This window comes from Scyliorhinus torazame, chromosome 5 (genome assembly GCF_047496885.1).
Source record: "Scyliorhinus torazame isolate Kashiwa2021f chromosome 5, sScyTor2.1, whole genome shotgun sequence".
Classification (NCBI taxonomy): domain Eukaryota; kingdom Metazoa; phylum Chordata; class Chondrichthyes; order Carcharhiniformes; family Scyliorhinidae; genus Scyliorhinus; species Scyliorhinus torazame.
The window spans coordinates 253,166,408-254,319,840 of NC_092711.1; the positions used below are offsets into that span (position 1 = coordinate 253,166,408).

At 48.9% G+C, this 1,153,433-nt stretch overlaps 6 protein-coding genes across 16 annotated transcripts; 3 read left to right on the plus strand and 3 right to left on the minus strand.

Moving 5' to 3' along the window:
* Positions 1–12,916: 12,916 nt before the first annotated feature.
* On the minus strand, positions 12,917–21,253 carry LOC140421046 (glutamine amidotransferase-like class 1 domain-containing protein 3, mitochondrial). Its single transcript, XM_072505357.1, has 4 exons — positions 21,075–21,253; positions 20,612–20,783; positions 16,007–16,208; positions 12,917–13,293 (listed from the first exon to the last, which is right to left on the minus strand). Exons 1-4 carry the CDS (start codon positions 21,183–21,185, stop codon positions 13,101–13,103), a joined length of 678 nt encoding a protein of 225 aa, XP_072361458.1. The 5' UTR covers positions 21,186–21,253; the 3' UTR covers positions 12,917–13,100.
* Positions 21,254–31,126: 9,873 nt separating this feature from the next.
* On the plus strand, positions 31,127–56,987 carry LOC140421047 (uncharacterized). The gene is made up of 9 exons (XM_072505358.1): positions 31,127–31,292; positions 31,393–31,497; positions 38,373–40,046; positions 41,504–41,603; positions 42,260–42,408; positions 42,745–42,857; positions 49,056–49,145; positions 49,247–49,369; positions 56,331–56,987. Exons 1-9 carry the CDS (start codon positions 31,235–31,237, stop codon positions 56,493–56,495), a joined length of 2,577 nt encoding a protein of 858 aa, XP_072361459.1. The 5' UTR covers positions 31,127–31,234; the 3' UTR covers positions 56,496–56,987.
* Positions 56,988–58,553: 1,566 nt separating this feature from the next.
* srpx2 (sushi-repeat containing protein X-linked 2) lies at positions 58,554–181,199 on the minus strand. 2 transcript variants are annotated; one of them, XM_072505359.1, is made up of 11 exons: positions 181,081–181,199; positions 180,707–180,833; positions 146,894–146,977; positions 120,452–120,643; positions 97,601–97,777; positions 96,000–96,126; positions 85,135–85,256; positions 82,008–82,187; positions 79,108–79,241; positions 61,974–62,095; positions 58,554–61,483 (listed from the first exon to the last, which is right to left on the minus strand). In XM_072505359.1, exons 2-11 carry the CDS (start codon positions 180,774–180,776, stop codon positions 61,303–61,305), a joined length of 1,389 nt encoding a protein of 462 aa, XP_072361460.1. In that variant the 5' UTR covers positions 180,777–180,833; positions 181,081–181,199; the 3' UTR covers positions 58,554–61,302. The 2 variants fall into 2 exon arrangements, with proteins under 2 accessions (XP_072361460.1, XP_072361461.1); XM_072505360.1 differs by lacking the exon at positions 120,452–120,643.
* Positions 181,200–266,923: 85,724 nt separating this feature from the next.
* On the plus strand, positions 266,924–298,228 carry LOC140421049 (tetraspanin-7-like). Of its 2 annotated transcripts, none has more exons than XM_072505361.1 (8): positions 266,924–267,094; positions 286,604–286,792; positions 289,641–289,715; positions 291,379–291,465; positions 292,962–293,117; positions 294,611–294,694; positions 295,586–295,667; positions 297,231–298,228. In XM_072505361.1, exons 1-7 carry the CDS (start codon positions 267,005–267,007, stop codon positions 295,652–295,654), a joined length of 750 nt encoding a protein of 249 aa, XP_072361462.1. In that variant the 5' UTR covers positions 266,924–267,004; the 3' UTR covers positions 295,655–295,667; positions 297,231–298,228. The 2 variants fall into 2 exon arrangements, with proteins under 2 accessions (XP_072361462.1, XP_072361463.1); XM_072505362.1 differs by lacking the exon at positions 266,924–267,094 and adding an exon at positions 278,796–278,908.
* A 19,212-nt stretch (positions 298,229–317,440) lies between these two features.
* LOC140421050 (mid1-interacting protein 1-like) lies at positions 317,441–319,733 on the plus strand. 2 transcript variants are annotated; one of them, XM_072505364.1, is made up of 2 exons: positions 317,441–317,596; positions 317,851–319,733. In XM_072505364.1, the coding sequence occupies exon 2, from the start codon at positions 317,906–317,908 to the stop codon at positions 318,332–318,334; it is 429 nt and encodes a 142-aa protein (XP_072361465.1). In that variant the 5' UTR covers positions 317,441–317,596; positions 317,851–317,905; the 3' UTR covers positions 318,335–319,733. The 2 variants fall into 2 exon arrangements, with proteins under 2 accessions (XP_072361465.1, XP_072361464.1); XM_072505363.1 differs by having other exon boundaries at positions 317,447–317,680.
* A 111,803-nt stretch (positions 319,734–431,536) lies between these two features.
* On the minus strand, positions 431,537–947,712 carry LOC140421052 (BCL-6 corepressor-like protein 1). 8 transcript variants are annotated; one of them, XM_072505368.1, is made up of 16 exons: positions 783,178–783,367; positions 781,692–781,749; positions 774,646–774,732; positions 649,932–650,065; positions 607,260–607,347; positions 577,400–580,054; positions 539,959–540,109; positions 522,956–523,036; positions 508,381–508,797; positions 495,249–495,529; positions 493,321–493,596; positions 485,323–485,489; positions 483,487–483,632; positions 466,139–466,216; positions 441,542–441,686; positions 431,537–439,574 (listed from the first exon to the last, which is right to left on the minus strand). In XM_072505368.1, the coding sequence occupies exons 4-16, from the start codon at positions 650,015–650,017 to the stop codon at positions 439,280–439,282; spliced, it is 4,866 nt and encodes a 1,621-aa protein (XP_072361469.1). In that variant the 5' UTR covers positions 650,018–650,065; positions 774,646–774,732; positions 781,692–781,749; positions 783,178–783,367; the 3' UTR covers positions 431,537–439,279. The 8 variants fall into 8 exon arrangements, with proteins under 8 accessions (XP_072361469.1, XP_072361468.1, XP_072361472.1 ...); XM_072505367.1 differs by lacking the exons at positions 774,646–774,732; positions 781,692–781,749; positions 783,178–783,367 and adding exons at positions 855,315–855,459; positions 947,447–947,712; XM_072505371.1 differs by lacking the exon at positions 781,692–781,749.
* Between the last annotated feature and the right edge of the window lie 205,721 nt (positions 947,713–1,153,433).

Sequence of the window (1,153,433 nt, forward strand, 5' to 3'; positions counted from 1 at the left end):
TTTTCATAGAATTTACAGTGCAGAAGGAGGCCATTTGGCCCATCGAGTCTGCACCGGCTCTTGGAAAGAGCACCCGACCCAAGGTCAACACCTCCACCCTATTCCCATAACCCAGTAACCCCACCCAACACTAAGGACAATTTTGGACACTAAGGGCAATTTATCATGGCCAATCCACCTAACCTGCACATCTTTGGACTGTGGGAGGAAACCGGAGCACCCGGAGGAAACCCACGCACACACGGGGAGGATGTGCAGACTCCGCACAGACAGTGACCCAAGCCGGAATCGAACCTGGTACCCTGGAGCTGTGAAGCTATCCACAATGCTACCGTGCTGCCCCTAATGTCTTTGGGACAATTAAAACCCTTAAGTGGCCAATGAATCTATACATTTGAAGACAAGTACCCTGTTTGAATATACATTGCCTGTTGAAGACTGCAAAGCTGGAGATGATGCTGTATAATATGGTTGTGAGGAGAATGGCACTTTTCCTTCACCTCAATGTCAATGTTCCAGCATGCCTGGAGAACCAGGTAAAATGGAGTTAATAGCAGCCATATCAACAGCCACCTAAGAGACTCTGTCCCAGCGGTGCTGGTATTTTACCAGCAGCAGGGGGAATGAGGTGATAGGCCATGTGGCCAGGCCACCAGATAAATTGGCAGCCTGGCAGCAGCTTTGAGAGGTGTGCCCTATACTTGGGGCCTGCCACATGGTAATTGCCACTCTACTTGGTCCCCTTCCTCCAGCAACGCCAGCCTTCTGGTCGCAAGTTTCAGCACCCTCACTGTGACCTGCCTGCCTGACTGGCCCTACGTAGCTCAGGATCTGCCCCCCATTGCTGTTCGTAGCTACCAGCCATCTGATTGTCTGGCAGCTTCAGGAGGAGCCCCCCACAAAGGGGCGGAAACCACGACTTCAAGTCGTGAACAGCATGACAACCATAAAATCTGGTTCCGCCTCCCCAGCTGAGCAAAGGTCAAAAGTGGGTTCAACCTGACTTTTCAGCTGACGTTTGGAACCTCTGCCTCCATGAGAACTTCCAGCCAACGTCAGCAAATGTTAAACCTTCTGTCACCTGGTATTCAGAAGAATTACCATTTTGTGTCTGGTCACTATTTGGATTTACACAAAATTGACTTTTGATTTGCATCAGTGTGAGCAATAAAAATGAACACACCTATTGCTATACTTTTACTTCACATGAATGATACCCAAAAACAAGATTTTTCCCAATCGATAAAAGTCTCGAAGAGTGTCACTGACACAACCACAACATGCAGGTTAATTTCATTTGTATACTGTATGGTGGGCCAGAGATGCAAACATAATGGGCAAGATTATCCGTCAGCCGATGGCGGAATCGGGAAACACGTTCAATGGAGAATCGCACATCAGCCGAAGATTGTGGCCTGCACCGCAGCAGACGGAATGCCATGCTCTGCCCCTCGACAGTGGCATGAATGCGTTCTATGCCACACATCAGTGTGGCCATGCAAATTGTGCAATAAATGCCATTGGCATATCATTAAGGGGCCCACCCCGGCATTCACCGGGCCTCCACCTGCAAGGAGGAATTACCGATGGTGAGATTCACTTTTGGTGCATAAATCAGGAGGCAAGCGGTGTGGCTGCTGAGGGAGAAGGAGGAGGTAGGCTATGTTCCCAAAGGCACAACTGTGGACTACCTGGCAAGCGCCAGGGCCTTGGGGAATAGCGGGTGGTGACCAGAGGATAGGCCATGACTTTGGGGTGACCCCCCCGGGATCAGTGTTTCCAGGCCGCGGCCTGCAATCTTGCTGCGCACACTGGCTGCCCACCGTGGCCAGTGGTTGCGCAGAGTGACACCAGTCACACAGATGCCTCACCATCCCCCCTCTTTCCCCCCCAGCAAGCACACCCGAGTGCCAGCCTCCTGGCAGGTCATCATGCTGCCCACCCAAGGAGGATGCCCACAACAGCTCCGACAGGAGGGCGGCGGACAGGGGCCGCAGAGTGTACAGCTGACATGTGTAGGACAAGCAACGATACCCCTGCCAGCAGGGACAGGTGCCAGGACAGAGGATCCCTCCCCCCCAGTGCTGGGCAACAATGTGGTCAGGGGTGCGGTGCGGAGGGCAGAGTGCCAGGGGGAATGGTTGGAGTGGGTGTTGGGATGGGACGGGAGGGGAGGTTGGGAGGTAGATTGCAATGCATGCCAGGGCCATTGTGTAGCCTGACGGGCCTGATCAGGCACGGGCTACCCAACATGCTAACATGTCCGCACTTTATCACGGAATACTGTATCCAACCAGGCATGATTGCTCTCATCCTCACCGCCACAGCCCTGGCGGGCACACTGAGGCTGCGAGGAGGGCCCTGCTGAACCGGAGCGTGCCCCAGAGGAACAGGGGCCAGTCAGTGAGGGTGGAGAGCTGACCGCCTAACAGGCCAAGGAGGAGGTGGGAAGGAGGCACTGCATTGTGTATACCGGCCATGCCTGTCTTTTGAGGACCTGCAGGACTGAGCATGTCGCCAAAGGCTCCAGCTGAGCAGGGGCACCATGCAACATCTCTGCCAGATCATGGCACATCTGGCACAGTGGAGGTATGGGGGAGGACGGTCACCCTGAATGTTTATGCCAGGGGGTCCTTCCATGCGCCGAATGGGGACCTGTCTGGGATCTCGCAGACCTCGGTGTACAGATGCATCAGGGCCGTGACGGAGGCTATGTCTGCCCTGTTGGCACAATATGTTACCTTCGGCATGGACCGAGCCCACCAGGTTACCTGGGCTGCAGCATTCGTGCCAACGTCAGGATGCCCCATGTCCAGGGGGTAATCGTCAGAACGCATGTCACCCTACGAGCTCCAGCCCATGGCAGGCCGGTCTTGACAAACCGTAAGGGGTTCCACTCGATGAACATGCAGCTGATGTGTGACCATGAGCTGCGTGTGCATCATGTACGTCTGCACCGGATACCCGAACCTTCCTGGCACGCGCGATGGTTAGCGACACCTTTGGGGCCCAGCCCTGGGTGAGGGGTTGGCTCCTGGGAAACAGGGGTTATCCACTCTGGTCGTGGCTGTTGCCGCCTTTCCGGAGGCCACAGGCCAACCTGGAGGATAGCTACAAAGAAGCTCATGCAGTGACCGGGGCGTGATCGAACAGTGCATCGGCTGCTCAAGTGGTGTTCAGGTCTCTGGATCGCTCTGGAGGGACCCTCCAGTATAGCGCTAGGAGAGTCTCCTACATCATGGTGGGTCCTCCACAATATCGTACAGCAGAGCGATGACATGCTGGAAGAGGAGGACGAATGCCAGGCCTTGTCCGATGAGGAGGATGCAGACAAGGGCCAAGATGGACAGGGCCCGGGCAGCCACAGAAGGCTGCACAAAGTGTGCACCTGGGTTGCCGCGCATGGGACAATCTAATCACCTCCAGATTCACCAATTAGGAAGCCTGGCCACCCGCAGTCCTAACGTCCCATCCTGTCCCACCTCTCCCCACTGCCCTATTCCCCCTCACCCCACATCCACAACCATCCAAACACCCCTCCCCTGTCCACCTGTTGTGGATTTAGGTTATTCTGGATCTGATAATACTCTATTACTAACCTATGCCCTAGATTAACCTATTAAAAGAGGGAAACCTGTTTTCCTGCCAAGACTCAGAATAGATCTCACGAAGGGAGAATGCTTTTCCGGGGTCTTAGACAGTTAAACAGGATTTCAGTTACTTTCTATAGGGAGAGTTCAGATTCGTCACTCATAACTAAATCGATACCTCTTGAGGTCGTGGGTCCTATCGCCTACTTAGGCTTCCGAAATGAGTGTCTAGGAGATCAACCTCGAGATTAATTTTCACACAGTATGATTTTAATTAAAGTATCTTTATTGTGAAAATACTACCAATAGATACATACTGAATTGCAGGGTTAAAGTATAAGTGGACTAAACAGTCTTTCTAGTTATCTACTAACATACTAACTTCTCTCAATCGAATGAGATATCTAAACATGGAAAAATCCTTAAAGCATCTCTATCAGTTTCTTAGTACATTTCTAAGAAGTTATTGCAAAACCATACTTACAACAGGTTTTTTCCGACGAGACAAGCTTCCCAAGAACAGAACTGACTCTCGCCCTAAGAGGGAGATCAGGATCAGAGAGATACTTCTGCTAAAATGCCTTCTCTTTATATACATTAAACTTGCTTATCGGTTCAGGAAGGCATTTGTTACCTTGGCATTTATTGTTGGTTAATTACCTATAGCCAAATGGCTAATTGGATGTACTACAACTGATAGATCTTTTAATGGTTGTAGCGTCAGTGTAATTGTCCAGGGTTCTAACATATATTGGCAAGGGAGGCACTGGTTGGTGCCAGCCTCTTGTCAGGGTGGCATCCTCTCCAGATATCAAAACAGACACTTTGTGAAGGTGTTATTGTAAGTGTCCTAAGGTATAGTTTGAGAAAGATTTGTGTATCTATTTATCTGGAGAATTCCCTGTCCTTATATTTTGAATACTTCTCGGGAGGGGAGTTTGTCTCAAAGGATTTATGGTCTATCAAAGAAGAGCCTTTAATCGTTTGATACTAATGAGTCCTTGGAACCAACTTGGAGTCTCCCCCATCAGGTTGTAACCTCTATCTGACCTTTAGCTGGAGTGGTTTTATTCCATCTTGAATTAGAATGCTGTTTGTATTACTGCCTTATTTTTAATCCAAATTCTGCGGTGAACGTGATATCCATCACACACCCTCCCTGCAGCCAGCAACCCCCCCCCCCCCCCCCCCGCGCCCCATGCATACCTGCCTCACTACATGGTGCTGGCCCTGAGTTAGCAGTATCAGGGGGTCTGGTGCATGAGATGGAGGATGTAGACGACCCGCTCCTTGATGAGCTCTGGCGCTCCACATCGTTGGAAGGAGTCTGACTCTTGCCCTTGGTAGCACATTCCACCATCCACCCGGGTGATTCTGTGCACTGGCCATTTCACCGCATGGTCCCATTGAGCCCTTGGGCTGGCAGAGATTGGAAGGGGCTCCGGGGTGCGCTGGGGGTAGGGACAGGAGTGGTGTGCGGTGGATCCCTGAGGGCCCTGACCTGAACCCACCTTCGACTCTGGCGCTGCCCACCAGCAGGCTAGTCTCTGGGGTCGGGACCACCCTCCAACCGTTTGCCCCCTCGGGGCTTCCCACCTCCACCTGATGTACCGCAGCATCTGTATGTTGCGAATGTGTATGGAGCCTCTTCACTAACGTCCCCAACCGAGGTGAGTGTCTCTGGGATGGTGGAAGGTATTGATGACAGCAGTGCCGTGGAGTCAGTGTTGCTGCCGGACATGTCCTCTGGGGTGTCATAGGGCTGCAGCTGGAGGCTTGTGACACTAGCACATCCCGCCTCGTCACTGGATGAATCTTGGGGTTGGGGCCAGGGGCGGAGGACGACGGATGAGCCCGCCTTGTCGCCAGGTGATCCTGCAAGATATAAGACAAGACGCATGGTTAGATCGGGGGTGGGGGGTGGGACAACTGCTCAGGATTGGTTACTCACACTGGCTGCCCTGAAGAGGTCATGCAGCTTTTTGCGGGACTGCTGGCCGGTCCTGGCAGTGGGGCCCATGTCACTCACGGCCTCTGCCACTTGCACCCAGGCCCGGTTGATGTCTGCGGGTGGCAGCCGCCATCCCACCCCCGGGAACAAGATGCCCCGCCTCTCCTCCACGCAGCGTCTCATGCTCAGCATTGGTGAAATGGGGTGCCGCTCTTTAGGGTGTCATCTTCTTGGCTGGAATGAGTGTGTGTGGGGGGAGTGGGGTGATTATGTGCGGCTGCAGCTTACGAGGCTCTCGAGCCAATCCCGACGCCGGAGAATCAGACGCCGCCTTGCATTGCATTGTACTAGTTCCACGTGGCGCCGGTGCTAGCCCATTAGCAGGTCCTGAATCGCTCCGGGACTGGCGCTGCTTTTGACAATGTAAAACACTCGTGATTCTGTCCCGGCGTCAGCCCCTGTTCCCTCAAACGGAGAATTTCACCCTATGTACTCCCAGTGTTGAGCTGGCTGCCTCAGAGTGCCAGCACGGTCTCCTCGGACTCCTCCATTCGGAATTCAATCCAAGAAATGTAGCGAACATGCTTCCTGATGTTCCTGACTTTGCTTTTGGAGCTCCAGCAACTGAGACATGACAGCATCGAGAGGCACGTCATCTGACTGGGGCTCAGCAGATTCCTGGCCTCCAGCTGTCCTCCAACTGCCAAATCTCTTGGGCATACTGCTGTGGATCAGACCAGGTGAGGTTTTCACTGGTTTGTGACTCCGAGGCCTCTCAACTACGAAGTCCCACTGAGAACTCTGTCTCTGCCGTGGTGCAGGTGAAAGTTGTGGCGCCTCTCCAGTCCAAGGCCGGAATTAAACCTGGGTCCCTGGCACTAATTTGATTTGATTTTGATTTGATTTATTACTGTCACATGCATTATTATAGTGAAAACTTTTGTTTCTTGCATGCTATACAGGCAACGCATACCGTACATAGGGAAGGAAGGAGAGACTGCAGAATGTAATGTTACAGTCATAACTAGGATGTAGAGAAAAGATCAATTTTATATGAGGTACATCCATTCAAAAGTCTGATGGCAGTAGTGAAGAAGCTATTCTTGAGTCGGTTGGTACGTGACCTCAAACTTTTGTATCTTTTTTCTGACGGAAGAAGGTGGAAGAGAGTATGTCCGGGGTGCGTGGGGTCTTTAATTATGCTGGTTGCCTTTCTGAGGCAGCAGGAATTGTAGACAGAGTCAATGGATGGGAGGCTGCTTTGCGTGATGGACTGGGCTACATTCACAACCTTTTGTAGTTTCCTGCGGTCTTGGGCAGAGCAGGAACCATACCAAGCTGTGATACAACCAGAAAGAATGCTTTCTATGGTGCATCTGTAAAGGTTGGTGAGAGCCATAGCGAACATGCCAATTTCCTTAGTCTTCTGAGGAAGTAGTCGTTGGTGGGTTTTCTTAACTATAGTGTCGGCATGGGGGGACCAGGACAGGTTGTTGGTGATCTGGACACCTAAAAACTTGAAGCTCTCGACCCTTTCTACTTCACTCCCATTGATGTAGATGGGAGCATGTTCTCCGCTACGCTTCCTGAAGTCAATGACAATCTCCTTCATTTTGTTGACATTGAGGGAGAGATTATTGTTGTCGCACCAGTTCACCAGATTCTCTATCTCATTCCTGTACTTTGCCTCATCATTGTTTGAGATCCAACCCACTACTGTGGTGTCATCAGCAAATTTGAAAATCGAGTTGGAGGGGAATTTGGTCACACAGTCATAGGTGTATAAGGAATATAGTAGGGGGCTGAGAACACAGCCTTGTGGGGCACCAGTGTTGAGGATGATCGTCAAGGAGGTGTTGTTGCCTATCCTTACTGATTGTGGGTTAGGAAGTTCGGGATCCAGTCGCAAAGGGAGGAGCCGAGGCCCAGACTACGGAGTTTGGAGATGGGTTTCGTAGGAATAATAGTGTTGAAGGCTGAGCTGTAGTCAATAAATAGGAGTCTGACATAGGTGCCTTTGTTATCTATGTGTTCCAGAGTTGAGTGCAGGGCCAGGGAGATGGCGTCTGCTGTGGACCTTTTGCAGCGGTAGGCGAACTGTAGTGGATCAAGGCAATCCGGGAGGCTGGAGTGGATTCGGGCCATGACTAACCTTTCGAAGCACTTCATAATGATGGATGTCAGAGCCATTAGACGATGGTCATTAAGTCACGCTGCTTGGCTTTTCATTGGTACAGGTCTTCTTGAAGCAGATAGAGACCTCTGATTGTTGTAAAGAGAAGTTGAAGATGTTTGTGAATACCCCCGCCAGCTGATCCGCGCAAGACCCGAGTGCTCGTCCAGGTACCCCATCCGGGTCAGTGGCTTTCCAGGGGTTGACCTTCGAGAAGGCTGCTCTGACATCTGCAATGGTGATCTCAGATACGAGTTCATCCAGGGTGGAGGGCGTGCTCTCACTTTCCTTTTGCTCATGTTCAAAGCGGGCATAGAATGCGCTGAGCCGGTGATTTTACATGCCTTCGCCTTGTAGCCCGTTATGTCTTGCAGACCTTGCCATAGTCGGCAGGGGTCCGAGTGGCTATCCTGGGACTCGAGCTTGGTCCGGTACTGTCTTTTGGTATCTTTGATGGATTTCCTTAGATCATATCTGGCTTTCTTGTATAGGTCAGGGTCGCCTGACTTAAATGCCTCAGACCTAGACTTCAGCAAGCAGTGGATATCCCTGTTCATCCAGGGTTTCCAGTTGAGGAACACACGGATTTGCTTCCCTGCCTTCTACACACTTACTAATGAAGCCAGTTACTGTAGTGGCATACTCGTTCAGGCTGGTCGCAGAGTTTTTAAATACTGACCAGTCCACTGACGCTAAGCAGACCCGTAGGAGATCGTCCGATTCCTCAGACCAACATTGCACGACTTTCTTTGACGGATTCCCTCCTTCAGTTTTTGCTTATAAGCCGGGAGCAGGAGCACAGCCTTGTGGTCAGATTTGCCAAAGTGTGGGCAGGCGATAGAGTGGGAGGCATGTTTGATATTTGTGTAGCAGTGGTCCAGGATGTTTGGGCCTCTAGTGGAACAGGTGACGTGTTGTTGGTAACTTGGTAGTACGACCTTGAGCTTGACCTGATTGAAGTCACGATGAACAAGGCCTTGGGATGTTTCGTTTCAAGGCTATTTGTAGTAGTATATATTTCGTTCAGCGCGATTTTCACGTTCGCATGGGATGGGATGTAAACTGCCGTCAGGATAACGGCACTGTGAGCTACCATAGAATCCATACAGTGCTGAAGGAGACCATTTGGCCCATCGAGCCTGCACCGACCCTCTGAAAGAGCACCTTACCTAGGCCCACTCCTCTGCAAACCCATAACCCCACTTAACCTTTGGACACTAAGGGACAGTTTAACATGGCCAATCCACCTAACCTGCACATCTTTGGACTGTGGGAGGAAATGTGAATATTCAGAGGAAACCCACACAGTCAAGGGGAGAAAGTGCAAACTCCATAAAACATTCACCAAAGATCAGAATCGAACCCAGGTCCCTGGCGTTGTGTGACATCAGTGCTAACCACAGTGTCACCGTGCCACCATTCAGTGTAGTTAACTGTATTGCTGTTGTGCATTATATTCCTTATTGTTATGTCTTTTCTTTCAAGTTAATAAATATTCTTTATTAACTGCTCAAAAAACAGCAGGTCTGTTCCTCCTTTGTTTGCAACACGGTAGCACAGTAGGTCCAGTGTCCCAGGTTCGATTCCCGGCTTGGGTCACTGTGTGGAATCTGCATGTTCTTCCCGTGTCTGAGTGGGTTTCCTCCAGGTGCTCCGATTTCCTCCCACATGTCCCGAAAGACGTGGGGCTGGATTCTCCAATCTCCGACGCCGAAATCGCATCCGGAGACGGGCGAAGAACCCCCAATGATGTCAGAATTGGGGGCGGCGCTGCTTTCGCGATGCTGATGCTCTGAACCCTGAAAAGCGGCATACTTCAGGAGTACGGCGCACGCTGTATCCACGGCTTCACGATGCTCTGTCCCCAACCGGCCGAATTACCGACGGTGTTGGACATGTGTGGACTCACCCGTTGGGAATTCAGCATGGCGTCTGCGGACTTAGTCCATCACAGCCACAGTCAGGGGAGGGCTGATCAGCGGCAGGGGGTGCTTTAATCGGAGCTGGGGGCACTGTATCATAGAATTTACAGTGCAGAAGGAGGCCATTCGGCCCATCGAGTCTGCACCGGCTCTTGGAAAGAGCACCCTACCCAAGGTCAACACCGCCACCCTATCCCCATAACCCAGTAACCCCACCCAACACTAAGGGCAATTTTGGACACGAAGGGCAATTTATCATGGCCAATCCACCTAACCTGCACATCTTTGGACTGTGGGAGGAAACCGGAGCACCCGGAGGAAACCCACGCACACACGGGGAGGATGTGCAGACTCCGCACAGACAGTGACCCAAGCTGGAATAGAACCTGGGACCCTGGAGCTGTGAAGCTTGTGGGGAGGGGGCGGTCCGTGGCACGCGAGCCAGCCGAAGGGGGGACTATTTTTGTGGTCCGGGTCCACGTTCTGCGTCCGCCATGAAGCACAGCGCGGCTGTAAAGCATCACCATTTTCACGCCGGCTTGTGACTTAGTCTCCCAAACCGAGAATCTAGCCCGTGCTGTTCGGTGAATTGGACATTCTGAGTTCTCCCTCCGGGTACCCGAGCAGGTGCCAGAGTGTGGCGACTCATGGCTTTTCACAGTAACTTCATTGCATTGTTAATGTAAGCCTACTTGTGTCAATAAAGAACCTCCCCGGCCAGCTGAAGGGCTCTCTTCTCGAACTGAGAGAGGATTTTAATCTTGGGCATCCCTCCGCCTGTGTGGGATCTCTCCCATTTATTGTGAGCCAATTTGCCCTGCAATAAAACAGCTGGGGAGAGTATAAGCAGGTCACGTGCCAGGGCAGATGGCGAGGAAGCCTGGCCTGTATGGTTGGTGATGAGGTGACGAGTTGCAGGGAGGATGAGGAAATGTCCCTTGAGATGGCAGTGTGTGCAGTTCCTGTGGATGTGTGATAGGTGTGTGTGCGGCAGATGAGTCATTTACACTGGCATAAAGGGGATCATTCATCACTTGTGGCACTGGGTGCCCGTCCTCTGCAGCGATCTGGAGCTTACCAGCCCTGCCACCACCTCAAATACAGCATTGGTGACCTTACTCGATAGCTTCCTCCACATCTGAGGTTACAACAATAATTCTGGTGAGGGAGCCCTCCGAGAATATTGGAGCAGACTGTTTTGCAGCCATTCTGTGAGTCTAGCTTGGAAGAAGTGCTGGAGATTTCTGTGGCGGCCTTTAAATAGAGCACCCTGCTGATTGATGTGCTCAGCTGATGGTGGAGCAGGCGAATCAGAGGCCTCCCGTCACAGAGATGGTGTGAAACCTATGCAAATGGTTTTTTTAAAGTGCCTAAAAATACGTGCCCCACCCCACCACGTATGTCAGTGGCCAGCTCACCACTGCTTGGCCAGCCATTTAACAACCATCACCTAACAGATTGTATTTATTTAGCTCTCTTTGTGTTATCAGTTCATCTGTTTAGTTTTGAATGCTGCGTGCATTCAGATACAGAGCCTTTAGTTTAGTTACTTTTGTAACCATTAGCCTTGACTGCTGTTTTACACTTAGGTTTTTACTCTCTATCTCTTCCTGTCACATACAATTAATTATTTCCTATGTTAATATCTTGGTGAGTTTCTGAAGGATGCAAAAGCACGTGACAAATTAAGATGTGCTATCTGAAGGATACTTCAGAGTTCTTCCAGAGTGGTTCAGGCAATGGAAGTGTTGCTTAAGCACCCCAATAGCCTGCTCACCGACATTTGATGTGGCAGCATGAATGCTGCTCTTCAGTGTGTGGATTGCGCACCAGGATCACGAGCCAGGTAGCCAGTGGATAGCCCTTGTCACCCTGTAGTGGCTCTCTGGAATCTCATGGTGGCTCAGATGCTGATGGAACAGCAGACTGTCACAGAATGATTGATGCTAGGGTACAGAGCATTGATCTATATGATGTGCTGACTATGACTGAAAACCTAGATTCATAGAATTTACAGTGCAGAAGGAGGCCATTCGGCCCATCGAGTCTGCACCAGCTCTTGGAAAGAGCACCCTACCCAAGGTCAACACCTCCACCCTATCCCCATAACCCAGTAACCCCACCCAACACTAAGGGCAATTTTGGACACTAAGGGCAATTTATCATGGCTAATCCACCTAACCTGCACATCTTTGGACTGTGGGAGGAAACCGGAGCACCCGGAGGAAACCCACGCAGACAGGGGGAGGATGTGTAGACTCCGCACAGACAGTGACCCAAGCCGGAATCGAACCTGGGACCCTGAAGCTGTGAAGCAATTGTGCTATCCACAATGCTACTGTGCTGCCCTGTCGAACATTGAGGCAGCGGAAACCTATGCTGTATATTGCTGAAGTTAAATGCAATTGCCACAAACAAGGTGTGTGTCATCAATGGCGTCCTGTACTGCGTGGAAGCCCACTATCCTGGCAAAGCCATGTTCACATTCCAACTGCTTCTCTCTGGAAAGAGAGAAGGCAATGTATCTCCCTCTCTTTGAATACAGTGATCACTCTTTTATAGCAGTGTCTCTTCGGGGTGCATTTCTCCCACCTTAACCTAAGCTAATAACAGTGTGCAGAAGGTGATGCTCGCTGAAATCTGCCACCTCTTGTAGGCAGACCTGTAGCCTCAGAGCAGGGAAAGGATAGTAATGCTAGTGACTTTGAAGGTGACCATGGCAAAGAATTTCTTGATGTCAGACTCATTCAAGTCTCGAGCAAGGGACATCCCCAACATTTCACAGTATGCCATCTATTGCTGTATAAGAGGGGTCACCAACATAAAGTTTGAATCAGTAAGGGAATCAAAGGTTATGGGGACACGATGGGAAAGTGGAGTGAACGATTATATCAGATCAGCCATGATCTCATTGAATTGCAGAGCAGAGTCGATGGGCCGAAAGGCCTACGTCTTATGGCCTTATGTGAAAATAGGGAAATTAATTGCCTTCTGTCACCGCATTCAAATTTTGCAGCACATCACTATCCAGGTTTTAATTAGCTTTCCGAGCAGAAAATATCTGAGAAGGGGGAGGCTGAATGAAAGATATCAGGCAAATATGGAATTTGATCCCGTCCCTCATTGAATAAATTGGAGAACTGAAAATTCGCCAATCATGATTTTTCAACTTGTACTTAAGAAATATTATGTGGCAAAACTTTAATAATTTATTCTGCCTTCAGGCAATAAAATTTTGTAGTTTGTCGTTAGACAATAAAAAATAAAATAAAAGTCAACCTTATTCCAAAAATTCCTTTAATCTGTTAAATTAGAGCCTTTTTTCCACAACAGTGGCACAAGAATTTAAATATTCCCTCAAAACATAAAAGTGCCAAAGAATACACACTCTAGTAAATTGAACAGTTTCTGATCCTCAAAAATTCCATGAGATGCACTTTTAATAACATCAATTTACTGAAGATTTATGCCAGCTTTAAGACTTCTTTCACCATTTCCCCAATTCCATCAAAAACCTCATGGATGGGAGCATTGCACATGAAGGCACTGGTTGTCACCAATTTATTTTGCTTATCGACATGTATTTCATTGACATGCTTGTTGATATGTTTGCAACCTAGATCTGCCATTGCCTGGGCTGTTTTTGCATAGGGCCACCTAGAGGAACAAGTGCAAAATATCAGAATGGCAAACTGAACAAATGTAAAAGTGAGGAATCACAATATCAGGAAAAATATCTAATAATTTGATAAGAAGACAGAGTAAAAGTCACAAATCCTTCAAACGGAGCATAACGCTGAGGCAAGGCTACAACAGTGCAGCACTAAATTTCCAATCCACATTCCCTTGTAAGTGTTGCTCCCTCTGAAGGTGTATGGTTGATTAATTTAACTACATGATTTGGAATGATTTCATTACATGAGTTCGATATTGGTACTGGAAATGCAATGGCTACCATATTTTATTTAACCTATGCACCTATTATAATTAAACATTAGTTGAACACAGGATGTATATTTCAGGAAAATATACTCTTTTCAGCACCAAATGCACAGAGGTCATGCTGTTATCTTTGAACCTGCCACATTCTTGTTCTGGTGGAATGTAGCAAATATTTCATACAGAATTCCAGAACTGAAATTCCTGATGTCTTGGTGAGTACATGGAACAGTATGGGAAAGAGCCACATGGAATTTGAGTAAAATATGATTGCTGTCATTAGTATTGGATATTGCAGGACAAGCAAGGTTGATTTCAACAAGTGTAATATAATGCAGGACGTCAGTGTGAAATTTAAAGATAAGATGCCAAGATCCGTTTTTGTCATTTCACCAGATCTGAAAACAATAAATGTTTAAACATTTAATTAAATAATTCACTCATTAAAGAGTGGCGGTTTAAAATTTTTAGAATAGGTTTACCCCTTTGTAGAAAAGCCATGAGTAGAACAGGACGAGATCATAATGTAACACTGATCGCAAAAAACAAGTGAATCAGATTTCAACAAAAGGAGTCATCTAAAAGGCCTGGGGACTGCAATAAACAATAGGAATCTTTGAGAGGAATCTTTGAGCGGTGACTGGAGTATCAAATGTTTAAATAAACAAAGTGTTGGAGAATGATGGCACTAGATCAAATGCTACCTGTTGATGTACCTCAAGTGGTTTAAGTAAGGAAAGGATGGGAAGGATGAATGTAAATGCATTTTGGCTAGCATGAAAAATTTGGGACAAGCCCATATGTGCCGTGAAGCCTTATCCTATCTCTAGATCACATACAATATAATTTTCCCCACAAAAACCCCACCCAGACCATTCCATCTCCCAAGAAAAGCAATGAACTATCAGTAATCTTAAAAGAAATTAAACGGATGGGTTTTCTCCCTAACTAACTCACAAAATATAATCAGGCGAATGCCCAACTTCTCAAAGATTGAACTTTAAGTCTATACTTTACAGACCAGAAGAGAAATTTTTATCTTTCGTCATAGCAATGCTATTCTTACGACTTTTTCAATAATGATAACCCAAATTAAACCATCCACTTACTATCCTTTTGCCCAATATGAAACCTCTATCTTGACCCTCCGTCTTTTCTCCAAAAGTTTCATAATTCACCTCTTCATGACGTTCAACCCAAAGTAAATGATGTAATCGAATTTCCACCCCAGCCACTCAACTCATGTATTTTTAAGAAAAGGTGCTGCAAAGTATATGGAATGTTCATTATTCATGAGCTTTATATGTTTTTGTATGGGATTGAGATTTACGCCCCCCCCCCCCCCCCACACCCCCCGCCCCCATCTCCCAGACAGCAGTTGAACATATTGGGTAAATAGAAAAGTATTTCAGTGCAGTAGACTTGATCATTCTGGGAGGTATTCTGTGCTGTTTAGCGTAATACAGTATCTGTAGCATTCAAGTTAAAGAGGTAAGAGATTAAGTTTAATTCAGAGATCCCACATTCTTCACTGTGCTTAAATGGGGCAGGCAGCAAGCAGGTAACCTGGTCCCAAGCCTTAGGAAAGTGCCAGATTGTCTTGTCCTCCGAGTCTCCATTCCCCTAAGGGGAAATGACTCATTGTTGCATGCTGTCTCTCTCCCCCTCTCATTTTTGTTGACACTCCCCCAAAAGCCCTGTGAGCGAGCAGTAGTGTAAGGTATCATGTGGGGAATCAGATAAACAAGCTTCCCGCCATTAATTCCATCACACATCAGCAAATTGTTTTTTTTCCACAGTAACTTTATTTCAGTGTTAATGTAAGCCCAATTGTGACACTAATAACGATTATTATTATTGTAAACAAGAACAACTGCCAACAAATTTAAGTCTTTAGTGGACCAGCTGCAATTAGGCCAGAGCATGGAGTAGATTAGATTACAATCTGATGGCTCAAATATCACCCTTGATCAAAGAGGTCACTGTGTTTTTCAGAGCAGCTGTCTCATTTAACTTTTTTATTGTTCCGTGCTGCAATATATCTGCAGGTTGTTTTATCCAATGCTAGTTGTAATAGTTATGTCACTAGACAGCCATCAGTGATGATTAGTGTCACAAGCAGGCTTACATTAACACTGCAATGAAATTACTGTGAAAATCCCCTCGTCGTCACACTCCAGCGCCTGTTCGGGTACACAGAGGGAAAATTCAGAATGTCCAATTCACCCAACAAGCACATCTTTGTGGGAGGAAACCGGAGCGCCCGGAGGAAACCGACACAGACACAGGGAGAACATGTAGCCTCCTTACAATGGCCCAAGCCAAGAATCAACCCGGGTCCCTGGGGCTGTGAAGCAACAGTGCTAACCATTGTGCTACCAAATGCATATCTTAATTCTCAGAAAATTTAGGTTAAAATTATAATACTTACTTTTCACATTCTGTATCATAGCCCACAGTTAATTCACACCCAGGAATAAGTTTAGCCGCCAGCACTGGAGAGATGCAGCACAGTCCAATGGGTTTCTTTGTAGCATGAAATTTCTTTACAGTGGATTCCACTGATGCCTCCACAGTGAAGTCCTTCCCTTTCACTGCCCAGTTGCTCAGATTCTTAGCAACCCCAAAACCACCTGAATAAAGAAGATAGATGGAAATTTGATTGAGGTTTTGTTGCTATAAAATTAATTGCCGTCGGCTTCATCAATGGATATGTAGTGATCTTGTGTTTTACTTTGGAGAGTCTGTAAGAAAAAGATATTCTGGACACATTGGTAAGGACAGCAAGTTGCATGTGGGATACATTTAAAGAATTAATCTTGGAGAATCAGCCACTGTGAATAAAGGCTTGTGCGAGAATGATCCTTGCTTAATTATGACATTCAAGCTAGGAGAGACCTTAAGAAGCCAAGATATCAAAAAAATATAAATCTTATAATCAATCAATTAAACTTGGATCAGTGGAAGGAAATATACTACTTATAATTATAAATCTGTTCGTGTTTAATTAAAACCAAGCAAATTTAGCTTCTAAAATGTGTCAGTTAAGATGAATGGCGCTTTGGAAAGGATCCATGTGATAGAACTGATTATGTTGGCCACTGCTGGTTATGTCCCTTATCGCATACTTTTCTCTCCACTCCATCATCTCCAACTTTTTCATTATTCCCCATCCCTCTGTTATCTCATCTGCAATAACTGCCAAAGGGAATGCAATACAATCCTCCAGGAATGCCATTTTTCAAGGATATCCATGATTCTTCCACTGAAGTTGCAGTTGAGGTAAGGGAATGAATGGAAATCAAACCCATGTCCCCCTGATTTGAAGCACAGAGCTTCCAATGAAAGAAAGGAAAAGGACTTTCATTTAGGTTGCTCCTTTCACAGCCTCTGGATATCCCAGAATGTTTATACAACCAATTACATAATGAGTCAAAAACATGGCCAACTTCCTGCAACCTTTCCCAAGTGAAGTTGGCAATCTGAGGAAGGTGGAACTGCCCACATTTAAAGCAACCACTCAATTGAAAGGTAGTGATCATACATTTTAATACGCATATCACCTTAGTTATAGAAACTTATCAGGAATATTGTGATACATTTATATTGTTATGGTGCCTATGATGAACTTGACTCCCTTGGTTACTAATGTATATCCATGACTTTATAGAATCCTCAATATTTATCTTTATGCTGATTTATGTTATCATAGATATTGTTAAACAAAATGGTGTTAATGTATTTCCAATGTTGACAGAATTGGCGAATAGGCGTTGACAGCATCATACTGTAGGACTGCAGCCCTGTTGTCCATGGTTTATTTAACCATTCATATAATATGAAATGGTGCAAATGATTAAGGCAAAAGGCAAGCTAATTCAGGCATCTGATAACCCTTACACACATCTAGCCATGATAGGAAGGGGGACAAAATTTGTTGTACACTTGACTAGTATTATTTATTGGCATTTGAGGTATAATATTTTACCTGTTTTGAGAGACTTTTAACAGGTTTAGCATGCACTTTCTGGCAAAGCATGTCCAGTAATGGCAACCTTTAAATCAGCAGCACAGCAAGAAAATAAATGAAATGGTGCTAGCGCCACCAGAAGAGGTGGTCCAGATCCACAGCCCTGATAGCAGCATCATTTTGCAAAGCAGCCAAAATACTTGCCGTTCGGAGTGGCCGAGTGTATTCTCACGGGTTACATGGTCAGGAACCACCTCTGAGAAGGTAATGGCGATCTGCAAAGTGCTACCAATTAGGACTTTAAAACAAGTCTACATGTGTAACTAGCAAAATGCTACTGTAGTCTGTGGAAATGGCCACTCCAAAATAAATGGGATTATTCCAAAAACAAGTAGCTGTATCGGAAACTTGTATAGATTATCATAGGGTGGAATCTTGTGCCTTCTTCTGTGGCAGGTGTGGTGGTGGTGGGGCATTTAATCAGGTGAGAGAGTGGTGGGTGCAGACCCATTAAGCCCAAGGAAAGAAGGCCCATGGAAATCCTTCCTACTGCTGCCAGTTGATGCCCTTAAGTAGGCAATTAATGTCCACTTAAGGTCTCTTCTCAACACCATGATTTTAACCCAGTCATTACCATAGAATTTACAGTGCAGAAGGAGGCCATTCGGCCCATCGAGTCTGCACCGGCTCTTGGAAAAAGCACCCTACCCAAGGTCAACACCTCCACCCTATCCCCGTAACCCCACCCAACACAAAGGGCAATTTTGGACACTAAGGGCAATTTATCATGGCTAATCCACCTAACCTGCACATCTTTGGACTGTGGGAGGAAACCGGTGCACCCGGAGGAAACCCACGCACACACGGGGAGGATGTGCAGACTCCGCACAGACAGTGACCCAAGCCAGAATCGAACCTGGGGCCCTGGAGCTGTGAAGCAATTGTGCTATCCACAATTGATGGGCAAGGGGTACTCCATGTAGGGAGAATGACAAGAAAATCCTGGCATGTTTCCTTGCGGTTACTCGCCACTCGGGTGTGGGGTGATTCAAAAGGTGCTCGGTGTCTAATTGAAGGGCTCGGCATTAGGAACGGGGGCCCGCTGACAATTACCCTCTGCCCTTGTTGCTGACCACCCTCCCTGCCCCTCCTCCTGCGACACATTTCTGCCATCGCCCACTTGTGTCTGGTTTTCTCCTTGATCCGAGGGCTTGACTGGTATATCGGCAGCAGCCACCACCTCACTGGTGGTGCAGCCAAGTACAGAAGAATTAATGGGCTCAAAATGGCTGACAGCTTTTGGTGGGCAGGATCTCAATCTCCAGGTTCCTTGGCCCCCATCACCTCCACAATATTCCACCCAGAGGGCAGAATTTTATGGATGGCAAGTGATCAGCCATCCCAAGGGTCAGTGCCAGATATGCAACCGGCAACTTTCAAAAAAATGCCACTGTCATTTTATACTCTCTTGAGCATTGATTGGCAGTGGGTGGGACCTCTGTCCGCCCTTAGAAGGAAGTCGTGCCCATGAGAACTCTTCAACTCAGCCAGGCACAGCACTGTAGTGTTCTGCTCAAATCTTTTAGACCTGGGGCCATTTGAAAGGCACATCCTGGGGGTTCCAGGGTAGGGGACTCCTGGGGGGGGTTCAGGAGAGGGGTGGCAATTGCAGTGTGGGAGGGGAAAGGAGGAGGTCCAGTGGCTCCAGAGCTCCAATGTCCCGGGGGAAGGCACCCAAAATCAGAGTGAGGCACACCGCACCTCCCCTCTTACTGGATGCGAAAAAAGTGTAAATCATAGAATTTACAAGGCACAAGACCATTCTGCCCATCGTGTCTGCACCATCCCTTGGAAAGAGCACCCTACTCAAGCCTACAACTCCCCCTCTTCCCATAACCCAACCTAACCTTTTGAAAATCGCTTATTGTCACAAGTAGTCTTCAAATGAAGTTACTGTGAAAAGCCCCTAGTCGCCACATTCCTGCGCCTGTTCGGGGAGGCTGTTACGGGAACACTAAGGGTAATTTAGCATGGCCAATCTACCTAACCTGCACTTCTTTGGACAGTGGGAGGAAAATGGAGCACCCGGAGGAAACCCAGGCAGACTCGGGGAGAAAGTATAAATTCCACACAGACAGTAACCAGAGGCAGGAATTAAACCTAGGACCCTGGAGGCAACAGTGTTAACCACATGCCACCGTAAATGTCACTTTCCCACCCTACCCACTCCCAGCAGCCCAGAAATTGAGGCTGAGCGGGATAAGACCATTAAGTGGCTGTTTAAGGGTTTCAATACATTTGGGTCCGTTTTCTGTCAGAGGCCCTGCTCGCCCAAATGTAAAACTGAATCTGGGTTTGGGCGGGCAGGTTCCAGGGGGAATCCGATCCATTCAATTTTATGGTCCCACCCCTCGGAACCTGCCTTGGGGAGGGCATAACATTTTGCCCAGAATAGAGTCATACATGACACTGAACAAGGACATTTCGCCCACAAATCCATGCCAGATCCCCAGGTAGCAATCCAATCTAGTCCTGCAGATCCGCACATTTCTCAGACAATGCTTGCAAGTCTCTGCTAACCTGTTGTGATAAGAGCTTTTGCACATTCACATTCCAGGACTATTTTCTGAAATTGCTATACAAGTGCAGCAACACATAACCTGCACAGTGACTCTTTTGAAGTGGCCCAAACTAACATTTAACAGAAAAAAAAATTGTCATTTAAATCGATGTTGTTGCCGGAAATTAAACTGGGAAACAACTCATGATTTGAAAGAAGCTTTCAGCAGCCACATTGAGTAGGCTGGGAATGAGCTGTTAGCCAAGCACAGCTCTCTCTGCCTGGTAATCTGATACTACAGGGATGAGCTCCAGTTGCAAATTACAGTACACTCCAATTACTTTCCATTACGACACATGCAGATGTATTGCAAGAGCAGTATTAAATAATACGTTGATATATTCGACACAGCAAAATGTTGTGCAAATATATTGCTGCGGTTTTCCATAACTGCCCATGTTGATCGGGTGGGGGGGGGGGGGGGAGACACAGAACGGGACATTTACCTGGAATGACCAATGCGTCCGTGTCATTAATGCTGAGCTCGTCAAGGTCCTTGATGTTACCCCTGGCGATCCGGCTGCTCTCTACCAGCACATTGCGAACCTCCTCGGTTGGTTGGCCGGTCATATGGTTTACAACATGCATCTGGTTCACATTAGGGGCATAGAGCTGAACCTGGAAAGAAGTGAAACAAGTATTGAGAGAGGCAGCAGCGAGTGGTGACTGTACAACAGGAAGACACTTACCGGCGGAAAGGGGGGGGGGGGGGGGGGGTGATGAAAACTGCGAACTGTAACAAGGAAGTCGGCGGGAAATGTTCAACGACACGATATTAGCACAGAAATGGAAAGCGAGCCGCGTGGAGATGGAGGAACAGAGTGAGAGGGGTACTTGAAAAACAAGTTTGGGATTTTCAGAGGAGAGGTGGCTGCAGCGCTTAGCGATGAGCCGAAAGGCGACTTGTACCTCGGCCCCCGCTCGGCTGAGATGAACCATCGCTGCCGAGGACTCGTGCAGCTCGCTGCCATCATAGACACCGCAGCCGGACAGGATCATGGCCACTCGCTTCTTCCCCATGGTCAGAGCACGCACTGCACTAGTCCGTCACCTCTGTTTGAACTGAGCCTGAGCTGGCACAGTCTGCCCCTGTCTCTGTTTTATATCGTCAGGAAGGGGGCGGCACCCAACTGCGGGAGAATCTGAGCAACAGGAGGATCTGAGCAACAGTGCCCCTGGCATTGTTAACTACTGATTTATCCCAAACTTCCTGGTGGGGACAATCCAGAAATTTTCCAGAAACGTCACGTACATTTGGTTTCCTTCAAAATTTCAGAGAGACAAAATAAAATCGATATTAATTGACCTTGAAGGGCATTTTATACAATAGTATCTATATAATGACCATAATAACTCGAGCTTGTTCAAGCAAAAGTGCTTTGTCACGCTGATACTAAAGCCTGCAGCAGCCTGGTGGTAGGTTTCAATTCAACAATGCATCCAACTGAGGGAAAACAGGAGCTGGAGGTAACAGTTTCTCTCCTGAGATAATGAATGAAATGAAATGAAAATCGCTTATTGTCACAAGTAGGCTTCAAATGAAGTTACTGTGAAAAGCCCCAAGTCGCCACATTCCGGCGCCTGTTCGGGGAGGCTGTTACCGGAATCAGCTCAGCTGGTTTATTGGTATCCCGCCGGATATGGTATATGGTATCAAGGGATCCGAGTAAAGTTGTAGTTAATGGGTGTCGGAGAGCAAAGCCCTGCACTGACTGGAGTCATAACTAGCATAAAGGAAGATAGTTGTGGTAAATCAATCGTCTCTGTGCAGGACATCACTGCAGGAGTATCCTCACCCCAACCATCTTCAACTCCTTCATCAATCATGAGGTGAAAAGTGGGGGTGTTTGCTGATGAGTGCACTGCGTTCAGTCCGAGACATAATGCCTCAGATAATGAGGTGGAGATGTCGGTGTTGGACAGGGATGAGCACAGTAAGAAGTCTTACAACACCAGGTTAAAGTCCAACAGGTTTGTTTCAAATCACTAGCTTTCAGAGCACTGCTCCTTCCTCAGGTGAATGAAGAGGTATGTTCAAGAAACACATATATAAACAAAGTCAAAGATGCAAGACAATGCGAGCATTTGCAGGTAATTAAGTCTTTACAGATCCAGAGATAGGGGTAAGCCCAGGTTAAAGAGACGTGAATTGTCTCAAGCCAGGACAGTTGGGGTGTGGGGATGACCTTGGCAAGATATTCATCTTCATCGATGACATGTTGAAGGCTGCAAAGAAGATGTCGTAGTTTCTCCGCTCCGGGGAAGTACTGCACGACGAAGGGTACTCTGTCGGTTGCATCCCGTGTTTGTCTTCTGAGGAGGTTGGTGTGTTTTTTTGCTGTGGCAAATTGAACTGTCGATCGATGAGTCGAGCACCATATCCCATTAGTACGGGGGCACCTTTCAGCGTCTGTAGATGTCTGTTATGCTCCTCCTCGTCTGAGCAGATCCTGTGTATACGGAGGGCTTGTCCATAGGGGATGGCTTCCTTCATGTGTTTGGGGTGGAAGCTGGAGAAGTGGAGCATTGTAAGGTTATCCGTGGGCTTGCGGTAAAGCAAAGTGCTGAGGTGACCGTCCTTGATGGAGAAGAGTGTGTCCAAGAATGCAACCTATTTTGGAGAGTAGTCCATGGTGAGTCTGATGGTGTACCACAGAACCACAGTAGAAAACAATACAGGGAAATCTATTGTCAACTTGTCGGACTACACCTTTCAACCAGACAAAATCGAAGTCCTCAGCAGAGGGCTCAATTTCTGCACTATCACCCCATCAGTCTCGCGGCAGACACTGAGGAATTCATCAGGTGAATGAGGCTCCGGGAGATCTTCCACAGGCCACAAAAATCTGACAACAAACCCAATGAGTCAACCAATGAACTGGAACAGCAGACCGAGAGATCTGCAGTGCTGCAACCGAAGAGGAAAGAGTCGAATTGGACTCCTCCGGAAGGCCGCTGCCCTAGACTCGACATGTATGCTCAAGCCATCAGGACTCGCATCAATGCCAGATTCATCAGTCGCATTCACAAGACAGCCCCGAACGTCACCCAAGCACACGCAACGCCATCAGTGCTCTTAAGACCAACTGCAACATCATCATCAGAGGGACACAGATAAGCTGCAACACTGGGCTGAGAGGTGGCAAATGGAGTTTAATGCAGAAAAGTGTGAGGTGATTCATTTTGGAAGGAATAACAGGAAGACAGAGTACTGGGCTAATGGTAAAATTCTTGGCAGTGTGGATGAGCAGAGAGAGGGATCTCGGTATCCATGTACATAGATCCCTGAAAGTTGCCACCCAGGTTGAGAGGGTTGTTAAGAAGGCGTACAGTGTGTTAGCTTTTATTGGTAGAGGGATTGAGTTTCGGAGCCATGAGGTCATGTTGCAGCTGTACAAAACTCTGGTGCGGCCGCATTTAGAGTATTGCGTGCAATTCTGGTCACCGCATTATAGGAAGGATGTGGAAGCATTGGAAAGAGTGCAGAGGAGATTTACCAGAATGTTGCCTGGTATGGAGGGAAGATCTTATGAGGAAAGGCTGAGGGACTTGAGGCTGTTTTCGTTAGAGAGAAGAAGGTTAAGAGGTGACTTCATTGAGGCATACAAGATGATCAGAGGATTGGATAGGGTGGACAGTGAGAGCCTTTTTCCCCGGATGGAGATGTCTAGCACGAGGGGACATATCTTTAAATTGAGAGGAGATAGATATAAGACAGACGTCAGAGGTATGTTCTTTACTCAGAGAGTAGTAAGGGTGTGGAATGCCCTGCCTGCAACAGTAGTGGACTTGCCAACACTAAGGGCATTCAAATGGTCATTGGATAGACATATGGACGATAAGGGAATAGTGTAAATGGGCTTTAGAGTGGTTTCACAGGTCTGCCAACATCGAGGGCTGAAGGGCCTGTACTGCGCTGTAATGTTCTATGTTCTATCCTACCAACTGTCCTGGCTTGAGACAATTCACACCTCTTTAACCTGGGGTTACCCCTATTTCTCTGGATCTGTAAAGACTTAATTACCTGCAAATGCTCGCATTCAAAGCATTGTCTTGCATCTTTGACTTTGTCTATATATATGTTTCTTGTACATACCTCTTCATTCACCTGAGGAAGAAGCAATGCTCCGAAAGCTAGTGATTTGAAACAAACCTTTTGGAATTTAACCTGGTGTTGTAAGACTTCTTACTGTGCTCAGATAATGAGGCCGGTGTTCCCACATGCAGAAAGACATTGACAACATACAGGCATGGGCTAATAAGTGGCAAGTAATGTTTACACCACACACATAGCAGGCAATGACCATAGACAACAAAGGAGAGTCTAACCATATCCCATTCACATTCAATGGCTTTGCTATTGCTGAAATCCCCACCACCAACATCCTGGGAATTACCATTGGCCAGAAACACAACTGGATCATCTAGCTACAAGAGTAGATCAAAGGCTGGGAAATCTGCAGCAAGCAACTGACTTCCCAAATTATACCCACCATTTACAATGACAAGTCAGTACTGTGATGGAGCACTCCCCCATAACCGCCCCCCCCCCCCATCCTGCCCCAGACAAGTAGACACAACCGGTGCGTCACACAAAGGATCCACAGCACGCCGCAGCTACTGTCCCAACAGGTACCCATACCCCTGGTAGAGCCCCATCCCTGGTCCCTGCCTGCATGCATAGCACCAAGCATGGTCAACGGCACATTGCACCCACTCTCCTCCCCCCCCCCCCCCCCCCACAAACTGGTGCCACCCTGATGGGGTATCGCATTACAGGCAGTTCAGAGGAGGTTCACTAGGTTGATTCCAGAGGTAAGGGGTTTGTCAGATGAAGTTTCGAAGAATGAGAGGAGATCTAATTGAAGTATATCAGATGATAAAAGATATTGACAAAGTAGACGTAGAGCAGATACTTCCTCTTGTGGAGCAATCCAGAATGAGAGGTCATAATTTTAGAATAAGGGGTAGCAGATTTAAAACAAAGGTGAGGAGAAATTACTTCTCTCAAAAGGTTGTGAATCTGTAGAATTCACTATCCCAGAGTGCAGTGGATGCCGGGACTTTGAATAAATTTAAGGAGGAGATAGACAGATTTTTAATCAGTAATGGGTAGAAGGGTTATGGAGAACAGGCAGGAAAGTGGATTTTGCCTAGAATTTACAATGCAGAAGGAGGCCATTTGGCCCATCGAGTCTGCACCGGCTCTTGGAAAGAGCACCCTACCCAAGGTCAACACCTCCACCCTATCCCCATAACCCAGTAACCCCACCCAACACTAAGGGCAATTTTGGACACTCAGGGCAATTTAGCATGGTCAATCCACCTAACCTGCACATCTTTGGACTGTGGGAGGAAACCGGAGCACCCAGAGGAAACCCACACACACAGGGAGAAAGTGCAGGCTCCGCACAGACAGTGAACCAAGCCGGGAATCGAACCTGTGAAGCAATTATGCCAACCACTATGCTACCGTGCTGCCCATTTGAGGCCAGGAGGAGATCAGCCATGATCGTATTGAATGGCGGAGGGGGCTCGAGGGGCTGAATTGCCTCCTCCTGCTCCCAGTTCTTATGCGAAATCAGAGCCTGAATACTTTTTAGTGTTTCAGGAGCATGCTGTTCTGGCCGACTAATGACTGTTGTAGTCTTGACCCTTTCCACTGGCTGAAGAAGGTCAACGGCTATGAAAGCAATTCTGCCCAGAAGAGAGAAATGCCAATCGTAGACAACATACATCAGCTCAAAGATTTGTTTGTCTCCATACCACAGTGTTTCAAGGACTCTCTCTATTCCATACTTTGGGCGGCATGGTGGCACAGTGGCTAGCACTGCTGCCTCATAGCGCCAGAGACCCGGGTTCAATTCAGGTCTTGGGTGACTGTCTATCTGGAGTGTATATTTTTGCCCCATGTCTGTCTGGGTTTCCTCTGGTTTCCTCTCACATTCAAAGATGTGCCGATTAGATGGATTGGCTATTATAAAATTGCCCCTTAGTGTCCAGGAATGTGCAGGTTAGGTGGGGTACGCCGATAAAGAGGGGGAATAGGCCTAGCTGGGGTGTTCTTTCAGATGGTTCATGCAAATGCAATGGGCTGAATGGCGTCCTTCTGCACTGTAGAGATTCCATGGTTCCAGAGATTCTATAAAGTGCAGTATCTGTCATTCGAATCTAAATATTTTGAGCCAAGGTTCTTTGTCTGACGTGACTGTGATGCTGGCACCTGAATCTAATGTAACATTTGTTAGATGACCACTTACCAGGATGTCAGCATTCCAAAAGGAAGAACCACAATCGCTGATGATCCCCAAGAATAATGGTTGTGCAACTTCTGACTCTTCAAACTCTACCTCACAGATGACCTTTTGGGATATTTGTGCAATGCTGGGGCTTTGACTTTCCCAGTTCTACTACGTGAGGCAAGTTAGGAGTTTCACAATATTGAGCACTTGGGAAATGTGAGACAGAAAGTGCAATGTGCCTTCCTTTCAACGCTGTAATGATGCAAGTAAGAAAAAAAGCTAAAGGGACACATACGCAGAAGGAAGCAGAATGGAATGTTCCAAAGAACTCCGATTATGATGTCATATAACACAAGACAATAATTTGTCAAATAGAACAGAGCAAACATCACACAGAAATAATTTACTGTGAAATAAATTGTCTGTTAGGTGTCAAGTGTTTTGTGTACTTGGCTCATCAATGCCACAGAGACCTTTGGATAGCTGCCCAGATTTTAGAGCAGTATCGATGTCTCGGATATACTTACCATCATGAGCAATTGTTATATTTATTATTGTTTCAATGACTCATTGTCTGAAATTAAAACTAGTTAGATCAAAATTTGATGATGGAAAAGTGAGATTAAAGTGTTCAAAGGAGCCAGGGATGGAGAATATTTGAGAACTGTGCGACGTAGCTACTCTGATGGCTCAGAGGATAAATGCACCATATGCTGTGTTAGTGGGTCATGTAGGCCAGCAAGGTCCTAATGTGTGTTCGCTTAGGCCTCAGATTTAAGATTTGCATCTTGTTTTCAAATCCTTCCATGGCCTCGCTTTTTCCCATCTCTAAACTCTCCTCCAACCCTACAAACCCCAAAGATATCTGCAATACTCTAATTCTGGCCCCCAATTTGAATCACTCCACCGGCGGTGACTGCTTTCAGCTGCCCAGTCCCTAACTCCAAAATTCCTTCCTTCAATGTTTTTCCCATTGCTACCCTTGTTTCCTCCTTTAAGACAATACTTAAAACTTACCTTTTGAACAAATTTTTAATGATCTACCCCAATATCTCCTTATGTGACTTGGTGTCAAATATTGTTCGATAATGCATCTGTTAAGTGCTTTGGGTGTATGCAGACATTAAATGCGCTATATAAATATAAGTTGCTGTTGTTGTTGACTGTCGTTTTGCTTTCAGGAAATAATGTATTTAAATGCCCTTAGTGCTGGGTGGGGTTACTGGGTTATGGGGATAGGATGGTGTGGACTTGGGTAGGGTGCTCTTTCCAAGAGCCGGTGCAGACTCGATGGGCCAAATGGCCTCCTTCTGCACTGTAAATTCTATGTAATTCTATGTAATTATCTTTATTCATTCTCACATTGCAATGTCCTTTGCTGAGTCTATTCAAATTCCTTGTTTTCCTCACAAAATGTATTACTCTGCACTTCAACAATAGTAAATTGCTTCTTTCACATCTGCCTATTCTGCTACAGTGCCTATATTTTTCAGGAGTCTGTTCACTCCACATTTACTACAGCTCCCGATTGTGTGTTGTCAACAAGTTTCATGATTTCATTCCCTCAATGAAAGTCCAACTCACCTGAGAACTAAAGAGGACCCAGCACTTACCTTTGGGTACGCCACTCCCAACTGTTCTCTATTCTGAGCAACACTAGGGGCTTTTCACAGTAACTTCATTGCATTAAGGTAAGCCTACTTGTGAGAATAAAGAATATTATTATTATTACCTATCCAGGTTTTTATTTACTACTTACCAACCCAAATTTCAATCCATGCTGCTCTTATGCCATATGCCTGAATTTCCTCTTATGCCATATGCCTGGATATTTCTAACACGTTTCTTCTGGTACAATGCATCAAATATCTTTTAAAAATTCATATGTGGGCCTATTGCATTCCCTTTACCTCTCTCATTAGTCACTTCTTTAACAAAACTATTATATTTGCCAAACATGACTTGCCTTTAACAAATCCATGTTGACGGAATATGATTAATCCAGTTAAGCATTAGTCTTTCACCCTTGAGAATAAGGATCAAATCTGAACCCATAGTAATGAAGTGACATTTTCTCTCTATTGAGAGTAGGGATCAAATTAATGAGGTGACATTATCTCCTCTATCTCCTGGCTGTATGGCAAATGTATGAAATAGATTGAGGAGTTTTGTTCCACAACTGTCCTAATTTGGTCCAACTCTTTCTCTCTCAATCAAGAGGACCACAAATAGATGCTGTAAGAAATTGAAAAATATCACACCAAGGTGCTGCTCTAAGGTTCATGCCGAGCTGGCATTTCATTGGACGGCGTAGAGGGACTTTTTGCTCTTCGCCTGTTCTATTTGGTTGGAGCGCCCCCTGTTGGGAGAGATGAGTGTGGTGACAGGGACCGCAGTCATGTGGTCACAATTTGTGTGGGCTGAGCTGGGCGGAACACGCGTGAAATATATTCTCAGAAGTAACAACTCGTTTGTGAATAGCAACTCAATTCTTTGTAGGGCGATACGCTTCCCAAAGGAGAAGCAAGTTTTACAACTAAATACTTCGCCAACGCAATAGGTAGAATATCCGAGCCCTCGAATAAAGCAGCCCTCGAGGCACAGCCTTGAACAATAGCGCGTTCACCTCTGGTAAAACAGCCACTAAAAGTTAAAAAGGCTGAATGCATAATGGTCAGCTGGTTCTGTGTACCCGGAAAGTTGAGCTAGGTGTCAAGTTATATAGACCCTCTCTCACAAGGAGTATTTATTCGATCTAAATTGCATTTCTATAATAGTTTTTCAACTGGGCGTACAATTTAAGCTTGGTTAGGAGCATTGTGGCCACGTTTGTACCCTATTATGTTACACTGCCACTTGAGTGTTGCAGTTTGCAACGCAAACGTGTTTTTTATCTAGAGTGCCTAATTACTTTTTTCCACTTAAGGGGCAATTCAGCATGGCCAATCTACCTACCTTCCATGCCCAGTGGGCACAACAGGGGTTGGGATGCTTTATTGACCCCTTTAATTACACTCTTATTTGGTGTTTTTAAGTTTCTGTTGATCTAGGGGCTTTTCACAATAACTTAATTGAAGCCTACTTGTGACAATAAGTGATTATTATTATTATCTTTGTTATATTCGGCCAGTACCCCTAACAGGAGCAACCCTTTTTCCCTAAATTTGTTTCCTTTCTTCTATTTTGATGGTGGACCTCAAAAGAGTTGCCAGTCTACCTATCCTGCACATCTTTGGGTCGTGTGGGGGGGGGGGGGATGAAACCCACCCAGACATGGGGAGAATGTGCAAACTCCACACAGACAGTGACCCGGGGCCGGGATCGAAACCCTGTCCTCAGCGCCCTAGGCAGCAGTGCTAACCACTGCGCCACCGTGCCGCCCCCTGGCAATGCAAACGTGGCACTAACTCGGAAGAGCAGCAAATAAAACGACTATCCAGAGCACAGTGTAGTATAATATCTGCCTAATAGGATTGAAAATTGCATTGTTCCTGAATACACAGCTATCAGCAACACATACAACCGAATTATTTCCGTTTAAATCGACCTTAAATCTACAATCATAGGATTAGCGCAAGTATGTTTTACCATTAGCTTGCTCAAGGGCAAGATTAATCTTGTTTATGCAAATAAGGAGAAATTATCCTGGGCGTAAATCTAACCGTTTCTTTCTCATTGTTGATCAAATATGTGGTTTTCCCCATCCTTGTTGAATAGTCCTGAAAGGACAAGCGTGATATCAAATTGTTAATTATCTAAGGCCATGGTGAGAGCAAAAAGATGGGGTGAATTTCCCAACACGGGAAGGAACATCTATTTGATCTGATTCCCAACGCCGATCCGCTTCTCTTTATCAAACTGTATTACCCTGTGTCCGTGGAGAGGTTAAAACCAAGCCATTGATGAGATGCAATGCCTTTCCTTGTCAGCTTGGATCTTGTTTGTCTCTCTTGCAGAGACCATGAATTAGATTCAATTTGAATAGTTTTTTGGAGCAGTCAAGGGGCGGATTGAGGATGTGCCTTGTCCACTCTGCGCACAGGCTTTGTAATTGTAAGAACGGAATCTTTTTTTTTTAAGTGGACTTTTCGCCCTGGTCATCCTTTCTCCAAAACCCGACCTTGTTCAGTAACACGGGCCATTGCAAATACTGCTAATTTAACATTGCCCTTGATCTCTACAAATACTGGGATTGAAGGGGAAATGTTATGATTCCACAGCCTATTTCAGATTTCCGAATAAGGCGGAAATGCTGATAATGGTAAATAAAACAAAACTCAGCCCTTGGGCCAGAATCTGCTGGGGTTGTGGGGGGTTGGGGTTAATATTTCTGTTCCTCCCTATTCATCTTTAAAGCTCCCTCTGAAAAAAAAGCGAAAAAACTAACCGACCCATTCATTTCTCATTAACATTTTCCTCAGTAGATATCTCGCACCTCAGATCTGACAGATTTCCAACTCTGGTTAATTATAAAACAGACGCCAACATTTTGTATTATTAAAACGAACATTTCATTTTACTGGTGGGTTGAGAAGGTGTGCAAACAAATGGGCGTGTGTGCCTAAAAATTATTCTGTTTGGAAACTAACAGCGTGTTGTAAGCATCCTGCTAGATTTACATATCCAATCGGCGTGCGGTACAATTAGTGACTCATGGGGATGTGGAAGAGTTGATATAAAGATGAGTGGATTGGCTAAAGCGGGAACTGTAAACAGCGCTGTAATACATTACAGATTAAACAGACACCCTTCAAAACACCGAAGCGCGTTGTCACATTTCACAGGGTTCTACTCAGGCAACAGGTTTTATCACATCCAAACCTTCAGATGGCGCAAAGCACCGAGGACCCGCACTACTCCGTGGGGATCCTAGCCACAAGTGCAGGTAAATACTGGAAATAAATGGCTCTCGTTAATTAATGAAAGCGTTTTCTTCCAACATTTAAAAAAAAATCTCCTTCTTTATTTTCCTTTTTGTGTGCCAGGTGCTCTGTTGCTGGCGGTGAATCACTACAGCACAGTCTCACTGATTCCCAGCTCGGCTCTCGGAGTTTTGCTGCTTCTGATCGCGGCTCTTCTCTGCTATGCTGGTAAGTAGCAGTGTACTGCCGTCATCCAAGACAGGGTGTGTTACAGTTACTGGCACTCCAGTCTGTTGGGTTACAATGTAACTCCTCGCAGCTTTGTAGCTGGGCACAATCATGACAATGTGAGAGAATTTCACCGAGAGGAGTCCCCACCCAGACAGTTACTTTGATCTTCTATTTCTTACCTCAAACGTTCCCTCCACATCGTAAAGTGGCAATTTCTGGTGGGACGTGGTTCCCAACTGGGAAGTTCAACACCTGGGGGGGGAGGGGGGGGGGGGCAATTGTTTCTAATCAATAATCGCCAACCTTTCAGGATCCGGGATCCGCTCTTTCCAACTGTTCCCAAAATTATGGGTTGGCAGCTGTTCCAGTTAAACTGTTCCCCCACCTCCCTTTAACCCTCACTTACCCTGCCTTCTCCATGTGCAAGCCTAAACAATAGAGGTGGACTATTAACCAAATAGGCACCAGGGTCAAAGTTAACCACAAATCTCACCCGAAATCTACACATTGCGCTTTTATGTGGAGGCCACTGAATATAGAGCAGGAGCTATAGGGACTCGGGTTCGATTCCCACCTCAGGTGACTGTGTGGAGTTTGTACGTTCTCCTCCTTTCTGCGTGGGTTTCCTCCGACAGTCCAAAGTTATACTGGTTAGGTGGATTGGCCAAGATAAATTGTCACTGACTGTCCAAAGGTTAGGTGGGGTTATGAGGATAGGGCAGGGGATTGGGTATAGGTAGGGTGCTCTTTCGATGGTCAATGCGGATTCGATGGGCCGAATGGCCCCCTGCACTGTACGGATTCTACGATTACCTTGTCTCTATTTTTTCTCTCCTTGTCCAGTTTCTTCCTATACACATTTGTGATTCCTTGGATGCCCTACATCATTTCAACAATATCCAGTTTTCTGGCTCTGACCACCTCCTCTTCCCCAAGGATATCCAATCCCTCCACACCTCCATCCCCATCAGGACAGTCTGCTTCTCCCTTGAACTGAGGCCGAACAATCCCCGTCCACCACCTCCACCCTCCATATCGCTGCACATGTACTCTCATTGAACTATTTCTCCTTTACCTTGCTCACTTCCTCTGGGTAAAAGGTGTGGGGCACCCTGTTTCAATTCCCTTTCACCCCCAACACCTCATTCCTGGGACACCCTGTTCCACTTCCCTATCGCCCCCAACACCTCATTCCTGGGACACTGCTCCACTTCCCTATCGCCCCAACACCTCATTCCTGGGACACCCTGCTCCACTTCCCTATCGCCCCCAACACCTCATTCCTGGGACACCCTGCTCCACTTCCCAATCGCCCCCAACACCTCATTCCAGGGACACCCTGTTCCACTTCCCTATAACCAGCAACACCTCATTCCTGGGACACAATGTTCCACTTCCCTATAACCAGCAATAACTCATTCCTGGGACACAATGTTCCACTTCCCTATAACCAGCAATAACTAATTCCTGGGACACAATGTTCCACTTCCCTATCACCCCCAACACCTCATCTTAGTAGGGGTAAGCTGTGCCCCTTTGCCTCCTCCCTCCTCACTGTCCAAGGCCCCAAACACTAATTCCAGGTAACGCAGTGATTTACTTTCAGTTCTTTCAATTTAGTCTACTGTATTCTCTGCTCCCAATGTGGTGGTCTCTATACTGGGGCGACCACACAGATTGGGTGACCGTCTTTGCCGAACCCCTTCGTGTAGTCCACAAGCATGACCCCAACCTTCCAGAGTCATATTGGACTCGAAATGTTAACTCAGTTTCTCTCTCCACCGAAGCTGAGTTTCCCAGCTTTTTTTCTATTTTTAGCCCTAGATTAGAGCCGATTACCTTCCTGATCATGTGATTGACTGTAACTACATAAATTGCTGCATTTCACTCTTCTGCCACCAGGCGGCTACAACTAATACATTCAGATAACCATCAACATGAGTTGACAATTCAAATAAGCATTTGTGAAAGCTAGGATAATGCGACTGAAAACTCACTGCCTCTCATATTGAAGGGAGATGAGAATGGCACCTCTTGAGCCATTTAATTCACTTCATTTTAAAACACATTCTCGGGTGAGATGTTCAACTGAGGCCGCCATAGGTGGATATTAGTTTGAAGAAGGGCAGGTAGATTCTCCCCAGTGCCCTGACCTGTATTTATCCTTCAGGCATCACTGCTCAAACAGATTCTATGGTCATTGCCACATTGCTGTTCTTGGGAGCTTGCTCTACAAATTGGCTCTACATTCCCTACATTACAACAATGACTACATTTCAAAAACTTTTCTCAATCTCTCCTCATTTAAGAATACCCTCATTCCCGTCAAGCGAACCCTCAATGCCCTCTCACTAAGTCAAGTTTGTCCTTCCTCACATAAGGAGTCTAAAGCTGCACATAGTATGCCAGATGTAACCTGGTATAGATTGAAGGAAGACAAACACCAAAAGAATCAGAATTAAATGAAAATTTTGTAAAATACAAAACCTGTATTTACCCCTAAAAGACAACTCCCACCGTTAAGAAATTAAGGTAACAGATGAGGTAAGAGACAGTATCCAACTCAAAGAATGGGATAAATGTATGAAATCTTTCTGTCTGAGAGAAATATAAAATGCCACTGCAATGCAAAAAAGATGCAAATGGGAATATGAAAAAAAACTTTAAAATGACATGAAAGCTAACAAAACTATGTTCAGAAATATATTAAGAAGCCGTGGTAAAGTGGAATGGGAGCCCATTAAATACTTGTGTGTGTTAACTATAAAAGAGAAAATGGAGAGATGGGGATATGGTTAGCTCCATAGGCAAAGGGTGGGATGTATAATTCCACAGGGAATTGTTTGTCACTGCAACCACTGTTCACAATTTGCATTAAAGACCACACTTATCTGTGCACAGTAATATGGACTCCAAATAATAAAAGGGTATAGGGGCATTAGAGAAACTGCAAAAAAAGATTAATCTGGATGATTCCAGCACTGAGAGGATAGTCATTCAAACAGGTTGGAGCTCGTTGCTCTGGGAAATAGACGGCTGAGAGGTAACCTGATAGAAATCATAAAAATAATGAAAGAGATTGACACGGTAGATGTAGAGAGGATAATGGGATATTCCGCAACACCCCACCACCCCGCATGACATATTTTGTGGCGGGATCCTCCAGCCCTGCCGTTGTTAATGGATTTTCCCATTGTTCGCATGCTCTGGCGTCGGTGGGGGAGGGGTTACCATCGGCAGGGCCGGATGATCCCTCTGGCGGGAACGGCCAGAAAATCCTGCCCGATGTTTCCATTTGTCAAGCAATCCAAAACTAGCAGTCATCAATAAAAGATTGTCACTAATGCATCCAACAGGGAATTCAAGAGTATTTGAGGCAAGTATCATTGATGCATTTTGCGGGCGGATTCGCAGGACTGGATGTGGGGCTGCTGGTGGACGAAGAGGTTAGAGGGCGGATTAGCAGGAACATCCAGGATTACCTGGAAACAAATGATACGGGCGAGGTAGCAGCGGCAATGGTCTGGGAGGCTCTGAAGGCAGTTGTCAGAGGGGAGCTCATCTCAATTCGATCCCATAGGGAAAAGAGAGAAAGAGCGGAGAGGGAGAGACTGGTGGAGGAGATACTCCGAGTGGACAGGAGATACGCGGAGGCCCCCGAGGCGAGGCTACTGAGGGAGCGGCAGAGTCTGCAGGCGGAGTTTGAACTGCTGACCACAGGGAAAGCGGTAGCACAGCTGAGGAAGGCAAGGGGGGAAGTCTATGGGTACGGGGAGAAAGCGAGTAGAATGCTGGCACACCAACTGCGAAAGGGGGAGGCGGCCAGGGAAATCGGGGGAGTAAAGAATAAGGAGGGTAACATGGTCTTGGATCCAGGGGGGTGAATGGAGTCTTTAAGAAGTTCTATAGTAAACTATACCACTCGGACCCCCCGACAGGAGCGGAAGGGATGAGACAATTTTTGGACCAGTTAAAGTTTCCAAAGGTGGAAGAGGACCTGGTGGAGGGGCTGGGGCCCCCGATTGAATTGGAGGAGATTGTCAAGGGTATAGAGGGCATGCAATCGGGCAAAGCCCCGGGGCCGGACGGTTACCAGGTAGAATTCTATAAGAAATTTTCGGAAATATTGAGCCCACTCCTGACGAGGACCTTCAATGAGGCGCGAGAGAAAGGAACCCTCCCCCCAACAATGTCACAGGCCTTGATCTCACTCATTCTTAAACGAGGTAAGGACCCGGAACATTGCGGGTCATACAGGCCGATTTCGCTTTTAAACGTGGATGCCAAATTGCTAGCTAAGATTCTGGCCACAAGAATTGAGGATTGCGTCCCAGGGCTGATAGAGGAAGACCAGACTGGGTTTGTTAAAGGCAGACAACTCAATACCAAGGTCCGGAGACTTTTGAATATTATTATGATGCCCTCAGAGGGAGGGGAGGCGGAGGTGGTAACAGCAATGTACGCAGAGAAAGCCTTTGACCGGGTGGAGTGGGAGTACCTGTGGGAAACGCTGGGGAGGTTTGGGTTTGGTGAGGGCTTTATTGGCTGGGTGAAATTGCTGTACCAGGTGCCTGTAGCAAGTGTACGTACAAACCGGCTGAGGTCGGGGTACTTCGAATTTCACCGGGAACGAGGCAAGGGTGTCCCCTGTCACCGTTACTATTTGCCCTAGCTATAGAACCGCTAGCTATGGCGCTGAGAGCCTCGAGGAACTGGCGGGGACTGGTTCGGCGGGGGGGGGGGGGGTTGGAACATTGGGTCTCGCTATACGTGGATGATTTGCTCCTGTACATTTCAGACCCTGTGGAGGGGATGTGGGAGGATTTGCGGATCCTGAGGGATTTTGGTGGTTTTTCAGGGTACAAACTGAACATGGGAAAGAGCGAGTTGTTTGTGATCCAGGCCAAGGGGCAGGAGGAGAGACTGAAAGAGCTGCTGCTCAGGATGGTAGAGAAAAGTTTTCGTTACCTGGGTATACAGGTGGCCAGGAAATGGGATGCCCTGCACAGGCTCAACCTGACCCGGTTGGTGGAGCAAATGGAAGAGGATTTTAAAAGGTGGGAAATGCTCCCGCTGTCACTGGCAGGGAGGGTGCAGACTGTGAAAATGACTGTCCTCCCCAGATTTTTTTTTGTCTTTCAGTGCCTCCCCATCTTCATCCCTAAGGCCTTTGTTAAGCGGATGAGTAGGATCATTTTGGGCTTTGTGTGGGCGAATAAGACCTCGCGAGTAAGGAGATCGCTGTAGGAGCGCAGTCGGAGGGGGGTGGGGGGGGGGGGGGGGGGTTGGCCCTGCCGAACCTTTGCAACTACTACTGGGCGGCCAATACAGCTATGATTAGGAAGTGGGCGAATGGGGGGGGTTGGGTGCGGCGTGGGAGCAGTCGGAGGCGGCGTCATGTAAAGGTACTAGTCTGGGAGCTTTGATAACGGCTCCTTTGCCGGTCTCGCTGACCCGTTACTCCACAGGGCCGGTGGTGGTGGCGACACTGCCGATCTGGGGACAGTGGAGGAGGTACAAGAAGGTGGAGGGAGCGTCGGTTTGGACCCCGATATGTAACAATTACTGGTTTGTCCTGGGTAGGATGGATGGTGGGTTCCAGAGCTGGCAGAGGGCAGGCATCAGAAGGATGGGAGATCTGTTCATAGACGGAAGCTTTCCCAGTTTGAAGGCGCTAGAGGACAAATTTAATCTGCCGCCAGGAAACGCCTTTAAATATCTGCAAGTAGGATCCTTCCTGAAAAAACAGGTAGTGGCCTTTCCGATGCTGCCGCCACTGAGGATACAGGACAGGGTGGTCTCCGGCACCCTCCGGAGGGGAAGGTGTCGGATATCTACCAGGAACTACAGGAAGTGGAGGAAACCCCGGTGGAGGAGCTCAAGGGCAAGTGGGAGGAGGAGCTAGGTGAGGAGTTGGAAGCGGGTCTGTGGGCAGAGGTCCTGGGCAGGGTTAATTCCTCCTCATCATGTGCCAGGCTCAGTCTAATTCAATTTAAGGTGGTCCACCGGGCACACATGACGACAGCGAGAATGAGCAAGTTTCTTTGGGTAGAAGACAGTTGTATGAGGTGCAAGGGCAGCCCTGCAAACCATGCCCACATGTTTTGGGCATGCTCGGAGCTTAGAGAGTTCTGGCAAGGGTTCGCGAGGGCAATGTCCAAGGAGCTTAATACACGGGTGCCGAGTCCAGAGATAGCGATCTTTGGAGTGTCAGAAGACCCGGGAGTTCAGGGGGCGAAAGAGGCCGACGTCTTGGCCTTTGCCTCCCTCGTAGTCCGAAGATGGATTTTATTACTGTGGAGGGACTCAAAGCCCCCGAGTGTAGAGACTTGGGTTAACGACATGGCCGGGTTTCTCAGCCTCGAGAAAATAAAGTTTGCCTTAAGAGGGTCTACGCTAGGGTCCTCTCGTTCGGCAGCCGTTCGGCGACTTTCAGCAATCCGTAGGGGGCGGGGGGGGGGGGGGGGGGAAGAGTGCTTCATTGGGATGGTGTGGGAAGACTGAGTCGTGTGGGGTAATGTCTATTTAATTGTTATTGTAGATTCTCTTTTTGCACTATGTTAATGTTCACTCTAGTTTGTTTTGTTATTATTGTTACTACAGTTTTATTATGAAAAGTTCTGCAAAACCTCAATAGAAATACTTTTAAAAAATCATTGATGCATTTAAGGAAAAGCTAGATAAGCGCATGAGGAGCATGGAATAGAAATATAGATAGGCTTAGATGAATTAGGGTAGAAGTAAGCTTGTGTAGGGCATTAATGCCGGCATATTTTGGCAAATAACCCGTTTTGGTGCAGTGTAACTCAATGATTGTGTACCTATATGTGTGTGATGCCTCTTCAGTCTTTTTTTCTGTTTTTTGCCTGCAGGTATAAAGAAGTGTTCAAGTAATGCTGTGCTATTTGTGAACCTGTGCCTAACAGTATCAGCTCTCTGGTGTGGATCTGGCCTTATTCATATCTTGATCGGGGAGAAAGTAGTTCAAGGCGATGGGATCAGGAATGCTCTTGTTCCTGGCTACTCAGCTTTCACCTTGGGGCTCTTCATCATTGGGCTGGTGGGGTTAGCCCAAAAGGAAGTGATCCTTTCTATGATTGCCTTTGCCATCTCGCTTGCTACTGCCCATGAAATTGCCGCATTATATGATCAATCCTTTGGGTGTTCTGCAGTAGCTTCAAATTATTTGATTGTATCCTCTCTAGGGCTTTACTTTGGGTTGGGTCATGTTTCTGTATTCTTAACGAAAGGAAAAATCATTTTCCCAGGAACTCGTCTGCCTAAAAATAATTCCTCTCTGAAATCAGAAAGCATCACAAATGACACAGTGGTCCTGGGGTACATGACAAATATGCTATCTGCCAGTGTATTAGGATGCCAGGTTTTAGGTGTAACTTCCGATTTGTTTGTTGGTCAAGTCCCCTGGCTTTGGACAGCAGCCGTCTATCAGATTGCTGTTTGCGTTTTGTCTTACAGAGCCACTGACAGCCTGACTGCCACATTCTTTGGTTTTACCTCCATATTAAAATTTGCGGAAGGCTATGCTTTTCTTTACAAGCTCTGGCAAGACAACCAACCCTCCTTCCCAGTTCCAGTCCCTATTGTTCTTGCTGTCCTTTTCTTCATTCTGGCTCTGTTTATGACAAGTAAAAGTCTTGTTGATGGAATTTATTTGCTTTTTTTTGTTTCCTATTGTATTGCTGTGGCAGCTCACCCAATTGGCTTTTTTCATGGTGGTGCACAAGGTGTCAGTGTGGCCATATTTGTGGCATCTTCTTGCTTAATGTTGATTTCCCTTTTCAATAGTGCTGGATCCTTTACTATTCCCACTGGAAAGGGGATCATAAAGGGTTTAATCATTAGGATGAATGTATTAACTCTGAAGTCAGACAAAGACACCCAAAGTCCTTATTTGGGACACTCCAGATATTCAGATGCTGAGATCCTAGCCCATGCCTGCAATGTTGTGGCTGCCTTTGGCATCACTGTATCAGTCAATGCTTCCGCACCATTAGCCACTGTGGTTCTGCCCTGGATAGTCATTCCTGGGGGAGTTTTGCAGCTTCTTTGCGGTTCAATCTCTTTTTCTCGGGGTAAAACCCTGGAAAGTTGTGCTTTCATTCTATATGGTCTAATATGGATAATCTGGGGTTTGATCAGATACGGTGGTCTCTATGGCTCTACTCGAGGGTTTGGTATTTCAGTCGGAATTATTTGCTTCCTGCTTTTTAATTGCTTTGTGGTGATAGGGACTTTCTTTCTTAATGCAGCGTGGTTTGCCTTTTCTCTCAGCTTTCAGCTGATTCTGATCAGCTTTCTATTGGATGCTGTTAATTCGAATCCTTTTGGGTATGATATTGGGGTCACCATCATTTTTGGGTTGGTTAGCTTTTACTGCTTTCTGGCCACCCTCTTTAACCAGAGCTTTGAGAGTCCCCAGTTGCCCTTGGGGCGTGCCTGGGCAAACCTATGTGGTTTTGGGCAAGGCAGTGCCGTTTGCCCTCATTTGTCTTCACGAAAAACCAGCTCAGTCCGAAAAATTGCAGGTAAGATTCAGACAAACACTTAAGAAAATGTGAACTATACCAATTCACTATTGTGTTCATATATTTAAGGATGAACAGAGAAAAATGTTACTAAATTATTTTGTACACTGACATGCCTTAAATTGAATCTCCAATGCAGGTGGTTATTCCCTGCAAGTATTAATTACTTAATTACTAGGCTGTTAGCTTTAAACCTGCTTTATATTTGGTGTGTTTCCTGATGCATTTGAAATTGGTTTGTGGAGTAATAATATAGGAATGCAGAAATGATCAGGAACACTAAAAGCACTTTCCATAAAGGTACCCAGTTATCTCTTGAACCTCCTTATACAGTCTATATAAATTATTTCGACAAAGACAGAAGGGAAATGAAATTTTGAGTTTGCTCATTATGACAAATTAAGGTCTTGGCAAACAGTAGGAAAGTTGACAGAAAAATGGAACCAGGTTAGGAAGATATGTGGTACACATTATTGAGTACACAGAAATAGTACATTTTGGGAAAAGAACAGTCAATGGAAAATACCCAGAATGGTCAGATTCTGAAAAGTGAAGGAGCAAAGGGTGTGTGCAGATATGGAAATCTGTAAAGGTGAGAGGAAGGTCAGAAGAGGCTATAAAAGGGCAAACTAAGGGCTGGATTTTATATATTAGACATAAAAGGAAGAATGTGATGTTACATTTCTACAAGACGATGGTTAGCCCACCTCAGCTAAAGTGATCCATGCAGTTATATGCACTCATCATAGGAAGTATATTAATAATTGAAAGAATACAAAGAAGATTTATGAGAATTATTAGGTTATTGGATGTAGAAACTCTTGAAAATCAAGAATTTCGCCACTGCAAAAATGGATTAGGAGGCAATTGTAACAGAGGTATTCAAAATTATGAATGGTTTTGAGATAGGAAAGGTTGTTTTTATTTGTTCATTGGTAACCAAGAAATATTGGTTCGGGATTATCATGGGAAGAATGAAAGGGGAATGTTAGAATTTTCATTTCTACGCAGGCTTGTTGGAATGTGAAATGCACTAGCACACTGTGCCCATACATTTAAAAGATCATAAATATCTGAAATACCTAAATATCTAAAAAGTAAGAATATTTTTAAAATGAGGAAAGTGTGGAGACATAAGATTATACTAATAGCTCCAGTTTAACAATATGCATTGGCCCAGGTGTGATGGGTCATGCCTCCTCATGTATTATAATGTCTGATTCTTTCCGTCAGCATTTTGTCTGATTTCCATTCATTCGTAGCTTCTGATTGTTTTACTAGTGCTTCCTGGTACTTGGCACCTTTCACCTGGTGATCACTGAATCAGGATTGACCGTGCCAATTCCCCGCATAACCTTACAATTTCCTAAATCTTTGGCAGGAGTGTTTTTGGTGCTTAATTATTTTTTTCCAGATTTATGAAATGAAGAAAACCCATCACAATTTGTCTTCTGCAGAGATTATGAAAAATGGAGGCACATGTGGTATTCCAACAGACACTGTGTACGTACTGGTGGCAGCTTGCAATCGTCCCGATGCGGTGGAAAAGGCTTACAAGTACGATTTTCTTTTCTGTTCTGTTTTCTTTCAAGGAATGTTAGAGATCTTCTGTTCTTGAGGGAAGGGTCATCACAGTTATAAATCTGGCAAGATGCACTTACTATATTCGGACATAGGAAACAACAGGTTGTTGGATGATTTGCTTCCGTTACAAAAAAACGAGATTAGAAGCATGAAAATTCAACTGGAGAAAATGAAAATATAGTATAACTTTGTCCGATTTACCGACATGATATTGCAGTAAATCTCATTTCATTGCTCATTAGGTCCCGCTTTCACCTATCTGAAATTTGGAATACTGAATACCAAGTCTTTGTATGAGTAAATCACACCATATTTATGAAGCTTCAATTCATTTGTCATAGGGTGTAGCAAGTAAAGTAACAACATCCCTCAGATTTAAAAACAAAACTTTAGCAAATCCAGTACTCCACTTACTTGTTTATTTCCTATTAAATGTATACTGTGATATAACTGAGGATTCAAAGATGATTGAGTTAATTTCCTCTTTCATCTCCACCCCTTATGTATTTAATGGCATACGCCATGCCCCCCCCCAACATGAGTAGGTGCAGCATGTTGGTGTTTTGAGATTTATAAGAATGGGATAGGCCAACACAAATATGGTGAGTGATTTCTTTTTATTTTCACAGTACAAAGAAACAGGCCAAAGAGAGGCCAATGTCTCTCTGGATCTCTAATATCGCACAACTAGAACCAGCAAAACATATGTTAAACCCTCTACTCTGGGACTTCATGCAGGAAGTTTGGCCTTCGTCTATCAGTCTTGTCATCCCCAGAGGTAAGACCCCTTTTCTACAATCCATATTCTCCCATCGAGGCTCAAGTGACATTTGGGCAATCTGTGCTCTCCCAGTGTTGCACTGCAGCCAGCTTTCTGGAGGTCTGAAAATGCAGCCTGGGAGGACCCAACCGGCTGCTTTTACTTTCTCAGTTTACTGAAGTGTCTCACCTCTGTTGAATATATGCTGTACAAGTGTCGCAGACTCAAACATTTTTATTAGAATTCATGTCCTAGAATGTCAATACTCCTTGTTGCAATACAACACATTGTATCCAAATCTCAGTTAACTAAATGTGAGAAATTAACTTGAACAAATGTTATTATCGTTGAAAGGTGAGTGGTTGAACCTATTTGGACTGGAGCATGCAAGTAGATACATTGGAACTCCTCAGAGCATTGCCATTAGAATTCCAGACTGCTCTGTTACAACACATCTCATTGATATGGTAAGATATTTAACTCTCCAAATACCTCCCATGCTATTGAGTGTACAAGCTATTACTGGTGATTTGTAAAAAATTGCTGTGTCTTAATTCAGGGTCGCTTTTACAGAACCTGTTTGTTTTATTGGGAAAGGCCCATTGAAATAATAATTAGTTCTGGTCACATTATTCTTTAGTTTTATGGCCATTTTCTAAATAGCTTCAATTTTCACCAAAATGTTAATGAAATGAAATTGAAATGAAAATCGCTTATTGTCACGAGTAGGCTTCAAATGAAGTTACTGTGTAAAGCCCCTGGTCGCCACATTCCGGCGCCTGTTCGGGGAGGCTGGTACAGGAATTGAACCATGCTGCTGGCCTGCCTTGGTCTGCTTTAAAAGCAAGCTATTTAGCCCTGTGCTAAACCAGCCCCGGAATGAGCTTTCTGGTTTGAAATGTGTTAACACGAGGTAAACCTACTATCATTGTGTCCTGTATCAGAGTCTATCACATAGAAAAAGAAAATACTAGGCACCTCTCAGTGAATTATATGAAAATAATGGACATTAAATAGTTGGAAAGACAACAAGCGGGATTCTCCATTTCAGGGACTATAGAACATAGAACATAGAACATTACAGCGCAGTACAGGTCCTTCGGCCCTCCATGTTGCTCATCACTCTAAACCACTCTAAAGCCCATCTACACTATTCCCTTATCGTCCATATGTCTATCCAATGACCATTTGAATGCCCTTAGTGTTGGCGAGTCCACTACTGTTGCAGGCAGGGCATTCCACACCCTTACTACTCTCTGAGTAAAGAACCTACCTCTGACATCTGTCCTATCTCTATCTCCCCTCAATTTAAAGCTATGTCCCCTCGTGCTAGACATCACCATCCGAGGAAAAAGGCTCTCACTGTCCACCCTATCCAATCCTCAGATCATCTTGTATGCCTCAATTAAGTCACCTCTTAACCTTCTTCTCTCTCACGAAAACAGCCTCAAGTCCCTCAGCCTTTCCTCATAAGATCTTCCCTCCATACCAGGCAACATTTTGGTAAATCTCCTCTGCACCCTTTCCAATACTTCCACATCCTTCCTATAACGTGGCGACCAGAATTGCACGCAATACTCCAAATGCGGCCGCACCAGAGTTTTGTACAGCTGCAACATGACCTCATGGCTCCGAAACTCAATCCCTCTACCAATAAAAGCTAACACACCGTACGCCTTCTTAACAATCCTCTCAACCTGGTGGCAACTTTCAGGGATCTATATACATGGACACCGAGATCTCTCTGCTCATCCACACTGCCAAGAATCTTACCATTAGCCAGTACTCTGTCTTCCTGTTATTCCTTCCAAAATGAATCACCTCACACTTTTCTGCATTAAACTCCATTTGCCACCTCTCAGCCCAGCGCTGCAGCTTATCTATGTCCCTCTGTAACTTGTGACATCCTTCCGCACTGTCCACCACTCCACCAACTTTAGTGTCATCTGCAAATGTACTCACCCATCCTTCTACGCCCTCCTCCAGGTCATTTATAAAAATGACAAACAGCAGTGGCCCCAAAACAGATCCTTGTGGTACACCACTAGTAACTGGACTCCAGTCTGAATATTTCCCATCAACCACCACCCTTTGTCTTCTTCCAGCTAGCCAATTTCTGATCCAAACTGCTAAACCACCCTGAATCCCATGCCTCCGTATTTTCTGCAGTAGCCTACCGTGGGGAACCTTATCAAACGCTTTACTGAAATCCATATACACCACATCAACTGCTTTACCCTCACCCACCTGTTTGGTCACCTTCTCAAAGAACTCAATAAGGTTTGTGAGGCACAACCTACCCTTCACAAAACCGTGTTGACTATCTCTAATCAAATTATTCCTTTCCAGATGATTATACATCCTATCTCTTATAAACCTTTCCAAGACTTTGCCCACAACAGAAGTAAGGCTCACTGCTCTATAGTTACCGGGGTTGTCTCTACTCCCCTTCTTGAACAAGGGGACAACATTTGCTATCCTCCAGTCTTCTGGCACTATTCCTGTAGACAAAGATGACTTAAAGATCAAAGGCTCAGCAATCTCCTCCCTAGTTTCCCAGAGAATCCTAGGATAAATCCCATCCTATGGACGTGATCTTCCCAAAAGGGAACAAATCCCCCTAGCGAGCGCGTTTAGACGCATGTTTCCCGATGCTCACAGTGCCAAGAAACGCATGACTACTCAACGCGAGTCCTCAACTCGTGTTGAATAAGGGATCTGAATGGGGAATGAGCGGCCCAGGCCGCACAGTGGAACTTCCCATTGTAGCGAGAGATCTGACTTTCCGACCTCTGAGGCCCCCGAAAGAATCCCCGCACCCCTGCCCAACATCCATGCCCAATCGTGCATGTGCAAAAAATGCCAGCGTAGCACCCTGGCAGTGCCCAAGCCAGATGGCACCAGCAGTGTCAGGGCACCACCCTGCCCAAACGACATGCAGCTGGGGACCTCCAATCCCCTTGGAGACTTCTACGGCAGCAAAATCAGCGACACTCCCATCAACCATTAATGGGATAGCACCGGCGCCAAGTGGAACACAAACGAATGTGAAACGGTGTCGGATACGCTGGAGTAGGGATTGGCACTCGGGAGGCTGACAAGCTGCAGCCCATATTAGCACTCCACTCCCCACAGACACCCATCCCAGCCAGCAAGATGGCACTGGTTGTGCTGGAGTCCACCCATCCCATTGATGGGTCGGCCGGGGCCAGAGAATACCTGGGGGGTTAGCCTGGGGGGACACCCATACAACCCGTGGCACTAAGTTCACAGTGGGCAGTCAGTGGCATGCGCAGGTGCATGGCTGTCTTGCAGGCTGCAGCAATAGAGTTCCATGCCCATCTACCCCAACCCCACAGCCCATCTCCTGGCCAGCCGCCGCTGTTCCCCATGGTCCTGGAAGAAGCACCCCGGCCAGCGGAACAACTGTCAGCACACTGTAGCAATGTTGGACGCTTTTCCTCCCCCTCGCCCTGAGCAGTCATGGCGCCTGTTGACCGATTTTCTAAACCACAAGTGAAACTCGCCATCGGTAATTCATCCCGGCGGAGCATCATGGAGGCCCTGGAAAGTACTAGGTCAGGCCCGTTAATGATATGTGGACGGCGTTTACTGCACGTGCTGAGTAGAATTCATTCACGCCGCTGTCGAGGCACGTGAGTATGGCATTCTGTCGGGCACCAGTCGCCAGCCACGACTTTGGCCTCACGGCCAATTCCCCGTCCAATTGCCTTTCCCGATTTCGGCATTGGCCGGCGGAGAAACCTGCCCAATGATTCTTCCAGTACCCTACTTACCGCGGTATGAACTTTATGTTAAACTTTTAAATCCAAATGCTAAATGAGGAGGATTTCCACCTCATCACTGTTCTGATTTTTAGCCTGAATGGGATAGTAAAGGAGACAAAATTGAGAAACAAAAGTAAATTTCCAACCTTTGTGATTGTGGAGCAGACCATCATTTTGGCCGGCTGCACTCTTACTGATATCAGCAGGGATTCCCTGCACACACCTAAATAAGCATATGGGACATAATTAGGACCTAGATGACATTTTGAGCTTCCATTTGGCAGAACATGCACTGTATAAACCTCACGTGAAAATGACCATAGAGTGGCCCTTAGAGACTGGGGGCGAAATTCTCCTACCCGCCCCGCCACATTTCTGCCCCGACCGGCCGGCGGGATGCTCCGTTACACCAGCCGGTCAATGGGGTTTCCCATTGTGGGGCAGCCCCACGCCGTCGGGAAACCCCCCGGCGCCGGCAAAACGGAGACTCCCGCCGGCGGAGAATGACGCCCTGGATTACTTTGAAAACAAGGGGCGAGATTCTCCGACCCCCCCCCAGCCGGGTCGGAGAATCGCCGGGGGCTGGTGTGAATCCCGCCCCCGCCGGTTGCCGAATTCTCCACCACCGGATATTCGGCGGGGGCGGGAATTGCGCCGCGCCGGTTGGCGGGCCCCCCCCCCCCGCCCCCGCGATTCTCCGGTCCGGATGGGCCGAAGTCCCGCCACTAAAATGCCTGTCCCGCCGGCGTAGATTAAACCACCTACCTTATCGGCGGGACAAGGCGGCGCGGGCGGGCTCCGGGGTCCTGGGGGGGGCGCGGGGCGATCTGGCCCCGGGGGGTGCCCCCACGGTGGCCTGGCCCGCGATAGGGGCCCACCGATCCGCGGGCGGGCCTGTGCCGTGGGGGCACTCTTTTCCTTCCGCCTTCGCCACGGTCTCCACCATGGCGGAGGCGGAGGAGACTCCCTCCACTGCGCATGTGCGGGAATGCCGTCAGCGGCCGCTAACGCTCCCGCGCATGCGCCGCCTGGCAAAGTCATTTACGCGCCAGCTGGCGGGGCACCAAAGGCCTTTTACGCCAGCTGGCGGGGCGGAAATTCATCCGGCGCGGGCCTAGCCCCTTAAGGTTGGGGCTTGGCCCCCAAAGATGCGGAGCATTCCGCACCTTTGGGGTGGCGCGATGCCCGACTGATTTGCGCCGTTTTGGGCGCCAGTCGGCGGACATCGCGCCGTTTCCGGAGAATTTCGCCCATGATGTTGATTTTCTAAACAAAGTATGTGGGGCTTGGAAGAGCATTAATTTTGTCTGAATTTTAATTCAGGTCTTATCTAACCATCACACTTTTATCAGAAGCCATTACACACTGATTAGTAGGCAGCACGGTAGCATTGTGGATAGCACAATTGCTTCACAGCTCCAGGGTCCCAGATTCGATTCCGGCTTGGGTCACTGTCTGTGCGGAGTCTGCACATCCCCCCCGTGTGTGCGTGGGTTTCCTCTGGGTGCTCCGGTTTCCTCCCACAGTCCAAAGATGTGCAGGTTAGGTGGATTGGCCATGATAAATTGCCCTTAGTGTCCAAAATTGCCCTTAGTGTTGGGTGGGGTTACTGGGTTATGGGGATAGGGTGGAGGTGTGGACCTTGGGTAGGGTGCTCTTTCCAAGAGCCGGTGCAGACTCGATGGGTCAAATGGCCTCCTTCAACACTGTAAATTCTATGAAATCTATGAGATGCTAAACCAATTCCTGATTTTCCTCTCACTTGTCAGAGTGCCGAGGCTCATTATTGAACCCTTACTGACTCTTTGAGCTAGATTATACACTGTTGTGGGTGAGTCCTCCTGTTAGCTGGCTCACCCCACTTTAATTTTTCTTTTAATTAGTATGAGGCACGGTAGCATAATGGTTAGCACTGTTGCTTCACAGTTCCAGGTTCCCAGGTTCGATTCAAGGCCGAGGTCACTGTCTGTGCAGAGTCTGCATGTTCTCCCTATGTCTGCGTGGGTTTCCTTCGGTTGCTTCGATTTCCTCTCATAAGTCCCGAAAGACGTGCTTGTTCGGTGAATTGGACATTCTGAATTCTCCCTCCGTATAACCGAACAGGTGCTGGAATGTGGAGACTAGGGGCTTTTCACAGTAACTTCATTGCAGCATTAATGTAAACCTGCTTGTGACAATAAAGAGATTTAAAGGCATGACTTTTGACAGTCTGCAGGATGCTGTCCAGCCTCATAGAGTTGCTGACCAATCAGACGTCAACAGCTCTGCAGGCCCCAAGTCTCAGCAGGAGTGGTGGCCGCTACTGGTTATGCAGCTAGGCCAAGGAGATGGTATTCAGCCTGCATGATTGTGCCAGACTGCACATTGAATACTAGCCTCTCCTGCTGCCCATTAAATCAGAGTGGCAGCAGAATGAGCCCCTTAACTGAATGTTAATTGTCCACTTAATTACCTCAATTTGGCCATCAGTGGGCCACCCACCCAATGCCACCCCGCTACTTGTAAATTAATGGTGGGGGCAGGCGGGTAACCAGCAGGCACACCAATCCCACGGTGCCCTAATTAACAGGTCCACCCACCTGTTTTACCAACTGTGGGTGGTCCATAAAATTGAGCCCTTTGGCTGAAATCTGCACAGAACAGGAATTGAGCCTGAGGCTGCCTTTGTCTGGTGTACTAACATATCTCTGCCGTTGTCTGGTGCACTAACGAATCTCTGCCGTTGTCTGGTGCACTAACAAATCTCTGCCGTTGTCTGGTGTACTAACGAATCTCTGCCGTTGTCTGGTGTACTAACAAATCTCTGCCGTTGTCTGGTGTACTAACGAATCTCTGCCGTTGTCTGGTACTAACTAATCTCTCCCTGTACAAATGCAGGTGGGACCTATTGCAGTGACGTCAGCAAACCCAACAGGAGAAGCAGACACCACTCACCACAATCAAGTCTATGCCAAACTTGGTGACAAGGTGTTATTTGTTTACAACTTATTCTTTGATGTCTGAAAATAATTTCTTATGTGTGAAGTTATAGCTGCTCACTCATAGAGAATTGTTTATCTCTGGTACAGGTTGATGGTGTATTGTGTGATGGGCCTTCACCAGAGAACATTGCCTCTACAGTTGTCGACTGCACCAAGATAGAGTCAGGGGCACTGGCTTTCTTTAGAGTTGGTCTTGTGCCCAAATCACAGGTATGATTCATGAATAATGTCCTGTTACTTTGACATTGCGCATTTGGTGTGAAATCTACTTTTTTTTTTAATTAAATATTTTATTGAAAATTTTTGGTCAACCAACACAGTACATTGTGCATCCTTTACACAATATTATAACAACACAAATAACAATGACCTATTTTATAAACAAAAAATGAATAAATAATAAATAACAAAAATGAAAACTAGCCCTAATTGGCAACTGCCTTGTCACAAGTAACACTCTCCAAAAATATAATTTAACAGTCCAATATATAATTATCTGTCGCAACGACCTATACATACTATACAGTATATATTAACAACCCTGAGAGTCCTTCTGGTTCCTCCTCCCCCCCCCCCCCCCCACTCCCCCCCCCCCCCCCCCCCCCCCGATCCTGGGCTGCTGCTGCTGCCTTCTTTTTCCCATTCCGTCTGTCTTTCTGCGAGGTATTCGACGAACGGTTGCCACCGCCTGGTGAACCCTTGAGCCGACCCCCTTAGGACGAACTTAATCCGCTCTAGCTTCATAAACCCCGCCATGTCATTTATCCAGGTCTCCACCCCCGGGGGCTTGGCTTCTTTCCACATTAGCAATATCCTGCGCCGGGCTACTAGGGACGCAAAGGCCAAAACATCGGCCTCTCTCGCCTCCTGCACTCCCGGCTCTTGTGCAACCCCAAATATAGCCAACCCCCAGATTGGTTCGACCCGGACTCCTACTACTTTTGAAAGCACCTTTGTCACCCCCATCCAAAACCCCTGTAGTGCCGGGCATGACCAAAACATATGGGTATGATTCGCTGGGCTTCTCGAGCACCTCGCACACCTATCCTCCACCCCAAAAAATTTACTGAGCAGTGCTCCAGTCATATGTGCCCTGTGTAATACCTTAAACTGAATCAGGCTTAGCCCAGCACACGAGGACGACGAGTTTACCCTGCTTAGGGCATCTGCCCACAGCCCCTCCTCGATCTCCTCCCCCAGCTCTTCTTCCCATTTCCCTTTTAGTTCATCTACCATAGTCTCCCCTTCGTCCCTCATTTCCCTATATATATCTGACACCTTACCATCCCCCACCCATGTCTTTGAGATCACTCTGTCCTGCACCTCTTGTGTCGGGAGCTGCGGGAATTCCCTCACCTGTTGCCTCGCAAAAGCCCTCAGTTGCATATACCTGAATGCATTCCCTTGGGGCAACCCATATTTCTCGGTCAGCGCTCCCAGACTCGCGAACTTCCCATCCACAAACAGATCTTTCAGTTGCGTTATTCCTGCTCTTTGCCACATTCCATATCCCCCATCCATTCCCCCCGGGGCAAACCTATGGTTGTTTCTTATCGGGGACCCCCCCAAGGCTCCAGTCTTTCCCCTATGCCGTCTCCACTGTCCCCAAATCTTCAGTGTAGCCACCACCACCGGGCTTGTGGTGTAGTTCCTCGGTGAGATCGGCAATGGGGCTGTCACCATAGCCTGTAGGCTAGTCCCCCTACAGGACGCCCTCTCTAATCTCTTCCACGCCGCTCCCTCCTCCTCTCCCATCCACTTACTCACCATTGAAATATTAGCGGCCCAATAATACTCACTTAGGCTCGGTAGTGCCAGCCCCCCCCTATCCCTGCTACGCTGTAAGAATCCCTTCCTCACTTTCGGGGTCTTCCCGGCCCACACAAAACCCATGATGCTCTTTTCAATCCTTTTAAAAAAAGCCTTTGTAATCACCACCGGGAGGCACTGAAACACAAAGAGGAATCTCGGGAGGATCACCATCTTAACCGCCTGCACCCTCCCTGCCATTGACAGGGATACCATATCCCATCTCTTGAAATCCTCCTCCATCTGTTCCACCAACCGCGTTAAATTTAACCTATGCAATGTGCCCCAATTCTTAACTATCTGGATCCCCAGGTAACGAAAGTCCCTTGTTACCTTCCTCAACGGTAGGTCCTCTATTTCTCTACTCTGCTCCCCTGGATGCACCACAAACAACTCACTTTTCCCCATGTTCAATTTATACCCTGAAAAATCCCCAAACTCCCCAAGTATCCGCATTATTTCTGGCATCCCCTCCGCCAGGTCCGCCACGTATAGTAGCAAATCGTCCGCATACAAAGATACCCGGTGCTCTTCTCCTCCCCTAAGTACTCCCCTCCACTTCTTGGAACCCCTCAACGCTATCGCCAGGGGCTCAATCGCCAGTGCAAACAATAATGGGGACAGAGGGCATCCCTGCCTTGTCCCTCTATGGAGCCGAAAATATGCAGATCCCCGTCCATTCGTGACCACGCTCGCCACTGGGGCCCTATACAACAGCTGCACCCATCTAACATACCCCTCTCCAAAACCAAATCTCCTCAACACCTCCCACAAATAATCCCACTCCACTCTATCAAATGCTTTCTCGGCATCCATCGCCACTACTATCTCCGTTTCTCCCTCTGGTGGGGCCATCATCATTACCCCTAACAACCTCCGTATATTCGTGTTCAGCTGTCTCCCCTTCACAAACCCAGTTCGGTCCTCGCGGACCACCCCCGGGACACATTCCTCTATTCTCCATGCCATTACCTTGGCCAGGACCTTGGCATCTACATTTAGGAGGGAAATAGGTCTATAGGACCCGCATTGTAGCGGGTCCTTTTCCTTCTTTAAGAGAAGCGATATCGTTGCTTCAGACATAGTCGGGGGCAGTTGTCCCCTTTCCTTTGCCTCATTAAAGGTCCTCGTCAGTACCGGGGCGAGCAAGTCCACATATTTTCTATAGAATTCGACTGGGAATCCATCCGGTCCCGGGGCCTTTCCCGTCTGCATGCTCCTAATTCCTTTCACCACTTCTTCTACCTCGATCTGTGCTCCCAGTCCCACCCTTTCCTGCTCTTCCACCTTGGGAAATTCCAGCCGATCCAAGAAGCCCATCATTCTCTCCCTCCCATCCGGGGGTTGAGCTTCATATAATTTTTTATAAAATGTCTTGAACACTCCATTCACTCTCTCCGCTCCCCGCTCCATCTCTCCTTCCTCATCCCTCACTCCCCCTATTTCCCTCGCTGCTCCCCTTTTCCTCAATTGGTGTGCCAGCAACCTGCTCGCCTTCTCCCCATATTCGTACTGTACACCCTGTGCCTTCCTCCATTGTGCCTCTGCAGTGCCTGTAGTCAGCAAGTCAAATTCTACATGTAGCCTTTGCCTTTCCCTGTACAGTCCCTCCTCCGGTGCTTCCGCATATTGTCTGTCCACCCTCAAAAGTTCTTGCAGCAACCGCTCCCGTTCCTTACTCTCCTGCTTCCCTTTAGGTGCCCTTATTGATATCAGCTCCCCTCTAACCACCGCCTTCAACGCCTCCCAGACCACTCCCACCTGGACCTCCCCATTATCATTGAGTTCCAAGTACTTTTCAATGCACCCCCTCACCCTTAGACACACCCCCTCATCTGCCATTAGTCCCATGTCCATTCTCCAGGATGGGCGCCCTCCTGTTTCCTCCCCTATCTCCAAGTCCACCCAGTGTGGAGCGCGATCCGAAATGGCTATGGCCGTATACTCCGTTCCCCTCACCTTCGGGATCAATGCCCTACCCAGCACAAAAAAGTCGATTCGCGAGTAGACTTTATGGACATAGGAGAAAAACGAGAACTCCTTACTCCTAGGTCTGCTAAATCTCCACGGGTCTACACCTCCCATCTGCTCCATAAAATCTTTAAGTACCTTGGCTGCTGCCGGCCTCCTTCCAGTCCTGGACTTCGACCTATCCAGCCCTGGTTCCAACACCGTATTAAAATCTCCCCCCATTATCAGCTTTCCCATCTCTAGGTCCGGAATGCGTCCTAGCATCCGCCTCATAAAATTGGCATCATCCCAGTTCGGGGCATATACGTTTACCAAAACCACCGTCTCCCCCTGTAGTTTGCCACTCACCATCACGTATCTGCCCCCGTTATCCGCCACTATAGTCTTTGCCTCGAACATTACCCGCTTCCCCACTAATATAGCCACCCCGCTGTTTTTCGCATCTAGCCCCGAATGGAACACCTGCCCCACCTATCCTTTGCGTAGCCTAACCTGGTCTATCAGTTTCAGGTGCGTTTCCTGTAACATAACCACATCTGCCTTAAGTTTCTTAAGGTGTGCGAGTACCCGTGCCCTCTTTATCGGCCCGTTCAGCCCTCTCACGTTCCACGTGATCAGCCGAGTTGGGGGGCTTCCTACCCCCCCCGCTTGTCGATTAGCCATCACCTTTTTCCAGCTCCTCACCCGGTTCCCACGCAGCTGTATCTCCCCCAGGCGGTGCCCCCCCGCCCATCCTCTCCCATACCAGCTCCCCCCTCTCCCCAGCAGCAGCAACCCAGTAATTCCCCCCTCCCACCCCCCCGCTAGATCCCCCGCTAGCGTAATTACTCCCCCCATGTTGCTCCCAGAAGTCAGCAAACTCTGGCTGACCTCGGCTTCCCCCCGTGACCTCGGCTCGCACCGTGCGACGCCCCCTCCTTCCTGCTTCTCTATTCCCGCCATGATTATCATAGCGCGGGAACCAAGCCCGCGCTTCTCCCTTGGCCCCGCCCCCAATGGCCAACGCCCCATCTCCTCCACCTCCCCTCCTCCCCCCATCACCACCTGTGGGAGAGAGAAAAGTTACCACATCGCAGGATTAGTACATAAAACCCCTCTTTGCCCCCCACATTCGCCCCACCACTTTGTTCGAACGTTCTTTTTAATAACCCGCTCATTCCAGTTTTTCTTCCACAATAAAAGTCCACGCTTCATCCGCCGTCTCAAAGTAGTGGCGCCTCTCTCGATATGTGACCCACAGTCTTGCCGGTTGCAGCATTCCAAATTTTATCTTCTTTTTATGAAGCACCGCCTTGGCCCGATTAAAGCTCGCCCTCCTTCTCGCCACCTCCGCACTCCAGTCTTGATAAACGCGGATCACCGCGTTCTCCCATTTACTGCTCCGAGTTTTCTTCGCCCATCTAAGGACCATTTCTCTATCCTTAAAACGGAGGAATCTCACCACTATGGCTCTGGGAATTTCTCCTGCTCTCGGTCCTCGCGCCATCACTCGGTATGCTCCCTCCACCTCCAACGGACCCGCCGGGGCCTCCGCTCCCATTAACGAGTGCAGCATCGTGCTCACATATGCCCCGACGTCCGCTCCCTCCATACCTTCAGGAAGACCAAGAATCCTCAGGTTGTTCCTCCTTGCGTTGTTTTCCAGTGCCTCCAACCTTTCCACACATCGTTTCTGATGTGCCTCCTGCGTCTCCGTCTTCACCACCAGGCCCTGTATATCGTCCTCATTCTCGGCTGCCTTTGCCTTCACGACCCGAAGCTCCCGCTCCTGGGTCTTTTGTTCCTCCTTTAGCCCTTCGATCGCCTGTAGTATCGGGGCCAACAGCTCTTTCTTCATTTCCTTTTTGATCTCTTCCACACAGCATTTCAAGAACTCTTGTTGTTCAGGGCCCCATGTTAAACTGCCACCTTCCAACGCCATCTTGGTTTTTGCTTGCCTTCCTTGCCGCTGTTCTAAACGATCCACTGCAATCTGGCCACTTCCCTCTCCTTTTTCCATCCGTATCCAGGGGGGATTCCCTTCTGGTTTACCGCACAGTGTTTTTAGCCGTCAAAATTGCCGTTGGGGCTCCTATCAAGAGCCCAAAAGTCCGTTTCACAGGGAGCTGCCGAAACGTGCGACTCAGCTGGTCATCGCCGCACCCGGAAGTCTCCGTGAAATCTACTTTTAAGCAGTTGACTTAAAATTGGAAAGCATTCTAATACTGAAAGCCAAAAGATTCACAAATGAATTACAGATGGGGAAGACATTTGACTCCACTTAGTTTATAGATCCAGAAAGTCTCTAAAATGACCCCACCCCCCTGCATCCAACCCCATTTTACCATCAGATTGATTCTTAAATGCTACCGGGATTTTCATTCTCTCACTACATGATTGAATCAGTGTCCCATTCTCAGAATTTAGTTTAATGCAATTCTACAAGTTTACTTGTTCCATACATTTACCGTCTTAAGATCACTTCCCAGGTGTCTCCTCTTGAGGTTGAAAAGAATATTCTCCAGTGATTCCTCATTGCTAATTTCCTTAACATGAGAATCAGTCTTGTGCTTCTTTGTAGTGTGCCTATTGATAGAATGCCTTTCTTGAGTCTGTGTTCCCGAGCTGAGCATAAGGTGTGACTTAACCAGAGGTTTCTTTCACCTTCACCGTCAACTATTTCAGTAACATTTATGGTGTGTGTGTTGCCCATTTGTTATCCCGTGTGCATTACTTTATTCTTGGCTGTATTACGTTTCACCTACCATCGTTCTACCCTGTTACATAATTTATCCAATGCCCAATTTCAAGGCCATGGTTGATTTATTGAACTAAATCTTTGCAACTATTTTGGTGGAAAGTATCCAAATGAGAGGAGACTGCCACTGAACATGATCACAAGCTCAGCAGGAACCACTTGTTCCTGCAGCCTAACTCAATATGAAAGGATCAAGTTCCAATTAATTGCTTCCGACTGTTAAATGTGGATCGTTTGCAATACGGCAGTGCCGGCAGGCGTGGACAATGTCCTCACAAGGTATCTATTCTTCAAAGTATAATTGTCACTTCTCCCTCTTCTCTGTTGAAACTCCTTTCTGTTGGTGTGTCATTTCTGAGCTAGCAGGCTGCAAAGATGACTGACACATCCAAACTTAATCCTACTCGCATCTGCACTAAATAGCAATCAGGTGTGAGAGGTTTTGCTACATATACTTCTTCCTTTTCCAGGCCAGAAGCATTGAGGTCCAAACAGGCCCAAAGGTGTGTAGGGCGTGATATCATACTTACTCATTGAACCATCACATGAATATATTAGAATATTTATTCTGGGAATAAATGTCATTTTAGCCCTATAAGTCCAAACATTGTGTTTAGTGTCTGTTTATTAATCTTACTTACATTTTCACTGAAGGTCTTGCAGCTGTTTGAAGAAGTGCAGAAGAAACATCTAAATGGTCATATTAATGGTGGATTTAACCAGGATCATTCAGAACCTAGCACATTTCAACATCCACCGGTGACAGATGCATATGAAAACCATTCCTTCATAAAAGAGGAAGAGGAGGACAAGATGTAACATAAGGTATTACTGAAGACATGAAAATAGTCTAATTTGTGTTTGACTTGAAAACACTTTTATGAACTTCAGCATCTGTGGAACAGCACCTCACAGGTCCCTTGAACTCTTCTCTCCTTTTCTGAAGACATTAAGAGCCCCCGCCACATTCAAGTACTTTACCCAAGTGACCATTCTTAAATAGTCTAGACAACAAGTATGAGCATGCTGTTGAAGGAAGGGAACGGAGAACGTTTCACAGTGACCTCTTTGGTGTAACCTGACCCTGTCCTTATCATACATCATCATACAGGAACATATTTCCTGTATTGCCTTTGTCAGTATGAAGCAGTTAAACTGTATGAAAAAACAATTACCCTGGAGTCAGCGGAAGTAGCCACTGGATGATTTTGTACCTGTGATATCAAAAAAATACAGAATTTGGGAAAATGAAAATATGTAATATTTATTGTACTTTGTGAGCATTTTGTAATAAATATGGATTTTTCTTAATTTATAACTGAATTATTATATACTTTAACAGTAATGTAGCTGATGGTCATTGTGTTACTGGATGAACAAATGGTTTTGTTCCCAGGCTGTAGTATTTATTGTTGAATCTTTACATTTTGATTTCCTCCAAGCTCTGCGATCGAGTGGACAGCTGTTGCTCAGTGCCCTATGGCTTCTTTTTTTAAAATGAATTTAGAATAACCAATTCATTTTTTCCAATTAAGGGGCAATTTAGCATGGCCAATCCACCTAACTTACACATCTTTGGGTTGTGGGGGCGAAACGCACGCAAACACGGGGAGAATGTGCAAACTGCAGACAGACAGTGACCCAGAGCCGGGATCGAACCTGGGACCTCGGCGCCGTGAGGCAGCAATGCTAAACACTGCGCCACCGTGCCGCCCCTCTATTGGCTTCTTGGACATCATCAGTAAGTCCCTGAATTCTTAAGAAAACAGCCAGACATTTTCTGTTTTGTTACAGGAGTTCTTCAGGGCAGAATCCTAGGCACAACCATCTTAAGGCACTTTATCAATGATCGTGCCTCCATCCTAATAAGAAGTGGGGATGTTCACTTGTAGTTGTGCAATGTTCTATTCCATTTGCAATTCCTCAGATAATGAAGTCTATGCCTGCATGCAGCAAGACCTGGATAACATTCAGGCTTAGGCTAATAAATTGTCAAACAACATTAAATCTAATCATCTCCCATTTTCATTCAATGGCATTACCAATGACGAATCCCCCAACATCAATATCTTCGGATTAGCATTGGCCAGTAACTTAAATGAACCAACTACATAAGTACTGAGATACAAAAGCAGGTTAGATGCTGGGAATTCTGCAATGACTAACTCACCATCTGACTCCCCAAAGCCTGTTTACCATCTACAAGGCACAAGCCAGGACTGTGATGGAATACTGTCTACTTATCTTGGTGAATGCAGTTCCAACAACACCGAAGAAGCTTGACGCTATTTAGGTGAAATCAGCACACTTGATTGGCACCCCGTCCACCACCTTAGGCATTCACTCCCGTTACTGCCAATGCAGTATCAGCAGTGTGTACCATCTACAAGATGCACTGCAGGAACTCACCAAGGTTCTGTCGGCTCATGGCCTTTACTACCTAGAAGAACAAGGGCAACAGATGCTTGGGGAGACGACCAGCTGCAAGTTCCCCACCCTGAGTTGGAACTATATCATGGTTCCTTCATGGTCATGGAGTCAAAACCTGGAGCCCATTCCCTAACAGCACCTTGGCTGTAGACTCATTTTATGGACTTCAGTGGTTCAAAATGTGGCTCACCATCACCTTCTCATTGGCAGTAAGAAATGGACAATAAATGTTGGCCTTGTCAGCGATGTTCACCTCCCATGAACATTTAACAAAAATTAGACCACGTCTTTTTGAACTGCAGCAATATCAAGGTAAATTAAAATGTGACATAGAGTTAATCCCTTCCATTGTACTCTGTTTACAAGAATGTATTGTGTGCAGGAAATGTTTGATTCTCCACATATTTGTTACATGGATTGGAAACTCAATCAGACTGAGACTTTGGCTAAAAAAACAGGAGACAGTTTATTTAACACATAGATAAATGAACAGTATTCAGCACAAACACTGCCTTGACAGTCATTATGTGCTTGCTATCCTCAGAAAAATCAAGCTGTTTTCCACAAGCTTAACTCTTAACTTTGAAATAAACCTTGAGAGTAGCTCTTGCGTGGAAAAATCCTACCTCATTTCGAATTGCTCAAAACCTCTGCAAACCTAACAAGTTGTAGAGTTAAATGCTGTCATTCTGAGGTAACCTTACCCCAGCGAAAGAATTACTATGATTCATTGCGCCTTCCCCTTCTCACAGGTCAGACCCAAGACAGCTGGTAACTCAACATCACAACCTCCAGGTTATCAAACAACTTAGGATTTTTGATTTGAATATGATGGTGCATTCACTGATTCGTGCCAGAAACCACTGTCCAGCAGCTATCAAAAACACCATTCGTCTGCCGAACAACAATGACTGAGTTCAATTAAATTTGTATTTTAAAATTATTTTGATCAAAAGAAATTTAGGATTTCAAGCCCACATTGATGCCTTTGGCCTTCCAGTCTGTAAAGCATATTCCTGTACTTAGGCTACATTTACATTGGAAGTAAATCAAACTTTAGAAAGAGATTGCACGGTAGCACAGTGGTTAGCACTGTTGCTTCACAGCCAGGGTCCCGGGTTCGATTCCCACTTGGGTCACTTTCTGTGCGGAGTCTGCACAGTCTCCCCGTGTCTGTGTGGGTTTCCTCCGGGTGCTTCAGTTTCCTCACACAAGTTCCAAAAGACATGCTTGTTAGGTCAATTGGACATTCTAAATTCTACTTCAGTGTTCCTGGCGAGTGTGGCGAGTAGGAGATTTTCACAGTAACTTCATTGCAGTGTTAATGTAAGCCTACTTTTGCCACTAATAAAGATTATTGTTACAGTATGAAGCTGGCTGCATGGGATTGAGATCTATCAAAAGAGATTAACTTGTTAGTTTTAATAACATTATCCCTCTGAAAATGTGTTCTGGTTGGACAGAGTAGATAGGGAGAAACTGTTACTACTTGCAAAAGGATCAAGAATGAGAGGGCACAGATTTAAGAGGATTTTCAAAAGACGCAAATGTGATGTGAAACAAAAAATGTTCACACGAGTGATTCTGGTCTGAAATGCATCGCCTGGAAGTGTGGTGGAGGAAGGTGCCACTGAGGCATTCAAGAGGTCATTATAAGATTACTTGAATAGGAACAAATTCAGGGGAAAAGGCACTAAGTCATGATGCTCGTTTAGAGAGCTGGTGCAGACATGATAGGTCAAATGGCCTCCTCCTGCGCCGTAACAATTCTGTGGTCCTGTGAGAAATCCCAGCATTTCACTTTCAAAATGACACATGAATGAAAAGCAGATGGAAATGAACTCCCTCCAGAAATAGTTATTTTTTAAAAAAACAATTGCTGAACCTGAATCAGCAAATGAAAAGCAGTCATAAGGATAGGGGACATGGTAGCACAATGCTTTTGTTCCTGGCCTAGTAATCCGAAGGCCTAGATTAATGATTTGAAGACAGGAGCTCAAATCCCACCAGCTGGGGAACATAAATGCAGTTATTAAAAAAGATCTGGAATTACAAGCTAGTATCAGCAATGGTGAACATATACAGGATTGCTGTGACAACCCATCTGGTTCACTAATGTCCTTTTGGGAAGAAACCCTTACCTCACCTGGCCTATATGTGTCTTCACAGTTACAGGAATATGGTTGACTTCAACAGCCCTCTGAAATGGCCCAGTAAGCCATTCAATTAAAGGCAATTAGAATGGGCAGTAAATGTTGATCTTGCGAGCGATGCCCAAATTCTGTGAATGAATTAAAAAAGAATGGTGCCAGCATTGATGGTCAAAAACTTTGGTCAATCTTTTCATAAAGCGGGCAATGTTGGATAACGTAGATTCAAATTGATATCCCAGAGGTTATCTTTGAGAGATGATAGTAATAGTTTCTCAGAAAGTTTACAGTTTTCTCTAGAATTTTCCTTGGGATTCTTCACGTCTTTCAGATCAGTAAATAAATTAGGAAACATTTATGATTCTATGAATTGCCAAGTGACGAATCATTCATCAGGTGGAGTGGGCTTGATGAGCCAAATAGTCATCTCATATTTCATGTTTTCTCAAATTCCTATTTAGAAAATGTTTTGGGATTGTATACATTTACATAACTGCAATTACAGATATTAAAAATCAATCGTTATTACAGAAAATCAGTTTGGGTACGTTTTACAAACCGGGGGTGGGGGTGGGGGGGGGGGGGGGAGGCTAATGATGGAAATGGCCCTATTCGGAGTTGAGGAAAGGATATGAACGTGTATCGATCGACTTGCAGACTGAGACAGAGGTTTCACAATTTGTTGAGAAAGACGAGTCAGTCCCACGGGCCTCCGAGATATCTGTGCTCCTCCAATTCTGCCCTCTTGGGCATCCCCAATATTTATCATTCCATCGCTATCACCCCAGCTGCCAAAGCTTTAAGCTCTGGAATTCTCTCACTAAACATCTCTGCTTCTCTTCCCTCCTTTAAGACGCTCCTTCAAACTTTGCCCTTTGACCAAGATTCTGGTCATCCACACTAATATCTCCTGATGTTACATGGTGTCAAATTTAGTTGATAACATTCCTGTAAGGCGGCTTAGGATATTTTACTATGCTACAGGCATGATATAAAGACAAGTTGATGTGAGTGTAAATGTAGGGAAAGCTGATGAAGTTTGAGTTTTAATTACAGAAATTTTCCTTTAGCTGTAGGATGGCTCTTTCCTCCGTCTGGAGTAGATAATTATCTATGAATGGAAACAGCTCACTGGATGTGACTGGTTGAATATAACGTTCCCTGTCTGTGCCATATTTGTCAATCAAGACAACATTAAAGTGCATTCTGGATAGGTAATAGATCTGTCTGCAAAAGAAACCAAAAATAAGCAGAGGTTAATAAAGTTGGCACACAACGTTTGCAATTCATAAGCAGAGTGTGAGTATTGTTCGTGCAAAGGTTGTAACGAAGGTAACAAGTAACATTTGGCTCCAGTTGCCCACTGGAGGAGGCTAGTGCATTTCTTCAACAAAATCGAATATAAAATATTTGCTACCAAACTGCCTCCTATTATTTATTGTAAATCATGGAGGATGGTGACAAGGAATGACCACAAGAGACCAGTATTTGTTTCTTAGTGTTTAGGATTAGGTTAAAATTCAATAATCATTCTTACCATCAATCAACCCTTACCATTGGATTTTCCATGATTTTCTTGAATCAATTGATCGCATTTAGAAAGAGAATTGAATTTAGGCTAGCAGTGAGGTTATTTTACAACGTTCAGCTCGGCTATCTAAACCAACTTTGTTCACAGATCAATCAAAAATTTATTCCACGTTTAAAAGCCTTTTACCTGAGTTGGTCAACAATTTCTGAAGAAAGCTGCTGTTCCTTTATACGTCCTATTACTCTGGGTGGATTTCCAACCAATTCTACTATTGTTACTTGTCTCAGTTCCAGACCACAGGCAGCTTCCTGAACAAGAGCAGAAACAATATGCTTCAGCCAGAGATTTTTTTTTAAAACTCCCAACTTTGGCATTCAAAGCTTAATGATCATTCTCTATATAGGCAATTTGCTAGCCACAGTTCTATCCTTTGAATTACCCAGTATAGTAAATATTTTCTTCTAATGATTGTATCAAATGGAAGATTAGAATTTTAAAAAAATCATGGTTAGAGATTTCCATTGTATTCATTAATCTGAGATATGAGCATTTACAGTCTCTAAAATGATCTCAAGATAAAACACCCAAAATGCTCATTTTCAATACCACTCCCCACCCAATCAGATGGATTTGACTATTGCCCAGATCTACAATCCTCACTGCCCCTCCCTGACTGAGAACGCTTCCCTATTCATTCATCAGCCCATTCCGTGAGAAAATCCCTCCTCAGTAACCTTTGATTCACGGCAAGGCAGTTCCAACTTTACCAACTGGAATCAGTCACTTGCCAATTGTTTGGGAAGTTAGGAATTCCTGTTGTTGAGATACTTGCCTGATGAGTGAACATGGCCTGAGCTGAATCCTCCAAATCCTCCAGGAGCCAGTGATGATGCCCGGTGGGGATTCATCCCTAACATCTCAACCCATTCCCTCCTGCTACTTCCTTTCCTACACTTCTTACCCTGGGCTCTGCCTTCTATTCCACCTCCCCCTCCACAACCCTACCTCCCACCTCCGATATCTGCCTCTGATCTCTAATGCCTGCTTCAATCATGTCACTCTGTATCTGAAGGGAATTAAATATGGACACTGACAACTGGGTGGATCCAACACAATTGGTACAGGAACTGATTAATTATCTCATCCTCCCAATCCCATCCATTTGTGAAAATAAAATCTCCGGGGTCTCCTGCGTCAGATTTCTAGGACAGGGATCATTGAATTTATTCCATTATGAATTTCAGTTCCTCTGCCAGTTTTCATACAGTGGACAGGTCACATTATATGTTCTCCCTCCACTCAGCAGTCTGTGGAAAACTTTTATTTTTAGTGACTTTAAAATGATGCTGTAGCTCAGATGGTATTAATTGGAAAGAGAGACATGCTGGCAAAGTTTTCCGTCTTGAACACATGGACAAATGCAAGAATACCAAAAATTAACTCCCTGGTGCATTCGCCATGGTAATGCCTTGACCAATCAGAGCTCTCCAGCCTCACAATCAACATCCTTTTCTCATGTAGTATAAATTGTTGCTTCCTTTGAAATCTGGCTTTCTTGCCTCTGTCATGATGAGTGCAATTTGAAAAGCTTCAACAGCATGTTCTTTTTTAAACAATACTCAAACTCTGTTCTATCAAGCAGCTAATTGGAAAGCTTATTAGTGAAATCTCTATTTCAACAATGTTGTGTGCTGAATATCAGTATAATGATTATCGTGTTTAACTGTACTGCACTTTATTGCAAATAATGTCTTACTAAAAGTTTATTTGAAAAGCTCAGCTCAGAGAGTTCATTTATTCAATGTTATCAGTCTATTTTCACATAAATTGGAGGATAGGACAGAAAGAGGCCGAATAAGTTTTTCTAAATGACCATTGACTTCCCTTCTGCTGTAACAAGATTTAAACGTTTATTATTAATTTATGATATGGAGCGTCGCTGGTTAGGCCAGCATTTATTGCCCATCCCTAGTCATTTTCTGAAGGGATGTCTCCATTAAACATTGTTCAACAAGTTGCTAATTTAAGAAGAGTCTGAATTCCTCAATATGATCAAAATGATAAATTACAGAATCACAGAATTATTACAGTGCAGATGGAAACCATTTGGCCCAATATTTTTTTTTTTAATATATTTTATTCAAGATTTTTTGGCCAAACATAACAGTACATAGTGTTTCCTTTATACATCAATAAAACAATATAAATAACAATGGCCAGTTTTAAACAAATAAATAAATAATATATGAACAAAATCAAAAACAAAACTAAATGGCAACTGCCTTGTCCAAGATAAATACTCTCCAAAAATACAATCCAACAATCCAATATACAATTACATATACCAAATACCTATGCATATACAATAACATCCCTGAGAGTCCTTCTGATTCCCCCCCCCCCCCACCCCCCGCCCTCCTGGGTTGCTGCTGCTGTCTTCTTCTTTTCCATTCCCTCTATCTTTCTGTGAGGTATTCGACGAACGGTTGCCACCGCCTGGTGAACCCTTGAGCCGACCCCCTTAGAACGAACTTAATCCGTTCCAACTTTATAAACCCTGCCATGTCATTTATCCAGGTCTCCACACCAGGGGGCTTGGCTTCCTTCCACATTAACAATATCCTGCGCCGGGCTACTAGGGACGCAAAGGCCAAAACATCAGCCTCTTTCGCCTCCTGCACTCCCGGCTCTTCTGCAACCCCGAATATAGCCAACCCCCAGCTTGGTTCGACCTGGACGCCCACCACCTTCAAAAGCACCTTTGCCACCCCCACCCAAAACCCCTGTAGTGCCGGGCATGACCAGAACATGTGGGTGTGATTCGCTGGGCTTCTCGAGCATCTCGCACACCTATCCTCTACTCCAAAAAATTTACTGAGCCGTGCTCCAGTCATATGCGCCCTGTGTAACACCTTAAATTGTATCAGGCTTAGCCTGGCACATGAGGATGATGAGTTTACCCTACTTAGGGCATCAGCCCACAGCCCCTGCTCAATCTCCTCCCCCAGCTCTTCTTCCCATTTCCCTGTCAGCTCATCTACCATGATCTCCCCCTCGTCCCTCATTTCCCTATATATGTCTGACACCTTACCGTCCCCCACCCATGTCTCTGAGATCACTCTGTCCTGCACCTCCTGCGTCGGGAGCTGCGGGAATTCCCTCACCTGTTGCCTCGCAAAAGCCCTCAGTTGCATATACCGAAATGCATTCCCTTGGGGCAACCCATATTTTTCCGTCAGCGCTCCCAGACTCGCAAACGTCCCATCTACGAACAGATCTCTCAATTGTGTTACCCCTGCTCTTTGCCATGCTCCAAACCCCCATCCATTCTCCCTGGAACAAACCTATGGTTATTTCTTATCGGGGACCGCACCGAGGCTCCCGTCTTTCCCCTATGCCGTCTCCACTGCCCCCAAATTTTCAGTGTAGCCACCACCACCGGGCTTGTGGTGTACTTCTTCGGTGAGAACGGCAGCGGCACCGTCACCATAGCTTGTAGGCTAGTCCCCCTGCAGGACGCCCTCTCCAATCTCTTCCACGCCGCTCCCTCCTCTTCTCCCATCCACTTACACACCATTGAGATATTGGCGGCCCAGTAGCACTCACTTAGGCTCGGTAGTGCCAGCCCCCCCCTATCCCTACTACGCTGCAAAAATCCCCTCCTCACTCTCGGGGTCTTCCCGGCCCACACAAAACTCATAATACTCTTCTCAATTCTTTTGAAAAAAGCCTTCGTGACCACCACCGGGAGGCACTGAAACACAAAAAGGAATCTCGGGAGGACCACCATTTTAACCGCCTGCACCCTCCCTGCCAGTGACAGGGACACCATGTCCCATCTCTTAAAGTCCTCCTCCATCTGCTCCACCAACCGCGTTAAATTTAGCCTATGCAATGTACCCCAATTCTTGGCTATCTGGATCCCCAATTACCGAAAGTCCCTTGTTACCTTCCTCAACGGTAAATCCTCTATTTCTCTGCTCTGCTCCCGGATGCAAACAACTCACTTTTCCCCATGTTCAATTTATACCCTGAAAAATCCCCAAACTCCCCAAGTATCCGCATTATCTCTGGCATCCCCTCCGCCGGGTCCGCCACATATAACAAATCGTCCGCATACAGAGATACCCGGTGTTCTTCTCCTCCCCTGAGTACTCCCCTCCACTTCCTGGAACCCCTCAATGCTATGGCCAGGGGCTCAATCGCCAGTGCAAACAATAATGGGGACAGAGGACATCCCTGCCTCGTCCCTCTATGGAGCCGAAAATATTCAGACCCCCGTCCATTCGTGACCATGCTCGCCATCGGGGCCCTATACAGCAGCTGTACCCATCTAATATACCCATCTCCAAAGCCAAATCTCCTCAGCACCTCCCACAAATAATCTCACTCCACTCTATCAAATGCTTTCTCGGCATCCATCACCACCACTATCTCCACTTCCCCCTCTGGTGGGGGCATCATCATTACCCCTAGCAGCCTCCGTATATTCGTATTCAGCTGTCTCCCCTTCACAAACCCAGTTTGGTCCTCATGGACCACCCCCGGGACACAATCCTCTATCCTCGTTGCCATTACTTTGGCCAGAATCTTAGCGTCCACGTTCAGGAGGGAAATGGGCCTATAGGACCCGCATTGCAGCGGGTCTTTTTCCTTCTTTAGGAGGAGCGATATCGTTGCCTCTGACATAGTCGGGGGCAGCTGCCCCCTTTCCCTCACCTCATTAAAGGTTCTCATCAGTAGCGGGGCCAGCAAGTCCACATATTTCCTATAAAATTCAACTGGGAATCCGTCTGGTCCCGGGGCCTTCCCCGCCTGCATGCTCCGAATTCCTTTCACTACTTCCTCCGTTTCAATCTGTGCTCCCAGTCCCACCCTCTCCTGCTCCTCCACCTTAGGAAATTCCAGCTGGTCCAGAAAACACATCACTCTCTCCTTCCCATCCGGGGGCTGAGCTTCATATAATCTTTCATAGAATGCCTTGAACACTCCATTAACTCTCTCCGCTCCCCGCTCCATCTCTCCCTCCTCATCTCTCACTCCCCCTATCTCCCTCGCTGCTCCCCTTTTCCTCAGTTGGTGGGCCAGCAACCTGCTCGCCTTCTCCCCATATTCGTACTGTACACCCTGTGCCTTCCTCCACTGTGCCTCTGCATTACCTGTAGTCAGCAAATCAAATTCTACATGTAGCCTTTGCCTTTCCCTGTACAGTCCCTCCTCCGGTGCCTCCGCATATTGCCTGTCCACCCTCAGAAGTTCTTTCAGCAACCGCTCCCGTTCCCTACCCTCCTGCTTTCCTTTATGTGCCCTAATTGATATCAGTTCCCCTCTAACCACTGCCTTCAGCGCCTCCCAGACCACTCCCACCTGGACCTCCCCATTATCATTGAGTTCCAAGTACCTTTCAATACACCCCCTCACCCTTAAGCACACCCCCTCGTCCGCCAATAGTCCCATGTCCATTCTCCAGGGTGGACGCTGTTCTTTTTCCTCCCCTATCTCCAAGTCCACCCAATGTGGAGCGTGATCCGAAATAGCTATAGCCGTATACTCCGTCCCCGTCACCTTCGGGATCAGCGCCCTTCCCAAAACAAAAAAGTCTATCCGTGAATAAACTTTGTGGACATAGGAGAAAAACGAAAACTCCTTACTCCTAGGTCTACTAAATCTCCAGGGGTCTACTCCTCCCATCTGCTCCATAAAGTCCTTAAGCACCCTAGCTGCTGCCGGCCTCCTTCCGGTCCTGGACCTCGATCTGTCCAGCCCTGGTTCCAGAACCATGTTAAAATCTCCACCCATTACCAGCTTCCCCGCCTCTAGATCCGGGATACGTCCTAGCATGCGCCTCATAAAGTTGGCATCATCCCAGTTCGGGGCATATACGTTCACTAAGACCACCGCCTCCCCCTGTAATTTGCCACTCACTATCACGTATCTGCCCCCACTATCCGCCACTATGGTCTTTGCCTCAAACATTACCCGCTTCCCCACTAGTATAGCCACCCCCCTGTTTTTCGCATCTAGCCCCAAATGAAACACCTGCCCCACCCATCCTTTGCGTAGTCTGACCTGGTCTATCAGTTTCAAATGCGTCCCCTGTAGCATAACCACATCTGCCTTAAGTTTCTTTAGGTGTGCGAGTACCCGTGCCCTCTTTATCGGTCCGTTCAGCCCTCTCACATTCCACGTGATCAGCCGGGTTGGGGGGCTCTTTACCCCCCCCCCCTTGTCGACTAGCCATCCCCTTTTTTTATCCAGCTCCTCACCCGGTTCCCACGTAGCTGTGTCCCCCCCCAGGCGGCGCCCCCCCCACCCCGCCCACCCCACCCCATACCAGCTCCCCCTTCTCCCCAGCAGCAGCAACCCAGCTAACCCTCCCCACCCCCCTTCCCCCCCGCTAGATCCCCCACTAGCGTAATTGCACCCCCCATGTTGCTCCCAGAAGTCAGCAAACTCTGGCCGACCTCGGCTTCCACCCGTGACTTCGGCTCGCACTGTGCGACGCCCCCTCCTTCCTGCTTCCCTGTTCCCGCCATAATTATCATAGCGCGGGAACAAAGCCCGCGCTTCCCTTTTGGCCCCGCCCCCAATGGCCGACGCCCCCAGCTCCTCCACCTCCCTCCCTCCCTCCCCCACAACATGGGGAAGAGAGAAAAGTTACCGGGTCGCAGGATTAACAACTTAAAAATCATCTCTCCCCCTTTTTTCCCCCCTCTTCGCCCCCCATATTCGCCCCACCACTTTGTCTCAAACGTTCTTTTTTATAACCCACTTATTCCAATTTCTCTTCGACAATAAATGTCCATGCCTCATCCGCCGTTTCAAAGTAGTGGTGTTTCCCTTGATGTGTGACCCACAGTCTTGCCGGCTGCAGCATTCCAAATTTTACCTTCCTTTTATGAAGCACCGCCTTGGCCCGATTAAAGCTCGCCCTCCTTCTCGCCACCTCCGCACTCCAATCTTGATATACGCGGATCACCGCGTTCTCCCACCTACTGCTCCGAGTTTTCTTTGCCCATCTGAGGACCATCTCTCTGTCCTTATATCGGAGAAATCTCACCACTATGGCTCGGGGAATTTCTCCAGCCCTCGGTCTTCGCGCCATAACTCGATAGGCTCCCTCCACCTCCAACGGACCCGTCGGGCCTCCGATCCCATTAACGAGTGCAACATCGTGCTCACATATGCCCCGACGTCCGCCCCCTCTGCACCCTCGGGAAGACCAAGAATCCTTAAATTCTTCCTCCTCGCACTATTCTCCAGCACCTCCAGCCTTTCCACACACCTTTTATGGTGTGCCTCGTGCATCTCCGTCTTCACCACCAGGCCCTGTATATCGTCCTCGTTCTCGGCAGCCTTTGCCTTCACGACCCGAAGCTCCTGCTCCTGGGTCTTTTGCTCATCCTTTAGCCCTTCAATCGCCTGTAATATCGGGGCCAACAGCTCCTTCTTCATCTCCTTTTTAAGTTCTTCCACGCAGCGCTTCAAGAACTCGTGTTGTTCAGGGCCCCATATTAAACTGCCACCTTCCGACGCCATCTTGGTTTGTGCTTGCCTTCCTTGCCGCTGCTCTAAAGGATCCACCGCAATCCGGCCCTTTCCTCTCCTTTTTCCATCCGTGTCCAGGGGGGATTCCCTTCTGGTTTACCGCACAGTGCTTTTAGCCGTTAAAATTGCCGTTGGGGCTCTTATTAAGAGCCCAAAAGTCCGTTCCACCGGGAGCTGCCGAAACGTGCGACTTAGCTGGCCATCGCCGCACCCGGAAGTCCTCCATTTGGCCCAATATGTCTGCACCAGATCTCCAAATGAGCATTCTAACTTCTCCTGCCTTTTCCCTGTAACCCTGTACATTATTTAAATAGAAATAGTCACCTACTGCCCTCTTGAATGCCTTAATTCAACCTGCCTCTACCACACTTCCAGGCAGTGCATTCCAGATCCAAACCACTGTGTGAAAATGAGTGCGATTTAACCACCGCACTGCGTCTGGCGTGGATCTGGGTGCACCGGTTAACTAGCGGGAAAGGTCAAAATTGAGATTTGTGTCAGGTTCGAATCAGTTTGCTATCTAACCGGCCCGTTCAAAATGGCGAGTTCGGAATCACGCCCAAATATGGCGACCATATCATTGACCCCGACTTGCATTAATTGCCACCTGATTAGTGAGATTGAAGGCAAATGTAACGGCCTCCCAGGAATTAACCGGCTCCCCAGCAAGAAATCACACAGGCCCCAATTCGCGCTCTTTTTTAAAAACGTGAAGATGGCGCATTAGCTACTGAAGGGAACTGAGGAGGTGAGTAGCCATTTCCATATTCAGCCATGCAGCTCAAGGGCACTGGACTGCTGCCCAGTGCTCGGGGGATGCGGGACCCCTCGGGTGGGTGGGGGTTTGGTCGCGGGGATTTAAGGGGTGCAGGGGCCGCCCCTGGGCCAGGGCTGGTGGGGTAGGGGGGGGAGGGGGCGGGGGGGTTGAGGGGCCTTTTGTCTGTGAGGTCTTCAAGCCATCTTTAAATATTGTGGATAACAGGGGCAACTATAGCTACTGCCTGTCTGTCTTACCAAACACTTCCAGAGTCCTGTTCTTGGTTATATGCTGAACGTCATTTTAGCTCCCTTTGAATGTGAGCAGCCTCTAGCTTCACGGCTGAAGGCTAGTGCCAATAAGGAATTGGTCTTGTTAGTTGTGAGAGCACTTCACAGCTAAAGGTTGTATTTGTTGCTTGCTCCTGCTGGTGGCTGCAGATGCCTGGAGGCTGCTGTTGCTGTTTCCTTCCTTCTCTGTAGCCGGAAATAAGGACAGATTTTTCTAAGATATCTGTGTCCTGGAGCACCAGGCTCAGGGTGACGTATACAAGTCCAGAAGGCAATCCAGTTTGAAGCAGGAAGGCGCTGTGGGACCTGGTGCGCGACATTGTTCCAAATGGACCACCAGATGACGCCATTGAAGAAATGCTTTTGCAGATTGCTGATGCTTTTGTTAGTGTGCTGAATGTTGCATGTAACTGGCATATCACTGTGGGTTAAACATGCTGGAAGTCAAGGATGGTCAACTGCACCTTGAGCGCCAGTGGAATACTTGGATGTCAGAATTTGGTTCCAGCGAGATTTCACTGTGTGATAGAATCATAGAATTTACAGTGCAGAAGGAGGCCATTCGGCCCATCGGGTCTGCACCGGCTCTTGGAAAGAGCACCCTACCCAAGGTCAACACCTCCACCTTATCCCCATAACCCAGTAACCCCACCCAACATGAAGGGCAATTTTGGACACTAAGGGCAATTTATCATGGCCAATCCACCTAACCTGCACATCTTTGGACTGTGGGAGGAAACCGGAGCACCCGGAGGAAACCCACGCACACACGGGGTGGATGTGCAGACTCCGCACAGACAGTGACCCAAGCCGGAAATCGAACTTGGGACCCTGGAGCTGTGAAGCAATTGTGCTAACCACATTGCTAACGTGCTGCCCATAGGGTCTGCACAGCTGTGGCTCCTGGATGGAGAATAGCACTGATACGTGGAACAAGTCACACATTGATGGACATATAGGGCGGGATTCTCCGAGCCTCCGCCCCGAAATCGCGCTCAGCACGGGGGCGGAGAATGGATGTCAGACCAGTGATCGGGTCCGACGCTGCTCCCGCGATTCTGTGGTCCCCACAGAATCGCCGCCAATTGGGCGTGCGCAGGTCACGCGGCGCGGTCGGGGGCCATTGAAAAAGGCCCCCTTGGCGATTCTCCCAGTGCAGCTGGCCGAGTTCCCGCCGGTGTGGTTCTCTCATGGCGGGCACTCGGCGTGGCGGCTGCGGACTCAGTCTACAGCCGCCCTGGTGGGGTGCGGGGGGATCATTCACCGGGGGGGGGAGGGGGGGCCTCCAGGACGGCCAGGCTATTGATTGGGGGCCACCGATCCGTGGGCACGCGTGATCTGGGGGGGGGGGCCTACCTTCTTGCTGTCGCTCTGCGGCGTGGGCCGGCCATGTCGCGCAGGGTGGCTGACACAGCCCGCCCCCGTGCGCGTGCGCGGACACCTGACCAGAAGTGCAGGACCCCATATCGGCAGCCAGAGCTGCGAGGAGTATGCCGGGGCCCTGCTAGCCCTCTGCAAATTGCAGAATCACCCTGACCTTACTAAGTCCAGAGTGATTCATGCGTCTTTTATGGCAGGCATGGGGACATAACCCTATTACTGGAGAATCCCACCCAAAATTAAGTGACAAAGTTCCAGACATGTTAATACATTCGCAGGCTTATCATCCATTTCTGTTGAGGAACCTGTGAGGGGTGAGACCGTGTGTTTGTTTTTATTGTGAGCTGGTATAGCTTTAAATTGGTACCAATATGGAACGGTGACGTTTCCTTGTTGTTTAATGGTTTGTGTGATTTGTGGAATGTTATGTAGTTGATTTTCAAATCTTTGTTACCTTTGACTGTTTAATAAATAAAATATTCTCTAGTGGAGTCTCATGGGTACACATGCCATGTCTCAGACATGATTATTGCATCGCATTTCAATCAAACTTTGGAGCCTGAACAGTTAACCTGAACTCTCGAAGTGCCAGCACCATAGAGGCAGCAGCCAACAACCAAACACTCAAGAGCTGGGCTTCAGCACTGGGGATATCCTCGTGACCAAAGGATGAGTGTGTGGATCAGGGAAGGGCACCTGAGCACGGTCTCCGTAATGTTCCCAGCAGGGGTCTGTGGTCTGGGCTCAGGGGCCCCTGCTGTAGCCACAGTGTGTGTGCAGAGTGAGATTTTCCAACACAGCAGGCTCGGTGGATGGCACTCAGAGAAGGTGGGACACGTAAGGGTGGGGGAGTCTTGGGGGATTTGAGGGTCCCGGGGTGGAAGCCATAACTGATTGTTGGTCTCTCTCCTTCTCCAATTCCTTATGGATGGTGGCATTGATCCCGAAGAGAATGCTCTTGCGGTGCTGATGGCAGACCAAGCGGCCAGATGCCGGAGAAGGTAGCAGTGTCGCTGCAAGCTGGAGGTGGCACCCAATGTACTCCCTGAAGACCCTGCCGTCCGGCAAGTCGAGGAGGAGCTAGAGGGGGACACCAGCGACGGCCCAAGGTGTATAAGAGTCATTGGTCTGTCAAGGAGATGACGAACAGCATGTGCCGCAGGAGATTCCGTCTCAACAAAGAGACAGTGCGCCAACTGTGCCACATCCACGTGGACTTGTCACCCATGGAGGAGGAGGACACCCACGCCCAGTGGCCGCAAACGTCACCACAGTCCTGAACATCTATGCCATCGTTCATTCCAGGGCTTGAGCAGGGACTTGTGCTGCATTATACAAGTTACAGTCCACAATTGCATTTGTTAGGTTACAAATGCCCTGTATGCCCCGGCAGCTGACTACATTAACTTTGCAGCCCACTGATGTGCCATCAATGAACACAAGCTAAACAGAAAGCTTCCTGGCCTCCCTGATCCCGAACTGGGGCAGAGGCGGAGACCAGCCACCTTTATACCGAGCCCGAGGGAAGGCGGAGCCATCAAGCAGTGGTTTACCACATTACATGTAATACGGTGTAGGGTGGTGGGTGGTGGTGATGGTCGCTGAGGAACCTGCATGTGCCAAATCCCGGAGGAAGACTGTGTCCTGTTGCCCGTCATGATGTGCCACGTAGGCATATCGACGAGGGGATTTGATTTACGACTCCTTGCATGCTTCTGGAGGAGGACGGGCCCTGGAACTGTCAGCCAGGATGGGAGCGAGACCTCGGAGGTAGACTTCCTGGGGAAGGCAAACATACGTTCGTTGGTGGCAGTGCACAGGAGCGACCGGATGGAGTGGAGTGCATCGGAGAGGACCTCCTGCCAGCAGGAGACTGGGAGACTCCTAGACCGTAGGGGCAGGAGGACGGCCTTCCAGACCGTTGCATTCTCCCTCTCCACCTGTCCATTGCCCTGGAGGTTGTAGCTGGTCGTCCTGCTGGAGGCGATGCCCTTGCTAAGCAGGAACTGACGCAACTCGTCTCTCATGAAGGAGGAACCCCGATCGCTATGGATGTAGGTGGGGAACCCGAACAAGGTGAAAAGACTGCGCAGGGCCTTGATGATGGTGGCAGAGGTCATGTCAGGGCATGGGATGGCAAAGGGGAATCTTGAGTATTCGTCAACGATGTTGAGAAAGTACACGTTACAGTCAGTGGAGGGAAGGAGCCCTTTGAAGTTGATGCTGAGGTGCTCAAAGAGGCGGGAGGCCTTTACCAGGTGCGCTCTGTCGCGCCGATAGAAGTGCGGTTTGCACTCCGCGCATACCTGGCAGTCCCTGGTCACGGTCCTGACCTCCTCGATGGAGTAAGGCAGGTTGCGAGCCTTGATAAAGTGAAAAAAACGGGTGACCCCCGGGTGACAGAGGTCATTGTGGAGGGCCCGAAGTCGGTCTACTTGTGCGCTGGCACAGGTACGGCGGGATAGGGTATTTGGGGGCTCATTGAGCTTCCCCGGTCGGTACAAGATCTCGTAGTTGTAGGTGGAGAGTTCGATCCTCCACCTCAGAATCTTGCCATTCTTGATTTTGCCCCGCTGTGTGTTATTAAACATGAAGGCAACCGACCGTTGGTCAGTGAGGAGAGTGAATTGCCTGCCGGCCAGGTAATGCCTCCAATGTCGCACAGCCTCAACAATGGCTTGGGCTTCCATTTCAACGGAGGAGTGTCGAATTTCGGAGGCATGGAGGATACGGGAGAAGAAAGCCATGGGCCTGCCCGCCTGGTTGAGGGTAGCGGCCAGAGCAAAGTCCGACGCATCTCCACCTGGAACGGAATGGACTCGTCCACAGCGTGCATCGCGGCTTTGGCAATATCTGCCTTGATGTGGTTGAAGGCCAGGCGGGCCTCAGCCCCCTGGGGAAAAATGGTGGATTTAATAAGTGGACGGGCATTGTCCGCATAATTGGGGACCCACTGGGCATAGTAAGAGAAGAACCCCAGGCATCTCTTCAGGGTCTTGGGGCAGTGGGGGAGGGGGTGTTCCAGGAGGGGGCACATGCGATCGGGGTCGGGCTCTAGGACTCCGTTTTCCACAACGTAGCCAAGGATGGCTAGGCGGGTTGTGCGGAAAACGCATTTCTCCTTATTGTAAGTGAGGTTCAGGAGTTTAGCGGTGTGGAGGAAGTGCCAGAGGTTTTCGTCATGGTCCTGCTGGTCATGGCCGCAGATGGTGACATTATCGAAGTACGGGAACATGGCCCGCAGCCCGTACTGGTCAACCATTCAATTAATTTCTCGTTGGAAGACCGAGACCCCATTGGTGACGCCGAAGGGAGCCCTGAGGAAGTGGTAGAGGCGGCCATGTGCCTCGAAGGCAGTGTATTGGCGGTCCTCCGGGCGGATAAGGAGCTGGTGGTACGCAGACTTCAAGTCAACTGTGGAGAAGACTCGATGCTGAGCAATCTGGTTGACCATGTCAGATCTGCAGGGGAGGGGATATGCATCGAGCTGCATGTACCGGTTGATGGTCTGACTGTAGTCGATGACCATCCGGTGCTTCTCCCCAGTCTTGACGACCACCACTTGGGCTCTCTAGGGACTGGTACTAGCCGCAATGATCCCCTCTTGTAGGAGTTGCTGGATCTCCGACCTGATAAAGGCTCTGTATCGTCTGCTTCTAATAGTGACGGGCTTACGGTCCGGGGTGAGGTTAGCGAAGAGCGAGGGTGGGGCGACCATAAGGGTCGCTAGGCTACAGACAGTGAGAGGGGGCAGGGGTCCACCGAACTTTAAAGTAAGGCTTTGGAGGTGGCACCGGAAGTCGAGCCCCAGTAATAGGGCAGTGCAGAGATGGGGAAGGACGTAGAGTTTAAAGTTAGTGTACTCTATGCCTTGTACCGTAAGGGTCCCGACACAGTAACCCCGGATTTCTACTGAATGTGACCCGGAAGCCAGGGAGATTTTCTGGGTCGCGGGTAAAATTGGGAGGGAGCAGCGCCTTACCGTATCTGGGTGTATGAAGCTGCCTGTGCTGCCGGAGTCAAAAAGGGAGGCCGTCTCGTGCCCATTGATCCGGACAGTCATCGTAGACTCTGTGAGGTGATGAGGCCGGGACTGGTCGAGCGAGGTTCGGAAGGTGATGGGTAGGGCGGTCGGAGGTAGCGGCGGTAGTCCCAAAATGGCGGCCCCCATGGGCCGCGCGTGGCGGGTGGCATCGGAGATGGCGTCAAAGATGGCGGCCCCCATGGGTCGCGCGTGGCGGGTGGAGTATAAGATGGTGTCAAAGATGGCAGCCCCCATGGGTCACGCGTGGCGGGCAAAATTGAAGATGGCGGCGAAGATGGCAGTGCACACGAGTCGCACATGGTGGATGGCGCGGCAGTTGGGGGCGGCCCTGACAGGCAGCAGGCAGCACTGCTGGGCATAGGAGTTTTAAGGAGAGATCGGGCCTGGCAGGCTTTCGCAAACTGGCCCTTCCTCCCACACCCGTTGCAAGTCGCTTTCCGTGCAGGGCGGCATTGTCTGGGATGCTTACCCTGGCCACAAACGTAGCACTTCAGGCTTCCGGCGTTGGCGGGCTGCTGCGCGACACAGGCTTGCGCCGTACTCGAGTCAGATGATGGCAGCGCCCACGAGGTCCACGAGGATGCCGCGTGGTCAGATGTGTAGGCCTCCATATTCTGGAAGGCCATCTCCAGCAGGTTTGAGAGCTGCACTGTCTCTGGGAGGCCGAGTATACCCCCTTCCAGCAATCGTTGCGGATATAGTTCGATTTAATGCCTGCGACATAGGCGTCCCTGATCAACAGCTCCGTGTGTTGGGGAGCCGATACCACCTGGCAAGCACAGTTCCGGCCGAATACCCGCAAGGCATGTGGGAATTCGGCTTGTGATTCTCCAGGGCGTTGTCACCTTGTGGCAAGAAGGTGCCTGGCGTACACCTCATTTACAGACTTTACATATTGTCCCTTCAGCAGCATTATCGCCTCCGTATACGAGGGGGCATCCCTGATGAGAAGGAAAACTTGCGGGCTCACCCGTGCGTTGAGTATCTGCTGCTTTTGGAGGTCGGTGAAGTCTTCGGTGGATGATCTGAGGTACACTTCGAAACAGCTTAGCCAGTGCTCGAATGTTGCAGTGGGGTCGGCTGCTTGTGGGTCCAGCTCCAGGCGTTCAGGATTGTGCGATGAATTCATCTTAGAAATTTAGCTTATTAAATTGATGTGCCATCAATGAACACAAGGCGAGTAGTGAACGTAACTGAGGCTTTAATAAGCTAACCAGAAAGCCCCCTGGCCTCTGATCCCGAACTGGGGCAGAGGCGGAGACCAGCCACCTTTATACCGAGCCCGAGGGGAGGCGGAGCCATCAGGCAGTGTAATACAGTAGCAGTTTACCACAATACACATATTATATACTCCAGTGGTTTACCACACCCACCAAAATGCTCGGGCTGCAGAATTCTCCACCATGGCTGGGTGCCCTCGGTCTCGGGAGTAATTGATGGTACGCATGTCACCCTGCACGCACCGGGGCATCAGGGAATTCATTAACAGGAAGGGTTTGCACTCCGTGAATGTTCAACTCGTGTGCGACCACATCCCAGGATTATGCACATGTGTGCACGCTTCCCAGAGAGTTTGCATGACAGCTACATCCGTGGGCACTTGGAGATTCCCGGCATCTTCAAGGACCACCCCAGGATGATGGGTTGGCTCTCGGGAGATAAGGTATACCCGCTGAGGTCCTGGCTGATGACACCAGTGCGGAGGCCGCAGACCGAGGCCTGATATAACGAGGCTTATGTTGCCACCCGTAACGTCAATTTCCATTCCCCGTAGCTACAGATTATGACACCACCCTCCCACCTCATCCAGTGCCCACTCAGTGATCCTTAATCTTCTTGATCTTACTGCAGCGTCTAGGTGTGTCCCCAGGATGCACATCAGTGGAGGCAGCCTGCTGCTTTCCACACCCTGTGGCCTTTGGTGCCCTTGACAGACGTCCTGTGAAGGGCTTGGAGGCGTAGGACGCCAGCCAATTTACCGATGTCACTGGCATCGCTATGCCACCCTGTTCTGACTGCTGCCTTTGAGATGCGCTGGTGTCAAGAAGGGTCGGGGGAGGGGGGTGAAGAGATTCGGAAGAACTGAAGACTGCAGTCGTCTCCTTGGTGGCAAACCCTGGGTTGGCTTCCAGTGCTTCCTCCTCCCTGGCAGTGACCGTAGGGTCCTGTGGTCTCCATGGGGCAGAGGAGCAGCTGGAATGAACTCCAGAGGTCTCTGCTTCATCTGGCTCCGCCGGTCCTGGCGCCTCCCCGTTGTCTGCACCATGATGTCAATGCCATCAATGATGCTCCTCAATGGCTTAGCCACTCTCTGCAGTGCCCCGACAATGTCCACCTGTGCATGGGACAGGTCCAGCCCCCTCATGATTTTGAACACCTCTATAAAATCCCCTTTTAGCCTTTTCCTCTCCAAGGAGAACAATCTCAACTTTTCCAAACTTTCTTCATAACTGACGTTTCTCATCTCTGGAAATACTCTTGTAAATCTCTTCTGCACTTTCACCAATATGTTCACATCCTTCCTAAAGCTTGGCGCCCAGAACTGTACACACGATTCCAGCTTAGGTCTAACCAGTTTTGTATAAATTCAGCATAACATCCTTGTTCTTGTACTCTATGTCACTATTAATAACTTAGGATACTGTACAACTGTCCTCTCCATGTGACCTACCACCTCTAATGACTTATGCACATGTACACCCAGGTCCCTCTGCTTCCGCACGCTCTTTACAGCTGTACCCCTTATGTTATATTGTCTTTCCATGTTCTTCCTACCAAAATGAATCACCTCATACTCCTCTGCTTTGAACTTAACCTTCCACCTATCTGCCCGTTCCACCAACTTGCTTGTGTCACTCTCACGTTCTACACTGTCCTCCTCACAGTTTGCAATGCTTCCAAGTTTTAAAACTTCCGCAGACTTTGAGATTCTCCTCCGCACACCACTAAGATCTAAATCATTAGTATAGATCAGGAGGAGCAAGGGTCCCAATATCAACCCCAGGGGAACCCTGCTACAAACCTCTCTCCAGCCCAAGGAACATCCATTCACCATTATTCTCTGCTTCCTATTACTCAGCCAATTTTGTATCCACATTGCTACTGTCCCTTTTATTCCACGGGTTAATGTAGCAGTCCATTTTAAATCCTAGTGAGAAACAAATTCATATATGTGCAACATAAAATGATTATTGTTACTGTTGCAAGATGCAACTACACCTGTAAGGAATAGATAGAAATATAGTTAGAAGGTTTTTACCCCTGCTCATCTGTATTGACTATCAGGTCCCATTTACTGACCTGCAGCGTGTTGATTTGCAGACTGTAGTATCTATCAGATGCACTTGGAGAGGATATGATGAGGAGTCGCTGCATTTCATAAAACTGGTCCAAGAGAGCGGCCACTGAATTCACATCAACATTAATCTCAATTACTGCAATGATATGAAAGGAAGAAAATATTACCTCCCAGTTCGCACACATTACATGTTTTGTCTGTTTTGCAGCCTGTATGTAAAGAGACAGCCAAGGGAGGTGAGTGCAGAGGAGACCAAAGTCCTTCCTATCTGATGCTCAGCTACTGATAGGATTGAATTTATGCTGAATTTATCAAGTAAATCTGGTAATATACAGTAAAAAATGTCACCACAGTCCCAGAGCCTGCCCTCCCCTTAGAGAGCTGACTGGTGGCGATTTAACATGAAGGTCACCACACCAGACGAGGGGCAAGATTGAGAAGGCAATACCTTCAGCTTGGTGGGAGGATGGAATTGGTGTTATTGATATGGGGATTGACATTACATTCATTACTGATTATTGTTTATTGTTGGGTGTAAATTTGGGAGAAAATCTGAAAAAGGAGAATTAAAAAAATATTTTTAAAAATAAGTAAATAACTTCAGGCGGGACGGGAATTGAAGCCACACTTCTGGCCTCGCTCTGCATCACGAACCAGCTGCCTAGTACACTGAGGTGACCAACCCTCGGAAAGATTTAGTCATGAAGGAACAGTTGTACACATACAAGGACTCTTCATGTGCTGATTCCCAAAGATAATTGATACTACCCATTCATAGATAGTACATTTGTACTGTATGCTAACCCAAGCCTCCCAAGACGACAATTCAAATGCAGTTGGTGAAGCCCCGAGAGGCTAAAGAGATAAGAGGGACATGAAAATTGCAATTAAAAAGTGAAGAACAGCTCCACACAGGCCCCAACTGCCGACTGACAGGTTCTAGCTGCAAGGTACCTTTAAAAACATGCAGAGAGGGGAAGCAGAGTCCAATGTCATCCTTTTGAACAACCTCCCTTCTGTTTTGGACAAGAGGTGCTGGTAACTTATTTAAAAGCTGCCTGAAATGTGAAGCATGTGGCACATGTTCCAACTGATATTCCCCAGTGGGTCATGCATTTCTAAGGCAACAAACAGATGGAAAGCGGTTGAAAATCCCCCACATTGTCTCTTTCTTTTGACTGTAGTACTTCTTCCCAGAACAAAAAACTCCTTCCACAGCCACATGATTAAAAAGGTTAGGATATATCCCACCATTGATTCTCCCTGGCATCATTTGAAGTGATCGCTGAGGCCGAGAGAGCAATTAGCGAGCCGATCTAAAATGGCTGACTGTGCGTATCTGTGCGACCACTTACCAACTCTGCCTAAACCGAGGGTTGTGACTGCCTCCTGGAACTAAGTATCCAGGTACCCCGCTCCTCCCTGATGCCCTACAAGGCCCCTGCTTAGCGGCTCTAAGTCAAAGCTTCCTCAGCTGCAGACACTGCTGATATGGTTGTCAGCGATTGCAGTGCATTCCGTGGATCCCCGCATTTTGGCTTGCGGGACACCACCAGCCCTGCCTTTTCTAGCCAATCTTCTTTATTCAATTAGTCAATTTGTTAATAATTTTCACCTATTCAGTAATAGAACATAGAACACGCAGTGCAGAAGGAGGCCATTCGGCCCATCGTGTCTGCACCGACCCACTTAAGCCCTCACTTCCACCCTATCCCCGTAACCCAATAACCCCGCCTAACTTTTTTGGACACTAAGGGCAATTTATCATGGCCAATCCACCTAACCTGCATGTCTTTGGACTGTGGGAGGAAACCGGAGCACCCGGAGGAAACCCAAGCAGACACGGGGAGAACGTGCAGACTCCGCATAGACAGTGGCCCAGTGGGGAATCGAACCTGGGACCCTGGCGCTGTGAAGCCACAATGCTAGCCACTTGTGCTACCGTGCTGCCCACACAAATAGAAAGTGGCACTCACTGAGCTTGGAGACAAAGGAAGAAAACTCACCAACTAGTGGAGGCTAAAGTATAAAAAGCTGTTGCCCTTTCCCCATCTGCTCTGAGTTTCTCACCTGAACCAAATTCCTAACTGCACACTTTTTCATCTACGTTTCACTCGGGCAGAGTCTCCTCACCATCACCAAGAAATCATTCAGGGGGTGTTTTTGTTGGAAACATAACAGTGCAAATGCAAGTTTGTAGTAACTATGGCTGCTCACTTCTAAAATCTACATTTGAGAGTATCCCAGGTGAAAAGGATGAAAGTTTCTTCTTTCCCTCTGCCAGATTTGAGTATCTTAAGTAACATAATTCTGTGTAGTGGCAATCCAGTTCCGAATCATGGTGCGCATTCCGGGCCCACTGTGATGGTCAGTGTGGTTCTGCTCCTAGAGTCCTTGTACCAGATTGTTTCTTCATTAAGCCTACTGAAAAACTTCCTGGTGATGCCTTAAAAGAGCATCAATAAACTCCTATGCAGCTCCCAGAATGGAGAAAGGAGCTCCAAGACCTTGCTACATTCCATCCATTCATTAATCTCTTCCATGCCTACAGAGAGACATGTGAGGCAGACGTGAGGCACATACTCATGTCCTCATGTCTGTTCCAATAGTTTGTATTTCCTGGGACAGGTTGCTGACCTGTCACCACCTTAGCCATTAAATCCTGGGGTAGGACTTGGACACAGAGCTACCAGATCAGAGGCACCTCTTGCTGTATCAGGACTAAAATAATTTTAATATTGTTTTAAATTCAAATTCTGCACTGTAAATTCTATGTTTCTAAATTGGCTGCTGGTTGCTGTGCTGCAAACAGCAAACAGACCTCAGACTGAGTACACCTGAATGCTTATCCCCTGTGGATGGATTCAGTGTCACATTGGCAACATCCAAGAAATCTACTTACATACACAAGATGGTGTCGTTCCAGACCAGCTTCGATTAAACAGACACACTCTTTTGTAGGTTCCCTGACGCTCATATCCTCCCTCACATGTGTAAGTGCAGGTCGCCCCATAGTTATTCCCAGCAGACGTACAGGTTATATAACCATGGACTGGTGGCTTCAGAAGAGGGCATCTTCTAACTGGCAATCAAGAAATAGATGAATATTCAAATGTTACAGTGAGAAACAATGCAGATGCACAACAGGTGATTGATAAAGAGATCACTGCTGTCTATGTGACCTATGTTGAAAAAATAGTCAATCCACACTCTCCCATGTCTCTAGTACACTATTCACCTCCACCACCTTCCCTGGCAGTTGTCTGATATGTTTACCACTCACAGTTGAACAGTCAACTTGCCTATGTATCTGAGCCTGAGATCTATAGGCGTTGTAATCATCTCATATGCATCACTGGGGTGCAATTATCTTGGATACTTCAGTTAGAGCCCCAACGAGCCTTCTTTTCTCCACACTGAACAATCCAGAAGGTTATTTATCATAAGGGCGGTTATGCATTCTTAGCTTTATGACATTCCTCTGTCTAACATTTTTGCAAGCGTATTAATCAAGTCATTTTAAACAAGCAACAGAGGATTGTCAGGTTAAGACTTCATCCATTAAAATCAGCAATAATTTGCAGCTTCATGTTAATTACACGAACAGTAAGGCTCTCTAATAGCTCAGTGGATAAAATACTCTGCCTGGTGTTACAAATGAGTGATACAGAACAAGTAAATCCCATGTTCGATCATTAATCTGTCCTGAGCCAGCTCATGCTTTCCAAGACAGTGCGGGCACGACAATTGGCCTAAGTACTCAGTACTGGAAGTGCTAGAAATGTGCAGGACTTCTACTCCAGATTGTTCATTGCTGGGAAGGGTGAATATATGGGAATCAGCTGAGTGCAGACTGAGGACATACTTATTGATCAAACTGGCCTGCTGGACCTCATTCTTACTCTCTCCAGAGCCTCGCACATGAAGAATATTTACTTGGGTGGGACCCCGAATAGCTACCAGAGCTTATGCAGCCTGTTGTGACCGAAAGCAAGGGCCCCACATGTAGCCAGATAGACGGGATACAATAAGGTTTATTCTACTATTCCACAATACAATAACTCTCTCACTCTCCACTCCTCCTCAGAGTCCTGTTCCCCCACCTGTTCCCAGGCCGGGGTTTATATCCCATGGGGGATCCTCCAATTGGGAGGAAGCTCTGCCCCTAATCACTTAGGGAGTTCGTATTCCAAGGTGGAGGAGGGGAATATGATACAATGTAGATTCTAGCTACTTTGGGGGTTGTAACACAGCCCTAATCCAGCAAGTGTCAGCAATCAGGAAAGTAAAGGGATAAAGTACAAACAAAATTAGAGGCATAAAATAGGCTTTTTACCATTTATGACAGTAAAGTTCTTAATTACCAAATTGCCTGCTTTGAATTAACATCAAACTGAAATGCACCAGCCTGCGACCCCAATCTCACCTGCTTGCTTTCTAACTTCATCTACCGTAGAGCAGTTCCTCACTGAGAAAGAGTGCCACCATCTTATAAGTATAAATCTTAGTAGAGGAAGCAGTGAATGAGTCTCCCATCTTTGTGTGCGTCGGTAAATTTTCCGCCTCTCTTTGGAAATCTGCCCGTTATACCAATCAATAGTGTCAACGGAATCAAGAGAAGCTAAGAACTGACATAGTTGTGCACTAGGCTGTCCAGGCCTTTGAAATTGGGCCTCTTTGAGAGGTTCAATTACCATTGAAATTTCAGCAAATTACTCCCTTTGGAGTAGAGTATTCAAGCGCATGGCTGCTCCAGGACCACCAGCGGATCGGACAGCTCAATTAAGGGCCCTTATGGTCTCTGATAGCCATGTAAATCATGTTATCAGGATTTGGGATCCATAGCTTCCACTTTGAACTATGAGGAGATCTGCTGCGCTGCATTTGTGCCAGTGGAGTGGGCACACTGGAATTTCAGCTTTGGCTTTCTCTGCTCCATTTCCCAATATTATTTCTATTATCTCATTTCCTCTTGTCTACTGTTTCTGCTTCCATCTATCTGCTTTTCACGGCTCACCCAAACTCTCAGTCGCTCGTTCTTTTTTCCTTCATCATTCGTTGAACTGACTATACATTTCTTACTATCACCAGTGTTTGTTTCCCTGATGGTTTATTTGAACGGAACAACTCCTACGAATGTCATTTTTACTGTTCTGTGGAGGTGCCGGCGTTGGACTGGGGTGAGCACAGGAATAAGTCTGACAACACCAGGTTAAAGTCAAGCAGGTTTGTTTTGAACCACTAGCTTTCAGAGCACTGCTCCTTCCTCAGGTGAATGAAGAGGGGGGTTCCAGAAACATACATATAGACAAAATCAAAGATGCAAGACAATACTTTGAATGTGAGTCTTTGCAGGTGAATGTAATGTGACATGAATCCCAGGTCCCGGTTGAGGCCGCACTCATGTGTGCGGAACTTGGCTATAAGTTTCTGTTCGGCGATTCTGCGTTGTCGCGCGTCCTGAAGGCCGCCTTGGAGAACGCTTACCCGAAGATCAGAGGCTGAATGCCCTTGATTGCTGAAGTGTTCCCCGACTGGAAGGGAACATTCCTGCCTGGTGATTGTCGCGCGATGTCCGTTCATCCGTTGTCGCAGCGTCTGCATGGTTTCGCCAATGTACCACGCTTCAAGACATCCTTTCCTGCAGCATATGAGGTAGACAACATTGGCCGAGTCGCACGAGTATGTACCACGTACCTGGTGGAGAAACGTATAGCCAAGTTCCGCACACATGAGTACGGCCTCAACCAGGACCTTGGATTCATGTCACATTACATTCACCCCCCCACCATCTGGCCTGCGAAATCCTACCAACTGCCCTGGCTTGAGACAATTCACACCTCTTTAACCTGGGATTATCCCTCTCTCCAGTTGCTCTATCTGAACCTGTAGACTTAATTACCTGCAAAGACTCGCATTCAAAGTATCGTATTGCATCTTTGAGTTTGATTTTTACTGTTGGCCATCCTATCACACATTCCAGAAAGTGTTAAAAAGAAGGGCAGTGAAGTATTTGGTCGGTAACCTACCATAAACCGTGACAGTGAATTTGCAGGAGGATTTGTTCCTCTCTCTGTCATATGCCACATAGCGAATAATATGTTCACCCTTTCCAAACTCAGAGCCTGGGGGTGGTCCTTTCAGAACAAACCTGTGGGAAAAAACCAGTCAGGGAAGAGAAGAGGTTTTTATCTGTCAGTCAGATCCCAGTAATTGATACACTGCTGTTGAGTCATTTCAAACTCTGATGCTCCAACCTGAGGTTTGAAGCCTGATCAAAGCCTGATCAAAACCTGAGATTTTTTCTTGCCCTCTCACTGGCTTGCTGCCTGAAATCAATGGTTTTTACAGGGCACCACAGTCCTTGTCCTCTTCCAGCTACAAAGGCGAGGGAGAGCCTGCTTACAATCCCAGCGGCTGCCCCACAATAATTTAATGCTGAGAGCAGCATTACGACAAGACTTCCACCCCTCACTCGGGAGGAAGTCCCCATCTAGCCAATCAGATCTGTAGCCACAGCAGCGCTAACAAAGAGTGGTGGCAATTGCTGGAACTACAGGCAGTCCCACCGCACTGAAGGGCCCTGCAGGTAAACCCAGGCTCTGGATTTCAACAAGGGCAGTGAGGGTGGAGGGGATCTGGGTTCATAATATTAAAGAGGGAGTAGCCTTTGGTGGGGGCAATGTCTCTGATGGGTCCGGGCTTCCTCAAAGGTAGACCCAATCCCGTTCCTAACACCATCCCACACTGCCAAAGCTGTTGAGCTTCCCATGTTGTGTGAACCCACCCTCTCACTGCCCTACCCCCTGCCACAGGTAAAATACTGGCAACATGGGATGAAGCCCTTAAGTCACCTTCCCCACACTCTGTAAACTTTCACACAGGTCGGGTGGGGAAGAGGAAGCCACCCCCTGGGCTTTACGTGCTCCCCTGCCACAAGTGGTAAAGTGTAAAAGCCATCCTGTTTAATGGACCATGCTAAACGGGATCTAACATGAAAATACTTTGAATACTGCAGCTCCCAGGACAGCTGTGCTACCCTTGAGATTACCAAGAGATATAAACCCTGAAGATCCAATGATTAATCTGTAGCCTGAACTGAATTAATCTGTACAGGGGGGTAGTGGAGTACAATTGGCCTCAAAACCTGAGCTATAAAATAGTAAATTCTGCCAGAAGCCCCATTGTAATCTTCGTTGGAAAGTTTAAGATATGAGTTGAAAACCAGAGAGAGCCAAATTGTGACCGTGCCCATGGTCTAATCATCTCTCAACGATTGGCTGCCGAGGCGCACATATGAAGAATCATTACTTGAGAGACACTGGGAAATCTCTATTTGGGAGACAAAGTGTTGATGCCAGGACTGAATCGCGTGCGGTCTGCGTTCCCGTTTGGGGCGTTATTTGTGGAGCTAATGTGCCTGCACTCTGCTGGCGCGAAATCCGAGCAATTCTCGGCCCAGTGGGTGTTCTAACCGCGGGGCCAGAGTTAGTACTAGAGAGTTTTTTGCTCCGCTTACCAGACACCACAGCGGCCACCAAGATGGCTCAGAGAAGACTTACACCCCCCGAGGCCCGGAGTCCGAGGTGGACCCATAGCTCCATGCCAGTGAGGAGCGGAAGGACACCCTCTTCCCCAGCATGGGCTGCAGGCTCAAGCCTCCCCTCCTGAACATTGCCTGGGTGGTGCTGGCAGAGGCTGAGAGTGCTGCCATTCTCACCAGGAGGAGACAGCTGGTGATCCGGAGTGGTGGGCTCACTGCTGAGGCCTCTGCCCTGAGAGGGGCAGAGAACCAGAGAGGATTCCAAAGACTGCGGTGCAGGTGTCCTCTGGTTGGCGTGAGCTCTGCTGATCCTCTGCTTCTTCTGCAGTGGGGCAGCACTTCTGAGGAGTGCCAACACCTGGTGGGCTCCTGATTGAACTTGGACACGCCAATCCCCTTGAGGATACAGCTGTGGTTATGAGGGTGTCTGGAGGGACGGCTTGGGTGGGCTTCCAGGTGACCTAGAGGCCTCTTGAGCGTTTAAAGGGCACAGGCCGCACTCAGCAGTGTGAGCAGGCGGGGCCTGTAAGTAACACCAAAGGAGTGTATTTAAAAGATAGATTGCAGCAATGGTGGTCTGAGCCAGGCCACCCCGATCCTGAAGGGGGGGCACCAAATCACTACCCACTACTACCAGGGCAGCCATCCCCCCGACAGTTTTCAACAGTTTTTCAGTGTTTTTTAGCCTCCCACTCCCCCACTGCAAACATGGTGCCCAGTCCACATTTGTAAATATTGTAATAATTCACACCCATGAAACTTCCGCCTGAGAGGAGCACAGCATCACGGAAGGGCGGAGCATTCTGTGTCCGGAGACATTCTGAGAAATGTACAGAACTGTAAGGGTCAATGTTATGTCCGAATCAACCATTAGAGGGAGCTGGATGCTGAACTATATAAAACATCGATCCTAAGCCTTCTGGGAGAGTGTTGAGGAGAAGGCTAGGAGAAAGACTGTGGGGAAGCTAGTGTGAGTGAGAGCAGATTATGGTGATTGTATTAGTGTAGAGATTAGTGGTAGATGAGTGTGGATTGTATATTTATGGTTTATATATTGCTGTTATGAGGGGGAGAGGGGGGGAGAAATGTTCTGCTGACAGGGAAGGGACTTTTGCTGTGGGACAGAAAGGAGGTCAGGGGCGGAGGCTGTCTGGGGGCGGGCCGGCGGATGCGTGGGGCGTGGGCTGGAGACTGGCCCAAGAAAGGTGATGGCTGATCAGCGAAAGGAGGGGGGGTGAAGAGCACCCCAACTAGGCTGATCACATGGAATGTGAGAGGGCTAAATGGGCCGGTTAAGAGGGCAGGCGTGTTCGCGCATTTGAGAGGACTGAAGGCGGACGTGGTAATGCTACAGAAGACACACCTTAGGGTAACTGATCAGATCAGATTAAGGAAGGGATGGGTTGGAGAGGTTTTTCACTCGTGGCTGGACTCAAAGACTAGAGGGGTCGCAATCCTGATTAATAAGCGAGTGGTATTTGAGGCGGGAAGAATATTTGCGGATGTGGGAGGCCGGTACATTATGGTCAGTGGGAAACTGGAAGGGTTGCAGGTGGTATTAGTGAATGTATACGCCCCAAGTTGGGATGATGTGGAATTTATAAAGAGGATGCTGGAGAAGATACCGGACCTGGATTCGCATAAGTTGGACATGGGAGGGGACTTCAACACAGTCATTGACCCTGGGTTAGACCGGTCATGCTCAAGGACAGGCAGGGTACCAGCAATGGTGAAGGAGCTAAAGGGATTTATGGAGCAGATGGGGAGGGTGGGGAGGAGGTGGATCCATGCAGATTTGGGCAGCCGAGAGTGAAGGAGTTCTCCTTCTACTCACATGTGCATAAAATGTACACCCGGATTGATTTTTTTATTTTGAATAGGGCTTTACTGACGGGATAGTGGACACGGGTATTCGACGATCACAATCTCAGATCATGCCCCGCACTGGGTTGACCTACAGGTTAGCAGGGAGAGTAGCCAGCGCCCGCAGTGGAGGCTGGACGTGGGACTTTTAGCTGATGTAGAGGTGTGCAGGCGGCTGAGGAAATGTATTCAAAACTACCTGGAAGTCAACGACACAGGTGAAGTTTCGGCGGCGGTGGTCTGGGAGGCATTGAAGGCGGTGGTTAGAGGGGAGCTGATCTCGATACGTGCCCATAGGGAGAAGGCAGACAGAGCAGAGACGGACCGACTGATAAAGGAGATATTACAGGTCAGCAGGAGGTATGCGGAGAACCGAGAGGCAGGGCTTTTAAGGGAACGGTGGAGGCTACAGGTGGAGTTTGGCTTGTTAACTACAGGGAGGGCGGTAGAGCAGCTGACGAAGGCGAGGGGGGGCGATCTATGAGCATGGGGAGAAGGCCAGCAGAATGCTTGCACAGCAGCTTCGAAAGAGGGAGGCAGCTAGGGAGATAGGGAAAGTAAAGGACAGGGACGGGAACCTGGTCGGAGATTCAGCAGGGGTGAATAAGGCGTTCAAGGAGTTTTACAGTAGGCTGTATGGGTCGGAACCCCTAGCAGGGCCGTAGGGGATGAGGCACGTTTTAGGGGGGTTGAATTTCCCGAAGGTGGACGGGAGCTGGTAGAAGGGCTGGGGACCACGATCGGGTTGGAAGAGATAGTGGAGGGTCTGAAGGCCATGCAATCAGGTAAAGCCTCGGGGCCGGACGGGTACCCAGTGGAGTTTTATAAAAGGTTCTCTGGGATATTGGGGCCGCTGTTGATGAGGACATTCAATGAGGCAAGGGAGCGTGGGGTGCTTCCCCCAACGATGTCACAGGCCACAATCTCACTGATCCTGAAGCGGGACCAGGACCCGGAGCTATGTGGATCCTATAGGCTGATATCCCTATTGAATGTGGATGCCAAACTGCTGGCTAAAATCTTGTCCTCTAGGATTGAAGACTGTGTTCCGGATGTGATTGGGGAGGACCAGACGGGGTTCGTTAAGGGTAGGCAGTTGGTGGCCAATGTAAGAAGGTTGTTAAATGTGGTCTTGATGCCCCCCGAATGTAGGAATGTGGAGGTAGTGATTGCAATGGACGCAGAGAAGGCTTTTGATCGGGTGGAATGGGAATATCTGTGGGAGGTATGGGGCGATTTGGATTTGGGCGGGGCTTTACTGACTGGGTCAGGTTGTTGTATCAGGCTCCTGTCGCGAGCGTACAGACAAATAGGACAACATCGGACTATTTCAGGCTGCATCGGGGGACGAGACAGGGATGCCCCCTCTCCCCACTCTTGTTCACGTTAGCCATAGAGCCGCTGGCAATTGCGCTGAGAGCCTCAAGGGGCTGGAAGGGGCTGGTCCGGGGGGAAGTGGAACACAGAGTCTCGCTTTATGCAGACGACCTGCTCCTGTATGTAGCGGACCCACTGGAGGGGATGGAAGACATTATGAGGATTCGGGGGGAATTTGGCCGGTTTTCAGGGTATAAACTAAATATGGGGATAAGTGAGATGTTCGCGGTCCAGGCAAGGGGGCAGGAGAGACGATTGGGGGAACTGCCGTTTAGGGTGGTAGGGGGAAGCTTTCGGTACCTAGGTATCCAGGTGGCACGGGAATGGGAACGGCTACATAAGTTAAATTTGGCCTGATTGGTAGACCAAATGAAGGACGATTTTCGAAGGTGGGACGCACTCCCGTTGTCACTAGCTGGGAGGGTGCAGACAGTGAAAATGACGGTCCTCCCGAGAATCCGGTTTATGTTTCAGTGTTTCCCCATATTTATCCCACGGTCCTTCTTTAAACGGGTCAATAAGGTGATCACTGGCTTTGTATGGGCGGGTAAGACCCCGCGAGTAAAAAAAGGGATGCTTGAGCGGAGCCGCGGGGAGGACGGGCTAGCGCTGCCGAACTTTAGCAAATATTATTGTTCGGCAAATATGGCCATGATCAGGAAGTGGGTGGTGGGGGGAGGGTCGGTGTTGGTGCATGTTGAGGCGGCTTCATGCAAGGGCACCAGTTTTGGGGGCGTTGTTAACACCGGCACGGTGTTTCACCAGCCCCATGGTGGTGGCGGCCCTGAGGGTCTGGGGGTAATGGAGGAGGTATGTGGGGGCGGAGGGAGCATCGATGTGGTCTCCAATCTGTAATAATTACCGGTTTGTCCCCGGAAGGATGGATGGAGGGTTCCGGAGATGGCAGCGAGCAGGGATTGAGAGGATGGGGGATACGTTTATAGAGAGGAGCTTTTCTGGCCTGAGGGAGCTGGAGGAGAAATTTGGAGGGGAAATGAATTTAGGTACCTGCAGGAACGGGACTTCCTACGCAGGCAGGACTCAACCTTCCCGCTCCTACCACCAAGGGGGATACAGGACAGGGTAGTTTCCAGAATGTGGGTGGGAGAACGGAGGGTTTCTGACATTTACAAGGAACTCATGGGGTCAGAGGAGATGCAGACCGAGGAGTTGAAACGCAATGGGAAGAGGAGTTAGGAGGAGAGATAGAGGATGGTCTCTGGGCAGACGGGTTGAGTAGAGTCAACGCGTCCACAACATGTGCCAGGCTTAGACTGATACAATTTAAGGTTGTGCACCGGGCCCACATGACAGTGGTCCGGATGAGCAGGTTCTTTGGGGTAGAAGATAGGTGTGCAAGGTGTGCGGGGAGGGCCAGCGAACCATGTCCATATGTTCTGGGCATGCCCAAAGCTCAGGGGATTCTGGCAGGGGTTTGTGGAGGTCATGTCCAAGGTGTTAAAAACAAGAGTGGCACCGAGTCCAGAGGTGGCGATTTTCAGTGTGTTGGAAGATCCGGGAATCCAGGAGGAGAAAGAGGCAGACATTCTGGCCTTTGCTTCACTGGTAGCCCGGAGACGGATTCTATTAGCTTGGAGGGACCCAAAGCCTCCGACGACGGAGGCCTGACTAACTGACATGGCTAGCTTTCTCTGTCTGGAGAAAATCAAGGTCGCCTTGAAAGGGTCAATGTTTGGATTCACCTGGAGGTGGCAGCCTTTTGTCGACTTCTTTGCGGAAAACTTACCGTCAGCAGAGAAGGGGGGGGGGGGGGGGGGGTGGTGCTGGGGTTAGATTAGTTTAGAGTAGGGGTTAGTAAAGGTGGGACCTGTAAGGGAGGAAGACGGCTTTTGCACTATGTTTATGAATTCATGTACATTGTTTATTTTGTTGTTGGTATAAAACCATAAATACCTCAATAAAATGATTATTAAAAAAAGGAGTGTTAACTAAAACAACCACTGATAGCAGAATGAGAATTAAGATGGAAAGATAATCATGTCCGTATGTAATTACAAGTTCTGACCACTAAGTGTCACCGTAGAACAGGCTCATTTGCAGCCTCTATTGTATCAGCTCACAGATAAGTGAGAAGGGAGATAGTTTCGAAATACTATTTTCTGATGTTAAAAAAAACTTGTGGGCTCACCAAATATTCTCCTAAACAAATCCTGTTGGCATATTTTCCTTCTTGGTTCAACTTTGCAAATAGTCCCCCAATGCACCATGCTCCCAGGCTTTTCTCTTGAGTTGCTGGGAGTACTGTCCGGAATATTAATCTTTAATTTGCTCCACAACCATCCTGGAGGGTTAATAACCGTATGACATACAATCAGGGCAGCACGGTAGCACAGTGGTTAGCACTGTTGCTTCACAGCTCCAGGGTCCCAGGTTCGATTCCCGGCTTGGGTCACTGTCTGTGCGGAGTCTGCACGTTCTCCCCATGTCTGCGTGGGTTTCCTCTGGGTGCTCCGGTTTCCACCCACAAGTCCCGAAAGACATGCTGTTAATCTGGACATTCTGAATTCTCCCTCCGTGTACCCAAACAGGTGCCAGAATGGGGCGACTAGGGGCTTTTCACAGTAACTTCAATACAGTGATAATTTAAGCCCACTTGTGACAATAAAGATTATCATTTAAAAAATCAGCAGCAACATGCTCACCCAGGCTATATCAGTCTGTTTGGTCTGCAATCCTTGAACACCTGCCACTTCCAAAGAATTGAGGCGGGATTCTCTGTCCAGGTTGGGCGGAGAATCGCGCGTGAGCCAAAAATCGTGGCTGGCGCCAGGGGCTATCCGCTGGGATCATGGTTGACGGCGCCTATCCGGAGGCCACAGGCCAACGCTGAGACCTGCTACAACGACGCCCATGCTGCGACCAGGGACATGAATCAGCTGTGTCTTAAAGATGCGGTTTAAGTGCCTGGACTGCTCTGTGGGGGGCTCCATTATAGCGCTAGGAGAGTGTCCCACATCGTGATGGCCTGCTGCATCCTCCACATCGTATGGCAGAGGGCCGACATGCTGGAGGAGAGGATGGATGGCAGGCACGTCCGATGAGGAGGATGCCTGGGAGGGCCAGGATGGGGAGGGTACAGGCAACATGTGTGCCAGGGCCGGTGCGGTGTGCATGTGATGCTCTAATTGCCTCCAGGTTCGCCGATCACGGGGGCTGTCCAGTGGCATGAACATCCCACCCCCCCCCATCACCTCCTATGTCCACCTTCCCTGCATCAACCCACACCAGCATCCCCGCCACACCCAGAACCCCTCCGTGATCCCTACCTGCCTCACTACAGGGTGTGGGCCCTGGATTGGCAGTGACAGTGGATCAGGTCCATGGGATGGGGGATGATGAGCTCTGGTGCTCCGCATCATTTGACACTGTCTAACTCCTGCCCAGAATAGCACTTTGCACCGTATACCTGGGTGATCGCAGCATGCGAGCTGGCCATTCCATCACATGGTCCCATGAGGGTGACGGAGATCAGGACGGGGTGTAAAGAAATGGGGGTGGGGCCTGGTACCGGAGCAGTGAGAAGTAGCTGAACTGGAGGCCCTGGCCTGTAACCACCTCCAACGGCCGCCCAATCCCGCTGCCCCACCTCCCCAGCACTCCCTCCCCAGCCCAGCCCAGCCAAGCCCAGACCAGCTCATCCCTGACATCCTCCTGACAGAACACTGGGCAATGCCGCTGACACCCACAGCCATGACCCGTCGTGGCTGGGCCAAACTCTGAAGCGCCGCTGCAATTGCCAGCTGGCCCTGGACATACTGCCTGACTGCCTGTGCCAGGCTATCCCTGTCCTGTGCTTTGGCCACTGCCCGCACAGAGTGCCCTAGGCCTTGGACATCCTGACCCATCACCCCCAAGGCCTCCACCGCGGACGCCACCAGTGCGGTGTTGGCCTGGGTGGCACGCATGGTCAGCATCACCTCCTGCCCCTGTAGGCAGTTGGACTCTTCCAACTGCACCTGCAGGCTCTGGATGGTTGCTGACAACCCCTCATGCAGTCCCCGGCTCTGGGTCTGCACCTCCAGTATCAATGGGACCACCCTTTCCAGAAGCCTGAGACCCATCTGGATGGCAGCTAGTCCCTGGGTTTGGGCCGCCCTCCGACCATCCGCCCCCTCGGGCGTACCTACCTCCACCTGATGTACTGCTGCACATGTGTGGTGCGTACTAGATAGTGCCCCATGAGCCTCTTCACTAAAGTGCCCAACCGAGGTGAGTGACTCTGCCGAGGTGGAGGGTGTTGGAGGCAGCTATGACGGAAAGTTGGCGTCTTCCCCAGACTGGTGCTGTCATCTGGGGGCTCAAATCACTGTCCGTTGCCGTCTCACCGCTATATTGTCTTGGAGCTCAGGTCGGGGGCAGGGGACTCCTGAAGGGCCCACCTCGTCGCCAGGTGATCCTGTCAGGTGACACGACGCATGGTAGGATCGCGGGTTGGGTAGTGTGGGGGTAGTATGGTGGGGGTTGTGCCATGTGTGCCCTAGGAACATCGCAACTCAGCGGGGGCTCGCTTGCCCAATGCCAAACTTTGCCTCAGCGACTGCCCTTTCTCCGGAACAACCAACCAGCTCCAGTGCCCAGCGCTCTATGCCGGTGAGGGGGCCGCAGGTCCAGCGGTCCCCCTCCTGTCTTCTCTCTCCCTCTGAGGTTGTGTGCTGCCCTCTCCTAGTGGGAGCTGGGGGGATGGGGGGTGGGGTGCGGGTAGGAAGGGGGGTGGGGAGTGCGGGTGGAGACAGAAAGTGCCACGTCTTAGGCACTCAATGCGTGCGACACAGGGCTTGTGGCCTTTGTGGCCAGGGCAGCCAGTCATGGTGAGAGGTATGGGTGTTGGCAGGTGGTGCAGGGTGGGGTCCGAGCAGACTGTCAACGGGCGGCGTTCGGTCACCCTCCAGGTTGGGGGGTGGGGGGGGGGGGGGGGGGGGGGGTGCGTGAGTTACAGGTGTGTGGGACGGGGGTTGCTGCCAGGGACACAATGCTGGATATTGCTCCGGCCGTCCTGAGGAGGTCATGCAGTTTCTTCCGGCACTGCTGGCTGGTCCTGGCGGTGTGGCCCATGGTGCTCATGTCCTCTGCCACCTGTGGCCAGGCCCGGTGTACGGCAGTGTGTGGTGGCCTTCTTCCCACCCTGGAGTACAGGGTGGCCCGCCTCTCCTCCACGGCGTCCAGCAGGGCCTCCAGCCCCACATCCGCGAATCAGGATGTCACTCTCTGTGCTGCCATCTTGTTGGCTGGGATGAGTGTGTGTGGGGAGTGCAGTGCTGGCATGTGGCTGAGATGAGTGTGTGTGTGGGGAGTGCAGTGCTAGCATGTGGCTGCAGCTTGTCAGCCTCTCGAGTGGCAATCCTGACCCCAGTGAATTGGACACTGCTTTTCATTGGAATCGCTGGGGTTCCACGTGGTGCCAGTGCTAGCCCAATAATGGATCATGAATTGCTCCGGGACCGGCGCCACTTTAATGGTCTTAGAAGTCCACCGATTCAGTCCTGGCATCAACACTTGGTCTCTGCAGCGGAGGATCCGGCCCCTGATGCCATGCACTGATCACCTGCTCCTCCTCACCCAAAGATTATTTCAGCTCTTTGTTACCCGGAGTGGAATCCTGTTGCCACCCCCCCTACAACTTGCATTTCTGCATTGCCACTGCCTTCCCCACATTGTCAGCTTTTTAGGCCTTTCTAACACCCCTGTGAGAAACACGTCATCAAAGCCTGCACCCCACTTTGTTACCATGCATGACAATGACGAAACCTCCCAAGGCTCTCCGCTGAGCAGTGTTGCTGACCCATTATAACTTCCTCCTCCACAGAGCTTCAAACTGGACCCAGGAAACCACTGCTCTTCTCTCAGAAACCACCAATCCGCATCCTCCTCTTCTCCCTCTCTTCTTTCTCTCGCTCTCCCCCAATTCACCTTCCCTCATCCTCCTTCTCTTCCCATCTTCCTCTCCTATCCCTCCTCCCATTCCCCCCCCCCCCCCCCCCCGCCTAACACTCTCCTCTCTTGATTTCATCGCCATACAGATCCAATGACTCCATCTTTCCTACATTTGAGTTTGACTCCTCGAGATAAACCAGTTAATGAAATAGGACAAACTTGGCGCTGTGTTTATCAGCCACATCTTTTACACGTGGTGAATCCCAATATACTCGCGTAGTCAGCCGCCCTGGTTCAGCCACCTTCTCCCTGGGCCCGGGACACTTTATCCTCGGAGGTTCATAATCTATTAAAATCGAGAAATTGTTAATTAGTATTCTTTTGCATTCTAATTGTTTCCCCACGTCCCACCCACCCTGAAGGCAGTGAGCAATGCTTTGATGCTGTTTTACAGGTACCAGCAGTTTGAGAGCCATATGTCCATGCTGTGAGTTGTGCGTGAATGGAGGGGAGCATCACACCAGCACTAGTCCTATTCTGTTCTAACAGGACAGATTCCCCGCAAGGGTAATCTGTAGTGTGAAACTCAGCTGACTTTGTGCTCCACCAACCCAGAAACACTAATAACTCCATTCCTATATGGCTGTGGTGGAGAGCAGCTAACTTGGCACAGGCCATGGATCAGGCCAGGAATCGTACAGCTGCGTGTGGATCGGTGACATACATTTTAGAAATATTGTACAGTGTATTTGTACTGCACTGTATGGATCAAATCAATTTTGTTTCCAATAGGCCAATTTATGAAATCAGGTTGGCTTTGTGATGAAACTACCTTGGGGTAATTAATAAATAAAAGGTCTATTTTTGGAGAGCGCTGGCTCAGATTTCTCTGATCTTGACAGATTCTGGTTCAGCCCAGCTGAGGTAATCAGCATTTCCACTTTTTGATTCAATGGTAAATTACTTTGGCCAACTTCAACCTTGGTCCGAGTGGAGACCAGATCACCAAAATAAAACTGTTCACTCGAAGAGGGTACAAAATGGTAAGGATTAAATAAAGGAAACTTTGAACCAGTATATTAAGGCACGCTGACAGGGCAGAATGAGAAGACTTACTCAGCACCTGGACATTTAATATTTGATTTGGGGTTATTTGATGCTGGCCCCAATTCATAAAAAGATCTATAACCAAAATCCTCACCTTAACAGGCAGAGGTTTGAAAGTGGTTCAAACAACTAAAATTTCACAGAATTGTCACAGAGCAAGAGGAGGATATTTGGCCCATTATGCCTGCACCAGCTCTCCTTTGAGCTGACTTTGTTAGAAATTACTCTCAGCTGAATTACTGAATGAATTAATCATTCTTATATTTCAATTTTAAAGAGAAATGTTAACTCAGAATTTGAAATCTGTTAACACCTGTCATAATGTAGCAGGCAAAAGACTATCGTGGAAATAAATTCAGCATTCATCTGCCAGCATCACCAACAGCAATTTCTAACCAACAATTATCACCAAAATAACGCCAGTGAGAAACTTCGAATGCAAGGAGGAACTACTAAAACAACACGATGTGGCTACAGAGACTTCTTTGGTGAGCTCTCGGAAACGCAGAATTTGGATTTTTTTTGACAACAACATTTTGATAGCGTGTTTCTCATTAAAGTGTGTGTGAACAGTAAAAGCACAGTAGAATTTTGAGGAGCTGTGTTTGAAGCATAGGATAAGAAAGTCAGGAAGTAAAACCCATTCTTTTCTCCTCTTATAAGCTGCAAGAATTTAATAATTACAAAACCAAGTGGGTTCCAGTCCAATTTACCTACACATAAAGGTTCACTCCCACTCCACTGGCCATTCTCCAGGCACATTCTCGTTCTGTCTCCTTCCAGTTGGTATCCTTGCTCACATATGTACTCACACTGGGAATCCATACGTATCCCCTTGGAGCACACATACGATCCATATGGAAACGCCGGAAGTGTATGACAACGCACCTCTGGGAAGGAAATAGTCATTAGCAATGCAATTGGACTATCAACATTCTGATGTTGAAAGGTGACAATTTATCCCAGTTACACTGTACATAAAATTAGCTTAAACTCCCGGTTGTTTTGTGAATTTGAGGAGTTTCTGACCCAGTTGGTTCAACTTACAGTATCGACACAGCAGAGAACTAGTTTATAAAAATGCATAATATTTACGTAACTCCCATAGTTTTCAATTATGATTACATGAAATAATGCCAAAAATCAGATCATTATTTATCCATAATCCATTTATCGGTAATCCTGTCAAATAGGCTAAGCTGGATCTTGAGGTAAAGCTACTGGCATCTCAAATAAGCTTATTAATTTGTTGATCATGCCCACCGTGCGACACAAACCTTGCTCCTGAGTAATGGAAAGGAACCAGCAGAGTTGATGAGGGGAAGCCACCAGTGGATGTGGTTTATTTGGACTTTCAGAAAGCTTTCAACAAAGTCCCACATAAGAGATTAGGGTGTACAATTAAAGTGCTCAGGAATGAGAGTAGTGTATTGAGATGGATAGAAAATGGATTGGCAGACAGGAAACAAAGGGTAGGAATAAACTAGAACCCCAGCAATCCACAATTAATGATTTAGATGAGGGAACTAAATGTAATATCTCCAAATTTGCAGAAGACACAAAGCTGGTGACAATGAGCTGTGAGGAGGATGCAGAAATGCTTCAGTGTGATTTGGACAAGTTGAGTGAGTGGGCAAATGCATGGCAGATGCAGTAAAATGTGGATAAATGTGAGGTTATCTGCTTTGGTAGCAAAAGCAAGACGGCAGATTATTAAATGAATGACTATAGAGCGAGAGAGAGGAATGTGCAACAAGACCTGGGTGTTCTTGGCAGTAAGCTGGAAGTAAGCATTCAGGAGCAGCAGACGATAAAGAAGGCAAGTGGTCTTCATTGCGAGAGGATTCGAGTACAGGATTAGGGATGTTTTGCTGCAGTTATACAAGATCACACCTGGAATATTGTGTGCAGTTTTATTCTCCTCATCTGAGGAAGAATGTTCTTGCTATGGAGGAAGTGCAGAGAAGGTTCATCAGACTGATTCCTGGGATGGCAGGACCGACGTGTGAGGAGAGATTAACATAGTTAGGATTATATTTGCGGATGCAGAAGGGATGTTCCTGGCAGGGAAGTCCAGAACCAAGCGTCACAGTCTGAGGATTCTGGGTAGACCATTTAGAACTGAGATGAGGAGAAATTTCTTCACCCAGAGAGTGTCGAGCCTGTGGAACTCGCTATCACAGAAAGCAGTTGAGGCCAAAAGTATGTTTTCAAGAAGTTAGATACAGCTCTTGGGGCTAAAGTGATCAAAGGATATTGGAGGGGGGAAAGCAGGAACAGATTACTGAGTTGGATGATCAGACATGACCATAATGAAAGGCGAGCAGGATCAAAAGAGCCAAATAGCCTCCTCCTGCTCCAATTTTCTATGCTTCTATGAGGGTAATACATTTCAAAATGACTCAGTTGGACTGGTCAGGTAACACTCAGAATGCGTACTGGACACTTTGGCCACCTTTAAAACACAGAACATTACCCCACCTGTGTCAGGTACGCAGACTAACCTGCACAAGCACTGGAATGTTTTCAGTTTTAAAGGAACTCAGAAGACTCACTGTTTATAGTCAGTATAACATAGCGGACAGGCATTATATTTTTGAACTCGCTGCCTAGTAACTAGAGGATTTGGCGCCTGACAGTATGTAGGTGTAACTGATGGAAAAGAAAAAGACACTTCAAATGCTATAAATTATGAAACAAAAGCAGAAAATGGAAGGAGTGCACAGTACATTATTCAGAATTTGTTAAGACACAGGACAGATTAACATTTTGAGTACAAGACTGAAGGAGGCGAAATATGGAGAGGTCAGAGTTGGAACAGGAAGAGTAAAAGTGACATTTTTGACTTTACATTTATCTGTGGTTCAGGAAAGAACAATGATATTTAGGGAATAGTTGTTTTTGTGAGGGCCAGGAAGAATCCAGCACGGTTTGTAGAGTCAAACAGAAAGTAACTTTGTTTACAATGATATGTACACAGGGCCAGTAGTTCACTGCTGGTTCCCTCTCTAGCCGGTAGCCCACTGACCAGCTCTATTTTATTTCAACATTTTCTTTCCAATTAAGAGACAATTTAGCGTGGCCAATCCACCTATCCCACACATCTTTGGGTTGTGGGGGTGAGACCCATGCAGTCACAGGGGAATGTGCAATGTCCTCACAGACAGTGACCCAGAGCCAGGATCGAACCCGGGTCCTCAGTGCGGTGAGGCAGCAGTGCTAACCACTGTGCCACCATGCCGCCCGACCAGCTCTATTTATACAACTGCACTGCGAATGATTGCCCCACCCCTCTTTGGGGGAGCTCAGATTCCCCAAGGAACATTGGGTAACCAATTGTCTCCAGCCAATAAGATCCAGACAGGTTATAACATCTGCCTAAACTGCTTTTCATCTCTTTCGCACAGAGGTGATGATACTCGGGGCATAAACATAGTACAATAAATTGGAAGAAGGTCCATAAATTATTGGCTTAGATTTTGCTGTGCTTAATAACGGCAAAGCAGTCAATGCTTGGGTAATTCCGGCATCAACGTCTGGCAGCTGCACATGTGCAGTTAAAAGCAGAAATCAGCTTTTTTTCTCCTTTTCTCTTTTCTGCTGTTGTTGGTACCTTTCGTCGTGTTCTCTGGGTGTGCTGCAGCCTTCATTGTAACATAAAGGTGGCCGGTCAGCAATGGGGATTAAAGGTGTTGGTTGGGGTTTTTTATGTCTATGGTTTTTATGTTTGTTTCGGGTGGGTGATATGCAGGTACTGTGTTACTGTGTTGCTATTTTATTAATGCTCAGAAAGGGATGTGGGTTAACACTTATCTGTGTACACAGCTGGAACTGCCCCCCAACCAGGCTGATCGCCGGGAATGTCAGAGGACTAAATGGGCCTGTCAAAAGGGCACGTGTGTTCGCACACTTGCGGGCTCTAAAGGCGGATGTAATTATGTTGCAGGAGACACATTTGGAAGTGTCTGACCAGACTAGGCTAAGGAAGGGCTGGATCAGCCAGGTCTTCCACTCGGGCTTGGATTATAAATCCAGGGGGGTAGCAATTATGATCAATAAGCGGGTTCAATTTGAGGCGGAGGGCGTAGTCGCAGACGACGGGGGCAGATTCCTTATGGTAAGGGGCAAGCTGGAGGGGAGGAGAGTGGTGCTGGTGAACATATATGCTCCGAACTGGGATGGCGCTGACTTTATTAAAAGAGTGCTGGGGAAGATCCCAGACCGAGACTCAAATTGATGAGGGGGGGGGGAATTTAATACGGTCTTCGTCCCGGGGCTAGACCGGTCATGTTCCAGAACAGGTAGGCTCCCAGCAATCGCAAGGGATCTGAAAGGGTTCACGGAGCAAATGGGGGCAGTGGACCCATGGAGAGCTGGACAGCCGACGGGAAGGGGCTACTCGTTCTACTCGCTTGTTCGTAAAGTATACTCTAGGATTGATTTCTTTATCTTGAGCAGGGACTGTGTAGGGGGGTAAAGAATACGGATTACTCGGCAATCACTATTTCGGACCATGCCCCACATTGGGTGGACCTGCAGGTCGGTGGAGCGAATTACCAACGCCCGCAATGGAGGTTAGACGTAGGATTGTTGTTGGAGGAGGGGACATGTGGGAGACTGCGGAAGTGTATGCAAAATTACTTGCAGGTGAACGATACGGGGGAGGTTTCAGCAGCGACCCTGTGGGAGGCGCTGAAGGCAGTCGTGAGGGGGAGCTGATCTCAATTAGGGCTCACAGGGATAGGGCGGACAGAGCAGAAATGGATAGATTGGTTAAGGAGATTCACCGGATAGACGAGGAGCATGCGGGGTCCCCGGGGGAGGACCTACTCAGTGAGAGACGGAGACTGCAGGCGGAACTGGGAGTGCTATCCACGAGTAGAGCCGTGGAACAGCTTAGGAAGGCAAGGGGTGTGGTGTATGAGCATGGGGAGAAGGCCAGCAGATTGCTAGCGCAGCAACTCAGGAAGAGGGAGGCGGCCAGGGAAATAAGTAGAGTGGTTGCTGGGGAGGGGAGCAGAGTGGGCGACCCGTCAGGACTGAATAACGTATTTCGGGACTTTTATAGTAAGCTTTACACTTCAGGACCCCCGGAGGAGCCGGAGGGGATGAAACGGTTCCTGGACGGACTAACCTTCCCAAATGTAGGCGGGGGACTAGTGAATGGTCTGAAGGCCCCGATTAGAGCAGAGGAGGTACTGGGGGGCCTAAAGGCCATGCAGTTGGGGAAAGCCCCGGGACCGGATGGATACCCAGTTGAGTTTTACAAAAGGTTCGCGGAGATAGTGGGACCGGTCCTGACTAGGGTTTTTAATGAGGCGAGGGACAGAGGGACCCTGCCTCCGACGATGTCGCAAGCCACCATCTCGCTGATATTAAAGCGGGACAAGGACCCGGAATCCTGTGGGTCATACAGGCCAATCTCCCTGATCAATGTGGACGCCAAGCTCCTGGCCAAGGTCCTGGTGATTAGAATTGAGGACTGCGTACCGGAGGTGATTGGGGACGACCAAACAGGGTTTGTGAAAGGCAGGCAGCTGACAACTAACTTGAGAAGATTGCTTAATGTGATCATGATGCCCCCGACGGGCAAGGAGGTGGAGATAGTGGTGGCAATGGACGCTGAGAAGGCCTTCGACCGGGTGGAGTGGGACTATTTGTGGGAGGTACTCGGACGGTTCGGGTTCGGGGAGGGACTGGTTAATTGGGTCAGACTATTGTACCAGGCCCCAAAAGCTAGCGTAAGGACGAACAGGATACTGTCAGATTACTTCAGATTACATCGCGGGACCAGACAGGGATGCCCACTCTCCCCGTTGCTGTTCGCGCTGGCCATAGAACCGTTGGCGATTGCACTGAGAGCTGCAAAGGGATGGAAGGGAATGACTGGGGGGGGGGGGGGGGTATAAATTAAATATGGCCAAGAGTGAGATGTTTGTGGTGCAGGCAAGGGGCCAGGAGAATAGACTGAAGGAGCTGCCATTTAGGCTGGTTGAGGAAAGTTTTCGGTACTTGGGGATACAGGTGGCACGAGACTGGGGCAGGTTACATAAGTTAAATTTGTCTAGAGTGGTGGAACAAATGAAGAGGGAGTTTTCGGAGATGGGATTCACTCCCGCTGTCACTTGCGGGGAGGGTGCAGACGTAAAGATGACAATCCTCCCTAGATTCCTGTTCATCTTCCAGTGCTTCCCGATCTTTATCCCACGGTCCTTCTTCAAAAGGACCGGCAAAATCATCATGAGCTTTGTCTGGCCGGGAAAATCCCCGCGGGGGAGGAAGGCGATGCTTGAAAGGAGCCGCAGCGAGGGGGGACTGGCATTGTCGAATCTGATCAACTACTACTGGGCGGCTAACATAGCCATGATAAGGAAGTGGATGGTGGGTACGGGGTCTATCTGGCAGCGGGTGGAAGCGGCTTCGTGCAGGGGCACCAGTTTGGCAGCCGTGGTCACGGCTCCCCTACCGCTTGCACCGGCCAGGTACTCCACCAGCCCGGTAGTGGGGGTGGCCCTGCGGATTTGGGGCAAGTGGAGAAAGCATGCAGGGGAGATGGGGGCATCGGTCTGGGCTGCAATTTGTGATAACCATCGATTCACCCCCGGGAACATGGATGGAGGGTTTCGAGCATGGCGGTGGGCGGGGGTGAGGAGGGTGGGTGATATGTTCCTGGGGGGGAACTTTGCGAGTTTGAGGGAGTTGGAGGAGAAAGCTGAGCTGGAAAGGGGAAATGACTTTAGGTACAGACAGGTCCCATCCTTCCTACGCCTCCCGCCAATAGGCATCCAGGACAAAATAGTCTCTAGAGGAGAAGGAGGAGAGGCTAGAGTCTCGGATATTTACAAGGTGCTCATGAAGGGGGAAGGGTCCCAGACGGAGGAACTGAAACTCAAATGGAGGAGGAGCTCGGCGGGGTGATGGAGGACGGGGTGTGGGCGGAAGCCCTGAGTAGGGTAAACTCAACCGCAACATGTGCCAGGCTCGGCCTGATTCAGTTTAAGGTCGTTCACCGGGCCCACATGACGGTAGCTCAGATGAGCAAAATCTTTGGGGTAGAGGACAAGTGCGCTCGATGCGCGGGAGGACCAGCGAACCATGTTCACATGTTTTGGGCATGCCCTAAGCTTAGGGGGTACTGGGAGGGGTTCGCGGGGGTCATGTCCTGGATTCTGAAAACAAGGGTGGTGATGAGTCCAGAGGTGGAAATTTTCGGGCTTTCGGAGGACCCGGGAGTCCAGAGGGAGAAAGAGGCAGATGTTCTGGCCTTTGCTTCCCTAATAACCCGGCGGCGAATACTGCTGGCACGGAGGGACTTAAAACCCCCAAAGACCGGACTATGGCTTTCGGACATGTCAAGTTTTCTGGGTATGGAAAAAAATCAAGTTCGCCTTGAGGGGATCTGTGCTGGGGTTCGCCTGAAGGTGGCAACCATTCATCGACTTCTTCGCAGGAGAGTGAACATCAGCGGGGGGGGGGGGGGGGGGGGGGGGAGATTAGAGTAGAGTAGGAGGGATAAATAGGCGGGGAATGTCTATGGGAGATGAGCGGGTATGTGCATTATGGTTTGGTTGAAGTGTTGGTTTTTCATTGATGTTTGCATATTTCTGTAATCTGTAACTGTTTACAATGCCAAAAAATACCTCAATAAAATTGTTTGTTAAAAAAAAAGAAGCAGAAATCAGGAAGTTGCTGTCAATGATACCCTGGGCTGTTGTTGTATTCACTGATGGAACATGCGTAGAGGTGATTACAATGTTGTCATCCCAGGGTAATTACTTACTCGTGTCATGCTAAAACCAGATTAAGAGGTTACGTTTTATGTAATCAGGAGTAAACAAGTTTTTAAATGGCATCAGTGATAATTACTGAACAACCTTTCTAGCCATGAACAATGAATTCTACAAGTGTGGAGTCACATTCCCCCAAAAAATAAACGCTGTAGTTTAAAACAAAATCATTTTTATTTTTCTGATTCAAGTCGCTCCCTTAACCCCATGTGCATAACCCAATCTATATTTAGTTTTTTGTACAATGATTTAAATGCGGTTTATATTTAGTGTTTGTTTGCTTCCTGTTTTGCCTCAGTGAGGATTCTTCACCATGATTGCTTTAAGAGCCTCCCTGCAGCTTGCCCTGCTGAGATACCCCTGCGAGATGATGTTGCAATGGGCTAGATAACTAGAAGTCACCCCTGACTATCTCTGGACAAACGTATGCAAGGTGGACAGTGAACGCAGTTCCTTTAGCATTCACAACAAAATCCAGGGCATTGTCTCACATGGGAAGAGTGCTTAGAAGTCCAGGAAACGTCATGAAAGGAAGTGAATACACACATGTTGTATCTTCCATGGTCCAACCAGAACATGTGAGAGGAAGACCACAAATTCTTTGCAATTTGGAGCAAGGAAAAAGGGCAAGGGAACAGGATGATTAATTGCCCACCACTGAACAAATCCTAACATATATCAGAGATTTTAATGAATGACAAACAGTTGCACGACCTGTGACAAAGGTGATCGTTTTGTTGTTGTCTCAGTTATGTAGTTTTAAATCCCTTAATTTATTTTCCATTTCAATCGGCACATTCATGTTGGTTGTTGTCCACTGATCAGCACATTGAGATTATAAGGTCAACGCTCCATTCTGACTTCAATCTTGGCTCCCGCTGCTGATTTTAAATCTGTGTCTTTATTTCGATCCTGGTGTATTTTCCTCAGGTTAGATGGAGGTTGGGGAGGAGATTTGTTGTATATATTTCATGGCACTGGAATAGCAGAGCTGAGCAACAGCTGTTTAAAACGTCCTGATACAGTGCTACCTCTGGGTTTACTGCCTTTGAAGAAACTGTTTCACTAGAATGGAATTTTGAGACAGCTTGAGATGATTTTTCCATTCCCTTCCCCAGACACCTCCACACCGCCTGTAAAGGGGATAAGGCAGATATCTTGGGTGGGATTCTCCATCCCGCCAGCCCAGTTTTCCAACATGGTGCGCCCACACTGGCAGCGGGATTCTCCGACCCCGCAACTGACCAATGGGGTTTCCCATTGTGGCCACCCCCACGCCATCGGGAAACCCACGGGTGTGGGTGCGCTGCCAGAAAAGTGGCAGATCCTACCGACAAAGAATCCCGCAGTTTGTCTTATATAAAGATGAAATACAACATGCACTTCATCATTTATTTTTATTTATTTCAACTCATTTTCCAATTCCCACTTTTTTCATTGTTAAATAAAGCTGCCATTTGTAACAGCTGTTTTTTTTATTGTAGTATCTTTAGTGTATGTATTTAGGTCATCAAGTTCCTAAAGTGTCAAATACTAACAGAATTCATGTGAATATTCTTGTGGGGACATTTATATTGTATTTCAGTACCATGAGGATTTGCAATATTCGATCAGCCAACAGCCTTCCTGTCTCATATCAAGACAAGTTAAGGCCTGTGTTTTTGTAAAGACGGAGAGGTTGTCTGGCTTAGCTAAAATGGTCCGTTCTGGAACACAGTACGTTTTCACCAGAGGTGGAACAGGACGGGTTGTAGTTTTTACAGACTTGGTTCACAGAGACAGCTGTACATTAAAAAGTGCAGCTGCCTTCAAACAAGTTTAACTTTCGCAAGTGGGAAAATTGTCGACTTTACATTTTTCAGCAGAAGATCTAAAGCTGCCAAAGCTATTTGGAGAGGTAGAGTATGTTTTTGAAGAGGCCAAGGGATACCTTTGAGAGAAGTAAGGTGCCCTTTGGGAGAGGTCAAGTGCCTTTTGGGTTTGTTAAAAGTAGACATGAATGTGCATAAACCAATTGCAAAAAGAAGCCCTCCAACCCTCACCCCTCATACCCCTTGCCCCCCCCCCCCCACACACACACTCCTCATGCACCATCCATGTCAACCCACACCAACTCATGCTGCTAGCTACTCCTCAAGTCACTCATACCCTCCTATGCCCCTCTACCCACCCCCACCCATGCTTTCCCATCTCCTCCAGGTCAACCTATGCCCCTCTACCCACCTCCATTACCATTTACAGCTCTTATGCCTAGAATTGGATACATTCATTGAAACTGTCCAACTGTGAAGACATTTCACTTTCATTGGAATTGTCAAACACATTAGAACTTTTAAGATGTGAAGGCATTTAAATTTGCTGGCCTTTAAATGTTAAAAACGATTCTGCTGTTTACAAACTCTGTGCTTGCTATTGCACTCTGTCGGTTAGCTTAACAGGATTAGTGCTGCATGACTGATTTTACAACCTATCATTATCACCATTGGTGGGGCTTGTCAGTTCCATTTGATTGGCAGTTCCAAGCAGTTATAAAGTATTTGATGTGGGGCTATGAATTAAATTATTTGCTTTAATTAGGAATAATGCAGCTGAAGAAATGTAATGTGGTGAATGGGTTATGAATAAGAGCGTTTTATAAATAATAAAGTCTGCAATAGATACTTCAACCTTTTAATTATTCTAACATGGGTCCTGAGGTCTGCCCATGGTGGATATGCATATGCATGGTGGATATGGTGAGTTGGCATAGAGTATGATCAGAGAGTAGGGAGCATGGGTTGGCAAACATTGACACTAAGTAGGCATAAGAGCTGTAAATGGTAATGGAGGTGGGTAGAGGGACTTAGTTGGCCTGGAGGAGATGAGAAAGCATGGGTGATGGTGGGTAGAGGGGCATAGGAGGGTATGAGGGACTGAGGAGTAGGTAGCAGCATGAGTTGGTGTGAGTTGACATGGATGGTGCATGAGGAGTATGTGGGGGGGGGGGGGCAAGGGGGTATGAGGGGTGAGGGTTGGAGGGCTTCTTTTTGCAATTGGTCAAAGTCCTGGATCACCAACGTGAGCCTTTCAGATAGTCCTCTTCCACATCCAGCAATCCCTGTGGCTGCCTCCAAGCTTTCTGCTCTCCCCCCTCCTCTTCCCCCAACAACCACCAGTGCACTTCCTTTCTCTCCATGCCCTACTCCATCAACAGATAGCTGATAGATGATCTGGTGTCGATTGTCCCTCCAGTAAATGCAAGTTTCCCTGCAGGCAGTTTTCACTTTGAAGCAATCATGTCGTACACTTATTGAGATATGGTGATGATCTCCTTGACCCAACCATGGACACAAGTTGAGTGTACATGGAACGAGACTTGGTCTGCTACCAAAATCAGCGCACTATATCAAACAGGTCTCTACCCATTGTTTCAGAAGCCTCGAAAGATTTGTGTGCCTTACTGTAAAACACTATGAGGTTCTTCAAAATAGGACTTATTTTGGCCAAGTTAGCCACACATTTCTCTTCAAATTTGACATCACCGTGGACATTTGTACCTATCTTTGGATACTGGACACTGTATTAGTACCTTTGGGGAACCTTGCCCATGCATTAAGCATAGTTTTCATTTTGGGAGGGAAGCTTTGCATTCCAAATAGGACAGCTCACCTACGGAATACCTTTTGCAGGCAACACTAAAGGATCTGACTCCCCTGGAGCTGCCGTGACTGAGCTGCTCGGCCAAGTTCTTCACTGACATCACCTACAAGGAACTACTCCTGGGCTCAGTGCTACTTTAAGACGTTGTTGCAGCCCTTTAAATATTTGCAGCAATACTCTCAAATTCCAGTGTGCAGGAGGAAGCGGCAAAAAAAAAAATTTGTGTTCACATTGCTCATATCCCACCATATTCCGCTTGCATGTCAATATTGCAGAAATTGGATTTTTTTTACCCTTAAGAGAGCACTGTATAAATCCTGAGCCGCACTCGGTGACACCAGGCTTGACCTTTGAAAGTCTTGATTAAAGGACGCAAGGGAGATTGGAGCATGTAGGGAATTATATAATTCACCCAGTGCCACATAAACCAACAGAGGAAACCAATGTACCAAGTCGTTCTCCACATGATTTTCAACTGGGAACAGAAAAAGCATTTTGACCATTGATGAAGGGATATGGGCTGCAGAAGCCACAAATCAGATGAGACACAATCTATCTTTCATGTGAAGGAGCAACAAGTTTGATGATTCTCCATTGATACCCTATTACTATTCAAAACATGTTTCCTTCTGCCCTCCATTTCCTCTGGGGTTTTTTTTTTGCTTCTTTCATCCATCTTCCACCACTCAGTGAAAATCACACAGATGAAATGAAACTTGCCAAACTCCAGACTATTGGGCTGGACAAAAGGAAGCACCAGTGGTATATCACAGAGCCAGGGGCATGATCAGCACAAGATGTATAGAAGAAGCTTCTTCATGCTCCTAGTGCCTGTAAACCTCAGGCATCCATTGTATTTGAAGTCTGGTCAAGACAAGAAATAAATCTGGAAAGGTTTTATTCCAGACTTCCTGTCCTCTCCTGCTCTCCATACTCAGCAGCTCATGCATAATCTTATAGCGAGCAAAGTGCCTCAGGCAACAATTTTGATTCAGCTTTGTGTTTCTAATCAGCCATGCATTTGCGTTTGATGTAATACTTTTGTGAAGAAAAACACAGTTCTAAAAAATTATATATAATTTTTCCTGGGGACTACAGCTCAAATCCTGAATCAGTATCCAGTGATAAAACAAATTTCTCAATTTTCATCCCGCTCTTCAGGCAGCATTGACTATTATTCTTGGAATGGGAGGCTGCAGGAAGAGGCTTCGTACCTTGGAACCATGGCCTGGATTTTATGGTCACAAATTGAGTGGGCTGCCCAGTCCCACCCATGACATTTGGGCATTGGGTTGGCAATCATAGAATTTACAGTGCAGAAGGAGGCCATTCGGCCCATCGAGTCTGCACCGGCTCTTTGAAAGAGCACCCTACCCAAGCCCACACCTCCACCCTATCCCCATAACCCAGTAACCCCACCCAACACCAAGGGCAATTTAGACACTAAGAGCAATTTAGCATGTCCAATCCACCTAACCTGCACATCTTTGGACTGTGGGAGGAAACCGGAGCACCCGGAGGAAACCCACGCACACACGGGGAGAACGTGCAGACTCCGCACAGACAGTGACCCAAGCCGGGAATCGAACCTGGGACCCTGGAGCTGTGAAGCAATTGTGCTAACCACCATGCTACCGTGCTGCCCGGCAATACGGTGACATTCCACCAGTCTCCCAAATTACAAAGGCAAACAGGCACAGAAATTAGCAACTCACCCACCATTTTGAAATCACTAATTAAAAAGCTATTAAGTTTGTTAACAACCCACCATCTGCAAATATTAGGCATCAGATGTAATAAAACTTCGGACCCTTTAATTAAGTGGCACAAGAGTGGAAGGAAAGGCTTGCCACTCGAACAATGATAGAATATATCAGCAGATTCCGCTGGGGAAGGTGGCAACATCTGCATGCGTGTTTTGTGACATTTTCTTTTATGGGTTTTGGGTTTATAAAAAATAAACTGATTCGGCGAGCAGAGAGCCTGTATAATTCTAAACATGACCAACGTCCTGTTCATGGTATTACTCACTGTCACATGATATTCCAGCCTACCTGGAGCCTCCTTTTGTTGTTCTAATTGGTCTCCTTCCCAACTGATGGCTATTAATTGACCATCTGATGTTTGCACGAGATAGTGGGGCGGGAACCCAGACAACCTAATTGTGGTAGTCTGTATTAGGGGTATTACGGTACCTAGGTTGAGGCTGTAAGATCATTGGTGTGGGAGGTACCTGAGACAGGAAGATCACTGGTGAAGCCTGCCTGCTGGTTCCGCCCAGTAAGGCGGAGTATAAGAGTCTGTGTCTCCCTAGCAGCTGCATTCTGTACCTGCGCTGCTGGGGGAAACATCTAGTCCAATAACGCCTTCAATTGTCATCCAATCTCGCTTCTGGAGTTATTGATCGAACATCAATTTATTGGACTAGATTTAAAAGAATGGAGCTCCGAATCAAGCCGGAGTGTCTGCAACTCAGCCCCCACGCGGCAAACTCAGCGGCAACCTTCAAACACTGGCTGGTGTGCTTCAAAGGGTACCTCAGGATGGCCACGACTGCACCCATGGAGGACCAGAAACTGCAAGTTCTCCACTCGAGAGTGAGCCCAGAGATCTACACCCTCATCGAGGATGCGGACGATTTCGAGGCCGCGATGGCCCTGTTGAAAGGACACTACATTTGCCCAGTAAACCAGGTTTACGCCCGACATCTGCTAGCGACAAGGCGACAAATCCCAGGGGAATCGCTGGATGAATTCTACCGCGCGCTCCTGGTACTGGGTAGGAATTGTGACTGCCCGCAAGTTTCAGCCAGCGACCACACAGAACCTTTAATCCGGGACGCATTTGTTGCAGGTATGCTGTCCTCCCAAATCCGTCAGCGACTGCTGGAGAAAGAGACACTAGGCCTCAAGGAGGCACAGGCTAGCTCCTTGGATGTGACCTCCCGAAATGCCTGTGCGTACGTCCCCAACCGCGCGGCAGCCCCTTGGGCAGCATGGAACCCACCCGCGGCCGACCCCGATGCATCCCCCATCCACCCACAAGCTTGTGCGGCGCGGCTACCAGGCAACCCTGGAGGGCCCCGCTGTTATTTTTGCGGGCAAGCCAAGCACCCCCGGCAGCGCTGACTGGCCTGCTCCTCCACCTGCAAAGGTTGTGTCAAAAAGGACCATTTCGTGGTGGTATGCCAGGCCCGGGCGGTCGCCGCTGTCTCCAGGGGCCAACCGGGGTCTCCACCACAACTCTCTCCACGGGCCATGTGCGGGCCACGGGCGCCGCCATCTTCATTTTCCCCAGCCATGTGCGGACCCCGGGTGCCGCCATCTTATTCCCCAGGGACCACGTGCGATGCGTGGGTGCTGCCATCTTGCCCACCCCCAGCCATGTGCGACCCGGGGGCGCCGCCATCTTGGCTGGAGTCTCAGGACCCCGATTCGGATGACCACACACCGCCCAAGGAAAATCTTCAACTTTTACCATGACTCGCCTCGGTGACCCTGGACCAGTCTCGGCCCCGAACGCTCTCGACCGCGACGACGACCCTGCTCATCAACGGGCGCAAAACATCCTGCGTGATCGACTCTGGTAAGGCGCTGTTCTCTTCCCATACACCCAGTTAACCAAAAAAATCTCCCTGGCCTCCGGGTCTCACTCTGTAGAGATCAAGGGGTTCTGCCTAGCGAGCCTCACGGTCCAGGGAAGAGAATTTAAAAATTTCCGACTCTACGTCCTCCCTCACCTCTGCGCTGTCACGCTCCTGGGATTGGACTTCCAATGCAACCTCTAGAGCTTAACTTTCAAATTCAACAAATCCCAGGGGAATCGCTGGATGAATTCTACCGCGCGCTCCTGGTACTGGGTAGGAATTGTGACTGCCCGCAAGTTTCAGCCTGGGATTTGTCGCCTTGTCGCTAGCAGATGTCGGGCGTAAACCTGGTTTACTGGGCGAATGTAGTGTCCTTTCAACAGGGCCTATACCCCCCTCACTGTCTGCAGCCTTGCGACCCTCAAGGTCGACCCGCCTTCCCTTTTTGCGAACCTCACCCCGGATGCAAACCCATCGCCACCAGGAGCAGACGGTACAGTGCCCAGGACCGGACCTTCATTAGGACGGAGGTCCAGCGGCTACTGAAGGGAGGTGTTATCGAGGCTAGCAACAGCCCCTGGAGAGCTCAAGTAGTGGTTGTAAAGACCGGGGAGAAGCACAGGATGGTCATCGATTATAGTCAGACCATCAACAGGTATACGCAGCTCGACGCGTAGCCTCTCCCCCGCATATCTGATTTGGTCAATCAGATTGCACAGTACAAGGTCTTTTCCACGGTGGACCTCAAATCCGTCTACCACCAGCTCCACATCCACCCGGACGACCGCAAGTACACTGCATTTGAAGCAGATGGGCGGCTCTACCACTTCCTAAGGGTTCCCTTCGGTGTCACAAATGGAGTCTCGGCCTTCCAACAGGAGATGGACCGAATGGTTGACCGGTACGGTTTGCGGCCATGTTTCCGTACCTCGACAACGTCACCATCTGCGGCCACGACCAGCAGGACTACGACACGCACCTCCGCAAATTCCTCCAGACCGCAAAAACCCTAAACTTGACCTACAACAAGGACAAATGCGTGTTCAGCACTGACAGTCTAGCCATCAAAGAATAAAGAACAAAGAAATGTACAGCACAGGAACAGGCCCTTTGGCCCTCCAAGCCCGTGCCGACCATGCTGCCCGACTAAACTACAATCTTCTACACTTCCTGGGTCCGTATCCCTCTATTCCCATCCTATTCATGTATTTGTCAAGATGCCCTTAAATGTCACTATCGTCCCTGCTTCCACCACCTCCTCCGGTAGCGAGTTCCAGGCACCCACTACCCTCTGCGTAAAAAACTTGCCTCGTACATCTACTCTAAACCTTGCCCCTCTCACCTTAAACCTATGCCCCCTAGTAATTGACCCCTCTACCCCGGGGAAAAGCCTCTGACTATCCACTCTGTCTATGCCCCTCTATCAGGTCGCCCCTCAACCTCAATCCTTGGCTACATAGTGCATGATGGAGTCATAGGCCCGGGGCCACCCAGGGGGTCACTTGATTCTTCCATTTTATCAAGACCCGCAACCTGCCCTACTCCCTCGAGGAGATCAGGACCGTCACCAGGAACTGCCAAATCTGCGCGGAGTGCAAGCCGCACTTCTACACGCCAGAGAAAGCGCACCTGATAAAGGCTTCCCGTCCCTTTGAACGCCTCAGTATGGACTTCAAATGGCCCCTCCCCTCCACCTACCGCAACACGTACATCCTGAACATGATTGACGAGTACTCCCGGCTCCCATTCGCCATCCCCTGCCCCAACATGACCGCAACCACCGTCATAAAGCCCTCCACAGTATCTTTACCCTGTTCGGTTTCCCCGCCTACATACACAGCAATAGGGGGCCCTCCTTCATGAGTGACGAACTGCGTCAATTCCTGCTCAGCAACGGCATCGCCTCGAGCAGGACGACCAGTTATAACCCCCGGGGAAACGGACAGATAGAGAGGGAGAACGGAACGGTCTGAAAGATCGTCCTACTGGCCCTACAGTCCAGGAATCTCCCAATCTCCCGCTGGCAGGAGGTCCTTCCCGATGCACTCCACTCCATCTGATCACTGCTGTGTACCACAACAAACTAAACACCTCATGAACGTCTCCTTGCCTTCCCTAGGAAGTCCTCCTCCAGGACCTCACTCCCAACCTGGCTGGCAGCTCCTGGACCCATTCTGCTCCGCAAACACGTGCGGGCGCACAAGTCGGACCCATTAGTAGAGAGGGTCCACATCCTTCACGCTAACCCTCAGAACGCCTACGTGGCATACCCCGATGGCCGGCAGGATACAGTCTCCCTACGGGACCTGGCACCCGCTGGATCCCCACCCACCCCACCCCCCCCCACCAACCCCACCCGCCCTCCCACCGGCACACCCCACGGCTGCCCCCTTTCCAGGTGGATCGGTTCTTCCACTGGTCTCACCCAGGGGTGATGAAGCTACCGAAGAAGCCAAAGTCATGCTCCCGGAGTCACGGATGCCCGAGCAGGCGCCTGCATCACCGCTGAAACTGCGACAATCACAGAGGACGACCAGGGCCCCCGATCGACTAATTGCTTCATTCTGATATGTACATGTAAAAGGAATACTGTAAATAGTTGTGAAGTGTAATATGGCAAAACACTGTACCACCAACGGGTATCACCATAACCTCTACCACTGCATGACGCGAGACCACCACCCCCGCCGGACTTTTTTTTTAACAGGGGGTGAATGTGGTAGTCTGTATTAGGGGTATTACGGTACCTAGGTTGAGGCTGTAAGATCATTGGCGTGTGAGGTACCCGAGACAGGAAGATCACTGGTGAAGCCTGCCTGCTGGTTCCGCCCAGTAAGGCGGAGTATAAGAGTCTGTGTCTCCCTAGCAGCTGCATTCTGTACCTGCGCTGCTGGGGGAAACATCTAGTGTAATAAAACCTTCAATTGTCATCCAATCTCGCTTCTGGAGTTATTGATCGAGCATCACTAATTGAAATTGCTGCACCCCATAGAAGACATTGCTTGATTGACAGCCCAGTTTCCATGATTCTACTGTCAATTCCACAATGCATATTTACATAATATTAAGTGGTTTTAAAGATTTGTGATTTTGTTATTGATGCTTTGAAAGGACTGGACGATAGACATTTCTATTGCCCTCTAAGCAAAATTAATCTTTTTAAAGGGTAACAGAAAAGTATGAATTAATTAATGTTTTTAAAGCATTTTTTACACATCTTACTGTGCCTATGGGATTTATTGGTTCTGCCCAGTGCATCGTGGGTTCTTGGGCATGAAGTGCTGTAGCTTGGCAGAGTTTGTCAGAAGGAGCGTGAGGGGACTTCGGAGGTGGGTGGGCAGCATTGGGTGGCATAGAACAGACATTGGAGAGTTTGGGTGGTGATGGGGTGTGAGGGATGAGGGCTGGATTTTGTAATTTTGAGGGATGTTTGCTGGTGATTGCACAATGTTCAGTATATTCATGACTTCTCAGATGCTGAAGTAGTTTGTGTCTTTATGCAGCAAAACATGAATTACTTCGGGCTTTGGCTAATAGTGGCAAGTAACATTCATGCCACACAAGTGCCAGGCAATGACCATCACCAACATGAGAGAATCTAGCCATCACTGTTTGGTATTCAACAGCATTGCTATCACAGAATCCCCATTATCGGCATCCTAGACGTTACCATTTATCAGAAACTTAACTGGACCTGCCATTGAATTAAATGTGACAACTGGTTGAAGTCATACTTGGCACAAACGAAGATTACTGTGGTTGTTGGAGGTCAGTCATCTCAATCCCGAGACATCGGGTGGGATTCTCTGGTATCCAGCGGACGGGCCGTACCGGCGCCAAAGAGTGGCATGAACCACTCCGGCATCGGGTTGCCCAGAAGGTGCAGAATCCTCCGCACCTTCGGGGGCTAGGCCGGCGTTGGACCGGTTGGCGCCACTTCAACCGGCGTGAGTTGCCGCATGCGCAGGAGCACCAGCGTGTTCCCAGAACCGCTGGCGTGATCCCTGTGCATGCGCAGGGGTTTTCTTCTCTGCGCCAGCCATGGCGGAGCTTTACAGCAGCTGGCGTGGAGGCAAAGAGTGCCCCCACGGCACAGGCCCGCCCGCAGATCGGTGGGCCCCGATCGCGGGCCAGGCCACCGTGTGGGCCCCCCTCCCGGGGCCAGATGCCGCCGCACGCCCCCCCCCCCCCCGAGGATTCCGCAGGCCGTCCACAGCGCCAGGTCCCGCTGGTAAGAACCTCGTGTAATTTACACCGGCGGGACTAGCCGAAAACGGGCGGCCGCTCGGCCCATCGCAGAGCGGAGAAGCGCCGGGGGGGGGGGGGGGGGGCCGCTGCCAACGAATCCCGACTGGCGTGGTGCGATTCCTGCCCCCGCCAAAACACCAGCGCCGGAGAATCCAGCAGCCGGCGTCGGGGCAGTGGGGCGGGATTTCCGCCACTCCCCGGCGATTCTCCGGCCCAGCGGGGGGTCGGAGAATCCCGACCATCATTTGAGGAGTTCCTCAGAGTAGTGCCCTCGGCCAAACCATCTTCAGCTGCTTCATCAATGACCTTCCTTCCAACATAAAGTCAGATGTGGGGATGTTTGCTGATGATTGCAGAATGTTCAGTGCCATTCGCAACCGCTCAGACACTGAAACATCCATGTGCAGATGCAGCAAGACCTGAACAATATCCAGGCTGGCGCTGACAAGTGGCAAGCAACATTCATGCCACACAAGTGGCAGGCAATGACCATCTCCAATAACGATAATCAAACCACTGCCCCATGACATTTAATGGCATTACCATCACGGAATCCCCCACTATCAGCATCCTGGGGTACCATTAACCAGAAACTGAGCTGTACTAGCCAAAAAAATACCATAGCTACAAGAGCAGGTCAGAGGCTATAGTGTGTAACTCACTTCCTGACTCCCCAAAGCCTGTCCACCATCTACAAGGCACAGTCAGGAGTGTAATGGAATACTCCCTACTTGCCTGGATGAATACAGCTCCAACAACACTCAAGAAGCTCGACATTTCCCAGGACAAAGCAGCCCGCTTGATTGGTGCACAACAGCAGCAGTGTATACCACCTAAATGATGTAGTGCAGGAACTCACCAAGGCTCCATAGGCAGCACCTTCCAAACCCACGACCATTATCATCTAGAAGTACAAAGCAGATATCTGGGAACACTGCTACCGGAATATTCCCCTCAAGTTAGTCACCATCCTGACTTGGAAATATATCACCGTTCCTTCACTGTCATTGGGTCAAAATCATGGAACTCCCTACCTAACAGCACTGTGGGTGTACCTACACCACACAGACTGCCACAGTTCAAGAAGACAGCTCACCACCACCGTCTCAAGGGCAATTAGGGATGGGCAACAAATGTTGACCTTGTCAGCGAAGCCTACATCCAGTAAAAATTTATTTTAAAAAGAAGACCAGCTCAGAGATAGGAATTTGGTGGTCTGTAACTTACCTCCTGACTCCTCAAAGCTTATCCACCACCTACAAGGCACAAGTCAAGTGTACAAAAGAAATATTGTTCATTTGCCTGGTTGAGTGCAGCTCCAACAGCGTTCAAGAAGCCTGACATAATCCAGGACAAAGCAACTTGCTTGATTGACACACTATCTACCACCTTAAACAGCCACTCCTTTTACCACTGGTGCACAGTGGTAGCAGTATGTACCATACAAGACACACTCAGCAACTCGCCAAGGAACTTTCAACAGCATTTCCAATCCCGTGACCTCTACCACCCAGAAGGACAGAGCAGGAGGTGTGTGGAAACACCACCACCACCCAGTTCCACTCCAAGGCACACACCATCCTGTCCTGGAACTAAATCACCATTCCTTCAAAGTCCTGGAACTTCCAGACCAGAACTCAGTATCAGATGGACGGCAGTGGTTCAAGAAGGCAGTTCACCATCATCTTCTCAAAGGCAGTAACATGGACGACAAATACTGGCCCTGCCAGCAACACTCAATTAAAAAGGAACTGGGAGAAGAAACTGAACATAAGAGAATGAAATTATTAGCATGCAATTAGTCTCCTGCTCATTTTTATATTACAGAAATGCAACAATCTTTCAAACCAAACCCTAGTGTTACCAGCAAGTATTTCTTGATTCACTTCATCTTTTCTTTTCAACTTTGTTGGCATTCTCCACACTGAGATGCCTTAGCATCTCAACAATAAATAAAAAATGAACATTGTATTGTACTTTTGAAGCTATCAATATTGATGCTGTACTCATTTTGATCATCAAGAATTTCTGATATCCACTCCAAATGCTTATCTCAATAGTGCAGCAGAATTATGTTTTTGTTCTTTTTTTGGTAAATTTAGAGTACCCAATAAATTTTTTCCAATTGAGGGACAATTTAGCATGGCTAATCGGCCTACCTACGCTGCACATCTTTGGGTTGTGGGAGTGAGACCCGCGCAGGCACGTTGAGAATGTGCAAACTCCACACGGACAGTGACCCAGGGCCGGGATCAAACCCGGGTCCTCGGTGCCGTGAGGCAGCAGTGCTAACCACTGTGCCACCGTGCCACCCGCAACAGTATGATGTTGTTCAGAGACCAACATAGTTACCATGACGATTCCTCAGGAGTTGTAAAAAGCTTTCCAGATTGCAGTTGAAGAATTTGGAATTGTTCCCTGGTTCTTTCAATTTGTATGACGGGCATTGAGATTGGGATAGGAATTTCAATTCTGAATAATGTGTTTTCAGTTAAATATTACATTGCTCTTTTAAAAAGTGAAATAAAATGGACTTTCTGTTTTTATAGCAGATGTGATTTCCAGTATTTGAAATTATTCTTTTTATCTCATAGTATAGTAGAACTGTTACATTCTCTTCATTCACAGGAGAGTACAGATTGTGGTAAGTTTCCATTTATGCAGCTGTATAAAAATTAGATTTATTATTTAATACAACTAAAGCAGCAGAAGAAATCCTCCCCAATGTTGTACATCCAGTTCTGCGTAGTTTACATTCTCCATTTTCTCCTTAAACCATAGAATTGAGTCCTGGAACATATTCAATATCTGACTGCAATGAATGGTCTCTATTGTTCTGCTACACTGGAGTTGATGGGGTTTTAAATTGCAGTTCTTTTGGAATAATCCAAAGATTTTGCCAGGTTGCGCAAATAAAATTATACAGTTCTGTCTCACTTTGTAAGACAATGAACAAAGGAAACAATGGCCAGAATCTTCCTGCCCCACAAAGGTGCACCCTCACCGTGGGTTCCCCGACTGCGGAGGGTGAATAGAACGGGAAACCCTGTTGAAAGCGACGGGATCAGAAGATCCCACCACCGGCCAATGGCGGGCCAACTGCACCACCACAAAACACACCACCCCTTCGCCGGCAGTGGAATCCTCCGTTCCCGCCACCGACCAATGGGATTTCCCATTGTGGACACACCACACCGCCGGGAAACCCGCGGGCGTGGCTGCGCTGCCGGCAATGGAGAATCCTGCCCTATATCACTAAAGATATTGCTCCTGACTAATAAAAGGCAGAGAAGGTGGAAAGGGTGAAAGGCAGGAGATTTCAACTGTAACAGAACGATGCAAGTAAGAGCAAGGAGAAACTTCATTAAAACTACCATTGATCTCATTGCATCCATACTGCTTCTTTACCAGAGTTACCCAAAACTATTCCCACTATGTCACATTCTTTCCAAGCCCTGTATCTTGTTCTGCTTCAACAAATGATCCAGTCGCTCTTGAAAGATACAATACTTTTATTCACTATTACTTTGCGTTGAAAATCATTCCATGCTCTAACAACCTTTGATGTACTGTGTCTGAAATCTTTCCTCACAGGTATACTTTCCATCTTTGGCATTATACTGAGGAATTTACTCTGCGATTTCCCCGTGATTTATGGTGTTCTATAATGGGGCATCAAAAGTTGCATGCAGTACTCTAATTGTAACCCAACCAATTTGTAATATAATTTCATCATTAGTGTTTTCTCCTGTACTTAATGCTTTTATCGATAAAATCCAAAATGCCATTGGCTTTTTCATGGCTTTAGAGGCACTGGATAAGCAGCCAGCAAGCAAAAATCAATCAGCAATAAATATTTGGTCCTCTCCATTTTTCCCCTGTTTCTGGAGGTGCTCAGTTGTACTGGGCAATGTTCCACGGCAGCTGACCACAGTCCACTACCTCACCCAAATAGCAACTTTCAACTGCAGTACTCATATGGGATTGTCAGCAGGTTCTTCAGCCAGTGGATAACTGAGCCTGACTGATCTTGTTCTCACCAAACATTCATAAACATGCATTTCGGTGAAAAAAAGTCACTCTATAATGATCTTGAACAATACCATTTTAAAAATTCCCTTCTAAACCCAGTAACGCTGAAGTTTATGGTAGCATGATCTGCCAGCCCAAGCTACTCAGCATAGACTCAAAATTAAATCTAGAACCTTCCAGGTTTGCATGACTCAGTTACATGCAGATTTACTAATTGAGCTATTGGGTAGAATAGCGTGAGATTTAAGGAAACAACTTTTCCACAGACTCACCTTTGCACCTACTGATTCCCGACCAGCACCTGGTCAACGTGCATTCAACCTGCCTTCGGCCTATCAGCCGATATCCTCTGTCACAAAATATTCGACACCGTGTTCCAAACATGCTTCTGTAATTTGGACCCCTCGGTGAATGGCATTTGACATTACCATTGTCTATCCTCAATGGGTAACACCATCTTGGCTCTAAAAAAAAAGTAAGTTCAGGTTGAAGAGAGTTAGATATTTAGATTTTCTTTTCCTCTTGTTCTTGGAGGTATCAATTCAAGTTGGGGAATGGTTCCATAGACAATGGTGCTCTCTGGTACCTCATCAAATGGCCATCCAAGGCTGAACCTGTTCTCACCCGACTTCCACAAAGCTTGTGAGGCAGTAGTCAGGATGGAATGCTGCCTGAGCTTGTTTTTTCCCCTTTACTCCCATTGAACAACAGCTCCCACAGAGCCTTGCACACTTACTTTGTGTTTTCTTTTCTCCTCCAATTTGCTACCTTCCTCTCCTGAAGGTGCGCACTTGCTGAGGTAGAGTTCATAAGGGCTAGTTGCCCTCCTGCACCTGTCCCATTCGGCTGGTCATCCTGTGAGCCCATGCACTGGGTGCCAGCAAAGTGACTACCAGAAGGCAGAAGGATTAGTCCCAATCCAGTTTGCACACACTTGCATTTTCTAGTGGGGGCTGTGGATGATGGGAAGTGATTCTTTTCTTGCCTCTTTTTGTAGCCCAGAAGACAATCCCAGTGCTCCTACTGTAGCTGAAATCTGCCCGCTCGGCAAACACAGAGAATTGAACCATATGGCCCAAGAAGATCCCAGAATAGCTTCTGATGATTTGTTTTACCAAGAACCTTGGGAAAGCTAACATTTATTTTTATATATTTGGGGAGATGTTCCAAATGAAACATTGTGGTTCAATGATATTGGTGATCACAAGGCTATTAAATAATTAGTAATGATGGAAATTTCACCTACATTAGTTAATCCACACAAACCTCCCCCATTGAAATATTTAAATGTTTCACAAACTCATTTGGGTTGTTGCTTCCATCATTCTGCCCAAAAGCTCACTCCTAAGGCCAGAATTTTCATCAAGCTGGAGAGAATCTCTGGCTTAGCCGAAATGTGGGCATCAGCCTTCAAACAGATCAAGTTTTTGTAACTGGAATATCCAAAGCACATCCCATGGGCTTTTGACCTTTCAGGGGAAGACCAAAAGCTGCTAGTGTTCTTTAGAGAGGTACTTTTGGAATGCTCCAGAGACTCATTTGGAAGAGGTCAGGTGCTCGTTGGGATTATTAAAAGGAAACATAAATATGTGCAAAATGTGGACAAACTCATTGAAACTGCCAAGCTAATTGGAACTGCCAAGGTGTCAAGGGAATTATCAAGCTATCTTTAAATCTCATCTATAATTCTTTTTATAACTGCAGTTTAAAGAAAAACAGTACTTGCTATTTCACTCTGTCTGTTGACAGAAGCCTGAGGACTAGCATTATGGAATTTCTGTTAAGTGACTGATTTCACAAACTATCATTATCACAGTAGGGTTCCTGCCAATTCAAAGCTTAATTTCCAGCTTCAAGTAGTTCTAAAATCTTTGATGTGGGGCTATGAATACAAATGCTTGTTTTTTATGGGACTAAATATTTGCATGATATTTTTTTTAAAAGTGGGATTATGTCGTTGAAGCTAAATGTAGTGAATGGACTTTTATGAATTAGAGTGAATTCTTACAAAAGTAAAGTCTGCAATAGACATTTAGGACTTTATTTTATTTTATATTATTTTATTATGATGTTGTTGCCATTACAGAGACCTGGTTGAGGGAAGGGCAGGATTGGCAGCTAAACGTTCCAGGATTTAGATGTTTCAGGCGGGATAGAGGGGGATGTAAAAGGGGAGGCGGAGTTGCGCTACTTGTTCAGGAGAGTATCACAGCTATACAGCGAGAGGACACCTCAGAGGGCAGTGAGGCTATATGGGTAGAGATCAGGAATAAGAAGGGTGCAGTCACAATGTTGGGGGTATACTACAGGCCTCCCAACAGCCAGCGGGAGATAGAGGAGCAGATAGGTAGACAGATTTTGGAAAAGAGTAAAAACAACAGGGTTGTGGTGATGGGAGACTTCAACTTCCCCAATATTGACTGGGACTCACTTAGTGCCAGGGGCTTAGACGGGGCGGAGTTTGTAAGGAGCATCCAGGAGGGCTTCTTAAAACAATATGTAAACAGTCCAACTAGGGAAGGGGCGGTACTGGACCTAGTATTGGGGAATGAGCCCGGCCAGGTGGTAGATGTTTCAGTAGGGGAGCATTTCGGTAACAGTGACCACAATTCAGTAAGTTTTAAAGTACTGGTGGACAAGGATAAGAGTGGTCCGAGGATGAATGTGCTAAATTGGGGGAAGGCTAATTATAACAATATTAGGCGGGAACTGAAGAACATAGATTGGGGGCGGATGTTTGAGGGCAAATCAACATCTGACATGTGGGAGGCTTTCAAGTGTCAGTTGAAAGGAATACAGGACAGGCATGTTCCTGTGAGGAAGAAAGATAAATACGGCAATTTTCGGGAACCTTGGATGACGAGTGATATTGTAGGCCTCGTCAAAAAGAAAAAGGAGGCATTTGTCAGGGCTAAAAGGCTGGGAACAGACGAAGCCTGTGTGGCATATAAGGAAAGTAGGAAGGAACTTAAGCAAGGAGTCAGGAGGGCTAGAAGGGGTCATGAAAAGTCATTGGCAAATAGGGTTAAGGAAAATCCCAAGGCTTTTTACACTTACATAAAAAGCAAGAGGGTAGCCAGGGAAAGGGTTGGCCCACTGAAGGATAGGCAAGGGAATCTATGTGTGGAGCCAGAGGAAATGGGCGAGGTACTAAATGAATACTTTGCATCAGTATTCACCAAAGAGAAGGAATTGGTAGATGTTGAGTCTGGAGAAGGGGGTGTAGATAGCCTGGGTCACATTGTGATCCAAAAAGACGAGGTGTTGGGTGTCTTAAAAAATATTAAGGTAGATAAGTCCCCAGGGCCGGATGGGATCTACCCCAGAATACTGAAGGAGGCTGGAGAGGAAATTGCTGAGGCCTTGACAGAAATCTTTGGATCCTCGCTGTCTTCAGGGGATGTCCCGGAGGACTGGAGAATAGCCAATGTTGTTCCTCTGTTTAAGAAGGGTGGCAGGGATAATCCCGGGAACTACAGGCCGGTGAGCCTTACTTCAGTGGTAGGGAAATTACTGGAGAGAATTCTTCGAGACAGGATCTACTCCCATTTGGAAGCAAATGGGCGTATTAGTGAGAGGCAGCACGGTTTTGTGAAGGGGAGGTCGTGTCTCACTAACTTGATAGAGTTTTTCGAGGAGGTCACTAAGATGATTGATGCAGGTAGGGCAGTAGATGTTGTCTATATGGACTTCAGTAAGGCCTTTGACAAGGTCCCTCATGGTAGACTAGTACAAAAGGTGAAGTCACACGGGATCAGGGGTGAACTGGCAAGGTGGATACAGAACTGGCTAGGCCATAGAAGGCAGAGGGTAGCAATGGAGGGATGCTTTTCTAATTGGAGGGCTGTGACCAGTGGTGTTCCACAGGGATCAGTGCTGGGACCTTTGCTCTTTGTAGTATATATAAATGATTTGGAGGAAAATGTAACTGGTCTGATTAGTAAGTTTGCAGACGACACAAAGGTTGGTGGAATTGCGGATAGCGATGAGGACTGTCTGAGGATACAGCAGGATTTAGATTGTCTGGAGACTTGGGCGGAGAGATGGCAGATGGAGTTTAACCTGGACAAATGTGAGGTAATGCATTTTGGAAGGGCTAATGCAGGTAGGGAATATACAGTGAATGGTAGAACCCTCAAGAGTATTGAAAGTCAAAGAGATCTAGGAGTACAGGTCCACAGATCACTGAAAGGGGCTACACAGGTGGAGAAGGTAGTCAAGAAGGCATACGGCATGCTTGCCTTCATTGGCCGGGGCATTGAGTATAAGAATTGGCAAGTCATGTTGCAGCTGTATAGAACCTTAGTTAGGCCACACTTGGAGTATAGTGTTCAATTCTGGTCGCCACACTACCAGAAGGATGTGGAGGCTTTAGAGAGGGTGCAGAAGAGATTTACCAGAATGTTGCCTGGTATGGAGGGCATAAGCTATGAGGAGCGATTGAATAAACTCGGTTTGTTCTCACTGGAACGAAGGAGGTTGAGGGGCGACCTGATAGAGGTATACAAAATTATGAGGGGCATAGACAGAGTGGATAGTCAGAGGCTTTTCCCCAGGGTAGAGGGGTCAATTACTAGGGGGCACAGGTTTAAGGTGAGAGGGGCAAAGTTTAGAGTAGATGTACGAGGCAAGTTTTTTACGCAGAGGGTAGTGGGTGCCTGGAACTCACTACCGGAGGAGGTAGTGGAGGCAGGGACGATAGGGACATTTAAGGGGCATCTTGACAAATATATGAATAGGATGGGAATAGAAGGATACGGACCCAGGAAGTGTAGAAGATTGTAGTTTAGTCGGGCAGTATGGTCGGCACGGGCTTGGAGGGCCGAAGGGCCTGTTCCTGTGCTGTACATTTCTTTGTTCTTTGTTCTTTGTTTGTTCTTTGTTCAACTCGGTATGTGTCCTGAGGTCTGTCCATGACACTGGATGAGTTGGTGTGAAGGGGGTGAGAGTAAGGGACAGTGGATGGGGGACAATGAGTTGGCAAAATGGCCATAAAGTGATATGGGGGTGGGTAGGGGGACATAGGTTGGCATGAAGGGTATTAGGAGCCTTGGCAGTGGTTGAGGGGAATGAGGTGGTATGGGTTGGCACAGTTGGGGCATGGTAATATGAGTGGTAATGGCTGGAGGGCTGTTTTTTGTCCTATTGTTTTTGTTTGGCGGGGGTGGGGGGGGGTGTTAAGCTGGGAGAAAGTCCTGGATCACTGAGGTGGGCCTTTCGCACAACCCGCCTTGGCTCCCAGTAGCCTATGTAGCTGCCTCCAAGCTGCTTTCAGGGACAGTGGGCCAACCCCCCTTTTGAAACAAAATTTGAAAACCTGGATTAGTTACTCCCCGGGCAGGTTTGTGGAGCCGGGAATTTTCCTAACTCTGCACTCCCGACTCAGGAGTGAAAATTCAGGCACAAGTGTTCACTCGCTGTATAAACTACCGATCCAAAAATTGCCTTTACTTGTTTGGACTTTGTCCTATTCCCATAATTTAATGCAAAGTAAAATTCCAGAAATGTTTTATTCGTATAATTTACTATTTTATGTAGCTCCATAAGATCAACTCTCTGACATCTCCTTTCCAGGCAGAAAAGCTTCAGCATATTAATCCTTCCCCGTACTTCAGACCCTTAACACTTGTAGCTCTTCTCTGCCTGTGTCTCCCTGTCGTCTCTGCAAGACAGAAAGGTTACAATAGGGAAAGAGGTCGTTCAGCCCGTGCTGGTGTTTACCCTCCACACAATCATATAGCTCCAATCAGATTTTCTCATCATATTCCCTGATCCCATCAAGCCCTTTTTCGCAATCCATCTATCCAACAGCGACTTAAACATTGGCATTGTTTCTACGTTAGCCACTACCCCTAGAATTCAATTTTAATAGCCATGCAACTCTCTTTTGCAAGACGTTTCTCTTGCCCTCAATTCTAAATGTCATCAGCAAGATTCTCCGTTTCTGAGGCTAAGTGTTGAAGCCAACGCAGAATCCGTGGACCTTCACGACAGCAAAACTACCGCCGCACCTGGACCGATTCCATTACTGTTAAGGGGCTAGCACTGGCGCCACATGGAACACAATCGATTCTAATGTGAAACGGTGCTGGATTCGCCAGTTCAGCGATTGACACTCAGGAGGCTGACAAGTTGCAGCCGCATATATGCACTGCACTCCCCACACATACACAGTCGCAGCCAACAAGATGGCAGTAGCACCCCTTTTCACTCACGCCGAGCTGGAGACCCTCCTGGATGTGGTGACCCTGTGCCCCAGCCCGGGAAGGAGGCTGCTCCCCGCCGTTCATTATGCCTGGGCACAGGTGGCAGAGGCGGTCAGCGCCATGGGCAACACCTTCCAGACCGGCCAGCAATGCCATAAAAAACTGCATGACGTCCTCATGGTGGCCAGGGTGAGTAGACAGCACAGTGTTCCTGGCATTAACCTCCGTCCCACACACCCTCCCCCACTCTGCACCCATGACGGTACCCATACCAGCCACCATGGCTGGGTGCCCTGGTCACTAAGGCCACCACCTGCCTACCCCCTGGTGGCATGAGTCAGACTGTCTGACACTTGTGTGTTCTGTGTGTTCCCCCCCCCCCAACCCTCCCCCCAGGAGAAGGCTGCGCACAACCACCAGGAGTAGAAGATAGGAGGGGTTCGCCGGACCTACGGACCCTCACCATGGCTAAGCAGAGGGTTCTAGACGTGGCCTGCGGCCCAGAGGAAAGGGAGGTCGCCGAGGTGGAGCTCGGCCACGGGCGAGGAAGTGAAACCGGACTTAGTTGCGATTCCCCATGACACAACCCGCTCACCGCCACATCACCCTCACGCCAACACCATCCTCACTCCCACATCACCCTCACCCCCACATCACCCACAACCCAACATTACGCTCAACCCAACATCAGGCTAACCCTAGCATCACCCCTCCCTTACATCACCCCCAACCCCCCCCCCCAGATTACACCACACCCACGCCGCCGCCCCCCCCCCCCCCCCCCCCCCCCCCCCCCCACACCCCCGGCCCATGGTCTAATTGTGCACCTTGTCCTGTGTCTTACAGTTCCTGCTGGAGATGGGGAGCATCTATCAGGCTTCCCCCGCCCCACCCTGTGCCACAGCCGGAGACCCCTGCTGCCCCTGCTCACCCCCCCACCCCCGCCACCAGTCCCCCCCACCCCTCCCCCGCCGCCCACCATCACCCCGCGTGAGCCGGCACCAGCGCTGAAACCAGTTCGGACACCATCCCTTCACCCGAGACTCAGCAGATCCCAGAGCCCGGGTCGGAGGATGACAGTGATTTTCCATCACAGCTGTCTCCAACACCCTCCACCATCCCAAAGACACTTACCTCGGTTGGGCATGTTATTGAAGAGGCTCCTGGGGCACTATTTGGTGCTCACCATATAGCTGACCTGGTACCGCAGGTGGTGGTAGGTATACCTGAGGGGGCAGATGGTCAGAAGGCAGGCCGAATCCAGGGACTAACTGCCGTCCAGACGGATCTCGAGCTTCTGAAACAGAAAGTCCCATCCATAGTGAGATACAGGGGTTGGGGTTGTCGGTGAGCATCCAGTACCTGCAGGAGGAGTCCAACCGCGTCCAGGAGCAGGAGATGATGCCGACCATGTGTGCCACCCAAGTCAACACTGCATGGATGGTGTTCACGGTGGAGGCCTTGGGGGCGACGGTTCGGCTATAGATCAGCATGTCCAAGGTCTGGGGCATTCTGTGCAGGCACTGGCCAGGGGTCTGGACAGGGTTGCTGCCTCACAGTCGACAATGTCCCAGAGCCACCTGGACACCGCAGCAGATCTCCTGCGCACGGCCCAGTCACAGCAGGCCATGGCTGGGAACATCGCCGGCATTGCCCAGGCGCTGGCTAACGTGGCCCAGTCCCAGAGGGAGATGGTGCAGTCACTGGCTGATGTGACACAGACCCAGAAGGTGATGGCACAGTCAATGGGAGATGTGGCACAGACCCAGATGGTGATGGTCCACTCCCTGTGCTCCATGGCCGTGAGCATGCAGACCCTGGTCAAGTCCAGAGTGGGCTTCCAGGACACAGCAGCCCGCCACGAGGTAGGCGATTCTCCCAGCGTCATACTGGAGGGCCCCTCCATGGCGGTCCAGGCACCTGAACTGCATCTTCAGGAGGCCAAAATAGCGCTCAATCATGCTCTTGGTCACTGCATGTGCGTCATTGTAGCGGGCCTCTATGTGACCTTGACGGCAACCGGGAGCGGGTGTCCTCCCCATATCCTCGCGGTGCCAGTTGTGCCATAATCTCAGTCTGTGGCTTCCGGATTGGTGTCATCAGCCACAACCACAGTGGATAACCCCTTGATGCACAATCAATGACCACTAAAGCGAGGTTGTAGTCCAACTGAAGGCTTTAATAAGCTAGATGTTTCCCCCAGCAGCTCAGGTACAGAAAGAAGGCAGCTGGGGCGGCACGGGCTCTTATACCCTGCCTTGTAGGGCGGAGCTACCATACAGCTTGACCAATAGGAAACATACAATATCTATCAATGGTGTTCCAGCATTATTAGGTACCGGAATACCTCTACACAGACTACCACATTCACCCCCTGTTAAAAGATAGTCCAGCTGGGGTGGTGGCTTCATATTACAAAATGGTAACGTGGTAGAAATTATAGTTATGGAGGTACTGTAATACCTCCGTACAGCGTTTTGTCTTATTGTCGTAACTATTTACAGATTCACAATTAACTATATACACTTCAAAATGAAGCAATCAGTCGATCGGGGGCCCTGGTCGTCCTCTGTGATCGTCGAAGCTCTGGTGGTGACATCGGTGGAGGCTCGAGCATCTGTGACTCCGGGAGCGTGGCCTCGATCTCTGTGGCAGCTTTGACACCACTAGACGGCGCTGGTGGGGAAAACGGTTGACCTGGGAAGGGAGCGTGTGCGGGGTGCGTCGGTGGGTGGGGGGATCTAGACGGGGCCGGCGGAAGGACCGATCCCCCTGTAAGGTGCACCAGTGAGAGGGAGGGTGGGGCTGGTGGCTGGGGTGTGCGTGGGGATCCGGCAGGCGGCAGGTCTCGTAGGGAGATCGTATCTTGTCGGCCGTCGGGGTACGCCACGTAGGCGTACTGAGGGTTAGCGTGGAGAAGATGGACCCTCTCGACCAACGGGTCCGACTTGTGCGCTCGCACGTATTTTCGGAGCAGGATGGGTCCGGGAGCTGCCAGCCAGGTCGGGAGCGAGGTCCCAGAGGAGGACTTCCTGGGTGTAGCACAATCAATCACTCACGAGGCGAGATGAGAAGGAGTCGAACGATGGCTTTATTACGCAGACTTGTTCCCCAGCAGCACAGTTGCAGAATGCGGCTGCTGGGAGAACCCGGGCTCTTATACTCCGCCTTACTGGGTGGAGCCAGCAGGCGGCTGATCCAATCGGGATCGAGTGTCTATCTACCAATAGCCTCTCGGCATCCCAGGGTATGTTAATACCCCTAATACATACCACCACATTCACCCCTTGTTAAAAACAAACCCGGCTGGGTAGTGGGCCGTATGGTGGTAGGGGTTTCCAGAGTTGGTACCTAGGATGCCGCTAACACGGCTGCTATGCTCCGATACTAACTACTTACAATGCCGCTTTTACTGGGCAACCAAACCAAAACAATTATTTACAGAGGCATTTTGTGCTTCATTATACAGATTTGATGTGTCGGATGGGTGCCCTGGTCGTCCTCGCCGATCGTCTTAGCCCCGGTGGTGATGCCGGCGCAGGTTCCGGCCTCGTCGTCTCTGGGAGCATCGCGATGCCTTGTCCCGCTCCAATATCCCTATTCGGGGCCGGGGGAAGGACTGATCCACCCTGGAAGGGCGCGGCTGTGGGGTGCGCTGGCGGGAGGGAGAGGGTGATTGGTGTTGGGGGGGTGTGCGTGGCTCCAGAGGGGGTCACTGGTGTTGGAGGGGTGTGCGGGGCTCCAGAGGGTGCCAGGTCCCGCAGGGAGACCATGTCCTGTCGGCCGTCAGGGTATGCCGCGTAGGCCTATTGAGGGTTCGCGTGGAGCAGATGGACCCTCTCGACCAACGGGTCCGATTTGTGCATCCGCACATGCTTTCGGAGCAAGTTGTGTCCCGGGGCTGCCAGCCAGGTCGGAAGTGACGTTCCGGAGGAGGACTTCCTAGGGAAGACAAGGAGGGGTTCGTGAGGTGTTTGATTCGTTGTTGTACACAGCAGCGACCGGATGGAGTGGAGGGTGTCTGGGAGGACTTCCTGCCAGCGGGAGACTGGGAGGTTCCTGGACCGCAGGGCCAGTAGGACGGTCTTCCAGACCGTTCCGTTCTCCCTCTCTACCTGACCGTTCCCCCGGGGTTTGTAACTGGTCGTCCTGCTCGAGGCGATGCCCTTGCTGAGCAGGAATTGACGCAGTTTGTCGCTCATAAAGGAGGACCCCCTATCACTATGTATGTAAGCGGGGAACCCGAACAGTGTAAAAATGCTATGGAGGGCCTTGATGACAGTGATTGTGGTTATGTCGGGGGAGGGGATGGCGAATGGGAACCGGGAGTACTCGTCAATCACGTTCAGGAAGTACGTGTTGCGGTCGGTGGAGGGGAGGGGCCCCTTGAAGTCCATACTGAGGCGTTCAAAGGGATGGGAAGCCTTTATCAGGTGCGCATTCTCTGGCCTGTGGAAGTGCAGTTTACAAGCCGCGCAGATTTGGCAATTCCTGGTGGCTGTCCTGACCTCCTCGATGGAGTAGGGCAGGTTGCGGGTCTTAATGAAGTGGAAGAAGCGAGTGACCCCCAGGTGGCAGAGGTCCTCGTGGAGGGCTCGGTGGCGGTCCACTTGTGCGGTGGCACAGGGGACAGGGCACCAGGAGGCTCGTTTAGCTTCCCGGGACAATACAAGATCTTGTAGTTATAGGTGGAGAGTTTGATCCTCCACCGCAAGATCTTATTGTTTTTTATCTTGCCCCGCTGTGCATTATCGAACATGAAAGCAATCGACCGTTGGTCAGTGAGGAGAGTGAATCTCCTGCTGGCCAGGTAATGCCTCCAATGTCGCACAGCTTCTACTATGGCCTGGGCCTCCTTTTCGACTGAGGAGTGGTGGATTTCGGAAGCATGGAGGGTACGTGAGAAGAAGGCCACGGGCCTGCCCGCTTGGTTGAGGGTGGCCGCCAGAGCTACGTCAGATGCGTCGCTCTCGACCTGGAAGGGGAGGGACTCGTCGATGGCGTGCATCGTGGCCTTTGCAATGTCTGCTTTGATGCAGCTGAAGGCCTGGCGGGCCTCTATCGACAGGGGAAAAACTGTGGTTTGGATCAGGGGACAGGCCTTGTCCGCATAGTTGGGGACTCACTGGGCATAGTAAGAGAAAAACGCTAGGCAGCGCTTCAGGTCCTTGGAGCAGTGAGGGAGGGGGATCTCCATAAGGGGGCGCATGTGTTCAGGGTCGGGGCCGATAACTCCATTTTGCCCTACGTAGCCGAGGATGGCTAGGCGGTCGGTGCTAAACACGCATTTATCCTTGTTATACGCAAGGTTAAGGATCTTTGCGGTCTGGAGGAATTTTCGGAGGTTGGTGTCGTGGTCCTGCTGGTCGTGGCCGCAGATGGTGACATTATCGAGATACGGGAATGTTGCCCGTAAACCGTACCGGTCAACCATTCGGTCCATCTCGCGCTGGAAGAGCGAGACACCGTTAGTGACACCGAAGGGAACCCTTAAGAAGTGGTAGAGCCGCCCATCTGCCTCGAAGGCAGTGTATTTGCGGTCACTTGTGCGGATGGGGAACTGGTGGTAGGTGGACTTAAGATCCACCGTGGAGAAGACCTTGTAATGCGCGATCCTGTTTACCAGGTCGGATATTCGGGGGAGAGGGTACGCGTCCAGCTGCGTAAACCTGTTGATGGTCTGACTGTAGTCGATCACCATCCTATGCTTCGCCCCAGTCTTTACCACCACTACTTGAGCTCTCCAGGGACTGTTGCTAGCTTCAATGACTCCTTCCCTCAGTAGCCTTTGGACCTCTGACCTAATAAAGATCCGATCCTGGGCACTGTACCGTCTGCTCCTGGTGGCGATGGGTTTGCAATCCGGGGTGAGGTTCGCAAACAGGGAAGGCGGATAGTCATTGAGGGTCGCGAGGCTGCAGACAGTGAGAGGGGGTATAGGGCCGCCGAATTTGAAAGTTAGACTTTGGAGATTGCACTGGAATTCTAACCCTAGGAGTGTGGCCGCGCAGAGGTGGGGAAGGACGTAGAGCCGGTAATTTATAAACTCCCTTCCCTGGACCGTGAGGTTTGCTACACAAAACCCCTTTATCTCTACTGAGTGGGAACCGGAGGCCAGGGAGATTTTTTGATTAACGGGATGGATGGGGAGAGAACAGCGTCTTACCGTGTCGGGGTGTATGAAGCTCTCCGTGCTCCCAGAGTCGATTAAGCAGGAGTCTCGTGCCCGTTGATTAGTACTGTTGTTGTAGCAGTTGAGAGTGTTTGATGCCGGGACTGATCCAGGGTCACCGAGGCTAATCGTGGCAGCAGTTGAGTGTTCTCTTCGGGCGGTGTGCGGTCAGCCGAGCTGGGGTCCTGGGAGTCCATCCAAGATGGCGGCTCCCATTGGTCGCACATGGCTGGGGTGCACAAAATAGCGGCGCCCATCCAACGCATGTGGCATCCGCGGGACAAGATGGCAGCGCCCGTGGTCCCAGAGGAGGAAGATGGTGGCGCCCGCTGGCCGCACGGGGACCGTGGAGAGGGTTGTGGTGGCGGTCCGCATTCGCCACCGGAGACCGCGCCGACCGCACGGGCCTGGCATACCACCACGAAGTGGCCCTTTTTACCGCATCCCTTGCAGGTGGATGACCTACCTCCTCTCTCTCCTTCATCAGCCAGTTTCAGGATTTTTGAAAGCACAAGTGAACTTGTCCACCAGAGGAGGAGAATCGTGGAGGACCCAGAGAATAACGGGCTGGGTCCGCTAATGATATGCAAATGGTGTTCACTGTACGTGCATTTTGGTACGCTTTGACGTCGCTGTCGAGGTGACAGAGAATCGTGATTTGGCATTAAGTCAGCGCCCGCAACGATTTTGGCGGTGGAACCTATTCTCCGACCAGTCGCCTTTCTCGATTCTGACGTCAACAAACAGAGAACCCTGCCCCATATATTTAACCTTTATCTGTGGCACCTCATTCTCAACTATTGGAACAGTGGGACAGCACAGTAGCATAGTGGTTAGCACAGTTGCTTAACAGCTCCAGGGTCCCAGGTTCAATTCCCGGCTTGGGTCACTGTCTGTGCGGAGTCTGCACGTTCTCCCCGTGTCTACGTGGGTTTCCTCCGGGTGCTCCGGTTTCGTCCCACAGTCTAAAGATGTGCAGGTTAGGTGGATTGACCATGCTAAATTGCCCTTAGTGTCCAAAAAGGTTAGGTGGGGTTGCTGGGTTGCGGGGATAGGGTGGAGGCGTGGGCTTAAGTAGACTGCTCTTTCCAAGGGCCGATGCAGACTCAAGTGGCCTCCTTCTGCACTGTAAATTGTACGATTCTATGAGTGCGCTTATATATACCTGGTTCCAATCTTTCATAATTTTAAACACATCTTTGACCCTGCAATATTTGTTGTTCAAATTTTCAAAAATCCAATTTTTCTCGTCTTTCTTCACATTTGCATCAGGCAGCATTCCATTGAATATGAGCTGCACTCTCCCACTAGTATAGAGCCTTATATCATGTAACCCAACTGGGGTACTATTTGTGGTTCATATCGAGCCAGCAGTAATTTATGGATTTTATATTCTATACTTCTTATGATAAAAGCTAGAAGTGGCACTTTATTTATGTTGTGGTCTAACCTGAGCACCCCACAGCTTGATCCTGACTTTCTTCATCTTACATCTGCCATTTTAACGATGTGGCTCAATAGTCTAGTGGTGGTGTTGGTGCTGCTCGGCATCAGGTGGCCATGTCTATTATAGAGCCCACTGAAAATCCGAGGCATATCATCCTTTCCACTGGAACGAGAGTCAGGTAACTGTATTTGGCTGAATCACATTCGCAGTATTAAAGCCACTGCAGTGTATTGTTCAGTTTCTTAAAATAACAATTTTTGTGGTCAGAGATTGTAGCTTTACAAACTAAAGGCCCCTTTGGAAACCTAATCCAACAATATAATAGATATGTAATATACAGAACTGAAGAGTTTATACTGATATAAAACATATGCCTTAGCTTGGCTCCAGTATGAAGACTCCTGATCGCTGCATGAAAATACGTTGGGATTTAAAAAAACATTTTCTGCTTCTAGCAAACCTTAAAAACTTTTTTTAAGAATATGGGTGTGATCTCACAGAAATGTCTCTAAGGGCGGGATTCTCTGGCCACACCAGTCCAGCAACCGGAATTCCCTCCCGAGGTCAATGGACCTTTACATGGTCCGCGTTCCGTCCGTGGCAATCTTGCGGCGGGTGGGGCGGTAGAATCCAGCCCCAAGCGTCATTTGTGGCAAGGTTTGCTGGTAGTTTCACCCTGGTTCTGTCAGCGTGTTCCCCATTGCTATCTAACCAGTCACCTTTCTGGGCCCCGGGGAGTTTCTCCCCAGTCAAGCCTACTAAAATGTCATCACTGGGAAGCTGAACTCGCTGGCCACACCAGCTCCTCAGAGATGGGGGCCATCATTTCGAAAAGGGTACCCCGATTTCTAAGTAGGCTTTTGGGTTCCCCCCTACCCATTGGTAATGGCACCCCCACACACATGGGTATTACCACGTACCCCCTCGAAGTGGTGACATTCCACTATCGGGTCATTGAGGACCACGCCCTTTTCAGGTCTTCCCACGCCACTCGATCCCCTCCCCCTTTTCAGGACCCCCAACTTCACCCCCCAACCTTCTGGAGGCCTCTTCATACCTGCCCTGTACCCACCCCCAGTTCACACCTTCTCTCCACCCTCCTTTCATGGACATGGCCCTCCTTGAGGCTATGGCACTTGGCAATGTAACCCTGACCCTAGAACTGCCACCCGACACCTTGGCAGGGTGTTTAAGAGGGAGGGCCAGTTGGCCACCCTGCCCTGCCCTTGACCTCCTAGAAGCCTCAGATGGCTTGGGAGACCCTCTGGTGCAGTTCCACCTGGTCCATGTTTGTGTGGGCAAGTACTGAACGGCACCCAGATGGGGACTCCCTGCGGAGGCCGGTAGATACCGGAAGCCTGATAGCTCCTGGGTCAGCATGCCCAAGCGGGTTTCAAACCTACTTAGGCATGCAAGGCTTGGTCCTGCCCACTGTGGGTGGAATCCTGATCGCGACGCCTTTCAGGCCTCTCCCCAGCACCTACTAGCCCTATCATACTCCTGTTCTGGCGCATCGCAGCCGGTAGATTGCACCCGATGTTTAGGATTTTATTTGAAATAGTGTAAGAGAGGTTAGAAGAGAGAGTTTCCCAGATTGTCTGTTTCCAGCATGTATCAATTAATGGGATAGTGGTTTGGTGATAATGTTACAGTAATCATGATTCAGAGGCCCCGGCTAATGCTCTGGGAAACTAGTTCCAATCCTTCTATGGGTGAGGTGGAATCTAAATTCAATTGATTTATAAATCTGGAATTGAAAGCTAGTCTCAGTAATGATGACCAGGGAACAATTGGCTTGCTGTAAAAAACAACTAATGTTAAAACTATAAAGAAAAGTATGATAGGTTATGAGAGTAAACTAGCTCAGAATATAAAAACAGATAGCAAAAGTTTCTACAAATATATAAAACGTAAAAGAGTGGCTAAGGTCAACATTGGTCCTTTAGAGGTTGGGAAGGGGGATTTAATAATGGGAAAGGGTCTGTCAGGTGGAATACAAAGGTGGTAAATGTGAGGTCATCCATTTTGGTAGAAATAACTGCAAAATGGACTATTATTTAAATGGTAAAAAAAATTACAGCATGCTGCTGTGCAGAGGGAACTGTGCATGAATTGCAAAAAGTTGGTTTGCAGGTGCAGCAGGTAATTAAGAAGGCAAATTAATGAATTTTAAATTCTGTCCCTCATTGCCAGATGGATGGAATTAAAAAAACAGGGAGGATACGTTGCAGCTGTATAGGGTGTTGGTGAGGCCACCCCTGCAGTATTGTGTACAGTTTTGGTCTTCTTACTTGAGAAAGGATGTACTGGCACTGGAGGGGATGCAAAGGAGATTCACGAGGTTGATTTCAGAGTTGAGCAAATTGACTTATGAGGAGAGACTGAGTAGACTGAGACAATACTCATTGCAATTTAGAAGAATGAGGGGGTAGAGGGTCTTATCAAAACATATAAAATTATGAAGGGAATAGTAGTTAAGATAGAAGCTGGGAGGTTGTTTCCACTGGCAGGTGAAACTAGAACTAGGAGGCTAGCCTCAATACAAGGGGGAGCAGGTTTAGGACTGAGTTGTGGAGGAACTTCTTCACCAAAGGGTTGTGAATCTGTGGAATTCCCTGCTGAGGCGAAGCAGCTGAAGCTACCTCATTGAATGTTTTTAAGGCAAAGATAGATAGATTTTTGAACAGTAAGGGAATTAAGAGTTATGGTGAACAGGCAGGTAACTGGAGCTGAGTCACAAAAAGATCAGCCATGATATTATTTTTTTTTTTTGAAACAAACATTTTTATTGAGGTATTTTTTGGCATTGTAAACAGTTACAGATTACAGAAATATGCAAACATCAACGAAAAACCAACACTTCAACCAAACCATAATGCATATACCCGCTCCTCTCCCATGGACACTACCTGCCTATTTATCCCTCCTACTCTACTCTAATCTCCTCCCCAAAGAATTTGCTCATCCGAACCACCGTCATGTGGGCCCGGTGAACGACCTTAAATTGAATCAGGCCGAGCCTGGCACATGTTGCGATTGAATTTACCCTACTCAGAGTTTCCGCCCACAGCCCGTCCTCCATCTCCCCGCCGAGCTCCTCCTCCCATTTGAGTTTCAGTTCCTCCATCTGGGACTCTTCCCCCTTCATTAGCACCTTGTAAATATCCGAGACTCTGCCCTCTCCTCCTTCTCCTCCAGAGACTATTCTGACCTGGATCCCTATTGGCGGGAGGCATAGGAAGGATGGGACCTGTCTGCGTACAAAGTCCCGCACCTGTAAGTACCTAAAGTCATTTCCCCTTTCCAGCCCAGCTTTCTCCTCCAACTCACTCAAACTCGCAAAGTTCCCCTCCAGGAACATATCGCCCACCCTCCTCCCCCCCGCCCGCCGCCATGCTCGAAACCCTCCATCCATGTTCCCGGGGGTGAATCGATGTTTATCACAAATTGGAGCCCAGACCGACACCCCCACCTCCCCTGCATGCTTTCTCCACTGGCCCCAAATCCGCAGGGCCGCCCCCACTACCGGCTGGTGGAGTACCTGGCCGGCGCAAGCGATAGGGGAGCCGTGACCAGGGCTGTCAAACTGGTGCCCCTGCACGAAGCCGTCTCCACCCGCTCCCTGATAGACCCCGTACCCACCATCCACTTCCTTATCATGGCTATGTTAGCCGCCCAGTAGTAGTTGATCAGATTCGACAATGCCAGTCCCCTCTCGCTGTGGATCCTTTCAAGCATCGCCTTCCTCACCCGCGGGGATTTTCCCGCCCAGACAAAGCTCATGATGATTTTGCCGGTCCTTTTGAAGAAAAACCGTGGGATAAAGATCAGGAGGCACTGGAAGATGAACAGGAATCTAGGGAGGATTGTCACCTTTACCGTCTGCACCCTCCCCGCAAGTGACAGCGAGAGTGCATCCCATCTCCGAAACTCCCTCTTCATTTGTTCCACCATTCTAGTCAAATTTTACTTATGTAACCTGCCCCAGTCTCGTGCCACCTGTATCCCCAAGTACCGAAAACTTTCCCCAACCAGCCTAAATGGCAGCTCCTTCAGTCTATTCTCCTGCCCCCTTGCCTGCACCACAAACATCTCACTCTTGGCCATATTTAATTTGTACCCTGAGAACCGGCCAAGCTTCCTCAATGTTTCCAGTATATTTTCCATCCCGGCCAGTGGGTACGACACGTATAGGAGCAGGTCATCCGCATAGAGAGAGACCCTGTGCTCCACCCCCCACCCTCCTCCCCCCCGCCCGCCGCCATGCTCGAAACCCTCCATCCATGTTCCCGGGGGTGAATCGATGTTTATCACAAATTGGAGCCCAGACCGACACCCCCACCTCCCCTGCATGCTTTCTCCACTGGCCCCAAATCCGCAGGGCCGCCCCCACTACCGGCTGGTGGAGTACCTGGCCGGCGCAAGCGATAGGGGAGCCGTGACCAGGGCTGTCAAACTGGTGCCCCTGCACGAAGCCGTCTCCACCCGCTCCCTGATAGACCCCGTACCCACCATCCACTTCCTTATCATGGCTATGTTAGCCGCCCAGTAGTAGTTGATCAGATTCGACAATGCCAGTCCCCTCTCGCTGTGGATCCTTTCAAGCATCGCCTTCCTCACCCGCGGGGATTTTCCCGCCCAGACAAAGCTCATGATGATTTTGCCGGTCCTTTTGAAGAAAAACCGTGGGATAAAGATCAGGAGGCACTGGAAGATGAACAGGAATCTAGGGAGGATTGTCATCTTTACCGTCTGCACCCTCCCCGCAAGTGACAGCGAGAGTGCATCCCATCTCCGAAACTCCCTCTTCATTTGTTCCACCATTCTAGTCAAATTTTACTTATGTAACCTGCCCCAGTCTCGTGCCACCTGTATCCCCAAGTACCGAAAACTTTCCCCAACCAGCCTAAATGGCAGCTCCTTCAGTCTATTCTCCTGGCCCCTTGCCTGCACCACAAACATCTCACTCTTGGCCATATTTAATTTGTACCCTGAGAACCAGCCAAGCTTCCTCAATGTTTCCAGTATATTTTCCATCCCGGCCAGTGGGTACGACACGTATAGGAGCAGGTCATCCGCATAGAGAGAGACCCTGTGCTCCACCCCCCACCCCCCCCCCCCCCCCAACCCCTAGTCATTCCCTTCCACCCCTTCGCAGCTCTCAGCACAATCGCTAACGGTTCTATGGCCAGCGTGAACAGCAACAGGGAGAGTGGGCATACCTGTCTGGTAATGCGATGTAGTCTGAAGTAATCTGACATTATCCTGTTAATCTTTACGCTAGCTTTTGGGGCCTGGTACAATAGTCTGACCCAATTAACCAGTCCCTCCCTGAACCCAAACCGTCCGAGTACCTCCCACAAATAGTCCCATTCCACCCGGTCAAAGGCCTTCTCAGCGTCCATTGCCACCAATACCTCCACCTCCTTGCCTGTCGGGGGCATCATAATCACATTAAGCAATCTTCTCAAGTTGGCTGTCAGCTGCCTGCCTTTCACAAACCCTGTTTGGTCGTCCCCAATCACCTCCGGTACGCAGTCCTCAATTCTAATCGCCAGGACCTTGGCCAAGAGCTTGGCGTCCACATTGATCAGGGAGATTGGCCTGTATGACCCGCAGGAGCCCGGGTCCTTGTCCCGCTTTAATATCAGCGAGATGGTGGCTTGCGACATCGTCGGAGGCAGGGTCCCTCTGTCCCTCGCCTCATTAAAAACCCTAGTCAGGACCGGTCCCACTATCTCCGAGAACTTTTTGTAAAACTCGACTGGGTATCCATCCGGTCCCGGGGCTTTCCCCGACTGCATGGCCTTTAGGCCCCCCAGTACCTCCTCCACTCTAATCGGGGCCCCCAGCCTGTCCACTAGTCCCCTGCCTACTTTTGGGAAGGTTAGTCCATCCAGGAACCGTTTCATCCCCTCCGGCTCCTCCGGGGGTTCTGAAGTGTAAAGCTTACTATAAAAGTCCCGAAATACGTTATTCAGTCCTGACGGGTCGCCCACTCTGCTCCACTTCCTGTCCACCACTCTACTGATTTCCCTGGCCGCCTCCCTCTTCCTGAGTTGCTGCGCTAGCAATCTGCTGGCCTTCTCCCCATGCTCATACACCACTCCCCTTGCCTTCCTAAGTTGTTCCACGGCCCTACTCATGGATAGCACCCGCAGTTCCGCCTGCAGTCTCCATCTTTCCCTGAGTAGGGTCTCCCCAGGGACCCCGCATGCTCCTCGTCTATCCGGTGAATCTCCTTAACCAAACTATCCATTTCTGCTCTGTCCGCCCTATCCCTGTGAGCCCGAATTGAGATCAGCTCCCCCCTCACTACTGCCTTCAGCGCCTCCCACAGGGTCGCTGCTGAAACCTCCCCCGTATCGTTCACCTGCAAGTAATTTTGCATACACTTCCGCAGTCTCTCACATATCCCCTCCTCCGACAACAATCCTACGTCTAACCTCCATTGCGGGCGTTGGTAATTCACCCCCCTGACTTGCAGGTCCACCCATTGTGGGGCATGGTCCGAAATAGTGATTGCCGAGTATTCCGTATTCTTTACCTCCCCCACACAGTCCCTGCTCAAGATAAAGAAATCAATCCTAGAGTATACTTTATGAACGTGCGAGTAGAACGAGTAGCCCCTTCCCGTCGGCTGTCCGGCTCTCCATGGGTCCGCAGCCCCCATTTGCTCCATGAACCCCTTCAGCTCCCTTGCCATTGCTGGGAGTCTGCCCTTTCTGGGACATGACCGGTCTAGCCCCGGTTCGAGGACCGTATTTAAAGTCCCCCCCGCCCCCCCATCATCAACTTGCGTGAGTCTAGGTCTGGGATCTTCCCCAGCACTCTTTTAATAAAGTCAGCGTCGTCCCAGTTCGGAGCATATATGTTCACCAGCACCACTCTTCTCCCCTCCAGCTTGCCCCTTACCATAAGGAATCTGCCCCCGCCATCTGCGACTATGCCCTCCGCCTCAAATTGAACCCGCTTATTGATCATAATTGCTACCCCCCTGGATTTATAATCCAAGCCCGAGTGGAAGACCTGGCTGATCCAGCCCTCCCTTAGCCTAGTCTGGTCAGACACTTTCAAATGTCTCCTGCAACATAATTATGTCCGCCTTTAGGGCCCACAAGTGTGCGAACACACGTGCCCTTTTAACTGGCCCATTTAGTCCTCTGACATTCCGGTGATCAGCCTGGTTGGGGAGCACCCCCCCCCCCCACCCCTCCCCCCACCCCCCACCCCTCCCCCCACCCCCCCCCCCCCCCCCCACTCCGGTCAGCCATAACCTTTCTAGGGCCCGCCCCCGGCCCATGCGCCGCGCCGCTCTTGGCTCGCCTCTTGGCTGCCTCCACCCCCGACCTCCTCTCCATTACCTACTTCAGACCCCTCCCACGTCAGCAGAATAACTTCCCCCCCCTCCCCCCTTCACCCCCTTGCAACATCTCCCGATAACCCCGCCCCTGCCATCTACTGGCTGTATTCACATCCCCCCACCTGACTCCCTTGACTAGCCAATCTGCTAGCCCGTTGACTCATTCCTCCGGCGCCCACTTGTCTCACTCCCATTGTTTCCCCGACCTCATCTCCCCACTCATCAACACACCATCCCCCACTCGGACCCACTGGAGCAGTCTCACTAAAATGGGAAAGATCAAACTAGCTGGAAACATCAAACAGCACCGCGAGGCTGCTCCAGGTATAATACAGTTCCAGCTGTGTACACAGATAAGTGTTAACCCACATCCCTTTCTGAGCATTAATAAAATAGCAACACAGTAACACAGTACCCGCATATCACCCACCCGAAACAAACATAAAAACCCGAGACATAAAAAAAACCCCAACCAACATCTTTAATCCCCATTGCTGACCGGCCACCTTTATGTTACAATGAAGGCTCCAGCACCCCCAGAGAACACGACGAAAGGTACCAACAACAGCAGAAAAAAGAGAAAAGGAAAAAAAGAGCATACGAGAGGGGGGTCCCCCCCCCCCACCACACCCGCCGTAGGCAAAAGCTGCCCAAAAATACAACACAAGGCACCTTTAATGCAGTAAACAGTCGACCGTCAGTCCAGGCACAGTCGGCATCCCCCCAAACGATAACTCTCAGACCCTAGCTTGTGTCCGTGGGTCCTTTTTTCGGGACCAGCCCCTGATCCCTCGCGAAGTCCATCGCTTCTTCAGGCTCGGAGAAGTAGTGGTGTTGGCCCTGATGTGTGACCCAAAGACGAGCCGGGAAGAGCTGACCAAACTTCACGTGTTTTTTAAATAACATCCCCTTAACTTGTTTAAAAGCTGCTTGACGTCTGGCCACCTCTTGGCTTAGGTCCTGATAAATGCGAAGAACACAGTTATTCCACATGCTGCTCTTAGCACTCTTTGCCCACTGCAGCACCCGCTCCTTCTCCACAAACCTGTGGAACCTGATCACCATCGGACGGGGGGACCCCTCGGACGTATCTGCCTCGCCTGTACTCTGTGTGCCCACTCCAGCTCTGGCGGTCGCGGAAAGGCTTCAGCCCCCAACAGCTGCATCAACAGGTCAGCCACAAACGCTGTGGCATCTGCTCCCTCAGCCCCCTCCGGGAGGCCGATGATCCTCAGTTTTGTCTGCGGGCTCTATTTTCCAGCTCCTCCACTCTGTCCAGCAGTCTTCTCTGTCTCTCCTTCAGCCCATCGACTTCTAGCGCAGCCATCGTCTGCGCGTCCGCCTGCTCCTCCATCGCCACCCCAGCTCCTTAACTTTTTCGTCCTGGGCATCCAATCTCTGGTTCAATTGATCCACTGCCTTCTGAAATGGGTCCAAGTTATCCCGCTTCAACGACTCAAAACTGCTTTTTATCACCTGCAGCATGTTTTCCAGCACTTGCTGGATCGCCGGGTCCGAGGTCCGTAGGTCCGCCATCTTTGCTCCCGGGTCAGCTTCCCCTGTACCTTGCCTTTGTCCTTTCCTCTCCCGTTTTCGCTGCTTTCTGCTCTCCCGCAGTTCCATGCAGCTCTCCCCGTTCCTCAGCACCTCCTTGGCCGTCTTTCCAGCGCTCCACAGTCCCGCAAAACCGGGGAACCAGGTCCTCAAATCCCGCCGGAGATGTGCTGCTCACTCACTCATCACCGCCACCGGAAGTCCCCAGCCATGATATTATTGAATGGCAGAGAAGGTTTGATGGGCCAGATGGCCTACTCCTGTTCCCAGTTCTTATGGTCTTATGTTCTAACCTGCTTCACTAATGTCTTTTAGGAAAGGATATCTGTCATTCTTGCCTGGTCTCACCTACATAAATTCCAGGCCATGTAATGTGGTTGTCTCTTAACTTCCCTCTAAAATATCCTAGAAATATCCAGTGAGTTCTTCCAAACTACTACTGAAAAGTCAAAAAGGAATGAAGACTAGACAACAAACATGACAAAGGCACACCCAGCCCTGTGGACCCTACAGCGTCCTCCTGATGAACATCTGGGGCTGGGTACCTACATTGGGAGAACTGATCCACAAATTAGTACAACTTGACATATTCATGCTCACAGAATCATTCCTTCCAGTCAAAGTCCCAGGCATCACCTTTACCATCCTGGGTATGTCCTGTCCCAGGACAGACGCACCTCAGGTGACAGCACAATGGTATACAGTCGGGAGGGAAATGCCCAGGGAGTCTTCAACATTGACTCCAGACTCCATGAAGTCTCAGGTCAAATATGGACAAGAGAACATCTTGCAGATTACTGCCTAGTGCCCTCCCTCAGCTGATTAATCAGCATTCCTCCATGTTGAACAGTGCTTGGAAGAAGCACATTAAGGTGGCAAAAGCACAGAATATACTGTGGGTGGGAGCCTTAAATGCTCATCCCAAACAGCCGCAGTCGCACCACTACTGAAAAGCTGGTAAAGTCCTGAACAGCACACCTGCCACACTGAACCTGTGGCAGCTGGTGAGGGAACCATCAAGAGGTAAAAACCTCTGTAACCTCGTCCTCACCAATTTACCCATCACAAATGACAGCATTGCTTCTGTTTCAGTTGTGTTGGCACCACAAACTAACATCCATAACCATCAACATTTTTATTATGAATATGGTTAACAATGTGATAATGATCAGATAATCTGTTTTGGTGATGTTGATAGAGGGATGGATATTGAGAGCTAAATATTGGTAAGAATGATTAACGTACAATCCCCGTTGAGACAAGATCCCGTCTTCACACTGAAAGTACCACTGCACCATGCTGAATGTGATAGATTCAGAACAGATCTAGCAACTCAAAACTGGGCACTGTTAGCTAGGAACAGCAACAGAATTGTATTCAACAACAATCTATTACTACATGGCACAGCATATCCCCACTCTACCATTCGCATCAAGCCAAGGCATCAACGATTCAATGAGACATGCAGGAGAGCATGCCAGGAGCAACATCAGGCATACTTAAAATGAGATGCCAACCCGATGAAGCTGCAAAACAGGACTACTTACATGCCAAACAGCAGAAGCAGCATGCAATCGAAAGAGCTAAGCAATCCCTCACCTAACGGATCAGATCAAAATTCTGTGGTCCTGTCACACCCAGTTGTGGTGGTGGACAATTGAACAACTAAGCAGAGGAGGAAGCTCCACAAACTTCCTCATCCTCAATGATCAGGGAGCTTCAGGGGTCATCCATTTAAGACAGAGATGAGGAGGAATTTCTTCTCTCAGAGTGTAGTGAATCTTTACTGCAGAGGGCTGCAGAGGCTGGTTCATTAAATATGCTCAAGGCTGAGGTAGGAAGATTTTTAATCAGTGAGGAAATCAAGGGTCACGGGGATAAGGTGGGAAAGTGAAGTTGAGAATTATCATATTACAGCAGCCATGATCCCATTGAATGACGGAATGGACTCGATGGGCCAAATGGTTTACTTCTGCTCCTATGTCCTATGGCATTATCAGTACAAAAGACAAAGCTGAAGAATTTGTAACTATCTTCAGTCAGAAGTGCAAGTGGATTACCCATCTTGGCTTCTTCCTGATGTCCCAAGCATCACAGATTCCAGTCTTCAAATCATTTCACTCCACGTGATATTAAGAAACGACAGAAGGTTTTTAGCAAAGCCAAGAACATTGACCAGATCCTGCCAGTTTTACCATATACTTGAGCTCCTCTAGAACTAACATATAACAACTAGTCATTTGGTAGTCCGGAACGTGAGTATTGCTGAAAAAGGGAGATATTTTGTTAAAGCTTTTAGTTTTGCATTCATCAGGTCAATTCACAAGAATATCAGTGCCAGAGAAAACAAGAAATTTATACCATGTAATAAGAGAGCGCCGATAGTGGACTCTGATTAGTGAAGGTGTTGCCATGAAGAATGCACTAGTTAATGGTGACAGCCAATTAATTGCCAAGAATTGGTTGAAATTTAATTTAGGCACCTTGACTCGGATTTTTCAAGGCATTGCCCTGGGTAATATTTTGTTTAGCTAAAACAGGTGAAATGTGTGTACATGTTCTTCCTGTCTGCAAAGAAGAAGGTCCTGTGTATTACTACATGTGGCTTCCTGTATATGCTATTGCACCATACTGCGTGCCCAACTGAAAATCTTAAATTAGTTATCAGCATAATTCTTAGCACACTGAAGATTATTTAGCAAATGTTATGCAGTCAGGGAATCACATTTAATGTTGGGGCACTGTTTTGAGTTTTGCAAACATGGCAATGCGGAATATGAATTGCAGAGCCAGTGCGATGCTGCGTATGTAGGCCGTATGACCCAAAGAATAGCAGATCATATCAAACAGATCATACCCATCCAGCCCCCTGCTTGCAAAACTTGACAAAATATCTAAAATATCAGAAATGTGACAACTATAAGAAAATTCTCCACTAATCTATTTAGGCTAGTGTTACACGAGTCAATGCCTTACCTCAAAATTGTATTTAAAAATAGCTTTTGGCATCTGGCTTCCATCATTACACTGACATGAAGCCAGCATAAAAGCTCACTGTTCTAGAATCGCTACTAGTGAACTGCAAATTAGAAAATGGATCAACATAGACACAAGTGTAAATTTCTCAACTTAAGTGAAATGTGACTTGTAATGTTTTATATTTTATCTACATATGAGCATAACACAGGAGTTTTATTTTTTATAATATAAATTTAGGGTATCCAATTCTTATTTTTCCAATTAAGGGGCAATTTTAGCATGGCTAATTCACCTCCCCTGCACATCTTTTTGCGTTGTGGAGGTGAGACACATGGTGAATGTGCAAACTCCAGACCGGGGGCCGGGATCGAACCTGTGTCCTCGCACTGCGCCATCGTGCTGCCCTACAGAGGAATTTTATTTATTAACTGTTCCATTAGGCAGTACTTTAAATAACATGCTTATAAGTATACCATATTTGTTCCAGATACAATGCTAATCTGAATACATCACTAGTAAGCTTAATGTCCCATTCATTTCATTATCTGGTTCCTCCAAATATCAGACTATTTATTATCTTGAATTGGACTAATAGACAACAAGCTGCACTCTACCAGACAACATTCGTTCATCAACAAGTGAAGAATAACCATCTGAGAGAGAGGCAGAAGGATTATTCATGCCAACAGAACCTCAAAACAAATCAACACCTTTAATAGGGAATTAGAGGGAAAATTAAGAAATAATAGGATATGTTTTAAAGATTAGAAAGCCTGCATGCTAATAAAAATAGAATAGTTATAAGTACATATTTGTGGCTAACCTTTCATTGTATGTTACCAAGACTCTTATAAAATAAACGCAACAGTAACAATTTTGATTTCACTTATGTAACTAGCATTATGATTAGTATTAAAATAATTTGACTTGATTATGCAATCGAAAAAGTCAGCGATGATATTACAGATGTATGTCTATAAATTAGTTGCTTACCTTTATAATCGATGTAGTAACTCCTTCCTGTATATTGAACACTGTGATCAACATCATAACTTCCAGCATAAGAATACCCTGACCCTAGGAAACAAACAACTACATGATAACACACTTATATGTTTCATTCAGCTCTTGTTTCCATAATGTTTAACTCTCAGCAATATTCTATTGTATTAAGACTTGTATTGTATTAAGAACAGTACTTACTATTGATTTGAACAGGGTAATGGCCAGTCAGGGCAGTGGAGCACGAACCAACCAGGAAAGCAAAATAATGTCTCATTGATAGCCAGTGTATTTTGGGGAAAATGAATTCCCCAGGCGCCAGCTCTGGATGCCAGTGAGAAGAATTTCTGTACATACGGGAACATTCCAGCACAGTAAGCGCGTGAGCAGCATTCTGGCTCACAGGTCAACAGCAAATGGAGCATGAAGTAAAGGGGAGGAGCGAGGAAGAGAAGAGACTCTGATGCTGCGTGATAAGTTACAGAGTTGACGAAAATCTCTGATATGGTTCACATTGTTATGGGCCAGGGTTTAGAAGTGTATTATGAAGCTCACCTGATCTATAACTTTTATATTGAATTTGGCTAGGATGAGCACAAGAGCCTTCACTTCAGGTATGAATGGGCAGCACGGTAGCTCAAGTGATTAGCACTGTGGCTTCACAGTGCCAGGGTCCCAGGTTCGATTCCCTTCTGGGTCACTGTCTGTGTGGAGTCTGCACGTTCTCCCCGTGTTTGCATGGGTTTCCTCCGGCTGCTCAGGTTTCCTCCCACAGTCCAAAGATGTGCAGGTTAGGGGGATTGGCCATGCTAAATTGCCTGTAGTGACCAAAAAAGGTTAGGAGGAGTTATTGGGTTACGGGGAAGGTGGAAGCGAGGGCTTAAGTGGGTTGGTGCAGACTCGATGGGCCGAATGGCTTCCTTCAGCACTGTATGTTCTATGACTATTCTATGATTCATCAGACTTCCGAGGTGTTTTTTATCAAAACACAGTTTATCATAAGAATGTAGTTAACATATATAAAACAGTTAGCAAGAAGTTGTTCTCAATTACAAACATGAATAAACACACAACAGCTACAATAATCTATGTATATAACTCTTAATGAATCCCTCTTAGTAGCTGTTCCAATTCAATACAAAATCCAATCAAACGAAAACCCCTTTCAAGAGCGTGGTCCAACACACTGTAATCTCACTTGAATGGGACTGGTCCTTTTCCTGAGACTCTGATCCAGCCTCCAACCAGCAGATTCAAAACTCCTTCCAGAAAGCAACTCTACCTTTAAAGTTACCAGTTTGCCACACCCAATGTGCTTTTTGTTCACTGGAACAGCTTTAAAATAAAAACAGAGAAAACAGGGAAACACTGCCTCTTTCCTGCAGTCCAAACCAACAAACCAAAGCGGAAACCCAAACACTAAAACCCCTCTCACCTGACAATCACTTCCCAGCTCCATCCAAAAATGACATCACTGAAGTTGTGCTACAAGCCATGTGGTCAAACAAAACCTTTCTTAAAGGGACACTCACATGACAACAGAGAGGGAAAAGCTACGGCAGTGAATTTTACTGGAGTGGTAGTCGACATCGCCACCGGGAGTAGCGGCTTGGTTAGGTGACCTGTACAATTCCTGTGGTTGGAGAATATAAAGTGTGTTAAGGGGCTCTGCAGATGGGTTTGAGAAAAGGTGGGAGATGTTTGTGACCGTGTTTGAGGAGCTGTTTGTCGTGGGGAGGGTGGGGGGGAGGGGTGAAAAAGGGGGAAAGTTGTATAGACTGTATAGTTGATTGTTGGGAAGTATGCTTCCCGGTGTGTTTATTTGCTGTAACCTGTTCTGATACATGTTTGTAATAAAATACATTTTTAAAAATAGAGGGAAAATCTGCAAACTGGGACATTAGAGCCATTTAGAGAAAATTATTGGGACACTGGGACATTTAATGAAAAACTAGGACTGTCCTGGCAAAACCAGGGCATCTGGTCACCATAGAAATGTGGCAGCCAATTTACAAACAGCAAGCTTCTACAAGAAGTGTGATAATGACCAGATAATCTGTTCTGTGATGTTGATTGAAAAATAAATATAGACCACATCACAGGGAATAACACCCATGCTCCTTTTTGAAATAATGCCATGAGATCGTTCACAGCCCCCTAAGTTGGAGCCCCAGTTTAACATCTCTTCTGAATATTGGCACCACTGCAAATACAGCACTTCCTCAGTATTGCACTGGAGTGTTGCCCCCACAGCTGCTTTTTCTAGGAAGCACTTGAGAATAAAGAGACAGCCTCTGAAAACAATCTGTGGTTAGAAAACCAACTACCACCCCCCCCCCCCCCCCGAGTTAATGGATCCCTGCAGAGTTATGGAAATAAACAAACTTAATTTCACCCCCTCCCCCCCATGCCCGTTGAAACTGCCTGGACCTGTCAATCAATACGTTTTTAAGAGGCAAACAATGCATTTCAAAGCTTTTGGCCTTCTCAGCATACAAACGGCTTCAACACTTTAAAGGGCAATGGAATTTACTGTGAGAAACCACTTCAAAAGATTATATCACATTAAAGGGGATATTTACACTTTCATCTCATAGATCTTTGAACTTGGCATACTGACAGACTGTTTAAAGTGTTTAGGACTCCAGAGGGGAACACTTTCACTTTATTATGAGAGAACTTTAATTTTTAGACACTGACTGACTATTTAAAGGGTTAAGGCCGCAGATGGGAAGAGTAGCCAAATGCGCCCCATCCCAGGGAATAGCCCCTGACCTGAGCTCCTCCAGCCCAGCACAAGCCCCCCCTGACCTCCACTTCCCATGAAGGACCCCCTCAGCACCCTGGAGACAATTATAAGGAGGATACTCAACCCCCCTTCCCACCCGTTGGACTGCAAAGTGCCATGTTGACACTGTCAAGGGGAGGAGCCTGAAGGGTAGGAAATGGGAGGGGGCCTAAGGGGGGGGAGTATTGAGGAGGGGTGAGGGGGGAATAAGGGGAGTTGAAACCAGGCACTGAAAACCTGACTGAGGATAAAGTTTTTTCTAAATTCAATTGAATGGCACTTCAGGGTTGCTCCTAGTGCCAGGGGGAATCACTCTGATTGTCCCACTGGCAGGAGCGCTTAGTCGCCGATTGGGAGAATCATGGCCCGTTTCTCACTATCTACCCAATCTGTTCCACTTAGTGCCTTGAAAATTTTAATCAAGCACCTCATAACCTTCTAAATCCAGGGACTCCAACCCTAGTTTGTGAAATATCTCCTTGTAATTTAACCCTTGGGGTCCAGGTATAATTCTGGTAAAACTACACTGCACTCTCTCAAGAGCAATGTATTTTCCCTAAGTGTGGAGCTTGGCACAGCTCAGAGTACTCCAATATTGACCGAACAAAAGCTTTGCCTAGCTAAAGCACGATTCCCACTTCCGTGATTTCTCGTCCTCTTTATGTCCTCTTTATGTCCTCTTTATGTCCTCTAGATATAAAGGCCAGCAATCCATTGAAGTTTTAAGTTATTTTTCTTATCTCTTCATTACATTTTAGTGACGCATGTACCTGGATCCCCTGGTCTCTTTACACCTGTTTCTAGCTTTTCACCATTTAGGATGAACCCTGTTCCATCCTTTTTAAATCCAAAGTGAATGACATCACATTTGCCTACATTGAAATTCACACTAGGCGGAATTTTATTGCCCTGTCGCAGTGGGGGTAGGGCTGTCAAACACAGCAAACCATTCCAAGTTCCATTGAATTTGACGGGATCAGACCATCCTGCCGACATGAGCATCCGTAAAACACTGCCCAACTTCTTTTCTGGACTTTTATTTTTCCATCTTCTCTGCTTATGATGTCACCTATCTTTGTTATCATCAGCAAATTTGAATATCTAAATTTCTATCCCATTATCTAAGTCATTGATAATTATAATCAATAGTTGAGTTCCAAGCACAGACCTTTGCAGGATATCAATTTTCACACTGCAGCAATTAGAGTACCCACCCATTATGCCTATTCGGCCTTCTCCTGGAAATCTGAAAAACAGGAAATCCTAAAGATACACTTCAGAAAAAGAATAATGGGCGGAATTCTCCGTCAGCCGACACCGGAATCGGGAAACATGATTGGGCGGACAATTCAGCAACAGCTGAAAATGGGGGTTGATGCCGGGTACCAAACAGAATGCCATGCTCTGGTCCCTCGATGGTGGCATGAATGCATTCTACACAACACGCTGGGGTGGGCATGCAAATTGTATGGTAAAGGCCGTTTGTATATCATTAACGCCCCCCCCCCCCCCCCCCCCACCCCCCCACCCCCCAACCCGGCATTCTCTGGGCCTTCACCAGGAGGAATTACCGAATTACCGACGGCGAGGTTCACTTGTGGTATTTCAAATCAGGAAACAGGCACAGTGGCTGCTGAGGGTGCGGGAGGGAGTACAAATAGTGTCCAACATCGCTATATTGTGCTGACAATGTTTCTGAGGTGACCCACAACCAAATGGGACTCAATTTGTTTATTTTGTGTTGCAATAAGTGAATAAAATTGTGCGTTCTCTAGTTTTGGCCAGCTTCTTTAAATGCAGAGCTGCAGTCCCTGATTTTTATTGCTTTGTTGGGTCCACTTCAACCACTGCAGGTGATGGAATGTTTCAGATGTGCTGGGTCTTGCCCTCTCAGAGTGAAATACATCATTATATTCAATAATGAAAGAGGGATGTCAGAGTTCTTATTTAATGAGCCTGTTTTTAACAGTTCTTTGCTGAGTATTTTTACAATAACACAGCCAGCTATCCTTCTCTCTCGGGCAAAATATTCAGGAAACTTTGCCTCAAGTAATTTTCCAGCTGTAATGAATGAAACAATGTTGTGGAAAGTACCTATTCATGGAAAACTATATAGCAACATTTTGATTGATGTGCTCACCATAAACGTTTGATTCTGGTTTTTAGAATTAGCCAACAAAAGTTGATCCAGCAGGATAAAAGTCAAATACTCCATTCAGAAGTGGAAGCAAATTTCCATTCCAGAGTTGCCACTCCGCACTGCAGTTCTCCAATCTTCCACCTTCCATGATGTTCTGCTCGTAAATTATCCCAAATTATCCTGGAGTCTATACTCCATGGCCAGAATTTTACATTGCTCCGGCCCGACCCAGAAGCGCATGAAATTGTGCGAGAAGGCGTTGGTAGCTCATCTCAATGCCATCGTGCACGCGTGCAATATTTCAGTTAGCTGCTACTTAAGAGTCAGAAACTCAACTGCTAATAATAAAGCAGGCAATTTCGCCCTTTAAGCGGCAGTACAATTTTACATGTATTTACGAATGGCCTTTACATTTTAGCTGCAACCTTGATCCAGGGCAGGATGAACCACCAGGGCTGAAATAAACTGAACTGAAGTCTGTTTATGATTGTGCTGCCTAGACACTCGTGGCATAGTTTTTCCATCACAATTTAGTTTTTTACGGGTCAGCAGCTCCCTGAGACAGCTCCACAGTGGTTGTCCCCCTGAAGGAGCACGTTATTAATGCCAGCCTGCATTCTCCCCATTGTTGATGTTTGTCCTTTTTCTGCCCTCCCTGGCAGTGCTCAGCCTCTCACAAAGTGTGTTTCACACTGGATCTCCCTTAATTGGACAGTCAGTGTGAAACTGTGCTCCAGAGCCGACCATGGTCAGGATACATTTCACATCTGCTTCCAGGCCCACCAAGTTGAAGAATTCAGGCCCATATGTGTTGCTCTCATGCTCTCCTTGTTTCAATGATAATTTTCCCTCAGTATATAAAGTATTTATTTACAGAAAACAGAATAGGATAACATTTATCAGGGATCATTAAAGAAGAAAGATCAATTGGTTGAGGAGGCAGGCAGGATTGTATCTGGAGAGAAAGAGTAGGAATGTGATCAGATAGGGATAGATGTACAGGTAGGAATTCCCAGAGTAGTGTAATGGATTAATAGAACACTTATGGTAATGAGTGATATAGACGACGACGTATCTGTAACACCAGTAGTCATGTGCCAGATAACCGGGAGAGAGGATTAAACAGCTTGTACTGTTATGAGACATACCTACTCTGTATTCAATCTTTTTTGTGTTGTAAACCAGTTAGAAGAAACTACCAAAGACTACAGTCTCTCTCTAGATAACCAGCAGCTTTACCACTAGTATATGAAGGCAGAAGAAGGCAAACTGGAGAACCAGTAGTGGTGCCAGCATCAGTCAAGCAATCACTGTCCTTTCTACAGCCATTCAAAAACGTCAAACAGTCACCTGAGAGACTTATTTTCTGGTGCAAAGATACCAAGATTTCTCAACGGGTGGTCCAGAGTGTTTCCAGTGCGGGAGGACCATAAGGTCATAAGATATGGGAGCAGAATTAGGCCATTCAGCCCATCAGACCTGCTCTGCCATTCGATCATGGGTTCCTCACACCCATTCTCCTGCCTTCTCCCCATAACCCCTGATCCCCTTATTAATCAAGAAATCCCCTTATTAATCAAGAATACTGGACACAATTCCAACAACTGCAATAAAGGAAGAAGCCAAGAGAATATTTATGAAATGCACACCATCCAAGGAGTTAAAAATAATGACAAAGGCAACGTTACAGAATTTGCTACAAAATTTCTAGGGGAAGTAAATGGTCTTAAGATGGACTATTGGTCAATTACAGTGCAAGTTAAAGGCTTTGAGACCAACTTTAAAATTAATGCCAGAGCTGGTGTTACAATATAAGCTTATCATCTGGACTGCTTCAGTCAACACTCTTGCATCTATCAGATATTAAATTGCAAGGTCCAGGTGGCACAAACCTGCCAATAACAAGATGGGCAATTACTATCCTTCGTCTGGAGGAGCGACAGACATTGACTCCCCCTTATGTTGTTCACAATAAACACTACTCCTAATTGAGTGGATATCTTGGTATATTCCTGGGTATTTTGGAAAACCAGATGATGACCTGCAGAGGGACAACTGGATGTCTTTCATGGAAGGATTTCGAAAGTCAGGTGAAGAACCAATTGATTTTCATCCTACAGCTGCAAATTCATTGAGCAGCAATTCACTGTCCATCACAGAACATCACCCATTATACCCCAGGTGGATATTGAAGTTGTGGTGTTCTTTTCAAAGCTAGGCCAGATAATGCAGATGCAGAAGGCACTGCCGTAGACAGTGGCCTTCTGGAAGATATTTGGACTTTGGTTTGATCTATCCAGAAGAAGGTAATGATAAAGAAGCCGTTGTAGCACCAGTGATCCATTGGAGGATGAGGTCCTAGAGGTTGGGATGCTATTCAAATCTACTGCTGAACCATATGAAGTCTCTGTTATTTTCTAGATATCGGCTAACTTTATTGTGGCAGAGCAGCGTTCAGATCTTTGTCTCACTTAATCCACCAATGCAATGCCTTGTATATCACTGGTTAACTTAACGAAGAGTTGTCTGAGGAAAAGAACATACTTGATTCCATGCTGAAGTCCATATGGGCCACACTGCCAGCAAGTTGGTAGAATCTATACAGGGTGAAAGTAAATTGACGCTCACACTTCAGTCTCATCTGAAAATATTCTACCCAGTAGAGCTGTCCTTCAGCACAGATGCCGAGGCATAATCTTCAGAGCTTCTATAGCTTCAGCATCCTGTGCAGGATATTCATTTTCGTATCGTCTTAGAAATTCTTCCCATTGTCTATGGTGGAGCTGTCTCACATAGAGGAAAGTGTCCACAGTCCACAGAAAGTGAACATCTTTTCTGAAATGTCATCAGGAAATCATCTCTTCTTCATTTCGTACAATGCTTACAGGAATTTTGCCATTCTCTTCTAGATTCTTTTGAATCTCAGCTTCAAAGCCTTTTTCATCCTCAATGCAGCAGTGTGTGATACAGCTGTGAAAGTCTTCATTGGAATTGAATATTCTTCACCTTCTCAAGTCTTTGGTCAGTGTGTGCCGAGGAGACATAGGATTCCTGAGTGAGTCCTAAATTCTTCTCTTCTAGATGAAAAGAGTTCAAGTGTTGATGTCCTTGAGTCATCCCTCTTGTATTACTCTTTCTTTGAAAAGAACCCACAGCCCTTTCTATTCAGTAGTCCTGAAGTTTAGACTTCAATTATCAACAGTCTTGAAAAGTTACTGTCCCATTTCTCTGTCGATGATATCCTCCAAGGAAAACAGGAATCCCAAGACATCCAAGATATCTTGCTAGAGAGCCAAGAAACACTGTGGGAGATTGAATCCCCATAACAATGACTTGAAGGGGGTACAGGGGGGTGATAATGTGTAGGAGTAGGAGTTGGGTAAAATCTGCAGCAGTAAAAGGGAGTTACAGAAACATAAAGCAAATTGTTTGAAATATAGTTTAACGTCGTTGCTAAGAAATTGCTAGAATACTTGAATACTTGTAGGGTGGTATAGTATAATGGGTTAATAGATATTGTGATGAGCAATGTGGACCATTATGTTGCAGTGACATTAGTAATCATGTGATAGACACTTAGGAGAGAGGCTGGGACAGTCTGTACTCGTGATAGACATACAAACTTTGTAACTGACCTTATATGTAGTGGTAATAAAACAGTTGGAAGAAACTACAGATTACAGTCTCTCTAGATAAGATAGGCCACGTGACCAGCAATCGGGCCGCCAGTATAGGAAACAAGTGGGACCACCCACAGCCACAAGGTCAACTTCTATATTTAGGCTGATACTGGTCATGCCTAAGTCTTAAGCTCAAATTCCTTTCCGAGACCCCTTATCTGCTTTTAAAATCTCTCTTTTTTACCATGCTCTGGGACATCTGTTTTAATATCTCCTTATGTGAGTCTTTGTCAAAGTTTGTTTGATAACATTCCTCACAAAGTACTTTGGAATTTTTTGCTGCTTTAGAAGGTGCTTTATAAATGCACTTTGCTGTTCTCCAATGTTTCCCTCGACCTCTAAATTATCACTATTCTGGCAGACTGCCTAAATTACATTAAGTCAAGGATGAATCACAGTTTTGTTTATCTAAACATCAGGAAGAGAAAAATCACTTTCCGGGCACACTAAGTGCTGATCCCTTACCATGAACTCTATTCTCCTCTCCAGGCACATGCACAGGGCAGTTCAAACTGTAAAACCTTAGTGCCTGCCTTGTTTGACTTGAAGGTGCCTTTGAGTTGGAAGTTGGGTTATGGGAGAAGGCGCTAAGGAAAGTTAATAAACCCTCGTTGTGTGCCAGGCTTAGCCTGATCCAGTTCAAGGTGGTCCACAGGGCTCATATGACTGTGGCCCGGATGAGTAGGTCTGTTGAGGAGGTGGGCAGGTGTGAGCGCTGTGAGGGAGATCCTGCGAATCATGTACACATGATTTGGGTGTGTCCGAGGGGAGGGGATTTTGGCAGGGATTTTCAGATATTATGTCAGAGGTCCTGGAATGGAGGGTGACTCCGAGTCCAGAGATGGCAATATTTGGAGTGTCGGAAGATCCGGGAGCCCGGGGTGGGGGGGGCGGGGAGGCGGACATGTTGGCCTTTGCCTCCCTAGTGGCCCAGAGACAGATTCTGCTGGGGTGGATACACTCGGAGCCTCCAAAGTCAGGGGTTTTGGTCAGTGACATGGCAGGGTGTCTTAGGCTAGAGAAAATTAAGTTTGCCTTAAGGGGTTCATTACAGGGATTCACTCGGAGGTGGCAGCCGTTCATTGACTTCTACAAGGAAAATTGACCGTCAGCAGGGGGCGGGGAAGAGGGAGCCATGGAAGTGACGAATAAGGGCAGGGAATCTAATGTGTGGGTAGTTAGGGTTTAGGGATGGGGGGAGTTGGGAGTGCTATTGTGGGGTCTTTGCGTGTGTTGGATCTCTCTGTTTAGAATGTTAAATATATTAAAACTATAAATGCCTCAATAAAATATTTCCCCCCCCAAAAAAGGTGTCTTTCCAAACCCACATTCCGTTCACCATCAAGACTGCTTATCTGCACCAACCTGATCCCAATTACCACTCAAACCAATTACCAATATGCACTTTTATCATCGGGAGATTTGATTTTTCCTACTTCATGCTTGCTATCTTCCCATCTTCCACATTGTCCAAAAATCAGTGATCTATATTTTCTCTACATGAAGCCCCACTTGTACATCACTCCCATTCTCACTGATCTGTACTGGCTTCCTGGTCCACATCTCATTGGACACATTTTGGCTGTAACTTCCTGGCTCCCCTGTGTCGGATTTGGGGGATATCCTAAAGGTGAGCTACGGAATCCCTTTCGGAAGTTCCCAGGTAAGGGTTTACGTGGCAATTGCCTAGAAACCCCTGGACAATTGTGCTGCGCTAGGAACCATCTGACAAAGCGAGTTAACTTGGTAACTTTGGATGGTTCTGCCAGTTTTACACCAATAGTTACTCTGAAAACGTTATAAGAAATAAAACCACTACGAACTTCAGCATAACTGTTTTAAATACCCAGATAGATCCCCACATACTCCCAGACCCCACAGGGGGTGACCCCACCCCTTGATTAATTAGCCCTTAAGGTATTCCCTGAACCTCCCCATGGGATTCTTCCCACAGCTGACTCCCCCAGTCGTATGGGACTCCTCCCCCACCCCACAGGTCTGACCTCATACACGATCAGACCCCCTCCCCCACCTGACAGCTAAATCCCTCCTGGTGTCTGATACCCCTCCCACCAACCCCCCCTGATGTTGACCCCCCCCACCCCAACAAACCCTCCCGACCACGCATATCCCAACATCTTACCTTGGATACTTGCCTTCTCCCTGGCCTGTCAGTTTCACTGGGCCCTTTAAACGTACCTGCTTTGTGGCAGGTACTGCAGTACAAAAGTGGGCTTGGCCTCCTTGAGTTTGATGCTGCTAGGCTGCACTAGGGCCTGTGGGCACTCTTCGCTGCAGGCCTCAAGCATCTCTGGCTATCAGAGGTTTCACTGAAGTTTTCAAGAGCAGATTACTGCACTCTAAACTCTTGTAATTCCAGCGAGTCTTCACTTTCTGATGCTATTTTGAAGAAATGGCCCAGACACCCATCTTTGGGGATGGCAGGGTTTAATAACTCAGAGGAAGGTGACGGTAAATGAACATAAGTTTACTTAACTATTTACAAAGTTCTGCTCAAGACAACATATTGCTCTCAGTACAGTCCTTGCTGGGAGAACGAACGCTCCATCACCAAAATTACGAACGTAGGTTGTATCTCTGGCATGAATGTCGACCCTGGTGCCCTCAAATCGTGGTGCCTCTTCTGCGTCACCTGCTGCATCACTACTTTCCTGCGGAGACTTGGAAATGTCAGACTCAGCCGAGTCCTGAGCCTGAGACCCATCAACAGCTGCACGCACCCTTCTCAATGTCCCCATCGATGCCAAGCCACCAGACATAGCTACGGGCCAACATTTTCATTTTAGACCTCCCCGGATGGCCACTGTGCAGATCCTGTAGCAGGGCGTCCTGACCCTGCGGGGGATGACCTCACGAGCCCCCATAATATGATGCAGTCTTCCAAACTGAGTTCAGACAACTTCTAGGCGAAGAACCGGAGGGTTACTGAAAGGGCCTCCTTTTTCCCGCTGCCACAGCATGAGGTGAAGCTTCGCCAACCCCGGGTCGCGCTGTGTCCATACACGCACTTGACCAGCCATCACCGGTAAGTTGTCAGGGAGTCATACAGCACAGAAAAGGCCAATCGAGTCTGTGCCGGTCAAAAACAACCTAACTATTCTAATCCCAGTTTCACAGCACGTGGCCCATAGTCTTATATGCACGGGGATCGCAAGTGCACCTAAATACTTCTTAAATGTTATGAGCGTCTCTGACTCCGCCACCCTTCAGACAGAGATTTCCAAAACTCTCACAACCCTCTGGGCAAAAAGATATTTCCTCACATCCCCTCTAACACTCCTGCCACTTACCTTAAATCTATGCCCCCTGGTCATTGACCCCCTCCCCCGAGGGGAAACGTTTCTTCCTGCCTACTCTATGCCCATCATAATTTTATAGATCTCAATCACGTCCTCCCGTCAGTCGCCCCTGCTCCAAGGAAAACAATCCATGAAGTTAGGTGTCGCAATCACCTCATCTGCCACTGGCAGTCAGCTGAGGGCATCTGCATGGGCATTCCTAGAAGCGAATGCAATGGGGTACTCCATACAATCATACCACGCATGGGCCAGCACTGCCCCAATAAGGAGAAGCATCACATGTCAAAGTTGGCAGCCTAGCCGGATAGTAATACGGTAGAAGTTGCGTGAAGCACAGATGCTTTTAAACAGCAACAAACGCTTTGTCCTGTGGCGCACCCCAGCACCATTCCTGGTCCTTCTTTAACAGCACAAGACCATAAGACTATAAGACATAGGAGCAGAATTGTGCCCTCGGCCCATCGAGTCTGCTCCACCATTCAATCATGGCTGATATTTTTCTTAGCCCCATTCTCCTGCCTTCTCCCCATAACCCCTGGTCTCCTTATTAATCAAGAACCTATCTATCTCTGTCTTAAAGACACGCAGTGATTTTCCTCCACAGCCTTCCGCAGCAAAGAGTTCCACAGATTCACCACCCTCTGGCTGAAGAAATTCCTCTTCATCTCAGTTTTAAAGGATCGTCCCTTCAGTCTGAAATTGTGCCTTCTAGTTCTGGTTTTTCCTACAAGTAGAAACATCCTCTCCACGCCCACTCTATCCAGGCTTTGCAATATCCTGTAAGTTTCAATACGATCCCCTCTCATCCTTCTAAACACCAATGAGTACAGACCCAGAGTCCTCAACTGCTCCTCATGTGAAAAGCTCTTCATTCCAGGGATCATTCTTGTGAACCTCCTCTGGACCCTTTCCAAGGCCAGCACATCCTTCCTTAGATACGGGACCCAAAACTGCTCACAATACTCCAAATGGGGTCTGACCAGAGCCTTATACAGCCTCAGAAGTACATCCCTGCTCTTGTATTCTAGCCCTCTCGACATGAATGCTAACATTGCATTTGCCTTTCTAACTACCGATTGAACCTGCACGTTAACCTTAGGAGAATCTTGAACAAGGACTCCTGAGTCCCTTTGCGCTTCTGATTTCCTAAGCATTTCCTCATTCTTCCTTCCAAAGTGCATAACCTCACACTTTTCCACATTGTATTCCATTATACCACTCTCCGAGCCTGTCCAGATTCTCCTGCAGCCCCCCTGCTTCTTCAATACTACCTGTCCCTCTGCATATCTTTGTAACATCTGCAAACTTAGCAACAGTGCCCTCAGTTCTTCTTCCAGATCATTGTGAATGTACATTGTGAAAAGTTGTGGTCCCAGCACCAACCCCTGAGGCACACCTCTAGTCACCGGCTGCCATCCCCACTCTCTGCCTTCTGCCAGTCAACTAATCTTCTATTTATGCCAGTATCTTACCCTTAGCATCATGGGCTCTTCACTTATTTAACAGCCTCCTATGTGGCACCTTGTCAAAGGCCTTCTGGAAATCTAAATATATCACATCCACTGGTTGTCTTTGTCTAGCTTCCTTGTTACCTCCTCAAAGAACTTGAACAGATTTGTCAGACATGACCTCCCCTTGATGAAGCCGTGCTGACTCAGTCCTATTTTATCGTGCACATTCAAGTACTCTGCAATCTCATCTTTCATAATGGACTCTAAAATCTTACCAATGACCAAAGTCAGGCTAACCGGCCTGTAATTTCCCATCTCTTCCTTCCTCCCTTCTTAACAGTGGTGTGACATTAGCCACTTTTCAGTCCTCTGGGACCCTTCCTGCCTCCAGTGATTCCTGAAAGATCATCACCAAGGCCTCCACAATTTCTTCAGCTGTCCCCCTTAGAACCCTGGGGTGTAGTCCCTCCGGTCCGGGTAATTTATGCACCTTCAGGCCTTTATTTTCCCCAGAACCCTCTCTTTTGTGATGGCCACTACACTCACCTCTGCCCCCTGATTCTCCTGGAGCTCTGGCATCCCACTGGTGTCTTCCACCGTGAAGACTGATGCAAAGTAACTATTCAGTTCATCTGCCATTTCTTTGTTTCCTATTACTACTTCTCCAGCCTTATTTTCCAGTGGTCCAATGTCTATTCTTGCCTCTTTGTAGCCTTTTATATACTGACAAAAATCTTCCTATCTTCTTTTATATTCTTGCTAGCTTACACTCATATTTCATCTTCTCTCCACTTTTTGCTTTTTTAGTTGTCCTCCGCTCACTTTTAAAGGCTTCCCAACCCTTTGGCTTTCCACTAATCCTCTCCACTTTGTATGCTTTTTCTTTTTCTTTTTATGTTGTGCTTGACTTCCCTCGTCAGCCATTGATGCTTCGTCCGCCCTTTAGCATACTGCGTGCTTGTAGGTTCAAGACCCTCAGTACTGCATTGACCATCTCCCTTCTCATATTTGCCACATTTTTTAAGACCATAAGACCTCCTTGGGATAAATTTCTGTTGTGCCTCCCAAATAACCCCCAAAAACTCCTGCCATTGCTGTTCCACTGCCTTCCCTGTTAGGCGCCCTTCCAATCATCTCTGGCCAGCTCCATCCTCATGTCTTTCTAGTTACCTTTATTTAAATGTAATATGTTACATTTGATTCCAGTTTCTTCCTCTCAAACTGCAGGGTAATTTCTATCATATTGTGGTCACTGCCCCCTCAGGGTTCCTTCACCTTTAGCTCCCTAATCAAGTCTGCCTCATTACACATCACCAAATCCATAATTGCCTGTTCTCTAATAGGCTCCGTCACAAGCTGCTCCAAAAAAAACCATTTCTTAGATATCCCACAAATTCCTTTTCTTGGGATCCACTACCAACCTGATTTTCCCATCCACCTGCATATTGAAGTCCTATTACTATTGTAATATTGCCTTTATTATATGCCTTTACTATCTCCTGATTGATTTTCTGCCCCATGTCCTGTCTATTGCTAGGGGGCCTGTACATAACTCCCATCAGGGTCTTTTTACCTTTGCGATTTCTCAATTCTACCCACAGAGATTCTGTGCCTTCTGATCCTATATCACATCTTGCTATCGTTTTAACTTCATTCCTTACTAACAATAAAACCCTGCCCCCTTTCCCAGCTGCTTGTTCTTTTGATAGGACATATATCCTTGGATATCTAGATCCCAGCCCTGATCCCCTTGCAGCCACGTCTCTGTGATGCCCACAACATCGTACCGGCCAATTTCAATGTGCGCAACAAGCTCATTTACCTTGTTCTGTATACTGCGTGCATTTAGGTTCAAGACCCTCAGTACTGCATTGACCACCTCCCTTCTCATATTTGTCACCTTTTTTTGAGACCATAAGACGTAGGAGCAGAATTAGGCCACTCAGCCCATCGAGTCTGCTCCGCCATTCAATCATGGCTGATATTTTCTCATCCCCATTTTCCTGCCTTCTCCCCATAATCCCTGATCCCCTTTTGCTCTGCCTGAAGTTAGATCCCTGCCACCTTCTATACTCTCTGTTCTATTACGTGGTCTTGAAACTTTACTCACCTCTCCTGAGCCCTCAGCTCCTTTAACTAGTTTAAAGTCCTCATCATTAACCTGCACTTCTACCTTCTCCTTTAACTTTGATTTTCTAATTCTCCATACAACTGAACCCTCCCCGCATTATTTAGTTTCAAGCCCTATCTACAGCCCTAGTTGAACAATTCGCCAGGACTGTGATCCCAGCATGATTCAGATGAAGACCATCCCATCAGAACAGGTCCCATCTTCCCCAGTACTTGTGCCAATGTCCCATGAATTCAAACCCATTCCTCCCACACTAAGATTTGAGCCGTGCATTTACCTCCTTAATCTTATTGACCCTGTGCCAATTAGCTCATGGCTCAGGAAGTAATGCAGAGATTAATACCTTTTTGGTTCTGCTTTTTAATTTAGCTCCTAGTTGGTCATACTCCCTTAGCAGAACCTCTGCCCATTTTCTACCTATGTCGTTGTATCTACGTGGACCACGACAACTGCATTTTTACCCTCCCACTCCAAGTTCCTTTGCAGCCCAGATGAGATATCCCAAACCTGAGCATCAGGCAGGCAACACAACCTTCAGGATTCTGGATCCTGGTCACAGAGAACAGTGTCAATGCCCCTAACTAAACCATCCCCAGTTACGACTACATTTCTTTTCTCTCCATCCACTTGAACAGCTCCCTGGACCACAGTGCTACGGTCAGTTTGCTCATCCTCCCTACGGTCCCCATTTCCATCCATACAGGGAGCAAGAATCTCAAATCTGTTGGACAAGCTCAAGGGCAAAGGCTCCTGCAACCCTACCTCCTGGATCCCTCTACCTGCCTCACTTGCAGCCACACCCTCTTGTCCCAGAGCACTGGCCGAATTCAAGGTATTTAATCCAAGGGGTGTGACTGTCTCCTGGAAACACAGTGTCCAGGTACCTCTCCCGCTGCCGGATGTGTCACAGCATCCGAAGTTCAGACTTCAGCTCATCAACTCTGAGCCGGAGTTCCTCAAGCAACCAAGACTTACTTCAACCGTAGTCACTGGGAACCACAACGGGGTCCACCAACTCACGCATCATGCAGGAACAACACATCACCTGACCCTCCATCTCTATATTATTTAATTAGTTTCTAATTTGTTTATGTTTTTAAATTTTATTTAAACTTTTTTCATATTTCTCCTTATTATCTCAGTCTGAAAGCAATTTATAACTTGTAACATTCACGCCCCACAAGTTCCAGGCAATGACCATCTCCTACAAGAGTGGATCTAACCACCATTCCTTGACATTGCCAATGAATACACCACAATAAACATCCTGGGAGTTACCATTGATCAGAAACTGAACTGAACTAGCCATGTTAATACTGTGGCTACCAGGGCAGGTCAAAAGCTAGGAATCCTACGGCGGGTAACTCACCTCCTGACCCCCCAAAGCCTGTCAACCGTCTACAAAGCACAAGTCAAAAGTGTAATGGAAAACTCTCCACTGGATGAGTGCAGCTTCAACAACACTCAAGAAGCTCGACATCATCCAGGACAAAGCAGCCCAGTTGTGTGCCCCCCCCCCCCCCCGTTCCGCAAACATTCAAACCATCCTCCACCGATGAACAGTGACAGCCGTGTGTACCATCTACAAGATGCACTGCAGTAACTCACCAAGGTTCCTTAGACAACACATTCCAAACCCATGACCACGACCATTTTGAAGGACAAGAGCAGCAGATACCTGAGAGACCCTCCACCTGGAGGTTCCCCTCCAAGTCACTCAACACCCTGACTTGGAAATATGTCGCCGTTCCTTCACTTTTGCTGGGGCAATATCCTGGAACTTCCTCCCTAACAGCACAGTGGGTGTACCTACACCTCAAGGATTGCAGCGGTTCAAGAAGGCAACTCACCAATACCTTCTGAAGGGCCACCAGGGAATGGCAATAAATGCTGACCTAACCAGTGATGCCCATATCCCGTAAATGAATTTTACATTTTTTTAATGGCTTTTATTTTATGGATTTTCAAATTTAGCACAGCTTCCCTATTAGCCAATCAAATCACAGCCCTCCTGTGATGTCACTTTTCAGTTTTTTCCACAGTCACCTTCCCAGACTGCACTCTGAATTTCTCCTGCTCACAGCCCCCAAAGTGAAGCACATAGGGCAGAGCTAACAGAGTGGCCAGGTTGGCAATAAACCTCCCATAGTAGTTGACAATCCCAAAAATAACTAAGTTCAGTGGCGTTCTTCAGGGTTGGGGCCTCTTTTATAGCACAAACCTTACCCTCCACTGGGTCCAGATCATCCCAGTCCACGTTATAACCGAGATACGTCAGCACTCTAGCACGGAACACACACTTGCTCCTTTTCAGCCAGGCGCCTACATGGGAAAACCACCACAGAACTTCCTGTATGTTTGCCATATGTTCCTTCTTTGTGGATTCAATGATGACCACATCATCCAGGTAGACGGCCATCTTGGGAAGACCCTGCAAGATATTCTCCATTAAAATCGCTGGAGCCGACTGTGGTATTAGCAGGTATTGCAGTACCCAAGAGGCTGTAGACCATTGGGTAAACCTAGGAGTTTACCATTGGCTGTTTGGTATGTAGCTCCGCCCTGACAGGCGGGGTATAAGAACCGGTGCCGTCCCAGCAGCCCTCATTCTGTACCAAAGCTGCTGGGGAACAGATCTAGTCTATTAAAGCCTTCAGTTATGTTACAACCTCGTCTTTGAGTTTAATTGATCGTGCATCACCGACGCAACTACAAATCGGAGGCGGGTGTACTCAAACAACTGATGAGTGTTGATGGTTGTGAACTTTCTAGACTCCGGGTTGAGCTCCAGCTGCAAATAAGCATGGCTTCCAGCTTCATGAACGAGCATTCTCCAGCTAATCTGGCGTACAAATCATCTACCCGAGCCATTGGGTAATGGTCCAGACGTGAAGGCCTATTCACGTGAGCTTGAAATCTCTGCAGAGGCGGACGGTCTTATCAGGCTTCATTACTGGCACCGGAGGCGTGACCCATTCTGCAAACCTGACCAACGCCCAGATCCTGCAGGCTCCAAAGTTCCGCATCTACCTTCGCAAGCAGCGCGTACGAACAGGCCTCGCCCTGAAAAATTGGGGTTGAGCAGCAGTATCAAATTGATCTGGCTTTGGCCCCCTTTATCCTGTCCTGGCATTTCAGGAACACCTCAGAGTATTTACCCAACACATAATATAGGTCGCCGGTGCCCATTCGAAAGATCTGTTGCCAGTGGAAATGGTGAGCTCTTCTCTCGACCCAACAAATTTGGCCCCGGTCCCTGCACTGCAACAAGGAAGTCGGACTGACTGCCGTCCATACATTATCAGCATCAAGGTGATCCCCACAATCTTTAAGGGTTCCCCAGTGTAGGTCTTCAATCATGTTGTTTAATTGCGCAATGTCAGAGGCATGATCTCTGCAGTTGCCGAAATGTGCGGTGGTCCACAATAGAGGCGGCAGCACATGTGCCAATTTTCATGATCACTGGATGACCATGTACCTGCAGTGTGATCCATATCGGTGCAACTTTCAGAGTTGTGACACCATTAACAGTCCTCCTTCTCGGGGCATCTATGTGCAAGACCCTGGTTCATGGCGACCTTGGCAGCGGGCGCAAGTGGCATTCTCTGCGCCGATATTGGAGGCCCTGAGCATAACTGGCCTGCCGACCAGACAGTCCGAAATGCAGCCCGTTCTCCCCTCATCCTCAGGAGAGGTATCCCACCGGCCAGCGGTAGGGCGCAAGATTCGAACTCTGCCGCGGACTTTGTGGTAGTCACCACTAGTGGTATATTGTATGTATTATGGCACTGCCCGTATATTAGAGGTACAATGGTAAGTCCCTGCCTGCTGGCACCACCCAGCAGGCGGCGAAGAATGTGTGTGCTCTTCTGTGCTGCAGCCATTCTGGTTCCAGCTCCAGGAGGCACAGCATCTTGTTCAATAAAGCCTTGATTGTTCCACCATTCTCGTCTTGTGGTAATTGACGGTGCATCAGACTTCTCATTAGGACTGTCCTTTTGGAGGAAGTCTGGCCAGAGTGGCACCATCTCGTGATGCCGACGGAGTTCAATAAGGAGGGTGTGCCAAACTATGTATGCCGTAATCCATGGACCCCTGCAGCTCCAGCCTGCCTTTCTCTGCATGCTCTTGAGATAGGGAAAGTTCAATGAGCTGGCCCCCTATCTGGGACACTTGTACTCCACGAGTCCCACGGGGAGATCAATGATTGTTTCCCCTTGGTCCTCACGGGGATGACGATACAGGATTTTCAGGTGCCTTGATCCTACCCTCTGGAACTCCTTCCCTCAACTATTCCAGCTCTGTAATTCTTTAATATTCTCCATAATATCCATCCTACTGGCCTAAATTTCAGTGAGCTTTCCCAACACTTACACTGTGGTTCGAAACCCACTCCTTTTTTATTCCCCTGTGAGTGCTGAGACCTTTTGTGACAGTAAAGATATTGTTGATAACTAAAGGCTGCTGCTAAGAACAGTTGTTAGAACTCATGCTGAAATGTCCTAACAAGTTTCAACTACTAACTTTAACACAGTTGAAGGATATCACATAATAATCCAGGTTAAAATACTTGAAATCAATGAATAAAGTAATTGATGTTAAAAAAAAATCTGATTCACCTACAATATGATGGGTCACTGCTGAGAAATAGTTTGTAAATCTGACGTCTTCTACTTAAATGCAGTCAGCAAACTCAAAGCAACAGCTTCTAAACCATTCGGCAAATTTGGTTTGTTGATTAAAGGTTTTCAGATTTCCTGATCACATCTGATGTAGGAACCTTCAGGATTTCTTCATAGTGTTCGCAAAATAAAAGTTTTTCAATGCATTGATTATGAGGTTCCCTTGGTGACTCATTAAATAATCGTATGCCAAATATGGTAAAGGGTGATATAGACCAAATCATTCCAAATTTACTCCCCAGTCTGTGCTGGGTTAGCCAGTCTGAGCCAGGTGATGACTCAGATACTACATCAGCCTGAGCTAAGGTAGAAGGATAGAAAATGCCCGGTCTTCAACTCTGCACAATTCACCAGGAGCACTTACTGGAAAGTGGACAAATATATACCCGCGTGAAGACAGAATGAGGCTCATCTTTAATGTGCTTATGCTAAATTAGCATGGAAATAACCAACAGTGCTTATACACAGTTAAACCAATCTTGTTGGCAGCGCATGCAGAATGTAACTATGAAGAATATGTGACGGTAGAAAAAAATTTGTTCTCTCGGTAGGAAATGGTAATCCTGAGGGGAATCGCGTCTGTGTGGGTGTGTTTTGAATTAATTCTACAATGAAAATTTCCAGAGAAAATGTAAGCATTTGCTCGTTTGGCTTTGCATTTAAGCTTTTGCTCTGAGTCATTGAAAAAGAATGCAATTGAAATTAATCAGCATTTACATCCCAACATGAGACGAGACAGGAATTCTTGACTCATTCCACAAAACAGTAAATACACTGATTTCCATTCCAGATGCAGAGCCTGTCACAAACAAGTACTTCAGTCTTTGCCATTTTATTCAGGTGGTCAGCTGAAGGGTTCTCTTCCTGAAATAATCAGATTCCTAAATGTACAGAAGAATGTAAAGGGACAGCTCCAGTTGTACTGTTTATTTGCTGCATGCATCAGCAGGAGGCCCAAAGTTAGAACTTGCCAGTACCATTTCAAGCTAACCAGCACCTATTTAGGAACTGAATCTGATCTGGCAAACAGTACCCCCTACTCACCTCTCTATCAGACTAGTACCTGGCATTTATATGTTCCCCACACCTTCTCACTTAGCACTGCTGTGTGCCTCACATTCACACGGCACAACTTATAAACAGCCACATCCCAACACATTGCACCATACTCACTGGCACACTCTCTCTCTCTTGCACGATAAGGTGGAGCTGCGGCAGGGAATAGGCAAGACCAACTTTCTGCCATGCAAGCTCAGAATGCTGCCGTCAGGAAGGGTGAGGATCACAGTGTGCGAAGGGCTGGCACGGTACCACAGTGACCTAGCAATCTACCCTCCAATAGATCATTGGAATTGCTGAGGTACAACACCAGATAATGGCAATGGCTCCACATTGCTGTCTTCTCCCAGGAAGATGGCTTGCAAATCCCGACTCTTGCCAGTATTCTTGTTGCTGTCTGTTTGCCCGCCAACCAGCCAAGAATGCTGTCACCTTACAAAGGTCATCTTACAAAGCATTCTCTTCCAGTCAGGGACTGCATAGGAGCATCAGGACAGGCAAAAACACAAGTGAACCTCGCCGTCGGGAAATCAGCCCATTGGAGGCAGAGAATCGCGGAGGCCCCGGAGAATGCCGGCTCAGGCCCGCTAATGATATGCAAATGGTGTTTACTGTACTGGAATGCATTGATGCTGCTGTTGAGGCGATGGAGAATTGCAATTTGGCGTGAAATCGGCACCAGTCACGACTTTTGCGTTGGAACCGAAAAATAGGCACAAGGGAAATGCACAATCATGGACCCGGCAAATCCCGCACCCTTTTTCATTGGAATCGATTGTGTTCCATGTAGTGCCAGTGCTAGCCCCTCCACAGTCGCTGAATTGGTCCAGATTTGGCACCAGTTTTGCTGTTGTGAAAGTCCACAAATCCTGCCCGGCATTAGTCTCAGGAACGGAGAATCCAGCCCAACATTTCCTCCCCCCTTTAAATCAAAGGCCCCTGACATAATGAACAGGATAACATTAGCAATCAATTAGCGATATGAACACTCAATCATCAACAATCGTCAATATGTCAGACATTCCGGAGATCGCCGTTCTCTGTGTGGTTGTCAGCAAACCTCAGGCGCCTGCTTTTTTAAAAAAAATGTATTTTGTTACAAACATGTATTAAAATAGGTTACAGCAAATAAACACCCTGGGAAACATACTTCCCAGCATTCAACTATACAGTCTGTACAGATTTCCCCCCATTTTCACCCTCTCCTACCCCCCCCTCCCCACGATGAACAGCTCCTCAAACAGGGTCACAAACAGCCCCCACCTTTTCTCAAACCCCCCTGCAGAGCCCCTTAACTCATACTTTATCTTCTCTAACCGCAGGAAGTCGTACACGTCACCCAACCAAGCCGCTACCCCCGGTGGCGATGTCGACTGACACTCCAGTAAAATTTGCCGACCTGCAATCAGAAAGTCGAAAGCCACTACATCGGCCTTCCTCCTCTCCTTGAGCTCCGGCTTCTCTGAAACTCCAAATATCGTCACCAAAGGGTTCAGGTCCACTTTCTCCTCCACTATCCTGGATAAGACCTCGAACACTCACGGCCAAAATCGTCCCAATTTTTCGCAACCCCAAAACATGTGCGTGTGATTCGCTGGCCCCTGCCCACACCTCTCACACTCATCCGCTATCCCCTAAAAGAACCCACTCATTCTCCCCCGAGTCATATGTGCCCTGTGCACCACCTTAATCTGTATCAGGCTCATCCTTGCTCAAGAGGAGGTCCCGTTTATCCTATGCAGTGCCTCATTTCATACTCTCCAATTGATCTCCCATCGCAACTCCGCTTCCCATTTCTCCTTGATCTTCACCACCCGCTCACCTCCCTGCTCCCTCAAACACTTGTATATATCCCCAATTCTTTCCTCCCCTTCCACATCTGGAAGCAGTAGTCGCTCCAGCAGGGTGTGTCCCGGCAACCTAGGGAACCCCCTCCAGACTTTTAGCGCAAAGTCCCTAACCTGCAGATACCTGAACTCACTCCCCCTCGGCAGCTCTACCCTCTCCCTTAGCTCCTCCAGACTGGCGAACCCTTCCTCCAAATACAGATAGGCTTTTTAGTGCTTGCTTCAACTTCTGGTGTGATCGGGTTGGTGTGAGTGTTGTCAGTGGTTATCTTAACCACAGACGACGTAATGGTCTGAAGTTGACTCAGTATTTGATTCCCAATTGAGGTGCTGTTTTCTCCGATTCGAATTGATTAGTGTCAGGTTCTTGGGAAGGTCTAGGCCGTCTCTTGACACAGTTGGATTTGGACTCGCTGTTAGTTCTGCCTCTGATGGATTGGTACTCGTTGCCCAAAGTTGATCCACATGACTTCTGCATATTACATCGTCTTGGGCTTGTATGGTGTAGAAGACCTGTCCTATCTGTGCTAACATGGCAGCAGAAATTCACTTTTCACTTGCCAGAGCCTCTTGACCCTGGCAAAAAACACGTTTTGCCTCGTTCTCCCACCGTGTAACCTAATCCTGCTGCTTTTTTCCGACTATTTATTTTGTCTTGGGTGGCTTTAGCAAATCAAATGCTCTGAATAATTGATCTTTAACCAGAAACAACGCTGAAGAAACTTATGTTGTTGACTGCACAGTATTCCTGTACGTGAGCAGGAATTGACTCAAACATTTGGACAATGAACCTTGTGCTCTAGTTACCTTTTAGTGAATGTGTTATAACCCTGTGCGGGACTCATCCAGCTGGGGATGATTGTTCCATGCAGGGTTATAACAGAATGCTTCATCGCCTGTGCAAAGTGTTCTGCCCCAATTTGTGGCAGGGTGGTAAGGAGTGAATTGGATGTGTTGAATTCCACTCCATGATGGCAATTTCAGGTCATTTCAAGTGAGCACCAATTAGAAAGAGAAACATTCACCCTTCAAAAGGTGTGGCGTAATCAACATGTACCCAATGCCAGGCCCCTTTTGTCCACTTCCATGGATGCATTGGGGCTAATGACGGCAGGTTCCACACTTTTGCACAAGACAAACATATTGCCACCTTCTTCTTGGTTTCGGCATCTAGCCCAAGTCACCAAAAATATCTCCTTGTTATTATCATAGAATTTACAGTGCAGAAGGAGGCCATTCAGCCCATTGAGTCTGCACCAGCTCTTGGAAAGAGCACCCTACCCAAGGTCAACACCTCCACCCTATCCCCATAACCCCACCCAACACTAAGGACAATTTTGGACACTAAGGGCAATTTATCATGGCCAATCCACCTAACCTGCACATCTTTGGACTGTGGGAGGAAACCGGAGCACCCGGAGAAAACCCACGCAGACACGGGGAGGATGTGCAGACTCCGCACAGACAGTGACCCAAGCCGGAATCGAACCTGGGACACTGGTGCTGTGAAGCAATTATGCTATCCACAATGCTACCATGCTGCCCTTGACTATTTATTTTGTCAAGGTTATCCTGGTTATGTCATTCATCCTTACAATACCTAATTGGTCTTTGTGTAATTGGTTTAATACATGGTTTTCTTAATAATGGTGGAATAGTGACTCTCATTCCCCCAGAGGAGACAACCTGCCTGTACAGATAACTCAGGTCTTCGGGTGGAATATGTCTTTAACTCAGGGTTTGCGCTTGAAGTCTTGACTGGAAGCACCATGTTCATAACCTCAGGCATTCGCTTTCCGGAGCACCTCACACCAGAACCCCTCCTCCATACCCTCTCCCAACTCGTCCTCCCACTTTGCTTTGATCCCTTCCAGTGGTGCCTTCTCCTCTTCCAAAATAGCTCCGTAAACCACCTACGGTGTAGGTTTTTAACACTATCTTCGAGGGTTGCAGGGCAATATGCTGGAACCTTTCTTGATAAACAGTCTCTGGCGAGATGGTTGCTCCAGTATCCACCTCCATCTTCACCCGCTGACCATCCAGTAATGGAGTGACCCATTATCGGTCTGTTAATAGCTAGTACATTAAATGGCAGTTCATCTTCGGACTGTGACTCAAGTTCCTTCTCACTTCCCTTTTGTACCACGTGGACACTTTTTCCTTGTTTCAGCTTGCCATTTGTTTTATTTGGCTCTTGCTTCCTCTCCTTTGCTTCTTTCTCAAAAAAAAGCCTGTGCAATGTGGCCTTTTCTGCCACAATTCTTGCACATGATGCCTTTGCACCAACAATCTGCTGCTGAGTGCCTGGTTTTTGCACTCCTAAGGCAAGTGTGAGTCTGTGTGTGCGTTTGAGTTTCGGCCGACATCTTGTGAATTCTTGTGCTTGAACTCAACAGCTGAGCTTCTTTGTCTGCTAATTCCATGGATACTCCCAAAGTATCATATATCCCAGTTAGAAAACTTCCAGAAATACAATATACCCAGTCAAAGTGTTTCTGAATCAACCCAGGTTTTATTCTCAAGTAAAAATGTGGATCTATGACACAGATGAGGCACAGTTGGGGATTTTTGGTCTTCCTGGGATATATGTGAAACATGTATATACGTTGTCTCAGCAGCATTCCTGCCATTTCCACATTTACCTTACAAAAGAATTGGCAATGATTTTCCTTAATGTAGTCGTGTCTCAAATTCTGCTATCCAAAGACCGGAATGGTCCAAAAAACAAACATTTTTAGAAAATGCCATGTATCAATTTTAATTGAGTAAAATAAAAAATAATTTACCTGGTCAATTTGGGAAGGTGCCTCTTTGGCGCAGTGTGGCTTGTGTACCAGTCTATTCCTGTGCTCTAAGCAACCCTTGGCTCCTCCCGATCCATCTTGACTCAAACCATCCATGGTCTGAACCACCCAACCCAAAATCCAGCAAGGTCTGAAACTCAGCAGGACCTCAGTTCCCAGGTTGCTGATTTTGAGGCACTGAATCTGAATTGGCTCACAACAGAAAAATGGATATCTGCAGCGCACACCCACGGCACTATTACTCATTGGCCCAGACCTTTGCAGATGGCAGTGAAGTGATTGCTGTTGACCTTGACAAAAACTGCAAACAGAAATCTAGCAATCGCTGTAGTGGCAGTTTTCCCTTTCTCCAACAGCAGTTTAGCACAGGGCTAAATCGCTGGCTTTGAAAGCAGACCAAGGCAGGCCAGCAGCACGGTTCAATTCCCATACCAGCCTCCCCGAACAGGCGCTGGAATGTGGCGACTAGGGGCTTTTCACAGTAACTTCATTGAAGCCTACTTGTGACAATAAGCGATTTTCATTTCATTTCATCTGCCACCAAGTGAAGGGGATCTCCCGACATCCAACAGCAGTATTATCAATGAACAAGATAATCAACCAATCACAGTTAAGCATTCTCACAGGCAGAAAACCAGACAGCAGAATGCTCTGAATGTTTCACTTTTATTAAAATTTTGCAGAGTGAAGTAAATGATTGGGACGTATATATGAGATTAAGGGAAAGCTGAACTATCATAAACTTTAAAAATTAAAAAAGGATTTTTTTTATTGCAGTGGAGAAATTTGACATTCCACAAATATTTTCTCCATGCGCAACTGGGGTGGGCCCTACTGCTGCCTAAATTAATAGCCATTGGTCCCCTTGCAGCAACAGGGCTCTTGCATGCAAGGCCAACATGTGCGAGGGCATTTAATGTGGTCTCCTTAATCCATCTTTGTAAGATGCAATGGCCCATTGATGCTCTTCCTCAGATCCCCTGAGTATCCAAACAAGGAAACTAAATAAGGAAAAAATCTTCAGTTCCTAAGAGTACATGCGATATGATTTTTAAAAGGCAAGATTGGAATTAATTTCTAGTGCCTTCACAAAGTCCAGGATCCTCGTCAGGGCCTCCATGAAACTCTCACATTTCTTAATTGGTCCATGTTCCATTACGGTTTACTCAATAAGAATTATGGGCCCAGATATTTGTTCAATATGTGACGTTATTCATTTTGAACCTGTTGTCTGCTTCTTCACTTAATGGTTAAGATAGTTGACATTATTTCAGGTCCCTCAGGATTTTTATTGGCACATTTTTCTTATCCCTCTGTTCCAGAAGTTTGAGCTAAGATTCATAGCTGCAGAATAGAAGGAGCTTTAACCCATGCCTGACAATACTGAGATTGATTGCCAAACCATAAGAGTATTCCAGTTCCTTGTAATACCTCCCTCACTTTGATGAATACAAAAATAATCAATTCAAAAAAATGTATCAATTAATAAGATTGCAATTGTTTTGCTCTGAATACATAGGACATACAGGCATCTCTGTCACAGTCTTCCTCTCCCCTAAGTACCCCCCTCCCACACCCACAACTCCCAGGTTTTTCAGGAATCCCAGCAGCTGATCTTGTCACTTACGAGGTAAGGGTCCCATGCTCAGAGTGACAAGACATGGACAATGGCAGATAGAGTGAGTGTTCAGTGGTTATGGCAAAAGAACTGGGACCATGAATGAAACAACTGTTTACAGGTGAAGGACCCTTCAGGAAGAGGATTTATGTTTCCTTTAAACACACACGAGGAAGGCAATTGGAAATCACCTCTTGTATTTTTTACCGCCGCCATATTGTTCATTGAAATTGAAAATGGGAAGTTCCTCTGAGCAACTGAAGAAGAAAGCATGAGACTGCGAGTCATGAAGAAATTAGCAGAGAAGCTGTCCTTGCGGGCATATCACCACTACACGCATGACATGTCCATTGTTCAAAGGAGCGTACCATTCGGGTACATAGATTGAAGAAATTCAGCAACACTGGCTTAGGAGCTCATTAAAAACAAGAAGACACAACAAAATAATAGACAAGTGAGCAAGCCAAATTTCAACCACATGCATAGGTCCACATGCATGGGTAAACAAAACAGTGATACGTTTACTCCATTTATAATTTGTAATCCTGTGGCCTCAATTTTAACTTCAGGTCAGTTTAAAATGGGTGTGCCCTAGTATGAGTTAGAAACTTACCCACTGCTCTGGAAATGATGCCTAGGATATTTTTTACTCCAAAGCCTCGTTTAAATCCCAATAATTAACTGCATTCAAGTTGATGCAGCAGAAAATTACCGTTCCTCCTACACCTTCAAGGGAAGTAGAAAAAAACATAAACTTCTATCTTTGGACATCTACTACTTTTCTGCTGGATTGCCTTGGCAAGATAAAAAATCTCAAAACCCATTGGCTTTGGAAAATTTGTCCTGCTTCCTGCTAAGGTTAACAAGTGAACATCCAAATCTGACAGCTTTAGGGCAGGTAAGTAGCTTGGGCTGTTCCAGCAAAACAGTCCCTCAGTTTCTGCCAGACTGGTTGGGTTAAAATCATGTGAGTTAAATGGTAGGAACGTGGGACTAGGAGTAGACCATTCGGCCCCTTAAGATTGTTCCATCATTCAATTATATGATGGCTGAACCTTTCCAGTTTCAGCTACAAATTCCTCAATACCCTTAACTAATTAAAATCTATCAATCTCCTTAAGTTCAAATTCTACCAGCATCTACAACGTTTTGGAAAGAGTCTTCCTGATTTCTATTATTGTAATCTGTGTCAATTTAAATTTGGAATTTTTGGAAATTGATTTTGCATACCAATCATTCCACAATGGCATCCCTGTCTAGGTACACCCTCACTAAAACTTAAGCATTCTTGCTGTCGATTTTTGTGGAGCATGTCAGAAGTTACAAAATGGAAGGCAAATACCTGACGTTAGTTAACGGAGTTCTGTTTTCCTCAAGAACGATGTGGCAAATTCATTATTGGCTTCCAAAGACAGAAAAGCCACCATCTGTCATTTTCATCATGACAATATCAAATTAACTTGTCGATGAAGGATTTAATATAGTTCAGTACAATATAAATTATTCAAACTGTGCTCCTCAAGACTATAGTCTGTACTTTAGAAAATTATATATATCTATTTGGGAATGTCATGCTTCTACTCATAGGAACTGTTATTTTTTAGTATTCATATCAACTCCAAAGATGATCCAGGAGCATATTCTGAGTTGACACAACAGATGTTAGCAACAACTCCCCCTAATACTCTGCACATGAAGCATTCTGCTGCAGTGGCAATTTCTTTTCATAGCTTTGCAAATAAGTGAAAATACCATTCACAGATGCATAACTTTGAGTTACGGACTCATCCTGAATTCAAACAAGTGCATATATGGCGAGGGACAATAGACTTCCAATTCGCATGACATTGGACATTTTCTAACAACTCAGATAAATAAATTGTAACTTGTACAACAAATCTTTGACAGCACAAATTTAGAAATCTCACAGAGGAAATAATAGGCAGCAATATTTCTGAATGAAAAAAATAAGACCATGCCAAAGCTTGAAAATATCACTGTGTCAAGCCTGGGAAGAGAATGCACAGGGGATTAAAGATTAGATGAGCACAACAAATCTTTACCACAATTTATTGACGGTCTCACAAACTTCAGCATTGTGATGATTCTTCCCGTGCAGCAGTCAGTTAAGTGATTGTGAAAGTTGTTGTTACTTATACTACATAAAAGTGCCTTCCCCCCTCCCCAACTGCAACGCCCCCATTCACCCCCACTCCTGAAACTTATTTTATCGGTTAAGTATTAAATATTGGGTTGAATTATCTTGCTTCCTTTTGGAAGAGATCATTTTGCTTCCTATTGGAAAGGATCAGATTAGCTGTTGGATGGAACGTTTTCCAGTTTCCCAAATCACCTTTACTCCGTGAAACTCCAGAATTGGTATAATAGAACATAGAACATAGAAAATACAGCACAGAACAGGCCCTTCGGCCCACGATGTTGTGCCGAACCTTTGTCCTAGATTAATCATAGATTATCATTGAATTTACAGTGCAGAAGGAGGCCATTCGGCCCTTTGAGTCTGCACCGGCTCTTGGAAAGAGCACCCTACCCAAACTCAACACCTCCACCCAACACCAAGGGCAATTTTGGACATTAAGGGCAATTTATCATTGGCCAATTCACCTAACCTGCACATCTTTGGACTGTGGGAGGAAACCGGAGCACCCGGAGGAAACCCACGCAGACACGGGGAGGACGTGCAGACTCCGCACAGACAGTGACCCAAGCCGGAATCGAACCTGGGACCCTGGAGCTGTGAAGCAATTGTGCTATCCACAATGCTACCGTGCTGCCCTTAAGAACAACTAAATCTACACTATATCATTTTACCGTAATCCATATACCTATCCAATAGCTGCTTGAAGGTCCCTAATGTTTCCGACTCAACTACTTCCACAGGCAGTGCATTCCATGCCCCCACTAATCTCTGGGTAAAGAACCTACCTCTGATATCCCTCCTATATCTTCCACCTTTCACCTTAAATTTATGTCCCCTTGTAATGGTTTGTTCCACCCGGGGAAAATGTCTCTGACTGTCTACTCTATCTATTCCCCTGATCATCTTATAAACCTCTATCAAGTCGCCCCTCATCCTTCTCCGTTCTAATGAGAAAAGGCCTAGCACCCTCAACCTTTCCTCGTAAGACCTACTCTCCATTCCAGAATAATTGCTGCTGGGCGTTTGAGCTCGAACGCTCTTACCGTTCTCATTTTCCGATATTCCTAAACCTCCTGGTGGCACTTGATGCTCATTTTAATTCATTAAAACCGTCGCAGCTTTATAACCTCAATAAATCTCAGCTGTGTTCAATCAACAATATTTTACAGCTAACTTTTTAGCTAATCACCCTTTGGCAATTCACCAAACTGGAGTTGAATGGAAAAGCAGTAAATCCTAAAGTACTGTACAAGAAAGCAGAAAGCCAGCAATTTTCTCAATTAACACCCTTAACCATTGTTTTTTTAAATATATTTCTACTTGTAAATATGTGATTTTCTCCAGCATTAATTGTGAATCATTGGCACATAAATGAGAGGGAAAGCACTCCCCATTACAAGACACTAAGGCTACGATTTAATATAGAAATCTTTATTCTTCTCTAAGTAGAATTAAATAGTTCAGCTGAGTTCCATCTCAGGGGGAGCCCCTACAGAACTAATTCTCCAGGCGTCACAATGAAAGTCCAGGCCTAAGCTGACCTGCCTTCCCTCCCCCTTCCTTCGCCTCCCTCTCTCCCCCTCCCATCTCCCCATTCACCTCTCACCCCATCCCCATCTCCCCCCTCCCCCATTCCCAACCCATCCATAAGAAATAGGAACAGGAATAGACCATTTGGCCCCTCGAGTCTGCTCCACCATTCGACAGGATGATGGCTGACCCGACTTTTCTCACATCCACTTTCTTGCCCTTTCTCCATAACCCTTGATTCCCTTATTGATCAAGAATCTATCTTAGCCTTAAAGATACATACGGACTCTGTCGACATAGCTTTCTGTAGCAAGGAGCTCCAAAGACTCACAGCCCTCTGAGAAAAGAAAGTCTTCCTCATCTCAGTCTTAAATTAGCTCCTCTTTATTCTGAGACTATGCCCTCTGGTCTTAGACTCTCCCCTGGGGATTAACATCCTCTCAGCATTTATCCTGTCAAGCCCCTTAAGAATCCTACATGTTTCGATGAGATCATCCCTCATTCTTCTAAATTCCAATGAGTAGAATCCCAACCTATTTAGCCTTTGCACATAAAACAATCTCTCCATACCGGGGATTATCCTCGTGAACTTCCTCTGAACTTCCTCCAATGAAATAATGCGGTGAATTCTCCACCCTCAGTTGCATGTTTCTTGGCAGCATGCCATCGTTGGCAGCAGGATTCTCCATTCCCACCGCTGCCCAACGGGATTTCACATTGTTGACACCCCCACGCCACCAGGGGCGGGGGGTTGTGCTGCTGTTGGAACAGAGAATCCTGCCAGTGGAGTATTCACCCCAATATCTTTTCATAGATGTGACCACACTGCTCACAGTAGTCCAGATGCGACCTCACCAATACCTTGTACAGTTGCAGTATCACTTCCCTACGTTTATACTCCAACCCCTTTGAAATAAGGGCCAACATTCCACGAGCCTTCCTGATTACCTGCCTCATCTGTGTGCTAGCTTTCTGTGTTCCGTGCATAAGTACCCCCAAGTTGCTTTGTGTTGCAGCTTTCTGCAGATTTTTCTTCATTTAAATAATAGTCTGTTATTTTGTTCTCCCTTCCAAAAGGAACTTCCCATATTCCCACATTATGCTTCGTTTGACAACTTTTTGCCCATTTATTAAGCCATCAATATCTCTTTACAAACTGTTTGTAGACCTTTTTGTGTCGACTGTACATTTGGCTAAGTTTGTTTGCTTCCTTCCTCCAAGTCATTAATATACATTGTAAACAGTTGTGGTCCCAGCACTGATCCCCATGGAACCCCACTAATTACAGGTCGCCAATCTGGAAAAGAACCTCTCTCCCAATCCCCATCGACCCTCTGCCTATCCCCACCTTGACCCTCTCCATCTCCACCATCCCCACCACCCCATCTCCCTTCTCCAACCCCCCTCTCCCCATCCCCATCCCCCTTATCCCCATTCCCTTTCATTCCATCCCCCCTTCCCCATCCACATTATCCTCATCCCCATCCTCCTATCCCCATCTCCGCCCTCCCCACCAGTGCCAGAACCTTGCTACACGCCATTGTTACACCATTTGTATCTCCCCAATCTGACGCTTGCAAGTGTACTAGGAATGCCTGATTTTTGTCCTTCCCCAGTGGCCAACAGCCGCTTTCTCCCAGAAACAAGCAGCTGCCCGTCGCGATACGGGCTAGGCCCAATGGTTAACATGTGCTTAGCCTGTGCCTCACACATCTACACTGCTTTGCCATGTGCTGGTGCCCAGCCTCAAGCCAGGAGTTATAATTAGCTCCTTTTTCCTCGCTCTCTACCTCAATTAGGTCAGAATCAGCCACTCTGGGCAAAAGCAACAAATTCTTCTTATCAATTCCACTCAGTCAGCCTCATTAAAATAAATAGAAGCATTTCCTCAACAAACTAGCAGGCACACATCAAATAAACTGCTTTATAATGTACTTCCTCCCATTGAAACCACCTTCCATATAACAGAACTTATTGCACAAAAAAAGAGATACACTTTCTTTCAGTGGTCTACTGCATAAAGACATTGCTCGTTTTAGTATTAAGGGCAGCACAGTAGCACAGTGGTTAGCACAGTTTCTTCACAGCTCCAGGGTCACAGGTTCAATTCCCAGCTTGGATCACTGTCTGTGCGGAGTCTGCACGTTCTCCCCGTGTCTGCGTGGGTTTCCTCCGGGTGCTCCGGTTTCCTCCCACAGTCCAAAGATGTGCAGGTTACGTGGATTGGCCATGATAAAAAAAATTGCCCTTAGTGTCCAAAAAGGTTAGGTGGGGTTACTGGGTTATGGGGATAGGGGTGGAGGTGTGGGCGATCCAAGGGCTGGTGCAGACTCGATGGGCTGAATGGCCTCCTTCTGCAATGTAAATTCTTAGTGTTCAGTACTCCAGATTCTCTGTCTATCCTGAATTCCGCAGAGTCCCAGTTGGACCCCAGGGAGGTACTTCAGGTCTCCTGGCTCACTGAACAGTGCAGAGAAATCAATGGTTTCAGGGGAGGGTGAAAAAGTACAGGAAATAAATTGGAATTGAATGAAAATTCCCCAGCTCTTATATTGTCCTCAAATCACAAGAAAACGGAACAAAACCTACTCACCTTCATATCCATATCTGTATCCAACAGCTACCCCCACAGAGAGTGTCAGCAAAACTATTAGTCTTCTCATGTCCCGCTGCTGAACTGATGCTTTGGTTCAAATGTGTTTGAAACTTCGCAAGTCTATCTATGAATGAGATTGAAGAAAATCATTCAACTGTGCCATAAAGTTATTATTTCCATGGCAAAAGACATGTACAGTGCCCAAACAGGATAATAATGCATGAATCATACACGGATCTGAAGGACGGTCACGGACTTCGTTTAACTCCGCTGAAGGAAGGCGGACTTTCAGCCTTGCACCTTCCCCAAACAGTCAAGTGTTTTTGAGTGAACAGCAACTGACGAAAAGGGGAAAAGATAATGAATGTTACCTTTAGATTGTATTCCTCGTCTACCGTACAGGAGGATTTCCAACCCTGAACTTTGGTCGTTGATGGAGAGCAAGGAAACTGGCAAGGGGAGCGAATGACATCATTCTGTTACATCCAGTGAGGGGCTCCTTAAAGCTGCACTGTCCCTGCATCAGGCATTACCAGTAACTTCAATCAACCGCACCGAAAAGTTGCTTTAATTGACCACGGCGGGTTAAAAAAAAACTTTTTGTGCTGGATGGGAATCAATATTTTCCTCGTCGTATTATTTTCTGAATGTAAATAAGAAGCAGCTTCGCAGTGAAGATGGGAGAGTTTAACGTGTACTCTTGTTTTGAGGAAAATATGAATGAGTACTCACTTGCAAGCAACTGCCACATCAACCGCATTGGATAAAATTGCTTTGAAAATGGTTAAGCTTTTTTTTTCTGAACAGCAAGCATCCCCAGAAATGTGACATATGCAGTAGGTGGAGCGCTCTCCGTGGTGATAGAGGATGAGCACGATGCCACAGTTGACATGGTCACACACTGTCAGTCACCGCAAAAGCAGATAGCCAAAATATGGTTTTGAGGGCTGCAACATCAGCTCTGCTTTTTCATCCACTGACAATGACTGATGAGTTTTCCCAGAATTTTATGTTTTTATTCTGAAATTGCGAAGAGAATTGAACAAGATTTGAACAAATAAATATAAACTTTACTATGCATGGTCAGAATGAAAGAGTAATTTACTATATATCTTATATGCTAACATTCATGGTAAGTTGGAAGTCTATGTGAATTCAGGCAAACTCTGGTCGGACATGCCACACTACCCAATAAATGACAGTTTTGACCAAAATTCCATGGCTTTCTCAACAACCCATCCAGACATTAGTCACAATGTGAGTCAACCGACCTCACAAACTCCGTCACACTCATGAGAGTTTCCCAGATTCACCTTTGAAAATCTCATCTTGCAATTTTCTCCAAATGTCGCTTCAACTCAGGTGGATTTAACAATGGCCAAGTTACAGAGTTTCAATCTCACCTCAGATTCATTTCCCCTGGGTTCCGAGTCACTCAAACATCAACTTACAAGCACAATTTCATCTCTTCGGCTGTGCCAAGCAGAATACCACTGCTCCAAAGAGGTAACTTCACCCCAACGGACCGCAGTAAGGAATCACAACCTTTGGCTGTCTTCTTGGACCCTCAGGACTTCTTCTGAGCCTTCATCCCATATCAGGGTTTCTCTGGAGCCTATTTAACTTAAAGTCTGCTCCCTGAAGTCCTTTTCTCTAATTGGAACCTGTTTCTCTGCTCCTTCGTTTAAACTGAACCTAATTGGGACCTGTTACTGTCTCTTGTTTTTGCATTTTACCTGGGACTCCTCTTTCTCTTGGGATCTCTCTGTGTCCCCTCTATCTTGTCCCTTACCTGGGACATTTCTTGAGGCCTATCCCCTCTCCCTATCATGCTTCCTAGGTATGGTACTCTGCACCCAGTTAACTAACCCATATTTTTCATGCACTTCTTTTTTTCTTTATGTGCAAATATGTAGGTCCTGTCCTGGGCATGAAGGATGTAAAAATGTAGAACATCTATGTGTGGCACAGTGACACAGTGGTTAGCACTGCTGCCTCACTCCACCAGGGTCTATGTGGAGTGTGCACGTTCTCCCCGTGTGTGTGTGGGTTTCCTCCAGGAGGTCCGGTTTCCTCCCACAGTCCAAAGATGTGCCAACTGGAAGATTTTCAAACAGCGCTTCCAGCTCTTCCTCGAAGCCACGGACAGGGAGGGCACCTCGGATACCAGGAAGATTGCTCTTCCCCTCTCCACGGCCGGGGACCATGTCATCCACATTTTCAACTCACTCACCTTTGCAGATGACAAAGACAAGACGAAGTTCAAGACGGTTCTCCTCAAATTTGACACTCACTGCAGCGCAGAGGTGAATGAGAAGTTTTGAGTGCTGCATGTTCCAGCAGCGTTTGCAGGGTAAGGACGAACCTTTCCAATCCTTTATAATGCACCTCCGCATCCTTGCACAATCTTGCAGCTACGGGCCCACCTCCGACTCCATGATATGCGACCGCCATCGAGACCTGTGTCCTACATGAAAATGCCACCATTCGGTACTCCCATATACAAGCGGCTGAAACGGCACGGCAAGGTCCCCACGAGGCAGAACGGGTCCAAGTGATTGAGCACCTCCAGGGACTCAGCCTAGATGAGGGTGGCCATTTCGCGAGCTTTTCGCGGACTCCCGCGCTTGTGCGCACCAAACGAGGGGACGGCGACGTGGAGGAACGTAACACGCAGGCGCGCACCATGCATGACTGCACCGCGCATGCGCGGTCAAGCAGCGAACGTGCTGACATCACAACGTGCGGCAACTGTGGCTCCGCCCATTTAAAGCGGCAATGCCCTGCAAAATCTTGACAATGCCTACGATGTGGAAGACCTGCCCACTATGCTGCCTGCTGTCGAGCAGCTCAGCCTTCCAATTCATATCGCTTCAGCCAGCCTCGCAGGAATGTTCGGGCAATTCAACCCACGGTCACCGAGTCCGATTCTGACCTCCCACACAGCAGTGACACCGAGGACCCAAAGGCGCCTTTTTGAGTCGGTGTCGTAACGAAAAATAGGCTGTTCCCGAAGCAAAGACACCAGCCGCTGTCGGTATACAGCATCGATCCAGACGATGAGTGGTGTGCCACCCTGAGGGTAAACCGGTCCAAAATATGATTCCGTCTGGACACTGGTGCCTCTGCCAATCTCATGGCGTGGTCTGCTTTCCAAAGCCTTCGTGTCAAACCAACCATTCTTCCATCGGCCTGCCAGCTATTGGACTACAATGGTAACATCATTCCTGCTACCGTCTCATGCCAACTCCAAGTGACGAAAAGCCATCCTTCCTTTTGAGATTGTGGGCTCCTCGAAGGACTCTCTGCTTGGCGCACAGATGTGCAAGTTGCTAAACCTCGTTCAAAGAGTTCACACTCGCTCTCCTGAAGATGCGTCTGCCTTCCAGGATGCTGACTTCAGGGCGCAACTCAACACCCATCATCGACCAGCACTGCAACGTCTTCGAAGGCATGGGCATGCTCCCATATACTTACAAGATCCTACTCAAACAGAACGCCATCCCTGTGGTGCATGCACCTCGCAGAGTATCAGCACCCCTCAAGGACCGCCTCAAGCAGCAGCTGCAGGACCTCCAAGACCAAGGAGTGATCTCCAGAGTTACGGAACCAACCGACTGGGTCAGTTCCATGGTGTGCGTAAAAAAGCCTTCTGGCGAGCTCAGAATCTGCATTGACCCAAAGGATCTGAATCGCAACGTAATGAGGGAGCATTACCCAATCACCAAGTGCGAAGAGATCACATGCGAGATGGCTCGCGCCAAGCTCTTCACCAAACTTGACGCCTCGAAAGGATTCTGGCAAATTGAACTTGACAGCACCAGCAGGAAACTGTGTACCTTTAACGCCCCTTTTGGCAGATATTGTTACAACAGGATGCAGTTTGGGATCATATCAGCGTCATAAGTGTTCCACAGGTTCATGGAACAAATGATGGAAGGCATTGAAGGTGTTCGCGTCTATGTCGACGACATAATCATTTGGTCCACCACCCCGCAGGAGCATATCAGTCGCCTCCAGCGCGTGTTCAAACGCATACGGGAGCAGGGACTACGCCTCAACAGAGCCAAATGCTCCTTCGGCCAGACGGAACTCAAGTTCCTAGGGGACCACATCTCCCAGTTGGGTGGGCGGCTGGATGTGGACAAGGTGGCTGCCATCGCAGCCATGAAAAAGCCAGAGGATAAGAAGGCGGTCCTCCGATTTGTGGGCATGGTCAACTTCCTAGGGAAGTTCATCCCTAACCTTGCCTCTCATACCACGGCTCTCAGGAACCTGGTCAGGAAGACAATAGACTTCCAATGGCTTCCTGCCCACGAGCGCGAATGGAGAGAACTTAAAACCAAACTTACCACGGCCCCAGTATTGGCCTTTTTTGATCCAGCGAAAGAGTCAAAAATTTTGACCGATGCCAGCCAATCTGGCATTGGGGCACTGCTCCTGCAACGCGATGAGGCCTCATCATGGGCCCCGTTGCATAGTCCAGGTCAGGGACAACAGGAGGGCGTGGCACTGGCGGAGGATCACATAGCAAGCGTGGAACAAGACAAAGGGCACGTTGATTAAGGCGCAGAATGGAACCATCCGGTAGACGAACCAGGAACGAGCGGGGAGCCACCTGCCGAAGAACCAGGGTGGCACGGTAGCACAGTGGTTAGCACTGTTGCTTCACAGCTCCAGGTTTGATTCCGGGCTTGGGTCACTGTCTGTGCGGAGTCTGCACATTCTCCCCGTGTCTGCTTGTGTTTCCTCCGAGTGCTCCGGTTTCCTACCACAGTCCAAAGATGCGCAGGTGAGGTGGATTGGCCATGCTAAATTGCCCTTAGTGTCCAAAAAGGTTACGTGGGGTTACTGGGTTACGGGGATAGGGTGGAGGTGTGGGTTTAAGTAGGGTGCTCTTTCCAAGAGCCAGTGCAGACCCGTTGTGCCGAATGGCCTCCTTCTGCACAGTAAATTCTATGATGCTATGGGACTTGAGCGGAGAAATGGCAGATGGAGTTTAATCTGGACAAATGTGAGGTAATGCATTTGGGATTGTCTAATACAGGTGGGAATTATACAGTAAATGGCAGAACCCTTAGGGATATTGACAGGAGAAACATCTGGGTGCATAGGTCCACAGATCACTGAAAGTGGCAATGCAGGTGGATAAGGTATTCAAGAAGTCCTATGCCTTCATAGATTGGGGCACTGAGTACAAAGATTGCCAAGTCATGCTGCAGCTGTACAGAACCTTTCATAGGTCACATTTGGAATATTGTGTAGAATTCTGGTCATCACACTACCAGAAGGCCGTGTGTGTTTTGGAGAGGGTAGAGGCTTACCAGGATGTTGCCTGGTCTGGAGGGTATCAGCTATGATGAGAGGTTGGATAAACTCAGATTGGGTTTTTTTGGAATGATGGAGGTTGAGAGTCGACCTGATAGAGGTATTCAAAATTATGAGTGGCATGGACAGAGTGGAAAATCAGATGCTTTTTCCCAGGGTGGAAACGTCAATTACTTTAAGGTGCAAGGGGGAAAGTTTAGAGATGCGCAAGGCAAGTTTTTTACACAGAGGGTGGTGAGTGCCTGGAACGTGCTGTCGGGGGAGTTGGTGAAAGCAGATATGATAGCCGCATTTAAGAGGTATCTTGACGAATACATGAATAGGATGGGAATAGAGGGATACGGATGCCGGAAGTGCAGAAGGTTTTAGTTTAGACAGCATCATGATCAGCACAGGCATGGTGGGCCGAAGGGCCTGTTCCTGTGCTATACTGTTCTCTGTACCATGCCCCATCAGGCTGAAAGTCGAAGAGGAATGAGAAAGGCTAGTCCAAACAGGAGTCATTGAACCAGTTTCTATGAGTGATTGGGCAACACCAATAGTTCTGAAACAAGTTGGCTCAGTGAGAACATGTGGAGATTTTAAAACAACTATTAACCCGGTATTGTGCTAGATCACTATCCACTGTCGCTGAGTGTTTGCTGGACAGCCTGGAGGACATAAATTCAGTCAAATTGATTTATCACAGGCATATTTACAAATCTATAAAATCACAGCCGCTACTCACTATCGTGACACACGAAGGTCTGTTTGATTACAGAAGACTTCCTTTTGGAATAACATCTGTCGTGCTCTTTTTCAGAGGTCCATGGATCAAATTCTGGGTGGGTTAAATGGGGTTTAATGGTATCTAGATGACATTCAATGGGGTTCAATGGTATCTAGATGACATTCTCATCACCGGCTCGAGTGAACAGGAATACTTGAAGAACTTGGAAGCTACACTGAAACGTCTGCAAAACCATAATCTCCAAGAAAAAAAGGAAAAAAGTGTAACTTTTTAAAAACAGCCATAAATCATCTGGGCCACATCATCGATAAAGATGGCAAGTACATAGAGCCGAAGGAGATGACAGCCATCTTAGAAGCACGGCGGCCTAAGAATATGACACAATTAAGGTCATTTTTAGGATTGATCAATAGTTTTGCCGAATTAGTGCTGAACTTAGCAACAGGATTGAAGCCTTCACACACCTGGTTATGTGCTAAACAGATATGGCACCGGTCAGAAGAAAGCAAAAGTTCATGCAAAGAGGTAAAAGATGCCTTAGAAAAGTCAGAGCCTGTTGATTCACGACAATCCCAAGCTGAAGTTACAACTTGCTTGCGATGCGTCACCCTATGGAGTTTGTGCGGTTGCCTCACACATAATGCCGTCAGGAGAGGAATGACCGATTGTATTTGCTTCACGTTCTCTTACTAGCACTGAAACAAATTACATCCCACGAGAAAAAGAGGCTTTGAGCATCATTTTCGGGGTAAGACTATTCCATCACTACCATTATGGATGTCACTTTACTCTTCTGATGGATTATCACCCCTTGGCAACAGTCTTTGGGCCGTATAAAGTTATCCCTTCATTAGCGGCTGGTAGGTTACAAAGTTGGTCTTTGATATTGTCGGCAGACACGTATGACATCCAATATCGTAAGTCCGAGCAACATGCAAAGGCTGATGCTTTGTCAAGATTGCCGTTACAAGTCCCTGAAGAAAACTTTGTCAACATCCTGTATTTCTCACTGGTGGATAATGTACCTATGACTTCACCTCATGTACAGAGGAACACAAGAACCGATCCAGTGGTGGGGAAGGTGATGAAATGGCCCAAAAATGAACAATGTCAGGTGTTTATCATAAAAATTCAGACCTCAAGCCTTACGTAGACTTGATTTGACAGTTCGGAATGGAATTTTAATACGGGGAATCTGAGTGATTATCCTACGTGCTTGCATAGTAAAGTCCTTGACCAACTACATGAGTGGAATCCTGGTGTGGTGAGGCCGAAGGAACTGGCACGCAGTTATTTTTGGTGGCCAGGATTAGATGCTCAGATTGAAGAGGAAGTGGGGCCATGTCAGTCTTGTGCAAAATGAAGAAACACTCCATCACGGCAATCATTACATCCATGGAAATGGCCGACACAGCCATTGCAGAAAATACACATAGACTGTGCTGATCTAGTGGAGGGTCTCATGTTCCTAGTTATTGAGGATGCACGCTCTAAGTTGCCAGAAGTGGTGATCATGAAATCCACGACGACAGAACAAACCATTGAGAAGCTAAACAAAATATTTATAAGATTTGGTACACAAGTGACAAAAGTACTCCATTCACTTCAAAGGAGTCCAAGGACTACGTAAGAGGGCAAGGTACGCAGCACATAAAGTCAGCTCCATACCATCCTGCAACAAATGGGTAGGACGTTGGGTTTCGTTCCATCAAGGGTTTGGGTTGAAACATCCCATCAACGCATTCAAGGACCAAGGTACATCGACAATAAGTGTAAGCAAATTATTAATGACTTACCGGAACTCGCACATGCAACAACACAGTTCGTCAGCAATGATGTGTTGGGTGTTCTGGATCACATACAGGTCACCAACACTTGAAATAGTGCAACACTATTTTATTGAATTATTAACTGTTTAAACTTACTTAGACTGTGGGTTAATACGATACTAGATTTAACTAAAGACCTTTGCCTTATCCTAACCAGTCAATGCACTGAGCACATGGTGAATGTCTGTGTTACAGGCTGTGAGCTCTATCCTCCTAGCTAGCTGCAACTCGAATGAGCGGGAACTCTGATGCCCCTGTCTTCATAGTGCGTGTGCTCTCACTGGTGATTGGCTGCGGTTTTGTGTGTGTTGCTTGGTCCCACTGTGTGTCCATCAGTGTGTGTCTGCACCATGATCTACTGGTGTATATTATGGCATCCCCTTCTATAAAAAATGTACCTGCGTGACAATAAATAGTGTATGGTGAATGTTCCTGACTACGTGTGTGCGAAATATTTACAGGACTATGTACATAAAAACTAAGCTATTTACATGGGAAGGTGCCTGGTGCAGAAAAACAGTGTGTCACAAGAATAACGAGATGAACACTATATACAAACCACTTGAACGATTAAACGGAACAACAGAACAGACCAGAGAGTCCATTAGTCCACAAAGTTCACAAATTAAGTCTCTGAGGTGGGCGACGAATTCTGGTTGACCGCCTCCAGGGTGGGTCGGGAGCCGCCGGCTGAGGAGCGGGCTGGGCTGCGTCAGAGTGAGCAGGATGCAGAGTGACCTGAATCTCTGCATAGTCCAGGTCAGGGCGTGGCAATGGTGGAGGATCACGTAGCGAGCACGGAACGAGACGAAGGGCACGTCGATTGCGGCGCAGAATGGAGCCGTCCGGTAGACGAACCAGGAACGAGCGGGGAGCCAACTGCCGAAGAACCACAGCGGTTGCAGACCAGCCACCATCCGGAAGATGGATGCGGACGTTGTCATCTGGAGCCAGAGCAGGGAGATCAGCTGCACAGCGTCATGAGCCGCCTTGTGCTGTGCACGAGACAGTTGCATTCGTTGAAGGACCGGAACGTGGTCGATGTCTGGGACATGAATGGACGGCACCGTCATCCTCCGGGTGCGACCCATGAGCAGCTGGGCTGGCGACAGACCAGTGGACAGTGGGGCCCAGCGATAGGCCAGCAAGGCGAGGTAGAAATCGGACCCAGCATCGGCAGCCTTGCAGAGGAGCCGTTTGACTATGTGGACGCCCTTCTCCCCTTTGCCGTTGGATTGGGGGTACAGGGGGCTGGATGTCACATGCACAAAGTTGTACCTCCTGGCAAAGTTGGACCACTCCTGGCTTGCGAAGCAGGGGCCATTGTCCGACATCACAGTGAGTGGGATGCCGTGTCGAGCAAAGGTGTCCTTACAGGCACGGATGACTGCAGACGATGTGATGTTGTGTAAACGTACCACCTCCGGGTAGTTTGAAAAATAGTCTACAGTCAGGACATAGTCCCTGCCCAGCACGTGGAACAGGTCGATGCCGACCTTGGACCAAGGGGACGTGAACAACTCATGGGGCTGTAGGGTTTCACGTGGTTGGGCCGTCTGGAAGCGCTGACAAGTGGGGCAGTTGAGCACTGTGTTGGTGATGTCGTCATTGATGCCGGGCCAGTACACTGCCTCTCGGGCCCGTCGGCAGCACTTTTCCACGCCAAGATGGCCCTCGTGTAGCTGTTCCAAGACGAGCTGGCGCATGCTGTGCGGGATGACAATGCGGTCCAGTTTCAGGAGAACACCATCGACTACCGCCAGATCATCTCTGATGTTGTAGAACTTCGGGCATTGGCCCTTGAGCCACCCGTCTGTTAGGTGGCGCATGACACGCTGTAGCAGGGGGTCAGCCGCAGTCTCGCGGCGAATGTGGACGAGGCGTTCATCCGTGGCAGGTAGATTGGAGGCCACGAAGGCCACATGGGCGTCAACCTGGCAGACGAATCCCGCTGGGTCACACGGAGTGTTGACTGCCCTGGAGAGAGCGTCGGCGATGATTAGGTCTTTGCTGGGGTGTATACCAGCTGGAAGTCGTATCGCCGGAGCTTGAGCAGAATACGCTGTAGGCGAGGCGTCATGTCGTTCAAGTCTTTCTGTATTATATTGACCAGCGGGCGATGGGTCGGTCTCGACGGTGAATTGGGGAAGGCCGTACACACAATCATGAACCTTGACGACACCGGTCAAAAGGCCCAGGCACTCCTTTTCTATCTGCGTGTAGCGCTGTTCCGTGCGGGTCATGGCGCGTGACGCATATGCAACGAGGGCCCATGATGAGGACTCATCGCGTTGCAGGTGCACTGCCCCAATGCCAGATTGGCTGGCATCGGTCGAAATTTTTGTCTCTTTCGCTGGATCAAAGAAAGCTAAGACCGGGGACGTGGTGAGTTTGGTTTTGAGTTCTCTCCATTCGCGCTCGTGGGCAGGAAGCCATTGGAAGTCTGTCGTCTTCCTGACCAGGTTCCTGAGAGCCGTGGTATGAGAGGCGAGGTTAGGGATGAACTTCCTTAGGAAGTTGACCATGCCCAGAAATCGGAGGACCGCCTTCTTGTCCTCTGGCGTTTTCATGGCTGTGATAGCAGCCACCTTGTCCGCATCCGGCCGCACACCCAACTGGGAGATGTTGTCCCCTAGGAACTTGAGTTCCGTCTGACCAAAGGAGCATTTGGCTCTGTTGAGGCATAGGACCTGCTCCCGTATGCGTTTGAACACGCGCTGGAGGCGACTCACATGCTCCTGCAGGGTGGTGGACCAAATGATTATGTCGTCGACATAAACGCGAACACCTTCAATGCCTTCCATCATTTGTTCCATGATCCTGTGGAACACTTCTGAAGCCGATATGATCCCAAATGGCATCCTGTTGTAACAATATCTGCCAAAAGGGGCGTTAAAGGTACACAGCTTCTGCTGGATTTGTCGGGATGTATTTGCCAGAATCCTTTCGAAGCGTCAAGTTTGGAGACGAGCTTGGCGCGAGCCATCTCGCATGTGATCTCTTCGCGCTTGGGAATTGGGTAATGCTCCCTCATGATATTGCGATTCAGATCCTTGGGATCAATGCAAATTCTCAGCTCGCCGGAATGCTTTTTTAAGCACACCATGGAACTGACCCAGTCGGTTGGTTCCGTCACTCTGGAGATCACTCCTTGGTCTTGGAGGTCCTGCAGCTGCTGCTTGAGGTGGTCCTTGAGGGGTGCTGGGATTCTGCGAGGTGCATGCACCACAGGCATGGCGTTCTGTTTGAGTAGGATCTTGTAAGTATATGGGAGCATGCCCATGCCTTCGAAGAGGTCGCGGTGCTGGTTGATGATGGCGTCGAGTTGCGCCATGAAGTCAGCGTCCTGGAAGGCAGGCGTATCATCAGGAGAGAGAGTGTGAACTCTTTGAACGAGGTTCAACAGCTTGCACGCCTGTGCGCCAAGCAGGGAGTCCTTCGAGGAGCCCACGATCTCGAAAGGAAGGATGGCTTTCCGTGACTTGTGCATCACTTCAAGTTGGCACGTGCCGGTAGCAGGAATGATGTTGCCATTGTAGTCCAATAGCTGACAGGTCGATGGAAGGATGGCTGGTTTGACACGAAGGCTTTGGAAAGCAGACCACGCCATGAGATTGGCGGAGGCACCAGTGTCCAGGCGGAATCGTATTTGGGACCGGTTGACCGTCAGGGTGGCACACCACTCATCGTCTGGATCGATGCTGCATACCGACAGAGGCTGGTGTCTTTGCTTCGGGGACAGCCTGTTTTTCATTACGACGCCGACTCGAAAAGGCTCCTTCGGGTCCTCGGTGTCACTGCTGTGTGGGAGGTCCGCATCGGACTCGGTGACCGTGGGTTGAATTGCCCGAATATTCCTGCGAGGCTGGCTGAAGCGATATGAATTGGCAGGCTGAGCTGCTCAACAGCAGGCAGCATAGTGGCCAAGTCTTCCACATCGTAGACATTGCCAAGATTTTGCGGGGCATTGCCGCTTTAAATGGGCGGAGCCACAGTTGCCGCACATCGTGACATCAGCATGTTAGCTGCCCCACCGCGCATGCGCGGTGGGGTCATGCGTGGTGCGCGCCTGTGCATTACGTTCCTCCACGTCGCCGTCCCCTCGTTTGGTGCGTACAAGCGCAGGAGTCCGCGAAAAGCGTGCAAAATGGCCACCCTCATCCAGGCTGAGGCCCTGGAGGTCCTCAATCACTTGGACCCGTTCCACCTCGTGGGGACCTTGCCGCGCCGTTTCAGCCGCTTGTATATGGGAATACCGACTCGTGGCGTTTTCATGTAAGACACAGGTCTCGATGGCGGTCGCTAGGGTGAGTTGCTTTACTTTAAGGAGCTGCTGACGTAGGGGGACTGAACACCGAAAACTATCTGGTCGCGTATCATGGAGTCGAAGGTGGGCCCGTAGCTGCAAGATTGCGCAAGGATGCGGATGCATAAGAAAGGATTGGAAAGGTTCATCTTTACCCTGCAAACGCTGCTGGAACACGTAGCGTTCAAAACTTTCATTCACCTCTACGCTGCAGTGAGTGTCACACTTGAGGAGGGCCGTCTTGAACTTCGTCTTGTCTTCATCATCTGCAAAGGTGAGAGAGTTGAAAATGTGGATGGCATGGTCACCGGCCGTGGAGAGGAGAAGAGCAATCTTTCTGGTGTCCGAGGTGCCCTCCCTGTCCTTGACTTCGAGGAAGAGCCGGAAGCGCTGTTTGAAAATCTTCCAGTTGGCCCCGAGGTTGCCGGCGATGCGGAGCGGCGGCGGGCTGATGTTGTCCATGTCGCTGGATGACGGAATGCTGGCGGAAGGCAGGTCACTTGCAGGTAAGTCTAAGAAGTGCTAGTATCCCACCACTCCTGGTATCATGATGTGTTGGGTGTTCTGGATCACATACAGGTCACCAACACTTGAAATAGTGCAACACTATTTTATTGAATCATTAACTGTTTAAACTTGTGGGTTAATACGATACTAGCTTTAACTAAAGACCTTTGCCTCATCCTAACCAGTTGATGCATTCAGCACATGGTGAATGTCTGTGTTGCAGGCTGTGAGCTCTGTCCTCCTAGCAACTCGAATGAGCGGGAACTCTGATGCCCCCTGTCTTTATAGTGCATGTGCTCTCACTGGTGATTGGCTGTGGTGTTGTGTGTGTTGATTGGTCCCACTGTGTGTCCATCAGTGTGTGTCTGCACCATGATATACTGGTGTATATTATGACAAGCAATGCTGCTGTTCAGGGGGACACTGCAAACACAGTTTTGTTTGTTACGACCATCAGGTACTTCAGAGATTATCAAACAACAACAAGAAGCACAGATTGCTAGGAGAGAACAGAAATCTAAAAAGCAAGTATTCAGCCAAGGAGGGCGAGTGCTAGCCAGAAGCTCCATCACCAACAGGAAATTGGTAGCTACTGTGATCCTACCAAAGACAGGTCCATGATCATACACCATACAGATGGATGATGAAAGGGTTTGGCGACATCATGTTGAACAGTTACCAACTTCACAAAGTGCAATTGAGGAAACTTCTCAAGATAAAGTGCCTTTGGACAATGTAGACAGCGATACCTTGGAATAGAGGGCAGACGCAGGGACAAGTTCAGATTTTGTTTCTGAGGACTTCCCGATACCTATAGAAATGGAGAATGGAGTAACTTCCCATAAAGTACCAACTACTGAAGATAAAGAAGACTTTTCCCAGGTCTCTGGGAGCCAGGTTCCAGAACATCAAATACAACGTAAAAGGAATAGACATCCGCCTGAAATACTGTCTTATTGAGTTGCATATATGTGTATAGAGGAAAGTGTGACATTATTCACTTTGGTCTACCGAGGTACAGTTAAAAGTATTGTTCTGCGTACAGTCCAGTCAGATTGTTCCATACTTACAAATATAGGACATACATAGATACACAATGTAAATACACAGACAGAGACACCGGGTGAAGCATACGGAAGCATACTACTCAGTGGAGAAGATGTGTGGAGAGATCAGTTCAGTCCATAAGAGGGTCATTCAGGAGTCTGGTAAGGTTAGAGATGGTGTTTGCATTAGAATTAAATTTTAAAAGGTTAGTACGGTGAGAAGAGATGTAGGAAGTGAATCTGTGGGAGAGACCTCGCAGAGCACACTTCGGCGCCATCTTGAGTCTCGTTGAAAGCACATCTGGGATATTGTGTGGTTTTGTTCTCCAGATTTAAGGAACGATATACTTGCTTTGGAGGTAGTACATCAAAAATGAACTAAATTGGTCCCTGGGATGAGGAGGTTGTCCAATGATGAGAGTATAAGTGAAAGAATGAAAAGATTTAGAGATGGTCTCATTGAAACGTAGAAGGTTCTTAAGGCATTTGATAAGGTACATGCTGAGAGATTGTTTCCTCTGGCCAGGGAATCTAAAACATGGAGTAAAGTCTCAGAATAAGGTGTCAATCATTTAGGACTCAGATTAGGAGAAATTAGTTTACTCAAGGGGTTGTGAATCTTTGGAATTCTCTACCCAAGGGGGTGTCATAATATCCACTCATGTATACAATAAGATGCAGACAGGCAGTGATTGACACACAGGATAACCAATGAACACACACGACACATAACCAATCACCAGACAGGACACCACCACTATAAAGCCCACAGGGCATTAAGACTCTCCCTCTTCCCACAGGATACAGCTACAGAGATAGTTAGACTGCACAAGGCCGTGAGCACCGTTTCCATGTGACAGAGAGCTAGTCTGGTCAAGCCAGTCAGAGGTTATCAGTTTAGATTAATAGGTGTCAACCCACAGCAGATTATGTACAGCAACCAGCAGGTTCAATAAAACAGTGTAGGACCACCTCCTGTGTCGGAAGCCTGTTTCTAGTCTCACTGCATCCAGTTGCAGTCAATGTTAAACCAACTCAGATAACACATCAGGGGGTTTGTGGATAGTTGGTCCCTCAGGGAATCATGGGATGTGCGGAATGAATGGGAAATTGGAGCTAAAGCCCAAATCAGCAATGATTGTTTTAAATAGGAGAACAGGCTTGCTGGACTGTGTGGCCTACTTCTGCTCTCATTCTTTTATCTTGCTGCTTTCTGTTCTCATAGTCCATGTGGGTGGCAGAGAGCTCATAGCACTATTTAAAGAGGAGCAGATGGTCACTCAAGTCTTTTGATAAACATTGGGTGCGATTTAACTAAAATAAAACAGAGTCTTTTCTGGGTGGGGTTCGTGCGGTCGCTCCCAGCGCATGTAGTGCCAAGAACTACCCCACTTTTGGGTTTTTTCCATCCCCAGCGGGACGTGCTCTGCCAAGGCCGCACTGAGTCACATATCCTGTGCTGAGCAGGACCGGCGAGCGGAGCTCTTCAGTGCAGAAAGAGATTGGGGCGACATTTTTAAATGCCGCACCATCTCCTGGCCTCTCAACGTGAACCCAGACCCCCCCCCCCAACTCAAAAGAACCTCGGGGGCCCCTGCACCCTACCTTATACAGGCAGGATATCCCCTGGCCTGAACGCTGGCATGGGCAAAATAGCAGCTTGGAACACTGGCAGTGGCACCCTGGCAGTGCCCATTCCAGGCTGGTAGTGCCACCTGGGCACCCTGGCAATGCCAGAGTGGCTCCCGGGTGGCAGTGCCAGTGTGTCGGGCTGACAGTGCCAAGGTGCCGGGGTGGCGCCAGGGTGCCAGCCTGACCACCAGAGGCCGACCGGCCTCCGATTGCCAGGGAGACCGCCCATCACCCCCAAGTGCCGTTCCGCCTGGGCCTTTACAATAACTGTCCAGAAAATAAAATATGTTTTAATTCTTCATTTTCTGAGGAACTATTGGTGTACCCCCATCAGAATCATCCAAAGTTAATGATTTCAATCACATTTTTGGATGATTCCTATTGCAGGACAATTGCCCAGAAGTGCAAACTTTCTCTGGAAATCTGCTGGGCAAATGCTTACCTGTGAAGTTCTGAAAGGGATTCCCCAGCACATCTTTGGTGTACCCCCAAAATCCGAGACTGGAGAGCTCAGAATTGTATGGACCATTGCTACATAAATGCAAATTCTTTGTTCTTTCCTCTCCACTGTAATATTACACAGAGATACAGCTTTAAAAAAAAACAAGCACGATCAATTGAATAGACTAGAGTTGGATACAACTGCGGCTTTATTGCTCTAAGATGTGTGGCCTCCCACAGCAGCTGGTGAAATGGCTGCTGAATGGAGGACATGCATATTTATACTCCACCTACTGGGCGGAGCCAGCAGGCAGGGACTACCGGCGAACCTATAGTACAGGTCCTACCTTACATCACCTAATAAAGGTATAACAGTGGTTTACCACATTCACCCCCTGTTAAACTTGAGTCCAGCGGGGGGGGGGGGGGGGGGGGGGGGGGGAAGAACTATATACAGAAATGAATCTATATTTACAGTATTTGAGCAGAAAAAAAAAGTATTTTGAAGTCCGGTGGACCAGTTAGAGGTTTAACCGGTCCGGTGCCTTGATGTTTCGCTGGGAGCGACGTAGTGGTGGTGGCGATGTCGATGCTGGCCCGATGTTCGGTGACTCCGGGAGCGTGCCAAAATCCTCTTCATCATCGGGCGTGGGCAGGGGAAGGACGGATGGTCCTGATGGGGTTAATGCTGGGAGCGCCGGGGGAGGGGAGGGTGGCGCCGGGCCGGAGGGGTGTGTGTGTGGGGAACCTGCTGGTGCCAGGTCCCTGAGGGAGACAGTACCCTGGCGGCCGTCGGGGTACGCCACGTAGGCATACTGGGGGTTTGCATGGAACAAATGCACCCTCTCCGCCAACGAGTCCGCCTTGTGGAGTCGGACATGCCTACGGAGTAGGACGGGTCCTGAAGCTGCGAGCCAAGTCGGGAACGACACCACAGATGTGGACTTCCTGGGGAAGGCAAAAAGATGTTCATGGTGTGTGTTGTTAGTGGCAGTGCACAGCAGAGACCGAATAGAGTGAAGTGCATCAGGGAGGACCTCCTGCCAGCGAGAGGCTGGGAGGTTCCTGGACCGTAGGGCCTCCATACCACCCTCCATACCGTCCCGTTCTCCCTCTCAACCTGCCCGTTTCCCCGGGGGTTATAGCTGGTCATCCTGCTGGAGGCGATACCCCTGATGAGCAGGAACTGACGAAACTCATCACTCATGAATGAGGATCCCCTGTCACTGTGGATGTAGGCGGGGAAACCGAACAGAGCGAAGATAGTGTTTAGGGCTTTGATGACGGTGGCAGACGTCATATCAGGGCATGGGATGGCGAAGGGGAATCTGGAGTACTCATCGACCACACTGAGAAAATACGTGTTTCGGTCGGTGGAGGGGAGAGGCCCTTTGAAATGAGTCGTTCAAATGGGCGGGAGGCCTTCACCAGGCGCGCACGGTCCGGCCGGTAAAGGTGCGGCTTGCACTCCGCACAGACCTGGCAGTCCCTGGTGATTGTCCGTACTTCCTCGACGGAGTAGGGCAGATTGCGAGCCTTGACAAAATGGTACTACCGTGTGACTCCCGGGTGACAAAGGCTGTCATGCAGGGCCCGGAGGCGGTCTACTTGTGCGCTGGCACATGTACCTCGGGATAGGGCATCTGGGGGCTCGTTGAGTTTGCCGGGGCGATACAAAATCTCGTAATTATAGATGGAGAGCTCGATCCTCCACCTCAAGATTTTATCGTTTTTGATCTTGCCCCGCTGTGTGTTATTGAACATGAAGGCTACCGACCGTTGGTCAGTGAGGAGGGTGAATCTCCTGCCGGCCAGGTAACGCCTCCAATGCTGCACAGCCTCAACAATAGCTTGGGCCTCTTTTTCGACGGATGAGTGCCAAATTTCTGAGGCATGAAGTGTGCGGGAGAAGAATGCCACGGGTCCTGATTGAGGGTGGCGGCTAGGGCGACCGCCGTTGCGTCGCTCTCTGCTTGAAAGGGCAGTGTCTCATCTACTGCATGCATCCCGGCCTTGGCGCTATCGGCTCTGATACGAGCGAAGGCCTGTTATGCCTCGGCCGCCAGGGGAAAGTGTGTGGACTGTATGAGTGGGCGGGCCTTGTCCGCATAGTTTGGGACCCACTGGGCGTAGTATGAGAAGAACCCCAGGCAACGTTTGAGGGCCTTGGGGCAGTGGGGAAGGGGGAGCTCCATGAGGGGGCGCATGCGGTCGGGATCGGACCCCAGAACTCCGTTCTGGACCACATAGCCAAGTATGGCTAAGCGGGTCATGCTAAACACACACCTCTCCTTGTTGTAGGCGAAGTTGAGGAGAGTGGCAGTGTGGAGAAATTTGGCAAGGTTGGCATTGTGGTCCTGCTGGTCATGGCCGCGGATGGTGACGTTGTCTAGGTATGGGAAGGTGGCAGGCAAACCGTAACGGTCGACCATTCTGTCCATCTCCCTTTGGAAGACCGACACCCCGTTAGTGACGCCGAAGGGAACCCTGAGGAAGTGATAGAGACGACCGTCCGCCTCAAAAGCAGTGTATGGACGGTCCGATTTACGAATGGGGAGCTGGTGGTAGCAGATTTGAGATCTACCATTGAGAAGACCCGGTACTGTGCAATCTGATTGACCATATCAGATATGCATGGGAGGGGGTACGCGTTGAGCTGCGTGTACCGATTGATTGTCTGGCTGTAGTCCACGACTATTCTGTGTTTCACCCCATTTTTAACGACTACCACTTGGGCTCTCCAGGGGCTGTTGCTGGCCTTGATGATGCCTTCCCGAAGCAGCCGCTGGACCTCGGACCTGATGAAGGTCCTGTCCTGGGTGCTGTACCGTCTGCTCCTGGTGGCAACGGGTTTGCAATCCGGGGTTAGATTTGCGAAGAGAGAAGGCGGATCGACCGTTAGTGTCGCGAGGCCGCACACAGTGAGGGGTGGTAGGGGCCCGCCGAATTTGAGGGTTAGGCTCTGGAGATTGCACTGGAAGTCCAGACCTAGTAGTAGAACAGTGCTGAGGTTAGGGAGGACGTAGAGGCGGAAGCTGCTGAATTTTATGCCCTGGACCGTGAGTGTGACCGTAGAGTACCCCCCCGGATGGCGACGGAATGGGATCCGAAGGCCAGGGAGATTCTTTGGATGGCGGGGCGTACCGTGAGGGAGCAGCGCCTTACCATATGTGGGTGGGTGAAGCTTTCGGTGCTCCCGGAGTCCAGCAGGCAAGAGGTCACGTGGCCGTTGATTTTCACGCTAGTCGATGCAGTGGCCAGGTTGTGCGGACGAGACTGGTCGATCGTCGCTGAGGCGAGTCGTGGTCGGTTGACACTGGCGTCGGATGATGGGGAGCCTGTGGGGCCCAGGTCCTGGAATGCTGTCGGTGTCCATGCCCCATGGGGAGACAAGATGGCGGCGCCCGAAGATCCTGCGGGGGACAAAATGGCGGCGCCCATGGGCCGCACGTTGCGGGGGTTGGACAAGATGGCGGCGCCCATGGACCGCACGTGGACTGAGGAAGAGAAGATGCTGGCACCCACAGGCCACGCGTGGCCGAGGAGGTGAAGATGGCGGCGCCCACTGGCCGCGCGTGGTCCGGGGAGATGAAGATGGCGGCGCCCATTGTGTGTAGACTAGGGGGGTGGGGGTGATAGCGGCGACTGCGCGGGCCTGGCACACCGCGTAGAAGTGCCCCTTTTTGCCGCAAACCTTGCAAAGGGCCGCACAGGCCAGACAGCGTTGGTGAGGGTGTTTCTGCTGGCTGCAGAAGTAACATCGGGGACCCCAGGGTGCACGGGCTGGCACGTGGCGCAAGTGTACTGGCTGGGTAAGGGCCCCGCTGGGGCGGCTGTCTGTGGGGTCCACGATCCGTAGGAGGGGTAGGCCGCGCGACTGGGGGGGTAGGCCTGAATGTTGCGCGAGGCAACCATCATAGAGAGCGCTAGCTACTTTGTCTCAGCTAGATCGAGCGGGCCCCTTCTAACAGTCTTTGGCGTATGAAGTCCGACCCAATCCCCGTAACGAATGCGTCCCGCATAAGGAGGTTCGAATGTTCAGTGGTTGTAACGGCCTGACAGTCGCAGTCCCGGATGAGTGGGATTAGGGCCCGCCAGAAGTTTTCTATGGACTCACCAGGGAGTTGAGAGCGAGTGGCGAGTACGTGCCTGGCGAAGAGCGTGTTCGTCTTCCGTGCGTAGTTTTCTTTGAGAAGCGCCATGGCGTTGGCGTAGTTCGAGGCATCCTGGATCAGCGGAAACACGTTGGAGCTCAACCTTGAGTACAGGATCTGTATCTTCTGAGCCTCCGGAACAGGGGTGGTCGCTGAGTTGATGTACGCCTCGAAGCAAGCTAGCCAGTGATTAAATTCCTTTTTGGCGTCGCTTGATTGCGGATTTAGCTGCAGGCGATCTGGCTTGATACGGAGGTCCATCTTTTAGAAAATTTACTGAGGCTTTATTGCTCTAAGATGTGTGGCCTCCCACAGCAGCTGGCTAAATGGCTGCTGAATGGAGGACACGCATATTTATACTCCGCATACTGGGCGGAGCCAGCAGGCAGGGACTACCGGCGAACCTGTAGTACAGGTCCTACCTTACATCACCAAATATAGGTGCAACAGTGGTTTACCACACCAAGCAACAGTAAAATGAGTCAATTTAACTTTCTTCATCAATGAACTGTAGGTTTGTGATCCTGCCAGTTGTACGTCTTCGCTGAAAACGTTCAACAGTAAGTAGTTGGTAGTTTTCACACTTACCTGTGCTATAAGATCCACTTGTGAAAATGTTAAATGTTATCTAGCTTTATTTTTCATGTTACCGCAATAGCCCTGTCTTCAGTTTCTTGCATTATTCAAAGTTCTTCTGCACAGTACAAATGTTTTCATTTACAGCAGACCACTACAAGCAAACCACAGGCTCAACATCTTTATCAATCTTGAAGTAATGTGCTTTAACTTTTAACATCCTGATAATCAATGCACCTGACTCATTTAACATGTCGCTGCCTGTAATTATTTTGCTAGAATTAATTAGTCACATGCTTTCAGTCCCATAACAGATTGCCTGCTGTGCATTGGACAATAAACAAACATTTCATTGACCTGAAGCAATTCCTGCTCAAAGTAGTTAGTTGCTTCTTTCAAGTTGAAAATATTTCTTGATTTTTGAGCTCATTAAGTTCAATGTCATAATATCCCCTTAAATCCCAATATCTGGCTTAACTATTTTTCATGGTCTGCTAAAGTTAGGCTTTACTTCCAATTCCTTGCCTGCAGTGCAAAAAATGGATGGTTCCAACAATGTTATTGTGCTCCTTATTGACAACAATCTTATTAATCTTCATTTACAAGATGATTTTGATTACAGCACTTGTGCCTGTTTTGCTACAGGGTGTATATTAGTAAGCTGTAATAGCTAACCTTGTTACAGACATTTCCAACTACAGAAAATTACCAAATGTTGACAGTGCAATCATTGAGAAACGCAGTTCATAATAAAAAACAGATCCCTGTCAAGGTTAAAAATAAGTCACTGTTTGAATATATATCAAGAAATATTAATATAAGTAACTATTTGGTAGTACAGAACTTGAGTATTGCTGAAAAAAAAGATATATTTTGTCAAAGCTTTTCGCTCTTCACTCATCAGGACAATTTACAATAATATCAAATGTAAAGGAAACAACAATTTACTTCATGAGAAGGGAGTGATGATTGGCTGGCAAGTGGAATCTGATAGGTAGCGGTGTTGCCATGGAGAATGCCAAAGTTAACTGATGACTGTCAGTTAACTGCCAAGTTTTGTTTGAATTTAAACCAGGTAGGTCGACTCTGATTGGTCAAGGCATTGCCCTGGGGAATGAATCAGAAAATAGCCATCTCCTCTTTTGTTTAGTTGAAACAGGTGCAATGTGTGTACATGCCCTTTCTGTCTGCAAAGAATAGGGCCTTGTGTCTTCATAGATGTAGCACTTACGTATACTAGAAGAATTGTGCCTGGCAGTCATTGTTGGCTTTACTAACAAAAGTAATTTAGCATTGCCAGTGGAAAAGTAACAGAAATACCATTAAAAATATTGTAATTAGTGCCAATAGTTTTTCAGGTGTTTATTGATTTTGTAGAATTACAGCACTTTCTATTTTTACATTAAAGCTACTTTACTGACTGAAGTATAATTAAAAGGTCTGAATCTTTTCACTTCACATCATAATATGGGAGGGTTCAGTTTTTAATTGTGGGGCTCAGAAAATCATTCTTACACTCTCATTCCAGAAGAAGAGTAAGAAAGTGGGCTTCTTAGGTCCTGGTCTACATCCCCTCACTAGGTCAGCCTGGCAAGAAACTCAATGCTGCTTCAATCCTGCTGAGTTTGCCTTGTAGAAATTTCAGTTGAATCCCAATGCTATTCTAGGGACCTGACTTGCCTCTGTTAAAATTGACCTCTCCCCAGAAGAAGAGATAAAAATTACACTAGATCAGCTCTCAGCAACTCCAACGTGAGTAAGTGACCTGGGAAATTTTAAATGTCCACTCACCCGGTTTTTGTCAGGTCTCTGGTTTTCCATGTTTTGTTTGTTTACGATTGTGTTGAATCATAATGGTAACTATAGCATTCAATTTATTTCCTCCGCTTCCCATCTAAGTTACCATGTATGATGTCACATAGAGTGGAAACTTAGAAAAGAGTCACATTTATATGATGCCTGAGAAGAGCTCAGGACATCCTAAAGTGTTGTACAGTCGATTATTTGTCTTCAAATTATCATCACAGTATTTTGTAACAGCAGCAAGATGAAGTTTAAAGAAGTGTTTTAACCTTTCCAGTGCTGAGACTTTCAAGAACAGACACAAGACAGGAAAGGCTACCGCCCCTGACAATATTCCAACAATAGTACTGAAGACTTCTGCTCCAGAACTTACCGCACCTCTAGCCAAGCTATTCTAGTACCAGCTACAACACTAGCATCTACCCGGCAATGTGGAAAATTGCCGAGATTTGTCCTGTACGCAAGAAACAAAAAGTCCAACTTGGCCAATTACCATCAGTTTACTCTCAATCATCAGTAAAGTGATGGAAGGGATCATCAACAGTGTTATCAAGCAGCATTTACTCAGCAATAATCAGCTCACAGAAGCCCAGTTTGTGTTACGTCAGGGTCACTCTGTTCATGACCAGGTTCAAAAATGGACAAAAGAGCTGAATTCCAGAGGTGAGGTGAGAGCAATTGCCCTTGATATCAAGGCAGCATTTGACTAAGTATGGCATCAAGGAGCCTGAGGAAAAACTGGAGTCAATGAGAATCTCCTAGTTGGAATCATACCTGGCACAAAGGAAGATGGTTGTGGTTGTTGGAGGTTAATCATCTCAGCTCCAGGACATCACTGCAGGAGTTCCGCAGGTTAGTATTCTAGGCCCAACAATCTTCAGCTGTTTCATCAATGGCCTTCATTGCGGAGTCATCAGTGAACATCCCCGTTTCTGACCTTTCGATGCAATGTTCAGCACCACTCAAGACTCCTCAGATACTGAAGCAGTTCATCTCCAAACGCAGCAACACCTTTTTTCTTAAATATAATCCCTACAGTGCAGAATGAGGCCATTCAGCCCATTGAGTGTTTACCAACCCACTGAAAGGGCACCCTACCTAGGCTCATTCCCCGCCCTATCCCCACAATCCCATCTAACCTGCATGTCTTTGTACACTAAGGGGCAATTTTAGCATGACTGATCCACCTAACCTGCATACCTTTGGAAAATATCCAGGCTTAGGCTGACAAGTGGCAAGTAACATTGATGCCGCACAAGTGCCAGGCAATGACCATCTTCGACAAGACTGGATCTAACCATCGCCTCTTTATATTCAATGGCATTACCATCACTGACTGCTCCACGATAATCATCCTGGGGTTACCTTTGAACAGAAATTGAACTGGTTTAGCCATATAAATACTGTGGCTACCAGAGCAGGTCAAAGGCTAGGAATCCTGTGGAGAGTAACTCTCCTTCTGTCCCTCCCAGGCCTGTCCACCATCTAAAAGGCACAAATCTTTGGTGACTCCCTACTTGACTGGATGAGTGCAGCTCCAAAAACACTCCAGAAGCTCAACATCGCCCAGGACAAAACAGTCCACTCGATTGCTTCTGCTACCACAAACTTTCAATCCCTCCACCACCGATGAACAGTGGCAGCAGCAGCAGTGTGTATTGTCATGTTACTCAAACATACATCATAACACATACATAATGATAGACAGACCAACGGACCAATTAGCACACATAACACGACAGCCAATCACAGACAAGAGCAGACACAGTATAAGACAAGAAACACGACACTTCCTGGGCAGTCCACCTGGAGATAGCACAGGGCCAGGACCTCATAGCAAGACACTCACACCGTCACAACGTGCTGAGTACCAAGTCTGATGTATAAATAGTTAAATGGTATGAAACTGAGTTGTACCAATCGCAACCGTGTTGGTTCGTCTGTACCTCAGAGCACCCAACACTTCATGATACCAGGAGTGAATCGATACCTACCGGCAAATCTGCCATCCTGAGCCATGGACACCCGCAAAAACTGCAGCCGTTGCAAGTCGCTGGGAACCTGGACACAGATTGGAAGCTCTTCAAGCAGCGCTTCGAACTCTTCATGCAAGCCAATGAAAAACAGGGCGCCTTGGACGAAACAAAGATTGCCATGCTCCTCACTACCGCAGGTCAGCACGCCATCGATGTATACAACTCCTTGGTGTTCACGGAAGGCGAGAACAAAGCTAAGTATGACACGGTCCTCCTCAAGCTCGACAAGCACTTCAACGTTGAGGTCAACGAAAGCTTTGAGAGGTATGTCTTTCAGCAGTGCCTGCAAGGTAAGGATGAGCTCTTTCAGTCCTTCCTGACACACCTCCGCATACTCGCGCAGTCCTGCGGTTACGACACCACCTCAGAGTCCATGATCCGGGACCAGATCGTTTTTGGCGTTGCCTCCAGTGGCCTACGCCAGCAGCTTCTAAAAATTAAAGGCCTGACCTTAGCATCTGCAGTTGAAGCCTGTGTCCTGCATGAGAATGCGACCAGCCGCTATGCCCAATTTCAGGCGACCGAATCAGCACGGAGGGGGTCGCACGCGACCGAATCGGCAAGCCAGGCCGCCCACGAGGCCGAACGCGTCCAGGCAATCGAGTTTCTCCCGGCCCGGGCCCGGACGAGGGCGGCCATTTTGCGCGCTTTTTAAGGCCTCCCGCGTTTGTGCGCTCCAAAACCTACGGCAACACTGAGGGACATGCTGCGCAGGCGCGCCCGACGCAATACCGAACTGCGCATGCGCAGTGGCGTAACGAACGCCATGACGTCATGATGTGCGGCAACTGTGGAGCTGCACATTTAAAAGGGCAATGTCCTGCAAAAACCCGACAATGCCTACGCTGTGGCAAAATGGGCCACTACGCTGCCTACTGTCGAGCGGCTCAACCTGTTGATCTTCCACATCTCCGACAACCTTGCAGGAACGTGCGGACCATTCAGCCTCCACATCACGACATCCAAACCGGCGACACAGATGACCAAGACGCCTTCCGGGTTGCGGTCATTGATGCGAACCGGGTCAACACCATCAATCCGGGCGATGAATGGAGTGCCACCCTAACGGTCAACCCGGATTCGTCGCCCACCTACTAGACTGGACTTATGAGACTGTTCACACGTCAAACTTTTGCAACCACTGTTTTATAACATGTCACTGTTTTATCGTTACAGGCCTCGTTTGATCGTTCCAAATTTCAACGTTGTTCTTCTTTTGTTATGGTACAACCTCGTTAGCATGTCACACCTGACATCGCCCCTTGTATATAGTTAAGCCCCATGTACATTATGTAAATATTACGCACACACACACACCTTTAGCTGCACTCAGGACACATTTATATTTATAACCACTAAGGCACATAATCTTGTAAAAAAGGGGGATGTCATGATATTCAAACATACATCATAACACATACATAATGATAGACAGACCAACGGACCAATTAGCACACATATCACAACAGCCAATCACAGACAAGAGCAGACACAGTATAAGACAAGAAACACGACACTTCCTGGGCAGTCCATCTGGAGACAGCACAGGGCCAGGACCTCATAGCAAGACACTCACACCGTCACAACGTGCTGAGTACCAAGTCTGATGTATAAATAGTTAAATGGAATAAAACTGCGTTGTACCAATCGCAACTGTGTTGGTTCGTCTGTACCTCAGAGCACCCAACACTTCATGTATCATCTACTGCAGGAATTTACTAAGATTCCTTAGACAGCTCCTTCCAAACCCACAATCATCTGGAAGGACAAGAGCAGCAGACAAATGGGAGCACCACCATTCCCCTGGACATTCCCCTCCCAGTTAATCACCACCCTGACTTGGAAGTACATCACTGTCCCTGCACTACTGTTGGATCAAAATCCTGGAATTCTCTCCCTAACAGCACTGTGGGGGCACCTACATCTGAGGGACATCAGTGGTTCAAGGAGGCAGCTCACCACCTCCTTCTGAAGGGCAACTAGGGATGGACAATAAATGCTGGCCTCGCCTGCGACACCCACATCCCATAAAATGAAGTTTAAAAAATCAAGAGCAATAGTGACTTCTTGTTTTTCCGGGAAAAAAAACCCCAGTGCATGCGACCATTTTTGTAATCAGTCTTTACAGAATTTTGTCATTGTATTTTAAACACTGTTAAACATTTTGGGAGTCAGAGGCAGATATTTAGGTAATAATCTGCTCTCTCTTTGTTAGGTATGCAAATTTATTCCCAATTATCCAAGTTACATAAATGGTCAGGATATTCGATATTAACTGTGGCCAAGTTTGTGCCTCTTGCCAGATTGACTTATCATTTGGCACAGAAAGAAATTGGCTGATTCTATTCAGCTGTCTGGATTAAGTAATGTCTGTAAAATAACTCTTGAGAAGCGAAGTCAGAGCACAGTAGCTGCGCTGCTGAGAAAATGCTGTAAGGGGAAGTGAGTTACAGCAACAGGACAAATTGAGGTCAATCATTACTTGGATAACTGAAAATTGTGCAGAAGGTTTTCACTGAATGCACAGACAGCTTGGGCATCCACAGTTACCAATCTGGGAGGGAGGCAGCCAGTGGGTAATAGGAGCCAGAGTTAAAATTGCAAGGTTTATTTTATTATCCACTTTTATTTGACTACAATGTCCCTAGATTACTGAAAAAGCTGAAATAACATTAATGGGTATAACATTTTTCGCCAAAGACACAACTCAGAATGAGTTGTCATAGCAATATATGAATGAAGAGCAGGAGTAGGCAATTAGTGCCTCTGGAGCTTGTTCCATCATTCAATATAATCATGGCTGACTAAAACAGGGAACGGGCCATGGGGGTGGGGCGACCACTCACAGGACCGGGGTGTCCAGACATGGACCGCCATTGCCGCAGCCTACAAGGCAACTATCTTGCTGTGCACCTCACTGACCACCCACCTTGGCCTGTGGTTCTGCAGAGTGACACCAGCCGTATCGGTATCTCCCAACCCACAACCCCGCCCCCGCTAGCCGCCCCCCAACCAGCTGCCACCCGCCAGCAGGGCATCATGCAGGCCACCCAAGGACAAAGTCCACAGTAGCCCCCATAGGAGGGGCCAGAGGGGGGGCTGTGGAGCATACAGCTGGCATGGGCAGCGCTAGCCAAAAGTACACCTGGCAGCGGGGGAAGGCGCCTGGGCTAGAGGCCCCAACTGTGTCCTCCTAGTGGGCGCCAACAGGGCCAGGTGCGGAGGGAGGGTGCGGGGGGGACGACAGGACAAGCAAGGTCTGCAGTTCCAACTGGGCCACCAATCACCCATTGGGCCTGGTTGGGCCTGGTTGGGCATGGGGAGTACGCCAAATGGTAACATGTTGGCCTTTCACCCTCTGCAACCAATGGATATTGGAATTCAACATCCAATAGTGGCCTTCCTCCTGGTCACATCTGCCCTGGGAGATGCACTGAGGCTGTACGAGCTGGGACTTCTCGAAGAAAGGGACCATGCAGCGGTGGAGCCTGCCCCAGAGGAACTGGAGGCAGATGCTGGGGATGGAGCGCTGGCCGTCCCAACAGGTCAATGAAGAGGAGGAGGTGCCGTATGAGACCTCATGTGAAGTGGCAGCACCTGTCATCCGAGGATCGTCCGGGAATGCCGTTGAAGACTTTGGCTGAGCAGGGAACTGTGCGACATTTTGCCAGATCATGATCCACCTGGTACCGTGGGGGAATGGGGGAGGACACCCACTCCCAGTGGATGTTAAGGTGACGGTTGCCTTGAACGTCTATGCCATGGGGTCCTTCCAGGTGCCAAGTGGGGACCTGTCAGGGACCGCACAGACCTCGGTGCACAGGTGTATCCGTGCCGTCATAAAGGCCCTAGATGCCCAGTCGACACAATACATCCATTTCAATGTGGACCGAGCCCGCCAGGATGCTTGGGCAGGGCGGGGGTTCGCCACCATCGCTGGGTCCAGGGATGATCGACATGATGCATGTTGCCCTATGAGCACCTGCAGGTGGTAGGCCGGTCTTCATCAACCGAAAGGGGTTCCACTCGATGAACGTGCAGCTGATGTGTGACCATGAGCTGCGCATCATGCACGTCTGCGCCCAATACACGGGCAGTGTGCACGACGCCTTCATCCTGGCACACTAAATAGCTGGGGAGGTTGGCTCCTTGGCAACAGGGATTATCCACTGTTGCCATGGCTAATGACGCCTATCCGGAGGCCACTGTCTGATGCGGAGATCCACTATAACGATGCTTATGCAGCGATCAGGGGCCCGATCGAACGGTGCTTCGGTATGTGGTTTAGGTGCCTGGGCCGCTCTGGAGGGTACCTTCAATATAGTGCTGGGAGGGTCTCCCACATCGTGGTGGCCTGTTGCGTCCTCCATAACATCGCGCAGCAGAGGGTAATGTGCTGGAGGAGGATGATGTACGTCAGTCCTCGTCCGACGAGGCTGCGAGGGAGGGTGAGGATGGGCAGTACATGGGGCCCGGGCAGGCATGGGAGGCCGCACAACATGTGCGCCTGGGCTGACGTGCATGGTACGCTCTGATCGCCTCCAGGTTCACGGACTAGGAGGACTAGCCAGGTGCAAGGACTTTGCATGCCACGCCATCCAATATACCCCCTCCCTCCACCATCCTACCCTTGCAACCTCCTCCGTTATTCCTACCTGCCTCACAACGAGGTAGGGGCCCTGGGTTGGCAGGAACTGCAGGTCTGGCCCATGGATGGAGGATAGTGAAAGGCTGCTCCAGGATGAGCTCTGGTACTCCAAATTGTTTGTCAACGTCTGACTCCTTCTCACGGTAGCACTTTCCCCCAGCCCGTGGGTGATCCCTGCATGCGAGCTAGCCATTCCATCACACGGTCCTTTCAAGTCCCTGGGATGGCAGAGGTGCGAGTTGTGGGAGGGGATGGGGGTGGGATGCCGGAGCGGTGAGAGTTGGCGGAACTGCGGTCCCTGGGCCAAGCCCACCCACAATGTCTTCCCTTCCCCTATCCCCCCCCCTCACCCCGCAGGTTTGTGCCCTAGCCCCTGACGCTATACTGTGCCCGGCACCTGTGCCAACCTAACTGGTGTCCACCTGTCTGGCCTTACGGGCCCTAATGCTACGACTAGGTGGATCCCCAGGCAGTGCATCAGAAGTGGAGGCGGCCTGCTGTGATGCCTGCACTGTGACCTGGGTCCCCTTTGGGTGATGTCTTCTGGGGCGACAGGACCCATCTGCTCGGGAATGCCAGGTGGCATGGTACCACCCTGTTCTGCCCGCTGCCCATGTGATGCGCCAGGAACAGGAGGGGGAATTCCGAGGCGCTGCAGGGTACTGGCACATCCTGTGCGGTGGTCACCGGCACAGGACCCATCACCCCTTCCTCCCTCACAGTGCCCAATGGCCCCCGGGCTACTCCATGGGATGGGGATGCGAGTTGAACAAACCCTTGAGGCTCACCCGCCACCTGCTGCTGCCAGTCCTGGAGATCCGCTCTGGTCTCGACCAGTGTCTGCATGCTCGGGGCCATGAGTGGACCCTCTCCGCCTGGGACTGCGCCACATCACCCATTGACTGTGCCACCACCTTCTGGGTCTGCGTCACATCAGCCAGTGACTGCGGCATCTCCCTCTGGGACTGGGCCACCTCCCTCTGCATCTGTGCCACGTCGGCAAGTGCCTGGGCAATGCTGCCAACGCTCTCAGCCATGGCCCGCTGTGACTGGGCCACGCTCAGGAGCAACGCTCTAATGTCCAGGCGGCTCTTGTACATGGCTGCCTGTGCTAGGGCAGCCCGAGTGTGATACGATGAGAGTTGGCACACTGTCCTGTGCCTCGGCCACCACCAGCGCAGATTGCCCCAGGCCTTGACCATCTTGACCCATGGCCGAAACCATCACCCCAAGGCCTCCATCACTGCCGCCACCACCCATGCGGTGTTGGCCTGGATGGCACGCCTGCTCGGCACCACTTCCTGCTCCTACACACGATTGGACTCCTACAACTGCGCCTGCAGGTGCTTGATGCTCGCTGACAACCCGTCATGCAGTCCCTGGCCCTGTGACTGTATCTCCACAATCGAAGGGATTGTCCGTTCCAGAAACCCATCTGGACGGAAGCTAGTTGCTGGGGTCCGCCTGTCCTCCGACCATCTGCCCCGTCGGGAGTTTCCTCAAGATTCGCTGTTGGCCTGGGTAGGACGCTTGGTCGGCACCGCTTCCTGCTCCTGCAGGCGGCTGGACTCATCCAACTGCTCCTGCAGGCACTGGATGGTAGCTGACAACACCTTATAGAGACCCCGGCTCTCTTGCGTCTCCAGCATCGATGGGGCCGCCCTTTCCAGTTCACCAGCCGGGAGTGGGGGGGGGTTTACAAAAGCCGCTGGCTAGCCTGCAGGTGGCTTAATGACCTCTCCTCCACAGTGGTAGACTTGGCAAAAGCATCAACCTTCCTGAATAATGCATTGGTCACAACATTCATGCAGCGGTGAGCAGCAGATTGTGACACTCGGTAGAGATCCCCTGTTGGCCCCTGGACTAACCTGGAAGTGTAGAAGTTAAGGGTGACAGCCACTTTCAAAGTGATTGGCCTCGGGTGTCAGTTTGAGGAGGAGGCTATCACTCTGGAAGGGTGATGTCTTCTACATTGCGCCTCACTCACCAGGTCGTTGGAACATTCTCTGTAAATTCTGCCAGCAGGTTAGTGACACATCCATTGGCCACTTGTCCGAGCCAATCCCTCCTGGCATTCAGCCCTTCAGCATTTGCTGCTCTTTCACGTCGACAAACATGTTGTTGCTGCCTCCCCCCGCCCCCCCTCCCCCCGGACAGCTGTCCTCCACTTCCTCCTTTACGTAGCCTTCTCTGCAGATGAGGAGCTTCCACCAGAGGGCACAATCCCCATTGGCCTAAATGAGGATTTCAGAAATGCCGCCAGACTGCTTTTGTGAACATTCTGGCTCCCTGAATCTATATACAGGCTTCTGAAAATGTACAGATGGTGGCAATGGAACATACTATTCTTGAATTCAATAAGCAAATAACAAGATTAATCGGACCTCCAACCTTTTTTGGTTTGATTTGATTTATTGATAACCTGAAATGTAGATTCCTACCTCCATTTTTCAAAGTTGATGCAAGCTTTTAGCCTGCCCCAGATCTAACTGACAAGGTTGCTTTTCATACATAGAACCCATGAGCTGACTGGAAAATTGCACGGGCTGCATAGAACACGAGTCAATGGCTTGTCAAGAATATTAATTGGGCTTTGTTTGAGGGTGGGTGGACTCCTGACTTTCGGGCATGCTCATCTCCCACTCTATGATGACCTGGCATGACATCAGGAACCTCTCGCGACATCATAGAATTCAAGAACAGGGATGTACTGTTGAGGCTGTATAAGACTCTCGTCAGACCCCGTTTAGAATATTGCGAGCAGGTTTGGGCCTCGTATCTAAGGAAGGGCGCGCTGGCCTTGGAGATGGTCCAGAGGAGGTTCACAAGAATGATCCCTGTAATGAAGGACTTGTCATTTGAGGAGTAGTTGTGGACTCTGGGTCTATACTCAATCAAGTTTAGAAGGATGAAGGGGATCTAATTGAAACTTACAGAATACTGAGAGACCTGGATAGAATGATCGTGGAGAGCATGTTTCCACCAGTAGGAGAAACTAGAACCCGAGGGCACAGCCTCAGACTGAAGGGACGATCATTTCAAACCAAAATGAGGAGGAATTTCTTCAGCCAGAGGGTTTAAGATGGACGGTTTAACCTACATATCTTTGGACACTAAGGGGCAATTCATCATGGCCAATCTACCCAAACTGCACACCTTTGGGCCATGGGAGGAAACTCGAGTACTCAAAGGAAACCCGCACAGGCACGAGGAGAACATGCAAACTTGACACAGACAATCATCCAAGGCTGGAATTGAACCTGGGTCTCTGGCGCTGTGAGGCTGTAGTGCTAATCACTGTGCCACAAGGGTGGGAAAATAGTGGTCAATCTCACAAGCAGACTGAACAAGTGTGGTGTCATTAGCCCCCAATTAGAAGTTCAAGTAAAGGAGCTAGAAAGGTGGCAAAATGGTCCACTGCCTTCCCGTCAGTTTGGGTATCTCGTTCTAACGACTTCAGCTGGCATCATGGACCATGAAGAGGCCAAGCGAAAACATACGAGAGGAAAATCCGAGGATTCTTTTCTAAAACGTGAAACCAGTCGATAATAAAACATTTGGAAACCAAAAAAAATAATTGTGAAACAGGCACCATGGCTGATGAGGGAGAGAGAGGAGGTAGGTCGGAGAGGCGCGACCGTGGGCTGCTGGTCGTGACACTGGCGGGGCTGGCTGGGGGTGGGGCGGTGGTAACAGTTAACCGGCCGTGGGGCTGGGTTAACCCCCCATGGGTCTGGGACAGTGTCCAGGCACGGATCACCATTGCCGTAGCCTGCAACGCAGCCACCTTGCTGCGCACCCCACAGACCACTGTAGCCACCTGGGTTGGCCAACTCCTGACGTAAAATGGAGAACAGCAAAGGCTGCAGGGAAATTCAGCCAACAGAGGCAGAAACTAGCAGGTGCAAGTTTACTGTGTATTAACCTCTGCAAAAGCCCAGACTGCATCGATACAAGCAGCCATCTGCATAATAATGTAGCAGCAATCTACATACTAATGAGCGATCCCCAGGTACAATCAAAACATTTGGGAGAAACAAAGCCAAGCCAGACTCCTCGGCGCCAGCAGTAGCCAACACAAAAGAGGTTAACGGACACTTCAAGATCGCCCATCGATTAGGGAACCGCTCCAGTATTGGAGAAATCGAACCAAGCGATTGGAACAAAGTCCAATCACCTAGAACCAGGTACAGGGTCCGCCCAGAAAGGCGGGAAGCCCCTGGGGACTATAAAGTTAAGCCCCCAAGTTCAAATCGTTCTTCTTGACCGGGTCACTCAGCAACGCGAACCAACCCTTGACAGTGACCGGTTCAGCTGCTGCCGAGATCCAATAAGTCTTAAGTCAACGCTCGCTACGAGATAGGCGCTCCCAGCTACTAGTCCGTACCAACTTCGAATCCCGCAGACTCAGAATCCGAACGAAAGGCCATTTGTTCCCCTGGCCTGGTGGGCCAGTCCGAAGCTAAGTATAGGCCTGTTAGTTGTAGAAGTAGCTTAGAAGTAGAATTTATGCATGAGTAGTGATTACTGTGTATAATAAATGTGCTTTGATTTGAATCTTACTAATTGGTGTATTGAGTTATTGATCATTACTTGAACTTGAACCTCGTGGCGGTAGCATAAAGATTTCTGGCGACTCGAGAGCAAAGGTTATAAAACAGAGCCAATTGAACCAACCTAAAGTTAGAAACACCACCCACCTTGGTCCCTGGTTCTGCAGAATGACAGTGGCCATATGGGTGCCCCGACCCACAACCCTCACACGCCAACCCCCACTCTCCACCCAAAGTCCAAACAAAGTCCAATCACTTGGAACCAGGTACAGGGTCGAAAAGCGCGCGGAATGGCCGCCCTCGTCCGGGCCACGGGCCGGGAGGAACTCGATCGCCTGGACCCGTTTTTAAGAGCTGCTGGCATAGGGTGCCCGAGGTGATCCCAAAAACGATCTGGTCCCGAATCATAGAATCGGAGGTGGTGTCGTAACCGCAGGACTGCCCGAGGATACGGAGATGGGTAAGGAAAGATTGAAAGGGCTCACCCTTACCCTGCAGGCGCTGCTGGAAGAGATACCTCTCAAAACTCTCGTTAACCTCGACGTTGAAGTGTTGGTCGAGTTTGAGAAGGACCGTCTTGTACTTGGTCTTGTCCTCACCTTCTGCGAACACCTGGGAGTTGTAGACATGGATGGCATGTTGACCTGCCGTGGAGAGGAGGATGGTGATCTTTCTGGTGTCCGAAGCGCTCTCCTTTTTGTTGGCTTCCAGGAAGAGCTGGAAGCGCTGTTTGAACAGCTTCCAATTAACGCCGAGGTTTCCAGCGACTTGTAGCGGCTGCGGTGTGCTGACGGTGTCCATGGCGCAGGATGGCAGATTCCGGAGGATCCGTAGGTAGGTCCCACAGTTACTCCTGGTATGATGTGTTGGGTACTCTGCTACACAGACAAACCAACACGGTTGCAAATGGTACAACTCAGTTTTATTACTAACATTTATTTACAGTGGTAAACTGATGACTGAGGTTCGATCATAACCCTAGAATCTGTGGACCTGTTCCTAATACTATCTTGTAGTGGTACTCAGCACATGGTGGATGTCTGAGTGGCTTGCTATGAGCTCTGTGTCCTGAGCTGTCTCCTGCTGGAATGCTCAGGAAGTGTCGTGTTCCCTGTTTTGTACTGTGTATGCTCTTGCCTGTGATTGGCTGTGGTGTGTGTGTGTTGATTGGTCCGTTGATCTGTCCATCAGTATGTATGTGCTATGATGTTTACTTGAATATCATGACAACCCCCACCCACCTTTTACTGGACGGACGACTCAAGGACGGTACAGTTAGTCAGATAAGAGCAGCCAGATGGACCCTTCCTTTGCAGGGACGGGACATCACTGTTAAAAGGACAAAGACCCACACCTTTTTAGCCAACAACCTACAGTACCCTGGAACCCCCCATGAATGTGAAATTATCTCTCCACACCACAACACTAACCCCTTTATTGCAAAAACACCCCCCAGAAAGATAGATAGTTCAACCCAGAGCCCCAAGCACACAGACACGTGCGAACCCATACGGATATATGTGGATGGATCTTCCACAGTATTAGAAGGGAAGCGCATAACTGGATGCGGCATTTACGTCGAGGACGCACAGGGACGCGCCCGAGAAGAAATAGCAATAAAACTTCCAGGACGCTTAGGCGCGCAGGCGGCAGAACTTGCAGCCATCGCATACATAGTGGAACACCCAGATTCCTTCCCCAGCCCAGCAGACATATATTCGGACAGCCTCTATGTCTGCAACAGCCTTACGGAATTCCTACCCCTGTGGAAAGCAAGAGGATTTGTTTCCGCAGACGGAAAACCCCTCCCCTCAGCCCCATTGCTCCGTTACATTTTAAAGCGAGCACAGAACAGGACTTTTGGAATAGTCAAAGTTCAAAGTCACCATCGTTCCTCCCCCCTGGAAATGTAAAAGCCGGTGCACTGGCTAAAGCAGGTTCCAGGCACGGATATTTTTGGACACCCCCCGAAAGCGCACCAGTGAATGCAGTTCAGGTCTCGTAGACAAATATCGAGGATTTAGTGCAGGCCCAGAAGCAGGATAGCAATCTCAGGGAGATTTTGAAAGGATGATTCCCAGCCCCCTATGATAGGTTTAGAAATGCTCTGACCACACATGACAGTGTGGTGTTAAAAGACACCCTTTATGTGGTTCCTGAACAGGACAGGAATCAACTGATTTGTTTATTCCATGACAGTCATGGACATCAGGGAATCGATCCCACTACAGCCCACCTCAGGCAGCTCTGTTGGTGGCCGAGTATGACAGAAGATGTAACTCACTACGTTGAGAATTGCCTTATCTGTGCCCAGAACAACCCGGACAGATACGCCAAAAAGGCTCAGCTCAGTCACACCCGACCCATTAATGGCCCCTGGACTAACCTCCAGATTGATTTTATAGGACCATTGCCCCCTTGCAGGAATGGTTATAAATATGTACTCGTGGGGATAGACACGTTTACAAAATGGGTGGAAGCATTCCCATCCAGAACTAACACGGCAAAGACCACAGCCAAGATCCTAACCCACCACATCTTTACGAGATAGGGACTCCCCCGCAGCATTGAATCCGACCAAGGTTCCCATTTTACGGGACGTGTCATGAAGAACGTCCTCATGATATTTGGCAATACCCAAAAATTCCACATTGCATACCACCCCCAGTCAAGTGGTATCGTGGAGCGCATGAATCGGACCCTAAAATCCACCCTCAGAAAAATGGTCCAGCAAAACAACACCACTTGGGACTCAGTCCTCCCCTTTGCGCTGATGTTTTTGCGAAATACGGTTTCAACTTCCACAGGTTACACCCCACACTCTCTCATGACCGGACGCAGAATTTTTATTAGGATTAGATTTGACCAGCCCCGAAGTGACGGCCCTCACACACGAGAAAGCAGTAGAACAATTAGTGGCGAATGTTAAAACTGCTCAGCTAGCAGCCGCAGTGAAATTGGGCACAAGAAGGAAACAGATCAAGACCTGTTTCGATAAGACAGTGCATGCGACGAGTTCAGTGTAGGACAGCAAGTCATGCTCTCCGTATACAACCCCAGCACATTCCTGTCACCAAAGTATTCGGGTCTGTACTCCATTGCGGACAAAGTAAGCCCTTCCGTCTACAAAATAAAGTACCTCAATGGAAAGACTGCGTGGTTCCATATCAACCAGATGAAGGCATATGGAACACAGTCTAACCACGCACATCACGTCATGCTCGACGCAGCAGCCCACGCCCCGCCCACAGCCAACGTAACCCTACCCTCCCTCAACAAGTCCAGCCCAGCCGCGGACACAACCTCAACTCCACCCCCGAAATATACACTCCACCCCGGAACGCCCACAGACTGCAGCAGCAGTGACAGTGACTGTGACTCGGACAATAGCCACAGCACGCCTCCCTACTATCCCCATGCAACAGGACCCAACCAAGCGAATCTGACCACGATTCGAGTGATCCCTTCATGATCACTTTCCTAAACAAACCCCACCACCGACTACCGACCTACAATGACGACCCCGATTCCGTCCCCACAGAACTAGACACCACCTTTTGGCACCGAGATAATTCGTACAGACTCGTCTGGAATGACGAGAGCGATCCCAGGTCACACCATGCAGCCCTATCAGCCCTTATACACTCGAGAGTTTGGCATCCGGGAGAAGATGACGACTTTGAGTCTGACTCCCAAAACGAGAACCCCTTTGCGACCCTGTTCGCAACCGATAACTGAGGTGTCCACATGATGTTTTAAAAGGAACCGCTTGGGAGAAAACGGTGTCCTTTCTGATGGAACCTGCAGCATGTTTGATGTTGTTTGTACTTGTACTGTTTAATGTTGTATGTTAGACTGGAAAAAAAATTCCCACAGCCCCGCGCCTTATTTTTCGACTGAAACCTCAGAACTTGGCCGCAGAGACTTGTTAATGTCCCAGACGCCAGTTCAGAGGAACTCGTCTGTCGACGGAAACAGAGGCCCCCGTTCATAACTGCCCTTGTGGTTCGAAGGAAGAACCAATACGGCAGCCCCCCATGATGACTACATTTCTTGCCCGTTCTTGTCGGTTGCTCAGGCAGTGGAGAAACGGCATTGGGACCCGCTCTGCCTGGGAACCCCCCCTCTGGTCAGCTACGCTCGGGTAGAGCACACACGGCATTGGTCGCCGTCCTACCCGGGGATTCCATCCAAATTTTACCCGTCGCGGCCCATACGCACCTCATTTCGGCAGGTTTTGTTCAAAAAGTTTTGTTTTGTTTTCAGGTAACCCTTAGGTTGCCAACCCTCTGCTATTTACATCCTCAAACATTTGGATGGTAAATCGCACAGTCTGCGATTCGGCTCGCACTGGTTCATTATTCGTAAATGTGTCTTGTCCTGAAATTCGGTTTTTGGAGAAAATAAAATGAGGGAGTCACACATAGTGACCAATTATAAAGGGAGTAATTGGCACTAAAGGACAGACAGGCTATCATACGAGATATTAAACAAAGATAGTAACAGACACGATGCGTGATCCCACAGAACTCCAGAAGCTCCAGGACCAGAGAAGAGAAGAGAGGAGAAGTGAAAGAAGAAGAACCATGAGGACATCCTCCGTGTTGCTCATCACCATAATGGACATTTGGTTGCGCGCGAACGTGAACCCCCTGACCTGAACCCCCCCCAGCCGTTAATGATTCACTTCCCCACAGTACCCAGAGCCCAGTCACAAGCGACACCACACCATCTTGGTGTGACAGGTTTATAACCTGGTACTCCCTGTCCTACTTAATAGAGTCCCTACTAGTATTGCCGATACTCTGCTGCATCGTGCAGACTATTCGCATGAGGAAATGGAGAAGGAGAGCCTACCGCGCTCGCACCCCGGTATATAGGATAAGATCCCCTATTTTCAGATATGACCAGACCCCCGCGATCTATAATCAAGAGCATTCACTTGCGTTTTTTTGTTGTAAATAAAGAAATGTTCATGAGCAATTGTACAATACTGAACTTGACTGCCAAGCCAGAAAAATGTGTATAATGCTGCTATGATTTTGTTTGTATGGTTTAGGAAGTTAGTGTGATGAAATGTTTGAGTGAGTGTAGTTTATTAAGGATAGTTAGAGGTTCCGATTTTCTTGTTTTGTAATGCATGTCCCTGTTTGACAAAGCGCCCCTCAGAATTGTCAGTTAAAATCTTTTTGCATAGTTATGGTCAGTGTAGAGGCCATAGAAGAGTGCTCGCTGGGTCAGGGAATGAAAAACAACACAGTTAGGATCACAAGGAGGGTGTGTAGCCACCTGGGTTGGCCAACTCCCGACGTAAAATGGAGAACAGCAAAGGCTGCAGGGAAATTCAGCCAACAGAGGCAGAAACTAGCAGGTGCAAGTTTACTGTGTATTAAACTCTGCAAAAGCCCAGACAGCATCGATACAAGCAGCCATCTGCATAATAATGTAGCAGCCATCTACATACTAATGAGCGATCCCCAGGTACAATCGAAACATTTGGGATAAACAAAGCCAAGCCAGACTCCTCGGCGCCAGCAGGAGCCAACACAAAAGAGGTTAACGGACACCTCAAGACTGCCCATCGATCAGGGAACCGCTCCAGTATTGGAGAAATCGAACCAAGCGATTGGAACGAAGTCCAATCACTTAGAACCAGGTACAGGGTCCGCCCCGAAAGGCAGGAAGCCCCTGGGGACTATAAAGTTAAGCCCCCAAGTTCAAATCATTCTTCTTGACCGGGTCACTCAGCAACGCGAACCAACCCTTGACAGTGACCGGTTCAGCTGCTGCCGAGATCCAGTAAGTCTTAAGTCAACGCTCGCTACGAGATAGGCGCTCCCAGCTACTAGTCCGTACCAACTTCGAATCCCGCAGACTCAGAATCCGAACGAAAGGCCATTTGTTCCCCTGACCTGGTGGGCCAGTCCGAAGCTAAGTATAGGCCTGTTAGTTATAGAAGTAGCTTAGAAGTAGAATTTATGCATGAGTAGCGATTACTGTGTATAATAAATGTGCTTTGATTTGAATCTTACTAATTGGTGTATTGAGTTATTGATCATTACTTGAACTTGAACCTCGTGGCGGTATCATAAAGATTCCTGGCGACTCGAGAGCAAAGGTTATAAAACAGAGCCAATTGAACCAACCTAAAGTTAGAAACACCACCCACCTTGGTCCCTGATTCTGCAGAATGCCAGTGGCCATATGGGTGCACCGACCCACAACCCTCACACGCCAACCCCCACTCTCCACCCCCCACCGCACCCTCCAACATACCACCCCACCCAACATGCCTCCACCCACCAGCGGGATTTCATGCCACCCGCCCATGTTAATGATAATGGCCATGTGGTTAGTGGGAGGGAAGGGTCATTCTGTATGGCATTAACAACTCACGTGTGACAGGTCATCTCAGTGGCGGCCGGTGGATCCTCACCTCTGCGCGTACGCCAACCTCTATGTCGGTGACTGATTTGTCCTTGGCCAGCTCCATGACCTCCAGGGCCTGTTCCTCGTAGGGGCTGATGACTCTCACCATGCCACCTATCTGGGGCTTTTCCCTCCTGTTGTGGGCCAACTTCTCCTCAGGGGACACAGGGAAGGCATCATGAGCCACACCCATTGTTTCATTGCGCTGGGGGTGATGGGGAGGCATGCGTGGATATGGGTGGGCCAGGGTACAGAATGGTGCTGGGCGGGGACGGTGCCAGGGGGCCGGTGCCAACCCACCCATGCGACCTGGTGGAGGTTGTTGATGTTCTTCCGGCACTGGGTGCCGGTCCTCGTGGTAATACTCCCCGAGCTGACAGCTGCTGCCACCCCCTCCCAGACGACACTGGCTGCCCTGTGGCTGACCCTCCCAGCCCCTTGGGGGAACAGGGCATCCTGCCTGCACTTGACTGTGCCCAACATGAAATGAAATGAAAATCGCTTATTGTCACAAATAAGTTTCAATGAAGTTACTATGAAAAGCCCCTAGTCACCACATTCCGGCACGGCCAGGTCGCCATCCCCAAATCGTGGGGCTGGTATGCTCGGTGGCATGCCTGCGAGCTGTGTGGTGTCTGCTCTACGGGATCGGTCTTCAGTTTAAGTGCAGCTCCCCCTTGTTGGCGGGGAGCTGGCGGGTGCGGTCCTGGTGAATCAGCCAGCAGGACCATCATTTGCTGCGTGAAGCCCATGAGGCCTCGTTAAGTGGGCAAAGTGGCTTTATACCAGTGACGGTCTGCCGGGTCGAGCATCGGGAAACTCGCGGCAGTTCCCACTCGCTACCACACTTAGAAATCTTCCCATTAAAAAGCGCCTTAGTCTCCCTTACGGAGAATTTTGTTCAAGTTCCAGCATATTTATGTGCAACTTACAAACTATTTCCGATTGCAACTATCAATGTTAGTTGGTACGGAACATTTGTTAAATGCGTTTCGGAAAGCCTTGTTTACCCAACCAGTTCACAAAATTTAGTTTAATCACAACATCCAGATTGTGTTATTGCTTTTACTAAAACTGCATTTCGAGAAAGTAACCCAAACAACTTTCAGGGCATTTTCCCTGTAGTGGAGAAGTATTTTGTTTCAGTGAATCGACTGATTTGATATATTACTTAAACTCTTTCAACCGCAGTAGTTGTCAATAGTAAATGGAACTCTGCGGCAAATATTTGTTGAGTGATGTAACTGTTGGTAAACATGGTGTCATTGCTGATTTAACTGACGACCTGCTTCAAGGGAAGCTTAAGTAATAAATCTCGCAAAATCTCAACAAAGTATAAATGACTGTCAGAATTACTAGCTGGGAGCAACCAATTTCATAGTAAACATGATTTAAAAAACATTGATCACATTATAATCGTAACATTGCATTATTTTACGAACAATGTTAACATGTTTCCCTCCCACAAATGGTCCCTTTTTTCACCTCATCAAGGCACTGATTTTTGCTGAAGCCTTTTGCTGAGGCCGCAGGCCCACAGAGTCACCATTCTTCCTGTGTGAGCCTGAGATGTCAGCGGGCTATTTGGCCATTGAGTCATAATTGTTAAACCAAGTTCTGCCCTCATTCAACTTTCCAAATCCATGGAGACCAATAATGTTTTTTTTTAAATCCCCAATAGAAGAGACTGATGGACAAGATTTTTCAAACTTTTACTGTAACGAGATGTACTGCAGCAACTCACCAAGACAGCACCTTCCAAACATACAACCTCTGTCATGATATCCACATCAGCATATCATGGTGCAATCACACACACACTGATGGACAGGTAGATGGACCAACCAACACACACACATAACATCGCAGCCAATCACTAGTGAGAGCACATGCACTATAAAACAGGAAACACCACAGTTCCCGCTCATTCTACCAGGAGATAGCTCAGAGCACAGTGCTCACAACGTGCCACTCAGACATAGACCATGTGCTGAGTGCCTCACCACGATAGTGATAGGGCTGGGTCCACAGGTTAGCTGGTGAAGCACAAACCTCAGCCAGCAGTTAGTAGTTGTTATTGTTTAAGACAATAAAACAGAGTTGTACCATCTACAGCCGTGTTGGATCATTTGTGCATCGGAACACCCAACACGACATGATACCAGTAGTGGAAGCTACCCAGCGACTGTGAGACCTACCTGCACCCTTTCAGAAATCCGCCATCCTGCTCCATGGACAACATCAGCCCGCCGCAGCCGCTCCGAATCGCTGGAAACCTTGGCGTCAACTGGAAGCTGTTTAAACAGCGCTTCCAGCTCTTCCTAGAAGCCACAGACAGGGAGAATGCATCGGACACCAGGAAGATCGCCCTCCTCATCTCCACGGCGGGGCAACACGTCATCCACATCTACAACTCCCTGGCATTCGCGGAAGGCGAGGACAAGACAAAATACAAGACGGTGCTTCTACAATTCGAGGAACACTTCAGCGTGGAAGTCAATGAGAGCTTTGAGAGGTACCTCTTCCAGCAGCGCCTGCAGGGTAAGATGAGCCTTTTCAATCTTATTTGACACACCTCCGTATCCTCGCGCAGTCCTGCGGCTATGAGGCCACCTCCGACTCCATGATACGGGATCAGATAGTTTTTGGGGTCATCTCGGACACCCTGCACTAGCAGCTCCTCAAAATTAAGCGCCTCACCCTAGCGACTGCCATCGAGACCTGCGTCCTCCGCGAGAACGCGACCAGCCCCTACTCCCAAATCCAGGCGGCCGAAACGGCACAGTTGGGTTCCTACGAGGCGGAGCGGGTCCAGTCGATCGAGTTCCTCCCGGCCCGCGGCCCGGACGAGGGCGGCCATTTTGCGCGCTTTCCGAGGCCTCCCGCACTTGTACGCGCCAGAAGAGGGGATGTTGACGCAGAGGGACACGATGCACAGGCGCGCTCTACGCAAGACCGCACCGCGCATGCACGGTGGCGCAACGAACGCCATGATGTCACGACATGCGGCAACTGTGGCTCCGCCCACTTAAAGCGGCAATGTCCGGCCAAAGCGCGGCAATGCCTCCGCTGTGGCAGGATGGGCCACTACGCTGCCTGCTGTTGAGCAGCTCAACCTGCCAACTCTCAATAATTCCGCCAGCCTCGCAGGGACGTGCGGTCGATTCAGCCTCCATACACTGAGTCATATCCTGACAACATGCAGGCCAGTGATACCGAAGACACGGAACCCTTCCGCGTTGCGGTAATCCACAAGAACCGGATGTCCCCAAGTCGGAACCACCAGCCGCTGCCAGTGCACAGCATTGATCCGGGCGATGAGTGGTGTGCCACCCTCATGGTCAACCGATCACAGATCATATTTCGCCTGGACACTGGTGCCTCCGCCAATCTACTTGCATGGTCAGCCTTCCAGACCTTGAAGGTTAAACCACCGATTCTGCCATCCCACAGTCAGCTGGTTGACGACAATGGAAACGTCATCCCGGCCACAGGGCCCTGCCAGCTCGAGGTTACACACAACTCACATAAAGCCACATTGTCTTTTGAAATAGTTGGATCCTCAAAAGACTCTCTGTTAGGCGCATAGGCGTGCAAGGTCCCCCACCTCGTTCAGCGGGTACACACTCTGTCTCCAGAAGGCACGTCCGTCTTCCCGGATTCAGACTTTAGGGCGCAGCTCCACTCGCTCCTCGCCCACAACCAGCAGGTTTTCGAGGGCATGGGCACACTGCCCTACACGTACAGAATACGGCTCAAACCGGACACCACCCCGGTCATTCACGCACCTCGTAGGGTCCCAGCACCACTCAAGGACCGCCTCAAGCAGCAGCTGCAGGACCTGCAGGATCAAGGAGTGCTTTCCCGGGTCACGGAGCCACGCCATGGGTCAGCTCCATGGTGTGCGTCAAGAAGTCCTCTGTATCAACCCAAAAGATTTGAATAATAACATTAAGAGGGAACACGACCCCATACCCAAACGAGAAGAAATCACGAGCGAAATGGCTCGGGCAAAAATATTCACCAAGCTTGATGCCTCAAAGGGTTTTTGGCAGATTCAACTGGATCAGTCTAGCAGGAAGCTGTGCACTTTCAACACTCCATTTGGCAGATATTGCTACAATAGGATGCTGTTCGGCATCATCTCGGCCTCCGAGGTGTTCCATCGCATCATGGAACAGATGATGGAGGGCATCGAAGGGGTATGCGTCTATGTAGACGACGTTATCATCTGGTCCACCACACCACAGGAGCACATCAGTCGTCTCCAGCGTGTCTTTGCACGGATACGAGATCAGGGCCTGCGCCTCAACCAAGCCAAGTGCTCTTTTGGCCAGACTGAGCTAAAGTTTTTGGGGGACCACATCTCCCAGGCAGGGGTGTGGCCGGATGCCGACAAAGTGGCAGCCATCGCAGCCATGCAGCAGCCGGCAGACAAGAAGGCAGTGCTGCGCTTTCTCGGGATGGTCAACTTCCTGGGGAAATTCATTCCTAACCTTGCTTCGCACACGACGGCTCTTCGCCACCTGGTCAAAAAGACAACAGAATTCCAGTGGCTGCCCACACACCAGAGTGAATGGGAGGAGCTCAAGGTCAAGATCACCACTGCCCCGGTACTGCCGTTTTTCAATACCACACGGGAAACAAAGATCTCAACTGACGCCAGCCAGTCCGGCATTGGGGCGGTACTCCTGCAACGGGACGACACCGCATCATGGGCCCCGGTCGCCTATGCGTCGCGGGCCATGACCCCCACAGAACAGCGCTATGCGCAGATTGAGAAGGAGTGCCTAGGCCTGTTGACCGGCATCGACAAATTCCACGACTATGTGTCTGGTCTTCCACAGTTCACCGTGGAGACCGACCATCGCCCCCTGGTCGGCATCATTCAGAAGGACCTCAACGATATGACCCCCTCGCCTCCAGCACATTCTGCTCAAGCTCCGGAGGTACGACTTCCAACTTGTCTGCACCCCGGGGAAGGACCTCATCGTCGTGGATGCCCTGTCCAGAGCAGTGAACACACCGCCCGAATCGGAGGGGTTCGTTTGTCAGGTCGACGCACAAGTAGCCTTCACATCGGCCAATCTGCCGGCCACTGACGCACGTCTGGTCCACATTCGCCGTGAGACTGTGGCCAACCCCCTTCTACAGCGTGTAATGTGCCACATGACGGAAGGGTGGCTCAAGGGGCAGTGCCCAAAATTCTACAATGTCCGGGATGACTTGGCCGTCGTTGATGGTGTCCTCTTGAAGTTGGACCGGATCGTGATCCCACACAGCATGCACCGGCTTGTCCTTGAACAACTGCACGAAGGCCATCTCGGAGTTGAAAAGTGCAGGCGGAGGGCCCGAGAGGCGGTGTACTGGCCGGGCATCAGCTACGACATCGCCAACATGGTGATCAACTGCCCCACCTGCCAAAGGTTTCAGCCGGCGCAACCCCCTGAGACACTTCAGCTCCATGAGTTGGTCACGTCCCCCTGGGCGAAGGTGGGCCTGGACCTCTTTCATGCGCTCGGCAGGGACTACATTATTCTGATTGACTACTTCTCAAGTTATCCGGAGGTCATACCCCTGCACAACATGACATCATCAGCTGTCATCCGGACCACTGTGCCATCCACTCATGTTCCTGACCCCGACCATGCTCCAGTACTGCGAAGGATGCAACAACAGCGTGCTCAGCAGAAGGTGACACATGACACTCGGGCAACTGACCTTCCTGCCCTGGCGCCTGGAGACAACGTCCGCATACACCTACCGGAGGGTGGCTGGTCAGCAACCGCCGAGGTTCTCCGCCGCGTGGCTCCCCGCTCGTTCCTGGTTCGCATGCCTGATGGCTCCATTCGCCGCCGTAATCGGCGGGCCCTTCGTCTGCTTCCGCGCTCGCTACGTGATCATGCACCGGTGCCACGCCCTCCTGTTGTCCCTGATGTCGACTTTGTGGAGCTTCCTGCCACTCTGCCTATTCCTCTATCGCCCGTGGCCAGGCCCATTCCTCAGCCGGTGGATCCTGACCCACCCTTGAGGCGGTCAACCCAAATTCGTCACCCACCTGATAAGACTTGACTTATGAGCCTGTTAGCACATTGGACTCACTGAATTGTTTTACAGTACTGTTAATGTGTTTCTTTCTCATCGTTTGCTGATTGCATTTGTTTTGTTATTGGTACAACTTCGTTGCTCTGTTGCACCTGACACCTTCCTCTGTATATAGCTTAGCCTCATATATCATGTACATGTTGTAAATATTGCACACACATACTCAGATGCACTCAGTCCACACTTCTATTTATTAGCATGTCGGCACATATCCTTGTGAAAAGGGGGGATGTCATGATATCCCCCCTTTTCACAAGGATTTTCACCTAGATACAGTGAAGGAACGGCAATATTGGCAATATTAAATGTTGGCCTAGCCAGCGATGCGACAACCCATGGAAGGATTAAGAAAAAATCCAAGATCAACATAACTTAAACATGAATTATCAGTCAAATTGTATTCAAGAGAACCATACACTAAATTGTATTCAATAGAACCATACACTCCAAACGGTTGACAAGCAAAGATAGATCTCACAGATGTGTTCAGTAGTCCCTTCAGCATATATTACTCTGTTCTTTCCTGCAAGAGTTTCATTTCCTCTATTCATGCATGAGATAGGTCCGAAGTTCCATCCGATAGCAGCTTTACGACAGCTGAATTCCACCCAAAGACATGCCCATTTCAGCTTTTTCACTTCTCTCCAGCTGTGCCATTAGCTATCTCAAACACACACAGCTATTTACCGCCTAGCTAAACTGTTCTCCTTCTCCTCATGGAAACCTGGACAGCAAGAGTCTTGTGACTGTTCTGACTACTGGTGAAAACTAAATTCCCAGCGGTGTGTCTGATCTGACCACTGGCTGAAATTTGACTTCCCAGCTTTCTGTTTCTGCTTCCCAAAACAGCTTCCAATTCCCGAGTAATTTAAGCCACTGATGCCACAGCCAGGAATTTCAATTTACAATCCCCTTCCCAGAAACCTGTAAATTTGTTGTCTGTTGCAGTTCAGGACTGTCTCAAAAGACATAGGGCGGAATTCTCCGTTTGAGAGACTGAGGGCCGAGGCCGGGACTGAATTGTGAGTGTTCTTCGGCCCCAAAAGTGGCTCCAGTCACGGAGCGATGGGCTAGCACCAGCACCATGTGGAACTAGTGCAATTCCAATGCATGCAGGCGTGTGACACAACAGAGTAGGGATCCACACTGGAGAGCCTGACAAGCAGGAGCTGTATATAAGCACTCCACTCCCCACACACCCTCATCCAGGCCAAGATGACGGCTTTGGTTGCGCTGGAGCACATCCATCCCGTTGATTGGTCGGCTGGGCAGAGGGTACCGGGGGACGTCCTGAATGACACCCACATGACCCCGTGGCGTTAAGTTCACAGTGGGCAGTCACATGTACACGCAGCCACTTGGCTGCATTGCAGGCTGCAGCAATGTATTCTATGCCCGGCCACCACGACCCCCACGGCCATCTCCTGGCCTCCTCCAGCTACTCCCCCACCCCTGGCAGACGTCACCCGGCCAGGACATAATTGTCAGCACACTATAGCGATATTGGACACTTTTCATACCCCCTCTGTCTCCCTCAGAAACCATGGTGCTCTGTTTCCGATTTTCAATACCACAAGTGAACCTCGCTGTCGGTAATTCCACCTGGCAGAGACGGAGCATCGCAAGAGGCCAGGAAAATACCGGGTCAGGCCCGTTCATGATATGCCAACGGCCTTTACTGTACAATTTGCATGCACACGCCGGCAGGTGGCGTGGAACACGTTCACGGCGCTGTCGGGGCACCGGAGCACGGCACCCGAACAGGCGCCAGCGTGTGGCGACGAGGGGATTTTCACAGTACTTCATTGCAGTGTTAATGTACGCCTACTTGTGACACTCATAAAGATTACTCCATTGGCCGCCCGACGCCGGCCTTGATTTTCAGCCGACGCACGATTCTCCACCCGAGCATGTTTCGCGATTCTGGCATCGCTGGACAGAGAATCCCACCCATAGAGTTTGAAACCAATCAGCATAGATAACAGCTTGTAAACTGTGAATTTCATCACAATTTGCTTTGCAACAGTGATTTCTGGCAATTGGTAATATTTTTTCCTTCCCATAGCCAGGGGCACTGAGTCTAATTGTAGTGTCCAAACTTATGTCCTTGCTTAAATCAGCCAGTTTACCACATGCTGAGATTAAATCGTAGGGCCTTTTGATTGCATGTTTCAGTTCCATCTTTAACCATGAAATCATCATGGAACTATAAACCTATTCCTGTTTAATTTTATATTTATGCCTATCCTGGTTAAATGGAAAATGAATTGCAACATTGTTGCCTGTGCCTCATGAACTGATATCGCTATCTATTTTAATTGTATGATTTGGGCAGCACGATATGACAATGGTTAGCGCTATTGCTTCACAGCGCCAGGGTCCCAGGTTCGATTCCCACCTGGGTCACTGTCTGTGTGGAGTCTGCATGTTCTCCCCTTTTCCGCGTGGATTTCCTCCGGGTGCTCTGGTATCCCCCTGCAAGTCCTGAAAGACGTGCTTCTTCGGTGAATTGGACATTCTGAATTCTAGAACTCTACATGTTACATTCCCATATTTTAATTGAAACTTTGGGTGGAATCTTCCAGTCCTGCCAGCAGCTGGAAGCTTGAGAGGAAAAGGAATTTAATTTGGCTCAAGGCCACACACCAGTTTCCTCATGACAGGATGGACTTTAACAATTATATTCTTAGGATGTTAAAGGCAAGTCGAGCTTTCTGATGAACAATTTTGGGAAGCCCATTTGCGTGATTAGCAAATCATGCAAGGTCATTAAAAGGCTACCTTCCTGGAATTAAGTTCCCCTGACAAATTAAGGTCGCTGCCAGCATAAAACTGGGGAGGGCAATTCGCTCCCCCCATATTGTGCCCGACACACCTAAACGGGGCTCGTGCTGGACACCGAATGGAATGTGATGCTCCCAGTCCATGGCACCGGACGCAATCTGATTCGCGCCCTCGCTAGAATGAACCAGACTCACATATTTAAGTGTGCATTTAAACTAATTTAAATGTGCTTTTCTGGGTTGCAGTCAGAGATTTTCCGACCGCATTGCGCCCAACACAGATCCCGATCTGCCAGGTGGATAACAAAAGGGACCTGGTGCCATGGACACCGAGGGGACGCAAGGAGGTGAGTATTCGTCTCCATTTATCAGCAGGCAGCTCAAGGGCATCGTAACTGAGGAGGAATGGGGAGCCCTTCAAGGGGACTGGGCTTGTTCAGGGGTCAGGTTGGGGGTCGTCCCTGGGTCAGGGGCAGGATTTGCCTATGTGAGGCATTCAAGCCATCTTTAAATATTGTGGAGAGCCATAACGGGGCAACCACAGCTGCAGCCTGTCTGACCTACCAAACTATCACCGGACAGAGCCATACCGCAGCTTGTCTTGTGAAAGTCCATTTTGTCCCCTTGAGGTTCCAAGAGGATCTATGGTTTCGATGTTGCAGTCTGCCTTCTTTTCTATCTTTATATTTGGGTGTTGTATCACAGCCCTTTGACTGACACTGGGCTCTAGCTTGACAGCTGAAGGCCATCTCAAAGGAGGGATTAGTCTTTTTTTTTTAATATATTTTATTGAAATTTTTTTCCCTGAGCAACATTTTTCCCGCTTACAAAACAAGCGAAACGATAACAGTAACAAAACAGAAATTTTTAAACTTTTTAACAATAATAATAATAATAATAATATACAAGTAACAAAACCTCGTACTCTATTGACCTATACTCAACTGAGCCTCCTCCCCCCCTCCCCCCCCCCCCCCCCCCCCCCCCCTGGGTTGCTGCTGCTGGTCATCCGTCTTCCCTCTAACGTTCCCCTAGGTAGTCGAGAAATGGCTGCCACCGCCTGGTGAACCCTTGAGCCGATCCTCTCAGGACAAACTTTATCTGCTCCAGTTTAATAAACCCCGCCATATCGTTTACCCAGGCCTCCAGTCCGGGGGGTTTCGCCTCCTTCCACATGAGTAGGATCCTGCGCCGGGCTATGAGGGACGCAAAGGCCACGACATCGGCCTCTTTCGCCTCCTGCACTCCCGGCTCTTCCGCAACTCCAAATAGAGCTAACCCCCAGCCTGGTTTGACCCGGGCCTTCACCACCTGCAAAATCACTCCCGTCACTCCCTTCCAATACCCTTCCAGTGCCGGGCACACCCAAAACATATGTGCGTGGTTTGCCGGGCTCCCGCCACACCTCCCACATTTGTCCTCCACTCCAAAGAACCTGCTCAATCTTGCCCCCGTTATGTGTGCTCTGTGTAGCACTTTAAATTGAATCAGGCTAAGCCTGGCGCATGAGGAAGAGGTATTTACCCTGCTTAGGGCATCAGCCCACATACCCTCCTCTATCTCCTCCCCTAATTCTTCTTCCCACTTTCTTTTTAGTTCGCCCACCGACTCCTCCCCCTCTTCCCTCATCTCACTATAAATCTCTGACACCTTGCCCTCTCCGATCCACACCCCTGAAAGCACCCTGTCCTGTATCCCCTGTGTCGGGAGCCGTGGAAATTCCCTCACCTGTTGTCTAGTAAACGCCCTCACCTGCATATATCTCAAGAAATTCCCCCGGGGTAACTTATACTTTTCCTCCAGTGCTCCCAAGCTCGCAAAAGTCCCATCTATGAATAAATCTCCCACCTTCCTAATTCCCAACTGGTACCAGCTTTGAAATCCTCCATCCATTCTTCCTGGGGCGAACCTATGGTTGTTCCTGATAGGGGACCCCACCAGGGCTCCCCGCACCCCTCTCTGTCGCCTCCACTGTCCCCATATGTTCAGTGTTGCCGCCACCACCGGGTTTGTGGTGTACTTTTTCGGTGAGAACGGTAGCGGCGCCGTCACCAGCGCCTCTAGACTCGTCCCTTTACAGGACCTTCTCTCCAGCCTTTTCCACGCCGCTCCCTCACCCTCCATCATCCATCTACGTATGATTGCCACATTGGCGGCCCAATAATAATCTCCCAAGTTCGGTAGTGCCAGTCCTCTTCTGTCCCTACTGCGCTGAAGGAACCCCCTCCTTACTCTCGGAACTTTCCCTGCCCACACAAAGCTCGTAATGCTCCTATCTATTTTATTAAAAAAGGTCCTGGTGATTAAAATAGGGAGACATTGAAATACAAATAAGAACCTCGGGAGGACCATCATCTTAATTGCCTGCACCCTGCCCGCCAGCGATAAAGGCTGCATGTCCCACCTCTTAAAGTCCTCCTCCATTTGTTCTACCAGCCGTGTCAGATTAAGTCTGTGCAAGGTTCCCCAGCTCCTAGCGATCTGAATCCCCAAGTATCGGAAGTTTCTTTCCACTTTCCTTAGCGGTAAACCTTCTATCTCTCTACTCTGGTCCCCTGGATGTATCACATATAATTCACTCTTCCCCATGTTTAACCTATACCCCGAAAATTCCCCGAACCTCCTCAAGATTCGCATAACCTCTATCATCCCCCCCGCTGGGTCCGACACGTATAGCAATAGGTCATCCGCGTATAACGAGACTCGGTGTTCTTCTCCCCCTCTAGTCACCCCTCTCCATTTCCTGGAGTCTCTCAGCGCCATGGCCAGAGGTTCAATTGCCAGCGCAAACAACAATGGAGACAGCGGGCATCCCTGTCTTGTTCCCCTATATAATCGGAAATACTCCAATCTATGTCGACCTTTAATTACGCTTGCCGTCGGTGCCCCATAAAGTAGTCTAACCCAGCGAATAAATCCGTTCCCAAACCCAAACCTCCTTAACACTTCCCATAAATACTCCCACTCCACCCTATCAAATGCCTTCTCTGCGTCCATTGCCGCCACTATCTCTGCCTCCCCCTCCACTGAGGGCATCATTATTACCCCTAATAGACGTCGCACGTTAACATTCAATTGTCTCCCTTTTACGAACCCTGTCTGGTCTTCGTGCACCACCCCTGGGACACAGTCCTCTATCCTCGATGCCAGCACCTTTTCTAGCAGTTTGGCGTCCACGTTCAATAGTGAAATAGGTCTATAGGACCCACACTGCATCGGATCTTTGTCCCTCTTCAAAATTAGCGATATTGTCGCCTCCGACATTGTCGGGGGTAGTGTCCCCCCTTCCCTGGCCTCATTGAACGTCCTCGCCAACAACGGGGCCAACAAGTCCACATATTTTCTGTAGAATTCCACCGGGAACCCGTCCGGCCCCGGGGCCTTCCCTGCTTGCATGCTTCCCAGTCCCTTAATAACCTCGTCCACCTCAATCGGCGCCCCCAGGCCTGCCACCGCCTGCTCCTCCACTTTCGGGAACCTCAACTGGTCCAGGAACTGCCGCATCCCCTTATCTTCCTCTGGGGGCTGAGACCTATACTGTTCTTCATAAAAGGTCTTAAACACCTCATTTATCTTTCCTGCCCTTCGCACAGTGTCTCCCCTTTCATCCCTAATTCCTCCTATCTCCCTCGCTGCTGCCCTCTTTCGCAGTTGGTGCGCCAACAGGCGACTAGCCTTTTCCTCATATTCATACCTCCTCCCCTGTGCCTTCCTCCACAGTAACTCTGCCTTTCTGGTGGTCAGAAGGTCAAACTCGGTCTGGAGTCGTCTCCTCTCCCTGTACAGCTCCTCCTCCGGGGTCTCTGCAAATTCCCTGTCCACCCTTAAAATCTCCCCCAGTAATCTATCCCTTTCCTTGGCCTCTGTTTTCCTTTTGTGGGCCCCAATAGAAATCAGCTCTCCTCTGACCACCGCTTTTAGTGCTTCCCAGACCACTCCCACAGGGACCTCGCCGTCGTCATTGACCTCCAGGTATCTCTCGATACACCCCCTCACTCTTGCACACACTCTCTCATCCGCCATCAGTCCCACATCTAATCGCCAGAGTGTTCTCTGCTCCCTGTCCTCTCCTACTTCCAGGTCCACCCAATGTGGGGCATGATCCGAAACCGCTATGGCTGAGTATTCAGCTTCTTCCACCCTAGAGATCAACGACCTTCCTAAAACAAAAAAATCTATCCGGGAGTACACTTTATGGACGTGGGAGAAGAAGGAATACTCCCTAGCCCTGGGTCTAAGAAATCGCCATGCATCCACTCCCCCCATTTGGTCCATAAACCCCTTAAGTACCTTGGCCGCTGCCGGCCTTCTTCCAGTTCTTGAGCTGGATCTATCTAGCCCCGGGTCCAGCACCGTATTGAAGTCCCCTCCTAAAATCAAATTTCCTGCCTCCAGGTCCGGAATACGCCCCAGCATCCGTCTCATGAACCCCGCATCGTCCCAATTTGGGGCATACACATTAACCAACACGACCTCCATTCCCTCCAGCCTACCACTCACCATTACATATCTACCTCCACTATCTGCTACGATGTTCTTTGCTTCAAATGCTACCCGTTTCCCCACCAAAATGGCCACCCCTCTGTTCTTTGCGTCCAGTTCTGAGTGGAACACCTGTCCCACCCATCCTTTCCTTAGCCTAACTTGGTCCGCCACCTTTAGGTGCGTCTCTTGGAGCATAACCACGTCTGCCCTTAGTCCTTTCAAATGCGCGAGCGCTCGGGCCCTTTTTATCGGTCCATACAGGCCTCTCACGTTCCACGTGATCAGCCTCACTGGGGGGCTACCTGCCCCCCTCCCGTGTCGACTAGCCATTACCTTCTCTAGGCCAGTCCCATATCCCGCCTCCGCGCTCCCGCTCGCTCCCCCAGCGTCGCATTCCGCCCCCGACCACCCTCTCTTTAGCCATTAGCCATTTCCTTTTGGATTTCCGCAGCAGCAACCCAGTTGTCCCCTCCCCCCCCCCCTCCCCCCCCCCCCCCCCCCCCCCCCCCGGCTAGATCCCTATCTAGCTTGATTGCTCCCCCCATATCACTTCCGCAAGTCAGCTGACTTCAACTGACCCCGGCTACTCCTGCTCGCTCCTCGGCCCCCCCGGTGTGAGGGAACTCCCATCCGCCTTGCGCCTGTTTTCCCGCCTTAATCTTTCTGGCGCGGGAACATCCCTTTACCTGACCCGCCTCTTATGGCGCAGCTCCCTTTCCCCTCCCCCTCTCCTTCCCCATTCTCTGACTATGACCCACCTCTCCCCCCTCACCGGCGCCCACATTTCCCCAGTGTCCCCCCCCTTCCCTGTTTACTTCTCGATTAACTTTCACCATCCCATTAACAAAAACAATAATAACAACAATAACAGTTCCCTGCAGCATCAGTCCCTCAGTTCCGGTCCAGTTTCTCTTCATTGATGAAGGACCATGCTTCCTCCACCGTCTCGAAATAATAGTGTCTCTCCTGATGCGTGACCCATAGTCTTGCCGGCTGCAGCATCCCAAACTTCACCTTCCTTTTGTGCAAAACCTCTTTGGCTCGGTTGAAGCTCGCCCTCCTTCTCGCCACCTCCGCACTCCAATCCTGGTAGATCCTTACCACCGCATTCTCCCATCTGCTACTCCGCACCTTTTTAGCCCATCTCAGGACCTCTTCTCTGTCCTTAAGGCGGTAGAATCGCACGATTATCACCCTCGGTGGTTCTCCCGCTTTTGGTCTTCTCGCCGGGATCCGATTTGCCCACTCCACCTCCATGGGGCCCGCAGGGGCCTCAGCACCCATCAGTGAGCTCAGCATCTTACTTACGTACGTTCCACAGTCCACTCCTTCCACACCCTCCGGGAGACCTAGTATCCTAAGGTTCTTCCTTCGCGCTCCATTTCCAAGGGCCTCAATCCTATCAGCACACTTTTTATGAAGTGCCTCGTGCGTCTGAGTCTTGACCGCCAGGCCCAGGACCTCGTCCTCAATACCTGATACCTTCTGCTCCACCACGCGAAGTTCAGTCTCCTGGGTCTTTAAAGTCTCCTTAAGCCCCTCAATTGCCTGTAACAACGGGGTCATTACCTCCTTCTTCAGCAGGTCCACGCACCGTCTCACCACCTCGTCCTGCTCAGGCCCCCATGTCACCTGTGGTTTCTCCGCCACCATTTTGTTCCACTCCCTCTGACCTTCTGGCTGCAGATTCTTCGGGCTGCAGCCGCCGCCGCCGGTTTTTCCCTCCGTCGTTCGGGGGGGGACTCCCTTCCCTCGCGCCTCGCACCGGGTTTTACGGCCGTCCAAGTCCCCGTTGGGGCTCTTAAAAGAGCCCGAAGTTCCGTCGGAGCTGGTGCCGGCGAAACGTGCGGCTAGCTCATCCCTGCCGCAACCGGAAGTCCAAAGGAGGGATTAGTCTTGTTAGTTATGATAGCACTTCATGGTTCCTGAACTCTCAAGTGCCTCCTCAAAAGATCAGGGTGTCCTGTCTTAAAAGGATGATTTGTGGACTGGATGTTCTGCACTTTTGATCCCTGAACAGCGTGCTTGTAGTCCAGGTGCGGCAGCACCGTACAGGCAGCTGCCAACAATCAAACCATAAAGAGCAGGAGTTCACCACTGAGGACACTCTCATGGCCAAAGGATAACTATCTGGATGAGCAGCTGAGCATGATTTCCCTATTGTTTCTGGCGGAGGTTTGGGGTCTAGGTTCCTGATCTGGGCGGGAACGAGTATGCAGGACAAAGTTTGCCAGCGCAGCTGACTCACTGGATGGCACTCTGAGAGAAGGCGGGCCATTCATGGTAAGGACCTGGGAGGCTTAAAGGATTTGTGGGTCCCGGGATGGAAGACCTAACTGATTGTCGGTCTCTCTCCTTCTCCAAATCCTTCCAGATACAAGATGAACGTTGGAATTGATCCGCTGATGTTGCCACTGTACTGATTATCACAGCCAAGGCGGGCAGACATCGCAGGAGGCATCAAGGCCAATGCAGGCTGGAGACTGTTCCACATCTGCAGGGAGCCACTGCACACTCTCAAGGCAATGGTGCCCATCAGGCTGAGGAGGGGGCCAGAAGGTGAGACCAATGACATGCTAGAGTACACAGGATTCGATGGTCCTACAATGAACTGATGGACAACATATGCCGTAGAAGACTGCGTCTCAGCACGAAAACAGTGCAGCACCTGTGCCATGTCCTGGTGGACATGGCACCCCGTGGAGGGGGAGGTCATCCACTCCCAGTAGCCATGACGGGCACGGCTGCCCTTAATTTCTACACCATTGGGTAGGTGGTAGGTGAGCCTTTAAAAGCAAGGTTTTGTGGACCTTATCAGATTGAAAGGAAATTAAGTGAGGCGAATTATGTGGTAAAAACACCAGATAGAAGGAAGACTCACCGAGTGTGTCATGTGAATATGCTTAAAAGGTACTTTGAAATAGAAGGGGAGAAAAAGGAGGAGGTTTTAATGATTCTAACTCAAAGTGACGAACCAAATCCAGATGACTGTGAATTTGACATACCTCAAATTAAATTGGAAAAAGGGGATGTTCTTAAAAATTGGGATAAATTGTTGAGTTACCTTCCAGAGGGAAAACGGACTGACCTGAAAGAGTTATTGATATCACATGGGCAAGTTTGTAGCGATAAATTGGGAAATACTAAAATGGCTATACATGATGTAGATGTGGGAAATGCTGTTCCGATCAAACAACATCCATACAGACTTAACCCTTTAAAATTGGCACAGGTTAACAAAGAGATTGAGAGAATGCTTAAAAATGGCATAATTGAAGTGGGTTTCAGCCAATGGCACCCATAGTGATGGTACCAAAACCAGACGGTACCCAACGGTTGTGTGTGGACTATAGAAAGGTTAATGCAGTTACACGAATGGACCCTTATCCTATCCCACGTTTGGAGGATTGCATTGAGAAAATGGGACAATCAGCTTTCATTTCCAAATTGGATTTACTTAAAGGTTACTGATAGGTCCTATATAATCTATCTGGAGATTTGTCCAGGGTCCATTAACGGGGCGGGTATGGCTAAGTTGAGCCTTTTTCGCATATCTGTCCGGATTGTTCTGGGCACAGATTAAACAATTCTCTATGTAGTGTGTGACATCGATTTTTAAATCAGGCCACCAGCAAAGCGGTCTGAGGTGGGCTAGGGTGGGTTCAATTCCTTGGTGTCCATGATTGTCATGGAACTGACAAATGATCTGGTTCCTGTCCTGGCTGGGAACTATATAAATGCCATCTTTTAAAATCACACAGTGTGTGGTGATTGCATTTTTAAACTTGTCGTACGGGTCTGGGAAGGTTCCCTTTAAAACTTCCCTGAGTTTCTCGTCCTCTTTCTGGGCCTTCACTAAATCCTGAATGTTGGTCTGTGAGACCTGAACCGTGTGTACTGGGGTGCTTTCGGGGGGGTTCCAAAAATAACCATGCCTGGAGCCTGCCTTCGCTAGGGCGTCTGCTTTAACGTTACCAGGGGGGGAAGAACAGTGATGACTGGGAACCTTCATTATACCGTATTTCCTATCCTTCGCGGTCTCTAAGATATGGCGGAGTATGGGGCTGAGGGTAGGATTCACCGTCCGCGGAAACAAATCCTCTTGTTTCCCAGAGTGATAGGAATTCTGTCAAACTATTACAGACATACAAGCTGTCTGAGCAGATGTCTGCTGGGGTTGGGAACGAGTCTGGATGGTCTACAATACAATCAATCGCTGCCAGCTCTGCTGCCTGCGAGCCTAGGTGTCCTGGCAACATCAAGGAAATTTCATATAGGGTGCATCCCTGCGCGTCCTCTACATATATACCGCAACCGGTGATTCTCTCTCTGTTTGACACTGTGGAGGAGCCATCCACATATATCTTCAGGGGTGCGCACGTGTCTGTGGGCTGGGGTCTCTGGGGTGTACTACCTGTTTTCCTGGGGGGGGTTTTGGGAATAAATGGGCCTGTGTTCTGTTTCGTGGTGATGATCTCAAGAGGGGTGCCTGCATACTGCAAATTATCGGCAAGGAAGGTGTTGGTTTTGGTTCTCTTTACCATGATGTCCCGTCCCTGTAAAAGAAGGGTCCAATGGGCTGCGCGGATTTGGCTGACTGTGCCATCTTTAAGTCGGCCGTCTAACAATAGATGTGTTGGGGTGTGTTCTGTGAGGATGGTGATGGGGTTGAGTTCTGTAATGTAGGCAAAGTATTGTGCTGCCCAAAAAACTGCGAGCAGGTGCCTTTCACAGGCAGAAAATCCTTGCTCTAAGGAGTCTAACATGATGAGGCGTAGGCAACGGGGCGTAACTGGTCGTGGCGTTCCTGAAGGAGCACGGCCGAAAGGGTTCGGTCGGTGCTTGCTACCTCGATAGCGTACGGGGAATGTGGATCTGGGACCTGTAGTGCGGGGGCTGTGCTGAGTGCTCTTTTTAAAGCATCCATGGCATCTGTATGCTGTGGAAGCCATTCCCAAGGTGCCTGCTTCTTGAGAAGTTCGGAAAGGGGCGCTGCTTTAGTGGCGAAACCGTCAATATGGTTTTCAGCAGTAGCCAACCAGTCCTAAAAATGACCGGAGGGCTGAGACATTGTGGGGAAGGGGCAATTTGACGATTGTGTCAATTCTCTTGTGCTCGATCTCGCGTTTACCATGAATGATCACTGTTCCCAAGTAAATAACTTTTTCTCTCAGAATCTGGGCCTTCTTGGGGTTGACTTTACAACCAATTTCTTTTAGGAGTGCTCAGAGTTCGGCGAGAAGCAAAATGTGCTCTCCCTTTGTGTCTGTCTGTAGTAACAAGTCGTCTACATACTGGACCAGACAATCGGGGCGGGAACATTTTGCTAAACCATTTGCCAGCTGTCGGTGGAAAATGGAGGGGGAGTTGTGGAAGCCTTGTGGAAGGCACGTCCACGCGTATTGTTGCCCTTGGAATGTAAAAGCAAATTTGTACTGGCTTGCTTTAGACAATGGAATGGACCAAAAGCCGTTACTAATGTCCAAAACCGAATTTTCTTTTGACTGGAGTCCCTGTTTGAGCATGGTCTCGGGACTCGTGGCTACGGTGGGGGCTTCTGCTGGGGTTACTTTGTTCAGTTCCCGGTAATCAATGGTCAGTCACCATGATCCATCCGGTTTCCTGACGGGCCAAATTGGTGTGTTGTTTGTGGAGGCTACTGATCTGAGTACGCCTTGATCCAACAAACTCTCTAATACTTTGGAGATTTCTCCCTCTGCTTCCTGGGGAAATCCGTACTGCTTCTGAGGTTTAGGGTCGGGACCTGTAATGTTCACAAAGCCAGTCAAACTGCCACAGTCGTGCTTGTGCTGTGCAAATGCTGCTTTATGTTCCTGCAGGACTGCCCTAGCCTATTTGTCTGCACTAATGGCTTGAGGGTCGAACCAGAAGTCTCTTACTGAGCTAATCCTATTTACGTATTCTCCTACTATGAGAGTGGCGGGGGCTCGTGCTGCCTTTGCCATTTTCCATGCACATTTGTTCACTGGGTCGAAAGAAAGGTTATGGGAGCTCATGAAATCGATCCCAAGGATATGTTCTGCTGTCTGGGGCAAATCAACTAAAACTACGGGGTGCTTGATTGCGATGTTCCCTATCTGTATTGCTATAGGGGCCATGATGTGTCCCTGTTGTAAATGGCCTGTAAAGCTGCTGAGTGTGATGGTGTCTGTTGTGGGCCACGTGTCTCTCTGAAACATCGTGGAGGAATTGAGTGTGGTGCGGGACCCTCCTGTGTCCCAAAGAAATTCTACGGGTTGTCCCCGAACGTTGCCTGCTACTACCGGTCTACCGGACTTGTCCCAAAGGGTGTCGCAGACCCAAGTTGGGGAGCCCGAACACCGTCAGTCGGTGCTGTTCATGTATGCATTCTCTGAACGGGCGCTAACACTATGGATCGGCTTTGCCCTATTCCTGTTTAAGGTGCCTGTCTGTTGGTTTCTCTGCTGCTTCTGGAGCGTGTTGCACTCTCTTGCAAAGTGTCCTAACTGTCCACAATTATAACATTCCTGAGCTTTGGGCTGGGGTTGGCTGTTCCTGCCCTCATTTACCCATGCGGAGTTCTGGTGTGCCTTAACTGGGTTCATTTCTGCCTGCTCTTCATCGGGTGTTATAAATGGGGTTTTGCCTGCAATTGATTGCTCCCAAGTGCGGGGCAATCCCTTCAAAACCCATTTTTCATTGTGGGCCTCATCTGAGGGGTCATAATTTGCACAAGCTTTTCGTCCTGCTTCTGTGGCGTGGGAGACTAGAATTCGGGTCCATTTGGCCATATTATCTGGGGACAAATGGGCGCGGGCTAACTCCAAAAACTGCGGTAAAGTGAATCCACAAACGTCCAGCAAATGCTGTGGGGTGCTCTGTCTTCTTTTGCCTACACTTATTTAGGCCTTCTACGGGGTCTCCTCTGTTAAAGCCGATCGCATCAAGGATCGCTGTGTGCATCTCTTGGAGTGTGCCTCCTCCTACATTCTGTAGGTCGGGAAGGGCTGCTACGACTGAAGGGTCGAGGCTCAAAACTGTGAGCTTCACTTGCTCCTTTTCGTCCAGGCCGTACATGGTAGCCTGTTATTTGACTCTAGCGAAAAATTGTTGGGGGTCTGAAGTGGGAAGGAACGGTGTAATTTTTCCACACGCGTCCCATAATTGGGTCACGGTTAACGGGGTTGTGTAAAGGATGTCTGCTTCTCCTTCTCCTGCGGCCCTGCGGTGTGTGGTCACAGGATTCATGGGGGTGTGTTCTGCCTGTTCGGTTGGGGGTTGGGGCGCTTTCCTTTTCTGGGGTTTTTCTTGTGTACATGTCCCATGTACGTATCTGTGGGCAATCTTGTTCAATTCCTGCCAGTCAGGGCCGTTTTCTTGATCTAATTGGGGTCTGAATGCACTCTGAAATCCAGTGATTAGAGCGGAGTTTATTTCAATTAGGGCACATAAGGTGAGGGCGGAGCGGGCAGAGAGGCTGAGGCTGGTGGAGGCCATTCTGGTGGTGGAGCAGAGATACTTGGCGGTGGCTGAGGAGATGCTGCTGAAGGAGAAGCAGAAGCTCCAAATGGAATTTGGGCTAGTGAGGATGGGGAGGTGGTGTCACAGCTGCACAGGGCCAGAGGGGCAGTGTACGAGCATGGAGAGTGGGTGAGCAGGATGCTGGCGCATCAGTTGAGGAGGCAGGTGGTGGCGAGGGAGATTGGGTGGATGAGAGATGGAGGGGCATGCTGGCATTGGGGTTGGAGGAGATAAATGGAGTGTTTGAGGCATTTTATCGGCGGTTGTACAGTTCGGAGCCCCCAGCAGGGTGTGAGGTCATGAGGCAGTTTTTGGATGGGCTGGAGTTCCTGAGGGTGGATGAGGCGAAGGTGCAGGGGCAGGGGGCCCCGATTGGTCTGGGGGAGGTGATGGAGTGTGTGGGGGCGATGCAGTCGTGGAAGGTCCCAGGCCCAGGCACGTTCCCTGTGGAGTTTTATAAGAGGTTTGGGTTGGAGCTGGGTCCTGTTTGTGAAGATGTTGGTGGGGAGGGGGTCATTTTGCCCCCATGCTCTGTCAGGCATCTATCTCGCTCATCTTCAAGAATGACAAAGCCCGGAGCAGTGTGGGTCGTACCACCCAATATTGTTGTTAAATGTGGATCCGAAGCTATTGGCGAAGGTGGTGGTGGTGCGGAAAGAGGATTGTGTGCCCGGCTGATAGGGGAGGACTAGATGTGATTCGTGAAGGGGAAGCAGCTATCAGCCAATGTTCGGAGCTTATTAATTGTGATAATGATGCCCTCGATGGGCCGGGAGGTGGAGGTGATTGTGTCTATGGATGTGGAAAAGGCATGTGGAGTGGTCAGACTTTTTCAAGGTGCTTGGGCGGTTCTGGTTTGGGTGCATCGGGGGATGAGGCAGGGGTGTCCGCTCTCCCCTTTGCGCTTTACCCTAGCGATTGAACCATTGGCAATGACACTTAAGGCTTCCAGGGAGTGGTAGGGCATTGAGAAGTGTGGGGGAACAGTGGAGCACCACATCTCTTCACATCTCAAGATGACCTCTTGTTATATGTTGTGAACTCAGTTGAAAGTTTTCACAGGATTATCTTGGAGGAATTCAGTCTTTTTCAGGGTATATGCTCAATATGGGGAAAAGTGAGGTGGGGGGAGTTTAAGGAGGTTGCCGTTTCAGTTGGTAGTGGCGGGATTTCGGTATCCTTAGATACATGTGGCACAGAGCTAGGCCGAGCTGCACAAGTTGAATCTGGCAAAGCTGGTGGAGGGAATGAAGGAGGACTTTGGGAGGTGGGATGTGTTGCCTTTGTCATTGGCTGGAAGGGGCTAGATGGTAACGGTGACAGTGTTGCCAAAGTTTTTGTTCTTGTTTCAGAATCTCCCAATTTTCGTAACCAGGACTTTTTTTAATAGGGTGAATAAGATGATACTGGGGTTCGTGTGGCTGGGTAAGGTTCCCTGGACCAGGGGGTGTTTCTAGAAAGAGATAAGCAGGCAGGGGAGTGCTGGCACTGTTGAATCTACAGAATTACTACTGGGCGGTAAACATGGCTATGGTACGGACGTGGGCGGCAGAGGGGAGGCCGGTGTGGAGAAGGATGGTGGAGGCCTCGTGTAAAGGGACCAGTCTGAGGGCACTATTGATGACATCTCTTCTATTCTCGATGGCCAGGTACACCACGGGCCCGGTGGTGGTATCAGCACTGAGGGTGTGGAACCAACATCGACAGCACTGTAGGATGGAAGGCATGTCCCTGTGGGCGCTGATTTGTGGTCACCACAAGTTTGTTCCAGTGGGGCTGGATTCGAGATTTTGGGGTGGGGCGGTTGGAGATAGAGAATTTTCGTGACCTGTTTGTTGGGGGTGAGTTTGCGGAATTGGAGGAGCTTGTGGAGGTGTACTTGCTACCGAAGGAGAATGGGTTCAGGTACCTGCAGGTGAGGGATTTCTTGAAGAAGATGTTGGGTTTATTCCCACGGCTGCCGCCTCAGTGCTACAGGGCAAGCTCCTCTCCGAGGAGGAGCTCGGCCAGAGGAAGGTGTCAGATATATATGGGAAGCTCATGGGAAGGGCACTCCGGTGGAGGAGGCCCGTGCAAGTAGGAGGAGGAGTTGGGAGGGGCAATGCAAGCTGGGGTGTGGAGTGAGGCACTGCAAAGGACAAACTCGACTTGCGCAAGACTGAGGCTCATACAGTTTAAGGTGGTGCATAGGACTCATGTGACCGTGTCTAGGATGAGTCGTTTTTTTCCAAGGGTGGAAGATAGGTGTGGGCGATGTGCAGGGAGTCTGGCCAACTGTGTCCATATGTTTTGGACATGTCCGAAGTTGGAGGGGTTCCGGAAAGAGTTTGCGAACATAATGTCAAAAACCTTGGAGTGGGGGTGGTGCCGAACCCATGGGCAGCGATATTTGGGGTGTCGGAGGATCTGGGAGTGCAGGTGGGGAGAGAGATTGCCATGGTAGCCTTTGCCTCCCTGATAGCCCGGAGGCAGATCTGTTGTGCTGGTGGGACTCAGAGCCGCCAAAAGTGGAGGCATGGGGTGAGCGACTTGGCACAGTCCCTCTACCTGGAAACAAATCAAGTTCGCCAGAAGAGAGGCAGAGGAGGGGTTCTCCACAAGGTGGAGGCTACTAATTAACTTCTATAAGGGACAGTAACACATCAATGGGACGGAGGGAGGGGGGGTTCTTTGTGTTCTCTTTGGGGTTGTAGGGGGACTGGGTGTAAAAGGACGGGGTGGTATGGGGGAATAGTGGCAATTGTGCATGGTTAACTGTTGTTTGCTTATTTCTGTTCTGTATATATTTGAAAATATCTCCAATGAATTTTTTTTTTTTAAAAGCATGCACGTTACCCTGCGAGCACCGGGGCATCAGGGGCTGCCCTATATTAACAGGAAGGGGTTCCATTCCCTGAATGTACAGATCCTATGCGAGCATCGCCTCCGGAACATGCACGTGTGTGCACGCTATCCTGGAAACATGCATGATAGCTACATCTTGGGTCACCTGGAAATCCTTGGCGTTGTTGAAGACCACCCCAGGATGGCGGGTTGGGTCATTTGGGACAAAGGATACCTGCTGGTCATGGCTGATGATGCTGGTGTGGAGGCCTGAGGCTGAGACCCATTACAATGAGGCTCACGCTGCCACCCGAACTGTACTTGAGTGGTGCATCGGGCTGCTAATAATGAGGTTCCGCTGCCTGGACCGCTCTGGTAGTAAATTGCAATACAGCCACAGTGGGTCACCTGCTTTGTGGTAGTCTGATGTTCGCACCACAACCTGGCACAGCAGCAGGGTGACCTGCTGGACAAGGAAGAGGAGGAGGAACACGCGGCCTCGTCTGAAAAGGAGGAGGAGGGCCAGGAGGGGCTGAGGACACAGGACAGCCAGTGGCAAGAGTCCAACTAGTGAGGCCCTCATAGTTTCCAGATTCACATCAGACGAGGCTGCTTGTGTGTAAGCTCTATACCATCCTGCTCTCACCCCCATCAAACCACCCTTTCCCATCTCCCTGTTCACCCTTCCCATCTCCCTGTTCACCCTTCCCATTTCCTCCTGTCCCCCTCTGTCAGCGGGTCACTATTCAAGGCAGGAGAGCAGTGATAACTCACTAAGGTGGAAAGTTCTGGTCCTCCTCAGGCTCTGATTAAGTCTGGCTCTTTCTGCTGACTCCCATCCTCATGACAGTCTGCATTGGGGGCTATTTATTTTGGACCATTGTGGGGGGTTTCTGCCATCCCCTCAGATCACAGTAGCCCCACACCCATTTTAGGCTCTGGGGAGGGTTAGTTGGCTGGAGACAGGATTTGGGCCCTGATGCGACCATCAATTCACTCGAAGACACGTAGAGAAGTAAACCGTGGTTTTAATCAGCTTAGAACTGAGCCTGCCTGTGACCGGTACAACACTGAAGGCGGCCCCACAGGTCAGCAGCTCTTACACTTCCTGTAAAGGGGGTGGAGCCATGGGCGGAGCCCGTACATGCCCCAACATATCCCCTGTGGGTGAAGCCACACAATGGCCCATAGGTAGAGCCCACAGGGCTAATAACATAGCACAGTGCACTGGTGAATTATCAGTAATTATACATTCACCACATTCACCCCCTGTTTAAAAATGAAGTCCGGCGGGGGTGACGTGCTCATAAATTCAGTCGGTCCGGTGCCCGGATCGTACGTTGCGACCGCCGAAGCACTGGTGTTGCAGCCGCTTCGGGTGGCTGTGGAAGTGGGTCCGGAGCAGGCACTGGCATGGACTCCGGGAGCGGCTCTTCCGGAGCTTCATTCCTATGGACCGGTGCGGCGGGTGGGAGGGAGCGCGGGAACCATATAGGGGTGGGGGCGCTGAACATGGGAGGTTGGACGGGACATAGTGTGGGGGATGCAGTAGTGGGTGTTGGAGCCTGCGGGCGCCAAGTCCCGGAGGGAGACGGTATCTTGCCGGCCATCGGGGTGTTCGACGTACGCATAGTGTGGGTTGGAGTGCAGGAGCTGGACCTTCTCTACCAGGGGGTCGGTCTTATGGATCCGAACATGTTTTCAGAGGAGGACTGGACCCGGTGTCATCAGCCAGGGCGAAAGCGAGGCCCCTGAGGTAGCTCCTCTAGGGAAAACAAACAAACGGTCATGAGGAGTCTGGTTTGTGGCCGTGCAAAGGAGGGACCTAATAGAGTGGAGCGCATCGGGGAGGACCTCCTGCCAGTGAGAAACTGGGAGATTCCTGGACCGCAGGGTCAGTGGGACGGTCTTCCAGACCGTCGCATTCTCCCTCTCCACCTGCCCGTTTCCCCTGGGGTTGTAACTGGTAGTCCTGCTCGAGGCGATGCCCTTACTGAGCAGGTACTGACGCAGTTCGTCGCTCATGAACGACGAGCCCCTGTCGCTGTGGACATAACTGGGGAAACCAAACAGGGTGAAGACACTATGCAGGGCTTAAATGACAGTGGGAGTGGTCATATCGGGGAAGGGGATTGCAAATGGAAAGCGGGAGAACTCATCTATGATGTTCAGGAAGTACGTGTTGCAGTTATTGGAGGGGAGGGGCCCTTTGAAATCGATACTGAGGCGTTCAAAGGGCCGGGATGCCTTTACCAGGTGGGCCTTATCCGGTCGATAGAAGTGCGGTTTACACTCCGCACAGATTTGGCAGTTTCTGGTTATAGCTCTGACCTCCTCGGTGGAGTAGGGCAGGATGTGGACCTTGATGTAATGGGCGAGCCATGTGACCCCCGGGTGGCAGAGGTCATCGTGGATAGCCCGTTGTCGGTCATCTTGCGCGCTGGCGCATGTGCCACGGGACAGGGCATCTGGGGGCTCGTTGAGCTTCCCAGGACGATATACTATATCGTAGTTATATCGATTCTCCACCTCAAGATCTTATCATTCTTGATCTTGCCCCGCTGCGTATTGTCAAACATGAAGGCAACTGATCATTGGTCGGTGATGAGGGTAAACCTCCTACCAGCGAGGTATGGCCTCCAGTGCCGCACGGCTTCCACGATGGCTTGGGCTTCTTTTTCGACCGAGGAGTATCGATTTTCGGAGGCGGTGAGGGTGCGTGAAAAAAACGCTACCGGTCCGCTTGCTTGGTTGAGGGTAGCGGCGAGAGCGACCTCTGAGGCGTCGCTCTCCACCTGGAAGGGGACGGACTCGTCCACCGCACGCATCGCAGCTTTGGCGATGTCCGCCTTGATGCAGTTGAAGGCCTGGCGAGCCTCGGCTGCCAGTGGAAAGAGGGTGGCCTTAAATAGTGGGCGGGCTTTGTCCGCATACTGGGGGACCCACTGGGCGTAATAAGAGAAAAATCCAAGGCACCTCTTCAGGGCCTTGGGACTGTGAGGGGGAGGGAGTTGTAGGAGGGGGTGCATACGGTCAGGGTCGGGCCCTAGGATCCCGTTTTCCACGCGTAGCCGAGGATGGCTAGCCTGGTTGTGCGAAAAACGCATTTCTCCTTGTTGTAGGTGAGGTTGAGTTTTTGGGCGGTTTGGAGAAATCGGTGGAGGTTGGTGTCGTGGTCCTGCTGATCATGGCCGCAGATGGTGACATTGTCCAAGTACGGAAACGTGGCCCGCAGCCCGTACTGGTCCACCATTCGGTCCATCGCTCGTTGGAACACCAAAACCCCGTTCGTGACGCCAAAGAGGACCCGGAGGAAATGGAAAAGGCGGCCGCCTGCCTCAAACGCCGTGTAGTGGCGGTCCTCCGGGCGGATTGGGCGCTGGTGGTATGCAGACCTCAGATCCACCATGGAGAACACGCGGTAGTGCGCGATCTGATTTACCATGTCTGCAATCCGGGGAAGGGGGTACGCATCGAGTTGCGTAAACCGGTTAATGGTCTGGCTGTAATCAACCACCATCCGAAACTTTTCCCTGATCTTGACGACCACCACCTGAGCTCTCCAGGGGCTATTGCTGGCCTCTATGACCCCCTCCCGCAAGGGACGCTGGACTTCAAACCTAATGAACGTCCTGTCCTGCATGCTATACCGCCTGCTTCTGGTGGCTACTGGCTTGCAATTGGCGGTGAGGTTTGCGAAGAGGGGGGCAGGGTCGATTTTTAGGGTCGCAAGGCTGCATATGGTGAACGGGGGCAGGGGCCCCCCGAACTTAAGAGTTAGACTCCTGAGTTTGCAGCGCAGAGGTCTGGGAGCACATATAGTTGGAAATTAGCATACTCAGCACCCTGTATCGCTAGGGTTGCAGTAGTGCCCCCTTGGATTTGCACCGAGTGCGACCCAGAGGCGAGGGATATGGTTTGTTGTGCCAGGAAAATTGGGAGCGAGCAGCGTCTTACCATGTCCGGGTGAAGAGTTGGGGAAGGACGTAGAGCCTGTAGTTTTTAAACTCCCTCCCTTGCACCGTTAGGGTCACTATGCAGAACCCCTTGTTAAAAATGAACACGGCAGGGTGGTGCTTCGCATGGTGATAGGGGTTTACAAGGCTGGTCCTGGGAGGAAAAAACTTTTTGCATGTCATTACAGTGCCCTACACTTTGCCCTACACTGGGCTATGTACAGGGTTTGTGAACTATTTACAATATTCGTAAGAGGAACAGAACCTTCTCGTTATAGTCCCACAACATTCTTGTGTTACACTGATGCCACGAGTCGAGCGGGCGGTCTGGTCTTCCTTGTCGATCGCCTCAGCCCCGGTGGTGGTGCAGGTGCTTGTTCCAGCGTTGTCGTCTCCGGGAGCTTTACGGTGTCTGCTTCTGCTTCACTCCTGGTCGGACATGGGAGGAGGACCGATCCTCCCGGGAAGGGGGCGGTCCCGGGGTGCGCCGGTGGCAGGGAGGGGGTGATCGGGGTCGGGGGGGTGTGCGTGTTGCCGGCGGGCACCAGGTCTCGCAGGGAGACCATGTCCTGTCGGCCGTCGGGGTACGCCAGGCGTACTGCGGGTTCGCGTGGAGGAGGTGAACCCTCTCGACCAACGGGTCCGACTTGTGCGCCCGCACATGTTTCCGGAGCAAGATGGGTCCTGGGGCCGCCAGCCAGGTCGACAGTGACGTTCCGGAGGAGGACTTCCTGGGGAAGACAAGGAGGCGCTCATGGGGCGTTTGATTAGTGGTGGTACACAGCAGCGACCGGATGGAGTGGAAAGCGTCCGGGAGGACCTCCTGCCACCGTGAAACTGGGAGATCCCTGGACCGTAGGGCCAGTAGGACAGTCTTCCAGATCGTGCCGTTCTCCCTCTCTACTTGCCCGTTCCCCCAGGGGTTGTAGCTGGTCGTCCTGCTCGAGGCTATACCCTTGCTGAGCAGGAACTGGCGCAGCTCGTCACTCATGAAGGAGGACCCCCTGTCGCTATGGATATATGCGGGGCAACCGAACAGTGTGAATATGGTGCTAAGGGCTTTAATAACTGTGGCTGCTGTCATGTCGGGGCAGGGGATGGCGAAAGGGAAACGAGAGTACTCGTCCACCACGTTCAGGAAGTATGTGTTGCGGTCGGTGGAGGGGAGGGGCCCTTTGAAATCCAGACTGAAGCGTTCAAAGGGACGGGAAGCCTTGATCAGGTGCGCTCTATCCGGCCTGAAAAAGTGCGGTTTGCACTCTGCGCAGATGTGGCAGTTCCTGGTGACTGTACGGACCTCCTCCACGGAGTAGGGGAGGTTGCGGGACTTTATAAAATGGTAGACCCTCAGCGGTGGCAGAGGTCCTCGTGGAGGGTTTGGAGACGGTCTATTTGTGTGTTGGCACATGTGCCGCGGGATAGGGCATCGGACGGCTCGTTCAGCTTTCCGGGATGGTACAAGATCTCGTAGTTGAAGGCGGAGAGCTCGATCCTCCACCTTAAGATCTTGTCATTTTTAATTTTGCCCCGCTGTGCATTATCGAACACGAAGGCTACCGACCGTTGGTCAGTGAGGAGAGTGAATCTCCTGCCGGCCAGGTAATGCCTCCAATGTCGCACAGCTTCCCTATGGCTTGGGCTTCCTTTTCCACTGAGGAGTGGCGGATTTCTGAGGCGTGGAGGGTTCGGGAGAAGAAGGCCACGGGTCTGCCCGCTTGGTTAAGGTTGGCCGCCAGAGCTACGTCGGAGGCGTCGCTCTCGACTTGGAAGGGGAGGGACTCGTCGATGGCGCGCATCGTGGCCTTTGCGATATCCGCTTTGATGCGGCTGAAGGCCTGGCGAGCCTCTGTCGACAGGGGGAAGGTAGTGGTCTGTATTAGGGGGCGGGCCTTGTCTGCGTACTGGGGGACCCACTGGGCGTAATATGAAAAGAACCCCAGGCAGCGTTTCAGGGCTTTGGAGCAGTGGGGGAGGGGAAATTCCATGAGGGGGCGCATGCGTTCGGGGTCGGGGCCTATTATCCCATTGCGCACTACATATCCCAAGATGGCGAGCCGGTTTGTGCTAAACACGCACTTGTCCTCGTTGTATGTGAGGTTCAAGGCGTTTGCGGTCTGGAGGAATTTTTGGAGGTTGGCGTCGTGGTCCTGCTGATCGTGGCCGCAGATGGTTATGTTGTCGAGATACGGGAATGTGGCCTGCAACCCGTGTTGATCAACCATTCGGTCCATCTCCCGTTGGAAGACCGAGACTCCGTTTGTGACGCCAAATGGGACCCTTAGGAAGTGGTATAGTCGCCCGTCTGCCTCGAAGGCTGTGTACTTGCGGTCACTTGGGCGGATGGGGACCTGATGGTAGGCGGACTTGAGGTCCACGGTGGAGAAGACCTTATATTGGGCAATCCGATTGACCATGTCGGATATGCGGGGGAGAGGGTACGCATCTAGCTGTGTGTACCTGTTGATGGTCTGGCTATAGTCTATGACCATCCTTTGCTTCTCCCCTGTCTTTACTACTACCACCTGTGCTCTCCAGGGACTATTGCTGGCCTGGATTATGCCTTCCTTCAGCAGCCGCTGGACTTCGGACCGAATAAATGTCCGGTCCTGGGCGCTGTACCGTCTGCTCCTAGTGGCGACGGGTTTGCAATCCGGGGTGAGGTTTGTAAACAAGGATGGGGGTTCAACTTTGAGGGTTGCGAGGCCGCAGATAGTGAGTGGGGGTATTGGGCCGCCGAATTGGAATATTAGGCTCTGCAGGTTGCTCTGGAAGTCTAATCCCAGTAATGTGGGCGCGCAGAGTTGGGGAAGGACGTAGAGCCTGTAGTTTTTAAACTCCCTCCCTTGCACCGTTAGGGTCACTATGCAGAACCCCTTGTTAAAAATGAACACGGCAGGGTGGTGCTTCGCATGGTGATAGGGGTTTACAAGGCTGGTCCTGGGAGGAAAAAACTTTTTGCATGTCATTACAGTGCCCTACACTTTGCCCTACACTGGGCTATGTACAGGGTTTGTGAACTATTTACAATATTCGTAAGAGGAACAGAACCTTCTCGTTATAGTCCCACAACATTCTTGTGTTACACTGATGCCACGAGTCGAGCGGGCGGTCTGGTCTTCCTTGTCGATCGCCTCAGCCCCGGTGGTGGTGCAGGTGCTTGTTCCAGCGTTGTCGTCTCCGGGAGCTTTACGGTGTCTGCTTCTGCTTCACTCCTGGTCGGACATGGGAGGAGGACCGATCCTCCCGGGAAGGGGGCGGTCCCGGGGTGCGCCGGTGGCAGGGAGGGGGTGATCGGGGTCGGGGGGGTGTGCGTGTTGCCGGCGGGCACCAGGTCTCGCAGGGAGACCATGTCCTGTCGGCCGTCGGGGTACGCCAGGCGTACTGCGGGTTCGCGTGGAGGAGGTGAACCCTCTCGACCAACGGGTCCGACTTGTGCGCCCGCACATGTTTCCGGAGCAAGATGGGTCCTGGGGCCGCCAGCCAGGTCGACAGTGACGTTCCGGAGGAGGACTTCCTGGGGAAGACAAGGAGGCGCTCATGGGGCGTTTGATTAGTGGTGGTACACAGCAGCGACCGGATGGAGTGGAAAGCGTCCGGGAGGACCTCCTGCCACCGTGAAACTGGGAGATCCCTGGACCGTAGGGCCAGTAGGACAGTCTTCCAGATCGTGCCGTTCTCCCTCTCTACTTGCCCGTTCCCCCAGGGGTTGTAGCTGGTCGTCCTGCTCGAGGCTATACCCTTGCTGAGCAGGAACTGGCGCAGCTCGTCACTCATGAAGGAGGACCCCCTGTCGCTATGGATATATGCGGGGCAACCGAACAGTGTGAATATGGTGCTAAGGGCTTTAATAACTGTGGCTGCTGTCATGTCGGGGCAGGGGATGGCGAAAGGGAAACGAGAGTACTCGTCCACCACGTTCAGGAAGTATGTGTTGCGGTCGGTGGAGGGGAGGGGCCCTTTGAAATCCAGACTGAAGCGTTCAAAGGGACGGGAAGCCTTGATCAGGTGCGCTCTATCCGGCCTGAAAAAGTGCGGTTTGCACTCTGCGCAGATGTGGCAGTTCCTGGTGACTGTACGGACCTCCTCCACGGAGTAGGGGAGGTTGCGGGACTTTATAAAATGGTAGACCCTCAGCGGTGGCAGAGGTCCTCGTGGAGGGTTTGGAGACGGTCTATTTGTGTGTTGGCACATGTGCCGCGGGATAGGGCATCGGACGGCTCGTTCAGCTTTCCGGGATGGTACAAGATCTCGTAGTTGAAGGCGGAGAGCTCGATCCTCCACCTTAAGATCTTGTCATTTTTAATTTTGCCCCGCTGTGCATTATCGAACACGAAGGCTACCGACCGTTGGTCAGTGAGGAGAGTGAATCTCCTGCCGGCCAGGTAATGCCTCCAATGTCGCACAGCTTCCCTATGGCTTGGGCTTCCTTTTCCACTGAGGAGTGGCGGATTTCTGAGGCGTGGAGGGTTCGGGAGAAGAAGGCCACGGGTCTGCCCGCTTGGTTAAGGTTGGCCGCCAGAGCTACGTCGGAGGCGTCGCTCTCGACTTGGAAGGGGAGGGACTCGTCGATGGCGCGCATCGTGGCCTTTGCGATATCCGCTTTGATGCGGCTGAAGGCCTGGCGAGCCTCTGTCGACAGGGGGAAGGTAGTGGTCTGTATTAGGGGGCGGGCCTTGTCTGCGTACTGGGGGACCCACTGGGCGTAATATGAAAAGAACCCCAGGCAGCGTTTCAGGGCTTTGGAGCAGTGGGGGAGGGGAAATTCCATGAGGGGGCGCATGCGTTCGGGGTCGGGGCCTATTATCCCATTGCGCACTACATATCCCAAGATGGCGAGCCGGTTTGTGCTAAACACGCACTTGTCCTCGTTGTATGTGAGGTTCAAGGCGTTTGCGGTCTGGAGGAATTTTTGGAGGTTGGCGTCGTGGTCCTGCTGATCGTGGCCGCAGATGGTTATGTTGTCGAGATACGGGAATGTGGCCTGCAACCCGTGTTGATCAACCATTCGGTCCATCTCCCGTTGGAAGACCGAGACTCCGTTTGTGACGCCAAATGGGACCCTTAGGAAGTGGTATAGTCGCCCGTCTGCCTCGAAGGCTGTGTACTTGCGGTCACTTGGGCGGATGGGGACCTGATGGTAGGCGGACTTGAGGTCCACGGTGGAGAAGACCTTATATTGGGCAATCCGATTGACCATGTCGGATATGCGGGGGAGAGGGTACGCATCTAGCTGTGTGTACCTGTTGATGGTCTGGCTATAGTCTATGACCATCCTTTGCTTCTCCCCTGTCTTTACTACTACCACCTGTGCTCTCCAGGGACTATTGCTGGCCTGGATTATGCCTTCCTTCAGCAGCCGCTGGACTTCGGACCGAATAAATGTCCGGTCCTGGGCGCTGTACCGTCTGCTCCTAGTGGCGACGGGTTTGCAATCCGGGGTGAGGTTTGTAAACAAGGATGGGGGTTCAACTTTGAGGGTTGCGAGGCCGCAGATAGTGAGTGGGGGTATTGGGCCGCCGAATTGGAATATTAGGCTCTGCAGGTTGCTCTGGAAGTCTAATCCCAGTAATGTGGGCGCGCAGAGTTGGGGAAGGACGTAGAGCCTGTAGTTTTTAAACTCCCTCCCTTGCACCGTTAGGGTCACTATGCAGAACCCTTTGATCTGTACAGAGTGGGATCCTGCAGCTCGGGAAATCTTTTGCGTACTGGGACGGATGGTCAAAGAGCAGCGTCTTACCGTGTCGGGGTGGACAAAGCTTTCTGTGCTCCCGGAGTCAATCAGGCATGGTGTCTCGTGTCCGTAGATCAGCACCGTTGTTGTCATCGTCTGGAGCGTCCGGGGCCGTGCTTGGTCCAGCGTCACCGAGGCCAGACGTAGTCGCAGTGTCTCAGCGTCTTCTTCGAACCCCGTGGAGCCGTCGATGCTGGGGTCCATTGTTGTCGTCCAAGATGGCGGCGGGGGTGAACAAAATGGCCGCCCTCATGCATCGCACATGGCTGGGGGGTCCCAAGATGGCGGCGGGGGTGGAAAGAATGGCCGCCCCCATGCGGCGCCCATCCTCCCCTCGTGGTGGCCGGGACCCAAAATGGCGGCGCCTGCGGGTCGCACATGGGGCGCTGGGGGGGTTGGGGAGCGTTTGGGATGCGCTGGACTCTTTCTTCTCCGGGGACAGCGGCGACCCCCCGGGACCGGCACACAGCCGCGAAATGGCCCTTTTTGCCGCAGCTCTTGCAAATCGCTGCGCGGGCCGGGCAGTGCTGCCGGGGGTGTTTCGCCTGGCCGCAGAAATAGCAGCGGGCCCCCCCGGGATGACTTGGCGTCTGAACCGCGCAAGCCTGTGAGGGGGGGGGGTTGTCGCGACAGGGGTCCACGGAGCCCAAGGGGCTGCCGCGCGGTCGGGGCCGTGCGCGTGGGCGTTTTGCGCGGCCACATCTAGGGAATCTGCAAGGGCCCGTGCCTCTGAGAGTCCTAGCGACTCTTTTTCTAACAGTCTTTGGCGGATTTGGGGAGAGTTCATACCTGCCACAAACGCATCGCGAATTAACATGTCCGTGTGTTCAGCCGTGTTTACCGGCGGGCAGCTGCAGGCCCGTCCCAAAATTAGCAGCGCAGCGTAGAATTCGTCTAGCGATTCTCCGGGCCTTTGCCGTCTCGTTGCGAGTTGGTAGCGTGCGTAGACCTGGTTCACTGGGCGAACGTAGATGCTCTTTAGTCCTGCAAACGCCGTCTGGAAATCCTCTGCGTCTTCTATGAGAGGGTAAATTTCCGGCTTACCCTCGAATGCAGGACCTGCAGTTTCTGGTCTTCTGTGACCCGGCCGGGGGCCGTTCGGAGGTAGCCTTTGAAACAAGTCTGCCAGTGTTTAAAAATTGCTGCTGAGTTCACTGCGTGGGGGCTGATCCTCAGGCATTCCGGGACGATCCTGAGCTCCATAGTCCTTTAAGCACGCTTAATAAATTGTAGCGCACAATGACTTATGAGAGACGAATAGAGATGAAGTCGATGAGGCTTTATTAAGCGTGACTTGTTCCCCGCAGTTCAGCAACAGACTGGAGCTGCGGGGAGAACTCCTGGTTCTTATACTCAGCCTTCAGGGCGGAGCTAGAGATCAACAGCCAACCAGGACCCGGGATCTATCAGCCAATGGCATCACGGCTTCACAGTCCCACATGACCCCTAATGCATACTACCACAAGGCCCAAGGAGGGTAGAGAGTGGGTGGGGAATGGAGAGGCTGGGGGGCAGAAAGAGCACCCAAGGTGGTGAGCTTGGGGGTGGGGGGGGGATGTAGGGAGACCTTTAGTGTGGGGTACCGGATGTGGCAAGTGGGCCATTGAGAAAGCACCCACAACACATTTCTGTCCATGGCCTGAGCAGGATAACCTGTTAGGCCTCCCCTACGTCCCTGCACACCAACTCCAGCCTCAGCCTCCAGCCCTGCCCAGACGTGTTTACCAGCGGCGGAGCCAGCTCGTCATTGGCCTTGTTCAATATGTCTCTGATGCAGTACTCAAATCTGACCAATTATAGGCTGACAGGCCTCTACAAGTACTTAGAATCATTACAGAGTTTAAAATGCACTCCCTAGGTTTGTGTTCAATTATTGTTGGTTAGGGTGAGTTTGTTTGATGACTAGACAGGAAATTACAGCGTTTCATGCAATGAATGTTGCTTCACTCAGTTGTTTGAGGTTACTGCTCAGATTGGATGTGCCCTTGAGTAAACAATTGACTAGAGAACAGGTAATTAAACTATTTTTGTTCGATTTACCAGTCAACATATTGCAGTGTTGCACTTGCTAGTCCCATTATTTGTGGAACTTTTTAGAGATCAGATAAGTTGCAGAACATTTAAACCTATCTTCTGAAAGTATCGTGCTGCACTTGGGTGATTTAAACATTTAGAAAGCTACATTTTAAATTTCCATGTGAATTGTAAGACTTGAAACACTTATGTAAATATATAGCTTTATGAGTAAATGGAAAAACATGGAGCGGGATTCTCCGTTTCTGAGACTAAGTGTTGACGCCAACGCAGAATTCGTGGACTTTCATCACAGAAACACTGGCACCCACCTGGACCAATTCCGCTACTATTAAGGGGCTAGCACCGATGCCGCGTGGAATACAATCGATTCCAATGAAAAATGGTGCGGGATTCGCCGGGTCTGTGATTGACACTCGGGAGGCTGACAAACTGCAGCCACACATACATATTACACTTATTACACACACACTTATCCCAGCCAACAAGATGGCACTGGTTGCACTGGAGCGTGCCCATACAGCTGATGGGTCAGCTGAGGCCAGAAGACACCCAGTGGGGTGCCCTGGGGGGACACCAATACGACCCTTGGCACTAAATTCAAAGTGGGCAGTTAGCGGTGCGCGCAGCTGCATGCCTGCCTTTCCGGCTGCGGCAATGATGTTCCATGCCCACTCACCCCGACCCCACAGCCCACATCCTGGCAACCCCCCACTACTCTCCCGGCCCTGGCAGAAGCCCCCTGGCCAGCTACACAACTGTCAGCACACTATGGCGATGTTGGATACTTTCTGTACCCCCTCTCTCTCCTCAGCAGCTGCCATGACAGTTTCACGATTTTTAAAAGCACAAGTGAACAGCGCCTTTGGGAACTCGGCCCATCGGAGGCGGAGAATCGCGGAGGCCCCAGACAATACCGGGTCGGGCCTGCTAATGATATGCAAATGGTGTCTACTGTACTTGCATTCCGGACAGCATTGACGCCACTGTCAAGGCGCTGGAGCAGAAATTTGGTGTCAAATTGGTGCCAGCCGCAATTTTGGCTTCAGAACCGATTCTCCGCCAATTGCCTTTCCCGATTCAACGTTGGCTAATGGAGAATCCCCCCCATGGTGGCTGCACTGAGGATAGTTTTGCATGGGGATTTTGGCAGGTATGAGAAATTTGGTTATTTTGAACTTTGGAAAAGGCCTGGGAGCATAGTTACAGACATTGGCCGTTATCTCCCTTTCCCCCCACAGCCATCTGCCCACTGGCATCCTGATCAGGTACAGGTTACCTGAATTGCTCTGCCCTGAATCTGCCAGCATTTGTAGGTTCTGTTTATTATGGCTTTAATGTGCCTAAGAATGGCTTGTCCCCATTTATGAGATGCTTGAGAAAAATGTAATACTTTGAAATATTTGGGAACCAGGCCTGGATCCTCAATGTTGCCCTGACAACTACCAATGCTATGCTGATACATCTTACATTCATTCAGTGTACCGACCTGCTGATACCCGGCCAGGTCAGGAAATGGAAGTCTCTTCCATTGGCCCTGCTCCATCGTACATTCTGAAATTTGCTTGAGGTAGATGAAGGCTCCTCCCCTAACAAGGGTGGCACACGACACAATTCTCAGGCCTCGGCGCGGCCTCGCTCGAGCAAAACGAGGAAATTGGCAATCGTGGTTAAGTGAGCACTTCACACAACCCATGGGGATTCCCGTGGGTCTTGGGGACGGTCGTCTCAGCATCATGTCTGCGGGCTGAGTGGAGCTGGCTGTGCAACTGCTGTTTAAATGCTGCTCAACCTTGTGAGCAGGGAGGCTGGTGGTCCTGGTGAATTGTCTGGCGAGCCTTAATTTGCAGCGAGAAGCCTGAGGGCCCTCGTTAAGTGGACCGAGCCTGGCCGAGTGCCGGGACGCGTGCGGCAGTTCTCGCTCACTACCACATTTAGAAATCCTTCTGCGCCCACAGTGGTTAGCACTGCTGCCTCACAGCATCAGGGACCTGGGTTCAATTCTGGCCTTGGGTGACTGTCGATGTAGAATTTGCACATTCTCCCCATGTCTGCATGGATTTCTTCCGGGTGCTCCAGTTTCCTCCCAAAGTCCAAAGATGTGCAGATCAGGTAGATTGGCCATGTTAAAATTGACCAATAGGTTAGGTGGGGTTACTGGGATAGGACAGGTGAGTTGTCCCAGGTAGGGTTGGTGCAGACTCGATGGGTGAAATGGTCTCCTTCTGCATGCAAAGATTCTATGAATACCCCACAGTGCAAGCTTCTGCCTAACGTATAGCTCTTCCACCAACTCTTATTGGACCAACAGCAGAAATACTCCAAGAGAACCACAGATTTACCAATTTTTACAGATGCACCACAGTAAGCATCCTATCCGGCTGCCTCACAGCCTGGTATGGCAACTGCTCGGTCCAGGACCGCAAGAAACTAGAGAGAGTCATGAACACAGCCCAGTCCATCACGCAAACTCGCCTCCCATCCATTGACTCTGTCTACACCTCCCGCTACCTTGAACACACAACCTGCTGACTGAGAGGAGAGAGTGCTAACACTATGCTGCAGTCGGTCTCTAAAGGCATCTGAAGCCAGTCTCCAACCCCTCCCCACACAGGCGGGCTCCCAGCTGAGGCCAAGAAGCCTGTGAAATTTATGCAATTGATCACAACACTTAAACTCAGCCACTCTGAAGATTTTCCCAAATTAAATATAGGTGCAAAATTTAGGCAAATTACAGACTTATATCAGTCTCTTCTCACTCATCAACATAATGATTCAAAGTCTTTGCCCATGCTATTATGCGGCAATTACAAGCCATTAACTTGTTCACCAATATTTGTGTTCCACCAGAATTCTTTGGCTCACAACCTCATTAAAGCCTCGGTCCAAAAATGTGCAAAAGAGCTGAGTTCTCGAGGTGAGGGGAGAGTAACTGCCCTTGATATCACGGCAGCAATTGACCAAGTATGGCACCAAGGAACATTATTAACATTGAAGTCAGTGGGCGCCCGAGGGCTGACCTGAGGAGGTGTGGGACGCAAACTGGAGGCTGGCCTAAGAAGGGTGATGGGCCGGTCAAGAGGGCTCCGGTATTCGCGCATTTGAGGAGGTTGAAGGTGGACGTGGCAATGCTACAAGAGACACACCTGAGGATACTGGATTAGAGTAGGCTGACGGAGGGGTGGATCGGGCAGGTATTTCATTCGGGGCTAGACTCTAAAATTAGGGGGGTTGCGATCTTGATTAATAAGCGGGTGTCATTTGAGGTAGGGAATATAGTGGCGGACTCAGGGGTAGGTATATTATGGTGTGTGGGAAGTTGAAGGGGATGCCGATGACACTAGTGAATATTTACGCTGTGTCCTTCCCAATGTCGCAGGCTTCGATCTCATTGAATCTGAAGTGGGAAAATTACCCAGAGCAATGTGGGTCATACAGACCAATCTCCCTACTGAATGTCGATGCCAAATTGCTGGCCAAAAGTTTGGACTCAAGGATAGAAGACTGTGTTCCGTGGGTGAAGGGGAACACCAGACGGGGTTTATAAAGGCAGGCAACTGACGGCCAATATTAGAAGGCCCCTAAATGTGATCATGATGCCCTCTGAGGGGAGGGTGGCAGAGGTAGTGGTCTCTGGTTTTGTGTGGGTGGGTAAAACTCCGTGAGTAAAGAAAGTGCTGTTAGAGCAGAGCCGAGCGGGGCAGGTGGGCTGGCACTGCCGATATTTTGGAACTATTACTGGGCGGCAAATATAGCCATGATTAGGAAGTGGGTAGTGGGGGAGGGGTCGGTGTGGGAGCGGGTAGAGGCAGCCTCATGTAAGGACACAAGTTTGGGAGCATTGGTAATGGCTCCTCTGCTGTTTGTGCCGGCCCGGTACTCCGCAAGCCCAGTGGTATAGGTGGCTCTGAGAGTTTGGAGGCAGTGGCGGAAGCATATTGGAGTGGAGGGAGCATCGGTGTGGGCTCCAATTTGTGGCAACCACCGGTTTGTCCCAGGGAGGCTGGATGGGGAGTTTTGGAGATGGCAGAGAACAGGGATTGAGAGGCTGGGGCATCTATTTATTGGTGGGAGTTTTCCATGTTTAGAGGATTTGGAGGAGAAGTTTGAATTGCCAGGAGGGAATGGGTTTCGATATCTGCAGATAAGGGATATTGTGTGAAGGCAGGTTTCGACCGTTCCGCTTCTACCGCCACAGGATATTCAGGACAAGGTAGTTTCGAAAACGGGGGTGGGGGAGGGGAAGTTTTCGGAAATCTATAAAGAACTTATGGAGTTGGAGGAAACCCAGATAGGTGAGCTTAAGCGTAAATGGGAAGATGAGCTGGGAGGGGAGGTAGAGGTGGGTCTGTGGGAGGATGCTCTGAGCAGAGTCAACACGTCCTCAACTTGTGCCAGGCTCAGCCTGATGCAATTCAAGATGGTTCACCGGGCACACATGACGGTGGCCCGGATGAGCGAGTTCTTTGGGGTGGAGGACAGGTGTGTGAGGTGCGCGGGAGTGCCCGCAAATCATGCCCACATATTTTGGGTATGCCCGAAGCTTAGGGGATACTGGCAGGGATTTGCGGATTTCATGTCCACGGTGCTAAAAACGAGGGTGGCACCGAGTCCAGAGGTGGCGATTGTTAGAGTGTCAGAAGATCCAGAAGTTCAGGGGCAAGAGAGGCTGATGTTTTGGCCTTTGCCTCATTGGTAGCCCGCAGACAGATATTGCTAGCATGGAAGGGCTTGAAACTCCCAAAATCAGGGGTTTGGGTTAGTGACATGGCTGGGTTTCTTAGGCTTGAAAAAATTAAGTTCTCCCTGAAAGGATCAATGTTAGGGTTCGCTCGGTGGCTGATATGCCATCAATGAACACACGACGAGTGGTGAACGTAACTGAGGCTTTAATAAACTAAACAGAGAGCCTCCTGGTCTCAGATCCCGAACTGGGGCAGCGGCGGAGCCTAGCTACCTTTATACCGAGCCCGGGGAGGCGGAGCCAGCAGGCAGTAGTTTACCACATTACATATAATACAGTGGCAGTTTACCACAATACACAGATCATATACTACCGTGGTTCAGACCCAGCAGGGACAAGCACAGGCATGTAACAGTACAACAGTACAATACAATACAGTGGTTTACCACAGAGGTGGCAGCCATTTATCGACTTCTTCAGAGAAAACAAAACTGTCAGCAGATTCAATAGGGGGGGGGGGGGGGTAAGGAGGGTAGGGGGGGGAGTTAGACTATTTTGTGTTTAGAGTAGGCGGGAACAGTGGGAGATGGAAGGTTGGATTACGCATTGAACTATATTTACATTTGTATTTGTATCGTTTATTGTTATAAAACCATAAATGCCTTTTAAAATGTGTTTTAAAAAGACATTGAAGTCAATGGGAATCAGGGGTAAACTCTCTTGAACATCAGAAGTTACACTATTCTAATTCAATGCACAAGGCTGAATGTTTGAATGCTTGTTTTTCTTAGCTCAAAGGACTTTGAATTTAGCGAACAGAACTGATCATTTTAATTGCTGGGGAGGTGGATAGAACATATCAATAATTGTTCAACCTTGACATCTCGCATCACTGCCTTAAGGCCATATGTACTTTTTCCCTTGTCAATTTTCAGTATGGCGAAGTATTTTGGCGAAGACCAAGCCATCGTTGAGCTTGTGTCCCAAAATTCAATATAAAATCATATTGAGTTGACAATAAACTAAACTAGAATTAATCATTTAATGTTGATTTCCTAATCCTGAGGCTGAGATTGTCTGGGCATTTGATGCCCATAAAAGAACTCTGCTGCTGTGTGCCAAATATCTTCTCACATTTCCTCCTGCAAGTGTGGGACTAGACTCCCATGTATCTGACCCCACCTCACTAAGCGTGACAGTCCATGTTCTCTGGCTCACTAGACATATTGTAATTTACAAACCAGCTACTAATCCAGCAGTCCAATCAAATAAAAAAATCAGGCATATTGATTAAGGCATTAATATATTTTGATTGCTTGATCTTTTATCTTAGATTACATCATTTTTTAAAGCAACTGGCTAAATGACATTGCATTTATCACATCCCAGAATTGTCCCAAATTCAAATAACAGTACTATTGGGCTGACAGATTTCCAGTAATGTTTATTTCATCTCTTCTTCAAGAATAATTTTGTTCTTATATCCATAGAACCACCTAAACCGTATCTATGTTTTTTTATTGTCTTTCTTAAAATCCCTTTAAATAACCACTCTTTTATTATAATCTAATAAGAACATGGTCAGGGATCCATTTTTATTTAACAATCTCTCCTTTATACCTTCTTTTTACATCCAATCTCAAATAGTTTCTTTTTTCATTGTGTCAGTTGTGTCAGGAATAACTCTTTGAACCTGACAAGACATTTTTAATTGAAGATCAATCCAACACATAATTGCCCATAATCATTTCAAATATCCCAAATTTTAATTAACCTATCAAATTAAAACTATCTCATTTTCACATGCGTGAAAAACACAAGATCCTCCATTCTCCTACATTACAATTTAACCTTTATTTCTTAAGCCAATTTTGATTGCTCGAGTTTATTGGCATTACCTATTCTTTGTTGATTCAAAATCTCAAACACATTCTCACCCAGATTCAAAATCTCAAACACATTCTGACCCAAATACATTACCACTTTCAATCATAATTATGAGAACGTTACTGCAACTTAATTTGTAAGAAGTTACATCCCAAAACACAAAAGCTGTGTAGCATTTTAAAACAATTCAACTGTCTGCTGAAGGGGTTAACCTTTCAGCAGAATCTGAAGGGGAGAAGCTAAACATTCTTGGCGTTATGCAGTTGCGCAGCTCCATGTAACTTTCTTTCAACAAGTTCTGAACACCATATTGAACTCCACTTTCTCAGATATTACACTTTTCTCACCTATTTTAATTTCTACAAACTTTTCCTGGCGAACTAAACACAATACTTCCAATATTTTTCTTAGGGTTGAATCACTCCTGTAATAACTTTTGTCTCTCTGCAGTAGTAAAGGACACTGTAATGATGTTCCTTATATGGGTCCCATGTGCTTTCACTGCCATTTGATAAGGGGCCAGCTGTAAGTAAAAGCTCAAGATAAGCACAGTGGCTTTCTCAGTTTTTATCACAAGTTTGAACCTTCCAGCACTTTTACTACGTAATAGGGTGCCTGTTGGAAATCACACCTGGTTTTTTTCTATTTATCCAATTAGTTTGCAATGTTGCTGGGTGAGGAAAAGGGACATTGTTCCTTCCCCTCCCCATTTGTCAATGAACTCAAGTTACGCCTTTTGCCTTCTCAGCTTTCGACCTGGCATATTTATTTCGCATTCTGTCCCTTCGACCAATTCATTTTGCAGTTTCTAAAGCACCCATGTAAATCCCATCCTCACTGCCAACCTGTTAGGGCTGTCAAGGGGCAGACAACAGCACCTCAGCTATCCCTGACCCTCGTCCCTACCAAGTGACCAGGCGGAGATTTTCAGAGGTTTAAAATGGCTGTTATTTCAAGCTACAGCAAAGGAGCTAGACATCCACCATGATGCTTGCCAGCTCCCTAAACAAAGAGACGCAGTGGCAATTATACCTTCAGGCCCAACTACAAGCAATTAACATATACCAATCAAAGGTGTATACTTGTTTAGAAATGATTTATATCTATTCACAATTAATCATTAAGATTACATAATGTGTACAGTTATCTAATTACAATTTGTGCATGTCTACTTAATTATATCATGAAGCACGTATTTACTCCACTTATCTATTAACTTCCAGGCATGAGTAAGATCGAAAAATGTCTCAAATTCCCTTGCCGAATGTTCCTTGTTTGAACGGCCATACACGAGTTGCAGCTGCGTAATGATTTCTCTGATGTTTGTGTGAGAACTGTGTGACTAAAGCTTCCCTTATAATTAAACACATTAATGGTCCTTGGGTGTTATCTACTGGCATCCTGGGACTAAGACAACTGGTGTCGCATCAGAGATTCGCAGTCTTGGCATTTCACAGCTTGAGTGATTTTTTTTTAACCTTGTCACACATTATACTCCATCTGCCAATTTTTTTCCCATTCACTTAACCTATTTCCATCCCTTTGCAGACTCTTTGGACAGAATTCTCCCAACCTGCCCATGACAGGCTTAGTTGCGGAGAATCTGGCAAGAGCTAAAAAGTCAGAAACCCGCGGGCATAAAATAATGTTGCAATTCTCCCAATGTCATGTTTACAAATGTCAATTTAGAGTACCCAATTCATTTTTTCCAATTGACGGGCAATTAAGCATGTTCAATCCACCTACCTTGCACATCTTTTGGGTTGTGGGGGCGAAACCCATGCAAACACGGGGAGAATGTGCAAACTCCACACGGACAGTGACCCAGAGCCAGGATCGACCCTGAGACCTCGGCGCTGTGAGATTGCAGTGCTACCACTGCGCCACCGTGCTGCCCTCTCCCAATATCATCTTCATGGCAGGTCGATCATCCAACTGGCAGGTGGCGTGAATACCATTTACATTAATTTGCATCTCATGAATGTTCACTAAAATAGCTGTCCATCGGTGTCCTGTCAGGACTTCCAAACTTGTGTCATGCCAGTGGGAAACCACATCGGCATCAAACCCGAAAGAGTGGTCCAGACTTTTTCAAACTTAGGGTCGCAACCTGCGGGTGGGTGCGGCATTCCCGATAGCGGGTGACGCGCCCAACAGCCGCAACCGGCTTTTACGAATAACAGCTGTAACTGGCTTTTGAGAATGTTGGCCGCAACCAGCTTTTAAGTTGAGAATGCCGGCCACAACTGGCCTTTAAATACAACGTATGGAGTCTTCCCGCCAGAAGTGGCAGCAGAGAGCAGATCATGCACCCAGCACGTAGACTTATGTCCGTGCTTTGGGCAGGAAATCACGGAAGAGAGATTCCTCCATTTTGTAGCTGCCAACAAGCAAGTAACAGGACTGTGTGACTGTGTCATTTTGTAATAAGGAAGAGAGGGCCAGAGTCACAAACAGGTCGGGATCTCACAACTGAATCTGCTGGAGAGAGCTTCACAGGGGAGTCCACGGCAGGACAAAGCAGTGCTGGTGTGAGTTGTAAGCAGAGCTCCAGGGCCTCTGATGAACAACTCTTTAAGAAGAAACTGTAGTCAGAAACAAAGCAGCATAAAGATAATTTATTGAGACATGGCTTAGTTGTGCCAATGCAAATCAGGATGCAAAGCCCATGTGTGTTATACGAAGGGAAGAACTGGCAAATGAAAATTTTAAACTCTCAGTACTTCAAAGGCATGTTAAGACTAAGTATGGTGAGTTTGAGGACAAACCTCATGATTTATTTCAAAGGATGCATCGGGAATTTAAATCTTCAGCTGATTCCTTAGCAGAAATGTAACATTGAATAACAATGCAAATGAGATTGTGAGGACCAAACAGGTTCACCTGCCACATTAAAGGCAAGCAATAATGGTGTGTCGCGAAGGCCGGCCAGCGTGGATCGTGAAGGTCGGCCGGCAGATGACTGACAACTGGAATGATTGACAGCTAGGATGGCTGAGAGCTGGGTTAACTAACAACTGGGATGAGTGGCAGCTGGGGTGGCTGAGAACTGTAATGATTGACAGCTGGAATGATTCATAGCTAGGATAATAGACATCTGGGATGACTGACAGCTAGGATAACTGACAAATAGGATGACTGATAACTGGGGTGACCGGCAACTGAGACAATTGACAGTTGGATGCTAACAGCTAGAATGATTGAGAGCAGGGATGACTGACAGCTGTAATGATTGACAACTGGGGGGACTGACAGCTAGAATGCTTGACAACTGGGCTGGCTGTTAGCTGGGATCATTGACAGCTCGGATGACTGATAATTGGGATTTCTGACAACTGGGGTGATTGACCACTGGGATGACTGACTGCTGGAATGATTGACAGCTGTGATGGTTGACAGCTGGGATCACTGGCTGCTGGGATGAGAGACAACTGGAATGATTGACAGCTGTGATGACTGACAACTGGGATGACTGACAGCTGGATTGGCTGACAACTGGGATGACTGACAACTGAGATGTCAGACTAATGGGATGGTTGACAGCAGGGGTGGCTGACAGCTGGAATGAATGACAGCTGGGATGGCTGACAGCTGGGATGACTGACAACTGGGTGACTCACATCTGGGATGACTGACAACTGGGATGACTGACAGCTAGGTTGGCTGACAGCTGGAATGGTGGCAACTGGAGTGACTTTCAGTTGCGCTGACTGACAACATGGATGACTGACAGCTAGGATGACTGACAAATGGGATGACTGATAACTGGGATGACCGATAACTGAGATGATTGATAGTTGGGATATTGACAGCTGGAATGATTGACAGTGGATGACTGACAGTTGGAATGATTGGCAACTGAGATGACTGACAGCTGGGCTGACTGACTTCTGGGTTGGCTGGCAACTGCAAACATTGGCAGCTGGATGGCTCAAAGCTGGAATGACTGACAACTGAGGTGGATGACAGCTGGGATGATTGATGATTGGGTTGACTGACAACTGTGATGATTGACAGTTGGGATGACTGACTGCTGGGCTGAGTGACAACAAGGATGACTGACATCTGGGATGAATGACATGAGATGATTGACACCTGGGATGATTGACAGTTAAGATGATTGACAGCTGGGATGACTGCCATTTTGGATGATTGACAGCTGGGATGACTGACACCTGTGCTGAGCCATGAGCGAACCGGAAGCGGCATCCCGCGTGACGTCACTTCCCTGGCAGCCGGCCGGGTTAAAACCCGGCTGCTCCGCACTGGCTCTGTCGGCTGCAACCATGGCAGCGTCTTCGTCGCGACGTCTGCAGACCAAGCCCGTCATCACCTGCCTCAAAACTTTCCTCATCGTCTTCAGTTTCGTGTTTTGGGTGAGTGGGGGGTTGTCCGCCGGGGCGGGGGGGGAGTTTACGGCCCTGGAGAGAGGGGGGGGGGGGGGGGGGGGGGGGCCGTCCTGTGCGTCCGCTGCGTCCGCTGCATGAAGAGCCGAGGTGATGCTGAGAATCCGTGCTGGGAACCGGAGCAGAGATTGTGCTTATTGGCGTCCTCTGGGTGGGTGGACGTGAACTGCTGCTGTCCAAACTTTCACTTGTAACCCAAAGTGGTTGCTGGCGCCCAGCCTCTTCCACAGTGTTCAGTTAGTTTTATTAAAATAACTTGGCCCGGGTAAGTCCAGGAGTAGGGGGGGTGGGAGAGAAGGAGCGGTTACAGAGCCGAGCCCTCTGGGTCGATGTCGGCGTTCGAGGGTTTGAAAAGTTCTTTTTTTTTAAAAAACTTTTTTCAAGCGAGACCCGCACTTGAGAAAAATCTGTTCGGAAATATTTAAACTTCTTAAAATATCTCTAACTCCCTGGATTGTTCTTTCTCTCCCGACTCTGGCGAGCTCAAAATGGGAACTCTGGAAGCTCCTTTTGTTCCGAGTCCGCTTGTTCGGGACTCCGGAGCTCTTGCTTTTGTTTGTGACTCTCCCTCTCCACCTTCAAGATAATTCTTGTTCAAACTTTCATGCCTATCCCAGGCTACCATACACTTAAACAGGAATTGTTTCCTTTACTATTTAGTTCTGTGTACCTGATTTTTATGCATAATTTTTAAAACTTGGCACAAAGGGTAATGTACAAAACGCCACATTAAGATTAAACCCTTTAATTTGGGCATGGAAGTTTATTTTTGTGTATGTATTTATTTTATGAATCAGTCAGCAAATCAAACTGGAGTAGTACAGCACTAAGACTAAGAAAGCCAGGTGGATGGCAATGCAGTTGGTTCAGCTTGATCATCAAACTTGGTGCCCTAGATAATTTTTTGGGGTGGTGGGGGGGGGGGGAGAGAACTGGATAAAGCCATGAAACTGGTAAAATGGTGTGCACCTTCATGTGTAGTGATTTATCATATTGCACTCAAAGAAAATGTAGGATAAAATTTGTGCCCTGTTTGGGCATGCTGAAAAGCAGACCTTTCTCCAAGTCTACATATGCCAGTGACACTTATAACTTTTTTTTGTCTGATATGAGACTAGCTTGTACCTCTGCAGGAGTGTTAACTATTCTTTAACTCCAAAAGAAAAAATACACTGTTCTAAGGGGATTTAAAAACTAGCAAATATTCATATGATTGGTTCAGATTGTGAAATGTAATCATTTTGGTCTGTATCACCCTTCACATGGACCATGAAAGGATTGCAAAAAGGAAGGTGATCCTGGATGCCAGGATAAAGACATGGGCCTGTGGTGCAGCCCTCTAAGGCAAGAAGTTGTACAGTACAAGATCTCACATGGTGTTTGCAATAAAACATTGCAAGTTGGCCTCTAGCAATGAAAGGGGATGCTGCCATTGGTACAAGACATGGCTAGGCAGTGCACACACAGGAGCCAGTAAACCAAGGATACTTAAAACCATGCCAGAACTCTACAAATCAGTGTTCACTCTGTCCAGCCAAATCTGAAGTACTGCTCAGGCCCTTGACACCAGAAAACTGAAACCCCACTGATGAGGAGAAAAAATTGTCAAGATTTCTCTGGCTGGATTATGACACCCCCCCACACACACACACACACACACACACACACATGAGGGAACACTCGAGGGTAAAAATCAGACTCCATATTAGCTTCCCTCTTACCTGGATAAAGAAGGGAAACCCAGAAAGGGAGGAAAATAAGGATTAGATGTCTGGCAAGGTCTAGCAATATGTCAAAATGGGTACCAGGGACAGAACAAGAACCTCATAAGAAACAGGACACTGCCTCTCCTGCGGACCCCAAGCCTCCAGAAAGTGGACCGCCTGAAAGTCTCTATACAAGATTGGAGGGTGCACCCCTGCTCCTTCATCCAGCTGAAGAAAGACTCTTAACAATGCAGCACTCAAAATTTCATTTGGGCTCTGCAACCAACAAGATGCCATCTCTCCAGGGGAACCAAATCTTGAGCAGTCCCGAAGCCCCCAAAAGGAGACCTCTCTGGGGAGGGTGACCTACTCAGCAAGGATTCCATGATACTAAAATATTAATGATTTGATTTATTATTGTCACCTATATTAGTATACAATGAAAAGTGTTTCTTGCATGCTATACAGACAAAGCATACTGTACATGGGGAAGGAAGGAGAGACTACAGAATGTAATGTTACAGTCATGGGCTTTAGAAGCCTAAAACGAGAGCTATGCTGGGTGCAGCTTGCAAGAGGTTGCCTCGCTCTGGTGCCATCTTGGATTTTTTTTTTACAAAAGAACCACAACATGGTTCGAACAGGTTTTCCTCACTCACCATGACGACTTGTATGGCCATACATTACCTTTTTTACCATCTACCTGCCACTGCTCAGCTTGTCCATTCAATGTAAAGGATTACAGTGCAAAAAGCTGGGTAAATATTGCAAAACCTCATTGTCATACAACCAACTCAGCATTTCAAATGCCTGTGCTCGTATATCATATACCCCCTTGTCAGGATACCAGGGCAATAACACAATTGGGTACAATCACTCACGAGGGAACACGTTCCAGATTGGTAATGAACTACAGATGATACAACTATCCATGGAGCTTGTAAAGGCCCAAGCCATAACCAGATCATCCAGCGCCTCCATTTCATTGTCATGCACCCCCAGTAAAGAGAAACCTAAGCCCCAGTGGGTGGTGTATATCGTTGCATTCTGCTGCCTCCAACCCTTGATGAACATCCAAGACGTAGACCACCAGTTGGGGTCTTTGTCCAACCCTAGCCTTTGAAGGCCAGAGTTCAACACGCTGCCAGCCTTCAAATCCAGATTGTGAAAACATGGCAGCCAGTTCTCCATTCCACTGGGAATTCATCCTTGGGAAACCAGATGCATGGATGGTACCCCCTCCAGCCCCATTTTCCCTGAATCAACCAGAATGTTTGACATACCATGCAGCAGGATTTCCAAGGACTGGAATGAGCCCCCATTGAGGCGACTGCACTTTTCTCCTCTTCTCTGCCATTCTCCTTGGGATATCTTGCAGTTAGAAACATGGAATCCAAATTCCTATAGTGCAGAAGGAAGCCATTCAGCTCGTGGAGTCTGCACCAATCCTACATAGGCCTGCTCTCCCGCACCAATAACCTGTGCCAAAAAACAGACGGTCATCCATTACTTTAATCACTGGCAACCATTTCTATGCTGTTGCCACAGCATAGGCCCTCTCTTCAGTGAGTAGGGTTCTCTTTCCCCCCCCCCCCCCCCCCCCCCTCCCCCCGGCTGCTTCCATCTGCCTCAATCACCAGGATTCTCTTGACCTTGTCTGCTCTCCATCGCCAAAGTTTAGCCTGTGTCTTTGAAGATCACAAATATGTACACTGGAATCAAATTATGGGTTGTGTACCAGGATTAAAAGATGAGTAGTGCCAGAGCTCCCTTACTGGCATAATGTGACCACCACGCAATCCACTTTTGAAATGGGGTTTACAGAAGTTCTAAGCTGAGCCAAATATTTTGCTATTTCTCCTGTCTATATTTTCAGATTTAGCGTTGGTCACTGGTCATTCCTAGGAAGGGGAGAATGATTATCATAGAATTTACAGAAGGAGGCCATTCGGCCCATCGAGTCTGCACCGGCTCTTGGAAAGACCACACTACCCAAGCCCCCACCCAATCCCGATAAACCAGTAACCCCATCCAACACTCAGGGCAATTTATCATGGCCAATCCACCTAACCCGCACATCTTTGGACTGTGGGAGGAAACCGGAGCACCCGGAGGAAACCCACGCACACACTGGGAGGATGTGCAGACTCCGCACAGACAGTGACCCAAGCCAGAATCGAACCTGGGGCCCTGGAGCTGTGAAGCAATTGTGCTATCCACAAGGCTACCATGCTGCCCCAATGGTCTCTGCATTGTAGCGTGGATGCCTTGTTCTAAATACTGACATTCTACCCTCCACTCTGTGACCTGTGTCCTTGCATGTGCACCCCCAAGTCCTATTGTTATGGGCCAGGGTTTAGAGCCCCAAAGTGTTATCATGGAGTTCCATCTGACCCACAACATTGTGGTTGCTTTTCAGGTGTGGTACAGCAGAAATGTGAACCTCAGAGCCATTTTCCACAACACACCCCCCACTTAAAGTAGAATACCGCATCTGAAAAGCAACCACACTATGCTCACCCCTCACTGCCTTTAAGTTCACTAAGCCAATCCAATAGATAGACTTTTATCCTGGACAAGCCCCCAACTTGTTATGGGCCAGGGTTTGGAGAACCCCCAAAGTGTACGAGTTCACCTGACTCACAACTTTTTTTTTCTCTTAACTGATGAACAATCTCATTTTTAATGTCATAAAATGCATCATGTATATCTCACTTTATGACATTAAATATCAGTTTCTCACCCTGATTATATTCACAGTTGGGTAGAATTTGCATCAGAGTATTTGCATTACCCACTCTTTGCTTCTCTTACTGGAAATTGAGTTGCTGCTGAGGATTTACTTCGTGTGACTAGACATTTATATACTTTAACATTTCTTCTCCTTTTCACTTTTCTCCCAAATTTACACCCACCAACAATGTACCAAATATGTCAATCCCCATATCAATAACTGAATCCATCCTCTTGCCAAACCCCAAACATTCGCCCGCATGTTCACAAACGACAAAATGGAATCGGGAATCGCCTATTAACCCCCCCCAACCAACTAGTATTCAATGTTATCCGGTTCTTGAAAGTGCCCATGAATTGTAGAACCCCTCTGATCCGACACCCCGAATATGGCCTCCCGGAGGCCCGGGTCCAGTTTCATGTGCACCACTTTAGAAATTATCCTAAAAACCTCCTTCCAGTAATCCTCTAGCTTTGGACAGGACCAAAACATATGAATGTGATTAATGCCCCCCCCGCCCCCGCAACGTTCACACATCTTCTACTCCTTCAAAGAATCAGCTCATCCTCTCCCTCGTGAGGTGCTCTCTGCATAATACCTTCAGCTGTATCAGCCCCAACCTCGTGCACGAGGTGGAGGCATTCACTCTCCGGAGCATCTCACACCAGAAACCCCCCCTCCATATCCTCTGACACACAAATTTTAATAAATTGTGGTATGGGGAGCACACAGCCCACTCTACAGGTGTGGTACAGCAGAAATGGGAAAGTGTTAACAATGTTTATTCTGTGAACTCAAGTTAACCTTTTTAAAACATTCAGTGAACATCTTGGCAACCATAAATTAAAATACAATGCCCAAAGACTACAACACTAAGTAATCCTTTAAAGCTTTCTTTTTAAAATCCATACGACTTAAAAACAGAAGCACATCCGGTTAAAGTCACTACTGAAAACATTTATAATTCTGAATTCACCAAATGATCAATAGTCTTTTGAAGGCTCAACAGCAGCACACCTGTTTGGTCTGGCTTCAGCTCCAACACTGAAAACTAAACTAAAACACATCCTGCAGCAAACAGCCCAAAACAAAAGTAAAAAGCTGACTTGACAGCCCAGCTCCACACACACTCTGACATCACTACAGTAGTAAACATCCATTTCTTAAAGGTACACTCACTAACATATTTATATACACCCATTTATAAACACCCCATTTCTTAAGGTACACTCATGACACTATTCTCCCCTCGCTTGCTGACCTATACTGGCTCCTGGTTGAAAAATCTTGATTTTAAAATTCTCATTGTTTTCAAATCCCTTCATGGCCTAACCAATCATTATATCTCTAATTTATAATCTCTCTAGCCCTGACTCCTCCACTTGGGTGTGCCTTCAGCTGCCTCAGGCCAAACCTGGAATTTTTCCCTTCTCCTCTTACCTCCTTTTTTAAATTGTTCCTTAATCATAGCCCTTTGATCAAGCTTTTGGCCTTTTACTTGTATTGACTTCTTGTGACATGGTGACAGATTTTGAAACCGCTTGGGACAGAGTCATGAGGTTGCCATGTCAACCTTGCTGCCATTTGGAATGTAAACTAATTGAGGCTTGGTTTCAAACCGTAAACTAGGTCCTCTTATTCTGAGTGGCATTGGGACCAACCAATGCAGCAGTACCTCTGCAGCTGTAAGTTGCTTCTTCCTTGGGTAAGCTGTCTGCAACATTTTCTCTCCACTGTAGATGACATTGTCCCTCATCTGTATACTCTCTGCTCTACAAATAGTTGTAAATGGACCAAGACCGATTTGTGTAATTCATCTTGGGTTTTTTTTCCTCCAGGGAAACTAAAACTGAGGAATTTAAAGTCTGTCTACTATCTCCTTTCTTTTGCCCTTCTGAGTTGACATGATTGCCCATGTTTTTGTGAACTGTAAACTTGTCTTTCTGCAGATATACACTAGCATTGACTCTATGCCTTAAATTTATTGAATGTAGCTGTGGGAGCATCGCTGTGGCTCTGGTTGTCATACCAGTTTGAAGTTTCATTCTAGGTCTTTTAGCGCGCGCCCAAATTGACATTGAGCACCACCAATCTACGTTGAGCACAATCGTTCTGATCCCATCTTTTGGATGAGCCATTAGCAGGTCCCATCTGGCTGCTCGGGTGGGTGTAAAGATCACATTGGCACTATTTGAGCAGGGGTGTAATCCCTGGTGCTCTGGCCACTGTTTATCACTACAACAGCAAGAACATAGATATCTGTCATCAATAATTTCAACACATCCTGACTTGTCTCCCATTCACCATGGCCATCTGTTCCGCAGAAGAGTCCTATTGGACTTTAAATATTTACTGTTCTCTTTATAGATTCTGTAAAACCTACTGTCCTTTCCAGTACTTTGTTTTTAATTCCGATTTCCCACTTCTGTAGTTTTTTTTATTATCGGATCATATTGCTGTTTCTTCCTACAACCAGTGATCTAAATGGCCAAAGGAGTCAAGTATTTAAAGTCTGGCAATTTATTCTATTCTCATTTCATTTGGTGCCCATTTCCAGTTTTCAGGGTCTCTTATCACTTGCTTTAAACTGAACAAAGTGGGCTTGGGTAATTTACAAGTGTAGTGTATCCTGTTTTTGGAGAAATTATGGCATGGGGATGATAGGGCTGGGATTAATCAGCAGTAGCCATCATTTGCATAATCTTGATTCTTGGTGCCTTCGCCATCACAATGAAGGAAGCAAATGGGTCTATCCTTGAAGCAATGAGTATTTGAGACACTTATGAATCTGACTGTGCAAAGAGGCCTTTCTTGCTTATGCATGCTACCAATTTGAGATCATACAGAAGTATTTTAAATAACGCACTCTCAACATGCCTGCTGCTTAAGGGAAGTGATCCCTCAGGAGGGGAAAAAAGTGGTCATGTTGATGAGGCATAGATATTGAATGAAATGAATGTTGATGCATGGGGTTGGTGGGGACTTTAGACCAGTGTCAGGAGTGTAAAAGGTGTGCAAAGACATCAGGAAGTGATGTGGCTATGAAGGGATTTGAAGATGATGGGTATCACAGTGGCAAAAGTGGTTAGCACTACCTCACCACACCAGGGACCTGGGTTCAATTCTGACTGTGGGTGATTATTGTTCTCTTCCCCGGGTCGGTGTGGTTTCTGCTGGGTGCTCGGGTTTCCTCCCACAGTCCAAAGATGTGCAGGCTAGGTGGATTGACCTGGTCAATTTACAGGGATAGGATGGGGAAGTGGGCCTTGATAAAAGTGCTCTTTCAGTGTCCGTGCCGACTCATTGGGCCGCCTGCACTGTAGGGATTCTTTGATTCTATGATCTTGCTCTCAGTTTTAGATGTTGACTTGTTTTGTTTTTTTAACATGTACGGCCCTGTACACCGTGGAGGGTCCAGGTGGAGATTCTGCAAAAAGAACGTTGCTGAAGGTTATAAAAAGGATAAATTAGAATTTCAGCATCAAAAGAAGTAGGAAGAATGGTCTTGCTATCTTCGAGTTAACCTACACCTAATAACAATGTTGTAACGTGTCTTCCTGCTCTTACAGAGACATGTACAATCAAATCCTATAGTTGTGCTTAGGGCTACATTAGCATGTCTGTTGCTTGCAACTGGGTCTCCTTGTAATTTTAACAGCATTTATTTTAGCTGAGGTAATTTGAGAGCAGCTGGAGGAAGGATGTCATGGGAGTGAACATCTCCACACTACCAGGAGAAGTGAGACCAGACAAGGGAGTTGCAATGATGAGGAACCAAATTCAGCCCAGATAACCATAGAATTGGAACAAAGTGTCTTAAGTCTAAATTTCCAAAGATATTCAGAAGAATTCAAGGCTTAAATCCAAAGATGTGCAGATTAGATGGATTGGCCATGCTAAATTACCCCTTAGTGTGCAGGCTTGGGTGAGGGAATGGGCCTAGGTATGGTGCTGTTTCAGAGTTTTAAGTGCAGACTTGATGGGCTGAATGGCTTCCTTCTGCACTGTAGGGATTACAATTGAAGTAACAGTAACTGTGGGATTTGAGAGGTAGATGAAACATGTAATGTAATTTTAATACTGTCTGGAACTAACAATGCACAGCGATCAAGGCAAAAATCCTGGACAGAAGCTTTGTTTTGAGTGTCATTTGTAAAACCTGGAATGGATTTCAGAATGCAAACTGTCAAGGAAACGCATGATTGAGAACTTGAAGCATTTTTTTGGGAGTGAGTGTGCTTAAAAGGGACTTTGTGTTAATGAAACCACTGTCGCTTAAGAGTATAAAAGCAGGAAAGTGTGACCGCACCTGGAGTACTGTGTACACTTGGAGGCAATTCTGAGGCGGTTCGCTGATTTGATTCCAGAAGAGATTTGAGCACTTTAGGCCTATACACTCGAGTTTAAATCTAATTGAGGTATAAAAGATGATGAAGTATTGACAAAAGTCAACATGGAGCGGATGCTTCTCATGAGGCAATCTAGAATGTGATCATAGTTTTAGGATAAGTAATAGTGGGCAGAAGTCTCCGTCCGTTCATGAGGCGAAGCTCCAACGGAGGATCTGCGGTGTTTCACGATGGGAAGCAAATGGGCGTATTAGTGAGGGGCAACATGGTTTTGTGAAGGGGGGGTCGTGTCTCACTAACTTGAGAGTTTTTCAAAGAGGTCAGAAAGATGATTGATGCAGATAGGGCAGTGGATGTTGGCTATACGGACTTCAGTAAGGCCTTTGACAAGGTCCCTCATGGTAGACTGGTACAAAAGGTGAAGTCACACTGGATCAGGGGTAAGCTGGCAAGGTGGATACAGAACTGGCTAGGTCATAGAAGGCAGAGAGTAGCAATGGAAGGGTGCTTTTCTAATTGGAGGGCTGTGACTAGTGGTGTTCCGCAGGGATCAGTGCTAGGACTTTTGCTGAATCGTTTGGAGAGTGGGCGGAGCGATGGCAGATGGAGTTTAATCCAGACCAATGTGAGGTAATGCATTTTGGAAGGTCTAATGCAGGTAGGGAATATACAGTGAATGGTAGAACGCTCGAGTATTGACAGTCCGAGAGATCTAGGTGTACAGGTCACTGAAAGGGGCAACACAGGTGGAGAAGGTAGTCAAGAAGGCTTGCACTCCTGGGGAGGAATCACTCCTTCAGCGTAGCTCTTTGCTTAATCTGGATCTGCCTGTGAAGGAAGTGCTTGCAACCAGTGAGGTAGTAGGTCTGGTATGTGACGTCTGGTCATTTGGAATGTTATGAGATGATGCAAGGTCTTCTGTAGGTACTTCTAGCATAATTAATGCAAATACCCTTTGTATAGTTGAAGAGGAAACTTAAACTTTGAATAACAGCTAACTGTTTGCTTGGATATACCTTCAGTTCTGTGCTTGCTATGTTTGACTTGGAGAAGCAAGCAGCTGATGTCTGCCCCTTGTAGGCATAAGGCATGGTCTGGCATACTGTGGTCAGCATGATGAATGATGGCACTGAATTTCAGATGAGTTGGCTACTTCTCCCACATCCAACCAATGTTACCCAGATTGCAGTCACGTGCATGACATTGATACAGGAGTTAAGTATGAATTTCTTTACTTCATTTGTCAATGCAAGAATGCACCCCAGTATTGTGCAGCTGTGTGTAGCACATCTTGTGGCACATGCTTCAGTTTTGTGTTCTCGGGTTTCCGTTTACTGCAAAGTAGCCTTTTGTGCAACTTTTATTGCAAAGTCACAGTGTAGATTTGGGTCTGAATTTCTGATTACATAAGATCCAGTAACAGTTCGAAAATTTTTTGCAGATTGTCATGAATAAAATAGTAAATTGTAAACCATTTCCAGAAGGCAGTTGACAAGGTGCCATATAAAAAGGTACTATGCAAATAAGGTGTAGAGGGTAACTCTATTAGCCAACTAATCCTCTATCCATGCTAGCAGGAAGCAGAGTAGGGATAATTTCGTCTTCAGGTTGGCAAGGTGTGACATCAGGGATTTGTGATTTAGCGTATGAATGTAGATGCAGCAATTGATCAGGAGAGCAAATGGAATGTTGGCATTTATTGCAAGGGTAATGAATGTTTTGCTACAGTTATACAGGACACAACATGAGGCCACATTTTGGAGTTCTTTGTGTTCATCTATGGGCATTGCTGACTATTATTGCTCTTAAGATGTCAGAGAGCAACCGCCTTGAACTGCTGCAGTCCATGTGGTGTTGAGGAGGGAGTTCCAGGATTTGGACGAGGGAGTACCATGACTGACTGGTATGGGTGTGTGGTGTGGTGGTATTGGGCCTGTATCCAGGTTTGACATTTGAGAGGTAAGCTTATTGAATCAAAGATCCTGGGGGAGGAGGACTTACCTGGTGCTTGCTGAAAGGATATTTCACTACTTGTATGAGAGACTAGAATTAGGCGACAGCGAGTCTCCCATTTTAAGTCCGAGCTGAGAAGGAATGTTTTTGAGAGATCATTATTCTTTGGAACTCATTTTCCCCTGTGAGCAGTAGAAATAGGGTCACCGGTACATTTACTTTTTTTTTCTCTAACGAGTCAGGTTATTTGCGGTCGGTAGAATCTGGAGTTGAGGCCACAATTGGATTACCCATGATCCAATTGTCAAATGGCTGAGTAGGCTTGAGTAGCCTAATGGCTTACTACTAATTCGTATGTATGTTCCCCCCCCGCCCCCATTAACAAAAACTTTTAGACTCCTCGGCTTTACAAATCCTTTTGCTACTCTTACTCATTGCAATTAAGTAGGCCCCTCAAACCTACTGTGCAAGTTTGTTAGATGTCCCCCCCCCCCCCCCCCTCAATATCATTTGTTTTCTTCACTCCTTGAGACTCTTGCCTAATAACACTCCCATGACCTAGCTTCTGCAGTGGGTGGGGCGGGGGGGGGGAGGAGAAAGGGGAACCTACTGAGATCAGATCACCTTCGGTCTTCTATAGTTGATCCAATACATCCTGTTCTTATTCCCGAGTTTGCTTTTTTGATCCATTATTTTACTTTCTTGTCTTTCCTACAGTTGTGCTTTTTTTTTTTTTTTTTTTTTTTTTTTTGTCTTCACCCCTCTCCTTCTGCACTTCTTTGCACTTGTAAATTGTTAATAGGACTGAGTTGCTGTATTCTCAAACCACCTTGTAAAACGGCAGGAAGTTATGAACTGGCTCTCACCACTGGACAAGTAGAACCCTGGCTCAGTAGATCATAAACTTTTTTTTGTTTGTTTGTTTACAGACATGATGAACAGAGTTGCAGGACATCCAATTAACTTTATCTATCTCAGCACTCTCTCTCCCATTACACCTTTTACAGTTATATACGGATGTCTTTAAATTCTGATGTTCTTGGTAAGTATACAGTTCATGTAAACCAATCTGTGACATCTCAGCTGAAACCGGTGACAGAAGCCACCCCATATGACTTCTGTGGACTTCTCGTCGGATCCCCCTCCAGATGCTTGCTGCACTGAGCCCCTCGTCTCACTGGATCTCACTTCCACACATGTGTTTCCAAACAAGTGCTGTTGGTTGGTTGGGGGTGGGGTGGGGGGGAATGTCCACTCCAATTCCCATGTCTCCTTTCGCTATTCCTCTGCTGTCGGTTGCCACCATGAATTCCAGATTTCACACAGCTGGTACCTGACCACTACTGCTTCACAGGTGTATTAAGATGTCACCAGACTTTTGAATGACCTCTGATAGGAACGTGCGAATTAGGAGCAGAAGTGGGCAATTCAGCCACTATACCCTGCTCTGCCATTCAATCCGATAATTGGGTCTCAAAATCCACATCCCTATCTTTTCCCCAAATCCCTTTAACCGTTTATTTTATTTTATCAGTCTCCTTCTTGAAACCAAAGCCATTTAAATGATTCAGATGCCACTGCGCTAGGAGCAGTGAGTTCCACAAATTCACCTCAACTCTGCGAGAAGTAGTTCCTCCTCATCTCCATTCTCAATCTACTACCACTCAAACCTATATCAGTGACCTCTCGTATTCTAATTGCCCCACCAGGGGGAACATTTGGTCTACGTTTCCTTATCTACCTCCCATCAGATTTCCTCCTTTTCCTCCCCACCCCCCCCCCCCCATTCTAAACTGGCTTCTCTTTTTTTTTTAAATCTGGTTTTTGCAGCTGTCTCTACCTCGTTTTTTTTTGTTTTGTTTTAGGTTGTTCAACTTGTTCTTTGTTCCTTTAACTTGAATGTATTCCTGTGACATTCTGTGTTAGGAGCATTACAGTACCTAGTAATGCCGGAATACCATTGGTGGAGAATGTACTTGTTCCCATTGGATAAGCTTTCATGTTAACTCTGCCCTGCAAGGCGGGGTATAAGAGCCCGTGCCGTCCCAGCAGCTTTCTTCTGTATCTGTGCTGCTGGGGGAAACATCTAGCGTATTAAAGCCAACAGTTGTCTCCAATCTCGTTTCTGATGGGGTTTTTTCTCCTTTTTAAAAAAATATTTACCTTTATATATTTTTTAAAAACTGCTTGCCAAATGTGGCAGGATGTTTAATTCATCGGGAAAGTGAAGGTGGATGTCACTATTGTTCGCTCAAAATGGAGGGGCAGAGGGAGGGTTCGCCCAGTCACTCGCTCGGTGCAATGCTGTCGCTTCACCTCAGCGGCTGTCAGCCCACGGCCTGGGAAAGGCCGGGGCCAGGAAAGGCCAGGCAGCAGCCGGTTCATTTGTTTGGGTGGGGCGCAATGTCGTTTAAAAGCTGCCCCTGCCTGCAACTCAGCCCCCACACGGCAAACCCTGCGGCAACCTTCAAGCACTGGCTGGCGTGTTTCAACGGATATCTCTGAACGGCCGGAAACACACCCACGGGAGAAAAGAAACTGCAAGTCCTGCACCCGGAGGGTGAGCCCAGAAATCTACACCCTCATCAAGGACGCGGACGATTTCGATGCAGCAATGGAGCTGCTGAAAGGACATATTCGCTATGTAAACCAGGTCTACGCCCGACATCTGCTAGCGACAAGGTGGCAAATCCCTAGGGAATCACTGGAAGAATTCTACCGTGCGCACCTGGTGTTGGGGAGAAACTGCAGCTGCCTGCAAGTTTCGGCGAGCGACCACCACTTTTTTGATCCGGACGCTCCCAAATCCGCCAGCGATTGCTGGAGAAAGACACATTAGGCCACAAGGAGGCACGCGCCCTTGACAGCCCCCTGGACAGCATGGAACACCCACCCCCCCCACCCCACGCGGCTGACCCCGAGGCATCTCCCATTACCCCCCCCCCCCCCCGGCAGCGCTGTCTGACCCATGCACCCACTTGCAAGGGATGGGGTAAAAAGGGCCACTTCGTGGTGGTATGCCAGGCCAGGGCGGTCTGGTGGCGAATGCGGACCGCCACCACAATTCTCTCCTCTGGCCACGTGTGGCATCGGGTGCTGCCATCTCGTTCATGTGCGACCAATGGGCGCCGCCACCATGGATGGACTCCCAGGACCCCAGCTCGGCTGACCACACACCGCCCGAAGAACATTCAACTGCTGCCACTAGTAGCCTTGGTGACCCTGGACCAGTTTCGGCCCCGAACACTATCGACTGCTACGACGATGGTGCTTATCAATGGGCATGAAACGTCCTGCCTAATTGACTCTGGGAGCATGGAGAGCTTCATACACCCCGACACGGTAAGACGCTGGTCTCTCCCCGTTAATCAAAAAATCTCCCTGGCGTCCGGATCTCACTCCGTAGAGATCAAGGTAGTTAACCGCACAGTCCAAGGAAGGGAGTTCAAAAACTACCGACTCTACGTCCTTCCCCACCTCTGCGCGGCCACACTCCTAGGGTTGGATTTTCAGTGCAGCCTCAAGTCTAACTTACAAATTCATCGGCCCTATTGGCCCCCCCCTCGCTGGCTGCAGCCTCGCGACCCTCCAGGTCGATCCGCCTTCCCTGTTTGCAAACCTCACCCCGAATTGCAATCCCGTCGCCACCAGGAGCAGATGGTCTAGTGCCCAGGACCGGATCTTTATTAGATCAGGGGTCCAACGGTTACTGAAGGAAGGTGTCATTGAAGCTAGCAACAGCCCCTGGAGAGCTAGTGTAGTGGTTGTAAAGACCGGGGAGAAGCTTAGGATGGTCATCGACTACAGTCAGACCATCAACAGGTTTACGCAGCTCGACGCGTACCCTTTCCCCGCATATCCGACCTGGTCAACAGGATCGCGCATTACAAGGTCTTCTCCACGGTGGATCTTGAGTCTGCCTACCACCAGCTCCCCATCTGCACTAGTGACTGCAAATACACTGCCTTCGAAGCAGATGGGCGGCTCTACCACTTAAGGGTTCCCTTCGGTGTTACTAATGGGGTCTCGGTCTTCCGACGAGAGATGGACCAATGGTTGATCTGTATGGTTTACGGGCCACATTCCTGTACCTCTGTCACCCATCTGCAGCCACGACCAGCAGGACCACGACACCAACCTCTGAAAATTCCTCCAAACCGCAAAAATCCTTAACCTAACATATATAACGAGGATAAATGAGTGTTTAGCACCGACCGCCTAGCCATCCTCTGCTGCGTAATGGAGTGATGGGCCCCCAACCCTGAACTCATGCGCCCCCTATGGAGTTCCCCCTCCCGCACTGCTCCAAGACCCTGAAGCGCTGCCTAGGTTTTTTTCCTACTATGCCCAGTGGGTCCCCAATTATGCGGACAAGGCCCGTCCACTGATCCAATCCAGTTTTTCCCCTGCCAGGCCTTCAGCCGCATCAAAGCAGACATTGCAAAGGCCACGATGCACGCCATCGAGTCCCTCCGCTTCCAGGTCGAGAGCGACGCGTCCGACGTAGCTCTGGTGGCCACCCTCAACCAAGCGGGCAGACCCGTGGCCGCCTTCTCACGCACCCGCCATGCCTCTGAAATCCGCCATTCCTCAGTCGAAAAGGAGGCCCAGGCCATAGTAGAAGCTGTGTGACACTGGAGGCATTACCTGTCTGGCAGGAGATTCACGTTGCTTTCATGTTCGATAATGCACAGCGGGGCAAGATTAAAAAACGATAAGATCTTGCAGTGGAGGATTGAACTCCACCTACAACTACGAGATCTTGTATCGTCCCGGGAAGCTAAATGAGCCTTCTGATGCCCTATCCCGCCCTACATGTGCCAACGCAAGTGGATTGCCTCTGAGCCCTCCACTAGGACCTCTGCCACCCAGGGGTCACTCGCTTTTTCCACTTCATCAAGACCTGCAACCTGCCCTACTCCATCAAGGAGGTCAGGGCAGCCACCAGGAATTGCCAAATCTGCGTGGAGTGCAAGCCGCACTTCTACAGGCCTGAGAAAGCGCACCTGATCAAGGCTTCCCCTCCCTTTGAACACCTCCGTATGGATTTCAAAGGCCCCCTCCACCGACCGCAATATTTACTTCCCGAACGTGATTGACGAGTACTCCCGGTTCCCATTCGCTGTCCCCTGCCCTGACATGACCTCAACCACCGTCATAAACTCCCTCCATAGTGTCTTTACGCTGATCGGTTTCCCCGCCTACATACAGTGATGGGGGGTCCTCCTTTTATGAGCAACGAACTGTTAATTCCTGCTCAGCAAGGTCATTGCCTCGCGCAGGATGACCAGTTACAACCCCCGGGGAAACGGACCGGTAGAGTGAGAACGGAATGGTCTGGAAGACTGTCCTACTGGCCCAGCGGTCCAGGAATCTCCTGCTGGCAGCAAGTCTTCCCGGATGCCCTCCACTCCATCCGGTCACAAACGTCTCCTTGTCTTCCCCAGGAAGTCCTCCTCTGGGACCTTGCTCCTGGACCCATCCTGCTATGAAAACACGTGCGGGCGCACAAATCTGACCCATTGTTTGAGAGGGTCCATCTCCTCCATGCTAACCCTCAGTACGCCTACGTGGCGTAGCCCGACGGCGACAGGATACGGTCTTCCTACGGGACCTGGTGCCCGCTGGATCCCTGCCACCGGCGCACCCCACAGCCGCCCCCTTCCCAGGTGGATCGGTTCAACCACCCCACCGGTGCACCCCACAGCTGCCCCCTTCCCAGGTCAGTCGGCCCTTCCACCAGCCACGTCTAGGTGATGAAGCTGCCACAGAAGCCAAAACCACGCTCCCGGAGTCACCGACACCCAAACCTCCATCAACATCTCCACCAAAGCTACGACTATCGCAGAGGACGACCAGGGCCCACGATCGACTAATTGTTTCCTTTTGAAATGTACATTACTGTTGTAAATAGTTAAAGTTGTAATGAGGCAAAACGCTCTACGGAGGCATTACGGTACCTTCATAACTATTAACTTCTACCACTTCTACCACGTTGTAATACAAAGCCACCACTCCCGCTGAACTCTTTTATAACTGGGTGAATGTGGGAGTCTGTTATGAGGATTACGGCACCTAGTAATGCCGGAATACCATTGGTGCAGAATGTACTTTATCCCATTGGATAAGCTTGCATGTTAGCTCTGCCCTGCAAGGCTGGGTATCAAGAGCCTGTGCCGCCCCAGCAGCTTTCTTCTGTACTTGCGCTGCTGGGGGGAACATCTAGTGTATTAAATCTTTCAATTATCTCCAATCTCGTTTCTGAGGTTGTTGATTGTGCATCACATTCTTTGTCTGCTCCCTTGTTTCTTTACTTAATTGTGTTCCTTTGGGAAGTCTGCTCCTTGCAACTCCCTTGTCCTGTCCTGGGTCCATGGAACCATAGAATTCCTACAGTGTGGAAGGAGGCCATTTGGCCCATTTTTAGTCTGCAGTGACCCTCCGAAATGGCACCCGACCAAGCCTGCACATCTTTGGACACGAGGGGAAACTTTTAGCATGGGAAATCCACCTAACCTGCACATCTTTCATCCAGCTTAAAACAAAACTCTCAATTCTTCCTAACCAATGGTGACCCCTAGTTGCAAAGCAACCTAGCTTTCCTTAGCCCTGTTTATTTTCATGTTTTAAACCATGTAATTACAATGCAGGCACAGTGACTAAAACCCACTGATATGAAAGCACTTTTTGTTTACCATGAGACTACAAATTTTAACCCTTTCTTGTAAAGACTGTACCTTTCTAATTTCCACAAATATAGGTTATTTAAAAGTACCTCATTAATGACATTAAGCTAATTCAGTCCAGTGGTGGCACAGGTGCTGCACTGCCCACTGCTCCCAGAAAGCTATAAACTAGTTGAAAACTTGTTCCAAGATTAAACATCCAAGTACTAGGACTCCAGCAGATGGGAGTAGCCTCCGCCCAGTGACTTTTATCACCAGCTGGCTGTTGCTACATATTTTAACTTGATTCCCATAAAATTGTTCTGGAAGATACAGAGCTAACTAATTTGTAACACCAGATGTATTGGGGGAACAGATGCAAAAATTGTGTTTTTGAGAAGAACAAGATGGTGCAAATTTATTTCTTGCTACAATGGAGCTCTCTACAATGAAATTCCTTCTGATATTTCTTATTGCTTTAGCTACTTTGCATGCAATAAGGTTGTGACCGTTGTTTGGACACCTAACCTTTGCTGTTGCACCATGTTTTGCCATGAAGTAGACAAACTATTTCCCCATAACCGTATTCTGCTCTGCCCTAACTCTGAGGCTGTAGAATGTGGATGGATTCTGTCTGGTGTAGCTGAGTGAAAGACCGTCGGGAATTGCCTCTACACAATTTGGAAACCTGAGGTTGGAATGCAGCAATGGAACCAATACCCATGTATATGTAAAATGTCTGCACTACAACCTGGATGATTGATTGTCTGTGATTCTGTAATCTTGGGGAACCTGTGAAGTGGGGAAGGGGAGTGGCATTCTAAAGCAAAGTACCTGACTCTCTCTCTTGCTATCAATGAAGTATTGTACTGCTGAGGTGCTATGGTATATGGGTGCAATTTCAGAGTTGCTGGTGGAATCAAAGTTCTCCCAACTATGGCTTCCCCTCTGTCCTTCCTAGTTTCCCCATATTTTGGTGTATGAAGCCACAAGCAAAAATATTGAACGGTTAGAAGGTAAGTAGAATAGATATTACATGGTCAAAACTCCAGAGAAGCAACCAACTGTGTTGAGAACCCAATCTTTTTAACATCCACAAATTTGAGTTGCATACAAACAATACGTTTTCATTGTTGATAGTTGCAGTGAGCATTTAAATGTTAAAAATTATGCAGTGAGTATAGTAAATATGAAGTATAGTAGCACAATCCTCCTTGTTACTGCAGACTGGTATGGATGTTTGTCTGAAGCAGCATTGTTTGGCGAGAAAGGGAACCATTCCAAACTCTGGAGACACCAAGATTCACATTGAAATGTAGTGCCCTTTGTGTAAGGATTCAGCTGATCAGCCACTGGAGGTGTTAAAGAACAGCTGTGGAACCAGTTGGACCACTTTATGTAGACCCAACTTTTAATCCACTATTGCAGTTTGCTTCCTCCCAAATCTATAAAATGTTTGACTTTTTTGCTTTGGCTGTAGATATTTATTTCCCTTGTTTGAGTCATTCCAAAGTTTCAAAACTTTGATCACTGCCGACCTGCCTTTTTGACTGAACTTTCACCTACCATACTGCAGAAAGTCAAAGATTGAAATACATGAAAATGTTTCTCTTGGTGTTGCTTTGGAACCAAAGCCAGTATTAAAGCAGTGAAGAAGCTGATTTTTGTTTTGTTGGCAACATGAATTGTAGGATTGACTAAAATCTTAGTAAGCCATTCCATACAAACATTACATGTGAATTATAAAAAGACCCAAGATGTTCTACGCCAAGCTTCCTGACTTGGAACTCTGGTCATGACTTGGAGCACTCTCAACAGCATTGTAGGTGTACCTTTTTATAATCACATAGACGGCACCAGCTCAACACTGCCTTCTTGGGCATTTGGGGATCGCTAGCACATGATGTCTGCCAGCATTATTTCGGTTTTCATGCTCTGCAAGTAATGTAATTTCCTCTTTTAAATAGAGGTTTTAAATCCAATTGTATCTCCAATTCTATAAACATATACTTAGCAAATCAAAATGCATCCCTGTTGCAGTTTGTCACTACAGTTGAACTGTTTGTTCTTAGTTTGCAGGTAGTGTACTTTTGGCAGTGGGTGTTTGGGGCAAGGTGAGTCTGAAAGAATACCTGTCTCTCGTGGCTGAAAAAGGTACAAATGCTCCCTATGTGCTCATTGGAACTGGTGCTGCTATCATCATATTTGGCTTCTTTGGATGCTTTGCAACATGCCGAGGAAGCACATGGATGTTAAAACTAGTAAGTCTGTTTAAATTAGCATGTCTTATTTTTTACATGGGATAGCACAGTGATTAGCACTGTTACTTCACAGCGCCAGGGACCCGGGTTCGATTCCTGGCTTGGGTCATGTCTGTGGAATCTGCACGTTCTCCCTGTGACTGCGTGGGTTTTCTCAAGACCCAAAAGATGTGCTCGTTAGGTGAAGATTGCTTATTGTCGCAAGTAGGCTTCCATGAAGTTACTGTGAAAAGCCCCTAGTCGCCACATTCCGGTGCCTGTTCGGGGAGGCTGGTATGGGAATTGAACCCGCGCTGCAGGCCTTGTTCTGCTGTAAAAGCCAGCCGTTTAGCCCACTGCTAAACCAGTGCAGTGAATTGGGCATTCTGAATTCTCCCTCTTATGAACGAACAGGTGCCATAGTGTGGCAACTATGGGATTTTCACAGTAACTTCATTGCTGTGTTAATGTAAGCCTACTTGTGACACCTACTTGTGACACTTTATTATTATTGCCTATTAATGATTTAATTGCACACTATGTAACCCATCAATCACATAGAATATACAGCACAGAAAAAGGCCTCCACACTAGGGTGTGATTTTTCAGAAAGATTTTTGTTGTAGCGAGTGGGAATTGCCCCAGAGTTTAACGCTTCAGCCCAGTGAGGCCGGCAGTGTTATTCAACGTTAATTGATCCACTTAAGACCTCACGGGCTTCTCTCCGCAAGAAAGCTCACCGGCTGATTCGCCAGCACCATGCTCACCAGTCCCCCACTAACCAGGTCGCGCAGCACTTGTCCAGCCAACCCAGTCCAGCTCGCAACAAAGGCGCCGAGGAAACCAGCCCCAAGATTCCGTGACGCTGACCTGGAGAGGCTGCTAGACCATGTGGAGGCCAGGTGGGATGTACTGTTCCCCTGAGGGTTCAGGAGAGTCTGCCATAGGGCAGCCAGTGCCGCCTGGGACGTGTTGGCAGTAAGCTTGGAACATGACCAGGAGGACTGGCCAGTGCAGGAAGGTCCATGACCTACACTGGAGCACGAGTGAGTAGACAAACACCCCCTCCGTGACCTTTCTGCCACAGGAGCATCTACCCTCCCCCCCCCCCCCCCCCCCCCCAACTCTCCATGCCACCCTCCACACCCCGCTCCCACCAATGAACCCCGCATGTGGCTAATGATGCCCTCTGTGCTCAGGAAAAACTCTCCTACAACTGCTGGGAGAGGGCCCAGACTGGTGGAGAGGTGACAGAATCCTCACCACCTTAAAGGCGCGTGCCCTGGAGGCGACCAGTGTGGCCAAAGAGGGTGGTCTCTCCTAATCCTTGTCCTCCTCCCGCCATGGACATCACTGTCTTCGGGCAGCTAAGCAATGACTCCCACATGCTGCATGGCCACCCACCCACTGGAATCCACTTGGGTTGTGTGACGTGCTCACTCTACCACGATTGCCAATATTAGCGATTGGCGATGCGGCTGTCAGCAGTCTGGGTGGTTGGTTGGGCAAGGGTTGCCTCAGAATGGATCCAAGGATTGGCATAGGGTGGGTGCGGTTGCCCCACCCCCTGCCAAGCCCTGGGTGGCAAACCCAGTGCCCACAGGCTCTTTGCCTGTGACCAAAGATGGCTACTTGGCTCCCACAGAAGTCCTTCCACCAGGTTCACTTTGAGCACTAATCGGCACCAGGGTGACCACTTGTTGGGGAGGCTATTGGATAAGGGGTGGTAATTGGTAATTGGTTACTTGCCACTCTTGTGTAGAGATCCTGATTTCTGCCTCCGGGAGTGGGCTGGTTGCATCTCAACTGTTGGCACCTGGCATGGTTCTCGTTTAGCCCATCCTGCTATTTACCGACTTCTTTTCGCTTGAGCAAGAGCATAATGAGGCTAGAGAGTCACACCCCTAGTCTCGCCACATTGTCATTCCAGTTTGCTGTTCAATGCATTTGGTTCACCACTTGGTGGTAGTGAGTTTCAGATTTAATCAACTTGTGTAAAGCCATTTCAAATCCAATAGCGAATTAATTAGTAACTACCTAGCTTTCCTGATAGCTAATCTTTGTGCTGATGTGTTTTTTTTTCTCAAATCTTTGGCACCTTCTCCAATGCTTAATCACCTTGCCATAATTTGGAGACAACAGTGTACAGTACTCCAATGTAGTCTGACCAGGGCCCTTTGCACATTTAGTACACTTCACTTCTGAATTCTGTACCCTTGGAAAGAAATCATCATAGAATTTACAGTGCAGAAGGAGGCCATTCGGCCCATCGAGTCTGCACTGGCTCTTAGAAAGAGCACCCTACCCAAGGTCCACACCTCCACCCTATCCCCATAACCCAGTAACCTCACCCAACACTAAGGGCAATTTTGGACACTAAGGGCAATTTATCATGGCCAATCCACCTAACCTGCACATCTTTGGACTGTGGGAGGAAACCGGAGCACCCGGAGGAAACCCACGCACGCACTGGGAGGATGTGCAGACTCCGCACAGACAGTGACCCAAGCCGGAATCGAACCTGGGACCCTGGAGCTCTGAAGCAATTGTGCTATCCACAATGCTACCGTGCTGCCAAGTCCTAGTGCATGTTATCTTTAATTGCTTTACTGACCTGTAGTGCTGTTTAGAACTTTTTTCCACCTAGATCCCTTCCACCCCATTCAACATATTTACAGTTAACTGATAAGTCCAGTGTTGTTCTCTTAGAAAAATGAGTCCTGTTTAAAGACTTGAGCTTGGCAGCTATGTTGTATTTTTTTGATTTGGTAAAATTTAAATCTGATTTAAAACTGAACACTTGGACTACTGAACTCCGGCGCAGAATAGTTGCTAGGTCTTGATTGACTTTGTTCCTTCCCACCCCCAGTATGCCATGATCCTGTCCCTACTCTTCTTGGCACAACTTGTAGCTGGAATTTCTGGATTTGTCTTTCGACATGAGGTAGGGAGCAAGTATCAAGTGCTTTACATTGTATTAAGTGTTTCCATTCTGATGTATTGCTGTGCATTAACTGACTAGACTGCCAACATGGATTTTTTTTTTGCAAAGGGGTTTCCAAATTTGGAAAATCTGGAAGGATATACCTGTGAAATAGTTCATTGTCCTATGGAACAGATTAGAGGTTAATATCTAACCGATATTTTACACTTTTAAAAAAACTATTAATTTCCTGGCTGCTTTTTCTGCACTGATTTCACACTGGCTGCAATTATTATTGTCACAAGTAGGCTTGCATTAACACTGCAATGAAGTTACTGTGATGCCAGTATATGAGGCAATTTTTCCCTCCTTGAGGGTTGAACACCTGAATAAAATGGCAAATGCCAGTGGTGTGAAGAAGTTAATTTGCGTTAGCATTTGGCTGGTAATACCTGACTTGGGAAAGCCTACTTCTAGATGTTCACGGTGGAATTTCACTTTGCAATAAGCCTTCGAATTAGCAACAATAAGTAAATTTGATTACAGAACCACGTCCATTAAGTTCTAATTTAAGTTTGATCCATATCCTGCAATACAAGAGGCTGCATGGTATGAGTGCCAAGTTGCAATCTGCTCTTTAAAGAGCAGTCTTTCTCACTAAAATCTGTTAAATGTTTGACTCTGGGGTGGATACAAAATATCAGTGTAGCCATGACTACCAAGTTATCCGCCTTCTCATTGTATTGATTGCAGTTTTTTTTTATTAAAGAGAGGCTTTATTTTCTTAAAGTTTCAAATTAAGAATGGATTCTTTCATAATTCATTTGTACATGGGTCCACTTGCATAATAGCAGGCTGGATCAAATGGGTTGCTGGCTTGTGGAAAAATATTTGATCTTTCCTCTTCCCATAACTCACTGGGCCAGCAACATCTTGAACTGCCATTAGACTAGTCAGATGGCTGTTAAATGCATAACCAGTTCTGTTCAGCATTGCAAGTGCATGGGCATAATGTGCCCCTAATCCATACCAAAGTATCTTGTAGATGTTTCTTCCCAGATTCCATTTTTATTTTTACATTCCAATTGGAATGAAACCAACTGCAATTAACTAGAAATCTGAAACTGGTTCTCAATGTAGTTGGCCATTAACTGTGGGAATCTGGTTTTGAATCTTGGCAATTTGCCATCTGATGTAGGTGTCTCCGTCGTCCCTCAGGAAGCCCAAATGAAATGGTGACCCCCAGTGTGATATTTTACAAATGACTGTTTAGAATTCACTTGATGCATTTTTTTCCTTTTTTTTTTTTTTTGGTCAAATCATGAAATGTGTGCAAAGTTGGTCCGGTCCTTGCTACAGAACAATCAAAACAAAAGTACAAGTCTTTGACTCCTAGGACCCCAAATTCAAAACTGATGTTGGATTCTGTGATCTAAGCAGCTGTGAGATTTTAGCTTCTTGCTAAGCAGCTGTTGAATTCTAAGAGTAACTATTTAAGCATTTCCTCTGCTATTGCATTACTATCTGTTCTCTTACCAGTTGAGCAGATAAATTGCACTCGACGATCTTTTTAAAATTGATCATGAGTAAGCCTTGGATCATATGCTTGAGCTGTGCTTTTCTGCAAACGAAAGGTTTGGTGCTTTATTTGCAAATTAGTTGATGTCTGTATTTGTGTTTTTAGATTAATGCCCTTTTCAAGGACACTTTCCGAGAAGCTGTAAAGCAATACAATGCAACAGGGTCCCCTGTGGATTACATTCAGCGAAACGTAAGTAAGATGAGGCCAAGTGACCTTTGTAATCAAATAACTGGCAAGTTCACCAACAAACTAAAAACACTCACTCCTTGGTCACGCTGGGAGTAGGATACAGACCCTTTTTAAAAATTAAAAATAAAGTTTCTACCCATGTCCTTCCTAACCTCACTTCCAGTGACGAACACTTTTTTTTTTTTTTGGGGGGGGGGGTCAACAGTTAACCCTTCATGCTTTATGACTATAGTCTTCTTGAAAACCAAGTGCACCTAATCTAATGCAGGTAAATTTAAATAAGTTGCTCATTTGTATTGCATAAACAACAAGCTACAATATTCTGTGTTCACCTGTCTGGAATTTGACTAATGTGAAATCTTGGACAGACAGTCTGTTTGAACAGCAGCAACTTTCATTTACATAGCACCTCGTCCCAAGACTCTTCTCAGGAGTATTATCAAACCCATTCGACCATTTCTATGCGTCAGTTCTGTGTCCAGCTTGGTTCATATCAACACGCTGATATCATAGCAACTGTAGTGTTTATTCGTCTTTCCTCTGAGTTCATGTGTATGCATTTACTTGACATTCACAGTACATGTTCAGCTTCCCTTCCCAGTCCCATATATTAGTTGTCATAGAAAATTGGTTCCTTGGGCTCCGATGCTGTCTCCTTTGAGCACAACTGCACACCAAAAAAGCACCATTGCAATCTCCGGCCTGCCCTACCTCCAGTCCTTTGAACAGGATTAATTAAGTTTGAAGGGTTTTCGAATTAGGGGGACAAATGCATGATTTCTGTGGCTGCAAATGTCAATCCAAGATGATGCCTCCCTGATGCTAGGATTCCATTGATGACCAAGACATTGGCCCATCGAGACTCTACAGCCCACTAATTCCACAGATTCTACCCTGCCAAGCGCCAAGAATCCTATGTCTCAAGGTCACTGCTCATTCTTCTAAACTCCAGCGTACCGGCTCAACCTCTGTTCCATAGGCGAATCCCTCCATACCAGGGATTAACCTAGTGGCCTTCTCTGAACTGCTTCCCATGCCAATATATCTGGGATAAGGGAACCAAAACTGTTCACAGAATTTCAGGTGTGGTCTATAGGTTTAAAATTTATTTTTATGCCAATATTCCATTTGCCTTCCCTATGACCTGCTGAAGTTGCATACTAGCTTTGTGATTTATGCACAAGCACCCTTAAATTCCTGTGCTGCAGCCTTCTGTCATCTTTCTCCATTTAAAATATTCAGCTCCTTTTATTCTTCCTGCCAAAGACTACTGTATTTGTATCATTGTATTTTAACCATGTCCAGTGCATTTTCTTAGTATAAGCTGTCTCCTTAAGCAGGAGAACATTTTTTTCAAACTACAATTAGTGTTTTCCCTACTAACTGCAAATTAATTTATACAAGTTGTCCTCTAGTTAATAATAAGCAACCATACAACAATAATACAGAACCTTTTAATAGTTCTTGCATAACTTGCACTTATTTTTGTTTTCTAGTTGCATTGCTGTGGTGTTCAAAACTACACCGATTGGGACGAAACTACCTACTTCAAAATGAATGGAATCCCAGTTAGCTGCTGTAAAAATAATACTGACTGTAAACCTGGAGACCTGAAAAACATGACTACTGCCAAAGACAAAGTATTTAAAAAGGTTTGACAATCGATGGTCCAACTGAGATCCAATTTATCATTGAGTCTGATCCAGTCATTAATTAAAGCATATAGTCTCTAGTGTATATAGGACCCTGTCTGGATGCTGTACTCCAGACCTCCTTCAAATTTGATATATAGTTGTTTATTTGGCCATTGTTTGATGGTCACATTTACTTTCACATTGTCTTGACTCTCCATTGCCAGCATTTTATGTTCAATGCCCTGCCTAAGTTCTGAAGATCACCCAAATTTATGCATGAGCTGAGAATGTTTAAATTGTCTGGTTTGATCCTGTCCGTGTAGTCATTGAGCCGGATCCTTGATTCCTTTTCTGCCTAGCCCATTTTTGGCCATGCCGTTGTTCTACTAATAAAATATCTAAATTATGAATCCAATTGCATCTGTCCGATGATGAACTACATGCGGGAGATATGTCACTCTGGCTGTAAAGGCTGTTTGGGAGTGGCATCCCCTTTCACAGCTGAAACAAATTAATTGACCTGAAGTGAATTTTTTTTCTTTCCTTCAGCGGGCTCTCCTCTGACATCTGGTTATTTCTTTTGTCCTCTGCTCTTATCCATGCCCTTCCTGACTGCTTGTCTCCAGGCACTCTGCTCTTGTCGGGCAAAGAGGAATGACCACTCCAAACATTGTAATTCAGCACTATCTTGCCCGATATTCATCTGAGGCAGCAGAAATGGAAACTGTTCAGAATTTTTCATGGCTAGCATAAATTGTCCATGCTTCAATCCTAGCACAGGAGGGTGCCGCGAACACCAGACTAATGCAGCACTTTTTTTTGTATTTTGGGTTAGTTTCCTGTTGGTCCCCACAATTCTCCGGTCCACACCATTCTCAACTTTGACAGGTGGCTGCTACCCTATTAATCCTTTACTTTGGCATCAAGGGATGGTAATTGTTGATCTAAGGTATGTGAAGCTGTTGATTATCTTCAGTGAGGTTTTCAACATTGAAATAAATTTGGTCCCACTGTCGGTGCAAACACCTTGCAGGCCCGAAGAACTAATCTACAAGCTGTTGCAACTAAACTTCAGTATTGGATGCAAACATGGTGTCGTCAGAAATCCGCAACTCTCAAAACAGGACATTATGCACTTGACAGTCTTTCCAAGTTGAACAGCTTGCTGCCTGCTCTCATACAGATTAGACCCCCTTGGTGAACCACTAAAAGTGGCAGCATGACCAAAGAGTTGGTGCCAGGACACAACCCTACTTTACCCACTGCTGATTGAAGGAACTGCATCGTCTAGTGCAAATGTTCAGGCAGGCAACCTATTTTCCATAGCAATTTCAAGAGATTGTCTCTTCAAAATTCAGCATTTAATTTAGTTGAAACTGGCATTCCAATCCCATAACCATCTTGGCTTAGACAAAGGGCACAGGTTTTGCAAATACTTTTCCAGTCTATAATTGAAGATGAAAATTGTATCTAATCTTTATCACCAACACTTATGATTTTATTTATTCCAGGGTTGCATTTTGTTGATCATTAACTTCATGGAGACGAATATTGGAATCATTGCTGGAATTGCTTTTGGAATTGCCTTTTTCCAGGTGTGTCCTTAACAGTTGGATGTGTTTGGTATTGTCAATTTGGCGTGTCAAAGACTTGATATGTATCTAATTTTAATGTTTCATGGCTTAACTAGCCCATGTATAGATTAACAACTCTAGTTTGAGCAGATTCTGCTAATCTTTTTTGTGGTTTTTGGATAAGCGATAAGCATAGATGTTAAATTCTAGTGGCTTTCTTGAAAGGTGGTTTCAGAAGATCAGTCAGCTGTGGTCCTTTTCTGTTGAATACTTGAAACTCTTTGACTGTTTCAATTTCATGCCATTTTGAGCTAAATCACAGCATGGCTGTATTCCAGTTAGGATGCACTTTTTTTTTCCCCTCTAGCAAAATCCATTTACTTCCATGCGCCTATATTTGAAATTAATCTAGGAAGGTTTCATTCAGTCATTTAACTGAAATAGACTAGACATTCAGTCCAGTCTTGCAGAAGTTTCAGTCCAGTCTTGCAGAAGTGTATCAGCTTTCAGTTGCTCTGTTACTGTGGCATAGCTGTGGAAGTAGGCTGTAGTCATGATGACCCTAAATGAGTTCAGTCTGTGGACTTTGATCCTGGGCTCCTTACGAAAATAGAAAATGCTCCGATAAAGAATGTGATAACTGGATATTTGATGGTTGATTGGGCTGAGTTTACATGGATTTATGAAAGGGAAATCATGTTTGACCTAAAGGCAATGAGCAGAATAGGTGAGGGGGAAACCAGTGATGTGGTGTATTTTGGAAGGCTTTTGATTAAAGGCTTTATTATTTCCACATTATTTAACTAGCATTCAGATTTCCATTGTCTTGCTTTCCATTGTCTAACTGTATTTAAAATTAGTTTTTCATTTTAATGGTAATTTTACTTCCTCCTTCTCCTCCCTGCTCCACAGTTGATTGGGATCTTGCTGGCCTGTTGTCTGTCTAGGTATATCACAAACAACCAATATGAAATGGTTTAACAGATTGAGCCAGGTAATGTATAAATTTAAATCCACCGCTGATTAATTTCCAGCAATTAGTTCTTGTTTTGCATATTAAATTGCACGATCCCATTTCTGTGATCATGTACTCGCTATGAGTTTTTGCATTCTGTAATTCTTTTACTTAAAGTGTGCAGTTTGTCTCTGGCATGCTATTGAGATTCCAGTCCTAAAGGTTGAAGAGGTGATAAACCCAACATTGCTCTTTTTCTCAAGAACACCTCCGTTTGGGTTCCGTCAGTGTCATTCAGTTCTTGACCTCATTACAACCTTGGTTGAAACATAGACAAAGAGCTGAACACCAGAGGTGAAGTGGGAGTGACAACCCTCCACATCCAAGGCAGCATTTGACCAAGTATGGCATCAGGGAGCCCCATGGGAATTGGGGGCAGGGGAAGGAACTCTGCTGATTGAAGTCCTATCTAATTTAAAGGAGGATGGCTACGGTAGTTGGTCAGTCATCTCCATACTGCAGGAGTTCCTCAGGGTAATGTCCTGGCCCCAACCATTGTCGTAGTGGGGATGTTTGTTGCTGTATGCCTTATACAAGTCCATGTTCACAAGCAGCAAGACCTGGACAATGACTATATCCAGGCCTGTGTCACACAGGCTGGGCTTTGACAGTCTCCAACAAGAGAGAATCTAACCATTATCCCTTGACATCCAATGTCATCATCCTGAGAGTTACGAGTTCCAATTAACCAGGAACTGGACTGGCCATCTAGATACTGTGGCTACAAAAGCTGGTCCGAGGCTAGGAATCCTGAGGTGCAGAACTCACTGACTCCCTAAAGGCTGTCCACCATCTATGAGGTGTAAATGCCTGGATGAGTTTAGCTCCAATCATACTCTAGAAGCTTGACACCATCCAGGACAAATCCTCCCTCCTGCTTGATTGGCACACCACCCATAACCCACTGGACAGTGGCAGCAGTGTGTATAACCTAAAAGACTCACTGTAGGAACTCGAGGCTCCTTGGGCAGCATCTTCCAAACCCACTACCATCTAGAAGAGCAGCAGATACATGGGAACACCACCTGTTAAGTTACCCTCCAAGCCGTTCACTAGCTAACTGGAAATATGTCACCCTTCCTTCATTGTCACCTGGGACAAAATCCTGAACTCTCTCGCTAACAGTACTGTGGGTGTACCTGCACCATTGGGACTGCAACAATTCAAGAAGGCAGCTCCTCTTGAAGGCTTGGAAATGAGCAATAAAATCCCGGCCTTGCCATTGACTCCAACATCTGATTGTTTTTTTTTTTTTAAATCCATGTACCGCATTTGTATAGTGAGATCCAGACTCTAGGATTTGACGCAATACATCCTTCCTCTTGACTAATCATTAAACTTGGAAATAAATTTGCAGTGCAATTGAAACTTGTGCAATAGCCTGTCCACTTTTTTGGTCCAATAGCCTGTCCACTTTTAATCAAGAGCGAATTCTGCAGCAGACATCCTGAGAGCAACAGCTGCAAGCATCCACAGTATTTTGCTTTATTAATCACTTTGTCTTTGGTTCACTCCTCAAAAGTTTGCTTTTTTTTTTTTTAGGACCCCTGTATCAGCATCAGAACCTCACAGTTAAAGGAACAAAACCAGCAGAGTTAATACCCAAGCAAAACTGAAATGTTTTGCATGCTTATGGTGTAAAGTATTACAAAATAGTTTTTTAAACGCTCTACATTTATCTTTGACGTTTAGGTATGTACGGCTGAACTGGTTATTATTAAGAAATGTAGACCTCCGTTTAATCAGCAAAGTCTAGTATTGTAGTTTCACTCGGAATTTGCTACAGACTTTGGTTTTTTTTTTTAAACCTTGCATTACAGACTTTCTCTGCTTTGGATTCATGATCATTGTCGTCTATTTTCAAAAATTAAATCTGAGAACTTGTCAAACATAAGATTTTACTTTTTTTAAATTGAAATTTGTCCTATTGAAAGTAATAAGAGCACTATATTTAAAAAAAAAAAAAAGTATTTTTTCTACAATGTGTGGGTATGAACTATTTTGCACACTACTGCATTTTCTAAAGGCAAATGAATACTTCCTGTGTATAACAGTTTTTGATAATAGTCCTAGTTAATTTTTGAATTTCACTAATCACCAGCTTAAATTGGGATGATTTCAAAGCCTATCTAGGAAGCACTGGTATATGCTACAAATTCCACAACTTTTTTAGTGTTGTACTATTTTAATGCTAAAATCCACCTTTAAGATTGCAATTTTGAACCAAAGTGGGTTATTTGTACTGTAATGACATAGGAAATATCTGAGCCACACTGCCAAGTCGTCAACCTTTCTCCAGGCAACTCCTGCACCCTTTTGCTTTAAACGGGCTGAAAGAGATTAACATCGACCTATAGAAATGGAGGGCTAGTTGTCTCTGCATTGGGTCGGGTCAGTGTGTAGATATATATTTATGTATCCTTGTTCTCTCAATTCTTATCACTGGACAGTAGAGATGTAGTGAAACATGTAATATCTTTCAGTGATTTCTTTGGTAAATATGTAAGCTACCTGATTTAAAAATAAACTTGATTATAGGAGCCAATTGTGATTTTGTGATCTTATTCAAGTGGCAAGAGTGTGGTTTATACTCAATGATGCATTTCATTCCCCAGACTGGTACCTTGGGAGTTTAAAAAGTTCTGCTTGAACCTAGGTTCCAAACAATTGGGTAGGGCAAAAGTACAATGTGGTTGTTTGAGGGGTGAGGTGTATTGCTAGAACATAGAACATAAAACATTACAGCGCAGTACAGGCCCATCGGCCCTCTATGTTGTGCTGACTGTGAAACCACTCTAAAGCCCATCTACACTATTCCCTTATCCATATGTCTATCCAATGACCATTCGAATGCCCTTAGTGTTGGCGAGTCCACTACTGTTGCAGGCAGGGCGTTCCACGCCCTTACTACTCTCTGAGTAAAGAACCTACCTCTGACATCTGTCCTATATCGATCTCCCCTCAATTTAAAGCTATGTCCCCTCATGCTAGACATCACCATCCGAGGAAAAAGGCTCTCACTGTCCACCCTATCCAATCCTCTGATCAGCTTGTATGCCTCAATTAAGTCACCTCTTAACCTTCTTCTCTCTAACGAAAACAGCCTCAAGTCCCTCAGCCTTCCCTCCATACCAAGCAACATTCTGGTAAATCTCCTCTGTACCCTTTCTAATGCTTCCACATCCTTCCTATAATGCGGCGACCAGAATTGCACGCAATACTCCAAATGCGGCCGCACCAGAGTTTTGTACTGCTGCAGTATGACCTCATGGCTCCGAAACTCAATCCCTCTACCAATAAAAGCTAACACACCATATGCTGCCTTAACAACCCTCTCAACCTGGGTGGCAACTTTCAGGGATCTATGTACATGGGACAGCGAGACCTCTCTGCTCATCCACACTGCCAAGAATCTTACCATTAGCCCAGTACTCTGTCTTCCTGTTATTCCTTCCAAAATGAATCACCTCACACTTTTCTGCATTAAACTCCATTTGCCACCTCAGCCCAGCGCTGCAGTTATCTATGTCCCTCTGTAACTTGTAACATCCTTCCACACTGTCCACAACTCCACCGACTTTAGTGTCATCTGCAAATTTACTCACCCATCCTTCTACGCCTTCCTCCAGGTCATTTATAAAAATGACACAGCAGTGGCCCCAAAACAGATCCTTGTGCTACACCACTAGTAACTGGACTCCAGTCTGAACACTTCCCATCAACCACCACCCTTTGTCTTCTTCCAGCTAGCCAATTTCTGATCCAAACTGCTAAATCACCCTGAATCCCATGCCTCCGTATTTTCTGCAGTAGCCTACCGTGGGGAACCTTATCAAACGCTTTACTGAAAGCCATATACACCACATCAACTGCTTTACCCTCATCCACCTGTTTGGTCACCTTCTCAAAGAACTCAATAAGGTTTGTGAGGCACGACCTACCCTTCACAACATTGTCTCTTTTTCCTGTGTGAATACTGACGCAAAATATTCATTTAGCACCTCCCGTATCTCCTCCGACTCCACGCACAACTTCCCGCTACTGTCCTTGACTGGCCCTACTCTTGCCCTAGTCATTCTTTTATTCCTGACGTATCTATAGAAAGCTTTAGGGTTATCCTTGATTCTACCTGCCAAAGGCGTCTCATGTCCCCTCCTGGCTCTTCTTAGCTCTCTCTTTAGGTCCTTCCTAGCTAACTTGTAACTCTCCAGTGCCCTAACTGAACCTTCATGTCTCATCTTTACATAAGCCTCCTCCTTCCTCTTGACATGTGTTCCGACTGCTTTAGGAAACCACTGTTCCCTTGCTCGACCACTTCCTCCCTGCCTGACTGGTACATACTTATCAAGGACACGGAGTAGCTGTTCCTTGAACAAGCTCCACAGACATTGACAGCATAATGAAATGGAAATGTTCTGTCCCTGTACAAAGCCTTCATCAAGCTTCATCTCGAATGCCTTGCCCAGTTTTGGTCTTGACTGTTTGCTGTTTACCCAGAAGCAGATTTTTCTTCCCTAAAGGACAATAGTGAACCAGATGGATTTTTTTCCTGAGCACATTGCTAAGAGTCTGGAGTCACATGGGCTAGACCAGGTACCAGCACCAGAAGCCGATTTTTCTTCCCTAAAGCACCATAGTGAACCAGATGGGCTTTCTTCCCTGAAGGACAATAGTGAACCAGATGGGTTTTTTTTTTTTACAATCAACAAATGGTTTTAATTCCGAAATTCAAATGTCACTGTTTTTCTGTGGTGGGATCATTGCTCCCCAGAGCAATACGCTGGGTCTCTGTACTATTAATCCAGTGACTGCCATTGCCGCACCTACTCCGATCTTCCTGTCAGTTTCATATTTGTGCAGTAATAATCTGGACACTTCAGGGTCGGATGTATAATTGAAGTCTAAAACTTTCTTAATGGCATTGACTCACTTGCATTGAATGGCATAAAGTTGCTGTACTTGGGATCTGAACCTCCTATTCTATTAAGTACCTGTTTAACTGTCAATTGTATTAAACATTACAATTGTGCATTTTAATTCCTTGGAAGCTGTAATTGGTCATTTTAATTTCTCTTCCTGTATCTGATTTGGCATTGGATTTCCCACCAATTCTAACTGGCACAGTCTTTCAATCTGGTTTACACTTCCTTGCCCTTTGCATATATAGGTCCCAGGCCCCCTGCAGAGGGCACTACATGCTTGATCTTTTTGTTCCAGTGCCAAGTCGCTAGCAATTGGGTGAGTATAACGAATGCTCCTACTGCAAAATTCTTGCTGACATTTGGTAGATTATTTGCACTCTAGGTTAGGGAGAACCTGAGATCTAGTAAGCAGAGAAGTAGGTTGGATGTTTAGTACCATTTTTGAAGCCAAGTTGCTGTTCCATGCAATAAATTTGCCCCCATAGTATTCAAGAAGGAACTGAGTGCTTGGTTTACCAACCTGTTTATGGGGTAGGAGAGTGGAGAGAAAATGTCAGTGGTCTGAAGCTGATTGCCTTTTAAGGGTCAGAAAGGAGTTTTGCAGAATTTAAAGCAAATGGGCTGAATTTTGATGGAGCAGGACATGTAACACATTTCCCTGTGCCATTTCAGTTCAATATGTTCACATTGCAACTGGTAGTCCAAGGTAGGTAAAAAATAACAGCCAGGGTATCGGCATGTCAACCAGCTGAATTTCCTTCATGGGAATTGCAGGATGGGAAAATCGGTCAAATTGGGTGCACAGAAAGAATTCTGAAGTAAAACTTGCATAATTTTCCTAGTGTCTATAACCAAACATCCCATGGTGCTTCACATTCTAGAACTATATACTACTGTAAAACACTGGAGGAGATTAGTGGTTCAAAAAGGAAAAAAACAAGGCTGGGTTTTAGGGAGGAGAGACTTGAATTTATACAGTGCTTTTAACGACCATTGGACAGGTTTTTATAAAACTACAATTAAATACTTTTGAATTTAGTTACTTTAAGGAAATGCAGCAGCAAGTACAGACTCCTGACTCTCTCCACACATGCGATAGCTCTCATTGTGCTGTTTGTGTGTGTACATATTATCTCTCTCTCTCTATCGCACATGTCACCCAATGCAATACACTCCCAATAATACTGTGGGTTTTGGCCTTCCTTTATGCTCCAAACTCAATCTCTTGATCAGAATAACTAGCCTTATGGCTCAAGAGGTAAGTGTCCCTGAACAACCGCATCCTATCATGCCTTGTGTTGTGTTACGAGGCAGATTTCTACCTGTTGCCTTGTTACATTTGTTTTACCGCCATGACTCGGCAGATCCATGACGGTCTTCGTAATAAGCAAGCCTTTTGGGTTTGTCTCCAAACCCTGTGGGAGGTCCGGTCCCTACTCCCATCTATTCTTTTTACCTTGAATTAAAAGGAGACAGTTTAAAACCTGAATTAAAAGGAGACAGTTTAAAACCTGACCATCTTGTGATGGTCATAACATGTGGTGTGAAAAGGGTAAAATGTAACATTAACAATAAAGAAGTGGATACATTATGAAAGGTTGTGTTCTCATTGCTAATTGCAGCAGAAGACGATTTTAGTTATCAGCCTAAGGCTCAATGGCAGTACTTCCATCCATAAATCTCGAGTATATTGGTTCAAGCCCCACTTCACAGACTGGAGCACATAACTTGGTTTGACACAATAAAACATTAAACTGAAGCCTTGTGCATGTAAAGGATCACGTGGCATTGTTTGCAAAAACATTAGGGGCATTCTCATGAACAAACAGCAGAGCCCCTTGAGCCTGCTCTGCCATTTAATAAGATCGTGGCTAATCTGATTGTAACCTCAAATCTGCCTTCCCCTGCTAACCTACCACCCCCTTGCTTACCAAGATTCTGTCCACCTCTGTCTTCAAAATATTCAAAGACTACTCGAGTTCCAAAGGGTTGCAACCCTCAAAGCAAAACTTTTACCTTATCTCCATTTTAAATGGACCAGTGACCCTCAAGTTGGTGTACAACTATCGGCTGCATGCCTACAACGGATACCGCGGCAGTGTGCACAACGCTTTCATACTGCCGCACTTGACAGTGCCTGACACATTCGAGGCGCTACCCCCGGGTGAGGGGCTGGCTCCTGGGCGACCGAGCCTTTCCGGAGTCCAAAGGCCCACATGGAGAACCGCTACAACAACGCCCATGCGTCCAGCAAGAGCATGATCAAGCGGTGCATCGGCATGTAGTTCTGGTGCCAGGCCAGCTCTGCAGGGGCCATCCAAAACAACCTCCATGGTTTTCCATGTTGTGGTGGCCTGCTGCATCCTCCACAACATTGCGCAGCAGAGCGGCGACATGCTGGAGGAGGAGGATGGCCCTGGGATGGCAGTATCAGTGGCTCTGGTCCATGGGATGGAGGCTGATGACCACCCGCTCCTTGATGAGCTCTGGTGCTCCGCATCATTGGACGGAGTCCGACTCCTGCCCTCAGTAGCACTTCCCACCATCTGCCCGGGTAATCCATGCATGCGTGCTGGACATTCTATCTCATGGTCCGATCAAACCCTTGGGGTGGTGGGGACGGGGTCTGGGGCGAAGGAATCATGGGTGGGGTGGGGGGGCTATGCGGGTTGGGTGCTGGGGCGGTGGTGGGTAACTTAGCAGGTAGACCCTACCACATGGCTGCCATGTGGCGCCCTCACATATCTGGCCCTGACCCCTGCTGCCTCTGAGGGCGATCCCAGGAGGTGGCCTCTGACTGCCCTGGGGCTCTGGACTGTGTCCATCTCCAACACCCATGTCCCACCCTAACCGGCAAGCCCTCTGCTCCCCGCGCAGCCCATCCCTCACACCCTTCAAACAGCGGATCAAGGCAGTTCAGAGCATCGGTAAACAGGTGTTTATTGTGAGATATCCAAGTATTGTGCCCTAGCCCCTAACGCTAACCTGTGTGCTTCACACGTGCTAACGTAACTGGTAGAATCATAGAATCCCTACGGTGCAGAAGGAGGCCACTCGACCTTTTGAAAGAATACCACCTAGGCCCAATCCCCTGTTCTATTCCAGCATCCCACCTGAGGGGCAATTTAGCATGGTAAGTCCATCTAACCTGCACGGTAGCACAGTGGGTAGCGCTGTTACTTCACAGCACCAGGGTCTCCGGTTCGATTCCTGGCTTGAATCACAGTGGAGTCTGCACGTTCTCCCCGTGTCTGCGTGTGTTTCCTCCGGGTGCTGTGTTTCCTCCCACAAGTTCTGAAAGACGTGCTTGTTAGGTGAATTGGACATCCTGAATTCTCCCTCAGTGTACCCGGACAGGAGCCGGAGTGTGATAACTCGGGGATTTTCACAGTAACTTCATTGCAATGTAATGTAAACCTACTTGTGACAATAATAAAATTAAAAAGGTTCTTTGGATTGTGGTGTTGTGCTTTCTTTCTTACTTGGTTTTCTGTGGCTCTGTTCCAATTTGGGCAAATCAGTGAATTTGCCCTTCTTTCTATGCTATCTATGTCCGAATGCTTCGAGTCGCCAGGTATCAAATTATACCACCACAAGTTTCAACCGGCTATCGATCAAAGAGCCAAACACCAGTTAGTTAGTTCAAGGCCAAGGGTACTTTATTTACACACAATTAGTCATGCAACATAAACACTACTAGTTAACTACACCTATCAACTAAGACAACCTGTACTTAACTTCGGGCACCCGGCTTAGGTCAGAAAACAGTGGCCGCTGTTCAATTTTGGATCTCTCAGGTTCGAAGAAGTAACTGCTGCTCAGCTGGGCTCATCCGTCTGGTAGCGAGCATTGAACTTGGACTGGCTTCTGGTGTTGCTACGATTGGCGATGACCGTGACCGGAGTACCAAGGCCAAAAGAGAGCAAACATATGGCAAACTCTTCTTCTTATACTCAGGGGGTTTTCGCGCTCTTTTGGGCGGTCCTTAGATTTGGGCCTTACTAATTGGGTGATCCCTGATCAGTCCGTTCGATTCCTTAACCAATATGTGTGTGGGTATCTGGATGGATGGCCGTGTCCCAAGCGGTCACTGACCCCGTTGTTTGCGTTTCCCTTGAACAGGGAGTGGTGCCAAAATGTCTGGGACTGTCCCAGTTGCTTGAGTACCAGTCATTTGTTTGGGTGGAGATGGGCCATCAAAATGCTAATCGGCCTGATTAACATGCTAATGGGACGGAGTTTCGATACCGTCTGGACTTTTGCTGACAAATATGCATTTCAGGCTCAGCCTGCCTGATTCTTGGCTTGTCCATTTTACCCGCCAGTCTTTGCGAGTTCCTCTGCACCTAGTTGGAAGTGGCCATCCCAGATGGCTACACTCCGTCCTCTTGAACCTCAACGTGAAGCGTGAAGGATCACAATACTGGGTCTTCTGTGTTCTCTTGGGAGGCCGGGTACCCTTATCCAAGGACAGGTTCTACTCTACTCTGTCCTATGGGTCCAAAAACATTTACCTAATTTCCCTAAACACATGTCTAAAAATTTCTAGGGGCCATTTAACATCCCGAAAAAGGGCAACCTCTAACTGTCTCTAACTAGACTACACTCAGGCTGCTATTTAACAATCAAAAAACTTATCTTACAATACAAAAAATATCTGATAGCTGCATCACATTTCTTCCTATCACTGACATTCATACACAGAAAATAAACTTTATTAACAAAACAACAACCACGGAATTTATTAAAGAGAGCGATTCAAAAAGAGTGTGGGGTTTGCTGGAGTCCGAGGAAGGGGGCTCTAATTGTGTATACTGGAGGGCGGGGGGGCTCTCCTCCACTTCCGCAATCTAATTGTCTGAATGACACTGTACAATATGGTTATCACTAGTAAGGCTTCCACTGTGTAGGACAGTGAATACCACTTGACGAGTTTCTCACACCATGTGGGGGTATCGGTGGCTGGGTGTGTGTGCGGTGTAGTGTCCGGGCTGGGGGGTGTTGTGTTGGGTGGTCGTGTTCGGGGCCTGTGTGGTGAGGGGGGCAGAGGTAGGTAATGCGCGCAGCTGGGCTGTTCCAGCGACGATCATAATGCCAATCATCAGGGCCGTTTTCATCTTATTCGGCTTTCCTTCGCCGTCGAGTATCTTCGTATCTTCCTGGGGCACAAGCATAGTATCTGTTATAAACGTGTTGTTTAACATCTTGTATGTCCGTCTGTGTCTCCTTAACGTCAATTTTCCCATTATAATCGTCACCATATGTGACTCCCTCTTTTTTTTTCTTTTAAACAACCATTTGCGGAGACAAGAAATCGCTAAAATTCTGTGTCACAGCGCGAGCACTCTCGCAGACTGTGGTCGATGAGCTGAGTGAGCGGACAATTGCTCCATCCTCTGCAAACTTGTTTTTCCAACTGAGTGTTTCTTACATGTAAATAGTATGTGGGGGAATAGCAACCGAAGGGTTGCCAGGAAGGGCAAAAGTAGTGGCATAGAGCATTCTTTAAACCACAGGACTAGAAAACAACAGAAAAGGAGTTTCGAAAACAAGCATCCGAATGGGGTGGTGCGTATGATCCACGGCAGGGCAAGAATGGGTGAGATCCCCGGGTAGGGCGGTGATCAGTGCCATTGCTCCACGACCCGAGCTTGGCTGACCAGATGTATAGGGGGTCCCCAGGCAGGGCGGGGATAAGTGCTGTTACTCCAATGCCTGAGTGACCTTCCAAGAGCGGTAAGAATTTGTAACTATATGGGCTCCAGACAAACTTGTTTCGCTAACTGCCATGTGGCGTCGGAAGAGTAATTATGAGTGCATCAAGAAATTTGGTGTGAGACCAAAAGAATAAACTATCAAAAATTTTAGTGAGATCGACACAAATAGTCGCACGAAGAACAAACATTCAACATTTACAAACAACAAATTAAAGAAAGAAAAAGCAGGCAGGCTCCATCAGGGTACAGGACACCATAAATCTCCATCGGTTCCTGACTCTCATCTGGACACCTCAAGATTCCATTTCAAAAAGATTTGCAAAGGGGTTACCATGGTGGGAGTCAGACTCGGAGTTGTCATCATCTCCCGGGTGCCAAACTCTTTCCTGGAGTTTGCGTGCTCATGCAAAGTGTGCCGACGTGGGGTCCATTTCGTAATTTCTCATCAAGCGACAGGAATTGTCGCGGTGCCAGTGCTTCATGGTCCGGAGGGAAGTTGAAAGGGGGGTGTCGCTATCGTCGGGTGGCAGGTCAGGATCCGGTGTGGGCAAATAAATTGTTGCAAAGAGGCTGAACATATTGTGGTCAGGGTCTCTGGGCCTGTAGTGACGGGCCTGTTTCGTGAGATCTCTGTCCGGGTCTCTCAGGAGCTTCAGTTGTGCTGTCGCTGTCGCTAGCAGCCGAATCAAGCGTTAGGGTGAAATTTGATCCTGGGGGCGGGGTCAAGGTTGTGTCTGTGGACGTGCTGCTGTTGCTGGGGGAGGGGGAGCTCGGGTTGTCAGTGGGCTGGTCCTCATTGTCTGCCATTGCCAATGAGAGGTGGTGCGAGTGGCTGCACTGCGTTCCATAAACCTTAAGCTGATTTACATGGAACCATCCTGACTTTCCATTTGGAAACGTGATTTTATAAACCGAGGGGCATACTTTCTCTGTAATTGAATAAGGTCCTGCAAATTTAGGGGAGAGGAATGAGCTAGGGTTGTACAAGGTGATCATTACTTGCTGTCTGACTGTATACTCTATCGGGTGTACTGTTTTATCAAAGCAGGCCTATTCTGCTTTCATTTAGCACCTAGTCGAACAGCTGCAGCGAGCTGTGCTGCTTTAATATTCTCTACCATGTTCTGGACTGCTTTCTCATGGGTCAGGGCGGTGACTGCGGGGCTGGCCAAATCAAGTCCGACTAAGTATTCAGTACCCTTCATGGATCATCCGGTCATGAGGGTATGGGGAGTGTCATGTGAGGGTACCTTTAAGACATAGATGTTTAAGCAATGTATCTTTAAGAAAAGAGTGATGTCATAGAGTGGGTGGAGCTCAGCTCAGGTCAGCCATTGTGCAGGTTTTTAGTTTCAGTTTTGAAAAAGAGCTGGTGTGTGTCTGTGTGTTTCCAGGGAGCTGCAGTTAGTTTGAAAAGGGCTTGTGTGTGTCTGTGTTTGCAGTGAGCTGTGATGTCTGCCGTAAAAGACCATCTCTGGATCATTTGGGTGATTTAAACTCATAATTGTAAAGCCTTTAACCTGATGTGATTTTGTTTAAAGGTGTTAAGTCTCTTGGAAATTTGAAGGAACATTTTAAGGAGTTATTTACTGTTGCAATATTTTCTGAGTTATCTTTAAAATAAGGGGTGTTAAGAGATCCAATGTTTATTTAAGATGTTAAGTTGAGTTCATGGAATAAACAGTGTTTTGTGTTTAAAAATCCACGTGTCCATAATTGTAATCCCACACCTAGGGAAAAGCCGTGTGCTAGGAAAAGCAACATGATACATTTTGGGATTCTGAAAACGCCTCACCCATAACAGGGGTATATCCTATTAAGGTCGACACTGTGTTCCTAATAAACATGAGGGCGCATGGGAGCACTGTGTCCCATGTTGTATTGTGCTGCTGCACTATTTTCCTAAGGGAGGCCTTTAGCGTCCGATTCATGCACTCCACAATGCCGCTGGACTGCGGGTGATAGGCAATGTGGAACTTTTGTTTAATTCCAAATATCGTCATTACATTTTTCATGACCCCGTAAAGTGGGAACCATGGTCCGACTCAATACTACGGGGGAGTCCGCATCTTGTAAAAATCTGTTCTGTTATGATCTTTGCGGTGGCCTTGGCTGTGTTTGTTCTCAATGGGAGCGCTTCAACCCATTTCGTAAATGTGTCTATCACCACTAACACATACTTGCATCCATTTCTGCAGGGGGGGAGGTGACCAATATAATCCAATTGAAGGTTTGTCCACGGGCCATTTACAGGGCGGGTGTGTCGTAGTTGGGCTTTTTTTGCATACCTATCGGGGTTGTTTTGAGCGCAAATTAAACAGTTTCCGACGTAATGGGACACGTCGGTTTTCAAATCAGGCCACCAGCAAAGGGTCTGAGGTGGGCAAGGGTGGATTCAATCTCTTGGTGTCCATGTCCGTCATGGAACTTGCAAATTATTTCATTCCTGTCCTGGGTGGGGACTACTTAAATTCCATCTTTTAAAACGATTCCCTCATGGACCGTCAAAGAATTTCTAAATTTTTCATAGGGAGCTGGGAAGTTTCCTTTAAAAATGTCTCTTACGCTTCGTCTTCTTTCTGTGCCTGGGCTAGGTCTTGGATGTTGGCCTGTGAGACCTGAACTGCATGTACTAGGGCACTCTCGGAGGGTTGCCAAAAGTGGCCATGTCGTGAGCCTGCCTTCGCTAGGGTGTCAGCTTTCACATTACTAGGCGGGGAGGAACGATGGTGGCTTCTTACCTTGATGATGCCGTATTTTCTGCCTTTAGCTATCTGAAGGATATGTTTGAGCAGTGGGGCTGAGGGTAGAGGTTTTCCGTCCGCGGAAATGAATCCTCGCGATTCCCACAGGGGTAGGAATTCCGTTAGGCTGTTGCAGATGTACAAACTGTCCGAATATATGTCTGCAGGGGTCGGGAATGAATCAGGGTGCTGGACAATGTAAGCAATGGCCACTAACTCGGCTGCCTGCGAACCTAAGTGTCCAGGCAACTTTAAAGCTATCTCTTCTAAAGCGCGTCCCTGCGCGTCCTCTACATAAATGCCACAGCCTGTTATCCTTTTTCCCTCTAGGACTGTGGAGGAGCCATCTACATAAATTCTCAGTGCTTCGTCTGTGGGCTGGGGTCCGATACCTGTCTTTCTTGGAACCGACTTGGGGACAAAGGGTCCTGTGGTGTGCTTCCGGGCTATGATCACACACTCATGTGGGGTTCCTGCATAGTGCAAATTATCAGCCAGAAACGTGTGCGTTTTTGTCCATTTTACAGTGATGTCGCGTCCCTGTAGGAGTAGGGTCCATCGCGCTGCTTGAATCTGGCTTACTGTGCCGTCTTTTAGTCTGCCGTCCAATAAAAGCTTCGTGGGGGGTGCTCGGTCAAAATGGTTACTGGGTTGAGTCCGGTTATGTACGAGAAGTACTGTACCGCCCAGAAAACTGCTAACAGGTGCCTCTCGCTGGCTGAAAATCCTTGTTCGACCGCATCTAAGATTCGTGAGGCATACTGGTCCTAGGCGATCGTGCCTTTCCTGCAGGAGAACGGCCGAAAAGGTGCGATCTGTGGTCGCTACCTCTATCGCGTATGGGGAGTGGGGATCTGGAGCTTGCAAAGCGGGATCTGTGCTTAGGGCGCGTTTCAAGGCATCCACGGCATCCGTGTGCTGTGGAAGCCATTTCCATGGGGCCTGTTTCTTTAGTAGCTCGGAAAGTGGGGCTGCTTTTGTGGCGAATCCGTCGATATGATTCCGACAGTATCCGACCAGTCCTAAAAATGACCGGAGGGCTGTAACGTTTTGGGGCAAGGGCAAATTTACGATGGAATCAATCCGTCTGAGTTCTATTTCAAACTTCCCATGCGTGATGACCGTACCTAGATATGTGACCATTTCCTGAAGGATTTGGGCTTTCTTGGGGTTAATTTTGCATCCAATCGTTGTAAGGAGGTCTAATAATTCAGAAAGAAGCGAGATGTGCTCTTCCTTGGTGTCAGTCTGTCGGAGCAAGTCGTCCACATACTGAACAAGGCATTCAGGGCGGGAAAATTTAAATAATCCGTTTGCCAATTGTCTGTGAAAAATGGAGGGGGAGTTGTGGAAGGCACGTCCACATGTACTGCTGTCCCTGGAAGGTAAACGCAAATTTATACTGGCATGCTTTGTCCAGTCGTATGGACCAAAAACCATTACTGATGTCTAATACCGAAAAAAATTTCGACTGGAGTCTCTGTCTCAACATGGCCTCGGGACTTGTGGCAATGGTGGGGGCTGCTAGGGGAGTTACTTTGTTCAATTCTCTGCAGTCGATGGTCAGTCGCCATGATCCGTCGGGTTTTCTTACTGGCCAAATTGGGGCATTATTCGTCGATGCGACGGGTCGAATAACGCCTTGATTCAATAAACTTTGAATTACCTTGGCTATCTCTCCCTCAGCTTGCTGGGGAAAGCCATACTGTTTCTGGGGCTTGGGATCGGGACCTGTATTATTTACTACACCTGGGATTTTGCCGCAGTCGTGCTTGCGCTGGGCAAATGCTGCCTTATGTTTTTTCACGACCTCTCTAACCACTTTGTCTGTGGTAATGGTTTGTGGATCAAACCAGAACTCTCCTACTGAGCTGATTCCAAGGGCATAACCTCCTACTGTGAGGTGGCGGGGGTTCGCGCTGCTCTAGCCATTTTCCATATGCATTGGTTGACTGGGTCGAATGAAAGGCTGTGTGCGCTCAAGAAATCGATGCCTAGGATGTGTTCTGCTGCCTGGGGCAAGTCTACTAAAACAACCGCATGTTTTGTCCTAATATTACCGAGTTGTACGTCCACAGGGGCTGTGATGTGTCCCTGCTGGAGGTGACCTGTAAAGCCTCTAAGGGTAATGGTATCCGTAGTGGGCCATATCTCTTTCTGGAACATGATGAAGGAGTTTAACGTGGTTCGGGACCCTCCTGTGTCCCAAAGGAACTCTATGGGGTGTCCCCGGACTGTGCCTGCAACTACCGGTCTTCCGGACTTATCCCAAGTAGGGGAGCCCGAACACCGTCAATCGGTGCCACTCGTGGCCAAATTATCTGGTCGGGCGCTAACGCTGTGAATGGATCGGCTATTGTTTCTGGGGGGGGGGCGCGTTTGGGTGCTGATTCCTTTGCTGCTTCGGGTGGGCATTGCATCCTCGGGCATAATGGCCTTCGTGTCCGCAATTATAGCATTCCTGTGTCTTGGGGTGTTGCGCTGTACCTCTGCCTTCATTTACCCATGCGGGGTGTTGGTGTGCACCTACTGGATTCATTGTGGCGTCTACTCTCTCATGCTCTGTCTTTTTCTGAACGGACTGTTCACAAGCTCTGGACAATCGTTTCAGAACCCACACTCCATTGTGTGCTGGGTCTGAGGGGTCATAACTGGCGCAAGCCTTCTGTCCTGCCTCTGTGGCATGGGTACTAACGTACGGGTCCATTTGGCCGTATTGTCTGCTGATAAATGGGCGCGGACTAACTCACCAAATACAGCAGTGAAATGGATCCAAAGGCGTCCAGCAAACGCTGTTGGATGCTCTCCCTTTTTCTGCCTGCCCCGGTTGAGTCCGTCTACCGGATCTCCTCTGTTATATCCTATTGTGTCTAAAATGGCCGTTTTCATTTCGTGGAGGCTACCTCCTCCTACATTTTGTGGGTCGGGAAGTGCTGAACTAACTGAGGAGTCCAAGCACATAACTATGAGCTTGACCTGTTCCGGCTCGTCTAAACCATACATGAGGGTTTGTTGTTTCACTAACTCGAAAAAGTGATGTGGGTCCGATGTGGGGTGGAAAGTATCTATCTTCTCACGGGCATCTTGTAACTGGGTGATCGTTAATGGTGTGGTGTACACAAAATCGGGTTGGCCTTCCGTGGTAACCCTGCGCTGTGTGGTAATGGGGTTCATTGGGTTGGGTGCTGCCTGTGCAGTTGGTGGTGCGGGTGCTTTTCTTTTCGGGGCCTGGGGGGCTCTATTTGGATTCTCGGTCTCGCTTACGTACCATTGGGCCGTTTCCCTGAGTTCCTGCCAGTCGGGGCCGTCTTCCTGGTCTAGCTGAGGGCCAAAGGTGTCTCTAAACCCATTTTGAACTGATAGCAGGGATTGCAACCTTGCAATTTGCTGCCTGCATTTGGCGTGGTCCACCGAACTCTGCCTCTGTTCCGTGGTGGAACTGTTGAGTGCTCAGAGGGCTGCTTTTAAATCACCGCATTGTTTCTTTAACGCTGTACCTGATTCTCTGTCTCTTCTCTTACCAGTACAGCACTTTGTGTTTCCTGGTAGGCCTTATCACATTGGATTTGGAAGCTGCTAAGGTGGGTGAGACAGGATTGATGTGCCCTCTTGACATCATCCATTTCCTTGTCCTTCGCTGCCTCGCAATTGTGCCAGACAGGACACCATTGCCATCGGCTTACGAACCTTAGTCACACTTTTCTTATGGATCTCTGTCAGGCTGTCCCACCAAGTCTGTCCAATGCTGCCAGGACCTGTCTCTTCATTCGTGGAAAACTCAGACCAGAGGGGCCATCCTTTCCCCTTTAGGTACTTCCTGATCTCTTCTTCCCATACGGGACACTGTTCTGATCTATTGGTCGCTGCGACCTCGGGCTCTTGTGGATGTATAAGGCGTTCCATTGCCTTCACGGCCATCCCACAAATACTTCCGGAAATTTGGAACAAGGGGGAATAAAGCGGTGGTGCAAACACGGGTACGGCTCAAGCTATTTTCCGGTTCACGCAACTCCCGAAGGTTTCACGCAACAGAATCTATCGAGTTTACCTTATATCCCTTTGTTAGTACGAATGCAAATTACACACTTCCGAATTCTGGAGGTTTGATCAATACTGATTTCGCTTGTGGTTTCTTTTACTTTGCCAATTTGGATTCTAATTCAAATGCCTTTGTGGGTTCTCTCGGAGTGACACAGTCACTTCTGGGTCGGGTCCCGTCAGATGTCGCCAATAACTGTTGTCGATTCTTTTCAAGCGATCAAAGAGCCAAACACCAGTTAGTTAGTTCAAGGTCAGGGGTACTTTATTTACACACAATTAGTCATGCAACATAAACACTACTAGTTAACTACACCTATCGACTAAGACAACCTGTACTTAACTTCGGGCACCCGGCTTTGGTCAGAAAACAGTGGCCGCTGTTCAATTCTGGATCTCTCGGGTTCGAAGGAGTAACTGCTGCTCAGCTGGGCTCCTCTGTCTGGTAGCGAGTGTTGAACTTGGACTTGCTTCTGGTGTTGCTGCAATTGGCGATGGCCGTGACCGGGGTACCAGGTCCAAGAGAGAGCGAACATATGGCAAACTCTTCTTCTTATACTCAGGGGGTTTTCGCGCTCTTTTGGGCGGTCCTTAGATTTGGGCCTTACTAATTGGGTGATCCCTGATCAGTCCGTTCAATTCCTTAACCAATAAGTGGGCGGGGATCTGGATGGCTGGGCGTGTCCCAAGCGGTCACTGACCCCGTTGTTTGCGTTTCCCTTGAACAGGGAGTGGCGCCAAAATGTCTGGGACTGTCCCGGTTGCTCGAGTACCAGTCCTTTGTTTTGGTGGAGATGGGCCATCAAAATGCTAATCGGCCTGATTAACATGCTAATGGAACGGAGTTTCGATACCGTCTGGACTTTTGCTGACAAATGTGCATTTCAGGCTCAGAGCCTGCCTGATTCTTGGCTTGTCCATTTTACCCACCAGTCTTTGCGAGTTCCTCTGCACATAGTTGGAAGTGACCATCCCAGATGGCTACAGTGGGAGGAAACCCGAAGACCCGAGCGAAACACGGGGAGAACGTGCAGATTCCGTACAGTCACCCAAGGCCAAAATCGAACCCGGGTCCCTGGCGCTGTGAGGCAGCAGTGCTAACCACTGGGCCCGAATGGACCCAGCAGTCACAGATACATTGTTGTCATCCTGTTATGCCCGCTGCCCATTGGATGCACCAGGAACCGGCAGGGGTCACCAGCACAGGCCCATCATCTGCTCCTCCCTTGGGGTGCCCAATGGCCCCAGGGTACTCCTTGGGATGGGGGTGCAGCTGGAGCTAACTCCGGGGGCTTGCCGTCACTTGGCACTGCCAGTCCTGGAGGTCCACTCTTGTTTTGGCCAGGGACTCAGTGTTCACAGCTATGGAGCTCAGGGAATGTGCCACGCCCCTCTGGGGCTGAGCCACGTCCCTCTGGGGCTCGGTCACGTCCCTCTCAGACTGGTTTAGGCCAGCCAGTGCCAAGCCAATGCCCTTGACGCCAATAGCCATGGCCTGTTATGATTGGATGAAGCACTGGAGCGCCCCTGCAATGTCTATGTTGCTCTGGCACAGTATGCTCCAGGCTTTGGACATCCTGACCCACGGCCGCTACTTTTGTGACCAAGGCCTCCACCGCAGACGCCACTTGTGCAGCCTGGGCCCAGGCGGCATGCATGATTGGCACTGGCTCCTGCCCCTGCAGGCAGTTGGCAGTTGGCAGGCAGTTGGAGTCCTGCAGGCGCTGGATGTTTGCTGACACCTCATGTAGTCCCCAGCTCTGCGCCTGCATCTCCAAAATTGATAGGACAGCCCTTTCCAGAAGCCTGAGACCCATCTGGACAGCAGTTGCTCCCTGGGGCCGCCCTCCGACCATCTGCCTCCTCGGGGGTTCCTACCTCCACCTGATATAACACATGCATGTGTATGGTGCACACCAGATAGTGCCCCAGGAGCCTCCTCACTAAAATGCCCAGCTGAGGTGAGTGTCTCTGGGATGGTGGAGGGTGCGGTGACAGCTGTGACGAGAAGTCAGTGTCATCCCGGGACATGTGCTCTGGGGTGATGGAGGGGTCGGACCCGCCTCGTCGCCAGGTGATCCTGAAAGACATAATACAAGACGTATTGTTAGATTGCTGGTAGGTGTGGGTGAAGAGGGGGAGGGGTTGGGGGGCGTCGGGTCGCGGGGGTGCTCGGGGGGGGAGGGGGGGCCTGGTGCCATAGGGACATTGCATTTCATTGCGGGCTCACTTGCGTCTCCGATGCTGACCTCCGGCTCAGCGACTGCCCACTCTCCAAGCCCGCTGACCAGGAACAAGCCCTCTGCTCTGCTATGGCGAGGGGCCGCAGGTCCGGCGGGCACCCTCCAGTCTTCTCCCACTCCCTGCTGTTGTGGGCCACCTTCTCCTGAGGAGACTGATAAAGCACCGTGTGAGACACTCGGATGAGGGCAACAAAGGGTGTCCGTGACCAGTGGCCTGTGTGTGTGAGGCACCTGGCCATGGCCAGCATTTTGGGTGTTGGTATCTGGTGCAGGGTGGGGGGGGGCGAGCAGCCTGCCGGCGGGTGGGGTTCGAACGCCCGCTAGATGGGGAAGGGCTATGAGTATGTGGGACGGGGGTTGGTTCTAGGGGCATGGTGGTGATGCCTCACCCTGGCTGGCCTGAAGGGTTTCCTATCCTCACCCAGCACTGCCTACTGGTCCACCTGGTGGGGCCGCATTGGTCAAGGGCGGGTGGTGGGTGTGGGGGCGAGGGGCGGGGATTGGTGCCAGGGGCATGGTGGTGGTGGTGACTCCTGACTGCTCTTGGGAGGTGGCGCAGCTTCTTCCTGCACCGCTGCCCGGTCCAGGCAGTGGGGTCCACGTTGCTCACAGCGTCTGCCACCTGCGCCCAGGACCGCTTGACATCAGCGAGTGACAGCCTTATTTCCACTTCAGGGAACAGTGGGTGAGATTCTACGTTAGGCCGCAGCAGTTTTCTGCTACAGCTTGTTCCCGCCGGCAGCGGGCTTCTCCTTCCCGCCAGCCGGCCAATGCGGTTTCCCATTGTGGGAATCGTCAGGAAATCCTCGGGCGTGGGTGCAGTGCCGGCACAACAAAGGACCCCACCAGCGGATAATCCAGCCCAGGGTGTCCCACCTCTCCTCCATGGCATCCAGCAGTGTCTCCAGCTCTGCATCGGCAACTCTCAGGGCCACTTTCTCGGAACAAGAGTGTGTGGGGAGTGGAGTGCTTTAATGCTCAGGCTCTCCAGTGCCAATCCTGACCACAGCGAATCCGACACTGGCGTCAGTTGGAATTGCACTAGTTCCAGCACCGGTGCTGGTCCATTAGCATGTCCAGAATTGCTCATAGACTGGCGCCGCTATCGGGCCATAGAACATCCGCAATTCAGTCCCAGCACCAGCCATTAGTCTCTGAAACGGAGGACCCCGCCCAGTATTTTTATTTAGATCCAGACTCCTTGGCCAGGATTCTCCAAAATCCAGGCTAAGTGTTGACGCCAGCGTAAACACCGGAGTGTTTCAGGGCGGCGTCACCGGGCCTCTTGGCCCAGAAATTCAGTGGCCCACAGGGGGCCAGAACAGTTCCGGAGTGCTGCACGCAGCTCCGGCGCCGATACGCGGCCCTGCACTGCCGGCACGGGTCCGAACATGCGCGTGGTGGCCGTTTCCATGCCGACGCCATGCAACATGGCGTAGTGACACAGCGGGCCTGCGCGGAAGAATGTAGGCCCTCCGCAGATCGCGTGCGCCCGCCGATCGGTAGCCCCAGTCATGGAGGCCCCCTCCTGGAGTCTGATTTCCCCCGCACCCCCACCCTCAGGACGGCCACCGCGGCCGTGGGTCCGAGCTCCCGCTGGGTGGTACCATATGTGAACCATGCCAGCAGAACTCAGCGGGAAGTCGGCCGGTCGACCGCGGAGAATCGGCACGGGGGTCGCTTTCACCGGCCTCCGATCAGCGCCGCGTCGACCGCGCATGCGCGACTGCCGCCGATTCTCCGGTCGCCGGAGATTTACGTCCCGGCATCGGAGCGGCGTGGCAGGAATTTTGGGCGTCAACGCCGATTCTCTGACCCGGCGCAAGCTCGGAGAATCCAGGCCCATTTCTCTTAAGTATATGTATGAGTTTCATCCTGTCTCATTAGAATTACACTTTCTGATTGGTATTACAGTGGTATTCTATCGCAGCCAGATTACATTCAGTGCTAATTGGCATGCAATTGCAAATGGTTTAAATTATTCAATAACCTCCTACTCCTCCCACCTGGTACTGATAGGCTGACAGAAATATACTTTCTGTATTATGATTCCTGTTGGACTATAGGTTAACTAGTGAAGGTGCCACATTCATCTTTGAGACCATTAAGCACAGTATACTCATCAAGGAAACACCAAGGACACAGTGTGCTGAACCTGTTGCACTGGAAAAGTACTGCACAGTGGAGCAAAGCCTGCAGAGGGGTGGAGCTCTCTGAAGCTGAAATTAAATAACTTTATTCCAGGTAAAAGCATTTTCCTTGTGGTTTTGCTGTCGTGAGTTTCTGCGACGTGTGCTGTGGTAGCTTTACTGCATTAGAGGAGATTAGGTTTGTGCATTTTCTATTTAAAATTCTTATGACCGCAGAATGATTTGATTGCTTATAATTAAAATTCTGCTCTTTTGATCCTGACATCAGTGTTTGATTTGTTTTTCTTGCAATTCTTTTTATTTTTGTCCACTTTTTGACACTTGCATTTATTTCTCTTACTTTTGCAGTGACTTCTGGTTTTCTAAGTCCCCATTTTACCTTCATTATTGCAAGTTGTGTAAAATGATGCAGATTACAGACTTCAAGAACAACCGACATTCCCTGTTTAACGCTGTAAACAGGTTTATCACATCTGTCACCGTCATGGGCGAAACTATCATGTTGCCGAGTTTATTGCGGGACCTCCCAGTGAAAGAAGACGACCCTCACAGAAAAAGCAACGTCTCCAAACAGAGGGACATGTACGATAACTACTTGCTCCTCAAGTCCATCAGAAATGACATTGAGTGGGGCATTCCCAATGAACAAATAAAATCTGATCTAGAGTTCAGAAAAGCCAAAGAGGAAGATGTTGATTCTGGAGACCTCCAAAGACTACTCCACCATCACTTAGATGGACTTTACAATGTCCTCTCCAAGCTTACACTGCAAGCTAATCATGTAACCAACCGGTATACAAGAGAACTTGGAATTAATAACTTGAAGAGTTGAAAACCTAGACGTCACTGGATTTAGATAAGATGATATCAAACTAGAAATTTCTGTCCTGGTTGTCTCTAACATGGATCGGTTTATATTTTCATATATAATTCTTCCTCATTATTGTAGCTAAATGAACTCTCGCAAGAGTTTATAGATTAGAAACCTCGTTTTGACGAAGGTGACACAAGGTTTTTTTTAAATGGCAGGTGATTGACCATCCTCTTTCAATGGCAGCTTTCAGTTTTGGCCTTCAGATCTCATGTTTTTTAATGAATTGCACTTCTTCTGTAGAAATTAATTAATTCTAAACTGCATGTTTTGGCGGGAGAACAAATGCGAAATAAAACCTCCCTGGGGTTCACAGTGACAGGTTAATTCACCTACCACATATTTCTAGAGCAGCATCAACTGAGAGAGTTTTGAAAAACTTATTTAGCGTATTTTATGATTCTGCGTTCATGCTCTGTTTTCCCTGTCCACCTTTCCTGTAAAAGGTTTTCACACCAATTTGGTGAGCCCAGATTTGAGGACACAACTTGTGCAATTATTTGTGTTTCTTTTGACAGAGCAGGATTTTAGTAAGAGATAAAAGAGTTTGCCAAATATCCCCTCTAAAGATAGTGTTCATTGCAATAGGGCAACTTCTGTGTATTACCAACACATGATGCAATCATACCTTGCAATCCAATACATCACTATCTTCCAGTTTCTTTCCCCATTGCCATTTCTATTTGCAATGGGAACTGTCCAGGTAATTTTCCATTGATTGGCTGAAGCAGGGTTAAATAGGGTCATGTGTTGAAATTCTGACCCTTCTCTGTGGCGATGATTTATCACCCACCATCTCTGTTAAGTTTTGCTCGAATTTGTGAACTGCAAAACCTTATTCAGCAGAGATCTCAAAAAGTGGCCTGCAATAAACTGGGATAAGAGTTTTCATTGGGATATAAAACTGGGCACGTGTTTTCACTTTTTTCATGCCCCAATTCCAGTATGATTGGTTGAAGCAGACCAATGATTGGGGCATCTGAAAACTCAATGAGTTATGCCTAAAACCACTTTGTTCATCTTTTCCATGATTTATTATGCTGCCTCAATCATATGCCAAATCAGGACCCTTCCACTGATGCCGTTGGTTTTTCATATCAGAACATATTTAATTTACTCCCAAACCGATACATTTACTTCAAAGTAACTGTATTCAATGGTTCGGTATAGTTTTTCGAAGTAATTTTCAGTGAGTTGGAATCGGGTTTTTCACAATGGGAGACTGAATGCATAGATCTAAAAAATGTAAGCCCATCTTCAGTTTGTATTAATAAAACCGCTGTAGGTTCCTGCTCTCCAAACCATCAAGGAATATTTCTTAACGAAGAAAAAAAATAAAGAAATATATTTCATTACTCTGCCCAGTTGTGCTGGTTCATTTAATATTTTATTTTTATAACTGTGGAAATTAATTTTAGCAGAAACCTGAACCATACCCTAGCCGGCACCAGCACAATTTTGAGCGCATGTTAATACACTACTCTATGATCTTCTGGCCATTAACAGCAATCACAGAATACCTACAGTGCAGAAGGAGGCCATTCAGTCCATTGAGTCTGCACCACCTCTCTGAAAGGGTACCCACAAAGGCCCACTCCCCTACCCTATCCCCGTAACCCCACCTAACCTCTGGACACTAAGGGCAATTTAGCACAGCCAATCCACATAACCTGCACATCTTTTGATGTGGTAGAAAACCAGAGCATCTGGAGGAAACCCACCTGACAAGGGGAGAATGTGCAGACTCCACACTGATACTCACCTATGGTTAGATTCATGCCTGGATCCCTGACACTGTGATGCAACAATGCTAACCACTGTGCCACCGTGCCGCCCCAAAGTAACAGGGTATCAAGATTATATGTGAATCCGTAAGTGTACAAAGACATGTCAGTGTACACTTATCAGTCAGCTGTTTTTGAAATGAAGCTATGTGTTTTGGCACCAGCTCAAGGAAATACATTCAATGCAGTTTGTTCCTTGTTCCAATCCAAAGATCAATGGTTGCGTCAGCCCTGCTGGCTTATTGGGTTTTATCTTGTTCTGATTGTTAGCTGGCTGGCCACTCAACCTTCCAGTACCCAGCAGTGTGATCTGGGTGAGTTTCCGCAAACTTTTAAAAAAATTAATTCAGAGTACTCAATTATTTTTTTCTAATTAAGGGGCAATTTAGCGTGGCCAATCCACCTAACTTGCACAACTTTTGGCTGTGGGGTGAAACCTACGCTGACATGGGGAGAATGTGCTAACTTCACACAGACAGTGACCCAGGGCCAGGATCGAACCCGGGTCCTCAGCGCCGCAGTCCCAGTGCTAACCACTGCGCCACATGCCGCCCTGAGTTTCCTCACACTTCACAATGGATTTTATAGCAAATATAAATCTCAAAGTCACGCAAAGCAAGTTCAGTTCTGGTGAGCCGGCCATATTGTGTGTAACTGGAGCACAGAATTAGCACAAAGAGGACGGAGTTCCACTTTAAGAAGATAAGAAATAGGAACAGAAGTAGACCTTATGGTTCCTCAAGCTTGGTCCCGCAATCAATACCATCAGGTCTGATCTTGGGCTTAACCTTCACTTTCTTGCCCACTCACAAACTTCTGAGAGACCCAAAATCTGCGTATCTCAACCTTAAATATATTCAATAATGGAGCATCCACAACCTTCCTGGGTAGAGAATTGCAGAGATTCACAACCTTTTTAGTGAAGTAATTTCTCCTCATCCTAGTTCTAAATGATCGGCCTCTTATCCTGAGACTGTGCCCCCGTGTTCCAGATTCCCCAGTCAGCAGGAACCAGTCTACCCTGTGAAACCCCTTCAGAACAGTAATTTATTTTGCATCTCATCTTTGGACACCCTCTCATTCCAGAGACAAATTCAGAGAAACGTTGCTGTAATGTCTTCAGAGCAATTGTATTCTTCATTAAATAAGAAGACTGAAACTGCACACCGTGCTCCCGGTGTGGTCTCACCAAAACCCTGTACAATTGTACCAAGAAACATACAAACATGCAAAATAAGAGCAGAGTGCATTTTGTTTTGTACTTCAATCCCCTTACAAGAGAGGCCAAGATGTCACTTGTCTTCCGAATTCCTTGTTGTACCTGCATGCTCGCTTTTGGAGTTCCTTTTATAAGTACACTGAAGTTCCTCTGAATATCAATATTTACAAGTTTCATGCCTGTTTAAAATGTATTTGTTTCTATTCTTACAACTAAAGTGACTAACCTCACACTTCTCCACATTATATTCTATCAGCTACCTGATTGCTCATCATTTAGCCTGTCTATATCTCCTGCAGCCTCCTCACTGCTTGCATGCCCACCTAGCTTTATATCATCCGTAAATTTAGATATATTATTCTGCCTCTTTGCCTAAGTCATTACTATAGGTTGTAAATAGCTGAGGCCCACTGATCCTTTGCTACTCGCAACCTGCCAACTTGAAAATGCCCAACTGGTTCCTATTCTTTGCTTCCTGTGCATTAACCAATCCTCTATCCATACTAATATATTACCCCTAACTCCTTGGGCCCTTACCTTGCATAGTAACCTTTTGCGTTGAATACCATTTGAAAACGCAAGTATACCACATCTACTGGAGTCCCTTTATCTACCCGACTGGATACATCCACAAAAAACTGTTAAAACATTATATTCTGATCAGACAAAGCCAACATGATTTTATGAAAGGGAAATTGTATTTGAAAAAAATGTATTAAGTGCATTGTTAAATCTTCATTAATAATAGATTCCAAAGCTTTCCTGTTGACTGATGTCAGGTTAACCAGTCTGTAGTTCACTGTTTTCTCTCTCCCTCATTTTTGGATAGCAGAAATACCTTTGCTAATCTCCACTCAGAAGGAGCCCTTCTAGAATCTAAGGAATTTTGGATATCACAGCCAGGGCATCCACTAACCCAGCAGCTATCTAATTTAGAGCCTTGGATGTAGACCATTGAGTCCTCGTGATTTGTCGGATTTCTCCCGTATCTGCCTCTGAGGGACAAACATTTGCTTTAGTTACTCCCCTTTTTACATAGCAGTAAAAGCTCTTAGAAACTGTTATATTCCACGCTAGTTTATTCTCATATTCTATTTTTTCCCTTTTAAATCAACTTTTTTAAAAAAGGATAATTTATTGAAGGTCTATCCAGAAAATACAACAACAGCAAGTCAATAGAACAGCAGATGTGATCTTCCAGCCTCGTTACGCTCTCGCTCAAGTGTAACGAGCCCGGTGAATAGCGGGAGAGGCCAAAAACGGGAACCCGTCCAAGCCCCAAACAGTTTACAATGCAACCGGCTTACTCCTGTAGATGAATTCGGAATCTCACTGTAAAGTGGCGAGAAACCAATTATCGCCATTAAAGCCCCATTTCCATACAATTAAAGAGAGCCTCCCATCATCCAACGGCCTTCCGTCATTCAGCGGCCTGCCCAGCGAGTGCTCACGCTGGCGCCGATTAGTACTCCTTTTTAAAAACGTGAACCTGGCGGAAGGGCTTCTGTGGGGAGCTGAGGAGGTGAGTAGCCATCTTTGCTCAAAGGCAAAGGGCCCGGGGGTGCTGGGCTTGCTGCCCCTGCGCTCACTGGGGTATGCGGGACCCTTGGCCAGGGGTAGGGGGACCCTCCGCAGGGGTAGGCTACCATGGGAGAGTAGGGGGCACTGGGGTGGGGGGCAACTGGGTAGCAACTGCTCGCTGCACCATCATGCCAATCCCTGGATCGTGTGTACCCGTTCCGGGGGTACCCTTTGTCCCTGTCTGTCTGCCCCCGGACTGCCCATAACCCCCACCGACTGCCGAGACCTCTAGCTGTGCGGCTGAAGGCTATCGCTAATAGGGAATTGGCAGTCGTGGTTAACTGAGCACTTCACACAACTCTAGTGTATTCCCGTGGGTGGGCGGGGCATGTAGCAAGTGGGAGTCATTGCCTGGCATCCCAAACAGACGGTGTTGCCTGGATGGTATAACTAAACACTGCGGGAGGCAACACCACACACGCAGCAGCCAACATCCGAACACCCAGGGGGTGGGGCACAGCTCCAGCGACATGTCCACGGCCGGAGGGAGGGTGAGCGCCATGGGGAGGGGGCCAGCACCCGGTCCGATTGATGTGAGCGGATGCCCGGGTTACAGGGTCTGGGGCTCAATGAGGGGGACCCTCTGCGGCCTGGGGGAGGGCATTTCGAGTAGGGGGGTGAGGGGGCAATCAATGGGGGAACGGAGGGTCCCGGGGTGGGAGCCACTGCTTTTTCGGTCCAACATCCTCTCCCAATGCCTTACAGATATTGAACGCTATGGCAGACATGTTAGATGCAGAGTTGCCCTAGTGGTGCTGGTACTCCGCCATGCGGCCAGACGCCGGAGAAGGCGGCAGCAGCGTCTGCACATGCTCAAGGCAGCGGCCCATGTGATGGACCCTGCCCCACACCCTGAGGACCCGGCCACCAATCAGGCCAGGGAGGGACACAGACGGGGAGTCCCGCGACAGCCCAGGGTGTACAGATGATGGGTGGCGTGTGCTGCAGGAGGCTCCGCCACAACAAGGGGATGGTGCAACACCTGTGCCATATCCTCATGGACCTGGCACCGTGTGGAGGAGGAGGACACCCGCAGCCCTTAACTTTTATGCCACGGGATCTTTCCAGGGCTCGAGCAGTGATGTGTGTGGTATCTCAAAGGCCACATCCCTCAGGTCCGTCCGGCGGGTCACACATGCCCTGTATGCCTGGGCGGAAGACTACATCAATTTTGACATGGACCAGGTCCAAATGGAAGCCCGGGCATCAGGTTTCTCCGACGTCGCCAGGTTGGCCCAGGTTCAGGGAGTCATAGATGTCACGCATGTTGCGCTGCGCTCACCAGGCCATCTGGGGGTGCCGTACATTAACCAAAAGGGGTTCCACTCACTGAACATGCAGCTCGTGTGTGACCACGAGATGCAGATAATGCACATGTGAGCCTGCTTCCCAGGGAGTGTGCACGACAGCTACATCCTGGGGCAGTCAGTCTCCCCGGCCCTCTTCGAAGACCACCCCAGGATGGACGGCTAGCTCTTGGGGGATAAGGCATATCCACTGAGGACCTGGTTAATGATGCCAGTACGGAGGCCGGTGATGGAAGTGGAGACCCGGTACAACAAAGCCCATGTGGCCACCCGGGCTGTCATTGAGCGGTGCATCGGACTCCTCAAGATGCGGTTCCGATGCCTTGACCACTCCGGATGTGCCCTCCAGTACACCGCCCGGAGCGTCGCCCGCTTTGTTGTGGTCAGATGTGTCCTCCACAACCTCGCACAGCAGCGGGGCGATGAGCTGGAGATTGGTGACAAGGAACATGTGGCCACCTTGGAGGAGGAGGAGAGAGAGGAGGAGGTGGAGGAAGAGGGGGACAGGGACGAGGATGATGAGGAGATTCCGGACTATCAGGGGCTGGAGGACGAGTTCGGGAAGGAACTTAAAGCCCAGCTGGAGGCGACGGTGAGGGCACAGCAAGCCTGGAGGGACAGGGAGGCCCTCATACTGGGCCGATTCACATAGGGCATGGCCTGGTCCATTGTCGCATTCTTACCCAACCACCACCCCAATTTCCCACCCACCAAGCATTTGTGTCACATCACTCCAGGGTCTGGGACTGTGCTGGCACTGGTGGTGATATTAACCCGCAGAAAGATGGATGCTGGTGTTCCGCAATCTATGCCATAGTCTGACCCCTGCCTGTCTGCTGAGTGCTTGCTCACACCCAACACCTGCACTCGGCAATGCATTGCAGAAGAAAGTGACAGAGGCTTAATACTGGTTGTGCACAAGGATGCTTATTGTTCAATATATGCCCCCACTGTCCCGTAGGTGCATCCCCCCCTCTCTCCGGTGCCCTCAGTGATCCTCAATGTGCTTTGCCCTCCTAGCTCTACCATTATGTCTATTGTACCATTACGTTGTGTCCCCAGGATGCACATAAGAGGTGGAGGCAGCCAGCTGGCTACCTCATCCCAGGCAACACTGGCCGCCTTGTGGCTCACCCTCCCCGGCCCTTGGGGGAACAGAACATCCCTCCTGTCCTCCACCGTGTCCAGGAGCCTCCCCAGGCCAGCATCTCCGAATCTTGGAGCGAGTCTCCTGGGCGCCATTCTTGCGAGCTGGCTGGGGTTGGCTGAGCAAGTGCAGCTTAAGTGCTGCTCCATCTTGTTAGCAGGGGGCTGGCGACCCCATGACCTGATACTTGGTGGACTCCAGCCACTTAGCAAAATCCTCCTTCGGGCTAGTAGGCAGGCGAGAGCCACAACATCAGCCACCCACCAAAACACCCCTCAGAAACTTGACCATTCCCACCACTTGATACAATACATCCATGACTCTCTCCCAGAACCCCACCGATTTTGGACAAGACCAGAACATGTGGGCATGATTCATAGGAGACTTGGCACATCCTGCTCACTGATCGATCACTTCTGGGAAGAATCAGCTCAGCCTTGCCGGCTTCATATGTGCTCTGTGTGCAACTTTAAGTTAAATAAGACTAAGTCTGACACACGATGAGGATGCATTAATCCTATGCAGCACTTCTTCCTAAATCCAACCTCTCACCGTGCCTCCCAATTCCTCCTCCCATTTGTGCTGCATTGCCACCATCGAAACTTCCTCCTACCTTGCCAACTTGGCGTGCACATTGGCAATCTTACCCTCCCCAATATCATTCTCTGAGAGGAGCCTGTCCTGTAGACCCAAGGGAGGCAAAATTGAGAGCGAATCCACCTCTTTACTCAAAAAGGCCTTTATCTGGAGGTATCTAAACTCATTACAACTGGGCAATTGGTAAACCTCTGTCAACTCAGTTAGGTCCACAAACTTCCCACCCCAAAACAGGTCCTCAAAGCATTTGATCCCCACTCCTTAAACCTGGCTTTCAATCTTGCAGGGACAAATCTATGGTTACCACAGATTGGGGCCTTTCTGTACATGCCCTCCAGGCCAAAATGTAGCCGGCACTGATTCCACACCCTCAAAGTGGAAACTACCACTGGATTTGATGAGTACCGACTCGGTGGGAATGGTAGAGGAATTGAAGCCAATGCCTTTAAGGAGGTCTCCCTACACGAGGTCTCCTCCACCCTACACCACACCGACCCTTGATCTAACACCCATTTCCGGATCATGGCAATATTGGCAGCCCAGTAGTAACTCTGAAAATTAGGGCGAGCCAGGCCAGCACCCCGTCTACCCTCTCCAGGTAAACTCTTCTAATACGGGAAATCCTCCCTGCCCACACAAAGCCCAGGATAAGGCTATTGACCTTTCTGAAAAAAGATTTTGGCAGAAAGCTTGGGAGATTCTGGAATACAAAAAGGAACCTTGGCATGATCACCATCTTTATTGTCGGGACTCTCCTGGACAGAGACAGCAGCAATCTGTCCTGTCTTTTAAACTCCTCTTGCATCCCCTCACTAAACTTGCCAGATTTAACTTGTGAAGCTGAGCCCAGTCCCATGCCGCGTGAAACTCCAGATAGCGAAAGCACTCCTTTGCCAAGCGAAATGGGAGCCCATTCAAACGCCCCTCCTGCCCTCCAAAGACAATCAGAAATATATCGCTCTTTGCCGTGTTGAGCTTGGTCCGGAGAAGGAGCCAAACTCGCTCAGAATCCCCAGAATCTTGTCAAATGACTCCATGGGATTAGAAATGTATAACAGGAAGTCATCCGCAGACAGAGAGCCGTCTCATTCCACTCAGTCAAACGCCTGCTCGGCATCCACTGACACCACAACCTCCATCTCGCTTCCTCCTGCGGGCATCATGATTAGGCCTAATAGCCTCCGTATATTCGCCGCTAACAATCTGCCTTTTACGAACCTGGTTTAGAACATAGAACATAGAACAATACAGCGCAGTACAGGCCCTTCGGCCCACGATGTTGCACCGAAACAAAAGCCATCTAACCTACACTATGCCATTATCATCCATATGTTTATCCAATAAACTTTTAAATGCCCTCAATGTTGGCGAGTTCACTACTGTAGCAGGTAGGGCATTCCACGGCCTCACTACTCTTTGCGTAATGAACCTACCTCTGACCTCTGTCCTATATCTATTACCCCTCAGTTTAAAGTTATGTCCCCTCGTGCCAGCCATATCCATCCGCGGGAGAAGGCTCTCACTGTCCACCCTATCCAACCCCCTGGTTTGGTCCTCGTCAACCATATCTGACACACACATAAGACCATAAGACATAGGAGCGGAAGGCCATTCGGCCCATCGAGTCCACTCCGCCATTCAATCATGGCTGATTTCAACTCCATTTACCCGCTCTCTCTCCATAGCCCTTAATTCCTTGCGAAATCAAGAATTTATCAACTTCTGTCTTAAAGACACTCAACGTCCCGGCCTCCACCGCCCTCTGTGGCAATGAATGCCACAGACCCACCACTCTCTGGCTGAAGAAATTTCTCCTCATCTCTGTTCTAAAGTGACTCCCTTTTATTCTAAGGCTGTGCCCCCGGGTCCTAGTCTCCCCTGCTAATGGAAACAACTTCCCTACGTCCACCCTATCTAAGACATTCATTATCTTGTAAGTTTCTATTAGATCTCCCCTCAACCTCCTAAACTCCAATGAATATAATCCCAGGATCCTCAGACGTTCATCGTATGTTAAGTCTACCATTCCTGGGATCATCCGTGTGAATCTCCGCTGGACCCGCTCCAGTGCCAGTCTGTCCTTCCTGAGGTGTGGGGCCCAAAATTGCTCACAGTATTCTAAATGGGGCCTAACTAATGCTTTACAAAGCTTCAGAAGTACACCCTGCTTTTATATTCCAAGCCTCTTGAGATAAATGACAACATTGCATTTGCTTTCTTAATTACGGACTCAACCTGCAAGTTTACTTTAGAGAATCCTGGACTAGGACTCCCAAGTCCCTTTGCACTTCAGCAGTATGAATTTTGTCACCGTTTAGAAAATAGTCCATGCCTCTATTCTTTTTTCCAAAGTGCAAGACCTCGCACTTGCCCACGTTGAATTTCATCAGCCATTTCTTGGACCACTCTCCTAAACTGTCTGAATCTTTCTGCAGCCTCCCCACCTCCTCCATACTACCTGCCCCTCCACCTATCTTTGTATCATCGGCAAACTTAGCCAGAATGCCCCCAGTCCCGTCATCTAGATCGTTAATATATAAAGAGAACAGCTGTGGCCCCAACACTGAACCCTGCGGGACACCACCCGTCACCCGTTGCCATTCCAAAAAAGAACCTTTTATCCCAACTCTCTGCCTTCTGCCTGACAGCCAATTGTCAATCCATGTTAGTACCTTGCCTCGAATACCATGAGCCCTTATTTTACTCAGCAGTCTCCCATGAGGCGCCTTGTCAAAGGCCTTTTGGAAGTCAAGATAGATAACATCCATTGGCTCTCCTTGGTCTAACCTATTTGTTATCTCTTCAAAGACCTCTAACAGGTTTGTCAGGCACGACCTCCCCTTACTAAATCCATGCTGACTTGTCCTAATCCCTCAATACGGGTAGCCAAGACCTTAGCCAGGAGCGTCACATCTACATTTAAGAGTGAAATCGGACGATAAGATCCGCATTGTACAGGAACTTTGGGTTTTTTTTGAATGAGGGAAATGGAAGCCTGCGACAGCGGGGGGGGGGGGGGGGGGGGGGGGGGGGGGGAGCACACCCTTCTCCAGCGCTTCATTGCACATCCGCACCATGCGTTTGTAACATTCAGCTGGGAATCCGTCCGGACCCAGGGCCTTTCCTGACTGCATCAAACTCACACACCCCAACGCCTCCCGCAGGCCCACTGGGGCCCCCAGCCCCTGTGCTCTCGCCCAATCCACCCTCGGAAACTCCTATCTATCCAAGAACCTTCGTCTCAGTTCATCCCCTGGCGGCGGTTCCGATTGACATAGTATCTGATAGAAGTACTCAAAAAATTTTATTGATCCCTGCCGGGTCCATTGCCACCTCGCCTCCCTCGTCCTGAGCTTACCGATTTCCCTAGCAGCCGTCTGTTTCCTCAGCTGGTGGGTGAGCATCCAGCCAGGAAGGTGACTGATAGAGAGACGAACATAGCAAAGGTACAGAAATGTACAGCAATCAAACTACCAACAATATCATTAACGGCACAGAACAACCACATTTTAATGTACTTACAGATTCCCAATCCCCTTGTCCCAAAGAAACCTGTCCGCCTCCTACACAGTGTCTAAAAGGTACCCCTGTTTACAAAAGGTGATCCACAAATGGGCCGGATACGACATTCCAAATCTCACACCTTCCTTATGCAGGACCGCCTTGACTTTGTTGAATCTGGTGCGGCGTTTAGCCAGTTCTGTACCCCAATTGAGGCATATTCTGATTACATTTCCCTCCCATGAGCTCTTCTGCGCCTGCCTGGCCCATTTTTTCCTTTGGGAAACGGTGTAGTCGCGCCGCCATCGCCCTTGGTTGTTCACCTGCGCTCTGTGTGCAGGATCAATCTCGGGGGGGTGATTGAAAACCTTCCCACCTACCAGCTTCTGCAGCATCTCTGTGACATACTCTGAGGGTTGCGAGCCCTCTGACCTCTCCGTCAGACCCACTATTCGGATGTAAAGTGGACGAGTTGGAGATTCGAGAGCTCTCAATTCCACGTGGTCACTCCATTTTCGGGAGCGACAACGCTGAGCCTCTAAATGCTGCTCAACTCTCTTCACTGTCGCCTTAATAGGATCAATGGCCCTTACCAGATTTTCAGAGGTTTCCAACCTCTGCTTCTGGAACTGAGCAGTTAAAAAGTCTACCAACTGAGCAGTAGACCATGGGGTCGGAAGTGCCGACTCTGGACCCGCCGTCATCGTGCTTTCCAGTGACTTGTGGTCTCCTTGCAGCCACTTTTTTCCCGTTGCTCTTTGTCGCATGCATTCCGGACGCTGCACAAAATATTCCCGACACCTTTACCTGTGAGAATTGGGACCTCGGGATCGCATTCAATGGCCCAACTGGGGTTTATGGGAGAAAACATATTTTCCCACGCACGAGGCACACGGCCGTTTAACGCATGGCTGCTTTTTGATGACCCGTTATTAGTTTCTTAAATGCTCTAAATCCTCAGGTTTACTATTCCATGCAGAATTATAATCCTCCTTTTTTAATCTCATTTTTAAAAAAATCATTTATGGCATGTGGGCATCACGGGCAAGGCCAGTATTTACTGCCCATAATACAGTCCTTGAGGCATAGGTACACTCACAGTGCTGTTATGGAAGGAGTTTCAGGGTTTTGACCCAACGACAGTGAAGAAAAAACAATATATTTCCAACTCAGGATGGTGAGTGACTTGGAGGTGAACTTTGAAGGGTAGTATTCCCAGGTATCTGCAAGGGGGGTGAAAGATTATCGGGGATAAAAGAGAAGCTTGTAGACCACAAAGGTACAAAACAAACAAGAGTTTTATTGGGACAGTGTTGTCACACAGGCTGCTAGTATAGACTGACTGTTAGCCTGCCCAAACTGCCAATGGCGACATCAATACATCACGTGATCAAACTCTTAAAGTCACTCCAACCAGGAACAAACATGAATACACAATTCCTTCCCCTTTCCATCAGAGGCCCCTACAATGAAACACAATATAACATTAACCATCAAAATTTACAATACGAACAATTAACAAACACAACAGTCAATAAGTCAGATGTTTCGGAGGACGTCGATGCCTGTGTGGTCGTGGGTAACCTCAGCGTCTGCTTTTTCGTGTTGAATGTAACCTCTGGTATTTTTGGTTGAAGTTGTACGCTGTTGCCTCAAACGGAGTCGATGTCATGTTCGGAGGTTGACTCCGTGTTGAAGCGTCCTCAACTGGAGAACTGTCTAACCAGGAATATCTTGGTCTTCATTGGGCACAGTTTGTTGTGGACTCTGGATTGACTCTAGCTCTGGCAAACTGGTTCTAGTTGCTATAAGTTGATCAGCATGTCTTCGCCACACAGCATCATCCTGAGTTTGAATGGTGTAGGAGACCGGTCCTGTCTGTGCTAAGACAATGACAGGTGTCCGCTGGTGGTATAGCTCCTTGCCAAAACTTCTTGACCTTTATGAAAAACATGGCGTTTAGCCCTTTTCACCCATTATGCAACTTGATTTTGCTGTTTCCTCTTAACAATTTCTCTTGTCTTAGGCGGCTTCAGCGAATCAAATGCTGAACGTAACTTCCATTTTACCATGAGTAATACCGGAGAACTTTGGGTTGTCGAATGTGTTGTTTTCCTCAATGCCATGAGGAATTTTGTCAGCGAACCTTGCTCATGCGTCATTTTCAATGAATGCGTCATTATTTTAACAAACCTTTCAGCCAGCCTATTTGTGGCAGGATGATAAGGAGCAGATCAGATGTGCTGGATTCCATTCCCCTTTAGATAATCTGAATTCCTGTGAAATGAACTGTGGCTCGTCGTCGCTAACAAGTTATTCAGGGTGCCCGAATCTTGCAGAAATCTGAGTCAGTCTTTCTATCATTCTCTGTGAGGATATAGTCTTCATTTTTGGATGGCTACAGTGTGGATCAATGATTTTCCTTACTCCCGCAGATTTCTGCAATTCTGTGTGCGACCTCCTCATCGCCAATTTTCTTTGTGGTATTTTAAAAGAGAAGCTTGCAGGCCACAAAGGTATAAAACAAACCAGGGCTTTATTGGGACAGTGATGTCACACAAGCTGCTAGTATAGGCTGACTGTTAGCCCGCCATAACTACTCTTAGGAGCAAACATGAAGACATGACTGGCAGGATATAGGGGGTTAAGTTGCAAAGCGGATCAGGCATGAATGGCAGAGCAGGCTCGAGGGGCCTACCCCTGCCCCTAATTCATATGTTCACATGCCTTTGTCCTTCTAGATGGTAACCAGGTAAGCCATGGATGGATTTTCTTGTTGAGCTTTGTTTTTTTTAATGGGATGTATTTTCATTAAAGGTTTTGAATTGTTTATTTTCCCATTGTTTATTTACTGCCATACCATATAGTCTTTTACCCACTCAACCTTAGCCAGCTCACTTCTCATACCAAAATAAGGGGCGTCATTCTCCGACCCCCCGCCGGGTCGGAGAATGGCGGTTGGCCGCCGTGAATCCCGCCCCCGCTCCCGCCAAAGTCTCCACTCCCGGAGATTGGGCGGGGGCGGGAATCCGGCCGCGCCGGTTGGCGGGATCCCCCGCTGGATTCTCCGGCCCGGATGGGCCGAAGTCCCGCCCAGGAATTGCCTGTCCCGCCGACGTAAATCAAACCTGGTATTTACCGGCGGGACCAGGCGGCGTGGACGGGCTCCGGGGTCCTGGGAGGGGGGGCGCGGGGCGATCTGACCCCGGGGGGTGCCCCCACGGTGGCCTGGCCCGCGATCGGGGCCCACCGATCCGCGGGCGGGCCTGTGCCGTGGGGGCACTCTTTCCCTTCCGCCTCCGCTACGGCCTCCACCATGGCGGAGGCGGAAGAGACTCTCCCCACTGCGCATGCGCGGGAAACTGACAGCGGCCGCTGACACTCCCACGCATGCGCTGGGAAACTGACAGCGGCCGCTGACGCTCCCGTGCATGCGCCGCATTTCCGCGCCAGCGTCGGCCTAGCCCCTCAATGTTGGGGCTAGGCCACCAAAGATGCGGAGCCTTCCACACCTTTGGGCCGGCGCGATGCCCGTCTGATTGGCGCCGGCTTTGGCGCCAGTCGGCGGACAACCCGCCGTTGGGGGAGAATTTCGCCCAAGATTCTTGTTTGTAATTTGGGTATGTCGCTTACAAATTTGATATGGAATTCAATTGAATTATGATCATTATTCCAAGTTGATCTTTAACTGTGAGATTACTAATTAAACCTGCCTCAATGCACAATACAAGAGATTTTTAAAAACTTTATCTCTAGTTGGTTCCACACTGCATTGTTTCATGAAACTTTCATGAAAGCATTCTACAAATATATCTTCCAGCCCAGTCACTTTCAAACCCAGGGTTGCGACCTACTGAGTGGTGGGCAGGTGTCGGGAGGGTTGCAGGGCAATGCATTGTGGCGTTCCCGTTCACGGGAAGTCATGCCCAATGGCAGCAGCGACTTTTAAAAATGGCAGCTGCAATTTGCATTCAGAAGGCCGACTGCAAACGGCTTTCAGAATGTCGGTGGTCCCGCGCATGCGTGCCCCCTCACGTGCCTCCTCATCAGTGCGCAGGCCCGGAGCCCAACGGGGAAGACTGCCTCCTCAGCATGCTGTCTCAGGAGCAGATTGTTCTTTAAATCGGTGCAGTCTTCCTGCCTGGAGCGATGGCAAAGAGCAGGTCACGAGCCCCGTAAACTGATGTCACGGGCTGAAGAGAGAAGAGAGACTCCTCCATTTTGTTAGCAGCAAGCGAACAATGGGACTGAAGAATATAACATGGATCGTTTCGTAATACGGAAGAGACGGCCAGAGACACAAACAGGCCAGGATCTCACAGAGTGTGGCTCAGGAGAATCCACAGCAGGACAAAGCAGTGGTGGTGTGAGCTGTTCAGAGAGTTCACAACAGGACAAAGCAGTGCTGGTGTGAGCTCCAGGGCCTCTGGTGAACAGCCTATTATCAAGAAACTGAAATCAGAAACAAAGCAGTATAAAGATGATTTTTTTAAGGTATGGCTTTATTAAATGTGCCAATGCAAATCAGAATGCAAAGCACATGTGTGTTATATGCAAGGAAGTACTGGCCAATGAAAATTTAAGACCCTCAAAAATTCAAAGGCATTTGAAGACTAAGCATGGCGAGTTCGAGGACAAACCTCTTGATTTTATTTCAACGGATTCAGTGACAACTTGAATCATCAGCTGAAATCCTGAGCAGAAATATCGAATTGAATGACAGAGCAAGTGAGGTCATGAGGACCAAGCAGGCTCACCTGTTGCATTAAAAGAAAGCAAAAATAGTGGGTCGCGAAGTTCAGGCAGTGTGGATCGCGAAGGTTGGCCACATGGGCTGCGATGGTCAGGTGGTTGGTAAAAATGGATCCCGGGCAAAAATGTTTGAAAAACACTGTTCCAGCCTACCTTTGATTGGTCTAGTCTATATGAAAATTAAAGTCCCCCATAATTATTGCATTGCCTTTTTTAAAAGCTACATTAATTTTTTGCTTAATGCTCCATCCAACTACTATTGGCCACCTTGTAACTGTACCTCTGTGAAGGTACAGTAAGAAGTCTTACAACACCAGGTTAAAGTCCAACAGGTTTGTTTCAAACACTAGTTTTCGGAGCACTGCTCCTTCCTTAGGTGAATGAAGAGGTATGTTCCAGAAACATATATATAGACAAAGTCAAAGAGGCAAGACAATGTGAGCATTTGCAGGTAATTAAGTCTTTACAGATCCAGAGATAGGGGTACCCCCAGGTATATGGGGTTACCCCTATCTCTGGATCTTTCAACACTTAATTGCCAGCAAATGCTCGCATTCAAAACATTGTCTTGCATCTTTGACTTTGTCTATATATATGTTTCTGGAACATACCTCTTCATTCACCTGAGGAAGGAGCAGTGCTCCAAAAGCTAGTGTTTGAAACAAACCTGTTGGACTTTAACCTGGTGTTGTAAGACTTCTTACTGTGCCCACCCAGTCCAACGCCGGCAGCTCCACATCTGTGAAGGCAAATAGACCTAAACCATTTATTTATATTTATGGCACTACTCCATTTATCTTATGACGGATGTTTCATGCATTCAAAACCTTTAACTTTATTTTCTTACTATAATACTTTGCATGTACCATATTCACTGATTCCCTTACTATCTTACTCTGATTGTCTTCACCCACATTGCTGCACTGTTCAAGTGTCTTGACTTTTAGCTTTGAATTTCTAAATCTGCCTTCACCTGAATCCTATCCACACCCCACTCCTCCCTTATTTTAAAGCTCTTTCCACAGCCTTAGTTATACAGTTCACCTGGTCACTAATTCCAGCCCGGTTTAAGTGGAGGCCATCCCAGTGGAATAGCTCCCTATTTTCTGAGGACAACTACGAGAGCCGTATGAATCGAAACAACTCTGGGAGACATGCATTTAATTCCTCAATCCACAAGTGGCATGTGACTCAGGTAAGCCCAGAGGTATACATTTGAGCTCCGCATTTTAATTTGGACACTTCAAAGTCTGTCAGAAGACCATCATTCCTAATTCCACAAGAATGAATCCTCCCTACATCCACTCCAAGTCTGACTCCAGCTGTGAGATGTCTTTCACCCTGGCACCTGGCAGACAACGCAAACTTTGGTGCTCCAAGTCATGCCTGTAGAGAACAATATTTATCCCCCTGGCTATGCTGTCCTGCATCGGTACCACGTTCCTTTACACTTGCCCCACTTAAATGGCATCCTGCAGCATGATGCCTTGCTCAGTTTGCTCATTCACAACACAGTCATAGAGTCACAGAGTCACAGAGTCATAGACGTTTACAGCATGGAAACAGGTCCTTTGGCCCAGCTTGTCCATGCCGCCCAGTTTCTATCACTTGCCCCCATTTGGCCCATATCCCTCTATACCCACACTGCCCATGCAACTGTCTAACTGTTTTTTAAAGGTTAAAATTGTACCCACCTCTACCACTGCCTCCGGCAGCTCGTTCCAGATGCTCACCATCCTGTGTGTGAAGAAATTTCCCCTCTGGTCTCTTTTGTATCTCTCCCACTCACCTTAAACCTATGCCCTCTAGTTCTAGATTCCTCTACCTTTGGGAAAAGATGTTGACTACCTACCTTATCTATGCCCCTCATTATCTAATAGACCTCTATAAGATCACCACTAAGCCTCCTACGCTCCAGGGAAAATAAAGTCCCAGCCTGTCCAGCCTCTCCTTATAGCTCAGACCATCAAGTCCTGGTAGCATCCTCGTAAATCTCGTCTGCACTCTTTCTAGTTTAACAATAGCCTTCCCATAATAGGGTGACCAGAACTGAACACAGTATATTCCATGTGTGCTCTTACTAATGTCTTAGAACAAAGAACAAAGAACAAAGAAATGTACAGCCCAGGAACAGGCCCTTCGGCCCTCCAAGCCCGTGCCGACCATGCTGCCCGACTAAACGACAATCTTCTACACTTCCTGGGTCCGTATCCCTCTATTCCCATCCTATTCATGTATTTGTCAAGATGCCCCTTAAATGTCACTATCGTCCCTGCTTCCACCACCTCCTCCGGCAGCAAGTTCCAGGCACCCACTACCCTCTGCGTAAAAAACTTGCCTCGTACATCTACTCTAAACCTTGCCCCTCTCACCTTAAACCTATGCCCCCTAGTAATTGACCCCTCAACCCCGGGGAAAAGCTTCTGACTATCCACTCTGTCTATGCCCCTCATAATTTTGTAGACCTCTATCAGGTCGCCCCTCAACCTCCTTGTACAACTTCAACAAGATGTCCCAACTCCTGTATTCAATATTCTGACCAATAAAACCTAGCACGCTGAATGCCTTCTTCACCGCCCTGTCCACCTGCGACTCCACCTTCAAGGAGCTATGAGTCTGTAACCCTAGATCTCTTTGTTCTGTAACTCTCCCCAACTCTCTACCATTAACTGTGTAGGTCCTGCCCTGATTTGTTCTACCAAAATGCATCACCTCACATTTATCCAAATTAAACTCCATCTGCCATTCATCGGCGCACTGGCCAATTGGTCAAGATCCTGCTGCAATCTTATATAAACGTATTCACTATCCACTATGCCTCCAACCTTGGTGTCATCTGCAAACTTACTAACCATGCCTCCTACATTCTCATCCAAATCATTATTATATATAACAAATAACAGTGGACTCAGCACCGATCCCTGAGGCACATCACTGATCACAAGCCTCCAGTTTGAAAAACAACCACACTTTGGCTTCGGTCTCCAAGCCAATTTTGTATCCAATTGGCTACCTCACCCTGGATTCCGTGAGATTTAGCCTTTCATAACAATGGTATCTTGTCAAAGGCCTTGCTAAAGTCCACGTAGACAACGTTGGCTGCACTGCCCTCATCTATCTTCTTGGTTACCCCTTCAAAAAACTCAATCAAATTGGTGTGACATGACTTTCCCCTTACAAAGCCATGCTGACTTTCCCTAATTAGCCCTTGCCTGTCTAAATGCCTGTAGATCCTGTCCCTCAGAATACCCTCTAACAAATTACCCACTACAGAAGTAAGGCTAAACAGTCTGTAGTTCCCAGGCTTATCCCCACAGCCCTTCTTAAAAAAGGAAACAACATTTGCTATTCTCCAATCTTCAGGCACCTCTCCTGTGGCTGTCGATGATTCAAATATCTCAGCTAGGGGTCTGGCAATTTCCTCCCTCGCCTCCCACAACACCCTTGAATACATTTCATCAGGTCCCGGGATTTATCTATCTTGATATGCTTTAATATCTCCAGCGCCTCCTTCTCTGTAATATGTACACTCCTCAAGGCATCACTTTTTATTTCCACAATTTCCTTAACATTCGTGCCTTTCTCAACAGTAAATACTGACTAGAAATATTCATTGAGGACCTCTCCCATCCCTTGTGGATCTGCACATAGATGACCTTGTTTATCCTTAAGTGGCCCTACCCTCTCGCTAATCTCCCTTTTACCCTTTATGTATCTGTAAAAGCTCTTTGGATTTTCCTTTGCCTTATCTGCCAAGACAATCTCATGTTCCCTTTTTGCCCTCCTGATTTCTCTGGTAACTCTACTCCGAAAAGTCCTATAGTCATCAGGGGATCCATTTGTTCCCAGCTGCCTATGCATGTCATATGCCTTTTGACCATGGCCTCAATATCCCGAGTCATCCGGGGTTCCCTCCTTTTATGAACCATACCCTTCACTCTAAGATGAATATGCTCACCTTGTACCCTCGTTAACACCTTTTTGAAAGATTCCCACTTACCACCTGTCCCTTTGCCTGCAAATTGGCACCCCAATCAACTTTTGAAAGTTCCCGCCCAATACCCTCGAAATTGGCCTTGCCCCAATTTAAAATTTTAACTTTTGGGCCAGAACTATCATTCATCATAGCTATCTTAAAACTACTGGAATTATAGTCATTGGTCCCAAAGTGATCCCTCACTAACACTTCCGTCACCTGCTATTCCTTATTCCCCAAGAGGAGGTCAGGTTTTGCCCCCTCTCTGGTCGGGCCATCCACATATCGAATGAGAAATTCTTCCTGAATACACTCGACAAATTTCTCTCCATCCAAACCCCTCGTGCTATGGCTGCCCCAGTTGTCATGTGAGAGTACCTTTAAGAAATGGGTGTTTATTACTGCAGTCATGTCAGAGAGTGGGTGGAGCTGGGCTATCTGTCAGCTTTTTACTTTAGTTTTTGAGCAGGCTGCATGGTGCATTTTAGTTTTGTTGTCAGTGTTGGAGCTGAAGCCAGACAGAGCAGGTGTACTGTTGATCTCTCTGCCATGAAAAGTCTGTCTCTTGATCATTTGGTGAATTCAGAATTATAACTGTTCTGAGTAGTGACTTTAACCTAACGTGCTTCTGTTAAAGGTTATGGTTTTTGTAAGTCTTCTGGATGTTAAAAGGACAACGTACGCATTACTTAGTGTTGTATTCTTTGGGGGTTGTATTTGAATTGATGGTTGCTAAGATGTTCACTGTATGTTTTAAAAAGGTAAACTTGAGTTCATAGAATAAACATTGTTTTGCTTTAAAAAATACTTTTCGATTTCTGCTATACCACATCTGCAGAGTGGGCAGTGTGCTCCCCATACCATAATCTAACAAAGTCGTTTCAGGATTACCCAATTGTGTGGTATCCATCGACGATCTGGTAATTTTCAGCCAGACATGGAAAGAACATTTAAAACATCTGATGGAGTTATTCGATCGACTTCAGGAGGCGGGTTTGGTGATAAACCTAGCTAAAAGTGAATTTGGAAAGGCCCAAGTCACTTTCCTTGCCCATACAATTGGACAGGGTCGAATGGTCCCACGGGATGTGAAAACAAAAGTTATTGGGGAGTTTCCGATACCCTCGACACGACGGGAAATAATGCGATTTCTTGGTTTGAGTGGATTTTACCGGAAATTTGTACTGAATTTTAGCAGTGTGGTTGCTCCACTGACGGACTTGCTCAAGAAGAGTAACAAATTCCAGTGGACAGCGGAGTGTCAATAGGCATTTGACGGCCTGAAGGCTGTGGTAACCATTGCTCCTGTGTTAGCCATCCCAAATTATATGAAACCATTCAAAGTGGCGGTTGATGCGAGTACTGTGGGTGTAGGTGCGGGGCTTCTACAAGCCGACGACGAAGGGCTAGAGCAGCCTCTTGGTTATTTTTCAAAGAAATTGAATTCTCACCAGAAAAAGTATTCCACGATTGAGAAGGAGACTTTGAGTTTGGTGCTGGCTTTGCAACATTTTCACATTGATGTGACCAGCAGTCCGCCTGACACCGTTATTTATACTGATCATAATCCGTTGACATTTTTGGAGCGATTCCGGAATAACAATGCAAGGCTGTTTCGCTGGAGCTTATTGTAACAGCCTTTTCATTTAAAAATAGTACATGAGGCAGGACAAGAAAAGGTGATAGCCGATGCTTTGTCACAAATGTGATGAACGGAAGCAGTTTCAGGAAGAAGAAAAAAAAATGGACTATATTATTGTACCTGTTTGCGTGTGTTGTTGTTTTTTTAAACAAAAAGTATATTTACTGTGTGCATTTCTTAAAGGATAGTGAAAAGGTGAAAAATGAAACCATCGTGAAGTTGATGGTTTATTTTTTTTCTTGGGGGGAGGTGTCATGTGAGAGTACCTTTAAGAAATGTGTTTATTACTGCAGTGATGTCAGAGAGTGGGTGGAGCTAGGCTGTCTGTCTGCGTTTTACTTTTGTGTTTGAGCAGGCTGCAGGGTGTGTTTTAGTTTCGTTTTCAGTGTTGGAGCAGAAGCCAGGTGTACTGTTGATCTCTCTGCCATGAAAAGACCGTCTCTTGATCATTTGGTGAATTCAGAATTATAAATGTTATGAGTCGTGACTTTAACCTAATGTGCTTCTGTTAAAGTTTATGTTTTTTGTTAAAAGGACAGCATACGCATTACTTAGTGTTGTATTCTTTGGGGGTTGTATTTGAATTGATGGTTGCTAAGATGTTCACTGTATGTTTTAAAAAGGTTAATTTGAGTTCATAGAATAAACATTGTTTTGTTTAAAAAATACTTTTCCATTTCTGCTGTACCACACCTATAGAGTGGGCCGTGTGCTCCCCATACCACAATCTATTAAAAGTTGTGGGTCAGGTGAACTCCATGATACACTTTAGGGTTCTCTAAACCCTGGCCCATAACACAGTTAATGCTGGGAAAGTTAAAGTCCCCAACTATTAGCACCCTGTTTTTCCGGCAGCTATCTGTAATCTCTTTACATATTTGCTCCTTAATATCCCGCTGATATTTGGGGGCCTATGGTACAGTCCTAGCAAATTGATCTCACCCTTCTTATTTTTCAGTTCTAGCCATATAGACTCAGTGGGTGAACACTCGGATATAACCTCTCTCTGTACTGCCGTGATACTGTCCCTAATCAAAAACGCAACTCCTCCTCCTCTCTTACCTCCTGTTTTATCATTCCTATAACATCTGTACCCCGGAACAGTGAGCTGACAGTCCTGCCCCTCCTTTAGCCAAGTTTCAATAATAGCTATTATATCCCAGTCCCATGCACCTATTCATGCCCTAAGTTCATCAACTTGCCCTTTAGGCCTTTTGCATTGAAATAAACACAGTTCAATCTATTTCTCTGCCTTCCACTTTTCTCCTGACTGACTTTTGTTTCTATCCTCTTTTTATTATCCTCTGACCTCCTGCATTGGTTCCCACCCCCCTGCCACATTAGTTTAAACCCTCTCCAACAGCGCTGGCAAACAACCCCCCTAGGATATTGGTTCCAGTCTTCCCAGATGCAAACCGTTCAATTTGTAATGGTCCCACCTCCCCCAGAACCGGTTCCAATGTCCTAAAAATCTGAATCCTTCCCTCCTGCACCATCTCTCAAGCCACACAAGTATCCTCTCTATCCTGTCATTCCTACTCTGACTAGCACGTGGCACTGGTAGCAATCCCGAGATTAGTGCCTTTGAGATCCTACTTTTTAGTTAATCTCCTAACTCCCTAAATTCAGCATGTAGGACCTCATCCCATTTTTTACCTATATCGTTGGTGCCTATATGCACAATGACAGCTGGCTGTTCACCCTCCCCCTTTAGAATGTCCTGCAGTCCTTGTTCTCACCTACACAAGTAACATGAACATCATGCTTCTTTATCAAAGTCAACGGCTAAGCTTCCTCCACCACTACATAATGTATCCCCATATGTGTCGCACTCACAATAACATCCTCCTGTACCTGACCATTAACCAACTGTAAAGTTCTACTTCAACTAAGGGGTGCGATTGCCTCCTGCAGCAAATTAACTCTTCCCTTCCCTGGTGCCCACAATGTCTGCGACTGGGACTTCAGCTTAGCAGCTCTGAGCAAGCATTGTTCATGCTGTAGTCACATACCACAGTTAGGATTATCCAGGACTCTAAGGTGCTCCATAAATTCCCATATGTTGCAATCATGGCCCTTGTTTATTTGGTGAGTTGATTAGTCACTAAGTTAGTTAGCTAAAGTAATAGCAATTAAAATCCCCTAGCTTGCAGACATAAGAAGAACACTCACCAGCTACTGGACGTAAAACTAAAAGAATAAAAGCTGCACTTCCTTCCCCTCTGAACCAAATTCCCAACTTATACTTGGCTCATGAAGCACTCTATTCACACATCACTCTGTGCTTCCCCGCTCTGAGTTGCAGAACACTATCTACTTTTATACAGAGCATATGGCTCACACCCAAGTTAGTTTCCAGCTAAAGTAATTAAAACCTATTCAGCCACCTTGCCAAAGGTCAGGTCAACTTGGGGTAGGGGGACACCAAGGCAATCTGGTGTTGGGGGAGGGGGGTGCTGCTGTGCAGTGGTGGTAGGGTGGGGGGTGGGTGGGCCGGGGCCAACTTGCAGCGTGAGTGGTGACCGGCCACAGGACCTTACTATTGGGCCACCCGCTCAAGATGGCGGGCCGATAGCGGGATCCAATGCGAATCACTCATATTCCATGTCATGTATAAATTTGCATAGTAATTAGTCTTACAACACCAGGTTAAAGTCATCACTCACCTGATGTAGGAGCTACGCTCCAAAAGCTCGTGATTTCAAATAAACCTGTTGGACTTCAACCTGGTGTTGTAAGACTTCTTACTGTGCTCACCCCAGTCCAGCGCCGGCATCTCCACATCATAAATTTGCATCAATTCAAATTGATCTCACCCTTCTTATTTTTCAATTTTACCCATTTAGACTCAGTGGGTGAACCCTCGATATATCCTCTCTCTGTACTGCCGTGATACTGTTTCTAATCAAAAACCCAACTCCCCTCTCCTCTCTTACCTCCTGTTCTATCTTTCCTTTAGCATCTGTACCCTGCAACATTGAGCTACCAGTCCTGCCCCTCCCTTAGCCATGTTTCAGTAATAGCTATAATATCCCAGTCTCATGTACCTATTCATGCCCTGAGTTCATCGGCCTTGCCCTTTAGGCCTCTTGCATTGAAATAAACACAGTTCAATCTGTTTCTCTGCCTTCCACTTTTCTCCTTACTGACTTTTGTTTTTGAACACTGAATTGCATTCCACTTTATGACCGCAAGGGGATTGTAAAACTGGTTCAATTCAGCTCCAGCGGGAGAACATAGGGGCGGGATTCTCCAATCGCCCACGCCAAAATCGCGTTCGGAAATCGGACAGAGAATCCATTTTTACACTGGAATTAGGGGCGGTGCCAATTTTCCGATGCTCACGCCGTCGGGATGGCCTCAGGACCTGAGACCCTCCCCCGATGGGCCGAGTCCCCGACGGTGTGGGGTGCATATCCTCTCATCTTTCGGGGACCTTGCATGGCGGCTGCAGACTGTGTCCAGCGCCACCAGTCGGGGGGGGGGAGCCGTCTGCTAGCAAGGGGGTCTTTGGTTGGGGCTGAGGGGACTGGTGGTATGAGGACCGGGGTGGCGAGGGGGGATCCATGGGGGAAGGTTTTGGCAAGCGGGTCTGTGCGCGGCCGGCTCCATGTTCTACGGGGCGGTCGCCACAGGCCACCGCTGTGTGCATGTGTGGCCACGGACCTGCCCATTCTGCATCGTATCTGCAGGTAATGCCAGGGGCTTTATGTGGCATGGCTGCTAGCCCCCCACTGGGTGGAGCATCGGTGCGGGGCGGTGCCGACTTTTTGGTCGTAAGACCAGACGGATCCTGCAGCCATAGCCACAGAATCGGAGAATCCGGCCCGTAGTCTCCCAAACAGAGAATCCCACCCCGTTGTGAGGCTGTCAGGGCTGGGTTGCCAACACTCCAGGATTGGCTTGAAGTCTCCAGGAATTAAAGATCCATCTCCAGGACACTGCCGCGTGCAACCCTGGAGAAAAATCATTGAGACACTAAACAATATTGGCTTTTTCTGCAATTTTCTTTTGAGTATTTCTCTTCACCAGGTATAAAAATGAAGATGGGAAAAAGCTGTGTGGATGATAGTCAAGCATCACCAAGTTGATAATGAGTCTCTTTGTTTTCCAATTGACATAGGAAGGCGGTATGTCACAAGGATGGATGTATTGGTTGGTGAATGACTGAAGTATGGGGAATGAAACTTCTGCAAATACATTTATTCACATTTAGCAACCGTAGGTAATACCACATTCAAGAGATACACCCTGTCACTGCTGGGCAAAAGAACGAACAAGCCTGCAAGCTGCAGAAGATTCTCACTCTGCCTCGAAGACGTCGTGCTACTAGTTGATAATGGCGTCGAGCTGCGCCCTGAAGCCAGTGTCCTGAAAGGCAGACGCGTCAGCAGGAGAGAGAGAGTGAACTCTCTGAACTAGGTTCAACAGCTTGCATGCCTGCGCGCCAATCAGGGAGGCTTTCGAGGAGCCCACGATTTTGAAGGGAAGGATGGCTTTGCGTGACCTGTGCGTCACTTCAAGTTGGCATGAGCCGCTGGCAGCAATGGCATTGCCATTATAATCTAATAGCTGGCAGGCTGATGGCAGGATGGCTGGTTTGACACGAAGGCTTTGGAGGTCAGAGATTGGTGGGGGCACCAATGTCCAGGCGGAATCGTATTTGGGACCGGTTGACCTTAAGGGTGGCACACCACTCATCGTCTGGATCAATGCTGTTTACCGATAGAGGCTGGATTCTTTGCTTTGGGACACCTTGTTTTTTGCAATGAAACCGACTCAAAAAGGCGCCTTCGGGTCCTCGTGTCAATGTTGGGTAGCAGGTCCGAATCGGGCTCGGTGACCGTGGGTTGAATGGCCCGGCTATTCCTGCTAGGCAGGCTGGAGCGATATGAGTTGGCAGGCTGAGCTGACTGCATGAAGCAGCATAGTGGCCAAGTTTGCCACATCGCAGGCATCGTCGGGATTTGGCAGGACGTTGCCGCTTTAAGTGGGCGGGGCCACAGTTGCCGCACGTTGTAGCGTCAGTACGTTCGCTGCGCCACCGCGCATGCGCGGTGCGGTCGTACGTGGTGTGCACCTGCGCAGTACGTTCGTCGACTTCGCCGTCCCCTCGTTCAGTGCACACAAGCGCGGGAGTCCGTGAAAATCGCGCGAAATGGCCGCCCTAATCCAGGCTGAGGCCCTGGAGTTGCTCGATTGCTTGGACCCGTTCTTTCTCGTGGGGACCTTTCAGCCGCTTGGATGTGGGAATACCGACTAGTGGCGTGTTCATGTAGCACGCAGGTCTCGATGGCAATCGCTAGTGTGAGCTGCTTTACCCCGAGGAGCTCCTGGCGTAGGGAGTCCAACTGAACACCGAAAACGATCTGGTCGTGTATCATGGAGTCGGAGGTGGGCCCGTAATTACAGGACTGCGCAAGGATGCGGAGGTGGGTGAGAAAGGACTGGAAAGGTTTATCGTTACCCTGCAAACGCTGTTGGAATACATAGTGCTCGAAACTTTCATTCACCTCGATGTCGCAGTGACTGCCAAACTTAAGGAGGACGGTCTTGAATTTTGATTTAGCTTCACCATCAGCAAAGGTGAGAGATTTGAAAATGTGGATGGCATGTTCCCCGGCCGTGGATAGGAAGAGAGCGATCTTCCTGGTGTCTGAGGCAGCTTCCCGGTCTGTGGCTTCAAGATAGAGCTGGAAGCGTTGTTTGAATATCTTCCAGTTGGCCCCTAGGTTACCGGTGATGCGGAGCGGCGGGCGGACGCTGTCCATTTTGCAGGATGGCTGTATGCTGGTGGAAGGCAGATCACTTGCAGGTAGGTCTAAGAAGTTCTAACATCCCTCAACTCCTGGTATCATGATGTGTTGGGTGCTCTGGATCCGTGGAACACATACAGGCCACCAACACTTAAAATAGTACAACACTATTTTATTAAGTTAGAAACTGTTGAACATACTTTCACTGTGGGTTAACATGATGTTAGATTAAACTAAAGACCTATGCCTGTCTTAACCAGTCTATGCACTCAGCACATGGTGAAGATCTGTGCTGTCAGCTGTAAGCTCTGTCTGTCTGAGCGGCTGCATCCCGAATGAGCGGGAACTCTGATGCCCCCTGTCTTTATAGTGAGTGTGCTCTAACTGGTGATTGGCTGCGGTGTTGTGTGTGTTGATTGGTCCCGCTGTGTGTCCATCAGTGTGTGTGTCTGCACCATGATATACTGGTGTATATTATGACAAGGCAGAAGTTCAGGATCAGGTCCAGAATCTTAATGGGCCCAACTCCACAAATTTCTGCTTTTGTTCTCTGAAATTCCACAGAATACTTTTGGTTGCTCTTTTCCTCGTGGCCCTGCTCATGCGCTACATCTGCTCGTTAACCTTTATTGTTTTGTTCTCAAGGTTAAACAAATATCGATCCCTGAGAGTGAATTCTAATCCAGGGCTGTTTGCACTGAAGTGATTGAGTTTCACATTGTGAGATGCTTTTAAAATCAGTGAGTACATAAAAACAAACAAAGCTACAATTTTCCTAAAATAGTCCAAGTTTATGTAATTTGAGTGACAATCATAAGGCAGATTTACACGCAAGGTGAAACAGAGAAAGGGGAAAAAAGACTTTCATTTTAAAAGAGCAAAGATTTTATGTTTGCGGCAAATCCATCAAAACAAATCTAAAGAATTTCTTCATGGTTTTGCGATGAAATTGTAGTGTTCAAATCACCAAAGTATGAATTTCTAGACTAAAGACTCAGGTTGGCCGTAACAAAACTAGACAGGTGGCAATTGTTATTGTACAACCTGGTGTTTTATATTGGCTTCTGGCCCTGACTTTGCACACGGCCTTTGTATTGCAAGCAAATAAATTACGTCACAGGAACAGGCCTCAAACATCAGTCTGTAAGTGAACTTTGAGCAACTAACTCATAATTTTTTAATAATCACTCCGTGTCAAAGGGAATAAATTCTCACGTGCATTATGGTTGACAGAACAATGCAGAACTGTAAGTTAACGGCACAAGTGGTTAGCACAGTTGCCTCACGGCGCCGAGGTCCCAGGTTCGATCCCTGCTCAGAGTCACTGTCCGTGTGGCGTTTGCACATTCTCCCCCTGTTTGTGTGGGTTTCGCCCCCACAACCCAAAGATGTGCAAGGTAGGTGGATTGGCCACGCTAAATTGCCCCTTAATTGGAAAAAATTAATTGGATACACTAAATTTAAAAAAAAAGAACTGTAGATTAACTCTGATGCACGATCAATGACCACTAAAGCGAGGTTGTAGTCCAACTGAAGGCTTTAATAAGCTAGATGTTTCCCCCAGCAGCTCAGGTACAGAATGAAGGTTGCTGGGGCGGCACAAGCTCTTATACCCCACCTAGCAGGGCGGAGCTACCATACATCCTAACCAATAGAAAGCATACAGTTTCCACCAATGGTGCTCCAGCCTATCAGGTACCGTAATACCTCTAATACCACATTCACCCCCTGTTAAAAAAGAGTCCGGCGGGGGTGGTGGCCTGATACTACAAATATTGCAACGTGGTATAATTAGTTATGGAGGTACCGTAATACCTCCGTACAGCGTTTTGTAACTATTTACAATTCTGATAGCTATTTACAATTGATGATTTAAATTTACAGTTTACAGTTTACAATTTAAAATGAAGCAATCAGTCGATCGGGGGCCCTGGTTGTCCTCTGTGATCGTCGGAGCTTCGGTGGTGACTCCGGTAGAGACTCGGGCGTCTGCGACTCCGGGAGCGTGGCTTCAATCTCCATGGCAGCTTCGGCACCGCTAGACGGCGTTGGTGGGGAAAATGGTTGACCTGGGAAGGGAGCGCCTGCGGGGTGCATCGGTGGGTGGGGGGCCTAGACGGGACCGGCGGAAGGACCGATCCTCCTGTAAGGTGCCCCGGTGGAGGGGAGGATGGGACTGGTGGCTGGGGTGTGCGTGGGGCTCCGGCGGGCGCCAGGTCTCGTAGGGAGACCGTATCTTGTCGGCCGTCGGGGTACGCCACGTAGGCGTACTGGGGGTTAGCGTGGAGAAGATGGACCCTCTCGACCAACGGGTCCGACTTGTGCGCCCGCACGTGTTTTCGGAGAAGGATGGGTCCGAGTGCTGCCAGCCAGGTCGGGAGCAAGGTCCCAGAGGAGGACTTGCTGGGGAAGACAAGGACACGTTTGTGAGGTGTTTGGTTGGTCGTGGTACAAAGCAGTGACTGGATGGTGTGGAGGGCATCCGGGAGGACTTCCTGCCAGCGGTAGACTGGGATGTTCCTGGACCGTAGGGCCAGTAGGACGGTCTTCCAGACCGTTCCCTTCTCCCTCTCTACCTGTCCGTTACCCCGGGGGTTGTAACTGGTCGTCCTGCTCGAGGCGATGCCCTTGCTGAGCAGGAATTGACACAGTTTGTCGCTCCTAAAGGTGGACCCCCTATCACTGTGTATGTAAGCGGGGAACCCGGACAGTGCAAAGATGCTATGGAGGGCCTTGAAGACGGTGGTTGCGGTCATGTCGGGGCAGGGGATGGCGAATGGGAACCGGGAATACTCACAATCACGTTCAGGAAGTACGTATTGCAGTCGGTGGAGGGGAGGGGGCCTTTGAACTCCATGCTGAGGCGTTCAAAGGGACGGGAAGCCTTTATCAGGTGCGCTTTCTCTGGCCTGTAGAAGTGCGGTTTGCACTCCGCGCAGATTTTGCAGTCCCTGGTGGCTGTCCTGACCTCGTCGATGGAGGAGGGCAGGTTGCGGGTCTTGACAAAATGGAAAACGCGAGTGACCCCCGGGTGGCAGAGGTCCTCGTGGAGGGTTCGGAGGCGGTCCACTTGTGCGGTGGCACATGTGCCGTGGGACAGGGCGTCAGGAGGCTAATTTAGCTCCCCGGGATGGTACAAGATCTCGTATTTGTATGTGGAGAGTTCGATCCTCCACCGCAAGACCTTGTCGTTTTTTATCTTGCCTCGCTGTGCATTATCAAACATGAAAGCAACCGACCGTTGGTCAGTGAGGAGAGTGAATCTCCTGCCAGCCAGGTAATGCCTCCAATGTTGCACAGCTTCCACTATGGCTTGTGTGGTGAACCACTGTAATAGGAGATGTAAGGCAGGACCTGCGCTACAGGTTCGCTGGTAGCCCCTGCCGGCTGGTTCCGTCCACTAGGAACTGTATAAATATGCATGACCTCCAGTACCCTGCCATTTCGCCAGCTGCAGCAGGAGGCCACGCATCTGACTGTAATAAAGCCACAGTTGTACCCAACTTTAGTCTTTGTGCAATTGATCGTGCATCAATTTATTACAGTCAGATTTTCCACAGAATGGATATCCTAATTAAGCCCGATCGCCTGCAGCTGGATCCGCACTCGCCCGACGCCAGAAAAGACTTTACTCACTGGCTAGCATGTCTCGAGGCTTACATCAACGCGGCGGACCCCGTGCGAACGGAGGCTCAGAAGATAAACGTCCTGTACTCCAGACTGAGCTCCAGCGTGTTCCCGTTGATCCAAGACGCCGCAAATTACACAAAAGCAATGGAACTCCTCAAAGAACACTACGCGCAGAAGACGAACACGCTCTTCGCCAGGCATGTACTTGCCACCCGCTCACAACTACCATGGAAGACTTCTGGTGGGCCCGAATCCCACTCGTCCGGGACTGTGAATGTCAGGCCGTCACGGCCGCCGAACACTCGAATCTCCTCATGCGCGATGCCTTCGTGACGAGGATTGCGTCAGACCGCATCCGAGAACGATTGCTGGAAGGGGCCACACTCGAACTGGCAGAGATGAAAACCTTGGCGCTCTCCATGACGTTCGCATCCCGTAACGTACAATCGGACCTCTCCCGCCGCGCTACCCACCCTTCTACTCCTTCCTACCCCACCTGGACCCCGCCGACGACCTCCTCAGCCGGGGCCCTGCCTTCGCAATACGCCTGCGCCACACGCCGATCCGCGCACCCCGGGGGTCCCTGCTGCTACTTCTGCGGTCAGTAGAAGCACCCCCGCCAACACTGTCCGGCCCGCACTGCCGTTTGTAAAGACTGCAGTACAAAGGGGCACTTCGCGGCTGTGTGCCAGGCCTGCGGCGTCGCTGCGATCGCGCCCGCTATCACCCCCTCCCCCACGCCAGACGCACAATGGGAGCTGCCATCTTCTCCCCCGGGTCCGTGTGCAACCAATGGGCGCCGCCATCTTGTCCCGACCCTGCAATGTGCGCACCATGGGCACCGCCATCTTGCCCGACCCTGCAATGTGCGCACCATGGGCGTCGCCATCTTGTCCCGACACCACAATGTGCGCACCATGGGCGCCGCCATCTTGTCCCCCACAGGGTCTCCGGACATCCCGACATCGGAACCGCACACGCTCGCCACCCGAAGCATTCGCTCGCTACCCGCAGCTCGCTTTGACGACGCTGGACCAATCTCGCCCGCACAACCTGGCCACCGCGTCGACGACGGTTCAAATCAACAGCCACACGACCTCGTGCCTGCTGGACTCCGGGAGCACCGAAAGCTTCGCTTACCCAGATACGGTAAGGCGCTGCTCCCTCGCGGTCCACCCTGCCAATCAAAGGATCTCCCCAGCCTCCAGATCCCACTCCGTCCCGATCCGAGGCTTCTGTACAGCCACCCTCACGGTCCAGGGCGTAGAATTTAGTACCTTCCGCCTCTATGTCCTTCCTAATCTCTGCGCTGCACTCCTGTTGGGCCTGGACTTCCAGTGCAACCTCCAGAGCCTCACCCTCAAATTCGGCGGGCCCATACCCCCCCTTTCAGTTTGCGGCCTCGTGACCCTCAGGGTCGATTCCCCCTCCCTTTTTGCCAATCTAACTGTGGATTGCAGGCCCGTTGCCACTAGGAACAGACGGTACAGCACCCAGGACAAGACCTTCATCAGGTCCGAAGTCCAGCGGCTGCTTAAGGAGGGTATTATCGAGGCCAGCAACAGCCCCTGGAGAGCCCAAGTGGTAGTGGTTAATACTGGGGAGAAACACAGGATGGCCGTGGATTACAGCCAGACCATCAATCGGTACACGCAGCACGACGCGTACCCCCTCCCACGCATATCTGATATGGTCAATCAGATTGCGCAGTACCGGGTCTTCTCAACAATTGACCTGAAATCCGCCTACCACCAGCTCCCCATCTGGAAGTCGGGCCGGCCATACACCACCTTCAAGGCGGACGGTCGCCTCTACTACTTCCTTCGGGTCCCTTTTGGAGTCACAAATCGGGTCTCGGTCTTACAAAGAGAGATGGACCGAATGGTCGACCAGTACAGTTTGCGGGCCACCTTTCTGTACTTCGATAATGTCACCATCTGTGGCCATGACCAGCAGGACCACGATGCCAACCTCGATAAATTCCTCCGCACTGCCACTCTTCTCAACCTGACCTACAACAAAGAGACGTGTGAGTTCAGCACAACCTGGTTAGCCATTCTCGGCTATGTAGTCCAAAATTGACTTCTCGGGCCCGACCCCAGGCGCATGCGCCCCGTCATGGAACTTCCCCTCCCCCACTGCCCCAAGGCCCTCAAACGCTGCCTGGGTTCTTTTCCTACTACGCTCAAACTATGCGGACAAGGCCAGCCCACTCATTCAGTCCACCCAATTCCCCCTTGCGGCCGAGGCACAACATGCTTTCGCCCGCATCAGAGCAGACATCGCCAAGGCCGGGATGCGCGCAGTGGACGAGTCACTGCCTTTCCAAGTAGAAAGCGACGCTTCAGACGTCGCCCTTGCCGCCACTCTAAACCAGGCAGGCAGACCCGTGGCATTCTTTTCCCGCACCCTTCATGCCTCTGAAATTCGACACTCATCCGTCGAGAAGGAGGCCCAAGCTATCATTGAAGCGGTGCAGCATTGGAGGCATTAGCTGGCCGGTAAAAGATTCATTCTCCTTACAGACCAACAGTCAGTAGCCTTCATGTTCAATAACACACAGCGGGGCAAGATCAAAAATGATAAAATCTTGCGGTGGAGAATCCAGCTCTCCACCTATAATTACGACATCTAGTATCGCCCCAGTAAACTCAACCAGCCCCGGATGCCCTCTCCCGAGGTACATGTGCCAGCGCACAAGTAGACCAACTCCGGGCCCTACACGACAACCTTTGTCACCCGGGGGTCACTCGATTGTACCATCTGGTCAAAGCTCGCAATCTGCCCTACTCCGTCGAGGAATTAAGGACAGTCACCAGGGACTGCCAGGTCTGTGCGGAGTGAAAGCCGCACTTCTATCGGCTGGACGGTGCATGCCTGGTGAAGGCTTCCCGCGCCTTTGAACGCCTCAGCGTGGATTTCAAAGGGCCCCTCTCCTCCACCGACCGTAACACGTACATTCTCAGTGTGGTCGATGAGTACTCCAGATTCCCCTTCGCCATCCCATGCCCCGATATGACGTCTGCCACCGTCATCAAGGCCATCAGCACCATCTTCGCTCTGTTCGGTTTCCCCGCCTACATCCACAGTGACAGGGGATCCTCATTCATGAGCGATGAGCTGCATCAGTTCCTGCTCAGCAGGGGTATAGCCTCCAGCAGGACGACCCAGCTACAACCCCGGGGAAACGGGCAAGTAGAACGGGAGAATGGGACGGTTTGGAGGGCCGTCCAGCTGGCCCTACGGTCCAGGAACCTCCCAGCCTCTCACTGGCAGGAGGTCCTCCCTGACGCTCTGCATTCCATCCGATCACTATTGTGCACCGCCACTAATAACACACCCCATGAACGTGTTTTTACCTTCCCCAGGAAGTCCACATCCGGGGTATCGTTCCCGACTTGGCTCGCTGCTCCAGGACCGGTCCTTCTCCGTAGGCAAGTCCGACACCACAAGGCGGACCCCTTGGTGGACCTGCTCCACGCCAACCCTCAATATGCCTACTTTGAGTTCCCCGATGGCCGCCAAGATACTGTCTCACTCAGGGATCTGGCACCGTCAGGTTCCACCCCAACACCCCCCCCCACCTCCCACCGCGCCGCCAATATTGACCCCACCAGACCCATCCCCCCCTCCTCTTTTCCACACAAGAGGACGAAGAGGACTTCGGCATGCTCCCGGAATTCCCCGATGACTGGCCAGCATCAACACTGCCACCACCGCCATCGGTGCCACCTCCACCACCGCCAGCACCGACTTCGCCGCCACCATTACGCCGCTCCCAACGAAGCACCAAAGCACCGGACCGGCTGAACCTTTGACGGACTCCGGACCGTCAACTTGGACTTTTCTTTTCCCCACCACTGTACATAATCGCACTAATTGTATATAGTTTCACGTCACCCCTGCCGGACTCATTTTTAACAGGGGGTGAATGTGGTGAACCACTGTAATAGGAGATGTAAGGTAGGACCTGCACTACAGGTTCACCGGTAGCTCCTGCCGGCTGGCTCCGCCCACGGAGAACTGTGTAAATATGTATGACCTCCAGTGCACTGCCATTTCGCCAGCTGCAGCAGGAGGCCACGCATCCGACTGTAATAAAGCCACAGTTGTACCTAACTTTAGTCTTTGTGCAATTGATCGTGCATCAGCCTGGGCCTCCTTCTCGACTGAGGAGTGGCGGATTTCAGAAGCATGGAGGGTACGTGAGAAGAAGGCCACTGGTCTGCCCGCTTGGTTGACAGTGGCCGCCAGAGCTACACAGACGCATCGCTCTCGACCTGGAAGGGGAGGGACTCATCAATGGCGTGCATCGTGGCCTTTGCAATGTCTGCTTTGATGCGGCAGAAGGCCTGGCAGGCCTCTATCGACAGGGAAAAAGCTGGAGATTGGATCAGGGGATGTGCCTTGTCCGCATAGTTGGGGACCCACTGGGCGTAGTAACTGAAAAACCCTAGGCAGCACTTCAGGGCCTTGGAGTAGTGAGGGAGGGGGAACTCCATAAGGGGGCGCATGCGTTCAGGGTCGGGGCCTATAACTCCATTTCGCACTACGTAGCCGAGGATGGCTAGGCGGTCGGTGCTAGACACGCATTTATCCTTGTTGTATGTAAGGTTAAGGATTTTTGCGGTCTGGAGGAATTTTCGGTGGTTGGTGTCATGTTCCTGCTGGTCATGGCCGCAGATGGTGACATTATCGAGATATGGGAATGTTGCCGTAAACCGTACCGGTCATCCATTCGGTCCATCTCGCGCTGGAAGACCGAGACCCCGTTGGTGACACCGAAGGTCACTAGTGCGGATGGGGAGCTGGTGGTAGGCAGACTTAAGGTCCACCGTGGAGAAGACCTTGTAATGCGCGATCCAGTTTACCAGTTCGGATATGCGGGGGAGAGGGTACGCGTCAAGCTGCGGAAACCTGTTGATGGTCTGAATGTAGTCGATGACCATCCTATGCTTCTCCCCGGTATTTACCACCATTACTTGAGCTCTCCAGGGGTTGTTACTGGCTTCAATGACCACTTCCCTCAGTAGCCTTTGGACCTCTGGCCTAATGAAGATCCGGTCCTGGGCACTGTACCGTCTGCTGTTGGCGATGGGTTTGCAATCCGGGGCGAGGTTCGCAAACAGGGAAGGCGGGTCGACCTTAAGGGTCGCGAGGCCGCAGGCAGTAAGGGGGGGTATAGGGCCACCAAATTTGAAGGTTAGACTTTAGAGGTTACACTGGAAGTCTAAACCCAGGAGTGTAGCCGCGCAGAGGTGGGGAAGGATGTAGAGACGGAAATTTTTGAACTCCCTTCCCTGGACTGTGAGGTTTGCTACACAAAACCCCTTTATCTCTACTGAGTGGGAACCGGAGGCCAGGGAGAATTTTTGATTAACGGTGGATGAGGAGAGAACAGCGCCTTACCGTGTCGGGGTGTATGAAGCTCTCCGTGCTCCCAGAGTCGATTAGGCAGGATGTCTCGTGCCCGTTGATGAATACGGTCGTTGTAGCAGTTGAGAGTGTTCGAGGCCGGGACTGATCCAGGGTCACCGAGGCTAATCGCAGCAGTTGAGAGTTCTCTTCGGGCAGTGCGTGGTCAGCCGAGCTGGGCTGGGGGTGCACAAAATGGCGGCGCCCATCCCTCTAACGTGGCGTCCGCGGGACAAGATGGCGGCGCCAGGGGTCCGCACGTGGCCCTGGAATAGGAAGATGGCAGCGACCGCTGGCCGCATGGGGACCGCGGAGAAGTTTGTGGTGGTGGTCCGCATTCACCGCCGGAGACCGCGGCAACCACACGGGCCTGACATATCTCCTCGAGATGGCCCTTTTTGCCGCATCCCTTGCAGGTGGATGCGCGGGCCGGGGAGCGCTGGCAGGGGTGCTTGGCCTGCCCGCAAAAGTAGCAGCGGGGCCCCCCCCCGGGGTTCCCTTGCAGCGCAGGCTTGTGGGGGGATAGGGGATGTCTCGGGGTCGGGTGCGGAGGGGTTCCACGCTGCCCAGGGGGCTGCCGCGCGGTCGGGAACATAAGCGCGGGTGTTCCTGGAGGCCACGTCCAGGAAGCCTGCAAGGGCCCGTGCCTCCTTGAGACCCAGAGTGTCTTTTTCTAGCAGTCGCTGGTGGATTTGTGAGGATAGCATACCTGCCACGAAAGCGTCCCGGACCAAGAGTTCAGTGTGTTCGCTCGCGGAAATGTGCGGGCAGCTGCAGTTTCTACCCTACACCAGGAATGCACGGTAGAATTCTTCTAGCGATTCCTCAGGGGTTTGTCGCCTTGTTGCAAGCAGGTGCCAGGCATAGACCTGGTTACCGGGTGAATATAATGTCCTTTTAGCAGCTCTATTGCTGCATCAAAGTCTTCCGCTTCCTCGATGAGGGTGTAAATCTCCGGGCTCACCCTTGAATGCAGGACTTGCATTTTCTGCTCTCCCGTGGGAGTGTTTTCGGCCGTCCCGAGATACCCTTTAATGCACGCCAGCCAGTGCTTGAAGATTGCCGCTGAGTTCGCCGCGTGGGGGTTGAGTTGCAGACACTCTGACTTGATTGGGAGCTCCATCTTTTCTTTTTTTTTTTTAAAACTAGCTTATTAAATTGATGCACGATCAATGACCACTAAAGCGAGGTTGTAGTCGAACTGAAGACTTTCATAAGCTAGATGCTTCCCCCAGTAGCTCAGGTACAGAATGAAGGCTGCTGGGGCGGCACGGGCTCTTATACCCCACCTAGCAGGGCGGAGCGACCATACATCCTAACCAATAGAAAGCATACAGTTTCCACCAATGGTGCTCCAGCCTATCAGGTACCGTAATACCTCTAATACCACAAACTCCCAAAGTTTTGACTTTAAAGCGAAAGGATATGTTTGATTTTACACCCAAATATTCCGTACCCACAAATGATATTTCGGTGAAATTATTTGTTTGTACATACTGCACATATGTAAACATATGTATATATAAATATTCACACAGGTAAATCAAGTACACAGGAGAGTATATTAATTTACTGAAAACAAACTGCTGTTTAGGTCAAATTAATTGTGAATCCATTTTCTGTTATCCGTGTAGACAAACAATTGTTCTTCCAATTTTCTTTCTTGCTCCACTGAAAGTAATGATTTTGACAGGATGCAGCTATATGGACGCGATTCTCTGGCCGCATTGCGCTCGAGCGAGAGCACAACGCAGCTGGAGAATGCTGGGTGAAGCCTCCAGGCAGCCTCTGTGCCTCATGGGATACAGCCAAGTCCCGCGAGGCATCAGATTCGGAACTCTGACAAAAAGGGGTGGGACTAAACAGCGGTCGCTAAAGTAGGTTGTAAACCTACATAAGGCCTACATCTACCAGTCTCTCTCGATTCACCGGCCTCCCCAGGGAGGCTGCAGCTGGGCGCCGATCAGTGCTGGTCCACGAGAACGTGGGCCAGATGGAATGGCACGGGGGGTCTCCTGGGGCATCAGAGACCCCTGGGTGGCCAGATCCAGTGTAGGGTGGCTCCCTGGCTCTGGCCCTTCCGCGCGGTTGCCCCCTCCAGTGGCCCCCCTCCCTCGGTGATCCACCCATGCTGAGGGTGTCACCCCCCCCCTCCAGCCTTGGTACCCCATCCCCCCACACCCCCACCGAGCACTTGGGTGGCAAGCCCAGCATCCCCGGGTTCTTTGCTTGTGAACAAAGATGGCTACGCACCTCCTCGGTTACCCGCAGAAGCCCACCCGTCAGGTTCACATTTTTAAAAAGGAGTCTGATGCACTATCAATCACGACGAGACGAGAGTAGAGAGTAATCAAGGCTTTATTACCCAGAGATGTGTGGCCACCTACAGCTGCTGCCGAAATGGCTGCAGTTCGGAGAGCACACATATTTATACTCCGCCTCCTGGGCGGAGCCAGCAGGCAGGGATTTACCCCCGTACCTGTAGTACAGGGGCCTTACCATAATACCCATATATACAATATAATACAACAGTGGTGACTACCACAGAGTCCTAGTGGGGTGGTCCGGTTGGATCACAAACAATTTGGCACCTGGCGCGGTTCACATTTTCAGCCTCTCCCGTTATTCACTGGCCTCATTTCACTTGAGCAAGAGCACGACGAGGCCGGAGAATGGCGACCTCTAAGTATGGGCTAAACTGTGAGAAACTCTCCAGGGCCCAAAAAAGTGACTAGTGACACAATTCTCCAGAAAGGTTTCTAAGTGTGGTAGCGAGTGGGAACTGCCGCTAGCTTCCAGGCGGTCAGCCCAGCGAGGCCAGCAGAACATTCAATGTTAATTGGTCCACTTAATGTGGCCCCATGGGCTTCTTGCCATAAATGAAGGCTCACCAGCCGATTCGCCAGCACCGGGAGAGGGGGGGAAGCATGAGGGGGGGGGGGGGTAGATAGGGGGTGAGGGGGGTGGGGAGGGAGGTGGGAGGGTGGGTGGGGGTGACACCATCGGAAGAGTGGGGAATTGTATTACACATTAAACACTCTTGCGCAAAACCATTATGTCGCCTCGGTCACTTTCTTCTGCCGAGCGAACTGATCTACAAACCCTTGGCCCATCTCTCGAGGCATCACCTCCTCCCCAAGGCACCCACCCACCCCCCAGCCATGGACGTGTCCCCCGGAGCTGTGTCCCATCCCCTGGGTTTTCGGATGTCGGCTGCTGTGTGATGGTGTTGCCTCCCGCAGTGTTCAGGCACGGTGTCCATGCATCAAGGTGTGATTGGGATGCTAGGCAATGACTCCCGCATGCTAAATGGTCCGCCCACCCATGGGAATCCACTTGGGTTGTGTCAAGTGCTCACTTACCATGATTGAAATTCTCTCTTCGCAATAGCCTTCAGCCTGGGGCTTCGGCAGTCGACGGACGTTATGGGTGGTTGGTGGGGCAGATGGGTAGGACAAAGGTTGCTCCTGGAATGGGTACACACGATCCAGGGATTGGCATGGTGGTACCACGAGCAGTTGCCCCCTGGTTGCCCCCCAGAACCTCGCCCACCCTCCGCCGGCGGCCCATACCTGCGCAGGGTCCCCCACCCCCAGCCAAGCACAGGGCCAGCAAGCCCAGCACCCTCGGGCTCTTTGCCTGTGAGCAGAGATGGCTACTCAGCTCCTCGGCTCCCCACAGAAGCCCTGCCGCCAGGGTCACGTTTTTCAAAAGGAGTATTAATCGGCGCCAGTGTGACCGCTTGCTGAATGACAGGAGGCCGTTGGATATAAGGTGGTTCCCATTAATTGTATGGAAATGGGGCTTAAGTAGTGATTGTAAACTGATGTCCCGATCTCCCAAGACCCCGAACCGAATTCCCGACTCCTCCCACCCCCCCAGCATGAGCGCAAAATGGGTGGATCCCCTAGCATCACCCCCGCACTCCCAACACCCACACTGGGAACCCTCGGCCCGATCGCGCACGTGCAAATAATGCCAGCTTGGCACCATGGCAGTGCCACCTCGGTACCTCGGTAGTGCCAGGATGGCACCCAGGTTGCACCACCAGGGTGCCAGGTTGGCAGTGCCAGGGTACCCAGGTGGCACCAGCAGTACCAGGGCACCACCCTGCCAAAAGGACATGCAGTTGGGGGCCTCCAATTCCCTTGGAGACCCCCACGAGTGTCATTCCATTTGGTCCCCGTTTGTGGGGATCAGTACCAAACGGCGCTCACCCAAGGCTCTCAAGGTGAAGGGATTGAATTCCAAAGCCTCAGGTACCCCAGTACCTGTACATTGTTGAAAGAGGGTGGATTCCCCTTGCAACGTCTCGTGAGATTGTGTTGAATCTCGCAAGGCACTGCAAGCTGTGTAGATCCCGGGAGTAGGGTATCCCAGCTTTCAACGACCACGCTTTGCTGCGGCGAGCTGCTTTTCCTGTGCAGCATGGCCAGAGGATCGCGCCCATGGGCACTACTACTCCACACCCCACAAGTGATGACACCCCAATAAGGGGTCACTGGGGCCCTCTCTCTTCAGGCTCCCAAACCCCCTTCAACACCTCCTACCTCCCCGGATCCCTACCCGTCGCAACCCTCGTAGAGACCCCTACATTCCTGCCCTCCACACCCTTCAAACCTCCCATCCACTCTCCTTTCATGGGCAGAGCCCCCTCAGGCCCTGACCCTTGGCAGTGCCACCCTGGCATCTTGGGCACCTCAGGGTGCCTACGTTCCAGGGGAGGGCCAGCAGGCCACCCTACACTCACTCTGACCGCCCTGGGTGCTGTTCCACCTGTTCCTCATTCTTGTGGACCAGTGCTGACCAGCACCCGGCTGCAGCCACCCTGGGGAGGCCGGAGATCGAGGGAGGCTGGTAGATTCCGGGTGATGGAATTTAACCCTGTAAAGTGTGAGGTGATACCCTTTGGAAGGAGTAATTTAACAAGGAAGTATACTATGAAAGGTCAGACACTGAAAGTTCCAAAGAACAGCAGTGTGTTTGTCCACAGATCTCTGAAGGCAGAAGAGCAGGCTAATAGAGTGGTGAAAAGGCACACTGGGCACTCGCTTTTAGCAAATAGATAGGGGCAGAGATTACAAAAGCAGGAAGGTCATGTTGGAGTTGTATAGAACTTTGGTGAGGCCACAGCTGGAGTGCTGTGTGCAGCCACATTATAGGAAGGATGCAATTGCACTGGAGGGGGTGCAGAGAAGATTCACTAGAATGTTGCCTGGGATGGAGCATTTAAGATATAAAGAGAGGTTGGATAGGCTTGGGTTGTTTTCGCTGGAGCAGAGAAGACTGAGGGAATGACCTGATTGAGGTGTACAAGATTACGAGGGGCATGGACAGGGGGATAGGGAGCAGCTGTTCCTCTTAGTTGAAGGGTCAGTTACGAGGGACACAATTTCAAAGTGAGGGGTGGGAGATTTAGGGGGGATTTGAGGAAAAATGTTTTTACCAAGAGAGAGGTGACGTTCTGAAATGCACTGCCTGGGTGCGTGGTAGAGGCAGCATGACTCACATCCTTTAAAAAGTCTCAGGGTGAGTACTTGGCACACCATAACATTCCAGGCTATGGGCCAAGTGCTGGAAGTGGGATTAGGTGGGCAGGTTAGGGCCTTTCATGCGTCGGTGCAGATTCGATGGGCCGTAGGGCCTCTTCTGCACTGTAGTTTTCTGTGATTCCATGAGTATGTTTAAGACGGACTTCTGGGAGCGTTGTTTGGTCCCGCCCATCCTGGGCGACGTTCCGAATCCTATGCAAGGCGCAGAGGCTGTCGGGCAGCCCCTGAAAGGGCTCTCCCAGGATTCACCGGCCGCGTTGTACTCTCGCTGAACTCCAAGCCATGAGAATTGCCCGCCTGATACCCATTGAGTCTAATTTTGCTAGGGCTCTTTGATGCTATACTCAGTCAAATGTTGCCTTGATGTCAAGGGCAGTCGCTCTCACCTCACCTCTGACATTCAGCTCTTTTGTCCATATCTGAATCAAGACTGTAATGAGGACAGGGGCTGAGTGAGCCTGGCAGAACCCAATCTGAGCATCCATGAGCAGGTTATTGATGAGTAAGTGTTACTTGATGCACTGTTGATGACCCCTTACGTCACTTTACTGATGATCAAGAATAGACTGATGTGGCGGTAATTGGCCAAGTTGGATTTGTCCTGCTTCTTGTGTGGGGGACATACATGGGCAATTTTCCACACTGTCGGGTAGATGCCAGTGTTGTAGCTGTACTGGAACAGCTTGGCCAGGGGCGCAGCAAGTTCTGGAGCACGGCTCTTCAGTACTATTGCCGGAATATTGTCAAGGCCCACAGCCTTTGCAGTATCCAGTGCCCTCAGCATTTCTTGATATCAAGTGGAGTGAATCGTATTGGCTGAAGACGGACAATGTAATGCAGAGGAGGCTGAGATGGATCATCCACTTGACACTTCTGGCTGAAGACTGTTGCGAATGCTTCAGCCTCATCTTTTGCACTGATGTGCAGGTTCCTCCATCATTGAGAATGGGAATATTTGTGGAGTATCCTCCTCCAGTGTGTTGATTATTGGTCATCACCATTCATGGCTGGATGGGGCAGGACTTACATCTGATCCATTGTTTGCAGAATTGCTCAGCCCTGTCAATTACTTGCTTCTGTTGCTGTTCAGTATGCAAATAGTCCTGTGCTGCAGTTTCACCAAGTCGACACCTCATTTTTTGATCTGCCTGGTATTGCTCCTGGCATGCCCTCTTGCACTCTTCATTGAACCAGGGTTGATCTCCTGGCTTGGTGGTAATGGTAGAGCGTTGGAAATGCCAGGCTATGAGGTTACAGATTGTGGTTGAATACAATTTTGCTACTGTTGGTTGCCCACAACCCTGGACCATTAAATTCAAAGGTGGCATAGTAGCACAGTGTTTAGCACAGTTGCTTAACAGTTCCAGGGTCCCAGTTTTGATTCCCGGCTTGGGTCACTGTCTGTGCGGAGTCTGCATGTTCTCCCCATGTCGGCGTGGGTTTCCTCCGGGTGCTCCAGTTTCCTCCCACAAGTCCAAAGATGTGCAGCTTTGGTGGATTGGAAATGCTAAATTGTCCTTAGCGTCCAAAAAGGTTAGGTGGGGTTACTGGGTTACTGGGATAGGGTGGAGGCGTGGCCTTAAGTAGGGTGCTCTTTCCAAGGGCCAGTGCAGACTCGATGGGCCAAATGGCCTCCTTCTGCACTAAATTCTATGTTTATGTCTAAATATTTCCCAGAGAGGAATGAGCTGGTATATGCAAATGAGGTGTTGATTTGTTTGTGTTTATTACTTTCTCATACAAGTTCCCATTTTGCAAGCTAGGTAGTATTATCCTCAAAATTTGCAAAAAGATTGAAGGTTGTATATTCATCAGGGCTCCAATCTTTATTCTTGGCTTGATTTCACAAAGGTATGCTGGATTCTTTTGCCTCCTAAGGGAATAAACACGGAACCTGGCACTGACACTCGGATTACGTGACAAATCTTTATCTTTAGCCTTCCTCATATATCAGGGAGTTGGTTTTATTGTTCTTGCAAAAATCCAGGGACTTCCTTATTAGATTAATGAGATGCCCTCATTTGATTTCAGCTGCACTTGGTTATGGATGGCTCAAAATGTTTCATAATTGTAATCTAATTCAACCAGCACAATTTGAGGGAAGCATGAAATTGGACAGTGTATACACCAGGCTCCTGACCCAATCTGCCCCACCTTCTATGGGCAGGTTAAAACCAGGGCTCACGTTTCATAGATTATCATAGAATTTACAGTGCAGAAGGAGGCCATTCGGCCCATCGGGTCTGCACCGGCTCTTGGAAAGAGCACCCTACCCAAGGTCAACACCTCCACCCTATCCCCATAACCCAGTAACCCACCCAACACTAAGGGCAATTTTGGACACTAAGGACAATTTATCATGGCCAATCCACCTAACCTGCACATCTTTGGTCTGTGGGAGGAAACCGGAGCACCCGGAGGAAACCCACGCACACACGGGGAGAACGTGCAGACTCCGCACAAACAGCGACCCAAGCCGGAATCGAACCTGGGACCCTGGAGCTGTGAAGCAATTGTGCTATCCGCAATGCTACCATGCTGCCCCTTTTTTTTTCTAAAAAATAGATGACTTTCAATAGATCGCAGCGAGATAGCTGCTCTGCTACGTACGAAACCCTGAGCCCTAATGACGTTCTAATGCCCAAACTGAATAACTTCCTGAAAAATGTGTAATGTCTGAAGCTCTGTGACCTGTGCAAAACTCATCACCGTCATCCCCTTTGGGGAGACATGCAGCTCCTGTATCTCGTCATCTGGCAAGTTCTCTCACCTTTGCAGTACCATGTTGTGCAGCATGCAGCAAAATACAATGATCTGTTGGATCTCCTGGGGACAGTACTGGAATGCTCCACCAGATCTGTCCATGCATCAGAATCCCACCTTTAGGTTACATATGGTGTGCTCCACCAGTTTTTAGCCTTCTCGCAATATTTTTCATTCTCTCCCAACATGACATCTCCCACGACTGAGAGTGGAAAATCATAGAATCATGGAATCCCTGTAGTGCAGAAGGAGGCCAGTTGGACCATTGAGTCTGCACCAACCCTCCGAAAGAGCACTCTAACCTAGGCACAATCCCTCCACCCTATCCTTGTAATCCCACCCAAGGACAATTTAGAATATCCAATCCACCTAACCTGCACATCTTTGGACTGTGGAAGGAAACCAGAGCACCCGGAGGAAACCGACGCACACACGGGGAGAATGTGCAAACTCCACACTGTCGCCCTAGGCCAAAATTGAACGTGTGTCCCTGGCTCTGTGAGGCAGCAGTGATAACCACTGTGCCACTGTGCCGCCCCTGGTCTATAATTCAGTAAGGGCCAAAGTCTTGTAAAGTGTCTCAGGACATTTTATTATGGTAAAGGTGCTCCATAAATATAAGTTGTTGTGAGGAACTGTATATCCAGCTTCACCAATGACACAAAGCTCAGTGATTTAGCAAGTTGTGTAGACAGCAGCGTAAATGTTCAAAGAGAAATTGGCAAGTTAAGTGAGTGGGCAAAGTTTTAGCCGGTAGATGAGTATTGCTATGTTTGATTTTTAAATGCTGAAACGATAGGACAGTGGAACTTGAAAATAAAATGAAAATGAAAATCGCTTATTGTCACAAGTAGGCTTCAAATGAAGTTACTGTGAAAAACCCTTAGTCGCCACATTCCGGCGCTTGTTCGGGGAGGCTGGTACGGGAATTGAACCGTGCTGCTGGCCTGCCTTGGTCTGCTTTAAAAGCCAGCTATTTAGCCCTGTGCTACAACAAAAATGAAAAAAGCTGATGGAATATTAGCCTTTAAAGCTGGAGAGCGAGCTAGAATATAAAGGGAAGTTTTACTACAGCTATACAAAGCCCTAGTTAGACCACATCTGGAGTTCTGGACACTGCATCTCAGAAAGGACATATCGGCATATCGAAGGAGAGCAACTCAGATTCGCCAGAATGTTACCAAGCCTCCAAGGGTGAGATTATGAGGCGAGATTACATAAATTAAATTTGTATTTGCTAGAATAAGGAAGGTGAAGTGGTTTTTAGGATTTAATTTGAGGCTTTTAGGATTTTGAATGGAATTGTTGGGGTAGAGAGAGAGAAACTTTTTCTGCTGATGGAGGAGGCAGGAATAGAGGACATGAGTTCAAGATCATAACCAGGCCATCCAGGAGAGAAGTTCGGAAACATTCATCTTGCAAGGCATGGTAGAATTGGGGAACACTCGACCACACAAATGTAGTAGGTATTAGCTCAATTAATAATGTGAAATCTGAGATTCATAGGATATGAAGCCAAGATAAGTGATTCAAATGAAAACACCAGCCACAATCTCTTTGAACGGAGGTCCAGGACTGAGGTATTGAATGGCCTGCTAATGTTCCTTCCCTTTCACAAGCAAACAGGGCTTCTTAGTAGAAATCCCACAGGTGTTTAGAGAACTATGAGGCACAATTGAAAAATCCCCCAAAAATGTATAAAGGTGAATGTAAATCTATAACCAGCAGCAGAAAAAAGTTATTTTTGAAGTCCTGAACTAAAGGTTTTGTTGAAGTTTCAAAATGACCTGCTGTTGGCCTTTGAAAACAGAAATGCTTCTCAATAGTGCTGCTAGCAATCATAGAATTTACAGTGCAGAAGGAGGCCATTCGGCCCATCGAGTCTGCACCGGCTCTTGGAAAGAGCCCCCTACCCAAGGTCAACACCGCCACCCTATCCCCATAACCCCATAACCCAGTAACCCCACCCATCACTAAGGGCAATTTTGGACACTAAGGGCAATTTATCATGGCCAATCCACCTAACCTGCACATCTTTGGACTGTGGGAGGAAACCGGAGCACCCGGAGGAAACCCACGCACGCACGGGGAGGATGTGCAGACTCCGCACAGAGAGTGACCCAAGCTGGAATCGAACCTGGGACCCTGGAGCTGTGAAGCAATTGTGCTATCCACAAGGCTACCGTGCTGCCCCTAATGCCCCATGCAGCAATGCTGCATGCCTGTTGTAAACCAGGGGCTGGTTTAGCACAGGGCTAAATCGCTGGCTTTGAAAGCAGACCAAGGCAGGCTAGCAGCACGACTCAATTCCCGTACCAGCCTCCCTGAACAGGCGGCGGAATGTGGCGACTAAGGGTTTTTCACAGTAACTTCATTTGAAGCCCACTTGTGGCAATAAGCGACTTCATTCATTCACTTCATAAAAGGTTGTTATTTGCATGCTTTAGAACTGAGGAAAGCCAAAAAACGGGATGTATCACATGCACCGTATCATTACTGTCTTATTAAAATATGTGTCCATCATTGGTTTGGTGCTTCCTGTGCAATTTCTACCAGAAAGTATTGATTTTAGACCCCTGGGCCTGGGTTCTCCCTTGCATTCGATTGATGATTTCCTTGGAGATTGAACTGTTGGGTTCAGGCGGATTTAAAATTTGAAGCTGACCCCGTGATGGTTCTGTGGTTAATTCTGTGTTAGCCACTGTAGCCATCTGGGATGGCCACTTCCTGATTACTTTGCAAAGAATTCAGGGAAAATGGACAATGCTGAGAAAACAAGCAGGTTCAGAGCTTGTCTGTTTATTGGAGCCGCAGCTCCCAGACAAGACCAGAACTGTAGGCCAATTAGCATACTAATGGCCCATCTCCGGGAACAAAAGAGTAACATTTGAGTAACCGATACTAAGGCAGACACCCCGGCGCCAGAGGAGACCACAACAAAGCAGGCCAACGGCCACCTAGGACACGCCCAGCCATCAGGGCACCCACCCCTTTATTGGACGAGATCAATATGAATGATCAAGAAACGGCCCAATTGATTGGGGCCAAGTTCAAGGCCCGCCCAAAAGAGCGCAAAGCCCCTTTGGGTATAAGAAGGAGCCCCCAAGAGAGAATCGCTCTCTTGGACCCGGCTCACACAGCGGAGAGACCTGTCCACCAGCGGCACCAGAAGCAAGTAAGTCCAAGGTCAACGCTCGCTACCAGACGGACAACCTTAGCTGTTCCCCTTCACCTCTTCGACGCCAGCAGCCTCAGATCCGAACAACGGCCATTGTTCCTCTGACTGAGTGGGCGCCCGAAGCTAAGTATAGGCTTTAGCAGTAGTGATAGTTTAGTCTGTAGTATTTGTGCATGAGTAGATATTACTGTGTGTGTAATTAAATAAGCATTGACTTTTAACTAATTAACTGGTGTACCGAGTCTTTCATCAGTATTCGGGTTTGAATCTTGTGGCAGTACCGAAAGATACCTGGCGACTCTAGAGCAAACATAATTAGGATTAAGAAAAGCGACCATATTGACGACCATATTGACAACCATATTCAGAGCCAACCAAGGAGAGCAACACCACACTTGTGCTCCCTTTGTGTCTTTCATAAGTGTGGTTCACCTTGAAGGGTATTGCCTTCCCCCAGTTCCCTGTTACTTTGAGGCTGGGTTTGTTCCCATCCTGCCCCATGGTGGCACAGTGGTTAGCACTGCTGCCTCACAGCAACAGGGACCTGGGTTGGAGTGGAGTTTGTATGGAGTTTGTGTGTTCTCCCAGTGTCGGCGTGGGTTTCCGCTGGGTGCTCCGGTTTCCTCTCACAGTCCACAAACATGTACAGGTTAGGTGAATTGGCCATGCTAAATTTGTCCCTCAGTGTTCAAAGGCGTGCAGGTTAGGTGAATTGGCAATGCTAAATTTGTCCCTTGGTGTTCAAAGGTGTACAGGTTAGGTGAATTGGCCATGCTAAATTTGTCCCTGAGTGTTCAAAGGTGTACAGGTTAGGTGAATTGGCCATGCTAAATTTGTCCCTAAGTGTTCAAAGGTGTACAGGTTAGGTGAATTGGCCATGCTAAATTTGTCCCTCAGTGTTCAAAGGTGTACAGGTTAGGTAAATTGGCCATGCTAAATTTGTCCCTGAGTGTTCAAAGGTGTACAGGTTAGGTGAATTGGCCATGCTAAATTTGTCCCTCAGTGTTCAAAGGTGTACAGGTTAGGTGAATTGGCCATGCTAAATTTGTCCCTCAGTGTTCAAAGACATGCAGGGTAGGTGGGGCTGTGGGGCTGGCAAGGTAGGGTGATCTTTCAGAGGGCCAATGCAGACTTGATGGGCCGATTGGCCTCCTTCTGCACTGTCAGGATTCTATGAATATGGATGTTCTGGGTAGCATTTTGATCACCTCAATTTTAAAAGGCTCCCTCCTGACCTCCGGAAGTGGTTTTTCTTCTGTGTCTCTAACTAACTGGTGTACCGAGTCTTTGATCAGTATTCGGGTTTGAAACCTGTGGCGGTATCAAAAGATACCTGGCAACTCTAGAGCAAACGTAATTAGGATTAAGAAAGGCGACCATATTGACCGCCATATTCAGAGCCAACCAAAGAGAGCAACATTTACTGGCGACTCTGGTGGGACTCGACCTAGAAGTGGCCTAGTCACTCCAAGAGAACCCAAATTTGAATTGGAATCCAATTGGAAACAGAACAAGCACAAGTGTGAGAACAATACTGAACAAACCTCCGCGATTCGGAAGTGTGTTAATGCATGCGTACTAACAGGGATATAAGGTAAACCTGAGAGATTTTGTTGTGTAAAACTGTCGGGAGTTTTGTAGGCCGGAAAATAGCGTAAGCCGTACCCGTGTTTACATCACCACTTTATCACCCCCTGTTCCAAATTCAGTAGAGAACCCAGAGATAGAGAGGAAAATGGCAATGAAGGCAATGGAACGCCTTATGAACCCCCACGTATTTGAGGTCGCAGCGACCAGTAGAGTAGGACAGTGTCCCGTACGGGAAGAAGAGATCAGGAAATATCTCAAAGGGAAAGGATGGCCCCTTTGGAGTGAATTCTGCGCCAATGACGAAACAGGTCCCGGGAGTATAGAACATACTTGGTGGGAGAACCTGTCAGAGATTCATAAGAAGAGCTTGGGGAAAACTCGCAAGCCAATGGCAATCTTGTCCTGCTTGGCACAATTGCGCGGCACAGAGGAGGTCGTTAGGACGCTCTGTAGAGAGATTGAGGAGAGAGACAGAAATAGTGAGGGAGATGTGAGCGAATTTGAGAAGGAGAATAAAGATTTGAGAGAACAGTTAGCAGCGAGGGACAGAGAGGTGCATGATGCTAAGAGGGCACACCAGTCTTGTCACGCCCATTTGAGTAGTTTTCAGACCCAGTATGGTAAGGCCTACCAGGACACACAACGTGCGGTTTTGGTAAGACAAGAAACCGAGCAACAGGTAGAGCAATTGCAGAAACAGTGCAATGATTTAAAAGCAGCCCTACGAGCACTCCACACTTCCACGACGGAACAAAGGCAGAGCTCCGTAGATCACGCAAAATGCCGGAAGCAAATTGCAGAATTGCAATCTCTGCTTTCTGTCCAGAATGGGTTTCAAAATGCGTTTGGACCCCAGTTAGACCAGGGAAACGGCCCGGATTGGCAGGAGTTAAATGAAACTGCCCACAGATACATACATGGGACATGTACGCAAGAAAAACCCCAGAAAAGGAAAGCACCCCAACCCCCGACTGAACAGGCAGAACACACCCCCATGAACCCTGTAACCACACACCGCAGGGCCGCAGCAGAAGGAAACGCAAATTTCCTATACACACCCCGTTAACCGTAACCCAATTACGGGACATGTGTGGAAAGATTACACCGTTCCTTCCCACATCGGACCCCCACCAGTTCTTCGCGAGAGTTAAACAGCAGGCTACCATTTATGGCCTGGACGAAAAGGAGCAATAGAAGCTCACAGTTTTAAGCCTTGACCCTTCAGTCGTGGCAGCCCTTCCCTACCCACAGAATTGTGGCAAACCACTGTGTTCCTATATTAAGGGTTGTACGGTAGAACCTGCACTACAGGTTCACCTGGGCCCCTGCATGCTAGCTCCGCCCAGGAGCCGGGTTATAAATATGCGTGGCCTTCAGCTAGCAGCCATTTTGTCAGCTGCTGTAGGAGGCCACACATCAGATACTAATAAAGCCTCAGTTTGAATTCAACTTCGTCTCCAGCCAAATTGATCGTGCCCCAATTTATTAGTATCTGATTCAGAAGATGGACCTCCGGATTAAACCAGATCGACTGCAGCTGGATCCACACGCATGCGACGCCAGAAAGGACTTTCAGCACTGGCTAGCTTGTTTTGAAGCGTATATCAACGCGGCGCCGACCCCTGTTCCAGAGGCTCAGAAAATTCAAATCTTGTACTCCAGACTCAACTGTAAAATCTTCCCACTGATCCAGGATGTGCCCAATTACGCTGACGCTATGACACGACTCAAAGAGAGTTATGAGCAGAAGACGAACACGCTCTTCGCCAGGCACGCGCTCGCAACGCGTACTCAACTACCTGGTGAGTCAATCGAGGACTTCTGGAGGGCCCTGATCCCACTAGTTCGGGACTGTGACTGCCAGGACGTTACAGCAAAGGAGCTCTCAGATCTCTTTATGAGGGATGCTTTTGTAACTGGGATTGGGTCCGATGTTATCAGGCAGCGGCTCCTAGAAGGGGCCACGCGCGACCTCGCAGAGACTAAAACACTAGCGTTTTCTATGACTGTCGCCCTGCGCAATGTACAGTCCTACGCCCCCTACCGCGCAGCCCACTCCTCCTACGCTTCATGGGCCCCACAGGCAGCCGCCCCAGCGGGGGCGCTACCCACCCAGTACACCTGCGCTACGCGCCAGCCGGTGATCTCCGGGGGGCCCCGATGCTATTTCTGCTGCCAACAAAGACACCCCGCCAACACTGCCCGGCCCGTGCTGCCCTTTGTAAGGCCTGCGGGAAGAAGGGCCACTACGCAGCAGTGTGCCAGGCCCGCTCAGCGGCAGAGGTCACCCCCCCCCCACCCGGTCATGGACAATGGGCGCCACTATCCTCCCCTCCTCCCAGGCCATGTGCGAGCAATGGGCGCCGCCATCTTCTCCCCCGCACAACACGTGCGTTTCATGGGCGCCGCCACTTTGCTCCATCTCCGCAACGTGCGTTCCATGGGCGCCGCCATTTTGTGACCCCCAGGACCTCCGGGTGCCGCCCGCACACGGAGACCAACGGCGTTTCAGGACCCCGACGCAGCGGCTGCCTCAGTACCTGACGATCAACCACGACTCGCATCCACCAGCGTGAAAGTCAATGGCCACGTGACCTCCTGCCTACTGGACTCCGGGAGCACCGAGAGCTTTGTACATCCAAAGGCTCTGCTCCCTTAAGGTACACCCAACCAATCAAAGTATCTCCCTGGCCTCCGGATCCCATCGGGTAGCGATCCAGGGGTACTGCACGGTCACGCTCACAGTCCAAGGCGTAGAGTTCCACGGTTTTCGCGTCTACGTCCCCCCTAACCTCTGCGCTGCACTTATCCTTGGCCTGGATTTTCAGTGCAACCTCCAGAGCCTGACCCTTAAATTCAGCGGACCCTTACCACCCCTCACTGTGTGCGGCCTCGCGACCCTAAAGGTCAATCCTCCTTCCCTCTTTGCCAATCTAACTCCAGATTGCAAACCCGTCGCCACCAGGAGCAGATGGTACAGCACCCAGGATAAGGCCTTCATCAGGTCCAAGGTCCAGCGGTTGCTTCAGGAGGGAGTCATCGAGGCCAGCAACAGCCCCTGGAGAGCTCAAGTGGTAGTGGTTAAGTCTGGGGAGAAAAATCGAATGGTCGTGGACGACAGCCAGACCATCAACAGGTACACGCAGCTTGACGCGTACCCCCTCCCACGCAGATCTGACATGGTTAACCAGATTGCACAGTACCGGGTCTTCTCAACGGTGGACCTGAAATCCGCTTACCACCAGCTCCCCATCCACAAATCGGACCGGCCATACACCGCCTTCGAGGCAGACGGCCGGCTATATCACTTCCTTAGGGTCCCCTTCGGCGTCACCAATGGAGTTTCGGTCTTCCAAAGGGAGATGGACCGAATGGTCGACCGGTACGGCTTGAGGGCCACGTTTCCGTACCTAGACAATGTGACCATCTGCGGCCATGATCAGCAGGACCACGACGCTAACCTCGCTAAATATCTCCGCACCGCCACTCTCCTCAACCTCACGTACAACAAGGAAAAGTGTGTGTTCCGTACAAACCGCTTAGCCATCCTCGGCTATGTGGTCCAGAACGGAGTTCTGGGGCCCGATCCCGACCGCATGCGCCCCCTCATGGAGCTTCCCCTCCCCCACTGCCCCAAGGCCCTCAAACGCTGCCTGGGGTTCTTTTCGTATTACGCTCAGTGGGTCCCAAACTATGCGGACAAGGCCCGCCCACTCATACAGTCCACTCATTTCCCCCCTGACGGCCGAGGCCCAACAGGCCTTTGCCTGGATCAGAGCTGATATTGCCAAGGCCACAATGCACGCTGTAGACAAAACACTTCCTTTCCAAATAGAAAGCGATGCATCGGATGTCGCCCTTGCCGCCACCCTCAACCAGGCAGGCAGGCCCGTGGCATTCTTTTCCCGCACCCTCCATGCGTCTGAAATTCGGCACTCATCCGGCGAAAAGGAGGCCCAGGCTATCGTTGAGGCTATGCGACATTGGAGGCATTACCTGGCTGGCAGGAGATTCACTCTCCTCACTGACCAACATGTAGCCTTCATGTTCAACAACACACAGCGGGGCAAGATCAGAAATGACAAAATCTTGCGGTGGAGAATCGAGCTCTCCACCTAAAACTACGAGATTAAGTATCGCCCTGGCAAACTCAACGAGCCCCCAGACGCCCTATCCCGAGGTACATGTGCCAGCGCACAGGTAGACCGACTCCGGACCCTGCACGACAGCCTTTGTCACCCAGGGGTCACTCAGTTGTACCACTTCATTAAGGCACGAAATTTGCCCTACTCCGTCGAGGAAGTAAGGACGATCACCAAGGACTGCCAGGTCTGTGCGGAGTGCAAACCGCACTTCTACCGGCCGGACCGCGCGCACCTGGTGAAGGTCTCCCGCCCCTTTGAACGCCTCAGCTTGGATTTCAAAGGCCCCCTCCCCGCCTCCGACCGACACACGTATTTCCTCAGTGTGATCGATGAATACTCCCAGTTTCCCTTCACCATCCCATGCCCCGACATGACGTCTGCCACCGTCATTAAAGCCCTTAATTCTATCTTCACTCTGTTCGGCTTCCCCGCCTACATCCACAGTGACAGGGGATTCTCATTCATGAGTGATGAGCTGCGTCAGTTCCTGCTCAGCAGGGGTATCGCCTCCAGCAGAACGACGAGCTACAACCCCCGGGGAAACGGACAGGTAGAAAGGGAGAATGGGACGGTATGGAGGGCCGTCCAGCTGGCCCTACGGTCCAAAGGTCTCCCGGCCCCCCGCTGGCAAGAGGTCCTCCCTGATGCACTACATTCCATTCGCTCATTACTTTGCCCTGCTACTAACAGTACACCGCATGAACGCCATTTATCCCTCCCCAGGAAGTCCACATCCGGGGTATCACTCCCAACGTGGCTCACAGCTCTGGGAGCCGTGCTTCTCCGTAAACATGTGCGTCTCCACAAGGCGGACCCGTTGGTGGAAAGGGTGCACCTGCTCCACGCAAACCCACAGTACACCTACGTGGTGTTCCCCGACGGCCGCCAGGATACCGTCTCCCTCGGGGACTTGGCACCAGCAGGTTCCGCCCCCACACCACCCCCGTCGCTCCCGGCGCCACCCTCCCTTCCCCCGCCGCCCCCATCACCCCCCCTAGGACCGTCCGTCCTCCCCCTGCCCACCCCCGTTGATGAAGAGGATTTTGGCATGCTCCCGGAGTCAACTTCGACCACAGCAGCACCAACATCGCCGGCTCCACTTCGTCGATCCCAGAGGACGATCAAGGTGCCGGACCGGCTGTACCTCTGACCAGCCCACCGGATGACCAGAGACATTTTTTTTTCACTGTTCTGTAAATATTAAAGATTGCGAATTGTATATAGTTATCTACCACCCCCGCCGGACTCAATTTTAACAGGGGGTGAATGTGTAAACCACTGTGTTCCTATATTAAGGGTTGCACTACAGGTTCACCTGGGCCCCTGCATGCTAGCTCCGCCCAGGAGCTGGGTTATAAATGTGCGTGGCCTTCAGCTAGCAGCCATTTTGTCAGCTGCTGTAGGAGGCCACACTTCAGATACTAATAAAGCCTCAGTTTGAATTCAACTTCATCTCCAGCCAAATTGATCGTGCCTCAAGAATGTAGGAGGAGGCACACTCCAAGAAATGCACATAGCGATCCTGGATGCGATGATCGGCTATAACAGAGGGGACCCCGTAGAAGGCCTAAACAAGTGTAGGCAAAAGAAAACAGAGCACCCCACAGCGTTTGCTGGACGCTTGTGGATACATTTCACGGCAGTATTTGGAGAGTTAGCCCGCACCCATTTGTCCGTGGATAATATGGCCAAATGGACTTGAATCCTAGTATCTCATGCGACAGAGGCAGGACAGAGAGCTTACGCAAATTACAACCCCTCAGACGAGACCAACAACGCGAAATGGGTTTTGAAAAGATTGTCCCGCCCTTGGGAACAATCCGTCCAAGGCAAAACCGCATTTGCAAAACCAGAGGAAGAGCAGGCAGACATGCCTCCAGTTAGGACGCACCAGAACCCCGCATGGGTAAATGAGGGCAGGAACAGCCCACCGCAACCTAAATTCCAGGAGTGCTACAATTGTGGACAATTAGGACACTATGCACGAGAGTGCACCGCGCCCCAAAAGCAGCAGAGAAACCAACAGACAGGCACACTAAATAAGAATAGGGCAAAGCCAATTCATAATGTTAGTGCCCATTCAGAGAACGCAGCCGTGAATGGCACCGACTGACGGTGTTCGGGCTCCCCAACCTGGGTCTGCGACACCCTTTGGGACAAGTCCAGTAGACTGGTAGTAGCAGGCAAAGTCCGGGGACACCCCATAGAATTTCTTTGGACACAGGAGGGTCTCGCACCACGCTCAATTCCTCCACGATGTTTCAACGAGACATGTGGCCCACAACAGACACCATCACACTCAGTGGATTTACAGGTCATTTACAACAGGGACACATCACAGCCCCTGTAGCGATACAAATAGGGAACATTACGACTAAACACCCCGTAGGTTTGGTCGATCTACCCCAGACAGCTGAACACATCCTAGGAATCGACTTTATGAGCTCCCATAACCTCTCATTTGATCCGGTAAATAAATGTGTATGGAGAATGGCAAAGGCAGCACGAGCCCCCGCCACGCTCACAGTTGGAGTGTATGCAAACAAAGTCAGCGCAGTAGGAGACTTCTGGTTCGATCCCCGAGCGATTACTCATGACAAACAGGTTAGGGAAGTCCTGCAGCAACACAAAGCAGCATTTGCACAGCACAAGCACGACCGTGGCAAGATAGCTGGCTTAGTGAATATTACAGGTCCCAACCCCAGACCCCAAAAGCAGTACGGTTTTCCCCAAGAAGCAGAAGGAGAAATCTCAAAAGTAATAGAGAGTCTGCTTGATCAAGGCATACTCCGATCAGTAGCCTCCACAAATAACGCACCAATTTGGCCCGTCAGGAAACCCGATGGATCATGGCGACTGACCATTGATTACCGGGAACTGAACAAAGTAACCCCAGTAGCAGTCCCCACCGGAGCCACGAGTCCCGAGACCATGCTCAAACAGGGACTCCAGTCAAAATGTTTTCCGGTTTTGGACATTAGCAACGGCTTTTGGTCCATTCCATTGGATAAAGCGTGCCAGTACAAATTCGCCTTTACATTCCAGGGACAACAATACATGTGGACATGCCTTCCACAAGGCTTCCACAACTCCCCCTCCATTTTCCACCGACAACTGGCAAATGGACTAGCAAAGTTTTCCTGACCCGATTGTCTGGTCCAGTATGTAGATGACTTGCTACTACAGACAGACACAAAGGGAGAGCACATTTCGCTTCTCGCCGAACTCCTAGGACTCCTAAAACAGATTGGACGTAAAGTCAACCCCAAGAAGGCCCAGATTTTGCAGGAGAAAGTGATTTACTTGGGTACAGTAATCACTCATGGTAAACGTGAGATCGAGCAAAAGAGAATTGACTCGATCGTCAAATTGCCCCTTCCCCATAATGTCTCAGCCCTCCGGTCATTTCTAGGACTGGTTGGCTACTGCAGAAACCATATCGACGGTTTCGCCACAAAAGCAGCCCCATCCGACCTTCTCAAGAAGCAGGCACCTTGGGAATGGGTTCCACAGCATACAGATGCCGTGGATGCTTTAAAAAGAGCACTCAGCACAGCCCCCGCATTACAGGTCCTAGATCCACTTTCCCCATACGCAATCGAAGTTTCAAGCACCGACCGAACCCTTTCGGCCATGCTCCTCCAGGAACGCCATGACCAGTTAGGCCCCGTAGCATACGCCTCACGCGTGTTAGATCCTGTCGAGTAAAGATTTTCTGTCTGCAAAAGGCACCTGCTCGCAGTATTTTGGGCAGTACAATACTTCGCCTACATTACAGGACTCAACCCCATCACCATTCTCACTGAACACACCCCAACACAACTATTATTAGACGGTCGACTTAAAGATGGCAAAGTCAGCTAAATCCGCGCAGCCCGTTGGACCCTTCTTTTACAGGGATGGGACATTATAGTTAAAAGAACCAAGACCCACACTTTCCTAGCCGACAATTTGCAATATGCAGGTACCCCACATGAGTGTGAGATCATCACCACAAACCATAATTCAGGCCCATTTATACCTAAGTCAGCTCCGAGGAAAGCAGGTAATACACCCCAGAGACCCCAGCCCACAGACACATCCGCACCCCTGAAAATTTATGTGGATGGCTCCTCCACAGTTTTGAATGGAAAGAGAATCACCGGTTGCGGCATTTATGTAGAGGACGCGCAGGGACACGCCCTTGAAGAGATTGCCAGGATATCTTGGCTCACAGGCAGCAGAACTGGCAGCCATAGCTTACATTGTTGATCACCCTGACTCGTTTCCGACCCCAGCAGACATATATTCGGACAGTGTATATGTCTGCAATAGTTTAACGGAATTCCTACCCCTGTGGGGAACTAGAGGATTCGTTTCCACAGACTGAAAGCCCCTACCCTCAGCCCCATTACTCCGGCATATCCTAGAGACAGCTAAAGATAGGAAATATGGTATCATTAAGGTTCGCAGTCATCACCGTTCTTCCCCCCCTGGTAACGTTAAAGCAGACGCCCTAGCGAAGGCAGGTTCCAGACATGGTCACTTTTGGCACCCCCCCGAGAGCACCCCAGTACACGCGGTTCAGGTCTCACCGACCAACATTCAGGATCTAGCGAAAGCCCAAAAGGAAGATAAAAAGCTCAGGGAAGTTTTAAAAGGAACCTTCCCAGCCCCGTGCAATAAGTTTAAGAACGCAATAACCACACGTGACGGTGTGATTTTGAAAGACGGCATTTATGTAGTTCCCAGCCAGGACAGGAACCAGATTATTTGTCAGTTCCATGACAATCATGGACACCAAGGCATTGAACCCACCCTAACCCACTTCAGACCTCTCTGCTGGTGGCCTGATTTAAAAGCCGATGTTACCCACTACATAGAGAATTGCTTGATCTGTGCCCAGAACAATCCGGCCAGATATGCAAGAAAGGCTCAGCTTAGTCACACCCGCCCCATTAATGGCCCCTGGACGAATTTGCAGATAGATTACATAGGACCCCTACCCCCCTGCAGAAATGGTTTTAAGTATGTGTTGGGGGTCATCGACTCCTTCACAAAATGGGTGCAAAATGGTTTCCATCCAGAACGAATACGGCCAAAGCAACAGCTAAAATCCGAACACAGCACATCTTTACAAGATGGGGCCTCCCACGCAGTATGGAGTCTGATCAAGGCTCCCATTTTACAGGACGAGTAATGAAAAACGTCCTCACAATTCTCGGAATTAGGCAGAAGTTTCACACAGCATACTACTCCCAGTCAAGCGGCATTGTAGAGAGGATGAACAGAACTTTAAAAGCCACCCTCAGGAAAATGGTGCAACAGAACAACAGCACCTGGGATTCAGTTCTCCCATTTGCTTTAATGTTCCTACGAAACACATTATCCACGTCCACAGGATACACCCCCCACACCCTCATGACCGGACGCCCCATGAAAGGGACAGAGTATTTATTAGGACTGGATTTGGCCAGCCCCGCAGTCACCACCCTCACGCATGAAAATGCTGTACACCAGCTTATTGAGAATATAAAGTCAGCCCAGCTCGCAGCAGCTGTGAGACTTGGGACCAGGGGGAAACAATGCAAAGCTTGTTTCGATAAAACGGTACACGCCACCGAGTTTGTAGTAGGGCAGCAAGTGATGCTTTCCCTATACAACCCCAGATCATTCTTTTCCCCAAATTTTCCGTCTGTACTCCATTTCAGACAAAGTCAGCCCCTTGGTATACAAGATCACATGTCCCAATGGCAAGTCTGCGTGGTTTCACATAAACCAGCTTAAGGCTTAAGGCTCGCAGAACAACCATGCACACCACATCTCGCTCAGAGCAGCAGATGAGCACGCCCCGCCCACAGATGACGTATTCCTACCCTCCCCCAGCCAGTCCAGCCCATCCTCAGACACATCTTCAACTCCACCCCCAGAGGCACGACTCCGTCTCTCCCTTCCTTCAACCAGCAGCGACAGTGATAGCGATAGCAATGACGACAGCCACAGCACACCACGTTACCCCTGCACCAGGCCCCATTCCCAGCGAATCCGAGCATGATTCGAGTGACCCCTTCGACCCAGACCCACCGCCCGACGATTACGGATTAAAACCTAGTAGCTCCAACCTCGACACACGATTCTGGCACCGAGACAATTCGTTCAGGTTCATCCGGAATGATGAGATGGACCCCAGTTCGCCCCATACAGCTTTGGCAAACCTACTCCAGTCAAGAGTATGGCAGCCTGGAGAAGATGATGACATAGAGTCTGACTCTCACCAAACAAATCCCTTTGTGATTCTGTTCGCTACTGAGCAATGAGGCGTGCAGATGGTGGTACAAAGGAACCGATGGAGAGATACGATGTTCTTTCTGATGGAACCTGCACCATGTTTGTCGTATGTTTGTTCGTTTAATGTACATGTTAAATGTTGTTTGTGAATTTAAAAGTTTTCATGGCCCCACGCCACCACTCTTTAAACGGCCATTGGCAGTTAATGGAACAATTGTCGACAGACAACCATTCAGAGGAACTAGTTTGTCGGCAGTCACCAATCATAGCTACTCTCCTGATTTGAAGGTAATCACGAGAGGCAGCCCCCACGACGACCACATATTTGTTCTGTTCTTGCCAGTCGCTCAGGCAGTGGAGAAACGGCACTGGTCCCCGCCTTGCCTGATGACCCCCCCTCTGGTCAGCTATGCTCGGGTAGAGCACAAACGGCACTGATCACCGTCCTACCCGGGGATTCCATCCAATCTTACCCGCCGCGGCCCTTACGCAACACATTTTGGCACTTTTAGTTCGAAACGTTTTTGTTTGTTTCTGGCGACCCTTAGGTTGCTTCCGTATGCTATTTACATCCTCAAACACTAGGATGGTAGATCGCACAGGCTGCGAGATGGCTCGCACTGTGTCAGTATTTTTCTCGGATGTCTTGTCCAAATATTCGGTTTAAAAAATTAAATGAGGGAGTCACAGATGGTGACCAATTATAATGGGTAATTGGCAACAAAGGACAGACAGACAGACATACGAGATCTTAAGCAAGATAATAACAGATATTATGCTTGTGTCCACAGAACTCCGGAACCTCAGGAATCCCAGAAGAAGAAAAAGACCGACAAAAGGAAAGATGAAGACAACCTTCATGCTTTCCACCTGGTTCTTAGCGGGATCCCTTCAATTGCACGTGGACACTACCCCCTGACCCCTACCACACAGGCCGTGAATGATTCCCACCCCTGCCATACACTGTACCCCGAGATAGTTAGCTCCGAGACAGTTACCGACACCCCGACCTGGTGTGACAAGTTTATCACCTGGTATTCACTATCTTACATCGTAGAAGCACTCTTAGTACTGGCAATACTCTGCAGTGTCGTGCAGACACTTAAACTCAGAAAATGGCGGAGGAGAGCCTCCCGCAACCGCACTCCGGTATACACATTTAGATCCCCTATCTTCGGACTCCAACAAATCCCCCAACCCCTTTAAGTGAATTAAAGTGCATCCTTTTTTTGTGTGTGTTTCATTCATTTAATAAAGAAATGTAAACCTCTGTGCTTGACTGCCAAGCCAGAGAGACCTGTGTTGCTGCTATTTGTACAGTTTTAAATGTTGCAGATTATTTTTGATTGTTTGAGTGAGGATAGTTTAGTTAAGGATAGCTAGAGGCTCCAGTTTTTTTATTTTGTAATGCATGCCTCAATGTCATAGCGCCCTGTAGAGTTTTATAATGATGTATGTATATAAAATAATTTTAGGTAAAGTTGCAATTCATAGGACAGAGCAGTGAAGAGCCTGTGAAGTGCTTATGGGTGCCCAGCTTGGAGAACAAAGACGACGCGGTAATGTGATCCTTCACGCTTCGCGTTGAGGATCACAAGGAGGGCATGTAGCCATCTGGGATGGCCACTTCCCTATTACAAAATGGACACTTTGCAAAGATTGCAGGGAAAATGGACAATGCTGAGAAAACAAGCAGGTTCAGAGCTTGCCTGTTTATTGGAGCCGCAGCTCCCAGACAAGACCAGAACTGTAGGCCCATTAGCATACTAATGGCCCATCTCCGGGAACAAAAGAGTAACATTTGAGTAACCGATACTAAGGCAGACACCCCGGCGCCAGAGGAGGCCAAAACAAAGCAGGCCAACGGCCACCTAGGACACACCCAGCCATCAGGGCACCCACCCCTTTATTGGACGAGATCAATATGAATGATCAAGAAATGGCCCAATTAATTGGGGCCAAGTTCAAGGCCCGCCCAAAAGAGCGCAAAGCCCCTTTGGGTATAAGAAGAAGCCCCAAAAGAGTATTGTTCTCTTGGACCCGGCTCTCACCGAGGAGAGACCTGTCCACCAGCTGCACCAGAAGCAAGTAAGTCCAAGGTCAACGCACGCTACCAGACAGACGACCTTAGCTGTTCTCATTCACCACTTCGACCCCAGCAGCCTCAGATCCGAACAACGGCCATTGTTCCTCTGACTGAGTGGGCGCCCGAAGCTAAGTATAGGCTTTAGCAGTAGTGATAGTTTAGTCTGTAGTATTTGTGCATGAGTAGATATTACTGTGTGTGTAATTAAATAAGCATTGACTTTTAACTAATTAACTGGTGTATCGAATCTTTCATCAGTATTCGGGTTTGAACCTTGTGGCGGTATCGAAAGATACCTGGCGACTCTAGAGCAAACATAATTAGGATTAAGAAAAGCGACCATATTGACGGCCATATTGACAACCATATTCAGAGCCAACCAAGGAGAGCAACACCACACTTGTGCTCCCTTTGTGTCTTTCATAAGTGTGGTTCACCTTGAAGGGTGAATTCCCCCAGTTCCCTGTTACGTTGAGGCTGGGTTTGTTCCCATCCTGCCCCATGGTGGCACAGTGGTTAGCACTGCTGCCTCACAGCAACAGGGACCTGGGTTGGAGTGGAGTTTGTATGGAGTTTGTGTTCTCCCAGTGTCGGCGTGGGTTTCCGCTGCGTGCTCCGGTTTCCTCCCACAGTCCACAAACATGTACAGGTTAGGTGAATTGGCCATGCTAAATTTGTCCCTCAGTGTTCAAAGGTGTACAGGTTAGGTAAATTGGCCATGCTAAATTTGTCCCTGAGTGTTCAAAGGTGTACAGGTTAGGTGAATTGGCCATGCTAAATTTGTCCCTGAGTGTTCAAAGGTGTACAGGTTAGGTGAATTGGCCATGCTAAATTTGTCCCTGAGTGTTCAAAGGTGTACAGGTTAGGTGAATTGGCCATGCTAAATTTGTCCCTGAGTGTTCAAAGGTGTACAGGTTAGGTAAATTGGCCATGCTAAATTTGTCCCTGAGTGTTCAAAGGTGTACAGGTTAGGTGAATTGGCCATGCTAAATGTGTCCCTTAGTGTTCAAAGACATACAGGGTAGGTGGGGCAGTGGGGCTGGCAAGGTAGGGTGCTCTTTCAGAGGGTCGATGCAGACTTGATGGGCCGATTGGCCTCCTTCTGCACTGTCAGGAATCCATGAATATGGATGTTCTGGGTAGCATTTTGATCACCTCAATTTTAAAAGGCTCCCTCCTGACCTCCGGAAGTGGTTTTTCTTCTGTGTCTCTAATCCTTATTGCCTCGATCGGTCCCTGGACGCTAGTAGGGTCTTCTTGAGTTGCGTGCAGCTGAATAGGATTTATCTGGTCCCCCTTTGTTTCCTCAGTCTCCGGGGGCCATCTGCGCACAGTACCTGGTACCCAATCAAGTCATTTCCTGACAATAGGTCTATTCCCTCTATAGATAAGCTTGACGCAATTCTGACGATCACTACACTGGTAACCCACTTACTCCGTAGCTGAGTTTTTACCAGGGGAATCTTTAAACATGTGCCAGGAAACCCTTTTAGGAGCGCTGTGGTGTTTGTCCGATAGGCAGCTAGTCAGCAATCTCCGCTACAAGCCAGGTTTGAAAACACCCTGTGTATCACCAAATCGTTATTTATTTTCTGCGTACTTGTGCTTAAAAAGGAGTCTTTTTTTTGCAATACCTTGGACCGACTCCTGCGCCATTTGAATCTGGGATTGGTACCGTCAAGGCTATGGGGCACGTTTCTGACAGCAGCTCCCTCTGTTGGTTTCATGGTGAACCAACAGTTTTTTTTCATGTGCCCCAGCGAACGGGCTAAAAATTGTCCCTTGTTGCTGCAATCTGTCTTGGTTTCTGATCTCCCTGTGCCTGTAATATTCTCCCAAGCTTTTCAAGGTGGAATGCCCACTTGTCATTTCTCGCTTCGAATTCCCTTGCTTCCCTTTGTGGTTTCTCTCTGTTCCCTCCTTCTTTGCCTGAAGCTTTAATTCTAGCCTTCCTCTTCCAGGCTCATTTCCAGGCTCATTTTGGCTAAAGTAATCTGGTCTGTTTCAAGTTCTGTTTCCACCACGTGTTAAGTATCTGGAGTGCTCGACAGCAGCTTTAGTACCCACATTACAGTGCTTTATTTCGCATGTTAAGTTCTACTTGCTTAGCTACCGATTTTAACTATTCAATGTTTAGGGATGCTAATTTTTATCAAGTGAAGCCTTCTTGCGGAAATGCTTTCACACTTGTTTTGATGCTTTCACATCAAAAATAGCCATCTTATTTTCTATTGTTACTATTCACAAAGTGTGTTGCTGTAATCCCTTTGTTTCTTGTTTCAACAATTTTGGCTTTACGTTGCTTCCCCTTCTTCAATTTCCTTTAACGGCAGATTTGATTGTTTGCAATGGATACAATTTCAGGCTACAGCACCCAAGTTATCACAAACAAGATTTATATTTTCTTACTGTCCAATTTGTTTTGAATGTGAGGTGTGTGTATTTTCTTACCTTAAGAGTGATTGTACCAATTTAAATACTTCCAACAGAGAGCTTTTTGGTGGATTTTAAAATAAAGATCAATTATTATCCTTGTCCCAGAAGTTTGAAAAAGTGACACTTCACCCACTTGCCTCACACAGACAATTACTTCCAAGATTGGATACAGATGAAGAAAAAAACAAAACTATTACATAGTATAATATCCTCAGTTTTTGTAATAGGCCTGTGGTTTCTTAAATGAGTTGATGCTTTTAGTTGAAGTGAAGGTCTGGTAAATATACAATTATCAGTAAATTGTGAGTCTCATTATGGTTCAATTTCTAGGAGTTTGGTTCTCAGGTACACTTAAAGTTGGAACAGGTTGGGGATGGCTCTTCTTCCACTTTCAACGTACGGTTGTTTATTATCTTGGCTGCGTATTTACCTTGCAGTTGCTTCGGTGGCTGCCTGATGGGTTTCTGTGCTGAACAGCTTCTTGCTGTTTAAGAAGCAAAAATATGGCAGATTTACCATGTGACATTTTTACAAGTCCAAAGTCCTTTTCCAAATAAGGTTGACGACCAGGTTGATTATACATTCTCTGTGGCTTTCACACCTTGAGAGTTTGAGACAGCTAGTGCCTTTGTGTCTGAATGACCCAGTCAATTTGAAGTTACTCTTTTGAATTAATTACAGGGAAAAGGCATTGAGTCAACAAGAGTCTGGTGTAATGATCCAGCAGGTGGTAATTTCCAGGCAAACCAAATGTCAAAGGGAAACTTGAAAAGCTTATCACAACACTTTTCTTTTTGCATTTTGCATGAGAAAATATGTGTATCGATCTCAGAAGCTACAAATCGAACTCAGAAGCTACAAATTCCTGTAACACTTTTGGGGATATACATACTAAATTATAACATTTATTAACAAAGGAAAAAAACCACACAAGATTACATTTACACAGTTAAAATTAGCCGAACAGAACATCCCCCCAAAATAAACTTCCTACTTGGTTAGACTCGCAAAACAAATACCCCTTATGTTAGCTTTAGAAATTCCAGTAATATTACCACAAAGCAAACCCACTGTTGCTCTTGAGAAGACTGCTGTGACAATTCAATAAACTTTAAAACAAAACCATGCTTTCCGAAAACCCCCCCACACTTTCTGGGTTGACTGAAGGTTCCTTCACTTTGTCTCTTTACAACACTCTTCCCAAATCAGAGCAGCACTCCAGGGAGTCTTGCATGGCCACTCCTACAGAACTCTCAAATCTCACCTTAAGTAGATTCCCCCCTTTCATCTTTATTCCATTATCTATATCCTTATTTGAAACTCGCCTTTCCCACAATATAAAAATCTTTTATGTTGTAGCCATCTGGGATGGCCACTTACAAAGTCAACATGGATACTTGCAAAGACTCAAGGGAAATATGTCCAATACAGGATTCATAGATTATCATAGAATTTACAGTGCAGAAGGAGGCCATTCGGCCCGTTAAGTCTGCACCGGCTCTTGGAAAGAGCACCCTACCCAAGGTCAACACATCCACCCTATCCCCATAACCCAGCAACCCCACCCAACACTAAGGGCAATTTTGGACACTAAGGGCAATTTATCATGGCCAATCCACCTAACCTGCACATCTTTGGACTGTGGGAGGAAACCGGAGCACCTGGAGGAAACCCACCCACACACGGGGAGGATGTGCAGACTCTGCACAGTCAGTGACCCAAGCCAGAATCGAACCTGGAGCTGTGATGCAATTGTGCTATCCACAATGCTACCGTGCTACCGATTCAGGCAAACCCAGAGCCTAAATGTATATTTGCTAACAGAGAACCAGACAGTATCGAAACCCCTAGCTGATTTGCATTCTAATGGCCCATTTCCCCAGAACAAAGGACTGGTACTCAGGTATCAGATACAATTCCAGACACATTGGCGCCACTCCTTTCACCCAGGAAGCCCAAACAGCCAAGGTCAATGACCGCTCAGGACACGCCCAGCCATCAAGGCACCCGCCCCTTTATTGGCTCAAATCGAAGGCAGCGGTCGAAGCCTGCCGAATTATTGGGTCCAAAGCGAAGGATCGCCCAAAAGAGTGCAAAACCCCACAGGATAAAGAGAGACACTGCCATGTGTTCGATCTCTTTTGGCCCTGGCACACCGGCACTCTTCGGCCCGGCCTATACCTGAAGCCAACTGCAGCACCACGACCAGAAGCAAGTTCAAGATCAACGATCGCTTCCAGACGGATGAGCCCAGCAGAACCGAAGTTACTTCTCCAGACCCAGCCACTCCAGAACCAAACAAAGGCCTTGTTCCTCTGCAAAAGCCGGGTGCCTGAACGTTATGTACAGGTTGTTGTAGTGTTAGGTGTAGTTTAGCTTGTAGTATTTTTATGTTGCATGTATGAGTTAATCTTGTGTGTAAATAAACCATTATTGAACTTGAACTAACTGACTGGTTGTTGGATCTTTGATCAATATCCGGTTGAACCTTGTGGTGGTATCATCTGATACCTGGTGACTCTGAAAAGCAATATTACTTGATATTAAGAAGGGCAACATTATTGGCGTCTCCGGTGCAGGTTTGGCAACAGTTATTAGTGACACTAGTGGGATAGTATTCCACTCATCAAAATCGGCAACAGTAATTGGCGACTCTGATGGGATTCGACCTAGAAGTGATTTTGTCACTCCGAGAGAACGCACAAAACGTTGAATTAGAAACCCAATTGGAAAAGTGAAAGAAACCACAAGTGTAAGACCCGTATTGATCAAACCTCCAAGATTTGGAAGTGTGTAGTAATTTGCATGCGTACTAACAGGGATACAAGGTAAACTCGTTAGATTTTGTTGCGTAAAACTATCGGGAGTTTTATGAACCGGAAAATAGCTCAGGCCATACCCGCTGTTTGCATCGCCGCCCTATTTCCCCCATCCCACATTTAGGATACAGAAAAGAGATACCAATAGAAATGGCAGCAAAGGCAATGGAACACCTTATGAATCCACAGGAACCTGAGGTCGCAGCGACCAACAGAGCAGAGCAGTGTCCCATATGGGAAGAAGAGTTGAGGAAATACTTAAAGGGGAAAGGATGGCCCCTTTGTTCTGAGTTTTGTGCGAATGAAGAGTCAGGTCCTGGTAATATAGGACAAACTTGGTGGGACAACCTAACCGAGATACACAAGAAGAATTTAGGGAAAGTTCGTAAGCCAATGGCAATCGTGTCCTGTCTGGCACAATTGCGAGGCACAGAGGAGGTCGTGAGGATGCTCTGCAGACAGCTTGTAGAGAAAGAGGAGAAGAGTGAGGGAAACGTTAGCAAGTGTGAAAAGGTTAATGAGCATCTCCGAGAGCAGCTAGCAGCAAAAGACAAGGAGATGGCTGATGTCAAACGGGCACACCAATCTTGTCTAGTTCACCAAAGCAGCTTTCAGACACAATACGATAAGGCCTACCAAGATACACAACGCGCAGTCTTGGTAAGAGAAGAGACGGAACAACAGGTAGAACAGTTAAAGAAGCATTGCGCAGACTTAAAGGCAGTTTTACGGGCACTCCACATTTCCACAACGGAACAAAGGCAGAGTTCAGTAGACCACGCCAAATGCAGGCAGCAAATTTCACGGTTACAGTCACTGCTCTCAGGGCAAAATGGTTTCAGAGACACATTTCGACCAAATTTAGACCAGGAAGATGGCCCCGATTGGCAGGAACTCAATGAAACTGCCTACAGATATGTAGAAGATACCAAAAATCAGAATAGTGCCCCCCAGGCCCCGAAAAGGAAAGCACCCGCACCACCGACTGCACAGGCAGCACACAACCCCATGAATCCAGTCACCACGCAGTGCACGTCACAGGATCGTGAGGAGCCCGACTTCATGTACACCACCCCATTATCCATCACACAATTGAGAGTTGCCTGCGCCAAAATTGAACCATTCCAACCCACAGCAGACCCACACCATTTCTTTGAGCGAGTAAGACAACAGACAGTCGTGTACGATCTGGACGAACCGGAGGAAGTGAAACTTATAGTGATGAGCCTTGACCCATCCGTTAGTTCAGCATTACTCGATCCACAGAATGTAGGAGAAGGAAGCCTCCAGGACATGAAGGCAGCTATTTTAGATGCAATTGGTTATAATAGAGGAGATCCCGTAGAAGGTCTAAATCTCTGCAGACAAAAGAAGGGAGAGCATCCGACTGCATATGCAGGTCGCCTTTGGATCCATTTCAAAGCAGTATTTGGAGATTTAGTCCGCGCACACTTAAATGTCAAAAACACAACCAAGTGGACCCGTATTTTTGTCTCCCACGCCACAGAAGCAGGCCAAAAAACCTGCGCGAATTATGACCCCTCAGACGCCACACATAATGAAGTGTGGGTTCTGAAGAGACTTTCTCAAGCTTGGGAACAATTCCTACATAAAAAGGCAGAGCAGGAGAAGGCAGAAGCAAACATGAATCCAGTAAGGACACATCAGGACCCCGCATGGGTCAACGAGGGTAGACATGACAGACAGCACCACAGAGCACAGGGATGCAATAATTGCGGACAAAAGGGACATTATGCCCGTGAATGCAATGCCCCCCCGAACCAGCAACAAAATCAGCAAGCGAATGCCTCACATAGGAACAATGCCAGGCCTATACACAGTACTAGCACCCGCCCAGACAATTCTGCCATAAATAGCACAGATTGACAGTGTTCGGACTCCCCAACGTGGGTTTGCGACACACTCTGGGAAAGTCAGGTAGACCAGTCATCACAGGCACAGTACGGGGACACCCCGTAGAGTTCCTTTGGGACACAGGAGGGTCCCGCACCACTTTAAACTCCTCCGCAATGTTTCACAGAGCCAAATGGCCCACTGCAGACACTACCACGCTTAGCAGATTTACAGGACATATCCAGCAGGGATATATTACGGCCCCCGTAGATATTCAAATCGGTAACGTTAATGCCAAGTACCCCGTTGTTTTAGTAGATTTGCCCCGAACAGCAGAACACATTTTAGGGATCGACTTCATGAGTTCACACAATCTTTCCTATGACCCCGTGAATAAGTGTGTTTGGAAAATGGCTAGAACAGCGAGAGCCCCCACCACGCTCACAGTAGGAGACTACGAACACTGAATCTGCTCAGTAGGCGATTATTGGTTTGATCCGCAAGCCATTAGTACAGGTAGGACAATTAGGGAGGTCCTCAGGAAACACAAAGCATCCTTCTCCCAGCACAAGCACGATTGTGGAAAACTTCCGGGAACAGTCGCCATTACAGGTCCCGATCCCAAGCCCCAGAAACAAAACGGCTTCCCACAGCAAGCCGAGGGAGAAATTGCAAAGGTAATTCAAAAGGTTTGCTAGACCAAGCTGTAATTCGGCCCGTAGCCTCAACAAATAATGCTCTAATTTGGCCCATAAGGAAACCAGACGGTTCATGGAGACTGACCATCGATTACAGAGAACTCAATAAAGTAACTCCATTAGCAGCCCCCACCGTTGCCACGAGTCACGAGACAATGCTAAAGCAAGGTATTTTACGGTACTGGACATTAGCAATGGCTTCTGGTCCATTCCATTAGAAAAGAATTGTCAATATAAATTCGCCTTCACGTTCCAAGGACAGCAATATACGTGGACATGCCTTCCGCAAGGTTTCCACAACACCCCTCCGTTTTCCACCAACAATTGGCAAATGGATTATCCAAATTTTCCCACCCCGAATGCCTCATTCAGTATGTGGATGACTTGCTCCTACAAACTGATGCCAAGGAAGAGCACATTTTGCTTCTTTCCGAACTATTAGGTCTCCTGCACTCAATTGGATGTAAAGTCAACCCGAAAAAGGCCCAAATCCTAAAAGAAAAGATCTTTTATTTAAGCACAGTCATCACGCACGGAAAAAGAGAGATAGAGCAAAAACGGATTGATTCGATTGTTAAATTGCCCTTTCCCCATAATGTCACACCACGTCATTTTTAGGACTGGTTGGTTACAGCAGGAACCATCTAGACGATTTCGCCACCAAGGCAGCCCCACTTTCCGAGCTCCTAAAAAAGAACACCCCTTGGGAATGGCTTCCACAGCATATGGATGCCATTGATACATTAAAACGTGCCCTAGGTACAGCCCCCGCTTTGCAGGTACCAGACCCACGCTCCCCATACGCCATAGAAGTAGCGGCCACCGACCGAACCCTATTGGCCGCACTACTCCAAGAAAGGCACGATCGTTTAGGACCTGTAGCCTATGCCTCACGAGTTTTGGACCCAGTGGAGCAAGGGTTTTCAGCCTGCGAAAGGCACTTGCTCGCAGTTTTTTGGGCTGTTCAGTACTTCGCATACATCACTGGCCTCAACCCCGTAACGATTTTAACCGAGCACACCCCAACACAACTACTGTTAGGTTAAAGGACGGTTCAGTTAGCCAGATTAGAGCAGCGCGCTGGACCCTACTCTTACAAGGGACATCACAGTAAAAATGACAAAGACACACACATTTTTAGCAGATAATTTGCAGTATGCAGGAACCCCACATGAGTGTGAAATCATCGCAGCCAGGCACAACACAGGACCCTTTATTCCTAAATCGCTACCCACAAAAGCAGGCATCAGACCGCAGAGAACCCAGCCCACGGATAAATCTTTAAAAATTTAAGTAGAAGGCTCCTCCACCGTTCATAATGGAAAAAGGACTGCAGGATGTGGTATATATGTGGAAGACGCGCAGGGACGCGCATTAGAGGAGATATCACTGAAATTACCAGGACATTTAGGATCACAGGCAGCCAAGTTAGCAGCCATCGCATACATAGTGCAGCACCCAGAGCCTTCCCTGACCCCCGCAGATATATATTCGGACAGTTTATATGTCTGCAACAGTTTGATGAAATTCCTGCCCCTGTGGGAATCTAGAGGATTCATATCCGCCGATGGTAAACCTCTACCCTTAGCGCCATTACTGAAGCACATTTTGGAAACAGCTAAAGACCGCAAATATGGCATAATAAAGGTTAGAAGCCATCATCGTTCGTCCCCACCCGGAAACGTAAAAGCAGACGCCCTAGCAAAGGCAGGATCACGACATGGTCACTTTTGGCAACCCCCCGAGAGTGCCCCAGTACACGCAGTCTAGGTCTCACAGACGAATATCCAAGATTTAGCACAGGTCCGAAAGGCAGACGACACTCTTCAACAAATTTTAAAGGTAACTTCCCAGCCCCCTATGACAAATTCAAGGACACACTGACGGTACAGGGCGGAGCTGTATTAAAGAATGGAATTTATGTGGTCCCTACCCAGGACAGGAACCAGATTATTTGTCAATTTCATGACGGACACGGACATCAGGGGATAGAAACCACCATTGCCCACTTAAGACCTTTGTGCTGGTGGCCCGATTTAAAAGCAGATGTCACCCATTACATTGAAAACTGTTTAATTTGCGCTCAGAACAACCCAGACAGATACGCCAGGAAAGGTCAGTTAAGACACACCCGCCCTGTCAATTGCCCATGGACAAATTTACAGCTAGATTATATTGGTCCCCCCCCCCCCCCCCTGCAGAAATGGTTTTAAATATGTGTTGGTGGTGATCGACACCTTCATGAAATGGGTGGAAGCATTTTCTTCCAGGACAAACACGGCTAAGGCACCAGCCAAGATTTTAACACAGCAAATATTTACACGCTCGGGACTCCCCCGCAGCATTGAATCGGACCAAGGTTCGCATTTTACAGAAAGAGTGATGCAGAATGTTTTGACGATTTTTGGAATAAAACAAAAATTCCATATTGCCTACCACCCACAATCCAGCAGCATTGTGGAACGTACGAACAGAACCCTAAAAGCGACTATCAGGAAAATGGTGCAACAGCACAACACCACATGGGACACAGTTCTCCCATTTGCACTTATGTTTATTAGGAACACGATATCACGTTTCACAGGTTTCACCCCCCATACCCTCATGACCGGACACCCCATGAAAGGAACGGAATACTTATTAGGACTTGATTTGGTCAGCCCCACAGTCACCGCCCTCACCCACGAAAAAGCAGTCCAACAGGTAATGGAAAATGTTAAGGCAGCCCAGCTCGCTGCAGCTGTCCGACTAGGCGCTAGGAAAAAGCGGAGTAAGGCCTGCTTTGATACAACAGTACACCCAGTAGAGTATACAGTCGGTCAGCAGGTGATGATTTCCCTATTTAACCCCAGTTCATTTCTCTCCCCTAAATTTGCGGGACCCTACTTGATTTCAGACAAAGTAAGCCCCTCGGTATATAATATAACGTATACTAATGGAAAGTCAGGATGATTTCATAGCAACCAACTTAAGGTTTATGGAACCCAGTGCAGCCACTCACACCATGTCTCCCTGACAATAGAAGACGACTACGCCGCTCCCACTGACAACCTAGTCCGACCCTCCCCCAGCCAGGACAGCACGTCCACAGACCTGACCTTGTCCCCACCCCCAGGAAAGACTTTCCACCTTAAACTTGACCTGGATGATAGCAACAGCGCTCCAGACCTGTTTGAAATCAATGACCAATGGCACAACTGTCCAGGCCCCAATTGCTCCAGCCCCAGGAACCCTAACCAAGATATGTTTGGCCCCTCATACCCTTTTCATTGCCACAACCAGAGCCACTGCCACCGCCAGACGATAGAAATTTGCCCTTTGCAGCTACTGCCCCACAGGACAAGAAACAATGGCACCACGATAACTCTTGCCGGTTGACAAGGCATGATGATTTGGAACCCACGACGGCCCACGCGGCCACGGCACGAAAACGGCAGACACAAGTTTGGCAACCGGGAGATGGTGATGACTCAGGGTCTGACTCCCGTTATGGTAACCCCTTTATGATGCTTTTTGAAATGGAACCCTGAGGTGTCCAGATGATGAGAAAAAGGCACCGATTGAGATTTACGGTGTCCATTTTCTGATGGAGCCTGCCCGCCTTTATTTCTTGAATTTCTTGAAACAGTTTCTTCTTCCGGCCTCAGATGTTTTACTTAATGTCGCCCTTCCGTTAAATTTCTTAATGCAGTCATGATTACTCGTCTTACATTCTTGGAGTCCATATGTTACAAACTCTTTCTGCTCGTGTAAGGTCACCCAGGCAGTGGAGTAACGGCACTGATCACCGCCTTACCCGGGGATTCCACCCATTCTTGCCCTGCCGCGGCTCATACGCACCCCATGTTCCCATCACTGATTTGGAAACGTTTTTAAAACTCTTTACAGTCTCTGGCAGGTCTTTGTTTCCCCTGGTATGTTCTTTTTTGCGTGTGGTTTAAAGAATGCTCTTTGCCACAGTCTCTGCACTCAACTTCGATTTCCGGCGACCCTTCGGTCGCTAACCCCAACTGCTATTTACATGTTCAACACACTTGGTTGAAACAAAATTTGCTGTTATTACACAACGCATCAACCACAAGCTGCACTTTAACAGAATGTTTTTTTTCGGATGTCTTGTCTCCAAAACGGTTGGTTTTTAAAAAAAATGAGGGAGTCACATATGGTGACAATTCTAATGGGAAATTGATATTAAGGAGAAACAGACAGACAAATGAGATATTAAACAAAGGTAATAACAGATATTATGCTTGCACCCCCAGGAATATACGAGGATACAAGGAACAAAAGACAAGATGAAGACAGAACTGATGACCTCCATCATGATCATCGTCGGATCACTACAGTAGAACATAGAATATAGAACATAGAACATTACAGTGCAGTACAGGCCCTTCGGCCCTCGATGTTGCGCGGACCCGTGAAACCAATTTAAAGCCCATCTACACTATTCTCTTATCATCCATATGTTTATCCAATGACCATTTAAATGCCCTTAATCTGGCGAGTCCGCTATTGTTGCAGGCAGGGCATTCCATGCCCTTCCTATTCTCTGAGTCCTATATCTATCTCCCCTCAATTTAAAGCTATGTCCCCTTGTGCTAGCCATCACCATCCGAGGAAAAAGGCTCTCACTGTCCACCCTATCCAATCCTCTGATTATCTTATATGCCTCAATTAAGTCACCTCTTAACCTTCTTCTCTATAACGAAAACAGCCTTAAGTCCCTCAGCCTTTCCTCATAAGATCTTCCCTCCATACCAGATAACATCCTGGTAAAGCTCCTCTGCACCCTTTCCAATGCTTCCACATCCTTCCTAGAATGCGGCGACCAGAACTACACGCAATACTCCAAATGCGGCCGCACCAGAGTTTTGTACAGCTGCAACATGACCGCATGGCTCCGAAACTCAATCCCTCTACCAATAAAAGCTAACACACCGTATGCCTTCTTAACAACCCTATCAACCTGGGTGGCAACTTTCAGGGATCTATGTACATAAACACTGAGATCTCTCTGCTCATCCACACTACTAAGAGAATCTGACCATTAGCCCAGTACTCTGTATTTTTCACACTTTTCTGCATTAAACTCCACTTGCCACCTCTCAGCCCAGCTCTGCAGCTTATCTATGTCCCTCTGTAACCTGCAACATCCTTCCGCACTGTCCACAACTCCACCGACTTTAGTGTCATCTGCAAATTTACTCACCCATCCTTCAAAGCCAAAGGCTCAGCAATCTTCTCCCTAGCTTCCCAGAGAATCCTAGGATAAATCCCATCTGGCCCAGGAGATTTATCTATTTTCACACTTTCCAGAATTGCTAACACCTCCTCCTTATGAACCTCAAGACATTCTAGTCTAGTAGCCTGTATCTCAGTATTCTCCTCGACAACACTGTCTTTTTCCTGTGTGAATATTGACGAAAAATATTCATTTAGCACCTCTCCTATCTCCTCGGACTCCAAGCACAACTTCCCACTACTGTCCTTGACTGGCCCTACTCTTACCCTAGTCATTCTTTTATTCCTGACATACCTATAGAAAGCTTTAGGGTTATCCTTGATCCTACCTGCCAAAGACTTCTCATGTCCCCTCCTGGCTCTTCTTAGCTCTCTCTTTAGTTCCTTCCTAGCTAACTTGTAACTCTCGAGTGCCCTAACTGAACCTTCATGTCTCATCTTTACATAAGCCTCCTTCTTCCTCTTGACAAGTGATTCAACTACTTTAGTAAACCACGGTTCCCTCGCTCGACCACTTCTTCCCTGTCTGACAGGTACATACTTATCAAGGACACGCAGTAGCTGTTCCTTGAACAAGCTCCAACTGAACAGTTGCGCGCGTCGATGGCCCCTGTAACCCACACCACATTGGCTCCAAACACAACCATACCACACGATACACCTAGCCCAGACACCACACCTCCCATGAAAATAAACACTGATACCCCCACATGGTGCGATAACATCAGAAAATGGTATTCCCTCTCATACACGGTAGAAGCCCTATTAGTTATTGCAATACTCTGCAGTGTCATTCAGACACTTAGGCTTCAAAAATGGCGAAGGACAGCCTCCTGCTCCCCGATATATATACTCCGAGCCCCCTTTGTTGGACTTCACCAGACCCCACACTCTTTTTGAACCCTTTTCTGACAAATAAAGTTTGCGTTTTCAGTAAATGTAATAAGTAGGAATGTGATACTGCTATCGTTTAAAATCTCTGTACTGTAATATAGGTTCTTTTTGGTTATTAGCTAGCAGCATAAGTGTAGTTTAGGTAAGGACAGTTAGAGGTTCCCTTTGTGTAAATAAGTTAAATGTGTAATGATTAAATGTTTTATAGTGCCCCTTTAGAATTTATGAATGTGTAATGTATTAAAAACTTAGGTAAATGCTCCAATACATAGGACAGAGTAGTATAGAACCTGTCCTTGACCAAGGGTACCCGGCACCCCAAAGAACAGATGAAGGATCAGTATTGTGATCCATCACGCTTCACGTTTAGGATCAAGAGGAAGGTCTGTAGCCATCTGGGATGGCCACTTACAAATTAAACATGGATACTTGCAAAGACTCAAGGGAAATATGACCAATACAGGATTCAGGCAAACCCAGAGCCTAAATGTATATTTGCTAACAGAGAACGAGACAGTATCGAAACCCCTAGCCAATTTGCATTCTAATGACCCATTTCCCCAGGACAAAGATACTCAGGTATCAGATACAATTCCAGTCACATCGGGACACTCCCTTCATCCAGGAAGCCCAAACAGCCAAGGTCAATGACCGCTCAGGACACGCCCAGCCATCAAGGCACCCGCCCCTTTATTGGCTCAAATCGAAGGCAGTGGTCGAAGCCTGCTGAATTATTGGGTCCAAAGCGAAGGACCGCCCAAAAGAGCACGAAACCCCAAAGGATAAAGAGAGACACTGCCATGTGTTCGATCTCTTTTGGCCCTGGCACACCGGCACTCTTCGGCCCGGCCTATACCTGAAGCCAACTGCAGCACCACGACCAGAAGCAAGTTCAAGATCAACGATCGCTTCCAGACGGATGAGCCCAGCAGAACCGAAGTTACTTCTCCAGACCCAGCCACTCCAGATCCAAACAAAGGCCTTGTTCCTCTGCCAAAGCCGGGTGCCTGAACGTTATGTACAGGTTGTTGTAATGTTAGGTGTAGTTTAGCTTGTAGTATTTTTATGTTGCATGTATGAGTTAATCTTGTGTGTAAATAAACCATTATTGAACTTGAACTAACTGACTGGTTGTTGGGTGTTTGATCAATATCCGGTTGAACCTTGTGGTGGTATCATCTGATACCTGGCGACTCCGAAAAGCAATATTGCTCAATATTAAGAAGGGCAACATTATTGGCGTCTCCGGTGCAGAATTGGCAACAGTTATTAGTGACGCTAGTGGGATAGTATTCCACTCACCAAAATCGGCAACAATGTCCGCCCTAATGCCCCCAATTTAAGTCAAATAAAATTTAAGAAGTATGTTCACCCTAATGCACCCAATTACAAGTCAAATAACATTTAATAAGTTTGTCTTATTTATTTGTACCTTTACCAAGTTGTAAACTCCTTTTGCTTCCCTTTGAAATTTAACAACGGAACATAAACATTTTTAATCTCCTTATGCATGTTTCTGCCATACCTATAGAAAATACATTTGGCCATACTTACTTCAAGTGCCTCCGTTTCACAGCTAGGCTTCTTTAATGTCTTCAAACTAAATCCTCAGCTTAATTAAATTATGTTCATACACACAAACACACACACACAGAGCCACCAGCCTGCGTCAGAGAATAACATAATAAAGCACGGTAGCATAGTGGTTAGCACAGTTGATTCACAGCTCCAGGGTCCCAGGTTTGATTCCCGGCTTGTGTCACTGTCTGTGCGGAGTCTACATGTTCTCCCCGTGTCTGCGTGGGTTTCCTCCGGGTGCTCCGGTTTCCTCCCACAGTCCAAAGATGTGCAAGTTAGGTGGATTGGCTAAATTGCTCTTAAGTGCCCAAAACAAAGGTTAAGTGGGGGTTACGGGGATAGGGTCGAGACCTGGGCTTGAGTAAGGTGCTCTTTGTAAGAGCCGGTGCAGACTCGATGGGCCGAATGGCCTCCTTCTGCACTGTAAATTCTAAGAATTCTAAGAACCCAAAAATATGAAAAAATAATACCCATTCTTTACACTTTAATTTTTTTCCCTTCTGAGACAGGGGAGTGTTTCAATCCACAAATGTGCCTCTCCGCTGTGAATCACAAAACACAGCCATGGCGATGGCAACACCTTGGCACCATTAGCTGCTCATAATATTCTGCATTGGCGCTGGTCACTAAAATGGCGCAGGTGATGTCTTATACAGATCACTATTGTCACTATTCTTTATACACCTACCCACCACTTGCCACCCTTCTGTCTATGTGTTAACCACTGACAAGGTCCCTCACAGCTACACACTGTAACGGCTCAACAGTATAACTCAGGAGTAATCCAGTAGGATAGTTAGTGTTTGGGATCACAGCATGTCATCTAGAAGTGACCGCAACAAAATCCAGGCTACCATGGATACGCACAGACGCAGTGCTCCTCCAACAGTGGTCATCGATAAGATAGAGAACATGGTTAGTGTCTGTAAGCATACAAATGTGTGTGATACCATTCAAAGTTGTGGGCCTTAAGAGACTTTTTTCAATTACATTTTCCATGCCCGAATATCTATCTTCGGAGAGTGAAGAAGGACTGGGAGTTGCTGCGCCCCACTTCAGCAACCAAAAACTCCACATATTGGGATAAGAGGTACAGAGATGACAAGAAATATCAAGAAACTTGATTGGATGCCTTAACCCACCTACAACCACAAAAAGGGCATAGCAAGATAGAGCAGCTGCTGTGAGCAAGGCAGGGGACCATAAAAGAACATGGATACAGTGTAGCAAGGGGTTCCATGACTTGCTGCGGTCCAGCAAGATGAATTGTTAGGCACTAATATTCAGAGGTCCAAATGACGGTTTATAGAACATAGAACATAGAACGATACAGCGCAGTACAGGCCCTTCGGCCCACGATGTTGCACCGACATGGGAAGTCAAAAAACAAAAGCCATCTAACCTACACTATGCCATTATCATCCATATGTTTATCCAATAAACTTTTAAATGCCCTCAATGTTGGCGAGTTCACTACTGTTGCAGGTAGGGCATTCCACGGCCTCACCACTCTTTGTGTAAAGAACCTACCTCTGACCTCTGTCCTACATCTATTACCCCTCAGTTTAAGCCCTCGTGCTAGCCATTTCCATCCGCGGGAGAAGGCTCTCACTGTCCACTCTATCTAACCCCCTGATCATTTTGTATGCCTCTATTAAGTCTCCTCTTAACCTTCTTCTCTCTAACGAAAACAACCTCAAGTCCATCAGCCTTTCCTCATAAGATTTTCCCTCCATACCAGGCAACATCCTGGTAAATCTCCTCTGCACCCGCTCCAAAGCTTCCACGTCCTTCCTATAATGAGGTGACCAGAACTGTACGCAATACTCCAAATGCAGCCGTACCAGAGTTTTGTACAGCTGCAACATGACCTCATGACTCCGGAACTCAATCCCTCTACCAATAAAGGCCAACACTCCATAGGCCTTCTTCACAACCCTATCAACCTGGGTGGCAACTTTCAGGGATCTATGTACATGGACACCGAGATCCCTCTGCTCATCCACACTTCCAAGAACTTTACTATTAGCCAAATATTCCGCATTCCTGTTATTCCTTCCAAAGTGAATCACCTCACACTTCTCTACATTAAACTCCATTTGCCACCTCTCAGCCCAGCTCTGCAGCATATCTATGTCCCTCTGTAACCTGCACCATCCTTCCGCACTGTCGACAACACCACCGACTTTAGTGTCGTCTGCAAATTTACTCACCCACCCTTCTGCGCCCTCCTCTAGGTCATTTATAAAAATGACAAACAGCAACGGCCCCAGAACAGATCCTTGTGGTACGCCACTTGTAACTGAACTCCATTCTGAACATTTCCCATCAACCAATGTCTTCTTTCAGCTAGCCAATTTCTGATCCACATCTCTAAATCACCCTCAATCCCCAGCCTCTGTATTTTCTGCAATAGCCTACCGTGGGGAACCTTATCAAACGCTTTACTGAAATCCATATACACCACATCAACTGCTCTACCCTCATCTACCTGTTCAGTCACCTTCTCAAAGAACTCGATAAGGTTTGTGAGGCATGACCTACCCTTCACAAAGCCATGCTGACTATCCCTAATCATATTATTCCTATCTAGATGATTATAAATCTTGTCTCTTATAATCCCCTCCAAGACTTTACCCACAACAGATGTGAGGCTCACCGGTCTATAGTTGCCGGGGTTGTCTCTACTCCCCTTCTTGAACAAGGGATTTGCTATCCTCCAGTCCTCTGGCACTATTCCTGTAGCCAATGATGACATAAAAAATCAAAGCCAAAGGCTCAGCAATCTCTTCCCTGGCTTCCCAGAGAATCCTAGGATAAATCTCATCAGGCCCCGGGGTCTTATCTATTTTCAGCCTGTCCAGAATTGCCAACACCTCTTCCCTTCATACCTCAATGCCATCTATTCTAATAGCCTGGGTCTCAGCATTCTCCTCCACAACATTCTCTTTTTCCTGAGTGAATACTGACGAAAAATATTCATTTAGTATCTCGCCTATCTCTTCAGACTCCACACACAACTTCCCATCCCTGTCCTTGACTGGCCCTACTCTTACCCTAGTCATTCTTTTATTCCTGACATACCGAGGAAAGCTTTTGGGTTTTCCTTGATCCTACCTGCCAAATACTTCTCATGTCCCCTCCTTGCTCGTCTTAGTTCTCTCTTTAGATCCTTCCTCGCTACCTTGTAACTATCAAGCGTCCCAACTGAAACTTCACACCTCATCTTCACATAGGCCTCCTTCTTCCCCTTAACAAGCGATTCCACTTCTTTGGTAAACCACGGTTCCCTCGTTCGACGCCTTCCTCCCTGCCTGACCGGTACGTACTTATCAAGAACACGCAGTAGCGACTTCCGGGTGCGGCGATGACCAGCTGAGTCGCACGTTTCGGTAGCTCCCGGTGAAACGGACTTTTGGGCTCTTGATAGGAGCCCCAACGGCAATTTTGATGGCTAAAAACACTGTGCGGTAAACCAGAAGGGAATCCCCCCTGGATACGGATGAAAAAAGGAGGAGAAAGTGTCCCGGATTGCAGTGGATCCTTTAGAACAGCGGCAAGGAAGACAAGCAAAAACCAAGATGGCGTCGGAAGGTGGCAGTTTAACATGGGGCCCTGAACAACAAGAGTTCTTGAAATGCTGTGTGGAAGAGCTCAAAAAGGAAATGAAGAAAGAGCTGTTGGCCCCGATACTACAGGCGATCGAAGGGCTAAAGGAGGAACAAAAGACCCAGGAGCGGGAGCTTCAGGTCGTGAAGGCAAAGGCAGCCGAGAATGAGGACGACATACAGGGCCTGGTGGTGAAGACAGAGACGCATGAGGCACATCAGAAACGATGTGTGGAAAGGTTGGAGGCACTGGAGAACAACGCAAGGAGGAACAACCTGAGGATTCTTGGTCTTCCTGAAGGTGCGGAGGGAGCGGACGTCGGGGCATATGTGAGCACGATGCTGCACTCGTTAATGGGAGCGGAGGCCCCGGCGGGTCCGTTGGTGGTGGAGGGAGCATACCGAGTGATGGCGCGAGGACCGAGAGCAGGAGAAATTCCCAGAGCCATAGTGGTGAGATTCCTCCGTTTTAAGGATAGAGAAATGGTCCTTAGATGGGCAAAGAAAACTCGGAGCAGTAAATGGGAGAACGCGGTGATCCGCGTTTATCAAGACTGGAGTGCGGAGGTGGCGAGAAGGAGGGCGAGCTTTAATCGGGCCAAGGCGGTGCTTCATAAAAAGAAGATAAAATTTGGAATGCTGCAACCGGCAAGACTGTGGGTCACATATCGAGGGAGGCACCACTACTTTGAGACGGCGGATGAAGTGTGGACTTTTATTGTGGAAGAAAAACTGGAATGAGCGGGTTATTAAAAAGAACGTTTGAACAAAGTGGTGGGGCGAATGTGGGGGGCGAAGAGGGGGGTTAAAAAGGGGGGAAAGAGGAGTTTTATGTACTAATCCTGCGATGTGGTAACTTTTCTCTCTTCCACAGGTGGTGATGGGGAGAGGAGGGGAGGTGGAGGAGATGGGGCGTTGGCCATTGGGGGCGGGGCCAAGAGAGAAGCGCGGGCTTGGTTCCCGCGCTATGATAATCATGGCGGGAATAGAGAAGCAGGAAGGAGGGGGCGTCGCACGGTGCAAACCGAGGTCACGGGGGGAAGCCGAGGTCGGCCAGAGTTTGCTGACTTCTGGGAGCAACATGGGGGGAGTAATTACGCTAGCGGGGGATCTAGCGGGGGGGGTGGGAGGGGGGAATTACTGGGTTGCTGCTGCTGGGGAGAGGGGGGAGCTGGTATGGGAGGGGATGGGCGGGGGGGGCACCGCCTGGGGGAGATACAGCTGCGTGGGAACCGGGTGAGGAGCTGGAAAAAGGGGATGGCTAATCGACAAGGGGGGTGGTAGGAAGCCCCCCAACCCAGCTGATCACGTGGAACGTGAGAGGGCTGAACGGGCCGATAAAGAGGGCACGGGTACTCGCACACCTTAAGAAACTTAAGGCAGATGTGGTTATGTTACAGGAAACGCACCTGAAACTGATAGACCAGGTTAGGCTACGCAAAGGATGGGTGGGGCAGGTGTTCCATTCGGGGCTAGATGCGAAAAACAGGGGGGTGGCTATATTAGTGGGGAAGCGGGTAATGTTCGAGGCAAAGACTATAGTGGCGGATAACGGGGGCAGATACGTGATGGTGAGTGGCAAACTACAGGGGGAGACGGTGGTTTTGGTAAACGTATATGCCCCGAACTGGGATGATGCCAATTTTATGAGGCGGATGCTAGGACGCATTCCGGACCTAGAGATGGGAAAGCTGATAATGGGGGGAGATTTTAATACGATGTTGGAACCAGGGCTGGATAGGTCGAAGTCCAGGACTGGAAGGAGGCCGGCAGCAGCCAAGGTACTTAAAGATTTTATGGAGCAGATGGGAGGTGTAGACCCGTGGAGATTTAGCAGACCTAGGAGTAAGGAGTTCTCGTTTTTCTCCTATGTCCATAAAGTCTACTCGCGAATAGACTTTTTTGTGCTGGGAAGGGCGTTGATCCCGAAGGTGAGGGGAACGGAGTATACGGCTATAGCCATTTCGGATCACGCTCCACACTGGGTGGACTTGGAGATAGGGGAGGAAACAGGAGGGCGCCCACCCTGGAGAATGGACATGGGACTAATGCCAGATGAGGGGGTGTGTCTAAGGGTGAGGGGGTGCATTGAAAAGTACTTGGAACTCAATGATAATGGGGAGGTCCAGGTGGGAGTGGTCTGGGAGGCGCTGAAGGCGGTGGTTAGAGGGGAGCTGATATCAATAAGGGCACATAAAGGGAAGCAGGAGAGTAAGGAATGGGAGCGGTTGCTGCAAGAACTTTTGAGGGTGGACAGACAATATGCGGAAGCACCGGAGGAGGGACTGTACAGGAAAGGCAAAGGCTACATGTAGAATTTGACTTGCTGACTACAGGCACTGCAGAGGCACAATGGAGGAAGGCACAGGGTGTACAGTACGAATATGGGTAGAAAGCGAGCAGGTTGCTGGCACACCAATTGAGGAAAAGGGGAGCAGCGAGGGAAATAGGGGGAGTGAGGGATGAGGAAGGAGAGATGGAGCGGGGAGCGGAGAGAGTGAATGGAGTGTTCAAGACATTTTATAAAAAATTATATGAAGCTCAACCCCCGGATGGGAAGGAGAGAATGATGGGCTTCTTGGATCGGCTGGAATTTCCCAAGGTGGAAGAGCAGGAAAGGGTGGGACTGGGAGCACAGATCGAGGTAGAAGAAGTGGTGAAAGGAATTAGGAGCATGCAGGCGGGAAAGGCCCCGGGGCCGGATGGATTCCCAGTCGAATTCTATAGAAAATATGTGGACTTGCTCGCCCCGGTATTGACGAGGACCTTTAATGAGGCAAAGGAAAGGGGACAACTGCCCCCGACTATGTCTGAAGCAACGATATCGCTTCTCTTAAAGAAGGAAAAGGACCCGCTACAATGCGGGTCCTTTAGACCTATTTCCTTCCTAAATGTAGATGCCAAGATCCTGGCCAAGGTAATGGCAATGAGAATAGAGGAATGTGTCCCGGGGGTGGTCCACGAGGACCAAACTGGGTTTGTGAAGGGGAGACAGCTGAACACGAATATACGGAGGCTGTTAGGGGTAATGATGATGGCCCCACCAGAGGGGGAAACGGAGATAGTAGTGGCGATGGATGCCGAGAAAGCATTTGATAGAGTGGAGTGGGATTATTTGTGGGAGGTGTTGAGGAGATTTGGTTTTGGAGAGGGGTATGTTAGATGGGTGCAGCTGTTGTATAGGGCCCCGATGGCGAGCGTGGTCACGAATGGACGGGTATCTGCATATTTTCGGCTCCATAGAGGGACAAGGCAGGGATGCCCTCTGTCCCCATTATTGTTTGCACTGGCGATTGAGCCCCTGGCGATAGCGTTGAGGGGTTCCAAGAAGTGGAGGGGAGTACTTAGAGGAGGAGAAGAACACCGGGTATCTTTGTATGCGGGCGATTTGCTACTATACGTGGCAGACCCGGCGGAGGGGATGCCAGAAATAATGCGGATACTTGGGGAGTTTGGGGATTTTTCAGGGTATAAATTGAACATGGGGAAAAGTGAGTTGTTTGTGGTGCATCCAGGGGAGCAGAGTAGAGAAATAGAGGACCTACCGTTGAGAAAGGTAACAAGGGACTTTCGTTACCTGGGGATCCAGATAGCCAAGAATTGGGGCACATTGCATAGGTTAAATTTAACGCGGTTGGTGGAACAAATGGAGGAGGATTTCAAGAGATGGGATATGGTATCCCTGTCACTGGCAGGGAGGGTGCAGGCGGTTAAGATGGTGGTCCTCCCGAGATTCCTCTTTGTGTTTCAGTGCCTCCCGGTGGTGATCACGAAGGCTTTTTTTAAAAGGATTGAAAAGAGCATCATGGGTTTTGTGTGGGCCGGGAAGACCCCGAGAGTGAGGAAGGGATTCTTACAGCAAAGCAGGGATAGGGGGGGGCTGGCACTACCGAGCCTAAGTGAGTATTATTGGGCCGCTAATATTTCAATGGTGAGTAAGTGGATGGGAGAGGAGGAGGGAGCGGCGTGGAAGAGATTAGAGAGGGCGTCCTGTAGGGGGACTAGCCTACAGGCTATGGTGACAGCCCCATTGCCGTTCTCACCGAGGAACTACACCACAAGCCCGGTGGTGGTAGCTACACTGAAGATTTGGGGACAGTGGAGACGGCATAGGGGAAAGACTGGAGCCTTGGGGGAGGGTCCCCAATAAGAAACAACCATAGGTTTGCCCCGGGGGGAATGGATGGGGGATATGGAATGTGGCAAAGAGCAGGAATAACGCAACTGAAAGATCTGTTTGTGGATGGGAAGTTCGCGAGTCTGGAAGCGCTGACCGAGAAATATGGGTTGCCCCAAGGGAATGCATTCAGGTATATGCAACTGAGGGCTTTTGCGAGGCAACAGGTGAGGGAATTCCCGCAGCTCCCGACACAAGAGGTGCAGGACAGAGTGATCTCAAAGACATGGGTGGGGGATGGTAAGGTGTCAGATATATATAGGGAAATGAGGGACGAGGGGGAGACTATGGTAGATGAACTAAAAGGGAAATGGGAAGAAGAGCTGGGGGAGGAGATTGAGGAGGGGCTGTGGGCAGATGCCCTAAGCAGGGTAAATTCGTCGTCCTCGTGTGCCAGTCTAAGCCTGATTCAGTTTAAGGTATTACACAGGGTGCATATGACTGGAGCACGGCTCAGTAAATTTTTTGGGGTGGAGGATAGGTGTGCGAGGTGCTCGAGAAGCCCAGCGAATCATACCCATATGTTTTGGTCATGCCCGGCACTACAGGGGTTTTGGATGGGGGTGACAAAGGTGCTTTCAAAAGTAGTGGGGGTCCGGGTCGAACCAAGCTGGGGGTTGGCTATATTTGGGGTTGCACAAGAGCCGGGAGTGCAGGAGGCGAGAGAGGCCGATGTTTTGGCCTTTGCGTCCCTAGTAGCCCGGCGCAGGATATTGCTAATGTGGAAAGAAGCCAAGCCCCCGGGGGTGGAGACCTGGATAAATGACATGGCAGGGTTTATAAAGCTAGAGCGGATTAAGTTCGTTCTAAGGGGGTCGGCTCAAGGGTTCACCAGGCGGTGGCAACCGTTCGTCGAATACCTCGCAGAAAGATAGATGGAATGGAAAAAAGAAGGCAGCAGCAGCAGCCCAGGATCAGGGGGGGGGGGGGGGGGAGGGGGGGAGGGGGGGGGAGGGGGGGGGAGGAGGAACCAGAAGAAGGACTCTCAGGGTTGTTAATATATACTGTATAATATGTATAGGTCGTTGCAACAGATAATTATATATTGGACTGTTAAATTATATTTTTGGAGAGTGTTACTTGTGATAAGGCAGTTGCCAATTAGGGTTAGTTTTCATTTTTGTTATTTATTATTTATTAATTTTTTGTTTATAAAATAGGTCATTGTTATTTGTGTTGTTATAATATTGTGTAAAGGATGCACAATGTACTGTGTTGGTTGACCAAAAATTTTCAATAAAATATTTATATTAAAAAAAAGAACACGCAGTAGCTGTTCCTTGAACAAGCTCCACATATCCAGTGTACCCAACACTTGCAGCCTACTTCTCCAACCTATCCCCCCCAAGTCATGTCTAATGGCATCATAATTGCCCTTCCCCCAGCTATAACTCTTGCCCTGCGGGGTATACTTATCCCTTTCCATCACCAACGTAAACGTCACCGAATTGTGGTCACTGTCCCCAAAGTGCTCACCTACCTCCAAATCTAACACCTGGCCTGGTTCATTACCCAAAACCAAATCCAATGTGGCCTCTCCTCTTGTTGGCCTGTCAACATATTGTGTCAGGAAACCCTCCTGCACACATTGTACAAAAAACAACCCATCTAATGTACTCGAACTATATCTTTTCCAGTCAATATTTGGAAAGTTAAAGTCTCCCATAATAACTACCCTGTTACTTTCGCTCTTATCCAGAATCATCTTCGCCATCCTTTCCTCTACATCCCTAGAACTATTTGGAGGCCTATAGAAAACTCCCAACAGGGTGACCTCTCCTTTCCTGTTTCTAACCTCAGCCCATACTACCTCGGAAGAAGAGTCCCCATCTAGCATCCTCTCCGCCACCGTAATACTGTTTTTTACAGCAGCGCCACACCTCCCTCTCTTTTGCCTCCTTCTCTGCGCTTACTAAAACACCTAAACCCCGGAACCTGCAACAACCATTCCTCTCCCTGCTCTATCCATGTCTCCGAAATGGCCACAACATCGAAGTCCCAGGTACCAACCCATGCTGCCAGTTCCCCTACCATATTTCGTATACTCCTGGCATTGAAGTAGACACACTTCAAACCACCTACCTGAACACTGGCCCCCTCCTGTGAAGTCAAATCTGTGCTCCTGACCTCTATACTCTCAATCTCTCGTACCCTAAAACTACAATCCAGGTTCCCATGCCCCTGCTGCATTAGTTTAAACCCCCCCAAAGAGCACTAACAAATCTCCCCCACAGAATATGTGTGCCCCTCAGGTTCAGATGTAGACCATCCTGTCTGTAGAGGTCCCACCTTCCCCAGAAAGAGCCCCAGTTATCCAGAAATCTGAATCCCTCCCGCCTGCACCATCCCTGTAGCCATATAGTTTCTGTAGTTTATCCCTGTAGTTTATATTTGTAAACCCCACCTAAGGTGGGAATCCTAGCACATACATGGAGGAATATATGTCCAAGTTGTTCCTATAGGTGCACACTGTAGAGATGGACTGAACACTGCATAGCACTGACACATTCAGAGATTGCTCCCTGGCACCACTATATATGGTTGACATTTTAATGTTATATTGGAAAGTAAAAAAGGCCCAGATGCCAGGGAGTTGGGCCTGAATGTGGTGGGACTGTGAAGCTGCGGGTGACTGGGAATGTGGAGGAGAGAGCAATGGAGGTAGCCAGAGTGCCTACCCGACTGGCTGTTAGGGTTGGGGAATTGCCCGCAGTGCGTGTTAAAATGTCGTTAAAGGTAATTATCAAAATAGCAGTAATGGGGGACGTGAAGTTGTAAGGAAACATTGGGATGAGAGGAGTGGAAGGATGGGGCTGCATGTTAATAGAGCTCACACACTAAGTGGAGGGGTCCATCGCAATAGGCTCCACATTGTGTTAGGGGCTCAGCAGGGCGTATAAGTTCCATCCGTGATAGAATGGGCACTGTCATGGTTAATGGCATCAGAGCAAGCTTTCACAATAAGAAGGGCTTTAACGAAGTAACTCCTTTTGTGTTTCACATAGGTTCCAGCACCCCTTGCTCAACATCATCACCCTTCCACCCCTGGTCCACTTCATTCCTCAGGCATCAGGAGGATGTGGGTGGAGAAGGACAGGTTGTTGGTGATAACAAAGAAAAGAAAGAACAAAGAAAAGTACAGCACAGGAACAGGCCCTTCGGCCCTCCAAGCTTGTGCCGACCATGCTGCCCTTCTAAACTAAATCTTCTACACTTCCTGGTATGGTATCCCTCTATTCCCATCCTATTCATGTATTTGTCAAGATGCCCCTTAAATGTCACCATCGTCCCTGCTTCCACCACCTCCTCCGGCAGCGAGTTCCAGGCACCCACTACCCTATGTGTAAAAAACTTGCCTCGTACATCTCCTCTAAACCTTGCCCCTCGCACCTTAAACCTATGCCCCCTAGTAATTGACCCCTCTACCCTGGGAAAAAGCCTCTGACTATCCACTCTGTCTGTACCCCTCATAATTTTGTAGACCTCTATCAGGTCGCCCCTCAACCTCCGTCGCTCCAACAAACCGAGTTTATTCAACCGCTCCTCATAGCTAATGCCCTCCATACAAGGCAACATCCTGGTAAATCTCTTCTGCACCCTCTCTAAAGCCTCCACATCCTTCTGGTACTGTGCTGACCAGAATTGAACACTATACTCCAAGTGTGGCCTAACTAAGGTTCTATACAGCTGCAACATGACTTGCCAATTCTTATACTCAATGCCCCGACCAATGAAGGCAAGTATGCCATATGCCTTCTTGACTACCTTCTCCACCTGTGTTGCCCCTTTCAGTGACCTGTGGACCTGTACACCTAGATCTCTCTGACTGTCAATACTCTTGAGGGTTCTAGCATTCACTGTATATTCCCTACCTGCATTAGATCTTCCAAAATGCATTACCTCACATTTGTCCAGATTAAACTCCATCTGCCATCTCTCCGCCTAAGTCACCAAACAATCTAAATCCTGCTGTATCCTCTCACAGTCCTCATCACTATCCGCAATTCCACCAACCTTTGTGTCGTCTGCAAACTTACTAATCAGACCAGTTACATTTTCCTCCAAATCATTTATATACTACGAACAGCAAAGGTCCCAGCACTGATCCCTGCGGAACACCACTAGTCACAGCCCTCCAATTAGAAAAGCATCCTTCCATTGCTACTCTCTGCCTTCTATGACCTAGCCAGTTCTGTATCCACCTTGCCAGCTCAACCCTGATCCTGTGTGACTTCACCTTTTGTACCAGTCTGCCATGAGGGACCTTGTCAAAGGCCTTACTGAAGTCCATATAGACAATATCCACTGCCCTACCTGCATCAATCATCTTTGTGACCTCTTCGAGGAGGAAGAGATGTCCAAAAAGGTTCCAGCACATCTTACTAAGCCCCATTCTGCCATCACAGATATCATCACATTGGAGGGATGTAGTATGCATGTGGAGCTGATGGCAAAGGGGAAAGGCACTAAACCGGAATGTATAAGGGGGTGTCAGAGTCAGAGACATCGTTGCACAGTTCCCCCAGGAGGAGGGAGGGAAGTCACAATGATATTCCAATGAGCAGGAACACGCAGCAGCAGGAGTCACTTTTTTAGGCACAGTATTTGTGGCACAGTGGTTAGCATTGCTGCCTAACAGCTCCAGCAACCTGGGTTCAATTCCGGCCTCGGGTGCCTGTCTGTGTGGAGTTTGCATTTTCTCCCTGTGTCTGCGTAGGTTTCCTCTGGGTGCTCTGGTTTCCTCGCACAGTCCAAAGATGTACAGGTTAGGTGGATTGGCCATGCTAAATTGCCCCTTAGTGTCCAAAAGGTTGGGTGGGGTTGCTGGGTTACGGGGCTAGGTTGCAGACTCAATGAGCCTCCTTCTGCATGGTAAATTCTAACTGTTAGTATTTAGATAATCTGCAGATGTGTGGACATCTGGAGGAGTTCCCTGAGGTAATGCGAGCTCACGCACTGTGAGTGGAGGAGTCCATCGCACTATTAGGGGCTCAGACACACAAGCTCCAACCATGATAGAATGGCCACTATCATGGAGAGATACATGCAGCTTCACTTGGAGCAGATGCAAGAGCAGCGTCTCTGCCTGCAAAGGTTCAAGACTCACCTCGTAGCTTGGATAAGTCAGGATCAACTTTAATTTAAACACAGAATTAACCACATTTACATCAAAGAAAGAGAAGGTCAAGTTCACCATCAGGGAGTCAGTGGAGAGGTTCTATCTAAGATGGCAAGCATTTATTTCCTTTTTTAAGGAGTTCGTCGCCGTCAGTTGTTGATGGATTTAAGTTAGGGCGGCATGGTAGCACAGTGGTTAGCACTGTTGCTTCACAGCGCCAGGGTCCCAGGTTTGATTCTCGGCTTGAGTCACTGTCTGTGCGGAGTTCTCCCCGTGTCTGCGTGGGTTTCCTCCGGGCGCTCCGGTTTCCTCCCACAAGTCCTGAAAGGCATGCTGTTCGGAGAATTGGACATTCTGAATTCTCCCTCTGTGTACCCGAACAGACGCCGGAGTGTGGCAACTAGGAGATTTTCACAGAAACTTCATTGCAGTGTTAATGTAAGCCTACTTGTGACAATGATAATCCTAAAGATTATTTTTGTATTTAAGTTAATTAGGTGCGTGTTGTTTTCCCTTTTTCCTTTGATTGTGGTGCTTTGCCTTTTTTCTTGTTTGATTGTTTTGCATTGTATTAACTATTGTGGAAAAATTCTTAAGAAACATTTTTTTTTAAATCAAAGAAGTAGTTTAATAATTAAACAGTTCTGACTTCCGGGTGCGGCTATGCAGAGCTAGGTCGCATATTCGGTAGCTCCCGCTTGGAACGGACTTTTGGGCTCTTTTACAGGACCCCCACGGCATCTGTTTGACATTTCCCGGTGTGGCAGGAAGACGGCAACATTCCCCTGACAGTGTCGCCCAGGAATTTTATGTCTTTTGGCTACCAGACCCGGCAGAAACAGTAAAGGATTTGGCTGTAACTGCAGGATTAACAGAGCCTCTTCCAGCATGCAGGCAGGGGAAGGACAAGCTTAAAGCTGCAAACTGACCTGAGGGCCTTTATCAAAGTTGAATTCTAACAGCAGAGAGAACAACTGTGAAAAGATCTCACCAAGGCCACTGAAGAAGCGGGGACGAGGCTTCCGGTGGCGGCCATGGAGGAGTAGGTCGCGCATTTGGCAGCTCCCGTCTGGAACGGACACTTCGACCTTTTTCAGGAGTTTCCACAGACATTGTGGGGTAGATTGGTGAAGCGAACACTGCCAAAAGGATTCCCTCTCGAGACTTCCGGTTGCGGCTATGCGGAGCTAAGTCGCACATTCGGCGGCTCCCGCAAAAACGGACTTTTGGACTCTTTTCTGGCCCCCAAGGGCACTTTTTCGATGTTTCCCGGTGTGGGAAGGAGTTGATAATAGTTCCCCGTCTGTATATGGCTTTAACTAGGAGCAGGGTGACAACAAACGTGGTGGTGGACCAGAAGAAGGGATGGAAGAAGGACAAAATGGCGGCGGGCGGAGACCAGGCAGCGTGGAGGCAGTGGGCAGAGGAGCAACAGGAGGGTATCCAGCGCTGCCTCAGAGAGATTAAAACGGACCTGCTAGAGCCGATGAAGGCTTTTATTGATAAGCTGATGGAGACACAGATGGCCCAGGGGGTGGCGATCCGAGAGGCTCGACAAAAGATCTCTCCCAATGAGGACGAGATCTTAGTCCTGGCGGTAAAGGTAGGAGGCACGAGGCACTCCACAAGAAATGGCAGGAGCGGTTCGAGGAGATGGAGAATCGGTCGAGGCAGAAGAATCTGCGGATTCTGGGCCTCCCGGAGGGGCTGGAGTAGCCGGACGTGGGGGCCTATGTGGTCACCACGTTAAACTCGCTGATGGGAGCGGGGTCCTTCCAGGGGCCCCTGGAGCTGGAAGGGGCCCATAGAGTTTTGGCGAGGAGGCCCAAGGGTAACGAGCCTCCGCGGGTGGTGCTGGTGCGGTTCCATCGGTTCGTCGATCGGGAGTGTGTGCACAGGTGGGCCAAGAAGGAGAGGAGCAGCAGGTGGGAGAACGCGGAGGTTCGGATATATCAGGACTGGAGTGCGGAGGTGGCGAAGAGGAGGGCCGGGTACAATCGAGCGAAGGCGGTGCTGCACAGGAAGGGGGTGAAGTTTGGCATGTTGCAGCCGGCGCGACTGTGGGTTACCTACAAGGACCGGCACCATTATTTTGAGTCTCCGGAGGAGGCGTGGGCCTTTGTTCAGGCCGAGAAGCTGAACACAGACTGAGGGTCGGGATGGGCGATTGGGGACTGTGGTGGATATGTTATGTCTATTTTTGGTTCTGGGGGGGGGCCTCTGCATTGTTTTGGGTTTCTTTTTCTCTGTGTTTTTCTCTTTCGGGTTGGGGAGGGTGGATGGGGCGGGTTGGGCACTGTTTTGGTTGGTGGCGGGGCCTGGTAGGTGGAGAGCGCGGGATTTTTTTCCTGCGCCGAAGACTGGGGGGGGGGGGGGGGGGGGTGGGACCGGGGCGGGGAAGCGAGTATTGTTTCCCGCGCTTAGAACGGAGGGGGAGAGCCTGTGAATGGGGAGCGGGAGAGGAGGGTGTGCCACACAATGGGAGGAGTCGAAGGGGAGGCGGGAGTGGCTGGGGTCAGCAGGAGTCAGCTGACTTGCGGAAGTGCAATGGGAGGAGTAAACCAGCTAGGATGGGTCCTAGCCGGGGGTGGGTGAGGTGGGGTGGGGGGGGGGGGGGGGGGGGGGGCGGTGGCTGGCCGAGGAGGGGTCATGGCTAGTCGGCGGGGGAGGGGGGCGGGTAGCCCCCTGATTCGGCTGATAACCTGGAATGTAAGGGGACTGAATGGGCCGGTTAAGCGGGCCCGCGCGTTCGCGCACCTGATGGGGCTCAAGGCGGATGTGGTTATGCTCCAGGAGACACACCTGAAGGTGGCAGACCAGGTAAGACTGAGGAAAGGGTGAGTAGGTCAGGTGTTTCACTCGGGGCTAGATGCCAAAAATCGAGGGGTGGCGATCTTGGTGGGAAAGAAGGTGTTATTCGAGGCGTCGAGCATTGTGGCAGATAATGGCGGTAGGTACATAATGGTAAGTGGTAATTTGCAGGGAGAGAGGGTGGTACTGGTCAATGTGTATGCTCCGAACTGGGACGATGCGGGTTTTATGTGGCGAATGTTGGGTCGGAAGTGGGGGGCCTAATAATGGGGGCAGACTTTAACACGGTGTTGGATCCTGCACTGGATCGCTCCAGGTCTAGGACGGGTAGGAAGCTGGCGGCGGCTAGAGTGTTGAGGGGATTCATGGACCAAATGGGAGGGGTGGACCCTTGGAGATTTGCAAGGCCGGGGGCTAGGGAATTTTCATTCTTCTCACATGTCCATAAGGCTTATTCTCGAATCGACTTTTTCATTTTGAGTAGGGCGCTGATAGCGAGAGGAGGTCCGAGTGGGGATGGTATGGGAGGCACTGAAGGCGGTGGTGAGGGGAGAGCTGATCTCCATCAGGGCCCACAAAGAGCGGAGGGAGCGGGGGGAGAGGGAGAGGCTGGTGGGGGAGATGGTGAGGGTAGACAGGAGGTATGCGGAAGAACCTGAGGAAGGATTGTTGAGGAAGAGGCGCAGCCTCCAGGCCGAATTCGTGCTGGTGACCACCAGGAAGGCGGAGGTGCAGTGGAGGAAGGTCCAGGGGGCGGTCTACGAGTATGGGGAAAAGGCAAGCCGGATGCTGGCGCATCAGCTTCGGAAGCGGGACGCAGCTAGGGAGATCGGGGGAGTTAAGGACAGGGGAGGGAGCGTGGTGCGGAGTGGGGTTGGCATCAATGGGGTCTTCAGGGACTTCTACGAGGAATTGTACCGATCTGAGCCCCCACGGGAGGAGGGAGGGATGGGCTGTTTCCTGGACCAATTGAGGTTTCCAAAGGTGGAAGAGGGACTGGTGGCGGGACTGGGGGCCCCGATTGGGCTGGAGGAGCTGATCAAAGGGATAGGAAGCATGCAGGCGGGGAAGGCACCGGGGCCAGACAGTTTCCCGGTCGAGTTCTATAAAAAAATATATGGACCTGTTGGGCTCGCTGTTAGTTAGGACCTTCAATGAGGCAAGGGAGGGGGGGGGCTTTACCCCCGACGATGTCCCGGGCACTGATCTCCTTGATCCTGAAGTGGGACAAGGATCCCCTGCAATGTGGGTCTTACAGACCGATTTCCTTGCTAAATGTAGATGCCAAGGTGCTGGCGAAGATCTTAGCCACGAGGATTGAGGATTGTGTGCCGCAGATCATCCATGAAGACCATACGGGGTTTGTGAAGGGGAGACAGTTGAACGCGAATGTGCGGAGGCTTTTGAACGTTATCATGATGCTGGCAAAGGAGGGGGAGGCGGAGATAGTGGTGGCGATGGACGCTGAGAAAGCCTTCGATAGGGTAGAGTGGGGGTACCTGTGGGAGGTGCTGAAGAGGTTCAGGTTTGGGGAGGGTTTGTCAGGTGGGTTAGGCTGTTGTATGAGGTCCCGATGGCGAGTGTGGCCACAAATAGGAGGAGGTCCGAGTACTTTGAGTTGCACCGAGGGATGAGACAGGGGTGTCCCCTGACCCCCCTGCTCTTCGCACTGGCGATTGAACCCCTGGCCATGGTACTGAGAGAGTCGTGGAACTGGAGGGCGTTGGTGCGGGGTGGGGAGGAGCATAGGGTGTCGCTTTATGTGGACGACCTGCTGCTGTATGTGGCGGACCCGGTGGGAGGAATGCCAGAGGTAATGAGGACCCTTAGGGAATTCGGGGACTTTTCGGGGTACAAGCTCAATATGGGGAAGAGCGAGCTGTTCGTAGTTCAGCTTGGGGACCAGGAGAGGGGGATTGGCGAGCTCCCACTAAAAAGGGCGGAGAAGAGTTTCAAATATTTGGGGGTCCAGGTGGCCAGGAGCTGGGGGGCCCTGCATAGGCTTAACTTTACAAGGCTGGTGGAGCAAATGGAGGAGTTCAAGAGGTGGGACGCGTTGCCACTGTCCCTGGCGGGTAGGGTGCAGTCAATCAAAATGACTGTGCTCCCAAGGTTTTTGTTCCTGTTCCAGTGCCTCCCCGTGTTTATCCCGAAGGCTTTTTTCAGGCGGGTTAACAGGAGTTTGTGTGGGGGCGAGGGACTCCGAGGGTGAGAAGGGTGTTCCCGGAGCTGAGTAGAGATAGGGGGGGGCTGGCGCTGCCCAACCTCTGTGGGTACTACTGGGCCGCCGATGCGACAATGGTGCGCAAGTGGGTGATGGATGGGGAGGGGGCTGCATGGAAGAGGCTGGAGACGGCATCCTGTGTGGGTACGAGTCTGGGGGCGCTGGCAACGGCGCCGCTGCCACTCCCTCCAAGGAGGTATACCATGAGCCCGGTGGTAGTGGCGGCCCTCAAAATTTGGGGGCAGTGGAGGCGGCATAGGGGGGAAGTTAGGGCCTAGGCGTGGACCCCATTACGGGGGAACCACCGGTTCGCCCCAGGAAGAACAGGTGGAGGGTTTTCGGGGTGGCACAGGGCAGGGATACGAAAGTTGGGGGACCTGTTTGTGGACGGGAAGTTCGCGAGCTTGGGTGAGCTGGAGGAGAAGTATGGGCTCCCCCCCGGGGAACACCTTCAGGTACTTCCAGGTAAGGGCGTTTGCCAGACGGCAGGTGGTGGAATTCCCACGGCTATTGCCACACACAGTACAGGACAGGGTGCGCTCGGGGGGGTGGGTGGGAGTGGGGAAGATCTCGGAAACTTACCAGGTGATGCAGGAGGAGGAGGAGGCCTCAGTGGTGGAGTTGAAAGGTAAGTGGGAGGAGGAGTTGGGAGAGGAGATCGAAGAGGGGACGTGGGCAGATGCCCTAGGGAGGGTGAACTCTTCCTCTTCGTGCGCGAGGCTCAGCCTCATACAGTTTAAGGTGCTGCACAGGGCACACATGACCGGGACAAGGATGAGCAGGTTCTTTGGGGGTGAGGACAGGTGTGTTAGGTGCTCAGGGAGCCCAGCAAATCACACCCATATGTTCTGAGCATGCCCAGCGCTGGAGGAATTTTGGAAGGGCGTAGCGAGGACGGTGTCGAGGGTGGTAGGATCCAGGGACAAACCGGGCTGGGGGCTCGCAATATTTGGTGTGGCAGAAGAGCCGGGAGTGCAGGAGGCGAAAGAGGCCGGAATTCTGGCCTTTGCGTCCCTGGTAGCCCGGCGAAGGATTCTCCTTCAGTGGAAAGATATGAGGCCCCCAAGCATGGAATCCTGGATCAGCGATATGGCAGTGTTCATTAAATTGGAGAGGGTGAAATTCGCCTTGAGAGGGTCGGTACAAGGGTTCTTTAGGCGGTGGCAACCGTTCTTAGACTTCCTGGCAGAACGATAGACATTGGTCAATGGCAGCAGCAACTCGTGGGGTGGGGGGGGGGGGGGTGTTTACTTTATTTTTCTTTATGTTATTTACACTGGAAGGGTCTGAGGGGGTGTATACACCTGTTGTCTTAAGTCGGGGTGTTAATGTTAATTTATTATTTAGGTACAGGGGGGGAGGGGTTTGGGGGGGTTGCTTTTTTGGATTGTGTTTTGTACTTAACCCTGTTGGGTTCTTTTTTCTTTCTCATTTTGTTATTGACATTTTGTGAAAACCTTTAATAAAAATTATTTTAAAAAAAATTATAATAATTAAACAGTTCTTAAACACAAGGAAAAACTTAAAAAACTTACTGGGCGGGATTCTCCGTAAGCCGACACCGAAATCGCCAAACTGCAATGCTCCAGCACCTCGACAGCGCCATCAATGCATTCCGGAACGCACGTACAGTAGACACTGTTTGCACATCATTATCGGGACCGATGTGGTATTCTCCGCGGCCTCTGCGATTCTCCGCCTCCGATGGGCCGAGTTCCCGACGGTGTGATTCACTTTTTAAAATCGTGAAACCGGCATGGTGGCTGCTTACGGAGCGAGAGGGGGCGTGGGAGGTGTCCAATATCGCCATGTTTGGTGCTGCTGGCTGGGGGGCTTCTGCCAGGTCTGGAGGGAGTAGTGGGGGGGTGGCCAGGAGGTAGGCTGTGGGGTTGGGGTGGACAGGCATTGGGAACACCATTATTGCAGCTGGCAAAGCAGCCATGCAGCTCCGCACACCGCTAAAAGCCCACTTTGAACCTAGTGCCACGGGTCATATAGGTGCACCCCCAGGCCAACCCCTGGGTGCCCTCTGGCCCCAGCCGACTCATCAGCTGTATGGGCGCGCTCCAGCACAACCAGTGCCATCTTTTTGGCTGGGATAAATGTGTGTGGGGAGTGTAATATGTATGTGCGGCTGTAGCTTGTCAGCCTCCCGAGTATCCATCACGGACCCGGCGAATCCTGCACCGTGCTTCACACGGCACCGATGCTGTCCCTCAACGGTAGCGGAATCGGTCCAGGTGCGGTGCTGGGGCGGTTCCTGGGCACTGACCGCCATTACGGTGGCCATCTTGTTGCGCACCCACTGACCACCCACCTTTATCCCTGGTTTTACACAGCAACGCCGGGTGTATGGGTGCACCCACCCGCGCCATGCGTGGGCGGGGCCCACAGTGCCAACCGGGGTCAGCGTCTAGCCCATGGAACCTGGGAGTATGCGCCATGCTGACATGTTGGCCTTTCACCCTCTGCAGACAATGGCGTTTGCCGTTCAACCAGCAATGCTGGCCGCCGTGGCAATGGTTGAAGCTCTGCGAGATGCCCTGTGGCTGAGTGAGCGGGAACCGCTCGGGGAGGAGGAGGAAACTGCAGCAGTGGAGCGGGCAGCAGAGGAACAGCCAGCAGAGGACTGGGCTGCAGGGGACCAGGCTGCAGAGGAACGGGCTGCAGAGGGGCAGGTGGCAGCCTCACAGGCTGGAGGACCGGCCCCCCCAACAGGCCAAGGAGGAGGAGGTGCCACTGAGGCACTACCTGTAATTTGAGGACCTAACGGACCGGGCGTGACGTCGGAGACGCCGGCTGAGCAGAGACATTGCGACATATCTGCCAGATGATGGCACACCTGGAACGGCGGAGGTATGGGGAGGACATCCATTCCCGGTGACCGTCAAGGTGATGCTTGCCCTGATCTTCTATGTGATGCAGTCCGTCGTCACGGAGTGAGGAAATGTCCGGGATCTCACAGATCTCGGCGCACAGATGCATCCGCGCCGTCATGGAGGCCCCATATGCTCAGGCACCTCAATACGTCCAGTTCCACGTGGATCTGGATATGTATCCATAAGGAGACATTTCTTCACACAAAGAGTGGTGAGCCTATGGAATTCATTACCACAGGAAGTGGTTGATGCTAAACCTTTGAATATATTCAAGAGGCGGCTGGATCTAGCACTTGGGGAGAATGGGAGAAAGCAGGATTAGGCTATTGAGTTGGATGATCAGCCATGATCGGCATGAATGGCGGAGCAGGCTCGAAGGGCCAAAAGGTCTCCTGCTGCTTCTACCTTCTATGTATCTATGACTACGCCCACCAGGATGCCCGGGCAGCGTGGTTCGCTGCCATTGCCAGGATGCCCCGGGTCCAGGGGGCGAAAGTCGGGAGGTATGTCGCCCTACTGCCGCCTGCGGATAACAGGCCGCTCTACGCCAAATGAAGGGGGTGCCACTTGATGAACATCCAGCTGGTCTGCAACCATCAGCTGCACATCGTGCACCTCTGCGCCTGATACCCGGGCAGTGTGCATGACTCCTTTATCCTGGCACAGTCGGTGACTCCTGACATGTTCGAGGAGCACGGAGCACCACCTCCCCTACCCCCCACCCTGGCTGAGGGGTTGGCTCCTGGGCGACAGGAGTTACCTACTGCAGCCGTGGCTGATGACACCTATCCGGAGGCCACAGACTGAAGAGGAAACCCGCGACAACGACGTCCACATAGCAACCAGGAGTGTGATCGAGCTGTTCTTCAGCATCCTGAAGATGCGCTTCAGATGCCTGGACCACTCTGGAGGGAACCTCCAGTATGATGCTGTGGAGGTCGCCCGCCTCGTGGTGGCTTGTTGCAACCTCCACATCACGCAGCAGAGGGGCGATGTGCTGGAGGAGGTGGAAGGGTAGACCTCGTCTGACGAGGAGGATGCGGGGGAGGGGGACGATGAGCAAAACATGGGGCCAGGGCCAGCACACACGGGATGCTCTGATCGCATCCAGGATCACTGACTAGTTGGGAGGAGGTGGTGGGGGGTGGTGTTGCTGTCCAGGGGCATGGAGACTACATCCCAGACCCACACCTCAAAAACGTCCGCTTTCACACCCCTCCGTTATATATATATCCAGCACTGAAAGGTTTTCTTTTTCCATTCCTTAAGATTACGTAATAGAACGCCAAGGCTTGTGGATTGAGATGATCCTTTCATTATTTATTTTCTATCAACGGTTAACTTAAATAGAGGGTCAAGATTAGATTCAATGTTCATCAGCTGCACTTTATGAATGAATGCTGGGTCCAAGGCAGTCATCTGCACGCGGGTATGCAGTTACCCAAGTGGCTGCTCCATAGTTAGGGGCGCCATGTATGCTCTAGTGATGAATACTTGTGTGCTCTCCCCACTACATTGGAAGCCTTTGTCTCCCGGTGGTAAAGGCTGTGGTTTGTAACGGAGGATAATGGCAGAATTGCAGGTTGCATGTGTCCCAAGCTGTGCCCTGGAACTGCTTGTAGAATACTGAAGTTGATCCAAGGAGCTGATCCACCACAGTTGTGGTTGCAACCTACTGCATTGGCTGTAGTACTTTTCACATATATAATCATATAGGAACATAGAAGCAGTAGGCCATTCAGCCCATCGAGTCTGGACCACCATTCAATATGATCATGGCTGATCATCCACGACTTCCGGTTGCGGCTACGAATCGGCAGCTCCCGCGAAGACGGTCTTTCGGGCTCGATAGAAGAGCCCCAACGGGATTTTTTAGACAGCCAACCCGTGGGGAAGAGAGGAGAGAGGTCCCCACTAACCTGTATGGACCGGACCCGCAGTGAAACGGCCAAAAAAACGGCACTGGAGCAGCGGGAGAAGAAGGGCAAAATAAACAAAATGGCGGCGGCCGGGGACAAAGAAGAGATGCAAGAATTCATTACGTGAGGGGCCTGAACGGACCGGTGAAGAGGGCACTTGAAGGGACTGAAGGTAGACGTGGCTATGCTCCAAGAGACACACCTGAAGGTGGCGGACCAGGTTAGGTTAAGAAGGGGATGTGTAGGACAGGTATTTCACTCGGGACTGGACGCGAAAAACAGAGGGGTGGCAATTCTGGTGGTAAAACATGTGTCACTTGAGGCCAAGACTATCGTAGCGGACAATGGAGGGAGATATGTGATGGTGAGTGGCAGGTTGCAAGGGACGTGGGTGGTGTTGGTAAATGTATACGCCCCGAACTGGGATAATGCTGGATTTATGAAGCGCATGTTGGGGCGCATCCCGGACCTGGAGGTAGGAGGACTGATAATGGGAGGGGACTTCAACACAGTGCTGGACCCAGCACTAGATCGCTCCAGATCAAGGACGGGAAAGAGGCCGGCGGCAGCCAGGGTGCTCAGGGGGCTTATGGACCAGATGGGGGGAGTGGACCCATGGAGGTTCGCAAGGCCGCAGGCCAGGGAATTTTCTTTCTTCTCCCACGTGCACAAGGCATACTCCCGGATAAACTTGTTTGTGCTGGGCAGGGCGCTCATCCCGAGGGTGGAGGGGACGGAGTATTCGGCCATAGCCGTGTCGGACCATGCCCCGCACTGGGTGGAAGTGGGGCTGGGAGAGGAGAGGGACCAACGCCCGCTGTGGTGGTTGGATGTGGGACTGTTGGCAGATGAGGTGGTGTGTGGTAAGGTAAGGGGGTGTATTGAAAGGTACTTGGAGGCCAACGACAATGGGGAGGTGCGAGTGGGGGTGGTATGGGAGGCGTTGAAGGCAGTGATCAGGGGAGAGCTAATCTCCATCAGGGCTCATAGGGAGAAGACCGAGGGTAGGGAAAGGGAGAGGTTAGTGGGGGAGATTTTGCGAGTGGACGGGAGATACGCAGAGGCCCCGGAGGAAAGATTACTTGGGGAAAGGCGACGGCTCCAGATGGAGTTTGATCTGTTGACCATGGCGAAGGTGGAGGCACAGTGGAGGAAGGCGCAGGGGGCGACCTAAGAGTACGGGGGAAAGGCCAGTCGGATGCTGGCACACCAGCTCCGTAAGAGGGCGGCAGCGAGGGAAATAGGGGGAGTCAAAGATGGTGGAGGAGCTATGGTCCAGAGTGCAACGGAAATAAATAAGGTATTCAAGGCCTTCTACGAAGAGCTGTACAGATCCCAGCCCCCAGGGGGAGAAGAGGGGATGGGAAGATTCCTGGACCAACTGCGGTTCCCGAGGGTGGAGGAGCAAGAGGTGGCTGGTTTGGGGGTGCCAATCGGGTTGGAGGAGCTGAGTAAGGGTTTGGGGAGCATGCAGGCGGGGAAGGCCCCGGGGCCGGACGGGTTCCCGGTGGCGTTCTATAGAACCTGTTGGCCCCGCTACTAGTGAGGACCTTTAACGAGGCAAGAGAGGAGGGGTCCCTGCCCCTGACAATGTCGGAGGTGACAATTTCCTTGATCCTGAAGCGAGACAAGGACCCACTGCAATGTGATTCGTACATGCCGATTTTGCTCCTAAATGTGGACGCTAAGCTATTGGCAAATGTGCTGGCCACAAGGATTGAGGACTGTGTCCTGGGGGTGATTCATGAGGACCAGACGGGATTTGTAAAGGGCAGGCAATTAAATACGAATGTGCGGCGGCTCTTAAATGTGATAATGATGCCATCGGAGGAGGGAGAGGCAGAGATAGTGGCAGCCATGGACGCGGAAAAGGCCTTTGACCGAGTTGAGTGGGAGTGCCTCTGGGAGGTGTTGCGTAGGTTTGGGTTCGGGGGAGGGTTTATTGGCTGGGTTAAGCTCCTTTACAGCGCCCCGGTGGAGAGTGTGGCGACGAACCGGCGGAGGTCGGAGTACTTTCGGCTGCACCGAGAAACGAGGCAGGGGTGCCCTTTGTCCCCCCTGTTGTTTGCATTGGCGATCGAACCCTTGGCCATATCACTGAGGGAGTCTAATAAATGGAGGGGGGTGGTCCGCGGGGGGTAAGAGCATCGGGTGTCGCTATACGCGGACGACCTGCTGCTGTATGTGGCGGATCCAATGGAGGGGATGGTGGAGGTCATGCAGATTTTGAGGGAGTTTGGGGAGTTCTCAGGCTATAAGCTCAATGTACGGAAGAGCGAGCTTTTTGTACTACAGGCAGGGGACCAAGAAAAAGGGATAGGGGACCTATCGCTGAGGAGGGCGGAGGGGAGTTTTCGGTATCTAGGGATCCAGATAGCCAGGAGCTGGGGGGCCCTACACAAACTGAATCTGACGAGGTTGGTGGACCAAATAGAGGTGGACTTCAAAAGATGGGACATGTTGCCGCTCTCGTTGGCGGGTAGAGTGGTTGGTAAAAATGGTGGTCCTTCCGAGGTTTTTGTTTGTGTTCCAGTGCCTCCCCATCGTGATCACCAAAGGCTTTTTCGAGAGTAGGTAGGAGTATTATGGAGTTTGTGTGGGTGAACAAAACCCCAAGGGTAAGGAGAGGGTACCTGGAACGCAGTAGGGACCGAGGAGGGCTGGCGCTGCCAAACCTAGGGAGCTACTACTGGGCAGCTAACGTGGCGATGATCCGTAAGTGGGTTATGGAGGGAGAGGGGGCGGCATGGAAGAGGATGGAGATGGCGTCCTGCAAAGGAACGAGCTTGGGGGCGCTGGTGACGGCGCCGTTGCCACTCTCGCCATCAAAGTACACCACGAGCCCGGTGGTGGCAGCAACGTTAAGGATCTGGGGCCAGTGGAGGCGGCATAGGGGTGCAGTGTGAGCCTCGGTGTGGTCCCCAATCAGGGGTAACCACCGGTTTGTCCCGGGGAAGATGGACGGGGGGTTCCAGGGCTGGCACCGGGCGGGGATTAGAAGAATGGGGGACCTGTTCATTGACGGGACATTTGTGAGCCTAGCGGCACTGGAGGAGAAGTTTGAGCTACCCCCGGGAAATGCATTCAGATATATGCAGGTGAAGGCTTTTGTGAGGCGACAGGTGAGGAAATTCCCGCTGCTCCCGACACAGGAAATTCAAGACAGGGTGATCTCGGGTGTATGGGTCGGGGAGGGCAAGGTATCGGCAATACACCAAGAGATGAAAGAAGAGGGGGAGCGCTAGCAAAAGAGTTGAAGGGTAAATGGGAGGAGGAGTTGGGGGAGGAGATCGAGGAAGGTTTGTGGGCTGATGCCCTGGGTAGGGTCAATTCCTCCTCCTCATGTGCCAGGCTCAGCCTGATACAATTTAAGGTGGTTCACAGAGCGCACTTGACGGGGGCGAGGTTGAGTAGGTTCTTTGGGGTAGAGGACAGATGTGGAAGGTGTTCAGGGAGTCCGACGGAACATGTCCATTTGTTTTGGTCATGCCCGGCACTGGAGGGGTTCTGGAGAGGAGTGGCGGGGGCAATATCTCAGGTGGTGAAAGTCCGGGTCAAGCCAAGCTGGGGGCTAGCAATATTTGGAGTAGTGGACGAGCCGGGAGTGCAGGAGGTGAAAGAGGCCGGCATTCTGGCCTTTGCGTTCCTAGTAGCCCGGCGAAGGATCTTGCTAATGTGGAAGGAGGCGAAGCCCCCTAGCGTGCAGGCCTGGACAAACGACATGGCTGGGTTCATAAAGTTGGAAAGGATTAAGTTTGCCTTAAGGGGGTCTGCGCAGGGGTTCTACAGGCAGTGGCAACCGTTCCTAGACTACCTCGCGGAGCGTTAGAGGAAGGTCGGTCAGCAGCAGCAGCAACCCTGGGGGGGGGGGGGGGGGGAAACGAGAGATTGTGTGAGGGGACGGACGAGCGGGGGATAACATGGAGGGTGGGCGAAACTGGCACGAACGGGCAAGAGCCAGTGTATAAAGCTCTGTAAATATATCATCTTACCATGTATATAAATCAGGGCGATTTTGCGTTATTTTGTTATGGGGGGGGGGGGGGGGGGGGAGCGTTGTTTGTTTGTAAGGGGGAAAAAATTGTTTTGTTTTGTTAAAAAACTTTAATAAATATATATATATTTTTTTAAATGGCTGATCATCCACTTCAATGCCTTTTTCCACACACTGTCCCCCCATCCCTTTGTTATTGGTATTTAGAAATATCATAGAATCTACAGTGCAGATGGAGGCCATTCAGCCCATTGAGTCTGCACCGGCCCTTGGAAATTGCACCCTACTTGAGCCCCACGCCTCCACCCTATCCCCTTTATCCCCGTAACCCAACCTAACCTTTTTAGACACCAAGGGCAATTAAGAATGGCCAATCCACCTAACTTGCACATCTTTGGACAGTGGGAGTAAACCAGAGCACCCGGAGGAAACCCACGCACACACGGGGAGAACATGCAGACTCCACACAGTGACCCAAGCAGGAAATCGAACATGGGGCCCTGGAGCTGTGAAGCAATTGTGCTAACCACTATGCTACCATGCTCTTTTAAACATACTTGAGACTGAGTTTCCACAGCCCTCTGGGGTAGACAATTCGATAAATTCACAACCATTTGAGTAAAAAGATTTCTCCTCATCTCCCCTCTTATTTTGAAATTGCATTTCCTGGTTCTAGACTTCCCAACCAGGGCAAGCATCTTGCGTGCATCTACCCTGTCTATCCCGTTCAGGATTTTCTAGATTCCAATGAGATCATCTCTCATTCTTGAAAACTCTAGAGAATACAGGCCCAGTTTCCCCGGTCTATCTTCATAGGACAGTCGTGCCATCCCAGGAATAAGTCTGGTGAACCTTTGTTGCACTCCCTCTATGACAATAATATCCTTCCTAAGGCAAGGGGACCAAAACAGCGCAGGTGTGGACTAGACAACATTTTATACAATTGAAGCAAGACTTCACTACTCCTGTACTCAAATTCCTTTGTGATAACGGCTAACTTTGGTAACTCAGAGGAAGCTGGCGGTAAATGAACATAGTTTTATTTAACTATTTAAAAGTTCTGCTCAAGGCAGCATGTCACTCCCAGTACCACCCTTGCTGGGAGAACTAACCACCCCAGGCCCTGCTGAGGGCCAGCTTTCAGCTTAGTACATAAGAAGCCCCTGGTGGGTGACATCCCAGCCCCCGATCTCGGAGGCTCGTACTCCACGAGTCCCGTGGAGAGATCAATGATGGTTTCTTCTTGGTCCTCGTGCCTTGGAACTAATCTACCTTCTTAATTGCTACACCTGCATGCTAGATTTCAGTGACTTATTGACAAGGCCATCAAGCTCCCTTTGTACATCTACACTTTCTAATCTCTCAACATTTAAAAAATATTCTGCACATCTATTTCTCCCACCATAGTTGATAACCTCACATATTTTCACATTATATTCCATCTGACATGTTCTTGCTCATTCACTAAGTTTGTCCAAATCCCCTTGATGCCACTTTGCATTTTCCTCACAACACATATTCCCACTATGCAAATTGAAAGTATGATATTTGGTCCCTATATCCAAATCATTGATGTATATTGTGAACAGCTTGCCCCACTAGTCACAGCCTGCCAATGTGAGAATGACCCATTTATTCCTACTCTTTCATTTCTGCCCGTTACCAATCCTTCATCCTCATCAGTAATTTACCTCCTATCCCATGTGTTTCATTTTGCTAACCAACCTCCTATGAGGGATTTTATTGAAAGCCTTCTGAAAATCCATGTGCACTACCTCCACTGACTTTCCTTCAATTCTTTTTTTTTTTATATTTAGAATATCCAATTCATTTTTTCCAATTAAGGGCACTTTAGCGCGGCCACTCCACCTACCCTGCACATCTTTGGGTTGTGGGGACGAAACTCAAACACGTGGAGAATGTGCAGACTCCACACGGTCAGTGACCCAGAGCTGGGATCGAACCTGGGACCTCAGCGCCATGAGACAGCAGTGCTATCCACTGCACCACCGTGCTGCCCGATCCCTTCATCAATTCTATTGGTAACAGCCCCACTCTGGTCTGGAGTGTACTGCTGGAAATGTGGTGGAGGCAGGTTCAATTGAAGCATTCATGAGGGCATTAGATGATTACTTGAATAATAACTATGAGCAGGGGCACAGGAAAAAGGTAGGGGAATGGCACTAAGCCATGATGTTGGTTTTGAGAGGCGGTGCAGACACGATGGGCTGAATGGCCACCTTTAGTGTCATAATGATTCTGCGTTTTTATTTGAACTTCTGTGGCAGCTGCTGCAATTTTTAATGTTATTCAAAAGGGAACTTGGGCTCTCCTAAAGGTTTCCCTACCTGCCTGAAGAACTTTGGTAAGTTTAGATCTTCTCCTTCAAAGTGCAATATCCACAAATTGCATTTCATACTCTTCACTGATGAAAAGCACATCTGACTGAAGGTGCAGCCTCCGTGAACCATGGGGAGAGAAACTCCCCAACGCCCGAAAAAGTGACTAGGGCGCGATTTAACTAAATGGGAACAAAATCCCATAGTGGGCGCATTTAGCCATGTGTTTCCCGGCACTCAGTTATGTAACGCACCTCCAGTTAGATAGGGGCCTCAGCGGGGAATACGCATCGCACATACCTGCATTTTCTGCACTGAGGAGCTCTGCTCGCCGATCTCTGGAGCCCCCGACGCAACATCTGAACACCATCCCGATGAGGGTGTCCCTGAGCCCCCCACACCCCTCCAACTGCTGTGCAAGGCACCCCCGGCCCAATCGCCACCATGCGTAAAAGGACAGCTCGGGATCATCAGTCTGGTACCCTGGCAGTGCCCCTGCCAGCTGGCTGTGCCACCTGGCACTCAGCATTGCATCTGGCCAGATATACGGCAGTTCTCAGTCAGAGCCTGACATTATGGCAAAGTATTGGAACTTTCTGCCCAACGGGTCACCCATTTAAAATGGAGATGAGGCGAGATTGTTTCACTGAGACTTTGGAACGCTCTTCCTGGAAAGGAAAGCAGAATCTTTGAATACTTTGAAGGCAGAGGTAGATAGATTCTTGGTAAGCATTTGGGGGGGGGGGGGGGGTGATAGGTTATCAGGAGTAGGCAGAGTGCAGATTTGAGGTTACAATCAGATCAGCCATGATCTTACGAAATGGTTATCAAGCTAGAGGGGCTGAATGGCCTACTCCTGCTCCTTATTCACATGCACTCAAGAGTTCCCAATCAGACTTCCGGGTGCGGCGATGACCAGCTGAGTCGCACGTTTCGGCAGCTCCCTGTGAAACGGACTTTTGGGCTCTTGATAGGAGCCCCAACGGCAATTTTAACGGCTGAAAACACCGTGCGGTAAACCAGAAGGGTGTTCCCCCTGGACACGGATGGAAAAAGGAGAGGAAAGTGGCCGGATTGCAGCGGATCCTTTGGAACAACGGCAAGGAAGGCAAGCAGAAACCAAGATGGCGTCGGAAGGTGGCAGTTTCATATGGGGCCCTGAACAACAAGAGTTTTTGAAACGCTGCGTGGAGGAGATAAAAAAGGAAATTAAGAAAGAGTTGTTGGCCCCGATATTACAGGCGATTGAAGGGCTGAAAGAGGAACAAAAGACCCAGGAGCAGGAGCTTCGGGTCGTGAAGGCGAAAGCAGCAGAGAATGAAAACGACATACAGGGCCTGGTGGTGAAGTCGGAGATACAGGAGGCACACCAGAAACGATCTGTGGAGAGGTTGGAGGCACTGGAAAATAACGCAAGGAGGAACAACTTGAGGATTCTTGGCCTTCCTGAAGGTGTGGAGGGGGCGGACGTCGGGGCATATGTGAGCACGATGCTGCACTCGTTAATGGGAGTGGAGGCCCCGACGGGTCCGTTGGAGGTGGAGGGAGCATACCGAGTTATGGTGCGAGGACCGAGAGCAGGAGAAGCTCCCAGAGCCATAGTGGTGAGATTTCTCCGTTTTAAGGATAGAGAAATGGTCCTTAGATGGGCGAAGAAAACTCGGTGTAGTAAATGGGAGAACGCGGTGATCCGCGTCTATCAAGATTGGAGTGCGGAGGTGACGAGAAGGAGGGCGAGCTTTAATCGGGCCAAAGCGGTACTTCACAAAAAAAAGATAAAGTTTGGAATGCTGCAACCGGCAAGACTGTGGGTCACATATCAAGGGAGGCACCACTACTTTGAGACGGCGGATGAAGCGTGGACTTTTATTGTAGAAGAAAAATTGGAATGATTGGACTACGAAAATGAACGTTTGGACAAAGTGGTGGGACGAGTGGGGCGGGGGGGGGGCGAAGAGGGATTGTATGATTAATCCTGCGGTATGGTAACTTTTCTTTCTCCCACAGGTGGTGATGGGGGGAGGGAGAGGAGATGGGGCGTTGGCCATGGGAGGCGGGGCCGAGGGAGAGGCGCGGGCTTGGTTCCCGCGCTATGATAATTATGGCGGGAATAGAGAAGCAGGAAGGAGGGGGCGCCGCACGGGGCGAGCCGTGATCACGGGGGGAAGCCGAGGTCAGCCAGAGTTTGCTGACTTCTGGGAGCAACATGGGGGGAGTAATTACGCTCGCGGGGGGTCTAGCGGGGGGGGGGGGGGGGGGGGAGGGGGGAATTACTGGGTTGTTGCTGCTGGGGAAAGGGGGGAGTGGGTGCGGGAAAGGATGGGCGGGGGGGCACCGTCTGGGAGAAATACAGCCGCGTGGGAACTGGGCGAGAAGCTGGAAAAAGATGATGGCTAACCGGCAAGGGGGGGGGGGGGGTGGGAAGCCCCCCAACTCGGCTGATCACGTGGAACGTGAGGGGGCTTAACGGGCCGATAAAGAGGGCACGAGTACTCGCACACCTTAAGAAACTTAAAGCAGATGTGGTCATGTTACAGGAAACGCACCTGAAACTGATAGATCAGGTTAGGTTGCGCAAAGGATGGGTAGGGCAGGTGTTCCATTCGGGGCTGGATGCGAAAAACAGGGGGGTGGCTATATTAGTGGGGAAGCGGGTAATGTTCGAGGCAAAGACTATAGTGGCGGATAACGGGGGCAGATACGTGATGGTGAGTGGCAAATTACAGGGAGAGATGGTGGTGTTGGTAAACGTGTATGCCCCGAATTGGGACGATGCCAATTTTATGAGGCGAATGCTAGGACGCATCCCAGACCTAGAGACCGGAAAGCTGATAATGGGGGGAGACTTTAACACGGTGTTGGAACCAAGGCTGGATAGGTCGAAGTCCAGGACTGGTAGGAGGCCGGCAGCAGCCAAGGTGCTTAAGGATTTTATGGAGCAGATGGGAGGGGTGGACCCGTGGAGATTCAGTAGACCTAGGAGTAAGGAGTTCTCGTTTTTCTCCTATGTCCATGAAGTCTATTCACGCATAGACTTTTTTGTGTTGGGTAGGGCATTGATCCCGAGGGTGAGGGTAACGGAATATACGGCTATAGCCATTTCGGATCATGCCCCACACTGGGTAGACTTGGAGATAGGGGAGGAAACAAGAGGGCGTCCACCCTGGAGAATGGATATGGGACTAATGGCGGATGAGGGGGTGTGCTTAAGGGTGAGGGGATGCATTGAAAAGTACTTGGAACTCAATGACAATGGGGAGGTTCAGGTGGGAGTGGTCTGGGAGGCGTTGAAGGTGGTGGTTAGGGGGGTGCTGATATCAATAAGGACACATAAAGGGAAGGAGAGTAAGGAACGGGAGCGGTTGTTGCAAGAACTTTTGAGGGTGGACAGACAGTATGCGGAAGCACCGGAGGAGGGACTGTATAGGGAAAGGCAAAGGCTGCATGTGGAATTTGACTTGCTGACCACAGGCACTGCAGAGGCACAATGGAGGAAGGCGCAGGGTGTACAGTATGAATATGGAGAGAAGGCGAGCAGATTGCTGGCACACCAATTGAGGAAAAGGGGAGCAGCGAGGGAAATAGGGGGGGTGAGAGACGAAGATGGAGAGACGGAGCGGGGAGCGGAGAGAGTGAATGAAGTGTTTAAGACATTTTATAAAAAATTGTATGAAGCTCAACCCCCGGATGGGAGGGAGAGAATGATGGAGTTTTTGGATCGGCTGGAAATTCCCAAGGTGGAAGAGCAGGAAAGGATGGGATTGGGAGCACAGATCACGGTAGAAGAAGTGGTGAAAGGAATTAGGAACATGCAGACGGGAAAGGCCCCGGGACCGGACGGATTCCCAGTTGAATTTTACAGAAAATATTTGGACTTGCTCGCCCCGCTACTGACGAGGACTTTCAACGAGGCAAAGGAAAGGGGACAACTGCCCCCGACTATGTCAGAAGCAACGATATCGCTTCTTTTAAAGAAGGACCCGCTACAATGCGGGTCCTACAGACCAATCTCCCTCCTCAATGTAGATGCCAAGGTCTTGGCCAAGGTAATGGCAATGAGAATAGAGGAATGTGTCCCGGGGGTGGTTCATGAGGACCAAACTGGGTTTGTGAAGGGGAGACAGCTGAACACGAACATACGGAGGTTGTTAGGGGTAATGATGATGGCCCCACCAGAGGGTGAAACGGAGATAGTAGTGGCGATGGATGCCGAGAAAGCATTTGATAGAGTGGAGTGGGATTATCTGTGGGAGGTGTTGAGGAGATTTGGGTTCGGAGAGGGGTATGTTAGATGGGTGCAGCTGTTGTATAGGGCCCCAGTGGCGTGTGTGGTCACGAATGGACGGGGATCGGCATATTTTCGGCTCCATCGAGGGACAAGGCAGGGATGTCCTCTGTCCCCATTACTGTTTGCACTGGCGATTGAGCCCCTGGCGATAGCGCTGAGAGGTTCCAAGGGATGGAGGGGAATACTTAGGGGAGGAGAAGAACACCGGGTATCTTTATATGCGGATGATCTGCTACTATATGTGGCGGATCCAGCGGAGGGGATGCCAGAAATAATGCGGATACTTGGGGAGTTTGGGGATTTTTCAGGGTATAAATTGAACATGGGAAAGAGTGAGCTGTTTGTGGTGCATCCAGGGGAGCAGAGTAGAGAAATAGAAGACCTACCGTTGAGGAAGGTAACAAGAGACTTTCGTTACCTGGGGATCCAGATAGCTAAGAATTGGGGCACATTGCACAGGCTAAATTTGACGCGGTTGGTGGAACAGATGGAGGAAGATTTCAAGAGATGGGATATGGTAGCATTGTCAATGGCAGGGAGGGTGCAGGCGGTTAAGATGGTGGTCCTCCCGAGATTCCTTTTTGTGTTTCAGTGTCTCCCGGTGGTGATCACGAAGGCTTTTTTCAAAAGGATAGAAAAGAGTATCATGGGTTTTGTTTGGGCCGGGAAGACTCCGAGAGTGAGGAAGGGATTCTTACAGCGTAGTAGGGATAGGGGGGGGGCTGGCACTACCGAGCCTAAGTGAGTATTATTGGGCCGCTAATATTTCAATGGTGAGTAAGTGGATGGGAGAGGAGGAAGGAGCGGCGTGGAAGAGATTAGAGAGGGCGTCCTGTAGGGGGACCAGCCTGCAGGCTATGGTGACAGCCCCATTGCCGTTCTCACCAAGGAACTATACCACGAGTCCGGTGGTGGTAGCTACACTGAAGATTTGGGGACAGTGGAGACGACATAGGGGAAAGACCGGAGCACTGGGGGGGTCCCCGATAAGAAACAACCATAGGTTTGCCCCGGGGGGAATGGATGGGGGATATGGAATGTGGCAAAGAGCAGGTATAACGCAATTGAAAGATCTATTTGTGGATGGGAAGTTTGCGAGTCTGGGAGCGCTGACCGAGAAATATGGGTTGCCCCAAGGGAATGCATTCAGGTACATGCAATTGAGGGCTTTTGCGAGGCAGCAGGTGAGGGAATTCCCGCAGCTCCCGACACAAGAGGTGCAGGACAGAGTCATCTCAAAGAAATGGGTGGGGGACGGTAAGGTGTCGGATATATATAGGGAAATGAGAGACGAAGGGGAGACTATGATGGACGAACTAAAAGGGAAATGGGAAGAAGAGCTAGGGGAGGAGATTGAGGAGGGGATGTGGGCAGATGCCCTAAACAGGGTAAACTCGTCGTCCTCGTGCGCCAGGCTAAGTCTGATTCAGTTTAAGGTATTACACAGGGCACATATGACTGGAACACGGCTCAGTAAATTTTTTGGGGTGGAGGATAGGTGTGCGAGGTGCTCGAGAAGCCCAGCGAATCATACCCATATGTTTTGGTCATGCCCGGCACTACAGGGGTTTTGGATGGGGGTGACAAAGGTGCTTTCGAAAGTAGTAGGAGTCCGGGTCGAACCAAGCTGGGGGTTGGCTATATTTGGGGTTGCACAAGAGCCGGGAGTGCAGGAGGCGAAAGAGGCCGATGTTTTGGCCTTTGCGTCCCTAGTAGCCCGGCGCAGAATATTGCTAATGTGGAAAGAAGCCAAGCCCCCGGGGGTGGAGACCTGGATAAATGATATGGCGGGGTTCATAAAGTTAGAGCGGATTAAGTTCGTCCTAAGGGGGTCGGCTCAAGGGTTTACTAGGCGGTGGCAACCGTTCGTCGAATATCTTGCGGAAAGATAGATAGGGGAGAACAAAGAAGGCAGCAGCAGCGGCCCAGGACTTGGGGGGGGGGGGGGGGGGGGGAGGGATGGGGGGGGATGGGGGGGGGGGGGGGTGGCCTGAGACAAGGCAGTTGCCAATTAGGGCTAGTTTTTATTTTTTGTTATTTAATATTTATTTATTTGTTGTTCTTTTTGTTTAAATTTAAAAAAGGTCATTATTATCTGTATTGTTACAATGTTGTGTAAAGGATGCACAATGTACTGTGTTGGTTGACCAAAAATTTTCAATAAAATATTATTTTTAAAAAAAAGAGTTCCCAATCAATACCACCAGATATGCTTGCAATTCTATGTTTATGTACGACTGCATGGAAGTAAATCTATGGTCTACGAACATCTTCAACCGTAACATTTCAAGAAACTTACTGATTATGAAAAATACATAGAGCATGTGATTATGAACAAATGTATCCTTACACAGAAGAGTGTATTTGCAATAAATGCAACTCTGAACCAAAAGGTAAGAATCCAAATAAGTTTAATATGGGTTGATTCAGATAACTGTATAAATGGGTTGTTTGATTCATTCTAGAATCCAACTCAGTTCTTGTAAACAAAACAGCAAGGCCTTCTCTCTATGTGCTCCTTAGAAATAAATCTGAAAAGTCCAATCTACAGACTTTCACCTAAATTCCTCATTGCTTATATTACCAACACAATACATTTGTTAAATCTTCAAAATGAAATATGCTGGCAACTAAATAATTTACTTTTTCAACAAAAAAAACTCTGGTGTATATAAACAACAAATGTATAAACATGAAGAATTCAAAAACCCATCAATTACCGGTTTAGTTTCCAGCAAAACAATGCAGATGTCTTTGTATAAACTAAGAGTTAACCAACAGGGTTCCAACTCCTTTTAGCAATATCAAACACTGTACAAAATATACATAGAACAGTCTTATAAACTTCCAAGAAAGATTTTTATATGAAGGTGTAGCCGTATCTAGTTTATTAGAAGTTTATTGTAGGTAACTGCAGCAGTTTTCAACAGGTAAATACTTTTATCTATACATTGCAACAGATTCTTTGCAGAGTTGCAGCACCGAAATTTAGCTACCTCACAGGAGATTTTGCAATAAAATCATGCCCAGTTAACTAGCAGAATTTGTTCTCCACATGGTTGAGTTACGTGTTTTGCTGAACAGAAACGCCATTTTTTTTAAGGAATGCTGGGATATAAACTGAGATTACAGCAGACCTTGAGCACCTAGATGGCAACGAACACTTGGTCAAATTACAACGAAACTGAATAAATGTAGAAGTTTAGAATTAACCTATATCAGCACTGGTAGCAGAGAATTCAAAATGATCAATTGCTTGCCTACAGTAGAAATAAAAAGTTGAACAAACACAGAAAATGCTGGAATTCTGCAACAACTTGATCAAAAGCAGAGAAAGGATCTGTTTAAAAGGTTAAAGATTTAGATGTGATTCTTCATCGTGAAACATTAACCTAGCATTTTCTCTTTCAGTTGCTGATTGGCAGTCAGACTAAGCCTTTAGAACATTTTTATTTATCAACTGTGATCAACAGTTTATAATAGACTGTAGAAAGGCCATCGTAGCTGTTTTATTAGGTTGATTAATGTAATTGTTTTCCAATTTAGTTGAGTTTATTAATTATTTTATTTTTTAAAAAGAAATTTAGAGTACCCAATTCATTTTTCCAATTAAGGGGCAATTGAGCGTGGCCAATCCACCTACCCTGCACATCTTTCGGCTATGGGGGCGAAACCCACGCAGACACGGGGAGAATGTGCAAACTCCACACAGACAGTGACCCAGGGCCGGGATCGAACCTGGGACCCCGGTGCTGTGAGGCAGCAGTGCTAACCACTGCGCTGCCCCTATTATTTTATTTATTTAATAATTTAGATAGGCCTGTTGATTTTGGTTAACTTATTCAATTCTGATAATCATCCTTGATCAATGAATTTCAATTTTAGAGCCAAACCCAGTAAAGTCTGGTAATGTTAATTTTGGCACATGGCACTCCTGGTGTGCCACGTACATCCCTTTTCTTGTTTGCTGTAATAATACAGGGTGGGTGCATTTTCCGTTTTCTGCATCACAAAGATATGGTTATTAAATTCCACTGACAGGAGAGAAGGATTGGAGAAAACATGCTAAGAAAGGAGCTAATGGCATATCTCAATTCCTTTACTTTGTAAAGGCATTTGTATTTATTACTTACTGACAATATTGTATGTTTCTTCTCAAGTTTCTCTGCTGATTAAACCAACATTTTCTGATATGGAAATTTTACTTAAACTTTAATCTTAAAAAGCAGAGAGTTGTTTGCAGCTGATTTCACTCCAATTCTTGACCAGTATTCAGGTAAAAAAGCTGAACATAAAAGAGTAATATTGGCCAGGGCACCTACTATGCCACATAGTGGCATGGTATCTCCTATATCCACCTCAAAAGGCAGATGGAGCCTCAGTTTAATAAATCACATGAAAGACAGCACCTGCAACAATGTAACACCTCCTTGGTGGTGCATTCTATGTCAGTTTAGATGATGTGGTCACATAGTAGAGTGGTATTTGTCACACATCTTCCAATTAATTAATTAATTTTAAAATTTAGAGTAACCAATTCTTTGTTTCCAATTAAGGGGCAATTTAGTGTGGCCAATACACCGACCCTGCACATCTTTGGGTTGTGGGGGTGAGACCTACGCATACATGGGGAGAATGTGCAAACTCCACCCGGACAGTGACCTGGGGCCGGGATCGAACTTGGGTCCACAGCGTGAGGCAGCAGTGCTAACTACTGCGCCACCATGTAGCCACTGCATCTTCCAACTTAAAAGTGACAGTGCTACCAGTAAGCCAAGCTGATGTTTAAATAATTTTTACTGTTGAAATCTAACAAGCTGGGCAATATTAAAAAAGGACAGTGCAATTGCTGAGTGTTGGGGCTTCCAAGGACCATTTTCACAGCTGCTGAAACTGAGGGCTGGACAGAAAGTGGCTTTAATATTAATAATAATAGCTTATTGTCACAAGTAGGCTTCAATTAAGTTACTGTGAAAAGCCCCTAGTCGCCACATTCCGACGCCTGGTCGGGGAGGCCGGTACAGGAATTGAACCCACGCTGCTGGCATTGTTCTGCATTACAAGCCAGCTATTTAGCCCACTGTGCTAAACCAGCCCCTGTTAAGTTTTTGACATCAGATTTTAGATTTTTGTGCTCACCTAACAATCAGTGAACCATCCAGAATTGCTGGAACTCCACCCTGATACTAAAGAGTAAAAATATTCTCAACTGAATTAAAGAAAGCATAGGTCCCTGGCATTCTTCAGGTCATCTTATTTACAAGAAAACTGTGAATTGAAGATTAGACTATTATTCCTCTAACAACAGATTTTTCTTCTTTCATTTCGTAATGATAACAGAAATACCGACATGTACTTTGTGATAATGCAATTTCTAAAGCTCATGGACGAACTCAAATTGAATGGATCTCAAAATAAATGCAAAAATAAACTTAAACTTTTCTTCTTCATAGAAACATTGGCTTTAAATCCTCTTAAATAAATCATTTGCAACTAGGTACTCGTATTAAATCCAGCTTTAATTGATTAGATTCAGTGCCAAATGGGTAAATGCCACTACCAAGATGAGAGTTGAGGAGTTAAAACATGCTATATTCACTTAGGTTTCAGGTGAGGCAGTCACTGTAAAAACAATTGAGTTGAGGAACACTCACTGTATTTAATGAATCACATAATATAATTGTCATAGCACCACCTACTGGGACAGAATGGCATGTTACAGCCATGTTACATGTTACAACACTTGGGAACATATTTGCACAGAAGGGGCTGAATTTTGTTTGGTCAGTGGTGGTTCTACAGCAGGCTGTTTCAGGGAACTCTGACCAGATTCTACAGGAACTAGCCAGTTCTTGAGCTACTGCAGGAGCTCCCATTGCTTGGAGGGATGGACATGTTGCGACAGTCCCAGAGGACCATAGGCTGCTCTCCCCTTTGAGAGCTGAGTGGTAGTGATTATACCTGAGGGTCACCGGACTTCAGGTGAGGGGCAAGGATGAGAAGGTCTTCATGAATAACGTCTGCCGCTTTGGGGATTGAAATCACACTGTTGGCATTGTCGTGTATTACGACCAGCAGTGCAGCGAACTGAGCTAACTGACTCCCCCACTTTTAAAACAATCAGGCCTGTTTCCAAACGCTGTTGGTTAATCGGAGGGCTGACAGTTCTTCAGTGTACCTCTGGGAGTGTGAATACTGCTAGAAAGGTCCTTCTGTAAGTCAGAGTGCCAGATCAGGAGTACCCGCTCCCCCAAGCCCGCAGGGAGGCAGCCAGATTTTACCTCGTAAAACACCAGCGGCAGTGGGAAGTCATATCATAGAATTTACAGTGCAGAAGGGGGCCATTCAGCCCATCGATTCTGTACCAGCTCTTGGAAAGTGCACTCTACTTAAGCCCACACCTCCACCCTATCCCCGTAACCCAGCAACCCCACCTGATCCTTAAGTGGCCCCTAATTGGCCACTGGGCAGGAAGGCCCTCCATCCCAAGTGGTGATAGAATTCAATGGCGTTGGAAAGGCAAAAGGCACATCGCCTCTCCCACCTTTCCTCCCCATTTTAAGCTCCACTGAGTCCGAAACTGCTCTTAAGACCCTCACTAAATGTTATCCAATGAGTCTAGACCAATATCAAACTGGATTAACAAGACAGGGGGAATAATTGGACCAATAATAGAAGGTAGTGGGGTCCTGTAGTGGAGGGTGAAGGCAGAGTGGTACCGGGAAGTAAAGTGCAGAGAAGAATATGGAAGGAAGAGGAGAGGAGGCAATGAGAAGGATGGTGAGGAGAAAGCAGAGAACAATAGAATGGAAGTTAGATTGAGAGGAAGTTGGGCTGGAGGGGCAAGATACTGCTTATTAAAGGTGTGGGGGGTTGGAAGATTGTGAGAGGTCAGAATAATCCTTAGTGGGGATGGAGTTCTCTTCTCATACAGCTCCATTCAGATTAGGAATACAGATACAATGCTAATGAACCTTCAAAATTATGTTCATTGGGTGAGGGTGTTTTGGGGCCCAAGTGTTCTTCAATAAGGGAGGATTTGCACATTCAATCGTTCTGCTCAGTTGAGGGAGGGTCTGCAGCAATTGGAAAGTCAAGATGGTGCTCATTAGGTGAGGGGTTTATAAGGCCTGGATGCACCAGTGGCTGGTGTGTGAGGACAGAAATTGGGAGTTCTTAGCCAAAATTGTACTAAGATGGGACTTGTGAGGGAAAAATGTGGATGAGTGGATCTGATATTCTGCCCCTGGTTGGGAAGACTTATAAGGTATATCCTCTTCTAACTCATGGATGATACCAAGAGGGCTAGGGTTGGGGAGGTATCAATATCTTGCAAGTATAATGGAGACCTATTGGTGTTTCATGGAGATGCTGGCTTCATTGTCCTATTATTTGTGGCATGTTAATGACTAGTTGGGCACATGTTGTGAGATACAACAGTCAGTGGAATTGAAATCATATCATTACCACTGGGGATTTTGGCTCGCACTGTCGTTGGAATGGGCAGGCCCCCCATTCATAGCTCAGCAACTCAGTTGTCTAATCGTTTAAGGAAATATTGCACAGATCACTGACTTTTTATCTACCAAGGAAACGGGAATGGAGGAGTTAAGCACTCGTGCCACTTTCACCTAGGTTTCAAGCAGGGGAAGCGGACTGTAAGTTGGGCTGGGCTGTTGCATATTAGTTGAGGACAACTGTAAATTAATAAATCCTAAAACATAACTCTCACAGCACCATTTACAGGCTCAGAATAAATAGCATGTTGCTGCCACTCAGCCTTCTTAATATATGAGATTATATAAGATTATACCTCACCTATGATGGAGCATTCAAACAGTGATATGAACAAGCAACCAGTTATATTGCTTGATCGCAAACCTATTGAGGGAGTGAGAGTACATCTGCACTCAGGCAAAATATTAAAATTTGTAAAAAGCTGTACGTGGACGAGTTGTAGTGTCAGCAATGCAAGCTACATATTTTAGGTAAGCTTGTTACCAACAACAAACTGCAAAACCAGTAGCATTATGCTGCACACTTATCTTTCTGTTGGCAACCAATTTGCTACACCATTGCCAAACATGTAATACAACTGAGATATTAATTATTCAACTTCTGATCATTTAAAGTTGGCAAAATTAATGCCATTATACCTGTTGAATATAATGTGCTGTGGCAAAGACAAACTGCATATTCAGCATGTATGAAGAAAGTGATGCTGGCTACAATTTGCTTTTGGGAACATGCAGGCAGGAGAATAGAGTGGTCAGGCAGATAGCTTTTTAAATCTAATTTTTTGAGTTGGAGTGACAAAATGTCTGACTGAAGCCTGAGCAGTGTGAGACTGTCTCACAATTTGCTTTATATATGCTTGGGGGTCAGGCCAACAACTTGACTCCCCAGTTAAAATACCACTTTTGCAGCTCTGCACATTCCAACTGCCTCACATCAAAGTGAAAATAATGACTCCTTTAGATTTAGATTATTCCTTTCTGACCTACAATGTAACTTTCTTTAAGGGAGGGGGTTGGCGGATTGGCTTAGTCTAAAATGAAGACTTATTTGGTTCTGGGTCAAAATGTTGTTTTGAGTCGAAAAAATGGAATATGTTCATCAGCCTAAGTGGTCTTTGCAATATAGCTCAATGTGTGAATACCGATTTCTGTAGCTTTGAATCTGCATTGGAGCTCGCTATGACTTACTTGTCCGGATCATCTTATTAAATGTAAGTGCTTTCATGATGTGCACATGCCATTAGATCCCTTTGTCTTGGTGTGACTTTGCATTTAATTCATGTAATTCCTGCAATACGGTAAGTCAATGATAAGTGCAACTCAACAAAAATTCAAAGTAAAGTGCATCATCACAGAGTAGTATAAAAATGTAACGTGGGTTCAAATGTATCTGTAATTAGTAAAACCTCCAGTGGGCTTTTCAATTTTACTTCAATCAACAGCATCAATCCCAGTATTCAATTTTCATTTTATCAATCTAACTTTGATTTAGAATGATTTTAAATTGGAAAATAAAATTTGATCACCATACAACGATGACAAAAAATGTTGGAATCCCGACATATGGGGTACTAATATCCAATTTCTAGTTACTTCTTGAGATCAAGAGACTATTTACTTTGTGAATAAGTTTATTAAAATATCTTCTATCAGTGCTAAATATCATATTTAGGAATGATTATATGTCCAGTTGCTACAAGTTGAACAGTTTCAAATGGATTTTGGACACGTGTCTTTCAGGCACTGGTAATATAGTTCTTGGTTGATTCTTGTTTCCTGATCTCAAAAAATGTTACCCAATTCATATTTAATGAATACCAACATCCATTTTGATTTTTTTGTGTGCAAGTCAGATGCAAATGATTTTTTAAAAGTTACATATACACAGCTGTGTTTCTTTAGCATCGAATAACGCAACAGGTTACAATGTTTGGACACAAGTTTGATTTACATACTCTGCTGAATGCCTGATCTCAGATTCATTAATGTGCAGAGTTGTCGGTTAGTCAAGGCACCTGCTCGAGATTGCATGAGGAAGAGTTGGAGGAAAAATCAGAAACACACTTATTCGCCAGGCATTCCTGCTATCTCCTTATAGCTGGCTGAGAGAGCAGTTCCCAAAGGTCTGTGAATAGACCACCAGCCTGTCTTCTAAACAAAAACTAATGTGTGGTACAAGACAGTAAGTGAATTGGATAGAAGATAAAGAAAGTTATATATTTTTATTTAAAAAGAGAATAAAGGATGAGAAAAATGTGGGAACAGGAATAAATATTGATTATTTTACAAGAATCAATTAATCCATTGGCATTACTGATTATTTTTCATGGTTAATGGATCAAAAACTAAGGTGCACTCAACATAATTAGTTGGGTAGAAAATATTTTAATGAACCTAGATAAAATATCCTAACACTTCCTTTAAACATCCCAGCAATCCTTTGTACTATAAGGTCAGAACTGACCTGTTATTTTTCCATTCTGTTAGGTGGCTGATCCATGCCTGATTTGAGACAACAGAAGTATCGGCTGGCATACTGTACAAACCTGCTAGTACCCATTCAACACACTCCTTATTTATTTGAGATGGGAATAGTTCATCGATCTGTCATGATTTTGGTTCACCTTGTGAATGTAATAACTTTCTCACAGTCTTCGGTTAATAATTCCACTGTAGAACCAATGAGGTCCAACAACTCAGGCACGCACCGTACCAGTTCCAGAGACATCCTGCCATCCAGGGAACAGAACTGGAGGTTCCCAGGCTGAAAATGTACCTGACTTGTGGACACCTGCTTGTAAAATTCTACCTCAGTAATGGTAGCTATTTCAAAGTGAGGGAAGCGGGATTGGAAAATTCTGACTGACATTTTTAATCTTCGGAGAACTTCGGATAACACCAGCCAATTGCAAGGGCTGTAAAAACAAAAAGGAAATGCAGCATTAAGTATCATTCTACAACAATTCAGAATAACCATATAGAATCCTGAAAATTTACATCATTGTAGGTGTAAAATTACCACACGATTATGCGTAAAATAATTAAACATGCATCACAATATTAAAAAGGCTCTTGTAGTCCCACCTCGATTACCCTCTTGCATTGTATTGAGCAATGTAATGGAAAAAAGAATTCAATGGTAAATCATGATCTGGAAAAAAGCAGTGTTCATGCTGCGATCCTGTCACAACGAAGTGTTCTAGTTGTAAGTGAGAGCAGCTGCTACTAATTGGGGAATATATTCTTAAGTGTATATAAAAAACAGTTTCCACCTATGCGGGAGAAGAAAAAGGGAGTTTGTGCCTGTGTTCTGTGAATAAACCAACGTTAAGGAAAGATCGGCTCTTAATTCCTCCTTTACTCAGCGAATGAGCAGTAAATTGTAACATGTTCTGATGTATTCCTGGAGTGGAGCAGTGGAGGTTCTAAACTCATGGTGATCACATAAGACTATCAAAATCAGTTTCTGTTTTTGCTAAATAATCATTTTTGTTGCACAGTCAATAAAGCCACACTCCAGTGTTACAATTCTGATAAGCACATGAACCATTCAAAAAAACTATAGTCAGAGGGATATGAAATACTAGTCACTAAAGTTCAATATCCATCAAAATAAACATACTGTGCTGTTACATGAAAATAAAAGACCAGGGGCGGGATTCTCCGAAATGGAGGCAGAGTGTTTGCGCCATCGTGAATGCCGTCGAGGTTCATGACGGTGCAAACGGCCCCTATCCCGACCGATTCAGGGCCCTATAATGGACCAGGAGCGGCGCCGCGTCATTTACACGCGCCAGGCCTTGGCGCCGCGTAAAGGCGGCGCCGCATACATGACGCGGCCAACGCCGCGTAACTGGCGTCACCCGTGCATGCGTGGTTGCCGTCCTCTCCGAGTCCGCCCCGCAAGAAGATGTCTGACGGATATTGCGGGGCTGCGGAAGACAGGAGGTCCTCCTTCAGAGAGGACGGCCCGACGATCGGTGGGCACTGATCGCGGGCCAGACCCCATTTGAGGCCCCCCAAGTGCAGGATCCCCCCTCACCTCCCCCGCTGGCCGCCCCCCCAGCGTTCCTGTGCTGTTCCCGCCGGCAGCGACCAGGTGTGGACGGCGCCGGGGGGGGGGAACACGCCGTTTTGGGCAGGCCGCTCGGCCCATCCGGGCCTGAGAATAGCAAGGGTGCCGGAGAATCGCCATTTTGGGTGTCTCGGGTGATTCTTCGGCCTGCGCCGCGCGGAACTCGACGGGGCCGTTCTCGCCGCTTGGGTGAATCGCGGGAGGGCGCGCGCGGACCGGCATCACGGGAAAATTTGGCGACCCAGGCGATTCTCCCAACCGGCACGGGAGCGGAGAATCGCACCCCAGATTTTAGCACGGTCTCTCCCCCCCTCCCCAAAACCATCTGGTAGGAATGCTGCGGTCGGGTTGTTAGAAGCTAGGGAAGGGGAAAGGGGGAGGCAGTAGTCTTCCAAATACTTGATATACTTCTTCCCTTTCATCTAACACTCCCACAGAGGAGATGAATCTAATTTAGTTGGCAAGGTCATGTCCCAACAATATCAATGTCATAAACACATCAGTTTGACTGTAATATCAAATTAGCCAAGTAAAACCAGTTGGATCCTGGCTACAGGGTCCCAAGGGAAGTTTATTTTTTGACTTATAAAGGTTCCTTGTGGGCCAGGTGGAGTATATAGATACTTGGTCCTTACTTATTCCAGGCTGCCTCCCACCGCACTTATTCCTTAACCCACCCTTACTTAACTCTGCCAATGATGAAAGATCAACATTTTAACCCAAAGTGCCACCAAATCCAATATGTCAATGGATTTTAATTCTTGCTACTATATACTGAATTATGTTGATTTAGAATCCAACTCTTACCCATGAAAAAGGGAAGCTTGTATATTGTAACATGGAAGAAGAGGTTTGTCTGAAAACTCAAATACAATGTAATTTTTATCTTCATCTTCTTCATCAAGGTCAGGGGGGTTTGCCAAAATGTTACAAGAAGTCTCCTTGTCCTGTTCTGAAAAGTTCAAATACAACCATTAGGTCCAGACAATTATATGCAAGTCGTTTTAAATAGAATAAAAAACACGGTTATTTGAACAGCCTAATTTATTTCCGCACTTCCAAGAAAACGAAAACCAAATAACTTTGTCAGGGCAAACTGTGGTAATATCTAAGACATTTTCTGAGGTGCACTCTATCTTCCCTTATCTCTGACCACTGGTATTTACTTCTACCCTCAAATACAAATTATACTGATGTCAAAACTGAAGGAGTAGGCCAATTGAGGAACAAATAAAAGAAGAAATTTGGCAAATGCTGAAAATCTGAATAATAGCAAGTACATGGATGAAACATTACAACTGGTCTGGTAAAACAGTTAAACCGGAGTTTGATTTAAAAGCAAATTCAGGAGAAAACACTTTCAGGTCACTCTCCCATGACATGTTTAAAATGGCTCTTCAGAATATTTTTCACAAAGTCCCGCATGGAAGATTTCTTATAAGTTAAAAGCTACTGGAATCCTTTGTAGAACATTTAGGTTTAATATGAAGTTCACTAAAGAGGAGAGCACATTCTAGCTGCCAGAAGGATAATGTCAAAATGGGGACTAGTGTTAAGGAGAGCTCCTCAGGGTTCAGTACTTGTGATCTCTGTTGCTAACTGAATCAATTATCTGGAGATAAAAAAAAGGGTAGCTGTGGGAGCATTAACGTCAGAGTGGTGTAAGGGATGCCGAGCAGAGTTTCATGGCAGTCAGAGGTAATTCTAATATACATTAAACACCTAAATATCAAAAATAAGTTTGTCAAATGTGCAGAAAACAGCAAAATTTAGAAAAGCAGACAATGCAACAAAGGATTTATGCAAGAAGTTAAATTGTAATTTAACAAGAATGATTATTACTGAGGTACTAATCTTTCACTCCAAATAGGAAGTTTGTAAGTTTTATATCATAGATCCCTAGGCTTTCTTGAATGACAGCAAGGTAATCTGAATTTCTTATAATCCTTTTCACCTTACATTCTCATTAGCAGAATGTTGCATAGAAGAGCCACGGGTAAAAGGATGGGGCCAGCGATTCCCAGGTCAGAAGCTGCAGGTCTTAGCTGAGGAGTTCCAGAGAAAAGGTAGTCATATAGCTTGCAAATCAGAATCTGCCTGCTACAACCAAGAAGGTCTGGGTAGAAACTGCATCTGTGGTGAATGCTATAGGAGACCACGAGAGATTGTGAATTCAGTGACACAAAAGGTTCAGTGGCCTGCTGGGTTCAGCAAACCTGGCTCATAAACATAGGGGTCGAAGGGAAGGGTCACACCTGCATGCTGTTAACAAATTGCGAGACATTGCACATAATTCTCCTTCAGCATTGAGGCTTGTATGTGTAAGCAGCTTATGTAGCTGTGCACAAAATAGATGTGAACAGACACTGATGCACAGATGCAGTGAAGATGAATATCGCTCCATGCTCTGCATATAAATTTGTAATATTGACCATTGTAAATACACTCCCAAGAATGCCTCCTTGTTATGGTGAACAGTGTTTGTGTCAATCAGATATGAAATCTTGGTTCCAGGGCAGCACGGTGGCGCAGTGGGTTAGCCCTGCTGTCACACGGCACCGAGGTCCCAGGTTCGATCCCGGCTCTGGGTCACTGTCTGTGTGGAGTTTGCACATTCTCCCCGTGTTTGCGTGGGTTTCGCCCCCACAACCCAAAGATGTGCAGGCTAGGTGGATTGGCCATGCTTTTTTGCCCCTTAATTGGAAAAAAATGAATTGGGTACACTAAATTTTTTTAAAAAATGAAATCTTGGTTCCTGTACAAAACATTGGCAAGTCTCCCCTGCGCAGTGTGTAGCCTTTTCAGCACAGTGATGGTTTGTCTTTAAAGTCACTCTCCAGATTAGTAACGCCTGCACCTCGATGTGGCTTGTGTTTGCCGCAAGAATCTTGCACCCAAGCATTCCATGATATTCTCTGTGTGCTCGCTGCACCTTGAGACATGGCTGCATCTTGTCAGCATTCCTGACAGATGAAGGTTGATGCTGAAGGCAACAGGTGATGAAGCTGCCAAAGAATCAAGTGCTGTTAAAGTCCATTGGCCAGCTGTATCTTGGCAGCAGCTCCACGATATGATCCTCTTCACACAGTGTATATGTGCGCTGCCCTCAGCCAGATGGGTGTCAGCCGTTTCCAGGTGCAAATCTCAGGAGTGTCCTCACTGCATCTCATCATCATCCTCCTGCAATCCTGTGTTAATGAGGGCTTCATGAGCACACCTGCCTCGTCTGTCTAGTGCAATGACCTCATCGTCTGCATCCCTGCCTTCCCGGACCTCATAACCCTCATCCCCTTTAACATCCTTCTCAGTGGAGGAGACATGCAATTCTTCTATCTCCTCATCATCCAGGTCTCCAACCCCCCCCCCCCCCTTGCATTGCCAGGTTGCAGAGCATGTAGCAAGCCACAATGGTGCATGACATCCTTAGGAGAGTGTACTGGAATGTTCTGCCATTTCTGGCGAAACACTGGAACTACATCTTCTGGGTCCCTACGGTGTGTACCACCAAACTCAAGGTTGTAGCAAAAGCCTCAATGCACCTTCTTTCAGCAGGGGTCTGAGCCTGCCGCATGGTTGTCATCAGCCAAGTGATTTGCAGGTAGCCCTTGTCCCTGAAGACCAAACCCTGCATCCTGTATTGTCCCTGAAAGAAGTCGGGGATCATGGCCTGCTGAGAATGCATGAGCCATGGATGCTTCCGGATATCTTACACAAACGTGCATGATCCATTTGTTACGGTCGCAGACCAGCTGAACATTGAGAGTGGAAGCCTTTGTGGTTCACATGCTGGATTGCCAGGGAGATTTAAGAGCCATGAGAGTGTGGGCGATGGCACCGTGGAAATCCGGAAATCTCATCAAATTCCAGCACTCTTTCTTCCTGGTTCACTGATCTCTGTGGAAGTTGTGTCCCTTGGCTAAAATGTCATCCGTGTCCTGCACAGGTCCACAGTAGAGCCCTGAAAGAAGCCACTACCCTAGAAATTGGGTACGGTGTTCACTTTCACTGTAACTAGCAATGGATAGCCTAGTGGCACCAAGTCCTGCAGAATGTGGCATATGTGAGTGACCAGTTCCTTTGATGTGCTCAGTCATCCGCGGCACTTATTCTCAATCATCTACGTAGCATATGCGGCAGCTATAGAACCCGGGTTTCGTGAGGCACCTACGAATAACAAATCTATGGGGTTTATCATGTGTGTGTGGAGGCATCCCTGCCACCCCTTGGTCTTGGGGTTCTGCTCCCCCCTTTGACAAGTCAGACGCTTCTGTCGCATTCTTTTCCTTCTTCTCTCCTGCCTATTAGCAATGAGGCAGACAGCAAGATCACCAGGCTCTATCTTCCTGATGGTCTCCTCATTGTAGTATCAAAGAGAGGGTCAGCAATAATCTCCTAAGAGCCAGTCTTGTTTAAGTCATCTTAACCTGCCTCTGAAGGCTGCTTTATGCATACCAGAGAGACATGGCCACTATATGGATTACCAGTGTTTAGTGCGGATGATAGTTGACCAAAACCCTGTCCAGGCTGCCCCACACATGACCGAGTGGTGACAGGTTTGGGCACTCGACTACATCCTGAACTCTCATGTGAGGCGCAGGCATTTTCCGAGCCTGCATTCTTGCTTGGACCATGAGGGTGACTTTTCAATCTTTACTTAAACATAATACAAGAGATTAGGAGCGCAACCCTCAGTCAGTGTTCCACGGTCACCTTTCCCAAGACGCACAATGGTTCTGTTAACACCACAGCACTCATTCAATCTTGAAGTCTGCGTGTGAGGGATTTAAAATAGAGGATCAAGAATTGGCATTCTCAAGAATTAGTGCTGTTGGAGTGGCACAATTGCCTGACAGGCCTGACTCCAATTGAGCTCCAGCTAAATGGTCTCAGATGTGGAAGAGTGCTAATCTTTGACATGTTTTTCCATTTGCCTGGCTGTTATCCTCCGTTGCCCCTCACCCATCTCCTCATCCACAGAGCTGCGTCTTTGCACTGGGATCCTTGTGGGTGCTGCACTGAGTTGTGAGCACTCATTCCAAGTTCCCCATAAAGTTCAGGTTGCCAGGTGTACACCTTTTAAAGGTAGTTGGAAATCATCCTGTTCTAAAATCGCATTGATGTGGGTTTTAAATTTGACATGGTGATTCTAGTATCTGGTCACAGTGGTGGAGATGCAAATGCACTCAATGAGGGGAGGGGACAAACGTTTCCTGGATTTATGTCGCCAGGAAATGCACCTAGGGAGTCTTTTCGATCTTGCCACTGAACACAACCATCTTGATCGGCACGGAAAATCCCAGTCCTTTCTGTGGTCACAAACTACCTGGATATTGATTGAGTAGAAGGATTTCCAGTTGACGAAGGTGTCCATATTCGACTTCCGGTTGCGGCGATGCCCAGCTAAGCCGCACGTTTCGGCGGCTCCAGCTCAAACGGACCTTCGGGCTCTTTTAAGAGCCCCAGTGGGGAATTTTTTCAAGACGAAACCCGGTGTGGGGTAAGATAACAGGGAGTCCCCCCCAACGAAAGAGAAAAATATCGGCGGCGGCGACTACATCGCGAAGAATCCTCGAGGATAGGGACAGGAGGAAAAAAGGAGCAAGATGGCGGCGGAGAAAGCCCAGGCGACATGGGTGCCCGACCAAGACGAATTTTTAAGACGGTGTGTGGAGCTACTTATGAAGGAGGTGCTGACCCCGATGCTACAGGCAATTGAGGGGCTTAAGGAGGCACAAAAGACCCAGGAGACGGAGCTCCGCGTGGTGGAGCAGAAGGTGACGGATAACGAAGACGAGATCCTGGGCCTGGCGGTCAAAACGCAGACGCACGAGGCGGTCCACAATAAGTGCATTGAAAGGATTGAAGCCCTAGAAAATAGAGCACGGAGAAAGAACCTTCGGATCCTGGGTCTCCCCGAGGGAGTGGAAGGAGCGGACTGCGGGGCTTACGTGAGCACGATGCTAAGCTCGCTGATGGGAGCTGAGGCCCCCTCGGGCCCCTTGGAAGTGGAAGGGGCTCATCGGGTCCCTGCGAGGAGACCAAAGGCGGGAGAACCACCTAGGGCGACAATCGTGCGATTTCATCGCTTCAATGATAGAGAAGTGGTTCTGAGATGGGCCAAAAAGGTACGAAGTAGTAGATGGGAGAATGCGGTGGTACGGGTGTACCAGGATTGGAGTGCGGAGGTGGCGAGAAGGAGGGCGAGTTTTAATCGAGCCAAGGAGGTGCTACACAAAAAGGTGAAGTTCGGGATGCTGCAGCCGGCGCGACTATGGGTCACGTACCAGGAGAGACATCACTACTTCGAAATGGCGGAAGAAGCATGGACCTTTATTAAAAACGAGAAACTGGATCGGAACTGAGGGACTGATGTTAGAGGGGAAATGACACTGTCGATGTATATAGGGATGTAAATTGGGAAGGGGGGACACTAAGAAATGTGGGCGCCGGTGGGGGGGAAAGAAGAGACATAGGCGGGGGATGGGGAATGGGAGTGGGGCGGTAGAGGGAGCTGCGCCACAAGGGGCGGGACGACTATAGAGAATACGGGGCTTACTGTCCTTGTTCCCGCGCCAGAAAGGTGATGGCGGGAAGATAGGCGCAAGGTAGATGGGAGTTCCCCAGACGGGGGGTCAAGGAGTGAGCGGGAGAAGCCGGGGTCAGTTGAAGTCAGCTGACTTTCGGAAGTAATATGGGGGAGCAATCACGCTAGATGGGGATCTAGCGGGGGGGGGGGGGGGAATAACTAGGTTGCTGCTGCAGAAATCAAAGAGGAACTGGTTAAAGTAAGGGTGGTCGGGGCTGGAATGTGCCACCTGGGGAACGGGTGGGAGCGCGGAACCGGGACGTGGGACTGGCCTAGAGAGGGTGATGGCTAGTCGACACGGGAAGGGGGCAGGTAGCCCCCCAGTGCGGCTGATTACGTGGAACGTGAGAGGCCTAAATGGACCGATTAAAAGGGCCCGAGTGTTCGCGCACTTGAAAGGACTGAGGGCAGACGTGGCTATGCTTCAGGAGACGCACCTGAAGGTGGCGGACCAAGTTAGGTTAAGGAAAGGATGGGTGGGACAGGTGTTCCACTCAGGGCTGGATGCAAAGAATAGAGGGGTGGCCATACTGGTGGGGAAACGGGTATCATTCGAAGCTAGGAGCATTGTAGCAGATAGCGGAGGCAGATATGTGATGGTGAGTGGCAGACTGGAGGGAACAGAGGTCGTGTTGGTTAACGTATATGCCCCGAATTGGGATGATGCGGGATTCACGAAGCGGATGCTGGGACGTATCCCGGACCTGGAGGTAGGAAACCTGATAATGGGGGGAGACTTCAACACCGTGTTGGACCCAGGGTTAGATAGATCTAGATCTAGGACCGGAAGAAGGCCGGCAGCGGCCAAGGTGCTTAAGGGGTTTATGGACCAAATGGGGGGAGTGGATCCATGGCGATTTGTTAGGCCGAAGGCCAAGGAGTTCTCCTTCTTCTCCCATGTTCACAAGGTGTATTCCCGGATAGATTTCTTTGTTTTGGGAAGGTCGCTGATCTCGAGGGTGGAAGAAACTGAGTATTCAGCCATAGCTGTCTCAGATCATGCCCCACATTGGGTGGACCTGGAACTAGGAGAGGAGAGGGAGCAGCGTGCACTCTGGCGATTAGATGTGGGATTGCTGGCGGATGAGGGAGTCTGTGGAAGGGTGCGGGGATGTATCGAGAGATACCTGGAGGCCAATGACGACGGGGAGGTCCGAGTGGGAGTAGTATGGGAAGCACTAAAGGCGGTGGTCAGAGGAGAGCTGATCTCCATCAGGGCCCACAAAGAGAAAATAGAGGCCAAGGAAAGGGAAAGATTACTGGGGAAGATTTTAAGGGTGGATAAAGAATACGCGGAGGCCCCGGAGGAAGGACTTGTATACAGGGAGAGACGACGACTCCAGACGGAGTTCGACCTTCTGACCACTAGGAGGGCGGAGGTGCAGTGGAGGAAGGCACAGGGGATGAGATATGAATATGGGGAAAAGGCTAGTCGCCTGTTGGCCCATCAGCTGCGAAAGAGGACAGCGGCGAGGGAGATAGGGGGAATTAGAGATGAAAAGGGAGCTATGGTGCGGAGAGCAGGGAAGATAAACGAGGTGTTTAAGACCTTTTACGAAAGACTTTATAGGTCCCAACCCCCGGAGGGAAAAAAAGGAGATGCTGCAGTTTTTGGACCAATTAAGGTGGAATTTTATAGAAAATATGTGGACTTGCTGGCCCCGCTGTTGGTAAGGACTTTTAACGAGGCCAGAGAAGGGGGGACTCTACCCCTGACAATGTCGGAGGCGACGATATCGCTAATTTTGAAGCGGGATAAAGATCCGCTGCAGTGCGGGTCCTATAGGCCTATCTCACTGCTAAATGTGGACGCCAAATTGCTAGCAAAGGTGCTGGCAACGAGGATAGAGGATTGTGTCCCAGGGATGGTGCACAAAGACCAGACAGGATTCGTAAAAGGGAAACAACTAAATGTCAACGTGCGACGGCTATTAGGGGTGATAATGATGCCCCCAGTAGAGGGGGAGGCAGAGATAGTGGCGGCAATGGATGCAGAGAAGGCATTTGATAGGGTGGAGTGGGAGTATCTATGTGAGGTGCTGAGGAGGTTCGGGTTCGGGGACGGGTTTGTTAGCTGGGTCAAACTCCTCTATGGGGCCCCAACGGCAAGTGTGGTCACGGGTCGGCAAAGATCGGAGTATTTTCGACTATACAGGGGAACAAGACAGGGATGCCCGCTATCTCCATTACTGTTCGCGTTGGTAATTGAACCACTGCCCATGGCGCTGAGAGACTCCAGAAAATGGAGAGGGGTGATTAGAGGGGGAGAGGAACACCGAGTGTCACTCTACGCGGATGACCTACTGCTATATGTAGCGGACCTAGTGGGGGGGGATGACAGAGGTCATGCAGATATTGAGGGAGTTCGGAGATTTCTCGGGATATAGGCTTAACATGGGAAAGAGTGAACTTTTTGTGATACACCCTGGGGACCAGAGTAGAGGGATAGATGGCCTACCGTTAAGGGGGGTTAGTTTACCATGTTAGTTAGTTACTCATTGTTAGACTGTAGTTATCATGTTACTTGTACTTTTAATTTTTCTTTTGTTTGATGTGTAAGGGGAAAAGATTGTGATTGAAAAACTTTAATAAAATATATATATTTTTTTAAAAAAAGGTGTCCATATTCTGAGTTGGGACCTTAATTGCAACTTGGGTGCAATCTATGCAACCTTGCAGCCAAGAGAAGTCTGCAATTTTGGAAAGGCCATGGCTCTATGCATCTGAGATGCCAAACATATAGGGAAACTAATGTGCTTGTCTACATGGGCAATCAGGGTATTAGTCACTGACTTGAAGCACCTGTGTGCTGCTGATTGGGATATACCAGCTGGGTCTCCGGATATGGCCTGGAAAGAACCAGAGGTATAGTGCGATGTTATCATTACAGCCACTGGAAGGGCATGAGGGCTGATGGATTGTAGCTCCATTTGCCGTTGGACCAAGTGACAGATGTTTGTCATAATCTCACAGCTCAATCCAAGTCTCCTTTATCACTGATTTTCTGTCATACTGAGGTATGAAGTCCTGGGTCTGTACATCCACCCCACAGGGTAGACCTGGGCATCCAGCCTCTCCTCCTCCTTCATATTGCTTGTGCCGCAGCCTCTTCCTCATCTTCGATCCTCCTTCTGGCCTCTGGCTACTAATGGCGACTGACATATATGGTCTCTATGTTTGAGGGAGCCATGCCTATCTTCTATGTTATTTGCATCAAGTACTATGGGGACGATTCTCCATGAGAATCGCCACAACCGCGCCCTGACGCGCGATTCTCCGAGGTGCGGAGAATTGGCACCATCTGCGCCGGCGCGTTTGACACAGCGCCGATTCTCCGGCCCAGATGGGGCAAGCAGGAGTGCCTTAAAGGAAGAAAGGGAAGGAGAGGTGAAGGGATAAAAGGAGGGAATTCCATAGCTTAGGCCTTTTGCAGCTGAAGGCACGGGCACAGGCTGGAAATTGCAGGATGCAGAGATCCAAAAGTGGGGTGGTGGGCTTTGTAGGGCTGAAGGTTACAAAGATAGGGAAGAGCAAGGCCAAAAAACAAATTAAAAACAAGGATGAGACTTGTTAAATCAAGACAGATAAAATACTAATAATATACCATCCAATATCAAACATGCTCTGGGACTGTTGGCATTAATGAAACAAATGTTTTTGTTGAACTGAGGCTATTTTCCTCATGTAACTAGCTTAAAGACAGAATCTATTAATGCACTAAGCCACCTACTAAACTAAAACGAATGCAGCCCAGACTAACAAACCACCAAGGGTCAACTGATCCCGCAAACAGCCCCGGCGTTTCATTAAGACCTTCTGTTGTGGGCAGCACGGTGGCGCAGTGGGTTAGCCCTGCAGCCTCACGGCGCCGAGGTCCCAGGTTCGATCCCGGCTCAGGGTCACTGTCCGTGTGGAGTTTGCACATTCTCCCCGTGTTTGCGTGGGTTTCACCCCCACAACCCAAAGATGTGCAGGCTAGGTGGATTGGCCACACTAAATTGCCCCTTAATTGGAAAAAATGAATTGGGTACTCTAAATTTATTTTTAAAAAAACCTTCTGTTGTGTCAAAATGGAATCTTTAGGTTACGAAGCAAACTGCAGCTGTCATTCACCGCTGCTGCCTTCCTGTTCTAGAGAAACAATCACTCCAGTGATCAGTCTCATGCCAGACAGCCTGGATGTTCTAACTTGATTGAGCTTTTTGATGTGCTAACAAGGAGAATGGATGGAGCAATGAGATTGATGTGGTGTACATGCACTTCTAAAAGATGTTTTATCACGTGTCACGTAACAGGCTTGTCAGCAAAGTTGAAGCCCACAGAAAAAAAATGAACAATGGAAGCATGGATGTGAAGTTGGCTAAATGACAGGAAGCAGAGAAGTGAAGAACGATAGTATTTCAGACTGGTGGAAGGTTCTCCAGGGCTGGTACTAGGACCACTGCTTTTCTTAATACATATTAATGACCTGGGATAGCAGGACACAATTTCATAATTTGCAGATGATACAAAACATCGAGAACTGTGAGGAGGATACTGATAGACTTTAAAAAGTATTAGACAAGATGGGGGAAAATCGGTGCAGACGTAGCAGATGAATTATAATGCAGAGAGGTGTGAAGTGCTACTTTTGGTAGGAAGCATAGAGAAAAGCACTATAAAATAAATGGATGCAGGAACAGAGACACCTGGGAGCATGTGTGCACAAATCATTGAAGGTGGCTTGAAAAAATTGTTCAAAAGGAATATGGGATCCTGGGCTTTATAATTAGAGAGACCCAGTACAAAAGCAAGGAACGTATGATGAAACTTTATGAAACACTAGTTTGGCTTCAAATGGACATTAGGGACCACAAAGGAAGGACATGAAGGCTTTTGAGAGGGCACAAAAGATTTAAGAGAATGGATCGTGAAATGTGGGACTTCAGTTAGGTGACTCGATTGGAAAAATGGGGTTGCTTCCTTTAGAGAAGGTTGAGAGGAGATTTGATTGAAATGATCAAATTTATCTGGGGCCAGCAAAGCAAAAAAAGAGAAAATGTTTCCATTGACAGAAGGGGCACGAACTATAGAGGACATAAATATATGGTGAATGGCCAAAGAGCTAACAGCACAATGAAGAATTATTTTTTTTACGCAGTGAGTGGATAGGATCTGGAATGCACTGTTTGAGGGTATGATGGGGGCAAATTCAATCATGGCTTTCAAAAGGGAATTGGATAAACCTGAAGAAAAAAAAAACTTGAAGGGTGAAGGGGAAGAGAGGGGAATAGGCCTAGCTAAACTGTTTTTTCAGCGAGCTGACATGGACACAACGGGCTCAAGGAGTTCTTGTGCTACAATTCTATGATTCTAATTAACCTTAATTATTGTAGTCTACATATTGGGGAATATCATTTTGGAAGACTGTAAATTCTACAATATTAAATAATTCTGTCAAAGGTTACACAAAATTATACAGAGCTTTCTGGTGGCTCCGGCCTGATGGAGGATGTGCTGATGACAGGGGGAATGGAGAAAGGGGTGGTGGTGTCAGTGATTTATGGGTAAATTCTGGGAGAAGGCACCGCTGGAGGGGATTAAGACAAAGTGGGAGGAAGAGTTGGGAGAGGGCATGGAGAGGTGTTGTGGTGTGAGCTGCTCCAGAGGGTGAATGCCTCAACTTTGTGCGTGAGGTTGGGGCTGATACAGCTGAAGGTGGTCTATAGGGCGCACCTCACAAAGGTGAGGATGAGCCGATTCTTTGAGGGGGGTAGAGGATGTTTGTGGAAGTTGCTGAGCGGGAGGGGGGGGGGGGGGCGCAAACCACGTACATATGTTTTGGTCCTGTCCAAAGGCTGGAGGGGTATTGGAGGGAGGTGTTCAGGGTAATTTCGAGGCTTGAGCCGGGTCCTCTGGAGGCCATATTTGAGGTATCGGATCGGCCGGGGTTTGAAGCGGGTGCGGAGGCAGATGTTTTAGCCTTCACCTTGCTTATTGCCCGAAGGCAGATCATGTTGGGGTGGAGGTCAGTCTCTCTGCCCTGGCGTGGCGGAGGGGATCTATCGGAGTTTTTAAACACTCAAGAAGTTGAAGTTTGAGTTGAGGGGAAGGATGGTAAAGTTCTACAATTCATGGGCTTTGTTCATTGTGCACTTTCAAGAATTGGATGACATCGAACACTGGGGGTGGTGGTTTGGACTATGTATGTTGTTGATGACTATGTATGGATGGAGGTTGGATTCTTGAATCCTTTTCTTTGGTGTTTGTATTTAAAACGTTGAGGGTTGTTTGGGGGTTGGTGGGAGGAAGGAATTCTTGGCCTTGGGATTGACATTGTATTTGTTGCTGTTGATTGTTTGTTGGTGAATGTAAATTTGGATGAAAATGTTAAAAAGGAGAATAAAAATATATTTAAAAAAAAGATTACACAAAATTATGACCAAATGGAGAAATGACTTATTAGGATGGTGAATAGGATATTCGTGACCATTCTAGCCATGCTTCTAATGGAAGGCAACATTTAATTTGCTAATAATTCATCAACACATTTCGAAAAATGTGTTAAGCCCAGAAGCTGCAAAAAATGTGTTAAGCCCAGAAGCTGCAAAAAATGTGTTAAGCCCAGAAGCTGAATTTCATGGGTGAGAAAACACGCTGGTTTCCCCTTAAATTAGGACTTTGTGCCATTGGTGATGTGCCTGACATCGGGTGGGCAACCCACCCATGACTCATTTGAGGCCCTTAAGTGGTCAATTAATGCCAATTCAATGCCTGCCTCAGCTGCCATTTTTTGCATATTACTTCAAATGTATATTGGCTTGGATGGGCATACTTTGTTCAGTTTACTGAGCTGGTCAAATAAACTTTCTGATGAAAGTTTATCCAATTTTGTTCAATATTGGGCGTGATTTTACAGAAACATGTCTAAGTGTCATTTTGGGCGCGTTTGGCAGGGTGTTTCTCGATGGCCCCATTGGTGAGATTGTGGCCTGTATTTAATGGCACTTAGTGCCAGAACTGAGCCCCCATGAGCTTCTTGCCATTACTGGCTGCCTCACTGTCTGATTCGCAGGATCCGCAGCTCAGCATCTCGCCGCTAACAAGGGTCAAGCTGCAGTCAACACACAAACATGGTAGTGCGCAGATCTACTCCTTGCTTAGTTGATGCTGATCTGGCCAGGCTTCTGGACACTGTGGAGATGAGATGGGACATCCTATTCCCCGAAGGGGGTCAGATGGCGAGCAGCAGGACCGCCTGGGATGCAGTGGCAGTCAGTTCAGGCAGCATGACCAGGAGGACCGCAGTGCAATGTAGGAAGACTAACGACCCCCAACAAGCTGTAAGGGTAAGTTACCAGCTCTCTCCTGGCATCAGATCCACCTGCCACCCCTCAAACCCCAACCACCACCCCCCCACATCACTGGCTGACATCACGCACCCTCCCCACATCTTGGGCTGGATTTTCCATTTTTGGGACTATGTCCCCATGCCGTCGTAATACCTGGCCTTTCACGCCAGAAAAACTGGCATGAAAAGGCCGCTTATTCATAGCCCTGCAGGGGGCTAGCAGGGACCCGTCAGGAAGCTCGCAGCTTTAGCTGCAGATTCGGGCTGCCTCACCTCCGGGTCAGAGGCCGCGAATGCGCACGGCGGCAGCCTCCACCGGCCGCGCATGGCGGCAGCCTCCATGGCAGACTCAGACTGCGTAGCGTGCATGACAGCTACATCCTGGGACACTCTGAGATCCCCAGCATCTTCGAGGACCACCCCAGGATGATGGGGTGGTTCTGTCTGGTCGCCTGGGCAGCCACCAGCACCATGAGGGCTTAGAGAGGGATAGAGAAGACTTCCGGGTGCGGCTATGCAGAGCTAGGTCGCATATTCGGTAGCTCCCGCTTGGAACGGACTTTTGAGCTCTTTTACAGGGCCCCCACGGCATCTGTTTGACATTTCCCGGTGTGGCAGGAAGACGGCAACATTCCCCTGACAGTGTCGCCCAGGAATTTTATGTCTTTTGGCTACCAGACCCGGCAGAAACAGTAAAGGATTTGGCTGTAACTGCAGGATTAACAGAGCCTCTTCCAGCATGCAGGCAGGGGAAGGTCAAGCTTAAAGCTGCAAACTGACCTGAGGGCCTTTATCAAAGTTGAATTCTAACAGCAGAGGGAACAACTGTGAAAAGATCTCACCAAGGCCACTGAAGAAGCGGGGACGAGGCTTCCGGTGGCGGCCATGGAGGAGTAGGTCGCGCATTCGGCAGCTCCCGTCTGGAACGGATACTTAGACCTTCTTCAGGAGTTTCCACAGACATTTTGGGGTAGATTGGTGAAGCGAACACTGCCAAAAGGATTCCCTCTCGAGACTTCTGGTTGCGGATATGCGGAGCTAAGTCGCACATTCGGCGGCTCCCGCAAAAACGGACTTTTGGGCTCTTTTCTGGCCCCCAAGGGCACTTTTTCGACATTTCCCAGTATGGGAAGGAGTTAATAATAGCTCCCGTCAGTATATAGCTTTAACTAGGAGCGGAGTGACAAAAAAGGTGGTGGTGGACCAGAAGAAGGGAGGGAAGAAGGACAAAATGGTGGCGGGCGGAGACCAGGCAGCGTGGAGGCAGTGGGCGGAGGAGCAACAGGAGGGTATCCAGCGCTGCCTCAGAGAGATTAAAATGGACCTGCTAGAGCCGATGAAGGCTTCTATTGATAAGCTGATGGAGACACAGACGGCCCAGGGGGTGGGTATCCGAGAGGCACAACAAAAGATCTCTGACAATGAGGACGAGATCTTAGTCCTGGCGGTAAAGGTGGAGGCGCACGAGGCGCTCCACAAGAAATGGCAGGAGCGGTTCGAGGAGATGGAGAATCGGTCGAGGCGGAAGAATCTGCGGATTCTGGGCCTCCCGGAGAGGCTCGAGGGGCCGGACGTGGGGGCCTATGTGGTCACTATGTTAAACTCGCTGATGGGAGCGGGGTCCTTCCAGGGGCCCCTGGAGCTGGAAGGGGCCCATAGAGTGTTGGCGAGGAGGCCCAAGGCTAACGAGCCTCCGCGGGCGGTGCTGGTGCGGTTCCATCGGTTCGTCGATCGGGAGTGTGTGCTCAGGTGGGCCAAGAAGGAGAGGAGCAGCAGGTGGGGGAAAGCGGAGGTTCGGATATATCAGGACTGGAGTGCGGAGGTGGCGAAGAGGAGGGCCGGGTACAATCGAGCGAAGGCGGTACTGCACAGGAAGGGGGTGAAGTTTGGCATGTTGCAGCCGGCGCGACTGTGGGGTACCTACAAGGACCGGCACCATTATTTTGAGTCTCCGTAGGAGGCGTGGGCCTTTGTTCAGGCCGAGAAGCTGGACACAGACTGAGGGTCGGGATGGGCGATTGGGGACTGTGGTGGATATGTTATGCCTATTTTTGGTTCGGGGGGGGGGGGGGGGGGGGGGGGGGGCTCTGCATTGTTTTGGGTTTCTTTTTCTCTGTGTTTTTCTCTTTCGGGTTGGGGACGGTGGATGGGGCGGGTTGGGCACTGTTTTGGTTGGTGGCAGGGCCTGGTAGGTGGAGTGCGCGGGATTTTTTTCCTGCGCCGAAGACAGGGGGGTGGGGGGGGGGGGGGGGGGGGGGGGGGGTGGGACCGGGGCGGGGAAGCGAGGATTGTTTCCCGCGCTTAGAACGGAGGGGGAGAGCCTGTGAATGGGGAGCGGGAGAGGAGGGTGTGCCACACAATGGGAGGAGTCGAAGGGGAGGCGGGAGTGGCCGGGGTCAGCAGGAGTCAGCTGACTTGCGGAAGTGCAATGGGGGGAGTAAACCAGCTAGGATGGGTCCTAGCCCGGTGGGGGGGGATCGAGTTGCTGCTGCTAAGATCAAGGAGAAGCTGGAGCGAGTGGGGTGGGTCGAGACGGGTGTATGCCGCTGTGGGGAACGGGCCGGGTGTGGGGTGCGGGCGCGTGGCTGGCCGAGGAGGGGTCATGGCTAGTCGGCGGGGGAGGGGGGGCGGGTAGCCCCCTGATCCGGCTGATAACCTGGAATGTAAGGGGACTGAATGGGCCGGTTAAGCGGGCCCGCGTGTTCGCACACCTGAAGGGGCTCAAGGCGGATGTGGTTATGCTCCAGGAGACACACCTGAAGGTGGCAGACCAGGTAAGACTGAGGAAAGGGTGGGTAGGTCAGGTGTTTCACTCGGGGCTAGATGCCAAAAATCGAGGGTGGCGATCTTGGTGGGAAAGAAGGTGTTATTCGAGGCGTCGAGCATTGTGGCAGATAATGGCGGTAGGTACATAATGGTAAGTGGTAAGTTGCAGGGAGAGAGGGTGGTACTGGTCAATGTGTATGCTCCGAACTGGGACGATGCGGGTTTTATGCAGCGTATGTTGGGTCGGATCCCAGACTTGGAAGTGGGGGGCCTGATAATGGGGGCAGACTTTAACACGGTATTGGATCCTGCACTGGATCGCTCCAGGTCTAGGACGGGTAGGAAGCCGGCGGCGGCTAGAGTGTCGAGGGGATTCATGGGCCAAATGGGAGGGGTGGACCCTTGGAGATTTGCAAGGCCGGGGGCTAGGGAATTTTCATTCTTCTCACATGTCCATAAGGCTTATTCTCGAATCGACTTTTTCATTTTGAGTAGGGCGCTGATAGCGAGAGTAGAGGATACCGAGTATTCGGCAATAGCCATTTCGGACCACGCCCCGCATTGGGTGGACTTGGAGATGGGGGAGGAGAGGGACCAGCGCCCGCTGTGGCGCTTGGAGGTGGGGCTGTTGGCGGACGAGGAGGTGAGCGAGCGTGTCCGAGGAAGTATAGAGAGGTACTTGGAGACCAACGACAACGGGGAGGTCCGAGTGGGGATGGTATGGGAGGCACTGAAGGCGGTGGTGAGGGGAGAGCTGATCTCCATCAGGGCCCACAAAGAGCGGAGGGAGCGGGGGGGAGAGGGAGAGGCTGGTGGGGGAGATGGTGAGGGTAGACAGGAGGTATGCGGAAGAACCTGAGGAAGGATTGTTGAGGAAGAGGCGCAGCCTCCAGGCCGAATTCGAGCTGGTGACCACCAGGAAGGCGGAGGTGCAGTGGAGGAAGGTCCAGGGGGCGGTCTACGAGTATGGGGAAAAGGCAAGCCGGATGCTGGCGCATCAGCTTCGGTAGCGGGACGCAGCTAGGGAGATCGGGGGAGTTAAGGACAGGGGAGGGAGCATGGTGCGGAGTGGGGTTGGCATCAATGGGGTCTTCAGGGACTTCTACGAGGAATTGTACCGATCCGAGCCCCCACGGGAGGAGGGAGGGATGGGCCGTTTCCTGGACCAATTGAGGTTTCCAAAGGTGGAAGAGGGACTGGTGGCGGGACTGGGGGCCCCGATTGGGCTGGAGGAGCTGAACAAAGGGATAGGAAGCATGCAGGGGGGGAAGGCACCGGGGCCAGACGGTTTCCCGGACGAGTTCTATAAAAAATATATGGACCTGTTGGGCCCGCTGTTAGTTAGGACCTTCAATGAGGCAAGGGAGGGGGGGCTTTACCCCCGACGATGTCCCGGGCACTGATCTCCTTGATCCTGAAGCGGGACAAGGATCCCCTGCAATGTGGATCTTACAGACCGATTTCCTTGCTAAATGTAGATGCCAAGGTGCTGGCGAAGGTCTTAGCCACGAGGATTGAGGGCCGCAGATCATCCATGAAGACCATACGGGGTTTGTGAAGGGGAGACAGTTGAACGCGAATGTGCGGAGGCTTTTGAACGTTATCATGATGCTGGCAAAGGAGGGGGAGGCGGAGATAGTGGTGGCGATGGACGCTGAGAAAGCCTTCGATAGGGTAGAGTGGGGGTACCTGTGGGAGGTGCTGAAGAGGTTCAAGTTTGGGGAGGGGTTTGTCAGGTGGGTTAGGCTGTTGTATGAGGTCCCGATGGCGAGTGTGGCCACAAATAGGAGGAGGTCCGAGTACTTTGAGTTGCACCGAGGGACGAGACAGGGGTGTCCCCTGTCCCTCCTGCTCTTCGCACTGGCGATTGAACCCCTGGCTATGGCACTGAGAGAGTCGAGGAACTGGAGGGGGTTGGTGCGGGGTGGGGAGGAGCATAGGGTGTCGCTTTATGTGGACGACCTGCTGCTGTATGTGGCGGACCCGGTGGGAGGAATGCCAGAGGTAATGAGGATCCTTAGGGAATTTGGGGACTTTTCGGGGTACAAGCTCAATATGGGGAAGAGCGAGCTGTTCGTAGTTCAGCCAGGGGACCAGGAGAGGGGGATTGGTGAGCTCCCACTAAAAAGGGCGGAGAGGGGCTTCAGATTTTGGGGGTCCAGGTGGCCAGCGTTGCCGCTGTCCCTGGCGGGTAGGGTGCAGTCAATCAAAATGACGGTGCTCCCAAGGTTTTTGTTCCTGTTCCAGTGCCTCCCCGTGTTTATCCCGAAGGCTTTTTTCAGGCGGGTTAACAGGAGTTTGTGTGGGCGTGAGGGACTCCGAGGGTGAGAAGGGTGTTCCTGGAGCGGAGTAGAGATAGGGGGGGGCTGGCGCTGCCCAACCTCTGTGGGTACTACTGGGCCGCCAATGCGACAATGGTGCGCAAGTGGGTGATGGGGGGGAGGGGGCTGCATGGAAGAGGCTGGAGACGGCGTCCTGTGTGGATACGAGTCTGGGGGCGCTGGCAACGGCGCCGCTGCCGCTCCCTCCAAGGAGGTATACCACGAGCCCGGTGGTGGTGGCGGCCCTCAAAATCTGGGGGCAGTGGAGGCGGCGTAGGGGGGAAGTTAGAGCCTCGGCGTGGACCCCATTACGGGGGAACCACCGGTTCGCCCCAGGAAGAACAGGTGGAGGGTTTTCGGGGTGGCACAGGGCAGGGATACGAAAGTTGGGGGACCTGTTTGTGGACGGGAAGTTCGCGAGCTTGGGTGAGCTGGAGGAGAAGTATGGGCTCCCCCCCGGGGAACACCTTCAGGTGCTTACAGGTAAGGGCGTTTGCCAGACGGCAGGTGGTGGAATTCCCACGGCTACTGCCACACAGGACAGGGTGCTCTCGGGGGGGTGGATGGGAATGGGGAAGATCTCGGAAACTTACCAGGTGATGCAGGAGGAGGAGGAGGCCTCGGTGGTGGAGTTGAAAGCTAAGTGGGAGGAGGAGTTGGGAGAGGAGATCGAAGAGGGGACGTGGGCAGATGCCCTAGGGAGGTTGAACTCTTGTTCTTCGTGCGCGAGGCTCAGCCTCATACAGTTTAAGGTGCTGCACAGGGCACACATGACCGGGACATGGATGAGCAGGTTCTTTGGGGGTGAGGACAGGCATGTTAGGTGCTCAGGGAGCCCAGCGAATCACACCCATATGTTCTGGGCATGCCCAGCGCTGGAGGAATTTTGGAAGGGCGTAGCGAGGACGGTGTCGAGGGTGGTAGGATCCAGGGTCAAACCGGGCTGGGGGCTCGCAATATTTGGGGTGGCAGAGGAGCCGGGAGTGCAGGAGGCGAAAGAGGCTGGAATTCTGGCCTTTGCGTCCCAGGTACCCCGGCGAAGGATTCTCCTTCAGTGGAAAGATACGAGGCCCCCAAGCGTGGAATCCTGGATCAGCGGTATGGCAAGGTTCATTAAATTGGAGTGGGTGAAATTTGCCTTGAGAGGGTCGGCACAAGGGTTCTTTAGGCGGTGGCAATCGTTCTTAGACTTCCTGGCAGAACGATAGACAATGGTCAATGGCAGCAGCAGCTCAGGGGGTGGGGTTACTTTATTTTTGTTTATGTTATTTACACTGGAAGGGTCTGAGGGGGTGTATACACCCGTTGTCTTAAGTCGGGGTGTTAATGTTAATTTATTATTTAGGCACGGGGGGGGGGGGGGGGAGGGGTTTGGGCGGTTGCTTTTTTAGATTGTGTTTTGTACTTAACCCTGTTGGGTTCTTTTTTCTTTCTCATTTTGTTATTGATATTTTATGAAAACCTTTAATAAAAATTATTTTTTAAAAAAAAGAGAGGGATAGAGACTGACAATTAATTAGTGCGCCACCCTGGGACCCTCAAATTCGTCTTGCCTCCCCCACCTTTACCTGTTCGGCCTTCTCGGAGTGTCATCCACCGAGCCAGTTGTGCTCAAAATCCTCACTCTGCACTCACCCCCGGCCACATCAGGAGCTGCTAGACCCCAGACCCCTGCCGGGAACTTGATGGACGCTGTGCTCAGGTATCCTCCCCTGATCCACTCACTCATCTTTGGGTCGCGAGAATATCCCCAGTGCTGAAGCCCAGCTCTTGAGTGTTTGATTGTTGGCCGCTGCCTCGATGGGGCTGACGCTTCGTGAGGTCAAGCAAACTGCTCATTCAAAGTTTTATTGAAATGGGATGCAATAATCATAGTCTGAGACATGGCATGTATACCCATGAGAATGCACTTGAGAATATTTTGTATATTAAACGGTCAACAGTACCTTTACATAAAAAGATGAACACCAACTACTTAACAGACCATAAATCATACTAACCATTAACCAAGGAAAAAGCACCATACCATATACACACAAGTACCTTTCTACTACAGAATATTGGTACAAACACAAAGCTACAATAGTTCATTTGTACAAAGAAAACCAAACACACTGTATCCCCCCACGCAGGTCCTCAACAGATTAGAGGATCCTTGTTGTGCGGTCGTTTTACGTATCAGTCCTTGTTCTAAAGCGGCCGAATTGCATCGGGACCAAAGCTCAGTATCCACATGTTCCACTGGCGTTCAAGGTGCACTAAAACAGCCTTGTTGTCCAGCGTGTTTGACTCACGGCGACATGCTAGTTGACATGCAGCATTCACCACACTCTTAATAAAATCACCGGCAATCCGCAAAAGCATTTGTTCAACACCTTCATCAAGTGGCTCATTCGGATCAATCCGTCTCTCTCTCTCTCTCTCTCTCTCCCTTGTGCAGCTCCCAACAGTAGACTTCCCAGCAGTGGAAAATCACACTGACCAGAGCATGTCAGAAGATGGCCCAGGTAGCAGGCCATCTTACCATCCTCCCTTTCCTTATTCCAGGCCACAAAAGCAAAGAGGCGGCAACAAACAAATGCACAGCCTCCAGGCAGCTGCAGTTGCAAGAAGCAACAAGCAGCAAACACCGTTCATTCAGTCAATCTGCCTCTCCACCTCTTGCAGCTCCCAGCAGTAGACTCCCCAGAAGTAGAAAGTCACACCGACCCAGAGCACACCACAAGAGAGAAAGAGCTCCCTTTCCCTAACCCAGACAACAGGCCATCCTTCCATCCTGCCTTTCCTTACTCCAGGCTACATAAAAAGGAAACAACAGCAGCAGCCTCTAGGCATTTGCAGCTACAAGCAGCAAACGCAACCTATTAATAATAATAATAATCACTTATTGTCACAAGTAGGCTTCAATGAAGTTACTGTGAAAAGCCCCGAGTCGCCACATTCCGGCGCCTGTTCGGGGAGGCTGGTATGGGAATTGAACCCGCGCTGCTGGCGTTGTTCTGCTTTACAAGCCAGCTATTTAGCCCACTGTGCTAAATCTGCAGCACGGTTTGAGAATATTTTGTTTATTAAACGGTCAACAGTAACAAAGAGTTGAAAATCAACTATGTAATGTTCCACATATCACACTAATCATTAAACAAGGAAAAGTCACCATTCCATATTGGTACTGATACAAAGTTATACCAGCTCATTTTCACACAAACTCCCCACCCCCCCAAACACACGGCATCATCCCTCGCAGGTTCCTCACAGATATGGAGGAAAAGTCTGAGAATGTATTATCATGTCCCGAACTTTGACATAGAAATGATCTGTCCATCAATGTGTTACTTGTTCCACATATCAGTGCCATTCTCACTTACGGTGGCGCCCTCGAGGAAGCAGGTCGCAGGTCGGATCGCTCCCGCCCGCGATGGGCAAACGGACCTGTTTTGCAGGATTTCTTCGGGACCTGGCGGCCTGAATCGGTTGAGGAGACGAAAAGAAGAGGTTTTCCTCCCGGGGTATGGACAGTCGGACCAGAAGTGGTCGAGTGGAGCGGCGAAGTTCGAAGCAGGAGCAGCGAGGACCTCTGACCGGGCGGCGAAGCATGGCGGCCAGCAGGGAATAGGGAGCGGAGGCTCACTGGCCAAGAGAGCAGCAGAGTTTTTCCGGAGCTGCTTTGCCGATTTGAAGAGGGACACGTTGGACCCGATGAGGGCGGTGATGGATCGAATGGTCAAGGCGCAGGCGGTCCAAGAGAAGGCGCTCAGGGAGGTCGAGGTGAAGCTCTCCACCCAGGTGGACACAGTAACGGAGCTGGAGCACGAGGTAGAGGAGCTGAACGTCCGCCAGAGGAGGATGCAGGAGCAGCTTGAAGAGCTGGGGAACAGAGCCAGGAGGCAGAACCTGAGGATCGTGGGCCTCCCCGAGGGCTGTGAGGGATCGGATGCGGGCGCATACGTGATGGGTATGCTCGAGGCGCTGATGGGACCGGAGGCCTTCCCTCGACTCCTGGAGTTGGATGGGGCGCATAGAGCCCCCGCAAGGAAGCCCAGGACGGGTGACCGACCGAGGCCCTTGGTGGTTCGCTTTCACCGGCTTGCCGACAGGGATCGGGTGCTGCGATGGGCTAAGGCGGAGAGGAGCAGCAGATGGGAGAACTGCGAGGTGCGCATCTACCAGGACTTGGGAGCGGAGCTGGCCAAGAGGCGTGCAGGATTCATCAAGGTAAAGGCAGCCCTCTTCAAAAAGCAGGTGAGATTTGGAATGCTGTATCCTGCGAAGCTTTAGGTGACGTTTGAGGAACTTCATTACTACTTCGAGACACCAGAACTGGTTTGAGCTTTTATTAGAGAGGAAGCTGGACTTGAACTAACGGACATTTGGTTTGTTTTTCAATGCTCCACAGTGGCAGCGGTATGTTAACCTAACTTGCTCTGACTTAGAGCCACATTAGGTTAGTTGAACACGTGGGGCATGGGTAAATAGAGCTGGTTGGGGAAGTGCTTTATTAATATGTTTATTCTCTCCCACTGTTCATTTTCAATATGTTAAGGCTTTTGTATATGGCCTTTTTTTCTCTGTAAATGTTACAAATCTGTTTTAAATAAAAAATTTCAAAAAAATAAAATAAAATAAAATAAACAAGTGCCATTCTCTGTACAGGAGCCGCAGCTATGGAGGCCCTCCCGCACAGCCCAATTTCACCAGAACCAAAACCTGGCATCCACATATCCACTGGCGCTCAAGATGCAGTTGAACATCCTGGATTTCCAACGTGTTTAACCTGCGGTGACATGCCAGGTACATGCAGCAGTCACCACACCAGCAACAAAAGCATCAGCAATCTGTGAAAGCATTTCTTCAATGCGACATCAGGTGGCCCATTTGGATCAATGCCGTGCACCAGGAACCGCACCGTCTTCTTGCTTCAAAGCAGATTGCTCTGAACTCATATACTTCCCCCTGAGCCTGGTGCTCCGGGACACAGATATCTTAGAAAAAATTGCCCTTCTTTCTGGCTACAGAAAAGGAAGGAAACAGCCACCTGGCATTTGCAGCCATAAGCAGGAGCAAATACAACCTGCAGCTGTTAAGTGCTCTCACAACTAACAAGGCCAATTCCTCATTAGCAATAGCTTTCAGCTGTGAAGCTAAAGGTTGCTCACAGTCAAAGTGTGTTAAAGTGACCATCAGCATATCACCAAGAATAGGACTCTATCCTGGAAGTGTTTGGTATGACAGACAGACAGCAGCTGTAGTTGCCCCTGTATTCACAATATTATATTTAGAGATGGCTTGAAGACCTCACAGACACAAAGTCCCTCGACCCCTCCTCAACCCAGGGGAGATCCCGACCTGGAATGCTTCAGCCCCCCAACCAAGGCCAGTCCCACTGAGGAGTTTCCCAATTCCTTCCCCCAGTACCGGGGCACCAGCTCCAGTGCCCTTGAGCTGCAGGCCCAAAAATGGAAAGGGCTACTCATCTCCTCAGGTGCCCTCATAGCCATTGCACCAGCTTCGCATTTTTAAAAAGGAGTATTAACTTACACCCGTCTTATTTCTCACTGGGAGGCAGTTAATTCCCAGGAGGCCATTACATTTGACTTCAATCTATCTGATGAGATGGAAATTGGTGTTAATTGGGGTCAATGATATGCACGCCATATTTGGGCACTCACCATCAGGAGTGGGCTGGTTAGATGGAAAACTGATTCGTACTTGCCGCAAATTTTGATTGTGGCCTTTCCCGCTACTTAACCGGCATGCTCAGATCCGCACCCGGTGCAATGCGGTCGTTAAATCACATCCATTATCCAATAATGTGTAGCACTAGACTTTCAGTATTTTTAAAAATTAAGGAACAATTTAGCGTGACCTATCCACCTACCCTGCACATCTTTGGGTTATGGGGGTGAGACCCACGTTGGCACGGGGAGAATGTGAAAACTCCACATGGACAGTGACCTGGGGGCCAGGACCGAACCCGGATCCTCGGCGGATCAAACCCAGGTAACTGGCGCCGTGAAGCAGCAGGTCTAACCACTGCGCCACCTTGTTCCCCACAGTATTTTTGTAATAGCAATTCAACAGGGGTTCTTGAGATGTAATCAAAATTTAATAAAATGATGGACATCAAACTAGATTTTGCAATCAATGTCATTTTAATGCTAGTGTGATGCAATGTCAACCATGATCATGGTTATGCTACTCTACAATAAATGTGTATCTATTGTGCATTCAATTGGATTTTCATCAGGCTAATCTCATTGACAAAAATACTCTGAAAAGTGATTGGAATGAGTAGGCTGAACAATGAGGTACATGAGATGATCAATGAAAATAAATGGCTTGATGAGCTAACTTGCCTCCAGGTCTTTTCTTTATAAGAAATGGCAAAATATTTCCGTACTCACCACATGCAGAGCTTCCATAAAATTCCCAGCGAAGGGCTGGATCATCCTCACTGCGGCCCCTCAGGTCAGTAAAATAGTCTACAAAAACACAATTGAAAATAAATTATGCATGTGTTTTAAAAAAAAACATTCTATTGAGAAGATTATAGGGCGGGATTCTCCGAAATGGAGGCAGCGTGTTCGCGCCGTCGTGAACGCCGTCGAGGTTCATGACGGCACAAAACGGCCCCTATCCCGACCGATTCAGGGCCCGATAATGGGCTAGGAGCGGCGCCGCGTCATTTACACGCGCCAGGCCTTGGCGCCGCGTAAAGGCGGCGCCGCATACATGACGCGGCTTGCGCCGCATAACTGGCGTCACCCGCGCATGCGTGGTTGCCGTCCACTTCGAGTCCGCCCCGCAAGAAGATGTCTGACGGATCTTGCGGGGCTGTGGAAGAAAGGAGGTCCTCCTTCAGAGAGGTGGGCACCGATCGCGGGCCAGACCCCATTTGAGGCCCCCCCCCGGTGCAGTATCCCCCCTCGCTCCCCCCCACCCCCAGCGTTCCCGCGCTGTTCCCGCTGGCAGCGACCAGGTGTGGACGGCGCCGGGGGGAACCCGCCGTTTTGGGCAGGCCGCTCGGGCCATCCGGGCCGGAGAATCACGGGGGTACCGGTGAATCGCCATTTTGGCTGTCGCGCCGCGCAAACCGCGATTGTGCCGGTCTGGCCGCTTCCGTGAATTTCAGGAGGGCGTCGGACTGGCGACGCGGGAAAATTTGGCGACCCAGGCGATTCTCCCAACCGGCGCGGGAGCGGAGAATTGCGCCCATAATCTTTGTAGTGCAATATTCCAAAGTCATAACATTTAGCGGCAAATATAAAATGCTTGTTCCTAATAACATGACCAAGATCAATGTGTCAACAGTGGGAAGATCCCATTAGGGGGGCAAATCTACTTGAACGGAAAGCACAACAAAGTGTAGCAAATCAGCAGTCTGTTACACACCCTGTCCAATTTTCCTTTTTATTTCTCCTTGGCTTACATTCAAAAGACGTTTAGTTTAGACTAACGCCCTTCAGTCTTCCAACGTGCTTCACTTTAAGTACTTTTAAAGTTGAACCACGTTGTTGTGCTGGCAAATGTGGTTGATAAATGCATAAATGATCAGATAATCTGTATTCCTAATGTTGAAACAAGAATAATGGTGAACCAAGACATTGAGAAAACGCTCCCTTTATTCTGCAATTAATGCTGCAATTAGTGCTAAGAGTTCATTTACTGGCACCAGGCAGCCTTATTTTATTGCCTCATCTGATATTACAGCACTCACTCACTATTATAGTGGATTGTCAGCTAAGATTAGGTACTTCTATCCATGGAGTGGAGCTTGAACCCACAATTTACATCTTAGAAGTGTGGTAGGCTGACACCTTACATTTGCTTGACTCTTGAAACATGGTTCTTTAACTTCTGATAACTTTCACAGAGACGCTGACTGACTTTCTCTGCTGACTTCAAATTAACTGCAGCCTTCATCCAGTATTGTACAAGTTATTGTTTCAATTTATTTCAAGGTATCCCTTAACAATAAAAATTAAATTTGTATTCCAGATAACGACATAGAATTCAAAACTACTTTTGCCCACAAAAAATGTAGCTGCCAAATAAACAGTTATTTAAACTATCCCACTGGGTGATTATAACTAAATATATCAGTTCCAAACACCTGGGGCTGGATTGTCGCAGCCCCACGCTAAAATCGCATTTGCCGCGGGGGCGGAGAATCCATTTTTACGCTGGGATTGTAGCCGGCGCCGCTCCAGCGATTCCCGGGTCCCTGGAGATTCGCTCGTGCGCGGATTACGCGCCGCGGCTGGGGGGCCATTGACAGAGCCCATCCCGCAGCGATTCTCCGGGCAAAACAGGCCTAGTTCCCGACGCCGTGGTTCCAACCACGTATTGCTGGTCGGGAACATTGGGTGGCGTCTGCGGACTGGTGGGGGGGCCGGGGGATCGAGCAGGGAGGGGGGCTCGGATCCGCGGGCACGTGCCATCTCGGGGGGGGGCCTACATTTTGGATGTCGCTCCGCGGTCCGAGTCCGCAATGTTACACGGGGCGGCCGCTGCAGTGCGCATGTGCAGACTCCCGACCGGATGTGCAAGGTCCGTTTCCTCAGCCAGATCTGCGAGCAGCTCCCTGGGGTCCTGCTAGACCCCTGCAGGTAGGAGGAGAATCGCTCTTGACTTTTTGAAGGAAAGTCAAAAGTGAAATGCCAGCGTTTTTATGCTGGCATGGGTACATTGCCCCACGTTTGGAGAATCCAGCCCCAGAAGTCAACTGAAGCAGGGCTCTACCAAAGGTCTGCGGCAGGAAATGATTCAAGCGTATTAAAGATTTGACATACAAATATACATACCACCATAAGAGCTGGAGTATTTCTTTTGGTCCTTCGGCCATACTTTGCATTCAACAATATCATGGCTAACCTACCTCAGCTCGACTTTCCCACACTACCTCCAAATTCCTTAATCTTCTTAGTGCCCGTAAGTCTAGCAACTTCAGTCGTGAATATATTCAATGACACAGTATCCATAGCTCTTAGGGTTAGAGAACTCCAAATATTGACAACCTATTAAGCGAAAAAACTTCTCATCTCAATCCTAAATGGTTGACCATTTATTCTGAGTTTGCAGCCCCATGTTCAAGGTTCCTGAGCCATGGGAATGCACAATCTCTGGAAACTGCAGAAAAAGTTAGCAGTAACCAATTTTAATCCCATGTACGGTGCAAATGGATAAAACGGTCCTATAAGGTATTAATTACAGTTCAACAGGTTGACGATGAGAAGGGTGGTTGGGCAGCTACGGAGGGCGAGTGCAATATGAATATGGAGAGAAGGCAAGCCGCATGCTAGCCCACCAGCTACAGAGGCAGGCCGCGTCCAGGGAAATCCTGAGGATACGGACAGGGACGGGGGAGGTAGTGTCGGAGCTGGGGAAAATAAACGAGGTGTTGAGGGGATATTATGAGGAATTGTATAGGGCGGACCCAGGGGGTGAAGATCGGGATATGGGGTAGTTTTTAGACGGGCTGGAATTTCCACGGCTGGCTGGATGAGGTCAGGAGGCAGGTGCTAGAGAAGCCTTTAGGGCTGAGGGAGGAATGGAGAATATAAGAGGGATGAAGGCGGGGAAGGCCCCGAGGCTGGACTGGTACCCGGCAGAATTTTATAAGGAGTTTGCAGTAGAATTGGCACACCACATTTAGCGAGGCGCTGGAGAATGGGGAGCTGCCGGAGACAATGACACAGGCGACGATTACGCTAATAACAAAGTGAAAGACCCATTAGAATGTGGGTCATATAGGCCCATATCGCTGTTAAATACAGATGCAAAAGTGCTGGTTAAATTAGTGACGGGGAGGATGCAAGGATGCATTCAGGGATGGTTGCAGAGGACCAAACGGGCTTTGTAAAGGGCAGGAAACTTTCGAGCGATACAAAGCGATGACTGAATGTTATCATGACCCCGTCAAGAGGACGGACACCAGAGGTGGTAGTGTCTAAGGACGCGGAGAGGCATTTCATTGGGTGAAGAGGCGGTACTTGTTCGAGGTCCTGGGGAGGTTTGGGTTTGGGGCAGTTTGTGGCATGGATGCGTCTGTTGTACGTGGCCCCGGTGGCGAGCGTATGGACCAATGAGATGAGCTCAGAGTTTTGGGTTGTATATGGGAACGAGGTAGGGGTGTCCGCTGTCGCTGCTACTGTTTGCATTGGCGATAGAGCCCTTGGCGATGGCCTTTAGGGCGTCAATAGAGTGGCAGGGGATTAGGAGGGAAAGTAGGGAGCACTGGGTGTCGCTGTGCACAGACGACCTACTATTTATATGTGTCAGACCTGCTAGAGTTTGTATGAACGGGGAAGGTGCCAAGGGTGCCGAGGGATTTGTATCTGGAAGAGAGGTCCACAAGCATAGAGGCGTTGGGGGAAGAGGGTAGAGCTCCCGAAGGGAAGTGATTTTAGGTATTTACAAGTAAGGGACTTTGCACGGAAGGTGTGGAAGCGATTTCCCAGGCCACCGAAATATGCTGTTTTGGAACAGTTACTGCTTCCAGAAGTGGAAGGTGAGGGTCGGATTGGGGACATATATGGATGTCTGGGTGAGCAGGTGGGTACACAGGTGGTGAGGATCAAGGACAAATGGGAGGAGGAATTGGGGGGAAAGTGATAGGTTGTGGAGTGAGGCACTGCGTAGGGTGACTTCGACCTCCTTGTGTGCGAGGATGAGTTTGATACAGTTTAAGATGGTACACAGGGTGCATATGACTCGGGCGAGAATGAGTGGGTTCTTCCAGGGAGTGGCAGACGAGTGCAACAAATGTGGGCGAGGACCAGCGAACCATGCACATATGTTCTGGGGTTGTGAGACGCTAGAGATATACTGGGTGGGAGTGTTCAGGACGCTTGCAAAGATTGGGGGGTGGAGGTCGGGCCGGACCCTATGGTGGCGATTTTTGGGATATCGGAAAAGCTGGAGGGGAGGAAGGCCGACGTCGTGGCCTTCGCCTCTCTGATTGCCTGGCGAAGAATTTTACTGGAATAGCAGTCGACAACACCGCCGGGGGTGGTGGCCTGGCTACAGTGTAGATCTATATGACTTGGAGAAAATTAAGTTTGACTGAGGGTTGCAGCGGAGAGCTTTGAGGCACGTAGGGGACTGTTCGTGGCCATTTCAGGAGTGTCAATGGACGCGGGGGAGGGGGCTCGGGGTGAAAAAGGGGAAAAATTTGTACAGACTGTAAAACTGAGTTGGGGAGTGTGTTCCCCAGATTATTTATGTTTTGTAACTTTTTGAATAAGTGTGGAATAGGGTGCATTTTTAAAATAGAGAATTTCAAAGACTTTCCGGTGTTATTATAAGGCTCATGAGTTATGTCCATAGTTGATATTAGGTGAAGAGATACAGATGGGGCACAATAGATATGGGGGTTGTGGAGTGGGTATGGGGTGAGGGCTATGAGGCTTATCAGTCATTAATAGAAGTGGATCAATGTCACCGTGAACAAAGGCGGATCTTCTAATCCGCTGTCCTCAGCAACTGCCAGTCTCCGTTCCCACCTCAGTCCTCATTTGAAAGGCAGCCCCTATACCCCAGAGCTCAATCAGGCTTCAGGAGCACAGCATTGAAATAATGTCCCAACTCGCAATTCCTGAGCCAATTATGAAAATCCAGCCCCAGGAATTAAATCTGAGGACTTGTAGTTTGTATGGTTCAGTCTCTGTATACTGGAATAGTGTTGGGAATCTATTAAGGTTTAGTGCTTACATTAGAAAAAAGCATTAGCCAAATTCTAGAATTTCATACACTTCTTTTTTGTGCTGCCATAGTCAGTAGTTCAGCAACGATATCTGTTACACTGAAAAAACACTTATGCTAGCCAGTCGAGTAAATTCATAAGGGAATGGTGTCACCTACTGGAGTTATTAAAACTGCAAATGCCAGAAGCTGAAAAGAGAATATTTACAAAAGGTTAACATTTTGGGTATAGGCCTGTCGCAGAAATTGGATCTCTTTTGTAAGCATAAAACAGACACGTAGAGGACTAATTTTAGGCACAAATATCCTGCACCCCAGGATGCCTGACAAACATCCGACCCCAGATTCCTGGTGGCAATATCTAAATGAGAGGGCTCTTTTTGGCCTCCTCACAGAAATGTGATTGTTGTGATTGGGGCACAGATCTGTGGCCTAAGCAATGGCCACCAACTAAAGGTAACCTTGAGAGGAATTGCCATTTGTCTTAAAACCTTCCTATGGTGCAGGAGGAGCAGGAGAACTTCCTTGAAAACAGTTGTCATGTTCACCCTCCCAGCTCGAATTATCTATGGCTAAATGTTCATGCTCACATGCATGAACTGCCATTGTAGCGCAAAAGGCACTATCCGCTTGCACATAAAATGAGCCTGAGATCCAATTTTAGGCATAAACCTAACACTGTAATGTGAGGAAAAGAAGGGGCAAAGTGAGAAAAAATCTTGTTCTTTATCTACTGTCTGTGCGGTCTACACGTTCGCCCCGTGTCTGCGTGGGTTTCCTCCGGGTGCTCCGGTTTCCTCCCACAGTCAAAGACGTGCAGGTTAGGAGGGGCTATTGGGTTACGGGGATAGGGTGGAAGTGAGGGATTAGGTGGGTCGGTGCAGACTTGATGGGCCGAATGGCCTCCTTCTACACTGTATGTTCTATGGGGACATTGAAGCCTGAGTCATTGTAACTATTAGTGCACATATTTCTACTGCAGATATTTACATCGATACTGCAGATAACATATCTGACAGTGAATTGTTGCAAGCATTCAGATGGTGTATTTTAAACTGGATAAATAGAGTAACTGCATGTGCTTACATAGACATAAAAATGGTAGCATAAATTAAATATTCAAGTATATACACAGACCAAAAGAAAGCAAATAAATCTTTTGCTACAGCATTCATGAGACAATTCTTTAAAATCTTCAGATATAAATGAGCTGGTAGCCTTCTGACGTTTAGCTAAGCTAGCATCCAATTTAGCCTAAAGTCCAAGAAGTCTTTGTAAAACTGAAGTCAGTGGAATTATATCTGCTAGAGGCCAATCTTCATATCCCAAAGGCATACTGCTAAGGAGTTCCTTGAACCAATCACCTTCATCAATAAGTTTCCCTCTATCAGAAGGTCAAGAGTGGGATTGTTCAGTGATGATTTCACAGTGTTCAGTACATTCACAACTCCTATAGTATTGAAGCAGTCCATGCTGGCCTTCAGCAGGACCTAGATAAAACTAAGGCGTTGGCTGTTCGTAAATTATGCCAGAATCAATATTTCCTTCTCCAGGCAAATGGAGTTTCTGCCAATCAAAATGGTATACAAATAACCGTTTATCTCCATTTGCAGTTTGATTTTTGGTTGATAGCTCTATAGCCAGAAACTGCCTGAGTCTGGGGAAAAGATTTCCTTAATTCTTAAACTCAGTTCAGTTCACACATTTCCAACAAAAACAAAGGTCACTGCAGGCACTCAAGTAAAAGCATCTTGAAAACAAACCTTTTCAGTCATGGTGAGGCTAAGGACCAGATTTGTAGTTTTAAGCCTGAGATAACCGGTGTGGCAAAATTATGTTTCCACCAATTCAGAGAGATCTGGTGCACACAGTGAGTATGTATATTTCCAGAGCATATCCCAATATTAGAACTCCAGCAATGGCAAGAGTTTTTGGGGGTTATTCGGGAGGCAACAGAAATTCATCCCAAGGAGAAGGAAACATGTTAAGGGGAGGACAAGGCATCCATGGCTGACGAGGGAAGTCAAGGACAGCATAAAAGCTAAAGAAAAAGCATACAAAGTGGTGAGAATTAGTGGGAAGCCAGAGGATTGGGAAGCCTTTAAAAGCGAGCAGAGGACAACTAAAGAGCAATAAGGGGGGAGAAGATGAAGTATGAGGGCAAGCTAGCTAGTAATATAAAGGAAGATAGGAAGAGTTTTTTCAATATATAAAAGGTAAGAGAGAGGCAAAAATTGACATTGGGCCACTGGAAAATGGCTGGAGAAGTAATAATAGGAAACAAAGAAATGGCAGATGAACTGAATAGTTACTTTGCATCAGTCTTCACAGTGGAAGACACCAGTGGGATGCCAGAGCTCCAGGAGAATCAGGGGGCAGAGGTGAGTGCAGTGAGAAGGTTCTGGGGAAACTGAACGGCCTGAAGGTGGATAAATCACCTGTACTGGATGAACTACACCCCAGGGTTCTAAAAGAGATAGCTCAGGAGATTGTGGAGGCATTGGTGATGATCTTTCAGGAATCACTGGAGGCAGGAAGGGTGGCTAATGTAACACCCCTGTTTAAGAAGGGAGGGAGGCAGAAGACGGGAAATGATAGGCTGGTTATTCTGACTTCTGTCATTGGTAAGATTTTAGAGCCCATTACTAAAGATGAGATCGCGGAGTACTTGGAAGTGTATGATAAAATAGGACTGAGTCAGTACGGCTTCGTCAAGGGGAGGTCATGTCTGATAAATCTGTTAGGGGTCTTTGAGGAAGTAACAAGTTAGTTAGACAAAGGAGAACCAGTGATTTATTTAGATTTCCTGAAAGCCTTTGACAAGGTGCCACATAGGAGACTGTTAAATAAGTTAAGAGCCCATGGTGGTAAGGGTGTGGAAAGGAAATTAATGAGTTGCCAATTTAGAAGCATGGTGGGAAATGCTGGACTATAGTTAACACTGCTTTTTAGCGAAAACGCTGAAATATTCTGGTCTTGGCCTTATTATGAAAACACGTTGTCCTCCGAAAGATAACAAAATGTGTACTCGAGTTGTTTTTAGCCAAGGGCAAGAACATACGTACTACGTATTTCATCTTGCGTACTTTCCAAGGTCTATTTAATATAAACATGCCTGTTTACTTCAGATTATAAAAACATGCTGTCTTCAATCAAATCTCAGAGTGAAGTGCCTTGGCTTTGCAGCTGAAACACTCTCTCTCCACAAGTAAATTTGTGTCAATAAATTTCCTTAAATCGTACCTCGAGGAATTTGTCTTTATTATGATTTGCACGACAAATTGGCGTAGTCGTTGCAGTTTCCCTAATTTAACGGTAAGTGAACCCTGAAACGAATCTCTAAACAGGACTCTCTCAGCTGAAAGGTAGAGAGCCATAGCGCGACCACAGCTGAAAGGGGGGTCTGCGGCTCGGCAGCCTTAATTACTGGCCAGTGACTCCTGCTGGGAGAGTTATCTTAATTAATAAATTAATGATAGCTGGATGGGAAGAAAAAGGTGCCTTGGAGACTCGTCCCGAAGCCTCGGTAAAGATATCCGGAGCAAGAAAGAAGGTGAACTCCTTAAAGAGGACAGGTAAGGGAGTCAAAATGAGTAAGAAAATTAAAAGAAACAATCGTAAAGCAACGGAATGAGGTAGGAAAACCTATATGTCCTGCATAGGAATCTAATGAAGCTGACCCCCTTTCGGAAAAAAAAATAGGGGAGTAAAAGTAAATAGAAGATTAAGTTAAAAGCGTAACAGATGAGTTCCTGGAGAGAAAGAAACTTCAGATTATCAGTAGCCATGAGATAAGACTAACGGTTAACTGTGACATTTGTGAGCTGTGAGAATCTGTGTGTTTTGTTTAACCAATTAATTTTAGTCAAAGCATGAAATGGGTTGTATTTTTTATCGTCTGTCTTTATGAGTCAGAGATTATAACTTAAGTGATTTTTGTTGAGATTTCTCTAATGAACGGAAACAGTGGAAATTACGATCAGTTGAAAAGAAAGTGCCTTTACGAATAAAAATAATTGAATATGAATAAGTTTTTAGATTACGTGAAAAAACGTAAATGGCACCAATGGAGCAATAGGACTCATGCCAAGTTCTCCGCCCCTTAGATTCTGCAGGAAACATTAACCATCTCAGCAGACAGTTGATCTTTTCTGAATTGACAAAGAAAAAATATACGTCTCTAAGAATAGCTATGCCGATAAAATCAATCATTTGAAATTGACTTAAATGTGTGCTATTCATAGCCCCCTCCCAGGGGATGTTTTGCTGCTTCTAAAATAATCTTATGGTGCATCTTTGCTTTGATGGATGGGATCCCACCCGGCATAAATGGGGGCTGTGTTCCCAATAATGAAAATTATTTGAATGAAGGAAATGAGTCCCTCGAACACTGGTTAGCAAATAGAGGGAAAGAGGCTATCATGCAAGGGGCCAAGAAGCATTTAACCCCCCAGGAAGGATGTATCGAAACTAGCGACACCTGCCCCTATTAGGCAGACAGACACTGCAAATTAGGAGCGGTAATACATTGCATTGATAATGGAATGTTTGTAGAACTGTCTCAAATACGAGCTCACCAGCTGCAAAATGTAATAACTTCAAACGCAATGTCACTTAGGAAAGCAGACATCATTGCATGTCACTCCTTTTTATTTTTCGGTGTTGTGGGATTAGGAATGTTAGTACAGTTGACCCATAGTCCTTTTTAGGATGGGTTTAACTTCAGAACCCCATTTAACATTGGCCGCAAGACAACTCACTAAGGCAAAGCAAATAGGAGAAGTGATCAAAGAGGCCAAAGGAAAAAAGTAATACGTGGAATTTATATTGAAATGGACGGACAAAATTGCCCGATAGAATTTTATGGCAAACAGGAGGGCAAAGTGATCTGGAAAGAGGAGCAATGGCCCGCTACATTTGAAAGACAACAACCTCCCCGAGAGAGCCATCATTTACTCCCTTCAATCCTGGCCCAGGTACTGCCACATCTATGGGCCCAACATAAAAATCATGTTGGAAAAGTACATTCTGCTCCAGCGCATAGGGTGTAGTTACAGAAGAACGTTGCCCTGCCTACTTAAAACTATACAGGTTGGCACTGGAAGCAGAAAAAGGGATAGAGGGAGTGATCAATTCACTATTACAGGAAGGGGTGCTGAAGAGAACACAAAGCCCCTGTAACACCCCTATACTCCCCATTCCAAAGGTAGGAAGACCCAACGAGTGGTGGTTTGTGCAAGATCTTAGACCATCAATAACATTGTTATCATTATTGCTCCATTGGTGCCAGACACAAATGTCATTTTGCCTTCTATACCACCAACAACGGATACTTTCTCAGCATTTTTTTCCATACCATTGCACCCAGAAAGTCAATATCTATTTGTCTTTACATATCGGAATTAACAGTATTAAAAGAGACTTGGACGAGTGCCAGTTGTCTGCAGGCTCAATATTCCCTCAATATGATGACAATTTATTGATAGCCTCAAAGGGAGGGCTAGTTTGTCAACAGAATACCCTTTTGTTATTATCACATCTGTTAGAAAGAGGGCATAGGGTCTCAATGGACAAGCTGCAATTCTGTCAGGAGACAGTTCAGTATTTGGGATTTCAGCCGCAGCAAGGACAGCGGAGGCTTGGGTCTGAAAGCATACAGGCTGTAGCAAGGGTACCAACTCCACGCACGAAAAAGGAAGCCTTTACCTTACTCGGCATGGTAGGCTACTGCAGGCAGTGGATCCTGGACTATAGAGAGATGGACTGCACAAGGCTACCCTACAGGACTCCCCTTCAGTTATTACCAGAGAGAAAGCAAGCATTTCATAATTTGAAACAAGCTATGATTAGCACCCCTGCCTTGGGACTTCCTAATTTCAGCAAGCCCTTTACTCTTTATGTGAATGAAGCAGGGAGATTTGCAACAGGGGTCCTGGTGCAAGAGCATTGAGGAGGGAAAAGACCCCTTGCCTATTACCCGGTGTGGTAAACGGTATGCCAAATTGCTTAAGAGCAGTAGCAGCTACAGCGGCCATAGTAGGAAAAAGAAAATCATCAGTTTTGCTGCTGCTTAATTTATCCGCAATGCAGCATTTTACTGCGGCTCGACACACTGGGTATGAAGTGGGATTCTCTCTAAAACCAACTTTACCTACAAGCGAGCGCCAGCTGTCAACCCTGCAACACTCTTGCCTGCGCCCTCGGAAGCAGAACATATGTATGATCATGACTGTTTACAACTGGTTGAAGCCACCACAACCCCTCGACCTGATTCACCAACGAGAAAATCCAGACATCATCTTTCTCACCAATGAGTCAGCAAACCGACCAAATGATATGACCCTCCTGGCCGGTGATGCAATAGTAACTCCATTCAAGATGGTGGAAGCTTTTGCTCTGCCTTCGGGAACGTTTGCTCAAGCGGCCGAATAGTTTGCCCTTACTAAAGCATGTATTCTAGCTAAAAGTAATGATGTGGAGATGCCGGCGTTGGACTGGGGTGAGCACAGTACGAAGTCTTACAAAACCAGGTTAAAGTCCAACAGGTTTGTTTCGATGTCACTAGCTTTCGGAGCGCTGCTCCTTCCTCAGGTGAAGAGACCTCTTCATTCACCTGAGGAAGGAGCAGCGCTCCGAAAGCTAGTGACATCGAAACAAACCTGTTGGACTTTAACCTGGTGTTGTAAGACTTCGTACTGAGCTAAAAGTAGAACAGTCAATATTTATACTGATCCGCTTTTGGGGCAGTACATGATTTTGGCCAATTATGGAAAACCAGGGGATTCATAACTTCCTCCGGCCAACCTATTGAACATGCTAAATTGGTTTTAAATTTACTAGATGCTGTTCAGCTGCCCAGTAAGATAGCCGTTTTAAAGTGTGAAGCGCATACTACCACAGATGATGAAGTCTCATGCGACAATAGATTTGCTGATAAAATTGCAAAGGAAGGGGCTCTCAAACAGCAGCCATAACTGCAAGTGGCTGCAGTTGAACTTCCGTCCACCATAACAGAACCAAGGTTAAAACAGGCACAGGAGCAAGCCTTTCTACAGGAGCATCGCTCTTGGCTAAAAGCAGGTTGCTATCAAGACAATTTTGATAGGTGGATAAGGGCTTTGAAAATAGACCAAACGTATGAAGCTCTCAGAGAAATTATACTTTTGGAGGAGTTTAAAAATTCAATTCCTGATGTAGTTGAGAACTCATGTGGAAGAGCAGAGGGTTAAAACCGCGAGGTTAGCAGCAGAAATGGCAGATGATTATGAATTAGTTCATAAGTCAAAGCTTGGTTTCCGACATCAGTTTCAGCCTGTGAGGGATAGAAACTGGGCACATGAGAAATACTCAAGTGGTAAAGGTAAAGGTGATCTGATGGGAGATAATAAGGAGAGTGTCAAAAGTTTCAAATGTTTTTACTGTAATAAACTAGGCCATGTAAAGTCACAGTGTTGGTGGTTGAAGAAAAGCACTGGGAAGGCTGATGTGGTAAAACAGCATAAGACAGTGGGGTTTGTTAAAGTGGTGAAGGAAAGCCCAAGTGAAGCGAAGGAGGTGCAAAAGATCGTACAGCCTGATCAAGAGGTAATTGATAAGAAGGTGCCAGATCTTTTTAAAGAATTTACTTGTGTGGGTAAAGTTTACTCATGTGTATCAGGAGGAGCAGGTAATGAAGTCACAATTTTAAGAGATACGGGAGCTAGTCAATCTTTGATGATAAGAGATGAGGAGTTATGTAGTCTGGGAAGAATGTTGCCAGAAAAGGTGGTAATATGTGGAATTCAGGGTGAGAGGAGTAGTGTTCCATTATATAAGGTAAGGTTGGAAAGTCCAGTGAAGAGTGGTGAAGTGGTAGTAGGAGTAATAGAGAAACTATCTTGTCCAGGAATACAGTTTATCTTGGGTAATGATATAGCTGGATCGCAGGTGGGAGTGATGCCTACTGTGGATAAGCCAATGGAAAATCAGACAACTGAAGTGTTGAAGGACGAATATCCTGGGATTTTTCCGGATTGTGTAGTAACAAGGTCGCAAAGTTACAGGTTAAGACAAGAGGAGAAATCAAAGAGTGATGATGAAATTGAAGTGCATGTATGATTTGTCAAAGGAATAATCGGTGATAGTGGACATGTTTTCAAGGTGGGTAGAGGCTTTTCCAACCAAAAGAGATGATGCTAGAACAATGGTAAATATTCTGGTAGCAGAGAATGGTTAAAGGAAATTGGTTTGGGATACCAATGGTTTTAACAGTGACAGGGGAACTAATTTCACTCGCAAATTGACCAAAGCCCTGACAGAATCCATGGGATTTGATTGGAAATTGCATATACCATATCAGCCACAATCCTCAGGAATGGTGGAAAGGGCGGATGGAATAATTAAAACTGCAGTTACAAAAGTGTGTCAACAAATTGGGCTGCTATGGCCAGATGCCATACCCATAGTAATGTATGCCCTGCAAAATCAGAGAAATCGTAATACGGGTTTAACCCCGTCTGAGATATTAATGGAACGTCCCATGACAACTGGAACTAAACCCCCAATGACTCCAGCGGCAGTAGCCATAATATGGGCAGATGAGGCTTTACTAAAATATGCCCAGGCCATGTGTGAAACCGCTGAAAAAAAAACATGAAAAGGTGCGACAGGCTTAGATGCATCCAAAAGAGGGAAATACACACCCTTTAAACCTGGAGATCAAGTATATGTGAAAGCATTAAACAAAGATTCTTTTTCTCCTGAGTGGAATGGACCCTACCAAGTGCTGCTAACAATCCGAACAGCCGTTAAAGTAAAAGATAGGATCCGCGCAACTCGTGTAAACTACATCAAACGGAACTTTGAGAGTACTAGCGAAACGCTGACCTGAAGAGAATGACGGCGTTGATGTTTTTATATTAATCCAACATCATGTAGAGGGTAAACTGCATACTAACACCTGAATATACATGTCTCACTCATACGCAGAGAGGGTAAATAAATTCAGTTGTTGGGTTTGTACACAAATTCCCAGATGCTTGGGGGAGGGCTTCGCTGTGCGACCTATCCTATTCGCCAGTAAAGAGATAGCAGAATGGGCTCGAAGACAAAATAGTACAGGGCATGGGTAAGAGACACAGGATATGTTAGATTGGAGATTAGCTGGATACGATATGAATAGGTTTATAGGATGGTGGGGGCCTAGGTTTAATGTAACACGTCAAACGCCCTGTTTGATCCTTCCCAATTACACTGGAGTCCCAAAGGATAGCATATGCTTTAGGAAACATAAAACATATGGGACCTACCCAATCGGCACAAGTCAGTGTGATCAGACCTTGAATTGGCAACCCTTACAGCTAAAGGACTATTCATCTTTGATTGGTCAGGAGTTGAAAATCAAACTAGTGGAGGCTCCTGGGAAGGGGATCGATTAGACTAATGATGACTGATAGTAAAGGAAACCTGAACGCATATAACAGCATGTATTTTATCTGTGGCCACACCAGAAAATTGGGACGGCTCCTGCTATTTTGGATACGTCGTCCCTTATGTGCATCACATTCAGCAATTGCAGGACCATCCCCATCATAGGATGACACAAAGTATTATGACATGGGCACAAATGCTGGGAATAATGATACCACCATTAAGAATAGCCACTAATGCATACGAACTACGCGAACTACGAGACATCCTTGAGCAGGTAGCTAATGACACTGCAGAAGCTGTTAACCAGATAGAAACTGAGATGGTTGCTATAAGAGCGGTTGCCCTGCAGAATAGAATGGCTCTTGATTTCTTGTTAGCTGAAAAGGGAGGCACTTGTGCCCTGATTGGAAGTGACTGTTGCACACACATCCCTGATAACTCAGAAAAATTGATAATCTGGTGGATCACATTCGTAGAGAGGTGACAAGATTACACGAAAATGAGGGATCGGACTTTGGCTTTGGATGGTAGGATCGTTAGGACAGACGATTGTGTTCTGGATTATAATCGCCATTGTAATCTTGTTTGTCGTATGGTTACTGTTTTGATGTTGCGCAAGATATTTTTATTGTACGAACACGGGAACAGCCCTAGCCACCTTGCTACCAGGCTCATAACACACAGGGAACTGTCATACATCCGTTTCCCCTTACACTATAACCCACCCTACACGATAATTTACTGAAAGGTGTTGATCAGAAGATCAACAAGGAGGGAATTGTGGAAGGGAAATTAATGAGTTGCCAATTTAGAAGCATGGTGGGAAATGCTGGACTATAGTTAACACTGCTTTTTAGCGAAAATGCTGAAATATTCTGGTCTTGGCCTTATTATGAAAAAACGTTGTCCTCCGAAAGATAACAAAATGTGTACTCGAGTTGTTTTTAGCCAAGGGCAAGAACATGCGTACTACGTATTTCATCTTGCGTACTTTCCAAGGTCTATTTAATATAAACATGCCTGTTTACTTCAGATTGTAAAAACATGCTGTCTTCAATCAAATCTCAGAGTGCAGTGCCTTTGCTTTGCAGCTGAAACACTCTCGCTCCACAAGTATATTTGTTTAAATAAATTTCCTTAAATCGAACCTCGAGGAATTTGTCTTTATTATGATTTCCACGACAAAGGGTAAGATCCTGGCATGGATAGAGGATTGGCTGACTGGCAGAAGGCAGAGAGTGGGGATAAAGGTGTCTTTTTCAGGATGGCAGCCGGTGACTTGTGGTGTACCTCAGGGGTCGGGGCTGGGACCACAACTTTTCACAATATATATTAATGACCTGGAGGGAGGAACTGAAGGCACTGTTGCTAAGTTTGCAGATGATACAAAGATCTATAGAGGGGCAGTTAGTATTGAGGATGCAAGGGGGCTGCAGAAGGACTTGGACAGGCTAGAAGTGGGCAAAGAAGTGGCAGATGGAATACAATGTAAAAACGTGTGAGGTTCTGCACTTTGGAAGGAGAAATGGAGGTATAGACTATTTTCTAAGTGGGAAGATGTTTAGGAAATCAGAAACACAAAGGAACTTGGGAATCCTTGTTCACGATTCTCTTAAGGTTAACGTGCAGGTTAAGTCGGCAGTTAAGAAGGCAAATGCAATGTTAGCATTCATGTCGAGAGGGCTAGAATACAAGACCAGGGATGTACATCTGAGGCTATATAAGGCTCTGGTCAGGTCAGATGCCATTTGGAATATTGTGAGTAGTTTTGGGCCCTGTATCTAAGGAAGGATGTGCTGGCCTTGGAAAGAGTCCAGAGGGGGTTCACAAGAATGATCCCTGGAATGAAGAGCTTGTCGTATGAGGAACGATTGAGGACTCTGGGTCCGTACTCGGAGTTTAGAAGGATGAAAGTGGATCTTATTGAAACTTATAGGATACTGCATGGCCTGGGTAGAGTGGATGTGGAGACAATGTTTCCACTTGTAGGAAAAACTAGAAGCAGAGGACACAATCTCAGATTAAAGGCTGGTTTAGCACAGTGGGCTAAATCGCTGGCTTCTCATGCAGAACAAGGCCAGCAGCGCGGGTTCAATTCCCGTACCGGCCTCCCCGAACAGGCGCCGGAATGTGGCGACTAGGGGCTTTTCACAGTAACTTCATTGAAGCCTACTTGTGACATAAGCGATTATCATTAAAGGGACGATCCTTTAAAACAGAGATGAGGAGTAATTTCTTCAGCCAGAGGGTGGTGAATCTGTGGAACTCTTTGTTGCAGAAGGCTGTGGAGGCCAAATCACTGAGTGTCTTTAAGATAGAGATAGATAAGTTTTTGATCAATAAGGGGATCAGAGGTTATGGAGAGAAGGCAGGAGAATGGGGATGAGAAAAATATCAGCCATGATTGAATGGCGGAGCAGACTCGATGGGCCCAATGCCCTAATTCTACGTCTTATGGGCTTATAGAGCAGTGCAGTGTTCACCTCTTTTATGTCTTCACTTTGACCATTCATAAAAGTAACTAGCAAAGCTATGTTGCATATAACATCAGCATATAGAAAACTTCTGAATATTCTTTGGCTCTGAATAAACTAAACATTACAAATGTAAGTTGAAATAAGTAGTACAGGCCACATACCTATAAGAAACTGTTTCATTGGCTCATTATGAGCCATCTTTAGAACCGTCTGACCCGAGTAGGTAGCAAGAGTGGGATCCGCACCATATGACAGTAGAACATGGACAACATCCAGGTGGTCATTCACAACAGCATCATGAATAGGTCTAAAACAGTAGCAGAAATAACGTGGTAAGTTGGAGTTTTAGTGCCAACTTTAGCTAGAATATTTAATGTCTTGATAAAATAGGACAATACTGGTGAACTGTGACAATAGGGGCATACTTCAACTGTGATTGATCAGTAATACAATTATGATTACCTACCACATAGCGCCTGAATTTTTGAACAGAAAGCATCCTTAACATACCACAGGTAAACCCAAGCATGTTAGCAATCACCTGATGTGAAAGTCTGAGCCTCCTAAAGCATTGATATTCTGTCATGTCTAGGAATTTAATTTGCTGTCAACACACTGTTGGGGATATCGCCTGCTGTGACCCAGTGCAGTTACTGTGCTTGCTACTGTTGGTGCTGCGGATGCGACTCTTCTTGTTCCTCATCTGAGGTCCAAGATTGAGTTGCATAAGCAGCTCCCTTGCTGCTGTGATTGTTGACTGCTGGAAAGTACAGATTAAAGGCAAGAAACTCCAAGGTTTCCTAAATGGTCTCTAAAATATTGGGAACCTTCTCTAAAGAAGTGAAAGCACATTCTCAGAATAAGTCCTGTGAGCAACGTCATTTTACTTAGGCAAGGGAGAAGGTGTCAGACTCCAGTATTAAATGTCTTTGTTGCCTATCAATTGATCAGTTCTGATAATTCCCACTGTCCTCTAGCCTTGTTTTATGTGCAGAGTTGAAATCAGAGTCCAAGATTAACATCTCAGATAATGAAAAATCAGCATATTTAAATGACAGACCCCGTCCCATTGGGGTTTCCCACATTCTGAAGAACATGCTTGGGTTAAATGTGGAGGTTGGTGGTACCCTGCTGGCTTCTTCACACACTGGCAGTTTCAGCTGATTTAACCTATCATATGCAGAGACACCCACCTATAACTTGGCAGGTTAAAATTCTTCCCCCACATTGTGTGAAAATAGACTTATTCATTTTGAAAATAGCAGAAGATGGTTTCCAGAGATTCATACAAAGAAACAGGGGCATTATCAGTTTAATTAGCAGCCACACTGACCAATCCTTGATTGGGAAGGGTTGCATTTAGTTGCGATTTCAATGTCCAGAATAAAGGAGGAGTACAAACACTGCATGGATCATTCTGCAGACGGAAAGGTAGAGGCTGTTTAACACCAGATTAATAGTGGCCAACCTCATTGGGTTGTTTCAAAGTTAGATTGATCAAAAGCATGTTTTAGTCAACCCCAGGGGAAGGTCATGTGATTTGTTAATTTTTTTATTCACAGGGAGGGGTTTGATATTAAGCAAAGTGTTTTCGGAGTACAACTACTACTCTGTATGTTCACCAGCTAACTAATGTAGCTTTGACAATCTGTATGTGGTCTTGAGAAGTTCATCAGTTCATAAAGGATTATTATTGTTACATTCCGCATTTATGAGATTAGAAACCAGGCAGTAAAGGCACCCTCCTAAACAAAACACACAATAGTTGTTTACAAGAATGACCAATATGGATGCATCTGAGGGTATTATCTAATATTGATCTAAAATTAGTAACAGACCTATTTGCAGAGAATACCAGTGAAACGGTTATTCTGCCTCTACAAGTGCTATGCCTGAGCTGTAATTGCTTAATGCAGACATTAGGAATTTGTTCCATTCTCCAAAATTCACTGCAGATACAAGATTCACAATATTAAAAATACTTATACCATTCTTACCTGGTACCATCCTGTGCACTGCAGTTTACATCTGCTCCATGCTCCAGGAGCCGTGTCACGATATCAAGCCAGCCACGTGCGCAGGCTTCATGCAATGGTGTGTAGCCTGCATTATCCCGGTGATTGACTTCACAAATTGCATTTTCCAAACAATAGATAACTACATCCTACATAAAAGAGATCAAAAGAATCAAATATTTTATCATTTATTTTAGAAAAGAAAATGCATATTGATAAGACAGTAGGATAAACCCTAACCATTGCTGGCATCTTTGGAAACCAGATGTAGATGTGGAAACCAATTAAATAATAATTTACCTAAGCTTTCTCTCCTTAACATGCTCTGTTATTTTGCTGGTGTAGTGTCACAGGTGCTCACTGACCGTTGCTACCTGACCCAATTGTCTAGTCTTTTCTATATAGGCATAGACTAAACCTTTGCTTCAACGATAGCATTCCAACTTCTACATTGGATGATCTGGGGCTGAATTTTACAGGGAAAGTGGGCTAGCCACCTTTTATAGCCACCATCACGGAGGGTGTAAAAAACAGCCCTTGGGTTCAAGTACTTCAGAGATTGAGCATGTAACTAAGGCTGACATATTCCGTGGAACCGGTGCAATGTTGAAGCTGCCATTTTTTGGATGAGATGCTAAAAAAAAGGCCTGGCTTGTCCGCTCAGGTCAATGTAAAAGAACGAAAGTCACTATTCCAAGATTACAGGAGTTCTCTTGCGTTCCTAACAGACATTTATTCCTCAATTAATATTCCCACGAAAACTAGTTATGTGGTCATTTAATTTTGGTTTTTATTGCAGGATCTTGGTGTGTGGCGACTACACTTCAAAAGCACTTCATTGACAGTGATACATTTTGGGATGTCCTAAAGTCCTGAAAAGTGTTATATCAATTCAAATTCTTTGTTTCTTCACAAAGAGCATTGGTTGTCTAGTTAAGTGAGAAAGCATTACAGCGAAATCAATTCTTTTTCTTATTTGACTCCCACAACTGATTTCTAGACAATGGTGAGAAAAGAAAATATAGTTTGATTTACTTCCCCTATATCCCATGGTGCTGACGTAAATTATAGCACTCTTGCCACTGCTGGTTAAATCCGCTTACTTTAACGATAGTATATTGAACTTGGACGTGTCTGGTGTTGGCTTTGTCCACAGGCCATTGGAAATATATGCACATAATAATTTAACATTTGGTCAATATATTATTTTCCTTCATGAAATGTAAACTTGTCAATTGGGGAATAACATGCATGGAATGCTGTACTGCACAAATTCATGCAATGTTTCTCTGTACTTCTAATGAACGAAATTGCAAGCATTTCTAGGGACACAAAACTAACATTAGGTCTAACAAGTCTATACTTTTCTCTATCTACCCACCTTCATGTTATATCTCTCAATGCAATACTTCCAGCTGCACAGGGGCACCAGACAAGGATGCCCACTGTCCCCGCTGCTGTTCGCTCTAGCGATCGAACCACTAGCAATCGCACTCAGAGCAGCAAAAAGCTGGAGGGGGATCCGAAGGGGAGGCAGAGAGCACAGAGTCTCACTCTATGCAGATGACCTGCTACTCTACATTTCGGATCCACAGAGCAGCATGGACGGAGTCATCGTGCTCCTGAAAGAGTTTGGCGCCTTCTCGGGCTACAAACTCAACATGAGCAAAAGCGAGATCTTCCTGGTACACCCACAAGTAGGTGGGGCAGCACTAATGGGACTGCCGTTTAAACAAGCCCGACACAAATTCCACTACCTGGGGATCCAAACAGCCCATGACTGGAAAGGGATCCACAAACGGAACCTCACCAGTCTGACAGAGGAAGTAAAAAAGGACCTGCAAAGATGGAACACACTCCCACTCTCCCTCGTGGGGAGAGTCCAGACAATCAAAATGAATGTGCTGCCCAGGTACCTCTTCCTATTCAGATCCATCCCGATCTACATCCCCAAGGCCTTTTTCAAAGCACTGGACAAACTAATCATGGCGTTCGTATGGGGGGGGGGGGGGGGGGAAAGAAAGAATGCTAGGATCCCAAAGAAGGTCTTACAAAAAAGACCCCCGGGGGGAGCTAGCCCTCCCAAACCTACAATTCTATTGGGCGGCGACGGCCGAGCGTGTAAGGGGATAGATCAAGGAGCCAGAAGCCGAATGGGTGTGCGCGGAGGAGGCCTCCTGCAGGGGGACCTCCCTCCGGGCCCTTGCCACGGTGGCACTCCCATCCCCACCCAAAAAACACTCCAGCAACCCGGTGGTAATAGCCACCCTCCAGTCCTGGAACCAATCACAGCAGCAATTTGGCCTGACCAAAATGTCGGGTAAAGCTCCCATCTGCAACAACCATAGGTTCACGCCAGCGCTGACTGAGGCCACCTTCAAAAGGTGGGGACAGGACAGAGGGACACTGACAGTCAGGGACCTATACACGGACGGCAGGGTCGCAACACTGGGCGAACTGACAGAGAAATTCCAGCTAGCCAGGGGGAACGAGCTAAGGTACCTGCAACTAAAAAAACTTCCTACGAAAGGAGACAAGGACATACCCACAACCACCACGACAGACAGTACTGGAAGGGTTATTGGACGCAAGCATATTAGATAAAGGAAACTGTAGCGACATGTATGACCGATTGGTAGAAGGGGCCGACACCGCACTGGATGCAACAAGAATGAAGTGGGAGGAGGACCTGGGGATCGAAATAGGGTGGGGACTCTGGAGCGAAGCACTGCATAGGGTCAACTCCACCTCCACGTGTGCAAGGCTCAGCCTGACACAACTAAAAGTGGTACATAGAGCCCATTTAACAGGAACTCGTATGAGTAGGTTCTTCCCGTAGGTGGAAGATAGATGTGAACGGTGCCAAGGAGGCCCGGCCAACCACGCCCACATGTTCTGGTCTTGCCCCAGACTTGTGGAGTACTGGACAGCCTTCTTCGAGGCAATGTCCGAAGTGGTGGGGGTGAGGGTGGAGCCATGCCCGAAAGTGGCGGTCTTCGGGGTTTCAGACCAGCCAGATCTATTCCTGGGGAGGAGGGCAGACGCCCTTGCCTTTGCCTCCCTGATCACCTGCCGTAGAATCCTGTTCGGCTGGCGGTCAGCAGCACCACCCAAAGCTGCGCTGGCTGTCCGACCTCTCGGAATCTCTCCAAATGGAGAAAATCAAATTCGCCATCCGAGGGTCAGACGACGGCTTCCACAGAACGTGGGAGCCACTCACCCAATTGTTCCGGGACCTGTTTGTGGCCAACAAACAAGCAGAAACATAGCCAGGTAGCCAAGAAACAGGGGAAAGTAGCCAAAGCATGAGAGGGAGAGATAGACCGGGAGAGGGGGAGACAGTTAAATCTAAGAGGAAGGAAAGGCGAACCACAGGGGGTAGAGGGAAGAGACAGGGAACAATAGAGAGCCAGGGAGGGGGGAGGCAGGGAAACGTTAACAAACTTGGCATCCACAGGAACAGAGAAAACGGGGAAGACGGGAGGGCCGCTGAAGCGGAAGCGAGCACGAGACGACAACAGCAGCGAAATCCGTCCGGGAGAAGCAAGGGACAATACCACAAACAGATGCCTACTTATGTGTGTAAATAATTTTGCCAAGTGTGCAGAGTTGCTGCTGTTGAGCGAGTGCATAATACCACTCGTCGACTTTCTCGCGGAAAATTAAAATGTCAGCAGCAATCCATTGGCGGGGTGGGGAGGTGGGTGAGTGTTCCGTCGGGATGGTGTGGGGAAACTGAGGTGCGTGGGGTAATGTCTAGTTAATTGCTATTGTATATTCTCTTTCTGCACTATGTTAATGTTCACTTTATTTTGTTGTGTTAGTATTATTACTATTGTTTATTATGAAATAAAAAAACATGAATTTTCAGGGGGACAGAGAGGTTTTTTGGCTGAGCCAAAATTCGTTAAGAGCCCTGATTTCAGAAGCCCCGCCCCAAACCCATCATTTTTGCTGAGGTGTGGAGCATGGAACGGATTGTAGCTTGCCCATCTGTGGTTCACAGAGGCAGCTGTACATATAAAAGTGCAGCTGCCTTCCATCAGATACAATTTTTATTAGCGGATGTCCAAAACACAACTTGTGGGCTTTATATTTTTCAGAAAGTCTAACTTACTGAAGTTCTTTGGAGGTAGGTACCCTTTTGTAGAGGTACGGGACACTTATGGATAGGTCCAGGGACATCTTTGGGAGAGGTCCACTACCCTTTGGGAGAAGTCAAGTGCCCATGGGACTGTTAAAAGTAGATATGAATGTGTAAAACGTTGACCACCCAATGGAACTGTCAAGCTATCAAGACATTTAAATCTTCTGCCCTTTAAGTCTACAGTTAAAAGAATATCAATGCTTGCCATTTCACTCTGTCTGTTGGCATAAGCCTGAGGGCTGTCATTATAGGATTCTTGTTGCATGACTGATTTCACAACCTCTCATTATCACTATTGCGAGCCTGTCAGTTCAGCTTGACTGACAGCTCCAAGTAGTTATAAAGTCTTTGGTGTGGGGCTATGAATACAAACACTTGTCTGCTCATGGCAGCAAGGCCAGCCCTTCACCTTGACCGTTCTCTCTTTTTAAAAATAATTTAGAGTACCCAATTATTTTTTACCAATTAAGGGGCAATTTAGCATGGCCACTTCATCTAACCTGCACATCTTTGGGTTGTAGGGGTGAAACCCACGCAGACACGGGAGAATGTGCAAACTCCACACAGACAGTAACTCAGAGCCAGGATCGAACCCGGGTCCTCAGCGCCGTGGACAGAAGTGCTAACCACTGCGCCACCATGCCGCCCCACTGTTCTCTCTTCACAGATGTTGTCAGACCTGCTACCGATTGTCCAGCATTTTCTGTTTTTGTTCCAGCCCTTCACCAGCCTGCCTCCATACACTCCTAGCAGCTTCCATGGCTGCCTCAGTACTATTTCCAGAGATGGCAGGCCTGACTTACATTAACATACCCGTTGAATATTTTCAACGTTTTCTTCTTTTGCCTCAAATACTTGGTTCAATTCAGTTCATTTTATGCTCTGAGCTCAGAAGAAACTAAGTTAAAGTCCCACCTTATCTGTAAAAGCATCAGTAAAATACCAGAGTCCCATTTCTCTTAGGTGGGTCAAAATCCAAGGTTTGCTTTTTGGCACCACTTGTTTTCTAGCCAGCCAAGTATTTGGGGTGCCCAACACCGTGGGAAAAAAATCTGTAATTTATCTCACTGCTATATGCAACTGGATGCTGTGCTGGCTTACATTATAGAGTCATTTTAATAGTGACTACTCTTCATCATTATTTCATTAGCCCTGGAATGGTTTGAACATCCTGAGGATGTGAAAGGTGCTATATAAATTCAAGATCCTTCTTTCCTTCAAGGCATGATGTATTTTGCAAGAGACTGAGTACCATGAGTGAAACCAAAAATGTCCTATATTTCTTCACCCCACCACAATTTGGGTGATTGACAAATTCAGCTGTTTTACACCATACTTCTTAGCTGTCCCCTTTTAAGCAGGACAACCTGACATGAAACCAAACAGCTAAGTTAAAGAGGAAGCAGGATACAACACCTTCAAGCCAACAAAAACTTTTCCAGTTCTACAAAAACCATGCTATCAGCCAATTACAATTCGAGCTTTCACCCTTTTTAACTCATTGTTGTGTTTTAGAATATACAAGGAAACAAGAAATTATAAAATAAAGGACATTCCCGATTTTAATTCACTTATCATAGTTTCTATTTTTCTGAAAAACACCGCAATAACCTTTACAAAGGTACAAAGAACATTACAGCACAGGAACAGGCCCATCGGCCCTTCAAGCCGGCGCTGAACACAATGCCTGTCTAAACTAAAACCTTCTGCACTTCCGGGATCCTTATCCCTCTATTCCCAACCTATTTATGTATTTATACTCAATGCCCTGACCGATGAAGGCAAGAATACTGTATGCCTTCTTGACTACCTTATCCACTTGCATTGCCACTTTCAGTGATCTGTTGACCTGTACGCCCAGATCTCTGCCTGTCAATAGTCCTAAGAATTTGATCTACTGTTGTTCTAAGTTTTAAGTTAGCAATTACTGGGATATTTATAAATGCAATAGTGGTCCCTTGTGACAGTACATGGGTATTGCAACAACAGTTAAAACTAGTTCATCAAGCTGCTTTAATGGAAATTACTTTGTTCCTTTTTATCAGGTAATCACTGTTAAATCATTCCATGCTGTTTAATTTGGTGACTAAATTCCCTTATGTAGTGGGAAGGGTGAAGGAAAACCTACAAAAATCAATGAATTAATTAGCAAAATTTTCAATTAATTTTCATCAACTTTATGACAAAATCTGCATGTACCAATCTTTATTAATAATCTTTATTAGTTCACAAGTAGACTTACATTAACAGTGCAATGAAGTTACTGTGAAAATTCCCGAGTCACCACACCGCAGCACCTGTTCGGGAACACTGAGGGACAATTCAGAATGTCCAATTCACCTAACAAGCATGTCTTTTGAGACATGTGAAACCGGAGCACCCGGAGGAAACCCATGCAGATACGGGGAGAACATGCAGGCATGGCGCAGACAGTGACCCAAGCCGGGAATTGAACCCTGATCCCTGTGCTAACCACCTGCTACCATGCTATATTAAAGCAAAAGCACATTAGCACCCCATTCTACCAAAGAACCTGGTTGTCCATGGATAATACTCTAAAGGCTACTCCTCATGGTTTTCCCTCTCACTGGCATTTTAATTCAGATGATAATTTTAAATGGAACTAGTGTATGCAATATCTTGAATGTAATGCCAGCTGGCTGCTGTCTTGGTAACTTCGTTGACCACCAGGCAGGGAGTGAAACAGTTCAATTTTAATTGGAGTTACCAAGACAGTAGCCAGCTGGCAAAACTTTAAAGGATCAATGAGAAATCAATCTGGCTGGATCACCAGGACTCAGCCAGGTGAGCAAGCTTCTCACTCAGTTCCTAGCATCAGCACATTAAATCTCTTATCTTGACATTTTGAGAATCCAATACCAGCATCAAGCACTCGGTAAGCTTCCCATACTATGCATAAACCTCAGAAAAGCAGACCATGTTGTGTCACTGTGAATTTTTTGCCAGGTTCATTGTTAGTCACCTAATGACCTTTTGTACTGAGGTTAGCAATTTTTTGCCAATTGGTCTTGAATTCGGCAGGCATCTGGGTGCTTGCACTTAAGACTCAGGCATTACGCTGGCAATTGTAAGCGATCATTGGAGCTCGTGAATAAAATGGTGGCTGAGGCAGGCCCTTCAGTGGGCCCACTCCAGGACCATCGCCCTGATTGTCATTTTGGTTGAGGCAGCATGAAGTGGGGCACACACTGGAAAAATACCAATTCCCAGCAACCTGGTGACAAGAGATGGGATTAGTCCCACCTCCAACAGGAAAATCTGGCCCCAAGTCTCAAAGCTGAAATGATAGTATTTAATCCATTGTAATGCCAATCCAAATGTACATAATTTATAAATATACCACTTACAAATTATCCTGAATTCTGCAAGGAGTTACTTTTGAAACATTAACTTCTGCTAAATGTCATTCGTCTAGGGAAGAAAACTATGGTGTTCAGCATACTTTTTAGACAATCCATTTTATAGCAGATTTTATTACAGTGATACAAATGGTGATTTTGCTCCCTTTGTCTAATGAAAATGGGATGGTAACAGTACTAAAATAGAAGTGATGGATTTCTGACCCATTCCTGCTTTGCCACTACATTTGGTAATGTAATTACCCTAGAACATAGGATACCAATATAATTTAGAGAGTCAACTAGGTGGAGCATGTCATGCACTCAGTTGAGCCGAGTGGTGACAAGAAATTGGTCCAAAAAGATGTCACAAATTATTTTTACAGGGTCAGGAGAAGCCCAGAAAGAAATAATTGGCATTCTGAAAAAATGAATTAATTGAACAGAGGAGCTACATGTTATTACAGGCTTTACCTCATAGCCTAATCGTGCTGCCTTCTGCAGCAATGTTTCGCCAGCATTCTTATTTACTATTAGTTTTCGTGTTTCAGATTGCGACTGTTGTCCCGTGGATGTCTCTGCTTGAGCAGGTGGTGACTGTGAGACTGTTCTGTGTTTTACAGGAGTAACTGGAGATGTCCGCTTTTTCCAGTGCGCTAAATAATCACGTTGCTTCTTTGGTGATGGGCTCCAATCAGAATCCAGCATTAATGCTGAGCGCTTTAGGGACCGATTTTGCCTTACTTCAATCTATTCCAAAATAATTATTTAACTGGTCAATCAATGGAACAAAGAAAATATTTATATACTGTAATCTTATCAATTAAAACAAATGTAATGGTGTGATTAAAATAAAAGGCTAAATAATTACACTAACACATTTAACATTTGTGTACTAATATTGCCCAGCATAATTTCTAGCTTTGAATTTCAAAGTTTTTATTTGCCTTTTTTCATTATCACAGCAAGACTTTAAAGTAGTGCAACCTAAAGTCTATTCTTCAAGTCAAATAAATAATTTGAAAACCTCACCCATCCTTTTCTCATTCCAGCCTAAACTATTTCTCATGCTTTCTTGGCATCCTCTACCTCCATAAACTTCAGCCCACCTTTTAAGTCTGCTGCCAGATTCTCTGTTCTGGAGCCTAAATTTCCCGCCAGCGGAGAATCAGGACTGGTCCCTGCAGACGCTGGGAGCGGGGTCCAGGTCCGAGACTCTCCCCTTAATTATGCAAAATATGCATGGGGTAGTGTTGCCGGATTCCTTTGGAATCCTGGTATCATGCCGCTATTTTGATTGGGTGGCCTGATCCTGAGGATTGGTGGCGGGCCCCCCGAAACAACGCTAATCCTGCCATCCCCTACACACACACCCTCACCCTCCTCCCCACCATGGGAATAATGGATCACCCCTCCACAGAACTCAAGAATGAGGGTTGCCCATCGGTCACCTTTGCCTGGAAGCTGAAGAGCAGTCCAAGCAGTACAGTGAGAAATCCCTGCATTTTCACGTACACTTTTCCTAACCCAACTCCAGGGACCCTTGGGGGGAACCAGTTCTGCAGCCTGGCTGTGGCTGTGGGGCACGACCCCTATGACCCACTGAAGCAACAAGGAAGGGTGGTTTTTGAGTAGGGGGAAAACAAAATGGACAGAGTGTAGGGGGAGCTGCTCCCAGGGGAAGCTACCACACTAGGCTCCACTAAAGCAGGCTGCGCTTGGCCAACCTTGCACCTAAGGCTACATGGTAGCTTCCTGCTGTGGGGGTCCGAGCATCGTGGTGGGAGGGATACATATGCATGCTTTACATTCATTTATATGTTCCCGCTGGCACGGGGCAGGTACCGGCTTCCGCAGCCTGCAGGGGATTGGATGATAGCAGCAAAATCCATTTTATGGCCGACCCGCCATCTCTGCCCAATCGGGAATCCCGATACCTGTGAGACAATGGAGAATCCACTCCCAAATCCCAACAATTCATCACTGCTATCCTCACTGACAGTTTCCACAATGCCTCAAAATTAAAAACACCATTATTGTGTTCAAATTCCACCATGGCCTTGCCTCTCCCTGTCTGTTACATCCATGCCTATAACCACCGGGACTCTTCATTCATCTGACTCTGGCCTCCTGTGCGTTGGTTACATCCTTCAAATCACCACTGGTGTATCTCTTCAGTTGCCTCGGCACTGGGCTCTGGAATTCCCTCTCTAAACACCTCTACCACTGTCTCCCTAACATTTTCCCCAAAATCCACATCTTTGACACAGCTTTTGATCTGCCTTTTTGATCTAATTTATTAGCTCAGCATCTTTTTTTATTTGATTGAGCATCTGGACCACCTTGGAATATTTTTCTACGTTACAGGCTCTATACAATGCAAGTTGTTGTAAATTGCTTACCTTGTGTCTTCCTTGATTACTTGCACTTTCTTCTGCAGACTGGGGTCTTACATGCTTTGTCTTACATGTACGTTTTCCTGATGGTTTTTCTGACTGATATTGACTTGGGGATTCTTGCGTGTGACTCAAATTGAGAGCCCCTGGATTAAAAGACTCTTTACGTTTCCGTAAACTTCCTGACACAGGAGTGCTGTGTCTGACACTCTGATTCCAATCAGGACTGGGCAATTTTCCTGAAGGAGCCATCCTGTTTTGTGGTGAAGTGGGAGGTGTCCATGTTCCTAAAATGAAAACTTCAATATAGTTAGCTTGACTAGGCTTCAGCTCTGCTCTAGATCTGTAAGCTCCTAAAAAATAGTATCTTGGCTAGAACCCAGAATGCCTGTTACATTCCATGCTTGGCACAACCTTGGACATGGCCTCGAAAAAGGCAGCCAGTACCCTACAAGGCTTGTGGGCCATCCAAGATGGCCACCGTTGTCTTCCTTGTTCTGGCAGCCTCAACTGTGACCTGAGGTAACCAGCATGCCACCCCCCCTCCCCCCAACCTAATCCCCAATCCCCCCCCCCCCCCCCCCCGAGTCCATTTGACCCTGCCATCCCCCATTGCCTCCCCCCGTTTTACCCTTCTCCCTCGCTTCGTTGTTTTATCCCACTTCTGCCAGGCGTTCCCTCACTTTCAGGAGCTGTGCTGTGCCACCACCATTTGCCTCCGTGCACTAGCATGCTCGCCAGTGTGGTAGCTTCCCCTGGGAGCAGCTCCCCCTACACTCTGTCCATTTTGTTTTCCCCCTACTCAAAAACCACCCTTCCTTGTTGCTTCAGTGTACTCTGCCTTCTCCCCACCCACTCCCAGGTCAAGTGTTCTGTCCAGAGAACAAAGTGTTATGGGCGAGGCATTTTCAGAACCCCAAAATGTATCATGGAGTTCAATCAACCTCCCCCTTTAATGCTATTGTTGCTTTTCCGAGCACACGGCTTGTTCCCTAGGTGTGGGGTTACAATTATGGACACGTGGGTTTTTAAACACAAAACAATGTTTATTCCATGAACTCAACGTAACCTCTTAAATAAACATTGGATTTCTTAACACCCCTTACTTCAAAGATAACCCCGAAAATATTACAACACTATATAATCCTTCAGTTATTCCTTTCAACATCCATGAGACTTAACACCTTTAAACAGAAACACATCAGGTTAAAGGCTTTACTATTATGAGTTTAAATCACCCAAATGATCCAGAGATAGTCTTTCATGGCAGAGATCACAGCAGGTCCAGCTCACTGCAAACACAGACACACATCCAAGCTCTTTTCAAACTGAAACTAAACTGCAAAATAGCTGAACTAAAACCCAGCTCCACCCACACTCTGACCTCACTGCATTTCTTAAAGTAACATTGCTTAAACATCCATTTCTTAAAGGCACTCTCCTCTCCCCAAGAAAAAAAAACCCATCAACTTCAAGATGGTTTAATTTTTAATTTCTGCACCATCCATTAAGAAATGTACACAGTAAATATACCTTTTCGTTGGAAAAAAAAAATCAACACACGCAAACAGGTATAATAATATAGTCCATTTTTCTTTGTTCTTCTTCCTCCAACTGAAATCCTTGATTGACAGTCTCTTTGAACAAAGTCTCTGCACGATCTATCCATTCCTCTACTCCTCGGCATTTCTCTTTAGAATCAGATAATTTAGTTCAATCTGACCTGAGTCCCTTGCAATTCTCCAATACAGGAACATTGGTTACCACAGCTTTCAGGCAGTCAAATGCCTGTTTAAAGTCCGCTGTCCATTGAAATTTCTGACATTTCTTTAGCAAGTCCATCAGTGGAGTAATCACGCTACAAATCTTGTGCACAAAGGTTCGATCAAATTCATTCATGCTAAAAAAAAATTGCATTATTTCCCTTCGTCTTGAGGGTATCGGAAACTCCGCAAGGAAAGTGATTCGGGCTTCTCCAAATTCACTTTCGGCTAGGTTCATCACCAAACCCGTCACCTGAAGTCGATCGAAGAACTCCATACGATGTTTTAAATGTTCTTTCCATGTCTGGAAGATGAAAATAAAAGCAGATTGTCCCAATTTCTCAATGCAATCCTTCAGTCCGTTCTTGTAACTGCAGTCACCTTTCGATAGTCCACACACAACCGTTGGGTGCCGTCTGGTTTAGGTACCATCACTATGGCTGAGCTACATTTCAATTATGCCATTTGTAAGCATACTCTCAATCTCTTTGTTAACCTGTGCCAATTTTAAAGGGTTAAGTCTATATGGATGTTGTTTGATCGGAACAGCATTTCCCACATCTACATCATGTATAACCATTTTAGTACTTCCCAATTTATCTCTACAAACATGCCCATGTGATATCAATAACTCTTTCAGGTCAGTTTGTTTTTCCTCTGAAGGTAACTTAACAATTCATCCCAATTTTTAAGAACATCCTCATTTTCCAATTTAATTTGAGGTATGTCAAATTCACAGTCATCTGGATTTGGTTCGTCACTTTGAGTTAGAATCATTAAAACCTCCTTTTTCTCTCCTTCCCTCTCAAAGTACCTTTTAAGCATATTCACCTGACACACTCGGTGAGTCTTCCTTCTATCTGGTGATTTTACCACATAATTCACCTCACTTAATTTTCTTTCAATCTGATACGGTCCACAAAACCTAGCTTTTAAAGGCTCATCTATCACTGGTAACAACACTAAAACTTTATTCCCACTGACAAAACTACGAACTTTGGATTTCTTGTCCGCTACCCGTTTCATCACATTTTGTGCAACTTTCAAATTTGTCTAGCCAATTCACCTGCTCTATTTAATCGTTCCCTAAAATTTGACACGTGATCCAATAGTGTAATTTCCGATTTCTCACCCACCAATGTTTCCTGAATCAATTTAAGTGGTCCTCTTACCTCATGACCAAAAATTAGTTTAAAAGGACTAAATTTGGTTGACTCATTAGGTGCATCGCTAATTGCAAATAGTACGAATGGGATTCCTTTATCCCAATCCTCTGGATAATCTTGACAATACACCCTCAACATTGTCTGTCTGATGCCACCTTTACAACACTCCCTGCGATTCTGGATGGTACGCAGTTCATTTAAATTGTTTTATTTCAAAGCTATCCATAACTCCTTTGAATAACTTTGAAGTAAAATTCGATCCTTGATCCGAATGAATTTCTGTGGGTCGTCAATATCTAGTAAAGAATTGAAGTAACTCCCCCACAATCCTTTTATCTGTAATATTACAGACTGGAATGGCCTCTGGAAACCTAGTAGACACATCCATTATCATAGAATTTACAGAGCAGAAGGAGGCCATTCAGCCCATCGAGTCTGCGCCGGCTCTTGGAAAGAGCACCCTGCCCAAGGTCAACACCGCCACCCGATCCCCATCACCCAGTAACCCCACCCAACACTAAGGGCAATTTTGGACACTAAGGGCAATTTATCATGGCCAATCCACCTAACCCGCACATCTTTGGACTGTGGGAGGAAACCGGAGCACCCGGAGGAAACCCACGCACACACGGGGAGGATGTGCAGACTCCGCACAGACAGTGACCCAAGCCAGAATCGAACCTGGGACCCTAGAGCTGTGAAGCAATTGTGCTATCCACAAGGCTATCGTGCTGCTCAAAAGATATTGATTCCCACTTTTGGTTTTAGGAAGCGGTCCTATACAATCAATTAGGACCCTTGTAAAAGGTTCCTCAAATGCTGGAATGGGTATTAAGGGCGCTGGTTTTATCACTGCTTGAGGTTTCCCTATCACTTGACATGATTGACAACATTTAACTACATCTTTATGTAGTCAAGGCCAATAAAAATGTTTCTGGATTTTAGCTTGAGTTTTACTTATTCCCAAATGACCTCCCACTGGTACCTCATGTGCAACTCGCAACACCTCCCTTTCTATACCCTACCGGCAATACTACTTGATGAACTTCTGCCCACTTTTCATCCGCCTGCATATGGAAAGGTCTCCATTTTCTCATCAAGACATCACTTTTACAGTAATAACACTCTGGTATACTCTCAGATTCCTCTTCTGTATATGCTTTCTGATATATCCATTTCATTTCTACATCCTTCTGTTGTAACTCCGCCAATTTTCCTGAACTAAAAAAAGCCGCCTCATGCTCCACCTGTTCTTGTTCTTTTTCAACCATCTGATCAAAAATAGTTTCTGATAATTGCATTTCAACTTCATCTTCACTCTTTGATTTCTCCTCTTCTCTTAACCTGTGACTTTGCGACCTTGTTACTACACAATCCGGAAAAATCCCAGGATATTCGTCCTTCAACACTTCAGTTGTCTGATTTTCCACTGGCTTATCAACCACAGTAGGCATCAGTCCCATCTGAATCCAGCTATATCATTACCCAAGATAAACTGTATTCCTGGACAAGATAGTTTCTCTATTACTCGTACTGCCACTTCACCACTCTTCACTGGACTTTCCAACCATACCTTATATAATGGAACGCTACTCCTCTCACCCTGAATTCCACATATCACCACCTTTTCTGGCAACATTCTTCCCAAATTACATAATTCCTCATCTCTTACCATTAAAGATTGACTAGCCCCTGTATCTCTTAAAATTGTGACTTCTTTACCTGCTCCTCCTGATACACATGAGTAAACTTTACCCACACAAGTAAATTCTTTAAAGACATCTGGCACCTTCTTTTTTTAAAAATATATTTTATTCGAGTTTTTTGGCCAAACATAACAATACGTAGTGTTTCTTTTACACAACAATAAAGCAATATAAATAGTGGTGGCCAGTTTTAAACAAATAAATAATATATAAACAAAAACAAAAGAAAAACAAAACTAAATGGCAACTGCCTTGTCCAAAATAAATACTCTCCAAAATTACAGTCCAACAGTCCAATATACAATTACATATACCAAATACCTATACATGTACAATAACATCCCTGAGAGTCCGTCCGATTCCTCCCCCCCACCCCCCTGGGTTGCTGCTGTTATCTACTTCTTTTCCGTTCCCTCTATCTTTCTGTGAGGTAGTCGACGAACGGTTGCCACCGCCTGGTGAACCCCTGAGCCGAACCCCTTAATACGAATTTAATCCGTTCTAACATTATGAACCCTGCCATATCGTTTATCCAGGTCTCCACCCCCGGGGGCTTAGCTTCCTTCCACATTAACAATATCCTGCGCCGGGCTACAAAGGACGCAAAGGCCAACACGTCAGCCTCTCTCGCCTCCTGCACTCCCGGCTCTTCTGCAACCCCCAAATATAGCCAACCCGGTTCGACCCGGACCCCCACCACCTTCGAAAGCACCTTTGCCACCCCCACCCAGAACCCCTGTAGTACCGGGCATGACCAGAACATGTGGGTGTGATTCGCTGGGCCTCTCGAGCATCTCGCACACCTATCCTCTACCCCCAAAAATTTACTAAGCCGTGCTCCAGTCATATGCGCCCTGTGTAGCACCTTAAATTGTATCAGGCTTAGCCTGGCACACGAGGACGATGAGTTTACCCTACGTAGGGCATCCGCCCACAGCCCCATCTCAATCTCCTCCCCCAGTTCTTCTTCCCATTTCCCTTTCAGCTCATCTACCATGATCTCCCCCTCGTCCCTCATCTCCCTGTATATATCCGCTACCTTACCGTCCCCCACCCATGTCTCTGAGATCACTCTATCCTGCACTTCCTGCGTCGGGAGCTGCGGGAATTCCCTCACCTGTTGCCTCACAAAAGCCCTCAATTGCATATACCGAAATGCATTCCCTTGGGGCAACCCATATTTCTCCGTCAGCGCTCCCAAACTCGCAAACGTCCCATCTACAAATAGATCTCTTAATTGTACTACCCCAGCTCTTTGCCATGCTCCAAATCCCCCATCCATTCTCCCCGGAACGAACCTATGATTGTTTCTTATCGGGGACCGCACCGAAGCTCCCGTCCCTCCCCTATGCCGTCTCCACTGCCCCCAAATTCTCAATGTAGCCACCACCACCGGGCTTGTGGTGTATTTCTTTGGTGAGAACGGCAACGGCGCCGTCACCATTGCTTGCAGGCTAGTCCCCTTGCAGGACGCCCTCTCCATTCTCTTCCACGCTGCTCCCTCCCCTTCTCCCATCCACTTACACACCATTGAAACATTGGCGGCCCAGTAGTACTCACTTAGGCTCGGTAGTGCCAGCCCCCCCCCCCTGTCCCTACTACGCTGCAAGAATCCCCGCCTCACTCTCGGGGTCTTCCCAGCCCACACAAAACTCAATGCTCTTCTCAATTCTTTTGAAAAAAGCCTTCGTGATCACCATCGGGAGGCACTGGAACACAAAGAGGAATCTCGGGAGGACCACCATTTTAACCGCCTGCACCCTACCTGCCAATGACAAGGACACTATGTCCCATCTCTTGAAATCCTCCTCCATCTGTTCCACCAACCGTGTTAAATTAAGCTTATGTAATGTACCCCAATTCTTGGCTATCTGGATCCCCAGGTACCGGAAGTCCCTTGTTACCTTCATCAACGGTAAATCCTTTATCTCTCTGCTCTGCTCCCCCGGGTGCACCACAAATAACTCACTTTTCCCCATGTTCAGTTTATACCCTGAAAAATCCCCAAACTCCCCAAGTATCCGCATTATCTCTGGCATCCCCTCCGCCGGGTCCGCCACATATAGCAACAAATCGTCCGCATATAGAGATACCCGGTGTTCTTCTCCCCCCCTAAGTACTCCCCTCCACTTCCTGGAACCCCTCAGTGCCATGGCCAGGGGTTCAATCGCCAGTGCAAACAATAACGGGGACAGAGGACATCCTTGCCTCGTCCCTTTATGGAGCCGAAAATAGTCAGACCCCCGTCCATTTGTGACCACGCTCGCCATCGGGGCCCTATACACCAACTGTACCCACCTGATATACCCGTCCCCAAAGCCAAATCTCCTCAACACCTCCCACAAATAATCCCACTCCACTCTATCAAATGCTTTCTCGGCATCCATCGCCGCCACTATCTCCGCTTCCCCCTCTGGTGGGGGCATCATCATTACCCCTAGCAGCCTCCGTATATTTGTATTTAGCTTTCTCCCCTTCACAAACGCAGTTTGGTCCTCATGGACCACCCCCGGGACACAATCCTCTATCCTCATTGCCATTACCTTGGCCAGGATCTTAGCATCCACATTCAGGAGGGAAATGGGCCTGTATGACCCGCATTGCAGCGGGTCTTTTTCCTTCTTTAGGAGGAGCGATATCGTTGCCTCTGACATAGTCGGGGGCAGCTGCCCCCTTTCCCTCGCCTCATTAAAGGTTCTCATCAGTAGCGGGGCCAGCAAGTCCAAATATTTCTTATAGAATTCAACTGGGAATCAGTCTGGTCCCGGGGCCTTCCCCACCTACATGCTTCCAATCCCTTTCACTACTTCCTCCGTCTCAATCTGTGCTCCCAGCCCCACTCTCTCCTGTTCCTCCACCTTAGGAAATTCCAGCTGATCCAGAAAGCACATCATTCTCTCCTTCCCATCCGGGGGCTGCGCTTCATATAATCTTTCATAAAATGCCTTGAACACTCCATTCACTCTCTCCGCTCCATCTCCCCCTCCTCATCTCTCACCCCCCCTATCTCCCTCGCTGCTCCCCTTTTCCTCAGTTGGTGGGCCAACAACCTACTCGCCTTCTCCCCATATTCGTACTGTACACCCTGTGCCTTCCTCCATTGTGCCTCTGCCTTACCCGTAGTCAACAAGTCAAACTCTATATGTAGCCTTTGCCTTTCCCTGTATAGTCCCTCCTCCGGTGCCTCCGCGTATTGTCTGTCCACCCTCAGCAGTTCTTTGAACAACCGCTCCCTTTCCCTACCCTCCTGCTTTCCTTTATGTGCCCTAATAGATATCAGCTCCCCTCTAACCACTGCCTTCAGTGCCTCCCAGACCACTCCCACCTGTACCTCCCCATTATCATTAATTTCCAAGTACCTTTCAATACACCCCCTCACCCTTAAACACACACCCTCATCTGCCAATAATCCCATGTCCATTCTCCAGGGTGGAAGCTGTTGTTTTTCTTCCCCTATCTCCAGGTCCACCCAGTGTGGAGCATGATCCGAGATGGCTATAGCCGTGTACTCCGTCCCCGTCACCTTTGGGATCAGTGCCCTTCCCAAAACAAAAAAATCTATTCGTGAAAATACTTTATGTACATAGGAGAAAAACGAAAACTCCTTACTCCTAGGTCTACTAAATCTCCAGGGGTCTACTCCTCCCATCTGCACCATAAAATCCTTAAGCACCCTAGCTGCAGCCGGCCTCCTTCCGGTCCTGGACCTCGATCTGTCCAGCCCTGGGTCCAGCACCGTATTAAAGTCTCCACACATTACCAACTTTCCCGCCTCTAGGTCCGGGATGCGTCCTAACATACGCCTCATAAAATTGGCATCATCCCAGTTCGGGGCATACACGTTCACCAATACCACCGCCTCCCCTTGCAGTTTGCCACTTACCATCACGTATCTGCCCCCACTATCTGCCACTATAGTCTTTGCCTCAAATATTACCCGCTTCCCCACTAGTATGGCCACCCCCTTGTTTTTTGCATCCAGCCCCGAATGAAACACCTGCCCCACCCATCCTTTGCGAAGTCTAACCTGGTCTGTCAGCTTCAGATGCGTCTCCTGAAGCATAACCACATCTGCCTTAAGTTTCTTTAGGTGTGCGAGTACCCGTGCCCTCTTAATCGGCCCGTTCAGCCCTCTCACATTCCACGTGATCAACCGGGTTGGGGGGCTCTTTACCCACCCCCCCTTGACGACTAGCCATTTCCTTTTTCAATCCAGCTCCTCACCCGGTTCCCACGTAGCTGTATCCCCCCCAGGCGGCGCCCCCCTGCCCCGACCCCCCCCCTCCCATACCAGCTCCCCCTTCTCCCCAGCAGCAGCAACCCAGTTAACCCCCCCCCCGCTAGATCCCAAGCTAACGTAATTGCACCCCCCATGTTGCTCCCAGAAGTCAGCAAACTCTGGCCGACCTCGGCTATCTGGCACCTTCTTAACAATTACTTCTTGAACAGGCTGTACAACCATTTGCACCTCCTTCGCTTCCCTTGGGCTTTCCTTCACCACTCTAACAAATCCCACTGCCTTATCCTGTTTTACCACATCAGCCTTTCCAGTGCTTTTCTTCAACCACCAACACTGACTTTACATGGCCTAGTTTATTACAGTGAAAACATCTGAAACTTTTAATTTCTTTTCCGCCCGCCTGGATTTCGTTTTTAATCTGAGGTGCACTCTCTTTACTGTCTCCTATCAGATCACCTTTACCTTTACCACTTGAGTATTTCTCATGTCCCCAGTTTCTATCCCTCACCGTCTGGAACTGATGTTGGAAACCAATCTTTGATTTATGAACTAATTCATAATCATCTGCCATTTCTGCTGCTAATCTCGCAGTTTTAACCCTTTGTTCTTCCACACGAGTTCTCACTACATCAGGAATTGAATTTTTAAACTCCTCCAAAAGTATAATTTCTCTGAGAGCTTCATACGTTTGGTCTATTTTCAAAGCCCTTATCCACCTATCAAAATTACTCTGTTTGAGCCTTTCAAACTCCATGTATGTTTGACCAAATTCTTTCCTTAAATTTCTAAACCTTTGTCTGTAAGCTTCAGGTACTAGCTCATATGCACTTAAGATGGATTTCTTCATCTCCTCATACGTTCCAGATACCTCCTCCGGTAGTGATGCAAACACTTCACTAGCTCTACCTACCAGCTTTGTTTGAATCAGTAATACCCACATGTCCTGTGGCCATTTCATTTGTTTAGCTATCTTCTCAAATGAAATGAAAAAGGCTTCCACTTCCTTCTCGTCAAACCTTGGCACTGCTTGGACATATTTAAATAGATTCCCACCAAGCCTTCGACTATGACGCTCTTTCTCATTATCCTCATCACTATCCTCCAATTGTCTGCCAATTTCAACTGACTTTCATGTTTCATGGCCATTTTCTGAAGTTCAAACTCCCTCTCTTTTATCTTTTTCCCTGATCTGTACCTCCCTTTCTTTTCTTTTTGTTCTGCTCGGGCTATTCTTTCTTTTCTCCTTTCTTCTCTCTCCTTTTCTTTTACCTCTCTCTCTCTCTCTTTCTTTTTCCCCTCTCTCTTTCGTATTGAAGCCGCTTTAATTCTTTCTCATGTTCCATTTGTTCAATTTGCAACTGAATTTTTGCCATTTCCAATGAGTCAGACTCTATCTCAGGCAACTTTAAATGCTTAACCACCGCCATAATTACCTCATCTTTTCGCATTTTGTCAGGTAATGTTAACTGCAATGTTTTTGCCAGACCCAACAGTCCGTTTTTACTCTCTGAAAGTAAGGTATCACGTGTTATCGTGTCCACCCCCTAAAACGTCTGAGCCTCTGAAAGAGCCATTGTCCACAACCCACTCCCCACTTAAACTAAAATACCACACCGGTAAAGCAACACTCCTTCACTGTCTTCACAAAAGCCAATCCAATAGATAAGACTTTTATCCCCCTCGAGCCCCCAATTGTTATGGGAGAGGTGTTTTCAGAACCCCAAAATGTATCATGGAGTTCAACCAACCTCCCCCTTTAATGCTATTGTTGCTTTTCCGAGCACACGGCTTGTTCCCTAGGTGTGGGGTTACAATTATGGACACGTGAATTTTTAAACACAAAACAATGTTTATTCCATGAACTCAACGTAACCTCTTAAATAAACATTGGATCTCTTAACACCCCTTACTTCAAAGATAACCCCGAAAATATAACACTACATAATCCTTCAGTTATTCCTTTCAACATCCATGAGACTTAACACCTTTAAACAGAAACACATCAGGTTAAAGGCTTTACTATTATGAGTTTAAATCACCCAAATGATCCAGAGATAGTCTTTCATGGCAGAGATCACAGCAGGTCCAGCTCACTGTAAATGCAGACACACAAGCTCTTTTCAAAGTGAAACTAAACTGCAAAATGGCTGAACTAAAACCCAGCTCCACCCACACTCTGACATCACTGCATCTCTTAAAGGTACATTGCTTAAACATCCATTTCTTAAAGGCACTCTCACATGACAAAAGAAACACTGTTACTAATTCTTATATGTCCGCTATTGCTGACTTCTCAGCCCGTTTCTCTGGATGAAGTCGACTGCGTCCTCCGGATGTATGTTACCCAAGGGTACAGTATTCCAAACCACACCTTGTTTATAAATAAAGTCACCGTGGCCCCATTGAACTCAGCCCAGAGCTCGACACCAATCTCCTGCTAGATGCGGATTGTACTTCCCTCCCATCTACAGGACCACATGCTTCTCGCCCAGTTCAGAATTTGCTCCTTAACTTGGAATTTATGGAGCTTTGCAAAGATTTGGGCCTTTGCCGGAGCAACCTGTGGGTCAGGTCCAACTCTGGGGGTTTGGCGAAGCCTCCCCCCCATCCCACCTCCCTCCACCCGACCAGCTTTCCGAGCATCTGTACGATGTACTCCGTGAGGTTTCTGCACTCTGTGCCCTCAGGTAGCCCGACAATCCTTAGGTTGTGGCGGCGGAGCCTGTTTTCCTGATCTTCCACCTTCCCTTGAGCACTGTCTGGGTTGTCACCAACCTTGCAACTTCTACCTTGAGTGGGTTGGTGGCTGCTTCCTCCAGTTCCCGCACTGTCGCCTCCTGGTTCTCCAATCTCCGCTCCGTTCTTTCCAGTGCCTCCTTGAAGGGGGGGGGGGGGCAAAGCGATTCTATGTCCGACATGAGGCCCTCCATAATGGCCCCTATGTTTTTGGAGCTCTCGTGAAAGAAGCTCCATCCACTGCTCTGTCGGTGGGTGGGCTGACATTCGTGATTCCTCTCGGTCCGCCGTACTCTGCTCCGCTTTACATGACTGAGATCTGGATCTTCCTCTCCTGAATTTTGCTCTTACTATGTCTCCAGCTCCGTGGCTGGTTTGAAGACATTTCTTCTGGTGATTGTTAGTTTAGGGTGAGGTTGGTTTTTTTGGTTATTTTGGTGTCCGATTTATGGGTTGAAGGGGCCTAAATTGAAGTTACCAAGACCTGCCAATCAGAAATTGATGTTTATAGACATTTGGTTAGAGCACTTTAGAGTTACTCAACTGTGACGGAAGATGAATAGAGCAATTCTGACAGCTGTGTGTGTGTGTGTGGGGGGGGGGGGGTGTCAATCACAGCCTAGTAAAATCAACATCAAAAGAGAAATGAATGAATAGCTTCCAGCTCAAAGATCTGACCGGATTTAAACATAGCGGGTTGGTTTCTCTTTCCAGGAATTGACACTTGGTGCTTCCTCTGTCTGAACCAGCAGGTGTGTTGCCCAGGTGAATGTTAAAACAGTCTTAATGACCCATTTGCACCCTCCTGCTGGTGCGGGGTGCAAAGCTCGATCCCGTGGGGGCTGAGCATCAGACACGGGTCAGCACCCGTTTTCTTCACTAATGCCAGAATCTCGGTCTCACCGGAAACTCCACTACTGGCGGCGCGAGGCGGAGTATTCACCCATGAACTCTTCCCTAGAGTCTTCCATGGAAGTACAGAACCATACACAAACCCAAAGGTTTGCCCAGTGTTGGAAATGGATGCACATGGTTCAGAATTTCTCAAATGATCCCCAGCCAAAAACCTAGCAAGGTAGGAAGCTCAGCAGGTACATTTTTTCCTGAATATTACTGAAAGATTTCCTGCAACACTAATCCTCTGTCTGACCTGGGAGCGGATGAGTGCTGAATTCCAAGGTCGCTCAGCAGGTACATTTTTTCCTGAATATTACTGAAAGATTTCCTGCAACACTAATCCTCTGTCTGACCTGGGAGCGGATGAGTGCTGAATTCCAAGGTCTCTCAATACTGGGAAGCAATTGAGCTTTGGCCAGGATCATTTCCCTTAAAAAAAAAATCAAACTCCTCTGCTGGATTATGAGTGCAGCATACTTTGAAGAATTGTTTGACCAGAGAAGACAGTAAAAACATGGATAGTGTGAACTGGTCACCAATAAAGATTGGTGACATTCAATATAGATTCTAAAACATAAATTTCTACAAGTGGGAAGGCGTTAACACAGTTAAAAAGAGATTTAACTTTACCTGTAGTAACTGCTTTCCGTGTCTGTATCCCTGTACCTCTTTGATTTTCCTGCCCTTTGTGTAAAGGTATTTCATATTCATTTTCACTTCTGAACTTCTTCCTACAGGTTTTTATTTGCGTCTTGATCGTAGAGTTTTGCTTATTACTATTTTTACAATTCCCATGAGTCTCTGCTATACAACTCAAGTCATGTGGTTCCAATCTTGCCTGTTCACCCACTTCAGTTATCAAGCTGTCAGTCCTTCCCACCTCACTCTCTTCTTTGGTCTCTTTATCCTCCGTTGTAAACAGCTCCTGACCCCTTGAATTCTTTGCTTTCACATCACCTTCTACTTCCTCATGCATACGCTGACTTTCCTCCAATGTACTGTTCGTCTGGTCACAGGTCACGTGTACATATGAGCCACAGAAACTTTCTGCAATATACAAATTAAAATATAATTTGCAAAGTATAAAAACATATTAATCTTCTTGGGGTTTTAGAATATTATATTGCTATAATCTGCAGTTGCCCATGACCAAATTATTTTCTTGTGACTTTGCAACCACATCAAATGCCCATTAGGATATTGATGCTGTTTAATTGCATTTATTTCATGACCAGCTGCCTCTGAAACCTTTTTATCAACTCACCTGGAAATCAAATAGACTTTATGATGGCAATTTTCTCCCCTTCTCTCTGAAGGTGCCAGCTATTGCTTGGATATGGTTTGACAGGAGCCAGCAGCCTTCCAACAACTTTCCCAAATGTCCATGTGAGCCTGGAGAGTGAATGTTGGCAAGTGTAGATAAAGGCAGAGGGAAATTCATCCTGTAGTTCACCTCATTGGAAACTCGTCATTAAGGCAATATGGGTGCCACATTCCAGGATCCTCCAGCACTGCGGCAGAATTTTCAGCTGCCTGTACCATGGAGTTGGATCCACCCCTAATGGGGTTGTAAGACCAAAGTAACGTCTTCAGGTGAAGCAGGATTAGTGGACGCAGTATAATTGGACAGGGCATGCAGATGTAAACCAATCGTGAATTTAAAAGTTTTCAATGCTGACATTTATACTGGAAATTTCCGGTAAATCTGTAACATTGTACAAAGAACAAAGAACAAAGAAATGTACAGCACAGGAACAGGCCCTTCGGCCCTCCAAGCCCGTGCCGACCATACTGCCCGACTAAACTACAATCTTCTACACTTCCTGGGTCCGTATCCTTCTATTCCCATCCTATTCATATATTTGTCAAGATGCCCCTTAAATGTCCCTATCGTCCCTGCTTCCACTACCTCCTCCGGTAGTGAGTTCCAGGCACCCACTACCCTCTGCGTAAAAAACTTGCCTCGTACATCTACTCTAAACCTTGCCCCTCTCACCTTAAACCTATGCCCCCTAGTAATTGACCCCTCTACCCTGGGGAAAAGCCTCTGACTATCCACTCTGTCTATGCCCCTCATAATTTTGTATACCTCTATCAGGTCGCCCCTCAACCTCCTTCGTTCCAGTGAGAACAAACCGAGTTTATTCAATCGCTCCTCATAGCTTATGCCCTCCATACCAGGCAACATTCTGGTAAATCTCTTCTGCACCCTCTCTAAAGCCTCCACATCCTTCTGGTAGTGTGGCGACCAGAATTGAACACTATACTCCAAGTGTGGCCTAACTAAGGTTCTATACAGCTGCAACATGACTTGCCAATTCTTATACTCAAGATGTAAATACATCTTTGCTGCAGTTTGGCTTTCTAAAGGATCTCCGTGAATAATGAATTTTGTGACTTGATCCTGAATGTGTGTTCTATGTCTGTCTCTCTCTCTCTCTCAAACACGCATGCACACAGCTATAGGACAGAACGATCTTTTAATTACTAACAAAGTACAGCAGCATGTACAGCTTTCAAAATTCAATGGTGTTCCATTTATTGGAAAAACAAATTTGGGAGAGAGGTATTCTGGCCGGGATTTTCCACTCCCCTTTGCATTGGGCGGGTTTCGCAACAGGAATGGAAAATATCACGAGATGTAGAAAGTCGCGTCTTATGTCACGTGAAAGCTTGATGCGATCCTCCCCTTCCCTTATCAGTGGTGGGTGGCGTTTCCCACCATTCAATGTCATGATCCTGATTTGAACACATTAGCAGCTCATTATCATGCCCATATGCCAGAATGATATCCCCATTCATCATCAAAAAATTCATCTAAGGCGGCATAATGTCAGAATTGCGCAAAGCACAACTGATTTCAACAGGGGTGCACCGAATAAGCAGACTTCCAAGGGGAGCTTGGAGTTGAGCACAGGTCTCGACATGCGGCTCAGCATATACTGCGGCTCTGCATTTTCGGGGAGTGGGGGGTACTGGGGCTTCCCTTGGGGGCACCAGGTTTGACTGGAAGAAAGATCGGGGTAAGACTGCAAGGGAGACTGGGGTAAGACTGAGAGGGCACTGGGTGTTGACTCCAGGGTATCGGGGGCTTAGTCAGGTGAAACCGAGGGTTTACCTCCAGAGTGCTGGGCTTAGACTTGTGAAATTAGTGTCTCCAGAGTTGCAGGGGCCAACTTCTGGAGACAACATGTTGCCCGGGACAAGGATAATTGAAAAACCTGTCAGCCATCAGTACCCTGTTGCTACTGAGACCGTTCAGTTGTAACGTCAATGTCACGTCTGGAGTTAAGCTAGACACAAAATTATACTCAATCAAACACCACTTCTCTTTCTAGTACTACTGATTGCTGCTCAGCAGTTAACCCTTGGCACACTGACTACAAAAATTTATGACTACCATAATGTGCCTGCACCATCTCCCAACTGGGCAAGCAACTATATTCCATTAGAGAGTTAGCAATGGCATGGTAGCCGAGGAGAGCACTCCTAATCCTTGGCTGCATGCTGTGGTGCGTATTGACAAGTGACCCCTTTGAACAGGTTGAGTGGAAGGTCTTGGAGTGAAGATTGGGATAATGCCTATGCTTGAGACGAGAGCCCGTGCTGCAGTAGAGTTGCCAAAACGTGGCCACTCAGTCAAGTGGTGTGGAGCAAGGGTGGTGTGGGGTTTTAACATAGAAACATAGACAATAGGAGCAAGAGGCCATTCTCCCTTCGAGCCTACTCTGTCATTCATTACCATGGCTGATCATCCAAATGAACAGCCTGATCCCGCATTCCCCCCCATATCCTTTGATCCCCTTCGCCCCAGGTGATTTATCTGTTTCCTGAAAACACACAATGTTTTGACTAACCAGCGTGTAAATGAGGGACTGCAAATCAATTTTGTGGCCAGGTCATGAATCAGTGGGCTTTGAGAGGCAGCTTCTGACGACGAATGGACAAAGAGGGGTTCTAAGGAGAGAAATGATAGCTATCAAGTTTCCCTCTTTGATATTGCAGTGAGGAGAAAGCATGAAACATGATGATCTCTCCATCATTCTTCACTCTCATAAGCAGGAGAGAAGGAGACGTCAAGGAAGGAGGCAGGAGCAGAACCGTGAAGGGGAAGGGATGGCAGGACCGGCTCCACACGCAGAGAATGAACCCCAGAGAGCCAGTGTTTGGAGGCACCTCACTAAACAGAGTTAGACAACCAATGTGGTCAAAGACAATGCATGTGCAGGGAACTGGTTGGTCACATCTGCCACCTTATTCAGGATATTGTGCCACAGGGACGTGGGAGGGCACCCACTGTTGGTGTCATTGAAAGTTACCACGGCGCTCAATTTGTACGCCAGTGGCTTCTTCTAGGTCTCTCCACAGCCAAGTGAGTTGTCGGATGCAATCTTTGCGAGGCACACAACTTTGTCCATTTTGACCAGAATCAGGCAAGCCAGGATGCAAAAGGGATGGGCTTTGCACACATCTCGGTTTTCCACAGGTGCAGGGTGCCATTGACTGCACTCATGTGGCATTCAAATCTCTGGGGCATCAGGCTGTGAACAATGTAAACCGAAAGAGCTTTCACTCGCTCGATTCCCAGACAAGTGCATGAATCCTATATTATGAGACACTTTCAGATCCCTGACGTGTGTCAGGGCCCAATAGGGCGGCTGCTCGGGGACGAGGGCTACCCATGAGGGAGGTGGCTGATGATGCCTGTGAGGAGGTCACACAGTGCAGCTGATACGAGTTACAGCATGAGCCCCAGTGTAACTCGTATCAGCTGCACTGTGTGACCTCCTCACAGGCATCATCAGCCATTGGTGGTGCAGCCCTTAGGGATACTGAAGATGAGGTTCCGATGCCTGGAATGGTCTGGTGGAGTCCTGCAATACAACCTGAAGAGGGTGCCACATATCATGGTCATTTGCTGGTACTGTAACAGAGGGAAGAACTGCCTGAGAAAGAAATGGAGGAGTGTCATGTATTCTTTGATGATGATCGCCATGTTTTCTGTGATGTAGGGGACGCAAAGGGGATGAGGCTCGGCAAGTTTTCTCTGATGTGGGGGACGCCGAAGAGGATAAAGCTGAGGAGGTTGTTGAGGGAGAGGATGTCAGACGAGCTTGGGGTGCACTCATTGCTGCTAAATTCATGGAGATCGATGAGGACATTCCATTGTCTTCACATGGCTTCTGTGAGCATTGTACTCCCACCTGACTGATGGCAGAGCACACTCTCTGTTATAAGGCTCCTATCATGGGGATGCAGTAGTAGCCCATAGGCTCTACATTCCATGAGAATGATGATGACTTTTAGTGGGTACAGTGCATAGATCCTCAGAACTTCTGTGAATGTCTGACTCCTGTCTGGATAATGGCAGATGGCTTGTTCTCAATGACTAGGTCATATCATGGCAATTGTTTTACCGTTCCTGATCCTGCGGCTTCCTTCGTAATCTGTATCTTTGAGGTTCAGTGTCACCAGAGGCTGAGGCAGAATCGGATGGGGGCCAGCTGCACCTCAACGATGCAGAGATCGCACACTGACAATGACTGGAATGAGTGATGCTAGCCATGTACTCCATGAGGAGGCATCCTTATTCGCTATGAAACACAGGCATGACTGACATGTTCAGTCACTGTGAAAGAACACCACCAATGTGCTGGGAACCTTGCAGGAAGCATATGGACGAAGCCCTGGAATGAGCATCTTGCCTTTGGGAGGAATTCTCCCAAAATATGTTGAAGCGTGGTCTCTGGCGAGAAATGAGGTGCGATTCCCGTTGGGTGGCTTGGAGCAATCCAGATCTCAATCCACCATACTTCAAAAATTTTTTTGGAGCCGGGTGATTTGTGCCATGGGACCCAAAGAAGACAGAAAGTCCAGGGCACCATTTGATCTCAAAGCCGCTGACCACCCAGGAGCGACAAAGGCCTCCGAGCCCCCCGGAATGGTTATCATTTCCAGAGAATTCAACAGTGGCTGTGAGTAGGTGCTCTCTGAGGAACCCTTGCACTTTAATGTCTGAGTGGTACCAGCTGCTTCCTTGGTAGAAAGGTTCCTCCAGTGCAGGCATGCTGTTCAGGTATGAGAGGTTGAAAAAGATCCAGTCGAAAAAAAATGCTCTCAGACTGCACATCTGCTCTTTCTAGGAAGCGCTTCAGAGTAGAAAAAACTCAGTGGAAAAAAAGCCCTTAGGCAGTGCACCTGTTGAAAAGAAGAAGTACTTCAGAGCTAATGGGACTTGAAGTGCTATAAAACAAAGCTAATCCCTCCTTTGAGATAGCCTTCAGCTGTTAATCAAAAGGCTCGTAAAAGTCAATGGGGTGTGAAATTCAATATAATCAACCAAGTAGAAAGGGATAAAAGTAGGCTAATGTGACACTGAAACCACAGACATAAAAACAGAAAATGCTGAAAAATCTCAGCAGGTCTGACAGCATCTGTGGAGAGAGAATAGATCTAACATTTTGAGTCTGGATTTCTCTTCGTCAAAGAGGGGCTGGATAAATAGCACAGTGGGCTAAACAGCTGGCTTGTAATGCAGAATCAAGGCCAGCAGCGAGGGTTCAATACCCATACCGGCCTCTCTGAACAGGTGCCGGAATGTGGCGACAACAACTTGAGGTATGACCGAATCGACTGGGACTCAGCAAATTCCTGCCTCCAGCAATCCTCTGAGTGCCGTTATCCTGGTACATCCCTGCCTCCGACTGCTGCAGATCTGACAGTGTGATGTGCTCACCGATTGTGACCCCAAGGATACTCTAGAACCAGGTCCCGTCTAGGTGTGTCTCTGCGTTGGTGAAGGGTGTGGGTAAGTGCTATGATGGGTCTTCAATGTCGGGGTCTGTGAATTCCTCTTCTATATTGCTGTTGGGGCTGGAGTTGAGCTGGCTGGTGGACTCCCTTGTCTGCATCCCAGATAGGAGCGAAAGAAAGGCGAGGTCATTAGTGCATGGCACCTTCCGGTTCTGCGCACTTCTCACGCAACTGCGCTAGTGTAGTCCCTTTAGCAAGATGGCCGCCGACCTCGACCCAAATCGCTCTCTGGTCCGGGATTTCGGCCTCGAGGTGGGAACTGGCGCTTCTCTTACCTTTCCTTGCCGATTGGAGTGTGTTTTCCTCACAGTATTTGGCGTATTTGTCCAGGACTGCCTGGAAGTCGTACCTGTTTTGCCCCTTGGAGAACTTGAATTAAAAAAAAATTTCTTCTGCTCTTGCACCGGCGATGATGAGAAACTCTATTTTTTCATCATCGGCCAGGTCTTTAAGTTCAGCTGCCACCAGGAAGAGTTCAAATGTTTGCCGGAATAGCTGCCAGTTTTCGCGGAGATCGACGTGGCACTGGAGCGGCTGCGGAACCGGAAGCTCGTACATCTTGCCTGGGTATTGCTGGTTGTCTCTGTACGCTGATGTATGGCGGCAGGTATCGATCCACTCACTGGTATCATGTGGTGTTGGGTGCTCTTGAGGTACAGATGAACCAACACGGTTGCGATTGGTAGAACGCAGTTTTATTCCAACTTGTTATTTACAGATCTGTCTTGGTACTCAGCACGTGGTGACGGTGTGAGTGTCTTTTTAATCAGGTCCTGTCCTTGTCCTGTCTCCAGATCGACTGTCCACCAGGTGTCGTGTTTCTTGTCTTATACTGTGTCTGCCCTTGTCTGTGATTGGCTGTCGTGTTATGTGTGCTAATTGGTCTGTCTATCATGATGTGTGTGTTTGAATATCATGACATCCCCCCTTTTTTTTACAAGATTATGTGCCTATGTGGTTATAAATATGAATGTGTCCTGAGTGCAGCTAAAGGTGTGTGTGCGTGATATTTATAGCATGTACATGTGGCGTAACTATATACATGGGGCGATGTCAGGTGTGGCATGCTAACGGGGTTGTACCATAACAAAAGAAGAAAAACTTGAAGTGTGGTCCGGTCAAACGAGATCTGGAACGATAAAACAGTAACATGTTACAATACAGTAGTTGCTAAACTTTGACGTGTGAACAGTCTCATAAGTCCAGTCTAGTAGGTGGGCGACGAATTCGGGTTGACCGCCTCAAGGGTGGGTCGAGAACCACCGGCTGAGGTGCGAGCCTGGCCACGGGTGGCGACAGAAGTGGCATGGTATATGGCAGCTCCACAAAGTCACTATCAGGAACCATTGGAGGACACGGTGTCTGTGTGTGGTTCCGTTGCGAGCGTGGAAGTAGGCGAAGGGCTCGCCGATTGCGCCTACGCACCGATCCATTCGTCATGCGTACCAGGAACGAGGTGGAGTCTTTTTCTTTTTATGTTTGTGGTGGTGCTGTCGGATGGCATCTTGTAGCTGATGGGTCGTTGACATTGAAGAGGTACCATCAACAATATCATTCAAGGTCATGGATGTGCCATATGTTGAAGTCGGATGAGACTGTGCATACTGGTTCTGGCCACATGCTGTGCTGGAAGGGTGATTCTGCTGAGAAGCGTTGAAGCATGTCGCTTTGGAGACAGAATTGCTGCTCGCATCAATGTCTGGTGATGGTGAGAAACTAGAACCTTGCATCTGATAGGAATATGCTGTCTGGCCAGGCTGTGGTGCAGCAAATCCTGGGCAGTAACTAAGGCATCCAGTCTGTAGTGCAGATTGCTCTGGCGGTAGTCCTCCTTCGGTCTTGATTCTATTAGTGGTCAATCCGTAGTGCTGGCCTGTTTGAGAATATGCTGCATAGACTGCTAGCTGCTGCAGGCTTGAATACTGGGTTTGTCCAGCATGAGCTGTCATTGGCCGCACTGTCGGTGTGGAACAAATGTGTGGACATAGCGGTGGTGAAAATTGGTGTATTCCTCTTGGACTGTAGCTGCTGCTTGTTATTGCTGACCCAGTGTGATTGTCACGTGATCCATCTCCTGTCGTTGTGGCATCTGCTGTCACCCTGAGCGTGCCATCACTGAGGTTGCGACACTGCCTGTCTGGAGTAAAGTCTGGCTTACGTGAATCAGAGTCGGCGTTTGGTTGCTCCCCATCTGGAGTCTGGTCTGTTTTTTGTTGATGCTCCCCGTCCGGAGTCTTAGCAGGTTCACTGGAGTCAGCTGAGATTTCTTGAAGCTGCACTTCTGGAGTCGGAACATGCAGGAATGCATTGACTAGTGGAGAGGTTCGAGCAATTGAGGGTGGAAGTAGTGTGGTGTCACCGTAGTCACCAGTGGTCTCACCGTGATCATCGAGTGCCTCTGTACGCACTAGCTGAGGTCTGTCACTTTGCACCTTTTGCATGGGAACTGGGATGCTGTTGTCACTCGTTTCACATACCGTGGGTAGATCCTCAGTAGCTGCTTGCTGTTCACTAGGGTTGGGTAAATTGTCAGAGTTTTTAATCTGGTGGTGCAAACCATGTGGGTGGACTGTCATTGTCTTGCTGTTGTCCTTCATTTGGGCTTTTCTTCTTTGGAATTTTAAATCTTCCCCCAGACATTACAGAACCTTGTTCATTTCCCTCAATTTCTCCCGTATGTAGGGCATCAAATGTTGGATCCAATGTTTCTTTCGTCATTGTACTAGTTTCCAAAGAACAGTCCGTTTCAATTGTCTTCTCAGTTACTTCATATGTATCCTTTTCTAATGTACATGCCTTCATAGTCTCTGGGTCTGATTTTGCTGGGACTGGCATAGTCACAGTCTCTCTTTTACTGTTCTCAATTGCCCACATTCTACTCCCCAGACATAAATGCTTAATCTCTGGAGTTAATGTGGTACAATGGATAATCGGGTCGACCTTATCTGCATCTTCACCATCACTGGAAAGCACAATTGGTTCACTTGAAACTGCTGCGGGTTTTAAGTGCTTTATCTGGCTACTCGATGTCGGTGTCCTCAGGATTCTTGCTCCAATGTTCTGCTCATTTATCAGTGGAGTGTGCATAGGTTCAATGCAATTAATATTCCCATCAGGGTTTGAAGAGTCATTACTGACTAACTGCTGGTCTCTGAAGCTGGGACTTTGCGGTTTTGTGTTGAAGGGAGACAGTTGTCCCTGCTGCAGATATGATTCAGGTTGTGTTATTTCCATTAAATGAGGATCAATGTCTTGTCCATTTTTTCGATCCGTACTAAAGCAATGGCAATTTTCAGTCTGCTCCTTGCAAGTTAGACATACAAGTAATTTCTTTAGCAAATCCTCAGCATCCTTCTGTGACTGTGCAGCATTATTAATATCTCTTCGGCTATAATGATCCTGAAGGTCAGCGCATAATCCTTTTTTCTTCGGGCTTGGAAGAGGCGATTCCTTTGGCTTGTCTTCATTTGGGCTTGAACAGTCATCAGCGCTGTGCCCTTCATTGTAGCATGATAGACCGTCACGGTCGTCCTGCTGTGCACTGGAGCGTGGTGGACTGTTATAGCCTTCTTGCTGTTTACGTGAGCATGGCAGACTTGCATCATCTGCCGCTAGTTGGTCAGAGGAGGTTGCTGGACCCTCATGGTCTTGTTCCTGCAAGGACTGCGCATTGGAGTCTTGCGTTGCTTCCCTTGTAGGGTAGGGAACCCTGAGCGGGGCGTGGACCACGCTCCGTGTGGCAGCAGGCTGCTCTCTGTGGGCTTGTACCGCTTTCTGTCTCTTAATTTCAGGCTGCAGCATCATCCTGCACTGATGAGTTGGGACATCGTATCTGCTGGGTTGAAGATCCTCAGATCCGAAAAGTGAATCCGCATCTGCGTCGGATTCAATGCGGGGGTCGCCAATGTGCAACCTGAAAGGTTCGTCTGGGTCGTTGCCGTCTAGGACCATGGAGCTGTCATTGGGCTCGCGAGGTCCGGAAAAAATGCAAAGATCGGTATCGAAGTATTCGAGGTCGGAATCATCGGTTTGTGCGTAGGTAACTGCTTGTTGCAGGGTTCTTCGGAGGTTAAATTCATTTCCTGGTTCAATTTGAGGCATTGTGCTGTCATTCCAGGTGAAGGAAGGTTGTTTTACAGCTTTTGAAGATTTTTTCTTTGATTTGGGACGTTTCCCCTTTAAATTGGATTTGGGACGTTTCCCCTTTAAATTGGTGCGGTCTGGGGCCTCTGACGTCATGGCGCGCGTGACGTAGCACGTAGGAAGCGATTGTGCATGCGCAGATCGCTGTTCCCTTACCGATGGCCGTTTTCCTGATTGCGCATGCACGGCGTCTCGCGCATGCGCAAACGGACCTTCCGGTTCTGCGCACTTCTCGCGCAACTGCGCTAGTGTAGTCCCTTTAGCAAGATGGCCGCCGACCTCGACCCAAATCGCTCTCTGGTCCGGGATTTCGGCCTCGAGGTGGGAACTGGCGCTTCTCTTACCTTTCCTTGCCGATTGGAGTGTGTTTTCCTCACAGTATTTGGCGTATTTGTCCAGGACTGCCTGGAAGTCGTACCTGTTTTGCCCCTTGGAGAACTTGAATTAAAAAAAAATTTCTTCTGCTCTTGCACCGGCGATGATGAGAAACTCTATTTTTTCATCATCGGCCAGGTCTTTAAGTTCAGCTGCCACCAGGAAGAGTTCAAATGTTTGCCGGAATAGCTGCCAGTTTTCGCGGAGATCGCCGTGGCACTGGAGCGGCTGCGGAACCGGAAGCTCGTACATCTTGCCTGGGTATTGCTGGTTGTCTCTGTACGCTGATGTATGGCGGCGGCAGGTATCGATCCACTCACTGGTATCATGTGGTGTTGGGTGCTCTTGAGGTACAGATGAACCAACACGGTTGCGATTGGTAGAACGCAGTTTTATTCCAACTTGTTATTTACAGATCTGTCTTGGTACTCAGCACGTGGTGACGGTGTGAGTGTCTTTTTAATCAGGTCCTGTCCTTGTCCTGTCTCCAGATCGACTGTCCACCAGGTGTCGTGTTTCTTGTCTTATACTGTGTCTGCCCTTGTCTGTGATTGGCTGTCATGTTATGTGTGCTAATTGGTCTGTTGGTCTGTCTATCATGATGTGTGTGTTTGAATATCATGACAACCACAAGAATGGGAGTCTGGCAACTCCATGAGCAATTCGAGATGGAAAAAGTGCCAAAATGTTGGGTGGATGCTGTCGGTGGGGTTGTGTGTAGGGAGGGCTTTACTCTGTGACTGGCAGTGATGTAGGGTTTTGAAATCTGTGGCCCACAAAAACATACCAAACCAGCGATGCCTATAAAAGCTGCTGGTTAAACTTTTTCACCTGGTACAAAGAGGTAGAGCATGCAAATAGGGACGTACAAATTGTGCAAGACTGGGATTTGCAAATCTAAGCAGCCTACCACTGATTTCAGGGGGCCATTCTGTGCACCCATTTACAGGAGATTTACGCATCCCAAGGTGCACCCTTCCAATATTCAACATTCCGCTGCTTGTTTTTCAGTTGAGAAACGGACAGGCAGCAGTTGGAAAATGACGTCTGTTAGCAATTAGGATGTTTACATTTTTAAAACTGACAGCACAAATAATAATTAGAGGTTGATGCCCTCAAAATTCATTGCCTCAATTTTAATTTTACCTCTCTCTTTTTTAAATGGGTCCTTAAAATCTACCAATTTGACTAAGCTACAAGTCACCTCTCCTAATATCTCATGTAGCTTGGGGTTAAATGCTGTTTGATAACACATCAATGAAGTGCCTTTGAATGTCAGATATATATAAGCAAGCTGTTGTTGATTAGTTTGTTTTTAAATGAACTCAGTTACAATGAAGAAAGGCAATAAATTAAATAAACTTTCTCCAGTTTCTCGGAAAGGAATATCTCCATTTCCCGTACAAATCTCCATTTTAACATTCTTGGTTTTGTAGTGGATGATGTATACAAATTCAAATCGCCCTCCCATTATGCATGTAGGGCTCTAATGACACTACAATACATTGCCAATCATGGTGTGCACCGTGACCGCTCATCAAGTAATGTTGAAAAGCCAGTCAGGCACCCCAATATTATTTTATAACTTAGTGCCCACTTTTCATACGACTCTTCTCTACATCTCTTCACTGGTCAGTTGCTGCTTTCCACCAAGATGGGTGAGAGCTGACTGACAGCATTCCAAAAGTTCAAATCTATCTGCCCTTCAACAAAGATATCTATATGGGATTAATTCCTACTAATTTCCTGCAAAGAGTTGCTATTTCAAAGAATACAGGTTTAGAAAATGATGGCACATCTATAGTGGCGTGATATAGTGATGCAGCACAAATGTCGATGGCCTCCTGGAGTGACACTTTCATAAATAAGCTTGCAATGTCAAACGAGCACATTTGAAGCACATATCTGCAGTATGGAGATCAGGTATGCAATCTATATTAATTGAGTTTATGAAATTAGTAAGTTATGCAGTCGAGTTTAATTTAATGGCACTAAATAGATGGTGTATCCTAGGGATCCCTCTATGTCCAGTGCTCGCTCATATTTTTGCTGGCTTTCATGAGCAAAGCATTTTTGATGGAATAATCCCTTCCCTGTGTATTTTTCTAATATGCTCCATCTCGTGTTCAAAATCACTTTTGAGATGGATCAGTCTAATGTGCTCCCTTTCCTTGACATGGCAGTTGAGAAATCTGCTCCTGGATTCTCCATTACTATCTACCACATGTCTACCTTCAGCGGTCAAGATATTTCAGATAGCTTCACATGCTGTAAGTTTGGAGCTATAATCTTGTAGAGTGCCCAACCCATTTGTTCATCTTGCAACCTTTGTATAGAAATAGAGCACATTAAATCTACCCTGCAGGACAATGCTTGTTATTCTGGTCAGATCATTGATTGCTGTGCATTGTGCAAACTTGCAAATGGGTCAAAAGCTGCCACTTTTGGACCTGGAAAGTGCCTGGCCTACCTAAAATTACCCTGGAAAGGCAAAGTTCCTAAAAAAAATGTCAACAACAGGTTAAGCAATGTGATCACACTGTTCCCAAGCTGAGGCTACATGAGTGGTATTTCCACTAACAGGATGCTGTCATCAGTCCAAAAAGATGTCTGTCCGCCGCACAATTGATTGATGCGTTTATGAACTTCAGTGCTGGTGCAATGCCAGGTTATAGGCCATATATCCCAATGATTGGCTGATTGAATCAACCAACATGTTCCTTTTGTTGTTCGTAATATTCAGAGTACAGATCATACTCAACAAGGCTACACTTGAAAACCCAAAACAAAGGGCAGGAATCTCCGTCCCACCCCATCCTTTTCTGGTGCATTGCAGCAGCAGGATCCTCCTTCCCAGCAGCCGGCCAATGGGGTTTCCCACTGTGGGCATTCCCACACCGTCGGGAAATTTGTGGGTGTGAGAGCGTTGCCGGCGAAACGGAGTATCCCGCTGACGGAGAATCCAGCCCAAAATGTCTACTGTTAGATGCGATTGAGTAGCAGTTGCTGAACAATCCTGAGTGTGCTTGCATCTACACTAACAACTGATCAATCAAACTCATAATATTGCACATTTACGCTTGCTAGAAGCACCATACTTTCATGGACAGGGACCCATTCTCTGCAAATAAAAGGATATGTTCAAGCTTTGCCCTTTTTAAAAAATTTCCTGGAAGCTTGGGGAGCCTATAGTTCCCTGTTGCTTTGACTTGCCAACCAACCTTTTTCCCTCAAATATAAGTTGTTGTGATCGTTTGAAATTTGGCATTCTTATGTATTGTCTTGTTGAGAGCAAGATAAAAAGCTTCGGCAAAATATCTCTCTTTTGAGCAAGATTCATACTGTTTTTGCAATATACTTTCTTGATTACCATATTTAGAATCCCCCCCTCCCCCCGCCCCCCTGCCTTTATTCATCACAACCAGGTCAGTAAGCAACGCCTACCTGGTCTTGCATCCATAATGTACAATGATTCTACTGCCTAATCACACATAATGAAATCTGTTTCTACTGCTATAATTATATTTATATCAAAATTGCTGCTTCTCGTCATTTCCCATTTTCTCTGTCCTCACTAAACATGTAATAGTTTGTAATATTTATCCCAAATATAAAACCCAAAATAGATTTAATAGTACCTAATGTGATTATCATGTGTTGAAAGATATAGCCATTCAGATAATCTAAAAAAGTTACATACTTGGCTAAAATAGCACATAATGTCCCATGTTGGAATTTATTAGGAGAATTAAGCTGCCAATCTCATACCCATTGTGGTGTCCACTTATTTCTATGAAAAATTTCTCTATAATATGGATTAAGGGTATTTCGTCTGATCTTCCATAATTTCCGATTTGAAGGAAAGTTTACTCACCTGACTGACTACGAGTCCTGGTTTTCAACACCACTGGGATGAAGTCCTTAAAACTATTTTTCCCTTTTCTTAGAGAAAGATCTGGGGAAGAAGGAAACAGACGCAAAACGTAATGAAATCAAAACATTTTCACATTTCAAGCTCTTTTTTTACTAATCAAAGTTAAGCAATGTTAGAGCTGGGGGATGGAACATTTCCCATTCCATCACCCAAGTGTCATTTCCATGTGCAACAGAGATAGGTGCAGAGTAAAACTGCTATTGTTCAGCCTCAGAAATGCATGTTAAATCCAACCTCGCATCTTTTCCATTTTGCATACCAGTTTGAGCTGGTGACTAAAATGAGAAAGCAAACAGTCTGATTTAAAATTTATTTTGCCAATTAAAATTAGACCTGAATTTCCTTGATGACCAATATTAGAATTGAGACTAAAGTTCAAGACAAAGACGTGAGACTAAACGTAAAATTATTTGTGGAACTTACAGAACATAGGCTTTGGTATAGATGTTGGAAATTGAAGTCAATTAATGTGATTCAAGCTTTAGTTAATTGTAAAAAATCAAACTAAAATTAGCAGTAAACTTCTTCTGAAGATTACATCAAATTTACAGCATAGAAACAGGTCATCTGGCTGAAGCTGGTCTATGCCAACGTTTACACTCCGCATCTTTCAATTCCTTTCTCATCCATGCATTTATTTTATAGTCTCCACACAAATGCATGGATCCGTCGGGTTTCAACACCGGGACTTCTGGCGCAGCCCAGTCCGCAAAGTGGACAGGGCGAATGATGCCCAGGTGCTCCAGGCGATCCAACTCTGCATTAACCTAGCGGCGTAGTGAGTATGGTACCGGCCAGGCGCGGAAATAGTGGGGTTGCGTATGTGTGTCCACGCTGATTTTAGCCACTGCACCTTTGGTGCCGGGACCGTTGACAAAAACCTCTGGGAACTTTGTCAGCCCTCCTGTGGGGGTACATCCGGCAGACACGCTGCCAGTCCAACTTCAAGTGGTGCAGGTGGTCGCGGCCTGAAAAACTGGGGCCTCTACCACAGAGTACCGGTCCCAATATCTGGCCTGCGGCCATCATCGTGGAATTCTGGTTCGGGGGTGCTGTCCCGGTCGATCCTGTGTGTGTAATGGCGACATCCTCTATTCCTGCAGAGGGCCCTGCCCTGAGGAGGCTCGCGTCCTTCAGTCCAGTCACGGCCTGCCGGCGGTCGATTCGATGGCCGAGGTCAGGACTGCCATGAGCTGAAGTTCTCGGACCCAAGCTCTGCGCTCTCCCAGGAAACGGCGATATCTATCACCCGCTGGAGGGTCAAGTGTGTTTCCGTCAGCAACCTTCGTTGGGTGTCGCAGAACCCACAAACGAAACGGTCCTGCAGGAATTCGGTCGTGTGGGCCCAAACTTGCAAGTGGCGGCAAGTGTTCACAAGTGCACCAAAAACTCGCCATTGGACTCTCCCTGGACCTGCGAGGCCGTGTAGAAACGAAACTTTCGGACCATAATCGGGGGTTTCAGGTTCAGATGCGCCTCGCCCAAAGCCACTAATGTGGAAAAAAACTTGTTCTGGGTGAGGGAGACTCTTTATCAGCGAGTAGGTCGGCCCGCCAACTGTGGTCAGTAATATCATGGTTTGCCGCTCATCCTCAACTATACATACCAGTATGTTGAGACAGTACGATATTTTTTTCTCTCCAATGCCATAGTTGAGGATTAGCGGCCAACCGTGATATTATTAACTGCAGTCGGTGGGCTGACCTCCTCGCTGATATCGTACACTCTAAATGTACTGAATCCAGTCATTGCTAATCATGTCAAATTGTTCAAGTTTCCTGATGTATGGCTGGAGTAGAGGCCTCCCTCGGCATGGACAAAGTGGGTCGGCGGTATAGTACGCGATGCCTGTGGCAGTTCCATCCCATCCTCATTGGCAGTATAGAATCCAACGAAAGAGATGCAGGAACGCATGGTAGGCTAAAATGAACTCAAGTTTATTTAAGTCTGCACAATTAACAGAACCAACAACTGCTCGTCCTCAAGGATCACCCACCCCGACTTGCACCCAGGTCGGGGTTTTTATACAGTGAGGTTCCCCCTTGTTAAGCGGAAACCCTGCCCCTCTTTACTGGGGGAGTTCAGATAAGAAGTTACGGGGAAACAAATGGAGCATAGTCCGTGGCCCCCAAGAGGGTCGTAACAGAATCTGGAAGGGTGGTAGAGGCAGGAACCCTCACAACATTTAAGGGGATTTAGATGAGCATTTGAAATGTCATAGCATCAAGGCTACGGGCCAAGTGCTGGAAAATGGGATGAGAATGGATAGGTGCTGAATGGCTGGTTTCGTCACGATGGGCCAAATGGCCTCTTTCTGTGCTGTAAAAACTCCATGACTCAGCGCAAGGCATACATCCCAAGAAAAGACAAGTATGAAATGTGCACCGGGATAAAATAAAGGATTACAAGATGAGGACAGCCAGAATTCACCAAAACGTAGCCACATCCGTGCTCGCATCATGTGACAACCCACCCCCCATGATCACATTTCCAGCTCACCATGTCACTTTTGGATGAATGCACATTGGAATTGGTCAAATCTGCCAACAGTGGCAGTATAATTGAAGTTTCAATAATAAGGAAATTCAAATACATTTTTACGCCATGGATTTATGGGCAGCACGGTAGCATAGTGGGTAGCACTATGGCTTCAAAGCAGCAGGGTCCCAGGTTCGATTCCCGGCTTGGGTCACTATCTGTGCAGAGTCTGCAAGTTCTCCCCGTGTCTGCGTGGGTTTCCTCTGGGTTCTTTGGTTTCCTCCAACAAGTCACGAAAAACATGGTGTTAGGTGAATTGGACATTTTGAATTCTCCCTCTGTGTACCCGAACAGATGCCAGAATGTGGCGACTAGGGGCTTTTCACAGTAACTTCATTGTAGTGTTAATGTAAGCCTACTTGTGACAATAAAGATTATTATTATAATAACTTTTTTTTTTAAAAGCTGGACACCAAATAACATTTCAATATGATCTATTGCAGTTCCACTCTTTTCAAAACTGACCACCATATTGAAAATCTACTGAAGAAGCACTTAGGTACAGTAAAATAAATACTCGCAGAGTGGAACTGTGCCAATTTAATTCACCTCCCAAAAACCAGCTCGAATAAGTTAACTGTATGTTTCTTTTAGTTGGGCAATAATAAATTGCGGATGGGTATTCTGTGCAAGGAGTTACAATATATGAGCAAAAGCTGAAGTTTCCTAATCTTTTCAAGGACAGATATCAAAATAAATACTGCCTAGCCAGAGAAAGATTTTTTTTCTAGGGGCCAACATCAACAACTTGCATTTACACAGTACCTTTAACATTGTGAAATGTCCAACGATATTTCACAGAGCAAACAAAATTTGGCACTGAGCTACGTAAGGAGGTATGGGGACAGGTTACTATAGAGGTCCTACAGTTCAGAAGGGGGTAATTTGGCCCATCACATCTGCACAGACTCTCTGACAGGTCCTCTTCCCCACTCTATCAGTGTAACCCCATCTAACCTGCACATCCCTGGACACTAAAGGGCAATTTTTTATCATGGCCCACATAACCTGCACATCTTTGGGCTATTGGAGGAAACCGGATTATGAATAAATGGGATGTGGTGCAAGTTGAGAAACGGGCAGCAGAGTTTTGGATTACCCCAACGTTTAGAGAGTGGGAGATGGGAAGGCAACCAGGAGAGCATTGCAGTAGTCAAGTCATAGGTAACAAAGGCATGGAAGAGGATACATAGCAGAGAAAGATTAGGAATAGGGAAAGGAGTAAGAGAGACATATTAGCGAGACAGAGAAAGAGTAGGAACAGAGAGAGATCAAGAGATATGGAGAGGGAAATTAAGAGGGGGAAGAGAGAGATTAGTGAAGTTGAGACATGAAGACAGAGATCAGACATCTGGTGGTGGCTATGGTGTGAGTGATCGCACACAGGGCAGCTCCGGCTCGAAGGCAAAGGAAAGAGCTATTTTTACCTGATATTGGGTGTAATTTCGACAAAAAGGTGTAGTTGAAGGTGGAGGAGTAATTTCCCTGGGAGTTGTATGTCCGCTGGTAACCAAACCCAGCAGAAGACGGTGAGAGACCTGGCCAAGGAGTTGGAGGAAAGATGTAGCGCAGGAGCTAGTGGGAGGATGGCGGAGGGGGAAGGGCTTGTGCAAATCGGAAAGCCCCAGATGGAGCAGTTGATGGCTTTCATCAAGGATGAGTTCCGCCAGCAGAGGAAGGAGATATGGGAGGATCGCTCGAAGGCCATCGAAGGGGCTGTGGCACCCCTCAAGAGCTCGATGGAGGTGGTGAAGAAATATTTGGATATGCAGGGGTCGCCGATCTGAGAGATAGAAGGGATGATCTCAGATCACAGCGATCAAGTGGTGGCATTGGAGGTGGAGTTGGGACTCTTAGAAGTCCTTTGCAAGATGTTGAGAGCAAAGGTAGAGGAGCAGGAGAACAGTTCAAGAAGGCAGAACTTGCGGATAGTGGGCCTGCCTGAAGGAGTGGAAGTTGTGAGTTCCACATGATACATGTCAAAGATGCTGGCGGGGCTGGTGGCAGAGAGGGTGCTGGATAAGGCCGCTGAAGTGGACAGAGCACACAGGTCTCTGAGGCAGAAGCCTAGAGCTGGGGTGCCGCCACGGGAGATGATTGTGAGACTCCACAAACTTGTGGAGAAAGAGGATCTTGCGTTGGGCCTGGGAGAAACGCACCTGCAAATGGGAGGGGAACAAGGTCCGAATATATCAGGATATTTCAGCTGTGTTGGCAAAATGGTGTGCAGGGTTCAACAAGGCCAAGGCGGTGCTGTAACGGTGGCAGATCAGGTTTGGGGTGCTGTACCCGGCGAAGTTATGGGTGACGTTTGAAGGTGGAATGAGTCTTTGGGTACACGGTCAAGGACAGAGAAGGGGGCTATCGGAGATGGTCTAGGTACAGGGTGGAATTACTGTGGCTGGTGTTAAGTGGGGAGGATAACGGACGGGAGAGGAGAATGGAGGAGCAAACCTCCGGTGAGTCTGGTAACGTGGAATGTGCGTGGACATTTTTTTAATAATAATCTTTATTATCACAAGTATGCTTACATTAACACTGCAATGAAGTTACTGTGAAAAGTCCCTAGTTTCCACATTCTGGCGCCTGTTTGGGTACACAGAGGGAGAATTCAGAATGTCCAAATTACCATCAGCAGGTCTTTCGGGACTTGTGGGAGGAAATGGGAGCACCCGGAGGAAACCCATGCAGACATGGGGAGAAAGTGCAGACTCCACACAGACAGTGACCCAAGCTGGGAATCGAACCTGGGACCCTGGAGCAGTGAAGCAACAGTGCTAACCACTGTGCCACCATGGTGGCCAGGTAAATATCACAAATGTTTGTGCACCTCAGGAGCTTGAAAGCGTAGGTGGTCTTTCTGCAGGAGACACACCTCCGCGTGAAGGACCAGATTAGGCTAAGTAAGGGGTGGGTCGGGCAGGTTTTCCACTCGGGGGGGGGGGGGGGCGCGAAGGAAATGAGGGACCCGGTGGGAGATACATGATTGTGAGTGGGCTATTGGAAGGGACGCCGGTGGGTTGGGATGATGTGGGTTTTATGCGGGGGTTGCTGGCAGCAATCCCGGACTTGGTCATGCACCAGTTGATTATAGGAGGCGATTTTAACTGTGTCCTAGAGCTGAAGTTAGGTCTAGCCCCAGACTGATGGGTAGGGTACTAATAGCAAAGGAGCTGGCTGGATTTATGGAAAGAATGGGTATGGTGGATCCATGGCGTTTTAAGAACCCGGGGGGAAGGGAGTATTCCTTTTTCTCATATGTCTGAATGTGTATTCCAGGATTGACTATTTTGTGGTGAGCCGGGAGGTTTTGGTTGAGGTGGAAGGGGCAGAGTACTCGGGGATAATGATTTCGGACCATGCGCCCCACTGGTTGGAGATTCCGCTTTGACTGGGACGAGAGCAGAAGCCGGGGTGGGGGTTTCATTCGGGGTTGTTGGCGGATGGAGGCTTTTGTGACAAGGGCCGGGATTCTCCCCTACCCGGCGGGGCGGGGGGTCCCGGCGGGAGGGAGTGGCGTGAACCACTCCGGCGTCGGGCCGCCCCAAAGGTGCGGATTTCTCCGCACCGTTAGGGGCCAAGCCCTCACCTTGAGGGGCTAGGCCCGCGGGAGTGGTTGGCGCGCCGCTGGCCGACGGGAAAGGCCTTTGGCACCATGCCAGTCAGGGCCGAAGGGACATCGCTGGTCAGCGGAAGTCCGCGCATGCGCGGGAGCGTCAGCGGCTGCTGATGTCATCCCCATGCATGCGCAGGAGGGGCTCACTTCCGCATCGGCCATCGCGGAGGCTATGGCAGAGGCGGAAGGAAAACAGTGCCCCCACGGCACAGGCCCGCCTGCGGATCGGTGGGCCCCGATCGCGGGCCAGGCCACCGTGGGGGCACCCCCCGGGGCCAAATCGCCCCGCGACCCCCCAGGAACCCGGAGCCCGCCCGCGCCGCTAGTCCCACGGGTATGGTAGGTGGTATGATTCACGCCGGCGGGACTGGCATGACAGCAGCGGGACTTCGGCCCATCGCAGGCTGGAGAATCGCCGGGGCGGGGGGGGGGGGGGGGGGGTCCACCGACCGGCGCGATTCCCACCCCTGCCGAATTTTCGGTGCCGGAGAATTCGGCAGCCGGCGGGGGCGGGATTCACGCCGCCCCCCCGGCGATTCTCCGACCCGACCGGGGGGGGGGGGGGGGGTCGGAGAATCCTGCCCAAGGTGTGGGGGGGGATTGATTAAGGATTATGTGGAGTTGAATCAGAATTGAGAGGTGTCGGTGGCCATTTTTTGGGAAGCGCTAAAAGCGGTGGTCCGGGGGGAGATTATCTCGTTCAAGGCTCACGCGGATAGGGAGAGGGAGGAATATAACCGTGTAATGAGCGAGATAGTGGAGGTGGATATGGAGTACTCAAGGGTGCCCACCACGGAGGGATTGGCGAGGAGGAAGAAGTTACTGGGGCAATTCGATAGGCTGACAATGGGAGGGCGATAGGGCAGCTGCGTAGGGGAAGAGGGTTCAGTATGAGTATGGGGAGAAGCCGAAAGGTTTGGAAGGGGCTCCCTAGGTTGCCGAGATACACCCTGCTGGAGCGACTGCTGCTTCCGGATGTAGAAAGGGAGGGTAGAATTGGAGATTTTTTTTTTTTACAGGTGGCTGGGAGAGCAGGGAGTCGAGCAGGAGGTGAAGATGAAGGAAAAATGGGAAGGGGAGTTGGGAGGGGATATCAATTGGGGAGCATGGAGTGAGACACTGCGTAGGGTAAAAATAGCCTCCTCATGCGCAAGGATGGGGGGAATTTGTACAAACTGTATAGTTGATTGTTGGGAAGCTTGTTTCCCGGGTTGTTTATGTGTTGTAATGGTTTTATATATGTTTGTAATGGTTTTATATATGTTTGTAATAAAAATATATATATTTAAAAATTAAGCTAGAGATCAGTAAAGGAAACTGTTAGTTTGGGGAAGAAATAAGAGATTGTGACACAGCGAGGTCATGACAGAATGAGTAAGACACAAAGGTATTTGAGGGTCTTTGGAAACATGCATTTTATTGCCTACCTCACTTATAAACAAATGCATGTGCACATAAACACACATAACCTCTCTTGCAAAAGTAGCTGAAATGGTAGAAGAACCTTGATTGAATTTGTCCCATAAAGAGAAGCCAAAGCATTCTTATCTTTTACCAGATAATCCAGTACGTTTTTGAATGACATGCACTCAGTGGAACCTGCATCCTGACATTTTTCAGAAAATTCTGCTGGGCTCCTACCAGAGTTATGCTGTAAGATCAGTTGAAAATTCTTGAGGAAATTCAGGGCCAGAATGACCTGATGCTCCATCTAATAGTTTGGTTGTAAACTGATAAAACTTCACCCAGTGTAGACCATAAGACATAGGAGCGGAGGTAAGGGCATTCGGCCCATCGAGTCCACTCCACCATTCAATCATGGTTGATTTCAACTCCATTTACCCGCTCCCTCTCCATAGTCCTTAATTCCTCGAGAAATCAAGAATTTATCAACTTCTGTCTTAAAGACACTCAACGTCCCGGCCTCTACCGCCCTCTGTGGCAATGAATTCCACAGACCCACCACTCTCTGGCTGAAGAAATTTCTCCTCATCTCTGTTCTAAAGTGACTCCCTTTTATTCTAAGGTTGTGCCCCCGGGTCCTAGTCTCCCCTGCTAATCATCATAGACCATCATAGAATTTACAGTGCAGAAGGAGGCCATTCGGCACATCGAGTCTGCACCGGCTCTTGGACAGAGCACCCAACCCAAGGTCAACACCTCCACCCTATCCCCATAACCCAGTAACCCCACCCAACACTAAGGACAATTTTGGACACTAAGGGCAATTTATCATGGCCAAACCACCTAACCTGCACATCTTTGGACTGTGGGAGGAAACCGGAGCACACACGGGGAGGATGTGCAGACTCCGCACAGACAGTGACCCAAGCCGGAATTGAACCTGGGACCCTGGAGCTGTGAAGCAATGGAAACAACTCCCCTACATCCACCCTATCTAAGCCATTCATTATCTTGTAAGTTTCTATTAGATCTCCCCATAACCTCCTAAACTCCAATGAATATAATCCCAGGATCCTCAGACGTTCATCGTATGTTAGGCCTACCATTCCTGGGATCATCCGTGTGAATCTCTGCTGGACCGGCTCCAGTGCCAGTATGTCCTTCCTGAGGCGTGGGGCCCAAAATTGCTCACAGTATTCTAAATGGGGCCTAACTAATGCTTTATAAAGCTTCAGAAGTACATCCCTGCTTTTATATTCCAAGCCTCTTGAGATAAATGACAACATTGCATTTGCTTTCTTAATTACGGACTCAACCTGCAAGTTTACCTTTAGAGAAACCTGGACTAGGACTCCCAAGTCCCTTTGCACTTCAGCATTATGAATTTTGTCACTGTTTAGAAAATAGTCCATGCGGACTGCCGGTTGCGGCTATGCCTAGATAGGTCGCACGTTCGGCAGCTCCCGCCGGGAACGGACCTTTGGGCTCTCTAGAGGGGCCCCAACGGAAATTGTTCGACGGCTTCCTGTGTGGGAAGGTGACAGCAAGGTCCCCCCCGACATTATATGGATTGGACCAGGAGTGGAACAGTGAAAAAAGTGATCTTGGAGCAGCGAAAAGTGAGAGGGAGAAAAAACAAGATGGCGGCGGGTGGAGACCAAGCAGCATGGGCGCAATGGTCGCAGGAGCAGCAGGGGTTTCTTAGACGCTGCTTTGAGGAGCTGGAAACCGAAATGCTGGCGCCAATGAAGGTGGCGATTGAGAAGCTAGTGGAGACCCAGAAGGCCCAGGGGGCGGCGATCAGGGAGGTGCGGCAAAAAAGCCTCGGAGAACGAGGACGAGATCTTGGGCCTCGCGGTGAAGGTGGAGGCGCACGAGGCGCTGCACAAGAGGTGGGCGGAAAGATTTGAGGACCTGGAGAGTAGGTCGAGGAGGAAGAATCTTCGGATTCTGGGTCTCCCCGAAGGTGTGGAGGGGCCCGATGCTGGGGCATATGTGAGCACGATGCTCAATTCGCTGATGAGCGCGGGAGCCTTCCCGAGGCCTCTGGAGCTAGATGGGGCTCACCGGGTCCTAGCAAGGAGACCCAAGGCCAACGAGCTGCCAAGGGCTGTAGTGGTGAGGTTTCACCGCTTTATGGACAGAGAGTGTGTCCTGAGATGGGCCAAGAAAGAGCGGAGCAGCAGGTGGGAGAACACGGAGGGCCGAATCTATCAGAACTGGGGTGCAGAGGTGGCTAAGAAGAGAGCTGGTTTCAATCGGGCTAAGGCGGTGCTCCATCGAAAGGGGGTGAAGTTCGGTATGCTGCAGCCAGCGCGATTGTGGGTCACGTTCCAGGATCGGCACCACTATTTCGAAACGCCTGATGAGGCCTGGAGCTTTATACAGACTGAAAAGTTGGACACAAATTGAGGGTTTGTTGTGGGATGTTTGCTGTGTATATGGTGTTTATTACGTTTAGGGAATGTTCCTCTGGTTTGGGTGCTGGATGGGGATGGGTGAAGGGATTTGATCGGGAGACTGTGGGAGAGTGTGGGCGTCGGTGTTGGGGGGGCAGATCCCCACGAAGGAAGAGGGGGAGTGGAGGCCCAGTGATGGGGAATTGAGGTAAGGCCGCAAAAGGAGCTGTGCCAGAGGGGGCGGGGCCGGCTCAGGAAAGCGCGGGCTTTTTCCCGCGCTAGGGAAGGACGGTGGTGGGGGCCGGGGGGAATGGGCGGTGCTGGAGAGGAGCGCACACTGACTGCCAGGGAGGGGGAGGGGGGATTCTTACACTGGAGGGGGTCGATGGAATGGCGGGAGAGGCCGGAGTCAGCAGACTTACAGGAGTGTGATGGGGGGAGCAAAAGGGCTAGATGTGGATCTAGCGGGGGGTGGGGCATAGGGTTGTTGCTGCATTGGCCAAAGGGGAGCTGGAAGTAGGAGAGGTGGTCGGGGCGGGGGTCCGCCGTCCGGGGGACTGGAGGGTGCGGGAGGCGTGGGCACGTGGCTGGCCTAGAAAAGGAGATGGCTAGTCGGCGGGGGGCAGCAGCCCCCCAATCCGGCTGATAACCTGGAATGTGAGGGGCCTGAACGGGCCGGTCAAGAGGGCACTTGTTCGCGCACTTAAAGGGACTGAAGGCAGACGTGGTTATGCTCCAGGAGACACATTTGAACGTGGCAGATCAGGTTCGGCTGAGAAAGGGATGGGTAGGACAGGTATTCCATTCAGTGCTGGATGCAAAGAACAGAGGGGTTGCAATACTGGTGGGGAAGCGGGTGTCGTTTGAGGCAAGGAATATTGTAGTGGATAATGGGGGTCGATATGTGATGGTGAGCGGTAGGTTGCAGGGGGTGCGGTGGTACTGGTAAACGTATATGCCTCGAACTGGGATGATGCCGGATTTATGAAACGTATGCTGGGTCGGATTCCGGACCTGGAGGTAGGAAGCTTGATAATGGGGGGGGGGGGGATTTCAACACGGTGCTGGACCCAGCACTGGATCGCTCTAGGTCCAGGATGGGTAAGAGGCCGGCTGCGGCCAAGGTGCTTAGGAGGTTTATGGACCAGATGGGGGGGGCCCGAAAGTGGAGGGAACAGGGTATTCGGCCATAGCCCTCTCAGACCATGATCCGCACTGAGTGGAGCTGGAGTTAGGAGAGGAGAGGGACCAGCGCCCGCTGTGGCGTCTGGATGTGGGATTATTGGCGGATGAGGAGGTGTGCGGGCGGGTGCGGGGGTGCATTGAAAGATATTTGGAGGCCAATGACAAAGGGGAGGGCAGATGGGGGTAGTCTGGGAGGCGCTGAAGGCGGTGGTCAGAGGAGAGTTAATCTCCATCAGGGCCCACAGGGAGAAGAGAGAGAGCAGGGAGAGGGAGAGGTTGGTGGGGGTGATCTTAAGGGTGGACAGGAGATGGAGTTCGACCTGTTGACCACAGGGAAAGCAGAGTCACAGTGGAGGAAAGCGCCGGGGGCGACGTATGAGTATGGGGAGAAGGCGAGTCGGATGCTGGCACACCAGCTTTGTAAGAGGGAGGCAGCGAGGGAGATAGGTGGAGTTAAGGATAGCGGGGGGAATACGGTGCGGAGTGCGGTGAGAATAAACGAGGTATTTAGGGACTTCTATGGGGATATGTACAGATCTGGGCCCCCAGCGGGGGGGGGGGGGGGGGGGGGATGCGACGATTTTTGGATCAGCTGAGGTTCCCGAGGGTGGAGGAGCAGGAGGTGGCTGGTTTAGGGGCGCCAATTGGGCTGGAGGAGCTGGTTAAAGGATTGGGGAGCATGCAGGCGGAGAAGGCCCCGGGGCCAGATGGGTTCCCGGTCGAGTTTTACAGGGAATACGTGGACCTGCTAGGCCCGTTGCTAGCGAGGACTTTCAATAAGGCAAGGGAGGGGGGGGACCTTTGCCCCGACAATGTCCGGGGTGCTTATCTCTCTGATCCTGAAGCGGGACAAGGATCCACTGCAGTGTGTGTAGTATAGACCGATCTTGCTCCTCAATGTGGATGCTAAGTTGCTGGCAAAAATGTTGGCTACGAGAATTGAGGACTGTGTCCCGGGGGTGATTCAGGAGGACCAGACGGGATTTGTAAAGGGCAGGCAGCTAAACACTCATGTGCGGAGGCTCCTTAATGTGATTATGATGCCCTCGGTGGAGGGAGAAGCGGAGGTAGTGGCAGCTATTGACGCGGAGAAGGCCTTCGATCGGGTGGAGTGGGAGTATCTTTGGGAAGTGCTGCGGAGGTTTGGGTTCGGGGAGGGGTTCATCAGCTGGGTCAGATTGCTATATACAGCCCCGGTGGAGAGTGTGGCTACGAATCGGCGGAGGTCGGAGTACTTTCGGCTGTACCGAGGGACAGGCAGGGGTGCCCCCTGTCCCCCTTGCTGTTTGCATTGGCAATTGAGCCTCTGGCCATGGCACTCAGGGAGTCCAGGAAATGGAGGGGACTGGTCCGAGGGGGAGAGGAACATCGGGTGTCGCTGTATGCGGACGACCTGCTGCTGTATGTGGCAGATCCAGTGGAGGGGATGGCGGAGGTTATGCGGATCCTAAGGGAGTTTGGGGACTTTGCGGGGTATAAGCTCAATGTAGGGAAGAGCGAGCTCTTTGTGGTGCATCCAGGGGACCAGGGAAAGGGGATAGACGACCTGCCGTTGAAGAGGGCGAAAAGGAGCTTTCGGTACTTAGGGATCCAGGTGGCTGGGAGTTGGGGGGCCCTGCACAAACTCAATTGACGCGGTTGGTGGAGCAGATGGAGGAGGATTTCAAAAGATGTGCTGCCACTCTCGCTAGCGGGCAGTCGGTTAAAATGATGGTCCTCCCGCTGTTTCTCTTTGTGTTCCAGTGCCTTCCCATTATGATTCCCAAGGCCTTTTTCAAACGGGTAGGTAGGAGTATCATGGGTTTCGTGTGGGCAAATAAGACCCCGCGGGTAAAGAGGGTGTTTTGGAGCGTAGTAGGGACAGGGGAGGGCTGGCTCTGCCGAATTTGTGCGACTATTATTGGGCTGCCAATGTGGCGATGATCCGTAAGTGGGTAATGGAGGGAGAGGAGGCGGCATGGAAGAGGTTGGAGATGGCGTCCTGGGTGGGCACGAGCCTGAGGGCGCTGGCGACGGCACCGCATGCTGCTCTCGCCGACAAGGTACACCACGAGTCCGGTGGTGGCGGCGACGTTGAAGATCTGGGGGCAGTGGAGACGACACAGGGGCGAAGTGGGAGCCTCGGTTTGGTCCCCGATTCGGGAGAACCATCGGTTCGTCCCGGGAAGGATGGATGGGGGATTTCGGAGCTGGCATCGGGCAGGGATTAGAAGAATGGGGGACCTGTTTATAGATGGGACGTTTGCGAGCCTGGGGGCCTGGAGGAGAAGTTTGGGTTACCCCCGGAAAATGCTTTCAGATATATGCAAGTGAGGGCGTTTGTGAGGTGGCCGGTGAGGGAATTCCCGCTGCTCCTGGCACAGGGGACTCAGGACAGGGTGATTTTGGGTGTATGGGTTGGAGAAGGCAGGGTTTCGGCGATCTACCAGGAGCTGAAAGAAGAGGAGGAGGCCTCGGTAGAGGAGTTAAAGGGCAAGTGGAAGGAGGAGCTTGGGGAGGAGATAGATGAGGGTCTGTGGGCTGATGCCCCGAGTAGGTTTAATTCTTCCTCCTCTTGCGCCAGGCTCAGCCTAATACAATTCAAGGTTATTCACAGAGCGCATATGACAGGGGCGAGGTTAAGTAGGTTCTTTGAGCTGGAGGATAGATGTGGGAGGTGCTCGGGAAGCCCGGCGAATCACGTCCCCATGTTCTGGTGGTGCCCGGCACTGGACGGGTTTTGGAGGGGTTTCGCGAGGACTATGTCCAAGGTGGTGAAAGTCCAGGTCAAGCCAAGTTGGGGGTTGGCACTATTTGGGGTAACGGACGAGCCGGGAGTGCAGGAGCCGAAAGAGGCCGGTATCCTGGCCTTTGCGTCCCTGGTAGCCCGGCGGAGGATCTTGCTATTATGGAAGGAAGTTAAGCCCCCCAGTGTGGAAGCCTGGATAAATGACATGGCAGGGTTCATTAAGCTGGAGAGGATAAAGTTTGCCTTACGAGGGTCTGTGCAAGGGTTCTTCAGGCGGTGGCAACCGTTCCTAGACTAACTCGCGGAGCGTTAGGAGGAGGTCAGCAACAGCAGCAACCCAAGGGTGTGTGTGGGGGGTGTTGTCTCTTTCGGGGGGGGGGGGGGGAATTAGGGTGGGTGGGGGGGGGGGGGGGGGGTTCCCTACGAGTACCTTTGAATGCCATATGGGGGGGATACTGTATATGGGGAATCCAGTATAAAAGTTTTGTATAATTAAAAAAACAAAGAAAATAGTCCATGCCTCTATTCTTTTTTCCAAAGTGCAAGACCTCGCACTTGCCCACGTTGAATTTCATCAGCCATTTCTTGGACCACTCTCCTAAACTGTCTAAATCTTTCTACAGCCTCCCCACCTCCTCAATACTACCTGCCCCTCCACCTATCTTTGTATCATCGGCAAACATAGCCAGAATGCCCCCAGTCCCGTCATCTAGATCGTTAATATATAAAGAGAACAGCTGTGGCCCCAACACTGAACCCTGCGGGACACCACTTGTCACCAGTTTTTTGCCATTCCGAAAAAGAACCTCTTATCCCAACTCTCTGCCTTCTGCCTGACAGCCAATCGTCAATCCATGTTAGTACCTTGCCTTGAATACCATGGGCCCTTATTTTACTCAGCAGTCTCCCGTCAGGCACCTTATCAAAGGCCTTTTGGAAGTCAAGATAGATAACATCCATTGGCTCTCCTTGGTCTAACCTATTTGTTATCTCTTCAAAGAACTCTAACAGGTTTGTCAGGCACGACCTCCCCTTAGTAAATCCATGCTGACTTGTCCTAATCCGACCCTGCACTTCCAAGAATTTAGAAATCTCATCCTTAACGATGGATTCTAGAATCTTGCCAACAACCGAGGTTAGGCTAATTGGCCTATAATTTTCCATCTTTTTCCTTGATCCCTTCTTGAACAGGGGGGTTACAACAGCGATTTTCCAATCCTCTGGGACTTTTCCTGTAACAATCTTTATCCCGATTACGAGAATAATATAGGAAGAAAGTTATTTATAGAAACATAGAATACCTACAGTGCAGAAGGAGGCCATTCGGTCCATCGAGTCTGCACTGACCCTCTTAAAGGGCACCATACCTAGGCCCACACCCTTGCCCTATCCCCATAACCTCACCTAACCATTTGGGCACTAAGGGGCCATTTAACATGGCCAATCCACTTAACCTGTACATCTTTGGTTTGTGGGAGGAAGTCGAGACACCTGGAGGAAACCTACGCAGTCACGGGCAGAATGTGCAAACTCCACACAGTCACCCAAGGCCGGAGTTGAACCCGGGTCCCTGGTGCGGTGAGGCTAACCGCTGAGCCACCATGCTGGATTTCTACCATTTAAAGTATTGTCCCGGACAATGGTTACAATCTTATACATCTGTGCAAGATCATCTCTCAAATGTCTCCTATGTAGGCTGAAAGGTCCACCTTTCTCCTATTTTTCTTCATAGTTTAAGTAACACAGAGGGTCTGCCTGGGAGTTTTCTCTGCAATGTTTCCTACATGTGATTAGAGGACTATAAATTTGAACATTATCATCTCTGACCTATATTCTGCTGCTTTGGCTATGTCTTTCAACATCCTATTGATGTCTTTTGGATTGTTGTTCTGCACTGATTAAATATGTTTAATGACAAATATGTAAAGACTTCTACATTCTTAATCCCACCAAAATGAGTGGGTTGGACTCAGTTAAGAAGTTGACACTGAAGAACCCTCAAACCCAGTTACAATCTGCCCACTTTTCCAGTTCAATGGAGGCAGGACAGGGGCCAGGGCAATCAATTTGCTCCCAGAAGCTGGGTTGGTCATTTAAATATCTTGAAGCTGTGGAGATTTTGTGGAGACTCGATGTCTGGTGTCTGTGCCAGTGACCTTTGGGATTCTGAGCTCCAGACAGTCCTGAGTCTCAAGCAAATACCTAATTAAATATGGACATTCACAGACATCCAGGAAAATTCACACATCTCTTGGATTAAGGATAGACCATCAATAAACTTAATAACTGATTTTACCACTTTTTCAATGACAGATGTTAGACTAACTGGCCTGTAAGTTCCTACTTTCTGTTTTCCTTCTTTCTTGATTAATGGAGTTACATTTATGGTTTTCCAAAGCTGGGACCAAACCAAAGCCTAGGGAATTTTGGGAGATTAAAGCCAATAAATCCACTACCTCTGCAGCCATTTTATTTAAGATCTTTAAGACCATCAGGTCTGGGGCACTTGTCAGCCTTTAGTCCTATTAGTTTTCCTAATATTTATTCTCAATGCAGCCACACAAGAAAAGTTTAGGGTTTCCATACCTGAGGCAATCCCCCCGTTTCTCCCATGAGATTCACTCAGAATCCCTTACCCTATTCTGGCGGGCAGACATGGCGTTTACAAGCTTGTCAATGGCATCTGATCTGGATAAAACAACCTGGCTGTTAATATCACGGTAATGACTTCAATCTACAGTAGGTAGGTGGGAAATTTTATAATTCCTTGGTTTCCCATCATGAGTTCAAAATCAACCTTCACAAATTTCAGTAATACAAGACAGGAATTATTTTCTCCCATTTGTCATGGGATGATCCTTCAGCTTTCCATGCAGTAAGCCAATTGCAAATGAACTTAAAGTCAAATTATCACCATGTGTAAATATAGGCTCAGACTTGTAACATTCTGAACTCCTGTTCATAAAAGCAAATGCCTCCCAAAAAAAGAATCGCTATATACATTAATTAAATCTGCATCCCCTCTATGCACGAAAGAGCATGTAATTAGTGTGATACTACAGATCAGTCCTACCTTTTTCTCGTATTACTGTTCTAGAAGGGGATTCAGTCTTTGGTGTCCTCAGCCGTTTGCTTGTTCTTTCTCCATCAACTCCTTTGGATGAACAGACATCTTCTCTATCTCTCTGACTCACTTCGAGACTGCTTGACCGTCTTTTGGATCCCTGCAATTTACATTCAACTGAGGTCAAGTTTACTTTTTGTAGAATGATTATTTATCAGACAAACCAATCATTTCAGTTTATTTTGTTATTAATCGAAATTTACTTCTGCATTTATTCCCCCGCTAAAATAAACAAAGTCGATTTCGGCGGGAGAACAGCTGGTGAGTCAGTTTCAGCGGGAGCATTGTGGAAGTGGCTGCTGGGAGGTAAGTCAACCTTTAAAAGCACTTGTCCCTGCAGGGGCAGGCCAGTCGATTTCGGCGGGAGAACAGCTGGTGAGTCAGTTTCAGCGGGAGCATTGCGGAAGTGGCTGCTGGGAGGTAAGTCAACCTTTAAAAGCACTTGTCTTTGCAGGGGCAGGCCAGTCGATTTCGGCGGGAGAATCAGCTGGTGAGTCAGTTTCAGCAGGAGCATTGCGGAAGTGGCTGCTGGGAGGTAAGTCAACCTTTAAAAGCACTTGTCTTTGCAGGGGCAGGCCAGTCGATTTCGGCGGGAGAATCAGCTGGTGAGTCAGTTTCAGCGGGAGCAGTGCGGAAGTGGCTGCTGGGAGGTAAGTCAACCTTTAAAAGCACTTGTCTTTGCAGGGGCAGGCCAGTCGATTTCGGCGGGAGTGGAGCTGGCTGGTTAGTCAATTTCAGCAGGAGCTGAGAATTTTTCTTTTTTTTTAAAAAATTATTTTTTTAGGCGGGAACAGGAAGTCGACCCGCGGACGTCTGGGAAGACCCTCACCAATAAATTCTGGTGGAGAGGAAACCCGAGACACTACACGTGTAGTGTCTCCCACCCACCCTCCTCCTCTAACCTAATAATAAAACCCATCGGTCTGAGGTAAGTACCATATTTTATTATATTATTATTTTTTAATAAAAATTTAATTTAGTTGTTAGCCAGATCTTGGTAGAAAGTAAGAGGAATGGCAGGGAAGGGAGTGCAATGTTCCTCCTGCAGGATGTTTGAGGTGAGGGATGCAGTTAGTGTCCCTGCTGATTTTACCTGCAGGAAGTGCTGCCATCTCCAGCTCCTCCAAGACCGAGTTAGGGAACTGGAGCTGGAGTTGGAAGAACTTTGGATCATTCGGGAGGCAGAAGGGGTCATAGATAGCAGCTTCAGGGAATTAGTTACACCAAAGATTGGAGATAGGTGGGTAACTGTAAGAGGGACTGGGAAAAAGCAGTCAGTGCAGGGATCCCCTGCGGTCGTTCCCCTGAGAAACAAGTATACCGCTTTGGATACTTGTGGGGGGGACGACTTACCAGGGGTAAGCCATGGGGTACGGGCCTCTGGCACGGAGTCTGTCCCGGTTGCTCAGAAGGGAAGGGGGGAGAGGAGCAGAGCATTAGTAATTGGGGACTCTATAGTCAGGGGCACAGATAGGAGATTTTGTGGGAGCGTGAGAGACTCACGTTTGGTATGTTGCCTCCCAGGTGCAAGGGTACGTGATGTCTCGGATCGTGTTTTCCGGGTCCTTAGGGGGGAGGGGGAGCAGCCCCAAGTCGTGGTCCACATTGGCACTAACGACATAGGTAGGAAAGGGGACAAGGATGTCAGGCAGGCTTTCAGGGAGCTAGGATGGAAGCTCAGAACTAGAACAAACAGAGTTGTTATCTCTGGGTTGTTGTCCGTGCCACGTGATAGTGAGATGAGGAATAGGGAGAGAGAGCATTTAAACACGTGGCTACAGGGATGGTGCAGGCGGGAGGGATTCAGATTTCTGGATAACTGGGGCTCTTTCTGGGGAAGGTGGGACCTCTACAGACAGGATGGTCTACATCTGAACCTGAGGGGCACAAATATCCTGGGGGGGAGATTTGTTAGTGCTCTTTGGGGGGGTTTAAACTAATGCAGCAGGGGCATGGGAACCTGGATTGTAGTTTTAGGGTAAGGGAGAATGAGAGTATAGAGGTCAGGAGCACAGATTTGACGTCGCAGGAGGGGGCCAGTGTTCAGGTAGGTGGTTTGAAGTGTGTCTACTTCAATGCCAGGAGTATACGAAACAAGGTAGGGGAACTGGCAGCATGGGCTGGTACCTGGGAATTCGATGTTGTGGCCATTTCGGAGACATGGATAGAGCAGGGACAGGAATGGATGTTGCAGGTTCCGGGGTTTAGGTGTTTTAGTAAGCTCAGAGAAGGAGGCAAAAGAGGGGGAGGTGTGGCGCTGCTAGTCAAGAGCAGTATTACCGTGGCGGAGAGGATGCTAGATGGGGACTCTTCTTCCGAGGTAGTATGGGCTGAAGTTAGAAACAGGAAAGGAGAGGTCACCCTGTTGGGAGTTTTTTTATAGGCCTCCTAATAGTTCTAGGGATGTAGAGGAAAGGATGGCGAAGATGATTCTGGATATGAGCGAAAGTAACAGGGTAGTTATTATGGGAGACTTTAACTTTCCAAATATTGACTGGAAAAGATATAGTTTGAGTACAATAGATGGGTCGTTTTTTGTCCAGTGTGTGCAGGAGAGTTTCCTGAAACAATATGTTGACAGGCCAACAAGAGGCGGGGCCACGTTGGATTTGGTTTTGGGTAATGAACCAGGCCAGGTGTTGGATTTGGAGGTAGGAGAGCACTTTGGGGACAGTGACCACAATTCGGTGACGTTTACGTTAATGATGGAAAGGGATAAGTATACACCGCAGGGCAAGAGTTATAGCTGGGGGAAGGGCAATTATGATGCCATTAGACGTGACTTGGGGGGGGATAAGGTGGAGAAGTAGGCTGCAAGTGTTGGGCACACTGGATAAGTGGGGCTTGTTCAAGGATCAGCTACTGCGTGTTCTTGATAAGTATGTATCGGTCAGACAGGGAGGAAGGCGTCGAGCGAGGGAACCGTGGTTTACCAAGGAAGTGGAATCTCTTGTTAAGAGGAAGAAGGAGGCCTATGTGAAGATGAGGTGTGAAGTTTCAGTTGGGGCGATGGATAGTTACAAGGTAGCGAGGAAGGATCTAAAGAGAGAGCTAAGACGAGCAAGGAGGGGACATGAGAAATATTTGGCAGGAAGGATCAAGGAAAACCCAAAAGCTTTCTATAGGTATGTCAGGAATAAGCGAATGACTAGGGAAAGAGTAGGACCAGTCAAGGACAGGGATGGGAAATTGTGTGTGGAGTCTGAAGAGATAGGCGAGATACTAAATGAATATTTTTCGTCAGTATTCACTCAGGAAAAAGATAATGTTGTGGAGAATGCTGAGCCCCAGGCTAATAGAATAGATGGCATTGAGGTACGTAGGGAAGAGGAGTTGGCAATTCTGGACAGGCTGAAAATAGATAAGTCCCCGGGACCTGATGGGATTTATCCTAGGATTCTCTGGGAGGCCAGGGAAGAGATTGCTGGACCTTTGGCTTTGATTTTTATGTCATCATTAGCTACAGGAATAGTGCCAGAGGACTGGAGGACAGCAAATGTGGTCCCTTTGTTCAAAAAGGGGAGCAGAGACAACCCTGGCAACTATAGACCGGTGAGCCTCACGTCTGTAGTGGGTAAAGTCTTGGAGGGGATTATAAGAGACAAGATTTATAATCATCTAGATAGGAATAATATGATCAGGGATAGTCAGCATGGCTTTGTGAAGGGTAGGTCATGCCTCACAAACCTTATTGAGTTCTTTGAGAAGGTGACTGAACAGGTAGACGAGGGTAGAGCAGTTGATGTGGTGTATATGGATTTCAGCAAAGCGTTTGATAAGGTTTCCCACGGTAGGCTATTGCAAAAAATACGGAGGCTGGGGATTGAGGGTGATTTAGAGATGTGGATCAGAAATTGGCTAGCTGAAAGAAGACAGAGGGTGGTGGTTGATGGGAAATGTTCAGAATGGAGTACAGTCACAAGTGGAGTACCACAAGGATCTGTTCTGGGGCCGTTGCTGTTTGTCATTTTTATCAATGACCTAGAGGAAGGCGCAGAAGGGTGGGTGAGTAAATTTGCAGACGATACTAAAGTCGGTGGTGTTGTCGATAGTGTGGAAGGATGTAGCAGGTTACAGAGAGGATATAGATATGCTGCAGAGCTGGGCTGAGAGGTGGCAAATGGAGTTTTAATGTAGAGAAGTGTGAGGTGATTCACTTTGGAAGGAATAACAGGGAATGCGGAATATTTGGCTAATGGTAAAGTTCTTGAAAGTGTGGATGAGCAGAGGGATCTAGGTGTCCATGTACATAGATCCCTGAAAGTTGCCACCCAGGTTGATAGGGTTGTGAAGAAGGCCTATGGAGTGTTGGCCTTTATTGGTAGAGGGATTGAGTTCCGGAGTCGGGAGGTCATGTTGCAGCTGTACAGAACTCTGGTACGGCCGCATTTGGAGTATTGCGTACAGTTCTGGTCACCGCATTATAGGAAGGACGTGGAGGCTTTGGAGCGGGTGCAGAGGAGATTTACCAGGATGTTGCCTGGTATGGAGGGAAAATCTTATGAGGAAAGGCTGATGGACTTGAGGTTGTTTTCGTTGGAGAGAAGAAGGTTAAGAGGAGACTTAATAGAGGCATACAAAATGATCAGGGGGTTGGATAGGGTGGACAGTGGGAGCCTTCTCCCGCGGATGGATATGCTGGCACGAGGGGACATAACTTTAAACTGAGGGGTAATAGATATAGGACAGAGGTCAGAGGTAGGTTCTTTACGCAAAGAGTAGTGAGGCCATGGAATGCCCTACCTGCTACAGTAGTGAGCTCGCCAACATTGAGGGCATTTAAAAGTTATTGGATAAACATATGGATGATAATGGCATAGTGTAGGTTAGATGGCTTTTGTTTCGGTGCAACATCGTGGGCCGAAGGGCCTGTACTGCGCTGTATTGTTCTATGTTCTATGCATTAACAACTCAGAACACGGCTTAAGTGGCAGCTTCCCCTACTCCATTTACTATTGTTGCAGTCAAGATTGCAGTTTTTGAAGTGATTCATCAATTGACGGCAACTTAAAGGAAGTGCAGCACTGTCTCACAGTACCAGTATTGATCAAATATGAATCCCATCACCGCTTATCTTCCTATTTCCCCTTCCTTCATTTCCCAGTTCCATGATGACACTGGCAAAAATATCTCAATCAAGGGTTTACCATATAAATAGAAAGAAGGCTAAGGATGGCCAGAAAGAAAAAATTGCAGTTTATTATGTACTAAGAATGCCACAAGAAACACTTCAAATTCACTGAATTTTCTGAAGCGCAGCCACTGTTGTTTTCCAAGCAATTGTAGCAGCTAATTTGTTTTGATGATGTTGGTCGAGAGGTAAAGTGATATCCAGAAGAACTTGCTTTTCAAATGCTGCGACGGATCTTTCGTGCGCATCTAAACAGTTAGGGTTTTGGTTTAATACCTCACCCGAAAGACCTAGTTTTCAGTTCAAAATCGCCACTCTGAATTATGTACTTTGTTCTGAATGAATGTGAACAAATGACTACAAGTCATTTACATCAAAGCCAAACTGGCATATGGTGGCTGAAATCTGCAAACTGTCATCCTCAGGAGAGTTACAATCCACCATAGACTATTTTCAACCACATGTCTGATCACTTAATCACCATTCATTCTCATGAGGGAAAGGTGGGATAGTGATTACAACTGCACCCTGAGCTTGAACACATCAATAGAGAATATCATGCCATTAATGTAGTAAAATGTCCGAAATAGACTGGGACTATACTCATTGGGATTTAAAAGAATGAGGCGGGGTGGGGGGGGGGGGGGGGGGGGGGGGGGGAATTCTTATAGAAACATATAAAATTATGAAGGGAATCGATAGGACAGAAGCAGGGAGGCTGTTTCCACTGGTGGATGTAACTAGATCTAGAGGGCATAGTCTGAAAATAAAGGGGAGCAGATTTAGGACTGAGTTGAAGAGGAACTTCTTCACCCAAAAAGTCATCAATCTGTGGAATTCCTTGCCCAGTAAAGCAGTTGAGGCTACCTCTTTGAATGTTTTTAAGGCAAAGGTAGATACATTTTTCAACAGTAAAGAATTAAAAGGTTATGGTGAGCGGGCGGGTAAGTGGAGCTGGGTCCACAAAAGATCAGCCATGATCTTATTGAATGGCGGAGCAGATTCGAGGGGCCAGGTGGCCTACTCCTGATCCTAGTTCTTATGTTTTTAAATAATAAGTCCAAACTTGACAACAAGTCAAAAAAGATGGGTAACTAAAAGCTTGTTCTAAAAAGCAAGTTTTAGCTGAAAAATAGGGGTCAAGGACAGAATCTTGAAGTGTTCCAGAAATGATAGTATGGGGACAACAAAATAAGCAATATCTGGAAATTCTCTGGTGACAACGGGATAGAAAAGGATGGTGTGCACAGCTTATGCTCAACTGAACAATGGAGAGGCGCTGATGTAGGATGTTGTGGTCAACCAAGTCAAAGGTTGCAGAAAGATCGAGAAGGACAAGGAGGGAAAGGATGTCATTTGTGACTTTACCTAGGGTCAATACTGTACTGTTGCATGGTGGAAACCTGACTGGAGAGGTTCAAATATGAGATTGTGGAACGATGGACAAGAATTTGGCAAGAGTCAAGTTCATTTTCTATTGAAGATGGGTTTGATGATAGACTTAAAAGGGAGGGGAGGGAACATGAGCAGAGGGAACATTGATAATATCCGCTAGCATGGAGGCCTCATTTGGGCCTTTATAAAGATAACAAATGAATTACGTTAGCTTCTTTCACTTTCCCTAGAGATGGAAGATAGGAGTCTAGATTTTCTGATTGTCAATACTTGAAGTGATCAAATTAAAATAGATGGGCTACTTGTGGCATTAATGTTTCATCAAAGTCTAGGACCAAACAATGGGTGGAATTTCACCATATTTTGGCAACGTGTCATCCCAGGTGGGAAAGCAGAGGGTAGCCCGTCAGTGACGTTTCTGGGTTTTCCTGGCGTATTTTTAAACACTTTGTCTAAAAATGAAGAGGCGGGTCCCGCAATGTCATGCTGGTGGGGGCAGGCAAAGTTCCCCGATATTAAAAAATATAAATGGAGCCACCCATACTGCAACCACCAGAGAACTCCCCGCCACCTGATAATTATATTTAAATTGATACAAATTAGGATCCCAACTTTTCACAGAATAATAGTGCATAAAAGACCCTTTGGCCCATCGAGTCTGCACCGACACATAAAAAGCACCTGACCTGCCTACCTAATCCCATTTTCCAGCATTTGGCCATAGCTGTGAGTGTTGTGACATGCTAAGTGCTCATCCAGGTACTTTGTAAATGGTGTGAAGCGACCCGCCTGTACCACTCTACCTGCATACTAGACCGTCACCACCCTCTGGGTAAAAGGGTTTTCCCTGAAATCGTCCCTAAACCTCCTGGCCCTCACCTTCAACTTGTGACTGACCCTTCAACTAAGGGGAACAGCTGCTCCCTATCCACCCTGTCCATGACCCTCATAATTTTGCACATCTCGACCAGGTAGCCCCACCTCCCCAATTTTCTCTGCTCCAGCGAAAATAACCTAAGCCCATCCAACCTCTCTCTTCATAACTTAAGTTCCTTCCTGGTGAATCGCCTCTGCATCCCCTCCAGTGCAATCACATCCTTCCTATAATGTGACAACCAGAATTGCACACAGTACTGCAGCCACACTAAAGTTCCATACAACTCCAGCATGACCTCCCTGCTTTTGTAATCTATGCCTCAATTGATAGCGGCAAGTGTCCTATATGCCTTTTTCACCACCCTATTAACCTGCCTTTTAAAGTCAGAATTCCCAGTACGTCGTTGGCGGGGTCAATTGATCGGGGTAATCCCACTGGTGTAAGAACCGTTTCGGGACTCCCACGCTATTCTCAACCCCTCTGCCATTACCACCCCCCCAAAAACAGGAGCTGACAATTTCAGCTGACCAGAATTAGCCGAGCAATTTTTACAATCCACTATCTAGTGTGTGTACAAAGATGGAATCAGGAAATTACATTTTAATAAGTCAGTTTTAAATAACATGATGTTTTTACACCTATATTGGTTTATATTACACTTAAACAAGGTACAGCATATTAGTGCTGGGGAATGGAACTTTCCACTTCAGGCACAGTGTCAGCATCAAGCAGTCCCATATCAGGAAAGGAAGCTCACAAAGTATGCCCAACAATATGCTCAGCAATAACACACGATGCAGTACAGCATGCCACTCAATTTCCTATTTTGTAGGCCAGTCAACTTCTGCCTCTCAGAACGAGATGCAAATTTAGTGCCATGGTTTGGGGCAGTTTCTTTTTTTTACTGTATGCCTGGATTAATAAAGGCTGTCAGATAGTGGAGTTTGTTTTATCTGAATTTGAATTCAGTGTTTAGCCAACAGTACTACACAAGCCTCGTATGCATGAGTTATATAACTGGATTACAACATGATTTGAAATACTGTGACAGTATGTGAAGGACAGAGAAAAAAATTGTATAACAGCAATCTATTTTTATGTGATAGTTAAAAACGCGTTGCTGCTGACAAGCACAATAGAAAAGTAAGTGAATGGGTGAGGTAAGATCTTACATGTGTCGTAGTTCACCCCAATCACATATGACAGGGTTTCCCAAAGTGGGTTTGCCATGAATCCATCCATGGCTTTAGCTGTGGGTCAGCTTATGCGTAAAATTTGAAAAATGCTATGAAGCTGCTAGTGCAACCAGAAGCTGTTTTTTTACCCGCATTGGCAACTGATAGGCTCAAGTGAGCCTTTGAACAACCAATGAAGTGAGAAGCCAGACTCTTAATTGGGCAAGCTAGGAACAGCTGGAAAGTAAGACCTCAATGGTCCAGGCTAGGAGAGTGGATGGCAGAGCAAGGTAGGCAGTGGCTATGGAGAGGGTCGGGAAGCGGTCACGGTGCGGGAGGGGAAGTGGCCATGGAATGAGAGCGGCAGCGGACTTGGAACAAGGGTGGGGAAGAGGCAATGGGACGGGAGCGGCAGCAACCATGGATGAGTGGCGCAGCGGCCAAAGGGAGTAAGGTATAGTGTCTTGGAACGAAGGAACAAGTGTCATGGAAGTGAGTGCGAAAGAGAAAGAGAGAGAGAGAGAGAGCCTGAAAGAAAGTGAAAGATGGGTTGTGTTTTCGCGAGAGAGACACACACACAGAGGCAGGTGAGTTTGTGTGTGAGACAGTAGTGTGATTGCGTGTCTATGACAGTGTGAGCACGTTTATGCATGAAAGTGAGTGAGTGTTGGTGTGTATAAGAGTGAGTGGGTGCATGAATGAAAGAGGAGATAAGTGTGTGTGCGAGAGAGCGGGGCGAGGCAGGTAATGTTGAGTATGAGAATGTGTCTATGACAATGTGTGAGTGTGTTTGTGTATGAGAGTGTGTGTATTTTTGAACAGTAACCCCTAGTTCTGGACTCTCCCACAAGAAGAAACTTGCCTCTGCATCTACTCTTACAAGAGCCCCCAGGAGTCAAAGGCACCTCTTACTCTTGTAAACTCTTGTGGATACATGCCTAGCCTACCCAACCTTTCCTCATAAGACAACCCACCCATTCCAGGTATTAGTCTGGTAAACCTTCTTTGAACTGCTCCTAACACAGAGAGAGGTGAAAGTGTGTGTGTGTGAGAGAGAGGGGGATGAGTGAGTGTGTGAGAGTCTGAGTGAGACAGAGGTGTGGGTATGAATGTGTGTGTGAATATGTGAGAGAGAGAGGGGGGGGGGGGGAAAGAGTGAGAGAGAAAAAATCTTTTTGTCTGTGTTCATGAGTGAAAAAGAGGACATGATCTAACCAAATTGGAAAAGAGTCCCATGACAAATACGTTTAGCTGGGTGTTTCCCAGCTCCCAGCAGTACCACACTATCTATTGGCACTCAGTTGCAATTCAGGGTCGCAGGGAGGAAGTCCCCGCCAAGGCTGCGTTTCGTCCCCTTTTCTGCACTGAGGAGCACCGCTCGCCGGAACACCTCAGTGCAGGAAGAGATCGGGGTGTCATTGTTTTTAAAAATATATATATTTTATTTAAATAAAGTTTTTCGATCAAACAAAAACAAAAATTTCCCATTTTACAACTTTGTAATAATATATACATTGATCGTTTTAAAATAAATAATATACTAACTAACGGCAACTGCCAACAAACAAAATAAGAAATAACAGAAATAGTAACTAAAATAGTAGCTTCGTAAAATCAATATAAATAACTAATATATAAACACACATATAAAACCCCTGAGGACCCACATGAGTCCCCCCCCCCCCCCCCCCCCCCCCCCCCCCCCCCCCCCCCCCCCCCCCCCGGGTTGCTGCTGCTGTCTTTCTATTTTCCTTTATCGCACTGCGAGATAGTCGAGGAACGGTTTCCACCGCCTGGTGAACCCTTGAGCCGAACCTCTTAGTGCGTACTTTATCCGCTCCAATTTTATGAACCCTGCCATGTCGTTTATCCAGGCCTCTACGCCCGGGGGTTTAGCTTCTTTCCACACAAGTAGAATCCTTCGTCGGGCTACTAGGGACGCAAAGGCCAAAACATCGGCCTCTCTCGCCTCCTGCACTCCCGGCTCATCTGCAACCCCAAATATAGCCAACCCCCAGCCTGGTTCGACCCGGACCCCACCACTTTTGAAATCACTTTTGCCACACCCACCCAGAACCCATGCAATACCGGACATGACCAGAACATGTGGGTGTGGTTCGCCGGGCTTCCCGCGCATCTCCCGCACCTATCCTCCACTCCAAAAAATCTACTCAGCCTTGCTCCAGTCATATGCGCCCTGTGTAGAACCTTGAATTGTATCAGGCTGAGCCTGGCACACTAGGACGAAGAGTTTACCCTACTTAGGGCATCTGCCCACAGCCCCTCCTCAATCTCTTCCCCCAGCTCCTCCTCCCATTTTCCCTTCAGCTCCTCCACCATCGTCTCCCCCTTGTCTTCATTTCCCTATATATATCTGACACCCTGCCATCACCCACCCATGCCCCCGAAATCACTCTGTCCTGGATCTCTTGCGCCGGGAGCTGCGAGGTGTCATTGTTAAATGGCGTCTGATCTCTCAACCCCCTGAACCCCCCAAAGGCCCAGCTCACATAAAAGGGGTTCCTCAGGGGGCCCCCACACCCCACCTCACATGGGCAGGGGCACCCTCGTGCCCGATTCCTGGGGAAAATGCCAGCCTGGCACCATGGCACTGTCAGCCTGACAATGCCCTTGCCAGTGACACCCAGAAACCTTGGTAGTGCCAGGTGGCATTGCCATGGTGCCAGACTGGCAGTCTGACGGTGCCCACAAGTGCCAGGGTGCCACCCGTGCTATTCCATCCGATCTCCGTTTGTGGGAACTAGCACCTGAACAGCACATGCCCGAGGTCTCCAAGGTGATGGGGTAAGCACCCAGGGCCTCGGTAGATCCGGCGAGTGCATATTAGGGTGAGACTAACTGTCTCGCTCGAATGTGCAGATTTGCAAAATACTGATCCCGCTCACAATGGGCAGGATTCAGATCGCGACTTCTCGCGAGATCACGTTAAATCTCACGAGACGTGGTGATCCGGATAGATGCCGGAAGAGGGATCTCCTGGTATCTACCGGCCGTGGCGCTGCCTTTTGGGCACACCGTGGCCAGTAGATCATGGCCAGAGTGTATGTGTGATATGAGAATCCAGGTCTCCAACAGCACTCGTAATATTAAATAAATGTGAGCAAAAGAATCAGCATCACTCTGCCCATTAAAAATGACAAAAAGGTAAGACAATAGAACTTTTTTTGAAGAAAAAAAACCTAATAATTATAATAAATGCATGCATGTTAGAAATGGAAAATAGGGCAGCACAGTGGCGCAAGTGGTTAGTACGGTTGCCTCACGGCGCCGAGGTCCCAGGTTCGATCCCGGCTCTGTTCACTGTCTGTGTGGAGTTTGCACATTCTCCCCGTGTTTGCGTGGGTTTTGCCCACACAATCCAAAAAAGATGTGCAGGATAGGTGGATTGGCCATACTAAATTGCCCCTTAATTGGAAAAAATGAATTGGATACTCTAAATTTATTGAAAAATATATATTAAAAAAAAGAATTGGAAAATACTTTTGCAAAAACAATAATTTATTTTGTGGTTCAATTCTTCAACATACAAATCCATCATTATACCTCATTCAACAAGATGCTACTTTTTCAAGTTTCTTTTGCAATGAAACTATAGCATCAGTTCCATCAGTACTCTTGGGAGGTCAAAAGGGTTCTGTGGTCAGAAAGATTTGGGAAACCCTGACATTTGACATTAATTCCTTACATGGGGCAGAGTTCTGAGCTATTTCCCATCTTCTCCTCATGGGTAGGAAAAAAGGGAGGTACACCATTCCTTATCCAAAAAAATCACACCATTTTGTCAATGTCAAAATCCCATTCTGAAAACCAATTCATATTTTTAGCCCATTGATACAATAAGCTATAGTAAAGAAAATACTGAAATTAACACCTTCTAATTAATGTGCTTCTTGTATGTTACAGAACTCTTATTTCATCATCTTAAATTACAGTCACAATTGTCACCAGTGACTGACTGCAACATACCTCATCCTTACATTGTATAGCTTAAAATGCTGATTCTACACAAGTCAAGTTTGGATTTACATGTCCATCATCATGCTTTACTGAAATCCATCACTGGTTATGCATTTATGGTTTGTGCCATTGCAATTTCTTTTGTCCAAACTCAGTAGCTGGATCAAGATTTTGATGACCTCAACTTCAAGCTTAGAGGCAAGGAGTCTCACACACAAAGTGGGTATATATAAATACACGGCTGAGATAGGTTGATTTTTAAACTATGGTGGAGTCAAGGACTATGGGCAACAGGCTAGAAAGCGGAGCTGATGTGGCCAAGATCAGATAAGTCATGATCCTATTGCTTGGTGTGACAGGCTCCTGCATTTAGTTTTTATGTTATTGTAAGTACGGTTTAATTTATTGCAAGTACATAGTAAGATATTTTACTCATTTTAGATTCAAATCTTGTAGTAATAATGACAGTCAAACAGTCAGATTCTGAAACGAACAACACCTTCTGGATTCTGCACATACGTAGTTAAATGCAGAAATCCAGAAGCTGTTGTCACTGATTCTATGCTTAGTGCGCACAGTTGAAGTCCCCTTTACAGCAATTAATTAGCAATAATTGAACTGAATGCTATAGTTTCATTGCAAATGAAACTTGAAAAAGTAGCATTTTGTTGAATGAGGTATAATGACTTGTACTTATAGAGAACGTTTAATGAAATTAAACATCCCAAGGCACTTCATGGGACATCCCATGGCACTTCAATCTGATATTACTGCAGATGGCACAAGGTTTGTCACTTTTTTAGGAGTTTCTTAAAGGATGAGTGATGTAGAGAGGCAGAGAGGTTTGGAGAGGCAATACCGAGACTTAGGGCCCTTCCAGCTTGAAGCAAAGCTACCAATGGTAAGGTAATTGAAATTGGGGGGTGCATAAGCCTGCATTAAGTGATTGTAGGTATCCTGAGAGCTATGGGCTGCTGAAGATTATAGAGTTGGGAGGGGTGAGACCAGGGTGAGATTTGAAAACTAACTGTTGATGGTGTACTACCTTCATAATTACTGCTGAACAGACTTACTGGGCGGGACTCTCTGGTGCGTTGCACCCCCGGGATTCTCCGTCTCGCCAGCCGGTCAATGCTGTTTCCCATTGTGGGCAGCCCCATACAGTCTGGAAATCCCCGGGCTGCAGGTGCAATGGAGAATCCAGCCCGCTGTTCCTCGAATGTAAAAAATTTCCAATATGATTTTAGAAATCAGCCGAATCACAGAGGACCATCGTTGAGGATATCGACACCATGGTGCGGACAATGGGGAGGAGCCAGGACCGGCGGAGCCAGTTAACGCAGAGGCCCCTGGAGCTCACTCCAGCTTCCTCTCCATCCCATGGAGATCCCAAGAGCCCCATGGGCACCTTCAGGGAAGGGGAAGTGCTGGAGGCCAACCTGGGGCCTGCGACCAGGGAGATGGTAGCGGTCTCCAGTTCTCCCAAGTCCCCTCCTCCTGACACCGGCACATCTCCAGGGCAGCAGGCAGAACAGGGTGGTACGCCAGTGACACCAGTAAGTCGGCCAGGGCTGTTCTGCTCCAGGCCCTCCAGATATCTGCCAAGGCAACAAAGGGCACGGAAAGCACCTGCTGTCTCCACATCAGGACACACCTAGAAGTAGCAGACCACTCAATATCAATAAGATTGAGGATCACGGAATGTGCACGGAGGACTATCTGTAGCTAGGGGCAATGAAAATGTCGATTGAGCACTATTAAATCATGTTAGACGTGATACATGTGAAACCTGTCCACGTTAATCTTCACAGCGGGCCTGCCTGCACCCCCACCCCCTGCTCTCCCAACCCCCTGGGCATAGTGGTCCAAGATCAAACCCCTCCCGCCTCAATGCAGACTGTTCAGAGAATGGGTGTGAGCCTGCTGTCAGCAGGAAGACAGGAGTCAGACTTCAGCATAAACTGACGAGCAGCAGAGTTTACCTCACAGAAAGTGACCTTCACTCTCCTGCTTTGTATATTGACCCGCTGACAATTCTGACACAGGCCTTGCATCCTGGGGTGATGTTACACAGACCCTTGGAGGGTGGAACATGGTAGTCGAGATGTGTGTGTGTGTGTTGGGGGGGGAGGGGGGGGGGGAAGAGAGATGACGGACAACACCTATGAAAAGCCGGTGTGGATGAGGGCTTCCCTGGTCCTCCTTGCTCCTTGCCGCCGCCCGTCATTCATCCTCCTGCTCTTCCTGCGGCTCCTCCTCGGGCTCTTCCACCATCCTCTTCAGTTCCACCTCATCCTCCTCAGACGAGGCCACATGTCCCTTCTCCTCCACTGCATGTCACCCCGCTGTTGTGCCAGGTTGTGGAGTGTACATCCGACCACCACAGAGCAGGGGACTTTCGGGGGGGGGGGGGGGGGGTGTACTGTAGTGCTTCACCAGAGCAGTCCAGGCATTTGAACCGCATTTTCAGCAGTCCAATGCACTGCTCAATGACAGCACGGGTGGCAACATGGATCTTGTTACATCGGGTCTCTGCCTTGGTCTTCGGCCTCCGCACTGGCATCATCAGCCAGGACCTTGGAGGGTACCCCTATCCCCCAAGAGCCCATCAGTCATCCTGGGATGGTTGTCAAAGACTCCGGGGATCTCTGAACATCCCAGGGTGTAGCAGTCATGCATGCTCCCTGAGAAGTGTGCACACACATGCATGGTCCAGAGGTGGTGGTCGCACACGAGCTGGACATTCATGGCGCGGAACCCCTTCATGTTAATGAAGGGCACACTGTAATGCTCTGGTGCACGCAAGGTGACATGCGTGCCATCAATTATCCCCTGGACATGGGGCATCCCAGCAAAGGCAGAGAATCCTGCTGCCCAGGCATCTTGATGGGCCTGGTCCAGCTCAAATTTGATATAGTCAGCTGCTCAAGCATACAGGGCACCCGTGACTTGTAGCTTGTGAAATGCCAGGCAAGTCCCCACTCGATCCCTGGAATGAACCCGTTGCACAAGGGTTCAGGGCTGCGGTGACCTTCACGGCCACTGGGAGTGGGTGTCCTCCTCCTCCATAGGGTGCCACATCCACGAGAACATGGCACAGGTGCTGCACAGTAGCTTTGTTGTGATGGAGTCTCCTGCGTGGCACATGCAAGTACACCATGGGCCATTGCCAGCATCCCCCTCTGGGTCCCTCCTTGGCCTGATGGATGGCCAGGTCTTCATGGTATGTGGCGGCCTCCTGCATTTGGGCTGCTGCCTTCTCCAGCGTCTGGCACCTGGGCTGCATCTTGCGGGCATCCTCTGCAGGATCATTAACTGCAGGACCAGTCATTCTGGTCTCCCAGTAATTGGAGAAGGAGACAGAAAGACAATCAATTAGGTCTTCCACCCTGGGACCCTCAAATCCCCCCAGCCCCCCCATCCTTAATGTGTCCCGCCTTGCCATCCAGCGAGTCAGTTGTGCTGCACACTCATCCCCGGTCACAGCAGGAGCCCTTAGAACTCAGACCCCTACCAGGAACATTAAGGAGACCGTGTTCAGGTACCTTTCCCTGATCACGCACTCATCCCATGGTTGCGAGGACATCCACAGTGCTGAAGCCCAGCTCTTGAGTGTTTGATTGCTGGCTGCTGAATCTTCTAGAGTCCAGGCAAAGTCCAAGCTTTGATTGAAATGCAATGCAATAATCATCATCTGAGACATGGCATGTGTACCCATGGGAATGCACTTGAGAATATTTTGTTCATTAAATGGTCAACAGTAACAAAGATTTGAAAATCCACGCGTAACATTTCACATATTACACTAACCATTAATCAACAAGGAAACGTCACTGCTCCAGATTGGTACCGATACAAGGCTATTTCCACAAACAAAAACAAACACATGGAATCACAGCTCACAGGTTCCTCAAAAACAGATGATAAGCTTGATAACGTGTTATCTTGTCCAGAATTTTGTCGTAGAAATGGTCTGGCCATCAATGTGTGACTTTTTCCACTTATCAGTGCGATTTTCCATCCAGGAGCTGCAGCTGTGCAGGCCCTCCCTCACCGCCCAATCTCACCAGAAGCAAATCCTGGCTTCCACATATTTCACTGGTGCTCAAGGTGCAGTTGAACATCTTGCCTTCCAGTGTGTTTAACCTGTGATGACGGACATGCAGCATTCACCACACCAGCAACAAAAGCATCAGCAAACTACAAAAGCAATTCTTTAACAGCGTTATCAGGAGGTCCAGCTGGAACAACATCATACACTAGATCCCGTAGAGTCTTCTTGCTTTAAACCGGATTGTCTTCTGGACTCAAACGTCCCCCTGAGCCTGGTGTTCCAGGACACAGGTATCTTGAAAAGAATTGTCCTTCTTTCCAGCTATAGAACAGCAACAGCAACCTCCAGACATCTGGAGCTGCCAGCTGGAGGAAGCAGCAAACACAACCTGCAGCTGTTAAGTGCTCTCAAAATTAACAAGGCCAATTCCTTATTCGCAATAGCCTTCAGCTGTGAAGCTAGAGGCTGTTCACAGTCAGAGGGAGTGAATGTGACCGTCAGCATATAAGCAAGAACAGGGCTCTGTCCTGGAAGTGTTTGGGTACAATAGACAGGCAACAGCTGTAGTTGACACTTTCATGGGTATCAACAATATTTAAAAGTGGATGATGAGCCCCCCTCCCCGCCCCCAGCAAGCTCAAAGTCGACCCCTGACCTGGAACGCTTCAGCACCCTGGCGAAGCCCCCCCTGTAGTACTGGGGCAGAAGCTCCAGTGCCCTACAGCTGCATGTCCGACAATAGAAATGGCTACTCACCTCCTCAGATTCCCTCAGCAGCAATTATGCCAGCGTCGCATTTTAAAAAGGAGTACTAAACAACGCTCGCGTGATTTCTCACTGGGCAAAAAGTTAATTCCTGGGAGACCATTACATTAGACTTCAATCTCGCTAATGAGATGGAAATTGGGGTTAATAATATACTCGCCATATTTGGGCATGATTCAGAACTCGCCATCGGGAGCGGGCTGGTTAGATAGCAAACCGACTGTTGGGATGGAGCAACCTCTCCACCCTGTGCCTTGGTGTGGCGGGGGACCTGTTGGAATTTTTGACTCTTGAGAAGGTTAAGTTTAAACTGAGAGGAAGGATGGAGGGGTTCTACAATTCATGGGCGTTATTCATTATGCACTTTCAAGAATTGGATAAATCGAACATTAGTGGGTGGTGGTGGGGTGGGGGGGGGGGGTTGGTTGGGAGGGGGACTGTATGAGTTAATGGTGACTGGGTGATTCCTGGTTCCTTTTTGTTATTTGTTTATGTTAACATGCGGGCTTGTTTGGGGGTTGGTGGGAGGATGGGATTGTTGTTGATATTGAGATTGACATATTCGTTACTGCTTATTGTTGGTGGGTGTAAATTTGGGGGAAAATGTGAAAAAGGAGAATAAAAATATTTTTAAAAAAAGATAGCCAACTGATTTGCGCCCGATGCGGATATTGATTTTCGCCTTTCCTGCTGTTTAACCACAACGTGGTGGTTAAATCGCACCCTAAATCCTGAAATGCTGTCTGAAAATTTTTCAATGGAATTGGCTGTTTGGACATTATTCAGTGATGAGTGGTCAAAGACAAACAAGGGCTGAAAATCTTTGTGATGGAGGGATTGCATCCCAATTGGACCGTGACCAATATCCTCGCAGGAGTATTTATTTGCTCGTACTGTGGGAGGAGTTTAAACTAGTGACAGGGGGATGGGAACCTGAGCAGGGAGACATAAGCGAGGAAAATAAAATTAGAAATAAACCACAGCAAAGTAGAAAGCAAAAATGGAAAGCAGAGGAAACAAGGACTAGCAGCAAATAGGGCAGTACAAATAAAATGTGGGAAATATTAAAAAGACAATCTAAAGGCACTGTATTTGAATGCAAGGAGCATTTGTAATAAAATAGGTGAATTAACAGTGCAAATAGATGTAAGTTGGTACGATATGATTGCAATTATAATCTTTAAAGTAGGCTTACATTAACACTGCAATGAAGTTACTATGAAAAGCCCCTAGTCGTCACATTCCAACGCCTGTCCGGGTACACAGAGGGAGAATTCAGAATGTCCAATTCACCTGTCAGCACGTCTTTCGTGACTTGTGGGAGGAAATCGGAGCACCCGGAGGAAATCCACGCAGACATGGAGAGAACGTGCAGACTCCGCACAGACAGTGACCCAAGCAGGATCCTGTGACCCTGGCGCTGTGAAACAGCAGTGCTAGCCACTGTGTTACTGTGCTACATGGAGAAGCAGATTTTTAAAATAGTGATGGGCAAAAAGGAAAAGGAGGTGGCATTGTTAGTTAAGGGTGACAGCGGTGCACTCGTGAAAAAGGATATTGGCTCTGGAAATCTAGTGCAGTATCAGTGTGGATGGAGCGAAGAAGCAACAAGCAGCATATCTACAGCACTCCAAACAGTAGTGGTAAGGTATGGATCGTATTAAACAAGAAATTAGTGATGGGTGTAACAAGGGTGCTACAATAATCACGGGCGACTTTAATCTACATAAAGTCTCGGCAAACCAAATTAGCAATAATACTGTGGCAGATGAATTCCTGGGATTTTTTTTAGACCAGTACATCAAGGAACCAACTAGGGAATTACGAAGGTATGAGGCATGAGTCGGCTAAGTTACTTTGGGGAATTTCATTAAAAGGCAATTGCTAACATTTAAGGAACAAACATATGGGCTGGATTCTCCGCACCCCCGTGCTGAAATCACGTGCGGCGCGGTGGGGGATAATCGATGTTACCAACCGAATCGGGCCCGGCGCCGCTCTGCCGATTCTCTGGCCATTGCCAGAGGCCCTTCCAGCAATACTCCGATCCCGACCGGCCGAGTTCCCGAAGGCGTGGAACTAATGTGGTATGGCCGGTCAGGACTCAGTCCGCAGTCACCCTGGTGGGGGCGTAGGGTCAAGGACGGCAGGGGGGGGAGCCTTATGGGCAGCCGGGGCAGTGATCAGGCTGGTCCAATGCAGCGGCGCGCAGCCGATCGGGGTGGCCTTGTTTGTGGGTCTTGGTCTGCAGTCCAAGACCGCCATTGCGCTCGGCGCGGCCGCTGGAGGCTGCCGATTTGCACCTGCGCAGACTCGGAACAGCAAGTGCGGGGCTCGTATCTGCAGCCAAAGCTGCGTGAAGCTCCCTGGGTCCCTGCTAGCCCCCATAGGTAAGTGAATAGCCGTTTATTTTTTGCAGGGAACTGAGGAGTGAAACACCAGCGTTTTTACGCTGGCGTGGGGACATAGCCCCATTTTTGGAGAATCCAGCCCATGCATTACAACAGTTACACATTCCTTTCCTCTGCAAAAACACAACAAGAAAAATGGCCCAATCAAGGCTAACAAAATAAATTAAGGATGGTATTAGATACAAAGAGGAGTCATGTGGACGGTAGCACAGTGGGTACAGTGGTTGCTTCACAGCTCCAGGGTCCCAGGTTCGATTCCCAGCTTGGGTCACTGTCTGTTCTCCCTGTGTCTGCGTGGGTTTCCTCCGGGTGGTCCGATTTCCTCCCACAAGTCCCGAAAGACGTGCTGTTAGGTAATTTGGGCATTCTGAATTCTCCCTCCGTGTATCCGAACATGCGCCGGAATGTGGCGACTAGGGGCTTTTCACAGTAACTTCATTGCAGTGTTAATGTAAGCCTACTTGTGACAATAAAGATTACTATTATTATAATAAAGTTGCGAGAAAATGTAGCAAGTCTGAGGATTGGGAGTAGTTTAGAATTCAGCAAAGGAGAACCAAGAGATTAATTCAGAAGGGAAAAATAGGGTATGAGAGTGAATGTACAAGGAACATAAAAGCAGACTATAAAAGTCCAGAAGTATAAGAAAAAGATTAGTGATGACAAATGTAAGTCCCTTAAAGTCTGAAATGGAAAAACAATTAAACAGCTACTTTAGTTCTACCTTCATGGAGGAAGACATGAATAACTTCCCAGGAATGTTAGGGAGAAGGAGGAATTGAAGTAAGTTAGTAATGTTAAAAAAAAAATTGCTGGAGAAATTAATGGGACTGATAACCGATGAATCACCGGGGCCTGATAATCTACATCGCAGGGTACTAAAGGAGATGGCTGTGGAAATAGCGGATTTGTTGATTGTCATCTTCCAAAATTCTGTAGATTCTGGAACAGTTGTGGCTGATTTGTGGGTCGCAAATGTAACGCCACTATTTATAAAAGGAGGGAGAAAACTGGCAATTACAGATCAGTTAGCCTTACATCAGTAGTGGGGAAAATGCTAGAGTCTATTATAAAGGATTATAACTGGACACATAGAAAATATCAATGGGGTTAGACAAAGTCAACAGGAATTTACGAAAGGGAAATCAAACATACTGGAGTTTTTTGAGGATGTAACTAACAGAGTAAATAAGAGAGAACCAGTGGATGTAGTGTATTTGAATTTTCAGAAAGCTTTTGATGAAGTCCCACATAAGAGGTTAGTGTGCAAAATGAAAGCACATGAGCTTGGAGGCAACATATTTGTATCGATTGAGAATTGGTTAACAGACAGGAAGCAGAGAGTAGGAATAAATGGGTCTTTTTCGAACTGGCAGACAGCAACGAGTGGGGTCCCACAAAGAATAATGCTTGGGCCTCAGCTATTCAGAATTTATGTATATCAATGGTTTGGATGAGGGTACCAAATGTAATTCATCCAAGTTTGCTAATGACACTAAACTAGATGGGAATGTGAGTGGTGAGGAGGATGTTAAGAGGCTTCAAGGTGATTTAGACAAGATGAGTAGGCAAATATATGGCAGATGCAGTATAACGTGGGTGCCAATTAATGAAAGCAAGCATGCAGTGCAGCAAGCAATCCAGAAGGCAATTGGTATGTTGGCCTTCACTGCAAGAGGACTTAGGGGGAGTGCAGCAAAATTCATCAGACTGATTCCTGGAATTGTAGGATCATCACATGAGGAAAGATTGGGTGGACTAGGCCTGAATTCACTGACGTTTAGAAAATTTAGAGGGGATCTCATTGAAACTTCTGACAGGGCTATACAGACTGAATGCAGCAGGGATAGTATTTCCTCTGGTTGGGGGTCACATACTCAGGAGACCGAGCTGCACACACTGCGGCACATCAGGGAGGGGGAAAATTACCTGGACGCTTTGTTTCAGGAGGCAGTCACACCCGGTAGAATAAGTACTGTTAATTCGGTCAGTGGTCAGGGACAGAGTGGTGTGACTGCAAGGGAGGCAGGTAGGGGGATCCTGAGTTTAGGAGTTGAGGAGCCTCAGCCCTTGACCTTGTCCAACAGGTATGAGGTACTTGCTCCCTGTGTGGATGAGGAAGAGGGCTGTAGGGAGGATGCGTTGACTGACCACTGCACGGTGGTACAGGAAGCCATTCAAGAGGGGGGAGCAAAAAAACAAGTGGTAGTTGTAGGGGATTCTATAATTAGGGGGATTGATGGCATCCTTTGTAAGCCAGATCGTGAGTCCCGCATGGTATGTTGCCTGCCCGGTGCCAGGGTGAGGGACATCTCTGATCGGCTTGAAAGGATTTTGGAGAGGGAGGGGGAGGATCCAGTTGTTGTGGTCCACGTTGGGACTAACAACATAGGTAAGACTAGGAAAGAGGACCTGTTTGGGGATTGTCAAACACTAGGGACTAAATTAAAGAACAGGTCCTCCAGGGTTATTATCTCTGGATTACTACCCGAGCCACCTGCCAATTGGCATAGGGTTGAGAAAATTAGGGAAGTTAACACGTGGCTAAAGGAGTGGTGCGGGAAAGAGGGATTCCATTTCATGGGGCATTGGCATCAGTACTGGGGCAGGAGGGACCTGTACCGTTGGGACGGTCTTCACCTGAACCATACTGGGACCAGTGTTCTAGCGAATAGGATAAATAGGTTGGTCACAAGGACTTTAAACTAGCAAGTTGGGGGAAGGGAAGGGTAAAGCTATGGACAGTATAATGGTTAATGGAGAGCAAGGCAGCAGGTTACGTGACAGGTTATTATGTAGAGATATGGGTTCAAAGACAAGGAAAGTTAGGAGAAAGGGTAAGAGGAAAAATAATTTGCAAAAAGTTACTGATCAAGGTGTTAGGATTTATAACAAAGACATAAAAAACAGCATAAGTGTACTTTACCTGAATGCTCGTAGTATACGGAATAAGGTGAATGAGTTGATGGCGCAAATCATCGTGAATGACTATGATTTAGTGGCCATTACTGAAACATGGTTAAAAGATGGTCACGACTGGGAGTTAAATATCCAAGGGTATCAGACTATACGAAAGGATAGAATGGACGGTAAGGGCGGTGGTGTAGCTTTGTTGTTTAAGGATGGCATCCGGGCAATAGTAAGGGATGATACTGGTGCTATGGAGGACAAGGTTGAATCAATTTGGGTGGAAATCAGGAAAAGTAAGGCGAAAAGGTCACTGATAGGAGTAGTCTATAGGCCACCAAATAGTAACAGGATGGAAGGGCAGGCAATAAGCAAAGAAATAACGGATGCACGTAGAAATGGTACAGCGGTTATCATGGGGGATTTTAATCTACATGTCGATTGGTATAACCAGGTTGGTAAAGGCAGCCTTGAGGAGGAGTTTATAGAATGTGTCCGGGATAATTTCCTGGAACAGTATGTAATGGAACCTTTGATCTGGTCCTGTGGAATGAGGCAGGATTGATTAATGATCTCATAGTTCGGGATCCTCTTGGAAGGAGCGACCACAATATGGTGGAATTTAAAATACAGTTGGAGGATGACAAGGTAAAATCAAACACTAGTGTTTTGTGCTTAAACAAAGGCGATTACAATGGGATGAGAGAAGAACTAGCTAAGGTAGACTGGGAGCAAAGACTTCATGGTGAAGCAGTTGAGGAACAGTGGAGAACCTTCCGAGCGATCTTTCACAGTGTTCAGGAAAGGTTCATACCGACAAAAAAGAAAGACGGTAGAAAGGGGAAAAATCGACCGTGGATATCTAAGGAGGTGAGGGAGAGTATCAAATTGAAGGAAAAAACATACAAAGTGGCAAAAATTAGTGGGAGACTAGAGGACTGGGAAGTCTTTAGGGGACAACAGAAAGCTACTAAAAAAGCTATAAAGAAGAGTAAGATAGACTATGAAAGTAAACTTGCTCAGAACATAAAAGCAGATAGTAAAAGCTTCTACAAATATATAAGACAAAAAAGAGTGGCTAAGGTAAATATTGGTCCTTTGGAAGATGAGAAGGGAGATTTAATAATAGGAGACGGGGAAATGGCTGAGGAGCTGAACAGGTCTTTTGGGTCAGTCTTCACAGTGGAAGACACAAATAACATGCCAGTGACTAATGGAAATAAAGATATGATAGGTGAGGACCTTGAGATGATTGTAATCACTAAGGAGGCAGTGTCGGGCAAGCTAATGGGGCTAAAGGTAGACAAGTCTCCTGGCCCTGATGGGATGCATCCCAGAGTGTTAAAAGAGATGGCTAGGGAAATTGTAAACGCACTAGTGATAATTTATCAAAATGCACTAGACTCTGGGGTGGTCCCAGAGGATTGGAAAGTAGCAAACGTGACACCACTGTTTAAAAAAAGGAGGTCGGCAGAAAGCAGGTAATTATAGGCCGGTAAGCTTAACTTCGGTTGTAGGGAAAATGCTGGAATCTATCATTAAGGAGGAAATAGCGGGGCACCTGGAGGGAAATTGTCCCATTGGGCAGACCAGCATGGGTTCATAAAGGGTAGGTCGTGTCGGACTAATTTGGTAGAATTTTTTGAGGATGTTACCAGAGCAGTAGATAACGGGGAGCCAATGGATGTGGTATATCTAGATTTCCAGAAAGTTTTTGACAAGGTGCCACACAAAAGGTTGCTGCATAAACTAAAGATGCATGGCATTGAGGGTAAAGTGGTAGCATGGGTAGAGGATTGGTTAACTAACAGAAAGCAGAAAGTGGGGATAAATGGGTGTTTCTCTGGTTGGCAACCTGTAACTAGTGGGGTCCCTCAAGGGTCAGTGTTGGGCCCGCAGTTGTTCACAATTTACATAGATGATTTGGAGTTGGGGACCAAGTGCAATGTGGCAAAGTTTGCAGACAACACTAAGATGAGTGGTAAAGCAAAAAGTGCAGAGGATACCGGAAGTCTGCAGAAGGATTTGGATAGGTTAGGTGAATGGGCTAGGGTCTGGCAGATGGAATTCAATGTTGCCAAGTGTGAGGCTATCCATTTTGGGAGGAATAACAGCAGAATGGATTATTATTTAAACAGTAAGATGTTAAAACATGCTGCTGTGCAGAGGGACCTGGGTGTGCTGGTGCACGAGTCACAAAAAGTTGGTGTGCAGGTGCAACAGGTGATTAAGAAGGCTAATCGAGTTTTGTCTTTTATTGCTAGAGGGATGGAGTTCAAGACTAGGGAGGTTATGCTGCAATTGTATATGTGTTGGTGAGGCCACATCTGGAGTATTGTGTTCAGTTTTGGTCTCCTTAACTGAGAAAGGACATATTGGCACTGGGGGGAGTGCAGAGGAGATTCACTAGATTGATCCCAGAGTTATGGGGATGAGATTATGACGAGAGGTTGAGTAGACTGGGACTGTACTCATTGGAGTTTAGAAGGATGCGGGGGGATCTTATTGAAACATATAAAATTATGAAGGGAATAGATAGGATAGATGCGGGCAGGTTGTTTCCACTGGTCGGGGAAAGCAGAACTAGGGGGCATCAAAATAAGGGGAAGTAGATTTTGGACCGAGTATAGGAGGAACTTCTTCACCCAAAGTGTTGTGAATCTCTGGAATTCCTTGCCCAGTGAAGCAGTTGAGGCTCCTTCTTTAAACATTTTTAAGAAAACGATAGATACCTTTCTAAAGAATAAAGGGATTCGGGGATAAGGGGCGTCATTCTCCGACCCCCCGCCGGGTTGGAGAATTGCTGGGGGCTGCCGTGAATCCCGCCCCCGCCGGTTGCCGAAGTCTCCGGCACCGGATATTCGGCGGGGGCGGGAATCGGGCCTAGCCGGTTGACGGGCCCCCCCGCTCGATTCTCAGGCCCGGATGGGCCGAAGTCCCGCCGATAAATTGCCTGTCCTGCCGCCGTGGATTAAACCACCTTTTGAACGGCGGGACAAGGCGGCGTGGGCGGGCTCCGGGGTCCTGGGGGGGGGTGCGGGGTGATCTGGCCCCGGGGGGTGCCCCCACGGTGGCCTGGCCCGCGATCGGGGCCCACCGATCCGCGGGCGGGCCTGTGCCGTGGGGGCACTCTTTCCCTTCCGCCTCCACCATGGCGGAGGCAGAAGAGACTCCCTCCACTGCGCATGCGTGGGAAACTGTCAGCGGCTGCTGACGCTCCCGCGCATGCGCCGCCCGGGGATCTCATTTCCGCGCCAGCTGGCAGGGCAACAAAGGCCGTTTCCGCCAGCTGGCGGGGCGGAAATTCCTCCGGCGCCGGCCTAGCCCCTCAATGTTGGGGCTTGGCCCCCAAAGATGCGGAGCATTCCGCACCTTTGGGGCGGCGCGATGCCCGTCTGATTGGCGCCGTTTTGGCGCCAGTCGGCGGACTTCGCGCCGTTTCGGGAGAATTTTGCCCATGGTGTATGGGCCGGAGATTGGAGCTGAGTCCACAAAGATCAGCCATGATCTAATTGAATGGCGGAGCAGGCTCGAGGGGCCAGATGGCCCACTCCTGTTCCTAGTTCTTCTTTTCTTAATTGTTCTTGGGGAAATGCACAACAGTAATGTGGGGGTTGTTTAAGGAGCACTTGATGGATGGTTTTGTCCCACAGACACGAGGAAGGAATGGTACGGTGAAGGAGTCTTCTATGATAATGACAAGAGAAGTAGAGCTTCTAATCAAGAGGAAGAAGGAAGCTTACATAAGATTAAGGAAGCAAAGATCTGGCACAGCTCTAGAGGATTACAAAGGTAGCCAGAAAGGAACTCAAAAATGGACTTCGGCGAGCTAGAAGGGGGCATGAAAAAGCCCAGGCGGGAAGGATTAAGGAAAACCCCAAGGCATTCTACATTTATGTGATAAATAAGAGGATGATCAGAGTGAGAGGAGGGCCGATCAGGGATAGTGGAGGGAACTTGTGTTTAGAGTCTGAGGAGATGGGGGAGGCCCTAAATGAATATTTATCTTCAGCATTCACGAGAGAGAGGGACGTTGTTGCTCATGAGAACAGTGTGAGCCAGATTAATAGACTCGAACAGGTTGATATTAAGGAGGATGTGCTGGAAATTTTGAAAAGAATCAGGATAAATAAGTCCCCTGAGACTGACGGGATATACCCAAGGTTACTACGGGAAGCGAGGGAGGAGATTGCTGCGCAGTTGGCGATTATCTTTGCGTCCTCACTCTCCACTGGAGTAGTACCGGATGATTGGAGGGTGGCGAACGTTGTTCTCCTGTTCAAGAAAGGGAATAGGGAAATCCCTGGGAATTACAGACCCATCAGTCTTACGTCTGTGGTGAGGAAAATATTGGACAGGATTCTGAGAGATAGGGGGCGGGATTCTCCGATCCTGGGGCTAAGTGTTGACGCCGTCGTAAATGCCGGAGCGTTTTACGACGGCGTCAACAGGCCCCTAAGATCAGCGATCCTGCGCCACACAGGGGGCCAGCACGACACTGGAGCAACTCGCGCAGCTCCAGCTGCCGATATGTGCAATGACCGGCACGTGTTCGAGCATGCGCGACACGGCCGGCGCGAGTTCATGCATGTGTGTGCGTTGCCTTCTCCGCGCCGGTCCCGACGCAACATGGTGGAGACCTACAGGGGCCCGGCGCGGAGGACCATAGGCCCCCACCGGGATAAGCCCTCCCGCCGATCGGTATGCTCCGATCGCGGGCCAGGCCACCGTGGAGGCTCCCCCCGGGGTCGAATCCCCCCCTCCCCCCCCAACCAGGCTTACCCCCGCAACATGAACGGCGAGGTCCCGCAGGGTAGGACCACCCGAGAACGACGGCGGCGGGACTCGGCCTAACTCGGCCCATCGCGTGGGGATAATTGCCGGGGGGTGGGGGGGGCCGCGTTGAACGGCCCCCGACTGGCGTCGCGCCAGCACCAATGACGCCGATTCTCCAGTCGGTGAAGAATCGGCGGACTTGCGTCGGAGCGACGTTGCATGATTCGCGCCACCCCCGGCGATTCTCTGACCCGGCGCGGGGTCGGAGAATCCCACCCAGGATTTATGATTTTTTAGATGAACATAGTTTGATTAAAGATAATCAGCATGGCTTTGTGAGGGGCAGGTCATGCCTCACAAGCCTCAATGAATTCTTTGAGGATGTGACGAGACACATTGATGAAGGTCGGGCAGTGGATGCGGTGTATATGGATTTCAGTAAGGCATTTGATGAGGTCCCCCATGATAGGCTCATTCAGAAAGTTAGGGGTCATGGGATAGAGGGAAGTTTGGCTGTCTGGATACAGAATTGGCTGGCCGAAAGAAGACAGCGAGTGGTAGTGGATGGAAAGTATTCTGCCTGGAGGTCGGTGACCAGTGGTGTCCCGCGGGGATCTGTTCTGGGACCTCTGCTCTTTGTGGTTTTTATAAATGACTTAGATGAGGAAGTGGAAGGGTGGGTTAGTAAGTTTGCCGATGACACGAAGGTTGGAGGAGTTGTAGATAGTGTTGAGGGCTGTTGGAGGTTGCAACAGGAGATTGACAGGATGCAGAGCTGGGCTGAGAAGTGGCAGATGGAGTTCAACCTAGATAAATGTGAAGTGATTCATTTTGGAAGGTCGAATTTGAATGCTGAATACAGGATTAAAGGCAGGATTCTTGGAAGTGTGGAAGAACAGAGGGATCTTGGGGTCCACGTACATAGATCCCTCAAAGTTGCCACCCAGGTTGATCGGGTTGTTAAGAAGGCGTATGGTGTGTTGGCTTTCATTAACAGGGGGATTGAGTTTTTTTGCTGTAGCTTTATAAAACCCTGGTTAGACCACACTTGGGAATAGTGTGTCCAATTCTGGTCGCCTCATTATAGGAAGGATGTGGATGCTTTGGAGAGGGTACAATGGAGATTTACCAGGATGCTGCCTGGAATGGAGGGCACGTCTATGAAGAAAGATTGAGGGAGCTAGGGCTTTTCTCACTGGAGCGTAGACGGAAGAGAGGTGACTTGATGAGAGATGTACAAGGTGATGAGAGGCATGGATAGAGTGGATAGCCAGAGACTTTCCCCAGGGTGGAAATGGCTGTCACGAGGGCTCATAGTTTTAAGGTGATTGGAGGAAGGTATAGGGGAGATGTCAGAGATAGGTTCTTCACACAAGAGTGGTGGGTGCGTGGAATGCATTGCCAGCAGAGGTGGTGGTCTGAGTCATTTGGGACATTTATGTGACTCCTGGACAGGCACATGGGCAGCAGTAAATTGAAGGGGTGTAGGTTAGGTTGACCTTAGATTAGGATAAATGGTCGGCACAACATCGTGGGCCGAAGGGCCTGTACTGTGCTGTTCTATGTTCTATACTGAATGGCAAAGCAGGCTCAAAGGGCTGAAGGACCAATCCTCTTCCTATTTTCAATGTTTCTATCATATATTATAATGCAAAGCAGCAAAGTCACTGCAGTGGAAGGGCTAGGTAATCACAGTATTTTATTTCATCCATGGTGAAATGCAAATGTTTCTAGGCCACTTCAAATGGTGGAATTGTAAAAGCATCATAAGATTAATGCAGTAGAATTGAAGCAAAATATTAAGAATGCTGGCGATCTGAAATTAAACACACAAATGCTGAAAATACGCAGAAATTTGGCAACACAATAGAGAGAGAAACAGAGGGCTGGATTTACTGGCCTTGTCGTGGCCGACTTGGTTGAATCTTGCGAGATTCAACTGAACTTCGCGAGACGGCTTGTGCCATGTTCTCCAAGGGCTCAGGAACTAACAGTCTCCCCACCGAGGCCTTGACTGGACCCTCTTTAGTACTGGTCCACATAAAAGTGGACCAGTCATAACAGCACCCGGGGGTCTCCCAGGTCATTGGAGACCCCTGGGTGGTAGGGCTCTGGGCAGGATGATACTCCCACTGGTACCTGGGAACCGTAGCACTGCCAGCGTGCCACTGCCACCAGGGAATCCTGGCAGTGCCACCGTGGCAATTCCAGGGTACCCAGATGGTACTGCCAGGCTGGCAATGCCAAGGTGCCTGGTTGCCAGGTTTCCCGTGTCATGCCCAGGGTGCCTTGCCCTCAAGAGCTGGGGTGAGGATGGGGCTCGAGGACCAAAGAAGAGTTAAGTTGGGTGCATTCCGTAGTCCGCGATTGGTACGCCAGAGGGGGGGGAGGCGATTTCGAGGCATTCCTTGCTGAGGTCAAAAAAACGCAAAGTGCCGTTGAATAGCAGGGTGTTTCTCGGTGACGCACCCAAAAGCGGTTTTGTCTCCGATGACGAGTCAATGAGCGAAATTCTCCTATCCTGCCCACAGCGAGTTTGGTTTTGGGAGCAGAGAATCTAGCAGGAGTCAAAAAGTCAGAAGTCCACCAACGTTAAATCATGTTGCAATTCTCCCAATGGCAGGTTAATGGTAGCTCAGTTTCCCTGCTGTCTGATAGCATGAACACCATTTGTATTCATTAACATCTCATGAATGCGCATTAAAACTGCTTCTGGAATTTCATCAGGCCTTCCAATCTTGCGTTACGCCAGCGGGAAATTACATCGGCCTCAAACCAGTTTAAAAATGAATAGCATGCATCAGGTTGCTCATGGTTTTGGGGTGAGTGTAACATATGTGCCTACCCTGCCATAGCGATGCACCAATCCTGTTGCGCTGAATGCCTCTCTGCTGGGGCAGGCTGGTTCATGCCTTCCACCTTAATTCTGAGCATGCCTTTACAGACAGCACTGTACTGCTGGGTTCATGGACCGTCCCCTTTCACGGACTTGGGTCAGTACTTGACCAGGGCTGGTGAGCGCAGGGGTCTTCTGTTCTCAGTGCCTGACACGGTTATCTATCTGGACGGCACTGTGCTGCGGGATTCATGCAGCCTCCACTTCAATGGACTGAGGTTCAACCAGAGGTATGGTGCAAGGTGACGGTGAGGCTGACAAAGCCGAAGGGGGCAGCGGGGAAGGAGGGCTGAGTAAGGACAAACACAAGTGCGGCAATGAGTGGGAAGGACTGTGCAAGGGCACAATAGCAGGCAGAGGGGCAAGGAGATGAATGTCCACCAAAACGTTGGGATGCAGCATCAGAGGAGGAGTTTGAGAATAACAGGAGGAAGTTCCACCTGCACATCATGAGGCATGCACGGAGGGAGGGAGGGTCAAACAGTCCTGAAGTACGAGTGTAGCAGCACCATCTTGAGGTGCCAGAATAATGGCATTGTGCAAAATAGAAAGTAAGATCGGTTCTGTCTGGGCGTGGTATGATTTAGTGTGGGAAGATTGCTACTCTTGGCTATGCAGTTCCTTCTTGGGGCGCACACTGACTAGTTGGTGCTGCTACAGTGGACAGGATTCAGGTCATTGACAATGGAGAGAGACCTGTAGTCTAGGAAGCATCAGAAAGCCAATAATTTAATTCAGCACTGTTAAAAGAGGTAGGCAGAACTCAATAGCCTCAGATCAAAGATTCAACATCGTCAAGAGCCTGAGTAGGAATTCAGCCTTGGAGAGTGAAGGCAACAGTGAAGGGCTTACAGCAGTATTGTATCTGCCCTCCCATCAGTGTAGGGCAGTCATGGGTTCACAATGAATACCATCCATCAGTGCCAAACGGATTCCACTCATTGACCGTGCTCAAATTAAAGGTCATTGGTATGCCACTTCAAAGAATTGTGCCATCACGCCACCCATCTGTGGAATGGAATATCGCTCACCTCTATGTTTGTTCTAGCATCTCAGGAGCAAGGCTGCATCAAGGCACCCAGCTATGCAGTTGCGTTTCTACCAAAGGTCTCTCGATCAGAGATTCACTCTCTGCATCCTTTAAGCATTGCGGTCTTTGATAGTTAATTTCAGAGCAAAGACACAATGGCACAGTGGTTAGCACTGCTGCATCACAGCGCCAGGGACCAGGGTTCAATTCCAAACGTGGGTGACTGCCTGTGTCAGGTTTGCACATTCTCCCACTGTTTGCGTGGGTTTCCTCCGGGTGCTCCGGTTTCCTCCCACAGTCCAAAGATGTGCAGGTTAGGTGGATCAGCCATGCAAAATTGCCCTTAGTGTCCAAAGGTTAGGTGGGGTTATGGGATTACAGGGATTGTGCAGGGGAGTGGGCCTAGATAGGGTGCTCTCTCAGAGGGTCAGTATAGACTTGATGGGCCAAATGGCCTCCTTCTACACTGTAGGGGATTCTATGTTTAATGGATCTTGGGCTTAATGCTGCAATTTTTAGAGTCCCCATTCATTGAAAGAGGTGCAAGACAGAGAGGCGTTGCCATTCACAGCTCCAACAGAAGGCATCGCATAGCCAACATGAACATGACCATTGACCCAGAGAGCAGAGGCGCCTTGCCAGATTGAGGATTTATCTTCAAAGAGTCTCCCATTTACAAATTAATCAGAGGCACACCTTTGATTATCCAGAGACCTTTTACATTACATGTGCCACATACTTTGTGAAGATTTGATGTGATGTGAGGTTGGAGGCTTCCCCCTACCAGGAGCTTTGAAAATGACAGCAGCACTCTTCTTTGGCTCTGGGTCTTTCCAAGGACCAACAGGGGACCTATGTGGCATCACTCAGTTCCCAACACATTGCTACATATAGAGGTCACAATGTCCTTTACAGAAAGGCCCATCATTATGTCAGATTTGCTCTGGACAAAGACAGCCTGGCTGAAATATTCACTAGCTTCACCACCATCTCAGACTTTACAAGAGTGCAGGGTGCAATACACTGCACATCCTGCAAGTGTGTGCACATGGTAGCCTGGGAGGTGCCATGACTACTGCATCATCAGTCATTCCCAGCTGCCTTGTATTTTTGAGGGGTCAGAACTTTTGCAAGGATGTTTGCTGGGAGTTAAGGACTACCCACTTCAACACCGATGCCACCTCAAACCCGTGCCGGGGAGACGTATAATGCCGCTAGCAGCCCCTTATGCTCCTTTGTAGAGCAGACCACAGAGCTTCTGAAGATGTGCTTCAGATGACTGAGCTGCTCAGATGGCTCTCTGCAATACACACCGGAGAGGATTTCCCCCATGATTGCAGTGTGTTGTGCCCTTCACATTCTGGCTATGCAAAAAGAGATGCGCCCTTGTCAGAGGGAACTGGAAGATGATAGCTCATTAGACGATGAAGATGTGGTAGTCCAGAATGCCCAAGGGGCTGCTGAGGGACAGTACAAGTGCACTAATGCCAATGAGGAAGGAAGAAGTGGGAGACAATCTCTTGATATTTTAATAGCTGACAGGTTACAGAGAGAGTAAAGTTAATTGAGGTAATCTGGACACATCTCCCGTAGCCTTCCAAGCCATCCCATGACATTTCAGGAGCTAGATGAACCATCGCTGAGAGAGTGAGTCCTGCATTTACGCTACCACGTTCTGAACTCATGGCTCGCTTATGCTAACGGTGACCTGCCAATGTGCTCACTCTGAACTTCAAGTCCACTAAGGAACAATAGTGGTGAGACAAGAATGCACATTTTTGACACCATCTCATGATGCAAACACTGCTGCGAATGAGATGTGGACCAGCCGAGGGCTCTCAACCTAAAGTTCACGTTTTGGATTCGGACACTTAACATAGAGGACACCCAGATGTTGATAAGATTATCATTGCGGATGAACTTCTCTCAAACATTGATGTCCCTAGAGGAATACGGGATCCCAAACTTTCCTATCATACACCTAATAAAGGATTTAAACACATCTTTCTGACAACACACAAGGTCTGGAGATTTGTTGCACTGAGGTTGACATCACATGAATGTTCATCTTTCATGGGGCACGTGTGGTAGGATGATTAAACCTCAAAATAAGAGGATTCCAAAGTATAAAATCACAAGTCTCCAGTTGACCAGAACATTAAGTATACCAATCCAATGAATTTCAATAAGTGTAATTTACCAGAACTGACAGCAACAGTTTTAAAACTTTCTTAACACTACATACTATGCTTTCATGCAGCCCTGACATCAGCAACAGGGGTGTAGACAGCCTATGATGAACTGGCACATGACCTGGAGGGCGTCGGTCTGATAAGGGTCTCTTGCCCGCATTGCAAGAGTGGATGCAGGCACAGACAAAGGGGACTCTCGAGTGGTTAAACACCCTTTGAGTATCCTGAGTGGAGGTCCTTGGGGTGTCCGGCTAATGTCCATCCTCCCTGCGGGTGACAGAGGGTCCTGGTCTGACTCGTGCAGGAGATTCGGTACCTGGATGGAAATCAAGGTGCCTCGTCTTCCATTTCGCCTACATCCCGATGGTGCCCAACTGGGTATGTGGCTATGGAGTGCAGGGCCGAGCGCGAATCCAGCAAAACCTGCTGGACCAAGGTGCCATAGTGGTCATGAGGCACTGGCACATTGGAGCTACGGCATCAGACAGAACGTGGACTAATTCCTCCATCGTTCCTTCTAGTTTGCTGAGAGACTCACGAACCCCTGCCTGATGTTGTGCTGCATGTGGTTGCATCAACACCTTTGAGCTGGTAGCCACTTCCAGAGGCTCATCATTTGGCTGGGGCTGAGCGGGTGATTGGGCTTCAGATACCTGGGCTGTCCCTGCCTCAGATAGATGTAGGGATGTGCCTGCAAGATGCTGTCCAGAAAGTGATCCCCAGTCTAATCTTGAGTTACACCTCATCAAGGTGTGTGTCGCTGTGCTGGTGGTCCCTCATCCTCGGTTGTGCTTTGGGGGCTCAATCTACTGCTCAGCTGCCTGGATGGCCACGGTTTGCTGGTGCCTGAAAAAAAGAAAGAGTTTTTAGTGGACGAGCTTAAACTATAATCAGAGTACATTTGACTCACTTTGATTGTCAGGATCTGATATGATGGAGTAGAGATCGTACTAGGTTGTTGGGAGAGGTCAAGCTCCCCTTTCCCATAAGAGTGATCCCTATTCTCCCCAGCAAGGTCAGCTGCAGCCTCCTCAAATTCAGTCAATGTCAGTATCTCAGCCGTCCCTCTCCCGGTTTGGGCTTGCTCTCGCTTGTTGTGTGCCAGCTTGGCCTGCATGAAAATTTTAAAAAGGCATGTGATCAGAGGGGATGGAGCAGAGATTGGGTTAAATGATTGACCTGTGTGTGGTGAGCCCTCCAAAGAAGGGCCAGAGGATGGAATATGAACATGACAGATGGAATAGTGATAATGTGTGAGTTATATGTCCTTCACTAACGGATGTGTGAGATCCATGGAGAGAGTAGCCGTTTGAATACAGTTTGAAAGTTTGATAGTGGATGAAGCCGAGGCGACTTACCCTGGCAGAGCAGATGAGATCATTTATCCGCTTCTTGCACTGCATTGTACTTCGGCTGAGGTTACCAACCTCGCTGACTTGGGCAATAACCTCCCAGGCCAGAGAGATGATTTTCGGGTGCTTTCTGCAGTCATTCGCGGATTCGTCTCTGCACTCTGGACTTCATGGATCAAGGCGTTCTTGGTGGCTGAAGTGGGGTGCTGCCTTCTTCTCGAGCGAAGGAGAACTTTTGCTTCTGGCATCCAGACATCATGGATGGTCTCCTGAGAGGTGGGCTGGAGATGGTGCGACATGCTTGTTGGACTGGTGTTTAAATAGGGCACATTCGAACCACCCAGCTGACAGTGGATGGATGAATCAGCTCCCAACCCATCAAGTGATTCGGTGAGATTCTTGCTCGCGCATAATTAGGCTCCTAGTGCGGAAAAGGGTACGAAGTCACGCAATTCCAGTCAGTGAGCACGTCACCACCAGAACCGTGTTCCACTGCACTATAGGCAAAGAAATTGAGAACTCGGCCCAATGTTTTGAGTCAAATTTTACTCTTCTCTTAGAATGGTTGGTCTCATTTTTTAATTCTAAATCGGCCACCTGATCTGGCCGGGATGCGCCAGTTACCTCAATATAAAGAAACAGAATATGAACTCCAACTAAAGTATCAGCGATACTCAAGAGTAGAAGAGAAGTGGGTGGGTGTGCGGTTAAGATGAGGCGCCAACAGAAGAGAAGTGTGGGACCTATAGGAGAGAATCTTCTGCAGACAGATATATAAATGGGAAGAAAGCCATTGGATTCAACTTTTTTCTTTTTCGTTTGGTTATTGTTGTTCAGCAATAGCTTGTAAATTTGAAAGCTAAGCCCAGGAGGATGGGTTTAGAAGGAAAAATCACAATTTAAAAAGTTGGGAAATCATATACATAAATAAAATAAGCTGTATGTGTGAAATTGAACTGTTGCTTGCTGTCCACACGCTCTTGCCTTAAGATGACTCCTTCTTCCTCCCAATTTCCCAATCATTCCTCGGTCCTTTCCTCCCCTCCCTCTCATTCCCTCACTCTCCCTCCATTGACATGGCTGAAGCTGCTTCACCTGCACTCGATCTGCTGCCATCTTGGCCTCCTCCCTCCTCTGGGTTCACCAACACCGCTGCCAAGATCCGAACTTCCTCCTTATATTTTTCTTTTATACTTAAATAGGATGGTTCATGTAACTGGGAGGGTGTTGGGTGGTGATGGGACTGCTTATTTATAAATAATTTAAGGAAGACTCATCTCAGTGCTTCCTGCCGGCCACTGCAAGGAACAGCCGATCCTCTATTAAAATTAAAACACACAACTTAAAAAGGTTCGCAAAAAGTAAATAATTTCAAAGGGAGGAAAACAGTGTTAGCTATCCACTGACTCCCAAGTTCTCAGGTTCTGCTCTGAAGATAATTTTTTTCCATCTCTTTCTTTCGCTCTTCAACTCTGGGAAACATTCTTTTTTGGTTTTAATTTTCCTGTCTCTCCCATTTTGCTGTACCAATCACAGGTTTCCTCTCTCTTCCAAGCAAAGGTATCTCTACAGAAGCACAAAGAGCAGGAACAAGAATCGGAGACTCCTTGCAGATGAATGAATGAATGAATGAAAATCGCTTATTGTCACAAGTAGGCTTCAAATGAAGTTACTGTGAAAAGCCCCAAGTCGCCACATTCCGGCGCCTGTTTGGGGAGGCTGGTACGGGAATTGAACCCCCGCTGCTGGCCTTGGTCTGCTTTACAAGCCAGCTATTCAGCCCACTGTGCTAAACCAGCCCCAGTCTCTGATTCTGTCTCTTCCACACTCTCTACTCCTCCTATCACAGCTGTGCAGTCAGTTCCAGTTTCACGGAGAGCAAAGTTGCGATCTTTTTAAACTCCTGGAGGTTGGACTAGCCCGAAGGTTGGAACATAAATTAAGAAACGGGAGATTTCGGAGAAGCCAAATGCCAGAAGTCTCACCATTGAATATTTGTTGCTGAATGCCTGAAGATTTCCAACTTGGCACCACATTCAAACTGATGACAGAGATATTCTTTAAAATCAATGGTGAGTGCCATTGTTTTGCCACTGACTGCACATTCCTGGCCTTAGAAATTCTAATCTATTCTGTACTACCTAATAGTTATTCACTATATTAGTAAATTTGATCACATTTTCACCCACTTTGGGTTGATACAAACTTTTCTCAGCTGATCATCTTAAAAACACATTCCTAGAGTCAGTCATCAAAAAAAAAAATTCTCTGATTTGGTTTTAAAACCTGAAGTTAATGCAGAAGAAAAATGAAATTGCAATTTTACAAAATTGGGCAGAGCTACATCACACAGCTATGTCTGACATTGCTTAATGAAGATTGCGATTGTTAGAATGAAAGAAAATTGGTTCTGGAACAAGGAGAAAAATAAGTTCAAAGTTCACAAATTACCTGAATGGTCTGCTGTTCCCGATTTAATCTGTTGAAACTCACGATATCTTCTTTTTTAGTGCATTTGAACTTCTCTCCAATACAGCTAGATGGGTTTGCTCTGCATCTAACTGAATTGGGTCCTTTGCATTTAGAAACTGGATTCTTCACTGAGCCATCCTTCTTTTCTTTGGTAACAGTACGTTTGACTGGTCCAGCAGCACAATGTTCTTTCTCATTATATACACCTTTAGTCACTGATTGAGCCACATCTGAAGTTAATTTGGAGGGTGTTGTATTTCCACGTGCTAACTCCGGTATGGTTGTTACCTTTAAACGTCTGTCACTTTGCGGTTCCACGAGATGACTATGGCCATGTTTAATTAAGGGTTGGTTGCTCAATGGCAAAGAAGTATTAATTCTTTGTCCTTTTTGCTCCTTATTTTGAACCTTTCCATCTTCACCCACATCACCCATTGAATTATTAGAATTTTCACTTGCAATTCCTTTATTGGTTTTACCCATTTTGTCTATCTTGATTGTGGAAACCACATTTTGACGATCTTTCTGACCACTTTTGCTTTCAGAAGGTAAACGGCTTAGGTCAACTACATTTGCACTACTGGAGGCCAATTGGTTCAAATCTTTGGAAGGATTACCTTCCTTACTTAATGCATTTGGATTGAACGATTTAGGATTGTCCTTTTTATTTTCAATTGCAAACAGTTCCAACGCCCGATTACGAACAATAGACTCCAAGTTGGACAATGGTGACTGAATTATCTGTAGCTTTTCTTCCTTTGTTTTTTCTCCATAGTTCTGAGGTGTCCACATAGCCCCCAAATGATGTGGGCTTTGATATAAAGTATATTCTCCTCTGGAAGATGTTAAACCATAAGGAATTTCTTGAGCTAGTGGCAGCTGTGGTGCTGAACAGCTGCCATTAGTTAACAATGGTGAATGATGAAACGGATTTTTATCCCTCGCTAGATAAAGATGGTTAATGACCAATGGGGGATAGGCATTTGAATGAAATGACGCCACTTCACTGGGCGTGGATACAAAACAGCTGTGTGAATGATTATTAGGTTTTTTTACACCATGACCTCCATATGCATCTTTTTTGGGCTCCCTGCTTTTGTTGCCATTAGAAAGTGATAACTGGCAATCTCCTTGATAAACAATTGAAATTGGTTCTTGTTTAGCGGCACTCTCAGAATCTTCATTGCCAATCTGTAACATAGATGCAGGTATAGCATTGGCCACACCAACAAAAGTACTTGGATTACGATTCATCAAGTTACTGGAACCTTTTACCCAGGACCAGGTTGGCTTCAATGGCTGCAAAGTTAAAGGATCAATTGGGTTCTTTTGAAGAGTAGCCCCATTTCTTATAGCATCCGGAAAAACCACAACAGGGGATGTTAAACCAAAATTTCCTTTAATACTGCTGGCACTGTAGTTACCCTGAGGTACGCGTGGGGAGAGACTGTCATTTTTAGACTGCAACAGAGAGAATGATCTATCCCCTTTAACAGGTGTTAACACCGGCATAGGTGGTGTTTTCCGAAGCTCGGCAAAAGAATTCTGTTTAACCCCTGTACCGTGACAGCTGGATTTTGCTGACAAATCAAGAGGCACATCATGGGAGCCCTCTGGATATATCTGCTTCTCAAGTTGAGGTGGAGATCTGAATACTATGAATGGAGGGTGTGAATTTTCTGAGAACCCAAGTGAAGGTTGCTGATTAGAACTGCGCTCAGGAAGTTTAGGTAACCGGCTGTTTGGGCTCTTGCGTCCCAAACATAATTCATTGTCCGAGCTTAAATAAACGTGGGAAGTTTGTAACGAACTATGAGAAGTGGAAGATAAAAACTGTTGCTTCTGAGATGATTCTGACTGAGGTTTTTTTTTCGCAAAAGGGGAATGAGAGTAATCAGCAGTATGTTTGGTCTTGGATTCTGAAGTCAAAGTTCTGCTGAGCATCACTGGATGAGAATATGAATGTAAATTAGTGCTGCCACCTTTACTTTGCAAAAATGATGACACTTTTTGCACTCCTGTAACTCCTAAAGTTGTTGGAAGGGATGGTGTAACATGAGGATGGTCTAAGTTTGATGGTGGTATGTACATCAAATGTGGACCCTGGTTAAACACTGCTGAAAAATAAGGTTGAGCAACATTGTGTAAATTCTGGGATGATGATAAACAAGGTTTATACAGGTTTACTGAGTTCAGTCCATCAAACGGGTAGTGACTTCCTGACTTGGCACTGTCTATTTGTGAATCAATCCAAGGAAGTCCTCGATACTGAGCCTCAGTCCCAGGAGTCACTTTTTGCTTTATAGTCTTTTCAGGTTCCCCAGTGTTATCCTGAGTGCAAGTGTTTTTTGACAGAGTTTGTTGTGCTTTCCGATGCATGCCCACACTCTCCAAATTTTTCTTTTTGTTATCTCCATTTTCCGGCATTTCCCCATGTAACAATTTACTGTCCACATTGGTAACTCTCTCAGTCTTTAATTGCGTGCCTGAAGTGGTCATGAAGGTGACCTCCTCTTCTTTTGGAACAGATCTTTCAGGCTCATTATCCTTGCAATTTTGAAGTCCCTCCTGCAATAAGTTACTTTCATCCCCCTCGACTTGTTGGACACCATTGTTCATTCGTTCAGTCGCCACCTAAAAAGATACGGTAATCAACAGAGATTTCAATAAGCCTAGTTTTCCTATAAACACTAACACTACTTTATATCGCAACTAATAACTATTTGTTTTAAAGTAGTTGTGAATTAGAGTAAGGATTTTACTTCAAGAATAATCTTGAAGTGGCAGAGGTAGAACAATGCTGTAGGGAATCACTTGCAATTAGTCATACTTCAGTACTTTTAAGAAAAAAATCTTAGTTTCATCCTGCTCTCCTGAAGCCACTGATGCATTCTGGGGTATGGATCCACAGGCATCAGCAGCTCTTGAGTAAATCACCTAAGTGCCTATTTCTCAAAGAGGTTTTAACAAATTTGTTCTCAGGTTATGAAGGATGTCACAAATGATTATGGGCCTAATCAATGATTATTTTACAATCATGTGGCCTGCTTACGATTTCAGTTGAGACTAAAGTTCTAATTTTAATGCTGTGGAAGCCCTGCCAGTGAGGGCTGTGGTGGATGGAGAACCATCAGGCTCCTTGCAGCTTGAGGCACTGGAAGTACTAATTCCAAAGCTTCACATTTAAGTTATTTTGCTGCTTGAATCTGAAGGAGGAGCAACGGCAGCAGCAAACATGGAGTGAGATACAGGGCCCTCAAACAGATCGTGGACCTCAGCAGCAGCAGAATAAATACAGCGGGAAACTGGGCCCCAGACAAGGTGCAAGACCTGAGCGGTGGTAGGAGGAGAAGACAGGGCCCCTGGACTAAACACAGATTGGAGTAAGTGCAATGGATAAACAGAACATGAGATGGAGCCACCAAAAAAGCCTGGAACTGAGCAGCAACAGACTGGGCAGCAGTGGGAGCAGCATGCAGAGCAGGTGACAGGGCCCCTGGACAGACTACGGATCTGAATGATGACAGGAGGGGGAGTGGTGACTGCAGTATAGAACAGGAGACAGTACTTCCAGACAGTGTGCAAACCCAAAAAACAGCAGAAGGAAGAAACAGGGCCCCTGGACAGTGTGGACCGGAGCAGTGGTAGCAGATAAATAGAACATGAGGCAAGGCACCCAAACAGAATGTGGACTTGAGTGGTGGCAAGAGGAGTGATGATGCAGCAGCATAGATGAGCAGATAGAGCCATTCGACAGAACTTGAACCTAAATGGCAACAGCATATATTCAGCCAAAAATTATCCCAAAAAGAAACAGAAACTATGGCACCGGACAGAAGGTAGGTGATTGATTGGTGAATAATAGTGCTTAATTATCTCTCCAAGCAAGGGCAATTGTTTAACCAATAACTGGAGAATATATCCATTATTTTAGTAAAGTGAACAAAATAAACTAAATTAATTAATCTATAAATAATATATATATTTAACTATTACATTTTTTTCAGGCTATCAAAACAAATAAATAAAATTTACCAGAGATGGCAGGGGAAGCCACTTCCTGGACAGTAGCACATGTGAGTTTGTGGATCGCGAAATGGTTCCAGATTCCACTAAGTGCTGAACATGTCTGCCTTTCACTATCACTCTAGCTCAGTTGCTGAGCTGGAGTGGGAGTAATAGAAGCTCCGAAACATGAGCCAGGGGTGGGATTTCTGAGTAGTTTTATCCAGAAAACTATAGCACCCAGAGAAAAGCAGGAGGAGGGTGTGACTGTTGGGCAGAAGGATGCAGGGACTTAGAGGCTGAGAAGGAGGTCCCTCAGATACTGGTCCTGTCGAACAAGTGCACTATCCTGGTTATTTGTTGGGAAGACAGCCACAATGCAGCACGGTAGCACAGTTGCTTCACAGCTCGTGGGTCCCAGTTTCGATTCCCTGATTGGGTCACTGTCTGTGCGGAGTCTGCACATTCTCCCTGTGTATGCGTGGGTTTCCTCTGGGTGCCCGGTTTCGACTCACAATTCAAAGATGTGCAGGTTAGGGGGAATGGTCATACTAAATTGCCCTTAGTGTCCAAAAAGGTTGGGTGGAGGTGTGGGCTTGGGTAGGGTGCTCTTTCAAGGGGCCAGTGTAGACTCGATGGGCCGAATGGCCTCCTACTATGATTCTATGAATGCAGATCAAGGCACCATGGCTCAGAGGATTGTCCCAAGAGGGGACGAGCAGAATAGATAAGCGGTAATCAGGGGGTAGAAAGCATTGTCTGCAGTCATGAACAAGAATCTTGTAGCTTGTGTTGCCTAGGATAGGAGATATCACATGATGACTAGAGAGGAATGTTTAAAAGGAGGGACAATCCAGTTGTTCCTATTCCTATCAGAACAAACAACGCAAGTGGGAACAAGGAAGGAGAAACTGCCAAGGAAATATCAGGAGTTATGAGCTAAATTACAAATTAGGACCTTGTGGTAATAATCTTGGATTATTGCCTGAGCAACATACAAATTGACTTAGAAACAGTCAGACCAGCAGCATCATTAACACCTGGCAAACAACATATTTCTTTTCATGGAACATCTAGATACCAAAAACAAAATAATAAATCAACATGGATTTCAAAATGGAAAGTCTTGCTTGACCATCATTGTTGAATTTTTTTTGAAGAGGTAGAATGCAACAGGTGTAATTTATTAGATTTACAAAAAGTCTTTGATAAGGCACCAAAAATGTAGACCAATAAGGTCAAAGAATGTGGGGTGAGAGGGTCAAGCAGTAGAATGGATAGCTTGCTGGAGAATAGGAATAATGGAGTTATTCAAAGTAGCAGAGGTGGAAAATGGGGGGCGATTCTCCGATATCGAGGCCAAGCAAACAGGGCCTGTACACGACCTATCCTGGCCCCTACAGGGGGCCAGCACGGCGCTGGAGCGGTTCACGCCGCTCCAGCGTCCTTACGCGGTGCCAAATGGGCGCCACGCCAACCCGCGCATGCGCAGTTGGGGCAGCCCAATCCTGCGCATGTGCAGTTGGGCCGTGCCATCCTGCGCATGCGTGGGGAACGTCTTACGCACGCCGGCCCCTCACCAGACAGTCACTGTCTGTCCCCAAATTTGGAGTCATCTGCATATTTAGAGATTGTGTTTTCCATTCCGTAGTTTAAATTTTTAAGGTAAATTCTGAACTCCAGGGCTCTCAGCATTGATACTTGTGAAACACCATGGGCGCTATTCTGGGCCGGTGTTCTGGGGCCGCGTACGGAAGGAGGTAGGTCGGCCCGCCAATCGGTGGGCCCCGATCGCAGGCCTGACCCCATCGGAGGCCACCCCAGTGAAGGAGCCCCCCCCCCAGCGTTCCCGCCGGCAGCGACCAGGGGTGGACGGCGCGGCGGGAACCTTTTGTGTCGTAGCGGCCACTCGGCCCATCCGGCCGGAGAATCACCGCTCACCGAGCAGCCCGGTGCGAATCGCGCGCCGCTGGTTTCCGGGGGGTGGGAGAATCGCGTGCGGGGGTCGGGGCGGCGTGGCGCGATTCGTGCGGTGCCCCGGCAATTCTCCCACCTGGCGTGGGGGGGGGGGTGGTGGTGGAATAGCGCCCATGGTGTTTCACAAGTATCAATGCTGAGAGCCCTGGAGTTCAGAATTTACCTTAAAAATTTAAACTACGGAATGGAAAACACAATCTCTAAATATGCAGATGACTCCAAATTTGGGGACAGACAGTGACTGAGGAAACAAGGACTGCAACAAATTACAATAAGACATGAACAAACTTGCTGAATGGGCAACTGATTCAATAATGAATTTCAATATATTATGTGATGCATTACACGTTGGCAAAATTAAATGAGGATATATTTTACTTAGAAAATAAGAATCTAAATGGTGTTGAAGAGTAAATCACCAAACACAGCAACACATTAAAACGGTCATAAAAATAGCAAACCAAGTACTAGGATTTAGTTAGAGTCATACAGTTCAGAAGAGGTCCTTTGGCCCATCGAGTCTGCGCTGACAAAACTACACTAATCCTACTTTCCAGCCTTTGGCCCATAACTTTGAATGTTATGACATTTCAACTCCTCATCCACACACCTTTGTGAGAAGTTGTGAAAGGTTGCGAGAAGTCCCACCTCTACTACCTTCCCAGGCAGTGCATCTAGACTCACACCACCATCTGAGTGAAATGGGTGGGCATGGTAGCACAGTGGTTAACACAGTTGCTTCACAGCACCAGGGACCGGGCTTTGATTCCCGCTTGGGTCACTGTCTGTGCAGAGTTTGCATGTTCTCTCTTGTCTGCTTGGGTTTCCTCCCACATGTCACGGAAAATGTGCTGTTAGGTGAATTGGACATTCTGAATTCTCTCAGTGTACCCGAACAGGCGCCATAGTGTGGCGACTAGGGGATTTTGAAAGTAACCTCATTGCAGTGTTAATGTAAGCCTACTTGTGACACTAATGAAGATTATCATTATTAAATCTATCCTCAAAGCCCCTCCAAACAGTCTGGCCCTCACCTTCAAATTATGCCCCCTCATTACTGACCCTTCAACCAAGGGGAATAGCTGTTTCCTATCCACCCTTTCCGTACCACTCACAATCTATGCACCTCAATCAGTTTCCCCACTCAACCTTATCTGCTCTAAAGAAAACAACCCAAGCCTATCCAGCATCTCTTCATAGCTCAAATGCTCCAATCCAGGCAACATCCTGGTGAACCTCCTCTGCACCCTCTCCAGTGCAATCACATCCTTCCTGTAGTGAGGTGACCAGAACTGCACCGTACTCCAGCTGTGGTCGAACCAAAGTTTTGTACAACTCCAACATAACCTCCCTGCTCTTATAATCTATCCCACAATGGTAAAGGCAAGTGTCCCATCTGCCTTCTTAACTACCCTATTAACCTGCCCTGCCATCTTCAGGGATGTGTGGATAAGCACCCCAAGATCCCACTGTTCCTGCCATTCATTGAGTACTTCCTTATCTTGTTACTCCTTCTAAGGTACATTTTCTCGGGACAGGAGTGAAAAGCAATGAAGTTATGCTAAACATCGGTCAGGTTTTGGTTAGATACACCTAGAGTACCGTATACAATTTGGTTGCCAAATTATGAAAACATTTATGGAAGCACTGGAAAGGGTGCAGAAAGATTTAAAAGGATTATATAAGAAATGCAAGGATCTACCTAGGAGAAGATGATTTTTAAAAATTCATTCATGGGATATGGACATCACTGGCTGGGCCAGCATTTATTGCCCATTCTTGAGAGCATTTAAGAGTCAACCACATGTTTAGGTTTATGAAAGGGTCTTTTTTCTCTTAAAGAAGAAGGTTGAAGGGTGGCCGAAGAGGTCTTTAGAATTGCAAACTGTCATGCGAGAGTGCCTTTAAGAACTGGATGTTTAAGCAATGTACCTTTAAGAAAACAGTGATGTCATAGAGCGGGTGGAGCTCAGCTCAGGTCAGCCATTTTGCAGGTTTTTAGTTTCAGTTTTAAAAGCAGTGTCTGTGTTTCCAGAGAGCTGCAAGTTTTGCAGTTTGGTTTTGCTGAGAACAGCTAAAAAGTGCCTGGCTGGTTTTGCTGAGAGCAGTTTAAAAGTAGAAAGCCAGTTTGCGACAGTCTCTGCCATTCCACAGAATATATATATATATGTATCCTTTAACCTGATGTGATACTGTTTAAAGGTGTTAAGTCTCTTGGAAGTTTGAAGGAACATTTTAGGGAATTATTTACTGTTGCAATATTTTCTGAGTTATCTTTGAAGTAAGGGGTGTTAAGAGATCCAATGTTTATTTAAGATATTAAGTTGAGTTCATGGAATAAACAGTGTTTTGTGTTTAAAAACCCACATGTCCATAATTGTAATCCCACACCTAGGGAAAAAGCCGTGTGCTCGGAAAAGCAACAAATCCATTAAAGGGAGAGGTTGGTTGAACTCCATGATCCATTTTGGGGTTCTGAAAAGCCTCATCCATAACAAATGGGGGCTTGTCCGGGATAAAAGTCTATCTATTGGATTAGCTTTTGTGAACTTAAAGACAGTGAAGGATTGTTGCTTTTGCGGTGTGGTATTTTAGTTTAAGTGGGGAGAGTGTTGTGAACAATGGCTTTCAGAGGCTCAGAAGTTTTTTGGGGTGGAGTATGTCACACGTAATACGTTACGGACAGAAACGAAAAGCAGACTGTTAGATTGGGCAAGAACATTGCAGTTAACATTACCTGACAAAATGCGAAAAGATGATGTAATTATGGCGGTGGTTAAGCATTTAAAGTTACCTGAGATAGAGTTTGCCTCATTGGAAATGGCAAAAATTCAGTTGCAAATTAAACAAATGGAACATGAGAAAGAATTAAAGCAGCTTGAATACAAGAGTGAGAGAGAGGAAAAAGAAAGAGAAAGAGAGAGGAAAAAGAAAAGGAGAGAGAAGGAGAAAAGAAAGAATAGCCCTAGCAGAACAAAAAGATAAAGAGAGGGAGTTTGAACTTCAGAAAATGGCCATACATCGGACAGGGTCGACTGGTCCCACGGGATGTGAAAACGAAGGTTATTGGGGAGTTTCCGATACCCTCAACACGACGGGAAATAATGCGATTTCTTGGTATGAGTGTATTTGACCGGAAATTTGTACCAAATTTTAGCAGTGTGGTTGCTCCACTGACGGACTTGCTCAAGAAGCGTAACAAATTCCAGTGGACAGCGGAGTGTCAACAGGCATTTGATGGCCTGAAGGCTGTGTTAACCACTGCTCCTGTGTTAGTCATCCCAGATTATACCAAACCCTTCAAAGTGGCTGTGGATGCGAGTGATGTGGGCGTAGGTGCGGTGTTTCTACATGACGACGATGAAGGGCTAGAGCGCCTGTTGGTTATTTTTCAAAGAAATTGAATTCTCACCAGAAAAAGTATTCGACGATTGAGAAGGAGACTTTGAGTTTGGTGCTGGCTTTGCAACATTTTCACATTTATGTGACCAGCAATCCATCCGACACCATTATATATACGGATCATAATCCTTTGACGTATTTGGAGCGATTCCAGAATAACAATGCAAGGCTGTTTTGCTGGAGTTTGTTGTTACAGCCATTTAATTTAAAAATAGTACATGTGGCAGGACGGGAAAATGTGATAGCTGATGCTTTGTCACGAATGTGATCAATTGCGAAGGATTTCGGTTGGAGGAAGAACAACAAAGAAAAATAGACTTTATTATCATACCTGTTTGCATGTGTTGTTTGTTTTAAAAAACGAAAAGGTATATTTACTGTGTACATTTCTTAGTCGATGGTGCAAAGGTGAAAAATGAAACCATCTTGAAGTTGATGGTTTATTTTGTTTTCTTGGGGGGAGGTGTCATGCAAGAGTGCCTTTAAGAACTGGATGTTTAAGCAATGTACCTTTAAGAAAACAGTGATGTCATAGAGTGGGTGGAGCTCAGCTCAGGTCAGCCATTTTGCAGGTTTTTAGTTTCAGTTTTAAAAGCAGTGTCTGTGTTTCCAGAGAGCTGCAAGTTTTGCAGTTTGGTTTTGCTGAGAACAGCTAAAAAGTGCCTGGCTGGTTTTGCTGAGAGCAGTTTAAAAGTCGAAAGCCAGTTTGCGACAGTCTCTGCCATTCCACAGAATATATATATATATATCCTTTAACTTGATGTGATACTGTTTAAAGGTGTTAAGTCTCTTGGAAGTTTAAAGGAACATTTTAAGGAATTATTTACTGTTGCAATATTTTCTGAGTTATCTTTGAAGTAAGGGGTGTAAAAAGATCCAATGTTTATTTAAGATGTTAAGTTGAGTTCATGGAATAAACAGTGTTTTGTGTTTAAAAACCCACATGTCCATAATTGTAATCCCACACCCAGGGAAAAAGCCGTGTGCTCGGAAAAGCAACAAATCCATTAAAGGGAGAGGTTAGTTGAACTCCATGATATATTTTGGGGTTCTGAAAAGCCTCGCCCATAACAAAACGGTTTTGATGTTGACTTATAGATAGAATATTTCTACATGTAGGGATGAAACTAACGGTGGTCAATATAAGACGGTTGCACAATAAAGTCAAAGGTGCGATTCTCTGGCCCCGTTGTGCCCGGCGCAAATCCCGCTTATTCGGAAGAATAAGAGAGTCCTTAAATGGGATTTGAGCTGGGCACCAACCAGTGCGCAATGTGCCGGGGGCACTGCCAGTGTCGTAGGAGGCACTGACAGGGTGGCAGAGGAAGTGCCAGGTTGACACCGCCAGGGATGGGGTCTGAAGGGGGGAGCATTTGGCGACTCCATAGGGGGATGTCACTCACTTGGGGTGGGGAAGGGGGAATCACCTCAGAACAGCCGGCATGATTCGCACCGATTTTATTTTCCGAATTGATACAAATCATTTTTGGGGAGAATTCTGCCCCAAATAGGAAATTCAAAAGAAAACTCTTTATTTGGAGCGTGACAACAAAATGAACTTTCTACTATAGCGAGTGGTTGAATTGAATAGTGTAGATGTATTTAAGGGGATTATAGACAAGCAAGGGAGGGAGAGGGAAATATAATTCATGATTCTCCAGCCTCCCAGCCAGTGTCTCTCGGCAGAGGCAAGCATCGCGCCATTCGCTGGCCACAGGATCCTCTGTTCCCGCCACTATCAATGGGAATTCCTACTGAAGCAACCAATCACCTCACTGGGAAACTTGCAGGAGGGGGTGCATTGACCATGGGACTAGAGAATCCCACTGGTGTGAATGGCCATAGACTTGCATTTATATAGCATTAACATATTTCTTGATTATTAAGGTACATGTCTCTATAACACTCACTCCAACCAATTACTCTGGCCACACATTGGTTTCCCTAATTTGTTCTGCTACTGAAATTAAAACCCTTGAAATCTTGCACTTTAATCTCAAACCTTACGCCTTAAACTATATCTGCAAAATCTCCACAGTACCCTTTCCATTGTCGGGGTGGAAAATATATAAATCATGACTTGCAGCTGGTTTCCTTCCTGATTTCAGTATTACCGTTAACCAGGCATCTGGGAGATACCACAATCATCATCAAATGGTTGCAACATTGAAGGAGGCCATTTGACCTGCTGTGCCTATACCAGCTTTCTAAGAGCAACTCAGCTAGCTCTTTCCAAGCAGCTATGCCAAGTGTTTCTTTGTCACACTCCCAGGCAACACAGCCCAGATCCTAACCATTCAATTCTTAGCTTTTCTTTATGTAGCCAATGGCTCTTTTGCTATTCACCTTAAATTTCGATCTTTCCACTAATGGGAACAATTTTTCCCCATCAACTCCATCTAGGCCCCTCATGATTTTGAACACCTCTATCAAATCTCCTTATCTTGGAAACCATTCTCGTAATTTCTTTTCTGCACCATCTCTAAAGCAATCACATCCTTCCTAAAGTGGACACAATACTCCAGTTGAGGCTGAGCTGTTTTCTAAAGGTCCGTCATAACCGCCATGCTATTTTACTCGGTGCCACTAATTATAAAGCCAAGAATCCTGTATGCTCTTTTAGCCACTTTCTCAATCGGCACTGGTTTGTAGACAGATACCCACCCAGATTTCTCTCCTGCACCCCTTTTTTTCAAAAATATTTTTTTATTCTACATTTTCACATTTTCCTTCAAGAATTTACACCCCACCCACAAACAGTAAATGGTAACAAATACAAAATCAATCCCCTTAACAATACCAATGATCCCATCCTCCCACCACCCCAAACAACGGCCCACCTGTCAATATATGCATCCAATAAACCAAACCCTCCCATGGTGGAAACAAAAAACAAAGGAGAAAAAGAAAAAGGAGTCTGGGACCGCCCATGGTCACCATTGACCTATAGAGTCCACTCCCCCCTTACACTCAACGCCATCCAGCCTCTGAAAGAGTACCGTACATGATACCCAAGAGTTGTACACCCCCCCCCCTCCCAAGTCTCCAGCTCCTCCTGTAAAACTCCTCCTCCCAACCTCGGTTCCTTCCCCCCAACTTTCCGCCCCGGCTAGACCACTCAGACCCTGTTCTGCCAGGCTCCGATGGCCGCAGCCCCTCCCCCACCTCACTCCCGTTCACTGGCCGGCTTAAACCAGCCAGCGTGGAGGCCCCCGCCCGGGTCCCTTTCCCCCTTGCCCGGCCCTAGGAAAGCCCAGAGATCCCCTTTTAGCAGCCCCCCCCCCCCTCCCCCCCCCCGCATATCCACCTACACAGCCCCAGGGTCCCAGGTTCGATTCTGGCTTGGGTCACTGTCTGTGCGGAGTCTGCACATCCTCCCCGTGTGTGTGTGGGTTTCCTCCGGGTGCTCCGGTTTCCTCCCACAGTCCAAAGATGTGCGGGTTAGGTGGATTGGCCATGATAAACTGCCCTTAGTGTCCAAAAAATTGCCCTTAGTGTTGGGTGGGGTTACTGGGATATGGGGATAGGGTGGCGGTGTTGACCTTGGGTAGGGTGCTCTTTCCAAGAGCCGGTGCAGACTCGATGGGCCAAATGGCCTCCTTCTGCACTGTAAATTCTATGATAAAACCCCAAAGAGCCCTCATTTCGAGTGAAAGTTCCATCCCTTCCCTTGTCCAAATATATACAACATTGGCTCCTTTAGCCCCTACACCCGCACGCAGTGAAACAAAAAAGAAGAAAATACAGTCATGAGGTTACATCGGCACATGGCCATTTCTCAATTTGTCAGTTCTGCCACAGTCCTTCTGCCTTCGCAAACTCCTCCGCTGCTTCCGCCGTTCCAAAATAAAAGTACCTGAGCTTATAAGTCACCCTCAGCTTCGCTGGATATACAATGCCGCACTGCACCTTGCTAATGTACAGTGCCCTCTTCACCCAGTTGAAGGCAGCCCACCTCTTTCCCAGCTCCACCGTAAAGTCCTGGTATACACGTATACCAGCTCCAGCCCACTGCACCACCCGCTTCTGCTTGGCCCAGCTCAGGACCTTCTCCTTCACACTGTACCTACGGACGCACAGAGTCACTGCCCTTGGCGGCGCACTCGCCTTTGGTACAGGCCTCCACGACCGATGAGCCCGATCCAGTTCATATCGGGAGGGATCCTCCCCCTCCCCCAATAGTTTTGCCAGCATCGCGGCAAAATACTCAGTCGGCTTCGGTCCTTCAACTCCTTCGGGCAGCCCCACAATCCTCAAATTCTGTCGCCTGAATCTATTTTCCAGGTCATCCATTTTTCCTCGCAGATCCTTGTTAATGTCCATCACCGTCCGCATCTCTTTCCCCATCGAGGCAAGTTGATCACCGTGCTGCAATAACATCTCCTCCACTTCCTTCAGTGCCTCCCCTTGCTCTCGCACCTCTGCCACTGCGCTCGCCACCGCCGTCATCACCGGGGAAATCGCCTCCTCCACCAGCCCACTCAAAACCTCCCTCATCTCCTTCCTCACCGTCTCCATGCATTTGGAAAACTGCCTTTCGAATTCCGCAGCCATCACCTTAGTTATTTCTTCAACTGTAAGCAATGCGGCCTCCCCTGGTGCTCCAGCCTCCATTTTCTTTACTGACCCCGCGGTGACCTTTCCACTCACCGACGGACTTTCAGCCGCTTTTCTCACGGCCGTTTTTTTTGCTGGTCTTCGACATTCCCCTCCTCTGTGCTGTCTCCCGACTTTTACTGCCTTCGCTGACCCTAGGACCGGGCGTTAACCCCCGACAATGCCGTTCCCGAACGGGAGCCCTCCAACGCGCGACTGCCTCCCGCCCGCCGTCACCAGAAGTCACCCTCCTGCATCACTTTTAGAATTGTAGCCTTTATATTGCCTCTCCTAGTTTTTCCTACCAAAGTGTACCACTTCACATTTCTCTGCAACCCCAGGAACCTCTCAATATATTCTCCTTCTTTCTGAAAAACAGTTGCTCATCGCTATTCTGTATGACACTTTATCAAATATCTTTTCGAAGTCCATGTGGGCCACATAAACTACGTTGCCCTTATCAACCTTTTCTTTTAAATGATCAAGAAATCAAGTTAGCTTAAATAACAAATCTGTGCTTTAAAAAAAAACTGAATCCACATTTTTATTCAAGTGAATTAATTTTATCCTAGATTATATTTTCTAAAAGCTTTTCCACCGCCAAGGTTAAAGTGACTACTAAATGGTTTATCCTTACACCTTTTTTGACTAAGGGTGAAAATTTGCAATTTTCCAGCAAACCCTTGCTCATTGGTATTGTGGTGTTGCTCTTAATTGCTCGCCTCTTTATTTGACTTTTGAATGAGATATAAATGAACTGCGAATTTGGTGTCAGCTATTTTGCACTACCAGCCAAGACAATTTCAATCCCAGGAAATCAAGATCAAGTGCACTATTCAGGCAGGGTAAGGTGGGAAGGTGGTATCTGAAGTAAACCATAGGAGGAGAGAGGAGGCAGATAGCAAGTGCGAGGAAGGAGGAAGTGGCGAGAAGATGGAAACGGATGGGCATGTTGGAGAAGAAAGGAAAAGCAGAGAAAAGATGGGGAGGCGACAGTAAAAATGGAAATGGAAGAGGGTGGAGGAGAGGGACAGGAAGCAGAGAGAAGAGGAAGGGAAGGTGAAGAAAGAAGAGTGGGAAGGTTGAGGGGAGGGAGAGAACAGAAGAATGTAAAAACAAAAGAGCAAGAGTAGATCGTCCAGCCCTTTGGGTCTGGTCCGTCATTCAGTAAGAAGGTGGCTGTCGTCTGGCTCAACTTCACCTTTCCTGCACTACTCCATATCCATGATTGCCTTAGAATTCAAAGATTTATTGATGATGGCCTTGAATCGACTCAACGCCTGAGCACTCACAGTTTTCAGGTACAGAATTTCAAAGATTCAAAACTGAAATTTTGCCTCATCTTTGTTATAAATAATTGGGCCCTTTTCTGAGATTGTGACCCCTAGTTTTACACTCCCTGAAACATCATTCCAGCATCTACCCTGTCAAATCCATCAAGAATTTTATCAATTTAAATGAAACCTCTCATTCTTCTCAGAGAGCATTCTTTTGTCAGTCTTCCATTACCTAAGACGATGGTTTTCATCATGGTGGTCAACGCTGCATTAGATATTTGTTCCTTCTTCCTCAACCGTGATTTCCCACCTACAGTTGTTAACAGGGCCCTTAACAGCGTGCAGTCCATCTCCCTCGCCATTACCCTTGCCCCCTCCCCTCACTCCCAGAACAAGAATAGAGTCCCCCTCATTCTCCCATTTCATCCCACCAGCTTCTGTATGCAAAGCATAATCCTCTGCCATTTTTGCCAACTCCAGCGTGATGCCACCACCAAACACATCTTCCCTTCACTCCCTCGGTCAGCATTCCGCAGAGACCATTCCTTCTGAGATAATCTAGTCCACTCCTCCACTATACCCAACACCTCTCCCATCACTCATGGCATCTTCCCATGCAATCACAGAAGGTGTAACACCTGCTCCTTTACCTCTTCCATGCTTAACATCCCAGGCTCATTCCAGGTTTTTTTTTTAATAAATATTTTATTGAAAATTTTTGGTCAACCAACACAGTACATTGTGCATCCTTTACACAACATTATAACAATACAGATAATAATGACCCTTTTTTATTTAAACAAGAACACAAAAAAAAAACAACAACAAATAAATAAATATTAAATAACAAAAATAAAAACTAGCCCTAATTGGCAACTGCCTTGTCTCAGGCCACCCCCCCCCCCCATCCCTCCCCCTCCCCCCCGCCCCCCCCACCCACCCCCCCCCATCCCTCCCCCCTCCCCCCCCCCCCCACCAAGTCCTGGGCTGCTGCTGCTGCCTTCTTTCTCCCCCATCTATCTTTCCGCAAGATGTTCGACGAACGGTTGCCACCGCCTGGTGAACCCTTGAGCCGACCCCCTTAGGACGAACTTAATCCGCTCTAACTTTATGAACCCCGCCATATCATTTATCCAGGTCTCCACCCCCGGGGGCTTGGCTTCTTTCCACATTAGCAATATCCTGCGCCGGGCTACTAGGGACGCAAAGGCCAAAACATCGGCCTCTCTCGCCTCCTGCACTCCCGGCTCTTGTGCAACCCCAAATATAGCCAACCCCCAGCTTGGTTCGACCCGGACTCCTACTACTTTCGAAAGCACCTTTGTCACCCCCATCCAAAACCCCTGTAGTGCCGGGCATGACCAAAACATATGGGTATGATTCGCTGGGCTTCTCGAGCACCTCGCACACCTATCCTCCACCCCAAAAAATTTACTGAGCCGTGTTCCAGTCATATGTGCCCTGTGTAATACCTTAAACTGAATCAGGCTTAGCCTGGCGCACGAGGACGACGAGTTTACCCTGTTTAGGGCATCTGCCCACAGCCCCTCCTCAATCTCCTCCCCTAGCTCTTCTTCCCATTTCCCTTTTAGTTCGTCCACCATAGTCTCCCCTTCGTCCCTCATTTCCCTATATATATCCGACACCTTACCATCCCCCACCCATTTCTTTGAGATGACTCTGTCCTGCACCTCTTGTGTCGGGAGCTGCGGGAATTCCCTCACCTGTTGCCTCGCAAAAGCCCTCAATTGCATGTACCTGAATGCATTCCCTTGGGGCAACCCATATTTCTCGGTCAGCGCTCCCAGACTCGCGAACTTCCCATCCACAAATAGATCTTTCAATTGCGTTATTCCTGCTCTTTGCCACATTCCATATCCCCCATCCATTCCCCCCGGGGCAAACCTATGGTTGTTTCTTATCGGGGACCCCCCCAATGCTCCGGTCTTTCCCCTATGTCGTCTCCACTGTCCCCAAATCTTCAGTGTAGCTACCACCACCGGACTCGTGGTATAGTTCCTTGGTGAGAACGGCAATGGGGCTGTCACCATAGCCTGCAGGCTGGTCCCCCTACAGGACGCCCTCTCTAATCTCTTCCACACCGCTCCTTCCTCCTCTCCCATCCACTTACTCACCATTGAAATATTAGCGGCCCAATAATACTCACTTAGGCTCGGTAGTGCCAGCCCCCCCCTATCCCTACTACGCTGTAAGAATCCCTTCCTCACTCTCGGAGTCTTCCCGGCCCAAACAAAACCCATGATACTCTTTTCTATCCTTTTGAAAAAAGCCTTCGTGATCACCACCGGGAGGCACTGAAACACAAAGAGGAATCTCGGGAGGACCACCATCTTAACCGCCTGCACCCTCCCTGCCATTGACAATGCTACCATATCCCATCTCTTGAAATCTTCCTCCATCTGTTCCACCAACCGCGTCAAATTTAGCCTGTGCAATGTGCCCCAATTCTTAGCTATCTGGATCCCCAGGTAACGAAAGTCTCTTGTTACCTTCCTCAACGGTAGGTCTTCTATTTCTCTACTCTGCTCCCCTGGATGCACCACAAACAGCTCACTCTTCCCCATGTTCAATTTATACCCTGAAAAATCCCCAAACTCCCCAAGTATCCGCATTATTTCTGGCATCCCCTCCGCTGGATCCGCCACATATAGTAGCAGATCATCCGCATATAAAGATACCCGGTGTTCTTCTCCTCCCCTAAGTATTCCCCTCCATCTCTTGGAACCTCTCAGCGCTATCGCCAGGGGCTCAATCGCCAGTGCAAACAGTAATGGGGACAGAGGACATCCCTGCCTTGTCCCTCTATGGAGCCGAAAATATGCCGATCCCCGTCCATTCGTGACCACACTCGCCACTGGGGCCCTATACAACAGCTGCACCCATCTAACATACCCCTCTCCAAAACCAAATCTCCTCAACACCTCCCACAGATAATCCCATTCCACTCTATCAAATGCTTTCTCGGCATCCATCGCCACTACTATCTCCGTTTCACCCTCTGGTGGGGCCATCATCATTACCCCTAACAGCCTCTGTATATTCGTGTTCAGCTGTCTCCCCTTCACAAACCCAGTTTGGTCCTCATGAACCACCCCCGGGACACATTCCTCTATTCTCATTGCCATTACCTTGGCCAGGACCTTGGCATCCACATTTAGGAGGGAAATTGGTCTATAGGACCCGCATTGTAGCGGATCCTTTTCCTTCTTTAAGAGAAGCGATATCGTTGCTTCTGACATAGTCGGGGGCAGTTGTCCCCTTTCCTTTGCCTCGTTAAAGGTCCTCGTCAGTAGCGGGGCGAGCAAGTCCAAATATTTTCTGTAAAATTCAACTGGGAATCCGTCCGGTCCCGGGGCCTTTCCCGTCTGCATGTTCCTAAGGCTCATTCCAGGTTAAGCAGTGTTTCACTTGAACCTCTTTCAATTTGGTCTATTGCATTCGCTGCTCCCAATGTGGTCTCTTATATATCGGAGAGACCAAACGCAGACTGGGTGATCACTTTGCTGAGCACCTTCGGTCTGTGAGCATTCAGGACCTTGACCTTCCCGTTGCTTGCCATTTTAACACAAGACCCTGATCCCATGCCCACATCTCACCAAACAAGGAATATTCTGTTTTCCTATTTTTCCTGCCAAAGTGGATAACACTTTTCTACATAACATCCCTTCTGTCACATTCTTGCCCAATCACTCCATCTTCTCCAGGTACATCCTGAATTATTCTACCTCAACTGGAATGGGGATCAAACCTTGCACTGTCAGTTCACCAACTGTCTAGCGGGACTTCTGGTGGCGGTCATAGCTGATCGGTTGCACACAAGATAGCTCTTGCTTGGAGGCTTCAGTTTTGGCCTTTCTGCCCAGTTAATGGGCACTTTGCTTGTAAAAAAGTACAGAGTAAATGAAGGAAGTTAGTTTCTTCTGCAAAGTGAAATGTCAGCTTTTCGTCATTACCTACCACACTGTGCAGCAGTTGATGGATTTTAATCAAGGGGGAGTTTCAGCATGAGGACTGGTCTAGGGCGATTGAGGGATCAGTAACCCCTCATCGTGGGACTTCGGAGATGGTGAAGAAGCGCCTGGAGTCGCAAGGTGCGGCGTTCCAAGCGGTGGAAAGGGCGGTGTCAGACCACAGTTCCAGGAGGCGACGTGGGTGAAGTTGATGCAAGACTTTAGCTGGGAGGGGAATCATTTGGATTTATCAGGACATTGAGGTTGACCTGGACAAGCGGTCGGCGGTTTGTAACAAGGCACTGCTCTTTAGTAACAAGGTCTGATGAAGGGCTATGAGGAGCTTAATCAGAACGGGGCGATTTCTCCCTCCGTGTTTTGGGACCAGTACAAACGACAACACGATGACATCGAGGGCATCTTGAAACCCATCGTACAAGGTACGCCCAGCTTCTGTCGCGACACGACGGACTTCCTACAGAAACTCAGCACCCATGGACCAGTTGAACTAGGAACATTCCTCGTCACAATGGACGTCTCGGCACTCTATACCAGCATCCCCCATGACGACGGCATTGCTGCAACAGCCTCAGTACTCAACACCGACAACTGCCAATCTCCAGACGCAATTCTGCAACTCATCCGCTTCATTCTGGATCAGAACGTCTTCACCTTCGACAACAAGTTCTTTATCCAGACACACGGAACAGCCATGGGGACCAAATTCGCACCCCAATACGCCAACATCTTCATGCACAAGTTTGAACAAAACCTACTCAGCGCGCAGGACCTTCAACCAACGTTATACACCAGATACATCAATGACATTTTTTTCCTTTGGACCCACGGCGAAGAATCACTGAAACGACTACACGATGACATCAATAAGTTCCATCCAACCATCAGACTCACCATGGACTACTCTCCAAAATCAGTTGCATTCTTGGACACACTCGTCTCCATCAAGGATGGTCACCTCAGTACTTCGCTTTACCGCAAACCCACGGATAACCTCACGATGCTCCACTTCTCCAGCTTCCACCCTAAACACATTAAAGAAGCCATCCCCTATGGACAAGCTCTCCGTATAAACAGGATCTGCTCAGACGAGCGTAACAGACATCTACAGAGACTGAAAGATGCCCTTGTACGAACGGGATATGGCGCTCGACTCATCGATCGACAGTTCCAACGCGCCACAGCAAAAAACCACACCGACCTCCTCAGAAGACAAACATGGGACACAACCGACAGAATACCCTTCGTCGTCTAGTACTTTCCCGGAGCGGAGAAACTACAACATCTTCTTCACAGCCTTCAACACGTCAGCGATGAAGATGAACATCTTGCCAAGGTCATCCCCACACCCCCACTACTTGCCTTCAAACAACCGCGCAACCTCAAACAAACCATTGTTTTGCAGCAAACTACTCAGCCTTCAGAACAGTGACCACGACACCACACAACCCTGCCATGGCAATCTCTGCAAGACGTGCCAGATCATCGACATGGATACCACCATTACACGTGAGAACACCACCCACCAGGTACGCGGTACATACTCGTGCGACTCGGCCAACGTTGTCTACCTCATACGCTGCAGGAAAGGATGTCCCGAAGCGTGGTACATTGGCGAGACCATGCAGACGCTGCGACAACGAATGAACGGACATTGTGCGACAATCACCAGGCAGGAATGTTCCCTTCCAGTCGGGGAACACTTCAGCAGTCAAGGGCATTCAGCCTCTGATATCCGGGTAAGCGTTCTCCAAGGCGGCCTTCAGGACGCGCGACAACGCAGAATCGCCGAGCAGAAGCTTATAGCCAAGTTCCACACACATGATGCCTCAACCGGGACCTGGGATTCATGTTGCATTACATTCAGCCCCCACCATCTGGCCTGCGAAATCCTACCAACTGTCCTGGCTTGACACAAATCACACCTCTTTAACCTGGGGTTACCCCATCTCTGGATCTGTAAAGATTTAATCACCTGCTAATGCTCACATTCCAAGCATTGTCTGGCGTCTTTGTATTTGTCTATATATATGTTTCTGGAGCATACCTCTTCATTCACCTGAGGAAGGAGCAGCGCTCCGAAAGCTAGTGACATCGAAACAAACCGGTTGGACTTTAACCTGGTGTTGTAAAACTTCTTACTGTGCTCACCCCAGTCCAACGCCGGCATCTCCACATCATGTTTTGGGAGGCATTGAAGGCGGTGGTTGGGGGGAGGTTATGTCTTACAAGGCACACCAGGACAAAGTTGAGAGGGTGGAGAGACAGAGGTTGGTGGATGACATTGTAGAAGTGGGTCAATGGTACTCGGTGGCCCCGACTAGGGAGCCGTTGGAAGAATGGAAGAAACTGTAGGGAAGTTTGATCTAGTGACGACAGAGAAGGCGGTGGGTCAGCCTCGTCATTCGACGGGGTGCTTTATGAATTTGGTAGAAGGCTAGTCGGCTGTTAGCCCATCAATTGTGGCGGCAGGCGGGAGATTGCGCAGGTGAGGAAGGAAGGTTGGTGATGACACTGGAAAAAAATTAATGAGGCACACGAGCCTTCTATCGGGGGCTGTATAGATCTGAGCCCCAGGGGGAGGATGCGGAGATGGGACATTTCTTGGACGGGTTGGTGTTCCCAGAGGTGGAGAAAGGAAAGGGCCAGGGATTGGGGGTGCCATTGGGGTTGCAGGACGTAATGGAGTGTGTCAGGTTGATGCAGTCGGGAAAGGAACCGGGACCAAATGGCTTTCTGGTAGATTTTCAGCAGAGTTGGTGCCCCACCTCTTGGGAATGTATAATGATTCGCTGGTTCAAGGGTGTGTGTGTGTGGGGGGGGGGATGCCAGCCACGCTTGCGCAAGCATCGATTTCTTTGATCCCAAAGAAGGATAAGGATCTGATAGAGCGTGGGTCTTATGGGCTCATCTCCCTGCGGAACACTGATGGGAAGTTGGTAGCTATGGTGTTGGCGAGGTGATTGGAAGGGTGTGTGCCAGAGGTGGTCTCTGAGGATCAGAGGGGTGGAAGTTGTTGAGCAACATCAGGCGACTGTCAGCAATGGATGCGGAGAAGGCTTTTGATAGGGCAGAATGGAGGTACCTGTTTGAGATCGTGGGGCGGTTTGTGTTTGGGCCGACGTTCGTTTTGTGGGTACGGTTGCTATATGCCGTCCGTCCCCCCGTCCCCCGGCGACAAGTGTGAGAACGAATAAAAATGAATTTGGGTTATTTTAGGCTGCATAGGGGCACAAGACCCGGTGAGAGACTGGAAGGGCAAAATAAGGGGAGGTAGGCAGCACAGGGTATCATTGTGCGCCAATGATTTGTTGCTATATGTTTCAAACCTGCTGGAGAGCATGGGGGAAATAATAGACCGAGTAGGGAGGTCTGGTGCCTTTTCTGGGTACAAACTGACATAAGAAGTGAGGTATTCCCGGTGAACCCATAGGAGAGGAGTGCGATTTTGGGTGCCTTGCCATTTAAGCTGGCCAAGATAAGGTTTTGGTATCTGGGTACCGACTGGGCCACGATGCACAAGTGAAACTTGGCCAGTTTGGTAGAGGGATTAAAGGGGATTTGAAGAGGTGAGATACCCGGCTGCTGCCCTTGGTGGGGAGGGTAGAGTCCATAAAAATTAACATTTTGCCGTGGTTTTTATTTGTATTTCAGTCCCGTCCGCTAGTCCTTTCAAAGGCCTTCTTGCGGAAGGTGGATAAATCAATTTCGGAATTTGTATGAGCAGGTAAGATGCCTAGGATCCGGAGGACCTTTCTGCAGAGAGCGTCGTCAGGATTGGCGCTCCCAAACCTGCTGTATTAAAATGTGGAGAAGGTGAGATTGGGGGGGGGGGGGGGGGGGGGGGGGGCCTCGGGACGAGACCTTCTGTGTGGGGGCATGCTTAAGGGCACTGGCAAAGGCCCCCCCCCTCCTGTTCACCCTGGGTAGGTATAGTAACAGGCCCGTTGTGGTGTCATCCCTCAAGATATGAAACCAGGCAGCACTTTAATGTAGGGGTATGTAGGTATTAGCCCGAATATGTGGGAATGATGGGTTTATTCCAGCAGGGATGCACATGACGTACAGGAACTGGCAGAGGGAATGAGTAGAATGGGTAAGGGACCTGTTCATAGATGGGAAGTTTGCGAGGCTAGAGGAGTTGCAGGGGAAGTTCCAGTTGCCATTGGAGAATAAATTCAGGTACATGCAGGTCTAGGATTTTGCTTGTAAGGAGCTTCCCTTGTTCCCTCAGTTGCCAAAGTGTATGTTATTGGGTGAATTGCTAACTCAGGATGAGCTGGGGGAAAGGGAGGTTTGTGGATATTTACGGGTGATTGTTGGAAATGGAGAAAGTGCCTGTGGAGGAGATAAGGTGGAAATGGGAGAAGAAATGGGTATGTGTGGGGGAGTTGTGTGTGTGTGTGGCTGGAGTGAAATTATGCACCGGATAAATTCGACATCGTCCTGTGCCAGGATGAGCCATATACAGTTTAACGTGGTGCACAGGGCCCTTATGACTTGGGCACGTACGATTGGGTCCTTCCCTGATGTTAAGGACGTGTGCGAGAAATGCGGAAGGGGGGGCTGCAAAGTTGGGGGGGATTCTGGGCATTGATTTTTGAGTCCCTGTCAGAAATTGTGGGGGTGAAGATGATGGCGTGCACTTTGGCCGCAATCTTTGCTGTTCCGGACCTGCTGGAGTTAGAGGGGAAGGGGGCTCTCTGATTGCCCGGCGGTGCATCTTGCTGGGTTGGAGGTCAGCCGCGCCACCGAAGGTATTTGCATGGTATGGGGATTTGGCGGAATTTCTACATTTGGGGATTAAGTTTGCTCTCAGAGGGTTGGAAAAAGGGTTCTGCATAAGCTGGAGGCTCTTTTTGTCTCTATTTGAAGATGTGTTTGTGGCCAGCGGAGGGTGGGGGGGGGGGGGGGGGGGGGGGGTGTGTCTATTAGGGGAGAAAAAGGGGAAAATGGCAAACTGTTTGAAATTTGATAATATTGGTTTGTTGATTGTTAGTATTATTGATTGTGTTTGGAATAATATATATTTTTTAAAAACTAACTGTCGAGTCCCATCCAATTGTCTACTCTATCTAAATTCTTTTGCAGCCTTCCTGCACTCTGCTTAGTTTATATTTCCACATAACTGTGTTATCAGTAAACATAGAATACTCAGTCCTTCAACTGTCCATTAGCCCAGTGGTTATCACTGCTGCTTCACAGCGCCAGGGACCCGGGTTCGATTCCCAGCTTGGGTCACTGTCTGTACGGAGTCTGCATGTTAGAATCATGGAATTTACAGTGCAGAAGGAGGCCATTCGGCCCATCGAGTCTGCACCGGCCCATGAAAAGAGCACCCTACCCAAGCCCACACTTCCACCCTATCCCATACCTTCACCCTATCCCCATAACCCCACCTAACCTTTTTTGGACACGAAGGGCAATTTAGCTTAGCCAATCCACCTAATCTTTGATCCACCTAATCTTTAATCTGCACATCTTTGGACTGTGGGAGGAAACCGGAGCACCCGGAGGAAACCCACGCAGACACGGAGGGAACAAGCAGATTTCGCACAGACAGTGACCCAAGCTTGGAATCGAACCTGGGACCCTGGAGCTGTGAAGAAACTGTGCTAACCACTGTGCAACCTGCTCCCAGTGTCTGCGGGGTTTCCTCCCAGTGCACAGGTTTCCTCCCACAGGTCCCAAAGACATGCTTGTTGGGCGTTCTGAACTCTCCCTCAGTGTACTCAAACAGGCACCGGAGTGTGGCGACTAGGGAATTTTCACAGTAACTTCATTGCAGTGTGAATGCAAACCTACTTGTGACACTTATAAAGATTATTATTATTATAAATAGCGGAGCCCCCATCACTGCATCTAGCAGTACCCCACTAGTAACAATCGGTAAATCGGAAAATTACACATATATTCATACTCTATTTTTTCCTGTCAGTTAACTATTCATGATAATACATTGTCCCTTACTTTTATTATTACCTCCTCTATGGCACATTAATTTTCATAAATCCATGTTGACCCTTCCCAATCATTTTCTGATGTTCTATGTGCTCTATTATTCCAGCATTTTTCCTACTAATGATGTTGAGCAAATTGGCTTATAGTTTCCTGTTTCTTTTCTCCCTCCTTTCTTGGACAGTGGAGGTCACATTTACTACCTTCCAATCCATGGGGATTGTTCTAGATTCCAAGGAATTCTGAACTAATGCATCTACTAGCTTGAGCCACCTCTTTCAAAACCTTAGGATGTAGACCATCATATTCAAGGATTTGTCAGCTTTTAGTCCAATTAATTTCTCCATTAATACTTCCCTCCTAAGGCTATTCTCACTCGATGCTTGGTTCCTCACTATTTCCGAGTGGTGGGAATTATTCCATTAATGTTATGTCTTCCACTGTGAAGAGAGATATATAGGGTAGAATTTTACTGTAGCCCATTTCCAGGATTACAGGCAGGGTCCTGTAGAATTTCAATAATGACCATTATGCTGGCTCTGACCTGTCCACAATTTTATTAGATGAGCCCAGGGCAGCCTGCCTGCTCTTGCCCCAATTGAGGACCTAAATGGGCAATTAATGACCACTCAAGGGCCTTTTTCCTGCCAGCCTCAATTTTGAAATCGGCAGGAGTAGATCGGGGTAGGGGGGAGGGAGAAACCCGGTAGGCCACATAGCTTGAGGCACTGGCAGGAAGAGGTGAGGTGCCCCCTTTCCTCAATGTCCTCCTTGCCACATCATATCCCCTTCCACCACAAGGCCTCCCATCCCTTGTGGGTCTACCCTCCACTCTGGCTTATCAATCAAGAACCTAAACTACCTTTCCCTTTCATTCCAGGCTTCACTGTCTTGAGACCACCCACCTTTATCTGGTCCTGGGCTCTGGGACTGTTTGCATTCCCAGTCCTGGCCAATGCTGACATGGGCTTGGTGAGATTACAATGCTGCAAGCTAATCAGATTGAGGCAGGACTTTTTCCCGTGAGGGGTGTAAGTCCCGTCTCCAGCCAATTAACACTCCTTGGAGCATTAAGTGGTTGTAGAGCAGTTTGTATCGGTGGGGAGGTATGCCCCGCCAACTCTTCCAAAAACTCTTGCCCAAAATATTTGTTTAACGCTACTGCCATTTTGTTCTTCCCCATTATAATTTCTCCTATCTCTACCTCGCTAGGATCTATATTTACTTTTGCAAATCTTTTTATATAGTTAAACAAGCTTACAATCTATTTTTCTCTTTCATTAGTTTACTCTCCCATTCCATTTTCTTTTCCTTTATCAATTTCATGGTCCACTCATAGTCTCAATGCTCAGGGCTCACTACTATTTATGGCAACATTAGAACTCACTTCCTTTTCGGCTCAGGGGTTCACCAGGCGGTGGCAACCGTTCGTCGATTACCTCACAGAAAGATAGAGGGAATGGTAAAGAAGTAGACAACAGCAGCAACCCAGGGGGAAAGGGGGTGGGGGGAGGAATCGAACGGACTCTCAGAGATGTTATTGTATATGTATAGGTATTTGTTATAGGTACTTGTATATTGGATTGTTGGATTGTATTTTTGGAGAGTATTTATTTTGGTCAAGGCAGTTGCCATTCAGTTTTGTTTTTGTTTATATATTATTTATTTATTTGTTTAAAACTGGCCACTGTTATTTATATTGCTTTATTGTTGTGTAAAAGAAACACTACGTACTGTTATGTTTGGCCAAAAATCTTGAATAAAATATATTTTTTTAAAAAGAACTCACTTCCTTTAAATTAATCTCTTTAGAGTCATATTCGACTAGAAACATTCAAGTTGGTTGTCTCCATAATGACCTGCTGCCAAACCTGCTAAATACTAACATCTCTCTCCTACTGCTTTTGAAGTTACCCTTTCTAAAATCCTCGCTCAACTCTCCAAGCTTTATTAGTTTACAGTTCTATCAAAAGAGCCAGATAAGCTTTGGGCAGAAGAAAACAGTCACTTAATATTGTATTTGCACATGGTTTTTCAATCTGTCACAATTTGTTGCCTCATACTAGTGCAATAGTTTTGGATTGTTGATATCACTTAATGATTTGATCAGCCATGATCGTGATGAATGGCGGAGCAGGCTCGAAGGGGCAAAGGGCCTCCTCCTGGTCCTATCTTCTATGTATCTATGCATGATTTGATATAAAATATAAAATTAACTGAGTGCACAGTAAAATACTATTTTCCCTATTTGGAAGGTGTGTAACTGTGTGTAATTTGTATAACTGGAGGCTGGTGTCCACTTGTATACTAAAAGGATCAGTGCTAGGTCCCTTATTGGTAGTGATATAAATGATATAGATGAGAATGTGGGGCGTGGGGCAGGCAGGGCGTGGGGCAGGCAGGGCGTGGGGCAGGCAGGGCGTGGGGTGTGGGGCAGGTAGGGCGGGGTGTGGGGCAGGCAGGGCGGGGTGTGGGGCAGGCGGGGCGGGAGAGAGAGAGAGAGGGAGAGAGAGAGAGAGAGAGAGAGAGAGAGGGGCGGTAAGTAAGTTTGTGGATGACACAACAATTGGCAGGAAGAAGGTCTTTGGTTGCAGGAAGATATAGACAAATTGGTCAGAAAAGTGAAAGGTACTACACTTTGGAAGGATAACAGGACAAGGGAGTGCTCCATGAATGGCAGGACACTAGGAAGCTCAGAGGACAGGGGGATCTAGGGTGGCTTGTCCACAGATCCCTGAAGGCAGCAGGACAGGTTAATAGGGCAGTTATGAAGGCATATGGGACACTTGACGTTATCAGTCATGGCATAGATTAAAAGAGCAGGGAGATTATGTTGGAGCTGTACAAAACTTTGATTAGGCCACAGCTGGAGTACTGTGTGCAGTTCTGGTCACCTCACTTTAGGAAGGATGTGATTGCATTGGAGAGGGTGCAGAGGAGGTTCACCAGGATGTTGCATTTGAGCTGGCATAGACAATGAACTGAACGCTGTTAACTTACATGTCTCTTTACATATGCCTTAATTCCTGACTGCAGATTACTATACACCTAATTTCTATGCCCTTCTATCTTTAATTAAACAGAATTAATTGTCACTCAACTATATGATCTAACAGATTGAGACCCACTCTGCTTCAATGTTGAACTGCTAATTGCCCCAAATTCAATTTCTTATCAAGGAGGCTGGCTAAATGGTGGATTGGCAATCACAATCATGTAGGTGGGCCTAGCATTCTACTTAGTAATGACCTAGCATTATTGCTGTAAGCATTAAACACTACATTGCTGAAAAATTGGGTAAACTTTAGAATTGGGAACGCAAAGCCAAATGGAAAGTCCAAGCACAAGGGCGGCACAGTGGTTAGCACTGCTGTTTCACAGCGCCAGGGACGAGATTCTCCGACCCCCCCGCTGGGTCGCAGAATCGCCGGGGGCTGGTGTGAATCCCGCCCCCGCCGGTTGCTGAAGTCTCCGGCACTGGATATTCGGCGGGGGCGGGAATCGCGCCGCGCGTTTGGCGGGCCCCCCCCCCCCCGCGCGATTCTCCGGCCCGGATGGGCCGAAGTCCCGCCGCTAAAATGCCTATCCCGCCGGCGTAGATTAAACCACCTACCTTACCGGCGGGACAAGGCGGCGCGGGCGGGCTCCGGGGTCCTGGGGGGGGCGCGGGGCGATCTGGCCCCGGGGGGTGCCCCTACGGTGGCCTGGCTCGCGATCGGGGCCCACCGATCCGCGGGCGGGCCTATGCTGTCGGGGCACTCTTTTCCTTTCGCCTTCGCCACGGTCTCCACCATGGCGGAGGCGGAAGAGACTCCCTTCAATGCGCATGCGCAGAATGCCGTCAGCGGCCGCTAACACCCCCGCGCATGCGCCGCCCGGAGATGTCATTTCCGCGCCAGCTGGCGGGGCACCAGAGGCCTTTTCCGCCAGCTGGCGGGGCGGAAATTCGTCCGGCGCCGACCTAGCCCCTTAAGGTTGGGTCTCGGCCCCCAAAGATGCGGAGCGCCAGTCGGCGGACATCGCGCCGTTTCCGGAGAATTTTGCCCCTGGAGTCGATTCCTCAGGCAACTGTCTGTATGGAGTTTGTACATTCTCCCAGTGTTTGTGTTGGTTTCCTCCAGGTGCTCCAGTTCCCTCCCACAGTCCAAAGATGTGCAGATTAGGTAGATTGGTCATGTTAAATTGGCCCTTAGTGTCTAAAGGTTAGGTGGAGTTAAGGGGACAGGTCGGAGGATTGGGCCTAGGTAGGGTGCTCTTTCAGTGGGTCGGTGCAGACTCAATGGACCGAATGTCCTCCTTCTGCATTGGAGGGATTCTATAATTCTAAATTACAAGTCTGGTTTGAAAGGAAAGAACTGATAGTAAGATTTGCCAAAAAATAGTAATGCAAGGGCATAATCTTGAGCATAAAAAGGCATGATATAATATATATTGAATCGAAATTAAGAACAAAAAGGTCTAGTGGTGGTACCAAGTCCAGATTAAAAAATAAGGTTCAGTTCCATAAGCAATTTTGTCACACAAATGTGTAATAAAAGTATGCTCCCACCTCTGAGATATAGAATCAAGTCAAGGCCAAACAAACAGAATAAAAGATTTCCACTGTGTTTGGATGAGCTGATCAATCTTGCTTACTTCAGTATGGTTGTTAATACAAGTATCTTCCGTCCCTACTGGCTGTGGAGCACTTTTCCTGGATTCTGCATCTGTGAGTGAAGATCTCCTATTAAAGAAAATGATTAATTATTACTAGTAGATCTTCTATGACTTTGTCATGGGTAGTCCGAGGACAGGAGCACCAGTTACTGATGCTTGTTATAGTTCTACGCTGAAGTCTTAGGTGAAGGTTCAAACTCTGTTGCTACTGATAACATGTTGCAAGCAAACTGCATCTACATTATCGACTCTTAAATCAGCATTATTGTGACTCCATGCTTGATGTCACTTTCTAGATATGTTGTGTGCTTCGCTGACAGCACTAGTCCATGTAAAATTATGCACATTCACAAATAACTCGGATAAGCCACAAACCAGTTTTCTTCATAGATATCATTCACTCGCACACACTCTTTAATAATGGAATACACCAGTCTGTTCCCATCGAGCTTACTCTCAAATTTAAACTGAGATTTAACCTCCAAATCTTGCCTGTGCCTGGGCTACTGTACAGGGATTGATCCACTGCCTTATCAATCAATTATTATTGGTCAATGAGTTTGCTCGGAAACACTCTGAGCAAAAAAAAACTATTATTGATTGCTAGAAATTTGTCACAACTCTCTTCGTGGCCATTTTAAACTAATAATCCTTGTCCCAACCAGAAGAAAATGTCTTTATTCCATTCACTGCATTAAAAACATTTTTAAGAATTTAAAAGACACTTTTATTCAAATCTCATTTGGCATCTCTCGCCAATGGAGATACTTATATCAGTCTTTCCTCACAGCTATGGTTTCATATTCTTCTCGTCCTTATGAAACTACACTGTATGCTTCCTGTTTGTTTAATGTCCTTTCAATAACCACAGTGCTCCATTTGTAGCCGAACCAACGTTTTGTACAAATGTTACATTTATTTACTCATCGACTCTATATCTGTATGCATAAACCCAAAATGCCGTTGGCCTTTATTATGGCATTATCCACCTGCACTCATTTCAGGAAAGTAATTTTTGAACCTATGGGTTTCTCTATTTATTCACATCCTTCAGCATCTTTCCATTGTGGAAACCCCGATTCCTTATTTTTCTCCCAAAGTCGATCATAGAATCCCTCCAGTGCAGAAGGAGGCCATTTGGCCCACTGAGTCTGCACCAATCCTCTGAAAGAACACTTATACCTAGGCCCACTGCCCCACCCTATCCCTGTAATCCCGTGCATTGATCACGGCCAATCCACGTAACCTGCACACCTTTGGACTGTGGGAGAAAATCCAAAGACACTGGGAGAACGTGCGAACTCCACAGTCAGCCAAAGCCAGGATCGAACCCAGACACTTGGCGCTGTGAGGCAGTATTGCTACCACTGATAACCATGCCGCCCTCACTAACCATTTTAAATTGCAACAATTTGTCTGACCGACAAGTCCGTTTGCAACCGTCTTTTCTATTTCAGCAAACTTGTCACTTTCTTACCATCCGCAAATTTTGAGATTGCGTTCCCCAACTCCAAAATACGGAAACACCAGTTGTCTGGATATTTTCAGCAGATTCCACAACTCACAGACGCACGAGTCACAGTGCCGCAACAATCCTGGACCCACTGGATCATGCTGCCAAACTGCAAGGGGAGGACGATAAGTCCAAAGCACTCTTGGGAAACACTGTGATAAAAGTACTGAGCGGGCCTGGGATGTTCATGCAGAATGGCACAAGCAGAGGCAGCAAAGTGTAAATTAGCGGTGTGTGTGTGTACCCATGCACGCCTGGTGATTTATACGCCTTGAAGTACATCTATTCCATGAATACATTTATTATATTTATTGACTGCATTGCTTTACTGTTGATGGTGATCAATTTATTTTGGATTTGTGTGTGCACGAATGCATTGGCCTATATTTTCAAATGAATGGATTTGAAAGTTTGCATTTGTGTCTTAATATTAGTTTTGGCATATTTTATGTTTCAGGTACACATTTTATCCAGTTCATACTCCGATCGTCAGCGCACAAAAAATTGGCAGTAACAACCAGGCACCCTGGCAGTACCCCTGCCTACTGGCAGTGCCATGGTACCACCCTGCCCAAAGGATATGCACCTGGGGGCATCCAATCCCCTGGGAGACATCCGTGAGTGCCGATCTGTCTGGTCCCCGTTTGTGGAAACCAGTGCTGACAAAACTATGTCCTTCACTGGTTCTCAAGAAGCATCTGGTGCCTGTGGTCAAAGTGCCTCTTCCCGACACCAAGCTCCTGCAGCCAGTTAAATCCACTCACTCCCTGACATCACTCTCGACCTCCCCAACATTACCCTCAACCAGCCCAAAGTTACCCTCAACCTCCCCTGCAATGATTCACGTCCTTCTCTACCCGCTTTGAAAAAAATGCCCAAGCTGTGGTATGCAGCTCCAAGTGGCTCACATTCCACTCAGATGGACTCGACTACTCATTGCCAGCTTTAAATGACTGGGAAACTGAAGGCCGGCGATCCCTATACACCTCACACTTAGGGTGCGACCCAATGGCCACGCTGCGCCCGGAAAACATCACACCGCGGCGCAGCGTGGCTGCTGAAAGCTGGGAGACCCCGCTTGCAGCTCCTCATGAGATCCAACGCGATCTCGCGAGACGTTGCGATGTATATCCCGCCCACAACCCTTTGGCAAATCTGCATATTAGAGCGAGGCAGTTAGTCTCACTTGAATGAGATTTCTGAGGTAACTGAGGCTTTGGGATTCTTCCCCTTCGCCTCGGGGACCTCGAGCGAGCACAAACGGGGACCAGATGGGACGGCAGTAGTGAGGCCTCCTGGGAGATTGGAGGCCCCCAGCTACATGCCCTTTGGGCAGGGTGGTGCCCTGGCACTGCTGGTGCCACCTGGCAATGCCATCCTGGCAGGGCCATCTGCTACTTCATAGTTTTAATAATAACGCAAAACATTTTAGCAAAAACTGTGCTGTCCAATCTAAAGTTCACCAGACGTCTTAGTAAAAGGAGTATAAGGGCAGGAGTAGGCTGCTCCTGTAGCTACTCTGCCATTCAACTAGATAATCAAGAAGGGCATCAGTGTGTGTGTGGGGAGTCCACAAGCAAAGCCCAATCCTTCATTCAGTACAGACTTGTACCGGTAAGTCTAGCTAGTGGAACATGACAATGGCATCATATTTAAATTGATTTTCCAAGAATATAAGAGGAAAAATCATCTTTTTTCCTTCAAATATATATATTTCTCCCTCTCTTTGATGAAGAGTCAAAGCAACTCAACATGTTAACTCGTTTTTCTCTCTCCAAAGATGCTGCTAGACCTGCTGAGTTTTTCCAGTATTCTCCGTTCTGGTTTCAGATTCTAACCTTCTACAGTATTTCGCTTAATTTAGTGTTTAATTCATTGTCATTTTGGAAGAGGAGAAGGCACCACTGGAAGGGATCAAAGCAAAGTGGGAGGAAGAGTTGGGAGGGGGTATGGAGGAGGAGTTCTAGTGGGAGGTGCATCGGAGAGTGAACGCCTCCACCTTGTGCGCGAGGTTCAGGCTGATACAGCTGAAGGTGGTATACAGAGCTCACCTCAAGAGGGAGAGGATGAGCGTGGCGGGGGGGACCTGTTGGAATTCTTGACTCTTGAGAAGATTGTGTGTGAACTAAGGGGAAGGATGGAGGGGTTCCACAATTCATGGGCGTTATTCATTATGCACTTTCAAGAATTGGATAAATCGAACATTAGTGGGTGGGGGGGGGGGGGGGGGGCGCGACTGTGTGTGTTAATGGTGACTATGGATGATTCCTTTTGGTTATTTGTTTATGTTAACATGCGGGCAGTTGTTTGGGGGTTGGTGGGAGGGTGGGATTGTTGTTGTTGATATGGGGATTGACATTATATTTGTCACTGCCTATTGTTTATTGTTGGTGGGTGCAAATTTGGGAGAAAATGTGAAAAAGGAGAATAAAAATATTTAAAAACAAAGTGCCCTCAGGACTCAACATTTGAATTCAACAACTTTAGAATATGACCTTTTTCTTCCATCTTAAACCCTTTTTTAAAATATCCCACACATTCATTGTCTCAATTCAATAACCCTTCCCCTCTCACTCCACACCAGGCCACCAGTCTTTTATTCTTCCCCTCTTCCCCCTCACTCCACACCAGGCCACCTGTCTTTTGTTCTTCCCCTCGCCCCATGCCAGGCCACCTGTCTTTTGTTCTTAAAAGTTGCTACATCTTGTAATCTCTCCCAGTTAGAGCTTAATATCTAACACATTTCTTCCTTTCTTAAAATATGTTAACCCTGTTTTCTCTCCCTACAAATGCTGGATGACCTGATTCCCTGTCATTGTTTCAGATTCCAGCATCCACAGTATTTTGCTCATCTTCCATTGATGATGTTTGCAATAAACTTTCAATTTATGTAACCGGAAAAATAGCCTGTGCAAAATGTTAACTTAATGAATTTGTGGGTAAAAGCAATTATCTTTTATCATTTACTTAATTTTCACAGTATGTGAAAATTAGTAGTTTATTTGTCTCAGTTTTCTTTCCTTCTCCATTGAAGGCTTAAGTGTTGGGAAAAATGCCAGAGGATGTTGCAGTTGTGCAATGTCAACAGGTTATTTCACTATAGGAGATATTCCTATTTCCAAGATCCATACGAACATTTTCCAGCAGACCATTTAAAAGCTGAAATCCTGAGTTATTATTTTCCCCATCAGCAAATGTGGCTGAAATCAATGATTGTGTCAAACCTACTGTCGCAGCTTTTGTTCATTTTTGTTGCTTTTTACAGAAACCAAGTTGAACTTCAAATGCTTGGTCTTGTACAGAAAGTAGACTATATACATTTCATATGGGTGGAGAAGCAGCTATAGTCAATATAAGGTTAACAATCCATTCAACAATTTCAGCTGACACAATGGGAATGGATCTCTCAACGCAGCTGGAGTTGAGTATGTGGTTGACAGTCTGACTTGGATGGCCAGTCACAATTTGAGCTGTTCCATTTGCAGAGGTGTCCACATCTTCCTTGGTCTGTCCTCAACAGTGGGCGGCACGGTAGCACAGTGGGTAGCACTGTTGCCTCACAGCTCCAGGGCCCCAGGTTCGATTCCCGGCTTGAGTCACTGTCTATGTGGAGTCTGCACGCTCTCCCCATGTCTGCGTGGTTATCCTCCGGGTGCTCCGGTTTCCTCCCACAAGTCCCGGAAGACATGCTGTTAGGTGAATTGTACATTCTGAATTCTCCCAGTGTACCCGAACAGGTGCCAGAATGTGGCGACTAGGGGCTTTTACAGTATCTTCTTTGCAGTGTTAATGTAAGCCTACTTATGACAATAAAGATTTTTTTTTTTTTTTTTTAAAGTGGTTGAGGGGTTGTACAGAAAGTTTTCCTGGTACTTCATCACTTGGGTCAAATGCCAGGTTGTAGTTGGTGATGTTTGCAATCAACGAAGAGAAGAAGTGCGCCACCATGAGGTGCAGCTGTCATCAGTTTGTAGGATATAGAGTACGTTTCATGAGGATCTACGGAATTTCAGGCAGGTACATAGGGTTTTGTTGAGGTCCTGACTCACTGCTTTGTTAGTAATCTGTCAATAGTGTTCTTGGAAAAAGACGTTTTCTCTGAGAATATCAGTGTACTAGCACATGAAGCCACTCGAGCTATGTTGGTCTCAACATTCAAAAATAATCTTCATGACTTCCCGGAAGAAGATATTCTCATGCTGTGTCGCGGCGCCTGAACCAGGTTGAGCAATAGTACTCTACAATTGGGTGGACCAGGGCGAGTGAAGCACTGCATGGTGTGTTGGCTCTGCTGCCAAATGGTACCGGCCTGTTTTTGTAGGAGATTCACTCTCCTCTTGACCTTGACTTTAGTGTTCTGGTGGTATTGCCAATTGGTCTGTAAACAGTCAAGAGTGACACAAGATATTTTGGAGTTGGGTCATGTGTGAGCAGGCAGTCACAGAGCGGGATGGCCTTCAGGTTGCTTAGATGGAAGGCTGAAACAACAGACATGGCAGCATTTGGCCAAAGTTTACACTTTCTGAAGTTGATTTCCAAAGAACATGGATGTTTAATGAGTGTTTACTTGACGTCCTGGAGTTCTTTAGCCTGGAAAGCCAGGATGAAATCAGTAGCATATGAGAAGAGCTGTGAATTTATGGAGAAGGCAGCTTATATGTATGTTGATTAAAATTAACCATTAACATCTACAATCTTTTAAAATTAATTTACGGGTGTCGCTGACTGGACCAGCATTTATTGCCCATCCCTGGATGTTCTTGAGGCGGTGGCGGCAAGTTGCCTTCTTTGGATCTCACCCCTCCCAAAAAACAATTTCCAGACTAGTCACTCAACTTCCCAAACTGGCAGCAACCTTGTTCTCAATAACAGAAGGTCGTGGTAGACTCCTGCTAAACAGACTGAGTCTTCACCTGGAAGAACTGATGACCCCTCCACCTCCTGCAACAACAGGCAGGTCCAAAACAGGTCACAGCTCCTCATGCATTGAGGCCGGATTCCGGAAAGGTCTGAAGACAGAAACCACTTTTGTTGACTTATCCTGAGCTTATATCACAGTGTGGTACTCGGGTATGCTACTGAAACTCAAATCATTTGCTATGATCCTACAACCAATCAGCTCAATGATCAGTAACCGACACCTTGGAAATCAAATCAGTTGCCCATGTGTCGCCAACAACGGGCTCCCAGAGATCAGTCCTTGCACTGGCCCTCTTCAAAATATAGAAAGTCTGAATTAATCCCCATTAAGCACCACTTTACATAGCACCAACCAATTTCCATCATTATTTTTGAACTTAAGCTACTAAAACCAAACATAAAATACCAGAATTTTCAATAATATAGACTGAAAATAAAATCTCAACGACCAACTGTAAATGTTCAACCAGTAACCATAGAATGGCTACAGTCCAGAAGGAAGCCACTTACAGACTTGTACAGTCTGTACAATTATGTCTGTACAGACTCATTGTAAGAACACCTCAGCCAGTCTACCCCCACCTCCCTGCCCTCTGCCTTGCTCCCCTAATGCTTTCTCTTAATCACTTAAAAAATTAATTGTAACAGCTCATGAGCAACAGGCCAGTTGAGAGGAAATGGGTTGGAACAAAATCCCAGTTATATGCCATAAAAAACACAACTTCAGAAAATACCTCAGGAAAAAAACGTTAGCACAAACAGAATCAGATACAAGTTACTGCCCATAATGAAAATGGTAGCCCAGTTAATTATTATTTTTAAATCATGAACAGATCCATAATTTTATGGTGATCACCCAAAATTACATTTTCATTAATTGCAGTTCTGGGATTCAGGCAATGTTTTTGAATAATGCTTCCCAAACTATTTTCCAATTTGATCCCATTTTATCAGTTGAAAACCAATGAAGCTAACAAAAATACAACAGCAATAACACAGTGCAGTAGCACATGCTATATAAAGTTAGAGTATTACAGATCAACATATTATTTAAATCTATGATGAAAATATTTGCCGTTCTTGTTTTTTGAAGTAGGCAGTGTTGACTTGTGTGAGGGCAGTTGGCACCTTGTGTTGAATTGTGGGTCTGCAGGTTGTGACTGCATCGACTGTATCTGGTGCCATGCCTGGCTGGTAGATCATATGCGGATGTCGATGTTATTGGCTTGTCGGTTGTGGGGAGGGCTGGCCTGGTGGGGTCTGGCCTCCTCCGCAGAAAACATTTTCAGGCAGGGTTGCTGAATTGTTACGTGGATTTTCTCTCTCTTGTTGTATGGGTTTTCCTTCCTCGCACAGACACGGAGGCAATTCTCACATCTTAACCAGAAAATTTCACAGTATATATCAAAAGAGGCAGCAGAATTTTATTCATATTAAATGGATACCACAGTGAATGTGATATTTTTTATAAAGAGACCAGAATAATTAACATTTCTCATCGCAAGAGAGAATTAGTAACAGCTTTTGTAATTGTTAGGAGTTCATGGGGCGGGCAGGGAGGGCTTGCAGGAGTGTTGGGTACTGATAGGTTGGCTTGACCAGCTATTGAGCTATTGTCCATTAGGCACCAGTTGGGTGACGTGCCAGCAGTCATTGGGGCTGCAGTCTGGTGTGTTGTGATGTGTGTAGAGGTCAGCAATCTCTATTGCAAAAGGATCAGAAGCCGCAGAGAGGAGATAACCAATCAGCAAAAACAGTCACACAGATCTGTTTGGAAGAAAGAAAGTCGCAATTTAACCATTCCAAAACTTACATGCTTACTTATCTGCCCACCAGAATAGAAAATAACAAAATAAAATTGCTGTAAATCATGGAGCACACAGGGGCCCAGATTTTCGCTCTAGGGTTGGCATGCTGAGACAGGGGAATTCCTCGTTCCCCGAACCAGACCCTAAAATTATCTGCTCAAACTTGACCAAACCGTAAATGTTGACCAACTGTTGGCTGACCCTGGGATGTATAGCCCATCATTTTCTCTATGGGCGAACAGACATTGTTGCTGAACAAAGTGTTCTCTGCTGAAACACTGAAAGCATGGAGAGGCTTCACAAGAAGCAGCCATGGAGATGACATAATCTTGCGACCACTACCCGGTACATAAATATTGCAGTCATGTTGTTAACTGTCAAGTCTCAGTGCGTGGATGAATGGCAAACACTGCTATACTCACTATCCCATCCACTTGCCCTCTTGCCTCCCATCTATTGTAGCAGTCTGGGATGGCCACTTCCAACTAGGTACAGAGAAACTCGCAAAGCCTGGCAGGTAAAATGGACAAGCCAAGACTCAGGCAGGCTCAGAGCCTGAAATGCATATTCGTAAGCAAGAAGTCCAGACGTTATCGAAACTCTGTCCAATTCGCATTTTAATGGGGCCGATTAGCATTTGATGGCCCATCTTCACCAAAACAAAGGACTGGTACTCAAGCAATCGGGACTGTCCCAGACATTTCGGCGCCACTCCCTGTTCAAGGAAAACGCAAACAACGGGGTCAGTGACTGCTTGGGACACACCCAGCCATCCAGATCCCCGCCCACTTATTGGCTAAGGAATCGAACAGAGTGATCAGGGATCACCCAATTAGTAAGGCCAAAAGCGAAGGACCGCCCAAAAGAGTGCGAAAACCCCCCAAGTATAAGAAGAAGAGTTTGCCATATGTTTGCTCCCTCTTGGTCCTGGTACCCCGGTCACGGCCATCGGCAAGTGTAGCAACACCAGAAGTAAGTACAAGTTCAACGCCCGCTACCAGACGGATGACCCCAGCTGAGCAGCAGTTACTCCTTCGAACCTGATAGATCCAGAATCGAACAGCGGCCACAGTTTTCTGACCTAAGCCGGGTGTCCGAAGTTAAGTACAGGTTGTCTTAGACGATAGGTGTAGTTAACTAGTAGTGTTTATGTTGCACGACTAATTATGTATAAATAAAGTACCCTTGACCATGAACTAACTAACTGGTGTTTTGCTCTTTGATCGATAGCCGGTTGAAACTTGTGGTGGCGACTCTTAAGCATTAGGTCATAGATAACCCAGAAAGAAGGGCAAATTCACTGATTTTCATAATTGGAACAGAGCCACAGAAAAGACAAAGTAAAAGAAAGCACAACAGTTATTGGCGACTCTGGTGGGATTCGACCCAGAAGTGACTGTGTCACTCCGAGAGAACCCACAAAGGCATTTGAAGTAGAATCCAAATTGGCAAAGTAAAAGAAACCACAAGCAAAACCAGTATCGATCAAACCTCCAGAATTCGGAAGTGTGTAATTTGCATGCGTACTAACAAAGGGATATAAGGTAAACTCGATAGATTTTGTTGCGTGAAACTTTCGGGAGTCGCGTAAACCGGAAAATAGCTTGAGCCATACCCGTGTTTGCACCACCGCTTTATTCCCCTTGTTCCACATTTCCAGGAGACAGAAGTATTTGTAGGGATGGCTATGAAGGCAATGGAACGCCTTATGCATCCACAAGAGCCCGAGGCAACCAATAGATCAGAACAGTGTCCCGTATGGGAAGAAGAAATTAGGAGATACCTAAAGCGGAAAGGATGGCCCCTATGGACCGAATTTTGCACGAATGAAGAGACAGGTCCTGGCAGCATCGGACAGACTTGGTGACAGCCTGTCCGAGATCCATAAAAAGAGTTTGACTAAGGTTCATAAGCCGATGGCAATCGTGTCCTGTCTGGCACAATTGCGAGGCACAGAGGAGGTTGTGAGGACACTCCGCTAGCAGCTTGAGGAGAAGGAGAAAAGTAGAGAGGGAGATTTAAGTGAAAGCGAGAAATTAAATGTACAGCTCCGGGAGCAGTTAGCAGCGAAGGACAAGGAAATGGATGATGTCAAAAGGGTACACCAATCCTGTCTCGCCCACCTTAGCAGCTTCCAAATCCAGTACGATAAGGCCTACCTGGACACACAACGTGCTGTAATGGTACGAGAAGAGATAGAGAATCAGGTACAACAGTTAAAGAAACAGTGTGATGATCTAAAGGCAGCCCTCTGAGCACTCCACAGTTCCACCACGGAACTGAGGCAGAGTACGGTGGATCATGCCAAATGCAGGCAGCAAATTGCAAAGTTGCAATCCCTGCTGTCAGTTCAAAATGGATTTAGAGACCCCTTTGACCCACAACTAGACCAGGAAGACGGCCCCGATGGCAGGAACTCGGTGAAACAGCCCAACGGTACATAAGCGAGACCGAGAATCAAAATAGAGCCCCCCAGGCCCCGAAAAGAAAAGCACCCGCACCACCGACTGCACAGGCAGCACCCAACCCAATGAACCCCATTACCACACAGCGCAGGGTTACCACGGAAGGCCAACCCGATTTTGTGTACACCACGCCATTAACGATCACCCAGTTACGAGATGCCCGTGAGAAGATAGATACTTTCCACCCCACATCGGATCCACATCACTTTTTTGAGTTAGTGAAACAACAAACCCTCATGTATGGTTTAGACGAGCCGGAACAGGTAAAGCTCATAGTTATGTGCTTAGACCCCTCAGTTAGTTCAGCCCTTCCCGACCCACAAAATGTAGGAGGAGGTAGCCTTCAAGAAATTAAAACGGCCATTTTAGACGCCATAGGATATAACAGAAGAGATCCGGTAGACGGACTCAACCGGGGCAGGCAGAAAAAGGGAGAGCATCCAACAGCGTTTGCTGGACGCCTTTGGATCCATTTTACTGCTGTATTTGGTGAGTTAGCCCGCGCCCATTTATCAGCAGACAATACGGCCAAATGGACCCGTATGTTAGTACCCATGCCACAGAGGCAGGACAGAAGGCATGTGCCAGTTACGACCCCTCAGACTGACCCCTCAGACCCAGCATACAATGGAGTGTGGGTTCTGAAACAATTGTCCAGAGCTTGGGAACAGTCTGTACAGAAAAAGACAGAGCATGAGAGAGTAGATGCCACAATGAATCCAGTAAGGGCACACCAAGACCCCGCATGGGTAAATGAAGGCAGAGGTACAGCGCCGCATCCCAAGACACAAGAATGTTATAACTGTGGACACGAGGGTCATTATTCCCGAGAATGGAATGCCCCCCCGAAGCAGCAAAGGAATCAGCACCCAAACGCCCCCCCCAGAAACAATACCAGACTCATCCACAGCGTTAGCGCCCGACCAGATAATTCGGCCATGAATGGCACCGACTGACGGTGTTCGGGCTCCCCAACTTGGGTCTGCAATACCCTTTGGGATAAGTCCGGAAGACCGGTCGTTGCAGGCACAGTCCGGGACACCCCGTAGAGTTCCTTTGGGACACAGGAGGGTCCCGAATCACGTTATACTCCTCCATCATGTACCAGAAAGAGATATGGCCCACTACGGACACCATTACCCTTAGTGGCTTTACAGGTCACCTCCAGCGGGGACACATCACAGCCCCTGTACAGCTCAGTAATATCAGGACAAAACATTTGGTTGTTTTAGTAGACTTGCCCCAGGCAGAACACATCCTAGGCATCGATTTTATGAGCGCACACAACATTTCATTTGACCCAGTCAACCGATGCATATGGAAAATGGCTAGAGCAGCGCGAGCCCCCGCCACCTCACAGTAGGAGATTATGCCCTTGGAATCAGCTCAGTAGGAGAGTTCTGGTTTGATCCACAAACCATGACCACAGACAAAGCGGTTAGAGAGGTCTTGAAAAGACATAAGGCAGCATTTGTCCAGCACATGCACGACTGCGGCAAAATCCCAGTAATAGTAAACATTACTGGTCCCGATCCCAAGCCCCAGGAACAGTACAGCTTTCCCCAGCAAGCCGAGGGAGAGATAGCCAAGGTAATTCAAAGTTTATTGAATCAAGGCGTGATTCGACCCGTCGCATCGACGAATAATGCCCCGATTTGGCCAGTAAGAAGACCCGATGGATCATGGCAACTGACCATCGACTACAGAGAACTGAACAAAGTGACTCCCCTAGCAGCCCCCACTGTTGCCATGACTCCAGAGACCATGTTGAGATTTTTTACGGTGTTAGATATCAGTAATGGCATTTGGTCCATACCACTGGACAAAGCATGCCAGTATAAATTTGCGTTCACTTTCCAGGGACAGCAGTACACATGGACGTGCCTTCCACAAGGCTTCCACCACTCCCCCTCCATTTTCACAGACAATTGGCAAACGGATTATCTAAATTTTCCCGCCCTGAATGCCTTGTTCAGTATGTGGACGACTTGCTCCTCCAGACTGACACCAAGGAAGAGCACATTACGTTTCTTCCTGAATTATTAGAACTGCTCACAATGATTGGATGCATAATTAACCCCAAGAAAGCCCAAATCCTTCAGGAAAAAGTCACATATTTAGGTACGGTCATCACGCATGGGAAGCGTGAAATAGAACTCAAATGCATTGGTTCCATTGTAAATTTGCCCTTGCCCCAAAACGTTACAGCACTCCGGTCATTTTTAGGACTGGTTGGATATTGTAGGAACCACACAGACGGATTCACCACAAAAGCAGCCCCACTTTCCGAGCTACTAAAGAAACAGGCCCCATGGAAATGGCTTCCACAGCACACGGACGCTGTGGATGCATTGAAACGCGCCCCGAGCACATCCCCGGCTTTACAAGCCACAGATCCACACTCCCATACGCGATAGAGGTAGCGACCACAGATCGAACCCTTTCGGCCGTACTCCTGCAGGAAAGGCACGATCGTCTAGGACCCGTAGCCTATGCCTCACGAGTCTTAGATCCGGTGGAACAAGGATTTTCAGCCTGCGAGAGGCACCTGTTAGCAGTTTTCTGGGCGGTACAGTACTTATCGTACATAACCGGACTCAATCCAGTAACCATTTTGACTGAGCACACCCCGACCCAGCTTTTATTGGACGGCAGACTAAAAGACGGCACAGTAAGCCAGATTCAAGCAGCGCGATGGACCCTACTCCTACAGGGACGCAACATCACTGTAAAATGGACAAAAACGCACACGTTCCTGGCTGATAATTTGCACTATGCAGGAACCCCACATGAGTGCGAGATCATAGCCCCAAGCACAGCACAGGCCCCTTTGTTCCCAAGTCGGTACCAAGAAAGACGGGTATCGAACCCCAGCCCACAGACAAAGCACTGAGAATTTACGTAGATGGCTCCACCACAGTCCTTGAGGGAAAAAGGATAACAGACTGTGGTATTTAAGTAGAGGACGCGCAGGGACGCGCTTTAGAAGAGGTAGCATTAAAGTTGCCTGGACACTTAGGTTCACAGGCAGCCGAGTTAGCATCCATTGCTTACATTGTCCAGCTCCCCGATTCATTCCCGACCCCTGCAGACATATATTCGGACAGTTTGTACGTCTGCAACAGCCTAACAGAATTCCTACCCGTGGGAATCGAGAGGATTTATTTCCGCCGACGGAAAACCTCTACCCTCCGCCCCACTGCTCAAACATATCCTTCAGACAGCTAAAGGCAGGAAATATGGCATCGTTAAAGTAAGAAGTCACCAATTTTCCTCCCCACCCGGTAATGTGAAAGCTGACGCCCTAGCGAAGGCAGGCTCACGAAATGGCCACTTTTGGCAACCCCCCAGAGAGTGCCCCAGTACACGCAGTTCAGGTCTCACAGACCAACATCCGAGACCTAGCCCAGGCACAAAAAGAAGATGAAGCATTAAAGGAGATTTTAAAAGGAAACTTCCCAGCTCCCTACGGAAAGTTTAGAAATTCTTTGACGGTCCATGAGGGAATCGTTTTAAAAGATGGAATTTATGTAGTCCCCACCCAGGACAGGAATGAGAAAATTTGTAAGTTCCATGACGGACATGGACACCAAGGGATTGAATCCATCCTTGCCCACCTCAGACCCCTCTGCTGGTGGCCTGATTTGAAAACCGCGTATCCCATTACGTCAAAAACTTTAAATTGTGCTCAAAACAACCCCGATAGGTACGTGAAAAAAGCCCAGCTACGGCACACCCGCCCTGTAAATGGCCCGTGGAAAAACCTTCAATTGGATTCTATTGGTCCCCTCCCCCCCTGCAGAAATGGATGCAAATATGTGTTAGTAGTGATAGACACATTTATGAAATGGGTCGAAGCGTTCCCCTCGAGAACAAATACAGCCAAGTCGACGGCGAAGATCTTAACAGAGCAAATTTTTACGAGATGGGGACTCCCCCGTAGTATTGAGTCGGACCAAGGTTCGCACTTTACGGGAAGGGTCATGAAAAATTTGATGACAATATTTGGGATTAAACAAAAGTTCCACATTGCCTATCACCCGCAGTCCAGCGGCATTGTGGAGCGCTTGAATCAGACACTAAAAGCCACACTTAGAAAAATGGTGCAGCAGCACAACACAACATGGGACACAGTGCTCCCATTCGCACTGATGTTTATTAGGAAGACAGTGTCGAGCTCAACAGGATATACCCCCCATACCCTCATGACCGGACAACCCATGAAGGGTACCGAATACTTATTCGGACTTGATTTGGCCAGCCCTGCAGTCACCGCCCTGGCCCATGAGAAAGCAGTCCAGCATATGGTTGAGAATATTAAAGCAGCACAGCTCGCTGCAACTGTTCGACTAGGCAATAGCAATAAGGCCTGCTTTGATAAAACAGTACACCCGACAAGAGTATACAGTCGGACAGCAAGTGATGATCACCTTATACAACCCCAGCTCATTCCTCTCCCCTATATTTGCAGGACTCTATTCAATCTCGGACAAAGTAAGCCCCTCAGTTTATAAAATCACGTATCCAAACGGAAAATCTGGATGGTTCCATATAGATCAACTTAAGGTTTATGGAACGCAGTGCAGCCACTCGCACCACCTCTCATTGGCGATGGAAGACAATGAGGACCTGCCCACAGACAACCCAAGTTCCCCCTCCCCCAGCAGCAGCAGCACGTTCACAGACACGACCTTGTCCACGCCCCCAGAATCAAATTTCACCCTGACGCTTGATTCGGCTGCTAGCGGCAGCGACAGCACAACTGAAGCCCCTGAGACCCGAACAAAGCTCTACGAACCAGGCCCCAGTCACTACAGGCCCAGAGACCCCGACCACGATACGCTCAGCCTCTTTGAAACAATTTATTTGCCCACACCGGAACCTGACTCGCCACCCGACGATAGCGACAACCCCCTTGCAACCTCCCTACGGAACATGAAACACTGGCACCATGTTAATTCCTGTCGCCTGACAAGGAATGATGAAATGGACCCCACGTTAGCACGCAAATTCCATGAGCGAGTTGGCACCCGGGAGATGGTGACAACTCCGAGTCTGACTCCCACTATGGTAACCCCTTTGAAAATCTTTTTGGAATGGAACCTTGTGGTGTCCAGATGATGAGTCAGGAACCGATTGAGATTTACGGTGTCCTGTACTCTGATGGAACCTGCCCGCTTTTATGTTTAGTTTGTGTAAATGTTGTTCGTTCTCTCTTGTACGATTTTGTGTGTCGTCCTCACGGACGCTTTCTTGATGCAGTCATAACTACTCTTCCGACGCCACATGGCAGTTAGAGAAACAGGTTTGTTGGAGCCACATATTTACAAATTCTTACCGCTCTTGGAAGGTCACTCAGGCAGTGGAGTAACAGCACTTATCCCTGCCCTGCCTGGGGACCCCCTAAACATTTGGTCAGCCAAGCTCGAGTAGTGGAGCAATGGCACTGATCACCGCCCTACCTGGGGATCCCACCCATTCTTGCCCTGCCGCGGATCATACGCACCACCCCTTTCGGATATTTGTTTTCGAAACTCTTTTGCTGTTCTTTTCTAGTCCTGTGGTTTAAAGAATGCTTTTTGCCACGATGTTTGTCCTTCCCGGCAACCCTTCAGTTGCTATCCCCCACATACTATTTACATGTCAGAAACACTTGGTTAGAAAAAACAAGTTTGCAGAGGACGGAGAAATTGTCCGCCCACTCAGCCAAACAGACACAGGCTGCGAGAGTGCTCGCACTGTGACAGAATTTTTTTCAGATGTCTTGTCTCCGCAAATGGTTGGTTTAAAAAAAAATGAGGGAGTCACATATGGTGACGATTCTAATGGGACATTGACGTTAAGAGGAAACAGACAGACATACGAGATGTTAAACAACACGATTATAACAGATACTATGCTTGTTCCCTTAGAAAGATACGAAGATACCCGAAGGCGAAGGAAAACCTGAACAAAATGAAGACGACTCTAATGATCGGCATCATGATCGTCACTGGAACAGTACAGTTGCGCCCGTTACCCACCTCTACCCCGCTCACCACACAGGCCCCGAGCACGACTACCCAACACAACACCTCCCAGCCCAGACACTACACCACACATAGACCCAGCCACCGAAACCCCCACATGGTGTGAGAATCTCGTTAAGTGGTATTCCCTGTCATACACAATGGAAGCCTTACTAGTGATAACCATATTGTACAGTGTCATCCAGACAATCAGATTGTGAAAATGGAGGCGGAGAGCCTCCCACCCTCCAGTATACACATTTAGAGCCCCTTTCCTCTGACTCCAGCAAACCCCACACTCTTTCTGAACCTTTCTCTTCAATAAAATCCGCGGTTGTTGCTTTTGTTAATAAAGTAACTTCTCCGTATGTGAATGTTAGTGATAGGAAGAAATGTGATGCTGCTATCGGATTTATTTTGTATGCAAGATAAGTTCTTTGATTGATAAATAGCAGCATGAGTGCAGTCTAGTTAGAGACAGTTAGAGGTTCCCCTTTTTACTGAATGTTAAATGGCCCCTTAGGAATTCTTAGATATGTGTTGTTTAGGGAAAATTAGGTAAATGTTTTTGACCCATAGCACAGAGTAGAGTAGAACCTGTCCTTGGTTAAGGGTACCCGGCATTTCAGAGAACAAAGAAGACCCAGTATTGTGATCCTTCACGCTTCGAGTTGAGGATCAAGAGGACGGAGTGTGGCCACTTCCAACTAGGTACAGAGAAACTTGCAAAGCCTGGCGGGTAAAATGGACAAGTCAAGACTCAGGCAGGCTCAGAGCCTGAAATGCATATTCGTAAGCAAGAAGTCCAGACGTTATCGAAACTCCGTCCAATTAGCATTTTAATGGGGCCGATTAGCATTTGATGGCCCATCTTCACCAAAACAAAGGACTGGTACTCAAGCAACCGGGACTGTCCCAGACATTTCGGCGCCACTCCCTGTTCAAGGGAAATGCAAACAACGGGGTCAGTGACCGCTTGGGACACGCCCAGCCGTCCAGATGCCCACCAACTTATTGGCTAAGGAATCGAACAGAGTGATCAGGGATCACCCAATTAGTAAGGACCAAATCGAAGGACCGCCCAAAAGAGCACCACCCCCACCCACCCCCCCAGGTATAAGAAGAAGAATTTGCCATATGTTCGCTCTCTCTTGGTCCTGGTACCCCGGTCACGGCCATCGGCAAGTGCAGCAACACCAGAAGTAAGTACAAGTTCAACGCCCGCTACCAGACGGATGAGCCCAGCTGAGCAGCAGTTACTCCTTCGAACCTGATAGATCCAGAATCGAACAGCGGCCACTGTTTTCTGACCTATGCCGGGTGCCTGAAGTTAAGTACAGGTTGCCTTAGTCGATAGGTGTAGTTAACTAGTAGTGTTTATGTTGCATGACTAATTATGTGTAAATAAAGTACCCTTGATCTTGAACTAACTAACTGGTGTTTGGCTCTTTGATCGATAGCCGGTTGAAACTTGTTGTGGTATCATTTGATACCTGGCGACTCTTAAGCATTAGGATATAGATAACCCAGAAAGAAGGGCAAATTCACTGATTTCCATAACTGGAACAGAGCCTCAGAAAAGACAAAGTAAAAGAAAGCACAACACTATCAACAGGTGCCCACGCACTGTTGACCTTTGATCAGGTCTCTCATAGCGAACAATGTCACAGCATAACTGTGACGAAGAGGCAGAAAACCAGTAGGGCTGTCAATGGTCACAGTGTGCTGCCATGAAGTCACAGCCACAATGTACATGGCACCAACCATTTGGGGAGAGGCATTTTCTCCACCAAACCTTACCAGTAATCATTGATGATATGGTGAAATGTGAAAATGTAAGCAGCACCCAAAAATGAATGTGATGCAATGTATAAATTGTTATACCTTATATTTCCTATTTGCAGCAGTAATGTTATTAAAAATCTGGTTTAAAATACACACAGGCAATATAGAATCATCGAATTTACAGCGCAGGAGGAGGCCATTCGGCCCATCGAGTCTGCACCGGTTCTTGGAAAGAACACCCTACTTAAGCCCACACCTCCGCCCCATCCCCGTAACCTCACCAACCTTTTGGACACTAAGGTGCAATTTAGCATGGCCAATACACCTAACCTGCACATCTTTGGACTGTGGGAGGAAACCAGAGCACCCGTAGGAAACCCACGCAGATACGGGAGAAAGTGCAAACGTCACCCAAACAGTCGCCCGAGGCCGGAATTGAACGCGGGACCCTGGAATTTGGAGGCAGCAGTGCTAACCACTGTGCTACCGTGCCGTCCCATATGTCTGCGAAAGCTGTAATTAAGGTGTCCTAATAAAGTGAGGATCATTCATTCCAACCACTTACTTAGTTACAGATAAAGGGCGAATGAAACATTGTTATGTTTTGGATAGTTCCTTTGAGAAATAATTTAGGAAGGATTGCATTTTAGTACCAGTTAAGCAGGTCATGGAACTTAATGAGACATGGATTTAAAAAAATATATATTTTTACATATATACATGAAAATATCAGGAGACCAAAACTTGAACTGAAACCACAAACCCCCAACCTCCCCCGAACCACACTTTCCTATAATTTCCCCCCCACCCCCATCCCTCCACCCTCCCCTCGAAAAAAATCAATGAATGGCTTCCATCTCCAGGTGAACTCCTCCTCCGACCCCCGCAAAGCGAACTTGACCTTCTCCAACCCAACCACAAGAATTCTGCCAGGCGACTTCCGGGTGCGGCGATGACCAGCTAAGTCGCACGTTTCGGCAGCTCCCGGTGGAACGGACTTTTGGGCTCTTGATAGGAGCCCCAACGGCAATTTTAACGGCTAAAAACACCGTGCGGTAAACCAGAAGGGTGTTCCCCCTGGACACGGATGGAAAAAGGAGAGGAAAGTGGCCGGATTGCAGCGGATCCTTTGGAACAACGGCAAGGAAGGCAAGCAGAAACCAAGATGGCGTCGGAAGGTGGCAGTTTCATATGGGGCCCTGAACAACAAGAGTTCTTGAAATGCTGCGTGGAGGAGATAAAAAAGGAAATGAAGAAAGAGTTGTTGGCCCCGATATTACAGGCGATTGAAGGGCTGAAAGAGGAACAAAAGACCCAGGAGCAGGAGCTTCGGGTCGTGAAGGCGAAAGCAGCCGAGAATGAGAACGATATACAGGGCCTGGTGGTGAAGTCGGAGATACAGGAGGCACACCAGAAACGATGTGTGGAGAGGTTGGAGGCACTGGAAAACAACGCAAGGAGGAACAACTTGAGGATTCTTGGCCTTCCTGAAGGTGTGGAGGGAGCGGACGTCGGGGCATATGTGAGCACGATGCTGCACTCGTTAATGGGAGCGGAGGCCCCGGCGGGTCCGTTGGAGGTGGAGGGAGCATACCGAGTTATGGTGCGAGGATCGAGAGCAGGAGAAACTCCCAGAGCCATAGTGGTGAGATTCCTCCGTTTTAAGGATAGAGAAATGGTCCTTAGATGGGCGAAGAAAACTCGGTGCAGTAAATGGGAGAACGCGGTGATCCGCGTTTATCAAGATTGGAGTGCGGAGGTGGCGAGAAGGAGGGCGAGCTTTAATCGGGCCAAGGCGGTACTTCACAAAAGGAAGATAACATTTGGAATGCTGCAACCGGCAAGACTGTGGGTCACATATCAAGGGAGGCACCACTACTTTGAGACGGCGGATGAAGCGTGGACTTTTATTGTAGAAGAAAAATTGGAATGAGTGGATTATGAAAATGAACGTTTGGACAAAGTGGTGGGGCGAATGGGGGGGGGCGAAGAGGGGTTTTATGTTTTAATCCTGCGGTATGGTAACTTTTCTTTCTCCCACAGGTGGTGATGGGGGGAGGTGGGGAGGGAGAGGAGATGGGGCGTTGGCCATGGGAGGCGGGGCCGAGGGAGAGGCGCGGGCTTGGTTCCCGCGCTATGATAATTATGGCGGGAATAGAGAAGCAGGAAGGAGGGGGCGTCGCACGGTGCGAGCCGTGATCACGGGGGGAAGCCGAGGTCAGCCAGAGTTTGCTGACTTCTGGGAGCAACATGGGGGGAGTAATCACGCTAGCGGGGGGTCTAGCGGGGGGGGGTGGGAGGGGGGAATTACTGGGTTGCTGCTGCTGGGGAAAGGGGGGAGTGGGTACGGGAAAGGATGGGCGGGGGGGGCACCGCCTGGGGGAGATACAGCTGCGTGGGAACTGGGTGAGAAGCTGGAAAAAGATGATGGCTAACCGGCAAGGGGGTGGGGGGGGGGGGGGTGGGAAGCCCCCCAACTCGGCTGATCACGTGGAACGTGAGAGGGCTTAACGGGCCGATAAAGAGGGCACGAGTACTCGCACACCTTAAGAAACTTAAAGCAGATGTGGTTATGTTACAGGAAACGCACCTGAAACTGATAGACCAGGTGAGGCTGCGCAAAGGATGGGTGGGGCAGGTGTTCCATTCGGGGCTGGATGCGAAAAACAGGGGGGTGGCTATATTAGTGGGGAAGCGGGTAATGTTCGAGGCAAAGACTATAGTGGCGGATAACGGGGGCAGATACGTGATGGTGAGTGGCAAATTACAGGGAGAGATGGTGGTTTTGGTAAACGTGTATGCCCCGAACTGGGACGATGCCAACTTTATGAGGCGAATGCTAGGACGCATCCCGGACCTAGAGACGAGAAAGCTGATAATGGGGGGAGACTTTAACACGGTGTTGGAACCAAGGCTGGATAGGTCGAAGTCCAGGACTGGTAGGAGGCCGGCAGCAGCCAAGGTGCTTAAGGATTTTATGGAGCAGATGGGAGGGGTGGACCCGTGGAGATTCAGTAGACCTAGGAGTAAGGAGTTCTCGTTTTTCTCCTATGTCCATAAAGTCTATTCGCGCATAGACTTTTTTGTGTTGGGTAGGGCATTGATCCCGAGGGTGAGGGGAACGGAATATACGGCTATAGCCATTTCGGATCATGCCCCACACTGGGTAGACTTGGAGATAGGGGAGGAAACAAGAGGGCGCCCACCCTGGAGAATGGACATGGGACTAATGGCGGATGAGGGGGTGTGCCTAAGGGTGAGGGGATGCATTGAAAAGTACTTGGAACTCAATGACAATGGGGAGGTTCAGGTGGGAGTGGTCTGGGAGGCGTTGAAGGCGGTGGTGAGGGGGGAGCTGATATCAATAAGGACACATAAAGGGAAGCAGGAGAGTAAGGAACGGGAGCGGTTGCTGCAAGAACTTTTGAGGGTGGACAGACAATATGCGGAAGCACCGGAGGAGGGACTGTACAGGGAAAGGCAAAGGCTGCATGTGGAATTTGACTTGCTGACTACAGGCACTGCAGAGGCACAATGGAGGAAGGCGCAGGGTGTACAGTATGAATATGGAGAGAAGGCGAGCAGATTGCTGGCACACCAATTGAGGAAAAGGGGAGCAGCGAGGGAAATAGGGGGGGTGAGGGACGAGGAAGGAGAGACGGAGCGGGGAGCGGAGAGAGTGAATGAAGTGTTCAAGACATTTTATAAAAAATTGTATGAAGCTCAACCCCCGGATGGGAGGGAGAGAATGATGGATTTTTTGGATCGGCTGGAAATTCCCAAGGTGGAAGAGCAGGAAAGGGTGGGACTGGGAGCACAGATCACGGTAGAAGAAGTGGTGAAAGGAATTAGGAACATGCAGACGGGAAAGGCCCCGGGACCGGACGGATTCCCAGTTGAATTTTACAGAAAATATTTGGACTTGCTCGCCCCGCTACTGACGAGGACCTTTAACGAGGCAAAGGAAAGGGGACAACTGCCCCCGACCATGTCAGAAGCAACGATATCGCTTCTCTTAAAGATGGAAAAGGATCCGCTACAATGCGGGTCCTACAGACCAATTTCCCTCCTAAATGTGGATGCCAAGGTCCTGGCCAAGGTAATGGCAATGAGAATAGAGGAATGTGTCCCGGGGGTGGTTCATGAGGACCAAACTGGGTTTGTGAAGGGGAGACAGCTGAACACGAATATACGGAGGCTGTTAGGGGTAATGATGATGGCCCCACCAGAGGGTGAAACGGAGATAGTAGTGGCGATGGATGCCGAGAAAGCATTTGATAGAGTGGAATGGGATTATCTGTGGAAGGTGTTGAGGAGATTTGGTTTTGGAGAGGGGTATGTTAGATGGGTGCAGCTGTTGTATAGGGCCCCAGTGGCGAGTGTGGTCACGAATGGACGGGGATCGGCATATTTTCGGCTCCGTAGAGGGACAAGGCAGGGATGTCCTCTGTCCCCATTATTGTTTGCACTGGCGATTGAGCCCCTGGCGATAGCGCTGAGAGGTTCCAGGAGATGGAGGGGAATACTTAGGGGAGGAGAAGAACACCGGGTATCTTCATATGCGGATGATCTGCTACTATATGTGGCGGATCCAGCGGAGGGGATGCCAGAAATAATGCGGATACTTGGGGAGTTTGGGGATTTTTCAGGGTATAAATTGAACATGGGGAAGAGTGAGCTGTTTGTGGTGCATCCAGGGGAGCAGAGTAGAGAAATAGAAGACCTACCGTTGAGGAAGGTAACAAGAGACTTTCGTTACCTGGGGATCCAGATAGCTAAGAATTGGGGCACATTGCACAGGCTAAATTTGACGCGGTTGGTGGAACAGATGGAGGAAGATTTCAAGAGATGGGATATGGTCGCACTGTCAATGGCAGGGAGGGTGCAGGCGGTTAAGATGGTGGTCCTCCCGAGATTCCTCTTTGTGTTTCAGTGCCTCCCGGTGGTGATCACGAAGGCTTTTTTCAAAAGGATAGAAAAGAGTATCATGGGTTTTGTTTGGGCCGGGAAGACTCCGAGAGTGAGGAAGGGATTCTTACAGCGTAGTAGGGATAGGGGGGGGCTGGCACTACCGAGCCTAAGTGAGTATTATTGGGCCGCTAATATTTCAATGGTGAGTAAGTGGATGGGAGAGGAGGAAGGAGCGGCGTGGAAGAGATTAGAGAGGGCGTCCTGTAGGGGGACCAGCCTGCAGGCTATGGTGACAGCCCCATTGCCGTTCTCACCAAGGAACTATACCACGAGTCCGGTGGTGGTAGCTACACTGAAGATTTGGGGACAGTGGAGACGACATAGGGGAAAGACCGGAGCATTGGGGGGGTCCCCGATAAGAAACAACCATAGGTTTGCCCCGGGGGGAATGGATGGGGGATATGGAATGTGGCAAAGAGCAGGAATAACGCAACTGAAAGATCTATTTGTGGATGGGAAGTTCGCGAGTCTGGGAGCGCTGACCGAGAAATATGGGTTGCCCCAAGGGAATGCATTCAGGTACATGCAATTGAGGGCTTTTGCGAGGCAACAGGTGAGGGAATTCCCGCAGCTCCCGACACAAGAGGTGCAGGACAGAGTCATCTCAAAGAAATGGGTGGGGGGTGGTAAGGTGTCGGATATATATAGGGAAATGAGGGACGAAGGGGAGACTATGGTGGACGAACTAAAAGGGAAATGGGAAGAAGAGCTAGGGGAGGAGATCGAGGAGGGGCTGTGGGCAGATGCCCTAAATAGGGTAAACTCGTCGTCCTCGTGCGCCAGGCTAAGCCTGATTCAGTTTAAGGTATTACACAGGGCACATATGACTGGAACACGGCTCAGTAAATTTTTTGGGGTGGAGGATAGGTGTGCGAGGTGCTCGAGAAGCCCAGCGAATCATACCCATATGTTCTGGTCATGCCCGGCACTACAGGGGTTTTGGATGGGGGTGACAAAGGTGCTTTCAAAAGTAGTAGGAGTCCGGGTCGAACCAAGCTGGGGGTTGGCTATATTTGGGGTTGCACAAGAGCCGGGAGTGCAGGAGGCGAGAGAGGCCGATGTTTTGGCCTTTGCGTCCCTAGTAGCCCGGCGCAGGATATTGCTAATGTGGAAAGAAGCCAAGCCCCCGGGGGTGGAGACCTGGATAAATGATATGGCGGGGTTCATAAAGTTAGAGCGGATTAAGTTCGTCCTAAGGGGGTCGGCTCAAGGGTTCACCAGGCGGTGGCAACCGTTCGTCGAATATCTTGCGGAAAGATAGATGGGGGAAAAAGAAGGCAGCAGCAGCAGCCCAGGACTTGGGGGGGGGGGGGGTGGGGTGGCCTGAGACAAGGCAGTTGCTAATTAGGGCTAGTTTTTATTTTTGTTATTTAATATTTATTTATTTGTTGTTGTTTTTTTTTCTTGTTTAAATAAAAAAGGTCATTATTATCTGTATTGTTATAATGTTGTGTAAAGGATGCACAATGTACTGTGTTGGTTGACCAAAAATTTTCAATAAAATATTTATTTTAAAAAAAAAAGAATTCTGCCAGGCTCACCCATGGAATTGCCGAGTCCCGCCAAAACAACAAGATCCGTCTCCGGGCTATCAGAGAGGCAAAGGCCAATACATTGGCCTCTCTCCCCACCTGGATTCCTGTATCTTCCGACACACCGAATATCACCACCTCCGAAATCGGGTCCGTCACCAGACGCATACGTAACGTCGGAGAACCCCTGCCAGAACCCCCTCAAGCTTTGGACGCTCCCACAATATGTGGACATGATTTGCGGGCCACCCCTCACACTAACCATACTTGTCCTCCACCCCTTCAAAGAACAGGCTCATCCTCACGACCGTCATGTGGGCCCTATGCACCACCTTAAACTCGATGAGACTTGAGGACGTGTTCACCCTTCGCAAGGCCTCTTTCCACATCCCGCACCTCCCCGCCCAGCTCCTCCTCCCAATTGCACTTAATCTCCTCCACCGGAGCACCTTCCCTCTCCATCAATTCACTATAGATATCCAACACCCACTCCTCCCAAATATCATCCTCCGACAACAACGTTCCCTGGCAGCGCTGGGAAGGACAGGATGTCTCTCCTCACAAAATCCCTCACCGGCAGATACCTAAAGCCTGTCCATTCTGGCAACTCATCCGTCTCCTCAAACACCTCTAGTGCCGCAACCTTACCACAAACAAGTCTCTAAAGTACTCTATCCCCACCTGCCGCCACCTCCAGAACCTTGCATCCAGCCCGACCGGCACAAACGTATGGTTATCACATATCGGCACCCATTACGACATGCCCTCCAACCCAAAAGGCTCCCTACACTGGCTCCACACCAATAATGCCGAAACCATCACTGGGCTCATGGAGTACCTGACCAGCGATGATGGGAAGGGCGCCAACAGTGCCCTCAAAACCATCCCCCGACACTACGCCGCCTCCATCCACCACCCACTTCCTCACCATTGCAATGTTCACTGCCCAATAATAATTCCTCAAGTTCGGCAATACCAGCACCTCCCCCCGCCCCCTCTCCAGGTACACCCTCTTCGCGGAGTCTTCCCCACCCACACAAACCCCAAATTACCCCATTCACCTTCCTGAAAAAGGACTTAGGAACAAAGATGGGGAGGTTCTGGAACACGAACAAGAACCTGGGCAGCACTGTCATTTTAACCATCTGCACCCGCCCAGCCAGTGACAGTTGCAACACATCCCACTTCTTAACAAATCTGCCTTCATTTTCTTTCTATTTTGTCTTCTTTTCATGTACTAAATGATCTGTTTGAGCTGCTCACAGAAAAACACTTTTCACTGTACCTTGGTACACGTGACAATAAACAAATCCAATCAATCCATCCAGTTGTGCCAAGTTCAATTTGTGTAGCTGGGCCCAGCTCCATGCTACCTGGATTCCTAGATACCGAAAACTCACCCCACCACCCTGAACTGCAACTCCCCTAACATCCTCTCCTGCCTTCTAGCAATGATTGGGAACACCTTGTTCTTCCTGATATTCATTAATGGGTTATAGATGGTATAATTAATGGGTGAAGCCGTATATGTCTGTAGTTTTGCCGTCTGCTATAGGATTTTAAGTGGAACAGCAGCTTTGCCAAATGTGGTCAAGTCAACCAGAATTGTACAGGATCTACTCTTGAAAGGTACACTCTCCCAAAGTCTCTACACAACTAAGCAAGTAACCCATTTTGTTAATGAGTGGCATTTGAACTGTATTCGATGTTAATTGAGAAGTAGGTCTAGATAGTACCTTGAAGTTTTTCCTTTTATCTAAGAACTGTTAATTGTAAAGCTATTTATTTGATGTTAATATGATTAATGCTGTGTTTAAATTAAATTTGTTTTAATATAAAAGAAACCTCAAAGGAATAAATATGGAAAGAGAATTTCTGCCCCTGGAAAATTGAGGAGACCCAAAACAGTTTTTTCGTTGATGGGATTTCCTTGCGCTCATTTGCCTCCCACCAAAGTTGGGATCACCATTTACATCTAATTGACTCTGCATATTAGGCTGCACCCCCCCGCACCCAAACATTAGATTGTCCATTCACATGACGGTACGTGAATCGTGACGGGTCCCCATGACGTGTACCAGTGAACAGAGCCAGTAGGTGCAGCAGGTCATGCCCTGACATTGCCTGGGCAGTGGGCTTTAGGCGAGTGTGTGGGGCGGGGGGGGAGCGACTGTATTCTTAGTTGTTTTTTAAAAACTAGCCCAAGATTGAGCCCCCCCGTGCCAGCATGACATTGTGGGAAACGCTCCTTCCATTTTCTTTTCAAGCATTTAAAAATACGACACGAAAACCCAACAACCCGCCCGAGACAACACTTTTAAGCAAAAAAGTTGCAAAACCACGCCTATTATTTTGAACTACTTTCCAGTTAGAATGCGAGACAAAACAAAAATTTTGGAACAAGGTTGTGATTGCTTCTCGGCCTTTTGGCTAAGATCAAGCATCAGATCAAGCCCAGGATTGGGTGCAATGTCTTTTCTTGTCAGCTTGAACCTTGTATACCTCTCATGTGGGGACCCGCCTGGTTCACTCTGTACATCTTTAAGGAATACGTTCAAAAAACACTTTTGCATAAGGTTCATTCGGCTTTGAGATTCTACCCTGGTGGAACCCAAGTGAACTTCAAAGTAATGAGGGTGTCGTGAGCTACAATGTTCACCACCCTCTGCACCTTCTGCCTCCTGGTTGTCAGCTTTCAAAGTGACTTTGTACTCTCTGCCTTGGCTCTCCTGCAGGCCCAAATCTCATTGCTTGTGTAGAGCACAACACACCTGAGGATCCTGACTGGGTGCGTACAGAAGAGTGTGCCTCCAGGTCTATCCTGGCATCAAAAATGCATCTTCAAAATTCCCTTAGTTTGTTCGATGACACATCTGGTGGTGATATGAATTAACTGTCCTGCTCCTGGGTCGCATCCTCAGGTTTAAAAGAAGTGTCACTAGACACTTTAAGTGGGGTTCTCCTGTTTCTGAGCAATCAGCTGGGAACTCTTCTTCTGGGTGAAGGCATCTGGAAGGATGGAATGCAATTGGGCAGAAGCAAACTTGGCAACTACCTGGAAATATTGTGCACACAACCTGCATGAAGATTTTTTTGTGGTTGCACACCAGCTGCAGATTGATGGCCTGGAAGATTTGGGGTTGCTAACCACCCCTGGGTGATCCAAGTGTGCTTTAATTGCCACATGATCAGTCAATGACACCCTGCACCTCTGGGAAGCTGGTCAGAGTTACAAACCCAAACATCTACCCATTCTGATTGTCGTAATATTAAAAGAAAAGTATCTAATTAATGTATCTATCAAATAAGCCATCAGTCACCTGTCTTATGCATTTGTGTGTCATACCAATTTCAAATCCGGCAAATGTTTCTGGAAGAGCCTGAGAAGGATCAATAGGGTTGAGTGTAATGGTGACTTTGGCAACCACTAGTAAAGTGTGGCCACCAGATTAAGATGGGAGCAGATCTTGTTCCATCAGGTTGCAAATATCTGCCAGCACCACATATCACACCTTGAGTTTTCTGAGACACTGGGATACATACATATTGTGGAAACGTTTCCTCTTGTCTGTACACATGTGCTAGGTTGGACCTCGAGTGCACCTTTCACTGATCCCCACTCTTCCGTGGAGCTACGGTCTATGATCAAAATGGTGCAGCAGATGCTGTCCCTCGACTTCTTGGTCCTAATCTGACATCCAATTCAAAGCTGCACAAATGTCACCCATCGGAGCTCTGAAGTACAGATCAAAGCTCTAAACATCCAGGTGTAGCTGACACCCCCACAGTATTGAAGAAATCCCTCTGTGCAAAATATTGTCAACTAAACTTTTTCCCACCATGCGCACTGAGTATTTGTCAGCATTTTCCCCTGACATGGCTACAGTCTCTTTCACTGGTGTGTTCCAGAGAGTCAGGCAGACCGATTAAGAATTAAATATTGTGGGACTTCCGGGTGCGGCAATGCAGAGCTAGGTCGCATATTCGGCAGCTCCCGCTTGGAACGGACTTTTGGGCTCTTTTACAGGGCCCCCACGGCATTTCTTTGACATTTCCCGGTGTGGGAAGAAGGCTGCAGCATTCCCCTGACAGTGTCCCCCAGGAGTGTTGTCTTTTGGCTACCAGACCCGGCAGAAACAGTGAAAGATTTGGCTTGAGCTGCAGCAGTAGACGAGGGCCTCTTCCAGCATGCAGGCGGGGGAAGGGCAAGCTTAAAGCTGCAATCTGGCTTGACTATCAAAGGTGAATTCCAGCAGCAGAGGGAACAACTGTGAAAAGATCTACCAGGGCCATTGAAGAAGCAGGGACGAGGCTTCTGGTGGCGGCCATGGAGGAGTAGGTCGCGCATTCAGCAGCTCCCGTCTGGAGCCGACTCTCAGACCTTTTTCAGGAGTTTCCATAGACTTTTTGGGGCAGACTGGTGAAGCAAACACTGCCAACTTCTATGAAACGGACCAGAAGTGTAACGGCCAAAGGAGCGGCACTGGAGCAACGGGAGAAGCGAGGGTAAAAAAACAAAATGGCGGCGGCCAGGGACAAAGGGGAGCTGCAGGAGTTCACAAGCGCTGCTTCGAGGAGCAGCGCGAGGAGATGCGCAAAGAGATGTTGGCGCCTATGCTTTCGGCAATTGAAGGACTCGGGATCACGCAGAAGGCCCACGAAGCTAAGATCCAGGAGGTACAGAAAAGAGTCAGTCAGAACGAGGATGAGCTCGTGGGCCTGGCGGTGAGAGTGGAGCAGAACGAGGCGCTACACAAGAGGTGGGCGGGAAGACCCGAAGACCTGGAGAACAGGTCGAGGAGAAAGAATCTGCGAATCCTGGGTCTCCCTGAGGGAGTGGAGGGGGCTGATGCCGGGGCATACACGAGCACGATGCTCGAGGCGATGATGGGCATGAAGGCCCTTTCGAGGCCGCTGGAGTTGGACGGGGCACATCGGGTGCTGGCAAAGAAGCCCCAGGCAAATGAGCCGCCAAGGGCGATGGTGGTGAGGTTCCACCAGTTCACGGACAGAGTGGGTCCTGAGATGGGCCAAGAAGGAACGGAGCAGTAAGTGGGACAATGCAGAGATCCGAATATACCCGGACTGGAGCACGGAGGTTGCAAAGCGGAGAGCGGGTTTCAACCGGGCCAAAGCGGCGTTGTACCGGAAAGAAGTGAAATTCGGAATGCTGCAGCCAGCGCGACTGTGGGTCACATACAAGGGCCAACACTATTACTTCGAAACGCCTGAAGAGGCGTGGACCTTTGTACAAGCCGAAAAGTTGGACTCTAACTGAGGGTTTGTGAGGGTGGGGGGGGGGGGATGTTTTGGGGTTTGATGTGTGATGGTTGTTGTATATAGGGGGTCAATCACACGCAGGAAATGTTACATGGGCTGGGGGAGAGAGACAAGGCCGCAACAGGAGCTGCGCCAGAGGAGGCGGAGCGGGCTTTGGAAAGCGTGGGGAAGAAAGGCGGGAAGGGGAACGAAGGAATGCATATGGATTGGGAGACTCCCACGCGGGGAGGTCAATGGGACGGCGGGGGAAGCCGGGGTCAGCAGGCGTCAGCTAACTTACGGGAGTGACATGGGGGGAGCAACAAAGCTAGACAGGGGTCTAGCGGGGGGAAGGGGAGGGGTGGGAAGGGGAGGGGGGGGAAGGGTTGCTGCTGGACTGGCCGAAAGGGAATGGGACACAGAAGAGGTGGTCGGGACGGGGGTCCCCCCTCTGGGGGACTGGAGGGTGAGGGAGGCGTGGACACGGGACTGGCCCAGAAAAGGAGATGGCTAGTCGGCGGGGCGTGGGGGGGGTGAGAGCCCCTCCAATCCGGCTGATAACGTGGAATGTGAGGGGCCTGAATGGGCCGGTGAAGAGGGCTCAAGTGTTCACGCACTTAAAGGGACTGAAGGCGGACGTGGCCATGCTCCAAGAGACACATCTGAAGGTGGCGGACCAGGTCAGGTTAAGAAAGGGATGGGTAGGACAGGTATTCCACTCGGGACTGGACGCGAAGAATAGAGGGGTGGCAATATTGGTGGGAAAGCGGGTGTCATTTGAGGCCAAGACTATTGTAGCGGACACTGGAGGGCGATATGTAATGGTGAGCGGTAGGCTGCAAGGGACGTGGGTGGTGTTGGTAAACGTATACGCCCCAAACTGGGATGATGCAGGATTAATGAAGCGCATGTTGGGGCGCATTCCAGACCTGGAGATTGGAGGCCTGATAATGGGAGGGGACTTCAATACAGTGTTGGATCCAGCACTGGACCGCTCCAAATCAAGGACTGGAAAGAGGCCGGCGGCGGCCAAGGTACTTAGGGGGTTTATGGATCAGATGGGGGGAGTGGACCCATGGCGGATTGCAAGGCCGCCGGCCAGGGAATTTTCTTTTTTCTCCCATGTACACAAAGCCTACTCCCGGATAGATTTCTTTGTTCTGGGTAGGGCGCTCATCCCGAGGGTGGAGGGGGCGGAGTATTCGGCTATAGCCGTTTCGGACCATGCCCCACACTGGGTGGAACTGGAGCTGGGAGAGGAGAGGGACCAACGCCCGTTGTGGCGGTTGGATGTGGGACTGCTGGCAGACGAGGTGGTGTGTGGGAAGGTGAGGGGGTGTATCGAAAGGTACTTGGAGGCCAACAACAACGGGGAGGTGCAGGTGGGGGTGGTATGGGAGGCGTTGAAGGCGGTGATCAGGGAAGAGCTAATTTCCAATTGGGCTCATAGGGAGAAGACAGAGGGTATGGAAAGGGCGAGGTTAGTGGGGGAGATTTTGAGAGTGGACAGGAGATACGCAGAGGCCCCGGAGGAAAGATTACTTGGGGAAAGACGACGGCTCCAGACGGAGTTTGACCTGTTGACCACAGGGAAGGCAGAGGCACAGTGGAGGAAAGCGCAGGGGGCGACCTACGAGTATGGGGAAAAGGCTAGTCGGATGCTGGCACACCAGCTCCGTAAGAGGATGGCAGCGAGGGAAATAGGGGGAGTCAAAGATGGAAGGGGAGCCATGGTTCGGAGTGCAACGAAAATAAACGAGGTATTCAAGGCCTTTTATGAAGAGCTGTACAGATCCCAGCCCCCAGCGGGGGAAGAGGGGATGAGACGATTCCTAGATCAGCTGAGATTCCCAAGGGTGGAGGAGCAAGAGGTGGCTGGTTTGGGGGCACCAATTGGGTTGGAGGAGCTGAGCAAGGGTTTGGGGAGCATGCAGGCGGGGAAGGCCCCGGGACCGGACGGATTCCCGGTGGAGTTCTACAGGAAGTACGCAGACCTGTTGGCCCCGCTACTGGTGAGGACCTTTAATGAGGCAAGAGAGGAGGGGACCCTGCCCCCGTCAATGTCGGAAGCGACAATTTCTTTGATCCTAAAGCAGGACAAGGACCCACTGCAATGTGGATCGTACAGGCCGATCTCGCTCCTCAATGTGGATGCAAAGTTGCTGGCAAAAATGCTGGCCACGAGGATCGAGGACTGTGTCCCGGGGGTAATCCACGAGGACCAGACGGGATTTGTAAAGGGCAGGCAACTAAACACCAATGTGCGACGGCTCTTAAATGTGATAATGATGCCATCGGAGGAGGGACAGGCGGAGATAGTGGCAGCTATGGACGCGGAGAAGGCCTTTGACCGAGTAGAGTGGGAGTACCTCTGGGAGGTGCTGCGTAGGTTTGGGTTCGGGGTAGGGTTTATCAATAGGGTTAAGCTCCTTTACAGAGCCCCGATGGCGAGTGTAGTGATGAACCGGCGGAGGTCGGTGTACTTTCGACTGTACCGAGGGACGAGGCAGGGGTGCCCCCTGTCCCCCCTGTTGTTCGCATTGGCGATCGAACCATTGGCCATGTCATTGAGGGAGTCTAATAAATGGAGGGGGGTGGTCCGAAGGGGAGAAGAGCATCGGGTGTCGCTATCTCTGGAGCGTTAGAGGAAGGTCGGTCAGCAGCAGCAGCAACCTTTGGGCGGGGGGGGGGGGGGGGGGGGACTGCCTGGGAGGGTGGATGAGCAAGAGATAACATGAAGGGTTGGGGAAACTTGCACGTACAGGTGAGGGCCAGTGTACAAAGCTGTGTAAATATATCATTTTGCCATGTATATATCTTGCTCTGCGCGATTTCTCGGTTTATTTTTGTTACGGGGAGGGGGGGTGGTTATTGTTTGTAAGGGAGAAAAATGGTGTTAAAAAACTTTAATAAATATATTTTTTTTAAAAAAAGAATTAAATATTGCCCAAACCTATTTTTAAGTCAAATTTGCTAATTCAACGCCCCAACACTCCACTAGAGGAACCGATGTTAAGAGGAAAACGGTGTAACCGGTTTCTCATTTCAGACTGGATTGCATAATAATTAGGATTGGTACTCTCCTATAAACACCTCCCCTCTACCCGCCAATGACACTGCCATCACCACCCACATACTCAACAGAGGAACTGACTGCGCCTTAGGCTAGTTATCTTTTCAGATTAATCAGTTTTGTAATCTGCCTTCTTATCTCTTGGTGCATACCAGGTTCCATTATGGGTCAAGGAACAGGAATTCTTGAGTTGGTGACTCCCCTGCTTGCAATTTTGAAAAAATTCTCAAGTAGTAGTAGTGCCGGGCTGCAGGCCACCAGTGTTGAGATCAGATCCAGTAGACAGGTTCAATGGGAGAAGGATATGTAGGGGAGGAGAAAATCAATGACCCAGATGTCAAACTTCTCCAAAGTGTTGGCACCAAATGTTCTCTAGTGCTATATTAATTGTAGCAAGTTAAAATACTTGTTGCAATCAAGTAATTTATAATATGGTGATCCTGTTAATGAACTGTCGTAGTGCAAGATAGAATACTCTCCAATTACCAGATAAAGGAGTTCAAACCATGACACAATTTCTCCCAAATGGTAGGGTTAAATATTCCAGATTCAGAAATGTGCACTTCCCTTTTCCCATTGGTTTAGAGTTGAAATTCAACCCTGATACATAAAATTAAGTCTTCTCACACTGCTAGCTAGTAAACACCCAAGTCAAATTCATTTAGACAGTATTAAATTCAGGAACAGTGCAAATAGTTTAATCCTTGCCTCAAGAGAGGCAGTGTTGCAAAGCTAGATTTCTGAGCCTAATATTGAATCATACCTTCAGAGCAAAGAAAAATAATGTAAGGACCTCAAGAGTTGAAAGAAACTTGTGCAATTTATGAATATTATTTTCTAGTACCTTATTTGCTACATACATATCACAGTCAAAAATGTCAATGGGATAATCATATTACAGATACACCACTCTTTCAGGTCAACGAATATGTGACAGTGTTGGTACTTCGAAAAGTTCTAATATTTGAAGTAACCAAAATGGAAACAGTCAAAGTCAGTTCAAGAAAAACAGCATAATTGTTTCCATCAAAACCTCTACTATCTCCCATTCCTGCCTCATACTGCTGCTGAAACTCCAATTTCACTCCCTTATGAAACTAAAGTGCACTTGGAGCATAACTTGATGAGGTATTCACCATTAGATCCAAATCATACACCAGGCCTTACCTCTCTGTCAAAATTGTCACTACTCTATATCAATCCTGGAGAACAATAACTCAAAATCCCTACTCTTTCCAGCCAACTGATTCCTTAAACCTTTCCTCCCACCCCAAGTGAGAGGAGCTCAGAGATTTCTTAAATCACTAAGAGCAACCATATGCTCCGACTCTTGCTTCCCCTTTTTACTTAATTTCCAAATCAAACTTCATTCCTATCCCTGAACCCGTATCTCTTTCATTTTGCTTCCACATACTTCCTTGTACTTTCCAATATCTATCACTTCTCTCTCAATCACCAAAATACCTTTCTCGGCCACTATGCAAGTCGCTTAAAATCAATCTTGTCCAACCCATGGCCCGTGGGCCAGATGGTTGCTGGACAGGGATAGATGGATGAAGAGACTGGCTGCTGGGGTAGGTGTATGTGAGAGAAATAGAGAAACAGAAAGAGAGATGTATGTGTGAAGGAGGGAGCATGAGATGTGTGTGAGAGAGTGAGAGCACACAAGCAAGAGTGCGAGAGAGGGCAGCATTTTAAATTCCAGTGACTTAAGTGCAGTAGTGGGTGGGAATCTGTGTGATTCCTCCTGGAAGGCGGGGTGGATTTTCACACCACATCTACTGCTTTGCAGTTCATTAATTATGCATCAGCGAAAATCGTGTCAAATCTTGTTGTGGAGCGGGCAGTGATTTATTTCATCCACCCCGCAGTTACCGCATGGGATTGAAGGTCCTGCTGCCATATTTAATCAATAGTCGTCCACACATTCACTCACTGCAGACCAGGTGTGGGCTGAATGCTCAAACACACAAAACCCTCTGTACCACCCTTCAGTGAGCCCTCCCTAGGGATTCTCCGCCAGGGTTTACAGGAAAGGTGGGATGTCCTAATTCCAAAGGATGGGGTCAGGCGGTCCACCAACCTGACCATGGCGGCCTGGGATGGAGGTTGTCTGTGGGTCTGTGTCCATGGCCACCCAAAAAGGAACATATTGCTGTGCAGGAAAATGAGGAATGATCTGAATTCTCACTCTCAGCAGTCAAGTCCACAGGGATGTGATACATGACCAGTAAATGAGAAATCAGCACTGATTATCAGCCAGCCACATTGAGTTCCCCATCACATGTTACATCCTGCACACATTTGGCATCTTCATCACTTACTGGGGAGGGCTCAGAACTCACAGCAAGCATGCATGCTTCTGAACTACTTTCATCCATATTGCTCACAGTCAATCCATCTGCCTTTAATTCAGGACAAGTTTGCCCTGAATCAGAGGGAGAGATTGAAGACCAGAGCGGGGGAAACCTGAGGTGAAGACATTCTCCCTGTTCAAGGAACTGGCCGCAGAGCTGGTTAAAAGATAGAAATCATTCCTGTGCGAGGTTCACCTCCCCCAACAAGCCAGCGAGGGTCCATCAGGACATGACTGTGACTGACCTATAAGAGCCCGCCGAGTTAATCACTGATTATCTTTTTTTTTCTACTTCAGCCACCAGCATGAAAAGGCAAAGAACATCCCTCAGACGGCCCATCCCCAGCCAACCTCAAATGAAGAAGCATACTTCACACCTGATGAGGAACCATCACTGCGTTCAACTGCACCCTCCACCAACGCAGATACACACACCTCGATGGGACCTAGTTCTAAACTAAACTTGGGTTCACAATCTAGTGATCACCTCACAGACATATGTACACATCCAGCAGAGGCGGTGGCAGCTGAGGTCTCTGAAACTCAGGAGGACTTTTTATTCATTCAAGAGACGTGGGCTTAGCTGTCTAGGCCAACACGTATTGCTAGATGGTCATCCCTAATTGCCCTTTACAAGGTGGTGGTGAGTTTCCTTTTTTAACTGCTGCAATCCATTTGGTGTAGGTAAACCACAATGGTCTTGGGGAGGAGTGCCAGGATTTCAACCCAGAAACAGTGAAAGAACAGCGATATATTCCCACGTCAGGATGGTGAGTGGCTCAGAGTGGAACCTCCAGGAAGTTGTGATCCCTTTTATCTGCTGCCTTTGTCCTTCTAGATGGTAACAGTTATGGGTTTGGAAGATGCTGTCTAAGGAACCTTAGTGAGTTCTTGCAGTGCATCTTGTAGATGGTACACGCTGTTGCTACTGTGCAGTGGAGGAGGTGGCGGTGGGGAGTGAATGTGTGTGGATTGGCAAAGCGGGCTGCTTTGTCCTGGATGGTGTCGAGATTCTTGAATGTGGTTGGAGCTGCATTCATAGATCATAGAATTTACAGTGCAGAAGGCGGCCATTTGGCCCATCGAGTCTGCACCTGCCCTTGGAAAAAGCACCCTACTCAAGCCTATACGTTCACCCTATCCGCGTAACCCAGTAACCACACCCAACCTTTTTTTTTTGAGGATATGAAGGGCAATTTATCATGGCCAATCCACCTAAATCTGCACATCTTTGGAATGTGGGAGGAAATTGGAGCACCCGAAGGAAACCCATGCAGACACGGGGAGAATGTGAGATCACAGACAGTGACCCAAGCAGGAAATCAAACCCAGGTCCCTGGTGCTGTGAAGCAACAGTGCTAACTACTGTGCTACCATGTCGCCCCTAGCGGCACCCAGACAAGTGGTAAGTATTCCATCATACTCCTGACTTGTGCCTTGCAGATGATGGACAGGCTTTGGGGAGTCAGGAGGTTACTCACCACATGATTCATAGCTTCTATCCTGCTCTTATAGCCAGAGTATTTATATAACTACTCCAAGTGGTTGTGGGGCAGGGGGAGAAGAATACTGAAGGGAAGGAGGAGATTGAGCATGATAGGGTGTCAAGAAACAGAGTATTAGTATGGACGAATGACCACCATGAGACTGGAGATGGAATCCTACCATATTTTTTCAAATGGTCAGATTCTGACTGAAAACTGATCTGTAGCTCTCCAGCTACACAGACAGTTTTCATTCTGGATCTTGAGACTGAGAAAACAAAATCAGTAAGCGGGGTTTAGAACATAGAACATTACAGCGCAGTACAGGCCCTTCGGCCCCCGATGTTGCGCCGACCTGTGAAACCACTCTAAAGCCCATCTACACTATTCCCTTATCGTCCATATGTCTATCCAATGACCATTTGAATGCCCTTAGTGTTGGCGAGTCCACTACTGTTGCAGGCAGGGCATTCCACGCCCTTACTACTCTCTGAGTAAAGAACCTACCTCTGACATCTGTCCTATATCTATCTCCCCTCAATTTAAAGCTATGTCCCCTCATGCTAGACATCACCATCCGAGGAAAAAGGCTCTCACTGTCCACCCTATCCAATCCTCTGATCAGCTTGTATGCCTCAATTAAGTCACCTCTTAACCTTCTTCTCTCTAACGAAAACAGCCTCAAGTCCCTCAACCTTTCCTCATAAGATCTTCCCTCCATACCAGGCAACATTCTGGTAAATCTCCTCTGCACCCTTTCCAATGCTTCCGCATCCTTCCTATAATGCGGCGACCAGAATTGCACGCAATACTCCAAATGTGGCCGCACCAGAGTTTTGTACAGCTGCAACATGACCTCATGGCTCCGAAACTCAATCCCTCGACCAATAAAAGCGAACACACCGTACGCCTTCTTAACAACCCTCTCAACCTGGGTGGCAACTTTCAGGGATCTATGTACATGGACACCGAGATCTCTCTGCTCATCCACACTGCCAAGAATCTTACCATTAGCCCAGTACTCGGTCTTCCTGTTATTCCTTCCAAAATGAATCACCTCACACTTTTCTGCATTAAACTCCATTTGCCACCTCTCAGCCCAGCGCTGCAGCTTATCTATGTCCCTCTGTAACTTGTAACATCCTTCCGCACTGTCCACAACTCCACCGACTTTAGTGTCATCTGCAAATTTACTCACCCATCCTTCTACGCCCTCCTCCAGGTCATTTATAAAAATGACAAACAGCAGTGGCCCCAAAACAGATCCTTGTGGTACACCACTAGTAACTGGACTCCAGTCTGAACATTTCCCATCAACCACCACCCTTTGTCTTCTTCCAGCTAGCCAATTTCTGATCCAAACTGCTAAATCACCCTGAATCCCATGCCACCATATTTGCTGCAGTAGCCTACCGTGGGGAACCTTATCAAACGCTTTACTGAAATCCATAAATACCACATCAACTGCTTTACCCTCGTCCACCTGTTTGGTCACCTTCTCAAAGAACTCAATAAGGTTTGTGAGGCACGACCTACCCTTCACAAAACCGTGTTGACTATCTCTAATCAAATTATTCCTTTCCAGATGATTATACATCCTATCTCTTATAAACGTTTCCAACATTTTGCCCACAACAGAAGTAAGGCTCACTGGTCTATAGTTACCGGGGTTGTCTCTACTCCCCTTCTTGAACAAGGGGACAACATTTGCTATCCTCCAGTCTTCTGGCACTGTTCCTGTAGACAAAGATGACTTAAAGATCAAAGCCAAAGGCTCAGCAATCTCCTCCCTAGTTTCCCAGAGATCCTAGGATAAATCCCATCCGGCCCAGGGCACTTATCTATTTTCACACTTTCCAGAATTGCTAACACCTCCTCCTTATGAACCTCAAGCCCTTCTAGTCTAGTAGCCTGAATCTCAGTATTCTCCTCGACAACATTGTCTTTTTCCTGTGTGAATACTGATGAAAAATATTCATTTAGCACCTCTCCTATCTCCTCGGACTCCACGCACAACTTCCCACTACTGTCCTTGACTGGCCCTACTTTTACCCCAGTTATTAGTTTATTCCTGACATATCTATAGAAAGCTTTAGGGTTATCCTTGATCCTACCTGCCAAAGACTTCTCATGTCCCCTCCTGGCTCTTCTTAGCTCTCTCTTTAGGTCCTTCCTAGCTAACTTGTAACTCTCGAGCGCCCTAACTGAACCTTCATGTCTCATCTTTACATAAACCTCCTTCTTCCTCTTGACAAGTGTTTTGACTGCTTTAGTAAACCACGGTTCCCTTGCTCGACCACTTCCTCCCTGCCTGACAGGTACATACTTATCAAGGACACGCAGTAGCTGTTCCTTGAACAAGCTCCACATTTCCATTGTGCCCATCCCCTGCAGTTTTCCTCTCCATCCGATGCATCCCAAGTCTTGCCTCATCGCATCATAATTGCCTTTCACCCAGATATAACTCTTGCCCTGCGGTATATACCTATCCTTTTCCATCACTAAAGCAAACTTAATCGAATTGTGGTCACTATCACTAAAGTGCTCACCTACCTCCAAATCTAACACCTGTCCTGGTTCATTACCCAGTACCAAATCCAATATGGCCTCGCCTCTCGTTGGCCTATCTACATACTGTGTCAGGAAACCCTCCTGCACACATTGGACAAAAACAGACCCATCTAAAGTACTTGAACTATAGCGTTTCCAGTCAATATTTGGAAAGTTAAAGTCACCAATAACAACTAACCTGTTGTTTTCGCTCCTATCCAGAATCATCTTTGCAATCCTTTCCTCTACATCTCTGGAACTTTTCGGAGGCCTATAGAAAACCCCTAACAGGGTGACCTCTCCTTTCCTGTTTCTAACCTCAGCCCATACTACCTCAGTCGACGAGTCCTCATCAAACGTCCTTTCTGCCACCGTAATCCTGTCCTTGACTAACAATGCCACCCCTCCCCCTCTTTTACCACCTTCTCTGAGCTCACTGAAATATCTGAACCCCAGCACCTGCAACAACCATTCCTGTCCCTGCTCTATCCATGTCTCCAACATCTCCACAACATCGAAGTCCCAGGTACCAACCCATGCCGCAAGTTCACCCACCTTATTCCGGATGCTCCTGGCATTGAAGAAGACACACTTTAAACCACCTTCCTGCCTGCCGGTACACTCCTGCAACTTTGAAACCTTACTCATGACCTCACTACTCTCAACCTCCTGTATACTGGAGCTACAATTCAGGTTCCCAAGCCCCTGCTAAACTAGTTTAAACCCTCCCGAAGAGCATTAGCAAATTTCCCCCCCAGGATATTGGTACCCCTCTGGTCCAGGTGTAGACCATCCCATTTGTAGAGGTCCCACCGACCCCAGAATGAGCCCCAATTATCCAGAAATCTGAAACCCTCCCTCCTGCACCATCCCTGTAGCTACATGTTCAACTCCTCTCTCTCCCTATTCCTCGTCTCGCTATCATGTGGCATGGGTAACAACCCAGAGATAATAACTCTGTTTGTCCTAGATCTTACTCTTGCATGTTAGGATGAAGTTGATAAAGAATCCACCTTGATTGCCACATGCATGGAGTAAATGACTCCCTAAAGCTGAGGGAAGTCATCCAGGTCCACAAAACTGAACACTCACTCATCAGTCTTCACGGTAGAAGTCACCAATAGCATTCTAAAACCTCTAAATAATCAAGGAGCAAAATGAGGGGGGGAAATAAATACAATGACGATCACTAGAGAAAAAGTGGTAAGGAAATTAATGCGGCTAAAGACCGATAAGCCCCAAACCTGATGGGTTTCATCCTTGGATGTCAAAGGAAGTCGCTACAGAGATAGTGGGCACACGGATTGTAATCTTCCAAGAATCCTAGATTCTGGAAAAGTCTCAGAGGATTGGAAAATTGCCAATGTAACGCCCTTAATCAAAGGAGAGGGATAAAAAAAACAGGTAACCATAAGCCAGTTAGGTTAACATCGGTCTTTAAGAAAATGTTAAGAGTCCATTATTAAATATGTAATAGAAAAGCAGAGTCAGCATTGCTTCATGATGGGGAAATCATGCCTGACAAATTCTTTGAGGTGGTAATGAGCAAGATAGATAAAGGGAACCAGTAGGTGTAATATACTTGGATTTCCAAAAGGCATTCGATAAGGTACTGCACAAAAGGAAAGCATGGATAGAAGATTAGCTAACTGATAAAAGATAGGAGTTGGGATAAGAGCAGCATTTTCAGGATGAAACCTGTAACTAGTGGAGTGCCACAGAGATCAATGTTGGGGCAATAATTATTTACAATATATATTAATGACTTGGGACGAGGGAAGGTGAATGTACTATTAACAAGTTCGCAGATGACACAAAAATAGGTGGGAAGGTAAGCGGTGAGGATGACACAGAGTATATGGAGGAATACAGGTGAGTGGGCAAAAATTTGAATGGGATATAATGTAGAAAAATCTGAAGTCATGCACTTTGGTAGGAAGAATAAAAGAGATGAATATTATTTAAATGGAGAAAGACTGCAGAAAGCTGCAGCACAGAGGGATTTGTGGTCTGCGTGCATAAATCACAAAATGCTAGCATGCAAGTTCAGCCAGTCATAGGGAAGGCAATGGGAATGAAAAATAGGGAAGTCTTACTAAAACTATACATGGCACTAGTTAGACCACACCTGGAATAAGGGGCGACCTTACTGAGACAGATAGGATTCTCAAGGGACTTTACAGGGTGGATGATCGGAGGTTGTGTCCCTTTGTGGGAAAGTTTAGGACCAAAGGGCATAATCTCAAAGTAAGGATTTGCCTACTTAAGACAGAGATGAGGAGGAATTTCTTCTCTCAGAGGGTACTTCCAAAGTAGTGAAAGCACACCCTCAGAACAGGTCCTGTGAAAAAAAAACTTAAATTTAGGTAAAGAAGCAGGTGCGAGGTCTTGTGTACATATCGGATTTTTTTTGTCTGCAATTTGTTCAGTCCCCTTAATTCTTCTATCCTCTCACCTTGCTTTCACCTATAATTCCAGGAAACCTGTGAAACCCATCCACTCCACAGTTAAATTCAAAAATCACAATTACAACAGCTGCTAACAATGTTGTAACATGTTTAAATTGATAAACTGCCTGTCTGGAGAGGATTTCTCATATGCAAGTGGATGTGCTGCAGTTCAAAGTGGAATTCAACAGGTTGCAGCCAGTTTCCTGCCAAATTGTCAACTTCAGCCCTTCACTCCCAAATCCACTCACTTTTTTAGGTTAAATAAAACTCCCCCTCATTGTTTCTCGAGAACAAAAATGATGCCAATGATGAAAGGATAGATAGGTTGGACTGAGATCAGGTAAGATGATTGGATTTTTCAGGTCCGATGGCCTTTTCCTGTACCTTTACATCCATGTTTCTCTGCTGGAATTCAGTAGATTAGCAAATTTCTACAGATAGGAATCTTTCTATTTGTTTCTTCGCAGTATCACTCACCTATCTTCCTTAATGCCACACATCCGGATTCGATCGGAGTTTGTCCAGTCGTGAACGCCGTTGTACAGCGAGGCTGTGGCAAGCATGACAGGTGAAGATCGATGACGGTAGTTGCACTCCTTCGCTACCGTAATCTGCATGACAAAGGATAAGTATGAACAACTAAAGGTATTTGTAATACAGGTATAGTGCCTCAAAAACAGTAACCTCCATGCCGAACCATGCTGGATTTCAGATCTTGCCGGATTTGAGTCAGGCAGTTTGGGCCATGGGTGGGTCAACGGTCACCTGGAGCATGGATATAGACTGGCAGGAAAGTAGAAACGAGGAAACTAATCCAGTACATCACATTAATGCAGCACCTTGACAAATTGTTTTTAAATTGTTGCATGGAACATGTTAAAAATGTTCAGTTTTTGAACATCTGGATTTGAGACACTGTATCTGTTGATTCTTGCCCTAAAGCCTCAAGTACAATACTGCAAAACCACTGTTCTGAAGGGGAGGTATTTTTGTCAGATCTACAAAATCTGACTGTCATAATTCTGACAACCTAAAATTACTGTACTGGTCTGATGAAGACCACTGCAAGGATACACGAGCCTTGGAGAGAAAAGAGAATTACAAGAATTATTCCTGGACTCCAAGGGTTAAGTTATGACATGAGATTAAACAGACTAGGGTGGTATTTCCTGGAACAAAGTATGTTAAGGGGTTACTTGAATGAAATTTTTCAAATTGGGAGAAACTATTTCTGCTGGCTGGGAGTCTCCGTCAGGTAGAGAGGGCTGGGTCTAAAACTTTAAGCTGGAGGCTTCAGAAATTAAATTAAAAAACACTTCACACAAAAAGAAGTCGTGCAATGCTAGTCCGAGGCAACAGATGAGCTCCTACACGACCGCTTGGAATCAGTGGACTGGTCCATATTCAAGAACTCAGCGGCCAAACTAAAAGAGTATGCACCACCATCAGACTTCATCAGCAAGTGTGTAGAAGATTGCACGCCAAAGAAGATAGTACCTACTTTCCCCAACCAGAAACCATGGTTTAATTGGGAGATTCACTCCCTACTGAAGGCTAGGTCTGAGGCGAGTAAGACAGGCGACCCTGACCTATACAAGAAATCCTGGTACAACTCTGCAAAGCCATCAGGGATGCCAAGAGACAATACCCAGACTAAGCTAGAGTCACAGACTAACGACACGGACTCTCGCCGGTTGTGGCAAGGCTTGAACAACATGACGGGCTACAAAACAAAGCAGAGTAGAATCCCCAGCAGCAGTGCACCCCTCCCCGATGAACTCAATGCATTCTGTGCTCGTTTCAAGCAGGAAACCATCAAATTGCTGTCAACTGCCCCAGCAGCCTTGGACACACCATATCTACCGTGACAGCTTCCAAAGTCAGATCAGCCTTCTTGAAAGTGAACCTTCGGAAAGGGACGGGTCCTGACGGAGTCTCTGGTCGTGCTCAGATTCTGTGCAGACCAACTGGCGGGCGTGTTCGCAGACATCTTCAAACTCTCCCTACTCCTTTCCGAAGTTCCCATCTGCTTCAAGAAGACCACCATCAATCCGGTGCCAAAGAAGAACCAGGCAACATGCCTCAACACTATAGTCCAGTGGCCTTGACATCTATCATTATGAAGTGCTTCAAGAGGTTAGTCATGAGACACAGCCATACTACCAGAATTCCTTGATCCACTGCAATTCGCATACCGGTCCACAGCGGACGCCATCGCCCTGGACCTACACTCATCCCTGGGATATCTCTACAACTAGGACTCCTATTCATTGACTACAGCTCCGCCTTCAACACCATAATCCCAGCCAAGCTCATATCAAAACTCCAAAACCTAGGACTTGGCTCCTCACTCTGCAACTGGATCTTCGATTTCCTGACCCATAGACCACAATCATTAAGGATAAATAACACCTCCACGATAGTCCTCAAAACCGGGCAAGGCTGCATACTCAGCCCCCTACTATATCACACACACACACACACACACACACACACACACACACACACACACACACACACACACACACACACACACACACACACACACACACACACACACACACACACACACACACACACACACACACACACACACACACACACACACACACACACACACACACACACACACACACACACACACACACACACACACACACACACACACACACACACACACACACACACACACACGACTGCGTGGCTAAATTTGGCTCCAACTCTTTTTACAAGTTTGCTGGTGACACGACGGTAGTGGGTCAGGTCTCGAACAACGATGAGAGTACAGGAGGGAGAAAGAGAACCTAGTGGCATGGTGTAACGACAACAATCTCTCCCTCAACGTCAGCAAAACTAAAGAGCTGGTCATTGACTTCAAGCAAAGTATCGTACACACCCCTGTCTGCATCAATGGTGCCGAGGTGGAGATGGTTGACAGCTTCAAATTCTTAGGTGTGCACATCACTAACAATCTTTCCTGGTCCACCCACGTCGCGCTACGACCAAGAAAGCACAACAGTGCCTATACTCCCTCAAGAAACTAGGCATGTCCGCATTGATTCTTACCAATTTTTACAGATGCACCATAGAAAGCATCCTATTTGCTACATCACAGTTTGGTATGGCAACTGCTCGGCCAAAGACGGTAAGAAACTATAGAGAGTCGTGAACACAGCCCAGTCCATCACGGGAACCTGCCTCCCATCCATCGACTCGGTCAACACCTCCCGCTGCCTTGGGAACGCAGGCAGCATAATCAAAGACCCCTCCCACCTGGGTTATTCTCTCTTCCAACTTCTTCCATCGGGCAGGAGATACAAAAGTCTGAGAACACGTACTAACAGGTTCAAAAGCAGCGGCTGGGATTCTCCAGCCACGTTCGCCTGGCGCGGAGAATCCCACCCGAAGTCAATGCATTTTTCCATTATCGCGTCTCACCCGTGGCCTTCTTGCTGCGGGCAGGGCGGAAGAATCCAGCTCAGCATCTTCCTTGCTGCTACCAGACTCCCTGAATGTCCCTCTTAGGAACTGAACTGATCTCTTCACACATCTTCTCTACAGAGTAGTACTACACTTGTATGCTCACCCAATGCCTGTACCTATGTTTTTACATATGTGTATCTATGCATGTCCTATGTTTTTCATGTATGGGACGATCTGTCTGGACTGTACACAGAACAATACTTTTCACTGAAAGTCGGTATAAATTAAATTAAATTAAATTCAATTCAACAAAATGATAGAAGCTTGAAACTCTTCTGTAAACATCAATTGATGCTGGATCAATTGTTACTTTTGAATTTTGTTCGCGAAAGATAATAAGAGCTATAGGGCAAAGACACCTAAGATTTAACTGAATGGCAGAACAAACATGAGGCTAAATGGTCTATCCTGTGCCTATGTTCCATTCGGATACTCAATTTCTGGGACTGGACTTGGAAAATAGAACAACATCATGACACCTTCTAGCATAATAGAAATGCGGGTGCCAAAGGCTGATCGTATCATTTCAAATCGAATCAAGAGCACAGAATGAGGCCATTCAGTCAGACTAGCCATGTTAATGTTTATACTCCCTATAAACCTCCTCTCACTCTAATTACATCCTCCTACCCTGCTCCCATAACTCTCCATTAATTTTTCCCTTATGGATGCAACAAGCCTTACCTTAAAGCAAACCACTGTTGTAAAATCTTTACTTAGCTATCTAAGTAGTTTGAGTTAAAGTATCATTACAAACCTTAGAGCTATGTTTCAGTTCAATTGTTTTAAAAACATTTCTTATGTGGCTCGATGACACTGTCTTTGTTATCATCTTGTATTTTTCATGAATTAAAACCCATGACTTTGAAAGACTCTTGCTGCACGGAGTTAACAAAGCCCAGATCAAACAATTTATCCTGATTCTGGTAAATGGTTTATTGGAGGATAGGATGCACACTACATCTCCTGCCAATGAAACGGATTGGGATTGTTCCGTTTGCCATAACTAGTACACGTTTGCCAAAACTAGTGCCCGGATATACAAAGAAAATTAGTCACATAAACAAAAACACTAGACACAAATGGAGGTTTAAAGTGTTAACCCAGCTTCTTTTACCAAACCTTTGAAAAGGTAGTCTGCAGTGATACATACATAAGCCTCACCTACAAGGCTTTAGCCACCTTCTGTCACTAAATAGATTAATGTTGAGTACTAAAAGATTAGGAGATTTTGTGGGACATTTGGTAGCATCCCTGCCTCTGAATTAAAAGCTCTGGGTTTAAAAGTCCCACCCAAGACTTGATGGCCAAGGAAGGAGAGTTCATAACGTGGTCAAACAGATAGACTATCAACCTGAAAATCCTTCCAACACAGACCAATATGAAGCAGTTAGAACAGGAGAGATTCCTGGCCATCCATGCGATGGAAAGAAAGTCAGAGCCTCTACCGTCATATCCTCAGGACCAAGCTACAATATGCATGTAAAAATGCATGTTGCCACAGTAACTTGTATTTCTGGAGTGAGTAACGCACCACTAGAAGATTCTTGGGTCGTAGTTTAAATATCACGATGAATGTACCGTTAACGATAATAGATTGAAATTCTGAAAGGGAAAAGTTCTTTAACTGTGGTTTCAAAAAGGTTGGTGCAATGCAGGTCTTTCACAAATACAAAGGTAATCAGAACACCTGCTATATTGCCAATGCGGAATTTATCAAGCTCCAGACCATCCACTCAATGAGCAGAAAACAGTATAAAGTGTGCATAGGAGATGTATTACAAGTGAAAAATCTGAAACCGTTATTCACAATATGTCATGTGTACTCTGTTCAAAAATGTGTCCACAGCGTATTGTCTGCTTATGCTTCATCCTGAGCCGTTTTCTTGGCAGTTTTTTGTCAACGGTGGTTCACCATTTCCTTCTATTCTCAGGGTAGGGTGAGGAGGCAGGTACCGAGTCTATCTCCACCAGAATGGGAATCAAGCTCATGCTGTTGCCATTATTCTGAACTACAAGCTAGCCGTCTAGCCAATTGAGCTAAACAGTCCCTTACACAATACCAATTGGAAGTGAAAAATCTGAAACCTTCATACAAGTGCTAAAATGAAAAACTGAAACACAGGAAACTTGACTCGGGAATAATAAATGTTGGATACACATAGGCACAGGTCAACATTCAGGGTAAAGAACTTACTTTGGTTCTGCCAGAATATTTACCCAAAATGATAACACTCTTTGCTGGCTAATCTACAGTGCATTTCCAGCTTTTAACTTCAATGTAATCAAAGGTGTCACATATGCATGATCATGGAATCCCTACAGTGTCGGAGGAATTTGGCCCATCCAGTTTGCACCGACCCTCTAAAGGAGCTCCCTACCTAGACCAATCCCCACTCTAACCCCATAACCTCACCTAGGGGAAATTTACCATCACCAATCCACCTAACCTGCACATCTTTGGACTGTGGGAGGAAACTGGAACATCCGGAGTAAACCCACGCAGCCACGGGTAGAGACAACAGTGCTAACCATATTTGTAAACGTGTCACTACTTGCACTGCATTAATGGAAAAGTAGAAACAGATGCAAGTATTCCTAAATTGGTATCTGAAGCAACCAAATGCTGTGCTTGGTTAATGCTGAGTCAGGGAGTTACAAATACTCCCAAAAACAATTTACTACAGGTAATTATTAGCAAAATGTGTTAGCTCTAATACACAGGGGAAACAACCCTCCAATAGGTTTTTCTTATGAAACCTTCAAGAATTAGAAACAATTTATGGTTATGCATTTACATCATTCATTACAATGTAACCTTTATGAACGAAGATTTTTTATACTTTCCAAATTATAAATCTGAAAATTTCCATACACTTACAATTTCATACTGTGAGGACTTAGCACCTTAAATATTATTTCTGTATTTAAAAAACTGTTCTAAATCTCTCCCAGAATGTGTATTAGCAACTAGGTACTGTTGCTAACTTTGGTTGGCTCTTAATTTGTTGCCCGTTGTGTCTTTACTTAATTTGCTCTGTTTCTATAACCTTTGCTCTAGAGTCGCCAGGTATCTTTATGATACCACCACGAGATTCAAGTTCAAGTACTGATCAATTACTCAACACACCAATTAGTAAGATTCAAATCAAAACACATTTATTATACACAGTAAATCACTCCTCATGCATAAACTCTACTTTCTAGACTATTCTCCATCACTAAAAGGCCTATACTTAGCTTCAGAATTGGCCTACCAGGTCAGGGGAACAAATGGCCTTTTGTTCGATCTGAGTCTGCAGGATTCAAAAGCTGGTATGGACTGGTAGCAAGAAGCGCCTATCTCGTAGCGTGCGTTGACTGGAGACTTACTTGGTTGTTGCGGCAGCTAGGCAGTTCACTCTCAAGGGTTGATTCGAGTTGCTGAGTAACCCTGCCAAGAAGACCGATTTGATCTTGGTGACTCTATTTTATAGTCCCCAGGGGCTTCCCGCCCCTTTGGGCGGACCCCGTATCTGGTTCCAAGTGATTGGACTGCGTTCCGATCACTTGGATCGATTTCTCCAATACTGGAGTTGTTCCCTGATTGCTGGGAGGTCACCGGGTGTCCGTTGGCCTTCCTTTGTCTTGGCTCCTGCTGGCGCCGAGGAGTCTGGCTTGGCCTTATTCTCCTTAAATGTTTCCATTGTACCTGGGGATCGCTCATTAGTATGCAGATGGCTGTGAGTTTCAGTGCTGTCTGGGCTTTTGCAAGTTCTAATACACAGGATTTCTGCACTTGCTAGTTTTTGCCTGTGTCGGCTGAATTTCCCTGTAGTCTTTGCGGACCTCCATTTTAAGTCGGGAAGTGGCCAACCCAGGTGGCTACAGTATAATAATTAGAACTTTTAGATAACTGCATTTCAGCTATCACATTTGTTCTCAAATACAGCAGTGAGATTTTAGTAGCCCATAACGGTGAATAATATTTTTGTCCTCACTATATCCACCAGGTTGCCTTTCAAGATTTAAGCTCAGTCTGAAAAGAGAATTTTGAGCTATTTAAGACTGATGTGAAGGACTGAAGGTTACAGGTCCTTCACTGGTGGGCAATTACTGATAACAATTCAGATTAAACAATTACATAAAAACGTGTGTATTGAGCCGTAACCTCCTCAGAGTCCACTTTCCTATGCAAAATTTCTCCCATGCTGGCTTTGCCCGACCTTCCAACTCAGGCCGAGCGAAATCCAGGCAATGGAGATGTCGCCGAAGTCCAGCGTCACAATCCAACAGAGTCGGATTGAAGGTGGACACACACCCTTTTATTCACAGCACTAGCTGCTTACCAGGTAAACTTAAATATCCAGAGAAATTGACAGGGAAAAGGCAAATGCCTAGGGTAAATAATTAAATGACTCTTGTGACATCACTTTATATTATACGCAGACCCAAAATGCTTCACTGTAGTAATGCCATAATAAATCACAATGCAGTTACATTTTCTTCCCTCCTGCTAAAAATGCTGATTTAAATTCATATGCAGTTCTACAGGCATCTCCAACTCTCTAATATGTTATTCAAGTTCTTCATAAGTAAGCTTTAATAACGAGTTTGGTAAGCAATTCAGTTGTGGGAGCTACCACAGTGAACCCTAATCTTATCATTACCCATGTCCATTGTTTTATGATCAACGGTGGGAATTCTCACCCTAGTTTTAGAAGAGGACAAATACACCAACTCGGCAAAGACCAGGCATTGATACTGGGAACATTGACTGTCTGATTCAATATCATAGACCATTCTTATAAAATTTTGAATCATATATTAACAGCCTGGTTGGGCGAACCAGAACACACATATGATCAAACCTTTTGCTCCATAAAGTCTGTGCTGATGCTTTCCTGCACAAAAGCCACCTAAATTGATTATCACTGTCTTACTCAATCACCACATCCTTAATATTGCTCTTATGCAATAAACTATTTCTCTTAATTTAGGAACTCTGCTTCCACCAGTTTATGGCAGCGAATTCCACATTTTAACCACACAATATAAATTATTTATTTCTACTCTTGCCTTTATTTAATTTAGTGACAATCTTAATTTGTGCCCTTTTATTTCTGTCCCAATTATCGAAGGAAATTCCCCTGATCATAACCCTTCATAATCCATTAGGTACCCCGCTAGTCCTTCACAATTTCAGTTTTAAAAAAGCCAACTTCTTGAGTTTACCTTTATAACTATAACCTTCAAGCCTGTTAATATCCCAATAAATCCCAAATGCATTTTCATTGCTTTTATCTGTTTTCATATTCACCAGTTTACCTCCACCGATCGTGATTATTTTACTTTAAGTTTGAGTAATTTCTTTGAATAGTAAATGTCAGTAACTGTTATAACCCAGTTCTACAAACTAATTAACCAGCCTTGCTGTGAAAAGAAAGATATGGAGTGCGATTTAATGGCTACGTTGCGCCCGGCACTGATCTGGGTGGGCTGGTCAAATTGCGGGAGGCAGAAATTGGGATCCGTGCCAGGCACAAATCGGTTCAATCTAAAACGGCCCAATCCTATTGGGGGTTTCCGGATCCCATCCAGACACCAATTAAGAGCGATCTCCTTCTCATTAACGAGAGGAAGTCCAATCTAATGGCCTCCCAGGAACTAAAAGAATCCCCAGCGAGAGGTCGAACGGGCGCCATTTAGCGCTCTTATGGAAAGCTAGCACAATGGCTGCTGCGGCGGTGAGTAGCTATTTCCAATACTCGTCGTTTTTGCACTGTAGGCAGTGTATCACTCTTTTGTCTGGCGGCTGTGCGGCCTTGCTTGCTTTTACAGCTTGGATTCCGACAGATTACCAGTGCTGGAGAAGGTGTGGGGTGTTCCCTCCCCTTCTTCCACTGTGTCCCGTGTCGGCGAGACCTTCTCCGGTGGTCTGTGCTGCTCGCTCTCACGCAGGCACACTAACTGGCACGCATGGTCATTCACATACACTCTCGCCGATATGCACACACTGACCTTCACATATGCTTTTCTGTACATGCATTGGCCGCCTTTGCACTGATGTACGTCTGCTGTTGGAGCCGCGGAACGGTGAGGAGGGGCATGCGGTGACTTGGCGATATTGTATTTTATTATTTTCTGTCTCGATTTTGTCTTTGTGTGCAGCTGGTGTCCCAGTTATATTCCTGCCTTTTTTGTTTTTTCTTTTGGTGCATACTACCGGTGCTGGTGAGGGGATACGGTGTTCTCTCTCCTTCTTTTGCTGGACTCGTGTCAGTGTCCTTTTCTGGAGGTTTGGGTTGCTTATCACCCTCCTGCCGATGTAGGTCTGGTGCTGGTGCTGGGGCGGGGGGGGGGGGGGGGGGGGGGGGGGCGGGGGGGGGGGGCTGTACTGCTTTGGTGGCGTTGTTCATTTGTTCTGATTCGTCCTTGGTGTACGACTGGTGTCTTTGCTGTCTTCCTGCCTGTTTTGTGTTTTCCTTTGGTGGTTACTCTGTATTTGGTTTTGTTTATAATGTGCCTGACCTGTTATGCACTGAACTGCACCCCTCTTGGGTGGGGTGGAATGATTTTCTCTTTCTCCTCTGCCATGCTCCGTGATGGAGCGGCCTTTTCCGGACACCAAGTGATTGGTGTCCGCATTGTACTCTCTTTCCTATTTTGATAGTCATGGGTGCCAAGTGATTGGCGTCGTCATTGTATTGTCTTTTGCATTTTGATTAATAAACTAACATATTTGCAGTCTGTGTTTGCTGCTGCTGGTGGCTGCAAATTCCTGGAGGGTGCTGTTGCTGTTTCCTTCCTTTTCTGTAGTAGGAAAGAAGGTCAACTGTTTTTAAGGTACCTGGCTCAGGGAGACGTACAAGTCCAGAAGGCAATCCGGTTTTAAGCAAGTAGACGTTGAGGGACCTGGTTTGTGACATTGATCCAAATGGGCCATTTGATGACGCGGTTGAAGAAATGCTTTCACAGATGTTTTTGTTGCTGGCGTAGTGAGTGCTGCATGTAACTGGCATGTCACTGGGAGTTAAACACGTCGGAAGTTAAGGATATTGAACTTTGTGAAAATGAGCTGATATAGCTTTGTATTGATATGAATATGGAACAGTAACATTCCCTTGTTGTTTAATGGTTAGTGTGATATGTGGAATGCTAGGTAGTTAATTTTCAAATCTTTGTTACTGTTCTTCATTTAAACAAAATATTCTCATGGTGTTGCAGGCGGTTTGCTGCTTATAGTTGCAAATGCCTGGAGGCTTCCGTTTCCTTCTTTTTCTGTAGCAAGGATAGGGAGGATGAGAAGATGACCTGCTGCCTGGGATGGAAAAGGGGAAGGGGAGTTCTTTCTCTCTTTTGTCATGCCCGGAGTCGATGCGACTTTTCACTACTGAGGACTCTTCTGCTGAGAGTTGCAAGAGGGGGCAGAGAGAGGCAGATTTATCCAAATTTCCTGCTTGTGCTGCAGTTTCCTGGTGTGTTAGTTTGCTGCCACCTCCCAAAGATGATAAGATGACCTGCTGCCTGGGCTGAAGAAGGAGAAGGGGAGCTCTTTCCCTTCTGAGGGAGTTAGGTGAGGAGGGAGTAAGGTGCTCCTTTCATTTTGTTTCCTACATTTCCGCAAAGAGCGAGAAGAGAGCCAGGGGTTTACAGAGAGTGCAGCTGACTGGGAGCAGAGTCGGAGGGCGGAGGTCCAGTTGGTCCACAGGGCAGCTATATTCTGTAAGGTAAGAGGGGATGGAGGCTAGGCCAGTTGCATGCTCCTCCTGTAGGATGTGGGTGGTGAGGGATACCACCGGTATCCCCGCTGACTATACCTGCGGGAAGTGCACCCAACTCCAGCTCCTCAAAGACCGTGTTAGGGAACTGGTGCTGAAGCTGGATGAACTTCGGATCATCCGGGAGGCAGAGGGGGTGATAGAGAAGAGTTACAGGGAGGTAACCACACCCAAGGTACAGGACAAGAGTAGCTGGCTTACAGTCAGGGGAAAGAAAACAAACAGGCAGACAGTGCAGGGATCCCTCGTGGCTGTTCCCCTTCAAAACAAGTATACCGTTTTGGATGCTGTTGGGGGGGGGGGGGATGATCTACCGGGGGAAGGCCCTAGCGGCCAGGTCTCAGGCACTGAGTCTGGCTCTGGGGCTCAGAAGGGAAGGGGGGAGAATAGAAAAGCAATAGTAGTAGGAGATTCAATGGTTAGGGGAATAGATAGGAGATTCTGTGGTCGCGAGCGAGACTCCCGGAAGGAATGTTGCCTCCCGGGTGCCAGGGCCAGGGATGTCTCGGATCGTGTCTTCAGGATCCTTAAGGGGGAGGGGGAGCAGCCAGAAGTCGAGGTGCACATTGGTACCAACAACATAGGTAGGAAAAGGGATGTGGAAGTAATAAACAAGTTTAGGGAGTTAGGCTGGAAGTTAAAAGCCAGGACAGACAGAGTTGTCATCTCTGGTTTGTTGCCGGTGCCACGTGATAGCGAGGCTAGGAACAGGGAGATAGTGCAGCTGAACACGTGGCTGCAGGAATGGTGTAGGAGGGGGGGCTTCAGGTATTTGGATAATCTATGTTCTATAGTGTAAATGGGCTTTAGAGTGATTTCACAGGTCGGCGCAACATCGAGGGCCGAAGGGCCTGGACTACGTTGTAATGTTCTATGTTCTATTCTGGGGAAGGTGGGACCTGTACAAGCAGGACGGGTTGCATCTGAACCAGAGGGGCACCAATATCCTGGGAGGTTTTCTAGTACTCTTCGGGAGGGTTTGAACTAATTTGGCAGGGGAATGGGAACCGGATTTGTAGTCCAGCAACTAAGGTAGCCGATATTCAGGACGCCAAAGCGTGTAGTGAGGCAGTGGGGAAGGGAACACTGACAAAGGGGAGTACTTGCAGGCACGGAGATGGGTTGAAGTGTGTATACTGCAACACAAGAAGCATCAGGAATAAGGTGGGTGAACTTAAGGCATGGATCGGTACTTGGGACTACAATGTGGTGGCCATCACGGAAACTTGGATAGAAGAGGGGCAGAAATGGTTGTTGGAGGTCCCTGGTTATAGATGTTTCAATAAGATTAGGGAGGGTGGTAAAAGAGGTGGGGGGGGGGGGTGGCATTGTTAATTAGAGATAGTATAACAGTTGTAGAAAGGCAGTTTGAGGAGTATCTGCCTACTGAGGTAGTATGGGTTGAAGTCAGAAATAGGAAAGGAGCAGTCACCTTGTTAGGAGTTTTCTATAGGCCCCCCAATAGTAGCAGAGATGTGGAGGAAGATTGGGAAACAGATTTTGGAAAGGTGCAGAAGTCACAGGGTAGTAGTCATGGGTGACTTTAACTTCCCAAACATTGAGTGGAAACTCTTTAGATCAAATAGTTTGGATGGGGTGGTGTTTATGCAGTGTGTCCAGGAAGCTTTTATAACACAGTATATAGATTGTCCGACCAGAGGGGAGGCAATATTGGATTTGGTACTTGGTAATGAACCAGGGCAAGTGATAGATTTGTTAGTGGGGGAGCATTTTGGAGATAGTGACCACAATTCTGTGACTTTCACTTTAGTAATGGAGAGGGATAAGTGCGTGCAACAGGACAAGGTTTACAATTGGGGGAAGGGTAAATACGATGTTGTCAGGCAAGAATTGAAGTGCATAAGTTGGGAACATAGGCTGTCAGGGAAGGACACAAGTGAAATGTGGAACTTGTTCAAGGAACAGGTACTACGTGTCCTTGATATGTATGTCCCTGTCAGGCAGGGAAGAGATGGTCGAGTGAGGGAACCATGGTTGACAAGAGAGGTTGAATGTCTTGTTAAGAGGAAAAAGGAGACTTATGTAAGGCTGAGGAAACAAGGTTCAGACAGGGCACTGGAGGGATACAAGATAGCCAGGAGGGAACTGAAGAAAGGGATTAGGAGAGCTAAGAGAGGGCATGAACAATCTTTGGCGGGTAGGATCAAGGAAAACCCCAAGGCCTTTTACACATATGTGAGAAATATGAGAATGACTAGAGCGAGGGTAGGTCCGATCAAGGACAGTAGCGGGAGATTGTGTATTGAGTCTGAAAAGATAGGAGAGGTCTTGAACGAGTACTTTTCTTCTGTATTTACAAATGAGAGGGGCCATATTGTTGGAGAGGACAGTGTGAAACAGACTGGTAAGCTCGTGGAAATACTTGTTAGGAAGATGTGTTGGGCATTTTGAAAAACTTGAGGACAGACAAGTCCCCCGGGCCTGAATCCTATCCAAGGATTCTATGGGAAGCAAGAGATGAAATTGCAGAGCCGTTGGCAATGATCTTTTCGTCCTCACTGTCAACAGGGGTGGTACCATGGGATTGGAGAGTGGCGAATGTCGTGCCCCTGTTCAAAAAAGGGTCTAGGGATAACCCGGGGAATTACAGGCCAGTTAGTCTTACTTCGGTGGTAGGCAAAGTAATGGAAAGGGTACTGAAGGATAGGATTTCTGAACATCTGGAAAGACACTGCTTGATTAGGGATAGTCAGCACGGATTTGTGAGGTGTAGGTCTTGCCTTACAAGTCTTATTGAATTCTTTGAGGAGGTGACCAAGCACGTGGATGAAGGTAAAGCAGTGGATGTCATGTACATGGATTTTAGTAAGGCATTTGTTAAGGTTCCCCATGGTAGGCTTATGCAGAAAGTAAGGAGGCATGGGATAGTGGGAAATTTGGCCAGTTGGATAACGATCTGGCTAACCGATAGAAGTCAGAGAGTGGTGGTGGATGGCAAATATTCAGCCTGGATCCCAGTTACCAGTGGCGTACCGCAGGGATCAGTTCTGGGTCCTCTGCTGTTTGTGATTTTCATTAATGACTTGGATGAGGGAGTTGAAGGGTGGGTCAGTAAATTTGCAGACGATACGAAGATTGGTGGAATTGTGGATAGTGAGGAGGGCTGTTGTCGGCTGCAAAGAGACATAGATAGGATGCAGAGCTGGGCTGAGAAGTGGCAGATGGAGTATAACCCTGAAAAGTGTCCATTTTGGAAGGACAAATATGAATGCGGAATACAGGGTTAACGGTAGAGTTCTTGGCAATGTGGAGGAGCAGAGAGATCTTGGGGTCTATGTTCATACATCTTTGAAAGTTGCCACTCAAGTGGATATAGCTGTGAAGAAGGCCTATGATGTGCTCGCGTTCATTAACAGAGGGATTGAATTTAAGAGCCGTGAGGTGATGATGCAGCTGTACAAAACTTTGGTCAGGCCACATTTGGAGTAGTGTGGACAGTTCTGGTCGCCTCATTTTAGGAAGGATGTGGAAGCTTTGGAAAAGGTGCAAAGGATGTTGCCTGGAATGGAGAGTAGGTCTTACGAGGAAACGTTGAGGGTGCTAGGCCTTTTCTCATTAGAACGGAGAAGGAAGAGGGGCGACTTGATAGAGGTTTATAAGATGATCAGGGGAATAGATAGTAGACAGTCAGAGTCTTTTTCCCCGGGTGGAACAAACCATTACAAGGGAACATAAATTTAAGGTGAATGGTGGAAGATATAGGGGGGGATGTCAGAGGTAGGTTCTTTACCCAGAGAGTAGTGGGGGCATGGAATGCAATGCCTGTGGAAGTAGTTGAGTCAGAAACATTAGGGACCTTCAAGCAGCTATTGGATAGGTACATGGATTACGGTAGAATGATATAGTGTAGATTAATTTGTTCTTAAGGGCAGCACGGTAGCATTGTGGATAGCACAATTGCTTCACAGCTCCAGGGTCCCAGGTTCGATTCCGGCTTGGGTCACTGTCTGTGCGGAGTCTGCACATCCTCCCTGTGTGCGTGGGTTTCCTCTGGGTGCTCCGGTTTCCTCCCACAGTCCAAAGATGTGCAGGTTAGGTGGATTGGCCATGATAAATTGCTCTTAGTGTCCAAAATTGCCCTTAGTGTTGGGTGGAGGTGTTGACCTTGGGTAGGGTGCTCTTTCGAGACTCAATGAGCCGAATGGCCTCCTTCTGCACTATAAATTCTATGATAATCTATGATTAATCTTGGACAAAGATTCGGCACAGCATTGTGGGCCGAAGGGCCTGTTCTGTGCTGTATTTTTCTATGTTCTATGTTCCCTCTTCTAGCGTGCGCTGGGTCTTTGCGATTTTCCACTGCTGGGAACTGCCGGAGGGAGAGTGAGAGAGAGACAGAGGTGTGGGGGACTGCTCAGAATGAACAACTTGATGAAGGTGTTGAAGAAATGCTTTTGCAGTTGGTGATTGTGTGCATGGTGAGTAAACTAGCATGTCACCACGATTCAAACACACTACGTTGAGGCTGTTTTACTGCACCTTGAACACCAGTGGAGCATGTGGATACCAACCTTTGGTTCTGATTAAATTAGGCCATATGGTACAAAGGAGGCTCATGGACAGAGACTGATACATAAAACGATCACACCGCAACATTCTGTTGAGGGCCTGCGAGGAGTGATATAGCATTTTTGATTTTCTTGTACAAATGAAATGTAGCTTTGTGTTTGTATCGATATTCTGTAGTGGAAAGGTGCTTGCATGTGTATGGCATTGTGACTTTTCCTTGTTGATTAATGGTTAGTGTGATTTATGGATTGTTAAGTACATGGTTTTCATCTCTTTGTATAAAGGTACTGTTGATCGTTCAATAAACAAAATATTCTCAATTGGTGCTGCAGGTTGTTTTTGCTGCAAATGTCTGGAGCTGCTGCTGTTTCCTTCTTTTATTTGTAGCCAGAAAGGACAATTTTTTTCAAAGGTACTCGAAATACGGAACACCGGGCTCAGGGGGACATACGAGTCCAGAAGGCAATCAGGTTTAAAGTAAGAAGACGCTGTGGGACATTGATCCAAATGAGCAATCTGTGCAGATATTGAAGGAAAGAGTTGGTAGATTGCTGATGCTTTTGTTGCTGGTGTTATATATAACTAGCACATCACCGTGAGTCAGGAGGTCAGGGATGTTGAACTGCACCTTAAGTGCCAGTGGAATATGTGGACGGCAGGAGTTGGTTCCCATTAAATTGGGCCGTGTGGGAGGGCCTGCACAGCTGCAGCTCATGGATGGAGAATGGCACTGATACGTGGAACAACCAACAAGGAACACTTTGATAAACAGATCATTTCAACGACAAAGTTCTCGACATGAGAAAACATTCTCAGGCTTATTCTCCATTTTTGTTGGGGAACCTGCGAGGAGTGCCACAGTGGGGTTTTTTTTTTGTAAAGATGAACCGATATAGCTTTGTGTTGGTGCCAATATGGAACGGTGATGTTCCCTCGTTGATTAATGTTTAGTGTGATATGTGGAATGTTACGTAGCTGATTATCAAATCTTTGTTAATGTTGACCGTGTTTCCAATAAAATATTACTCAAGTGCATTCTCGTTGGTACAAGTGCCAAGTTTCAGATTAATGAGTCCTGGACACTTTGCTTGAACACTCTGGTCAGAACCAGAGGCAGGGGGCCAACAATCAAACACTCTGGCTGGGCTTCATCAATGGGGATATTCCTGCAACCAGAGGATGAGTGTGCGCAACAGGGGAAGGAACCTAATGTTCCCAGCAGGGACATGGGGTCTCGTGCTGTGGCTGGAAGTGGGTGGGGGGACCCTAACTGATTGTCGGTCTCTCTCTGTCTCCAATTCCTTACAGCAATTGATGGTGTTGTTGACCCCGCAGCAGCAGCCCTCGCGGTGCTGGTGGCAGCCCAGGTGGCCAGGCGCCAAAGGCAGCAGCGCCGGCACAGGCTGAAGGTGGCACCCCATGTACAGGGGCTGCCGTACACCCTAAAGACCCAGCCACCGATCAGTCCGAGGAGGAATCCAGCGACGGCCCAAGGTGTACAGGCGTCGTTGGTCATTCGAGGAAATGGCGGACAGCATGTGCCGCAGGAGGCTCCTTCTCATCAAGGAGACAATGCAGCACCTGTATAATGTCCTTGTGGACTTGGCATCCCATGGAGAAGGACACGTGGTCCCAGTTGCTATGAAGGTCACCAAAGTCCTGAACCCTTATGCAATGGGTTCATTCAAGGGCTCGAGCGGAGACTTGTGCTGCATTGCCCAAGCCACAGCCCACGAATTCATCCGTGAAGTCACAGATGCCCTGCATGCCTAGGCAGCTGACTATATGAGCTGGGCCAAGTCCATCAAGATGCCCGGGCTGCAGGATTCTCTACCATTGCCGGTTTGCCCAAAGTCTAGGAGGTACTAGATGGCACATATGTCACCTTGCGCACACTTAGTCTTGCAAACACCGGGGCATCAGGGAGTGTCCTTAAACAGGAAAGGGTTCCACTCGCCGAATGTTCAACTCGTGTGCAAACACCACCTCCGGACAGCTACATCCTGAGACACTCTTGAGATCCCCGGTATCTTCAAGGCCCACCCCAGGATGAATGGTTGGCTCTTGGGGGATAATGGATAGCCACTGAGGTCCTGGTTGATGATGCCAGTGCGTAGGCCAGAGACCCAATATAACAAGGCCCATGTTTCCACCTATGCTGTCATTGAGTGGTGCATCGGACTGCTTTAAATGCGGTTCAGATGCATGGACCGCTCTGGTGGTGCTCTGCAGTACACTCCCCCAGGAGGTCTCCTACTTTGTAGTGGTGTGCTGAGCTCTCCACAACCTGGCAAAGCAGCAGGGCGACATGATGGAGAGGATGGACATGTGCCCTTGTCGGAGGATGAGGAGGGGCTGGAGGACAAGCCCAGGAAGGACCCGCGGGAGCAGCCAGAGGATGAAGGACAGACGGCGGCGAGATGAGATGAATCAGGACAAACCAGGAAATCAAACAGGAGACCTTCCTATCGTGTGTCTCAGCACCAAAACTAAGTGATTTTCTTTCACATGCTGCCACAAGGGGGTGCCTGCTATCATCAGAATTAACTAAACTTTCACAAAGTTTGTAACAATGAGGCAGCATCAGAAAATAAGTTTAACACTGAAATAATTATTTGCTGTGTGGTGTATTTAGAGACATAGAATCCCTACAGTGCCATTCGGCCTACAGGTCATTCAGTCCATTGAGTCTACAGCTACCCTCAGAAAGAGCACTCTACCTAGGCCCACTCCCCCACCTTATCCCTGTAACCCTATCTAACCTTTTGGACACAAAGGATGAATTTAGAATGGCCAATCCACCTAACATGCACATCTTATGCGGAAGGAAAATGGCAACAGACAGTCCCCCAAGGTTGGAATTGAACCCAGGTCCCTTCCGCTGTGAGGCAGCAGTGCTGACCACTGTGCCACTCATAGCTCTGGGGTTTTGGTGAAAAAAACTAATTCCCTGTTCAATAGCTTTTGGTACACTGAAAATGAACCACAGCATGACAAGCATGTTATGTCACTCTCAGAATAATTAAATCATTACAATTTTATGTTCATTTATTTACTTTGTAATTTCCCCAAACTATTATAAATAAAGCTTTTGCTGGCAGTGTTATGAGCAACATATATTTTTAAGCTGAATATATGTGTGTGTGTGGGCAGCACGGTAGCACAGTGGTTAGCACAGTTGCTTCACAGCTCCTGGGTCCCATGTTCGATTCGCGGCTTGGTCACTCTGTGCAAGGTCTGCACGTTCTCCCAGTGTCTGCATAGGTTTCCTCCGGGTGCTCCGGTTTCCTCCCACAGTCCAAAGATGTGCAGGTTAGGTGGATTAGACATGTTAAATTGCCCTTAAGTGTCCAAAAAGGTTGGGTGGGGTTACTGGATAGGGTAGAGGTGTGGGCCTGGGTAGGGTGCTCTTTCCAAGGGTCGGTGCAGACTCGATAGGCCGAATGGCCTTTTTCAGCACTGTAAATTCTATGATCTATGAAAAGTAGAATGGTTTCAGTTTCATTTAGGTTCTTTGTGAGTCTTGGTCGTGGGAGCCTGGATAGACTCCTGGCTAGACGATCAGCTCAGTTGACTGGACAGCTGGTTCGTCATGCAAAGTGAGGCCAACAGCATGGGTTCAATTCAAAACTGGCTGAAGTTATTCATGAAGGCCCACCCTCTCAACCTTGCCCCTGAGGTGTGGTGATCCTTAGGTTAAATCATCACCAGTCAGCCCTCTCCCTCAAAGGGAAAAGCAGCCCACTGTCATTTGGGACTATGGTGACTTTACTTTAACTAATTCTTCACTGGTTTAGGCGTCTCTAAAGATATGGCTGAGTAAAGAAATGGTATGAATTTAAGCCATCCTCTTGTGTTTGTAATAAGATCTTTCCAACCTTTTCATTTTTCTTGATAAAAAGGTATATTTTTTGGTATTAAACATTAATCAGCAGACTTTCTTCCAGATTCTAACTCTATTTTGGAAACTATCAAGCCAGGTTTTGCTGTGGGATTTGACTTGTCCAATATTATTAACTGGGATTGTAACATAACGTTAGCTCAGAGATTGCTTTCAAAACTGCTTCTTATCTGTAAAGCACTTGCGACGATGAGCTGAATTTTCTCAGCCCTGTGATGGCAGGCCTGGAGACAGGAGGATTTGGAAAAATATGTGGAACTGCATTGAGACAGCCACCCAATGCATTATAACCACTGGAGAACTTTCCTGGGGTACCCAAGGAAAAGGATCAGTTGCCAACTTCAAGGAGGTGGATAGCAATTGATTTGATTAAGGCCCCAATATGGGCAACGTCTGCCAGCAGCAATGACCCCCTGCCATCATGCTTTGGCCGTCCCATCTCAGCAGCACCATCTCTCGTAGTGGGGCTGCCAAGGCTTCAGTTACTTTTGAATGGGCCTGCCCACCTCTTTATGAGTAGTACAAAGGCAGGCAATTAAGAGGACAATTGCAGAAGATTACACCACCAGTCTTATTGCTGGCAAGCTCAGGACCTTAATTTGGTCCCAATGCCACCCAAGGTCTACGGGAAAATCTGGCCCTAAATTACTGGGAAATGCTTTGGAAAAAATTGAGGTTATCGAAGATGCTATATAAATGCAAATTCTTTCCACATTACCATCAGAAATTGCATGTTTTCTTTAAACCAATTCTCTCCATTATTATTTTCACACTTATTTGCACTGAACCAATACTTCAAAATTAAAAGTGTGAATGGTACAAATCTACGTTAAACTGAAAATGCACAGCAGGTTACCATTATGACCCCAAAACTTTATTTTTAAGTTCCAAGGGTCAGTTAGCGTTTTGCCCATATGCTTACTTACACACATCACAAATTTGTGATGTGCAATTCTGATTTGTTAACTTTTACCCCATATATTAACTGCATATTTTAAGAGCTTTGCTAGGTGGACCAAAACTATTCAAACAAATCTATTTTCTCTCACAACCTTTTTAATGATGTAAAGACCGCAAAAAAAATATACTTTGAATTATCTGGTCATCACCACATTGCAGTTTGTGGGAACTTGCTGCATTTTCAAACTGTCCCTAAATTACAGCAGTGACTACACTTCACAAAGTACTCCATTGACTTTGAAGTGCTTTGGGACAACCTTAGGTCACGAAAGGTACTGTATAAAATGCAAGATCCATTGTCAGGGATGTTCTTTGGAACTTCCTAAAGATGTGAAATATACAACAAGTTCTGTTTTCTTTCTTTGGTTTTGTAAAATTGTAATTGGAGGCAACAATTAAATCAAGCTTTATTTAAAAAAAGTTGATTGTTTTGTTGGAATCTTTGCATTGCGTTGCCCTGTCACTTTAGGTACATCAGCTGGTTCTATGGTTAACTAAGCCAAGTAACGTTTGGATCACCGCCCCAGCACATTTTCCTAATTCTGGTGAAAGCATCTGGGGATTCTAAAGTTTCTCTTCTAGTTGCTAAAAACGTTAACCACCTCCCACCTAAAACCAGAGAACCCGAACGTGTTTGGTTGCTGAGTTGGTTGATCAATAAGCTGTTTGGCGCCCAGGATCACTGGGTTATTAATCGGCAGAAGCCTAGAATAATATGGTACAGGAGGCCATTCAGCCCGAACCATTGAGGTGACCATGCTACAGAAACCATCGGTTTCTTACCTTCATGAAGATACATACACACTAGACGCCCCCTCGCTTTAAAGGGGAGAGGGGTGGATCACTTCCAACCTTCCTTTATCAGCACTGAAGTAGCCAATCTCCGTCGTGCACGCATTAACACCTAGTTAGTACCCGTTGCTCCAGCGATCGCCGCCATTACCGGCTCGGCTCGAGAGCCAGTGACCAAGACGTCTGTTTAAATGGCCCTGTGCGCCCGAGACAGCCTCGACAAACCCTGCGCCTCGGCCAATTAGCGTCGCTATAGGCAGACCCCGCCCAGGCAGCGCACGGAGGCGCCGCACGAGGCGCAGCGCTCGAGCCGACAGCCACCAACGGATCCGACAGCACACGACGACCAGTGGTAGCATGGGGCTGGTGATTCCTCGACACTTACTTCGCTCGGTTAGAAGGAACAGCACAGGAGCCGGCATGTTATAGTGCAAGGTACAGAACTGAACTACACTCAAGGTTGCCTCCGTGCGGATGTTATTACCAAACACAACGCGCGCCTCGGGAGCGCTGGCACAAGCACGGGTGGCGGGAACGCAGCGCGCATGTCACTATGAGCGAGACGCATTCTGGGCATTGTAGTCCGCTGGTCAACGTTTTGCTCCGCATAGCGGGAGACCAGAAGAACCTGAGCAACTACAATACCCAGAATCCGTCATTCCCCAGCTCGAATTCGACGTGTGATAGCTGTACTGGTTAAACCGCGCCGTTTGAACGTGTCAGACGTAAAACAGCATTCAGTCTTTAATACAACTTTTATGAAATTTTTTAAAACACATCCATTGAAAAAGTTTACAAGCAATATTCCCCAATATTAAAAGACGAAACCCCTAACTCCCAATTCCCATAAACTTCAAATAAAATGCTGTAATTGTATGCACTACTTACAATTCAATTAACTTTGTGCGTTTGTTAGTTATAAAATAATTTGTCTTAAGCAATATAACTGGCACATGAAAATTAAAACATAGTAGAAAAACTAAATTACTACATGGAAACAACTATTTAAAAGCAGACTATGGTTGGAATCTTGCTCAGGCGTTTGGGATCTTGCCTGCTGGTGGCAAGAGCTGGCAAGGGATCCCTGCCATCTCTTTTCATGAAGGCCTGCCAAACCACGAGCCAATCTGGTAGTGGTGAGGCCAACAGTGGGTCTTCCATGTAATCAAGACCGTGGGGGTGAATGTCTCGTCTACCAAGATGTGACGGATAATCAGAGGGCAGGCGGAAGCTCTTAGACTCAGCAATGTCACTGAGGAGGCCGAGAATGCTGCGGGAAGGACAAAGACCAGAGTCCCAGAATCACGGTGTGACCCAGGCCACAGGTACGTAATGGTGAGGGGAGTGGTGGTTTCACGTGGTGAGGGCCGCAGGGAAAAGAGTGCAGCAGACAGCAGCACGGGCAAGTGGATGGTTCTCAGTATCCCCCTCCCCTTTCCCAATGTCCAGTCACTTTATCTGGCATTGGAGTGCCTTTGATCAAGGGACCCCTACTCTCCAACAGGTGACAAGCTGGCCTCATGGATTTAGCTGTTGTGCATGTCACATGGCGACAGGGCTTAAGTTGGTAGTAAAGTGGGAAGATCGACCATAGGCCTGCCCTTCCAGAACTTAATTCTGGCGGAGGCAAAAAGGCACTGGGTTCAGGTATTCCAGCATCCTGCCAGTTAAATGCTCTTCCTGCCTCCAAGCTTGTCACCAGAGAGAGCAGGAGATTTCACCCATTATGACATTTTGCCCAGTCTGCCAACAGCAGATTTCATTTTAAAATTGATCAGCAAACACTTGCATCATGTTGTAACTAACTATACAGTTTTGATCATGTCATTTTACATCAATTCACAAATATTTAGGACAAATTTTACACATCAGTGAGGGGAGGATGCTTTCCACTTTTTCTATCTCTCAACTGACTGAAAACAAATATGTTTTAATCCTCATGTGCTGCAACTCTCCAGAACAAATAAATGACAGGTTTACTCATGGCATTTTAAAAATAAATGTTTATTAGTAATACATGTAGCATATACACAACAATACCCACTCACACAGACAAAATCACAAGAAAGGTTTACAAAAGAGGTAACATAACATAAAAAACAAATTGTAAGTTCTAAACTTCATTGTAACACCTCCTCCTTTTGAGATGACTTGAAATGTTGCAGACCTGTGATTCCCTTTTTGGTCCACTGAGAAAATAGAGGTTGGAGATTTATGAAGACAGTTTTGCAGTGGATTACTGCTTGCAGTAGCAGATTTCTCTGGCTTCATTCCAGTTGTACAGCCAATTCCCAGTAGCGAATACCTGGTTTAGTTCCTCAAATCGTTAGGGTAAAGACCAGTCTGAATTCTCCACCTTCTAATGAATTTTAGGCAGAGTCCTGTTCCTTTGCTGGTCTGGATATTTTTTTATTTTCTCTCCCCTGCTCCAAAAATGTGTCTTACTAAATCTCCTTTATCATAAACCTGGTTTCAGTCATATGCCCATAGTATCTGTTTTTCATTGCCCTCACAAATGGACCTTGATGCCTTGGGCAGTGACACACAACAATGTTTGCGTTTCATCCATTTACTGCTCCTTGTGATAGAATGGGGTTCTTCTTTTGAATTCCACTCTGCAGCCAAAAGGACTGCAAGTCCATTGTGAGCTAGTTTCTGCAATTATTTGAATAAAGACAGCCACAAGTCCAACAGGAAGGCTCTGTTGCATTTTAATCTCAATGAAATTTGCCAAAAAGCTGTTTACATTTTAATATCTTGCCCAGACGTGCAGGCTAGCTTCCAGGACCTTATGTAGTTCCATGTGACAGAAAAGGTAAAAAAGGGCACCTTACCTCTCAACTCCCATTTTGTTACAAACTCAGTTTGTCCATTCTCCATTTTGATTTAAGGTAAAATGTTCATTTCAAATAAATAAGTCCATATTGTGCGAGTGACAATTTTAACAGTGTCTTCCAAGTTATAGTATAACAAATTCCTACAACAGTATTTCAAAATTCACTTGATTTCAGTGAAAGCAAAGCACTAATGAAATTCACCCAGCACAAAAGGCACAACCATGAACTTCTAAGATAAACAAAATTTTAAAATAAATCCTAAACTTAACAGTATATTTCTTGTGACATTAAATTAAAGCTGTGAGCAGATACTGTTTTAACCAGATTTAGTAGAACACCACGTGGATGCATTTGCCAATTAGTTGCAGAATCTAAAACCTTTTCATTTTCAAAAGTAAAGCTATCGGGCTTTGGTTCTATTCTATGAGGTTATATTTACTTAGATCTGGTTTTGACTAACTTCCCAATCTTCTGAAAGTATTTATAAAAAACACTTGCATTTGTTCTTAGCCTTTTTGGTACCTTAAAATAAATATCAGGACATTTTTTAGCTTGATAAAGCAAGATGCTACGACTTCAGAATGGCAACACTTTCTCGTGGCCAGTCAAAAGATTCAAATATTATCTGGACTCACAATGCAGATCCATAATTACCTTGTAGAGAACATCCAAATAGCATCTGCTCACAGCAGAAGTTTAAAAAAAGAGGAACTGTCCCAATGCAAATGCTTCAGTAGATGTGAGGCAAAACAGCACAAAAGGATAGGGAAACCAATGTCAAGAGCAAATTGCAACAAATAAAAATCTAGTCATCAAGCTTTCTAGAGGTAGATCACAAGATAGCTTCTGGAAACAGTTTCTTATTACTTACTCCTTAAAATTATTGATTATTTGGAACTGCATGATGTTTCATGCATCACGGACAAGGTAACCTCTTTGCTGATCACCATCCATCGCTCACCCTTGGCTAATGAATCAATACTCCTCCATGTCGAACACCACTTGGAAGAAGCATTGGTAACAGCAAGGGCACAAAATGCCCTTTTAATGTCCATCACCAAGAATGGCTCGGTTGTACCACTGTTATGTATTTATATTGATTTCTGAGAAGCAGCACTGAAGGTGTACTGCGTACTGCACAATAAGAACATAGGAATTAGCAGAAGTAGGCAACTCAGTCCTTCGAGCCTGCTCCGCCATTCAATCAGATCTCTTCCTGGTCTCAAATCTACCTGCCTGTCTGTTCCCCATATCCCTTTAACCTGTTTTTTTTTTAAAAATCAGAAATATATCTTATCTCCTTCTTGAAACCATTTAATGATTCAGATTCCACTACATTATGGGGCAGTGAGTTCCACAAATTCACCACCCGCTGCGAGAAGTAGTTCCTCCTCATCTCAGGTTTAAATCTACCGCGTCTCAACCTATATCTGTGACCTCTTGATCTAGATTGCCCTACAAGGGGGAACATTTGGTCTACATTTACTTTATGAATCCTTTTTAATATTTTATATACCGCGATCAGATCCCCCCCTCATTCTTCTAAACTCCAGCACGTATATGCCCAAACTGTTCAATCTCTCCTCATATGTCAACCTTTTCATCCCCGGAATCAATCTGGTGAACCTGCTCTGAACTGCCTCCAATGCCACCACATCCTTCCTCAAATAAGGCGACCACAACTGGACACAATACTGCAAATGTGGCCTCACCAACACCCTATACAATTGGAACAACACTTCTCTACTTTTATACTAATGATATATGCATGATGGCGGTGACATCACCGATCGCTAGCATAAGTAATTGCAGTGTAAAGACGCAGCCTGTACTGAACACATCGCATTAATAAAGCTCCATTAGTTTGTCAGCCTCTGTGCCTCCTAGCATCAATCCTGTGGACACAACACAGAAATTGGCAACAAGGACATCGAACAGCGCTTGCTAGCCACTGATGATGGACAAAATCGTCAGAAAAGTCAGGAAAACTCGGGGTGCAAACTGAATGTAGGGAAGATCTCCCATTAGCGGTGGTATCCCACAGGCTGTCAGATGAAGAGAAACCCACTGCTTTTGCATCCTGAACATTGAGCAAAGTTGAAAGTAACTACACACAAATCGAAAGAGAAGCCTTAGGAATTATCTTTGGAGTAAAGAGATACCACTAATTCTTGTATGGAAGGAAGTTCACACTATTGATGGCCCATCGTCCATTAACAACAATTTTTGAAACACATAGAGGAATACTGTCATTAGCACCAAGCAGAATGCAAAGATAGGCACTGTTTTTGGCTGCCCACACTTATACCATTAAGTATCGACAATCAAGTTTTCATTGTAATGCAGATGGGCTTTCTTGTTTACCACTACCAAATAGTTCATCAGCGAAAGTTGGAGTGGACGAATCTTCTACTTTGAACCAGTAGACAGTACATCTGTCACTTCAGGATTAGTAAAGAAGTATAATTGGAGCAATGTGATACTCTCCAAAATAACGGTGTGAAGAGGCAAGACCTCGGAACCGAAACCTGATGTGAAACTAAACGCCACTAGAAAATTGGAGTTATCTTATACAGTCAAGATGTCTTCTTTGGGGGCTCAGAGTAATCATTCCACCACCATTGAGAAGACGAGAGCTGGACAAATTACACAAGGGCTATTGTGGAATTGTGAGAATGAAAGAAATAGCGAGGAGCTAATTATAGCGGCCTGGATTGGATGCAGAAATAGAGGAGAAGGTTGGATGGAACGTGTTCTTAATGCGCAAAACCTGCCACTGTAAGCACGCTGCATTCTTGGGAATGGTCAGGAGACAATATCCCTTTAATAGGTGCACATCAACTACGCAGGACCATTTGAAGGACGCATGTTCCAAGCCACAGTTGATGCTCAAAGTGACCAGAAGTCACCATAATATAGTCAACTTCATCAGAAAAGACGATCGAGAGGTTAAGAGAAGTTTTTAGCAGATTTGGATTTCCTGAGCAATTAGTGAGTGATAATGGGCCACAGTTTGTCTCTCAAGAAGGTTTGAAAGTTTCTTGAAAGAGAATGGTATACAACATATTAGGTCTGCACAGTACCATCCTACTACGAACGGACTAGCAAAACATTTAAAACATTTCATGCAAACAATGAAGCACACATTCAGGGCAACCAGGGAACAAAGTTCATTTGCCAAATGTCGAATTCAATTCCTACTCATGTATAGGAATATTGCTCATTTAGCAACAAACAATTCTCCAGCATTGTTGAAGTGACGATTACGTTCAACATTCGACTTAGTAAAACCTCCAAATATTAAAAGAATCATTCAAGAAAAACAAGGTTAGATCGAACGGCAGGAAATCAAAGCAAAATATTGTTTCTTCTGTTAAAGACAAGAAGTTCTAGCTAGGAACTACTCTACAGGAGAAAAAATGGGCTCATGCCACAATCATCGCACAGACAGGACCGGTCTCGTATACCGTCTAGACACGGAATGATATAATCTGGAGGAGGCATGTGAACCACCTGTTGGTGGGGAGAATAAATCCGGAGATAGAACCTGCAGTGAATCCAAATTCAACTCTACAAGGTTCTGACCTGAACCTTCATGAAACCCAGACACCGACAGAACCGGTTGAGCAAAACACCACAATTTCAGCCCAAACACAGAATCAACCTCTAGTTACAATGTTGACACCGGTCAAAACAACTACTGACGACATTCATACAAAGTCGGAAAAGCCAGAGTCTATAACTAGTGACAAGAAGCTGGCGTCTTGAGGTTCGCCCATAACCATCAGAGAACGACGACCCCCAGTCTGTCTGACTTATTGGTTTGGCTCGTGTTACACTTGTTTAAATTTGTTGGGGGATGTTCGATTTAAAGAGGGAGGAAATGTTATGCATTTAAACTGATTTCTGAGAAGCAGCACTGAAACTGTAGTGAGCACTTGTGGAATGTTATGTGCATGATGTCACCAAAAGTGATGTCACCAACCGCTAGCACGTGTAACTGTACAGAGTGAAGAAGCAGCATGTGCTGAACACACCTCATTAACAAAGCTCCTTTAATTTCAGCCTCCGTGCCTCCTAGCATAAATCTTGCGAATGCAACACTGATGAGTTGGCTGAATCGCAAAAGGACATATCTTCCAGATTGAGCCTGCAGCAGGTAGTGACAGAATTAAAATGAGGGGAAAACCAACTTGACCTTACCCTCACCAATTTACCTGTCGCAGAACCTCCAGTTCTACCACTGGGTGGCTACTGCAGAAAGGGTACGGGGGTGGGTCAAGGAATCGGCACGGTGGCGCAGTGGTTAACATTGCTGCCTCACGGTGCCAAGGTCCCAGGTTCGCTCCGGCTCTGGGTCACAGCCCATGTGAAGTTTGCACATTCTCCCTGTGTTTGCGTGGGTTTCGCCCCACAACCCAAAGATGTGCAGGCTAGGTGGATTGACATGCCACAAAAAGGAAGAGAAAGGGGGGAGGGGAAAAGCAGGACTTTGGGAGGGGTGGTGGGAGGGAGGGATGAAAGCACCAAAGGGAAACGTAGAGCCCCAAGGGATACAAAGCAACAAAAGAAAGAGAACTTCCAGCAAACATTCCTCCTCCAGTATGGCTAAGTGCCGGGAAGCAACCAGCGTGGGGGGAATGCCGCACAACAGTAACACCCGACCGTCAGGGGCTCACCAACTGGGACCCCCCCCACTACCCGAACTATATTAAAAAAGCTCTCTCCCAGGGAAGCACAGTCAGATACCGGTCCCACTGGACCGACTGAGCATACCTCGGGCCATGGTCTGGCCCAACAAGCGCTCAGCAGCATTTTGTGTGCAAATTACTTCTGACTAGGATTTCCGGAGCGGTTGCATGAAGAGGTGGCTCCTGCCTACCAATATCTTTTTTGATCTTTTTCGGCCTTCAGGGCTCGAGGAACGGAAACTAAAAACCGGTAATAAACCCCACGGGAGTGCGAGGCAACCGGAACGGAGGTATCGAGCCCAGAGTGCGGAGCAATCGGAGCAGTGGGGGCCGAGTCCGAATCACGAGGCGGGGGGGGGCCGAATGCGGAACATGAGGCAGCCAAAGCGGCGGGGCTGGGTACAGAGCGCGAGGCAGCCGGAGCGTGAAGAGGCTGGAGCGGTGGGGCTGAGGTCAGAGCTTGAAGCAACCAGAGTGGTGGGGTTGGGCCAAGAACGCGAGGTAGCCGGAGCGGCGGGGCTGGGTCCAGAGTAGAAGATAGCCAAAACTATGAAGCTGGGTCCAGAGCACGAGGTAGCCGAAACTGTAGCAAAAGTGGATAAGAAGAAGATGGTGGAGCAGCAAAGGTTAATAGATGTTAGAACTGGCAGAGCGGCTTTCAGTCGTGAAAACGGCACTGTACAACAATGGGGTGTGGTTTGGAGTGGAGTATCCAGCAAAACTGAGGGTGACCTACAACTCCAGAGACTTTTATTTGGAGGCGGCGGAGGCATTTATGAAGGCAGAAGGCTTGGAACGGAAGTGAAGAATGGGAGAATGTACATATGTAGTTTTGAATAATGTGAGGAAAAGCCTGAGCAGGGGCCCCCACATTAGCTAACTTAAGTCAGTTGCAATCCTGGTGAATAAAAGAGTCCGGTTCCAAATTGAGAAAGTGGTGGCAGATCAGGAAGGTAGGTACGTAATAGTGACAGGGACATTGGAAGCGAGATTTGTGGCATTGGTAAGCGTGTATGGTCCCAACTGGGATGATGCAGGGTTTGTAAAGAAGGTGTGTGGGGCCATCCCCGACTTAGATTCACATGAATTGATAGTGGGTGGAGACTGGAACTTGGTGCCGGAGCCAAAAGTGGACAGGTCGCGGCCGCGGTCGCTTACCCAGTCAGGTGGAGGAAGGCGTTGGCTGGGCTAATGGTGGAAATGGGAGGAATGGACCCTTGGAGGTTTTTGCACCCAGGAAAGTGGGAGTATTCTTTTTTCTCCTCTGTTCATAAGGTCTATTTGCGGATAGATTTTTGTGTGGTAGGGAAGCGCTGTTGGCCGGGGTCAAGGGATCGGAATATTCAGCAATTGCGATATCGGATCATGCGCTACACTGGGTGGACATGATGTTGGAGAAGGGAACGGGGCAGAGGCTGGGGTGGAGATTAGATGTGGGGCTGTTGGGGGACCGAGGGTTTTGTGATAAGATTGGAAAAGTGATTGAGGAATATGTGGGGTTTAATTGTACGGGGGATGTTTCGCAGGCAGTTTTTTGGGAAGCTTTGAAGGGGGAAGGTGATATCGTTTGAGGCAAAAGTGCATACGAAGGAGATGGTGGAGCAGCAAAGGTTAATAGACAAGCTGTTGGAGGTAGACAAGAGGTATGCAGAGGATGTTGATCCAGCATTGTTGGAAAAGAGGAAGGTGTTGCAGGGAGCTTTGACCGGCTATCCACAAGGAAGGTGGTGCGCTAATTGAGGCGGGCGAGGGGAGCGGTCTACGAGTATGGTATGGGGAGAAGGCAGGGCAGGTGCTGGCAGGCCAGCTTCGGAGAGAGGCAGTGGCGAGGGAAATTGTTCAGGTTCAGGATAGGGCAGGGAAGTTGGTGGTGGGTCCGGACCAGATTAATAGAGTTTCTGAAGAGTTCTTTGAGAAGTTGTATAGGTCGGAACCACCGGGGGAGTATCAGGGGATGCAGGAATTTCTGGATGGTTTAGAATATCCGAGGTTGGGGAAGGAGGATAGGGTCACATTGGAGTGAGTGATAGGGGAGCAGGAGATAAAGGATGCGATTGGAAAGATGCAATCAGGGAAGGTAGCAGGGCCGGATGTGTTTCCAGTGGAGTACTACAAAATGTTTAGGGATAAGTTGGCGCCGCTGATAGTGGGGATGTTTGATAAGGTGATGGGGAGGGGGTGTTGCCACAGACTTTGAGGCAGGAATCGATTTCCTTGTTGTTCAAGAAGGATAAGTATGGAGTGCGGGTCGTATAGGCCCATATCACTCTTGAATGTGGATGCAAAGGTACTGGCGAAGGTGTTAGCGGGTAGGTTGGAGAAGTGCCTCACGAAAGTGATAGAAGATCAGACGGGGTTTGTGAGAGGGAGTCAGCTTTTTTCAAACATTAGGAGGGTGCTGAATGTAGTTATGTCACCGGCAGAGGGGAGGGAGACAGAGATAGTGATGGCGTTGGATGCCGAGAAGGCGTTTGATCAGATAGAGTGGAGGTATTTAATGGCGGTTTTGGAGTGGTTTGAGATTGGACCACGGTTTGTGGAGTAGGTAAAATTACTTTACAGAGAGCTGAGGGCGAGTGTCCCCACGAATAATAAGAACTCTGGGTATTTTGCACAACATGGACCTCCAAGCCCCTCTACATCGAGGGACCAGGCAGGGATGTCTTATGTCCCCCCCTGCTGTTTGCGCTTGCGATTGAGTCTTTGGCCATCGTGTTGAGAAGTTCAGGGGTGTGGTGGTGGATAGTGCGGGGGGTGGAGCATAGGGTATCTTTGTAAGCAGGCGACTTGCTGTTGTATGTTGGAACTGAGTGTGTCGATGGGTGGTATATTGGAGCTGCTTCGAGTGTTTGGGTCTTTTTTTGGGTATAAACTAAATTTAGACAAAAGTGAGTATTTTGTGGTGTAGAATCCCAAGTTTCTTTACCCGTCAGTCTGGCCTCAATAAAAGTCGAGATGGATTTGCAGGTACAGCATTAGTTATTTTATTTAGCTTGCAAGCGTTCCTCAATTCTCAGGAGCACGAAGCACATTCTGCTCCATGGACTTCTGGAATCAAGTGAGGATATGGAACAAAGGAATCTGTACTGATACATTCAAATGGCATCAAGTTTCACATACACGATGCCCATAGGTCATCCTATATCCCTCCTGACCTGTTGATCTATTCTGATTGGCTCACTTCCAATCCTTTCCTCTGACCCCTATTACCCAGCATCCTTTTCTCCTGCTTTGGTGGACACACCTCTTCCTGCTTTTCCATGCGGTCTGAAATCCTTTGTCTGTGAACTAACCAGAATTAGACTGGCCTACCTCTACATTACATTAACTAATATCTCTAAAGTAACTATTTTATATCACATTCGTCAGTGGTGTCCCGACCGGGCGTGGTGACAGGGATGGGGAAGGGGGGGGGGTTGAAATGTATAAGTGATGGTGGTTTCAGAATTCTTTTCCATTGGTGTTTTGTATTTAAAATGTTGGGGGCTGTTTGAGGGTGGGTGGGATAAGGGGATTGTTGGCCAGGGGATTGCCATTGTATTTGTTATTAAGAACAAAGAAAAGTACAGCACAGGAACAGGCCCTTCGGCCCTCCAAGCCCCTGCCGACCATGCTGCCCGACTAAAGTACAATCTTCTACACTTCCTGGGTCCGTATCGCTCTATTCCCATCCTATTCATGTATTTGTCAAGAAAAGAACAAAGAAATATTGTTGATTATTTGTTGATGTAAATTTGATGAAAATGAGAAAAAGGAGAATAAAAATATTTTTGAAAAAAAATGTGTCTGTATCGTGCCTTATGACTGTAACCAAGACACCCTGATTGACAAGCTTGTCATATTGAGAGAATACATCTTATGTAAAATAGCTAAATCTACAGATGCTGTAATCTTCTAGATATATGTTTTGATTTTGTCTTGTGTAATATATGATATGAAATGTCAAAACTCATTTAAAACATTCTTTTTTAATTGCCTGTCGCAGATGCATTTCCCCATGACAGGAATGACCACTGCACAGTCCTCGTGGAGATAAAGTCCTGCTTTCACATTGAGAACACCTCAATCATGTTCTGTAGAACTACCACTATATCAAATGGGATAGATGCAGAAAATATTTTGGTTGTGTATACATTTTATGAGTTGCAGTAGAGTATACTATTTGTATCAGTTAATTTTGGACGCCAGATATTCTCACGTTATTAATGTGACAGAACACAAGTAGATAAGGTTGATGAAGGGAATGCAATTAATGTTGTTGGTGTGGATGTTAAGCAACTGTTTGGCAAAGTACAACAAAAGGCTAGGTAACAAAATTGTGACTTTTCAAAGGACATCAAACAGTGAGTTGTAGTAAATGGTTGTTTTTGAGACTGGAGGGTGGTAAACAGTGGTGTTCCCCATGGATGACGCTAGGAGCACTGCCTTTTCTGATTTTTATGTATGTGATATACAAATGGGTTGGATATTGGAATATAGAGTAAAATTTCCCAATGATTCCAAACTTGGAGGAGTGGCAAACAGTGATGATGACACTAATCGCCAGCAGAGGACTTGGAAAGGCTAACATAATGAGCAGAAAAGTAACAGATGGAACTCAATACAGAGAAGATGTGTGAGGTGATGTATTTTGGCGCAAGGGATAGAGAAAAGATTAGACCAAATGGAACAATTCTAAAGAGTGTGCAGGGATAGAGGGATCTTGGGATACATGTGAACAGATCTGTGACGATTGCAGAACATAATGGGAGTAGTTAGGAAAGCATATGTGATCTTGGGCTTCATGAATAGAGGCACTGAGTGCAAAAGCAGATAAGTCATGCTGAACCTTTATGACCCTCCAGGGCAATACACCAGTTCTGATGGTCACATTTTTAGGAAAGAATATGCAGGTTCTTCAGAGGCTGTGGTGGAGGTTTACTAGAAAAGTTCCAGTGATGTGGGATTTTAGCTGTAAGATTAGGCTAGAGAAACTGGGCTTTGCTTGTTCTCCTTGGTGCAAAGGAGATTGTAGGGAGATTTGATAGCGATGTACAAAGTTACAGCAGGGTTCTATTAGACGCACACGCAAAAACTCTTCCTATTAACTGGTCGTGCAAGGACATGGGGACACGGGCTTAGTGTTCCGGGCAAGAGGTACAGGGGATATGTAAGAAAGAATATTTACATGTAATGATCAGAAACTGGCTTCCCATGATGGTAGTGGAAGCAGAGAAAATCAAGGATTTCAAAAGGAAATTGGATGGGCATTCGAAGGAAATAAACTTTCAGGACAGTGGAATTACAGTAAGGGAATAGGGCTGGCTGGATTATGCCACATAGACGCAATGGGCGTCTTGAGTCAAAAATGACATGATGACCAGATTTAACATCTCAAGCAGCATTAAGAGAGTCGCTGTGGCCATCAGCAGCAGCAGAATTATATTTCTGTAACCTCACAATCCAGAATTTTCTGCACTCCACCATTACAATCAAGGTAGGAGAGTGCAGAAAAACATGCTAGGAGGGGACAAAGCTTAAAATGAGGTGCTAACCAATGAATCTAAGCTAAGGACTACTTGCATGCTAGACAATGGAAGCGGCATGCTATAGTCAGAGCTACCCAAACCCACAACCAATAGATCAAAGCTCTCTGCAATTCTGTCACACTCATAGTGGTGGACAATTAAACAGCTAAGGAAGGGGAGGAGGCTCCATGAACATCGCCATCCTCAATCATGGTGGAGCTGAGCACATGGTTTCAAAAAACAAGCGATGTTTACAAACATCTTCAGCCAGAAGTGTAAAGAAGATAATTAATCTCAATCTCCTCTTGATACTCAACATCACAACTGCCAGTCTTCAGCCAATTCAATTCACTCCACATGACTTCAAGAAATGGTTGAACACACTATACAACAAAGGCCATGGGCCCTGATAACACCCCAGCTGTGGCAACGAGGACTTGTAATCCAGAACTAGCTGTGCCTCGTGCTATGTGGTTCCGATACAACTACAATATTGGCATCTGCCCGAAAATGTGAAATTGCCCAGGTATATCCTGCCCACAAAAAAGCAGTACATATACAAACCAGCCAATTATTACCCCATCAATCTACTCTCAATCATCATTAAAGTGATGGAAGATTTAATTGACAGTTCTATGGAGTAACACTTACCAATAGGCTGGTCACTCATGCTGTACTTCGGTTCCACAAGGACCGCTTGGCTCCATATCTCCTTGTAGACTGAATGCCACGGATGAGGTGAGAGTGACTGCCCTTTGTATCAAAACAGTATTTGAATGGATGTGGCAAGAAGCCCCAGAAAAATTGAACTCAAATGGGAATCATGGATAACTCTCCACTAGCTGGAGTCATACTTAGTGCAACGGAAGATGGCTGCAGTTGTTGGAGGCAAATCAATTCAGCCCTAGGACATTGCTCCAGGAGTCCCTCAGGTTATCTTCCTAAGGCCAACCATCTTCAGCTGCTTCATCAATTACTTTTTCACCATCATAAGGTTGGAGTGGGGATGTTCACTGATTACATAGAATTTACAGTGCAGAAGGAGGCCATTCGGCCCATCGAGTCTGCACCAGCCCTTGGAAAGAGCATCCTACCCAAGGTCCACACCTCCACCCTATCCCCATAACCCAGTAACCCCACCCAACACTAAGGGCAATTTTGGACACTAAGGGCAATTTATCATGGCCAATCCACCTAACCTGCACATCTTTGGACTGTGGGAGGAAACCGGAGCACCCGGAGGAAACCCACGCACACACGGGGAGAATGTGCAGACTCCGCACAGACAGTGCAGTGTGCAATTCAATGTGTGACTCCTCTATTAACGAAGGTAGTACATACCTGCATGCATTAAGACCTGGACAACATTCAGGTTTAGGATGATAAGTGATGAGTAACAATTTCACCACACAAGTGCCAGGCAATGACCATCTTCAACATACCACCTCCCCTCAACATTACCATCATTGAATTCTCACCACTAACATCATGGGAGTTACCATTGACCATGAACTTAACTGGATCAGCCACATAAAAACCATGGCTACAAGAACACACCTCATTTCCCCAAATCTTTCCAGTGTCTACATAAGTCAAGAGTATGATGAATACTCTCCACTGCCTCGATGAGTGCAGCTCGAACAGCACTACAAAAGTGGAACACCATTCAGAACACTTGATTAGCATCACATCCACCATCTTAAAGATTCACTTCCTCTGTAGCCATCATAACATGACTGCAGTGCATACCATCTACCAAAGCACTGAAGTAACTAGCCAAGGTTTCAACAGCACTTCCGAATCCATGACCTCTGCATCTAGAAAATAAGGGCAGCAGGGACATCAGGTGTGGGATCCTACGGCCCCCCGCCGGGTTGGAGAATCGCCAGGGGGCGGTGTGAAACTCCGACGCCGGGGATTTGGCGGTGGCGGGAACTGCGTCGTGCCGGCCGCTGGCAGCGGACTCTCCCCCCCCCTCCCCGGCGATTCTCCGGCCCGCGATGGGCCGAGCGGCCGCCCATTTTAGGCCGGTCCCGCTGGCGTAAATTATAACAGGTACTTACCAGCGGGACCTGGCTGCGCGGGCGGTCTTCGGGTGGAGGGGCGCAGGGGGATCTGGCCCCGGGAGGTGCCACCATGGTGGCCTGGCCCACGATCGGGGCCCAGCAATCCGCGGGCGGGCCTGTGCCGTGGGGGCACTCTATTTCTTCGCATTGGCTGCTGTGGTCCTCCGCGATGGCCGACGCGCAGATGAACTCCCCCCTGCGCATGCGCTGGGATGACGCCAGCACAAGCTGGCACTCCAGCGCATGCGCCAACTCGCGCCGGCCGGCGGAGGCCCTTCGGCGCCGGTTGGCGTGGCGCCAAGCCCCTTCCCCGCCAGCCGGCGGGGCGCAAACCACTCCGGCGCCGGCCTAGCCCCTGAAGGTGCGGAATCACAGATTATCACAGAATTTACAGTGCAGAAGGAGGCCATTCGGCCCATCGAGTCTGCACCGGCTCTTGGAAAGAGCACTCTACCCAAGGTCAACACCGTCACCCTATCCCCATAACCCAGTAACCCCACCCAACACTAAGGGCAATTTTGGACACTAAGGGCAATTTATCATGGACAATCCACCTAACCTGCACATCTTTGGACTGTGGGAGGAAACCGGAGCACCCGGAGGAAACCCACGCACACACGGGGAGGATGTGCAGACTCCGCACAAACAGTGATCCAAGCTGGAATCGAACCTGGGACCCTGGAGCTGTGAAGCAATTGTGCTATCCACAAGGCTACCGTGCTGCCCGGAATGGGGCGGCCCGACGCCGGAGTGGTTCACCTCACTCCTTCGCGCCTGAGTTGCCTGCCCCACCGATTCCCGCCCCAGGTTCCTATCCAAGTCACATAGTCCAGAATGGGAAATATATCATTGTTCCCTCACTATCGCTGGATCAAAATCAGGAAACTCTCTACCTAACAGCACTCTGGGGTATTTCTGCTGAATGGACTGCAGTGGTTCAAGAAGATGGCTCACCAACATCTTAAGTGCAATTAAGTAAAGAAGAAAAATACTTTTTTACATAGTACCTTTCATGACCACAGGACATCGCACACACTTCACAACCAACAAAGTACTTTTGAAGTGTAGTCATTGTCATAATTATGAAATGAAGCACTCAGCAAACCTATAAACAACAATGTGATAATAGAAAATAATCTGTTTTAACAATGTGGACTGAATCATAAATATTAGCCTGGATAATAAATTTTCTCATACCAGTGACTCCCACATCTCATGAACAAAAACATTGTTCAAATCATTTCAACCTTTTCTGCTCTATGGTGAACAAGCCCAGTTTCTCGAGATGTGTAGTCCTGTGTCCCTGGTATTATTCTAGTAAATCTCTTCTGAAGTGTCTTTAAAGCCTTGAAATCCTGCCTAAACTGTTTTGCCCAGAATTGAACACTAATCTAGCTGACGCCTAATCTGTGTTTTTATACATGTTTAGCATAACTTTCTTGCTTTTATACTCTATGCCTCTATAAATAAAGCCAAGAATCTGATATTTTTTAAAAAATTGTAACCGACTTTGATATTCTCACCCACTGGATCTCTTTTGGTTTTGATTTTTATTTCTTTCACACTTAGTTTCTCAGTGACCATGTTATTTGTTGCTTTTTGCCAGATGACCCTTCTGCTTTCTCTTTGACTGTCCCTTTCTCATTATATTTTCAGTTGCCCTTTCCTCACTAAGGTTCCCAGGTAAACACAACAATATTTTAAGATATCCTCCAAGACAATAACAATCCTACTGTGACATCACAAAGTCCAGTTCCAATGACATCATGAATAAAGATTCCTCCCAAAATATGAGCGCATGAATTAGGAGCTAATCTAGGCCATTCGGCCCTTCGCTCCTGCTCTGCCATTCAATAAGATCCTGGCTGACCTGTTTGTGTTTCAAATTCCACAATCCCATCTACCTTTTACACGTTCTGCCTTTTAAAAATCATGCTGGTTCTCCTCAATTGAAATCTCTACGAGTAACTGTCGATATTTTTCCCTGATTAAGGATTCCAAAACCTTACCCACCACTGATATTGGGCTAACTGCCCCCTGGGGCCGGTTTAGCTCATTTGGCTGGATAGTTAGTTTGTGATGCAGAGCAAGACCAAAAGTGCGAGTTCAATTCTGTACCAGCTAAGGTTATTCATGAAGACCCACTTTCTCAACCTTGCCCCTCGCCTGAGGTGTGGTGATCCTCAGGTTAAATCGCCACCAGTCGGCTCTCCCCCTCAAGGGGGAAACCAACCTATGGTCATCTAGGACTATTGCTACTTTACTTTTACTTTACTAACTGCCCTGTAGTTGCTAAGGTTGTCTTTGCCCTTCCCTTTGGAAGGTGCTGTCAAAGGAGCTTTGGCGAGATGCATGTGTCTTGTAGATGGTACACACTGTTGCCACTGTGAGTCAGTGGTGGAGGGAGTGAATGTTTTAAGATAGCGGATGAGGCCAATCAAGTGAGCTGCTTTGCTCTGGATGGTTCTGAGCTTCTTGTGTATTGCTGAAGCTGAAGTCATTCAGGCAACTGGAGAGTATTCCATCACACTCCTGACAGCCTTCTGGATAGTAGACAGGCTTAGGGAAGTCTGGAGGCGAGTTACTCGCTGGAGAAATACCAACCTCTGACCTGTACTTGTAGCAAGATGAAAGACGACCAACTGTTTTATTAACCCAGTAGATATTTAGACCAACAGTTTCTCATATGGAGCTGTACTCCTTCTCTGTACAAGAAATCTGCTGTCACGATCTGCACATCTGTAGATGTTGGACAGAAAGGATAATTTGAGGATCAGCAGTGCAATTTGCCGTAACAATACGGAATTGAGTTACAACCCATTTGTCTGCATAATATCCTGGGCCCAACCACTGCAGCTGCTTCATCAATGACCTTTCCTCCATCATAATGTCAGAACTGAGATGTTCACTGATGATTGCAGTGTTCAATACCATGTGCATTTCCTCAAATGCAGGTGCGGTCTGTGACGATATGCAGCAAGATCTGAACAACATTCAGGCTTGGGCTGATAAGAGGCAAATGTAACATTCACGCAACACAAATGTCAGCAATGACCATTTCCAACAAGAAAGAATCTAACCATTTCTCATTGTATTCAACGATATTACAATTGCTGAATCCCCCACCATCAACATCTTGGGGATTACCATTGACTACAAACTAAACCAGACCAGCCGTACAAGATCAGGACAAAGGATGGGGATTCTGCAGCAAGTAACTCACCTCCAGACTTTTCAAAACCACCATCTGAAAAAACCACGAGTGAGGAATGTGGTGGAATACCTTTCACTTGAAATGAAATGAAAATCGCTTTTTGTCACAAGTAGGCTTCAAATGAAGTTACTGTGAAAAGCTCCTAATCGCCATTCCGGCGCCTGTTCGGGGAGGCTGGTATGGGAATTGAACCCTAGCTGCTGGCCTGCCTTGGTCTGCTTTAAAATCCAGCTATTTAGCCCTGTGCTAAACCAGCCCCGTAGCCTGGATGAGTGCAGTTCCAACAACAGTGAAGAACACCACCAAGGACAAAGCAGCCCACTTGATATGCACCCCATCCATCATCTTAAATATTCACTCCCTCCACCACCGATACAGTGGTTACAGTGTGCATCCCATACAAGATACTGCAGCAACTCACCATGCCTCTTTCCACAGCACCTTCCAAACCCATGACTTTTAGTAGAAGGGCAAGGACAGCAGATGCACAGAGACACTAATAATTTCACCAAGGCCAGTCTTCCAACACCATACCCTTTTATTTGCATAACGGAAAAGCTGTGGTTTACAGCGCACAAGCCCGAAGCTTACAGAATATCAGGCCGGGTTGAAGCAGCAGGTTTTAAACTCTCACTGCTCATTTCCCATTGGGCGATCTAGAGTCCAAGGACGGATCCCACCTACCGGAAACATCTGCCAAGTGTGCAGTCGAAGATCCGGCTCCAGGATCAGGCTCATCAGCCATGCAAGAACCCAAAGAACCCATGACCAGTAACACAGAGTTTCTTAGGTGGACAATCATACTTTTTAGTGAATGATCGCCGAAGATGGAGGTAGCGTAATGACTGCAGTTGAGCAGGACGGTGGTTGGCTCATCATTACCTTCTCTAGGTCATTTAGAGATGGGAAATAATTGCTGGCTTTTCCAGGGACACCCACATCCCTCAATCTAAAATTAAATCAGCTGTTCTCGAGTAGTGCCTGAAGAGCTCATAAAACAAGCAGAATTACGCAAGGTAATGGGAGCAGAGAAAGAGTAACATAAAAAATAAATAAAAGCAGAATACTGCAGATGCTAGAAATCTGAAATAAAAACAGAAAAGTGCTGGAAAATATTCCGTTGGTCTGGCAATACCTGAGCAGAAAGAAACAATTAGCACTTCAAATCCAATATGAGTATTCCAACGAACTGAAGAGAAGTAGAAATGTGAAGGGTTTTATGCAGTTGAAAAAAGTGGGTGAGAGGGGTCAGGTGGAACAAATGGTCAGGGATAGAGGGTGGGAAAGATTAATACCAAATATGTCATGGAACAAAATGCAAAGAAGTTACTGTAACTGCCCCAAAAGGAAGGAGTTCACATCGGGTTTCAGGATAAACAGGAGGTTTATTAAAGTTTGTTACAGAGACTTTCGTGCAAGCTATTCCTCCGAGTGAGTGGCAGCAAGTTCTGAGGGCTGGTTTAGCACAGTGGGCTAAACAGCTGGCTTGTAATGCAGAACAAGGCCAGCAGCCAGGGTTCAATTCCCCTACCGGCCTCCCTGAACAGGCGGCGGAATGTGGTGAGAAGTTGCTTTTCACAGTAACTTCATTTAAGCCTACTTGTGACAATAAGCGATTATTATTATTATTACCGGAAGTACCCGGAAGCTCCGCCCCATCCGCGGGGAACGTGCATTCTCCAAGGGCTTCTGGGAAAGCTAGATCCTCGGCTTTCGGTGGACATTGGATATGACAAAAGTGGTAATGGCAGGAGTAAAGAAACAAAGCATTGGTGCAGAGTAGGTGTTAATATCAGAATAAAGGTCTGCTCTGAAAGTAGAAAATATGAAACAAGGCGCAAAATTCTCCAGTATAGGCGCGATGTCCGCCGACCGGCGCCAAAAACGGCGCAAATCAGTCGGGCATCGCGCCGCCCCAAAGGTGCGGAATCCTCCGCACCTTGGGGGGCCGAGCCCTAACCTTGAGGGGGGGCCGAGCCCTAACCTTGAGGGGCTAGGCCTGCGCCGGACTGATTTCCGCCCCGCCAGCTGGCGGAAGTGCCCCGCCAGCTGCCGCGGAAATTACATTACCGGACGGCGCATGCGCGGGAGCGTGCGCTGTGGAGGGAGTCTCTTCCGCCATGGTGGAGACCGTGGCGAAGGCGGAAGGAAAAGAGTGCCCCCACGGCACAGGCCTGCCCGCGGATCGGTGGGCCCCGATCGCGGGCCAGGCCACCGTGGGGGCACCCCCCGGGGCCAGATCGTCCCTCACCCCCCCCCCCCCCCCCCAAGGACCCCGGAGCCCGCCCGCGCTGCCTTGTCCTGCCGGTAAGGTAGGTGGTTTAATCCACGCCGGCGGGACAGGCATTCTAGCAGCGGAACTTCGGCCCATCCGGGCCGGAGAGTCGCGGGGGGGGCGCCAACCGGGGAGAAACAGGCGCAGCGCAATTCCCGCCCCTGCCGAATCTCCGGTGCCGGAGAATTCAGCAACCGGCGGGGGCGGGATTCACGCCAGTCCCCGGCGATTCTCCGACCCGGCGGGGGGTCGAAGAATCTCGCCCAAGATATGAACTGGCAGTTGGGGGGAAAAGAAATTCAGAATGGAGGACAGAATACCTTCAAGGTCTTAAGTTGTTGAACTCCATTGTTGAGTCCGGAAGACTAAAGTGCCTCACTGAAAGAGGAGGTGCTGTTGTTCCAGCTTGTGTTGGGCTTCACTAGGACAATGCAGCATGCTGAGGACAGACATGTGAGCATGAGAGCAAGACTGTGAATTTAAATAGCAATCGGAAGGTTGGGGTCATGCTTGCGGACTGAGGAAGTGTTCCACAAAGCGGTCATCAGCTGGGGCGAAATTCTCCCCCAACGGCGGGATGCCCGCCGACTGGCGCCAAAGCCGGCGCCAATCAGACGGGCATCGCGCCGGCCCAAAGGTGCGGAAGGCTCCGCATCTTTGGCGGCCTAGCCCCAACATTGAGGGGCTAGGCTGACGCCGGAGGGATTTCCGCCCCGCCAGCTGGCGGAAATGGCGTTTGTTTCCCCGCCAGCTGGCGCGGAAATGCGGCGCATGCGCGGGAGCGTCAGCGGCCGCTGTCAGTTTCCCAGCGCATGCGCGGGAGCGTCAGCGGCCGCTGTCAGTTTCCCGCGCATGCGCAGTGGGGAGAGTCTCTTCCGCCTTCGCCATGGTGGAGACCGTGGCGGAGGCGGAAGGGAAAGAGTGCCCCCACGGCACAGGCCCGCCCGTGGATCGGTGGGCCCCGATCGCGGGCCAGGCCACCGTGGGGGCACCCCCCGGGGTCAGATCGTCCCACGCCCCCCCCCCAGGACCCCGGAGCCCGCCCACGCCGCCTGGTCTCGCCGGTAAATACCAGGTTTGATTTACGTCGGCGGGACAGGCAATTCCTGGGCGGGACTTCGGCCCATCCGGGCCGGAGAATCCAGCGGGGGGTCCCGCCAACCGGCGCGGCTGGATTCCCGCCCCCGCCCAATCTCCGGGAGCGGAGACTTCGGCGGGGGCGGGATTCACGGCGGCCAACGGCCATTCTCCGACCCGGCGGGGGGTCGGAGAATGACGCCCCAGGTCTCTCGTTTGGTCTGTAGAGACCACATTTTGAGTAGTGAACGCAGTAGACTAAATTGAAAGAAGTACAAGTAAATCACTGCTTTACTTGGAAGGAGTGTTTGGGGCCTTGGACATTGAGGAGAGAAGAGGTAAGGGGAATGGGAATGTGAACAGCCAGGTCGATTTAGCATATCGCTAAACAATTTCCTGAGAAAAACAGATATGTGAGTTGTCAGGAAATAGCTGCCCAGTCATTAAAGTAATGGGGTAGTTCTTCAGGAGTGACGTCTGACAGGGATCACAGTCAAGGGAGGGAGGTTCTGTGCAGGGAGGACCAAGATTTCATTGAAAAGATGCACTTTTCTTGTCATGTCCCTGGACCTTCCCTCGTCACTCTTCCATGCAGGCTTTGGTTTGAGAGTTGAAGGTCTCCAGGTCTTCAGTGCTGCATGGCACTGATAGTAGAGGGTATTTTAGGAGATGTTTCATTGTTTGGAAAGCCTCTCCACAGGCACATTTAACAGAATTCATTGGACTATAATCCCTACTTCTGCACAAGGGCTTGACAGCAGCCAACACTAGTCCTGGGGTGATTGAGATACAGCCAAGTAGACCATGCTTTGTTCACTCCATTAGGCAATGAATGTGCCTTTGTCTGGAGAAAAGGAGATCAATGCAGGTACAAGGCTTCACAAAACTGAATAGACTGTCTAGTTCCACACTTAAAAAATTACCAAATGGGCAAGATAACCAATGATGCTAGATTCAAACAGCTGATCTCCTCAGGACAGAAGGGAAGAAAATTGAGTTGGAACAAAGTATGGAAATCAAGGAGCAAGTATGCAAAACTCAATTCTGGTACTTGATCCCTCTATGAATTAGCGAACTGGTAATTGCTTATAAATCAGTCAAACATATGAATCAAATCACAAATTCCAAACTCATTCATGTTCAGTAAAATTATGTTATATTGATCAGTTTCTAATCTAAAAAAGAATCTCGTTTGAGGAAAGAATAATTTAATGTCGAACAATTAAATGTATTGCCTGGTTTCAGGGACTATCCACTGATACTTTGAGGGAATGTGATCCAGTTACATTTACATTCAATCTAAAGGTGTTCTTCCTTCATTAACTCTTAATATTCTTTCCGTTTCCCTTACTTAAATGAATTTGGCTTTTTTCATGGGAAAACATTTTGGACAATGTGGCAAGATTGAGCGGGGTAACAGCCACCAATCAATTACTAACATCCTCCATGTGCTACTCAAACTGCTCAGCTGATACCTTCATGTCTGATGGACCATTTAGTTGTAGTGATCAGTAGTGTATCTTCCCAAATCAATTTTTAAACTGAACTCCACTTTACTGGATTTTAAGTCCTGAAAGGTCCACAGAAATAGTTTTCAATTATGGGACACTATGCACAGTTGTTCCTGGGCACATTTAGCATTTTGGTACAACAAACGCAATTAAGCCATTGATTAACATGCTATGCAATACATTTCTTAATGTGACACCGATCACTCAACACCTCGGATTTCTCTCCCTATTAATACCAGCAACAGAACTATGATCATTAATTCTCCATCATGTCATTGTATATCTCAAAATTATTCTGTTTCTTATAAACTCACCCACTATGCAATAACAATGATCATAATTATAGCCTTTCTTAAACTATACGTAATAAACAGACACACAATCATATTCAAAATGTCTGTCTCTTACTGTAAATGCCAAATAGTTCAATAACTCTGCCATGCTGCAATATCATAGGTAGCCGAAAATACTTAATTCTTGAGCAAAAGCTCTTGCCACAGTTATTAGAATCTTGGAACCATGCAGCACAAAAGACCATTTGATCCATCATGCCTTTTCCAGCTCTTTGAAAGAGTTATCTCATTAGTTCCATCCCCTGCTCTTTCCCCATACCGCTGAAAATGGTGCATGTAAATCACAGGGCCAAATGATGAAGCCCAAGCAGTGTTAACTCTTTCCATTTTTGTTTTATTCACCTTCCTTTCCTTCTCTGCCATCTCTCCAACCTTTTTGACTTGATGATGTAGCAGAGTCCTCCAATGTATGCTGTTGTTGGCCACATGTTCCCAGATTATGATATCAATGTTAAAAGGTTGTTAAGTCGACCTCGCAAGCATCTTTAAACCCAAGGCTAGGTTGTCCTGGAGGTCTTGAAGCGCCCGGACGTTCTCCATAACAAAAATCCTTTGGAGTATACATGTTTTCCTTCCATATAGATGGCCAAGGTATTGGAGGTATCTCTACTTGAGTAATGTGTCTTGGCAATTTGGCTTCCTCGAGTACTTTGATATCAGGAACATTGTTCTTCTCAATACTTAAAATATGATGGAATGAGCAGATGCACAAAAGGTTTGCCTTATATCCTTTCTACTGACGATAGTCCTTGTCTCACTGATAAACAGTAGCCCGCTCGGAATACACATTTGGTAGACCTATTTCTTGATATTCAATGTTAACGTCCAATGACAACAGTTATTAGGTTAGTAGAATGAATATGGCTGCTTCTCTGCCAATGTATTATTAATATACATGAATCTATTATTTCCCATCATGTTACTAATGACAAGATGGACAAATATTGTACAGGGAACAGTAACATTTGGTTGGCTTTGTAATGATTTGGTATGTGGTCTGGAACTGAGTGAAGTATTACGGGGCAGGACAGAAAGTTTGATGGACCAGCCAAAGAGCCATGTACTTCAAATTCCAGCCCATTTTCTGCAAAGGAGCCGATAAAAAAAGTTATTGTTTATGAACCATTGTAATCCAGTATCATTGCTTGTCTAACATTATGCCAGTATACAAATCTTTGGGATGGGAGAATTACCTTATGAGGAACAGTTAGACAGGTTGGAATCCACTGGAGTTTAGAAAAATGAGAGCGATCTGATTGAAACATACAAGATCTTGAGGAGACTTGACAGTGTGGCTCTGAGGCAGAGCAGACAGGGAGAAGTTGCTGAACACAGCGGGTCTGGTGGCCTGAAGTGCATATGTTTTAATGCAAGGAGCATTACGGGTAAGGCAGATGAACTTAGAGCTTGGATTAGTACTTGGAACTATGATGTTGTTGCCATTACAGAGACCTGGTTGAGGGAAGGGCAGGATTGGCAGCTAAACGTTCCAGGATTTAGATGTTTCAGGCGGGATAGAGGGGGATGTAAAAGAGGTGGCGAAGTTGCGCTACTGGTTAGGGAGAATATCACAGCCGTACTACGGGAGGACACCTCAGAGGGCAGCGAGGCTATATGGGTAGAGATCAGGAATAAGAAGGGTGCAGTCACAATGTTGGGGGTATACTACAGGCCTCCCAACAGCCAGCGGGAGATAGAGGAGCAGATAGGTAGACAGATTTTGGAAAAGAGTAAAAACAACAGGGTTGTGGTGATGGGAGACTTCAACTTCCCCAATATTGACTGGGACTCACTTAGTGCCAGAGGCTTAGACGGGGCGGAGTTTGTAAGGAGCATCCAGGAGGGCTTCTTAAAACAATATGTAGACAGTCCAACTAGGGAAGGGGCGGTACTGGACCTGGTATTGGGGAATGAGCCCGGCCAGGTGGTAGATGTTTCAGTAGGGGAGCATTTCGGTAACAGTGACCACAATTCAGTAAGTTTTAAAGTACTGGTGGACAAGGATAAGAGTGGTCCGAGGATGAATGTGCTAAATTGGGGGAAGGCTAATTATAACAATATTAGGCGGGAACTGAAGAACATAGATTGGGGGCGGATGTTTGAGGGCAAATCAACATCTGACATGTGGGAGGCTTTCAAGTGGCAGTTGAAAGGAATACAGGACCGGCATGTTCCTGTGAGGAAGAAAGATAAATATGGCAATTTTCGGGAACCTTGGATGACGAGTGATATTGTAGGCCTCGTCAAAAAGAAAAAGGAGGCATTTGTCAGGGCTAAAAGGCTGGGAACAGACAAAGCCTGCGTGGAATATAAGGAAAGTAGGAAGGAACTTAAGCAAGGAGTCAGGAGGGCTAGAAGGGGTCACAAAAAGTCATTGGCAAATAGGGTTAAGGAAAATCCCAAGGCTTTTTACACGTACATAAAAAGCAAGAGGGTAGCCAGGGAAAGGGTTGGCCCACTGAAGGATACGCAAGGGAATCTATGTGTGGAGCCAGAGGAAATGGGCGAGGTACTAAATGAATACTTTGCATCAGTATTCACCAAAGAGAAGGAATTGGTAGATGTTGAGTCTGGAGAAGGGGGTGTAGATAGCCTGGGTCACATTGTGATCCAAAAAGACGAGGTGTTGGGTGTCTTAAAAAATATTAAGGTAGATAAGTCCCCAGGGCCTGATGGGATCTACCCCAGAATACTGAAGGAGGCTGGAGAGGAAATTGCTGAGGCCTTGACAGAAATCTTTGGATCCTCGCTGTCTTCAGGTGATGTCCCGGAGGACTGGAGAATAGCCAATAGTTGTTCCTCTGTTTAAGAAGGGTAGCAAGGATAATCCCGGGAACTACAGGCCTGTGAGCCTTACTTCAGTGGTAGGGAAATTACTGGAGAGAATTCTTCGAGACAGGATCTATTCCCATTTGGAAGCAAATGGACGTATTAGTGAGAGGCAGCACGGTTTTGTGAAGGGGAGGTCGTGTCTCACTAACTTGATAAGAGTTTTTCGAGGAGGTCACTAAGATGATTGATGCAGGTAGGGCAGTAGATGTTGTCTATATGGACTTCAGTAAGGCCTTTGACAAGGTCCCTCATGGTAGACTAGTACAAAAGGTGAAGTCACACGGGATCAGGGGTGAGGTGGCAAGGTGGATACAGAACTGGCTAGGCCATAGAAGGCAGAGAGTAGCAATGGAGGGATGCTTTTCTAATTGGAGGGCTGTGACCAGTGGTGTTCCACAGGGGTCAGGCCATAGAAGGCAGAGAGTAGCAATGGAGGGATGCTTTTCTAATTGGAGGGCTGTGACCAGTGGTGTTCCACAGGGATCAGTGCTGGGACCTTTGCTCTTTGTAGTATATATAAATGATTTGGAGGAAAATGTAACTGGTCTGATTAGTAAGTTTGCAGACGACACAAAGATTGGTGGAATTGCGGATAGCGATGAGGACTGTCGGAGGATACAGCAGGATTTAGATTGTCTGGAGACTTGGGCGGAGAGATGGCAGATGGAGTTTAATCCGGACAAATGTGAGGTAATGCATTTGGAAGGTCTAATGCAGGTAGGGAATATACAGTGAATGGTAGAACCCTCAAGAGTATTGAAAGTCAAAGAGATCTAGGAGTACAGGTCCACAGGTCATTGAAAGGGGCAACACAGGTGGAAAAGGTAGTCAAGAAGGCATACAGCATGCTTGCCTTCATTGGCCGGGGCACTGAGTATAAGAATTGGCAAGTCATGTTGCAGCTGTATAGAACCTTAGTTAGGCCACACTTGGAGTATAGTGTTCAATTCTGGTCGCCACACTACCAGAAGGATGTGGAGGCTTTAGAGAGGGTGCAGAAGAGATTTACCAGAATGTTGCCTGGTATGGAGGGCATTAGCTATGAGGAGCGATTGAATAAACTCGGTTTGTTCTCACTGGAACGAAGGAGGTTGAGGGGAGACCTGATAGAGGTATACAAAATTATGAGGGGCATAGACAGAGTGGATAGGCAGAGGCTTTTCCCCAGGGTAGAGTGGTCAATTACTAGGGGGCATAGGTTTAAGGTGAGAGGGGCAAGGTTTAGAGTAGATGTACGAGGCAAGTTTTTTACGCAGAGGGTAGTGGGTGCCTGGAACTCGCTACCGGAGGAGGTAGTGGAAGCAGGGACGATAGGGACATTTAAGGGGCATCTTGACAAATATATGAATAGGATGTGAATAGAAGGATATGGACCTAGGAAGTGTAGAAGATTGTAGTTTAGTCGGGCAGCATGGTCGGCACGGGCTTGGAGGGCCGAAGGGCCTGTTCCTGTGCTGTACATTTCTTTGTTCTTTGTTGACAGGGTGGATAGTGAAAGGATGGGTTTCCCTTGTGGGAGAGACTTGGGGCAGGATTTTCCTATCTCGTCTGGCCAACCCACTGCGAGCGAGAATGGAGAATTTGGCATTACAGCCAAAACTTCATTCACTTTCAGCGGCACTGGAAATTCACAGCTTCGAGCAAGGACGGAGATTTTCGGCGTAAAACTAGGAGGTGCAGTTTAAAAATAAGGGGTTTCCCATTTAAGACATAGATGAGGAGAATTTATTTCTCTCAAAAGGTCCTGAGATTGTGGAACTATCTTTTAACAGAGAGTGTTGGAGGTAGGGTCATTGAATATTTTTAAGGCATCAATAGATTATTCGAAACATAGAAAAAATAGGAGCAGTAGACTATTTGGCTCTTCAAGCCCACTCCGCCATTCATTATGATCATGGCTGATCATTCAACTCAATAGCCTAAACCCACTTTCCCCCATACCCTTTGATCCCCTTCGTCCTAAGTGCTATACCTAACTGTTTCTTGAAACCATACAATGTTTTGGACTCAGCTACTTCCTGTGGTAATGAATTCCACATGCTCATCACTCTGGGTGAAGAAATGTCTCCTCATCTCTGTCCTAATTGGTCTACCCCGTATCCTCAGACTGTGACCCCTGGTTCTGGACACACCCACTATCGGGAACAGCCTTCCTGCATCAACCTTGTCCAGTCCTGTTAGAATTTTATAGGTTTCTATGAGATCTTCCCCTCATTCTTCTGAACACCAGCAAATACAATCCTAACCGATTGAATCTCTCCTCGTACGTCAGTACTGCCATCCCAGGAATCAGTCTGGTAAACCTTTGCTGCACTCCCTCTATAGCTAGAACATTCTTCCTCAGATAAGGAGACCAAGGGAGTCAAAGGATATTGGGGGTAGGCAGGAAAGTGGAGTTTAGGCCACAAACAGATCAGCCATGATCTTATTGAATGACACAGCAGGCTCGAGGGGCCAAATGACCCAGCTTGTCCAATCTTTCTTCATAACCCCCCTCCCTCATCTCAGGTGTCAGTTGAGCAAACCTTTTTGGAACTGCTTCGAAAGCATGTATATACTTTCTTCAAAAGGAGACCAAAACTGTACACAGTACTTCAGATGTGGTCTCATCCTGTACACTTATAGCAAAACATCCCGACTTTTATATTCCATTACTCTTGCAAAAAATGACATTACTTTTTCCTTCCTAATCATTTGCTGAACCTGCATATTAACTTTGCGATTCATGTACCAGAGCACCCAGATCCCTCTGTACCTCAAAGTTCTGCAATCTCTCACTATTTAAATAATATGATGCTTTTCTTTTTTTCAACTCTCCCTATTTAAGTAATATGCTGTTTTTCTATTCTTCAAAGCAGATGAGCGCCCTATAGAGATGACAGCTTTCTCTCGGTTCATGTGGTTAACACATGAAAGAAAATAGAAAGCTCACCATTTCTCATCCCTCCAGATGGAAGCCCACAAAAATCAGGTAAAATTCACATAAATGTCAGGAGATTGGAAGACAGTGAACCCCATCCCTCATACTTATTTAGGCTTCCCATTGTGCTGCTGAGGAGGTGACTCATCCTCTGACTGAACTGAAGCCAAAAATCCCATCCCACCCACTACGATGCTTGCCACTGGACTGGGTGGAAAATACCACCCATAGTCTCGCTGATATGCGAATATACATTTTTATTTCAACAAAACTATTTCTGAGGGACTTGGAGCTACCTAAGAAAACCATACTGTCACAATTTGCCAGCTTGTGATATACACATACAACTTATGGCAATATAATTTGCCTTGGAACCATAGAAAATATACAGCACAGAAGGGAGCCATTCAGCCCATCTTGTCCATGCCTTCTTGTACACAGTTTAGGTTAGTATGCAAGAAAGATTCAATTCCCTATGTTGAAGGTTACACACATGCAGAAGAGATGGCAGCACACTGAAAACATTAAAATTCTACATCCAAATTACAAATTTGCAAAGATTGAAACCATCAGAGCAGCTCCCTTTAAGACTGTGTAGGTAAAGTCACTGACTACTCTTGCAAAAAGCCTACCGATTCCTTTAATTGTTATGTAACATTTGTTACTACAAGCCAATCAACAATAAATGACAAAAACTTCAGTGCTAAATAAATGTGTTCTTTAATACACATCCATTTAATGTTATACTGCAGCTATTAATGATACAGACAACTGCAATGATACAGGAAATAATTTTCCAAGCCCCACTGGCATGTTCAATGGAGGGCATAATGGAATAATATGGCAGGAAGCCCAGAAATCGGTTTCACACCAGCGTGAATTTACAGCGGGATTTCCCCACCATGGAATGCACCATGGTGGGTGTGTGTCATGGCAGGTTAGAAACCCGCCAGAGGCCTGCGTGAATGTCATTTGCTTCCTATTAATGGCTGACCTCCTTGCGCCAAGTTCTCCCGTGGTGCAAGGGAGAAAACAGATTGGCGTGAACGTTCAGACAGCAGGGGCGAAATTCTCCGTTATCGGCGGAAACTCCGCCGATCGGCGCAAAAAACGGCGCAAATCCCACTTGCGTCACGTCATAAAAATGGGCCGATAGTCTGCGGCCCGAAATGGGCTAGCAGCGACGTAACGGGATCCGCGCTTGCGCAGTGGTTCACGCCGTGCAGCGTCATACGCGCTGCACGGCGTGACGGCTCATAAGGCCGCGCAGCTCCCCCCCACCCGACCGGAACAGCCGACCGCAACACCCGACTTGATGGCTGGCCGTCGCTCAGCCCCGAGGTTCGAGTCACGCGATGTGGAGGCGCTCCTGGATGCGGTGGAGCAGAGGAGGGACGCCCTGTATCCCGGGCACGGCCGCAGAGTTGCCCCACGCCACAGCCGGCGTCTGTGGAGGGAGGTGGCAGAGGCCGTCACCGCTGTGGCCCTAACACCACGGACAGGCACCCAGTGCCACAAGAAGGTGAACGACCTCGTCAGAGCAGGCAGGGTGAGCGTCCCCCATATCCCCCCCTCCCCCCTCCCCCATATCCCCCCCTCCCCCATATCCCCCCTCCCCCATATCCCCCATATCCCCCTCCCCCATATCCCCCCTCCCCCATATCCCCCATATCCCCCCTCCCCCATATCCCCCCTCCCCCATATCCCCCCTCCACCATATCCCCCACATTCCCCCTCCCCCATATCCCCCATATCCCCCCTCCCCCATATTCCCCCCTCCCCCATATCCCCCCTCCCCCATATTCCCCCCTCCCCCATATCCCCCATATCCCCCCCTCCCCCATATCCCCCCCTCCCCCATATCCCCCCTCCACCATATCCCCCACATTCCCCCATATCCCCCCTCCCCCATATCCCCCCTCCCCCATATCCCCCCTCCCCCATATCCCCCCTCCCCCATATCCCCAAGTGAATCCAGCCCTAACCTTAACCTCTGCAATGCACGCGCAACCGATGGCGTGCATTCATATACCTGCCTAACACTGTTGCCTTTTACCCCTGCCACCACCCCCCCCCCCCCCCCCCCCCCCAGGAGAAGCGCGCACACAACAATAGGGAGCATGTGAGGACTGGAGGAGGGCCCGCTGATGAGAGGCCACTGACCGTACACGAGGAAAGGGCCCTGGAACTGGCTGGCGGACCTGAGGACCGGGAGGTTGCTGATGCAGAGGTCGGGGCCCCACGAGCAAGTGAGCCACCAACAGCCCGTCCCCATATCCCCCCTCCCCTATATCCCCCTCTCCCGTATCACCTGATCACTGCCTGATGTCTAACCATGCATGCTTCATTGTGTATCGCAGGACCAAACGTCCAGGCACCCATCCCCGCAGATGCAGACCGCCCGCAGGATGCCCCTCGGAGACCACGGGAGACGGAGAGACCCGCACCCTCCAGCATGCGACGCCCGCAGGATGCCCCTCGGAGACCACGGGAGACGGAGAGACCCGCACCCTCCAGCATGCGACGCCCGCAGGATGCCCCTTGGAGACCACGGGAGACGGAGAGACCCGAACCCTCCAGCATGCGACGCCCGCAGGATGCCCCTCGGAGACCACGGGAGACAGAGAGACCCGAACCCTCCAGCATGCGACGCCCGCAGGATGCCCCTCGGAGACCACGGGAGACGGAGAGACCTGGAGCAACAGGGAGACGACACCCCCGTCACGTGCGGGAGCGACCACCCAGCGATGAGGGGGGCAGCCACAGGCCCCCGTCACATCCGAGCCAGGACACCACTACCCAGGACACCACTATCCAGGACACCACTACCCAGGACACCACTATCCAGGACACCCCTACCCGGGACAGCACTACCCGGGACAGCACTACCCGGGACAGCACTACCCGGGACAGCACTACCCGGGACAGCACTACCCGGGACAGCACTACCCGGGACAGCACTACCCAGGACACCCCTACCCGGGAAGACGAAATACCGGACAGTGACTCAGAGTGGATGGGTGGAGACGAACCCCCACCCCAAAGTGCCATGGACTCAGAGTGGGACGAAGAGCACGACACAACGCCACTGCTGTCACCAACACCCTCCACCATCGCAGAAACACTCACCACGGTTGGGCACTTTAGTGATGAGGCGTCTGGTACACTCACTGGTGCGCACAACACAGCCGTCCCGGTACAGCAGGTGGAGGTAGGAGCAGCAGAGGGACCGGGCGGTCGGAGGGCAGCCCAGGCCAAGCGAACATCTGCCGCCCAGATGGATCCCGGGTTCCTGCAGTTACCACACCCACACATAGATCCGATGCAACCACCGACACGGAGACGAGCGAATAGGGTGACGGGTGGCTTGCGGCGGCTGCGGTCGCAGGTGGAGGAGTCCACCCGCGTCCAGGAGCTGGGAGTGGTCCCGGTCATGCGTGCCACCCAGGCTGACACCGCACGGGTGGCGTCCGCGGTGGAGGCAATGGGTGCGACGGTGTCAGACATGGGGAACGGTTTGCGAGGCCTGGGGCCTTCCGTGCAGGCGGCGTCTGTGGCCCAGGAAATGGCTGCCCTCTCACAGGAGGCCATGAGCCAGCGCCAGATGGCAGAGGCGCTCAACGCCATAGCCCAGTCTCAGCAGGCCATGGCCCAGTCTCAGCAGGCCATGGCCCAGTCTCTGCAGGCCATGGCCCAGTCTCAGCAGGCCATCGCTGAGGGCATCGGCGCCAGTGGCCATGTGCGAGCTGGCGTCGCACTGTCGCAGACAGGGTTCGACAACCCCCTGGGTTCCATGGCTGCAAACCTGCAGACCCCTGTCGATACCAGCACGGGCCTCCAGGACTGGCAGCGCCAGATGTCGGGGGCGCGTCGGATGGCCAGTCCGTTCGCATCCCCCACCCATGTAGAGGCCTGGGGGCCATCGGGCACCCCGAGGGAGGAGGAGGTGGTGTGGTCCGTCCCAGCTCCCTCTGTAGGGGAGGTCCCGGTACACCGCGACACCTCGGACTCCCCCCCTTCCGTCCCAGGTGCATCGGGTGGGCAACGGGCAGGACAGGCTGGCAGCTCGCCATCCCAGTCGCCCGGGCCGCAGCCTGGCCCATCTAGGCCAGGACGCCCCAGGAAACGGCCGCCAAAGGGATCCAGTGTCAGAGGGCAGGAATCACAGGAGTCCACCTCCAGTTCTGCTGTACCGTCTGGGGAACCACGTAGACGTAGTCAAAGGGCCCGTAAGGCCAAACAATTAGACACTGAGTAAGTTGGCACGGGTGCAGGGCACAGATGAGTTTTAGGCGCTAGGGCACATGCATGAACTCCTTTGGTTATTAAAGTCAATGTTACACCTACCGAAGCTGCCTTTGTGCTCTGTCCAATGTGTGCGGGGGTGTCATGTACGTTGAGCGCAAGTGTGTGTGTGAGGGGTGGTCTTACCTCAGCCCCAGGTGAGTCTGCCCCCTTCCCCCTGGGCCGCCATCAACATCCCCCGGGCAGAGGACGGGACCGTGCGCTGCAGTGTCACAGCCGCATGCAGGGATGGTCCGGGTGGATGGTGGTACTGTGGCCATGGGTCAGACATAGTCCAACGATGTAGAGCCAGGAGCTCATCGGAGGCGGGTTGTCATCATTCTCCATGGCCTGCGATAGACACGCGTCGACCCGCAACTGGGTGAGCCCGGCCCGTTGTGCCGCCGGTGGATCGGCAATTGGGAGTGGGGGGGTGGTGTGCATGCGGGTGGGGTGTGTGGGGTTGGGGAGGGGGGTGAGGGTGCTGGGTGGGTGGATGGGTGGGGGGTGTGGGTGGTCGGCTGTTGTCATGGTGTGCGGTCTGTGGCAATACTACCCGATTCCCACGCCCATCTAGTCAGTGAAGCGGGCGGCTATCAGCCTGTCCCGTGCCCGCTGGGCCAGCCGGTAACGGTGGACAGCCACCCGTCTGTGTCTACCCCGTCTGCCCTGACCATTGCCCCCATCCCCCTCATCTGGGGAGGACTGGGCCTCTTCCTGCTGCTCCTCCACTCCGCCCTCCTCTGCCTGCGGCACATCGCCCCTCTGCTGGGCTATGTTGTGCAGGACGCAGCACACCACAATGATGCGGCCGACCCTATCTGACCGATACTGGAGGGCGCCCCCAGAGAGGTCCAGGCACCTGAAACGCATCTTCAGCACGCCAAAGCACCTCTCGATCACTCCCCTTGTCGCTACATGGGCATCATTGTAGCGGTTCTCCGCCTCATTGCGTGGCCTCCGTATAGGCGTCATCAGCCACGATCGCAATGGGTAGCCCCTGTCGCCCAGCAACCAGCCCCTCAGCCGGGGATGGCGTCCCTCGTACATGCCGGGGATGGATGACCGCGACAACACGAATGAGTCGTGTACACTGCCTGGGTGACGGGCGCAGACGTGCAGGATCATCATGCGGTGGTCGCAGACCACCTGTACGTTCATCGAATAGGTCCCCTTCCTATTAGTGAACACGGCCCTGTTATCTGCAGGTGGCCGCACGGCGACGTGCATCCCATCGATCGCGCCCTGGACCATGGGGAACCCGGCAATGGCAGAGAAGCCCACGGCCCGGGCATCTTGGCTGGCCCGGTCCACGGGGAAGCGGATGTAGCGGTGCGCCATGGCATAAAGGGCATCTGTCACTGCCCGGATGCACCGGTGCACCGATGTCTGCGATATGCCGGACAGGTCCCCACTCGGTGCCTGGAATGACCCCGTTGCATAAAAGTTCAGGGCCACCGTAACCTTGACGGACACGGGGAGAGGGTGTCCCCCGCCAGTGCCACGCGGTGACAGGTGTGCCAGGAGGTGGCAGATGTGTGCCACGGTTTCCCGGCTCATCCGGAGTCTCCTCCTGCATTCCCGGTCCGTGAGGTCCTGGTATGACTGCCGGGGCCGGTACACACGGGGCGCCCTCGGGTGCCTCCGTTGCCGTGGGGCCGCGACGTCCTCCTCCCCCTCCTCGTCCTGTCGGTCAGGTGTCCCTCCAGCCTGGGCGGCTGCCGCCTGCCCCTCTGCGGCAGCCTGCGCCGCCTCTCTGGCACGCTCCTCCTCCTCCTCATCCAGGGCAACATAGACATGAGCGGCTGCCACCACGGCGGCCAACATCGCTGGATGATCTGAAAACATGACGACCTGGTGGGGGGGGGAGGGGAACGACGACATGTCATCATTGCCCATATCCCCTCCTCCCCCCAGCCAGGTGGCATGGACAGCATGGGTCCAACTGTTGGAGGCTGGCACCTGGCCAGGTGGACCAACTCATTTGCCCTCCCATCACCCACCCCGGCACGGACCCCCCCCCCCCCCCCCCCCCCAACCTCCACCCCGGCACGGACCCCCCCCCCCAACCTCCACCCCGGCACGGACCCCCCCCCCAACCTCCACCCCGGCACGGACGCCCTCCACAACCCCCAACCTCCACCCCGGCACGGACGCCCTCCACAACCCCCAACCTCCACCCCGGCACGGACGCCCTCCACAACCCCCAACCTGGCACGGACCCCCTCCCGGCACTCCCCCGGAGCCCAGCCTACTCTAACCACCCCCGCCCCCCCCCCGCCGCACACACACACAAGCCGAGACACACCTCTCCTCAGGCAATCAGTCTGCGGCCACGCCATTTCCTGCCCAGAGCCAACCCCCCAGGCCGTCACTCACCTCCTCGCTGGTCGGCGTGAGCCTGGAGCACCGGGTCACGCCGATGAAAAGGAGGTTTGATTCACGTCGACGTGAACGGTCATCACGTCGACGGGACTTCGGCCCATCCGGAAGGGAGAATATCGGCAGGCCGAAAATCGGCTGCCTTGCGCAGACCCGTGACATTCTCCGCGGCAGCGGCGCCATTAACGCCCCGCCGACTTTTCTCCCTTCGGAGACTTCGGCGGGGGCGGGATTCACGGCGGCCAACGGCCATTCTCCGACCCGGCGGGGGGTCGGAGAATGACGCCCCAGATGTCAGGACTTATCTGAACAATGCCTGGTGCATATTTGAGAATTCAGGACAGAGGCTGCCCACAATCCTGGAACACCACAGCAATGGGTCGGAGAAGGATCTGAAGATGAATTTTTCAGATTTGGTGTCCTGGAAGTGGTCCAGCCTCTGTGTGTTTCAGGAGATCCATCTTCGTTCTCAGGAGGTCCACCTTCTTTCCTCAGTGGTGGTCAGTGATGTTGGATACTTTTTCAATGTAGCACCCGGATACGATGGGTACACACCATCTAGGCTTGCCCCTAAATACAGCATGAAACATCCAGGTGCATAATTAATGAGTTCAGGAATAGAAAATTGGGCGTGTTTTCCCCATCGGCTGCCGCAGCAAGAAACACTCCATGTTCCTGCACCGCCTTGGCACTTACTCTCAAGATGGAAGAATTCTGCCCACAATAATGCGAGTAGGCTGAGAGCACCCATTCAATGGGCACAATATTTTGGGGGGGAGGGTAGCAATTGGCATGCCCCGCAGGAGCAAAGTCAACAGAGAACTGACCTGCACTACACTGGCCCATCCCGCAGCCATAAAGCACTGTGGGTGGCTTAAACAGGCGAAGTGGGACTTATGTCCCCCACTCGGATTAGTTGGCAGGTCCATTAGACCTGAAAATGCCAACAGCGCATTAGAAGATACTGCTAGGACTGCAACAAAGATGCAGAAATTGGCCCAATGCTGCCCCAGAAGCAGGCAAATTTGGGGTGTTGGCAGGTTAAGGAGGTTGGGGGAGGAGTAAGTCATTAGACGGGTATGATGAAAGTGAGGGGTCTATCTTGGGCGAGCGGCCCCCCATTCACAAAAGGCAGACCCCGAAGATAGAACTATTCACCCCCCCGCCGCCCTGACCCGGGGGCCCTTCCTCCCTTGAAAAATGTTTTTTTATTTGGGCTGCTCAAATGTCCAGGCCAACTGTTTTATGATGTGGGCAGCGTATTATTAGGGTCAATTGGCTTAGTAACAAGACTAATTACCCCTGATTATTTACTTTAATTATGGCAGCATGCTGCCAATTTTGACATCCGCCCACCTCTCATATTATGGGGATGAGCTCTGGGGTGAATGGGAAAGTGGTGGGTGGCACCCACCCAATTTTACGCGCCTCCTCATTGAAATCACGCTCAGCAGGAATAAAATGCAGCCCAATATTTTTCAATAAATGCCCCTCACCCCTCAAAAGAAAATAAACTTATGACAAGGGCACTATTAATCAACAATCACAAAATGTTCAAACACAAACAGCGGAATTCTCTGTTCCTGATAAGTGTTGATGCCGGGACAGGATTCGTGGACTTCCACAACAGCAAAACTGGCATAGCATCTGGTCCGATTCAGTGACCATTAAGGGTCATTAAACGACCATGTGAAACAGAATCAATTCCAATGAGAAACGGTGCCGGATTCGCGGTTGACACTCAAGCTGCAGCCGCATATACACATTTTACTCTCCACACATACCATCCCAGCCAACAGGATGGCAGCAAGGAGAGCGACGCCAAGATTCACCAACGCCAAGCTTGAGACCCTTTCGCCGAGCCTGGGCGCAGGTGGTACGGGCTTTCAGCAATTTGAGAAACACCATCTGGATCGGCCAGCTGTGCCGTAGAAAACTGCACGAACTCCTCAGGGCGGCCAGGATGAGTAGGCAGCACTGTGCCCCTGGCACCCCTCCCCCCCCACACACACTCTATCCCCCCCAATCCAGAGGGCATCTGAACCCTCACCCAGCACCACATGCCGGCAACCCCTATTGGCTGACATGGCCAGGTGCCCTGGCCACTGAAGCCACCAGCTACCCACCCCCTGGGCTGCATGCGTAGGGACTGTCTAAAACTGCATTTTCTTTTCCCACCCAGGAGAAGGCCGCCCATAACCACAGAGAGTAGTAGACGACTGAAGGGGGACGCCGGACTTGTGACCCCTCACCCCAACAGAGCAGCTGGTCCTGGACGTGCCCAAGAGAAGGACAGTCGCCGGGGTGGAGATCGGGCATGGAAGTGAGACCCCGCTGCATTGCGGTTCCCCGTGACACGTTTGTCAACTCCCTCACCATCGGGCAGAAGATACAAAAGTTTGAGAACACGCACATGCACTAACAAATTCATAAACAGCTTCTTCCCCGCTGTTACCAGATTCCTGAATGACCCTCTTGGGGTCTTGAACTGATCTTATGGATTGAACTGATCTTCCTCCGCATCTTCTCTACAGTTGTAGCACTATATACCGTATACTTCACCCGGTCTGTTTTTGCATTTTCATTATGCAACCTCATGTATTTATCGTAAGTTCTATGTTTTCATGTATGGAGCGATCTGTCTGGATTGTACACAGAACAATACTTTTCACTGTATCTCAGTACATGTGACAATAAATATAAAATTTATCTCTATGCCTAGCTCTTCCTCCCATTTCTGTGTCTTGTCCAGCGGTGACCTTACCCCTTCCAGTTGTCGCCCGAGGTTAGAGGTCTGTCCAGTAGGGAGTGCCCTGGTAGCTGGCGAACCGTAGCAGTCTCATTGTGGAGGAAGTTCTCTATCAGCATGTATCGTTACTCGTTCCCTTTTGGGAGCAGGTGTTGGTCCATTAGTTCCCCCACTGTCGCTACTCTACCATCTACTACCTTTCATACCCGTTCGTCCGTCTCCACCTTTTAAAGGAGGTGGCTGTCATCACAAGTGTATATCTAGAGTTCTTGCAGATGGAGGCCATGGTGGACATTGCGACCAGACCAGAGTGGTGCCCGAGTTCATTCCACATCCTCAGCACTGCCACTGGGCTTCTTGAATACTTCACGGGCAGAATGGGAGTGGGGCCACGGCCAATATTCGGAGGATGTCTACGTAGAAGTGCTCTCCCCCTTTTTCACCCACTCCTGGCTCTTTGTCCCATCCCCGTACTCTTTCTGCGGTAGCTGCCCAGTGATAGAATAGGAGGTCTGGAAGAGCCAGCCCCCCCCCCCCCCCCCCCTCCCTCCCATATTCCTCCTTTCCCGTTTGGACAATCTTGCAGATCTTAGGGTTCTTCCACCCCCACACAAACAGCATGATTAATTTGTCTACTTTGGTGAAGAAAGCCTTGGGGATGAAGATCGGGAGGGATCTGAACAGGAAGAGGAATCTAGGCAGTCCATTCATAGTCATGGTCTGCACTCTCCCCGCTAGGGAGAGCTGGAGTGAGTCCCACCTCCATAGGTCGCTCTTCCATCAGTCCGGACAGGTTCCATTTGTGGATCCTTGTCCAGCCATGAGCTATTTGGATCCCAGGTATCAGAATTTGGTTTGGGCCAGCTTGAACGGCAACCTGAGAAGGCTCCGAACTCCCTTAGGAATTTCATTATTCCTCCCATTATGGCTAGGAGATTTGAGACATAGAGGAGCAGGTCATCCACATAGAGTGAGACTCTGTGCTCCCTGTCTCCCCTCTGGATGCCTCTCCTCTCTCTCCCTGATCAGAGAGCAATGGCCAGTGGCTGAATTGCCAGGGCAAACAGCAGCAGGGATAATGGGCATCCCTGTCTCGTGCCTCTGCGCAGCCGGAAGAGATTGTCGTATGCTCGCTGTACATTAGTTTCACTCATGAGGTGAACCAAACCATTCCAGTACCTCCATTAAATACATTCAAACACATGCTTGCGATGAAACATATTTTGAGATCAACACTGTACTCTTCTAGGGCAGCACGGTGGCACAGTGGTTAGCACTGTTGCCTCACAGCGCTGAGGCCCCAGGTTCGATCCCGGCTTTGGGTCACTGTCAGTGTGGAGTTTGCACATTCTCCCCCTGTGTGGGTTTCGCCCCCACAACCCAAAGATGTGCAGGATAGGTGGATTGGCCTCACTAAATTGCCCCTTAATTGGAAAAAATTAATTGGGTACTCTAAATTTATTTTTAAAAACACTGTACTCCTGGCAACCATGGAAAAACTGAGGGGAAACCTGCACACAAGCACATATATTTAGAATTGTGAAGGACGAGCTCTCCACTTGTACTGTCACGGGTGGGGAGCAGCACCTGATTGACGGCTGATGCTAATTTCCTCTTCTGTAACCTACAAGACCCGCAACAAACCAGGGAGAGAGAGCAGCTTGCAACCAGATGAAAATAACATGAGCAACCAACAGCCCAAACTTGGTGGAGGAGGGCAATGTATCAAGATGCAGAAGCAACATGACAGCACCGTCACCCGGTTGTAAGAGTGCACCGATTCCGAGAGAGGTTCCAACACTCGAAACATTGAACTGGATACAAACCACAAGGAAGCAGCCACTCATCTTCATGGCATCGATTTGGTGGGTCCAGGACTGTTGTAGAGCCATAAATGCCGAATTGGAGAACTGCACAGCCAGCTGAATAAAATTCCCGAAAACTGGTGTTTCTTAAAGTTTCTGGATTTCAGAGTTACGGACCAGGTTACAATGAATGTAGGGGGCAACCTTTCGATATTTTGACTTTCCGCAGATCATTTGCGAAGTTTTCGGGGTGCATTCATCCACTCCACCCCCCCCTCTAATATTGAATCCTGATCATATTAATCATTTCAATTACCTCTTCCGTTCCCATTTTGGATTCTCACCACTGTTATGATCAAGCTCCTTCCAATGTTCAGCAACAAAATCTATATTTCTCCTGGGCATTCTGCTGCCCTCTGGTTTGTGTACATAGTTTAGCAACTTGAGACGTTAACCAACCCCTCGATTTCTTGGAAGTAGAGAATGCTAGAGCTGCATAGAGGATTCAGTATCATTTGGGAGGAAAGGGAAATGCAGGGTTTGATTTCCTATCAGAACATAATTCTGCCAGGGATGGAGGGGGGCTCTATGCAGAATACTAGCCTCACCTTTCTCTTTTGGCACCTCTCCAAGCAAAGGGTGGTAAAAGTTTGTAACTCCCTTCTGCAAATGGCAATTGACACTAAATCAATTGTTAATTTTAAATCTGAAATTGATAGTGTTTTGTTACCCAAAAGTATTGAAGGGTATGGAGATAAAGGCCACTTCTAAAATGGCAGAGTTTTCCCATTCTGGTTGCTAGCACCCATCTGAAAAAGTGGACATTGGCGCTCTGTTTTATACAGCAATGCACTGTAGGTTGGGAGATGTAGGTATAACCCCCTGTAGTTTGAAAGAAGCCTGTGTTAAAAAATGAGATCCATACAGCAGCAGAACCTTTTGTAAAATATTGTACATCAGTGCTGAGTGAAATTCAGCCTCCACCTGTGCTGCTCTTCAGTAATATTCCAAAAAGTGGGTTTAGCCTGTAGAACGTATTGGTTGGATAAGTTTGTTTCGAGAAGTCACTCCCTGGTCCTCGCCTTGTTATGACCAGGTGAGAAGGGGTGAACTGGCTCGCCTCTATTCAAATTCGTTGGTTGATTGCAATAAAGGTTTAATTTTTTTAAATTGGATATGAGTATTCCAAATCAATATTTTACTATTTAAGCTTACGATATAAGGAAGCAATCACAAGATTTTCTTGAATCAAAGGAAATGAAAATTTATTAACCTCTAAACCCGAGATAACTAATAAAAACATGACGGCAAGCATTCGGCCCTCATGCAATGATTCGGGCACACACACACTCACAGTTATCAGAAATAAAAAAAGGTCCCGGTGATGGGGATGTGCTGAGTCGTGGCACATCAGGTGGTTCTTCTCCGTCGGACAGAATAATAGGCACTTTTGACTGAATTTAGCCCACAAAATCAGACTAAAACATCCCCAACCCTCAATGACAAGATATATAGCAAGAATGCCAGGAAGCAGCAGCCCAAGAGGCCGCAGGGACACCAAGCACTGCGGCAAGGGACAAGAGCAGCGAGCAAGCAGATCAGTAGACCCATGAGGCAAGGGGTGCTCTGCTACCCCCAAGAGAGGGAGATCGGTGACCCGAAAAGCAAGTCCCTCCCCCAGCAGGCGATGGATGGAAGATATTCCTCACCTGGGAACTGAAGGAGATGAGAGAAGACTTTCGGGCCGAAATAAAGGTGGCAGTCAAGGTTATTGTGGTGGAGGCGCTGGCCACCATGCAGGCGGCTCTCGACAGTAATGGAAAGAGATTGGAGGCCCAAGGAAGCACGATGAAGGAGCTGGAAAAAGCATCGATGGACCTGAGCAATCAAATCATCGCCCTGGAGAGCCTGAAAGGACAGGTCGATTTCCAAGGGAATTTGTCGAGGCGGCAGAACATCAGACTAGTGGACCTGCCAGAGGGAATCGAGGGCAGCGATCCTACCGACTATGTGGCCCAAATGCTTGGTAACGTAGTGGGGAGAGACGGCTTCCCCAAGCCGCCGGAGATCGACAGAGTCCAAAGGTCGCTCCAACCTAAACCCGAGGCAGGGGAGCAGCCGAGAGCGGTCATAGCCAAACTGCACAAGTACCAAGACTGGGAAAGGATCCTTCACTGGGCCGGACAGATGAAGGCTTGCAACTGGGAAGGACAAATAGAGTCTACCAGGACATTGGCAAACACAGGGCAGAATTTAATCAAGCAAAACCAGCCCTGTACAAAAACAAAATTAAATTTGGGTTGCTGTATCCAGCCAGGCTCTGGGTAACATTCCAAGGCAAGGAACATTACTTTATTGCCCCTGCATAAGCGGACAAGTTCGTCAAAAAGAACAGTCTAGACAGACAAGCAAGGGACACAGCGATAAAGAAGGCACAGAGGAGGCAGAGGAAAACCAACGGAAAGTTTGAGCGGGACTGCATCGCCTCGTTATGAACATGCGAACCAGTTCGTAGAAAGGAAGGGGCGAATGCAGCAGAGCGCAGGAGGTGAGGTGGAGATAGAGGGGACACCAGCAGAGCGACTGTAGGAGGGGGTAAGACCAACTCAAGGAGGGAGGGCACTACTCTAGTGGGAAAGCTAGCGCGGATGGGTATAAGTGAGGGGGAGGGGTGCCCACAGCGCATCTCCCACCGGTGAGAGTGCGTCTGGCAGGGGGGGGGGGATACACAACATCAAGGGGGCCGGGGGGGAAGCAGAAGGGTAAACAGAATGCCAGGGGGGACTCTAGACTCGTTTAAGCAGGTCATTCTCAGAAACATGGAACAAAATGGCACCACAAATGGCCAGTTTGGAGGGTCCCTGAACAAAGGGAAACCTCAGAGTACAGGGTCACACCCATGTGGCGTTCACACAATTGGCGGCCATGCTGGATGGCCCCTGGACAAAGGGAAACCCCGGAGCGCAGGGGGATGGCCTCATGGTGAGTGCGGTGACCATGTCCATTTTGGCCCCTTAACAAAGGGAAACCCCGGAGTGCATGGGCGCATCCACAAGATAATTATGGTTGATCCCACAAGAGGAGGGATGGGGGAGGGGGGGGAGGTGGAAAACAAAAGCCCCCCCATCAGAATAGTCAACTGGAACTATCAGGGGACAGTGAAAAGATCCAGACTCTTCGCCCACCTGAAAAGAATGAAAGCAGAAATAGTCTTCCTCCAAGAAATGCAGTTGAGGGAGAAGGACCGACTGCGGGTAAGGGATGGGTGGGACAGATGTACCACTCATGTTACGGAACGAGATCTATGAGGGTAGCCATACTGATGGATAACGGGATGATGTTCACTGCGACGGAGACGGTTACGGACCAAGGGGGATGGTATGTCATGGTCACCGGTGTCCTAGATAGGGCACCGGTAGTCCTTGTTGACGTGTATGCTCCCAACTTTGACGACACAGAGTTTGTAAAGACCATGGCGAAAATCCCCGACATAGATAGGCACCAATTGATCATTTGGGGGGGGGGGGTGACTCTAACTGTAAATGGACCCACTGACGGACAGGTCTAAACACAGAACGGGGAAAACGGCAAGCATGGCCACAGAACTGGGAACATTTATGGAACAGATGGGGGCAGTGGACCCATGGCGGTTCATGCACCCAGGTGACAAGAAATACTCTTTTTTCTCACAAATACACAAGGGGCGGGATTCTCCGAAATGGAGGCAGAGTGTTCGCGCCGTCGTGGTTAACGACGGTGCGAAACGGCCCCTATCCCGACCAATTCAGGGCCCGATAATGGGCTAGGAGCGGCGCCGAGTCATTTACACGCGCCAGGCCTTGGCGCCGCGTAAAGGCGGCGCCGCATACATGACGCGGCCGGCGCCGCATAACTGGCGTCACCCGCGCATGCGTGGTTGCCGTACTCTTCGAGTCTGCCCCGCAAGAAGATGTTAGACAGATCTTGCGGGGCTGCGGAAGAAAGGAGGTCCTCCTTCAGAGGGGCTGGCCCGACGATCCGTGGGCACCCCGGTGCAGGATCCCCCAGCGTTCCCGTGCTGTTCCCGCCGGCAGCGACCAGGTGTGGACTGCGCCGGGGGGGAACCCGCCGTTTTGGGCCGGCCGCTCGGCCCATCCGGGCCTGAGAATAGCAGGGGTGCTGGAGTATCGCCATTTTGTGTGTCTTGGACGATTCTCCAGCCTGCGCCGTGTGGAACTCGATGGGGCCGTTCTCGCCGCTTGGGAGAATCGCGGGAGGGCGTCGCGGGAAAATTTGGCTACTCAGGCGATTCTCCCAACCGGCGCGGGAGCGGAGAATCGCGCCCAAGATCTATAGCCATATTGACTGCTTTGCAGTGGGGAAAACCGGTGCTTCCAGAGATAGTAATGGCAGAATATTCCACGATTGTAATCTCCGACCACGCTCCACATTACATGGATGTGAGCCTGAAGATGGGCCGTGCCCAGTGCCCCACATGGAGATTGGACACAACCCTTTTGGCTGACAAGGTCCTCTGCCAGAAAACATCACAGGCCATAGACTAGTACATTACTACCGCATGGAACGAGGAGGTCTCACCCTCCACATTCTGGGAGGCTGTGATTAAAGGAGAAATTATCACCTATAAGGCACACGATAGGGAAGAGAGGGCGGCTGGGCAACAACTGATTGACTCCATTTTGGAGGTCGACAGAAGATACTTCGAGGCTCCGGCCGTAGAGCTTCTGGCGGAGAGGGAAAAGCTACAAATGGACGTTAACCTGCTATCCACCAGGAAGAGAGTGCATCAACTCCACCAGACACGGGGGACCTTCTACGTACACGGAGTCAAGGCTAGCCGCCTGCTGGCTCACCAGCTGAGAAAGCAGGCAGCCACGAGGGAAATAGCACAGGTGAAGGATAGCAGAGGCGGATTGGCAGCCAAACTAAGAAAGGTCAATGGAGCGTTCGAGGTCTTCTACCCGGCGCTGTACAATTCCGAGCCCCCCGACGATGAAACAGTTCCTTGACAGACTGGACATGCCAGTCGTTGGGGATGACAGGTGGAGAGGACAGGAAGCACCACTAGGACTGGAAGAGGTCATAGATAGCATCAACTCCATGCAGATGGGATGGGTGCTGGGACCCAATGGATTCCCAGCGGACTTCTACAAAACATTTGAGGCGGCACTGGCCCCGCACCTACAGGAGATGGTCGCTGACTCGCTAGCGTGGGACATCCTGCCTCCAACACAAGCACATATCGCTGATACCCAAAAAAGACAAAGACCCAATGGAATGCGGATCATCCAGACCCATTTCACTGCTCAATGTGGACGTGAAAATACTAGCACAAATCCTGGCTCAGCGTCTGAAGAACTGCCTACCAGAGGTGGTCGCAGAGGACCAGGTGGGCTTTGTCAAGGGTAGGCAGCTAACAGCGAACAGCTGATGACTGCTGAACGTGATAATGACCCTTTCCGGGGAGAGAACACCAGATGCGACCCCTGAACGCAGGAAGGCCTTCGACAGTCGAATAGAAGTACGTCAATGAGGTATTAGAGCGGTTTGGGCAAGGGACAGGGTTCACCCCATGGGTAAAACCCCTGTACAATGCCACATTCAGAGCTAGTGGTGTTGGTCCAAATGCCAAGGCACGCATTTGGACCAACACCACTAGCTCTGAATACTTCTAGCTGCACAGAGGCACAAGACAGGGATGCCCGCTGTCCCTGCTCTAACGTCGCCCTGACAATTGAGCCACTGGCAATCACCCTCAGAACGGCGAGAAGCTGGAAGGGAATCCAAAGAGGAGACAGAGAGCACAGAGTCTCACTCTATGCAGGTGACCTGGTCCTCTACATCTCGGACCTGCAAAGCGGCATGGAAGGGATCATGAAGCTCGTGAGAGAGCTTGGAGCCTTCTCGGGCTACAAGCTCAACCTGAGCAAGAGTGAAGTATTCCCTGTGAACTCGAGAGGGGAGGGGCAGAGCTGGAGGGACTACCATTCAAACTAGCCCAAGGAAAATTCTGCTACCTGGGGATCCAGATTGCCCATGACTGGACATGGATCCACAAGTGGAACCTGACCAGTCTGGCGGAGGAGGTAAAAAAAGGACCTGCAGAGATGGGATGCACTCCCGCTGTCCCTGGTAGGGAGGGTAGAGACTATCAAGGTGAACGTACTGCCCAGGATCCTCTTCCTGTTAAGGTCCATGCTGATCGACATCCCCAAGGCCTTTTTCAACATGATAGATAAGATGATTTGTGTGTGTGGTTGGGGGGGGGGGGGGGAAGCAAAAACCCAAGGAAACCCAAAAATAATCTTACAAAGAAGAAACATGGGGGCCTGGTCCTCCCAAACATACAATACTACCACTGGGCAGCTACGGCAGAAAGAGTGAGGGGATGGGTGAAAGACATGGAATGGGTGAGGATGGAGGAGAGCTCCTGTACAGGGACAATCCTTTGGGCCCTCGCCATAGCAAGTGCTCCCCTCCCCGCCAACAAATCACTCAAAAAGTCACACTACCAGAAGGACGTGGAGACTTTGGAGAGAGTACAGAAAAGATTTACCAGGATATTGCCTGGTATGGAGGGCATTAGCTATGAGGAGAGGTTGGAAAAACTTGGTTTGTTCTCACTGGAATGCCGGAGGTTGAGGGGCGACCTGATAGAAGTCTACAAGATTATGAGGGGCATGGACAGAGTGGATAGTCAGACGCTTTTTCCCAGGGTGGAAGAGTCAATTACTAGGGGGCATAGGTTAGGTTTAAGGTGAGTCTTGACAAATACATGAATAGGATGGGAATAGAGGGATATGGTCCCCAGAAGGGTAGAGAGTTTTAGTTCAGTAGGGCAGCATGGTCGGTGCAGGCATGGAGGGCTGAAGTGCCTGTTCCTGTGCTGTCATTTTCTTTGTCGATACCAAGGGAATTGTCTTATATATTGTACTCGATGTACATACCCTTGTTGATTGTACAGAGTATAAAATGAAAAACTTCAATGAAAACATTTTCAAAAAATGTAAAAGAATATGCAGTTAAGTATCCTTTGATTGTCCTTGAGGCATAGATTTGGGTTAGCTACTTTCTATGGTGCCGTCAGATTTAGAGGATGTTGCAATTATTATGAGATCTCGGTTCGTTGGTTGGTTTCTGATAGAGTTGGCTTCTTAAACTGGATGACACACTTATTCCAGGAGAGGGAGATAGAGCATTCTTCAGCCTGTTTCCTCTGTTGAAGACTTTTGTTAAGACTACCTGTGTCACTTGCAATCCCTCTCTCAAGACTGGCAACCTTGCCTTGAAATACTTCACCCACTGTGTATTTCCCAAAGGTTTTGGGTGTGTACGTCTGTGGCAGCCATTGTTGCAATATCCAGTATTTTGCATTTTATTGCTTCTTCCTTAGATAGTAGCAAGTTTCAATGGGTATCTGGATTATAGAAAATGTCACTCTCTTCATACTCCTGAGGGTGATTTGTTAGCTTCTTGCCTTCATCTTGGAATGTGTCCTTGTATTTTTGAGCAGGTTTCTCTGTCTCAGTTCAAATTGCAACATTTTCAGTCAGTTGAGAGTTGAAAAAACATTACTCAGGGGCATGGCCTCATGACAGCCTCTAACTCCTAACATACCCAGCTACTATCTATCTTAGATTTTCAGGGTTATGCTGCCCCTCTTCCCCCAACTATCTGTCTATCGAAAGGAGTGAGACACAAAAACACACAGATCCTTATGACCTCAGAACCTCCAACTATGTGCTCCTTTATTTGCAGCTTTCAATCATGTTAGTCAGTTTACGAAGCCAGAACCAATAAGGTTCCTGCAGAGAATTGGCCACCAGGTGTGATTTCTGATCCGCACAGTTAAAATGGCATGAGGGTTGAGATGACATCATCGAATCTATTTGAATGTAATTCATGAGGAAGCCGCCCTTTTTCAGTCAACGTGTTTCTGACCACAGTCGACTACAGAATAGGAATGGCAGGTGGCGAATTTCTGGCAAGAATGAGACGTTGGGACAATTTTCCTAATATTACACTAGATATTCTATGGATTAACAACTCACCTAATCTATTGCTGCTGGGTAGATTAAGTTAAGATCAAGACTTGAATATTTGAAATAATTTTTGAATATTTGAAAGAAAAACCCCGGGTCACTGTCTGTGTGGAGTTTGCACATTCTCCCTGTGTCTGCATGGGTCTCACCTCCACAAACCTAAAGATGTGCAGGGTAGGTGGATTGGCCATGCTAAATTGCACCTTAATTGGAAAAAAAAGAATTGGATACTCTTAAAAAAAAATTTTAAAGAAGAAAAACTATAGCGCACTTTTATATTCAGGTAAAATAGAATCCAGCACGAGTTTGTAGAGTCAAACAGAAAGTAACTTTATTTACAACGATGTGCACACAGCAGCAGTAGTTCACCACTGCTTCCTTCATCTGCCGGTACCATACTGGCCAGCTCTATTTATACAGGAGCAATTGCTAATCATTTCCCTGCTGAAGACTCACACTCCACCTGAGTAGCTCATGCTCGGAGGTGCAGGAGGGGAATCTGACTCTGAGCTCCTGCTGCCTCGGTCTGTAACCCTGCTTCTGGACTTGGTGTGCTATTCTGTATGCTGGCTGCTTTTCTGGACTTTGAAACCTGGACTACGACAAGGGGGAACGGTGTTACGACTGGTTGCCTGGTGGGAAAGGGGAGCCTGTTGCTGCTGCCAGTGGCTTGCAGGGGAGAGAGAGAGGAGAGTGCTTGCCTGCAATTGCCACGTCTGGGACTCGTATTTGTCACTGGCTGCCTTTCTGCTTATCGGCTTGGAGTGGGGCGAGGAGCGGATCTTGGTTGGCCTGCTCTCGGGCTGAAAGTGGAGTGGAATGGACTCATGTTTGCAGTTTTAGACTGGATGGTGTCTGGAGACTGAATGCCTGGACTGTGATAGCAGTAGGGTGGTGGCCCAATTGACTGTGTACTGTTAGTATTGATGCTGGTTGTGTTTTATTGTTGGGGGATTGTATGGTTATTATTGTATTTTTGGTGTATATTGTTATTTTGGGCTTAGTGCTGGGTGCTCGCCAGTTGCGGCCCTCCTGCTTCTGTGCACTGGGGGTTGAGGGGTCCTTCCTGGTGTTAGTGAAGGAGAGGGGTGTTCTCGCTCTCTCTCCTCAACCGTATGCTGCCTGTCCCTTTACGGTGAACTGAACTGCTTGCGGGCGCCTCTTCACTGACATTGGGCCGCTGGGGGAGGGGAGCTTGCAGGTGCTTGAGTGCTAGCAGCTTTGACTTGTATTTAATTGTATGTTGGGTTTCTTGTGGCTGCTCTGTATTTGATTTTGTAAAGGGAGACCCCTCTCTCTCTCCCTCTCTTCTGCCATGTCCCCTATTGGTGTGTCCTTTTCCGGTGGTCTCTGGGCTGCTCGTTTGGGTGCCTTTCCACCAATGTGGAGTTGTCGTTAGGGCAGGGCGTCAGGGTGTCCTTTTCCGGTGGTCTGTGTTGCTCATTTGGGCACCTTTTCCCCGATGTGGGGCTACGATTTGGGGGGGGGGGGAGAGAAGTGGCCAGATGCTGGTTTTGTACCTGGTGGCCTGTCTAAAGGAACTGTTTTGGATTGAACTGTGGCCTCTTACTGGGAGGGGAGGGGTGTTCCCTCTCTCAAACTGTGCTTTTGGCATATTACTGTTTTTCGTGACTATGTTATTTTTGCATGTTGCTGACTGTTTCTGTATTGTTGAATTGTCAATAAACTAAAATACATTATGGGACAACCAATAGTCCCCAGCCAATAGGATTCAGGCAGATTATAACAGCAATAGTAGTTATAGGGGAGGCAGTGGCGTTGTATTGGCGTTGGACAGAGACCCAGGGTAATGCTCTGGGGACTCGGGTTCAAATCCCGCTATGGCAGATAGTGAAATTTGAATTCAATTTTTTAAAAATCTGGAATTAAAATCTAATGATGACCATGAAGACATTGTCGATTGTCGTAAAAACCTGGGGTGGCACACTGGATAGCATTGCTGCCTGACAGCACCGGGGACCCGGGTTCGAATCCGACCTCAAGTTTGCATGTTCTTCCCATGTCTGCATGGGTTTTCTCCGGTTTCCTCCCACAGTACAAAGATGTGCAGGTTAGGTTGATTGGCTATGCTATATTGCCCCTAGGTGGGGTTACAGGGATAGGGTAGGAGATTGGGCCTAGGTAGGGTGCTTAATCAGAGGATTGGTGCACACTCAATCGGCCGAATGGCCTCCTTCTGCACTATAGGGATTCTATGATTTTATAAAGTCATAATTGTTCAACATCATAACTAATTTCTTCTATTTACAATATTCTGAATTTAAAAACAGGAGAAAAATATATTTTCTACATATAACTCTTTTCACTATCACAATCCCAAAGAATCTGTTCTCTGCCTAATGAATGTAGTGAAGTTCTTAAGCACCACTTGAATATTTATGACACACTAAAAAGAGTATATAACAATGAAGATTGTATGAAGTTGCATCCATCACTAGAGGGAACCTTGCACCAACTACATCATAAATGAGTACACAATACATTAAAGAGCATTAAAGCAAGCAACTACTGTCAGTTGTCACAAGAAAATTTATTTTTGGAAAAATAGATCTTATTGGTGATAAAACGGGGGGGAAATATAAATTTGATGTTTGCCTTCAAATCAGAAAATTCAATCACATGTCAAATGACTGCAACATTCTGACATCACTGGCAAAATATGTACCCAACTATCAATTAATAATTCATTATCTTAATTGAGAAGACGCTGATTATGAAATGACTCGAATGGGTTAAATAGACAATTTTCTATGCCTCGTCCCATCTTGATAGTAAATTAAAATAAACTTAGCCTCAAACAACAGTGCCATCTATAGACAAAGGGCTGGATTCTCCACTGCTGCGGCTAAGTGCTGGCACCAACGGAGAATCAGTGGTGCTCAACTACGGGGAAATCGGCGCAAATCCCTCACCGATTTCAATACCGGTAAGGGGCTGGCACCACGTGGAGCACCCGCGGATTGCGCTGAGAACGGCCGGACAATTGCTAGGTTGCGCATGCGCAGGGCTGTCAAGCTGCAGCCGCGCACGCCTATGCCACCGGTCGCGCCGGGAAACATGGCACCGGCCATGCTGGACCGTGTACCCTGACCCACAGCCCACCCCCCAGCCCTAGCAGAATCCCCCGGCCAGCAGCACGGATCCCGGCCAAGTGTGCGGCACTGAAAAATGAAAATCGCTTATTGTCACAAGTAGGCTTCAATGAAGTTACTGTGAAAAGCACCTAGTCGTCACATTCCGGCGCCTGTTTGGGGAGGCTGGTACGGGACTTGAACCGTGCTGCTGGCCTGCTTTAAAAGCCAGCGATTTAGCGCTGTGCTAAACCAGCCCCTTCGCTAAACCAGCCCCACTGGACACTGTCCGCAGCCAGCACACAAAGTTCCCGACCGCTGGGACCACAAGTGGCCCTCGCCATCGGGAACTCGGCCCATCGGAGGTGGAGTATCGTGGTTGGGCCGGCTGATGACGCACCAACGGCATTGTGACTGTGCGTGGTGCGAATCCCGATTATGCCAATTTGGAGGGGACGGAGCATCGTCAACTGGTGCCTGCTCCGATTCCGGCGTCAGAAGCCATTCTCTGACCAATCGGCGATCCCGATATCGGCGTCGGGCTACGGAGAATCCCGCCCAAAGGAACAAAATTCCATAGAATGTCATAGTTTTATCTCCACTCCGATTGCAACTATTTATCTCTTGAATCCTATCACCTGTCATCCATCTAGTTGTTCCAAAGTGACACTATGGGCTGGATTCTCCTCCCATTTGGAGACTGCGCTGATATTGGCGTTGGAACAGTGGCATTTTACGCCGGAAAAAACGGTGCAAAAGCTGCACCGATCCTCCTTCTGGTGGGGGGCTAGCAGCCTCGCAGCGTAAAGCCCCGGCTTTACCTGCGGATACAGCCAAAGAATTGGCGGGTCCGTGACCGCGCATGTGCACGACGCCAGCCTGTAGGGTCCACACCGTACAACATGGTGTCGGCCGAATGCGGACTCGGCCTGCCACATACTGAACCCCTTACACCCCTCTCGCTACCCCTGGACCACACCCACCAGTGCCCCAGCCCCCGCCAAAGCCCCCCCTCCCCGTGCCCACGGAACGGCTCTCCCCCCCCCCCTCCCTGCGGCGGTGCTGGGCTCCGTCTGCAGCCGCCACACTGGGGTTCACGAATAAAAAGGATAAGTGTTCCACTTCGTTGGGAACTCGGCCCATTGGGGGCGGAGCATCGGGGGAGGCCCTCAGGTGACATCCTGAGGCCTTCCTGACGGTGCGCATGTCGTTTTTGAGGGGTCGGAGCATCGCAAAAGTGGCTCCGCCCCCGATTTCGGTGCAAACGGGGATTCTCCGGCCGATCGGCGAATGCGATTTCGGCCCTATGTTTTTCCTCTTTGGTTTACCACCAAAGAAGTTCACAGCTGTTCTTAAACTTAACTGATTACATTGTCAAAAACTATCCAACTTTCCTTCGTGTACTTTTATTATATAAAATTTTAAAATGCTTACAGCACAGAAGGATGCAATTTGGCCCATCATGTCTGTGCTGGCCTTTTGAAGGAGCAATTTTGCAATTCACCGAGCGCCATTTTCCTGCCATAGTCCTGAAATTGTTTCCTTTTCAGGTAATGATCCAGTTTCCTTTTGAAAGCCTCAACTGACCCTGCCTCCACCACTCTCAAACAATGCATTCCAGATTCAGACCACTTCCTGCGGAAAACGTGTTTTCCTCATTATACCACTGCTTCTTTTGCCATTTACCCCAAGTCTGTGCCCTCTGGTTCTCAACCCTTCCAGCAAAGGGAATAGCTATCCCTAGTCTGCCCAGAATCTTCATGATTTTGAACACCTCCATTAAACCTCTTCTTAACTTCTCTTCTCCAAGGAAAACATTCCCAATCTTCCTAATGATAATAATAATAGTAATAATCTTTTATTGTCACAAGTATGAAGTTACTAGGAAAAGCCCCTAGTCAGGCTGCTGGCCTTGTTCTGCATTTCAAAGCAGCTGTCTAGCCCACTGAGCTAAACTGGCTTCATAACTGAATTCCTTATCTCTGGAACCACTGTTGCGAATCTCTTCTGCATCCTCTCTAATGTATTCACATCCTTCTTAAAGTGTGGTGCCCTGAATTGGACACATAAATCGGTGGAGGCCAAACCTGGGTTTTATAAAGGTGTATCTGCCTTGCTTTTGTACTCTATGTCCCTATTGATGAAGCCCAGGATGCCATATGCTTTATTAACCGCGCTCTCAACGTGTCCTCGCACTTTTGATGATTTCTGCATATAGACACCCAGGTCTCTGCTCCTGCACCACTTTTAAAATTATACCCTTTGTTTTTTATTGTCTCTCTGCATTCTTCCTACTAAAATGAATCACTTCACATGTCTCTATATTAAATTTCATCTGCCACTTTCCTGCCAATTCCACCAACTTTATATGTTCTTTTGAAGTTCTGCACAATTTCAACAGCACTGCCTTCATCAACCGCCTCGGTTACCTCATCAAGATATATTTGTCTTAGAAGGTGAGGAACTCAGGCTTACTGGGCTGGTTCCTTGGGAATTACAGCATTGTCCGTCGAGGAATGATTTGAGTTCAATAGGCCTATACTCTCTGGAGTTTAAAAGAATGAGGTGATCGAATTGAAACATACTAAACTCTGAGAATGCTTAACAGGGTCAAGACTGCTTCCCTGGCTGGAGAGTCTAGAACTAGATGCAGAATTCCTTAGAGGTCAGGTAGCACAGTGGTTAGCATTGCTGCCTCACAGCGCCTGGGATCCAGGTTCAATTCCGGCCTTGTACGTTCTCCCCCTGTCTGCGTGGGTTTCCTATGGGTGCTCCAGTTTCCTCCCACAGTCCAAAGATGTACAGGGTAGGCGGATCGGCCATGCTAAATTGCCCCTTAAGTGTCCAGGAATGTGAAGTTAGGTTCTGGGTTTGCAAGGTTAGGGTGCGACATGGATTGGTGCAGATTTGATCGGTCAAATGGCCTCCTTCTACACCGTAAGGCTTCTATGATTGTATAAGAAGACGGCCATTTAGGACTGAAGAGAATTTTTTTCACACCAACGGTTCTGAATCTCGGGAGTTCTCTATCCCAAAGGCCAGAGGATACTCAGTCACTGAACACATTAGGAGCAGAGATTGATAGATTGTTGAACACAAAGAGAATCATGGGATAAGGGTATCGGGCAGAAAATGGAATTGAGGTCAAAGATCAAGCATGATGTGATTGAAAGGTGGAGCAATCTCAGTGGGGTAAATGTATAATCTACTCGCTTCTATTTTTGTGTTAATGTGTTCTCACAAGCTCTTGAACACCTAGGCCCGAATTATCGCTGAGTCAGCTGACTCAGGAGCCCTTTAAAAATAACAAGTGTTGACTGAATTTTAGAATTACTGACCTCATTTTCATTTCAGATAATCTTCATTGACACAGGATAAGAGTCACCAGCCAGCACGCAACACTCCTGCCCTTGCTGTGGGAAAGTTTAGTGGAGTTGGACACCTCCTGTAAGTAGATGCCACTCAGAAGAATCATGAGCCATGAGGGAACCCTAGTCCTGAATTATCAACCGAGATTGCATTGGCCCTCCTGCTTTTTCATAAAGCTGTCAATCAAACACAGCCATTCATGTTATTAATGTTCAGAAACGTTTATTCACTTGAGACCTTTCAACCTTGTGTAAATAAACACACAGGGAGTGAAAAATGTTTTCAAAGAAACATCCGAATACTAATAGGTAATCTGAATGTCAATCAATCAAAGATCTCACTCCTTTGCAACTGTATAAAGATTGTTGAGATTAAAGTGCATTAACCATTCTTGGAGCTCAGCCATGCATTCATAATGAGGCTTGTGTTCAATCTGCTTTTGTTGCAATAGTTGCCAGTTGGCCTCATATACTCATGCAGGCTCCATGCACTGTTAGCATCCTCTATAGGCAGCTAGCCTCTGAGGCAGGGAAGAAAATCCAGTGTTCCTCTAGCAGTTGAATGTGTCACATCAGGTATTTGTGTCTGTAACCATGTGGCTCACTGCAATTCTGATACTGGTGATTCTTAACAAGTACAAGCCAATCATTTTAAAGTCTCTTTAATTCAGGCATTACTATGTGTAATTATTCAAAGGAGGACCCAATTTTTAGGTCACTAGGACAAGAGGCTCAAAGGATCCAGCATCCAAGCTGTAAGAACTCTCATGAGACCCACAGGGACGACCCGGTTGATCTCCCAGTGGGACTCGTGGAATTCGAGCTCCCCCGCTAATGGGCAGAGGCCCATCAGTTGGCGCTTGTAGTAATCACCTTATAAAAGCCAGCCCAGTTTGGGTCCGGCATGATCGGCAGTCCCAGTTGGGGCCCTTGTGCTATATGCCGCGTTGCGGACTTTTCTTTTGGTTTAAAATAGATTACTGTTGATATCACCTTCTTGGACCTCCTGAGCATTTACACTGGCGACGAGGAAAACTACAGCTGTGACTTTGGACATCCTAACTGCATCTGAATTCCCCAGAGAGAGAGCAAGGTCGACAAGATTTTTTAAATGTTGCTATTCAGAAGACTAGGCCTTTGACGCAGGCATAGAAAATTGGTCCCAGTATACTGAATGGATGCAGTATTTTTTTGCAGGTGAATGGTATTGGTGGAGATACTCCTGATCGCCTGTGGGGCCCCAACTTTCATCCTAATCAAAAGCCTCACTTAACCAGCATCCCCAGACTCAAAAATCTTTTTTTGTTTTAAGAATATTTTTATTATGGTATTTGCAAAATTTTTATAATAACAATAACATTGACATGGGAAAATAAACATTTCCCCACCCGACCCAATCTTCACACATCTCAACCATCTAACATCTACCTCCCCCCCCCCTTTAGAGTGCTGCTTCTGCTGACATTTTAATTTTCCCCGAGAAAGTCGACGAACGTCTACCACCTCCGGGTGAACCCTAAAATTGACCCTCTTAGGGCAAACTTTATTTTCTCAAGACTGAGAAACCCAGCCATGTCACTAACCCAGGTCTCTACACTCGGGGGCTTCGCGTCCCTCCACATTAAAAGGATCCGTCTCCGGGCTACTAGGGAGGCAAAGGCGAGGACATCGGCCTCTTTCACTCCCTGAACTCCCGGATCTTCTGATACTCCAAAGATCACTACCTCTGGACTCGGCACCACCCGAGTTCCTAGCACCATGGATATTGCCTTCGCAAACCCCTGCCAAAACCCTCTGAGCTTCGGGCATGCCCAGAACATGTGGACATCGTTCCCGCGTACCTCACACATCTATCTTCTACCTCGAAAAACTTGCTCATCCTCGCCGACGTCATGTGTGCCCGGTGGACCACCTTAAATTGTATTAGGCTAAGCCTGGCACATGATGAGGAGGAATTGACCCTGCTTAGGGCGTCCGCCCATAGACCTGCCTCTAACTCTCCACCCAGCTCGTCCTCCCACTTGCCCTTAAGCTCCTCCACCGGGGTTTCCTCCGCCTCCAACAGCTCCTGGAGATATCCAACACTTTCCCCTCCCCCACCCAGGTACCGGATACTACTCTATCCTGTGTCCCCCGTGGCGGCAGCAGCGGAAAGGCCGGTACCTGCTTTCTCAGGAAGACTCGCACTTGCAAATATCTAAAACCATTCCGTGGCGGCAGTTTAAATTTATCCTCCAGCGCCTACAAGCTGGGAAAGCTCCCGTCTATAAATAGATCCCCCATCCTTCTAATTCCTGCCCTCTGCCAGCTCTGGAACCCGCCATCCAGCCTGCCCGGTGCAAACCTGTGGTTGTTACAAATCGGGGTCCAGACCGATGCACCCTCCACCTTCTTATACCTCCTCCATTGCCCTCAGTGCCGCCACTACTACCGGACTTGTAGAGTATCGGGCCGGCGAGAACGGCAGAGGTGCCGTTACCAATGCTCCCAGACTGGTGCCTTTACATGACGCCTCCTCCAACCGCTTCCGTGCTGACCCCTCCCCCTTACCCACTTCCTAATCATGGCAACGTTAGCCACCCAGTAGTAGTTGCAGAAGTTCAGCAGCGCCAACCCCCCCTACGCACATTTTCTTCACCCGCGGGGTTTAATTCGTCCATACAAAACCCGAGATGATCTTGTCCACCCGCTTGAAAAAGGGATGAAGATGGGGAGGCACTGAAAGACAAACAGAAATCTGTGGAAGACCGTCATTTTCACGGTCTGTACCTCCCAGCCTGTGACAACGGGAGCATGTCCCATCTCTTAAAGTCCCCTTCTATTTGCTCTACCAACCGGGATAGATTAAGCTTATGCAGTGCCTCCCACTTCCGAGCCACCTGGATTCCTAGATAGCGAAAGCTCTTCCCTACCATTCTAACGGCAGCTCTCCCAGTCTCTCCTCCTGCCCTCCAGCCTGAATCACGAACAGCTCTTCCCCATGTTCAATTTATACCCCGAAAAACTGCCAAATTCCCCCAAGATCCGCATAACCTCCCGCATCCCCTTCAATGGGTCCGAAATGTACAAAAGCAGATCGTCCACGTAGAGCGAGACCCAGTGATCCATCCCCCCACCCCCTCCTCCTGAACCAGCCCCTGCCAGTTCCTCAAAGCTCTTAGCGCCATGGCCAGTTGCCCTATAGCTAGAGCAAACAATAACGGGGAGAGGGGCACCCTTGCCTCGTCCCTCAATGTAATTTAATACCCCAATCCCAGCCGGTTCGTACGCGCGCTCGCTACAGGTGCCTTGTATTGCAACCACATCCAGCCAATAAAGCCCTCACCAAACTCAAATCTTCCCAGCGCCTCCCACAGGTACTCCCACTCCACCTGATCAAAAGTCTTCTCCGCATCCATCCCTACCACCACCTCCACCTCTCCTCTTTCTGAGGGCACCATAATAATATTTAAAAGCCTCCGAACGTTGGCCTTGAGTTGCCTGCCATTAAAGAATCCCGTCTGGTCTTCCCCTATCACCCCCGGAACGCAGTCTTCTATCCTAGTGGCCAATATCTTAGCCAACAGCTTGGCATCCACATTCAAAAGCGAGATCGGCCTATATGACCCACACTGCTCAGGATCCTTCTCCCGTTTAAGAATAAGTGAAATCGAGGCCTGCGACATTGTCAGGGGCAGGATTCCCTTCTCTCTAGCCTCGTTAAATGTCTTCACCAGCAGTGGGCTCAATATCTCTGAGGACTTCTTTCAAGTTCCACCGGGTAGCCGTCCGGCCCCGGAGCTTTGTCCGACTGCATGCCCTCCAGACCCTTGATAATTGGGGCTCCCAGCCCCTCCACCAGGTCCTCCTCCACCCTCGGAAACATCAACTGATGCAGAAAGTGCCTCATCCCCTCCACTCCAGCCGGGGGTTCCGACTCATATAATTTACTGTAAAATTCTGTAAAAACTTTGTTCACCCCCCCTGGGTCCAAGACCATGTTACCATCCCTATTCTTCACTCTACCAATCTCCCTGGCCGCCTCTCTCTTCCTAAGCTGTTGTGCCAACATCCTACTCGCTTTTTCCCCGTACTCATAAACCGCCCCCTTTATCTTCCTCAACTGTTCCACTGCTTTCCCTATGGTCAACAACTCAAACTCCGCCTGCAACTTCCGCCGTTCCCTCAGGAGCCCCGCGTCTGGGGCCTCTGCGTATCTCCTGTCCACCCGGAGTATCTCCTCCACTAATCTCTCCTCCCCCCGTTCCCCCTTTTCCCTGTGGGACCGAATCAAAATTAGCTCCCTTCTAACAACCGCCTTCAGAGCTTCCCACACCGTCGCTGCAGATACCTCTCCCATGTCATTTGCTTCCAAGTAGCTCTGGATGGATTTATTCACCCGCCCGCAGACCACTTTATCTGCTAGCAACCCCACATCCGGTCTCCATAACGGACGTTGCCCTCTCTCCTCGCTAACCCGCAAATCCACCCAATACGGGCCATGATCCGATACTGCAATTGCTGAGTATTCCGTCCCCACCACCTTCGGTGTTAGCGCCCTGCTCAGAACAAAAAAGTCAATACGAGAGTAAACCTTATGGACGTGAGAAAAAAAAGAAAACTCCTTTGCCCTCAGCCGTGTAAACCTCCATGGGTCTATACCCTCCATCTGTACCATAAAGCCCTTCAATTCCTTTGCCACAGCCAGCCTACTCCCTGACCTGGATATGACCGGTCCAAATCCAGATCAATGACCGTGTTAAAGTACCCCCCCCCCCCCCCCATGATCAGGTTATGTGACTCTAAGTCCAGAATCTTACCTAGCACACGCCTCATAAATACCACATCGTCCCAGTTCGGAGCATATATGTTCACGAGCACCACTCGTATACCCTCCAACCTTCCGCTCACCATTATGTACCAACCCCCCCTTATCTGACACGATTCTCCCAGCCTCACTGGGCTAAATCGCTGGCTTTTAAAGCAGACCCAGGCAGGCCAGCAGCACGGTTCGATTCCCGTACCAGCCTCCCCGAACAGGCGCCAGAATGTGGCGACTAGGGGCTTTTCACAGTAACTTAATTGAAGCCTACTCGTGACAATGAGCGATTTCCATTTTTCATTTCAAATTCCATTAGTTTACTAATCAAAATTGCTACCCCCCCTGGTCTTTTGAGTCCAGCCCTGAGTGGAACACCTGGCTAACCCATCCCTTCCTCAATCTCGTCTGGTCTATGACCTTAGGATGTGTCTCTTGTAGCATTGCCACGCCTGCCTTCAGTTCCCTTAGATGCGCGAACACGCAAGCCCTCTTGACCGGCCCATTCAGTCCTCTCACGTTCCACGTAATCAGCTTGGACGGGGGCTTCCTCCAACCCAACCCCCCCCCCCCCCCCCCCCCGCCGACTAGCCATCACCCTTTTTAGGGAAGGCCCGCGCCCCCCGCTTCCCCGAGTACCCCCATGAGCAGCAGCCGTTCCCGACCTCCCATTTATTCCCCGACAATAGTTCCTCCCGTCAGCAAAGCAGCCTCCCCCCCCCGCCCGCCCAACAGCACCAGAAACCTCATCCCCCAGGCCAAGTACCAGTTTAACACTTGCTCACCCCCCACTGCGCTTCCGAGAGTCAGCTGCACCATGCTGACCCCGATAACCCCGCCCCGGCGCCAAACAGTCTGTCTCCCTATTGTTCAAACCTCTCCCCCCACATGAATAAACCTTTTAACAGTATCACATTCCCCAGTAAGTAAACAGCAGCAAAAAAAACCCAAAAATGACAAAATTAACATAAACCAGTGAAGAGAGTTACTTAAAACAAAACCCAGTCACCCAAAGAGTAGCTCTAACTTCAAGACCCCCTCCCCCCCCCCACAACAAATCCCTGCAAGCCAAAGCACCCTACAACCATCACCGCAGCCCATAATTTCACCCAGAACAACACAAAATCTCTTTTCTTTTAAAAAAAACCAGTACAGTATTACGAACCACCGCTACAAAACTTCTCCGCAGCTTAAATGTCCTTTAAATCGTCTCCAGCTTCTTTTCTTTAATGTCCATACATCGTCTGGCATCTCAAAATAAAAGTCCCGTTCCTCGTGTGTAACCCACAGCCGCGCTGGGTACAGGCGAACTTCACCCCCTTCTTGAAGAGGGTCACCTTTGCCCAATTGAACCCAGCCCGTCTCTTGGCCAACTCCGCTCCCAGGTCCTGCTAAATATGCAACTCACAGTTCTCCCACTTGCTGCTCCGTTCTTTCTTGGCCCACCGCAAAACGTGTTCCTTATCCGTAAAACGGTGAAAACGTACCACCATGGCCCTGGGCTTCCTCGCGAGGGCTCTAAGCGCTCTATCCACCTCCAGGAGCAGAGGGAACACCCCAGCCCCCATCAACTTCTCCAGCATGTCCGTCACATATGCCCTCGCGTCCGATCCCTCACTGCCTTCAGGGAGGCCAACGATTCGAAGGTTCTGCCTCCTGGACCTATTCTCCAGGTCCTGCAGCTTCTCCTGCATCCTCTTCTGGCGGTCGTCCAACACCTCCACCTTGTTCTCCAGCACGGTTATATAGTCCTCCTTGTCGGATAACTCTTGCTCGATCTCCTGTATCGCTTTCCCCTGAGTCTCCTGATTCAAGACAGCTTGAACAATCGAAGCCTTGATCGGGTCCAGCGTATCCTTTTTCAGCTTGGCGAAGCAATCCTCAAAAAACTTCACCAGCTGCTCCGTCGACCACTGTGCCATCTCTCCTCGGTCCTTGCCCTCCGCCATGCTGTCCCGTGGTACCAGCTCCGCTTGCTTCTCACTACCAGGACTGAGTCGTTTCACACGGCCACTTCTGGTCCAATTCTCCATACACCAGAGAGAGAATCCTCCTTACTGTAGCACAGTTCACCGATTTATCCCATAAAATCTGAGAAAAGTCGGAAGAAAAAGGTCCGAAAGTCCGTTACAGGCGGGAGCTATCGAATGTGCTACCTACTCTTCCATGGCCCCCACTGACAGTCCAGACTCACAAATCTTGAGCGAACTTGCGGATCATTACCACCCTAAATTGTCAGGTTTCAGGGGGCTGGTTTACCACAGCTGGTTCTTAATGCAGAGTGAGGCCAACAGCATGGGTTCAATTCTCGTACCAGCTGAGGTTATTCCTCGCCTGAGGTATTGTGACCCTCAGGTTAAATCACCAGTCAGTTCTCTCCCTCAAAGGGGAACGAAGTCTATGGTCATCTGGGACTATGGTGACTTTACTTACTTTAAACTGTCAGTAATTGCGCAGAGATACCAGCTCAACACGACCGGGGGAACCCCAGGGGAAATCGGTCACGGAATTTCTGGCACTCCTTCGCAAGCCTGTTTAAAGTTGTGACTTGGGCCCATTTCTCCCAGGCATGTTGAGATATTGCCTGGTGTGTGGCATTACTAACATGGGTACCCAAAAGAAACTTAGCAGTACCAGCTTTGGATCTAGAAAGGGCCATAGAACTGTCACTTTTCGGCAAGAACACAGAAAAGGCGGTCCGGGAGCTCCAGGGTTCCATGGACTATGACATACACAGTGTTGACCCCCATTCCAACAAGTGATGCCCCCCAAGAATAAGGTTTACAGGACTCAGTCATCAATGGAATAACATCATGCTTAGCCTCCTAGGCTGTGACTGGTTTCAAAGACTCCGCCTGGACTGCCAACAAATCTTCTGGATGTACAGGCGGTTTGTATGAAGTCCTAGAATTGTACCCGCAAGTCTACCAGGAAGACCAGCGAAGATAAAGGGGGCCACAGCTAAAATTTACGTTGACCCAGAAGCCCACTTCAAATGCTTTAGGGCCCGTCCGATCCTGTATGCTCTGCTTCCAAAGGTGGACAACGAGCTGAGCCGGCTGGAGGACTTGGGTATTATACACCCGGTCAAGTTCGCAGAGGGCAGCGCCAGTGGTCCCGCTGCTGAAGCTTGACTATCCGTACGCTTATGTGTCGACTAAAATGACAGTCAGCAAGACCTCCTGTTTGGACGGTTACTCTACGCCATGCGTGGAAGACCAATACGCAAAGTTAGCAGGGGGCCACTCATTCACAAAGCTGGACATGATCCACACATACCTCCAGTTGGTGTTTAGACACGGCATCGAGAATACCTTGTGTTGCCCTATTACCTTGTGTCGCACTATTTATCTTGTGTTGCCTATTTACCTTCTGTTGCCCTATTATGTATTTTCTTTTATTTCCTTTTCTTTTCATGTACTTCATGACCTGTTGAGCTGCTCGCAGAAAAATACTTTTCACTGTACCTTGGTACAAGTGACAATAAACAAATCCACTCCAATCCAATATGTCACCATTAATACCCACAGGGGATTTTACAAGTACACCCAGCTTCCATTCGGGATGTCATCTGCATGTGCAATTTTCCAGTGGGTAACGGAAAGAATTTTTCAATGCTGGCTGTTTACCTGAACAATGTACTCATTACAGGAGCCACCCAGAAAGAACACCTGGACAATCTAGAAGAAGTCCTTTGTCAATTTTCAGATGTAGATGTCCACTTGAAGAGAGACAAGTGTGTCTTTCAGGCGAAAAACATTATATACTTATACCTATACACTGGTCGACACAGTGGTTAGCACTGTTGCTCACAGCGCAGGGACCCGGGTTCAATTCCAGCCTTGGGTGGTTGCCTATGTGGAGTTTACGCATTCTCCCTTTATCTGCGTGGGTTTCACCCGGGTGCTCCGGTTTCCTCCCACAGTCCAAGATAGGTGGATCGGCCTTAGTGTCCGAAGGTTAGGTGGAGTTATAGGGATAGGGTGGGGGAAGTGGGCCTAGGTGGGGTGCCCTGCTGGCTGAAAGGGTGGTTGGGGCAGAGGCCCTCATAACATTTAAGAAGTATTTAAATGTGCGCTTATGACACCAGGGCACACAGAGCTATGGTCCAAGTGCTGGAAATGGCATTAGAATAGCTAGGTGGTGGTTTTGTGGTTTTTGACTGGCACAGATGTGATGGGCCCTTCTTTGTGCTGTGGACCTCGATGACTTTATGGACCTTGGATACAGGATCAACAAAGACAGGTTTCACCCAGTAGAGGAGAAAGTCCTGGCCATCAAGCGTGCCCCGACCCCTGAGAACACGCCAGTTTATGTCGTTCCTAGAGTTTGTCAATTATTACAGAAAATTAATTCCAAATATGGCTACCTTCCTGGGCCCCTGCACATGCTTTTAAAGAAGCATCAAAGATGAGGGTGGAAGGCGATATAAGTAGAAGCATTTGCCAGAGTGAAGCGGCAACTATTATCCTCCAGACTGCTGACGCATCATGGCCCTTTGAAACCATTTATCCTCATGTGTGATGCCTCTCCATATGGCATTAAGGCAATGTTTATTATATATATTTTATTCCAAACAAAACAAGTGTTTCCACAATCCTAAAAATCAGGCACAACCATTTTAAAGACAGTTTGTCATTTTAAATCTTGACAAACTAACTAATTTTACCCCCAATCGCCCCCCCCCCCGCCCCACCCCCCAGCCTATTGCTGCTGACAAACAGATCTTTGAAAACAGAGATAAACGGCCTTCACCTCAAGTGGAATCCCTCTTTTGACTCCCTGAGGGCAAATGTTATTTTCTCCATTTGCAGAAACCCTGTCACATCCCCCAACCAATGCCAATGCCCTCAGTAGCAACGCCAATCTCCATCCAAGTAGTATTCATCGTTGGGCAATCTGAAAGGCAAAGGACACAACATCGGCCCCTTTCCCTCTCCAGCAGCTCCGGCAATTCTGATACGCCGAATGTAGCCACGGCTCCAATCTTACCCCCAAGATCGCCGACAGTTTCAAACACCGATGCCCAGAACCTCATCAGTTTCAGGCAAGACAAAAACATATTCACATGATTCACCTGCCCCACCCCCCTGAGCACCTCTCGCATCTATTCTCCACATTCGGGAAGAACCCACTCATAAGCGCTCTAGTCATATGAGCCCTGTGAACCACTTTGAATTGAATTAGGCTCATCCTGGCACAGGAGGAGGTTGAATTCATCCGGTACTGTAATTCAATCCAGGCCCCTCCCCCAGTGCCACTCCCAGCTTCTCCTCGCACTTACCCATTATCTCTTCTAACGGAGCCTTCCCTGTCTCCAGCTACTACCCATATATGTCCGAGATCTTCCCCTCCCCCAGCTTTTCACATGATAGCAACCTAATATCCATTAATGTATGCCTCGGGAGCTGAGAGAACGAAGAAATCTCTTTGCGGATAAACTCCCAAGCCTGCATATACCTAAATTTGCTTCCCCTGGGGAGCTGGTATTTCTCCTTCAACTCCTCCAGCTGTGATCCTACCTTCCACAAACAGATCCCTGATCCTCTCGACCCTCTCCCTCATCCAGTTCCTAAAGGTTGCATCCATCTTCGACAGTGCAAATCTATGATTTTCACAGTTTGGTGACAGCACTGACATGCGCCCCCACCCCCCAATCTAACGTGCCCCTGAGCTGATGCCACATTTTAAGGGATGCCAACACCACCGGGCTTCCAGTTTACCTGGCCAGGGAGAACTGGAAAGGAACAATGACCAATGCCTTTATACACAAGAAACTTCCTCCATTTGTCCCCACTCCAACTCCCTCTCGCCCCACCACTGCCGCACATTTTCTACATTTACCACCCAGTAATAATGCAATACATTTGGCAGTCCCCCCCCCCCCCCCGCCCCCCCGCCAACGCAGTTTCTTCTGCAGGAAGGCTCTCCAGATCCTAGGTGTCTTGCCCACCCACACAAATGCCGGAATTAGCTTAACCACCCTCACAAAGAATGCTTCAGGGAGGAAAATCGGGAGAGATTGAAATATGAACAGGAACCTCAGGAGAATGTTCATCTTTATGGTCTGTACTCTACCCACCAAGGAAAGCAGGTGACCATCCCTCCTCTGTAGGTCCCCTCTCACCCCGTCCACTCAGCTGGCCAAATTCAGTTCATGCATCATGGCCCACTCACCTGCCACCTGAATACCAAGTTACCTGAATTTAGTTTTGGCCAGCTTGAATGGGAAGGTTCCCAAGACTGCCCCCCTACCCAGAGAATTCACCGGGAAGACCTCAATCTTGGCCACGTTAAGTTTGTACCCTAAGAAGGATCCAAACTTCTTTTACAACCCCATTATCCTCCCCATACATGATAGCGGGTCCAAATGTACAGTAACAAATCGTCCGCATAAAGCGACACCATGCTCTCTACTCCCCCTTTCAGTGCACTCCATTCCTTCGACGACCTAAGTCCAATGGCCAGGGGTTCAGTAGCTATGCAAATAGCAACGGGGACAACGTGCATCCTTGTCTCATGCCCCTATGCAGCCTGTCATTTCCTGAGCTCAGCGCATTCATCCTTACACTTGCCATAGGAGCAGTATGTAACAATCTCACCCAAAAAATAAACGGCCCAAAGCCAAACCATCCCAGGATCACAAAAGGGTACCTTCACTCCACCCGACCGAAAGCCTTCTCTGCGTCCACAGAAATAATAACTTCTGGCACCTTCCTCCTAGATGTGGTCATGACCACATTCAAGAGCCGCCTAATGTTACTCAACCACCGTCACCCCTTCACAAAGCCAGTCTGATCCTCACAGACCATCTCCCGAACGCAGCCCTACAGATACCTCGCCAAGATATTTACTAGCATCTTCACATCCGTGTTCAACAAGGAGATGGGCCTATAAAGACACACATTCCATCGGAACCTTATCCTTCTTTGGAAACAGGGAGATGGACGCTTGCGCTAGTGTGTCCGGCAATTCCCCCCGCGCCAACGAATCGTTATATATCCCCAGTAGACTTGGTACCAGAGAAGCTCAAATTGCTTATAAAATTCCACCGGTAAGCTGTCGGGCCCTGATACCTTTCTGATTGCATAGACTCAATGCACTCCATTATTTCCTGCAGTCGCAAAGGTGCCTCCAACCCCTGTCCCCCTATCCACCACCAGGAAGTCTAGCCCATTTAAAATTTGCTCAGACCTAAATAGACCCCGATAAAAAGCCTCAAATGCTCCATTGATTTTATCCGGAGCCTTCACCAGCACCCCCCCACCCTCGTCCCTAACCCGAGCTATCTCTTCCGCCTGTCGTCTCAACTGGTGAGCTAACAGACGGCTAGTCTTCTCCCCATATTCATAGAATACACCCCGTGAGCGACCCAATTGACTCACCACCTTCCCAATCGATACCAGACCGAACTCCACCTGCAATCTCTCTCTGCTAACAGCTCTTTTGTTGGGGCTGCTGAATACCGCGGATCCACTTCCAAGATAGCATTGACTATCCTCTGCCTTTCCACCCTGCCAACCTTATCCCCGTGGGCCTTATAAATTACTTCCCCTCTCCCACCGTCTTCAGCGCTTCCCAGAATGTGGAGAGCAAAACCTCCCCATTCTGATTAAACCACATAATTCTCTATGGCCGAGGCTACCTTCTCGTAAAACTTCTTGTCCGCCAGGAGCGCCAAGTATAACCTCCACAGAGGCCGCTGGACTCGGCCTGTTTATGCCTCACGACCACATAATGTGGCACGTGGTCCGATATCACTATCGCAGTATATTCCGTCCCCACGATCCCTGGGAGTAGCGATTTCTCCACCACGAGTATACCCAATCCCGAACTTGAAGGTGTACCTGAGCTAGAGACACTAGCTGTTCAAGTGAAGACAAGCTGTTGCAAGGGAAATTTGCATACCTCCGTTGTGGTCACCCAAACGTGAAGGTGGTTTATGGAGGAGCTGTTGTCAAGTGACACTTCTTCAGTGTTTCCCTCCCTACCCACTCCTCTAACCAAAAAAAAACCAACCGCTGTAAAGATCAAGAGGTAGGCTCCAGGGCAGGTAGAAGTAGAAAGAAGTTGAACCGTGAAGTCACAGCCTGCAGGTAAGGGATTGGCTGGTGACTGGTAAGTAGTTTTTCTTTTATTTTCCCTCAGGTGTTATCGTGCAGGGCGCAGAGGTTGCTGAGTGAGTGCTTGCTGAGAAGGGGCGTGAATAACAGGTAAGCTCGTTCTTTCTTTTTCTTTTTTTTATCTAGAGGGGATGGCAGGGAAGATGGTGCAATGTTCCTCCTGCAGAACGTTTGAGGTGAGGGACGCCGTCAGTGTCCCTGCTGATTTCATCTGTGGGAAGTGCACCCATCTCAAGCTCCTCAGAAACCGCGTTAGGGAACTGGAGCTGGAGCTGAATGAACTTCGGATCATTCGGGAGGCAGAGGTGGTCATAGATAGAAGCTTCAGGGATGTAGTTACTCCGAAGAATAAAGATAGATGGGTGACAGTGAGAGGGGCTGGGAGAAAGCAGTCAGTACAGGGATCCCCTGTGGTCATTCCCTTTAGTAACAAGTATACCGCTTTGGATACTGTTGGGGGGAGGGGGGGGGGGGGGGGGGAGACTTACCAGGGGTAAGCCATGGGGTGCAGGTTTCTGGAACAGAATCTGTCCCTGTTGCTCAGAAGGGAAGTGGGAAGAGGAGTAGAGCATTAGTCATTGGAAACTCCATAGTTAGGGGGATAGATAGGAGATTCTGTGGGAACGAGAGAGACTCGCGGTTGGTGTGTTACCTCCCAGGTGCCAGGGTGCGTGATGTCTCGGATCGTGTTTTCGGGATCCTTAAGGGGGAGGGGGAGCAGCCCCAAGTAGTGGTCCACATAGGTACCAACGACATAGGTAGGAAAAGGGATAGGGATGTAAGGCAGGAATTCAGGGAGCTAGGGTGGAAACTTAGATCTAGGACAAACAGAGTTATTATCTCTGGGTTGTTACCCGTGCCACGTGATAGCGAGACGAGGAATAGGGAAAGAGAGGAGTTGAACACGTGGCTACAGGGATGGTGCAGGAGGGTTTCAGATTTCTGGATAATTGGGGCTCATTCTGGGGTTGGTGGGACCTCTACAAACGGGATGGTCTACACCTGGACCAGAGGGGTACCAATATACTGGGGGGGAAATTTGCTAATGCTCTTCGGGAGGGTTTAAACTAGTTCAGCAGGGGCTTGGGAACCTGAATTGTAGCTACAGTATACAGGAGGTTGAGAGTAGTGAGGTCATGAGTAAGGTTTCAAAGTTGCAGAAGTGTACCGGCAGGCAGGAAGGTGGTTTAAAGTGTGTCTTCTTCAATGCCAGGAGCATCCGGAATAAGGTGGGTGAACTTGCGGCATGGGTTGGTACCTGGGACTTCGATGTTGTGGCCATTTCGGAGACATGGATAGAGCAGGGACAGGAATGGTTGTTGCAGGTGCCGGGGTAGATATTTCAGTGAGCTCAGGGAAGGTGGTAAAAGAGTGGGAGGGGTGGTATTATTAGTCAAGGACAGTATTACGGTGGCAGAAAGGACGTTTGATGAGGACTCGTCTACTGAGGTAGCATGGGCTGAGGTTAGAAACAGGAAAGGAGAGGTCACCCTGTTAGGGGTTTTCTACTGGCCTCCGAAAGGTTCCAGAGATGTAGAGGAAAGGATTGCAAAGATGATTCTGGATAGGAGCGAAAGCAACAGGGTAGTTGCTTTAACTTTCCAAATATTGACTGGAAACGCTATAGTTCGAGTACTTTAGATGGGTCCGTTTTTGTCCAATGTGTGCAGGAGGGTTTCCTGACACAGTATGTAGATAGGCCAACGAGAGGCGAGGCCGTACTGGATTTTGTACTGGGTAATGAACAGGACAGGTGTTAGATTTGGAGGTAGGTGAGCACTTTGGTGATAGTGACCACAATTCGATTACGTTTACTTTAGTGATGGAAAGGGGTAGGTATATACCTCTTTTTGAAGAGTTATATCTGGGGGAAAGGCAATTATGATGCGATGAGGCAAGACTTAGGATGCGTCGGATGGAGAGGAAAACTGCAGGGGATGGGCATAATGCAAATGTGGAGCTTGTTCAAGGAACAGCTACTGCGTCTCCTTGATAAGTATGTACCTGTCAGGCAGGGAAGAAGTGGTTGAGCAAGTGAACCGTGGTTTACTAAGGCAGTCGAAACACTTGTCAAGAGGAAGAAGGAGGCTTATGTAAAGATGAGACATGAAGGTTCAGTTCGGGCGCTCAAGAGTTACAAGTTAGCCAGGAAGGACCTAAAGAGAGAGCTAAGAGCCAGGAGGGGACATGAGAAGTCTTTGGCAGGTAGGATCAAGGATAACCCTAAAGCTTTCTATAGATATGTCAGGAATAAAAGAATGACTCGGGTAAGAGTAGGGCCTGTCAAGGACAGTAGTGGGAAGTTGTGCGTGGAGTCCGAGAAGATAGGAGAGGTGCTGAATGAATATTTTTCGTCAGTATTCACACAGGATAAAGACAATGTTGTCGAGGAGAATACTGAGATTCAGGCCACTAGACTAGAAGGGCTTGAGGTTCATAAGGAGGAGGTGTTAACAATTCTGGAAAGTGTGAAAATAGAAAGTCCCCAGGGCCGGATGGGATTTATCCTAGGATTCTCTGGGAAGCGAGGGAGGAGATTGCTGAGCCTTTGGCTTTGATCTTTTAAGTTATCTTTGTCTACAGGAATAGTGCCAGAAGACTGGAGGATAGGAAATGTTGTCCCTTTGTTCAAGAAGGGGAGTAGAGACAACACCGGTAACTATAGACCAGTGAGCCTTACTTCTGTTGTGGGCAAAACCTTGGAAAGGTTTATAAGAGATAGGGTGCATAATCATCTGGAAAGGAATAATTTGATTAGACATAGTCAACACGGTTTTGTGAAGGGTAGGTCGTGCCTCACAAACCTTATTGAGTTCTTTGAGAAGGTGACCAAACAGGTGGATGAGGGTAAAGCAGTTGATGTGTATATGGATTTCAGTAAAGCGTTTGATAAGGTTCCCCACAGTCAGCTACTGCAGAAAATACAGAAGCATGGGATTCAGGGAGATTTAGCAGTTTGGATCAGAAATTGGCTAGCTGGAAGAAGACAAAGGGTGGTGGTTGATGGGAAATGTTCAGACTGGAGTCCAGATACTAGTGGTGTACCACAAGGATCTGTTTTGGGGCCACTGCTGTTTGTCATTTTTATAAATGACCTGGAGGAGGGCGTAGAAGGATTGGTGAGTAAATTTGCAGATGACACTAAAGTCGCTGGAGTTGTGGACAGTGCAGAAGGATGTTACAAGTTACAGAGGGACATAGATAAGCTGCAGCGCTGGGCTGAGAGGTGGCAAATGGAGTTTAATGCAGAAAAGTGTGAGGTGATTCATTTTGGAAGGAATAACAGGAAGACAGAGTACTGGGCTAATGGTAAGATTCTTGGCAGTGTGGATGAGCAGAGAGATCTCGGTGTCCATGTACATAGATCCCTGAAAGTTGCCACTCAGGTTGAGAGGGTTGTTAAGAAGGCTTATGGTGTGTTAGCTTTTATTGGTAGAGTGATTGAGTTTCGGAGCCTTGAGGTCATGTTGCAGCTGTACAAAACTCTGGTGAGGCCACATTTGGAGTATTGCGTGCAATTCTGGTCGCCGCATTATAGGAAGGATGTGGAAGCATTGGAAAGGGTGCAGAGGAGATTTACCAGAATGTTGCCTGATATGGAGGGACGATCTTATGAGGAAAGGCTGAGGGACTTGAGGCTGTTTTCGTTGGAGAGAAGAAGGTTAAGAGGTGACTTAATTGAGGCATACAAGATGATCAGAGGATTGGATAGGGTGGACAGTGAGAGCCTTTTTCCTCGGATGGTAATGTCTAGCATGAGGGGACAAAGCTTTAAATTGAGGGGAGATCGATATCGGACAGATGTCAGAGGTAGGTTCTTTACTCAGAGAGTAGTAAGGCCGTGGAATGCCCTGCCTGCAACAGTAGTGGACTCGCCAACACGAAGGGCATTCAACTGGTCATTGGATAGACATATGGACGATAAGGGAATAGTGTAGATGGGCTTTAGAGTGGTTTCACAGGTCGGTGCAACATCGAGGGCCGAAGGGCCTGTACTGCACTGTAATGATCTATGTTCAATGCACATGAGAGAAGAAGGAAAATTCTCCTTCTCCCCCGGATGCCTAAACCTCCACGGATCCAGACCACCCCTTCCCCCGCTCCGCCTATTCGAAGAATGCCCACTGTTCCCAACGTTACTATCGGCCTCGGGCTTGATCTATCAGTCTTTGGGTTCAAAACACAGTTGAAATCACCCCCCATGATCAGTTGATGGAATCAAGGTCTGGAATGGCCGCCCATGCCTTCTTAATAAACTCTGTGTCGTCCCAATTAGGTGCATAAATGTTAACTGAGACTATCGAGGTCCCTGCCAGCACTCCACTCACCATTGAGTATCGTGCAAACCCACCCCCCCCAACCACCCCCCCTGAGTCCAAGACTATGCTGGCCACCGTGAAAGCCACCTTCTTATTGAATTGGATCGCAACCCCACTTGACTTTGAATCAAAACCCGAGTAGAATGCCTGCACCACCCATCCCTTTCTTAGTCTTGTCTGATTCTTCACCTTCAAATGTGTATCCTGCAGGAAGACAACGTCCATCTTCAAACTCTTCAAATGAGCAAACATCCGGGATCTTTTAACTGGCCCATTCAACCCCTTCACGTTCTATGTCACCGTACTCGCCGGGGATCTCTGAACCCCCCTTCTCTGCTAAGGTCTGCCATCCCAACCTGATACAGAGATCTTGCTAGATCTAAACTCCCCTCGAGGTTGGGCCCACCCAAGATGGCCGTGGCCTCCGTCCCCAACAACACCTAACCACAAAGACACCTGCGTCACCAGCTTACTACTTTCCCCCCCCACCCCTCAAACGATCCACCTAGCCAGCCATGTCTCATTATAGGAAGGATGTGGATGCTTTTGAGAGGGTACAGAGGAGATTTACCAGGATTCTGCCTGGAATGGAGGGCATGTCTTATAAAGAAAGATTGAGGGAGCTAGGGCTTTTCTCACTGGAGCGAAGAAGGAAGAGGGGTGACTTGATAGAGGTGTGCAAGGTGATGAGAGGCATGGATGGACAGAGACTTTTCCCCAGGGTGGAAATGGTTGTCATGAGGGGACAGTTTTAAGGTGATTGGAGGAAGGTATAGGGGAGATGTCAGAGGTAGGTTCTTTACACAGAGAGTGGTGGGTGCGTGGAATGCACTGCCATCAGAGGTGGTGGTGTCTGAGTCAATCGGGACATTTAAGTGACTCTTGGACAGGCACATGGACAGCAGTAAATTGAAGAGGTGTAGGTGAGGGTGATCTTAGCTTAGGATAAATGGTCGGCACAACATCGTGGGCCGTAGGACCTGTATTGCGTGCAATTCTGGTCGCCGCATTATAGGAAGGATGTGGAAGCATTGGAAAGGGTGCAGAGGAGATTTACCAGAATGTTGCCTGGTATGGAGGGAAGACCTTTTGAGGAAAGGCTGAGGGACTTGAGGCTGTTTTCGTTAGAGAGAAGAATGTTAAGAGGTGACTTAATTGAGGCATACAAGATGATCAGAGGATTAGATAGGGTGGACAGTGAGAGCCTTTTTCCTCGGATGGTGATGTCTAGCATGAGGGGACATAGCTTTAAATTGAGGGGTGATAGATATAATGTTCTATGTGCTGTACTGTTCTATGTTCTACCCCGCCGCCCCCACCGAACTGAGGGAACCAACCCACCCATTCCAGGCCCCCTGTCTCCCCCTTCGAATCTAACTGCCCCCCGGCCACCCACTGCAGCTCCCTCCCCCACACTGCTTCCGTTTATTAGCATCCCTGCCAGCATGGCGACCCTCACTTGGAGAACCACACAAATAACCCCACCCACATCGCCCAAACTATCCTACCCCTCCCCCCCACTCCCCTATCCAAACTATTACAATCAAGAAAGAACACACGCAAACCAATAAAAAAAAACAAGACTCAGAACAATCCCAACATCAACCATAATGGAAAAACCAACACATGCAATCACAATACCTCCAAACATAAAATTACAAAAACATCAAAACTACACATTATCAACATTAATCCTCCCCCAAATCATTCTTCCTAACAAAGTAATTTGCCTCCTCTGGCGTATTAATGTTCTTTGCTCTTGAATGTGACGCACAGTTTTGGCGGGTACAGCAGCCGAAACCGAACCTTACTTCTGAAGGGCGCTGCCTTGGCCTTGTTGAAGCCCGCTGGACATTTGGGCAGGTCGGCCCCAATGTCCTGATATATATGTATTTGATGACCCTCCTGGCTACAGTCTCGTGGATTTCGCCCACCTCAAAATCCACTCCTTCTGCTACTCATGCAACCTGACCATAAGACATAGGAGCGGAAGTAAGGCCATTCGGCCCATCGTGTCCACTCCACCATTCAATCATGGCTGATTTCAACTCCATTTAGACCATAAGACCATAAGACATAGGAGCGGAAGTAAGGCCATTCGGCCCATCGAGTCCACTCCACCATTCAATCATGGCTGATTTCAACTCCATTTACCCACTCTCTCTCCATAGCCCTTAATTCCTCGAGAAATCAAGAATTTATCAACTTCTGTCGTAAAGACACTCAACGTTCCGGCCTCCACCGCCCTCTGTGGCAATGAATTCCACAGACCCACCACTCTCTGGCTGAAGAAATTTCTCCTCATCTCTGTTCTAAAGTGACTCCCTTTTATTCTAAGGCTGTGCCCCCGGGTCCTAGTCTCCCCTGCTAATGGAAACAACTTCCCTACATCCACCCTATCTAAGCCATTCATTATCTTGTAAGTTTCTATTAGATCTCCCCTCAACCTCCTAAACTCCAATGAATATAATCCCAGGATCCTCAGACGTTCATCGTATGTTAGGCCTACCATTCCTGGGATCATCCGTGTGAATCTCCGCTGGACCCGCTCCAGTGCCAGTATGTCCTTCCTGAGGTGTAGGGCCCAAAATTGCTCACAGTATTCTAAATGGGGCCTAACTAATGCTTTATAAAGCTTCAGAAGTACATCCCTGCTTTTATATTCCAAGCCTCTTGAGATGAATGACAACATTGCATTTGCTTTCTTAATTACGGACTCAACCTGCAAGTTTACCTTTAGAGAATCCTGGACTAGGACTCCCAAGTCCCTTTGCACTTCAGCATTCTGAATTTTGTCACCGTTTAGAAAATAGTCCATGCCTCTATTCTTTTTTCCAAAGTGCAAGACCTCGCACTTGCCCACGTTGAATTTTATCAGCCATTTCTTGGACCACTCTCCTAAACTGTCTAAATCTTTCTGCAGCCTCCCCACCTCCTCAATACTACCTGCCCCCCACCTATCTTTGTATCATCGGCAAACTTAGCCAGAATGCCCCCAGTCCCGTCATCTAGATCGTTAATATATAAAGAGAACAGCTGTGGCCCCAACACTGAACCCTGCGAGACACCACTTGTCACCGGTTGCCATTCCAAAAAAGAACCTTTTATCCCAACTCTCTGCCTTCTGCCTGACAGCCAATTGTCAATCCATGTTAGTACCTTGCCTCGAAAACCATGGGCCCTTATTTTACTCAGCAGTCTCCCGTGAGGCACCTTATCAAAGGCCTTTTGGAAGTCAAGATAGATAACATCCATTGGCTCTCCTTGGTCTAACCAATTTGTTATCTCTTCAAAGAATTCGAACAGGTTTGTCAGGCACGACCTCCCCTTACTAAATCCATGCTGACTTGTCCTAATCCGACCCTGCACTTCCAAGAATTTAGAAATCTCATCCTTAACGATGGATTCTAGAATCTTGCCAACAACCGAGGTTAGGCTAATTGGCCTGTAATTTTCCATCTTTTTTCTTGTTCCCTTCTTGAACAGGGGGGCTACAACAGCGATTTTACAATCCTCTGGAACTTTCCCTGACTCCAGTGACTTTTGAAAGATCATAACTAACGCCTCCACTATTTCTTCAACTATCTCCTTCAGAACTCTAGGATGTAGCCCACCTGGGCCTGGAGATTTATCAATTTTTAGACCTCTTAGTTTCTCTAGCAGTTTCTCCTTTGCGATGGCTACCATATTCAACTCTGCCCCCTGACTCTCCTGAATTGTTGGAATATTACTCATGTCTTCTACTGTGAAGACTGACGCAAAGTACTTATTTAGTTCCTCAGCTATTTCCTCGTCTCCCATCACTAGATTACCAGCGTCATTTTGGAGCGGCCAATGTCTACTTTTGCCTCCCATTTGTTTTTAATGTATTTAAAGAAACTTTTACTATCATTCCTAATGTTACTGGCTAGCCTACCTTCATATTTGATCCTCTCTTTCCTTATTTCTCTCTTTGTTATCCTGTTTGTTTTTGTAGCCTTCGCAATCTTCTGACTTCCCACTACTCTTTGCCACATTATAGGCTTTCTCTTTTGCTTTGATGCATTCCCTGACTTCCTTTGTCAGCCATGGCTGCCTAATCCCCCCTCTGATAACCTTTCTTTTCTTTGGGATGAACCTCTGTACTGTGTTCTCAATTACTCCCAGAAACTCCTGCCATTGCTGTTCTACTGTCTTTCCCACTAGGCTCTGCTCCCAGTCGATTTTCATCAGTTCCTCCCTCATGCCCCTGTAGTTACCTTTATTTAACTGGAACACCTTTACATCTGATTCTACCTTCTTTCTTTCAAATTGCAGACTGAATTCTACCATATTATGATCACTGCCTCCTAAGTGTTCCCTTACTTTAAGATCTTTAATCAAGTCTGGCTCATTACATAACACTAAGTCCAGAATGGCCTGTTCCCTCGTTGGCTCCATCACAAGCTGTTCCAAAAAGCCCTCCTGTAAACATTCAATGAATTCCCTCTCTTTGGGTCCACTGGCAACATTATTTACCTAGTCCATCTGCATATTGAAGTCCTCCATGATCACTGTGACCTTGCCTTTCTGACATGCCCTTTCTATTTCGTGGTGCATTTTGTGCCCCTGGTCCTGACCACTGTTAGGAGGCCTGTACATAACTCCCATTATGGTTTTTTTGCCTTTGTGGTTCCTCAACTCTACCCACACAGACTCCACATCATCTGACCCTATGTCGTTTAGTGCTATTGATTTAATTTCATTCCTAATTAACAAGGCAAACCCGCCCCCTCTGCCCACCTCTCTGTCTTTTCGATAGGTTGTGAATCCCTGGATGTTTAAATGCCAGTCCTGAACCCCCTGCAACCACGTCTGTGATGCCTACCACATCATACCTGCCAGTCACAATCTGGGCCACAAGCTCATCTACCTTGTTTCGTACACTGCGCGCATTTATATATAGCACCTTTAATTCTCTATTGACCGTCCCTTTTTGTTTTCTTAGTGTGGTGGACCTTGGTTTACTGAGCCTTTCCATACAGTGTCATATTTTGTGAGATGGGGACTATCGTAACCTCTCCTGAGTTCTGTCTTTTTGTGCTTTTTTGTATTCCTAAGCAACTACGCTTCCCACTGATTACTTCACCTCTTGGTTCCCTTCCCCCCCAATCTCTAGTTTAAAGTCCTATTGACCACCCTATTTACTCTTTTCGCCAGAACACTGGTCCCAGCTCGGTTCAGGTGGAGACCATCCCAACGGTATAGGTCCCCCCTGTCCCAAAACTTATGACAGTGTCCCATGAAAAGGAACCCCTCTTTCCCACACCACTCTTTCAGCCACGTGTTAACTTCCCTTATTTTTGCCTCACTATGCCAATTTGCACGTGGCTTGGGCAGTAATCCGGAGATTATGACCCTTGAGGACCTGCTTTTTAATTTGAATCCTAGCTCTTTATAATCTCGAAACAGGTCCTCTTTCCTAGACTTGCCTATGTTGTTGGTACCAACATGGACCACAACAACTGGTTCCTCCCCCTCCCTCTCCAGTATTCTTTCAAGCCGGTCAGAGATGTCCCGCACCCTAGCACCGGCAGGCAACATACCATGTGGGACTCTTTATCCTGCTCACAAAGGATACTATCTTATCCCCCTGATAATAGAATCCCCTACAATTAGAACTTGCCTATTTACTCCCTCCCCTTGAATGGCCTGCTGAACCATGGTGCCTTGGTCAGCTGACTCATCCTTCCTGCAGCCCTGTTCGCCATCCACACAGGGAGCAAGTGCCTCGTACCTGTTGGACAGGGTCAAGGGCTGAGGCTCCCGAGTTCCTGACTGCTGGTTCCCTTTACCTGCCTGACTTGCAGTCACACCCTGCTGTCCCTGGCCACTGGCAGGATTTAAACTACTTACTCTGACAGGTGTGACTGCCTCCTGAAACAGTGTCCAGGTAAGTCTCCCCCTCCCAGATGTGCCTCAGTTTGAAGCTCAGACTCCAGCTCATCAACTCTGAGCCAGAGGTCTTCGAGCAGCCAACGTTTACTGCAGATGTGGTCGCTGCAGCTCGCAATGGGTTCTGCCAGCTTCCACATAAAACAGCTCAAACACATCACCTGACCACCCATCTCTAATTAATTAATTTGTTTAATTTAAGTTTACGAGTTTAGCTGTGTTTTTTTTAAATTTGGGGCAGATTTGCTTTCAACCAATCAGATCACAGCTTCCCTCTGACATCACTTTTGGAAAAAAATGTGGAAAACTGGAAGTTACCGTTTTTATACTCACACAGAGACTGCTCCTCCTCCTCCGAACGGCTCCCGAAACTAGGCCCGAAGAAAGAGAGAACAAAACAGTAGGGAAAAAGCACCTTCTCCCACTCTGCACCGAATTACCTCACTGCACTAAATTACCAAGTTTCAAATTCCCACTCTGGATGTGTCTTACTTCACTCAGGCTGTGTCTCTTTGACCTGACGATTACAGTCCGCAGTGGTTCTCCCACTCTCGGCCTATGATGCAGCAATTGGTGGGCCCAGTCCACCTCCGGGGGCTTCTCAAAGACACCCTCTCCAACCAACTTCCCAAACATCTTGGCCACATAATCGGTGGCGCTCATGCCTTCGACCCCTCCGGCAGCCCAAGTATTCTTACATTTTGACACCTGGGTCGATTTTTCTGGTTATCCACTCAGGCCTTCAACACTTTTTGGGCCTCCGCCAGCATTGTTATTCTGCCTCCAGAGACATGATCCGGTCACTGTGGTCTGAGACTGCCCTTTCCACCTCCTCAATCATCGCGCCCTGCGACTCTATTCGCTTCTCCACACTTTCCAAGGCCCCATGAAGAAGAGCTACTGCTGCCTTAGTCACCCTGGACAGATCCTGCTGCATTTCCTGCCAGTACTTCTTAAATTTTCCCGAGATGAACTCCATTAACTGCTCCATAGGCAGTGGAGCGGGCAACGATGACACAGCCAGTTCTGTTATACTTCACTGCGTCACGAGGGTTATTCAACTCTTGAATGGGGGCTCTATTCGATTTCAGGCTTGGTATTATAACCCGCTGACATTCCACATCGGGGGAGAAACAAACACGCTTCAATTTCTTTGTACTGTTTCCCACCAAAACGCTCATTAACTAGGTAGAAAGGGCCTCCAAGAGTGAATCACCTTGTATGCAACCGATCTGCTCATGGCCGCCACTTGAAGTCGCATTGGGGCAGTGTTGTTCCATCGGTGGGTCGATGGGACAGAGTGGCCAATAGGCTACGCATCTAGAACCCTGGCTGACGCAAGGTGCCACTATGCGCAAATTGAAAAGAAAGAACTGCCTGTGGTTTTGCAGTCAAGAGGTTTCATCAATACGCCTATGGATGTCATTATTCGATAATCACGGACCACAAGCCTTACATGATCTTTTCAAAGAGGATAAAATGATACTGCCAATAGCTTCGGACAGGATCCAGCAATGGGCATTGCTGTTGGCAGCATACGAGTATATTTTTGAGTACTATCCAGAAGTACAGATTGCTCACTTGGATGCCCTCAGCCGTCTACCGCTGCCTGTACGCCCCCCCTCCCCCGTCCCCGTCAGTAGCAGACAAAAGTTGTCCTGGCTCTATATTTCATGGACACATTACCCATCACGGCTGTACAAATCCACACATGGAGCCAAAAGGACCCCACGTTGGCAAAACTGTGTCACGTCATCCTACATGGCAGACTACAAGGGAAGCTCCAGGAGGATCTGCAAGCCTTTGCAACAATTCAGCATTGAAGACAGCATCCTCCTGTGGGAAGCCCACATGGTCATCCCGCGTAGGAGATTTCCAAAATGAAATTGCTCACCATGAGTTACATGTGGTGGCCAGGGCTCAACGACTTCATTCAGCAAAGGTACAGCAAAGTACGACTTACCAGAAGCATCAGACATTCTCTCTATCAGCCTCGCTCCATCCCTGGGAGTGGCCGAGGCATCCTTGGGTGCACTTACATGCCAACTTCACCGGGCCCTTCCTATGGTCAATATTTCTGCTCCTGATGAATGCCCACTCAAAGTGGATGGATGTCTTCCAACACTTTGTGAATCACCATAATGAAGCTGCGTCAATCTTTCAGCACCCACATTATTCCAGAGGTGTTGGTCACTGATAACGGATCCCCTTCACAAGATAAGAATTTCAAGCGTTTATGCGTACTAATGAGGTGAAACACATTTGAACTGTCCCATAACACCCTTCTTCGAACAGTCTGGTGGTGCATGCAGTGCAAACCTTTAAGCAGGGCATGACAAAACAGACTATGGGGGCCAGTTGAAACAAAACTGTCACGCTTTTTATTCAATTATCAGACTATGCTATATGCCATATGTTATGGCCGGGTTTGCGAGGCAGAGCTACTGATAGACTGACGTTTCCCATCTTTGGCAGGAAGGTGGAACAGAAACAAGACCTCCAGAAGAGGCACATGAGCACTGAAAGCATGACAGAAGAGTCAAACCAAGAGACAAGGTCCACGTCCAAAATTTTGGGGGCGGCATCTGGTGGATACTGGGGACCACAGTCGAGAAAGTGGGGTCAATTTCATAAACGATCAAGACCAGAGAACGGACCATATGTAAGCACGTGGACCACCTCAAGGGAGCCTGCTCCAAAGGTAGCTACAGCGAATGAATCAGTCCCTCGCCCCCTTTCCCCCCGCCCGCATCTGTTAACCAAGGAGCACAACACTCTAGGGACCTGTGCCCAGGTCAGCAAGAGATGGACGACTCAGCATCAGATATGGATACGGAATCCTCTGTACTTTCAGAAGACAATATGGTCAGAGACAGACCTCCGACCCATTCGATAGTTGGCTCAAAAGCGACGCTCCCCAAAATGATATACGCCCCTCCAGGGCCGGTTTAGCTAAGTTGGCTGAACAGCTTGTTTGTGATGCAGAATGAGGCCAACAGCGTGGGTTCAATTCCCATACTGGCTGAGGTTATTCATGAAGGCCCGGCCTTCTCAACCTTGCCCGGCACCTGAGATGTGATCCTCAGGTTAAATCACCATCAGCCAGCTCTCTCCCCTCAAAGGGGGCAGCCTATGACCATCTGGGAATATAGCAACTTTACTTACTTAGTAACAGATGGCCCTAGAGGAAAACTGAAGAAGAGTTATACGGCCTCCAAATGTTAATGATACATGCCTCTCCAACCCAGCCCCACAGCTGAAAGAGGTGCAAAACGGTGTAAGAGACCCTCGTTGCATCCAGCAACAGAGGGACCTTCAGACTATGGGGGGGGGGGGGGGGGGGGGGCCTTGATGTAATGACCCTCGCGTGACCCACAGGGACTACTCAGCTGATCTCCCCATGGGACCCATTAAATACAAGCTCCTCCGCTAATGGGCGGAGGCTCATCAGCTGGGGTTCGTAGAAATCACCTCATAAAAGCCGGCCCGGATTGTGACCTTCATGATCGGTAATCCTGGTTGGGACCTTTGTGCTGCATGCCGTTTTGCGGCATTTTCTTTTCGCTTAACACATATTGCCGTTTGAATTCACCTTCTCGGGCATCCTGAGCCTTTATACAAGCCCATAGAAGGAGGTATCTTTGGCAATCAGTACTATCTCACCCCAGTAAAAAATACATTAATTAGCAATTCAGAGGAAATTCTGACATTCCCTGAACCAGAAATCTCACCTTAAAAATAAAGAGATTTTCAATCACACCACCCTGACCTTCTTGTCTCAATGCAAACAAGTCAATTTGACCTGGTTATACAGTTATTCTGTATTGTCAACGTTGTTGCGCATTCTGCATGTCGCTGAGAACTTCCTACAAACAGTACATGCTACAGAGCATTTGAACCAGGCAACTGAAGGTAATACCACCCATGGTGGAGCAATTAGAATTGAGAACACTCAAGAGGGTGGTATTGGAGGAGCCAAGATGTTTCGAACAGTTGTTAGGCTAGAGGAGATTAGAGATAGGGAAGGGCGAGGCCATGGAGGAACTTGAAAACAAGAATGAGAACTTTAAAATCAAGATGATGCTGAAACAGGAATCAATATAGGTCAGCAAGCACATAGGTGATGGATGAATGGGACTTAGTGCGAATTATAACACAGGCAGCAGAGTTTGGAGTGCATCACGTTTGCAGAGGGTAGAATGTGGCAAGTGGGCCAAGAGTCCATTGAAATAGTCATGTCTAAAGGTAACAAAGACATTGATGAGGGTTTCAGCAGATGAGCAGAGTAGAGGCAGAGGCAGGTGAGTTAGGCCCCAGCTAGAGTATTGGGCTGAACGGCTTCCTCTGTGTTACATCATTCTATGATTCTAAAATAATCTCTAGCAGCCTGTTTGGAGTATACCTAAACACGGCATCACTGTTTTGCATTCTACTGACGTGGCTACGTAGTTCAGCATTTCACTTGGTAATTATTGTTCCATGGGGCAGCATGGTAGCACAGTAGGGGCAGCACGGTAGCACAGTGGTTAGCACAGTTGTTTCACAGCTCCAGGGTACCAGGTTCGATTCCCGGCTTGGGTCACTGTCTGTATGGAGTCTGCACGTTCTCCCCGTGTCTACGTGTGTTTCCTCCGGGTGCTCCGGTTTCCTCCCACAGTCCAAAGATGTGCAGGTTAGATGGACTGGCCATGATAAATTGCCCTTAATGTCCAAGAAAAGGTTAGGTGAGGTTACGGGGATAGGGTGGAGGTGTGGGCTTAAGTGGGGTGCTCTTTCCAAGGGCCGCAGACTTGATGGGCCAAATAGCCTCCTTCAGCACTATAAATTCTATGTCAACTAGACATACCAATTATCAATCTACTAGCCCTCGTAGATAGCTTTCAGCTTTACCATCATTCATTCCAAAATCTGTCAGAATTTGCATATCATTCAATTTTTTCTTCAAATATTCAACTCTTTTGCACTTATTCGGACTGAATATCATCCGTTGGTCTGGATTTCATAAGTGTGCTTGAACAGTGGAGTATATTTTCATTTTTAACGTTAAATACAAGTTCTGTTACTAAATAGATTATAAAACAAAACCCATTTAGTGCAAATATTTCTCTTTAACTTAATGCAAAAATAAAATTACACTTCACTCTCCTTTCAACTTCAAACCTGGACGTTAATGCAACCCAGATTGCTGGAATGAAAGTTTCTTCTCGCCTGCTTATATAGAATCATTCTAACTCCGTTCCGAATGAGCTTAAAACTGTTGACAGCCTTATTAGAGCACGTTTCGATGGTTTAGAAAATGAAAAACATCGTACAGTAGGTGGTGTTCTTCAGTGCTGTGATTTACACATATTGTTAGGGTAGGCTGGAAATTAGTTGAAAATATGGGGGGGATTTTATAATGCCTATAAGAGCAGGAGATAAGGTAGATAAAGTGACTTAATTAGCTAGGAGCTGAAATTACGCTTTCCCAATGGCAGGTTCAGATCTAGAGATTAACTCAAATGTTATGTTGTGGTGGGTTGAGTCTAAAACCCTTTTGTAATTACGTCCTACTTTTATGATGAAGTCAGCAGTTCATGACAATCTCATAGCACCCGGTTCATGTTCATTTAAAGGTGGCATGCAACAGTCAGCTTTATGCAGTTGTTTCTGAGCTCAGTGTTTTCCTTGTTGGACCCTTGGCACAAGGGAGGGAAGCAGAATCAAGACCAGCCTTGTGTGCGCAGGTGAGGGGGGGAAAGAGAGAGAGAGAGAATGAATCCAAGAGAAGACAAGAGGGAGGGATCAAGGGCATGGAGGACTGAATTGAGAATGGCCTGGGTGTGGTGGAAACCCGTGATAAAATGAGGGGCCAAAGGGTAAGTGTCAGAATTGTCTACATGTGGGTCCATCTCAGGATTTTGGCTGACAATAGTCCTTACAAAGCTTTGAGATCACCTATAACATTTCAATTATCCCCGCTGAGAGTGATCTCCGACAATGGCCTTTGCAACGCATAGAAGGGAGGATCAGCTGAGCCTGCAAGTCCAGCTATGTCCTACAGAGTGGCGAGTACAACACTGGACATTAACATGAACATTCAATCAAGAATGAATACAAAGAAGCATTGTTTTCTCCACAATAACGTGAGGTGATGGTGTTGTGGAGTACTGGTAATGTCACTGGACTAGTAATCCAGAGACCAGGCTACTACTCCAAGGACACACACAGGTTCAATCCAACCATGGCAGCTGCTGGAATTTTAATTCAATTAATAAAAAAATCTGGGATTAAAATCTGTCTTGTGAAACTATTATCGATTGTCATAAATACCCCTCTGGTTCACTTTAGGTGAAGGAAATCTGGCATCCTTATCTGGTCTGGCCTACATGGGACTCCTGACCCACAGCAAAATGGTTAATTCATAACTATACTCTGAAATTGCCCGGCAAGCCACTAAACTCAAGGGCAGTTATGGATAGGCAACAAATGCTGGACTTGCCAGGGATGACCACATCCTATGAAAGATTTAAAAAATAATGAAATGTCCCCAACTCCCCTGTAACCATCAATGTGTGCCAGTCGATGTAGCTCTCTGACTAAGTTAGTCTCAACAAATAACAATGATGCACTAGTGAATAAAGTGCAACCATTATCATTTGAAATATTTACAAGTGAAATTTAAGTTTGAAACACTCGAGCTACCCTTGCGCTCTCAATAATTCCTATGTTAATGAGTAATGGAGTTGGGCAGACAAATTGTTTGCCCAGGAGGCTCTTTTATAACCTACCCGTACCTGCGGCATTCTCGGCAAATTTCACCACTGAAAACCTTCTCCTGTCACATGATTTCATATATCTCCCACACATGCCGCTGATACTTTAAATTTTTTTTAATATAAATAAATTTAGAGTACCCAATTCATTTTTTCCAATTAAGGGGAAATGTAACGTGGCCAATCCACCTAGCCTGCACATCTTTTGGGTTGTGGGGGCGAAACCCACGCAAACACAGGGAGAATGTGCAAACTCCACACGGACAGTGACCCAGAGCCGGGATCGAACCTGGGATCACAGCGCCGTGAGGCAGCAGGGCCTGATACTTAAAATTTTAATTGGAATTGCATGGGAACCAGCAAAAAGCATAAGCACAGCAGTGACACCCACTTCCTGTTCCTCTGTCCGCAATGGCGTGATAGATAAAATTCCATCCATTAATTCCATTTGTTGATAACACACTTCTTTGCCCGCTATATCAGTGAAGATGGTAGCTGCAATTTCTGCTATTAGACTAGTTAACGTCTGCATTAGAATTGTGGTCAGAGAAATTTGATATAATTCTGTCGACCATTTGTCTGTTAGTAACATCAAAGTAATTTCTAGGCTTTTAATCATCTAATTATGTTTGTAGTTTCCTGTTCTAATATGTGTCACCTGCATGGTAACTCCAATTGAGTGCAAACCTGTTCACCAATGTTGGATCCGATCAAGGCCACTTTGTTCCAGACCTTATTGCAGCCTCAGTCGAAACGTAGACATAACAGCTGAATTCCAGAGGCGAGGGAGGTAAGAGTTAAGCAATATTTGACCAAATGTGGCATCGGGGAGCCCAAGTAAAATTGAAGCCAATGGGAATTGGCAAAAAAAACTCCACAGGCTTGAGTTATAAGGACATGTTTGTGGTTGTTGAGAGGTCAAAGATCTTAACCCCAGGACATTGCTGCAGGAGTTCTTCAGGTTCCTGTCCTCAGACAAACCATTTTCAGCTGCTTCATCAATGAAGGCTTCGTTCAGAAATCAGGATGATTGCAAAGATTTCAGTTTTATTCACAACTGAGGTTAGGAAGCAGTCTGTGAACATCAGGACAACTTCAGACTTGGGCTAATAAGTGGCACGCAACGACCATCTTCAACAAAGCTAAACTTAACCACCTTGCATCAACACTATACAGGACAAAGCAGCCCATTTGATTAGCACCCCGTCCATATTAAATATCCACTCCTCCACCAATGAGACATCATGGCTGTGGTGTGTACCATCTCCTTAACTGACGACAGAAACTCGCCAGACTCCTTTGACAACACCTTCCAAGCTTGTGCCCGCCACCACCTAGAAGAACAAGGGCAGAGCATGGGAAAGCCACTACCTGCAAGTTCCCCTTCATGTTGCACACCATCCCGACTTGGAACTATGTTGCCGTTCCTTCACAGTTGCCGAGTCAAGATCCTGGAACTCCCTCCCTGGCAGCACAGTGGGTATACCTACACTGCATGGACTGCAGTAGTTCAAGAAGATGACTTACCACCATTTTCTAAAGGGCAGTTATGGATGGGCAATAAATGCTGGCCTAGCCAGAAATCACCAATGCTCATATTCTATGAATGCATTTTTAAAACGTTAAGATCCTTAAGTGAAAGGTGCAATATGACAATAAGCTGTTGCTACAATAATTGTGTACCAAACGACTCCAAGTTTGTGAATTTGCTTCTGCTAATAGGGTGGTTAGTTTCACTTTTATGGGGTCTATCCTTTACTCGAACTATACCTGACTTGGAAGTATTCTGGACGCAGATATTGGTTACAAAAGGGACCGGGATTGGTATTATAATATTCACTATCTTAGTTTAAGGAGCAAAACAAAAACCTGAACAATTTATTTTCATAGCAAAAAAAATCAATGAGGTACCCTAGCATGTATTCTGTAAGAGTGCAGCACTAATTGAGGAATTTTACAAAGGCTCCGTAGAATATGTCTCAAATGTATCATTATGTCATGTAATATAAACCAGCAGCTACTCATCAAACATAAATAAAGGCCATGGACGCCACAATCCATCACGTGTGTCTTCAATTATCAGGTATTGAAATGTTTTAAGCATTTTACTTATTCCAAATAAAAAATTGAAGGATAGTATGAGAATAATCAAACTGTTTGTCTATTTCAGTGATTTAATTGTCTTCATACTCAAAGCTTTCAGAAAATTCTAGTAAAGAGAGAGCGGAATTCTCCATTTGAGAGACTATGGGTGAATTCTCCCCAGCGGGATTCTCCGTTCCGCTGGCAGCACACCCCTGCCTACTGGTTTCCCGGCAGCATGGGGTGATCACAATGGGAAACCCCATTGGCCGGCGGCGGGAACGGAGAATCGCGCTGCTGGCGTCAGCGCACCACTGAGGAACATGCGACTGAGGAGGTGGAGAATTCACCCCTAAGTGTTGGCGCCAGGGCTGAATTGCGAGAGTTCTTGGTGGGGGCGCCGGTTCCAGAGCAATTCTGGACATACTAATGGGCCAATTCTCCACCCATGTGAAACTAGTGCAATTTGCATTGGCACCGGGGTCGGATTCTCTGGGTTGGAATTGACACTGGGAGCTTGACAAGCTGGAGCTGCTTATAAACACTCCACTCCCCACACACTCTCATTCCAGCCAAGAAGTTGGCACTGACGAGAGCAGTCCCGAAGTTTGTGGATGCAGACCTCTTACGGAAGCTGGATGCGGGGGAGGAGGCGGGCAACAGGCACACGGGTACACAATTCTGCAAAAAGACGAACCGCCTCCTTAGGTCAGCTCAGCTGAGACACCACCTCCATGCCCCTGGCATAACTCCTGTCTCTCAATCACCCACACACCACCGCCCCACTAGAAGCCAATCAAAACCCTTCTGCCAGCATTCGCCTTCCATCCCACCCTTCAGCAAACCCCACCAACTGGATTTTACTCTTTGGCCAAGTGCCTTAACACACACAGACCACCAACAACAGACCCTCTCCGCCACCCCCCATCCAAGTGTCCCACAATGTCCATTATCTGTCCCCCAGGAGAAGATGGTTCATAACCACTGGGAGCATGTGAATGAAGACCAGAGGGGGACTGCCAGACCTATGGATCCTGACTGCTGCCAAGCACAAGAGCGATGGAGTTAGCCGCAGAGGTGGGAGATACAGCTGTCTACCAGGCAGAGGTCGGCATGTCACCCAAGTGAGCCCATAATGCATAGTGATGTCCCTATATCAAGTGAGTCACCCCTCTCCCCCACATCACTCCTTCCCAAGATCTCACCATGTGTCTTGACTTTTGTCTTTCAGGATCACCTTCTGATAAAGCCGGCCTATCTGTAGTACCCCACCCCCAGACACAACTCCAGCATATCCTGGAGGACCAGTCAGGGGCCGACATTGAATTTTCAGCACTGCATTCACCTGCACCCTCCAGCATCCCAAAAACTATCACCTCGATGGGTCATATCTGTGGAGCGGCTCCTGGGACACTTTCTGGTCTGCAAGTCACACATGCTGCGGCACATCAGGTGGAGTTAGTAACTCCTGAGGGAGCAGAAAGTCAGAGGGCTTAGCTGTAGTCCAGACAGGTATCGCGCTTCTGGAAAGATAAATTCCATCACTGGTGGAGACGTAGACCCAGTTGGTTGGGCAGTGGTTAGCACTACTGCCTCACAGAGCCTTGGACCCGGTTCAAACCCGGTCCCGGGTCACTGTGTGGAGTTTGTATATTCTCCCCGTATCTGCGTGAGTCTCAGCCCCACAACCCAAAGAGGTGCAGGGTAGGTGGATTGGCCATGCTAAATTGCCCCTTAATTGGAATTTTTTTTTAAAAGGGATGCAGTGCCAGGGTCTACAGGAGGGGTGTCAGCAACTTTCCAGCGCCTGCAGGTGCAGCTGGAGGAGTCCAACCATCTTCAGGTGCAGGAGATCGTGCCAACAATGCATGGTGCCAAGGCCAACACCAAACAGGTGGAGGCCGTGGGTGAGAAGATCACAGCCATGGTTCATGATGTCCAAGGCTTGGGGAACACTATGCAGTCGGTGGCTGAGGCTCGGCCCAGGGGAGCCCAGACACAGGCAGCCATGTACCAGGCCCACATGGACATTGCTGCAGCACTCCAGAGCTTGGCCCAGTCACAAAGAGTCATGGCTGAGGGCACAAGAGCATTGCCAGCCACTGGATGACCTGGGCCAGTCACAGAGGAACATGTCGCGCTTTCTGTGTTTCATGGAGGAGGGCATCAAGACCCTGGTTGAGACAAGAGCGGGTCTCCAGGACTGGCAGCAGTAGGTGACAGTGGCCTCACCTCCATCCCATGGAGTAGCCTGGGTGCCATCGAACACCCCGAGGGAGGAGGAAGTGATGGGGCCTGTGCTGATGCACCCCGCAGCGGCCGTGTTGGAACTCTAGCACATCTGAATTTCCCCCACCTGATATTAGCACATCTGATGGGCAGCGGGCAGAATAGGATGGCACCTCATTACTTGTGACACCCAAATATCAGCCGGGCTCATCCAGGTCCAGGACCTCACAAGGACGACCACCAAAGGCAGCTCAGGTCACAGGGCGAGAAACACAGCAGGCCGCCGCCACGACTGAAGTGCTGTCTGCGGAAACTCATAGAAGGAGTGGGTACAGCACATATGTTTAAGAGATTAGACTCCAGGTAAGTTTGCACGGATGCAGAACATATGCTACAGTTAGGGATCAGGGCACAATAATGTACATAGACACGATAAAACACCAAAATTTCAGCCTGCCACATATCTCTGCCCGAAGGATGGGAGGTATAGGCTGTGCTTGGTGTAGAGGATGTGCCAGGTTGGGGGGGGGGGGGGGGGGGGGGGGGGGGAGAGAGAGAGCTTGGTGGTGTGGGTGTTGGAGGATGGCACGGGGCAGGGCCCCAAGGACAATCTGACATTCTACCTGGGGTCACCCTCAGAGGTGGCAGGGAACGGTGTGAAGCCACAATGTAGGACAGCTTAGTGAGTTACTGTTCACCATCCCCATTACCGCACACTCTATGTCCCGCCCACTTGACGATTTATGGGCCCATGAGAAGGAATGGCCAGCCGGGATGACCTGGGCGGACATTGGAATGTGATCCCGAAAGCAGGAGTCAGACTTTGTCAGACGATAAGGAGCATCAGAGCTCATCTGACAGCGAGCCATCATCTTCCTCCTTATCATGGTCAAGACCCGCTGAGATTGCCAACCCAGGGCCCTGTAGCGATACTGGTAAGACCCTCGGCGAGGGGGGGGCGTAGTCTCATGTGCGGTGGCCCTGGCGCACACATAGGGCGGCCTCCTGTGCCTGCTTGAGTCCCATGCCCTGATCCTCCTGTCTATCATCCACAACCCCTTCGTCAGATGATCCCTCCTCCATCTGCATGTTCCCCCTCTGCTGCGTGATGTTTGCAGGATCATGTGCACGAACCTCCGAGGACAATATTTGAGAGTGGTCCAGGCACCTGAACTGCATCTTCAGGACGCTGATGCACGGCTCAATGATGCTCCTGGTTGCTGCATGGGCACCGTTATAGTGGTTCTCCACCTCGGTCTGGGACTTCCGGACAAGCATCATTAGCCAAGACCTGAAAAGATAACCCTCGTCGCCCAGGAGCCAATCCCTCAAGCAAGGGAGAGCCTCGAAGGTGCCAGGAACTGACAAGTGCGCCAGGATGTGGGCATCATGCGCACTGCCCGGGTATCGGCGCAGACGTGCATGCTGTGCAGCTGTTGGTCGCAAACCAGCGAAGGCACCGAATCCCGTTGCCCGTGCATCCTGGTGGGCTTGGTCCTGACTGAGGTTTATGTAGTCCGCTACCCGGGCATATAGGACATTCGCAGCAATGCGTATGCACCTGTGTGCCGATGTGTTTGATATCCCAGAGAGGTGCCTTGGAAGACCCCGAGGCAAAAAGGTTCAGTGTGACCGTCACCTTGATGGCCACCAGGAGCAGGTGTCCTCCTCCATTCCCCGCGGTTCCAGGTGCGTCATCATCTGGCACAGATGTTGTTTGGTCTCCCTGGTTAGCCAAAGCCTTTGTCATGCGGTCTGGCAGGTCCTCGAAGGACAAGGACTGATAGTATAAACGTGGCTTGATGTAGCGCCTCCTTTGCACCTAACTCCCCCTCATCCCGTTGAGACGGCCGGTTCTCCAGCTTCATTAGTTGGCCCCTACTCTTCTGGTAAAGCTCCTGTTGTGCAGGGTCCTCCCCGAGCAGCGTCTGTGCCTGCAGCCTACGTGCTTCCGCAAGGACAGCTGCGGCCAGATAGATAGCAAGCATTCCTGGCTGTACTCCAAAATTCATTCTCTGCAGGGGGGGGGGGGGGGGAAGAGAGAAGAAATGTCAGCAAGATGAGGTAGGCTCTGCGGCCCCTGTCCTGTCTCCCCAGTGGGGTCCACTGTGGGTGTCCTCACTGGGTGGGCTGTGTGTTATCCCACCAGCAGGGTGGCACCAGGTTGTGCAGTGGAGAGGGTCAGTGTGTCACCAACCGCCCCCATGCTTAGAGGCTTATGTGCGAGCAAGTTCTACAGATGGGGTTGAGCAAGGGGCTGGGCGTCTGCTGGGGATATAGTTGCAGTGTGATGTGGATCCTGGGTGTGACACAAAGATTGTGACAACCTGACCGGGGGCAGGATGGATGGGAGCCAGGCAGGGCTTGGAGACAGCACAACTGGTGGTCCTGTGAAGTGGGCTAGCTGACTGGTGAGGTCTCTGCCCTGAGAGGGGAAGTGTGCCAGAGAGGGTACCAAAGGCCATGATGCATGTATTGCATGTTGGGATGAGCTCTGTTATTGCCTTGCTTCCCTTGCAGTGCGGCAGCGCTTCTGATGAGTGCACTGAGATGTGGCAGCACCTGGTGTGCCACTGTTAAAGAGTTTGGCCCGCTCATCGCATTGATGGGTCAGCTGGAGTCTGAGGGTTTCCAGAAGGGTGGCCTGGGTGGTCCGCGAAATGACCTGCAAACAATTACAGGGCACAGTGAGCAGTCAGCAGAGTGAAAAGCAAGGGCCTGTAACTTGTACCGAATGTTTGATTTTAAAACAAATACTTCAACAATGTCAGTCAGTGTCCGGCGACGCCGATCCCGAGGGAGGCACCCCGAATCTGCGGAGCGGTCAGCAAGTCACTCCCCCTTACTCCCCCCGGCCCTAGCCGCCACCCCCAGCAAGAACAGCGGTTTTTAATAATTTTACAAACTTTTCTGACCTTTTCTCTTTCCCTCAGAGCCATGGCACCCTGTCCCCCTTTGTAAATACCTGTAGTAAACAGTGCCATGTTACTCATGCCTGACAAGGGCGGAGCATCGCAAAGGCATGAAGCATAGTGGGTCAAACCCAGTAATGGTATTTCACACATACAAATGCTGGTTTTGCATGCCGCCGCCAGCGTGGAGCGCAAATCGCACTGCCGCCACCAGAGGGGCCCCACAGTATGGCTTTCGGTTTGGCACCAGTCATGAACCTCAATTTACAGTGCACGCCTGATTCTATACCTGATCGTGATTCACGTTTCTGCCGTCGTGGGGCGAAAAATCTAGGTGATAGTCTTCTGCTTTTAATTTAAATCTGCAAAGCGTCATATTCGCACAGATAGTACAATGTTTGTACCAGCGGTTTTAGGTTCAGTGCAACCAGCGAACTCCATTCAACTTGACATAGTTGGGTGAATTGTGAGTTTATAGCAATTTTCACTATCATCATAGAATTTACAGTGCAGAAGGAGGCCATTCGGCCCATCGAGTCTGCACCGGCTCTTGGAAAGAGCATCCTACCCAAGGTCCACACCTCCACCCTATCCCCATAACCCAGTAACCCCACCCAACACGAAGGGCAATTTTGGACACTAAGGGCAATTTAGCATGGCCAATCCACCTAACCTGCACATCTTTGGACTGTGGGAGTAAACCGGAGCACCCAGAGGAAACCCACGCACACACAGGGAGAACGTGCAGACTCTGCACAGACAGTGACCCAAGCCGGGAATCGAACCTGGAGCCGTGAAGCAACTGTGATAACCACAATGCTACCATGCTGTATCATAAAATACAATCATAGCATGGTTACAGCATAGAAGGAGGCCATTCGGCCTACCATGTCTGTATCCAAGAAAAATTCACCTACTCCCACACTCTCTCTCCCCCCCCCCCCCACCCCTGAAAATTTGTTCTCTTCTGATAATTATCAATTCGCCTTTAAAGGCCACAATTTTAATCCACCTCCACCACTCTCTCAGGCATTGCATTCTGGATCCTAAATTCTCACTGCATAAAGAAAAGTTTATCTTGTCACTGCATAGGCAAGTCCAACCTTCAACGGTCTCTTTGCATTAATACTTTGACTATGTCTTTGATCACCACACCCAACTTCTCCCTTACTTTCTGTTTGGTGTCCCCTGGTTTCCCCCATCATTCACTTTGTGAAATGTTGTTACGTGAAAAGCACAATTAAAAAATTGTGGCTCTTTATGAATCCATTTGAACACAACTTATTCCAGGTGACTCATACTTCCTATCAGCCAATCACAGAATGGGTGTGGAAAGATCTGTGGTTAGGCCCATTTCACTCTTCCAAATAAGATGGGCCATTTAAACAGTTTGCCTGGAGGTGGGGGAGGGGGAAAAGAGCCAATTATTTATATTTAGTACATCCTCTTTCCACATCATTGTCTAACCACTTACCGGCATTTTCAACTAAGAGTAAATTAGTAGACTAATTCACCTAGCTATCGTCACGCGGAGATACTACTGTTCCACAGTTCAGGATCAAAAGTAGCATAAAAAGAAAACTTGTGACTTCCAGTGGCGGCTATGTGGTAGTGAGTAGTCACCCTCGCAGTGGCTCCCGCCAGGGTGCTTCGTTTTTGGCCATTTCCGTCCAGTTTTTGGGTGAGTTTGGGGTGAAATTTGAGTAGTTCGATGGGTAAGGTCCCCACATAAAAGTAATGCCCAACAAGTATAATACAAGGCAGAATGTGGGTCGTCAGACTCAGAAGCCCCTCAACCCTTGCTGGTGGAGAAAATGGCAGAGGTTCCTGCTGCGACTTTGGCCATTCCATGGATGATCGAATGCTGGCAAGCTTCTTGGTGGATAAATTCAAAATGCAGCAGCAGGCGGTCTCCAAGGACCTTGAGAAGGTTTTATCCCCCATCTGCGGCTTTGGAGATAATGGATCGGAAGGTAAAAAGAGCAAGGTGCGGTGATACAAACGGTGGAGGTGGCACCTTCGGACCAGAGTGACCGGATTGTTTCCCTGGAGGTGGACATGGTTGCTGGCTAAAGGGCATAAAGCATTGAAGGCCAAGATGGACGATCTAGAAAACCGCTCCAGATGTAAGAGTCGATGGGCTGAAGTGTCCAAATCCTAAGGACTAAATGTCCAAGAGTTTGGAAAGATGGTGGGGTGGAAGGATTGCCATCCCCTCCCGAATTAGACCGGGCCCACTGGTCGCTAAGGTAGAAGTCGCAACCTGGGGAACCATCACAGGCGATCATCGTCAGGTACCAAGACAAGGAACGGGTGCCGAGGTGGGTGAAGAACCACCAAGACTCTAGATGGGAGGGCCACACCACGGGATATATCAGGACTTGGGGCAGAACTGGCTAGAAGGCATGCGGCACTCAACAAGGCAACGGCCGCATTGTACAAAAGTAATGTAGGGCAGCACAGTAGCACAGTGGTTAGCACAGTTGATTCACAGCTCCAGGGTCCCAGGTTCAATTCCCCGCGTGGGTCACTGTCTGTGCGGAGTCTTCACCTTTTCCCTGTGTGTGCGTGGGTTTCCTCCGGGGCTCCGTTTCCTCCAACAGTCCTAAGATTTGCAGGTTAGGTGGATTGACCATGATAAATTGCCCTTAGTGACCAAAAAGGTTAGGTTGGGTTACTGGGATAGGGTGAAGACACGGGTTCTCTTTCCAAGGGCTGGTGCAGACTCGATGGGCCGAATGGCCTCCTGCACTGTAAATTCTATGTGCGATTCGGTATTGTGTTCACAGCTCATCTTCGAGTCACTTTTAAGGAAAGGGACAATTACTTTGATGCATGGGAGGAACATAGAACATTACAGCGCAGTACAGGCCCTTTGGCCCTCGATGTTGCGCCGACCTGTGAAACCACTCTAAAGCCCATCTACACAATTCCCTTATCGTCCATATGTCTATCCAATGACCATTGAATGCCCTTCGTGTTGGCGAGTCCACTACTGTTGCAGGCAGGGCATTCCACGCCCTTACTACTCTCGGAGTAAAGTCCTATATCTATCTCCCCTCAATTTAAAGCTATGTCCCCTCGTGCTAGACATCACCATCCGAGGAAAAAGGCTCTCACTGTCCACCCTATCTAATCCTCTGATCACCTTGTATGCCTCAATTAAGTCACCTCTTAACCTTCTTCTCTTTAACGAAAACAGCCTCAAGTCCCTCAGCCTTCCCTCCATACCAGGCAATATTCTGGTAAATCTCCTCTGCACCCTTTCCAATGCTTCCACATCCTTCCTACAATGCGGCAACCAAAATTGCACGCAATACTCCAAATGCAGCTGCACCAGAGTTTTGTACAGCTGCAACATGACCTCATGGCTCCGAAACTCAATCCCTCTACCAATAAAAGCTAACACACCGTACGCCTTCTTAACAACCCTCTCAACCTGGGTGGCAACTTTCAGGGATCTATGTACATGGACACCGAGATCTCTCTGCTCATCCACACTGCCAAGAATCTTACCATGAGCCCAATACTCTGTCTTCCTGTTATTCCTTCCAAAATGAATCACCTCACACTTTTCTGCATTAAACTCCATTTGCCACCTCTCAGCCCAGCGCTGCAACTTATCTATGTCCCTCTGTAACTTGTAACATCCTTCCGCACTGTCCACAACTCCACCGACTTTAGTGTCATCTGCAAATTTACTCACCCATCCTTCTACGCCCTCCTCCAGGTCATTTATAAAAATGACAAACAGCAGTGGCCACAAAACAGATCCTTGTGGTACACCACTAGTATCTGGACTCCAGTCTGAACATTTCCCGTCAACCACCACCCTTTGTCTTCTTCCAGCTAGCCAATTTCTGATCCAAACTGCTAAATCACCCTGAATCCCATGCCTCCGTATTTTCTGCAGTAGCCTACCGTGGGGAACGTTGGGCGAGATTCTCCACTCCCGCGCCGGTTGGGAGAATCGCCTGGGCCGCCAAGATTTCCCGGGACGCCGGTCCGACGCCCTCCCGCGATTCTCCCAAGCGGCGGGAACGGCCCGGTCGAGTTCCGTGGGCCGGAGAATTGCCGGAGACACCCAAAATGGCGATTCTCCGGCACCCCCGCTATTCTCAGGCCCGGATGGGCCGAGCGGCCAGGCCAAAACGGCGGGCTCCCCCCGGCGCCGTCCACACCTGGTCGCTGCCATCGGGAACAGCGCGCGAACGCTGGGGGGTCAGCCTGCGGGGGGGCGAGGGGGGATCCTGCACCGGGGGGGTACCTCAAATGTGGGGTGGCCCGCAATCGGTGCCCACCGATCGTCGGGCCGTCCTCTCTGAAGGAGGACCTCCTTCCTTCCGCGGCCCCGCAAGATCCGTCCGCCATCTTCTTGTTGGGCGGACTGAGAGGACGGCAACCACGCATGCGCGGGTTGGCGCCGGCCAACCCGCGCATGCGCGGATGACGGCAGTTATGCGGCGCCGGCCGCATCATCTATGCGGCGCCGACTTTACGCGGGCGACAAGGCCTGGCGCGTGTAGATGACGCGGCCCCGATCCTAGCCCATTGTCAGGGCCTGTATCGGTCGGGATTGGGGCCGTTTTGCGCCGTCGTGAACCTCGACGGCGTTCACGACGGCGGGGGAGTGGAAAATCCCACCCCTTATCAAACGCTTTACTGAAATCCATATACACCACATCAACTACTTTACCCTCATCCACCTGTTTGGTCACCTTCTCAAAGAACTCAATAAGGTTTGTGAGGCACAACCTACCTTTCACAAAACCGTGTTGACTATCTCTAATCAAATTATTCCTTTCCAGATGATTATACATCCTATCTCTTATAAACCTTTCCAAGACTTTGCCCACAACAGAAGTAAGAAGGAGGCGGATAAGTTTATAAAGAAACATGGACTGGGGGCAAACTAATTGTTAATTGTTAGTGCATTTTTATCTGTATTTATTGCGGGATTTTTGTTTTGTGGGTGAGGATATGCAGTTATAGGGATTTGCTGGGGGGGGGGGGGGTTCTGGGCAAGTTTGGGGTTTGCATTTTGTATTTTTGGGGTTGTTTGTTGATGGGTGTTTTTCTCTTTTGCCCTCTCTTTTTATATTAAAGTTGGATATCGGAAGGGGGCGGGCTGGTTGTCAGTATGATTATCTTTTTGGTTTTACCCTGTGCGGGGGTCACCCTGCTGGTTGTAAAGTTAGTTAACGGGAGCGGAGGAGTGGGGGTATCTGCAGCTCATTACTTTAGAGTTTCCTTTTAGGTAAAGAGGTGAGGAGTCTTGTTTTGGGGTGGGTTGTGGAGGAGGAGGAGGATAGGAGTTTTTGTTCTCCTTTTGGCTGTTTGTTTATTAAAGTGTGGTATGGCAGGGTGGGATGTGTGGAGGGGTAGACTGCTGATGGTGATGAGTTCTTTCTCTTTATTTTGGTTTTATATGGGGATTTGGTGGCCATTTTGCGTGGGCCTAGTGTCGGCACTCGTTGAGGTGCTGCTGGATTACTCCACAGGATAGGAAGAGCTAGCTCTGAGGGTGGTAGGCAGGGGGGGGGGGGGGGGAAAGAGGCCCCCTGTCCAGTTTGTAACTTGGATTGTAAGTGGGTTATACAGCCCAGTAAAAAAAAGTCAGTGTTTGTGCACTCGAGAAGGTTGAAAACTGATGTGGTGTTTTTACAGGAGACCCATTTACAGATCAAGGGCTAAACAAGGTTACGGAAAGGCTGGGTGGGTCAGGTATACCATTCGGGTTTCAATGGTAGGGCCCGGCGGCCTGCAGTGTTGGTCAACAAGAGGGAGTTCTTTTCAGCTGCTAAAATGGTGGCCAGCCCAGGTGGGCGGTATGACAGTGGGTTGTTGGCGGGCATGTCTGTGGTACTGGTCAACATGTATGCACCAAACTGGGATGATATGGCATTTATCAAAAAGGTGCTGGCTTCTATCCCGGATCTGGATTCATGTCAATTAATTCTGGGGGTGGTGGACTTCAATTGTGCTTTGGATCCTAGGTTGGATAGGTTAAGTCCAAAGTCTCTGAGTCCACCAGGGGTAACAAAGGAGATGTTGATCTTTGTGGAGCAGATGAGGGGTGCAGATGCATGGAGATTTCTGTATCAGAGGGATGAGGTTTTTTTTCTCTCCCATGTCCATCGGGTCTATTCCCAGATTGATTTTTTAATGGTGGGTAGGTCTCTTCTTCCTGGGGTGAAAGGGGCGGGGTACTCAGCGATCATTATCTTTGTTAATGCTTCTCATTTGGTGGATCGGATGTTCGAGCCGAGCCCCTCTCAGCGACCCCCATGGTGATTGGACACGGTGTTGCTGGTGGACAAGGAATTCTGTGAGCGTATATCCTCTGCCATTGGAGAGTACATTGAGTTCAATAGAAGCAAGGAGGTCTCATCTTCCAGGCTGTGGAAGCACTGAAGGCAGGCGTTACGGAGGAGATAATACCTTCAAAGGCGCATAAGGATAAATCTGGAAGGGTGGAGAGGCAGAGGCTGGGGGATTCCATTCTCGAGGTGGACCGCCAGTACTCGATTGCCCTGACACCGGAGTAGGAAGAAACTGCAGAAGGAGTTTGGGTTGCTCTTAATAATAATAATCTTTATTGTCACAAGTAGGCTTACATCAACACTGCAATGAAATTACTGTGAAAAGCCCCTAGTCGCCACATCCCGGCACCTGTTCAGGTACACGGAGGGAGAATTCAGAATGTCCGGCACATCTTTCGGGACTTGTGGGAGGAAACCGGAGCGCCCGGAGGAAACCCACGCAGACACGGGGAGAACTTGCAGACTCCGCACAGACAGTAACCCAAGCCGGGAATCGAACCCGGGACCGTGGCGCTGTGAAGCAACAGTGCTAACTATTGCTATACCGTGCGGCCTGATAATCCATGTTGAGTTTTCCCAAATTCCTCACTTATAGATCACCTCATTCAATAACATTAAAATAACATCATAAATGGACTTAAAAGATCTCCATCTCCTTTTATATATATCTCAAGGATAATTCTTGCCAAGCATTCTTACTCCCAAGCCCTTAACTGGTTTAGCACAGGGCTAACTCGCTGGCTTTGAAAGCAAACCAAGGCAGGCCAGCAGCACGGTTCAATTCCCGTACCAACCTCCCCGAACAGGCGCCGGAATGTGGCGACTAGGGGCTTTTCACAGTAACTTCATTTGAAGCCCACTTGTGACAATAAGTGATTTTCATTCATTTCATTAACTGTTAAAATCAAATTTTGCTCACCTTGACATGTATCAGTGTGTTCATTTTGTCCTGACTGTTTTAAAGTCAGTTTCTCTGTGGAATATGTGTCAATGCCTTGATGATCTAAAAATGTTGTGGTGAATTCTCCTCCAGCGGGATTCTCCGTTCCACCGGCAGCACAACCCAGCCCACAGGTTTCCCGGCAGCATGGAGGGGTGCCTACAATGGAAAATCCCAATGACCAGCGGCAGGATTGGGGATTCCCATTGCCAGTAACGGCATGCTACTGAGAAACAAGCCGCTGGGGAGGCCAAGATTTCACCCCGTTATCCCATTCTACTAGCTACAGGAAGCATTCCGTGTCATGCTATTTGTCAAGTAGGTGCACATGACTGAAACGCGTTCTTCAGTGTATTTTGCGGGCAAGGTGGCGAACCAGCTGGGGCACTCGAGGGGAACCTTCTATGAATATGGGGAGAAGGCCAGTTGCCTTTAAGCATACCAGCTGATGCGGCAGGCTTGCCTCCCAGAAGATAAGGGAGTCAGGTGATGGGTTGGTTTCCGCCTTAGGGATGATTAATGTGGCGTTTGAGGCCTTTTAAGTCAGAGCCTCCAGGAAAGACTATCGGTGATGCAGTTTTTGGATTGGTTTTCCTTCCCAGTGGTGAAGCAGGGGAGGAGGGAGGAGTTGGAGGTGATGTTGGGACCTGTGAAGGTTATGAAGTGTATCGGATTAATGCAGTCGGGTAAAGCTCCAGGTCCGGAATGGGTTCTCTATCAAATTTTATTAAAGTTTGCCGGTCAGTTGATCCCACTGTTGCTGGATATGTTCAATGATTCCTTGGCCCAAGGGTGTTGCCAGCCATGTTGGCGCAGCCATCAATTTCCCTGATCCTGATGAAGGATAAGGATCCAATGGAGTGTGAGCCATACTGACTCATTTCGTTGTTGAATGCAGACAAAAAGGTTTTTTTTAAATAAATTTAAAGTGCCCAATTAATTTTTTTTCCAAAAAAGGGGCAATTTAGTGTGGCCAATCCACCTCCCCTGTTCATCTTTGGGTTGTGGAGGTGAGACCCACGCAGATACGAGGAGAATGTGCAAACTCCACACGGACAGTGACCCAGGGCCGGGATTGAACCCAGGTCCTCAGCGCCGTGAGGCAGCAGTGCTAACCACTGCGCCACCATGCTGTCTGGGACCCGAATGTGTTGGCAATGCGTTTGGTGCCCTGCCTTCCAGGAGTGATTTTGGAGCAGAGGGGTTTTGATAAGGACCGGCAGTTGTCGGTCAAATACGGAAATTGTTAAATGTCATTCTGTCCCCCTCCCAGTGCCTGAGCCTGAGGTGATTATTTTAATGGATGCTGGAAAAGCGTTTGATAGGGTTGAGTGGGGGTATTTGTTTGAAATACTTGGAAGGTTTGGCTTTGGGTCAAAATGTATAGCATGGATTCGGATCTTGTACAGTGCCCCAAACACTTGTGTATGTACGAATGCCCTAATTTTGGGTTATTTCCAATTGAACAGGGTTACATTGCAGGGTTGTCCATTGTCCCCACTTTTATTTGCCTTGACTATCGAGGCTCTGGCTATTGCGTTGAGGTCAATCACTAGGTGGACGGGAGGGGGAGGGGAATAGGGTATCTTTATATGTAGATGATCTGCTTCTGGAAATCACGGACCCACTCCCCAATGTAGAGAAGACAATGAAAGCTGAGTTTTGGCTCCTTCTCTGGGTATAACCTGAATTTAGGCAAAAGTGAATACTTTCCGGTGAATCTCCCAGGGAGGGGAGCTGATCTGGGGAAATTGCCATTTCGCCTTGCCAGGTCTATTTTCCGTTATCTGGGAATCTGTGTGAACCACAATTGGACCTCACTTCACAAACTATGACGAATGGAGTTAAGGTCACTTGCAAAGATGGGATGTCCTCCCTCTGGCCTTGGAGGGCACAGTGCAGACTGTGAAAATTAACGTCCTTCCGAGATTTTTGTATTTATTTCAGTGTCTCCAGTCTTTCTCCCCCAATCTTTCTTTTGCAGGGTCAATAAGATAGTATCCTCCTTTATTTGGATGGGCAGGACCCCACGGATTCGTAGGACTTTTCTACAGAGAGAGAGGCATTTGGAAGGGGTTTGGCGCGACCCAATTTGTTTTATTATTGGGCTGCAAATATTGTAACGGTGCGGGGGTGGCTTAGGGATCCAGATTCTATATGGGAGCAGATGGAGGCAGGCTGGTGTAGAGGTTCGGGTTTGAGGGCCCTGGTCACTGCCCCTCTTCCATTTTCCCCTGCAAAACTCACCATGAGCCTGGTAGTGGTTGCCACTTTGACGATTTGGAGCAGTTTGTTTTTATAAATTTAGAGTACCCAATTCATATTTTCCAATTGAGCGGCAATTTAGCGTGGCCAATCCACCTACCCTGCATATCTTTGGGTTGTGGGGACAAAACCCACGCAAACACGGGGAGAATGTGCAAACTCCTCACGGACAGTGTCCCAGAGCCGGGATTGAACCTGGGACCTCTGCACCGTGAGGCAGCAGTGCTAACCACTGCACCACCGTGCTGCCGCAATGATTTGGAGCAGATTAGGCAGCAGTTTAGGCTGGGGTGCATGCCAATGTTGGACCCTATTTGTAGGAACCATCTGTTTGTTCCGTCTGGCTTGGACTCGTCGTTCAGGGCTTGGGGGAAGGAGGGATTGGAGAGGTTTAGGGACATGTTTATTGAAGGGAAGTTTGCAGGTATGGAGGAGTTGTTGGAGAAGTTCCACCGCCAAGGAACTAATGTATTTACGTACTTGCAGGTTCATGACTTTTTGCGTGAAGAGATTCCTTCATTACCCTGGCACCGTTGCCCTTGCTCTTGGATAGGGTCCTGTCCCTGGCCGAGTTCGGTGAGGGGAGGATTACAGATATCTATGGCTGGATCCTGTCGACGGAGCAGGCTTCGTTGGAGAAAGTGGGAGGGTGAACTTGGTCCGGTTTTTGATGGTGAGGGTGGGATGAGCAAGGGCGGTGTAGGGTGAGGATTTTCACAGAGTCAACGCCACCTCCTCTTCTGCTAGGTTCAGCTTGAGCCTGTACAAGGTGGTGCACAGGATGCACTTGACCAGGGCGCAGATGAGTGGTTTCTTTTTGGGGGTGGAGGATAGGTGCCATCATTGTGCTGGGGGGCTGGCGAATTATACTCACATATTTTTGGGCTTGCCCTAAACTTGCAAGCTTCTGGGTCTCCATTTTCAGCACAATGTCGGGGATTTTCAATATTCAGCCTTGCCCGTTGGTGGCTATCTTTAATGTATCGGACTCACCGGTGCTGCAGATGGGAATGAAGGAGGGCATCCTCGCCTTCACCCCCTTAATAGGTCGGAGGTGAGTTCTGCTTGGGTGAAGGTGCCCAGTGCCTCGGCCTGGCTGAGTGATCTGTTGGAATTTTTGTACCGTGAGTCGGTTAAGTATACCATTAGGGGGTCGGTGGATGGGTTCTACTTGAGGAGGCAGCCTTTCATCTCCTTTTTCAGGGAATTAGCTACCGTCAGTTGCTTGGGGGGGGTGGGGGGGGGGGGGGGGGGGGTGTTCATTAAGTTTTGTTTGTTCATGAGGGATTGTGGGGTAGTTGTGGGTGGGTGTATTTTGCAATGGTGTTTGTTGTATGTTATTGTTTTGCTTTTCCTTGTTATAAGGAAAGCTTCGCTGAATAAAAAAAAATATTTTTTAAGAAATCTCATCTCCATTCAGACGACTGTAAAGGACAATCACAGAATTCCCTGCAGCCCACACCCTTCAGGTGGAATGCAAAATTGTGACAGAGGAAGCAGCAAAGGGGGTTCTAAAAAGAGTGGTGGAGAGAAAAAGAACCTCTGTTTGTATTCAAAATGAATATCAATTGCAGCTGATTCTGAATTACTTAAATACAATAGTTTTGCAAACACAGCCCAATTCTCATCAACTAGATAAATATCTTAAATTAGGCTATTAATTGATTTTATTGCCCTGGTGTACAAATAGTGAATCAGGGCACTCAGGGAAATATAAAAGTCTTATTCCTACTTCATTAACAAGTCTAGTATGACATCTTGCAGTCGGTGCTCACACTCTTCCACTGCCAACAAACTTGAACAAGTTATTGATCAAAACATAGTAGAAAACCTAAGTTTGGGGAGGAGGGGAAATATGCCAGCCTCCCTCCTTTTGTTCATTATTGTGACTTTACTGGAAAAGAATAGAATTAAGCTCCGCTGGAACCCTACTTGAAGTTGATGCTCTAACTTATGAATAATTACGTGGCCCGATTTTAATCTGTTTATAGCCTATTTTAACGTTCTTAACAATCAAATTGTAAGTTTTATTATTCCAATTATGATTCAGTAACACAATTAAATGGGCTGTTCTCAAAAGAAATTGTGCTGACTGTCCAACCTGACAGATGAAGAGGCACCAAAGGACTTGTGGTGCCTTTGGAATGATAGCCCAGGTATATCAGCAGCTTAAGGAGAGGAGTGGAAACTGAAAACAAAAAAAAGCACCCAATTAAGTAATCTCTCAATTAAATCACAATTCTCATCCTATAAGCATCCAAAAAGTTATTATTTTGCAACTGGGTGGAAATGATAGTTTGCATGTTGAATGAGGCAGAATATTATAAATGAAAACACACATATTGTTCCTTCCAGTGCTCGCTTGAAAGGAAAGTGAATTAAGGAAGTTTCAAACCGATACGTGTTGGATGGAGGATAACATATTTATCTTGATGTTCCTAACATATTTCATATTGTCAAAAGTCTAAAAACTAGATACAATTTTATTAAACTGGAATAATAAAATCCTTTAAAATGTTTGAAAAGCAAAATAGCAAATGAGCAAAAAAATGCCCATCTCAAACCACATTTGTTGGTCAGGTAGGTTGGGGCATCAACTTCAACTGGGGCTTCAACTCCAACAGTAGAATTCAAACTGCCTTAAATGTACAAACGCTGGATGTCCTTTTATGTCTTTCAGCTCACTTACACTTGAGGGAGAATTTTAACCCACAAAGACAAGTTGACTTGGGTGAGATAAAATTTTAAAAATATCAAAGCTGATCTAAATCTGCATATTACCAGGTTTAACAAAGGGGGGATAAGCCAACTTGTTCCCAGAAGGCCATTTAAACATTTTGACGAGGCTAGCAGCCTCAGATGTTACCTGTTTTGCAAGTTTAACCCTGGCTAACCATTGTTCCCAGGTCTTGGGAAACCCTCAGCTCTAGGGGAAGCAAAGACAGCTTCTGGGAGATGGTAAATGCCTATGCAGCCTTGTAGATTTCCTCCGGGTGCTCCGGTTTCCTCCCACAGTCCAAAGATGTGCAGGTTAGGTGGTTTGGCCATGCTAAATTGCCCTTAGTGTACAAAATTGCCCTTCGTGTTGGGTGGGGTTACTGGGTTGCGGGGATAGGGTGGAGGTGTGGACCTTGGGTAGGGTGCTCTTTCCAAGAGCCGGTGCAGACTTGATGGGCCGAATGGCCTCCTTCTGCACTGTAAAATTCTATGATTCCTCTTGTGGAAGAATCTAGAAAAATTAGAGACAGTTGGGGTTTTTCAGTTGGTTTTACTGATCTTATTATCATAACAATAGCATCCTCCCCAAGTCAGAAGTTTGTGGGTCCAAGCCATCACTCTAGGGACTTAATTCTATTTATTCAAGCTGATATTTCAGTGCAGTACTGAGGGAATAATGCACTGTCAGAAGTGCTGTCTTTTGGATGAGATATTAAAATGAGGTCCGAGCTACCTATTCAGGTGGAAGTTCACAAGACACCTTTTAAAGCAGTGCAGGAAAATTCTCCCAATGTCCTGGTCACTTGTCTCTCAACCAGGATCACCAAATAAAGATTATCTGGCCATTTATCATTGCTAATCAGCTACCCCATTTTCTACTTTACAACAGCGACTTCACTTTAAAAGCACGTAAATATCTGAGAGGCACAAGGAATGTTGTGACATTGTAAAAGATGCTAGCTAAATGAAAATCCTTTATTTTTTTTTCTGTTTGCCTTTTTAAAACTTATCCTGTGCCCTCGCTACACACACCTTATTGAATGTCAGTCAGAAATCAATTCTGAACTGCACCTTATTGCAATTTTCCAACTGGCCAACAATGTCACTGTTGAGCACAGCATTACGTTGTAGATTACGGACTACAAAATTCATTTACGAGTTAAAGATCAAAACATCTTTCACATTTACACAAAATTGTAAAATTGGGATATTTGAATGTTACTGGGCAAAAGGTTCACCAAACTTTCCTGAAACTGATCCCCTTTCTTTCCACAACTTTGTACAAAATAACACTTTACAAAATTCCAACTGTATTCACTTTTTGGGCATTTCATGCAAACATATTGCCACAACACGTGGGCGCATTCTATTAACCCATTAGATCCTGAAGTGAATATCTCCTTTCAGATCATAAATTAAGATGACTGCTCAAGAAACTATGAACACGAGTAGAACACTATGATTATTGCCACTTTAAACTGCCTTCTCTTGTTCTTCCTAAATTGCATATATGCTGTTGTACAAACTCTTTTTCCTATCTCGATACTCACACGTTGAAAATGAGTCTCACTGCAAATTTTCCAACCTGATACTGTCTAAGCTAAAATAAATGAAATCCCTCACCTTCTTCAGTCTTCCCTTACTCTTGTAGCCCAGGCTTTTAAACTAAACTTAGTATCACCAACTTATGTCTTGATTTACCTTATCTTCCTTTCTACCCATATATAGCAAAAGACTTCCCACTTTCACTCTTTGAAAGTACAGATTTAAATTCCCAACCACAATGCAGAAAATAACTTCTACTCTTAACAGTCACGTTACCTTGGTCTGCTGCACGAACACTAATTACCAGAAATTGAAGGCATAATGCAAAGGTACTCACTATTTCGAATCAAGGATCATAACCTGAGCAATAATGTTCTTACATCTACCATAAAATGTGTTTATTAATTTTCTAAAATATTGTTTCTCTCTCACATACAACTCTTATATTGATAATATGTTTTAAGCGGCAAGTTTTAAAAAAATTAATTTACGGGATGTGGCATCGCTGGTTAGGCCAGCATTTATTGCCCATCCCTAGTTATACTTCAGAAAGTGATGGTGTGGGGCAGCACGGTGGCGCAGTGGGTTAGCACTGCGGCCTCACGGCGCTGAGGTCCCAGGTTCGATCTCGGCTCTGGGTCACTGTCCGTGTGGAGTTTGCACATTCTTCCTGTGTTTGCGTGGGTTTCACCCCCACAACGCAAAAATGTGCAATCTAGGTGGATTGGCCATGCTAAATTGCCCCTTAATTGAAAAAAATGAATTGGATACTCTAAATTTATTTTTAAAAAGGTGATGGTGAGTTGCATTCTTGAACTGCTACAGTCCTTGAGGTGTAGGTACACCCACTGTGCTGTTAGGTATGAAGGTCCAGGATTTTGCCCCAGCGACAGTGAAGGAACGGCGATATATTTCCGAGGTAGGGTGGTGATTGACTTGGAGGGGAACCTCCAGTTTGTGGGATTCCCAGGTATCTCTTGTCCTTCTCGATGGTAGTGGTCATGGGTTTGGAAGTGCATGATATTCCTTCCATCTACAAGCAATAAATGAATATTCTGAAACTTTGGATCAGGGACCCAACTTTAAGAGCGTTTTCTGAACAGAGATGGTATGCAAGGAAAGTGAGTTATAATTCAAAGGGATGAAGGCAAAAAGGTGCACTAAAAACTGGAAAGTAATGCTTTAAAGAAACAGGTCACTGTTTGCATGTCACTACTTTGATGTTCCGGTGTGAGTTAAAGTGCATTCCCTCTGTTATCCTGTTCCAGCTACTGGTAAATACATAAAACAAATATGCATGCTTATATGAGACTGCAGGTAAAGGGAAAATTGCCCTCGGTAGTCCCAGGTCAGATTAGAAATATCATGAATGTATAAAATGTGAGAGAAACTGTATAGTGCCATCGTTGCTCAGCGGGAACACATTCACTATGGAGTTAGAAAGTTTGGGGTTTAAAGGCAACTCCAGAGAAATTAGCACATAATCTAAATGATGTGGAGATGCCGGCGTCGGACTGGGTTGAGCACAGTAAGACGTTTTACAACACCAGGTTAAAGTCCAACAGGTTTGTTTCGATGTCACTAGCTTTCGGAGCGCTGCTCCTTCCTCAGGTGAATGAAGAGGTATGTTCCAGAAACATATATATATATAGACAGACTCAAAGATGCCAGCCAATGCTTGGAATGCGAGCATTAGCAGGTGATTAAATCTTTACAGATCCAGAGATGGGGTAACCCCAGGTTAAAGAGGTGTGAATTGTGTCAAGCCAGGACAGTTGGTAGGATTTCGCAGGCCAGATGGTGGGGGATGAATGTAATGCGACATGAATCCCAGGTCCCGGTTGAGGCCGCACTCATGTGTGCGGAACTTGGCTATAAGCTTCTGCTCGGCGATTCTGCGTTGTCGCGCGTCCTGAAGGCCGCCTTGGAGGACGCTTACCCGGAGATCAGAGGCTGAATGCCCTTGACTGCTGAAGTGTTCCCCGACTGGAAGGGAACATTCCTGACTGGTGATTGTCGCACGATGTCCGTTCATTCGTTGTCGCCGCACGATGTCCGTTCATTCGTTGTCGAATGAACGGACATCGTGTGACAATCACCAGGCAGGAATGTTCCCTTCCAGTCGGGGAACACTTCAGCAGTCAAGGGCATTCAGCCTCTGATCTCCGGGTAAGCGTTCTCCAAGGCGGCCTTCAGGACGCGCGACAACGCAGAATCGCCGAGCAGAAGCTTATAGCCAAGTTCCGCACACATGAGTGCGGCCTCAACCGGGACCTGGGATTCATGTCGCATTACATTCATCCCCCACCATCTGGCCTGCGAAATCCTACCAACTGTCCTGGCTTGACACAATTCACACCTCTTTAACCTGGGGTTACCCCATCTCTGGATCTGTAAAGATTTAATCACCTGCTAATGCTCGCATTCCAAGCATTGGCTGGCATCTTTGAATCTGTCTATATATATATGTTTCTGGAACATACCTCTTCATTCACCTGAGGAAGGAGCAGCGCTCCGAAAGCTAGTGACATCGAAACAAACCTGTTGGACTTTAACCTGGTGTTGTAAAACTTCTTAATGCACATAATCTAAGATGACACTAGTGAGAGAGCACTGCATTGACTAAAGTACCATCTTTAAGACTTAAACCAAGGTCCTGTCTGTATGTGCAAGGAGTTGTAAACAATGCCATCCCAATCATCCAAGAAGGGAAGATGTCCTGGCAACATCTCTCTGAACTAACACCACAAAAACAGATTAATTGGTCATTTAATAATAATCTTTATCGTCACAAGTAGGCTTACATTATATGAAATTACTGTGAAAAGCCCCTAGTCGCCACATTCCAGCGCCTACTGAGGTACACAGAGGAAGGATTCAGAATGTCCAAATTACCTAACAGCACAGCTTTCGGAACTTGTGGGAGGAAACCGGAGCACACGGAGGAAACTCACGCAGACACAGGGAGAACGTGCAAATTCCACGCCCAATCCGGGAATTGAACCTGGGATCCTGACACTGGGAAGCTAACCACTGTGCTACCATTATAGTTGTAGACAAATTGGCATTTTGCTTTTACCTATATAATAGTGACAGCACTTAAAAATAATTAATTGAGATGGGACGTTTGCGAGCTTGGGAGCGCTAGAGGAAAAGTATGAGCTGCCTCTGGGGAATATCTTTATGTATATGCAGGCGAGGGCATTCACGAGACAACAGGTGAGGGAATTTCCGCTGCTCCCGACACAGGGGATCCAGGATAGAGTGCTTTCGGGGGGGTGGGTCGGGGAGGGCAAAGTGTCCGAAATATACCGGGAGATGAGAGAAGAGGGGGAGGAGCAGGTAGAAGAACTGAAAGGAAAATGGGAAGAAGAGCTCGGGGAGGAGATTGAGGAGGGTTTGTGGGCTGATGCCCTAAGTAGGGTAAATTCCTCTTCCTCGTGTGCCAGGCTTAGCCTGGTCCAATTTAAGGTGCTACATAGAGCACACATAACGGGAGCGAGGTTGAGCAGGTTCTTCGGAGTGGAGGACAAGTGTGGGAGGTGCGGGGGAAGCCCGGCGAACCACACACATATGTTTTGGTCGTGTCCGGCACTGGAGGGGTATTGGAGGGGAGTGGCGGGAGTGATCTCGAAGGTGGTGAAGGTCCGGGTCAAGCCAAGCTGGGGGTTAGCTATATTTGGGGTAGCGGATGAGCCGGGAGTGCAGGAGGCGAAAGAGGCCAATATTGTGGCCTTTGCGTCCCTAGTAGTCCGGCGTAGGATTTTACTCACGTGGAAGGAAGCGAAACCCTCCGGCGTGGAGGCCTGGATAAACGATATGGCAGGGTTCATAAAACTGGAGCGGATGAAGTTTGCGCTGAGAGGATCGGCTCAGGGGTTCACCAGGCGGTGGCAACCGTTCCTCGACTATCTAGCGGAACATTAAGGGGAAAATAGATAGCCAGCAGCAGCCGGGGGGGGGGGGGGGGGGAAGGGGGGGGGGTAAATTGTTTGTGTTCTAGATGGGGTGAAGGGGCGGGGGGGGAGCACTATTTCGTGTTATTTTGTTAGTTCAGTATTTTATTTAAACAATGTTATCTATCAGTTATCATGTTACCGTTTTTGTTGATTTGTAAGGGGAAAAATTGTGTTTGAAAACTTTAATAAAATATATATTTTTTTAAAATAATAATAATTCATTGTCTGTGAAGTATTTTGGGAGTCTAAGAGGTGCAATGTGAATATGAATGCTAGCTCCTTCTTTCTATTTACTGATCTGGAACCTTGCAGGACAATCACTACTACACCATCTTTTAATTGGAAGGCCATTCATTTGTCACAAGTGTAGATCTCTGGTAAACAGGTTAAGAACTGAAGAAAAACACCAGCCTTATCACAATAAATTTAGTGCATCTTAGGAAAGCGTTAATATATTATCAACATGTAAAATCCTTTTTAAAATTTGTGATGCAGAGATGATTAAACTGGTACAAGTCTGAAGAAGGGATGGTACATTGCACTTTGGAACAAAACATCTTTTTCTGAATGTTAGCATATGCTGGATCAACCAGGTTGTACAGAATTGGGTAATTTATAAAGTTGTGTTACTGGCAAAATCATATATTAAGTATTTTTTTAATAAGATAATACTCCTGGTGTCTCTCTCTCCAAAGAGAGCAGTTCTCAGACTTGAACATTAGAAGAGAGGTATTGTATCCTACCTGTAATTATGTTGAATGACGGTTGGCTTCAGTCACTATTTACTGCATATTGCTAGCCATTGTTTTTAAGAATAGAGAAATTAAATGGATACTATTAAAAGACTGAAAAAAATGATTTACTACGGTTTCTAGTTTCTTTTTATGAATGGATTAATCTTGCAAAATTCAACCCTGAGACTCACTTGTACACTGAATGGAGATGAAGAGATTGAAAGAAAAGTCCAGCAGACCCAACAGCACCTGAAGGAGGAAAAATAGGTTAAAGTTTCAGCTGTCGACTCTTTGCCAGAACTTTTCTGGCAAAAGCTCTCCATTCAATATGTTAACCAAACTTTCCGGTTGAGATGCTCACAGATCTGCTGTTTATCTGCAGCATTTCACTTGTATATTTGTTTTAAATGGTTTCTTTAGTGACAACGTCCTGAAATACTCAGGAACCTGCTCACTATGAGACAGTGTATATTCAGGTCAGGTATTGCTATCGGCTGTATCACCTTTTTCACTTACATATTTACATCTATTGCACTTAGTGAGTCCACAAGGAAAAGTTGAGAACAAAAGTTTGATTCCAGATTAAAGTTACTAAGAATTTATTATTAATGTAAAAATAGCCAATGATGAGTTGATTAATCTAATTCAATCCTTGGTCCTTGTTAAAATGTGTTAATTGGTTCTCCCAATTTATGATGTCACTAGGGCCAGAGGATTGAATACAATATGGTATTTTTTGCCAACTATCATATGCTATATCCAATGCAATCTCTTCATCATCGAATACTCAATGCACACTGCGCTACCCTGCCACAATTCACTCACACGCTTCAACCTGTGACCTTGGTGAGCCAGTACAGTAAAACAAAAATGGAAGGTTCCTCTTTGGGAGGGTATGACGATGTGGGTTGAACAGTCCTGCCCTTTGTACAGTACACTCCCTACAAAAGAGATAACATCGTTCCTGCCCATCAGATCTCATTTGTCCCCGATCCATTCATTCCACTCTCCCGCTTACGCGATCTGGGCCCAGTTCACAACAACTTTTTTTTTAAAGATTGCCTGTATCGATTCGGAGTTTATCTGGCCGATGCCCTGGATCGCTGTTATTCGCCTTCACACTTGCTGAAGGCATGGACTAAATTAAATGGTTTTTTTTGGGGGGGGGGGGGGGGGGCGGCGATGCAAGGGGTGCAGTACCTACATTCTCGCAACTTTCTCTAATCCGAGTTGTGGATTTCTCCACCACCACATAAAATGTTTCTAAACTATCAAGTTATTATATGCTGTGTATTTCCCCCAAAAAGCTGCAATGTTTTTAAACGAGGCCGAAGTTGGTCAATTTGATTAGAAAATTGTGCCAACTGCTGGGTTGGAATCGAGCACTCAAACTTGGGATAGTTGCCCTCTTTGGTTCGATGGCTCTGCGGGCGAACAGGGACATTGATAAGAGCCCGAATGTTACTGACAGAGCCAGGCGGAGTTCGCGATCTGTCTGTGTGAGCCCAGACTGCTTGGGGATCACACCCCTGCGCTGTTCTGCGCTCAGCTCCCGGCCAACTGCGCTCCATGTATTTCCGAGTCTCTCTCTCCGTGCGATCCCCAAGCCATCACCATCATCAGAAACAAAGCGAGCCCGATCTCTCCCCCAGCACCGGAGCCCGGGTACAATCTTACCTTCGGGGCCTGTTAATTACTGAAGCTCTCCCTGTCCCCTCCGCTCCTCCTCCTGACCGGCTGCTTGACGATCCCGGGGACGAGGAGAAAGAGCAGCCAGAGGGATTTGTTGGGAGTGATTGGTGAAGAAATTGAGATTTCCCCGGAGTGTCTTTGCGCAGCCACGCCGCCGCCCTGTAACACAATTTCCGTCATCTGTATCAACAACCTCCTCCACCCTTAAAAGGGCAATGACCCTTCTTGCCCAGACCCCCTATTTAATGTCAGATAGACGTTTTGTCATCACTTTTTAAAAATATAAACGCAGCCCTCCCACCGAGGTACAGTCCTGGCAGTTTGCATTTTTGTTACCAAATCCTACCTCGTGGATTAATAATTTTTAACTAGAGTGGCTTGATTGCGAGTGGGGCCCATAAACTGCTAAATTATCAAACCAATTAATTTTAAAAGTAGCATTAATTAAAAAACAATAATGCAGTAACTAAAAAAGCAACAAAAATCTTATATGCAGTGGTCGGTCACGATATTATCTCTGCAAACAAAATGGTAATCTGGAAGGGGGGGGGGGAGGTTTGTAGGGGTAGTAGGGTCTTCTGTTCCTTTGCACAGATCGTAGCTCAGGGTGGCCAATTTTGTATAAAACACACCTCAAATACCAACTTCTGCAGAGCTACAGATAAGTTTTCCCAAATCAACGCATGGCAGGGAATGCGAGCAATGCTCCATTTTTAAATCCTGAGATGGATATCCTCCCCCGTTAGGAACTTCACTCCTGCACACTCACATGCTCGCATTCACCATCTTGTGTCGCACTAGACTTGGTTCTGCAGATAATTTACAGGCACTGAGCCACCAGGTGTTCTCCACAGTCCGGTTAGCATCCGTCCTACATGAAAATTTTAGGATCATGGGCAGCCAGTCACTGATAAACTACCCATTTATAACTCACCCATCAAAGTTTGCAATCCAATGTCGACCGATATGGCACTACATTTATTAATTAATCCCCCCCCCCCAAAAAAAAAGCTGGTCGAAGTAAAACTAGGGGAAAGGTAAAGGGGTTTCCACCGTTTTGAGAATCCGGGAAAAATTCAATAGTCAGAGATTAGTGGATCATGGTAAATGATAGCATGCACTTGAAAATTGAACTAGCTATAACTGCTGAATATTTAAGAAAGTAAACCCTCACCAGAAGACCACCACAGATGTACCACAACCTGTAACACAACACAGTAGTTATGGCTCTCCTTCTCACTTGTGCAAAATAAACACCCTTTCAATAAAAACTATGAAGCACACTTCTTGCAAGGATCCCATGTATTACAGAGCAGCAGTCTGAAATCTGAAGGTGTATCTAGATAAATGAGCTTTAGAATAATATATTTTCAATTCGTTTCCCAAGGTGTGATTGTGAAGTAAAACTTTACTCATGAGTATCACCAATTTAAAACGGCTGCATGTCCCTATTGTAATGGTTGTGTTAGAATTGCAATTCTGCTGTCATTCTTCATTATTCCAGTAGTTACCAGTTCTGTCGTTCTCACATGTAAAGTTACAGACCCACCTCTCTGATTTTACATTAACTATAATTATGGAGAACAGCCCACAATGTCTTGACATAAGCTACCAGCTGGTAAGGTTCTCACCAAAAAGCACAGCTCTGTAATAGTGTCCCTAAAATGTGGCTTTAGTGTCAAATGTGATCCACAGCCCCATAGCTATGTTCCTCAGCAGATGTGTTATTGCCTGCATCTCTGGTTCTTCATCCACAGCCTGCAATGAAAAACTTGGAGGTAGATAGGTAAAATAAATCATGAAGAGAAGCAGTGGCATTGTAGACCTTGCTAAAACGTGAGTAATTGGGTTCAAATTCTAGATAAAAATTTATGGCTTGCAAATTGAACTTCCTGAAGTATTCAGATCAGATGTAGCTCTAAATTCCGACATGTGCACATCACCAAAAACCTGTCCTGGTCCACCCCGTCGACGCTATGACCAAGAAAATACAACAGCGCCTATACTTCCTCAAGAAACTAAGGAAATTCGACATGTCCACATTGACCCTTACCAACTTTTGCAGGTGCATCATAGAAAGCATCCTATCTGGCTGCATCACAGCCTGGTATGGCAACAGCTTGGCCCTAGACCACAAGAAACTTCAGAGAGCCGTGAACACCACCCATTCCATTACACAAACCCGCCCCCATCCATTGACTCTATCTACACCTCCCGCTGCCTTTGGAAAGCGGGCAGCATAATCAAAGATCCCAACCACCAGGCTTACTCACTCTTCCAACTTCTTCCATCGGGCAGGAGATTCAAAAGTCTGAGAAAACGCACAAACAGATTCAAAAACAGCTTCTTTCCTGCTGTTACCAGACTCCTAAATGGCCCTCTTATGGACTGATCTGATTAATACTACACTCCTGTACGCTTCACCCGATGCCTGTGTCTATGTATTTACATTGTGTGCCTTGTGTTGCCCTATTACGTATTTTCTTTTCATGTACTAAATGATCTGTTGAGCTGCACGCAGAAAAATACTTTCACTGTACCTCGGTACACGTGACAATAAGCAAATTCAATCCAAACTAGAGTCAATGGTAGACTGGGGATAAGCTTCCAAATAAAAACATTTTGAGTTAGCTGTGGCTATTAGTTCATTTATCAGTTAAAGTAAGATATTATTGGTTAAGTTTAACCTCAGAAAAATGAATTGTAATTCTCTTCTTCAAAAGGAACTTCAAAATCTCAATCTTATCCTCATCTGATAATTTTACATATACTTCTGCACAGGTTGCTAGACTTTAATCAGGAGTTTGATGTTTCATTTTCTTTAACCCAGGAATCCTGGAGCACAGTGCTCTACCAACATCATGGAGATGAGGTAACGGAGCTAATAGTGGAGGGATAAAACCTTGGACTTTCCTGGTCTATGCACTTCAGTTACTTATTGATGGCCCTTGAGAAAATGGTGATGAGCCATCTTCTTGAACTGTGGTGTAGGTACACCTATAGTGCTATTTGGGAGGGAGTTCTAGTCTTTTGGTCCAGAGGCAATGAAGGTGTGGTGATACAGTTTCAGGTCAGGATGGTGTGTGACGTGGCAGGGAGCTTACAGGTAGTGGTGTTCCCATGCATCTGCTGTCCTTTTTCTTCAAGGTGGTGGAAACCGCAGGTTTGCCAGGTGCTGTCAAAGGAATCTTGGCACGTTGCTGCACTGCATCTTGAGATGATATACGCTGCTACCACTGTGCGCCAGTGGTAAATATTTGAAGGTGGTGCTTAAATAGGATAGGATGCCAATCAAGCAGACTCCTTTGTCCTGAATGATGTTGAGCTTCCTGAGTGTTGTTGGAGCTGCTTTCATCCAAGTAAATGGAGAATATTTCATCACACTCTTGACATGTGACTTGTAGATAGCGGACAGGATATGAGGAGGCAGAAGTCGAATCCCGAGCTGCCAGATTCCCAGTCTCTGTCCTGCTCTTGTAGCCAGAGTACTTATTTGGCTGGTCCAGTTAAGTTTCTGGTCAATGGATTACGGATATAAGGGCCGGGATTCTCCGAGCCTCCGTGCCGCAATCACGCCAGGCGCGGGGGCAGAGGATGGGGCGTCGGACCCGCGACGCCCTTTATGGCGACTGGTTAATCGCCAGCAGTTACGCACACGTAGTCGACACGGCGCCGATCAGGGGCCGTTGAAAGAGGCCCCAGCGGTGATTCACTGCGGACGACTGGCCAAGTTCCCGCCGGCGTGGTTCACGTATGGTTCCACCCAGCGGGAGCGCGGAGCCGCGGCTGCGGTGGCCGTCCTGGTGGGGGGGGGGGTGGGGAGATCCATCACCGGGGTGGGGGGGCTCCATGACTGCCAGGCCCGCGATCGGGGGCCACTAATCAGTGGGCACACGTGATCTGGGGGCGGGGCTACTTCTTCGGCGCCGGCCCGCTGCGTAGGTCTGCCATGTTTCGCGGGGCCAGCGCCGCAGGCGGCCACTGTGCGCATGCGCGGACCCTCGGCTGGAAGTGCAGGGCACCGAATCAGCAGCCGGAGCTGCGTGGAGCACTCCGGGGTCCTGCAAGCCCCTTTAAAAATGGAAAATCACCCCGGACTTTCTGGAAAAAAGTCCGGAGTGATTTTCTCCCGTTTTCTCACGGGCGTGGGGACATAGCCCCATTATTGGAGAATCCCACCCAAGGCATAGAAACAGGCCATTTGGCTCAACCAGTCCATGCCGGTATTTATGCTACACTTGAGCCTCTTCCCATCTTTTCTCATCTAAATTTACCATCATAACGATCTATTCCCTTCTCCCTCGCATGTATGCCTAGTTTCCCCTTCAATGTATCAATGCAATTCATTTCAATCACTCTGTATGATAGTGAGTTCCATAATTTCGCCACTCTTCGGGTAAAGAAGTTTCTTGGAATTCCATACTGGATTTCTTGTTAACTATCTTATATTGAAGGCCTCTAGTTATGCACTTCCCCGCAAAAATAAACATTCTTTCTATATCCACCCTTTCTCAATGTTAAAGAACCTCAGCCTTCTTTTCTCAAGAGAGGCGGCTCAGCCTGTCAGTTCTTTCCTCATCGTACATACCCACACACCCTTGTAATTCTTCTCTGTATCCTCTTGTATGTCTCTATAATCTTTTTGTAATATGGTGACCAGAAATGCATGCTGTGCTCTTAAGTATGGTCTAATCAAAATTTGATATCTGTTTTGCAGAATTCTCTACGTTTCAATTCTATGATGAACCCCTGGATTTGATGGCAGATGACTCAGTGATGGTAATGTTAGTGAACATCAAGGGGAGATGGTGAGATTCTCTCTTGTTGCTCAGTTATTGGTAAGAGACTACTGATTTATTTTTAATTTGTTAATGCTCTTGATCTTTTGTAACGATATTGATGAAATAAATGCAAAAGAGGAAAAGATGGAAACAATCATAAGATTGAGAGATAGAGCATCTGGAGGAGAAACAGTAAGAGGGAAAATGAAAGAGTCAGACAGAAAATCACAACCACTTCGAATGATACTTTTTGCAAGAAAGAGGGAGAGATACAAGGATTATAGTCAGGCAAAATATTTGAGACACAGAGAGAAAAAGAGATACATGATGGAAAATGACAGGCCAACAAAGAACATTTCAAATAGTCAAACTAAGAAAGTTTGAGTGAAGGGTAGAAATATATCGAAATTTGGAGTTACGAAGAGGGAGAGAGATGGGACAATCAGAGCGAAAGAGAGAATCAAACACAAAGTTAGAATGAGAAGAGGAGATAAAGTTGGAATGAGAAACAAAAAACCTACAATTAAGTTGAAAGAATGAAAAAAACAAGATAAATAGGAGAGTAAATCACTGGCTGTCACATGGAAAGAAAAAAGGAAAAGAGAGAATTACAAACAGGCAGAATCAAAGGGGAACAGCAACAGGGAAGAGAATCAAAGGCAAACAAATAGTTAAATGGAAAGAGAGTGAGAAAGAGCAACATAGAGGGAGAAAGGGGGGAAAAAACCCAGACAGGGAGGGAGAGAAAAGAGCACATACTGCGAGAAAGAAAGAATCAGAAATGGCGAGAGACAGTTAGAATTGAAAAGAGAAATGGGAGGAGTGCAACAGAGAGAAGAGACACAAGCACACACAGAAAGAGCTTCATAGACAATCAAACATAAAATTAGAATCAGACAGCACCATCCGACAGACAGATTGACAGAGGGAAACTTATATCCCTGTTGGCCCCCCAAGTGTCATCACTGTTCCACTGCTATGTTTCTAACACAGTCAGACTTGTCACACTGTTGCTGCTAACATGTTGCGCAGGCATGTCTAATTGGGGTCAGAGTACTAAACTAGGACGTCAGGGGCAGAGCCGGCTGAATAATTTATGGTGCCGGGGTAAAATGCACAATATATTCATTCTAGTTTAAAACATTTCAACTAAATTATAACTTATAATACTTATAATACTGCAACATGAACATTTCACATTTAATTTAATTAAATAGTATATTACAAAAACTTTTTAAGGGTAAATTCTAAGATGAATAAAATTTAACACTATTACGGAGAAGATTGGCATTGCCCTTTTAAATCCAGGATCTGACCCCTTTAAACTTCGTTTAAAATGGCCATATCCCTTTTCAAAAGGGAACTTGTCAACTTCACATCATGTCAAACAGCTCTGTTGTTGTTGCTGCTGTGGGATGGGTTTTTTAGCAACAAAGCCGCTATAAATATTAAAATTTGGGTTGGTTTGACTCCCATTTACAAAATTATTATAAAATGTATATTTTTTCCACATATTAGAAGCTTCGAGTCATCATTTAATTTGGTAAAAAGCTTCTAATTTGGTGGGGGCCTTAATTACCATTTTAACTTCATTCAAATCAGTTTTGACAGCACAACACTACACAAACTTTATGCGTGTTTTGACTATTGTTGGAATACATACAAGGCATCAACAGTTTTGCCTCATTTACCTGTAAATATAGGTGTGATCCACACACTTCACAGGTAGGTTTGGGAAAAGTAAACAACTTAATAAAAGAGGTTGCATTTGTTCCACCCATGCTCTGGTATGGTATGGTATGTTTGCTCTGCCCATAGGAAGGTCCTTGGCTCATTGTCGGATGTTGCTTCATCCTGAGCTATTACTTGGCAATTTTTGTCAGTGGTGATTGCCTTCCATTCTCAGTGATAGAACAAGGATGCAGGTCCCAAGTCTACTTCTGTCAGAAGAGGGATTTAACAAGCTCTGTTGCCACTATCCTGAATCATGTGCTAGCCACCGAGTCAACCAAGCTAACTGACGGTAAAACAGTTTAAAAATTAGGTTGTTCATATGTAAAAAGTACTGGAGAGGGACAGGAATGATTTTTTTTCACTTTTTGGATAACTGGAGTTTTGTTTGCTTTGAAACTGGACTTCATCCTCTGGCTCTGAGAGAAATTTGGAAATTTTAATAGTGTTATCTGTATACAATGAAAATGCTGGAGGAAGTATGCTCTATTTTGTGCACACTGCACCAACTATCTATGACTTAAGCCAGAACTAGCCAATAGATGCTAGTTTTAATTTACTTGGATTATTACTATTACACTGTGAAAACTAGCTTATAATCAGAAATACACTAAATGGGAGCCTAATTGGCTGTTCAGTCTCCCAAAAGTGGTCATGCACATTCAGTTGTAAGAGTATAATCATTATCCACAGCGCTCCAGGGGAGGAACAATGGTGGCTGGGTTGAAATTCAAATTATTACCTAAACATATTTAATAATTTTAAACATTTAAATATTAAAAACCTTCTTCTATCTTCTTGGAGCTAATATCTTTACTAATGTTACATTATTCATTGCTTAGCTTTACGAGATGGCACAGTAATGATAAAACAATGAAAATTGTACCAACATTTTACAACCAGCATTTTTAGATCATCAAAACAAATGGAAAACAAAAACCCCCATTAAAACATAGAATTTGCAGGAATTATGCAACAAGTTGATCAGCACCTGAAAGAGAAAGGCAACTTAATATTTTGAACTCATTTCCATTGTTTTATTTTTATAAAACAACTTGTATTTATATAACACCTTTAAAAGTTCTGTTTAGCACATGGCTAAATCGCTGGCTTTGGAAGCAGACCAACAGCATGGTTCGATTCCCGTAACAGCCTCCCCGAACAGGCGCCGGAATGTGGAGGGGCTTTTCACAGTAACTTCATTTGAACAGGTGCCGAATGTGGAGGGGCTTTTCATAGTAACTTCATTTGAAGCCTACTTGTGACAATAAGCGATTTTCTTTTCATTTCAAAGTAATATAGGGAGATACCAAAAGCTTGGTCAAAGAGATCAGTTTTAAAGAGTTAAGAGAGGAAGTGGGGCATGAGGTTCAGGGCAGGAATTCCAGAGATTAGGGCCTTGGCAGCTGAAGGCATCGTCACCAGTGGTGGTGGAGGTATTAAAAGTATGGATGTGCAACAAGTCAGGATTGAGGAGCACAGATGTCAGAGGGCAAATATAGAGATATGGAAGTACAAGGCTACGATGAATTTGAAAACAAGGCTGAGAATTTTAAAGATGAGATGATTCACTCTGGAGTTTCCTATTAAAAAGATAAGCCAATTCACTCACCTGCAGGAGGCTAGCAGGGACCCAGAGTGATTCACGCAGCTTTAGCTGCGGATACGGGCCCCCGCACTTCCGGTTTTGTGCCCATGCATGCGCATGGCGGCGGCCTCCAGCAGCCACGCCGACCGCCATGGAGGACTCAGACCACAGAGGCAGCTGAAAAATGTAGGGCCCCCCCGATCGGCCGCACGTCCGAAGATCTGACCAGCCTGATCTGTCCCCCGGCCGCCCATAAGGCTCCCAGCAACCGGTGTCCGATCCCCCCTGCCCCCCAACAGGGCGACCGCGGACACGCGAGCTTTCCGAACGTTGATAGGTGGTTAGAACCATGCTGTCGGGAACTTGGCCGGTCGGGAGTGGAGGATCCCTGGGTGAGCCTCTGGCAATGGCCCCCCTGCCGCGCGGAGGACTCCGCGAACACGGCGATTCTCAGGTCCCGGAGAATCGCCAGACCCACGCCAGGCGTGAAATTGGATAATCCGCCCCGCGCCAAACACGATTTCAGCGTGGGACTGCGGAGAATCCAGCTCTTGGTCTTAGTGATGTGCATATATGTGAGCATCTCACGGTCAAATAAAAAGGTTGTGAAAAGTCTCAGTTTCCAGGGAGTGGAATGGAGGGGCGCTCGGCCCAGTGAGCCCGGCAACGCAATTCAACGTTAATTGGTCCGCTTAAGAGGCCTCATGGCTTCTTGTCGCAAATGAAGGCTCGCCAGCAGATTCGCCTGGACCGTACTCGCCAGCCCCTGCAACAATGGTGAGCAGCACTTAAGCTGCACTTGCTCGGCCAACCTCAGCCAGCTCGCAATAATGGCGCCGTGGGCAGCTCCAAGACACGGTGGAGGACAGGAGGTTCCCCCGAGGGTCCCGGAGAGTCAGCCACAAGGCAACTGGAGCTGCCTGGGATAAGGTGGCGGCAGCAGTCATCTCAGGGAGTGTGACCAGGGGGACTGGCCTTCAGTGGCATAGGAAGGTCAACGACCTACACTGGGCAGCACGAGTGAGTAGACACCAACGCCCCCCAAGGCAGCATCCAGCCCCCAACTCCCCATGCAATCCTCAGCTCTTCTTCCACCACCTCCCCCTTCAAACACCCCCACCCCTCCTTCAGTACCCACCCTCTCTACCACCACTGTGAACCACGCATGTAGCTAATGATGCCCTCTCTGTGTCTTCTCAGGAAAAGCTCTCCCATAACGGTCGGGAGAGGACCCAGTCTGGGGTAGGGGGGCTGAACTTAAGTATCCTCACCTCCTTCGAGGAACGTGACTGGGAGGTGACTGGGGTAGCTGAGGACAGATCGATCACCCACGCAGAGGCTGGCAGACACCACAGACGTGAGGAACCACCAGACTCCACCTGGAAGACCTGTCAAACGTGAGTTGTTATTGCCTTACTGACTGACTATCCCTCCCACTGACCACATGTCCATTCTCCTGTAGGTCCTGCAACCGACTGCGATGGCCCATCCTGGGCAGCCCCATCTCCTGATTCTGTGGAGAACACCTCGGAGGAAAGCTGCAAGGATGCAACTGTTATAGTCGCGGCACAGCTGTCAACCCCACCCTCCACTAGCACAGATGCATGCACTTTGGTGGGACATGTTAGTGAACTGGCTTCAGGGACACAATCTGGTGAGCACCACACAGCTGATGATGCACACCAGGTGGAGGCAGGAACCCCAGGTGAGACAGCAATGGGATGGCTGCTGAATCGTAGGAACCAGCAGGGTCCCAGCCTGATGCTGAGCCTGTGGTACAGATGTACCCGGAGCTGATGGAGCAGCCGGGACATTCAGAGGAAGATAATGGTGTCACTCCAGCAGATCCATTGCCGATTGGAGGAATCCCAGAGTCTACGTGCGCAGGAGATGGTGCCGGCAATGAGTGGCACTGAGGCAAACACTGCTAGGGTGGCGACAGCAGTGGAGAGCTTGGTGCACAATGTTGGCACCATCAGTAAAGTTGTCCAAGGAGTCGCACAGTCAGTGATGGCCATGGCTGAGAGTCTCGGCATAACGTCCGACTCGCTGGGGGATGTGACTCAGTCCCAGGCTGATCTTGGTGAAGTTCTGCAGGACATGTCCCGCTTTCAGATGGGCATGGCCGAGGCACTGTGGAGCTTGTCTCAGTCGCAGGTGGGCATGGTTGAGGCGCTGCAGAGCATGGCCCAGTCACTGAGGCGTATCGCTGAGGGTGTCGACACAATGAATCGGACCATGGGGAACCGCCAGGCTGGCATAGCCAGATGATGCAGGGGCAGCCGGGGCTCGAACCAGCTGCCCCTCTGTCCCAAGGTGAACTCCAGGGCCCAATGGGCACCGACCTGGAGGAGGGGACGCTGAGTGCCAAACCGGACCCTTCGCATGGAGTGGCGACGGTGGCCACCAACTCCCCCGAGTTCCAACCCGCTGTGAGGCTGCGTCTCAAGGTCAGCACACAGAACAGGGCGGCTGTGCATGTGCCATCAAGAAGTGAGCTGGTGCCCTCCGGCCCCAGAGGACGCCCACTAGGGGCATCGAAGGCCACAGGACTGGGTAGGCAGCTGGCAGACTCCACTTCAGATGTGCATCCTGGGGAAACACCTAGACGTAATGGTAGAGCTAGGAGGGTGAAGCACGTTTGGATCACTGAGGGCACCGGAGGATGGGGGAGAAGGTGGGGTAGGTAGAGGGTGGGGATGGGGATGGTTGAGGGTGGGGGGGGGGCGGCACCAGCAGGAGTTGGGTATTGTACAACACATTAAGCACCTTTTTGCACAACTGTTATGATGCCTCTGTCACTTCCTTCCGCAATGCAGGCTGACCTGCGGACCCTTTGCCCATCTCTCCAGGCATACCCCCACCCCTCCCTGTGGCACTCACCCAACCACCGGCCATGGATGTGCCACGGAGCTGTGTCCCATTCTCTGGGTGTTCGGATGTTGCGTGTGTGATGTTGTCTCCCCCGTTGTTCAAGCACAGTGTGCAGGCATCAGGGTGTGATTGGGATGCAAGGCAATGACTCCCACAAGCTGCATGGCCCGCCCGCCCTCCCATGGGAATCCACTTGGCATCTGTGAAGTGCCTATTCCCTATTGGCAATAGCTTTCAGCCGCACAGCCAGAGGCCTCAGCAGTTGGGGGGGGTTTACGGGTGGTTGTTGGGGCAGACGGGCAGGGACAAGGCAGGGGTGTCATGGTGGTGCTGCGGGCAGTTGCCCACCACCCCCGGTTGCCACCCCCCCCACCCCCTCCCAGCGACTCCCCGCCCACCCTCCAATGGCGGCCCACTCCTGCAGAGGATCCCCCACCCCCAGCCAAGGGTCCCTCGCCCCCCACCGAGCACTGGGGTGATAATCCCAGCAGCCGTGACCTCATTATCTGTGAGCAAAGATGGCTACTCACCTCCTCAGCTCCCCACAGAAGCCCTTCCGCCAGGTTCACGTTGTTCAAAAGGAGTACTAATCAGCACCAGCGTGAGCACTTGCTGGGGAGGCCGCTGAATGACAGGAGGCCGTTGGATATGGGGTGGCTCTCGTTAATTGTATGATGTGGATATGCCGGCTGAGGTGAGCATAGTAAGAAGTCTTACAAAATTTGGTTAAAGTCCAACAGGATTGTTTCGAATCACTTGCTTTCGGAGCACTGCTCCTTCCTCAGGTGAATGTTAAATGTATGGAAATGGAGCTTAAGTGGTGATAATTGGTTTCTCCCACACTCCAGTGAGATCCTAATTTCGCCTACAAGAGCAAGCCGGTTGCATCACAAACTGTTTGGCGCCTGGCGCAGATATCGCTTTTGGCCTCTTCCTCTATTCACTGGCCTCATTTCACTTGAATGAGAGTGTAACGAGGCAGGAGAATCGCCCCCTTAGTCACTTTCTTAGGCTCTGGGGAGTTTCCCCACTGGTTTCCACACTGATAGCGCTATTCTCCTGCCACGCTGTGCCGGAAAAGCAGCTCGCCGCGGCACAGCGTGCCCAGTGAAAGCCGGGCGACCTTGCTCCTGGGATCTACCCGACTCTCAACGCCTGGTGAGATTCAATCCAATCTCGATGCAAGGGGAATCCCAGCCACAATGGGCAGGATCACTTTTTAGCAAATCTGCATATTAGAGCAAAGCAGTAATCCTCACACTAATGTGCAGATTCCCGAGGTACCGGAGGCTTTGGGATTCAACCCCTACTCCTCAGGGACCTCAGGTAAGCGCTGTTTGGTACTGGTCCCTCCAAAGGGGACCAGACAGAAAGGCACTCGTGGGGGTCTCCAAGGGGATCGGAGGCACTCTGTTGCATGCCCTTTGGGCAGGGTGGTGCCCTGGCACTGCTGGTGCCACCTGGATACCCTGGCAAAGCCAGCCTGGCAATGCCAGCCTTCTAGCACCACCTATGTGCCAGTCTGCCAGTGTTCCCAGGTGGCACTGCCAAGCTGGCATTTTCTACGCGTGCGCGATCATGCCGGGGAGGGGAGGAGGCCGGAGGACCCTCCCATGTTGCGTTCGGGCTGGGGTGGAAGTCGGGGACTCGTTTCGGGGCTTCGGCGATGGGAAAGCCATTTCAAAATGGTGTCCTGATCTTTCACAGAGCTCCCAATTGTATAAAACGAGGCTATGTGCAGCCTCAGCCGCACGTTGCCCGTTTAGACCTCTTATTCAAAGCGGGTCGCGTTGAGCAGCCATGTGTTTCTCGGCACTGTAAGTGCCGGGAAACACACGGCTAAATGCACTCACTCGGGACTTTGTTCCCTTTTAGGAAGATCAGTCCCTTACAATTTCTTTTAGCCCTGGGGAGCTGAATTCAGAGATCGGGCCGCCATATTGAAGGGTGCACTGGTATCTCTAAGTGAGCTTGTGGGTTCCCAACCCCCCACCCATGGGGAATGTCACACACATGGGCATTACCCCACCCCCCCCAAGTGAAGACACCCCGATATAAGGTCCCTGGGCCCCCCCTCTTCAGGCTCCCCAAACTCCTTTCAGCACCCCCTTCTTTACTACCACCTGTCACACCCCCCAACCTCCTAGCGGCCCTTACTTACCTGCCCTGCACACCCTACCCTTGAAACCACCCCCCCCCTCCATAATCCTTTCATGGGCATGGCCCCCTCGGGCCCTGACCATTGGCAGTGCCACCCTGGCACCAAGGCAGTGCTCCAGTCAGCTTAGCAGTGCCAAGGTATCCACGTTCCAAGGAGAGGGCCAGGGGCACCCTACACTGCCCCTGACCACCCAGGGGTCTCCAATGGCCTGGGAGACTCCCCTGGGTGCCATTCCGCCTGGTCCACATTTGTGTGGACCAGCACTTATTGGCGCCCGGCTGCAGCCTCCCTGGGGAGGCAAGAGAGTCGAGGGAGGCCAATGTCAATTGGGCAGATAAGTCTTAAGTAGGTTTAAAACCTACTTACGCAGTGCCATTATATCCCTTCCCTTTTGGGCAGAGTTCCGACTTTGACTCCTTGCGAGATTTGGGTGAATCTCGTAAGGTGCGGAGGCTGCCAGGAGGACCGCGAGAGGGTTTTCCCGGGATTCTCTCACAAGTGCATAACCCGGCCAGAGAATCGCGCCCAATAGCTTAGTTTTCCCGATACTTAGTTGAAGGAAATTTCTGCTCACGTAGTACTGGATATTGGATAGTAGTCTGACAATTTAGAGACTGTAGAAGGGTTGAGAGAAACGGTGATAAGGTACAGCTGGGTGTTGTCAGCATGCGTATGGGAATTGATGCCCTGTTTTTAGATTATATCACCAAAGGGCAGCATGTAAATATAGGAGGGGCCCAAGGATAGATCCTTGTGATAGAGATAATGGAGCAGGAAGAGGAAGAAAATCTGTCACCATAAATGGTTAGATAAGACTGGAACTATGTGAGAATAATCCCACCCAGCTAATGGTGGAGAGACACTGGAGGAGGAGGATGTAGCCAGACATGTCAAAGGCTGCGTATAAGTTAATAAGGATGAGAAAAGACAGATTACATTTGTCACAGTCCCATAGGATGTGACTTGTGACTTTGATAACAGCCATTTTGATGTTGTGGCAGAGGTGGAAATCTGATTCGAGGGAGGTCTGGGAAAGATGAGCACAGATTGCAGAGGTGGCAACACATTTCAGGACTTTGAAAGGAAAGTGAGATTGAAGTTGGATGGTTAGTTTGTAAAGTTGGAGAGGACAAGGGTTTTTTTGGAGGTGAAGTGTGACAATAGAATATTTAAAGGAGAGGAGATGGTACCTGGAGGAGAGACCATTAACAATATCAGCTAACGAGACTTCCGGGTGTGGCGATGACCAGCTAAGTCGCACGTTTCGGCAGCTCCCGTTGGAACGGACTTTTGGGCTCCTAATAAGAGCCCCAACGGCAATTTTAACGGCTAAAAGCACTGTGCGGTAAACCAGAAGGGAATCCCCCCTGGATACGGATGGAAAAAGGAGACGAAAGTGGCCGGACTGCGGTGGATCCTTTAGAGCAGCGGCAAGGAAGGCAAGCAAAAACCAAGATGGCGTCGGAAGGTGGCAGTTTAATATGGGGCCCTGAACAACACGAGTTTTTGAAACGCTGCGTGGAAGAGCTTAAAAAGGAGATGAAGAAGGAGCTGTTGGCCCCGATATTACAGGCGATTGAAGGGCTAAAAGATGAGCAAAAGACCCAGGAGCGGGAGCTTCGGGTCGTGAAGGCAAAGGCTGCCGAGAACGAGGACGATATACAGGGCCTGGTGGTGAAGACGGAGATGCACGAGGCACACCATAAACGATGTGTGGAAAGGCTGGAGATGCTGGAGAATAATGCGAGGAGGAAGAATTTAAGGATTCTTGGTCTTCCTGAAGGTGCAGAAGGGGCGGACGTCGGGGCATATGTGAGCACGATGCTGCACTCGTTGATGGGATCGGAGGCCCCGACGGGTCCGCTGGAGGTGGAGGGAGCCTATCGAGTTATGGCGCGAAGACCGAGGGCTGGAGAAATTCCTCGAGCCATAGTGGTGAGATTCCTCCGTTTTAAGGACAGAGAGATGGTCCTAAGATGGGCAAAGAAAACTCGGAGCAGTAGATGGGAGAACGCGGTGATCCGCGTAAATCAAGACTGGAGTGCGGAGGTGGCGAGAAGGAGGGCGAGCTTTAATCGGGCCAAGGCTGTGCTTCATAAAAAGATCAAATTTGGAATGCTGCAGCCGGCAAGACTGTGGGTCACATATCAAGGGAAGCACCACTACTTTGAAACGGTGGATGAGGCATGGACATTTATTGTTGAAGAGAAATTGGAATGAGTGGGTTATTAAAAAAGAACATTCGAGACAAAGTGGTGGGGCGAATATGGGGGGCGAAGGGGGGGGGCGAAGAAAAAAAAGGGGGGAGAGATGATTTTTATGTTGTTAATCCTGCGACCCGGTAACCTTTCTCTCTTCCACAGGTTGTGGGGGAGGGAGGAAGGGAGGTGGAGGAGTTGGGGGTGTTGGCCATTGGGGGCGGGGCCAAAAGGGAAGCGCGGGCTTTGTTCCCGCGCTATGATAATTATGGCGGGAATAGGGAAGCAGGAAGGAGGGGGCGTCGCACGGTGCGAGCCGAGGTCACGGGGGGAAGCCGAGGTCGGCCAGAGTTTGCTGACTTCTGGGAGCAACATGGGGGGTGTAACTACGCTAGTGGGGGATCTAGCGGGGGGGGGGGGGTGGGAGGGGGGGATTTACTGGGTTGCTGCTGCTGGGGAGAAGGGGGAGCTGGTATGGGGTGGGGTGGGCGGGGCGGGGCGGGGGGGCACCGCCTGGGGGGGACACAGTTGCGTGGGAACCGGGTGAGGAGCTGGGTAAAAGGGGATGGCTAATCGACAGGGGGCGGGGGGGGGTAAAGAGCCCCCCAACCCGGCTGATCACGTGGAATGTGAGAGGGCTGAACGGGCCGATAAAGAGGGCACGGGTACTCGCACACCTAAAGAAACTTAAGGCAGGTGTGGTTATGTTACAGGAGACGCATTTGAAACTGATAGACCAGGTTAGACTACGCAAAGGATGGGTGGGGCAGGTGTTTCATTCGGGGCTAGATGCGAAAAACAGGGGGGGTGGCTATATTAGTGGGGAAGCGGGTAATGTTTGAGGCAAAGACCATAGTGGCGGATAGTGGGGGCAGATACGTGATGGTGAGTGGCAAATTACAGGGGGAGGCGGTGGTCTTAGTGAACGTATATGCCCCGAACTGGGATGATGCCAACTTTATGAGGCGCATGTTAGGACGTATCCTGGACCTAGAGGTGGGGAAGTTGGTAATGGGTGGAGATTTTAACACAGTGCTGGAACCAGGGCTGGACAGATCGAGGTCCAGGACTGGAAGGAGGTCGGCAGCAGCCAAGGTGCTTAAAGACTTTATGGAGCAGATGGGAGGAGTAGACCCATGGAGATTTAGTAGACCTAGGAGTAAGGAGTTTTCGTTTTTCTCCTATGTCCACAAAGTTTATTCGCGAATAGACTTTTTTGTTTTGGGAAGGGCGCTGATCCCGAAGGTGAGGGGTCGGAGTATACAGCCATAGCTATTTCGGATCACGCTCCACATTGGGTGGACTTGGAGATAGGGGAGGAAAAAGAACGGCGTCCACCCTGGAGAATGGACATGGGACTAATGTCGGATGAGGGTGTGTGTCTAAGGGTGAGGGGGTGTATTGATAAGTACTTGGAACTCAATGATAATGGGGAGGTCCAGGTGGGAGTGGTCTGGGAGGCGCTGAAGGCAGTGGTTAGAGGGGAGCTGATATCAATCAGGGCACATAAAGGAAAGCAGGAGAGTAGGGAACGGGAGCGGTTGCTGCAAGAACCTCTGAGGGTGGACAGGCAATATGCGGAGGCACCGGAGGAGGGACTGTACAGGGAAAGGCAAAGGCTACACGTAGAATTTGATTTGCTGACTACGGGTACTGCAGAGGCACAGTGGAGGAAGGCACAGGGTGCACAATACGAATATGGGGAGAAGGCGAGCAGGTTGCTGGCCCACCAATTGAGGAAAAGGGGAGCAGCGAGGGAAATAGGGGGAGTGAGGGATGAGGAGGGAGAGATGGAGCGGTGAGCGGAGAGAGTGAATGGAGTGTTCAAGGCATTCTATGAAAGATTATATGAAGCTCAGCCCCCGGATGGGAAGGAGAGAATGATGTGTTTTCTGGACCAGCTGGAATTTCCTAAGGTGGAGGAGCAGGAGAGGGTGGGACTGGGAGCACAGATCGAAATGGAGGAAGTAGTGAAAGGAATTAGGAGCATGCAGGCGGGGAAGGCTCCGGGACCGGATGGATTCCCAGTTGAATTTTACAGGAAATACATGGACTTGCTCGCCGCGCTACTAATGAGAACCTTTAATGAGGCGAGGGAAAGGGGACAGCTGTCCCCGACTATGTCAGAGGCAACGATATTGCTTCTCCTAAAGAAAGAAAAAGACCCGTTGCAATGCGGGTCCTATAGGCCTATCTCCCTCCTGAATGTAGACGCTAAGATTCTGGCCAAGGTAATGGCAATGAGGATAGAGGATTGTGTCCCGGGGGTGGTCCATGAGGACCAAACTGGGTTTGTGAAGGGGAGACAGCTGAATACGAATATACGGAGGCTGCTAGGGGTAATGATGATGCCCCCACCAGAGGGGGAAGTGGAGATAGTGGTGGCGATGGATGCCGAGAAAGCATTTGATAGAGTGGAGTGGGATTATTTGTGGGAGGTGTTGAGGAGATTTGGCTTTGGAGATGAGTATATTAGATGGGTACAGCTGCTGTATCGGGCCCCGATGGCGAGCGTGGTCACGAATGGACGGGGGTCTGCATATTTTCGGCTCCATAGAGGGACGAGGCAGGGATGTCCTCTGTCCCCATTACTGTTTGCACTGGCGATTGAGCCCCTGGCGATAGCACTGAGGGGTTCCAGGGTGGAGGGGAGTACTCAGGGGAGGAGAAGAACACCGGGTATCTCTGTATGCGGACGATTTGCTGTTGTATGTGGCGGACCCGGCGGAGGGGATGCCAGAGATAATGCGGATACTTGGGGAGTTTGGAGAATTTTCAGGATATAAACTGAACATGGGGAAAAGTGAGTTGTTTGTGGTGCATCCAGGGGGGCAGAGCAGAGAAATAGAGGACTTACGCTGAGGAAGGTAACAAGGGACTTTCGCTACTTGGGGATCCAGATAGCCAAGAATTGGGGTACATTGCATAGGTTAAATTTAACGCGGTTGGTGGAACAGATGGAGGAGGACTTCAAGAGATGGGACATGGTATCCCTGTCACTGGCAGGGAGGGTGCAGGCGGTTAAAATGGTGGTCCTCCAGAGATTCCTTTTTGTGTTTCAGTGCCTCCCGGTGGTGATCACGAAGGCTTTTTTCAAAAGGATTGAGAAGAATATCATGAGTTTTGTGTGGGCCGGGAAGACCCCGAGAGTGAGGAGGGGATTTTTGCAGCGTAGTAGGGATAGGGGGGGGGGCTGGCACTACCGAGCCTAAGTGAGTACTACTGGGCCGCCAATATCTCAATGGTATGTAAGTGGATGGGAGAAGAGGAGGGAGCGGCGTGGAAGAGATTGGAGAGGGCGTCCTGTAGGGGGACTAGCCTACAAGCTATGGTGACGGCGCCGTTGCCGTTCTCACCGAAGAAATACACCACAAGCCCGGTGGTGGTGGCTACTCTGAAAATCTGGGGGCAGTGGAGACGGCATAGGGGTAAGACGGGAGCCTCGGTGTGGTCCCCGATAAGAAATAACCATAGGTTTGCTCCGGGGAGAATGGATGGGGGATTTGGAACATGGCAAAGAGCAGGAGTAACACAATTGAGAGATCTGTTTGTAGATGGGACGTTTGCAAGTCTGGGAGCGCTGACCGAAAAATATGGGTTGCCCCAAGGGAATGCATTCCGGTATATGCAACTGAGGGCTTTTGCAAGGCAACAGGTGAGGGAATTCCCGCAGCTCCCGTCGCAGGAGGTGCAGGACAGAGTGATCTCAAAGACATGGGTGGGGGACGGTAAGGTATCAGACATATATAGGGAAATGAGGGACGAGGGGGAGATTATGGTAGATGAGCTGAAAGGGAAATGGGAAGAGGAGCTGGGGGAGGAGATTGAGGAGGGGCTGTGGGCTGATGCCCTAAGTAGGGTAAACTCATCGTCCTCGTGTGCCAGGCTAAGCCTGATACAATTTAAGGTGTTACACAGGGCGCATATGACTGGAGCACGGCTCAGTAAATTTTTTGGAGTAGAGGATAGGTGTGCGAGATGCTCGAGAAGCCCAGCGAATCACACCCACATGTTCTGGTCATGTCCGGCGCTACAGGGGTTCTGGGTGGGGGTGGCAAAGGTGCTTTCGAAAGTGGTGGGGGTCCAGGTCGAACCAAGCTGGGGGTTGGCTATATTCGGGGTTGCAGAGGAGCTGGGAGTGCAGGAGGCGAAAGAGGCTGATGTTTTGGCCTTTGCGTCCCTAGTAGCCCGGCGCAGGATACTGTTGATGTGGAAGGAAGCCATGCCCCCGGATGTGGAGACCTGGATAAATTACATGGCAGGGTTTATAAAGTTGGAACGGATTAAGTTCGTCCTAAGGGGATTGGCTCAAGGGTTCACCAGGCGGTGGCAACCGTTCGTCGAATACCTCACAGAAAGATAGAGGGAATGGAAAAGAAGAAGACAGCAGCAGCAACCCGGGGGGGGGGGGGGGGGGGGGGACCAGAAGGACTCTCAGGGATGTTAGTGTATATGTATAATATGTATAGGTTGTTGTTATAGGTAATTGTATATTGGACTGCTAAATTGTATTTTTGGAGAGTATTTATTTGGGACAAGGCAGTTGCCAGTTAGTTTTGTTTTTTAATTTTGATGTTGTTTATATATTATTTATTTCTTGCTTAAAACTGGCCATTGTTATTTATATTGTTATATTACTGTGTAAAGGATACACAATGTACTGTCATGGTTGGCCAAAAATTTTGAATAAAATATATATTTTTTAAAAACAATATCAGCTAACATGGAGCCAGGAAGAGAGGTTGGGTTGTCAGCAATTTAGTGGGAATGGAGGCGATTCTCATGACCAAGATGAGCTTATTGAGGGCATAAGAAGAGATATGGGAGATAAACTAGAGAAATATGCTACTTAGGGCTCAGGCAGGGGGTGGGGTGAGAATTAAAGGAAGTTTGGTCTGATGGGCTAGGAGAAGGAAGCAAAGCAACAGAGGCAACTGAACTGATGGTTTCAATCTTAGTGAAGAGAGGTCCGTGATCTTCTCACACTTATTGTTGGAGGGTGATAGATATAGGGAAAGGAGTTCAAGAAGATGATTTTCAGTTGAGAAAAGAATCCAGGGAATATCTGTCCGAAACGTGAGTAGTTCTGGGGATGAGAGCAGTTTTAGGGATGAGAACAGGACCAGAAAGTGCTTTGTGTGATCCAGCCAGATGTGGTAGTGAATAGCTAAACCTAAATGCCGTATATGTTCAAGCATGCAGATTAAGGCCACATCAGGACCAGAATGAGAGAAAACAATGCTTTTAATGGGGAGAAGGACATCATAATTGGAGGTGAAGGTGTGGTTGGACAGATTGGTAGCTTTTTCTGATGCATTTACGGGAAGTGCGCATTGCTGGCAAGGCAGGTATTTATTGCCTGTCCCGAATTCCCCTTGAAAAGGTGTTGGTCTTGATTTGCTGTCGTCCATCTGGTATAGGTTACACCCACAAAATTGTTCAGAAGGGTGTTCCAGGATTTAGACCCTTAGGGCTGGATTCTTCCGCGCCGCACGCCGTAAGAACGCCACGGGCGAGCCGCAGACAATGGAGAAGTCCACTGACCTCGGGCGGGATTCTCTGGTCGGCGGGCAGACGCGGCCGGAGAATCCCGCCCATGGGGTGCAATTCTCCCCCAAAATTTCTAAGTTAATTTGTGACGCGTTTTTCAGGGAGTTTACCGCCAGGTCTGCCAGCGAGTTCCCCACCGCTCTTCGGTGACACTCAGTAACTTTTTTGGGCACTGGGGAGTTTCTCACTAGTTTAGCCCACACTTAGTGGGCACGATTCTCCGGCCTCATTGCACTCTCGCTCAAGCTTAACGAGGCTGGTGCATGGCGGGAGAGGCCAAAAATGAGATCTGCACCAGGCACCAAACAGTTTGAGATGCAACAGGCTGGCTCCCCTAGATCACTCCACAGCGTGGCAATAAACTAATTATCACCACTTTCCAAAAAAAATATTTTTATTCTCCTCCTTTTTCACATTTTCTCCCACATTTACACCCACCAACAATAAACAATAATCAGTAACATATATGTCAATCCCCATATCAATAACAACGATCCCATCCTCCCACCAAACCCCAAACATTAGCACACATGTTCACACAAACAAATGACAAAAAGGAATTAGAGGTCACCCATAGTCACCATTAACACACACAGCCCCCCTCCCCCAAACCTCCCACCCACACGCCCCAACTAATGTTCGATGTTATCCAGTTCTTGAAAGTGCATAATGAATAATGCCCACGAATTGTAGAACCCCTCCATCCTTCCCCTCAGTTCAAACTTAACCTTCTCAAGAGTCAAGAATTCCAACAGGTCCCCCTGCCACACCAGGGCACAGGGTTGAGAGGTTGCTCTCCAACCTATCAGGATCTTCGGGCGATCAACAAGGCGAAGACTATAACATCTGCCTTCCGCACCAGTTTCCAACCCTGGCTGGTCCGACACCCCGAATATGACCCCCCGGGGGCCGGGGGCCCGGGTCTAGTTTCACGTCCAATTACCCTAAAAACCTCCTTCCAGTAATCCTCTAGCTTTGGACAGGACCAAAACATATGAACGTGATTAGCGGCCCCCCACCCCCCCCCCCCCCCCCCCACCCCCCGCCCCTACAACGTTCACACACATCTTCTACTCCTTCAAAGAATTGGCACATCCTCGCCCTCGCGAGGTGTGCTCTGTATACCACTTTCAGCTGTATCAGCCCCAACCTCGCGCACGAGGTGGAGGCATTCACTCTCCGGAGCACCTCACACCAGAACCCCTCCTCCATATCCTCTCCCAACTCTTCCTCCCACTTTGCTTTGATCCCTTCCAGTGATGCCTTCTCCTCTTCCAAAATAGCTCCGTAAACCTCTGACACTACCCCGCTCTCCAGTCCCCCTGTCGTCAGCACCTCCTCCAGCAATGTGGAGGCCGGCTCCACCGGGAAGCTCTGTATCTCCTTTCTGGCAAAATCTCGAACCTGCATGTATCTAAACATTTCCCCCTGCTCCAGCCCATACTTCGCTTCCAGCTCCTTCACTCCTGCAAACCGACCCTTAAGAAACAAATCTTTTAGTGTCTTAATCCCCTTCTCCCATTTCCGAAAATTTCCATCCCACCTCCCTGGCTCAAATCTGTGGTTCCCCCGAATCGGCATTTCCCTTGACCCTGCCCCCAACCCAAAGTGTTGGCGAAACTGCCTCCAAATTCTCAATGAAGCTATTATTACCGGATATTCCCCCTATCGACACACTCGGTTCCGACATGTTTAACAGCAAGTCATCGGCATATATGGTCACCCTATGCTATATCCCCCCCCCCCGCAGTATTCCTTTCCATACCCCCGAACTTCTTAATGCGATGGCCAATGGCTCAATCGCGAGTGCAAACAGCAGGGGGGGATATAGGACATCCCTGCCTAGTCCCACGGTGGAGAGAAAAGTATCTCGAGCTGATGTTGTTTGTGCGGACACTCGCCCTCGGCTCCTTATATAGTAGCTTTACCCAGTTCACAAATCTTGGTCCAATCCCAAACCGCTCCAGAACTGCCATCAAGTACCCACATTCTACCCAGTCAAACACCTTCTCAGCGTCCAATGCCATAACCACCTCTGTTTCCTTCCCCTCTGCCGGTGCCATAACGACGTCCAATACCCTTCTAACGTTTGAAAAGAACTGCCTCACTCTCACGAACCCCGTCTGATCTTCACCTATCACCTTCGGGAGGCACTCCTCCAGCCTACCTGCCAGTACCTTCGCCAATACTTTTGCGTCCACATTCAGAAGTGATATGGGCCTATACAATCCACACTCCATCGGATCCTTATCTTTTTTTAGCAACAGGGAAATCGATGCCTGCCCCAAAGTTTGTGACAACACCCCCTTCCCTATCGCCTCTTCAAATATCCCCACCATCAGGGGTGCCAGCTTATCCTTGAATTTTTTAATAATATTCCACCGGAAACCCATCCGGCCCTGCCACCTTCCCCGACTGCATCCTCCCAATCGCATCCTTTATCTCCTGCTCCACTGTCGCTCCTTCTAATGTAGCCCTGTCCCCCTCCCCTAACCTTGGGTACTCCAACCCATCTAGAAATTCCTGCATCTCACGGTCTCCCCTGGATGGCTCTGACCTGTACAACCTCTCATAAAATTCCTCAAAAACCTTGTTAATCAGATCCGGAGCCACCACCAACTTCCCTGCCCTATCCCTCACCTGAACAATTTCCCTTACCGCTGCCTCCCTCTGGAGCTGACCTGCTAACATGGCCTTATCTCCATGTTTGTAAACTGCACCCCTTGCTCGTCTCAGTTGGCGCACCGCCTTCCTGGTAGATAGTCGGTCAAAGCTCGCCTGTAGTTCCTTCCTCTTTTCCAGCTTCGCTGGGTCCCCACCTTCTGCATAACTCCTATCTACCTCCAACATCTCATCTATTACCCTCTGCCGCTCCAACCTCTCCACTTTGTCCACCCTGGCCTTAAACAAAATCACCTCACCCCTCACAACCGCCTTTAGAGCCTCCCAGACAACTGCTTTCGACACCTCACCCGTACAGTTGAAACCTACATATTCCTCAATTAGCTTTTCAATTTTGTCACAGAACCCTTTGTCCTCCATAAGTTCCACATCTAATTTCCACCCCGGCCTCTGCGCTACCCCCTTCTCCAGTACCATCTCCACCCAATGCGGAGCATGATCTGACACTGCAATTGCCGAGTATTCCGACCCCTTAACCCCAGCCAGCAAAGCCTTCCCCAACATGAAAAAGTCGATCCGCGAGTATATCTTATGGACTGCTGAGAAAAACGAGTACTCCCGTTCCTCAGGTGCAGAAACCTCCAAGGGTCCACCCCTCCCATTTCCACCATTAGCCCAGCCAACGCCTTCGGCCCCCCCCCCCCCCCCGATGGGACCAGCAAGCGCGGCCGTGACCTGTCCAAACTTCGCCCCTGCACCAAGTTCCAGTCCCCCCCACTATCAGTTCATGTGTGTCCAAGGCGGGGATGGCCCCAACACCTTCTTTGCAAATCCCACATTTTTCCAATTGGGACCGTGTACACTTAACAGCGCCACTAACCTCCCCTCCAGCGCCCCTGTCACAAACACATATCTACTACCCTGATCTGCCACCACCTTCTCCATCTGAAAGCGTACTCTTTTGCTGACTATTACCGCTACCCCGCGAGCCCTTCAGTCAAATCCAGAGTGGAACGTCTGACTAACCCAGCCCTTTTTAAGTCTCACGTGGTCCTTCACCCTCAAGTGAGTCTCCTGCAGCATTGCTACATCGGCTTTCAAACTTTTAAGATCGCAAGCACCCTTGACCTCTTGAGCGGACCTCCTAACCCCCTCACGTTCCACGTGACTATCCTAACTGGGGGTCTCTCACCCCCCCCACCCTTCTTATCCACCATCATTTATACCATCGGGCCCTGCCCCATGAGCCTGACCTGCCCCTATCCATTATTAACATCAAACCCGTTCCCCACCTCCCGAAAACAACCCCTACATTTCCTCTCGAAAAAACATCTCCCAGCATCAATCCCCCCCGCCCCCCCCGCTCGCCTCGTAGGCCCATCGAAACCTGCTAACCTGGCTCCAATGTCCGCAGCCCTCCTCTCACCTCACCTCCGTTCACTAGCTGACTTTAGTTAGCTAGCGTGGGTGGCTCCCCCCGCCAAGGTATACCGTCCCCTCCCACCCAGTCCCAGAGAAAGAAAAAACAAAAACAACAATCCAACCCATACAATTCACTAAAATAAGATCTAACCCTCGCAACACAGAATGCCAATCAACCCAACCAATAACTTGAACTCTGTAACAATGTGAAGGGAAGTAAATTACAATACACTTCAGTAAAAAAGAAAGTTATAGCATTTATACATTTTCCAGCTCCCCTATCACAGTCCACAGTCTCTCTTCCAGCTCCGCTCCTCATGTCTGTCCCAAGCCTTCTGCCCTCACGGACGCCTCAGATGCCTCCGCTGTCTCGAAATAAAAGTCTTTGACATCATACGTCACCCTCAGCTTTGCCGGGTATACCATACCAAATCGCACCCCCTTTTTGTACAGTGCCGCCTTCACTCGTCCGAACGCCGCTCGTCTTTTTGCCAACTCCACCGTCAAGTCCTGGTAGATCCGAACTCCAGCACCATCCCACTGCACCTCACGCTTCTGCTTCGCCCAGCTTAACACCTTCTCCTTCATGCAGTACTTATGGAAGCAAATAATTACTGCTCTTGACGGCTCATTCACTTTGGGCTTCGGCCTTAATGACCGATGAGCTCGGTCCAGCTCATACTGGGAGGGGTTCTCACCCTCCCCCATCAACTCCGCCAACTTCTTAGCAAAGTACTGTGTTGGCCTTGGGCCCTCCGTCCCTTCGGGCAAGCCCACAATTCTCAGATTGTGCCGCCTCGAGCGGTTCTCCAAGTCCTCGAGCTTTGCTCGGAGTCCTCTGTTGACCTCCACCACCCTCCGCAGCTCGTCCCTCATCGAGGTGAACTGGTCGCTGTGCTGCGACAAGGCCTCCTCCACTTCCTTCATCTTCTCGCCCTGCTCTCTCACCTCGGCCGATGTCTTTGCCACAGCTACCCTCATCGGGGCGATTGCCTCCTCCACCAATAACTTCAATGCGACCGCCATCTCCTTCCTCAAAGCCTCCATGTGTCTCGCAAACTGCTTTTCCAGCTCCACCGGCATAACCTCGGTCATCTTCTCCACGGTAAGTAGTACGGCCTCACCGAACGGTCCGGCATCCGCCATCTTGTCAGCACTTTTGCTTGTCCTCTCATTCAATGGCGAGCCCGTGTTTCCTCCCTTCCTCGACGCTGCTTTTCGCATCCTTTAACGACTTATTTTTTTTCCTCCCACGCTTCTTTCCTTCAATCTTTATTTTTTTATTATAGAAAAACAAACAATTCTTCATTCAAAAAAAGAAAAAAAACTTACACCAAGTTTCTTTAAAACTTCTTTCTCTTCTTTTTTGTATTCCTCCAGAATTTCCCTGGGACCGGACTTCAGTCTTCTTACAACATTCCAGGTGGGAGCCACCCGATGTGGGACATCTCACCTACATCGCGCCCTGGCTTCGGGCCTGGCGCCTCGACCTCCGTTTGGCTCCGCCCCCTCTGCTCCGACCTCCGCACGCGCTGGGCCCGACGCCTTAGCACCAGCTGCCCGACACCGGCGCGGGGTTCCTCGCCGGTTTTCAAACCGGCCCCGCTTGATGCCCGCGACAATAGGTCGACAATAATCGGGGGGGCAAGAGCGAAGAATCGGGGAAACCCCCGAAAGCGCTGCAAATAGTGGCCACCGGCAGGAGCTCCACTCTATGCGGCCGACCCCACTAATTATCACCACTTAAGCTCCATTCACATACAATTATCGAGAGCGACCTCATATCCAAAAGCCTCCCGGCATTCAGCGCCCTCTCCAGCAAGTGGTCACACTGGCGACGATTAGTACTCCTTTTGAAAAATGTGAACCTTGCGGAAAAGCTTCTATGGGGAACCGAGGGGGTGAGTAGCCATCTTTGCTCAGACGCAAAGAGCCCAGGAGCGCTCGGTGAGGGGTGAGGGACTCTCCGCAGGGGTGGGCCGCCACCTCCCTAGCCCCCCTCCCCTTCCCTTCCCCAGTGCACCCGACGTGCTTGGCTCCTAGCTCCCCCACTATGTCTTGGTGTTTCACCAGAATGCACATTAGAGGGGGAGGCAGCCAGTTGCGTACCTCGTCTCATGGCCTTCGATACCTCTAGCAGGTGTCCCCTGGGGTCTGGGACCTGAGGGCCCAGGCTCACCTGTTGGTGGCACATGCACAGCCGTGCCGCCCTGTCCCGTGTGCTGACTGCGAGACGCGACCTCAACAGAAGGGTGGAACTCGGGGGAGCTAGTGCCATTCCATGGGATGGGTGCGGCCTGGCCCCATCCTCCTCCTCCCAGCCTCCTCCTCCCAGTCAGTGCCTACAGGATCCTGGGGTTCACCTTGGGACATAGGGGCAGCTGGTTCGGGCCCCGGCTGCCCCTGCATCATCTGGCTCTGCCTCCCAAAGCGGTTCCCCATGGTCCACACCATTGCGTTGACGCCCTCAGCGATGCTCCTCAGTGACTGGGACATGCTCTGCAGTGCCTCAGCCGTGCCCACCTGCGACTGGGACATGCTCCACAGCACCTTGGCCATGCCCATCTGAGAGCGGGACATGTCCCACGGAACCTCATCAAGGTCAACTTGAGATTGGGTGACATCTCCCAGCGAGTCGGGCATCCTGTCCAGAGCCTCAGCCATGGCCGTAACCGACTTTGCGAGGCCTTGGACACCTTCACTAATGGTGCTGACATCGTGCACCAGGCTCTCTACTGCGGTTGCCAGCCCAGCAATGTTGGCCTCGGTGCTGCTCATTGCCGACACCATCTCCTGTGTCCCCAGCCTGGGACTCCTCCAAGCTGCTATGGATCTGCTGGAGTGACGCTGACATCTCCCTCTGAACGCTCAGGTTGGTCCCTATCGTCTCCATCAGTTCCGGGTTACTCTGTTCCACAGGCTCAGCATCAGGCTGGGACCCCTGGGTCCTGGGATCCAGCAACCCTCCGACATGTTGTCTTGCCAGAGGGTTCCTGTCTCCACCTGATGTGCATCATCAGCGGTGTAGTGCTCACCTGATTGTGCCCCCGAAGCCTGGTCACTAACTTGTCCCACCAAGGTGCGTGTATCTGCACTGGTGGGGGATGGGGATGATAGCTGTGCCGCGACCACACTTACATCCTCGGAGCTCTCCGAGGTGTTCTTGGATTCAGCAGAGGGTGCCGTCCGGGATGAGCTGGCTCGGTCGGCTGGAGGACCTGCAGGAGAATGGACATGTGGTCCGTGGGAGGGATGGTCAGTCAGTTAGGAAGGCAATAACAACTCACTTTTGACAGGTCCCCCGGATGGAGCCCGATGGTTCCTCACCTCTGCGTGTCCTCCAGCCTTCACGTGACTGACCGATCTGTAGTCGGCCACACTGGTCACATCCAGGGCCCTCTCCTTGAAGGTGAGGATTCTTATGTCTGGCACACCACCGCCAACAATTATCGGAGAGCTTGTCCTGAGGAGACACAGAGAGGGCATCGTTAGCCACCCGCATAGTTCACAGTGGCGGGAGAGGGGGTGTGAAGGCAGGATTGGGGGGGTTGAGTGGAGAGGTGGGGAGGGAGGGCTGGGGATCGCATGTGATGTTGAAGGGTGGATACTCCCTTGGGGGAAGCATTGGCGTCTATTAACTCGTACTCTCGTAGGTCGTTTACCTTCTTTCTGCACGGCTGTCCAGTCCTGGTCATACTCCCCGAGCTGACAGCTGTCATCAACTCATCCCTGGCAACTGGCTGCCTTGTGGCTCACCCACCGGGATCCTCGGGGGAACAGGACATCCTTCCTGGCCTCCAACGTGTCTAGGAGCCACCCCAGGTCAGCGTCCCTGAATCTTCGGACTGCTCTCCTCGGCGCCATTGTTGTGGGGTTGGCTGAGCAAATGCAGCTTAAGTGCTACTCGTCCTTGTTAACGGGGGGCTGGCGAGCACAGTCCCAGCGAATCAGCAGGCGGGCCTTCATTTGGAGCGAGAAGCCCATGAGGCCTCGTTAAGTAGACCAATTAATGCTGAATTGCGTTGCTGGCCTCGCTGGGCCGAGCGCCGGGAACCTCGCCACAATTCCCGCTCGCTACCAAACTTCGAAATTTTTCTGGAGAATTGCGCCCAGAATTTCTTTAGCACTGGGGAGTTGAACTCTGAGATCGGGCCGCCATTTTGAAAGGGTGCCCTGATCTCCAAGTGAGCTTGTGGGTCCCCCACCCATGGGCAATGTCACCCCCCACACATATGTGCATTACCCCACACACCCCAAGTGGGACACCCCGCTATGGGGTCAACCCAACCTCCCGGAGGCCCCTACTTACCTGCCCTGCACTCCTCACCCTTCAACTCCCCCTCACCTCTGGCCCTTGGCAGTGCCACCCTGGCACTTGGGCACCCTTGCATTGCTGCCCTGGCACCCAGGCAATGCTCCTCCTGGCTTAGCAGTGCCACCCAGGCACCTTGGCAGTGCCAGGGTGGCAGTGCCAGCTGGGCAGTGCCATGGTGCCCATGTTCCAGGGGGAGGGGCAGAGGACACCCTGCACTTACTCTGATCACCCAAGGGTCTCCCATGGCCCGGGAGGCTCCCGGGTGCCGTTCCGCCTGGTCCACGTTTGTGTGGACCAGCACTGATCAGACGCCCAGCCTTCCTGGGGAGGCCAGAGAATCAACGGACGCTGGTGGATCTGGGCAGGTAGGTCGTAAGTAGGTTTACGACCTACTTTCGCGAGCGTCATTCTGTCCTGCCCATTTGGAGAGAGTTCCGACTCCGACGTCTCGCGGGACTTCGGAGAATCTCGCGAGGCCCAGAGCCAGTCGGGAGACTCGCTGCAGGCCTCTCCCAGGATACTTTGGCTCTCCATTGTGCTCAATTGTGCTCTCCATTGAGCTCAAAGCGACCGGAGAATCGTGCCCAAAGACATTTAAGAAGTGGTGGTGATATCCAAGTCAGGATGGTGTGTGGTTTGAAGACGCACTTGCAAGTGATGTTGTTCAAATGCATTTGCTCCCCTTGACCTTCTAAGTGGTACAGGTCATGGATTTGGAAGATGTTATTGAAGGAACAGAAGCAATCAATGGTTTCAAAAGGAAATTATTACTTGAAGAAAATAAACATGCGAGGGTGAATGGGATTGACTAGATTGATCTGCGGTGAGCCACCAAAGGCTCAATGAGCACAATGGTCTCCTTCCATGCTGAAGACAACTGCATAACACACTCATCCAAGTAAGTGGAGAATATCATACACCTAATTTGCAGATGGTATACAGGTTTTGGGGTGTCAGGAAATGAGTTTATCACTGCAGAATTTCCCTCCTCTGATCTGCATTTGAAGCCACGGTACTTTTATAGATTATCCAGTTCAGTTTTTGGTCAAGGGTTACCCTCCCAGGATGTTAATAGTGGGGGTTCAATGATGGTAATGTTGTTAAATGTCAAAGGGAGATGGTCAGGTTCTCACTTGTTGGAGATGGTCATTATGTGGTGCGAATGTTTCCAGCTGCAGAAATGCCATAGTGAATGGAGTGGCACAGTTGAGATTTTGAAAATGTAGTTATAAGTGACAAAGGAGAGAGTTTTTCCAGATGTGGACATAGGAGGAAGCAGCAGTGGGACAAAGAAGGGGGTTCTGACTGGAGAGTGATACAAGGAAGTGATTTGTGATTGACATGCTGCGGCAAAGTAAAGGGCCATGAAAATGGGTAGGGGAGTTTACATGGAAGGAGAGATCGAGGGAGGATATGAGGACAGTCAACTCAGAATAGAGACAGTGACCGGAGTTCTCTGGCCATTAGGATTCTCTGCTCCCGTCGGCAGTGCAGCCCCAACCGCGGATTTCCCGGCATCATGAGGTAGCTTCAATGGGAAAGCCCATTGACAAGCAGCGGGAATAGAGAAACCCGTCGCCGAGAAATGCATGGCTGGGGGATGGAGTATCCAGCCCAGCATGATGAGTTGAGACGGAGGTTGAAATCATCAAGCATGAGTTGTCGCTCAGTTCAGAGGCTGTCGGAGCAAAGTAGCTTGGTGAGAAAATTGGCATGGTACTTGGGTTTTAAACAAGAGGTGAACAATGTGAAAAAAGGTGAGATGCTTAAAGAGGGCGAAGTTGCCAGAGGAGGAGGGTGACAGACCAATATGTGATTTGGTAATAAGAGCCACACTGCCATCATGAGGGTTAGCCTAGGGACATGGCGGAAAGTACAGCAAATACAAAAAAAGTGCAAGGTACTGCACCAACACTGTACATGGCCATTTTCAACCACATAGAAGCCTTTTAATCTGTCAACCGTGAAGGCTTATGGTGTATCCTCCTCAAATTTGTCTGCCCTCAGAAATTTGTCACCATCCTCTGTCACAATGAGATGCAAGCCATGATCCTCACTAACAGAACAACTACAAACCCTATCTCAATGAAATCTGGGGCCAAACAAGGCATGTCACTGCAACAACTCTTCTCCATTTTCTTCACTGCAAGACTGCACCTCACCTCCAGCAAATTACCCACAAGCAAGGAGATAATCTACAGAACAGACAGGAAAGCATTCAACCTACACAGTTTTCAATCCAAAAACAAATCACTCCAACCTCAATCATGGAGCTTCAGTATATAAATGGTGCTTGTATGTGTGCTCACTCAGAAGCTGAGTTCCGGATCATTGTTGACTCCTTCTCCAAAGCGTATGAGAAAACGGCCTCTTACTAAACACCCAGAAAACTGAGGTTCTCTTCCAACCAATTCCCACAGCAAAACACTTCCCCCCCCCTTTGATTACGATGAATGGCGAGAAGCTGGAAAATGTGAAACATTTTCTGTATCTTGGGTGCCTCCTTTCAATGAAGACACATGTCGATGGGCCGAATGGCCTCCTTCTGCACTGTAAATTCTATGATAAAATTAATCGTCGCTTCCAATATGCCAGTTCAGCCTTCTTCCAACTGAGGATAAGAGTTTTTGAGGACCAGGATTTCAAATCCATGACTACGGTCATGGTTTACCAGGCACCAGTGATCCCCGCACTCCTATCGTCTTTGGAGGCTTGAACAACCTACAGCAGGCCCCTAAAAACACTGGCAAAGTATCACCAACTGTGCCTTCATAAGATCCTTCAAATTCGGTGGCAAGACAGGTGGTCCAACAACAGCGTCCTCTCCTTAGCCAACTTACCCAGTATTGAGGCGCTAACTACTCAAAACAAACATCACTGGGCGAGATATGTCGTTCATATATCTGGCACCAGATTCTTGGATCAACTGCTCTACTAGGAACTTGATCACGATGGAAGATTCCCAGATCAGTGGAAACACTTTTAGGGGTGTCCTCAAAGCACCCCTGAAGAGGTCAAACATCCCCGTCAACTCATGGGAAATCCTGACTTGTGACTGATCAAAATAAGAGTCGGCTTATTCAGGAAGGCATTAAACATATCGAGAAATTTCAGAAACGTGCAGGGGCAGAATCAAGACATTGGAGGGAACACACAAACCTGTAAACAACCTATTTACCCAACATTTCCAGCACCACCTGCCTCACGTGGCAGAATCTGCAGATCACACATTAGACTCATCAGCCATCTCAGAATTGATCGAACTGGATTGGAAGCAAGTCACCTTCGATCCTGAGGGATTGCTAAGAAGAAGACAGTCATTTCCAGCATTTACATATTTTTTTTGTGATTTCTAATTTAAGAAAAAAATGTATTTGTTATGTTGTTAATCTTTTAAATTCTACATTTGTTCTCAAAAGAAAGTAACCACTATACAGTACCACATTTAAAGAATTCCAGGTTATGATTCATGTATAAGCATGAACAAATTTCCCAAGGAAAGCATGCTTTGCTACCATTGCGTTAACATTTCTTTGCAATGTAGCTTCATTGGTCCCAGAACATGCATTGAGTTCAGTGCAATCTCTCATTACATCAACATGGTGCAACATCACACAACAAATCCCACAAATTTCTATGCAGATCATGTGCACTGCAATTTGATGTCCAAGTTAGCAAAATGTCATTTTCTGAGCAGGTCTGAGGATTAACAAATCACTTTCCTTAATAGTGAAAGATTAACCCATTTCTTAGCATAAATTGGATTTAGTTTTATCTTTTAACATGTAGACTTTACTCACAATTGGATTAGCCACAGTTCACTCTCTAATTAAATTCAAACTTAGTATGTGAAATAATAGTTACATTACAGTTGGAGATATTAAACTGGTAACACTGGTATTTGCGTTTAGAACAATCTGAGCATAATTCACTGAGTTACACTGTACGATTACACTGCTCTCCCTGTGGAAATAAGAGTACTTTACTTCTGTACATAAACACATCCACATATTTTCCAATCACCAATCTTAGGAGCTGATGAACAGTCCCTAAATATTAAATATAAAGATTAACTAGTTGTCATGAGCTAATTGCACTGCAACAGGAATGAAACTGAAACAATGGAAAGCTGTCCCCTCCAGGTAGTCTCACATCAGAAAAAGAATGCTGATGCTTTCAGTGACAGTTATACTACAAATTTTGTATTGTTGTGATGTGACAAGAATATTTCAGTCAAAATGTGCCACTGGAGGCATTTTTTGAATAACATTCACGTAAAACAGGTCAGATTCAACTTCACAAAAGGTTTAGTACTACCTGGTGTGTTCTGTACCATGTACAGCAGAAAACCTTAGGTTGAAACCCGAGTTACCTGATCTCAGCCATAACAGTGAAGTTACAATTACTCTCAATGCTCCTGAGCTAATAAGGGAGAAATAAAATCAGCGATGGTTCAAAGTCCTGATTTCTAAATACTGAAGACTGGATTGGATTCAACAACGATGTTCTTGTGGTAAACTTGTCCGCCGACATTTGTTCTTTAGCCTCTCACACAAATGATAGTCACTTGCACAGGATAATGGAAATCTGCCAGCACCTGTGAAATTGAACTCCACCACCCCCCATATGACTCACCTTTCAGGGCAGGAGAGGGGGGATATTTGTGGAAAAGAAGAAACAGTGATGTGTCATGGCAATTTCAGGAATGACATTCGCAAAGAAGAATATTCAAAGAGGAGAGTAACCAGAATTTTGTCTCCTAATGTGAGACATTGAAGTATCACATCTGGCTGGCGAGAAGGTTAACAGTCACCAGCAATACAATGACTTGGCTACACTTTATAAGGGATACTTCCACCTCTGTAATCAAATAATCAACAAATCTGCCACAAATTCTGACACGCTTATCGTCAGTATGCAATGAAATGTATTCATTTTCCATTGTGTAATTTGTTGCATATTTTGTTGAATACAATGAATGATATTTTTTCTGAAATGTATATGGTTTGATGCACCAGATGTACCTTTAAGGTTGTTTATATTCTCCGCTTCTCTATCTCGCTTTCCTCCTTTAAGATGCTCCTTAAAAACTATCTCTTTGACCAAGCTTTTTGTCATTATCCCTAATATCTCTTTTGTGGCTCAGCGACTGGATGTGTCAGAACTGCAGAGCTTCTACACCATGAGCCCGGTGGTGGCGGCAACGCTAAGGATCTGGGGCCAGTGGAGACGGCACAGGGGTGCAATGGGAGCCTCGGTGTGGTCCCCGATCAGGGGTAACCACCGATTTGTCCCGGGGAAGATGGACGGGGGGTTTCAGAGCTGGCATCGGGCGGGGATTAGAAGAATGGGGGACCTGTTCATTGACGGGACATTTGCGAGCCTAGGGGCACTGGAGGAGAAGTTCGAGATACCCCCGGGAAATGCCTTTAGATATATGCAGGTGAGGGTGTTTGTGAGGCGACAGGTGAGGGAATTCCCGTTGCTCCCGGCACAAGAAATTCAAGACAGGGTGATCTCGGGTGTATGGGTCGGGGAGGGCAATGTGTCGGCAATACACCAGGAGATGAAAGAAGAGGGGGAAGCGCTGGTAGAGGAGCTGAAGGGTAAATGGGAGGAGGAGCTGGGGGAGGAGTTTGAGGAAGGTCTGTGGGCTGATGCCCTAGGTAGGGTTAATTCCTCTTCCTTGTGTGCTAGGCTAAGCCTGATACAGTTTAAGGTGGTTCACAGAGCGCACTTGACGGGGGCGAGGTTGAGTAGGTTGTTTGGGGGGAGGACAGATGTGGAAGGTACTCAGGGAGCCCGGCGAACCATGTCCATATGTTTTGGTCATGCCCGGCACTGGAGGGGTTCTGGAGAGGAGTGGCGGGAGCAATATCTCAGGTGGTGAAAGTCCGGGTCAAGCCAAGCTGGGGGCTAGCAATATTTGGAGCAGTGGACGAGCCGGGAGTGCAGGAGGCGAAAGAGGCCGGCATTCTGGCCTTTGCGTCCCTAGTAGCCCGGCGAAGGATCTTGCTAATGTGGAAGGACGCGAAGCCCCCCGGCGTGGAGGCCTGGATAAACGACATGGCTGGGTTCATAAAGCTGGAGAGGATTAAGTTTGCCTTGAGAGGGTCTGCGCAGGGGTTCTACAGGCGGTGGCAACCGTTCCTAGACTATCTCGCGGAGCGTTAGAGGAAGGTCGGTCAGCAGCAGCAGCAACCTGGGGGGGGGGGGGATTGCCTGGGAGGGTGGATGAGCAAGAGATAACATGAATGGTTGGGGAAACTGGCACGTGCGGGAGAGAGCCAGTGTATAAAGCTATGTAAACATATCATTTCACCATGTATATATCTTGCTCTGTGCGATTTCTTGTTATTTTGTTACGGGCGGGGAGGGGGGGGGGGTGTTATTGCTTGTAAGGGAGAAAAATTGTGTTAAAAAGCTTTAATAAATATATATTTTTTTAAAAAAGAACTGCAGAGCTTCGATCTGATCTGTTGGTTTTGCGATCGCTTAGCTCTGTCTATTGCATGCTGTTTCTGCTGTTTGACCTGCAAGTGCCCTTGTATTGAAGCCTCACCAGAAATACCACGAATTCCACCTAATTTTAGGTATGCCTGTTGTTGCTTCTCCTTGGCATGTTGTTCTGCACTCTTCATTGAACCAGGGTTGAACCATGATGGCAATGGTAGAGTGAAGGACATACCAAGTTATGCGTTTACAGATTGTGGTTGAATTCGGGGTACTGCTCACCTCACAGAAGACCAGTGTTAAGCTGCTAGATCTGTTTTGAATCCATTCGATTTTGTATGGTGGTCATGCACTACAACAGAGGAACATAGAAGAACATAGGACTTGTAGTGATATCATGGTTGTGTTGTAATTCACCAACCGACCATTAGGAGTCTCACTAGTATATAAGTGAATGTTAAAGTCAGCTGACCCTACAGACTGGCGAGAGGAAGTCAGAGAGGCAGCTTATGCATGATTTTATTTTTTTTCATCTGTTCTCTTGTACATAGTTTATCCACAGTTTATGTGAATAAATCATTTGTAGCTTTAACTACAAGTGTTCTTGTAATAAATAAGGCCATCCGACAAGAACATTACATGGTACCAGGGAAAAATCTTAAAAACTGAGAAAAAACTATCAGCCTGCCACAGAGATTTGAAGATTTTGCCATCTACAAGAATTTAACAACTTGGAGTCGTTGAAGCCACCAAAGAGTCTCAGCTTTCATGGTAATGTGGTCAGCAACTGGCAAGTGTCCAAACAACAATTTAATCTGTTTCTTATTGCAGTAAATTTAGAAGATCAATCAGATTCACGTAAGGTAGCGATTCTCCTAACAGTGGCAGGGCCAGAAGAAATTGCTGTGTTTAATACATTTAAATTTGCAAACGATGAAGATAGTAAAAATTATAACGTAATTCGAAGATTTGATGCCCATTGCAGCCCCAGAAAGAATGACATTTTTGTGCTATGTGTTTAGATCACGTTTACAGAAGACAGGAGAGTCCATAGATCAGTTCATCATTGATTTAAAGTTTAAAATTAAAACCTGTAATATTTCTGCGGTGGAATCTTCCATGATTCAGGACCAGATTCTGTTTGGGGTGAATGAAAATAAGCTGAGGGAATGGTTGCTGAGGGAATCGGAGCTATCTTTGGAACAGACAGTTAAGATTGGTCAGGCTCATGAGCTAGCAGCACAGCATTCTGAAATGTTTCTCAGCAATGGTGACGTCTTCTTGGAGGAGAAAACTTGGGTTGCCGCCCTTTTTCCAAAAAGGCAGGAAACTTTCAAAAAAAGGCTGGAATGTTCCTGCAGCACCTCGCACATCAACAAACAGGTTAAAGATCAGGACAAAGTATTTCTGTGTAAAAGAAGTGGTCACAGGCCCAAATTAAGGCTGTGTTCAGCGTTTGGCAAGTTTTGTTTCAGATGCAACGAAAAAAATAATTTTGCTCAGAATTGTTACTCTCAGCTCAACCCCAGACCAGTCAGCACAGTGGAAGACACAGACTCCACTGATGAAACATCATTGTTTGTTGGAGTAATAACGCAGAAGAATAATTATTTGGAGACATCACAAAATTCTCCAGCACTTAAAAAAATGCAAATTGATACTCCATATAAAATAAATGAGGTTGATGAGGACAAATGGCTGCTACCACTTGAAGTGAAAGGTCCAATAGTCCAATTGAAGTTAGACACTGGTGCCAACGCCAATTTAATCAGCATGACTGATTTGAAAAATCTAAAAATTCAGCCGATGAGAATAAATCACAAAATATCTCTGAGAGATTATAATGGTTCAAGCATTAAATGTTATGGTGCTTGTGAACTGAATGTGGTGGTGAAGAACACAGTTTATTCTGTCCCATTCTATATTGCAGCCAAGGACTTGGATTCATTATTAGGTGGTCAGTCCTGTGAATAATTAGGTCCAGCACAGTTGGTATATAGCATTCACAATGGATTGGATAAACACTCCAACAATTCTGAGAACCTTTTCAGCAAATTCAGCGATGTGTTCACAGGTTTAGGTACACTACCATTCACCTACAGGATACAACTCAAAGAGGATGCAAAAGCTGTGATACAGGAACCCAGAAGAGTATCTGCACCTCTTCGCGATCGCCTCAAAAAGGAGCTAGACAGAATGACAAAATTAAAAGTAATCAGAAAAATAGAAGAACCTACCGACTGGGTAAACCCATGGTTTGTGTAAAGAAAAAAAAATGCTGATATTTGCCTATGCATAGATCCTTAACATCTTAACAAGAATATCAAAAGAGAATATTACTAATACCAAAGCATGAGGAAATCACATCCGAGATGGCTGGTGCACAATTCTTTATGAAACGTTACGCATCTCAGGGTTTCTGGCAACTAAAGCTAGAGGAACAAAGTACAAAATGCTGCACTTTCAATGCGCCATTTGGACGGGATTGCTTTCTGAGAATGCCGTTTGGCAAAATTCCGGCTTCAGAATTTTTCACCGTGCCATGGAGCACATAATCGAGGCATTGAAGGTATACGTATGTACATGGAAGATATCATTTGGGACTCCACCACAGAGGAGCACAACACAAGGTTGCTTAAAGTTCCAATGAGCGTCAGGAGAAATCGGCTGAAGCTCACCAAGCAAAAGTGCCAATTTGGAGTAACTGAATACACATTCCTAAGTGATATGGCATTGAACCTGACAAGGACAAAATCCAAGCAATTCTCAACGTGCCAAAACCACATGACAGGAAAACCATCTTAAGAGTGATAGCTATGATCAATTTTATAGGGAAATTCATTCTAAACCTGTCAACAAAAACAACACATCTACGTGATCTCCTGCACAAGACAACGAATTTCACTTGGACTGAGCAACATGAGCAAGAGTGGAAGAAGCTCATGACTTCACTGATCACCACGCCAGTTCTCACATTTTTTGACCCATCAAGCAGATTAAAGTGTCAACAGATGCGTCCAAAGATGGTCTGGATGTAGATCTGCATGTCAATCTTATTTCCATGCTACTACCAGTATCAGATGCGAAACTACGTGAGATCCAAGAAGAGACCAGGAAGGGTCAAACTCTTCAAGAGGTTATGAGGAACATCAACTCACGCTGGCCCAGAGGTCAATGTATGGAATTCTACAATATAAGATCAGAACTCAGTATCATTAATGGTGACTATAATCATACCTCAATCTCTTCGTAAAGATGTACTAAAGAGGATACACAAAGGAAATCTTGGGATTGAAAAATATAAATATAAATGGAGAGCTCGTGGCTTTGTTTACTGGCCAGGTATAAACCCGGATATCGAAAGGATGGTCAGTTGTTGTGATACATGCCAGACGCATCGTGCAAGCAAACAAGAGAACCTATGCAAATATCAGATTTACCTACGGCACCATGGCAGAAAGTAGCTACTGATCTCTTTCACCAATGAGGGAAAGACTATTTAATGATCATAGGTTATTTTGCAAACTATTCCGAAATGGCTCTACTGTCAAGCATAACGGCAAGCAGTGTAATACTGCATACCAAGTCCATTTTTGCTAGACACGGAATTCCGCAAGTCGTCATGAGTGATAACAGTCCTGGTTTTAGCTGTAAAGAGTGGCAACACGTTGCAGTCACGTATGATTTCAATCATGTCCTGTTGTGTTGGTTGTACCCTCAAGCCAATGGACAAACCAAAAAAGGTGTACATATTTAGCAATTCTTGAAGAAAGCAATGGACAGCCAATCTGATCCATATCTCGGACTATTGAGTTACAGAGCGTCACCACTGTCACATGGTAGACCCTCAATAGAGTTACTCCTGAGTACTTGGCAAAAAAGGAGGAGAATGGAGTGGTACTGCAGGAAATGCAAAACATTAAAGAGAAGCAGTTATATGATAGAGTGTCTAGAACTTTATCACCTCTGAGTAGTGATGACATTGTGAGAGTAGACGATTCAGGCAATTGGTCAAAAAAAGCCATTGAAGTAGCACCTCGTTCTTACAATGTACAGGCAGAGGATGCATTGGTTTTGAGAAGAAATTGTTGCGCACTCTTGAAAATCAGACAAGACTTTCACAACAACATGATGGATGACAAATCTACATCAAAATCAACGCAAGCTGCAGTGTCAGATAGTTCAGCAGTTCCTGAGCATGAGAATGTCATGGAAAACGTTGAATCTGCAAGTTCTGATCAGCAAGGGCAAACTTTGAGAAGATCAACCAGAGTCAGAGGAAAACCTGATTGACTCAATTTGTTAATTTGGACTATTTGTACATACTATGCTTACTATTCATATATATATATATTTTTAATTTAATCACACTGTTGGACTCATAGGCTAATAATATCACATAAATATACTGATGATAATGTATTAATTTATTCTTTCAAAGGTAAGGGGATGTAGTGATATCATGGTTGTGTTGTAATTCACTGACTGACCACGTGAAAATACATGAATGTTAAAGTTAGCTGATTCCTCAGGCTGGCTAGAGGAAGTCAGAGAGCAAGGTTGCTTGTGCATGATTTTACTGTTATTTCATCTGTTCTCTTAGAACATAGAACATTACAGCGCAGTACAGGCCCTTCGGCCCTCGATGTTGCGCCGACCTGTGAAACCACTCTAAAGCCCATCTACACTATTCCCATAGAACATAGAACATTACAGCGCAGTACAGGCCCTTCGGCCCTCGATGTTGCGTTGTACATAGTTTACCCACGCAATGTTAATAAATCGTTTATAGCTTTAACTACAAGTGTTCTTGTAATAAATAAGGCCATCCAAAAGAATATTACAGGACTTAAGTGCAGGAGTTGGCCAGTTGGCCCTTTGTGCCTGCTCTGCTATTTGATAAGTTTATGGTTGATCTGATTGTGGTCTCAACCCCACTTGCCTGTCTGCCCCCAATATCTGCCTCCCTTGTCTATCAGAAAGCTAACAAAGGACTTCTGGTGGTGGCCATGGTGTGAGTGGCCGCACATTTGGTGGCTCCCGCTCGGGATGGAACTCTCGGATCTTTTCCCCGCCTAACGGGTGGATTTGTTGATCAAAAAAGGTGCAGGAGGGGTGTAAGGAGAGAGTGTCCCACAGCTGGATGGATTTGTGGACCAGAACTGTTCTAAAAAGAAAGGAACAGTTGGAGATAGCTGGAATTGTGCCTGCGACGCCGGTGAAGATGGCAGAGGGTCATGGATTGGCCCTGCTCTCTCAATGGTTGACGGACCAGCTGGTGGGCTTCCTGAATGAGATATTCACCCAGCAGAGGAAGGAGAATTTGGAGGACCTGGCTAGAGTTATGGACCCGATAAAGGCAGGATTCGACCGCCTGGAGATGAGGCTGGAGGCCCAGAGCCAGGCAATCCAGTAGGTGGAGGAGACGGTGGGGGAGCACGAGAAGCAGTTTGCCTCAATGGTAGCTGAGATGGGGTGATGCAGGATCATCAGAGGCAGCTGCAGGAGAAATTGGAGGACCTGGAGAACCAGTCTCGCAGACAAAATTTGAGGATCGTGGGACTGCTGAAGGGCAACAAGGGAGCGGATGCCGGCGAGTATGTGGCTTGCATACTGGGTGAGGAGGCATTTGAACAACCCTTGGAAGTGGACCGGACGCACAGGGCGCTGATGAGGAAGCCACAAGGGAACGAGCTGCCGAGGGCGATGGTGGTGCGCCTGCACTGGTTCCTGGACAAGGAGCGGATCCTGAGGTGAGCCAGGCAGACGAGGTGCTGTACCTGGGAGGGTAATACGTTGTGTGTGTACCAGGACCTGGGTGTGGAGTTGGCCAAGAGGAGAGCGGGCTTCAACAAGGTGAAGGGGGCCTTCTTTAGGAAGGGGATGAAATTTGGTTTGCTGGATCTGGCGCGCTTGTTGGTGACCTATAAGGGTCAGGAGCTGTACTTTGGGACGCAAGAGGAGGCGATGGAATTTGTCAGGGACAATGAACTGGCACGAGAAGGAGGATACTGAACTTTTCAGGAGATGCTCGCTTTCTGTTCCTTTGGGTTTGGTTTTGTATTGTATTTGGGACCATTGCTCTGTGTTTTTTCTTGGTGGGGTGGGTGTTGTTAAGTTTGCACAGGGATAATGTTTGAGATGGGGGGGAGCGGAATCAGTGGGGGTTAGGATGCTCGGCACCATGGGTAGCTGAGTTGGCTAGTTCACGGAAGCGCAGTGAGGGGTGAGCAGGTGGTTAATGTGTTGATGGGGGTTGGGGCTGTTACTTTGTGGTGGCGGGGGGGGGGGGGGAACTGCTGACAGGAGAAGAGTTTCTAGAATGTTGTATGGGGAGGCTCGATGATGGTGGGCGCCCAAGGTGCAGGATGCGGGCTGGAGGCAGGCCCGTGAGGGTTGATCGCGCGGTGGGGGGGGGGGGGGGGGGGAAATGTGTTTGCACATTTAAAGACTTCATAGGTGGATTTAGCTCTGTTACAGGAAGCACATCTGAAGGTTGTGGATCAGACTAGGCTGAGGAAAGGGTGGTTAGGACAGGTAGTCCATTCAGGATTAGATTCTAAAACAAGGGAGGTGGCAATTTTGATTTAACAAACAGGTGGTGTTCGAAGTGGGGAGTATAGTGGCTGACTCTGGGGGGGGGCAATATGTGATAGTGAGTGGGAAATTGTAGGGGATGCCGGTGGTGCTGGTGAATATTTATGCTCCGAACTGGAAAGATGTGGAGTTCATGAGGCGGGTGTTGGGGAACATCCCTGATCTGGACTTGCATCGGTTGATAATGGGGAGGGATTTTAACACGGTTCTGGATCCAAGGTTGGATCGGTCAAGTTTGAGGTCAGGGAGGGTGTCGGCGGTAGTAAAGAGGCTGAGGGGGTTTATGGAGCACATTGGGAGGGGGGGGGGTGGATCCGCGGACGTTCGGGTGGCCGAGGGCAAAGGAATTTGCGTTCTTTTCGCATGTACACAGGGTGTACTGCCAAATTGACTTTTTTGTCCAAGATAAGACGCTGATGGCGGGGGTGGTCGACGTGGAGTATTCAGCGAATGTGGTGTTGGATCATGCTCTGAATTGGGTGAACTAGCGGGTGAATAAGGGAGGGGGCCAGCGCCTGCAGTGGAGGCTAGATGTGAGGCATTTTTGTGAGCGGATGAGGGAGGCCATTCGGTGGTCTGTGGAGCTAAACGACACAGGGGAGGTCTCGGCGGCCACGTTGTGGGAAGCTTTGAAGGCAGTGGTGAGCTTAGCTCGATATGGGCACACAGGGAGACGGCGGAGCGGGTGTAGATGGAAAGGCTAGTGGAGGAGATCTTGAAGGTAGACAGGAGGTATTCGGAGGCCCAGGGGATGGGCTGTTGAAGGTGCGGCAGAAGCTGCAGATGTAGTTTGGGTTGTTATCCATGGGGAAAGCTGTTGGGAAGCTGAGGAGGGCGAGAGGGATGGTTTACGAATATGGGGAGAAGGCGAGCAGGATGTTGCACACCAATTGAGGAAACAGGAGGCAGCGAGGGTGATCGGGAAAGTGAAAGACAGCGGGGTGGGGAACGTGGTTTTGAACCCGGTGGGGGTGTTTCAGGGTTTTTACAGTAGGTTGTATGAGTCGCAACCCCCAGCCGAGGTGGAGGGGTAAGGCGGTTTTTGGAGGGGTTGAAGTTCTCGAGGGTGGAAGAGGATCTGGTGGAGGGGCTGGAAGCCCCCATTGAGCTGGTAAAAATGGTGGAGGCGCTGGAGACAATGCAGTCGGGCAAGGGCCCGGGTCCCGACGGATAACCAGTGAAGTTCTATAAAGCGTTTTCGGGGGTTAATGAGGTGAGGGAGTAGGGGTGGTCCTCCCGACGCTATCTCAGGACTCAATCTCCTTGATTTTGAAGTGGGATAAAGATCCAGTGGTGATAGGGGAGGACCAGACAGGGTTCGTGAAGGGGAGGCATCTGGCGGCTAATATTAGGAGGTTATTAAATGTGATAACCGAGGGACGGGATGTGGAGGTGGTGGTCGCCATGGATGCGGAAAAGGCCTTCGATCGGGTGGAATGGGAGAATCTGTGGGAGGTTTTGGGGCGGTTTGGGTTTGGGACGGGTTTTGTGGATTGGGTTTGGTTGCTGTACCAGGCATCGGTGGCGAGTGTGCAGACGAAACGGGTGAGCTCGGACTATTTTAGGCTGCATCGGGGATGAGGCAAGGATGTCCACTCTCCCCACTGCTCTTTGCCCTGGCTATGGAGCCGCTGGCTATGATGCTGAGAGCATCGAGGGACTGGCAGGGGATAGTACGGGGGTAGGGGTGAAACACAGGCTCTCGCCTTACGTAGACGATTTGTTACTGTATATTCCGGACCCGTTGGGTGATACTGGGGGATTATGGGGATTTTAGAGGAATTTGGACTGTTTTGGGGGTATAAATTGAACATGGGGAAGAGTGAGGTCTTCCCGATCCAGGGGAGATGCCGTTCATGGTGGGGGGGGGGGGGGGGGGGGGGTTCGGTACTTGGGCATTCAGGTGGCGCAGGGGTGGAGCAGTTGCATAAGTTAAATCTGGCTCTGTTGGTAGAGAAGATGAAGGGGGACTTTGGGAGATGGGATGCGCTCCCATTGTCATTGGCGGGGAGGGTCCAGACGAGGTTCTTGTTCGTATTTCAGAACCTCCCAATCTTCATTCCCAAGATGTTGCTTAAGAAGGTGAACACAGTGATTTCAGGATTTGTGTGGGTGAGTAAAGCCTTGGGGGTGAAGGTGCTGTTGCTGGAGCGGCGTTGGAGGCGGGGGGCTGGCTCTCCCGAACTTTATAAATTACTACTGGGAGGCGGATATAGCGATGGTCAGGAAATGGGTAGTGGGAGAGGGGTCGGTATGGGGTAGCGGATGGAGGTGGCCTCATGTAAGGACATGAGTTTGGAGGCACTGTTGACGGCACCTCTGCCATTCTCACCAGCCAGGTACTCCACAGGCCCGGTAGTGGTGGCGGGCCTGAGGGTGAGGGGAAAGTGGCGACAGCACATGGGGCTGGAGGGGGCTTCGGTTTGGGCACCAATATGTGGCAACCACCGCTGTGCTCCGGGGAGGGGGGGGGGGCTTTCTAGGGTGGCAGCGGGCGAGGATCGAGCGGTTTGGGGATCTGTTTATAGATGGGATCTTCTCAGCTCCACCTTAAATGGGAGACCCCCGAGTTTTAAACTGTATCCCCTTTTCATGGGTCTTCTCCACATGTGGAAACAACCTCCTGGCATCAAATCTCCTCAGGATCTTATAGGTTTCAATAAGATCACCCCTCAATCCTCTAAACTCCAGTGCATATGGGCCCAACCTGTTCAATCTTTCTTCACAAGATAAAGGCTGCAATTCTTAGCCATTGCGATTTGCTGTTCCTGCCGACAGCCCATCCCCCATCCGCAGGTTTCCTGGCAGCGTGGGGTGGTTTTAATGGGAAAGCCCATTGACAAGCGTGAGGAATGGTGAATCTCTTTGCCAGGAAACGGCGCACCACCAAGAAACACGGAGCTGGGGGACTGGAGAATCCAGCCCAGGAATGAGTTGAGTGAACATTCTTAGCATTGCTTCGAATGCAATTACATAATTTTTCAAATAAGGAGACTAAAATTGTACAAAGTAGCCCAGATGCAGTAAAATTTCCCTCCCTTCATATTCCATTCCTCTTGCAATAAACACCAACATGCCATTTCTCTTCCGAATCACTTGCTGTATCTACATGCTAATCTTTTGTGATTCATGTACTGGGGATCCACCTACATCACCAAGCTCTGCAATGTCCCCACTTAAATAGTACACTGCTATTGTATTCTTCCTGCGAAAATGGACAAGTTCACATTTATACTCCATATTATACTCAATCTGCTAAATTTGTGTCCACTCCAGATAGCTATGTACACTCTTTACCTCCTCTTGACAACTTACTTTCCTACCTATCTTGGTGTCATCAGCAAATTTAGTTACCATAAATTTGGTTCCTTAATCCAAGACATTAATGTAGATTGTAAATAGTTGAGACCTCAACACTGGTCCTTCTGGCACTCATAAAACATACAACATAGAATTTACAGGGCAGAAGGAGGCCATTCGGCCCATCGAGTCTGCACCGGCTCTTGGAAGGATCACCCCTCTTAAGCCCCACACCTCTACCCTATCCCTGTAACAGTGTCCTTTTTGGACAATACGGGCAATTTAGCATGGACAATCCACCTAACCTGCACATCTTTGGACTGTGGGAGGAAACCGGAGCACCCAGAGGAAACCCACGCAGACACGGGGAGAAGGTGCAGATTCCGCACAGTGACCCAAGCCGGGAATCGAACCTGGGACCCTGGCGCTGTGAAGCAACCATGCTAACCACTGTGCTACCGTGCTGCCCTGCTAGCTACAGCTTGCCAACCCAAAATATGGCCCATTTATCCCTACTCTTGGTTTTCTGTTAGGTAACCAATCCTCTATAAATACTAATATGTTACCTCCATGAGGTCTTATTTTGTAAGCAACTGTTGATGCGGCACCTTATCAAATGCCTTTTGGAAATCCAGGAACAGCAGATTGTGAGTTTCCCCTTCATTCACATTACTGGCTACTTCTTCAAATAACTCTAATAAATTACTTGGCCATGATTTCCCTTTCGTAACACCATGTTGAATCTGCCTGATCCCATTTTACTTTGCTCTAACCTCCTTAATTATGGATTACAGCAATTTCCCTCCAGCAGATGTTAGGCTCACTGGCCTATAGTTTCTTGCTTTTTGCCTCCCCCCTTTCTTGGATAATGGTACGTTTGATATTTTCCAATGCATTGGGACAATTCCAGAATCTAAGGAATTTTGGAAGATTATAACAAATCCCTCTGCTTTCTTTGCAGCCACTTCTTTTAAGATCCGAGGATACATGCCATCAGGTGCTGGGAATTTATTAACCTTTAAGTCAAATGCCGCGATTCAGCGGCCTCGTCGCGCCTGACTTGGTGTCAGGACGAGGCCATTGAATCTCACGAGAGGCCTCACTAGATTCAAGACATTCATTTGAATCCTGCCGGGTCGGAGAATCGACGGGGGACTGGCGTGAATCCCGCCCCTGCCGGTTGCCGAATTCTCCGGCACCGGAGATTCGGCGGGGGACGGGAATCTCCCCGGTTGGCGCCCCCCCCCCCCCCCCCCCCCCCCCGCGCGCGATTCTCCGGCCCGGATGGGCCAAAGTCCCGCTGCTAGGATGCCTGTCCCGCCGGCGTGGATTAAACCACCTCTCTTACCGGCGGGACAAGGCGGCGCGGGCGGGCTCCGGGGTCCTGGGGAGGGGGGGGCGCGGGGCGATCTGGTCCCGGGGGGGTGCCCCCACGGTGGCCTGGCCCACGATCGGGGCCCATCGATCCATGGGCGGGCCTGTGCCATGGGGGCACTCTTTTCCTTCCGCCTTCGCCACGGTCTCCACCATGGCAGAGGCGGAAGAGACTCCCTCCACTGCGCATGCGCGGGAATGCCGTGAGTGGCCGCTAACACACCTGCGCATGCGCCGCCCGGAGATGTCATTTCCGTGCCAGCTGGCGGGGCACCAAAGGCCTTTTCCGCCAGCTGGCGTGGCGGAAATCAGTCCGGTGCGGGCCTAGCCCCTCAAGGTGAGGGCTTGGCCCCCCAAGATGCCCCCATCGCACCTTTGGGGCGGCGCGATGCCCGACTGATTTGCGCCGGTCGGCGAACATCGCGCCGATACCGGAGAATTTCGACCCAGGTGTGCATATATAAATGCACCATTAGGCTAATTTAAATATGTGTTTGCCGGATTCACCCGCAGCCCAGGTTTCACGGGCTGTGCCTGGGAGACCTCATCAGGGTGCCGTTTAGTACTGCTCCACACAAATGTGGACCAGTCATAATGGCATCTGAGGCCATCTCCCAGGCCATTGGAGACTCCCTGGTGGTCAGGGACAGGACAGGATCACACTCTGGCACTTCCCTTGACACTCAGTCACCTTTGTACCACCTGGGTGCTAGGTTGGCACTGCCAGGGGTTGGTCCCAGGGTGGCCAGGTAGAGGGCGGTGTGAGGTTGGGGTTCCTGGAGGCCTCCCCAAGGTTGGGGGGGGGAGGGGGGGGGATGTGAAGGCATTCACAAAAATGGTGATGTTTGAAAGTGACGGGTGGAAGGATCGCAACAGCTGGTCAAAATGGCACCCCGATCTTCGAGGATCCTTCAACCGGAAATCTCTCCAAGTGCGACCTCAGCGGAGAGAATCTCCTCAAGGCTAAAACAAATGGCAAAGTGCTGTTGAATAGCGAAGTGTTTCTCAGCGCCCTGAGAAACTGAATCTCGCCTTAATAGTTTTCCCAATACCTTTTCCTTGCTTAAGGTGATTAATTTAAGTTCCTCTCTCCCTTTCACCTCTTGATTTTCAAGTATCCTGGCTACGTTTTTTAAGTCTCCCACAGTGAAGACAAAAGATACCGCTCAATGAGAAATTTGGACTTTGACTTCACAAGATGGCCACCTGCAAAGGACCATGGGTATTATGGCCAACCCAGGACTCAGACAGATACAGAGCGTCTGTGTACTTGAAACGCAGGTAGCTAAACCTCAAAACCCCCACTCGTTTGCATTTTAATGGCCCAGTCCCCAGAACAATAGGACTCCAATCAAGAAACCCGTACAGCCACAGACTGATCGGCGCCACCCCCTTTACTCAGAGAGCCCAACTGCCAAGGTCAATGACCACTAAGGACCCGCTCAGCCACCAAGGCACCCGCCCCTTTATTGGCCGAAATCAAAGGCAGTGATCAGAGCCCTGTCGAACTATTGGTTCCAAGATCAAGGACCGCCCCAAAGAGCCCGAAATCCCAGAGGGATAAAAGGGGACACAGCCATGTGTTCTGCCTCTTTTGGACCCGGCCTGTGCCAGCCTCTTTTGGGATCTCACCAACTGCAGCATAACGACCAGACAGCCAAGTTCAAGACCAATGATCGCTACCTGACGGATGAGCCCAGCAGAGACAGAGCCACTTCTTCAAACCAGCCACGTGAGATCAAGATAAAGGCCTTATCCATCTGCACAGTGCCGATCGCCCTGAAGTTAAGTATAGGTTATTGTAGCTGATAGGTGTAGTTTAACTCATAGTAGATTTGTGTTTGCATGTCGAAGTAATCCTTGTGTGTGTAAATAAACCATCTTTTGACTGACTAACTGGTTGTGTGGTCATTTCACCGATATAAGGGAAAGACTTGTGGTTCACCAAGATAAATAGAAATACCCACAGTATTGGTGACGCTGTTGGGACATAACATCATGTCATAAAGAGCAACAGTGGTCTCTCCTATTTATACTGTCATAGACAGATGTGACTTGTGACACTAATATAGATTATTATTATTATTACAACTTAAATCCCTCACCACCTGCAGGCCTTGTCTGGCTGATATGTCCTTCAGGACTCAGCCAGCTTGATCGTTAATGGTCCTACTGAGCAACTCTTGGTGATGGACATTGAAGGCCCCCACCTAGAGTACATTCTGCATCTTGCCAAGCTCAGTGCCTCTTCTAAGTGGTATTCAACATGGAGGAGTACTGATTCACCAGCTGAGGGAGGGCAGTGTGAGCTAAGTCCAAGTTTTTCTTTTCTATGTTTGACCTGATGCCATGAGACTTCATGGGGTCTGGAATAAATGTTGAGAACTCTCAGGGCAATTCCCTCCCAACTTTATATCATTGTGCTGCTGCCTCTGTCCTGTCCTTTGGCAGCACATACCCAAGCATGGTGATGATGGTGTCTGGGTCATTGGCATGATTCTGTGACTATGACAATGTCAAGGTTGCTGCTTGATCGTCTGTGAAACAACTCTCCCAAATTTGGCCCAAGCCCCCAGATGTTAGTTAGGAGGACTTTTCTAGGTCAACAGGGCTGAGAGTGCCATTCTCTTTTCCAATGTCTCCTAAATCAAAGCCAAGTGATCTGGCCAGTCTTATTCCTTTTTGACATTTCTGTAGGAGTTTGGTACAACTGAGTGGCTTGCAAGGCCATACTCTTTTCTTTAAGCAACTTACTATCCTGCAAGGCTCTTGGGAAGAGTTTTTTCTGTAATATCAGTAACAAATGATTCTGCCGCTTCACTCATTATATAACCATTCCCCCAGAAATCAAAGGCAAAACATTCAAATATTAGAAGCTGAAAAGACAAGTGGGAACAATAAAAGAAAAATTTTAACTGTAAAATATTTGTGCATAATTTTAAAACATTCAGTAAAATTATTTTATTTTGTTCCTTTAATCAGCTTCTTTTTTATGCCTGTTTATAAAAGGTCAAAAAGTAGCACTTCTGTCCAACCAGCAGAAAAAGGAGCAAGATCTTTCTTAGCTTGCTGGATTTATGTTTCATTAGGCTTCTGCTCAAAACAAATGGGCTGGATTCTCCGATTTTCAGGCTATGTCCTGACGGCGATGTGGGAACGGTCGCGTTTTAAGACCGAAAGCTCAGCGCAAAACGGCCACCGGTCCTCCGTTTGGTGTGGGGCTAGCAGGCAGGCAGTGTAGAGCACCCGGCTCTAGCTGCCGATACGGCCGGCGAATTGTCGGGTCCGTGGCCGCGCAAGCGCACGACGGCGGCCTGCAACGGCTGCGCCGTGCAACATGGCGCCGGTCGCTCGCGGACTTGGCCTGCCAAATAATGCCTGCTCTTTAGCTGGCTCGCGACCCCCGGATCATCCCCCAACAGTGCCCTCAGCCCCTGCCAAACTCCCTCCTGCCCGCGGATCGGGTCTCCCCCGACTGTGGTGGTGCTGGACTCAGTCCACCGCCGCCACGCCAGGTTCCCGACACAAAATAGCACACGCGATCGACGTCATCGGGAACTCGGCCTGTCGGGGGTGGAGAATCGGGGGTAGGGCCTCAGGCAATGTCCTGGGTGACCGATTTGTCCTCAACCATCCTGGTCACCTCCAGGGCACGGAAGGAGGTTAGGATTTTTAAGTCCGGCATCCCTCCGCCAGTCTGGGCCCTCTCCCGGTGATTATGGGTGAACTTTTCCTGAGGAGACACAGAGAGGGCATCGTTAGTCATACGTGTGGTTCACAGTGTTGGGAGAGGCGTGTGGGGGGAGAGTTGGGTGGGGGTGTTTGAAGGGGGTGTTGAGGGGATGATTTGAAGGGGAGGGGATGGAGGGAGGGTTAGGAGTCGGCTGGGGGTTGAGGGGGTGGATGCTCCCTTGGAGGGGATGGGGGGCATTGATGTCTATTCACCCGTGCTGCCAGGTTGTGGTCATTGATCTTTTTCCGGCACCGGAGGCCAGTCCTCCTGGTCACACTCCTCCAGCTGATGGCTGCAGCCACCTCGTCCCAGGCAGCGCTGGGTGCCTTGACGTTGACTCTCCGGGATCCTCGGGGGAACAGGACATCCCTCCTGGCCTACACTGCATCGAGCTGCCTTCGGAGGTCAGACTCTCCATGAATCTTGGGGCAGGTCTTCTCAGTGCCATTTTTGCGAGCTAGCTGGGGTTGGCTGAGCAAGTGCAGCTTAAATGCTGCTCAACCCTGTTTGCGGGCGGCTGGCGAACGCGGTCCAGGCAAATGAGCTGGTGAGCCTTTGTTTGCGACGAGAAGCCCGTGAGGCCTCGTTAAAAGTGGACCAATTAACATTGAATTGCGTTGCCGGCCTCACTAGGCCGAGTGCCGGGAAGCCCGCGGCAATTCATCGCTCGCTGCCACACTTAGAAATTTTTCGGGAGAATCGGTCCCAGAGTGTTCAAAATTATGATTGGATGGGATAGAGTGGATCGAAACAATTGAAAGAAAGAGGACATTAAAATAGAAGATATCACAGAAAGCAGGAGAAACATTTCTTACACAGAAGATTGTGAGATTAGTGATGAAAGAATATGAAATTTTAAGAATTCATTAGATTGGTGGTTGACGAAAGGGGAAGTGAAGATATATGGGAACTGAATGGGCACGTGAGAATAGGAATATTTTTTGTGTAGTGGATCAACAATAATAAGGACTGAGTCGGGCTGAATGGCTTGTTTCTATGTTGTAATTTTCTTCTATCTCTAATATGAAAGATTTTGAAGTTGAACCTTATTGTTATCTCATTACTGCATCCAAATCTACGGTCATTTTCTACTCATCAACCTTACTGGTGCCCTGCACTATGAGCAGTGGTTCTTCACTAAATTTCTCAATGTAAAATATTATATGAATTATCTTCTCATGGCTGCTATGGTTTAACCCATGTTTATGGTAGCAGTGCTATCGCTCCTGAGTCAGCAGGTTACGGGTTCAAGTCCCACTCTAGAGACTTGAGCACATAATCCAGGCTAATGTAAAAGCTGCATTTCAGGTGAAATATTACACCAAGGTCCCATCTAATCTCTCAGGTAGATGTGAAGGATCCCATGGCATTATTGTGCAGAAGAGCAGAGGAGTTCTCCCTGCTGTCCAGGCCAATATTTATCTTTCAACCAACTATTGGGTCATTATCATTGCTGTATGAAAATTTGCTGCTATGTTTTCTACATTACAACATTGACTCCACTTCATAAGTGTTTCATTGGCTGGAAACTCTGGGATGATCTAAGGTCATAAATGGTATAATAACAATTCAGTTCTTTCTTTCTTCTTATAAAAAATATTTTAAACTTTAATAATCAATTTATTTTATATAATTTAGCACAGAAGCAGAAAAATACACTTACATAAATCAGATTGTCAGTGCCTGTTTCCCATTAAAGAATTTTCCCGACAGTCCAATTAACAACTAGGCTTTCCTACCTAGAACTGAATGATGTGCATCTCTCACCATTTGCTCAGATGGGTATCCTCCTGTTTAGGGACTGGTTGGGGCCTTGGTAATGACTCTTGTACATGCAACATTAGGCTGATACTCTTTAAATCTATCCAATTTTACCAATTTAACTAAAATATCATAATCACCTGATTGAGGAAATTTCCAAATGCCTCAGTTCCAGGAGCTCTGTAGGATTGCCATAGTCATTCTGGCTACTTTGAAAAATTAATCTTTTCATCAGATAGCAAGATTAATAATGCCAGGTGCACATAGTGATGCAGTTGCATAAATTTAACTAATCATATCAGAGAAGACCACATAACTGGTGTTAGATGCTTTTAACATCTCACCATCAAGTTTTCTTTCAAATTGCTTTTCCTTTTTTTATTTTTCAAAATTAAATTCTTGTTTAATTTTTTTAAATCAGTCTTTGTATATTAGAAAAACCGGTAGTTCTGTTTAAAAATACATTTATTGGGGTTGATTTCTCACAATTTCATCTTGACTACAAAGCACACACCACATCTGAGAAACAAAGGGTTATTACTTGAAAAGTATAAAACTGCAGCGTTGCAGTGTGCCATATTAAGATATTGGTTCACTCCCTGCAATTCTCAAGAGAGAGAGAGAGAGGGAATTCTTGACCACAAGAAAAGACTGAGTAGCAGCCAAGCAACCCCCACCCCCCACCGCCACCACCAAAAAAGAGGGAGGAGATTAAAAGAGAAACCTCCAAAAGCTAGTTCAAGATCGCACTGCGCACTTGGAGTAATAAAGACTGTAGTTTTGTATGTCTCTGTCATGTTTAAAGATTTTGGGTGCGATCCAACGGCCAGCCTGCGCCCGAAAAGCAGCTCGCCGTGGTGCAGTGTGGCCGATAAAAGCTGGGAGACCCCGCTCCCAGGAACTACCCGACTCGCAATGTCTCGCGATCACATGAGACATTGCGATGCCAAGATGTCCAGGTAGCACTACCAGCTGGAGGGGCACAGCCAGGGTTCCACGTTGGCATTGTCAAGGTCGAAGTTGGCATTTTTTGTGTGCTGGCGATCAGGCCGGGGTGCTCTGCGCGGATGTTGTGGGGGGGCTGGAGACCTTCCCATTGTGAGTTGGGGTTTGGGGGAGGTCGGGCATCACGCCAGGGGGTTTCGGAGATTGGGGCATCATTTAAAAATGGCGTCCCAATCTCTTGCTACACGAGGATTTCTGGCAAGTGGAGCTCCTCGGTGTAGAAAACGGGGCTGTGTGCATTCCCCATTGAACACTAGGAAACACGCAGCAAAACGTACCCGCTGTGACTTTGTTCCCATTTAGTTGAATCATACCCTTTGTGATTTTAGACAATTTCTTTAGGAAAAACATTATGCATATGAGAAAACTTTGTTTTTTGTTTGTGGAAACATAACTACGGATCATTTATTATCACAATGGTAAAATGTGATGACACATCGGAATGAAGATACATAATTGTATCAGCTGTTTCTAAACAGAGATTTAGCAAATGTCTTATCATAAGCACCATACTCTTTCCATTTCTTATTCTTATGTACATTTATCCTTATCCAGTAAACAATTTGAGGGTTAGGCGTCTTCACACTTATACTTGATTCCTCCTGCCTTAGGAATCTGTTGTTTACTGGCAAGTTATTCTGGACTTGCATAGAAAAAAAGTTAATCACACACCCAAGCATCAGAAATGAAATGGTTTAATAATTGGCCACAAATGTTGAAAATGTCCTATTAGGCTCTCTTTGAATCAGAGGAATCAGCCAGCAGATCTCAGAAAGTCCTTTTTTGTTCTCAAATGGGAAAAGAGGTGCCACTGACGTTAGTAGAAAATACTTTCATTTTTATAGCCTGTCTCATGATCACAATATGTCTTAAATCTTTCAGGGTCTTATTTCAGACTACACCGCGAGACCAGACAGGGGTGCCCACTCTCCCCGTTGCTGTTCGCGCTGGCCATAGAGCCGTTGGCGATGGCGTTGAGAGCTGCAAAGGGGTGGAAAGGAATGACGAGGAGGGGGGTGGAACATAGGGTCTCTCTCTATGCGGACGACCTGCTCCTGTACGTGTCGGACCCACTGGCCGGGATGGAAAATATACTGGAAACATTGAGGAAGTTCGGCTGGTTTTCAGGGTACAAATTAAATATGGCCAAGAGTGAAATGTTTGTGGTGCAGGCAAGGGGCCAGGAGAATAGATTGAAGGAGCTGCCATTTAGGCTGGTGGAGGAAGGTTTCCGGTACTTGGGGATACAGGTGGCACGAGACTGGGGCAGGTTGCATAAGTTAAATTTGACTACGGTGGTGGAACAAATGAAGAGGGAGTTTCGGAGATGGGATGCACTCCCGCTGTCACTGGCGGGGAGGGTGCAAACTGTAAAGATGACAATCCTCCCTAGATTTCTGTTCATCTTCCAGTGCCTCCCGAGCTTTATCCCACGGTCCTTCTTGAAAAGGACTGGTAAAATCATCATGAGCTTTGTCTGGGCGGGAAAACCCCCACGGGTGAAGAAGGCGATGTTTGAAAGGAGCCGCAGCGAGGGGGGACTGGCATTGCCGAGTCTGATCAACTACTACTGGGCGGCTAACATAGCCATGGTAAGGAAGTGGATGGTGGGTACGGGGTCTATCTGGGAGCGAGTGGAGGCGGCTTCGTGCAGGGGCACCAGTTTGGCAGCCCTGGTCACGGCTCCCCTATCGCTGCCGCCAGCCAGGTACTCCACCAGCCGCTAGTAGGGGCGGCCCTGCGGATATGGGGCCAGTGGAGGAGGCATGTGGGGGAGGGGGGGTGCGTCTGTCTGGGCTCCAATATGTGATAACCATCGACTCGCCCCCGGGAACATGGATGGAGGGTTTCGAACATGGGTGCGGGCGGGGGTGGGGAGGGTGGGCTACATGTTCCTGGAGGGGAGCTTTGCGAATTTGAGGGGCTTGGAGGAGAAATTTGGGCTGGTAAGGGGAAATGACTTTAGGTACTTACAGATGCGAGACTTTGTACGCAGACAGGTCCCATCCTTCCCACGCCTCCCACCAATAGGGATCCAGGACAGAATAGTCTCTAGAGGAGAAGGAGGCAAGGGTAGAGTCTCGGATATCTACAAGCTGCTCATGAAGGGGGAAGAGTCCCAGTCGGAGGAACTGAAACTCAAATGGGAGGAGGAGTTTGGCGGGGAGATGGAGGACGGGCTGTGGGCAGAAGCTCTGAGTAGGGTAAATTCAACCGAAACATGTGCCAGGCTCGGCCTGATTCAATTTAAGGTCATTCACCGGCCCACATGACGGTAGCTCGGATGAGCAAATTCTTTGGGGTAGAGGACAAGTGTGCTAGATGCACGGGAGGACCGGCGAACCATGTTCACATGTTTTGGGCATGTCCTAAGCTTAGGGGGTAGTGGGAGGGATTTGCGGGGGTCATGTCCCGGGTGCTGAAAACAAGGTGATGAGTCCAGGGGTGGCAATTTTCGGGGTTTCAGAAGACCCGGGAGTCTAGGGGGAGAAAGAAGCAGATGTTCTGGCCTTTGCTTCCCTAATCACCCGGTGGCAAATACTGCTGGCATGGAGGGACTCAAAACCCCCGAAGACCGAACTATGGCTTTCGGACATGTCAAGTTTTCTGGGTATGGAAAAAATTAAGTTCGCCTTGAGGGGATCTGTACTGGGGTTCGCCTGAAGGTGGAAACCATTAATCGACTTCTTCGCGGGAGAGTGAACGTCAGCAGGAGGGGGGGGGGGGGGGGGGGGGGGGGGAGGGAGGAAGAGCGGGGGAGGGGGGGAGATGAGAGTAGAGTAGGGGGGATAAATAGGTATGGATTGATTGAAGTATTGGTTTTATATTGATGTTTGCACGTTTCGGTTATCTGTAACTGTTTACAATGCCAAAAAATACCTCAATAAAATTGTTTGTTTAAAAAAAAAAATCTTTCAGGGTCAATGAAACCCAGTCACTGTGGCAATTCAAGATCACAACAGACAATTTACACATAAGGTCCATAAATATTTATGAATTAAATAACCAGATCATTTTTTTTCAGTGACACTGGTTGAGGGATATGTATTGGCCAGCTGGAGAGAATTCTCCTGCTCCCCTGAAAGGGGAGCATCCCCCGAAAGCACATTCAGCCCTCGGTTTAACATCTCATCTGAAAGACAGCATTCCCTCAGTACAGTACTAGAGGGTCAGTCCAGATTTTAAATTTTTCCAGGCACATAGGAGCAGTTTTCAGATATTTTTGTTTCCAGGAGAACTGCATAAATGAAGCAAAGTTTTGAAGCGACCGAGATCACAAATCCTGAGTCTGGTGGTGAAGTTCAATCAGCACTGTAAACTTCAGCAAAATAAGCACACAATCAGAGCACAAGCCCAACAATGTTAACAAGAGACACACAAAATTGGGATTGTGTTCCTCATTTGATTATGCTTGGTGAGATGTCAGCAATACTCATGCAGCTCGCTCATTTAGAAGGGGCATTATTTAAACGCAACCTACGCCTCTTAAAGGCAGGTTGCACTTTGTCTGCTGCCACTGGAATTACTAAAAATGGCTGTTGGGAAGGTGATGACAAAGAAGAGCTGTTCTTTCCAGCTGAAGGGAAAAGGGCTCCAGTAGGCAGAGATGGCAGAGCAGCTAAATGAGTGGAGCACAAGAGCGAGGCCCCGGCTGCTATGCCAGAAAAATTGTAACCTGACTTGAACCTAAGCCAAGACCTAGGCCAGGATTCTCTGTTTCAAGTCCGCTACTGCTGCTAGCGAGGGCAGAGAATTTGGCGCTCAGCTGACCTCCCATTCACTGCAGCAGGACAGGAGAATCCCACCCCTACACTCATATCGCTCTTTGGATGCGATTTTGTGGGTCCGTTAGCCATGGGCGCAAATCCTGTAATGGCCGCAAAATATTGCCAGACGTCAAAAACAGGATTTACGGCAGCATAATTTCAGAATGCGATCTCCCTGAGCCTTCCCCAATGAATAAGTTCAGGTCCAGGAAGGGCGAGAACCAGAGTTGAATGCATTTAAATCCATTTTAATATCATTAGCGAGTTTAAAGTCAGATGTTCCAGCCTCATTGAATCTTCCCGCCCACATGCTTGATGTGTAGCAGGCACGAATTACTACTGCTCTGCAAAAATGTGAACCAGGTGCCATGGACTCCGAGAGAGAAGTCCATGGTGCACAAGGAGAAAGTTACCACTCGACAGTTGTGGAGGGAGGCTAGTTCAAGTGTGCATGAGTTTGGGGTTGTCAGTCTGGGGGTGAGAGGGTCAGGACAGGGGTCACCTTGGCTGGGGTCTGTGTTGCTTATAAGTCTGCTGTTTGTTTTAAAAATAGTTCACAGCCCTGAGCAATTCTGCAGCCTGTCTGTTTTAAAAACATTTCACAGCCCAGTAAGTGAAAAGTTATGTATTTACAGAGCATTTCAAAGGCAAGAATGAATGAAAATGCTCTTTGTTTGCACAACTGCTGACTGTCCTCAGAGATTCAAGAGGAAGGTGTTTTGTCTGAAAATCTTTTCACTGTGTGCCTTCAGTCTGTGTGCCAATGAAGTGAGAATGAACTGACAGATAGCAGTAGCCAATGGTCTCGGGGCCTGGGGACTGGGTAAAGCGAGGCTCATGAAGTGGAGGGAAGGGAGTAATAAGACTGAAGGTCACCAGCCGAAAGGACTGGTGACACCGACAGAGAAGGTTGAACAGTGATGATCAGGCTGGCTCACAGTAACTTTAGTTGATGGGGGAGGTTGCCCCTCAGGGGCCGAGGGTTGTGGGTGTTGCCCATGTTTGTGGGGGGTCGCATTGTCCGTGGGAGAGAGAGGTGTGGGGGACATTCAAACTCATTTGAGATCGGGGCACCTTTTCAAACATGGCACCCCAATCTCTGAGGAGCCAATCTGGCCAGCGAGTTTAGTTCCCCACTGCAGAAAACAATTCCGAGTGTGGGCTTGACCAATGAGAAACTCCCCAAGCCTCCAAAAATTACGAACTTTGGGTAAATCATAGAATTTCTGCAGGTCTGAATCACACCCAAAACGCCGGCGGGAAACGCTCTGCCACAGTTGCCCAAAATGACACTTAGTCATTTTTTTGAGCACCCCTTAAGTGTCAAGGGATGAAGGTTGGGTGCAGGGCATCGGAGGAATAGTGTCGATCCTCGCAGCTGCGACTGCCCGAATGTCCTGGGGGAATCGTACTAGGGGGATCCAACAGCCATTAATTTTCACATGGGCATTAATTTGTCCCAACACATGATGAACTCCACTGCAACTGATGTTAAGGGAGGATGCAACCAGACACAATCCCATAGGCAACTCTGATGGTGAGTTCGGCCGTGACCGTGGCCGGTAAAGCAATGAAGTGTGATGGACAGCAGAGAAGTGAGGCAGCGCCAATCACTGGATTCGGTGTAGGGTAGTCAGCTTCACGAATGGAGCGTTCATGACAACTTCATACTGGGGCATTCGCATGTCCCCAGGGTCTTTGAGGGCCACCCAGGCTGCCCAGATCACTCATGGGGGACAAAGACTACCCATTCAGGTCATGGTTGACGATGCCGGTAATGAGGCTTTCAGTGCCAGCCGGTCAATAATCAAATTTGATTACTGACCGGCTGGAACTGAGAGCCTCATTGTAACTTGATTCCGCCTCGGTCTGGAGCCTCTGGAGGCTATGAGGGCTACTGAAGACGAGTTTCCGCTGCCTCGACCAGTGTGGGGGTGCTCTTCAGCATAGCTCCCAGAGGCTGTCCCACATTGTCGTCATCTGCTGTGCTCTCCGTAACCTGGTGTAGCAGTGGGGCAACATCCTGGAGTAGGAGGAGGAATGTGCCGTCTCCTCTGATGAAGAGGTGGACCAGGAGGGAATGGAGGAAGAAGCTGAAGAGAACCTTGAGAACGATCAGCCGGCAGGGTGTGCCAGGCCAGGAGGCCCTCATAGCCTCCAGGGTCATTCATCAGTTAGCTTGGTGAGTGGCAGTCCCACAACGCCAACACCTCCAAACCTGTAACTACCCCCCCCCCCCACACCCCCCCCCCCCACACCGAAAGCCTTCCCACCCCAAAACTGTCATACCCCCACCACCTCAAACCTTCCCACCACCCCAACCCCACCCCACCCCCCTCCATCTGAAGGTCTCATTAAATTATCACCACGGCGATGGGCCTGGGCTGGCCATAGAAGTGAGTCACTAGCCAAGACAGGAAGGTGATGACAATTCAATGCGAGGAAAGTTGTGATGTTCCTCAGGTTCTGCTTATGTTTGACTCCTGTCTGACTTGCTGATTGCACACTGACTCCCATATCTGAGTGAGGGTGGGGGCCAAATTACTTTGTCCTGCAGCCTCAAGGAGGCAGAAGGGGCAACGTTAAGATTTCACTGAGTGATGAGGCAGTCTTTGTTGAATATCTGTTACTGAGGGTCTCTTTGGGGGTCTAACTGTTGTGATTGATTGGGGGGGCCTCAGGAGTTTCTCAGTTTAAATGGGAAGATGAACCATCCCTGTAGGAGAGGGGTCATAGTCAGAGACATTATGGATTTGAGGTGCAATATTATTTCACATGGTAATTCATTTTTAAAAAAATTTAGAGTACCCAATTAATTTTTTTCAATTAAGGGGCAATTTAGCGTGGCCATTCCACCTATCCTGCACATGTTTTGGGTTGTGGGGGCGAAACCCATGCAAACACGGGGAGAATGTGCAAACTCCACACGGACAGTGACCCAGAGCCGGGATCGAACCTGGGACCTCAGCGCCATGAGCAAGCAATGCTAACCACTGCGCCACCGTGCTGCCCCCACATGGTAATTCATGACAGTGCAACATTATCAATGCCCTTACTAACAGTAGCTAACTTCACCCACTCTCACTCTGTGCATCTACAACTTCTTATCTTACGTGGCCTACCACTGTATCTAGATGTTATCCCAGGATACACAACAGATGTAAAGGTGGCTTTCTGACTTCCACTCCCTGTGGCCTGAGATGCCCTTGGCGGGAGTACTCTGGAGGGACCTGGCTAACTTTCGGGTATCATTGATGCCGCTGTGTCACCCTGTTCTGCCCGCTGCCCCCGAGATTTACAAGTATCAGAAAGGGGAGATTCAGAAGGGCTGGGATTGGCCAAAGTAATCTTCTTGGCAGGCCCGGAGATAGGCCTCAGTGTTTCCTCCTCCCTCGAGATGCTCTTGGGCCCCTGGGCTACTCCATGTGATGGAGGGGCAGCTGCAGTGAGCTCCAGAAGCCTCGGCGTCACCTGGCACTGCCAGTCCTTGAGGCCTAACATTGTCTGCATCACGGTATTGACGTCCTTAGCTATGGCGCTCTGTGTCCGCACCAAGCTCTGGAGCAACGCAGCAATGGCCCTCTGTAACTTGGCCATACTCTCAAGGCACTCAGCCATGGTCCTCAGACACTGCTCCATGCCCTGAAATCCACCATACATGGCTCTGACGTCCTGCCCCAGGATCTCCACTCCGGTCGCCACCCTTTGCATGTTGGCCTGGGTGCCACACAATGCCGGCAACAACTCCTGTGACTGAAGGCTTTGGGACTCCTCCAATTGAACTTGCAGTTGCAGGAATGTCGCTGACAACCCCTCCTGGGTTTCCTGTTTCTGCCTTTGCATCTGCAGACACTCTGAGAGGAACATCTCCAAAGGCACAGCATCTGGCTGGGGGACAGTTGTGTCCTGGGATCCAGCAGACCTCCAACTGCCTTGAGATGATCCTGTCTCCTCCTGACGTGCATCAGCAGCAATGTGGTGCTCACCAGATAGTGACCCAGAAACTGTCTACTAAGTGCACCCAGCAAGATGCTTGACTCTGTGATGGTGGATGGTGTGGGTGACAGCTGTGACGCCTCTTCAATGTCCTCCTCAAAGATCTTTCAAATGCTGCAGGTGTGGCCCTGCCTTTGGATGGCCTGGCCTCATCGGATGGTGATCCTGCAAGGCAAGGGATATGGTTTCAGTGAATGGGAAGGACTAGAATGTGTACAGTTAACAACTTACTTGAGACATGTCACCTGGGTGGAGGTCAAGTGGATCCTTACTTCCATGGCTCAGGCCAACCTCGCTGTCGGTGATAGCTCGCTCCTCCCTTGCTCTTTCTTCATAGAAGGTGAGGATTCTGGGCGGGGGCATCCCCACCCCATCTGCTCCCTTTCCCTTTTATTATGGGCTATATTCTCCAGCGGTGACACAAAGAGGACATTGTGAGCTGGATGCCTGGTGGATTGGGTCCATAACAACTGGCATCTGTGGGCATCATGCCTAGACTCTCAAGGATTGTGATGGTCAGTTCCAGCGGATCTGGAGGAGGATGCTGATATGTTGGGTGTTGGGTTGCTGCGAGGTTGGCATCAGGTGAATTAAGGGTAACATGCCGGGAGTGACTGACAGGATTGATGCCGGGGGATACAGGTGATCATTCACCCTTGCAGCATGTAAAAAATTAATCTTCCAGGATTGGATCCCCGTCCCCCTGGTCATGCTGCTGGCACTGATTGCAGGTGCCACCACCTCCAAGGTCCGGATGGCAATGTTACTTGTAGGTTTCCTGCCAACATGCAGGTAGATGATGCACCGCCTCTCCTCCACGGCGCCCGAAAGCTTCTTTAGGTCATTCTCCAAAAATCGTGGGCTGCACTCCTTGCGGCCATCTTATAATAACAATCGTTATTATTGTCACAAGTAGGCTCACATTAACACTGCATGAAGTTACTGTGAAAATCCCCTAGCCGCCACACTCCGGCGCCTATTCATGTACATTTAAACAAAAAAGTTTAGAGTGCCCAATTCATTTTTTCCAATTAAGGGGCAATTTAGCGTGGCCAATCCACCTATCCTGCACATCTTTGTGTTGTGGGGGCGAAACCCATGCAAACACAGAGAGAGTGTGCAAATTCCACACGGACAGTGACCCAGAGCCAGGATCGAACCTGGGACCTCGGCTCCGTGATGCAGCAGTGCTAACCACTACGCCACTGTGCTGCCCGCTGTTCGGCTACATTGAGGGAGAGTTCAGAATGTCCAATTCTCCCAACAGCATGACTTTCGGGACTTCGAGAGGAAACCGGAGCACCCAGATGAAACCCACGCAGACACGGAGAGAATGTGCACACTCCACACAGACAGTGACCCAAGCTGGGAATCGATCCTGGGACCCTGGTGCTGTAAAGCAACAGTACTAACCACTGTGCTACAGTATCCTGCAGGCTTGCCTGGGAATGAGTGCTGAAGAACCATTTAAGTACATTCCTCCCCTTGGTTGCAGTACTCAACTAAGCCTAGGGTCAGGCATATCAGATGCCCGATGGGAGGGCACAATGACAGGCAAGGCGTGTTTCACATGTGGGAGCACTAATTGCACTAAGTGGGGGAAGATCACGATCTGAATCATGCTGCCGCACAATGATTTTCATGCCAAAATGACAGTCATTTTTCAGAAACATCCACCCTTACTCTCTCCTTAGCCCAACACTACCTGTCACCCAGCACTCACACACTTTCCCCCATCTCCTTCCAATCACTTTTCTCCAATCACAGCAGCACTCTTCACCCAACCTCCTCGGCCCCTACTACCACACTTTGCACTTGCTGCTGTCCTCACAATTACTCCTCTCCATTTCCCAAATCTGCCATCTTTCAAGTAACAACAATATTATTCTTTTTATATTTACATCCTTTTGCTTGGCTTCCCATCGACACAATTGCTTTTCCACAGAAATTGGAAGACAATCATGGGAAGACAATCATGGGAAGCAAATAGCAGGAGTGCCCCCCCAAGCATCCAGCTCCTGCACTATTAGTAGATAATTCTGCTGTCCTAAAAGATCCCTCCAGATCTCACCAGGCAAATAAATCTGATTCAATCTTTTGCTTAATCAAGCTTTGGTGAGGCACAGCTTTCTTTGGAGCATCCCTGAGCATCTGTGCTTGTGTTCCAGTAAGGAGTCAAGAGGCTAATAATCAGGGGATTCCCATGTGCCCAAGCAGCCAGCTTGACACTCAACAGTCTGGGTGGAAAAGGGAGAGTAGGTTGACAACTGGCACAGAATAAAGATGTTGCGACTATTTTGGGGAATACTGGGCACAGACCTGTATGATGCACTGCCTATGACCACATAACAATTGGATATTCAAATCAGTGCTTTCCATTAAAGAAGATACCAACATCTTCAAATGGAACACATAGGGCTATGATGGTAGATCAAAAATGTCCTGCAAAGAGCGGAACCTACAATTCTGCTCTGAGTCGTTTCCTCTTGTGTTGCTTCCGCCATTGAAAAGGTAACAAAATGGTTGTGCTCAGTGAAGAGGGTATTTTGTGACCTGCCTGATGCGGCCATGGATTTCAAACTGACTAAGGTTCGTGATGCCTGGAATGATCCTGCGGCATAGAATTTCATAGCTATAGAGCGGGATTCTCGGACCCCCCGCCAGGCCGGAGAATTGCCGGGGGGCGGCGTGAATTCCGCCCACGCTGGCCACCGAATTCTCCGGCGCCAGGGTTTTGGCGGGCCTGGGAATTGTGGCAGCGGCCCACTTGGCTATTCTCCGGCCCCTGATGGGCTGAGCGGCCATCCGTTTTAGGCCGGTCCCGCCGGCGTAAATTAGACGGGTACTTACCGGCGGGACCTGGCTCTGCGGGTGGCCGCCGGGGTCCTCGGGGGGTGCAGGGGGATCTGGCCCTGGGGGGGTGCCCCCACGGTGGCCTGGCCCGCGATCGGGGCCCACCGATCCGTGGGCTGGCCTGTGCCGTGGGGGCACTCTTTCCCTCCGCACCGGCTTCTGTGGACCTCCACCATGGCCGGTGCGGAGATGAACCCCCCCCGCGCATGCGCTGGGATGACGCCAGCACATGCTGGCGCTCCCAAGCATGCGCCAACTCGCGCCGGCCGGCGGAGGCCCTTCGGCACCAGTTGGCGCCCCGCCAAGTCCCTTTCACGCCGGTTGGCGCGGCGCTAATCCCGCCAGCACCGGCCTCACCCCTGAAGGTGCAGAGGATTCCGCACCTTCCGGGCGGCCCGACGCCGGAGTGGTTCACGCCACTCCTCGGCGCCAGGATCACCCGCCCCGCCGGGTAGGGGAGAATCCTGCCAATAGTCACTTTTACAGCCATGGTGTCAATGTTAGAAATGCAGGTCCCTTTAAGACTTAACCAGGACTAACCTCAGTGAATTGAAAGCAGATTATGCTAATTGAAACTGAGAGCTAGATTTTTCCCACTGGGGATGACTTCTGGATAGGGAGAGGATCCTGGAGAGTAGAAATGCTGAACCATTTTATCACAAAATAAAGCTGTTGTGAATGGACATTCACCCATTTTAACACAGAGTAGCGATGTGTGACCTGGTGATGGGCAGCAATTGAAATATGTGACATTGTCAGTAACTGCTTCCGTTGAGGTGAAACTATGGGGCACAATGCAGCTCCGTTAAATTGAGGGGGAAGTTTGATGCCAGAAGATGCAGGAAGGTTAGGACCTTTGTTGAAAATAGTGGAACTTACAAACTTGAAATTGTTATAAATCAACAAAAAATCAAACAGTTTGAATACCTAGGTTCACTGGTAATATTATCTTCAAATATTTTACTATTTCAAAAAGGTAGACATTTACTTAAATGATCTTATACGTAAACTCAACATTCAACAGTGGTTCAAAAATAAATAACAAATATTGTGGCAAACTCTCAACTTGCCACTAATTCTTTACACCCATATTTCTCACCATCCAAGCGAGAAAGTCCAAATAACAGAGCCGCTTATTACTACTGGAGCAAATGAAAAACAGCCTATGGCACATCTATAAAATTCCTTCAATTCTATCTGTACCAAACAGGTGTGTCACAAGGCTGTGTTTGTACCCAACACCTTTCTAACATACCACTTCCTTCATGAGGAATTAGTAAAAAGCTTTAAGTCAGCTTTAGGGAATTAAAGAGGGAAAATAAAATAAGTAACAGTAAGGATCCTAAGAGTTGGGCAGCACTCACACAATTGAGCCACATGGACAAAGATCAAACCATTACTTCAACCCTTAAGAGCTAATAAGCCAGATGTAACCTTTAAGCAAGCACTATAATATCAAATTATATAATGGGTTAGCAAACTACATATTTGAACTACATTAACTACTGAAAATTCAATAGCTAAAAATGAGGAACAGCCTGTTAGATATTAATTACCATAATGACAGAATTGTTTTTTTAAAAGAGCATTTTCCAGGCAGATTCCTAGGACATAGATTTTACTAGTTACTCCTACCTTGTAATGCTCTTTAAATAACTAAAAGGCAATTGTCATTCCTAGTCATTTCAGGCTGTGAATCCCTCCACATCCCATTATTTCCCCCAATGCTCTACCTCTGTTCCACTTAACTGACAGCTTGTCTAGGGCAAGTGATTTGTAAATACTGAGTTTTACTTAAAAGCTGTTATTATCACGGTCTCCAGGAACTTTAATCAAAATTGCAATGCTCAGGCAGAAAATCACCTACACATGGTAAGTTTAGAAATTCACGGGGTTTGTCACGGGATGTCATGTCACACCAAATCGCTTGTCCTCCTCTTACAACTTTTTTAAAAAAACTGAAATTAAAGGAACTATCACTTCTGGAACAACGTTAGCAAAAGCTTTACAGTTCAGTTAAGGTAGTCAACACAAAAATATCCTTGCAAGCATGTAATTCGCCTCCTGTAATAAATATTGCATCACTTGCATTTGGCATTGTCATGACGATGGAAAATGCTGCTCTGCTCTTCGAGAGCTGAGTAATTTCAGTTCCCTTCTCAAAACAGCAATGATGCCCCTTTATGTTGTTCACCAAACTATTCCTATAGAAACAAAGGGCCAATGGATATCAGAAAACAGCATCTACTCCCTTGCTGATGCATATACAATGCATATCAAACAATATAGCTACAATTCAATCAATATCTTTTTGCCTTTTATTAAAGGTATTCCACTTCTTCTAAAAACGGACGATTTGACTGACCAGGGGAAGACTAGCCTAATTGCTCTCCACACCCCCCAATCATTTACACAAGCATACTTTTTTCACTAGGGATTGCTGGACAGTGATCAGGAATTTGAAAGCTGTTTTATTTCACCCTCCTCCCCCCCTCCCTCCACCCCTACTTATTTTAATTACACTAAAATTGATTGTGGTGACCCATTGCTGTGCCAGGTGAGATTTGCTCAGCATGGAGTTGGCATTCAACTAAACCCTTCTTACATCTAATTCATAGTACTAAACAGTGCAGAAGTAGAGGCCATTCGATCCATCATGCCTACAGAAACTCTTTGAAAGAGCTATCCAATTAGTCCTATTATCCTGCTTTTTTCCACAGAGCCTGGCAATTTTTTCTTTTTTCAAATAGTTAACCAATTTCTATTGTGAAAGTTATTACTGAACTTGTTACCACCATCCCTTCCAGGCAGTATATCCCAGATCATAACCTCTGCTTTTGTTTTTGTTTGCATGTTTTATTAAATATGTGCCAGATGCTCATCGGTCCTTCATCCACTGAAAAGAGTTTCAATTTATTTACTCATTTTATCAAACCCCATCATGATTTTGAACATCGGTCAAATCTCACCTTAACTTTCTCTGTTCTAACAAGAACAAACACAGTTTCTCTAGTCACTCCATGCAACTGAAGCTTTTTAGTAAATGTCCTCTAAACCCTCTTGGAGGCGTTGTTAACCTTCTCAAAGTGAAGTGCCCCAAAATGGTCACAGAATTCCAGTTGGGGTCTAGGTTTTCCATAGGAGTTTGAGTTTGTATTCTTGGTTATCTATATATAAAGCCAAGGATCCTGTATTCCTTTTGAACAACCTTCTCAACTTGCCTGTTTCCTTCAAAGACCTGTGTATCAGGTGTGTACATGCATCCCCATGTCTCTCTGTTCCTGAACTCTCTTTAAGATCATGCTATTTCATTTATATTGCCTGTCCTTGTGCTTCCTACAAAATCATACTTCTCTGTATCAAATTTCATCTGCTCTATGCCTGCCATTTTTTCCAGTCTGTCATCCTGAAATATGTTACTGACCTCAATACTGTTTACAGTACTATGTTTCTGAGTTTTGTCATCTGCAGACTTCAAAATTATGCCCTGTATACCAAAGCCTATCTGCAGACTTCAAAATTATGCCCTGTATACCAAAGCCATTAATATATGTCAGGTAAGTGGTCCATCAATGATTATTCTAAATGTTCTTAGTTGTTTACAGCCTGCTTATTTCAATGTATGGTTCCATTACATAGTTTTACTCGGCTCGCAGCCATGCAAATATTAAAAGTGATAAGGTGAGTGGCTTGCTCACTATCTTCATGTACCGATAATTGCCAATTTTGTCCCAGATTAATGTCTCAAAGTTTCTTCACCTGGATTACGGTTATCGAGTTTATCCCTTTTCTGCTTTTCAAACAGGACATAACATTTATAATCCTCCTGTCCTCTAACACCACTCCAATTTTTAAGTAGTATTAGAAGATTTAGACAAGAGCAATTTCTACCCTTTCTTCCCTCAGCAATTTGAGGTGCATCACACCCAGATTGAATGATTTTTCTACTTTAGGAGTGCAAATCCTTTTTTAGGCAAATCCTCCAATTTTATCTTCAATTTCTTCAAATCCTTTTTTTAAAAAATATTTTTTCTATTCTACATTTTCACATTTTCCTTCAAAAATTTACACCCCACCCACAAACAGTAAATGGTAACAAATACAAAATCAATCCCCTTAACAATACCAATGATCCCATCCTCCCACCACCCCAAACAACGGCCCACCTGTCAATATATGCATCCAATAAACCAAACCCTCCCACGGTGGAAACAAAAAACAAAGGAGAAAAAGAAAAAGGAGTCCGGGACCGCTCATGGTCACCATTGACCTATAGAGTCCACACACCCCTCCCCCCTACACTCAACGCCATCCAGCCTCTGAAAGAGACCGTACATGATACCCAAGAGTTGTACACCTCCCCTCCCCCCCCCCCGCCCCCCCCCCCCGCCCCCCCCCCCCCCCCCACCTTCACCCCCACCCCCTAAGTCTCCAGCTCCTCCCGTCCACTGCCTCTTGTAAAACTCCTCCTCCCAACCTCGGTTCCTTCCCTCCAACTTTCCACCCCGGCTAGACCACTCGGACCCTGTTCTGCCAGGCTCCGATGACCGCAGCCCCTCCCCCCACTTCACTCCCGTTCACTGGCCGGCTTAAACCGGCCAGCGTGGAGGCTCCCGCCCGGGTCCCTTTCCCCCTTGCCCGGCCCTAGGAAATCCCAGGAATCCCCTTTTAGCACACACACCCCGCATATCCACCTACACCCCAAAGAGCCCTAATTTCGAGTGAAAGTCCCATCCCTTCCCTTGTCCAAATACAACATTGGCTCCTTTAGCCCCTACACCTGCACGCAGTGAAACAAAAAAGAAGAAAATACAGTCATGAGGTTACATCGGCACATGGCCATTTCTCAATTTGTCAGTTCTGCCACAGTCCTTCGGCCTTCTCAAACTCCTCTGCTGCTTCCGCCGTTCCAAAATAAAAGTCCCTGAGCTTGTAAGTCACCCTCAGCTTCGCTGGATATACAATGCCGCACTGCACCTTGCTAATGTACAGTGCCCTCTTCACCCGGTTGAAGGCAGCCCGCCTCCTCGCCAGCTCCACCGTAAAGTCCTGGTATACACGTATACCAGCTCCAGCCCACTGCACCAGCCGCTTCTGCTTGGCCCAGCTCAGGACCTTCTCCTTCACACTGTACCTACGGAAGCACAGAGTCACTGCCCTTGGCGGCTCACTCGCCTTTGGTACAGGCCTCCACGACCGATGAGCCCGATCCAGTTCATATCGGGAGGGATCCTCCCCCTCCCCCAATAATTTTGCTAGCATCGCAGCAAAATACTCAGTCGGCTTCGGTCCTTCAACTCCTTCGGGCAGCCCCACAATCCTCAAATTCTGTCGCCTGGATCTGTTTTCCAGGTCTTCCATTTTTCCTCGCAGATCCTTGTTAATGTCCATCACCTTCCTTATCTCCTTCCCCATCGAGGCAAGTTGATCATCGTGCTGCAGTAACGTCTCCTCCACTTCCTTCAGCGCCTCCCCTTGCTCTCGCACCTCCGCCACTGCGCTCGCCACCGCCGTCATCACCGGGGAAATCGCCTCCTCCACCAACACACTCAAAACCTCCCTCATCTCCTTCCTCACCGGCTCCATGCATTTTGCAAACTGCCTTTCGAATTCCGCAGCCATCACTTTAGTTATTTCTTCAGCCGTAAACAATGCGGCCTCCCCTGGTGCTCCAGCCTCCATTTTCTTTACTGACCCCGCGGTGACCTTTCCCCTCCCCGACGGACTTTCAGCCGCTTTTTTCACGGCCGTTCTTTTGCTGGTTTTCGACATTCCCCTCCTCTGTGCTGTCTCCCAACTTTTACTGCCTTCACTGGCCCTAGGACCGGGCGTTCTTCAAATCCTTTTTGACTGTTTTACTAATATTGTTAGCACTCTCTTCTTCGTATAATGATAATCTTTATTAGTGTCACAAGTAGGCGGACATTAACACTGCAATGAAGTTACTGTGAAAATCCCCTAGTTGCCACACTCCGGCACCTGTCGGAATGTCCAATTCACCTAACAAGCACGTCTCTCGGGACTGTGGGAGGAAACCGGAGCACTCGGAGGAAACCGCAGACATGGGGAGAACGTGCAAACTCCGCACAGGCAGTAACCAAGCCGGGAATCGAACCTGGGTCCCTGGCGCTGTGAAGCAACAGTGGTAACTACTGTGCTACCGTGCCACCCACAAATGTTTTCATCAAAGATGAGGCAAAGTGCTAATTTAGTACATCTGTCCTGCCCTTTGTCCCCACAAGATTATCTCCCTTTTAGTACTTAATCGCCCCTATTCTCCTTTTCATTATATATAAATAAAGGGTAGTTTCATGAAATACTTCAGGGTTCTTTTTTGTTCCCTCTAATCTTTTTGCCCTTTATTTTCTTTTTCCATTCTCCCCTTAACTTTCTATATTCAGCTTGGTTTCCTACTGAATTGTAAACCAATGAGTTTCCTTTTTTGTTAGTTTTAAATCTCCATGGGCTGGATTCTCCGCTCCCCGATGCCAAAATCGCATTCGGCGACAGGGCGGTGAATCCGTTTTGGTGCCAAAATTGGGAGCGGCGCCGGTTTTTCAATTCTCCACCCCCTGAAAATCAGCGTACTCGAGGTCCGCCCGCGATGCATCGTTGCCAACCGGCTGAATTCCCGACGGCGTGGCTTACGTATGCTCACACCGTCCGGGCTCCTCGCGTGGCGGCTGTGGACTCAGTCTGGGGCCACCACATTCAGGGGAGGGTCGATCAGCGGGCGGGGCTGGGGGGCTTCATTCAGGGCTGGGGACAATGTGGGCATGCAGTCCGGGGCGCGCGAGCGGCCGATGCAGGGCACTAGTTTGGTGGTCCGGGTCAGCGGGCTGGGTCCGCTATGGAGCACGGTGCGGCCGCTGTACGTTGCCGCCATGCGCATGCGCGGCTACTGAACCAGAAGTGCTGGGGGCCGTATCGGCAGCTAGAGCTGCGAGCTCTACGACGGCTCCCTGCTAGCCCACAGCAAAACAGGGATTCTGTAGCCTTTTGACACCAGTTTTCCTGCTGTAAAAGACCACAGTTTTCATGGCGGCGTGGGCACTTAAGACTCCAAAACGGAGAATCCAGCCCGATATCTTTAGTCATCAGGTGTGGGAATAAATCTCATTCAGACCTGAAGTATACACTCTTTTGAAGACCTCCCATTATTCATTTACTGTTTAACTGCTAATCTTTGACTCCAATCTACCTGGGCCTGATACCTTTTCAACTCCTTCTTTTGCCCTTTTCCATAACTACTCTAAGCCTAATGATATTGTGATTACTGTTTCCCAAAGGCTCCACTTGCCCCACTCCATTCCATAGAATTAGATCTATTTCCTTCCTGATTAGGCTGGAAGCACACTGATCAAGGAAGTCTTCTTGTGCACATTTTAAGCAATTCCTCCCTATCTTTGCACTTCACTCTGTTACTTTTCCAGTCTACATTAAAAGATAATTGTAGTTCCCCATTATCATTACTCATAAGCTGTTTGCACATTTCAGTAATTTGTTACGGTATACACCCCACTGTGAAGTAGCTCTTATTATTTCTCAATTTTACTCAGTTTCTGGCTTTGAAACTTCAAACACAAATATTCCTTTGTAGTCATTAACTGCTTCTTTATGAAATAGTATTGAACCATCTTAATTTCAAAAAATATGATGACCTCACACTTTTTTTGCTACCTTTTAAATTACAGAACAATCGATTATGTATTACAGATGTTGGTCTTCAAGTAACACAGGCCATTAATTCTATCCCTTGATTGCTGCACTTTTTCAGTCACACTGCTAGGAATCAAAACAACCTCTATCTTCTGGTTTCTGATAGGTGGCAGAATATATAAACCACTGTGGCTTAAACTCCTCCCAACTCTAATTTGAGTGTAGGTTCAGTGTGATTAGAAACAGGATTTCCCATTCTGACTCTGCTAAAATTATCAGTGACAGAAGTAATTTCATTTCCTTTTGAGGTCGTAAATATTCAAGGCAACTGAATCACTGAAAATTTCTACCTTTTTAAGGTGCATTTTATTTTTTAATTTACCTCTGCATGTGTCGTATGTTCCAATTGCACTGTCTATCCAATTTTCTTCCCTCCTATGAAGGTAGAAACTGTAGCACTCTTGCTGTGGTACAGTTTCAAAGGTGATGGCAGCCCTCCACGAGGTGAGTCTACATTAGATTTGAACCTAATAATAAAGAAAGGCAGCACATTTGACTATGGAACTAGCTCATAACTGAATCCCAATTCTGTTTCAACCCAAAATCCAGCAGGAGAAACAATACAGTGATCAGAAGTGATATCTGGCATTTAACTTATCGCACTTAAACTCAATTAACACCACGGGCTGAATTCTCTGTTTTTGGGACTATGTCCTCAGCCATCGTAAAACTGTGGACTTTCACTGCAGAAAAACTGGCGTGAAAGGGCCACATATTCCCAGCCCTGCAGGGGGCTAGCAGTAAACCAGCGTGAAACGCGCAGCTTTTGCTGCTGATATGGGCACCCGCGCTTCCGGGTCAGAGGCCGCGCATGCGCACGGCGGCGGCCTCCAGTGGCCGCACTGTGCTCCATAGCAGACTTAGACCGCGGAGCTAGACCCTAAACATAGTGCCCCCAATCAGCCGTGTGGCCAACCCGGACTGCCCACCCAAAAATTGCCTGGGCCTGTATAAGGCCCTGCCCTGCCCTCCGATTGGCCCGTCACCGACCAGGGCGGCCGCAGACTGAGCCGCCTCGCTAGTATCACAACCAGCAGGACCATGTTAGATCCACGCCGTCGGGGCTTCGGCCGGTCAGGGGCGGAGAATGGCGAGGCGGGCCTCCAGCAATGGCCGCAGGTAGGTAATACGCGGCGCGGCAAAATCGGGCCCTGGAGAATCGGGGAACCGCCGCCGGTCCCGATTCCATGCGGGGAAATGGATTCTCCGCCCCGGCGCTGGCCGCGATTTCGGCGTCGGGGTGCGGAGAATCCAGCCCAACACCTGCCATGAGGTATTCCAACATCGATGATGAAATGATGGTGAATTTTAAAAAAATGATGTGGGCAAAAATTGATAGCTCCCAACACCACGGGCGGGATTCTCTCAGCCCAGGCCAACCACGCCGGTGCCAATGGCGCCGATTCTCCCCTCTTCAGATAATCGGCTACCCTGGACACCGGTCTGCGGATTCTCCGGAGTGCGGAGAATCGGCGTCATTGCGGCATGGGTCGGGGGGCTGCTCAACTACCCTGTTGAGCAGGGGCATGGGAACCTGGATTGTAGTTTTAGGGTAAGGGAGAATGAGAGTATAGAGGTCAGGAGCACAGATTTGACATCGCAGGAGGGGGCCAGTGTTCAGGTAGGTGGTTTGAAGTGTGTCTACTTCAATGCCAGGAGTATATGAAATAAGGTAGGGGAACTGGCAGCATGGGTTGGTACCTGGGACTTCGATGTTGTGGCCATTTCGGAGACATGGATAGAGCAGGGACAGGAATGGATGTTGCAGGTTCCGGGGTTTAGGTGTTTTAGTAAGCTCAGAGAAGGAGGCAAAAGAGGGGGAGGTGTGGCGCTGCTAGTCAAGAGCAGTATTACGGTGGCGGAGAGGATGCTAGATGGGGACTCATCTTCCGAGGTAGTATGGGCTGAGGTTAGAAACATGAAAGGCGAGGTCACCCTGTTGGGAGTCTTCTATAGGCCTCCAAATAGTTCTAGGGATGTAGAGGAAAGGATGGCGAAGATGATTCTGGATAAGAGCGAAAGTAACAGGGTAGTTATTATGGGAGACTTTAACTTTCCAAATATTGACTGGAAAAGATATAGTTCGAGTACATTAGATGGGTCGTTTTTTGTACAGTGTGTGCAGGAGGGTTTCCTGACACAATATGTTGACAGGCCAACAAGAGGCGAGGCCACATTGGATTTGGTTTTGGGTAATGAACCAGGCCAGGTGTTGGATTTGGAGGTAGGAGAGCACTTTGGGGACAGTGACCACAATTCGGTGACGTTTACGTTAATGATGGAAAGGGATAAGTATACACCGCAGGGCAAGAGTTATAGCTGGGGAAAGGGCAATTATGATGCCATTAGACGTGACTTGGGGGGGATAAGGTGGAGAAGTAGGCTGCAAGTGTTGGGCACACTGGATAAGTGGACCTTGTTCAAGGATCAGCTACTGCGTGTTCTTCATAAGTATGTACCGGTCAGGCAAGGAGGAAGGCGTCGAGCGAGGGAACCGTGGTTTACCAAAGAAGTGGAATCTCTTGTTAAGAGGAAGAAGGAGGCCTATGTGAAGATGAGGTGTGAAGTTTCAGTTGGGGCGATGGATAGTTACAAGGTAGCGAGGAAGGATCTAAAGAGAGAGCTAAGACAAGCAAGGAGGGGACATGAGAAGTATTTGGCAGGTAGGATCAAGGAAAACCCAAAAGCTTTCTATAGGTATGTCAGGAATAAGCGAATGACTAGGGAAAGAGTAGGACCAGTCAAGGACAGGGATGGGAAGTTGTGTGTGGAGTCTGAAGAGATAGGCGAGATACTAAATGAATATTTTTCGTCAGTATCCACTCAGGAAAAAGATAATGTTGTGGAGGAGAATGCTGAGACCCAGGCTAATCGAATAGATGGCATTGAGGTACGTAGGGAAGAGGTGTTGGCAATTCTGGACAGGCTGAAAATAGATAAGTCCCTGGGTCCTGATGGGATTTATCCTAGGATTCTCTGGGAGGCCAGGGAAGAGATTGCTGGACCTTTGGCTTTGATTTTTATGTCATCATTGGCTACAGGAATAGTGCCAGAGGACTGGAGGATAGCAAATGTGGTCCCTTTGTTCAAAAAGGGGAGCAGAGACAACCCCGGCAACTATAGACCGGTGAGCCTCACGTCTGTAGTGGGTAAAGTCTTGGAGGGGATTATAAGAGACAAGATTTATAATCATCTAGATAGGAATAATATGATCAGGGATAGTCAGCATAGCTTTGTGAAGGGTAGGTCATGCCTCACAAACCTTATCGAGTTCTTTGAGAAGGTGACTGAACAGGTAGACGAGGGTAGAGCAGTTGATGTGGTGTATATGGATTTCAGCAAAGCGTTTGATAAGTTTCCCCACGGTAGGCTATTGCAGAAAATACGGAGGCTGGGGATTGAGGGTGATTTAGAGATGTGTATCAGAAATTGGCTAGCTGAAAGAAGACAGAGGGTGGTGGTTGATGGGAAATGTTCAGAATGGAGTTCAGTTACAAGTGGAATACCACAAGGATCTGTTCTGGGGCCGTTGCAGTTTGTCATTTTTATCAATGACCTAGAGGAAGGCGCAGAAGGGTGGGTGAGTAAATTTGCAGACGATACTAAAGTCGGTGGTGTTGTCGATAGTGTGGAAGGATGTAGCAGGTTACAGAGGGATATAGATAAGCTGCAGAGCTGGGCTGAGAGGTGGCAAATGGAGTTTAATGTAGAGAAGTGTGAGGTGATTCACTTTGGAAGGAATAACAGGAATGCGGAATATTTGGCTAATGGTAAAGTTCTTGGAAGTGTGGATGAGCAGAGGGATCTAGGTGTCCATGTACATAGATCCCTGAAAGTTGCCACCCAGGTTGATAGGGTTGTGAAGAAGGCCTATGGAGTGTTGGCCTTTATTGGTAGAGGGATTGAGTTCCGGAGTCAGGAGGTCATGTTGCAGCTGTACAGAACTCTGGTACGGCCGCATTTGGAGTATTGCGTACAGTTCTGGTCACCGCATTATAGGAAGGACGTGGAGGCTTTGGAGCGGGTGCAGAGGAGATTTACCAGGATGTTGCCTGGTATGGAGGGAAAATCTTATGAGGAAAGGCTGATGGACTTGAGGTTGTTTTCGTTGGAGAGAAGAAGGTTAAGAGGAGACTTAATAGAGGCATACAAAATGATCAGGGGGTTAGATAGGGTGGACAGTGAGAGCCTTCTCCCGCGGATGGAAATGGCTGGCACGAGGGGACATAGCTTTAAACTGAGGGGTAATAGATATAGGACAGAGGTCAGAGGTAGGTTCTTTACGCAAAGAGTAGTGAGGCCGTGGAATGCCCTACCTGCTACAGTAGTGAACTCGCCAACATTGAGGGCATTTAAAAGTTTATTGGATAAACATATGGATGATAATGGCATAGTGTAGGTTAGATGGCTTTTGTTTCGGTGCAACATCGTGGGCCGAAGGGCCTGTACTGCGCTGTATCGTTCTATGTTCTATGTTCAACGCGCCCCCCCCCCCCGGCGATTCTCCGTCCTGGATTGCACAAAAAGTCCGAGTCCCGCCGGCGCCATCCACATGTGGTCTTGTGGTCTTACCCGGCGGAACCTCGGCGTACATCCATCTGGGGGCGGCCTGGTTTGGGGAGGGGGGGTTCCGACCCCAAGGGGGGCCTCTGCTGTGGCCTTGCCCGCGATCGAGGCCTACACATCGGCGGGCCGGCCTCTCGGGCGGGGGGCCTTTTTTGCTTCGCGCCAGCCCCCATATCCCTATGCCATGTTGCCTCGGGGCCAGCACGGAGAAAGGACCGACCGCGCATGCACTCAATCGTGCCGGTCGCACTGCGCATGCGCAGACCCGTGGCGCCCGTTTGACAGCTGCAGTCCGGTATCGGCAGCTGGAGTGGCGTGGGTCGCTCCAGTGCCATGCTGGCCCCCTTTAGGGGTCAGAATAGCTGCTCCTGGGGGCATGTTGACGCCGTCATGAAACACAACGGCGTTTACGGCGGCGCCAACATTTAGCCCCAGGATCAGAGAATCCCGCCCCACACGTGGTCAGCGACTGCAATGAAAGCAGCATGAGAACTTTATATTGCCTGTTGTTTTACATGATTGCAGCATCCAGCCAACAATAAATGTAAATGTTGCCACAGTCCCAGAGGACCTTTAGTTTGCTGGCTGGTGGTGGTTTAACTTGAAGGTCGCCGCACCCAAGGCAAGGTTGAGAAGACAAAGGCTCACCGAAGACAACATAAAGGCACTGCACCAATTTGAATACATTATGAAATAGTTTGATTTATAAAATTAGCTTTGAATGATTCATTTGTGGGGGCCTTTTTTTTTTTGCACTGTGGCAAGCTGACGTTGTGATGGTCAGTGACCAGAGGATAATAAGATATAGGAGCAGAATTAGGTCATTCGGTCCATCGGGTCTGCTCCACCATTCGATCTGGCTGATGTTTCTCATCCCCATTCTCCTCCCTTCTCCCCGTAACTCCTGATCCCCTTATTTTTTTTTTTTTAATAAATATTTTATTGAAAATTTTTGGTCAACCAACACAGTACATTGTGCATCCTTTACACAACATTATAACAACACAGATAACAATGACCTATTTTATATAAACAAAAAACAAAAAATAAATAAATATTAAATAACAAAACTGAAAACTAGCCCTAATTGGCAACTGCCTTGTCACAAGCTACACCCCCCCCGCCCACCCCCCCCATCCCTCCCCCCCCCCCCCCCCCAGATCCTGGGCTGCTGCTGCTGCCTTCTTTTTTCCCCCATCTATCTATCCGCAAGATATTCGACGAACGGTTGCCACCGCCTGGTGAACCCTTGAGCCGACCCCCTTAGGACGAACTTAATCCGCTCTAGCTTTATGAACCCCGCCATGTCATTTATCCAGGTCTCCACCCCCGGGGGCTTGGCTTCTTTCCACATTAACAATATCCTGCGCCGGGCTACTAGGGACGCAAAGGCCAAAACATCGGCCTCTCTTGCCTCCTGCACTCCCAGCTCTTGTGCAACCCCAAATATAGCCAACCCCCAGCTTGGTTCGACCCGGACTCCTACTACTTTTGAAAGCACCTTTGTCACCCCCATCCAAAACCCCTGTAGTGCCGGGCATGACCAAAACATATGGGTATGATTCGCTGGGCTTCTCGGGCACCTCGCACACCTATCCTCCACCCCAAAAAATTTACTGAGCCGTGTTCCAGTCATATGTGCCCTGTGTAATACCTTAAACTGAATCAGGCTTAGCCTGGCACACGAGGACGACGAGTTTACCCTGCTTAGGGCATTTGCCCACAGCCCCTCCTCGATCTCCTCCCCTAGCTCTTCTTCCCATTTCCCTTTTAGTTCATCCACCATAGTCTCCCCTTCGTCCCTCATTTCCCTATATATATCTGACACCTTACCATCCCCCACCCATTTCTTTGAGATCACTCTGTCCTGCACCTCTTGCGTCGGGAGCTGCGGAAATTCCCTCACCTGTTGCCTCGCAAAAGCCCTCAATTGCATATACCTGAATGCATTCCCTTGGGGCAACCCATATTTCTCGGTCAGCGCTCCCAGACTTGCGAACTTCCCATTCACAAATAGATCTTTCAGTTGCGTTATTCCTGCTCTTTGCCACATTCCATATCCCCCATCCATTCCCCCCGGGGCAAACCTATGGTTGTTTCTTATCGGGGACCCCCCCAATGCTCCAGTCTTTCCCCTATGTCGTCTCCACTGTCCCCAAATCTTCAATGTAGCTACCACCACCGGGCTTGTGGTGTAGTTCCTCGGTGAGAACGGCAATGGGGCTGTCACCATAGCCTGCAGGCTAGTCCCCCTACAGGACGCCCTCTCTAATCTCTTCCACGCCGCTCCCTCCTCCTCTCCCATCCACTTACTCACCATTGAAATATTAGCGGCCCAATAGTACTCACTTAGGCTCGGTAGTGCCAGCCCCCCCCTATCCCTACTACGCTGTAAGAATCCCTTCCTCACTCTCGGAGTCTTCCCGGCCCAAACAAAACCCATGATACTCTTTTCTATCCTTTTAAAAAAAGCCTTCGTGACCACCACCGGGAGGCACTGAAACACAAAGAGGAATCTCGGGAGGACCACCATCTTAACCGCCTGCACCCTCCCTGCCATTGACAGGGCTACCATATCCCATCTCTTGAAATCTTCCTCCATCTGTTCCACCAACCGCGTTAAATTTAGCCTGTGCAATGTGCCCCAGTTCTTAGCTATCTGGATCCCCAGGTAACGAAAGTCTCTTGTTACCTTCCTCAACGGTAGGTCCTCTATTTCTCTACTCTGCTCCCCTGGATGCACCACAAACAGCTCACTCTTCCCCATGTTCAATTTTTACCCTGAAAAATCCCCAAACTCCCCAAGTATCCGCATTATTTCTGGCATCCCCTCCGCCGGATCCGCCACATATAGTAGCAAATCATCCGCATACAAAGATACCCGGTGTTCTTCTCCTCCCCTAAGTACTCCCCTCCATCTCTTGGAACCCCTCAGCGCTATCGCCAGTGGCTCAATCGCCAGTGCAAACAGTAATGGGGACAGAGGACATCCCTGCCTTGTCCCTCTATGGAGCCAAAAATATGCCGATCCCCGTCCATTCGTGACCACACTCGCCACTGGGGCCCTATACAATAGCTGCACCCATCTAACATACCCCTCTCCAAAACCAAATCTCCTCAACACCTCCCACAAATAATCCCATTCCACTCTATCAAATGCTTTCTCGGCGTCCATCGCCACTACTATCTCCGTTTCACCCTCTGGTGGGGCCATCATCATTACCCCTAACAGCCTCCGTATATTCGTGTTCAGCTGTCTCCCCTTCACAAACCCAGTTTGGTCCTCGTGAACCACCCCCGGGACACATTCCTCTATTCTCATTGCCATTACCTTGGCCAGGACCTTGGCATCCACATTTAGGAGGGAAATTGGTCTGTAGGACCCGCATTGTAGCGGGTCCTTTTCCTTCTTTAAGAGAAGCGATATCGTTGCTTCAGACATAGTCGGGGGCAGTTGTCCCCTTTCCTTTGCCTCGTTAAAGGTCCTCGTCAGTACCAGGGCGAGCAAGTCCAAATATTTTCTGTAGAATTCAACTGGGAATCCGTCCGGTCCCGGGGCCTTTCCCGTCTGCATGTTCCTAATTCCTTTCACCACTTCTTTTACCTCGATCTGTGCTCCCAGTCCCACCCTTTCCTGCTCTTTCACCTTGGGAATTTCCAGCCGATCCAAAAAGTCCATCATTCTCTCCCTCCCATCCGGGGGTTGAGCTTCATATAATTTTTTATAAAATGTCCTGAACACTTCATTCACTCTCTCCGCTCCCCGCTCCATCTCTCCTTCCTCGTCCCTCACTCCCCCTATTTCCCTCGCTGCTCCCCTTTTCCTCAATTGGTGTGCCAGCAATCTGCTCGCCTTCTCCCCATATTCATACTGTACACCCTGCGCCTTCCTCCATTGTGCCTCTGCAGTGCCTGTAGTCAGCAAGTCAAATTCCACATGCAGCCTTTGCCTTTCCCTGTACAATCCCTCCTCCGGTGTTTCCGCATATTGTCTGTCCACCCTCAAAAGTTCTTGCAGCAACCGCTCCCGTTCCTTACTCTCCTGCTTCCCTTTATGTGCCCTTATTGATATCAGCTCCCCCCTAACCACCGCCTTCAACGCCTCCCAGACCACTCCCACCTGGACCTCCCCATTGTCATTGAGTTCCAAGTACTTTTCAATACATCCCCTCACCCTTAGACACACCCCCTCATCCGCCATTAGTCCCATGTCCATTCTCCAGGGTGGGCGCCCTCCTGTTTCCTCCCCTATCTCCAAGTCCACCCAATGTGGGGCATGATCCGAAATGGCTATAGCCGTATATTCCGTTCCCCTCACCTTCGGGATCAATGCCCTACCCAGCACAAAAAAGTCTATGCGCGAATAGACTTTATGGACATAGGAGAAAAACGAGAACTCCTTACTCCTAGGTCTACTGAATCTCCACGGGTCCACACCTCCCATCTGCTCCATAAAATCCTTAAGCACCTTGGCTGCTGCCGGCCTCCTACCAGTCCTGGACTTCGACCTATCCAGCCCTGGTTCCAACACCGTGTTAAAGTCTCCCCCCATTATCAGCTTTCCCGTCTCTAGGTCCGGAATGCGTCCTAGCATTCGCCTCATAAAATTGGCATCATCCCAGTTCGGGGCATACACGTTTACCAAAACCACCATCTCTCCCTGTAGTTTGCCACTCACCATCACGTATCTGCCCCCGTTATCCGCCACTATAGTCTTTGCCTCAAACATTACCCGCTTCCCCACTAATATAGCCACCCCCCTGTTTTTCGCATCCAGCCCAGAATGGAACACCTGCCCCACCCATCCTTTGCGCAGCCTAACCTGGTCTATCAGTTTCAGGTGCGTTTCCTGTAACATAACCACATCTGCTTTAAGTTTCTTAAGGTGTGCGAGTACCCGTGCCCTCTTTATCGGCCCGTTGAGCCCTCTCACGTTCCACGTGATCAGCCGAGTTGGGGGGCTTCCCACCCCCCCCCTTGCCGATTAGCCATCATCTTTTTCCAGCTTCTCACCCAGTTCCCACGCAGCTGTATCTCCCCCAGGCGGTGCCCCCACGCCCCTCCTCTCCCGTACCCACTCCCCCCTTTCCCCAGCAGCAGCAACCCAGTAATTCCCCCCTCCCACCCCCCCCCCGCTAGACCCCCCGCTAGCGTAATTACTCCCCCCATGTTGCTCCCAGAAGTCAGCAAACTCTGGCTGACCTCGGCTTCCCCCCGTGACCACGGCTCGCACCGTGCGACGCCCCCTCCTTCCTGCTTCTCTATTCCCGCCATAATTATCATAGCGCGGGAACCAAGCCCGCGCTTCTCCCTTGGCCCCGCCCCCCATGGCCAACGCCCCATCTCCTCTCCCTCCCCACCTCCCCCCATCACCACCTGTGGGAGAGAGAAAAGTTACCATACCGCAGGATTAGAACATAAAACCCCTCTTCGCCCCCCACATTCGCCCCACCACTTTGTCCAAACGTTCTTTTTAATAGTCCACTCATTCCAGTTTTTCTTCTACAATAAAAGTCCACGCTTCATCCGCCGTCTCAAAGTAGTGGTGCCTCCCTTGATATGTGACCCACAGTCTTGCCGGTTGCAGCATTCCAAATTTTATCTTCCTTTTATGAAGCACCGCCTTGGCCCGATTAAAGCTCGCCCTCCTTCTCGCCACCTCCGCACTCCAGTCTTGATAAACGCAGATCACCGCGTTCTCCCATTTACTGCACCGAGTTTTCTTCGCCCATCTAAGGACCATTTCTCTATCCTTAAAACGGAGGAATCTCACCACTATGGCTCTGGGAGTTTCTCCTGCTCTCGATCCTCGCACCATAACTCGGTACGCTCCCTCCACCTCCAACGGACCCGTCGGGGCCTCCGCTCCCATTAACGAGTGCAGCATCGTGCTCACATATGCCCCGACGTCCGCCCCCTCCACACCTTCAGGAAGACCAAGAATCCTCAGGTTGTTCCTCCTTGCGTTGTTTTCCAGTGCCTCCAACCTCTCCACACATCGTTTCTGATGTGCCTCCTGTATCTCCGTCTTCACCACCAGGCCCTGTATATCGTCCTCATTCTCGGCTGCCTTCGCCTTCACGACCCGAAGCTCCTGCTCCTGGGTCTTTTGTTCCTCCTCTAGCCCTTCGATCGCCTGTAGTATCGGGGCCAACAGCTCTTTCTTCATTTCCTTTTTTATCTCCTCCACGCAGCATTTCAAGAACTCTTGTTGTTCAGGGCCCCATATGAAACTGCCACCTTCCGACGCCATCTTGGTTTTTGCTTGCCTTCCTTGCCGCTGTTCCAAAGGATCCGCTGCAATCCGGCCACTTTCCTCTCCTTTTTCCATCCGTGCCCAGGGGGAATTCCCTTCTGGTTTACCGCACGATGTTTTTAGCCGTTAAAATTGCCGTTGGGGCTCCTATCAAGAGCCCAAAAGTCCGTTCCACCGGGAGCTGCCGAAACGTGCGACTCAGCTGGTCATCGCCGCACCCGGAAGTTCTGATCCCCTTATTAATCAAGAACCTATCTATGTCAGTCTTAAAGACAGTCAGTGACTTGGCCTCCACAGCCTTCTGTGACAAGGTGTTCCACAGATTCACCACCCTCTGGCTGAAGAAATTCCTCATCATCTCCGTTTTAAAGAATCGTCCCTTCAGTCTGAGGCTGTGCCCTCGGGTTCTAGTCTCTCCCACTAGTGGAAACATCTTCCCTATATCCACTCTATCCAGGCCTCTCAGTATTCTGTAAGTTTCAATGAGAGGCCCCTCATCCTTCTAAACTCCATCACGCAAAGATTAAGAGTTCTAAACCGTTCCTCATATCACAATCCCTTCATTTCCAGGATCATTCTTGTGAATCTCCTCTGGATTTCCTCCAAGGCCAACACATCCTTCCTTAGATATGGGACCCAAGATTGCTCACAATATTCCAAAGGAGGTCTGACCAGGTCTTATACAGCCTCAGCAGTACATCCTTGCTCCTGTATTCCAGCCCTCTCAAGATGAATGCGAACATTGCACTTACCTTCCTAAATGCCAACTGAACCTGCATGTTAACCTTAAGAGAATCCTGAACGAGGACTCTAAGTCCCTTTGTGCTTCAGATTTCCGAATTCATTCCCCATTTAGAAAATAGTTTATGCCTCCATTCTTCTTACCAAAGTGCATAACCTCACACTTTTCCACATTGTACACCATCTGCCACTTCTTTGCCCACTTGCCTGGCCTGTCCAAGTCCTTGTGCAGCCTCCCTGCTTCCTCAACACTATCAATATTTCTTTGTATCATCTGCAAACCTAGCAACAATACCCTCAGTTCCTTTTCCAGATCGTTAATGTATATCATGAATAGTTCTGGTCCCAACATGGACCCCTGCAGAACACCACTAGTCACTGGCTGCCATCCTGGAAAACACCCTTTTATCCCCATTTTCTGCCTTCTGCCAGTCAGCCAATCCTCTATCCATGCCAGTACCTTTCTCCGAACACCCTGGGTTCTTATCTTATTTAACAGGCTCCTGTAAGGCACCTTGTTAAATGCCTTCTGGAAATCCAAATAAATCACATCCACTGGCTCTCCCTTGTCTTCCCCTTGACGGAGCCATGCTGACTCAGCCCTATGTTATCATGCACTTCCAAGTACTCTGCAATCTCATCTTTAATAATCAACTCTAAGACCTTACCAACGACTGAAGTCAGGCTATCCGGAACTCGCTGCCGGGGGAGGTAGTAGAAGCAGATACGATACTGACTTTTAAGGGCCACCTTGACAAATACATGAATATGTTAAGAATAGATGAATATAGTACTACTCCCACGTCCACAAGGTGTATTCCCGAATTGACTAGGGACCTGCTGGCCGGAATGGTGGGGGCAGAATATTCGGCAGTTGCCATATCGGACCATGCTCCGCACTGGATAGACCTGCAGTTTTGTAAGGACAGCTTTCAGCGCCCACCATGGAGGCTGGAAGTTGGACTACTCGCGGACGAGGCGGTGTGCGAGAGGCTGAGGAAATGCATGCAGAATTACCTGCAGGTGAACGATACTGGAGAAGTCTCGGCAGCGGTGCTCTGGGAGGCACTGAAGGCAATAGTGAGAGGGGAGCTGATTTCAATCCGGGCGTACAGGGACAGGACAGATAGGGCAGAGACGGACCGACTGATTAAGGAAATTCTACAGACGGACAGCAGTTACGCGGAATCCCCGAGGCCGCAGTTACTCAGGAAACGACAGAGGCTGCAGGCCGAATTTGGGGTGCTGACGACAGGCAAGGCTGTAGAGCAGCTTAGAAAGGTAAAAGGCGCGATTTATGTGCATGGGGAGAAGGCCAGTAGAATGCTTGCGCAGCAACTAAGGAAGAGGGAAGCGGCTAGGGAAATAGGGAGGGTAGTGGATGGGGAAGGTAATCTAGTGGGTGATCCAGCAGGGCTGAACTAGGTCTTTAGGGACTTTTATAGGAAGCTGTACACTTCGGAACCACCCGGGGGACCGGGGAGGGGTGGGGGGGGGAGGCGATTCTTGGATGGACAGACCTTCCCAAGAGTGGGGAGGGGGTTGGTGGATGGACTTGGGGCCCTGGTCAGGATCGAAGAGGTGTTGGGAGCCTGAAGGTCATGCAGTCGGGTAAAGGCCCGGGGCCGGACGGGTATCCGGTGGAGTTTTACAAAACATTTGCCGGGATAGTGGGGCCAATGCTGGTCAGGGTCTTTAATGAGGCAACAGACAGAGGGAGTTTACCCCCGACAATGTCGCAGGCCACCATCTCACTCATTCTGAAACAGGATAAGGACCCAGAAGCCTGTGGGTCATACAGGCCGATCTCTTTGATTAACGTAGACGCCAAATTACTGGCCAAGATTTTGGCGACCAGCATTGAGGACTGTGTACCGGATGTAATTGTGGAGACCAAACCGGGTTTGTAAAGGGGAGGCAGCTGGTGGCCAACATAAGAAGGCTGCTCAACGTGATTATGATGCCCCCGGAGAGTAGGGAGGTGGAGATAGTGGTAGCCATATTGCTGAAAAGGCTTTTGACCAGGTCGAGTGGGATTATCTGTGGGATGTACTAGGACGGTTCGGGTTCGGGGGGGTTCATCGACTGGGTTAGGCTATTGTATCAGGCCCCGGAGGCGAGTGTAAGGAACAGGATGACATCGGACTACTTTAGACTGCACCGTGGGACAAGACAAGGCTGCCCTCTCTCCCCACTGCTGTCTGCGCTGGCCATAGAGCCGCTGGCAATTGCACTGAGAGCTTCTAGGGGCTGGAAAGGGCTGGTCCGAGGGGGGAGTGGAACATAGAGTCTCGTTAAACGTAGATGATCTGCTGTTATATGTATCGGACCCAATGGTGGGGATGGACGGTATTATGGCAACTCTGAGGGAATTTGGCCGGTTCTCCGGATACAGACTGAACATGGCTAAGAGCGAGTTGTTTGTAATTCAGGCGAGGGGGCAGGAGTGTAGGCTGAAGGGGTTGCCGTTCAGGCTAGTGGGGGAGAGTTTCCGATATTTGGGGATTCAGGTGGCATGGGACTGGGGCAGGTTGCATAAGCTCAACCAGTCCCGACTGGTGGAACGCGTGAGGGAGGAGGTCTGGAGGTGGGATGTGCTCCCGCTGTCATTGGCGGGGAGGGTGCAGACTGTTAAGATGACGATTCTACCGCGGTTCTTGTTTGTTTTTCAGTGTCTCCCCATCTTTATCCCGCGGTCCTTCTTTAAGAGGCTGAATAAAATTATTCTGGGATTTGTATGGGCAGGGAAGTCCCCGCGGGTTAAGAGGGTGATGCTTGAAAGGAACAGAGGAGAAGGGGGGCTGGCGTTGCCAAACTTCAGCAACTATTACTGGACGGCCAACATAGTGATGATAAGGAAATAGATGGTGGGTGCGGGGTCGATTTGGGAGCGGATGGAGGCTGCTTCGTGCGGGGGCACTAGCTTAGCAGCACTGGTCACAGCGCCTCTGCCGCTTTCGCCAGCACGGTACTCCACCATTCCGATAGTGTTGCCGGCTATTCAGATCTGGGGCCAGTGGAGGAGGCATGTAGGGGAGGTAAGAGCATCGGTGTGGACCCCAATATGCGGCAACCACCTATTTGCCCCGGGTAAAATGGACGGGGAGTATCGACGGTGGGATCTGTTCCTGGAAGGGTGCTTTCCGAGCATGAGGACGCTGGAGGAGAAATTTGGGCTGACAAGAGGGAACGACTTTAGATACTTGCGGGTGAGGGATTTTGTACGCAGACTGGTGCCGTCCTTCCCACGTCTCCCGCCGAAGGGGAGGCAGGATAGGGTAGTTTCTAGGGGAGAGGTGGGAGAGGGTAGAGTTTCAGACGTCTACAAGGAGCTAATGAGAGCTGAGGATACGCAGACCAAGGACCTGAAACTTAAGTGGGAGGAGGAGCTCGAGGGGGAGCTGGAGGACGGTATTTGGGCAGAAGCCCTGAGCAGAGTAAACGCGACCGCAACATGCGCCAGGCTCAGCCTGATCCAGTTTAAGGTCATGCACCGGGCCCACATGACGGTGGCCCGGATGAGCAGATTCTTCGGGCTGGAGGCCAAGTGTGCTAGATGCGCCGGAGGGCCGGCTAACCATGTACACATGTTCTGGTCGTGGCCTAAACTTGGGGGGTATTGGCAGGGATTCGCAGATGTCATGTCCCAGGTGTTGAAAACTGGGGTGGTAATGAGCCCGGATGTGGCAATCTTTGTGGTTTCGGAGGACCCGGGAGTCCAGGAGGAAAGGGAGGCTGATGTTCTGGCCTTTGCTTCCCTGGTAGCCCAGCGCGAATACTGTTCGCATGGAGGGACTCAAAGCCCCCGAGGGCTGAGGTATGGCTATCGGACATGGCGCGCTTTCTTGGCCTAGAGAAAGTCAAGTTCGCCTTGAGAGGTTCGCTACTAGGGTTCGCCCGAAGGTGGCAGCCATTTATTGACTTCTTCGGGGTGGTAAGGGGAGGGGGCTCGGGTAGAGTAGAGTAGAGTAGGGGGATTTTGAGGCAGGTCCGTGTGTGAACAGAGCCGTGGTTTGCATTATGTTTCATGTGTAATTTGTGTCTTGACTTCTTTTTTTGTTTGTACTGTACAATGTCATTTTATCTATATGCCTAAAATACCTCAATAAAATTGTTCGTTAAAAAAAAAAAGAATAGAGGGATATGGTCCCCGGAAGGGTCGGGGTTTTAGTTCATACAGGCATCATGGTCGGTGCAGGCTTGGAGGGCCTGTTACTATGCTGTGATTTTCTTTGTTCTTAGAACCATCTCATAGATATTCCACAAATTCCTTTTCTTGGGATTCGCTACCAACCTGATTTTCCCAGTCCGCCTGCATATTGAAGTCCCCCATGATTATTGGAACATTGCCTTTCTTATATGCCTTTTCTATCTCCTGATTTATTTTCACCCCACATCCTAACTCCTGCTTGGGGGGGTTGCTTATTGGGGTTGGTTACTGGTATCTCTCTCGAATTAGTTCTTCACAGACAGTTCAGACTATTCAGGAAGGAGCTATCTACATTTATACCTTCCTTTTCTGCTTCCTCCTGAGATGTTTCCTGCAAAGCTGGTGACAAGAACTGTCCTCGTTATGGCAAGGTAGTGCAGGATGATACAGGCTGCTATGTATCTTACCATTTTACGGAGTACCATGAGGCTGTTCCAAAGTGGACTGAATACTGAAAGTTTTCATCTTATTATTTTTATTTTGTAGCTATTTTGGCTCCAGATGGTGAGAATTCTTGCTGGGGTACTTTCATGCAAAACTGTCAGGTTCTGCCATTTTTTGACTAACAGGCTGATCACCTTCTTACCAAATTTGTTTTACCAAAGTGTCCATGTTTTTGAGATGAATCTACGTAGTCAGTGTTGGCGGGGCACTCACAACTAAGCTCTGTACCCAATGTCCACATGCAGAATATAAATCCTTCCTAACTAGGGAACTTTCAGGTCAATAATTAGCATCTTGGCAGCTCTACATTTGACAATTGAGTCAAGAATTCTTGGGCTCTGCAAGACCAAAGTACCAAATCATTGGTGAAATTAACAATCTATTAACAAAATTATATATCTTAGATGTTAGAGTTTACAATTGTGCATATTCTAACCTCATCAGTGAGTTATAGCTGAGATAAACATCAAAGCTCTGGGGCTTGGTTCTCCGCCGTCGGGATGCTCCATTTTGCCGGCAGCACGGGGGCTTCCCGACGGCGTGGGGCTGTGACCAGCTGGTGAAACAGAGCATCCCGCCGGCGTGCTGAACCAGAAATCTGGCGCGGCGGGACGGAGAATCCAGCCCCCTGTCTTTCATTAAAAATAATTTCCGCCCACATGTACTGTGTTTACATACTGAGCCACTGAGGAAACCAACGTTATTTAAATCCTCTTCCACTCCCAATAGACAGTGGGCTGGTTGGCGTCATGTTTTTGGATGTTACTCGTGCACTTAAGAGCTCCAAATGGCACTTCTGATGCCCTCGTACACTTGTGCAGCCCATTGCACTCGACACCATTAGTGTAGGAATAAGCACAAAGCACAGTGATCTTCCTTGCAAAGAAGGCAAATCATGGCATTAGTCAGCCTGCAAAACTAATTTGATGTCACAGGTGCCAGCCGGTCGCTCCAGGTGAAGCCACGGGAAAATGAGCCACCGGCAATGATAGTGTGCTTTCATAGCTATTGGACGAAGAAGAGTGTCCTGAAATGGGTCAAAGAAAATCAAGAGGTGCGGTGGGAAGGCAGCAGTATTCGAATATACCAAGATGTCGCGGCAGCATTGGCAAAGAGGTAGAAGGCCTTCAACAGGGTGAAGTCAGCACTGTATAACAGTGATCTGCATTTTGGTGTGGTGTATCCGGTGAGGCTGAGAATCACTGAATTCCAGAGATCATTTTTTCAAGACGGCGGAGGTTTTCTTTAAAGCACAAGGGCTTGGATTAATCTGAGGGGGTTTGAATGGGGCTTTTATGGTGGTTGGGACGGGACTGTTTGGGGATATTGTATTGTTTTTCCCTTTTTGTATATAGATATGGTTAATTTAAATTCATGATTCTGTATTGAGGGAGTATACGTTTTTGGGAGTTGGGGGGGGGGGGGGGGGGCAAGGGATTTGGGGATAAGGAGTAAGGTAGGAATCAGAGTAAAGGTGGCCCAAAATGGAGGATGATGATGTTAATGGCTTTGGGCTTGGGCTATTCCTTTGCATAGGGGAGGGGTGGGGGGGAGGGGGGGGGGGGGGGAGTTTTGTTTCTTTTCTGTTATTCATTTGATGTGGGTTCTGGCAGGGGGCTACCTCACTAGCAGGCAGAGGTTAACTAGTGAACGGGAGTGAGGAGGGGGGGAGGGGCTGCGGCCTGATGGACCTATTTAGGCAGATTCCGATAAGTCCGGAAGGTGTGAATAGTGGGGGGAAGTGGATGACAAGGAGAGAATAGTTCAAGAGGAAATAGTTAGAGGACTTCTGGTATGGCGGGGGGAGGGGAGGGGGGGGTTTAGATTGCTTCTGGTGACTAGGATTCTTTTCCTTTGTCTCATCCTGTGGGTGGGGCTGGGTGCCGTCTTGGGTGGGCCCTGGTATCAGGAGTCTGGAAGTTGGAGGGGATAGTCCCTCGCGGTGGGAATGGCTGACATGAGGGGGAGGGAGGGTGTGAGACCCCCAATTAGATTGGTCACGTGGAATGTCCGGTGTTTGGGGGGCCCAGTTAAGTGAGCAAGAGTTTTCTCTCATTTGAAAAATTTAAGGGCCGATGTGGTGCTTTTGCAGGAGACCCACCTGCAGGTGAGGTACCAGATTAGACTTCGGAAGGGTTGGGTGAGTTAGGTGTTCCACTCGGACTTTGATAACATGGCCCGGGGGTAGCAATTTTAATTTTAAAAAGAGTTCGATTTCAGATGGGGAAAGTGGTAGAAGATCAGGGAAGTAGATATGTAATAGCTTCTGGGATGCTGGAAGGTAAGTTAGTAGTGTTGGTAAATGTGTACATTCCAAACTGGGATGACGGAACATTTATGAAGAGGATGTTGGCCGCCTTACCAGACTTGGACCAGTTCAATTTGGTGGGGGGATGGATTTGAATGTGTTTTAAATCCAAAGTCAGACTAGTCTAAGCCAAAGTTGTTGGCCCCTTTGGGGGTAGCAAAGGTATTGACAGTGTTTCTGAAGGAGGTGGAGTAGCGGATCATTGACGGTTTCTGCAGCCGGTGGGGGTAAGGAATTCTCCTTCTTTTCTCCGGTGCATGAAGTATATTCGTGTATTAACTTCTCCATGTTAGGGAGGTCTCCGCTGCCAGGGGTACGGAAAGCGAAATATTGCAGGATAGTTATTTCAGATCATGCTACACATCTGGCAGATGTGATGTTGGCTCAGCGACCGGCATGGAGTTTGGATGTGGGTGTTAGACGTTTAGCTGCTGTAGTATAAAGAGTCAAAGGTTCTGCTCCTTTTCACAAACACCTTTATTTCACTTTAACAGACTCTGCACAAAACGCTACCATCACATCACCTCACACATAGGCCACCTGAAGCCTCTTTACATATCAGTGTCAATTATTGGATACTTAACATAAATGAGACAAGTAATTGGAATGTCTCCTAACCCATTACTTTTTTAAAAAAATTTAGAGCACCCAATTCATTTTTTCCAATTAAGGGGCAATTTAGCGTGGCCAATCCACATAGCTTGCACATTTTTTACCGAAAAATGCCAGACTCTAGACGCATCATTTAATCCACATACACATTTGTTCAACTTCCAGAGTACCCCTTCTGTGTTAGCTGCCTCTTTAGAAGGACGGAGAAAAATGTCTCTCTGGAGCTGATGTCCCAGCAAAAAGGCAGCTTTTATATCTATAGATTTGCATTCCATGCATTTGTGGCTAATAAAGCCAAGAAGATCTTTAAAATAACCTTTCCTGCCGTAGGTGAATCGACTCTTAAATCCTGATCTTCTAAGTTTTCTTCAAATCCCCTTGCCACAAGCCTGGCCTTTGCCTTGTAAGTTCCGGAAGAACCTTTTCTATGCAAATCCATCCTTGGGATAAAGCTCTTTGTCCCCTATCTGGTACTTCCGTGTATACCCCAAATTCATTCCAACTATGCAGTTCTTGCTGTTTGGCATCTTTGATAACTTTTTCATCTAATTTATTGGAAGCCACCAAAATCTCACGTGCATGTGGGCTTCTACTTCTATTAGTATTCATAGTCTTACTCATGTTCCGAGACCTTGATAAACTACGTCTCCTCTCCCGCCTGGTATCTCGTTCTGTACTGCTACTGCTTGATCTTTCCCTTCTGCTGTGGGATGTCCTTTCAATAGTTCGACCTTTTCCTGCGGACCTGTTCACTATCCGATGTACTATCTGAACTGGCACTGCGTTTCTGTGTCCTCCATTTTTGAACTTTGTGTTCCCAATCTATTGTCTTGACTCCCTCCCCTGAATGCTGTACATTCAACCAATGTTTATACTTTCCAGTTGCCTTCCCTGCTCTACTAATAACAGTTGCATCCTTCCATTGACTTGACTCTTCAGGCAAGTATGTCCCTTTTGTACCAACTTTTGGCAGTTGTCCTTTCGGAAAAATGGCCTGTTCTAATTCATCCCAAGTGTTGTGTTCCTCTACAGAAACTCTGTCTATATCAGTTAATTGGTCCTCATAGTTCTGTAACACGTGCATACCAGATGACCTGATAAAGACTACTAAAAAGCCCTGAGGCTTCGCGCCACTGGCGCTGCCAGTCCTGGAGGCCTACTCTGGTCTCGCCCAAGGTCTGCATGCTCATGGCTATGGAGCACAGGGAGTGGAGCATCTCCGTCAGGGATTGCGCCATCCCCCTCTGGGACTGGGCCACCTCCCTCAGTGTCTGCGTCATGTTGGCTACCGCCTGTGCAATGCTGCCAACGTTCTCAGCCATGGCATGCTGTGACTGAGCCACGCTGAGGAGCGCCGCTGCAATGTCCAGGTGGCGGTAGGGGAGAGGGCAGCCCTTTCCTTGACCTCGGCCAGCGCCTGCACAGAATGCCCCAGGCTTTGGACACGTTGATCCATAGCCGAAACCATCGGCCCCAATGCCTCCACAGCGGACGCCACCCGTGCAGTGTCGGCCTGGATGGCATGCATGTTCAGTACCACCTCCTGCTCCTGCACGCAGTTGGACCCCTCCACCTACGCCCGCAGGTGCTACATGTTCACCAACATCCCCTCATGTAGTCCCTAGCTCTCTGACTGCATCTGCACTGTGGTTGGGACTGGATGTTCCAGAAGCCCGGGACCCAACTGGACGGCAGCTAGTAACTGCCCTCCGATAGTCCGGCCCCTCGGGTGTTCCTACCTCCACCTGCTATACTGGATCAGCTGTGTGTTGCGCACCAGATAGTGTCCCAGGAGCCTCTTCACTAAAGTGCCCAACCGAGGTAAGTGTCTCTGGGTGGCGGAGGGTGTTGGAGACAGCTGTGACGGGAAATCACTGTCATCGTCCAACCAGAGCTCCGGACTCTCCTAAGTCTCAGGTGGAGGGCTGCAGTCAGGCTGCTCTCCTCGTCGTTGATTGGCTGACCGGGGGGGGGGGGGGGGGGAGGGCGGGGGGGGGGGCACCGGCTCTGGCACTGGCTGAGGCCGTTGGATGGACCGCCTCATCTCCGGCAGATCCTGCATGACAACATGCATGATTAGACCATGGGCCGGGGGGGGCAGTGAGGATGAGCGTGGGAGGATGAGGGAGGAGTGGGGGTGAGGGGGGGGACAAGGGTGGTGTGCGGTAGGGGAGGGGTCTTGGCATATGTGGCATGGGGAACCGCAACTCACTTCCTCGTCCGTGACCTCGACGACCTCCCGTTCCTCCGGGCCATCGACCACGTCCAGTGCTCTCTGCTCAGCCATGGTGAGGGGCCGCAGGTCTGGCGGTCCCCCTCCTGTCTTCTCCTGCCCCCGGCGGTTGTGCGCAGCCTTCTCCTGGAGGGGTGGGGACATGGACATACACATGGGGAAACAGTGTTAGACGGTCTGACACATGCAGCTCGGGGGGTGGGTATCTGGTGGCCTCAGTGGCCAGGGCGCCCAGCCATGGCAGCTGGCATGGGTGTTGGCATGTGGGGGCAGAGGGGGCAGGCTACAGGTGTGTGGGGGTGGGTGAGGGCGGTGCCAGGGGACACAGTGCTGCCTCCTCACCCTGGCCGCCCTGAGGAGGTCGTGGAGTTTATTCCGGCACTGCATGCCAGTCCAGGTGACGATGCCACGGCGCTGACCATCACCGGCGGCTGGCAGCATCCTTCCCAGGACGAGGTATAGGGCCATCCGCCTCACCTCAACTGCGTCCAGGAGGGTCTTCAGTTCGGCATCTGTAAATCTTGGTGTCGCTCTCCTTACAGCCATCTTGTTGACTGCGATGGTGTTTGTGGGGGGAGAATCGTCTATGTGTGGCTGCGGCTTGTCAGCGTCCTAAGTGTCATTCATGGACCCGGCGAATCCGGCACCGTTTTTCATCAGAATTGATTGTGTTTCACGTGGCGCCGGTGCCAGCCCATTGATAGTAGCAGAACCGGTGCAGGTGACGTGCCGATATTTTTCGCGAACACCTCCCGCAAATTCTCCATTCAAGCCAACACTTATCCGCAGGAACGGAGAAAGCCCATTGGCTTTCCATAGACATGGGGCCATTCCATGAGGCTGCCTCTGGAGGCAGACATCTTAAGATCTATTCAAAAAGCTTCTCAGACACCTGATAAACACTACTGTCTTTCTACGTGAAACAATGTCAGGAAGTGAAGAAAAAGTACATTTTTGAACTTTGGAAATTATGCAGGGAAGACACTAAGAACCCAGGACTACAAACTTTCAAATCTGCGCAAAGGAAAACTGCTGAAGGAAGGACAAACAAAAAGCTGCAAGAGAAATAATGGCTACATAGAGAAGACACAGGTAAGAAAAGAATACAAGTTCAAAACTGCAGACAGCTACTGCAAAAGGACAAACGAAAGGCAGACATGAAATGACAAAAGGAACAGAAACCAAGGCTGTAAATAAATTACTGAGTAAAAATGGCTGCAGTAAAAATTTTATTCCCATCTCCAGTCAAAATGAAGAGTGACACATGGCAAACTGGCACTTTTTTCCACTTGCAATGGCGAAACTGGCACTTTTTTCCGTTTACAATGACAAACTTGCACTTTTTTCCGCTTGCAATGGCAAAACTAATTCCAACAGACCTAAGAAGCCTGAAATTACAACAGTATCTACACTTTTAAAACTTCTGGGGATTGGCAGCACGGTGGCGCGACAGTTAGCACTGCTACCACATCGAGCCGGGGACCCGGGTTTGATCCCGGTCCCGGGTTACTGTCTGTGTGGAGTTTGTACATTCTCGCCGTGTCTCCATGGGTCTCACCCCCACAACCCAAGACTTGCAGCAGAGGAGTGCAGTCAGAAATGAAAAAATGAAATGAAATGAAAATCGCTTACTGTCACAAGTAGGCTTCAAATGAAGTTACTGTGAAAAGCCCCTAGTCGCCACATTCCAGCGCCTGTCCGGGAAGGCTGTTACGGGAATTGAACCGTGCTGCTGGCCTGCCTTGGTCTGCTTTCAAAGCCAGCGATTTGGCCCTATGCTGTTGGCTCTAAAGAGCCAAGCTTCTGGGACCACAAGCGCCTGACTGTGTGGGCTGGGGGGGGGGGGGGGGGGGGGGGGGGGGGGGTAGGCGGATGTGCTGGTGAAAAGTAAGAGGTCGTGGTACATGTTGGTACCAATGATATACGTAGAGTGCCGGATAAGGTTTTACATCAAGAATTCAGGAAGTTAGGCAGTAGATTGAAAAGCAGGACTTTTAAGGTTGTAATCGCTGGATTACTTCCAGTGCTGGTGAGTGTAGAAATAGGAAAATAGGGCACATGAATGCATGGCTCGAGTGGTGCAGGAGGGAGGGGTTTATATTCCTGGAACACGGGAACTGTTTCTGGCGAAGGTGGGACATGTACAAGAGGCACGGTCTGCACCTGAACCACATTGGGACCAACAACCTTGCAGGTGGGTTTGCTAGTGCTGTTGAGAGGAGTTTAAACTACTTTGGCAGGGGGAGGGGACACAGAGTATGAGTGAAATAGTTCCATTGTGCTATAGTAAAGGAAGCAAGTCAGGGTGAGTTCAGCTATGTTGAACATCAGGAGAGTAAGACAAGGCTGGATGATCTTTACTTGAATTTACTTTGGCCAGCAAATGGTACAGTGGTTGCACTGCCTCACAGCGCCAGGGACCCAGGTTCAATTCCAGCCTTGGGTGACTTCTGTGTGAAGTTTGTATGTTCTCCTCGTGTCTGCATGGGTTTCCTCCGGGTGCTCTGGTTTCCTCAAACATTCTAAAGATGTACCAGTTAGGTGGATTGGCCATGACAGATTGTCCCTTAGTGTGTCATGTGAGAGTACCTTTAAGAAATGGGTGTTTATAAATGGGTGTGTATATAAATATCTGTAGTGAGAGTACCTTTAAGAAATGGGTGTTTATTACTGCAGTGATGTCAGCGAGTGGGTGAAGCTGGGCTGTCTGTCAGCTTTTTACTTTTGTTTTAGGCTGTTTGCTGCAGGGTGTGTTTGAGTTTTGTTTTCAGAGCTGGATAGCTGCAGTCACAGCCAGAAGGAGTACTAGTCTCTCTCTCTGTAATCTAAAAACTGTAAATCGATCTTTTGGTGATTTAAAACTAATAACTGCTCTTAGTAGTGACTTTAACCTGATGTGCTTCTGTTAAAGGTTATGTTTTTAAGTCTTATGGGTGTTAAAAGGAAAGCTTAAAGGATTACTTAGTGTTGTAGACTTTGGGGGTTGTATTTGAATTAATGGTTGCTAAGATGTTCATTGTATGTTATAAAAAGGTTAACTTGAGTTCATAGAATAAACATTGTTTTGCTTTCAAAAATACTTTTCCATTTCTGCTGTACCACCCTGTAGAGTGGTTGTGTGCTCCCGATACTACAATCTATTGAAAGTTGTGGGTCGGGTGAACTCCATGATACACTTTGAGGTTCTCTAAACCCTGGCCCATAACAAATTGGGGGCTCATCCGGGATAAAAGTTGATCTATTGTATTGGCTTAGTGAACTTAAAGACAGTGAGGGATGAGCATATTGTGGTTGCTTTTCAGGTGTGGTATTCTAGTTGAAGTGGGGAGTGTGTTGTGGACAATGGCTCTTTCAGAGGCTCTGAAGTTTTTGGGGGTGGAGACAGTCACACGAAGTACCTTACGGACAGAGACTAAAAGCAGACTGTTAGATTTGGCAAAAACATTGCAGTTAACATTACCTGACAAAATACAAAAAGATGAGGTAATTATGGCGGTGGCTAATCATTTAAAGTTGCCGGAGATACAGTTTGACTCATTGGAAATGGCAAAAACTCAGTTACAAATTAAACAAATGGAATGTGAGGAAGAATTAAAGCAGCTTGAATACGAAAGAGATAGAGAGGAAAAAGACAGAGAGAGAGAGAGAGGAGAGAGAGAGAGAGAGAGAGAGAGAGAGAGAGAGAGAGAGAGAGAGAGAGAGAGAGAGAGAGAGAGAGAGAGAGAGAGAGAGAGAGAGGAAAGAGAAAGAAAAAGGGAGATACAGATCAGGGAAAAAGATAAAGAGAGAGAGTTTGAACTTCAGAAAATGACCATGAAACATTATAGTCATGACAGAAATTGGCAGACGTAAAGGGAAATGTACAGTTGGTAGATAGTGATGAGGATAGTGAGAAAGAGTTTCAAAGTCGAAGGCTTGGTGGGGATCTATTTAAATATGTCCAAGCATTGCCAAGGTTTGATGAGAAGGAGGTAGAAGCCTTTTTCATTTCATTTGAGAAGGTGGCTATACAAATGAAATGGCCACAGGACATGTGGGTATTACTGATTCAAACAAAGCTGATAGGTAGGGCTAGTGAAGTGTTTGCATCACTACCGGAGGAGGTATCTAGGACGTATGAGGAGTTGAAAAAATCCATCTTAGGTGCATATGAACTAGTCCCTGACGCTTACAGACAAAGGTTTAGAAATTTAAGAAAAGAATTTGGTCAAACACACATGGAGTTTGAAAGGCTCAAACAGAGTAATTTTGATAGGTGGATAAGGGCTTTGAAAATAGACCAAACGTATGAAGCTCTCAGAGAAATTATACTTTTGGAGGAGTTTAAAAATTCAATTCCTGATATAGTGAGAACTCATGTGGAAGATCAGAGGGTTAAAACTGCGAGGTTAGCAGCAGAAATGGCAGATGATTATGAATTAGTTCATAAATCAAAGCTTGGTTTCTGACATCAGTTTCAGCTTGTGAGGGATAGAAACGGGGGGCATCAGAAATACTCAAGTGGTAAAGGTAAAGGTGATCTGATGGGAGGTAATAAGGAGAGTGTACCTCAGATTAAAAAAGAAATCCAGGAGGGTGGAAAAGAAATGAAAAGTTTCAAATGTTTTCACTGTAATAAACTAGGCAATGTAAAGTCACAGTGTCGGTGGTTGAAGAAAAGCACTGGGAAGGCTGGTGTGGTAAAACAGGATAAGACAGTGGGGTTTGTTAAAGTGGTAAAGGAAAGCCCAAGCAAAAGATTGTACAGCCTGATCAAGAGGTGATTGATAAGAAGGTGCCAGATCTCTTTAAAGAATTTACTTGTGTGGGTAAAGTTTACTCATGTGTATCAGGAGGAGCAGGTAAAGAAGTCACAATTTTAAGAGATACGGGAGCTAGTCAATCTTTAATGGTAAAAGATGAGGAGTTATGTAGTTTGGGAAGAATGTTGCCAGAAAAGGTGGTGATATGTAGAATTCAGGGTGAGAGGAGTACCGTTCCATTATATAAGGTAAGGTTGGAAAGTCCAGTGAAGAGTGGTGAAGTGGTAGGAGTAATAGAGAAACTATCTTGTCCAGGAATACAGTTTACCTTGGGTAATGATATAGCTGGATCGCAGGTGGGAGTGATGCCGACTGTGGTTGATAAGCCAGTGGAAAATCAGACAACTGAAGTGTTGAAGGGCGAATATCCTGGGATTTTTCCAGATTGTGTAGTAACAAGGTCGCAAAGTCACAAGTTAAGACAAGAGGAGAAATCAGAGAGTGAAGATAAAGGTGAAGTGCAATTATCAGAAACGATTTTTGATCAGTCCTTTTGAACTAAATTTTGGTCATGAGGTAAGAGGACCACTTAAATTGATTAAGGAAAAATTGGTGAGTGAGAAATCGGAAATTACATTATTGGATTACATGTCAAATTTTAGGGAATTGTTAAATAGAGCAGGTGAATTGGCTAGACAACGTTAAAATGTTGCACAAAATGTGATAAAACGGGTAGCGGACAAAAACGGGTAGCGGTCAAGAAATCCAAAGTTCGTAGTTTTGCCATTGGAGATAAAGTTTTAGTTTTGTTACCAGTGTTAGGTGAACCTTTAAAAGCTAGGTTTTGGGAACCTTATCAGATTGAAAGGAAATTAAGTGAGGTGAATTATGTGGTAAAATCACCAGATAGAAGGAAGACTTACCGAGTGTGTCATGTGAATATGCTTAAAAGGTACTTTGAAAGGGAAGGAGAGGAAAAGGAGGAGGTTTTAATGATTCTAACTCCAAAAGTAACGAACCAAATCCAGATGACTGTGAGTTTGACATACCTTAAATTAAATTGGAAAATGAGGATGTTCTTAAAAATTGGGATAAATTGTTGAGTTACCTTCCAGAGGAAAACTAACTGACCTGAAAGAGTTACTGATATCACATGGGCAAGTTTGTGGAGATAAATTGGGAAGTACTAAAATGGCTATCCATGATGTAGATGTGGGAAATGCTGTTCCAATCAAACAATTGTAAGAATTGTTTGTGAGAATAATAATTGGGTAATACTCGGGATTTCAGCTTCCACAACATAAATTGGGATAGCCATAGTGTAAAGCAGTTAGAGGGGGTGGATTTCTTGAAATGTATTCATGGGAGTATTTTGTATCAATATGTAGAAAGCCCAACTAGAATTGGAGCAGTGTTGGATCTGGTTCTGGGGAACAAACCAGACAAGTGTTCGATGCAGCAGTGGGGGAGCACTTTAGTGATAGCTAAAGTTCAAGTTTGTTATGGACAAGGAAAAAGATGACCTGCAAAATAAATGTTTGGATTGGGGGAAGGCAGAGTTTACTAAAAGAAGACAGGACCTGGCCAAAGATGATGGGAACAGCTTCTTGCGGGAAAATCTACAGCGGAGAAGTGGAGAGTATTCAAAAAAGAAATGGGGAGGGTACAGGTCAAACATAGAGTCATCAATATTTACAGCATGGAAACAGGCCATTCGGCCCAGCTTGTCCATGACGCCCAGTTTCTATCACTAAGCTAGTCCCACTTTCTTGCATTTGGCCCATATCTCTCTGTACCCACCCTGCCCATCTAACTGTCTAACTGCTTTTTAAAAGACAAAATCGTACCCACCTCTACCACTGCCTCTGGCATGTTCCCTATATGCTCCAAAGGGAGAAATTCAACTGAGGCCCTAGAGGAATATAGAAAGTGCAGGCGGGAAATTAGGAAAGTAGTTCGAACAGCAAAAGAGAGATATGGAAAAGGACTTGCAAATAAGCTTAGGGAGAACCTTAAGGTATTCAAAAATACATTAAGGGGAAGAAGTTAACCAGGGAAAATGTAGGGCTCATTAGAGACCAAGGGGGCAATCTGTGTGTGAAGTTGAAGGACATTGCTAGGGTGTTAAATGAATACTGCTTATTGGTCTTCACTCAGGACAAAAAGGAAGGTCAGAGGAACAGATGGACCTTGTGGTACTTGTTCACAAATTCCTGAAGACAGCAGAGCAGGTGGATAGGGTAGTTAAGAAGGCATTTGGGGCACTTGTCTTTATCAGTCGTGGCATAGAATATAAAAGCAAGGAAGTTATGTTGGAACTGTACAGAATGTTAGTTAGGCAACAGCTGGAGTATTGTGTGCAGTTCTGGTCACCTCACTATCGGAGGGAGGTGCAGAGGCAATTCACCAGGATGTTGCCTGGAATGGAGCATCTGAGCTATAAGGAGAGACTGGATAGGCTGGGAATTGTTTTCTTTAGATCAGAGAAAGCTGAGGGGATATGATTGAGATGTATACGATTATGAGGGGTTTCATAGAATCATAGAATCCCTACAGTGCAGAAGGAGGCCACTTGGCCCATTGAGTCTGCACCGACCCTTGGAAAGAGCACCCTACCTAGGCCCACTCCGTCGCCCTATCCCGTAATCCAGCAACTCCACCTAATCTTTTGGACACTAGGGGGCAATTTATCAGAGACAGGGTAAATAGAAAGCATCTGTTCCTCTTGGTTGAGGGGTCAATTACAATGGGGCATAGTTTTAGGGTGAGGGGCAGGAGATTCCAAGAGGATTTGAGAAAAACAAAATTCACTCAGAGTGTTGAGAATCTGGAATGCGCTGCCTGAGAAGGTAATGGAGTTTGGGAATCTCACAACCCTTAGAAAACAATTGAATGAGCACCTGAAACAACATTACATTCAATGATATGGGACGTGTGCTGGTAAGTGGGATTAGTGTGAGATATGGAGTAGTGATTGCCGGTGCAGACTCAATGGGCCGAAGGGCTTTCTCTGCACTGTATGACTCTATGACACTAATTGGCCACTGGTATCAGATGAGTCTCATGAAGAATTATACATGGTACAACAAATGGATCAGTCAAGTCTATAGGAGACAAATGGTTTGTGACTGTTACCATGGTGACTACAGAGAGGAGTATTAAGTGAACAAGTCAGTTCGACATAGGTGTGTCATGCAACACAATGACCTTCACAGATTTGTGTGAAATGATTAGCATGGAGATCCAAAAATGAAGCCCCCGAAGACTGAAGCTATACGATGGCAGATTAGTCTGACAGCCCAATGCAATGGTAAGAAGGAAGATCTCCAGTTCCAGATCCTAGATGGGATGCAATGGCCATCTCTGCTGGAGCAAGTCTAAAGCTTGGGCTGGTAAACCTGAATGTGCCAGAAAAAGGGCAGAAAAAACCCAGAAAAGGAAACCAGATATACAGGTGCAATATTGTGCTCAACTGGCAAAGCTACTCCTTCAACAGAATCTGCCACTCAGGGTGAAGGGATCTTGTCGGCTGCGCTGAGTACAGAACTACCATCACTTCCAGGGTTCAATGTGTCCCCAACAACTGCAGCAGGGCAACAGTCATCCAAGGAACAAGTGCCACTCTCTCTCTGGGCAAGGAACATCACCGAGACATAGGCATGGGCCTAGACGGGGTGCTCTTTCAGAGGGTCAGTGCAGACTCTTTTTTAAAAAAATAATTTTTATTAAAGGTTTTCATAAAATATCAATAACAAAATGTGAAAGAAAAAAGAACCCAACAGGGTTAAGTACAAAACACAATCTAAAAAAGCAACCCCCCAAACCCCTCCCCCCCTGTACCTAAATAATAAATTAACATTAACACCCCGACTTAAGACAACAGGTGTATACACCCCCTCAGACCCTTCCAGTGTAAATAACATAAAGAAAAATAAAGTAAACCCCTCCCCCCACCACCCGAGCTGCTGCTGCCATTGACCAATGTCTAGCATTCTGCCAGAAAGTCTAAGAACGGTTGCCACCGCCTAAAGAACCCTTGTACCGACCCTCTCAAGGTGAATTTCACCCTCTCCAATTTAATGAACCCTGCCATATCGCTGATCCAGGATTCCACACTTGGGGGCCTCGTATCTTTCCACTGAAGGAGAATCCTCCGCCGGGCTACCAGGGACGCAAAGGCCAGAATTCCAGCCTCTTTCGCCTCCTGCACTCCCGGCTCCTCTGCCACCCCAAATATTGAGAGCCCCCAGCCCAGTTTGACCCTGGATCCTACCACCCTCGACACCGTCCTCGCTACGCCCTTCCAAAATTCCTCCAGCGCTGGGCATGCCCAGAACATATGGGTGTGATTTGCTGGGCTCCCTGAGCACCTAACACACCTGTCCTCACCCCCAAAGAACCTGCTCATCCTTGTCCCGGTCATGTGTGCCCTGTGCAGCACCTTAAACTGTATGAGGCTGAGCCTCGCACATGAAGAGGAAGAGTTCACCCTCCCTACAGCATCTGCCCACGTCCCCTCTTTGATCTCCTCTCCCAACTCCTCCTCCCACTTACCTTTCAACTCCACCACCGAGGCCTCCTCCTCCTCCTGCATCACCTGGTAAGTTTCCGAGATCTTCCCCAATCCCACCCACACCCCGAGAGCACCCTGTCCTGTACTGTGTGTGGCAGTAGCCGTGGGAATTCCACCACCTGCCGTCTGGCAAACGCCCTTACCTGTAAGTACCTGAAGGTGTTCCCCGGGGGGAGCCCGTACTTCTCCTCCAGCTCACCCAAGCTCGCGAACTTCCCATCCACAAACAGGTCCCCTAACTTTCGTATGCCTGCCCTGTGCCACCTCGAAAACCCTCCACCTGTTCTTCCTGGGGCGAACCGGTGGTTCCCCCGTAATGGGGTCCACGCCGAGGCCCTAACTTCCCCCCTATGCCGCCTCCACTGCCCCCAAATTTTGAGGGCCGCCACCACCACCGGGCTCGTGGTATACCTCCTTGGAGGGAGCGGCAGCGGCACCGTTGCCAGCCCCCCCAGACTCGTACCCACACAGGACGCCGTCTCCAGCCTCTTCCATGCAGCTCCCTCCCCCTCCATCACCCACTTGCGCACCATTGTCGCATTGGCGGCCCAGTAGTACCCACAGAGGTTGGGCAGCGCCAGCCCCCCCCTATCTCTACTCCGCTCCAGGAACACCCTTCTCACCTTCGGAGTCCCTCGCGCCCACACAAACCCCATTATACTCCTGTTAACCCGCCTGAAAAAAGCCTTCGGGATAAACACGGGGAGGCACTGGAACAGGAACAAAAACCTTGGGAGCACCATCATTTTGATTGATTGCACCCTACCCGCCAGGGACAGCGGCAACGCGTCCCACCTCTTGAACTCCTCCTCCATTTGCTCCACCAGCCTTGTAAAGTTAAGCCTATGCAGGGCCCCCCAGCTCCTGGCCACCTGGACCCCCAAATATCTGAAACTCCTCTCCGCCCTTTTTAGTGGGAGCTCGCCAATCCCCCTCTCCTGGCCCCCTAGCTGAACTACGAACAGCTCGCTCTTCCCCATATTGAGCTTCTACCCCGAAAAGTCCCCGAATTCCCTAAGCATCCTCATTACCTCTGGCATTCCTCCCACCGGGTCCGCCACATACAACAGCAGGTCGTCCGCATAAAGCGACACCCTGTGCTCCTCCCCACCCCGCACCAACCCCGTCCAGTTCCTCGACTCTCTCAGTGCCATAGCCAGGGGTTCAATCGCCAGTGCGAAGGGCAGGGGGGACAGGGGACACCCCTGTCTCGTCCCTCGGTGCAACCGAAAGTACTCGGGACCTCCTCCTATTTGTGGGCACACTCGCCATCGGGACCTCGTACAACAGCCTAACCCACCTGACAAACCCCTCCCCAAACCCGAACCTCTTCAGCACCTCCCACACGTACCCCCACTCTACCCTATCGAAGGCTTTCTCAGCGTCCATCGCCACCACTATCTCCGCCTCCCCCTCCCTCACCGGCATCATGATAACGTTCAAAAGCCTCCGCACATTCGCGTTCAACTGTCTCCCCTTCACAAACCCCGTCTGGTCTTCATGGATGATCTGCGGCACACAATCCTCAATCCTCGTGGCTAAGACCTTCGCCAGCACCTTGGCATCTACACTTAGCAAGGAAATCGGTCTGTAAGACCCACATTGCAGGGGATCCTTGTCCCGCTTCAGGATCAAGGAGATCAGTGCCCATGAGATCATCGGGGGTAAAGCCCCCCTCCCTTGCCTCATTAAAGGTCCTAACTAACAGCGGGCCCAACAGGTCCATATATTTTTTATAGAACTCGACCGGGAAACCGTCCGGCCCCGGTGCCTTCCCCGCCTGCATGCTTCCTATCCCTTTGATCAGCTCCTCCAGCCCAATCGGGGCCCCCAGTCCCGCCACCAGTCCCTCTTCCACCTTTGGAAACCTCAATTGGTCCAGGAAACGGCTCATCCCTCCCTCCTTCCGTGGGGGCTCGGATCGGTACAATTCCTCGTAAAAGTCCCTGAAGACCCCATTGATGCCAACCCCACTCCGCACCACGCTCCCTCCCCTGTCCTTAACTCCCCTGGTCTCCAAGTACCTCTCTATACTTCCTCGGACCCGCTCGCTCACCTCCTCGTCCGCCAACAGCCCCACCTCCAAGCGCCACAGCGGGCGCTGGTCCCTCTCCTCCCCCATCTCCAAGTCCACCCAATGCGGGGCGTGGTCCGAAATGGCTAATGCTGAATACTCGGTATCCTCTACTCTCGCTATCAGCGCCCTACTCAAAATGAAAAAGGCGATTCGAGAATAAGCCTTATGGACATGTGAGAAGAATGAAAATTCCCTAGCCCCCGGCCTTGCAAATCTCCAAGGGTCCACCCCTCCCATTTGGTCCATAAATCCCCTCAATACTCTAGCCGCCGCCGGCTTCCTACCTGTCCTAGACCTGGAGCGATCCAGTGCAGGATCCAACACCGTGTTAAAGTCTCCCCCCAGTATCAGGCCCCCCACTTCCAAGTCTGGGATCCGACCCAACATACGCCGCATAAAACCCGCATCGTCCCAGTTCGGAGCATACACATTGACCAGTACCACCCTCTCTCCCTGCAACTTACCACTTACCATTATGTACCTACCACCATTATCTGCCAAAATGCTCGACGCCTCGAATAACACCTTCTTTCCCACCAAGATCGTCACCCCTCGATTTTTGGCATCTAGCCCAGAGTGAAACACCTGACCTACCCACCCTTTCCTCAGTCTTACCTGGTCTGCCACCTTCAGGTGTGTCTCCTGGAGCATAACCACATCCGCCTTGAGCCCCTTCAGGTGCGCGAACACGCGGGCCCGCTTAACCGGGGTCAGTGCAGACTCGATGGGCAGAGTGACCTCCTCCTGCACTGTAAGGATTCTATGATTCTATATGGCCTATGTCATCACGCACATGGGCCAATACGGGACCTGCACGATTTAAAGACGCATTGGGTTTTGAAATGAAATCAGTGTGACACTTCTGGCTTTCTGTTGTCATGTGACTATGCCATGAGACTGCCTCTGGTGTCAGACAACTTACGATCAGTTCAATAAAGCCTCACACAGACATAGTTGCTGAAGATTGCTGTCCTTCTACATGAAACAGTGTAACAATGGGGAGAAAAGCCAAAAGAAAAAAATGTTGGGCGGGGTACTGAGAGGAGGCAAGATACAGTTTTCTAAATCTAACTCAGGCATATAGGCACAGAATTAGAATTCAGCACATAGCTTATTGGTAGGTGTAGTTGGTTTAAGCCATCAGTCGATGTTATATCCTGCACATGTCTTTCAGGGTAGGGATGATCCACTACCCCCTTGAGCTTGCAGAATATAAGCTCCCCTGATAAGGGGGCAGGGGACCCTGAACAAAGTTTATGTATCTTTGTATAAATAGAGGCAGGCGACGATGGGGGCCCAAAGACCCATAAAAAGACCGCGGGACACAAGGGGCACAGCCATAGGGGACAGGCCCAAGCGCAAACGGAGAACCAGAGGGAACAGCAATATGCAGTGAAATACATGCTAGGGCCAACACCACGTCGGGCAACTGAGACAGATTGGCCAAATGGTGCCCACAGCCACAGAGGGGAGCAAAACAGGTCGATGTAAATATGTATAGTGATCCTCGGTTTTTTTTGTGTTTTGTTTTTCTCGCTCTTTCGTCTATCTCTCTCTTGTCATTCTAATTTTGCCTTGGTTGCTTTTGTGTGATACTATGCACGGATGTGACACTTGGAATTCAACATCCAAACTGAAATATGTAACATAAAAATGTGAAAACCAATAAAAACATTTTTTTTTTTTTAAATAAAGAGAGGCGGCCAGTCAGGCCAACTAGAGAAGACCCAGTAGGGGACTACTGGAGTTGTACATAATAGTTAATGTGTTAAATAAAGTAAGATTTATTATGTTAACATGCAGGTAGTTGTTTTGGGGTTTGGTGGGAGGATGGGATTGTTGTTGTTGATATGGGGATTGACATTATATTTGTTACTGCTTATTGTTTATTGTTGGTGGGTGCAAATTTGGGAGAAAATGTGAAAAAGGAGAATAAAATTTTTTTTTTTTTTAAATAAAGCAAGTTTTGTTTTCCTCCACAACTCGGCATGGACTCTTTGTTGCCCCTTACAAAAGCCTTAAATGTTTACTAAACAGGATTTACTAAAAAAAGTATTGAAACAAAAAGGAGTATGAAGGCTAGAAACCGAAAAACTAAATAAACAAAGATGGATAATTGACCTTACTGACTTCTTTTGCCTTAGGTCATCAGTTCATTTCCAGCCCAGACTGATGGAATGATGATGGATCCGATGTAAATGTGTTTGCCGAAGACAATATTTAACTCACAACCAGCATCATTCTAAAACAGATTATTCTGGTCATTATCTCATTACTCTTTGTGGAACCTTGCTGTGCACACATTGGCTGCTGCATTTCATATATTACAGTAACTTCAATTCAAAAGTACATGACTGGTTGTGGAGTTATGCTGGCTGCCCTGAGCTCATGAAAGGTGCTATATTAAAACACCCAGCTGGTAGGTGAAAAGGAAAATTAACTTTTCAGGTGCTGACAGGTTTTCAGTCCATTCCTGTCATTTTCTGTCAGGCACAACAAAGCAAGTTTTACTCTGTACATTTTTGTACTGAGTTTTTAATATTAACACTTGGTGCCCTAAACCAAAGCACTTTGATTAGCACAAAAATGAAATGTAAACAGATAGTGCTGGAAATGCATACATTCAGTACCTGAAAAAAGGTGAGCTACAACTTTTGTTCAGATCTTTGGTCACTTCATGAGTTCTGGCAATGTGGAATCCCAGCTGAAATGTTTGCCTGTTTTTCTCATTCAGATTTTGGCCTGTCTGCTGTGCTTTTCCGACATTTTCTGTTATTATTTCAGTACCAAGTGGAATTTTAGCTAAGAGGTGAGCTTTGCAACAATCAGTTTTTCTTAATCGAAAATAGTTTTCAAGTTACTTTTAAAGCCCTGCCAAAACTTTTTCAATAAAGTTAGGTGACCTTTATGTCTCCATACTGATTTTGTTTTGCAAGTGAAATGTAGAGACACAAGATAGCACAGCTTACGGTTCATCAGCACTGTTATTTTGATTTTAAGTTCATGTTCAACAGGCTGCTCAGGAAACAGTAGGCTTTTGTTTTTAATATTTTTATAGAATTTTACTTTTATGAAGCCAGACTTATGTTTTCTATGCAATATACTATCATATATATTTCTGGAACAATACCTCTTGGTTGACTCCTTTCAAGACAGAAAAACTGATATTTAACTAATCTTCCCTCAATTCTCTGGAGAGATTACTCCTGATGGAAATTGCCCCATTACTGGTCCAATATTTGTCTTCCTCCACTTGTTGAATAAACTGGCCACTGCGTTATTCCTATTGTATATCTTCCAGCTACAATAACTTATAACATCAAAACTGCAATTGACAATAAAGTAATTAAATAAATGTAAAACTTAAGAGATGGAGTGGGTCATTTAGCCTGCTCTGTCATTCGATAAGATCCTGGCTCAGTGGATTGTGGCCTCACCATCACTATCCTGCCTACCCCATAACTCTGATTGTTGTTTTGGATTACACTATAATCCACTGACAAAGGTAAAATAGATGGTACGACAGTCTAGGTTGTAGTGGTGTCCTTTCATCTGGGCTGCGAAATCCAAAATGGACAAACCGGCTTAGAAGTACCCACTCACTGATCACTAAGTGAAAGGAGTGACAGTAGATGCAATCAAAATTTTAAAAAATACCCTCCACAGTTATAATTTGCCACTTACTTCAAAAGGGCTTTTATAAATACAGCATTGCTTCATTGCAACATTTAGTGTGGTGTGATCCACTTTTCACATAACCTAATATAAATAACCTACTATAAATACTTGCAAAATTTCCTCCATTCTGTATACGACTGACAATAGGTTGCAAAAATGCAAGACAAACAGGTATTTGATGTAAACCAGTCAAGATATATTTGAAATTAGTCCAAGTGCAATCTCTAAGGGGGTAACTTTAACCTAATTCACCACATGGGAAACCCAAGGGATAGGGTACAATAGTGATTATACACCCTGCCCAATAATACTTTTAATGGAGAGGTGGATTGGATGCTACCTAATCCCATTGGTTTCCCACCGAGCAAGTTAGGATAAAATTGCCCTCTCCTCACTAATAGCTATGGCACTAAATTAAAATTAAAGCCTTCAAGATCTCTCAATATTGTTTTCAATTTGAGAATTGTCCATTAAAATAATTAGCCACTTGAACACGAGGTCAGTTTACTTCTGGAGGTAAGTTATTTTTTTAAACTGATCAATTTATTGTGCCAAATACATTCAACGCAATCACATATTCAAAAATATGAAAAAGGGCATTATAGAAGGATCCAATAAATGTTCAAGCAACTCTTTCCTTTTTCCGGTGGGATGTATGGTCAGAGCACCTGCACTCAGTCAAGCACAAAGAGTGCTGTACAATCCTTTTGCATCTGTCTGTTCCCTCAATGCGAAAATTAAGTATACCAGTGGAAGGCAGCAAGAGGCACTAATGCCTGTTTCATTACTCTGCAGCATCACTCTCTGATTCTGATGCACTGGCTGTTTTTAGCCAATATTGTGCAGGTGCTCTTGCATTGTGGTAATAAGTCACAAGGCTTCAATGACAAAATTGAATCCACATGTCTCAATTAGAATTGGTGGAGGCATAACTGATATTAGAATTCTACAAGAACATGAAAAGAAAATATCTTCCAACAAAGCAGGATTCATACTTACTGGCTTGGGTTGATAAATTAATGTGTTGTTGGAGTATCACTTACCTGCAGCTTGACTCCATTTGTGGGTGGTCTATGGATCAATGTTAGAAACAACCACACAAATGTTCCAGCTGATTTGAAAGGAGGTTAAATTTGAGGTCCACCACAGCAACTCCAGCAGTATAAATGTCCATGATCTTTCCAGAGGGATGAAGGTACAAGGCAACTTCATTTGAAAATAAACAAAAATAATGAATGCCGCTCCTAAACACCTACACTCTGCCTCTAAATTCCATAAGTCACACTTGGAGAACAATTTTACATTTACTTTTGAATTTTGGGCCGAGGCATGCTGCAAAAAATGTTAAAATGCTGCTGGTGCTCAACTCAACCTGTCTTCCCAGCTCTGCCGATAGCTCTGCAATGAAAATTGGGATAGATCTGGCTGATCTGACATCACCTGCCTTACATCATGACCCGAAGTCAAAATTACCACCTTCCACCCCGACATATGCACATTGGTTGGAGTAATGATTTGAGTTCATCCATGGGATTTTTCCATTGTCAATATCCTGCTGATACTCGGGTCTAAGCTTTCCATTCAGGCAAGATCCCAAGCAGAAGTTAAAGAAACTACAAAGTATCCTACCTAACTTGAAGCAGGGTCGGTGTAATGCAAATATTTTAGCACGAACGAAGGCATGAGGAACACCACTTTCTACTGGCTTCCCCATTGGGAGCAGGAACTAGCTTGTAACTTACAGCAGCTTAAAAGGAGCAGTCAGCCACTAAGCTGTTTTGGGGAGCAAAGGATCAAACCTCCAACATAAAAGTGGATGCAAGATCTGCAAGGAGAAAGATGAACTAAATTCTCCACAGATGCAGTGAAGATGCTGCTGGACCAAGCCAAAGAGATGGAGGCCCTGTATGGGGAACTGCAGCAAAAGTACCAAAATGAAAATTCCAAAGAAGATGAAGCAAAATGTTCAATTACCTCAGCAAATTAGCTTAAAGTATAAGGAGCTGTCCATATCTTTCAAGATTTGCAGTAATTTCACTTCATACTGTTTCAAGGTGCTAATTTCTTTTCATCAGTGCCTAAGAGGCAATATGTTTCCCTTATACTCCCAGCCTCCACATGGCCACACCTCTTCACTTAAATTTAATGCAATCATCCTACGCACAGCCTCCAAGTGTTGGTGCATGCATTATGATCTACGTGCTGACAGCTGAATTTTCCTATACTTCATGATAACTAAAGTTAATGCTGATTTCTTGCACTTTAAAGAAAATAAGCAAAGAGTCAATATTGACAGTGAACTGTGGCACGTGCCAAATTCCAGTATCTCCACTCTTCCATCCCCCCTCCATGAAGAGGAAGATCACTAAATCCTGAGGTAGGCCAATAAAGGTTGGAAAGATGGAAAAGTAGGAGCACAGGTACAAGTCATAATAACATTTGGATTGGATTGGATTGGATTTGTTTATTGTCACGTGTACCGAGGTACAGTGAAAAGTATTTTTCTGCGAGAAGCTCAACAGATCATTTAGTACATGAAAAGAAAAGGGAATAAAAGAAAATACATAATAGGGCAACACAACATATAGGAGGATAAAAGAGAGAGGTTAGTATTAATGTTAGTTTTAGAATTAATTTTTAAAAGATTAGAACGAGTATAAGTGAAGTAAAAAGTGGATCTGTTTGGGAGAGCTCGCAGAGAGTCGCCTCGCTCCGGCGCCATGATTTTCTCCTTCCTCCCCTCCTTTGCCAGCATTACTTGGCAATAAACATAATCCTGAAAAAACATGGGGGTAATTCTGCCTTCAGGAGACCTGGGTCACCTGGGGCTGGATTCTCCCAAAATGGGGCTATGTCCCCATGCCGGCGTAAAAACACTGGCGTTGCACTCCCGGGTTTCCTGGGGAAAAAACTCAATTCACTTACCTTCAGGGGGCTAGCAGGGACCCGGAGTGCTTCATGCAGCTTTGGCTACGGATACGGGCCCCCGCACTTCTGGTTCAGAGACAGCGCATGCGCACAGCAGCGCGCCGAGCGCCATGGCGGACTCGGACTGTGGAGGCAGCTCCGTAATGTAGGTCTCCCCACATCAGTCATGCGCCCCTACATCGGACCGACCCAATCTGTGCCCGGCTGCCCATATGCATGATCTTCCCGCCCCCCCACCAGGGCGATAGCGGACTGAGTCCGCAGCTGCCACACGAGAGTCCCGACCAGTCAGACCATGTTAGTTCCATGCTGTCGGGAACTCGGCCGGTCGGGAGCGGAGTATCGCTGGGCGGGTCTCAGGCAATGGCCCCCAACCTTGTGGCGTAAGTCGCGGATGGGCGGATATTCAGGGCCCGGAGAATCGCCAGAGCGGTGCCGGGCCGAATTCCATCGGGAAAGTTGATTCTCCGCCCCCGCGCCAAAAGCAATTTTGGCGCGGGGCTGCGGAGAATCCAGCCCCTGATCTCCATGCAGGAGAAGGCATCCTATTTAAAAGACAGAACCCTGTTTAAAAGATGGAATTTGGCATGCAGTGTTTGAGGGGTACTGCAACTGAACTGGCCAGCATTGCCAAAGGTGTGAATATCACAAATGAAAATGTTTGAAGGTACAGGTAGAAGAAATCTAATGGGTTTAATCGCTCTCCTCAGGCTATGTTCAGTTGTGATCTCAGATATCACAATCAATCCAGCACATCGCCCTACAGATCAGTGAGAGCTCGCTGCACAACCTCGGGAATACAAGAAGATTTTATTTCCAACTGATGGCCGAAAAGACCCTCATGAATGACCAATGCAGCTTGGGCAGAGGTCACCGCAGAGGTGAGGGGCCGTGGACTCCATTCAAGAGATTGGATCCAGTGCCAAATAAGGAAGAATAACCTCTTCCGCACTGCAAGGTTGAAGTTGTTTCATACTGTCAAGAACTGGATGAAAGGTGGGTTGGAAAAGTAGGGACATGGAATGTTTAAAGGCAGTGAAGCGTAAATATCCCCCTGTCCAACTTCCATTGTAGAATCGGCTGCAAGTGTGCGTATCACTGGAATCTGCTTCTTCCTCTACATCTTACCCAGATTTTGTGAGCACGAGAATTGTAAGGAGAGCTGGGCAACCTGACACCTCATGGGACCACAGGGCAATCTGGCAGTAAAGAATTCTCCTCATCACTGGAAGTCGCATTTTCTCTCCTTATTCGTGCAGGACAAAAGGGCCACAATACCAGGGAGAGATCTAAGACTAGGGGCTGGAGTTCCAAATGTACACCTACTGACAGAGGCAGAGTTGGAAGCCCTGGAACTGCATGGAAGCAGGGTGATTGGTCTAGTGCTGAATTTTAATTAACAGGCTTGGAAAGTGAGAAGGAATTGCAATTGCCCATCTCCTGGCTACCTGCTGCACCAACGAATGGTAGTAGCCCTTAACATCACTCCAGTAATTGTTTTATACTTCACCTGCAGGGTCGACTGTCAAAGAGAATCGTGACCAGTCCCCACGTGTCCCTCCTCACTTCCTCGAAGGACCATAGTCTGGGTATCTCTGAGGGTGCAGCCTCACACCTCCCCAGCACCAGCTCAAATACATACACCCCAGTGGTGAGTAAATTATGTGCAGGTCTAGTGAGAATCACACAGGTGCAGATGAGGGAGGCGGTGACAGGCAAGGCCACTGCCTGTCAAAGGACTGTTGGATGGTAGCTCCCTGCTGCACCTTCAGATGATGAAGGGTCTCTGACTCAACCTGCAGTGGCAAACAAGCAAGAGTTTGCCAGAGCTGCCTGAGGCTTTCAGCTGACACGGGGTTTTGATTCCTTCTATGGCATGACCTCAGTCTCTTTTCAGGTAAGTGACCACACCTTTATAACTTGCTTGTCATTCCAGCAGCCATGCAAATTTTTCTCACATTATTTATATCCGATTGGGTTATATCATGGAGCGTCTTCTTATCAGGTGAAAATTGCAAAAGAAAATAAAAATGAAATGAGCTGCGAGACTTTGGGGAACTACATATTGATTTTGTGCTCTGGGTTTGGGAGAGTAAAACAACTTCCGGGATTTCCATGCCTGAACACCATCTAGTGGTTTCTGCTGCAAGGTAAGACATGAGAAGATATATATTCCCTTTTTGTTTTCTAGATTAGATTAGCTGAAATCAGCCATTAGCACAGATCCTGAATCACTACTGACACCTTTTTGACTCATCTTCACATAAATCACAGCTTTACCAACTGAGACAATTAAACAAACATCAAAGGGCACAATCTAACGGAAACGTTTCTAAGTGTGGTAGCGAGCGGTAATTGCCAGGTGCTTCCCGACGGCTGACCCGGCGAGACCACTACTGATTTCTAACGCCAATTAGGGCCGGTAATAATGTCCCATGGGCTTCATGTCGGAAATAACTGTCCCGCCAGATGCTGAACTGCACCCAGCATCTCCTCGCTAATAAGGGGGAGCAGCACTTAAACCGATCCTGCAGAATAAACCCCAAGACAGCACGCAGCCATGCCACTGCACAGATCAGCTCCACGATTTGGAGATGCCGACCTGGCCAGACTGTTGGGCGCCTTGGAGTCCAGACAGGTATGCAGTTCCTCTGAGGGAGTCGGAGGGCCAGTCACAGGACAGCCAGTGGCGCCTGGGAAGCAGTGGCAGCGACCATTAGTGCAGGGAGTGTTACAAGGAGGACCACCGTCAGTGCTGCAAGAAGTTCAACGACCTTTACCGGGCCGCATGGGTGAGTTGACCCCCTAGCACCGATCCCGCCTGTCACACCCGGCCACAACTCCTCCCACTGACGACACTGCAGTTGGCACCGCACCAACCTCCCCAGCACAATACTGTGCCTGTGCCTCAGCACCCCCTTGCACACAACTGCACACCCTACCCATGCCCAGCAGCGGTGTCCATGCCTGTCCACCATCATAGCCCTCCACCTGACCACTCCTGCTCGCGATGCATGAAGCATGCGACTCACAATGCCCTCTCTTTGTCCCCGCTGGAGAGGTTGCCCCATAACAGCTGGGAAAGGGCCCAGACAGGCAGTGGAGTGCCGAACATCAGACTCCTCACCCTCGGTGAGGAATGGCCCTGGTGGGCACGGGGGTGGCCGACATCAGATCTGGCACCAAAGTCAAGCTTGGTCACAGAGGTGAGTATCCACCGGACCCCACCCAGATGACATGTCACTCATGTGTTGTTCATGCGAGACATAATGATCCTTCCCTCCCACTGACCACATTTCCATTCTCTCGCAGGATCTCCATCTGATGGTGCCGGCTGGTCCGTGGTGCCCCGCAACCCCCGCGCTCCCGCCCTCCAAGAGAACACCTCAGAGGACAGCTCCAAGTTTGTCACTGTCGAGGCATCACAGCTGTCATCCCCATCCTCCACCAGCGCAGAGATACACACCTCGGTGAGCAAAAGTAATGGACAGCCTTCTGGGGCACATTCAGGTGAGCATCACACAGTTACTGATGACATTAGGTGGTGGCAGGAACATCCAGGTGAGACAGCAATCGGAGGACCTAGCTGGGTCACAGTCAGATGCTGAGCCTCTGGACCATGCTATCCCGGAGTTGATGCAAACGCTAGGATCCGGTCGTGAGATTTAGAGGGGATGTCAGCGACACTCTAACGGGTCCATAGCCGGTTGGAGGAGTCCCAAAGGCTACGAGCGCAGGAGATGGTGCCGGCAATGCATGGCACCGAGGCCAACACTGCTGGAGTGGCGACCGCAGTGGAAAGCCTGAAGCACGACATTAGCACCATGAGTGGTGGTGTCCAAGGCATTGCTTAGTCAGTTATGGCCACAGCTGAGGGCCTCTACAGCATGTCCCAGTCACTAGTGGTCCGTGTCCATGTCTAAGGTGCACCTTGCCTAGGCGCTGCGGAGCATGTCCCAGTCCCGGGTGGGCATTGCCGAGGGTATCGGCACCATTGCAGACAATGGGGAGCTCAGGGCTGGCAAGCTAGATGATGCAGGGGCTTCTGGAGCTCAATCCAGATGTCCTTCCGTCCCAAGGTGACCCATAGTGCCCTACAAGCTCCAACCGGGAGGAGGATGTGCTGGAGGCCAATCAGGGGCTTCCCTACTGGCGGTGGGTCACCACCTCTCCGAGTCCCACGCATCTGACAAGGGTACGGCTCGGGGTCAGCAGGCGGAACAGGGTGGCATGGTGAGGCATATGCCACCGGCAAGTTGTCCGGGGGCCAATGCCAGCGGCATCAAAGGTCACAGGGCGCAGGCTACCTCCATCTCTGATGTGCATCCTGGGGACACACCTTGACATAGCGGCAGAGCACAGAGTGCTAAGAAGATTGAGGATCACTGAGAAGGCACTGGGAGGGGTGGTGTGGCGGCACCATCGGTAGCTAGGTACAGTTAAGGTCTGATGGTACATCATTAAAACACGTTACACCCAAGACATGTGAAGCCTCTGTCATGTTATTATGTTATTCTGCACTGCGGGCCTGCCTACACCACCTCCCCCCTGTGCCCCCGCCCTCCCACAGCCCTAGCATCTCGGGAACGATGATCCTAGATCTGGGCCCCAACGCATACCATGTGCAGCTCTTGGGTGTTTGATTGTTGGCTGCTGCCTCTATAGTGTTGATGCCTCCAGTGTTTAGGCCAAGTGTCCAGGCCTCATGGTCTAATCGGGATGCTAGACAGTAACACTCGCCTGCAATATGGCATGTCTACCCACGGCAATCCACTTGTGGGCTGTGAAGTGCTCACATTACTAACATTGCCAATTTCCTATTAGCGACAGCCTTCAGCTGTGCGGCCAGAGGCTGCCACATCAACGGGAGTTGAAGTGGCTTTCACCATATAACCATGGACACGGCTCTGTCCTGGAGGTGCCCGGTGGGTCAGACATGCAGCAGCTGCAGTTGCCCCTGTTATGTGTACACAAGATCCAGGAGGTGGCATGTTGGGCCTGCGTGGGTACTGAGCCCCTCGCTCCCCAAGCCCAGGGGCGACACCACACCAATGGCAGCCAAACCCCCCCAACCGGGCCCATTCCTCCTTGGGGGCTCCCCCACCCGCCCCGAGCACTGGGCTGATTTGAAGCTGGCTACTCACCTCCTCCGATCTCCACAGAAGCCATTTCGCCAGCTTCACATTTTTAAGTAAGTGCGCTAAAGGGCACCCACGTGACTGCTTGCTGGGGAGACGGTTAGTTCACGGGAGGCCGTTAGATATGGGGTTTTCCCATTAATGAGATGTAGCTTCGCCTTAATTGGTGATTATTGGCAGGATCGGAACTCGGTAATTGAAGCGGGCCGGGTAGATCGGAAACCAATCGGCGCCTGCCGTGTTTCCGGCTTGGCCGGATTTGTACCGAAGCGACGGGGCTGTTAGATTGTCTCTCTAATGAAAAATCACACAATATTCGAGTTCACATTTGGCCAACTCCAACAGTCCCGTTTTTTAATAAATCATCCAGAAAGAAAATTCATATCAGGATTGGTATTGCAAATATGAGAATAACTTGAATTTTAACTAATAAAGGATTTATCTTCAGTCTTTTCCTTAACAATTAGCAATCTAAAATAAATACTGGACTTCCAAAATTCAGCATCGTAATGAATTATATATCGCTAAAGTTTGACCACCATTAATTTATTTTTCTTTCTGAATTACTCTGCACCAAGTACGAAAATAGAGAGTTACAGAGCTGTTTCTAATGATGATGTGGTTTGTCTTTCATGTTGCTATGGAGATATGATTCCTCCTCATTTTCCCACATTCTCTCCTCATTCTTACAAAGGTGCTGACTCCCTGCTGGGATACAGCTCTACAGGCACCAATTGCCTGTTCAAGTGTCAGAACGTAGACAGTGAAGTGACATTAGGCAATTCATTCATAAAGAGCATTGCAATCCTTGTCCTGGTCTCACTCAATGTTCACACGTGCAATTCCAGCAGACATCATTGAAATAAGGGAGGCGTAGTGGCATGCTGGTAATGTCATTGGACTTGTAATCCAGAGGCCCAGGCTATTGCACTGGGGGCATGGGTTTGAATTGCACCATGGCAGCAATGGGAACTTTAAGTTAAATTCATTAAAAAACCTGGGGCTGGATTCTCCGATTTGGGTCCCCACGCCGGTGTGGCAATGGTGGCGTTTTACGCCAGGAAAACTGGCACAAAACAGCCACCGATTCCCCGTTTGCAGGAAGGCAGCGTAGAGCACCCAGCTCTACCTGCCGATAGGGCCTGGAGAATTGGCGGGTCCGCGGCCACACATACCCACAGCGGCCTGCAGCGGATGCGCCATGCTTCATGGAGGATGCCCCTCACGGACCCAGAATGCGAAATAGTCCCCCCCTTCGGCCGCTCGCACGCCCCGGACCACCCCCCAGCCCCGAATATGTCCACCCCTGCCCGCGGATTGGCCCTCCCCTGACTGTGATGGCGCTGGATTGAGTCCACAGCAGCCACGCTGAGTTTCCGACGGGTGAGACCACACGTGTCCCACGTCATCGAGAACTTGGCTGGTCGGGGGCGGAGCATCGGGATGGTCTAAGGCCGTGGATACATGGCGTGGCGTACTCTGTGAGTACGCCGCTTTGGAAGAGGCGGAACATCGCGGAAGCTACGCCGCCCCCGATTCTGTCGGGAATTTGGATTCCCCGGCCTGTCGCCGAACGCCATTTTGGCAGCGGCGACCGGAGAATCCAGCCCCTGATATACCACTGGCTGCATATTCCAGTGATCATGAATCAATTGTTTCAAAAAAACATTGGATTTGTTAATGTTCTTCAGGGAATGAACTCTAGCATCCCTACTTGGTCTGGCCTACATGTCCAGAACTTGCCCAAGTCAAATATGAATGGTCAAACTCTTGCGTCAAATACCCAGAGTTGTCACTTGGCCTGCTTAGGAAACTGATACCAATATGCCATTGGGGGAATAAAAGAAAAATCACCTTTAAACCAGTTGATTTTAATGTGCAATATGCTACTTGTGTGATCATTGGTACATCTTTTCAGGTTGCTCCCATCACATTCACCACTAGTGATAGGCCTAGAACTTCCTCATGTTAGAATGATTCCAAATTCTCTCACTCGACACAATCCAAGTTTGGAAAGATAAACTCTGTAATTGCACTGCTGGTTGTTTTTCACAATTCAAAAGGATGCTGCACAAAACTTTCATTTACCCAATATTATTCTTCACTGTAACTCTGCCACATATGTGACGGGGTACTTGATAAAAATGTGCACACCTATCATTTCACAATACTGAAATCTTATTGAAACCTCTTGGCAGTTTTAGGAAAACCCATACCTCATCTCTGAGGAGACATCAACAGTCCTCTATGGACTGTACAGCACAACTTTAAATAGAGCTCGGCTGGCCAGAAGAAGATGTATTGGGCGCAATCCAACAGCCACGTAGCGGTGGAAAAGCAGCACACCGCAGCACTACATGGCCAATGAAAGCCAGGAAACCCTCTCCTGGGATCTACCTGGCTCGCAACATCTCGTGCGTGGGATCATAGTTTGGCACATCTGCATATTAGAGCGAGACAACTATTCTGACTCTAATGTGCAGATTTCAGAAGTACGTGAGACTTTGGGATTCATCCCCTTCGCCTCAGAGACATTGAGCAGGACCAGACGGAATGGCACTCTTGGGGGTCTCCCAGAGGATCGGAGGCCCCTGGCTGCATGACTTTTGGGCAGGGTGGTGCCCTGGCACTGCTGGTGCCATCTAGCACCCTTGGTGCCAGCCTGGCACTGCCAAGGTGCCAATGTGAAATTTTTTGTGCATGCACAATAGGGCCAGGTGTGGGTGTTGAGGGGAGGCTGGGTACCGTCCCATAGTGTGCTTGGGCTGCGGGGGGGGGGGGGGGGGGGGGGGGGGGGGGGGGGGTGTCTGAGATTGCTTAGGGAGCCTTGGAGATGTGGACGCCATTTAACAGTCATTAGAATCCAAGCAATGGGTACACCATGTTTGACATGGGACCATGGCTTGTGCAGCAAGGAATATTGCCTAGTTGAACTGAATGTTTGCTACCTGACTAGCAGCCTTACAGAAAAGGGGCTCTACCCAGGCAGAACACCTGGTCCCATCTACATGGCTTCTGTTGGAAGTTATTTACCGTTGCCGACAAGGCTGATTTATTTTTGCATTAATACTCTATTGCATGAAACAAACACCACCGAAAAAGTGAACTCTACAACATCGGTTTTACACTCTCTGTAGAGACCTCATTAAACCTTGATTCTAGGGTCTGGAACTCATAACGAATATTTAATTTCTCTGTGGTCTCAATAGTGTAAAACCATCTTTTCTCTATCCCTCCATTTACCATCTGAGTGTGGAGGTGACATTGCAACTCTCTTTTTGCATTTTGAACGTGTGCAATAAACTTTTATAGGCACGGCAGCATAGTGGTTAGCATTATTGCTTCACAGCGCCAGGGTCCCAGGTTCGATTCCTGGCCTGGGACACTGTCTGTGCGGAGTCTGCACGTTCTCCATGTGTCTGTGTGGGTTTCCTCCGGGTGCTCCGGTTTCCTCTAACAAGTCCGGAAATTTAGGTAATTTGGACATTCTGAATTCTCCCTCTGTGTACCCAAGCAGGCGCCAGAGTGTGACGACTGGGGACTTTTCACAGTAACTTCATTGCAGTGTTAATGTAAGCCGACTTGTGACAATAAAGATTATTAGAGAAATAATAATATTATTATTTATCTTGAATTTGCTGTGAGGTTATTCATAGAAAATTGGAACACACAAAAACCGAGGGGTTGGGGAATACGCCATCACTTGTGAAGAGGAAAACAAATCAAAATGGCTTTCTTATAATCTTTAATTTTAAAAAAAATAATCTTTATTGTCACAAGTAGGCATACGTCAACACTGCAATAAAGTCACTGTCCCCTTGTCGCCACACTCCGGCGAATGTTCGGGTACACTGAGGGAGAATTCAGGATGCCCAATTCACTTAACATCACGTCTTTCGGGGCTTGTGGGAGGAAATTGGAGCACCCAGAGGAAATCCACGCAGATACAGGGAGAATGTGCAGACTGCACACAGACAGTGACCCAAACCGAGAATTGAATCTGGGACTCTGGAGCTGTGAAGCAACGGTGATAACCACTATGCTACTGTGCCGTTGGTGGCTGCTTACCAACAGGTGGTGAGAGGAGAAATTAACGCTGTATTAATTAACTCCCGCCTGTGTCTAACGGAAATTGGAAGCTCAAACCAGGGATCACCCATTTGAATTTGACCAGAGTCCAAGTAAGTCACAAGCCAAATCCGATATAAAAGAGCCAGCTGGAAACCAAAAGAAAAAGGTCAGCGGCTGGAGCAAATTTGAAAACACATGTAATTTACCACAGCAAATTATTTTTCCCCAACACTAAGCAAATGGCAATCTTTGAAGCCCAGATTTGGGTCAAACAAGAAGATCCGAGTGGTGAAGTATTAGCATTCGTTATCACAGAGCAACTGAAAGCAGTAGCTGGGGAGACACAGTTAAAGTCACCCAGTGAATTGAAGAGACATTGTTGGTAGAACATTTTGATCTTGCTTCTCTGAAAGATAAAGGGATCTACCAGGACTTCAAAATTCACCCATCAAATCAAATTCAAGCTGGTTAAAGCTCAGACTACAGCGAGAATTTCAGAAGAGGGAAAGAAAAAGAGAAAACCCATGGTGAACAGGCAAGAGAAACAAAGAACGGGAAAGAGAAAAATTTCTGCTCTGGAAATTGGAAATGGAGTAAACAGCTCAAAGGGAGGGGGGGAGAGAGTGAGAGAGAGAGAGAGAGCAGACAGTTGGAAGCTGCTGTGAGGGAAAATTGCTCTCTACCTGGTATCACCCCTACCGCCCCCCCCCACCAGAGCTACTCAAGTACGCTAGATTTATTCCCAAATTCAAAGAGAGATATGTGGAATTTTTTGGCCACATTTGAGAAACTAGGACAGTTAAAATGTCCATTCTATATCTGGACCTTTTTAATTCAAGGGCAGATTTCAGGGAAAGCCCTGGAGGTGTATTCCATGCTGACACGTGAAGTGTCCATGAATTAAGAGAAGGTCAAGACTGCCACCCTAAGTGACGGCTGGTTAATCCCAGAGGCATATCACCCGAACACTGACAAGAAACCCACACAAAACTACCTTGGGTTCAAATGGCTGAATTAAATCATATTTTATTGACTGACGAGTAAGATCGCTAAGCATCCCACACACCTATGTGAGATTGCAGAAGTTGATATTGTTCGAGTAATTTAAAAACTGCTTACACTCCAGTCTGAGGATTCACTGGGAGGAGCAGAGAATCTTCACAGCCCGGGATGCAGCAATCACGGCAGACAGCTACGATCTCACCCATTGGCCTGGAAACCCAGGAAGATCTTTTCAAACCATTCCCATGACCATTGAAAAGATAAGGGCGACCTAAAGGGGAGAGACCCCCACCCTGAAAAGAAAATATAAATAAGGGTGTAAGAAGTCCTCCTGCATCCTGATAGGAGATTACCAGGAGGTGGCACAGTGATTAGCACTGTTGCCTCACAACGGCAGGGACCCGAGTTCAATTCTAATCTTGGCTGACTGACTGTGCGGAGTTTGTACGTTTGACCCGTGTGTGCGTGAATTTCCTACTGGTGCTCCGGTTTCCTACTACAGTCTGAAAATGTGCAGGTTAATAATCGTTATTGTCACAAGTAAGCTTACATTAACATTGCAATGAAGTTACTGTGAAAATCCCATCATTGCCACACTCCAGCGTCTGTTTGGGTACACAGAATGTCCAAATTACTTAACGGCAGGTCTTTCGGGACATGTGGGAGGAAACTGGAGCGCCCGGAGGAAACGCACACAGACACGGGGAGAACGTGCAGACTCCACACAGTCAGTGAACTAAGCCGGGAACCTGGGGCTGTGAAACAACAGTGCTAACCACTGTGCTACCTTGCTGCCCACAGGTGGATTGGCCAAGTTAAATTGCCCCTTCCGGTCAAAAAAAAAGGTTAGGTGGGGCTACAGGGAAAGGGCGTGGACCTGGGTGGGGTGCTCCTTCAGAGGGCCGGTGTAGACTTGATGGGCTGAATGGCCTCCTTCTGCATTGCAGGGATTCTATGATTCTATGATCTGTTCCCATTGTAATAAAATAGGCCATTCCAGGCCTGCGTGCTGGAATTTGTGAGGGAAGGCTCCATTTGAGTGGTCTCCCGAAGGATGCCCAAAGCGTAGCACGGCAGAGCCGGCAGAGATTCTTGCTACAGAAACGTACCCTAGAGGGCATAGCACAATGTGCGTCAGACCCAGACAACTCTTAGAGAGCTTCCAGAGTTTTCCCTCTGGAGGCATCATGAGTACATTAAGTAACCTCCTAATGTTGGTCGCCAGGTGCTGCCTCTTAACGAACCCTATCTGGTCCTCCCAATTACCCCTGGGATGCAATCCTCGATCCTCGTGGCCAGGATCTTCGCCAACAATGTGGCATCCACATTTAACAGGAAAATCGGCCTATGTGACCCACAGTTTTCCGAGTCCTTATCCTGTTTAAAAATGAGGGAGATCGGCGCCTGTGACAACGTCAGGGGGAGCAGTCCCAGCTGCTTTGCTTCATTGAAGGACCTTTCCAACAGCGGTCTCAACATCCCCGAGAACCTCTTGTAGAATTCCACCGGGTACCCATCCGGTCTCAGAGCCTTTCCCGATTGCATCGCCTCCAACTCCTCCACTACATCTACAAGCCTGATTGGGGCCCCCAAGTCCTCCACCAACTCCTCATCCACCTTCGGGAACTCCAACCTTTCCAGAAACCGCCTCATCCCTCCTCCCCAGCTGCGGGTTCCAACTCGTATAACTTACGATAAAACTCCCTAAACACTCTATTCACCCCCGCTAGGTCCAAGAGCATGTCATTCACTTTCCCAATTTCTCTCACCGCTTCCTGCTTTCTCAACTGGTGCGCTAACATCCTGCCCACTTTCTCCTCATACTCATATACCGCCCCTCTCACCCTTCGCAACTGCCCTACCGCCTTACCCGTGGTTACCAACCCAAATTCCATTTGCAGACTCTGGCATTCCTTTAGCAGTCCTTCCTTTGGGGTCTTGCATATCTCCGGTCCACCTGCAGGATTTCCTCCACTAACCTTTCTATTTCCACCCACTCCACCTTTTCCCTATGTGCCCGAATCGAATGAACTCCCCCGCAACCACAGCTTTCAGTGCTTCCCAGATAATACCTGCCGAAACCTCCCCCTGCCATTAATCTCCACATACACCCGGATGGCCTTCCTCACCCGCTCACACACCTCTTCCTCCGCTAACAGTCCCACATCCAACCTCCATTGCGGGTGCTGTTCCCCCCCCGCCCTTACTCACTCGTAAATCTACCCAGTGCGGGGCATGGTCCAACACTACTATTGCCAAGTATTCAACATCCACCACCCCTGCTAACAACGTCTTATCTATCACAAAAAAATCTATTTGGGAGTACAGCTTGTGTACATGGATGTAAAACTAAAATTCTTCGCTCTCGGCCTCTCAAATCTCCACGGGTCCACCCCCCCCCCCCCCCCCCCCCTCCACCCCCAAAGTGCTCCATGAACCCCCGGAGCTCCTTGGCTGTAGCCGACCCACTCCCCGACCTCGAGCTCGACCGGTCCAGTCCCCGCCCATAATCAGCTGATGAGAGTCTAGGTCCGGAATCTTCCCCAGCACCCGCCTCATAAATTCCACATCTTCCCAGTTCGGGGCATAGATGTTGACCAACACCACGGCATCCCCTCCAGTTTCCCACTTACCACAACATACCTCCCCCCTAGAGTCCGCCACGGTACTTCCCACCTCGAACATCACCTGCTTATTGACCAAAATCGCCACCCTCCTCGTTTTAGAATCCAGTCCTGAATGGAAACCCTTGTCCCATCCATCCTTTCCTCAGCCTAATCTGGTCCCCCACCTTTAGGTGTTTCTTGCAGCATGGCCACATCCGCCTTTAATCGCTTTAAGTGTGCGAACACATGGGCCCTCTTGACCGCCCTATTCAATCCTCGCATGTTCCACATGGCCAGCCTGGTCAGGGGGCACCTTTCCTCCCCCCCCTGCCGATCAACCATAGCCCCTCTTGGGCCAGCCTCTAGCCCGTGCTATGAAAAGAAAGACAATGAACAGCTACCATAGGGTAAAAAAAATGCAATGGACTACACGTCTTGAGTCTATTAAACAAATGCAAATCACATTCTTAACAACTCCGACACATCTGCCCATGGATCTTCACAAATAGAGGGATAGGGCTTGTAAAATGTAAGGGGAGGAGGATCAATGGTGATTGGGGCCCCGCAACTCCCCAAACCCCCCCTCGGGGTGCCAACCGCCATTGATCCTCCTCCCCTTACATTTTACAAGCCCTATCCCTGTCAGCAGTACCTCCCCCCCCATCCCCCCACAGAGCCCCCAGCAACAACCCCTGCCCCCATCCCCCACTGACCTTTCAGTTACCTCCCCCCATTGCACTTCCGTGAACTAGTCCGCCCAGCTAGCCTGGTGGCCCCCTGTCCATGGCACCTAGCATCCTACCCGCTGATTCCCCTCTCCCCCGCTCGAACATTAGTGCAAACAAACCAAAAACATCCCTTCCCCAAACCCAAACAAAGAAATCAACTCCCCGTCCTCTAACAAAGGACAAAAAACAAACCTGAAGCTGAAAAAGAAAAGAAAATTGGCCTCAAGCATAATTTCCCAGCAACATCTTAATAACATCTCCACAAATAGTTCAAGGTCCACCTTCTCCTGCCAGTCCATTGTCTCTGACAAATTCTACCGCCTCCTCCGCTGATCCAAAGTACAATTCCTGGCCTTCATAGGTCACCCACAGACGTGCCGGGTTCAACGGTCCCAACTCACCCTCTTCTTGTAGAAAGCTGCTTCGACCTTGTTAAAACTCGCCCTTCTCTTGGCCAACTCTGCATCCAGGTCCTGATATATTTGAATGTCATTGCCCCCCCAGGTGCAGCGCCTCGTCTGCCTGGTCCAGCTCATAATCTGCTCCTTGTCCAGGAACCAGTGTAGCCGCACCACCCTCGGCAGCTCTCTCCCCTAGGCCTTCCTCATTAGCACCTGTGCGCTCGATCCACCTCCAATGGCCTGCAAACGCACCCTCTCCAAGCAACTTCTCCAGCATCCTCCCCCCGTATGCACCAGCACCAGCTTCTTCACTCCCCTCCGGCAGGCCCACGATCCTAATATTCTGCCCACGTGACCGGTTTTCCAGCTCCTCGACCTTCTCCTGGAGACGTCTCTGCTGATTGCGCATCAGCCCCATCTCCGCTGCCATCGAGGCAAACTGCTCCTCATGTTCCCCACCACCTCCTCCTCCATCTTCTGGATCGCCTGACCCTGGGCCGCCAGCCTCGTCTCAACACGGTCAAGCACCGCCTTAATCGAATCCACCACCCGAGCCAGGTCCTCCAGAATCTCCTTCCATTGTTGGGTGAACTTCTCGTTCAAGAAGCCCACCAGCTGCTCCGCCGACCACTGAGCCGGCAGGGGTGCTTCTTGCCCCTCCGCCATCTCCACGTGCGTCGCAGGTGCTGCATCAGCTCCAAATGTCTGGTCCCGTCTCTTTCGACCGATTCTGGCCCTCAGCTCCATACACCAGAGGGTAATTCATTTCCTCTCACTCTCCTGCACCTTTATTCCGCCTCTCATTCACTTTTTAGCCGGAGAAAAAGACCGAAAAAAACGACACGAGCGGGAGCCACCAAATGTGCGACCACTCACTCCGTGATCGCCATCGAAAATCTCCGAATTAAATACTTGCCCAACCCATCCCTTCCTCAGTCTAGTCTGATCCCTTCAGGTGAGTCTCCTGTAGCATGGTCACATCCGCATTTAATCGTTTTAAATGTGTGAACACACAGGCCTCTTGACCGGCCCATTCAACCCTCCCATGTTCCATGTGATCAGCCTGGTTGGCGGCACTCCCCCCTGCCGATCAACCATAGTCCCTCTTGGGCCAGCCTCCAGCCACGTCCCGCATCTCCTCAGGCCCGCCCTTGGCGCCCACCATTATTGATCCTCCTCCCATTACCTTTTAAAAGCCCTAACCCTGTCAGCAGTACGTGTCCCCCTCCCCCCCCCCACCCCACAGTCCCCCCCACAACAACCCTTACCCCCATCCCCCCACTAACCTTCTGCTCATCTTTCACTGCATTTCCGTGAACTAGCCAGCCCAACTAGCCTGGCAGCCTGCTCATGGCGCCTAGCATCCTACTCCACCCCCCACTTATTCCCCTCCCCCCCACTCAATCATCCTGGTCGTGCAAACAAGAACAGCCCCTCCAAGCCCAATCGAAGAGATCAACCCCCACCCTCCCCAAGTCCAATCGAAGAGAACAACCCCCCATCTTCCAACAAAGAATTAAAACAATCCTGAAACCGAACAATGGCCCCAAACCCAAATTAAACACCGCCAAAGCATCACCACCAAAGTTAAAAGTCCACCTTCTCCTGCCGGTCCATTGTCTCTGATAAATTCTATCGCCTCCTCCAAAGTCGAAAAGTAGGTCACCCACAGATGTGCCGGGTACAACATCCCAAACTTCACCCCTTCTTGTAGAGGGCCACCCTGGCCTCATTGAAACTCTTGGCCAGCTCTGCACCCAGGTCCTGATGTATTCGAAGTTCACTGCCCTCCCAGGTGCAGCGCCTAGTCTGCATGGCCCACCTCATGATCCGCTCATTGTCCAGGAAACGGGACAAACACACCTCCATCGCCCCCGGCGGCTCGTTCCCCTGGGGCTTCCTCATTAGCGCCCTATGCGCTCGATCCACCTCCAGAGGCCCTGCGAATGCTCCCTCTCCTAGCAGCTTCTCCAGCATCCTCTACACATAGGCGCAAGCATCAGCTCCTTCCCTTCCCTCCAGCAGGCACAGGACACAATCCTTATGTTCTGCCTGCGTGACTGGTTCTCCAGGTCCTCAAATTTCTCCTGGAGTCGCCTCTGATGATCCCGCATCAGCCCCATCTCCGCTGCCATCAAGGCAAACTGCTCCTCACGTTCTCCCACCACCTCCTCCATCTTCTGGATCGCCTGACCCTGGGCCTCCAGCCTCGTTTCCACGTGGTTGATCACCGCCTAAATCGAATCCACCGCCCGGGCCGGGTCCTATAGATTCTCCTTGCGTTGCTGGGTGAACTTCTCGTTCAGGAAGCCCACCAGCTACTCTGTTGACCACTGAGCCGGCAGGGCCGCTTCCTGACCCTCCGCTATCTCCATGTGCTTCGCAGGCACTGCACCAACGTTTGCAGTCTGTTCCCCTCTTTTGCGACCGCTTCTGCCCCTCAACTCCATACACCAGTGGTTCAATCTCTTCTACTCACTCTCCTGCACCTTTTCCCCTCCTCACATCTAACCGTTAACCTGTGAAAAGCTCCGAAAAAACCGCCACGAGCGGGAGCCACCAAATGTGCGACCATTCACACCATGGCTGCCACCAGACGTCTCCATGGCTTTATCCTTCTTTGGCCTTGGCAGAGTTTGTATCCTGGGGAGATCGGTGTTCCTTCTGACTACTCCTTGAGGTTACGTTTTTCCTTTCCTCTGCTTGGGTTTTTCTTCTTGCTCCTCTCTGGAGCTATTATGCTGGTTGGGTTGTTCAGCAGGGAGGCTGCTCTGGGTATCCTTTCTGCAATGGTAATCGTCCTGACCTAGGCTGATGTCCCTTCCTTGTTTTTTTTTTTCCTTTTCTTCTCTTCGTCATTTTACTGGTCCTTATCCTGATGTGGTCTGGTGGTTTGTTTGGGGGTGGGGGTGGGTGGAGGGCAGGATGGTCTTCCTACCAGGGCACCTGGCTGTTAGGTGTCTTTATGGTTCTTCTTCTCTGACTGGGGCCCCTCCTTGGCTAGGGCTGGAGTAATCATTCTCTTATGGTGCGGTTGCCCTGGATGGGATTGGAAAGATACAGGTTCAGCAAGGGTGCAGGTCTTTCATGTGTGCTGGATGTCCTGGGGGTATAGTTTCTTGTATGTCGATTGGTGCTGGGCTAGGCCAGGCCCAGTGCTGTAGCTATTATTCTGTTGCCCCCTAGGGGCTCAAGATGAATCTCTTTGAAGGTGTTGCAAGTGGCTTCCTGGGAGGCTGGGATTTGGTTCTTTTTGCCTCCCTAACATGGGGGCATGGGAATGGGTCTAGTTCTGTGCCTTGGTGGATATCTTCTTATGCCCCTGGGAGCTGGGTCACCTTCTTGTTGACGAAGTGGCCTGTTCTCCTCTTCATTGGTGATTCTTGTCATCTGGTGGGATAGTTTTGGAAATTATTTTTGTTCTGTTATTCTTTCTTTTCTACCTTGGGAAGCCCTGAAGGCTTAACCACAGTCTGAACATGATGTTTTTGTTGTTGTGGTTGGGCACCTCTCCTTAATTACATGGAATGATTTTGGTCTGCCCAGGTCCTATTTTGGGGGTCTAGTTGCATTGTGTGGTGAATGTGTAACTCCCCTTAGATCTAGGGTTTCAGTGTATTTCCTTTTGTAAGGATGGGTATGACAACTCCGCTCTTGTCTCCTGCATGGGTGCCGATGGGTCTGGCATCCGGAAAGAGGAGGCTGTGATGGGATGCTGGTGTTGTTGGTACTGCTGGATTTGGGGGGGGGCGGGAGGTGTTATGTTGGTGAGCGCCCAATCATGGAAGTTTATCCTAATTGTCCCGGTTGATTGTGGGTTTTTGTGGCGTGGGAGAGTGTGCACCATCTCACCATTTTTTCATGATCCTATCCTGATTTCCTTTGGTCTCTGGGGAGTTATATCAGCATCTAGTTTTGTCTAATAATTGTATTGATGTTGTTCTCCTATTCCATTCTGTATCCAAGTAGATTAAGCCATTTTTGTTTTTCTCTTCTTGCTTATGGCTATGTATTATTTTGTAACTTTGTTGCAACATTCTCTCAAATGCAAAATCTCAATAAATATACTTTAACAAAAAACACATACTCATTGAGCAAGAGCTGCTTGAATGTAGCAGGGCCAAAATCAGGCCAATAAAGTTAAAAGGTTGGCCCAACCATCTTCAGCTGCTTCATCAATGACCTTCCACCCAACATAGGATCAGAAGTGGGAACATTCACTGATGATTGCACAATGTTCAGCACCATTTACAACTCCTCAGATACTGAAGACGTCCATGTCCAAATGCAACAAGGCCTAGATAATATCCAGGCTTGGGCTGACCAGTGGCAAGTAACATTTGTGCCATACAAGTGCTAGGCAATGACCACCTCGAACAAGAAAAAAAATCTAACCATTGCCCTTTGACATTCAGTGGCATTATCATCGTCAAATCATCCACTTTCAACAAGCGGGGGGTTACCACTGACCCAAAACTGAACTGCACTGTGACGATGGCAAATAACTCACCTCCTGACTTTCTGAAGACGATCCACCATCTAAAAGGCACAAGTTAAGAGTGTGATGGAATACCTGGTTGAAAGCATCTCTAACAGCACTCAAGAAGCTTGACACCATCAGTACAAAGCCACTGCTTGAATAGTACCCCATCCACAAATATTTGCTCCCTCCACCATTGATACACTACAGTAGCAATGTGTACCATCTACAAGGTGCACTGTAGGATATCACCAAGGCGCCTTGGACAGCACCTTCCAAACTCATGACTGCTACCATCTAGAAGGGTAAATGTATCAGGCACATGGGAACACCACCACCTGGAGGTTCCCCTCCAAGTCACTCACCATCCTGACTTAGAACTGTCGCTGGGTCAGAATCCTGAACTCCCACCATAACAGCACTGTGGGTGTACCTACATCACATGGACTGCAATGGTTCAAGAAGACAACTCACCACTAACTTCTCAAGGGAAGTTAGTGATGGGAATTAAAGCTGGCCTAGCCAGAAACACATCCCATGAATTATTTTTTTGAAAAGAGGCTCAGGAAGGGCCAATGCAATTTTAAACAGACTCACAGAATATGCCAGAATTAAACCGGGATCAGAGAAATCCCACTGAGAAAAGAGGGCGATGCCCCACGTGGTGAAAGAGCCTGAAGGAAGACAAGTTATTAAACTAGGAAAGAGGAAAGGTCAATGTTCATGAATTGCCTTAAGTATGGCTGGCAGAAACTGTCTTTCCAAATTTAAATAGGGACAGAAGGATTCCCCAAACCGCTGAGCATATAGGGGGGTACGATGCCCCCCCCCCCCCCGGTTGAAATGCCACAAGGGAGTGTATGTAGCCAGAGCTGCACCACTACCTAAGGGCAATGGTGTTCCAGAGAACAGGGAACAAGTTGGGAGAGTGTCTACTCCCAATGCAAAGGCACTGGCTAAGAAGGCATTGGATAAGACGGCACTGGCTAAGAAGCCATTGATTGGTCTAGCCGGAAACTTTATGGTGAATTAAAGTGGAGTGGGAACCAGGAATGTTCCCAAATTGGCCCATGAAGACTGAGGGCGATACCTCACATAGTTAAAAAGCCACAGGCAGGTACAACAAGAGTTGACCATCCACGAGATGGCAATAGTGTTCTGAAAGAAACGGAGCCTCCCACCTAATTCACCAGCAGAGAGATTCCAGCCAGACTGGATGCCAAATCCACCTGCCTAATAGGCCGGCCCACCACATTTAAAATGATCTGTGACAATCCACCAGGCCACCACACTGTCACCCTACCCAGTATGGGTGCAGGAGAGGGCCCTTACAGAAGAACATAAGAGCAGAGGAATTAGGAGCAGAAATAGGCAATTCAGCCCTTCAAGCCTGATCCGCTATTCAATCAGATCGTGGCTGATCTCTTTCTGGACTCAAATCCACTTCCCCACCTGGTCCCCATATCCCTTTAACCCCTTTGTTATCAGAAATATATCTATCTCCTTCTTGAAACCACTTAGCGACTCGGATTCCACAGCACTATTGGGGCAGCGAGTTCCACAAATTCACCACCTTCTGCGAGTAGTTCCTCCTCATCGCAGTTCTACATTTACCGCCTCTCAACCTATATCCGTGACCTCTCGTTCTAGATTGCCCCACAACGAGGAACATTTGGTCTACATTTACTTATCAAGCCATTTTAGTAATTTATATACCTCGATCAGATCCCCTCACATCCTTCTAAACTCCAGCAGGTATAAGTCCAAACTGTTTAATCCCTCCTTATACGTCAACTCTTTCATCTCCGGAATCAATCTGGTGAACTTCCCCTGAACTGCAGTCTTCTGGAGGCAGTCTTGTCATCACCTGGAACCAGAACGATTGCCCCCAAGTTCATGAGCAGATTGCATGCCTGCTGCCATGCCAATACATAACACTTAACAACAGTAAGTTAGGCCACACTTGGAGTATAGTGTTCAATTCTGGTCGCCACACTACCAGAAGGATGTGGAGGCTTTAGAGAGGGTGCAGAAGAGATTTACCAGAATGTTGCCTGGTATGGAGGGCATTAGCTATGAGGAGCGGTTGAATAAACTCGGTTTGTTCTCACTGGAACGAAGGAGGTTGAGGGGAGACCTGATAGAGGTATACAAAATTATGAGGGGCATAGACAGAGTGGATAGTCAGAGGCTTTTCCCCAGGGTAGAGGGGTCAATTACTAGGGGGCACAGGTTTAAGGTGAGAGGGGCAAGGTTTAGAGTAGATGTACGAGGCAAGTTTTTTTACGCAGAGGGTAGTGGGTGCCTGGAACTCGCTACTGGAGAAGGTAGTGGAAGCAGAGACGATAGGGACATTTAAGGGGCATCTTGACAAATATATGAATAGGATGGGAATAGAAGGATACGGACCCAGGAAGTGTAGAAGATTGTAGTTTAGTCGGGCAGCATGGTCGGCACGGGCTTGGAGGGCCGAAGGGCCTGTTCCTGTGCTGTACATTTCTTTGTTCTTTGTTCTAACTGGAACACCCCAGTGATGCTGGTGCTCGAGCCGGACACTAAGCCAGAATCCCTGAAAGAGGCCAAAATCCGACTAAAACACCCCAATCTACTGACACCCAGCTTAACCACAGTCTCTGCATTTCAACAAATGAACCCACAAATGACCAAGGTGAATAGGGGGAAGCCAAGCTACACCAACGCCGCTCAACCCTGTGATAAAAAGACCCAGCACTCGTGGGATATCCAACATATCTGCAGATAATCTAGAGCAGCTGGACCATTACTCACCCACTATGTGCTTGCCCCTTGCCTGAGGTAAAGGTGACCTTCAGATTAAATCACCACCAGTCGGCTCTCGAAAGGGAGATCTGCCTCTGGGACTTTTGTCAACATTTTTATTTTAATCATTCCACATCACAGGACAGGACAATATCTTTGCTGATGTATTAACCCAGATTTAAACCACAAAAAAAGTACAGCAAGAAACTGCATTTGCCCCTACTAGCTGTGTATCTGACGTGCCAGTGTGAATGAGACAACAAAGGCAAACTTCGCTTCCCGTCCTTCCTCATTAAATCATACAAAGAAATGAAATAGAATTCATTCTTTTCCCCAAGGCCACAAGGGCTGTGATGGACTAAGACCTCACCGTATTATTTATATTTTTATAAAATATATATAGATATTCTCATTGGTATTTCTATTTTTTTTAAGTGGACAAAGACTTTGAAATGGCTGAAACTGTGATTGTCTGTGACCATGAACCAAAATAAGCTGCTGGGCAGTTTTGGGAAAATGCATACATTATTATCTCCGAGGAGCCATGAATTACCTCCTGGAGGCTGCACAGCACAACTTCGAAGAGAACTATACAACGGTCATCTGCATTTTCTAACCAAAACTGTCCAGGAGGTGGATCGTCTGCGAAGACAAAGACCCGACAACCTTCCTTTCAACTCCTAAAAGCTGAGACATTTAGCCATCATTGGAATCCAGATGATGGATGCACCATCATTGACATGTGACATGGGTCTCTGGCTTCTGGAACATGTAATATTGCCTTGCTGAACTGCATAGCTCAGTCTGCTGTCTACCATCTGACCAGCATTCTCACAGAAAAGGAGTTCTGCCCAGGTTGAACACCTGGTCCTATCTACACTGCTTCTGTTGAATTTTCTGTGCCATCGCCTACAAGCATGATTCATCTCTGCATGCCTATCTCATAGATCAGCATCACTGAAAAAAATGCCAACATTGGTTTTTCACCGGTTGGCCACTGTGAAGGAATAATTCATTAGACTTTCATTCTGGCTCACTCTGGAACTCATGTGAATGAATATCTACTTTCTCTGTGGTCTCTGTACTGTAAAACATTATCTCTTTCCCGCCCTTTACCGTCTGAATGTGGAGGTGATGTTGCAACACATTTTAAATGTGCAATAAACTAACCCTTTTATAGTTCATCCTATCTCCAGTTTGATGTGGGATTATTAATAGAAAATCGGATCACACAAAAACCGAGGGGTTTTCACCATCGCTTGTAAAGAGGGAAACAAATTAAGACACATTTCTGTTTACGGATGGGTGGTGAGAGGAGAAATTAACCCCCACTTCTGTCCATAATAATATGCCATTCCATTGACCTTTCCTAAATACAAAATAGGGATATCTACCAAAGAATACAAAATATTGATAATTCTTACAGGCCACATGTGCAATAAACCTTATAATGAAGACCAGCAACGCAATATCTTCCAGGTATTATATATCTATCTGTGTGTATGTGCAAAAGCTGATTGGGAACTATTTAAATTTAAAATTATAGTCTTATATTAAACTATTTTAATAGTTCCTATGATGACACCATGCATTACAGAGCCTTACCGGCTAGAAGATTTCAGGTTCATTCCTCAATCTGTGCTGCAATAGCTGCTCTCAAATAAGGCATTAAGCACTATAATTGGTCTGGTAAAACTTGGGTTGGAGAAAGTAATAGCAACTATCCAGGGTGCCACTCCTGATCATTATCCAGTAACCATTTTAGGAAAGGAGGCATCTGTGAGTGCCTAATCAGGAATGGATTGTGTTCAATTGTGGCATTGTCCATAGTCAAATAATATGCCAGTATTCACTGTGAAGACAAAAGAATGATTCCTTGTGCAAAGTGCTAAAAGATATCTGGCATCATGAAACTGTATCCCAACAAGAGTCAGTACCTAGTCTGAGATTGTGAAGGCAGAAGGAGTAATGCTATCCTTGGATGTGCTGTAAAAGAATTCGAAAGGCAGAAAGCTTGAGAATCCACAAGGAGATCTAGCATGTATCACCAGCTATTTGGTGCCTTTAACAGCTACAGTCTCAGTTTCTTTTAATTCTTTCATGGGATATAGATGTTGCTGACTAGGCCAGCATTTGTTGACCAATCCTAATGTTGGGACATTATTCATAGTATGAACGATGACTTATGTTTCATACATAGATAAAACTGATTTTATTTTGCGCTGGTATGAAATGGACCTTGCAGAAATAACTGTAACTGACGTACCACACTAGATTGATGTCTGAAAATGAAGCAATGATCAATCCTGACACCAATGTGGGCACAATCAGTTGGTCCATAACCTCAATTTCAACAAAAATTCAAGATTCATGTACAATGAGCAAGATATAAAGGGTGACGATAGTATAGTGGTACTGTCACTGGACTAGTAATCCAGACACCCAGGGTAATGCTCTGGGGGCCCAGGTTTGAATCCCACCGTGGCAGATGGTGAAATTTGAATTCAATATAAAATCTGGAATTCAAAGTCTAATGATGACCATGAAACCATTGTCAATTGTCGTACAAACCCACCTGGTTCGCTAATGTCCTTGAAGAAAGGAAATCTACCGTTGTTAGCTGATCTGTCCTACATGTGAGTCTGGATCCACAGCTATGTGCTTCAAGGGCAATTAGGGATGGGCAACAAATGCTGGCCTTGCCTGCGATGCCCACATCCCATGTGAGAATTTGTTTAAATTTGTAAAGCAACCGGATGACAATAACACTATTACACCATTTTAATTCTGTTCAAATAATAATAATTCCCTTCGATTTCAGATTGATTAAATGATTAGAATCCCTTATAGCAATGGCACCCAATCTGACAGGCACAGAAGCAGAGGCCTGGATCTTGAGCCTACTAGTTACGAATTTGAATACCACCTAGTACGGCAAAGCAAGCAACAATAGTGAGAATTGGCTAATGTCCAGTAACATTGTATGTTATGGTAAAAAGATTGAAATTGACAGAACATGAGTGGCGGTATGGTTAAGAATTGGCTTCCAAAGAACCTGACAAATTAGGGGCGTCATTCTCCGCCGGCGGGAGTCTCCGTTCTGCCGGCACCGGGGGGTTTCCCGACGGCGTGGGGCTGCCCCACAATGGGAAACCCCATTGACCGGCCGGTGTTACGGAGACTCCCGCCGGCCGGTCGACGCAGAAATGTGGCGGGGCGGGTAGGAGAATTTCGCCCAATACCTCAATAAGGCCAATAGCTGAGAAAATGAAACTCTGAATTAGAGGGTCTGACTGAAAGAGCAACAAATGGCTGTAGTTCCACAGCAGCTGATGGGGGAAAGAGCGCAAAGGAAATGTGTTTCAAAAAGGCACCGCATAACAGCAATGAAATACCTAGGTGCTCACCATTTTAATCAGTAAAATTAAAGATGTCAGTGAAATGCAAGCTTATTACATTGCTCACAATATTATCTTAATGATCTCCATGTGGAACATCTTTAATGAAAACGGCACTTTTCAGCTCCTCTAAAGATTGGACTTACCTTGCATTTCCACCACCATTTTACTGGATAAAAACCTTTTTTTTTTAAATTGTGCTTTTATTTTTTTTCTTGCTGTACTGAAACATTTGACTGATAATGCAATATCTGGCACATCTTATTATCAGGTGTGATGACTTACTAAGGCCTAGTATGCTGCTGAGGCACGCAGTATCCCACAATGCAAGCTGAGAGTTTTACAGGTCCTCAAATACCCAGTGCACAAACTATGTACATGCTAATTAACAACCTGGAATATGTGTTAATAAAGCTCAAACTAGTCTATTTTCCTCAGGAAAGTCCTCTGGCCTCTGCTCTTAACCAGTGTACAATAGGGCATGTGTTTGGACTGTCACCAAATGTTGGGGTACAGTCGCCTCATGTGTATGGTACCAGTTAAGTGTAGTGGATGAGTAATTCAGAGAATATGACGTCAAGTCCCAACATGGCAGTTTGGAAACTTGAATTTGGTTTTAACCAGCTTCAAATAAATATGCTGTATCGTTAACAGTGACCATGATACGGTTTGATCATTGTAAAAACATAACTGGATCACTAATGTCCCCTACAACTTGTACTTAGTTAGCATCTTTAATGAGTGAAATATCTCAAGGGGTTCCATGTGTAGATTTTCAAACAAAATTTGACACTGAGATACATCAGATGGAAGTACGTAGAAGGGCCAGGGGTGGGGGTCTGAGAAGTTGAGGACAGGAATTCTAAAGCTTGGCCTTGGCAACTAAAACCCAGCTGCCAACAGTGAAGCATTTAAAATAAGGATGCTCAAGAGACTAGAATTGGGAGAGCATCTGTATCACAGGCGTGTGGGATTGGAGGAGATTACAGAGATAGGGAGCGGCCAGATCATTGAGGAATTTGAAAGCAAGGGTGAGAATTTTAAAGTTCAATCATTGCCTTACTGGGTACAAATGTAAGTTTTTTTTTTTAAATAATTTTTATTGGAGTTTTCACAGAATATCAACAACAGAATGAAAAAGGAACCCAATAGAATTAAATACAGAACAAAGTAAAACAACCCCCGTGCCCCCCTCCCCTAATATACATAAATAGTAAATTAACACCCCGAATTAACACAAAGCAAACACAGCAAATATATACATCCCCTCAGATCCCCCAGGGTAAATAAACAAAAATAAAATAGAACCCCCCCCCCCCCCCCCCCCGGGTTGCTGCTGCTGCTGACCATGGTCTACCTTTCTGCCATGAAGTCCAAGAACGGTTGCCACCGCCTAAAGAACTCCACGATCCCCTGAAGGCGAATTTCACCCTCTCCAATTAATAAACCCCGCCATATCGCTGATCCAGGATTCCACGCTTGGGGGCCTCGCATCCCTCCACTGAAGAAGAATCCTTCACCGGGCTACCAGGGACACAAAGGCCAGAATACTGGCCTCTTTCGCCTCCTGCACTCCCAGCTCCCCTGCAACCCCAAATATTGCGAGCCCCCAGCCCGGCTTGACCCTGGATCCTACCCCCCCCCCGACACCGTCCTCGCTACGCCCTTCCAAAATTCCTCCAGCGCTGGGCATGCCCAGAACATATGGGTGTGATTTGCTGGGCTCCCCGAGCACCTAACACACCTGTCCTCACCCCCAAAGAACCTGCTCATCCTTGTCCCGGTCATGTGTGCCCTGTGCAGCACCTTAAACTGTATGAGGCTGAGCATCGCGCACAAAGAGGAAGAGTTCACCCTCCCTAGGGCATCTGCCCACATCCCCTCTTCGATCTCCTCTCCCAACTCCTCCTCCCACTCAGCTTTCAACTCCACCACCGAGGCCTCCTCCTCCTCCTGCATCACCTGGCAAGTTTCCGAGATCTTCCCCACTCCAACCCACCCCCCCAAGAGCACCCTGTCCTGTACTGTGCGTGGCAGCAGCCGCGGGAATTCCACCACTTGCCGCCTGGCAAACGCCCTTACCTGTAAATATCTAAAGGTGTTCCCCGGGGTGAGCCCATACTTCTTCTCCAGCTCACCCAGGCTCGCGAACTTCCCGTCCACAAACAGGTCCCCCAACCTTCTTATCCCTGCCCTGTGCCACCCCGAAAACCCTCAGTCTATTCTCCTTAGGACAAACCGGTGGTTCCCCCGTATTGGGGTCCACACCGAGGCCCCAACTTCCCCCCTGTGCCGCCTCCACTGCCCCCAGATTTTGAGGGTAGCCGCCACTACCGGGCTCGTGGTATACCTCATTGGAGGGAGCGGCAGCGGCGCTGTTGACAGCGCCGCCAGACTCGTACCCTCACAAGACATCATCTCCAGCCTCTTCCATGCAGCCCCCTCCCCCTCCATCACCCACTTGTGCACCATCGCCGCATTGGCGGCCCAGTATTATCCACAGAGGTTGGGCAGTGCCACCCCCCCCCCCCCCCCCCCCATCCCTACTCCGCTCCAGGAACACCCTTCTCACCCTCGGAGTCCCTCGCGCCCACACAAACCCCGTTATTCTCCTGTTGACCCACCTAAAGAAGGCCTGCGGGATAAACATGGGGAGGCACTGGAACAGGAACAAACCCCTGGGAGCACCGTCACGTTAACTGACTGCACCCTACCCGCCAGGGACAGCGGCAACGCATCCCACCTCTTGAACTCCTCCTCCATTTGCTCCACCAGCCTCGTGAAATTAAGTCTATGCAGGGGCCCCCAGCTCCTGGCCACCTGGACCCCCAAATACCTGAAGCTGCTCTCCGCCCTTTTTAGCGGGAGCTCGCCAATCCCCCTCTCTTGGTTCCCTGGGTGAACCACGAACAACTGGCTCTTCCCCATGTTGAGCTTGTATCCTGAGAAATCCCCGAACTCCCTGAGGATCCTCATTACCTCCGGCATTCCCCCCACCGGGTCCGCCACATATAGCAGCAAGTCATCCACATAGAGCAACACCCTATGCTCCTCCCCACCCCGCACCAGCCCCCTCCAGTTCCTCGACTCCCTCAGTGCCATAGCCAGGGGTTCAATCACCAGTGCGAAGAGCAGGGGGGACAGGGGACACCCCTGCCTCGTCCCTCGATGCAACCAAAAGTACTCAGACCTACTCTTGTTCGTGGCCACACTCGCCATCGGGACCTCTCTCACTCCCTGGGTCTCTCGCTCACTGGGTCTCTCACTCCCTGGATCTCTCACTCCCTGGGTCTCTCTCACTCTCCCTGGGTCTCTCTCACTCTCCCTGGGTCTCTCTCACTCTCCCTGGGTCTCTCTCACTCTCCCTGGGTCTCTCTCACTCTCCCTGGGTCTCTCTCACTCTCCCTGGGTCTCTCTCACTCTCCCTGGGTCTCTCTCACTCTCCCTGGGTCTCTCTCACTCTCCCTGGGTCTCTCTCACTCTCCCTGGGTCTCTCTCACTCTCCCTGGGTCTCTCTCACTCTCCCTGGGTCTCTCTCACTCTCCCTGGGTCTCTCTCACTCTCCCTGGGTCTCTCTCACTCTCCCTGGGTCTCTCTCACTCTCCCTGGGTCTCTCTCACTCTCCCTGGGTCTCTCTCACTCTCCCTGGGTCTCTCTCACTCTCCCTGGGTCTCTCTCACTCTCCCTGGGTCTCTCTCACTCTCCCTGGGTCTCTCTCACTCTCCCTGGGTCTCTCTCACTCTCCCTGGGTCTCTCTCACTCTCCCTGGGTCTCTCTCACTCTCCCTGGGTCTCTCTCACTCTCCCTGGGTGTCTCTCACTCTCCCTGGGTGTCTCTCACTCTCCCTGGGTGTCTCTCACTCCATGGGTCTCTCACTCCATGGGTCTCTCACTCCATGGGTCTCTCACTCTCTGGGTACAACAGCCTAACCCACCTGACAAACCCCTCCCCAAACCCGAACATCTTCAGCACCTCCCACAAATACCCCCACTCTATCCTATCGAAGGCCTTCTCAGTGTCCATCGCCACCACTATCTCCGCCTCCCCCTCCCTCACCTGCATCATAATAACGTTCAGGAGCCTCCGCACATTCGCGTTCAGCTGCCTCCCCTTCACGAACCCCGTCTGGTCTTCGTGGATCACCTGCGGCACACAGTCCTCAATTCTCGTGGCTAAGACCTTCGCCAGCACCTTGGCATCTACATTTAACAACAAAATTGGCCTGTAGGACCCACACTGCAGGGGATCCTTGTCCCGCTTCAGGATCAAGATCAGTGCCCGGAACATCGTCGGGGGCAAGGCCCCCCCCTCCCTTGCCTCATTGAAGGTCCTAACTAGCAACGGGCCAAACAGGTCCACATATTTCTTGTAGAATTCGGCCGGGAAACCGTCCAGCCCCGGTACCTTCCCCGCCTGCATGCTCCCTATCCCTTTGGCCAGCTCCTCGGGTACAAATGTAAGTTAGTGAGCACAGGAGATGGTGGATGAACTGGACTTGGTTCACATTAGCATATGGGCAGCAGAGTTTTGCAAGAGCCTGAGTTTATAGAGGGTGGAATGTGGAGGCCAACCGAAAGTGCAATAGAATAGTCAAGTCCAAAGGTAACAAATGCATGAGTGGAGATATCACCAGCAGATTAACTGAGGCACGGGCAGAGTCAGCTGGTTTTACAGAGGTAGAGGTGGATGATCTTGGTTATAGCGTGGATATGTAGCCGGAAGCTCATCTCTGAGACAGATACAACACCAAGATTGCACACAGTCTGGTTCAGTCTCAGACAGATGCTAGAAAGGGATGGAGTCAGTGGCTAGGGAACTGAGTTTGTGGTGGGACTGAATGACTTTGCTCTTCCCAATACTTGACAGGAAGAAATTTCCGCTCATTCGGTACTGGATGTCAGACAAGCAGTCTGACAATTTAGCGTCAGTGGACAGGTTGAGTGAGGTGGTGATGAGGTACAGCTAGATGGTATCAGTGGGCATTTGGAACCTTGGGGAGGCAGTGTTATCATCACTGGGTTAGTAATCCAGAGACCCTGTGTTCAAATCCCACTACAGCGGATGGTGGAATTTGAATCCAATACAATCTGGAATTAATGATAGCCATGAAATCATTGTCGTAATCTGGTTCACTAATGTCCTTTAGGGAAGGAAATCTGCCATCCTTACCTGGTCGGGCTTAGATGTGACTCCAGATCCATAGAAATGTGGTTGACTCTCAAATGCCTTCTGAAATAGAGAGCAGTTAGGGACGGGCAATAAATGTGGCCAAGCCAGCACTGCTCATGTCCCATAATTTAATTCTTTTATACCTGACGCTATATTTCTAGATGTCGCTGAGGAGCAGCATGGAGATGAGAATCATAGAATTGTTAAAGCACCTGGTGTCTCTGCTGAATCTTTGAAAGGGCAGTAATGCTTAATTCCACATCTCTAATGTTGTCTTTCACCATGCAAGTTCCTCGCCCCAAGTACCTGTCTAATTCTCTTTTAAAACTATTTATGGAAACAGCTTCTACCACTTTTTCAGAAGAAATAGATGGGGACCAAGGATAGATCCTTGGTGAATCGCCTGTGCGGGATGAGAATCCAATGCAGGTGTACCAAGGAAGTACAATCCTACCCAGCTGAATAATGGAGGAGATACATTGGAGGAAGATGGTGTGGTCAATTATGTCAAAATGTGGCAGAGAGGTTGAGAGGATAAGGAAGGACAATTTACCATGGTCACAATCACACTGGATGCCATTTGTGACTTCGACAATAGCATGGGCAGAAACAATTGGAAGTAGTTTCAGTATCCTGGCTTAGGCAGAAACCTGATTGCAAGGCAGGTTCAGTACCATGGCATGGGCAGAAATCTGATTGGAGGTAGTTTCAGTATCATGGCATGGGCAGAAATCTGATTGGAGGTAGTTTCAGTATCATGGCATGGGCAGAAACCTGTTTGGAAGGCAGGTTCAGTACCATGGCATGGGCAGAAACCTGATTGGAAGGCGGGTTCAGTACCATGGCATGGGCAGAACCCTGATTGGAGGTAGTTTCAGTATCATGGCATGGGCAGAAACCTGATTGGAGGTAGTTTCAGTATCATGGCATGGGCAGAAACCTGATTGGAAGGCAGGTTCAGTACCATGGCATGGGCAGAAACCTGATTGGAAGGCAGGTTCAGTACCATGGCATGGGCAGAAACCTGATTGGAAGGCAGGTTCAGTACCATGGCATGGGCAGAAACCTGATTGGAAGGCAGGTTCAGTACCATGGCATGGGCAGAAACCTGATTGGAGGTAGTTTCAGTATCATGGCATGGGCAGAAATCTGATTGGAGGTAGTTTCAGTATCATGGCATGGGCAGAAACCTGTTTGGAAGGCAGGTTCAGTACCATGGCATGGGCAGAAATCTGATTGGAGGTAGTTTCAGTATCATGGCATGGGCAGAAACCTGTTTGGAAGGCAGGTTCAGTACCATGGCATGGGCAGAAACCTGATTGGAAGGCGGGTTCAGTACCATGGCATGGGCAGAACCCTGATTGGAGGTAGTTTCAGTATCATGGCATGGGCAGAAACCTGATTGGAAGGCAGGTTCAGTACCATGGCATGGGCAGAAACCTGATTGGAAGGCAGGTTCAGTACCATGGCATGGGCAGAAACCTGATTAGAAGGCAGTTTCAGTACCATGGCATGGGCAGAAACCTGATTGGAAGGCAGGTTCAGTACCACGGCATGGGCAGAAACCTGATTAGAAGGCAGTTTCAGTACCATGGCATGGGCAGAAACCTGATTGGAGGTAGTTTCAGTATCATGGCATGGGCAGAAACCTGATTAGAAGGCAGTTTCAGTACCATGGCATGGGCAGAAACCTGATTGGAAGGCAGGTTCAGTACCATGGCATGGGCAGAAACCTGATTAGAAGGCAGGTTCAGTACCATGGCATGGGCAGAAACCTGATTGGAAGGCAGGTTCAGTACCATGGCATGGGCAGAAACCTGATTGGAAGGCAGGTTCAGTATCATGGCATGGGCAGAAACCTGATGGAAGGCAGGTTCAGTATCATGGCATGGGCAGAAACCTGATTGGAAGGCAGGTTCAGTACCATGGCATGGGCAGAAACCTGATTGGAAGGCAGGTTCAGTACCATGGCATGGGCAGAAACCTGATTAGAAGGCAGTTTCAGTACCATGGCATGGGCAGAAACCTGATTGGAAGGCAGGTTCAGTACCACGGCATGGGCAGAAACCTGATTAGAAGGCAGTTTCAGTACCATGGCATGGGCAGAAACCTGATTGGAGGTAGTTTCAGTATCATGGCATGGGCAGAAACCTGATTAGAAGGCAGTTTCAGTACCATGGCATGGGCAGAAACCTGATTGGAAGGCAGGTTCAGTACCATGGCATGGGCAGAAACCTGATTAGAAGGCAGGTTCAGTACCATGGCATGGGCAGAAACCTGATTGGAAGGCAGGTTCAGTACCATGGCATGGGCAGAAACCTGATTGGAAGGCAGGTTCAGTATCATGGCATGGGCAGAAACCTGATGGAAGGCAGGTTCAGTACCATGGCATGGGCAGAAACCTGATTGGAGGTAGTTTCAGTATCATGGCATGGGCAGAAACCTGTTTGGAAGGCAGGTTCAGTACCATGGCATGGGCAGAAACCTGATTGGAAGGCGGGTTCAGTACCATGGCATGGGCAGAACCCTGATTGGAGGTAGTTTCAATATCATGGCATGGGCAGAAACCTGATTGGAAGGCAGTTTCAGTATCATGGCATGGGCAGAAACCTAATTGGAAGGCAGGTTCAGTACCATGGCATGGGCAGAAACCTGATTGGAAGGCAGGTTCAGTACCATGGCATGGGCAGAAACCTGATTGCAAGGCAGGTTCAGTACCATGGCATGGGCAGAAACCTGATTGGAAGGCAGGTTCAGTACCATGGCATGGGCAGAAACCTGATTAGAAGGCAGGTTCAGTACCATGGCATGGGCAGAAACCTGATTGCAAGGCAGGTTCAGTACCATGGCATTTTAAAAAAAAATCTTTATTCTCCTCATTTTGAAAATTTACATCAAATAAACAACAAAATTTAAAAAAACAAATACAATAACAATCCCCCAAACAAAAACAGCACTCCACTCACTATACAGACCAAAACATCCACCCGTACATTCCAGATAAAAAACAAAAATGAACAGTCAATCAGTACACAGTGCAATCAAAGACAATAATAACCCCAACCACCACCCCCCTCCCCCCCACCTTATGTTTGATGGCAACCAATTCTCAAAAGTGCATAATAAACAGTCTCCATATATTGGAGAGCCTCCTTCATCCCCCTCAACTCAAATTTCACCTTCTCACGGGTCAGAAATGCAAGTAGGTTCCCCCGCCAAGCCGAGGCACATGGTGGAGAAGCTGACCTCCATCCCAACAGGACCCGCCTCCGGGCAATCAGCAAGGCGAAGGCTAAAACATCTGCCCCCGCACCCACCTGCTGCTCGGGCCGGTCCGATACCCCACAAATGGCTTCTAGGGGCCCTGGTTCCAAGTTCACATGCACTACCGCTGAGATGACACTGAAAGCCTCCCTCCAAAACTTCTCCAGCTTCTGTCAGTACCAAAACATATGTACATGGTTTGTGGGACTCCTCCCGCAGCGCTCACATACATCCTCCACTCCCTCAAAGAGTCGGCTCATCCTCGCCTTCGTGAGGTGCGCCCTATATACCACCTTCAGCTGTATCAAGCCCAACCTCACACAAGAGGTTGAGGCGTTCAGCCTCCGGAGCACCTCACACCACAAACCGTCTTCCATAACCTCCCCTAACTCTTCCTCCCACTTGGCTTTGATCCCCTCCATGGACACCCCGTCCTCCTCCAAATTCCTCTCGTACATTGCCGACACTACCCCCTTCTCCATTTCCCCTGCCGTCAATACCTCTTCCGACAATGAGGAGTTTGGCGTTATCGGGAAGCTCTGAATCTCCTTCCTAGCAGAGACTCGGAGCTGCAGGCACCTAAACCCTTCCCCTTGCCTTGCCCCAGTCCATATTTCTCCCCTAACTCTTCCAATCTCGCAAAACGTTCCCCCAGGATCAGATCTTTTAATACTTTGATCCCCCTCTCCTCCCATCTCCGAAACCTCCCGTCCAGCCTCCCTGGCTCAAACCTATGGTTCCCCCTAATCGGCATCTTCCCTCACCCAGCCCCCAGCTTAAAATGCTGCCTCAACTGCCTCCAAATCGTCAGTGTTGCCACCACCATCAGACTCCCACAATACTTGCCTGGGGCCATCGAGTGCGGCGCTGTCACCAACGCCCTGAACCCTGACCCCCTTCACAGACCCTCCATTATAACCCACTGGGACTCCCTGCTTCCAACCCAACTCACCTTTTCAGCATTCGAAGCACCATAGTAATATAATAAACTTGGGAGGCCCAAACCCCATGCCTGCTGCCCTCTCTGCAGGATCACCTTCCTAACCGTGGCTACCTTCCCACCCCAAATAAACTAAGTGATTGACTTGTCCACTTCCTTAAAAAATGCCTTCGGCAAAAAGACCGGCAGGCACTTTCACCCTCCTACCAAGCAAGTAAAATTGCACCTACGGAGCCCCCCCCCCCCCCCCCCGGTCCCACGCCACCTGCACCCCCAGAAACCTTAAGTGGGTTGCCGCCCTGTGAATTGGCAGCCCTCCCACTCCTGCCTGGTACTCCACAAAATATTCAAGTTTTCCAGGTTTCATTTATATCCTGAAAAAGACTGAAAACTTCTAAAAAGTTCCATTATGTTCATAATCGATGTACTCGGCTCCAATATATGTAACAATAAATTGTCTGCTTACAGAGACACACTATGTTGCACCGCAACCCCCCCCCCCCACCAACCCCACCCCGTACTATTCCATTCCACAGTCCCAAGCTCCTTAAAGCGATGGCCAAAGGCTCTATCGCCAATACAAATAACAGAGGGGACATAGGACACCCCTGCCTGGTCCCCAGATGCAGAGCAAAATGTCCTTACTCATGTCGTTTGTGCAGACACTCGCCTTCGGTTCCTTGGATAATAGCCGTACCCACTCTGTGAATCTTGGCCCGATCCCAAACCTCTCAAGAACTGCCATCAAATACCCCCATTCTACTCGATCAAACGTCTTTTCCGCGTCCAGCGCAACCACCACCTCTGTTTCCTTTCCCTCAGCCAGCGTCAAGATTACATTTAATAACCTCCGTGTTTTGATTGCATTTAATAATCTAATATTTAAGAATAGCTGTCTTCCTTCTACAAACCCCTGCTGGTCCTCCCCTATCACGTTCGGGAGGCATCCCTCCAACCTAGCCGCTAGTACCTTCGGCAGTATCTTTGCATCAACATTCAGTGGCGATATGGGCCTGTATGACCCACACTCCATCGGGTCCTTATCTTTCTTTAACAGCAAGGAGATTGAGACCTGCCCCAATGTTTGTGGGTAGCACCCCCTTCCCCATCACCTCCTCAAACATTCCCACTATCAGCGGCACCAATTTGTCCTTAAATTTCTCGTAATACTCTCAGCAACCCCACATCCATTCTCCATCTGGCCCTGACACCTTCTACGTTTGCATCCTCCCAATTGCCTCCTTTGCCTCCTATTCCCCCACCAACCTCTCCAGTGTGGCCCTGTCTTCCTCCCCCAGCCTTGGATACTCCATTCCGTCCAGGAACTCCCGCATCCCCTGATCCTCCCCCGGTGGCTCCGACCTATACAAATTTTCATAGAACTCCTCTAACACCCACCCTACTAATCTGGTCGGTGCCACCGTCAATTTTCCCGTCCTATTCTGCAGCTGAACAATTTTCCTCACCACGGCCTCCCACTGAAGTTAGACTGCCAGCATACACCCCGCCTTCTCCCCATACTCATAAATCGCTCCCCTCACCCGCCTCAGTTGCCACACTGCCTTCACCGTGAACAACCGGTCCCTCCTTTTGTCCAAAAGTGCCGGATCTGCATCCCCCGTATACCTCCTGTCCACTTCCAACACCTCATCTGTCAGCCTTTGACGCTCTTCCCGCTCTCCTCTTTATCCACCTTGGCCTTAAAATGATATCACCTGTCCCCTCACTACCGCCTTCAGGGCATCCCATGCAACTGCCTGCGATACTTCCCCTGTAGAGTAAAAGGCCACGTACTCCTCAATCACCTTCCCGATCTTCTCACAAAAACTTCAGTCCCCCAGCAACCCCACATCCATGCTCCACCCCGGTCTCTACGCTACCCCCTTCTCCAGGACATGTCCACCCAATGCGGCGTATGATCCAAGATCGCTATCGCCGAATACTCTGATCCCCTAACCCCAGCCAACAGCGCCTTCCCTGCTACAAAGAAGTCTATCCTTGAATAAACCAAGGAGAAAAACGAATACTCTCGCTCCCTCGGGTGCAAGAACCTCCACGGGTCCATCCCTCCCATTTCCCCCATAAGCCCTGTCAGCGCCTTCGCTCCCCCGACTGGGCGAGCAAGCGCGGCTGTGACCTGGCCATCTTGGCCTCTTGTACCAGATTCCAATCCCTTCCCACGTTAGCTTGTGTGAATCCAAGTCCAGAATGACCCCAAACACCTATCTCACAAATTCTACATCATCCCAGTTAGGGCCAGACACCCTTGCCAACACTACCAACCTCCCCTCCAATGCCCCTGTTACTATCACATATCCACCCCCCTGATCCGCCACCACCTTCTCCATCTGGAACCTCACTCTCTTACCAACCAAAAAGGCTCCCACCCATGCGCTGCTGTCGAACTCTGAATGAAATACTTGGCTCACCCAGCCATAAGACCATAAGACATAGGAGCGGAAGTAAGGCCATTCGGCCCATCGAGTCCACTCCGCCATTCAATCATGGCTGATTTCAACTCCATTTACCCGCTCTCTCTCCATAGCCCTTAATTCCTCGAGAAATCAAGAATTTATCAACTTCTGTCTTAAAGACACTCAACGTCCCGGCCTCCACCGCCCTCTGTGGCAATGAATTCCACAGACCCACCACTCTCTGGCTGAAGAAATTTCTCCTCATCTCGGTTTTAAAGTGACTCCCTTTTATTCTAAGGCTGTGCCCCCGGGTCCTAGTCTCCCCTGCTAATGGAAACAACTTCCCTACATCCACCCTATCTAAGCCATTCATTATCTTGTAAGTTTCTATTAGATCTCCCCTCAACCTCCTAAACTCCAATGAATATAATCCCAGGATCCTCAGACGTTCATCGTATGTTAGGCCTACCATTCCTGGGATCATCCGTGTGAATCTCCGCTGGACCCGCTCCAGTGCCAGTATGTCCTTCCTGAGGTGTGGGGCCCAAAATTGCTCACAGTATTCTAAATGGGGCCTAACTAATGCTTTATAAAGCTTCAGAAGTACATCCCTGCTTTTATATTCCAAGCCTCTTGAGATGAATGACAACATTGCATTTGCTTTCTTAATTACGGACTCAACCTGCAAGTTTACCTTTAGAGAATCCTGGACTAGGACTCCCAAGTCCCTTTGCACTTCAGCATTATGAATTTTGTCACCGTTTAGAAAATAGTCCATGCCTCTATTTTTTTTTCCAAAGTGCAAGACCTCACACTTGCCCACGTTGAATTTCATCAGCCATTTCTTGGACCACTCTCCTAAACTGTCTAAATCTTTCTGCAGCCTCCCCACCTCCTCCATACTACCTGCCCCTCCACCTATCTTTGTATCATCGGCAAACTTAGCCAGAATGCCCCCAGTCCCGTCATCTAGATCGTTAATATATAAAGAGAACAGCTGTGGCCCCAACACTGAACCCTGCGGGACACCACTCGTCACCGGTTGCCATTCTGAAAAAGAACCTTTTATCCCAACTCTCTGCCTTCTGCCTGACAGTCAATTGTCAATCCATGTTAGTACCTTGCCTCGAATACCATGGGCCTTATTTTACTCAGCAGTCTCCCGTGAGGCACCTTATCAAAGGCCTTTTGGAAGTCAAGATAGATAACATCCATTGGCTCTCCTTGGTCTAACCTATTTGTTATCTCTTCAAAGAACTCTAACAGGTTTGTCAGGCACGACCTCCCCTTCCTGAGCCTCACCTGGGGCGGGATTCTATCCTACCCGGCGGGATGGAGTGGCGTGAACCACTCCGTCGTGGGCCGTCCCAAAGGTGCGGATTTCTCCGCACCTTTAGGGGCTAAGCCCTCACTTTTAGGGGCTAGGCCTGTGCCAGAGTGGTTGCCGTCCCGCCGGCTGACGTGGAAGGCCTTTGGCGCCACGCCAGCCAGGGCTGAAGGGACACCGCCGGCCAGCGGAAGTCCGCGCATGCGCAGGAGCGTCAGCGGTTGCCGACATCATCCCCGCGCAGGTGCAGGGGCGGTGGTGTCACCTACGCCCCTGATCTTTCACATTCAGATGAGTCTCGTGTAGCATTACAACATCGGTCTTTTAAGCTTTTTAGGTGCGCAAACACCCTCGACTGCTTCACCCCAAACCCCTCACATTCCACATAACTATCCTGCCCGAGGGTGTCTCACCCCTCCCCTCCCCCCACCCCTGCTATCCGCCATCATCATAACTCCGGGCCCTGCCCACTGGACTTGGCCCGCCTCATCCTATTCTCGCCATCGAACCCCTTTCCCCACCCTCAGAATCCCCCCATTCACTTCCGCTCAAAAACACCCCACCCAGTATCAGTCTCCTCCCCCCACTTTGCACACCTTCTAGGCCCATCGAAACCTGTTCGACCAAGCTCCAATGACCAAAGAATCCCCCAACCCCACCACACTCCTGTTCACTAGCTTGAGCTGGCTAGTGTGGGGAACCCTGCCCAGGCCCCACTCCCCTCCCATCCCTTTCCCCACCCGGTCCCAGGAAAACAAATAAATCTCCTTTAAACAAACAAACCCAGTGTAAATACACACACCCCAGAAAACCATCATTGCAAAAAATCCCACCTCCTACATTATCCAAAAAGGCAACTTCACCCCATTTAACATATATAACAACATGGAATAAAAAATAGAACTATATATAATCTTCCATCCCCCCTACCCTCAGTCCAAGACCAATCCTCAGTCCCATTTCTCACTTCTGCCCCAGTCCTTCTGCCTTCACAGACGCTCCTGCCGCTTCCACCGTCTTGAAATAAAAGTCTTCAGAGTTGTAGGTCACCCTCAACTTAGCTGGTGGGTACACTTCGCCGAACTGCACACCGCAGTTATACAGTGCCGGGTTCACTCGGCCGAAGGCCACCTGACTCCTCGCCAATTCCACGGTTAAGTCCTGGTATGTACGTATGCCATCTCCAGACCACTGCACCTCCCGCTTCTGCTTTGCCCAATTCAGGACCTTCTCCTTCATGTGGAAACAAATAATCACTGCTCTTGGTGGCTCTTTCGCCTTTGGTTTAGGCCTCAACAACCGATGAGCCCGATCCAGTTCGTACCCAGAGGGATCATCCCCCCTCCCCCAACAGCTCTGTCAACATCTTGGCAAAGTATTTCATTGGCCTCAGGCCCTCTGCCGCTTTGGGCATAGGCCCACGATCCTCCGATTTTGCCACCTTGATCTGTTTTACAGGTCCTCCACCTTGGCTCACAGACCTTTGTTGGCCTCAACCATCCTCTGCAGCTCCTCATCCAATGAGGTGAGCTGATCACTGTGTTGGTGACAAGGACTCCTCCATTCCCATCAGTTTCTCACCCTGCTCTCTCACCTCGGCCAATGTCTTTGACACCACTGCCTTCACTGGGGCAATCGTCTCCTCCATCAGCCCCTTCAATACCGCCAATCATCTCCTTCCTCACCATCTCCATGTGCTTTGCAAATTCCCAAACCATCACCTAGGTAATCTTTTCTGCCGTGAACAGTGCGGCCCCACCCGCCAACCCAGCCTTCGCCATCTTCCCAGTTGCCGAGCTGACCCTTTCGCTCGACGACGAACCTCCACTCATCCCCTTCTTCGCGGCGGCTTTCTTTTTGTTTTTGGACATCCTCCTCGTTCCTTATGTCTTCCTGCACTTATTTAATGAAACATTGTACCTGGGGCCGGGCATTAAATTCTAAAAAAAATCAAGCCTCGAGCAGGAGCCACCCAACGTGTGACTTCCTCCTACATGCCGCCACCCAAAGTCTCAGTACCATGGCATGGGCAGAAACCTGATTGGAAGGTTTCAAACATGGAGTTCGGAAAGATGGGAAGGGGTAAGTTTTTAAAAAAATATTTTTTATTCTCCTTTTTCACATTTTCTCCCAAATTTACACCCAACAATAAATAATAATCAGTAACGAATGTAATGTCAATCCCCATATCAATAACAACGATCACATCTTTCCACCAAACCCCAGACATTAGCCCGCATGTTAACATAAACAAATAGGAATCAGGAATCATCCATAGTCACCATGAACACATACAGACCCCTCCCCCTAACCCTCCCTGCCCCAAAAATGTTCGATGTGATCCAATTCTCGAAAGTGCATAATGAATAACGCCCATGAATTGTAGAATCCCTCCATCCTTCCCCTCAGTTCAAATATAACCTTTTCAAGCGTCAAGAATTCCAGAAGGTTCCCCCGCCACACCAGGGCACAGGGTGGGGAGGTTGATCTCCACCCTAACAGGATCCACCTTCGGGCGATCAACGAGGCGAAGGCTACAACATCTGCCTCCATGCCCGTTTCCAACCCCGGCTGGTCCGACACCCCAAATATGGCCTCCCGAGGACTTGGGTCCAGTTACACATGCACTACTTTAGCGATTACCCTAAATACCTTCTTCCATAATCCTCTAGGTTTGGACAGGACCAAAACATATGAACGTGGTTTGCGGGGTCCCCCCTGCAATGTTCACACACATCTTCTACCCCCTCAAAGAGCCAGCTCATCCTCGCCCTTGTAAGGTGCTCTCTATACACCACCTACAGCTGTATCAGCCCCAACCTCACACAAGAGGTGGAGGCATTCACCCTCCGGAGCACCTCACACCAGAAACCCTCCTCCATACCCTCTCCCAACTCTTCCTCCCACTTTGCCTTGATCCCTTCCTGCGGCGCATTCTCCTCCTCCAAAATAGCCCCGTAAACCGCCGACACTACCCCCTTCTCCAGTCCCCCTGTCATCAGCACCTCCTCCAGCAATGTGGAAGCCGGCTCTACTGGGAAGCTCTGTAGCTCCTTTCTGGCAAAGTCTCGAACCTGCATGTATCTAAATATTTCCCCCTGCTCCAGCCCATACTTTGCTCCCAGCTCCTTCAATCCCGCAAAACGACCCCCAAGAAACAAATCTTTTAGTGTCCTAATTCCTTTCTCTTCCGATGTCCGATAATTTCCATCCCACTTCCCTAGCTCAAATCTATGGTTCCCCCAAATCGGCATTTCCCTTGACCCTGCCCCCAACCCGAAGTGCTGTCGAAACTGCCTCCAAATTCTCAACAATGCTATTACTACCGGACTCCCTGAGTATCTCCCTGGGGCCGTCGGGAATACGTTTTTGATTTATTCTGGGGGTCATTGGAGCATCATTGGTAAGGCCAGCAGCTGTTTTCTATAACTAATTGCCCTTGAGAATGTTGTAGTAAAACTCCTTTTTGGACTTGCGGTATGTATAGGTACACCCAGTGCTGGCAGCAAGGGAGTGCTACACATTTTGCCCGTGTCAGTGAAGGAACGACAATAAGTAGGATGGTGTGTGTTTAGAAGGGAACTTGCAAGTTGACAGGTTCCCATCTGTGAGCTTCTCTTGTTCATTTAGGTGGTAGTTTGAAGGTTTGGAAGGTGCTGTCAAAGTAGCTGTGGCAAGTTTCTGCTGTGACAGCATATTTAAAGACTTGAGAGGACAGGAAGGCTGGAGTTGGGATGAAAGTAGAATTGTATTCAGTCGGGATCTGTAACCTTATGGCCCAGCATTTACCTCACTCTAACATTTTTTAAAAATATATGTTTATTAAGAATTTTTCAACAAAATTTTCAACCATACAAACCGTCTCCCCCATCCCCCGTAACAAAAAAAAGAAAAGAAAGGTCGCATAGCAAGACATAAACATATCAAATCAACATAATACAGAACTTTGTACATTGGATTCCTCCCGCACATATCGTCTTTCCCAAACGTTTATGTATTTTCTTGCTCAAGTGCCCCTAGGGAAAAACCCCTTTCCCATCCCCCCTTCCCCCCCCCCGAAAGAGTTGTCCCCCCCATCCCCTCCCCCCCTGGGTTGCTGCTGCTGACCGAACTTCATCTAACGCTCCGCGAGATAGTCTAGGAACGGTTGCCACCGCCTGGAGAACCCCTGTGCAGACCCTCTCAAGGCAAACTTTATTCTCTCCAATTTGATAAACCCTGCCATGTCATTTATCCAGGCTTCCACACTGGGGGGCTTTGCATCTTTCCACACTAACAAGGTCCTCCGCCGGGCTACCAGGGACGCAAAGCCCAGAATGCCGGCCTCTTTCGCCTCCTGCACTCCCGGCTCATCCGCCACTCCAAATAGTGCTAGCCCCCAACTTGGCTTGACCTGGACTTTCACCACCTTAGGTATAGTTCTCGCAACACCCCACCAGAACCCATCCAGTGCCGGGCATGACCAAAATATATGGGCATGGTTCGCAGGGCTTCTTGAGCTCCTCCCACATCTGTCTTCCACCCCAAAGAACCTACTCAGCCTCGCCCCCGTCATATGCGCTCTGAATAACCTTAAACTGTATCAGGATAAGCCTGGCAGTTGAGGAAGAAGAGTTAACCCTACTCAGGGCATCAGCCCACAGACCCTCTTCAATCTCTTCCCCCAACTCCTCCTCCCATTTACCCTTCAGCTTCTCTACCAAAGCCTCCCCCTCTTCTTTCATCTCCTGGCATATCGCCGACACCTTGCCCTCTCCGACCCATACACCCGAAATCACCCTGTCTTGAATCCCCTGTGCCGGGAGCAACGGAAATTCCCTCACCTGTCGCCTCACAAACGCCCTCACTTGCATGTACCTGAAAGCGTCTCCCGGGGGTAGCCCAAACTTCTCCTCCAGCGCCCCTAGGCTCGCAAACGTCCCATCAATGAACAGGTCCCCCATTCTTCTAATCCCTGCCCGATGGCAGCTCTGAAACCCCCCGTCCATCCTTCCTGGGACAAACCTATGGTTACCCCTGATCGGGGACCACACCGAGGCTCCCATCGCACCCCTATGCCGTCTCCACTGGCCCCAGATCATTTGCGTTGCCGCCACCACCTGACTCGTGGTGTAACTTGTCAGCAAGAGCGGCAACGGTGCCGTCACCAGTGCCCCCAGGCTCGTTCCTTTGCAGGACGCCATCTCCAACCTCTTCCATGCCGCCCCCTCTCCCTCCATCACCCACTTACAGATCATCGCCACATTGGCTGCCCAGTAGTAACCACCCAGATTCGGCAACGCCAGCCCTCCTCTATCTCTACTACGCTCCAGAAACCCCCTCCTTACCCTCGGGGTCTTGTTTGCCCACACAAAACCCATAATGCTCCTGCCTACCCTCTTAAAAAAGGCCTTGGTGATCACAATTGGAAGGCACTGGAACACAAAAAGAAACCTCGGGAGGACCACCATTTTAATCGACTGTACTCTGCCCGCTAGCGAGCGGCAACATGTCCCATCGTTTGAAGTCCTCCTCCATCTGCTCCACCAGCCGCGTTAAATTAGGTTTATGCAGGGTCCCCCAGCTCCTAGCTATTTGGATCCCCAAGTACAGAAAGCTCCTTTCCGCCCTCCTCAATGGTAGATCATCTATCCCTCTTCCCTGATCCCCTGGGTGCACCACGAAGAGCTCACTTTTCCCTACATTGAGCTTATAGCCCGAAAAGTCCCCAAACTCCCTTAGAATCTGCATGACCTCCACCATCCCCTCCACTGGATCCGCCACATACAGCAACAGGTCGTCTGCATACAGCGACACTCGATGCTCCTCTCCCCCTTGGACCACCCCCCTCCAATTCCTGGACTCCCTTAATGCCATGGCCAAAGGTTCAATTGCTAATGCAAACAACAGGGGGGACAGGGGTCACCCCTGCCTCGTCCCTCGATACAGCCGAAAATTCTCTGACCTCCGCCGATTCGTAACCACACTCGCCACCGGGGCTCTATATAGGAGCTTAACCCAGCTAATAAACCCTCCCCCGAACCCAATCCTCCGCAACACTTCCCAGAGATACTCCCACTCTACTCGGTCAAAGGCCTTCTCCGCGTCCATAGCTGCCACTATCTCCGCCTCTCCCTCCACCGATGGCATCATTATCACGTTTAGGAGCCTCCGCACATTGGTATTTAGCTGCCTGCCCTTTACAAATCCCGTCTGGTCCTCGTGAGTCACCCCCGGGACACAGTCCTTGATCCTCGTAGCCAGCACTTTTGCCGGCAACATAGCATCCACGTTGAGGAGCGAGATCGGCCTGTACGACCCACATTGCAGTGGGTCCTTATCCCGCTTCAGGATCAAAGAGATCATCGCCTCCGACATTGTCGAGGGCAAGGTCCCCCCCTCCCTTGCCTCATTGAAAGTCCTCACCAGCAGCGGGCCTAACAGGTCTACGTACTTCCTATAGAACTCAACCGGGAACCCATCTGGTCCCGGGGCCTTCCCTGCCTGCATGTTCCCCAGTCCTTTAATCAGCTCCTCCAACCCAATTGGCGCCCACAAACCAGCCACCTCCTGCTCCTCCACCCTCGGGAACCTCAGTTGGTCCAAGAATCGTCGCACCCCCTCTTCCCCCGCTGGGGGCTGGGGTCTGTACAGCTCCTCATAGAAGGCCTTGAATGCCCCATTTACTTTCACCGCACTCCACACCGTAGTTCCCCTTCCATCCTTGACTCTACCTATCTCCCTCGCTGCCATCCTCTTATGCTGGTGGGCCAGCATCCGGCTCGCCTTCTCCCCATACTCATACGTCGCCCCCTGTGCTTTCCTCCACTGTGCCTCTGCCTTCCCTGTGGTCAACAGGTCGAACTCCGTCTGGAGACTTCGCCTCTCCCTGAGTAGTCCCTCTTCAGGGGCCTCTGCATATCTCCTGTCCACTCTAAAAATCTCCCCCACTAACCTCTCCCTTTCCCTGCCCTCTCCCTTCTCCCTATCAGCCCTGATGGAGATTAACTCTCCCCTAATCACCGCCTTCAGCGCCTCCCATACTACCCCCACCTGCACCTCCCCGTTGTCGTTGGCCTCCAAATATCTTTCAATGCACCCCCGCACCCTCCTGCACACCTCCTCATCTGCCAGCAGTCCCACATCCAGCCACCACAACGGGCGTTGTTCCCTCTCCTCTCCCAACTCCAGTTCCACCCAGTGGGGTGCATGGTCTGAAATGGCTATGGCCGAATACTCCGTTCCCTCCACTTTCGGGATCAGCGCCCTACCCAGAACAAAAAAATCTATCCCGGAGTAGGCTTTGTGTACGTGGGAGAAAATAGAAAATTCCCTGGCCAGAGGCCTGGCAAATATCCACAGATCCACTACCCCCATCTGGTCCATAAACCCCCTAAGCACCTTGGCCGCAGCCGGCCTCTTTCCGGTCCTAGATCTGGAACGATCCAGTGCTGGGTCCAACACCGTGTTGAAATCCCCACCCATTATCAAGCTTCCTACCTCCAGGTCCGGAATGCGCCCCAATATACGCTTCATGAATCCAGCATCTTCCCAGTTCGGGGGGTATGCATTTACCAATACCACCCACGTCCCCTGCAACCTACTGCTCACCATCACGTATCGACCTCCATTGTCCGCTACTATGTTCTTGGCCTCAAACGACACCCGCTTCCCCACCAGTATTGCCACCACTCTATTCTTCGCATCCAGTCCCGAATGGAATACCTGTTTAAGGGGCATCTTGACAAATACATGAATAGGATGGGAATAGAGGGATACGGACCCAGGAAGTGTAGAAGATTGTAGTTTAGTGGGGCAGCATGGTCGGCACAGGCTTGGAGGGCCGAAGGGCCTGTTCCTGTGCTGTACATTTCTTTGTTCTTTGTACCCATCCCTTTCTTAACCTGACCTGGTCTGCCACCTTCAGATGTGTCTCCTGAAGCATGACCACGTCTGCCTTCAGTCCCTTTAACACTCGGGCCGTCTTAACCGGCCCATTTAGGCTCCTCACATTCCACGTTATCAGCCGGATTGGGGGGCTTCCCACCCCCCCCCCCCACCCCCCACCTGCCATCTAGCCATCTCCTATTTTAGGTCAGTCCCGTGCCCGCGCCTCCCGCAGTCTCCAGTCCCCCAGACGGGGAACCCCCGCCCCGACCACCTCTTCCGTTTTCAGTTCCCCCTCGGCCAATGCAGCAGCAACCCTATTCCCCCCCCCCCCCACCCCCCGCTAGATCCGGATCTAGCTCTTTTGCTCCCCCCATAATACTTCCGTAAGTCAGCTGACTCCTGCTGACCCCGGCTTCCTCCGCCTTCTCGTTGACCCCCCCCCCCTCCCCCCCCGGTGTGGAAATCCCTCCTCCACCTTGCGCTCCTTCATCCCCCACCCTCCGCCCTTCCCTAATGCAGGAAAAAGCCCATGCTTTCCTGAGCCAGCCCCGCCCCCTGTGGCGCATCTCCTGTTGCAGCCTTATCCCAATTCCCCCATCCCCGGGTACCTCACTCTAACATAACCATCGAGTGACAGCGTCAACCTGGTTCAATTAGGGGCTGGTTTAGCACAGTGGGCTAAACAGGTGGCTTGTAATGCAGAACAATGCCAGCAGCGCGGATTCAATTCCCGTACCGGCCTCCCCGAACAGGCGTCGGAATGTGGTGACTAGAAGCTTTTCACAGTAACTTCATTGAAGCCTACTTGTGACAATAAGCGAAGGAATATTATTATTATTATTATTATAAGGAATGTAGGAGTGCATACCAGGAGCAGAACCAAGCATACCTAACAATGAGATGCTAAACAGATGAAGCTGCAACATGAATACGAAACAGCAGAAGCAACATGCAAAAGTCAGCTTAGTGATCCCACAATCAAAGTTTTGCTGTCCTGCCACACCCATTTGTGAATGGTGATGGGCAGTTAAAGAATAAACCGCAAGGAGAGGCTCCTGTCCCCATCCTCAATGATTCATGAGACTAGTATGTCAGTGCAAAGTCAAATCTGAAGCAACCATCTTCAACCAGAAGGGCCGAGTAGTTTATCCACCCTGGTCTCCTCCCGAGATCCCTTTCATCATAAATACCTGTCTTCAGCCAAGTCAAAGAACAAAGAACAAAGAAATGTACAGCACAGGAACAGGCCCTTCGGCCCTCCAAGCCCGTGCCGACCATGCTGCCCGACTAAACTACAATCTTCTACACTTCCTGGGTCCGTATCCTTCTATTCCCATCCTATTCATATATTTGTCAAGATGCCCCTTAAATGTCCCTATCGTCTCTGCTTCCACTACCTCCTCCGGTAGCGAGTTCCAGGCACCCACTACCCTCTGCGTAAAAAACTTGCCTCGTACATCTACTCTAAACCTTGCCCCTCTCACCTTAAACCTGTGCCCCCTAGTAATTGACCCCTCTACCCTGGGGAAAAGCCTCTGACTATCCACTCTGCCTATGCCCCTCATAATTTTGTATACCTCTATCAGGTCTCCCCTCAACCTCCTTCGTTCCAGTGAGAACAAACCGAGTTTATTCAATCGCTCCTCATAGCTAATGCCCTCCATACCAGGCAACATTCTGGTAAATCTCTTCTGCACCCTCTCTAAAGCCTCCACATCCTTCTGGTAGTGTGGCGACCAGAATTGAACACTATACTCCAAGTGTGGCCTAACTAAGGTTCTATACAGCTGCAACATGACTTGCCAATTCTTATACTCAATGCCCCGGCCAATGAAGGCAAGCATGCCGTATGCCTTCTTGACTACCTTCTCCACCTGTGTTGCCCCTTTCAATGACCTGTACTCCTAGATCTCTTTGACTTTCAATACTCTTGAGGGTTCTACCATTCACTGTATATTCCCTACCTGTATTAGACCTTCCAAAATGCATTACCTCACATTTGTCCGGATTAAACTCCATCTGCCATCTCTCCGCCCAAGTTTCCAGACAATCTAAATCCTGCTGTATCCTCCGACAGTCCTCATCGCTATCCGCAATTCCACCAACCTTTGTGTCGTCTGCAAACTTACTAATCAGACCAGTTACATTTTCCTCCAAATCATTTATATATACTACAAAGAGCAAAGGTCCCAGCACTGATCCCTGTGGAACACCACTGGTCACAGCCTTCCAATTAGAAAAGCATCCCTTTGCTACTCTCTGCCTTCTATGGCCTAGCCAGTTCTGTATCCACCTTGCCAGCTCACCCCTGATCCCGTGTGACTTCACCTTTTGTACTAGTCTACCATGAGGGACCTTGTCAAAGGCCTTACTGAAGTCCATATAGACAACATCTACTGCCCTACCTGCATCAATCATCTTAGTGACCTCCTCGAAAAACTCTATCAAGTTAGTGAGACACGACCTCCCCTTCACAAAACCGTGCTGCCTCTCACTAATACGTCCATTTGCTTCCAAATGGGAGTAGATCCTGTCTCGAAGAATTCTCTCCAGTAATTTCCCTACCACTGAAGTAAGGCTCACCGGCCTGTAGTTCCCGGGATTATCCTTGCTACCCTTCTTAAACAGAGGAACAACATTGGCTATTCTCCAGTCCTCCGGGACATCCCCTGAAGACAGCGAGGATCCAAAGATTTCTGTCAAGGCCTCAGCAATTTCCTCTCCAGCCTCCTTCAGTATTCTGGGGTAGATCCCATCAGGCCCTGGGGACTTATCTACCTTAATATTTTTTAAGACACCCAACACCTCGTCTTTTTGGATCACAATGTGACCCAGGCTATCTACACCCCCTTCTCCAGACTCAACATCTACCAATTCCTTCTCTTTGGTGAATACTGATGCAAAGTATTCATTTAGTACCTCGCCCATTTCATCTGGCTCCACACATAGATTCCCTTGCCTATCCTTCAGTGGGCCAACCCTTTCCCTGGCTACCCTCTTGCTTTTTATGTACGTGTAAAAAGCCTTGGGATTTTCCTTAACCCTATTTGCCAATGACTTTTCGTGACCCCTTCTAGCCCTCCTGACTCCTTGCTTAAGTTCCTTCCTACTTTCCTTATATTCCACGCAGGCTTCGTCTGTTCCCAGCCTTTTAGCCCTGACAAATGCCTCCTTTTTCTTTTTGACGAGGCCTACAATATCACTCGTCATCCAAGGTTCCCGAAAATTGCCATATTTATCTTTCTTCCTCACAGGAACATGCCGGTCCTGTATTCCTTTCAACTGCCACTTGAAAGCCTCCCACATGTCAGATGTTGATTTGCCCTCAAACATCCGCCCCCAATCTATGTTCTTCAGTTCCCGCCTAATATTGTTATAATTAGCCTTCCCCCAATTTAGCACATTCATCCTCGGACCACTCTTATCCTTGTCCACCAGTACTTTAAAACTTACTGAATTGTGGTCACTGTTACCGAAATGCTCCCCTACTGAAACATCTACCACCTGGCCGGGCTCATTCCCCAATACCAGGTCCAGTACCGCCCCTTCCCTAGTTGGACTGTCTACATATTGTTTTAAGAAGCCCTCCTGGATGCTCCTTACAAACTCCGCCCCGTCTAAGCCCCTGGCACTAAGTGAGTCCCAGTCAATATTGGGGAAGTTGAAGTCTCCCATCACCACAACCCTGTTGTTTTTACTCTTTTCCAAAATCTGTCTACCTATCTGCTCCTCTATCTCCCGCTGGCTGTTGGGAGGCCTGTAGTATACCCCCAACATTGTGACTGCACCCTTCTTATTCCTGATCTCTACCCATATAGCCTCACTGCCCTCTGAGGTGTCCTCTCGCAGTACAGCTGTGATATTCTCCCGAACAAGTAGCGCAACTCCGCCTCCCCTTTTACATCCCCCTCTATCCCGCCTGAAACATCTAAATCCTGGAACGTTTAGCTGCCAATCCTGCCCTTCCCTCAACCAGGTCTCTGTAATGGCAACAACATCATAGTTCCAAGTACTAATCCAAGCTCTAAGTTCATCTGCCTTACCCGTAATGCTCCTTGCATTAAAACATATGCACTTCAGGCCACCAGACCCGCTGTGTTCAGCAGCTTCTCCCCGTCTGCTCTGCCTCAGAGCCACACTGTCCCTATTCCCTAGTTCTCCCTCAATGCTCTCACCTTCTGACCTATTGCTCCCGTGCCCACCCCCCTGCCATACTAGTTTAAACCCTCCCGTGTGACACTAGCAAACCTCGCGGCCAGGATATTTATGCCTCTCCGGTTTAGATGCAACCCGTCCTTCTTATACAGGTCACACCTGCCCCGGAAGAGCTCCCGGTGGTCCAGATAATGGAAACCCTCCCTCCTACACCAGCTTTTAGCCACGCGTTTATCTGCTCTATCTTCCTATTTCTAGCCTCACTGGCACGTGGCACAGGGAGTAATCCCGAGATTACAACCCTCGAGGTCCTGTCTTTTAACTTTCTGCCTAGCTCCCTGAACTCCTGCTGCAGGACCTCATGCCCCTTCCTGCCTATGTCGTTAGTACCAATATGTACAACGACCTCTGCCTGTTTGCCCTCCCCCTTCAGGATTCCCTCGACCCGTTCGGAGACATCCTGGACCCTGGCACCAGGGAGGCAACATACCATCCTGGAGTCTCTTTCACGTCCACAGAAGCGCCTATCTGTGCCCCTGACTATAGAGTCCCCTATTACTATTACTCTTCTGCGCTTTGACCCTCCCTTCTGAACATCAGAGCCAGCCGTGGTGCCACTGCTCTGGCTGCTGCTGTTTTCAATTCACTCCACACGATATCAAGGAAAGGCTGAAGGCAGGAGATACAGAAAAGGCCATGGGCCCTGCCAACATCCTGGCTGTAGTGCTGAAGACATTTGCTCCAGAACTAGCATGGTCCTAGCCAAAGTGTTCCAGTACAGCTACAACACTGGTACATACCCAACAATGTGGACTATTTCCCAGTAATGTCCTGTCACAAAAAGCAGGACAAATAAAATTTGGCTAATTATCACCCATCATGCCATCAGCCTACTTTAAATAATCAGCAAAGTGATGGAAGGTTTCGGTCACAATGCTATCAAGAGGCATTTATTCAACAATAACCTTCTTACTGATGCTCAATTTGGTTTCTGCCAGGGTCTCACAGCTCGGCTTATTACAGTCTAAATATGGACCAAAGAAGTGAAAGTGACAGTTCTTGATATCAAGGCAGTATCAACTCACCTCCTGCCTCCCCAAAGCCAATCCACCATCAACAAGGTACAAGTCTGGAATGTGATGGAATAATTTCCACTTGCCTGGATGTGTGAAGCTCCAACAACACTCAACAGCATCCAGGACAAAGCAACCTACTTGATTGGCACTGCATCCACCACCTTATTCACTCCCTCCACCACCAATGCACAGTGACCACATTATGTACCATATACAAGATCCTGGATCAAAATCCTGGACCTCTGCTCCTAACAGCACCATGGGAGTATCTGCACCAGGTGGACTACAGTGTTTCACAAAGGCAGCTCAACACCACCTTCTCAAGAGAAATTAAGGATGGGCAACAAGTATTGGCCTTGCCAGCAATGCTCACATCCCATGAAAGAATTTAAAATAACCTCCAGGGAGGAAGGATCAAGGGTTGGCTTTTTGAGGTGATGTATACACATTTGGAGTTGAGGCAGACAGTAGAAGAGAGAACCATTAACAATATAAACTTACACTGGAGTCTGGAAGCAAGGTGCTCAGCAATTTAGTGGTTTACCTCCTTTTTGCCTTGACCACACCAAAGTTAATGATTCTTAAAATCCTTTTGAATTGGCCTAGCAAACCACTCAGCTGCACCCAGGGCATTTAGGATCGGCCATAAATAGACTTTGCCTACGATGCTGACATTATAAAAATACACCTGGAGTTCATCATTTGTCCTGAAAAAAAACTGATATTGAGTAACAACTGTATGTTGTCGATGCACTAGTCTAATAGCCCGTGGTCATTTTCTTTTAATATCTGGGCCTAGACATGGAATATGGGCACAGGATTCTTGGCTACCTTGATCATCGTGGCTAAACTCTCGCCCACCCTATTCTCATGAACAAGCCGACTTTGCAGGAGGATCACCGGATACCTGCCTGTCCCTTCACCAGTTTTTATTTGAGGCGAAGTACGGTACTGGCCCTAAACGACCGGCTCCACTGGGATCAGCTAATAACAGTGCCGGGGATCTAACCCAGCTTGAAAACTTTCTCGAAATTGAATGCAAGATGCTTGCGCAACAAGGCCACAGCACATCAAACACAAAATAATTGTTTCAGAGGACTTGCTGCCCGGACAGGGATTGGATTGGGTTGGGGAATGGCGTTGCTAATTTAAAGAACAAATCCCCAATATTGAGTGTTCAGGAACATTGTGAATGTCTGATGAGTTTAAGAGAAGGCACATGTTTGTTAGTTTCGTCTATCCTTTCGAAGCGGAATAACAAGCGTCCAATGGATATTTAAATAATCCGTCACATCCTTTCTTCCACCCAGTGACGGGCGGTCACCGCCGCTGGACCTTGTACAAACAGCACTCCGGGAACCCCATACCAACAACTCTCGATCAAAAAATTACAATTTTGCTGGTCCCTTTCCGTATTCACGTTTGCAACATAATAACAACCATGACATACGGGGGGCGGGGGGGGGGGCTTGTTTGTTTGTTTTTAATTTGTAGCCCAAAAATTAGAAATGGCACATTTAAGTGGATATCGTTTTCTGCTTTTCATTCCTTTGCTACTGAAACATTTATGATCGTTCCGGGATCCCTTGAAAATATCCTGAAGGACGAGGCAGAGACCTGCGCCTCCAAAGAGATTGTTCTAAGCTCCTAACCCCAGCCTGGCCGCAGCCCCTGAACCTTGACAAGATTCCTGATCATTACAGAGTCCAGTATTTGTGATCCCCTCAGCCCGGTGGGGCCCGGCTCCTCCACAAGTGCAAACGCCAATTGCACCTAAACGAGGCACCTGGGTCCCCCGAACTATGAACTCACTCTACATGAAGTAGTCGCAAAAGAACTCTGTGCGACCAAAAATCGTTCTTGTGTGCACAAATAAATAAAATAATCGCGCAATATGGGAATAAGTTGCTTCCCGGAAGTTGGGCATTTACCCTTTTAAATGTCTTTCTCGGGGAGCCTTTAAACTTGTTTTCAAATAACCTAGCCCCATCCTCTAATTATCAAATCCTTTGCATGGTTTTTTTTACCACGTGTCTAGGATTTGCAATTATCCCCACTCCGTCAAAAGGTTCGCGCAGAAAAAGAGAGCAAGCTGCGAGTGAAACTGACACGAAATTGGAGAGCTCGCCCCCCACAGCAGAAGCGAAACGTCTTCTTTTGTTGATGTTGTGAGGGCGAGGGGTACGTGGTGGCACATCAGCCTCTCGCCCACAGACACAGCTCAACTCACTCCACCCAGCTCAACCTCCTTTATTTCAAAAACACAGTACCTGGATTTAATTTGGAGCTGCTGCCTTTCTCGTTCAAGGAAGGTCCTAAGCTCCAGGTCTCGATCCAGATCCGATCCGAAGCCGGAGCGCCTCCGGGGGCTGTGAAAGTGCGGGTCCCGCCGGTGCAGGAGCGCCGAGCTGGGGCTGTTATAATCGATGTTTTTTTTAAATGCACACAATAATATGTGAAACCAGGAATGAGTTTACTTTCGCTCCATATCGCTGTCTGCTGCGTACATTTCCACCACTCCTCGCTGCAGTCGCATCCCCGGGGTCCTAGCGCCGCCTCGTAGTTCTCCTTTCCCAGGGTCACATCTCGAATACCCGCCAACCCTGTGCAAATCACCTTCCTCCTTTCGATATTCAAGGATAAATACGCCACTGAGTTTCTGAAAAAAGATTTTGCCCTGGTCCATCCGCTGTTGCATTTACGGTTGTGCATTTTTTTACCTTCCAGTTTTCACCATTGCATTTTCCACTGACCCATACCTGAGTTTTTTTTATTGACACTTAAAGCCATCAGTCGCAGTGTTCGAAGTTCCAAAATAGTTACGTTTTCACTTGTGCTGGGCACAGGAAAATGACACACCAGCTGATCAGAGCACATTATAACATCTCAGGACAAACACATGTTCACCATATTTATGAGGCTAATACTAATTGAACCCATCCTGTCTACCCTCTCAAGCAAATAAGACTTGTATATTTAGCAAATAGTGAACATGGATCTGAATCAGTTAAACTAGTAGTTAAGAAAGTGAGACTTTTTTAAACATTCGCTCTCCCAATGCCAAAATGACACCTAAGTTACCATCCAACCTTTATGACCAGAAAATCTTTGCAGGAAAAATAATATTCTTCGCTTGCATGCCCATATGCTCTTCGGGGATCAGTTAGGAGTCAGGGTCCCCATTCCTAACTTCATCTTCATCTCCTCCCTCCCCTCCCCCCCCCCCCCCCCCCATCTTCATAGAACCCCTACAGTGCAGAAGAAGGTCATTTGGCTCATTGAGTTTACACAGACACTCTGAAAAAACACTCCTGCCCAGGCCCACTCCCCCATCCTATTCCTGTAACCCCACTTAACCTGCACATCTTTAAATAATAAGGGGCAATTTTTTAGCATAGTCAATCCACCTAACCTGCATATCTTTGGACTGTGGGAGGAAACCGGAGCACCCAGAGGAGCCCCACATGAAGAAAACATGCAAATTCCACGCAGTCACCCAAGGCCAGAATTGAACCCGAGTTCCTTGTGCTGTGAGGCAGCAGTGCTAACCACTGTGCTACCGTGCTGCCCATATCATTGCCGTCTGCTCAATCCATAGCTGCATAGTAGGACAACGTGTGATTTAGATTTGAGTTAAGAAGTTTGGTTGCTGATAGCAGTTTATTGTAATTCTAAATTTCCCTTTGTCAGAATGTGCAAAAACCCATTTTTGCAAATGTATTTCTTCCTGGCATATACTGTAATCATAGAAATTTGCAGCAGAACCATGGGCGACATGGTAGCACAATGGTTAACACGTTGCTTCACAGCACCAGGGACCCGGGATCGATTCCTGTCTTGGGTCACTGTCTGTGCAGAGTCTGCACGTTCTCCCCGTGTCTGCATGGGTTTCCTCCAGGTGCTCCGGTTTCCTCCCACAATTCCCGAAAGACGTGCTTGCTAGGTGAATTGGACATTCTGAATTCTCCCTCACTGTACCTGAACAGGCGCCGAGTGTGGGATTTTCACAGTAACTTCATTGCAGTGTTAATGTAAGCTACTTGTGACATGGATAAATATTATTATCAAAAGCTAGTCTGTCAAATCTAACCTTCACATAGTTACTAATATACCTAATACCTATACTAATATAATTGTGGTGTCACCCATTTTAAAACTTGGCACTTTCTGCCTAATGACGTGTCCTATCTTTCAGCAAAGGTGCCAAAAGATTTTCCCTTTTTTGCTTTGTCTTCAACTATTACAATTATATTTAAGTTCATAAAATATGGTGATTGATCATTGGAATTTACAAACACACCATGAAGCAATAAAACACACAATTACATGAGTAGAGGCTAGACACAAATCCTTGTATGTGTACATGGGTGGTGCCCAATTCAAGTCTGCTACTCCTCACTCACTATGTTTTTGAATAGTTCATCAGGTGTGGGAGATTATTTTCTTGCTTTCTTTTCATTGAATTCACAGCTTCTAGCTAAAATACATTTTAAATAGTACCAGTCATCTCACAACATCTCTTCCAAGTCAATATTCTTTACTTGTGAGCTTAATGGGGAATGTTGACAGTCTCTTTGACCAGAGGACAATCAAGTCTGATCCTATCCTCATCTGATGCACTTTTCTGGAGGATGCCAATGAATCGTATTCAGAAGCAGAATCCTGTCTTATTTTTCTGCTCCCTACCCTAAGGCACTACAGCCAAATGTAGATAACAACTGACATTGTGACTGATATCATCAGAAACCAAATATCAAATCTTCTAATTTGGATGGCTCAATTATATTTTTATTTCACCAGATAAGCCATCGGAGAAGCCCTTTATACACATAGTCACTGTAAAAATTGCAACCAACTCTCAGAACCTCCAAGAGTCTCTCTTAAACCCATAATTGTCCAGTTGTATATTTAGACATTCCAGTCTCTTTTTAAATGTTAATGCTGATTTCCTCATATAACCAATGCCATGACATGATTTGAGAAATGTTCAATAAATCTTATTGTTATATCAATGTTTAGATCATATTAGGTGGTCCTCATTTCCAATCTCAAGTGTTTTTGAGAATCAAGATTTTACTTAATTGAATCCCAAGATTAAAACATTTAATCTCCACCAAACTGTTGGTTGATTTCTGTGACGTTGGATCTTAGACCACAGATCTCCAGCATAGTGTTATCTTTCTGGAATTACACATTTGTTATTTTATACAAATGGTTTAAATGAGCAGTATATTTTTGCTGTATGCAGTCAACACAATTGATAATTTTAATGGATTTAGATAACTTAAGGGGCAGCACGGTAGCACGGTAGCATTGTGGATAGCACAATTGCTTCACAGTTCTAGGGTCCCAGGTTCAATTCCAGCTTGGGTCACTGTCTGTGCGGGGTCTGCACATCCTCCCCGTGTGTGCGTGGGTTTCCTCCGGATGCTCCGGTTTCCTCCCACAGTCCAAAGATGTGCAGGTTAGATGGATTGGCCATGATAAATTGCCCTTAGTGTCCAAAATTGCCCTTAGTGTTGGGTGGGGTTACTGGGTTATGGGGATAGAGTGGAGGTGTTGACTTTGGGTAGGGTGCTCTTTCCAAGAGCCGGTGCAGACTCGATGGGCCGAATGGCCTCCTTCTGCACTGTAAATTCTATGATTCTATGATTAACAAAAGTACCTTGTGGATTACCCTGCGATTGCAATATCAAACTATGGTACTTAATTTGAACTCAATTCCAGGACATCATAGCAAGAGTTGCTCAGGGTAGTGTCCTAGGCCCAGCCATCGACAGTTGCTTCATCAATGACCTTCCCTCCATTGTCAGGTCAAAAGTGGGAATGTTCAAGGCAGCACGGGTGGCACAGTCTGAGGTCCCAGGTTCGATTCCGGTTTCTGGGTCACTGTCCATTTGGAGTTTGCACATTCGCCCCGTGTTTGCGTAGGTTTCGCCCACACAACCCAAAGATGTGCAGGCTAGGTAATTGGCTATGCTAAAATTACCCCTTAATTGGAAAAAATGAATTGGGTACTCTAAATTTATTTAAATAAAGAAGTGGGAATGTTCGCTGATAATTGCACAATATTTGGTACCATTCACAACTTCTCAGATACTGAAGCAGTCTGTGCCAATATGCAGCATAGACCTGGACAACATTCACGCTAGGGCTGACAAGTGGCAAGTAATATTTGTGCCACACAAATGCCAGGCAATGGCAACCTCCAAAAAGAGAGAATCTAACCATCTCCCTTTGATATTCAAAGGTATTCCATTGCTAAATCCCCTACTATCAACATCCTGATGTGGAGATGCCGGCGTTGGACTGGGGTGAACACAGTACAAAGTCTTACAACACCAGGTTAAAGTCCAAAAGGTTTGTTTCGATGTCACTAGCTTTCGGAGCGCTGCTCCTTCCTCAGGTGATTTTCAACATCCTGGCAGTCATCATTGACTAGAATTGCACTGAACATATAAATACTATGGCTGCAGGAACAGGTCAGAGACTGGGAATTCTGTGGCGAGTTACTCACCTCCTGGCTTCCCAAAGTCTGTCCACCATCAACAAGGCACAAATCAGGAGTGTGATGAAATAATCTCCACTTGCCTAAATGCAGCTCCAACAACATTCAAGAAGCTTGACACCATCCAGGACCAAGCAGCCCACTTGATCGATATCCCATCTACCACCTCAAACATTCACTCCTTCCACACAGTGGCAACGGTGTGCACTATATACAAAATGCAATGCAGCAACTCACCAAGTCAACTTCAATAGCACTGTCCAAACCCACCAGAAGGACAAGGGCAGCAGATGCATGAATCACTATCACCCTCAAGTTTCCATTCATGCCACAAACCAATCTAGCATGGAACTATATTACCATTCTTGCATTTTCGCTGGGTCAAAATCATGGAACTCCCTAACAGCACAGTGGGTATACCTGCATTGCAGCAATTCAAGAAGGCAACTCATTACCATCTTCTCTAGGACAATTAGGGATGGGCAACAAATGCAGGCCTAGCCAGTGAAGCTCAATAAAAAAAATAAGAGACGCATAAAAAAAGATGGAACACATGTTTTATACTACAGTGATGTTAATCTGGTAACAAGTGACTTATTGAGTTAAATTGTCACACACAATCTCCAAAATCCCTGAGATTCTTGTTATTATTCTTGGGATGTGAGAAATGCTGTTGAGGAAAATGTATTGCCTGTTCCTCACTGGTAGCGGAATCGATGCGGGTGTGGCGCCGACTTTTCTGACGTGGAACTCCACGGATCCTCCGTTGGCGTAAGCACTTAGACTCAAGAACAGAGAATCCAGCCCAAAGTATTTCTTAAATGGAGAGAGATTGAAAAGTATTGATGTCCAAAGGGACTTGGGTGTCTTTGTTCGTGAGTCACCGCAAGCTAACATATTGGTGTAGCATGAAATTAGAAAGGCAAATGTTATGATGACATTTATTGTAAGAGGATTTGAGTACAGGAGTAAAGATGCCTTGCTACAATTGTATGGAGCCTTAGTGAGATTGTACCTGGAGTATTGCTTAGAGTTTTGGTCTCCTTGCCTAAGGAAGAATATACTTACCCCAGAGAAGTGCAATGGGGGTTCACCAGACTGATTCCTGGGATGGCTGGATGAGCCTCCGTGCCGCAATCGTGCTCGGCACGGGGGCAGAGAATGGGCATCAGACCCACGATTGGGTCCGATGCCGCTCCCGCGATTCTTTGGGGCCCCGTAACTAGGTGACTCAGGGCAGCAGCATTACCTATGTGCGTATCAGGGCCATGCTCGAAGGAGTATTCGTATGCCACCAACAAGATGCCCAGTGCTGAATTCAAGCTGAGGCAATGGGTGGGATCGCCTTGTTTTCCTTAAAAGGTCCAGCAGAGATTTATGGTACGTGATTATCGTAAAGTGTCAGCCATAGACGTACAGATGGAATTTCTTAAGGGCCTGTTCCTGTGGTGTACTTTTCTTTGTTCTTTGTTCTTTGTATCACGGCCAGACCCTCTTTTTCGATTTGTGCATAGCGTCGCTCCACATCTGCCAGGGTTCATGGTGCATGTACAATCGGTCACTTGGTGCCATCGTCCCAACGATGGGAGAGGACTGCCCCTACTCCATCGGGAGAGGTATCGCATGTTAGTAATAGCGGCGTTGTGGGATCATAGTGTGCCAAGGTATTGGACGACAGCAGCTGTTGCTTCACTTTTGTGAATGCTTCGTCCTGTGGCACCTGCCACAGCCGCTTCAGTTTTTTCTTTAGCAATGCATGTAGGGGTGCCAGTAAGGTGGCCAGGTTGGGGATAAATTTACCATAATAATTGATGAGACCTAGGAATGACTTAAATTCTGTCGTGTTTTGTGGGATCGGCACCCGTTTTATGGTCTTCAGTTTGTCCACTACAGGGTGCAGGCCATCCTTGTCGATGCAGTACCGAGATATATCAGCTCGCCCACCTGAAACATGCACTTTTTCCACTTGAGCCGGATGCCTGTACCTGAGAATCCTTGCAGGTGTTCTTTGATGGTGGTCCTGTGATTAACACGTCATTTAGGTACTCTACCACCCTAGACAGCCCATGAAGGATATCTTCCATTAAGCCCTGAAAAACAGCGCATGCCTGTGAGACTGCAAAAGGCAGGCATGTGTATTCAATCAACCCCTTATGGATGTTGATGGTGACAAACTTCCTTTCTGCCATAACGAGCTCCAGCTGGAGGTACACATGACTCATGTCCAGCTTGGTAAATGTATGGCCTCCAACCAGCTTTGTGTAGAGATCTTCGATACTTGACATGGGTTATCGGTCAAGGTGAGATGCTCGGTTGACAGTCAATTTATAGTCTCCGCAAAGATGGACCGACTTGTTGGGTTTTAGTACTGGAACCACCGGCGCAGCCCATTGCGCAAACTGTACTGGACTTATTAAGCCAAGGTGCTCCAGATGGCCAGGTTCAGCCTCTACCATGGCGAGTAAGGCAAAGGATACCAGTCATGACCTGAAATAATGCCTCCAGGTCCATGTAGATCTTTGCCCCTGTTCCTTTGCTCTTTCCAAGGCCCTCCTGAAACACCTTGGTATAATTCCCAACAACTTCATATAGCCCCCGGTTTGCATCCTGAAGATCTGCTGCCAATCCAATTGAAATTTTTGCAGCCAGTCTCTGCTCAGTGGCCGTCTGCTCGGGGAGAATGTGCAAACTCCACAGGGACAGTGACCCGGGGCCGGGATCGAACCCAGGTCCTCAGTGCCATGAGGCAACAGTGCTAACCACTGTGCCACCGTGCCACCCGTACATCCTTCAATCTAACATCAGGCAATACTGTTCATGCTGCTGCAAAATATTTTAATGTCATACAAGTTTGTGGACTTTTTTGTACAACACAACACTCAAAGTAAAATATTTCTGTGGTATCATAGCCCAAGGATTGCCATGCAAAATATTAACATACACTAAGCATTAAAAAGTGATTTCTTAGCCAATTAATTTACTAAGGTTCATAAACTGATATTTCAAGAGAGAGATTACTTGCCATATTCAAGTTAAAAATATTTTTACTCTCACTGTTCCGCCAGTGATTGATTCAAATGCTGAAGCAGAACAATTGCTGATTGGCTTTCCTAATTTTTCTATCCTGCTACTTTCATGTAGTGCGACACTTTAGGTCTCGCTGTCCCCTCCCCACTACCTAGTCGGTGTCATCGGGCACGTGGCCAGGAACTTGACATAACTCTGAAAAAGTGGACTCAAAACATTAACTCTGTTTCTTTCTACACAGATGCTACCAGATCTGCTGAGTTTGTGTGGTGAATGTATTCACCAGAATAAGTTGTCTGTAGAGTATTGTAAAATGATCCCTTTTCCATGTAGTGTACTGGAACCTTGGTGGGCTCCACCTCTGGCTCCGCTCCCCAGGACAGTATATAGACCGGCCGCCTGGGGGCGGCGCTCAGTTGATATAGCGATCTCAGGCAGGCAAGTTCTTGTGTAATAAAGCCTATGTTCTCTCGCTCTCATCGTCTAGCAGTGGATTAATGGTACGTCAATTTATTACACAAAGACATCACTATGGAAGCCACTCTGAAGCCTGATAAATTGGAACTCGACGCACGAGCAGCAGAAGCTAAGGAAATCCTCTACCACTGGCTCCGCTGTTTTGAGGCCTACCTCGACTCCTCTGCAACGCCTCCTTCCGACGCCCTCAAGCTGCGCCTCCTCCACGCCCGGGTGAGCCACCGAACCTCGGGTATGATTTAGGACGCAACCACGTACGACGCAGCAGTTGCAATTCTAAAGAGACAGTTCGTGAAGCCCGTGAATGAAGTGTTCGCGCGGCACCTTCTCACTACCCGCCGACAACGTGCTGGGGAATCGCTGGACTAGTACCTGAAGAACCTGACTCTACTCGCCCGCAACTGCAACTACAGGGATGTGAAGGCTGACGAGCACATGAAACTGATGATCCGGGACACCTACGTGGCTGAGGTCCGGTCTAACTACATCCAGCAGCGACTGCTGGAAAACGGGGCCACTGACCTACAGGACACGGGAAAGCTGGCCTCCTCATTAGAGGTGGCCTACCAGAGCCTCAGTGCATTCCCGGCAGACCCAGCGAACCCCTCGTGGGCACCACAGTCGCGGCCTCCACCAGACCCGACTAAGTCCCAGGCCTGTGCCGTGCAGCTGCCCGTTCCGCCCGGGGGACCGCCATGCTACTTCTGCGGTCAGGGCCAACATCCCCGGCAGCGTTGCCCAGCCCGCACCGCGACATGCAGCGACTGCGGCAAAAAGGGACATTTCGCCAGAGTCTGTCTGGCCCGATCCAAAGCCCCGAAGTCGAAAGCATACCAGGCCCAACCCATGGACTCACAGGCCCGCAGATCCCACAATGTGGCTGCGTGCCTGCCGGCACCGCTCCTTCAGACGCGTCATCCGCCTTGTGCAGCTCGTGGGGGCCACCATCTTTAACTCAGCCCGACACGAGCAACCCGTGGGGGCGGCCATATTGGCCGCCATCTTCAGCACTAACCGACATGTGCGACCGATGGGGGCGGCCATCTTGGTCGCCATTTCCGACCCAGCCCGACCCGTGGGGGCCGCCATCTTACGACCCCGATACCTCCGACCACGCAGACTACCCGCAGCTCGGTGCAGTCACCCTCGACCAGTCGTGGCCAAAACACCTGAAGAACTCGATGGTGGCCGTCCGAGTCAATGGGCACGAGACCCCCTGTCTTTTCAACACTGGGAGCACAGAGAGCTTCGTCCACCCCGACACCGTAAGGCGCTGCTCCCTTCACATCTACCCCGCGTCCCAGACAATCTCCCTCACCTCCGGATCCCATTCGGTACAGATCTGAGGGTACTGTGTCGCGAACCTCGCAATACAGGGCGCTGAGTACGCCCATTTTGAACTGTATGTCCTCTTCACCTCTGCGCATTCCTGCTGCTTGGACTCGACTTCCAATGCAGCCACCGAAGCCTGACGCTAAAGTTCGGCGGACCCCTACCCCCCTCACTATATGTAGCCTCGCGACCCTTAAGGTCGCTCCCCCTTCGCTTTTTGCGAACCTCACCCCCGACTGTAAGCTCGTCGCCACCAGGAGCAGGCGGTACAGTTCGCAAGACATGGCTTTCATCAAGTCGGAGGTCCAGCGACTCTTGAGGGTGAGAGTCATCGAGGCCAGCAACAGCCCCTGGAGAGCACAAGTGGTGGTTGTCAGGACCGGGGAAAAGAATCGGATGGTTGTGGACTACAGCCAGACCATTAACCGGTTCACGCAACTTGATGCGTACCCCTTACCTCGCATAGTGGAGATGGTCAACCAGATCGCACAGTACCGGGTGTTCTCCACGGTCGATCTGAAGTCTGCCTACCACCAGCTCCTGATCCGCCCGGAAGATCGCCACTACATTGTTTTTGAAGCAGCCGGCCGACTCTTCCACTTCCTCAGGGTCCCTTGCGGCGTCTCTAATTGGGTCTCGGTTTTTCAGAGAACGATGGACCGAATGGTGGAGCAGTATGGGTTGCGGGCTACATACCCGTACTTGGACAATGTGACCATCTGCGGCCATGATCAGCAGGACCACGGCGCCAACCTCCAGCGGTTGCTCCAGGCCGCCCAATCCCTCAAACATACATATAACAAAGAGAAGTGCGTTTTCCGCACAACCCGGCGAGCCATCCTCGGCTATGTCGTGGAAAACGGAGTCCTAGGGCCCGACCCCGACCACATGTGCTCCCTCATAGAACTTCCCTTTCCCCACAGCCTCAAGGCCCTCAAACGCTGCCTGGGGCTCTTTTCCTACTACGCCCAGTGGATCCCCAACTATGCGGACAAAGCCCACCCACTTATCAAAGCCACTATATTCCCCCTGACGGCTGAGGCCCGCTCGGCCTTCAGCCGCATAAAGGCTGATATTGCCAAAGCCGCGATGCACGCGGTGGACGAGTCCATCCCTTTCCAGGTGGAGAGTGATGCCTCAACCAGGCGGGCAGGCCAGTAGCCTTCTTTTCTAGAACTATGCCTCCAAGATTCGACACTCCTCTGTCGAGAATGAAGCGCAAGCCATTGTGGAAGCTGTGCGGCACTGGTGGCACTACCTAGCCAGTAGGAGGTTCGACCTCATCACCGACCAATGGTCGGTTGCCTTTATGTTCGACAACGCAAAACGGGGCAAAATAAAAAACAACAAAATCTTGAGGTGGAGAATCGAACTCTCCACCTATACGTACGATATTAAGTATCGTCCTGGGGAGCTCAACGAGCCACCAGATGCCCCGTACATGCGCCAGCATGCAAGATGATCGACTTCGGGCTATCCTCATTGACCTCTGTCACCCATGGGGTCACTCAGCTTCTCCACTTTATTAAAGCCCGCAACCTGCCCTATTCCACCGAGGAGGTCAGGGCCATGACCAGGGATTGCCATGTCTGTGCGGAGTGCAAGCCACACTTCTACCGGCCAGACAAGGTCCACCTGGTAAAGGCCTCCCGGCCCTTTGAGCGCCTCAGCATTGACTTCAAAGGGCCCCTCCCTTCCACCAACCGTAATATATACTTCCTGACCGTCATCGACGAATACTCCTGCTTCCCCTTCGCGATCCCATGTCCCGACATGACCTCGGCCACCGTTATAAAGGCACTGCACAGCATCTTCACACTGTTCGGTTTCCCTGCATACGTCCACAGTGACCGGGGCACCACGCTCATGAGCAATGAACTGCATCAGTACCTGCTCAGTAAAGGCATCACCTCGAGCAGGACTACGAGCTACAACCCGCAGGGAAACGGGCAGGTGGAGAGGGAGAACGCGACGGTGTGGAAGGCCGTCCTTCTTGCCCTTCGGTCTAGAAGTCTCCCAATTCCCCGCTGGCAGGAGGTCCTCCCCGACGTGCTCCACTCCATTAGATCGCTCCTCTGCACAGCCAAGAACGAGACCCCTCACGACCGTTTGTTTGTCTTCCCTAGAAAGTCCATCTCCGGGTCTCGCTTCCATCATGGCTGTCAACTCCGGGACCTGTCCTTCTCTGGAATCATACGAGGAGCCATAAGACCGACCCCCTGGTCGAGAGGGTCCAGCTGCTGCACGCCAACCCCCAATATGCCTACACCAAGACGGACGGCAAGATACGATCTCCTTCCGGGACCTGGCCCTGCTGGATCCCATGCCAACACACCCCCTCCCCCCCTGCCTACCACCACCCCCCAACCCTTTATGCCCCCCTGGGGCTCCTGTACTGTCCCGAGCCCACGCTGCCGCCATCCACCTCCACCTTACCGCTAACCACCACCCCCCTGCCTAACCCCACTCCTCAACCGTCGCCGACATGCCGGACCGAAGCTCCAGGCGACATGCTCCCGGAGTCAACGACTACGTCGGCCGCACTCCGGCCAGGGCTGAGGAGGTCCAATAGAACAGTCCAGCCCCCTACAGACTGAACATTTGATGACCCCACTTCACCCCGACTGGACATCATTTTTTTAACAGGGGGTGAATGCGGTGAATGTATTCACCAGAATAAGTTGTCTGTAGAGTATTGTAAATTGTAATATGATCCCTTTTCCATGTAGTGTACTGGAACCCTGGTGGGCTCTGCTTCTGGCTCCCCCCCCCCCGGACAGTTTGTAGACTGGCCGCCTGGGGGTGGCGCTCAGTTGTTACAGCGATCTCAGGCAGGCAAGTTCTTGTGTAATAAAGCCTATGTTTTCTCGCTCTCACCATCTAGCAGTGGATTAATGGTACGTCAGTTCGGTACTATTTTCTGTTTTGATTTTTGATTTCCAGCATCTGCAGTATTTTGTTTTTACTTAAATTATTACCTTCCCCACACCACACTACCCACAATCTCCATAATAGTTTGCCCCGGGACTCAGGCACAGACAGAACATCTGTAAATATTACAGTACTTACTGCTTCCTTACTTCAGGGCCAGTGTAAAACGAAACCAGAAATGACAACCAATAACCAATGTTCTAAACACCTACAGTTGTTTTCTCCCGTGATACTGAGTCAGCAATGAAAGTGGATTATCTGAATGGTCAGGGAAATCATTGGTTTCTTTGTAGACAGAGGGAGTGGGACCTGAGTCCTGTAGCAAATTTCTGGAAACTGAGGTATTATGAGGAATTCATTGAATTCTATTTTAATTCCCTTTGTTACAGGACAAATGGTAGGGTTTACCACTCAATTAACACCAGCAAAGAGGCCAGCTTAATTTTAGAAGTGGTTGAGCCTTTTAATATGGAATCAGACATAAACAGGGCCATGATTGTTATTTTAGGACAGAACCACCACAGAAAATGCTAAAGGTGAAATGATCATTATTGTGACCACCGGATTTGCAGCAGTGCACTTCTGGAAAAGTCATCTTGGTGCTCCAAGAACCCCCTCCATGATTGCAACTCCTCTGGAGCCTAGACTGCACAACTTACTGTGCTGGCAACTGCCTCTCCCACTCTTCCCCTTCCCCCACCCTGGTCTGATCTCAAAGCCTCAATCAAATGACCTCCACCTGACCAACACAGCGATTGTAGTGGTGGCTGGCATAGAGCGTGGCAGTGACTGAAAGGGTGCATAGCGTGGCCAGGATTAGAAACAATGGGTAATGCTCAACAGCAATCAGGAACATTACAAGCCTGGAATGGGGAGGGTAGGCATCTTAAGTAGTGTGAGATGTGTTAGTACAAGTGACCAATGGGGAAAGGGTGGCCCAAAGCAGCCTATGTTGTTTGAATATGGAATATGGAGCTGGAAAAAAATACACATGCCCCACCCAGCTCCACATTCATGTATATTTTAAATATTTAGTTTATTGGAGCGGCCTGCAGTGATCCCTTTGAGGACTGCCTGATAAGTCACATGTTGATCAATTATGTCAAAAGGGTCCTCTAACAGGCATTATTTGAATATGCAAAGCCTGTTGCATTTTCTGCCTACACCAATATGGCAAGCAGTGCACTGCGAGCTAACAATAAGCATGCACTACCTGTGTGTCATATTGAAAGCTTTGATGATGTTTTGTGCCCAAAAAAGAACACAATGCCATGCAATTTCTAGGCTACAATGGTGTAGGAAAATACCAACTTTTAAAAAGTTAAATTATTAATAGCATGACCACTGCACTGGGCAAGAAACGGAAAAGATTAGCGCAGTAATCTAAGCGACACAAAGATAAGGGTTAAACCAAATGTATTTTAACTCAAAGTAAAGCTGCACCTACGGCAGACAACATTAATGTCCCGGCCCGGGACTAACAGGAATGCCCAGTCCGGGTCAGGGACGGTATTTAAAGGCCTCGAATATGAGTCCCAGCTGGAAGGACCTCCACCCATTACCATGGGAACTCGTACTCAACGGGTCCCACAGGGAGATCAATGGATGATCCCTCTTGATCGTCATGAGGGTTAACACAAGTCCACATTCTCCTCCTTTCCTTGTGTCTGCGTGGGTCTCACCCACCACAACCCAAAGATGTGCAGGGTAGATGGATTGGCCAAGCTAAATTGCCACTTAATTGGAAAAAAAGAATTGGGTACTCTAAATTTATAAAAGAAAAAAAAAGGTTGGAGGATGTACACTAAGGACCTGTGGTTTATGTAAAGTAGGCCACCAAGGGGATTCAGTCATATAAGTACTTTAAATAAAGTTGTATTATGGCAACTGTGACGTGGTTAATTTATTTTGACTAAATTATTGGATCCAATTTGTACCCTCTGACATGATGCAGTTGGTTTTTAAAGCTATTTCTTACAGAATTTAAATGATTTTTGTGCCTTTTTCGTCAATTTTATTTGGTGTTAAATGTGCATTTCATAAGAAGCTGTGCAATATGGGCGGCACGGTAGCACAGTGGTTCGCACTGATGCTTCACAGCGCCAGGGTCCCAGGTTCGATTCCAGCTTGGGTCACTGTCTGTGTGGAGCCTGCACATTCTCCCTGTGTCTGCGTGGGTTTCCTCTGGGTGCTCTAGTTTCCTCCCACAAGTCCTGAAAGACATGATGTTAGGTAATTTGGACATTCTAAATTTTCCATCCCTACCCGATCAAGCGGCGCAATGTGGTGACTAGGGGCGTTTCACAGTAACTTCATTGCAGTATTAATGTAAGCCTACTTGTGACAATAAAAGATTATTATTACATGCATTTTTACTTCAAAATTAGCAAAGAAATGTTTCATTTATGTAAGAGTCCAATATGTCTCTTGAAATGTCCTAAGTGCTTCATATAAAATGAATAGCTGTGAAGTGCAGTGACCATTATTGTATAAGCAAAAGGGTGGCCATTTTGAGCACAGCAGTCATGGTGTTTTCTGGGGCTAAGTTTTCAATTCTTTATCTCATCAATTTACAGTTGGCTTCAGAACCTGTTTGATGCTCAAAATTCACCTTGATAGGCATAAGACTTTTCAATGTTTGCCGCTCTAAAAATATTAACCACTACCTCCTGTTTTCTGTCCTTTAACCAACTTACTCTGTATGATCATTACTTCTGTTTCTTTCTTTAAAATATATTTTTTTCATAATTTTTTCCCCTTCACTCCTGAAGTGGTGAATTCTTGCTGGGATACAATTCCATACAATACAAGACAAACTACACATAAAATGTTAAGGGACATCAGGAATTTCAAAATCTGGAGCAGGGAGAAAAAAGGGAAACACGACACCTGACAAGATAAATCCCAAATCCCCCGTTAGTGTTTGTATCAATGGAACCACAGGTAATGCCCCAGTTCCCCTCAGAACCTCACCTGAGATCTTCAAGTGTGAGCTTAGACAGCAAGTATCAATAGACTATTAAATCATGGTGTGTATATGTGGTAAACCACTGTATTGTATTGTACTGTTGTATTGTTACATGCCTGGGCTTGTCCCTGCTGGCTCCGCCTGTGGCTTCTCCCCTCGGGCTCATGTATAAAGGTGGCCAGCCTCCAGCCCTGCCCTCATTCTGGGACCGGCTGCCAGCAGGTGTCTTTAAGGTGATTAAAGCCACAGTTTTTCGCCCGACTCCTCGTCTGTCATCAATTGCTAGTACATCAATTTAATCAGCTTAAAATTTTCAGATGGATCCATCGCTAAAACCTGATCGCCTGGAGCTGGACATCCAAGCAGCCAACGCCACTATTACGTTTGAACACTGGCTACGCTGCTTCGAATCGTACGTCGAGTCCTCCCTGATCGCCGTCGCCGAGACCCACAAGCTGCAAAACCTCAACTCCAAGGTGAGCCCGCAAGCATTCCTTATCATCAAGGACACTGACTCGTACGAGGATGCGATAATGCTGTTGAAAGGACAGTATGTTAAGGGAGTCAATGAGGTGTATGCTAGGCATCTTCTTGCCATAAGGCGACAGCACTCCAGAGAATCGCAAGCCGAATGTCTGCATGCATTGCGGGTACTCGGCTGGAACTGCAGTTGTAAGGCGATCGGCCCGCCCACCTTCCGAAGATCGCCTCCATCACCCTCGACCAGTCTCAACCTCATCACCTCGCCAAATCCATGATGGCAGTCCGGATCAACGGTCACGAGACGATCTGCCTGCTTGACTCCGGGAGCACAGAGAGTTTTACTCACCCAGATAGGGTACGGCGCTGCTCGCTCCCAATCTTACCCGTGACCCAGAAAATCTCCCTGGCTTCTGACTTTCATTCCATGGAAGGCCGTGGGTACTGTGCTGCAACCCTTACAGTACGGGGCGTTGAGTTCAAAGGATTCAAATTCTACATCCTCCCACAACTCTGCGCTGCCGTGCTACTAGGTCTTGACTTCCAGTGCCACCTCAAAAGTCTTACCCTGGAGTTCGATGGACCCTTGCCCCTCCTCACCGTATGTAGCCTCTCGACCCTTAAAGTCCCCCACCCCTGCTCTTCGCTAACCTCACTCCGGACTGTAAACCCGTCGCCACTAGGAGCAGACGATACAGTGCTCGGGACAAGGCCTTTATCAGGTCGGAGGTCCAGCAACTCCTGCGGGAAGGGATCATAGAGGCCAGTACGAGCCCCTGGAGAGCCCAAGTGGTGGTCGTCAAAACTGGGGAGAAGTATTGGATGGTCATCGACTACAGTCAGACCATCAACCAGTACACGCAGCTCGATGTGTACCCTCTTCCCTGCATATCTGACATGGTTAACCAGATTGCGCAGTACCGGGTCTTCTCCACCATCGACTTGAAGTCCGTGTACCACCAGCTCACTATCCGCCCGGAGGACCGCCAATACACTGCCTTTGAGGCAGATGGCCGCCTCTACCACTTCCTCAGGGTCCCCTTCGGCGTCACCAATGGGGTCTAGGTCTTCCAACGGGAGATGGACCGAATGGTTGACCAGTACAGGCTGCGGGCCACATTCTCGTATCTGGATAATGTCACCATCTGCAGCCATGACCAGCAGGACCATGACACCAACCTCCAAAAATTTCTCCACACCGCCAAGCTCACATACAATAAGAAGAAATGCGTTTTCCGCACAACCCGCCTAGCCATCCTTGGCTACGTTGTGGAAAACGGAGTCCTAGGGCCCGACCCCGACCGCATGCCCCGACTCCTGGAACTTCCCCTCCCCCACTGCCCCAAGGCCCTGAAGAGATGCCTGGGGTTCTTCTCCTACTATGCCCAGTGGGTCCCCAATTATGCGGACAAGGCCTGCCCACTCATTAAATCTACCCTTTTTCCCCTGACGGCTGAGGCCCGCCTGGCCTTCAATCGCATCAAAGCAGATATTGCTAAAGCCACAATGCACGCAGTAGACGAGTCCATCCCATTCCATCTTTGCCCTGGCCTCTACTCTCAACCAGGCGGGCAGGCCCATGATTTTCTTCTCCCGTACCCTCCAGGGCTCCGAAATTCGGCACTCCTCCGTCGAAAAGGAAGCCCAAGCCATTGTGGAAGCTGTGCGACATTGGAGGCATTACCTGGCCGGCAAGCGATTCACTCTCCTCACTGACCAACGGTCGGTTGCCTTCATGTTCAATAACACACAGCGGGGCAAGATCAAGAATGACAAGATCCTAAGGTGGAGGATCGAACTCTCCACCTATAATTATGATATCTTGTATCGACCTGGGAAGCTCAATGAGCCCCCAGATGCCCTATCCCGCAGTACATGTGCCAGGGCACAAGTAGACTGACTTTGGGCCCTCCACAATGACCTCTGTCACCCAGGGGTCACCCGGTTCTTCCACTTCATCAAGGCCCGCAACCTGCCTTACTCCATCGAGGAGGTCAGGACCATGACCAGGGACTGCCAGGTCTCCGCGGAGTGCAAACTGCACTTCTATCGGCCAGACAGAGCACACCTGGTAAAGGCCTTCCGCCCCTTCGAGCGCCTCAGCGTCGATTTCAAAGGGCTCCTCCCCTCCACTGACCGTGACGTGTACTTCCTCAACATCACATTTCTCTTTCGCCATCCCATGTCCTGACATGACCTCTGCCACAGTCATCAAGGCCCTGCACAGTCTCTTCACCTTGTTTGGTTTCCCCACTTATATCCATAGTGATCGGGGTTCCTCTTTCATGAGTGATGAGCTGCGTCAGTTCCTGCTTAGCAAGGGCATCGCCTCAAGTGGACTACCAGCTCCAACCTTCGGGATAATGGACAGGTGGAGAGGGAGAATGCGACGGTCTGGAAGGCCGTCCTTCTTGCCCTACGGTCTAGAAGTCTCCCTGTCTCCCGCTGGCAGGAGGTCCTTCGCGATGCGCTCCACTTTATCCGGTCGCTCCTGGGTACCGCCACCAATGTGACCCCTCATGAGAGGATGTTTGTTTTCCCCAGGAAGTCCACCTCAAGGGTCTCGCTCCCGTCCTGGCTGACGGTCCCATGGCCCGTCCTCCTCCGGAAGCATGCGAGGAGACATAAGTCGGATTCACTCGCCGAAAAGGTCCTTCTCCTCCATGCTACCCCCAATATGCCTACGTGGCACGCCAGGACGGACGGGAGGACACAGTCTCCCTTCGGGATTTGGTACCCGCAGGTTCCCCAGTGACCATCACCACTACCCCCGACCCTACACCGTCTTCCCCCATTGCTACTCATCTACTACAAGACGCAGAAGACGACACGCTCCTGGACACGCAGGCTTCAACACCTCATCCGACACCAATATCCACACCACAGCCGGGACTGAGGCGGTCACAACGGAAAGTCAAAGCCCCCGACAGACTCAATCTATACCTCAACCCGCCCACTTCACCCCCGCCGGACTCATTTTTTAACAGGGGGTGAATGTGGTAAACCACTGTATTGTATTGTATTGTACTGTGGTATTGTTACATGCCTGGGCTTGACCCTGCTGGCTCCAACTGTGGCTCCTCTCCTCGGGCTCATGTATAAAGGTGGCCAACCTCCAGCCCTACCCTCATTCTGGGACCAGCTGCCAGCAGGTGTCTTTAAGCTGATTAAAGCCATAGTTTTTCTCCCGATTCCTCGTCTGTCATCAATTGATGGTACATCAATATCAGAATCTGTTCTTGTTCTCACCTGATATTTACCTGTATACTTTCCAGCAGGACAGTGATTGACAGCAGGAACTTTAGATAATTTTAAGAAACATGTTTCATTCCTTTTCTCTTGGACCATTGTTCAATAGATACCAGTTTCCCTCCATAACTTCACCTAAGCAGCCATTCTTTATGCTTGAACATGGACAATAAGCATAATTAATCTATTCGACTTCAGTAGCATTAAAACCAAGGCCAACCTTGTCTTCACCAATGGACATACAGACACACCATCAGGAATGGGTGGCACGTTGGCACAGAGGTTAGCACTGCTGCCTCACAGCACCAGGAACCCGGGTTCAATTCCGGCTTGGGTCACTATCTGTGAGGAGTTTGCACATTCTCCCCGTGTCTGCGTGGGTATCCTCTGGGTGCTCTGGTTTCCTCCCACAATCCAAAGGTGCACAGGTTAGGTGGATTGGCCATGATAAATTGTCCCTTACTGTCAAGGGATGTGCAGGTTAGGTTATGGGAATAGGGGGGAATTGGGTACGGGTAGAGTAATCATTTGAAGTGTCAGTGCAGACTCGATGGGCCGAATGGCCTCTTTCTACACTGTATTTATTTTAGTACCTCCTCCAATGTCAATTTAAAACATAACATAGAAGACATTCTAAAAAAATGTATTGGTTCATTTATACTTAATTTTTACAAATATTTTTTAAAATCCTTTTCTGAGATAAATCAGTCTCGATTTCCAGTTGTCACTTAATTCAGGATCCAGCTCCAAGGGTGCTGATACATTGCCTCTGCTCATCACCCATTTCTAGCAACAAAACACTGTCTTGGATGATTGCCAGGCCCTTCTTCCCATGCAGTGAAATGCTAGGCTATGGTAGTTTCACAACCATTGCTATACTTACAATCCATTGCATGGAACTGGTCGGTCATCATGAATTTTAGTTCTGCTCAGCCCCCCAAGTTTAAATTAATGAAAGATAACTTTATGTATTCATATTGCATCATGGAGCAAAATTCTCATTCTGCCTCAGTATTGATCCACATTTTCTGGTCAATGCTTCTTCTTTGAAGTAGTAGCTTGAAATGCAACATTTAAGGTTGACATCCAGGTTTGTCACCCACCCTGTACAGCGTGCAGTGAAATGGAGTGAATTGAAGCTATTCCACCAAGGAAGGATCTTAGCAAGCAATGGTTCTCAAGATGTCCTGTGGTTTGGATCCCACAGTTGCACATTAGGAAATCCTTCAGCTTCCAGTTGTGTAACAATTGGTTGCAGCATGCATAAGAAGTTCTGATAGGGCTTGCAGAGAGCCATGTTTTAAAAGGTATGATGAGCCAGTCCGTTGATCCAGGGTTCTGTGATCATGTCCTGATTCTTGTTCCGACTGGTCAATGCTGATGAGAGGTAAGAAGCAGCTCTGGTGACTTATTGAGGAACACAACTGGAGTCATCGTTCTATTTTAGTTCCTTAGCAAAACAAATTTGGTGTGCATTGAAAAATAACCAACTTGTAAGTCATACATCTTTCCCGGGTTCAGATTCTGGACAAGCCCTTGGGAGGCACGGCAGCACAGTGGCTAGCACAGTTGCTTCACAGCTCCAGGGTCCCAGGTTCAATTCCCGACTTGGGTCACTGTCTGTGCGGAGTCTTCACGTTCTCCCCGTGTGTGCGTGGGTTTCCTCCGGGTGCTCCGGTTTCCACCCACAGTCCAAAGATGTGCAGGTTAGGTGGATAGGCCATTCAAAATTGCCCCGAGTGTCCAAAAAGGTTAGGTGGGGTTACTGGGTTATGGGGATAGGGTGGAGGTGAGGGCTTAATTTTCCAAGGGCTGGTGCAGACTTGATGGGCCCAATGGCCTGCTTCTACACTGTAAATTGTATAATTTCTATGATTTCATTACACTGAGTTGTTAAGGTTGCAGCAATAGAATGAGTCCCTTCTCTTTCCATCTCCTAGATGGTGGCAACAGGTATTAAAAAAATTAATTAGTCGGTTCAATGTGTGATTAACGTTTGAATGATTGTAAAATACAGGTTTTCTTATAAGTTTTAAAAGAAAAGAAAAGAAAATTTATTGCACTTAATACCCAATACATTTCTCCAACGCTCACAAACACATGCGTTCATGAGATTCACACAGGCACACAGAAGTAAGTTCCAAAAAAAGGCGTGTAGGTAAATGGATCAAGAGTCCCAAAAGAAAGTTAATCATTTATGAGTCCTGTAGATTGATGACTTGGACAGTTTCAGGCTGGGTTTGGTGATCTTTGCAGATTCTGCAATGACTGGCACCTTCTGTATCTTCTGGTGTCAGCAGCTGCTTGGTTTATATTAAAGATGCTGCCTGTGGTGTTTGACCAGTCAGGGTACAGGCAGCGCACACTTGCAGAACGGCTGGAGAGAGAGAGAGAGAGAAAGGGACCATGAGTCTTGTTCCTGTGGTTACCCACACATGACCTTTCTGCCCACTGACTCTGGAAATCAGTGTATTTTCAAACAAAGGGCTACCTTTCTGTCACAGGACCTTCCTTCATTACCTGGTCAGTTACCAAACATGGTCATAATGAGCTTAGTCCAGAGCCATTGTTTAAATGATTAGATTAAAATGATCGGTGTGGCTCTCTTCTCAGCCATGGTCCATTTTCCAAAGTAATTGAGTTTAACAGCCTGGTCCTCACCCACCATAATAACTAGATTATGTCTGAACATGCTCAGTCTGCAAGCATGACCTGTTGCTTCCTGTTACTTGACATTTCAACTCGCCATCTTGCTGTCATGCCCATATATCTGTTCTTGTCCTGCTGCAATTTTCCAATGAAACCCAACGCAAACTGGAGGAACAGCACCTCATCTTCGGATTAGGTATTTTATAGCCTTTTGGACTCAATATTGAGTTCAGCAACTTCAGACTGTGAATGTTCTCCTCCATCTTGCCCTCTGCCTTTTCATCCAAAATGTTTTTGCTCCAAAGCAACCCCTGTCCCCCTCAGGGCAACCTGTCACTTGTTCTTAACTTTTGCTTTCACACAGTGCTGACTTTTTTTCTGCTTTTTGACATATTCCTTTATTATTCCACATATTACCTGTGTGCCACTATCAGTACATTCTTTAGTCCTTAACACTGCCATTAGCACTTCCTTTATCTTTCACCCGAAACATCTTTTTCCAATCTCTCCTAGCTCATACCTATCCCAGGCCTCCTACTTTGCTCCACCTGCTTCATCCCTCCTAAACAGTATTTCTCCATCCGTTTAACTCTGAACAAGAGTCATGCAGACCCTGTTTTTCTCTCCACAGGTGCTGCCAGACCTGCTGGGTTTTTCCAGTATTTTTTGTTTTTATGATGTCTTAACATCTTTGGAGTAGTTCAGGACATAACAATTTACAGTTATTTAATGTTATTGTCCTGTGTGGGCTACTTACAGACAGCCCATCTCCATTTTAATAGTCTTGTAAATTGTCAGGTCCAGCAATGTAAATATTTGGCACCTTGAGACTCATTTGAATTTTTTAAAAAACTTACTATGTGGTTAACTCAATAAGTGGCTGGTTTAGCACCGTGAGCTAAACAGCTGGCTTATAATGCAGAACAACTCCAGCAGCGCGGGTTCAATTCCCATACCAGCCTCCCCGAACAGGTGCCGGAATGTGGCGACTAGGGGCTTTTCACAGTAACTTCATTGAAGCCTACTTGTGACAATAAGCGATTATTATATTTAAACAAATTCATTTTTGACATTAAACAGTATAAAATATAACAAAAATGTAATCAGTTAAATATATTATAAAAAGTGGTTTTAACAAGTGTTAATTAAAAAATAAATAAATTCAGAGTACCCAATTATTTTTTTTTCCCAATTGAGGGGCAATTTAGCATGGCCAATTCACATAACATGCGGGCAGCACGGTGGCGCAGTGGTTAGCACTGCAGTCTCATGGCGCCGATGTCCCAGGTTCGATCCCGGCTCTGGGTCACTGTCCGTGTGGAGTTTGCACATTCTCCCCGTGTTTGCGTGGGTTTCGCCCCCACAACCCAAATATGTGCAAGGTAGGTGGATTGAACACATTAAATTGCCCCTTAATTGGAAAAAATGAATTGGGTACTCTAAATTTTTTTAAAAATTCACCTAACATGCACATCTTTGGGTTGTGGGGGCAAAACCCATGCAGACACGGGGAGAATGTGCAAACTCCACACAGTGACCCAGGGCCGGGATTTTAACCCAGATCCTCAGTGCCGTAGTCCCAGTGCTGACCATTGTGCCACGTGTGCCTTAACAAGTGTTAATGCATGATTATTTACAATATTATTTACTATAAGCTGACGGTACTCAGATAATAGTAGTGGGTGCCTGGAATTCGCTGCCAGAGGAGGTGGTGGAAGCAGGGACGATAGTGATGTTTAAGGGGCATCTTGACAAATACATGAATAGGAGGGGAATAGAGGGATACGGATCCCGGAAGTGTAGAAGATTTTAGTTTAGACGGGCAGCATGATCGGCCCAGGCTTGGAGAGCCGAAGGGCCTGTCCCTGTGCTGTACTTTTCTTTGTTCTTTGTTCATTGTAATACTTGGGATATTTGTAGTCTGCCTATACTTCATCTGTGGACTTTGGAAGACTTGCTGTTCCATGTGCCTCTGCATCCCCATTTACAACCTACCCAGTAGCAGCTGTTGACTGAGCTGGGTTTCACTACTGTTTCCTCGCCTTTTCTTGTTCCTTAGGCATGCCTTAAGCTATCTTGGTCCTAAATTCAGCAATTCTGTCCCAAAACTCTTCGACCTCTCAACCCCCCCTCTCCTCCTGTAGGATCTCCCTTAAAACCTACAATGGATCATGGCATACAAGTTGATCTGGAGTATAAGCAACTATTTTCTGGCCCCAAAATCATGTTTCTGCAAATACTTGGCATGTACGTAGATCCCCCCCACCCCCCACCCCGTTCGGCCTCAGCATGCTAAACATTAGTAGCCTCTGTTTTTCACTCCGCAAATGGATGTTTTACTTACTTATAACTGGTGCAAGTGATCATGTAGGCAAAGGTGTGAAGATGAGTAGGAGTTTAAGACACGCTCACACAGACCAGACCCTGTGTGGTGAGCTACAATAATGGCAACCACCCATGCCCACTGTGGTAAACACCACTGGTAACACATTGCTTGTATTACGGTACTGCCACTGTATTACAGGTACCACAGTAAATCCCAGCCTGCTGGCTCCTTGATGTGACCATCAATTCACTCGAAGACACGTGGAGAAGTAAGCCGTGGTTTTAATCAGCTTAGAACTGAGCTTGCCTGTGACCGGTACAACACTGAAGGTGGCCCCGCAGGTCAGCAGCTCTTATACTTCCTGTAAAGGGGGTGGAGCCATGGGCGGAGCCCGTACATGCCCTAACATATCCCCTGTGGGTGAAGCCACACAATGGCCCATAGGTAGAGCCCACAGGGGTAATAACATAACAGTGCATTTGTGAATTATCAGTAATTATACATTCACCACATTCACCCCCTGTTTAAAAATGAAGTCCGGCGGGGGTGACGGGCTCATAGATTCAGTCGGTCCGGTGCCCGGATTGTACATTGCGACCGCCGAAGCACTGGTGTTGCAGCCGCTTCGGGTAGCTGTGGAAGTGGGTCCGGAGCAGGAACTGGCATGGACTCCGGGAGCAGCTCTTCCGGAGCTTCACTCCTGTGGACCGGTGTGGCGGGTGGGAGGGAGTGCAGGAACCATATAGGGGTGGGGGCGCTGAACATGGGAGGTTGGACGGGACATAGTGTGGGGGGTGCAGTAGTGGGAGTGGTGTTGGAGCCTGCGGGCGCCAGGTCCCGGAGGGAGACGGTATCTTGCCGGCCATCGGGGTGTTCGACGTACGCATAGTGTGGGTTGGAGTGCAGGAGCTGGACCCTCTCCACCAGGGGGTCGGTCTTATGGCTCCGAACATGTTTTCGGAGGAGGATTGTACCCGGTGTCATCAGCCAGGGCGGAAGCGAGGCCCCTGAGGTAGCTCCCCTAGGGAAAACAAACAAACGGTCATGAGGAGTCTGGTTTGTGGCCGTGCAAAGGAGGGACCTAATTGAGTGGAGCGCATTGGGGAGGACCTCCTGCCAGTGAGAAACTGGGAGATTCCTGGACCGCAGGGTCAGTAGGGCGGTCTTCCAGACCGTCGCATTCTCCCTCTCCACCTGCCCGTTTCCCCTCGGTTTATAACTGGTAGTCCTGCTCGAGGCGATGCCCTTACTGAGCAGGTACTGACGCAGTTCATCGCTCATGAACGACGAGCCCCTATCGCTGTGGACGTAACTGGGGAAACCAAACAGGGTGAAGACACTATGCAGGGCTTAAATGACAGTGGGGGTGGGCATATCAGGGCAGGGGATGGCAAACGGAAAGCGGGAGAACTCATCTATGATGTTAAGGAAGTACGTGTTGCGGTTATTGGAGGGGAGGGGCCCTTTGAAATCGATACTGAGGCGTTCAAAGGGCCGGGATGCCTTTACCAGGTGGGCCTTATCCGGTCGATAGAAGTGCGGTTTACACTCCGCACAGATTTGGCAGTTTCTGGTTATAGCTCTGACCTCCTCGGTGGAGTAGGGCAGGTTGTGGGCCTTGATATAATGGGCGAGCCGGGTGACCCCCGGGTGGCAGAGGTCATCGTGGATAGCCCGTTGTCGGTCATCTTGGCGCTGGCGCATGTGCCACGGGACAGGGCATCTGGGGGCTCGTTGAGCTTCCCAGGACGATAACTATATCGTAGTTATAGGTGGACAGTTCGAGGCTCCACCTCAAGATCTTATCATTCTTGATCTTGACCCGCTGCGTATTGTCAAACATGAAGGCAACCGATCGTTGGTCGGTGATGAGGATAAACCTCCTACCAGCGAGGTAGTGCCTACAGTGCCGCACGGCTTCCACGATGGCTTGGGCTTCTTTTTCGACCGAGGAGTGTCGAATTTCAGAGGTGGTGAGGGTGCGTGTAAAAAACGCTACCGGTCTGCCTGCTTGGTTGAGGGTGGCGGCGAGAGCGACCTCTGAGGCGTCGCTCTCCACTTGGAAGGGGACGGACTCGTCCACCGCGCGCATCGCAGCTTTGGCGATGTCCGCCTTGATGCAGTTGAAGGCCTGGCGAGCCTCGGCTGCCAGTGGAAAGAGGGTGGCCTTAAATAGTGGGCGGGCTTTGTCCGCATACTGGGGGACCCACTGGGCGTAATAGGAGAAAAATCCAAGGCACCTCTTCAGGGCCTTGGGACAGTGAGGGAGAGGGAGTTGTAGGAGGGGGCGCATACGTTCAGGGTGGGGCCCTAGGACCCCGTTTTCCACGACGTAGCCGAGGATGGCTAGCCTGGTTGTGCGGAAAACGCATTTCTCCTTCTTGTAGGTGAGGTTGAGTTTTTGGGTGGTTTGGAGAAATCGGTGGAGGTTGGCGTCGTGGTCCTGCTGATCATGGCCGCAGATGGTGACATTGTCCAAGTACGGAAACGTGGCCTGCAGCCCGTACTGGTCCACCATTCGGTCCACCGCTCGTTGGAACACCGAAACCCCGTTCGTGACGCCAAAGGGGACCCGGAAGAAATGGAAAAGGCGGCCGTCTGCCTCAAATGCCGTGTAGTGGCGGTCCTCTGGGCGGATTGGGCGCTGGTGGTACGCAGACCTCAGATCCACCGTGGAGAACACGCGGTAGTGCGCGATCTGATTTACCATGTCTGCAATCCGGGGAAGGGGGTACGCATCGAGTTGCGTAAACCAGTTAATGGTCTGGCTGTAATCAACCACCATCCAGAACTTTTCCCCGGTCTTGACGACCACCACCTGAGCTCTCCAGGGGCTATTGCTGGCCTCTATGACCCCCCTCCCGCAAGGGACGCTGGACCTCGGACCTAATGAACGTCCTGTCCTGCATGCTATACCGCCTGCTTCTGGTGGCTATTGGCTTGCAATCGGCGGTGAGGTTTGCGAAGAGTAGGGGGGGGGGGGGCGATTTTTAGGGTCGCGAGGCTGCATATGGTGAGCGGGGGCAGGGGCCCCCCGAACTTAAGAGTTAGGTTCCTGAGGTTGCAGTGGAAGTCGAGTCCCAAAAGGAGAGGAGCGCAGAGGTCTGGGAGCACATATAGTTGCAAATTAGCGTACTCAGCGCCCTGTATCGCTAGGGTTGCAGTAGTGCACCCTTGGATTTGCACCGAGCGCGACCCAGAGGCGAGGGATATGGTTTGTTGCGTCGGGAATATTGGGAGCGAGCAGTGTCTTACCATGTCCGGGTGAATGAAGCTCTCTGTGCTCCCGGAGTCGAAAAGGCAAGGTGTCTCGTACCCGTTAACCCGGACGGCCATCATGGAGCTCCAGAGGTGCTTAGGTCGCGACTGGTCCAGGATGACCGCGCTGAGGTGTGGGTAGCCGGCGGCGTGATCAGAGGTGCTGGGGCGGCCCTGCGATGGCTGTCCGTGTAGGTCGTACACGCCGAGCGGCGTAGCAGATGGCGGCCCCCGTTGGTAGAGCGTGGCGGGCGGTGAGGAAGATGGCACCCAAGATGGCGGCCCCCATGGATCGCACGTGGCCGGCCGCGTGGGGGAGGATGGCCAAGATGGCGGCCCCCATGAGTCGCACATGTTATGCGGAGGCGGAGTCGGCAGACACGCTGCCACCTTGCGGGGTCTGCGGGCCTGTGAGTCTGTGGATCGTGTCTGTGAGTTCGAGTTCTTAGACCTGGCCAGGCAGACCTTGGCGAAGTGTCCTTTTCGCCCGCAGGTGCCGCAGTTCGTGTTGCGGGCCAGGCAGTGCAGTCGAGGGTTTTGGGACTGGCCGCAAAAGTAGCAGGGTAGCCCCCCATGATGGGCGGGCGGCCGCGCGGCACAGACCTGGGGTAGTCTCGGGTCGGGGGACCACGAGGGGGTCGCGTGATTGGCCGGGAACGCAGTAAGGCTCTGAAAAGCGGCCTCCAGAGAGGTAGCCAGTTTTACCGTGTCGTCCAGGTCCTGGGCCCCTTTTTCGAGCAGGCGCTGTCTCACATAGTTCGATCGGACCCCCGCCACGTAAACGTCTTGGATGGCGAGCTCCATGTGCTGAGTGGCCGTAACGGCCTGGCACTTACAGTTGCGCGCGAGGGCTTTGAGGTCGCGTAGGTAATCATCTAGCGACTCCCCGGGGCGCTGGCGGCGAGTGGTGAAGACATGTCGCGCGTATACCTCGTTCACAGGCCGCACATAGAGGCGCTCGAGTAGTGCGAGGGCCTCTGTATAAGAAGCGGCTTCGCTGAGCTGGACAGAAATGTCATGGCTCACCCATGCGTGGAAGAGGCTCAGCTTCTATTCGTCAGTGACGGATGGCGTAGACGACGCGGCGAGATAGGCCTTGAAGCATCAAAGCCAATGTGAAAAAATGTATTTTGCCTCCGCGGCCTGTGGATCGAGTTCCAGTCTGTCAGGTTTGAGGGCTGATTCCATAGCAGTATTTTAAGCTGATTAAATTGATGCGACCATCAATTCACTCGAAGACACGTGGAGAAGTAAACTGTGGTTTTAATCAGCTTAGAAGTGAGCTGCCTGCGACCGGTACAACACTGAAGGCAGCCCTGCAGGTCAGCAGCTCTTATATTTCCTGTAAAGGGGGTGGAGCCATGGGCGGAGCCCATACATGCCCCAACATATCCCCTGTGGGTGAAGCCACACAATGGCCCATAGGTATAGCCCACAGGGTTAATAACATAACACAGTGCACTGGTGAATTATCAGTAATTATACATTCACCACACTCCTCCCAGCAGGCGACGTATAAAAGTGCATGCTCTCCTGCACAGCTCCCATTCTGGTTCCAGGAGGCAGAACATCTTGTGCAATAAAGCCTCGATTGTTTCACCATTCTCATCTCGTCTCGTAATTGACAGTACTTCACCCACACCGGTGGTTCACTTTTATACTCAGTGTATAAATTAACCCATTTTCAAAGTTTAACTGATCTGCTGTACCTTTTTAACCAAGCATTTAGTCACTCAGTTCTGGTGTAAGGTTATCAACCTGAAACCTTAATTGTGTTTCTCTCCATCGCTGTTACTTGACTAACATGTCCAGCATTTTTTATTTTTATTAAAAAAAAGAACACCAGTCTGCTCTCCCAGGTGTATGTAAATTGTTTCAGGGCACCATTTTGAATAAGAGCAGGGAGTTCTTCCCAGTTCCCTGGCCAATTGTCCCTCACGCAGATTAGCTGGTTATTTATTTCTTTGACTGTGAAATGCTGTGGGATATCCTGAGGCCAAGAAAGGTGTTATACAAGTCCTTATAAGTCCGTTATACAAGGATATACAAGTCCTTTCTTCTTTACTAGCATCAGCTCCAATTTATTCGGCCTTTTGGCTATAATAAAACATCAGGTCAAGCCCTTGATGAAGTGCAATGTCTTTTTTTGTCAGCTTGGATCTTGTATGTCTCTTGTGGAGACTATGAATTGGATTCAATTTGAATTTGAATTGTTTTTTGGAGCAAGAAGATGGATTAAGTCCACTCTGCACACTGGCTTTGTAATTATAAGAATGGAATTTTAAAAATTTAAAAAGAAATGTACAGTATGATGATTTCTCCTGCTTATTGAAAGTTAAAGGCCATCCTCCTTTCAATACAGAATGCAAAGAAGTCGGATTCTGACAACACTAAAGGAGCTGAATCATTGTGGGTCTGAAAACTGCTGCAGAAGCAGTTCCGTTTTCCCAGAACCCCGCCATGTAACATCAATATAGCTACAGATGTGGTAGTGAGAAAGGACTATCTTTAGTCACAGTTTGATCACAGGTAGATCCGACAGAAAGGAAAACTCAAGTGTCGGATATGGGATATGGAAGGAAAGCATTGTGTGGCGGCAGGGTGCACAAGGGAACAGCAGCATGTGTCTGTCATTTCCCACATGGGCGGGCTCCCACTCCTAACTGCCACTCCAGGAAGCGCCAAGCAGTGACAAGAGATTGCTCCCCAGGGAAGGAGCAATTGTTTGTGAGGAGGGAGGGGGAGAGGCCGAGGTTTCGCACCTCCTAACGTCCAACTGAACAGTGGCATTGCAGAGACCTCCGGCCCGGCAAAGCACATGACTTGGGAAGGTGCAGAAGAATTAGGCTGAAAAAAAATGGACAAAAATGAAAAACGTAATGGAACCCCCACCCCAGCAATGTCCAGATGTCGAGCTGGGTGGAAGATATGAGAAGCAGCTTGGAGTGGGGACGGGGAGGGACAGCCATGCTAAAAGAAAGCACCCCCTCCCCCTTCCTATGGTTGCGCCGAAATACACCCAGAGCCCGTGTGAAACGCACAGCAGCTCTGGAGAGAGAGGGAGGGCAGGAGAGTGGAAAGCCATGATTAGTTATGTAATGCTGGTCAAAGTGTTAAAAAATTACTCTCGCACAAAATAAAAACCAACTTCGTGTTTGACAGGAAAATAGATGACAAGATTCACCCTGCTTTTTAGTTTGGAATCGAAACTTGTGGGTAAAGCCCATAACGAGCAGCGTCCCACTGACCCTGCACGGTTAAAACGGACCCATTCCCCCCCCCCCCCCCCAGTGACAGCCACTGACAGTATCGCCGCTCTATTTAACTGCTTTCTGAATCCTTCCTCTGTTTGGCGGAAGTAAAGGCAGACTTGAAACCTCCCACACGGGCCGAGCGAGAAGGAAAAGTTTACCATCATGACAGGCTTGAAATATTGGTCGGAGACGGGTGCAGAGCAGAGGGGGGGATTGGGGGAGGGGTGCGGTAGGACCGTGCGGAATCCTCCTCCCAGACCTGCCCGGTGCCTGTGTTGTCAGCTAACGAGCCCCAACTGAGATCTGACACCGATTCCACGCCCAGATCTGTGGGATTAATTCAACAACCACGCACCCCGGCCTTTTTTTTAATGCATTCCCCAATATGTTGTACACTGTAAGCCCCCTTTGCATGGACCTCCCTTTGTTAGACAGATTTATTGGTTGGGTTTTCTTTCACAGTCGGCCCTGCGAACCCAGACACAGATTCTGACACCTGACTATCTCAATCTGCTCAAAGCCGCGGGCTCCACTCCGGCCCCGGGGTCCTAGCGCCGATCAAGCAAAGACACGGAAAAAAGAGGCAAGAACGATTAATTCAGCGAACTAAGTCACCATCATTCCACAAAACCCGACTCATCCTATAATTTTCTTATATTCTACTATTGTTTCTCATGCACAATATTAAAATGCAGTTTTGAAAACCCCTGAACTCTGATTTGATTTAGATTTATTGTCACGTGTACTGAGGTACAGTGAAAAGTATTGTTCTGCGTTCAATCCAGGCCGATCGTTCCATACGTGAAAAAACATTGGACATACGATAAATACGCAATTTAAATACATAGATACCAGGTGAGGCATATGGAGTATAGTGCTAACAACAGTAGAGAAGATGCTTAGAGTGATCAGTTTAGTCCATAAGAGGGTCATTCAGGAGTCTGCTAACAGTAGGGAGAAAGCTGTTTTCTAATGTGTTTGTACCTGTTCTCAGACTTTTGTATCTTCTGCCTGATGGAAGAGGTTGGAAGAGAGAATAATCCGGGTGGGAGGGGTCTTTGATTATGCTGCCCGCTTTCTCAACGCAGCAGGGGGTGTAGACAGAGTCAATGGATGGGAGGCAGGTTCGTGTGATGGACTGGGCTGTGTTCACGACTCTCTGAGGTTTCTTGTGGTCCTGGGCCGAGCAGTTGCCATACCAGGCTGTGATGCAGCCAGATAAGATGATTTCTATGGTGCATCTGTAAAAATTGGTAAGAGTCAATGTGGACATGCTGAATATCCTTAAGTTCCTGAGGAAATATAGACGCTGTTGTGCTTTCTTGGTCGTAGCGTCGACAGATTGTTGGTGATGTCTACACCTAGGAATTTGAAGTTGTTGATCATTTCCACCTCGGCACCATTGATGCAGACTGGGGTGTGTACAACACTGCTTCCTGAAGTCAATGACCAGCTCCTTAGTTTTGCTGACATTGAGGGTGAGATTATTGTTGTTGCACCATGCCACTAGGTTCTCTATCTATCTCCTGTACTCTGACTCATCATTCTTTGAGATCCGACCCACGACGATTGTGTCATCAGCAAACTTGTAGATGGAGTTGGAGCCGAATTTTGCATCTGCTGTGGACCGATTGTGGCGGTATGCAAATTGCACTGGATCAAGGCATTCTGGGAGTATGGAGTTGATGTGTCTCATGACCATTCTCTCGAAGCACTTCATAATGACAGATATCCAAGCCACTGGATGGTAGTCATTGAGGCATGTTGCCTGGTCCTTCTTTTGCAAGGTATGATGGTGGTCTTCTGAAAGCAGGTGGGAACCTCGGAGCAGAGTAGGGAGAGATCGAAGATGTCTGTGAACACACCCGCCAGTTGGTCCGCGCAGGATTTGAGTGCAAAACCGGGTACTCCGGCAGGACCCATTGCTTTCCGTGGGTTCACTTTCAAGTAGACCGATCTGACTTCTGAGGTTGTGACGGCAGGTATGGGTGGGGCTGAGGCTGCTAGGGCAGTTGACAAAAGTTTGTTGGCTTCCTGCTTGAAACGAGCATAGAGTTCATCGTGGAGGGGTGCTCCGTTTCTCTCTCCACAGATGCTCAGTCATTCCAGCATTTTCTGTTTCTATTTCACTATTTTCAGTATTCGCAGCAATTTGACTTCAGCATCAGTAATAATCCGTGACATTTTGGTTTAAAAAAAATAAGAATAGAATTCATGCTACAAGGACTTCCGGTGGCAGCATGTAGAGAGGAAGTTGCACGTTGGGTGGCTCCCGCTTGAGATGTATGTTTAGGAGGTTTGAAGTCCAGTCCCAGAGGTAGGTTTTGAAGAAAGAGAGATAATAAGTCGCTAAAGGATGCAAAACGGACTGCGAGGAGCAGTTGTGAAGAGGGGAGGAAGCGAGGAGTCGCGGTCGAGTGAGAGGCCCAGCAAAAACACTGGCAAGATGGCGGAGGCTGAACTGCATGGTGGAGCTAGACAAGCAATTTGCGAGGCATATGGAGACATTGAGGAAGGAGATGGCAGTCGCACTGAAATCGTTGGTGGAGGAGGCAATTGCCCAGGTGAGGGTAGCTGTGGCAAAGACATCGGCCGAGGTGAGAGAGCAGGGCGTGAAGATGAAGGAAGTGGAGGAGGCCGTGTCGCAGCACAGCGACCAGCTCACTGCGATGGGGACGAGCTGTGGAGGGGGTGGAGCCCAACAGAGGGCTTCAAGCAAAGCTCGAAGATTTGGAGAACCACTCGAGGCAGCACAATTTGAGAATTGTGGGCATGCCCGAAGGGGCAAAGGGCCCAAGGCCAACGGAGTACTTTGCTAAGATGCTGGCGGAGTTGATGGGGGAGGATGAGGACCCCTCCCGATATGAACTGGACCAAGCTCATCAGTCATTAAGGCCGAAGCCAAAAGTAAATGAACCACCAACAGCGGTAATTATCTGCTTCCATAGATACCACATGAAGGATAGGGTGTTAAGTTGGGTGAAGCAGAAGCGGGAGATACAGTGGGCTGGTGCTGGAGTTCGGATATACCAGGACTTGATGGTGGAGTTGGCGAAGAAACGAGCGGCATTTGGTCGAGTAAAGGCGACACTGTACAACAATTTGGTATGGTGTACCCAGCGAAGCTGAGGGTGACTTACAACAGCAAAGATTTTTATTTTGAGACGGTGGAGTTGGCTGAGGAGTTTGTGAAAGCAGAAGGCTTGGGACAGACGTGAGGAGTGGAACTGGAGAGAGGGCTGTGATTGGGGAGCTGGAAAATGTATAAATGTTATAACTTTCTTTTCATTGACTTGCATTGTAACTTACTTGACTTGTTATAGAATTTAAGTTTTTGTCTTTGTTGTGACGGTTATATGTCACTTTGTAGAATTGTATGGGTTGGATTGGGTTTTTTTCTGGGACTGTGTTAGGAGAGGGAATGCCTTGAGGAGGGGTCCCCGCACTAGCTAACTAAAGTCGGCTAGTGAACGGAGGTGAGGTGGGAGGAGGGCTGTGGACATTGGAGCCTGGTTAGCAGGTTTCAATGGGCCGGCAAGGTGAGCAAGTATTGAAGGGACCAATACTGGGTGAGGTTTTTTCAAGAGGAAGTACAGGGGGGATTCTGGGAGCATGGAAAGAGGGCTTGATGTTAACAATGGATAGGGGCAGGTCAGGCTCTTGGGACAGGACCCGGTGGTATGATGATGGTGGATAAGAAGGGGGGGTTGAGAGACCCCCTGTTAGGATAGTCGCTTGGAACGTAAGGGGGTTGAGAGGTCCAGTCAAAAGGTCAAGGGTGGTTGCGCATCTTAAAAGCTTGAAGGCCGATGTAGCAATGCTGCAGGAGACTCACTTGAGGGTGAAGGACCAGGTGAGACTTAAAAAGGGCTGGGTTAGCCAGGTGATTCACTCTGGATTTGATGGAAGGGCTCGAGGGGTAGCGGTAATGGTCAACAAAAGGGTACAGTTCCAAATGGTGGTTGCAGATCAAGGTGGTAGATATGTGATTGTGACAGGGGCGCTGGAGGGGAGGTTAGTGGTGTTAGTAAGTGTATATGGTCCCAATTGGGATGATGTAGGATTCATGAAGAAGGTGTATGGGGCCATCCCTGCCTTGGACTCACACAAACTGATAGTGGGGGGGACTGGAACTTGGTGCAGGAGCCAGTGTTGGACAGGTCACGGCCGCGCTCGCTGGTCCCATCAGGGGGGAGGGCGAAGGCCTTGGCTGGGCTAATGGTGAAAATGGGAGGGGTGGACCCTTGGAGGTTTCTGCAGTCGAGGGAGCAGGAATACTTGTTTTTCTCCGCGGTCCATAAGGTATACTCGCGGATCAACTTTTTTGTGGTGGGGAAGGCTCTTCTGGCTGGGGTTAAGGGGTCGGAGTACTCAGCAATTGCAATATCAGATCATGCTCCGCATAGGGTGGATATGGTACTGCAGAAGGGGGTAGTACAGAGGCCGGGGTAGAAATTAGATGTGGGACAGTTGGGGGACCGAGGGGTCTGTGACAAATTTGAAAAAGTAATTGAGGAATTTGTAGGTTTCAACTGTACGGGTGAGGTGTCGAAGGCAGTTGTCTGGGAGGCTCTAAAGGCAGCGGTGAGGGGTGAGGTGATCTTGTTTAAGGCTAGGGTGGACAAAGAGGAGAGGTTGGAGCGTCAGAGGATAAAAGATGCAATGTTGGTGGTAGATAGGAGTATTGCAGAAGATAGGGATCCAGCGAAGTTGGAAAAGAGGAAGGAACTACAGGTGAGCTTTGACCGACTAGCTACCAGGAAGGCGTTGCGCCAATTGAGGCGAGCAAGGGGCGCAGTTTACCAACATGGAGAGAACATGTTAGCTGGTCAGCTTCGGAGAGGTGACAGCAAGAGAAATTGTTCAGGAGAGGGACAGGGAAGGGAAGTTTTTTTTTAAAAAATGTAAATTTTTTTTTTGAAAAATTAAATTTTCTTTTTTAAATTTAGAGTATTCAATTCATTTTTTCCAATTAAGGGGCAATTTAGCGTGGCCAATCCACCTACCCTGCACATCGTTTTGGGTTGTGGGGGCGAAACCCACGCAAACACGGGGAGAATGTGCAAACTCCACACGGACAGTGACCCAGAGCCAGGATCGAACCTGGGACCTCGGCGCCATGAGGCAACAGTGCTAACCCCTTGCGCCACCATGCTGTCCAAGGGAAGGGAAGTTGGTGGTGGCCCCAGATCAGATTAATAAGGTCTTGAAGGAATTTTATGAGAGATTGTGTCGGTCATGGAATTACAGTGCAGAAGGAGGCCATTCAGCCCATCGAGTCTGCATCGGCCCTTGGAAAGAGCACCCTACCCAAGCCCACACCTCTACCCTATCGCCATAACCCAGTAACCCCACCCAACCTCTTTGAACACTAAGGGTAATTTATCATGGCCAATCCACCTAACCTGCACATCTTTGGACTGTGGGAGGAAACTGGAGCACCCAGAGGAAACCCACGCACACACGGGGAGAACGTGCAGACTCCGCACAGACAGTGACCCAAGCCGGGAATCAAACCTGGGACTCTGGACCTGTGAAGCAACTGTGCTAACCACTATGCTACCGTCTGCCCCCAGGTCGGAGCCACCTGGGGAAGACTGGAAGATAGAAGAATTTCTAGATGGGCTGGAGTACCCGAGGTTAGGTGAGGGGGACAGGGCTACATTGGAAGGGGTGATAGTGGAGTAGGAGATAAAAGATGGTCTTGGGAGGACGCAGTCGGGAAGGTGGCAGGGCCGGATGGGTTTCTGGCGGAATATTACAAAAAATTCAAGGATAAGCTGGCACCGCTGATGGTGGGGAGGTTCGAGGAGGCGATAGGGAAGTGGATGCTACCATAAACCTTGGGGCAGGCATTGATTTCCCTGTTGCTTAAGAAAGATAAGGATCCGACGGAGTGCGGGTCATAAAGGTCCATATCACTTTGAAATGTAGGCGCAAAGGCATTGGTGAAGGTACTGGCAGGTAGGCTGGAGGAATTCCTCCTGAAGGTGATAGTGAAGATCAGACGGGGTTTATGAGAGGGAGGCAGCTCTTTTTGAACATTAGGTGGGTATTGAATGTGGTTATGGCACCGGCGGAGGGGAAGGAAACAGGTGGTTGTGGCATTGGACGGCGAGAAAACATTTGACCGGGTAGCATGGGGGTACTTGATGGCATTTCTGGAGCGGTTTGGGATTGGACCACGATTTGAGGACTGGGTAAAGTTATTGTATAAGGAGCTGAGAGCGAGTGTTCGCACAAATAACATCAGCTCCGGATATTTTTCTCTCCACCGCGGGACTAGGCAGGGATGTCCTATCTCCCCCCTGTTGTTTGCACGTGTGATTGAGCCATTGGCTATACGTTAAGAAGTTCGGGGATATGGAAAGGGATAGTTCGGGGGGGGGAGGGTGGTCGGGGGGGGGGCAGCGGTGGGGGGGCTGCCATTCTTTAGGGAAACAACTCACTTTAGATATCTGGGGTGCAGGTTGCTCAGGATTGGGGGGGGGCTCCGTTGGTGCAACATTTCTAGTTTGGTGGGGAGGGTGACAGTTGATCTGGCAAGGTGGGATAGTCTTCCTCTGTCACTGGCCGGTCGGGCACAGGCGATTAAAATTAACGTGTTGCCACAATTTTTGTTTATTTTCCAATGCCTGCCGATTTTACTGCAAAATGCATTTTTTAGAGAGATTGAAAGAATGATTACCTCGTTCATATAGAGAGGAAAGGTGGTCAGAGTAAGAAAAGTGCTGCTGCAGAGGGGAAGGCAGGCACGGGGTTTGGGTCTTCAGAACCTGATGTATTATTACTGGGCGCCGAACGTGGAGAAGGTGCGGAGCTGGGTCAGAGGGGTTGATTCCCAGTGGTTCAGAATGGAGGAGAGTTTGGGTAGGGGGTCAGGATTGAAGACGCTAGCAACAGCGCCCCACCTGATGGCCCTGGGGAGATACTCAGGGAGTCCGGTAGTAATGGCATCGTTGAGAATTTGGAGGCAGTTTCGCCAACACTTTCGGTTGGGGGCAGGGTTAAGGGAAATGCCGATTCGGGGGGGACCACAGATTTGAGCCAGGGAAGTGGGATAGAAATTTCGGAGATGGGCGGAGAAGGGAAGTAGGACAGTAAAAGATTTGTTTCTTGGGGGGCAGTTTGCAGGATTGAAGGAGTTGGGAGCGAAGTATGGGCTGGAGCAGGGGGAAATGTTTAGATAAATGCAGGTTCGAGACTTTGCCAAAAAGCAGATACAGTATTTTTCGGTGGAGCCGGCCTCCACATTGTCGGAGGAAATGCTGACAACAGGGGGACTGGAGAAGGGAGTAGTGTTGGTGGTTTACGGGGCTATTTTGGAGGAGGAAAAGGCACTGCTGGAAGGGATCAAAGAAAAGTGGGAGGAAGAGTTGGGAGAGGGTATGGAGGAGGGGTTCTTGTGTGAGGTGCTCCGGAGAATCAACACCTCGAAGTCGTGCGTGAGATTGGGGCTGATACAGCTGTAGGTGGTGTATAGAGCACACCTCACAAGGGTGAGGTTGAGCCGGCTCTTTGAGGGGGTAGAAGATGTATGTAAACTGTGCGTGGGGGGCCCCGCAAGCCACGTTCATTTGTTTTGGTCCTGTCCAAAGCTGGAGGACTACTGGAAGGTTTTTTTTAGGGTAATCTCTAAAGTGGTGCACATGAAATTTGACCCAGGCCCTCGGGAGGCCATATTCGGGGCATCGGACCAGCTGGTGTTGGGAGCGGGTGCGGAGGCAAATGTTGTAGCCTTCGCCTCGTTGATTACCCGAAGGCAGGTCCTGTTGGGGTGGAGTTCAATCTCTCCATCCTGTGCCCTGGCGTGGTGGGGGGGTCCTGTTAGAATTCTTCACTCTTGAGAAGGTTAAGTTTGAACTGAGGGGAAGAATGGAGGGGTTCTACAATTCATGGGCATAATTCATTATGCACTTTCAAGAATTGGATGTCATTAAACATTAGTGGGGGTGGGGTTGGGGGGGGGGGGGTTGGGGGGAGTGGGACTGTATCTGTTAACGGTGACTATGGGTAATTCCTGTGATGCGACCATCAATTCACACAAGACAATTAGTAGAAGTGAACTGTGGTTTTAATAAACTAGATCTGTGCCTGCCTGCGACTATTCTGTACTGAGTGCCGCCTACAGTCTGCAGATTTATATACCACCCCCAAGGGGGCGGAGCCACAGGCGGAGCCCACAAGGGCATCAACATAATACAATACAATATAGTGGTGAATTGCAGTAGCAATACGTTCACCACATTCACCCCCTGTTAAAAATTGAAGTCCAGTGGGGGTGAAGTGGGCTCACATATCGAGTCTGTCTGGAGCCTTGATCGTTATCTCTGATCGCCTCAGCTCCGGCTTCGCTGCGGGCATGGGTGTTGGGCTCGTCGACTACGGGAGCGTGTCGTCTGGATCTTCATCACAGTGTGTCGGCGATGGGGGAAGGGGGGGGGTGGTATAGGCCGTGTAATGGCGGGGGTGGTATTCCGGATCCCCAGGGGGGCAGCTGGTAGCCCGCTGTGAGGGATTTGGTTGGTGGTGATAGGCGGTTTATGGGGGGGGGCCACAGGTGATGGTCGCTGGGGAACCGGCGGGTGCCAGATCCCGGAGGGATTCTGTATCTTGTCATCCGTCGTGGTGTGCCACGTAGGTATACTGAGGGTTGGCATGTAGGACCTGGACCCTCTCGACCAGGGGGTCGGACTTATGGCTCTTCACGTGCTTCCGGAGGAGGGCAGGCTCCGGTGCTGTCAGCCAGGACGCAAGCGAGACCACAGAGGTGGACTTCCTGGGGAAGGCAAATAGATGGTCGCGAGGGGTCTCGTTCGTGGCTGTGCAGAGGAACGACCAAATGGAGTGAAGTGCATCGGGGAGGACCTCCTGCCAGCAGGAAACCGGGAGACTTCTAGACCGTAGGGCCAGAAGGACGGCCTTCCATACCGTCGCGTTCTCCCTCTCCACCTGTCCATTTCCCCGAGGGTTGTAGCTGGTAGTCCTGCTCGAGGCAATGCCCTCACTGAGCAGGTACTGATGCAGCTCATCACTCATAAACGAGGAGCCCCGGTCACTGTGGACGTAAGTGGGGAAACCGAACAGGGTGAAGGTGCTGTGCAGGGCCTTAATGACAGTGGCTGCGGTCATGTCGGGACAGGGGACGGCAAAGGGGAAACGGGAGCACTCGTCAACGTCGACGCTGAGGTGCTCAAAAGGGCGGGAGGCCTTCACCAGGTGGGCCTTGTCTGGCTGAAAGAAGTGCGGCTTGCACTCCGCGCAGACTTGGCAGTCCCTGGTCATGGCTCTGACCTCCTCGGCGGAGTAGGGCAGGTTGCGGGCCTTGACGAAGTGGAGAAGCCGGGTGACCCCCGGGTGACAGAGGTCATTGTGGATGGCCCGAAGTCAGTCATCTTGCGCGCTGGCGCATGTGCCGCGGGACAGGGCATCTGGGGGCTCATTGAACTTCCCAGGACGATACACAATATCGTAATTATACGTGGAGATTTCGATTCTCTACCTCAAGGTCTTATCATTCTTGATCTTGCCCCGCTGTGTGTTGTTGAACATAAAGGCTACCGACCGTTGGTCGGTGACGAGGGTAAACCTCCTATCGGCTAGGTAGTGCCTCAAATGCTGCACAGCTTCCACGATGGCTTGAGCTTCCTTCTCGACAGAGGAGTGTCGAATCTCGGAGGCGTTGAGGGTATGGGAAAAGAAGGCCACGGGCCTGCCTGCCTGGTTAAGGGTAGCGGCCAGGGCGACATCTGACACATCGCTCTCTACCTGGAAGGGGATGGACTCGTCCACCGCGTGCATCGCGGCCTTTGTAATGTCTGCCTTGATGTTGCTGAAGGCCAGGCGGGCCTCAGTTGTCAGGGGAAAGATGATGGCTTTGATAAGTGGGCGCGGGCTTTGTCCGCATAGTTGGGGACCCACTGGGCATAATATGAGAAGAACCCCAGGCATCTTTTCAGGGCCTTGGGCAGTGGGGAAGGGGAGTTGCAGGAGGGGGTGCATACGGTTGGGGTCGGGCCCTAGGACTCTGTTTTCCACGACATAGCCGAGGATGGCTAGTCGGGTTGTGCGGAAAACGCATTTCTCCTTGTTGTAGGTCTGATTGAGGGCTTGGGCGGTTTGGAGGAACTTCTGAAGGTTAGCGTTGTGGTCCTGCTGATCATGGCCGCAGATGATGACATTATCCAAGTACGGGAACATGGCCCGCAGCCCGTACTGGTCAACAATTCGGTCCATCGTTCTTTGGAAGACCGAGACCCCATTGGTGATGCCGAAGGGGACCCTGAGGAAGTGGAAGAGGCGGCCGTCTGCCTCAAAGGCAGTGTAGTGGCAGTCTTCCGGGCAGATCAGGAGCTGGTGGTATGCGGACTTCAGATCTACCGTGGAGAAAACCCGGTAGTGTGCAATCTGATTAACCATGTCCGCTATGCGGGGAAGGGGGTACGCATCGAGTTGCGTGTAACAATTTATGGTCTGGCTGTAGTCTACAACCATCCGGTTCTTTTCCCCGGTCCTGACGACCACAACTTGGGCTCACCAGAGGCTATTACTGGCCTCGATGATCCCCTCCCTCAAGAGCCACTGGACCTCCGACTTCATAAGAGTCCTGTCCTGGGCACTGTACCGCCTGCTCCTGGTGGCGACGGGTTTACAGTCGGAGGTGAGGTTTGCGAAGAGTGAGGGAGGGGCGAGGCTACATACGTTGAGAGGGGGTAGGGGTCTGCCGAACTTTAGGGTCAGGCTTCTGAGGTTGCACTGGAAATTCAGTCCTACCAAGAAAGGAGCGCAAAGATGGGGAAGGACATAGAGTTTAAAATTGGCGTACTCGGCGCCCTGTATCGCGAGGTTCGCGACACAGTACCCTCGGATCTGCACTGAATGTGATCCGAGGGAGATTGTTTGGCACGCGGGGGAAATCTGGAGGGAACAGCACCTTACCGTGTCCGGATGGATAAAGCTCTCCGTGCTCCCGGAGTCAAACAGACAGGGCGTTTCGTGCCCATTGACCCGGATGGTCATCATGGAATTCTTGAGGTGCTTGGGCCGTGACTGGTCGAGAGCTATGGTGCCGAGCTGCGGGTAGCCGGCGTGGTCGGTGGTAGCGAGGTGGTCCCTAGATGACGGCCAAGATGGCGGCCCCCGTCGGTCGCACGTGTCGGGCAGCATTGAAGATGGCGGCCAAGGGAGTGGGCCCCATCGGTCGCATGTGTCGGGTGGCGTTGAAGATGGCGTTGAAGATGGCGGCCCCCATGAGTCGCATGTGTCGGGCGGAGTTAAAGATGGTGGCCCCCACGGATAGCACAAGGTGGATGACGCGTCAGAAGGGGGCGGTACCGGCAGACATGCAGCCATGCACATGTTGGGCTTGCGATTTTGGAACTTTGGGTCGGGCCAAGCAGACTTTGGCAAAATGTCCTTTCTTGCCGCAGTCGCTGCAGGTCGCATTCCGAGCTGGGCAACGCTGCCTAGGGTGCTGGTTCTGACCGCAGAAATAGTAAGACGGCCCCCTGGATTGGGTGGGCAGCCGTGCGGCACAGGCCTGGGACACCCTCGGGTCAGGTGATGGGCGCACCTCCGGCGCCCACGAGGAAATCGCGTGGTCGGAGGGGAAAGCATATAGGCTCTGGAAGGCCACCTCTAATGAGGTGAATAGTTTTACCGTCTCTTCTAGGTCGAGGGCGCCCTTTTCGAGCAGGCGCTGTCTGACATAGTTGGACCGGACTCCAGCCACATAGGTGTCCCGGATGGCGAGTTCCATGTGCTGCGAGGCCGTGACGTCCTTGTAGTTACAGTTTCGAGTGAGTACCCTCAGGTCGTGTAGATATTCCTCCAACGATTCCCCGGGGCGTTGGCGACGTGTGGTGAGGAGATGCCGTGCGTACACGCCGTTCACCGGCCTCACGTAATGTCTTTTCAGGATCGCGACCACGTACGCAGACGCGGTCACGTCTTCGATTAGTACCGAGATTCTGTGGCTTACCCGGGCGTGGAGGAGACTCAGCTTGTGTGCCTCGGTGACGGCGGGCGAGGAGGAGGCGGCGAGGTAGGCCTCAAAGCAACGGAGCCAGCGTGAAAAGATTCCTTTGGCTTCAGCTGCCTGTGGGTCGAGTTCCAGTCGATCAGGTTTGAGGGCGGATTCCATTGCGATATCTTAGCTTATTAAACTGATGCGACCATCAATTCACACAAGACGATTAGTAGAAGTGAACAGTGGTTTTAATAAGCTAGATCTGTGCCTGCCTGCGACTGCTCTGTACTGAGTGCCGCCTACAGCCTGCAGGTTTATATACTACCTCCAAGGGGGCGGAGCCACAGGCGGAGCCCACAAGGGCATCAACATAATACAATACAATACAATACAATACAGTGGTGAATTGCAGTAGCAATACGTTCACAACATCCTGATTCCTTTTTGTATTTTTATTTGATGTTTATGTTAACATGTGGGCTGTTGTCTGGGGTTTGGTGGGAAGATGGGCTCGTTGTTGTTGATGAGGGGATTGACATTGTATTCGTTACTGCTTATTGTTTGTTGGTGGGTGTAAGTCTGGAAGAAAATGTGAAAAAGGAGGAGAATAAAAATATTAAAAAAAAAGAATTTCTGATACAACTGAGAATGTTGTCCCACGAGTAAATTTTACAATTCTATTCCAAGCAGTAACCCACAATCAACATTGAGACAAATTACTACATTGTTTTGGTGGTGTTTGTTGAGAGAATATATTCCAAGAAAATCTCATTGTACTTCTTCAGCATGCCACTGGGACCTTTAATATTTTCTTGAATTGGATACAGCTAAAGTCTCAGTTTAGTTTAACATCCAAAGAGCAACCCCTCCAACAATTAAATATTTTCTCTGTACTTGTGTCAGCCTAAACTGATGGTAGGGAAGATAATGGGATCCTTGTAACAGAATCCAACATCTCGACTACTTGCTGGTGGAGATTTATTTCAGAATTCAAATTCAACCATCTACCGTGGCAAGGTTTGGATCTGGAACCCCTGACCTTTACTGCATGGTGGCACAGTGGTTAGCACTGCTGCCTCACAGCTCCAGGGACCCGGGTTTAATTCCAGCCTCAGGTGACTGTCTGTGTGGGGTTTTCACTTTCTCCCCACGTCTGTGTGGGTTTCCTCTAGGTGCTCCGGTTTCCTCCCACAGTCCAAAGATGGGCAGGTTAGGTGGATTGGTCATGCTAAATTGCCCCTTCGTGTCCAAAAGGTAGCATTACTAAGTTATGGGGCTAGGGTGGAGGTGTGGGCTTAAGTAGGGTGCTCTTTCCAAGGTCCGGTGCAGACTCAATGGGCTGAATGGCCTCCTTCTGCACTGTAGGAATTCTATGATTCTATGATTGCTCTAGGTGTGTGCTTTACCAGTTCAGTGATCTATATCTTCAAAAACAGAGGTTATAACTCAAGGAAGAATGAAGAAGGTGTTAATAGTATGTTAATTATGTTTAATTATATGCAGGCGATGGGCATTAACTGGGCATTCGCTTGAACTGCCTAAAATTGGCATAGACTAAAACTGCTCTCACTCCTTCCCCTACCTCCCTGAACCACAATTGGGTTCCCCTTGTCCTCCCCTTTCAATGTTTATGCATCGCACTGGATGGACATGTGAGTGGACCCGGGGGGGGGGGGGGGGCATAGCGCCCGCAGAGGAGGCTGATGCAGGGTTACTAGTTGATGAGGTGTGCGAGCGGGTGATGGCTGCCATCCTGGGGTATGTGGAACTTAATGATATGGGGGAGGTCTCAGCTGCCACACTGTGGGAGGTGCTTAAGGCAGTGGTTAGGGTGGAGTTCATTTCAATCCAGGCGCACTGGGAGAAGTAGGAACCAGCAGAGATGGCAAGGCTGCTGGACGAGATTTTGCGGGTGGACAAGAGGTACTCGAAGGCCCCGGAGGCAGGGTTGCTGAGGGAGAGACAGAAGCTCAAAATGGTTTTCGTGCTGGTGTCCACGTGAAAGGCAGTAGGGCAGCTGTGGAGGGCCAGAGAGGCAGTGTATGAGTACGGGGAGAAGGCTAGTAGGAAGCAGGAGGCAGCGAGGGAGATTAGAAGGGTGAAGGACGGGATGGGGAGAGTGGTACTGGACCTGGGTGGGGTGAATGGGGTATCTGAGGAGTTTTACAGGTGGTTATATGAATCGGAGCCCACGGCGGGGGGGGGGGGGGGGGGGGGGATGAGGCGGTACTTGGATGGGTTGCAATTTCCCAAGGTGGAGGAGGAACTGTTGGAGGGCCCCTGGTGGAGTTGTGGAGAGTATGGGGGAAGGCCCCGGGCCCGGATAGGTTCTCGGTGGAATTGATGCACTATCAATTACGATGAGACGAGTACAAGGTAATCGAGGCTTTATTACACAGAGATGTGTGGCCTCCTACAGCAGCTTACGAAATGGCTGCTGTTCAGAGAGCACACACATTTATGCTCCACCTCCTGGGCGGAGCCAGCAGGCAGGGATCTACCCCCGTACCTGTAGTACAGGGGCCTTACCGTAATACCCATATATACAATATAATACAACCGTGGTGACTACCACATTCACCCCCTGTTAAAAATGAGTCCAGCGGGGGTGGTGGAAAACTATATACATACAGATTGGTTTTAAAATTACAGAGAAAGTTACATATTTAGATGATCGGGTGTCTTGATCTGTCGTTGAGAGTGCCGCAGTGCTGGTGGCGACTCAGGCGTTGGCTTGGTCTTCGGTGACTCCGAGAGCGTGTCGAAATCCTCTTCATCCCCGGGTGGGAGCAAGGGGAGTACGGATTGTCCTGGAGTGGGGGCTGCGGTGGGGTGCGCCGGGGGAGGGGAGGGTGGCGCCAGGGCAGGGGGGGACGGGGGACCCAGCTGGTGCCAGATATCTGAGGGAGACTGTGTCTTGGCGGCCGTCGGGGTACGCTATGCAGGCGTACTGCGGGTTCGCATGGAGTAGCTGTACCCTCTCAACCAACGGGTCCGCCTTGTGGAGCCGCACGTGCTTGCGGAGGAGAACGGGTCCTGGAGCTGCCAGCCATGTTGGGAGCGAAACCCCGGAGGTGGACTTCCTGGGAAAGGCAAAGAGACGTTCATGGGGGCTTTCGTTGGTCGCAGTGCACAGGCGCGACCAAATGGAGTGAAGTGCGTCGGGGAGGACCGCCTGCCAGCGGGAGGCCGGGAGATGTCTGGACCGTAGGGCCAGCTGGATGGCCCTCCAGACCGTCCCATTCTCCCGCTCCACCTGCCCGTTTCCCCTGGGGTTGTAGCTGGTCGTCCTGCTCGAGGCAATGCCCCTGTTGAGCAGGTACCGGCACAGCTCCTCGCTCATAAATGAGGATCCCCGGTCGCTGTGGACGTAGGTGGGGAAACCGAACAGGGCGAAGATGGTGTTGAGGGCTTTGATGATGGTGGCAGCCATCGTATTGGGGCTTGGAACGGCGAAGGGGAATCGGGAATACTCGTCGACCCACATTAAGAAAGTACGTGTTGCGGTCGGTGGAGGGGAGGGGCCCTTTGAAGTCCACGCTGATGCGTTCAAAGAGGCGGGAGGCCTTCATCAGGCGCGTGCGGTCTGGCCGGTAGAAGTGCGGTTTACACTCCTGGTTGAGGGTGGCGGCCAGAGTGACGTCTGTGCATCGCCCTCAACTTGGAAGGGGAGCGTCTCGTCGACCGCGTGCATTGCGGCCTTGGCGATGTCGGCTTTGATACGGTTGAAGGCCTGGTGAGCCTCGGCCGTCAGTGAAAAAGCGGTGGATTGAATGGGTGGGCAGGCCTTGTCCGCATAGTTTGGGACCCACTGGGCGTAATACGAAAAGAACCCCAGGCAACGTTTGAGGGCCTTGGTGCAGTGGGGGAGGGGAAGTTCCATGATGGGGCGCATGCGATCGGGGTCGGGCCCCAGAACTCTGTTCTGAATCACATAGCCGAGGACGGCTAATCGGTTTGTGCTGAACACGCACTTCTCCTTGTTGTAAATTAGGTTGAGGATTGTGGCGGTGTGGAGAAATTTGGAAAGGTTAGCGTTGTGGTCCTGCTGGTCGTGACCGTAGATGGTGATGTTGTCCAGGTGCGGGAAAGTGGGCCGCAGCCACTCGGTCCATCTCCCGTTGGAAGACCGAGACCCCATTGGTGATGCCGAAGGGAACCCTAAGGAAATGGTAAAGGTGGCCGTCTGCTTCAAATGCAGTGTATGGGCGGTCCACCTTACGGATGGGGAGCTGGTGGTAGGCAGATTTCAGGTACACTGTTGAGAAGACCTGGTACTGTGCAATCTGATTGACCATATCAGATATGCGTGGGAGGGGGTACGCGTCGAGCTGCGTGTACCGATTGATGGTCTGACTGTAGTCAACGACCATCCTGTTTTTCTCTCCGGTTTTCACCACTACCGATGTGTTGGATGTTCTGGATCACACACAGGTCACCAACACTTGAAATAGTGCAAAACTATTTTTTTGAATCATTAACTGTTTAAACATACTCAGACTGTGGGTGAATGCGATACTAGCTTTAACTAAAGATCCTTGCCTTGTCCTAACCAGTCGATGCACTCAGCACATGGTGAATGTCTGTGTTACAGGCTGTGAGCTCTGTCCTCCTAGCTAGCTGCAACTCGAATGAGCGGGAACTCTGATGCCCCCTGTCTTTATAGTGCGTGTGCTCTCACTGGTGATTGGCTGCTGTGTTGTGTCTGTTGATTAGTCCCACTGTGTGCCCATCAGTGTGTGTCTGCACCATGATATACTGGTGTATATTATGACAACTACCACTTGGGCTCTCCAGGGGCTGTTGCTGGCCTCAATGGTACCTTCCTGCAGCAGCCGCTGGACCACAGACCTGATGAAGGTCCAGTCCTGGGCGCTATACCGTCTGCTCCTGGTAGCGACAGGTTTGCAATCCAGGGTGAGGTTTGCAAACAGGGAAGGCGGGTCGACCTTAAGGGTCGCGAGGCCGCAAACAGTAAGGGGTGGTAGGGGCCTGCCAAATTTCAGGGTTAGGCTCTGGAGGTTGCACTGGAAGTCCAGGCCAAGTAGTAAGGCAGCGCAGAGGTTGCAGAGGCCGTAAAGCCGGAAGCCGCTGAACACTATGCCCTGGACGGTGAGGTTGGTGATGCAGTACCCCCGGATCTTCACGGAGTGGGATCCGGAGGCCTGGGAGATTCGGTGGTTAGCGGGGTGTACCGCGAGGGAGCAGCACCTTACCGTATCAGGGTGGATGAAGCTCTCAGCGCTCCCAGAGTCCAGAAGGCAGGATATCTCGTGCCCGTTGATCTTCACCTTTGTCGAAGCGGTCGCGAGATTGTGCGGTCGAGACTGGTCGATCGTGACCAAGGCGAGACGCGGCTGGTCGTCGGCGGTTGCAGGTGATGAGCGGCCCAATGAGGTGCCCGAAGGGCACGGGTCCTGAGGTGGGTACGATGGCGGTGCCCACGGGCCGCACGTGTCCTGGGGCAGGCAAGATGGCAGTGCCCGTTGGTTCTGAGGCAAGCAAGATGGCGGCGCCCACGGGCCGCAAGTGTTGTCAGTGGAGCAAGATGGCGGCACCCATGGGCCGCACGTGGTCTGAGGAGAGGAAGATGGCGGCGCCCACTGGCCGCACGTGGGGGGTGCCGCCACAGTAGCGGCGATTGAGCGGACCTGGCACACTGCAGCGAAATGTCCCTTCTTGCCACAGGCCTTGCAGAGCGCACTCCGCACCGGGCAGCGCTGCCGGGGGTGTTTTGTTTGTCAGCAGATGTCGCACTTCGGTCCCCCGGGGTTGGTTGGCTGCCGTGCGGCGCAGGCGTGGGGTTGGCTGAGGGCGGTCGCTGATGGGGTGGCCGCTGGCGGGGTCCACGATGCACAGGAGGGGTGGGCCGTGCCGTCGGGGGCATAAGCCTGTACGTTGTGTGAAGCAACCGTGAGCGAGAGCGCTAGTTTCTTGGTCACCGCGAGCTCACGCGTGACCCCTTCTAAGAGGTGCTGGTGGATGTAGTCAGACCCTATGCCCGTAACGAACGTGTCTCTCATTAGCAGGTTCGAATGTTCAGTGGCCGAAACGGCCTGGCAGTCACAGTCTCTCACCAGGGCGAGCAGGGCACGCCAGAAATCTTCCACAGACTCACCGGGAAGTTGGTGCCGCATGGATAGGAGGTGCCTGGCGTAGATCTTGTTGGTCTGCTGAGCGTAATTCTCCTTCAGTAGCGCCATGGCCTCTGCGTAAGTAGGCGTGTCCTGGACGAAAGGAAAAACGTTGGAGCTCAGCCGCGTGTTCAGAATCTGGAGCTTCTGTGCTTCTGAGATTGGGTCTGGCGCAGACCCAATGTATGCTTCAAAGCAAGCTAGCCAATGTTGGAAGTCCTTTTTGGTGTTGTCTGCTTGAGGATGCAGCTGCAGGCGATCCGGCTTGATGCGGAGGTCCATCTCTGAAAAATATCTGTGTAATAAATTGATGCACTATCGGTCATGATATTCAGGTAAACATCATGGAGCAAACACACATACATACTGATGGACAGATCAACGGTCCAATCAATACACACACAACACCACAGCCAATCACAGGCAAGAGCATACACACTATAAAACGGGGAACACGACACTTTCCGCGCATTCCAGCAGGAGACAGCTCAGGGCACAGAGCTCACAACAAGCCACTCAGACATCCACCATGTGCTGAGTGCAACTCCAAGATAGTAATAGGAATAGGTCCACAGATTCAAGGGTTATGATCAAACCACAATAACCAGTTTACCATTGTAAATATATGTTAGTAAAAAAACTGAGTTGTACCATCCACAACCGTGTTGGTTCGTCTGTGTAGCAGAGCACCCAACACAACATAGTACCAGGATTGGAACCCGGTAACTGTGAGACCTACTTACGAATCCTCAGGAATCTGCCATCCTGCGCCATGGACACTGTCAGCACGCTGCAGCCACTCCAAATCGCTGGAAACCTCGTCGTCAATTGGAAGCTGTTTAAACAGCGCTTCCAGCTCTTCCTGGAAGCAACGAAAGGGAGAACGCTTCGGACACCAGGAAAATCGCCCTCCTCCTCTCCACGGCAGGGCAACACGCCATCCATGGCTACAACTCTCTGGTGTTCGCGGAAGGTGAGGACAAGACCAAGTACAAGACGGTCCTTCTCAAACTCGAGCAACACTTCAGCATCGAGGTATATGAGAGTTTCGAGAGGTATCTCTTCCAGCAGCGCCTGCAGGGTAAGGATGAGCCCTTTCAATCTTTCCTTACACATCTCCGTATCCTCGCGCAGTCCTGCAGTTACGACACCACCTCCGATTCAATGATTCCGGACGAGATTGTTTTTGGGGTCACCTCGGGCACCCTACGCCAGCAGCTCCTCAAAATTAAAGGCCTCACCCTAGCCTCCACAATCGAAGCCTGTGTCCTTCATGAAAATGCGACCAGCCGCTATTCCCAATTTCAAGTGGCCGAATCGGCGCGGCAGGGATCCTACGCAGCCGGATCGGCAAGGCAGGCGTCCTACGCGGCCGGATCGGCAAGGCAGGCATCCTACGAGGCCGAGCGGGTCCAGGCGATCGCGTTCCTCCCGGCCCGCGGCCCGGACGAGGGCGGCCATTTTGCGCGCTTTCCGCGGCCTCCCGCGTTTGTGCGCGCCAAAAAAGACGTTGACGCAGAGGGACGTGATGCGCAGGCGCGCTTGATGCAAGACCGAACTGGCATGCGCGGTGGCGCAACGAACGCCATGACGTCATGACGTGCGGCAACTGCGGAGCCGCACATTTAAAGCGGCAATGTCCAGCAAAAAAACGACAATGCCTCCGCTGTGGCAGGATGGGCCACTACGCTGCCTGCTGTCGAGCAGCTCAACCTGCCAATGCTCCCCAATTCCGACAACCTCGCAGGGACGTGCGGACCATTCAGCCTCCTTACTACGAGTCGTGCCCTGACGATATCCAGACCAGTGAGACAGACGACCGGGACGCATTCCGTGTTGCGGTCATTGATAGGAACCGGATGTCTCCAGGCAGGACCCACCAGCCGTTGCAAGTGAACACTGTCAATCCGGGTGATGAATGGTGTGCCACCCTAACGGTCAACCGATCACCGATAACATTCTGTCTGGACACTGGCGCCTGCCCCAACCTCATAGCATGGTCAGCCTTCTACGCCATGAAGGTCAGACCGCCAATTCAGCCATCCCGTTGCAAGATGGTCGACAATGGAAACGTTATCCCGGCCATTGGATCCTGCCAGCTCCAGGTGACACACAACACATACACGGCCACACTGTCATTCGAAATAGTCGGATCATCGGACTTCCGGGTGCGGCTATGCAGAGCTAGGTCACATATTCGGTAGCTCCCGCTTGGAACGGACTTTTGGGCTCTTTTACAGGGCCCCCACGGCATTTGTTTGACATTTCCCGGTGTGGCAGGAAGACGGCAACATTCCCCTGACAGTGTCCCCCAGGAATGTTATGTCTTTTGGCTACCAGACCCGGCAGAAACAGTAAAAGATTTGGCTGCAACAAGATAAACAGGGCCTCTTCCAGCATGCAGGCGGGGGGAGTGCAAGCTTAAAGCTGCAAACTGACCTGAGGGCCTTTATCAAAGTTGAATTCTAACAGCAGAGGGAACAACTGTGAAAAGATCTCACCAAGGCCACTGAAGAAGCGGGGGCGAGGCTTCCGGTGGCGGCCATGGAGGAGTAGGTCGCGCATTCGGCAGCTCCCGTCTGGAATGGACACTTAGACCTTTTTCAGGAGTTTCCACAGACATTTTGGGGTAGATTGGTGAAGCGAACACTGCCAAAAGGATTCCCTCTCGAGACTTCCGGTTGCGGCTATGCGGAGCTAAGTCGCACATTCGGCGGCTCCCGCAAAAACGGACTTTTGGGCTCTTTTCTGGCCCCCAAGGGCACTTTTTCGACGTTTCCCGGTGTGGGAAGGAGTCAGTATACGGCTTTAACTAGGAGCGGGGTGACAAAAAAGGTGGTGGTGGACCAGAAGAAGGGAGGGAAGAAGGACAAAATGGCGGCGGGCGGAGACCAGGCAGCGTGGAGGCAGTGGGCGGAGGAGCAACAGGAGGGTATCCAACGCTGCCTCAGAGAGATTAAAACGGACCTGCTAGAGCCGATGAAGGCTTCTATTGATAAGCTGATGGAGACACAGACGGCCCAGGGGGTGGGTATCCGAGAGGCACAACAAAAGATCTCTGACAATGAGGACAAGATCTTAGTCCTGGCGGTAAAGGTGGAGGCGCACGAGGCGTTCCACAAGAAATGGCAGGAGCGGTTCGAGGAGATGGAGAATCGTTCGAGGCGGAAGAATCTGCGGATTCTGGGCCTCCCAGAGGGGCTGGAGGGGCCGGACGTGAGGGCCTATGTGGTCACCATGTTAAACTCGCTGATGGGAGCGGGGTCCTTCCAGGGGCCCCTGGAGCTGGAAGGGGCCCATAGAGTGTTGGCGAGGAGGCCCAAGGCTAACGAGGCTCCGCGGGCGGTGCTGGTGCGGTTCCATTGGTTCGTCGATCGGGAGTGTGTGCTCAGGTGGGCCAAGAAGGTGAGGAGCAGCAGGTGGGAGAATGCGGAGGTTCGGATATATCAGGACTGGAGTGCGGAGGTGGCGAAGAGGAGGGCCGGGTACAATCGAGCGAAGGCGGTGCTGCACAGGATGGGGGTGAAGTTTGGCATGTTGCAGCCGGCGCGACTGTGGGTTACCTACAAGGACCGGCACCATTATTTTGAGTCTCCGGAGGAGGCGTGGGCCTTTATTCAGGCCGAGAAGCTGGACACAGACTGAGGGTCGGGATGGGCGATTGGGGGACTGTGGTGGATATGTTATGCCTATTTTTGGTTCGGGGGGGGGGCCTCTGCATTGTTTTGGCTTTCTTTTTCTCTGTGTTTTTCTCTTTCGGGTTGGGGAGGGTGGATGGGGTGGGTTGGGCACTGTTTTGGTTGGTGGCGGGGCCTGGTAGGTGGAGAGCGCAGGATTTTTTCCCGCGCCGAAGACTGGGGGGGGGGGGGGGGGGGGACCGGGGCGGGGAAGCGAGGATTGTTTCCCGCGCTTAGAACGGAGGGGGAGAGCCTGCGAATGGGGAGCGGGAGTGGAGGGAGTGCCACACAATGGGAGGAGTCGAAGGGGAGGTGGGAGTGGCCGGGGTCAGCAGGAGTCAGCTGACTTGCGGAAGTGCAATGGGGGGAGTAAACCAGCTAGGATGGGTCCTAGCCCGGGGTGGGGGTGGGGGGGGGATCGAGTTGCTGCTGCTAATATCAAGGAGGAGTTGGAGCGAGTGGGGTGGGTCGAGACGGGGGCATGCCGCTGTGGGGAACGGGCCAGGTGTGGGGTGCGGGCGCGTGGCTGGCCGAGGAGGGATCATGGCTAGTTGGCGGGGGAGGGGGGCTGGTAGCCCCCTGATCCGGCTGATAACCTGGAATGTAAGGGGACTGAATGGGCCGGTTAAGCGGGCCCGCGTGTTCGCGCACCTGAAGGGGCTCAAGGCGGATGTGGTTATGCTCCAGGTGGCAGACCAGGTAAGACTGAGGAAAGGGTGGGTAGGTCAGGTGTTTCACTCGGGGCTAGACGCCAAAAATCGAGGGGTGGCGATCTTGGTGGGAAAGAAGGTGTTATTCGAGGCGTCAAGCATTGTGGCAGATAATGGCGGTAGGTACATAATGGTAAGTTGCAGGGAGAGAGGGTGGTACTGGTCAATGTGTATGCTCCGAACTGGGACGATGCGGGTTTTATGCGGCGTATGTTGGGTCGGATCCCAGACTTGGAAGTGGGGGGCCTGATAATGGGGGCAGACTTTAACGGTGTTGGATCCTGCACTGGATCGCTCCAGGTCTAGGACGGGTAGGAAGCCGGCGGCGGCTAGAGTGTTGAGGGGATTCATGGACCAAATGGGAGGGGTGGACCCTTGGAGATTTGCAAGGCCGGGGGCTAGGGAATTTTCATTCTTCTCACATGTCCATAAGGCTTATTCTCGAATCGACTTTTTCATTTTGAGTAGGGCGCTGATAGCGAGAGTAGAGGATACCGAGTATTCGGCAATAGCCATTTCGGACCACGCCCCGCATTGGGTGGACTTGGAGATGGGGGAGGAGAGGGACCAGCGCCCACTGTGGCGCTTGGAGGTGGGGCTGTTGGCGGACGAGGAGGTGAGCGAGCGGGTCCGAGGAAGTATAGAGAGGTACTTGGAGACCAACGACAACGGGGAGGTCCGAGTGGGGATGGTATGGGAGGCCCTGAAGGCGGTGGTGAGGGGAGAGCTGATCTCCATCAGGGCCCACAAGGAGCGGAGGGAGCGGGGGGAGAGGGAGAGGCTGGTGGGGGAGATGGTGAAGGTAGACAGGAGGTATGCGGAAGAACCTGAGGAAGGATTGTTGAGGAAGAGGCGCAGCCTCCAGGCCGAATTCGACCTGGTGACCACCAGGAAGGCGGAGGTGCAGTGGAGGAAGGCCCAGGGGGCGGTCTACGAGTATGGGGAAAAGGCAAGCCGGATGCTGGCGCATCAGCTTCGGAAGCGGGACGCAGCTAGGGAGATCGGGGGAGTTAAGGACAGGGGAGGGAGCGTGGTGCGGAGTGGGGTTGGCATCAATGGGATCTTCAGGGACTTCTACGAGGAATTGTACTGATCCGAGCCCCCATGGGAGGAGGGAGGGATGGGCCGTTTCCTGGACCAATTGAGGTTTCCAAAGGTGGAAGAGGGACTGTTGGCGGGATTGGGGGCCCCGATTGGGCTGGAGGAGCTGATCAAAGGGATAGGAAGCATGCAGGCGGGGAAGGCACCCGGGCCAGACGGTTTCCCGGTCGAGTTCTATAAGAAATATATGGACCTGTTGGGCCCGCTGTTAGTTAGGACCTTCAATGAGGCAAGGGAGGGGGGGGCTTTACCCCCGACGATGTCCCGGGCACTGATCTCCTTGATCCTGAAGCGGGACAAGGATCCCCTGCAATGTGGGTCTTACAGACCGATTTCCTTGCTAAATTTAGATGCCAAGGTGCTGGCGAAGGTCTTAGCCACGAGGATTGAGGATTGTGTGCCGCAGATCATCCATGAAGACCAGACGGGGTTTGTGAAGGGGAGACAGTTGAACGTGAATGTGCGGAGGCTTTTGAACGTTATCATGATGCCGGCGAGGGAGGGGGAGGCGGAGATAGTGGTGGCGATGGACGCTGAGAAAGCCTTCGATAGGGTAGAGTGGGGGTACCTGTGGGAGATGCTGAAGAGGTTCGGGTTTGGGGAGGGGTTTGTCAGGTGGGTTAGGCTGTTGTACGAGGTCCCGATGGCGAGTGTGGCCACAAATAGGAGGAGGTCCGAGTACTTTCAGTTGCACCGAGGGACGAGACAGGGGTGTCCCCTGTCCCCCCTGCTCTTCGCACTGGCGATTGAACCCCTGGCTATGGCACTGAGAGAGTCGAGGAACTGGAGGGGGTTGGTGCGGGGTGGGGAGGAGCATAGGGTGTCGCTTTATGCGGACGACCTGCTGCTGTATGTGGCGGACCCGGTGGGAGGAATGCCAGAGGTAATGAGGATCCTTAGGGAATTCGGGGACTTTTCGGGGTACAAGCTCAATATGGGGAAGAGCGAGCTGTTCGTTGTTCAGCTAGTGGACCAGGAGAGGGGGATTGGCAAGCTACCACTAAAAAGGGCGGCGAGGAGCTTCAGGTATTTGGGGGTCCAGGTGGCCAGGAGCTGGGGGGCCCTGCATAGGCTTAACTTTACAAGGCTGGTGGAGCAAATGGAGGAGTTCAAGAGGTGGGACGCATTGCCGCTGTCCCTGGCGGGTAGGGTGCAGTCAATCAAAATGACGGTGCTCCCAAGGTTTTTGTTCCTGTTCCAGTGCCTCCCCGTGTTTATCCCGAAGGCTTTTTTCAGGCGGGTTAACAGGAGTATAATGGGGTTTGTATGGGCGCGAAAGACTCCGAGGGTGAGAAGGATGTTCCTGGAGCGGAGTAGAGATAGGGGGGGGCTGGCGCTGCCCAACCTCTGTGGGTACTACTGGGCCGCCAATGCGACAATGGTGCGCAAGTGGGTGATGGAGGGGGAGGGGGCTGCATGGAAGAGGCTGGAGACGGCGTCCTGTGTGGGTACGAGTCTGGGGGCGCTGGCAACGGCGCCGCTGCCACTCCCTCCAAGGAGGTATACCACGAGCCCTCAAAATTTGGGGGCAGTGGAGGCGGCATAGGGAGGAGGTTAGGGCCTCGGCGTGGACCCCATTACGGGGGAACCACCGGTTCGCCCCAGGAAGAACAGGTGGAGAGTTCTCGGGGTGCCACAGAGCAGGGATACGAAAGTTGGGGGACCTGTTTGTGGACGGGAAGTTCGCGAGCTTGGGTGAGCTGGAGGAGAAGTATGGGCTCCCCCCGGGAACACCTTCAGGTACTTACAGGTAAGGGCGTTTGCCAGACGGCAGGTGGTGGAATTCCCACGGCTACTGCCACACACAGTACAGGACAGGGTGCTCTCGGGGGGAGGGTGGGTGGGAGTGGGGAAGATCTCGGAAACTTACCATTGATGCAGGAGGAGGAGGAGGCCTCGGTGGTGGAGTTGAAAGGTAAGTGGGAGGAGGAGTTGGGAGAGGAGATCGAAGAGGGGACGTGGGCAGATGCCCTAGGGAGGGTGAACTCTTCCTCTTCGTGCGCGAGGCTCAGCCTCATACAGTTTAAGGTGCTGCACAGGGCACACATGACCGGGACAAGGATGAGCAGGTTCTTTGGGGGTGAGGACAGGTGTGTTAGGTACTCAGGGAGCCCAGCAAATCACACCCATATGTTCTGGGCATGCCCAGCGCTGGAGGAATTTTGGAAGGGCGTAGCGAGGACGGTGTCGAGGGTGGTAGGATCCAGGGTCAAACCCGGCTGGGGGCTCGCAATATTTGGGGTGGCAGAGGAGCCGGGAGTGCAGGAGGTGAAAGAGGCCGGAATTCTGGCCTTTGCGTCCCTGGTAGCCCGGCGAAGGATTCTCCTTCAGTGAAAAGATGCGAGGCCCCCAAGCGTGGAATCCTGGATCAGCGATATGGCAGGGTTCATTAAATTGGAGAGGGTGAAATTCGCCTTGAGAGGGTCGGTACAAGGGTTCTTTCGGCGGTGGCAACCGTTCTTAGACTTCCTGGCAGAACGATAGACATTGGTCAATGGCAGCAGCAGCTCGGGAGGTTGGGGGGGGGGGGCGGGGGGGGGATTTACTTTATTTTTGTTTATGTTATTTACACTGGAAGGGTCTGAGGGGGTGTATACACCTGTTGTCTTAAGTCGGGGTGTTAATGTTAATTTATTATTTAGGTACGGGGGGGGGAGGGGTTTGGGGGGTTGCTTTTTTAAATTGTGTTTTGTACTTAACCCTGTTGGGTTCTTTTTTCTTTCTCATTTTGTTATTGATATTTTATGAAAACCTTTAATAAAAATTATTTAAAAAAAAAGAAATAGTCGGATCATCAAAGGACTCCCTGCTAGGCGCACAGGCATGCAAGGTTCTCCACCTCGTGCAGCGGGTCCATGCTCTGTCTCCGGAAGGCACATCAGACTTCCCGGATGCAGAATTTAGGGCACAGCTTCAATCGCTCCTCGCCCACAACCAGGAGGCATTCGAGGGCATAGGCACACTGCCCTACACTTACAGAATACGGCTCAAACCGGACGCCATCCCGGTCATTCACGCACCTCGTAGAGTCCCAGCACCATTCAAGGACCGCCTCAAGCAGCAGCTGCAGGATCTCCAGGGCCAAGGAGTGCTTTCCCGGGTCACGGAGCCTACTCCATGGGTCAGCTCCATGGTGTGTGTAAAAAAAACCTCTGGCGAACTCTGGATCTGCATTGACCCGAAAGACCTGAACAACAACATAATGAGGGAACACTACCCCATACCCTAACGGGAAGAGATCACGAGCGAAATGGCCCGGGCTAAAATTTTTACCAAGCTTGATGCCTCAAAGGGTTTTTGGCAGATTCAGCTGGATCAGTCCAGCAGGAAGCTGTGCACTTTCAACACTCCCTTTGGCAGATACTGCTACAATAGGATGCCATTTGGCATCATCTCGGCATCCGAGGTATTTCATCGAATCATGGAACAGATGATGGAGGGCATCGAAGGGGTGCGCGTCTATGTTGACGACGTCATCATCTGGTCCACCACACCACAGGAGCACATCAGTCGTCTCCAGCGTGTCTTTTCTCGGATACGAGAGCACGACCTGCGCCTCAACCGAGCCATGTGTTCTTTTGGCCAAACTGAGCTAAAGTTTCTGGGGGACCACATATCCCGGTCAGGGGTGCGTCCGGATGCCGACAAAGTGGCAGCTATCGCAGCCATGCTGCAGCCGGCAGACAAGAAGGCAGTGTTACGCTTTCTCGGGATGGTCAACTTCCTGGGGAAGTTTATTCCCAACCTTGCCTCCCACACAACGGCTCTTCGCCACCTAATGAAGAAGACTACGGAGTTCCAGTGGCTGCCCACACACCAGAAGGAATGGGAGGAGCTCAAGATCAAGCTCACCACCGCCCCGGTATTGGCGTTCTTCGACACTACTCGAGATACAAAGATCTCGACTGATGCCAGCCAGTCCGGCATTGGTGCGGTACTCCTGCAATGGGACGACACTGCTTCATGGGCCCCGGTCGCCTATGCCTCGCGGGCCATGCCCCCACAGAACAGCGCTATGCGCAGATTGAGAAGGAGTGCCTGGGTTTGTTAACCGGCATAGATAAATTCCACGACTACGTGTATGATCTTCCTCAGTTTACTGTGGAAACCAACCATCGCCCCCTGGTCGGCATCATTCAAAAGGACCTCAATGAGATGACCGCTCGCCTCCAGCACATTCTGCTCAAGCTCCGGAGGTACGACTTCCAACTGGTCTACACTCCGGGAAAGGATCTCATCATCGCGGATGCCCTGTCCAGAGCAGTGAGCACACCGCCCGAATCGGGGGGGGTTCGCCTGTCAGGTCGACGTACATGTAGCCTTCACATCGGCCAATCTGCCAGCTACTGATGCAAGTCTGGCCCATATTCGCCGTGAGACTGCGGCTGACCCCCTTCTACAACGTGTGATGCGCCACATGACGGAAGGGTGGCTCAAGGGGCAGTGCCCACAATTCTACAATGCCCGGGACGACTTGGCCGTCATTGATGGTGTCCTCCTAAAGTTGGACCGGATTGTGATCCCACACAGCATGCACAGGCTTGTCCTCGAACAATTGCACAAAGGCCATCTCGGGGTTGAAAAGTGCAGGCGGAGGGCCCGAGAAGCTGTGTACTGGCCGGGCATCAGCGACGTCATCGCCAACATGGTGCTCAACTGCCCCACCTGCCAAAGGTTTCAGCCGGCGCAACCCCCTGAGACGTCCAAAGACGTCCAAAGATGTTCAGGTTAGGTGGATTGGCCATGATAAATTGCCCTTAGTGTCTAAAATTGCCCTTAGTGTTGGGTGGGGTTACTGGGTTATGGGGATAGGGTGGAGGTATTGACCTTGGGTAGGGTGCTCTTTCCAAGAGCCGGTGCAGACTCGATGGGCCAAATGGCCTCCTTCTGCACTGTAAATTCTATGATTCTATGATTCAGCCCCATGAGTTGGTCACGTCCCCCTGGGCAAAGGTGGGTGTGGACCTTTTTCATGCGCTCAGCAGGGACTACGTCATCATAATTGACTATTTTTCCAATTATCCGGAGGTCATACGCCTAGACGACTTGACATCATCAGCTGTAATCAGAGTATGTAAAGGTACCTTCGCTCACCATCGCATTCCGCTTACCGTCATGTCGGACAATGGGCCCTGTTTTGCGAGCCAAGAATGGTCTTCTTTTGCCGCTTCATATGGCTTCACACACGTGACGTCCAGCCCTCTACATCCCCAGTCAAATGGCAAGGCGGAAAAGGGCGTCCATATAGTGAAGCGGCTCCTCTGCAAGGCTGCTGATGCCGGATCTGACTTCTGTTTAGCCCTGCTGGCCTATCGCTCGGCCCCACTGCCAACAGGCCTCTCATCAGCCCAGCTGTTGATGGGTCGCGCCCTCAGGACCACTGGGCCGTCCATTCATGTTCCTAAACCCGACCATGCTCCAGTACTGCAAAGGATGCGACAGCAGCGTGCTCAGCAGAAGGTGGCACATGACGCTTGGGCAACTGATCTTCCTGCCCTGGCGCCTGGAGACAACGTCCGCATACACCTACCAGAGGGTGGCTGGTTGGCAACTGCTGAGGTTCTCCGCCACGTGGCTCCCCACTCGTTCCTGGTCCGCATGCCTGATGGCTCCATTCGCCGGCGTAATCGGCGGGTCCTTCGGCTGCTTCCATGCTCGCTACGTGATCATGCACCGGTGCCACGCCCTCCTGTTGTCCCTGATGTCGACTTTGTGGAGCTTCCTGCCATTCTGCCTATTCCTCTATCGCCCGTGCCCAGGCCCATTCCTCAGCTGGTGGATCCTGACCCACCCTTGAGGCGGTCAACCCGAATTCGTTGCCCATCTACTAGACTGAATTATGAGCCTGTGTGCACATTGGACTCACTGAATTGTTGTGCAACAATGTTTACGTGTTTCTCTTTTTGTCGTTCCAGGAGTTCACTTTCGATATTTGATGATTGCACTTGTTTTGTTTGTGGTACAACCTCGTTGCTATGTTGCACCTGACACCTTCCTATGTATATAGTTTAGCCTCATGTACATGTTGTAAATATTGCACACACATACTCAGCCGCACTCAGTACACACCAATATTTATTACCATGTAGGCACATATTCTTGTGAAAAGGGGGGATGTCATGATATCCACATTAACATATCATGGTGCAATCACACACACACACTGATGGACAGGTCGACGGACCAATCAACACACACGCAACATCACAGCCAATCACCAGTGAGAGCACACGCACTATAAAACAGGGAACACCACAATTCCTGCTCATTCCACCAGGAGATAGCTCAGAGCACAGAGCTCACAGCGTGCCACTCAGACATAGACCATGTGCTGAGTGCCTCTCTAAGATAGTGATAGGGCTGGGTCCACAGGATAACTGGTGAAGTACGAACCACAGCCAGAAGTTAACAGTTGTTATTATACAGAATAATAAAACAGAGTTGTACCATCTACAACCGTGTTGGTTCGTTTGAATATCGGAACACCCAACACGACAGAGAGGAAGGACAGAGGGCTTTTGATATTGATTAGTTATTTATTATGATGTTCCTGTTTGCTCTTGCTCTTGTTTGTATATTTGCAGTTTATATAAATGCCTTCATAAAAATATTTTTAAAAACAGTCAACCTCAGTGTTGTGTGCCTGCAGTCATCTATAGGTACTGATAAGGATGGCAGATTTTGTTCGCTAAGTTACTTTAGTGAACCAGATTTTAATAAAAACTGATCCTAGCTTTTAATTTCTGATTTATTTTATTAATTGAATTTAAATTCTCCAGCTGCCATGGTGGGATTTGAACTTGTGTCTCTGGATTATTAGGTCATGACTCTGGATTACTAATAGAAAAGCATAATATTGCAGAGACCTGGGGCGAGATCACGTTCAGCGATCGGCCGGAGAATCCCAGTTTGCGGCAAAATCAGGGGCGGCGCCGCTTTTGCGATGTTCTGCCCCTTCGCAAACAGCGTACTCGAAGAGTATGGCACATGCTGTCGGGATGGCCTCAGGATGTCACCTGAGCCCCTCCCTGATGCTCCGCCCCCGATGGGCCGAGTTCCCAACAGCGTGGAACACTTATCTGTTTTTCTTTCGTGACCCCGCGTGTCGGCTGCGGACTGAGCCCATCGCCGCCACAGTCAGGGTGGGGGGGGGGGAGCTTTGGCGGGGGCTGGGGGCACTGGTGGGGGGTGATCCATGGATGGTGAGCCTGGTCAAAGGGGGGCAGTTTTTAGCTGGCCAGGTCCATGCGAGGCCAGCGCCATGTTGCACGGCACGGCCGTCGAAGGCTGCCGCCGTGCGCATGCGCGCTCATGGACCCAGCAATTATCCGGTCGTATCCGCAGGTAAAGTCAAGGGCTTTACGATGCGTGGCTGCTAGCCCCCCACCAGATGGAGGATCGCTGCAGCTTTTGCGCGTTTTTTCTGGTGTAAAACTCCACTGTTCCGACGCCGGCATCAGCACTTAGTCTTCAAATCGGTGAATATTATATACCCTAGCCAATAGAAAGCATACAGTTTCCACCAAAGGTGCTTTAGCCTATCAGGTACCGTAATACCTATAATACCACATTCACCCCTTGTTAAAAAAAGAGTCCGGCGGGGTGGTGGCCAGAAACTACAAAACATAACCACATGGTATAATTAGTTATGGAGGTACCGTAATACCTCCGTACAGTATTTAGTCACTATTTACAAGTCTGGTAGCAATGTACATTTGATGGTTTATATTTACAGATTACAGTTAAAATGAAGCAATCAATCGATCGCGGGCCCTGGTCGTCCTCTGTGATCGTTGGAGCCTCAGTGGTGACTCCGGTGGAGGCTCGGGCTTCTGTGACTCCGGGAGCGTGGCTTCAATCTCCATGGCAGCTTCATCACCCCTAGACGGCGCTGGTGGGGAAAACGGCTGACCTGGGAAGGGAGCGCCTGCAGGGGGCGTCGGTGGGTGGGGGGGGGCCTAGACGGGGGCGGCGGAAGGACCGATCCTGCTGTAAGGTGCTGCGGTGGGAGGGAGGGTGGGACTGGTGGCTGTAATGTGAGTGGAGTCCCGGCGGGCGCCAGGTCCCGTAGGGAGACCGTATCTTGTCGGCCGTCGGGGTACGCCACGTAGGCGTACTGGGGGTTAGCATGGAGCAGATGGACCCTCTCGACCAACGGGTCCGACTGGTGTGCCCGCACGTGTTTTCGGAACAGGATGGGTCCGGGTGCTGCCAGCCAGGTCGGGAGCGAGGTCCCAGAGGGAAGACAAGGAGATGTTCGTGAGGTGTCTGATTGGTGGTCGTGCAAGGTAGTGACCGGATCGAGTGGAGGGCATCCGGGAAGACTTCTTGCCAGCAGGAGACTGGGAGATTCCTGGACCGTTCCGTTCTCCCTCTCTACCTGTCCGTTACCCCGGGGGTTGTAACTGGTTGTCCTGCTCGAGGCGATGCCCTTGCTGAGCAGGAATTGACGCAGTTCGTCGCTCATAAAGGAGGACCCCCATCACTTTGTATGTAAGCGAGGAACCCGAACTGTGCAAAGATGCTATGGAGGGCCTTGATGACGGTGGTGGCGGTCATGTCGGGGCAGGGGATGGCGAATGGGAACTGGGAGTACTCGTCAATCACGTTCAGGAAGTACATGTTGCGGTCGGTGGAGGGGAGGGGGCCTTTGAAGTCCATGCTGAGGCGTTCAAAGGGATGGGAAGCCTTCATCAGGTGCGCTTTCTCTGGCCTGTAGAAGTGCGGTTTGCACTCCGCGCAGATTTGGCAGTACCTGGTGACTGTCCTGACCTCCTCGATGGAGTAGGGCAGGTTGAGGGTCTTGACGAAATGGAAAAAGCGAGTGACCCACGGGTGGCAGAGGTCCTCGTGGAGGGCTCGGAGGCGGTCCATTTGTGCGGTGGCACATGTGCCACGGGACAGGGCATCAGGAGGCTCCTTTAGCTTCCCGGGACGATACAAGATCTTGTAGTTGTAGGTGGAGAGTTCGATCCTCCACTGCAAGATCTTGTTGTTTTTTATCTTGCCCCGCTGTGCATTATCGAACATGAAAGCAACCGACCATTGGTCAGTGAGCAGAGTGAATCTCCTGCCGGCCAGGTAATGCCTCCAATGTCGCACTGAAGAATGGCGGATTTCGGAAGCATCGAGGGTACGGGAGAAGAAGGCCACAGGTCTGCCCGCTTGGTTGAGGGTGGCCGCCAGAGCTACGTCGGACGCATCGCTCTCGACCTGGAAGGGGAGGGACTCGTCGATGGCATGCATCGTGGCCTTTGCAATGTCTGTTTTGATGCGGCTGAAGGCCTGGCGGGCCTCTATCGACAGGGGAAAAGTTGTGGATTGGATCAGGGGACGGGCCTTGTCCGCATAGTTGGTGACCCACTGGGCGTAGTAGCTAAAAAACCCTCAGCGGCGTTTCAGGGCCTTGGAGCAGTGAGGGAGGGGGAGCTCCATAAGGGGGTGCATGCGTTCAGGGTCGGGGCCTATAACTCCATTTCACACTACGTAGCTGAAAATGGCTCGACGGTCGGTGCTAAACACGCATTTATCCTTATTGTATGTTCGGTTAAGGATTTTAGCGGTCTGGGGAAATTTTCGGAGGTTGGTGTCGTGGTCCTGCTGGTCGTGTCCGCAGATGGTGACATTATTGAGATACGGGAATGTTACCCGTAAACCGTACCGGTCAACCATTCGGTCCATCTCACGGTGGAAGACCGAGACCCCGTTGGTGACACCAAAGGGAACCCTTAAGAAGTGATAGAGCCGCCCGTCTGCCTCGAAGGCAGTGTATTTGCAGTCACTAGTACGGATGGGGAGCTGATGGTAGGCGGACGTGAGACCCACTGTGGAGACGACCTTACAATGCGCGATACTGTTTACCAGGTCGGATATGCGGGGGAGAGGGTACGCGTCCAGCTGCGTAAACCTGTTGATGGTCTGACTGTAGTCGATGACCATCCTATGCTTCTCCCCGGTCTTTACCACCACTACTTGAGCTCTCCAGGGCTGTTACTGGTTACAATGACCCCTTCCCTCAGTAGCCTTTGGACTTCGGACCTAATAAAGATCCGGTCCTGGGCACTGTAGCGTCTGCTCCTGGTGGCGACGGGTTTGCAATCCGGGGTGAGGTTCGCAAACAGGGAAGGCGGGTCGACCTCAAGGGTCGCGAGGCCGCAGACAGTAAGGCGGGGTATAGGGCCGCCGAATCGGAAGGTCAGACTTTGAAGGTTACACTGGAAGTCTAAACCAGGGGTGTAGCCGCGCAGAGGTGGGGAACGACGTAGAGACGGAAATTTTTGAACTCCCTTCCCTGGACTGTGAGGTTTGCTGCACAAAACCCCTTTATCTCCACTGAGTGGGAACCGGAGGCCAGTGAGATTTTTTGATTAACAGGGTGGTTGAGAAGGGAACAGCGCCTTACCGTGTCGGGGTGTATGAAACTCTCCGTGCTCCCAGAGTCGAATAGGCAGGACGTCTCATGCCCGTTGATGAAAACGGTCACCGTAGCGGCTGAGAGTGTTCCAGGCCGAGACTGATCCAGAGTCACTGAGGCCAATCGCAGTAGTCGAGAGTTCTGTTCGCGCAGTGTGTGGTCAGCCTTAATAAGCTAGATGTTTCCCCTAGCAGCTCAGGTACAGAATGAGGGCTGCTGGGGTGGCATGTGTTCTTATACCTCGCCTATCAGGGCGGAGCTATTATACACTCTAGCCAATAGAAAGCATACAGTTTCCACCAATGGTGCTTTAGCCTATCAGGTACCGTAATACCTATAATACCACACACTGTTATCAACCTTGTGGGCCGAATGGCCTGTTTCTGAGCTGTACATACAATGCAACTAGAAAATAGATTGCAAACATTAACAGTTAGGTGGCTTGAATGTATTCCCCTAAGCCACAGGCAAGAATGATAAAAACTTAGCCAAACTGATTCTGGCTCAATGATGCTGGTAGTTAGTAAATATGTATATATTTTCTATGTGATACCTTTTAGAAGCTATCCTTTCTGGATAAATCTGTGTCGTGTTTGTACTGTAGATATGCTGTACTACAATGCTGCAACACTAAACTGCATCTATCACTTCTTATTGTGCTGCAAACAAGAAAAGAAAATGGGATTTAGACCAAAGTTGTTAAACTGGGCAGATCTTGGACATGGGATTTTCAGTCACAGACCAGCCAAGTGCCCAAAGCATAACTTCAGGCCAAAAATAAAAGCAATACGATTCAACAAGCTGCATCCATCGCACGTGTCACAGTGAATGACTTGTCCCTGTTTTAATCCAACTTTATTGCCCTATTACCACTGCTGCAGCTGCTTCAAGTCACTGATTTCATCAGTTATCATTCGGCTGACCTTGTCACATATCTGGGTAACTGGTAACTTTTCCCCCAATTACTCGTTATGAATCACCCCTAAAAGTTGATCTCACCTCACAAACTCTGGGTTTTGGAGATAGTGTAAAAACAGTTGTTGCAAATTCCACCCCACTCCAAATAAAAAAACTTTTACATTTAAAACGAAGACTGGTGATGCACAACCCCTCCACTAATATTTCCATGTGTGACCACCTAATCAGCTATTTTCAATTATTAAAACCACACTGGTGGAGGGAGGCCAATGAAAATATCTCCCCGAGTATACTGGAGTATATATTATGAAGTATCTGGTGTATAATATAGGTCAGTGTTTTAAAAGTTTTTATTCGGGGACCCACTTTTGCCAACCGGCAGACCTTCGTCACCCACGTCGACCGGCCTTCGCGACCCACGCCGACCGACCTTTCGCCACATGCCACGTTCGCTTACCTTTAATGTGAAAGGGGAGCCTGCTTGGGCCTCATGATCTCACATGAATCAGGTTCAGAAGAGGAGAGGGCAATGTGCACATCAGGTGCAGACTTCAGGCAGTTCCTTTATGTCGTCTTCATCTTTATGAAAATGGAAAATCTCGTACATGTAGGTTATCGTGAAGGGTTATAACAAAATAATGTATGTTTTACTCAGCACTGGATACTCCTGGGAGATGCTACTCCAGAATGCTGACAGCCCCAGGGGCTTTTGCGTGTTTTTAAGGCGGTATCACAGATCAGGTACTGCAGTGTAGCCTTTTTTAACAATATATTTTTCAAATTTTTCCATTTTATACACAACACAAAATAATACAAAACAACAAAACAGAATAAAACACCGCTACACACATACCACCCCCAAAACATAACATTGCCCCTCCTGATCCCTCCCCCCTTTTCCCTCTCCATCCCCCCCACCCCAGCAACTAAAGGCGACCAGCTTTTTAAAATACACAACATACGGCTGCCATCTCTGGGGGAAAAAAACTCAATTGCTCTCCTCAATGTCCGTGTGGAGTTTGCACATTTTCCCCATGTCTGCATGGGTTTCACCCCCACAACCCAAAGATGTGCAGGTTAGGTGGATTGGCCACACTAAATTGTCCCTTAATTGAAAAAATAAATAATTGGGTCCTCTAAATTTTTTTTTTTTTTAAATTGCTCTCCTCAGGGTGTACTTAACTTTATCGAGGTATAGGAACTACATCAGATCGCCCAGTCACACTGAGCCATTGGATGGAGAAGCAGACCTCCACCCCAGCAGTACTCGCCTCTGGGCAATCAGCGAGGTGAAGGTCAGGACATTGACGCTTGTGTCCTTCTGCAGCTCAGGCGAGTCTGACACCCCAAATAAAGGACAGGGCTCCAGTTCAATCTTCAGAATCGCCGACATGGAGCTAAAGAAGGAGATCCAAAAACCCACAAGTATGGGCAAGAACAAACATGAGAACATGGTTGCTCGAACCCCCTGAAAAGCGCTCACACTTATCTTTCACTCCTGCTAAGTAATGACTCATTCTAGACCTAGTCAGGTGTGCCCTATATGCTACTTTGAGTTGGATTAAACCAAGCACAAGGACGTGGAGTTCACCCTCTGCAGGGCCCCGGTCCACACCTCATCATCTAAAATGGGCCCTATTTCCTTCTCCCCCTCCACCGACATTGTTCATAAATATCGGAGGTGCTCCCTTCAGCAGCGCAGTCTTTTAATTTGGAGTCAGCTACAAATTAAAAACTGACTCTGGGGTCTCAACTTCAAAAATAGTTTTTCACCCACCATTTGCTTTCAAAATCTGAAACTTCTCTCATTTGCCAGTATGTCCCTGCATATAACACACATGGGCTTTGCATTGGCACAATTGACAAAACCATACCTCAAAAAATTATAATTATACTGCTATGTTCCCGAGTTAAGTTTCTTCCTTGCACGCTGTTAACTAGAGACCCTGGAGCTCTGTACATAGCAACGCTAGCACTGTTCTGTCCTGCCCTGGACACTCCTGAGCAGCTCTCTCCAGGAGATTCTGTTGTGAGATCCTGTCCAGTCGGTAGCCTGCTGATTGGAATCTCTGTCCGTCTCTTACTTTTAAGAAAATGATCCATCTTCACAGTCCTCTTGCCTTGCTTGCCAGTAGCTAGAAAATGGAAGCAGCTCTTCTCCGTGATTTAGCGGGAAAAGTATATACATGGCAGGAGGTTGATGTCAATTGTACGTGCAGGGCACATGACCTGCTCACTGCGGCCGTTTCTGGCTGGAAGACTGCACATAGTGTCATTTACTTTCATTTAAAGGGTGGCAGCAGCACCATTCTCAATTTAAAAGCCTGTAGCTGCTATTGGACGCTTGTTCTGCAGATGGGACAACTATGGGAACAGCATGACAAGCGTGCCGCAACCCTGCCGACACCCTCTCGCCACAGACACACGGGTTGCACTTTGAAAAACCCTGGTATAGACACATAAATGGTAAAAGGGTGGTCAAAGGAGGAGTAGGGCCGATTAGGAACCGAAAAGGGGATTCAGCAGTATCACAATTTATCCCTTCTTCCCCCATGTTCAAGACCCTCTCTCTGTTACAATTTAAATTCCAGCACAGAGATAAAGAATTTTCAAATGAAAGGACATCAGGTGCAAAAATCATTGACTTCTGGGAAAGACGGATTACATTTAAAAAAGAGGCTATCTCCAGAAATTACAGTTTACGTGGGCTTCAACTCCATTGAATTTTCAAGACCACTGTGGAAAGATTCTGATTTGGCTATGGATAATAGTGAAGGACTCAAAAATAGTGAACTCTTTTTCATTACCTTTTATCAGTGAACTTTAATTTGTCCAGAAGATATACTGTATAACTTGTAATTTTGCATGCTTGTGTGTTCTTACTTATGATTCATTCATGGGATGTAGGTATCGCTGGCTGGGACAGCATATATTGCCCATTTCTAATTGCCTTTGAACCGAGTGGCTTGCTAGGCCATCTCAGAGGGTACTTAAGAGTTAACCACATTGCTGTGGGTCTGGAGTCAAATGCAGACCAGGTAAGGAAGGCAGATTTTCTCACCTAAAGGATTTTAGTGAACCAGATAGGTTTTTACAACAATGGTTTATTTTAATGGTCATCATTAGACTTTTAATTCCAGATTTTTATTAAATTCAAATTACACCAAGTGTACTGTATGTCTGTGTGTTTGTGTGGGGTGTGTTTTATACTCAGAGATTCACAAAAGAACCATGTTACAGTCAGACCCGAAGTGGTAGAATGGGGAAGTAACTTTCACCCTTCCTCACCAGGTCGTAACAATGCAGCAATGGGTTAGATGGAATGCACTGCTTGAAAATATGGTGGAGCCAGGTTCAATTGAGGCATTCAAAAGGAAATTAGTCTGTTATCTGAAAAGGAAGAATGCACAGAATTAGGGGAGAAGGCAGGGAATGGCACTAAGTTAATTGCTTATTCAGTGAGCTGGTACATGATGGGCTGAATGGCCTCCTTCTGCACAGTAACAATTTTGTCATTCTGTGAGTCCAGTGATAGGCTGTCTATGCACACGCTGGAATGCTATGTGTGTAACCTTTTCTCTCCAGTGATGTGAGCTGACAGTGAAAAAGTAACTACTAAGAGGTACCACTACACATCCTGCAGTACAAATAAAAATGGCATTTCTAGATTTTTTCATTATTTTCTGTTTTCTTATTTGTTTATCCCTTTTTCTGAATATAGATATAGAATAATGGAAAAGTGGAAGGATTTTTAATTTGTTCTCAAGCCATCAGTAATGGTAGCAAGGTTATGTATATTGCCCATTCCTAGTTCTCCTGATAACTGTGTGGTTTTCTACAGCTCTTCAGAGGGCATTAGGTGTCTATCACATATTGTGGGACAAGTCATGTCAGGCCAGACTGGGAGGCAGGTGGAGGTTGCCTTTCCTGAAGGGCTTTAATGAATTAGTTGGGTTTTTATGGTAATCTAGAAGCTTTCATAGCTGACTTCCCTTATGATAGCAGATTATCAGATTTATTGAATTTAATTCACAACTTGTTATGGCAAGATTTAACTTTATGATCCCAGGGTTCATAGTCCAATGAAAGAAAAAGAAAGAGAATGAAAGACACATATGTACTGCCCTGCATGACCTCAGAACATCAAAGCATTTTACAGCCAAAGTAATTTTGAAGTGTTGCTGAAAACATGGCAGTCAATGCACACAGCAAGATCCCATCAATAGGATAACAATCACAAAATCTGGTTCTGTGACCATGGTTGAAGGATAAATAGTGTAGCTCACCAGGGAGCATTCCTGTGAAATTGTGTTTATCTCAGAGGGGAAATAGGGCCTCAGTTTGAGATCTTGTTTGAAAGACAGCATTCCAGCAGCATCACACTGAACTACAGTGTCAGCCTATATTTTGTCTTCTGGTCTCTATATTGGGACTTGAACCCATAACCTTCTTGACTCAGAGACAGGAATGCCATAGTTGAGCCATATCTGGTGCATAATATGGTAATGCAACTGCTATACTATGGTCAGCAGATGAGGGGTCAGTGCTGGAGGGCACCAATGGGTGCAATCCATGTTCTGACGCCAGAATCACATCCCATTATATGTAGCTATTGAGCTGTCAAAAAATCCTGAGAAACAGATAGGAAAGAGATTGTAACCATTGTTGCCTCTGACCTTTTCACAGTAGTGGGAATGGAGATGTTGGTGCAAATGGTTAATATAAAAGCATGGGTCAGTAATCTCTAATAAGTAAAATATAGATATGGAGGTTGACTGAGCGCACAGGGTGCTGATGAAGAAGCTGCAGGTGAATGAGTCGCCGAGTGAGATGGTGGTGCATCTCCATCGATTCCTGGATAAGGAGAAGATATTGCGATAGGCGAGGCAGACGAGGAGGTGCACCTGGGATGGGAACGAGCTTCGAGTGTACCAGGACCTGGGCGTGGACCTAGTGAAGAGGAGAGCCGGGTTCAATTGGGTGGATGCTGCTCTCTTTAAAAAGGGGGTGAAGTTCAGGATGTTGTAGCCGGCCAATCTCTGAGTGTCTTTTAACAGCCGAGAGCATTATTTCAGGACCAGAGGTGGCGATGGACGTTTTAATAGACTATGGACTGTCAGGAGAAGGAGGCCATTGATCTGTGGAGGAGGTGTGAGAAGATGCTTGCTTGGTTAGCACAGTTGCTTCACAGGTCCAGGGTCCCAAGTTCGATTCTCGGCTTGGGTCACTGTCTGTGCGGAGTCTGCACGTTCTCCATGTGGCAGCGTGGGTTTCCTCTGGGTGCTCCGGATTCCTCCCACAGTCCAAAGATGTACAGGTTAGGTGGATTGGCTGTGCTAAATTGCCCTTAGTGTCCAAAAATACAGTTAGTTGGGGTTACAGGGATATGGTGGAGGTGAGGGGATAGGGTGGAGGTATGGGCTTAGGTGGGGTGTTCTTGCCAAGGGCCGATGCAGACTTGATGGGCCAAATGGCCTCCTTCCGCACTGTAAATTCTAACGGAGCAGCTATTGGACTTCTTAAATGGAAAGTTCAGCCGCAGAGGAGGGAAGCCCAAAGCCAAGGCGGTGGGACCACTGAAAGCAGGAATTGACCATGTGGAACAGAGGCTTGAGCCCCAGAGCCAGGCTATTCGTAAAGTGGGGGAGGCAGTGGGGGAGCACGAGGAGCAGCCGAAATAGGAATGATGCAGGAGACCCAGAAGCAGTTAAAGGAGAAGGTGGAGGACCTGAAGAACCGCTCCCGGAGACAAAATCTAAGAATCGTGGGAATGCCTGAAAGTATAAGTCTTTCATTCTGGATTGGACATGAAGACGAGGGGGGTGGCGGTGTTGGTAAACAAACGGGTGGAGTTTGAGGTGGGGAACATTGTGGCCGATTCGGGAGGGAGGTTTGTGATGCTAAACGGGAAGCTGGAGGGGATGCCGGTGCTTTTGGTTCATGTTTATGCCCCAAACTGGGACGATGTTGAGGTTATGAGGCAGGAATATCCTGGACCTGGACTTGCATTGGTTGATTAAGGGGGGGGGACTTTAACACGGTCATTGAACCAGGTTTGGACCGGTCGTGCCCAAGGTCGGGGAGGATGTCGGCGGTGGCAAAGGAGCTTAAGGGGCTTATGGAGCGCATGGGGGGGTGGGTTGGGGGAACCCTTGGAGGTTTGGGAGGCCGAGGACGAAATAGTTCTCGTATTTCTCCCATGTGCACAGGTTGTACTCTCGGATTGATTTTTTGTTGTGTGAAAGACGCTGTTGGCTGGGGGTCATCAACTTGGGGCACTCGGCGATCATACCCCGACACCATGAGGAGCACTGGGTGGAGTTGCAAGTGGATCGGGGGTAGGATTATTAGCGGATGAGTGGTGTGTGAATGGATGAGGGCTGCCATCCGGAGGTATATGGAACTGAACGATCCAGTTGAGATCTCGGCCGCCACGCTGTGGGAGGTGCTCAAGGCAGTGGTTAGGTTATTATCATTATATTATTATTAGGGGGAGTTCATATTGATCTGGGCGTAGAGGGATAAGGAGGAGCAAGCAGCGTTTACAAAGCTGGTGGACGAGATTTTGCTGGTGGACAGGAGGTATCGGAGGCCCCGGAGGCAGGGTTGTTGAAGGGGAGGCAGATGCTCCAGATGGAGTTTGGGTTGGTGTCCACGGGGAAGGCAGTAGGGCAGTTGTGAAGGGCCACAGGGACAGTGTATGAGTACGGGGAAAAGGCTAGTAGGTTGCTGGCCCACCAACGTAGGTAGCAGGAGGCAGTGAGGGAGATTGGAAGGGTGAAGGACGGGAGAGGAAGAGTGATACTGGACCCAGTGGGGGTGAATGGGGTATATGAGGAGCTCTACAGGAGGCTTTATGAATCGGATCCCCCTGCCGTGGGGGGAGGGAATGCGGCGGCGGTTTCTGGGTGGGCTGGAGTTCCCCAAGGTGGAAAAGGAACTGGTTGCAGGGCTGGGGGCCACATCCAGGCGAGGGGGGAGGTGGTGGGGGGGAGGGGGGGGGGGGGGTGCGCAGCAGGCCTTGCCAAACATAATGAGTTATTACTGGGTGGTAAACATCACTATGGTGAGGAAGTGGTGAGTGGGGGTGGGGTCAGCGTGGGGGCGAATGGTGGAGGTGATGGAGGGCATGTGGGCGATGCAGGCAAGGAAGGCCCCAGGCCCGGATGGGGTCCCTGTTGAATTTTATAAGAAGTTTGCAGGGACCTGGGGCCTCTGCTGGTATGGGCGTATAATGAGGCGAGGGAATAATGGGAACTCTCCCCTACATTATCGCAGGCATCCATATCCCTAATACTGAAGAAGGATAAGGATCCAGAGCAATGTGGGTCCTACCACCAAATATTGCTATTAAATCATAGAAGCTAAAGTGCAGAAGGAGGCCATTCGGCCCATCGAGTCTGCACCGGCCCTGGTAAAGAGCACCCTACTTAAGCCCACACCTCCACCCTATCCCTGTAACCATACCTCACCTTTTTGGATACTAAGGGCAATTTAGCATGGCCAATCCACCTAACCTGCACACCTTTGGACTGTGGGAGGAAACGGGAGCACCCGGAGGAAACCCTAACAGACACAGGAATAATGTGCAGACTCTGCACAGACAGTGACCCAAGCTGGGAATTGAATCCAGGTCCCTGGCGTTGTGAAGCAACAGTGCTAACCACTGTGCTACCATGCCACCCGAAGTGTGGACACTAAGTTGCTGGTAAAGATTCTGACCTCGCGTATCGAGGACTGTGTGCCGGGGTGATAGGGGAGGCCATTGCCGGCGAATATTAGGAGATTGCTAACCATGATAATGATGTCCCGGAGGGAAAGGATGTAGGGTGGCAGTGGCAATGGACGCAGAGAAGGTTTTTGATTGGGTGGAGTGCGAGTATCTGTGGGAGGTGTTGGGATGGTTAGGGTTCGGGCAGGGGATTGTGGACTGGATTTGGCTGCTGTATCGGGCGCTGGTAGCAAGCATGCAGACGAATCGGGTGAGCTCAGGGTTCTTCGGGCTACACCGTGGGACAAGGTAGGGGTGCGCACTCTCCCCGTTGCATTTTGCCTTGGCAATAGAGCCACTGGCAATGGTGCTCAGGATAACAAGGAGTTGGAGAGGAATAGTGTGGGGGGGGGGGGGGGGGGCGGGTGGTTGAGCACAGGGTTTTGTTGTATGCGGACGACCTGTTGCTGTATATTTTGGACACACTGGAAATCATGAGTATTCTGGAGGAGTTTAGCCGTTTTTCCGGATGTAAGCAAAACATGGGGAAGAGTGATCGATCGAGGCCAGGGGGCAGGAGAGGAGGTTGGGAGAGCTGTTGTTAAGGCAGTGGGGCCGAGCTTCAGATACTAGGGCATTCAGATGGCGCGAGGATGGGAGCAGCTGCACAAGTTGAATCTGGCTCGGTTGGTGGAGCAGATGAAGGGGGATTTTAAGAGGTGGGATGTGTTGCCACTGTCGCTGGTGGGGAGGGTGCAGACAGTGAAAATGACGGGCTAGGCTCTTGTTTGTCTTTCAGAACCTCATCCCAAATCATTCTTTAAGAAAGTCAATGCTTTGATCTCGGGATTTGTGTGGGTGGGGAAACCCCACGGGTTAAGACGGTGCTGTTGGAATGGGGGCGAAGGGGGTGGGTGGGTCAGCCTTTTCAAATATAATGAATTATTACTGGCAGCAAACATCGCTGTGGTGAGGCAGCAGGTAGTGGGGGAGGGGTTGCCGTGGGGGAGAATGGAGTCGGCCTCTTGTAGGGGTACAAGTTTAGGGGCATTGTTACGGCGCCTCTGCCATCCTTGCCGGCCAAATGCTCTACGAGCCCAGTGGTGGTGGTGGCGGCCCTGCGGGTATGGGCACAGTGGCTGCACATCTGAGGTTGGAAGGTGCCTCGGTGTGGGCACCGATATGCGACCATCTCCGGGGGGGGACGGGGACGGGGACGGGGGGGACGGGGACGGGGGGGGGACCTGCTTGGACGCGAGTGTTGACTAGCATGGATCGAGCGGTTTGGGGACATGTTTGTGGGGGGCAGCTTTGTGAGCTTGGGGGACCTGGAGGAGAAATAGGAGCAGGAGCGGGTTTAGATACTTACAGGTTTGTGATTTTGTGAAGAAGCAGGTGCCATTCGTTCCCGGTTTGCCCCCCCCACCCCCCCTGGATAACAAGGTGTTATCCAGGGAAGGAGTGGGTGAGGGTAAGGGATATATAAGGAGCTAATGGACTGGGAGGGAGCCCCAATAGGGGAAGTCAAACGGAAATGGGAGGTGAAACTGGGGGGGAAATGGAGGCCGGGATGTGAGAGGAGGCCCTGAGGAGGGTGAATGCGTCCTCATCGTGTGCAAGGCTTAGCCTCATCCAGTTTAAGGTAGTTCACAGGGCGCACATTTCGGTGGATAGGATGAGCAGGTCTTTTGAGGGAGTGGAGGACAGGTGTGGGGAGTGCGCAGGGAGGCCCAAAACCATGTTCACAGTTCAAAACTGAAGGAGTTCGTGGATGTAATGTCTGAGGTGTTGAGGGTGAAGACCGTCCTGAATCCAGATGTGCTGATATTTGGAGTGTGGGAGGACCCGGGAGTCCAGGGGGCGAGAGAGGCTGCTGTCCTGGCCTTTGCCTCTCTGGTAGCCTGGAGACGGATTTTGTTGGATTGGAGGGTCCGGGAACCACTGAATCAGGGGGTGTGGGTGAGCGAGCTGGCAGAGCTCCTGAGGTTGGAGAAAGTTAAGTTTGTCTTAAGAGGCTTGGTTGATGGGTTTGCGCAGAGGTAGAAGCTGCTTATCGACTTCTTCAAGGAGAATTGAGATGTCGGTGGGGCGGGGGTGGGGGGTGGGGGGGGGGGGGGCAGGCAGGGAAGATAAAGGGGTTAAAATGGGGAAGGCAGGACAGGAGGAGGGGAATGGCAGGGGGGTTGGAGTGTTAGTTAGCTAGTTATTTATTTATTATGATGTTCCTCTTTGTTCTTGCTCTTGTTTTTGTTTTTATTTACTGTTTATACAAATGACTTAATAAAATATTTTTTAATAGATAAAATAAACATAGACCAAAGGTTCCCCCTTGCCGGACATTCTAGAATGAGAGGTCACAGATATAGTTTGAGAGGCGGTAGATTTAGAACTGAGATGAGGAGAAACTACTTCTCGCAGAGAGTGGTGAATTTGTGGAACTCGCTGCCCCATAGTGCGGTGGAATCTGAGTCATTAGATTGTTTCAAGAAGGAGACAAATATATTTCTGATAAAAAAGCAGGATAAAGGGATATGGGGAACAGGTAGGGAGGTGGATTTGAGACCAGAAAAAGATCAGTCATGATCTGATTGAATGGCGGGGAAGGTTCGAAGGGTTGAATTGCCTTCTTCTGTTCCTAATTCCTAGGTTCCCATGTACATATGTGCCTGGAACCCTACCCACCCCTACCCCAATTCTATACAACTGTCTTGTTCCGCCTTTTGTACATCATTTCTTCCCTTCAGGATTTGAGATTTTACCTTCTGCCTTCAGGTCCCACAGTTTGAAGCTCACTTCCTAAACCACCTGGCCACTGACCTTTGTTTTTTCCTTTAAGACCTTCCTTAAAACCCATCTCTTTGACCACATTTTTTGGCAATATCTCCTTCTTTGGCTTGGCATATACCTTTTGTAATTATGTCTTTGTGAAGTGCCATGGGCTGTTTTCACAATGTAGAGGTGCTATCACATTGCAAGTTGTTGTGGATAACCCTGGACAACCATCCGTCCAGCCTTTCTTGACCTTCAAACAATAGTGATGGCATAGATTACCATGAAATAAAAGAATTGTGACTGCTACCAGGATAGTGAGTATCCATGTGCACATATAGTCACAGACCAGCTGCACATTTTGGCAGCACGGTAGCATAGTGGTTAGCACAGTTGCTTCACAGCTTCAGGTTCGATTCTCGGCTTCGGTCACTGTCTGTGCGGAGTCTGCACGTTCTCCCTGTGTGTGCGTGGGTTTCCTCCGGGTGCTCCGGTTTCCTCCCACAGTCCAAAGATGTGCGGGTTAGGTGGATTGGCCATGCTAAATTGCCCTTAGTGTCCAACAAAAATGTTAAGTTGGGGTTACTGGGTTACGGGGATAGGGTAGTGATGTGGGCTTGAGTAGGGTGCTCTTTGTAAGAGCCGGTGCAGACTCGATGGGCCGAATGGTCTCCTTCTGCACTGTAAATACTATGAAATTCTATGAAATTATGGAGTGAAACTCTTTTCTGTTCATGAAGGGGGTGAGTTATATGAACAATAGCGCCCTACACTTTGTGGAAATCTGTTACATGGTAAACAGTAGAGTCCTCAGGTTGCTTATGGATTTGCATGACGAAATTTGTGCAGGAGTTTGGAATAATAAACAAAGCATCAGTCACCTATTTAGTGCATTGGTTACAAGATTTTGCAGATTTCCAGTGCTTTGGTTGGAAGAAACCACTGACAATGATAGCCACTGGCAGAGCCACATCAAAAACGGGCAGAAATGATCTCTAAGGATTAGTGCAGGTAGAAAGGTGGTTCAGGTAGTCCAACGATGTGGAGGTTAGGTGGATTGGCCATGATAAAAAATTGTCCCTAAGTGTCCGGGGGTGTACAGGTTCGGTGGTGTTACGGGGATAGGGTGAGGGAGTGGGCCTAGGTAGGGAGCTCTTTCAGAGAATCAATGCAGACTCAATGGGCCGAATTGCCTCCTTCTACATTGTAGTGATTCTATTCTAGAGAAGAGTAATTATCTGAAAAATACATTCCCCTTTGAGAGAAAGTTCAAAATGATTGAAGAGACGTTCCATACACACTTTATATGGAATAGTGAAGAACATCATTCCCAATACTGATCATGGAAAATAGCTCAGAAACGTTTCTTTTTTTTGAACAAACAATTTTATTGAGGTATTTTTAGGCATTGTAAACAGTTACAGATTACAGAAATATGCAAACATCAACAGAAAACCAACCTTTCAACGAAACCATAATGCACATACCCGCTCCTCTCCCACCTACACTCCTTGCCTGTTTATCCCTCCTACTCTAGCCTAATCTACCCCCCCCTCTCCCCCCCACCCCCCACCCCCCCCCACACCCCCCCCCCACCCCCACCCCGCTGATGCTCACTCTCCCGCGAAGAAGTCGATGAATGGTTGCCACCTTCGGGCGAACCCCAATACAGATCCCCTCAAGCTGAACTTGATTTTTTTCCATACCCAGAAAACTTGACATGTCCGAAAGCCCCCCCCCCAGATGGAGGGTTTCGAGCATGGCGGCGGGCGGGGGGGAGGAGGGTGGGCGATATGTTCCTGGAGGGGAACTTTGCGAGTTTGAGGGATTTGGAGGAGAAAGCTGGGCTGGAAAGAGGAAGTGACTTTAGGTAGTTACAGGTGCGGGACTTTGTACGCAGACAGGTCCCATCCTTCCCACGCATTTGGGGGTTTTGAGTCCCTCCATGCCAGCAGTATTCGCCGCCGGGCTATCAGGGAAGCAAAGTTAAGAGCATCTGCCTCTTTCTCCCCCTGGACTCCTGGGTCCTCCGAAACCCCGAAAATTGCCACCCCTGGACTCATCAGCACCCTTGTTTTCAGCACCCGGGACATGACCCCCGCAAATCCCTCCCAGTACCCCCTAAGCTTAGGACATGCCCAAAACATGTGGACGTGGATCGCTGGGCCTCCCGCACATCTAGCGCACTTGTCCTCTACCCCAAAGAATTTGCTCATCCGAGCCACCGTCATGTGAGCCCAGTGAACGACCTTAAACTGAATCAGTCCGAGCCTGGCACACGTTGCGGTTGAGTTTACCCTACTCAGGGCTTCCGCCCCTACCCCATCCTCCATATCCCGCCGAGTTCCTCCTCCCATTTGAGTTTCAGCTCCTCCGTCTGGGACTCTTCCCCCCTCATGAGCACCTTGTAAATATCCGAGACTCTACCCTCTCCTCCTTCTCCTCCAGAGAATATTCTGTCCTGAATCCCTATTGGCAGGATGCGTGGGAAGGATGGGACTGTCTGCGTACAAAGTCCCGCATCTGTAAGTACCTAAAGTCACTTCCTCTTTCCAGCCCAACTTTCTCCTCCAAATCCCTCAAACTCGCAAAGTTCCCCTCCAGGAACATATCGCCCACCCTCCTCACCCCCGCCCGCCGCCATGCTCGAAACCCTCCATCTGTGTTCCCGGGGGCGAATCGATGTTTATCACAAATTGGAGCCCAGACCGACACCCCCACCTCCCCTGCATGCTTTCGCCACTGGCCCCAAATCCGCAGGGCCGCCCCCACTACCGGGCTGGTGGAGCCCCTCGCTGCGGCTCCTTTCAAGCATCGCCTTCCTCACCCGCGGGGATTTTCCCGCCCAGACAAAGCTCATGATGATTTTGCCGGTCCTTTTGAAGAAGGACCGTGGGATAAAGATCGGGAGGCACTGGAAGATGAACAGGAATCTAGGGAGGATTGTCATCTTTACCGTCTGCACCCTCCCCGCAAGTGACAGCGGGAGTGCATCCCATCTCCGAAACTCCCTCTTCATTTGTTCCACCACTCTAGTCAAATTTTACTTATGTAACCTGCCCCAGTCTCGTGCCCCCTGTATCCCCAAGTACCGGAAACTTTCCTCCACCAGCCTAAATGGCAGCTCCTTCAGCCTATTCTCCTGGCCCCTTGCCTGCACCACAAACATCTCACTCTTGGCCATATTTAATTTGAATTCATAGAATTTACAGTGCAGAAGGAGGCTATTCGGCCCATCGAGTCTGCACAGGCTCTTGGAAAGAGCACCCTACCCAAGGTCAACACCTCCACCCTATCCCCATAACCCAGTAACCCCACCCAACACTAAGGGCAATTTTGGACACTAAGGGCAATTTAGCACGGCCAATCCACCTAACCTGCACATCTTTGGACTGTGGGAGGAAACCGGAGCACCCGGAGGAAACCCACGCATACACGGGGAGGATGTGCAGACTCCGCACAGACAGTGACCCAAGCCGGAATCAAACCTGGGACCCTGGAGCTGTGAAAGCTATTGTGCTATCCACAATGCTACCGTGCTGCCCTTGTACCCTGAGAACCGGCCGAACTTCCTCAATGTTTCCAGTATATTTTCCATCCCGGCCAGTGGGTCCGACACGTACAGGAGCAGGTCATCCGCATAGAGAGAGACCCCGTGCTCCAACGCCTCCTAGTCATTCTCTTTCACCCCTTTGCAGCTCTCAGCGCAATCGCTAACGGTTCTATGGCCAGCGCGAACAGCAACGGGGAGAGTGGGCACCCCTGTCTGGTCCCGCGATGTAATCTGAAGTAATCTGACATTATCCTGTTCGCCCTTACGCTAGCTTTTGGGGCCTGGTACAATAGTCTGACCCAATTAACCAGTACCTCCCCGAACCCGAACCGTCCGAGTACCTCCCACAAATAGCCCCACTCCACCCGGTTGAAGGCCTTCTCAGCATCCATTTCCACCACCACCTCCACCTCCTTGTCCGTCGGGGGCATCATGATCACATTAAGCAATCTTCTCAAGTTGGCTGTCAGCTGCCTGCCTTTCACAAACCCTGTTTGGTCGTCCCCAATCACCTCCGGTACGCAGTCCTCAATTCTAATCACCAGGACCTTGGCCAGGAGCTTGGCGTCCACATTGATCAGGGAGATTGGCCTGTATGACCCGCAGGATTCCCGGTCCATGACTTGCTTCAATATCAGCGAGATGGTGGCCTGCGACTTCGGCAGCAGCAAGGTCCCTCTGTCCTTTGCCTCATTAAAAACCCTAGTCAGGACCGGTCCCACTATCTCCGAGAACTTCTTGGAAAGCTCGACTGGGTATCCATCTGGTCCTGGGGCTTTCCCCGACTGCATGGCTTTTAGGCTCCCCAGTACCTCCTCCGCTCTAAGCGGGGCCCCCAGCCCGTCCACTAGTCCCCCGCCTACTTTTGGGAAGGTTAGTCCGTCCAGGAACCGTTTCATCTCCTCCGGCTCCTCCGGGGGTTCTGAAGTGTAAAGCTTACTATAAAAGTCCCAAAATACCTTATTCAGTCCTGACGGGTCCTCCACTCTGCTCTCCTCCCTGTCCACCACTCTACTGATTTCCCTGGCCGCCTCCCTCTTCCTGAGTTGCTGCGCCAGCAATCTGCTGGCCTTCTCCCCATGCTCATACACCACACCCCTTGCCTTCCTAAGCTGTTCCACGGCTCTACTCGTGGATAGCACTTCCAGTTCCGCCTGCAGTCTCCGTCTCTCACTGAGTAGGTCCTCCCCCGGGGACCCCGCATGCTCCTCGTCTATCCGGTGAATATCCTTAACCAATCTATCAGTTTCTGCTCTGTCCGTCCGATCCCTGTGAGCCTGAATTGAGATCAGCTCCCCCCTCACTACTGCCTTCAGCGCCTCCCACAGGGTCGCTGCTGAAACCTCCCCCGTATCGTTCACCTGCAAGTAATTTTGCATACACTTCCGCAGTCTCTCACATCTCCCCTCCTCCGACAGCAATCCTACGTCTAACCTCCATTGCGGGCGTTGGTAATTCACCCCACCGACCTGCAGGTCCACCCAATGTGGGGCATGGTCCGAGATAGCGATTGCCGAGTATTCCGTATTCTTTACCCCCCTACACAGTCCCTGCTCAAGATAAAGAAATCATTCCTAGAGTATACTTTAAAAAAAAAAAAAAAAATTTTTTAAGGTTTTCATAAAATATCAATAACAAAATGAAAAAAGAACCCAACAGGGTTAAGTACAAAACACAGTCTAGAAAAGCAACCCTCCATACCCCCCTCCCCACTGTACATAAATAATAAATTAACATGAACACCCCGACTTAACACAACAGGTATATACACCCCCTCAGACCCTTCAGTGTAAATAACAAAAACAAAAATAAAGTAAACTCCCCCCCCCCTCCGAGTTGCTGCTGCCATTGACCAATGTCTACCGTTCTGCCAGGAAGTCTAAGAACGGTTGCCACCGCCTAAAGAACCCTTGTACCGACCCTCTCAAGGCGAATTTCACGCTCTCCAATTTAATGAACCCTGCCATATCGCTGATCCAGGATTCCACGCTTGGGGGCCTCGTATCTTTCCACTGAAGGAGAATCCTTCGCCGGGCTACCAGGGACGCAAAGGCCAGAATACCGGCCTCTTTCGCCTCCTGCACTCCCGGCTCCTCTGCCACCCCAAATATTGCGAGCACCCAGCCCGGTTTGACCCTGGATCCTACCACCCTCGACATCGTCCTCGCTACACCCTTCCAAAATTTCTCCAGCGCTGGGCATGCCCAGAACATATGGGTGTGATTTGCTGGGCTCCCAGAGCACCTAACACACCTGTCCTCACCCCCAAAGAACCGGTTCATCCTTGTCCCGGTCATGTGTGCCCTGTGCAGCACCTTAAACTGTATGAGGCTGAGTCTCGCGCACAAAGAGGAAGAGTTCACCTCCCTAGGGCATCTGCCCACGTCCCCTCTTCGATCTCCTCTCCCAACTCCTCCTCCCACCTCCACCACCGAGGCCTCCTCCTCCTCCTGCATCACCTGGTAAGTTTCCGAGATCTTCCCCAGTCCCACCCACCCCCCCGAGAGCACCCTGTCCTGTACTGTGTGTGGCAGCAGCCACAGCAATTCCACCACCTGCCGCCTGGCAAATGCCCTTACCTGTAAGTACCTGAAGGTGTTCCCCGGGGGGGAGCCCGTACTTCTCCTCCAGCTCACCCAAGCTCGCGAACTTCCCGTCCACAAACAGGTCCCCCAACTTTTGTATCCCTGCCCTGTGCCACCCCGAAAATCCTCCACCTGTCCTCCCTGGGACGAACCGGTGGTTCCCCCGTAATGGGGCCCACGCCGAGGCCCCACTTTCCCCCCTATGCCGCCTCCACTGCCCCCAAATTTTGAGGGCCGCCACCACCACCGGGCTCATGGTATACCTCCTTGGAGGGAGCAGCAGCGGTGCCGTTGCCTATGCCCCCAGCTCGTACCCACACAAGACGCCGTCTCCAGCCTCTTCCATGCAGCCCCCTCCCCCTCCATCACCCACTTGCGCACCATCATCGCATTGGCGGCCCAGTAGTACCCACAGAGGTTGAGCAGCGCCAGTCCCCCCCTATCTCTACTCCGCTCCAGGAACACCCTTCTCATCCTCGGAGTCCCTCGCGCCCACACAAACCCCATTATACTCCTGTTAACCCGCCTAAAAAAAGCCTTCGGGATAAACACGGGGAGGCACTGGAACAGGAACAAAAACCTTGGGAGCACCGTCATTTTGATTGACTGCACCCTACCTGCCAAGAACAGCGGCAACGCGTTCCACCTCTTGAACTCCTCCTCCATTTGCTCCACCAGCCTTGTAAAATTAAGCCTATGCAGGGCCCCCCAGCTCCTGGCCACCTGGACTTCCAAATACCTGAAGCTCCTCTCCGCCCTCTCTAGTGGGAGCTCGCCAACCCCCCTCTCCTGGTCCCCTGGGTGAACCACGAACAGCTCGCTCTTCCCCATGTTGAGCTTGTACCCCGAAAAGTCCCCAAATTCCCTAAGAATCCTCATTACCTCCGGCATTCCCCCCACCAGGTCCGCCACATACAGCTGCAGGTCGTCCGCATAGACACCCTATGCTCCTCCCCACCCCGCACCAACCCCCTCCAGTTCCTTGACTCCCTCAGTGCCATAGCCAAGGGGTTCAATCGCCAGTGCGAAGAGCAGGGGGGACAGGGGACACCCCTGCCTCGTCCCTCGGTGCAACCGAAAGTACTCGGACCTCCTCCTGTTTGTGGCCACACTCGCCATCGGGACCTCATACAACAGCCTAACCCACCTGACAAACCCCTCCCCAAACCCGAACCTCTTCAGCACCTCCCACAGGTACCCCCACTCTACCCTATCGAAGGCTTTCTCAGTGTCCATCGCCACCACTATCTCCGCCTCCCCCTCCCTCGCCGGCATCATGATCACGTTCAAAAGCCTCCGCACATTTGCGTTCAACTGCCTCCCCTTCACAAACCCCGTCTGGTCTTCATGGATGATCTGCGGCACACAATCCTCAATCCTCGTGGCTTAGACCTCCGCCAGCACCTTGGCATCTACATTTAGCAAGGAAATCTGTCTGTAAGACCCACATTGCCGGGGATTCTTGTCCCGCTTCAGGATCAAGGAGATCAGTGCCCGGGACATCTTCGGGGCAAAGCCCCCCCTCCCTTGCCTCATTGAAGGTCCTGACTAGCAACGGGCCCAACAGGTCCATATATTTTTTATAGAACTCGACCGGGAAACCGTCTGGCCCCGGTGCCTTCCCCGCCTGCATGCTTCCTATCCCTTTGATCAGCTCCTCCAGCCCAATCGGGGCCCCCAGTCCCGCCACCAGTCCCTCTTCCACCTTTGGAAACCTCAATTGGTCCAGGAAGCGACCCATCCCTCCCTCCTCCAGTGGGGGCTTGGATTGGTACAATTCCTCGTAAAAGTCCCTGAAGACCCCATTGATGCCAACCCCACTCCGCACCACACTCCCTCCCCTGTCCTTAACTCCCCCGATCTCCCTAGCTGCATCCCGCTTCCGAAGCTGATGCGCCAGCATCCGGCTTGCCTTTTCCCCATACTCGTAAATCACCCCCTGGGCCTTCCTCCACTGCACCTCCGCCTTCCTGGCAGTCACCAGGTCGAATTCGGCCTGGAGGCTGCGCCTCTTCCTCAACAATCCTTCCTCGGGCACCTCCTCATACCTCCTGTCTACCCTCACCATCTCCCCCACCAGCCTCTCCATCTCCCACCGCTCCCTCCGCTCCTTGTGGGCCCTGATGGAGATCAGCTCTCCCCTCACCACCACCTTCAGCACCTGCCATACCATCCCCACTTGGACCTCCCCGTTGTTGTTGGTCTCCAAGTACCTCTCTATACTTCCTCGGACCCGCTCGCTCACCTCCTCGTCCGCCAACAGCCCCACCTTCAAACGCCACAGCGGGCGTTGGTCCCTCTCCTCCCCCCTCTCCAAATCCACCCAATGCAGGGCATGGTCCGAAATGGCTATTGCCGAATACTCAGTATCCTCTTGTGGTGATACACCACTGTACTTCCCTAGCATTGTACATAGTTATGTAATAGTTGAGTGTAACGTGGCCCTGTAATCCTGTGTATTGTACTGTGCATTGTACTGTAGCTCTGTAGAGGTTCGGTCACCTGTATGTAACCTGACCTGGCCACGGAGAGCTCCGCCTTGGTCACTCCCCCGGGAGTAGTTATAAGACCCAGCTTCTGAGACCGGACCCATTTTGTCTGGGGTCGTCTGTGTCGGGTAAGCTTCCTATGTAGTGTATTAAAGCCTTGGTTAAAGTCTCACATGTCTTTGTGGTTCTTGACGCTTAGTGCATCACCTCTACTTTCGCTATCAGCGCCCTACTCAAAATGAAAAAGTCGATTCGGGAATAGGCCTTATGGACATGTGAGAAAAATGAAAATTCCCTAGCCCCCGGCCTTGCAAATCTCCAAGGGTCCACCCCTCCCATCTGGTCCATAAACCCCCTCAGCACTCTAGCCGCCGCCGGCTTCCTACCCGTCCTAGACCTGGAGCGATCCAGTGCCGGATCCAACACGGTGTTAAAGTCTCCCCCCATTATCAGGCCCCCCACTTCCAAGCCTGGGATCCGACCCAACATACGCCGCATAAAACCCGCATCATCCCAGTTCGGGGCATACACATTGACCAGTACCACCCTCTGTCCCTGCAACTTACCACTTACCATTATGTACCTACCGCCATTATCTGCCACAATGCTCGACGCCTCGAATGACACCTTCATTCCCACCAAGATCGGCACCCCTCGATTTTTGGCGTCTAGCCCCGAGTGAAACACCTGACCTACCCACCCTTTCCTCAGTCTTACCTGGTCTGCCACCTTCAGGTGTGTCTCCTGGAGCATAACCACATCCGCCTTGAGCCCCTTCAGGTGCGCGAACACGCGGGCCCGCTTAACTGGCCCATTCAGTCCCCTTTCATTCCAGGTTATCAGCCGGATCAGGGGGCTACCCGCCCCCCTCCCCCGCCGACTAGCCATGACCCCTCCTCGGCCAGCCACGCGCCCGCACCCCACACCTGGCCCGTTCCCCACAGCGGCATATCCCCGTCTCAACCCCCCCCCCCCACTCACTCGAGCTCCCCCTTGACCATAGCAGCAGCAACTCGATTCCCCCCCACCCACCCACCCCCCCCACCCGGCTAGGACCCATCCTAGCTGATTTACTCCCCCCATTGCACTTCCGCAAGTCAGCTGACTCCTGCTGACCCCAGCCACTCCCGCCTCTCCTTCGACTCCTCCCATTGTGTGACACACCCTCCTCTCCCTTTCCCCATCCGTAGGCTCGCCCCCCTCCCCCTTCCATTCTAAGGGCGGGAAACAACCCTCGCTCCCCGCCCCGGTCCCGCCCCCCCCCCCCAGTCTTCAGCGCGGGAAAAAGCCCACGCTTTCCATCTACCCGGCCCCGCCACCTCTGACGCAGCTCCTTTTACAGGCCCGGTCCCCTCACCCCCGACTCGGGCCTCCCCTCCCCCGCGGGGCCCCATCTCACCGCCGTCCACCACCCCTGTTCCGTTTACCTACGCCCCTCCAAGAGCCACCCCGACCAACCCAACCAAAACAGTGCCCAACTCGCCCCAACCACCCTCACCGACCCGAAAGAGAAAAACACAGAGAAAAAGAAACCAAGAGCAAAGCAAAGGGCCCCCCCCCCTCAAAAAAACACAAAACATATCAACCGCAGTCCCCAATCGCCCATCCTGACCCTCAATCTGTGTCCAACTGCTCGGCCTGAACAAATGCCCACGCCTCCTCTGGAGACTCAAAATAATGGTGCCGGACCTTGTAGGTGACCCACAGTCGAGCCAGCTGCAACATGCCAAACTTCACCCCCTTCCTGTGCAGCACCGTCTTCGCTCGATTGTACCCGGCCCTCCTCTTCGCCACCTCCGCACTCCAGTCCTGGTATATCCGAACCTCCGTGTTCTCCCACCTGCTGCTCCTCACCTTCTTGGCCCACCTGAGCGCACATTCCCGATCGATGAACCGATGGAACCTCACCAGCACCGCCCGCGGAGGCTCGTTAGCCTTGGGCCCCCTCGCCAGCACTCTATGGGCCCCTTCCAGCTCCAGGGGCCCCTCGAAGGACCCCGCTCCCATCAGCGAGTTGAACAAGGTGACCACGTCGGCCCCCACGTCCAGCCCCTCCAGCCCTCCGGGAGGCCCAGAATCCGCAGATTCTTCCGCCTCGACCGATTCTCCATCTCCTCGAACCGCTCCTGCCATTTTTGTGGAGCGCCTCGTGCGCCTCCACCTTTACCGCCAGGCCTAAGATCTCGTCCTCGTTGTCAGAGATCTTTTGTCGAGCCTCACGGATCGCCACCTCCTGGCCGTCTGTGTCTCCAGCAGCTTATCAATAGAAGCCTTCATCGGTTCTAGCAGGTCCGCTTTATACTCTCTGAAGCAGCGCTGGATACCCTCCTGCTGCTCCTCCGCCCACTGCATCAACGCTGCCTGATTTCCGCCCGCCGCCATTTTGTTCTTCTTCCCTCGCACCTTCTTCCGGTCCACCACCACCTTTTTAGTCGCCCCGCTCCTAGTAGAAGCCCTATCCTATCGGGGAGCTGTTATAATCTCCTTCCCACACTGGGAAATGTCAAAACAGTTCCGATGGAGGCCCTGAAAAGAGCCCAAAAGTCCGTTTTTGCGGGAGCCGCCGAATGTGCGACTTAGCTCCACATAGCCGCAACCGGAAGTCGTAATCCTAGAGTATACTTTATGAGCATGCGAGTAGAACGAGTAGCCCCTTCCCGTCGGCTGTCCAGCTCTCCATGGGTCCACTGCCCCCATTTGCTCCATGAACCCTTTCAGTTCCCTTGCCATTGCTGGGAGTCTGCCCTTTCTGGGACATGACCGGTCTAGCCCCGGTTCGAGGACCGTATTAAAGTCCCCCCCGCCCCCCCATCATCAACTTGCGTGAGTCTAGGTCTGGGATCTTCCCCAGCACTCTTTTAATAAAGTCAGCGTCGTCCCAGTTCGGAGCATATATGTTCACCAGCACCACTCTCCTCCCCTCCAGCTTGCCCCTTACCATAAGGAATCTGCCCCCGCCATCTGCGATTACGCCCTCCGACTCAAATTGAACCCGCTTATTGATCATAATTGCTGGACTTAGAATCCAAGCCCGAGTGGAAGACCTGGCTGATCCAGCCCTTCCTTAGCCTAGTCTGGTCAGACACTTTTAAATGTGTCTCCTGCAACATAATTACATCTGCCTTTAGGGCCCGCAAGTGCGTGAACACACGTGCCCTTTTGACCGGCCCATTTAGTCCTCTGACATTCCCGGTGATCAGCCTGGTTGGGGGGCACACACCCCCCCCTCCTCCCCCCCCCCCCGCTGGTCAGCCATAACCTTTCTAGGGCCCGCCCCCGGCCCATGCGCCACGCCGCTCTTGGCTCGCCTCTTGGCCGCCTCCACCCCCAACCTCCTCTCCATTACCTACTTCAGACCCCTCCCACGTCAGCAGAATAACTCCCCCCCCCTCCCCCCCTAGCAACATCTCCCGATAACCCCGCCCCTGCCATCTACTGGCTGTATTCCCGCCCCCCCCCCCCCCCCACCTGACTCCCTTGACTAGCCAATCTGCTAGCCCGTTGACTCATCCCTCCGGCGCCCACTTGTCTCACTCCCATTGTTTCCCCGACCTGATCTCCCCCCTCCCCAGCACACCATCCCCCACTCCGACCCTCTGGAGTAGCCTCACTAAAATGGGAAAGATCAAACAAGCTGGAAACATCAAACAGCGGCGTGAGGCTACTCCAGGTATAATACAGTTCCAGCTGTGTACACAGATAAGTGTTAACCCACGTCCCTTTCTGAGCATTAATAAAATAGCAACATAGTAACACAGTACCCGCATATCACCCACCCGAAACAAACATAAAAACCATAGACATAAAAACCCCCAACCAACATCTTTAATCCCCATTGCTGACCGGCCACCTTTATGTTACAATGAAAGCTCCAGCACCCCCAGAGAACATGACGAAAGGTACCAACAACAGCAGAAGAAAGAGAAAAGCAACAAAAAAGGAAAAGAACATACAAGAGGGGGATCCCCCCCCCCCCCCCCCCCCCGTAGGCAAAAGCTGCCCAAAAATACAACACAAGGCACCTTTAATGCAGTAAACAGTCGACTGTCAGTCCAGCACAGCAGGCATCCCCCCAAACGGTAACTCTCGGACCCTAACTTGCGTCCGTGGGTCCTTTTTTCGGGACCAGCCCCTGATCCCTCACGCAGTCCATCGCTTCTTCGGGCTCGGAGAAGTAGTGGTGTTGGCCCTGTTGCGTGACCCAAAGACGAGCCGGGAAGAGCAGACTAAACTTCACGTGCTTTTTAAATAGCACCTCCTTAACTTGTTTAAAGGCTGCTCGACGCCTGGCCACCTCCTGGCTTAGGTCCTGATAAATGCGAAGGACACTGTTATTCCACGTGCTGCTCTTAGCACTCTTTGCCCACTGCAGCACCCGCTCGTTCTCCACAAACCTGTGGAACCTGATCACCATCGGACAGGGGGGACCCCTCGGACGTATCTGCCTCGCCTGTACTCTGTGTGCCCCCTCCAGCTCTGGCGGTCGCGGAAAGGCTTCAGCCCCCGTCAGCTGCATCAACAGGTCAGCCACAAACGCTGTGGCATCGGCTCTCTCAGCCCCCTCCGGGAGGTCAATGATCCACAGATTTTGTCTGCGGGCTCTATTTTCCGGCTCCTCCACTCTGTCCAGCAGTCTTCTCTGTCTCTCCTTCAGCCCATCGACTTCTAGTGCAGCAATTGTCTGCGCGTCCGCCTGCTCCTCCACCGCGTCTTCCAGCTCCTTAACTTTTTCGTCCTGGGCATCCTGGGCGGGATTCTCCACTCCCACGCCGAAGTGGCGCGCCGTCGTGAACGCCGTCGAGGTTCACGACGGCGCGGAACGGCCCCGGTCCCGACCGATTCAGGCACTGACAATGGGCCAGTATCGGGGCCGCGGCATCTACCCGCGCCAGGCCTTGTCGCCCGCGTAAAAGCGGCGCCGATTAGATGACGCGGCCGGCGCCGCATAATGGACGTAATCCGCGCATGCGCGGGTTGGCCGGCGCCAACCTGCGCATGCGTGGTTGCCGTCCTGTCCAAATCCGCCCCGCAAGAAGATGGGGGACGGATCTTGCGGGGCCGCGGAAGGAAGGAGGTCCTCCTTCAGAGAGGACGGCCCGACGATCGGTGGGCACCGATCGCAGGCCACCCCACATTCCAAGTGAAGCCCGGTGCAGGATCCCCCCTCGCCCCCCCACAGGCCGCCCCCTCAGCGTTCACGCACCACCCACGACTGCAACGACCAGGTGTGGACGGCGCCGCGGGGAACCCGTCGTTTTAGCCTGGCCTCTCAGCCCATTCGGGCCTGAGAATAGCGGGGGTGCCGGAGAATCGCCATTTTCGGTGTCTCTGGCGATTCCCCGGCCTGCGGCCCGCGAAACTCGACCGGGCCGTTCCCGCCGGTTGGGAGAATCGCGGGAGGGCGTCGGATCGGCGTCCCTGGAAATTTTGGTGGCCCAGGCGATTCTCCCAACCGGCGTGGGAGTGGAGAATCGCGCCCCCAATCTCTGGTTCAATTGATCCACTGCCTTCTGAAGTGGGTCCAAGTTATCCCGCTTCAACGACTCAAAACTGCTTTTTATCACCTGCAGCATGTTTTCCAGCGCTTGCTGGTTCGCCGGGTCCGAGGTCCGTAGGTCCACCATCTTTGCTCCCGGGTCAGCTTCCCCTGCACCTTGCCTTTGTCCTTTCCTCTCCCGTTTTTGCTGCTTTCTGCTCTCCCACAGTTCCATGCAGCTCTGCCCGTTCCTCAGCACCCCTGTGGCCGTCGTTTCAGCGCTTCACAGTCCCGCAAAACCGGGGAACCAGGTCCTCAAATCCCGCCGGAGTGAGAGCCACCGAATGTGCGGCTCACTCACTCATCGCCGCCACCGGAAGTCCCAGAAATGTTTCTTTAAACTCCTAATTCAACAAGTACTTGCCAGGTGCAGTCACCCACTGCTATGACACTGCTTGGCCACATGATGTGCTTTCATTGCTACAGGGGATCAATAGGCCTAAGCTGTACACTCAAACTCGACACATCTGATTGTGTTGGCACGACACATGGCAGAATAACTATCTTCATTCTATTATGTCTCACACAACATGGTGAATATCTGCTTCCCTTTGAGCACTCACAATACCTTCATTTAATTTTCATTCTGTGCCACCCTTTGTTGAAGAGAAAGTGGGAGTGGAAGGATGGCTCTGTAATGAGACCTTGGAACATTTTATTATGCTGAATGTGCTATAAAGATGCAGTTTATTGTTTCTTGGAGACAGGGGCCTCTGCAGGCCTAAAACATGACAACTTTGTGCTTGACTAGAAGCAATGCAGAGGTATGAATCTCAAGCTACAACTAGAATGTGCATTGAAAGTGCAATTGGAATGTTAAAGCAGCACTTCAGGGGTGAAATTCTCCCCCTACGGCGGGATATCCGCCGACTGGCGCCAAAGACGGCGCCAATCAGACGGGCATCGCGCCTGCCCAAAGGTGCGGAATGCTCCGCATCTTTGGCGGCCTAGCCCCAAAATTGAGGGGCTAGGCCGACGCCGGAGGGATTTCTGCCCCACCAGCTGGCAGAAATGGCGTTTGTTTCCCCGCCAGCTGGCGCGGAAATGCGGCGCATGCGCGGGAGCGTCAGCGGCCGCTGAGTTTCCCGGCGCATGCGCGGGAGCGTCAGCGGCCACTGAAAGTTTCCCGCGCATGCACAGTGGGGAGAGTCTCTTCCGCCTCCGCCATGGTGGAGGCCGTGGTGGAGGCGGAAGGGAAAGAGTGCCCCCACGGCACAGGCCCGCCTGCGGATCGGTGGGCCCCGATCGCGGGCCAGGCCGCCGTGGGGGCACCCTCCGGGGTCAGATCGCCCCGCGCCCCCCCCAGGACCCCGGAGCCCGCCCACGCCGCCTGGTCCTGCCGGTAAATACCAGGTTTGATTTACGCCGGTGGGACAGGCAATTCCTGGGCGGGACTTCGGCCCATCTGGGCCGGAGAATTGAACGTGGGGTCCCGCCAACCGGCGCGGCCCGATTCCCGCCCCCGCCCAATCTCCGGATCGGAGACTTCGGCGGGGCGGGGGCGGGATTCACGGCGGCCAACGGCCATTCTCCGACCCGGCGGGGGGTCGGAGAATGATGCCCCAGGTGTCTGAAACAATTGGCATTGTAGTACAATCCTCCAGGCTGCCATAAATAATTGGTTTCCGTCTTCCCAATATTTAGTTGGAGAGAATTTTTGCTCGTCCAGGACTAGTGTCAAACAAGCATTCTGATGAATTAGAGATAGCAAAGAAGTCGAAAGGGGTGGCATGACGTTGAACTGGGTATCACTCATGTTATGTTTTTGGATGCTGCTGCTGAGGGGAAGCACAAGATTGAGAAAAATGTGGGAGTCAAGCATAGATGCTTGGGGAGCATCAGAGGTAACTGTACAGAAGAGAAAGAGAATTTAATGCAGATGATTCTCTGGCGATAATTGGAAGGATAAGAACATAATCAGACACTTGCAGTCCCACCACGTGAATGACTTAAAAAGTGTTGAAGGAGGATGGTCTGGTCAACCGTGAAAGAGGATGAAGACAGGTTTAGATGGCCAGGGAGGGAAAGTTTACCTTCGTCACAGCTACATAGGATGACTGTTGTGATTTTCTTTAGAGCCATTTCAATTATTTGACAGGGGAGGAAATCTGATTGGAGGGGTTTAAATAAGGAGTCGGAAAGATGGGCAAAGTGAAGATACTCCTCAAAATCTACATCAATGACCAAGATTTTAGCCACTGTCTTCATGTGTAATTAGTGGATTGGATTTGTTTATTGTCATGTGAACTGAGGTACAGTGAAAAGTATTTTTCTGCGAGCTGCTCAACAGATCATTAAGTACATGAAAAGAAAAGGAAATAAAAGAAAATACATAATAGGGCAACAAAAGGTTTTTTGTTTTGGCTTTTTGTCAGATCTGGCTTGATAATGTTTCCGTGGAGCACCATGTGACATTTTATGATGTGGAAGATACTATTTATTTTTTAAACATCCAATTAAGGGGCACAATTGGTGTGGCCAATCCACCTACCCTGAACATCTTTGTGTTGTGGGGGTGAGACCCACACAGACATGGGGAGAATGTGCAAACTCCACATGGACAGTGACCTGGGGCCGGGATCGAATCCGGGTCCTCGGCACTATGAGGCAGCAGTGCTAACCACTGCGCCAAAACGCCACCTGTGGAAGATACTATTAAAATGCAAGTTGCTGATGTGGGAATGATGAACTAACATTAAATTAAAAATGACTTCCAATGCATGCCAGAATAGCATAATTACTTAAAAACTGTAAGTCACTTCTGCAAATTAACCATTCCAAAGTTCTTCCCACAAGTTCCTTAGGTCGGACTTTTCCTCATCTTTTATGCGCTCCTGTTTTATTTTAACCAATGATACATAATTACTCAGCACATTTTTAAATTAAGTGTATAGCATTGATTTGATAAATTATATACAGTGCAATTGTGGTTTTTGTATTTTGTGGAAGTGTTTTATGTATTGGCTTGAATGTACCTATTACTTCTTTTAAGTGATTTTCAAGTGAAATAAATAAGCTTACTGTCTGACTACAACTGGAATTCTGTCTTCATTTTGATATGTATTACGATGGACTTGTATCTATCGCTGCCACATCTAGTGCTATTGCAGCAGCCTGGTCCATCCTGCTATCAGATACCTATAATGGTATGGACTCTTGGTGGCTTAAAGAAGCTGCTGATTTGAGATTCTAATCCCTTGCCATTATAGGTATATTGTTGTTTAGCATTTCTTCAGCACTGATCTGTCTGAGTGAGGAACTTTGAATAGTTATGGTCAGGCTCAGGCTCTACCTCATGGTGTCTCTAACTACTCTCCCAATACGTTGAAGCTGACCAAAAACCAAAGGCTTCTATATGCTAAAAGCAATGTCTTCTCTCTTTGGAAGGTTCATGTTGGCAGTTGGAGCTACGATTCCTTAAAAGTATGTACCTATACTATCTCATTCGTTCCATTAACGTTTCTAGCACTACGTGAGTGAACCTTGATTTTCTTTGCATTTATGAGATTATTCAAAGTTCTGTTGTAAACACCATGAGAGTCAATCCATACATTGACAGCCTGGAGTTCAGGAGAACATTCATCCAGGTCTGGATAATGTTGTCCTGCAGATCTTTTTTTAAATATATGCTTTCAGGATACAGGTGATGGTAGCAAAATCACCTCGATATCCCTTCCCTAGTTGTCCTGAGAAGGTAGTAGTGGGCCTCTTCCTCAGATGGTGATCCAATAATGATCTTAGCTAAGGATTTCCAGTATTGTAACCCAGTGACAATGTTGGTATTTGTTCAAGACAGCTAGATATTTGACTTTGAAGATGTGTGTTTGCATGATTTTGTGGGTTCATTTCTGGTGGTAGATAGAGATTGTGGAGCTGTGGGAGGTGCTTTCAAAATAAGCTTTGTGAATTTCTGCAGTACATCCAATATATTGCAAATATTACAGCCACAGCTTGCTAGATATGGAAAGGGTGGATACTGAGTCAAGGGCATGGCTACCAAGCAGGGCATTTACTCTCGCAGTGCATTTCACAAGAACACATGTAGATAAATTTTGAAGATGCATTGTGAGGTCTTATCTTCTAAGGCAGAAATTATACTGCACATCTGCCTGCAGGAGTCTGATCCTTAGGGACCAACATCTCTGATTTCCCCTCCTCCATGCATTTTGACAAACTGTGATTCCTCCTATACCTCACTATCTGCTCAGCCTTCTGGTGTGTCTAATTATCCTGATATTTGGCAGAGGTGAATAGGTGCAGGTTTCCTGAAGCACTGGCTGTGCCTTAATTCCTTTTTCTATACCTGAGGGAGCAGAAGAGGACAACATCTTCCTTAAATAACCATCTCTAAACACCCTATCCATTGCATGATATTCTCTGTGTTGTTAGTCAAGTTCAGTGTGTGCCTGTGTGACAGGGCTGCAATGAATCACATGCGATTGCAATACAAGCCAAGAGCTTAGGGGAAGCCTCCAGCTTCGCCACCTGCCAGTCCTTCAAAGCTCTGCTAGTAAATGATGCCAAGGGTGCCTCTTCAAACAGGTTAAAGGTTTAAAATTGTTTTGGGATATCATATATGTTACCTTCTCCTACAAGTAGAATAATACAGATAGTGAAAGTATGCTGAGATGTAATAATGCCATACATCTGCATAGTCTTGGGTGTAAGCTGTAATTTGGAGATGCATATTCCTAGCGTGGAGCTCTTTGAAGAATTGTTGGTGTCCAGCCAGATTGCCATATGCAGTATCTAATTCTAACTATACCATATATTCTAATTCTCCTCATTTAGGTAAAGCTTTTCTTGCCCAGGTTTTATTGTGCCAATAGCAAGGAGGAAAACCTTAGACAATTTCGACAGACTGGTCAGATGGATAGAACAGTGGCAAATGGAATTTAACCCTGAAAAGTGTGAAGAGATGCATTCTGGGAGGAATAACAAGTCAATGGAATAAACAATGACAAGTAGGATGTAGGAAGTACAAAAGACGAGAGGGACCTTGGTTTGCACATCTAAAGATCCCTAAAGGCAGCAGGACAGGTAGATAAGATGTTTGAGAAGGCATATGGGATCCTTGTCTTTATTAGCCGAGCATGGGAAATAAGAGCAGGGAGGTTATGATGGAGCTGCATAAAATGCTCGTTAGGCCACAGCTAGAATATCATGCGCAGTTCTGGTTGCCACACTATAGGAAGGATGTGATCGCAATAGAGAGGATGCAGAGGAGATTCACCAGGAAGCTGCGTGGGCTGGAGCATTTCAGCTATGAAGAGAGGCTGGTTGGGCTGGTGTTGTTTTCCTTTGAGCAGAGAAGGCGGGGGAGGGTGGAGGGCAGGGGTGTGTGTGATGAACCACTGTAATAGGAGATGTAAGGTAGGACCTGCACTACAGGTTCGCCGGTAGCTCCTGCCGGCTGGCTCCGCCAATGGAGAACTGTATAAATATGCATGACCTCCAATGCCCTGCCATTTTGCCAGCTGCAGCAGGAGGCCACGCATCTGACTGTAATAAAGCCACAGTTGTACCCAATTTTAGTCTTTGTGCAATTGATCGTGCATCAATTTATTACAATCAGATTTCCACAGAATGGATATCCTAATTAAGCCCGATCGCCTGCAGCTGGATCCGCACGCGCCCAACGCCAGAAAAGTCTTTACTCGCTGGCTAGCATGTTTTGAGGCCTACGTCAAGGCTGCAGACCCCGAGCCAATGGAGGCTCAGAAGATAAACGTCCTGTACTCCAGACTGAGCTCCAGCGTGTTCCCGTTGATCCAAGACGCCACGAATTACACAAAAGCAATGGAACTCCTTATGGAACACTACGCGCAGAAGGCGAACACGGTCTACCAAGCATGTACTCGTCACCCGCTCGCAACTACCTGGTGAGTCCACTGAAGACTTCTGGCGGGCCCTAATTCCACTCGTCCGGGACTGTGACTGTCAGGCCGTTACGGCCGCCGAACATACGAATTTCCTCATCTCTTCGTGACGGGGATTGCGTCGGACCGCATCCGAGAATGATTACTGGAAGGGGCCACGCTTGAACTGGCAGAGACGAAAACCTTGACGCTCTCCATGACGGTCACATCCCGTAACGTACAATCGTACCCCTCCCGCTGCGTTGCCCACCCTTCTACTCCTTCCTACCCCTCCTGGACCCCGCCGACGACCTCCTCAGCCGGGGCCCTGCCTTCCCAATATGCCTGCGCCGCACATCAATCCACGCACCCTGGGGGTCCCCGCTGCTACTTCTGCGGTCAGCAGAAGCACCCCTGCCAACACTGCCCAGCCCGCACTGCAGTTTGTAAAGCCTGCAGTAAAAAGGGCCACTTCGCGGCTGTGTGCCAGGCCCGTGCAGTCGCTGTGATCGCGTCTGCTATTGCCCCCTCACCCACGCCAGACGCAAAACGGGAGCCGCCATCTTCTCCCCCCGGGTCCATGTGCGACCAATGGGCACTGCCATCTTGTCCGCCTTCAGCCACGTGCGCCCCATGGGGCGCAGCCATCTTGTCCCAACCCCGCATTGTGCGCACCATGGGCGCCACCATCTTGTCCCGACCCCGCAATGTGCGCACCATGGGCGCTGCCATCTTGTCCCCCACAGGGTCTCCGGACATCCCGACATCGGAACCGCACACGCTCGCCACCCGAAGCATCCGATGGCTACCCGCAGCTCGCTTCGGTGACGCTGGACCAATCTCGCCCGCACAACCTGGCCACCGCGTCGACGACGGTTAAAATCAACGGCCACACGACCTCGTGCCTGCTGAACTCTTGGAGCACCGAAAGCTTTGTTCATCCAGATACGGTAAGGCGCTACTCCCTTGCGGTCCACCCTGCCAATCAAAGGATCTCCCTAGCATCCGGATCCCACTCCGTCCCGATCCGAGGCTTTTGTACAGTCACCCTCACGGTCCAGGGCGTAGAATTTAGTAACTTCCGCCTCTATGTCCTTCCTAATCTCTGCGCTGCTCTCCTGTTGGGCCTGGACTTCCAGTGCATCCTCCAGAGCTTCATCCTCAAATTCGGCGGGGCCTTACCCCCCCTTACCGTTTGTGGCCTCGCGACCCTCAAGGTCGACCCCCCTCCCTTTTTGCCAATGTAACTGCGGATTGCAAGCCCGTTGCCACTAGGAGCAGATGGTACAGCACCCAGGACAAGACCTTCATCAGGTCCGAAGTCCAGCGGCTGCTTAAGGAGGGTATTATCGAGGCCAGCAACAGTCCCTGGAGATCCCAAGTGGTAGTGGTTAAAACTGGGGAGAAACACAGGATGGTCGTGGACTACAGCCAGACCATCAATCGGTACACGCAGCTCGATGCGTATCCCCTCCCACGCATATCTGATATGGTCAATCAGATTGCGCAGTACCGGGTCTTCTCAACAATTGACCTGAAATCCGCCTACCACCAGCTCCCCATCCGGAAGTCGGACTGGCCATACACTGTCTTCGAGGTGGACGGTCGCCTCTACCACTTCCTCAGGGTCCCTTTCGGTGTCACAAATGGGGTCTCGGTCTTCCAAAGGGAGATGGACCGAATGTTCGACCAGTACAGTTTGCGGGCCACCTTTCCGTATTTAGATAATGTCACCATCTGTGGCCATGACCAGCAGGACCACGATGCCAACTTCGATAAATTCCTCCGCACTGCCACTCTTCTCAACCTGACCTACAACAAAGAGAAGTGTTGGACTTCCGGTTGCGGCGATGCACTGCTAAGCCGCATGTTTCGGCAGCTCCCGTTCTAACGGACATTTGGGCTCTTTTCGGGAGCCCCAACGGAAATTTTTTCAGACCAAACCCAGTGTGGGGTGACGAAGGAAGGTGTCCCCCCGGGTGTGTATGGAAAGGACCAGCGGCAGTGGCCAGATTGCGAAGGATCCTTTGGAGCAGCGGCAGAGAAGAGAAGGAAGAAGCAAGATGGCGGCGGATGGAGCCCAGACGGCATGGGGCTCGGACCAGCAGGAATTCCTCCGACAATGTGTGGAGGAACTAAAGAAGGAGGTGCTGGCGCCGACGTTATTGGCAATCGAGGGACTGAAGGAAACACAAAAGGTCCAGGCGATGGAGCTCCGTGGAGTGAAGGCAAAGGCAGCCGAAAACGAGGATGAGATACAGGGCCTGGTGGTAAAAACGGAGACGCATGAGGAGCTACATAAGAGATGCATCGAAAGGCTGGAAGCCCTGGAGAACAGCTCGAGGAGGAAGAACCTCCGGATTCTCGGTCTCCCCGAAGGAACAGAGGGAGCTGATGTTGGGGCTTATGTGAGCACGATGCTCCATACTCTAATGGGAGCTGAGGCCCCAACGGGCCCCCTGGAGGTGGAAGGAGCGTACCGGGTCCTTGTGAGAAGACCAAAGGTGGGTGAAATACCAAGGGCGATAGTGGTGAGATTTCACCGCTTCACGGACAGAGAGGCGGTCTTGAGCTGGGCCAAGAAGGTGCGGAGTAGCAAGTGGGAGAATGCGGTGATACGAGTGTATCAGGACTGGAGTGCGGAGGTGGCGAGAAGGAGGGCGAGCTTTAATTGGGCCAAGGCGGTGCTTCACAGGAAGAAAATAAAATTTGGGATGCTGCAGCCGGCGCGATTGTGGGGCACGCATCAGGGCAAGCACCACTACTTCGAAACGGCAGATGAGGCATGGACCTTCATCCAAGAAGAGAAACTGGACTAGAACTGAGAGACTGATGTTGGGGGGAAGCAACGAGGTGGTGGTACAGAAATGTAAAGTGGGAAATGGGAGGTTTATTATATAGTAACGTTGGATGGGGAATTTCTCTCCCCTTGATGGGGGGACACGAAGAAATGTGGGCGCCGGTGGAAAAAGGGGCAGAGCGGTGGGGAGGGGGAATGAGGGAGCTGCGCCATAGGGGGCGGGGCCGATAGGAAAGCACGGGGTTTACCCGTGCTATGGAGATGATGGCGGGAAGATAGGCGCAGGAAGGAAGAGAGCCCCACACACAGGGAGGTCAAAGAGAGAACGGGGGAAGCCGGGGTCAGCTAGAGTTAGCTGACTTTCGGAAGCATTATGGGGGGAGTAACCATGCTAGATGGGGATCTAGCGGGGTGGGGGGCTAACTGGGTTGCTGCTGCTGAGTGCAAGGGGGAGCTGGCAAGAGAAGAGGTGGTCGGGACGGGAAGGCGTCGCCTGGGGGATAGGTGGGTGCGCGGGACCTGGACGGGGGGCTGGCCCAGAAAAGGGGATGGCTAGTCGGCGGGGGGGGGGGGGGGGGGGGGGGGGGGAGCGGCCCCCCAATCCGGCTGGTCACATGGAATGTGAGAGGCCTAAATGGGCCGATTAAGAGGGCCCGGGTGTTCGCGCACTTAAAAAAACTGAAGGCGGACGTAGTCATGCTCCAGGAGACGCATCTGAAGGTGGTGGATCAGGTTAGGTTAAGAAAAGGATGGGTGGGACAGGTATTCCACTCAGGGTTGGACGCGAAAAACAGGGGGGTGGCGATACTGGTGGGGAAACGGGTGTCGTTCGAGGCTAAGAATATAGCGGTGGATAACGGGGGCAGATATGTGATGGTGAGTGGTAGATTGCAAGGAGAGGCGGTCGTGCTGGTAAATGTATATGCCCCGAACTGGGATGACGCGAGATTTATGAAGCGGATGCTGGGATGTATCTCGGACCTGGAGGTGGGAAGCTTGGTAATGGGGGGGGGACTTCAACACTGTGCTTGATCCAGGGCTAGTGTCTAGATCCAGGACCAGGAAGAAAGCAGATGGCGGCCAAGGTGCTTAGGGGATTTATGGAACAAATGGGGGGAGTGTATCCCTGGAGGTTTGCTAGGCCGTCGGCCAAAGAGTTTTCCGTTTTCTCCCACGTCCACAAGGTATATTCCCGAATAGACTTCTTTGTTATGAGTAGGGCACTGATCTCGAAGGTGGCAGGAACAGAGTACTCGGCCATAGCCGTCTCAGACCATGCCCCGCACTGGGTGGATCTAGAACTAGGAGAGGAGAGGGAGCAGCGCCCACTCTGGCGACTGGATGTGGGACTATTGGCGGATGAGGTGGTCTGTGGAAGGGTGCGGGGGTGTATTGCGAGATACCTGGAGGTCAATGACAATGGTGAGGTTCAGGTGGGGGTAGTATGGGAAGCGCTGAAGGCGGTGGTTAGAGGAGAGCTGATCTCCATTAGAGCCCACAAGGAGAAACAAGAGGGCAAAAAAAGGGAGAGATTAGTGGGGGAGATTTTGAGGGTGGATAAAAGATATGCGGAGGCCCCAGACGAAGGACTATAGAGAGAAAGGCGAAGACTTCAGACGGAGTTTGACCTGCTGACCACAGGAAAGGCAGAGGCACAGTGGAGGAAGGCACAGGGGATGCGATATGAGTATGGGGAAAAAGGCGAGCCGGCTGCTGGCCCACCAACTTCGTAAGAAGATAACGGCGAGAGAGATTGGGGGAGTTAGGGATGAAACGTGAACTATGGAGCAGAGAGCAGGGAAGGTAAATGAGGTGTTTAAGACCTTTTATGAGAGGCTATATAAGTCCCAACCCCCGGGGAGAAAAGAGGGAATGTTACATTTTCTGGACCAACTAAGGTTCCCGAGGGTGGAGGAGCATGAGGTGGCAGGTCTGGGGGCGCCAATCGAGGTGGACGAGGTGACTAAGGGACTGGGGAACATGCAGGCAGGGAAGGCCCCGGGACCAGACGGGTTTCCAGTGGAATTCTACAGGAAATATGTGGACCTGCTGGCCTCGCTGCTGGCGAGAACCTTTAACGAGGCCAGGGAAGGGGGGATACTACCCCCGACAATGTCAGAGGCGACGATATCATTAATTCTGAAACGGGATAAAGATCCGCTGCAATGCGGGTCATACAGGCCTATCTCATTCCTAAATGTAGATGCCAAACTGCTGGCAAAAGTGCTGGCGACAAGGATAGAGGATTGCGCCCCGGGGGTGGTGCATGAAGACCAGACAGGGTTTGTAAAGGGGAGACAACTGAATGTCAACGTTTGACGGCTGCTGGGGGTGATGATGACGCCCCTAGCGGAGGGAGAGGCAGAGATAGTGGCGCCGATGGATGTGGAGAAGGCAGAGATAGGGTGGAGTGGGACTATTTGTGGGAGGTGCTGAGGAGGTTTGGGTTCGGGGAGGGGTTTGTTAGATGGGTCAGACTCCTATATGGGGTCCCAGTGGCAAGTGTAGTCACAAACCGGCAAAGATCGGGGTATTTTTGGCTACACAGGGGAACAAGACAGGGGTGTCCCCTGTCCCCATTACTGTTCGCGTTGGCAATTGAACCACTGGCCATAGCGTTGAGGGACTCTAAGAAATGGAGGGGGGTGGTTAGAGGGGGAGAGGAGCATCGAGTGTCACTCTACGCAGATGACTTACTGCTATATGTTGCGGACCCTGTAGAGGGGATGCCAGAGGTTATGCAGATACTGAGAGAGTTTGGAGATTTCGCGGGATACAGGCTAAATATGGGGAAGAGCGAGCTTTTTGTAATACACCCCGGGGACCAGGGAAGAGGAATAGACGCTCTGCCGTTAAGGAGAGTGGAAAGGAGCTTCCGATATCTGGGGATCCAGGTAGCCAGGAACTGGGGAACTCTACACAGACTTAATCTGACGCGACTGGTGGAGCAGATGGAGGAGGACTTCAAGAGGTGGGATATGTTGCCACTCTCATTGGCGGGCAGAGTGCAGGCGGTAAAAATGATGGTCCTCCCGAGGTTTCTTTTTGTGTTTCAATGTCTCCCCATTCTGATCACAAAGGCCTTTTTCAAAAAAATAGACAGGAGCATTATGAGCTTTGTGTGGGCCGGGAAGACCCCGAGGGTAAAGAGGGGGTTCCTGCAGCACAGTAGGGATAGAGGGGGACTAGCGCTGCCGAGCCTGAACGACTACTACTGGGCCGACAATGTGGCAATGGTTTGGAAATGGATGAGGGCGGGAGAGGGGCGGCGTGGAAGAGGCTGGAGATGGCGTCCTGTAAAGAAACGAGCCTAAAGGCGCTGGTGACGGCGCCACTGCCGTTCTCCCCGAAAAAGTATACCACAAACCCACTGGTGGTGGCAACCTTGAGGATCTGGGGGCAGTGGAGGCGACACAGGGTGGGTGACGGGTGCCTCGGTCTGGTCCCCGATTAGGAATAACCACAGATTTGTCCCAGGAAGGATGGACGGGGGGTTCCAGAGTTGGCAACGAGTAGGAATTCGGAAACTGAGGGACCTGTTTATAGACGGGATGTTTGCGAGCCTGGGAGCGCTGGAGGAAAAATATAAGTTGCCCCGGGGAATATCTTCAGATATATGCAAGTGAGGGCGTTTACGAGGTAACAGGTGAGGGAATTTCCGCTGCTCCCGACACAGGGGATCCAGGATAGAGTGCTTTCGGGGGTATGGGTCGGGGAGGGCAAAGTGTCCGAAATATATCAGGAGATGAGAGACGAGGGGGAGACGCGGGTAGAGGAGCTGAAAGGAAAATGGGAAGAAGAGCTGGGGGAGGAGATTGAGGAGGGGCTGTGGGCTGATGCCCTAAGTAGGGTAAATTCCTCGTCTTCGTGTGCCAGGCTTAGTCTGATTCAATTTAAGGTTCTACACAGAGCACATATGACGGGAGCAAGAATGAGCAGGTTCTTCGGAGTGGAGGACAAGTGCAGAAGGTGCTTGGGAAACCCAGCGAACCACACACACATGTTCTGGTCGTGTCCGGCACTGGATGAGTACTGGAGGGGAGACGCAAAGGTGATCTCAAAGGTGGTGAAGGTCCGGCTCAAGCCAGGCTGGGGGTTAGCGGTATTTGGGGTAGCGGAAGAGCCGGGAGTACAGGAGGCGAAAGAGGCCGATATTCTGGCCTTTGCGTCCCTGATAGCCCGGCGAAGGAACCTACTTATGTGGAAGGAAGCGAAACCCCCCGGCGTGGAGGCCTGGATAAACGACATGGCAGGGTTCATAAAGCTGGAACAAATAAAATTTGCGCTGAGAGGATCAGCTCAGGGGTTCTCCAGGCGGTGGCAACCGTTCCTTGACTATCTCGCGGAACGTTAAGGGAAAATAGATTGACAGCAGCAGCAACCCAGGGGGGAGGGGGGTGGGGGGGGGAGGGAAAGGGGGGGGAGCACTATTTTTTGTCACTTTGATAGTTGTGGTAGTATGTATTGGGGGTCATGTGGGACTGGAAGCCCTAATGTCATTGGCTGACAGATCCCGGGTCCTGGTTGGCCGTTGACCTCTAGCTCCGCCCTGAAGACGGAGTATAAGAAGCCGGAGTCTTCCCCCGCAGGCCAGTTTACTATCGAGCTGCGGGGGAACAGACACGCTTAATAAAGCCTCATCAACTTCACTCTATTCGTCTCACGGAGTCTTTGTGCGCTACAATTTATTAAGCGTGCCTAAAAAGGACTATGGAGCTCAGGATCATTCCGGAATGCCTGAGGATCAGCCCCCACGCAGTGAACGAGGCAGCAGCCTTCAAGCACTGGCAGACTTGCTTCGAGGCCTACCTCAGAACGACCACCGGCCGGGTCTCAGAAGACCAAAAACTGCAGGTCCTGCACTCGAGGGTGAGCACGGAGATTTTCTCCCTCATCGAAGACTCGGCGGATTTCCAGACGGCGTTCGCAGCACTGAAAAGTCTCTATGTCCGCCCAGTTAACCAAATCTACGCTCGCTACCAGCTCGCGACGAGACGGCAAGCTCCCGGAGAATTGATGGACGAATTCTACACCGCGCTGCTGATTTTGGGACGAGCCTGCAGCTGCCCGTCGGTGAACGCAAACGAACACACGGACATGTTAATGCGCGATGCTTTTGTGGCAGGTATGCAATCCTCCCAAATCCGCCAAAGACTTCTAGAAAAAGAGTCGCTAGGACTCTCAGAGGCACGGGCCCTAGCAGCGTCCCTAGACGTGGCCGCGCGTAATACCCGCGCCTACGGCCCCGACCGCGCGGCAACCCATTGGGCCCCGTACGTACCCGTCGCGGCAAACCCCCTACCCCCCCCCCCCCGGACACCCCACAGGCTTGTGCGGTCCAAACGCCGAGTCGCACCGGGGGCGCCCGCTGTTATTTCTGCGGCCAGGCGAAACACCCCCGACAGCGCTGCCCGGCCCGCGCAGCTATCTGCAAAAGCTGCGGGAAAAAGGGCCATTATGCGGTTGTGTGCCGGTCCCGCGAGGTCGCCGCTGTCCCGGGAGCACAGGGAGCCCTGCAAGCAGTTTACGCGCCCCAACCTCCCCAGCACGCCATGTACGACGCGCAGGCGCAGCAGCTCTGGGTCCCGACCACCGCGGTCCCGGGAGGTCTGGGAGCTCTGCACGCCGCTTACGCTCCCCAACCCCCCTCCCCGCAGCCCATGTATGACCCGCCGCCGGCGCTACCGCTTTGGGTCCCGGCCAGCACTCTCCACGGAGAGGAGAGAGTTTTGCGCGTCCCTAACGCCACCCTAACCCCCACCCCGCGCCCCACGCCTGACCCGCCGGCGCCACCTACTTGGGCTCCAACCACCGCTGTCCCCGGTGAGGGAGCTCCGCGCGGTCCTAGCGCTCGCGGTCCTAGCGCTCGCGGTCCTAGCGCTCCCCATCCCCCCCAGCACACCATGTGCGACCCGCAGACGCCGCCATTTTGGGTCCCGGCCACCACGAGGGGAGGAGGGGCGCCGCCATCTTGGACCGCCCCAGACCTGTACGACACGTGTGGGCGGCCATTTTGTCCACCCCCGCCGCCATCTTGTGACCCCCCAGCCACGTGCGATGTATGGGGGCGGCCATTTTGTCCATCCCGACGCCATCTTGGACGGCAACAACGGACCCCACTCCACTACTACAACCACGGCTCGCTTCAATTACGCTCGATCAAGCTCGGCCCCGGACACTCCAGACGACGACGACAACGGTGCTAATAAACGGCCACGAGACGCCATGCCTAGTCGACTCCGGGAGCACGGAGAGCTTTATACACCCCGACACGGTAAGACGCTGTTCCTTGACCACCTATCCCAGCGCACAAAAGATTTCCCTAGCTGCAGGATCCCACTCCGTACAGATCCAGGGATTCTGCATTGTTACCCTAACGGTGCAGGGGAGGGAGTTCAAAAACTACAAACTAAACGTCCTTCCCCAACTCTGTGCCCCCTCATGCAATCTACAGAGCCTTACGTTCAAATTTGGCGGCCCCATACCCCCACTCCCTATCTGCGGCCTTGCAACCCTCAAGGTGCAACCCCCGTCCTTGTTTGCGAACCTCACCCCGGATTGCAAACCCGTCGCCACTAGGAGCAGACGGTACAGCGCCCAGGACCGGACCTTCATTCGGTCCGAAGTCCAGCGGCTACTAAAGGAGGGCATAATCCAGGCCAGCAATAGTCCCTGGAGAGCGCAGGTGGTAGTAGTGAAGACAGGGGAGAAACAAAGGATGGTCATTGACTATAGCCAGACCATCAACAGGTACACACAACTAGACGCGTACCCTCTCCCCCGCATATCCGACATGGTCAACCGGATTGCCCAATATAAAGTCTTCTCCACCGTGGACCTCAAGTCCGCCTACCATCAGCTCCCCATCCGCCCAAGTGACCGCAAGTACACAGCCTTCGAGGCAGACGGGCGATTATACCATTTCCTACGGGTCCCTTTTGGCGTCACAAACGGGGTCTCGGTCTTCCAACGGGAGATGGACCGAATGGTTGATCAACATGGGTTGCGGGCCACGTTCCCGTATCTCGACAATGTAACCATCTGCGGCCACGATCAGCAGGACCACGACGCCAACCTCCAAAAATTTCTCCAGACCGCCAAAGCCTTGAACCTCACGTACAACGAGGACAAGTGCGTTTTTAGCACCGATCGGCTAGCCATTCTGGGCTACGTAGTGCGCAATGGGATAATAGGCCCCGACCCCGAACGTATGCGCGCACTCATGGAATTTCCCCTCCCGCACTGCCCAAGAGCCCTGAAACGCTGCTTGGGGTTCTTTTCATACTACGCCCAGTGGGTCCCCCAGTACGCAGACAAGGCCCGCCCCCTAATACACACCAGGACCTTCCCTCTGTCGACAGAGGCTTGCCAGGCCTTCAGCCGCATCAAAGCGGATATCGCAAAGGCCACGATGCGCGCCATCGACGAGTCCCTCCCCTTCCAGGTCGAAAGCGACGCCTCTGACGTAGCTCTAGCGGCCACCCTTAACCAAGCGGGCAGACCCGTGGCCTTTTTCTCCCGGACCCTTCACGCCTCAGAAATCCGCCACTCTTCAGTAGAAAAGGAAGCCCAAGCCATAGTGGAAGCTGTGCGACATTGGAGGCATTACCTGGCCGGCAGGAGATTCACTCTCCTCACGGACCAATGGTCGGTAGCCTTCATGTTCGATAATGCACAGCGGGGCAAAATCAAAAGCGACAAGATCTTAAGGTGGAGGATCGAGCTCTCCACCTTCAACTATGAGATTTTGTATCGTCCCGGAAAGCTGAACGAGCCGTCCGATGCCCTATCCCACGGCACATGTGCCAATGCACAAATTAACCGCCTCCAAACCCTCCACGAGGATCTCTGCCACCCGGGGGTCACTCGGTTTTACCACTTCATCAAGTCCCGCAATCTCCCATACTCTTTAGAGGAGGTCCGTACAGTCACAAGGGACTGCCACATCTGCGCGGAATGCAAGCCACATTTTTTCAGGCCAGGTGGAGCGCACCTGATTAAGGCTTCCCGCCCCTTTGAACGCCTCAGTCTCGATTTCAAAGGGCCCCTCCCCTCCACCGACCGCAACGCATATTTCCTTAATGTGGTGGACGAATACTCCCGCTTCCCTTTTGCCATTCCCTGTTCTGACATGACCGCGGCCACAGTCATTAAAGCCCTGAACAACATCTTCACACTGTTCGGTTACCCCGCTTACGTCCACAGCGACAGGGGGTCCTCTTTCATGAGTGACGAGCTGCGCCAGTTCCTGCTCAGCAAGGGCATAGTCTCAAGCAGGACGACCAGCTACAACCCCCGGGGGAACGGGCAAGTAGAGAGGGAGAACGGCACGGTCTGGAAGGCCGTCCTACTGGCCCTACGGTCCAGGGACCTCCCGGTTTCACGGTGGGAGGAGGTCCTCCCGGACGCTCTCCACTCCATCCGGTCGTTTTTATGTCCGAGCACTAATCAAACGTCTCATGAGCGTCTCCTTGTTTTCCCTAGGAGGTCCTCCTCTGGAACGTCGCTGCCGACCTGGCTGGCGGCCCCAGGACCCATCCTGCTCCGAAAGCATGTGCGGGCACATAAGGCGGACCCGTTGGTCGAAAGGGTTCACCTCCTCCACGCGAACCCCCAGTACGCCTACGTGGAGTACCCCGACGGCCGACAGGACACGGTCTCCCTGCGGGATCTGGCGCCCGCCGGCAACACGCACACCCCCCCTTCCCAGGAGGATTGGTTCCCCTCCCCTCAGCACCGACCAAGAATAAAGCCCAAGCTGAAACCGTAAGGCTCCTGGAGGCGATGACAACGGTACAAGCACCACCACCACCGGGGCCGAGGCGATCGACACGGACGACCAGACCACCCGACCGACTTGTGGCGTCGATCTAAAACTAAATATGGACTTTCACAAGAACATTTTGCTTTTCTTCCCATACCCTCTGTAAATAGTTGCAACAGGACAAAATTGTACAATACTGTATTGCCTTGTGAATGTTTTTTTTCCTCCCAGGACCAGCCCTGTAAACCCTTACCACCATACGAAGCATTACCCCGCCGGGTTCATTTTTGACAAGGGGTGAATGTGGTAGTATGTATTGGAGGTCATGTGGGACTGGAAGCCCTAATGTCATTAGCTGACAGATCCCGGGTCCTGGTTGGCCGTTGACCTCTAGCTCCGCCCTGAAGGCGGAGTATAAGAAGCCGGAGTCTTCCCCCGCAGGCCAGTTTACTATCGAGCTGCGGGGGAACAGACACGCTTAATAAAGCATCATCGACTTCACTCTATTCGTCTCACGGAGTCTTTGTGCGCTACATTAGCTCACTATATTATTTAAATAATGTTATTTACCAATTATTGTATTATTTTTATGGTAATTTGTAAAAACGGAAAAATTTTGTTTGAAAAATTTAATAAAATATATTTTTTAAAAAACAAAGAGAAATGTTCAGCACGACCCGGTTAGCCATTCTCGGCTATGTAGTCCAAAACGGACTTCTCGGGCCCGACCCCGACCGCATGCGCCCCCTCATGGAGCTTCCCCTCCCCCACTGCCCCAAGGTCCTCAAACGCTGCCTGGCGTTGTTTTCCTACTATGCTCAGTGGGTCCCAAACTATGCGGACAAGGCCCGTCCACTCATTCAGTCCACCCAATTCCCCCTCACGGCCGAGGCACAACACGCTTTCACCCGCATCAGAGCAGACATCGCCAAGGCCGGGATGCGCGCAGTGGACGAGTCACTGCCTTTCCAAGTAGAAAGCAACGCTTCAGACATCACCCTTGCCGCCGCTCTAAACCAGGCAGGCAGACCCGTGGCATTCTTTTCCCGCACCCTTCATGCCTCTGAAATTCGACACTCATCCGTCGAAAAGGAGGCCCAAGCTATCATTGAAGCTGTGCGGCATTGGAGGCATTACTTCGCCGGTAAGAAATTCACTCTCCTTACGGACCAACGGTCGGTAGCCTTCATGTTCAATAACACACAGCGGGGCAAGATCAAAAATGATAAAATCTTGCGGTGGAGGATCGAGCTCTCCACCTATAATTACGAGATCTTGTATCGCCCCGGTAAACTCAACGAGCCCCCAGACACCCTCTCCCGAGGTACATGTGCCACCTTGTGGAGTCGAACGGGCCTACGGAGAAGGACCGGTCCTGGAGCAGTGAGCCCACAGGGAATGGCAAAAGGGAAGCAGGAGTATTCGTCCACCACATTTGGACCAACTCCGGGCCCTACACGACAGCCTTTGTCACCCGGGGTTCACTCGATTGTACCATCTGGTCAAAGCTCGTAATTTGCCAGTCACCAGGGACTGCCAGGTCTGTGCGGAGTGAAAGCCGCACTTCTACCGGCTGGACCGTGCGTGCCTGGTGAAGGCCTCCCGCCCCTTTGAACGCCTCAGCGTGGATTTCAAAGGGCCCCTCCCCTCCACCGACCGTAATACGTACATTCTCAATGTGGTCGATGAGTACTCCAGATTCCCCTTCGCCATCCCATGCCCCGATATGACGTCTGCCACCATCATCAAGGCCCTCAGCACCATCTTCGCTCTGTTTGGTTTCCCCGCCTACATCCACAGTGACAGGGGATCCTCATTCATGAGCGATGAGCTGCGTCAGTTCCTGCCCAGCAGGGGTATCGCCTCCAGCAGGACGATCAGTTACAACCCCCGGGGAAACGGGCAAGTAGAACGGAAGAATGGGACGGTTTGGAGTGCCGTCCAGCTGGCCCTACGGTCCAGGAACCTCCCAGCCTCTCGCTGGCAGGAGGTCCTCCCTGACGCTCTACACTCCATCCGGTCGCTATTGTGCGTCATGATAACACACCCCATGAACGTGTTTTTATCTTCCCCAGGAAGTCCACATCCGGGGTGTCGCTCCCGACTTGGCTCGCTGCTCCAGGACCGGTCCTTCTCCGTAGGCCCGTCCGACTCCACAAGGCGGACCCCTTGGTGGACAGGGTTCACCTGCTCCACGCCAACCCTCAATATGCCTACGTTGAGTTCCCCGATGGCCGCCAAGATACTGTCTCACTCAGGGACCTGGCACCATCAGGTTCCACCCCAACACATTCCCCCACCAATGCGCCCCACCCACCACCTCCCACCGCGCCGCCAATATTGACCCCACCAGAGCACCCCCCCCTCCCCTTTTCTGCACAAGAGGACCAAGAGGACTTCTGCACTCTCCCGGAGTTCCCCAATGACTGGCCAGCATCAGCACTGCTTCCACTGCCATCGGTGCCACCTCCACCACCACCAGCACCGACTTCGCCGCCACCATTACGCCGCTCCCAACGAAGCACCAAAGCACCGGACCGGCTGAACTTTTGACGGACTCCGGACCGTCAACTTGGACTTTTCTTTCCCTGCCACTGTACATAATTGCACTAATTGTATATAGTTTCACGTCACCCCGCAGGACTCATTTTTAACAGGGGGTGAATGTGGTGAACCACTGTAATAGGAGATGTAAGGTAGGACCTGCACTACAGGTTCGCCGGTAGCTCCTGCCAGCTGGTTCCGTCCACTGGGAACTGTATAAATATGCATGACCTCCAGTGCCCTGCCATTTTGCCAGCTGCAGCAGGAGGCCACGCATCTGACTGTAATAAAGCCACAGTTGTACCAACTTTAGTCTTTGTGCAATTGATCGTGCATCAGGGGGGAACCTCATTGAGGTGTACAAAATTATGAGGGACATAGATCTGGTAGATAGAAAGAAACTTTTCTCCTTCGTAAAGGAATCAATAACCAGGGCGTATAGATTTAAGCTAAGGAGCAGGAGATTTAGAGGGGATTTGAGGAAAATCTTTTTCATCCAGACGGTGGTGGGAATCTAGAACTGACTTCCTGAATGGGTGGTAGAGGCAATAACCTTCACAACATTTAAGAAGCATTTAGATGAGTACTTGAAATGTCATAGCAAAGAGGGCTACAGACCAAGCTGGGAAATGGGGTTAGAATAGATAGGTGCTTGATGGCCGGCACAGACACAATGGGCCGAAAGTCCTGCTGAGATGTAAAACTCTGTGACCTATTCCACAGTATCTCCCAGTTTGAAAAGGTTAAAATATTGTTATTCTTGCATATATAACTGTGGTGGGCATTTATAATGTTTGACAGTATTGTTAGTTTACCTTAGCAGTCTGATTTTTCCTTCCAAAATTCCCCTGGATGTTTCATGTTCTGGGGACACCTATTTCCTGAAGAATAGTGTCCTGGCCAAGATTTATCCCTCAATGAACTTCACTCAAACAGATCATCTGGTTATTGCTACATTGTTGTTGTGGGAAATTGTTGCGTGCCAATAGCTGCCATTTCTCTTACAACAGTCCCTACACTTCAAAAGTCCTTGAGGTTGTAAAGTGCTTGGAAGTCTTAAGGTTATGAAAGGTGTTACTTAATGTGAGTCTTTTTCTTTCATTAATCCTTTCTGCCACTTCCTCCAAGGTGGGCAATGTGGTGGCTTGGAGGGGGTATCACATCTAGCCCATGCCGCTGGCTAGAGTCAGAACCAACACAAAGGAAGATGACTGTGGTTGTTGGAGGCTAATTATCTCAACCCCAGGGCATCACTGCAGGAGTTCCTCAGAGCAGTGTCCTGGGACCAACCATCTTCATCTATTTCATCACTGATTACCTTCCTCCATACGGTCAGCAGTGAGGATGTTCGTTGATGATTGCACAGTATTCAGTTCCATTTGCAACTCCTCAGATAATGAAACATTCGAAGACCAGGTGCTGCAAGATCTGGACAAAATTCAGTCTTGGGATGGTAAGTAAGCAGCAAGCTACAACTTGCTGTACAAGTGGCAGGCAGTGATTATCTCCAGGAACAGAGGGTAGGATTCTCTGTAGTCCGACGCCGAAATGGAGAATGGCGATCGTGCTGAGAATGGCTCCTGACTCCAAACTCAGGGCAGGCATCGGTTTGCGGAATCGGCGAGTCCCGGGCCACACATGCGAGCTGCCGCCGCGCACGCCTACACCCCCACACACGCACCGGTCGTGCCAGAAAACATGGCACCAGCAGTGTTGGGCCACGTACCCGCCGACCTCGACCCCACCACCCACCTCCAGGCCACCCCTCACCACACAGCCCAGCCGAGCAGAAGCCTCCATGCAAGCGGCATGGATCTCGGCCAAATGTGGCGCCGCTGGACACTGTCCGCAGCCGTCACGCCAGGCTCCCGACGGCTGGGACCCCGCGCTGTGGGGTACTCGACCCATCGGAGGCAGAGCATCGCGGCGGGCTGGCTGATGACGGTCCGACAGGGTTGCGACTGCATACAGCGCACGTCCCGATGATGCTGATTTGGAGGGGGCGGGGCAACAATACTAACCACTCTGCTACCGTGAACACTTCAAAAAACTCTTAAACCGTGATACAAGGGTAGGTGGTGGCATAGTGGTATTGTCGCTGGGATGGTAATCCAGAGACCCAGGATACTGATAATGCACCAGAATCCCACCATGGCAGGTGGTGGAATTTAAAAAACTCAACAAAATATCTGGAATTAGGACTTCCAGTGGTGGCCATGGTGTGAGTGATCACATATTTGGCAACTCCCGCTTGTGGTGGTGATTTGGGGCCTTTTCCCCGATGTTTTAATGGAAAAAGGTGCAGGAGTGGTGGAGGAAGAGTTTGTTCCACCAGTGGATGGATTTGTGAACCAGAAGTGGTTTTAGGTGAAATAAGCGAGAAACGTTGCCTGCTACACAGGTGAAGATGGCGGAGGGTAAGGGATCTGCCCTACCTTCTGTGGTCTATGGAGCAGCTGGTGGCCTTCTTGAATGATACTTTCACCTCGCAGAGATAGAAATCTCTGGAGGACCTGTCGAGGACGGTGGATCCGCTTAAGGCGGGGACCGACCGCGTGGAGCTCAGGTTGGAGTCTCAAAGCCAGGCGATGCATAAGGTGGAGGAGACGGTGGGGGAGCATGAGGAGCAGCTTACTGTATTGGCTGAGATACCCAGAAGCAGCTTCAGGAGAAGGTGGAGGATCTGGAGAACCGCTCCAGGAGACAGAACCTGTCGATTGTGGGGTTGCCGGGAATGGGGTTCCGGTATTTACAGGTGAGGGATTTTTCCTTTCCCCACCTGCTGCTCCAGGGGCTACAGGACAAGGTTGTGTCAAAAACAAGGGTAGGTGAGGGTAAAGTGTTGGAAATTTATAACGGGTTGATGGATTGGGAGGGAGCCCCGAAAAGGGGTAGTGAAGAGTAAGTGGGAGGGAGGTAGAGGCTGGGGTGTGGGAGGAGGCTTTGAGGAAGGTGAACACATCCTCTTTGTGTGCTAGGCTTAGCCTTATTCAGTTCAAGGTGGTTCACAGGGCATATTTGACTGTGGCTAGGATGAGCAGGTTTTTTGAAGGGGCGGAGAATAAGTGTAGGGGGTTCGCAGGTGGGCCCGTGAATCATGTGCACGTGTTTTGGGCCTGTCCGAAGCTTGAGGAATTCTGTCGGGGAGGGGGTAAGAAAGGAGGTAGGGGAGTTGAGGAGCGGAAGGCGGGATGGTGGGGTGCTAGGTATTTAGTTGTTTTGATTATCTACAGCCCTGTTTGCTAGTTTTCTTGAAAGGTTGTGTTTAATGTGTGTATATATAAATGCCTCAATAAAATATTTAATAAAAAAATAAAAATCTGGAATTAAAAATCTAATGATGACCATGAAACCATTGTCGATTGCCGTAAAAACCCATCTGGTTCACTAATGTCCTTTAGGGAGGAAAATCTGCCATCCTTACCTGGTCTCCAGATCCACAGCAATGTGGTTGACTCTTAAAATGCCTCTCAGCTCGAGGGCCAATAGGAATGGGCAACAAATGCTAGTCTTACCTGCAACGCCCACATCCTATGAAAGAATACAGAATCATAGACGTTCTTGAGAAAATCCCCCAACTCCCCATTAAAGATTATCTTTTTAAAAAAAAAATGTTTATTAAAAGTTTTTAAACAAAATTTTCAACCTTACGAACAAGACCCCCCCCCCCCCCCCCCCCCGCCCCCCTAACATCAAAGAAAGAATGCACGCATAGCCGGACATGAACATGGCAAATCAATATGATACAGAACTTTGTACATTGGATTCCTCCCGTATGTGTCAGTTTTCCGGATCGTTCATGTGTTTTCCTGCTCAAATGCCCCCCAGAAACCCCCCCTTCCCCCCCCACAAAAGATATCCCCCCCCTCTCCCCCCCCCGCGTTGCTGTTGCTGCTGTCCGACCTTCATCTAACGCTCCGCGAGGTGGTTTAGGAACGGTTGCCACCGCCTGTGGAACCCCTGCGCAGACCCTCTCAAGGCAAACTTTATCCTCTCCAACTTAATAAACCCTGCCATATCATTTGTCCAGGCCTCCACGCTGGGGGGCTTCGCCACCTTCCACATTAACAAGATCCTTCGCCGGGCTACTAGGGACGCAAAGGCCAGAATGCCGGCCTCTTTCGCCTCCTGCACTCCCGGTTCGTCCACTACTCCAAATAGTGCTAGCCCCCAGCTTGGCTTGACCCGGACTTTCACCACCTGAGATATTGCTCCCGCCACTCCTCTCCAGAACCCCTCCAGTGCCGGGCATGACCAAAACATATGGACATGGTTCGCCGGACTTCCTGAGCACCTCCCACATCTGTCCTCCAGTCCAAAGAACCTACTCAGCCTCGCCCCCATCATATGCGCTCTATGCACTACCTTAAACTGTAACAGGCTAAGCCTGGCATCATCCCACAGCCCCTCCTCAATCTCCTCCCCCAGCTCCTCTTCCCATTTACCTTTCAGCTCCTCTACCAAAACCACCCCCTCCTCTTACATCTCCTCATATATCGCCGACACCTTGCCCTCTCTGACCCATACACACGCAATCACCCTGTCTTGAATCCCCTGTGCCGGGAGCAGCGGGAATTCCCTCACTTGCCGCCTCACAAACGCCCTCACTTGCATGTACTTGAACGCATTTCCCGGGGGTAGACCAAATTTCTCCTCCAGGGCCCCTAAGCTCGCAAACGTCCCATCGATGAACAGGTCCCCCATTCTTCTAATCCCTGCTTGATGCCAGCTCTGGATGCTAATCGGGGACCACACCGAGGCACCCAGCCCTCCCCTGTGTCATCTCCACTGCCCCCAGATCTTTAGCGTTGCCCCCACCACCGGACTTGTGGTGTACCTTGTTGGCGAGAGCGGCAGCGGTGCGGTCACCAGCGGTCACCAGCGCCCTCAGGCTCGTTCCTTTGCAGGACGCCATCTCCAACCTCTTCCACGCCGCCCCCTCCCCCTCCATCACCCACTTATGGATCATCGCCACGTTGGCTGCCCAGTAGTAGCCACCCAAATTCGGCAACGAATTTATCCTCTATCCTCTATCCCTGCTACGCTCCAGGAACCCCCTCCTTACCCTCGGGGTCTTGCTTGCTCACACAAAACTCATAATGCTCCTGCCTACCCTCTTAAAAAAGGCCTTGATGATCACGATTGGGAGGCACTGGAACATAAAAAGAAACCTAGGGAGGACCACCATTTTAATTGACTGTACCCTGCCCGCCAGCGAGAGCGGCAACATGTCCCACCTTTTAAAATCCTCCATCTGTTCCATCAGCCGCGTCAAATTAAGTTTGTGCAGTGCCCCCCAGCTCCTAGCTACCTGAATCCCCAAATATCGAAAGCTCCTTCCCGCCCTCCTCAACGGTAGGTCGTCTATCCCTCCTCCCTGATCCCCCGGATGCACCACAAAGAGCCCACTCTTTCCCACGTTGAGCTTATAGCCTGAAAAATCTCCAAACTCCCTTAATATCTGCATGACCTCAACCATCCCCTCTACTGGGTCCGCCACATACAGCAACAAGTCGTCTGCGTACAACGACACTCGATGTTCCTCTCCCCCTCGGACCACCCCCTTCCATTTCCCCGACTCCCTTAACGCCATGGCCATAGGTTCAATTGCCAATGCAAACAGCAGAGGGGACAGGGGGCACCCCTGCCTCGTCCCTCGATACAGCCGGAAATACTCCGACCTCCGCCGGTTCGTGACCACACTCGCCACCGGGGCTCTATACAGGAGCTTGACCCAACTAATAAACCCTCCCCCGAACCCAAACCTCCTCAACACTTCCCAGAGATACTCCCACTCTACTCGGTCAAAGGCCTTCTCCGCGTCCATGGCTGCCACTATCTCCGCGTCCATGGCTGCCACTATCTCCGCCTCTCCCTCCACCGATGGCATCATTATCACATTTAGGAGCCTTCGCACATTGGTGTTTAGCTGCCTACCCTTTATGAATCCCGTCTGGTCCTCGTGAATCACCCCCGGGACACAGTCCTCAATCCTCATAGCCAACATTTTTGCCAGCAACTTAGCATCTACGTTAAGGAGCGAGATCGGTCTGTACGACCCACAATGCAATGGGGCCTTATCCCGCTTCAAGATCAAAGAGATCGTCGCCTCCGACATTGTCGGGGGCAGGGTCCCCCCCTCCCTTGCTTCATTGAAGGTCCTTACCAGCAACGGGGCTAACAGATCTACAAACGTCCTATAAAATTCCACCGGGAACCCATCCGGCCCCGGGGCCTTCCCTGCCTGCATGCTCCCCAGTCCTTTAACCAGCTCCTCCACCCCAATTGGCACCCCCAAACCAGCCACCTCCTGCTCCTCCACCCTCGGGGACCTCAGTTGGTCCAAGAATCATCGCATCCCCTCTTTTCCCCCTGGGGGCTGGGACCTATACAGCTTCTCGTAGAAGGCCTTGAATGCCTCATTCACTTTCACCGCACTGCGCACCGTAGTTCCCCTGTCATCCTTAATTCCACCTATTTCCCTTGCTGCCATCCTCTTACGGAGCTGATGTGCCAGCATCCGACTCGCCTTCTCCCCATATTCATATATCGCCCCGTGCCTTCCTCCACTGTGATTCTGCCTTCCCTGTGGTCAACAGGTCGAACTCCGTCTGGAGACTTTGTCTCTCCCTGAGTAGTCCCTCATCAGGAGCCTCTGCATATCTCCTGTCCACCCTTAAAATCTCCCCCACTAACCTCTCCCTTTCCCTGCCCTCTCTCTTCACCCTATGAGCCCTGATGGAGATTAACTCTCCCCTGACCACCGCCTTCAGCGCCTCCCTTACTACTCCCACCTGCACCTCCCCGTTGTCATTGGCCTCCAGATACCTTTCGATGCACCCCCGCACCCTCCCACTCACTTCCTCGTCTGCCAGCAGTCCCACATCCAAACGCCACAACGGGCGTTGGGCCCTCTCCTCCCCCAGCTCTAGCTCCAGCAAATGCGGGGCATGGTCTGAAATGGCTATGGCCGAATACTCCGTTCCCTCCACTTTCGGGATCAATGCCCTGCCCAGAACAAAAAAATCTATCCGGGAGTACGCCTTATGCACGTGGGAGAAAAAAGAAAATTCTCTGGCCAAAGGCCTGGCAAATCTCCACGGATCTACTCCCCCCATCTGATCCATAAACCCCCTAAGCACTTTGGCCGCAGCCGGCCTCTTCCCCGTCCTCAACCTGGAGCGATCTAATGCTGGGACCAGCACCATGTTAAAATCCCTACCCATTATCAAGCCCCCTACCTCCAAGTCTGGAATACGCCCCAACATCCGTTTCATGAATCCCCCCCCCCCCCCCCCCCCCCCCCCCCCCCGCCGACTAGCCATCTCCTATCTTAGGCCAGTCCCGTGCCCGCGCCTCCCGCACTCTCCAGTCCCCCATACGGGGAACCCCCGCCCCGACCACCTCTTCCATGTTCAGCTCCCCCTCGGACAATGCAGCAGCAACCCTAATATCCCCCCCTCTCCCCCCTTCCCTCCCCCCTCCCCGCTAGATCCGCATCTAGCAGTCTTGCTCCCCCATATTACTTCCGTGAGTCAGCTGACTTCTGCTGACCCCGGCTTCCCCCGCCTTCCCGTTGATCTCCCCGTGTGGGATTCTCTCCTCCTCCTTACCTTCCTTCTTCCCCCCCCCCACTAGCGCGGGAAAAAGCTCACGCTTTCCTGAGCCAGCCCCGCCCCCTGTGGCGTAGCTCCTGTTGCGGCCATTTTCCCAGTTCCCCCATCCCCGAGTCACACCTCCCTCCAGCACCGACACCCACATTCCCCACCATCTCGTTTACAGAGAAAGGAGAAGAAAAGAAAAAGGAATTTTAACCAGAACTCTACCCACATCCCCATCCCTCATACCACCCACGAAATGTTCCTTACCCTTCTTTACAACCCCGTATGCAACCAACATCCCCCCCCACAGCCACAGCCCCTCAGTTCGAGTCCAATTTCTCAGTTTGGATGAAGGTCCAAGCCTCTTCTGCCGTTTCAAAATAATGGTGTCGGTCCTTATAAGTGACCCACAGTGGCGCAGGCTGCAGCATGCCGAACCTGACTCTTTTCTTGTGCAGCACCGCCTTGGCCCGGTTTTAGCCAGCTCTACTCCTTGCCACCTCCGCGTTCCAATCCTGGTAGACTCGGATCACCGCATTCTCCCATCTACTGCTCCGCACCTTCTTGGCCCATCTCAGAACACTTTCTTTGTCCGTGAAGTGATGTAACCTTGCCACTATCGCCCTTGGCGGCTCATCAGCCTTGGGTCTCCTCGCCAGGACCCGGTGAGCCCCTTCCAGCTGCAGGGGGCTCGGAGAGGCCTCCGCACCCATCAGTGACTGGAGCATCGTACTCACATATGCTCCGGCATCAGCTCCCTCCACTCCTTCGGGGAGACCCAGAATCCGGAGATTCTTCCTCCTCGATCTGTTCTCCAGGACCTCGAGTCTCTCGGCCCACCTCCTGTGCACCGCGTCGTGCGCCTCCATTTTTACCGCCAGGCCCAGGATCTCGTCCTCGTTCTCGTTCGTTTTATCCCTCACCTCGCGAAGCTCCACCGCCTGGGCCTTCTGGGTCTCCTTCAGCCCCTCGATCGCCAACAGCATTGGCGCCAGCACCTCCTTTTTAAGCTCCTCCACACAGCGCTTAAGGAACTCCTGCTGGTCCGGCCCCCATGATGCTCGATCTCCGCCCTCCGCCATCTTGTTTTTTCCCCCTCGTTTTTGCTGCTGCTCAAGAGCCTCTTTCTCTGATGCTCCACCGCTAATTTCCGCCATACATCGTAAGGGGGGACCTTACTTCACCTTCCCACACGGGATTAAATCAAAAAAATTCCGTTGGGGCTCCTCTGGAGAGCCCAAACGTCCGTGATAGCGGGAGCTGCTGAAATGTGCGGCTTAGCTCTGCATCGCCGCAACCGAAGTCATTAAAGATGATCTTTGACTCCCACTAAGCATGGACAAAGTTCCATCAACCACGGCAAGAACGAAAAAGCTGCAGCGGAGATTCTCAAATTTGGGGGAGAAGAGATCACCTGTCATCTCCATCAGCTGTTGCTGAAAATCTAGGCAGAGAAGAAATTGCTGCCAACCTTAGGGGTGCTGTCATGCTACTATCTTCAAGAAAGGAGACAAAGCGGATATTAGCGACTACCGAGGAATCTCCCTACTCTCCATCGCCAGGAGGTTCATCGCCTGAATCCTTGCTAGCTGCCTTCTCCCAATCTCTTCTGGAAAGCCAGCAGGGTTTCCGGCCAAACTGTGGAACAGCAGACATGATTTTCACTGCTCCGCAACTTCAAGAGAAATGCCAGGAGCAACAGCAACCACTCTGCGTGTCCTTCATTGATCTGACCAAGGCTTTTGACTCACTCGATTGGGGAAGTGCTATGGAAGACCCAGCTGTCCAGAGAAATTCATTAACATCCTCCAACTCTTCCACGATAAGATGCCAGCGACAGTCCTCACTGAAGGAAATAAGACAGAAACCTTTGAGGTCAAGACTGGAGTCAAGCAGGGATGTGTTGTCCCCCCCCCCCCACTACTCTTTTCTCCACCTTCATCGCCACCATCCTTCACCTTGTCAAGAACAAACTTCCCAGTGGAGTGGACATCGTCTACAGGATGGATGGAAAACATTTCAATCTCAACCAGTTGAAATCCAAGAAGAAAACGACTCTGACATCCCCGTTTGGAATTTTTGTATGCGGATGACATCACCATCTCCACTCTCTTAGAAGAGAATCTCCAACCCATGCTTGGCACCTTCGCGGAAGCATACCAAAGAATCGGTCTCAGCCTCGACCACAAGAAGACTCAAGTCCTTTGCCAACCCGCCCCAGGGCAAGATCCAGTCTCTCCCTCCAAAAATCCTACCAAATGTGGAACATTTCCCCAACCAGGGGGATCACCTCTCATCTAAGGCTGAAATCGATGTGGAGATCCAACATCATATCCAATCCCCGAGGGCCTCCTTTGGACCCCTAAGGACTAGAGTCTTCGTCCATCGCAACATTCGTGCTGACACCACGATACTTGTGTGCAAGGCAGTCATCCTCCCAACTCTTCTATACGGCTCAGAAACATGGACTATTTACAACAGCACCCCAAGGCCCTGGAGTGATACCAACAACACTCAGCTGAGAGGACATGGGTACGAATATCAGCATCCTTGAAGGAGCCAAGAACACCAGCATCGAGACCATGATACCCGAAACCAACTCTGCTTGGCCGGCCATGTGTTTAGGATGGCAGAATTCTGACTGCCAAAGCAAATCTTCGTCAGCCAGCTCAAGGAAGGCTCCCGAACAAGAGGAGGACAAAGGAAGTGCTTCAAAGACAACCTGATGACTTACCTCAAGAAATGCAACATAGATGTCAACTCCTGGGAGATTCTTGCTCAGAAGAGACCTACTTGGTGAACCTTTTGAGTGAAGGGACACAATTCTTTGAGGACGCCTGACAGCAAGAGGAGGCTCAGAAAAGGAGCCTAAAAAGGGATACCAGTGATCCAGAGTCCAAGGACCAATCCCACTTTCTGGAAACACCTGCCAAGTGTATGGTTAAAGATGTCACTCTAGGATTAGACTCATCAGCCATGCAAGGATCCATAGAACCCATGACCAGTAACACAGAATTTCTTAGGTGACAATCGTATTCATTAGTGAGTGATTGTCAAAGAAGAAGACCCTTGGCGGGCCACATTTCTGCCTCAACCCACCGGCGGGATTCTCCGTTACGCCGGCCGATCAATGGGGTTTCCCATTGTGGGGCAGCCCCACGCCATTGGGAAACCCCCAGGCTGCCGGCAAAACGGAGCATCCCGCCGGTGGAGAATCTTACTACCATGTCATCCGGCCAAATGTGGAAGACGAACCTGAGAGGTTAATTGAGACAGTATCATTGAGCCTGTTGCCACCCGTGATTAGGCAATGCCAATCATTCCTGTGTTAAAGCGGGAAGGTTCAGTGAGAATATGAGGATTTCAAAACCACAATCAACCCACTACTGTGTGCTGACCATTATCCTCTACCATTGGACTCTCAGGAGGCCAAAATAATTAGCAAAATAGATCTTTCTTCAGCATATCTACAGATGAATGTGACTGTGGAGTCACATCTGTTACTTACCAGTGACATATAAAGGTCTTTTTCGTTCTCAGAAACTTCCACTTGGGATAACTTTGGCACCTACTCTTTTGCAGAGATCCATGGATCAAATTCTGAGTGGGCTATCTGGTGTGCAATGTTTCCGAGATGACATCTTATCAAAGGTTCAAATGATGAAGAACATGTCAGGAATTTAGAAGCTACTCTTGCACCTTTGCAAAATCACTATCTTAGCTTCAAGAAAGAAAAATGTGAATTTTTAAGTCTTCTATCAACAATCTGAGTCATATTATTGACAGGGACAGTTTACAGAAAGAACCCCAAAGAAGAAGGTTGAGATCTGAGAACCTCAATGTCCACAAAATGAGTTGCAGTTGAGGTCATTAATTGCTCAATAATTAGGGAAAATCCATTCCTAACTTAGTAATGATGCTGAAGCCATTACATACTTTGCCTTGTGTCGACCAAGCTTGACACTGGATCAAATAATGTGAAAATGCTTATCAAAATGTCAAAGAGGTTTTAAAGAAGTCAGAGTTATTGGTCCATTACAATCCAAAGCCGAGGTGACAACTTCACCCTACAGCATTGGCGCAGTTGTCTCGCACATAATACTCTCAGGATTGGATTGGATTGGATTTGTTTTATTGTCACATGTACCGAGGTACAGTGAAAAGTATTGTTCTGTGTACAGTCCAGACAGATCATTCCGTACATGAAAAAAAACATAGAACATAAATAAATACACAATGTAAATACATAGATGCAGACATCGGGTGAACTATACGGAGTGCAGCACTACTCAGTAGAGAAGATGTGTGAATATATCAGATTTAGTCCATAAGAGACACATTCAGGAGTCTAGTAACAGCGGAGAAGAAACTGTTTTTGAACCTGTTTGTGTGTGTTCTCAGACTTCTGTATCTCCTGCCCAATGGAAGAAGTTGGAAGAGTGAGTAAGCCGGATGGGGGGGGATTCTTTGTTATGTTGCCTGCTTTCCCAAGGCAGCGAGAGATATACACAGAGTCAATGGATGGGAGGCGGGTTCGCGTGATGGACTGGGCTCTGTTTACGGCTCTCTGTAGTTTCTTTCGGTCTCGGGCCGAGCAGTTGCCAGACCAGACTGTGATGCAGCCAGATAGGATAATTTCTATGGTGCATCTGTAAAAATTGGTAAGAATCAATGTGGGCATGCTGACTTCCCTTAGTTTCCTGAAGAAGTATAGGCGCTGTTGTGCTTTCTTGGTCGTAGCATCGACTAGGGCAGATTGTTGGTGATGTACATACCTAGGAATTTGAAGCTGCCAACCATCTCCACCTTGACACCATTGATGCAGACAGGGGTGTGTACGATACTTTGCTTCCTGAAGTCAATGACCAGCTCTTTAGTTTTGTTGATTTTGAGAGAGAGATTGTTGTTACACCACTCCACGAGGTGCTCTATCTCTCTCCTGTAATCTGACTCATCAGTGTTCGAGGTCCGACCCACGACGGTCGTGTCATCAGCAAACATGTAGATGGAATTGGAGCCAAATTTTGACACACAGTCATGTGAATATAGGGAGTATAGTAGGGGGCTAAGTACACAGCCCTGTGGGGTCCCAGTATTGAGGACTATCATAGAGGAGGCGTTGTTGTTTATCTTTACTGATTGTGGTCTGTGGGTCAAGAAGTCGAGGATCCAGTTGCAGAGGCAAGAGCCAAGTCCTAGGTTTAGGAGCTTTGATATGAGCTTGGCTGGGATTATGGTGTTGAAGGTGGAGCTGTAGTCAATGAATAGGAGTCTGACATAGAAGTCATTGTTGTCGAGATGCTCCAGAGATGAGTGTAGGGCCAAGGAGATGGCATCTCCTGTGGACCAGTTGTAGCGATATGCGAATTGCAAGGCATTCTGGGAGTATTGAGTTGATGTGTCTCACGACCAACCTCCCAAAGCACTTCATAATGATAGATGTCAAGGCCACCGGATGGTAGTCGTTGAGGCACATTGCCTGGTTCTTCTTTGGCACCGGTATGAAGGCAGTCTTCTTAAAGCAGGTGGGAATCTCAGAACAGAGTAGGGAGAGGTTGAAGATGTCGGCAAACACATCCGCCAGTTGGTCCATGCAGGATGTGAGTACACAACCAGGGACCCCGTCAGGACCCATCGCTTTCCAAGGGTTCAATTTTAGGAAGGCCGACCTGAATTCGGAAGCTCTGACGGTAGATATGGGTGTGTCCGGGGCTGCTGGGGCAGTTGCCACCAGTTTGATGGTTTCCTGCTCGAACCGAGCATAGAATGCATTGAGTTCATTGGGGAGAGGTGCGCTGCTGTCGGAGATTCTACTCGGCTTTGTTTTGTACTCGTTATGTTGCTTAAGCTTTGCCACAACCGACGAGAGTCCATGGCGTTAGTTTGTGACTGAAGCTTAGTCTGGTATTGTCTCTTGGCATCCCTGATGACTTTGCGGAGGTCGTACCTCAATATTTTGTATTGGTCAGGGTCGTCTGGCTTGAATGCCTCAGACCTGGCCTTCAGGTGTGTCTCTTGCAGAAAGACTATGTTGGCTTTCAAACCTCTTAAATGGGCGAAATCTTTGGATCTTTTCTCTTGGCCGTTAAGTACCCTGACATTCCAAGTGATAATCCTGATGGGGGTTTTCTGTCCTCCCCTTCCTGCGGAATCAACCATACTTACCTGGTGGATACACCCCTGCAGCCTGGGGTTTCCCATTGTTAGGGGGCCATCCAAAATGGCCACTCACTATTCTCACCATGATGCCGGGACCCTGCGCTCCGGGGTTGCCCTTTGCCCAGGGGCCACCCAACATGCTGCCAACTGTGTGTACGCCATGTGGGTGCGCCCTTGCACTCCAGGGTTTCCTTTTGTTTAGGGACTCTCCAAAGTGGCTGCTTGGGGTGCCATCTTGTTCCCTCACCCTGCACCTTACCTGCTGAAGCCAATTTGAAAACCAACCCCTCTCTTCATGTTCCCCTTGTTTTCCTTCTCGCCTCCCCCTGTACCTCCTACTATCCTCCCCTCTTGTGTTCTCCCCTCCCTGTCTCCCCCTCCTTCACCTTGTGTCCCCCCGCTTGCCTGGCGCTCCCTCCATGCCGGGAGGTGCACCGAGGCCCCCGTTGCTATCGTACTTCCTGCGCTAGCTATTCCTGCTAGTGTGGTGGCCCCCTCCCGGACTGATCTTACACCTGTCTCATGTCCACTCTCTATGTCTATGCTTCACCCTCACCTGCTTCCGCTGCCCTCGCCCTTCCCTGTTACCCGGTCTTTCTGGTCCACGCGAGGTAGCACAGTCCTGCGCAAACATATCATGTGTCCATCAAATGTGTTTCTCTCTCTCTTTCCTCCTCTGCTTCACCTTAATCGCTGCCTTGCCTGCCCCTTGTGTAGACCGTTCAAATTAACAAACTCATCTGCCTCCGCCGGGGTGTTGAAGGAATGTTCCTTATTCTGGAACGTGACCCAGAGCCTGGCTGGGAGCAGCATTCCAAATGTTACTCCGTTCCAGTACAGGGCCGATTTTGCCTGATTAAATTAGCTCTTGCGTTTAGCCAAGTCTGCCCCAATGTCTTGATAGACCTGTATTCTGTGTCCTTACCAGCTACTCGCCTTCGTCTGTCTTGTCCTCCTCAGGATCCTCTCACGTTCCTGGTATCGATGTAATTTCGCGATAATTGCCCTCAGTTATTCCCCGCCTTGGGCTTCAGCCGGAGGGATCTGTGCGCTCTGTTGATCTCCGGGGGGATTGGGTGAGCTGTCCCTCCTGACTAGGTTTCCATGTAGCCTGTCAACACCCTGCCCTCAATCCCCTCTGGCAAGCCGACAATTCGAATGTTCTGGCGCCGGGACCCTCCTGGTCCTCAACTTTCCCCTTCAAGCTCCTTGGGTCATCAGCAACCTTTTAATTTTTGCCTCCAGGGTGACAATCCTGTTGCTCTGGTCTATCGATGCCTTCTCCAGCTCCTGGATCATTTTTCACTGCGCCTTCATCTTCTTCCCAAGTCCATCAATCGCTGTTTGCAAGGGAAGCAACGCCACTGTAACTGCCACATTGACCGCCACCTGAATTTCCACCTTTATCGCCTCTGAAGCCACCTGGGTTGGCCACTTCCCGACTTAAAATGGAGAACCGCAAAGGCTGAAGGGAAATTCAGCCAACACAGGCAAAGACTAGCAAATACAGAATTCATGTGTATTGAAACCTGTAAGAAACCAGACAACACGGAAACCAGCAGCCATCTGCATAGTAATGAGCAATTCCAAGGCACAATTGATACAGTTAAGGTGAATAAAACCAAGCCAGACTCCTCGGCGCCAGCAGGAGCCAAGACAAAGGAAGGCCAACGGACATTTAGGGACCACCCAACGATCAGGGAACAACTCCAGTATTGGAGAAATCGATCCAAATGATCGGAACGCAGTCCAATCACTTGGAACCAGGTACGGGGTCCGCCCCGAAGGGCGGGAAGGCCCTGGGGACTATAAAGTAAAGCCCCCAAATTCAAATCGTCCTTCTTTGGCAGGGTCACTCAGCAACTTGAATCAACCCGTGAGAGTGACCTGTCTAAGCTGCCGCATCAACCAAGTAAATCTCCAGTCAACGCTCGCTACGAGATAGGAGCTCCTAGCTACAAGTCCATACCAGCTTTAGAATCCTGCAGACTCAGGACCTGAATGAAAGGCCATTTGTTCCCCTGACCTGGTGGGCCAATTCCAAAGCTAAGTATAGGCCTTTTAGTGATAGCAATAGTCTAGAAAGTAGAGTTTATGCATGAGTAGTGATTCACTGTGTATAATAAATGTGTTTTGATTTGAATCTTACTAATTGGTGTGTTGAGTTATTGATCATTACTTGAACTTGAACCCCGTGGCGGTATCATAAAGATACCTGGCTACTCTAGAGCCAAGGTTAAACAAACAGAGCAAATTACGAATTGAGAGCCAACCAAAAGTTAGCATCATATTACTGGCGACATCCTGACGGGACCCGAATTAGAAGTGGCTGAACCACTCCGGGAGAACCCAAAATTTGAATTAGAAATCCAATTGGGAACAGAAAAACCACAAGTGTTCAAGCAGTTCTGATCAATCCTCATAATTCAGAAGCGTGTCAATGCATGCGTAACTAACAGGGCTATAAGGTAATACTGATAGATTTTTGATGCGAAAAACTGTCGGGAGTTTGTATTCCGGAAAATAGCGAAAGCCGTACTCGTATTTACAGCACCGCCTCAGCACCCCTCGTTCCAAATTTTAAGAGAGTATTTAGAGAGGAAAGATGGCAATGCAGGCAATGCAACGCCTCATGAACCCTGAAGAATTCGTGGTCGCAGCGACCAGCAGCAGAGTAGGTCAGTGTCCCGTTTGTGAAGAGGAAATCAGGAAATATCTCAAAGGGGAGGGATGGCCCCTTTGGAGTGAATTCTGTGACAATGAAGAAACAGGACCCGGGAGTATAGGACATACTTGGTGGGAGAACCTGTCAGAAATTCATAAGAAAAGCTTGGGAAAAGCTCGCATGCCGATGGCAATCGTGTCCTGTTTGGCACAATTGCGAAGCACAGAGGAGGTCATTCGGACGCTCTGTAAAGAGATAGAAGGAGTACATTGAATGAGTAAGGTCGATGTAAGTGAGGTTGAGAGAGAGAATATAGAATTAAGAAGGAAGTTAGCAGCAAAGGACGGAGAGGTGGATGATGCCAAGTGGGCACACCAGTCTTGTCTGGCGCACCTAAGCAGCTTCCAGACACAGTACGAAAAGGCCTATCAGGACACGCAACGTGCAGTCATGGTAAGAGAGGAAACAGGTAGAGGCATTGCAAAGGCAGTGTAGCGACCTGAAAGCAGCATTATGAGCACTCCATGCTGCCACCATGGAGCAGAGACAAAGTTCACTAGATTATGCAAAGTGCAGTGCGGAAAGCAGATTGCAGAACTGCAGTCTTTGCTTTCAGTTCAGAAGGGATTCCAGAGCACCTTTGGATCCCAGTTAGATGCAGAAGACGGCCCGGATTGAGAAGAATTAAATGAGACCGCGCATAGATATGTTCAGGGAACATGTGCGCAAGGAAAGCCCCAGAAGTGAAAAGCGCCCCAACCCCCCACATCGCAGATAGTTCAGGCACCAATGAATCCAGTAACAACCCTAAATCACATCGGACTGAGATACAGAATTTCTTTATACCACCCCCTTAACCGTGACCCAATTACGGGACGTGTGTGAGAAAATCACACCGTTCCTCCCCACCTCAGACCCCCACCACTTCTTTGCTAGAGTAAAGCAGCAGGTGACCATGTACGGCCTGGACGAGCGTGAGCAAGTGAAGCTCACATTTTTGCGCTTAGACCCTTCGGTCGTAGCAGCCCTTCCCGACCCACAGAATGTAGGAGGAGGCACCCTTGAGGAAATGCACGCCGCGATCCTAGACGCGATCGGCTACAAGAGAGGTGACCCCTTAGAAGGCCTGAATAAGTGCAGGCAGAAAAAGACAGAACACCCCACAGCGTTTGCTGGATGCCTGTGGATCCATTTCACAGCAGTTTTCGGTAATCTAAACCGCGCCCATTTGTCCCAAGACGGTATGGCCAAATGGACCCGCACCCATATCTCCCATGCTACAGAGGCAGGACAAAAAGCTTGTACGAAGAAGGAACAGAGGAAGCCCACAATGAGAAATGGGTTTTAAAAAGATTGTCCTGCACCTGGGAGCAGTCTGTACAAAACAAACTCGCAGTTAGGAAACCCGAGGAACAGCAGGCAGAAGCAGACATCCCATCGGCGAAAACGCACCAGAACCCCGCATGGGTGAACGAAGGCAGGAACAGCCCCGCACAGAAACCACAGGAATGTTACAACTGTGGACAGTTAGGTCTCTTTGCACGAGAATGCAATGCCCCACAAAAGCCACAGAGAGCCCAGCAGGCAGGCACTCTGAATAAGAATAGGTCAGAGCTCATACATAGTGTGAGCAGACCAGACGGACCTGAACGGAACAGACTGACGGTGTTCGGACTGCCCCACCTGGGTCTGCGACACCCTTTGGGATAGGTCCGGCCGACCAGTAGTTGCAGCAAAGATACGGGGACAGGCCATCAAATTTCTCCGGGACACAGGAGGGTCCCACACCACAATCAATTCCTCCACCATATTCCAGAAAGACACGTGGCCCACTACAGCCACCATCACCCTCAGCGGCTTTACAGGCCACTCACAGCAGGGACACATCACAGCCCCTGTACCCATTCAGATTGGCAATATCATAGAATTTACAGTGCAGAAGGAGGCCATTCGGCCCATCGAGTCTGCACCGGCTCTTGGAAAGAGCACCCTATCCAAGGTCAGTACCTCCACCCTATCCCCGTAACCCCACCCAACACTAAGGGCAATTTTGGACACTAAGAGCAATTTATCATGGCCAATCCACCTAACCCGCACATCTTTGGACTGTGGGAGGAAACCGGAGCACCCGGAGAAAACCCACGCACACACGGGGAGGATGTGCAGATTCCGCACGGGCAGTGACCCAAGCCGGAATCGAACCTGGGACCCTGGAGCTGTGAAGCAATTGTGCTATCCACAATGCTGCCCCCTATAATATAACGACAAAGCACCCCAAAGTTTTAGTCGATCTACCCCACACAGTGGAACACATTTTGGGAATTGACTTTATGAACTCCCACCACCTTTCAATTGATCCGGTAAACCAATGTGTTTGGAGAATGGCAAAATCCGCAAGAGCCTCGCAACGCTCACGATAGGTGAATACGCAAACAAGATTAGCGCAGTCGGCGAATTTTGGCTTGACCCGACCACAATTAGCACAGACAAGCAGGTTAGAGCAGTTCTGCAGAAGCACAGGACAGCATTCGCGACCCACAAACACGACTGTGGCCGGATGACTGGTTCCGTTCAAATCACAGGACCTGACCCTAGACCCCAAAAGCAATACGGATTTCCCAGAGAGGCAGAGGGAGAAATTGCAAAAGTGATCGACAGCTTATTAGAGCAGGGCGTACTTAGATCAGTAGCCTCTAATAATAATGCCCCGATTTGGCCAGTGAGAAAGCCCGATGGGTCATGGCGACTGACCATCGATTACCGGGGACTCAACAAAGTCACCCCCGCAGCAGCCCCCACGGTAGCCACGAGACCATGCTCAAACAGGGACTCAACTCACAATACTTTACGGTTTTGGACATCAGTAATGGATTCTGGTCCATTGGCAAAAGCGTGCCAATACAAATTTGCCTTCACTTTTAAAAATCAGTAGTACACGTGGACATGCCTCCCACAAGGATTCCACAACGGCCCCTTCATTTTCCACCGACAGCTGGCAAATTGTTTGTCAAAAGTTTCTCGCCCTGAATGTCTGGTCCAGTATGTGGACAATCTATTACTGCAGACAGACACCAAGGCAGAGCACATCGAGCTTCTGCCCGAACTCCTGGAACACCGACAGAAAATTGATTGTAAAGTAAACCCCAAAAGGGCCCAGATTTTGGAAAACAAAGTGATATATTTGGGTACGATTATCACGCACGGTAAACACAAGAACGAGCACAAAAGAATTGACTCGATTGTCAAATTGCCCCTTGCCCAGAATGTTTCAGCCCTCCGGTCGTTTTTAGGACTGGTTGGCTACTGCCGAAACCACATTGACGGTTTCGCCAGCAAGGCAGCACCCCTCTCGGAACTCCAAAAGAAAGGAGCCCCTTGGGAATGGCATCCGCAGCATACGGATGCTGTGGATGCTTTGAAAAGAGCCCTCATTGCAGCCCCCGTACTACAAGTTCCAGACCCGCTTTACCCCTACGCACAGAACGCACCCTTTCGGCCGTGCTCCTCCAGGAATGGCACGAACAATTAAGACCCGTGGCTTATGCCTCCAGACTTTTAGATCCTGTGGAGCAGGGATTTTCGGCCTGTGAAAGGCACCTGCTCGCAGTTTTCTGGGCAGTTCAGTATTTTTCCTACATAACCGGACTAAACCCCATCACAATCCTCACAGAACACATCCCCACCCAACTTTTACTGGACGGACGACTTAAGGACGGTACAGTTAGCCAAATTTAAGCAGCTAGATGGACTCTTCTTTTGCAGGGACGGGACATCACTGTTAAAAGGACCAAGACCCACACTTTCTTAGCCGATAACCTTCAGTACCCAGGCACCCCCCATGAATGTGAAATCATCTCACCGCACCACAACACAGGCCCCTTTATTGCGAAAACACCCCCCAGAAAGAGAGATAGTTCACCCCAGAGCCCCCAGCACACAGACACGTGCGAACCTTTAAGGATTTATGTGGACGGATCTTCCACTATATTAGACGGGAAGCGCATTACAGGATGTGGCATATATGTTGAGGACGCGCAGGGACGCGCCCTAGAAGAAATATCACTAAAGCTACCAGGCCACTTAGGCGCGCAGGCGGCAGAACTAGCAGCCGTTGCGTACATTGTGGATCTCCCAGATTCCTTCCCCAGCCCAGCAGACATATACTCAGACAGCCTCTATGGCTGCAACAGCCTTACAGAGTTCCTACCCCTGTGGAAAGCAAGAGAATTTGTTTCCGCAGACGGAAAACCCCTCCCGTCAGCCCCATTAGCCGCCACATTTTAGAAAAAGCACAGAACAGGACCTTTGGAATTGTTAAAGTGCGAAGTCACCACCGTTCCTCCCCACCTGGAAATGTAAAGGACGACGCACTGGCAAAAGCAGGTTCCAGGCACGGATATTTTTGGACACCCCCCGAAAGCACACCAGTGAATGCAGTTCAGGTCTCGCAGACTAATATCGAGGATTTAGTGCAGGCCCAGAAGCAGGATAGCAATCTCAGGGAGATTCTAAAAAGAAAATTTCCGGCACCCTATGATAGATTTAAAAATGCAGTGACCACACATGACGGTGTGGTGTTAAAAGACACCCTTTATGTGGTTCCTGAACAGGACAGGAATCAACTTATTTGTTTATTCCATGACAGTCATGGACATCAGGGAATTGATCCCACTACAGCCCACCTCAGGCAGCTCTGTTGGTGGCCAAGTTTCAAAGAAGACGTAACGCATGACATTGAGAATTGCCTTATCTGTGCCCAGAACAATCTGGACAGATACGCAAAGAAGGCTCAGCTTAGTCACACCCGCCCCGTTAACGGCCCCTGGACTAACCTCCAGATTGATTTTATAGGACCATTGCCCCCTAGCAGGAATGGTTACAAGTACGTATTAGTCGTCATAGACACTTTAACGAAATGGGTAGAGGCATTCCCATCCAGAACGAACACGGCAAAGACCACAGCCAAGATCTTAACCCACCACATCTTTACGAGATGGGGACTCCCCCGCAGCATTGAATCCGACCAAGGTTCCCATTTTACAGGACGTGTCATGAAGAACGTCCTCACGATATTTGGCATTACACAAAAATTCCACACCGCATACCACCCCCAGTCAAGTGGTATCGTGGAGCGCATGAATCGGACCCTAAAATCCACCCTCAGAAAAATGGTCCAACAAAACAACACCACTTGGGATTCAGTCCTCCCTTTTGTGCTGATGTTTTTGAGAAATACTGTCTCACCTTCCACAGGTTACACCCCACACACTCTCATGACCGGACGCCCCATGAAAGGCACAGAATTTTTACTAGGATTGGACTTGACCAGCCCCGAAGTGACGGCCCTCATACACGAGAACGCAGTCAAACAGTTAGTTGAAAATGTTAAAACGGCTCAGCTGGCAGCTGCAGTAAGATTAGGCACAAGAAAAAAAACAGAGCAAGGCCTGTTTTGACAAGACAGTGCATGCGACTGAGTTTGAGGTAGGACAGCAGGTCATGCTCTCAATCTATAACCCCAGCACATTCCTGTCACCTAAATATTCGGGTCCGTACTCCATTGCGGACAAAGTAAGCCCCTCCGTGTATAAAATTAAGTACCCCAACGGAAAGACTGCGTGGTTCCATATTAACCAGCTTAAGGCATATGGCCCACAGTCCAATCACGCACACCACGTCATGCTCGACGCAGCAGACCACACCCCGCCCACAGCCAACGTATCCGTCCCCCCCAACACACCCACCACATCCACGGACTCGCCCTCGACTCCACCCCCGACCTCTAGACTCCGCCCCAGAACGCCCACAGACAGCAGCAGCAGCGACAGCGACTGTGACTCAGACAATGGCCACAGCACGCCTCCCTACTATCCCCATGCAACAGGACCCACACCCAGCGAATCTGACCACGATTCGAGTGATCCCTTCCTCATCACATTCCTCAACAAACCCCACCAAAGACCACCGCCCTACGATGACGATTCCGTCCCCACAGTACTAGACACCACCTTTTGGCACCGCGATAATTCATTCAGGCTCGGCCGGAACGACGAGATTGACCCCAAATCGCACCATGCAGCCCTATCAGCCCTTATACATTCCAGAGTATGGCATCCGGGAGAAGATGACGACTTTGAGTCTGACTCCCAAAGCGAGAACCCCTTTGCGACCCTGTTCGCAACTGATAACTGAGGTGTCCAGATGATGTTTTAAAAAGGAACCGCTTGGGAGAAAACGGTGTCCTTTCTGATGGAACCTGCAGCATGTTTAATGTTGTTTGTTAGTGTTATTGTTAAATGTTGTTTGCGCACTCGGAAGTTCCATGGCCACACGCCATATTTGTCGGCTGAAACCTATGAAAACTTGCCAGCACGCTCATCGGCAGAAACCGCTGAGAGCTTGCCAGCCCCCGTTCATAACTGCTCTTCTGGTTCGAAGGTAGAACCAATACGGCAACCCCCACGATGACTACATTTTTGCCCGTTCTTGCCGGTTGCTCAGGCAGTGGAGAAACTGCATTGGTCTCCGCCCTGCCTGAGGACCCCCCTCTGGTCAGCTACGCTCGGGTAGAGCACTCACGGCATTGGTCGCCGTCCTACCCGGGGATTCCATCCAATTCTTACCCGTCGTGGCCCATACGCACCTCACTTCGGCACTCTTGGTTCAAATAAAAGTTTTGTGTTTTCCGGCAACCCTTAGGTTGCCATTTTCATAGAATTTACAGTGCAGAAGGAGGCCATTCGGCCCATCGAGTCTGCACCGGCTCTTGGAAAGAGCGCCCTACCCAAGGTCAACACCTCCACCCTATCCCCACAACCCAGTAAACCTCACCCAACACTAAGGGCAATTTTGGACACTAAGGGCAATTTACCATGGCCAATCCACCTAACCTGTACATCTTTGGACTGTGGGAAGAAACCGGAGCACCCGGAGGAAACCCACACATAGCATCTCTATGCTATTTGCATCCCCAAACATTTAGATGGTAAATCTCACAGCCTGCGAGACGGCTTGCACTGTTTCAGTATTTTTAAGTGTGTCTTGTCCTCAATATTCGGTTTTTAAAAAAAAGGGAGTCACACATGGTGACAAATTGTAAAGGGAGAATTGGCACGAAAGGACAGACATACTAACGCACAAGATATTAACTAAGATAGTAACAGACACTATGCTTGATCCCACAGAACCCCTGAAGCTCCGGAAAAGAGACAAAACGGAAAGGAAGAGAAGAGAAAGAAGAAGACAACAATGGAGGCGGCATACGTGTTTTTCGTCATAATGTGTACCCGGTTGCACGCGAACGCGAACCCCCTGATCCTAACCCCGCCCCCCCAGCCGTTAATGATTCACTTCCCCATAGCACCCAGAGCCCAGTAACAGGCAACACCACACCATCATGGTGTGATAAGCTCATAACGTGGTACTCCCTTTCCTACGTAGTCGAATCCCTATTAGTGTTGGCAATACTCTGCAGCATCGTGCAGACTATCCGCATGAGGAAATGGAGAAGGAGAGCCTACCGCGCTCGCACCCTGGTATACAGAATAAGATCCCCTATGTTCAGTTTCCCCCAGGATCCCGAACCCCTAGATCTATAATAAAGGAAATTAGTTTGCTTTCTTCTGTAAATAAAGAAATGGAAATGTTGTACACCCCTGTGCTTGACTGCCAAGCCAGGAAAAATGTAAATGCTGCTATTATTTTGTATTGTTTAGGAAGTTAATATGACTGAACGTTTAATGAGTGTAGTTTTTTGAGGACAGTTAGAGGTGCTGCTTTTTTATTTTGTAATGCATGTCCCTGTTTTGACATAGTGCCACTTAGAAACTATTAGTTAAAATTTTTCTTGCATAGTTATGGTCAGTGGAGAGGCCATAGAAGAGTGCTCGCTGGGTCAAGGAATGAAGACAACGCAGTTATGTGATCCTTCACGCTTCGCATTAGGGATCACAAGGAGGGTGTGTAGCCACCTGGGTTGGCCACTTCCCAACTTAAAATGGAGAACCGCAAAGGCTGAAGGGAAATTCAGCCAACACAGGCAAAGACTAGCAAATACAGAAATCATGTGTATTGAAACCTGTAAGAAACCAGACAGCACGGAAATCAGCAGCCATCTGCATAGTAATGAGCAATTTCAAGGCATAATTGATACAGTTAAGGTGAATAAAGCCAAGCCAGATTTCTCGGTGCCAGCAGGAGCCAAGACAAAGGAAGGCCAACGGACATTTAGGGACCGCCCAACGATCAGGGAACAACTCCAGTATTGGAGAAATCGATCCAAGTGATCGGAACGCAGTCCAATCACTTGGAACCAGTTACGGGGTCCGCCCCGAAGGGCGGGAAGGCCCTGGGGACTATAAAGTAAAGCCCCCAAGTTCAAATCGTCCTTCTTTGGCAGGGTCACTCAGCAACTTGAATCAACCCGTGAGAGTGACCTGTCTAAGCTGCCGCATCAACCAAGTAGGTCTCCAGTCAACGCTCGCTACGAGATAGGCACTCCTAGCTACAAGTCCATACCAGCTTTTGAATCCTGCAGACTCAGGACCTGAACGAAAGGCCATTTGTTCCCCTGAACTGGTGGGCCAATTCCGAAGGTAAGTATAGGCCTTTTAGTGATAGGAATAGCCTAGAAAGTAGAGTTTATGCATGAGTAGTGATTTACTGTGTATAATAAATGTGTTTTGATTTGAATCTTACTAATTGGTGTGTTGAGTTATTGATCATTACTTGAACATGAACCTCGTGGCGGTATCATAAAGATACCTGGCGACTCTAGAGCAAAGGTTAAACAAACAGAGCAAATTACGAATTAAGAGCCAACCAAAAGTTAGCAACACCTCTCTCATTCCTTCCAGGTGTGAGGGCGGTGAGGGGGGTGGGGGGGGGGGGGGGGGGTGGTGAGGGGCTCGAGAGCTCCCGTTTGCTGGCATGTTGACTCTGTTCATTCTTATTTGGTTATGTTCTGGAGGAGAGCCACCTGATGTGCGTCTGCTCAGCACATCACCATCAACGGAAGTGCCTACATGCAGAAACTTAAGTGAGAGACCGGTTGAGAAGGTCATGCAATGTAGGTCTGAGGCAACAGAAGAGCTCCTACATGACTGCTTGGAGTCAGTGGACTGGTTCATATTCAAAAACTCAGCAGTCAACCTAAACGAATATGCCACCACCATCACAGACTTCATCAGCAAGTGTGTAGAAGATTGCGCACCAAAGAAAGTAATACATACGTTCCCCAACTACAAACCATGGTTTAATCGGGAGGGAGAAGGATCAACTGCGGGTAAGGAAGGACTGGGTGGGTCGGACGTGTCACTCATGTTACAGAACGAGGGCTCGGGGGATAGCAATACTGATTAGCAAGAGGACGATGACAAGGATGGTTACGGACCTAGGGGACGGTATGTCATGGTCAGCGGTGTCCTGGACGGGGCACCGGTATTTCTGGTAAACGTATACGTGCCCAACTGGGACGACATGGACTTCATAAAAAAGGCCATGACGGAAATCCCGACAGATCATGGAGGGGCAACTTCAACTATGTACAGGACCCACTGACGGACCGATCAAACCCCAAAATGGGGAAAAAGACAGGCATGGATCGGGAACTGGGATCTTTCATGCAGCAGATGGAGGTAGTGGACCCATAGCAGCTCTTACACCCCGATGAGAAGAATTCTCATTCTTTTCGCTGGTGCATAAGGTATGAACCCTTATTGACTTCTGGAAATTGGTGCTTCCAGAAGTAGTCAGAGCGGAATACTCTGCGATAGTCATCTCCCACCACGCTCCACACTACATGGATGTGAGGTTGGAGACAGGCCATGCCCAATTCCCCGCATGGAGGTTAGAAACGGATCTTTTGGCCAACAAGGTTTTCTGCCAGAAAATATCACAGGCCATAGGCGAGTACATCACTAACAATCAGAATGGGGAAGTCTCACCTTCCAAGTTCTGGGAGGCACTGAAGGCGGTGATTGGAGGAGAGATGATAGCCGACAAGGCACGTAGAGACAGGGAAGAGAGGACGGCTAGGCAGCAACTGATCGACTCCATCCTGTAGATCGACAGAAAATATTCCGAGGCCCCAACTGTAGAGCTAGTTGGAGAGGAAAAAGCTGCAATGGACTTTAACCTGCTATCCACCAAGAAAACAGTGCACAAACTCCTCTAGACACGGGGGACCTTCTGTGAACATGGAGAGAAGGCTAGCTGCCTGTTGGCTCACCAGCTGAGAAGCAGCCACGAGGGAGATAGTGCAGGTGAAGCATAGCAGAGACGGACTTGTAGCCGAACCAAAAAAGGTTAACCAAGCATTTGAAGCCTTCTACTGGGGACTGTACACCTCTGAGACCTCGACTGGGATGCAAGATTAAATGGTTCCTCGATGGACTGGATATACCAATTGTGGGGACACAGGCAAGGGAGCTGGAACCACCGATAGAACTTGGAGAGATCATGGAGAGTATAGCTCCATGCATGCGGGGAAGGCGCCGGGGCCCAACGGGTTCCCGGCGGACTTCTACAAACAATTCGCACCAACACTGGCCCCATACCTAAGGGACATATTCGCGGACTCACTAGCAAGGGGCACTCTGCCTCCAATGCTAACACAGGCCATGATATCGCTTATACCCAAAAAAGACAAATACCCAAAGGAATACGGATTATATAGACCCATTTTGCTGCTCAATGTAAATGTAAAGATACTCGCGCAAGTCCTGGCTAAGAGACTGGAGAACTGCGTACCAGAGGTGGTCGCAGAGGACCAGGTGGGTTTGTCAAGGGTAAACAGCTAACTGTAAACTTCAGGCAGCTGCTAAGTGTAATAATGACCTCATACAGGGTGAGAACAACAGATCTGATCTTCTCCCTGGACGCAGAAAAGGTCTTTGACAGGGTGGCACGGTGGCATAGTGGTTAGCACTGCTGCCTCGTGCACCGACGTCCCAGGTTCGATCCAGGCCCTGGTTCACTGTCCGTACAGAGTTTGCATATTCTCCCCATGTCTGTGTGGGTCTCACCCCCACAACACAAAGAAAAGAAAAGGCCTTCGGCAGAGTCAAATGAAGTACCTCATTTAGGCACTAGAGCCTTTTGGACTCGTGACGAGTTTCACCTCGTGGGTGAAACTCCCACACAAGGTCCCCAAGGCGAGCGTTCAGACCAACACCAGCAGCCCCGAATACTTCCAGCTGCACAGTGGCACAAGGCAGGGATGCTCAGTGTCCACGCTCTTGTTCGCCCTGGCATTCGAACCCCTGGCGATCGCTCTGCGAGACACGAAAGGCTGGAAGGGCATCCGAAGAGGAGGCAGAAGCACAGAGTCCCACCCTGGGCGCTTGACCTGTTCCTCTACATCTCGGACCCACAGAACGGCCTGAAAGTAATCATGAAGCTCCTGGAAGAGTTTGGGGCTTTCTCAGGCTACAAACTCCTCTCGGCAAGAGCAAAGCATTCCCGGTGAACCCGAACGGGAGAGGGACAGAGCTGGGGGGGGGTCAAACTAGCCCAAAGCAAATTCCACTACCTGGGGATCCAAATAGCCCATGACTGACACGGATCCACAAATGGAACTTAACCAGTATGGCGGAGGAAGTTAAAAAGAACCTACATAGATGGCCTACAAGCACTCCTGCTTTCCCTGATGGGATGGTGCAGGCGATCAAGATGAACTTGCTGCCAAGGTTACTCTTCCTGCGCTATCTCAGGCATCGATCTCTCTCATATTGAAGCGGGACAAAGACCCGGAGAGCTGTAGATCGTACAGGCCGATTTCCCTTTTGAATGTATCTTGGCCTCACGTATAGAGGATTGTGTCCCGGAGGTAATCGGGGAGGACCAGACGGGACTTGCGAAGGGCTGGCACCTGATGTCCAACATTAGACTGCTCCTGAATGCTATAATGATGCCAGCGGAGGGGCGCGAGGCTGAGTTGGTAGTAGCTATGGATGCAGAAAAGGCCTTTGACCAGGTGGAGTGGAAGTACCTATAGGACATTTTAGGCAGGTTCGGGTTTGGGCAGGGATTTGTGGATTGGGTCCGGTTGCTATGCCAGGCTCCGGTGGCGAATGTAAGAACCAACCGGGTCTGGTCAGAATATTTTAGACTCTGTAGGGGGACAAATCAGGGGTGCCTGCTCTTCCCATTACTGTTTGCCCTGGCCGTAGAACCCTTGGCAATGGTCCTTCGGTCATTGGATGTTTGGCGGGGGATAGTGAGAGGTGGGGTGGAGCACAGAGTCTCGCTCTACGTGGGCGATTTACTGCTTTATATTACAGACCCGTTGGGGGTGGATGGCTGGAATCATGGAGACACTGTAAGAACTTGGGCGGTTTTCAGGCTTCAAGTTAAACATAGGAAAGAGCGAGGTGTTTGCGATTCAGGAACAGGGGCAGAAAAGGAGACCAAGGGAATTACCTTTTAAGGTGGTGGGGAGGAGCTTTAGGTATTTGTGGATCCATGTGGCTAAGGATTGGGGATAGCTCCACAAGTAAAATCTGGGTAAAGCGATCGATCAGATGAAAATGGATGTCCGCAGGTGGGACATGCTCCCGCTGACACTGGCGGGGAGGGTGCAGACGGTGAATATGACAGTCCTCCCGAGACTGCTGCTTTTTTTTCAATGTCTCCTGATTTTTGTCCCGAAGGCCTTTTTTTAGGAATATGAATGCGGCGATCTCGGATTTTGTGTGGGCGGGTAAAACCCTGAGAGTAAAGAAGGCACTCCTGGAACAGGGCCGCGGGGAGGGGGGCTTGGCCCTCCCAAGTTTTATTAATTATTACTGGGCGGCCAACATATCGATGGTCAGGAAGTGGGTAGTGGGGGAGGGGTCGGTTTGGGAGCGAGTGGAAGCGGCATCCTGTAAGGGTACGAGTTTGGAGGCTTTATTGACGGTGCCCCTGCCGTTCTCGCCGGCTCGGTACTCCACAAGCCCAGTGGTAGTGGCAACCCTGAGGGTGTGGGGGCAATGGAGGCAGCACATGGGACTGGAGGGGGCGTCAGTATGGTCACCGATCTGTTACAATCAACGTTTTGTTCCGGGGGGTCTAGATGGGGGCTTTAGGAGGTGGCAGTGGACAGGGATTGAGAGATTTGGGGATCTCTTCATTCAGGAGGGTTTCCTGACCCTGGAGGTATTAGAGGAGGAGTTTGAGTTGCCGGGTGGGAACAGGTTTTGGAACCTACAGGTACGGGACTTTGTCTGGAGGCAGGTTCCAAGTTTTCCTCGCCTCCCCCCGAGGGGACGACAGGATAAGGTGATGTCAAAAATGGGGGTTGTGGAGGGTAGGGTCTTGGAGATATATAAGGAGTTGATGGAGTGGGAAGGAGTCCCTATTGGGGAGGTGAAGAGGAAGTGGGAGGAAGAGTTGGGAGGGGAGTTGGAAATCGAACTCTGGGAAAAGGATCTGAAGAGAGTTAATTCATCCTCTTCTTGTGCCGGACTTAGCCTGATCCAGTTCAAGGTGGTCCACAGGCCCACATGATGGCAGCCCGGATGAGCAGGTTTTTTGAGGAAGTGGAGGATAGGTGTGGACGCTGCGGGGGAAGCCCAGCGAATCATGTACATATGTTCTGGGAGTTTCCGAAGTTGAGGGGATTCTGACAGGGATTTGTGGACGTCATGTCAGAGGTCCTGGAAGGGAGGGTGACTCCGAGTCCAGAATTGGCAATATTTGGGGTATCGTAGGATCCGGGGGCCAGGGCGGAGAGGGAGGCTGATGTCCTGGCCTTCTCCTCCCTGGTGGCCCGGAGATGGATTTTGCTGGGATGGAGGGACTCGGAGTCCCCGAAGTCAGGAGTCTGGGTCAGCGACATGGCAGGGTTTCTCAGGCTGGAAAAGATTAAGTTCGCCCTGAGAGGATCAATACAGGGGTTCGCCCGGAGGTGGCAGCCGTTCATCGATTTCTTCAAGGACAATTGAACGTCAGCAGTAAGGGGGGGGGAGGAGGGGGGGGGGGAGGAAAATGGGAGGCATGGTAGTGTAAGACAAGGACAGGGAACTTAGTACATGGGTAATTAGGAAATAGGGCGGGGGTATTAGGGGATGTTTTTAGGTTTTTTTGCTAGTGTCGGCCCCTGTGGTTGTTTAAGGATTTGTTAAAGTGTTAACCTGTAAACTGTGAAAGTTGCAAATGCTTCAATAAATTATTTTCAAAAGAAAAAGGTTCCTCTTCCTGTTCAGATCCATACTGATCTTCATCCCCAAGACCTTTTGCCAAGGGATAGACAAAATGATCATGGCATTTGTGTGTGTGTGTGGGGGGAGGGGGGGGGAACCCACGGATCCCCAAGTCTACACTGCAAAGGAGAAGAAACATAGGTGCCTAGCCCTTTCGAGCCTACAATACTACCACGGGGCAGCCATAGCCGAGAGGGTGAGGGGATGGATACGAAAACCAAATACTGAACGGGTGAGGCTGGAGAAATCCTCCGACAAGGGAACGACCCTCTGAGCCCTCGCCACGGCAGCGCTCCCATCTCCCCCGGCAAAATACGCATCCTGCCCAGAGATGGTAGCCACATTGAGGACATGGAACCAAACGAGACAACATTTTATTATTTATTTTATTATTATTTCGGTCTAAACGAGATGTCCTGTATGGCCCCCATCTGCGGCAATCCCAAATTTTCACCAGCCATGGTAGATGCCATCTTTAAGAAGTGGGGACAGGACGGGAGGAACGCCAGCAGTCAGAGATATTTCCATGGTGGACAGACTTGCAATCCTAGACGAACTAACGGGAGAACTGGAGCTACTGAAAGGACAGGAGCTCCGGCATCTATGAATCAAAAACTTTCACCGCAAGGAGACAAGATACCCTAGGGCTCCGAGAGACACTGTACTAGTGGAATACTGGGCACGGACAGTAGGGAGTGGGAACTGTCAGACATTTACGGATGACTTCTGGAAAGAGCAAGGATACCATTGGATGGAGCTAGGCAGAAATGGGAGGATGAACCCGGGACTGAAGTGGGGTGAGGACTCTGGAGCAAAGCACTAAGTAGAGCCAACTCCACCTCCTCCTGTGCAAGGCTAAGCCTCGTGCAGTTTAAAGTGGTGCACAGAGCGCACCTAACCAGAACCCGAATGTACAGGTTCTTCCTGGAGGTGGAGAATAAAGGTGAATGGTGCCAGGGAGACCCATCCAACCACGCCCACATGTTCTGGGCATGCCCCAGACTTGTCGGGTTCTGGACAGCCTTCTTCGAGGCGATGTCCAAGGTTGTGGGGGTGATGGTGGAGCCGTGTTCGAGAGTGGCAGTCTTCGGCATTTCGGACAAGCCAGAACTACATATGGGGAAGAGGGCCGATGCCCTGGCTTTTGCTTCCTTAATCCCACGCCAGAGAATCCTGCTCAGCTGGCGATCAGCAGTAGCACCCACAGCTGCAGAATGGTTGCCAGACCTGTCGGAATTTGTCCACCTGGAGAAAATCAAGTACACCATCCGAGGGTCAGACGAGGGCTTCCATAAAGCATGGGCGCTATTCGTCAGCCTGTTCAAACACCTGTTCAAAGCCAACAGTGATTAGGAAGAAAGGGGGGGGGACTGATAAAGGCAGGCAAGAAGCTTAATTGGAACACTATTGCAGGCCATGGACAGAAGGGTCAGAGTGGGACCAAGCTGGAGAATTAAAATAACAAGCGACACGAAGCTCAGAGTGATACTTGAGGACTGATCGAGGTTGCTCTGCAAAGCAGTCATCCTGTTTACGTTTGGTCTTCTCAGTGTAGAGGAGACCACATCATGAATAGTGAACACAGAACACTAAATTGAAAGAAGTAAAAGTAAATTGCTGCTTCCACCTGGATGGAGTGTTTGAGGAACTTGGATGGTGAGATGGAAAGAGGTAAAAGGACAAGTTTTATATATTATAATTGTTGGGTCTTTTGTTGCTCAAAACACCCAAGTTTGAAACAGTAAGAAAACAGAAGTGGGGATGAATTGGAAAAGGTTGTAGTGAAGCAGTTATAACATTCCCTTCAGTCCAGATGGGCCTAAGTAGGTTAGGATGGCTCGACTGCAACAAAGTTTAATGAACTAGTAATCTAACACCTGGGCTAATATCCACCCAGCTACAAAGACATTGCTTTACCAAAACTTTATTGTTCTTAAATTATCTTTTATTAACGTCTTACTTCACACAATTGCATGATTTATGGTATATTTTGTCTAATCAGTGATTGGTCTGTTTTTCAGCTGTGCGTGGACTATATCAACAGTGTTATGTTCTGTACTCTGGGATAACACAGGCTGCAACTGGATGCAGCTTTAACCAAAAGATACTCCAGACCTTGAAGTTAGTTCAATCTGATTTATTGAACCAGTAGCACAGTTAGCAGTTTTCTATGAGTTTGACTCTCTGCTAACCTAAGTGTAATTACTCTGACTGAACCAGACTAGCTCTTAGCCACGTGCTGGAGGTGTAATACTGTACATACACCCTGACTCACTCTGTAGATGTTCATCAGTGGAAAGAGGCGGAATGTGAGTGACTCGTGCCTCTTATAGTGAGATACCACCCCTGAGTGTCCTGCCTGCTCATTGGTCATGTCCTGTTCTCTGTGTTCGTCAGCTGCCTGTCTGTGTCTGTCTGTATATCATTATCTGCATGTCTGCTTATCATGACATCTCCCCTTTTTAAAAATGTTTTGTTGGCACATGGGAACGTACTTACATGTGGTGGCATATATTAACATATTTACAAGCGGTGGCATATGTGAACTTATTTACATGTGAAGATAGCTGTCTAATGTGAGAAAACAGAACATAGCAAACAAAACAAATGTTCATAAGTCCATTGCGTCTGATCCTTGTCGACTGCCGGAGAGGTGGTGGTGGGGATGACGGCTCCTTGACAGGCGGGATGGAAGCCTGACTGGTGGCCTCGTAGTTCGAGGTATCAGGAGATGGCAAAACAACGGATGGAAACGGAGAAGAAAGCGGTTGCGGGCAGGTAACTTTGCGCAGTGCCCGTCTGTTTTGTAGCACAACAGAACCATCAGCCATACGTACAACATACGAGCGGGGGGCAGCCTGTCGAACAACGACTCTGGAGCAGACCAGCCACCATCCGGTATCTTGATCCTGACAGTGTCTGCCGGGGATAACACGGGCAAATCGGTGGCATGAGCATCATAGCCCTGCTTTTGCTGGTTTCGGAGCTGCTGCACCTTCTGCAGCACCGGGAGGTGATCCAGGTTGGGCAAGTGTATGGCTGGAAGTGTCGTCCGCATGCCCCTGTTCATCAGGAGTTGAGCCGGCGACATGCCAGTGGACAGTGGGGTCGCCCTGTACGCAAGCAGCGCGAGGTAGATGTCAGAAGCAGAATCCGCGGCCTTGCAGATGAGCTGTTTCACAATGTGCCCCCCTTTTTCAACCTTCCCATTGGACTGTGGATAGTGTGGGCTGGAAATGACATGTTTGAAATGGTACGACTTGGCAAACATAGACCACTCGTGGCTGCTGAAGCACGGGTCATTGTCACTCATGACAGTGAGTGGGATACCATGCCTGGAGAACGTCTCCTTATAGGCCTTGATGACGGTCCGAGATGTGAGATCTGAGAGCGTCACGACTTCAGGGTAATTGCAGAAATAGTCAATAATCAACACGTAGTCACGACCATTCGCATATAAGAGGTAGATGCCAACCTTGGACCACGGGGAGGTCTCGATTTCATGTTGCTGGAGCGTCTCCTTGCTCTGCGCAGGCTGGAAGCGTTGACAGGTCGCACAGTTGAGGACCATGTTCGAGACGTCCTGGCTAATACCGGGCCAGTAGACAGCCTGCCTGGTTCTGCGTCTGCACTTCTCGATGCCCAGGTGTCCCTCATGGATTTGGCGGATCACCAAGCTCTGGAGACTGAGTGGAATGACAATCCGGTCCAGCTTGAGGAGGATACCATCAATCACCGTCAGGTCATCCTTTACATTGTAAAATTGAGGGCACTGCCCTTTTAGCCAGCCATTGGCGAGGTGGTGCATGACACGCTGCAAGAGGGGGTCTTTGGCTGTCTCCTCGCGAATACGAACCACCTTCTCATCAGACGCCGGAAGGGTGCTAGCACACAGCTGCGCCTGTGATTCAATCTGCCGGATGATTTCCAGCAGTTCACTCGGCAATGTGATGGAGCGGGACAATGCATCAGCGATGATGAGCTCCTTGCCAGGTGTGTACACTAAGTCAAAGTCGTACCTTCTGAGTTTGAGGAGGATGCGCTGCAACCGAGGATTCATGTCGTTCAGTTCCTTGTGGATAATGTGGACCAGAGGCCTATGATCCGTCTCGACAGTGAATGTCGGCAGGACGTAGACGTAGTCGTAAAACTTGAGAATGCCAGTGAGAAGTCCCAGGCATTCCTTCTCTATTTGAGCATACCTTGTTTTGGTGGGTGTCATGGCCCTCCATGCGTAGGCCACCGGTGCCCGGGATGAAGTGTTATCGCGTTGAAGCAGCACCGCACCGATGCCATCCTGGCTCTCATCTGTCGAGATCTTCATTTCCCTCTCAGGGTCGAAAAATGCCAAGACGAGTGCAGTGGTGAGCTAGGCTTTCAGCTCCAACCATTCTGCCTGATGTGCTGCCTTCCACTCAAAGGCAGTGGACTTTTTCACCAGGTTTCGTAAGGTCGTGGCGTGCGAGGCCAGGTTTGGGATGAACTTGCCCAGAAAATTGACCATGCCCAGGAAGCGCAACGCCGCCTTCTTGTCTTCAGGGACCTTCATGGCTTCGATGGCCTTGACATTGTCTGTGTCCTTGCGCACGCCCTGCTGGGAGATCTGGTCACCTAGGAACTTGAGTATTGACATGCCAAAGCAACATTTGGACCTATTCAGCTTCAGGCCACTGGCATGGACTCGGCGGAATACCTGCTGGAGACGGGAAACATGCTCTTCAGGGGTCGTGGACCATATGATGATGTCGTCCGCGTACACATGAACCCCTTCAATGCCCTCCATCATCTGCTCCATGATGCGATGGAAGGTCTCCGATGCCAAGACAATGCCAAACGGCATGCGATTATAGCAGTATCTGCCAAACGGTGTGTTGATGGTGCAGAGCCTTCTGCTGGACTCATCCAGCTGGATTTGCCAAAATCCATGTGATGCATCTAACTTGTTGAAAAAAACGTGCATGTGCCATCTCACTGGTGAGTTCCTCCCACTTCGGGATGGGGTAGTGTTCACGCATTATATTCTTATTGAGATCCTTGGGATCAATGCAGATGCGCAGGTCTCCTGAAGGCTTTCTAACACATACCATCGAGCTGACCCAGTCAGTCGGTTCGGTTACCGTGGAAATGATGCCCTGTTGCTGAAGATCCTTGAGCTGTGCCTTCGGGCGCTCCCTCAGCGGAGCGGGACCCAGCGTGGAGCGTGGACCACTGGCTTGGCATCAGGTCGTAGCAGAATCTTGTATCGATATGGCAGCTTGCCCATCCCATCGAACACATCCGGATACAGAGCCTGGATGTCGTCAATGCCGGCCTGAAGATCCACATTGGAGAATGTCGTTGTGTAAACCCGCTGCACGAGGTTCAGCTGCGTGCAAGCATGCGCGCCAAATAGGGAGGCCCTGTCTGGCTTGACAATTTCAAAACGTAACCGTGCATGGGTGCTCCGGTTGGAGACGAGTAGATGGCAGGATCCCAGTGCCGTGATGGCATTTCCGTTGTCGTCCAGGAGCCTGCAGTCTGCTGGAAGGACCTTGGAGGGCCTCTTGATGCATTTGAAATCTGCCTGTGAGAGGAGGTTGGCAGAAGCACCTGTGTCCAGCTTAAACTGGATGGAGCAGTGGTTGACCTGCATCACCGCACGCCATTCGTCCGCAGAATCCACAGCGAGGATGGATTGACTTTGTGATGAGTTGGATGTGGCATATTCACATTTGGTAATGATGCCCACACAGTATGCGGAGTCCGGGCATTCTTCCTCTGGATTCGTTGTGCTGCCAGTATCAGAATCCTGTAATCGTTGTTGCACACTCTGAACGTGCCGTCGTTGGAATTGGAAGCACTAGCCCCTGACTGGTGGTGCAGACCTGCACAAGGCTGCATAGTGTCCAAGCTTTCCGCAGTTTAAACATCGTCTGCCTCTTGCAGTGACCGTTGCCGCAGTTCGAGCACGTCATGACGTCGGCGTCCTGACGCTCCGTGCGTCATCGCACATGCGTAGTGCGGGTGTCGGCCGCTTCGTTATCCCGTTCGCATCGCGCATGCGTGGGGCCCCGGGAAAAGAGCGCAAAATGGCCACTTTCATCAATGCTGAGGCGCTGCATCCGGGAGATGGCCTGCACACTCTCTGCCTCGTGGGAGGCAAGTTTCTCATTTTCAGCCGATTTGTACTGGGCATAGCAATTTTTGGCGTGCTCATGCACTATGCATGTTTCATTCGTGACTGGCAGGGCCATATGCTTGATTTTCAGCAGCTGCTCTCTCAGAGGATCAGCGAGAACTCCAAAAACGATTTGGTCTCTGATCATGGAGTCAGCAATATCACCAAAGTTGCAGGACAGCGTTATCAGGCGGAGGTTAGTTAAGAAGGAGTTGAAAGATTCGTCTTTACCTTGTAGACGCTGTTTGAATATGTAGCGCTCGAAGATTTCATTGGTGTCCACTTCATAGTGACTGTCAAACTTGTCCAGGATGGTCTGAAACTTTGTCTTGTCCTGGCCTTCGGTGAAGTGAAAAGTGTTGAAGAGTTTGATGGCTTGATCACCCACTGTTGAGAGGAGAAGCGCGATCTTCCTTGCATCAGATGCACCCACGAGGTCTGAAGCTTCGATGTACAGCAGAAACGTTGGCTTGAATGTCCGCCAGTTGGCACTGAGAATGCCGGAGGTCCTGAGCTGGTGAGGAGCCTGAATCTTCTCCATGGTGCCGGGATACATTCACTGGTCGTCACGGAACGGACTGAGGTAAACCACCAAGATTAAGCAGTCTCCTGGTAGCATGTTGTGTTATGTACTATGGGATAACACAGGCTGCAACTGGATGCAGCTTTAACCAAAAGATACTCCAGACCTTGAAGTTAGTTCAATCTGATTTATTGAACCAGTAGCACAGTTAGCACAGTTCTCTGAGTTCGACTCTGCTAACCCAAGTGTGGTTGATCTGTCTGACTGAACCAGATTAGCTCTTAGCCACGTGCTGGAGGTGTGGTACTGGACATACACCCTGACTCACTCTGTAGATGTTCATCAGTGGAAAGAGGCGGAGTGCGAGTGCCTTGTGCCTTTTATAGTGAGATACCACCCCTGAGTGTCCTGCCTGCTCATTGGTCATGTCCTGTTCTCTGTGTTCATCAGCTGCCTGTCTGTGCCTGTCTGTATGTCATTATCTGCATGTCTGCATATTTTGACAAACAGTACTCTGACAGTAGAATTTGCCTGTGAAGCATTGCAGATAACTCCTGAGCAGTTCATTTGTTCTACTTACATTGTTATACATTTCCTTTGTTGGTGATCAATGACTGGAGGAAAATCTTGTATTTTTATTAACCCAGTGCCTGACTGTAACTGCAGAAAGTTGCAAATCACCTGTTGTCATGGTTTACAGATTGGAATATTTTATTCTTTTGCTTTCATTTCCCCCTTTGGCTGTGCCTTGTCAGCTTAACCATGGGAAACCACTCACACAACAATGCAGGAAATAGCTACTATTTTGGGTTGTGTCCGCGGGAGGCAAGGAACAAACGCAGGGAAGTATTAGGGAGAGTCATGATAAAAGAGTAAAGAGCGGAGGGAGCAATGAGCCCCCCCCCCCCCCCCCGCAGCTAAAGAAGGAAAGAAGTATAGCAATACGACATCCAGGGCGTATGGTGGAGCCAGGAGGGATCATGACTATGAACGGGGTGGGGGGGGAGGAGGGGGTGGGGGGTCTGGGGGTGGGGGGGGGGGGTGGAGCTAGGGGGGGGGTGAGAAAGAAGGGGTGCAGGTAAAATTGTACATCAAGCATCATACCCTGTAAATATTAAGTGCTTTATATGTGAAATTGTCAAACTGTTAAAATTGGAAAATGGTAATAAAAATCTAAAAACATTTTTTTTTAAGTTTCTGCTTGTATCCTTGGAGAAGGAGCACCTTCTTACGGTCCTATTTTCCGCTGTGCGGTCAGGAGATGGATCGGTAGATGCCCTTGATGCCAGCAACAAGAAAGATACTTCAGTGATCTCAAAGAGCCAAATTCCTGAATGTCAGATATTACCTAAATATGGATGTCCGCCAGAGAGACTTACTGATGTACCTTTGCATAAATAACACGATACTGTAATGGATATTGTGTTGGATCTGTTGTTTACGTGTTTAAAAGAAAAGTCGTTGGCACTAAAGGAATAAAAGGGGAGGGGTGTGATCTAGTCAAGTAACACTATTGAGTGGTGAAATGTCACATGATACGCAGTGACATCAGTGGAGCATTTTATGGGCTTTTGGGGAGTTCACCATCTTACCCTGTAGAAGCAACATCTATTCATAAATCCGCACTATGTTTGTAAAGTGGGGCACTGTTATAACCTGCCTGCTTACCATTGGCTGGGGACTAATGGCAATCCCACAATCCTTTGGGAGTATGAGCTTCCCCAATGAGGGGGGCGGAGAAATCATTAGCAGATTCCCTGCATAAATAAAACTGGCCAGTTTGGATTCTTCGTGGCCCTCACAAAACTGGCGACGAGGGTTAAAGTGAATAGCTGTCTACACTGCTGAAGCCACCTCCCTGGATTTTTGATGGATACAGGTTGGAAGTTGTTTTCTATTACACCATGCCTCTGTATGGACGTTTGGGTGTTTTTGATGCTGCGCTGCAAAGCTGGAACCAGTACTCACAGCGGATGCGTTACTATTTCTGGGCAAACAACATCACCGAAAACGAGCGTCAGGTGGTCATATTGCTCACCGCCTGTGGCCCGCATACGTTGGGGTGATTAGGAGCCTTACGCACCCAGCTGCGCCAGACACCAAAATGTTTGATGAACTTGTGAACTTAGTGGGGCAACATTTTCACCCAACCCCATCCACGAAAGTCCAGCGTTACCGGTATAATACCGCTGAGAGGACCCCAGGAGAATCCCTTGCCGAGTTTCTATCCAGGCTACGCAGGATTGCGGAGTACTGTGACTATGGTCAGACCTTGTCAGAAATGTTAGGCGACCGTTTGGTTTGTGGTATTAACAATGCGGCCACCCAGAGAAAGTTGTTAGCTGAGCCAACATTGACTTTTCAACAGGCCATTCGAATAGTACTGTCCCGAGAGAGCGCAGAACGAGGAGTGCAGGAGCTACAGGGAATGGAGGTGCATGCCTTGGGGCATAAACCCTTCCATCCGAAAGCGTCCCCCCGCACCCCTGCAGTATCGTGGGCGAGGAGACTTCCGGATCGACGCCAGTGGCCGTCGGACATTCCTCCCCGAAGGGAGCCTTCTCCAGAACCAATGGATGAGGAGCCATGTCCGTGTCAGACTTGTAGGCGCCGACCCTGTCGCGGACGGCGGTCCTGGGGGCGCCACAGGCGCCGACGTTCCGACCAAAACTGGGGCTAGCCCAGGGGCTGTACCTTCCATGTGGATGAACCTGCAGCGACTACTCCCGAGGACGTGGAGACAGAGGACGACTGCCTGCAGCTGCATTGTGTGGCAGCTCCCCGTGTGGCCGCCATTAAGGTGACAGTACGGGTCAATGTCACCCGCTTGAGATGGAATTGGATACTGGCGCAGCGGTCTCCGTGATCACCCAGAAGACATTCGACCGCATCAAGCAGGGTATACAGACCCTTACATTAACCGACACACAGGCCAGGTTGGCCACCTACACGGGGGGAACCATTGGACATTTCAGGAACAATGATGACCCCTGTTGTTTATGGATGCCAGGAGGGGCGTTTCCCACTTATCGTGGTGCGCGGCCATGGGCCCAGCCTGTTGGGTCGGGACTGGTTGCGCCATTTGCGGCTGCAGTGGCAGCACATCCTCCAAACAGTTTCTGGAGGGTTGACTGAGGTGCTGGGACGATACCCAGATGTACTCTAGCCCGGTTTGGGGAAAATAAAAGTTGCCGTAGCCCGTATCCAAGTCGAACCACGCCGCGCTATTTCCGGTCGCGCCTTGCTCGAGAAGGTAGAAGGGGAGCTTACTCGTTTGGAGACTTTGGGTATTATCAGGCCCGTCCGTTTCGCTGACTGGGCAGCACCAATTGTACCTGTAATGAAGCTAGATGTCACAGTTCGCTTGTGCGGCGACTATAAACTTACAGTGAATACGGCTTCCCTTCTCGACCGGTATCCAATGCTTCACATAGAGGATCTCTACACGAAGCTTGCAGGTGGACTCTCGTTCACGAAATTAGATATGAGTCACGCCTACCTACAGTTGGAGCTGGACCCTGCCTCCCGGCCAAATGTAACGATTAATACACACCAGGGCCTGTATGAATATACACGGTTGCTATTTGGGGTATCCTCTGCCTGTGCTATTTTTCAACGCGTCATGGAGGGCATTTTGAGAGGTTTACCGCGTGTCGCTGTCTACTTGAATGACGTTTTGATTACAGGGGCGTCGGAGCAGGAACATTTGGAAAATTTGGAGGCTGTCCTTAGATGCTTTTCAGAGTCTGGAGTCCGTTTACATCGCACAAAGTGCGTCTTTCAGGTGAAGGAAGTAGTCTACCTGGGTTATCGGGTGGGCCGCGAAGGTTTGCACCCCGTCGCAGAGAAGGTGCGCGCAATTCAACAGGACCCCGCCCCGACTGACACTTTGCATCTTTGTTCTTTTCTCGGCCTCGTAAACTATTACGGGAAGTTCCTCCCCATTGCACCTTCTGCTAAAGAAGAATCACACCTGGGTATGGGGTCAGCCTCAAGAAACAGCTTTCCGGCGGGTAAAACAACAATTGTCGTCGTCTGGGTTACTAACCCACTATGATCCTGGAAAGGCTTTGCTCGTCACATGTGATGCATCCCCGTGTGGTATTGGGGCCGTCCTGTCCCACAAGATGGAGAACGGGGCCGAGCAGCTTTCGCCTCCCGCACATTGACTGAAGCGGAAAAGAAGTACGCGCAGATCGAGTAGGAAGGCCTGGCGGTGGTTTTTGCGGTGAAACGCTTCCACCAGTATGTGTATGGCTGCCACTTCACCATCGTGTCTGATCATAAGCCTCTGCTGGGACTTTTCCGAGAGGATAAGCCAATACCGCCCATTGCTTCTGCACAGAGCCAGCGCTGGGCTTTGTTGCTCGCTGCCTACGAGTATTCTCTGGAGCACAAACCAGGAACCCAGATAGCAAATGGCGATGCACTGAGCCGATTGCCTTTATCAACCGGCCCCATGTCGACCCCCACGACCGGTGAGGTGATTGCAACACTAAATTTTATGGACACCTTGCCTGTCACGGCATCACCGATCCGTGAGTGGACCCAGATGGAGCCAGTCCTGTCAAAGGTTCAGCATATAGTCCTGTATGGTGGGCAGCATAGACACCCCCCAGGCGAGTTGCGGGCATTTTCTTCCCAGCTGTCAGAATTTAGCGTGGAAGACGGTATCCTCTTGTGGGGACGCGTGTGATTATCCCGGAAAAAGGATAGGAGCTGATACTAAGAGACTTGCACAATGGGCATCCGGGTGTGACCAAAATGAAAATGTTGGCCCGGAGTTATGTCTGGTGGCCAGGCCTCGACGCCGACATTGAGAAGATGGCCCAAAACTGCTCCATTTGCCAGGAGCATCAGAAGCTTCCGCTGGCTGTGCCCCTACATCACTGGGAATGGCCAGGGCGACCTTGGGTGCGCTTGCATGCGTATTTCGCCGGCCCTTTTCAAGGATCCATGTTCCTTCTATTAATCGATGCCCAGTCTAAATGGTTAGAGGTGCATAAGATGGTAGGCACAACGTCCTGCGCAACAATCGAGAAGATGCGTTTGTCTTTCAGTACGCATGGCCTCCCCGAGGTGCTGGTCACGGACAACGGCACTCCGTTCACAAGTGAGGAGTTTGCGAGGTTCACGAAGATGAACGGCATACGCCATATCCGCACCGCCCCATAACACCCAGCTTCAAATGGGTTGGCGGAGCGCGCAGTGCAGACATTCAAACGAGGTCTAAAGAAGCAGTCTTCCGGGTCGATGGACACGAGACTGGCTCGTTTTTTGTTTTCATATAGGACCACCCCACATGTGGTGACAGGGGTAGCTCTCGCGGAACTCCTAATGGGCTGGAGACTTCGCACCCGCCTTAGCGTGGTTTTCCCGGACATTGGCACAAAAGTACGCCGCACACAAGAACGGCAGGGACATGGTTTTTCTCGGCATCGGCAGTTTGCGCCCGGTGACCCAGTGTTCGTTCGGAATTTTGCTGTAGGTGCCCAGTGTGTCCCTGGCATAATCTTTCGCCAAACGGGCCCTACATCCTACCAGGTGCAAGCCCAGGGTCGTCTCCAGCGCAAACATGTAGACCACGTTTGGTCCAGAAGCCCATTGTTGCTAACTTTTGCCCTAGTTTAATTGCTCTGTTTTATCACCTTTGCTCTTGAGTCGCCAGGTATCTTTACGATACCGCCACGTGGTTCAAGTCCGAGTAATGATCAATAATCCAATACACAGCTTAGTAAGATTTAAACCAAAGCACATTTATTATACACAGTAATCACTACTCATGTATGAATTCTACGCCTAAGCTACTTCTATGACTAACAGGCCAATACTTAACTTGGAACTGGCCCACCAGGTCAGGGAAACGAATGGCCTTTTGTTCGGGTTCTGAGCCTGCGGGATTCGAAGTTGGTACAGATTGAAAGCTTGGAGCGCCTATCTCGTAGCGAGCGTTGAAGTAAGACTTACTGGATATCAGCGGCGGCTGGACTGGTCACTGTCAAGGGTTGGTTCGCGTTGCTGAGTGACCCGGTCAAGAAGAACGATTTGAACTTGGGCTTGATTCTTATAGTCCCCAGGGGCTTCCCGCCTTTCGGGGCGGACCCTGTACCTGGTTCCAAGTGATTGGACTTTGTCCCAATCACTAGGCTCGATTTTCTCCAATGCTGGAGCGGTTCCCTGATCGATGGGCGGTCCTGAGGTGGTCGTTCACCTCCCATTGTGTAGGCTTCTGCTGGCGCCAAAGAGTCTGGTTTGGCTTTATGTGTCTAAATGTTGCTCATTGTCCCCGGGGATTGCTCATTAATATGCAGATGGCTGGTGTTTTGTTATGCTGATGGTTGCTGGTATCGATCTTGTCTGGCCTTTCCAGAGGTAAATGCACACTCAACCTGCAGCTGCTCGTTTGTGTCCTGTTGGCTGACTTTCCCATCAGCCTTTGCCGTTCGCCATTTTAAATCGGGAGTTAGCAATTTTAAATCGAGAGTTAGCCATTTTAACTGGCTACACCATTCCTTCCAAAGATTCCCCGCCCCTCGAGCTCATTTCTACAGCCACAGAGACCAGACACAGTGGAAAGTATTCCTCATAATCTTCCTATGGTGCCGCACTCAAAGCCTGCGCAGGTCGTTGCAGAACCGCGTGGCGATAGAGATGCCGAGATGACGGAGGCAGTGGACTCCGACTCCGAGATGGAGACACAGGACGCCTCAGAGGGAGAATCCTCGGGCCCGCGGGCCGTGGATGTACAACCGTTACGCCGTTCATCACGGAAGCGCCGTTCTCCGTCTTGTTACACGCCGCCCGATCCAAGGCCTCGAACAAATGGTGTCCGGCAAAACGAGTCGGACGCCCTCCTTCGCCAGGGTCTTCGGTAGATTCCTTGGACTTTGCGGGGGAGAGGGATGTTATAACCTGCCTGCTTACCACTGGCTGGGGACTAATGGCAATCCCACAATCCTTATGGAGTATGATATTCCCCAAGGAGGGGGGCGGAGAAATCATTGGTAGATTCCCTGCCAAATAAAGCTGGCCAGTTTGGAACCGGCTAGAGGAGCTTGAGCAGCAAAGGAGTTGCTGCTGTTGTTGTATATATATGTTATTGTAAATAAATGTTATTTCTTTCTATCCTTCAACTCGTGCTGGATTCTTCGTGGCCCTCACAAAAGGCACCTCTACTTCTTTTTCTCCTTGCGGCAACAACAAATATATAACACCCTCCATGTCACACAGCATTCCAACATAGAAATCTATCACTATTCCTTCATTGTCACTCAAGTACAATCCTGGATCTCCCTATCTATCTTCACCAAGAAAGCAGCTCACCATCAACTTCTCATAAGAAATTATGAAAGAGCAATAAATGCAAGCCTTGCCAGTGACGTCCACATCCCATGATTGAATAATAAAGAAAAACACTTTAGAACATCATTCATGTTGGAGGAGTTACCTAAATGCAGGCAATCATGATTGACTAGTCAGTGTTTCTGTAATGACTGGGAAGTTAATAGGGTGAATCTTATTTTGCTTTTGCTGATGGCACATCTTAGAGCATAAACTGAGCACCAGAACAATTTATAAAGTTTGATGTATGTTGACACTCTCTTGCAAATTTATTGGGTGAAGATCATCAAAAACAACTGCATCTTTTATCATCTTACATTGAAAATAAGGGAGTCATTTCAAAGTTCTGATTTGATGAAAGTGTTCAGATGGTACCTTAAAATAATTAATGCTTTGAAATTATACCCTGTGATAGCAGTATGTGCATAGTGAGGCCACACCTGGGGTATTGTGTTCAGTTTTGGTCTCCTTACCTGAGAAAGGACATACTGGTGTTGGAGGGTGTGCAGAGGAGATTCACTAGGTTAATCCCAGAGCTGAAGGGGTTGGATTATGAGGAGAGGTTGAGTAGACTGGGACTGTACTCGTTGGAACTTAGAAGGATGCGGGGGGATCTTATAGAAACATATACAATTATGAAGGGAATAGATGGGATAGATGCGGGCAGGTTGCTTCCACTGGCGGGTGAAAGCAGAACTAGGGGACAGAGCCTCAAAATAAGGGGAAGTAGATTTAGGAGTGAGTTTAGGAGGAACCTCTTCACCCAAAGGGTTGTGAATCTATGGAATTTCTTGCCCAGGGAAGCAGTTGAGGCTCAACAAAGAACAAAGAACAAAGAAAATTACAGCACAGGAACAGGCCCTTCGGCCCTCCCAGCCTGCGCCAATCCAGATCCTTTATCTTAACCTGTCACCTATTTTCCAAGGATCTACTTCCCTCTGTTCCCCGCCCGTTCATATATCTGTCTAGATGCATCTTAAATGATGCTATTGTGCCCGCCTCTACCACCTCCACTGGCAAAGCGGTCCAGGCACCCACCACCCTCTGCGTGAAAAACATTCCACGCACATAGTTTCCTAGAACAGTATGTAATGGAACCTACGAGGGAACAAGCGGTCCTAGATCTGGTCCTGTGTAATGAGACAGGATTGATTCAGGATCGCATAGTTAGGGATCCTCTCAGAAGGAGCGATCACAATATGGTGGAATTTAAAATACAGATGGAGGGTGAGAAGGTAAAATCAAGCCCCAGTGTTTTGTGCTTAAACAAAGGAGATTACAATGGGATGAGAGAAAAACTTGCTAAGGTAGATTGGGAGCAAAGACTTTATGGTGAAACAGTTGAGGAACAGTGGAGAACCTTCCAAGCGATTTTTCACAGTGCTCAGCAAAGGTTTATACCAACAAAAAGGAAGGACGGTAGAAAGAGGGAAAATCGACCGTGGATATCTAAGGAAATAAGGGAGAGTATCAAATTGAAGGAAAAAGCATACAAGGTAGTAAAGATTAGTGGGAGACTAGAGGACTGGGAAATCTTTAGGGGGCAACAGAAAGCTACTAAGAAAGCTATAAAGGAGAGTAAGATAGATTATGAGAGTAAACTTGCTCAGAATATAACAACAGATAGTAAAGGTTTCTACAAATATATAAAACAAAAAAGAGTGGCTAAGTAAATATTGGTCCTTTAGAGGATGAGAAGGGAGATTTAATAATGGGAGATGAGGAAATGGCTGAGGAACTGAACAGGTTTTTTGGGTCGCTCTTCACAGTGGAAGACACAAATAACATGCCAGTGACTGATGGAAATGAGGCTATGACAGTTGAGGACCTTGGGCGAAATTCTCCCCAAACGGCGCGATGTCCGCCGACTGGCGCCCAAAACGGCGCCAATCAGACAGGCATCGCACCGCCCCAAAGGTGCGGAATGCTCCGCATCTTTGGGGGCCAAGCCCCAACATTAGGGGGCTAGGCCGACGCCGGAGGGATTTCCGCCCCGCCAGCTGGCGGAAACAGCCTTTGTTGCCCCGCCAGCTGGCTCGGAAATGGCATATCGGGGCGGCGCATGCGCGGGAGCATCAGCGGCCGCTGACAGTTTCCCGCGCATGCGCAGTGGAGGGAGTCTCTTCCGCCTCCGCCATGGTGGAGGCGGAAGGGAAAGAGTACCCCCACGGCACAAGCCCTCCCGCGGATCAGTGGGCCCCGATCGCGGGCCAGGCCACCGTGGGGGCACCCCCCGGGGCCAGATCGCCCCGCGCCCCCCCCAGGACCCCGGAGCCCGCCCACGCCGCCTTGTCCCGCCGTTCAAAAGCTGGTTTAATCCACGCCGGCGGGACAGGCAATTTACCGGCAGGACTTCGACCCATCCGGGCCGGAGAATCCAGCGGGGGGGGGGCCCGCCAACCGGCGCGGCCCGATTCCCGCCCCCGCCGAATATCCGGTACCGGAGACTTCGGCAACCGGAGGGGGCGAGATTCACGGCAGCCCCCGGCGATTCTCCAACCCGGCGGGGGGTCGGAGAATGACGCCCCTTGAGAGGATTGTTATCGCCAAGGAGGTAGTGATGGGCAAGCTAATGGGGCTAAAGGTAGACAGGTCTCCTGGCCCTGATAGAATGCATTCCAGTGTGCTAAAAGAGATGGCTAGGGAAATTGCAAATGCACTGGTGATAATTTACCAAAATTCACTAGACTCTGGTGTGGTCCCGGCGGATTGCAAATTAGCAAACGTGACACCACTGTTTAAAAAAGGAGGTAGGCAGAAAGCGGGTAATTATAGGCCAGTGAGCTTAAGTTCGGTAGTAGGGAAGATGCTGGAATCTATCATCAAGGAAGAAATACCGAGGCATCTGGATGGAAATTGTCCCATTGGGCAGATGCAGCATGGGTTCATAAAGGGCAGGTCGTGCCTAACTAATTTAGTGGAATTTTTGAGGACATTACCAGTGCGGTAGATAACGGGGAGCCAATGGATGTGGTGTATCTGGATTTCCAGAAAGCCTTTGACAAGGTGCCACACAAAAGGTTGCTGCATAAGATAAAGATGCATGGCATTAAGGGGAAAGTAGTAGCATGGATAGAGGATTGGTTAATTAATAGAAAGCAAAGAGTGGGGATTAATGGGTGTTTCTCTGGTTGGCAATCAGTAGCTAGTGGTGTCCCTCAGGGATCAGTGTTGGGCCCACAACTGTTCACAATTTACATAGATGATTTGGAGTTGGGGACCAAGGGCAATGTGTCCAAGTTTGCAGACGGCACTAAGATAAGTGGGAAAGCAAAAAATGCAGAGGATACTGGAAGTCTGCAGAGGGATTTGGATAGGCTAAGTGAATGGGCTAGGGTCTGGCAGATGGAATACAATGTTGACAAATGTGAGGTTATCTATTTTGGTAGGAATAACAGCAAAAAGGATTATTATTTACATGATAAAATATTAAAACATGCTGCTGTGCAGAGAGACCTGGGTGTGCTAGTGCATGAGTCACAAAAAGTTGGTTTACAGGTGCAACAGGTGATTAAGAAGGCAAATGGAATTTTGTACTTCATTGCTAGAGGGATGGAGTTTAAGACTAGGGAGGTTATTCTGCAATTGTATAAGGTGTTAGTGAGGCGTTAGTGGAGTATTGTGTTCAGTTTTGGTCTCCTTACTTGAGAAAGGACGTACTGGCACTGGAGGGTGTGCAGAGAAGATTCACTAGGTTAATCCCAGAGCTGAAGGGGTTGGATTATGAGGAGAGGTTGAGTAGACTGGGACTGTACTCGTTGGAATTTAGAAGGATGAGGGGAGATCTTATAGAAACATATAAAGTTATGAAGGGAATAGATAGGATAGATGCGGGCAGGTTGTTCCCACTGGCGGGTGAAAGCAGAACTAGGGGGCATAGCCTCAAAATAAGGGGAAGTAGATTTAGGACTGAGTTTAGGAGGAACTTCTTCACCCAAAGGGTTGTGAATCTATGGAATTCCTTGCCCAGTGAAGCAGTAGAGGCTCCTTCATTAAATGTTTTTAAGATAAAGATAGATAGTTTTTTGATGAATAAAGGGATTAAGGGTTATGGTGTTCGGGCCGAAAAGTGGAGCTGAGTCCACAAAAGATCAGCCATTATCTCATTGAATGGTGGAGCAGGCTCGAGGGGCCAGATGGCCTACTCCTGCTTCTAGTTCTTATGTTCTTATCGCCCTTAAACCTGCCCCCTCTCACCTTGAAATCGTGACCCCTTGTAATTGACACCCCCACTCTTGGAAAAAGCTTGTTGCTATCCACCCTGTCCATACCTCTCATAATTTTGTAGACCTCAATCAGGTCCCCCCTCAACCTCTGTCTTCCAACAAAAACAATCCTAATCTACTCAACCTTTCTTCATAGCTAGCCCCCTCCATACCAGGCGACATCCTGGTGAACCTCCTCTGCACCCTCTCTAAAGCATCCACATCCTTCTGGTAATGTGTCGACCAGAACTGCACGCAGTATTCCAAATGTGGCCTAACCAAAGTTCTATACAACTGTAACATGACCTGCTGACTCTTGTACTCAATACCCCATCCGATGAAGGCATGCATGCTGTATGCCTTCTTGACCACTCTATTGACCTGCGTTGCCACCTTCAGGGTACAATGGACCTGAACTCCCAGATCTCTCTGTACATCAATTTTCCCCAGTACTCTTCCATTGACCATATAGTCCTCTCTTGAATTAGATCTTCCAAAATGCATCACCTCGCATTTGTCTCGATTGAACTCCATTTGCCATTTCTCTGCCCAACTCTCCAATCTATTTATATTTTGCTGCATTCTCTGACAGTCCTCCTTGCTATCTGCAACTCCACCAATCTTAGTATCATTTGCAAACTTGCTAATCAAATCACCTATACCTTTGTCCAGATCATGCCGACTTGACCTAGAGTATTTAAACATCCATCCTTAGCCTCAAGATCCGTCATGTCCCTCTCCTTGGTGCATACCGATGCAAAGTACTCATTAAGAATCTCACCCATTTCCTCTGACTCCACACATACATTTCCTCTTTTGTCTTTGAGTGGGCCAATCCTTTCTCTAGTTACCCTCTTGCTCCTTATATACGAATAAAAGGCTTTGGGATTTTCCTTAACCCTGTTAGCCAAAGATATTTCATGACCCCTCTTTATTGCGCGTTTGAGATTTGTCCTACTTTCCCGATATTCCTCCAAAGCTTCATCAGATTTAAGTCGCCTAGATCTTATGTATGCTTCCTTTTTCATCTTAGCTATCTCACAATTCCACCCGTCAACCTTGGTTCCGTAATCTTGCTATTTCTATCCCTCATTTTCACAGGGACATGTCTGTCCTGCACTCTAATCAACCTTTCCTTAAAAGACTCCCACATTTCAAATGTGGATTTACCCTTAAAGAGCTGCTCCCAATCCACATTCCCTAGCTCCTGCCGAATTTTGTTATACTTGGCGTTTCCCCAATTTAGCGCTCTTTCTTTAGGACCACTCTCATCTTTGTCCATGAGTATTCTAAAACTTACGGAATTGTGATCGCTATTCCCAAAATAATCACCGACTGAAACTTTAACCACCTGGCCGGGATCATTCCCCAATACCAGGTCCAGTATGGCCCCTTCCCGAGTTGGACTATTTACATACTGCTTTAAAAAACTCTCCTGGATGCTCCTTACAAATTCTGCTCCATCTACGCCTCCAACACTATATGAGTCCCATTCAATGTTGGGGAAGTTAAAATCTCCCATCACGGCCACCCTATTGCTCCTACATTTTTCTATAATCTGTGTACATATTTGTACCTCTACTTCACGCTCGCTTTTGGGAGGCCTGTAGTAAAATCCCAACAATGTTAGTGCACCCTTCCTATTTCTTAGCTCTACCCATATTGCCTCAGTGCTCGAATCTTCCATCGTGCCCTCCTTAATCATAGCTGTGATATCATCTCTGACCAGTAATGCAACTCCTCCACCCCTTTTACCTCCCTCTCTATCCCTCCTGAAGCATCTATACCCTGGGATATTTAGTTGCCAGTCTTGCCCTTCCCTCAACCAAGTCTCCGTAATACCAATAACATCATATTCCCAGGTACTAATCCAAGCCCTAAGTTCATCTTCCTTACCTGTTACACTTCTCTCATTGAAACAAATTCACCTCAGAACACCTGTCCCTTTGCGTTCATCATCTCGTCCCTGTCTACTCTTCCCCTTAGTCACATTGAGTTTATTATCTAGTACCTTACTGGCTTTAGTTGCTGCCTCTTTACTGACCTTTAACTTCCTAATCTGGTTCCCATCCCCCTGCCACATTAGTTTAAAACCTCCCCAACAGTGTTAGCAAAAGCATCCCCTAGGACATTGGTTCCAGTCCTGCCCAGGTGTAGACCATTCGATTTGTAATGGTCCCACCGCCTCCAGAACCGGTTCCAATGTCCCAAAAATCTGAACCCCTGCCTCCTGCACCATCTCTCAAGCCACGTATTCATTCTGACTATTCTTGAATTTCTACTCTGACTGTCTCGTGACACTGGTAGCAATCCTGAGATTACTACCTTTGAGGTCCTACTTTTTAACTTATCTCCAAACTCCCTAAATTCTGATTGTAGGACCTCATCCCGTTTCTTACCTATATTGTTGGTGCCTATATGCACCACGACAACTGGCTGTTCACCCTCCCCCTTCAGTATGTCCTGCAGCCGATCTGAGACATCCCTGACCCGTGCACCCGGGAGGCAACATACCATTCGGGAGTCTCGTTTTCGACCACAGAAATGCCTGTCTACTCCCCTTACGATTGAATCCCCTATGACTATAGCCCTGCCAGTCTTATTCCCGCCCTTCTGTGCAGCAGAGCCAGTCACGGTGCCATGAGCCTGGCTACTACTCCCTTCCCCTGGTGAGTCATCTCCCCCAACAGTATCCAAAACGGTATACCTGTTTTGGAGGGAGATGACCGCTGGGGACACCTGCACTGCCTTCCTGCTCTTTCTCTGCCTTTTGGTCACTCATTCCCTGTCTTCCTCACCAATCCTAATCTGCGGTGTGACCAACTCACTGAACGTGCTATCCACAACCTCCTCAGCATCGCGGATGCTCCAAAGTGAGTCCATCATGCGGTCTAACAGGAGCTGCAGCTGCACACACTTCCCGCACATGAATGAGTCTGGGGCATTGGCCACGTCCCTGAACTCCCACATTGAGCACCAGGAGCATAACATGGGTCTGGGATCTCCTGCCATTTTTACACTTTACCTTAACTGATTACAAATATAATATCAAGTAATGAATAAGTGAAAGGAATAAGGATTTTACTTACCAATCACAATACTTACCAACCCATGAAGAGTTAAATTTCTCCCAGCTACTTACCTTCCCGACAGACCCTGGCCACTGCTCCCGCCGAAAATCTGAAGCTATAACTTGCGGATAAAAGAAAAGGAAAAGAGAGAGCTTACTTGATATTCACTCACCCCCTTAGGTTAGAGGAGGTGGAAGGGTGGGAGTGTAGTGTCTCGGGTTTAGCAACCGCCCAAATTAAATAGAGGTAAAAATCAAACACTTAAGCACCTACCTGATTCCCAAGTTGCACTCCGGCTCCCTCTCTCTCTCCCGCTCCCAGAAGTGAAGGTCTCTGGAACCTGGGAGCAAGTTTAAACACCTTCATTAAATGTTTTTAAGATAAATATAGATAGTCTTTTGAAGAATAAAGGGATTAAGGGTTATGGTGTTCGGGACGGAAAGTGGAGCTGAGTCAAAAAAGATCAGCCATGATTTCATTGAATGGGGGAGCAGGCTCGAGGGGCCAGATGGCCTACTCCTGCTCCTAGTTCTTATGTTCTTATGTTCTTATATCATAGGTTCATAGAATCCCAACAGTGCAGAAGGAGGCCATTCTGCCCATCAAGTCTGCACCGACCCTCCAAAAAAGCCCACTCCCCAACCTCATTCCACAACCCTCACCTAACATTTGGACACTAAGAGGCAATTTAGCATAGCAAATCCACCCAACCTGCACATCTTTGAATGGTGGGAGGAAACAGGAACACCCGGTGTAAACCCAAGCAGGCATAGGGAGAACATGCAAACTCCACACAGACAGTGACCCAAGGTCAGAACCGAACCCTGGTCCCTGGCGCTGTGCCACTGTGCCACCATATTTAACACATTCATCTGAAATACTTCCGTGAACTATTTTATCTACATTATAATCCACATTATTATGTGTGGGTTAATGTTTTGGCTAGAATGGCAAAGGAAAGAATTTCAGATCAACAGATTTACGTACTAGTATTATTATTTGGGGTCATCAGATGACCTCCATGAAGTGTCAGCTCAGGGCAATGGCATTCCTTCATGAATTTTTAAGTCATGATTTATATTTCAAAGCTATACGATGAAGATTGAGGACGAATCACTAATGCCTGGAGCAAATATCTTGTCAGTTCTGTGATGGAACACAGGAGTTTGAGTTGACTGATAGAATTATGTCATTTTCCTTGGATTAAATAAAGTGAGTGATTATGGGGACATTTAGAAGAGCCAACACTGCCATTAATGTTTAGCACTCAACATGTCTGAACATCTTTTCTCCAAGATGGCAATGGTCAACAAATCTTTTTCATTCATTTTCACCAATGCTATTGTTGAAGAACTTAAGTGACCCGTTTGTACAAAATCTTCCATGAAAGTCTGTATCATTAAAAATTCTTCAAAAAGAAGATATAGGTAAATTTGGCTGCCTGGATACAGAATTGGCTGGCTGAAAGAAGACAGTGAGTGGCAGTGGATGGAAAGTATACTGCGTGGAGGTCACTGACCAGTGGTGTCCCGCAGGGTTCTGTTCTGGGACCTCTGCTCTTTGTAGTTTTTATAAATGACTTAGATGAGGAAGTGGAAGGGTGGGGTAGTAAGTTTGCCAATGACATGAAGGTTGGTGGAGTTGTAGATAGTGTCGAGGGCTGTTGTAGGTTATAACAGGACATTGACAGGCTGCAGAGCTGGGCTGAGAAGTGGCAGAAGGAGTTCAACCTAGATAAATGTGAAGTGGTTCATTTTGGAAGGTCGAATTTGAATGCTGAATACAGGGTTAAAGGCAGGATTCTTGGAAGTGTGGAGGAACAAAGGGACCTTGGGATCCCATGTACATAGATCCCTCAAAGTTGCCACCCAGGTTGATAGGGTTGTTAAGAAGACGTATGGTGTGTTGGCTTTCATTAACAGGGAGGTTGAGTTTAAGAGCTGCAAGGTTTTGCTGCAGCTGTATAAAACCCTGGTTAGACCACACTTGGAATATTGTGTCCAGTTCTGGTCGCCTCATTATAGAAAGGATGTGGATGCTTTGGAGAAGGTGCAGAGGAGATTTACTAGGATGCAGCCTGGACTGGAGGACAGTTCTTATGAAGAAAGGTTGAGGGAACTAGGGCTTTTGTCACTGGAGCGAAGAAGGAAGAGACTGGTTAACTACCAGAAAGCAGAGAGTGGGGATAAATGGGTGTTTCTCTGGTTGGCAACCTGTAACTAGTGGGGTCCCTCAAGGATCAGTGTTGGACCCGCAGTTGTTCACAATTTACATAGACGATTTGGAGTTGGGGACCAAGTGCAATGTGTCAAAGTTTGCAGACGACACTAAGATGAGTGGTAAAGCAAAAAGTGCAGAGGATACCGGAAGTCTGCAGAAGGATTTGGATAGGTTAGGTGAATGGGCTAGGGTCTGGCAGATGGAATTCAATGTTGCCAACTGTGAGGCTATCCATTTTGGGAGGAATAACAGCAGAATGGATTATTATTTAAACGGTAAGATGTTAAAACATGCTGCTGTGCAGAGGGACCTGGGTGTGCTGGTGCACGAGTCGCAAAAAGTTGGTGTGCAGGTGCAGCAGGTGATTAAGAAGGCTAATCGAGTTTTGTCTTTCATTGCTAGAGGGATGGAGTTCAAGACTAGGGAGGTTATGCTGCAATTGTATAGGGTGTTGGTGAGGCCGCATCTGGAGTATTGTGTTCAATTTTGGTCTCCTTACCTGAGAAAGGACATATTGGCACTGGAGGGAGTGCAGAGGAGATTCACTAGGTTGATCCCAGAGTTGAGGGGATTAGATTATGACGAGAGGTTGAGTAGACTGGGACTGTACTCATTGGAGTTTAGAAGGGTGCGGGGGATCTTATTGAAACATATAAAATTATGAAGGGAATAGATAGGATAGATGCGGGCAGGTTGTTTCCACTGGTTTTGGGGAAAGCAGAACTAGGGGGCATATCCTCAAAATAAAGGGGAAGTAGATTTAGGACGGAGTGTAGGAGGAACTTCTTCACCCAAAGAGTTGTGAATCTCTGGAATTCCTTGCCCAGTGAAGCAGTTGAGGCTCCTTCTTTAAACGTTTTTAAGTAAAAGATAGATACCTTTCTAAAGAATAAAGAGATTCGGGGATATGGTGTACGGGCCGGGGAGTGGAGCTGAGTCCGCAAAGATCAGCCATGATCCCATTAAATGGCAGAGCAGGCTCGAGGGGCCAGATGGCCTACTCCTGTTCCTAGTTCTTATGTTCTTATGTGATTTGATAGACGTGTCCAAGGTGATGAGAGGCATGGATAGAGTGGATAGCCAAAGACTTTTCCCCAGGGCGAAAATGGCGGTCATGAGGGGGCATAATTTTAAGGTGATTGGAGGAAAGTATAGAGGAGATATCTGGGGTAGGTTCTTTATACAGAGAGTGGTGGGTGCGTGGAATGCACTGCCAGCGGAGGTGGTGGAGTCAGAGTCATTAGGGACATTTAAGCGACTCTTGGACAGGCACATGGACAGCAGTAAATTGAAGGGGTGTAGGTTCGGTTGATCTTAGATTAGGATAAATAGCCGGCACAACATCATGGCCGAAGGGCCGGTACTATGCTGTACTGTTCTATGTTCTAGGTTAAAAGAGCTCACCCAATGATAATGATCTGCAGCTACTGTACATGGTCCAGAATGGACATTTATATTAGTATGTAGGTATATCAGGAAATTCTGTCCCTATATACCTTACCACAGTGTCTCAACTCTATCAACTTTGTTTTCTTTTCATGCATCAAGCTACAACTGATTCGTGACAATAAAAATGATAATTTATCAAGGAACCAATTTGTTTTGTTAGTGTTAATTTAACTGATGTATTTTGGCACTGGGAAATAAAGTAGTTTTCATTTGAGGCACCAATGGGCAGTATCAAGAATCCCAAGTCAGGTACAATTCAGTTAGGGACAGTTGAGTAAAGCTCCCCCTGCCTATTCCATGTACAATATGTGCACATTGCCACAGTATGCATGTATGTTATCTCCTCACCATGCCTTCCTGTTGTGTTGACTGTGGGCTGTTACTTCCATGTGCAGTAGAGTATGGTATTATTTGTTGTGATCTGCATGTTTTCTTAGGTGAGGAACCAGAATTTGAGACCGCTGTTATTATTGAGATTAGTTTTTTTTTTACTGGACTGGACCTTATTAATTAATGTTTGGAGGCTCCTGGCCTTGAGAAATCACTCGTATGGTGCCTGGTATTGGTAAGAGCTAATGTTCACATCTATATCATATGGCTTCCCCTGTATCTGTGCTTGATAGATGCTGTTGATTTGCCTCTCTTAAGGGGTATACTCATTAACCAGAGGATAGAAAAGTGTACATCTTGGAGGTTTGCTGAATGCTCCCATGAAAGTTGGCAATAACCTCTTATGGGTGGACTTGCTCCCATAGGATAATCCAATAGCTATTAGTTTCACCATCACGAAGTTTCAAATCAGACAGTGGTCCATCATCCATTATATTGCACAAAGGATTGACTCAGGGGATTTCTCCACATCCATGTGTTCCATGAACTTTTTCTGGAATCAAAAATAATAAGCACCACAACTTAAGTAAGGACAGTTACTATAGCTGCTCTCTGTTCTGCATGCCAAGTCTTTGAACTATCTCTTCAACTCTTTCTTCACCTTCTATTTCTTCACTAACATGTTATGTAATATCCAATACTTTCTTCTGTCTCTACACATACATAAATTCTGAGCAGATAGTCTGAAGGGAATGGATGTGGTGATGCTGAATGCTCTGACATTCTGTACTGATCTGGTCTGCACAATGCACCATTGGATCCTGTTTCATGGTCTGTAAAGCAAGCAAAAGTACATTACAAGTGCATTAACACATTATGTCAATTCACCAATGCTTTTGAAAGTAATGTGTAGCTAAAGAATCTTGGTGATCTTTTAGAACTGAGCTATTTATTTTTAGTTCCATTAATCAAATGGTTGTATCATGAATTTGGAAGGTGTCAGCTCGATCCATTTTAACTCCCATTCCTCAATAGTGCCTTCCATTGATATTCCACCATCACTGCAGTCTCTTGTTGTACATTGTCTCATTCTGTGAAAGTGGCATGATATTATTATTCCAGCTTATTCAGCAGGGTCCATGTGATACTGCTGAGCTTTCCTGAATTGTTGTGACATGCATAATTCAAATATTGCAAGACCCTTTTGAAAACAAAAGCCCACTGTAAGATCTTTGAAGTTTTACTGTATGAATACAATGCTAATTATGGCTTCTGATGACATCATTTGGGTTATCACATAAAAATTTGTGAATATATTTGGTACGGTCCACCACAAGTGAGGTTCCCCTAAGCTGTTGATCTGGACGAGGGGCGTCATTCTCCGACCCCCCGCCGGGTCGGAGAATGGCCGTTGGCCGCCGTGAATCCCGCCCCCGCCGAAGTCTCCGAAGGGAGAAAGGTCGGCGGGGCGTTAATGGCGCCGCTGCCGCGGAGAATGTCACGGGTCTGCGCAAGGCAGCCGATTTTCGGCCTGCCGATATTCTCCCTTCCGGATGGGCCGAAGTCCCGTCGACGTGATGACCGTTCACGTCGACGTGAATCAAACCTCCTTTTCATCGGCGTGACCCGGTGCTCCAGGCTCACGCCGACCAGCGAGGAGGTGAGTGACGGCCTGGGGGGTTGGCTCTGGGCAGGAAATGGCGTGGCCGCAGACTGATTGCGTGAGGAGAGGTGTGTCTCGGCTTGTGTGTGTGTGTGTGTGCGGCGGGGGGGGTGGTTAGAGTAGGCTGGGCTCCGGGGGAGTGCCGGGAGGGGGTCCGTGCCGGGGTGGAGGTTGGGGGTTGGGGGGGGGGGTCCGTGCCGGGGTGGAGGTTGGGGGTTGGAGGGGGTCCGTGCTGGGGTGGAGGTTGGGGAGGGGGTCCGTGCTGGGGTGGAGGTTGGGGGTTGGAGGGGGTCCGTGCCGGGGTGGAGGTTGGGGTGGGGGGGTCCGTGCTGGGGTGGAGGTTGGGGGTTGTAGGGGGTCCGTGCCGGGGTGGAGGTTGGAGGGGGGGTCCGTGCTGGGGTGGACGTTGGGGGTTGGAGGGGGTCCGTGCCGGGGTGGAGGTTGGGGGGGGGTCCGTGCTGGGGTGGAGGTTGGGGAGGGGGTCCGTGCTGGGGTGGAGGTTGGGGGTTGGAGGGGGTCCGTGCTGGGGTGGAGGTTGGGGGTTGGAGGGGGTCCGTGCTGGGGTGGAGGTTGGGGGTTAGAGGGGGTCCGTGCTGGGGTGGAGGTTGGGGGTTGGAGGGGGTCCATGCCGGGGGGGTGGTTGGGGGGGGTCCGTGCTGGGGTGGAGGTTGGGGGTTGGAGGGGGTCCGTGCCGGGGTGGAGGTTGGGGGGGGGGTCTGTGCTGGGGTGGAGGTTGGGGAGGGGGTCCGTGCTGGGGTGGAGGTTGGGGGTTGGAGGGGGTCCGTGCCGGGTGGAGGTTGGGGGTTGGAGGGGGTCCGTGCCCGGGTGGAGGTTGGGGGGGGGGGGGTCCGTGCTGGGGTGGAGGTTGGGGAGGGGGTCTGTGCCGAGGAGGGTGATGGGAGGGCAAATGAGTTGGTCCACCTGGCCAGGTGCCAGCCTCCAACAGTTGGACCCATGCGGTCCATGCCACCTGGCTGGGGGGAGGAGGGGATATGGGCAATGATGACATGTCGTCGTTCCCCTCCCCCCCACCAGGCCGTCATGTTTTCAGATCATCCAGCGATGTTGGCCGCCGTGGTGGCAGCCGCTCATGTCTATGTTGCCCTGGATGAGGAGGAGGAGGAGGAGGAGCGTGCCAGAGAGGCGGCGCAGGCTGCCGCAGAGGGGCAGGCGGCAGCCGCCCAGGCTGGAGGGACACCTGACCGACAGGACGAGGAGGGGGAGGAGGACGTCGCGGCCCCACGGCAACGGAGGCACCCGAGGGCGCCCCGTGTGTACCGGCCCCGCCAGTCATACCAGGACCTTACGGACCGGGAATGCAGGAGGAGACTCCGGATGAGCCGGGAAACCGTGGCACACATCTGCCACTTGCTGGCACACCTGTCACCGCGTGGCACTGGCGGGGGACACCCTCTCCCCGTGTCCGTCAAGGTTACGGTGGCCCTGAACTTTTATGCAACGGGGTCATTCCAGGCACCGAGTGGGGACCTGTCCGGCATATCGCAGACATCGGTGCACCGGTGCATCCGGGCAGTGACAGATGCCCTTTATGCCATGGCGCACCGCTACATCCGCTTCCCCGTGGACCGGGCCAGCCAAGATGCCCGGGCCGTGGGCTTCTCTGCCGTGGCCGGGTTCCCCATGGTCCAGGGCGCGATCGATGGGATGCACGTCGCCGTGCGGCCACCTGCAGATAACAGGGCCGTGTTCACTAATAGGAAGGGGACCTATTCGATGAACGCACAGGTGGTCTGCGACCACCGCATGATGATCCTGCACGTCTGCGCCCGTCACCCAGGCAGTGTACACGACTCATTCGTGTTGTCGCGGTCATCCATCCCCGGCATGTACGAGGGACGCCATCCCCGGCTGAGGGGCTGGTTGCTGGGCGACAGGGGCTACCCATTGCGATCGTGGCTGATGACGCCTATACGGAGGCCACGCAATGAGGCGGAGAACCGCTACAATGATGCCCATGTGGCGACAAGGGGAGTGATCGAGAGGTGCTTTGGCGTGCTGAAGATGCGTTTCAGGTGCCTGGACCTCTCTGGGGGCGCCCTCCAGTATCGGTCAGATAGGGTCGACCGCATCATTGTGGTGTGCTGCGTCCTGCACAACATAGCCCAGCAGAGGGGCGATGTGCCGCAGGCAGAGGAGGGCGGAGTGGAGGAGCAGCAGGAAGAGGCCCAGTCCTCCCCAGATGAGGGGGATGGGGGCAATGGTCAGGGCAGACGGGGTAGACACAGGCGGGTGGCTGTCCACCGTTACCGGCTGGCCCAGCGGGCACGGGACAGACTGATAGCCGCCCACTTCACTGACTAGATGGGCGTAGGAATCGGGTAGTATGGCCACAGACCGCACACCATGGCAACAGCCGACCACCCCCACCCCCCACCCATCTACCCACCCAGCACCCTCACCCCCCTCCCCAACCCCACACACCCCACCCGCATGCACACCACCCCCCCCCCCCCCCCCATTGCCGATCCACCGGCGGCACAACGGGCTGGGCTCACCCAGTTGCGGGTGGACGCGTGTCTATCGCAGGCCATGGAGGATGATGACAACCCGCCCCGCGATGATCTCCTGGCTCTACATCGTTGGACTATGTCTGACCCATGGCCACAGTACCACCATCCACCCGGACCATCCCTGCATGCGGCTGTGACACTGCAGCGCACGGTCCCGTCCTCTGCCCGGGGGATGTTGATGGCGGCCCAGGGGGAAGGGGGCAGACTCACCTGGGGCTGAGGTAAGACCACCCGTCACACACACACTTGCGCTCAACGTACATGACACGCCCGCACACTTTGGACAGAGCACAAAGGCAGCTTCGGTAGGTGTAACATTGACTTTAATAACCAAAGGAGTTCATGCACGTGCCCTAGCCCCTAAAACTCATCTGTGCCCTGCACCCGTGCCAACTTACTCAGTGTCTAATTGTTTGGCCTTACGGGCCCTTTGACTACGTCTACGTGGTTCCCCAGACGGTACAGCAGAACTGGAGGTGGACTCCTGTGATTCCTGCCCTCTGACACTGGATCCCTTTGGCGGCCGTTTCCTGGGGCGTCCTGGCCTAGATGGGCCAGGCTGCGGCCCGGGCGACTGGGATGGCGAGCTGCCAGCCTGTCCTGCCCGTTGCCCACCCGATGCACCTGGGACGGAAGGGGGGGAGTCCGAGGTGTCGCGGTGTACCGGGACCTCCCCTACAGAGGTAGCCGGGACGGACCACACCACCTCCTCCTCCCTCGGGGTGCCCGATGGCCCCCAGGCCTCTACATGGGTGGGGGATGCGAACGGACTGGCCATCCGACGCCCCCCCGACACCTGGCGCTGCCAGTCCTGGAGGCCCGTGCTGGTATCGACAGGGGTCTGCAGGTTTGCAGCCATGGAGCCCAGGGTGTTGTCAAACCCTGTCTGTGACAGTGCGACGCCGGCTCGCACATGGCCACTGGCGCCGATGCCCTCAGCGATGGCCTGCTGAGGCTGGGCCATGGCCTGCTGAGACTGGGCCATGGCCTGCAGAGACTGGGCCATGGCCTGCAGAGACTGGGCTATGGCCTGCTGAGACTGGGCCATGGCCTGCTGAGACTGGGCTATGGCGTTGAGCGCCTCTGCCATCTGGCGCTGGCACTGGCTCATGGCCTCCTGTGAGAGGGCAGCCATTTCCTGGGCCACAGACGCCGCCTGCACGGAAGGCCCCAGGCCTCGCAAACCGTTCCCCATGTCTGACACCGTCGCACCCATTGCCTCCACCGTGCGGTGTCAGCCTGGGTGGCACGCATGACCGGGACCACTCCCAGCTCCTGGACGCGGGTGGACTCCTCTACCTGCGACCGCAGCCGCCGCAAGCCACCCGTCACCCTCTTCGCTCGTCTCCGGGTCGGTGGTTGCATCGGATCTATGTGTGGGTGTGGTAACTGCAGGAACCCGGGATCCATCTGGGCGGCAGATGTTCGCTTGGCCTGGGCTGCCCTCCGACCGCCCGGTCCCTCTGCTGCTCCTACCTCCACCTGCTGTACCGGGACGGCTGTGTTGTGCGCACCAGTGAGTGTACCAGACGCCTCATGACTAAAGTGCCCAACCGTGGTGAGTGTTTCTGCAATGGTGGAGGGTGTTGGTGACAGTAGTGGCGTTGTGTCGTGCTCTTCATCCCACTCTGACTCCATGGCACTTTGGGGTGGGGGTTCGTCTCCACCCATCCACTCTGAGTCACTGTCCGGTATTTCGTCTTCCCGGGTAGGGGTGTCCTGGGTAGTGCTGTCCCGGGTAGTGCTGTCCCGGGTAGGGGTGTCCTGGGTAGTGCTGTCCCGGGTAGTGCTGTCCCGGGTAGGGGTGTCCTGGGTAGTGCTGTCCCGGGTAGGGGTGTCCTGGATAGTGGTGTCCTGGGTAGTGGTGTCCTGGGTAGTGGTGTCCTGGCTCGGATGTGACGGGGGCCTGTGGCTGCCCCCCTCATCGCTGGGTGGTCGCTCCCGCACGTGACGGGGGTGTCGTCTCCCTGTTGCTCCAGGTCTCTCCGTCTCCCGTGGTGTGCGAGGGGCATCCTGCGGGCGTCGCATGCTGGAGGGTCCGGGTCTCTCCGTCTCCCGTGGTGTGCGAGGGGCATCCTGCGGGCATCACATGCTGGAGGGTCCGGGTCTCTCCGTCTCCCGTGGTCTCCGAGGGGCATCCTGCGGGCGTCGCATGCTGGAGGGTCCGGGTCTCTCCGTCTCCCGTGGTCTCCGAGGGGCATCCTGCGGGCGTCGCATGCTGGAGGGTGCGGGTCTCTCCGTCTCCTGTGGTCTCCGAGGGGCATCCTGCGGGCGGTGTGCATCTGCGGGGATGGGTGCCTGGACGTTTGGTCCTGCGATACACAATGAAGCATGCATGGTTAGACATCAGGCAGTGATCAGGTGATACGGGGGAGGGGGATATAGGGGAGGGGGGATATGGGGACGGGCTGTCGGTGGCTCACTTGCTGGTGGGTCCCCGACCTCTGCATCAGCAACCTCCCGGTCCTCAGGTCCGCCAGCCAGTTCCAGGGCCCTTTCCTCGTGTACGGTCAGTGGCCTCTCATCAGCGGGCCCTCCTCCAGTCCTCACATGCTCCCTATTGTTGTGTGCGCGCTTCTCCTGTGGGGGGGGGGGGGTGGTGGCAGGGGTAAAAGGCAACAGTGTTAGGCAGGTATATGAATGCACGCTATCGGTTGCGCGTGCATTGCAGAGGTTAAGGTTAGGGCTGGATTCACTTGGGGATATGGGGGAGGGGGGATATGGGGGAGGGGGGATATGGGGGAGGGGGATATGGGGGATATGGGGGAGGGGGGATATGGGGAGGGGGGATATGGGGGATATGGGGGAGGGGGGATATGGGGGAGGGGGGATATGGGGGATATGGGGGAGGGGGGGATATGGGGGATATGGGGGAGGGGGGTATGGGGAGGGGGGTATGGGGGATATGGGGGAGGGGGGTTATGGGGGAAATGGGGGAGGGGGATATGGGGGATATGGGGGATATGGGGGAGGGGGGATATGGGGGATATGGGGGAGGGGGGATATGGAGGAGGGGGGATATGGGGGATATGGGGAGGGGGGATATGGGGGAGGGGGGATATGGGGGAGGGGGGATATGGGGGAGGGGGGATATGGGGAGGGGGGATATGGGGGATATGGGGAGGGGGGGATATGGGGGATATGGGGGAGGGGGGATATGGGGGAGGAAAAATACATTTTTCACATTCCCTATAGTTGTGCTAAAAGGAGCCACTTTAACCAGGCATTCTTGAGTTAAATATAGCGAGTTTATTAATTACTAATAATAATGTTTATTGTTACAAGTAGGCTTACATTAACACTGCAGTGAAGTTACTGTGAAAAGTCCCTAGTCGTCACATTCTGGCACCTGTTCGGGTACACTGAGGGAGAATTCAGAATGTCTAATTCTCACCGAACAGCCCGTCATTCGGGACTTGTGGGGAGAAACCGGAGCACCCGGAGGAAACCCACGCAGACACAGGGAGAATGTGCAGACTCCACGCAGACAGTGACCCAAGCCGGGAATCGAACCTGGCACCCTGGAGCTGTGAAGCAACAGTGCTGTCTACAGTCATACAAATTAGAAGGGAGAATTTAATTCAAAGTAAGTAAATGTTAAAAAAAAGATATATGCAACAATCCTTGACCTGTGAGTAGATGATTGAGCATTGTGGCCGTTGCGATTCAAGATTCCAGTAGAACTGACTTCGGTAGGCAAATAGCCAGTTTTGATGTTCCAGTAGAGTTGACTTCAGCAGGCGAAAGCTTGTTAATTTTAGTTCTGTGTCAAAACCTCCAGCACTTTTTTCTTACAAAGCGCACATCGACAGACCACTGGGGCAGCTTTCAACCTGGCTTTTGACCCTCTTTTTATATTCCAAGTGGGAAGGCAAATCCACAAAAATACATCTGGACATTACACAGGAAATTTCTTGATGAGGAGGCTATTATGTCCCAGGTTCTCTATCGGAGATAGTGTTAAGTTTCTGAATGCTTTTAGAAGAACATTGTTTGGTAACAAGGTGGGATTCGATTGTCTCTTAGAGAATCGCCTTGCAACGATTCAGACACTGATTGTGTGTCAATTTTTAAAAATGCCTCAGGTTTTATTTACAGTCCAATATTTCTGGGAATAATTTGGTGTTTTTCCTTCATTATTATGACACAATGTACAGTAAAGGCTATAGTATTTGCAATTTGTTCCCATCTTGCCTTGCTAGCTATCCTTAATATCCATTTTTCCAAACATGGCTTTGGGGTTTCTCAGTTGCACTGATTTACTCAACAATCAGGGGGCGCGATTCTCCACTCCCATGCTGGTTGGGAGAATCGCCTGGGCTGCCGAAGTTGCCGGGGACGCCGGTCCAACGCCCTCCCGCGATTCTCCCAAGCGGCGGGAACGGGCCGGTCGAGTTTCGCGGGCCGCAGGCCGGAGAATCGCTGGAGATACGCAAAATGGCGATGCTCCGGCACCCCCGCTATTCTGAGGCCCGGATGGGCCGAGCGGCCAGGCCAAAACGGCGGGTTCCCCCCAGCGCCGTCCACACCTGGTCGCTGCAGTCGTGGGTGGTGCGTGAACGCTGGGGGGGGCGGCCTGTGGGGGTGCGAGGGGGGATCCTGCACAGGGTTTCACCTTGAATGTGGGGTGGCCCGCGATCGGTGCCCACCGATCGTCAGGCCGTCCTCTCTGAAGGAGGACCTCCTTCCTTCCGCGGCCCCGCAAGATCCGTCCCCCATCTTCTTGCGGGGTGGATTTGGACAGGACGGCAACCACGCATGCGCAGGTTGGCGCCGGCCAACCCGCGCATGCACGGATGACGTCCGTTATGCGGCGCCGGCCGCGTCATCTATGCGGCGCTGCTTTTACGCGGGCGACAAGGCCTGGTGCGTGTAGATGACGCGGCCCCGATACTGGCCCATTGTCAGGGCCTGAATCGGTCGGGACCGGGGCCGTTCCGTGCCGTCGTGAACCTCGACGGTGTTCACGACGGCGCGGCCACTTCAGCGTGGGGGTGGAGAATCCCGCCCCATATCTACACAGTCTGAACCTGAATTTGGTTAGTGAATTGCCCTCGGATCTGAAAAAGGTAGGGCGAGATTCTCTGACCACCCTGCGGAGTGTTTCTCGGTGGTGGGAGATGGTCCGCTGTTGGCCAGTGGCGGGATCTTCTGGTCTCGCTGTTGTCAATGGGATTTTCCATTGAACCCACACCATGTCGCCGGGAAACTCACAGCAGGGGTGCGCCGTCGGCGGGACCAGAAGATCCTGCGGGCATGAACAGCTGGATGATCTCATCCTTAATCTCATTTCTCATGCTAGAGCATAACACATTTATTTTTATAATAAAAGCAGAATACTGGAGACGCTGGAGATCTGAAATAATCCCAAAGGTGAGTCATATCAAACTTGAAACATTAATTCTGTTGCTCCACAAATGCTGCCAGATCTGCTGAGTTTTTTCAGTACTTTTTGCTTTCATTACAGTTCTTTTTATGACTGCCACCTGCCAATCTAATTGGTTGCTGGAGGAAAACGTGACAGGTTGTGTGGTAGGATTTGGATGTTGATCTTTATACCTATTATAGGACATTAAAGTAAATTAGCTACCCAAATATTCAAGAATTGTTGCAGTGTCCAAATCCTGTTCAGATACAGCAATTTTGACCTGATTACATATAATCATGAACCCATTTTTCATATTGATACCAGCACACTACAGAAAATATTGCAGTTATGGCAATACACATTAATATTGTGCAATACTCTTAATGTATTACCTCAAACTTCTTCCATTACAACCAGTACCAGTGACAAACCTATAGCCACCAGTACTTCACCCTAGTATTATACACCTCAAAATCATCTTTCCAAACACAAGTTTAGAAGCACCAAAGCTATAATTATACTGCTGGGTGTACAATTCAAGTGGGCACAGTAGGAGAATTTTACACGCCCACTATTACATTTGTCTGAAATCTCAGTGACAGCTATATGTGATCAACAGGGTGCTACATTTGGCTACTGTGGCTACCACTGTTCATGTTTTTGAATGGCCCCAGTTCAGCACTCTAGATAACGTTATGCTGCTGTCACTATGGTAACTGCTAAGGTTGTTATAATCTGGTACGCACAGTATGCTGCTTCTTCCTCGAAGTTCTGTGTATTACCTAATCACTACGTTGCCTTTCACTGGCGAGTGATAAACATGACAGAAGCTGATGATCCCTTTTAATTTGAATTGTATTTTAATGAACGGGATGGAAACATCCACGGTGATTTCTTTGGAACACGATTTTAACATTTCTGTAACAATTTAAAAGATATTGGCAAAAATCTGGTGTATTGGAAACCACAATACTCATTTTTCACTACGATCGACAGCTGTAGCTGAAATTTCCCCAAACATGTTTATATGCCATACAAAGGTATCCATTTTCTCTCTGCGTATTGGAGACAATGCATACAACAAATGAGCATTATCTATTAGGAATTTTATAGCTGGTGTTAATCTCTTGGTTTGTGAAATGATTTTTAGACGTTGGTAAGCATATAAGGTGAAAAATGTTCACATTAATGAAGGATCAGATATGCACTTAAGGGTTAAATGCAATCAGATGCTACCATTTATAATATAATGAAATAATCTTTATTGTCACAAGAAGGCTTACATTAACACTGCAATGAAGTTACTGTGAAAAGCCCCTGGTCGCCACATTCGGCGACTGTTTGGGAACACTGAGGGGAAATTCAGAATGTCTAATTCACCTAACAAGCACGTCTTTCGGGACATCTAGAACTCAGGGACACATCTTCAAAAGGAGTCAGTAAGCTCTATTGGCTAGAGTGTGGTGCAGAATGATGTCCTTGGCATGGGTTGAACCTCTGTACCCGCTCTGGTAGTTTATGGAGGCCTGTTCATCAAACCAACTCCACGCTGACTTGCTCCACACACAACCCTTCCACAACCATAACGTTATGCCTGGCAGGCTAAATTACCTGGGGAGCTCTTTGGAACTGCTGGCCAATCAGATTGGCCGGCAACTCCAGCAGCCTCGGCAGTGCCAAGTGCTTTGTAGTGGGCACTGTTAGGACTGCAACCAGTCCCAAGAAGAAATTCTAATAGATCCCGGAGTAAGGTGAGTCTGGGTATTGGGTGGGGATGGTTTGACCAACCTAGGGAGGGGGCTGGGGGTGGTGGGTTTTGGAAAGCAAGACGGTAGGAAGAAAGGAGGGTCCTCTCTGAGGCAATTGCCCCCCATGTGCAAATGGCACCCTTGAAGGTAGTACCCACTTCTTCCCACCCTTTGAAAAGTTGATCAAAAGAATCAGCCAACCCACACACACCCGACTGCCCACGCCAACAGTATTATTATGTGGGCAGTGTATTACCAGGATTAATTGACTTGTTAAGAAACTTTTTTAAAAATATATATTTTATTCAAAATTTTGTGGCCAAACATAACAGTACATAGTTTTTCTTTTGAACAACAACAAAACAGTATAAATACCCGTGGCCAGTTTTAAACAAGTAAATAAATAATATATAAACAGAAACAAAACTGAGTGGTAACTGCCTTGTCAAAAATAGTTACTCTCCAAAGATACAATCCAACAATCCAATATACATTACTTATAACAAGTGTCTATACATATACAATGACATCCCTGAGAGTCCGTCCGGCTCCTCCCCCCCCCTCCCCCTCCCCCCTCCCCCCTGGGTTGCTGCTGTTGTCTTCTTCTTTTCCATTCCCTCTATCTTTCTGTGAGGGAGTCGACGAACGGTTGCCACCACCTGGTGAACCCTTGTGCCGAACCCCTTAATACGAACTTGATCCGTTCTAACTTTATAAACCCTGCCATGTCGTTTATCCAGGTCTCCACGCCCGGGGGTTTGGCTTCCTTCCATATAAGCAATATCCTGCGCCGGGCTACTAGGGACACAAAGGCCAAAACATCAGCCTCTCTCGCCTCCTGCACTCCCGGCTCTTCTGCAACCCCGAATATAGCCAACCCCCAGCTTGGTTCGACCTGGACCCCCACCACCTTCGAAAGCACCTTTGCCACCCCCACCCAGAACCCCTGTAGTGCCGGGCATGACCAGAACATGTGGGTGTGATTCGCTGGGCTTCTCGAGCATCTCCCACACCTATCCTCTACCCAAAAAAATTTACTGAGCCGTGCTCCAGTCATATGCGCCCTGTGTAACACCTTAAATTGTATCAGGCTTAGCCTGGCACACGAGGACGATGAGTTTACCCTGCGTAGGGCGTCGGCCCACAGCCCCTCCTCAATCTCCTCCCCCAGCTCTTCTTCCCATTTCCCTTTCAGCTCATCTACCATGATCTCCCCCTCGTCCCTCATTTCCCTATATATGTCCGACACCTTACCATCCCCCACCCATGTCTCTGAGATCACTCTATACTGCACCTCCTGCGTCGGGAGCTGCGGGAATTCCCTCACCTGTTGCCTCGTGAAAGCCCTCAGTTGCATATACCGAAATGCATTCCCTTGGGGCAACCCATATTTTTCCGTCAGCGCTCCCAGACTCGCAAACGCCCCATCTACGAACAGATCTCTCAATTGTACTACCCCAGCTCTTTGCCATGTTCCAAATCCCCCATCCATTCTCCCCGGAACAAACCTATGGTTATTTCTTATCGGGGACTGCACCGAGGCTCCCGTCTTTCCCCTATGCCGTCTCCACTGCCCCCAAATTTTCAATGTAGCCTCCACCACCGGGCTTGTGGTGTATTTCTTCGGGGAGAACGGCAACGGTGCCGTCACCATTGCTTGTAGGCTAGTCCCCCTGCAGGACGCCCTCTCCAATCTCTTCCACGCCGCTCCCTCCCCTTCTCCCATCCACTTACAAACCATTGAAACATTGGCGGCCCAGTAATAGTCGTTTAGGCTCGGTAGTGCCAACCCCCCCTATCCCCACTACGCTGCAAAAATCTCCTCCTCACTCTCGGGGTCTTCCCGGCCCACACAAAACTCATAATGCTCTTCTCGATTCTCTTGAAAAAAGCCTTCGTGATCACTACCGGGAGTCCCTGAAACACAAAAAGGAATCTCGGGAGGACCACCATTTTAACCGCCTGCACCCTACCTTGGCAAATTCTTGGCTATCTGGATCCCCAAGTACCGGAAGTCCCTTGTTACCTTCCTCAATGGTAAATCCTCTATTTCCCTGCTCTGCTCCCCTGGATGCACCACAAACAACTCACTTTTTCCCATGTTCAATTTATACCCTGAAAAATCCCCAAACTCCCCAAGTATCCGCATTATCTCTGGCATCCCCTCCGCCGAGTCCGCCACATACAACAACAAATCATCCGCATACAGAGATACCCGGTGTTCTTCTCCTCCCCTGAGTACTCCCCTCCACTTCCTGGAACCCCTCAATGCTATGGCCAGGGGCTCAATCGCCAGTGCAAACAATAACGGGGACAGAGGACATCCCTGCCTCATCCCTCTATGGAGCCGAAAATAATCGGACCCCCGTCCATTCGTGACCACGCTCGCCATCGGGGCCCTATACAGCAACTGTACCCATCTGGTATACCCATCTCCAAAGCCAAATCTCCTCAGCACCTCCCACAAATAATCCCACTCCACTCTATCAAATGCTTTCTCGGCATCCATCGCCACCACTATCTCCGCTTCCCCCTCTGGTGGGGGCATCATCATTACCCCTAGCAGCCTCCGTATATTCGTATTCAGCTGTCTCCCCTTCACAAACCCAGTTTGGTCCTCATGAACCACCCCGGGACACAATCCTCTATCCTCATTGCCATTACCTTGGCCAGAATCTTAGCGTCCACATTCAGGAGGGAAATGGGCCTCTAGGACCCGCATTGCAGCGGGTCTTTTTCCTTCTTTAGGAGGAGCGATATCGTTGCCTCTGACATAGTCGGGGGCAGCTGCCCCCTTTCCCTCGCCTCATTAAAGGTTCTCATCAGTAGCGGGGCCAGCAAGTCCATATATTTCCTATAAAATTCAACTGGGAATCCGTCTGGTCCCGGGGCCTTCCCCGCCTGCATGCTCCCAATCCCTTTCACTACTTCCTCCGTCTCAATCTGTGCTCCCAGTCCCGCCCTCTCCTGCTCCTCCACCTTGGGAAATTCCAGCTGATCCAGAAAGCACATCATTCACTGCTTCCCTTCCGGGGGCTGAGCTTCATATAATCTTTCGTAAAATGCCTTGAACACTCCATTCACTCTCTCCGCTCCCCGCTCCATCTCTCCCTCCTCATCTCTCACCCCCCCATCTCCCTCACTGCTCCCCTTTTCCTCAGTTGGTGGGCCAGCAACCTGCTCGCCTTCTCCCCATATTCGTACTGTACACCCTGTGCCTTCCTCCATTGTGCCTCTGCACTACCCGTAGTCAACAAGTCAAATTCTACATGTAGCCTTTGCCTTTCCCTGTACAGTCCCTCCTCCGGTGCCTCCGCATATTGTCTGTCCACCCTCAAAAGCTCTTTCAACAACCGCTCCCTTTCCCTACCCTCCTGCTTTCCTTTATGTGCCCTGATAGATATCAGCTCCCCTCTAACCACTGCCTTCAACGCCTCCCAGACCACTCCCACCTGAACCTCCCCATTGTCATTGAGTTCCAAGTACCTTTCAATACACCCCCTCACCCTTAAACACACCCCATCATCTGCCAATAATCCCATGTCCATTCTCCAGGGTGGACGCTGTTCTTTTTCCTCCCCTATCTCCAGGTCCACCCAATGTGGAGCGTGGTCCGAAATAGCTATAGCCGTGTACTCCGTCCCCGTCACCTTCGGGATCAGTGCCCTTCCCAAAACAAAAAAGTTTATCCGTGAATAAACTTTGTGGACATAGGAGAAAAACGAAAACTCCTTACTCCTAGGTCTACTAAATCTCCAGGGGTCTACTCCTCCCATCTGCTCCATAAAGTCCTTGAGCACCCTAGCTGCAGCCGGCCTCCTTCCGGTCCTGGACCTCAATCTGTCCAGCCCTGGGTCCAGCACCGTATTAAAATCTCCACCCATTACCAACTTTCCCGCCTCTAGGTCCGGGATGCGTCCCAACATACGCCTCATAAAATTGGCATCATCCCAGTTCGGGGCATATACGTTCACTAAAACCACCGCCTCCCCTTGCAATCTACCACTCACCATCACGCATCTGCCCCCACTATCCGCCACTATGGTCTTTGCCTCAAACATTACCCGCTTCCCCACTAATATAGCCACCCCCCCTATTTTTTGCGTCTAGCCCCGAATGAAACACCTGCCCCACCCATCCTTTGCGTAGTCTGACCTGGTCTATCAGTTTCAGATGCGTCTCCTGTAGCATTACCACATCTGCCTTAAGTTTCTTTAGGTGTGCGAGTACCCGTGCCCTCTTAATCGGCCTGTTCAGCCCTCTCACATTTCACGTGATCAGCCGGGTTGGGGGGCTCTTTACCCACCCCCCCCCCCCCCTTGTCGACTAGCCATCTCCTTTTTCAATCCAGCTCCTCACCCGGTTCCCACGTAGCCGTATCTCCCCCCAACGGCGCCCTCCCGCCCCGACCACCCCACCCCATACCAGCTCCCCCTTCTCCCCAGCAGCAGCAACCCAGTTAACCCCCCCCCCCCGCTAGATCCTTTTCTAGCGTAATTGCACTTCCCATGTTGCTCCCAGAAGTCAGCAAACTTTGGCCGACCTCGGCTTCCCCCCGTGACCTCGGCCCCCACTGTGCGAGGCCCCCTCCTTCCTGCTACCCTGTTCCCGCCATGATTACCATAGCGCGGGAACAAAGCCCACGTTTCCCATTTGGCCTCGCCCCCAATGGCCGGCGCCCCCAGCTCCTCATCCTCCCTCCCCCCCTCCCCCACGACATGGGGAAGAGAGAAAAGTTACAGGGTCACGGGATTAACAACTTGGGAAATCATCTCTTCCCCCTTTTCCCCCCCTTCACCCCACGTAATCACCCCACCACTTTGTCCCAAACGTTCTTTTTCTAGCCCGCTTATTCCAGTTTCTCCTCGACAATAAACGTCCACGCCTCTTCTGCCGTTTCAAAGTAGTGGTGTTTCCCTTGATGTGTGACCCACAGTCTTGCCGGCTGCAACATTCCAAATTTAACCTTCCTTTTGTGCAGCACCGCCTTGGCCCGATTAAAGCTTGCCGTCCTTCTCGCCACCTCCGCACTCCAATCTTGATATACGCGGATCACCGCGTTCTCCCACCTACTGCTCTGAGTTTTCTTTGCCCATCTGAGGACCATCTCTCTGTCCTTATATCGGAGAAATCTCACCACTATGGCTCGAGGAATTTCTCCAGCCCTCGGTCTTCGCGCCATAACTCGATAGGCTCCCTCCACCTCCAGCGGGCCCGTTGGGGCCTCCAATCCCATTAACGAGTGCAGCAACGTGCTCACATATGCGCCGACGTCCGCCCCTTCTGCACCTTCGGGAAGACCAAGAATCCTTAAATTCTTCCTCCTCGCATTATTCTCCAGCACCTCCAGCCTTTCCACACATCTTTTGTGTTGTGCCTCGTGCATCTCTGTCTTCACCACCAGGCCCTGTATGTCATCCTCATTCTCAGCAGCCTTTGCCTTCACGACCCGAAGCTCCTGCTCCTGGGTCTTTTGCTCCTCCTTTAGCCCTTCAATCGCCTGTAATATAGGGGCCAACAGCTCCTTCTTCATCTCCTTTTTAAGTTCTTCCACGCAGCGCCGCAGGAACTCTTGTTGGTCAGGGCCCCATATTAAACTGCCACCTTCCGACGCCATCTTGCTTTGTGCCTGCCTTCCTTGCCGCTGCTCTAGAGGATCCACCGCAATCCGGCCACTTTCCTCTCTTTTTTCCATTCGTGTCCAGGGGGGATTCCCTTCTGGTTTACCGCACAGTGTTTTTAGCCGTTAAAATTGCCGTTGGGGCTCCTATTAAGACCCCAAAAGTCCGTTCCACCGGGAGCTGCCGAAACGTGCGACTTAGCTGGTCATCGCTGCACCCAGAAGTCTTGCTAAGAAACTTAATCAACCCTTGATTATTTATTTAAATTTGGCAGGCGGGCTGGGATAACATGGATATAATGTTATGGGGGTGAACGGGAAGGTGATGGGATTGGCACCTAAAATCCAGCCCCTGGAGAACTCCAGTGCCCTTCTCTGAAAATTTCCATGCAATCTTTTTAAACTCTCTGTGAGCTAGGATGCAGTCCCAGATTAATGTTTCAACTGAAAACCAGTACGATTGCCTCAGCACTGCACTGAAGCATTATCCTGTTTACATGCTTAAACCTCTGGAGTGAGGTTTGGACCCACAACTGTTAATTTTGAGGCAGAAGTGCTATGACTGAGCCAGGGACCTTGCTGACCCATGAGCACAGCAGAAATCAGACTGAAGGATTCAGAGAGAGCAATCGGAGAGGTGTGGAGGGAGCTGCTGGAGGACTTAAGGCTCGGGGAGGTTCAAGATAGTTGGCAGTTGAACTGGATAAAGGGCTGACAGAGAAAGAGAGTGAAATTGCATTGAGGAGGAAACTATGAATGAGTCAATAGCTCTTGTGATGAAAAAATGACTTTCATTTATATAACACCTTTCACAACCTCAGGGTGTCCTGAGGTTGGAAAGGCACTGTATGAATACAGCCAATGATGCTTTGGAAGCGCAGACACTGTTGGAATGTAGAAATACAGCAGGCAATTTGCACATAGCAACTTCACACAAATAGCCACGTGGGTGGCACGGTGGCACAGTGGTTAGCAGTGCTGCCTCACAGTGCCAGGGACACAGGTTTGATTCCTTCCTCAGGTGACTGTCTGTGGGTAATTTGTACATTCTCCCCGTGTCTGCGTGGGTTTCCTCCGGCTGCTCCGGCTTCCTTCCACATTCCAAAGATGTTTGGTGGATTGCCATGATAGAAATTGCCCCTTAGGGTGTCGTTGTAGGCATAGGATAGGGGATTGGGCCGAGGTAGGGTGGTCTGTCTAAGGGTCGGTGCACACTTGATGGACCAAATGGCCTCCTTCTGTACTGTAAGGATTCTGTGATTCTATGATTCTACGATAATGACCAGGGTCAGGAATCTCTGATCATCGACGCCGAAGTCGCGTTCAGCGGTCGTCCGGAGAATCCCCGTCTACGCCGGAATCGGGGGTGGCGCCGTTTCTGCTATGCTCTGCCCCCTCAAAATCGGCAATGCTGCACGACATATGGACAGCCTCAGGACATCACCTGAGGCCCTCCCCCGATGCTCAGCCCCCAATGGGCCGTGTCCCCGACGGCGTGGGGGGTGGTCCGGGGGTAGCAAGGCTGGTCACAGGGGGACAGTTTTTGGCAGGCCGGGTCCGTGCATGGCCAGCGCCATGTTGCATGACGCTGCCGCGGCAGGCCGCCGCCGTGCGCATGCGCGGCCACAGACCTGCCCATTCTCCGGCCTTATCCACACGTAAAGTGGGGGGCGTTATGCTGCGTGGCTGTTAGCCCCCCACTGAACGGGGGATCTGTGTGGGGGCGGCGCTGATTTTCTGGTCCTGAGACCAGGCGGATTCTGCGGACATAGCCGCAGGATCGGAGAATCCAACCCCAGATGTTTTTGGGTGATGTTGATTGCGGGATAAAGATTGACCAGAGCATAAGGCATAAGATCCCTGCCCTTCTTTGGAATATTGCTGAAAGATCTTTTACATATACCTCTATTTAATGGTTCACTCGAAAGGCAGCACTTCCAACAGTGCAGTATTCCATCAGCGTGCATTATACTGTCAACCAAATGTTTGTTTTTAAGTCACTCAGAAATATGAGCCACATTTGTATGACCATGCAGACCTATTTGATAAGTATAACCTAGCTATTTGTTTCCTACATTCGCCACAGTGAGTTATGATGATCTGAACACATTGTCTGAATGACTGGTGGAAGCAGATCCAATAGTAACTTTCAAAAGTGATTTAGACTTTTATCGAGTAAGGAAATTTAGGAGTAGGCCCATCGAACCGCTATTCAGTAAAATAATGGCCTTAGCTCCACTTTCCTGCCTACACCACAATCCCCCTCCTCAATAATCTTGGACTCCTTCGACTCTCTGGTAGATCATTAATCTTCCCAACTCAGTCTTGAATATATTAAATTACCCTGTCTCCACTTCTCTCTGGGTGGTAAATTCTAAAGATTACCGACTTTCAGGGAGAAGAAATTCTCATCTTAAAAGGCAGACTCTTTTTGAAAATGTGTCCCAAAGTTCTAGATGTCCCGAAAGACATGCTTGTTAGGTGAATTGGACATTCTGAATTCTCCCTCAGTGTTCCCAAACAGGCGCCGGAGTGTGGCGACTAGGGGCTTTTCACAGTAACTTCATTGCAGTGTTAATATAAGCCTACTTGTGACACTAATAAAAATTATTATAATAAGGATTATTATTATAGATACCCCCATGAGGTGAAACATCCGCTCAGCATCTAGCCTACCAAATCCCCTCAGAATCCTATGTGTTTCAAGAAGATAACCCTTCATTCTTTTAAACATCAATGAGTCGTGGGCCAAGCTACTCAACCATCCTTTATTCGACAGTCCCAGGTGTCAACCTGAGTACCTTCTCTGACTTGCCTCCAATCCAAGTGTATCATTCCTTAAGTAAGGAGACCAATGTAATGATATGTATATGTGTATATGACTAAAGAGTTAATTATACCATCTAGCTGTAACACTACCACTAGAGGGCACCACTAGATCCACCTATAAGTATCAGCTCCCGGAGGATCTTGGTCTCTTTCAACCAGGAGTGTTTAGTAAGCAGTAGTGTATGTGGATAGCTCTCAGTATAGTTAGTATTTATAGTTGGGAATCAGTTAATACAATCATATTTAATTACTTGATTTCTAGAGATAGTTCTGTAGAGTGTTGAACTTAGATATAATCAATCGTTATTTTAATAAATTAGTTTGCTTTAAGTTGAAGACTCGTGGTTTCTTCACGATCACACCATCTGCATCATAGCACCAAGTAACGATACATATTACTAGACCCAATGATATACCAACCAAAGCTGCACGTAATACTATGGGTTCAGTCTCATCAGTTCTATGTATAGTTCTAACAAGACTTCCCTTCTTTACACTTCATTCTCCTCTCATTCAAGGCCAACATTTCATTTGCCTTGCTATGCTGACTTTTTATGATTCATGTGAAGATAGGAATGCGTGCCGGTTTTGCTAGCTCAGAGTCTGAGTTGAGAGGGAAAAGAAAAATGAAAAAGAAAGAAAAAAAAGGTTATTTTTCCAAATTCTGTCTCAATATAGAAGTGTCACCAGATTAGCCAATTGTGGAGGCATCGCAACCCAATTTGATATTGTCCTGAGCCGACATCCACACACAAGGGTGGGATTTTCCAGTCCCACCCACTACCGGGAGCATTTGTTCCCGCTGAAAGTCAATGAACTTTTGGCTGGGCCACGGCATCCACCGTGACGGGCCCCAGAAAATCCTGTTTTAGCAGAGATTACTGGGCAGCAATCAGAAGCCGAAACCGTTGATAGATTCCACCTTCATAGTCAGCAAATACATAAGCCAATTGTAACTTCCCAAATACTACCTTGGGTAATATCAACAAACTCATGAGGAAGAGGCAGCAAGAGTTGGCAAGATCTCCTCTATCCTCTGCTTTTTGCTGACAAGCACATTCATGTGTATGTACACACACACACAGATGCATGCATGCATACTTGCATGTCCACCTGTCTACATCCACATATAAACACACACGTTTAGCCGTGCTCCGTTGTACTTTGTTGAGGCCTTTTTTTTCTGAGAAAGTTGATTGTCTGATTGTTGTTCTGCAAAATTCTTACATTATAGTGCTGGACTGAGCATTGAAAGTTTACAGTAAAGCATTTCACGCAGATGTTGCTTGATCAATGACAGCACTAGACTTTACAAACTGAGCGGCCTTTTGTTCTGGGTTGCTCAAGGCTTACGAACAATGTGGCATTCTGTAGGAGTGAAGACTTGGAGGGATCTCCAGTGACAAGTTGAGGTCATACATTCCATTTCAACACACTTGCAGCATGTTCCGCATTTAAATATTGGGATCTACACCAGACAGATTACCCATCAGTTCCTGCCTTGGCATTTCCTTTGATTTAGCCAGCAGTAGATGTGGCCTCATGGCAGCATAAATAGATTGAAATAATTCTTTAGGAAAAATACTACACACAAAGTAAAAGTATTCACAAATAGGGGTAATGTAAATAGTGTCTTACAAATAATCTTACTTGGAAATGAGAGGACAATTCCTCAGCTTGTACTATTTCACAATAATAATAATTTTTATTAGTGTCACAGGTAGGTTTAAATTAATACTGCAATGAAGTTACTGGGAAATCCCCCACACTACGGCGCCTTTTCGGGGAATTCAGAATGTCCAAGTCACCGAACAAGAACGTCTTTTGGGATTTAGGGGAGAAAACCGGAACACCCGGAGGAAACTCACACAGGGGAGAATGTACAGACTCCGCACAGACATTGACCCAAGCCGGGAATTGAACCCGGGTTCCTGGCGCTGCGAAGCAACAATGCTAACCATTGTGCTACCCTGCCGCCGGATGCAAGTAGTGAATAAGCAGAAATTTCTCACAGGGAGCCTGCTTTCCTGGATAGCTTCAAAGATGCAGAATGGAACCGGGTCTCTTCATGGGACAGTTCCAGTTAATAAATACATTTGTTTGCTATTTAATCCCCTCGACAAATTCCCAAACATTCAGCTGTTTATAACTACTCAAAAGTAATTTACGTCGGCAGCTCCTTACGTGCAAAGTCCCGCACCTGCCAGTAACTAAACTGACTCCTCCTCGGTAACTCAAACCTCTTCTGCAACTCATACAACTCAGCGGATTTCCCTTCCGAGAAGATATCCCTGACGCGCTTCAATCCCTCCTCCTTCCACTGCCTATACATCACATACATCACCACCGCCCCCTAACCACCCCACCGCCCCTCCCCCACCCCACTCCCCCAGTCCAATTTAAAGTGCCTCCTCAACTGACTCCACATCTTAATAGTTGACTGCACCACCGGACTCCCCGTAAACTTGCTCGGAGCCAGCAGCAACTAAGCCATCACCAGAGCCCTCAAACCCGAGCCCCTTCAGGACTCCTCCTCCAACCTGATCCACTTGCCACCTCCCGCCAGGCCCCCGCCACTGCCTCATCTCCAAATTCGTTGCCCAATGTAGTGCAGCGGGTTCAGGAGCGCCAACCCCCATCCCTGCCTCTGCCTTTGTAGCAGAGCCCTCCTCCCCCTCGGCACCTTCCCTGCCCACACAAATTCCGAGACCAGTGTCTCGGCAGTGTCTTAGGCAGAAAAATCTGGAGTTACAGAAAAACAAACATGAACCCTGGCAGCACATTCCTGGGCGGCACGGTAGCACAGCGGTTAGCACTGTTGCTTCACAGCTCCAGGGTCCCAGGTTCGATTCCCGACTTGGGTCACTGTCTGTGTGGAGTCTGCACGTTCCCCCGTCTCTGCGTGGGTTTCCTCCGGGTGTCCCAAAAAACATGTTTGTTAGGGGAATTGGACATTCTGAATTCTCCCTCTGTGTAATCGAACAAGTGCCGAAATGTGGCGACTAGGGGCTTTTCAAAGTAACTTCATTGCAGTGTTAATGTAAGCCTACTTGTGACAATAAAGATTATTATTACTATTACATTCATCTTTTCCACCTGCACCCTCCCTGCCAACAAGTGCAACGTATCCCACCTTTTAAAATCTCCCTTAACCTCCTCCACTAACCCTGTCAAGTTCCACCTGTGCATTGTGGTCCACTCTTGCGTTCCCTGAATCACCAGATACCTAACCCGCCCCCAGGTTTGCCCCCGCCCCGTTGCATTCACCGGGGACAGCTCACTCTTCCCTACGTTCAACTTATAGTCAGAAAATACCCCAGGCCTCTCCAACAGGCCCATAATTCTGCCCATACATCTCAACAGGTCCGACACAAACAACACCAGGTTCGTTCGCATACAGTGATACTCGGTGCTCCCCACCCCCTCACAATCCCTCACCACTCAACCGATGCCCGGACGGCCATCGCCAAGGGCTCAATCATCAATGCAAACAACAACAGCGACAGCGGGCACCCCTGCCTCATCCCCTTTTGCAACCCAAAATAACCCAAACTCATCTCTGTCGTTTGAACACTAGCCATGGGGGTGCATACAAAAATCAAACCCATGCCACAAATTTCAGTCCAAACCCAAACCTTCCCAGACCCTCAAACAGGTACCTCCACTCTACCCAGTTGATTGCGTTATCCACGTCCATGGACACAATAACCTCTGGCTTTGCTCCCGCTGACGGAGTCATAATTACATTCAGCAACTCCCTAATTTTACTGGAGAACTGCCTCCCCTTCGCCAAACCCGTTTGGTCCTCAGAAATTATCTCCGGGACGCATCCCTCCAACCTACATGCCAACACCTTCGTCAGGACTTTCACGTCTGTGTTGAGCAACGAATAGTAGAACCCACACTCCAGTGGGTTATTCCCCTTTTTCTGGATCAACAAAATCGATGCCTGCGCTAAAGTAAATGGCAGCTCCCCTGTTTTCCAATGCCTCACTAATTATACCCAACAGGTGGGGGGCCAACCCCATCGCAAACTACTTGGTGGGGTGGCACGGTAGCAAAGTGGTTAGCACTGTTGCTTCACAGCGCCAGGGTCCCAGGTTCGATTCCCACTTGGGTCACTGTCTGTTTGGAGTCTGCACATTCTCCCCGTGTCTGCGTGGGTTTCCGTCGAGTGCTCCGGTTTCCTCCCACATGTCTGGAAAGACGTGCTTGTTAGGTAATTTGGACATTCTGAATTCTCCCTCAGTGTACCTGAACAGGTGCCTGAGTGTGGCAACTAGGGGATTTTTACAGTAACTTCATTGCAGAGTTAATGTAAGCCTACTTGTGACAATAATAAAGATTATTATTATTAAAACTCCACCAGAAAATCATCTGGCTCGGTGGCCTTCCCCGACTGCGTCCTACTAGTGCACTCCATCACCTCTCTTAACCCCAGCAGCTCCTCCAATGCCTGCTTCTTCCCGTCCTCCAACTCTGGGAATTCCAAGGCATCCAGAAACCGCCCCATAAAGTCCGCCTCCCCCACTGAAGCCTTAAACACCTAATTTAACCTCTCTGGTTCCAACATTATCTTTCCCCTCTCCGCCCTCACCTGCAGAATTTCCCTGGACGCTGCCTGACGCTGCAACTGGTGGGCCAACGTATGACTCACTTTCTCCCCATACTCATACTGCACCCCCTCACCTTCTGCAGCTCCCCCACCACCTTAATCGTTGTCATCAAGCCAAACTGCCCCTGCAACTTCTTCCTCTCTGCCAACAGCTCCTTCATGGGGCCACCGAGTATCTTCTGTCCACCTCAACTATCTCGTCTGATAATTGCCAGTGTTCCTCCCTCCTCATCCTATCCCTTTGGGCCTTGAACGATATAATTTCACATCGGACCAATGCCTTCAAGGTATCCCAAAACATAGCTGCTGATACCTCACCATTCTGGTTGACCTCCACATAGGCAAGGGGGGGTGGCCTTGTTGTTGGGCAACAATTGCCACTCTCACCATTCCGCAAAAAATCTTTACCAGCCGAAAGTCCTGAGTTCAACCTGCACCCCGGTCTCTGCACCTGTCCCGAAGAAAGCTTCACATCTAACCAGTGTGGGACATGGTCTGAGATCACAACTCAGGAATATTCCGTTCCCATCAGCACCGCCTGGCTCACCATCAAAAAATCAACCCTAGAATACACCCTATACATATGCGAGACGAAGGAATGCTCCCTTCCTCCCGGGTTCCCAAATCTCCACGGATCCACCAGCCCCATCCTTTCCCTGAACCCTCCCAGCTCTTTCGCCATTCTCAACCTTCCCATCAACTTAGGGCTCGACCTATCCAACCTCAGCTCCATTACACAAATAAATCCCGTCCGCACCCCCAATGATCAACTGGTGAGAGTCCAGGGGCGTCATTCTCTGACACCCCGCCGGGTCGGAGAATGGCCGTAGGCCGCCGTGAATCCCGCCCCCGCCCCCGCCGAAGTCTCCGGTACCGGAGATTGGGCGGGGGCGGGAATCGGGCCGCGCCGGTTGGCGGGACCCCCCGCTGGATTCTCCGGCCCGGATGGGCCGAAGTCCCGCCCAGAAATTGCCTGTCCCGCCGGCGTAAATCAAACCTGGTATTTACCGGCGGGACCAGGCGGCGTGGGCGGGCTCCGGGGTCTTGGGGGGGGGGGGGCGCAGGGCGATCTGACCCCGGGGGGTGCCCCCACGGTGGCCTGGCCCGCGATCGGGGCCCACCGATCCGCGGGCGGGCCTGTGCCGTGGGGGCACTCTTTCCCTTCCGCCTCCGCTACGGCCTCCACCATGGCGGAGGCGGAAGAGACTCTCCCCACTGCGCATGCGCGGGAAACTGACAGCGGCCGCTGACGCAACCGCGCATGCGCCGCATTTCCGCGCCAGCTGGCGGGGCAACAAACGCCATTTCCGCCAGCTGGCGGGGCGGAAATCCCTCCGGCGTCGGCCTAGCCCCTCAATGTTGGGGCTAGGCCGCCAAAGATGCGGAGCATTCCGCACCTTTGGGCCGGCGCTATGCCCGTCTGATTGGCGCCGTGTTTGGCGCCAGTCGGCGGACATCGCGCCGTTGGGGGAGAATTTCGCCCCAGGTCTAGAATTGCTCTCAGTAACTTCTTTACAAAACCAACATCATCCCAATTAGGCACATTCATGTTTACCAACACCACCGGCGTCCCCGCTAACACCCCACACACTGTCACTTACCCCTTAGATCCCTGTAAACCTCATTTTCTTGCCCAACAACAAGGCCACCTCCCTTGCCTTTGAATCAAACCCCGAGTGAACCACTTTTTCCAACCATCTCTTCCTCAGCCTAACCTGATCCTTCACCCGAAGATGCGTCTCCTGCAAGAAAATCACCTCCATTCTCAAGCTCGTCTGATGTGCGGACATCTGGGACCTCGTAACCAGCCCATTCAGCCCACGGGCATGACATGTCACAATTCTCACCAGAGATTTCCGCTTCACCCCCTCTAGCGCCCATTCCCACTCAAAACCGGGCCCATCCAAGATGACCCCCGCCTCACCCATGACCACACTCATCCTCCATACCTGCCATGTCGCATTCCCCCCCTCCCCAACCCACCCTCCCACCCCCACACTGGCCACTTCTCGCATACTCTCCCCCCATTGCACTCCCATTCACTAGCATTGCTCACTGGCGTGGCGACTCCTTTCCAAAGGCCCCCTCCAATACTCCCCATCCCTCCCCCATATAACCCCCCTTAACTTGCACACCAGGCACCCAATTACCATAAAAAGCATCAAAGACATCAACATATCCCAAAATGCCCCAAAACTACAACCCTCACAAGAATTTTTTTTTTTAATACAAAGGTCCTCCCGAAAATAGTAGGGGGGGGGAGCAGCAATTGCCCCCCCTTATAAATTTACAACTTCTTAACTTCCCCCACATCGGCAAACAAGAACAATAACAAAACCCAACTTTCACAGACATAACTCCTCCATCCCACGCCACCAGCTTATGATCCCTGATTAAGTCATTCGCCTCCCCCGGCCACCAGAGACTACCCAAATTCTGGCTGGGTACAACGCCCCAAATCGAATCTGTTACTAGTACAGCTTTGCCTTGACCTTGTTGAACCCCACTTGCATCCTGGCCAACTCCACTCCAATGTCCTGATAAATCAGAATTAGATTTTCTTTCCATTCACAGACCCGTTTGCCAGGACCTCAGGATCCTTTCTTTCTCCAGAAACCTGTGCATCCGCACAATCACTGCACGTGGCGGCTTCCCTGCTGTCAGCTTCTGCCTCAAGGACCTGTGGGCTTGGTTAACCTCTGGCGCCTTGTCCAACACCTTCCCCTCCATTAACCTGACCAGTATCTTCACAACGTAGTTTGTGGTGCTCGTTTCCTCCATTCTCTCCGGCAGATGCACAATCCGCAGGTTTTGTTGCCTGTACCTATTCTCCTTCAACCACAGCGACTTACACAGATCCCCCAGGATCGTCACTTCCGCCTCCAAACACACAATAGAATCACTCTGGTCGAACACCACCTTCTCCACCTCCTGGATTGTCACCTGCTGTGCTTTGAGGCACTTTTCCAGGGACCTATGAAGAGGTGCCACTTCCCCCTCAATCGATTTGACCAGTCGTTCTGCATTTCCTTCCTTTGCTGCCAAAACTCTGCTTTAATGAAGCTCAATTGCTCCATCTGCAGCATTCCTGCCACCGCCAATCCTTCCCCCTCCGCCATGAGTCTCCTCCAACTCTTTTGCCAGGTGCTTCACTGTCTTCAGCTGGGTCTGATAACCCATCCAGCGGAGAACTTCTTCCCCTACACTCTCCGCAAGGCCAGCACCCCCCCCCCCCCACAACCCCCCCCCCCCCCCCCCCCCCACCACCAACAGCACCTTCTTCACCTGAGGGGCTTTCCCCGCCCACAAACAATCTTCCTAAAAAAGGCCTTTGAAATAAAAATCGGAAGATCTGAAACACAAATAAAAACCTTGGGAGTATCTTCACGGGTTGCACCCGCCCTGCCAATGACAGCGGGAGCACGTCCACCTTCTAACATCCCCCTTCATTTGCTCCACCAACCGGGCCAAATTCAATTTATGTAATTGCTCCCATCCCCTCGCCACCTGGATGTCCGCCCTGAAGGCTCGCCCCCACTACCTTAAATGGCAGTTGGCCCAATCTCCTCTCCTGCCCCCTCGCCTGGATCGGGAAGACCTCACTCTTCCCCATGTTTAACTGATATCCCGAGAACTGACCGAATTCCACCAAATTGTCCATGATACCTCCAAAGCTTTCCAATGAGTCCGTTATGTAGAGCAACAGGTCGTCTGCATATAGCGAGACTCTGTGCTCCAATCCCTTGACGCTCTAAGCGCCATTGCCAGTGGCTCTATCACCAAGGCAAATACCTAGTCCACAAGCCCCCCAAACCCACACCGCCCCAGTACCTCCCACAGATATTCCCATTCTACCTGATCAAAGGCCTTCTCCGCATCCATAGCACCCGCCACCTCCACATCCCGTCCTTCCGATGGCATAATTATAACATTCTACAAATGCCTAACGAGAGCTGACTGATACCGCCCTTTAACAAACCCCGTCTGGTCTTCTCCTATCACCCCCGTCACACAGTCCTCAATCCGTGAGGTCAAGATCTTAGCCAACAACTTGGCATCCACATTCAGCAGTGATATTGGGCGGTAGGACACACAGTGCTCCGGATCCTTATCTGTATTCAAAATTAAAGATATTGAGGCCAGCGATAACGTGCGGGGGGGGGAGCTCCTCTTTCTCCCTCACCTCATTGATTCTCCTTACTGGCAGGGGCCCCAGGTCACCCAAAAACATGTTATAAAATTCCACCAGAAGGCCCGTGGCCTTCCCTGCCCTTCATTACCTCCACCAGTTCAATGGGTGCCCCCAACCCCTCCTCCACCTTGGGGAACTCCATCCCGTGCAGGAATCGCCGCATTCCCTGCCCCTAGGCAGGGGACTCCGATTTATAAAGCCTCCTATAAAACTCCTCAAATACCCCGTTTGCCCCCAACGGGTCCAGTACCACTCCACTCCTGCCTCCTTCAGCTTTCCAATCTCCCTTGCTGCTTCCTGCTTCCTGAGTTGGTGAGCCAACATCCCACTAGCCTTCTCCCCGTACTCATACACTGCCCCTCTGGGCCCTCCGCAACTGCCCTACTGCCTTCCCCGTGGACACCAGCCTGAACTCCAGCTGGAGCTTCTGCCTCTGCTTCAACAACCCTGCCTCCGGGGCCTCCGTGTACCGCCTGTCCACCCGCAAACTCTCATCTACCAGCCTTGCCATCTCTGCTCGCTCCTCCTTCTCCCTATGCACCTGGATCAATGTGAACTGCCTCCTAATCACTGCCTTGACTGCCTCCCACAGCTTGGCGGCCAAGACTCTCCTGTGTCATTGAGTTCCACTTACCCCTCAATGGCGACCCTCACACACCTCCTCATCCGCTAACAATCCTACGTGCAGCCTTCACTGCGGGCGCTGTACCTCACTCCACCCCCATCCCCCAATCCACTTGCAAGTCCACCCAATGCGACTTGTGGGCTGACACCCCAATTGCCAAGTACCCCAAGCCAACCACCCCCGCCAGTAACATCTTACCTACCACAAAGAAATCAATCTGAGAGTACATGCGGTGCACTTGGGAGAAGTACAAAAACTCCTTCGCCCTCGGCCTCCCAAACCTCCACGGGTCCACACCCCCATGAACTCCATGAATCCCTTCAGCTCTGCAGTGATCTGTATATCTGCTGATATGTAAATGGTTAACATCAGTATTATAATGCGAGACAACCACCAGATCCATATACATAAACCGCACTCAGAGGAGATTCCCCCCTCTTCGTATCAAGAGTGACTAGTGAGCAGAGTGTTTGAGATATAGCTTAGTTAGCACGAGTAGTTAAACATTATTTATACTTCTTATTTACTTAATCATCAGTTATAGTTGTAGAAGAGTGAACAAACTCATAGATATTTAGATTCGTTATTCAATAAATGTTATTTGCTTAACTTGAAGACTGATAGTTTTACTGAACTACAACCATCAGATCATTCTGGAAGTAAGCAAAAGAGTAACAACGTATTACAATCACGTAATATAACAAGCTCCTTCGCCACCGCGGACACCCTCCCTGATCTCGGGTTCGACAGGTCCAACCTTGGATCAATGACCATATTAAAGATCCCCCCCCCACAATCAGCCGGTGCGACTCCAGGTCCTGAATCTTCTCCAGCACTCAGCTCATAAACTTCACACCATCCCAATTTGGGGCATAGACATTTACCAGGACCATGGGCATTCCCTCCAGCTTCCCACTCACCATCACGAACCCCCCCCCCCCCCCGAATCAGCTACTATATTTCCCACCTCTAACGCCATCCACTTATGTACCAGCACCGCCACCCCCTGCGTATTTATGTCTAATCTCAAATGGAAGACTTGCCGTACCCACCCTTTCCTTAGTCTTGTCCGATCGCTGACCTTCAAGTGTGTTTCTTGTAAGGGACGACATGTGGCACAGTGGTTAGCACTGCTGCCTACGACACTGAGGATCTGGTTTAGAATCCTGGCACTGGGTCACCGTCCGTGTGGAGTTTGCACATTCTCCTCATGTCTGCGTGGGTTTCACCCCCACAACACAAAGATGTGCAGGTTAGATGGATTGGCCATGCTAAATTGCCCCTTAATTGGGAAAAAAAAAATTTGGGTACTCTAAATTAAAAAAGGTGTGTTTCTTGTAAAAAAGCCATGTCCGCCTTCAAGCTCCTCAGGTGCGCGAAAACATGCGACCGTTTAACCGGCCCATTCAGCCCCCTCACGTTCCATGTGACCAGCCTGGCCTGAGGGCACCCCGCCCCTCTCCCCTGCCAATCAACCATACACCTTCTTAGGCCAAACCCCGGCTGTGCACCATGCCCCATGCCCTGTGCCCCTCCAGGCCCCCCTCAGATGTCCACCATTGTCAGCAATCCCCCTCTCCCCCTTCCCTGAAACAAAACAATTACCCCATCCCCCTCTGCTACACTAACCATCTGATCACCCCCCACTGTTCTCCCGTAAACTAGACCACCCAGCTAGCCTGGCAGCCTCCGCCCAAGGTGCCTAAGCCTCCTTTCCCCTGCTGATTCCCCTCGCCCCTGCTCAGGAACATCCCAAGCAACAATGCAACAAGAAAGAAAAGGTGCACTCACCCTCAATCGCGACTTGATTTGATTTGATTTATTGTTATATGTACCGAAGTACAGTGAAAAGTATTTTTCTGCGGCCGCGGGAACATACACAGTACGTACATAGTAAACAAAAGAATAATCAACAGAGAACACTGACAAATGGTACATCGACAAACAGTGATTGGTTACAGTGCGGAACAAGGGGCCAAACAAAGCAAACAAAGCAAATACATGAGCAAGAGCAGCATAAGGCATCATGAATAGTGTTCTTACTGGTAACAGATCAGTCTGAGGGGGAGTCGTTGAGGAGTCTTGTAGCTGTGGGGAAGAAGCTGTTCCTATGTCCGGATGTTCGAGTCTTCAGACTTCTGTACCTTCTGCCTGATGGAAGGGTCTGGAAGAAAGCAATACCTGGGTGGGAGGGGTCTCTGATAATGCTGTCTGCCTTCCTGAGGCAGCGGAAGGTGTATACAGAATCAATGTAGGGGTGACAAGCTTGTGTGATGCGTTGGGCTAAGTTGACCACACTCTGCAGTTTGTTGCGATCTTGGACCAAGCAGTTGCCATACCAGGTTGTGATGCAGATGGATAGGATACTCTCTATCGCACATCTGTAGACATTTGTCAGAGTCGATGCAGACATGTCAAATTTCTTTAACTTCGGTAGGACAAAACATCTCGAAGGAGAAAAGTTCTTCAACAACTAACAAAAACAAAGATCCAAAATGTTTAGATACATGCAGGTTCGAGATTTTGCCAGAAAGGAGATACAGAACTTCCCGGAGGAGCCGGCCTCCACATTGCTGGAGGAGGTGCTGACGACAGGGGGACTGGAGAAGGGGGTAGTGTCAGCAGTTTGCGGAGCTATTTTGGAAGAGGAGAAGGCACCACTGGAAGGGATCAAAGCAAAGTGGGAGGAAGAGTTGGGAGAGGATATGGAGGAGGGGTTCTGGTGTGAGGTGCTCCGGAGAGTGAATGCCTCCACCTCGTGCGCGAGGTTGGGGCTGATACAGCTGAAGGTCATATACTGAGCACACCTCACGAGGGCGAGGATGAGCCGATTCTCTGAAGGAGTAGAAGATGTGTGTGAATGTTGCAGGGGGTCCCGCTAATCACGTTCATATGTTTTGGTCCTGTCCAAAGCTAGAGGATTACTGGAAGGAGGATTTTCGGGTAATTTCTAAAGTGATGCACGTGAAACTGGACCCGGGCCCCCGGGAGGCCATATTCGGGGTGTCGGACCAGCCAGGGTTGGAAACGGTGCAGAGGCAGATGTTGTAGCTTTCGCCTCGTTGATCGCCCGAAGGCGGATCCTGTTGGGATGGAGAGCAGCCTCTCCACCCTGTGCCCTGGCGTGGTGGGGGGACCTGTTGGAATTCTTGACTCTTGAGAAGGTTAAGTTGGAACTGAGGGGAAGGATAGAGGGGTTCAACAATTCATGGGCGTTATTCATTATGTACTTTCAACAACTGGATAACATCGAACATTAGTTGGGGGGGTGGGTGGGAGGGTTGGGGGGAGGGGGGCCTGTGTGTTAATGGTGGCTATGGGTGATTCTGATTCCTTTTTGTCATTTGTTTCTGTGAACATGCGGGCTAATGCTTGGGGTTTGGTGGGAGGATGGGATCGTTGTTATTGATATGGGGATTGACATATTTGTTACTGATTATTGTGAATTGTTGGTGGGTGTAAATTTGGGAGAAAATGTGAAAAAGGAGGAGAATAAAGAAATATTTTTTAAAAAACAAAGATCCAAGAAAAAGCAGACTGAAAAACTATCCATCTCCTCGCACCTCCTCCACAATTCAATATCCTCCTGCCCTGTCAGTCCATTGTTCCCTAGAAACTCCATCGCCTCCTCTGGTCTACCAAAGTAGTGCTCTTGGCTATTAAAAGTCTCCCAGAGGCAGGCCGGGTACAACATCCCAAGCTTCATCCCCTTTTTAAAGAGGGCAGCCTTCATTTGATTAACCCGGCTCTCCTCTCCGCCAGGTCCCAGCCCAGGTCCTGGTACACCCGAAGCTCGCTCCTCTCCCAGGTGCACCTCCTCGTCTGATTTGCCCATCTCAGTATCTTCTCCTTGTCCAGGAATCGATGAAGCTGCACCACCATCGCCCTCGGTGGCTCATTAGCCTGTGGCTTCCTCATCAGCACCCTGTGCATTCGATCGACCTCCAGGGGTTGGTCAAAGGCCCCTTCCCCCATCAGCTTGTCGAACATCTTGGCTACATACGCGCAAGTGTCCGCTCCCTCGATGCCTTCAGGCATCCCCAAGAATCTTAAGTTCTGCCTCCAGGAACGGTTCTCCAAGTCTTCCACCTTCTCCCTTGACCACTGCTGAGTCTCCCGCATCACACCTATCTTGGTAGCCAATGAGGCAAGCTGCTCTTTGTGATCCCCCACCCCCTCCTCCACTTTCCGAATGTCCTGGCCTGGCCCTGAGACTCCAGCCTCTACTCCACCCAGTCAATTCTGCCTTGGCTAGATCCTCCTGGGCCTCCTTCCTTTGTCGGCTAAACTTTTCAGTTAGAAAATCCACAAGTTGCTCCGTTGACCATCTGGTCCTGTGGCGCACGAAGATTCCCTTGCTCCAACTGCTCCCTTCTTCTCAACCCGCTTCTGGTCCATGGATCCATCCACCAGCCCCACCACAGGAGTCAAACTCTTTTCCAGCCACTCCTACACCTCTTTTCTGCAAAACATCCACCCTGTAAGTGGGGAAAAGGTCCCCCAAAAAACAGCCTTGAGTGGGAGCTGCCAAATGCACGACCACTCACGGCCGCCACCGGAGGTCCCCAAAGCCTTTTTCAACACAGTAGATAAGTTGGTCATGGCGTTTGTTTGGAGGGGTGTGGCGGAAGATCCCGAGGCTTAGGAAGAAGGAGGAGAAATGTGGGAGGCCTAAGCCTCCTGAACATCCAGTTCCACCACTGGACGACCATCGCAGAAAGAGTACAGGGATGGGTCAAGGAACCGGGAGCACAGTGGGTGAGGATGGAGGAAAGTTCCTGAGCAGAGAGTGCTAGCCACAACCGCACTTCCATACACTCCGCCCAATACTCGAAAAGCCCAGTGGTAGTAGCCATGCTCTAAACGTGGAATCAAATGAGGCAGCACTTCGGACAATGCAGGCACAGACTCCACAGGCAGTAAGGGAATGGGTGACCACCAGGCAGAGCAAGAGAGCTAGGCAGGCAATGCAGAAATATCCTGTGGCCATTCCCCTTCAAAACTGATATACTATTTTGGATACTGTTGAGGGGAATGACCTCTCAGGGGAAAGCAGCAACAGCCAATTTTGTGGCACCACGTTGGTTCTGCTGCTGAGGGGAGGAGTAATGGGAATGTAATATAGGAGATTCGATTGTAAGGAGAATAGATAGGCTTTTCTGTGGCCGCAAACGAGACTCAGGATGGTATGTTGCCTCCCAGGTGCTAGGGTCAAGGATGTCTCGGAGCGGTTACAGGTCATTATGGAGGGGGAGGGTGAACAGCCAGTGGTCGTGGTACACATCAGTACCAACAACATAGGTTAAAAAAGGGATGAGGTCCTGAAAGCAGAATATGGGGAGTTAGGAAGAAAGTTGAGAAGTCAGACCTCAAAGGTAGTACCTCAGGATTAATACCAGTGCCACGCGCTAGTCAGAGTAGAAATAGTAGGGTGTATCGGATTAATATGGGGCTGAAGAGACGGTGTGAGGGGGAAGGTTTCAGAATCCTGGAGAAATGGGACCGGTTCTGGGAGGGGTGGCACCTGTACAAACTGGATGGGTTACACCTGGGCAGGACCAGGACTGATGTCCTAGCAGGGATACTTGCTAGAGGTTGGGGAGTGTTTAAATTAATATGGCAGGGTGATGGGAACTTATGTAAGGATTCAGAACAGGGCGAATCAAGAACAGGAGAAAAAGACAGGAAGGAGATAAGAAAAGTGATAGGCAGAGAAATCAGATAATAACTCTGTCAAAATTAGTAGGGACGGGACAGGGTACATTATACCTTAAGGTTTTGTACCTGAAAGAGCGGACCATTCAAAATAAAATAGATGAATTAGTTGCGCAGATAGATGCAAAAGGAATATAATATCGTTGGGATTACAGGGGCATGGCACCAAGGTGACCAAGGTTGGGAACTAAACATTGAGGGCTATTCAGTTTTTCGGAAGGAAAGACAAAAAGGAAAAGATGGTGGAATTGCATTGTTGATTAAAGAAGATATGAATACAATATTGAGGAAAGATATTGGTACAGATGATGTGGAATCTGTCTGGATTATAATGTGTATTTATCTATGTGTGTATAAATATATGTATAACGTCTGGACCCTTTTCCGGCCGTTTTGCCGTTTTAAATTTGAATCGGATTCGGACGCAAACGGCCGGGCCCGCCTCACTTTGGGGGTAACGGTCGGGGGTAACACCAAGGGAAAAAAAACATTTGTAGGGATGGTATACAGACCACCAAACTGCAGTAGAAATGTTGGGAATTGCATTAGACAAGAAATCAGAGATGCATGTGATAAAGGAACATCTGTGATAATGGGTGACTTTAATCTGCATATAGATTGGGTAAGTCAAATTAGTCATAGTACAATAGATGAGGAATTTCTGACCTGAAAACCTGATTCTTGCACCAGAAAAAAATCAGGGTGTCAGTCCAGGGCTTCCTTCATGTGCTTTGTGTAAGCTTCCCAGCACATTGGTGGTGTTCCCTCACAGTGATTGAACACATCAGTTATGCCTGTTTCTCATAGGGAATGAGAATGTCTCCCACAGTGTACAAAGCTAATGTTGCTATATTTACTTGCTATAAATATGGCAGTCAATAAGGTTGCCCTTCTTTTATCTAGATATTGATATTATATTGCTTTCAGAGTCGCCAGGTATCAAATGATATCGCCACAAGGTTCAACTGGATATCGATCAAAGACCCAATAACCAGTTAGTTAGTTCAAGTTCAATAATACTTTATTTACACCCAAGATTAACTTACGCATGCAACATAAACACTACGAGCTAAACTGCACCTAACAACTATGACAACCTGTACTTAACTTCAGGCACACGGCTTAGGTCAGAGGAACAGTGTCCTTTGTTCGAATCTGGATCGGCTGGATCTGGAGAAGTAACTTTGGTTCAGCTAGGCTTATCCGTCTGGTAGCGAGCGTTGAACTTGGACTTGCTTCTGGTCGTGGTGCTGCAGTTGGAGATGGATGTTGCCGGAGCGCCAGGTCCAAAAGAGACCGAACACATGGCAGTGTCTCTCTTTATCCTTGGGAGGTTTTCGTGCTCTTTTGGGCAGTCCTTAGATTTGGACCCAATTAATTGGGCAGTTCTCGATCACTGCCTTCGATCTGAGCCAATAGAGGCGGGTGCCTTGATGGCTGGGCGTGTCCTAAACAGTCATTGACCTTGCTGTTTGTGCTTCCTGAGTAAAGGGAGTGGCGCCAAAATGTCTGAGCTTGTGTCGGTTACCTGAGTATCAGTCCTTTGTCTTACGGAGATGGATCATTAAAATGTTAATCGGTTGGGGGTTTCGATGCTGTCTGAATTCTCTGCTCACGAATATACATGCAAGCTCTGTTCACGTGAGCTCTTTGCACCTTTGAGGTGTGGCTTTCCCCCCATCCCATCTTCCTCAGCCTCCATTGACACTGAACCTCAAGGATACAGCTCACAAAAGATGCCGTAGGATCAAGAGGTGAAATGTCCCCCACTGCGCTACCATGATATCACCCTCATCATTGAGAGCAAATAAGCTACCCCCAGCCTGACAGGAGGCAGACATTCACAAAAGCTCTGTGAGGATCTATGCACTGTTCCACTGAAAGTCGTCATCTGCAATGTAGGGACTATGGGCATCCCCCAAGCCAAAGGAGCCTTATCACAGAGAATGTCCGCTGCCATCAGTCAGATGGGAAACAATGCTCACATAAGCGATGCTTGAGTGGGCATAATTGCATGACTTGTTTGACTCCAAGCATGTCAATTGAGTTAGATCTGAAACATCTCAACTGACATGTGTTTCCATTAACATTGCCCTTGTCAACATCCGGCTTCCAGAAGCCTTCCCCTCCCCTCAGATTTGAGTGGATCCGTCAATCCGTGATGACTCCTCACCCACACATCACACTGCCTCGGACTTCCCTTCCTGTGTGAGTTGCTTCCAAGTAGCCCGCACCTCAGGCTTCCCTTCCCTCTGTGAGGACCTTCCAAGAGTATTGTGGCCCAGCAGCAGAAGGCATCCACACCAACAGTGCTTTTCACATTCGACAGTTTCCCCCCGATACCCCCCACAGCCAAACCCCCCCCCCCCTCCCGCTCTCCCCCCAGTCTCCCCTGAGTCAACTCGCTGGTCTCTCCCGAGTCAATCCAACTCCCACCACCCCGCCACCCTACGGCCTTCCGCCCAGTACCCTGGAGTCTTCTCTCCAGTCTCCCCAAACTAGATCCCGGGACCCTGGAGTCATGCTCCCCGCCAGTCTCCCCAGACGCTGAAGTCTTCCATCCCAGTGCCATGGAGTCTCCCGCCTCTTTCCCCCGGTCTCCCCCGACTAGGCCTCCAGCACCCTGGCAGTACCCTGGAGTCTTCCCTTGGCAACCCCATTCTGGTCTCTGGTACCCTGGAGTCATTCCCAGCTCAGTACCCTGGAGTGCTCCAACCCTCCTCCCCACCCTGCCCTGGTCTCCCCTGACAAGGCCTCCAACACCCTGGTGTTGCCCATCCTGGTACCTTTGTGTCAACCTCCTGGTTCCCTTCCAATGTTACCCAGTATCCTTCCAGTTTTACTCCAGTTTTCCTCCAGTTTTACCCTGGTCTCCTTCGAGTGCGACCCGTTTGCCTCCGAGTAAAGTCTAGTTGCCCCCGAGCCAAGCCTGGTCACCCCCGAGTCAGATTTGGCACCCCTGAGTCAAGCCTGAGTCAAGCCTGGTCACCCCCAAGTCAGAGTCAAGCCTGGTCACCCTCAAGTCAGTCAAGCCTGGTCACCCCCGAGTCAGATTTGGCACCCCTGAGTCAAGCCTGAGTCAAACCTGGTCACCCCCAAGTCAGTCAAGCCTGGTCACCCCCAAGCCAAGTCAGTCAAGCCTGGTCACCCCAAGTCAGTCAAGCCTGGTCGCCCCCGAGTCAGAGTTGGCACCCCGGGTAAAGCCTGGCCACCCCAAGTCAGAGTCAGTACCCTGAGTCAAGTCTGCAGAGCCCTGACTCAGAGCATATACCTTCAAGTCAGAGGCTATGCCCCCGGGTCAACCCCCTAAAGGCATGCAGCCACTCTGCCAGAGCTGTTTCCCTCAGAGGAATGCCACCGTTTGAAGGCAGCCGTAATTTGCACCGTTAAGACAGCATGCCACCATGCACGAAATGTTTGAGGGGGGAGGGAATGATTCTGGTGTATAGACCTGATAAGAGATGTGAATCTATTATAATGATGTTCCCGACGTTGAACGGTGGGAAATGTGGCCTGTCACTGACAGGGGGTGGGTAGGATCTCAGCAATCTTTCACACCGAGGAAAAACGCGGCTTTGACCTTCTCGCAATGTTTTCTACCCCCATCACCAAACCTGCTCGATGCTATCGGGAGCAGAAAACCCCGGCCTTTGGAGATTTCTCAGAACTGAAATTAGAGAGACTTTGCCCTCTCAAGACTGGGAGAGTAAGGAGAAATTGAAACTGTAAAATAAGATGTTGCAAATAATTTTTATTTACAGCAGTAAAAATGTCGGACAAAGTCCTCTTAACAAATAAAAACAAATAGGCCGGTTCTGATTTAACTATGCACCGTGAAATGCAACTTTGTAGGCAAATTTTACAACTGTGTATTCAGATTCCAAAATATGAAAGTTTTAAACTCCTCCCTGATACACTGTGTAGTGTTAGTGAGGTACCAAACTACGTTTGATTCTCGAGCTGTGTTACCTTAAATGATCTATGTCAGATTAGTGCTTACCATTATGGAACCCATCAGGCTAAGATGCAAAACCAGTTTGTGTTTGTGGTTTCCAATCCTTCCTGCTACCTAGTGACCCCTGCTGGAAATTGTAAGTGTGTGACTTTGGATGGAAATAGAACTGGCTTTGATTCACTGCACAGTCGCACAGCCTATTTTAGCTCACCTACTAAGAATGGCTAATCAGGCATGCCACCGGAGGGTGCCCACTATCCGTAGAATCTTACCCCAGCAAAATTCAGCCCCTTCAGCGGAAGGAAAGAGGACAGATAAACTGGAAAATAACTGCTGAATAGGCACTTTACAAATCCAGAATTCAAACAGTCACATTCTCACGAGTGGCTCATCTAAATCACAAACAGTGGCTGAACCTTCACATGAAAAAACCCATCAGCCTGGTGGAAGACTAATCTTGAGGTTTGGCAGGAATCAAGGGGATCCAATTGGCTGACATTAGAGGAAAATTATCAAGAGAAAATGCAAAGAATCCAATCTCAACTTCAGGATTCCCTGAAAAACTGTTTCATAAAAAGGAAAAAATCTTCATATCGGTGAAGAGATACTGTAGTAAATGTACTGGGAGATTTCCTGAGCTATATCCCACAGTCAGAGCTAATAGGACATACGGGCATAGCATATTACTCAGGGTAAAGAATGAACATTGTAATAGCGGTTCAATGGCACACATCTTTCCATCAGGAAAGGTGACTGACTGACAAGTAAGTGGGCTCTTTAATCGATTTGCTGATTGCATTGCTTCATAATTATGTTCCTCTGCACGGTTGAGGAATGATTCTAATCTTCGCTCTTTGGTACCATCTCATGGTTATTCTTGCAAGATTTAGACGCTGAGACACTTGACATCTCACGGAGTTTGCTAATATGATTTCAAGCTTGTGAATATTCTAGGCTGCTGATATGTTAACTCATCAGATAGTACATAGAACATAGAATTTACAGTGCAGAAGTAGGCCATTGGGCCCATCGAGTCTGCACCGGGCCTTGGAAAGAGCACCCCACTTAAGCCCCACACCTCCACCCTATCCCCATAACCCCATTTAACCTTATTGGACACTAAAGACAAGTTAGCATGGCCAATCCACCTAACCTGCACATCTTTGGACTGTGGGGGGAAACCGGAGCACCTGGAGTAAACCCACGCAGACACAGGGAGAACGTGCAGACTCCTTACAGACAGTAGATAAAGAACAAGATTTTTTCTTGTCAGTCATCGAATCTTGGACCCTGGCACTGTGAAGCAACCATGCTAACCACTGTGCTACTGAGCTGCCCTAATGCATGGAGCTCACCATGTTGGATTGAAAAAAAGTCCCAATTTTGACTTAATCTTGAAAAAGGTCAAATTTCAATGTTGAACCTCTCTGTGGAAACCACTCCCATTTATTTTAACTCTTTCACAAAACAGAAATTGTTGAGGAAGACCATTTACCTCATGA

Bases quoted from the DNA above. Each gene is read 5' to 3' on its own strand.
- LOC140421047 (XM_072505358.1), top strand. From the start codon at position 31,235: ATGGCGCAAAGCACCGAGGACCCGCACTACTCCGTGGGGATCCTAGCC. The intron at 31,498-38,372 runs GTAAGTAGCAGT...TTTTGCCTGCAG, and splicing joins GGCTCTTCTCTGCTATGCTG to GTATAAAGAAGTGTTCAAGT. The intron at 42,409-42,744 runs GTAAGACCCCTT...TATCGTTGAAAG, and splicing joins CAGTCTTGTCATCCCCAGAG to GTGAGTGGTTGAACCTATTT.
- LOC140421046 (XM_072505357.1), bottom strand. From the start codon at position 21,185: ATGGGGAAGAAGCGAGTGGCCATGATCCTGTCCGGCTGCGGTGTCTAT. The intron at 20,784-21,074 runs GTACAAGTCGCC...ACTTCTTTCCAG, and splicing joins TCAGCCGAGCGGGGGCCGAG to GTTCAGCTCTATGCCCCTAA. The intron at 13,294-16,006 runs GTAAGTATTATA...TTGTTCCTCTAG, and splicing joins TATGATACAGAATGTGAAAA to GTGGCCCTATGCAAAAACAG.
- srpx2 (XM_072505359.1), bottom strand. From the start codon at position 180,776: ATGAGAAGACTAATAGTTTTGCTGACACTCTCTGTGGGGGTAGCTGTT. The intron at 97,778-120,451 runs GTGAGTCTGTGG...TTTCCTTCCCAG, and splicing joins GGGAATCAGTAGGTGCAAAG to AGGTGCGTTGTCATACACTT. The intron at 79,242-82,007 runs GTAAGTAGATTT...ATATCATTGCAG, and splicing joins AACGACACCATCTTGTGTAT to TAATTGAGATTAATGTTGAT.
- LOC140421050 (XM_072505364.1), top strand. From the start codon at position 317,906: ATGATGCAGATTACAGACTTCAAGAACAACCGACATTCCCTGTTTAAC.
- LOC140421052 (XM_072505370.1), bottom strand. From the start codon at position 650,017: ATGCTTGCCACAGCCTCGCTGTACAACGGCGTTCACGACTGGACAAAC. The intron at 523,037-539,958 runs GTAGGACTGATC...CTTCTTCCCCAG, and splicing joins AACAGTAATACGAGAAAAAG to ATCTTTCTCTAAGAAAAGGG. The intron at 493,597-495,248 runs GTAAGCAATTTA...ATTTTGGAATAG, and splicing joins GTAATCAAGGAAGACACAAG to ATTGAAGTAAGGCAAAATCG.
- LOC140421049 (XM_072505361.1), top strand. From the start codon at position 267,005: ATGGCAGCGTCTTCGTCGCGACGTCTGCAGACCAAGCCCGTCATCACC. The intron at 289,716-291,378 runs GTAGGGAGCAAG...TTGTGTTTTTAG, and splicing joins GATTTGTCTTTCGACATGAG to ATTAATGCCCTTTTCAAGGA. The intron at 293,118-294,610 runs GTTTGACAATCG...TATTTATTCCAG, and splicing joins AAGACAAAGTATTTAAAAAG to GGTTGCATTTTGTTGATCAT.